This window comes from Ochotona curzoniae, unplaced genomic scaffold (assembly GCF_017591425.1).
Source record: "Ochotona curzoniae isolate NIBS_2020 unplaced genomic scaffold, NIBS_Ocur_1.0 scaffold_2587, whole genome shotgun sequence".
Taxonomy (NCBI): domain Eukaryota; kingdom Metazoa; phylum Chordata; class Mammalia; order Lagomorpha; family Ochotonidae; genus Ochotona; species Ochotona curzoniae.
In genome coordinates, this window is record NW_024467096.1 from 8947783 (window position 1) to 10101215 (window position 1153433).

At 39.1% G+C, this 1153433-nt stretch overlaps 2 protein-coding genes and 1 pseudogene across 4 annotated transcripts; all 3 read left to right on the forward strand.

The window, feature by feature from the left end:
* Nucleotides 1–22232: 22232 nt before the first annotated feature.
* MB21D2 (Mab-21 domain containing 2) lies at nucleotides 22233–130284 on the forward strand. The gene is made up of 2 exons (XM_041002817.1): nucleotides 22233–22455; nucleotides 128042–130284. Exons 1-2 carry the CDS (start codon nucleotides 22245–22247, stop codon nucleotides 129304–129306), a joined length of 1476 nt encoding a protein of 491 aa, XP_040858751.1. The 5' UTR covers nucleotides 22233–22244; the 3' UTR covers nucleotides 129307–130284.
* Nucleotides 130285–181921: 51637 nt separating this feature from the next.
* FGF12 (fibroblast growth factor 12) lies at nucleotides 181922–708973 on the forward strand. Of its 3 annotated transcripts, XM_041002928.1 has the most exons (6): nucleotides 181922–182032; nucleotides 182214–182357; nucleotides 522211–522321; nucleotides 549154–549257; nucleotides 694384–694582; nucleotides 708648–708973. In XM_041002928.1, the coding sequence occupies exons 2-6, from the start codon at nucleotides 182345–182347 to the stop codon at nucleotides 708764–708766; spliced, it is 546 nt and encodes a 181-aa protein (XP_040858862.1). In that variant the 5' UTR covers nucleotides 181922–182032; nucleotides 182214–182344; the 3' UTR covers nucleotides 708767–708973. The 3 variants fall into 3 exon arrangements, with proteins under 3 accessions (XP_040858862.1, XP_040858861.1, XP_040858860.1); XM_041002927.1 differs by lacking the exons at nucleotides 181922–182032; nucleotides 182214–182357 and adding an exon at nucleotides 364359–364532; XM_041002926.1 differs by lacking the exons at nucleotides 181922–182032; nucleotides 182214–182357 and adding an exon at nucleotides 476091–477108.
* Nucleotides 708974–1145183: 436210 nt separating this feature from the next.
* Nucleotides 1145184–1145763, forward strand: LOC121171094 (annotated as a pseudogene).
* Nucleotides 1145764–1153433: the final 7670 nt, after the last annotated feature.

Here is a 1153433-nt window from a genome sequence, read left to right on the forward strand (position 1 = left end):
GTAGAGCAGCTGGGAAATGAACTGATGCCTACATGGGATGCTGGCACTTGGATGTGGAGGATTAGACTGTTGAACCATGGCACCAGCTGCTATTTATTTGTCAATGTGTTTAGAACCGTGTGGTCAGAAATGTATTACACTTTTCTCTCGGTCTCATCTTCATGTGTAAAATGTTTATATTTGGATGAGGTAACCCTTCTAGATCTGAACTCTACAATCCTACAGATCTAGATCATTTATAGAAACTGACAAAGTTAAAAACAACCACTGAGATCCCAGATCAACCGAACATAGCCACTATTGTCTTCAATCATGGGACCAACATTTTTTTATATATTTTCCTGTATATTGCTTTGTGTTTACTAAGTTTTGAGCTGTTTTTCCAAAATTGTCAATGCATAATATCCAACAAATGCAAAATAAGAAAAACATTTTAATTGCTACTTAGAAGAGCCATTGATGAACATTCAGAAAGTAGGACAGTATCTACATAAAAATTTGAAGTAGGTTCGACTGCAGGGCCCAGGTGACCGGAGCCCTCAGCAGTGTGGTGGCTGCGGAGGGCACCCAAGCCATGTCGGATCCAATGCTTGGGACTCTGGTCAAGGACATCATTGCCACGCAGTAAGCGAATCCTGGGCTTTTGGGTGACCAGCACACCAAGTGGCGCGAGGCTCTGCCTGTTGGCTTCCCTGCAGTGAGCTCTACAGTTTGGGGAGTATGTGATTGCCGCCTAGGGACATCCATGGATAAGGTCAATGAGAGTGTAGGTGAAGGATGAATCCAGTGTGACTCCCAACGACTGGGTCACTGAACTTGCTGACAAGTGTGGGGACTAAGACCTTGTGGTTTGGAGAAAAGAGTCCATAAGATCTGTTTGGGTCAGACTGATTCACCAGCCCACAAGGGAGTCCCGAGATGGGCTGTCAGTGTACAACATCACTGACTGCCACATGCCAGCCCACATGAAAGCAATGGCTGAGGGCATGTCTGGCAGGACTAGATCCCACTACCTGACTGAGGGTCAGAACAGAGGATGGGCTACATTAGGAAGGGTCATGACATCAACCAGCAAGCAAGAGAACCAGGTCCAGGGGTAGATTCTGTGGGGGATAAATGGGCCCAACCCTGCGAAAATACAAGTCCCGTTAGTAAGTTTAAGAATTGGGGTGGTGATTGATGGAACCTGCCATCACTCACAGGTAAAGGAATCGACAAGAGTCTTGGTAGGTCAAGGCAGCAGCACTCAAATGAACATCCTAAAACAGAGTGTGGGGTGGGCCAGGCTGCAACGTTCACCAGCTCATGCAAGGCCAAGACGGAAGGGTAGACTATGCCAGGCACTGGCCTAACACCCACTGGCATGTATGAGATCTGGGTCTAGGAATGAATCAAGTGGGGGAACTTGGGAAACTCCCCTAGTAGGTCATAACTCTCACTGACAATCACACGATCCAGCTCTGGGGGTCAGGCAAGCTGGGCAAAGTAGCTCCAACTGTGGGTTGGTTATGGAAGGGGCAGACTGGGCAAGGCCAAGCAAACCTTAGCTCACAAGCAAGAACAGAAATCAGGATGGAGCACAGGTCATGCCAAGCTAGGCTCTTACACTGGCTGGTTTGCATGAGTCAGATGCCAGACCACAGCATCAAGGCAAAGAACAAGACAAGTAGGGTGCTGTGCCAAGCTGGGTCAGAGCAACCACTGGCACACGTGTGATCTATGGCTGGGAAAAGGCCTGGTTGGGGAGCTAAGAAGACACCCTGGCTGGGTTGGGGTTCCCACTGGTGGGGGAGGGGGGCAGGGAAGGCTGCGTTCTGGTCTGGATATGGCTGAAGTGTCCCTTGGCACTAGTGTGGACTAGGGCTGAGCACACTGAGCCGGGCTAGACTCCAGTACCATCAGTTGCCCTAGAGGACAAGAGTAGATGTAGGACAGACTAGGCTCGGTCCCTGACCCTTCTGAGCCATGTGTAAGCTGTGTCTGGGTAGGGATGAACCTTCGTTGGGCTGAGCCATCCAACACTAAGAACCAGAATGGGTTGAAGGCCAATCAGGAAAGGCCCCTGTTCCTGCCAGGACATAAGGTAGACTACGTAGGGCTGGCCCATGGACCTACCGGTATGTGTGAGATTTAGCACTGCAATAGGTTCTGATGGAGGAACTTTGGAAACTTCTCTGGCAGGACACAGTCTCTACAGGTGAGCGCAAGAACCATGTTAGGGAGAAAACCAGACCAGGCCAGAGAAAGGTACCAATTGGCATACATTTGGCATAGGTTAGGGGTGGATGAGATTGAACCAGTTCACATCAACTGCTGGTAAATCCAAGCACCAGAACAGAGTGTGGGTCAGCCCAGGTTCAGTCACAACACATGTCAGTACACATTATGGCTGGGATTGGGTGCCTGCTGGGCTTGGCAGGCTGAAAGCCTAACAAGCGTCAGCTGGAATTGGGGGAGGGTCAGCCAAGCCAGCCTACAGCACCCACTGGCAAAAGGCAAGGTGATGTGGGTCATGACAGACTGGGCTGCAGCATCCAACCAGCACAAGTGAGAACCAGCAGGGGAGGGGGGAAAGCCGGTAGGGGGAAGCTGGAGGGCTCCCTGCTAGACTACCACTCCACTGGAGAGCTTGAGTCCGGTTGGGAGCAGACCAGACCAGGCAGAGCTACAATACCTGTGGGCCTCATGTGAGCTAGATAAGGGAAGGGCTATGGTGGGCTGACTGTTCCAACTGGTGCAAGCAAAAATTAGAGTGGGTGAGGGTTGGTTGGGCTTAGCCGCAGCATCAGTTGGCAGATGCTGGCACTAGGGACTGATTCTGTTATGTTAAACTGCAGAACCACCTGGAGGGTATGTGATCCGAGAGTGGGAGTGGCCAAGTAGGGAAATAGTGGGCACCTCCCTCTTGGGTTATCACTCCCACTAGAGAGCATGAAAACCAGGACTGAAGCAGGCATGGCTAGACAGAACGGCACACTCTAACATGTGTGTGGGCTGGATAGTGAGGCTGGTTGTGTTGAACTAGGCTTCAGTGCCCATTGACATGTATGAGAGCTGAATGGGATGTGGGACAGACTAGACAAGTCTGCTGTACATACTGGCAAGCATGGGAACCAGGGCAGGAGGCAGGCCTGGTGGGGGTTATTGCAGGTCGCTCCAACTAGACTGCAGCTCTCACAGGTTTGTGTAAGGGCGGAGTGTGTGCTGGACAGAATCAGGCTGGACTGAAATACCTATTGGTTCGTGTGGAAGACAGGCCTGGACACACAACTGACTCAGCAATTGCAACCACCAGCACATGCATAAGCTGACTGGGGCAATGGACTGTGCCAGACCCTGTACTAGCAGGCACACACACAAGAATCAGGTTTGGGATCACCTCAGATGAAGTTTCTTTGGGGATCACTCCAACTGAACTGCTGATCTCAGGACCCCAACCATGAAGAGAAGTGCAGGTTCCATCGTCTGACTATGAAGTACAAGTGTCAATGCTGAATCTCCTCAGAGGCCCAGGCGAAGTAGTGAAAAGCATATCCAGGTGCACATGGAGGATATGGCAGTCCATCAGAACCTGCAGAGGACACTTGGTACCACAACAGAGGATGGAAGACAGAACAAATCAATCAACTATCCCAGCCATGTGTTAGCAGTGAAAATCTGGTCAAAAGGAGACTCTAAGGTGAACTATGTTAGCCAGTGGGTTCTGGAGAGAGTTCAGTGTGCTTGGAATGGCAAAACTAGCAGCAATTCAGAACTGTTGAACTCTCAAAACCACTTGAGCAGGACTCTCAGAACATGCCCCACTTTGGGTACTCTGGGATGGGTGGAAGGCTGGATGAGGCTTCTCCCTTTATCTCCCACCCCTTACCCCAGATACAGAAAATAATAATAATAATGTAGAAACAGTGGTCTTACCCAAATTCCTGTAGCCCTTGACCCTTTGTGCCCTAATCAATTATGTAAAGATTATCAAAATAAAACAATTTTGAAAAAAATTTAAAGTAGCATGGGGCCAGTGCCTTGGGGTTAGTGGGCCAATCCTCCACCTGCTGCACCAGCTTACCATATGAGGACCAGTTTTGTGTCCTGGATGCTCCACTTTTAATCCAGCTCCCTGGTCATGGCCTGGAAGAGCAGTGAGCAACGATTCAGGTCCCTGGGCCCCCATACCAACATAGGAAAATTCAGAGGAAGCCCTTACCTCCTGGTTTCAGTTCATCTCAGCTCTAAACATTGAGGCCATTTGGAAAGTATTCAATAGATAGAAGAGTCTGTCTCTCTCTCTCTCTCTCTCTCTCTCTCTCTCTCTCTTCACTTTGTAACTCTGCATTTCAAAGTAAAATGAAATAAAATATTTTTTAAAAATTTAAACTAGTGCTTTTTGGGCCAGCATGTGTGAGGGCAGCCAGGCAGATTAACCCTAGATGCAGGAACGTCCAGCAAACCCACCGGCCACCCAGTGGCACATTCTGGGGGTTTTGGAGGGTGTGGGCTTGCTGGGGGTCTGGAGTTGGCACAGTGGTGGGGTGGGGTGTGTGCAGGGATGTGAGGGCTCATGTCCAGGTGAGGAATGACTTCTGAGGCACTTCCATCAAAAAGGTCCCTATACTTACAGGTAAGCAAGGTGGTTGAGACCAAACAGTACGGAGGAGGGAACTGGGAACCTTTAAGGGTCAGACCAAAACACCAGCATACATGTGACCTTAACATCAGCCACCACTGAATGCCATTCACTAAAGCTAGGACTAGAGATCTATCTGGCAGGGCTAGACCATAGTTTCTGCCAGTGAGAGGTGAAACAGAGGACAGGTAATGCTAGGCTGGACCATGACATTAACCAACATGTGAGAGAATCAAGACTGAGGGAAGATTCTGTGCAGGTGTATGTGTGGGTCCACCCCTGTGGAACTGCAGTTTACACTGGTTTATTTAAGAGCTGGGGTTGATGACAGGCTGAGCTAGGCATGACTGTGTAACCCTCAACACTAATAGGTACTGGGGTTGGGTACATGCCAGGTTGATCCAGACTGCAGCACCCGCAGGTGTACCCAATAATAGCGTGTGGGGCTGATCAGGCCACAACATTCACCAGCTCATACATAAGTCAGGACAGAGGAGGTAGACTATACCAGGTAAAGGATTAGCATCCTCTGGCATTACCTGGCCCTTGCGAAATCTGGGTCTGGGAGTGCGCTTGATGGAGCAACTTAGAAAACTTCCCTAGTGGCCATAGCTCCCACTGGTGAGCATGTGATTCAGGTCTGGGAGTTGGTCAGGTTAGGCAGGGTAGCTTCCCTCACTGACAAGCGCATGGGTTGGTTCTAGACGGGGGCAGACCAGGCAGTGCCAAGCCAACCTTCGCTGACTAGTACATGCAGGGTCCAGACTGGTGAGGGTTATGCCAGACTAGGCTATCACACCTATCAGTTTGTAAGAGTCAGGGATGGGAGCAGACTGGACAGCACCCACCAGTGAAGCTGCAGCACCCATCAGTGAAAGTTGGGACTGGGGATAGGTTGTGTCAGGCCAGGCTGCAACATCCAATGGCAAAGGCTAAGATGAGGAGTGGGTTATATTGAACTGAGTCAGAGCAAACACCGGCATGTGCAAGATCAGTGGCTGGTTGGGAAGCTAAGGGGATGCCCAAGCTGGGTTGTGGTTCATACTGGTGAGCATGATGGTCAGAATGGGGATGGCAGCCTGGGATGAACATGGTTGCGGTGTCCCTTGGCATGGGTATGGACTGGGTCTGGGACATACCAGACTGGGCTTGACTCTAGCACTCACTGATGCTTATGAGAGCCAGAGTGGGCATACAACAGGCTGGGCTAGGTCTTGGCTCCCATTGAACCATGTATCAGGGAGTGGACCAGGTGTGGCTGGGCTGTAACACCCAAAAGGAAGAACCAGAATGGGTATGAGCTGGTCAGATAAGGCCACTGTTCCTGCCAGGGCAGGAAGTGGACTAAGTCAGCCTGGGCCAAGGACTCACCAGTGTGCGTGAAATCTGTCACTGGAAGGAGACCTGATAGAGAAGATTAGGGAGCTCCTTTGTCAGGATGCAGTCCCTGCAGATGAGTGCAAGAACCAAGACAAGCAGCAGCCCAGACCAGGCCAGGTTACAGTACCCACCAGCATATGTGTGGATCTGGTCTGAGAGCAGGCCAGGCTGAGCCAGTTCATAGCACCCACTGACAGATCTGAGAATCTGAAAGGGGTACAGGCTAGGCTGGGTAAAGTTGTAGCACCAGCCAATTCACATTGGAGCTGGGACTAGGGGCAGGCTGGGCCAGGTTGGGGGCATCTCCCTCCAGCGTGAGCTGGAACTAGAGGCAGACCAGACCAGACCAGGCCAGGCTACAGCACATGCCAACAAATGCCAAGGTGAGATGGGCCATGCCAGACTGGGTCACAGCACCTACCAGCGTATGTGAGGGCTGAAGGGTGGAGTAGGTTGGGTTGAGTTACACTTCAATGCTCAATGATGTGTACTAGATCTGAATGGGATATGGTACAAACCAGACCAGTCCACTACAAATGCTGGCAGGCACAGGAATCAGGGTGGGGTGCTGACCCAGTGAGGGTTATTTGGTGTCAGTCTAGCTGGGCTGCAGCTCCCAGTGGTGTACATGAGAGCAACACAGGCAGGATTGGTCTAGGCTGCAGCACCCCTTGGTTTGCATGAGATGGGGCTGGAGATACATGTGACATGGCGATTGCAACTGTCAGTTTGTGTGTAGGCTGATTTGGGTGGCCGAATGAACTGGACCCCACACTGGTGGACACACATGAGATTTCTTTGAGGGTCCCCCCAACTAAACCACTCCCACAATGGGGAGAGTGGCAGGACCTGTGATCTGACAGTGGAGTGTATGTGCCTGAACATGGCCCCCTCAGAAGATGGTACAGTGGACATCATACTCAGATACACAAGGAGGATTTCTGAGTCCATTAGAGCCTGTGGAGGACATCTGATATCATAGCAGAGGAAGGAGGGCAGAACAAGTTGGTCAACTACCCCAAAGAAGCTTAACAACAAATTTCTGGGTGAATGGAGATTCTATGGTGGACTTTGTCAGCCGATGGACCTTGAAGAATTTCTTCATCCTTGGATCAAAAGATTGACAACATGTCAGAACTATCAAAACCTCTTGAGTAGATCTCTCAGAACATGCTCTACATTGGGGACACCAGGATGACATCGGGTGGCCGTTCTCCATCCTTGGGTACTGAGGCAGCTGTGAGGCAGGCTGTGGCTTCTCCCCTCTTGCGCAGATGTAGGAAGAAAATAATGAAGGTGTGGAAGTAGTGGTCTCACCCCACTTTCCCCTAATCCTTGACCTCTCCCAACCTAATTAACTATGTAAACATCATCAAAAATAAAATTTTAAATATAATAAGGTAGCTTAATTCTCCTAATCACAGGAATCTTTCCAAAGACAAAGTGTTTTTCATGAAGCAGGTACAATCAGGAATAATCACTGAAAGTGAAAGAAAAGTGAATGATGAACCAGGAGTCTATTTGGAATGTGTCATTGTAGCACTAGCCATGTGTTTATCCAGGAGAGGACTATATGGTAAAAATCTGAAAGAGAAAAATAGCAACCTTTTCAGAAGCCTGTGCCAAGCCGTGGACGGGTGGAGCTGATAAAGACCTCCATGGAGAGTGAGCACGGGCACACTAATTACTACTGTTCCTTGTAACACTTTGAAACTCACTGGCCTCACTCTTCTATGTGAGGGCAGTAACAGAATGGGGCTGGGGTGGCGTGTGACAAGATGAAGCACCTATGCATTTGTTAAGAGTGTGATTACCATTTGTTTGACCCAGGCAAGGGTCGACCTTAGGTGGGAGTTCAGTGTGGGTAATGCCCAATGGGAGACAGTTCATGTGATTCAGGGAGCGCGTAACACTATATCTCAGCCACTCCTGTAGGTCCCAACGTCCCTGCCATTCGTTTAACAGGAAAGGGGCTGTGGAAAAAGCATACCTACAAGGGAATCCACATCACTTACCTTCTCATGCTATTGTCAAAGACTAGCCATATGCACCCCACCTTCAACCATATACAGAGAGCAGGAATGGGAAGTTAATTCTTGGCTGGGTATCCATTCCTTGCAGCAAATGTGTGCTATAGCAGAGCCTTTTGTAGTCATCTATCCATCCTTGTTTCACCTCCTTTTTTCAGTTAAGAGCACAAGTATTCCTCGCTAATTTTTCAGAACCTAAACTGTCTGTATGTAGAGAAATAAGGAAACTCACTGGTCGATACTTGAAACCAGGGGCTGTGACTTACATCATCAAGTACCTTTAAAATGAAGGAATAGAAACAAATTTTAAAGGGGCACCCTGCAATTGAAGGAAAAGAAAGGTGCTCTATTTTACATTATAATTGTGTTACCGTCAAAGCTGGGCAATGTCCTTTGTGTGTGTGTGTGTGAATCCAGAGCTAACAGAGCAAATAAAATATTCTGTAGATATTGCACTCAATTCTTGTGGTTAAAAGAGGTTTAGGCGGAACAGAGCAGGGTTACCTTCCACTCAAGAGTTGTATGTCCCAGGTCTAGCCAACCACTCAGTGTTGCCAGTTTTATAGAAGTGAGAACAGACCCAAGCTGGGTTATTCCAAATTCCCAAGGATACCTTCCAGAGGCTCCTTATTTGGGGCCATAATCTCTAAAACCTATGTATGCCTGGGGAGGTTAGAAACGGCCTTGTGACTGTGCAGAGGTAGCCCAGGAACGAAGCCCAACACAGAGTTGGTGCATTATGGCAATGTCTGAGCAGCTGCACCCACAGCCCACGGCTTGGATCTTCTGGTTCCATGAACCAATTCATTTTTGTACTTATGATTGTTTATTTAATTTGATTTGAGTTATTGTTGGTAATAAAAACCTTCTGAATTTAAAAAGTTTAACTATAGTACTTGGTTTGTATGCTTCATCCTTTCATCACGCTTCTGTTGTGCTCTAAGACCTTTAATAGGCTCATTAATTGCCTACAGAGCCACATTAAACCTTCTCTGCTTCTCTCCGAGCCTTCCGTAGGGACCCACTCTTCCTACGCCAAGGACATAAACCTTACATTGCCCTAACATTCCTTCGTGTAGGAACACATGGACTCAATCCATTTCTGTCTTAACCTCTAAAATGTCACATGTATTAGCAGTTCCTGTGGACATTATTGCTGCTTTGAAAGTGGGGATCATATCTTAAAGACAGTGCAATTCAAGACTACCCTTCTTATCCCTACGTCTTGTGGCAGGTCAGTTCTTAGCACACGACAGAATCCATAAAACACTCAGCAAATACTTGTTGAATTACATTTCCACAGTGATATTTCTTTGGGAGGTAGACTTTTAATTTTAAATAGGCTTTGCTTTTTCCTTTAGTAGTGGGAAAAACAATCTAAGTAGTCAACATGAGAGGAACTTATAGCTTGAAAAAGGTACTGAATTGACCAATGCCAACTTGGAGGGCAGCATGGAGGTCACCTTTTTCTTTATTTTCAACACTCATGGGGCAATTCAGAAAAGGATTTTCAACAAGTGACACAGTAGGAGTCATTCATACACAGAAGAAAAACTGAATTCTTCACAGATAGCTGTCTAAGAGGTAGTAAGCTCTTCATTATTTCTGGCACATGATGAGAAATAATACATGTTGAGTATTTTCCCTAGGGCTTTTGTTCTAACTCCAGAATTCACCATTTCCTGAGGAAGATACAACATTAAGATATAGCTATTCTTCACATCTTTATAGCATTTTAATAGTTTTTATTCCAAGTCTGTCTTTTCACATGTCCTCCACATTAGCTTTTTAACTAGGCCTCAAGAATAATGCCCATTTTACAAAGGTGGAAAACTGAGGTTTAAGAAGAGCAGGGAACCTGAAAGTCACACCAGAGGTGAAGAACAGACTGAAGTTGTCATGCCTCTTAACACAGTCACGTCACCTTCTCCCTGTTACCTATGCCCTGTCCCACCACGTGCTGCAGTAGGTGACCTCAAAAGTAGCACGCAGCGCAGTGGTCAAATCCCAATTCACGGTCAAGGAGGCAGAAGAGAAAGGTCTGGTTTTCTGCTTGCTGATTTATAGTCTGGGACAAGTTGAAAAGTCATGAGAAGACTTGGTTGGCTCCTGAGAAAATGGGAATGATATCATTATTTCCCAGGGAGATTGTGAAGATGGATTGATAAGCAATTTGAGCCTGATGAGAACCCAGCAAACACTGGCTGTTAAAGGACAGAAGTAATGCAACTGGGGAGGCAGCCAGGAGTGGTGAGTACAATCATGGGAACTGGAATTCAGATCTCCAGTTATTTTTTTTTGAAAGATTTATTTATTTCTTGCAAAGTCAGATATACAGAGAGGAGGAGAGATAGGGAGGAAGATCTTTCATCCTTTGATTCACTGCCCAAGTGACCACAACGGCCGATGCTATGCCGATCCGAAGCCAGGAACCAGGAACTTCTTCCAGGTCTCCCACGCGGGTGCAGGGTCCCAAAGCTTTGGGCCGTCCTGACTGCTTTCCCAGGCCACAGGCAGGGAGCTGGATGGGAAGTGGGGCTGCCGGGATTAGAACCAGCGCCCATATGGGATCCCGGGCGTTCAAGGTGAGGACTTTAGCCACTAGGCCATACCGCCGGGCCCCAGATCTCCAGTTAATTATAAAGGCTGGTTTATGTAGTGTAAAAGATCTCTACTATGGGAAATACCCACCTCTACAAAACATCAAGAGGAGAGAGTGAAAGCAACAAAAACAACTTGCCCTCAGCCCCCACCCCCCACCAAGTTCCATAGGCAGCCACCAGAGTTTCTCACTAAAATATTTGCCTCAGGCAACTGTGTGATGGAACCTGCTCAAAGCAAACTAAGGTCCCCAAGGAGGGGAACTGAAGCATAGATATCCAAAGTGGAGTGGCTGCATGTCCGATAACTCCATGTCACTTGAGATTTCCTGTTCCCAAATGCATTGCCTAGGTGCTGGTTGTTCTCTCCCCATACAACACCTGCTCCTTCAAAGGAGACTCCTCTGTGTGGGTCAGTCCTGGGAAGACACAGGTGTTTCACTGTGGACCACACTCCCACCCAGCCCATCATCAGCTTTCATAGAATTTTGCCCATCTGAAAGTAATAGGTGACCTCCCGTAACGCTCAAGTTGCAACTGCAGGCCTTATCTACCCACCTTGGATTTGTATCAGGTACTTTTGTGAAACTCTGCTTCCACCTAGGAGGATGTCCATTTTACTTAAGTAATTCTCTGTTCTGTAGAGGGTTGTGGTCTTATCCCGAGGCTAGAGTAAGATATAGTAAATGAAACCTTGGGAGCAGGTATTGAGGTCCAGTAGGTTCAAGGGGTGCCGCTTGGAGTCCTGGCCACTGCATGTCAGGCACAGTTTCACTCTTGATGTATCCTGGGAGACAGCAGGTGATGACTCAAGTATTTGGGTCCCTGTCACCCATGTAGGAGACGTGGATGGAACTCTGGGCAACTGACTTTGGTCTGGCTCAGTCTTGGTGGTTGTAGAAGTTTGGAGAGTAAACCAGTGAGTGGGAGCTTTCTCTCTGTATCTCTCCAGGTCTGTTGCTTTGTATTGTAAATAGATAAAAATAAACATTGAGGGCCTGGCGCAGTGGTCTAGTGGCTAAAGTCCTTGCCTTGAAAGCATCGGGATCCCATATGGGCACCAGTTCTAATCCCAGCAGCCCCACTTCCCATCCAGCTCCCTGCTTGTGGCCTGGGAAAGTAGTCGAGGACAGCCCAAAGCTTTGGGATGCTGCACCCGTGTGGGAGACCTGGAGGAAGTTCCTGGCTCTTGGCTTCAGATCGGCTTAGCACCGAACGTTATGGTCACTTGGGGAGTGAATCAACGGATGGAAGATCTTCCTCCCTATCTCTCCTCCTCTCTGTATATCTGACTTTGCAATAAAAATAAATAAATCTTTAAAAAATTGAAAAAAATAAACTAAACCTTTTTAAAGTTAGTTTATTTTTTATTGAAAAGTTAGATATAAAGAGAGGAAAGATAGAGAGGAAGTTCTTCCATCTGATAGTTCACTCCCCAAGCAGCTGCAACGGCTGAAGCTGAGCCAATCTGAAGTCAAGAGCCAGGAGCTTCTTCCAGGTCTCCCACATGGGTGCAGGGTCCCAAAGCTTTAGGTTATCCTCGCCTGCTTTCCCAGGCCACAAGCAGGGAGCTGGATGGGAAGTGGAGCTGCCGGGATTAGAACTGGTGCCCATATGGGATCCAGGTGCATTCAAGACGAGGACTTTAACCAGTACGCTATCACACCAGGCCTAACAATAGATTTGTAACAACAGGTGAACATCCACTTTCCGGAAGGAAGATTTTCTTTATCAAATCTTTATTATTAGTTAATCTTTATCATTAGTTACTCAGTGTGATTGCTGTTTTTCTTCATCAAGATGCTCCAAGGGGATGTATAATGCTGCTATCCCAAGGCACATGCAAGGCAAGCTCCTAGCCACACTCCTACCTAGGTGAGATTGATGTGCTATGGGTGGTTGAATTGAATTCCACCCTCTGCAATGTGATGCATTCACTTGGTTTGCCTGTTCTGCAGGACAGTTGTGGGTTTAGCCTTAGAATGAGGGAGTACACAATCATTGGTATTTTGATTCTAAGCCACCTCCAGACACATTCTCCAACTTCGGAAAATAATAAAACGGCAGCACCACAAGACAAATGTTCAGTTATCTAGTGAGAAAGCTAGACTCTGACCCCTTGAGTGTTCCACATGTCAGCTAATACCCACCCCTTGATGATGCTCATGTATTTAATACCTTTGATCAATAACCTCATTTCTCCCCAGTCTCCCTTTTACTACCTCTTTGATAGATTTAATTAAAGTAATGCACTTTATGGGGATATGAAACCAGGCACTTGGTGATGTCACTTCCTGGTTTGGGTCCCCTCAGCTTCCCTTTAGTGAAGTAGAAAGCAGGAGGGGCAGAGGGGATGAAGAAGTATAATTTATCCAGCATGAAACTAGATAAAGACTGGTCTGGAATCATCTAATTCCTGTAATTATCTTAATATTTTTAAATGTGACATTAACCTCAAAGCCAGGCACATCATTTTGAATACTATGAAACCATCATTTCTTAGAAGCAGCCCAGGGCCGGTTAGCTTATTAGTATAAAACATGAATTCCTGTGTAAGCAGAAGAGTGACTTGAGTTCAGTACCAGGAAAGCGGAGGCTGGCAGTGAAGCACATCAGCCAAGTCAGATCTAATGGCAATTTGCTAAACCAACAGCTATTCCCTGACATGAGGCAAAGACTTGAGCTACAGGAACAAGATAGCCAGGCAGAACTGTAATAAAAGCAAAGTACAAAGCACAGGGGTCAGAATGGATTTTATTTTCTTGTGAATTTGTGGCTGTTCTGTGTAATTTCTCTGACTATTGCAGTTGTGTGAAAAAAAAAAAAAACCTGCCAAACAATACCATGACTCCCATGTCTGAGTGGTAAAAGTAAAGTTTTAATTTGTAATATTTAAACTCCATATGCACCTTGTTTGAGACATCAATGCTATTAGATTCATTGAAAATTGGTGCCTGTTATGACTACTTATGAAGGACTATACTACTGTAATAATATTGGGAAAATCAGTCAGGGTGTGGGAATTTGGGGAGGGGATACGGGAATCCCAGACCCTATGAAATTTACCATAAAATTCAAAAATTGTTTTAAAAAAGTAGTGCCCAGTGTTTTTTACACAGTGGGTCTTCCAGAGAATAACATAACTTGTTCAAAGATTGAAACAACAATAGGATGGTATTACCCACTTTCCTGTAGCCCTTGACCCTTTGTATCCTAATCAACTAAGATTATTGGAAAGGAAGAAAGAAAGAAAGGAAGGAAGAGAGAAAGAAAGAAAGAAAGAAAGAAAGAAAGAAAGAAAGAAAGAAAGAAAGAAAGAAAGAAAGAAAGAAAGAAAGAAAGAAAGAAGAGAGAAAGCAAGCAAGGAAGTAACAGGAAAGGGCTCTCCTTTCTTCAGGATGATGAGTGAAGAGTCAATAACAGCCAACTTCTGAAAGAATGTCACTGTGGGCAGAACACCCTGAAGGGTTCCTCTGCAGTCCTTGGGGAGTGTTTGCATTTCTGTGTTTTGTCTGCAAATGTGCTAATACCTTTTGACGGAGTGCTGGAACAAACACAGAGCCATCACTGCTTTGATGAATGCTCTCTGTTCCCAGGCACACTGAGCCCCTCGATGTCAGTATGTGTGACACACATTTCGCTGACTGTGCATTTTGGCTTATGTCATTTCTCCCACTACAAATGTCACCCTCCTGTCACCCTCCTGTCTCCCTGCTTTTACCTGTTCTCTAAGCACAAGGTCAACTGCCTTTTGTGCTTTTATCTTTTCCTGATTCTTTACCTGTTCTTTCTTCCAAACCTGCAGGCAGCATTTGTTCTTTGCCACTTACGGGTGATCAGAGCAGCTGAGTTTTATGTTGTGCCTTAAGCAGGGCAGTGTTGTGCATGGTTAATTTCAACAAGCAGGCGTGTGATTGGTACCTAATAAATGTTCATTGCATAGATGATGTGGTGATCAGTTTTGCTGTTAGTGTGACAAGGCTACAATGCCCGGTTATTTAATCAAACACTAATTAGGTAGCGCTATGGAAGTATTGTGTAGATCTTGATTAACATCCACAATCATGCAACTTTTAAGCAAATATCTTGGCTTTATCCAAGACCCCATAACAACAGAACACTAAGCTTCGCAGAACAAGACATTCTACAGCATCAGCTTCTGTTTCTAATGTGCTGGTTTGCCCAGTAAATTTCAGATTTGGTTCCCCTATAGGCTTTAGATTTGCTAAGCCTTCTAATGCCACAAACCAATTCCTTGAAATAAATCTCTTTATGTTCATAGATGAGATTGGTTCCATTGTCTCCGACAAGCCTGACAGAGTTGGAGAGGTTAATTTCAGGATAACACATCTTTTGGCAATTACATTAAGTCACTTATTTGAAATGTAAGCTTTAGGAGGATAGGAGTTTCTGCTTTGTTCACTGCTGGGTTCCCAATGTCTCAAAAAGCATTAGATATATAAATGGTTCAAAAAGGATACTGAATTAGTGAATAAGAAAAGACAACCTTTTTGGAAAAATACCGTATTAACTATGTTTAAGATATTTACTAGAATATTTGCTAGATTTTTGGCAATTGTAGCTATTTATAGCTTTGTTTCTCAGCAACTGATGGATGGATTAATAATGGGGCATGTCTTGTGTAGATGAGTATGGCAGAAAAATCCAAGTCCTGAACTTCTGGATGCTCCCTGAGGCAAATCGCTTCTCTTCTCCCACTGTGCTATGATGTCATGGCACTTTGATCTCCCACTCATCTTTAATAATTGATTTTCATGCATATGACTATATCCTTCATTTCACATCTATTTTTGTTATTCTGCATACTTGAATATTATTTAGCGCTTGATGATAATTTCTTCATTGCTAATCATGCCATCATCAATTGGTACCTGAGATTTATGAAGCTGCTCTTGATGCTGAAAAAACATTTCAGTTCTGATTTGTAGGACCAGATCTCTCCCATATTGCGGTTGTGAAGAAATAAGATTCCTTAAGGCTTTGTACCAGAACCATGACTCCTTATGCCCAAGTGCTTTATAAGCTTGGCTTATAAAGTCTTCTATGTGCAATTCACCTTGCACCCAGGCCGCAGACCATGAAACCTTGCCTTTGAATTTTAGGGTCAGAAAATTATTTTATAATTGTTTTCCAGCCTCTTAGAAATACTTCCCGGGGTACTTTCTTTGGGTACCTATTGTTTCCTCTCATCCTGTGGGGAGAACAGCTTCTGGAGTCTGACATACCTGCTGAGTGCTAGCTGGGCCCTAAGAACCCTAAGGCCTTACAGCCAGGGCCCAGGGCTGAGCGGCTGAGTGGATTTCAGCAGCAGGCTTTGCTACATCCCCCACCAACAGAGAATAAGAGGCAATTAAGCAAGATGTGCCAAGGAGGGGGTCTTAATGCACTTACAGACTCTTTTTTTGATTTCAGGCTAATTCTTTTAGAGCAAAGATACTAAAAAAAAAATCTTAGAACATCCTATTACGGAGTGTTCAAGCTGTGCAAGGATAGACTGGGGGAAAACAAACAAATGAATGTGTTAAGAATTTGTACAGAGCACAAGATTGCTTTGTCTTTTCATGTTAGCTACAGATTCAGACTGTCACGCTCGGATAACACCTTCTTCGGTGCACTTATACATGAAGAAAAGGAGATTCAAAAATGAGGAGAGATTGTCCTCTAATCATGGTGCTAAGTGGACTAGACAGAACATTCTTGACTTCCAGTCCACAGCTTCCACCTGAAATATGTACTGTAAATATCGCTGTCTACCTTCCTCAAGACCCTCAAATTAAGGCAAATCGCCACAAGATGCCCCTGAGGGTAGTTTACGTAGGCAAGTGTCAAGCAGAAATTAACAGAGTAATGACTTTTTTTTCCCTCTTTTTCTTCTTCTCCCCTCTCACCATTTTTGCCTTTTCCCTTCCCTACCAGTATATGTGGAAGCTCCAAGGGATGTAAGGGTTTTGAGAGTGGGGTTTTGTTTTCTGCCCAGAAAATAATAACAGAGGAGGCAGAATTAGAAGGCATGGTGCATCCAGGAAGTATATTTATGGCTGTATGTGATAATGTTGTCAGAGCTGGAGGATGTCAGCATTTTCCTCAAATGCCCAATCCCCAGGTTTTGCGACGTGGAATTTCAAATGAGCTTTGAACCACAAGTTGACACCCCTAGTTTCGGATCAGGGGCTCCAACTTTTGCTTACATGTACTGCGCCAGGCATGGTTGGAAAAGTGGGACGGGGGAGTAAGGTTTTCAATAAGCTAGATGCAGTGCAGGGTTGAAAGAATCCAATTCTTTTTTGACAAGGTCTGAAAAAATAAAACAGGCCTCACAATGATTTCCTCGTCAATTGTGCCACTGCTCAGTAAACAGGCTTCTATCAGAACAAGTGTGAAAATCAACGGAGCTGAAGGAAGAATTTTTCTATTTCTTTTAAAAACATACTTATTTGAGAGGGAGGGTAGGGGGAGAGAGAGAGAGGGAGAGAGAAAGAGAGAGAGAGAGACTGAGACTTTTAGCAGCTCATTCTCCAACTGGCCACAATGACTTGGGCTGTGCTACAACTCTCCCAGGTTAGAGCTGAGGCAGTTCCAAGCTCAGAGCAGGAAGCCAGGTGCAACTGAGCTCTTTTATGGGGGTCACAGCAACCAGCTAGTGAAGCCATCACCACTGGCTCCCAGAACCTACTTTGGTGGGAAGCTAGATTGGGGGGCTGGAGTCAGATATCAAATCCAGTCATTCCAATCTAGGATGCAGGTACTTAGCACATGGACTAAATTTCTGCTCCCAGTAAAAATTATCTGTATCTTTCCCTGAGATTCCTGAATATAAATTTGGAGTGTGGGATATATGTTATATCTGCGGCATGCTTCTGTACCACAGGACCCATTACAAAGGCGGAATGAAAGAATCTCCTGGGATTACAGAACAGGAAAGCCGGAAACAAGGCATCACAAGGAGTGTGTGTGTGTGTTTAAAACTAGAAAGAAAGAAAAGGAAACAGATACAGTCTTTCATCTTAGGTCTCAGGTGAAAATGGATATAAAATACTTTGTGTTTAGTACAGACTATGGCTCTGTCGGGAGGTATTTCCTTGTAGGAGCTGGTTCTCGGTTCTTCTGTTAAGTGAAAACAGATCATAGAGTCAGTTGGTTTCTCAGAGCTAAAAGGCACTTGAAGAGTCAGAGTTTATATATCTCACCAGTTGAAGAGGTGACACGGTTCTGAACCACTCTTAAGGACTTTACTAGTTCATAAAGCAACACATTCTGGGCCGAGTCGCTGTTATTGTTAGGACAAGCTTCCATATCCTCAGCTGCAGCCTTTATTTCTGTAGCTGTGCCCATTTTCCATAGTCCTACGCTCTGTAGCCATGTTAAAGAAAAAAAAAACTTAAAAGCAAACTTCTCATTAATTAATTAAGCATAGCAAAAGAAGCCAGGCCTCCTCAGTGTTTCCACAGTCTCACACTCCACACCAGGTGCATGGTCCTGTACCCAAGATACACACAGTGATGGGACATGGGTTGGCGTGGAGGACCTAGGGCTGCGCTCATTGGCAAATTGAAGGCCAACAGGGGATGGAAAGGATTGGTTGTAATGGTTGAGTGGTTTAAGATCTTCATTTACAAACAAAACTTGCAGAGTTATTTACAGTTGCCTGCAGTTATTTTTCTTGTTTGACATGGAGAGGTCAAGTGGAATAGGTTTCCCTTAAAGATGGAACACCTGGAAATTTAGACTTAAAAGCTATTTTGTTGTATATTGAACAAATGATCAGATCTTGTGTGGGAAATGCTGGGTGAAGTATACCCAGTCTCTAAAAACTAAGAGATTACCGGTGGTTTTCTGAATGCTCACTGCTTGCTAATAATAGAGGCCAGGAGACCAGGAGGAAGGACCCTGCATCACCAATCGGAAGATCTGGCTTCACAGCCTGAGCCTGCCATCTTATTCATTCATTTTTTCCATGTATCATTTGTTAAACACTTAAGATCCTTCCAGCTCTAGTAATATGTATGTGTGTTACACCTGGGATCCAGACAGACACAGTTGCTGCCCCATGTGGAGTGTATGTTCTGATGAAGACGCAGGTGACCTGTGGAAAAGCACAGCAGTCACAATCCAAAGACAAACCAGAGTCCACAGGGAGCAAAATTTGGGAGTGAGTGGCACAGAGAGGTGCAGGAAATGGTGTTTGATCAGCGAGCTGATGGACCTCACAAAAATCAGTCTTTCTGACCCTTTGTTCTTCATCTCTAAAGTGAAACGAATAGTAACAGTCCCAACTAATCTGCTGTAGTACAAGTCGTGAGGAGGTAAGGAATGGATTTTTGTGATGAGTGTTTTGTGGAATAGTTAAGTGCTCTTTGCTGATGTTAACCATTACCAGATATTGTCACCTCTAAGAGTTTTTCTCCTTCCCATATCCCCAGATTTTGCTGCTTCCAGGACAGCAGGAGCAGAAAGCAGCAGCTTGGAATAGGAACATTCATGTTGCTGTGGTTTCCTCTTCAAGCAGACCACCCAGTTTCCCTGGAATATTGTGGCACAACGTTGGGGGACAGCAAGGGACAAGGCTCTCAGAACCATATGAACCTGACAGAAGGGGCCAGCTTCACTTGGTCCTCCTCTGTTGCAACTCAGTAGCCTGAATGAAGAGGGTTAGCCACACTATTATGTAGACATTGCAAACATTTCAATTTATCCCAGAGACTTGGTTGCCTTGAACAACTTTGTGAACAAGAAAGAAATTTAGTTCTGGGTCCTGATTATCCACAGTGATTAAGTCATTTCCAAATGTCAGCAATTCCTGCTCTAATGAGATTTAATTTTCAATTGTAATGCATGTATTTTACATAAGGGTCACTCTCTGGTTTTTTGTTTATTTGTTTTTCCTCATGATTTTGGTCATCGTGGCTTTTTCCATCCCCCTTTGGTGGACTGGAAGCACAGTCAGTGTTTACTAAGCTTGAAGTTACCATGAAGATTAAAAACAGCGCTGTTTCTCCTACTTAAGCAAAGCTCCCTTTTTCTGGGCTTCAGTTCTTCCATCTGCAAAATGAAGGCAGCGGGCAACATGTGTCTTCAAAGCCCCTTCCACCAGCAACACTCCACATACCAGGGAAGTTGGCCTTTTTCCTGCCCACATTTTCAAACCATGAGAAACCTGGCCACTTGAAGTTATTAGTCTTTTGCTGAAAATCCAGATGCCCAAGAAGGTCAAATCTGGTAGCCTGGGCTGCTATTTAAATCTCTGTCAGACCAGAGAATCTTTGTTTAAAATTATATTTTGTTAATCCATCATGTGGATGCGGAGCTTGCTATTTTTAATTCCAGCTCTGCACAGCTCAGTTATTCATGGCTGAGAGTTGGCCACAGAACTTCAGAGCTGCACTGAAAAGCAAAGAGCTCCAGAGAAGCAAGATGAAGGTGTCTTTCACACTCTAAAATAACTCAGAGTGGGGCAGCAAAGGGATGGGAGGTTCCATGGGCTGCTTTATTGACTGATTTTTTTTTTTTTTGGTTCCTTGACTTCATTCAGAAACCCAAACAGAATACTCCAGATCAATTTCAAGCCTCATCTTCCTCCTCTTTCTTTGTTCTGGGTAATTTGGGAGCAACATAAACTGCCAATTATAGCTGTTTACCACCAATCACACAAACTTCTTTTTCATCCATTCTTGGAAGAGATATCTCCAACATCTTTCAGGCAAACTCCCCTCAGAAGTTACTGTGATAGCGTCCTGGTCTCAAGCATGTATTCAAAGCACAATCCGTACACGTTGATGTCACAGGGAGCCTTCGCAATGTGTGCAGGTTTCCAGAAAGGGTAGATTGCAGCCAGCTACGAGGAGGTTCATACAGAAACTTTCTGGAGAAAGAAAACGTGAGCCTTGCCTTGATATAGAGTTGGGAAGGAAGTAGAGAGCCATTCCTGTGGGTGCAGGTGGGGGAGGTCAGAGGTCAGATCTAGGCTTTGCAGTGATCACCTTGGCAGTAATGTAGAGCAGCTACAGTAAAAAGAGTTGAGTGCACAGCAACCGGAGAAGCTGATAATAACTAGTCTGTGAAGTTGTTACATGACGGTCGGTCCTTGCACTAAGTGCCCTAACCTGCCTTCTCCAGTCTGATCTTTCAACAGTTGACACAGGAATTGTTACAATTCCCATTTGCCAGGAGGCATGACAGAACCAGGAATTCCTTTCACATCTCACCAGATAGTTTCCATTCTTAATTATGAGAACTCACATAAGGAAAGGAACATGGCCTGATCTAAACCAAGGACTGTGGGATAGAGGAGACAGACGCTGAAGAATTAGTGGGGAGATCACTCTGGCTTATAAGAGCCCGTGGGCCTCGAGTCATCTATTGCCTAAATGCCAAGATGTCCGCATTGAGATCCCATTCCGTCTAAAAGGCCCTGTCTTGGGTTGAACCTGCCTTCTCACATAAATGTACACCGAGGTGCAGAATGGGCAGGAAGTGTCTGCTGACCCACATTCTGCCATTCCATCTGGCAAACAGTGAGTGTTCTGCTGGTGTTGTTGTAAAGGGTTTTCCCCTGGGCATTGAATGTTCATTGGAACCTAGGGCAAGTCATTCCGTTTCCCCTCCCCCCCTCATATTTTCGTTTCCCTATCTCTATTGGCACAAGTTGAACCTCATTAACTCATCGTGTGTTAAATTGAATGTGCTGTTATCCAAGAAAATTAATTACCTAGGGCAAAGGGCAAGGGTAGAGGTACTTTAGCGGTTAATCGGGGGGTACACCGTCAGGGTGGTTATCTTCTCTCAACGCCTCTCCCTCTCTCCTTTTCTTTTTTCTTTTCTCCCTCTTTTTAAATAGGCTTAATCCAGCCCTGCTTGGCAAGCCAAACAAAATAGGGCACAGACGGGTGTCCCATTTCTTAAGGCAGGTTCTTTCACGGGAGGTCTTGGAGTTATTGGGATAGAAAGGCGTTCACAGAGATGTTCTGGCTCAGGACACCGCCCTTTACATCAGATGGAGGGTAGAAGGCGCGGGGCAAGTCCTGCCCCCAAGGGCGGGGGATGGAGGTGGAGAAAAACGCCCACACCTCGCCTGGCCGTCAGCCCTGGTGCAGATCGGCAAGTGGCAGAGGCGCGCAAGACCTCTGTCATTTATTTATTTCTCTCTCCACCGGGTGCGCTGTCCCTTTAAAAGGGGACGCTGGTGCTGGCTCCCTAACACCGGAGCCGGCAGCTTGTTGATTTCAGAGCTGGTGAATTTCACATTGTTTCCACTTCACTTTCCCTGTCCTGGGGGGGAGGCTCCGCGTGGCTCCACCGTAGCTGTCGCCTCTGCCAGGCTGGGCCAGGGAGAGGACAGGGAGCTGCAGCATCGCGGCGGGCGTGGGGCCGGAGGAAAGGGTGTCGGGGCCACACACGCACCCTCGCTGCAGCCAGGCTCCTCCCGGAGCCCGGCGCCGCCGGAGCGCACCCAGCCGGGGACCGCCCGCCTGGACGCCCGCCCACGGGCCAGGGCCGAAGCCGGGGAGCCCGAGCGGGGAGGAGGCCCGGGGGGCGGGGTGGGGGACAGGGGTGGGTGCCGCCGCCGCCGCGGAGCTGCTGCTCGGCGCGTTTTGCATGAAGATGGCGGCTCCCACCGCCAGCAAGGCAGCCTCCCTGAGCTGTAACAACAAGCCTGCGTTCCCGGAGCTGGATTTCAGGTCGGGAGCGCGGGTGGAGGAATTGAACAAACTCATCCAAGAATTCACGAAGCACGACCAGCGGGAATACGACGACCAGAGAGCGCTGGAAATCCACACAGCCAAGGATTTCATCTTTTCTATGCTGGGTAAGGAGCAACAAGGGGGAAGGTGTGTGTGTGTGTGTGTGTTGTCTGTGTGTGACGGGCAGCGGACCGGAGAGTCCACTGCCCCCTCTCCACTGCCTGCCTTCCCGTTTCCTTGCCGGAGCCTGGGGATAGCCGGTCTCCGTGCCGCCTCCTCCCTTCTTCCTCCGCCGCCGGCCGAGCCGCCTTCCCTCTCCTTACAGTACTTTGCGCCGCCCCTATCCCCTTGGATCCCTGGCCCTTTTTGTTTCTCGGCCGCACGAGCTGACCGGCAGGTGAGACGTTGGCGGAGAAACGTCTCCCCGCAGGGGAAGCGGCGCGGGCGCAGGTGCGACCCCGAGGCGCCTCTGCGCGCAGGGTGGTGGCTGCCGGAGGCTGGGAGTCGCGCTTCGCTCCACCGCGTCTGGGCTCGGCGCCCGAGCGACAAGTTGCTCCGCCCGTCCTGCGGCGCGGTGCTGTCTTGCCGAGCCCCCGGCGGCCAAACTTATGGGTTGTTCTCGAATAACCGGCCGAAGTAGTCTGCCAGCCCGGAGTTCCCGCAACTTTGCTTTGCAGAGCCACTTCCCGCTGAAGCAATCGGAAGCATTTCCGGTGCTTCTCCGGCTTGTTGCTCAGCCTGGAATTCCAAATTCCCAGCTCGAAAATGACTCGGCGCGGAGCTCTGCCCTTAGTGGAGCGCCGGCCGCCTAATTTTTGTGCATTGCCCTAGCCCTGGGCGGAGAGAGGTGCCCACTCAGGGTTGGGGGCTGGAAAATGCGCCGCCCGCCACCAGCCTCTCGTCCCCTCACCTACAGGTCCTGGAAGATTGTTGTGGCCGGCCTGGCAGGCCGAGCACCCCCCAGGTGTCGGGCCGCTGGGATTTTTGCTGCCGAGTTGTAGGGTAGAACCATTCCCGAGCGGCTCTCAGTGCTCGCTGTGGCACTGTGGCAGTCCTGCGGTGCGCGGTCTTGCGTTAATACCCGCAGAACTGGGCTCGGCTGCGGTGCGCTCCGCGCGTGCCGCTGTATGCGATCCACAGATGCTTTCTCAGCCACTTGTTCAGGCAGGGGCAATTTTAATTTGCAGAGATTTTAAACTCTTCCTTCCTCAGTCTACTTTTGAGTTTCAGTCGGCTGAATATAGGTGCTGATTCTGACCTGGGAGACCTTCCTCCCTTTGGTCTTCCTCGCCTAGCCCCAGTGGCCCTGTGTCCATCCACAGGTCTCACAGGTTGCTTTTGCGAGTTAGATGGGACCTGTTAAAACCTTGGGGCCGTGTGGTCTCCCCCCAGCCTCTCCCGCTCCCCTTCACCATGTATCCTAGATTGTGTAAGAAGCTGAAAAACTCTTTATTGTGATACTTACCTAGGCAAGTATTTAGATTATTTCAAGGCTCCTTCTTCTTTTAAAAAATCTGCTACCTGTGTGTTTCCAAAGGGAAGCTTCAAAATGCTCCCAGAACTTCTGGCTTTGAAATCCAACTCATTGATGGTCTGGAAGGTTGGGGACCCACACAGAGACTCACCAGGGCAGTTACTTAAGTTGTGTAATCATGGGCTATTTTTTTTTTTTTTGTCATCAAGAAGAAAGTCTGTCATTGTGTTATTTCAGCTCCCACAGCAGATCTGGTGCTTCCTGCCTTCTGTCATAGGAGAAAATAAATGCAGGTCATGAATCAGAAAATGGGAGGATACAGGGTAGGTATAGTTCAGGTGCGGGGCTCATTAGCAACGTCTATGCTAACCTCACAGCTGGTACACTGAATTAGCAAAAGCCTTTGTCCAAATATGAAGAATTATTCCAAGGTGCTTAATTTGTGCCTATGTTTCCTGTCACGGGTGGTGTGGTTGTTGACAAGCAACCGAGATTGCCTCCTGGTCCTTGCAAGAGAAGCCTTTCTGGCCCCCTGGGGATTCGGTCTTTCCACCTGCAGGAGAGAAAATCCAGGAGTGTCATTGAAGTCCGCTGCCCCTCTGGACGCTGGAAGGCAGATGGTGAAATGAGCTTCCTGTGTGTGGTGCTGCATTCATTTGCGAGTTCCTCGCCTTTCTTTAATGAGGTGCTGGCTGTTCCAGACAAGTGAAGGCTTGGCGACAGCCAGGGTCCCCATGTGGCTTGACTTTTTCTGAAGCAGATTTTCACTCAGCTCAAGAAAAAAAAAATCTCTGCACACTTTGTTTCACTTGCTACAGTTGTTGAGTTTTTCATGAATATATGAATGAGGTGTCTTAATGACCAACCCCCAGCTTGTTAAGGTGGTGCCTGGGTGGCACCAGGCCCTGATTTGGGGGAGTTATTTTCTGAGAGGGTAGGAATCCTCTTGCCTTTGTTCTGCTTCTCCCTGGGCTACACCTCAGCTGCTAGAAAACCATAATCCTCTTGGGAAGAATGTAGTGGCCAAGGAAGTTGGTACCTGCCTGTTAATGACCAAGTTGTTAATGCTGCTGCTGGTTTCAGGCAAGTTGCAGGTGTCAGGAACCACAAGCTGTTCTGTCTGGGTGAAGTTGTTAGCTTGGGCTGAAGCACCAAGCTCCCCAACCCCTGTTTAAGGGGTCTAGTTTCAAGGCAGTGTTATGCAGAAGAGCGAAGCAGTGGCCTACAGCTGTGGTAGTGACCTGTCAGCACCTGGACCTTCCCCTCTCCTTTGGAGGCAAGATGCAGCACAGGCTGTGGGTGTGATGGTGACCTGGCCTGATGTTCTCTGGACAGAGACTCTCATTTCTCTGCAGGCAGGTGTTAGCTGGAAGCATTGAGACTTGTTCCTTATTTTTCTATACCTTGGTGTTTTAGGAAAATGATTGCTGTTATTATCTAGTTAATATTTGAGAGACCAGATTGTGTGAGAGGCTGGCAATGCATAATAAACATCATTTATCAAAATTCAGGGAAATTGCCAGAGTTCATTAATGATTTAATAATATTTGGTATTTGCATAATGTCTCCGCCAGCTCTTTTGTTATCTTCTTTCCCTGGTGAGGTTGGATGCAGACTGGTGGTGTCGCCATTGAATACATGTGGATTGGCCAGCAGGCGAAGGCTGGAGTAGTGTGGCTAGAGAAAAGTGGTCACCGCAGTTGCAACACAAGAGCTTGTTCCTGCGCATGGTTAGGATGGTAGCTGTTGTGTAAAGACCACCATCTGGGGATAGAAACTTCACACTTTGAGTAGATATTGTTTTCCCATTACACAGATGAAGAAGGTACAGAAACTTAGTGGAGGGAAGGGGCTGTGGCATTTGGCCTCGTGATGGGGTTCCAGTGGGATGCCTACAGCCCTCTTTTGGAGTGCGTGGCGTCCATCCCTGGCTCTCTGCTTCTGGTTCCCCTGGGAGGTAGCAATGGTGGCTCAGGTCGTTGGGTCTCTGCCCTTTACATTGGGAGTCCTGGCCTCTGCCTGGCTGGGTTGGGCCTTTTGAGGAGTGATCTGCCTGCCCACTCCTGGCTTTTTTGGTCATTTTGGGGAGTGATCTAGGGGATTTTTCTCACTATTTCTCTCTCTTTTCTATGGCTATCTCTTAACTAATAAGCAGAAAGTTAGTGGACATAAGAAACAAGTGGTCACTTAACTGGTTCAGGATGGAGGTGTTACTAAGACTCAAGTCGGTCTGATTCTGACTCATGTTCCTCTTTTCCTGCTTGAGTCTGTTTATAATAGAATAGGTACCCCAAAGTCCAGAAGAGGGGCTTTGTTTTATAAATGACTTTTCCCTCTTTGAGGATTTCGTTTCTGATTGCAATAAGTATTAGCATTGTACAGGCAGCATCCAATGTGATTTCTGGAGCAGTCTGAGCTCAAATATTTTACTTGATAATAAGATCACCTATTTGAATTTTTGATTGAGAAAATCATGATCATTATAAAACATTCTAATCAAAAATTTCAGTCTCAGCTTTTGGTTGGCTGTGTTGTGTTAGTCTCTTCATCTATTAAACATGAATGGAGTAACGCATCACTTCAGAATTATTTTGTTTTAATGTGACATCACTCTGTTAACTAAAAAGCAATGGATACATGGTTTTATTATTTATTTGCAGCAATATGCTTTGTTAGAGAGCTCTAGTGAACTTAAACTGGAATTATTTCTGCAGCTTGTCGTTAGAGAGGACCGTCGAGTACAGTTTGGGGCAGCCTAATGCTCTGGCCATAGAGGCAGGACCAGCTCCAGTACACAGTGTCATATGTTATGCTTAGCCTGTGTCTGACCATGGTGCTAGCTGCTCTGCATAATCCATTGGCTCACATATCTGATAACTTTGTCAAGACAGTTATCATCATATCTCTTGGGGGGGAAGGAGGGGTGCTACTATATCTTTTATTTATTATTTATTTGTTTATTTGAAAGGCAGAGTTAGAGAGTGAGGGACAAAGAGAAGTCTTCTATCCACTGACTCACTACCTAGATGGCTGCAACTTTCAGGGTCGGGTCATACTTAAGCCGTGAGGCAGCTGCTGCATCTGGGTCTCCCACATGGATAGCAGGGGCCAAGGACTTGGGCCTTCCTCTGCTGCTTTCCCCGGGCCATTAGTAGAGAGCTGGATTAGAAGCAGAGCAGCCAGGACACAAAACATTGCAGCTATGGGCCACCACTGTTGCAGGCGGCCACTCTATGTGCCACACCACCGTGCTGATCCCCTTAGTCCTGCCCCTGTACAATGTGAAACACAAAGGCTCAAAGAGGTCAAGTGCCAAGTTCATACAGAACTCTGGCATTTCTGACCCAGAAGTCCAAGCCCCTTTCACGGTCAGTTTTCATTGCTCTTTGATTTGACAACCAGACGGTCCCTCTTCCTGACTGTGACATTCAGCAGCCTGCTGAGTGGGGGTAGCATCTCTTTATTTGCTGTTTGTTGTTTCTCTCTCTTTTTTCATGCATTCAACAAATGCTTTCTGAACAATCTGTAGGGTTCTGAGGATAAAATAGTTAGGAGAAACTTCTAAAAGTTTCTAAAGACCTTGCCCTCCTCATTCTCTTTTGCCTCGATTTTGGGAGTGCAGTTTGCTGGCCATGCCCTCTGGCCAGGCCAGTGACTGTCCCATGGCTGCTTTGCAGTTCCAAGCTTAGTGTGTGGTGCTTCTGAGTGTTTCTGTGTCGGCCATATTTTTAGGCAATTTCTGCCTTTTTGGAGTATATTGCTTTGAAGCCTTACCTTACCAGTGTTCCAGTGTTGCTTTTCTCTTAATGAACTCACCCAGTAATAATTATTATGGGAATTTGTGAGTTGCTGCTCAGTGACAAGTTCCTTAGAGTTGTGATCTTAAACATGTTGTCTGTGTCCAATGGACTGCTGATTGCTGACCCTCGTTCCCATTCTGAAAATACTGTCAGAAGGTTAGGGGACCCTCCACACATGTATTGTTGCTGTGGTTTGAGATTTGCACGGTACTGTCCCATTGCTGCGCCCCCCTCCCCAGCTCCTCACCTTCTTGACAATGAGGCCTGCCCTGTGAACAGCCCTGGGTCCTTCTGTGATTCTGTGCTGAGCCTCCTGTGGGATGATGCATTGCTTGTGATTTGGCTGAGCTGCTGTTGTATTCACAGAGATATCAGATTCCCTCTTGTCAAATTGAGAACTTGGCAGTCAAGGTCAGCCCTATGGATGCTCCTGGGGAGCTTTTGAACAATTTGGAATCCTCGGTCCGGCTTTGGATCTAGTGAATTGCATCCCTAGAGATCTGTACACTGGCTGCTCAGCTCTACAGCCTGTCCTGTGCTTGGCCTGAGGCTGTGCACTCTTGGTCCAGCCTAGTGGCGGCTGCTGCACGCTGTGAGCTTCTGAGACCATAGCTGGGCTGTGAAGCTTAAAGAGCAGATCTGCTGACTTCTGGAAGGAAATCCTCGAGTCCAGAGGCGGGCAGGAGGCTTTGTGATGGAGGTAAGAGTGTCTGCTCCGTGTCGGAGGCTGAGACAGTGACTGAATCAACTCTATAAATCCTTCAAGGCAAAGAACCATGGAAAATGTTAGGACTGGAAAAATTGGGGGATCATTGCACTCCGCCTGTACTATTTTTCAGTAAGTAGGTGGCATAGCAGAGACTCCCCCAAAGTCAGTGTTGGACGCTCGGGAGAGCCTGTGAGAGCCCCACTCTAGTTCTTGTCTCTCCAGTCACTCACTTGGTGGCAAGTGGAGTCATGGACTCAGCCTTGCTTTTTGATTATGTGAGTTAGGCTTCAGAAGTCTCTTTCCTTTAGCTGAGTTCATTCAAATATGAATTGGAAAGGTTTTGTATGACACGGAAGACAGAAATTGTGGGTTCTGCTGCCACCTCCATGTAGAGCTGTGTGGTGTGCACATGGCCCTGAGTAAGTCTCCTAACTTCTCTCAGGGCCTCTTTATGCTCAGTTTGCAGTGACGTAAAGGATAAATAAAAAAGTAAAGTCATTCTCCAATTCTGATGACTTTTAATATCTTGTGTAATTTTTTTTTCTAAACATCTTTGTACCCATGCTTTTCCTCACAGATTGATGCATGCAATTTTATAACAGGGTCTCACAGGATTTTTTGTTCTTTTTGTGAATTTATCAGCATGCTGTCATCTTCCGTATATCCAAAGAGGAGCTGTAGCTTGAAAGCTGTGAAGCGACGCTCACCTAGCTTCTTTCTCTCCTTTCCTTTTAAATGACGGTATTATTCCGGAGCATAGAGCACCTTGTGTGATGAAATGTTTGTGGGTGATGAGCCCTCGTCCTGGAGACTGCTGAGGATTGTACCTGCCTTTGTGCCGTTAGGCTTTTGGGCATGTGATCACATAATGCACTTCCTATTTCTCTCTTCCTTTGCTTAGACCGTTTTCTCTGTCAGGCCCGCACAACTTGCTTTGATGGGAACAATTAACATAGAGTCCATGAACTTGATTGGGAAAAAGAACGACCTGTAATTGTTACACAATGTAGTCTTTCCTCCCGTTATAAATATAGGTAACTGGCCACACTGGTAATGGGGCATCAATGGAAATCACAAGTGTTTTCATTTCAGAATAATGTCGAGCTGTTGGAAACAATCATGTGTCGCATCTTCCATTTGATGGTGGATATTAGAATTGCTGTTGGATTTGATTACTTAACGCTTAGCTAAAAGATTCCATATGGTACTCTATCTCAAATTCACATTATCATTGCATTTTTCTAAAATATTGCTACTGATTTTCTTTTTTTTAATTTATTTTTTTTAAAGATTTATTTTTATTATTTTTTATTGGAAAGGCGGATATACAGAGAGAGGAGAGACAGAGAGGAAGATCTTCCGTCCGATGATTCACTCCCCAAGTGAGCGCAACGGGCCGATACTATGCCGATCCGAAGCCAGGAGCCTCTTCCGGGTCTCCCACGCGGGTGCAGGGTCCCAAAGCTTTGGGCCGTCCTCGACTGCTTTCCCGGGCCACAGGCAGGGAGCTGGAAGGGAAGCGGGGCTGCCGGGATAGAACCGACGCCCATATGGGATCCCGGGGTGTGCAAGGCGAGGACCTTAACCACTTGCGCCACTGAGCCGGGCCCGCTACTGATTTTCTTTCAAATCCTGGGCAGTGTTACCATAGTCATTTCGAGTCACTGTTCTTGGCAGGGATCTTAAGGCGGCCCTGACACCTTCTCTCTGTTTAACATCCCAGGTCGTGATGCCTCTTGAACTCTTGAGTCATGAAACCTTCCTGAACTTCTCTCAGGGGAAAAACATCACCTTTCACCTGTGCTTCCCTCGTTTTGGGGCCCTCGGCACCTTCTTTCCCATACTGCTGATAAAAGAATCCTGGCCTTCCTCAACTTTACAGCATTCTTGTAGGTCCTCCCTCAGTGTGAAGTGACAAGTGACACTCTTTAAAAAAAAAAAAGATTTACTTATTTTTATTGGAAAGGCGGATATACACAGAGGAGGAGAGACAGAGAGGAAGATCTTCTGTCTGATGGTTCACTCCCCAAGTGGCTGCAGTGGCTAGAATTGAGTTGATCCGAAGCCAAGAGCCAGAAGCTTCTTCTGGGTCTCCCACACGGGTGCAAGGTCCCAAAGCTTTGGGCCATCCTCCACTGCTTTCTGAGGCAACAAGCAGGAAGCTGGATGGGAAGTGGAGCTGCCGGGATTAGAACCGGTGCCCATATGGGATCCAGGCGCTTTCAAGGTGAGGATTTTAACCGCTACGCTATTGCGCTGGACCCCAAGTGATACTTTAAAGGAGATCTTCCCTGTGAAGTTTTTTAGTTGAGAAATTTGAAAGGCAGAATAACAGAAAGAAGGCTGGGCCAGGCTGAGACCATGAGTGTCATCCAGTTCTCCCACATGGTGGTGGGACCTGAGTATTTGCGCCATCTTCTTTTGCCTTCCCAAGCATGATAGCAGTGCCTGGACGGGAAGCAAAGCAGCTGGAACTTCAACTGGTGCTCTGCTACAGGTCGCCAAGGTCGTAAGCAGCAGCCTCGCTCTCTGCACCCCATTGTTACACCTCTTCCTCGCATGAAGATGGTTAATTTCAGGTTGTCAAAGAAATCAGCAGTTTCTGATGTTGTCACTTTGTGATTTTTCTCTTCCTTTAAGTCAGGCTGCGTCGTCATTTCTGGAGATGAGAAAATGTTGGTCTTCCGTACTTCAGTGCAGAGGGACATTGGGGGAATTGTTCTGCAATTTGCACTCTTTATCTTAGAGCAAGTTAAGAAATGTCTGGGGCTGGAGCCTTGACTCAACAGGCTGATCCTCCACCTTCAAGTGCCAGCATCCCATATGGACACTGGTTTGTGTCCCAGCTGCTCCATTTCTCATTCAGCTTCCTGCTTATGACCTGGAAAGGCAGTGGAAGGTGGCCCAAAGGTTGGAGACGCCCGAAGAGGCCCTTTGCTCCTGGCTTTGGATCAGCTCGGCTCCGATTGCCACTGCCATTTGAGGAATGAACCAATGAATGGAAAATTTTTTTGTCTTTTCTGCTCTCTGTAAATGTGCCTCTCAAGTAAAAACAAATCTTTTTTAAAAAGTAAGAAATGAGCAAAGTAATTGCTTTAAGTTGTTATTAGGCAGCATTCCACAGAGACTGGAGACTTGTGCTCTGTGCTTGGCTGTGGGCCCTAATCTTTCTTCCACTGGCATCTCCAGGTGCTCCTGGGCTCTGACAGCCCTCAGTGGGCTCTCCAGAATGCAGAGCAGTCCCAGGTCACCTTTCCCATTAAGGTGTTCTGTGAGTTTATCAGTCATCTTCCTAATGGACGCACCGTCCTAATGGGGATCCAAATTGTAGCCATCCTTTATGGTTAATACAAATTACTATTATTCATCATCAGGAACAGTAACTTTTACACAGCCCACAAAGTATTGCACAGAATGCAAAGCATGCTCACCTCTGAATGGTCTCATTGTTGGGATGCGTCTTTGAGAAGTGCTGATCTTCCTTTTTAGGCAGGGTGGCTGAGCCCCTGGAGAGAGATGGTACTGGGTTGAAGACCGCACAAGTCTGTTGTGAGATTCCAGCCACCTTCAGCTTTATCTCCTGCCTGCCAGAGCTTGTGGCCTTTTTTACCCTGAGATGTCTTTCTGGGGTTGCTGGGGGTGATTCTGGGTCATATCTTCTTAGACAAAGCTGGCAGGTTCCGTTTCTCCCTGGGCTTTTCGGCTCCCTCAAGCTGAGGGCGTACCCCAGGTGAGTTTGTCTGAGACTGGCAGTGGGTGCATACAAGGTCGTGGATGTGTATTCGCAGGAGTGGTTACTGGGCCTTTCATGCTTGGTGCTTCCTCTTTGACCTGGATAAATACTGCCTGCTGAGTGATCTCTTTAAGGATAGTTCACAATGATGTCATTCTGCTAGCCCCTGTCTCCAGGAAACAGCTATCTGGTTTTCATCCACTTAAGTACATTCTCATGAATTTGCTCTGCACGAAATAAACAGATAACTAGGGACATGCTGCCATGAGTAAAATCTGGCATGGAGGACTCATGTTCAATTGGTTTTATTGCTTATAATTTTTCTTCAACATAGGAAGACTTGATTACTTCTTGTGCATGGGATCAGGTCAGAAGTGGAAATCAGTGTAAGTCTTGCTTGGATTTTTGTTGCTTTCAGCTAGATACTCGAATGCCTGCAATGTGCATTCAATGATGCTGAGCGCTCATTCATTCATTCCTAAGTTCATTCGTGTGGGTGCACCTGTCATGTGCTAGGGTAACTGCCGTGGTTTCATTACTAGGTTAAGTGCAGTGTTGTGAATGGAAGAAACAAATTCACTATCTCCATAGAGCTTCTCTTCTCAAAAGGGCTACACAGATGAAGCACATGTTCCTATCTGTGCTAGAGAAAAGTCGAGAAGCACAGAATATTGTGGAGCAGGTCAACTGGCCATGGTGCCATGCAGAGCAGAGAGAAGGCTTCTTTGGAGCAGAGACACTTGGAATGGAAGGAGACCACGAGCCACCTGAAGACTGGGTAGAAGCATGTTCCAGATGGATGGAACAGCAGGTGGAAAGGCCCTGAGATGGGATGCAACTTAAAAAGTCGCTTTTAAAGCTGCTTAAATTACAGCAAGCCAGATTTACCTTCTGCAAGAAGGAATGGTGTGTGAGTTTAAATTAGGCCAGGACAGAATGGGCTCCCTGCTTGGGATGTGGTTAGCTTTCTGTAGGTGGAGGCTTTTCTGGTGGAACCGCCCTCTGCCAGAGCTCTTGTCGACAGTGCTCACAAAAGCAGGATCCCTTACAGGTGCTTCGAAGGGCCCTTGGTAGGCAGTGCTTCTCTGATTTCACCACTGATAGGCCCCAGCTGGAAACAGTGCGGCCTGTGCTTGATGATTTATGGACCAAACTGCAACCTTTCTGGGATGGTAATAAGCCTTTATTTTTATCTCCTCCTCCACAGTTTACAAAATGCTTCCATAGGCATAATCTCATGTGATTTACTCCTCACAATAGCACTAGGAAGTAGGTATTGTGACTGTATCTGTTTCAACAGAGGAAGAAATGGTAATACAGGAAGTAGCTCCCCCAAGGTCACCTACCCAAGGCAGTAGGATCACACTCCAGTGCTTAGAAGCTCACCCGATTCTTGTTTTTTTTTTTTGTCTTGTCTTCTCATTTCTTTTCTTCTCCTTCCTTTTCTCTTCTCTGCCTTTCCGTTTCCTTGTTTCCCTTTTTCCTCTTTCCTTCCTTCCCCCTTTCCTCCCTTCCTTCTCTTTCTAAATTTCTTTCTCTTTCCTTCCTTCCTTGCTTCCTTTTCCCTCTATCTTTCCTTCCCTTCCCCTCCCCCCCCCTTTTTTTTTTAAGATTTATTTACTTATTTGAAAGACAAAGTGACAGATAAAGAGGAAGAGGAGGGAGATCTTCGATCCACTGGCTCACTCCCCCCAAATGGTTGCAATAGGCAGGGCTGGGCTGTATCGAAGTGTGAACTGCATATAGGATTGCCAGGTGGGTTGCAGGAGCTCAACCATTTTGATTATTTTCTGCTGCTTTGTCAGGCACATGAACAGGTTACTGGATTGGAAGTGGAGCTGCTAGGACTCAAATTGGAGCCTGTATGGATTGCTGGGGCTGCAAGTAGTAGCTTAACCCACCATGCCACTCATGTCAGCTCTTAAGCTTACCCAGTTCTAAGTGAGCTCACCCAGTTCTATGTAGCATAACCCAGCACATCCCACCCTGCACCGGGACCAGCATGGAGGAGCAGGAGGCAGAACCAGGGCAGTGGACTTGCGAGTCTGCTCGTGCCTGTGTGCCTGTGTTGATATTCAGCTTGTAAGCACTTTTCTTTGTGATTTCAAGATCGCCCTTTTAGTACTGCAGCTGTTCTTCACAGCAGCTGCTTGTGTGGGTTCTGTTGCGATTAATAAAGGAAACTCAACAGTTTGTTCTTTCAACTTGTGTCCTTGGTGTGTGCAGCCGGGTTCGATACAGGCTGTGGCTCTGATCTGGAACAACACAGTCCCACCTGCGCAGGGTTCCTGAGGGGCTCATAACCCACTTAGGAGAAGAGGAGGTCCATGTGGGCTGGAGGAGATATGTCATCGACCTTCTTTGGGGATGCAAGAATTGGGAAGAACAGTGTAATGGGTGCTTCATAAAAGCCAGAGGCCAAGAGTCAGGGGCATAGGAGTGTGGTGGTGAACGGAGGTTGCTACCACAGCCCTTCTCTGGGGAAACCACTGCTCTCCAACATGTGTCAGGCATTCTCATGCCCAAGGACTCTAGGCCTGAGAGTGCATCACCAGCTGAGCCCTGCCCAGTTTTTCCTTCCGCAGATCTGGAGGGGAACCTGAAAGCCCGCGCTTCTGATGCGTTCCTGGGCCATATAGCCTGTGCTGTTTCAGGATCTATATTTTTGATTTTTTTTTCTTTTTAAAGAAAACCCCGGATTTCTAAATATTGAGGATAAGATCAAATTTTAAAGAAACAGTACTACAGAATTTAAGAGGTGTAAAGGGCAACTGTGAAGCCATTCTAATGCCTGCGCTGCATGATGGAAGCCATGGGTTCTAGTCTCAGTCCCACTCATGTTTCCTGCTTCCCACTATTGCAGGCAGCCATCAACTCAGTCCCCCAGGTGGGAGACCCTGCCTGAGTTCCTGGCTCCTGGCTTTGGTCTGGTCCAATCTAGGCTGATACAGGCCTTCGGGGAATATACCAGTGGTTGGAAGATTCTCTCTCTGCCTTTTAAATACATAGAATAAATATTCAGTAGACCTGTAGGCCAAGCAGAACACTGTGGCTGCCAGTTTGTCACATCTGATCTGAATACTTTCAGGAGAATCCTGTGCTGTCTGCTTTGGATACAGGCCAAGGAGAGGGACAAGGGAACCCACAGGCATACCGGCTGGCCTGGAGCACAACGATGCCTGCAGCCCAGTTTCCTGCCTAACTAGAGAGAGAGAGAGAGAAATAGGAGATTGAATGTGAATGCGTGTGTTAGTCCAATTTTGCCACTAGCTGTGCAGCTGTGTACCTTTGGAAATCATGATAGTCCAAGAGCAGTTCCAAGTACTTTAACCTTTACATATATCAATTCTAACAGCACCGAGGGAGGTTCTGATGAGAAGTCTGAAGCACAGAGAGGTGTGTAACTGGCCCAAACTCAGAGCTAACCATGTGAATAACCTAAGAAATCTAGCTTCAGTCAGAAATAGCTGGAACTCTGAACCTTTTTTTCTTAAGCATCATTAAAACAAAACAAAGCAAAATCCTGGGGCCAGTGCAGGCAAAGCCACCTCCTTCTGTCCTAGATGCTCTGCTTTCTATCCAGCTCCCTGTTAATGCAATGAAATGACAGTGGAAGGTGACCCAAGTGCTTGGGCCACTGCACCTATCCGAGAGACCTGGAATAAGCTCCTGCCTTCCACCTGGTCTCAATTCTGACTTTTATTGCCATTTGGGGAGTAAAGGAGTGGATGGAAGATTACTCTTTTTGACTTTCCCTCTCTCTGTAACTCTGCCTTTCTAATAAATAAACACATTTTTGAAAAACAAAGAAATTAAAAGCAAACCCTTTTCTGAGGCAAAAATGCAAGTTCTTAGCGGAATCCTGCAATTTTAATGCTGCTGGGAAGTTTGAAAGTTTTGGGGCTTGACCTCGACTCTTCCATTTTGCAGATGTGGAAACTGAGACAGAACTGAGCACGGATTTGTTTTTGGGTAGGGTGGGGAAGGGAAGGTAGGTAAACGTTGGACAAGTAGTGTCTTCATGAACAGATATTTGCCTGTGAGAAGTGAGATGGTTGTCTCCATGGATTTGGCTACCTAGGGAGGACTCTGCCTGGCTTTGAAGAGGAAGGGAAGTGGCTTTGAAAGGGATGTGCTTTGAGGGGGTGGAATTTTTCCTGCTACACAGCCGCCCCGGGCCTTGGCGTTTGATGCTGTCTTAATTGCCATTAGAGGGAGGATGCTGGATAAACAAGCTCCTGGGCAGAGTGTATTTTTGGCCCGTTGTGTTTGCTTTGGTTTTAGAATGATTTCTTGTCTCTCTTTCCTCTGAAATGTGTCTTTTTCCTACACCTGTGCAGTTTCCATGGCTCTGAGATGCTGAGCAGTGCTTCGATTACTGAATGATCAGCAGGGCTAGCCTGTGGTTGGAAGTCCTTGCCGGGCCTGGGCAGCCAGCGCATTTCTTCCCTGGTTGTTGCTGCTCATAGAAGCCAAAGCTTTAGGGGGATTTAGAACTGTGGTGGAATTCAAAAGATTACACAGGGGATTAGCTAGTGGGCATCTTCTTGAGAGCCACTCATGCAGCCTTTTATTGACATTGGTCCCACAGTGGACATGGACTTGCTCAAGGTCAACAGTGGTGATGGTGGCGTTGACAATGATGAAGTTGGAAAAGTCTTCCCCACTATTATCCAGGTACCTTTGCAAGGTTTTTTTTTTTTTTTTTAATGCTTATTTTCATCTATTGGAAAGGCAGGGTGAGAGTGAGAGCAACAGCCAAAGTCTTCCACACAGTGGCTCACCTCTCCAATGCCTACAATAGTCAGGGCTGGATCAGAACGAAACTAGAAATCCAGAACTCCATTCCAGTCTTGCATCTGGGTGACAGAGGCACAGTCCAAGCTTCAAGCCTGTCCTCTAATGCCTCCCACCCAGAATTCATTAGCTGGAAGGGAGCTAAATTGGAAATGCAGCAGGCAGGTCATGAACCAGCACTCTGACATGGGGTGCAGGCATTGCAAGTGGTGGCTTTCCCTGTTGCACTGTAGTGTGTGCCCCTGTTGCAATCTTTATAATTATTAATCATTTTAATCCTCCGAACAATCCTAGGGAGGATATTGTTTTCATATCTATTTTACAGATAAGAAAATAAAAGATGTGAAGTAGAGCTCAAACCGGATATTGAGGCTGAATTTAAGCCTAGATAGCCCTACTCCTTCCTTCTTTGACTTCCCAAAACCACTATGCCTGGCTTTGTGCGGTTGAGAGCCTATGACATGGGGTTGTACCCAATACAGAGGCAAGAAAGGAAGGGGGGGCAGAGTGGGCAGAGCGAACACGATTGTGGTTTTACTGTCTGCATAGCTGGTTGCTGAGTGTGGCCCTGGTGTCTTGGTCCAGTCTGTTCTTTCTGTCATTTTGCCTCCTTCTTAGCAGCCTTATGGACAAGCATTGTTTTGATACTTGTGGTTTCTCTTTATTTGAAAGGTCTTCTGTGTGAGATCTTATCCTACCCACAGCCTTTGCATTTTGAAAGGAAGAAGGTGTGTCTGAGCTAATTGATTGATTTAAAGCTGTATATAAGTCAACTGGGCCCTTGGCGCTCAGCAAATTAGGGCAGTCTTAGGAAGAGGCAGGCCTTTTCCTCTTTCTCCTCCTCCACCCAGAGGATTTCATTCCAGATTTAGAACATTTAATTAGGACATGGTTAATGTAGTCTATCATTGCAGGGATAATGGGAAGCAGACAGTATTTCAGGGAATGGCACATGCCAGATGTACTTTTGAGAAACTTAACTTTGATTTAAAATGTATGTATTACATGGGGTTTTATGTGAACTCAAGGCCCTGCCCCATCAATACTGAAGGAATCTTTGTGAAAAGTGACTGATGATTTATTGAAGGAAGTAACCCCGTCCCATTGCCCTGTGTGGTAGGGCAGTTGTTTGTAAACTGACTCATCTCTAAGCCGGAAACATGCTGGCATCAGGCTCTGGAGCTGTGCGTGAGAAGCTGCACCCCAGCCTGCTTACTCAGTGTTCTGGCAACAGCTCAATGAGGATGGCTGTATCTACCAGTAGCGAGCACATCTGGACACCAGGAGAGAACTTGATGCTTTCTTGTCCACCTGTCACATGAGATGCCGTGTGAAATGCTGAGCTTGCACTTTGTGTGAAGATGAAAACCCAATGTGCTAACTGTGATTAGGTCTACTCCAGAGCCTTTTTGTCCTGTCATTTGCCTTGCCATGGTCGGTCTCCTAGGGCTTTTTCAGCCGCACTGTTGAGCCTTAAAGGCCATCAGTGCCATCCTTTCAGGAGCTTGTGCAGCTCAGTCAAATCAACACTCCCTGGGGAGCCGTCTCCTCAACTGGCCTCCCAGCATCACAGAGCTCTTAGCTACATTGATCTAATATTAATTCACAGTTATTCCCCACTGCTTTAAATGCTCATGTGTGCCCTTTTCTGTTCTGATTTTATATTTTTTTTCACCAACCTGAAAAATAATTTGAGGGGCTGAATAGATGCTCCTTTTATCATTGGAAAGTCTTCCTTTGTTCCTGAATTTGGTCAGTGGGGTGATACATTGGTCACGATGGGAGACTGAGATGCCCGTATATGTGCAGAGTTTTACGTGCGTATCTTGTAGTACCTGGGTACTTCCCCTTCCTTCGTTAATATCCCGTCTCAGTAGCATATAATCATGGAATTATAAAAAGTCAGGACTTTAGAAATGATCTAGTTCAATCAGGAAATAAGGAAAACTAAATAGAAAAATCTTCATTTTTCAGTTCAAACTTGAAAGTTCAATTGTAGTGATTGTGTTACTACTTTTTTTCCTTTGCAGGAAATCGAGTAGTTATAGAATAGTGCTGTAACTTTAGTTAACACTGTACATTACTCTGGATTTTATCTGAATACTACCTACACTTGCAGAACACTAGCATTCTATGTGTGCAGAAGAGGGAGAGTGCCGGGTGGTCATTTGGTTTCCGGCACTATTAGTTCCTTGCCTCGCGGCTTCTCAGTCAGGAGTCAGCTGTTTGCACCAGGCCTTGACATTCTAAACATCAGACTCACAGGTGTGGGCCTAGTTTTCTCCACATAGTGTGTTTGGTTTAGCCCAACATGGTGTTTTTAAAAATTCTGGAATAAGCTTTTAAAAGCTGGGAGGTTTTTTTTGTTTTTTTTTTTGTTTTTTTTTTCCACAAAACAACCAAACTTGCAGCTTTCTTGGAAATACGAGAGGACCTAAGCCTCTATGATGCCTGTGTGGGCGTCGTGATCTGGTATTGCACAGCAGCTGCCCCTGTTTTGTCTTAACCCCCAAGCTTTTATGTTGTCACTGCTGGATAGAGACCTTGGAGGCAAGTGTAAGCCCCAGTGCAGCTTCCTTTGTTTCTCTGCAGAGGCTTGTGGGTGGTCAGAGCCCTGGACTGGGGCACTCAGGACACCTGGCCCTTGTCTGTCTACTGTGATCCATCAGGTAGGTGACTTTGCCCAAGCCAGGCAACCTCAGTTCCATCATTTGTCCCACGTTAGAATAAATGCTTCCTGGATTCTGGGGTTCTTTGATCTGCCGAGGGAAGACTGTTTACTACGACTGAATGTTTGCTGTTCACTCCTGCATCTTCTCTTCCCCAGCCTGACTTCTGTGTCTCTTGTGAAGGACTTTGTCATTTGGTGGTGCCATCTTGGTACTTTCATCCTTTCTGTCCCCTACAACTTCTTGACTGAGTCAGGTCCCAAGGCAGCTCTACTTTTGTCTGGTAACCCCTGGTACTGCTAAGGTCCTACAGCCATAAGCAAGCTCCTGCAGTGATAACCAAAGCATCCTGAATGTCACGCGGTTCTGAGTTATGACCTATGCAGACACTTAGTGCCTTGACACTTGCAATTTTGGTGAGGTGTTGCTGCTACCTCTGAAATGCTTACAGGAAATGAAGTTAGCAGGGTAGATCTAGTTTTCAGTGGCAGTGTTCCTGGAGGTAAAAATTTGGGTCACTGTGTTAAGTTTCATTTTGGTGTATTTGTCTTTCTGAATCTGGAAGGGAGAGTAGACAGCAAGGCCACAAGAAAGGAAGCAAACGGGCAGGAAGGCCAATGGCTCAGTGCAAAGAAAACATGCTTGGACTCTGGGGTCAAGCAGACCTGAGTCTTAGGAGACAGCTGTGTGACTTTGAGGAAAGAAACTTTTTTTTTTTTTTAGATTTATTAACTTATTTCAAAGGCAGAGTGACATAGAAAGAGACCATACAGACACACACACACAGACACACACACACAGACACACAGAGCAGGTGAGTGAGAAAGATAGAGAATGTTCTAGCTGTTGATTCACTCCCCAAATGCCCTCATCAGCTAGAGCTAGGCCAGTCCAAAGTCAGGAAGCTAGAATTCTATCTAGGACTGTGAACTATGCACCATAGGCACAATGTTGGTGAAAACTTGCAGCTTTCAAATAACCTCAGGGGTTGTTTCTCAATGATGGCTTACCTCCCTGAAGGGGTGAGAGGTAAGAATTTCCGGATGAAAGCATCACCCGCGCTTGTGTGCTGGGTGGAAAGCTTGGGGTACTGTGCTATATGGAGAAGTATTGGCAATGAGCAGGAGGATAGCTCTTTAAAGGGGAGGGGAAGCCAGCACCGGAATTTGGAGGAAGTCAAGTATGGGAAGTGCCTGGCTGGACCTTGCCATGTGGGCAGAGAAACCTTCGGGAGAGTTAGTGAGGACTTTCCCAGGGATTCCAGAAATGACGGGGAGTTCCCCTCAAGTCACCCTGCCTTTGGCCCCTCTTCTGCCACTGATCGTGTCATGCTCCACAAGCTACTTCTCCTTTCATTCCCCAGTTTCTTCTTCTGGAAAAGGAGGAAATGGGGCCTCCTTTGTCTTCGACTTCAGGGCTGCCTAAGTGAAATCCACTCTCACTGATACTAAAGCTGAGTGTGAGAGCTGTGCTTCCAGAGTACTGGCTTCAGGGAGGCAGTGGTTTCTTTCTGAAGGGAACTTCTGGGGAGCCGTTTCTGTTCCCCTTAGAGGATGTCATGACATTGTGTCACGTGGTGCACGGGGAAGCTTGTGCCATTGATGGGGATGGGGGAGCTTTGCCCTTTGTTGTGAGCTTGTTCACCTGTCTGCCAGCTGCTGTGTGGAAGACATGAAGGTGCTGGCCCGGAGCCGTGTATACTGCAGGTGACAGCCAAATAGCGTTGTGCAAATTAAGCAGGACACCAAACAAGAAATGCATTTTAATCTTCTTTGAATACTTACTGTTCATTTACCAAGGTTCTACATAATATAATTTCAAAGGTTCAGAGGTGTTTAATACAATTCCTCCCCCCACGTACATAATTCTGTGCCCATTGTGTAACTCTATTAGAGACATTAGAGTAATTATATAGCTACGTTCTGCTTCTACATTGCTATAATATTAGCCATAAGTCTGCCTGTACTGGTCATATTAATAAGTTGTGACTAAAAAGTAGATAGGGTTTATCAGACTCCTAACTGCAGATTTTTTTTCTTTCTCTCAAATGATTCTGTGCTGTGACAGGCAGGCAGACAGGGGGATAGCTGCGATGAGCTCCAAGTTACATTTTCTGAAGCCTGATTTCTAAATGCTCATCCGTAAAATGGGGACATGTACACTCCCAGCCCCAGAGTGTGGAAAGATCAGAGGATCTGTGTGGGTGAGAGCACTTTGGGGGCTGAGCATGAACTGGGGGATGGGCGACGTGTGTATGAGTGGTGGGGATTGCGAGCAGCGTTCCTGAACAGCAGGTGATACCTAGTGGTCCTCATGGGTCTGTTTCTTGGGATCCTTTTTATACCTACTGCTTAGGCTAATAATTATTATATTTGCTTTATACATTGTAGCGTACAAGATGCATCTGCTCTAAAATCCTATCAAATAAAGTCTTGTTTTCTCACATTCTACAAACAAGCAAAGGAGGTTCTTGTATGTTAAATAAAATGCTTAAAATCAACTTTGGTTCATTGGCAAAGATGTGTTGAAACTTGCTGCTTGAGTTTGCTAGCTTGCAGCTTATCACATTTTGTTTTATGACAATAATAACAGCTGGCATTTATTTATTTTAAGATTTATTTGTTTATTTGAAAGGCAGAATTAGAAAGAAAGAGAGAGAGAGCAAGAGAGTGAGTGAGTTTCCATGTATGGTAGCACTTTCCAAATAGCCTAGCAATGGCTGGGACTACGCCGAGCTGAAATCAGGAGCCAGGAACTCCATCCGGGTCTCCCATGTGGGTACAGGGGCCCGAGTACTTAGGCCATCTTCCTTTCCTTGAATTGGAAGTGGAGCAGCTAGGATCTGAACCAGTGCCCCTTAGTGATCTCAGCATTGCAAGGTGCACCTTATTCCACTACATCACAATCCCAACAGCTTAGATTTAAAAGCTTGGTCTACGCCAAAAGTCGGTGCCTCTGATGTTACTTTTGGCTCTCATTGCATTTGTTATGCCAATAGACTGGCTTCCTGCAGCCTGAAAATGCAGCCCAACCTTTTTTTTTTTTTTTTGCTTTGATGTATTTGTTTTATTTGTAAGGCAAAGTGACAGGGAGAGAGAGAGAGAATGAGTGAGACAGATATCGTCCATCCACTGATGTATTCCTCAGATGATTGCAAGAGCCAAGGCTGGGCCAGGCTGAAGCCAGGAACTTGGTACTACTCCATTTGGCTCTTGAAATCCTATCCTGTTGGCTTTCATGTTATTAAAAACAAACACATGATTGAATTAGATAGTGACATCTAAGAATTCATGTAACCATCTAAAAATGTGCATTTATGCTTTATCTTAAAAAAATGTGGCAATATGGGCTCTGCTAATAGCGTAACAGCATCCAACTGCTCCCTTTAAACGGGATCTGATCTTTATTTTTTCCTCCCTATCTCCTTTTTCCCATCAAAGCAGACTAAAGTTCCTAGGAGTATATGCTTTCAGTAAGATAGAAAATAAGTAATTTTTGGCATGACAGAAAAAATCGATAAATACATGCTGAATTGAATTGGAGTTTTTGGCTTAAGAAATAGGCTTAGTTTAGTAACAGTATTTTCTGTTTCTGAGGTGAGTGACTTGCATGGTCTTTTTTTGTACAGTTGGTTGAATCTGGCTTAATCTGTTATACACAGGAAGATCCAGATGCTGGCCTTCCACCTGGAAACTCAGATCCCTCAGAAGTTCAAAGATGATATCTGTACAACACCATTTTTTTAAAAAAGGATTTATTTATTTATTTGAAAGGCAGAGTTAACAGGGAGAGAGGAAGAGACAGATGGACCATTCACTGGTTCATTCCTCAAATGGATGCAACAGCCAAGTCAAGGCCAGATTGGAGCCAGGTGCCAGGAGCTGCTTCTGGATCCTCCACTTGAGTGCAGAGGCCCAAACACGTGGGCCATCTTCTGCTGCTTTCCCAGGCACATTAGCAGGGAGCTGGGTGGAAATTGGAGCAGCTAGGACTTGAATCAGCATCCATATAAGATGCTGGTGCTTCAGATGGGGGCTCAAGTCACTGCACCACAGCACCAGCTCCTTAGGTGAACATCTTTTGTTATACGGCCAGTGTTGGGAACTTTAAAGAAGCTGTTTTGTTTTTGTTGTTAACAACAAACCAGAGATTTGATAAATGAGCTAATGAAGATGAAGGCACTTGGGATGTTGTTGGATATTGGGCAGGTAAGTTGCAAGAAATGTTTTGAGATTGTTACTACCTGTTCAAGCTTTTGATGGAGATAGGCTTTGAGTCTTTGCTCTCGGTGCTCTGCACTTCACTGAATCTGTCAGTTAAACCTCTCTGATTCTTTCCCATATGTAAATAAACAAGGTGGATGTGATCTCATCTCAGGTTTGGTGCCTGGCATAGACGACATGCTTATGGTTTATGTGGGATAAGTAACTAAACCACAGGGGAAGTTTTGAAACTCCGTTGATCAAACATCAACCACAGTGTTTGCATGTTAGTCTGCAGTTTTTATTCACGGTTGTTTTCTGAAGCATTCTCCTGGATGCAGACTGGGGACTGATTTCTGTTCTTGGCTGAAGGAGCCCCACGGCTAACACATGTGATGGTGGGCAGTGAACAGGAGGCTGCAAAGCTCCACCTAAGTGGGAAACACTGGATAAGTGTCTGTTCGACACAAGTGCCAGAACTGCCCTATGTGCTATTTGCATTCTTGTTTCTGGTTCCTGCCCTTTCTGATTCAGGATATGCCATAGACAAATGGTTAGGCAAGAGGAACATGAATCAGATGGGTGGGATTCTGGAGTATTGGAAACATCACTATGTTAAATCCAGAAGAGTCTTTAGTAATTGCAAAGCTCAGCTCCCTCCTTTACTAAGAACAAAAGCAAGGACTTTGGAGTTTGACAATCCTTCGTCTGAATCCCTATTCTGCCTTTTACTGTTTGCTGTCATACTTCTTAAGCTCTTTGACACAAGGTGGCTCACTGGGTGTTGTTGAAACTTATATCGAGTGTGAAACATTCTTAGCGCAATGCCTGGTGCATAGAGGGTACTTCAGAAAATGGCAGAGATCATGGTTACTGATAGGAGACAGAAGCCAGCAAGGGGAATGGTTGGTTAAAGGCACCAGCCTGAGATGGGAGGCTGGGACTCAAGACTAGGACCTGGGTCTGTGATGAGGAGGGAGTAGGCAGAACAGGATGAGTACATATTTGTCTATGACTAAGGTTGAGTTCCCTTTCGTGGGAAGTGAAGCAAGGTGTAGAATTTAGGAGTTTGAAGATGGTACTTCACCAACTTAAGATAAAATGGCTCACCTAGTATGAGCAAGAGATTGCTGGAGTGACTTGGCAAAACTCAGAAGATGATGTGTGTTTTGTGACCTACGAAAATCTCTTGTTTCAACTTATTCTGAATGGTATTCCTTTCTTTGAGAGTAGTTATTGAGAAATGATAAAAATGACCTCTAGAAATACAATAACTCCAAACTCGGGAGAGAAGAAGCCTTCATCATTTTTCTCCAATTCAAGATAGTCTTTGAGTTTGTATTATTCATATTAAAAGTCATCATTCTTTCTTCCTTTCCTCTGCTTGGACCTGATATTTAGAGACTCCTGGGAGGCAAGTATGTCTTACATCAGTAACCACCTGTCACGGAGAATGTGAGAATGGTTATTATGACTTAATGCATTTACTCATAGCATACATCATTTTTGTGGAAATTCACTTGTTTCCGAAGGGTTTTACAAGATACACGATCACTTGACTTCACAGTTTTCAAAATTTATGAGTTTGTACCTGTGCAGTTGGGAAGAGGCATGGATGCCAACTTTATAGGTTTTTTTCTGTCTTCATAGCTGACAAAACAGATTACATCAGACTCTTTTCATACCTAGAAAATCTCAATGCAGCTCAGGTTGACCTTGTTTCATGATGCCCTCTCAGGTGTTGAAAACGAAATCTGCCTCGCCATGAAGTCCATGCTATGTTTAAAGCATAGTCCAGAGTCTCTGTTTATCTGGTGTCTTGAGTTCCAAGATTCACTCAAATCATGATTTCCTTAAGTATACAGAGTTGAAAATGCACAAGACAAAAATCTTAGTTCTTGTATTTCAGTTGGGGATTTCCCCTGGCATTTGTGGTCAGCGGAAATAGTTTATATACAAAAGGAGGAGGATATTTGTTTGCAGGTTGCCTTACTATTAAAAGATTACTTGTATGTTTTGTTTGGTTGCCATACCTCTCCTTCTAAGAAGATAGGAATGGGCTTTAGCTATTTATTCCAAGGATGGATGTCAGATAAAGGTTGCTTTGGTTTTTCTTCTGTGTACTCTGAAAAATAGAGTAAAAGGAATTGTTCTGACTAGCTGTAGTTTCAGAAATAGCATGACACACTTCTTGTTTCCTAGAATCTGTCCTTCACAGTAACGACATCTGTGAGGTTGACATTTGGATTTTTAGGGGAGTTTCTGATTAAAAAAGCAACATTTGTATTATTTTGTTCTGTTAAATTAACTCTTGACTTTCTGGATGTGAGTTCCAGGACTTTTAAATGCTTCTACTCGAGGTCTTTGGAACATGGTATAATTCTAGGAATAAGAGGAGTTGTTTTTAATTGTGTTAAAAAATATTTTACTGTTGTGTTGTACATTTTGAAATCGTTATATCCTGGATCTATATATATGTATTTTTTTTTTTTTTGGTCTGGTTTTTGTTGTTGTTGTTGCTTCTTCAGTAGGGATCCAGTGTGACAGTTTAGGCTTGAGGCACTCTGGTTATTATAATCTTTCTTGATCAGCCTAAGTCCAACTCTAGAGTGGGGGCAGGGAGGGTTTAGCCTGAGCAGGTGCCTTGTAATTTCCCTGCAGGCTGCACCCTTAAGGAAATGCTTTGGATTCTAGGCATAGTGAGACACTTTTTTTTTTTAAAATAACACACATTAAGTAAAAGTTAAGTATTAGTGTAAAAACTGCAGATTCAGAGCCTAGCTATGTTGCAAGGTAACCAGTCCATAGCAACCGTTTCTTCCCAGTGCCCCAGCAATCTGGGTCTCCACATTCCAGCCATTCCAAGCTGTTATTGCCCTCAGTTCTGACTCTGAGCCTTGCGTCTTGTTTTTCCCCTCTGCATTCAAGGAATAGTCCCCAGAGCATCTTAATGAGACTTCTTAACTCTTTAGTTTCAAGTATTACTTTGCCTGCCCTGAATGGAACCTGTGTGCTTGTGTGCGTGTTGATTAATTAACAAATTCACTTGAATTTTTTTCATTGGGAAATTTCTATTGGAGTCTGTGCTTGCTGAAGGCAGGGGCTTGTGTGGGTTTCTCCCAGTCCCCTTGCAATAGCTGTGGCTGGATTCCTATCCTGCTTGGGTGGCTGACTACAAGGGGCGTTGTTTGAGTTGCTCCACAGATTTTGTGTGAGGTGGACCTGGACTTCCCAGAGCAGGAAGGGTGGAACCTTCTTTACATCACCAGCAAGAGTGATAGGAAAAACAGTTGTAAAGAGGGAAGGGATGTATGAACCACTAAGTGTTGGCTTGGTGCTTAGTAAGCATAGTGAAGTGGGATCCTCGGAAGGCAAGGTTTAACTGTTGTGTCCTGAGCACATGTGGTCTCATATTATGGAAATCTCCCCCAGGACATTGTTTTGGGTGAAATCAGCCTGATACCCATAAGACATGACAGGGAAAGAGTTTGAGGCAAAAAAAAAAAAAAAATTTGTTGTTGGTAGGAATTCTGTCTTTGTTGTTGTCATTTCTTCAGAGATGCAATGCAATGTTTTTTTTTTTTAATGTTTTTCAGATTGTACATGCTAAAATAAACTTTTTTTTTTTTAACCAGATTGGTGTTTCCAAGACTTTTTGCTCTTTTAACCTTCTGTCTTTGTTAATGATTCCCAAGGTTGCCTAGGTCTCTGATCTTTGGCCCTTGGATGTGTTTCTTTGGTTTGGTCATTACTTGCTAGACTTAGGAGCAGGGTCTGTGAGGGCAGTGATTTCTCAGGGGTTGTGAATGAGTCTAGCTGTATGAGACCTGGTGGAACAAGCCTGGTTACTGGGATTGTTGTTTTTGTGCCCACTCTGTTTTGCTGGTTGTTGCTGGTGAGTGGTGGTACAGGGTGCTGGGGTGCACAGGGGTGATAACACTTTGCCGCAGAACACAGCAACAGTGTTGGTGCCCTTCTGGGTCCTGATCAGCAGTTTCAGTAAAGCTTTACTGGCCTCGCCCCTTGTGGGCATTGACATCCCTTACTGTCCCAGTATTCAGGCATGTACCATTTACCTGGGAGTGTGTTAGAAATTTCAGGACCCACCCAAGCCCTAGCAGACTAGGGTCCAGGAAGGTCCCAAGGTTATTCAAATGTAGATCAAGTTCAAGAACACTGTGCTTTCTAGATCCTGGAAAGGTGAGGCTGGTCTTAAAAGTGTTAGCATCTAAAAATATGTAGCTTTTTATTTCTACTTAAAAGTGAAAAAGTGCATTAATGAAACAGGGGATTAGGCTATACCATTATGTAAGTTTTTAATTTTGGAGATCTTAAAGCATAAAAATACAGCAAATGTCTCTGTGACGACTCCTCTAAGCCTGTCTCTTAGCTTGCCGTGGTCATCTCACCACTAATGCTTTTGTCATCTGTGACTGCACCCTGGTTTATTTTAAAGAAAATCCCAGACTGTAATTTATATTTACATGTATATCTTTCCTTTTTTCTTTTTTAATTAAAGATCTATTTATTTTTGTTCAAAAGTCAGATATACTGAGAGGAGGAGAGACAAGAAGATCTTTAGTCCATTGAGTCACTCTGTAAGTGGCCACAACTGCCTGAGCTGAGCTAATCCAAAGCCAGGACCCCAGAGCTTCTTCCAGGTCTCTTGTACAGGTGCAGGGTTCCAAGGCATGGGTTGTCCTTGACTGCTTTCCCAGGTCATAAACAGGGAGCTGAATGGGAAACAGGACCATCGGAATATGAACTGGCACCCATAGGGGATCCAGGCGCATACGAAGTGAGGACTTCAGCCACTAGTCCACCACACCAGTCCCTATTTTTCCTTTTTGACATAGTTATGACAAACTACATACAATATAAAATTTACCACTGTAACCATTTCTCAACATAACAGTTGCATATAGCTAAGTACTTTCACACGGTTGTGCATTCAATCTCAAGACCTCTTTTCATCTTGCAAAAGTGAAGCTTGTAAATATTAAACAGTAGCTTTAGGTTTCTTAACACAAGCACAGTGTCATTATCATACCTTAAAGAACAAGGTTAACATTAGCAAGTGCCTGGTAGTTGTTCAAATTTCCCAGATTAAATTCTAATTTAAAGAAGCTGATGCATTTCTTTTGGCATCATTGCCACAGGAACTGGTAGCCCTGTTTGTCGGTTTTATAGTAAGAAACAGCATGGACTGTTGTGTGAGAATTAAACCTGTATTACTCATTATGTCTTACAGTTGGGAGAGATATATACTCTTTCATATTTTAGCTGCTAGGTTACTGTGAAAATTAAATTAGGTTGGAGGACCATACAGCAATTATAATTCATGAATTAGAGTTACTTGGAGGTCAGTCTTCAAATATTCATAGAAAATGAAATTAAAATAAGTTTATACTGTTGTAAAAAATACTGAAATCTATGCATAATTTTTTTAAAATTTCCAAGATTGATTGATTTATTTGAAAGTTAGAAATCTATTCTATCTGCAGATTCACTCTCCAAATGGCCGCAGCAGTGAGTGCTGGTGCAAGCCAGTGCCAGGAGCTTGAAGCTCTGTCTGATCTCCCACGTGGACATAGAGCCTTAGTGCTTGGACCATCAGCTGCAGACTCTCTAGGCTCAGTAACAGGGAGCTGGACTGGAAGTATAGCAGCTGGACTGAATCAGCACTCTGCTATGGTAGCTGGCATTGCGAGCAGGAGTTTAAGTCACTGTGCCACAACACCATTCCCCCACTGTATTCTTATTATACATCTTTTGCATGAAATCTTGGAATATTCTGTATATGCATAGATTGCAGTATTTTTTGGTGCTAAAATAGATTTACCTTTCAATTTCATCTTCCATGAACTTTTTGAATTACCTTCATATATTTCTAACATGGATAAACCTTAAAAACAAAGATGAGAAAAGCAAGTTGTAAGGTGATTTGTAAAATATGACAGTATTTGCTAAGCAAGTTAGTATATAAATAGTTAATGAGTATACACAGGCAGTAAGTATATGAAAGTACACTGGCGAATGACAGCCACACATTTCAGCTCCCTTGTGACAGGAAGGTGGAATGGAGTAGCTGTATCTGTAGTTTTTCCTATTGTTATTATTCAAAAACCTGAAGGAAATATGGCAAGGTGTCAAGGTTTGCTAAAGCTCATTGACAGATGAAAGTGTGTTCATGCTGTTATTACTGGTATGTATGTTTGGAGATACTATGGAAATGCCTTTCAAAAAAAGTAATCCATTTATGTAAAAATATTTTGTAAACTCAAGTACTCAAAAATGTGAGGCATGCTTGTAAGTTCCCTCCCTCCTCACAAAGAAATTTGATACCGTGTGCACAAACTGTGAAACTAATTTAACCATGGGGTTCCTGTTGGGATTGAAAACTTGTAATAGTGAAGAGGCCCCATTTCTGTGGTGTGTGGGATTGTTCAAAAGCTCAGTGTGCCATGCACCCAATCACTAGACGTAGGTGAAGGTGGGAAGAGGTACCAGCTGCATCAGGACCAACTTTGTCTGGATATTTCTATCTCTACTGCTTCCAAGGGAGCCTTAGAAGTGCTGGCTCCCTCTGGCTGTCTCAGGACCTGTTGCCCAGACCCCGTGTATTTGACTTTGCTCTACCATTTGCTCTCATCCTGTTTCTGGTCAGCATGCTTTTGACCACCCAAGATGGAGGCTGGTGTTCAAAACTCACCAAGAAGAGAGATTGGTGTAGCTTCTTCCTTTCTTCTTCCCGTTTCAATTTATTTGTTTTTGAAAGGCAGATAGCAGAGAACGAGAGGGGGGAGGGGAGGGAAGGAGGGAAAGAGAGAGAGAGAGAGAGAGAGAGACAGAGAAAGATCTTTGATTCCCAAGTGGCTACAGCAGTTAGGACTGGGCCAGGCCAGAATTAGGAACCTAGAGCTCTATATGGATCTCCCACGTGGGTGGCAGGGGTCCAACACTTGGGTCATCTTCCACTGCTCTCCCAGGTGCATCAGCAGGCAGCTGTATTAGAAGAGCAGCCAGTATTGGAACCTGCACTCCGACATGGGATGCCTGCCTGTGTCCAGGCAGAGGCCTAAATTCCTGTGGCACAACACAGACCTCTGATGGAGTTTCCTGGGAGACTGTTGAGTAATTCATTATTTGTCCCTCTGAAAGATCTTCCTCATCCCAGAAATCAGTGGCCACTGATCAGTATTCTCATTATAATAACCCTTGCCTAGAGGATGTGCTGAAGGTTGTCAATTTGATATTTATTTGTGAGTGTAGAACCAGCACCAGCCACTGTGGATGTTCTTTGTGCCAGAGCTTTTAGACCGCAATGCATGTGCTGGGAGTGGGGAGCAGATATATAGTTAATTAAGCCACATAGATGGAAATGACACAGTATGTTTTGTCAGAGGCTTAAATCGCTGCTATTTCGGCAGGTTGTCTGGCCTCAGTGTTTGTTGTGAATGTTTCATTGTTAATAACGGTATTTCACCTATGCCTGTAGTCACATTTGGAACCCAAAGACAGCCCCAAGGTCTATGTATAAATGTAATTTCACCCTTACTACTGATTTTATTTCTCTCACAGAGCTGATTTTTGTCCCGTTAATCATATTTATTGCTCTTATCGCAACTCTCAAATATCTCTAATCTTCCAGAAACATATATAATTATCTTTTAAGGGTCTGAATCATGCCAGATGTAGCAGAAGAATTGCTTCCTGGCTCTCGCATGACACTAAGTCTTTTTGTGTCAGGTTTTTCCTCTTTGAGGAGGAGGCATAGCCTGCCCTTCTCTGTCCCTGGGTGACTTCTGAATCTGTTCTTCCATTCAGAGGCCTACCAGACACTGGTGAGCTCCTCTAGGTGTAGGGTGCTGTGCTGGGTGCTGTGAAGGTGTAAACACACACACACACAGGTGCTGTGAGAAGGCATCTCGGTCCCCCCTCTGAGTTGCTTAAACCTGTCAGTACAGGACAGTAAATGCAAGTGCATCTACTTACCTGAACTGCCAGGATGGCTGAGGTCTGCTTTGATTTTCAACTGGAGTCAGTTAAGATGGGGGAGGGGAAGCAGCACCAAAGCAAAGGCACATTCCCTGCATCTAAAGGGTGGGAAAGCTAAGGAATGATACACAAAGCAAACAGCAGCAGAAGGAAATGCAGCTGCGAGCTGCTTTGACGTCAGCCACGGGCCACTTTGACGTCCCTGCATGGGAAGATAGTACCACATCTGATAGAAGCCACGGCAGGAACTTAGAGCCTGGCCTTGTGTAAAGGAACCTATGTCCCTGTGAACCTAAGTTCAGCACTTTTGCCACGGTGAGGTATCTCAGGTCCAGAGGCAACAAGGAGACAGACTGGAAGCCTGAGAAGGGCGGTGACAACGTTGGATCCGGATGGCAGTGGCACTCCTCTCTTCCTCAGTGAGAGATGGGGATGGAGGGATAGAAAGTTGTTTGATAACAATATGACATTGGAGCTGAAAATTGGGATTCAGAGAGCAGTGGATTCCCAGTATTTCCAAGGCATCTCTGGGCCTCGATGCCAATCTGTTGACCCCATGATGTTGTGGTCCTAGGCAGCTAGTATAGGATTGCAAGCTTGGAATCCACTCCTCCCCTACCTGTGTGGCCCTTTCTACCCACTTTTGAGTTGGGTGACACTCACCTATCATCACTTGGAACCTGAGAGGGGGCCCATATCATGCTGTTGCCTAAACACTCCACTCTCAAGCCCCCATGAAGGCCTATGATAGGGAAGGACTCATTTTGTTGCTCACGTTCTTGCGTTGCTCTTGCACTCCAACTCTTGGCCTCCCCAGTACCGGTTTGCTCTCTGCCTTCCCACGGAAGACTCCGAGGACGGGTAGCCCCTACATATGCCCGCTGTATGTCTGTATTCCTCACTCTCTGCTCACTGCTTGGGCAAGTCAGGGAAGATGGAAATACTAAGATGTTTTGTATTTCTAGTTTGTGTACTTCCAAGAGTTTCAGGCGAGGGAAGGCTTAAAAGTAATGGAATGTGGACAGAGAAGCCAGGAAAAGGTGAATGTTTGCAGCTTTGTGTGTCTAGGTTGTTTGCTGATTGTCTGTTAGGATAATTTATATTGTTGGGGAAGCTGGAGCAAAGGTCTTCAGTTTAATGGATGGATTTCACGGTAATTACCATTTGTTCCTCTCAGGGTTTCGATTCAGACTGGATTGCCACACTGACTTTCCATTTGCTAATTTTTAATAGGCACTGCCATCACCAAACTTGGTCAATAAAGACTGTTTAATTCTTCCTAGATTTTTCTGGTATGATCTCTCTTGTGCCCTGCAACAATGAAATTGTAACAGAACTGTGCCGACTATCTGATGTTTCCAGGGACCTTTTCACTTAAGTCCCTGGGGGAAAAAAAATACTAAACCTAGTGATAAAGTATGCTAAACACTTTTGTTCAAGTTCCTGACTCGGGCATTTATCTAAAAAATTAGTTTATTTATTTGAGAGGGAGATTGATTTTCTGCTAGTTTCTATTTCTTGAATGTCTGCAACAGCTGGAGCTATGCCAGGTAGAAGCTGGAAATATGGAATTCAGTCTAGATCTCCCGCAGGTGTGGCAGGGACCCAACTCTTTTAGCTAGGCACTACTGCTCGCAGTAGGTGTTTTTTTTTTTTCAAGATTTATTTATTTTTATTGGAAAGGTGGATATACAGAGAGGAGAGACAGACAGGAAGATCTTCCGTCCACTGATTCACTCCCCAAATGGCCACAAAGGCCAGAGCTGAGTGGATCTGAAGCCAGGAGCCTGGAGCCTCTTCCAGGTCTCCCATGTGGATACAGGATCCTAAGACTTTGGACTGTCCTTGACTGCTTTCCCAGGCCACAAGCAGGGAGCTGGATGGGAAGTGGGGCCACTGGGATATGAACCGGTACCCATATGGGATCCCAACATGTGTAAAGTGAGGACTTTAGCCGCTAGGTTACCACATTGGGCCCACCTGTCCCATTTTTATTTTCATCCTCTACATTGCCTTTCCCAGCCTAAAATATGTGTCTTGTTCTCATGCTAGATTACAAGCTGGATTTTCTTGTGTTTCTCTTAGCAATATAAGATTTTAAGAAAGTTATAAACACGACTGTTAAATAAAATGAGCACATACCAAAAATATATTTCATTCTTTAATGAGGGAAGCAGTAGGGAGATAAAACCGGTTCAAAGAGCACTTGAAGAGCTGTGTAGTTCTAAGTTCTGAAGAATGTCGGAGTATGATTGCTTAGGTTAGATATGAAATTGGTTAATATCCTACAGGGCTGTAAAAGATATTCGGTACTTTTATTTCTACCGAGGAAATCGTATACTTTGGAAATAGATAAAAATCTCCAAGTTAACATGTAACTTCGCAGCTTGGGAATCCCAGTCAGCGGTGAAGGAGACGGTAAACTGAAGTGCAGGAGCTGTCAAAGGCTTCCTCTGTGTGGCCTTCGGGACTGTGCAAGTATGGACTTAAGAGGACAGGCTGTCTTCCCCTGCCTTCCAAGTGCTGCATAATGTTTTCTAATATCCTCAGTGTCATTGTACTTAGCGAGGGAACAAATGTATTAATTCGTCTGTTTTGTTTATTGCGGAATGTCAGTGTTGTGGTATCCAGTAGAGTGAGCACTAGAGACTGAAGCGCTTGCAGCAGATGGTCCTTGCTCTCAGAGTTCAGGAACTGCTCTGGTAACACATGAGAAGGTAAGTAGGTGAGGCATTTCTTTAGAAAGTGTGTTTTCTTATAGGTAGTAAGGAGAGTCAGCCTTTTTGGCTTACAGTGCTTGGGGTGTCCCAGTGTTTATATAAGGCAAGAATACAATGCAGATATCCTAGAGAATGACAACCAGTGGCTAATACTTTGGGGACAAGAGCAAACACCTGTTCCACTTTTTGTATCCATGTGGTTTTTGTAGCTCCCTTGTGATACAATTCTACAGGAGCAGGTGTTTGCCACCTGACCTGGAGATCAATGTCCTGTGCAGCCACGCTTCTCCTGAGGCTGCTCTCTGCCCAGACAGGACTGCATGTGCTTGCTCCTGGTTTAGCCAGTTTATGATGATCAGCAGTCACCTCTGTAGCCAAGCCCAGAGGCTGCTGTTTCCCAGACGGTTTAGCAGGCTGGCCAACAGCTCATATTCCATCACTGTCTGTGTGAGAAGGTACATTGACATAGGACATTATTTATTATTATTTTTTAAAGATTTATTTTATTTTTGTTTGTAAGGCAGAGTTACAGACAGAGAGGGAGAGACAGAGAGAGAGATCTTCCATACACTGATTCATTCCCCAGATGGCCACCAATGGCCATTGCTGGGTTGATCTGAAGCTAGGCGCCTCTTCTGGATCTCCCACCAGAGTGCAGGGGCCCAAGGACCCATGGCATCCTGTGCTGCTTTCCCAGGCTATAAACAAGGAACTGTACTGAATCAGAGCAGCTGGGACATGAATTAGTGTCCTTTTGAGATGCTGGCGCTATGTGGAGGCCTAGCCTACTATGCCAAGGCACCAGTTCCATCTGTAGAATATTATTTGCAATTGTCAGTTAAGCCTGATTTGTCATTTCAAGAAGTGAAAAATGGCTAATGTGTATCTAAGAACCATAAGAAACTGAGCTGGAAGGAACTGTAGCCTGCTTCTCCCCTTCTGCCTGCTGACATGTGGGGAAACTTCATGCAGAGCAGCCAGAGCTCAGGCAAGTCCCTGGGCTGCAGGCTTTTTCTACTGGTGGGTTTCTTTCATCATGGTGGTGGTTCTCACCTGCAGGCTTTCATGAGTCAGATACAGAAACCATCATCTGTTTGCCAACGTGCATTCGTACTGCCAAAAATGAAAATATTATTGAAAGATAGTAAGTAAAAAAGCAAGCCCTTCTGAAATCATACCTCCTGGAGATGATCACAGGGACGTGTTTTGGAACCATTTTTTCAGGCAATCTTCTATATAAGTATGCATATTATTTACATTCAGATACAGATACAGGCGTGTATGTGTGAGCACACAGAAACACTACTTACTTGAAATTGATTTTTCTTTAACATGAAAAAATGTCAAGTCTTTTCAGGTACAAATGGAAATATCTTTCTCATCATTTATATTTTGCTCATGTTAGTATATTCCCAGCTGTGTAACTTAAAGTGTGGATCTCCTTAAAGTTAACCATTAATAAAGATATGTTGCCTGTAGACCAGGTGGATGGGATAGCCACAGAGGAGTGCCACCCAGGTCCTTTGGAGGACAGGGGGTGTTGAATTCAGGCTGTCCCTCTGAACTGTCAGCTGCCAGAGTGCCAGCCATGGAGAACTGCCCACTCTCTCCCTGCTGGGTAACCCATACCTGGAGTCTCCTGATGATGGTGAAGATGGGGCCTGAAGCTCCCAGGGGAACCTGTGCACCCTGCGGTGGCTTTACTGGGTTCCTTCCTGTGCCCCATACTGCCCTCTGCTTGAATCTTTGCCAGGATTGTCCCATAGACATTGCGAACCCCAAGCTCCATCTCAGCATCTACTTCTGAAGAACCCAGGCTGTGCGGTGAGTTTAGTGGCTGCTTGTTTGTGAAGCAGTTCAGTCGCTACAGGCCCAGCAGGGGCTGCTGCTGAGGCCACAGGGTGCCAGTGGAATCCCGGGGCTTTCAGGAGCCCCTAATCTCTTTCTTCAGGGATTATAAGAAATCCCTTGTCTGTCATTGGCATTTGAAGAATTTGGCCTTGAGCAAGGTGCTGGAGTTGACTAGCTTCTTTGTGGTTGAAAGCTTAAAAGGCTTTCTTGCTGCAGGTTATTCTGTATAATAAAAACCCATTTTAATTGTTTATGACATTAATCAATTAAAAATTTATCTGCTTTGGAAGAAATTTCTCAACAGTCATCAAAAGTCCCTGCCTAGGAATTGATTAAGGATGTGTGTGTGTGTGTGTGTGTGTGTGTGTGTGTGTGCGCGCGCGCATGTGCACATGCTCCAACAGAAACTCCCAGCTTTGCTTGTCTCTTTGCAACCTGCTACTTGATGAAGGCTGTCTGCTCCAAGGAGCTGGATTTGCCCAGCCTCTCCAGCTGCTCCTAGATTTCTCGCAGATAATACAGTCTATTTGATCAGCTTGAAGGGAAGATGGGGATGGGGGTCTGCAGGAAGCAGGGATGCTCTTTTGTTTCTAATCAGTGCCTTTGCTCAAATGTTTTATTGTTACGGTCAATGTTGAGGGCACTAGGAGACCCTGCCTTGCCCCACCTTCTCCAGGTCCCTCAGGGAGGCTTTTTGTGCAGCCGAGCTCTGGTCCTGGCGACATCTATTTTCCTTCTCTGTTCAACACCACTGGAGACAGAGAATTGTGATTCTTTTTCTCCAAGTCACCCCATGAGATTCCTTGGGATGCTTTTAACTCTCAGCCTTCCCCTTGCTGCCATGTGGATTCTCAGAATCAGAGTGAGTTTTAAGGTGGTGAGGAAGAGCCATACGAGGGTTTAGCCACTGCTGAATAGGCATCTCTCCTTTGGTGGTTGTGGTGGCGATTCCGTGAGCATTGGGCTGAGTCGGGTTCTGTTCTTTAGCAAGTGGCCCACAGTGACTGGAGGGGTCCAAGTGGGATCAACACATGATAGTCTACAGGACCTAGTTTATGCAGAGACAGACATTGAAGGCTTCACTTGCTGAACGGATGCTTTGTTTTTTAAAGCTATAAAAAAGTCAGGGAGTATGTGTGAGAGAGAGAGAGAGAAAGGGTAAACTAGACCAGAAGATGTTGCTGAATAGTTCTCTATTTCTATGGAGGTAATAGCCAGAGACTTGATACCAAAGAAACTGTTAAGCTCTTTTTTTATTTCTTGTCCAATTTTCTCTGTAGGGGGAGAAAGGTCTATAAAAAGCATTCATCTATGTCCACTTTTTAAATGACAGTCTTGCCAGTGAATTTGCCTGGGGGAAAAGGACTTGCAAGTGGATAATATACCACAGAGCCAGAAAACCATCCAAGTCATTGAGTTCGCTCTTCCTCTGGGATGTGGGGAGGTGAGCAGAAGAGGGTACTGTTTGGGAACAGTGCTGTAAGGCAGGTCCAACCTGGTCCATGTCTTCTCTGTGCAGTATGTGTGTGTTTCTTCCTTTCATTTGAAAACAATAGGTTCTTACGAAAGGTATTGCTTTATTGAGAAATCCCAGATTCCCAATAAACTTGTATAGTTTATTCCTTTATGTTCTTTTTAAAATAATTGATCTTATTTGAGAGGTAGCGAGCCATCTTCTACTGCTTTCCCAGGTGCAGTAGCAGGGACCTTCGTAGGAAGTGGGCCACCTGGGACTTGGACTGATTCTCATATAAGTTGCCGGCATCGCAGGTGGTGGTGTAACCTGCTGTGTCACAGTGCCTCCAGATTTTTTTTTTAAGTTATGGCCTAGATAGTTTTGAGTTTTCCTTCAAAGATGAACTTAGAATCATCTGGAATTATTTGAGGGTAACACAGCTTGAATACCAAGCAACATATATGATTGTCCCTGGGAATTTATTCCACCTTCTAAGTTCTAGCATTTTAGAAAATAGGAGTGTTCAGCCAAGTTCTTTTTGGAATCTTTGGGGTTCTGGACAGTACAAATGCTGCTGTAGTGTAGGGTTTTGAGATTGCTGCAAAATCAGCTGCTCTTCATCTCTCCTCCAATTCTCTCCCTCCTTCCCTGTGCTATATGCATTCATCCATAAACATATATTAATTATTCACTGTGGGCAGACACTGTTCTTGATGCTGGAAATAGATGATGAGCCAGCTCTCTGTCCTCAAGTTTTACTTAGCAAACTATTAGAATTCTGGCTCATAAATGTCAGGTGCTAGGAGAGCACACAGGTCAGGCACCCAACTGAGTTCAGCACCCCTAAGAAAGGTTCTAGAGAAAGCTGGAAACTGAGGGACCATCAGTAGGAAGTAGCCATATTGAGGAGAAGGAAGGCATGGGAAAGAAAGGGCATTCAAAGCAGAGGACATATTAAGGGGTAGGAGCCTAAGGAAACCATAGGTAGTTTAGTTAGACCAGGTGGTGGGTGTATGGGAAAGTGATAGGAAGTGACACAGAGAGGGTAAGAAGGGGCTAGATAGTTGAGGGCTTGTACACCAACCCCAGGCTCTGCAGGGTTTTAGGTGGGGCAGTGAAAGGTGCTCTAGTTGGACTTCTGTGTCTGCCTTGTTGAGAGTAAATCAAACAGATTAATGACAAAGGCCAGTTAAGGGTTTGTTGAAGAAGCTGAAAAGGGGAAAAGGAGGCTGCAGTGAGGAGGTTGAACTGGATAAGAGCAGCCATCATAGAGAAAGCAGGACAGATCAATGAGCTACATAGGCAAGTAGTTGCTGAACATGGTGGAAAGTCTTAGTTATCGTTTTTAGTTATAAAAAAGGAGTTCTCAACTTTACTTTTTTAAAAAAAAATCATGACTAATTTAAAAGGTAGAGATACTGAGTGGGGTGGGGACATAGAGAGAGCTTCCATTTGCTGATTCACTCCCCAAAGTGGTTATAGTGGCCACGACTGAGCCATGCCAAAGTCAGGAGTTTGGAGCTATTTTGGGGTCTGCTACATAAATGCAAGGGCCCAAGCATTTGGGCCGTCTTCTGATGTTTCCCAAGGCTGTTGTTCGGGAGCTAGATTAGAAGCGGAGCAGCCAAGACTGGAGCCACCACTCATATGGGGATGCTGGCATCATAGATAGAGGCTTAACCTACTATGCCACTATGCTGGCCCCTCGACTTTACTGTATAATTGTTTGGTTGAATTGTTTGGGTTTCTCTTGAAAAAGTTAACTTGAGTGTTGCATTTATGTATGCATAAAATATATAAATACATACTTATTACACTTCCATTTTCATTCCAGATGTTAATGACGCAAAAATATTTTGTTTTTAAACTATTATTGCTTGGTAAACATAGCAAGTTTAATGAAAAATTAAAATTTAAAAACCCACCCACAGTCTTTCCAAACAATACAACAATGAAAATTCAATTTTTATGTTCCCTTAATTGCTTTTTCATACATACATATGGTAATCCTACTTTATATTGTCTCTTACTTTTTTACTTTCGGCAAATTTTTTCCTGCATTCATTTTTCAGCCAGGAGTATGACAGGTGCTGGGTACTCTGAAGGTTGCTAGGGTTTCCAGTACTACCAGACCTTGTGAAACTGACATTTAGATAGTAAGGGGATGTCTATGTGGTAATACTTTCCTAGGTAACCAAGTCTATAAAAAAAATCTCAATGCAAATGATAAGTGTGATGCAACATATTCTTTCTGTATTATGGATGAAACATTAGTGCCTTTTAAATTTTGTTAATGCAGCAAAGTCTTAGTGAAAATGAGATTGGCCTACCCAAGTTCGGATAAATGAAGAATGCTGGGAGCAGCTTGGTTGTAACAAAGACATCAATGCTGGGCCTAACAAAGCAGGGGAAGGGAAGAGTTTTTAAAACTCTAGAGATTATTTGGTGGTGAGGCATAGGGCCATCCCAAATGGCACTGCACTGGAGTTAAGAAGACAAATGCCCCAGATGATGCTCCTGTCCTTTGAATTTCTGCAGAGCTGCCCACTGGCCAGAACGTAGTGTGTCCAGAAAGGTCAGCTGACCAGAATGACGAGTGGGAAAGGTGGATGCAGAGTGGCTATCCAACCAGTGAGTCCATATAAAGCTATTCTAGGGGCTGTAGTGCCCCTAAATGCTGACTACAATGGCAATATCTCCTATAGGTGCAGGTTTGAATCTTGGCTGCTCCACTTCTGATCCAGCTTCCTGCTGATGGCATGGGAAGGCAATAATGCATGGCCCAAGTGCTCGAGTTCCTGCACCTGCATGGGAGACCCAGATTTACAATCTGGCTCCTGGCTTTGGTCTGTCCAGCAACCATCTGGGGAGCAAACCATCAGATGGAAGGTCTCTCTTTTCCCCTCGCTCTTGTTCTTCCTCCCTTGTCTCTAGCTCTCCCATTCAAAAATAGAATGAATCTTTAAAAGAAACAAAGTTAAGGAATGTTTTGGCAGATGTTAGTGTTAGGCAATGCTAACATGTAGTTTAGTAAGTCACGATAGGTTTACTGGAATTGTTATTTGAATAACTTTTGTTATTTTTGGATGCATTTTTAAATTGTTAAATATAAGCCATTGTGAAGTTTTATTAGTGCGTCAAACTAAGGTTTGTAATTTAAATAGGTCTTTGATCAGAAGATCTTGATTCTAGCTCTGATTCTGATTCATACATTCATATTCTGTTGTTTGTTCACTCAGCAACAATTTCCCTACTTTTTAAATGGATGTTCAATTTTTACTTTGTAAGAGATAAAATCTTCATGGACATGTCAGTAAGTGTTACGTGGACCACACCTGTGAAAGCTTCACTCAGCACTACACACAGAAATTCCCAGCACTCGTGCAGAGCCTGTGTACGCCTTGCTGTTCATGTCCTCTTACCCTGCTGTAATAGGGACTTTTACTGGCAATAGTGAACTTTTTGTGTCCTGGTTCTTCATATAAATGAGATCATGTAATACACTGCAGTGTACTGTGTCATGATGGTTCAATCAACATATGCATTAGTAGTCCCAAAAGATGATAATAATAGAGATGAAAAATTTATGTTATCTGATGACATAGCAATCATAACATAGTTTAGTACTGTTTTCACATGTTTGTAGCGGTGCTGCATTGCAGTCATGAGCAAGTATAGTGGATTATAATTATATACAGTAGAAAATACTGGACCATGATAATAAAAGACTGTATTACTAATAGCTAGTCATTATCTTTTAGAATATATATAAAAAGTTTGGACAGTATGTTGTGTCACACTGATGTCATATGTATGTGATGCCATGTATTTCCCTCTTTAAAAAGGTTCATTTTTATTTGAAAGGCACATTTACAGAGAGAAAGAGGTCTTTCATCTAATGTTTCATTCCTCACATGATCACAATAACTGGAGCTGGGCCTTTCTAAAACCAGGAGCCAAGCCTGTCTGAAGCTAGAAGCCAGGAGTTTTTACCAGCTCTCCCACGTGGGTCCAGTGGCTCACGGACTTGAGCTGTTTTCCATCACTTTCCAAGTCTGTACAAGGCAGGGAACTGGCTTGAAAGTGGAGCAGCTGTGACTTGAGATGGTGCTCATATGGGATGCTGATGCTGCAGGCGGAGGATTTGCCTTTCGAGTAACTATGCCAGCCCCAATCATATCTTTTGATTATTTCACTTTCTTATGTGATTGATTTTGTCTTGTGTTGTTTTGTTCATCGTGGCCCTAAGAGCAACATGCTCTCTGTGTGTGTGTGTGTGTATCTTACAGATATATCTCAGGTGTGTTTATACACACACACACACACATCTGCAGCCTAGATGTTAGCATGGTATACCTTCTTAGTTGGTGTGCATGTACATTGTGAGTGCACAATAAGACCACCTAGTGAGGTATTTCCTAGAGTGTGCAATATATCCCCAGCTTATCAGTATGAGTTCTTTTGTGATGAGTTCTACTCCTCACTAGGTTTTGAAGATCCTTTCTCGTTTACATATAGAAGTAGCCCATTCTTTGTTAGTATTTTCATTGGGAAGATTCTTCCTTAGCAGTTGGGGGAAAACATCTTTGTGTGTGTGTGTGTGTGTGTGTGTGTGTGTGTGTGTGTATTAATTTTGATAAATGGGAAAAGTAGAATTGTTTTAAAATAAAAATTTGGTGATCAATACGTAGACATTTCGGTTGCAAGTAATGTGCTGATGTTGTGTTGAGCAAAGATTACAACTGATATTTGTGGGAACCCAGACAGGAACACCTGGAGTAGTGTCGGTCCCAAATGTAAGTCTTGCTTGGAGCTCTTAACTGTGCTCCAAGTCTTCTCTCTTGCTTGTGGTGAGTCTCCCCTGTGCATGAAATACCTATTAATATATTGACCTACATAGCAGATTATATACACATTCTATGGGTTGTGGAATAATAATAGCAAATTTTAGAAGCAAAATAAATTCTTGCATTGGCAATTTCAACATGTGATTCTGGGTCATGCTGTTAACCTCGCTAGGAGATGCTCATATGCCTATTACCCAGTAGCCTTTGCAGCGTTTTCCATGTTAAAATACCTGGATGCCCTTCAACTTATGAAGGGTTTACGTTCTGGTAAACCCCACGTAAGCTGAAAAGACCATTAGGTCGGAATTGCATTTAATGTACCTACTCCGCTGATGTCATCTCATAGCTGCACAATAGAGTGTTGTCTGCTCTCCCTTCTGATTGCACAGCTGATGCAGAGCTGCCAGTGCACTGGATCATGGGAGGATATCATACAGCAGAATGCTAGCCTGGGAGAGGACTGGAGGATCAAAGTACAGTTTCTGCTGAAAGCGTATCACTTTCATAGCTCCACAACTTCAGGAAATAGTATGGTGAACATTTCTTCAGTTAGGAGCCATCTGCATTTGCTTTAAGATGCAGATCTTTACAAATGACATGAAACTTAATTCTTTTCTATTGATTAGACAGTTTCTACTGATTAGTCAGTTTTTAAATGTATCCTAATAATGAGTGAAAAAATGAATTATGATCTTTTTTTCCATTTTCATGTGTGAATGCTGAAGATTGGAATCTCTGTTAATCCAAAGGCACCCGTTGCTGTATTGTATTGCAGTGTGTGTATACCCTAATGCTTACTGTCCGTTCTGTTATTAGTGGGCCATTTGGGTTGTTTCCATTTAGGGCCATTACGAATAATGCTACTCTGATGATCTTTATCCCTGTCTTTTCATAGACACAACTGCTCATTTCTCTTGCAGTCGATATGCATTTTAAAACCAGACTCATTGTGTTAGAGAGGCACTGTGCTGATTGGTCAAGAGAGGGAAGGAAATATTCTTCTACCAGGGAGTGGAGCTCACAAATTAGATCCACTGAGGTTTGCATGTTTGTTTTGCTTGTTTTACTAGTTTAAAAAAAATGAGAAAGGAGAGAGAGAGAGCCTGCATTAATTTTTAAATTTAAGAATCAGAGAGAGACGGATATAGTGAGCTCCTATTTGCTGGTTCACTGCCCAAATGCCTGCAGTGGTCAGAACTGCTGGGACTAGGTTGAGATGAAAGAAGTTGCCAGGAATATAATCCAGGTTTTCTGTATAGGAGGCAGGGATCCAGTTACTGGAGGCATCTTTTGCTGCCATCTGGGGTCTATGTTCGTGGGGAACTGCAGTTGAGAGCCAGAGTTAGGAACTGTGCCCAAGCACTCCAAGATTGGCTACAGGTATCTTGGGCTAAAAGCCGACTGCAGGTTTTACATGTTCAACTGTATGGTCAGCATGGTGAAAATGCTCAGCAGAACCAGTCCTCTCACCCATCGGGCCCACTCTGCTTTGGGGCTTTATTTACCCATTTTGTAGATGAATGGCTGAGAGTGAAAGGATGTCATTAATTAGGGAGACTTAGCAAGGGATGGGATTGGATTCAGATCCAGGTTCCTTGACTCATGTCAGGGACTTAGAAAATCTTTTCTGTGGACTCAGAAAGAGAGAGAGGCAGTGCTGACTTCGCGGGTTTGAGGTTGTATTGGAGCAGTCCTGGGCCAAGAACATCAGTGTTTGATTGTGTAACGTATTTCATGATGATGCTTATTAGCCTTCTTCAGCCAGCCTGTCTGGTGGATCTCTGGACCTCACTCTGCTCTTCAGCATCATCCATCCAAGTGCGATTGACGTGTAATTTATTTTCCTTGTGGAATTGCCCTGTGTGACTTTCATATAATGTGAAACCTGTGGTGGTCCTGCTTCTTGCTGTTTGAGTCTCCTCCCCAGCCCAGCCCAGCTCAGCTCAGCTCAGCAGGTCACAGACAGCGCTGAGTGTTGTCTAAAGAGCGATGATGTTTTCCATTCTTGATAGTGTCAGTGACAGGGTTGTTTCTTTGGTTTGTGCAGGCTGGCATAGGCTCATTGAGGGCTGTTGGTACAGATTTCTCTATTTCTTGCTGATCTGGTAATAGCTCCAAGTGCAAGGTGAGGGCAAATGAGGATTGGGTGAGAGAGGGGAATTGCAAATCACAGAGTCTGGGAGTGGCAGCATTCAGTCTCTTTTGGCATGGCCAGACAAGCCAACTGTGATTAGAACCTGAATAGGGTCAGCTACTGCCACTGGGCCCTGGATGATTGTCCTGGTGGCTTTGTTCTAGTCACAGGGAGGATGGCCTGATGATAGCGTCAGCGCTCAGCCAGAGACTGCCTCCAGGTTCTGCGTTCTTTCATTCATTGTGCTCTGTCTGGGAGCATTATCCCTCTTCCTTTTATTTCATTACTAAATTCTGTTTATTTTAATAATGAATCTGTGGCCTACTTAATCACTTAGTTTTATTTCATAGGCAGGGTTTCACATTTACCAGTTTCCTGGCATCTTTCTCTTCCTGCTGTGCTTTGGTTGGTGTGCTTGACCAGTGCCAGTCGGCTGGGCTTCCCTAGACTTTTGAGGTTGCATGATAGTGAATATCCTGGAGGAATTACCTCTGCAGAATCCTGGAGATATCAGAACATCTTGTTCCCTGCACTTTGTGCAGATCAGCCTTTTTAGTTTGTAGATGAGAAAATGGAACTTTGATGCATTTATGTTTTTGTTCCTACATGTCTCCCCTACTCTGAGGGGGCTTCTTTCTTTGTTCCTGGTGAGTGAATGCTTAGGAATGGAAGAAACCACCATCTTCTTTCCACTTAGTAGTTAGAGGTTCCATCTGCAGGAAAGTTCCAGAAAACTCAACACACCCTTAAGTGAAATAGGAATGCATTGATGCATGCCGGTGAAATGTGTGTGGGTAGAGCTGGCTCCATCAAAGGACTCAAATGATGTCATTTGTCTTCATTCCTTTCTGTTCTTGGCTCTGACTCCTATTGCTTTGGCACTGTGTCCCGGGAGCTTTCTCCCTCCTCCAGCTGTATTTTCTGTTTCTGCAGGAAGATGGGTTTCAAAGAGTCAAACCACTAGAGCCCAACACAGGCACACACCTAGCCCTGTTGATTTCTGGAGTTGGCTGCCCCAGTGAGGATGGGAGAAATGGTGGAGCATTTCTGGGATACATGATAACAGAATCAGAGATCTTAGGGCTCGAAATGCAACAGTCCCTCTTCGGTGACTGAGGGCTGCATGAACACTACCGCAAAACCTCATGGCTTAAAATAACACCTTGTTATATGGCATGATCCTGGGAGTCAGAGGGGATGACCTGATTGCTCTTGCTTTCTGGAACTCAGCTGGGAGCCGGTCAGACAGTCTCTTCATTTCAGTTTTCCTTCCACCTTCACCTTTGATCTTTATGTGTAACTAACTAACACTGGCTTCTTACGTGGAATATCAAGGTTCCCAGAGGTAGCCGTGAAGAAGCACTCATTTCTTAGAGCCTGAAAACTGGTACAGCATCACTTACATATTACCCTCATGGTCAGAGCCTGTTTAGGGCATAAAGCTTCTACCTCCGGATGGCCACTGTCAGAGAACTTGGAGCCAGCTTTCTCCAACCATGGTTACCTCGTCATCCATCCTGTTATTCCTGGATGGAAAATCCTGAGGCAACCACAGGATCCATTCACTTACCCAATTTCTCTGAGCCCTCATTTAAAAAATGTGTGGAAACCAACAACAATCAGGAGAGAAGCCTGTTCCTTAGGAGCCAGGGAACCTGTGCTCACCTGCTGCTCCCACCTCTTTTGGCCCTTTATTGCTGAGCCCCAGGGACTCTGGGCAGGCCAAGAGCCGTACTGTACCCTCAGTAGGCTATAGTATTTTCCCTTTGAAAATAAGATCCTTGCAAAATGCTACTTGTTAGTTTTGAGGTGCTGTGCATCATCCTCAGGCAACTTGGCTCTGCAGGGGCTCCTTTCTCAGCCCAGAGCTGAGCGGGTGGGCCTGTCTGGATTGGGTGTGGAGTGTGCTTGGGCTTGCTGCTTTGGACAGAAGTGATGGCGGATGCTGCTGCTTGCATGGGCTACCTCTTCCTCTTTTCACTCATGGTTCTCATTCATTAATGGGCTGCTGACATGTTCCTGTTTGAAATTCATTTCATAACTAAATATTGCAATCTTTTCTGGGTTTAATATCTCTTTCCAACCTGCAGCTTTATACCATCTGGTATGCACGCATGCATGAGATGGAGAGAGAGAAGAGGAAAGGGAACAGCTTTCTCCACTCTGTTTTGCCGTCTTTCCTGAACCTGGCATCTGTTTCTAGGTGTGTAAGGCAGGCAGAGTGAGTTGGTGGAAGGACATGTTAGTGCAGAGCAATTTAGCAGTGCCCCCCAATGCCAGTTAGCTTTACCCGTCTCAAAGCGGCAGCCTGTCTCCTCTCTCCAGCTTTCTTCTACCTGCTGTGAAGGCAGGCTTTGCTTGTGTGTGTGTGCTTCACGTTTCACGTGATCATACTTCAAAACAGGCAATGTTTTCATGGACAGACAAGAGACTGAAGTTCATTTAAAATTCATTGATGACCCAGGGCACCTGGAAAAGAGTAAATTATAACTCAGAAATCAGTGTGCATGTGCTTTCTTCTGTGTGCATGTTGGATGCTGAGACATACTGTCTTTAAGATTTAGATCAGGCAGAAAGAAATCCCTAGGACACACAGATTGGGCTGAGGAGTCAGAGGAGGTGAGGAGATTAATTGAATGTAACGTTCTTTGATTTCTGTGCATCAATCCCCTTCTTAATCAGAGAGAGATCGTCTAGCCAGCAGACATGATCTAATTGATATTCCTTTTGTTTTTAATCCTGGCAAATTAAACAGACTTTGCCAGTGGTGTTTTCAGGTTTTTTTTCCCCATGAAGAACAAGAACTCTGCTTCTACTAATTTTAGTATTTGAGTTTATTGTTGCTTTCTGAACCTAAGCATTTGAGAGAAATTCTGAAGCTTACTAATGAATAATTAGCTTATTTTAATGATTTTTAAGGACTAGCCCATTGGTCCACAAGGTTTCATGGCTTTTTCCTCAGTTTTTGATCAGTTGATTTCAACATTACATTTGATTCTGATTTTTAAGCTCCTTTTTTGTTTAAATTAAGATTATTTATTTACTTGTAAGGGGGGGAGAGAGAGAATCTTCTGACTGCTGTTTTACTGCACAAATGCCCATGCCACGCAGGACAGGGCGAGGCACAGAGGCAGAGACCCAGTTACTTAGAACATCATCTTGCTGCATCCCTGGGTGCACGTTACTAGGGAACTGGAGTTGCAGCTAGACCTGAGACTCAAACCCACACATTCTGATGTGTGACGTCAGTCTCCCACATGTAGTTTAACCACTGCACCAGACAGCTGTTTTAGCAACTTTCTAAAGGCAGTAGATGCAATCAGTTTTGTTGAACACAGAAGAATGCCGGGGCTTGGGAGGGTGGAGGTTAGGGGAGGCATTAGAGGCAGACCAGTTGAGCTCTTTGAGCTCCATAACAACCACTCACATCTCACAGATTAAATTTCTACTTTATTCTCTGCCCTTTTCTTAAGACTCCCAAATTCATAATGTGAAAATTAATTGTTTTAACTATGTGCACAAAACTTCTTGTATCCTCATTATATACTTTGAATGAATTTTATTTATTCTTGCTTAACTATTTTTTAAGAAGATGATCCAAGAAGCCCCAAAGCGCATTTCCAAAGGAAACTAAGCTGTACTATGAAGAGTGTCAGTATTCTGGGGTCGTAAGACTGAATCCTGTTGACTCCTGTTTTGGGTCAATCTCTGACATGCAGATGACTTAACTCTTGGTCGGGTGGTTTTCTAGGCTCATTGGCCCAGCTCAGTTCCCTTGACTGGTAACACCAGGAAGGCTCTGGGTCGCTGGGATGCTCCATCCATGGAGTTAAGTCGTTGTGGTTCAAGAACACACACAAGTGTCAGGTGCAGCCTACTGACATCCTCCACTCTTGGGATGCAATTGTTGGTTTTTATTTCTACCTTTTCCTTTTCCATATGCCACAGTGAGGACAAATGCATGGCTGTGGAGTCTGTTGAGGGTGTGTGCAAACCATCTGAGACCTTTTCTGTCTAGTGTGTATTTTAAATGTTGATATCCCATGAAGCTACAAGGTGGGTACTAATCCATGTGGAAAGAGGAGGAGAAAGATGGCACACACTCCAGACCTAAAACAGTGGAACAAGCATAGTGCTCTGGGTGTAAGAGAGGTCACTGAAGAACACTTAAAATGGAACTGAGGCTGTTCAAGCAGTGTGGGGTTTCTCTAATCAGCCTGTGTATAAGTTGAACTATTTTCACGTAGCTCCCCTGTTTTATTTCTCTTCCCTCCATCCTTACAGCCTACACCTATCTTTATCTAGAGCAGTTAGACCATGCCTAGAAAGTACTTCCCCGTCTTATTCACTTGGAAAGCACTTGCTGAATAAAAGATCTAGCATAGGTGTCACCTTTGCAGTCTCCCTTGATGCCCACAGTGGCAGGTTCATCCCTTTATATCCCATCTGTGCTTGTACATACCGCTGCTAGAGCAGCCATCACTGCTGTGAGAACATCACATTATGTCCAGTTGCTATAGCAAAATAACATACTGGATAACTTCTAAGCAGTAGAAATTTATTTCTCACAGTTGTAGAGGCTGGCAGATCCAAGGTCAAGGGGCTGACAGATTGGGTTTGTGCGGAGGACTTGTTTCTTGACTTAGAGCAGCTTTGTTTTCGCTGGGCCCTGACCTGGCAGAAGAATCCGGGCAGGTCTCTGAAGTCCATTTATAAGAACACTAACTCCATTCATGCAGGCTCTGCCCTCTGTTCCTCTTTGGGATGCCCTACCTTGGATTCCCTCTTTCTGGGGATTCAGATTTCAGTGTGTGAAATTTAGGGCAACAGACATTCAGAACATGGCCCAGGTGAACTCTTGAGAGCATTGAAACATCAAACGTCTTTCATTCTTATCTCCTCAGGGCTAGCAGAATTTTTGTTATATGTTGCAAACTCAGTAAGTGTTTAATAGGTTCATGAATGAGTGAAAAAGGGAAATAATTGGTTAAATCTTGTTCTAACATCCCTTCTCAGTCAAGAACTGACTTTAGTGCCCCTCACAGTTCCTACTGGGAAAACCTTCTGGAACCTCAGCAGAAGCTCACCGAGCTGAGGAGTTAGTACATGCATTCATTTCCCAGGGTTGCTGTTCCAAATGACCACACATTGGTGAGTTTGAAACACTTGCATGCACTCATGATTGTGGAATGTACCAATCTGAGGCCGAGAAGCTGACAGGAGCGTGCTTCTCTTGAAGACATCAGGGAAGAGTCTGTGTCTTATACCTCCCTAACTTTTCAAGCTTCTTGGTAATCTGTGGTGTCCCTCATCTTGTGGCATCACTTGTATTTGTGCCTCCCTCTGTTAGCCTGGTCCTGGCTATGGTCCTGTTCGTGGTCTTGCAAAATGTATATGCCATGACATCATCACCTTTAGGAGGTGGTTAGGATGATGAAATGGAATTAGTGTCCCTTTAAGAGAGGCAGGTTGTTGACCACTGTCTTATAAGGACACAGCAATAGGCACCATCTTAGAAGCAGAGGAAGCCTTCATCTGCTGAGTCTGCTGGTGTCTGAGGTTTCCTAGCTTGCAGAACTTGGAGCAGTTGTACATTTCTATTGTTTGCAAATAACCCCATCCGCAATATTTTGTTACAGCAGTCTGGGCAGAGAAACAGCCATTTTTCCTCTCCATGGTTCTGCATCTAAATTTTCATCCTTTTCTCTGTTGCTGGATTTGGGGCTCACCCTCATTCTGTATGATTTAAAGTTAGGTCGCTTTTTTTTCTTTTTCAAATTAAGTCACATTCACAGGTAAGGAGAGAGGAGTGGTAGCACTTGACCCTGTTATTTTCCCATCACACAATTCAACCTGCAACAGTATTGACCTAATTCATGACATGGTGACTCTGTAACTCTTTTGCTTCCTCTCCAAATTGTTCTCCAACAGCTGCTTTAGAACCCCTAGGGAGTTACCTTCCTTCCCCAGAGGTAAATTGCTTTGGATAGATAACAACTTTTAAGAATTGTTTTCTTTTATGAGGCCAAAATCTACCTTGCAGTGTCTCTGTCATCCCAAAAATAAGATGGACATGGAACAATAATCTTACTCTTCTGGGGAATAAAATTACTGCTCTGAGTTTAAAGATAGTGCTACTATGGATCTTCTTTAAACAGTCTCTGTTCCTTCATCGAGGTCTAGTTTATTGCTCTTCCTCCATGATGATGATATTTTCTTTTTGTCCTATTGTATGAAAACAGTATGAATCTTCCAGGTGTGGTATGAGCTGCACATGCCAATCTGTCTTTCAGGGTGTCGGTCGCAATGTTGTGTCAGCTGAAATACATCCTTGAAACAGTGGAACTTGTTGGCTTCGTGTGATCCTGCTAAACTCTGTTCTTCTCTCCTAGCATTTCAACCCCAAGAGCATGGTATGGCCCTTGTATGATTATATTTTACTCTGTTGCACTTGGTCAGTTGCACTGACCCATTGCCCCTAGCTTGTTGAGACATCTTTGTCACACTGTTGTCACTGCACTTTAGATGCTAATGGACTGTAATGGTTGGAGAGTGGAGCAAAGGGTCATTGCTAGAAAAGGTTCAGGATTGGAGGTCACCGTCTGGATTCAGGCACAGTCTGGGTACAGTTTGGTTGCAGTTGTGGGAAAGGTTGTAGATGCCTCTGCTACTCTTGAGTACAGGAGAGTTCCATCATACAGGTTGTAGAATGAGGTCTCTTCTGGCATTCTAATGCTAGGTATGATGCACAGACTATGGTGCTCCCAGCTTTGAATGGATGCTAGAAATGATAAGAACCAGAAGGAGCTTAGATGTAGTAAGCTAAAGAGCTGAGACTGAGCCCCGAGATTCAGACAGATTTGCATTTCTGGTCTTATTTGAAACTCCGGAAAAATGTATATAAAATTACTTCAGAATGGGGCAATGATATCAACATTGGGTGGTGTTCTGATGACAATAAAAAAAAAACAACCCTGGTTCATTTTTGCTAAGATGCAGTCAAGAAGCAAAGTCAAGACCCCAAGAAATCAAACAAGAAGCCTCGGGTCATCTGTGTGTCTGCACACACCAGGAGCAGGAGGCCAAGTCTGTAGCTTAATTCTCTTTGCTCTAAACCACTCTAGCACTGGAGTTATCATCAGTTTATGTTACGTACTTACCCATCTGGTGTTGTTTATGGAATAAAGGAAGTGGAGTAGAACTGGTTTTGAAAGACTTCCTCACTAGGATGTTGATTCAGTTCCCCTGCAGTGTCTGTAGATTTACTCACCTGGGTCTGGGTTGCCTGGAAGATGCTTGTCATCTGAGTCTGGCTCCTTGGGCAAAAGTAACCCCAGCCTTGCTTCCCGCAAGACATGGCACTGTCTCCCATTAATGCTGGATATCCTTGGCAGAGCTGGGTTCCTGGGCCAGGCTGGCACCACAGTCTACCTGCGCACGTTCAGCAGCTACCTGCTTCCTGAGGCCACGTTATTTCCATTTAATATGCCACCTAGACTGTATTTTCTCTCCAGTTCTATGAGCTGGAGAGGCACTTTGTGCCAACTTTCTTAAATTGCCACAATCAATATTCTGCTGCCTTTATTTTTTATGCATGCTAATGACTTCTCTTCTATGACATGCACTTGTTTCCCAGGTCTTTGCGACATTAAAAAAAGAAAGCAAGGATAAATATAAAAGGGGAAAAAAGCGCCTTTTCCATCAGGGTGCATTTCTGTGGCATGAGTCTGAGCCGGAAGTGGAGACTGCTGCTCTGCTCTCAGATGCTGGCTGGCCTTTCTAGGTCAGCTGACCCAGAGCCAAGTCAGAGGGAAAGAGGGGGTGGTGTTTTGGCTCAGGGAACACTTGGCTGTGTGGGAAAAAGACTGAAGGTCTGTGCTACATTGACTGGCTCCCAGACACCATCCCTTCCCCCTGTAGCTGAGCTATTTTCTAATAGGACTTCAATGGGATTGTGTACACCAAGGCACTCTCCTGAGGTTTGGTAGCGCCCCCTCTTTGCACAGGATGGTGTCACTGAACCACAGTGGACACTGGGGGCTGCACTTTGCATTCTTTCTGTTCAGTTTCATTTATATATCTTGCATTGTAGACAAGGAATCGGCACTGCTGTTACTCCAATCACTTCCCATCACCCATCTAAATGCTTTTCCAAGTAGAAGGCAGGAGCCAGGACCCCCGTCTGGGCCTCCCTCATGGATGGTAGGGTCCCAAGTACTCGGGCTGTTTTCTGCTGTGTTCCCAAGTGCATCGGCAGGAAACAGGTTTGGAAGTCGAGCCTCCTGTACTTCAACCAGAGCTCTGATATCGGATGCCCACGTCACAAGAGGTTACCTCACCTGCTATACCGCATTGCTGGCTCAAATTTTGCAGATTTTTAAGGTCACATTTAACCATATGTGGTTTTCCTGGATCCTTTGATTTAAGAGCTAGAATGCCAAGAGACTTTCCTACCTTCTTCCTGTGTACAGCCAAGGAGGTGACTCTGGAGGGAAAAATTTGCTTGCCATATCTGCATAAAAGGTAGGGCCTGGATTTTTCTGAGGCCTTCTTTTCTTTCAACCAGGACTGCTTCACCCTGCCCAGCTTTCTGTAGGTGCAGAGCTAGTGCCTGTAGGGAAAACTGGGGCCTGGGGCTGGGAAAGAGCCTGGAAGGGTTAGTAAAAGGGTGACTTCACTTTGGGTCTCTTGCAGCTCTAGGCAGGAGGGTGGGAGGAGGCCTGAGCTCCTTTTGGTCTGCATTGGAGATGCCTGTTTGGAAATTCGTAGCTGCTTCTCCTCTGGCCTCTGATAGGCTCCAACTGACTAACTGTCCCTCCTGGTAGCTCTTTAAAGTTTGTCTTCACGTGGAGTTGGTTCATTTAACTGGGAGGCAAGTGGAGATTCTTATTCTTTGTTCCTACAGGATGCTATTTCAAAATATCTCCCACAAAAATGTCCACAAGGGTCTTCTATGGCTTCTCTCTGAGCAGATTTTCTGATTGATACTGTCAACCCTGCCCTTTTTAATTAGATGCTTAGGATATTGTTATGTTTCTTAATTTACTCATTCTTTTTATTTTTAAAGATTTGTTTATTTTTTTATTGGAGAGACAGATATATAGAGAGGAGAAGAGACAAAGAAAAAGATCTTCTGTCTGATGACTCACTCCCCAAGTGACCGCAGTGGCCGGTGCTGCGCCAGTCCGAGGCCAGGAGCCAGGAGCTTCTTCCTCGTCTCCCCACACGGGTGCAGGGTCCCAAGGCTATGGGCCATCCTCTCCTACTTTTCCAGGCCACAAGCAGGGAGCTGGATGGGAATTGGAGCTGCTGCGATTAGAACCGGCACCCATATGGGATCCTCGTGTGTTTAAGGCGAGGATTTTAGCTGCTAGGTCACAGCACCGGGCCCAATTTACTCATTCTTATATCTTTTTAAATTTCTTCATTACTTTTCAGCCAGGGAAAGTGTGCTGTTTTGGAAGCTGCTAAGTTCAGGTGTTACTTTTTTGTGTGTGCTCAATGTAGTGTGTGTGTGTGTGTGTGTGTGTGTGTGTTTGTGGTTATGTTTTGAGGTAATAATAATAATGGGATACTGCTTACTAGTGTTTTTCCTTTTCAAATCATCTACACTCAGGTCTCAGATGGAGAGAATATTATAATAGATATAAGGAGCACCCAGGAAATTGTAACCTGGACTTCAAAAAACTTAGCAGGTGCAATACCATGTTCTGGGACATAGCTTGGAGTTCCTTCTTCATGGTGCTTTCAGTCCATTTTCCCCCGAGTCCTGACTTCTCAGAGCAGAGAGGGCATAGGCATTGCGATTCTCCTGTAACCCTTTAAGAAGCTGGGCCTCAGAATGGCAAAGTGGTCTTCTCACGATTGCAACTGAAAAGACCTAGAGCTGTATTGTTAATCCATACCTCAAGACTCTGGGGTCTCCTGTTGGAGTCTGTGTGTTTGGGGATATGCCTTAGTTTATGACCCCTCCCTATCCCCACCCCCCAGACTGAGCAGGGTACAGGCAGCCTTCCCTCCATTGGAATCAGGGAGAGATTCCTCCCAGTTTTCTGTGCGGAGTCTTGGAAGGAAGAGCACTAGGGGAGGTAGATCTCTTTGTTCTTGTCGTGTTTCATAACTACTCTGGGGATTCATTTTCTTTCCTTTAGACGGTGAAGATAGAGAGGGAGACAAGAGTGAAGCTGAGTGCTAAAGTCAGTAGACCTTGTTTTATATCCTGGCTCTGCTTTGTTTGACTCCATGGTCTTAGGAGCTTGAACTTCTTTGCTTGTAGACTGGAAATGACAAGCATATGCCAGGGATGTTTGTGAAGCATAGCACAGGGTAAATATTTCCAGGTATTTTTAAAGTGTGGTCATTTATTTGTATATATTTTGTGTATACATGTTGGAGGACACACAGATTGTAACTTTGATACTATTATTCTTACCTCTTTTTTTCTCATCATTGGTTATTAATATGGCATTATAGAGAAGGCATAAAATCTGCAGTACAATGCCTAAGTGTCACATAATAACTTAGTGTGAAAATGCACTTGTCACAGAACAATGAAGTGTCAAAGTGTGGCAGGGTTATCTATGGAATCACTGTTGGAACCTGTAGACCATCGGGGTGAGGTTGTCTGGAATGCAGAAGCTCCTGGAAGGGCTGTGTGTTAAGTGGGTGTGGTTGTTCTGAAAACCTGAACTATGACATTTCAGCTTCATTCATTTGTCCATTTGTAATCCTGGGGCCACGTGGGAGAGGGATCAGACTCAGTGTTCTGAAGATGAGCCAGGCCAAAGGCAATTAAAACAGTCTCAGAGGGTGAGGACTGGATTTAGGGCAGGGATAAAAGGAGAGAAAAATGGCTGAGAGAAAACAAAGATGATGAAAGTTTTAAAAGCACTTTTCAGAATCTGGATTTCTGAATGACACACCAAGAGGAATTTGGAAATGCAATGAGGATGTTAAGGGGAAGGATAGCAGCAAGGGGGATGACAGAGCTTGCTTTTCTTAAGTTCTAGGGCATTGTCTGAGGTTTTGCTTCTAGTAGTCACCCAACTCCTGATTATGTCCCCAACCACACTGATAGGTGCACATTTGTTCTCACTGTTATACATTTCCTACACTTCGAGCCTTCAGATTCTTGGAAATGCAAGAAAGAATGTTTCTTTTTTCTTTTCTTTTTCTTTCTTTCTTTCTTTCTTTCTTTCTTTCTTTCTTTCTTTCTTTCTTTCTTTCTTTCTTTCTTTCTTTCTTCCTTCCTTCCTTCCTTCCTTCCTTCCTTCCTTCCTTCCTTCCTTTCTTTCTTTCTTTCTTTCTTTCTTTCTTTTCTTTCTCTCTCCTTCCCTCCCTCCCTCCTTTCCTTCCTTCCTTCCTTTTTTTTTTAACTGTAACAGACCATTTTTTTTTTTTTTACTTAAGACTAGCTTCATTTCCTCTCTTCTACTTTTCCCTTCTTTGGAATTTTCTAGTAGGGAGATGACCTCTAGAACCTATAATTGGAACAGGTGTCAAGGATGGTTCAGCTGAACACTAAGTTATATTTAAGAATTCTTTACTACCTGCCAATGCAACTAGAAGCTGTTGCTTTGAAATAAGACCTTATTTGTTTTCTACCACATTCTTTCTCCTTTTAACTCCCCTTCCTGTTTTGTTCATTGTTGTAGCCATTACAGTGATTTAAGAGAAACCATATAAACAGGTTCGTACATTGGGAATTGATGCTGTGCCTGATGGTTTGGTCTCTGATTATGAACGCAAGAGGAAGCATGAAGTAGGCTTCTTTCTGCTCTGCTTTTCTGTTCCTGAACTGTTTTATGTAAGTTCCAGTTGTTGATCATTTCCCATGTTGGCTGAACCTGCCACTGACCCTCCGTCACAGTGAATCAGTGTAAGTTGGCAAGACTCCAAATGCCTGAAGGATAAAGTTTTGTCCAAGTTGGCCAATCATTCCTCGAAGCTTGTCGATTGTTCTAGTGTCTGCTGTTAATGTTTCCTAGAGAAGTCTAGCTGCACATTTGTCATTGATTAGTTAATTTGCCATTGTGCTTCCCTTGCTTTATGTAGAGACTGTATGGGATAGAGTGCCAGGACTTGAGCGCTGTGCTAGCGTAGTTCGTACAAGTGGCCTAGTGTCTTATTTTCCAATCGTGTGACTTAGGTATTTTAATATATTTACAAATATTGATCACTGCTGTCTGATTCCATACTATTTGCATCACCCCAGAAAGAAATGCCATACTCAGCAGCCATCACTTCCCATTTCTCACTCCCTGGTTGCACTTGACAGTTACTTATCTGCTTTTTAAGAGTATGAATTTGCTTACTGCAGATATTCCATGATCATGGAATCATATACTATGTGGTCTTTTGTGTCTTGCTTCTTGCATTTAACCTGATTTTTTGAGGTAAGTTCACAAAACAGTACTTTGTTCTTTTTATATATAACTTAGTAACATTTCAATGTTTGTGGGAATGATAGAGTGTTTGCATTGTTCTGTGAGCCTCACCATTTTAAAATCCATTCGTCTTCATAAGTACCTCATTTTCCAGGTACATTTTTAAGTCACCATTTTCTAGATGAGGAAGAAGGCATCTGCAGGGCATGTGGCTAGAAAGTGGTGAGGAAACTTGGTTTTATCTGTTTGTCCTTGTAATAACCATCCTGCACTCCTGCCCCAGCCCAAGTGTCGGATTTTAAGACCTATTTTAGCAATGAATATGAACATGGGAGAAAGTTACAAGGGTCTTATTAAACTACTGCAGGGCTTAGTAGCTGGGCCTTTGGTCTCGGGTACTCTGGTATATGTTGAATCATTCTTGTGGCCTTTGACTTTTAGTACACTGTGGAATTAAGGCAGCAAAAGTCAACTAAGCCACGTGGAGATGGGTGGGGTTCTCAGTCCCCTGCCAAGCTGGGTCATGGCTGACTCAGGCTGTGGGCAGGGCTGAGCCTGAGGCCAAAGATTTCCAGACAGTCTGTGTACCCGGGTGGGGCCCAGGCAGGCAAGGGCTTGATGGCAAGCAGCTCTTTCCTCTGTAATGTGGAGCAGCACATGCAAGTCTGAGCATGGTGCCCAGCTAACTGCACAAGTGGCAAGACATAGAATGAATGAGAGACATGGTGAGTGGGTGTCAAATGTGAGAGTCTTAAACCTCAAATTAAAGAGTCTGTGGACTGTGGCATTATGGCTCGCCCAAGACTGACCACCCATTTCCAGCTCTGCCTGAGCGCTGGCCAGCATCTCTCTGTTTGCCAGTCCGACTGTTCAGCTCCTGTCTATGATGTGAATGATGTAAATCTACTCCTAGGAAGGGGATCGAATCTCCAAATCTACTCCTCACCTTAAGAGAGCCCCTGTAAATTGTTCTGTGATATAACATTCTATCGCTGGTAGTTCTTTATTCATTGTGCAGATATTTAACTGCCTACTGTGTGCCAGGAGTTGTTCTGGGCCCTTGATCAGTGAGCACAATGGGAAGGAGCCCTACTGTCTTTGTTCTACTCGGGGAAATTGATCATAAAGAATAAACACAATAAATACATTACAGTTTTTTATTTTTTAAGTCAATGCAGCATGTGTTATGACAAAAAGGGAGAATTAGAACAAAGTGAAAGGACATATGATACAGTTTGAATATGATTTGTTCCCTGATCTCATGCAGAGCTAAAAGCTAATGATGTTAAGGGGACAGAACTTTAATCTGGTTGTATAATTTAGAGGTGTGACCTTTGGTGGCCTCACATCAGGATTGTTAGATTGGATGTGATCACTGGGATAGAGCCACCATGACTGAATCCTGGTGGCATTATGAGGAGAGATAGAGACATAGACAAAATTGAGCCTTCCCTGGCTCTTGCTGTGTGAGGCCTTGTGCCACCTCTGCCCCAGGCCAGCAAGAGCACTGTCACTGGAGGCTGTGACAATAGGGCCTGCCCTAGGCTGGATTGTGAGCCTTAAGAACTCCAGAACTGTGGGCCAGAGTCAACCTCTTTTTTTTTATAAGGTAGCCTGTCTCAGGTATTTCTTTACAGTCACGAAAAGCGAAGTTACACATGCTGTTAACTGAGTGTCATTTGAAAATGATCAGGAAGGTTATAATCAGATCCTTGCCCATGAGCATGCATGGTTGAAGAGTTAGTTGTGAGAACATAAAGGGAAAGATCTTCTATTCAGGGCACATTTCTGAAGCTGTTCAGGTACAGCAAGGAGGCAAGTGTGGCTGGTTTGGGCATAGGAAGCAGGTCAGAGCAAGCCCGCTGCTCCTCTGGCTCTGCCTTGGAGTAGAATGGCAATCTTTCAGGTCTGAGCAAGGGACAACGTGTTTGTACTGCTACTTCAAATAATAATTAGCTATGGCACTATGCTTCTTGCCATGCAACTGAGTCAGTAATATCTCTTAGAGAAGACAGGTAGCCTATCCAAGGAGCAAGCAAATCACTCCTTGGTGGGTCCGGAACTTGGGAGTCTGAAATCATTCTGTTAGGTTCCCAGGGAGCTTCCAGATGCATTTCTTTTGTCATCTCTTTTGGTCAGTCAGAATTCCTGAGCCTGGGAGAGCTGGCATTGTGGTTCAGTGGTTGAAGCCACTGCCTGCAATGCTGGCGTTCCATTTCAGAGCACTGATTCAACTCTCAGCTTCCCTGCTTCCGATCTAGCTACTTGAGAATAGGCTGGGAAGGCAGCAGAAAAGGTCCAAATAGTTGTGACCCTGCTACCCACATGGGAAGCCCAGATGGACTTTTCAGGCCCTTGTGTCCAACCTAGCCCAGCTCTACTCTCAGCCGTTGGGGAGTGAACCCATGTATGAAAGATCTTTCTCTTTTTGTCTCTCCTTCTCTGTCATTCTGCCTTTGAAATAAACAGGTTTTCTTGTTAATAAAGGAAGAACCTCAAACGGAAGTGAGCGCCTTCTACAGCAGAAGCTTGCCCAGGGCATGCATTTTCTTGCTATTATACTACAGGCTCAAGACTTGCATCTTATTTGTTCTAGAAAGATTTAGAAATTAGTGCTTGACCATCCATATGTCTTGTGTGTATATTTTGAAAAGTGGAGATATTTGTGTCTGACATGTAGCACTTGATGCCTCTGTAGCTTGGCTTATTACATTTTGCAAAGTTTTCTTCATGTTACAAATATCATCTCTGGAGTATTTTAGCCTGCAAGATGCTGAGTCTATTATTCAATCCAACTTAGTCCATTAGTGAGTCATAAAATAGCCACGTTATCTATTATATTAATGAACAGCATGTATAATAGTAATACTGTACTTAAGCTGTTGATGTCAGTCATTTTATCTGGTTTAACGTGAGGCCTTCTCTGGGCCACAAGTTTATGATGATGGCCCTGACTTTGAAATTCACTTTATATTCATTTTACCCCCTCCCCACTCCCTGTTAGAGATTTGTGGGATAGCTCTTTGGCAAAATGTCAGTGCAAACGTTTGTAGAAGTGGGTGAATGAATTGAAAAAGCAGAGTAGGCATTTAACTGGCAGGCTGAAAGAAAAAAGTCAGTTTCCAAGGGTTAAGCAGGATCTGTGTTGCATATTTAGCACTTTTCTTCTCCCGAACTTGGGTAGGTGAAATAACTTCTCTGTTTTCATGCAGGAACTGTTTGAATAACTCTAAAGTATGTGTGATGCTGGGCATGTGATCAGATGGATGAGCGTTTTTACATTGAGAAATATGAACAAGACTTCACCAATGTTAATGTTACAACAGTAGACGAAAATGTATGTATATATATATATATATATATATATGTTGTTCTTGAAAGAGCTCAGTACTTTACAGATAGGCTTACGTTGAGTTTTTCTTTGCAGTTTCTCAGTGGAGCATTCATTTGTATATTGATTGTGCCTGTCCTTATTATCTGGGACATTTTAACTGTGTGAGATGGATGCATTTGTTTTCCAGATGATGCACAAGCATTAATTTCCATCTTCAGTTCTCCAAGCAAAAGTGCTGCTCACACAGCTTCAGGATGTTGTAAGCAGTTAAATATCAGTCGTTGGCTAGAATGGTGGTGGGGAGTGTCACTGGGTTGGTGAAGTGTTTGAGTATCTGATCCACCCCTGAGTTGAATTGGGAATTATTGTTATTTCACCTACCCAAGTTCGGGAGAGCTCTGGCTTTGTGGTGTTGTGAACGAAGCAGCATCTTTAGAACCCAGAAGGAAAGGCAGAGCATTTCCTGGACCATAGTCTCACTTAGTAACTCATTTAATCCTCACGCTTGAGGTGTGTTGAGCTTATTCCTGGTGAGTGCAGATCCTACAAATGGACCAAAATGCAAGCCGCTCAAGGCCCTGTGCTGTTACCTGCTTTTGAGTTGATTTCCAAAATTTAATCAGTAAAGTGATATTGACACCCAGTCATCGGGATCTTGTTTTGACAAATAATTGTTTGATTTTCCTGAAAACAATCCTGGCTTAGATTCCTTCCATTTCCCTTTAACATGAGACCATGAAGGTTCAGGAATGATTCCTCTTAGCATAATTACAGACCTATACTCTCCACATGGTAGTAGTCTTCCCCAACTGAATTCCAAATAAATGGTTTCAGGGAACCCTCAGCCTGGATTATTTGTGTGATTTTTAAATTAAGTCATACTTAATTAGAGTGTTTTCAGGACTCAAAATTCCCATGTTCACAGTTGCTGGTGCATGTGAACACACTCTTGTATTTTGAAAAAAAAAATTTTTTTTAATGAAAATAAGTCATTCTAAGAAGGCCAAAGGCTCCAACTTTAATATGAGGAGCAGGAGACAGGTGGCCCCTGACTTCGTTGATTCTAGGGAGCTCTTTCCATTGTGGCTTGGCCAAATGGTAACTCTTTCCTTTATTTAAGTGAAACCTTATGGGCTTTTTAATCAGGGATTTCTATTTGTTTGTAATAGAAAAAACATTTGTTTAGGTTTCCAAATGTCTGACTTCTGTAGGAGATAATTCTTGGATGAACTGGGGTTGCAGTGACCCTAGAGTGTGGACATGCATATGTGCTGATGAGTTCATTGAATCAGAGGTGAATTATGCCATGAGAGGAGAGAACGGAGAAGCAGCAGACCAGGTGATTCGCTAAAAAAGAAAAGAAAAATCTATAGCAAAGGATGATTGTGCCAATCTGTTGAAATGATATATATGATGTGATCCATGCCTAACATATTTTAAGCACTCAGTAAATGCCCTTGCTATTCCTGTTTTTAACCCTGTGCGTATAGCAGATATGCATGAGAGAAAGGCTTCTATGAATGAATAAGAAATGGTATATGAGTTTCATATCATGCTATCTAACAGAATTAAATGATGACTCTGATTAGAAAACAAGTCCAAAGATTGGGCACCCAATCAGAATTTTGGAAATGGAAATGAATGTGGACCTGTGTGTGCTGCTCTTTCTAAGCCTCCGGAGGAAGTGGGCTAGCGTGCAGTTTGACACTCCTGCCTCTGATGTGTCTCTTCTTCTGGCTCCTTGGGAACACTTTGTTAGGTCAAGGCGGAGATGGTCATCCTGGTAGGTGTGCACAGCTGAACAGCTTGAGCAGGAGGTATGCACTAGAAATTTCCTTGCCTCTGGGATGCTTCTGTCGCGTGTGGGGAATTTGTGCTCAGAGGCTAAATGAAGATACTCATTGAGTCAGGGACACTTTCTGAAGGGCGTTTGGGATTCATAGTTGCTGAGTGGTAGCATTGGCTCCATGTGAAATGAGAGCCTGTTTGGATGCAAAGCCCATTTGTGCGAGTTGTGAGTGCTTCATTGTTCTTCCTGTGACTTGTAGCTGAGGGAAGTGGTTGGAGTTACATTTTCCCCTGGCTCTTAATTACACAGGGAGGGAAAAAAAAAACCCTTCCTTGGTAAATTATGTCATGTGAAGAATATGTGCCAGTCACTCTATAATCCTTCTGTTAACTGTTCATTAAGTTTCTTCATTTTTTGCTTTGCAACTTCTGCATTTCGCAAGGAAGTGGGACAATGAATACATGTTTCTTTTAGTTTTGAATCTGATTTACTTAGAGGCCAAATCTATGGTGAGGAAAGAATTGCTCTTGTTTGAAAGACTGTTAATCACCAGTTGTAAGAGTTCCAAGTGGCAAGAAAGGGGCAGAGCTTTAATCTTGTTGGCCTCCCATTTGGAGGAGAAAGGGGCAGGAGGCTGCCAGCCACCTGACTGTGATGGCAAGTGTGGAGAGCGACAGTACGCTGTGTGTGAATGGTGTTGCCAAGTAGGAGCAGCCTGGAACTGGGCCCTAAGAGTTAACATGGAGAAGGGTTGTACTAGGGGGAAGGGTGTTGAAACAACTTCATCTCCCTGTGGAGTCCCCAACCCTTTGGAATTTGAAGGCTCTGCTATAGAAGTGTCTCAGGCCTCCTCCTCATCTCTCTCCCAGGGTGTTGCTGGCTCTGTTTGCCAGAGGAGGGAGATCTCAGGGGAGATGTTCTTGTAAACAGACGCGGGTGGTGGTTTTACATTGCTTTTTTGAGCCTTGGCATAGCTACTGCAGTGTTGGCATCACAAATGCAATGTAGCTAATTTACTTACTGGTCTGTGAGAGGGAGGGAAAGGGGGAGCAAAACAATGCTGCAGGGGGAGAGGTGAGTGACAGCTGGCCCAGGTTTTGGAGAGAGGGTCCTTGTGCCTGCATGAGCATGCATGTCACAGCAGGGTGGTCTGCATAGGGAGGATTTATTCACATGAGTGCTAGCTAGCATTCGGGGCATCAAGAACCATCTGAGGTTGTTTCCCCAGCCTTATTTCATTTGAAAGTGAAAGGAAACTAAATGTGAATGTCTGTTGATACTGAATATCTGTTGATATCTGTTGATACCAAGCTCCATTATCTCAGAGGCAGGGACCAAGTGAGAGAGAACCAGGCTGCACTGAATGTCCCCTTGGATTGGCTGGATGTGGAGGGCATTGAGAGGCTCCAGGGTAGATTTCTAGTCACGGGAGACAGAACTAGAAAGCTGGGTCAGCAGGAATTAAAGTTTGCATGATGATGGCATGTTTTGTAATCAGCAAATGCAGTAAGCATGGGAAGAGGGGGAGTGAGAGTTTGGGAACTGGAGTGACAGAGGGCTCTGGCTGGGAGTCTGGGACTGTTGGGCTGCTATAAAATGGGGAAGAAGTTCCTGGAGACTTCTGGGCTGATTTCTCTGTGGGGCTGGCTGAGGCTGCTTGGAAACCTGGGCTGAGGACTGTGGAGGCACTCCTAGCTCATAGCCCACAGGTGGGCAGAAGCGGGGTATTCATGCCTGTTTTACAGCAGGGGAAGCTAAGCTGAGAGAAGTGAAGTAGCGTGCAGGTTGTGTGGCTAGTCAGTGGCAAAGCCAGAGTGTGAATACAGGTTTTGTGTTCTAGCCACGGGTGGGGCGGCTCTTCCTTCCCTGACTCAGCTGTCTTGTTTGCACACACTCTGTATACCCTTCCTTCAACAGATTGTGCTGTTTCCCCAATACAGACCAGTTCCTCCGTCTGTGCCTTTATCATGTCTGGTTTTCCTGAGCCAATGCCCTTTCCTCTATTGCTATTGAAACTTGAAGGATGATAAGCAGCCCCGTCCCCTAAGCTGATGGCAGTCCCTTTGTCTCATCAAGGCGGGAGGAGGAGCACCAATTACTAGAGCTGTGTCCCAGCAGGCATCCTTCAAAGGCTACCAAGTGACAGCTGTGGATGACAACGTCTCTCCCTCCAGATCAACCTGGTGCTAGCTTTAGCTTTCTCAACCTCCACCCCCCTAACTATCAGGAATGTAGACGCAACCACCTCACTGGTGTACTAAGTCCAGGGCTCCTCACCCTGTATGTTTAGGAGGGACAAGCTGTGTGTTCTGTTATCACCCTAATGCGTGTTGCTGCACATCCTCTCCTCCCCAGGGCTTCTTGAAGACTGCTTTGGGTTAGCTTTCCTGCCAAAGTTTTGCCAGAAAGCCCCTCACTGCCTCAGGGTAATTTGGTGCATTTGTTTCCCAAAGAATCCCCAAAGTCCCAGGATGTAAATGTTCTTTGCCTCTCCATTGGCGCTTGGATTTCTCCTGTTGCAGAGGATGGCTTGATGAGATTGATAATGCTAATACTGTTTCTCAGTGTCGGCCTCCTCCAGCCTGTCACGAGTAAAGGATTACTTTTTGAATTTTCTCTGTATTACTTCTGTAGTGTGTTCCCTTTTTATTATTATTACTAGTTGACTTTATTAAAGATAACAGTGTAATTTGGAGTCAGATCTTGCGGTGGAGGTGATTGAAGAGGAAACGAGCTTACACATTGACTATAATTTTGTGTATATAACATCTGCAATATTTATGGCATTAATTTTGCAGGGCTATGTGTTGTATGCCAGCGCAGCATGTTATATATATATATATGAATGGTAGTGCTTTGACTGAAAAATGTATCCTGTAGTAGCTTTGTCCTGAGGCATGCAACTGCACAGGCACAGAGATTAAATGACATAATGCTTAGAAGCCTCAGGCTCTGACAGGCATCTGAGTTCTAAGTTCAGCTCTTTCCTTCCTTCCTTGGGTCATCCCTGCTGTTCCTCAGGTACCTCCTTGACTGTGGTTTTACACAGTTATTTATCTACTACATGCCCACCTGTGGGATACCTTGATTCAGTTTGCAACCTGATCCTCCCCTAGTCAAGGACTCAAAGTGTACTCTCCATCACCTGAATCAGGTGTGGCCATTCAGTCAAGGTGTCTAGCTACCATCTGTCCAGCGTGTTTGCTATCTCTCTCCCCCTCTGCCTGGCTTGTAACACGTGACCCCTGTCATGACCACTGTCCACTCTCACTAGCCCAACCCTCTTTCAACAGTTGTCAACCTCTTTGACAAACAACCTCCAGCTTTCTGGAATTTCTTCCTATTTCAAACCCTGCCACTGTTTGTGTGATCTAACACACTGATTATCTATTGCTGTATAATAATGGATGATTCCACAGCATTCAGTCAACAAAACTGGATAACCTCCCATGGTATCTGAGGGGCAGGGGTCTAGGCTCAGCTGGCGGTTCTGACCCAGGGATTCTCAAGAGTTTTAGCCAAGCTGTGAACCAGGGCTTGTGGTCTTCGGAAGTCATGTCTGGGCTGCAGGATCCACTTCTACATTCACCCAGGAGGCCCTTGGCAAGCATGCTCTGCTCTTCTCTGTTTGGTTGTCTTCATCATAGGGCTGCTCAGTGACCTTGCAGTTGGCTTTCCCAAAGTGAATGGTGAGACGGAAAAATAGGAAGAAGATTAAGATGGAAACTCTAGCACCTTTTGTATCCCCATCCTGGAAAAACTGCCACTCCTATCTGTCACACTGATCAACCGTGATACAGTGTGGGAGGTTACTACCCACAGTTAAGTTTTAGCGGAAGGCAGGGTCAGTAAGAACCACCCTCGAGGCCAGCCGCTGTACTTTTCTTGGCTTCCTGTATCTTCCAATGACCCTGGGAATTAAGACCCAAGAATAGTTTCATTTACTTCTCGTGGCTCTTTTACTATCAAAAGTGATTTTCATGAAGATGATTGTTTTTTCTTTCTTCACAATAACTGTAGGCCCTTTTTTTTTGTTTTTGTTTTAATAAATGGGGGAAATTAAGGCCCGCAAGAAAAATTAAGGCCCATTCACATACTCTGCACTGGCACTTATGAATTCGTTCCAACTTCTTTCTGATTCAAATCTTATGTGCTTTGTTTGTGCACATATGCTGATTTTCATTTCTGTGAAATATTTTCTATGACCTTTGAGCTTTTGTGCTAATTGCGAGAAATGACTTGGTGGTATCCAATAATTTCAGAGAAGTACTTATGTATATCAAGTGCGAGAAATGGAAAGGTCTCTGCAAAGTTGCCCTAGGCAACCGAAACCTCATAGTCCTCGCTCTCATCAAGTCAGCCCTGGCTTCACAGCCATTGATCTACTTGACTGTTGTCGATACAGGAGCCCAAGAAGTCAGTGACACATCTCAGCAGGTCATTTCTTCCTTCGTCATGGGGGAGATTCAGCTTGTCACCTCCTACTGCAAGGGACATCCTTCTACAGGGCCATACTTGCTGTTTGAAGCAGGGAAGGTGGCTTGGTGGCATTGGGCTGTCCCCTAAATCAGAACAGCTTCCCAAAAGGTTGTTCCAGACAGATTTCACTTCAGAAGTAGGTTGCAGGAAAAGGGAGAGATAAGGAAAAACAGGTCCTCGTAGCTCCTTCAAGCTCACAGCTAGAGTGGTTGAATTTGAGTTTTCTTTTGAACAGACTTCTGGCCTCTTTACCTGACTTTGAAAAATGTGGAACATGTGCATGTTTCTAATTTCAGGCATTCGCCCTTTCTTCCCGGCAAGACGGGAGCGCTGCAGGTGGCTTTGGAAAAGTTGGACCCCTTCAGTTTTTGTGTTCCTTCTCATCCTCACCTTTGATGTCCACAGGGGACATTTAGACTTATTCTTGTCCCATTCCTTGGACTTTTCACTTATTTCCCCCAAGACACCCTTTTCAACTTACTTTTAAAAAAAAATCCAGATATGTCTTCTACCCTTTAGCATTTAGGAGAGTATTGGGCATTGGTTTTTTCAAGGTCTGTTCTTGTCTCTGCATGAATATGTTATATTTCTTATATTTTATCTGCAGTGGTCATAGACTAGTTAAATGTTACATACCTCATCACAGTAAAGTTTCCCCACAACTGTGGAATTTCTTAAGTCTCTGGAGTCCAAACATGCTGAGCAGGAAAGAATTTGAAAGAAAACAGAGAATGCGCCTTCTCAGACATCTCTCATGCTCCTTGACAGTTCTTGGGTTGATTTCTGTCTAGATTAGTGCTTTGTTGAGCTATTGGGCTGTCAAATTTTTTCCTCTGGAGCTGCTTCCATTCTCATGACAGCAGAATTCTGCCATTATGTTTGCATCTTTATCTAGAGAAATGATTCATACATGTAGAGCTGCTAGGAAGCACGAATGACTCCTAGAAACATCCATGTTGAGGTGTAGTCCCTGCTCACTCTCACCCTCCGTCTGAGTGGACTCTCACAGGGTGCAGCTGGGAGTTCTCCAGGGGAGTTCCTGTATCAGGGGCTTTGGACAATTGGTTTCATGAAGCTCTTCCATTCCTGATGGCTGGGAACTCTCAGAGACTGTATTTGCCAGAAAGAAAACATGGTTGGACTTCGCCTGGAGAGCAGCTGAGGGCTCTTCAGCCTCTGGAAGGTACAAACACATGCTGAGGATTCATGCGAAAAGAGTTACAGTGACCTGGGTGTAGTGGCGTCTCTGCCTTCTGACATGCGTGATCTCACTGGAAATGAGTAACGATTGTTCAAATGGGTGGCCCTGCAGCTGTGTCTAGCACAGTCATGGGTTTTATTTCTTGGCTCTCGTAGGATCCCTATCTCCCACTGGCACCTCTTTCTCCCCTTTATAATCTGAAGCAAATGTGGTTTTGTGGAGGAGCAAGGTAGTAGTTCAGTGCTACTTGATGTCCATAGCTAAACCCAGAAAAGTGGGGCCTGAGACAAACTTTTTGACCTCCAATCCAATTTATGTTGGTACAACTGTCCCTAACTTACTTAACAACGCTTAAAGGAGAGGGGAGGTATATTAGATGCTCCAGTTCTCTCTTCTGCCCCCGCTCCCAGTGACCATGAGAGCAGAATCAAGACCCTAAGGTTTTCATGTCTCGGATTTTTTTTCTTCCTTCTTGGCATGTGACAGAAACCTTGAAAATGATAAGGGTTTAAACTATTTACATGTTCATGATTTCTCTGAAGGGAGCTCGTTCCTCCAGCATGGCAATTTGTTTGCATTGAATAGACGTGAGAGAAATTGTCCACATACAGCCTTGCTGGTCGCCTCACAAGAAACACTGACTTTCTCCTTGCCCTTCTTGGGTCACTCACTCTGGGGCAAGTCAGCCATTGTGAGGACATTGGGGTGCCCGCCATAGAGGCCCACCTGCTAAGGCATCCCAGCCTACCAGCAGCCAGCAAGGAATGGAGCCTCTTAATGATTTAGAAGTGGATTGGTGAGCCCCAGCCAACCTTGGAGATGATGGCAGTCCCCACGCCTGACCTGACTGTAGCCTTGGGGAGAGATCCTGAGTTGGAAGCCCCCAGACCCAGCTCTCGACTCCCCAGCTCATGAAAGTGAAAGATAAGAAGTATTTGTTGCTCAGTGAGATGGACAGCATTTTTGAACTATCAAAACCACTTAAGCAGAACTCTAGGAGCATGCTCCACATCAGGGAGCATGGGGGGCATTGGGTGGCCATTCCCCATCCTTGGGTACTGACACAGTTTGGAGGCTGGGTGTGGCTTCTCCCCTTACATTCCCTCCTCCCCCCAGATACAGGAGGAAGAAAAAGAAAGTTTGAAAACAATGGTCTCATCCATTTTCCCCTAGCCCTCAATCCTTCCGACCCTGATAAATTATGTAAACATCATAGAAAATTAGCAGGCAGCTAATGCAGAAGTGGCTGGATGGTGCCTCGGTGCTCTGACTACCTGCCATTTCTGATCGTTCATATTCCTGACTCAAAGATAGCAGCTGTGCCTTGCATCTACCAGCTACTTCTCTGGTGTTTTCTTTCAAATCCTAAAAATGTAGAGCAGTTTTGAGTGTTTTCTAAATTAGATAACCACCTGGTTGGCCAGGGGGGAGGGGTTCTTTTGAACTCACAGAATCCATGCAGAAGACATGCAGCACAGAACATTAGAGAGAAGCCTCCACGTGGGGTATCCACGTCCCAGTCCAGAGGACCTGGGCTCAAGGGCTAGCTATCTGATTCTAACTCCCTGCTAATGTATGCCCTTGGAGGCAGCAGTGATGACTAAAGTAACTGGGTCCCTGCCCCCTCCTCGGGAGACCCAGCCAGAGTTTCAGGCCCTTTTGGGTCCTTCTGATGCTTCCCTGGATGTTGTAGGCATTTGGAATAAGAAGCTAAGAGATGGGAACTCTGTCCCTGTTTTCTTCTGTCTGCCTGTCAAGCAAAACAAAGCAGGGAGTGCAAAGCTCCATCTCCAGCCTCATGACATGGAGTCGTCTAGGACATGGCTTTTGATTTATATCTTAGGAAAAACTCCAGGTTGCAAATGGCAGATATCCCAGGCTTATCTAAGGAATAATATCCTTCAGGAACCTCCCAGTTAGAGCACTTTTCCTTTTCTTCATTTCGCTGCTGAAGCTGACTGTTGTGAAGTTGACTCTGTCTAGTTCCAGGATCTGCCCTAATGTCTCTGGTGGAGGGGGCATGCTTTGGGCTGATGAACAGTTGTTGTCTCTGACACTCGTTTCCCCCGCTTAGACTGAGCTCCTCTGGTGCTTGCAGTGGGATCCATGCAAGGCCAGGGGTGGGGAAGCGGCCTGATGCAATACTAAGTGTGGCGACGAGCCAGGCATGAAGACAGGGAGTGCGATGCCCGTGTTGAGTCCAATACCTGACATTATTCTTTACATAAAATTTATCTTTACTTATTGAAAAAAGATAGAGAAAAGGAGAGAAAGCGATCTTCCAGCCACAGAGCCACTTCCCAAATGGCCACAAGGGCCAGAGCCAGACCAGGTCAAAAGCCAGGAATTTGATCCAGGTCTCCCAGGTAGGAGGCAGGGACTCAGACACTTGAGGCATGTCCTGCTGCTTGGCTAGATGTGGTAGCCAGGAGCCAGATTGGACGTGGAGCAACTGGGATTTGAAGCAACACTCATATGGGATGCCAGCACTGCAAGCGGCAGTTTAATGCAGTGTGCCAAAACCTCATTCCCTGGCATTACTCTTAAAAACAGTGTCTCTCCATGTGACATCTGAAGCCCCTTTGGGGAAGAAAAGAGCCCGGAGGAGAATAAATGGTGTGGAGAGCAGGTGGCTGAGGATGTTTGCTGCCATGAGCGCCCTTTTCTGCCTCCTGGCAGCAGGTAGCTGTGTAACCGTGGGGAAGTTCCTGTCTGGCTCTGGAATGGAAGTCTTTTCATCAGAGAATTGAGATCAGACCAGATGATTTGAGTCCTCATCTTCGTAGTGAATCTGTCCTGTGTTGCATTAGTTTGCTTGAGTTTCTGTAACAAAGTACCACAGACTTGAGTGGCTCACTTAAATTTGTTTTCTCCCACTTCTGGAGGGCAGAAGTCTAAGGTGGAGGCATTGCCTCGTTTTCTGTTTCCTGAGGCCTCTCTTGGATTTGCCCATGACTGCTGTGTTGCTGTATTCTCTTCTGCTTTTCTCTCTGTACCACCTCCCCCATCACTGTGCGTGAACTCAGATTTCCTCATCTCGGCATACTAGTCAGGTTGTGTTAAGACCCACCAAATGGCCTCACTTTCCCTGCGTGTCTTCCAGGTGGTCACATTCTGAGACACTGGGGATTTGGGTATCAATATGAAACTTTGGGCAAGACACACTTTAGTTTCTAGCAGGTTTCCAGTTGGCATTTGGGTGCTAGAGTTTTTTTGTGAAGCAATGGTGTGGGTTGGTACTAGGAACCCTTGGATCTTGAGACCATAGCGTGAACCCCCTGAATGTTGAGTTTGTTCCCTGCTCTTACTGAAACCAGCTCTGAGATGAGCTCTGTGTGTCCCCTCAAGGCAAAATCAGGCTCACAGAAAAGGAACCTGTCTTGAGTGATACCCATCACTTAATACTCGAAGAAACTGAGGTTCCTGTTTGGGTTGAGTGTGTTTATAGTTAGGTCTCTTGGCTTAAGATCCAGGACAAGTTAGAGCATGCGACCCTGCCCTCTGACCTCACCATTGTCTGTCATTCTGGCCGAGGAGAGACAGAACATTCTCTCCAGCTCCAAGGAGGGAAGATACATTGGTTGTTCATTTGAAATGTGTTAAGGACATCCTAAAAATAGTGAAATCCTGCAATCAAAAGCTTTGTGTCTGAGGGGTGGCTTGTTTCAAAGCTTTCGTCTTGATCTTCTAAAGAAGGTCAGGTTTCTCACCATGAGCGGTAGGATCAAGGCTAGGAAATCTCTAAGTTGGCAGAGTTCTGTTTTATTTAAACAGAAAGAGAAGAGCAACCAACAATAGTAGGATTAAGCCACTTACTACTTTCTTATAATTCCAAGGTTGAGACTAGCATGATCCTTGATGTCAAACTTTACAAACTTGTGAAGAGTTTTAAGAAGTCACATTGACTTATCATTTCTTTTTGTAATGTTTTGAGTGCCTTAGAAATCAGAGATGTGATTTGGCCCTTTCTCTGAATTGAGTGGAATAAATGTAGCACATATTTGTTTCAAGTGAGACAGAGCGAAGTTCCATCCACCAATTCCTTCCTCTGAAGCTCACAGTGGCTGGGGATGACCCAGAAATGAAGCTGGGAGTGGGGAACTCAACCTGGGTCTCCCACATAGATGGCAGGGACCTAACTACTCACGAGGCATGACTGTTGCCTGGCAGGGTAGTTGTTACCGGGAAGCTGGTATAGAGCCAGGACTTTAAGCCACATACTCTGGCATAAAATGTGGACATCTTATCCAGTGTCTTGCCACTAAGGCTGAGTGGCTGCCCCAAAGAATATAGAAGTAATATAAAGAATAGAAACAGTTCTTCCAAATAGCTGATCATGTATTAGAATGTGATTGTGTACATAACGCAGTGAACACTTCAGCCTGTCCTAACAATGAGACTGTCGGTGGCACATTGGTGTTCCCAGTGTGTCTTGTGCTCTTGATAAAATCACTGATTTTTTTTTTGTGAACATTCCAAAGGAGAAAGACTTCCAGGCTTTTCCCAGAGCCTGCATCTGGGCCTCAGCCTCTGCGACATGATATTTATAAAGTATCCAAACGCAAAAGTAGAAATTACGTGGGGGCCGGCACAGTGGCATAGTAAATAAAGCTGCATTCTGCAGTGCCAGTATTCCATATGGGTGAAAATTTGAATCTCACCTGCACCCTTTTCTTTTCTTTTCATTTTTTTTGTTTGTTTTTATTTTTTATTGAAAGGGCAGATTTCCAGAGAGGAAAAGATAGAGAAAAAGACATTCTGTCTGCTGGTTCACTTCCCAAGTGGCTGCAGTGGCTGGAGCTAAGCTGATCTGAAGCTAGGAGCCAAGAATTTCTTCCTGGTCTCCCACATGGGTGCAGGGTTCAAGGCCTTGCGCCTTCCTTTACTGCCCTCCCAGGCCATAAGCAGGGAGTTGGAAGGGAAATGGAGAAGCCAAGACATGGACCAGCACCCAAATGTTATCCTGGCAGATGCAAGGTGAGGTTTAGCCACTAGGCTATCATGCCAGGCCCACTGATCCATTTTCTTTCCAGCTAGCTCCCTGCTGGTGGCATGGGAAGGCAGCAGAGAATGGTCCAAGAGTTTGGACTTCTGCACCCGCATGAGCAACAAATGAATCTCCTGGCTCCTGGCTTCTGATTGCTCCAGCTCTGGCCATTTACAGAATGAACCAGGGTGTAGAAATTCTTTCTCTCTCTCTTGCTCTCCCTGTTTCTCTCTGCCTTTCATATAAATAAGAATAGAGACCAGTTTTAATAAATAACAAGGATTTTCCACCTGTATTCTTTGCTGTCCATGAGATAGAATACTTGTGTCACAAACTCATTTTCTATTTCCTAAAAGACTTATTCATCCAATAAAAATCAGGAGACATACGTGGGGTCTAATTGTGAACAACAGTTGAAAAACATGAAGTTCATACTCTATGGGGGTTGTTATTTCAGTGAAGTAAAAATGGACTTTAATAAAATTGGTCATTACGCTTTCGATTGCATAACTGCAAATTGATCTGAATTCTCGAAGGCATGGTCCTGATTCCAGAAGTAACAGAAGCAGGTAAAGGTGAGGCCAATTCTGGCTGGAAGGCTTCCTTGGGGCCCTGGTAACTGGCTAAGAAATGAAGGCTTAGGGAGGGGTTGATGAGGTTGACATGGCCTAGTGTGGCAGCAAAAGATGGTCACCCCAGAGAGGAAGCTATGTGCATGACAAATGCATAATGGGGAAGCAGAGGGTAGAGGTGAGAGAATTTGAATTTTGTCGTGTGTGTATGTACATACGCAACTTTGTGGGAAAATGTCACTTCCCTTACCTTCCTTGTCCTGCTCTGAATCTGAGAATAGGAGCCTCAGATTCACCTAACCCTATTCGTCTGTATGGCCGTTGCACACTTACCATGTATCAGGCACCGTCATGGGTGCTGCTGTTCAAAAATGAGTGAGCTGGGATCATTGGCCTCACACAGTGTAGTGCAGCAGCAACAACCCATGGTGAGTTCTGTAAGTGTGAATGATGAAGGAGTTCACCCTGGTGGGAGGATGGGAAGTGTTGAGAGGCTCATGAGGGTCAAAGGTCTGTCACCAGGACAAAGAGAGTGATGCTTACAGGGGCAGCCTGACTGGTGTGCAAAAGTCTGGCAAGATTCAAAGCTTTCATTGGGGTGACAGAAGCAATGTACACACTTGAAAGTGCTGCTGACTTAGTCACATTCTCCGAGGCCCTGTGGATCTGAAGGTTGTTGGTGGAAATCCTTGCTCTGTGAAGCTGGAGGAACGAAGGTATTTTCCTGCCTCGGCCTGTTTTTCCATCTGTTAGAAAATGCCCTTTCTGCAACAGGGTGCTTCCGACTTCATGATCATTTGTCGGATTTTTGGAAGTTCAGGCCAAGGAAGCGTGTTTGCTGCAAAGTTGAGGGCTCAGGAGTGAGATGTAAAATGTAGTGGAATCCTTGTGTTTGTTTTGTGCCGTTGTGTGTGTGCAGAGAAAATGACCTGAATGTGCTGACACAGCAAGGTCAAATGGTCAGGAAGTCGTGTGGCACACGCGAGAGAGGAAAGCAGAGCTTTCCAAGGAGCTGCCTCAAAATCTTTGCTTTCTTCTCTGAACTCTTTGGCTGCAGGAGGGGCATAGGGCTTTCCTGCCAGGATGGAGTCAACATTGCTACATATTGTATAACCTGGCATGGGATTAGTGTGAGAAAAGACAATTCCTGCAACCCAAGAGAAGGGATGCTGTAGATTAGAAACAAACAAAAACCCATACACACTGAGGATTGACTGTTTTCCTTGATGATGTCCATAAGGAGAACCCTCGAGGAAATCTTGACTGTGCTGATGTGATTTCTGGCGAAGCCAAAGCCACCAAACATGGTTTGTATAGCAGCAGATGTGTCATACGAAACTTTAGCATATCTCCATGCCCATAGAGAGGTCTGTAACAGTCTGAGCAAAAAAAGAAAAATAATAATGTCTAGTCATTTTATTAACAAATCAATAGGAAAAGATTGGCTTGTCAGGGGATATAGCCTTTTAAAAAATGTTTTCTTATTTGTTAGTTTGTTGGAAAAAGAGGGAGGATGAGCTCTCAAGTGCTGGTTAACTCCTCAAATGTTTGCAACAGGTGTGGCTGGACGAGGCCATAGCCAGAAACCTGGAACGCAACCTAGATCTCTCTTGTAGGTAGCAGGAAACCAACTATGTAAGTTGTGACTGCTACCTCCTAGAATGAACATTAGCAGGAACCCGGAATCAGGATTCTAGCCAGTTGTAAAACTCAGCCATTCAGTGAGCATCCAAATGGTGGCTTCCCCGCTGTGCCAAACACTTGCCCCATATTCTTTAACACACTCATTGTACAGGTATTTATATTATAACTGTTGACTTAGTGTGATGTATCATAACTTGAGGAAGTTATCCAGTTAGTGACAAATCATCATTGGTAAGATACATTTTCTGTTTTGACCTTCAGTGAAATCTTGCACTTGATTGAGGCATTTTCAGTAGCGGCTGCTAAAGCGTTCAGATTTGCACTTTTCTATGACTGTTTGATGCGAGGAAAGTTATCAGTAAGTGGGTACATATTATCGTGGTTAGATCAATGTTTTGAAAATTCTGTGTTCATAAGTATTGCCTAAGGCTCTTGTTAAAAACAGATTCCATTTCCTGCCCCAGATTTACTAAATCAAAGCCCAAAAGCAAGGGGTTTGTATATTTCTTGACACACCAAGTGATTTCTTATGCTTAAACAAGTGTTTGCAACACTGCCATAGATTGTTTTATTTGACTACCTTTTCCTCTCGAGTTGGGCTTAGTAGCAGTCCTTTTGAGCATGAATTGTGATAGAAGCCTGAGGCAAAAGCATTAAAAGTGAGATGAGGAAGCCCAGCAGAGCTGTTTAATTAGCTGGTGTGGGCTGCCAGGATGTCACTTCCTTTCTCAAGCAGTGGGATTCAGGATGCTGCCGGCAGTTCGTTCCGTGGGCCTTCTCATCTGTTGGGCCATTGTATCTTGGAGCTTCTCTGTGTAGTGCAGTCATGTAATAGTTCTGATACGAGTAATTGAAGAGACACATTTGCCCACAAGTTTTTAATCTCTAATGTTAGCATGTATGTCACGGTGTCCGCATTTGAGTATTTTCTCTCTTAATGACATGTGAAATAATGGTGCATCTTTCATTCAAAAGTGGCAATAGTCAGATGAACTGTGGTTATGCCTGTCATAGACGAATCATCTGAGAAATTAAAGGCTGTGGCCATGGGGCATGACCAGTCTCAGTTTGAGTTCTGTCCTTCTACTAGTTACCTACTGTTGAATAACTGGTTACTCCAAAACTTAATGGCTTAACACAACGTTAAATATTTATCGTCTGTCAGTTTCTAATGTTCTGGCATTTGGGTAGATCTGGCTTGGGGTTCCTTGTGAGGTGACAGTTGAAGTATTGGTTGGGGACTGTTGTCATCTGAAGGCAGATGACAGTTGGTCATCTGACTGGGGCCAGAGAATCCACTTAGGAGCTGTTACACTGACCTAGGTACAAACTCAGTTCGTTCTTTTATGGGCCTCTTCACAAGGTCTCCTGAAATGGCCATGACATAAAGATTGGCTTCTTTTCCCAGAGAAGGTGATTCAGCGTACCAAAGAAGGGAAGAAGTTGCAGTGCTTTCATGACCTAACTTCAAAAGTCTCATTCAAGTGCTATTGCTTCTGTGTGTGGATTGTTGCATAGACCAACCTGGACTTGATGTATAAAAATGTTAGGCAGAGGTGAGCGTCACTGGGTACTGGCTTTTACCTTTATACCACACTACCTTTCCCAGAGAGTTCTGTGTGAATCAGTTTGGCCTTCTCATCCCCTAAGGCCAGTTCTTTAATCACATGAATGAAAAATGTTTGTGCTTCCTCTCCCATTTTAATTCTTCTGAGATAGATGTCCATGAGCCTACACATCCATTGGATGTCAAAAACACAGATCCTGACTCAGTCGGTCTCAAATGCAGGCTGAGAGTCTATCAAACTCCAGGTGTATTATGCCCTGGTCTGTAACCACTTGGTGAGCAGCAAAGGGAGCAAAGCTGGGCCAGCCTCCACCTCCAGACCATCTCCTGCTGACCTGGAACAAAACTCCTTTGTCCTCAAAGTGTGCTTGCTGCCTCCTTTTCTCTGGCGGAGGGGCACATGGGTTAGGGCAAAGGAGCCAGGGAAACAGAGCTGTGTCCTTTGTGACCGTGGTTAATAGAAAGGGAGGTATGAAGCAGATGACAGCCCATGCATTATTAGGTAGGCAGCTTGCTGCAGCTGTGAGCCTCTTCACATTGAAGGTCACGTTTCAGACAGCAACAGCTGGGTGCTCAAAATGTCGAGGTAATTAGCTTGCAGGGGGTGGGTTGGAACCCAAACAGTGCTTAAAATGAAACGTGTCAATGCATTATGTAGAGCTCGGAGGCCCACCAGTGGATTTTCCCTTCCATTTTCTTCCTTTGCAGCTCCCTCCCTCTAAAACACACACACACATCCTTGGAGAAATATATTTCCCTAAGTAAAATAAGAATTACAGGTGAAAATCCCATAAATGCTGTCACCCTTTAAGCTGCTTAGCTAAGAGCTGGAACGCTGGTCTTGGCACTGTGCCTTTCTTCTTGCCTGTAGCAAAACTTCTGTCCTGCGTGCTCCTGCAAATCGGTTAAGAGGAATGTGGTGGAGTGTGAGTGCCATACCAATAAGGTATTTCTGATTGGTTTGTCTTCATTTGGTTCTTTCTATGCCCTCCCTCTCACACACACATACACTGAAAACAAAAGAGTGAATAAAGCAACATGCTGTGGGGGTGAGGAGGAGCTTTTACACCTTTAGAATCTAACAGGAAACACACACACGATGAGGGACTCTACAGTAAGACCCAGTGAACTCCACTTTCATGCTTCAGTGACTCTTGAGAAAGACTCTTAGCATTGCCTCTGCCCCTGGTACTCTGGGGGCACTGCCTCTGCCTCTGCCCTTGGTGCCACCCTGTAAGATACTGATATACATTTCTTGGGACCAGAAGAGTCTATATGTGGGTTGCTAATTTGTCAAATTAGTCATCACTATCTGAGGCTAGCCATCGCTGTCAGGCAGTCCATACTGATTGGCTAACGGGAATGCAAAGTGGTACAGTTACACTGAAAAATAATGTGACACTTATGAAAGAGTTAAATACACAGCACACACTCAACCAATGACACGGCAATCATACTCTTAAATGCTTACCTACCAGAAATTAAATTTATATCTGTACAAATACCTGTCTGTGCATGTTGACGGCTGTTTTATTCCCATGAACCAAAAAACTAGAAACTGGCGACTGGCCTAGTAAATTGTGTCACATCCATCCATATAATGCAGTACTGCTCAGTAATAAAAGAAGAAACAAGTTCTTGAGGAATTAGTAAGATGGAAGAAGCATTGTAACAGATGCAAGGAGACAACTATAAGTGGGACAATACTGTTGGATTTATTCTTCCTTTGGGAAAGAGCAAAATGGTGAGCCATGAAATCATTGATTACCTGGGGCCAGGGAAAGGACTGATGGTAAGGAGATGAGACCTCCCTTTTTGTGGGGATAGAAACGTGTTGTCTTGATCGTGTTGGCTGTTGTCCAACTGTATACCTTCATAAAACTCCTGAAACTGCATCTGTAGAGGGGTGTGAATCTTACTGTATCTGAGTTCCACTTCAATAAGCATGGCTTTGAAAAATAAAGCAGCCATTCCAAGGCTTCCACCATTTTCCGATAGATATGAACAGATGAGCAGGTGACTTTGAGTCAGCAGCCTAGGAATTGGGAGACAAAGGTTTCCTGGTTCTGATGTAGAAGTGACCTGGAGCGTCAGCCTCTTGCTCAGTCCAGAGTATGTCCTGGCTGGAGCCTCAGCCCGGCTGCTTCAGCCCTGTCCATGGCTTTCTTAGCCCTCAGGGCTACCATGCTGCAGTGTCTTACAGTTTAGCCAGAGGGTTCCTACTTAGAAAATCAAGCAAATTTGTCTTCAGCCACAATCCAAAGAACAAAAAGCTCTAATAATGAACTTCTAAGTACATAAGCCATTCTCTGCTTGTGGGGTGAGGGTGGGAGAGCCACATCACGTCATCAGTGGATTCAGGTGGATATGCCTTCTAAGGCACTGACACCCAATCTAGATAGAACATAACATCCTGTTGGGACCTATGCCAGCATCTCGTTTCAGAAATCAGATGAGACTTGGTGTCAGTCAGATATGTTTTTGTTTCTGGATCTTAATGTCACTTCTTAACATCACAACCTTGAATGGCTGCTTGACTCCCCTGTCTACAAAAATGTGACCCAAAATGAGAGACTGGGAAATGGGGTACCCAGCCAGCCTGGCTACTGTGGAATTCTTAGAGTGGATGTCCTGCACACATTATCTTCAGCTCGGGCAGTCATCATCTCCATTGCGAAGGAGATGGGCCCAGGGTATGTCATCTGTCAGTGATGACACCACCTGGCCAGTACTGAGATTTCAATCAATGATGATGGCTCTGAATCAAGTCCTATTTATAAAATAATTGGTTGGTGAGGTTTGGAAAGGAGTGAAATTTTGCCTCTTACAATATGAGAAGCACTTCCTTTTTAGAGTTTTTGCTTTTTAAGCAAGAAAGGGAAAATAGTTGAGACCCAAACTGGGGCATTGAGTGGGTACCCATCTCTGAGCTGAAGGAAAACTGTCCTTCACCATCTCATTTGTGCCAACTCTCCTCTATCTTTGTCCAGAGAAAGCTGTCCAATGGATAACAGACCTGTACCATTGGGGGTATATCTAAGGTGGGGGGAGTGGCAAGGTGTACTTCTGAGGACATGCCCTGGTCCAGAGGCTGGGTGAACCCAGGCTGAAATCAGGTTAGCTGCACTTAGGGCTAACTGCTGTGATTAAACGTGTTTACTTTCCCTCCTTATAGATTTTTCCATCTTGAAAAGATTTCTCTTTCTGTCACACAGCTAGCTGCATGCAGTTTTGTGAAATGCCAAACAGTTCTATTAGCCTGAGACAACTGGCTAAACTGCTGAAGACAATAGCATTGGTTGCTAACCTGTGTGTACTTAAATTACTCTTTAAGTCCTTTGTGGATCTTAATTCGAGTTTCCTTTCCTAGCCCTGCTATCCAGTAATATTAAGTGGCCAGTTATAGTGACATTTTAATGCATTCAATCAGGCATTATGTGCTACTTTGTGTTGTAAATGTGGTGTTGAAGCACAGAGTTTGGGGTGAAAGTTAAGCGAACCAGGCTCACCCATTATCTAGGGAATGTGATAAAGATTGTAGCTTCTTAGGCTAGAAGAGAAAGCACCTAATGCTTTAGTGCTACCACTTTCTCTATTACCTAAGGCAGAATTACTATGCTCTTAAACAGTGAAGGAGCCTGAGGACCAGAAAGACAAATCAAGGGTATTAGCTGGGAGATTGCCTGTAAAGGCAGTCTCCCAATGCCAGCCCAGAGCTGTTTCCGCAAGCCCACACCACTTTCCCTTTGTGTAGGTTATTTAATAAATTCATTTCACAAGCCATAGAGCGCAGTAGGAAACAATGCAATTACTGAACCATAGGAACACAGCTGCCAACATCTTGTTGATTCAGAATTGTCCAAACACTTCCTTGTGGGGGCGGGACTGATGTAATTTGCTGGTTCAACAGTTGACATTGATAGATTGGAGTTTCATTTCCTCTGCCTTCTGTTGGAGGTGCTAATGAGCATGGGAAGGCCGGAGAAGTACAGAAGGGAGAGTCTTGCCTGATCTACATACTAAGTAATTGAGCTTGCAAGATGCAAACTTGACACCATTTGGTAATGGGTGGACATGTTTGAAGACACTCGTAAAAGCCAAATGGAATAAGTGTTGTGAAATGTTTAATGATTGAAATTCCACTTGCAAATTGTGTGGGCTGGGGGTTTTGATTTATTAAGAAATAATGTTTGTTTTTCCTAATATTCTCTTACATGCTGCCTATAATGTTTTTTATATTTCACAGGACACTATGCCAAAACTCATTGGTTTCTGGGAAATCAAGACATTGAGCCAGATGATCTCTGAAGTTTCTGCCACACCCCTACTCTTTACTTACTCTTGCATTGTTTTCCTATGCCTTGCTCTGAGAATTTGCTTGAAATCAATTGCATTCCTCTACACACATACTTATCCAGGCCTCTGTTTTCCAAACTTCTCTTTTGCACATTCATTCAACAAACTTACTTTGTGCTCATTGCTTTGTTAAGAATTAGAAATGAAATTGGTAATAGGTCTGAATGCCACCAGAATCTTCTTCTCAAGAGCTGACATTTTAAGGGGGTTGGAGGGAGATGGTTCAATAGTGTGTTGGGACACACTAGCTGGAAGCATAGGGCAGAATGAATGCACATGGGAGGGTCACACAGCAGGTGTAATCAAGGACAGTGGGTAATTCAGGTGTGCCTATGAGAGAATCACCAGGACAGTGAAGATTGTTTGGATGGCCTGTGTTCTGTGTGTCCCCAACACTTAGCACCTCTGTGTGCTCAAAAGGGAATTGTGTATCATAAACGCTTATTCTGGGAGCACAAAGAGGAAAGGAAAATGGTGACATTTAAAGGATGAGTGGCAAAGTGTTAATGCTCTAAAAGCAGGCATAGCAAGGATATTTTGTAATTGGCTCTTCTTAAATGCAAGTAATAGCCCACAGTTGAATTCAGGCATATCTTTAAGAATGTCAGCTATGTGTAAAATCGAGTTGCAAAAATTCTTTAAAAATTGTCTTTCCCCATTGTTTCCTATGTGAGACTAATTGATGCCCAGAAAAGTGAATGGTCTGCTGTCCCCAGTAGAGGCAGCTCTGGAGTGGTGCCCACCTTCCTAAACCACAGTCCTCCTGGGAAACTCCATTCAAGGGTTTCAGCTTCCTCCAGAAGGGCCTCCCTGATGCTTCACTCTTCCTTCTTATTATCTGCTAGCCCCAACTTTTTAAAAAATGGTAAGACACTGAATTTGTAATATATTAAGTAAGATCTCATCATGTTTCTGACCCTTCTTGAGTAATTTCCTTCATCTTTCTCACCTAGCAGACTTTTTATAATGGGTTCCTTTGGTGCTCAGGACATTGTTCTTATCTGAGAGATTTTGGGCTAAGTGGGAAGATGACAACATGAATTTAAAGGATGCAATGCTCTGAAATTTGAGTCCCTTGGTGGTGTGGTCTTACTCTTATGGTGGTTACAAGATCCTCTTGCTAAGGCTGAATGTGTCCAGGGGCAACACAATGGCTCAATTGACTAATTCTCCACCTACAAGTGCTGGCATCCCATGTAGATGCTGATTCATGTCCTGACTGTTCCACTTCCCATCCAGCTCCCTGCTTGTGGCCTGGGAAAGCAGTGGAGGATGGCCTAAAGCCTTGGGACCCTGAACCTATGTGGGAGACCCAAAGGAAGCTCCTGGCTTCAGCTCAGCTCAGCTCTGGCTGTTGCAGTCATGTGTGGAGTGGACCAGCAGGTGGAAGATCTGTCTGTCTCTCCTTCTGTGTGTGGATCTGCCTTTCAAATAAAAATAAATAATTTTTTTAGAAGTTGGATGTATTGTAACATAAGGGGTTGCTGCTTTTCCTCCCCAAGACCTCACAGAAGCAAGCCCCCACTGAACATGTGTCAGCCCAGGGTGGAGATGCAGTGACTTCCTGTTTTCTAAGCCCCTGTCATCATTAGACCTCTGTGGGATGTCCTTGTTAGTATTCTTGTCATCCTTTTTAGCATAGGAGGCAATTACAATTTGTCTTCTTTTAAGTCTTCTCATCCTTTTGAATCTCTATTTTATTCTGAAACAGAAATTTATTTAGAATGAACCTTTTCCCTATTCCAGGCCAGTTGTGAATATTCCTTTTCCTGTCTGTTCAGCTTCCAGCCAAAAGGGGAGGCTTGAAGAAATGTGCTTTGCAAAGCTGTGGGCAGATGTAGTTAGGGGTTCTCTAACTGCAAGTCATGTTAGAGGCCAGCAGACTTCTATTTACTGAATATTTTGAAAACAAAGTGGATCTGTTTTTGTGTAGTGTTGATGACAATTAAGTCTGTTCAAAACAGAATTTCTTTGCAGGGCATCTGGACTTTGTTTTAAAAGTCTGGTGCAAACCACTTGTAACTAGGTGGGATCAGAGGCATTTGTTTTGGAAACAATCCAACTGTTTTTCAAAGGTGTAAATTTAGGGTACGACTCAATAGTCTAATGGTTAAAGCCTTGCCTTTCATCTGCCAGGATCCCATATGGGCACCAGTTTATGTCCCGGCTACTCCACTTCTCTTCTGGCTCCCTGTCTGTGGCCTGGGAAGGCAGTTTAAGATGGCTGAAAGTCTTGGGACCCTGCACCTGCATGAGATACTCAGAGGAATTTCTTAGCTCTTGGCTCCTGGCTTTAGATTAGCTCAGCTCTGGCCATTGCAGCCACTTGGAGAGTGAAGCGGTGGATGGAGGATCTTTCTTTTTTCATCTCTTCTTTCTGCATGTCTGCCTTTTCAATAGATAAAATAAAATAAATCTTTTTTATTTTAAGAAAGTATAAACCTAATTTTAAATGGGTACTATACTGGCTTACAAATGTGTCAGGTATGACTGCAGTTGGAGAAACATATTGCTTCTGTCTGTTGAGCAGAAACTGCAGGAAGGGAACATGGCCAGAACGTGGCCTCCTGTTTGGTGATCAGACAGCCTGTAGAGGATTTAGGTCTGTCTGCTTACTGTCTGCCTGCTCACCTCCGTGTGGCAAAACTTAGCTGAATCTGGACATCAGAGCCCTTGAGTAGGAGGCCTTGGTCTGGTCTTGGTCCTGACTGACACTAGCTGTACAGCCTCTAATTGCTAGCAACACCCCTTTGACATTCACTCTTCTCATCTGTAAAAGAAAACTGAGGAAATATTCGAAGGGCCCATGCAGTTCTGAGATGGGTGAGTATGAATGGTAGAATGTCCCCTTCCATTAGCATGCAGACAAGCAGAGATAAGAAAAGGTGAAGTGACCATGCCCCAGAACCCATATGGGCACCATGGGAATTGGCTGGGCTGCAGATTATTGGCCCTTCACTCTGTTGTTCCCCATGTACCCCATGGTTACCCTGATGGCCCCTTGCGGGCAATAGACTTTTCTTGTCTACCAAGCCTAGCCATTTGTGCCCACTCTTAGCCCATCACACTGCCTTCCAGGTGGGCATTTAGAAGGTGTGATAGGAACCAAGTTAATAATTCTAATCATGATTGTTCTACCTCTGGGTCTCCTGAGATTGGTATCTGAGATTGGTATCATACATTTTCTATTGACTAACTTTGGGAAAGAAACTGCTAATTTAAGTGGAACAGGATAAATTACTCTCTGGGGTGTTGTGAACTGTCCTCTAAAACTAAATTTAGAAAGAGCTCTTATTAGGAATTAAACATTTAAGCAAATTTCCCACTCCTTCCCTGCAACCCCCGACCTTTCTTCTTTGGACTAACATCATTCAACTTGGTTGTGGTACAGGCGACTAGACACGCTCAGGCTTGTATCTCCTGGTACCTCACATTTACAAATGTGATAGGATGAAACTTACTTAGAATTGGACCACATAATTTTATGTAAAAGCTTTCTAAGTAATGCCTCGATGCCCAGGGTTCTTAAGGTCGATTTGCAGCAGCAATACGGTGGTCATCTTGGTTTCCTAAGTTTGTAGAGCAGGAGACAGTATAGTTGGGAGGGGAGGCAAGAGGATTGGGCATTTTCTTGGCACTATGTCTGGCAATTCTCTGTCAAACTTCTGTTCTCAGGGCCCTCCAGCACCCTAGGATTCCTGCCATGATACTGAGTGAATCTAAAAAACCTAGCCAACTCTAACTCAACACGCTCATTCTGCCTGGGCAGGTTCTTGCCACTGCAAAGACCATGCTGCTGTGCTGTCAAAAACATTGTTCCTGGGAGGAAATGATGGGTAGGACCTTAACTGCCAAGATTTCAAGTTACCCAAAGTTCCAGCTTTTAAGTAATGAAAGTGAACCTAATGGGCAAAATTTCAGTAAGAGGGCAGACAGAATTCAGTCCTGAAAAATGTATCTCCAGATTCAGTTCACCGTGCTTGTCCTTCAATTGTCCAGCTTCTTTCTCTTTTGCTTCACCTCCTTCTTGACTCCCTCCTCCCCAGTGTTTGAAAAGAAGGTCCCCAAAACCTTTATTTCTTTGCCATCTCACAGGACAGTACAAAGTTGAGATGAGGATGGGGAAGAATGGCCTAAAGCAGGTGTGGATAGTCATCACCCCTAACAGGTGTGACAGGAATCAAAACCATGTTGGGGCTCAGATGCTCGGGTTCAAAGATCCACTGTCCATAACTGTGGGCAATTATTCAGTCTCAGAGTCGCCAGTATTCATATTGTCTAGGAGCATCATTTGGTACATGATAGTACAAAAACATCTTAACCCAAAGGAGATGCTCCATGATCGGAGTGGTGACACAAGGACTCTGGGGTCCTTTGGACATGATAGTAAGAATATGTGGAAGGCAGCACCATTACCTAGACACATGGTGTATGCATCACTACTTGAGAGGTGCCTGATGTCAGAGATTATTGTGTTTGAAATGGATTTCTAGGTACCACAGTGATAAAGCTGTAGTGTAGGGACCCAGAGTTGGTACCTCCAGATGTGTGCAGCTGAGCTGCACAGAGGAGGGGGTGGAGCTTGACAAAGTGAGCTGGGGTGAGATGCTGCAGGAACGTTTCAGAGCAGCTGGAGCCTTCGCTGAGACTCCTCGCATTCATCAGCCGCCACCCGTCATCTGGTTGAGGCAAGAATCAATACCAGAAGGAAAAGGTGACAAATCCTTTATTGCCTGGAGACTGGCTCTAAATCAAATGCCTGTTATTTTCTTTCTAACCAGTCTGAAGAAACTTCCATGCAAGTCCAGTGCCTGCAACACACCGCCTCAACCCCAGACTTTGGCAAGATCTGAAAATACCTCTGTGTTGTCTGGAATTACTGTCTCAGGGAAATGAAGGATTGCTTATGAGCTCTCTGCCTGTTATGTCAGCAATCAGAATGGCTTCGCTTCTTGTGAGCCTTCCCTTGAAACTCGGGTCTTGGAGAGCAGTAATCTGATGAATCTACTTTTGTATCTGGGTGGGTCGGTGGGGCATGCACTTGTCCACCAAGGAGCTCTTACTTGCCATGCACTCGTGTTTAACAAAGCAACTCCCTCTCCTTTCTCCCAGCACAGAAGTGCAAACACACTTTTGTGTGTACAGATTTCTGAAAGAAAGAATATTGAGCAAGCATGCACTCAGGAGCCCCCTTGGATGCTGTGGAAGCAGAGGCTTGCCGAGGGGAAGTGGTGGCAGCTCTTAGGACAGGACCAGGTTGTTTGAGATCCAGGACATGCCCCTCAAGCACTAGCAGCAAGGCTGAGAGCTCTGCCCCGCCAGCTGCCCAGGCTTCCAATCAGGGGTATCCTGACCTCCTGCTTTGTCCCTGGAAATGGGCACAAATCGTTGAATAAGCAAAGAAAGTTGGCAAAAAGTGAAGTTTTTTGTAGACAGCTTTGGAATGATGTGAGCAGCGACTTGGGGGACCCCCAGGAATGTTCTGCATGCAGCAGATCTTTTGTAAGCACTGATTTATTTTTGTGCCGAAGGCCAGCCTCAGGCGGAATTGGAGAATAGGCAGTTTTGTGTGATGCAGCGATTTTCAGTCCCTCTTCTTGCTTTTAAAACTGCAGGACTCTCGCTTAAGTAGGAGCGCATGGGGAAGTCAAGTATGTAACACCGATGAAAGTGATGATGGGAGTGAGGCAGGAGGCCAGGTATGCTCATGTGGCTTGGAAACTCTCCTCTCCACCCTCCACTCAGTACTGGGCTCCATGGGAGGCCCAGCCCTCGGCACAGCATTCGGAAGCCCGAGGTTGGGGTTCACGCTGTCCTGTGTGTTCATTACCACAGGCAGATCCTTTCATCATCAAGCCTGACTTAGAAATTGAGAGTAAAGCATCAGACTGAATAGTAAGGGAGGTAATATACAATATACTAGGCTGTAGCAGGCGATTCCCACGCCCCTTTGAGCCCTTCTCCCTTTCTGGCCCTGCCCCTCCCCACCCCATGCCTTCTCCCTAATCAGAAGCCCAGGGACCTCCGGCACTCGTGCTCTTCAGACATGCTCGGGTCTCCAGGAAAACCAGGAGTCACTGAGACATTGCTGTGGAGCTCAGGTCTGTCTGTTTCCCCAAGAGTCTCCGTCAGCAGTTCTGGATTCTCGTGACGAGCTCAGCCTGCACCTCGCTGACAATCAGCTGAGGGGTGGCCTGAACAACTGCCATTGGAGGGTTACCAGAAAGGCTCAGTGGATTCTTTTCTCAGCTTAATGCAGAGAAAAAAGATCCTGGAACTGGTTGCAGACAGAGAAGTTTTACTTGCAAAGTGACCAGGTGAGAGGGGAAAGAAGAGGGAAGGGAAAAACACTCCCCAGAGGGAGCCAGGAGGTTTGAGGAAGTTTCTTAGGATTTTAAGCACTCCCTGACCCCTCCTTGTTAGGCAGAACCCTACAGGTAAAAGGTTCTGCATCGGTGGGCTCTTAGCCAGTTCATGGCTGGGCGATTCTCATGCCACCCATTTGGAGGTGTGGTCAAAATTTCAGCAGGCTTGGATCGTCTCAATCATTTTGAACATTTTGAAAGACTTTGTAATCCTTTATTTCTTTTTTTAAATTTTTTTAAAGATTTATTTTTTTATTACTTTTTTAGTGGAAAGGCAGATATACAGAGAGGAGAGACAGAGAGGAAGATCTTCTGTCCGATGATTCACTCCCCAAGTGAGCGCAACGGCCAATGCTATGCGGATCCGAAGCCAGGAGCCTCTTCTGGGTCTCCCACGCGGGTGCAGGGTCCCAAAGCTTTGGGCTGTCCTCGACTGCTTTCCCGGGCCACAGGCAGGGAGCTGGATGGGAAGTGGGGCTGCTGGGATAGAACCAGCGCCCATATGGGATTCCGGGCATGCAAGGCGAGGACCTTAACCACTGCGCACCGCGCCGTGCCCTGTAATCCATTATTTCTTAAGACCAGCAATCCAGTTTCTCTCCCTGGTTGAAGTCTAAGCGTTTCTGTCACAATGTAGTATGTACATTACTTAAAGTCCTCCAATGCTGCAAATTTGTGTTATATAAACAATATTCCTTGAGGATAAAATAGGACTATGAATATCTCCCTCAAGACCCATCTGACTTTGTAACCAGAATATTATTAAATATAATTAATAAGACTGAAAGCATGATAGCCATAGCCTAAACTTTACCTTTAAGGAACACTTCAAGGTGGCTTGGTAAAATGGGCTACAGGGAAAGTATTAAGTTACTGAATTTTGAAGCCAAGGATCAAATGCTCTAAAATCATAGAAAATGAAAAGCCAGAGCCAAGCCTTTGTATCACAGCCTGCAAGGCAGTCTGAGCCAGGAGGAACACAAGCGTCACACCCTCTGTGGGCTGCTGCTTTCTGTTCTCTGAGTGTTTAGTTTCGCTGCTGTTCCCTGATTGTACAAAATATTAACATATTCTGGGAAAACCCAACACTACTTTTATTGTGTTGACATATTTCTGCTATTTGCCAACTAGTCCAAGTCAGAGTGACACTTGCTATAGTGGGACAGACTGCTTATGGATCACAGCACATCAACCCTAGCACAGAAATGCAGGTCCGCAGGGCTAAGGTGTTATGTGGGGAGCGTGGGCACCAGTAGCTGTAATGTAAGACCCAGATATAGTTTGGGCACTATCAGATGGATCAGTGGGCTGCACAGGACAAAAGAAAAAGTCCTAGATATCTTTGTGGAGAGATCAGAGTTGGAGGAGGTTGAAGGGGAAGGATTTCAGTAGGGTGAGGATGGCCGGCAAGAATAGAGGGAGAGAGGAGCCGCACAGCACAGGTCCTATTTGTGGTGTGGGACTAGTGTATTTTGAGGATCTATTTTGGGGCAGGAGTCAATGAGAAACATGGAAGCAGGCAAGCACAGGCAGAGGGAGGCTGGCCCTAGAGTGCAGGAGGCTGTGGTTACCGGGGAGTTACCACCAAAGGATATGGGGCAGGCGAATGATGTGCTTGGAGCCCATCCTTCCAGCGTCTCCTTTTGGCAGGTGATAGTGATGGGAAGTAGAGTCCAATCGTGAAGGGTTGCACTTGTCCCTGCACAAGATGGTGCTGAATGGTGACAGTGACACAGTGGCAGTGGTGTATGTGAAGACACCATCCATGGCATTTTGGAGATAGAATTTCAAGCATCTACCAGCTCAGTGCATGGCATAGGACTCCCGTGGTATGTACGGATAACAAAGGGATTGTTTTTAACACTGAGAGACAAGGTGCAACTTGGGTTTGGATGTTTGAAAAGCTGACGCAGTGACTATACCACAGCTGGTCTCTCCTGACAAGTGGGCTAAGCTTGGGCTCCGCATCATACTGCTGGTTGGCCCATTCAGGCAGATCATCTCCCCGTAGTGGAGAGATCGTATTCCTCATCTCACCCATAAGCCCCAGTCCCTGCTCTGTGCTGGTCATGGGGTCACTGCACTTTTACACGTGGAAGATTATGCCCTTTGTTCAGCTGTTGTGTTCAAGCACCACAAGCCACACCAGAACCTACAACAGCCGCTCACTGACCTTTAGACAACCTACAAAGTGGTGCCTGTTTGGGATTGTTAATCACGAGGATTTGTTTCTGAGTTCTCAAAGTTTTAATTCTTCACTCCTTAAACTCACTTGCCTTTCAGACAGGCATTGCTCATCTTTACAAGAGCGCAAATGGAGGCACCACAGGTACTGAGCGTGTGCCGACATCACGTGGTGAACTGATGGCTCATCAGGACTAGAGTCTGGATTTCCTGTTCTGCTTCCATTGTCTTTCCCACTCTAGGTTAATCCTGTGGCTATGCTGGACGTGGCATTCCGAAAATATGCTTTGGGACCAAATATGCTTCTAGGACCTTCATAGAAATGCAAATAATTGTTTAAATTTTTTTAATTTTTATTTTTAAAATTATTTTCCATGATCCAGTTCTATAGCACAGGGATTTTTCCTCCCCTCCCCAGTGCTTTCCCTCCATAATATTATAGTAATATAGTATTTCTTGATCTCACTAAATCAGAGCAGCTGGGAAGAGCAGTCCAGATCCATGTGTTAAATGATGCATGGCCCAGCACGGTTGCCTGGTGGCTGAAGTTTTTGCCTTGCATGTGCCAGGATCCCATATGGGCAGCAGTTCCTTTGCTGGCTGCTCCACTTCCCATCCGGCTCCCTGCTTGTGGCCTGGGAAAGCAGTGGAGGATGGCCCAAAGCTTTGGGATGCTACACCTATGTGGGAGACCTGGAAGAAGAAGCTCCTGGCTCCTCACTTCGGATCGGCTTAGCTCTGGCTGTTGCAATCATTTGGGGAATGAACCAGCGGAAGGAAGATCTTCCTGTCTCCTCTCTGTAAATCTGCCTTTCCAATACAAAATAAATACATAAATCTTTTTTGAAAAATTTTCCCGATGGGCAGCTGTGGGGTGGACACGGCATCCACTCAGTAGCTAGGGATTCCCTGTGTTGTGCTCAGCCATCAGTCTCTCAGGGAAGATGGTGTGACATTAAACTAACAAGTTAGTCTCTTCCTCCCTGTCTTTCCCCTCCACTACCACCGCACCCCACTTACTACTGGATGCTTTATGTTTTCTGTCCTTTAGGAAGCTGAAAGGATCATCATGAGATCATAAGATTTCATTCATTCTGTGCAGGTTGCATGACCCCGATGCGGCTTGCGCGGCGGAACACTTGCTAACAGAGAGAGGGAGTTGAGCGCAGTCATGTCTGTCTGTTGCATGCGGACCCACGTGGCTGTGGGCCTTCCTACAGACTCACATGTCTCACAAGAGAAAACCAGTAATACTAACTGGCCCAGAAAAGTGCCATGTTATTTATTTACTTTTAAGATTTATGTACTTATTTGAGAGGCAGAGCTATAGAGAGAAAAGAAATCTTTGCAGCCACTGGCTTACTCCCCAGATAACCTCAACAGCCAAGGCTGGGCCAGAGCCAGCAGCCCAGCACTCCTTCTGGGTCTCTGACATGTGTGGCAGGGGTTTTAGCACTTGGGGCATTTTCTGCTGCTTTCCCAGGTACATCAGCAAAGAGCAGGAGTTGGAGCAGCGAGGACTTGAACTGGTGCTGCAGGTGACAGCTGAACTCGTAGTACCCCAACACTGGCCCTCAGAATACCATTTTCAGGAGAATCCTTTTTCTCAGCATTTGTAAAATTCCAGAAACTGACCTGGGAGCTTTATGCAATGAACTGTTTTAGTCATGTCTTACTCCAGCCATGCCATAGAGGGGATATTAGCTCTCTTTTTCAACGTGAAGAAAATTAAATCTTCAGCATTTGAAGTAACTTGGGTAGATCTTGTGGCACTGCTTTCAAATGCCCACGTTAAAGTGCCTGGGGTGGAGTCCCACCTCCACTTCCGATTCCAGCTTCCCGCTCACGTGTCTGGAAGCAGCATCCTGGGTCCCTGCTGCCCACAGGGGCGACTCAGGTGGCTTTCCAGACTGCCACCTTTGGCTTGGCCCAGCTCCCACTCTTGAAGCCATTGGGAAGTAAACCATTGTCTTTGTCTCTAGCTCCTTCGCTCCCCACCTCCGTCTCTGTCTCTCTGCCTTCCCAATAGATAAGGAATCTTTTTGAAAGTCAGTTAACTGACCCCAGTGTCACACAGCATTCAAGCTTGTCTGTGTCATACCTTGTCTTTGTGTGGCATCACCACCCTTTCTCGGAGCATCTGTTCACCGCTCTGCCTGGTTTTAAACTGATGCTGTAGAGGTTTATCGATGGAGATATGTACAATTATGATAGGAGTGCTACAAACAACATGTGGGCGTTTGGCTGGGCCAACAAGAAGCTGTGTGTTCTGGCTCATTTTGAAGGCATATTACTGACATCAGGCATGAATTTAAAAAATGTTTATACAACCAACAGCCCTTTATCCTTTCTTGTGCTGGAGCCAGTAAAACTCTTAAGGAAAGTTTAGGAAGACCTGACCTCTAGTGGGAAGACTGGGAACTTCAGCTGGCTGGAGAATTCGTCCTCAGCCCATTTCCTCCCTCCCTTTTTAGGTGGACGCGACTTTTTTTCTCCAAAAGCCATTCCCATAACAGCACTTGCTTCCGTGCACAAACTGGAATTTTTATGGTGACCTTAAATGTGAGATTCTGCATTACAGCGTCAAGCCACACCTGTGTTTGGGTATCTTCCTGCCCTTTCTCAAGTACACGTCATCTTTGGAAAGAAGACTTATTCTCTGTTGTTTGTTTGTGTTTGTTTCCCCATGTTTTACACCCCCATCTAAGTGGATTTTTTAGCAGGGACACAGTTTATATATAAGGGTTGTTTGTAATCTATTGTGTCTAGATTCACCTGTGTGACCATGGATAGCTTTGGAAATTATAGACCTCGATTCAGACTATTCATACCGTGTGATCTTGGGTTTCAGGAGCTGAGCTGTAATTGTGCCCAGCCCTACACGTCCACTGCCCGACTGCCCTACACCTGATACTGGCCCACATATGTGTTCCCTCACACTATAAGGTCAGTTTCCAGTACAGATTCTCAGCTAGTGTTAGAATCGCTTTGTGTCAAAGAGCAAAGAGAGGACAGAAATGAATCCCTGTCTTCTGGGTGCAGGGAGGCGAGGGCTAGGAAGATAACCAGGGACAATGCATCAGTGCCTTTCAAAGCCAGGTGAGTGCCTGGGAGGCGAGAGGCGTGAGTGAATCCCTGAATTAGAGGGAACAAGAGGTGCTAGATGCTCCCAGAATCTCAGCCATTATTTTGCCAAAGCTGAGTGCTTCCCGACTGACCGAAAGGCCAGTCTGGCTCAGCCCTGCGGGACGATGGGCAGCTTGGGGGTAGTGAACGCCTCCCTCCAGCCCAGCAGCCCCGTCTCCCTGGATGGCCTGCAGTACTTTGATCTGCTCTGAAATGGAGGAAGGGAGCAAGTTGGCAGTCTCCAGTTTTACAGGAGCACGGATGCTGAGATTCACCTTGGAGACGGCACTTCAGTTCTGGAGTGAGAGGCAGGTGCCTGTGGTCTACTGATCCTTTGGTTTGAAATCTCCAGGAGGAGTGGAGAGAGCGCTGGACTAAGAATCAGGGGCCGTGGCTTCTCCTCCTGGCACCTACAGCAGGTGCAGAGCTGGGCCGCCATTGCCTTCCCAGTCCTCAGCCACCAGGTCTGCCCCCCCACTGTCGGGCTGAACAACTCTGGAGGTCATGTCTGGCAGCAGTAATCTACCCCTTAACTTCATTCCCTAAAGGTCAGGAACCACAGAGTTGGCAGCTGATTCAGGCACCATCCTTCCACATCATGTAATTAAAAAAAAAAAAAAAAAGCAATACCCTAAAGTTTGAGTTCTCCCCTGAAGAGACATCTCTGTGATTGGTAAGTGGAGAGCACTTTGCATGCCCTGACAGCTGCTGCCTAGGCAGCTGGCTGAGGGCAGAAAGCAGGAACAGGAAGCCCCTCAGAGCCCCCGTGCAGTGCCCCCCGTGCAGCTGCCTGGGCCTGTCTCTGGCTTTGCCCCGTCTTCCCCTTCCATATTGATCAGGCGTGCAGTTAAAAACCCTGCAGCCCTTGGCCCCCTTCCAGATGGTCTCCCCGGGCTTTTCAACTGCGAGTCTCAGCCGCCACCGAGCACGGTTTTTAAAGCTTCTCTTCTTTTGATGTGAGCATTTTCAAGCTCGCGCAATAAAGTGCTTTTTTACACAGATACTGGAAGTAATTATCAGGTAGGCCACTGTGTCTCAGAGGTGCTTTCTGCGCTTTATTAGTCTGTCAGGCTTCAGTACTTTTTTCATGTCTGTTTTCCTTGAAAAACTTATTTGATCACTTTGTCTTAAATCTGAACTTTTGAATGAAGCATTATAGCTTTATAAAATCATTATTTTTTGTAATAGTGAACTTTTTTTTTTTTTTTTTTTGGTTTTAGGTCTTTGTTTATTTGGAAAACAGAGCTAGAAGAAAGGAGTCAAAGACATTTTTCCATCAACTGGTTTGTCTCCCAGATTGCCACAATGGCCGGGGCCGAGCCAGGCTGCAGCCAAACGCTGGGAGCTTTTTCCAGGTCTCTGACTTGGACCATCCTCTGCTGCTCTCCCAGACACATTGCCAGGGAGTTGGATTGGAAATGGAGTAGGCAGATCTTGAACTGGAGCCCGTGTGGATGCCCGTACGGCAGCAGGAAGCTTAGTGTGTTTACGCTACAATACTGGCTCTGGAATCACTATTATTTCTTTTTTCTTTGTTTTAAAGCAGGTTTTCAGGCCTGTGTTGTGGCAATGCAGATTATGCCACTGTATGTAACACTGTCATTGCAGTTTGTGTCCTGGCTACCCTGGCTCTGATCCAGCTAAAGGGCCTGGGATAACAGCAGAAGCTTCATGTCGCAGGTGCTCCAGTTTCCATCTGACTCCCTGCTTGTGTTCTGGGAACGCAATAGAGGATGGTGCAAAGCCGGGGGACCCTGCACCCATGTGAGAGACCATGTGGGAACTTCTGGCTCTTGGTCTCAGATCAGCTCAGCTCCAGCCATTGAAGCCACTTGGGGAGTGAATCAGTGGATGGAAGAGCTTTCTCTCTGTCTCCTTCTCTCTGTATATCTGCCTTTCCAAACAAAACCATAATCTCAAAAAAGAGTTATTCCCATTTTCTTAATGTTAGAATCTTCTTACTCTTTGTAGCCAAAATAAAGCAGTTTCAGATAAAGTGTGATGCTAACCTCATAGTCAAGGACTATTTATTTCCTTTGCCATCTTTCACCTCCATTCCTAGACATAAAACTTTCATCTTCCCTTTTTTCATCTCACTTTTGGCAGTGTGAACTGAACCCCTTGGCCTTGCAGCAAGGTGCTCGGTGTCCCATGGGGATCAGTTGTCAGTTTTGCTGCCTGCCCTAACAAGGCCGCTTTCCTTCAGCTCGTCAAAATTTATAAGGGATCTTCTCTGAACCAGCAGGTGAAGTTATGAATCAGTGGGTGATATCTGGGGGGAAATAGGCCCAATGTGATGCTTTGAAGTATCTTGCATAGTCTTAGCCTTGCATTAAGCTTCTGTTTCCCCAGGATTTTCATTTTAGGATTTTATGACTTTGGAGTCCTGCAAGAAATTCTTAGTAAATGAGTAGAGTGTGGGTGCCCTCTCCTGGCAGCTACTGGGAATTGCACAGTAAAAAAGTGATTTATACAATTCTGTTCATCTAAGAAAAACTATAATTAAAATATTTTCTTAAAATATCAAATATTAGACCTTGGTCTGAGATCACACTGTTATTATATAGAAATTTCCCCCCTCATGGCATTCCTAAAATTTTTGGCTGAAAATTGGTGCTTTGGAAAATGTCCTGAGTCTAAATCACTCCCTGAGAACAAGAGCAGGTGGCGCCATGGAGTTAGGGTATAGTTCATGAGCAGCTGCTTCTCAGGCTCCTGGCTTTTCCTTCCTCTCTCTTTGAGGTTGCCACACAATTTCCTCATTTGCAAACATGAAAGCTCTGGAGTTTGTCTGCTGTATCAAAATACCCTGACATCGGATGGTTGGCGTAGGTGCTATGCGGAGGAAAATATGGACAGAGGTCGTTGAGTTTCTTGCAGCTTAAAGGAACAGAGCACACCAATCCCAAGCAGAGACTGAAAGAGAACTATCGTTATGGTCTTTCATTTGAGGCTTGCATGTGACCAAGGCAGGTCCATGTAGACCTAGCTCTGCTTGGCATTCAGGTCCTGGAGTAAGCTGGGTGGCTGGACTGTCCACTATTTTGTGTTTTTCCCTGGGCTGGTCCTTCTCATTGTTCATTTGATAATTTCAGAGAAAAATGGTCGTATCTGGGGGATCAATTAATTTTCGCCTCTCCCGAACTGTGCAGGAGCAGAGAAGATTTTTAAATGCTTCTTGGGAAATGAGGATTGGATTTTCAACAAAGCATTAAATGAATAGGCAGGTTGCTAACTGCAAATGAGCAGAAAGCAAGCTTGCTGGGCTCAGAAGGCTGGCGGACTTGTTTGGAGAATTGCAGTCAGATGCCTGTGCTGTGAGATGTGTAATGATTCAGTTGCAGATTGTGGGAAAGAAGTCATTCATTATCATTGACTTCCACTTGTGTTCCGAGGACAGCTGGACACACGAGGTGATGTAATTTGATCGAGAACCATTAGAGTTGAGGCTGTCTCTGTTGCACACGTGTGCTTATGCACACACACACACAACTGCCTTGGTGTGGCAGTCCGTTGGGCATTGGGAGGTGAGGGGGCAGAGCAGCTGAGAATGAGAGAGGAGTAAAGCTGATAAAGGTTCAATGTGATGATGAGCAAACAGGTGAGTGTGAGACTCCGTGGGAAGTGCGTGCAACCCATAATAGAATAGTTTGGCGTCTGTGGCAGCTGTGCCATGTCTTCCTGGATGCTGGTCTCCAGTGGTGTTAGTTCTCTGGCATTAAACTGCCTGGATTGGCTGGATCAGAACCTGCTGTCCAGGCAAAGAGTGGCCAGTCACTGGCTGTTGAGAAAGGGTGACACCAATCACAGCAGGTGGACTTGGAGACCGGCTGGAAGCAGAGGTAGGTCATCCAGTGCCGCTCAGACACACCACAGGCGTCTGTTCACGTGTACTGGGAAGCTGTTAAAATAAAAAGTCTGTACTAATATGGAATATTAGTTTTGCTTATAGACCTCAGAATGGTGATTACACTATTTAAAAGGTTATTTTTTAAAAGATGTATCTATTTATTTATTTGGAAAGTCATATATACAGAGAGGAGGAGATACAAAGAGAAAAATCTTCTGTCTGCTGATTCAATCCCCAAGTGGCTGTAATGGCCAGAACTGAGCAGATCCGAAGCCAAGAGCCAGGAGTTCCCACATGGTCTCCCACGTGGGTGCAGGGTCCCAAGGCTTTGGGCTGTCCTCGACTGCCTTCCCAGGCCACAAGCAGGGGGCTGGATGGGAAGCAGAACAGCCGGGATTAGAATCAACACCCAAATGGGATCCTGGCGCAGGCAAGGCGAAGACTTTACCCCCTAGGCTACTGTGATGGGCCTTAAAAGGTTATTATAAACTTATGTTTATGAGTGAAATTATCCAGTGTTTGGAATGTACTTTAAAATGTGGCCCAAACCAAAACCCCAAACCTGGAAACATCAAAACCTAGAATGGCAAATGTAACTGCTGAAGCTTGGTGTTGGGACACAATGGGCTCTGACACTGTTGGCCATTCTGTTACGTATGTTTAAAAATTTCCAAACTACACTCATTTGAAGACTACATCTTTAACTACCCAGTGGCAGTGTTGAAACCCTGTTGAGGAGCTTCTTTCACGTCGAGCGGGAGGAGCCAGTAGCAGGTCTGAGTGTGCTGTGGCTGACAGCCACATCAAGGAGCTCATGGGTAGCTGCTATTTCTTGGTTGTGTTTTCTTCAGCGATCAGCCATAGGATTCTTCATATTTCTTTCCCTCGGGTCTCTGCGTGCCTGTGTTTTGTACAGAGGAACAATGTGATGTTGGTGAGTAATGCTGTGTCTATGAGAGATGGATGTTCTCCAATGAGAGCATCTGGATTTGTGGCTGGTGCGTTTCCTTTGGTAATTGTGTTCCCAGTTCCCCTCCACCTTGTGAAATTCAGGGAACATGGCCTTGAAATGAGGGGCTCTGCTCTTGGGTTGAAACAAGCAGATTTGGTGCCAGAGGGGCGGAGGGGAGACGGGAGGTGTGAAACAATTCCTAGGATACCGCTGGGACACTCGGGATATTCTTTGAGAATTCTCCGGTTTTTGTGGACAACACCGTCACATACTCGTTCACAGACGTACATGTCACGGCACCACATAGCCTTTCTTTTTAAGATTACTCATATGATCCTGACCTGTTGTCATCCCATCGCCAAGGGATGGCAAACAAATAATTTTTAAAGAAGATTTGAGAGAGTTACAGGAGAAGCAGAGAGAGAAGGAATGTGTTGCCATCCAAACACATTGACTCTCCAAATGACCACAGTAGCCATGGCTGAACCAAGCCAAAACCCAGAGCCACGAATCTCATCCAAGTCCACCTGATGTGCACAGGGACCAAGGGCTTGGGTCCGTTAGCAGAGAGCCGGGTCGGGCTTGGGTCTGTTAGCAGGGAGCCGGGTCAGTAATAGAGCTGCCAGGAATCCACCTGGCATGCGTATGGAATTCCAGTGTTGCGGGTGGCACTTCACCCAGCATGGTACAGTGCTAGCACTGAAAACCCCTAGTTACTGTTTGAAATGTCAGTTTACTCCAAAATAAAACATTTAATTTTTGGAGTGAGAGATAAGCATATACTTCTTGTTTACTGTATTGCTGAAGTTGCAATCTTAAAGGGCTAAAGATACTAAATTGTTCATTCTTAGAGGAGAGCCCTTAAAAAAAAAAAAGATCTGTTTATTTATTTGAAAGGCAGTGTTACAGAAAGAGGAAGGGAAAAAAATTCCCATTTGCTGGTTCGTTCTCTAAATGGCCACAATGCCAGAGCTGGGGGAGTGTGGAACTAGGAGCCAGGAGCCTCTTTTGGGTCTACCATGTAGATGCAGTGGCCCAAGTACTGGCGTCATCCTTTGCTGCTTTCCCAGGTGCATTAGAGGGAGCTGGACTGAAAGTAGATCAGACAGGACTTGAACCAGTGCTCTGAGGGATGCTCATTCCGCAAACGCAGGCTTTTCTTGCAAGGGCACATTGCCAGCTCCACTAGAGGCCATTTGATGTCGAAAAACAACATGGAAGAGTGAAAGGAGTGTGGACTTGCTGGAATTAGATCACTATGTATAATATACTTTAGTGTTAGTACCTTAAGCTCTCTTTTTGTGCAATGGAAGTGTTACCTACCTGAGAATGCCGAGAGGACTGAAGGGGATGATGTAGATAAAACCAGTTGCCCAGTACTTGCTGCACCAATGAACATCACCGCCCTTCTCAGAGAACCCTGGACAATAGGTTTGCATACCTCGGGAACATTGTGTATAAACGCAGCCCGTCTCCTGCCATTGCTGGTATCGGTGCTAGTACTACGCTCTCTTTAGACTGGGTGGAACAGGCTGGAGGGTGGCAGCATTTGGGCTGCAGAGTACAAAGGACACGTGAGCCCATAGCGGTATCCAGTGTTTCAGTACAGGGCTTGCCACTGTCACCGGGGCTCATGCGGGCTGGTCAGCATCTGTGTGAAGATTGTCTACTAGTAGGCTCTCATAACCCGCAACCACCTTGGGAGACATCTATACTCATGGCCCATCATACTTTAGTACTTTTGGCCTTCATCTCTGCTGGAGATATTGACTGATCATCTCCTGGGACAGGAAGTGTGCTGCCTCCATGAGCAGTGTTAGTAGAGAATTCCATCGACAGAGCCGCTTTCCATCTGCAACATTAGACCAAATATTTCTCTTCCTTCTCCTTAGTTAAGTGATGTAAGACAAAGTTCATTTCTTCCTTAAGATAAGCAGTCAAATATATGGAGGTGAATCTTGTTGAATTTTCTAGTCTCCAGGCTACTCTGCCCTCGTCTGTGTTTGGACCTTTATGTATTTCCCACAGAGTTGTTACTGAGCACCCATCCAGGTGAGGGGCAGCCTTGGTGCCCCCACTGCCTAAGGCACTGCTGCGTTGGTCTCCCTTCATCTAACAAAGATAATGTGCCTTTCATATGCTGGATGCTTTGCATAGGTAATTTATTTACTTAAATTTTCAAATCAACTCTGTGAAATAGGCTTTTGATGTTGTTCTCCATCTGCAGGTAGTGGTAAAAGGAAAGAACGTGCGGGGAATATGAACTAAATGTTAAATGTTTTGATAAGTCATATCAAACCCGAAAGGCAGTTTTGTTTATTTTTTGATTTTTCTCTTATTGGTTTATTTTCAATAAACAAGAAATTGGAAGCTCAGAACGTTAAATTACATACTAGGCTCACGTAAATATTAGATGGAAAACCCAGGACCCAACACAAGCCTGTCTGAGTCTAGTGCTGCTGCACACTTCTCAGTGTCAAAACGGGGAAAGATCAAGAAAGACTTCTCATGGGGGCATCTTAGGAATCATTCCTATTCCTTTTGTACTGCAAAAGGTAATCTATTGGCATACATGAATTAATCATGTTTCTAAAGGGTTAAATTGAATTATGCATGGATAGCTCAGAAATTATGCAAAATAAATCTACTTGACTTATAAAGCACGTTGTGCTTACTGTGAATATTGATGATCACCTGGGAAGTTAATGAAAAGCAGGGATGCTCCACTGGTGGCGTCTGCGTTTCTTATTTCTCATGGTCTCTTTACCTGGGAACATTAATTGTGTTGATATGGTAGGTAGATGTTGTGCATACATTTTTATTGTGATTGTTAGATCAGGCTCTTCGGCCCTGTGATGAATGTACTGTTTATTATCCAAGGTCACACTGCAACTTTGACCAGCAGAAGCACAAAGCTGGCAGGTTGTCCTGAGGCCTCTGCCACCTCCCTTCTAAGTTATTCTGTGTTTGTGTCAAATCAAGTCACAGGCGAACAGTGTGCGTGTGCCACTCGGACCTTCGCAGCAGGGGCGAGGATACGCCGATGCTGTTCATCCCTAACTGGGACTGTGCGACCTTAGCAAGTTATTTCTCCTCCCTGCAGCTCAGTCTCTTTCACCTCTGATGTAGGATGAAAGACTTCTAGGTGTGGAGGAGAAAGTGATAAAGGCTGTTTCTCAGAATGCCACTGTAGGCTTGAGAAGTGCATTTTCTTCTCTGAAGAACAAGTCATAGTGCTTTAGTGGGAGGCCTGTAGATTATGACAAACAAAAGACATAACTCTCAGGAATGAATCAGAATCACAGAGGATTTTGTCAATATCGCCTCACCTGCACCCTTCCTCCCATTAAGAATGACCACCATGGCAAGACACTGTCATGTGAGTTGGAGCAAAAAGTGTTTCATATGAAACAGTGAATATGACTGAGACACAGATAGCCAACCTTTTTGTATTCATAGTTAAGAATATAGTGAAAAAATATAATTTTGTAGATTTAATTATAGGCATAGAAGTTTTACCTTTTCTATGGCTGCTTCTTTTAGCATATGTTTGTTATGGATTTGTTTTTCCTTCAGGAACTATGTACATATACTACTTTCACTTACCTACTCAGTACTTGTCATACTATTTTTTTTAAGTGAACACTTTAAAAAATATTATTCAGCAGTTAAGCAGTCAGAATCTCTAGATATTGCCCACCAATGCATATACAAAGGCTCTGGGATTTCTCCTTCCCCCAATCCCCTCCCCCTAGTGATATACTTCCTATTGTTACAGTAATATCGTCCTTCATAAATAGTCACATGTCCATCATTCTGCTATTTTACTGTGTCTTTACATTGTAGGTAGGGACAATGGCAGAGAGTCCATTATTACACTGTTTACTTGAGCTGTTGCGTAGTTACTGGCAGGCACTTGTGGAGCTAGGAAACAACCCCAAAATTCAAGATTATGTTCCCTTTGCTGATATTAAAAACATAGTATCGAGTGACTGAGCCATAGGGGATAGTGGTTTGAATTCACTGCAATGTGACAAACAGTTTTATTCACTAGAACATAAGGGAGTCAGGGGCAGAGTTCCAACTTTCACTTGTTATTCTAAAGATAATTCAGCAAGCAACCAAGGAGGGGAAGCAGAATTTCTTGCTTAAACTTGAGGCCCTAGGCACTATATGAAAAAATAACCTGAAGGACTTTTTAAGTAGAGGCAGAGAGAAGAAGAAGAAAATCCCTTTGCAATGGCCACAGTTGGGCTTGTCCAAATCTAGGAGCTGGAGCGCAGTCTGAGTTCCCACATGGGTCACAGGAACCCAGGTACTCAAGCTGCTGCCACAGCCTCCCAGGATCTATATTAGCAGGGAGCTGGAACTTGGAGTAGAGCTAAGACATGATCCCTGATGTTCTAGTATGGGATGGAGACATCCTGAATCCAAACAGCTGTTCCAACTTTAGAATTTTTAAGAACAAAGGTGTGCCGGTGCTTCCTTACAAAGTGAAGACCCATCCAGGGCAATGAGTTTTCTGCCTTTGCTTTTCACCATGGCTACAGGCTTAGTGGAGTGTGTGCATCTTCTTGCAGCAACAGTTAAGCAGAATCTCCACATCTTGCCACACATACAGACATGAAGAACCTCGGCTCGTTTCAGCAATGCCCTGGATGAGACTGAGCCCCACGGCTGAAGAGCACAGTTAGCGTTGGCCCCTCCTCCGTCTTTCTCCCGCCCAGCCTTGGGCTGTGTTTTAGTTGCATGACAACCCATCTGCCATGACAGCTGATGTCAACTCATTTTCACTTAAACTTAACCCAGCGAAGTTTTTGAGGACATGTGGCTTGTGTAGTGCTGGAAAAGGCTGCAGTTTGTGTCACCACACCCTGTGTGAAGCTGCAGATTGGTGGGCTCTGCAAGGCCAAGTGGAGTAGTGTCCTTAGGGACTTTGTTTCTCATTTCTGGGCACTCAGTGTTTCTCTGCTGTGCTCTCTCTGCCCCTCGCATTCTTTCTCAACTTCTGTAATATTGAATTCTATAATATTCTGTAATATTGAATGTCTTACTGATGTTTAAAAAAAGAATACAATATCTTGCCAAATTTGTAAAAAAAGGAAATAGTGCTACATAAAAAAACTATGTTGTGCTTAATATGGCTTGGAAAATCGGATTTCAAAGACTGAGAGACAACACATCTTTATGAAGGAGTGTGAATGTGAGCTGTTACTGTTTCGGCCCCTTCACTGTTAGAACAAAGAGCTGTATGTAGCCTGGGTGGCTTAAAGCCAGCAAGAACTGAGTCCTGGCAGGATTCAGGCCAGGTAACCCAGGCACCATTGGCTCCTAGGCAAAGCCCTCCAGCCTCCTGGCAGCAGGCTTTGAGGGATTATGGTGTGGGCTTACAGGGATTCTGGGGAATGGCACAGGTGAGGGCATGCATGGAACTGAGAGCTCATCTCCAGGTAGGGAATGACTTCCGAGGGACTTGCATGACAAAGCTACTGTTCCTGCAGATCTGAGCCTCCTCAGTGGCTTAGATGGAGCAGAGAATGGCATACCCAGATGCACACAGAAAATGTGATGGTCCTCTGGGAACTGCAGAGGACATACACTACCATAGCAGAGGGTGAGGAGATGTGTGGGAGGGAGGAATGGTGAGGGAGTGTGATACAGGTGAGGAATGACTACTGAGGGACTTCCACCAACAAAGCTAGTGTATGTGCTGGTAAGCAAGGGAGCTGAGACCAAGTGGTTTGGAGTGGGGCAATGTGAGAGCATTTAAGGGTCAGACCAAAGAAATAGCCCACGTGAGACACCTGAGCTGTGGTAGTTAGCATCAAGCACTACCAAATACCACTCACTGGTACACACTAAAGCTAGGGCTGGGTGCCTACCTGGCAGGGCTAGATCACAGTACCTGCCAGTGAGAGAATGGGTAATGTTAGGCTGGGCCAGGACATTAACTAATGCATGAAAGAATCAGGTCTGTGGCAGAATTTGTGGGAATGTGTGTGGGTCCAACCTTTGGGATTACACTTTCTGCTGGTTTGTTTAAGAGCTGGGGGTGGTGATGGGCTGAGCTGGACATGACCATGGAACCCTACGACACTAATAGATACTGGGGTTGGGTACATGCCAGGCTGATTCAGACATACTCAAGAAAAGGGGTGTGGGTTGGACAGGCCACAACATCCACCAGCTCATATGTAAGTCAGGACAGAGGGGACAGACTATGCCGGGTCAGGGCCCAGCATCCACTGGTATGACCCGAGTCATAGGAGATCTGGGTCTGGAAGTGGGCCTGGTGAGGGAACTTGAAAAACTCCCCTGGTGGCCATAGCTCCCACTGGTGAGCATGTGATTCAGGCCTGTGAGTTGGTCAGGCCAGGCAGGAAACCTCCACCTATTGACAAATGTATGGGTTGGTTCTGGGAGGGGGCGGGCCAAGCAGTGCCATGCTAGCCTTCACTGACTAGCACACACAGGAGCCAGACTGGAGGGTGGGTCATGCCAGGCTAGGCTATCACAACTACCAGTTTGCAAGAGTCAGGGATGGGAGTAGACTGAGTAGGGCTAAGCTGCAGCACCCACCAGTGAAAGTTGGGACTGGGAGCTGGTTGGGTCAAGCCAGGCTGCAGCATCTGATGGGCAAAGATGAAGATGGGGAATGGGCTATGCTGAGCTGGGTCAGAGCAACCACTGGTATGTGCAGGAGTTGTGGCTGGGAAGCTAAGAGGACACACAAGTAGGTTGTGTTACCACTGGTAAGCGCAAGGGCCAGAATGAGGGTAGCACTCTGGGCTGGACATGTGTGCTATTTCCTTCGGTATGGGTATAGACTGGGTCTGCAACATGCCAGACTGGGCTGGACTCCAGCATCTACTGGTTCTCGTCAGTCAGGATTGGTGTAAAATAGTCTCAGTTCCTGCTGAAGCATGTGAGAGCTGTGTCTGGGCATGGACTAGGTATGGCTGGGCTGTAGTACCAAACAGTGAGAACTGGAATGAATGTGGGCCAGGCTGTCAGGGCCATTATTCCTGCCAGGACAGGAGGTGGAGTAAGTCAGTCTGGGCCAAGGACCTACCAGTGTGCATGAGATCTGCCACTAGGAGGAGACCTGATAGAGGAGCTTGGGGAAATCCTTTGTCAGGACACAGTCCCTGCAGATGAGCCAAGAACCAAGGCAAGGGGCATCCCAGACCAGGCTGGGTCTCAGTATCCACTGACATACAAGTGGGTCAGGTTTTGGGAGTAGGCCAGGCTGGACCAGTTCATAATACCCACTGACAGATCTGAGAACCAGGATGGGGAGCAGGACAGGAGAGGTCAAGCCACAGCACCAGCCAGTGCACATTAGGGCCAGGACTGAGGGCTAGCTGGATCAGGTTGAATGGCAGCTCCCACCAGTGCAAGCTAGAACTGAGGGCAGACCAGACCAGCAAATGCCAAGGTGAGATGGGCTGTGCCAGACTGTGCTGTAGCACCCACCAGCACATGTGAGATCTAGGGAGGAGAGGGTCACTGCAAGCTTGGTAGGGGAGCTTTAGGGGCAGACCAAGCCATGCATGGCTACAATACCTGTTGGCCTACATGTGGACTGGGTTAGGGGGAGAACCAGGCTCGGCGAACTGATTGTATCCACTGGTGCAGTCGTGAGCCAGAGTAAAGCCAGGCTGGTCGGGCTTTGCTACTGCATTAGCTGGTAAGTGCTAGGACTTGCAACAAGTCCTGTTGAGCTAGACTGCAGAACCTCCCGGAGAGTGCAAGATCCGAGACAGGGAGTGGGTCCAATAGGAAAACTGTAGGCTCCTCTATGATGGGCTGCAACTCCCACTGGTGAGCATGAGAACTGGGACTGGATGTGGGCATGATTAGATAAGTGGTGGTACCTACTGGCATGAGTGTGGAATGGAGGGTGCGGTCGATTCAGTGGAATTAGGCTTCAGCTCCTAGTGATTTCTACAAGAGCTAAATTTGATATGGGACAGACTGGACCAGTTCAGTGCAAATGCTGGCAGGCATAGGAATCAGGGTTGTGGGCCTGCCCAGTGGGGGTTATTGGGAGTCACTGAGTGGACTGTAGCTCCCGATGGTGTACATGAGGGCCAAGTGTGTGGTGGGCAGTGTTGGTCTGAGCTGCAGAACCCGTTGGTTTGCATAAGAGGCAGAGCAGGAGATAGATCTTACCTAGCAATTACATCTACCAATGTGTGTGTAGGCTGATGTGGGTGACAGATTGAACTGGACCCCACACTGGTGAGCGCAATGGCAGGTATACACAAGAATCAGGTCTGGGATAACCTCAGAGGAGATTCTTTGTGGGTCCCCCCAGTTAAACCGCTGGATTCAGAACTCCAACAATGGGGAGAGTGGTAGGACCTGTGATCTGACATGGAGAGCATGTGTCAGAACTGGGCCTCCTTAGGCTTAGACTGAGTAGTGAATGGCATACCCAGATGCATGTGGAGGATATAGCAGTCCATCAGAGCCTGCAGAGGACATCTGGTACCACAGCAGGGGAAGGAGGGCAGAACAAATTGATCAACTACTCCAGCCAAGCATTGACAGCGAATAACTGGGTGAATGGAGACTCTAAGGTGGAATATGTCAGCCAGTTCACCTTGGAAGAATTTCTTCATCCTTTGACCGGTAAGATCCACAGCATGTCAGAACTATCAAAACCTCTCGAGTAGAACCCTCAGAACATGCTTCACATTGGGGATCCTGTGATGACGTCTTGTGGCCATTCCCTACCCCGGGTACTGAGGCTGTTGGGAGGCCTAGTGTGGCTTCTACCCTTTTCTCCTCCCTTCCCCCCAGATACAGGAAGAAGAAAAAAAAATAGGGAAGCAATGGTCTCACCCAGTTTCCTCTAGTCCTTGATCCTTCCCACCCTAATCAACTATATAAACATCATCAAAAATAAAATTAAAACACACCCACAAAAAACAATCATGATAGCAAAGCACCTATATTTGGTTTGTTTATTTGCTTTGGAATTAGGCTGTGAGCAACAAGTTGTATTGGGTTAAGGTAATTGTAATAAATGATGGAATATTGATTTGTGATAGCTCTTTGAGAGAAAGCTGTGAAATAAATTGCAAAAACCTTTGCTAATTATCAGATAATGAAGCACAAAGAAGATGTCATAAAAAAATCAAAGGAAAATGTACGTTTTCATGGAATAAAGTCTAGCCTTTATTTAAGCACTTATGGTAATTTCATCAGTTAGTGTCATCTACTCACTAATTGCTTGCATATGTTCCTCCCTCCTTTAGTTAAACCTCTGTGTGTCTACTGTGCGCGGACCTTATCACTGCTTAGTTCATATTTAAGTCTGGATTCTCCACAATGGACTCAAAATCCTTTTAAAAAAATCAGCCCCATCAATATTACCACCAGTCTCATCAGAAATGCAAGCAATTAGAGAAAATGCCTCGCTCATGGTATAGGAAGTAGGTTTTCTAAACTTTACTTTTCTCTGGAAATCGTCAGTTTCATTCTTGCCAGTGATATGCAAAGCCAGGCTCATTTTGCTCATTCATTAAGAAAATGCTTGCCACAGACCCAGGTCTGAATAAATGTGGTCCCACGATCCTCCTGTAAAGTAGAAGTGTGTTGTAGAAACAAAGACAGGAGTGCTCTTCCTGAATACAGCTGTGTTTTAGGACAGGGCAGCGGGCTAGGCTGGGGTAGACTTCCCGCTTTGCCTCACAGACTGCTAGAAAGGTTGTCTTTTTAAGGCCTCCCAGATTGAGATTTAGTAAAATGAATCATTTCCTTCCACAAATGAGATCTGTGCTGAAGTGAAAAGGGTTTTCAATTTTGCCTGCTGGTGCATGTCAGGGTGATGGGTGCGCAGACTCATAGCACAGGTTGCTACCACTATTTTGATTTGGACCGTGACCTCCGCAGTGCTCTTCTCCATGGCATTTGCACCACAGGTGCCTGTGTTGGAAAAGTGGGGGAAAAAATCACGTGTCCATACTGTTATAAAGGAAATGACTTTTAACTATTGAGAATGAGTGCAGCCTTCGCAGAGAACTGCTGGGGTAGAGAAAAGTAGGGAGAGAGCCTGGTGGATGGTAGGTATTGCTTTGGCCAGAAACAAAAGGGACCTGTCCTGACAAAATGGCAATAGAGATGGAGAACTGAGATGGATGTGACAAGCATGGCAGAGGATATGGAGGTGAGATCTGGTAGAAGAAGTGAAGCATTCTGAGCCAGAGAGATGAGAGTACCATGAATGAATGGAATGGGGGGAAGAGGATTCCTGATTTGTGACTGAAGTGATAATGCATATTGTTGTGAGAGGGGGAAAAAAATCTGTCTTAACCCTTAGCATTTGCAAAAGTGCATATTTTAGTGCTTGCAAGAAACAACCAAGCTCTGGTCATTGAATCTATGTGGCAGGCTGAGATCTGGCTCGGGACTGATGATGAATTTCAGGTCTCTGTCAGAAGGTCAGAACATCTTGTCTGAAAGTAGCAGACTCTTGGGTTTGTGCTTCTTGGACTACTGTATTCTCTTTTGTTTTCTAGGAATGGTGCAAAAGCTGGACCAAAAACTTCCCGTGGCAAATGAGTACCTGTTACTCTCTGGAGGAGTCAGGGAAGGCGTGGTGGATCTGGACTTAGATGAGCTCAATGTGTATGCCCGGGGGACTGACTATGATATGGACTTCACCCTTCTGGTACCGGCCCTCAAACTGCATGACCGCAACCAGCCCGTGACACTTGACATGCGCCACTCAGCCTTATGCCACTCCTGGCTGAGCCTCCGGCTCTTTGACGAGGGCACGATCAGCAAATGGAAAGACTGCTGTACCATTGTGGACCACATCAACGGTGCCACCAACTACTTCTTCTCCCCTACCAAAGTGGCTGACTGGTTCTATGACTCCATCAGCATCGTCCTATCTGAGATACAGAGAAAACCCCAGAGGGGGATGCCAAAGGTGGAAAAGGTAGAAAAGAATGGGACTATCATCTCCATTATTCTGGGTGTAGGCAGCAGTCGCATGTTGTACGATATCGTCCCTGTGGTGTCTTTCAAAGGCTGGCCCGCAGTGGCCCAGAGCTGGCTCATGGAGAACCACTTTTGGGATGGGAAGATTACCGAGGAGGAGGTCATCAGTGGGTTTTACCTGGTGCCTGCTTGCTCCTACAAGGGCAAGAAGGATAACGAATGGCGGCTCTCCTTTGCCAGGAGTGAGGTGCAGTTGAAGAAGTGCATCTCCAGCAGTCTCATGCAGGCCTACCAGGCCTGCAAAGCCATCATCATTAAACTCCTGTCCCGCCCGAAGGCAATCAGTCCCTACCACCTACGCAGCATGATGCTCTGGGCTTGCGACAGACTTCCGGCCAATTACTTGGCTCAAGAGGACTATGCAGCCCACTTCCTGCTGGGCCTCATTGATGACCTGCAACACTGCCTGGTCAACAAGATGTGCCCCAATTATTTCATCCCTCAGTGCAACATGCTGGAGCACCTTTCGGAGGAGACCGTCATGCTCCACGCGCGGAAGCTGTCCTCTGTGCGCTCAGACCCGGCCGAGCACTTGCGCACCGCCATCGAGCACGTGAAGGCTGCCAACCGGCTGACCCTGGAGCTGCAGAGGCGCGGTAGCACCACCAGCATCCCCTCCCCACAGTCTGATGGAGGGGACCCCAATCAGCCTGATGATCGTTTAGCCAAAAAACTGCAGCAACTGGTGACTGAGAACCCGGGAAAATCCATCTCTGTGTTTATTAACCCTGATGATGTCACAAGGCCTCATTTCAGAATTGATGATAAATTTTTCTGAGTGCTTTGCTGATTTTTTTTTTCTTGGTTCCAAAAGTCTCATAATGTGTAGTGTGGATTGTGATGCTATCTTTCCGTTTTTTACATATCCAGCCTAGATTGGATTTGTTAAGAACAAATTTAAGTTTCCTGGTTCTGCAGGATGGTGCAGGCTCTGAAACAGTATATTACTATTTCACAATCTGCCTCTGATTTTGTTGTTTACGTTTTGTCATCATCGTTACCTAGTGTATTGTTTTGTTTTTGGAGAACTTGAGCCATAGATGAGAATGCCCATGAATCCTTTTGCTTTTTTGTTTTATACTTTGTGCAAATTTGCTACTGGGTATGAGGAACCTTTTTTTTTTTTTTTCCCAGACACCAAGGATTCTATCGTTGCTATTATTTTGTGTTTGTTTTTGAAATAAGCTTTTTTCCTTCTGGGTATTTGAGAATATGCGCCTGGGAACTACCTGGCATGTTAACTGGACTTACTTCTCTTCACCAGTGGCCAGAATAGTCTGCCCATGTCCACCAAACTTTGTAAGCATTGAAAGTGATAGTGCTGCCATTGAATGTAATTGTCCTCAAACCGGAGAACATGGATGGCTTGGAGGGTGTTCCTGAAAGCTTTCCAAACAGAATTAAGGTTTCCAAATGTTAGTTTTAGTGTGTGTGTGACTATTTGAAGCCTTATTTAAATCCTATTAAAGAACATACCATTATAATTGTTATTTGCACTATTGACGTCTTTGCCACTGTCAGAGTTGCAACGTGTGTTTAAGTTAACATCGACTCCTTAAATGTTATTTTTCCACTTAGCCCATTTCTGTTCATCAGTAGAATGATTAACTTTGCGTTTGTTTAGTTCTTTGATTGTGGGGTCCTGTTTTGCTCTCTTTGATATTCCTGGTTCCTATCTCACGGAGAACAATTTTTAAAGCTTTATAACTATTAATTGACTCCATAGAAAGCTGGAGAAAACATATACTTGATAAAGTACATGTATTTATATTTATTTCTTTTGGGGTTATAGAAATAAACTTTTTTAAAAAAACAAAGTCTCTTTACTTCTGAGAATTTTGAGGAAGAATTTATAATCCCCAAATAAAGATATGACATCTGTTCCAAAGCAGATTTGACTACAGAGCGCAGGAACCAGGATGTATCTGTGGGGAGTGACCTTGGTGCACAGGGCTCCACCTGTGAGTGAAGCTATTTGCCAGGTTTTGGCACTCCAAGGAACTGGCTTTCTCTTTTGGTGTGGACTCATGGCCAATATGTGTTTAAAGGGGCGGGGGCCTGGTCACCGGTCAAATGATACCTGTGATGTTTACTAATGAGAAACTCGAACAACATTTTGGGTTTGATCTGGAATTGTCCAGATACAAATGTTGAACTTTATCCAGTTGAAATCAGGCATATGCGGTTTTGGGTTTTTGCATGGGATTTGATGTAATGCTTATAAATGAAAACAAAGTCATTCAACCATCTTAAGTCAAATGCAAAAATAATAATAAAAGAGAAACATACTGGCCTTGGAATTTTGTTGTTTATTTGTAATTTGGAAATTATTTTTTCTTACAGTTCCTATAATTTTCAGTAAATACAGTCGAAGTCCTTCAGTCCAGATGTTGGTGTTGTTCAGGTTTTATTCTTTTGTTCCCTGTAATTTTCCTTATTTCCTATGTAATCTATTATCCTGCTTAGGAAATATTTTATCCCTGCTCCAGACACGCAACCTGATTGGAAAAGCCATTTCTTCACCACAAACACTAATAAGGGGTGTTAAGTGTTGTGAGTGCCTCCATTCAGGGACTCACACAGCATTTTAGCTTCAAACCCTGGAGCCGAAGTAAGCATTTTCTCAGGATATGCCAGAGGAAGCATTTGGCTTGTACTGCTCCTGACAACTGTGGTAACACCATCATAACCAGAGGCTGCCTCGTGCACAGCTAACATTGCATGATGCAACAGAGAGATAGGAAATAAGTCTGAGGCCTCTTCTCCCAGTGGAGCTTCTAGTAACTTTATCCACTTTGAGTTGATTCAATTCATCAGATTATTTAAAGTGGTATGTCTAACTATAAACTGTTGCCATTGATGTATATCTTTTCTTTCTAGGATTAGATGTTAGAGTTTCCCGTATGTTTTATCTAAGAGCTTGCTTCTACTATATGATTGAATTATTTCCAAAGACTATCATAGCATCTGTAACTATGAACCTATTCACATCTTAAAACATACTATACTTTAAATCATTGTGTTCAAGTTGGTGGTTTAAAATTAGTATAAAATCATTGATATCATAAGTATATTCAGACAGATGTTGCTTTAAAGCCAACTATAGGCTGTCCTGTGCTCTGAATTGGTGTTTCAGATGTGATGATAGCTTTTCAGATGTGATGATAACATTTGTAATTATTTCAGACAAATTTTCATTATGGGTATAAAAAGAACTGAACTTCAGTGATCCTCTTGACACATTTTTTCCCGTTTGTTACTTTTAGTCCTATTGAAGAACACTTAAAAATTCATGGTTAAACTTCTTCAAAAAAAGCCACAGACTACTGGGTGACAGTAATTTTAAAACTTCACTTTTTTTAATACCTGGAATTTGCCATCAATACCATAACCTAGGAAGCTATTAGGTCAGACATTGGGGATGGCTGGAAATGAGATGTTGTGTGGTGCTTCTTCTTTGCAGAGCTTCAGGCACATCTTGCAATTACTAAGCAGCCCATCTCTCAGGTGTTTCCTGCCTAGCAGGTCCATGCAACCACTGAGGAATGAGGTAATGGTGTTTTTCAGCAACAAGAACCACCAGACACAGTCTGATCCAACATGTCTGTTTATGGTAAAACCAGCACAAACTTATATAAACTAACAAAGGGGAAGGTAGAAAGGCGTCTGCTGACAGTCCTCCCACCTAACAATGACATTGTAATTGGTTAGAAGGCATGTCTACATCTCTGGACCCTCCAGTCTTGTAATAGATCACATATAACATGCAAGGCTGGCAGGTATGTGCCACCGGTCAGTTTTACCACGTGTGGCTGTAGATCAGTTGAAGATCACACACTACATGTCACTGGCAGAGTTGCTTTTTTTAATTGGAAAGTTGTTTCCTGAGAGAAGGAAAGTCAAAGATCTTTCATCCACTGGCTCACTCTCCAAGAGGCTGCAATGGCCAAAGCTGAACTGATCCGAAGCCAGGAGCTGGAGACTTCTTCTGGGTCTCTCACGTGGGTGTGGGGTCCCAAGGCTTTGAGCCATCCTCTGTTGCTTTCTCAGGTCACAAGGGGAGCTGGAAGGGAAGTGGAGCAGTCAGGATACGAACTGATACCCATATGGAATCCTGGCACATGAAAGGCAAGGATTTAACCACTAGGCCACTGTGCTAGGCACTCAGAGTTGCTTATTAAGAAGGTCCCAGCACAGCTTCTCCAAGGACAGAGAAGAGAGACTGGTGTATAACCCACCACCCTCATCTGTATATCCAGTGAACATGCCAGGTTGAGCTCTCGGTTAGCAAAACCAAAATCAGGGGTTCCCCTGGGGGACATGGTGTGCTGTGACCTCCCACACAGGCCAAGCAGGCAGAGGTGTAGGGGTGACCTCCCACACCCATTCTGGAGCCTGGAATCTGGGTTACAGTCACTTCTGAGTACAGTATCAAGTGTTTTAGGGCTGGAGTATTCCTTTTTATTTCAATGGAGGAATTTATAAACCATGACTCTGCTGTCTTCCAATTCTCCAACAAGACCTAGATGCCCCTAGTTTGGGAGTAGCTCATTCTTCAACTTCCTTCTCTTCTGAAATAGACAATTCAGAAGCAGGTAAGAGTTGGTCTCGGAGTAGATGGAGCAAATTAGACCCAGATATTTTACAGATAGTAATAATTCCTGAAATTGTATGGAGTTATTCCAGGACAAATAGGAGGTGGGCATTAGATAGCTAAATTTTACTTTAAGATGGAGATGAGGATAGGAGAAAAACCTTGTCGGGTGTGGGGCAATTTTAAGAATCCTAATGTACCCTCCATTCCCACTGCACAGCTGCGTGATCTCACACCGTTTCCAATCATTGTCACAACTAGATGTTTGTTGTTTGGAATCGGGTCATTTCCTTGCTAAGTTTCCTGCCTTGCAGCAGAGCCTTCCAAAGAACTGCTAGGCAGGAAAAGACGCATGTGGTTGCTTTAGCAGGTGCTGTATTCCTGTGGCCAGATGTGTCCTGCAGCTCCTGAACTGCCATCCTGTTCAGCTCGCTCCATAATCTCCTCCCTTTCGTCACCCAATGGGTTGCTTATGTGGCTGCTTAAGGGTATAGGAAAAACTCCTTTCACAAAACTCCTGCTGGACTAACCTGGGTAAAATCCTTCTGTGCTTAAATGGAACACTACTGTTGATGGAAGGAGAGGAGTAGTTCCCTGCTGCTGTTACTTTGTAAATATCAGGTAAACAGCAATACTTACAGTGATTGAGACAAGAATGCACCCCCTGCTGAGGAAAATAAAAGGAATTTAAATATACCTTATGTATAATTAAACAAAGCTTATGATCTAAGCACTTAGAAGAAGTTATTCTTGTCATAGAGAATGACATGATGGAGATTCTACCTTTGTTAATTGGCTGGGAAAGCATCTTTTTCTCCCCCCTCTTTTTTATGAAAACAGATTATATATAGTAATATTCAAGCTACCCTAATAGTGTCTATATCCCTTTATAGGAATCTTACCAACAGCATTCACAATTTCAAAAGCAATATGTTTTGTAAGCTACACTATTTTCTTGATGACAGTGAACTTTTGTACTGATTTAACATGACTCTAATTTCCTAAGTTTGGGTTAACAGTTTTTTCCCAGTTGGGTCCCAATATTCAGCAAACATCAGGGAGAACATATGACTATGTTTGTGTGGTTAAGAATAAGCAAGAACTTTCAGACAAACCGTATTAATCACCATGTAAAAAGACTGTTTTTGGAAGATATTTAGAGATATGTTTAGCCTTAATTTGGTACAATGACTGAGCTGCTTTCCCTCTGTTCAGTATGAATAGACTATTTTAAAAAGGTTTATTTGTTTGAAAGGTAGAGTTAGAGAGGGAAAGACAGAAAGTGGGCCATCCGCTGGCTCACTCCTCAAATTGCCACACTGTTAAGGCTGGGCCAGTGGGATACAGGAGCTCCATCTGAATCTCCCACGTGTGTGGCAGGAGCCCAGGACTGTTGCTACTTTTCCCAGGACAATATTTGGGAGCTGGATTGGAAGTGGAGCAGCTGGCACTTGATAAAGGTTGTTATCACAAATGGCAGCTTTACATGCTAAGCTACACACTGGTCCCAGGATGGATGAACTCTTACTATGATCTTGGTAAGGATGTAGTTATTTTCCATCAACAGGGAACTGGATCTTAAGTCGAGCAGCCAGACATAAACTGGAACCCACATGGGAGCTGGCATCACATTTGGTAGCTTTACACACTACTCTACCACACTGTTTTAAAACAACATTTGTAATTTGGGAATGTGTGTGTGTGTGTGATGGTATTTTTAAAAATTCTTGTTAAAATTTTTGGTAGATGCAAGTCACTATGAAAACATTCCAACTTATACTTTGTTCATGTATACGTTTATCATTTACATTTATGTATTTTGTCATAAGACACTGACAAATCCATTTTTATAAGCCACCACAAAGACTAGGAGCTGTGTTTTAATGATGACCCAAGAGATTGATCTAGGGGACAGGATGGGATTCTTTGGTTATATCAATGTAATATGAAAATAAACAAGTTTGTTTAGACCCTTTGCTCTTTCCAGCCTCAGCACAACCTGTTCCTGGGGGATGGAAATGCATATTAGCATGAACCAAAGGCTTCATTGTGTATGAGAGTAAATAAATGCAAAGGAGTTTCCTGCTTTACAAATAACAATTTAAAAATAAGCATAAACTTTGTGGTATGTGGTTTTCAGATTGTTAATTATAGCTCAGACATTGATCTTGGATAACTGACTTTGGTGTTTGTTTGTTTGTTTGTTTGTATGGGGGAATGCTGAAAGGAAGAAGGCCATCAAAGGTTTAATTGACATGAAAATAAAACTAGATTCGGTATAAAAGCTGCCCAAATTGGATTCACTTTGCAACTTCTGAGCACAACCATGTGACTCTTACAAATGCCTAAATGACACCAAGCAGCAAAATCTTGCCTTGCTGTCACACTGACCCCACAGTCACCTCACCTTTTTCTATGCAAATAACATGGAAAAGAATCCAGCAAAGTATAGCAGAGTAAATTGCAACGCTACTCTCTGTGGTTTCCTAAGCTTTCTATGAAGAGCTTTGGAGATGTCTGAATTTTAACATTGCAGCTTTCCTATTTTTCATATCTTGTGCCCAGATTCACTCGCTGTCTTGTTTGTGGGACAATGAATGGGTGAAGAGACTCCACCCAAGTCTTTATGTGAAATTCTGTTTTCTCCTACTTACCTGTGACTATCCTGCCATCTCAGAATAACCTGGTGCTTCAAATTATCCTTGATTAATTCAGATGTTCATCTCTACTTCCATATTGCTAGGCAGAGAACCCTATCTTCTAAGTGTTTCACTCACTAACTGAAAATATTTTGAAAAGCTTTCTGAGATTTGTACTATGAAAAGTACAGATATTAGCTGTTGCCAGCCATATCTGTATGTACTGGCTACATGCCGTACCCAAAATGGCGCCGGCCAGAGAGGCTAGATCTTGGTGCCTGGTGGATAGTCACGTAGCTTTGGCAGTACCACGCATGCGTCTAACGCATGCGCAGTGAGCTGCGGCGCGGCAGGCACGTAAACACTGGGACTGACGAATCCAGTCGCCCAGAACCCTGCGTAATCATGACGCCGACCTATCATCGGCGGAGGCGGGGCCAGACAGCACATAAGAGCAAAAGTCCTACCGGGATTCGGGCTTCCTTCCTCATGTTAGTGTGCACAATAAATTTTACCGCAGGAGACTTCACACGCGTCTGCGTCTTATTGCTGGGCGGTAAGACACGTGGGCACGACAACTGGTGCCGAATACCCGGGACCTGGAGGGAGCCTCGCGTTCAAAACGGGACGGAGTCAGAACTGCGGCCATAAGACAGGTAAGGAGCTCTGAGAGGGAGAACTCTCGGGTGACTAGGAGCATAAATCGGAGGTATATGAGCCGCCGCTTCTGGTTATAGACATGGGCGCACAGGTCTCTCTGGTGAAATTTTTGCAGATGGTTTATGCCCCGCATAAGGGAGCGGTCAGAGAGAGTGACGAAGCCCTTCAGTCTGCCCAGGATAGTCTCTCAGAAACAGAGCGGGAGAGGAGAACCGGTTTGAAGCAAAAAATAAAGGTGAAACTTAAAGCAGTATCTTCCTCATCAAGTTCGGAGACTTTCGACGCTGAGGAAGGGTATAAGTGGGATAGGCGCTTAGAACGTAAACCTGCAGGAAATAGACAAGGATTAGAAAAGGAGAAGAAAGATAATGGCGGTGCTACTGCGCCGGCCACGCGTGGCCCATGGCCTCAGGACTCTGGAGCCATTTCATCAATGGTTCCTCCTCCTCCTGTGACGCCATCTGCCCCGCCCATGAGTTATGGCGCCGGCTCTTCCTTCATCGATGCAGCCGCGCGCCGGGAACTTCAAGATATGTTCCCCGTCTTAGAAGAAGAAAGAGAAAGAGTTCACAGACAGGTAGATGCAGCATTAGTGCGAGAATTGGCCATGTCTGTAAAGCAATACGGTCTTCATGCCAATTACACTTTGTCCCTGTTAGAACGTATGGGGGGAATGAATATGACTCCCTCTGATTGGCAATTTGTGGTGAAGGCTGTTCTCCCTAATATCGGATCATATCTAAATTGGAAGAGCCTATGGCAAGAGCTTTTGGCTGAGACCGCCCGGGCAAATCAACAGCGTGGCGGTGATGCTTTGACCTGGACTTATAATATGCTTTCCGGACAAGGCCATTACTCTGATGATCAAAATAGATATCCATGGCCAGTGTATACCCAGATCTCTGCTGCAGCTATAAAGGCTTGGAAGGCCCTTTCACTTAAAGGGCAAGAGAAACTGGGCATTACACAGGTTAAGCAGGAGCCAGATGAGCCCTTTGCTGATTTTGTGGCACGCGTAATGCAGGCCGTGGAAAGGACCTTTGGAGAGGGAGATCAGAACACTAAAATGGAAGAGCAGATAATTTGGGAGCAGTGTAATGCAGAATGTAGAGCCCTACTCAAGGATCGTAAGTCCAAGGGAATTTCAGATTGGCTAAAGGTTTGTAGGGATACAGGAGGCCCCTTAACAGCTCATGGACTAGCAGCCGCCATTTTGAGGTCTAATCATAGGGAGAGAACATCACCTGTGTGCTTTCAGTGTGGTAAACCAGGACATATGAAAAGGGAATGCCGTGCAGGGCCTAGCAATAAGCCTCCTGGGATGTGCCCACAGTGCCGCAAAGGTAGACATTGGGCCAATGAGTGCAAGTCAGTGAAGGACATAGGAGGACGCCCTCTCTCGAGCCAGGAGTCAAAAAACGGGAGATGGGGACCGAAGGCCCAGGTCCCCTTGACCGATCGGGCACTCTTCCGTCAGGCACGAGGGAACCCTGCCAGGAGCGACACCCTGCAAGCCTGGACCTCTGTGCCGCCACCGGAGTCCTCTTAAAACCAGAGGACGGCATTACGCCGGTACCGGTCATCTTAACAGACACGGTACCACCCGGTGTGGTCGGGCTTGTGATAGGCCGAGCAGCCTTGAGCTCTCAAGGTTTTATTGTAACACCTGGAATTTTACATCCGGAAGCTAGCTCTTTTTCAGTGCTGTGCTCAGTTGCACGAGGTGTTTTTGCTGTTGCGCCAGGTGATCCTATAGCCCAACTCATATTTTTACCAGCTTTAATTAGTGCAGACAAGACTGTCCAGACCCGAGTAGAGGTTCCTTATATAAATTTAATGATGGATATGGTCGATAGACCCATGCTTGAGTTGCAAATAGAGAATAGACCGTTTATGGGGCTTTTAGACACAGGAGCTGATAAGAGCATCATAACCTCCAAGTATTGGCCGCGTGATTGGCCTTTGATTCAAACTTCTCACAGCCTACGCGGTCTGGGGTTTGAACAAGCTCCATCCCAAAGTGCCAGAGCCCTACAGTGGAAGGATAAGGAAGGCAATTGCGGGACAGTCACACCCTATGTCCTGAACCTACCGGTTTGCCTTTGGGGAAGAGATATTCTTAAACAGATGGGGATACGACTAGTCTCCAATGCCTCCGGTTATTCTGAAGTCTCTCAAAAGTTGATGGATAAAATGGGCTATATTCAAGGAAAGGGTTTAGGTAAACAGAGTCAAGGTATTGTCCAGCCAATTGAGCCCCGGGGAAATCCAGGCCGTAAAGGTCTGGGTTTTTAGTAGCGGCCATTGGCACGCAGCTGCCCATACCTTGGAAAACAGCAGAGCCGGTTTGGGTTCCCCAATGGCCGCTTTCTCTTGAAAAATGCCAAGCTGCTCAACAATTAGTTCAGGAACAGCTACATTTGGGACATCTGGAGCCCTCTGTTTCTCCCTGGAATACTCCTATCTTTGTTATCAGAAAGAAATCAGGAAAGTGGCGTCTCCTACATGATTTAAGAGCTGTAAATGCACAGATGCAGTGCTTTGGTCCCGTTCAACGTGGCCTTCCAGTTTTGTCATCCCTCCCTAAGCAATGGCCGTTATTAGTGGTTGATTTGAAGGATTGCTTTTTTTCTATACCGTTAGCATCGAAGGATAGGGAGAGGTTTGCTTTTACTATTCCCTCCATTAATCATGAAGAGCCAGATAAGCGATATCAATGGAAAAGTTTGCCCCAGGGGATGGCTAACAGTCCTACTATGTGTCAACTCTATGTTGCCCAAGTGTTACAACCATTGCGAGATCGTTTTCCAGCGGCCCGCGTCGTCCATTATATGGACGATATTTTAATTTGTGCTCAAGAGCAAGATCAGTTGTTACAGATTTACGTTGATCTGAAGCGGGCTCTACAGGATTATGGCCTTATAATTTCATCCGAGAAGGTTCAAATGCAGCAGGTGAAAGCCTTCTTAGGGTCTTTAATTACAGAAACATATATTAAGCCTCAAAAGATAAGCCTCAAGATTTCTCATTTGCGAACTTTGAATGATTTTCAGAAATTAGTGGGGGATATTAATTGGTTGCGACCCTTCCTTAAGATCTCTTCTCAAGAGTTACGGCCTTTGTTTGCTCTGCTTGAAGGCGATTCTGATCTCGCTTCCAGGCGAACCCTCACCCATGAGGCACAGCAGGTCATAATAAAAGTCCAGGAAGCTATTGAAAAGGCTCAATTAGTACGCCTAGATCAAAATCAGCCTTTTGAGCTATGTGTATTGCCTACAGAAGTTTTCCCCACTGCTGTATTATGGCAACAGGGCCCGTTACTTTGGATTCATTCTCAGGTTTCTCAGATTAAGTCTATTCAATGGTATCCATCTGCGATCGCGTCAATAGTGTTTAAAGGATTAAAATTAGCCTTAATTCATTTTGGGCGTCATCCGGACCGCATAATAGTCCCTTATACTGTTCAGCAATTACAAGTGCTGAGTGGGTGTAGCAATGAGTGGTCCATCTTAATGTTTATCTATCAGGGAATTTTTGATAATCATTTTCCAAGGCATCCATTACTACAATTTTTACAGCGACATCCTGTGGTTTTTCCGATAAGAACCAGTGCCTGTCCTCTCCCTGGCGCCCTTACAATTTTTACTGACGGTTCCTCGACAGGAGCCGGAGCCTTAGTTGCCGGAGATACTGTGATAAAAAAGACCTTTGCGACGGTTTCTCCTCAGAGGGTAGAATGCCATATGGTGCTTTTTGCCTTACAAACCTTTCTAGAACCTTTGAATATTGTTTCTGATTCTCAATATGTAGTTAATGCAGTGAATGTTTTGGAGGCCGCTGGCTCTATTTCAGGGTCCGGCCCGGTGGCGGATCTCTTTAAACAAATTCAACAGGCCATCTGGCATAGAAGCCACCCCTTTTATCTAACCCATATCCGAGCTCATTCAGGTTTACCAGGGCCATTAGCTCGAGGGAATGCTCTTGCCGATGCCGCCACCAGAACCCAAATCATGATTATGATGGTGTCTCCACCATCCTCAGGGGAGAAAGCCCGCCAGTTTCATTCACAATTTCATGTTTCAGCCCAGACCCTCAGACTCCGATTTGGGATCACTAGAAAGGAAGCGCGCCAGATAGTTCTTGATCGCCCTGCCTGCTGCGAATTTAGACCTGCTTCACATGAGGGGGTCAATCCTAGGGGATTGAGACCCAATCAATTGTGGCAGATGGATGTGACGCACGTCCCATCCTTTGGGAGGAGCCAATTTGTTCATGTATCCGTGGACTCCTTTTCTGGTGTGCTCTTTGCATCAGTTCTAACTGGGGAGAAGGCCATCCATGTAATCCAACATTGCTTAGAAGCATGGGCCGCATGGGGTAAACCTGAGTGTATTAAGACTGATAATGGCCCCGCCTATACTTCAGCCAAATTTCGTGATTTTTGCATGAAGATGGGCGTTAAATTAGTGACTGGCATCCCTTATAATCCACAAGGTCAGGGGATAATCGAACGTGCTCATCGCTCTATTAAGGAATTGTTGCAAAACCAAAAAACCACCTGGGAATCGCTTGGCCTCGCCAGTCAGAGCCCTCGGGCCACTCTAGCCCTGGCTCTCTTCACCATCAATTTTTTACAGCTGGATGAGCAAGGCCTCAGTGCTGCAGATCGTCATTCCCTCAAGACGGCGCAAGAGCAATCTTGGGTCAAGTGGAAGGATGTTCTGGAGTCCAAATGGAAGGGCCCAGACCCAGTTATTAGGCAGGCTCGAGGAGCCATTTGTGTGTTTCCACAGGACGCCCCAGTTCCGGTTTGGGTTCCAGCTCGATTGACTCGTTCCTGTCCATCACCGCCTTCTGACGTTTCTGCAACTGCTGGAACGCTTGCACGAGGATCTGACTTGGGGAAGATTCATGCAGACCCGCAATCAGAAACTCCTCCTACAATCCCACAGGACAATGGTGCCCCGCCCAGTGCAAACACGGCTGATGGTGCAACTAATGGTCTGTATGGCGCTTGTGAGGATCGTGATTGCTGAGCCACGATGAGGAGTTTTGAGTGTTTTTCCATGACCCTTACCGGTCGCCCACTCAGCCCGAGTGTTTCCTTGATTTTTTCTTCTTTGGATTTGCCTTTTCTCCCTTATGATGATATTAAGGAGAATATGAGTAATTTTTTATTCTCCCTACAGGACACGCTTTGTTTTCAAGCGTCTCCTGAGAATTTTAGTGTCAAGGTTTATGTGTTACTTATATTCCTTTTCAAAATGTTTCAATGGCTGCTAATCTTTCTTGCCAGCTTTCTTCCTATCTTTTAGGAAATTGGACGAGAGAATTGGATATTTTACAGTCGGAGTTGAGAATTGCCATTGTCCAGATTAATTCTACACGGGTGGATCCTGTTGTTGCTGAAACCCTGGCCACTTGGATTTGGAACATCACTTCCCATATTAAGGAATGGGTGGGAGTGGTTGTGCTGGTTCTGCTCTTGTGTGCAGGCTGTGCCTTATGCCTTTTTTGCCTGTGTCGTCTGAGACACCGCGCTCAGCGAGATTGTGTGACAATACATCAAGCCCTACTAGCCATGCAGTATGGTGACTCCCCCATGGTATGGTTGAGCATGCTTCAACAGGCTTAGTTAAGAGCATGGACATCATGGCTCCTGCACCTCAGGTCATTATGGCATTGCACTGAGTTCGAGCATGATGCATAATGCACCTGACTAGCCCTTGCACCTCGCAGGTCTTATCCATTGCACGCGAGAGGGTAGTCAATCTTATAACTAACTTGTCGAGACATTGCTCTTTACAACCACCGTGGTTGTAGCCCATGACGGGTAAGATAGACCCAGACAATTATCGGTCTAAGACAGGGACTACGTCAAGCCACGCAGCCTCCCTATAACGGATCGTGCGCCTTGAGTCTACAACCTAAGACAGGCCCATACCAGCTTATTTTTCTATTGTATAAGAAGGAGGGAGATGTTGCCAGCCATATCTGTATGTACTGGCTACATGCCGTACCCAAAATGGCGCCGGCCAGAGAGGCTAGATCTTGGTGCCTGGTGGATAGTCACGTAGCTTTGGCAGTACCACGCATGCGCCTAACGCATGCGCAGTGAGCTGCGGCGCGGCAGGCACGTAAACACTGGGACTGACGAATCCAGTCGCCCAGAACCCTGCGTAATCATGACGCCGACCTATCATCGGCGGAGGCGGGGCCAGACAGCACATAAGAGCAAAAGGCCTACCGGGATTCGGGCTTCCTTCCTCATGTTAGTGTGCACAATAAATTTTACCGCAGGAGACTTCACACGCGTCTGCGTCTTATTGCTGGGCGGTAAGACACGTGGGCGTGACAATTAGCAGCTTAAAAAATACATCTTCAAAATGCTTTTACAAACTATAATACTCCTAAAGTTCCGTTACAATTCTTCCCCAATAGAAAATCTTTTATGTAGGACAAGTAGATATTACGCTTGATCTTAGCCAAAAGGCCAAGAAGTGATGACAAGTAGATATTGAAGGGCTTTCCTAAATTTCTTCTATTAAAATTGATTTCTGTTTCTCTGGGGGAAGAAAGGTGTATTTTTTTCCAGTATCCCATGTGGAGGCAGACAGCAAATACTTAGTACATCTTTTTCTACCTTCACAGGTGCTTTAGTATGGAGCTGGATTAGAATTGGAGCATCCAGTATGCAAACACACTCCCACATGGGATACTGGGAAAGCAGGCAGCAGCTTGACTCACTGTACCACAATGGTAGCCCCTAAACATGTTTTCATATTAGTTTTTAACTCAAGAAGTGAAGGTGATTTAGAGGAGAGAAATCAGCGCTTGAATCTATCTATCTATCTATCTATCTATGTGTGTATTCACACAAACATGTACATATAGTCTAGCAACATGGATATATCTCCACCTATGAATTATATTTCCATTTCTCTATCTATCTACCTATCTATCTATAATCTCTCATTTGTCTACACATACGTATATAAAAGCATGGTGTGATATGAGATAATCTTAACAAAATAAGAGCATTTGTTTGCCACTACTCTTTCTGGATATTTATTGAATCAATGCAGCTTCTGCTTAGAAGCTTCTAGTTTTAAAAAATCTACTTATAATTGCATGGCTTTATTTTGTTTATCTTTTCTCCCTACTTCAGTTCTCCAGCTTGCTATTTGGCCACTATTAAGTGCAATCGTTTTTCACCAACCATCTGGGAAGAACATTACCAACTGCAACTGGTTGGTTCCAGATTTTACTTTGATCAGTGTCTGTGCATGTATTAAACACAAAGGAATATACAGAAGGGGTCAAATGAAAGACCTAGTAATTACTGAGTTTGAATTTAGTGAGAAATTTTGTGCAAGGACATTTAGGGAAGGTATTGAATGTTAAACTGTGAAGATGCTTTGGAAAGTCTTGTGGAATGAAGAAGAGTGAGCAATTCGTATGAAAGAGTTGCATACAGGAATGCAGTGATGAAGGATAATAAAGAAAGGTAGCAAAAATATTTCAAAAACTTTTCATTTTTCATTTCATCCAGCTCCTTGTTTATGGCCTGGGAAAGCAGTGGAGGACGGCCCAAAGCCTTGGGACCCTGCACCCGCATGGGAGACCCAGAAGAGCTCCTGGCTCCTGGCTTCAGATTGGCTCAGCTCCAGCCATTGCAACCGCTTGGGGAGTAAATCAACAGATGGAAGCTCTTCCTCTCTGTCTCTCCTCCTCTCTGTATATCTGCCTTTCCAATAAAAATAAATAAATATTTTTTTAAAAACTGAACAATTTAAGTGTATTTTCTTGATTTTGTTTCAGTGTTGCTATTTCCTGTGTGACATATTCCTTAGCTTTCTACAACTCCTATATGTGCTTCTCATTGTTGATAGGAAGCTTTATAAAGAGTTTTCTGAATTATGTATCTCCCATTTTCTTCTTGTATTCCTCAGTTAACTGAGTTTAGCAAAGGCTTTTGCTCTGTTGTGGGGAAATCTTCAGTAATATTCATTGTGCCTCTGTCTCTTGTACTTGGTCATTGTACTTCTGGTTAGCAAGCTCTTCTTTTTATGGCAGGTTTCTAAGCTGTATCACCTACAGATCTACAGTTTGATTTCAGTTATTGCATTTGGTACTCAGGTTTTTGTTTGCAGTCACTTGTGCCACTCCCTCCACCAAGTTTCAGGTCTGGGCTTTTGTGTTAGGCTTCCACCATGGTCTTCAAAGCTCCAGTTTCTGGCTTACCACTCTTCACCCTCTGATTCTGTGCTGTGGTTGCCTTGTTGTTTGTACAGCCTTTCTCCCACTTCTAGTTTGAGCAGTTCCCAGGATTAAGGAGATATCAGGTGTCCTAAATAACTAGGTTTTTGGTGTTGCTGATCTTGTTGGAACCTGTTGGCAGTCAGGTGAGGGCCACCCAGACCTATTTTAACCCAAAGGATGCCAAAGTCAGTATTATTTTCCATGTGGAACCAGTGCAATGCATTGAGCTAGAAGTGAGTTTCCTCCCGGCTCAGCTCATGTGCACAATCTTGGCCATGCTATACAAAATGACACCTGATGTGGCACTAGTGGAGCTCTGGATCTGCTGAACGTTAGGTCTGGGAGCTACCCGGACCTATTTTTGGTGGAACCTGTAGTTTGCCACACTGGTGTCATTTACTGAGTCAGAAAATGAGTTCACTCCAAGCTCAGTGCATGCACAGTCCCACAACATTTGCCTCCCTACACAAAATTGCACCTGATGCAATTCTGGTGAGGGTCTGGGCTGTGAGAGCCACCCTGCTCCCGCACTGCCTGTGTAAGATCTGCTGCTCTGTCTCTGCTCCTGGTTCAATCAAACCGAGCAATAGGGTGGACAGTTCTTTGAGTTCACCTGATGAGCTCTCAATGAATTCCCTTTCCACTTGGCTGCTGGTGGAGCTCTGGCCACTGGTGGATCTTGGATAGCCTCTGACTGACTGCTGCTGGGGTATCTGGTCCCTGCAGCACCACACTGTTTTCTCCGCTGCTTTCCCGTGTCTGTCAGTCTCTAGGTGCTCCTCTGCCATTGGCCTATCCTCTCCTATTTTCTGGAATGTGCCCTCTCTTTTTAACCTTGGCTAATGCTTCTCCATCTATTTAAATGTGCCCTCACCCTATTCCACCACCTCGATTCTCCATTGAGTTAAATATTAAATAGCCATTTTAAAATATTTATTTATTTTATTGGCAAGTCAGATATACAGAAAGAAAGGATAGGCAGAGAGGAAGATCTTCCATTTGATGATTCACATCCCAAGTGACTGCAATAGCCAGAGCTGAGTTGATCCCAAGACAGAAGCCAGGAACTTCTTCTGGGTTTTCCATGTAGGTGCAGGGTTCCAAGGCTTTGGGCTGATCTGTTTTCCCAGATCACAGGCAGGGAGCTGGATGGAAAGCGGGGTCACTGGGACACAAATCAGTGCCCACATGGGATCTGGATGCATTCAAGGTGAGGACTTTAGCCACTAGGCAACTGCATTGGACCTGTAATTTTAAGTACTCATTTTATGTCAGCATTCCCCACATTCTCTACTGCTTTCCTAGACTATTAGCAGGAAGTTGGATCAGAAGTGAAGCAGCTGGGACACAAGCTGGCACCCAATGCGGTGCCACTCCCATAGGTAGAGTATTAGCATAATATGCCAATGTGATGACCCCACAAAAAACAAAAAACAACCCCTCCCCAAAAAAAAACCTAAAACTAAAACTGGGGCTGGCATGATATCTCAGTTGGCTAATCCTCAGTCTACAAGTGTCAGCATCCAACACAGGCAATGAATGATTTATATCCTGATTGCTGCTCATCCAATCCTGCTCCCTGCTTATGGCCTCGGAAAGCAGTGGGGGATGACCTGGGTCCCCGACACCTTGAACTCCTGTAGGAGACCCAGAGGAGGCCTTGGCTTCTGATTGGCTCTGCTTTGTCCCTTGTGGCCATTTGGGGAGTGAACCTGTAGATGAAAGATCTTGCTCTGTCTCTTCTCTCCATAAATCTTCCTTTCTAAACAAATTAATTAATCTGTCTGAAAAACAAAGCAGAAAACCCCAAAACCCTCAAACCTATCTATCATAAAGTCATTTATAATCACTGATTTTGAAGTTATTATAAAGGGCTTTCTTACACTCACATATATCTCCTCTTGGTATTTTAGTTTGTTCATTCTAGAGTTCATTCTTATGTAAGGTCTATTTGAAATGTTTAATTTACTTATTTCATAACTGGCTAGACTGCCTTCTCCATAAGGTATACATCCGCCTTTTCCTCAGTGGTATGCAACAGTGCTGAATGTATTTACTTTTACTTATTTAATTGCTTTAGAGAGGAGAGAGAGAGAGAGAGAGGGAGAGAAGAAAATGTGTATGATTTATTATCCAAATGTTTGCAGGACCTGGGACTAGACCACCCAAAATCAGGAAACCAGAACTTGATCTGGGTCTCCCATACGAATGGGAGGAACCCAGTTACTTGAGTCATCACCCATTGCCTTCCAGAATCTACAGTAGTAAGAACTTGGAGTCAGGAGAGAGAAATAGGAATTCAAGCCAAGTACTCCAATAGGAAATATGAATTTCTTAACCGTTAGGTTAAAGACCTGCTACTAGGATTATTTAAGTTGAATGTAAACTTTTTGTAGCTCAATGTACTATTCCATCTAACTGACTGTTATGTTGTTCCTGCTTTAGATCAGAAGTGCTTTAATTATTATGTTTTGATTTTAAAAGCTTTTTAAAAATTTATTTGAAAGGCAAAGTTATGAAGATACAAAGCGTGTGTACCATCCTCTGGTTCACTCCCTAAATGACTGCCACAGCCTGGGCTGTGTCAGGCTGAGGCCAGGGGCCAGTGACTTCTCGCTCGTCTCCCATGTGACGCAGATGTGCAAGCACTTAGGCCATCTACTACCACTGTCCTAGGTGCATTAGCAGAGAGCTGGATCGGATGTGGAGAAGCTGAGATATGACTGGCATCCTTGTGGAATATTGGTATACTGCTATCACAATGCTGGTCCCTGAGCATGTTTTATAGTATAAAGTAAACAATCTATCTTGTCTCATTTATATTTCCAAAATTCACCTGGGTATTTCAGACTTTTTCTGATAATTTGTCAGATTGATTAATTGGTATTTTTATACCTGGAGGTCCCTGTTAGCATATGGAATTACATTTCAATACATCAGGAAAAATTTCTAAATTTTTTCAAATTTTTGCCATCAGAAGTGTGTTTCCACTCTTATACCACACACACACACACACACACACACACACACACACACATCTATCCCATATATATATATATGTGTGTGTGTATGTGTGCATATATATATATATAATCCATACATATATGGAATAATTACTACAGTTGTTAAAAATAATAGAAGGTAAGCTGGTCCTGTGAATTTAATTAAAAGATAATGATTAAATCCAATTAAGGGATTTAAGTATTAAGAATTATCTGTTCCCTGAGAACTTAAAAGAATTTCCATTTAAACCAAAGTGGGACTCATGCCATGTTGTGGGAAGGCTAAATTTGCATTTTCAAAAATCTTTTTAATAGATTTTTTAGAAGTTAACAGAGACAAAGACATTCACTTAATTTAGCCACTTAATAAACATCGTGTGCCAGCACTGTGCAGTATTAGGAATACTAAGCTAAGATATACTCTTTGTCTCTTAGCTCCATAGACACTTATTGTAACTTATTAAACTGCCAAATATTCTGATGTTTAATAATTAAGCTGGAAAATTTGTTGAAGTTTCAATTCTTTTGATGTTATTGGTGCTTTAACTGATTCTAACAGATCAAACATTTTCATCTTCAGGTGAGTCGTTGGTTAGGTAACTATTTGAGTCCCAACTGTGCCTTCAAGAACAGCACATTTTTAATTTATATCTCTGTCTCAAGTCCAGCCTACCTGAGGGATGCTATGCAAGACTTACTAATGACAAAGGCTAATTAGCATGTGCTTGCCTATGCGAGGAAACCGCATGCTTATGCATGACCATCACCCTATCCACCAAAAACACAGGAAAATGCCTTGCTAGAGTTTTTAAAGTTTATACACATTCTCCACATAGGCTTATTCTTTTCTGTTACATACACATATGGGCTCACAGTTATGCTCTCATTGGCCTCTCGGAATAGCTAATGAAATGGTTAGGGCAAAGACCCACTTCCTTTTACAACTAAAACATTGAATCTTAAACATAATGGCTTGGATTCTAGGCTCCTGACTTCAGTATTAGGTTCTCTCCACAGGACCAAGCTAAGGTCAGTGGAGTTTCTTTGAGAGCTAGGAAGAAGGCCGAATTCAACTTACGTAACTTTTCTGCTAAGTACCTAAATACTATGGTGCCTAAATCTGTTTCTTACTTATCATGTTGCTGGAGATAGTCCTTTTGGTCTCCAGTGCCTGACAATGATGCCTATTCTTTTTAAAAGGTTTTTTATTTTAAAATTTTTCAGCAGACATAAACATTTACACATCTGTTGGACACCATGTAATGATTTGGTACATGGATAATGATGTGCAATGTCCAATCAGACTAAATATATTTATTTCTTCAAACATTCAGTAGTTATTCTTAGTGAAAACATCCAGAACCCTGTCTTCCAATTCCCTTTAAAATATGGACTGGAGCATTTGAGCTGGGAGAGAAGTTAGAAGAATGGCTTCTTTATGGTGGTATCACTTGTCTTGCTGTCCTAGCTGTGTTCCTGTTTTATTTAAACTCATCATTCAGACCAAAATTATGATGTTCCTGTGTGATTTGGAAAATGTCAGCTGTGTAATGAGAATAGCAGGAACAAGTTATGGAGATATAATTTTTTGTTCTGTTTTCTATTTTATAGCGAATTTTTGTCATTGTTTTTATTGTTAAATATGTCATTCTGAAAAGTACCAAGGATGTAAATATGCAGCTGAAATTTATCACATTTATATAAAAGTGAACAATCATTTAATCACCACCTAGTTTAATAAAACATCTCCAGAACTCTCAAAACCTGTTGTGTACATATTGCCAATTACAACACTCTTATTTCGTGTGAATGTAACAATTCTAAATCTTATAATAATCTCACTCTGATTTTTCTTCAAAGTTTTTCAAGCTATATTTGCATGTAAGAAAGGCAACATTTAGCCTGCTTTAGAATTTTGAATAAGTGGGTTGTGGGTTTTGTGCATGATTTCTTCTGTGCAACCTCAGGTCTGTGAGATCCATCCATATATTTTAGGAAATGATAGTTGGTTCATTTCCAATGCTGCTTAATATTCCATTGCATGGACACAGCACTGTTTATTCAGTGTGGGTGGGTATTTGACTTGTTTCCTGTGTTATAAATAATAATGGTGTCAACATTCTTATCCTTGTCCCCTGGTACTCATACACATAGAATTCATTTCAATTTAAATCCAAGACTTCCTTACAAATTCCTCAGACGCACTCTCCCATTCTTCCGCTGGCTTTTTCCTTCTCTTAAGGATGTGTTTTAGTAAGTACGAGTTCTTTTTTTAAAGATTTGTCTTTATTTGAAAGGCAGAGTTGAGAGAGAGAGAGAGAGAGAGAGAGAGAGAGAGAGAGAGACTCTATGCACTAGTTCACTCCCCAAGTGGCTGCTATTTCCAGAGCTGATCTGATCTGAAACTGGGAGCCAGGTCTCTCATTATGGGTGCATGGTTCCAAAGACATGGGCCATCCTTTCCTGCTTTCCTGGGAATGCTGAATTGGAAGTGGAGCAGCCAGATTGCAAACTGGTGCCCATGCTGGATGCTGGAGCCACAGGACAGATGATTAGCCCACTGAACTATTGTGCTGGACACATGGTAAGTACAAGTTCTTAATTTATTTTAATATAAAATAATATCAGTTGGTTCCATGTTTAGATATTTCTTTCTGATTTGATATCTTAAAATATTTTCCTGTATTATCTTCCAAAAACTCTAGTGTTTCTTTTCAAACTTATGTCTGTATTCCATCTGGGAACATTAAGGCTGTTTTCAACTTTTGTCTGCTTTTGACAGTTTTTATGATTAATATTAAGGCTGCTATGCACGTTTTGTACATGTCTTTTCATTGGAAGTATGCACTTGTTCCTTGGGTATTCACCAAGAAATAGAATTTCTGATTCAGAAGACAGCAACTAATTCCAAACACTTATCAAAAGTGGTATGCCAGTTAACACTTTTGCCAAACAAGATATGAGATTTCCAGCTGTTTCAAGCGTCATTACCAGCATATAATATTGCTATCCTTTTTATTTATAGTCATATTGCTGATTGTATTTCCACACTGATATCTCTTTGCAGTTGTAATTTGCATTTTCTAATAACTAATATTGAGTAATCTTTCTTATTCCAATTACTGGGGGTTTCAGTCCCTTCCTTGATAAGTTACCTCTTGAAGTTACATGTTCAATTTTCAAATTGCTTTTCTTTCTTCTTCTTTTTTTAAATTAACATGTAGCTGTTTTCTGTGTATTTCAGTAATAAGTCCCCTGAGATCACCATCAAGGCATTGTAGGTAAAGTTGACACTTCCAGCATCTGTATCCTGTATGGCCACCAGTTCCTGTCCCAGATGCTCCACTTCTGATCCGGCTCCTTGTTAGTGGCCTGGGAAATGCATCTGGATGAAGCCCCGGGCTCCTGGCTCCTGACTCAGTGATGGCTACCGCAGACACTTGGAGAGTGAATCAGTGAGTGGAGGGCCTCTCTCTGAATCTCTCTCTGTCTCTTAACTCTGATGTTCAAATAAATGAATGTTTTAAAAAGAAAGAAAATCTTCATCTATAGGTATATTATAAATATTTTATTCATTTTATATACTGCAATCTAATTCTCTTAATATTTTCTGTGAAAAGTTATTTTTATCTAATTTATTTCTGAAGTTTTTTTTCTGATTACTGTTACTTATGACTAATTAAAATATCTTCACTTGTCCAAAATGTTGTGAAGATATTCTTATTTTTTTCCTAAAAATTTTGTTTTACCTTGTACTGTTTAGGTTTATAATCTGTTTCAAATTAAATTTTGTGTGTAACAAGTGTGTAGGCTTGAGGTTTTAAAAAATTTATTGATTTTTATTGGATAAGCAAATTTACAAAGAACAGGAGAGATGGACAGAAGCATCTTCCATTTGCTGATTCACTCCCCCAAATGACCACAATGGCTTGAACTGAGCCGATCTTGAAGCCAGGAGCCACATCCAGGTTTCCCACACGGATGCATGGTCCCAAGGATTTGGGCAATCCTTTGCTGTTTCCCAGGTTTCAAGCAGGAAGCTGGAAGGGAAGTGCAGCAGCCAGGATGTGAAATAGAGTGCATATAGGACGCCTGTGCTTGTAGGTGGAGTTCTAGCTAACTAAGCCATCGTGCTGGGAGGGTCTGTGTTTTTGTATCTGAATATCAACTGACCCAGTACAATTTATTAAAATATCATTTTGTATTCTGTTTGAGTTATAGTGATATTTTGTTGAAAATGGGATCCATATACCCACACAAGCATGAACTGATGCCCATCTGGGATCCTGGCACCTACAAGGGCAGGATTAGTCCATTGAGTCAGCACACTGGGCCTTGTAACAGAAGGCATTTAATCCTCCAGCAGTAATGTAGAACTTACTGCACACTGCGCGGTGTTTGCCTTCATTAGGAACTCCTTGAGCAGCTACACAGGCACTGTCTGCTGAAGGCTGCTGTTAGAATGGATCCACCATCAATGAACATCCTCCAGTCTAGCTTCATTTTGCTTTTGTAGGATAAAAAGAAAAAGCAAATCAAAGTCTAAGATTTTTTTTCTCATTTATACTTTCCTGAGCTTAAGTATTTGGGAAAATCATTTGAAAATGTTAAATAACAACTGGAAAGAAGACGTGCAGACAGTGAGAAAGCCAAACCAACATCAGGGTATCACAGCATCCTCTACAGAATCAGGTGCTCCACCTGTAGAGACATCTTCTGCCCTGAGGCTTAACCTCTTCTTATATTCATTCTTTGCAACTGCCCCTGGAGACAAACATCACCCAGTTCTCACAGATCCCTCCGTTGCCTGGATGCTTCTTCCTGATGAGTTCATCCTGTCACGAATAAGATTGGATCGATCTATGCGGGCCAGGTCCTCCAGGGGGCAGCAGAGTAGCAGTTGCCATCTATCTTGTTAGAAGTCTGAACGTGTTCCTGTTATTGAGGGCTGCTGCAGCCTACGAGGAAGATTGGGCAACAAGACTGCATAAGTGTCAGAATGTCAGGATCAAAAAAAAAAAAAAAGAAAGAAAGAAAGAAAGAAAGAAAGAAAATGGGGTTCAGATAGTCTTCGGGTGCAGAAGTGTAATTCAGCTGGAAATGAGAGATGGATTTGTTCGTGCCCATTAAATACATGGAGAATGTGACATTTACTTTTTCATCAAATGTTTCCCACATTCTTGGCATTTAGGACTGCAATAGGGAGTTTTCTTCTCCGTGGTGGTAAAACAGATATCAAGCGTTCCAAGCTTATGGCTTCACACTGACCTAGCCCCAGCTGTTGCAGTCTTTTGGGGAGTGAACCAGTCAATGGACTTCTCTCTCTCTCTCTCTCTGTCTCTCTCTCTCTCTTTCCCTCCTTCTGTCTGTGTAACTATAGCTTTCAAGTAACTGAACCAAATCTTTTTTTCCTAACGCACAGTGTGCTGAATATCTTAAATACATGCAAAGGGTGCTATGAGAATTAAAGAAGATTGGCTATTGCAGTGGGGAGGCAGGAAGCAGTGTTAGGGATAGAGTCATGTGAATGATATTGGTGCCCAATCTTAGAGAATGAGTTGTTAGAGGAAGAACAGGGGAGACTAAGTTAATGAATGTTGCTTTTCTGGGCAATGGTGAACTGTTTATTGGATTGCAAGGTCATGTCCGCATGAGGAAGTACGAAGATGTGAAGGTCAACCTACCATCTGTTCCTCTCTCCTGAGTGCGGATTTCTGTTAGTATATTCTTAAGAGAAAGTCCAGGAATTCCCTGCATCAACATTCCATGCTTTCACGACTCTTTGGGTCTCCCTGTCAGGACAATGAAGACTGACGTGGCTTGCAGAAAATCGAAGCTTTATCTGGTGAGAGTTAGAGAGGCCTAGAGAAGATAAGCAACGTTCTGCTACAATGTTGCAAGGCAAGCACCTGGGGCTGGAAGGAGCCACTTCAGTGGGAAAGGAAATATAGGTGCTACTTCACCATGCACCTGCAGCGCGGTGCTCTTCTGGCTGCTTCTCTGTGAGCTTTCTATCATCTCAGTATTCTTTGGGGCTTAAACAGTAATGGGTTCAGAAGTGTTAGACATTTCCATGCTTGACATTTCCATTCACCATTCACCGTTAACGGATCAAATACCCTGAATTATACAGCAAAGACTGACATATATCCATCCTGGCGTCTGAACTGCCTCCAGTGGGATGGCTCCAACAAGGCAGCTAACGGCTGGAAATTAGGCATGACCACTGTTTTGAGATATGAATTCAGACCCATTTACAAATCACAAGAAAATTCAGTTTTTTAAATGCAAATTAGAGTTTTTAGATTCTTTTTAATGTAATCTCAATTGTGTTAAGTATTTAGATGGTTGTGGGAAAAAAAGTGGTTTAAAAGTTTTCTTGTCACCTACTTTGATAAATATTTGTCATCAATAATGATTACCAGGAATTTGAAAGGAGAATGTAAAGAAGGAAAGAGGAAATGATGGTAAATGGATACAAGTCCTGGCTCGCTTCTGGTCCAGCTTCCCGACATGGTGTACCCCAGGAGGCAGCATGAGATAGCTCAGGACTTGAACCCTGCCAGCCACTGCGGCAGACTCAGATGAGACTCTTAGCTCCCCCTGGCTATGGTGGACATTTAGAGAGTGAACCAAAAATGCATAATATTTCTTGGTCTATGTTTCACTCTATCTTCCAGGTAAAATGAAACTAAATAAATAAATATTTCAAAATGTGGAATGAAATTAAAAGCTGAAGAATTCCTCACTATAAAATCTTATCTATTAGCTGACAGCCATTGCCAACAAATAATCAGAATTAAATTTTATACTCACAATTTTCAACTTTCCTATTAAAGTTTGGAAAATATTTTATTTAGAATATTCTATTAAATTTAGTATCTTTTAAAAAAAAGATTTAGTTATTTATACCGGAAACTCAGATATACAGCGAGGAGGAGAGACAGAGAGGAAGATCCTCCATCTGATGATTCACCCCCCAAGTGACTACAATGGCCAGCGCTGCGCCGATATGAAGCCAGAGCCAGAAACTTCCTCCAGGTCTCCCACGTGGGTGCAGGCTCCCAAAGCCTTGAGCCGTCATTGACCGTCCTCCCAAGCCACAAGCAGGGAACTGGATGGGAAGTGGAGCTGCCAGGATTAGAATCAGCACCCATATGGGATCTCGGCGGATCTCAGCGGATCTCAGCGCGCTCAGGACAAGGACCCCAGCTGCTAGGCCTCAAATTTAGTATCTTAATAATACATTATTTTATTGGTTTTTATAATTCTATACTAGTAAAATGTCGTTTTCTCAAAATAATTTATAGAATTTTTAAAGCAACTTGGGATTTCTTTACTGTGCTAAATATTATAACTGACTATGAAGGCTAAGGTGCATTTTCTTCTTGTGTTGGTTTTAATGATAAATTTCATCTGCAGTATGAATTATGGCCCATACTCAAAATGTTAAAGTTTGTTACTGAAGTAGAATAAGTTATGTAAACAGATAAGAGCTATTCTCTGCCTGGCATTGTAAATAACATGTTTTCTGAAGATTGGAACTTCATTGCCAGATTTTTACCAGAATATATGAAAATTTATTACTTCTTTTTCTTTGTAAATTTTCAATAATATTTTGCTGGTGCCCACACATCACTTTTGCTTGATAGAATCTTTAATAGGAGTGTATGTCATTTCTTTAAAGTTAAGCAACTCCTAACTTTTTAATTATGATCCGCAAAGACTGAAATGCTTTGAAATATTGGGATTTGATTTAGTGTTGTTATATATCATAGGAAGAAATAGAATCCAATTGTGGCAAAGCAAGAATGTTTGAAATTTTGATTCCTGCTGTACTTAGTGAATAATTCTTTTTAAAGATTTTTAAATTTTACTTGGAAAATCAGAGTTAGAAGAGGGAGCAAGGCACCTTCCATCTACTTATGTACTCCCCAAATGACTGCAATGTCCAGAGCTGGGATGGTCTGAATACAGGCTCCAGGAGCTTCCTCTAGCACTCCTATGTGGGGACCTGCTCCCTGCCACCATCCTCCTCAACCCCTCACCCCCACTGCTTGCCCGGGCCGTAAGCACAGAGCTGGGTCAAGGAGAGGAGCAGCTGGGGCACAGGCAGACTTTTTGCCATTGTGCTGACCCCAGGAAATGATTTTTTTTAAAGATTTATTTTTATTATTTTGTTATTGGAAAGGCGGATATACAGAGAGGAGAGACAGAGAGGAAGATCTTCCGTCAAATGATTCACTCCCCAAGTGAGCGCAACGGCCGGTGCTATGCCGGTCCAAAGCCAGGAGCTTCTTCCAGGTCTCCCATGTGGGTGCAGGGTCCCAAAGCTTTGGGCTGTCCTCAACTGCTTTCCCGGGCCACAGGCAGGAGGCTGGAAAGGAAGCGGGGCTGCAGGGATAGAACCGGCGCCCATATGGGATCCCAGGCGTGCTAGGCGAGGACCTTAACCACTTGCGCCACCGCGCCGGGCCCAGGAAATGATTTTTAAACTATCTTTATAAATGTGGGTCAGACTATATATCAGAGACATACTAAAGGCGTCACATTGCTGTTTCCAGTCTCTCACTATTTGAAATATGACAAGATTTCCCTAGCAATTGCAAGCCAGCTTCGTTCAAGATTGTCTTACAGCCATTCCTTATAGTTGTCCCTTTTTACACTCTATGGGGGACACCTGTACTCCTCTGTGTCTAAGAGACTAATTCTCAGTTTTGAGAAGGGGTAGACATTGACAGGGGTACATATATAAATATTTGTGAGCATGATATTTGTTTTAGGTAAGTACATCATGTTTACTCTAATTATAAATAAGCTGTATTATTTTGTCTTTTACAAACATCTGCTTGGGCTCTTTGTGGACAGGGCTGCATCTTTAAAAAAAATCCCTAGTAATCAATGACGTTCATATATTCTGATGGAAGCAGTAGAAGCCTATGCCACTCCATTTGGTTAAATAAAGCCTGACTTTCAAAGACGCTTGGAGATGTCCCCAGTTACAGTCTGGAAAGCAGGATGGTTTTGGATTCCTGGTTGTCACTTTGGTGCCGATTTGGTCTGCAACTTTGATGTGTCATTCGCATTTCTCTTGAATTGTTTGTCTTTTCTGCAAAATTAGTGGAGTCGAGTAAGATGTTCTCTAGACTTTGTCATACTTTATAGATCTGTAGAAACAGTTGTCTGTATTAAAATATCTTTGATTTAGTCCTGAAGGATGAAAATTAGAGCCTAAGGCTACATTGCTTTTTCTCTTTATTAGAAGGAAACTTTGCGAGTCTGTGAAGATATTGACACAGGGGCTTCCGAGGATGACAAATGGAGCGAGTACTAGAAGACAAAGTGACAAAGGAAAAGGATTGGAGTGTTTGCATATCATCATTTGACACAGAATTTAAGTAAATTAGTGTTAATCTGTGCATGTTCAGCTAACTAAAATAATTGAGTCTGAATTTCACTTAGCTTACAAAAGGAAGAGACTAATTATATTATAACACTAACATTTTTAACTGTTCCAAGAGTTGTTGGCCTATATCTTTGCAGTGAAGTTATTATAATTAAATGCATTTGATAAAGTATTTGGTATAGAAAGCTATCTATATATAGTGAACTCATCATGAGAGTTAACGCATGCTCAAAAATGGTGACAAGTCACTTGCTCCGATACCATCAGTCCAGCCTTAATTAAATCAACAGTATTTGAAATATGTGGCTTCTCTTAGAATGAGAACCATCTGAATGCTCCTAGTAAATAGTTATTTCACATTGGAAAGAAATGTCTCTAACAGATTGGCTTTAAAATGCAAGAGGGAACATGAATTTTCTACAACTGTCATTAAGAAATGTCAAAGGCATCTCAACTTGTTACTGAAAATCAAGCAACATAATGCATTCTCTCTCAAACTTTTTAATAATAAGCCAGACACCTACGATTCGTTGTATCTCTAGGAAAGTAAAACACATATCAGTTTTTATTTATGTTGATTCAGAACAACTGACAAATGGTCATGATAAAACCCTCTGTTGTCTTCAGTCTATTCCCAGGAGAAAAATATTGTTGTGACTGTTACTAAAGGGAAATGATATTGGTTTTCTTGTCTTCTCTTCTTCCTACCCAATTGCTAATTGGTGGCTACACTCACCTACACATCTCAGGATAAGTTGGGTGTTATCCTCTGATGCCAGCAGCAGAAGTTACACATGTTGTCATGGGCTATAAAGGAAGTTTAAAAAGCAAGAAGAAGCGTTAAGTATGTTGTGAAGGAGAGGATGAAATGTATAGATCCACTCTTCATATTTTGAAAATAAATACAAGAATTTACCGTTTCACTTGAAACTGAAAATGTTGAAGATGAAATCATATAAAATACTGTTTCCTGTCATTGTTAATTGTTACGAATTAAAAATGTGTTTTTGTGGAAACATTGACTTTAATACACTGAATCAAACTTTTTTTTGTATTTAGAAGTGATTAAAGTGGTAATAATTTGCAGCATGCTATTATGTAAAATATGAGTAGAAATTGGTTTCATATTTAACGTCCAATCAGGCCATGGATTTTGTCATTGAGGCAGTATTCTAAGGTCAGTTTTGGGGCTCAGTGATTTCAAAATTCTAGAAAATAATACTTCCCCTACTGATTGATCTGTTGGGAGTCACTTTCCATGTGCATTTTTTTTTCTAAATCAAGAAAAACATCAGAGTATAGCTACATGACCCTAATGACTCCAGCTGCTTTTCAGGAGTGGGTGCTTTATATATAAGCCATATATATATGGTTTATATAATATATATATTTAAATTTTTATTGAAAAGTCAGATACACAGAGAGGAGGAAAGAGAGAGAGGAAAATCTTCCAACTGTTGATTCACTCCCCAAGTGGCCAGAATGGCTGCAGTTGAGCTGATTCAAAGCCAGGAGCTTATAGCCTCTTCTGGGTCTCCCATGTGGGTGCAGGAGCCCATGGCTTTGGTCCTACTGCTTTTCCAGGTCACAAGCAGGGAGCTGGATGGAAAGTGGGGCCGCCAGGATTAGAACTGGTGCCCCTATGGGATCCTAGTGAGTGCAAGGCGAGGACTTTAGCCACTAGGCCACTGTGCTGGGCCCAAGCCAATATTTTTTAACCTTTGGGCAAAAACCATGTCAGTGTCTTGTTATAGACTGTGAAATTAGCATGCAAATAATTATTGGTGCTGGCAGCTTTGCTCTCCAAATAGACAAAATTGGATCATAGTGAGAGAACAACAAAGCCATTCCTGGAAGAAAGCTGGGAAGGCTTATGAAGGGCATCCTGAAGGCTTTCCAGTTCTTGATTTCAGCCATTATTGAGGTCTGCTGTGACCTTGCTAGACAAACTTTGTGCATATTCTCCTAAGGTATTCCAAATTTTCTTAAGGCACCTGGAATTTTGTCACTTATAACAAACAGAATTTAGCTATCACAATGTCCTTTCATTACCTCATGTCTTATTCTTAAATAGTGTCTAATGGAACTGTAACGGAATGCCATGTTCCTGGAAAGCAGTTACAGAGAGGCTATGTAAAATGGATAGAATGATCTTAAGGTTAAAGTTAGGTGCTAAGAAAACTAGTTTACCAAATAATTTCCAATTTCTCAACAGACAAGATATCTAACCCTTGTAAGCCTCAACTGCCTTTTCTCTAAAATGGATACACTGTTCTTGGCTGCTTCAAAAGATTGGAGCAAGCAGTGTTTGTGAGGATCTTAGCACAGTATATTCAGTAACTATTTGTATTAGTAGGTCTTATCAAAGTCTGATGTTTGAACTGTTAAAAAACTTTGATGTCAACATCCTTAAGCAATATAGACTCTGGGATTCAATGGACATTCCCACGAATAAATAACCTTATTATATCAAATTCATGAATTTTAAACAATGAATGGAAAGGTGTATAAGCATAGTTTAGATTACTGAAAGTAATACTTAACATTTATTGTTATTTGTGGCTTGTGATAATTCCATGTCAATTAAGACATATATGTGTGTATAATTTTGGTTTTTTTTGTTTGTTTGTTTGCTTTCTTGGAATGAGAGAAACCTTCAATTTGCTTATTTGTTCCTCAAATGTCTTCAGTAGCCAGGGCTGGGCAGTAGAGTTAAATCTGGTACTCTGATGTGCAATGCAAACACCTTAACTACTGAGCGAAAGATCCAAAGCCTGGAAATCCACATTTTTGCAAGCTTTTCAGGTGGGTCCAATGCACACTAGAGATTAGAATACCCTGGCAACAATAGGCCTGTGCTTTGAGGTCTTAACTTATTAAAACAGTTATGACATAGAGCTAGATATACTGAAACTTACCTACTAATTAGATGATAAAATTAAATATTTCCTTTTATAGGGTTATTTGCCTTTTGATGCGATGCAGGTGGGAAGAAAATAATGAAGGCAATATGGTCTGACTTAGAAGTAAGGAGTTTGGTGGAAGAAAAGAGAACAACTCAAGATGAAAATGGGACCTGGAGGGTTAGCACTGTGGTACAGTGAATTAACCAGCTACATGACTTGCCTAGACCCCCATCAGAGTGCAAGTTCCAGACTGGGTACTGTGTGTGCATCTAATCCGGTTTCCTGCTCTTATGCCTGGAAAGCAATCTGCTTGAGTCCTGACCATCCACGTGGGAGATTTTTATGAAATTCCTGTCTCCAAGTTTCACCTTGGTGAAGCCGTGATTATTGCGGCCATTTTTGAAGGAAAGTGGCAGATGGACGAGTGCTCTGGCTTTCTCCATCTCTCTGTCCCTCCCTCTCTCTGTCGGTCTGTGTTTCCCTTTGCCTTTGAAATAAATAAATAAGTAAAGCATGTTTGCTTGTTTGACTGCTTTCATGGCATAGGAAAGAAGTAAAGGACTGTACTGGACCCAGAACCTCTGTACAACTCAATCAGCTTGGGCATTTTGGTCTAGAAAGGTGGGATAATACAAAGGTAGAAAACTGTTCTTTTGACAGATGAAACTGTTTCCATGTCTTTCTATCTCTTTCTTTGGCTTCTGCTAGTAAGGGAGTTGATAGGTGTGGAGGACGGCGTTCACCTGATCCTCGTATTCCAACCTCATGGAAGATCACCAGATGGACATCTTGGGAAGAATTACTTGCTGCTCCCAACCTGACCTACTGTAACTTGTGTTTACCTCAGCATCTTTCAGAAGTGCAGGCTGTCAGCAGTGTGTGGATTAGCTCTAACCACAACCAAGCGACAAGGACACTCACGAGCAGCTTCTCCATCTGAGAAACACAAACAGCTCCATCGATCTTGCTGACACCCTAGAGGTAAGTGTGAGAGCAATAGAGAATCGTCATGGGGTTGGAGTGGGGAAGAGAGATAGCATAATAGTTCCTAAGTTGTTTCCTGGCTTTGCCAAAAAGCATTTCTGGGAAATGGAAATTGGGTGTGGCTAACTTCATAGTCCCTTAGAAAGGAAACAGAGATATTATCCACTGAATACTCGACTTTTTCAATTGAGAAACTAAAATGCAGAGAAAAGAAGTTTTAAATCCAAGATCATGCACCTAGTTGGTGGCAAGTACCAAATCTGGAATTTAGTTCTAACACTGGTTAACATGCAATAAACGTTTCCTAACTATCTAGACATTGGGTTGTGCACTCTAGTAAATGTTCTTGAGTAAGACTCATGACTGTATTAAGAAGTATGAGAATAGTTAGACTTGCATAAGTGCAAGTCAGTTTGAACTGCCACAGTAAAACCATAAGCTGAGTAGCTTATGTGAGATAAACAGCTAATTCTTCACTGTTGGAGAGGATGCTGACTGATTTGGTTCCTGGTGAAGTTTCTTTTCTTGGGTTGAAGACAGTCACACTTTCATCTGTGTCCTTTCCTGGTGTGGAGAGAGTAAGGGCATGATGGGGAAGTGAGAGAGGGAGAGGGTGAGGAAGGGAGAGAGAGAAGGAGAATGAGGAGGACAGGAGAGAGACTGAGACAGAAACAGAGATTGGAGATGCCACCTCTTTGGTGCTGCTTATAGAGACACTAATCTCATTGATTCAGAACCCTATCTTTATGAACTGCCACAGTAAAACCATAACCCTATCTTTATCCTTATTTAACTTAAGTGGCTTCCTTATAGACTCTCTAAATGGTCATGCAGGGGATTAGGGCACTAACAGCTGACTTTGGGGGGCACAGTTCCCTCAGTATGAATGACCATCTTCAGCCCAGATTGTGTCTCTCTCTCCTTGTCACACTGTTAGTTCCAATGGAAGAAACTATTTGCTCTCACTGCCATCAACAAAGAGTACTTAGGGGAAGATAAGCAAAAGTGTTTATGAATAATGACACATTGTATCTATTTTATTTGCTATTTTCTTATGAAACAGTAAAAGTTTATACAAAAACCAATTCAGTATAAGTCGACAATGGCAACTCTATTATTGGGATAGATGATGTCACTAGTGTTATACGACAACTTCTTATCTTAAAGGCTTTCAAATCTGATCATTCTTGTAGAAATGTATAGCAAATTCACTTGGTGGTTACCCTGGCCTGTTCTGATCTGAGGTTGTTTGTCAGTGCCACTCCTGCAAATTATAGAGAATATGCATCGGTTTGGTGAAGATGTATTAAAACATTTGGTTATGGGGATTTGCCTCAGATCTTACTGCTTGCTCTGCTTATCACACATTAAGAAAGGCACTGAGGAACTAATGCTGTGGCTCAGTGAGTTACACTTCTGTTTTGTGACATCTACATTTCATAATGGAGCATCAGTTTGAGTCCTGAGTGTTCTACTTCCTATTCAGCCTCTGCTGACACACCTGAGAAGGCAGTGGAATATGGCCTAGTGTTTGGATCCTGTCATCCAAGTGGGCGACCCAGATGGATTTCCTGACTCCTCACTTCAGCCTGGCTCCTTTTGAGGCAATTTGGAAGGTGTACAAGTGGATGGAACAGCTCTCTCTCTCTCTGCCTTTCAAATAAATAAATCATTTTTGAAAATAAATGCTCTGTATAAGTATGAATTCTTGAAGCACATATGGCCCCAAGGGTCTTAGATAAGAAAATCTGAATCTTTACTAAAATGACTATTCTACTATGAGAATTGGAGTTAGGTGTGACATGATGGGGAAGGGGAGGAAGATAAAGCAGAAACAATTCTTTGCTCAAGGGCTAAAGGTGGAGTATTTGTGTATATGAGATCACAGTCTGGTTGCATGGAGTGGCTGGTTCATCTCTGCATGACTGGAGTTATTCCAAGCAGAATCATGGAATTGTTCATATGAATTTTTAAAGCCATCATATGTAGATCCATATCATTTAGCATCCTGATGAAAATACAATGATTTAACACAGTGATAGGATGCAGTTTTTTCAAGCGATTCTGTGAAGTCATTTCAGTTAACAGATTGTTCCAAGAAAAGCTTCCTTTCTGCTGTTTTCTTATTCATTTCTTCTTGTTGCAAATTGGCCAAATAACTTGATGTGGATATTTCATTCTTTCTCCCTTTAAGTGTGGATAGTCTAAATTCTTTTCCTAATCGTCAAGATCTATACATCAAATATCATTTGTAAACTACTTTAAATGCCACATGGCCTTGCTTGGAAATTTACTTGATAAAATACCTTTGGTTCTAACGAATTGAGTACTGGGCTGACAATTCAATGTCGAGCGTTAGTTTCAACTGTGGTATTAATTTCCAATGTGATTCTGAACATGTAACTTTTCTTCTTCAGCCCTATGATCTCCTTTGGAAAGGAAGAGATTTGGAACTGATGGTCTCTCAGGTCTCTTTTACAGTTAGGATTGAACCTACTTATAAAAAGTCATAATTAGAAATATCGCTTTCTAACACCAATTTATAGCCGATAGACAACTTTTGCACCTATTAAGCCATTGGAAATTCACAGTAAATCTTTTAGTCTGTGCTAGGTAAAGGGTATTATTCTCTTCTGAAGAAGTTCAGAAAGAAGTTACTTGCCCGAGTTCATATGGCCAGCTATCCTCTAATAATGACAGGGCAAGAGCAAGTCTTTCCACTCTATCTCCCTCTACCACTTTGACTTACTGCTTCACCAGTCCCAGAGATGCTTTTTTTTTTTTCTTAAATATTTACTTATTTTTACTGGGAAGGGCAGATTTACAGAAAGAGAAGGAAAGATACAGACACAGAGAGACCTTCTTGGCAGCAATGGCCAGAGCTGAACCAATCTGAAGCCAGAGGCAGGATGTTTTTCCAGGTTTTTTTATGTGGGTTCAGGGGCTCAAGGACATGGACCATCTTCCACTGCTTTCCCAGGCCATAAACAGGGAGCTGGATCAGTGGGGGAGCTGTCGAGGACGGCAACTGGCACCCATATGGGATGCCAGCATCATAGGGGCTTAGCAAGATATGTTGCAGTGCTGGCCAAAAGAACATTGCTTATAGCTGTTTAGTTGTAGGCAGAGCAATTACTTACACATCTGTTTGGACTTCAATAATTGTTTAAGCTGAGTTCTAAGCAGTCGATGGAGTAAATACACAAAGAGTGTGTGAAAAGGAATTGAGTGTGATTGCTCTGATGAAATGCTAAACTGAAGCACACTTGCAGAAGGTGAAGGAAGTAAGGGAACTTGTTGAATGCAGAAATACCATGGCCGAATTGAGACACTTGGAGCATTCAGAGAAAGCACATTTGGGACCTAACACATGTCCCTGATTTTTCAAGACCAGTATCAGTTGAATATAATGTCCTCTACATATTGATTCTTTTTTTCTTTGGAGAAAAAAAACAGGCAGATAATATTTCAGCACTTCATAGTTAAGGCATTTTTACTTGTATGTTTTGGTTGTAGTTAGCTGAAAATATATCGGCAGACAGAATTTGAGAAATGTTTGGGAATTGAAAGAGGAGGGTCGGTTGTCTTGGGCTTCCATTTTCCCGTCTCTAATGAAATGGTACCCCAGTTCACCTGCCATTTGACTGAAACCTTAATAAGCATGGCTTAGGCATTACATTTAAAACATCTGGACTCTCCCTGGTCCATGAAGCAAACTGACCCCTTTTCTTCCACAATTCCCTTTCCCTAATTGTTGATATAGCTAGTATTCCAGGTCTTCTGTTTTTAAGCCTAGCACAACCTCCATACAACTTCCTCGAAGCCCTCCTCTAGGAAGTTGACGTATTTCTTCCCTGTTGCCAAGCTACCTGTTGGATTTGTGAGTAATGCTTGACCATTTCTACTTGATGCTGTAGTTATCTGCCCTGTGCCATTGCCTGACTGAGATCTTTGATGACAAAGACATCTCTCAATCCTATTTCTCCTCTTCCTGGGCTGAAAGACAATGGGTGAACGACTAACATCAGCTCTCCATGATTTTAACATCACACCTATTACTTGCTTTGCAGCAAAATCCACTTAACAGTAAGGTTCTTCTTATAACATCATAATTGAGTCTTGCATAATGAAATACAAAGTGGCGCAGCTGAATTTTTTGCTTGTTAGAAAAGCAATTAATTTAAAGGTAGTTCCCAGGTACTAGAAAGGACACTGATAGGAATTTCACTCTGAGGAAGTTGATGTTGAGATCCTTTTTCTGCAGCTTGTGTGACTTCAGACATGTTCTGTCATTCTTTGAGTCTGATGTTTCAAATAGAAGACAAAGACAATCTGTTTCATGAGATTGCTAGCAAGAGTTAATATGATAATGAATGCCAAAGTGGTTTTCCAAACCAAGAATTACATATGTAAAGGGGGCTGTTATTGCCACTATTTCTATTTCAGAAGCATTTCCATTGGATGGAAACACAGTCTCCATGGCTCTTTGAGCCTCTAAGTGTGCAAATTGTATTTAAAATTGATATCACAGCCAATATGGGGCTGAATAAAAGCCAGTAGGTGCTGATGGGGCGAGTCCTTATTTACAGAATGCTTTACTTCTGAGAGCAGGTTATTTCTCATCCTGCCGTCTACTTCCATTTGGTTATTCAACCAGCAAATATTTACTGTATTTCTACTATGTGGCAGGAAGCATTTTAGGCAGTGCAAAGGTGTTTATTATTGGTAATGCTCTGCTAATGTGATAGGAGTTTACACATGCACCGATGAGGAATTCCTATCGTTTTATGTAGAGGTATAGTGGGGGCAGGGGAGCAGCTCAGAGCAGAGGATGGGCAGTGCCCTACATCCTCAGCACATGGGGCCTTTGTCTTTTGTGTCCATAATGAGAAATGATGTCAGTGACTGAGAAGCACATGGTGTGACCCAAATCACAGGGGTTAGGCTTCGGAATTGCTTTGGTCAGCTAGGTTTTAGCTACTTTGTAAAGGCAAGTTGAAAGGTAGCTATGGATTGCAAGAGATTTGGGTCTGCCCCAGAGCTGGTTCCTGCAGAGTTCCACACCTAGCTGCAGGCACACCTCACAAAGTCGAAGTTTCACTTTGATCCTCCTGAGAGAATAGGCTCTTTCTTCCAATTGGAAGATTTTTAGGATGGTGGGATCAAAGTTCCCCTTTCATGTCTGGGTGACTCAGAGAGCAGGGAGTCAGCAGGGATGAAGTGAGCGGGTCCGTGGAGGTACAGGGGAGGACTGGGCATGTTTCCCACTTGCAGCTTTGGAACCTCTGAAACACAGCTTCGGAACATGCCCAGCTGTATAAAACAGGAAAATGACACAAATAATTCAGATTGGGTTCAGTGACAGAATTGTTGGCAGTCACTTTGTCTCAGGTGCTGAGGGATAGTCAGAGAGGCTGACATGACAACCATCTCCTTCCAAAAACCCACTCTGGGGTAGTGAAGAATATGCAGATAATCAGAAGGGACTCTATCTTATCAAACGTCTGTTGACTTTCTCAAATTATGGTCCAAACACTGAAAAAGGATTCGCTGGAATGAATCTTTTTGTTTTTGGGGGGTTGTTGTTTGGTTTCTTTTTGGTAAAATGACATTATGGTAGTTTTGCAGCAAACTAACATGAAACATTAAAGAGTGCCTATCCGGGATGAGCAGTGTCCCCCCAGGCAGGAAAGTGGAAGCTGCTCTGGTGCCCCAGGAACAGTCCTGCGAGGATAGATTGCAGAGTACAACAGGCAAGTGCTGCGAGAAAAGGCCCTGTGGGTCACTGCGGTAGCCTGCTGAGCCTCGGTTTAATTGGATGGCACAACTGCAAACTTCCAAAGTGCTATTTGGAGACATTTAATAGTTTCCTGTGACTAACCTAAATCCTGGGTGTATATTGTTTCACAATTCATCCAGTCTCTTACATGTAACAGATTTTCCTGGGCAACTGGAAATTCAATCTGTTCTGGAATAATACATGCACTGTAATTCCTGATGAATGAAGGGTCAGAAAGACCTACCACAAGGGCTTTTCCAACCACCAAGGTTTGGTGTGAGTACCAAGCATATTTTTAGATGGCCTTGTAAACTTAATAATCATACTGGTATTATTGATTTCATTTTTATTAATAATACATTGGTCTGGATGAAAGAAAGGAAACTAAATTTTCCTTTTCACTAAATTTATTTAGGTCACAGAATCACTTGTCCCTTGGTTTAAATATAGGTATCCATTCTATTTCTGGAAGTAGTTCCTCTTGTTCTTCACTTGATTGTTACAATGTTCTCCATGACTTAAAAATTAGTGTTTTTACCTAATTGTCTCATTTCATCAAAGGAATGCATTAGCTTCTAAGTATTTCTACTTTAGATTTTAAAAGAATTTCATCAAATACACACACAAATATGTAAATACATAGCTCCTCTCTTTCACAATTGCCCAGAGTGCCAGATCAGTGAAGAGCACCACAAAAAAGTGAGTAGTACTTGCCCACAATGCAGGAGGAGTCTTTTCTCCTGGCCTCTGCCGTTTGACACTTTGTGGAATGGGCTGTCACATACCTGCGCTGGCCTTTCATTTTGCTCCAAGGAACGTGTTAGCCCTTCCTTGCTTTCAAACCATACTTAATGGCTGTTAGGATGCTGTGCACTGGTTCCTTCCTGGGCATGCAGTTACAAGGTGCTTTCCCCCAGTCTGAAGTCTAAGAGGGAAGATCAAAATTGCTTGGTGGCTTGGCATGTGAAAGGAAGGTTCGGGGTTCTCTGGGAATCCAGTTGATGAGCACTGAATCACATAGGAAGATATGAGAAAACTTCCAGAAAGAGCTGTAACTGTGCTGACTTTTGACTATGGCAGGGATAGAGGAGAGCATGGACGTCTTCATCTCCAGGAAGAGCAGCTCAGGTGAAGGCAGACGCACAGTGCAGTGTGCTGCACTGGAGCAAACAAGGAGCGAACCCTGATGGAGAGAGGGGTGTGAGGAGACGTGGGGCACGAGGGCTCAGGGTGGCAGTGCAGCGGGGAGAGGTCTTTTGGTCTAAGCTGGGAATATCATGACTGTTAATAACTATTTTTTGTTGCCTGAATTAAAAAATACAAACTAAACACAGTTTCAGCTTTTAGCGATTGATAAAATTAGTGTGACAGAGAGCTTAACTTTCCATTGAATTCTCACAAATATTATATCATTTCTATAATGTCAACAAGCATTAATCAGATTTGCTGACTAAACTAGGAGTGATAAACAAGGTCAAGAACCAAATTACTGAAATTATGGTGTCAGCCATAATATAAAATTTTACAACTGTTTATTTAAATAGCCACTAAACTGCCTTGATGAGGACAATCGAAATTGCAGCATATTTTGAATAATAAAAGTTTGTGGTATTTATTCTGCTTCAGTTCTTCTGAATGTAGATCTCTAGACATTTTTCATTTCTTGGCAAAATTGTACGAGCATTTAAATTAACACTATTTCTCATGTTAATTGTAGCAGCAACCACTAAAAAACTAAACAGGAAAAAAAGAAAATTTAAGATTTGAAATTGCAATGGGAGCTTAGTGTTGAAATTAAGTCTATCAATAATTAGTAAATTTTGTCACATGTTAACTTTAACCATTTTTGATAGCTCTATTTTGTTTTCATCTTGTGAATTTTAGGAGTTGCCTTTCACGAACGTGAAGATGATACATACTGAGTGTGTAGTACACGGTGTGTGATTATTTATCAGACTGCATGTGCAGTTGTCTTTCGACCTTTCCTCTAGGACAGGAGAGGTGGAAGAGGGACGCCAATGAGATTCCTCTGGGAGCTGAAAAGGCTGCATGTTCCCACTCCTAAGGTTTATTTAAGAACTCCTGGAATGAAGGAAGAGAGTGAAAAATACAACTGGAAGGAAGGTGAGGTCAGAATCTGGTCTTGCAACATGCTGATTAAGGAGATGAATCTCTTAATTCAACTCAGGTGTGAAGTTGCCAAAGCGACAGAAAAAAAAAAATCCAGAGTCAAATTGCTGAGTGGGTACAGTCAAAAGATAGACTCCAAACTATCATGTGGTCCAGATTTCTTTTTGCAGTCTCAACAACTTGGAAAGTCAAGGTTGAATCTTTAAAAGAGATGCATCAGGAAAATCAGGTCTGGGGCAAAACACATGTGCCAGATTCAATCTTGCAAGTCAAGGAAGTAAATCTGACAGGACAAGTATATATGAAGAAGGCCAATGTTAAGTGTAAGGGAGAGTGTGCCAATGGCTTTAATAGAAGTAAGTAAGTTACAGTGGAAGGCTCCCATCAGCCTGGCAATGCTTCCACTCCAATATTGTATTAACTACTCCGAAAAGCCCCAGGCCACTGGGACTAAAGTTAAAATTGAGCTTCCAGAGATGGCGAACCCTGTGTTCTACTGAAATTCTAGGAGTGTTAAGCTTTCGCCTTTGATCCACATTCAACACCCTCATATTGTTTCCATTCCAGGATTAACAGAATCACCTCAAATCACCCTACACTCTCTCTTTGCTGTGTTATATATTGAAGCTTCTACCAGAAATGGTTTTCTCTCCTTCACTAGAGGACTTACTCATCCTTTATTATTCCCTGCTTCTTCCCTCATGAGGAAGTTTATACACTTGCTTTCCTGAGCTCCTGTAACACAAGTTTGCACAGATATTAGTGGTAGAATATGTGTCACCTACCAAGGACTTGTTCTTGAGGAATATGCACAGATCAGATACTTAAATTCTGTAAGTAGTTGTTTGGGTTACTGTCTCCACAGCCCCTTTTTGTGTATTTTTGGTACTTTTTGGAATTGCAATCAGTATTATTATGGAAAATTAATAAGATTGTGGAAATAAAAACCTCAACATCATGTTAAACAAAAATTGGGATGTTTCAATTGTTAAAGTATGGAACTTATAAATAAATTTAACAGAAGCCAGTCATGTACTTTATACTATAGGACTCTCTTTCAGTTTACGAAAGTTGATCATTTGATAAAATTTCTACTGCTTCTTTGATACATTCTCTGATATTAACAATAACAACTAATTCTCTTTTTCTAATAACTTTACTGTTTTGTCACCTTCTTTTGGCGATAAAGTAATAAATGACCTTTCCAGCTTATTTGATATAAAGCCACAAGAAAGTTATTTAACTTAATTTTATAATTTTACTAGATTTTTTCCAGTATTTATTTTATAAATTCTAAAATTAACTCTATAATTGAGGTATATGAATCATTGCATTTTTCCTTGTTTTTAAATCTTGGTTACAATCAGAGTTTAGTGCTTGTCTGTTCGGTGTGAAGGTGATAATTGCATCTCTATCATTTGAAAACAATAAAGCAAGCATTCTAATCATCATTATTATTTACTATTAATTGATGGGTTTCTTATGCTGGTTATTATCTCCTCAGCTTGTAAATCATTTGCCTTATTCTGTAGCTTGTCCCTTTACTATGAGCATTGTTTCACTTGCTTTGTAGAAAAAGCTCTTTCGTTTGGTGAAGTTCCATTTATTTATGGTTACTTCAGTATCCTGTGCATTTCAAGTCTGGTCCAAAAAGCTTGCACCTATTGCATTGTCTTGATGAATATCTTCTTTTTTTCCTTCCACAGTTTCTGTTTCAGATTTAACTTCTGTTTAGGTGTTTGATCAATTTTTAATTGATTTTTCTACATGGTGACAGATACGCATTTTTCCTAGCCCACTGGAAAGAAAAGACTGGTTTTTGGGGCGGGAGGGGGTGTTTGGGGCTTTGCAGGCTGGGCCATGCTTTTTTTTTTTTACACTGCATATTCTTAGCACCTTTGTCAAAGGTCATTTGAGTAAAGCTATATGATATTATTTCTAAGGTCTGTATTTGTTCTGTAAGGCAAAATGTCCATTTTCATGCAATACCATGTTGTATTAATTACATGGCTTTGTAATGTATTTTATAATCAGGTTATATACTGTCACCTGCTTCATTCATTTGGCTTGATTTCTTTGGCTATTCTGGGCAATAGATTTAAAAAGATATTTTCAAGGTAACTCATACAAATACCCAATAAGCATATTGAAAAAAATTCTGTTCAACGCAGTTAATATTTACGAAACTGTAAATCAAAGCCACAATGCCGTATGACCATACTCCAGATTGACTGTTTTCAAAAAACAAAAGATAACAAAGGCTGGTGAGGAGGTGGATAAAAGTGAATATTCCAAACTAATGGTGAAAAAGTAAGTTAGCACAGCCACTGTGGAAAACAAAATTATCATGTCATCTACCAATTCCTACTCCTGAATTTGTATTCAAGTAAAATAAAATCACTCAGTGGAAGAGACATCTGCAATTCCTTATTTATTGTATCACCATTCCCAATGACCAACAAGCAGAATGTCAGCTAACTGAGGAATGGATAAAAAAGATAAGGTACGTACTTACAGCGAACTACAACTCTGCCATGGGAACAATGAAGTCTTGCTATTAACAATGGCATGGAAGGAAATAGGGATTATCATATGAAATGAAACAAGTCAAAAATTGAAAGACAAATACTGCATGATCTTCTTCATATGCAAAATCTAAGAATATTGGTGTCAAAGAAGTCAGTGTAGAATAGTAAATACTAGAAGATGGCGAGAAAAACTGACTGATGGATGCTAAGCTATACTTAGATAATGGTAAGAAGTTTGCATATTCTTTTGCACAGAATGGGGACTAAAAATAATGTTAATATGCTTAATATTTCTCTTAAACTAAAGAAAGGATCTTGAGTGTTTCTACCATGAAGAAATGCTAAATGCGGTTAGACAAGGTGTATTTACTAAAGTGGGTATAATATGATATAATAATGTTATTGTGTTACCACTTGGTGAGGTGGCACTATGGCACAATTAGATAAGCCACAAGCAGAGGACCAGTAATTCCTAGGGGCATCAATTCAGACCCCGGCTGCTCCACTTCCTGTTCAGCTCTCTGCTAATGTGCAATAGAAGATGGCTGAAGGGCTTGGGCTGGCATCCAGGAGGGAGAACTCAAAGAAGCCCCAGGCTCCTGGCATGGTCTAGTTTAGCCCTGGCCATTGTGACTATTTTAGAAGTGAACCAATAGACGGAAGACCCCTTTCTGCGTAACTCTGCCTTTCAAATAAATATTTCCTAAAAATATCACATGGTATTATATAAATATGTATGATTCTATGAAAAAACAAACAGAAAGCAAAATCCAAGTATAGCGAAAGCATCATTTCTGTTGGCAATTTTCCCATCTCCATCTCTGCTGCCCAAGTGTCTACTTTGTATACTTACAAGATATTAGTTCCTTGGCACTACTATCTGGAGCAAATGATGCTGAGTGTAATAATAGCAAAAGGTCTGGCGTGTGCATCAGTGCAGAATTAAGGTTTGAAGATGCACAATAATGCATCCTGAAAGAAGACATCATCTTTAAAATGTGTTTCTTGAATGTGCTTATTTTCACTTGAGAAAACACCACATCCATTATTAGAAAGGTAGAGTACCTCTTCATATTCTGGGAGGATTCCTAAGATGACTGCTATATTTAGCCATGAACACTAACACTTCACTAATAGGGAAGAAACTAAAATATTTGAAACATCCTTCTAGAAAGAAGAAACAATAATTGGAATAAACTAATGGAAGTCAGTAACAGGATCAAATAGTAGCATTCAGCTTTATTTCAGGGTCTGAAACATGAAAACAAAGATTTATAGAATATTTATAATTCATGTGGGTTTTTTTCTTGTTATTAAAATCATTCCTTTTTCTCCTGACTCAGTTATAAAAGTATATGTAATATAGAAACAAATTATTCATCAGTGTGTGTGGGGGGGGCATGTGTAAGCTCTGGTGGTGGTGAAATAGGCATTTCAGTAGTAAAATACCTAAAACCAGAGGGAAAAGAAAGTTAAAAGTGACAAGTTCAAGTCTGAGAAGCCACAAGTAGGGGAGCTTTGTTTCTCCAACCTGGAGCTTCAGGGAGAAAAGATTGAGAATAAAACAATGTAGAACAAGCTGCTGTTCATGGTCCAATTTTTTTGGTAAATATTTATTTATTTTATTGGAAAGTCAGATCTACAAAGAGAAGAGAGACAGAGAGAAAGATCTTCTGTCTGCTGACTCAGTTCCTAAGTGGTGACAACGGCCAGAGCTGAGCTGATCCGAAGCCAGAAGTCAGGAGCTTCTTTTGAGTATCCCATGAGGATGCAGGGTCCCAAGGCTTTGGGCCTCCTCCACTACTTTCCCAGGCCACAAGCAGGGAGCTGGAAGATAAGTGGATTAACTGGGACATGAACCGTTGCCCATATGGAATCCCAGCACATGCAAGGTGAGGGCTTTAGCTACTACGCAGTAACGCACTGGGCCCCAAGGTTCATTTTTGTTTACTCTTGGGATCCGGTGAACGAATCAACTGATTTTACAGCTCCAGGGATTAAAAAAGGTGTTTGGCACAGCAGTTCAAACCTCGCTTGGCTATCCACATTCCACATTAGAGTGCCAGATTGTGGCCCAGTTTGGTTTCTTGGCTTCCAACTCAGAATTTCTGCTAATGCACACCATGGAAGACAACAAGTTATGGCACTAAGAACTTAGGTCCCTGACACCCTCCTGAGGGCTCCAGATTGGGTTCCTGGCTCCTGGCTTTGGTCAGGTCCTGTCAGGAACATTTGGGAAGTGAGCTAGCACATGAGAGATCTCTGCCCATCTGCCACTCTATCTCTGCCTTTCAAATAAAATAAAAATAAATATACAGAAATAAAAATAAAGTTCATGGGACAATATCAGCCTTCATTTCTCTAATTACTCATTGATGAGTTCATTAGTGAATAAAGAATATACCTATTCAATATATGCAGTATAGAAAAGCACATGTTCTATCTCAGTCCATTCAGCCTGCTTCAAAATTAGGCGCTGAAATATTTGTTATCTGGCAGGGGGTCTGCATGTCCTTTCTAGACAAAGTCAATTGTAACTTCACATGAAAAGACAAGCAAGGTAGCACTCTGGGGTCTTGTCACAAGACACTGATTTCAGCATGATGGACCAATCGCCTCAAGTATGCATCTTCAAGTACCTTGACCTTTTTTTTTTTTTTTAAGATTTATTTATTTTTATTGGAAAGTCAGATCTCAGAGAGGAGGAGAGGTGGAGAAGAAGATCTTCCATCTGATGGTTCATTCCCCTAGTGGCTGCAATGGCCGGAGCTGCACCGATCTAAAGTCAGGAGCCATGTGCTTCTTCTGGGTCTCCCACGTGGGTGTAGGGTCCCAAGGTTTTGGGCCATCCTCGACTGTCCTCCCAGGCCACAAGCAGGGTGCTGAATGGGAAGTGGGGCTGCTGGGATTAGAACCAGTGCCCATATGGAATCCTAGCACATTAAAGGTGAGGGCTTTTGCTGCTAGGCTACCGTACTGGGCCCAAGTGGCTTGACTTTTAAGAAAAAGTTTTACTATATGAATTGGCAGGGGTAGGGAGTTTGTGGGGAGTACATTTGGCCAATAGTGTTAAATTTAGAGAGATAAACAGTTGACATAAACAAAGAATGTTGAAGATGTGGTGTCTAGAGCTGATTTTTTAGAAAATGCTTCAAATGCATTTTTAAGGATAAGTAGCGTTTTGAAGACTGAGAAAAGAGTGAACCAACCCCAAGAGTCCATCCAGTTCTGTAGCTCAGTGGAACTGTTTGTCTTCCATCCATTCTGTTGAATTGTGTATAAGCTTGTCACTGGTGTGGTGCTGGGGATTGATGTGAAACAAATGGTAAAATATGAGAAAGGGATAGCAACGCAAGAAGAGGGAGATTATTAAGTTTATTTATTTATTTATAAATTGACTTAGAGAGGTGGGGCCAGAGGAAGAGAGAGCAAGCCAGTGAGCAAGGGAGAGAAAATCTTCTACTTACAGATTCTCTCCTCAAATGCCTATATTAACCCAGCTAGAACCAATGGGTGGCAGAAAACCAATTCCTTGGATCCTCATTACTCCCACCTAGGGTCTGCATTAGAAGGAAGCTGGAGTCAGCAGCTGGAGCCCAAGACTGAATTCATCTATTTGGATGTGGGGTGTGAGTATCTTAGTTGCTAGGTGAAAGGCCTGCATCAGAAGGAAACAATTTTGATGGGTGTGTAGCCCTTCGTTGAATGATTGAGTGGCTTTAGTGGGCCTCAAAATCTACTGATTCTTCACTTTGTTTTTTTAATTTTGTACTCAATTACTTTGTGCTTGATCAATGGATGCAATCATCAGGTGGTGAAAACATAGTATGAGATACCATGATTGAAAATACTGCCTTTAGATTTAAGTTGTTCAAAAGGCCTTTCTGTCTCTAACCACAAGGGTTTCAAATAAAAACTAAATGATTTGGACTACTGCAACTGCTCTTTCAGCTCTTACAGTGAAAGGAATGGAGCATTCTTGCACCAAAAAGTGATTATGGTTGAATACAAAAATGTTTAGTGTTAGGGTTGGAAGGGGACTTACAGGCTGCTTTGTCCAATTCCCCTTGTCCTTACCCCCCCCCCCCCTTTTTTTTTGGTATAGAAGGAAATAGGGATGATGCCTCAACTTTTTCTAATACCCTGTTTTATATCATATCAGCTGTTAATTATTAATATCCTGTGATTCTTCAAAGAGAAAGATGTTTACTGAATGAAATTGGAACAGGTAATAGTGATTTTGCCAGGAACACTGCATAGGCATACTTTTCAAATCAGATAAAAGCATTTTCACCTGATTTTTTTTTTTAATTAAGAAAGACTGAAAGTGGCTCATGGGGGTCCTAGGATAATGAGCATCATTGTCTTATAACTCCATGGCCCAAAGTCCAGAGAACAAAGCAACTGCCTGTGCAGAGCAGCATTTGAGGCTTTATTACCAAGCATCCTTTCTGTCTTTCTATCTTAACAGTCCAGGGGAGTCACCCCCCGGAGGACCAATCATTAGAGAAAAATTGTAATGTTGAAAGTCTAAAAGGTGCTTTAAAATTCCTTTTAAAAGACAATTTTTATAGGTGATAAGTACAGAATTAATTTGTCTCATTTTGATGTACTGAAGAATGTTAGTATTATCAGAAATAGTAGTCCAAGTTCCTGCTAATAATGCCACTGTGCTAATACACCTGTGGGCTTCTATTATGATAGTGTATTATTTTGCTATTATTTAATTTCAGTTGGCTGAGATTACTCATTAATCTTTTCCTACCTTTTTAATAGCAAGGTTTTTGGAACCGGTAACATAGTTAATTGCTTCATTTTTGCATTTCACTTTGCCTGGGTAGCCAGAGCTGCTTTGTGAATTGAGATTTGAAAATAAACACAAACCAGAAAGATTTTCACCAAGTAAGAACAGTGCTAATGAAAGTAAGGTTTCTTACTATTCATCAGGCAAATGATACATTTGTGCCATACATTTGTGGAGCGCATTTAGTAGTTCTTTTTTCCTAGCCCTGCAAGAACATGCAGTTGTGATTATGAAATAAAAGGAATGCAATTCTTTGTTTAAAGATTTATTTATTTTACTTGAACATCAGAATTACAGATGGGGGGGGGGGAGAGAGAGAAAGAATCAGAGAAATCTTCTATCTGCTTATTCACTCCCCAAATGACTGCTTTGACCAGAGTTGTGCAAGGCAGAAGCTCAGATCCAGGAGCATCTTCTGGGTCTCTCACGTTGGTGTAGGGGCTCAAGGACTTGGACCATCATACACCGCTTTTCCAGACCATTAGTGAGGAGCTGTATCCTAAGTCAAGGAGCTATGACACAAATTGACATTCAATGTGGAATCCAGGCACCACAGGGCAGAATACTAATGTGCTATGCTATCATTGCCAGCCTCCTGAATACAACCCTAAAACAACATCATGCAGCACAATACAAATAGGACAAGTCCTACAACCATCAACTGCACCAAATGGTTACCAGGTTTATGAAGTGTGTTTTCTGCTGTGAAACAACAATATATACCAAGAATCCTCAGACAAATGGTATATCCCCAACACCTAGACTGCTACCGGGCACACAGTAGATTCTCAATGCATATTTATTCACTGAGTGGGTTAAAACTTGGGTTATGCTTTTTAGCTTTACCGGGAATAATATTCATGAACTATTTTTACCGAAAAGAGTAAGCACCCATGTATTTATTTGTTTGTTTATCTATTTATTATTTTTGAAAGGGAGGGTATAGAGTGAAGGGAAAGCTTCACTAAAATGCATTCTTTTGAAGCTTCCTGTTTACAACACCCATTTCAAATGAAACATGGAATGCCTCTGGTATATTGTTGGCATTAGAACTCATGGGTTGGATTGGTCATCATAAACATCACAAGTAGATTCAAAAAGTTACTTGGCATTTTATTTTACCAGGTTATTTCCTACTTGCAGAATGAAAAAAGGGCACCAGCTCAGAAGTGCCATTTCCCAGTATCCTGTTTGGACTGATTATTTCTACCAGCGTCAACTTGAGACTTAAACATTAATGAGATTGGCATACCCTGTTTTAAGTGGGCATTATGCCAATGGAACAGATGGGTCTTGAAACTGTTAGCTGATATCTTGTGTATAAATCCCTAATATTGTCAAGTGGACAAAGTCCTTAACAAGAAATGTCAAAAATGTTTGTCAGTTGGTGTCCAGATGCCTTGTCCATGGGTCATTACTCAGCTGCACCCACTCTGCTATTCTCTTTGGACTCCTGGTAGACCTCACAGAGATCGCAGTCAAACTGTGTGATCAGTAATTCCATGGCAGTGTGTTCTTCAATGATGTGCATCTTCGTTGGTGCTTGTCCTTCTGGAGCGTACATTCCCAGCACAGTTCAGAACTGACACCCTTAGAAAAGACTGTGAGCCAAACACGTATCCTACTTTATAGTGAGTAGAGATGAGTTGACCTTAGTATCATCACAAAGGAATACTAAATGATTATTAGGTTTCTAAAATAATACAGCAGTCTTTATCAAAGAAATAATAAGAAAATAGGCACAAAGAAGAGGTCATAATTCCTTTCAATATTTGGGGAAAAATTGGGGTGAATAGAGGGGGAATTGGTTGTTAATTAAGAAGGCGTTTTAAATGAATTATAATGTATTACACTCATGTTAACTTATCTGAATCAGTTATATTGTTTCTATACATTCTGGAAAGAACTGCAGCAAGAAGAAGCTGAATACACACACTTCGGCAGTCAATTACATAAGTCAACCAGAAATAAGCGTGGAAGGTGCTTTCAAATGCCTGTGAGTACATATCTCTGTATACAATTGCTGAATCCAGAAAAAGTTCTTAATCAGGGAAGGGAGGGTATTTAAAAAATCTAATAGGTATAAAAGGGGAACAACTTGGGAAAATCCGAAAGTCAGGTTACTTCAGAGTAAAAAAGGATCTAGTGTCAATTTATTCTCAACATTTTGAAAGAGCAAGTTGTCTTGCTACTGGTCTCTTTCTTTGTTACAGGATTATCCTCAAGAGACATCATTACTAGTTCTGATGATTTCTTAGGAACACTTTTATGAAACAATTCTCCTTCAAATCCTCTCCAACTATTGGATAGGAAAGTTTAGGTACTTTTTGTGTAAAACATAATGTGTGTAAGAGGGAAGATTTGAAGTTTGCCAGCTACTAATCCTTGGGCCAAATGGGTCTCAGATCCCAATAAATGTTGAGTATAACATATAACACACTTCTGTGTTGAGGATGTTGCCTATAGGATTTTTTGCTTAGAAGATGATCTTACATTGCCAGATGCAGAAACTAGGACCATTTAGTTATAGTGGACAAGCTGCATTTAAGCCCATGCTTACCTGGTTCTAATCTCATTTTCTTTTCATGATACTCTCCTGTCTCTCTTGTCAGATTTCTAGCAGAAAATTCAGGTGATAGCAAGAAGTCTAATCTCTTAAAGGCACTCTGGGATAGCAGCTCTGGTATCTGATCAATATGGAATATTTCTCTGCCTCCTTCTATGTCCCTCTTCCACTTTAAAGGTTCATATCTGCTGGGAAAACTTGACACTGACAATACCTACTTCTGTTCAAAAGCACTCTTTGGAGGCTCATGGGGTCCCCGCCTCTGACCTCAAGTCACCCAGGTCTCAAGAGCTAGCTCAAAGTGTTTTCCTGAGGAAATGTTCAAGATCTCTGAGTGGCTAACAGCAGTGGCATTTGTAGTCCAAACGTGCTCTGTCTTACACCTACTATATCTTTATAAATCATTTATGTCTCTATCACCTTTAATATGTTTTATGCTTGTGCAGGGAAGAGGTCATGTTTTATTCATACCATAAATTCTCTGTGCCTCAGATTTTTCATCTTCACAATATACATAAAGAGCACTCACCTCATAGGGTTTTATAAATATAAAATTAGCAAAGAGTACCTGGCATATAGAAACATTTTAGTGTTAGCTGAACATTGTCATCATCACTATTTGTTATCATAGTTTCTGTAGTCCATATCACATAGGAAAGTACACAAAAACGTGCATGCTGGATATTCATTCGTTCATTCTTTATTACTACTTCTATGTTCACAACACTCTTTAGACCACAAAGGTAACTTAGGAGCCTGGTTTTAAACAAGGGCGAGGAACAAGAAAAGTATATGCATATGAAGTAACTATGATAGTTAGCAAGTGATACATGATATAAGACAGGTAAAGATACAGAATAATTCATGTGCTTAATAGGGAATAATTTTGGGCTTAGAGAACCATGGGGGATGATAGGGTGAGAAAGAATTTTTGTTGGTTCTTGAGAAAAGTATGAGACTTGGATATGCAGTCAATTGTTGCAGTGATATAACAAGGTGAAGATATTTCAGCACCAACTATGCATATAACAAGTAAGACAAGGTATGGAAAAGGACAATCTTGAAGTTTACTTAGGAAAACAGCAACTATTATCTAGAAATTTGATATTTTTATTTATTAGAAAGAGAGGGGGAGAGAGATAGACAGAGTCAATATTTTCACCTGTGGATTTACTCCTTCAATGTATATAATAGTTGAGTCTGGGCCAGGCCAAAGCCAAGAACCTGAAACTCAATGTATTTAGGTGGCAGGGACCCAACTATTTGAGCCATCATATGCTGATTTTCAGGACATGCCTTGGATCCCAGGCACAGCCAGGGCTCATCCCCAGGCACTCCACTATGGTATGTGGGCATTCCAAACATCTTTCCTATCTATGTCTAGGGATTGAGCTTGGAGAAGAGCAGAATGGTCTTGCATGTCACACTGTGGATTTTGAATTAAGTTTGATTTATTTTCTATTTAACAAAGCATTTACATTTTAAAAGTTATGAATTAAATAAGGAAAATTCACCGGCTAGGAGGTTTTCTTGTGCACTGTTGACAGAGGGGAGGCCATCCTATAGGATACTGACCCGGGGTAGATGGATCACTTCAGCTTCCAAGGCACGAGTTTGCATTCTGAGAGTTTCTGTCCCACCATGTGAATCCTCTCAAGCCAGATTCTTCCACAGATACTCAGTTTTTCCATCTGTAAGACAATATATATTGAGGTTATGAATAGATACACTCTGTCTTCTTAAAGTTTTGAGAGAGACTGAGCATAAATCAGCACACGGTTACAAGAGCAGAAATCAACTCCTTGAAATAGGCTATTCCTCTTGAGGAACATGTCTATTTTTCCACTCCTAGCTTACTTCTTATATCTATCAAACCTTTCGATGAGATCCTGAATTTTGTGATTCTTCCAAATATTTATTAGGACATGCTTCCATAGAGATTATTTTCCTAGACATTGGCAACCCCTGGGTGGTGGCCTTTGCAATCCTACACTAGCGTATTCCATCCTCTGGTACTGAAGGATTAAAGGTTCAGCTAAACTTTGGTTGCCCATCAGTGAGAGCCCTCCCTAGTTAAGTGGCCATGACTAGCTGAACCAACATGATTAATATTTGTAACGCATTGGGTAGTCCCAAGATGCCGTCTGCATCACCGAAAGATTAAATAATACTTAGTATTGGGTTTTCCAATGTTTAGAAACTGGGGCTCCAAGTTAACTGTGGCAGGATCTTTGGTAATAAGGAATGTGTGATTTATCTGCTCATCTCTTTTCTTATCCACTTCAGACAACTGAGTTTCCCATTTGATTTCAAGCCCCAAGAACAATGTTATTATTCTCAAGAACAGAATCTTTAGGAGAGCTTGGACTACGCCAATATGGAAGTAATACTTCAGATCTTTTCCTTGGCATCTTTTTTGGAGTCTTGTATGAGAAAACCACTTCGCCTGCAACTTCCATTTTACATTATCAGCAAGATGCTACACCACTTTTGGGGACTTTTCTTCTTGATAGGCAGTTGGAAAGAACCCTAAAGGAGTGCCTTAAAATGTTCTCAGCGGTTGTGTCTGCAGAACTTTCGGAAACCTTGACTGAGCTGGAGGACAAAGGCACCCTAGCAGTCTGAACAGCTAAGGATCCAGAGAATCTCAAGCTTTAACAGCCCCAGGGCCTCTCACTCCCCCAAGCAACAGTCAAATCAAAGAAGGAATGGAAGGAGAAATGGGAAGTCAGTGGGGATGAAGGGGATGGGAACCTGACGCTGAGAAAGTTATCGCTGCAACCAGGAAGGGAAACTCAAATTGTGACCCTTTAAACCAGAGTGCTAAATTCCTCCTGCTCTCTCACCTCTGCCTTCTGAGAACATGCGTACCCAGCTCGGGAACCCTAGCTCCTCTAAGGCTTCCGTAATCCTTGCTGGAAAATCGTACGGGAATGATGCACAGTTCAATCCATTTTCCAGTTTGCAGAGGCAAATCCGGTCCGGTGTTTATTTTTAGCAGCATTTCTCTGTGACCGAATGCTACAGCTCTTCAGCTGGGAAAACTGGGGACGGTATTGGGGAGCGAAGCGAAGGGGGCGGGGATGGGAGGCGGTGAGAGGCGGGAGGTGGGGGGACGCCCTGCGCATGCGTGCCGGCGCCCATGCAAATCTGCTGTACATCCAGAGCAAAGTGGGATGATCTGTCACTACACCTGCAGCACCACGCTCGGAGGACAGCTCCCGCTCGCAGCTTCCAGACTCAGGTAAAATAACAATAATAATACATGTCTATAAATGAATAAAGAAAACCGAAGCCGGTACTATGCATGCTTTTCTGTATCAGATCGGCGTCGCAGCCTGTCCTCTGTAGAAGCAATCTGCTGCTGCTAAGTGTCCTTTGCTGGCTGATTGCAGCTTCAAGGTTTAAAAAATCCCGTCTTTCAGGAAGCCTGAAGGGGAAGGAAGGAAGTACAGGCGAATTCATCAGATTGGCTTCCCAGGTTTGGGAATCTGAGGCGGGCCCTTATCTTCCGGCCAACTTCCATTGAACTTCCCAGCACTCAAAAGGGACCGAAATGGAGAGCAAAGGTATGTGGCTGTCCCCATCAGGGGACTTCCCGCTGCATGTGCGTGTGGCCAGGACAGTTCTAGGCGAGGGGACTGCAGTGCCTGGGGAGCCAGCAACCTACCAGGTCGATAGGAGGAGGAGATGCCGTGTCCGTTGCCGCACCGGGGAAGTGTGGCAGGAAGGCGACTTCTTTTCAACTCCCACAGCTTGGAAGGCAGTGTTTAATACTCCATCAGTTGCGTAGTGAAGTGTGATGAGTTCCCCCTGCCCCCATCCAGGGGGCAGTCCCTCCTAAAATGGAGGGGTAGTAGAGATGTGTTGGTAGAGCAGTTTATTTTCTGTCTAATGGATGGGCTCGAATAAATACATTTCATTTGCTATAGGATTGCTGACAGGCACGTTTGTATCTGATATTCAAGAATGCATTGCTTAAAAAAAAAAATGTTTGGATTCCTCCACCCCCAGCCTTTGAAGATGGTATTTCTGGGTGTGTATGACCACATCCTACTGCATTTTGAATATGTATTAGCAGAGAATTTGGGTCTATTTGAAACAGCGTGCGTTAGAACTGACCTCTAAGAAGAACAGTGTATCGGAAGATTGCTTGGCTCCTTAGCATGATGCATTTACTAGTTCTGTACGTGTAAACATTAATATTCTCCTCATAAACAGATCTGCCTGATGTATACATACCAATTGGTAAAGCAACTGTAAAAAATCCAACTTCTGGGTGGCTTATTTCCTACACATAAACAAAATGCCTGTTAGGATGGTGCGATTGGAAATCCCTTGGTTTTAACCCCCATCTTCCTCCTCCTTAAAACGCCCACCAGGCTGTGAGAAGCTTTAAGGATGTGATTAGATATCCAGTAGGAATACTGGTTATTTATTTCTGCTGAAATCAGGAGAAATGATGTCAACTTTTATGAAACTATATTCATTACCCAGAACTCCAGAAGCTATATTTGAAACAAGGTCTTATTTTTAAACCAAGAATGTCAGTCACTGTGGTAATGTACTTGGGCTTAGGGATGGTGATGGGCTCCCTATTTTTGGGCTGATTAGTGAAACTGGAGTGTTGAATGACAGCAGCTGTATGCTCAATAAAAGTATTTTTTTTTAACTATTTAGTTACTAAGCAAAGTATATAAACTCGGTTAAGCATTCAAAGAGCAACAAAAACTGGGTTGACAATACATTAAGACTACCATATGACTTTCATTTTACACAAATCATTCTCAACTCACAATAATGAGATTCTCCATGTGTGTCAGTGATATGCGCATCTGAAACAATTCACGCCTTTGAGTATACATGGGATATATGCTTACTAATTCTAGGTTCAAATGAAAAGACAAACTTCCGTAACTCATAAAGGTATGCAATATTCTGGTTAAGTATTTCTTGACCACAATGGTATCATTTTTCTATTGTTAAAGGATATCTGGTATTTGATCATTAAATTTGTTTATTTGGCAGGTTTTCCCTCCCTGCCCCAATATTTTTGCCTGCAACTTACCTGCTAATTCCTGGTCCTTTTAAAATGAGGACATATCTCTCAGCCATGAAATTATACTTGCCTTCATTGCCCAGAATATGCCAAAAGTCACAGAGGAGTTTTATCTGCTTTGCCAGTTTGGGGGAGTTCAGGAAGAAGAAAGAATCTCAGAAATAAATAAGGATCAGGACAGAAGTTCCATGTTGATCAGAAAGCAGTGGTATGGATCCCACAGCACTGATCTGTTGGCAATGGAGGCTTTTGTTACAGTCAATACGGTAGGCATTTTGCACAAGATTTATGATTGCCCTGAGCAAAAGATATGATGGAAGTTTTTATGCAGGTTTCTTTCTGGACTTCCTTTATGTAGCTGAATTAGCCAGTTAGCAATCACATTAGGCATGGCTAAGTATTTATACATTGGCTTCACTTTCTAAGTCGATGCAGATGGCACAGCTAAAAATTATAATTATTCTAGAGAAAAAGAGATATTAAAGGGAATGTGTATGCAGATTCCCTTATAATTGGTGCATCTTATACACTTGTGCTGTCATATACAAACATGTTCCCCTAACAAATTCAAATCTAATTCTAAGAAGATTTTCTTAAGTATAAGTAAGTAGGATTATTCTTTTTATCAGAAACCTTAAAAATATAGTAAGAGTCATATGAATCACTTAAGGGTTCAAGAGTTCTCCATCTTAGAAAAAAATTCAAATGATCTATTTAATCTTGAATCCTGTGATCAGCATTTGAGAACCTTCATGTTTACCTCTGGCATTTGAAAACCTTTCTTAGATCCCTTGTTTAGGTTATCTAGCAAATGGAGCTCCATTACTAATGATTAGATTTTTTATTTTGCTTTCTTGTCACTTTGCTTTACTTTTTATCATGTAGGCTAAAGAGGAAAAATAAAATCAATTGGTAATTCATCAATTCAATTCACAATATAACTTTAACAATGTTTCTGTACCATGTTAATTAGATTTGAATTGTATTGTCTGATAAGCTTTGTAGATCCCGAGTAGTTGAGAATCTTAAATGATTTATGGTACTTACTATTTAGACTGTTGTTTCACAATGTGGATGAACATTAGAATTGCCTGGTATTCTTTTATATACCTCATGCCAATTAAGATACAAAATTGAGGTGGAGCAAGGCATAGATATTTTTTAAATGATCCTAGGTATAGCAAAATTGGGTACTACTGGTTCAGACTCTTCATAATCAAAATGTGGGTTGCTTAATAGGCTTTTAGAACTGTAGAATCTTTTCTTTAGATTTATTAAGACAGAATCTGATGTTTCACAGAATCTTAAGGTATTTTACATGCACCACAAAATTTGTGAAGCATTTGTATAGAGCGAAGAGGCTCAGTTTATCATCTAGCACCTATCTCTTTACCTATTTATATATCTCTTTATTTTTCTTTCTTCTCATTCATGCTTTCCTACCTGTCTCAGGTCTTTCTTAGGTCCTAACTTCCATGGTGTAGCACCTGTAGAAGCACTTGAAAAGTTTTGCAGCTATAAAATTTCTGAGGCTGTACCCCTAGAGATTTTAGTTTAATTGATTCTAAGACCTGGGCACAGGTCATTTTAAACATCTTCCCAAATGGTGTTAATGAACAGTCAGAGTTAATCATTGATTTAGCCCTTTGCTACTGGTGGTCCATGGACAAGCAATAGGAGCAACCTTTGTGAACTAGTTAGAAAAGCATAGTTTTGGGCCCTATGAGTTTACAAAATTAAATCTGGGTTTCAGCAACTCTGTTGATCATTTGTTTGCATGTTAAGTTTAACAATCACTCATTTAATATTCTAGAACAAATTGTATATGGGAATAGTACCACTCAAGCACGTCAGTAGGGCAGATTTGCTAATATCTGACTATTCATTATGGAGGCTTGTATGTAATCATGTGGTAGTATTCTGGTTGCTTTTGGAAATAATGGGAAAATATGGAAAAGAGTGCCTTAGAGTAGGATCAGAAAATAGGGGATTATTTAATAAATTATTTGAGCGAGATTGAGAACCAGATCATGCCCATCTGTTCACTTCCCGAATGGCTAGCATTGGGCCAAATGCAGGGGTTGGGAATTAAACTAGGTCTCCATTTTGGAGGCAGGATCGCAATTACTCGAGGCATCACTTGCTTCCTCCAAGGTCTGCATTAGCGAAAAGCAGGAATTTGGAGCATTGCTAAGACTCAATCCCTCACATTCCTATTATGGTATGCAAATGTTCTAAAAGAAGTTTTAACTACTAGGCAAAATGGTTGTCCCTTGGGTTCACTTTTAAACACTCTCCCTACTCCTAATCCGAGTATTTGCTTTCAGTCTCCATGATCTTAAAACACTTATCCTCTAAATTCATTTTGAGTTCCTGGAGAGGTCCTGCTTATTAGACCATAATAATATAATGCTATTAGAGTGCTTAAATTGAGGCACATCTTCACAGAGTGGTTATGGCTTTACCTCTTCACCTTGTTATACATCTATGCTCAACTGTCAGAAAAGTTACTTCACATAATTCTTGTTCCATATAATTTTCTTTTGATATTCTCAATGTTGTCTACAGCCATACCACCCTGAACGCGCCCGATCTCGTCTGATATTCTCAAAGTTAACTTGATATTTTATTGTCATAATTTATATATCCTAAGTACTTGTTTGTCCTTCACATACTATATTTTTTATCATCAGCATTGCAGTGTTATGCTGTTTATTCAAACATGTATAGTTGAACACCTGCTATTTGTCAATGTGTTTAGTTTTGTGAATATAAAGAAAAAATTGGATCCTTAATATTAATGATCTAATATTCATAGATTAAGTTTCTTGTGGACCTTATTTGAATGTTCCTACAGTCACCCAGGTGACTATCTCAGGTAGAAGATATGTAAAATTGAATGGTCTTAATTAGGCTTTCATGTCATACTTATGCATCAGTAAGACTTTAAATTGGGACAGATGAAAGAAGTTTGGTTTTACTAAGAGCGCTCTCAAAGACAGTAGCTTTATTCCAGAAAGACTCACACTGGTGTTCCCAGGGAAGATTCTGTTTTTGGGCTTCATCCCAGGTACCACAGTCCAGCTAGAAATATGAAGCAACAAAGAAAGAACAGACTGTTCTCTGAAGTGAGGATGTTTCAATCTATGGACGAGAAAGGAAATGACATGCAGTCATTCATTTAGAAGAAATGAAAAGTTATTTATTAAACAACAACAACAACAAAACAAGGAAACAATTTTGTGGCTAAACAGCAGCAAGAACCTGAGACATTGTGGTAGAATAAGTAAAATCTAGTACAGTAAATTCATAATTTAGTATGATGGGTATTGGGCTTAGGAGATGTATGTGCTTACCCCAGTTCTAATGGTGGAACACTGGGAAAATGACTTTCTTCCTTGGGTTTTAAGGTTATTAAATATTAAAGGAGGTTCAGTTCATTTAATTCAAAATACTTACTGAATTGCCACATTGTTCTAGGCACATTATTAAACGCAAGGGATACAAATATAAATAGGATATTGACTTACCCTCTAGGAACTTAAAGTCTAGAGATACTTGAGCAGTCCCAGGAGCTATCAAATTCTTTCACTGTATTTGTCTCCTGCATTCATCTTTCAGAATGAGACTAGGTTAACCCAGTAGGCTATCATAGCAAGTCTTGCAATAGTTAGTGACCTCCAAAGAGGCACTTTACATTCAAAAGCAACAATACTTGTTTTTGTATCATTAAGTAAACTCACTGTATGAAAAAGCTTTTGAACTTCAATGTCCTTTAAAAGCTGTTCTAGTGAGCTAGTTAGAAATTGTCTGGGTAAGGTGGTTATTACCAGGCCTGTTGGTCTTAGTAACAAGTTTGGTGGCTAGCAACTTATTTGCTCTTATTTCCTTTTGTGTCTGTAAGCTCCCAAAGTACTGACAGCTTAGGTATGGTGTTTTGGACCTAGACAGCGAGAAGCAGAAGTTTCTTGCATTTGTTAGTATGGGACTTCCCAGCTAGTCATTTATTAGCAGCCTTAAATCATGTACAGAAGCTGCTTTCTGTTTTCTGTAAGAGAAAGATACTAGTGTGTATTATTTACCTCATAGTCCTATGAATTATTTTCTTAGCCACATATTATAGATAATAAAAATATCTGTTCATAAAGTCCTAGTGATTTAGGTACTTATCTTTGTTTCCCAGTAAAATAAGAGTCTATTCCCACCCCATAACGTCATGTTATCATCAGTATGAAATACAGCTCCTACTGTTAAAGCATTGGAGTTCTTTAGAAGCCAACCATGGTTTTTATCATTAGTTGTTAATTTATTTCTTTGTTCTAGAATAAGAGATCCTGGAAGGTAGATATTGCTGTTTCGCCATTTTTGTAATTTTAGCAGCAAGCATTCTGCATAGACAGCTTAAATAATCTTCACTGACTTCTGCAATGGCTTTCATTTAGGTATTTCTTTTATGCTTATTTTACATTTTTACAGTAATGGTTAAGATATTTTAAAAATGTTTATTTTTATTTATATTACATTCTAAGAGAGAATCTTCCATTTGCTGGTTTGTTTCAAATGAATGGAAGAATGAGAAATGGGCCTGTTGGAAGACGGGAGCTTTCACTGGGCATGGGTCCAAACATTTGAGCCATCATCTACTGCTTCTTGGAATGTATCAGCAGGATGCTAGGTCAGAAGTAGAGCAGGCAGGCCCCAAAGTGACAGCCCAATATTGCATGTGTGCATCCCAAGCAGCAGCTTACACCATTGTACCTCAATTCCTGCCCCTGGTATCTGAATTTATTTCTGTTTTTGCTAGAACTAGTTTTTCTCTTTGAGAAAACAGAAAGCATCTCCTGAACGTGATTTAAGGCTGCTAATAAATGACTAACTAGGAAGTCGCATACTAACAAATGCAAGAAGCTTCTACTAGTTTGGTTGTTATGTAGCAGCTTGTGGGATTGGTTATGAAGATACACTGCGCCAAAGTTTATGCCTTGAATGGGCTTACATTCTGGCCTACTAAGGTTGCTTCTCAATTAGTGGCTCAGGTTGGAATCACAGTACTCCACAATATGAGAATCAGTTAAAAGGAAGCCCTGAGGTGATTAGGGACTGCATCTTTGATTGTAAAGGAATGCATAAGCTGCACAGAGCTGTTATTAAGTTACAACACTAATCAGTGTTCTCTATCAGGGACACTGCTGGACTCCTATGGCAGGAGCCTTACTTTTTTATTTTTTTAAGATTTATTTATCATTATTGCAAAGTCAGATATACAGAGAGGAGGAGAGACAGAGAAGATGATCTTCTCTCCAATGATTCACTCCCCCAGAGGCTGCAATGGCTGGAGCTGAGATAATCTGAAGCCAGGAGCCGGGGGACCAGGGGGTTGGCTGGGGGGCTCCTCCGAGTCTGCCACGTGCAGGGTCCCAAGGCCGTCCTCAACTGCTTTCCCAGGCCATAAGCAGGGAGCTGGGTGGGAAGCAGGGCCACTGGGATTAGAACCAGTGCCCATATGGGATCCCGGCAAGTGCAAAGTAAGGATTTTAGCCATTAGGCTACCATGATGGGCTCAGGAGCCTTATCTTTTATTATTACTCAGTTAGCATTAAGAAAGTGAATGTGTAGAAAAGAGGTTTAATTCTAACATAGATTTGGGATAGAAAATAAATAATGTAAAATAGGTGATGATAACCAGGCAAAAAATGGAATGTCATTTTCCCCCAACGTCTTTTAATATTCTCATAAGCATCCTTGCATACAGGCTTGACAGGATTTTCCCCCCAGGTACTGTGTAGTTAGTTCTAATTTCAGTTTTCTCCAGTTGCTTTTGAAACAACCCATGTCTCTTTGTCTTTGGATATGTGGAGCTCTCACTCAGGAAAATGTGTTTAGTTCCAGCAATGTAACTGACGGTGCCTTGGCTGAAATCCCAAAGGACGCCTGTTGCCCCTGCATGGAACCGTCTTTTTTCGTTATTACAGACTCTTCCTGGATTCTGCCTCAAATAAATCCTATCAACAGTGAACTGGAGAGCACAGATAACTGAAAGTGAGGGTTTATACTGCATAGAAGAAATAAAAGGAGAATAATTTGCTGGAGTAGGGTATTTTTTTCTTTTGTCTTATAGGCTATTGGCCCAAGAAGCAACTCTAAAAGCATATGCTACAAAAAAAACAGCAACGAGAAACTTTCATTGAAAAGATAACTAAACACAACAAAGATTGTCTTAACGGGCAGTAGGAACTATCAATACCAATCTCTTTCTGTCCCATTTATTCCTATAGCTATCATGTTGTGGAAACATTAAATCCTCAAATACTGATAAAATTCAAGCAGGTTGAACACATCTTAACACAATAGAAGATTGGACACTTCCGTTTTAGCTATTTGGAGATGGAAAATCAAAATATTTTCTGGCTCCCAATTACGTTGATTTTTTTTTTTTTTTTCTGTCAGCCTCATTCACTTGTTGTACTGGATTTAGGTACTCTACAAAAAAATGACGGACAAAATTTAAGGTGCAATCTTTTAACTGTTAAAATGTGAAAATTTAAAAATCAGTTAGCTTTATCCAAAGGTTCTTTTATTTCAAAATATTTTCAACATTTCCAACACCATTTAAAATTGAACTTAGTTCTTCCTTCCTCTGGGACATAAAGGAGAAATATTTGCTAAGTGTCAAGATAAAGGTTGCCATGTAAATGACATTGTATTTGAAGTCTGCGAATAATTGAAAAAGAGCTGATAGGGGACTTGGTCTCTATCAGTGTATAATGCTAACTGATGATGCAAAGGCAGCAATAGCCTCAAAATACTGAGGTGATGGAAAGAACTAAAGTGATGGTGTAAGACACTCAGTCTTGACTTATTATTTTAAAATTGTTTATTTCATTTTATTTTTAAAGGGAGGATAGGAGAGAGAGGTTATGATAGCATTTGCTGTCTGCTGATTCATACTACAGTGTCTGCAACAGCCAGGCTTGGGCCAGTCAAAATTCAAAGCTCAGAAGGGAAGGGACCCATCACCTGGAACCTCTCAGGGTCTGCACTAGCAGGAAGCTGAAAGTCTACAGCCTGTGGTAAGGGAAGTAAATATCCTGAGTTCATTCTACACCAAACACTAGCCCCAGTATTGGTGTGTTCCTTCTTAAAAATTTATCTGAAAGGAAGAATTACAAACCACACAGACTCAAGCGATAGAGAGAGATATCTTCTATTTGTCAGTTTACTCCCCAAATGGTCACAATAGCAGGAGCTGGGCCAAGCATAAGCCAAGATCCTGGAGCTTCTCCTGGGTCTTCATGTGGGTGCAGGGCCCCAAGTACTTGGACCATCCTTTATTGCTTTCCTAGGTACATCTGTATAGAGCTGGCTTGGAAGTGGAACAGCCAGGACTTAACCTGGCATCCATATAGGATACTGATAATGCAAGTAGTGGCTTTACCTGTTATATCACAGCATTGAACCCCAGTATATCTTTAGAAATCAGTTGATTGGGTGAATGATCCTATAAATTGTAGGTTTTAAGCATTTATTAATTTGTTAGATGTTTTTAGGTTGAGCTTTTCGACTACAGCACGCATAATGGAGGGTTTATGAAATTACATCCACTGAGGCAAAGAATGAGCACAATGCATGTTCCAATGAGAAAAGACCTACTATTAGATTAATTGATAGAAAACCAGGATTCTGATTCTTATACCTCTAACATGAAGGAACATTGGGAAAAATCTTTTTCTTCTCCTTTGTGCTCAGTGTCCCAGACCTTTTTATAGAAACTCCTGTTGCTGTTTAATTTCTTATTTCAAAGAAACTGCCTTTTCAGTTTTTTATATTCTTTCTGCTAGCTTGTTAGATTTGCCTTCTATAGGAAATAAAGCAGAGGGGCCATAATTGCCACCTCAACTTTTAAGCTGGGATTGAGGGGCTTTTCAAGACTGTGCATTGTGTGATTAGAGTAGTTGGATGTATAACGGGACTGAGCAATTAATTTGATTCTGAGTAAGAAACCAATTAAACTAGAGCTAGTTGCTACCTCACTAAACACTGTGGATGGCATGATTGTGGGTACACATAGGTCGTGAGTAGGTGTTTGAATTAATGGGTAGCTTCAGTGGCCTTGGGGGAAAGGACACTGGTTTCTGAATCTGAAGATCTGGAGATCTGGATTTGAATCCAGATTCTCAACTCAACCATGTGCGTTTGAGCTAGTCATTGTTTCTCTGGCTTTGTGCTTCACCTGTCAAAAAAGGGTGGATCAGAGAGGCAAGATTCTTCTCATTCCTGGGATTGTTTCAACTGTGGGGTATTTCTGCCAGGACTACAGTGGATATGTTCTGTTCAAGGATTTATGGTTGGCTGCCTGTTCTGTCATATCTATTTGCTTAACAGAGTGGCTTTTTTTTTTTTTGCTCAGCAGATTGTGCATTATATTTTTATAGCATCTTTTTTTCATCCGCATATGTGTCCTCTTTACAATTAAGATTAGTTTATTTATACATCAGTCGTATGTGAAGTTGATTTGGTGAATATGGTTTTGTTCTTCCACCCAGTCCTAATCAGTACATCCTTGCTAAAAAAAATGAAGAAAAAGCTAAATAGAACAATGCCATGCAGTACAAATGCTGAATATTTACTGATAGTATAGAAAATTTTGAATTTCACTTAGTGTTTTATTAGTAATGTTATTCAACGTAATTGTATTCCATCATTTTTGTATCCACATAATTTAAAAATGAATAATACTATTTCCCAATGTTTGATTAGGAACTGGCCCTTTTAGATAGAAGTTTTTTTTTTTTCCAGAAGAAAGTTGTCCAAACTCTAATTTCAAGGTTAACAAACTAAATTTGTTGCATTAAGAATAAGATGAAGGATATGTAACATGAGTTAATATGTGTATGAACATGAGTTCCAATCAGGTGTACTTATAACACAGTAATCATTATAGAAGAATATGAAGTATAGGTGGATATAAGACTGATTGTAATAACGTGAAATAAGCATATGTGTGGACAAAAACAGGGTGAAATGCAAAAATCACTATTTGGAAAATGATAATGGAATTATGAGTTTTTCAAATCTTTCTCAAAATTATATATTTTTTTCTAGTAAATCAATCATAGGTACACGAGGTGTTGGATATAGTTTTAAACAGTTCAACAGGTCTACTTTAAAAGCATCCCATTGTTCATGATTTTGTGATTTATTCATGTCAAATATCAAAAGACTAGTCTTGAAAGATTGATGTATTTTTGAAAAACAGATTGGCAGAGAAAGCAGGGCAGAGAAAGAAAGAGAGAAAGAGAAAAAGAGAGAGTTTTCATCTGCTTACTCCACAAATGCCTGCACCAGCCTGAGTTGGGCCAGGTAGAAGTCAGGAGCTAGAACTCCACCAGGTGACTCACATAAGTGGCAGGGGCTTAAGTACTTGAGAGAGAGTTGGACCAAAAGTGGAGGAGTTGGGATTTGAACTAAGAGATGTGGGCATCCCAAACAGTTGCTTATCCACAATTCCAGCTCTTGAAAGAATGTTTGAGAAGGTATCTGGGTCTTTGGAAACAAAGCTTTTGTAGTTTTTTTTTTATTATTGAGCTAATTGGGCACCTGGCACTTTATCGCCTATGTTCTTCATGGCAAACCAAATAAGAAGGCATTATTGTTATCCCTGTTTTACAGACTTGACAGCCTAGGACCAGAGTTTTTTAAGTAACTTGCCCAAGTCACATTGCTAGTAAGGGGAAGATTGGCTGTTGAGTCTGTGAGCTTAATCACTAGTGAATATCTAAGCCAAAGCATGTTCTTATCCAGTAAGCTAATAACTCTCCCTTGTTACTGAAAAACTAATTTAGCTGTTCTGCACACAAAGTTTTATTAACCTTCACGATACCTTATCTGCAGCCTAATTTTAGCAAATGGTGGGTTCTGTAAGAGCTAGACTTGGAGAGTACCTGCTTGCTATCAGATGGGTTCAAAAAGAATCATAGATGTATTAAATTGTCTTCCAATCCCAGGGCTTAATTTAGTATGGGGATATAGCTCTTCATTTTCTAACCCTCATGTTGAATGACAATCCTGTTTGTCTGGGAAACCCAGGGATATAATGGAAAGATCACAAGCTTTGAAATCAGATACGTAACTACCAACTGTTTAATCTCACTAATCTAAGGAAAAATATACTTCCTATTTTATGCTTATCTTTCAATGTTAGTGGCTCAATACAGAAAATATGCATGAGGAACCACACATGAAAGGTGATTTTATTGTTATTTCTGTTGTTTTATACCCAATTCTTGTACTTACTACTATCTTTTGTTCTTCATGGAGCTGTATTCTTGTCTTAAATTCCTTACTCCCCTGTTAGCCCTCTGCATGGAACTACATGCAGATTTTCTCATTCTTTACTCCACCTCATGTGAACATGACTGATGTGTGACAAGAACCCTGCCTGTCACTGGAGGCCACTGCTTGATCTTATTATCATATTTCTTCCTTCCTTTTGTGTTGCTTCTTTTCTCTACTTTGACAGTGACGATTATTGCTCTAACATGAGCTACATCTCTTGATTCTCTAGACTGCTGACTCTTGCTGCTCTTACAGCATTTCTCCTTCATTGTACCTCATTGAATACCATCTGTTTTTCTATGGATGGACTGTCAAGAATGCCATACTGCTGAATTATACAGTGAAAAACATAGTTGATTCCTACTGGTCTAAACTGTGCTATGAAAATTAAAGAGCAATGCCATCAATGAGTTAAACCTCTAATCTTTTTGACCAAAATGTTACTAATTTTCTCTCATTTTCTGGCCTAAAACGAAGTCCACTTTTCCCAGAGATAGAATTTGACAACTGTGGCCAACAGTCGTGACATTATTGGTTAGGTTTAGGAAACATTCCATTGTTTCTTCCAGGTCAAAAGAGTGAAAACTACTTTCTGCCTGGCTGTTTCTGTCAGGCATCTTGAAAGTGTGCATCAGAATAAGTTATGCAGCTATTAAAACTCTGTGTTCTGTGTCCAGAGTTTCTGATTTTTAAATAAGTTTACAGAGAATGCTGGTGTTTCTGGTTCTCCAACAACATTTTGAGAACTACCTTGTTTGTTGCTCAAGCTTAATGTTATAGAGCAAGAATGAATGAAAAAGACAGAATCGCTGTCATCTATAATAGCAGATACCAAAATATAATCTGTGGAGATAGAGCTAAAGCCTAGATCTGAAAAGGAGCTGGCATTTGAGTTCAATCTTGCAAAAACGATAGAGTAAAATATTGGGGAAGCATTCCAGTCTAATGCACTTGGATAAACAGTGGTAGACAGGTGTTGAGGTATAGGCAGTGGCTAGGAAAAGCAAGCATTTCTTAAGCTGGATGTTGCTTTAGATGCTGATTCTAGTAGTGATGAGTCCCCACCTTCATGTGTCACGTAAGATTGACAGAGTATAGGGGAAGACAAACCAATCACAAGATATCAAAGAAAAATTAGAAACAAATCGTGGAAACAATAATGCAGGTGATGATTTCTTGTATGTTGAATATACTGAAAATATGTTGGAAATGAAATATGTTGAGTTTTTAGGACACAATTCTACCTACAAAGCTTCAGTTATCTACCAGCTTTTCAAGAACACATCTAATGTGCAAAGCCTGCCTAAGAGTACAGTGCTGGGGCTAGAGGAAATACTGTGATCCCATGTTTCACTCAATGGCCTTTGCCAACCTCTGCCGCTGACACATTTCCTTTGCTTAATGGAACAGCGGATTTTATTTCTGTTCACTTTTGGCTCTCAACTCTATTCTAATACTAAAACACACAGATTGATATTTTAGCGGAAAGGCCCTTAAATCTTTAGGAATGCATCAGATTTAAAAATTCTTGCCTGAACATCTCAAAATTTTTATCCAGATTCAAACTGTAACAGGGGGAATGAAACTATGTAAGTACATTTATATATATGTTATTTCACAATATTAGCAAATAGTTGCAAAAATTGCACAAAATTCCCATATATTCTTTTTCTTTTTTTAAAGGATTTATTTATTTTTCTTGAAAAGGCAGATTTACAGAAAGAAGAAGAAACAGTGAGAAAGATCTTTCATTTGTTGTTTCACTCTTCAAGTGATTGCAATGACCAGAATTGAGCTGAGTTGAAGCCAAAAGCCTGGAGTCTCTTCCATGTTTCCCATGCAGGTGCAGGGTCCCAAGCCTTTGGGCCATCCTCTACTGCTTTCCCAGTCCACAAACAAAGAGCTGGATGGGGAGTAGAGCAGCTGGGACATGAACCAACACTCATATGGAATTCCAGCATGTGCAACGTGAGGATTTAGCCATTGAGTCATCGTTCTGGGCCCAGAATTTTCATATATTCACCTCGTTTTCTTTATTAGTATTTCATATTACTATCTTTGTCGCAATGAAGAAACGCTATGAAACTTACTATATTTTTTAAAATTCCAAACCTTTTATCCTTCCAATCCCTCCCAACTTCTAATGATTAACATTTGTTAACACAGATCAACTTATTTTTTAATTGTCTCCTACATATAAGGGGGAACATGTAGTGTTTGTCTTTCTGTATCTGACTTATGGCACTCAACCTCTCTTCCTCCATTCCTTTCAATATGGTGCAAAGGTAAAGAGTTCATTGTTTCTATAGAGGAACAATATTCCATTGTGTGCATACAAACCATATTTTCCCTGCCCGTTCCTCTGATTACATAAACTTTGATCAGTTTCCATATTCCAGATTGCCAAATAATGTGAATACAATCATGATGCAGCAATTTGATTCAACGAGTTCACATGTTTTGGGCATATACTCTCTAGTGGAGCTGCTGGATCATATCGCAATTCCATTTCTAGTTTTGAAAGAAATCCTGATGCTGTTTTCCACAGTGGGTGTACTAATTTACATTTCCATCAGTAATGTACAATAGTAAATATGTACGCATTTATGTAATTATGTTAAACAAAGCTCCTCAAATTTTCTATCCATAAATATTTGAAAACTCCTGTGAGGAATCTGTAAACAACCTCAGTGATGCCCTTCCCATGATATCTCAACTATCTTTTCCATAGAAGATGGAGCTAAAGGTCCTGGCCCAATAGCCCAGTGGCTAGAGTCCTCACCTTGCATGTACTGGGCAACGATGCTAGTCCTGGTGGTCCCACTTCCCATCCAGCTCCCTGCTTGTGGCCTGGGAAAGCAGTTGAGGACGGCCACAAATCTTGGGATCCTGCACCTATGTGGGAGACCTGGAAGAAGCTTGAGGCTCCTGGTTTCGGATCGGCTGAACTGTTGTGGCAGCTTGGGAGTGGATCAACTGAAAGATCTACTTCTCTGTCTCTCCTCCTCTCTGTATAGTTGACTTTGCAATAAAAATAAATAAATCTTATAAAAACAATGATGAAACTAAAAAGAGAAATATGTGAGCCCTATGCTGGACTTGAGTTTTGTCTGCCGGCTTCTGAGTTAAAGACGTTGTGAAGAAGTCAGTTTCCCCCTGAAGTTCCTAATCTCCTTAATGCTTGACGATCTTACCTATATACCAGAGAAAATAATGACACCTTCTCACAGAATTAGGGGGAGGGTTCAATGTAACAATGTACTAAAATGTTCACCACATTGCCTGGTGAGGACTTACAAAGTAAGCACTCAATCACATGGACCTATTATTAAGAACCATACTTCAAAAGTGCCTCATTATAACTAAAGGTACAAAATTGTAGCTGTGGGATTTCATTGCATCTGATTATTTTGGGTGTGTGTAATTGTTTGAAGGAACTCCAAGCGTGATATTTATACCCTGACCCGCTAGATGAAATCTAACATAGATCTGAAAAGTACAGAGATACTGGTTTTGAACCCAAGTTTTCAGACCATTTACAGTAAGACACATCCTTCCAAACCAGATCGTTATAATCAAGGATTCAGACCTAGACTAGCACCAGTCATAGAGAAGTTGCCAGTCTGGCAGGTGAAAGAGTTATGAGCAAGATTTTGAAAGGAAGGCTAACAGCTGATTTTTATTTAATAGCCATAAGGACCATAAGCAAATTAGACAGATGGCAGAGGCAGTGTGGTCTTCACTTTGAGCAGCGTCTTTTGATCTCTAGTGGCCACTGAATCATGTCTTAGTAAAAATGGTGTGAGGGAGGCAGGAACACGCTGCAGCCTCCAGTGGTGCTCATTCCTTAAGAAACACTTCCAGAACAAAAGCAGTATAAAATTTATCTTCCTTTCTTAACATCAGTGGTGATTTCTTCCTTTCCCTTTTGTGTACTCATTATGTTTGTCACATCTATAGAAACCATATTAGTAAACACAGTGGCTTCTCCCTTCCTGTTTTCTTTGAAGATAATCACTTTCAATTATTTTGATACTTACCTCCATAGTCCTTTTAAAAAAAAGATTTATCATATTGTTATTGGAAAGATATTTTTATTGTCCAATATAGAGAGAGGAGGACAGACAGAGAGGAAGATCTTTCATCCGTTAGTTTATTCCTCAAGCACCTGCAATGGCTGGAGCTGCGCAAATCCAAGGCCAGGAGCCAGGAGCCTCTTCCAGCCCTTCCACATGGGTTCAGGGTGCCAAGGCTCTGGCTCATCCTTGACTGCTTTCCCAGGCCACAAGCAGGGAGCTGGATGGGAAGACATATGGATCCAGGCACGTGCAAGGCAGAGACATTAGCAGCTAGGCTACCACACCTTGCTGGGTCCCTACCTCCATGTTCTAATAGACTCCTGTCTCTTAGTGTCTCTGTTCTGTTTTGGATGTACCACCAACGATATTAAGCTTTGAGCTCATTTTCATTGTCACATTCTCAGCACATGATGAATCGTCTTGATCCACTCTCTCCCCAATATTGTCATACTGTGATTTGACAGTATCAGTATTGGTGGACATAATATTATGATTATATAAACATCTCCCATAAGACAAATTAAGTAGCTTTCTCAGCTTCACATAGTTTTACTATTTGGTCCTATGTCTCTGACATTGTCCGTATCTCATGTCAAGACCTTGAGACACACGGATTTCGTGGCAAGTTTGTCTTGTTGAAGTTCGCCTCCTACAACCTTGTGACTCTGTGCTTTTCCTTTGTGCACCCCGTGCTTTGGGTTAATGTCGGGATCTTCCTTTCTGTAAGCCTGGAAAAATCTCTATGATCTGTTTGTTTGGAATCTCTTGTTTTTCTGTATCTGTACCATTTTTAGTTCACTCCCATATTTTATTGTTATCCATTCTCAAGGAGTTTCCTCTGAGAAAGGACACAGAAGTTACATTTCCTGGGCTTCTACACATCTGGAAACATCTTCATTCTTTCCTGTACTTGAAAGAAATTGTTTGAAGTTGAGGTTTAAGATAATTTTCCTTATGAATTTACACAGCACCACTCCAGTGTTTTCTTTCTCCTCATTTTGTGGTTTTGGCCTGCTATTCAGATTTTTTTTTTGTAAAACCCCCTACTTTGCCCTCTTTGAAAATCTGTAGAATCTAGACTTCTTCATCTAAAAATTCTGAGAATTGAAATGACTTAACCATTTTGTTTCATGTCCACTCATCTTTTCAGGGAATTACTGTGGAGACTCATATTCTTTAATTTTGCAACACTTTAATTTCTAGATAATTCAGTATTTTTTTAATACTTTTTCTTTTTACTGTGTTTTGTTCCAGCTTTCTGTAAACCTTGTTACTTAGATACCATAATTTTGGGAAGTAAAATTTTTCATATTTCCTGTTCTCAATCTCTGCTTTTTCTCTGTTTCCCAGATATTGACATCTATCTTCCACTCTTTCTGTTACTTTTGTATGTAATTTTTGGTTAAATATTTTAACTCTTAAGAGCCATACTTATCTTTCTTTGATTATTTTATCTTATGTTACGCTGCCTTATTTCATAAAAGCAATGTTTTCTGACACCTTCTTGAAATAATAACATTATTTTCAAGACATTTTGCCCCTTTCCACATCCCATTTTCAGTAAGATATTGTTTTATTAGCTTTTATTTCTGCCTTTCACATTAAAAACTTTCTCCAGGTTTTTGAAAAATACTTATTAATGTACATGAAAGGTAGAGTTATGGATGGAGAGAAGAAAAAAAAACCCCAGGAATATTGATCTTCCGTGGACTGGTTCACTCCCCCTTGGCCACATGAATACGGGCTGGCTCAGGGTGAAGCCAGGAGCCAAGGACTTCTTTCAGGTCTCCCACATATGTGCAGGGGCATGGTTATTTGGGCTAACCTTCACTGTTTCCGGGACCAGAAGTGAGGGGACTGGGACTCAAATGGGCACCCATATGGGATGTTTGCTCTGCAGGCCATGGCATACATGCTATATCACAGCATCCGCCTGCTGCAATTATTTTTATATTTTGTTGCTTGTTCATAATGAAGGATGATTGCAGGGGATGCTACAAAGGTGCCCAGAATCTGGGTGCGCATGAACGGGGTTTGTTGTTGACAATGGTCTTCATCATAGGGTCTTCTAGGTGAGTTTTTGCTATGAAGCTTCTGCTGTAAGTTTGTTTCATTCTTACCTATGCTCTTTACAAGGTTTGTTATATGAATCCCTGCTGGTCATGCCTGGGTAGCAAAGTTCTGGCTGTCAGGACTGTGGATGTCAGTACTCAGTATAAACGTTAACTTCATTTTTACCTTTCAATGAAATACTCTCTACTGTCGCAACCTCTACAAAGACTGAACTGCTGGGGTTGTGGGCACTGAAGTCTAGATGCTCAGCAATTAAGGGAGGATTTGAGACTATGACAAACACCATCTTAAAACACAAACTTCCCATCACTCTTGCATCTTTTACCCCTTCCCTTTTTACCTCACTTCTAGAAATTAAACAAACTAAGGTTTGGAAGACTGTGCAATCTAAATTAAGATGTTCATTGGTTGTCACCATTACTGAATTAGAATTCAGTCAGGGTGGCTATATTTTTCATATCATCACAATTTTCATTGCCAGTCAGAAATGTTGCTGCTGTTTGTTTGATGTTTACTTTGCCTTTCAAAATTTATGCAGCATGCACACCTTAACTGTAATTCTAATGATGCTTCATGTCGGAATGAAAGAAAAAGAAAGCGTGTGCTCCATCTTTCAAAGACAGTAAATAACTGGAATGATGATTTCAGCATCTTGTGGAGTTTGGAGAAGTCCCTTTGTCCACTGCCTCAGTTCAACACACATTGTGATGTCAGATACCAGCATCGTTAGTAACTAACTTAGAAGAACTTTTCACTTCAGAGAATGATTGTCCACAGACAATTTTTGAATTTGTTCTGATATGCTAACTCATTTGTTCTGCTTATTAGATGACTATTGGAAATATCCTGAGCTATTCAGACAGCTGAGAATTAGAAAATTGGAATAACAAAGTAAGAGAAGTTTCTAGACTTCAGGTGCCTTTCATGCTAGCCTGGAAGATAGACACAAGTGCCCAAGACACAATTTTACAAATGTCATGATGTAAATCCTGACAAGTGCTAGAGGCTCAGGGAGGGGATTGGTTAAGCTTTCCTTCAGAATTCACAATTGGAAATGGGTTTCAGATCTCAGTATTCAAGCAATAAATTCCAAGAAAAATCCTCTTACCAATTAGTAACAGGCAAAGTTACTAACTTCCCAAAACTGCTGAAGAGTCTCTGTAATCAGAAGGAAACTTTCAAACTATTGCCTTGCATGTTTTATCTGGAAAAACTGCAGCTGAAAGGGAAAGTGGCTCAATCTTGCTCTAATCAAGGCTGAAGCTCATGTTTCTAGATTCCTGTGCAAATGCTCTTTCCACCAAAGTCTTACTGAGTTCCACCTAAACCGTGGTTACCTATGAGTATAATTAAAGCTTTAAGGAGTGACTCTGAGTCTTATGGGTCTGGGAGGATCACTTTTCTAAACGTCTGAGGATTTCCTCAGAAAGAGTAGTATTTATGGATGAATTGTGCTTTGGACATACAAAAATACATTACATGAACCTTACCAAGTGCATGGGAAAATGAATTACAGAAACAAATGCATTTTCCACATACTTCTTGAGGCACAGTTAAGTAATCTGGTTTCAAATTATTTCATGTAATTCAAAGAGAGTGGCTTAGAATTCTTATTTTATTTTATTTTGACAATCTTTACATAGTTAATTTGGGTAAAAGGGTTCAAGGGGTACAGGAAAGTGGGTAAGATTATTATTTCTATATTATTTCCTTCATGTATCTGAGATAAAGGGGGATATTGAGGGAGAAGCCTCACCCGGTTTCCCATCCACCCCAAGACCCGCATGTGGGGCATGCTCTGAGATACTCACTCAAGTGGTTTCGATGGTTCGCCAGTTATGAATTGCTGCCAGTCTAGCCTCTCCAAACACAATGAGGTAGTTGAAAAATCCACTGATTGATGTTGTCCATCATTGTGTCTCTATTTGCCTGGTATTTTGTTGCCAACCTAAAGCTGAGATGGTTGATTAACTTGTTCCATCTTCTGTCCTTTCATGGTTAGGGTTCTGAGTCCAGCATTTCGATTGGGGAGATCCCCAAAGAAACTTCGTCTGAGGTGTTCCCAGGCCAGATTCTTGTATGCACCAGCAAGTACAGGGCCCAGCACAGTCCATTGCCCTGATCAGCTGGTGGTTGCAATTGCTGGGTTGGTTCTGTTTTCAGCCCCGACTTCCACTGGAACCAATGGGTGTTGCAATCCAGAGTGGTTCTGCACAGTGCATGCTCGGCCCTCACATAAACCAGTGGGGGCTGCAACCTGGTGAGAGCGACCCACAATAACCCCCACCAGGCCCGCCCCGTACCCTGGTTTGCCAGTATGTGTAGCAGACCAGTCCAGTCTGTCCCACATCCCCCTTGGCTCTCATACATGGCAGTTGGCATTGGAGCTTAGTTCCATCTAACCAGCTCAACAATCAAGCCCTCACGGGTGTTGTTGAGTGTCTCTCTGTCTAGCCACCCCAACCCCTGTCTTAGTTTTTGTGCCCTCCCGTGGGAGTGGTAACCCAAGAGGGGGGAACCCACTATTTCCCTCCCAGGTCTCTCACTCCTGGATTGTGCACTTTCCAGGTGGTTCTGCAGTTTCAAATTATTTCATGTAATTCATGTAATTCAAAGAGAATGGCTTAGAATTCTCATTGTTTCTTTATTTAAAGATTTATTTACTTTTACTTGAAAGCCAGAGTTGGATAGAGAAAGAGATGGAGAATTCTTCCATTAACTTTTGTTCACCCCCCAAGTAGCTGCAATGGACACAACTGGAAGCCATTAGCTTCTTTCGGGTCTCTGATATGGCTCCGGAGAATTGGGGCCATCCTCTGCTGTATTGGAAGTGGTGCAGCTAGGCCTAGAACTGGTGCCCATTTGGTATGCTGGCATTGCAGTGGTGGATTAGCTTGCAAGCCACCACTCCAGCGCCCTCATTGCCTCTCTTGAAAGCAGGACCATAAAGAAGAGGGGTCATTTTATTTGGGGGGTTGATATTGAGTGAATTAAAATTCACTCAGCAAATTTACAGGACAATTTCCCCAAAGAGGCTTTCATACAGCATTTTGAAATGTGTTTCTGAGATGTTTCCATGTTTATGTTGTCTGGAGCATCCATAACAGATGTACAAACATAGAATTTAAACATTTTGAGAGGAGGAGAATGTTATCTTTAGCGAACACTTAAGAATATAATGTATTCCCTTAAATTTATGGTTTCATGATTTAATTAATGTTTAGGAAATGATATATTGTAGGGAAGCTCAGAACTGTAAAAAGCGTATTGTTTGACTGTCAGTACCTTATCAGCAATGTAATACCAGTGATAATTGCATTACTCATTAAAAGCGAAACACAACTAGAAAGATACCGTGCACTCTTTGTCTAAAGTACGTTATCTTTTTATAGCCACAAATACCTAACTTGTAGTTTCCTGATTGAGCAGTTTTTCCCTCTGCAGGAAGCTCTCCTGCAGTGTTGGTTTCTCTCTAGCTTACACTGCCATTCCCATGATCGTCACTTCTTGTCTGGGTTGTGAGCTTCAGGAAGGCAAACAGATGTCTTCCTTATAATCCCAGAGACCAGCTTTGTAATGAGAACGTAAGCGTGTACAATAGAATTAAAAAATACAAAGCCCTCCATGTCAAGATTTGTTTCTATAGAAATTAGTTTTTCACTTTAGCCAGGCATAAAGTAGCTGAAGACTTAGGAGAGAAGCACATATGTCATACATGCCTCAACTTTGCTTTTTTTCTCTTTTGAAACATCACTCTCCTTCACCCCAACTCAGTATAAATATGAATCATATTGTACATTATGAACAATATTCACTGTGACTAAACTTCCTCTTGCCCGTGGAGCCTCAACCCCTGGGAAGTCAGGAGTAAAAATTCTACCTCTTATACCTTGGCAGAAACAGTTTCTCAACTGTTTCTTTTCTTTTTTTTTTTTTAAAGATTTATTTTTATTATTTTTTCATTGGAAAGGCGGATATACAGAGAGGAGAGACAGAGAGGAAGATCTTCTGTCCGATGATTCACTCCCCAAGTGAGCGCAACGGGCCGATGCTATGCCGATCCGAAGCCAGGAGCCTCTTCCGGGTCTCCCACACGGGTGCAGGTTCCCAAAGCTTTGGGCTGTCCTCGACTGCTTTCCCAGGCCACAGGCAGGGAGCTGGAAGGGAAGCGGGGCTGCCGGGATTAGAACCGGAGCCCATAGGGGATCCCGGGCGTGCAAGGCGAGGACCTTTAACCACTTGCGCCACGGCGCCGGGCCCTCAACTGTTTCTAAATGCAAGAAACAGAGCAGTCTCTTCCCAGTTGTTCTCATGTTGGAACAATAGGGAAATGATGTGATTCTTCTTTGTTATCCAGGCGCTTGTCACCAGTCTGCTGGTCCTGCCTGGTGTCTGAGTCCAGATGTGCCAATTACTTGCAGGAAACCAACTCTGACCACCTCTTATACCCTAAGTGCAATCTTGTCCTGGGTCACTCACTGCCTCTAGGGTACAGATTGTACTTCTCCAGACGTTTTGTCAGTGCCTAAAAAGAGACTTCTGCATCAAATCAAAAAGGCATCGCATCTGAGTTGTGTCTCACATAAACATGACTCTTTAAGATATTCTCAAATTTCTGTTTTATGCAAATTAATGGTAGAGATGTTTCAGATTCTTCAGCTCAAAAGCAGAAGCTGGAGTCAGTGGATCATAAAGCTTTTCTTGTATTTCATGTGTAAGTTGCTTTGCTGAACAAGCACATATTTCAGTCATTGTCCTGTCCACACTTCATTTTTTCCCTAATTCATTGATTGCATTTGCATGGGCTACTCACTGGGTTGCTATTAAGGTTCTTTGAGAATCAGTCTCCATTTTCACAAACTCTTCTCCAAGTTACTGAGGAAGGCCCTTCAGCATTTTAGCTTAGTGGGATGCAAAGAAGATTATAGTAAATCCTTCCTTAGATTGTATCTGTGGAACAAAAACTGCTGTAGATTTATGTACAGAGGACTAGCTTTATAGTAAGAAAATTTGGGTTCAAATTCCACCCTGTGACCTTTTATATATCAATATGTTTCCAAGCCTTAGTTTCTTGTAACTGGAAGTAAATATCCTTTTTGGGGGTTTGGGGAAAGTTGCAAAGAGGCAAAGCATATGGAAAGTACTTTGTAAGCTATATGATCTATATAAAAGCAAGTTCTTAACAGAGAGCTGACTATTGCCAACTGTTTTTGCTTGGTCAGTTAGTTTTGAATGAATACATCTGAGAGGACAGGAAGAAAGACAACAGCACCGACTGAGAGTCTGGTGACCTGCAGTCCATCCTACTGCTGTTCAGCACTCAAGCACTGACTCAATATGACCTTGGCACAGTGGATTCAGGTCTTTCGTCATTTATGAGAGAAGGTGGGCCAAGGAAAATCTAACAGAATAAAACCACTGTATTTTAAAAGCCTAGATAATGAGATCGTTTTTAGTTTAAGAGTGTCATTAAATTTAGATTACTAAATCTGAAGTCTGATACAACCATAGTCCTAAGTAAGAATCTGAAAGCATAATTTTAAATTATTTTGAAGAGCAATGATGGGTAAAATATTGTAGTTCTAACACATGAATAAGTCTAAAGCTCTAACTATAGCATAAGGACTATAGCTAATAATATTGTTGCACCACACTGGAGATTTGCTAAGAGTAGTTATTTTAGATAGTGGGAGTATCAAGTGGATAACTGTGGAAAGTATTTTTCCATGTGTATAAAAACAACATTTTGTATTACCTTAAGTTTATGCAACACAAGAAGCCTAACTTACAGTGAACAGGATTTCCATTTTTCCTAAACAAATTTGAAAATTGCAACAAAACAACCAAAAAACTTGGTCTTGCTGAAGAACAATACTGGGACTTAAATTGTGGTCTCTTGGCCCACATTCCATGCCACTGTACATTGATAGAGTAAATACATAAGAAAAAAAAAAACCTTCATTTTGTATGGGGGTACCAAAAATTGTTTTGGTCTCTTTTGCAGTTGGCACAGTAGTTTTCCAGGAATTACTTTTAAGATAATGCTATGGCCAAAGTAGCTGTTATTAAGTGAAATTAACACTTCAAGGAAATATGTATATATGTGATTATCTTGTGACCTGAAATGCCTTTAAAAGTGCATTTTTTTAAAGTATAAGAAGGGAGTCTCCATAGTAAACTATCAAGATGGGGTTGGGAAAAGTCCTATGATACTTTTCTTAAATGAAACACATCTTTTATTTTGAGAACACATGACTTAATTTGTGTTTTATTGCCAAGTAACAATCTAACTTTACTTAGCACATGAATACAGTGAAGCTTGAATTTTAAGAATCGTTAATGACAGTTCAATTTTACTTACGAGTATCATTTTCTGAGAAATGAATACTTGAATTACTGGTTAAGGGGATTGAAGTTACTTACCCTGGAAAGGTGTGCACGCTCTGCAAATTTGCTCCATACTGTTGTTGAGTGTCTGGACAGATTTGATGAGGGATGCCTGGCTTCCATTCCCATTGAGAAAGGAAAGTTTGGGTCCTATGTGTGTTCAGGGTAATGGAGCAGAACACGAAGGGATCAGAAATGGAGACTGTGATTCCCATTCGTAAAGAGCTTTGAAGATGAGAACTGATGGTCATTGAGTTTTCAAGTTAACTTTTTTTATGTTCGAATAAAATGATTTATCAAGTTATCTTTTAGTTCTCCCTTAGTGAGTAGAAATGCAAACCCATTTGTTTCACAATAAAATGCTTAGGAACAATGAAATATCAGGCTGAAAGGACATGGGGAGTGTCTTCCAGGATTTTAACCTACACTAGAGGAGCTTGAAAAGAAGAACATACATCAAGAGCTTTAAACCACATTATAACCAGGCTCTTGCATCTCTCTGTATGACTTCTTCTTACTTACTGCATGATCCAAAGGGATTTGATCAGTCATTGCACAAAGCTGAAGTGAAAGGTCAAGCTCTGGATAAATTGAAAAATGAACTCTACCTACCGTAGGTGATGCTTTGTTATGTCAGATTAACAATTTTCTGACACAATACATACATAGGAAAAATCAATTCACTGATTCTAGGTGATTTGCTATGTAGTGGTGAGTGAGGATTAGAAACAAGAATAAAAAACATACATTTGAAAGTTATGAACTTGCTTTAGGAATTCATCTGGAAACACTGATGGCAATTTTTTAGGGACTAAGCTGAAGTTATCGTACATCTCTTTAGACAGGATGAAGGAAGACATCTCTTTATGACACATAATCTTCTCACATCATGAATATTGAAGAACTTTTCTGGGAGAACAAAGATACTAATATTTTAAATGGGAGAGAACGATATGATGAATAGCAGAAGGCTGAATGTTTAGAGGATTTTCTTTGAAAAATGGGAATGATTGTCACCTTTTGGGAATAAGAAAAAAAGGGTAAGAGACTCATTCTTTCACTGTTTGATCATCTTTGGAAAGTATGTAGCCCTTTCAAATTCCCAGAACAAACAGGTAAATCATGGGTCTACCAAGAATATTAGAACGCTTTATTTCTGCTCAACCCAAGAATTTGAATTCATATTTAACATCTCATTATGTTGTGTCTTTTGTCTCCCACCTACTGGGAGGAAGTCCACTTTGTGGAGTCAGTCTTTGATTAGCCATCTTTACGGCCTTGACGCCCACAGGATGGTGTCTGACATACAGTTCACCATGCGCAATGTTGATGTTAGGTATGAAATCATTGCTAGTGTTGTTTGTATTATTAAATAATGTGGGTGTTTGGAAGAGGCTTAGAATCTGGTGCAATTTCTATATTTTGCAGCAGAGACCAAAGCTAAGGAAGAGGCCTATTTCAGTTTACATAGCTACATAGCTATGTAACATAAATGGAACTGAAATATACCGATTTTGTTTATCTTCTAGCACAGAAAAGTAAATTCTGCTTTTATGTTTATTTATTTGTTTATGTGAGAGAAAAAGAGAGAGAGAGAGGGAGAGAGAGAGAGAGAGAGAGAGAGGGAGGAGAGTGCTCTCTGATCTGTTGGTACACCTGCAGGAGTCTGGGCTGGATGGGCTAAAGTCCAGAGTGGGGAACTCAGTCTGGGCCTCCAACGTGGGTGGTAGGAATGCAATTACTTGAGCCATCACTTGGTGCCTTCCATGGTGGTTATTAGCAGAAAACTGGATATCAGGAGCAGGCCTTGGAGTCCAGTCAAGGCATTCATACACGGAAATACCAGTGTCTTTACCACTAAGCCAAGCAATGGTCCCAGAATGCTAAAACTCTAAGTAAACAACTTTATTAGAAAAGCTCATAAAGATAGTTTTGATGAGCAGCCACATTAAGGCTAAATAATTAAAAAATCTCATTATTGATGAGTTAATTAAAATATTTATTTCCTTGCCAATATTTCTTGAAACTCATTATGTGAGCACTGATCAACATAGAATAGTGATAAAGCCAATAGAATGTCTTGGTTTAGTGGCATTTACCACACATAAGTAAAAGGTCTTATAGCAGATATTGGAGTTCACCATGGGGAAAAGAATAATCATGGAGAGCGGATGCCCAGAGACATTTAGAGTTTAATTTGGAGTTTTAACTAGATGAATCTCTAGAAGTCATGGAAGGTCTCTAAAGAGGCGACATTTCAGCAGCAAGATGCAGAGTAAATGCTGGGACACAACATTCCAGGCCAAAGTATCAGCGTAGGTAAGTGCTCTGAGGTGGGATTGTGCCTATCCTGCTTGCCCACTGACACCTGGGAAGGCAGTGGTGTTGGAGATGAGGTTTGGTGATGCCCTAGTGCATCTGTATCCTTCTATCACATTTGTGCTGACAACTGGCTTCCATCACAGCCAAATCCCAGTGGTGCAAGTTAATATCCTGAGGCTAGAATGTCCACCTTTCCGTAATGTTAGGTGTTCTCTTCCTCGGCCAGTGTCTTCAGATAGCATCAGAACCTTCTTCTGGCTTTAAATCGTGAGTGTTCCTGGAACTCTGAACCAGGGGCTCGGAGTCAACCTTCTATAGGTCCTTGCATACCAGAAATTCAGGATGATACCTATAACTTTTCCTTAGAAAATATGCACTTACTGATGTCGCATGAGGTTCAGATTGCTGGCGTGAGAGAGAAAAACAAACAGATTTGCAATAGCAAAATTCTCTCTATCCCATTTCCCCAAACAAGCAAGTCTATCAGAGGAGTTGTTGTTGATTCAGGCTATGTTTCATTGTAAGGGAGCTGTGTGTTTTTCCACAATGCTCAGAGCCCCCAGGAGCCTTTGGGGAATCATTGCATTGCTAAATCACTGCGTTAGCCTGCTGCCTCTGTAGAAGGCTAGTCCCATTGCTTCTGTCAGCAGAAGTCAGCTCTGGGGCTGGAAACTGTAGGAGGACTAACTGAGGTGAGGGGACGGTGAGATAAATAACAAGTTCAGATCTTCAGGGTGGGAAGAGGGACCAAGAGACCCTAGATTAAAGAGAAAGCACCTGTTTTATGGTTGTTAATCATGCCAGACTCTAAAATACATTATAGTTGATAAAGCAGCCCCCTATTTCTTGCTGTATTTCTCCTTCACTCTCCTTTTCAATCATCTTTGGACTCTCTACACAAAATTATATACACCAGCATATCTGTATTCCTCGGGAACTTGCTAGAAATGCTTTCCTATTATTGAATTTATTAATATTTGTATTTCCTTAAGAAGAATTGCTACAAAGTCTATGGGACAGCCATTTCTTCTGGTTACAGTTATGGAAATAGAGGATCAGAATGACTGGGTGACTGACCCAAAAGCATCCACTCAGCAAACAGTAAATGGGTATCGCACCCAAAGCACGGGCTTTGTGACCGCCTGTCCAACAGTGTTCTGGATTCAGTCACTTCACACTCCACAATCCCTTGGTGCAGTACCTGTGGTATACCTACCTTTTCCCTGAACTCAGATCACCTCCTCCTTTTATATTCACCAGCTACTCTCACTGTTTACTGATTTTTCCTGTGTCTACTGGCTGTTACCAGCAATACAAATGTGCTAGAAAGCTCTGCAACATTGCTCATACAGAGCCCCGTAGTGAGTGACCCGAGAGACATGGCTGTTATCAGTCATTTTGTCTGGGTTTCTCTGCAAAAGCTTTTCAGTTTTGCTGAAAGGAAGGGGTGTCAGTTCAGCATAAGACATCTGAGAAATATAGCTGGGGCACTGTGAGGAGCACAAACAGATTTCCTGCTATTGCTTACTGATGTGGAATGCCAGATGTGATCAAGTTAAAAGTACAGAAAACACACGTGCAAGGAACTCCGCAGCCTGCCATTCTGTGGCCATAGACCTAGAAGCTTTGCAATTCTGCTTTTAGGGATGCTAAAATTCACCTAGAGGCCATGTTGATGGTATGAAGAAGGTAAGTACCTAATGCTTGCTGATTGAGGGAGCCCACACATGGCAAGACCAAGTCGCCCAGATAAATAAGTCATCATATACAGGAATCACTAGCTCACTGCATTCAAATGGAATCTTCATATTTCATAAATGGTTTGCTCACTGAAAAAATAACTTTTCTGTGAACCTATCATGTACATACAGACCATAAATAGTAAGCAGTAGGAAGGGCTCACTAATGAATGAGATAATTTTGTAACAGGCTGCAGTTATTATAATGGACATGATTGTATATTAAAGACTAGAATGAGACACAAAAGGACATTTCTTAATGGGAAATTCCTCTTCTACTTCCTGCTCTAAGGATTAAAGATTCAGTCTAGCAGTAGTTGAGCTCAGAAGATGGACTTTGCAGATTTAGAGTCTGCAAAGTAGAAAATACCACCGGGGAGGCAGTTTAAGAAATATATAAGAAAGGGCCCAGCGCCATAGCCTAGTGGCCTCGCATGATCCAGGATTCCAAATGGGTACCAGTTCATGTCCTGGCTGCTCCACTTCCCATCCAGCTCCTTGCCTGTGAAAAGCAGTGGAGGATGGCCCAAAGCCTTGGGATCCTGTATCCATGTGTGAGACCCAGAAGAAGCTCTTGGCTCCTAGCTCCTGGCTTCAAACTGGCTCAGCTCCAGCTGTTTTGAGGTCACTTGTCTGTGACTCAAAAGATTTATAGACATATCCATTACATTATTTATTTGTTGCTCCAGATATAAACTTTGTACTTTTATCTTACATATTTCTTTTTTAAAAGATTTATTTATTTTTATTGGAAAGGCAGATAAACAGAGAGAAGGAAATACAGAGTGAAAGATCTTCTGCCTGCTTGTTCACTCCCCCAAGTACCCACAATGGCTGGAGCTGAGCCGACCTGAAGCCAGGAGCCAGGAGTCTTGATTCTATCTGCAAGAGGACTCCTGTAGTGTTTTTCACATATTTCTCACAATTTCTTTATCTACTCATTTGCTGACAGTTTACTATTTGTTTAAAATCATGACTATTGTCAATGCTGCCGTGAACACGGGGATTTGCTTTTGGCATATTGATTTCACTCCCTTTGGATACACCCGAGAAGAGGATGACCGTGTGATCGTTTAGGTTAAATAACCTCCGTATCATTTTTCGTAATGACTATATAGATTTTCATTTCCATGTGTAGAAGGACTGCTCTTTCTCTCCAGTCTCATCAATATTCTCTTGTGTTCTGTTCTTGCGTACTCTAACGGATGAGAGGTGATATCTCATTGTAATTCTGATTTAAATATCCTTTGCAATTCATTACTGTCAGTCTTGGGTGCATGTGTGGGAGGGCCAGACCCTTGAGCTGGGGCACCCATGGAAGCGGCAGCCATCTTATCTGCTTTACATGAAACCAACCTACATCTGCCTTTGCGACTCTGTCACTGGTAGGGCATTTACTGTCACTCATTATTGGATCATATTCCAGCCACTAGGAAGAGTCACGTGCTTCCTGGGTGTTATGGGTCTTAGGGCAGTTGTGATTATTGGCCACTGTGATAGAATATGGGAATGCACGGGGCATGAGAACCTTCCCTGCTGCCAAAAGCGATCACTCTGTCTCAGCTCCTACAGAAAGTCACTGGTTCTTTCCCTCCCCATATTGCCTCTGGTAGGCTCCATACTGATATTCCCAACTCACCCTCCGCCAGGAAAGAAAAATCTGTACATTGATCTGTACATTTAATCTAAAGGAAAATATTTGTCCCATCCAGATGTTATTAAGGGATATCTTTCCCACACATGTCCCCCATTCCTCAAATCTACATAATCTGTTCAATGAATTTAATCTCTTCAAAGACCTAAGGTCTTCAAAGAACTTTTACTTTTTTCCTTAATAAAAAAAAAAAAATCCCAAAATTAAGGAAGTACTATCTTAAATTACCTACCTCAAGTTACAAATTAATACATGATAAATATGTCAGTATTTCAACAAAGAACTGTACCATACTGAGAATACCTGGGGAATAAGGTTAAATATGTAGAATGATGGGTGCCCAGAATAAATACTCTTGCAGTCCTGGAAAGGTGACTTCATCGAGTCCCGTAAGATTCCCAAGGTCTATATTTGGCTCTGTCTCCCCGCGTTCTAATTATTCTCATCATGTACATGGACCTGCCTTTGTGAGTACGTTCCCTCTTCCCATTTTCTTTTTTTCCTTTAATGTATTTTATTTATTTGATGGTGATTACAGGGTTGATCTGGGTAGGAAGGATTAAGGATCAGGGAAAACTGGATGAAGCCATTGTTTCATAATTCTCCATTTCTTCTTGTCTCTGGGGGAAGGGGAGAGCTAAAGGAGGAAGCCACACCGGTTTCCTTTTAAACTTGCCCACATCTCTTTTACCGTAGATCTCCTTGCCTCTCGTGTGATGTGCAATGCTGCGTCAGCATTTGCTCCAAAGGCTCTGGTGCTTTCATCTCTTTCCTTTTTGACATCTCAGCTTATCAACATGCTCAAATCTATCCTTCATAAAAATAAACTCACTTGAAAAGATGTTGCCGATGTCCAGCCCTGGCTAGCTCCTTCCCTCACATCCTTATTCTTCATAAAATGTTTGTGCCGTGTTGACTTTTGCCTCCAGGACTGAGCGCCTGAGAACAGTTTTGAAGACAGATGAACTCTCATTCACAGCACATTCTACTTGAGAAATACAGTGTATTCTATCTAAGTCTCAACTTCTTAATTTCTAAAATGACAATGTGTGAAAACAACCTTGAAATACCATTGTCAGGAATTAAAGAAATGTCAGTAAAACCTTTACTATAATCCTTGTATATATAGTTTCCATACCCTTGTTCAGGACCTGACACACTGTGTTCATTCAAGTGCCGGTTGAATTTTATTTCCAAAAACATTTTAACATGTGCTAGACAGCTTAGCAACACTAACTTGTTAATTTGTATAATAAAACTATGATGAATGCTATTATTTTCATCCTACAGATGAGGAAACTGAGGACCCAAGGGACTAAATTGTCAAAGGGCAGCCATAGCAGCCTGACTGTACCTGCATTGCCAGCATCTCATATGGGTGCCAGTTTGAGTCCGGCTCTTTCATTTCCAATCCAGCTCCCTGCTTAGGGCATAGGAAAGCAAGAGAGGATGGCTCCAGTGCTTGGCCCTCTGTACTCACTGGGAGCCCTGGACCAGCTCAGCTCCTGTTATTATGGCTATTTGGAAGTGAACCATTGTATGGAAGATATCTCTCTCTGTCTCTTCTTATTGTTACTCTGCCTTTCAAATAACAGTGAGTATCTCAAAATATTATCAATGGCTACATAGCAAGGACAGGAGAGACGTGAACATAGCCCATACTGCTTTCTACATTGTCTGCCTGGCATAGCATTATATGGCCGCTAGTTGGAAGGTTGCTTTGTTGTGCAGGCATTAGCAACCTTTATAAGCTGAAAAATACTGAATGCATAAACAAGATGAAACGTTTGATTTATGCTAAAAGTGCTTCAAAAGTGTTTGTCATGGCAATAACTAAACACTAACCACACTTTACAAAAATTTGATTGCTATCATTCCTTTTTTTTCATCCTGGTTTTAAATTGGTAAAAGGAGGAATCGCTATCCTTATTTTCTTTTCCATCACAGGGAAGCAAAACACGGAAGATATTTAATGTGCCACCTCTGGAGCATGGCTCCACAGTCATTTTTCTGCACAAGGACCAGATCTACTTGTGAACAGCTGTTTAGAGCAGATGAACTTCCTAAAATGGCCCAGGAGAGAGGGCGAGAAAAACACACAGCTGCTTGACCTTTTTACAATAGAAAAAAAAATCAGTTGGTCTTGATTGGCATGTCAAGTTGAGTCAAGGAAATTTTGATCAACTTTTTTACAACAAATTGTTTGTGATGATTGCTCACTGCTCACCAGTATCATGCCATTGACTTTCTGGCAGTCTGATTTGCATTTCCGTTTTAGCTTCATTAGCAGTCAGCTGTGGATTGCATGTGCTGGTTCAGTGTTGCTGGTGACCTATGGAGAAAAACCACACAGGGTGTTTCTATAGGTCAGCTGCGTCAGCATTACCTGGAATGGTTAAACCAAGAACATTTATGGGATCTAAATTGGATCTACCAATTCAGAATCCCTGGAAGAGGATTCTACGTAGTTTCCTTAAGAGTAAGTGCTCCCAAGACGACCCTTAGAGACACAGATTGTGGGCACCACTGAGGTGAGAAGATAGCAAAGCGGAAGGAGATGGTAGCTGCAGAAGTTGATGCGAGTTTCCCTGAAGAATTATAGATTTTGTTCAGCTGCTGGTTGTAATCAGTCGATGACTGAACTGAATTGGGGATGGATTGAATTGAGTTAGAACTGAAAGCTATTCTTGAATCTGTTTTGGTTCAGTTTGCACCAATGATTTCAATTTTATTTCCTATACCTATAGGAAAGAGCAAAAGGAATGAATTTTCTGGATGACCAACATTTGAATTGCTCAAGAACAATAAAAACCAGCCCAATAGGAGTAGTAGTTAAAGGCATGATATATTAGGCAGGGTTTTAGTCAATACCTTAATAATGTAGCTGCTCCCCCTACCTTCCACACTGCAAATTCTTTTTTCAAAGTTTGTAACAGCTGCTTAATATAGCAGAGCAATGTTTCTTTTTAAAGCCCTGTCAGGAGGTGCCAGTGCAGATGAGCCTGTCCTCTTTGACATCTTGCAACAGTTTTTTCATGTCATTTATCACACCAGCATAGCATGACTTAAACATGCTATCAGCAGCTAATCTCTGATAACCACACAAGACCCTCCCGCTGCTGCCACCCAAGCAGTCCAGTCACTGCACATCAGAGAGTTCTTGTAGAAGGTGTTCGGGGTCCCTTTCTTTGACAAAGAACACAGGCCGGTTATAATCATTGCTCAATACTTACATTGTGTGCAATGCTGCAAGTCAAGTCTAACATGAAACCCTTAGATTTAGCACCAACCTTATTACCGAAGAAGTCTTCAACTGAATTGCATTGACATCAGATGCCAGCTGTATGTTCAGAAGTCTGTAGACCACCTTCGTGTTCTGACCAATTCACTACCAATGCAGTGGGGAGTTTCCCATGACCATGGAAGGTGAACTGTACTTAGGATCACAGTTTTAGTATAAAGAATAGAACTTCATACTAGATAAGGGGAAAGACAGAACGGGTGATATTGGAAAGTGTCTCCGTTATAGAGCATTTATGCCCTCGTTCGTGGAATTCGTGTATATCTCCTTCCTGGCACATCAGTGTGTTCCCCAACCAGGATGCTCACCTGAGCCTCCATGGCTATAGTTTTTTTTTTTTTTTTAAGATTTATTCATTTTTGTTGCAGGGTCAGATACACACACACACACACACACACACACACACGCACACACACACACACACACACAGAAAGAGAGAGAGGAGAAGAAGAGACAGAGAGGAAGATTTTCCATCTGATGGTTCTCTTCCCCAGGTGACCAAAACGGCCGGAGCTCCACTGATCCGAAGCCAGGAGCCAGGAACTCTTCTAGTTCTCCCACACCATAAGCAGGGAGCTGCATGGGAAGCAGGGCTGTCAGGATTAGAATCAGCAACCATATGGGATCCTGGTGTATTCAAGGCGAGGACATTAGCTGCTAGGCTACTGCACCGGGCATGGCTATAATTTTTATGGGGGCGTTAATTACATAGATATAAATGAGGGAATCACTGGCTGCAGCACTGAGATCAATCCCAGTTTTCCTACTCTCCTGACTTGTTATCTTTAACATAATTTATCTTTTTGGCAGGACCAGCTCCCATTCCAAAGTCATATGCTTTGCTTAAATTCAGGTTTGATTCAAAGACACACTAGGAGTAAAAACTAAATAAATTATTTTTTTAAAAGATTTATTTATTTTTATTGCAAAGTCAGATATATAGAGAGAGGAAGAGAGACAGAGAGGAAGATCTTCACTCTGATGATTCATTCCCCAAGTGACCACAACAGCTGGAGCTGTGCCGATCCAAAGTCAAAAGCATGGAGCTCTTCTGGGTCTCCCAGCTGCATGCAGGGTCCCAAGGCACTGGGCTGTTCTTAACCGCTTTCCCAGGCCACAAGCAGGGAGTTGGATGGGAAGCAGGGCTTCCGGAATTAGAACCGGTGCCCATATGGGATCCTGGCTAGTTCAAGGTGAGGACTTTAGCCGCTAGGCCATGGCGCTGGGCCCTAGTTTTTTTTTTTTTTTTTTTTACACAAAATTTGAAAGTCCATTGCAGGACCCTAGGGCAAGCAAAAGGCAGATTCTTTGCTATACAGTATCCTAATTTCCACAAAATTGTATTTTAGATTGAGTCAATCAACTATCAAAATAACATATGAAGTTAAAAGCAGAATGAATGCTACAAATAGCTTATTTCTTATTTAACAAATGGCGATAATTAAGTGCAGAAGTGAAGGCAAATTTCAAGGTCAAACATCAGTAACCAGCAGATGTAGAACTAGAATCAGATCAGGTTTAGGTTTCTGTATCTCAAGTTTTCAGATTTGGGATCAGAATCTATCAATCTTTCTAGTCATGTGGGAAACAAGGAAGATTGAAGGAAAGGCAAGGAAGGTGTGCAACCATACATGAATGGGCCTCCATGAGCCTGAGTGGGTTAAGGAGCGCGGGATACGGAATAGTGGACATCTGCTGTTTACGTTACTGACACTCAGGCTGCCACATGCCTAAGGAAGGGCTCTTTCAATCACTGCGGGGATAATTGCTGAAGCATGAGACTTGGGAGGTCTGTCATTATTTTTCCTGGCCTAAGGAAAACATGTAAAAGAGAAATCAACAGCCTGGGTTCTGATTCTGTCCTCTTAGTACATGCATTGAAAAGTGATGGGCAATCAGTCTGCACTGTGTGTCAACTTTTTCAGTTTTATGAAAAGGAGGGAGAAAAATAGCAACACAATCTGGCAATATGGAATATGCTATGGCTTAAATATTTGTTCCCTTGAACTCAGGAGATTAGTTGCCAAAGGTTTATGTTAATGGTCCTAAAGTGATGAAAACTTAATTCAAGTATGTTACTCAGAAGTGTGGTCTTTTGGACACTGACGGATTAGATTAGGTCACTAGGGGTGGTGCCATCATGATGGTGATGATGGCTTCCTAAGAAACATATATGAAATGTATTTTTATGTCTCTTGTCATGTGATGTTTTACACTGACTGTGGACTCTGCCAGCAAGGACACCACCAAAACAGGGCCTTAGACTTTGAATCTTAGAACTGGAAGCCAAAAAATAAATCCTTTTTTCCCCCTATAAAATTAGGCTGCCTCTGTTGTTTCAGTACAGAACTGAACTACTGACATACAAAATACCTGCAAAACATTCTGAGGTTTGTTTTTCCCAGGCATAAATTAAAAGAAATGTCAAGTGGACAAATACAGCCATTGCATGGTGACCCTGGGCACGTACTTTTTATCTTCTTCCAGACTTTTAGAGAGAATATCTGGGTAGTCATCATGCTTCCTGTATTTCCATCTGCAAGACAAGAATATAGATATTTGCTTAAAATAAAAGGAGGATTTGCGTAATACTTGGAAAAGAAAAAAAATCTTCCAGCTAGCTGACATTTTTTCCCCCTTCATGCACTTTTTTTTTTTTTTTTGATTTCTAAATCGTTCTGGCTGGGGATAAACTTTTTAAAGCAACTCTCTCCTGCTGTGAGGCCTTGTCTTTTTGCAAGAAGGGAAAAGGGACTGTAAGACCTCTCTCTAACCCTTTTCTTTTGGAGATATCATCAAGTCCTGGCCTTCAGTTGCCTGCTAGATTCGTATGACTAGACCTGTGCATCTCTAGTTCAGTGCTTTTCTCTGAACTTCAGATCCTAAAACACTTCAAATTCTACAGATACACTGAGCTCTTTATCTTCTCCCAATCACTCCCCTTTCCCTGTTTTCTTGGCTTGCCACATGACACCGCATATTACAAGCAGCCACTGCAGAAGCCTGGAGTCCTCTTAGGCGCCCCTTTCTCAGCTGGCCTGAGTACATGTGACTCCTCTCATCTCCAGTTAAAATGACATAATTTTAGTCCTGCTCTCTCTGTTCACATTCTGTTCATCCTTGCCTTATCTTCTTGATGGAAACCTGTCTTCCCTTCACTTGATATTGCCCCAACTCCCTTTTACCATCTATAATAAAATCAAGTTACATGTGTTGTATTATATGTTAATCCAGACTTAAAGTAAGGAAGAGTATGGATGAATGAAACACTTTCCAGGTGCATGCTTGACTTGACTACATTACTGAACAATAGAACAAGCAGAGGATGTCTTCATTTGAACCCAGCACCACGCCCTCACCAAATGCTTTTGTATTAATAAATTGTTTGACCTAATTTTTGATAGATCCTAAATTTTCCCATTCTCTGACTTTGGCAGCTCATGAATCCTGCTTTTCAAATGTACACACAGCTCTATTTATTACTGGGCATTTAACTAACTGGTAAACCACAGATGCTTTAGTATTTGTGAAATGAATGAATACAAAAATATGATTATTGAACTCTAAGCATGTATTTGAGAGTTAGAGGGACCACTGGAGGAAATTTAATGGAATCCACTTGTTTACAAATGCAGATGCTCTGGTTCAAGGAGAGAAAGGACATCACATCATGATACAAAGCTTGAATGGCTCTATGCTGTCCTGGTCCTTTCTGCTGCTGAGATATTTCTACGCCTACACCAGATCTCATCTTACAGTATGGTCCCTTGAGCGTTCTCCCTGGAATGATTTGAATAACCCTGTAATGACCCTTTGATTAATTTCTGATTTCTACATTAGCTCCCAACTATAGGTCCCTACCCCTTGCTGTACTGCCTGAGTCCTTTGGACATCTTGCTCCTCTGTCTCCTTGACCTCTGTAACATGAGCCTTGAGCATTATCCTAGTGCCCGCTGCACCTTCTCCTTCTGCAGCAGTTGTTTAATTTTGCATCTAGCTGTGATTTGAATCTTCTAATCTCTCCCAACTCTATTTCTTTGTTTGAGACAGTGGGCTTTATTTTCATGTTGGTCACAATTTCTCCACTGTCCTTGCTTCATCTTTCCTTCTGCATTTTAAATGCACTCTCAGCATTGAGGAAGTAAAAACACGTGGACTAAGCTATTTTTTCTACTTAAGCAAAAAGTCCTCAGTACAGAAATCCTTTGCCAACACAGGAGCCAAAGAAAATGTTTGTTTTTGTCATTTCCATCTTTTAAAGTGTGATGTTTTACTAGCATACATGCACCTGGTGGCAAAGGGAGTGGGAGAAAGAAGTTTATACTCCTCTGGCTAAGGAATCATCATTCTCACTCCACCATTTGGAATGCAGCTCCTCAGCCTCCAAGATGTTCAGCACAACCACCTGCCCCTAAGACTTTTCACAGCTGTATGGTGCAGCTGTAAAAAGCAGTTGTGATGACAAAAACTTCAGAATGATAAGGTGTTTGGAGGTTAATTTTAATCACTGGATTTTGAAGTTAAGAATCTAGGACCTCCTTGCAGGAAAAAGTGAATGCAGCTCTCCTAATGACATGAAGATAAAGATGAGCTAATATTTTGAGACAAGTTCATACTTTCCAACTTGTCTTTCCATGCCCCATTCTGTACAAATCACACAGCATGTTTACTCAGATATTTCCCTTACCCAGGTCAGCATGACCTCTCAGGACTCCTATATTTGTGCCATACTCTTTCATTCCATCACGAAGTTTCTTACTTGTCTAGTGATTGCTTTCTTAACCAAAATCATTTAAGAAGATTTATTTATTTTATTGGAAATGCAGATTTACAGAGAGAAGGAGAGACAGAGAAAGAAACATCTTCCATCTGCTCGTTCATTCCCCAAGTGGTTGCAATGGGTGAAGCTAAGCCAATCCAAAGACATGAGCCAGGAGCTCCTTCCAGGTTTCCTATGCACATGCAGAGTCCCAAGGCTTTGAACCACCAACCTCTGATTTCCCAGGCCACCAGCAGGGAATGGGATGGGAAAGTGGAGCATCCAGGACATCAACAAGCCCATATGCTTGCAGGTAAACATTAACCAGTTGAGTCATCATGCTGGCCTCCTTAATCAAAATCTTACTGGAACAGGTGTTTGTCACTTGCTTGAGAAATCTACATTCCATCTCAGAGTACCTGGATTCACATCCTGGCTCCACTTTCAATTCCAGCTTGTAATGTGAATCCTGGGAGGTAATAGGTGATGACTTATGTGCTTGGGTTTCTGCCACCCATGTGGGAAGTCTCCAGATTAAATTTATGGCTCCTGACTTTGGTTTGTCCTGGCTCTGAAAGCTACAGGTGCTTTGGAAATGAATCAAGAAAAGAAAGATCCTCTTGTGTGTGTGTGTGTGTGTGTGTGTGTGTGTATGTTTTAAATAGTGACAAGTCCAAGCCTATTATTCTTATAGTTAAGTATAACATGATATTGTAGGTATAAACAATGCTAGAAAGTCCAGCATTCTTTTTTCAAGATATACTTAACAGCTTCATTGGGAAGCCATTTTTTATTCAGAAGTAGAGAAGCAAAATGAGATGTATCTCCACTAGACAGTATACTTGCCTCTGTTATACAGTTTCTCTAGGTAAATATGTCTTTCTATCTTTTAAATGAAACAAAAAACTAACAAAATAATTATAGTAAACAAAATATTGGTCTTCAAAGCTAGATTACAGAGTAATGTTTCTTAAAAGTATGGTCTTTTTACTACAGAGTGTTTAAGAAAGAAAAATAGATTTCTGTCAAAATCTACTGAATTAGAAATTTTAGTAAGGGCCCAGCAATATGTTTCTAAATACAAATATATAAATATATATAATATTAGATATGCATACAGTATATTTATTATATAATATATCCAATTATGTTTTATATATATATATAGAGAGAGAGAGACAAAGAGACAGAGAGAGATCCCTTCTACTGGTTCACATCCCAGATACCTGCAATGCCTAGGGTTGGTTGGATTAAATCCAGGAAATAGGAACTCTGTCCAGGGGTCCTACATAGGTGGCAAGGATCCAATTACTATAGCCATCATCAACTGTATCCCAGGGTTCCAATAGGCAGGAAGCCGGAATCAGTGTGGTAAGATGGATCCTGGCTTACTCTCAGGAAGTCCCTGAATTCTACCTCATGATGTGCTGCTCACCCCAGTTTTGCTCACTTCATCAATTTTTATGGAGATAACCTTACTAAATGCCAGTGGATACGGTGGATTTCAGGGAAATGAAGTATAGCGTAAAATGCACACATACCTACAAGGTAGAAATTAACCAAATGATCTATGAAGAACTGAGACAGGTTAGTGGAGGCTGATGTGAATGAGTCTGAGTCATTCAACAATGATTTTTAAGTTCAGATGACAATTGTGCAAGGCTGTACAACTCATGTTGTATATCTACAGTGTAACTAGCTTTGTCCCTGAGACATTTACTTAGCCATTGTGTCTTTACCTCAGTCCTGTACCTGCAAAGTGGGAACAATAAAGGCACGAGCACCCCACGCTTTTTGTGAAGGTGGCTACTATAACAGATGATAGACATTTGGAGCAGTTAGCCTGGCACAAACTAAGTACATGTTAAATAGTTTGTCATTATGTGTTGTGACATTTTGTCACTGAAAACCCAGAAATGTGTCACATGAGAGATTTGCAAAACATTCATGGAGAAGTACATATTATGAAAAAGCAATGCACAATTTTTTAGAAAACCTTTCGATCCCCAAGTCAACTGACTTCAATGGAACTATTTTGTATTGGTTAAGTACACAGTTTTGGGAATTAATCTGAGAATGACTCTACTGTTTTCTGTTTTGGTGATTTTCTTAGCCTGCCCCTAACAGATTCCCACTGCTTAATTCATTACTTTGGGGCCAAGAGCCTGCGCAGGTAACATCCTCTGCGAGATGGAAACCACTGAAGTCACACTGTACTCTTCGTGTCAACTATTCTTCTCAAGCACAGAACAGTGCTATTTTATTCAACTTCCAAACTTAGAGTTTCCTATTCTTTGGAATCATTTATATTTTTCCTGTTCAAAGACAGATTAAAAAAGACAAAATAGCAAGTAAAATTCTCAAAATGTTATCCATATTTTAAAAATTAGAAACACAGCTCCAAAAGAAGAAACATTAGCTATGTGCGCCTGTAAAGAATGTCCTGAACCATGATTCTGAGGGTATCTCAGTCTGTGCTGAAGTTCATGAGACAGGGCTTAGCCATCTGCAGAGGTGAGATAAGGAATAGAAAAAAGACGTGAGGTCATCACAACCCTGAAGTTCACTAGTGTCTCTGAATGCTGGACTCAGATAGACTTACGGATCTAGATTCTACCACCTGGCAGTTTGGGAGTTGGGGAAATTGATTGGAAACCAAGAAAGGGAAGAAGGCCAGTGTATGGCGTGCCATCTTTCATGTGTGTAAAGGCTACAGACTTGTGACACTACCAAAGCAATCCGTCTTGTTGGCCTGTCTGGATTTCTCTCCCAACTCAATATATTCACCTCTGAGAGTCACTGTTACAAAGATCACAAATGCAACAGCTCAGACAGCAGGAATGCATCATCCTGCCATTCCGGAGCCTCGTTAGTTCTAGGTGTCAGCAGGGCTCGTTCCTTCTGCAGGCTTTAAGGGAAAATCAGCTCCTTGAGTCTCCCTGGTCTCAATAAGTGGAGCAGTGGTAATTTTGCTGTCTCTGAACCCATTCTGCCTTTATCTTCACATTGGTGTTTCCCCTCTCTATGTACATTCTACTCACCCTATAAGTATTTATTTAAAATTTTTAACACATAAAAGTTAGACATGTTTACCGAGTGCCATGTTATGTTTGAAGCCTCTCTAGAGAAAATATGTCTATTTCCTTAAACATGTAATTTTTTATGGTGACAATATCCAAAATATCATTTCCATGTATTTTAAATTTATTTTTTCATTTTATTATTTCATGATACAGCACCATAAGCTCTGGGATTTCCCTTATGCCCTCTCAAGTCCCCCCTCCACTCCACGCACCAATTTGCCAATGTCATTACATTAATATACTCCTTCACAATCAGTCATAAGTCCATCATTCTGCTACTTAAGTGTATCCTGACATTGTAGGCATAGACAATGGCAGAGAGTCCAGCATCCTATTGTCAAAATACATTCAAAAGTTTCATTGGGAGTCATCTTTGATTTGGAAGTAGAAATGCACACTGCATTGCATTTTCACATCTGTATGTGATAGTCTCTACTACACATGCCTTATATCAGAGAGAACATATGGTATTTGGCCTTTTGTGATTGGCTTGTTTCATTGAGCATAATGGTCTGTATTTGGGATCATTTGATTGTAAATGGTAGGATTTCATTGTTTTTTTAATGGCTGAGTAATATTCCATAGAGTAGATGTGGCAAGGTTTCTTTATCCACTCCTCTTTTGACAGGTATCTGAATTGTTTCTATGTCTTTGCTATATAGATCGTGCTGCTGTAAATATAGGATTATAGATCATTTCTCATATGCAAATTTCTTTTCCTTTGAATGTATTACCAGAAGTGCAATGGCTGGGTCATACAGCAGGTCAATTTTCAGTTCTCCTAGCACTCTCCATTCTGTCTTTTATAGTGGTTGTACTAACCTACACATCCAGCAACAGTGAAGAAGGGTCCACTTTCACTATTGCTATTCAATTTAGCATGGAAGGTCATTACCAGAGCCATTATGTAAAAAAAAAAAAGAATTAAAATTGGAATTGTGTTATTAAAATTATCCTTTTTTGCATATGACATAATTCTCTACATAGAACGAAAAGATTCAATCAGAGGCTACTGGAATGCGTAAGATAATTTGGCAGGGTAGCAGAATACAAAATTAATAAACATAAACTGGTGGCACTAGTATGCACAAATAACTAAATGGCTGAGAAAAAAATTGTAAGCATAATCCCTTGGAGAGAAATCTCAAATACCTTAACCTAACAAAAGATGTGGAAGATCTCTATGATGACAACTATAAAACATTAAAAAAAAAATAGGTGAATTACCGCCTAGCAGAAGATTGCCCACAGTTCCTTACCAAGCCCACTCCCAGCCCCAGATCTTGAGCTTTCCAAGATAATGCATTCTAGCATGACACAAATTGCACCCATTTCTAGCACTTATCAACAGCTGCAGTAGCCTAGCCCAACCTGTTCTGCCCCTAAACTGGCCCCCTCCCAGGTCTCATACTCACCAGTAGAAGCAGCAGCCAAGCAACAGAGTCCCAGAAACACCCCCACCGAGCCTGCTCTCAGCCCTGTGTTTGGCATGTGTCAGTGGGTGTTGTGATCTAGTCTAAAATGTCCTGTCCCCAGCCTGGGCATTCACCAGCAGGTGCTACAGCCTGGCTCAGCCAAGCTGGCCTCCAGTCCCAGCTCTTTCCAGTGGTTACAGAAGCTAGCCCAGCCTCACGTGAATTAGCAAATGTTGTGCTTCGACCCAGCTTGGCCTGAACCACATCCTGGCTCTCGCTTGTACCTGTGTGTGCTGTGGACTGACATAGGGTAGCCCATCCCTACGCATGGCTCGCACATATGTGATGGAACTCAGAATGATCTGGCCTATCCCTAGCTCACATGCGCATCAGGACCAGCCTGGCTGATCCCATCGCCACCCCTAGCTCTCCATGTAAACCAGTAGGTGCAGCAGTTCCACAGAGGCAAACCCACAATTCACCTATACAATCTCACCAGATCCAGTTCTCCTGCATTCTGGTGGGTGCTGTGACCCAGTCTGGTGTGTCCTATCCTCTACTTCAATACTCATGGGTGGGTTCTGCTGTCTAGCCTGCCAGGCATGTCCCTTAGCCTCAGCCTTTGTGTGCACCAGTAGATGGCAGGTGATGCCATTTAGCCCAGCCTAGGTCTCCTATGAGGGCAGATGCCTTGGTTTGACCCAGACATGCCTTCTAATTTTTGCCTGCTAATCCACTCAGCTCTCTTGTCTACCTCTGAGTGCAGTGGCTGGGTGTGTGAAAGTCCCCAGAAGTCATTCTTCCTTTGTCAAACATGCCCTCAGCCAGTCCCACTCCCCTGGGCGATCTTCAGCCCCCCACAATTCCCCAGTCTGGGACCAGAGTAGCATGTTCTGGCCCAGAGTTCCCCACTCTCCCAACATCTTTTAAAAAAGAAAAATGGAGTAGAACAGGCAATTGTAGCAGTATTGACACACTGGCATAGTTCCCACAAACTTGAAATTAACCGAAATGCTCACCATCCTTGGCTGCCTTTTCCCCAACAGTGTAACACTTGGCTAGGTACAGGGCAACCTAGGTCTACAGCTGGGGACTTTATTTCAATTATACTCATTATACTCTTCTAAATTCTGCTTTTCTCTGAAGCATTCTTGTCTTACCTAAGACATCTTATGTTGTTTAATGTCACAATTGACCTTTTGGCTTGTAATTATAAGAGCTCCGGCAAGAAAAGAAAATTCCAAGCGCTTATTATGAAGAGTGGCAGATCCAGAACTACTAGTGCTTTTATTCTGAACTTAGAAAATCCTCATGTGGGATTCTTAGTAGATATTTGGTGGTTTCTGGAAGGGGTTTTATTCTCCCCTGTATTTCCCACACATATACCCTGAGTCAAAAGTGTAACCTCTCCAGTATGACTTTATCAAGCACACAGGGATCTTCATCAAGTTCATGGAACGTGAATATCATGAAAAAGTCATTCATGGTTTGCAAGTAATTTTTGTGCCAACATAAACACCCTTCAATTACACTTTATTCATGACATTTTTGAAGTAACCTCTTATATCAACCTGAATCAGCCTGACCACTAGAAGTAGTATCTTATGTTTACATCCCTTTTTAGAATACGGACACTGGTGGATCTCTGTAAACCTTCACAACCAATACAAATGCCAGCCACCCTATCCAAACCATTGTTTTAAATGATGAACTTAGCTGTTCTCAACTGCCTTGTGATGTACACTTGAAGCCAAGTTTTTAGCAATGTTTTGGTAACATTTGCCTTTCAAGATTCTTAAGTGCCATTCTTGAAACATTTTAGTTTTTCTCTGTGTCTTGAGCATGGTGCTTCACTCTTTGGAGCATCAGATTCCTCTCAGAAAAACAGATGTAAACATCTCCACTCTACTCCATTATTTAGATTGTGAAAATGGATCAAGGGAAAGGGTAGATGTTGAACAAAGGATTTCATGGATGGTGCAAGACTATGTAAATTGTCTTCTTGAAATTGTACATATGAGATACATGAAGTCTCTTCCCTCTAAATTAGTAAATTTTTCCCAAAAGACCATCTCTGAATATTTTGTGGTATGACTGACAACATTTCATTTTACTCTCAAAAAAGTCTGAATTTTATAATCAATGACTATTTTATAAAATGATAAAGGTAGAAATTACTAATTTTATCATTCATGTCACAAGGAAGACGACCTTAAATTCTGATTTCTTAGTCTCACTTAAATGAAAAGTTTCAAGCTTTTTTTTTTCTTGGCTCAGATTTCAAGAACAAAGCAACCCCCTTATTACAAAGGTGCTTTAGAAAGTTTATGGAAAAATGAAATTAACATACATGTTTATTTTTTGATACAAAAAACAACTTTGAATTCCACACGTAGCTTTCACATTAATGTGCATTTTCCATGAAGTTTTTAAATGACCCCATATCTGAATCTCCTACCCTTATCAATTAATGTAATTGATGTTAGGATGCTGGGGCATTCCAGCTGGACCCTGCTGCTTTTCAGTCCTATCCCTATCCCGGGGATGGCAATAATTGGACCATCTACAGACTTAAGCTGCTCAGATGGTTTGGCCACTTATTCTGTCTCCAAGACTGTTTACAGGGTGATACCAGTTTCTATAGTTCTTCTCTTCTTTTTTCATTACTAAAGAGAAGGAGTCCGGTACTGTTCAATTGGAGCATAAAACTATTGAACACACTGTAGACAGCCAGCAGTAAAAAGAATAAAATCATAGACTACAAAGCATAAGCGAGGTTGCCATGTGGCTGCAATGGCCTTGGTCTGCGTTTTTCTATATTCTTGCTGTGATAGTAATTGCAAATCCAAGTGGGCTTCTGTTCTGCATTGTTGCTTGAGACCTGCACATGTACAGATATCCCAGTCCATAGATTCTGTTTTCTCCTTTGGGAAAATTCACATCACCTTCAGTCTTGACCCTAAATTGAGACTAAATAATAGGCTATCTGTTTCCTCTGAATGAGCAATTTGTATCTTTGAGGATTTGCAGAGTATAGAGTACTTGTTTGCAAGAAACTTTAAAAATCTTTAAAATTATTTTTTTTTATTTACTGGGGAGATACAAATTGAGGGAGGGGAGAAAGAGAAATACAAATATGGAGAGAGAGATAAAGAAAAGGCTACCTGAGCCATCTTTGGAAGAGAACTGCAATCGGAGCAGAGCTGGGGAGGGACGTTAGCATCCCATCCAGTGGCTTCACTGCTAGTCCAAACGTCTGTTCCCCTGAGACTCCATTCACCTCACTACATATTTTAAATATTATTATTTGAATTTTAAGCTGCAAAAAAAGAAAATTTAGGAATTACAAAATCTACTCTCTCCTGCTCCTTTATACAGTAAGAAAATGGATGATCAGAGTGTAGTTGCTGTCTTTAATTACAGATCTGCCTGCTGCAGATCTCAAGATCCAAGATTTCTTCCTTACATACTAGCCAGCCACTTGTTCATCCATTTGCTTTTATAAAACGTATCAGAATGTGTTTGCCAATGAGTAATTAAATCATGGGTAGATTGCCTGGTTTCTAAGTATGGTATCCTAAGAGCTGAGATACTGGCTAGGCAGCCCATTGCTTGTGAGGATTATAACAGTCAGATTTTGATGTCTGTGTTTTCAGTATTCCCAGTGTTTTGATTAGTTGCAGAGCAGCTAGCTGAAGTTTCTAGCATGTTATCATTTTTCATAGGGCACTAATAATCACATAGATTATTAGGGATTAAATGAGATAGGACATGACAAATCCTGAGTACAGATGTGATTATTTTTACTGCAAAGCTGAATGTGTGAGTGATCATTTTATGAGAGATGTTAATTATAAAACACCCAGTATTGACATTTGAATGTTTTGGAGTCAATGACTGAGTAATTTGGAACAGACCCTGGATGTGATTTTCATGATCTTAGGTAATTATTGAGTATGTTAATAATCTATTTTAGTGTAATAGTTTTCTTACTTTTATCCCGCTAATACAACAGGGCTCTCTGTGGCTTTTCTCTGGTTTTCCGTGAGGCAAATTACTGTCTTGAGCATATGATGCATAGATGGGATAATATTGGAGAAAGCGCTTCCTGCTCAGAAGGTCCAGGGAGGTAAATCATGAGTTCTACAAAACTACCCCACCAGTCCTCAGTTTGCTTTCAAAGCTTCGTTCAGGCAGCACTTTCCACCATGAGCCTTAACTGGAAGTGCTCCTTCAACCTTCCAAGCCACTGCAGTGGTGTCTCTCTTATGCATACCGTCTTGCCCTTTTTTTTTTTTAAAAAAAAAAAGATTTATTTATTTTTATTGGAAAGGCAGATATACACAGGAGGAGAGACAGAGAGGAAGATCTTCCATCTGATGGTTCACTCCCTGTTGGGAGCTTTGGCTGCCCAGCCCTAAAGATGGCGCCTTGGCTGTGTGCCAGGGTCACGAGGAGGAGCCTAGCAGAACCAGGAACTTCATCCTGATTGGTCCCTAGTGCATGCTCCCCGCATGCGTGGCACGTGATCTGTATTATGATTGGTGCGCTCTGCGTGTGCTGGATTGACCTTTACCCCGATTGGGTCGCAAAGTGTATATATATATATATTGTGAAGCTTGTGTGGATTAGGGGAAGAAGAATAAAAGACCACAGAAAAGGACACGTATGGTGTGAGAGTCTTTCTCTGCGGGTCAGGGAGCTCTCCACAACTCCTCAAGAGGCCACAACGGCTGGAGCTGAGCTTATCTGAAGCCAGGAGCCAGGAACTCTTCTGGGTCTCCCACGTGGGTGCAGGGTCCCAAGGCATTGGACTGTCCTCGACTGCTTTCCCGGGCCACAAGCAGGGAACTGAATGGGAAATGGAGCCGCTGGGATTAGAACTGGTGCCCATATGGGATCCCAGCACATGCGAGGCGATGACCACTACACAATCACGCCGGGTCCACCTTCTTTCTTTTAAAAAATTTTCTACAGGCTCTAATTTTTTCTGTCTCACCAAGCATGTTTTAAATGGAATCTGGCAGGATATAGGAAGCAATGTACACGGAACTTTGGGCTGAGATAAGATGAAGGAACCCCAAAGAGTCAGCACCACCCTTTATTTCGAATGCCATACTTCGGGTACCATACTTTACCACAGGTCAGAAGCAAACTAGCTGGAACTCAAACCAGGCACTCTGAAACAGGATGTGGGCATCTCAAGTGACAACTTACTTTCACATCATATGCAAAGCGCTGTTTTTTTTAAAGATTTTATTTATTTTTATTAGAAAGTCAGATATGCAGAGAGGAGGAGAGACAAAAAGGAAGATCATCTGTGAACTGACTCATTCCCTAAGTGGCCACAATGGCTGCAGCTGAGCCGATCTGAAGCCAGGAGCCTCTTTTGGGTTTCCTAAGCAGGTGCAGGGTCCGAAGGCTTTGGGCCATCCTTGATTGTTTTCCCAGGCCACAGGCATGGAGCTGCATGGGAAGTGGGGTGGCCTGGACACAAACCGGTGGCCATATTGGATCCTGCTGCATGCAAGATGAAGACTTTAGCCTCTAGGCTACCATGCCAGGGCCTCTCAGCCCTATTTCACTTAGCTTTTCCATCTTGTGTTTCTCAATTCAGCATGGACAAGATATTTTTAACGTGTGTTTATTTTGCCATTTCTACCCATGCATCCATTGTATTTTCTACCCATTTCTATGCATCCATCCACTATTAGAATGTGTCCACATTTATTAAAGCAATTCCTTGTTCATAGACACTTAGGATCTTCTAGTTTCTTAGTATTACAAACGTCACAATGCTAAACATTTTATAGTAAAATATATCCCTATATACATTATTGGATCAATAATTTATGTTTTTAGAAATATCACTGATGGTGATTTTCAGTTTTTCTTTATTATACATGTCTATGTCATTCTACTTTAACCCCCCTTTTTTTTTCATTGCGTTAGGCCTGAAGTCCTCACACAATAATGTGTTGTTATTAATGTGTGAAGATCTAATGTGTACTGACCTTTCCAGCCTCCTATTTTTCTTACCTACCACATTTGAAATTCTGGTAATATACTACAGTTGTTCACTTCTCTTTGCCTTCTCCTGTGCTGGCCCCTGTTTCAGAATATTTTTCCATCTGTGTACAGTAATCTCCTATGCATTGAAACAACTGCTTAGATAGAGCATCTTTTGTGAAGCTCTCTGTGACCTCTCCATTAATGTTGGTTCATTTATTCAAGCATTTACTACATTTCTTAATGTGCTTGTTCCTACTTCTAGATTTTAACCCCCAAATTAGCATTTGAATCTGGCACTTGGCACAGCGCATGATACATAGTAGATATTACTTGCATGTCTAATTGGTAAATGAATGATATTATGTAACTTTGTGAGTTAAATAATACTGAATCACGTACTTTCTTGTAATTGGCGCCTAAATAATAAATTTGTTTCTGATGACGACAGGACCATGGTAGTCTTGTCAGTCTACCCATGTATTATCCTTTTATTTCTAACTTCAAAATGCTGTGTCAATCATGTTATTGGTACACTCTAAATATTTACTGTTTGGTTGAGTATTAAGCTGCATTATCAGTGAAGTTAAAGAAAATTTACTGTGGAGTTCTGCTACATGAGACCGTCAGGATATATTCTATGAATATCCTCCTTGGACAAGTCTCTTTCTCTTTCTTAATTTCCTCAGGTGTAAGCAAAGGTTTTGGACTTAGCTGCCAAGTTAGCTTCCAGCACTAATCGTTATTGTTATTAATCATAATTACAATCATATGGCCCAAACTCATGCCTATGAAAACTAAGTGAAACCCATCTTTCGTTACAGCACGTTTCGGAATTTTATTTTCAGAGTGCTAAGAGCCCATGATATACTTATGCTTCCACTTACATCTGGGGAAATGACTTATCCAACTCCTGGGTAGAAGGCTAGTAAATCATTCTTTAAATAGTCTGACCACAAATGAGCATCTGTGTATATATCTAGTGAATTTGAAATTGTTAGCAAAAATTATAAACTCCCTGAGGTTTTCCAGATAAAGTATATAAAGTGAAAATAAATTCTTTTAAGTAAAACTAAAGTTTAAAGTATTTATACTCAAGAGAGGATCTTTAATTGATTTTTATCTAGAGTGGCATTTAAAATGACATAGCTTCCTTTTTCTTTATGTTTATTATTATCAACCAGAATAGCTTGTGAACTGAAGATTATCAATTAGTACAATTAAAATTGATATCTGAAAGCAGCCAAAAGAGAGGGAGGAGAGGAGAGGAAAGAAGAACCGTGGAGGCATTTGAAAATCAACTTAACTGCACTGTTATTGAATACTCCCTCCTTATAAGAGCTTTTTTTCATAACTAATTAAGCTGAATACTGTGAACCAGAAATGTGTTCCAGTGCTGATTCTACTTGTTCGAGACTTTAATATGGAACTCTTCATTGACTTTAGATTCATCATGTATGGTGATGATACAGTGATGAGTTATCTCATTTTGACTTACCTCTGGCTCAGCCTTCATTCCTTTCCCTTTGCCCAGAACTAGTTTACAAAGCATGGCTGGGTTGATTTTTTTTTAATACCTAGTGAATTCTAAGATGTTCTAAGAGAAATTGTACTTAGTTTAGTTTTGAGTCACTGCCCACCCCCATCCTAGTACTGTGAATACAGCACACATCTGGGAAATGCCAGCACCTGAATTTCCGTAGAAACCATGGAGAGTGATAATGCCTAAAAATTTTATTTCTTGCTATTCTTAGACAAAATATGGATTTTCAAGAGAAAATTCTCACTGAACCCCAGGGAGCTTTGGGAATAGTTCCATTCCTTCTGTACTTATCTGAGTTTCCTAATTACTTTATGCTTAGAAATATTAGGCAAAAGTTAAGTGTTACTAGATTTTTAGAAATCAAATACATAGTTTGCATTATGGATGCACACATATACAAATCTGGTGGTCACTTCAGTGCACTCATCACAGACATAGGATCTGCAGGCACATCATAAAACAAATAAGAGCAGTAGATAAAACCTCTTGGCACATCTGGCTTATTTAGAAAAGTCAAATGCAGGCTCAGCACTGTAGCCTAGCAGCTAAAATCCTCGTCTTGAATGCACCAGGATCCCATATGGGCGCCAGTTTTAATCCCGGCAGCTCCACTTCCCATCCAGCTCCCTGCTTGTGGCCCGGGAAAGCAGTTGAGGATGGCCGGAGTGCTAGGGATCCTGCACCCACGTGGGAGACCCAGAAGAGGCCCCTGGCTCCTGGCTTTGGATCAGCTCTGCTCCAGCCATTGCAGCCACTTGGGGAGTGAATCAGCTGATGGAAGATCTTCCTTTCTGTCTCTCCTCTCTGTATATCTGACTTTCCAATAAAAACAAATTACATGATTAAAAAGAAAAACCAAATGCTCACATTCAGCACTGCCCAGTGGCGCCACCTGCCGGACTCACACGGTAAAGATTTAAATAGATGATGTCAAATCTTCATGGTATCCTAAAGATGTGTTTTTAACATCACATAGTGGCTCTATTTGTTTGGCACAAAGTTCATGTATTTAACAATGACAAGGATATTGTATTAATCTCATAATCCTAGCCACTTTCTTGTCCAGGTACCTTAAGAAAAGTGGGTGATTTTCTTTTAGTACTGGTAGGAATTAGAACAGCTCATGTGGCTTCTTTGACTCTCAGGGACTTCCTGTCTGATGGAAGGGTATTATTGTCTGGTAGTATTATATCACGCACAAAGAATGCTAGGTTAACTGCAAAGCACATGACAAATGCAATGCTTCGTCATTGTTGGAAGATCTACGCATATGCTTGGGTAAAAGTGAAATCCTTAGAAACAAGCTGGCAGTTGTTTCTTTAGCATCTCTTTTTCCAAAGACATGTGTTGATTGCAGCTGGAAGGAAAGCATCCCAACAAGGAAAATAATGTTGAGTAGGAGATTGCACCTCCTTAATATTCAAGAGCTTGAACATGTTTCTTTATGTCTGATGATAATGAAAATATGACACTTCTCTGGTATGAGAGCCCACTAAATAATGAACGTGATACATTGCTGAAAGGCTGTGGAGGGCAGACCAAGAAGGGACAAATGGAATTATTCACACCTGTTTGCTAAGGGGCCTCATCTGCCTGAAACCTTGATCTATAGGAAAAGACAGTTCTGCAGCGTGTGAAAGAGTAGAGAACAAATCACCTACATGTTTGCAACACATTTTTTGAGTCTCAACTATGTCCTCCACTTTTATAGGTGCTATAAAAAAACAGCCCATCAACCAAGTAAACAAAGAAATAAACAAAAACTTTTGACCTTTGACTACCAGGAAAAGGCTGTAAGGTGAACATTTTTGCTTTACTGAAACTTACAGGAAAATTGATACAAAAATGATTACACAGTACCCAAATTACTACCAAGTAGCATAATTCTAAATGGAGTTGCCTACCACCCCTATCAGTATATAATTGCATTACTAGCTCTGCATTTACCAAGTATTTCCACACAAACTACCTTCCTGGACCAAACCTTTCTCTACTCCTAGCCTCTCCAAGAAAGTTTTGCTTATTGTTCCCAGTGGCTTCTAGGTTCTGGTGGCTCCCCTGAAAAGAAGCCTACAAAACAATCCGCACATTTTTCTTGCCTCTTTCACCAGTTAACTTTCTGGTCTCCAGCCCTGAAAGGGAAGGGATAGCTTCTAGCATAGTTCATTGGTTTAGCAGTCCAGAGCACAGCTTGAGTTTGTTGAGCATCTGGAGACAAAAATGACTGAACAGGGGCTGGTGTTGTGGTGCAGTGGGTAGATCTCTCTCTGTTTCTCCATCTCTCTCTCTGTAACACTGTCTTTCAAATAAGTGAATGAATCATAACTCTAAAAACTATGAAGATAATTATCTTGCATTTGTTGAGGTCATTATTTAATTAAAAACTGGTATTGAGTAAAATGTAATAGAGGGCCTGCTTGTTGTAAAGTAGGTTAATCTGCCACCTGCAAGATTGCAATTCTTTTAGAGCCTTAGTTCATGAGCAGCCTGATCCCTTTCCATTTTATCTCTTTGCTGATGTGTCAAGTGGAGATCTCCCGTATGCTTGGACTCCTGCTACACATGTTGGAGACTCATATGGGATTCTAGACCTCTGGCTTTGTTTTGGTCCAGCAGTCCTGAACATTATAGCCATTTGGGGAGTGAGCCAGAAAATGGTAGATCTCTGTGTGTCTCTGTCACTTTACCTTTCAAAGAAATAAATCTCTAACAAATGGGATAGGCAAAAATTCTGGTAAAAAAAGATTTACTCTAAAACTTTGATCTGAATCTGGAATAAATATGGTACTAAGGGCAAAGGAGAAGAAGCTGTTCGAAGTTTTCATTTCTTTCCAAAGTCTTAACTATTTACACTGGATCTGTACAAAATGTAGCTGAATCCCAGGCCATAATGGCAGCTGAGTATGAGGCTCCAGAAAATACCTCCCTGCAGAGAAACAAATGTGAACAGCTTTCTACACACTGTGAGGCTTCCCAATAGCTATGGAGGCCAGGTGAAACGCCACAATACCTTGTCTTATTGAAATAGTAAGAAGGGTCTAATTGAAGAAACCAAGAAAGAATTGCCTGCACCACCCCTTCCCAGTTTAAGAGTGTAGCATAGAGAGGTGCCTTTTGCATGGGGAGCATGAATGATCTGAATCTGTGACAGGCCCATACCAGAAAATTCTGTTTGGATTGAGCCTACCAGTCCTTTCTGACACACCCATACCCATGGAGTGCATATTTGGAGCTCCAACAACCAGACAGCCTTTGCCAGAAAGTGAGACACTCTGTAGAGAGTCTAAGAGGAGGAGATAGGGCCATGCTTTGGAACACATCGCCGGGACTCTACCACCCAGCTGATGCTCATAGACAGAGCTTACAGATTTCCATAATGTAGGTGGATACCTGTATGCCAGAGGGTTTGGGTCATATAGGCCTATGTCCCTACCACTCTTGGCTGAATCTGGAGGGCACCACTGTGGGTTTGTAGAAACTATGGATTACAGAACCTAGATGTGCCCACCCTTGGGAGCCAATCTAGGAAACCGCAAGGCTGCCTTTACCACTTTGCTCCAAACCTGAGCAGACATCAAGAGACCAAGAGACTGTACCTCAGAAATCAGTGCCAGACTGGTGATGCCCAACATTGGGCAGATCCTTACGGCTTCCAGCATGAAATCTCAATATCAGGTAGAGGTCTGCACCCTGGTGAGATGGACTTGTTTTGTTGTGTAACACAACCAGATTACACAGGGCCTGGTGGCTGTAAGACCTAGATGTGATTACCTTGGAACCTGCCTACGTAGCTGAGGAGTTGACTAGTTACTAAAACCCAACAGTTCATAGAGGCGAATGGTTCCTCTCAATAGGCAATTAGCTGCAAACAAAACTTCAGGACCCACTTCACAGCCCAGTGAAGTTCTGTTGTCCAGACATACACCCTAGCCAGCATCACTAGTGGCTGGTGGCTGCAGCACTGGGCAGTGAGCCTGCCTCAGCAGATCAGGCTGCTTAGAATGTCTAGAAGGACAGCCTCAAATAAAATGAGAATATAAAAGCTAGTCCTTCAATGAGCAAATGATGTCATATTGCAACAAGCATCAAGAACTTCTAGGGAGTCATGAGCTCACTTAAAGAGCAAAATAAGATGCCAGATAACAACAATCTAGTAATTGAAATTTCCAAAATCTTCCATGAAGATTTTAAAATAGCTATTGTGGGCATGGCGCGGTAGCCTAACTGCTAAATCCAGGCCTTGTACACCCCAGAATCCGATATGGGTACCCAAATGCCCGGGATTAAAAGAGTATGGAGCAACATATTCCAGATTCTAAAACAAAAAAATTGTCACCCCAGAATAATACCCAGCAAAGCTTTCCTTTGTTTTCGAAAATGAAATAAAAATTCTTTCACAGTAAAGAAAAGTTAGAATAACATGCCTGTTTCAGATTTTCCCTACAAACGATACTGAAAGTTGTTCTCTTGACAAAGAAAAGGAATAGCACCCACCAAAACCAAAGGCAAATGAGAAGAGCATCCCAGTAAAATAACAGAAACAGTCATACACTTCTCAGATAAGCACATTTTAAATCAAAATCAGTAAAAAGAGGCCAGGAAAGTAATTTATTGGTATCATTATTTTTCTAGTATGCAGTTTTGTAGATATAAGGCTTCCTGTCTCCCTTTCCTCCCTTCCTGTCATCCCCATCCCATTTCGCCCTGTATTTTACAGTAGTATACTCCTTCAGCTGCAGTCGTGATTCCAGCATTCCACTCTTCACCTTTATCATGGCATTGTAGGTGTAGGTAATGGTAGAGAATCTAGAAGCTTGTCGTCAAGGTATGTTTAACAGTTTCATTGCAGTTCCTTCTTTTATTCAGGAGTAGAGATGCTTACTACAGTTCATCCATATTCTAGTCTCTATTACACCAATGGTTGATGAAAATTTAAGTGTATACACGTTTACCTATGTAACTTTTTGTTTCTATTCTGCATGAAGTTTGCCTTACACTCAATAGAACACAGCATGAATTTGTTCTTTTGGGATTGACATATTTTACTGAGCGTAATGATCTCCGGTTGGGAACACTTAGTGGCCAATGGTAGAATTTCACTCCTTTTGGTAACTGAGGAGCATTCTATAGAGTAGATGTACCAAAGTTTCTTATCCAATCCTGTTTTGAAGGGCCTTTGGATTGTTTTGTTAAAAATATAGGGATGCAGGTTTCTTTCTTGTATGGAGTCATGTTAGAAGAGCTGTTCACCCTACATGTTTCTGTTGGTTGATACCTAATCTTAACGATAAAATCCGTATATTGATGCTGAGGTTTTGTTGGGGCTTTTAACTGACCGGAGCTTTACTCTGTTAGCTCTACCTTCAGACCAGAGAAGGTCTCTCCAAGAAGCCACTGAACTTATCTGGACAATAAAACGCTGGACTTTATGCTAGGTATATGCTTGCAATGAAGGAATCTCAACTGAACTTGAACTGTGGTTATGCAGCAAGGTGGAGGAATCCACTATGGGGGGAGGGGTATGGGAGGGGTGGGGGGAATCCCCAGTGGCTATAAAATTGTATCACATAATACAATGTTAATAACAATTAAAAAAAGAAAGAAAAAAAAGGAAAGGATTTGATTTTTTTCATTTGGAACACAGAGAGAGGCAGGGTTACAGGAGAAAGAGAGAGAGAGAGAGAGAGAGAGAGAATAGACAAGGTTACAGGAATGAGACAGGCAGAGAGTAATCTTTCATCCACTGACTGGCTGTGCTATAATCTTCAGGGCTGGATCAGGCTGAAGCTAGCAGTCAGAAGCACCATTCAGGGATCCCATGTGGGTAGTAGGGTCCTAAGTACTCTGGTCGCTTCCCACTGCTTTCTGGGTGAAGCAACAGGAAGCTTGTTCAGAAACAGGGCAGCTGGGACCCTAGGCAGCATTTATCTGGGATGCCAGCATCACAGAAGACAGACAGCTTTGCTAGCTACACCACAGCCTAGCACTGAGTGCAACAATCTTGTGGTGGTTTTCAAGCCTGATTCACCTTGTTGTCCTATGGCCTACTGAAAGCAGGTGAGGGAACAGCCCAGCATCCAAGGTATACACTAATTCTTATAATGTATCTTTGTGTGGTACTTGCTTTGTAAAGGTTCTATCACCCAGGTGTCTAGAACATGCCAAAATGTGACTTCTGGCAAGCAAATGCAGAGGTACTTGAAGATATCAATGGGAAATACATTTTCAGTTATATCATCCGTCCATTAGTGGATAATTTTTAAAATATGCACCTTGTGAACTCTTTTGGTTTTAACTGCAATGATATTTTTATACTAAATCTTCCATGAGAGAAATTAGTTCTTTGCATTGGAGAGCTGTTAAATAAATTCATCATTTAAGAAGAAAAGCTTAATTTTTATTTCTTCATAGGATCATCCTCTATTTTCCAAATAGTGGAGTGCAGGATTTTTAGGCTAAAGTTAAAACTGTGTAAGATTTCATTTACGAGTTAGCAGGCTCCAAACTGTCCTTTACTCTGCTCTCCACAGCCATCTCAGTGCACAGGCTGCAGATTTCTCAGCTTCCAAAGTCACGGAACAATGTTATAAAACTGCTGGTAGCAGCATTTGAGTACTCAGGGGGAACATTCTTGCAAACCAGCAGCTAATCTTGAGTTGAAAAAGGCAAGCAGTGAGCCAGTGAAACAATGCAGCAGTCTGGCACAACAAGTTCTGGCTCTCTGACCACTGGCAGTTTCAGTATCAGCTTTCAGCCTGCCAAGGCCTGGATCCAGTTTACCACCTATTTTGCTTATGTAACACTGTGTAGGAAATCTGTTTCAGTGTGATTTTTACCAAACAATGGGCAGGTTGCCTCTTTCACAGGTTTGTCATGGTTTGTCTGCAGTTTTCAAGAATCACTCATCTACCCTGTATTTTGTCCTAGCTAACACTCACAACATTCTGGTAAGTGCACCATTTTGCATCTGCAGTTGCAAAGTGCTGATAAGCTCCATCTCTCTTCTCCTCAAGAGCGATGACAGAGTGAAATCAAACCACCAAACGGTCCCTTGGGCCTCATTGGAGAGAGTTTTCCCCAGACTGAAAAAGCCTTGGAATTTTTTCCTTCCTGGTCACATTTATAGCTTCTTGTTTCTATTTTGATCCTTTTGCAATTAAAGCAATTGAGAGATACATATCTATAAACTAAATATTATTGCTAGGCTTTATCTAGAAAATTTAGTTCTATTGAACATTTCTGTTTAAGGATCAGTAGAGATACCAAGGACACAAATCTCAGTGTAATACCACCAAATGTAGGTTTTTATAAATTATTATGATTAAAATATCAATTATTACAGTACTTCATGAGTTCACAGCTCCTAGATGCAACCAACTCATCAACCAGAAGTCAGCTATAAGCCAGAAAATAAAGTCAAAAAAATTTGGGGCAGATAGAATTGAGTCTCCTAAGCTTATACCTGTTGCTTTCCGCCACCTTCCCCCATTCTCACAGGCATAAATTTGTTTAAGATCTTATTTTGGGTACATTTCTCATAGTCCTGATAGTGTCCATCCATTGTTAGCATCCCATTAAGACCGTAAGTGTCTGACAATAGTTATCAAAATTACTTTAGTTAAAACAGGCAATTCCAGCTCTACCAGGTAAGGCAAAACAAGAGAAAAGACACAAAGCACATACGACACCTCTAAAAAGCATTAGGACCACGTCAGTGAAGCCACTAGACAACCTACACATTGAAGTAGATCCAGAGAGCGACGCAGTATAGGGCAATGTGGAGGTTTGTCTTAGCCATCCTGGCAAGTTAAAATTAGACTCTTCGGTGTGGTACATCAAGCAAAATACAGAAATGTGTAGTACATTTCAGGAAGCATTGTGGGCAAAAGAGTTACTGTTTTTATGAACTTAAAGAAAAAAAAAAATCAGAGCTCAGTTTGAAGAGAGTCCTTCTAAAAGCAGCTGTTCCGTGAATGCACTCGAAGCGCTCTGTGGTTAGTGCACACTGAGATGCTGTGTTAAGTGCTGTGACCTTGGACACACCTCTCACAACTCCAGAAGTCTCTTCTGTGAAACGACTGTAGTAACATGTCCCTTCAGGGATATTTATAGCTACAATAAAATGCTATTTGTAAAGTTTCTTTTTTTTTTTTTACATATGCTTGCCAAATAGCATGCATTTAATAATTGTGGTATTTATTCATTTCAAACCTTATATGAACAAGAATATCTATTGACATGGAAACACGCCAAGGATTACAAACCATATATCAATTTTAATGATTTTACATTTTTAGATATTTTCCTGTTGGATACTCTGAAATATGTTATTTGAGCGAAAAGCCTGTCAACACGGGGAGATTGTGCTGAATCTTTAAAGTAGGTGGCAATGTTGCTGGATCTTGCAGGCTTAATTCTGTACTTAGGGAACAGAGTGTTGCTCTGTGCTTTGCAGGATGTTTGGTCAGCAGCATCCTTGGTCTGCTAGTTGCACCTCGACACCAGTTCTAACTAGCACAAATTTTAGACATTGATGAATGTCCCTGGAGGAAAATTAACCCTGCTTGAGACCTACAGTGTTAGAAAAGCACACGTGTAAATACAGAGTATGTAATTTTAAATACTGATCACAACTTACTGCTGTTTTAAAATTGCTGTCCCTCTATACTATTGTAATAATATAGGGGAAATCAGTAGGGGGGAGGAGGGGTCTAGGAAGGGGAAGGTAGGGGAACACCTAGGGTCTATGGAACCGTATCATAACATTAAAAAAATTGTTGTCCCTTTGTGCTATGAAGTTTGATGACCTATATTTACTTTACTGCATTTATTTATGCTAAGTGCATTTTTTCTCTCTGATAATTTAGAGTTCCTTTAGTGACAGTGAAAGTGAGACAGGATCAGGACGAAATAGTGTATGCCATGCAGGCTGTTGAGAGGCCTCCCATAGGAACGAACTTCAGTCACTTACTTTTCGGGGGGTGGAGATGGCTTTAAGTCAGCATACATTTATTGGACTCCTATCCTTGGAAAAATTGCTGTGCAGGTATTGCAGAGGTTAGAACATTTTTCTGAACCACCTGGATAAAGAAATTTGTTTTCTAATGTGTAGTATTTTCTTTCACTTCCACATATCAGCGGACTTGTTAATCAGCCACTCTAGTCCCAAACAACCCATCCTTCTAGATCTATTGGGTTTTTTTTGCCCTAAAATCGTCATGCCCTGATTCGACTCTCCACCCTCTTTTCCATTTCTATCACATCATTATGCAGGGTTTCAAATTTGATCATATTTCTGGTGTGACTCAGACTCCTGATAAAGTTCCATTTCTGGTTGTCTCATTTAGGAAAAATCAACTTCTCTTTTCAGCCCACATTAGTGTGGAACACTGGTCCATTTATTACTCAGTTGGTCTTCATTTTTTTTTAAAGGGAGGCATAATTATAATTTTCTGAATTTATATGCTGTCCATACTTGGGATAATTGTCAGTGATGATGAAAATGATCAGCTAGTAATAGATACCTGGGATAACAGTGGAAATTTAAATAGAATTGAGTTTTTTCCTTAGCAAAAAAACCAAGACAGTTTTACAGTGATGCCATGACTTCATCAGTTTCTCAGTTTTTCTCTGTCCTGAGCTCCGGTTACTATTGTATGGCTTTACATCCTCAAAGTCGCTTTATGGTGTAGAGCTGTCTGAGTCTCCATTGCATCTCCAGACATCATATCTGCATTTTAGCAACAGAGATGTAAGAAGAGAGGGAGGGAGATTAGGTAAGAAGAATTGCTTGCCAATGCAATATTTACACTTTCCCTAAGACCCTCTAAGAATTTTTTAATGTTCACACGTGTCTACAAGGGTTTGCGATGTGCAGTTGGCAACATTGCTGCTGCCAACAATGCAGGGAATATATTAAGAAGGAAGTGAGGGCCCGGCATGATAGCCTTGTGGCTAAATCCTTGCCTTGCATGCACTGGGATATCATATAGGTGAGGGTTCATGTCCTAGCTGCTCCGCTTCCCATCCCGCTCACTGCTTACACCTAGGAAAGCAGTAGAGGATAACCCAAAGCCTTGGAAACCTGCACCGCATGGGAGACCCGGAGGAAGCTCCTGGCTTCTGGCTTCAGATCATCTCAGTTCTGGCCATTGGGGTCACTTGGGGAGTAAACCAACATTTGGAGGATCTTTCTTTCTGTTTCTCTTTCTCTCTGTAAATCTCACTTTCCAATAAAAAGAAAGCAACACTTTAAAAAATAAAAAAGAAGTGTGGCTAGATATTATATTAGTGAGGCAGCAGATATCTCTGCAAACAATTCTAGAGAAATTCATTTCGCTGATGGTACATGTACTATATATGAAGTGGAAGTTCAATAAGACATTTCATATTCTGTGCAACAAACATTTCTTATTATACAATATTGAGTTATTTCTCCTAACATTTGTTTCTGTGCTTACGTTTGCTGGAAACACTATTGATCATTGTGCCTGAGAAAGGAGTAAAAAACTAGCATTCTTCCAAAAAGTGAGAGATGTGATGAATCCATCTAATGGTTTATTTTTGTCTCTACTGATTTGTCAGCTATGGCTGGCTAGCTGTAGGCTTCTGCCTATGGTTTGAGTTTATCAGCTTTAGCATCAGGAGGACACGCATGTGCCTATAAAGCCGTAAACAGTTTTAACACGTAAAGGAGGGTCTCGTTTTCAGGTTTGTCAAGTAAGGCAGTGTGATAGAAAGTGTGTTCAGGAAGACTGCTGTACTCCATCTTGCCATTTCCTTGGTCTGTTGCTTTTTTTCACTAAATCTCCAAGGATACATTTTCCTCCCATAGAATGAAGGTGGTGTCTCTTTTCTCTAAGATGTACTGAATGCCTACCAATGGCAAGTTACTGAGGCCGAATTACTACACACTCTAAATGAAATCTCCTATAGAAAACCATTTGTAAATATAAAATGCTGCTGTTACTGATGCTGATTCTGTTTATTTAGATCTATATCATATTTTAGCCATCTTAGGCAATGAATAAACTCTGTTTCTCTAAAAATCCTAGTAGCAATCAAATTTTTTGAAAAAAAAAAAGATTCTGTTGTCCTGCGTGATAGTTCAAACACATATTACCAATTAATATTAATTAGGGAAGATGTAGCAGGACATAATCAGATAACTCCCACTTTATTCGCAGTCTTCTAAGTGTTCCCACCGACTTCCAAAAACCATTAGATTCATTTGTTCCCTAATTCCACACCTAAAATTTCGAGGTAACAAAATTTTTTATTGCCTTTTGCAATGACAAAAATCCTAGGATCCTTCATATATTTTTAGGCAAGATTAAATATTTGGAGAGTCTGGATGGCATGATTACCTAAGAAATCCAAATAAGGAAGATATATTGAAAAAAAAATTTTATTGATTTACTTTCGTTTAATGAAATTTTAATCCACTGTCTTTTTATTAATTAGAAATGATTTGCAGCAAGGCTTTCCTACAGGGCAAACGAGAACTAATTAGAATATTTTTAATAATCCGTATCTGTATTATCTTTCCAGAATGCCATACAACTCTGTAAGAGAAAAATAACTCTTTGACTTGTACTGTCTGAGATAAGCTGTGCTTGAGGAAGTGATGTCATTTGAATTTGACTTTGACAGCTTTCTGTGAGCACAGAAAGTGGGGTGAGTGAGTGTTACAGGAAGGAGTCAGTAAGGAGGGACAAGAGAAACTGAGGGACGACTGGGCAAATGTGAGAATTATTTTTTGAACACACCAAACACATAGACTAAAGTCTTTGAAAGCACAAATTGTGATTTAATATCCATCCCCACACTTGGGTTGGTCATGGTGATGACATAGATTTGGTAATTAGTTTTTATAGTGAGTTGCAATCAGTTCTAAGCCCAAAGCCCTATTAAAAGATTGCAGAGACATGGTTGTACCCAACACCCCACCCCTACCTCTGTAATCATCACTCTCGAATATAAGATGGATATTCCATAAAGAGTATTTGTTAATTCCTGTTTGTCAGTTGCTCAAAATATGATGTTATAGAATGGAGATGTTGGGACCAGTATGTTGGCTTAGGTGCAAGTGCCAACATGCCATATGTGTGCTGGTTCATGCCCTTGTTGCTCCACTTCTGATGCCATTAGATACTATCTTCTCAAATCATCAATGGATTCTTCAATCTCCATTTCAGTAATCTCAAGATATGGTGACCATGCACCTCATTATGAACAGCTAGTTCATACCTTAACAGTCCGTTTTACCTCTTGTCATAAGACTAACCTCCCCATTGCCACCCATCTAAAGGAAGAGTTTTCTTGCAGGCTTCGGGTAATGGTGTTAGAACTGATATCTGAATTGTCAGAAGAGTCTGTTATCACCATTTTTTTTTCAAACATTTACAATCATCTGTAGGATTTGTCAAAACACAGATTCCTAAACTTTATTTACCCCAGGCATTTTTGATTCGGTAGATTTGGGAACAGGCCAAACAATTTGCATTTCTCCCAAATGATGCCAGTGCTGTTGATGTGAGGACCACACTTTGAGGAATGTTTATTAAGGATATCCTAAAAGCAACAGTAAGCAAGCACATTCTCTGGCAAACGTTGGAAAATACAACCAAGGCAAGGTATTTTACAGCCTCAGGGTGGTGTGCCTTTCTTTAACCAATGTTGGTACCCACTCAGACTTCATCTTACTATTCTGGATAAAATAACTTCTCTTCTGGGTGAGTCTTACACATTCACCTGACTAGCCATCATTCATATTCTTTTCACATTGGCATACCTTGCCTTCCCATGTTCACCTGAAGAACTTCTTGCTGCTGAGGGTCCTACCAAATGCCACGTACTCTCTCTGATTCTTAAAAACACAGTGATTTGTTCAAACACTGTTTTCAAAACTCCCCACTTAGAACGTTAAGTCACACTATCAGAATTTGTCCAAGTAATGCAGTTAGTCTTACCCAACTCAATCCCTCTTGGAGATGAAAGGGCTAGGAATCCAAGGAGGCAGTGAGTTGGTGGGGTTTGATTTCTTTTTCACAATTAGGAAAAAACCACTTCCACCTTCGAGGTTGTAATGGATGGTAATAAGCCAAGGAATCTCAATATTCTGCTTATTCATCAGTCCCAAGACTGATATTTTTAGCAACCAAATTCACCCAAGAAATATGTATATTTTTTATATTGAAGGATTTTATCTGAATTTTCCATTTGAACCCCCACACGGCTGTCTGTGTCTATGAGTATGAACAGCAAAAATAAGCAGATTTCACCTGGAAACTCCTTGAGAATTGAGACATTCACACACAAAGTTTAGCATCTTATTCATCATTCAGGGTTAAATGTTGATGAAAACGATTGTTTACTTAAAACATTTGTTATTTATATTTCCTGCATAATTTATTCTAGATGGTCCAATGATAGGATGTAATACATAAAGTAACAATTGTCCTTTTAGACATATATTAATATGCCATGTATCATTTATCTTAATTTTTAAAAAATTATAGCTCTTTTAAAAGAGAAAATCTTTATCTTGGGGCCTGAATATTTCAGCTTCATGGAGAAATGTTACAGAAATTTTTTAATGCTGAGAACTGTGCTGGTAGTTAATAACACAAAATTTAAAAGCACACAGGATTTGTTTAGAAGCAACCTAAATAATGATAGAAAAAAGTAGTCAGAAACAAGTTACAACTACAATATATAAGAAACGCACCAAGGGGGCAAATCAATAGTAAAGGATTGGCACATGCACAGGGGAGTGGGTGGCTGTTTGGGTGGCTCTGAAGAGCTTATACAGATGGGAACTGTATTTCAGAATGAGTAGGAGTTTATCGAAGTGGTGACTAGAAGGGGTGTCAGTTCTGGCAGCGTAAATAGCAGGTGCACAGGCAGTGCAAATATGAAACAGTATGGCACAGCTGAATAAGAGATAAGTCAGTGATATCTCTGGAACACAGAGATAAGTCAGTGACATCTCTGGAACACAGACTTTGTGTGAGTTGGTAGTAGAAACTGACGATGAAAAAAGAAATTTTCATCATCAGTAAATTTCCAGAAGACCTGTAAGGGTAATTAGAACATTTGAAATTTATTCTACAGTCAAAGACTGTATAATTTTAGAAGTATGTAAAATGGTCACATTTATACATAAAAAGAGATTTTACTGTCTTTACTGATTCTCCCATGACTTTCATTGGTTCTTCTTTAGAATTGAATAGCAAAATTAATGGTGATTTCCTATCAGAACTATGTAAGAGGACAAATAGGTTTGCCTGTCATCAAATTATCAGTGATAACCTATTTTCTTCAAAGTTTTTTCCTGAAATTGGTAGTAAGAAAAATAGGAAAAGTGGAGCATAGCACAGAATAACCTTAAGCTACATTGTTTCAGTCTATCATGGTAATAATTCGTGAAAACATTAATATATTGAGATTCAGTATAATTCTAATAACATAAAACAGAAAATTTATTGCAAATTAAGTTACAATAATAACACCAGATTGTCAAGGCAATTTATGAAATAAGAATTAAAACTGTTATTAATTAGGCAGCAGAATTCTGATGAGAATATTCATTGTTAATGAGATTTGCTTCACTATGATAGGCACAATCTCATTTTGTCCACAGTAGGCATTATCATTTGAGTCCTTCTACTTGCTGCTGTTTTTTCCTAGCGTGCAGAATCTGAGATTTTGTCTTTGGGGGTCAATGTGTTACTGATGTATGATGTGTAGATGAGGTGGGTCTTTCTGGGTCACAGAAACATTTTTCACAGCTGGAATATGATCAGTTTAACCAGATAGCAGTCCCTAATAGGTGTGTTGATTTGAAAACTGAGATAATTGGAATTGGATGGGTCATTTGAGAAGCCGTCAGCTTTGACACCATCCTTGTATAACAATTTAATATCATGCAGAAGCTTCAAAATCACAACTGTCCCTCCTCTCTACTCAAAAACATCTAGTCTTCCTCTTCGTAAATGGTAATGACTGGAATAATACCAACAATGAGTTTTTTGATTTAGATGAGAGTCCATTTTGGGTATTAGTCTATATTTTCTTAATGAAGGGCCTGTTCTCTAGAGCTGTGTAGTAATGTTAGCTCATATTAAGTTGATACTCAGTTGAAAGTCTTATCTCAAGAATCAAGTATTCTACTTTCTTCAGACATATAGATATGATTTTTCTTAGTGCTTTTTTTTCTTTGTATTGTTCCCTTACGATGACATTTCTCTTGGATATTGTGGCTGATTGTGGTTGAAATAATTTTCCAAAGCAATTATCAACTATACAGTTATATAATTGGAGAAGGGAAGCTACCAAAAACTGGAAACATTCTTTACTAGTTTGTTCCAGTAACAGAGGATATATGTATTGATGTGAGCATTTGCAATTTCAAGAAATTTTTGAAAATCTAACTATTCTTTATAAAATGGATGATTAGGACTTGAACATACAGTGGGAACATATTGATCCATCTTCAGTCTTCACTTTTCCTGATAAATGAACAAAATCAAATACAAACATCAACAAAGCAAATAAAATCAAATATTTGTCCCCAAATATGTTATTTCTGAAAGCCACTAGTCAGTTTATATACCATATACTTTTTGTTACATAATGTTACATTCATTTTCTGCCTGATATTTGTATGTTATTCCATCCAGTGACAATAGAAAGCCATTGGTAATAATAAAGATAATGATAGATTATTATATTATGTCTTATCAAAAAATATTACATTAATTTCAAATTATTTGACTTGGAAAAAACTGGATATGACTGTAACTGATGTAGGAGTATGCTCAAAATGAATTTTCTCTTCTAAACCTCATTTTGTCACCCTCAAATGAGCTTGTCTTTATTCAGGGTTCATTTCACAGAATGGAAAGCAGGATCAACTGTGTTAACAGATTTAATGACACTTGATATTAAAATATATATTGTATGTATAAAGTATATTTGTATATATATTTTTTCTGCAGCAGCCTATAATTTCTACAGGTCAAGCTGTGCTTTCCAGATTCGTATAACATCCAGTTAAGCATTCATTATTTTATTATTAACTGTCAATAGAAAATTGAAAAATCAGTGTCTGCTTGTTTCTCAATAGTTCCTGAATGCTCATCATGATGAAGATTAAGCATCTTGATAAGTCACTTAGCTTTATAAGTTCAATATATACATAACCTTGACTATTTTCAAAATACTGGATGACATTAAATCTCCATTTTCTTGATGGAAAAATTAGTACATGAGTGCTAGAGAACAAATTGAGTGCAAAACATATCATCTGGTTATTGATAAATATTTCATGTGATATAGACTAAAAGCCTCACTAGCTTCATCTTAAGTTTCATAACTCTGCCTCGTTTTTGATCTATCAAGTTTAGCATTCAAGAGAGTGAACAGGCTCCTTGATAGCACTTTCACAGGGAAATAAATGCCTATGCTTTATATGATGCATGGATTCTGTCATCTTTATGTATTGATGTGACAGATTGCTGAAAGCTTTTCCATATCTTCCCCAGTAAAAATATATTCTTATTAAACTGAACTTCCAAATACTCCCAAAGTATTATAAAAATACAGATATAATTCATTCAGCCACCATCCAAGAGTCATTTCTAGCAAGATTCTATAGAAAAAAAGTGGCTGTAGATCTATTTTTCATACATCAGTGTGTCTTCTATTGAGGTTTGTACTATACCAAGGTGATATCCCACAACACTAAAAATATTAGCTTTGTTGATACATAATTCATACTTCACATATCATAAAGTGTACTCTTTAAAATATACAGTTCAGTTGTTTTCGGTATATTCATAGCTACTGTAAAATTTCAGAACATTTTCTGGGAAATTGCAATAGAAATGCTTGTGTTAAGCAATCATTCCCCACTTCCCTCTTCCTCCAGTTCCTGGCAACTGTAATCTACCCTTTCTCTAAGAATTTTCCTATTCTGAGCCTATAGCATGGGATCATAGAAGCATTTTGAATATGACTTCTTTCACTGAACATATGGTTTTTCAGTTTCACCCATGCCATAATATGTATCCATATTTTATTTCTTTATTGTCTGAATGGTATTGTATTGTGTAAGTATATCACATTTTGCTGATACCATGATATCTTTGTTCTCACCCAATGGCCTCATTTATTCCTCTTCCTTTGTCTCAGAAGAGAGCTCTTTGGATGCAGAAATTAGTCAAGGATAATGATTCTTTTATTTTTATTAATTGTAAAGAAGGAGCTCATTAGCAGACATCTTATTGAGCTGTAAATGATCAAAATCCAGTTTCTCTTTGTAGGCTTTTCTTCTCCTGTGGTCTGAGTAGCATGCTGATCTCCCGTGTCCCACATACTGTTGATTTTTGTTAGCAGTCACAAGCTGTGGGCTTTCCCTGGGTGAAAAGATCTGCTTGAGTTTACCCTTTGCTTCCTCTCACTCTCACTCTGGTTTTGTGCATTATGTTCCAATTCCATTGAACTTGTTCTGGATCTTGAGTACAAAACTGTTTGGGCTCCCACTTGGAGTGTTTGTCTCTAACTAGCCACTTTCCAGGCTTTGTAGGTCTTGGTCTAAGTATTCCATTATCTCAGGGAGGCCTTGACAAAGTTCCTGCTTCTCCAGTCTTGATTATACCTTCCCCGTTGTTCTTCATAATTGTTCTCTGCTTTCCCTCCCTGGTATTTTTTTTTAAGATTTATTTTTATTATTTTTTTATTGGAAAGGCGGATATACAGAGAGGAGAGACAGAGAGGAAGATCTTCCATCTGATGATTCACTCCCCAAGTGAGCACAACGGCCGATACTGTGCCGATCCGAAGCCAGGAGCCTCTTCCGGGTCTCCCACACGGGTGCAGGGTCCCAAAGCTTTGGGCCGTCCTCCACTGCTTCCCCGGGCCACGGGCAGGGAGCTGGAAGGGAAGCGGGGCTGCTGGGATAGAACAGGCGCCCATATGGGATCCCGGGCGTGCAAGGCGAGGACCTTAACCACTGCACCACCGCACGGGGCCCTCCCTCCCTGGTATTTAGCGACATTCATGATTGTTGATTTATCTGTGTTCTCCAAAATATAATCTCTGTTAGATTGTTGGTTGCTAGAAGGCAGATTTTCAAAAAATGTTTTTTAATAACTGCCATGTCCTCAGCATCTCAAATAATTTCTGGCACACAATAGACACTCAAGAAATATTTGATGAACAAACAATTGTCTTGCATTACCACCTGTGCCCTGATGACTCCCTCATTGGTGTCTTTCCAAGACCTGTATCACACTTCATTCTGCTGTGCACTGCTCTCCTGACAGCTCTATATGAATGCTTTGCACGTACATCAAAGTCAGCAGTTCTAAAACTGGGTTCATTATCTTTATTCTCCAACTATGCTTTGAGCCCTGTTTAATGGTCAGACTCTTATTATCTAAGTCAGAAATCTAAGCATCATCTTAGAATCTTTTCTTTCTTTAGTCCTTCATGTCTAATTAATCATAAGCTTCATTTGATTCAGCGTTCTAAAAATTTTTTTGAAACAATTAGAAATTTTTTGACTGCCACTACTTTGTTCCAGGTAGTTATTTTCTATGCTGTATCAATATGAGCTTGTTCTCTTGCACTCTCTCTCTCTCCCCCTCTCTACTTCTTTGCCACTTCTGCTCTTTCTTCAAACCCAAACTTCGCACCACTAACAACTTTGTAACTGTAACTGTAATTCCTTTAGAGTCTTCAGTGATGATTTGTTTCCTACAGGTAAAGACTCAGCCCTGTTGCTTGGTTAGATATTCCCACCTGCCTCTTCAGATTGTACAGTAGTCATGCACCACTCATTCTAGCCATGCCAGATAACATTCAGCCCCACTCCCTCCAAATACGCTCTTTTAAAAACTATGTCTTTACTCAGCTACTTTGTCCTGTTTGCAAACCGTAGATAATCTTTAAGATACTGCCCAAATACCATATATTTCTTCCAAATATTTTTCTGTCCTTAAGATACTTGAAGTTTTTTTCTTCTATGTTCAATGACACCTGTACCTATCTGAATAGCCATTTGTACTTCATTGATTTGCATTGTGATAGATTTTTCTGATACTAGAAATGAGCAAAACCTATTCTCAGAGGATCTTGGAATCAGGTGATGGCAGACGCTCTGTCAAGGGCCTTGAGAATCATGCTTACATTTTAAGTAAAATGTATGTACAATACCTAGTAGAGCACCTAACATATGTTAGATATCGACATAATAATGATTATTAATTAGTGTTCAAAGGTAGGGCAGCCAGTGATGTTTGGTAACACTACCAGTGATTGAATCAATGATTAAATGAAAGTTTATTTTATTTTATTTTGGTGACATGATCAAGCTATTACAAAATATACTAGAGGTAAGCATATATCATGAGCTGAGTGTAGAAAATGTAGGTGCACAAATGTAGTGGGAGAATTACAGCCAAAGTGACTTACTAACGGTTGAGTGGTTAAAGAGGGGAGTGGATAAATCAGGTTCTTCTTCATCCCAATGCTGTATAAAGTCAGATTTGAGCATTTTATAGAATTTGGATGCCACAAATGAAAATACATTATTAGAGGAGGCAAGATAATGGAATGTGAGATGTTTGGGCATGAAATGGCAGAAGACTGAGGTTATACCTGTGGGTAAAGTTCTTGACCTCCCATAGGTCTCCATATTTCATGTACAAGGCTAAAAATTTGGTGTGGCACGTTCCCTAGGTTACTGTAAGCTTAAACCTTCTGAATTTACTTAATATACTCTTCAAGTAGGATATCAATGATTCCTGAAGATTAAGAAATTATCAAGAAATTAAGACCCATTGATTTCATGAAAACTAAATAATATTACTTATTGCATTGTAGAAACTCAACTTTTTAATCTGCTTTTATTCATCAAAATCAAAATATCTCAGTTTCTTAAAGTGTAAAATTACTTAAAATATATTCTAGCAACAAAACATGTAATCTATTCATGATCTTATTACCCAAGTAAAATAGTGAATATTAAGAGGATGAGTAGGTAAAAACAAGTGCCACTGGAAATAGATAACAACAAAGTTCATTATGAACTCCTAGTGGGAAGTGTATAAATATAAAAGTCAGAGGAAAGAACATTCAAATCATTTTGAAAAACAAGGAGGGGAAAACACAATGCAGCTAGTTTGGGGCTGGGGTGAAGAACTGTGGGTCCAATTTATTTTAAGGAGAGCTGATGATTGTCAGAATCAAAATGTAGGTTGAGACCACATTGCGGGCCAGTTTGATCTATACCTAACCTTTATGTGAGCTATTCACACTGGATAGAAATCACCTGTAGGTATAGTTTCCTCATTGGTTAATTTATCTTGATTAATTGATCTGTAATAGTTCATCCAACCAAAATATCTCATAATTTAAAAATTTTAAAGCATGTCAAGCTCAAAAACTTTTATATATATGAATATATAAAACATATATATATATATTCAATCTACAAATAAAGAACAAGAAAGAGAAATAGATCCTAAATCTATTTATCCACTTACCTATCTATCCAGTTATCTATTTTTATCCATCTTTCATAAATGATATTCAACTGTTGTAAGATTGGAACGGTCTTGGTAATTTCAGCTGTAATTCTGAGTTATTTTTAAAAATCATGTTTACCAACTAATGTTGACAACGCTTTTCCATAACATTTCTTTGAAAAATTTATTAATTGTGATGTACTGCAAGTAATTTTCCAACAAATATAATTGACAGCCTCTTTTTATTAATCAAAGAATTCAGTAATAAAAAGGAATAAAAAGAAAGACAAAAGGTGTACTCCTGATAGAATAGGCAGAATACTGTCAAACTCCACCATCACCCTGCCTGCCAGTGTTGGCAATGGTGACAGAAGGCAATGATTGCCTCCATCATTTCTTTGTGCTACAGGTAAGTGGCCTATCAAGGTAGACTTGGTGGCAAGTGCTCTGCATACAGATTAACATTTTACTGGAAATTCTTTTTTCCTGGAAACTGTCTGAATCGTTTGATACCTTTCCTCAAGAACGGAAATGCAATTGCTCCTTGACAAAAACTCTTCCTGCATATCCTTCCAAAGATAACCATGAAAATGAAAGAGCACTGTTCTGTTCCTGTGATGTCACCCATTGCATTTTTCACTTTTCTAATGTCAGGAGTGATGCGTTTCATCATTAGATGGATTGCCATCCTCCCAGGAGCACCCGGGTAAGGGTGCATGTCTTATGCACGTAGGATGATTTCTTGAATTCTCTGTGCGTGAGTTTACCACTCTATAGAGCAGAAATAGCAGTTCTTTCCAAGGACATTTCATACAATTTTTGTAAAACATTAGTGAAATTGTAGATGTGAAAATGGCTTAAACTAAAATGACTTACATAACTATAGTTTGAGAACAAAATGTTGGTTGTTGAGAAGCCAGGAAAAGCTTCAGTTATTTGATACCATCAGTGAAACATTTGATAATTTCATGGATAAATACGCAAAACACACCTGAGTTGAAATAAAATTCAGAGTATCTATAATTTATAAGAAAAGGATATCCATCTTCAGGTTCATACAAATACGTTACACATATGTTGGGATAAATTCCTTAGAGAAATTAGCAAACTTTTCTTGTGAAGCAATCAGTTACTAAATATTTTAGGCATTTGAACTCTAATTTTATTACCAATACTCATAATAGGAAGGTTTCCATTGACAATATGCAAACTGGCCAGCATAGTTGTAGTCCAATAAGACTTTATAAATATTGGTGTTTCCATTTCCTTATAACTTTCAGTTACCAATAGTGTTACTGTTACTATTATTATTATTAATAATTATAAATTTAATTATTTATTTTTATTGGAAAGGCAGGTTTATAGAGAGAAGGAGAGACAGAGAGAAAGATTTCTGTCCATGGGTTCACTCTCCAAGGTGCTGCAACAACTGGAGCTGAACTGATCCAAAGCCCAGGAGCTTCTTTCAAGTTTCCCACAGGTATGCAGGGTCCCAAAGCTTTGGGCCATCCTTCACTGCTTTCCCAGGCCACAGAAGGAAGCTGGCTGGGAAAATGAGAAGCGAGGACATGAACAAACGCCCATATGGGATCCCAGCACCTGCAAGATGAACACTTTAGCCACAAGGCTATTGCACCAGGTCCTCTTTTTTATTTTGAAGTTCTTGAAAGTACAAAGAATGTTTTGAGCTCATTTCATACAAAATACAAAAATGAGCAATAGATCATATTTAACTCATAGTTTGCCAATCACTAGAATACTGCTTTTTTCAGCACCAATAAGTCTTGATCTATTTAGTTATTATCCCAGGGAAAGGAGAAGGGGTGGGAAAGTCAGTATATGTGCTAAAAGATGATTTTAAAATGGGAACGTACAGCAAGAATCATCCAGTACAGAAAAACAAATCAACCTTCAAAGACACTCATCCCAGAGATGGGGTGCTCCAAGCCCAGGAGGCTTAGTCTCCTTCAGGTTAGTAATAAGGAGACCTTGAAAGGAACAAACTTTCCTACCCTCCCTCCCCATAAATTCAAGATTTCACACAAAGCTTTGGTTTTTAGCAGTAAACATGGAGTTACATTAGTCTGTCTCCTATCAAACTATCTTGTGGCCACTTTGACCCAAGTTTCTTGCACCTGCATAAAAGTTCCTGAGTTGTAAATACATTCATTCATAGTTGCTTTCCTGGTCTCCAAATCCCACTCTCTACACAGGAAGTACCCAGTAGCTTCTCTTCTTTAGGATACAAATGAAGTAGGCTTGATTCATCCAAAGGCATCAGTGTTTTAAATTTTTGGCATGTGAATCACACACGAGGAAATGGCCTTGACTCAGGAGGTTGGGAACGAGGGATTTTCTTTGGGATTTTGGCATGAATCCTCTAGGGGTGTGGAGATACCCCAAGAATTTATGTGTTGAATGTGTAGCGTTTCCTTTCGTGGGTAGAAGAATGGGGGAGAGGGGAGAGTAGGTATCAACTTTTAAGAATAGAAGATCCAAAATAGGATAGAGGTGGGGGAAACACAAAAGGAAAGATGGTTTGAGATCCCCACTTATGTTTCAGATCCTTTGGCTTGGTGCAGATCCTTCTGTCAAAGCCGCTTTGGCTACTTTGCTCTCAATACAAAAAGAAGCTTGTAAACAATTCAACCCCAAAAGAACATGGAGAAAGACCAATACATTATATTTACAAAAAGTAGGTCACCTAGCAATCACCAACTCAAAAACTCACTGAAGTCCTACCAAGCCCAAATAACTAAAGGGGGCAGCATGTGGGGGAGACAGGAACCCGGGATCAGACACACACAATCCAATGCATCCTATTGCATTTGTCCCGTTTCAACAGTGAGGTAGGCTTGTGGTGATCTCTCAGCATGTAAACAAAACCCCCTTTTCTCCTTTATTTACCGATAGCCATCACTACTGACATAGGGCAGGACACTGGCTCCGGATGCCACAGAGGCCCTCCCTTATGGGTCTCCCTGAAAACCAAGAATTTGGGAAGGTTAAGGATTTTCAGTCCTGGCAGGACAGCATAGAATGAGAACAGGGGTTTTTGGTCTTAAAATTCATCGTTACCAACTCATTTATTTTTTACACACATGTATGGACACATGTGCACATGTACTCTGTGTGCTTGGCCTAATCTGCTCAAGGATGGATTTGGTATATAAAGCCAAGGCCTGCGGTGCTAGGATCTGGATGCCCAACCATGGCTTCCACTATGAGCTTTCCACCCAGCTCAGCCTCTGTTCTCTGCACCACCTTTTACTGTTCAGACTAATTTCCAGTCTTCTAGAAAGAAGGAAGAGATCAAGCCCCCAGAGCAACCCAATTAACATCCCAGGAAGCATTTTCAAGGTGGAAGGGCTCAAGAGGACACTATGGCAAACAAGTCAGCTCTAATTGGCAAAATGAGGTAGTTCAACAGGCTGTGCACTCCAAATAGTTGCTCTCTGTGATGATAAAAAAAAAAAAAAAAAAACAAAAAACAAAAACTTCCTGCTGTGCAGACCTGGAGCTGCTGCCCACTTATCCCGGAGCTTGCTCATGCACCTGAGAACACAGTGCGGGAAGGAGGGCCTGAGTTGGCATTGTGGAGAAAGTGCGACCCAAGGTACAGTTATCCAGGAGAGCAAATACGTAAATCACATTGGCCCAGACCAGGGTGAGGGTCTGCAGCTGTTCCCCTCATCATGTCCCATCCCCGCTTCTTTGTTTGTTTGTTGGGGGGGGGGCAGGTCATCACTACCCACTACTTGGATTATGAATTAACAAGATATGGAAAAACTCTGCCTTACCCGTGAGAGGCCCCTTCCCACAGAAGGCAGAGGCTTGTCGGATAGGTCCCGCTATTTGATCCCACAGCCAATCTTTGTACCCTGGAAAGGGAAGTATTCTTCCATATCTTTCCTTGAGAGGAAAATAACTTCCCCATCTAGGCTGTTTCCTGAAGCTGGAGCTTTTGAAGGAGGAACCTCAGGTAAAGCAAACAGGTTACAGGGTGATATCCCTCCCCAAAGCCCCTTACTTGCATTTGGATCCAGCATGGTTGAAATTCCTTCGCCTCACTCCTTCCTCCCACCAAGAGGGAAAAGGGGGTGATGGTGTGAATCCCAGCCTGAGATTCATAGCAGTGTCAGCTACCCCCAACCCACCCTATAACCACTTTCTCCACTCTGCAGTTGATGTCCTGCTAGCAGGACAGCCCCCACCCACTGGGGCTTAACTCTGGGCCTCAAGGAGCCGGGCAGGGCTGTGGAGCTCTTCTTCATCCTCCCAGAAGTAGGCTGGCTTTCCCTGGGAGCTGGGGGCCTGCTGGGCCTTCAGGGGACACAAGGCTACCATATGGCTGATGCTCAGGCAGAAGTGGCATTTCTTGGGCTGGGATGGCAGGTTGCATTCCTTGGCATGATGGTCTAGACCTCCATAGTTGCAGCACCTGTCTCCTTTAGATCTGTGCTTCTGCAGGTTCTTCCCCCTTGGCGTCCTCTCACTTCCAATGCTGAACACTCACTCCCCCGGGTCCAGTGACACGGATGGATTCCAGGCCCTTGGATGACTTCTTGAACTGCTTTCCCTTCCTTCAGGCTCCGAAAGCCCTCCTTGTGCAGCTTACTCTGGTACACAAAGACGTCCACGGGGGGGCGGGGGCCGGGGTGTTGAGCTCAACCCCTGCATGGGTGGTCATGGAAGCCGAACCCCATGCGCACGTTGAATCACTTACAGATGACTTCCCCGGCAGTAGCTGCGGCTCGTCCACCGCCTGGGCGCATCCTCCTGCGCCTTCTCCGCCTGGTTCGTGCAGCCACCTGCAAACTACTGGTTGGACACGGAGCCCTTGATCGTCTGCAGAGCCCATGGCCCTAGGCCCCCGGTTGGGCGGCTGATGGCCCCAGAGAAAAAGTCCAGAGGCAAAGGGGTGGTTCGAAGAAGAAGCAACTACATCTTCCCCCAATAAAACACTCTTATAGAAAGAAAATGAACTTTTAACAACTTAAGTTTCTCATTACTTCAGCTTTTCCCATATTCTATGTAAAACTGATCCAAGTTGTATAAGAGGGGGCCAAATACGTAATTTCTGAGCTTTGCTCTTCCTCTTGTAAATCAGGAGAGATAATATTTTTTTTTTCATTTCTTCTGAGCTTTCTTTTGCTGGCGTTTTGTGGCTTACTGGCTAATCTCTCAGGTGGGCTCATCTGTATTTATAAAATCTGCAAAAGCTACTCTGCTGACAAGTTTTCATCTTCTCCTGTTTTATTTATCCTTAGTTTGATTAAAATATTTTCAAGTAAATTTTATAGTGCATATTTAAGATACGTTATGATCTCATGGAATACATATAGAGACAAAATGTATTGTGAAGAAATATCCATTATCCCACATGTTTTACTCATCGTTTTATCTTTCTGTCAAGAAAAGCTAAAATTTCCCATTCAGCAGGAACTCTAAATAAGGGCCAGTGTTATGAACTATGTAGTTTCGTGTTTTACGTGAGACCTCTAGACTAATTCATTCTGCATATATGTCTGCTACTGTATAGTCTATTACCTATAATTCCGCTTGCTCAGTTCCATCTCTGGTAACCACTATTTTATTCTCAATCACTATATATTTGACCATTTTTAAAGGACTCCATATGTAAGATCGCACAGTGTTTTTCTTTCTGTTTGTTCAATTTCACTTAACCGAATATCCTGCAGGTCATCCACATCATGACAAATGGTGAGATCGCCTTAAAAGGCTGAGTAATGCTGCACCGTATATATTTACTACATTTTCAGTGTCTGTTCTTTTGTTGATGGACATTGAGATTGCTTCTGCATATTGGCTGTAGCAAACAACGTAGCAATGGACAGGGATGTGCAGCTCTCTATATGATAGGATCTCATTTCCTTTGGATATGTATTCAGTAGGATTGTTGATAGTTTGATTTCTTTAGAAACTCTATATTGCCTCCCTTAATGGTAACACAAATCTATATTCTAATCAGCATTGTACAAGGGATCCTTTCTCCACACCCATGCAATTTGTATTATCTCAGCTTTTTTGATGATACTCGCCCAAGTGACTCTGAAATGATACCATTGTTTTGATTCACACTTCCCTCACGATTTATGATATTGAGCTCCTTTTGGTGTATGCCTATTGGCATTTTCTTTGAAAAAAAAATCTTTTAAGGTCTTTGTTTCTGGATCCGTTTTTGTTCTGGTATACTATTGAGTTATATGAGATCTTTAAAAAAATTTTTTAAATAGCCCTTCCTCAAGTATATGGTTTGTGTATGTTTCTTTTCCCCTGATCTGTAGATTGCCATTTCAGTTTGTTGATTATGTTCTTTGCTATTTAGGGGCTTTAAATAAACTGAGAATCAGAGATTGATTTCTGCATCTTGCTGAGTTCTATTTATTTGGACTCTCCAATCTCTTGATACTAAATTAGATGGTTAGGATGTACAATGATTCTCCATCTGGGTATCACTTGAGACACTGCCATTTTTGTAACAGTCGTGCCCAGTGAATCTGGCTGCCTTATTTCAGTGGAATTTTTCCAGTTCAATACACTCATGAATGTGGACTGTAACTCACAGTAAATGAGCACATCTTATAACACAGAGGACAATACCTAACTGAACATGTGGTAAAATTTGACTAGTTAACACTTCTAAAGAACTTTTAGCTCTGAGAATACAATGTATTACTCAGTTGCTAGGAGCTATTATTGCTTATTATTTCCTCCAGTACTTCTCAGTAGGTACTTTGCTATCAGTATATAATGGCAATGATTTTAAAATAACCTAGTATTGGAGATTATTTGCAGAAGACATGAGGGTATAGGTAAAATTTCAGTGAAATATTTTCCTCCTCCATAAATCATTAGGTACACATTTATTCTTTCCTTATCTTAGATGTTAATACCATTTCTAAAATTGAATAGTAACATCTGTATTTGTATAAAAATCAAATTAAAATATTTTTGACTAAAGTTGTATGACTTAGCAGCCTATCTATATTGGTCAATTGAGGATCTACATATTGATCAATTTACTGATGCTACAGATATATGTATGAATGTATGTGTCTATACATAGATATATAGATATAAACACAAGAGAAACAGTAAGTTTTAGTTAATGAGTTAGTAATGGGGAATTGACTTTCTATGTTGGTCAACATTGGTGACTGTAAGTCATTCTTTCATATTTTATAAATGAGATAAGAAATAGTGTTTCACTTATATATTTAGTTCCTTTTTATTTGAAAGACAAAGAGACAAAGGTAGTGGCAAAGATCTTCAATTCCCTGGTTCACTCCTCAAACACAAAGCCAGGGCTGAGCCAGGATAAAGACAGGCGCATGGAGTTCAATACCGGTTTCTCATATGATGACAGGAACCCATGAACTTAAGCCGTCACTTTCTGCCTCTTGGGTTTTAGTTTAGAATGAAGATGGAATTAGAAGCAGTGTCAAACTCTAAAACCTAAGGATTCTAACAGGGGATGGAAACTTCTCACACACAAGTTAACAGCTGTGTCACACCACTGGCCCCCTAACATTTGAAGACGGGACACCTTCTAATGCATATCTAAAAGCATGGGAAAGCCAGTCAGTGCTATTAGAGCAGAGAGAACACTAAACTGAAGAAAACCACCTTTCTAGAAACTCAGTTCTTTTCTTTCTTAACAAGTTCCTTCTCGTGCTAGGTTTAGACTCCATTTAAAGTTGGAGTGGCATGCATTTTCAAGCTTAGAATTTAAGGCTTGGAGCAGATTTTTCAGGGGTTCTACCAATAGCCACTAGTTTTCTGCAAACAATGAAGATTTGTGTGCTTGAGGAGGCCCTTTATTATTTTCTCCTCATGTATTTTGAAGTTTCTTTAAACTTTGTATCTGAAGCCTTCAATTACTTCAGAAAAATTCAACCTGGGATGCAAATACCCCTTCTAGCTCTGACTTTCTAGGATCTTTATTTCAAAAGATAAATGTCACACACTCTTGTGCAAACAGGCACACACAGCTATTAAAAGCAGTATTTGGGGCTCAGTGCAGTGGCCTAGCAGTTCTAATTCCAGGAACCCTGCTTCCCATCCAACTCCCTGTTTGTGGCCTGGGAAACCAGTTGAAGTCGGCCCAAAGCCTTGGGACCCTGCACACATATGGGAGACCAGTAAGAAGCTACAGGCTCCTGGCTTTGGATCGGCAGAGCTCTGGCCATTGGGATCACTTGGGGAGTGAATCATTGGATGGAAAATCTTCCTCTTTGTCTCTTCTCATCTCTGTAGTTTTGAATTTACAATAAAATAAATAAATCTTTAAAAAATTTATAGTCTTTTAAAAAAGTAATCTTTGAAGATTTCTATTATAGGCTCTACAAAAAGTTTAAATATTGAGGCTTAGGGACTATAGAAGCCATGTTAAATAAATAAATTCAATAAGTAAATAAAAAGCATTTGAAAGACACCCCCTGTGATACTGCTACTGAAATGCTTGGCATATTATAAAGCACTTGATAATTTATGTTTGTGTCTTATTCCCTGATAAATATTAGGTGTAGTGAAATTTTAATTTCCAGAATCTCTGGAATCAATTAGTCTTGTATGTGCGACTCAACTGGCAAAGAACTGTACCATGTCTTCTGTAGTGCCTGGTGTCCTGGGGAGTGATGTAAGGTACAGAGTAGAATGAAACTGAACAATTTGTGCTTTATTATGCACTTTTCATGAACCAGGTAGAGACTTAAAAAAAAAATAGTTCCAATGTTTTTCTCTCCATCTTCTATGAAAATTTCATAGTTCCAATCCTATGAAATTATTTTTGAAGCAAATGCTAAGAGCTGGGTTTGTATCTTTCAACTACTTCTTAGAAGAGAGAGGTAGATACTTATACATGCAAAAATATTATAGCAAAACAGTACTGGGCTGCAAGCAAGCTACCTGGATATCAGTAGAACGTTGTCATTAATTTGTGAGTAAAATGCTAAAGAAGGATTAAATGTTCAGAAATGTGTGTTGACGCTCACTGAGGTGGTGATGTTTGATCTTGTATGCTCTGCCTTGAGACTTGACAACAGCTTTCATATTTTGGATGACACATGAAGCTGTGTATCTCAAAGCGAGGTTTTCCTATGTGTTGTAGGCATTGACTTGTTATTTGAGGAGACGAATTGAATTCAGTGACAGTATGCTACTGCTAATGGGCCTTATGATGAGCGGCTAGTACAACAGAGAGAATCCTTTGCTTGACATTTTCCACCACGAAATGCCTGTGGTGAGCTCTGCAAATGCAAAGGACTTTAGGCAGTTTGATGAAAATCATTCCACTGAGGAGTCACACTTCCAGTGTGCCTATTAATTTTCTTATATATAAGATTTGGAGGTTATGCAACAGGACATTTAGGGTTTATCTTATCACCAAAATATCAATTATTAGATATATCCAAATTAGAGCAGCTCAGTTTAATCTGTCTTTAGTTAAATGTCCTTAAACATAATTATTGTGACTGTGTATCTCCCGCTGTCACTGTACTAAGAGCTTTATTTTCATTATCTCTTAAATTATACCATGTGGGAAAAGCTTTTGGCCTAGTCATTAAGACACTGGTTGGAGTACCTACACGCCATATCAAACTGCCTGGGTTTGAGCCCTGCCTCCATTTACAATTTCGTTTTGCTAGAGTTGAACACAGAAATGATGGTTCCATTAGCTGGGTGCCTGCCAGCCAGATACCCACACAGGAGACCTGGACTGTGCTTCAGTCTGGCCCAATTCATTAATGTAGTCATTTTGGGCGAGTGAGTCACCAAATGGGAGCTCTTTCTCTATCTCTCAACATTTCAGAAGATTTAATTAATGGATTAAAAATTAATATAAAAATCCTAATACTCAAAGCAACTTAAATGAGTTTTACTATGATTTCCTGAGGACAATGTCATCACTATGTAACAGAGAAGGGAAAGGAAAGGCAAATTAGCAAATATCAGAGTGGAAACTTGAGCCTAGGCATTCTGATTCCAGAGTCTAAAAATGCCATGGCATTGCCAGGTTGCTGACAGATATCTGAAGTATCATACTAGGAAGTGTCAGGGGCTTCCATGACAAGTATGCTCTAGTTATTATCATTCCAGGGCTTACAATTGTGTCCAAGCTAAAAAGCAAATATAAATGAAGGTGTTAAGAGAAAGGTCAGGCAACTTGTACACTGACAGCCAAAGAGAGATGCAAAACATGGGTATTATGGGAGTCTGAGAAGAGAGTAATAGGATCTTGGAATCATTTAAGTGTCATGATAAAACCAGCCAAAAGCAGTGTCAGCATTCAGAAAGATTTCCATTTTTTTTTTAATCCAGAGAAATAGGAGAAGGAAAGAGATGCTATGAGAGGGACAAAGGAAACACCTATTTATCAGCTGTGTTCTCAGACACCTTGCTTGACTCAGCTGACAGCCTATGATAATCACGTGGAAGTTGAAGTTGCCAAGTAATGTTTTTTGCAACCCAATTCGTCTTTGGCTTCTTGCCACCTCCTTTCCCCTCACTTTCCTAATCAGTAACACTCTCACCATTGTCATTGCCCTTCTGCTCTCTCTGTGTTTCCTAACCCCTTAGCTACTCTTTATCTTTCTGCTCTCAATTCTGTATTATACAAGCCTAGAGTATTCAAATATGTATCCCAGATAACATCTTTACTATTCTCCAGAGTGTATTCTGAAGTCACCTCTACTCACCAGCATGACTAGGTCATCTTGTGGTAGAAAGCGCAGCCTGCAGAGTAGCCAATAATCGTGACTCTTATCCCATCTGCAGATGACCAGCCATTTTCATATTCCTGACTCATGAAAGGAAGCAGGAATAAAGACATGACATATCACTTAGAATAGATCTGTGAATTTGTTCACAAATAAAAATGTGTTATTTTAATTCACAAAATAAATTTATTCACAAAAATAAATTTGACCTATGCAACTTTCAGCATGAAGAAATCATGATGTTTTGTATTATTTGTTAACATTTTGCTATGCAATCTAATAGACATTTCGGCAATGTTTCATGAATGCACCACCATGATAGTCACCAGCAACATGTGGCATTCGAAATGTGAAGTGCAGAACTTAACATGAGACCAAGAGGATGAATTTAAAATTCATTTGTTTAAAACAAATTTAAATTTAAGGAATATGATAGTGATTTTTTTGTGCATTACTGTGCTTTAGTAGAAAGTTTATCGGTATATAAAAGATTCAAATTTTATGAATATTATGAGTGCACATGTGCCATTTATTCTTTAGAAATTAACCTCAGTGTGAGAATCTTCCTCAGTAGGGTGTCAGGTATCCCAGGTATCAGTAGGTTGAACGTTTCTTGATAAGAGAGAGAAATCTGCTTGTCTTCACTGAGATGCCAGGGGCAAAATGTGTGATACAGGCTCAATTAAGACGCAATAATTAGATGATCTCTAAGGCATTATCACGAGGCTGTACTGTTCTGTAAATGAAGACAACTCTATAGCTCATAAACTATCCACTGTAGAAATTCAGGGGTGAAACTACAGTTGTAGATGCTGAGTGGATAATACTCTGCTAATAACTCCTTCTCTCCACAAAAAAGCAAAAGTGTGCAGTAAGATTTTTAAATAATCAACGTATTGTCTTCAATAATATAAATCACTGATGGTACATAATGTATGCATAGTCTCAGGCCAAATCATGATCATTGTAAACGTGAATTAAGGTCAAGCATTGTTAGGTACTGGCTGACCTAGAGATTCAATGTCAAGTTATTAAGAGTTGTAAAGTCATACAGCAAAGTTAACAGGGATTTCCCAGGCTGTACTTAAAGCAGTATTGCCTGTGATAAATATGTTAATGTTATCATCATAAAACATGTTTATATCTGTTTTAGAGATTTGACAGTGATTTTTTTCATCCACAAACAGGATTAGCTTAAGGAAAAGGAGCTATGAGTGAATGTACTTAAAAACATTCTTGCATTTTAAATGCTGGAACAGAGGCCACATGATTTGGACAGATACTAAAACTATGTAATAACAGTTTTTTGTATCTTGGGAATAGATACTGGACTCTGTTTTGTCCGTGCCCACAATGAGCTTATATTTAAAGTTGAATATGCTTTTAAATCATTAAAATTCTTTCTTCTTAATATATCAACATTTATTTAATTAATTTCAACCAATTAAATTTTTTTTCAAGATTTGTTTTTATGGGAAAGATAGACCCACAGAAAGGAGCTACAGAGAGGAAGATCCTTCATCAGACAGTTCACTCCCCAAGTGGCCAGAAGGGCCAGAGTAAGCTAATCCAAACCAAGGAGGCAGAAGCTTCACCCAGGTATCCCACATGGGTATAGAGTCCCAAGGCTTTGGGCTGTCCTCTACTGCTTTCCCAGGCCACAAAAAGGGAGCTGGTAGGGAATTGGAGCAGCCGGGACATGAACAAGCATTCATGTGGGAACCTTGGGAGTGCAAGGTCAGAACTTTAAATGCTAGGTCAATGTACGGGGCCCCAACAAATTAAAATTTGTAGCAAGTTAAATAACATGCTACTGGATATGATATTCTCCATTACACAGTTACTGTACATCCCCTTAAATGAAAAGCCACAAAATAAAATCAGTAACAGAAAGAAAAAAATTAACATTGTCATGAAGTTAAATAACTTGCAGCTGAATGACTAATATATGGCTGAAGAAATAAAAAAGAAAATCAAGAACCTTCTTGAAGAAAATGATGCTAATGTTTGCTGAATCAATGAAGAACTTAATGAGGAAGAACTGTTTTGAACTTTTTTTTTTTTTAAAGAGAAACGTAGATACAGTTTCCACTTATCTTTTTTGTTGAGTTCTGTCTCCTATAGACAACAAATAGATGGCTTTTGTTTTTTAATCCAGTCTACTTATCTATGATGTTTGATTGATGAGTTTAAGCCATTTATATTCAGGGTTAATCTGAATGGTTGGTAATTTGGTTCTGTCATTTTAGCCATGGGTTGTTCATTGATTTAGTCTTCTGTTATTTTACTGGGATGCTGTTCACATTTGCCTTTGATTTTGGTGGATCCTATTCCTTATCTCTGTCAAGAGACCAACTTTTAGTATCATTTGTAGGGCAAGTCTGAAACAGGCATGGTCTAGCTTTTCTGTGCTGTGGAAGAATTTTTTTTTTTCAAAGAGAAAGGAAAGCTTTGCTGGGTATTATTCTGGGGTGACACTTTTTTGGTTTTAGAATCTGGAATATGTTGCACCATACTCTTCTGGCCTGTAGAGTTTCCTGTGAGAAGTCCTGTGAGTTTAATTGGCATTCCTTTATATGTCTATTAATTTTTTCCACTTGCACATTTAAGGATCTTTCCCTTATGTTCAATCGAAGAAGATTGATTATCATGTGTCATGGTGAAAATCACTATTGTCCAACTTTATTCGGAGTTCTGTGTCCCTCTTGGATTTTTTTTTTCCGATTCTTTCTGAAGATTAGAGAAATTTTTCTTTATTATTTCATTGAGTACATCTTTAATCCCAGCTTCTCTTTCTATACCTCTGGGATTCCCATAACTCTTATATTTGGCCTTTTAATAGTGTCTTTCAATTTTTGAATACTGCTTCCAGCTATATTTTTCCCTGGTGATAGGAAATATCTTCCTAATATGAGATTGTTTCTTCTGCTTCATTCATTCTATTTTGGAGACTCTCCACTGTGCTTTTAATTTGCTCCTGTAAATTTCCATTTCTGACTATTGTTGATTTTGTATTGTGGCTTTTCAATTTAAGAGAATGTACAGTAACTGTGTAATGGAGACTGTCATATCCAGATATGAGGATACAATGCAGTATGCATCTCTACTTCAAGACAAAGATGGAATGCCAAAGAAAGTGTATCTTGGGAATAGATACTGGACTCTGCTTTGTCCATGCCCATAATGATGGACATATGACTGTTTAGGAAGAATTATACTTCAGTAATAATACTAGGGAACTCAGGGGCTTGGAGGGAGCTTGGGGAAGGGGTAGGGAAGTCCAGGGCCCATGGAACTATATCATAAAATGATAATAATAATAATTAAGATGAGTAAATTAATAAATTTTATAGTAGTTTAAATGTACAAAGCAATTCATTCATCAATGGTTTATTGTATATCTTTCTAGCACAAAATATGATGCAATAAACTGTCTCAGAAATAGCAAGAAATGATTCTTCATTTTTCAGTGTTTTCTACTTTTGAAGCTAGCTGTGCTTGTGTAAATAGATATGAATACTTGTACATGTGTTATATGCATGTGTGTGTAGTGATTACTTGTTATCAGAAGAAGACTGCTTGCACGACTGCCACAGACACAAAATCTGCAAATGCCCATGTTCCATGCACAAAATGGTGAAGTTTTGGTGTATAATCTGTGAACACCTTAATGTATATTAAATCATCTTTAGATTACTCATAATACCTAATACATGTAAGTACAATAAAAATAATCCATATTGTATTTTATTTAGTGCAGATATATTTTTCTGCATATTTTCATACAAACTTATTTGAACCTGCACACACAAAACCTGAAGAAATACAGGGCTAACGAGCGTATGTACATATTAATATGCATGCGTGTATTAAAAGAAGGAAGAAAGGAGAATGAGAAAGAAAGAAGGAACAGAAGGAGGACGAGAATAGGAGGATTAAAACAAAGAGGGAAAGAGTGAAAAAAGGAAGGGAAAGAAGGAACATGATGAACAAATCAGTTTAGGTTAGTACTAATTCGAAGCATGGAACACTACTAAGAAAACTGAGGTGAGGGCCTGGCACAATAGTGTAATGGTTAAGGTCCTTGCCTTGAACGCGCCAGGATGCAATATGGGTGCTGGTTCTAATCCAGGCAGCTCCACTTCCCATCCAGCTCCCTGTTTGTGGCCTGGGAAAGCACTCAAGGAAGGCCCAAAGTCTTGGAACCCTGCACCCGGGAGACCCGGAATAGCTCCTGGTTCCTGACTTTGGATTGGTGCAGTACTGGCCATTGTGGTCACTTGGGTTGTGAATCATTGGGCAGAAGATCTTCTTCTCTGTCTCTCCTCCTCTCTGTATATCTGCCTTTCCAATAAAACAAATAAATCTTTTTAAAAAATCTGAGGTGAAATGTTTACATCCTCTCTGAGCTTTATGGGTAACTTGGACTTAAAATTTGCTATTGTAGTCATAGAGTGACTTGTCTTCTCATTTCCATAAATGTAAGATTTTCAATTTGTTGTACTGTGTTATTTTAGCTCAAAGAACACAATATATACTTAAACTTTTTAACTTCATTCATTGTAAAAATGAGAATGATGGTTCTCACCTCCATGCAAATTAAATGAACCAGAATGAAACTATGCAAATTTTTCAACAATAAAATGTACTATGGATATTTAAAAATTTTAACAGCAATTTTCTAGAGTTTTGTAGTATATCTAATAATTACTGAGCTTTAACTATGTCTTAACCAAAAGATCAGACTCATTATTCCTTCTATCTCATGCTAGATTTAACATTATTTGGTTGTCTAATGTCATTTTGTCTCCTTGGCATTTGAAATTAATGGCACTAAAGTTTTGTAGGATTTTACTTATTAAGTAAAATAAATGAGTGATCAAAGTGAAATGGTTAATGTATTTTATTTTCTGACAGTACTAATTTAGTGTTCAGTTAGTAAAAAGACATCTAAACAAAATTGCTATGATATGCTATAATAAATAAAATACATACATCGATGTAAAAAACGTAGGTTGAATTTGGCATTCTGTGTACTCATTTCCAGTCACTACTCATGTTTTTCCTAGGAAAATCACTTCTACTCGTTTGTGCTTGATCTGGATAAAATACAGGGGGAGCAGAAATGAGCAGCTCCTTTACCATGATTTAAATGCAATCTGGAGTCACAGGAGAAAATGAATGTGTAAAACTATTTAGCTCAGCTCATTTTCAAATGATTTGGTAAATATTGGCTAATTTGTTCACATTGCTCTCTTGAGAGAGCAATGAGTTGTGTTCTTTAGTAACACAGAAGTGTAAATGGAGCAGTTCAGCAGTGCTACACTGAATAAGAAAAACTGCTCCTGGGATTTTAGGATTCTACATGCTAGTAAGCTCCCACTAAAAACATGGGAAGAGCTCAGGTGACCTTAAACCTCCTTACGATTCAAGTAATGGAAAACATTTTCCAGACTTGCATTTCCATTATCTGTTACAAAATTTGTAATTATTTGTCAAGTCTCCCAGGTTTTAGTTCATGTACATGTGGAAATAAAGTGAAATGTAAAATAAAGTGATACAAAATTAAGTGATTTTATAATGTTTTTTGCCTCCTGTCTTCAACATGGAAATAGAGGCAGTTGAATCATAACGTGTGAAGTGACATGTTGTTTTTCAGAGTGCAGATTTAGCCACGCATGTTTTCTTACTTGCAGTAAATCTGCCTTTCCAATAAAAAACAAATAGATCTTGAAAGGAAGAAAGAAACATATGACATTGTGAACTTGAGGATGCAAGATTGGAACTAATTGATGAAACTGCATCACAAGGCAGAATTTTGAGGGAAAACCGGATTAGAAACAAAATGCGAAACATAGACACAGCCTTAAATGTGGGGTTCAGGAAGAGTTACGATCTTTATAACTAGGCTGGGCCTTGTGTGATTTCCTTGACAAAAAAAAATAAATAAACAAGAAAAGTAAAGCGTATTTTGAGGTCTTGTGTAACACAGGATTTATGATCATCTGAAGGGTGGTGAGAGTTCTAGTTCAGTTTTTATGTTACTGAGTATATTGCCTTGACTTCTTTTCGCTTTCTGAAAAATAAAAATGATGGTGCTACATCAGTAGCTCCCCAAAACAGGGCTATGGCTGCACTGGGAAATCACCTGAACAACTTATTCACAAAATGTACTCCAGGGCTCCACTCTTTAAGATTATGTTTGAACTAGTGTGGGGTGAATCCTGGAAAGGTGTGCTGCTCACAGGCACCCACCAGCATTCTTAAGTATGGATCTAGATGAGCCAATGTTAGGCTAGCAACGCTGAGATCTCTTCAACATTCTGATTTTATTATTTTCTTTTTCCATAATTTTTCTTTCTACCTTTTGGTGTTAATGAAATTATTCACAGAGATCGAATAAAAAGTTTGTTGGCACACTGTTTCCAGCAGATACTTGAAACCTGTGAGTCAAATGTTGCACATTTTATTGCCTTCTCAGCCCCAACAGTGGCAGAAACTAGTTTGTAGAATCTGACCTCTGAGCCCATTTTTGCAGACACAACATTTTAGCTTTCTTGAGATCTCTGCCATCATTCCCTATGTTACGAGGCTTCTCTGAATCCTAATTAGTAACATTCACTTGGCATTTTAAATTCTTTAGAGAAAAAGAAGCATCCACAAATAGAGACAGGATGAAGTCATTATGGTGATTAGGTGATTGCTACTGCCAAGCAGGACAAACAGAAGACATTCTTGAAGTTGATCGTCGATGAAGTAAATCAACTTTCTGCATTCAGTAGGTTACTTTGGCAGAAGCCCATTCCGTCCGTATCTGTTTCTCCAGAATGGTCATTTCCTACTCAGTGAGTAAATGAATCAGCTAGGGAAATCTGTGCCTATCACATATTCAAATGGAGAGAATCATTTGGAAGCTTATAGGTTTTAGAAATCATGTTCCAGAGAGAGGAAACGACTTGATCAAGATCACACCATGATCACACAATGAGTCAATGGCAAGCTCAACTTGGTTTTTACTAAGTGACTAATAAAAATATCCTCCATATCTGTATTAGTCAGTATTCTCCAGGAACATGAAACCAGAGGCATATGTGTTTGTGAAAAGAGATTTCTTTTTTGTTTTAATGATTTATCTATATTTCTCAGAGAAGTGCATTTACAGAGAGAGGAGAGCCAGATATTCACACACACACACACACACACACACACACACACAGAGAGAGAGAGAGAGAGAGAAAGAGAGAGAGAATCTGTTTTCTGTTGGTTCTCACCCCAAATAGCCAAAACATCCAGAGCTGAGCCCATCTAAAACTAGGACCCAGAAGGGAGACAGGACTTTCTGGGTCTCCCATGTGCAGGGGCCCAAGGCCATTACTGTTCCAAGTTATAGGCAGGGATCTGGATCAGAAGTGGAACTTCCAAGACTTGAACCAGTGCCTGTATGGGATGCTGGTGCTGCTGTAGGCAGAGGATTGGCTTGATATGTCACTGTGCTGGCCCTGAAAAGAAATTTCGTATCATCAGTTGACCTGCATGATTGCAGAAGCTGACAGATCCCAAAATCTGTAGATTTACAGAAGCTGACAGATCCCAAAATCCACTGTAGACTTGATAGTATTGCTCAGTTCAAATGCCAGCTTGTATCTCACATTGAATTGGGAAGCAGCCAGGAAGTTCTGTTACTTAAAGTAGGGTTTGCTTCACCAACCCCTCTTTGGTAAAGACTTCAACTAATTAATGACAACCCAGATTCTGTAAGACAATCTGCTTTACTAAGTCTTCCAGTTTCAATACTAATCTCAACCAAAAATATCTCAGAGACACTCAGAATGATGTTTAGTTGTTTGGGCACCTGGTGGTCAAGTCAAGTGGACACAGAATTAGTCATCACATCATCTGTCAGAATGGCCAATATAAAAAATAATGACAGGGCCAAATGCTGGCAAGGAGACAGAAAAAAATAGATCAGTCAGAATTGCTGATGGGAAGAAACTGATACAACTTCTCTGGATGTCAGTATGACAGGTATTATAAAACTAGACATCAAATTACAATAAATATCATGACTGTACTCTGGAGTATTATCCCACAAAAGTTGAAGCTGTTCATACAAAAATGAACATATCATTGTTTACAGCTATCATTAGTAGCCCCAAACTAGAAATAGTGCAGATGCTTTCCAACAAGTGGATGGTTTAATGCAGTGTGGTACACCCTTATCAGGGAATAGCACTCAACTGAAATTTTTCTCACAGATTTTTTTTGGGGATTTTTGAGAGAGACTTTTAACTTGTTTATTTACTTTGTAATTTTTTGTTATATTTTTATTTTGAATTTTTTAAATTTTGTGGTACAATTTTGTATAGACTGGAAATTTAACATTTGTGTTTAAAGAATATAAGCTGATCTTGAAGAAGAGAAATGAAATGTTGAAGAACTATTTAGCATTCATTTTGCATGAGACCATAAAATAAATAGCATATGCTAATTGTTTTTAAAAGTATGATATATGAATACTGGTGACTAGAATGAAGAACTCCAACCTTTTACTATGTCAGGTTATGAAGCATTTAATCATTTACTTCTTCTTGGTGAACATTTTATATGCCTATAAAAGGTAGCTATTATAGCAGCCAAGAGTCATTTTGTGGTCCTGACTCCTCACATTACGGAAAAGTACGACCTTGAGTAGCAAGGAGCTACAGAGCACATGTGAGGAGGTGCCATTTCATCTGTCCAAAATTTCACCCAGTTCATTTTATGTCACTCTCCAGGGTATCAATCTCGCTGCCTCTCTGTCACCTTTTTATTCCCAAACTTATGATCATAGGAAAGGTTTCTATTCATAACATTGGCATTCTCAAATTTTTAATCGTTTTTTCTCCACTATTGAATCATTTTTGTCCACTATTCATTCTTTTGTTTTTTCTTATGTCCTTTCCTTCTTCAATATGCTTTAGATTCTTTTTTTTTTTTTAATTAAGAACTTGAGCATTTCCTGGAACAATCTAGAACTTGATGACAAAGTATTCACAATAGCAATCCTTTTTGTTTAAAGAAAAATGTTTTCTGAAAATATAAGTTGTTTCTTTTCCATTGTCTCTCAAGCTTGGAAATCTAAATTTTCATTAGGGCTGGCACTCTTGACAACTTAAAAACAGGGCATAGACACTGGAATTTTTCTGTGCTGTACTGTCGCTTCTTGTAAGGGAATTGGCACACACTTGCCATGACCAATGTCTGTGTGACACTGATCATTCATTTAGAGGGGATAGTTGGGCATGCATAGGTTAGTATAAACAGATTGGCTGTATTTCTAACATATCAATCTCCTGATTCAATCCAGAAAGTTTGGTTAGTTATTCCTCAGTGGTTGTGAAAGACAATACTGATTGTTTCAGACTCATAAGCTGACTAGACGGGCTACCCAGATGAAGCAACAAAGACACTTTCAAGCATGTATGTGTGTGCGCATACACATGCAAACACACACACACACACACACACACACACACACTAAATAGGACTGAGAAGCCTGTTTAATTATGGCTATTCAAGTGTTTTGCTGCTTATGAAAGTATCTTATGTTTTTCATCACAGTATTTGTTTTTGACAATTATTAGAATATTTCTCTAGTTTATAACTAATAACTAAAAGCCTAAAGTTCAGAGCAATTAAATGATTTGCCTTAGTTCTCTAGTCAGTAAAGGACTGGTCCCTGGAATTTCCCTTTCCAAGAAAGGGAAAGTATAACATTCTGAGTAATCTGGAAGCTGGACACGTTCCTGCTGAGTGGTGATCCCTGCTTCCTCCTTCCCTACTCACTACGCCCTTGACACAAAGCTGCAGGGAGTGTTAGGATACGGTGAGGATTCCTAGTATAGCATCTTCTGCTCATGGCATTTTCTATCTGTGATGCCTGTGTTCTCCTATTTCAGCAATAATTTTAAACCATGGCTAGAAGTGATGTTAGAACCGGCTGCTCACTAGGTAACTCAGCTCCAATCTGCCCTGTGTTTCCCTTTGGACTTTTCCATTTGTCTCCTTCCTCTGGGTTGTTGCATTTTGCTTGGTGCACTGAAATGAAGGAGGGCATGCTGTGAGAAATGATTACATCTATGTGCCAGTTGGCACACAGAAAACATGCTGTGCATATTTATTTGCATCCATGTCATTTGACAACAGTAATACTTCGTGTTCAGTTTGCCTTAGTAAAGGATTAGAAAGGAGATCTTTTCCTCAGTGGGTTACCCACCCACAGCTGTAAATACCTGAGTTCCTAAGGTTGCCTGGCTGTAACTTTTTCATGTAAGTTCATGTTTTTATATAGTGTAATTATTTGGGGTGGAAGAAATGTACCCATTTTCCTTATCACTCTAAAGAGAATTTACACATAAATTACTTCCATTTTCTTCAGTGGAGTGTAATACCAAACATCTTGCCAATCTTCCCAGATTTCATGAAGTTCCTGTAGATCTATGATTCTTAGGGCTTCAATCAGAGGTTCTGTGAGTATGCATGTTTTGTTTTTTCATTTGTTTCTATTTGATTTTGATTTTTGCCTATGCTTTCTTTGTTTTTTTTTTTTTAACTCTTAGACTCCTTGAAACTGGACACATAATTCATTGATTAGAATATATGTAGCTCTTTATTTTGAGTATTGTGCTTCCTAATACAAAATGGAAAAAGTGAGGAACTCCATTTGAACCCTGTTGTTTTAACATCTATTGATTTTTGTGTACTTTTTTTTTTGCACAGCTACACTAAATAACATTACCCTTATGAAAGAAAAACTTCTGCATAGCAGTTCTTTTCAACCTACTATCCAAGAGGGAAGAATCTGAATAGGAAAAAATTTTCCCATTAAAACAAATAAATTCTTTCTTTGAAGAAAAACAATACAGTCTAAATTTATTCAGGAGCCAAGTTTAGGCTAAGACACAGAATAAGATGCCCATGCCTACATGGGCTTGGTGTATTAACCAGCTCTTCTACCAGCTCACCTTCCTGCTAATACAGACTCTGGGAGAAAATGTCAATGGTTCAAATGATTGGGCTCCTGCTAGTCATGTAGGAGAAATGGATGGGGTTCCTCGTTCCCAGCTGTGGCCCTTAGCCTTTGCAGGCATTTGGGGAGTGTGTCAGTAGAAGACTATTCTCTCTCAAATCAATACTTAGCAGATTTTTTTTTTGCAGAAATGATTTTGTCTATAAAAATTAGCTCACACGAAATAAGAACAGTGTATGCATATGTGTAATTTTGGAAGTGAGTAAAAAAGATTTAAGGCCAACAAGAGATTGCTTAAAGACAATGTGGTTTAAAGCAAGTGATGCTTGGGGCTCAGCGCCCTGGTTTTTTGGCTAAAGTCCTCGTCTTTTTGTGCTGGGATCCCATATGAGTGCCGCTTCATGTCCAAGCTGCTCCACTTGCCATCCACCTCTTTGCTTGTGTCTAGGGAAAGCAGTCAGGGACCACACAATGTGTTGGAGTTCCTGAATCTACATGGGGGACCGGAAGGACGTTTCTGGCTTCTGACCAGCCATTGTAACCATTATGGAAGATCTTTCTCTGTCTCTCCTCCCCGTGTGTCTGACTTTCCAACAAAAATAAATAAATCAAGAAAGAAAGACAGACAGAAAGAAAAGAGAAAGAGAGAAAGAGAGAAAGAGAGAAAGAGAGAAAGAGAGAAAGAAAGAAAGAAAGAAAGAAAGAAAGAAAGAAAAAGAAAGAAAGAAAGAAAGAAAGAAAGAAAGAAAGAAAGAAAGAAAGAAAGAAAGAAAGAAAGAAAGAAAGGAAGGAAGAAGGACAGAGGGAGGGAGGGAGGAAAAAAGGAAGGAAGGAAGGAAGGAAGGAGGGAGGAGAGAGAGAGAGAGGGAGGAAAAAAGAAAGGAAGGAAGGAAGGAAAGAAGGAAGGAAGGAAGGAAGGAAGGAAGGAAGGAAGGAAGGAAGGAAGGAAGGAAGAGATGCTTGAAAACACCTCATCACATAATCCTTCAGCTCCATGGCCAGAAATACAGAATAGGATGTGATAGTCACATGCTGTTGGGGTCCATTCCCCCAACTTTACAGATGGCTGAGAAGTTTGTGGACTCACAGTCCACAGATGTCTCTATAGACCCTGGACCTGGGGCTATTGATCTCGAGCTGGTTCCTCTGTAAGGTAAATTCATCATGTGGACGATGGATGAATTGCTTGTATCCCAACCCTGGAGACTCCCAGATCCTCACCAAGGATTAGCAGCAGTAAGGGCACCAAAGAATACATCCCAACTGCCAAGGAGACCACGGGGAATTGGAGTGCCTCTGGAGGCTGAGAACTCTGAGGTCATCCACTCCTGTTTGGATCTCCCACATGGGATGGAGGAAGCCAAATCCTTCCTCACAGGATCCAATGTCATTGCAACAACAGCCGGGAGCCTTGAGTGGTCTACAGAAACAGAATAATAGTAAACTTCCTTTGGGACTAGGGAGAGGAGCTTTCTCTGGTCCTTACTTAGTTCCAACTTTGAATCCCCACCCTCTCCTGCAATGACCATCAGGATCGCTCTGGAGTCCCCCCCCCCCAACAAAACAAAACAAAATAAAACAAAATTAGAATAGATATAGAGAGAACAACAAGGAAGGCTTAGAACCAGACAGGAAACAGCGTAGACTCTCATATAGCTTACTAGGTAGGACAATTGAAATTTTTAAGTTTAAGAATGTGGCTGAACAACATTTGCGGACCAAATGGGCCTCCTAAGTAAAATACATGAGTGTATGAGCTAATGCTGCTAGGGAATGATATATCCAAGGGGTGAGAACATTAGGTTACAAAACATGAACACTAACTCATGTGGGCTCTGGGATCTGCACCCCGTCTGATGAGGAGTTTGAACTGTGGGTTGGTGGCTTGTCGGTTTGCTTCAATAGCAAGACTTTTTTTCCTGCTGTATGGTTTTTATGCAGAACATGTACTAAGGAAAAGATTCTCAGAGAGAAGGATGCAGATTATTTCTTATGTATTGCAGCCATTGGTTACCCCAATGAAATATGATCCCTGTAAGTTGATTGGCCAACACTTCAGTTACTGTGAGGAGTGATACAAAGAAAAAGAAAGGAGCTTTTCTTGCAATCTGCTGAAACTTTGCAATATTTTTGCTTTATGTGTGTGTCCGTGTATGTATCTGTGTTTGCACATATCAAATTCGTGTTATTAGGATGAGTCATGAATTTGTTTTCTTTAAATTCGAGGCCAGTATATAATTTATTTCTTCCTCAGCTAGGGGAATGTGGGTGAGATGAACAAAAGTGGAGTGATAGCAGGAAGCAGGCACCCAAAACAGTGGGTGTGTGGATAAAATGCCGTTCTCCTTCACTGAAGGCAACCACAGAGCATTCAGTTCTGGAATAATCAGTGAGATTTTCAGCAGATTATCATAGTCTCCCCCACCTCCACCCTCAATCCATTTCAACTACCTGTACAAAAAAAGGAAAAAAGTTGTTTCCTGGCTGGCTTGAGATGTGCTACTCCCTGTTGAGACACTCTTCTTCTGCCCTACTGAAAATTCTCCAAGCCGAGGATAGCTTTCTGATTTAGAATATGACACAAAAAAGGGATAGCTCTGACAAACCTTCCCAATTGCTTTCTGAAAATGGTAAGCATTTATGGTCAACTAAGTTTGCAGTAGAGCAATATGTCTCAAATTTCTCATAAAATCACAAAAATGAACAAGCAAAATCAAAGGACTTGCCATAGACTGGCAGAACTGTTTTTTTCACTTGGATTTTAAAATCTTTGCTTGAGAGGGAGGAGGAGGAGGGAGTCATCCCCAAATTATACCATGCCCAGGCTTGCCAATAAAACTTCCAGCTCATGACTTCCACAAAGATGTCAGCAGGAGGGTTGTTATTTCAAAGAAAAGTGGGCAAAAATGCCTGCGGAGGATGTCAGTCAAGGTAGTGTATTGATTTAGTCTTTGGTGCCAGTTAAGGCCAACACATACTTCTTGCGCCTCACATTGCACGACTACACACTAGCCGAGGCCGCATTTCCCAGTTGCTGCTAGTGTTCTCAACTCTTTGTATTTTTGTATATTTCTTATGACTGGAAATGCCTGTTTCTTCTTAGAATGCCAGATCCAATGTCCTTAGAGAACATTAGGAGAATGAGGAGGAATAGGTTTCAAGATCATATTTACAGCTATGTTTTAAGCCATTAACATATTTTGCCACTTTTAATTTGGATATTGGGTCATAACTTCTGTCAGACTACAAGACAGAGCTTACCTATGCATCATCAATTTCTAGCAAGCACGATCTTGGTAAACATTTATTTTTGAGGCAAATTCTTGAAAGTCTGCTTAGTCAAAAGACAGGTAATCTTGCCATGTTTTAGTTTTACTTTGTGTTTTGTGAATGCTTGTGAAATAGTCAAGTTCTAATCCATGGGGGAAGAAAAAGCATTTGTATTTGGATGGGTCAATACTTCTCCCTTTTTTCATCTGTGAATCTGATCTGAAATATTTAGTAGCTTTGACTGAGACTGAAACTAAGATTTTAAAGCCTTCAAATTCTGGCCCAGAGAGTTAGGAAGAATATTTTTGGTTCCAGTGCTATGGAGAATATTCAAATTTGTCATTAACATGGTGCCATTCTCATAAATTAACTGTTGATCTTATAATATGCTCTTTAATGTTGCTTTTCTTCTTCCTCTTTCATTCATTCACCTGCAAGTGATATTTTGCAGGAATCTATCCAGTATCCTTCCTTAGATCAAACAACATTAATGTTGTCAAAAACTGTCAAAAACTGGATGGACTCACATAAAAAGTTCTGGCACGCATATTGAGTTCAAAAAGCCCTACTGTTTGGAATCCAATTCTTTGGTTAACTTACCCTAGGCTTTATTCTTTCCGATCTTCACCATGAATTTTCTCTAAAATACGTGCTTTTTTCAGATCCTACTATGGAATTTTAACAGTCGAATAGGAAAGGCCCTTGGCAATCATCTCAAGGGCTCCTCTAGCATTCCTGTGGTAAGGGGTCACTTTGGTTCAGGATGAAAACCTCCCATGAAAATAATTTTTACCTTCCAAATTAGCATATTTCTTTTTTAGTCAGATTTGATTTTTCATTATTAGCCCTGGGAACACAGATGAAATCATGCTTTTAGCAACAACCCAAAGGTATTGTCCTTTCACATACATGTATGACATTTATAAATGTATATATATTCTAAAATAACTAGAATGACTATTTCTCATATATATGCTCTAAAATACCTGGAATGGAGCACACTCAGTGTTTCTGGGAGTGTCTGGAGGGTGGGTGGCGGGTAGTTCCTGAGTATTTATAAACTATCATGTGGAATTCAGATCTGGTTCAGCATCTTCCCGTTCTAGCTCTCCCACACTGGCTTCTCCTTGTCAGTGTGCTTATCAGGCAAAAACCTCCGCTAAACTCATGCCATCCAGTCACCGAGTGCTAACATTGTCAAAATCATCGGAGGGCTTTCTGAGTGACGACATCTTCAGTGCTACCTCAGCTCCCCCAAATTGGATCGACTTTTTAACTAAGTCCCGTAGTAACAGCCTCACATTTAAGTTCGAGAGATATTGCTTCATCTAGAAGAGGCCTGAGGTCTCGCTCATATGCTGCTAACACCAATAGTAGGACAGAGAAGGATCCTGATGCATGATTCTCAAATCCAATCTCACTGAGCATGACCTCGCCAATCTTATGAGTCGGTTTTGTCACTCATGCAAGAGGATTTTATGCAGTCCTGTCTTGAACCCCACCTCATACAGGGACTCTTCTGTAATAAGTCTATACATACAATATCAAGACCCACATAAAGAGAAGAATGTTGGAGCTATGATTGCAACTAAAGGACTGTGTTTTTGTAAAATATAGGGGGAAGGGGAGAATTGGCAGGAATGAAAGGGAGGGGATGGGAGTAAGACCTATACCTATAAAACTATATAATGAAAAATAAGACTAATTTTTAAAGTTTCTCTTTAAGTCTTCACTTTACTGAGTTCATTATTAAGAAACTCAGAAAAGTAATGCACACCAGAATGGCCTTTCCAATGAGTTTTTCAAACTTTTCTGCAGGTTCCTAAATACATAGGAACGAGTTAATTAAAAATCAATACATGTCAATAGACATTTTTGTGGATTACCAATTTTCTCTCTCTCTCTCTCTTACACACACACACTATGAATTCTCATCAGATTCAACTGAACCATCCAATAATCACCTAGTTTTATATATTAAGCTGACATATAACTTTCAAAAATTTTTCATATTTTTAGAAATTTTTAAACCATGAAAAATGTTTTTAAAGTCTCTTCCATATCTTTTTTTTTGTTTAGTCTGTTTGAAGGACATTTTTATGTCCATACTTCTCAAGCCTTTTCATTTCTATACTGCCCATTTTCATTTATCTCACATTTTTTCATGTTTGATTTTTAAAGTATCTCCCAATAATTTCTTTAAGCACTCTAAAAACAGGTGCTATAAACTGATCACCAGATAAACTGATGACCAGCAGTTGGACATAAGGGAAGGCAGAGTCATATCAGGGGTCACTCATGGTCAGTGGGGTTGCCTCCATGGAAATGCAGCAGAATACTGCTGCAAGTTTCAAGCTGAAAATCATTCTGTGACTTACTCATTCTTATGTATTGGGTGGATGAACTGCTTATATTCTCTTTTCAAATATATTGTCCATATCACTTATTTTAGTCAGTTTTATTTTATGTTTTATTTTCGATGAGCTTATTCCAGGAATATTCAAACAATAAAACTCTGGGAATCTATACCTGAAAAGTTTTGTGTGTCAAGGGCTACTCAATTTACCGAATATAAGAAATAATAAATGTAAGATTCATGAGCAAACTGGATGTGGAGATGAGAATTGTTGCTATAGCTGAAGCTTTGGATGATGAATGCATAGCTAAGGAAACCTGAATTATGTTTGAATCATAGACTTCATAAACAATATTACTTCTTGTAGAGCATAATGCTTTAGGAAAAAAAATAAAAACGATAACACAAAAATAACTGAAGCATCAGTGAGCTTGGAATTACCATGAAGCTGTAAACATATAGCACAACTTCTTTTCTTTGAAAAGGAATAAAATAATTGAATAAAACTTAAGTTAATCCTTCCAGTATAATTTGCTCAATTGGAATAAAGAATATACAGACAATAATAAAATATATTACATTTCAGTGTATTATATTTGAGGTTGTATGTGTCCTGTTTTAAAACATGATTTTTTTTCTAAGAAACCCTAACTATTACAGGATTTTTAACATCATAATTGATTATAATCAAAAAGACACTGTTATTGCCTGTAATCACTTCTGAATAGATGGCATTGTTGTAGCATGCTGTTTCCCCCTTTTCTTGTATGAACTATATGATACTATAATTGCTGACCACATAGATTGTCAGTAAGCTAGACCCTACTTAGAAGAGCCAGTTCTCAAGCCAGGCACTCTCATTGATACAGAATGCAGTTATGCCAAGCAGCAACTAATTTGCAGTGCCAAATACCTACAGTTATACAAATCTCCATAATGTCTAGGATTTCACTTTGTCCACAAATTAAAATTTCATTGCTTTACTTTTAAAAAATATTTATATAAACGGTACACATTTCATGTATTTCATATATATAGCTTTTTAAAAGATTTATTTATTATTATTTTTTGAAAGTCAGATATACAGAGAGGAGCAGAGACAGAGAGGAAGATCTTCCGTCTATTGATTCATTCCTCAAGCTGTGACGATCAAAAGTCAGGAGCCAGGAGCTTCTTCCAGGTCTCCCATGTGGGGGTGCAAGGTCCCAAGGCAGGGAGCTGGATGGGAAGCGAGGCTTCCGGGATTAGAACAAGTGCTCATTTGGGATCCTGGTGAGTACAAGGCAAGGGCTTTAGCTGCTAGGCTACTGTACCAGACCCCACATATACAGTTTTAAGAACATATTGATACTTCCCACTCCAGCGTACCTTACTCCTTCACTCCTCCTCTCCGATTTCCTTCTCATTTTCCTTTGATTTTTACGATGAAATACTTTCATTTTTTAAACATTGATTTATTTGTGTTTTAAAAGACAGATTTTACGGAGAGAGAAGAGACGGGGAGAGGTCTTCCTTGCACTAACTCACTTGCCAAAGGGCTGCAACAGCCAAAGCTGAACCAATCTGAAGGCAGCAGCCAGGAGCTCCTTTCAGGTCTCTCTCCAGGGGGCAGGAATCCAAGGACCTGAGCCATCCACTGCTTTCCCAAGCCAGAAGCAGGAGCTGGTTAGGAAATGGAGCAGCCAGAACACGAGTTTTCACCCACGTGAGATGCTGTACAGCTGTGGATTAGTTGCTGTGTTGCTGTGCTGGGCCCCCATGTAATACTTTCAAATTATTTTGTAATCACAAGCTTAATCCTCCACTAAAGAAATCAACAAATAGTAATCAGAAAAAATATTATTGCTTAATGAGAGGGCATTGGAAGGATAGGTACAAAGACAGAAAAATGAATTTAATGTATTCTCAAGGAAAAAATATAAATATATGTGTTAGTAAATCATTTTTTACTTTAGTTATTAATTGACTTGAACACTCTAAAATGTGACTTTTACAATGGGAAATAGTCTTTTTATAATTGTAGAAAAAGGAGAATTTCTAATCATCTAATTTCTTAGTAGGAAAAAAAAAGTGTGTGCCTTTTGCAACACTGTAATCATTTGTAGATTTAGAAGTTGCTCAGAGAAGCTCTGCATTCTTTGCCCTGCGCCCAATAGGAAAGACTCCTAGAGGACAGAGACAGCACTGTTTGAGAAAGTTGGTGCCTGAGTCAGTGACATAGATGTTTGGATGATGTAGTGTTTCCTTTCCTCTTGGACTATAAAGTAAATCTAACCAGGATAGTTTCATTGTTGCTAAAAAATAAATAAATGAAGGGAAAAAATCCTGAACATTAATAAGCCAAGATCAGATCCTCAGGACTATTCTAAAGCTGAAGTTCTTTGATTGCTCAAACGAGATACATTTTGAGGTAGAGGTTACCCATTTCTTAGCCAGTATTGTTCAGTTATTTGTTTTTGTTCAAAAACAAGTTAGCTGAGACCTTGCCTCTCTGTTCTTTTTCCTTATTGCAGCATGAAAAATATTCACTAGTAGCCTTAGAAGTAATATTTGAATTTCAGTCTAGAAATACTGAGAAAAAATTATCTGGACTCCTATACCTGTGGCTGAAAAGGAAAATTTACTTTCACATAAGTACATATATAGTAAATGTAAACAAAGCATAGAAAAAAGTAGACAAATAGTGGTGTTTTAACATTACATATTTCTGTATCTGGAAGGTGGGTGACAAGGAGAGAGGGAGAAACATAATGAGATCTGCTATCTGCTGAGTTACCACTCAATATGCTTACAACAACCAGGAATGTGGGACTGCAAGTGGGATTCTTAGATGGGCGGCAGGACTCAAGCACCGAAGCCCGCATCTGTCTGCCGCCTCCCAGTACGCACACTTGGCAGGAAGCTGGTTTCAGAGGTGGAGTTTGGACTCAAATCCAGTTACTCAGTTACAAAATACAGAAATCTAAAGCAGCACTTCAATCTCTACACCAAACACCATTTTATTGCCATTAAAATATGCATGGAAGTATAAGCTTCTTCCTTCCAATTGCTGGTTAAAATTGTTCTGAATATTGAGACCCTGATTTCCTGTCTTCATCCTAGCACAGTTATAAAAATACAATGGTAGGTGAACAAAAGATCTGTATACAGAGGATCCTGTCCATAAAATAGTTAAAGGATATTGTTTTAATTTTAACCACAATGATCATTGAACCTTTGGGAAAAAATCCATAAAATTCACTTTAAAAGGAAGGGAAATAGCCAGAGAGAGAGACAAATGAAAATTAGAAATAGAGTGACTTATGGTAGGAAAACATAGGATGCTGTCAACACACCTTCTCATGCCACTTCCTCTAGGTAGCAACACCACATATTTGGAAGAGATGAATGACACTGGTTTTAGTGCATTGAAAGAGAAGGATAAGTATGTCAGGGGATTGCATGCCAGTGTGACTTTGATCCCTAAGAAGCAAATCCAACATTTCAAGGTTGATCGTTCTCATTGCTTATAAATGAATTAATTTACATTCCTTTGTTTGATGGCCTGATTACAATTGTGAATTCATAAGTGATGTTTTGGGATCTTATGCATAATTACTGAGAAAAAATTACTTGGAGCCTGCATACAGTGTTGGGATATTTTTTTATAAATGATTCCATCTTTCTGCGTTTTTAATAATAGGAGTATTTGTGAGGTGGTGTCTTTGTGAATTCTTTATTAAGTTCATTGGGGCTCATTCATCCTCTTGACGTGTCCAAATTAACAAGATGACGATTGATGAAACTGTTCATTATTTATTTTTCTTTGAACACACCAAACTTTGGGGGAAATATTTGTAAATTTCTGCACTATTTTGCTGAATCTTTACAGGCCAGAGCATCTGCTCCAAAGAAGACAACTTTAGGATAATTTGTTCACTGTGTATCGTATATTCAGACCCCAAGCATGATCAACTATTCAGATTGGGAGAAGTGAAGTGGGTGGTGCATTGTTTTGTCCTTACTCTGCAACATCATCTTTGTTTAGCAAACATCACCTTGTTACACTATTCCAGAAAAATAAAACTCACTTAGGAAGAAGTTGTCTGTTATTTCCTCTGTTGTAAGAGCTTCTAGTATAAAAGTATTCGCCAATAAATAAATAAAGTGTTGGGACAGAATTGATAAGCACACATTATATAACAAAGTCACAATTCTCTTTTCACAGAAATTTTTCAGCAAGAAAATTGTGCAAAAGAAATCTTCAAGGTATATTTGGCTTCAGCCAACTTTGTATTCATCAGCAAAACCTTTCTTGCTGTAAAGTGAAAAAAAGAATAAAATAAAGGAAAACAAAAAAGATCAGCAAAATAACAGTGAGAAGCAGGGATACTTACATTTTTCCAGTGCAAAAAAATAGCAGGGAAAGGTTACCATTTTGCATTCTCAGAGTAATTTTTTCCCAAATGTTTTATCAGCATTAATTAGTTTTTCTTTAAGACATCTAGGAAAAAAAAACTTTAAACTCAGACCAGCTATGGCAATTTAAATTTTTTTAAAATTTTTTTTTAAAGATTTATTTTTTACTTTTATTGGAAAGGCAGATATACAGAGAGGAGAAGAGACAGAGAGGAAGATCTTCCGTCCTATGATTCACTCCCCAAGTGAGCGCAACGGCCGGTGCTATGCCGATCCGAAGCCAAGAGCCTCTTCCGGGTCTCCCACGCGGGTGCAGGTTCCCAAAGCTTTGGGCCGTCCTCGACTGCTTTCCCGGGCCACAGGCAGGGAGCTGGATGGGAAGCAGAGCTGCTGTGATTAGAACCGATGTCCATATGGGATCCTGGGCGCGTACAAGGCAAGGACCTTAACCACCGCGCCATCACGCCGGGCCCAATTTAAATCTTTAAGTAAAATTTGGGCGAGAATAAAAATCTTTCTTAGAAGTGAAACTGATTTTATTTATTTAATTTCACTTAAAAAATGAAAAATCACCAGCCATAAACAATACTGTTTTTTCCTGCCTTGCAAGTAATATATATTAAAGCTTAGGAGATTTAAGAAACATAGATAAGTAAAAGAAGAAAACAAATACCCACTATAATCTTATTCCTAAAACATAGCTTGTATATCTTTTCCATGTATTATAATTGACTTCATAACTTCCATTCCACATTCTTCTGATAATACTTGAATGCTTAATCATGATATCTATAATTCTGCAAAAAAATATTTTGTAATATCTATCCAATGAATTATTTCATCAATATCTTTATTAGGAATCACTTATTTTCTGATTTTAAAATTTTGAAACATAGTATCAATGGAATTGAATGCCATTCAGGTCAAACACAGTCCTGAAATCTATATATTATTTGATTCCGATTCTAATTTGGCATAATAAATAAAACCAGGTTTATCTTACTTCCATACAATTTATTACATTCTAAAAACAGGTAAAGGAAGTAAAACATGAACTTAATAAGGTTAAAAAAATGCAAAAGTATGACCCAAGAAATGGAAGGAAAATACAACGAAGTCAGGTTTTTAGGACTTCCCAAGGTTCATGGAAGCAGAGGATGTTTCATCCAATACTTTGAGCTTATTTAAAAATTGTAGAGCTATCAACCTTTTACAAATGATCACTGTTTTGAGGAACACAGTTTGGGGACACTGCTCTGACTACACGTCAGTACTCTATTTTTTGGTACTTCTCAAGGTTATTTTTTTTGTGTGTGTTGCTCTTTCAGTATTTATCCCTTTTGCATTAGAATAGTGGTAATAACTATGACACACATTAGAATCATCCAGGATGTATTTAAACATCTTTTCTATTCTTCAGATATTTTAGAACCAGATCTTATGTGCTGGCAGACTTACCTGAGCAATTCTGTTATGCAACTGTGTTGATGCTATACTTTTCTTAGTGTATTCTAAAGGATGTGTTCAATGTAACCTCAGAACCCTTTAAAGCTATTCATGAACCATAATCAATACTTAAGAGCAGTTCCTTAAAGCATGATAGTGCAAGCAGTACTGAAAGTGTGACCAAAGAATCAAAAATTGGAAACAATCACTTTATTTGCCTTCTTTTCTTACTGCTGGATTTATAAGTTTCACAAGCTAAGAAAAAAAAAAACCCAATATATAGTTGTAAATACTTCCTAAAGTTATGGCAATTTCTGCAGAAACCTGAAGAATTTTAAGTCATTTCCACAGTCATAGAAGACACAGGAACCTATGCTGTAGACCTGGCTTTCTGTCCTTTCTACTTTTTCAGAATTATCCAGGGCTTAATACTAACGCACACTAGTTCAGGCTTTGAGAACATGATCATGATCAAAACAGACTAACATCTTTGTTCTCATAGAATTTGGAATATAGTGGGGGATATAGCATAATGTAATGTCATATAATAATATAACATGATAATGATGAGGACGGAAGCAGAAAAACGAATGACTGAAGAGGAAACTGAATCAGAACTGAAAATAACCCAGGAAAATGGTCTCTTTAACAAATGCTGTTGGGACCATAAGATACCAGACTGCAGACGTAAAAAACAAGACCACTTCCCCAGTCACCTTTCACCTTTGACAGAAATCTAGATCAAGGATGTAATTCTGCATCTAGAAACCATGGAACTATTACAGGAAAACATAGGGAGCACTCTACGAAATATAGGTATTGGTAGACTTCTTAGAAATGTCACCACAGCCACTGGTAGTTAAAGCCAAAATAAGCAAATGGAACTGTATCAAACTAAGAAGCAGCCTCTGTATAGCAAAGCAAGCAAAAGGAAGAGGTAATCAATAGAACAGGAGAAGATATTTTTCCCATTACACAACAAATAGGGGGCTAATATCCAAGTTTTACAAAGCACTTCAGAAACAACAACAGCAAAACTAACAACCTTGTTAAGAAATGGGCTTGGGAAATGAGGAAGTGATTTTTCAAAAGAACAAATTCAAACGGTTAATGGACCTATGAAAAGGGGCTCAGGCTCCTTAGCTATCAAGGAAATAATAATAATAATAGTAAAAACACTGAGGTTTCACTTAAATTCAGTGAGAATGGCCTGCATTCAGAACTCAACTAGCAATACATGATGATGTGGATATGGGGAGAAAGGTACCCTTCTTCACTATTGGTGTTTATTATACAACCACCATGGAAGTCATGCACTTCTGGGAATATATCCAAAGGAAATGGATATGAGAAAGTGGCATGCAACCCTATATTTATAGCAGCACAGTCCATAATAGCAAAACCATGGAAACAACCCAGAATCCCACTGAATTAGGAATAAAGAAACTAGGGTGCAGTTACTCTATGGAAAACAACTCAGCCATCACAAAGGATGAATTTTGCAACAAAGTGGAGAAGACCATGATGCTCACTGAAATAAGCCGATCCCTAAAGGGTAAATACAGTATGTTCTCTGTGATATAAGGCAACTTTCAGGCAAAATACAAACATGTGTATGTGAACAAGTATATATGTATGTTCTCATAGAAGAACTGTATGGTTGAGTCTAGCATACCAGGAAGTGAAGCTGTGTTGCAGTAAGCATCTTTAGTTCCGAAAGAAGGACTCCCAGTGAAAGAGTTAAATGTTTCTTGTCATTAGGAAACTAGATTTTCTATCCTTCTCTATACCTACAATTCCATGATATATTTAGATAGCAGATTGTTAAACTTGTAACTGTTACTAAAGGACTACACTGGTGCAATAATATGGGGAGAGTGGTAGGAGGGGAAATGGGAGGGAGAAAAGGAATGGAAAGAGGAGAATCCCTATATCCATAAAACTGTACCATGGAAAATAATAAAAAAAATTTTTGAAAAAAGAAAAAGAAAATGAGCCTGGAAATGCCCTGGGAGCTGTATTGAAGTCACAATGTTTAAGTGGATGATCTGATGTTAACCTTTCTGTAAAGGTGTCATTTGAGTACACAATGGGAACTAGTGAAATAAAGTCTGGGAAACAAGGTTTCCAGGCTGAGGAAACAAGAGCAGAGGCTCTAAGGCAGGAGCACATATATGATACACTGGGGACACAATCAGACCACTAGGTGTTAGGAAACCATGAATGAAGAAATGCAGAGGCCAGGGACCCGGCGTGATAACGTAGTGTTTAAAGTCCTCACCTTGAACATGCTGGGATCCCATATGGGTACCAGTTCTAATCCCTGCAGCCCCGCTTCCCACCCAGCTCCCTGCCTGTGGCCTGGGAAAGCAGTGGAGGACGGAGGACGGCCCAAAGCCTTGGGGCTCTGCACCTGCGTGGGAGACCTAGAAGAAGCTCCTGGTTACTGGCTTTGGATTGGCTCAGCTCCAGCCATTGCGGCTGGTTGGGGGGTGAACATCAGACGGAAGATCTTCCTCTCTGTGTCTCCTCCTCTCTGTATATCTGACTTTCCAATAAAAATAAAGAAATCTTTAAAAAAAAAAAATGAAGAGGCCAAACCGAGGTGATATCTGCATTAATGGGACAAGACTGAGAACCTTCATCAACAAGTCTAATATTCAGATTTTCCTGGAGCCCTGTGTGAATTTCCAATGATTCTCTTTTATTATAAAAATTGCAAAAAAGTGAAATAAAAATGGATTCATGTTCAAAAGTCCTCAGCTTTGTTTCCTTGGATGAATCTAGAGAGAGAACTTTTGCAACTAGCAGATTTGACTGGAAAGCAACCAAACCAGGCATGCATCTTGGGGAGTTTGGAAAAGGGGTGCTACTCTAGGTGACTTTTACCAAAGGTGGTAGTTGACTGCTGTGCTGGGACATTGCTAGAAAACATCGTCAGGTCAATAGCATTTTCTAATGTCCCACAAGCAATCACACTACTCTAAAGCCTGGGAAGGATGTAGCTACCAAGGTGCAGGCAGAGTATGGAGGCCAGGAAACTATAAAATTGTTGTTACAGCTTTATATGCTGCATGATTCAGACTATAAGTGCAGAGTGTGGTCATGTAAAAGGCATTAAAATTATTTGGGACTGGTTTTGTGGCAAATTGGGTTAAACCTTTGCCTGTAGTGCTAACATCCTATATGGGTGTTAATTTGAGTCCCACCTGCTCCATTTTTGATACAGCTCCTTGCTAATATGCCTGGGAAATCAGTGAAAAGTTGGCCTGTGTCAGTGAGTCCCTGAACCCACTGAGAGACCCAAGAAAAGCTCCAAGCTCCTGACTTCAAATCAGCTCAGTTCCAGCCATTGAAAACCATCTTAGGGAGTAAGTCAGTGAATGGGAGAGTTCTCTCTGCTCCTTTTCTTAGTAACTCTACCATTAAATAAAAATAAAACAAATCTTTTGAAAAAAAATAAACACAAACCCAATCATATGTTGTACTTCTTTCTTATTTCTCTCAAAATGTGAGATCTGATGAAGTGTGACCAAAATCTGGACATCATTTCATTAATTCAGAACTTGAAACTGTTATAAGAGTATGATTATTATTCATAATCAACCATTGTATCTCTATATTGGACACAGAGAATTGACAGAATTTTATTTTATTGGACCCATTTGACTCTGATCATTAAAGAGTTTCAGACACAAGAGACTGATAAAAAGCTTCCTCCAAAAGTAACACAGAACTCCCCACCTCCCAAAAAATTGAAAGGCATCTACAGATTCCATATCTTAAGCTGGATACTCATACTTCAACTGAAGTTTCTTCTTCTTTAAGCCTGCCTCACTAAGCTGGTTATGTGCCAGAATATGTGGACTTGACATGCTATCATGGACTTCTTCAGCCTTAAATCTATCAGAGCTGGTAAACTGAGCACAACCTAAAGAGCCTTGTTATGTCTGTACTGCTTATCAAATTGGCATAAGGGTTAGACACTTAAATCCTGGGACAAGATTTTCCCAGAGGGCTGAATTATTTAATGGTCAGCAATTTTGAGGTTCATAGTAAAGTAGAAATAATGGAATCAATCTGCATCTAAATGTAGGAGCCTCCTTAAGAGAAGGTTGGATGGCAATTGCAGCTTTTCTACATGCTGGGTTATCTACACCTTGCCCAACATGAGTTGTTTATTTGGCCAGGAATGGAAGAAAGTGCTGCTCAAAAGGTAAGGTCTGTGTATTGCAAATGATTTCTTTCTAAGGGCCAACGGGACAAACTTGACATGTATTTCTTGCATTCTGACAAATATTCATCCTTGTTGCCACGGACATATGCCGTAAGTCTTGCTTTTACCACCTGGTAGTCTTGAGCAGACACTTAATGCTCCGTGCTGCGGTTTCCTCATCTGGAAAATGGGAGTGATCGTGCTCATCTAGCTGGGTTGTTGGGACACTGAATTCTGTCTCTTAGAGAGGTGACTTGCTCAGAGTAGATGCTTAGGAAATATTGACTATTTTTATTTGAAGATATTGAAATGGAAAAGAGCTAATGAGAAACCTTCCACAGCAAACACTTCAATTTTTTATGTCAAAGTGTAATGAAATCAATGGAAAGCTGAAATACAGGTAAGGGAGTATGCACCAGAGTGGCATTGAAAATGAAGAGAATCTTCTACCTCAACAAAAGAACTGGTGTTTTCTGGGCATGAGCTCCAGGTCAGGCTTGCACAACCACAATGATACCACACTGAGCCTTCCCCATTGCGGCTTTTTGCATTTTATAAAGGTATTGAAATTCTAGTTGGAAAAATTTCTAATCAGCTCTAGTGACTGATGGAATGAAAATTAGTCCATTCTTCCTCCTCCTGCTTGTCTAAGCCTCAGTTTTCCTATCCATGGTGTGCCGGACTCTGTCTCCATGTCCCTTGCTTCATGTTTTAGTGGAACTGACTTTCTGATTGAAGCCTGAAGGCTCTAATCGGGATTCTTGGCTGCAGGTACATTCCACAGAAATTGCTGCCAGGTGTGGCGGTGGGGCATGCATTTTTAGTCTAACAATAGCTGAGTAGTAGGCCTTTTAGGTCCAATAGTCAGTGGCTCAATAGTGATTCACATGGTGGTCTCACAACAACGATGGCATTTGACAAGTTGGAAGAAGTAGTCAGAAGAAGAATAACCAAACTGCGTATGTGTGTTTGTGTGTTCCTGAAACAATGTCTCCACATTCTCATTGAGTTTCAGCATGAATTGTTTTTATCCATGTGGTTACTGAGCACAATGTTGTGATCTCTTTAAAATAAGTCATAGGGTTTTGGACTGAGGTATTTGTAGCCTTGAGACAGAAGTAAAATGGATGTCACAGAGAGAAGATTCCTAATTAGAAGCTATTTGGAAGATTGGATCTAGCAGTACTGTGGACCTTGCTCTTGGTTTTAACAACCATCTGACCTTGGATATTTGCCCAGTTTTCTTAACCTCTCAAACCTCATTTCTCCCTGGATAACAGGAGAATAGCCTTTTTCACCTTACAAGGATCCTTGGCACAACCAATACAGCAACAAGAGTCATACACATTTCACACAAGTTAGTGTGCGTTGATTTAGCCAGAAATTCCCAGTACCAGGAGAAGCAGCGTTTTCCTTGAGTCCCACACCCTGTCTACAAATGCCCACTGGATTCTTGCTCTTCTGAAATCAAATTGCGTACACACTGTGATTACAACGTAGACACTCTCAGAGTGGATGCTTCTCTTCATTATTCCATTCCACTCCACAACTCAGAATACACATAACATTCAGCATAGAACTTGAGGAAGAGGTTTACATGCTTGACTCTTTCTCATCGTTCAAGTTTCCCACAGATTCCACTTACCTCCTAGGAGGGAACTTCCTAGATCAGCATATCCTGAGTACCCCTCATACTACCCAGCAACTGCCAGCTACTCTCTGTCCCTTTTCTCTGCTTTGCTTAGCTATTCTCTAATAATAAACTTTACTTTATAAAATACATTCTAAAAAAATCACTTATTTTTATTGGAAAGGCAGATCTACAGAGAGAAAGATCTTCCATCTGCTGTTTCATTCCCCAAGTGGCCACAATGGCCGAAGATAAGCCCATCTGAAGCCAGGAGCCGGAAGTTTTTTTTATGTCTTCACGTGGGTGCAGGGTTCCAAGGCGTGGGGCCACCCTTGACTACTTTTCCAGGCCACAAATAATGAGCTGGATGGGAAGTGGAGCAGCTGGGATATGAACTGGTGCGCATATGGAATCCCAGTGCATACAAGGCAAAGATTTAGCCACTAGGCTACCCTGCCAGGCCCTATAGAATACTTATTTTTTTTTCTACAAAATGTGACAGTAAGTTTCCATTTATCACTCCATTTTTCCTACACACTCAATCTGTCTTACTAGTAATATCCATACCAGACCAGTGGATTTGTTACAATGCGTTGACCTGTCATTATTACGTAAATCCATGGTTCATGAAAGGGTTCACTCTGTGTGGCACTTTGCATAGAGTTGACAAATACAGAGTAACCCATGTCCATCATTTCAATGTCATACCATACTGTTTCGCTGCTCTAAATAATAGTTGTAATACAACTATTCATCATTCTATCATTCTATCCCCCTTACCTCTGCCTACCACCGATCTTTGGCATTTTCCATAATTGTGGTTGGATGTTTTATTTTTACAAAGAATGTATCGTTATGTTTACCTTTTTTATTGTGTTGCCCTCTCACTGGAGTGTCAGCTCCATGAAGGTGGGGGTTATTTGCTGATTTTTTTTTAAGTGCTAGACTATGACAATCTCAGAAAAGCCATCAAGAGATATTTGTTCAGTACTCAGTTCATGTCCCCCGTTTAAATCACTCTCATGCTTCTACTAATGTTAGAAACTGGTAATCAGAAGCTTATACAAATGGCAATAATCATATCAATTGCTTGTTTCCAGTTTCCAAGCAGTGTGCTATGAATTCTAAGTTTGTTATCTAACTTAATCTCGATAGCTACTTTCTGAGGTAGGTATTTAACAGTTGACACAGGTATTAGATAGATAGTCCAGTCATTTTGCAGATAACCAAGTGAGGCTCACAGAAATTAACTTAGCCCATGATTGCACAAAATTTGTAGAAATTTGGAAAAGTTAGGGTTGTTCAAAGTGACATCCGTAGAATCCCAAAGTTGGTGTTTTATTGTTTTTGTTTTTGTTTTAGCAGGGTGATGCTTTAGAGTCAGATTAAACCTCATAACTAGTCCATCCTGTTTTTGGAGTTTGAATATGGTTGTTTGATCCAAGCACCTCACTGCACACTCTGGTCTTTTTAACATTTATATTGCCTCTACTCCTTGCTGTGCCTTGCACTCCAGGACATCACCTGGCTATTCTTAGAAATGCAGACTCTTCACTCTATTCCAGATCTTCTCATGCACAATTTGCATTTTTGCATCTTCAGGAGATTTGTGGAAAATATGAATGTTTGAGAAACACTGCCCTCTAAGGGATAATGAATTCCAAAACTCTGATGTCCTTAATTAATCAGGGTCCCTGATTTCAAAGTTATTTGTACTATGGAGGGGGAAATAGTCATCAGGATGAGCACCTATCTTATTCTCTAGCATTTAATAAGTAGTTAGTAAACATTCAAATTATAACAACACAAGGAATGAAGTATCATCAGATGAAAAGACCACTTGGAGGTGAAGGTGAACAAGCTGACTTCTAGCTCCTAGACAGAACAAAACATCCCTTTCAACACTCCATATAAAATACAGTTTGCTTTTCTCTTCCTGTAAGTCTACTGTAATGTGGCTGTCTGGTGACCATCAGCTTTTCGAGAAGTAGTTCAGTGCATGTCTGTAACACTTTTAGCTGTAGCACATACGTATTCATGCAGCAACAGACCCTGTGAAAGACACTGTATTTCCACAAGGATGGTTTGGCTGGTCAATTGTTAGCACAACATGAGGCTGCTGTGTTTTTGCAGTAGTGAGAAAAAAATCATGTTGTTTGCTTTCTAATTCTCTATTCCAACCAAACTCAATCTTCATTACTCACATTACTTGTTTATCCCAGGAAAAATGAGTTTTGCTATTCCAGGTAGGCCAGCTTCTCACAATGGTCTACATCACAATGCCAGGTGGCCATCCAGCTGAGGCTCCAATTCTCCTTGTTGTAAGTTGTAAATGAGACTGAGGATGAATTCAGCACTTTAATCAGTGCATTTGTTTTCTGCTTTGTCATACACATAACTGGCAAATCTGGCCAGGGCACTGCTGTTTGCAGAAGAAATCTTCCTATGCCTGGAATGCAGAGCTGCCAGTTCCTCAGATTTTGCTTCTTTCTCACTTACCCAGATCACCCTTTCCATTTGTTCCTAATTCTATGCAAGCTACAATTATGTATATTTCCCTTCTTGCTTCTTACAATTGTATAACATTTCTACATCCAGGATGAATGCAATTCATCTCATTTTCTCTTTTTTTCCATTTGTAACTCAAGCTGTTGCTTTGTTCTCTCTTATTGATTCCTGAACCACAACGCAGTCAAATAAAAATACAATATGCTCCACATAACCTCCATTTCAATTGCCATAGTGCAAATAGATACTGATGATTTTTTAGTGTAGCTGTCAATGATGAATTGTAACAGCACTGCAACAATATGCTTGTATTAACTTCTCTCGGAATATGCTGTCATTTGATGCATGAAGAATTCAACAAAGTTGTGAGAATTCAGGGAGAACAAACAACTTACATTTACTAAACATCATCCTTTATGTTCAAATCCTAACGATCTCAGCATATTATTTTCTTTTAAGTTTCTTTATTCATTTCAAAAGCAAGGTTACAGAAAGAGGAGGAGGAAAGGAGGAGAAAAAGAGAGAGAGAGAGACAGAGAGATCTTCCATCCATTGGCTTACTCTTCAAATGGCAGTAACAGCCAGGGATGAAACAGGTAGAAACCAGGGATCTGTAGCTTCGTACAGGTCTCCTACAAAGGTGCAGGTGCACAAGCATTTGTACCATCTTCCTCTGCTTTCCCAGGTACATAAACAAGCAGCTGGATTGGAAGTGAAGTAGCCCAGGCTCCAACTGGCACCCATATGGAAGGCTGTTGCTAAAGTCATGGCCTAAACTCTTGTGCCATAGCAGTGATCCCTCTCAGCATATTATTGTGCTTATCCTAATGAATTAGCAAGGAAAGAACTTGCTCTTACTGGGAATATTTGATACTTAAGAGCTCCAGGTACTGCAAATGAGCCTGGCTAGTGGTGAAATTTCTTAAAGATTGAAATTCAGGTTGCGTCCAGGTTCCTAGTTGATCAGTGGTGCTCATGATCTTCTTTCGATTGGTTGCTGATGACACACTCTTTAAGGGAATTATGATGGCCAAGTACGCTCCAGTTGATCTGTGGGACCACATGTGAATGGCAGTTACCTTCTGCCCCAGATCTGCAGATTCCCTGTCTGGATCTGGAATTCCCCTAAAGAATTTTCCAAACAGTGCTGGCTAGCAGAATTTTGTTCAAAAAGCAAATGACTTTAAAGTCTGATGATTCACATCTGAATGTGCTGGGTGTATCATTCTTTCAATTCAATGAATTCATTTCGACTAAGGGCAGGCAATGACACCTGGGGCTAAGCAAGATAGGGAATAGACTGAATCCTGCCTTTACATTATAGGATTCTGTGTCAAAACTAAAGGATATATAGAAATGTATCATTGTAAGTTCTTAGTTGTGTACCAGGTCAGGCCTATGAACTGATGAAAGGCACGGCACAAGGAAACAATTAGGATTGGTTGCCTGTCAGGAGTCTGAAATGACTCCAAATATCATTTTCCCAAAAGACAAAAAAACTGTCTTTTAGTGAATTTGCCAAAGATTGATTGATCTGATTAACAATAAATTACTTCAAAGGAGAGACATTTGTGCATTAGCCAGGATAAAGAAAGCAGAAATAAGATGAAATTAGTAACAAAGCTGCCTGAGAGCCACTAGGGAAATAAGGCTGTCACCTAGAGGGTTTTTAATTCTACTGTACAAAAATAATTTACAATCAATCAATGTTCTACAAGTTAACAGCTAACTTTGTGATCTTAGCACTAATCAACAGCAACAGTGAATCACACCATATTGTATCCCTTGAGTTTAGGGCACAAACAACTGGACAGGCAATGTGCTATTATATCTGGAAAAAAAAACAATGAATCCTTCTGCCTTCCCTCTAAGGTTTGGATAATTTCATTTTTAATGGGCAAGTATGGCAGGGATTTTACTTTTCAAAAGACTCTAGGAGTAAAATCTTTTTAAATGCTTTATTTATTAGTTTGAAAGGAGTTGTTACAAAGAGAAGACAGAAGAGAGACCTTCCATCTACCAATTTGCTCCCCAAATGGCCAAAATTGTCAGGATTAGGCCCAGCTCAGGCCAGGAGCTTCATCCTGCTCTGCCACGTGGGTGCAGGGACCCAAGTACTGGTGCTAACCTTCACAGTTTTTCCAAGTATATTAACAGGGAGCCGAATTGGAAGTGGAACACTCAAGACTCACATTAGCACCCACATGGGATCCTGGTATTATAGGCAGTGGCTTAAACTGATATTCCACAAAGCTGGCCCCCTGATATTAGGATTTAAATATGAAACCTCTTCATGCATAAGTACCAACTAAATGAAACATACTTGTGGAGTGATAACAGTGGATTGCTACCTTGCAACTCAAGTGTAAATCATCACTGAATTTGCTAACTCCAAAAATAATTCTCTTCATCACTCAGTGCCTCTCATTGGATTCCTTTTTTTCATTGTGTCCTGTTAAGCACTCTCTACTGCATTATTAAAGCCTATTATCCAGCTTTGGAAATTTGAGCTAGCAGGGCAGTCGTTACCTGATATATCAGGCCTCCAACTCCTCTGTATTCCCCAGAGGATTTTAGCTCTCTTGCATAACTTCAGCTTCAGAGACAACAGCCTACCCTATCAATATTTAAGAAAATCCTGGTTAGACTGAAAATGAAAGCAGTGTCTTAGTAAATTCAAATACAATTCATTTAAATCTTTATTACAGTATTTTTAGGTAGAGGGATGTGATTTGAGGATTTTTATGAAGAGGATTTTTCTTCCCACTATTTCCTCTGGCTGTTCCAGAGTCTTCTATGCATTGAGGTAGTTGCTTTCACATTTCAGAGGAAAGGCTGATAGAGCACAAAGCAGAGAAATCAATGATCAGCTGAGAGTTTCAAAATTAACTTTGTAAAGTACATAACAAAGGAAGTAACATTGAAACTCGGTGTAGGTCTTTTGTGCACTTTTTAACACTATGGAAAGATTGACTTTGTATAAAAAAGCCAACAGTCGGTGGGCTCCTAGTTTAGAATTCATTCATTCATTCATTCATTCATTTGCCCTCTCTCATTTATTGACCATCTACGATGTCCCAGGTACTGGACAAACAAGAGTGCATTCTTGTTCTAAAGGAATTAATATCCTGATGAGTAAAGGTGAGTAATAGATACAACATCAAATAAATGATTTGTCAGGAGGCCATAACTGCCATGGAAAGAGAAAGGCAGAGAGAGAAGAGACCAGGAAGATCATGGGGAAGGTGGATTTACATTGTGGGAATTGATCAGATCAGAAGGTAGAAAAGCAAAGCCATGCAGACACCTGAAGTCTGCAAGGACTTAAGACAAGAGGCGACTGGAGCAGTGCCAGAAATGGGGAGGAAGAACCAGTATCTCAGGGATCCACAGGTCAGCGTCATTACCTTGAAGTTTACTAAGAGTGAAAAGGAAACTAAATGTGAGGGTTTTTAGAGCAGCAAAGCAGTGTCACATAACTTGTATTTAAAGGGATCCCTGTGGCTGTTGTTTTGAATATGGACTTTAGAGAAACTAGAAAGGACCCCTGTAAGACCAGTGAAAAGACAATTGGAATAGCATAGGTGAAGAATAACACAAGCTCAGACAGCTATGGTAATGGTAGTGATGCCAGGAATTACTAGCTTCTAGGTTTATTTTGAATGCAGAACATTTAACACCAAAAGAGGCAAGATTATGACTGATGAACGTAGGGGAACAATTGGAGAAGCCATACAGTTATTATCGCCTGAGTCTCCAAGAAATGCTCAACAACCTTTGCTTGAGGCTATGTTCTGGAGCTCCAGAAGACAAAAATTAAGAAGATATGAAGATAAGATAAGGGGCAGATATATGGCTCAATTGGTTAATCTTCCACCTAGAAGCATGGGCATCCCACATGGGCACCAGTTCGGGTCCTGGCTGTTCTACTTCCCATCCGGCTCTCTACTTGTGGCTTAGGAAAGAGGTAAAGGATGGCCTAAAGCCTTGGGACCCTGTGCCCTCATGAGACACTCGGAAGAAGCTCCTGGCTTCTGATAGGCTCAGCTCTAGCCATTACGGCCATTTGGGGAGTGAACCAGCAAATGAAACATCTTTCTGTCCCCCCTTCTCTGTAAACATGCCTTTTCTAAGCAATTAACTAGCTAGCTAAATGACTAAATAAATAAATAAATGTTACAAAAAAGAAATCTTGGTAAAGTTTGAAGGAACATGGGAACAGAAGAATAAACTTTATCATGCAAGATAATGAAGATCTCCACAGAGATATGCTGCCACCATCGTCATAATAGGATGGTAGAACAGAATGAAAAGTGGACAAAAGGGTTATTTCTTAGATTTCTGTGCATCCTGTGTTCTGAGTAGCCGAAGTTTCCCAAGAACCTGAGAAGACACAGGTGGGAGGAAAGAAAGCCAGCAGACCAGAAAATTACAATGAATATCAGGAGAAAAAGGCAAAAACCTGTTTCCAGGGTGGACATCATGGCCAGAAATGCTGAACTAGGCAAATGAACAAGAATTAGATATTACACAGAGGTCTGAAATATACTGTAAGGGATGATAGCAAAAATAGTAGCAGTTGTTATGAATCGCCTCTCTAAAAGAGGAGAAATTATACTAACAAGGCTTTAAAAACCATATTGTAGTCCTTGAATACAGGATAACATTGATAAGACAAGACTAGATAGTGTTTCTGTACTCCATAATTGATCATTTTTTAAAATATGTATTTATTTATTTAGGCAGGCAGATTTACAGAGAGAAGAGACAGAAAAGTCTTCCATCCACTAGTTCACTCCGCAAATGGCCACAGTGGGCAGAACTGAACCAATCCAAAGTCAGAAGCTAGGAGCTTTTCCCAGGTTTCTCACATGTTGTAGGATGGGCCATCCTCCACTGTTTTCCCAGGTCTCAAGCAGGGAGCTAGAGGGAATTAGAGCAGCCAGAATATGAACCTGTGCTCATATAGTATCCTGAAATGTAGAGGTGGAAAGTTAGCCAGTTGAGCCATTGTGCTGGCCTCATGTATAATTTAAAGGGGGGAACAAATATTATTCTAGAATCTTAAACTAGAGAATGGCATCCAAACATCTAAGGTTATTTGTCATATAGAAGTTTTTCCTACTGCCTGGTCTATTTTTATTGTTTATGTTGCCGGCGGCACAACACAGTATGAAAAAGAGTAGCCATTTAGTATGTCTTACAATTTTTTTCTGACTAAACCATTGAAATTAGGCACTGTGGTAGAAAAAAAAAAGCCCGTAACTTCCAATTTCACTTGTGGTAGCAGCAATCCAGTCCTAGTTTCTTTTCTAGTCAAACCCATACATCCATTTTCTTAGATTTAGTATGCAAGACGAAAAACTTGTGCAAAACCAAAAACAAACTCTCCTTCTAATTCCTTTAACTTAAACTTTGAATTGGCACTAATTCTTTTCAGCCATACTACCCCAGTGTCTGACAGTGTGTTGCTCATATTCGGCACTAACTAAATTTTAGCTTTATGAGTGTATGATCTTTGTGAAGGGTAACTATAGAATGAGTTCGTTGTAGAGCCTTGCTGGAGGGAAAAAGACATTGGTCTTGGTTGAACCTCGTCCAGAGACACATTCAGCGAGGAGCAATGACCAACTTATTTCCTAACTCCTGTGCATTGGTACCCCTACTTAGCTACATTTTTGTTCGGTTCCATAGAAAATAGATTAAGCACATAGAGTCCTTCCTTCTATTTTCTTTCATTCTGAATAGTTGCAAGCACTAGACCTAGAAGCCAGGTATGTCTGGAAGCTAAAGATCCTGGTGGTGAAACCTTCAGTCTATTTTTTAAAGTCTGTTTAAAAGTGCTACAATCGCTTTAGCTATTCGTGGTCTTCTGTGATTCCAGATGAACTTTTGTATCATCTTTCCTATTTCTGAGAATGGTGTTGGGATTTTGATTGGGATTGCATTGAATCTGTATATCGCTTTTGGTAATACGGTCAATTTGACAATGTTGATCCTGCCAATCCAAGAACATGGTAAGGTTCTCCATTTTTCAAGGTCTTCTTCTATTTCCTTTTTAAATGATTTAAATGATTTATAGTTTTCATCATAGAGGTCTTTCACATGTTTAATTAGCTTAATTCTTAGGTATTTAAGATTCCTCTCCTCTATTTTAAAGGGGACTGTACTTAAAATTTCTTTCTCAGCCATGGAAACATTTGCATACACTAGTGCCATTGAGGCTAACATTTTGGCCGTGGGCAGGTGTTTTGTTGGGAGATAATGAGTACAGGTAGTGTGAAACATAGAGAAGTGTTGCAGAGTAAGGAAGGGACAGGCCAGGTTTCCACTGGAGTTTCCAGGTTACCAAGTCATTGATTTGGCCGGGAACAGTGATTCATATCAGGTCAGAACCATAAGTGGATGAAGCCACTTATTTAGGAGAGTCTAAAATTAGAGGCCAAAAATCTATACTTGATAAGTTGATTCAAGAAAATGTGGCAGGGCCCATGTGATTATCTACTGAATGTGTGCTACAGAAAGCAGCAGAACAAGAGTAATCATAATCCAAACCTGTATTCACCTATGGCCTTTAAATAAGGGAAATGACTTGGTTTACAGATGAATATGTAAATGGCTTATGACAAATTTTAATAGGTGATTTTATAAAAGATTTTTTTTAAAGATTTATTTTATATTTGTTGGAAAGGCAGATATACAGAGAGGAGAGACAGAGAGGAAGATCTTCCGTCCAATGATTCACTCCCCAAGTGAGCACAACGGCCGATGTTATGCCAATCCGAAGCCAGAAGACTCTTCCGGGTCTCCCACACGGGTGCAGGGTCCCAAAGCTTTGGGCCGTCCTCGACTGCTTTCCCAGGCCACAGGCAGGGAGCTGGAAGGGAAGCCGGGCTGCCTGGATTAGAACTGGCGCCCATATGGGATCCTGGGCGTGAAAGGTGAGGACCTTAACCACTGCGCCACTGTGCCGGGCCCTAAACGATTTTTATTAATCTCTATTGGAAAGTTAGATTTACAGAGGAGAGACAAAGAGAATGATCATCTGGTTGTTGGCTCACTCCCCAAGTGGCTGCAACAGCCATCACTGAGTCAACCTGAAGCCAGGAGCCAAGAGCTCCTCTGGGTCTCCCACACAGGTACAGAGTCCCATGGCCTTGGACTGTTTTCAACTGCTTTCCCAGGGCACAAACAAGGAGCTAGGAGGGAAGTGGAGCAGCTGCAATATGAACAGGCACCCATATGGGATCCTGGCACATGCAAGAGGAGGACTTTAGCCACTAGGCTATTGCACCAGGCCCTTATGACAGATTTTAAGCAGCCCCTGATTTCTGTGGATTTTTTTCTGCTGTGGAATATATGCTTGTGTATTGCATCTAACTCCCTTGTATCACTAGAAATCACTATTTTCCTGTCAAAAAGAAAAAAACCTTCAACTACTTGGGACCTGTCTGAATTGCTGAATTTTTGTAGTTCTTCAAAAGTTTTGGTTAGAAATACATAAATTATGTTTTTAAACATTTAATTATTTACTGGAAAGGCAGAAAAGAGAGGGAGAGGAGAGGGAAAGAGAGGAGAATGAGATTGGGTAGAGAGAGAGAGAGAGAGATCTCCCATCTGCTTTGTCACTCCTTAAATGGCTGCAACAACCACATTTGGAGCAGAGCCTGTAACTCCAGTGGGTCTCCCACACGGGTGGCAAGAACTGAAGCACTTGGGAAGTTATACTCTGATTTTGCTGAGTTTATTAACAAGAACTGGATTAGAAGTCTAGCAGCTGGAACTAGAACTAGTGTTCACATGGGATGCCATTGTCACAGATGGCAACTTAATGTGCTGTGGCCACAACACTAACCCCAAGATAAGTGAGCTTAATAAGACTTCATTTCCTGAATACTATTTGTATTTCTGAGTCAATTAAGCCACACACGATCGAAAGATGTCAGGTATCTATTTTAAAATTTTAAGCATGACTTCAAACTTCTTTCTTTATCTATGTTTGCTCTTCACACATACTTGTTATTGAATAAATCCCTAGAATGTCTAGACCTGAATACTCATTCCAGAATGGATATATGAGTAGGATATCTGAATTGGATAACTTGACTTTTAGATTGACTATAGTAAAAACCTTAGAGATGGAAGAACTGGTCTCTGAATCACCAGTTTGACTCTCTAACAGTTCACTGACCTTGGGGCAAGAAAAAAAAAAAATCTCTCCCAAGATCACATTTTTCACTGAGAGGAGAGGTAGGAATCTGTTCTCAGTGTACTTGGCGGGTGCTGAGCAGTCGCACACCTTGTCCGCCCTCATCTCCCACGCCGTCCGTGGAACACTACCCATTCATGCGATTTCATCTTGCCATAGACTTGTTGAAGCGCTCTCATGCTACTTGTGTGCACAATTCCTGTCCTTTGGGGCATCAGCTGCCCTTTCCGCAGAGTGAGGAACTGGACATGATGGCTAAGAGAGCGGACGTCTGTCATTGTCAGCAGCTGAGTTTGGGGGATTGTCCTTAACTTCCAGCCTAGCTGTCTTTCTGCTTGCAGTTCCCTCCCTCCAGTCCAGGAATCCTACAGCATTTCGGGGCATCTTATGCAATGATGCTCTGTATCAGACACACCATGCTTGCTGGGAAGCCCGAAGCTTGTGCATGGGCTAATAGAATTTGCTGAGAGCTACCTATCCAGCAATCAGGGTTTTTCCTCTTGCTTTCATTTTCATTGCACAATGTTGTGATTTGCGAGTCTCAGAATTTAGAGTCTTCTGCAAGACTTCTGACAACTGCAAGTCTTCTGACAATTCAGAACAACCTGCCTATAGAAACAGTTTGCCACCCAATGCTGCAGCAATTGTATTTGTTTCTAATAGGAAACTCGTAGGGCCACCATAGCTGATGAATGTTATAAAATAATAACTGTACACAATCTCTGAAAATGAGCTAATACAATGTGAGCTTCTTAATCAGACTGACACAGATTTCCGGAAATGTCTTACATTTCCACGTTAATCTCAGCACTAGGGCTTGAAGATTCTGATTATTAGCTGTCTTGTAGGAGCGCTAAAACAGTAAAGTAATAAATATTTCATTACTTTAAAACAAACACAACAATTTCACTTTTGAATAAACATTAATCTTAAGAATTTTTTAATACTTTAGTTTTGTGAAATGTCAACTCAAATCTGAGACCTGGATATTAATGCTGCTTTCTGCTTTCTAGCTGTGCAGCTTTGAGTAAGTTCATTTCATGAACCTTAATGTTTTCCTTTTTTATATGGGGTAATAATCTCTAAATGCTACAGTGCTGCACGGGTTAAATGTGCAAACTAACACCGTAGAGGTTGAAGTGTCAAAGTGTTATTATAAAAGAACTGTCATTTTTGTTTATAATAGCATCATTATTCTTAAATTCCCTTTTTAAAGATTTAATTGTTTTTATTGGAAAGCCACATTTTCAGAAAGAAGGAGGGATAGAGAGAAAGATTTTTCCATCTACTGGCTCACTCCCCAAGTGGCCACAATGACTCGAACTGAGCCTATCCGAAGCCAGGAGCCAGGAGTTTCTTCCCAGTCTTCCATGCAGGTGCAGGGTCCCCTGGCCTTGAGACAGCCTCTACTGCTTTCCCAGGCAACAAGCAGGGAGCTGGATGGGAAGTGGAGCAGCCAGGACTTGAACATGTGCCTGCATGTGAGACTGGTGCTTTGTGTGGGAGGATTATCTAAAAGAGTCATTGTGTTGGGCCCCTTATTCTTAAATTCTACCATATAATACAAAATGCAGAATTCCTTAATGTGTCTTTGTTTCTAAAACATACTGTAAGGGGCTGGTTTTATTGCACAGTCTTTGAACCACCACTGGTGAATTCATCATTCAATCTTCTGGAATACTTGTTCGAGTCCCGGATGCTTGACTTCTGATCAAGCTCCTGGGAAAATAATGAAAGATGGTCCGAGTACTTGGCGTTTTGTTCCTCATGTGAGAGACCAGGATGGGGTCTCTGGCTCCTGGCTTTGACCTGGTCCCATCTCAATTGTTGTGTCCATTTCCAGAATGAACCAGCAATCGCCATCTGTTCCTCCTCTCCCTCTCTCTCTTTCTGTGTCATTCTGTCACGTAAAAAAAGAAAAAAAAGTTTTTAAGATAATGTTCTTTTATTTTTTATTATTTTCTTTATTGGAAAGTCAGATACAAAGAGAGGAGGAGAGACAGAGAGGAAGATCTTCCATCAAATAGTTCACTCCCCAAGCAGCTGCAATGGCCAGAGCCAAGTTGATTTGAAAACAGGAGCCTGGAGCCTCTTCCAGGTCTCCCACACAGGTGCAGGGTCCCAAGGCTTTGGGCCATCCTTTACTGCCTTTCCAGGCCACAAGCAGGGAGCTGGATGGGAAGTGGGGCGACCGGATTAGAACCTGCTCCCATATAGGACCCCAGTGCATGTAAGACACGGACCCTAGCCGTAAGGCTAATGCGCCGGGCCCGAAAGTAGAAAATTTTGTAAGTGCTCACAGGCTTAAAAAGAATAAAATCTTGTGTTTTGGAACTAATTGGATGCAACTGGAAACTATTATGCTCAGTGAAGTAAGCCAGGCCTCAAAAGAAAGCTATCATATGCTTTCCCTAATCTGTGATAACTAACATACAGACTGCAAGAATATATAATATAGGTGTGAGAATGACATTCTGGTGCTTGAGGCGAGCCTTTGTCTGTCCACCCAGGAAAAAAGTGGGTTGTTCTATTTTGTTTTGCCTCAATCTTTTTGGTTTTTTTTTTTTATTATTTTCTATTGGTCAATGTTAAATATTATTTTTACCTAAATGGCACATTAAACCCATGGTTACAAAATGAAATGAAAATATGCTTTTATAAAAATTAGAGGAAAATGCAGGAATCAGGGCAGTGTGCAAAGAATCCATGAGCTCCCAAAATGCATTCAAATACATTAAGGATTTCACATAAAAAATAAATAAATAAAACACTTAGAAAGATTATATATATGTATATATATATATATTTAAGATTTCTTTATTTTTGCTGGAAAGTCAGATATACAGAGAGGAGGAGAGACAGAGAGGAAGATCTTCAGTCCATTGGTTTACTCCCCAGCGGTCGCAATGGCTGGAGCTGAACCAATCCGAAGCCAGGAACCAGGAGCTTCTTCCAGTTCTCCCACACAGGTGCAGGATCCCAAAGCTTTGGGCCATCCTCGACTGCTTTCCCAGGCCACAGGCAGGGAGCTGGAAGGGAAGCGGGGCTGCTAGGATTAGAACCAGCACCCATATGGGATCCTTCTGGCACAATCAAGGCAAGGACTTGAACCACTGTACTATCGTGCCAGGCCCAGAAAAAAGAATTGAAAATAAACTAAAATGAAAGCTCTAAAGCTGGAAAAAAAAAAGTGCTCAATAAAACGTAAGGAAACAATAGTTTTCCAAAGAAACTATACAAGAACCAGGAATACGTTACTTAAGGAATGTATTTTTAAAAAGGAAAACAGAGCCCACTGTGGTAGCCTAGTGGCTAAAGTCCTAGCCTTGCACCTGCTGGGATCCCACATAGGTACCGGCTCTCACCCTGGGGTCCCCGCTTCCCATCCAGCTCCCTGCTTGTGGCCTGGGAAAGCAGTCGAGGATGGCCCAAGGCTTTGGGACCCTGCACCCACGTGGGAGTTTGCTTGGGAGATCCAAAAGAGGCTCCAGGCTTCTGGCTTCAGATCAGCTCAGTTCCGGTCGTGGCAGCCACTTGGGGAGTGTATCTCTTCTCTGTATATCTATCTGACTTTGCAATAAAAATAAAATAAATCTTTTTTTAAAAAAAGTAACATGAAAACAACTTTTTGTAATTATTTTTCTGCCATACATTTGAAGTTGGCATCCAAGTTTTAGTAGTGAAAATTACTCTCTTTGCTTCCTTTTTTCACCATTATCTTGAGTTGATTTGTCACAGGCAAAACTAGAACCTATATTTAAATGCCACACGCCAATACTGCTGTCCTATCTTTAACAACAATTTAAATGTGTTGATATTTGGCTTTGTTTGTTTTTAAATTTGTTTATTTACAAAGGAAAATTACAAATAGAGAGAGAATTTTATTCCTCAAATAGTCACAATGGCCAGGGCTGGACCAGGCCGAAGATAATACCCCCACATGGGTGGCCGAAGCCTAGGCACTTGGGCTGTTCTTTGCTACTTTCACAGGCAAACTAGCAGAGAGCTGGATAAGAAGTAGAGCCGCTGGGGTTTGAACAGGTTGCCAGGTGAGATGGTGTCTCAAGTGGCCGACCATTGTACCATGCCCAAGACCAGCCTTGGTAATGTGCTCTTTGAGAGATCTGAACACCACCATCTCGCCTCACCAAGAATACCCTCCATGAACCCTCTGGATTCCAGGAAACTAAATGCATTACCCCTTTACTAGACAGTGACCGCTGGGAACTTTGGTGAATGCAACAGTCTGCTAATCAGGCTCGTTTAGACCCCTAAAACCTGATGGGAAAGATTCTGAGGATCAGTCTTGTATATATCCTAATGAGGGTATGTCAAAGTTCATAGACAACAGAAAGTAAAAAATAAGTTTCTTCTGGAGTGAACTTTTTTTTTGAATTCTCTTCACGGTTGAAAATCCCTTTTGCAGTGAAGACTAAGCGGCCTCCTTACTGTTAGATGTTTGTACCTATGCATGGAATAAAATGCCACAGGGAGAGGATTTTAACTGCACTTTGCATTCAGATCCATTGCTGACATTGATTGCGAGCATTTCATACTGTTCTGAAACATGATAATAATGTCCGTGCAGGTATACCAAACATGCAAAACCCAACATTGATGAGACACTGCTGATCAGTGTTGGAACTCCTGGGAAGCGTGAGAGTCACTGAATTGGCCTGAAGTTTATTCTGAGACTATTCCTTAGGGTCAGTGACTCCAGAAAATGCAAGAACTCTTCTCATACTTGCTGCATCCTTTGTGAAACTATGTTAGGTTTACAGAGTAGAGACACAGAGCACGTATGTGTGGATGACAACTATACTAACAACATCGAAGCCAACAAGCATTTTAATGGAAACAAAAACTTTAATACTTGAGCAATTTAAGAAAGAAGTAAAAGTTAGCATGCTCTAATGTGCTGTTGGACACAAGCCCTTTTCCAACAGAAAGGTTAATGTCTGTGATGTCGCTGATATTAAAGTTATATTTACTGAATTTTTTGTACTGGATAGAGAGTATGAAATCTGCTGTTTCATTCCTGCCCTTGGGAGAAAATGCAATTCCTACTTGTTAGCTTTCTGCCCTTACACAGTTCAAGTAAAGTCATATTTTAACAGAGGACATCTTGGATGCAACCAAGGTCTTCCCGGTGATAGTAAGGTCAATAATGCAAGCGTAATTTCTGAATGAATTAATAATAATAAAATCAGTAACAAACAGCTAATTGTACAGCTGCCATTTACTATGTTCTAGGCACTCTACCAAGTAAATAAGAACTTATTATTTCTCAGATACCATACCAAAACTTTCATTTAGATGGTTTGATTTAATCACCATAGCAATTCATAAGATGGGCCTTACTGTATCCCGGTGTATTGTTGAGTAAATTGGTGTCAGAGTCTTAAAAATGTATCTAAATTCGCAGAGCAAGTCCTTAAGTGCTAAAAATCCAATGGAAGGAAGATGCTGTATGCTACTATGTAATTTATCTACTTTTGCTTGCCTCATTTGGCTTGTCTCCCACATGCCTAACTCTTCATTGAGTTCTTCTTTCCAGTGGTGACTTTTTATGTGCTTGGTGAATGTGGTGGACAGTGAATCCAGCAGGGAGTTTCCCCCCTTTATGAACTACTTCCCAGTCACCAATGTTAATTTGTTTTCTTTTGATGATTTACACCAACGCAATATTTTCTCTTTGCTTACGATTACTGTTACTATTATACACTTTCTTCACTGTCTTAAACATGCTGCTCGATTTCAATCAAATGCATATACATAGATTCAACTGAATACAAGTAAGCATCAGATTTTATCAGCAAAGATGAACTCTTGGACATAATATTACATTTCCATGAGCAAAGTCAGTGCGCCTCCCCATCTCTATGTTAGTCTGTTGACTTCAGTCTTCCTCCTACAGCTTTCTGTGGCTGTGGACACAGGTGGGCAGGAAATAACAAGCAATTCCTTACCAGGAGATAGGATTGTGAAGAGTGCATTTGGGAATCCCCACAATTCCACAGGCTCAAGCTGGTGAGACAGGTATTGGAATTACTTATAACATCTACAAACTCCAACTGCCACTAAGCCTGTTCTTATCAGTGGGAATGGCGAAGGTGCCACTAGGTGGTGCCAAACTACAACTGCGAGTGGAGTTGGATTTTTTTAACCTGGATCCATGAAATTGCCTCATCCCCCACCCCCTGTGCATGTATCTGACCAACTTTATAGTGAGGCATATAAAGAATTCTCTCTGTTTTATAAGGATCACAGAGATTTGAAATCAGACATATTTGCATTACAGTCTTTTGCTTCCAGAGTTCGTGTGAGATCTAAAGCATGACAGTAAAGCCCATGCAGGTATGATGACAGTGCAGAACCCTGCTTTGATTAGACACTCCAGGTAAGTGTTGTTTGGCTTGGAAACAACTGAGTGGGCCTGGAGATTGTTCTTCAATATTGAATTAGCTTTTATTGCTACTGCTATTACTTTATTGAAAACATAGTTAGCTTTCATCACACTTGAGGTCAACTTCAACAGAATCAGTCTGTTTCTAGAATGAGAATTACTTGTAGAGCACTGAACCACGTTTTTTGTTTTTAAGTCTCTGGCTTCACCAAGGTCCACAGTTAGGGCCTGGCACTGTTGCATGTGTCATATCCAAGAGATGTCTGCAGATGGAACGGCATTTATGGTGGAGGAACTGAATTTTCCTAGCAGTTTTAAAAGAATTTATCAATAGAAGGGAAGTAATAGCAAGAAAGACGCCAAAAGAGATTTGAGTCAAAGATGCCTTGGCCAAACCAAGAAACAAAAGGAGTTTAGACATTGGAGACAAGAGATCTTGAAGAACAGATGGTACAGGACACTGTGGCACAAGGCAGAAAAGTAGAGGTCAGCATTACGAGAGAAGGGCAGGGATGTAAGTTATGTAAGTTTAGGAAACGTGGCTGGCTCTTAGCATACCACTAAAAGAAGCCAGAGCCCTCGTGTGAGATTTCTGAAAGAATCCAGGGCAACAGCAATGGGATGCCTTTGACGTAGAGAGCCCCCGTCTCTGAATCCACAGCCTGGTTCTGGACCCAGAAGTAATTGGTTTTAAATGAGATCTTGGGATATCCCCTTACCCCTTGGGGTCTCTGTGTTCCACATGGATCTCTGATGTACCCTCTAGATAAGAAAATTCTTATACTTAATATCTTCAAGTGGAAGAATAAAATTTAAAATAGTATTTTTTTTTTACTTAAAATGATGCAATTTCACATCGGATAAAGGATAACTGACAGACAACAATGGAAAATGTAAACCTTTCCAGGTGGGAAATGGGGGATCTGCGGTCATACCCTCAACAACTGGCTGGAAGTTAGAAAGATTACCCAAAGCAGAGGGGAATTATAACTTATTATGGCTAATCTGCCAGACTGTCTAAAATTTCTTTTACTTCTGAGTGAAAAAAAAAAGTCAGAGAAAATATAAATGTGGGATAAAGCTGGTCCCTGATATCTTACATGCTTTTGTACTGAATTCCGAGACACCTGAATCATTCAACTGCATGATTTTGTGGTAGATTGTGTTTTTGTTCCTGAGTGTTTCTTTTTTAACATTCATTTATTTGTTTGAAAGGCACAGTCATTGAGAGACAAAGACAGACATAGAAGTAACTTCCATCATTGGTTCACTTCCCTGGATGCTTACGATAACCAGGGTTGTGTCTGGTCCAAATCAGTAGCCAAGAGCTCCCTCAGGGCTTGCTGAGACTGTGGCTCATCATTCGCTCCTGCCTCCCCGGCTGTGCGTTAGCAGGAAGTTGGATCAGAAGCACGGGCAGGATCCAGTCCCCAACACCCGGATTTAGGATGCTGCTGCTCCAACTGGCAGCTTAACGTGCAATGCTCTAGTGCCTGCCCCTGATGTGCCTATATTTCTAAAGAAGATTATGAGCTCAGATTTTTCTTAAGTCTGTAGAACCTTGTTCTTAAATGCAGCTTAGCAGGCTTTTTGAAACTAGTCAGATCAAATTTTTCATAGGATTTAAATCACCAGATAAAAAGATAAAATGATGATTTCAGAAAAAATTCTTTAAAGCCTATTAAACAAGCTAAGCTGAAATTCCGGTTTAGGAGACAACACTGTTAAAGATGGTCAGAGAAACAGAAATGCAGTCAAGAACGCGTCTCTCCTGGACATCTCTCTGAGGAGGGGAGCACTGAGCGAGTGGGTCAGATGGGCAAGGCTGTGACCCGGCTTTTCAGCTGCAAGCGTGCTAGAGTGAAGCCTCTCAAACTTAAGGATCCATTTTTTTTTTTGTCTCCAGGATCCATTTTAGGGAGAAACAAATTTCCTACGTTCAAATGTAAAACTGCTTTGGTCTGAATCTGCTGTAATATGTGACTAAGTATTGTGGTCTTATATTTTTGAAAATGTTCTTACCATTTCAGAAGGACTAAAAAATTAACACTCCAAGTAAAGACAGGCTCACGTTCACTGCCAAAATTAGCCTTTTAAGATCCAGAGTTTTCTCCCAAAGAAAAAAGATCACATCGTAAAGAGGCTTTGAAAAGCATAAATTTTCTAAGCTAAAACGTCACTAAATAATCAACCTATGTTAGTTGGTATCTTCTGATTTTCTGTGTTCTCCAAGTATGCTAGGCTCTGTGAAGAGAAGTGAAATGATGTTTATCAGTGGCTTGGAGAAAAATTAAATATGCATGTTATTTGGGACAGTGTATACTCAGATAGGAAACTGTTACATGTCATTCAGCAATCTGTAAAACACAGATTTGGTCTTGGGAGAAAATGATATGGATTTCAACAGCTCAGGATAATTTCATGGAGATGAGACATGAACTTGCCTTTGAAGGAGAGGGACAGTTTGGAAAGATTGGTTATCAGATAACGTCTCACTACGGTCAGGATATCGGTGTGAGGTCAGAGAGCGAACTCTTCACTCGGGAATGAGGATCGTAGAGCATGCAGGATGTGTTGAGGCTGGAGATGGGAAAATGAGAATGAATGGATGGTCGTTTGAAGGTACCCACCAAGATCTCAGCCAGGCTTAGATGTCAGGCAAGTGCCCTTAAACTGATTTATGTACTTCTGTTCTCATATGGACAAAATAAAGATTTTCTCACATTAGCTATGGATAACTTTCCTTCTCTGGCTTTTAATTACTACAGCCAGTTATCTTCATAATTTACTAATCTATCTATTAAGCTGGAAAGATTGTGACTCAGGAATAATAGCCAATGAGCATGCTATTAAGTCTGATTTAAGATGTCTAATTTTAAGAAGTTGAACTCCTGGGGTGGACATTGTGGCCATACAGGTTAAGCAGCTTCTTCAGATACCCACATGCTCATCAGAATGCTGGTTCAAATCCTGGCTACTGCTGCCTAGAGCGATGGCTCAACTGGTTAATCCTTCGACTCAAACGTCGGCATCTCAGATGGGCGCTGGTTTGTATCCTCACTGCTCCAATTCCAATCCAGCTCCCTGCTTATGGCCCTGGGAAAGGGTAACCCAGGGCCTTGGGACCCTGCACTTGCGTGGGAGACCCAAAGGAGGCTCCTGGCTCCTGGTTTTGGATTGGCTTAGCTTTAGCTGATGTGAATATTTGAGAATGAACCAGTGGATGAAAAATTCTTTGTTTCTGCTTTTCTCTGTAAATTTGCCTTTCCAAGAAAATAAGTAAATCTTTAAAAAAGAGAAGGAAGGAACCCATAATAAGGTTATAGATACGTTTGAAAGAGACCAGAGCTTTATTTAAAAAAAAATCTTGGCTACTGTGCTTCTCATTCAGCTTCCTGGAGAGGCCTTCCAACTACTGATTCACTCTGCAAATAACTGCAATGGCTATGGCTGTTCAGACTGAAACCATGAGCCAGGAGCTTCTCCTGGGTCCCCCACATGTGTGCAAGGGTCCAGGCAGCTATTCTGTCCTCTACTGCTTTCCTAGGCTCATTACAAGGAGCTAGATCAGAAATTGAACAGCCACAACATGCATGAACTGGTGCCCATATGGGATGTCAGCACCTCAGGTGGAGGTTTAACGTGCATGCCATAATGCCAGCCATGGGATATTACATATATATATATATATATATATAATTTTGTAAATATGCAATTTCTAAAAATTTCATGTGTGGGGTATAAATCAATTGAACCTCAGCAAGGAGAAACTAATTTGGAACTATCCTTAAGGTTCTAGATTCTGAATATTATGGCACATTTGCTTAGCAAACCTGCTTCTAAAGTGCCACAGTCATTAGGTGTTTCCTAAAACATCTGTGAGTTAAGACTTTGAAGCACTTTGAATCGATCATCCCCGCCCCCTGCTTTTTTAAATGGATGTTTCAGTGACACTGCAAAATTCATCACTCTTGACACCAGGACAATTTTCAGTAACTTATTCTAATACCGTACGTTGGCAGTCACCTCTGCAACCATATGGTTTGCACCCTGGAATTTGAAGTGAACCACTATATCTTGCACACCTAAATATGTGAACAGACAAATCAGTAGATGGCATTATTGCACTAATGTGATTTTTTTTTTAATGAAAGAGGGAAGTGACTTAGAATTTAGAATCAGAGGGCAAAGGAGTATCTGCCTCCCTGCTCACACTAAGCTTCTTGAGGTCACAGGGTATGACGTGTCATCTCAGTGTCTCCCCACTGCCTGTGAGTGTGCCCAGGAAATGCCACACAAGCTGAATAGATGGAAGAATAGCCATAAAGCCCAAATTCATAGAACATTGTGGTTTACAGCTGCTCGGACATAGCTCTTGCCCATCCTCACCTTACCTACCCAAGCGAGATGCTTCTGTGGAGACAGAGGACATGCTCTCACAGGAACTCCATGCAGTCCCTGGCCTGGGGATATTGGTGTGCAATTCAATTTTGAATAATCTAATCATATCTTGAGAAAATTATATAAATGCACAATTTTATCTTTTCTGCATCCTTATGTATTAATTTTTCAGTGTTGTCATGTATCAAGTTTTGTATTTTGAAAAGAAATAGAAATCCTAATTTTCTTTTTGGAAGCAGGTTTAATGTGAGGCTGCAAAGTAGCCATTTCCAAACAGTAACAATTTTCCTCAAAATGAAGATGTTTCACAGATAGAATTAACAACCAAATCCTGAAATCTGAATATCATTTTCTGTTATAAAACACCTTAACGATGAATGTTAGAAATTTCAAATAGAGTTAGTGAAGACTGTTAAAAAGAGAGAGAGAGAGAACAAAAAAGAAGGCGTAGACTTACAGGAGTGTTGGAGTGAAGATTTGGTGATAGACATTTTACAAACCATGGCAGCGTGGGACGTCTTCAATTTATATTTTTAAATGTGAGCAGATGGGCTGAGCATGCTTATAGAAAGTGGATGTGTGTGTGTCTGTGTGATGAGAATGTAGTTCATTTTCAAAGGCTGTTCCTTTGCAGGTGGGAATAATACTAGCTTACTCCCTTTGCAACGGTAGAAGAACTAAATTCAAATCTTCTAAGTGTTTCACCTATGGTGACCCGGTTCATTTAATTTTCTGATTAATTTTTATTTTTTTGGCTTTAATTTTTCCAATGTCAATGTAAAAATACAATCTTTTCTTTAAAAGTACAGATTTATTTGTTTATTTCAAAGGCAGTTACAGAGAGAGATTTTTCTGTCTGCTGGTTCACTTCCTAATTGTCTGCTATGATGAGGGCTGAGCCAGCACAGCCGGAATCTTCATCAAGATCTCCGACATGGATGGCAGGGACCCAAGTACACGTGTTATCTTCTGCTATTTTCAGTCACATTAGCAGGAAGAGAAACAGCTGGACTCTAACTGATTCCATATGGGATGATGGCATTGCAATTGCAGATTAACCTGCTGTGCCATGGCGCGCTGGCCCTGAAAGTTAGCATTATCAAAAGAAAGCTGAATGACAAGCACAAGAAGGTTAGTCATGTCACAGCAGGGTATTTCCTCTGTGTGTGTGTGTTTAAAACAATCTTATGATTTTTTTTTTTTGAAAGACAGAGTAACACTTAGAGGAAGAAAAAAAGATTTTCCATCTACTAGCTCAATTCCAACACCAAAAAAAAAAAAAAAAAAAAATCCTCCAAAAACCAGAGCTGTGCTAGGCCAAAAACCAGCAGCCACCCATTTCTCTTACAGAGGTGGTGGGGACCCAAGCATTTTGCCCATCACCCCTTGCTCTACCCCATTCATTAGCAGGAAACTGGGTTGGAAGCAGATTAGCTCTGAATGAAAGAGGTTGGCTTCACAAGTGGCAGTTTAACCCACTGTGACTCAATGCTGGCCCACTTGTGCTGTGCAGCTCTAATGGTACAGGGTGTCAGAAAGATTTAAGGAAGCCAAAAGCAAAGACATATTTCTTGCTTATAAATCTAATTTGAAAGGAAAAACAGCATAATTAAGGAATAAAAACCATTAATAAACAAAACTGGACAACATGCATAAATGATGTTATTATTGTCAGTATTATCCCATGAAAGCCAGTTGAGTATTAAGAATAAGATGTCAGGATTTGAATACTGGTTCCCATACACCCCAGCTGCACCTGCAGAACTTTCTGCAAATCACTTGAATCTCCTTAGTGAAAACAAAGAGATGAGGAAGGGAATAATTTTACCTATTGACAAAGAAGTTAGAGAGGATTAGATGAATATATTCAAAGCATTTTAGAGTGATGCTTAGACATGGTAATTGCTGTACAGATACAATGGTTTCCTATATGATGATTTAGATAATTCTGACATATGTTATAACATTGCACATTCTTCCAGATGTATGAACACAAATTTTTTGCTGTTATTAACATGGAGAACATGCTTATCATTTAAGAGCCGACTGCACAATGTTGCTATTTTCCAATCACACTCCATAACCTCACTTACCAGGCCCTAGAGTTGGCTTGTGTCCTGTCTTTGGAGCCAGGTATTTACTCATGTTTAACATTTATCATTAAAGAAAAAAGAATGATTTGTTTTATTTCGTTTCAATTGAATTATCCTTTTAGGGCATCACCCAATGACTCCACATCAGAGTTTAAGATATATGTGGCAAATTTGTGCTTATTCAACTTGTAAGCTACAAGGCAATTGAGACATCTACCATATGCCAATAGCATATATATATCATCATGAGGCTAGGAAAATGAATAAAACCATGTTATTAGATACATTAAAATATAGAAGGAGTCAAACATTCACAAATATAACACTTATTGTTTTAGAAAGTTCAATCATAACCTGTTAGCACTGATTTTCACTTAAAATTTAATCTTAAAATTTTTAGTGAGCTCCTTTATGCCATATGGCAAAATTTCCCCTTCCTTTGTTCTCTGTCCCAGCCTTTTCTCTAGTTTCCAATCAGTCTCCCCAGCATTGCCAAATTGTGTGCACAATCCAGGTAAATCTGACAAGATCATGTTTCTACTTGGTTACAAATACCCTTTGTGAAGACTTTGGTGTTAAAACTGAATCATACAGCATCATGTGCCAAATATTTCAGATAACATACACAAAGACCTTTAGAATACTTTGTTCATTTTTTAAATACTTTTTCTTGTATTAACGACAATAAGTATATCATAGTTTATAGTTAGGAGAGCATAGGAAAGAAGAAAAAAAATCCACGAATAGACTCAAAACCAGAAAGAACATGGCTACTGTTAACACTTTGATGTGTGTCTCTCTGGTCTTCTGCTACTTATCTCTGGGAACAAAACTGTTGCTCTTTTCCAAGTTATTATCTGAGCATGCACATATATTTTTTGTTCTTAAGTATTCTTAAAGGAGCCAGCTGATGGGTTGTGTCATAATTTATTTAATCATTGTGCCTTTGTGAGCAGAGGCCCCACAACATTCAAATGAAGCACTGGCCTCATTTCCCTTCTGCACATGGTCCTTTAGTTTGAGTCACACAGTACTTCCTTATCTCATGTTCTTTTTAGACCAGTCTTTCTCCTTACACACTTGAAAATTATTGAAAAGGTGCAATGTTGAGAGTCAGTTGTTCCAGTGCTATCTGTGTGGTACTTGACAAGTCATTTTGCCTGACTCACCTTTTGCCTCTCATGTGTTGGATAGAGTAATGGGCCTCTGCTTTGTTACAATACAGTCACTGCGTGGGGGAGATGAGCTGCGAAATTGAAGATTGCCTGAGAAATTGTAAAATGAGAGCTAGGTTCATCTTGTGCTTGAATTTTCTAACCCACAGACAAAATCGACTCTTCTTTTTAAGCAGAGAAAAGGCTGTGTTAAGACACTGAAAAAGAACATCATCCAACTTTTTGGGCTCCCAGAGGATTTATTAATGTTTAACCTTAACGTAAACCTTTTTTTCAGCTACCTGATTGCCCTCACGCTGTACGTGAAAGGTTATTTGGGTGGGAAAGTACAGCTCCAGAATGTCAGCGACAAAACACAACTCAGTTGGTGAAATATAACTGTAGTTCTCTATAAACTTTTTAAAAGATTTGTTTGATTTTTTTATTGGAAAGTCAGATATGCAGAGGAGGAGAGACAGAGAGGAAGATCTTCCATCCTATGATTCCTTCCCCACGAGGCCGCAGTGGCCAGAGCTGAGCTAATCCAAAGCCTGGAGCCCGGAGCCAGGAGCCTCTTCCAGGTCTCCCATACAGGTACAGGGTTCCAAGGTTTTGGGCCTTCCTCCACTGCTTCCCCAGGCCACAAGCAGGGAGCTGGATGGGAAGCGGGGTTGCCAGGATTAGAACAGATGGCCATATGGGATCCCGGTGAGTGCAAGGTGAGGATTTTAGCCACTAGGCTACTGTGCCAGGCCCAACTTTAGTTCTTTAAGTATATTTCTTATCCTTAACCTAGACCACAGTGCCTATACACATTAATAATGCTAATGATAGCATAATAATTACAATCCATTAAGTACCCATATGGTGTCAGCTAGGTGATTCAAATATTACTCCATCTAATATTTAAACTGTTACTCAGATATCACTTTAAATCATCTTAACCATTCTGTAGGTTATTTGTTTAGATGACTAACCTTTTATAACACTAAAATCATTCAGAAAAGAGAACCATTGCAGATCTCCAAAAAACATAAGTGTAGTTAAACTCTTCTGAAGGAGAGATACGTAAGGCAAACCCAGTGACTAACTTGAACCAACACAAGAAAAAGGACAAAAAAATCAAAAAGGTTTCTTTTCCAAAAGCCCTCTAGAGGCAGAGGGATAGCAGGAGACTCTGTCCTTCCTTTCCCTGTTCTCATCCTCCACTTCTCCTCTTCCTCGTCAGTGCTGGCCTGCTCGTGACGCCGTGGCTGCTGGCCAAGCGAATGTCCTTCACTGCGACCTGAGTGCATTCACACAGGACTAATGCCAATGCTTCATTAAAAAAATGGGTTTTTTCCTATTACTAAAGTATAATTGACAGATTATGAAATATGATGAACACATTTAAAGTATATACTTGGATAGGTTTTGACATGAAATGCTTACCACAGTTACCTCTGGACTTTTACTGTATTGCACTGAATTTCTCCTTTCTTTGTCTCTTTTTCTTCCCTGAGCAGTCGCTGCCTACTTTCTGTCATTGTCAATAACATTGTCACTCTTATGCTTACTCCACTCAGGGTTTGACATTTTCAATACAGTGCATACATCAATAATTCACTTCTTTTGAATGGGTCATTCATATTTCATTGTATGACTGTATCTTAGTTTGCTTAATGATAAGCTACTTTTTGTTTAATATGCATAACAAATTATCACAAAACTTGGTGTCTTAAAACAATAGCAATAGAAAAGAGTTATGTCATAGTAACCAGACATTTGAGGATGGCTCAGGTGGGTGGTTTCGATTTAGGGTCTAATGATTCCTGTTACAATCTTGGCGGGGTCTTCCGTCATCTGATGGCTTGACTGCACTGGAATATTCCCACTCAGTGTAGCCATTTGTGGTTTCTTTCCTACCATCTTTACTATGAATAATTTATGCAACTATCTGAATGAAGAATGATTTGATAACCTGTATTTTACACAGAAGTCTTTAATGAGAGAAGGTGGCCCATTTTTGAAGTTAACAAGCCCTATCCTAGTGAATAGCACCACTCAGAGTTTTGGGGTTTTATTTTCTTGTTTTATCATTTAGGTAAAATGTCCCAGCAGCAAGGGGTCAGAATCATGGCCACTCCTACAGGGTGGGCACGGTGAAGCATCCCACCACATTCTTTTGTATTATTGAATGTTTGAAGATATGCCAAGAGGTCTGTGTTCAGTATGTATATTAAAATTGGAGGCCTGCTGATGTGTGCTCCATGGGACAGCCAGTAGATCCTCCCTCCATGAGACTTGGTTTCCTCATGTCCAAAGTGTGCAATATTGCCTAACTAGCTTCTGCATGCTCCAGAATTGTAGGACAACGTGTTTAATTCAGAAGAGTTATCAAAGTGTAAGCATACTTTATATCAAACTGCAAAAATTTAAAGCTTCCCAGAGTACCTAGATTGAACAACTAGTTTTGTGGATCAAAGTTAACATGTACTCTGGACAAAGCTTCTCTCCCAGTCCTATCATTCCTTAACAGAATATGCTTAGCAGAGGCCTTTGCTTCAGGTGCGCCTTAGGGTAGAGAGTTTGGGAAAGAAGAAAAGTAGGTTAAACCTATCGTATTTTTGCTCCAAACTCTGATGCAGGTTAAGTGGAACTTACTGAATATGCAAGAGGTAGGACTTGGTATGACAGCAACCAAACGTTGCCGACGCAGCAATAATGTTAACATTTTTAAACTCCTTGTCCTAGGTTATTGTATATATCTTTGCATATTCAAATTTGGTTGGATTTTATTTTCTCTTGCAGGTATCACAACAGTAATATGTACTATAATAGTCAGGGTTCTCCATAGAAACAGACCCGGTAACAGCTTTGTTTATGCATTTATTTGTTGTAGAGTTGGCTCATGTGATTTTGGAGACTAAGCAGATATCTCAGCTTGCAGGACAGCAGGTTGCCTAGAACTAGAAAGAACCAGTTTCCCAGTTTCCTATCCTACCCCATGAGGGTCAGCCTCTTGGTCTAGATAGACCTTCAACTGATTGGATGAGGCCCACCCACATTAAGGTTGGTCATCAGCTTCATTCAGTCTACCAATATAAATGTGAGTCTTACCCGCCAGCACTGTCACAGGATTGCCTAGAACAGTATTTGACCAAATATCTGATCACTCGGCAGGCAGGTAAGTTGATACATAAAATTAACCAACGCAGGTATATGATTGACTGTACTTTTTATCTTTTAAACCATGTAGGAGCCCAGGAGTAAGTAAGTTCATGACACAGAGGGGTAAATTGCCACCTGTATTGCTGGCATTGCATGCCAGAGTGCCAGGTTGAGTTGTGGTTGCTCCTCTTCTGATTGGATCTGGGAAAGCAGTGGAAGTAGATCCAGCGTGTAGACCCCTGTCTCCCTTGTAGGAGTTTAAAGATCCTGGGTTCAACCAAATCCAGAACTGGCTCTTCTGGAAGCGTGGACATAGACCATTAGAGAGTGAACCAAAAGATGAAAATAACTCTCCTTTTCTCTCTCTGCCCCTCACTCTATACTTCATATAGATAAATAAACAAATCTGAAAACAAACCAAAATAACTACATATGGCACTACCAGCAACCCCTTCCCAAGGTTCTGTTAAAGGCAAATGCAGAGGACATTGCATGAGCATTTGAAACCCTTATTATATTCAAGGGATAGTTTCCCAATTGATCACTGAGCAGAAGATAAGGCTTCCAGTATAACCCTTTGCTCATCACCTTGGGGCTTAACTGGATCAGTAGTGGACCTGCCTTTCCTAAACGCTAAGGTTTCCTCTCTGTTGCCGTATCATGACTGTCCCTCCTTACCATGCTCTCTCTATTCTTCTAGCACATTTTAAATATATATTTTACCTAAAGTAATTCCGAGGGTTAGCATAACTATGAGGATATTCTGAACGTGTGCCTCTATTTTCTCTGTAGGCTTTTAAAATATTTCATAAAGTGACAGTGATGTGATAACAGTGAATCCTCCCACATTTTAAGCTTTACACAAAGAAACCCAAATTGTTTGTATGACTATTGTGAATAGGCCACAAAACAGATTCTATTTCTCATTAAAGTAGTCTAGTTAAATAATTCCTAAAAGAACCTTAGGGAGAGATTTGTAGCATTACGGTACAATCATTGGCATATTTTTTAAAAAATGATTTGCTTTACTTTTTTTGAAACAGAGAGAGAGGTGACAAAGATCTCTTTCATGTGCTGATTCATTCTCCAAATAACCACAAATGCTAGAGTGGGATCAGGTGGAAGCCAGGAGCTGGAACTCCAACTGGGTCTCCCACATGGGTGGCGGGGGCCCAAGCACTGGGCTATCATCAGTTGCATTCCCAGGTACAGTAACAAGGAGGTAGGCCTCAAAAGGGCCCTCTGGTATGGAATACCAGCATTGCAGATGTTAGCCTAACCTGCAGTGCTACAGTGATGGGCTTCACTAGTACACATTTTTAGCAATGAATTATTGGATTTAAATAAGGGGCTAAAATATTGTATATGGCACATTTGCCTACTTGTGAATCATTTTTAGGGTGGGATGTTCATTATAAGCCTACTGTATCCTTCGGATGGCATGCTTTTCTTCACCATATTCCTTTAGTGAGTTTTAGTGGGCATTTGTTTCCCCAAATCACCTTCATGCTCATGAACATGCTTAAAGAGCAAAACGCAAACGGAACTTGAATCAGTGTTTGGTCATGGCGCACATCTCCCTTCCATGAGGGTTTTTCTGATGGGCCCAAGGAAGAGTAATCTACGTGTTCTCAGGGAGGAAAATCTCAATGTTGAAGGCAAAGAAAGATTTGGACACAATTGTCAGTTTTGTGGTCTGAAAGGATGAGAGAAGAGAAAGAGCTTAATTCTGCAACTAAAAATTTTTCTCTCTTAAGAAGAAATGAAAAATATCAATGAAGCAAAAGCAGGAGTTACGTTTGCTAATGTGTTCATCCCAGATCTTCTGGTCGCAATGATTCCTAGTTTCCTAATTCATGCTCAATATTCTGCTTTCTCATTTGTTCACTGAATTCATTGTATTCTTTTTTTTTTTTGAGGATTTATTTTTATTGCAAAGTCAGATATACAGAGAAAGAAGAGACAGAGAGGAAGATCTCCTGACCACTATTTTACTCTCCAAGAGGCCACAACAACCAGAGCTGTGCCTATCTGAAGCCAGGAGCCAGGAACCTGTTCCAGGTCTCCTTTGTGGGTGCAGGGTCTCAAGGCTTTGGACCATCCTCGACTGCTTTCCCAGGCCACAGGCAGGGAGCTGGATGGGAAGCAGGGCTGCCAAAATTAGAACTGGTGGCCATATGGGATCTGGCATGTGCAAGGGAGGACTTTAGCCACTAGCCTGCCACTCCAGGCCCTAAATTAATTATATTCTTGATGCTGTGGCTAACTCAGCAGAGAACGGCAGTCACTAAGATTCATGTGTTACAACTAGAATCTAAAGAGGATTAACGACCAACAGATCACCAAAAAGTGCCCAGGAGGCCACAGGGCACTGTGAGAATAGGCTGGATTGAACTCACCAACTCTATTGGTGAGGACGGTGCCAATGGGACTTTGGGCACTGAAGAACCCCAGCTAGTGCTGTGGGCTGTGGAGTAGGAATGTGCATAAAGCTAAATATCTGCCTTGGCAAGAAAACCTCAAAACATGGGCAGATCCAAAAGCCCCATCTGACTGTGATAGGTTCTTTGAGCAAAGCCCCGAGAATGTTGTTGAATTGTTTTTCCTGGAATGAGCCGGGTAGGAAAGGCCTTGCTTCCTTGAATGGGACAACTGGGCCCAGAGGGCCTGACGGCTGGTGGCAGCTCCCGCCTGTTGATGCAAACTGCTCGCGTGCTGCAAGGCTCTGGCAGCAGTCCCAGAGCTGCATGAGTCAGTTTTGCGCTGAACCCCGGCATAATGGAGGGAGGTGCTATTTTGGGCTAACAGGCATATGATCAGCTCTTTTTGGGGCAGATTTCACAGGCTGCGATGTTTGCAGAAACAGTGACTTTCCAGAACACCTCCCTTTCTGCTGGAGCACAGACAACAGTTTCAAGAAGTTGTGGCCTCTCCGCAGGAGTTCCATTTACACCAACTTTGGTGAACAGCGGTATCGACAGCGTGTTTGAGCAGAAGGTGCTTGGGGTGGTCATAGGCTGCGTTCTTCATCTCACGGGAGAGATGAACGCAGAGACTGATTGTAGGGCACATCTGAAGTACTAGCAAGAAAATGGGATTGCAGGGCCCTCCTGGACAGAGCGTGGGTCTGTCTTCCCTAGCCTTGCAAGGATGCATGGCACTCGGACTGGATATCTGGAAGGAATACGTTGGGATTACATACTGCTTTACTTGTTTTTTTTTTTTTTTTTTTTTTTTTTACACAAAGCATTACTAATACTAAATGAACATAGCCTTTTGGTAATAAGCCAGAAATTAAAAAAATATATATATTTTATGAAAGGGTAAATTCAGGAGTTGGCATGGTGGCATAGAAGATTAAGCTACCACTTCTGAGGCTGCCATTCCCCCCTGGAGTGTCCCTTGCTGTCCCAGCTGCTCTGTTTCAGATGCAGATCCCTGCTAAGGCACCTGGGAAAACAGCAAGTGACAGCTCCAAGTACTGGGATCCCTGCCAGCCACATGAGAGTTATGACTGGAGTATCTGACTCCTGGCTTCCACCGGGCCCTGCCATGGCTCTAGCAAACACCTGAGATGTGACTCAATGGCCTGGAAATCTTTCTCTGGCTTTCCCCTCTCCCTTATCACTTCTTTTCTATGTGTATCTGTTTCAAACAAATACAACTTTTTAAAACAAAAAGATAGATGGACTATGTGTGTATATGTTGCTTTCCTGGATCATACATTTTGGGCATCTGAATCACCATGTGTGACAGGCTGCATGGTGCGCTGGATTCAAAGAATAGGACTCTCCAGCAATGATTTTTTTTTTCCCCGATGGTACACACTCGCATAGTGTTTTTGGTTTCATAAGCTTGTCATGGTTGAGGAAATCTTTTAGATTCAGTCCTTTATCAGATCAAGAAATCAAAGGAACTATGAAGAAGTCTCGGTCTTCAAGGACGCAGTAAGCGTCTGTACTCCATGAGGTTTCCCACATCCTTCACGACCATTTTTTCCCCTTCCTCCCTGGCAATTTCATCGTTGACATGATTTGATGTTCTGCATTTGCATTTGTAAAAAAATATTTATCTTGATAGATTTGAGATACACAGGCCTAAACATCTTCTGGAACTCTCAGAGTGGCTTTCTACAAGCCATTCAGACTCAGCCTGTTTGGATTCGAGCCTCACTTGTCTTCCCTCCTCCATATACTGACTAGAAACCAACAAATGCGGCTAGCCTGGCGCTTACCGTAAGCCTCGGTCAGGAGAGACTGTACCCTCGTCCTCCCAGTGGCCCACCTGCTCATCACACTCCTCTGTTAATTTCATCCCTTATTTCCACGTGTTTTCTAAACCTCATGTACTCTGATTTTTGCTTGGTTTTTAACTGATGCCTCCCTGCAGTTCTCCCTGCCACCGTCCTATTTAGGGCCTTATCATTTCCTTTCTAGTAATCATCATCTCACTCTGCTCACTTCCTCAGCATTGCCTTTCTCAAACACTGTTGTACAGATGTGCTTTTGAAATGCAAAAAGGAATTGTATTTTCCACATGACAGCCTTCTACTGTCTCCCTGTTGTCTGTGAGATAAAGGCCAAGTTCATGTGCACAGCAATGGGCATCTACAAACAGAGCTGCCTTCAACCTGCTGCTCTGGCACTTCACCAGCAGTGAGCCATTACACAGCGTCTCTAAGCCTCGGCCTCCCCACTGCTTCTCCTTAATTCTATACATTACATTTCTCTGGTGCTTGAAAGTAAATGTACCCCAACTACTTGCTTTAGCCAATGAAACATGAGCTGAAGCGATATGTGTTGCTTTGGTGTGGAAGTTTTAAGCTTCTGGTACGAAGCTCATAAGCCCCCCTTTTCCTTTGACGAATGCAAAACACATGGCGATGTGAAATTTCCATGGAATTAAGGAGACAGAATGCTGAGCCTACGTGTAACAGACAGCCGTCTTGGAGAGTGACCCAAACTCACAACAGACTGTGAGCATGAAAAATCAACTTTCATTCCACAACAGACTGTGTGTGGATGTGGGACAAAGCACTTGGGACATGAATCGCCTCAGATTTGCAGGTTTTTAGTACCTTGATTGAACTTGGTCCATACTGACATTCTACCACAAGGGCCATTCTGAGAAATTATGCAAATTTTAAAGGCCCTTTCCATAGAGATTGGCACAGAGCAAGAGTCCAGGTCACAGTTACCTTTGCGGACAATGCGTTTCTCCTGCCCTCCACCGGCACTTCCTACTGAAAGCCACACATTCCCGCGTTGTTTCACCTAATAGCCTCTACACGATTACTCTGTGTGTGCTACTTGCCTTTCCATTTTCTCAGCTGATGACATTTAGCCAGCCCTCAAGAACCAACCTCGGCGTGTCAGTTATGAAGCTTTACCTAATGCTTGCGTCCACCTCCAGCCCAGGCTGATCACTCAGCCACCCATGCTGATACACACACAGGGTCTCTTTTTAGCACTTGACCACTGGTTGAGTGATGGTTTTGCCTCTTTTCCCTGTTGGGTTGTCCCAGGACTCTGTCTTGCTGACTCAACAATCAAAATCTAGAGCAGTGTCACAAAGTAGATATTTAAAATAAAATCAAATAAAAATAAATGTGCTCCAGAAACTAAAGAGGGAGACAAGACAACCAGTCCTACTACAAAATGACAAAAGATTAGCACCAGGCACAAAGGCTCATTTTTCTGAAGCACCCATCCTTTTCCTTTCATGCTTTTGACCTTGTTACCATTAGCTCGGCCAGCTTTCTAATTTTATAGATGGAAGAGACAAAGCCCAAGGTCAGGACACAGAAATCATAGTGAGATGCTGTCAGACTCAGGAGGTAAAATCGGGCATCATGCTTTCCAATAGCCACGCTTGTGGTGGGTTGGGAGACCACAGTATGCCAGTGTGTGAGCTGTCCACAGGCCTGTGGAGAGGAGACAGTGAGGGCAGCGCTGAACAGAGGCCCTCAGAAACAAGGGTCCACATTCTAAATTGGGGTACCGCGAGTGTGACATTACCTGGAAACAATGATTTCTGCAGATATAATTCTGCAGAAGGGATGATCTTGGATTGTCTGGCTGAGTCAAAGTTCAATGATAGGTGACACGTCGAGGAGGAGACCACAACAGACAAGCATCAGTGCTGGAGTTGTATATCACAAGCCCAAGAAGGCCTGGAGCAAGCAGACACTGTAGAGACAGGGGAGCCTCGTCCTGGAGCCCCCCCCACCAAGAGCACAGCATGTTCATGCTTCGATGCTGGACCTCATAGCTCCAGCACAGTGGCTATGCAAGCTGCTCCCTTGCCCCCAACCCGTTAAGGTTTGTTCCAACCGGTCTAGTAGTCTCCAACATGTGCCATTTGTTGCTAAATGCCAATGTTCCTCTTACATTTTTGCTAGTTAAGCTTTCTATAATAATCTGAAACATTTTCATTCTGTAACTTAAAAAAAAAAAAAACCCTCAAAACTGCTTTCCTTTTCTAATTTGATGAAAAAGTCCATATAATCCTCTTCGTCCAAAATGTTCCTCGGCCCATGCTAGATTTCTTTCCCACTGAAGCAGGGGTGCAGATCCGAGCTTTGCTTCACTTTGGTCCTCTGAGGTCTTTCTGGCCTTGCGACCCAAGGTTGGTTCCTATCTATTCCCTACAGAATTCCTGATCTGCTCACTTCACAGAGAGCTGATAAGGAAGCGGGAGGGAAGCATCTCTGAGAGTTTGGTAAAGTGTAAGGGGCTACCTGGAAATGATGTTGTTAATGTGACAATTGCTGAGCAATGCCTAGGAAGTATATAAAATACGTGAAATTGGAAATCAGAGCGTGAACAACAGTAGAATCCCACAGGATAGCTGATCCTGAGCGAAAATTGTGCTTTGCTGCCATCGTGTGGCTACTCTGGAAGTTGTCCCTGTGACTGCTTTTTTTTTTTTTTTTTTACCGTTTAAAAAATATTTTATTTTGTTTTATGATTTAGTTTCATAGTCTCTGGGCTTGCCCATGCCCTACCCCAGGTTCCCTCCCCACCACTGATTTCCCCTCTAGTTTTACAATGGATGTCCATCATGAACAGTTACAAGTCCATCATTGTGTTACTGAATTGTTTCCCGACAGCGTAGGCACGGACATTGTCAGAGTCCATTATCTTACTGTTAGGATAGTTTCGGTTCTTTCACTGAGAGTCCATCTTTGGTCTTTATGCGTGGAGACATACAGCACTTCGTCTCCATATCTGAACAGTCCCTGTAACAGCTTTTTATGTTCATTAGTTACTTGAAGACTGGGAACGTGACTGAAACTTTCCAATGCCCGGCTCTTTACTAACTTCGGAGAACATATATTGGAGATACCATTTAAATAATTCTAGCAAGTAAATCAGTAGCTTAAAAGATTCAGGCTAGTCACAGACCATTCATCTCAGTAGATTACAGAAATAAAAGGCTCGTCGTATCCAAGGGGGTACCCATCAAATTCTGTTACTGGAACCCAGTATTTTCTGAAAAATTTCCTGGGATCCCTATATGCAGTGAAATCTTACTGCTTTCCATCTCCAAACTCTTTTGATTCTTTGTTATCTAGGTTCTATGCTATTGTAATTTTTTAAAAAATATTTTTAGGGGCCAGAGTGGTGGATAGTGAGCTAATCCTTTGCCTGCAGCCAACATCGTGTATAATAGATGCCAGTTCTTGTCCCAGTTGCCCCACTCCTGATCCAGATCCCTGCTTACGAACTGGGAAAGCAGCAGAGAATGGCTCACGACCTTGGGCCACTGCACCCCCGCTGGAGACCCACAAGACCCTCCCTCTCCATGACCTTGAATGGGCTCAGCTTTTGTTTTTGCAGCCAGTTTGGGAGTGAATCAGCAGATGGAATATTCTGTCTGTATGTGCCTCTCCTTCTCACTGCCACCCAAGCTTTCACATAAAAATAAATCAATCTTTAAAAATATTTTTTAAATGTACTTATTTTCAAGTTATTTATTTTACTTATTTTTAAAAGACTTTTACAGTTGAAAGCCAGGGTTACAAAAATAGAAAAGGAAAGACAGATAACAATATTCATCTACTGGTTCACTCTCCAGATCCCCACAACTGCCAGAGCTAGGGCGATTGAAGCAGGAGCCAGGACCTTCATTCTGGTTTCCCACGTGGCTACAGGGGCTGAAAGTCTTGTGCCATCCTCCACTGTTTTCTCTGGCACATTATAGGGAGCTGGATCAGGAGCACAGCATCTGAAACTTGAACCAGCATCCCTATGGGAGGCTGGTGCCACCGATGGAAGATTAGCTTGCTACACCACCACTCTGGCTCCTTCAAAAGTGAAGGGATGGATGGAGGGTGAGAGAGAAAGAAAGAATAGAATATAGCTTTCATTGGCTGCTTCACTCCCTAAATGCTCTCAACATTTGCTCTCAAAGGCCTGGGTCAGGTGATATTAAGGAAGCTGGAATGAAATGTAGGTCTTCCGTGTAGTAGGAGGGACTGAGACGCTTGTGCCACCACCTGCTGTCTGTCAGGATGCACTACAGCCTGAAGCTCGAGTTGGAAGCAGAATCAGGACTCCAACCCTGGACCTTAATACCCGATGTAGGAATCTCAAAGGCATCTGAGTTTTTACACAAAACCACCTGCCTTATAATTGCATGTTTCTGCCCTGGGTACTTTTTCCTCTGAATAATTTTTAAAGGAGTTATTTAGCTTTTATTTGAAAAGCATAGTTACAGGGAAGGGTGGGGTGGGAATGAGATCTTCCATCTGCTGGTTCACTTCCCAATTGGCACCAATGGTGAACCTGGGCCAAGAGGAAGCCAGGAGCTTCATCTGGGTCTCTCTTGCAGGTGGCAGGGGTTGAAATACTTGAGCCATGTTTGGCTGCTTTGTCAGGCTCATTAACAAGCACCCGGATCAGATATAGAGCAGCCAAGTGCTCTACAACTGCTGTCCATATGGGACGCTGGCACAGCAGGCAGCAGCTTAACTTGCTATAGCATAACTCTGCCTTTTGATCATCTTAATACCTTGTTCTGCAGCTCTATCACCTTTGCTCTTTTTTGTGTCATGCACACACTGTTATACTTGTTTCTGTGACAGACTTTAGAAACAGTGTAAAACAGGATTGAGAATGGTATCTGGAGCCAGTCTGGCTGGATTTGAATCAGATTCATCAGCTGGACTTCAATACAACAAACCAGTGCACACCACATACAATTATTGTATGTTAAATTTTCTTACATGTACTATTAGTACCTATTTCATCTATTTGTAATCAAAAGAAAACCAGTGAATTGACATGTCCGTGCCTGGGACCTAGCTATTATTCAACTACTATTGCAAACGTTAGTCCTTTGTATGAGGATATGTGTCCCTTTGATTACAAGACTTTTTGCATGATCAACTTCATAACTATCTTTTAAATTGTAGTAATCTGATAGCATTTTTTTTTTTTTTAGTATATAGAGAATCACTACACTGTAACAGGTGAATTCAATCTACTGTTTGGGACTCATCCTCAAAACGTGCCTATGGAAATGACATGATTTGTGCGTGCAGCTGTATATGTGTATGTTTATGCTTTATGTATGGACCAGAAACAATGATTCATTGAGCATTTACTCAATAACATTCAGAATATAGACGATCGCTCTCCCTCTCTCTCTTTCCCTTTCTGTCTATAACTCTGCCTTCCAGATAAATGAATGTTTTTAAAAGCTCAGATTTGTTCAAAAGTCTTTTTTATGAATACTTTCATGCAGTACTCACAACAGCTTTGAAATCAGTACCCTCCCAAAGAGGAGTGGCCAAGTCCTACCCTGGTAGTGGAGACTATAATAGTCAGTACAGTTTGTCTCAGGAGTCGATGTTCTGGAGTGACGTCCAAGCTATAAATAAATTCTCCTCTAATGCCTGGTTGCAATTCTGAGATGCTGTTTCCTAACACCAAATCACAGAAACTACTAGGTTTGAAATTCCAAACCTAGTAGGCAACAGAGGGCCAAACTCACTGCCAACATTGATGTTGTGTCAGGCCTTAACCTGCAATAGCCTATTTTGGAAATAGCACTCCATGTGATGATGAGCTGTGATCACTGCTTTTGTTGTTGTGTGGATCCCGATAAGTAAGCAGATAGTCTGGGGACCACCAGGGCTAAGTTCTTTTAAACTATTTTTACTGGAGGTAAGGCAGTGAAGCCATTCCAGCAACATATTGTCAAACATTATCGCAAGCCACCTGCTGTTTTAATGCTGGCTTGTGTTAGGAAGTGTTCCAGAGAATTTGGCTTCAAAGTCCAAATTGAGGTTAGAAGATGCCATTCTTGAGTTAGCTGGAGCAACTGAACCTCCAGATGTTCCTAATAAGACTATATTTGCACATGGCTTAGCTTTTACACATTGTGTCTGCCATACAGAGAAAATGTCAGCTTCAAAAGAGGAAGACATGCTATATGATACGATGTGTTGAAAATAGTGACAGATGTACCTTTTAGCTGCTGTTCTTGAGATGAATCACTAATCAATTATTTGTAATAATTCTATGATAAACGTATTTTTATCATTCATACTTTCTTTTTTATTTTTAGAAAAGCCAGGAGCCAGGAGCTTCTTCTGGGTGTTCCCTGGTGGTTGCAGGGTCTCAATGCTTTGGCCCATCCTCCAATGCTTTCCCAGGTCATAAGCAGAGAACTGAATGGGGGCAGTCTTGTTCCTGCTCAATAATTTTCATTTATACTTCCTTTTGAGAATATTCTATTAATTTTTATGTTAATAAAATTAACATAATGTGTTATGTTCACATGTGTTATTTTGAATGGAAATTTCTTTACTTTTAGCTGTAATATTAGATCCCGATTCTAAAACTCCTGGAATCATGCAGATAAGTCTGATCTTTCATTGCCTATATGAACAACTGTATGTCCAATTTGGGTTTTCAATTCTTAGAATCCTTTGAGTTCCTTTCTAACCACCCCACTGGAAATTTAAATGATAAGCTGTTGAAACAAAAAATTTGATTTTATTGGAGAATCAAATGTACAGTTGCAATTGATTTTGGCTATTCCTTTTCTTTCCAATGTGACTTCTGGAAAGTTTTTTTCAATTCCATCTATAGTTTCTGTTTCCACTTGTCCATATCTCTCAATTGGGTAACAAAGGAACCTGCTTTCACATTAATTCAGTTTTTTGTTTCTTTATTTTAATTGGTATTATTATATTTGATAGGCTCAATTCCAAGAAGATAACCTACTTTCCTTCTGCCATCTCTCCCTCCCTCCCTGCTGTCTTCTTTTCTTTAATTCTTGAAAAAAGAATAGTTGTATTGCATTTATAGTCACAGGCTTAATGCACCATTAACCATAATATTTGACAGGTAAAAAGCATAAAAGCCGTAGTTCCACAGGAGTGAAAACAAGGGCTGAAAACAAAAATCAAATTACAGGATATTCCTTTTAGTCCTATGTACTTTTTTCTCTTATTTTATATTAACTACCATGAATCAGAGAAAACATACGATATTTATTTTGGGGGAACTGAACTCATTTCACTTTGAATTTTTTTGTAATTAGAATTTTGAGTAACTTCATTACTCTCGTCATTTAGGTTAAACTTCCTGATGTGAAAGAACTTGTTTATAATTATAAAAACTCCCAGTTTCTATGAGCGGATTTTGTACAAATTTTGATAAGAGAATATTGAAGAACACTGACACTATGTAAGACAGGGAGCTTGCGCAAACAGAGGTAGGCAGAAGGGACAGTAAGCCCCATAGGTAGGATTGATGACTGGCATCTTCATCAGTTTATCTTCTGTCCTAGTCTGTTCACTGGTTGGCATAACGAATGGTGTATGTATTTACAGGTTACTAACATGTTTTGCAAAAATGATACAAAATTCAAGACTGTTCTTTATCCCAGGTGACAAGACAGAATTTTTAGATTTCGTTTGTTACCTAGTAACAGCTATGTCTACTATCATTCCAGCTCATTGTGAATTTCCATTTTAAGTTTAGTTTGCATCTCTGTAATAGCTAATGAGATTGAAAACTTTTCATTGATCATGTGCCTACTTCTTATTTGGGTAAATGCCAAAGGAGTACATTTTCTACATAATGTGGTAAAAGCATATTTACTTCATTAGAAACAGCGAACTGTCTTTTTATTTATTTGTTTTTGATTTGTTAACATTTTATTTGACCTCAAGAATTTATCTCCAATTTATCTCTAATACTTTTGACCTTGCTGTTCTTTATTTGATTTATTTTGTATATTTTATTATCCCATGATACATTTCAATAGGCTCCAGGATTTCCTTTATGCCCATCCCAAACCCTCAGCCCCACTAATTTCCCCCATGTCATTATAGTGGTATAGTAACTATATTTCACAATTAGCCATATGTCCATTATCGTGCTATTTAAGCGCATCCTGACATTCCATAGACAACGACAGAGTCCAACATCCTATTGTCAAGATACATTCAGGAGCTTCATTAGGAACCCATCATTGATTTGGAAGTATCTTCACATCTGTATGTGATAGTCCTTGTTTAAGAAGATTTATTTATTTTCATTTAAAAGACAGATACACAGAGAGGAGAGGAGGCAATGATAAAGCACTTTCATGCACTGGTTTCCTCCAAATGGCCACCATGGCTCAAGCTGAGCAGATCCGAAGCCAGGAGCCAGAAGCTTCCTCCAGGTCTCCCAGATGGGTGTAGAATCCTCTGCTGCTTTCCCAGGCCACAAGCAGGGAGCTGGATGGGAAGTGGAGCAGATGGGACCTGAAGCTGTCTTCTAAAGTGGGTGTAGCACTCTGCATGTCCACCAGCAATACATGAGCGTTCCTGTAGCCATACACTCTCACCAGCACTCTGTGTTTTACAAAAGTATCTCGTTTTGTCTATTTACAACTCCCTAATCACATTTGATGTGGAATAACTTTTTATGTGCGAACTTTCCACACATTGCTGAGGTACTCTTCATGTCATCTAGTCAGTTTTTATTATGTTGTTTATTAGTTTTGTGGGTCTTTTTTTTTTTCGTTTCTACTAATATAGAGAACAGGTTTCACAGATCTCATATGTATACATCTTTTACAAATATATTTATTAATTTTTATTTGAAAGGCAGATTCTACAGAGACAGAAAGATCATCTGCTGGTTCACTCCCCAAATGGCCATAACAGCCACAGCTGAGCTGACCCGAAGCTGAAGGGTCGAGCCTCTTCCCAGTCTCTCACACGGGTGCAGGCTCTCAGGACGTGAACAGTCCTTTAGTGCTTTCCAAGCTATAAGCAAAGAACTGGATTGGAAGTGGAACAGCCAGGACATGAACTGGCACCCATATAGGATGCTGACACTAACATGCAGAGGATTAGTCTGTTAAGCCACCACAGCAGCACTTGTATGTGCAATTCTAAGAAGAATTTCTTCCCTCAAATCTCTCTCCTTCCTACTTCAAAAAAAATTTTTTTTCTTTGCTAAACCATAATTTCAGTCCACTCTTTAATCACAGGTTTAATCCACAACTAACCATAATATTCAACAAGGAAAATGTAGAAAGAGCACAGTTCTGTATGAGTCTAAACAAGGGATAAGACCAGCAATCAAAAATGTAAGCTGTCTGTTTCATTTCTATACTTCTTTTTTAATCAATTACTGCATATCAGAGAAAGCATAACTTTGTCTTTGGGGGACTGGCTTATTTCCCTAAGCACGATGGTTTTCAGTTGCACCCATTTGGTTTGCAAAACATAGATTTTTATCCTTTTTAATGATTAAGTAGTATTACTTAGTATGTATGCATTTGTGTGTGTGTGTCCCATATTGTATTTGTCGAGTCATCAGTTGATGAACATCTGAGTATACTTCATGTCTTAGCTGCTGTCAGTTGAGCTGTGACAAAAATGGGGACGCAAATAGCTCTTTAATATTCTGATTTCATTTCATTTGGGTAAATTCACAGAGTTTCTTGGTCATATGGTAGACTTATTCTGAGGAATCTCCATACAGTCTTCCATATTGGTTTTTCTAAATTGCATTCCCACCAACATTGAATATGACACATTTTTTTCACATTCCAGCATTTGTGTGTGTATATGTGTGATTTATTTTTGGATGCATTTCTAGCTGGAATAAGGTGAAACATGGGTATTTGCATTTCCCTGATCCTAGTGAACTTGACAATCTTTTCATTTGTCTTTGGACCAATTTGTATTTATTCCTTTGAAAATGCCTGCTCAGGATGAGCACGGTAGCCTAATGGCTAGGTCCTCACCTTGCATGTGCCAGGATCTCATTTGGACCCAAGTTTGTATCCTGCTTGCTTCACTTCCCATTCAGCTCCCTGCTTGTGGCCTGGGAAAGCAGTTGAGGATGACCCAAAGCCTTGTGACTCTACACCTGTGTGGGAGACCTGGAAGAAGCTCCTGGCTTCAGATCAGATCAGCTCAGCTCTGACCACTGCGGTCACTTGGAGAATGAATCACTGGATGGGAGATCTTTCTCTCTGTATCTCCTTCTCTCTGTATATCTGCCTTTCCAAGAAAAAGAAATAAATTTTAAAAAATAAATGTCTGCTCATATCCTTAGTCCATTTCTTAACGGTGTTGATTATTTTTGTTGTTGTTGCTATTGGTAAGTTTCTGAAGCACTTTATAGATTCTGTAGATTAATCTTAATCAGATAAAACATTTGCAAATGTTTTTCCCATTCTGTCAGTTGGCTTTTGTTGAGTCTTTATTTTGCTATGCAGAAATTAGTTTTATGCAATCCTACTTGTCTATTTTTGCTTTTATTGCCTGTAGCTTCTGGGGTCTTTTCTAAGAAGTCCCTGCTTAGGTCAATGTCTGGAAAAATTTCCTCAATATTTTTCTCTAGTAATTTGATGGCATCAGCTTGTAGAGTTAGATGCTTGACACATCATGACTTGATTTTGCGTATATGATGGAAGGTAGGAGTCTTGTGTCAAGGTGTTAAGAATTCTTTACTTGCTTTTGATAGCAGTTTGTAAAATATGTCTTTTCAGATATTTTAACCCAATCCACAGTTTGTCTCCTCATTGTTATTTGTGGAACAAAAACTTATCAGTTATTGCATGGATTGTACCTTTAGTATTACATATAAAATGTCATAATCATAATCAGGATTACATAGGTTTTCTTCCATGTTGTCTTACAGGTGTTTAGGAGCTTTTATTTATCTTTAGACTTATGAATTACCTATCTAATTATCAGCTACATTTTTTTACATCTAGATACCCAGTTATTCCAGCTATTCCTGTTGTACATAGTTGGTTAAATTTACATAACATTTTTGCTGTGCTTTTGTAGTTAGTAATGTGTTTTAAGTTTCAGCTGCTCATTTCTGGTACATAGGAACATAATTAACTTATATATATTTGCCTTGACTCTTGCACACTTGCAAGATAATTGATTTGTTCCAGGGATTTAAAAGACTTTCTTATATAGAAAAGCATGTATATGAGAACAAAAATAGTTTTGTTTCTCCCCCCAAATGTAGACCTTTTAAATCCTCCAGTCTTACTGCATTCACTAGAACTGTTAGCTTTCTTAGAATACTGATCCCTGTAGTATTAGGTATTGATGTAATATACTTCTTTATCACTAGTAACCTTCTTGAATCTGAAATCTGTTCTAGCTGAAGTTAATAAAACTACTCCTATTTTTTAAAATGGTTACCATATGTTCAATTTTTGGTTGTCTTTTTGTTCTATTAAACACTGAATGTAACTATAGTATACACTTCTGGTAAATGAATTATTTATTACTGTATTTAAGTCTTATTTTCTGCTTTGTGTATTTCAACATTACACATGTACATATTTCTAATTGTTGCTAATTTCTACTAATCCAATCACTTATCCGTGTGAAATGATACCTTTTATTTCTACCAATATTCTTTCATTTTTATTCAAAAATGTAAAGATTTATTTTGAAAGAATAACAGAGAGAGGAAAAAGTAGAGAGTGAAAAAGAGAGCTTCCATCATTAAATGCCTATAAGAAGCAGTGTTGAGTCAAGCAAAAGCCAGGAGCTACGGCTACATCCAAATCTGCTGTGAGGATGACAGGGACCCAAATATCTGGGCCATCTTCTGTTGCACACTAGTAAGAACTTTGGAGCAACCTGGACTTGAACCTGCCTTCTGATAGGGGATGCGAATGTTGCAAGTGGAGATTTAACCAGCTGTTCAATGTCTGTATCATAGCCCTTAATTTTAGATCTGTGTTCCCAATATTAATAGTTACTCCAACATTCTCCTACATATTACCTTACATAGTATGCATTTTCATTCATTTTTTTTCCTTTTAACTCATACTTATGCTTAAAGTGTATTTCTTAGAGACTCTGTAAAGACAGTTCCTACTTACACAAAGAGATTTGCTATGAGAAATTAGCTCACATGATGATGAGGACCATGAATTCCTCAGATCTTCAGACTGCAGAATAGAGACCCAAGAGGCTGAAGTGTAAGAAATACTAATGAATGGCATAAATCCTGATCAGAAAGTGTGCAGGTTCAAGACCCAAGAAGGGGTGATGTTTCTGTATGAGTCTGAGTTACGATGATGACTGATGTCTGTACTCAAAGCAATCAGATAGGAAGAACTCTATTTTGTTTTACCTCTTTATATGTATGAATCTTTGATAGAAAGAAGGTGTCTACCACACTAGCAAAACAGATTTCTTTTACTTAGTTTTCAGGTTGAGATGTGACCATCACATAGAGACAAAATTAGAGATACACACCCCAAGTTTGGACAAATGCAGGATTATCTCATGGGCAAGCCACGTTGACACATAGTAACCAGCGTGATTTCCTTTTTCCTGTTTCAATATAAGTTTATACTCCTTTTAACTATTCCTTATATATGGTACATCATATTTCTAGTATGCTTCATAATTATTCTATTACACATTTTGTAAATGTCCAGCTGGGTCTCTCTTGTAACTTTGAGCTCCTCTGCACTTAGCATGATGCCAGGAAACTGGGTGGCATTGCTTCTTTCTTTCTTTTGTTTCACATATGCAGTTACCAAGTTCTGCACAGGCATCCAAGTACATTCTGTATTTTATGTGTTTTATGTACCTGCTGAGAGGCAGCTGCCTAGAGCTCAGTCTGTGTCTCCCACAGGAGTTGCAGGGATCCAGCTATTTAAGCCATCATCTGCTGTTTCCTAATATGGGCATTAGCCAAGCACTAAAAACTATGGTGGAAGCATAAATAAAACCTAGGTGTTGTGATATGGAATTCAGGTGTCCCAAGCAGTATCCTAGCTATTATACCCAAAACCCACCCTTACTCTCTTCCTTTTATTAAGACAGTTGGGTCTTAATTTTTATACCAGAATTAAAATAATCTTTTTGAATCACAAGTTTGCAGAAAATTCTGGCTTAAAATATTTCAACATCTGCAAAATGATAAAATGTCATTTTCCTAGACTGATAATCCACTTTAAGACATGTTAAGAAAAGTCAGGCCTAGAGTTGTAGCCTAGTGGTTAAAGTCCTCACTTTGCAGTGTACCAGGGGCTGCTTCGCCTCCCAATCCAGCTCTTTAATTGTGTTTTGGGAAAACAATAGAGAATGGTCCAAAGCCTTGGGACCCTGCACCTCTGTGAGAGACTTGGAAGAGGCTAGTGGCTCCTGGCTTCAGATGGGCTCAACTCCAGCCTTTGCTGCCACTTGGGGAGTGAATCAGCGGAAAATACAGATGGCAGCCACAGTTGGTGAACAGTAGGAAATCCAGGAAAACTGTAAGAAAAGGAATTCTAAAGTGAACAAGGTGAATGACAGTTCCAAGTTAGTCAACTATGTTGTTGATTGCTGTAAATGATTCATCTTCCTTTTCTATCCTCAGTTTTTACATTTGCACAACAAAGGCATTATACCGTATATCTGAAATCTTGGTCAATTCTAGCTTTCTTAATTGAAATTCTCACTTTATGCTTTATAATTGAAACTTGCATGTCAATACTTTGAAAATTAAGATCTTGAAATTATTTCATGCTGTCTGTTGTCATCAGTGTAACTGTCAAGAACTCTAAGATTCCTGTGTATTCATTAGAAATCAAACCTCCTGGCACCATTCCCTCAGCATACTTGGACACTAAAAAAAAAACAGGAAATATGAATATTGGATATCTTTCAAATTGATTCACTTCTAAGTCTAGCCAAGAAACTCATGAGCAAGCCCTGTGCTAATTTACAGACTTTTTATCTTTGTTTTTTTTTTTGAATTGCCATTTATTTATTCTATGTACTTGAAAGAAAGAGTGGGGGAGGCAAGTGAGAGGGTGAAGGAGAAAGGTAAAAGACAGGGAGAAAAAGAGAGAAATCAGTCTTCCACATGTTAGTGAACTCCCCAGTACCTATAATAGCTGGGGCTGGAAGAGGTCAAAACCACGAGCCAAGAACTAATTCCAGGTCTCCTGCATGGGTAGCAGAGCCTGAACTTGTGGAGCCATCCCTTGCTACCTCCCAGGGTACACATGAGCAGGAAGCTCTTACTGGGAGTAAAGCTGGGACCCGAACACAGGCAGTCTGATATCATGTGCAGTTGTCCTAAGCAGTATCTTTTTTTTAAAAAAGAGTTATTTTTATTTGAAAGGCAGATTTTTATTGAGAGAAGGAGGAAGCACTATAGCATTGTCCTCTAGCACGTGGTGATGAAAATGGGCCTGGCTGGTGCTAAGATTAAAATACTAAATTTCAGTGGATAAGTTCTTGGATCATAAACTGAGATGAATTTATGTTATTGAGAATGTTTACTAGTTTTAGATTCCATTTCATATGCAACAAGCTATTTGAAATCTAATTTTTCTGTAATTGATTTTACTGCAGTTTAATAAAGATGTGTGTGTGTGTTTCAAGGTTTGTAAACTATGCTATGCCATTACAAAGACATTAGCCTATGAAAAGATACAGTCTCAATTAATTACTGATAACTTCCCTCAATTAAGTTAATATAGTCTAAGTGATGATTAGAGAGACTGGCAATTTACTGATAAAGTAATAATGGAAAAAATCAAACCATATAAAAAAGAGTGAACTTGAGTGTCTTTGGAACCCACTGTTGTTTGATTAGAGCTTCCTGTAACATGATCAGAAACAAACCTGTGGTTAATTCAGATGCCAGTGAATATATTTACTGGGGAATAGATAACTGCTTTATTTCTGTTGGAAACTGCCAATCTGTTTTCCATAAAGGCTCCCACATACAGTTTACTGGTATATGTGAAATTAGCAGAGCAAGAGTTGGTTGTATCTACTGGATAGTTTTGGAGGATGCATTTGAATTTTCGTATTTTGTCTTGCTCCAGTGACTGTGAATTCTCAGAGTAGATACTAGTTCTTCTGTATCCACTGATTTGTGGACAAAATGTATTGAAAATATGGGCCCTCACTGTGATGTAATGAGTAACATTATTACCTGTGATGCTAGCATACCATATAGGTGCCAGTTAGTGTCCTGGTAACTCCCTGCTAAAGGTCTGGGACAAGCAATGGAAAATAACTTAAATGTTTGGGCTACAGCCACCCACATGGGAGACTCAGATGAAACTTCTGGCTACTGGCTTTGGCCCAGCCTAGCTGGCCATTACCGCTATCTGGGGAGTGAATTAATGCATGGAAGCTCTCTCTCTCTCTCTTCTGTCTCACTTATTCTAAGTTTCAAAATTTAATACATATTTGAAAAACATATTGAATATCTATTGCATGACAGACTGGGGGTGCATCATACTTAGAAATATACTGATGTTTCTGCTCATAAAGCTTGTCCTCCAGGTGGAGGGGCCTAAGAATTAAGCAGAAAAGTCTAATAAACTCCTTTTCTTCCAATTGTGGTTTGGCATGTTCTTTATCTGTCATAATATCTGTATTTTTTTAAAGCTGAATTTTCCCATGATAGACTGTTACATTGCAGTCTAAAATTTCCCCTCTGTGAAGGTATCTGTGCAGAGATGACCCCATGGATTCTAATTAAACTATTAATGATAATAAATTTATAAATTATTTCACTTTTATTCAAATCTAGCATTGTACTAGGTACTTCATATATGATATTTCACAGACTCTTTAAAATACTCTTCAATGATACATTCTTATCATGTTTACATGAAGTAACAGAGGCTCAGAGTTTACTTAAGTTGTCTAAGGTTAGGATTGATACCTAATACAACCAGGATTTGAATCCAAATTAGACAGTATCAGCAGTCAAATACTTTCCCATTAAATCATTCTATTAGTTATTTCCAAACAACAGTTATAATCAACGAATTGCATCTGGTTGCAAGTTGTAGAAATTACAACTCTTGGTTTTGTGGGATGCAGGCAAAACACAGAAAGCCTTATGCTTTTAATCAGGCTGATTGGATCACTATGTTCTCAGAAATTTTTATATCTAATCTCTCAGAAAGCACTGTCCTGTGGGCTGACTTTGTTTGGTCAAAACTTGAATATCTTCTGAAGGAGACAGGTTGGGTAGTACTAGTTGTACTATAAGCAGGCACAGGTGACAATAACTTTGGATGGATTTGAATTACTTTTTGTGGAGTTGAGAATTTCCTCCTTTAAGAAGCAGTACTTTTCCCTGAGTATGTTAGCAGGCTATCTCATTGAATGGTTATATTTCTGTGCCACAGAAGATCAGGATGCATATTTTATGTATGATTTGATTTTCTCTGGGAGCTACTTTTTCCAGCCTTGGCATTCTCAATGACGTCTCCACCTGCCCTCTGTTCATTCTTTAGGCAGAGAGCAGTTGGATCTCATACGTGAAAATGGAACATTCCATAAAACCCACGCATATATTCTTGGAAGGTTTTATGTGGTAGAGAAAGATCAACAGTCTTGCAGGAAAATGGTTTCCCAGACACATAATCATCCCAAACATTGTTGAAGACTGGGTTCTTGCTGTTGCTCACTGTATTTCTGTGGAAATACATAGTAAATGCCTCCTGGAAATCAGTGAAAGTGAAAATACATATGTCATGACGAACTGATACGTTTGTCTTGATAACTGAAGTTAAAGCACACGCCGTTGTTGGACCAGAATCCAAGTGTTAGATTGCTATGTATGCAAGTGAGACTCCTGTAGTATTTGATTCCTCTGAAGCCTGTGAATGATTCATGTGAAGCTTTCCCTGACAGGTAGAAAAGGAAGGCAGGAGTTTCTCTTGAACATGTCTCAGTTGATCTTTGGTGAATCTTTGTGTTTTCCCATTGAGGAACCTATCCCAGCTATCCCATTTCTGGGAATATATCCAAAAACATGACATCTGCAAGAAAGGGATCTGTAATCCTATATTTACAGCAGCACAATCTACATAGCAAAGACAGAGAAACAACCTAAATGCCCGTCAAAAGAGGAGTGGATAAAGAAACCTTGCCACATCTACTCTATGGAATATTACTCAGCCATTAAAAAAACAATGAAATCCTACCATTTACAATCAAATGGTCCCAACTAGAGACCATTATGTTCAATGAAACAAGCCAATCCCAAAAGGACAAATACTGTATGTTCTCTCTGATATAAGGCAAACTTCATGCAAAGTGCAAGACCAATAACCTTTGCCATATTGTTTTTGCTATATCTCAAGGGATTTGTTATTTTTGTTATTATTTTCGTTCATTCATTCAAAAACAAGATTTTCTCTTTCTTGTTAATTTCCTCACGGATTCATAGGTTACACTATAGCATCGTTTACTTCAGGAAGGTCTGAGTTTTTTTTCTGCTTCTTCAGTGACACATAGCATGTTATTTAACTTAATGTTGTGGTAAATTTTATATTTTCCTTCCTATTGTTCATCTTGTTTTATGCCTTTTCATTTAAGGATACTTATAGTAACTGTGTAGTAGAGATTATCACACACAGATGTGAAGATACAATACAGTGTGCATCTCTGCTTCCAAATTGAACAAGGACTCCCGACGAAACTCTTGAATGTATTTTGACAATAGGATGCTGGACTCTGCCATTATCCTTGTTCACTATATCAGGATACACTTAAGTAGCAGAATGATGGACTTATGACTGATTGTGAAGGACTATACTATTGTGATGACATTGGGGAAATTAGTGGAGCCTGAGGGTTTGGGGAGGAGGGGACAAGGGAAATCTTAGAACCTATGGCACTGTATCATTGAATAATAAAATAAATAAATAAATTTAAAAGAGAAAATAAATAAAAGTAGTAACCCAAGAAAAAGCACTGTTTCTTACAAATATTTTTTTTTAATGCATGACCAAATCACATATTTTTAAGACTCTGAATCTAATTTTACAAATTTTACTGATTTTCTTCAGGTAAACTGTTTTAGTAGTAATTACTGTATTTCACTGTCAAAATTCATAGTACTGCTCCAGCAGTTTGTTAAGGTGTGTGATGCTAGTTGTAGCCATATAAAATGATGCTAGTGTTTTGAGTGAGAGTATGTGATTCTTGTTGACTTGTTTAGTTGTAGATCTCAAAATTATCTTTCACTTTAAAAAGATCTGTTTTAAGTTGACTCTGGATCAGAAGTCAGAGACAGGTAGTAAATATTTTATCCTTTGTGGACCATATGGTCTCTGTCACAATCATTCTGCTCTACTGTTGTGACATGAAATTGCCAGACAAATGAGAGTGTGGTTTTGCTCAAATAAAGATTTAGCTGGCTAAATTTAATCTTTGGGCTGTAGCTTACAAGTCCCTAAACTGTTGAAAGAACTAGTCATATAAAAAAGAAATTAAATTATTAAAAATGGAAATAAATATTGCATAAGAATTTAATCTGACTCTATAAAAATATATGAAATTATGTGCCAAGATGTTCCAACATTCTAGGATGCTTAGATGTCTTTCCTTCCTTTTATCATTTCTTAAAATTTTCTGCCAGATTTGTATCTTCTCACTAGAATGACTGCATGTCTGTTCTTCATATATAGCTAAAGTTATGTATCAGTTAATACCTAGATAGGATTGGTTTGGTCACCATTTAATGAATTTTGGTTAGCTCAATATCTCACTCCTCACCAACATTTTCTTTTATAAATAAATAAATAGGTATATTTGGTAAATATAAAAAATACAATATAAATAAAAATACATATAAATAAAAATAAAAATTTATATATATGTATTTGAAAGAGTTACAGAGAGGGTCGCAGACACAGAGAGAGAGAGAGAGAAGAGAAGAAAGGAGAGGAGAAAGATCTTATATTTCATTGCCCAAATGCTCCCAACTGCAGGGGTGGATCAGGCCAAAGCAAGGAACTTCTCTGGGTTCTCCCACATGGATACAGGGACCCAAACACTTGACCATCTCTCAATGCGAGACAGCTGGGACTCAAACCAGCACCCATATGGGATGTCGATGGGGCAGGTGTAAATTTACCTTTCCATTCCACACTACCATTTTTTTTTTACAAAAAAAAAAGAAAAGAAAAAGTCTCTCAGATATTTCAATTCCTCAGATGCCAGCATCTCACCAGATAATAGAGCTTTCCATGATTCTTTCCAGAAGACATACAGTAACTCCAAATTCTTCTCACTTTGTTGTGCAAATTAATTCCATTTTCTTCCAGATTCTCGTCTCTTTTGTACATTAAAAAAAAAAGTTCATGCATTTGTTTTTATCTACTTGAAAAGCAGAGAAGAGCCAGAGATAGAGACAAAGTGAGACACACACACACACTTCTATATACTAGTCCTCTCCCCGTATTTCTGCCCTAGCTGGTACCACGCCAGGCCAAGCATGGAGCCCAGAACGACTTCAGTCTCCCACAGGGATGTCAGGAGTCCACACAGCTGAGCAAGATTCTGCTTCCAGGATGTATTAGCAGGAAATTGGCTGCACAAAAAGGACAGATCTTCTCTTAGTGAACTTCATTTTTTTTTAAGAAGAGAATTTTTAGAAGAGAATTTTTAAGAAGGGAAGTTTTACGAAATGCTTTTCCATTTGGATGTGAAGGATGATTGATTTGATAGATGCACTGCAAGAAATGTGTTACTCACTTTTGCATGTTAGAACCCATATGTCATATGAATAAAAGTAGGAAAGTCATAAAGCCCACATTCAGCTTTTTATATATGATCTGGTGGCATCTGAACAGTTGTTTTTTACAAACACGTATCCCCAATTCACCCACTGTACTATTTCAGTTATTACTGGGAACTTTAACTTATTTTTAATTTATTTATTATATTTTACAAACTATCCTAATAACGATTTTCTAAAAGGGAGCCAGAAATATAGTTTCATATAATGGTGGACATAAGCAAAGTAGAGTATATGATCATAAGCAACAGAAGATAAAAATTAGTCTTGGAGTCACCGTCTTTTCCACAACTTAAAATAATAGATTGATATTTCTGTCTGGAGAATTGGTACTGAGTCATCAGCATTAAAAATAGTTATTCTTCCTTTAATCTACAATATTTGATATTGAATTATTTATCCTTATGTAAAATGTTCTTATTTGATCACTACTAATTCTTTAATATTTAATTTTCTGCAAAGAGAACTGCAAAAATGTAACACAAGGAAATACATTTTGAATTGACTAGGGAGTTTAAAAATTGCTTCTGGAAATGGTATAAATGCAATAAAACTATTTTCATAAAATAATGTAATATGTGAGAAAGTTAGATTTTTTACTTACATTTCCTGAGCATCATATTAATCTAAAGCTGGTTTCTCAGAAGTCAATTAAAATATTGAATTCAAATAAAGAGCTAGTAACTATACTATTATACTCTTTCTTCAAACTTTCTGTATTAAGGGTTTGACCAGGAAAGCTAAATCCTGAATAAAGCTACTTAAAAAAAAAAAAATCAAACCATGTCATCTTGTGAAAATCCACATTTGTGAATGTTTCACATTTGTTCTGCTGACGTTTGTATTTGCAACATTCATGTTTCATTTGATTCTCTCACTTGAAGGAAACAGACTGTGGAATCACAAAGACCGACTAGGCACAGAGCTATTTCTTCTGGGTTTCTAGTCTCCCACGCAAGTTTAACCAGACTGACTTTGCTTAGCTTCTAAGATCAGGCGTGTTCAAGGTGGCATAACCTTAGACAAGGGTTTCAAGTCCCCAGAGGTAGCCACCCCTGCAGGCAGCACCCTGGAAGGCCTCAAGAAAGGGTTGACATTGGGCTGCCTGGGGACAGTTTTGCAAATTAGAAGAGACACAGAGGTTGTTCTTGGTTAAGGAAAGAAGAAAAGACTCAAGAATTCAGATGTGTAAGTCTGGTAAAGTGTGTCTGCCATGTTTGATTCTTGGATGCAAAATCATTATTTTTTTTTTTCTTTGACACTTAAGCTTACAACAAATGTAATTGGTGCCATGACTGAACCTGAATTGGCAGGGGGCAGTTTATAATCTGTATTAAGACAACTTATGAGGGTTTTTGTAGATTTTGTTTCAGAAATGCCCATATTCAGCTTTGCTGTGCACTGATTATATTACCTGTTATAAACACAAACTTGTTCCCCAAAACTTTGAATTAGAAAATGCATGCAGAAGTAGCTGTTTTAGAATATGGATTGTGGACCAGAAATAATTATCAGTAACGGGATATAGTAAAGAACACGGCCCATAATCTAAACAGATTTTGTGTCTGTCCTTGATTGTTAATTTATGGTTGATGGTAATTTGACTCCATAATAGATTTTGGAAAAAGATTGTTAAAGTATTAAAGATGTTTTATCAACTAGATGCCAAAGGTATCTATCAAAGCAGTGTTGTGTTCCATACTCTTTTCAATTTCTTTCCCCAATTGCTGAAATTATATTTTTCTTTGGATAAGATGACAGTGGAAATGTCTTTTGAAAGTACGTGGTCATAACTCTTTTTTGTTCTTGTTAAGACGACTCTGTAAAACAGGGACAGAGAAAGTTTTTTCTTTTCTTTTTTCAGACTGCAGCATGCTACGTGCTCTACCATATAAAGATTTTCATGTTTTGATGTCCCCAAATGACTCTGCTTTGAAAATATAATAATTGCTTCCTGGATGATACAGGAAACAAGCAGAAAAAAAATAGAAAAAAAACAGGGATTTATTTCATTTTTATGTTCCCTTGCTAAACATATCTGATGGAAAATTCAGGGTAATCTGATTGTGATGACTTTAAGGATATTGAGAAATTAAAAATGTATGTGTGTTGCTCATGGTAAGTCTTGAAATGCTGTTGTTAGACACAAATAACAAAAGTTTGGCTCTTAGAGAACTGACACAGAATGACCCCATCTGAGTCTCTCTACAACAAGATGGTTAGATAGCTGGTCAAGCTTTCGTAAGCTCATCAGCACTGACATTTGAACACGAGAAAGAAGAGCACATTTGATTTCATCCTTTGAAAGGCAATTTGAGGACCAGGAAGCAAAAGTAGCCGTACGTAATCAAATTGTGACTTGGTACATTTGCTAGCTGCCCTGGTGACATTACTAAAATTTCCTCCAAGAAGAAAGACTGCACCTCTAAAAACTTGTGCAGAAAATCAGACAGTTCCATTGAATTTGTAGCTGATACTTTTCTGTGGATTCCTGCACTTTATAAGAACTGAAAATAGTAACAATGGTGTTAAACATTTTATGGTTTTCATTAGGATCCATAGAAGTATTTTGATTGAAATTGAACAATAATCATCTGAATATTTGAAGTTTAATTAAATTTTATTTGTAAAAATAGTTGATATTTTAAGCCAATAATTTTTATCATTGTAAAAATAGTTAAAATTAATTATAGAAAAATGACAATATGTTAAAATTGCTAGTAGGGCCCGGTGTGAGAGCTTAGCAGCTAAAGTCCTCACTTTGAACATGCCGGGATCCCATATGGGGGAAGGTTTTTATCCTGGTGGCCCCGCTTCCCATCCAGCTCCCTGCTTAGGCCTGGGAAAGCAGTTGAGAACGGCCCAAAGCCTTGGGACCCTGCATCCATGTGGGAGACCTGGAAGAAGCTCCAGGCGCCTGGCTTTGGATTGGCTCAACTCCAACCATTGCGGCTGGTTGGGGAGTGAACCATCAGACGGAAATCTTCCTCTCTGTCTCTCTTCCTCTCGGTATATCTGACTTTCCAATAAGAATAAATAAATCTTTTAAAAAATTGCTAGTAATACTAACTATCCAATGAGGCTTTCAGTGCTCAGCAGGTACTGAATCTCATGTTTTACATGCACAATCAAAGTTAAGTTTTATTCTATGATGTATTATTGCTCACATTTTATTGGTTGCAAAAATGATAACCACAGAAACTAAAGAACTTAAAATAGTTTAGCAGAAATCAAGGACAGGATGTTCAACTCCGGAATGCATGCTTTGAACATCTGGAATCTACTGGTTGCCCATAATTGACCATTTGCTATCAAATAGTCACTGAGAAATAACCAGTCATAATACCTGTGTTTATCTTTCAATATTTCTCCTAGGTATATACATATATGAAAACATAACACCTTCGGTGCTGCTTTTTAGTTCACATCGAAAGAACTGCAAATTTTTAAAAAGATGATTTATCTATTTTAAAATTTATTTCTTTTTATTGGAAAGGCAGATTTGCAGAGAAAAGTGGAACATAAATGTATAGGCAGCTCTACTGGCTACACCACAACTCTGGCTCCAGGAACCATGAATTTGAAAACCACTGAAAGAATGACCAGTTTGGTGATTCTTGCCAGGTTCTGATGATGAAGCAAACAAATAAATGAAAAAAATTACAAATAGAGATGCAAAGAATCAAAACAATAAATGGTTGAGGCTCAAGGTGAGTGCCCCAGGAAGGTCACCATAATTCAGAGAAGGATAATGGGAGCCCAGTAGGACATGGACACCTGAGATGGCAGCATTAAGAAAGGAGAAAGTTAAGCAACAACTGAAACCTCAGCCAAAAAGTTTTGAATACTTGCAACTGCAATGATGGGAATAACAGCAAAGCCTCAGCACAGCCCTAAGCAGGACTGCTTTGGCAGACAGTCTTTGCTACGGGAGTGATCCACAGGCACACAGTCAAGAGGCCCAACAAGGCAGGCTGCCTGGACAGCACATGATTGATTGCTTCCACTCAGAGAAGGAACTGACATTAAGTTCTTGACAACAGCCGGAACACAGGTGGAAGCAATGCAGCACCATCTTTAGAAAGGATTCACTGGTGAAATCCTGGTATCCCTAGAGGAAGAAGTCCCTGCAAATTCCTTCAGGTTCTCATAGATCTCCCACCATGCCATTAGGGAGGGCAAATGGAGGGTAACGGAAGGGAGGTGTGAGAAAAGAAAGAAGTACCTGTGCCCACATGAATCCCACCAGACCCAGATGAGCAACAGTGACTCCAGTACTCCAGTCTGTGCAGCTTTCGGCACAATGGGAAATGGAGTACAGGAAAGCCAGTTGATCCTGCCACCAGTTTTCTAGAAGCAGGGTGTTGCTGTTCTGAAGCCTGCTCCCTGCCCTCAGAATTGTCCTTATCTCCCTCAGCTTCTTTCTCCTTCCCTGCCACTGAGGGTGTCATTCAGCACTACTTGGACATGTGTACACTGCGACTTCCAGTCTGGGTTCCTTAAATGCAAGCCTGGTCTGCCCACCACTTCTCAGCACAGTGTATGATCTTATAACCAGACTCAGCACTATGCACATGACTGACCTGCATATAGGGCCAGACTGCTCTTGCCATCTCTGGCCCATGCCAAGAATTTTAGTGAGTGGTGCATATGGCCAATTATCTGCACGTCTTGCTCATGCAAATGCCAGTTCTGATCTCACAATTTCTGTGTAGCACCATGGACAGTGGCTGGCAGACCACCAGCAAGCCAACTGTACCTCTAGAGTACTCTTGACTCCTGTCATCCTTACCCTCTCTTACAGCGAAAAAAGAGAAGGTAGAACACACCACTATTTTCATCTGGAACTCAAAACAGTGCAACATACAATGCCAACACCACTAGACACATCTTCAGAAGAATTCTTTCAGCCTGGAAATCCATTCACACATGGAGCGTGGACTGAGTTTCTCATATTCATTCCTGGCGGTTGTAGGTATTAATGAACCAGGACATAGGAGCTCTGTATCTTTAACTCTCTCTTTTGCTGCCTCTCAAATAAATTTTCAAGAAAAGACCAAGCTAAATCATCATCTATCATTAATATCTTTGAATGTAAGTGAACTATGAGATACAATCTGGCTGAACAGAAAAACAGACATGACCCAAAAGATATGTTGCCTGCTAAAAACCCACTATTAAAGGAACACAGAGACTGAATGCAAAAATTAGAAAAAAAGATTTTCCATGTAAATGGAAACCCAAAGCAAGCAAGACCAGCTATACTAATAAAAGAAAATACATACTATGATACAAAAGCTGCATCTCTATTAAATAGTGCGATAATTCACATTATCTTCATCAACACACAGAATGTCCTCAAGGACAAACCATGTATCAGGCCAAAACCAAGTCTTCACAAATTTTTAAAAACTGAAATTGGATTATGTGTTTTTCTGACTACAGAGGATTAATACTAGCAAGCAATAATGGTATTAGAAATCAACAATAATAAAAAGCCCTGTGGAAATTACATGCTCCTGAATGAAGAAATGGTGACATATATGTATATATACTGCAAAGACACACATATGTATGATGCAGTATTACTGTGCTTTAAAAATGAATGCAGAAGTGAATAGAATCGGAGATCATTGTGTTAAAATAAACTAGCTAGACACATAAAGACAAATATTGCATGTTCTCTTTTTAAAGGAATATTAACTTTCAAATATAACAGAAAAGAAGAACACGCATATGTACATATGGAGGAGAAAGAGATGAGTTTAGATAATTATTACTCAAACCCAGTTGAGTGGCTGTAATAGGGTGTGGGGTTTTTCAACACGGTGCAGTGACCAAATCTGACGATACTATTGACGTGAAGAACTAGAATACATAGACGCACTGGTGGACTCCGTGCATCCCACAAGTAAGGGAACAGAAAAGCGAATTCTCTAATACAACAGTTTTTGTGCTGTGTATGCTTTGAAGTATTGTACAATATGCCTTAAACGCATGGATATGTCATGTTAGTCCCAAACTTACAAATAATAACAGCTCCAATCCCTCTTACGCAAATTCTCAGTAAGAGAGGACCTCATCTTAATGAGGAGTCCACTAAAGCAGAACTTCTTAATAAACATTTCCTTTTTTTTTCCAGTCACAAAGATCCTGCAAGGGAGATTGTAAACTTCTTTTGCAAGGTTAGAAAAGTATAACTCAATGAAGGTTAGAAATGTATCAGTGAATACACAGCTTATAAGTGGTAGCGCTGGATTTGAACTCAATGGGATGTAGCTCTGAAGTCTCAAAAGTTCATCTAATATTTTTACAACGAATTGTTTTTAATCTTCAGAACCCAGAGTGAACTTACATCTACTAGTAACTAAATAGAAAAGGCAACTGAATTGGAAATTAAAAAGGTTAAAAAAATTACTATTTTCATCAATTTGTACTTGCAAACCATCTTACTGAGCTATGCTCAGTGATTTAAAATTTGAGATACACTTCGGCCACCATTAAGTGATCCTTGTAAAGTTTGTAAACAGTGTAGTGGTGTTTAGCAATCAAGCCCTGACTTCATAATCTACCCTGCCTAATAAATTCCTTATGTTTTAGTATGTTTTATTAGCTTTGATGAAGCAAAAACTTTCAGAAACTTTCTTCTACAAATACACTTTTCTTGGATTTTGTTTTCAGAAGAATGGTTGTCACTTATGTAGATACAGAAAAGGATATTAAATAACATCTAATAGCAGATAAGTCATATTGCTATTACTGAATAGATTTTAAGAATCAAAAGGTACCAAAACTTGGAGAAGTTAATAAAATCACATTAGCACCATTTTTATAATTGAAACTATGTTGGGGGCACCTACCATTTGGAAGGCATTATGCTGACATAGACTATCATAATTAATTCTGACAACAATTCTGATAGGTCATCTTTAATATTCAATTGTGCAAAACAAAAATCAAAGCTTTATATGTATTACAGTTGAGAAGCAAATTGAAGTCCAATTTGATTTGAAAGTACGATATTTCACCCTGAAATCTACTAAAAATAGATACTGCACTAAAAGTAAACATAGACTTCAAAATCAAAACAACACTCAAGTCTAAAAAGAATATTTAGCAAGTGCAGGAAGCTGAACATGGTTTTCCAGTGCTGATTCCTGTAAACATTATCCTACAGGTTAACATATCCAAATGAGTGTCTGCTTGTAGTGTGTCCCTGCTTAGAACTCTAGAAACCAGCTCTTCCAAATTCCACCAATCATTATGTAATAAATTACCTATAAAACTGAAAATAAAAACAATCTTGAGCTCTGCAAGTATGAGAACCTCCAGATGGATATCATGGAAACCTCGGGCTCAGGTTTTTGTCTGTTATTGTTATAAAAGCACAAAGTAGACCAGTCAACCAAGATTCCACAGCTAAATTTCCCTTGGCCTAACATTCCTGTTTTGCTTCTTTGAAGATTGCGCTTATCTTTATCACATTTGAAACCATCTAGTAATGTACCATGAGTTTTTCAGGAAAGGCAGAGTGCACAGCACATGCTATGTTTGGACATAAGTGAAATGTAAGGTAATGATGCATGCGATTAAGGTCTTATCATCAACTGAATGATATGTTTCCCATATACTGATAGGGAACAAAATCATGCTGCATCTCTATATGAGATATTTGATTACATTCAGCAGATTTTTTACAATTTTCTGTTTCGACTGCCATCTGTGTATGGGGAAAAGTGGCAATGCTGATATTTTATATTGAATAAATCTGAAACCTGTGAAAAGGAAGTGTGTGTGTGTGTGTGTGTGCATGTGTGTGTGCATGTGTGTGTGTGCGTGTGTGTGTGTGTGTGTGTGTATTTCTACTTCAGGAGATGAAATGTACATAAAACATTTTCAACTAATTTTGCATAAGTTAAAACATACAAGTGCCTCAGTTTCTTCTGAATCTTTTAGCTGAATCAATGCCATTCTCTCTTTAGATCTTGCAAAATCACATTCTTCACGTTTTCCATATTTCAGTTATAGCTATATATTAGATTTATACTGAATTGACTGAAATTTCAATTATTATCTTGGATCCTTCATTACTCTATCAAAATAAAAGGTAATTGATAAGAAATTTGAGATTATTGTGTGAATGTTTTATGCTGAAAAACATGGCAGGTAAGCCATTAAAAGGGCATTAAAAAAAAAAGGCATTCAACTAGTCAGCGAAGGCTTCTTGTTGGTACTGACACTGGATTCAGTGTGCAAAGATGGATATGTAGTCACTGGAAGAAGTAAGAGGGTGGGATATTCCAAGCAAATTAAACATTATGTACAAAGATTGTGGACTTGAACAAAAAAAATAGTATAAATCAAAGATCTGAATTAAGTTCATAAAAAAGTAAGGAAGATGGTAAGATAAATTATCATGGGTGTTATATGCTAGCCTTAAATTATCAGTATTATGTTGAATTCTGTGAAAACTTGCTAAACAGAAAAATTTTTCAAGGATTTGAGTTTTGATCTTGGCAATGTGGAGGCTGGATAGAAGATATCAGATTTTTTTCATAAAGGTATGTGAAAATGGATAATAAATAATGAAGGTTTAAAGAAGGTCAATAGGGGATAGATGGTAGAAATCTTATGGAAATACTGTCTATAGTATACTGGCTGATTTGAGATAAGGTAGCAAGAAGAGACTGGGACAGCTCACAGGGTTTTGAATTTGGCAACTAGATAGATGCAGCTATTCACTGAAATCTGGAACCTGACAAATTTCTGCTTCTTAGGCAAAGAGATGTATACAGTTGTAGATATTACTGCTTTGGAAATTCTTTGGAACACATAACCTACAGAGGAATCTGATCAACAGATGTAGATCCAGAAGTCATTAAAATGGTCCAAGGATTTTAATAGGTAAAAGGGTGCCCAGGAAAGGTCATTAAAAAAGAGAGAGAAAGAAAAGTATGGAGTCTGTAACCTTTCAGAAGCAGCAATTCTTAGAAACTAGGCAGAAGAAAAAACGATATTGGTATTAGGAAAATACAAGAAAAAGCAAAGAAACATACAAACAAAAGAAAATGGTGTCTTTGAGTAGAAGGTGGAAGAGTTTCATGAAGCAGCAATTAACAATTTTGAGATACAAATTACAGTTTTGTATCTAGGACAGAATGTGTTCACTGACTCAAACAATCTGATTTATGATAATTTGATGAAAGTGAACTGAAGTGGGATTTTGTGAGCAAAAGTCAGAAATGAACAAGTTTGGGAAAGAGCAAAAAAGGCCTTTGGTGAGATGGTATAAGTTTGGAAGATGTTTGTGTATTTATGGAAGTGAAGAGGGAGTGAGAAAGAATGTACAATCTAGGCTGGACATTTCACATTCTTCAGAATACCCTTGCTTGACACTTTCATGGTATCTATCTGTGTTCTGTTCAGGGAGAAAATCTATGCATATATAATACATACAACATGTTTATATGTATGGATTTGTGAACAGATTTATAAGTAGGAAAAACACATTGTGGCCTAAATATTCACTCTCCAATTATTGCATCTTCAATGAATCCTAAGTATGTTCTGCTCAAGATCTCTTTTTACCCATTTGCTGTCTGCATCCCCTAACTGTAAACCCATGACCACACAGCAGCACAGAGCTTGCCAATATAAGAGCAGGTCCAAACCATGATCTTTTCTGAAGTTTAATACAAAAGTCTCACCGTTTGCCATTAAGGCAATACTTATCTTTGTCACTGTCAAGTTTTTAAATGGATGATCTTCATGTGCTTCTAAAAAAGCAGAAAATATGCAGAGAAAATTCAGTTTCCAGGAAAAGGAAAAAATATTCTGAAATCCTGTCTGTGCATATTCTGAAATAAGTTTGCTTCTGATGCTATTGAAGCCAGATACAGCACTACTGTGTCTTTTTACAAATATGGCCTGGAATGGGCTTATCCTGATTCATGGAATCACATCTCTACAACTTGCAGCCTCTTTATTTTAGGGGAAAATCACTGCTTCTTCCCTGCACTCTTTTATTGTGGTTGCTGTTGTTGAAGGATAGGGCTAGATAATATATGTCTATCATCATTCAACTTGAAATTTTATTCTCCAAATGAAGACTCCACAAGTAAATCTGCTTTCACTCCTGTGTCTTAGAAAAACTACTTCTTGACAAATGTCATCATGCTGGGATATGTTTTCCCTTAATTTACATCACTCCTATGCAAAGGAATATGCTTCCCTCATCTGTGCTCCTCTGACAACTTTTACACTTTCTTTTTTTTTTTATCAACGTAGTTTGTATAGAAGTTTGTTTTTCCTCTACTGCACTAGACAGTAGCACACTAAGAGCAGGAACATTGGGATTTTCTTATCTTTTGTTCACGTACCCCTTACATCTTAGACACTAGGACTCATCAATACCAAAACTAGTTTTGGTACCAACATTCTATTATCAGCACTGAGAAAGTATGATTAACACCCAAGTCTTCTTACTCCTAGGGCATCAAGACTTATACAAAAAGCATACATAGTTCTTAGGAGTTTCTTTCGTGTTCTGATTTTTGTATTTGAACCGGGTTTAGTAATAGGCACTTTCATGCTTAATATATGATTTAAGAGGTAATATATAAGATGGTATAGGGTTTTAAAATTGCAAAATGAATTGCAGTTAAAAAGTCTGCCTTTTGTTTTCTCTGCTGTGTTCAGTTTATCCCTCACTCTTTCCCTAGGCCAACATGTGATCCCAGTGTTTTGCCTTCACTTCCAAAAGGATCCCATGAGTTTATAAGCATAAGTGTAGACATAAATGTATGCATTATGTTATACATTTTTCTAGCATGCAGATTTTCAAATAATATATGTGTTTGTCACATTTAATAATAGATTTTATAGATCTATTTAGATTGCTACATAAAATGTTGATTCAATTGTTTAAAATCACAGCACATTCATGTGTAGGTTTGTGCTAACATTGAAATAGTACCCTTGGGATCAAACAGTATTATCAGCAATGTTCTGCTGCCTGCAGTTGTACAATTATAATCTTGTGTAATGATATCTGGGAACTATATCAAAAACAAGAGTTACACGAGGGAGAAGTGCTTTTTAAATTTTTGAAAGCTAGTGATAAATTACCAACTATAAAGCCATCAATATTTACTGTTTTCAAGAAAGTACGAGTTTCCAATTACTCTGTATTATCTCTAGTACATTTAGTTATCAAAATTTTAAACTTTGGTATGTAACTATGAAATAATATCTTACTATGAATACACCTTGTATTTTCCTTATCATAAGTGATTCTTATGACTGTTCAAGTGCATAAAAGTGTGTTTTCATGTGTTTAAAAGTGTCTTTCCTTTAGAGCTTCCAATTTTATGCTTCTGTGGGTTATCGTTTTATAACTTAATGTGGAATTGAAATGTTTCCCCAAAATGGAAAATTCACGAAACAGTTGCCATTCATTTCATTTATGTATATATAAAAATCATTGCATGGTCTAAGTACTAAGATATAAAAAAAAATGCCAGATATGGACATTAGCAAAATTTGCAGGTAAAGGAACTCATACAGGAAAATATATATGCATGTGAATCTATCTATCTAGGTATCATCTATCTATCTATTGTCTATCTATCTACACACACATAAGAATGTAGGCAGAGTAAATGAGAGTTTAGAAGAAGTTGTGATTCATTTGCGTTACTGGAAAAGATGGCATGAGTTTTCAAGAGATGTGTATGTGATCTATCGCAGATATTAAGAGATATGTGGAGTATTTAAGATCAGAGAAGTGTTCAGAGACTAGAAAAGATGGGTGGGAGTACATATTTGAAACTGTGCCTGTAATTGGGTAATGAGTTTTGACTAATGAGCAGATGTTTTTTTTTTATTGAGAATCATAAGTATTAATTATCTTGGATTGATTGACTTCATATTTTTCACAACAAACAGCTCATACTTGGCTATGGTGAAAAATATCTTCCTTCCATTTGTCTTGACTGAGATAATTCATTTTTAAGTGCTTCTAATAAATGACAAGCTCTATGTTTATTTGAAATAACCTGCTGAAGCGTTGTTAAAGGAGAAGAAAATAATCCAACTGCAGCAGCTAGCCTTGGACATATTACTGATTTGAGGAAGAGTGGTTGGATTGGGGGAAAGAACTCCTCATTCAACTGACCTCGGTATGTTTTCTCAGGAAAGAACTACATTTTTTTTTTTCAGTTTGGCAAGATTCAGGATGCATATCTGGTACCAGATTTATTGCTCCTTATCCAGCAGTGGTGTGATGGAACATCAGACATGTTTGGAGAAAAACTGTGTCACTTCTGGGCACTGGCTCAATCCACAAGCAGAGTTTTATTACAGGTGGCTAGAAAGTAAAGTTGTAACATTAAGCTTTGGGCATTGTATATTTAAATACAGGTTATCCCCTTAAACATACTTCAAGTTTCTAAATTACTCCCTGTAGAGCTTTTACTAATAGGTTACTTCCCACCTTCAAAATGCAGAATGGACCGTTTCTTTTCAATTCCTTCACTGACCTCTGTAGTGAGACCAATATTGAAAATCTGTGTCTCATTTGCATTTGATAGTTTCCTAGTTTATACAGCAAAAGATTAGCTTTGCTTTGAAATATTTGTGGGGAGGGTAAATGCAAGGATGGGTTAAACACACCTGGACACTCTACACACTTTCTAAATCGTAGCAACATTGTTTTAACTAAAATAGTTTTAAAGTTAATTGAATACAACTTAATACAGCTACAATTTCTTTACTACTGGCAATGTCTGTTTAAAAGAGAGTTTCACAGGACTGACATTGTAGCACAGTCAGTCATGGCAATGCCAGCAGCTGGTATTTCAGTGCTGGTTCAAGTCCTGGCTGCCCCACTTCCCATCCAGCTCTCTGCTGGTGCACCCAAAAAAAGAAAAGATGGCTGAAATACCTGGACACTGTCACTCACCAGAAGGCCCAGGAAGAAGCTCCTGGTTCCTGATTTTTCCTGGCCCAGCCCCAGTTATTGTGGTTATTTGGGGAGTGATCAATGAATTGAAAATCTTTCCCTGCCTTTTGCCCTCTCTCTGTAACTCTGCCTTTCAAATAAATAAATAAATATTTATGAAAAATTAAATAAAGGTGGATTTAAAAAAAAAAAGAATTCCAATAGACAAACAAGAAGTGATATTAGATACTTCCCTTCCCATAACAAATTTTCCAGTGATACAATAAACTCACTAATAATTAAAGACATGTAAATTCAAGTGTTACAAGAAAATGAACATAAATGACAAAGAATAATAAAGTTATTGGTGAAGCTCTGGCAAAATTAACACTGGCATGTTGTTGGTAGAAATCCAAGTTCATATAAACTTTCTGGAGAAATTTGTCAATATCTAATCAAACCATCTGGGCACTTTGACTCTGTATTTTCATTCCTTTGAATCTATCCTGAGACTACACCCCCAACGTGAAAATATTGTATACAAATTTGTTTATTGCAGCATTGATTGTAATGGCATAATATCGGCTACAATGTAAAAAGCTACTATAGCAGAGAGGGGAATGGCTACATGTCTGCAAAGGAAACAGTGAAAATAAGATAAAGAGGTTGGCTACCTTAGAAAATGCTAGGGAAAGAAAGTCTGGATGTTCTGGCAGTAATACTTGCTGGAGAGCATATTTTTGCAAAATGTATATTTTTGCAAAGCACAATGGCAATGTTTTGCATATCAAAATATTAAATAATTAAAGTTTTTTCCTTTTAATTAGATAACCGACAACAAGGATAGGAGGAGTAACAAATAGAACAAACTGAATTACAGGTTTAACTGCACTGAAGGTGATGAGCAAATGAAGAAGGAACCTGAGACTCTTTAGAAAACAGTATTTTAACTGGACTCCCTAAAGCTAAAAGCCACAACAACTGCATAACTTCATCCTGTAGATTTAGTCTCTATTTCCTCCTTCACCTTTCCCCACCATGGACACAGAAGGAATAAAAGGAAAAAATTTAAAAAGACCTGAAACATTTATCTCACCCTCCTTCCTCCAAACTGTGACCCTCCCCACCCTAATAGGAGGTTCAGAGGGGCATGTATCCCTCTCACCTATGTAAAAAATTATTAAAATAGATAAATTAAAAATAATAATAGTATTGATTAACAATGTTGTATACAGTAGAACTGAATAAAGTGAAGACTTGCAAAGTGAATATATCATAAGTTATAAATCTCAGATTTTTCATTATCAGAAAAAAAATTACAAATAAAGAAAAGACAAAAATGAAATCTAGGGTCTTGGCTTGAGATTCGATGTGTCAGCTATCTCTGTCTCTATCTTTATCTGATGTATTTATCTATAGTTAAATCTGATAGACAGAAATACGGAATATATATTAGCTTTCTCTATAGGGATGACCTAACAGCAATGATACACCAATAACCATAGCCGCATTTATATCCAAGTCTTGATTCCTGGGTACCATTCTGCAACAAAATGATCTTGGACTGATTAAAAATGTGTTGATTCAGGAAGTTTGACAGACAAAGTGAAAGCAAACCAGAACAACATGTGACATCAAAACTTAGACAACTGCTAAAAAACAGAGTCATATGTCAGAAGGACATAGGATCCAGCCCAAAGACCTCTCAATGGTTAAAGGTGGAGCAATTCTATTATAGAATAAATAGTAATAGTATTGAATTACAGTTCATCAAATGTCTGTGAGTCCAGACTGCTCTAATGGATAATTGAATAAGAAAATAAAGGAGTGGGAAGAATTCTTACAACAGAATTCCCATTCTTGCAGAAAAAATTAAGGATATTAAAATCACTACCAGGCTTACGATTCAGTAATAATTTTTGCAAAAATGATCCACAGTGGAGGCTAAAAGTCAGTGTATAAAAGTTTGAGGAGAAATAGATCAGTGTGGTGTCAAAGTTTCTTCCTCAATATATTCACCAATTATAAAAATGAAATGAGTCTTTACACATAGAAACACAGCAGATACTACAGAAACCAAATGATTGAGGTTATTCTCACTGGTTGAAATCATAAAAGCTTCTTTCCCCAATAATGATAAGCTGAGAAGGATAAAAATCACTTTTATGGAACTTTATGTACAGTAAATAACCTTAGCCTAATTATTACATATTTGAAAGCTGCTACACAAAATATTTGATTAGTACCCAATGGAAGTGTGAAGGCTCTGAAACAGGAGGAAGGGCTGAGCAATGTCACATATTGATTGAGATTGAAAAGCATGGCAACTAAATGTAATGTGCTCAATTGTGAAACAGAAAGGGTGTTAGAGGAAGCCGTGAAAGTTGAATCAGATTTGTAGTTTATTTTAACGCAAGGTACCAATGAAGACGGTCAGGCATTTTATATGTATACTGGTTATACTGTCATTAAAAACTAAAGTATACACATGAATTGCCTTGGTTAATTTAAAATAGAAAGTTTGAGAATGCATCATAGGAAAAGAGCAACAACAAATAACAATGAACAACATGAAGAAGACAGACTCAAAACTGCTGATCTTGGAACCCCAACCATCAAGAGACTGTCAGCCAGTGGACTCTGAATAGGTTTCATTGTGATTGGAACTGTGAGATTGGCAGCAATCCAGAACTGATCAACTATCAAAACTGTTTGAACAGGACCCTCAGAGGACGCCTCCTGTTGGGGATCAGGGATGGATGGGAGGTTGGGTGGGGCTTTTCCCTTTGTTACTCCCCTAGCCCCAGATACAGGGAAAAATGATAATATTAGCGTGGAAACAGTGGTATTACCCACTTTCTCCCTGTAGCCCTTGACCCTTTGTACCCTAATCAACTAAGATTATTAAAATAAAAAAAGAAAAAAAAAGAAGTTAAAAAAATTAAACACACACACACATAGACTGGAAGACATAATTTCTCCAGGTCATTTGTCATTGATAAAACTGAATAGCAGTTGATGGCTGGTTTGTCATACTATCTAAAGAAATTAGTATCACTGCATGTCCAGATTGGAGTTGCAGATGTTTCTAAGGCACAGGTTGCAGACATGACTGGTCCCTTTGCAGTCAATAGATTATAAATGTGGCAAAGAGAAAATACACTACATTAGATAACAGAATTGTTTCAATCTTCTAACCTTTGTTTTGTAAAAATAAAGTTGCTTTTCATCAAGAGACACTTTGAAGTTAAGATCCTTATTAAAAGTTTGGAAAATGGCAAAAGTCTTGCATATATTACAGGTTCCGTGTAGGCTTCCAAGCAGACAAATTGTGCAGCTGATGCCAAGAGTTAACAGCTTCTGTATTTTATAAGAACAGAAAATAGTGTAGATAAGTCACTCTTTAAAAATCTCAGAAGTCCTTCGAACAACTATTAATTCCTGCATACAAACTGTGAGTAGATGGCTTTTAAAAAAAGAAAAACAGAGGTAGGAGGGATTTTAACAAATTCACTCCGAGTCATGTACCAGACTTCCCATCCCTTCTTGAAAGGTGCTAAATTGTTTCATTTTGAAAATTCACTGGTGAGTCATTTGCTAGAAGTTGTCCAAGGTATCTAAGTCAATTAGAAAACAGGATGACTAATGTTAAAATTTAATTAGATTCACATAACAATTTATTTCTTATTATTTATTTGAAAGGCAAGTAGATAGAAAAGGGGGAGAGACGGTGAAGGGAGCGTGGGAAAGGGAGAAGAGGAAGAGACAAATGGAGAGGGAGACCTTGTTCTTCTGCTAGGTCACACCCTTAATACTCCAAACAGAGGGGGCGGGGCAAGGCAAAAGTGAGGACAGATGGAACTTGGGACTCAATTTGTAAAGGTTGAAATGCTTCATCCACACCTGCTACCTCCCAACAAATGAACTAAAGGAAGCCGCAAAGGCAAGCCAGAGCTGTGAAATGAGCGTTCCATTCTGGCAAGCATACATTCCAGCTAGTGTGTTAACCTCGTGCCATATGCCCACACCAACAATGCTTTAATACTTGCATATTAATAATAACACACCTTACATATAAAAACAATATTATTTCAAGTAAAAACTGTGATTTGTGAATAATTATAGAAAGTTTAGTTTGTTAATATTAAAATACTGCATCTCCATAGCTCCATATGCTCCTTCCTGGTTATCACATTTTGTCTTCATTTTGCTTGTTTTAATTTTGAATGTTTTGGAATGTGCAAAAATCAATTCAGCTAAAATACTGCTGAAAAATCCGTAGGGAAACAGATAACTGTGAGTAACTATAAAAACAGATAGCCATAGTAAGGAATGTTTTTTGAATTCTGATAAAATTCTACTGATCATTTTGATCAGATGTCAGTAATATGAGGAAGAGCTTCAAAAACGTGTAACATGTAAAAAAAAAAAGCATAGGTTTCAAAATTCTTTCTCACGCCAAGACCACGTTTTCCTTTAATTCTATTTTCCACAAATATTTTAATCCTATCACATATACTACACAGCTATTTTCCACTAAAATAAGTGCTCTTTTTGGTGTCATCTGAACTCTTCTGAATGGCCAGTCACAACAACAAAATCGAGTGTGATCCCTGCATTTATTTTTTTTTCAAGTTCTCTGATGACCCACTTTTTCAAAGATAAACGCACCTGTTCATAGTCATAACTGTGACAGCCATTTAAGAATTCAGCAGGCCCCTGGAATATTAGTTATGACTGAGTTGACTTTCTTGCCCTGCCTTCTACAAGCTTGTACTCTTGCTCAGAAGTCAGAAGATTCACACTTCATGCTCCCTATAATCAAATCACAGAGCCACTGTGTTAGGTCTTAGTGATCTAACACCTAGAACACATGGAAGGAAGTGATAGCATCTTCCCTTACACAGATAATTAAACCTATTAAAGAACATTCACCTCAATGAGTCCCTGCAGCAGCCTTGACAGGTGGGAAGACAGGCTCATGATGGCTAGGAAAGTTGATGTTTAGAAAGTCATGTGTATTTTAATTTGATGCATGGACCTGTCAATTCTGCTCTAGCTCTCCTGGGGGAGCGAGTGTCCTATCCTATTCCCTTTTCCGTTTTTCCAGCAACAGCACTCTCTCAGAGCAAACACAAAAACAAACAAACAAAATAAAACAAACAACAAAAAAAGCCAGCTGTAGGCCTTACGTTCTAGGGAAGGGGAGCACTACTGGAAAACTCTATCTTCTGCTGTCGCACTAAGACTATTTTTAGATGTTTTCCTTTTGCTAATTGTCTCTCCTTCCTTTGGGAATTTTGATGGGTACATCCCCAGATGAGCCAGGTTTCTCACTAATTCCCACAGAGGCTGAAAAGATGAAGTCTGCATGGCTCAGGTGGCCCCTGGGCCTCAGAACATGCCTGGTGATGACACGGTGGTGACCTTATGAAGACCTTCAAGGACTGTAAAGAGCTCAGCACTTTGGTGATCCCACGGAAGAGCATGATTACAGAGTGAGGAGAAGAGAGGCCTCACCTCCTTCTTGGTCTTGAACCCACTCCAAATGACTTCCTGCACCTCGGTTCTGAAAAAGGGGGTGGCTGTGGGTTCAAGCTATCCTGCCAATGCTTGGTTTTTCTTTCATAGCTTTTGGAAAGGAGACTTCTTCCTGACAGTTTCAACCTTCACTTCAACCTAGAGATGGCATCTGAGGAACTCAGCAGGTTCTAGAGAAGAAAAGAGGAAGAGGAGCTAACAGCGTTTTTCACTCCTTTAGGGAGAAGGGCTAACCGGGTCGTGGGAGGAAGCCAGGAGTCAGGAGATGTGAAGAGGGGAAGGTAGGATTTGGCTCCATTTCTGGCTAATTCTTCTAACAGACTTTATTCAGTGAATCACCTAGGAGCTGCTGAGGTCGGGCAATGGACTATCGAATCAGAAATGTGGATAACCGTATGGTCCAACCCCTACAGGTCAAGGCTGTTACAGTAATTAGCACTTCATACGTTTTTGTCTTAGTTGTTGTCTGCTTGTTTGTTTCCTGAACCTCAACAAGGGCTGGGTAAGGCAGATGCTAGCATCACTTCTTCTAAGTGCAGAAAGGAGGCACGGAGATGTTGAGTATCAGTCAGGAGGAATCTGAACTTGTACTCTTTACAAGTTCTGTACTTTGAAAAATGTACTGTTTCTTAGTTTGCTTAAGTCCCTTTTTCTCCCACTGAGATGTCATCAGGGCATGTCCTATTCCATGGCCCTCATCCTGTGTATGCTTACTTCATGTATGGCCTTTGGGACTCGACGGCATGATGTTGCTGATCTCAGGGGGAAACAGGGTTGCAGGGACCTGTAAGCGCAGGGAGAAGCTCCCTGATCAACTTCACCACCTGACAAAGGCAGAGCCCAGCTGAACCCTCACGCTTAAGCCCACCGCTGCTGCTGTTGGATTTCCTGCCACACCTGTCTTGCCCTAGCTAGGTCTGTCTTCAGTTGCAGGCACACAGCAGGATGCACTCAGGCTAAGTTCTTCCAAAAGCCCTCATTTCCGCACCCTTTCCACACCCAGAGACGGTAAGTGACTTAGCCAAGGTCATACAGCCCCAGACAGAAAAGACCAGGCGTCCAGCCTTCCCTCCTACGTTCTTAGGCTCCCCCAGAGCTTTCCTTATCGTAATCCCTCCTCCCTGCCCAGCCCCCGCTTCCCGGGAGTCGCTTCTGACGCTCGGCGGCCTCCAGGGTCCAGTGCTTCCTGCCGGCGCGTCTCTTCCGCCCGATTCCCTAGCCGGAGTCACCCCGGCTCGGCGCACAGCCCTCGGGAGCGCAGCCTTCCGGGCTGGGCTGGCTGGGCCTCCCGCCCTGACCACGCGGCGGCCCTCTCCTCGCACCGCAGTTCGGGACGGCGGTGGGCCCGGAGGCAGGAGGGCCAGCTGGGTTCCCCGCCCGTCGCTCCGGAGCCAGAGCAGAGGAGCTGCCCCAAGCCCCTTGTCCTGAAGGGCAGGGGGCGTCTCGGGACCCTGTCCCTCCGGACGTCGACACCTGCCAGGAACCCCTATCCTCGGTGACGTCCTCCGCGTCTTCCGTCCACTCACCCGCGCGCTGACGAGCCGCCTCCTTCGGAAAGTCCCAAAGAGTCACGGAGCCCACGGAGGTGGGGCGCAGCCTCTGGCTCCCGTGAGGGCTGGCCCCGGTGGAGCGGTGCTTCCTCCTGCCAGCCCGGCCGCGGCGCCTGCCGCGCTGGCTGCTCGCGCCGGGGCCCTGGGCGACCCATGTGCGCCCTACCCTCTGCCTGGGACGCGCGCACCATGGACTCGCGACCCGGCTTCCGAAGGGAGGCCGCCTCTTGGTTGGACAATTAGCGCAGGTGGGCGGGGAGTCGAGAACCCCACGGGCGCGCTTCTCCATGAAGATTCTTGGGCTTTCTCTGAAGAAAGGAGTGCATATGCTGCAGTGCCTCTGTGGAAGGAGCCTGAGGTCCAGCCACAGCCCGAGCGGTGAGCAGACGCCCCTTCCCAACCCCCACGCGCCCGAGGCCCCCTGGCCTGCTCCAGGCCCTCCTCCCCGCCCCCTCGCCTTACTCAGCGCGCTGGGTGTCGGAAAGGAGGCGGTGCCCCCCCTCCCCGGGTGAGGGGTGGCTCCGCCGCCGGTTTTGCCTTGGGGGTGCTCGCTTCCTTCCTTTCTTTTCTGTCCCGGAAGTCCCTTTCGCTCCCGGGAACGCGTTAGCTGTCACCGAGCAGTGACTTGGAGTCAGGTCCCCCTGTGAGGGCGCGCGGCGCGACCTGCTTTCCACTTAACTCGCGACGCTCCGTTGGAGCCTGCAGGGGCGGCGCGCGACGTGGAGTTGTTCAGTGTCCCCTCCGAGAAGTTACGGGTATGTCTGACAGGAGAGGGGACTTTTAAAAACAGGTGGTCAGCAAGACAGGTGTCTTTTCTGATTCTTGCTTAGTCCAAAAAGTAGGCGTCGGGAGGTCAGCTGGAGTGCGGTTTCCCCAAGGGAGCGAGTGATTTCTGTCCTCGGTACTGAAATGGGAGCGTTCCAATCAGCCCTAGGCTTAAGCAACTGGCTCCCTCAGGAGAGGCCCAGGGAAGGAAGGAAAGATAGACCCTTGCTGTATTTAAAATAGTAACAATAATTATTATGATTTAAATGAAGACATGCCAAATTAGAACCAGACAAGTGTGATTCATTTCTCCTGAAGCCTTGTGAGTGCTGGGTTGTTTCACTGCGTTTCCCCTCCCTCTACTGTTCATCTCTGTAAGGCACAAGTTCCTGTAAAGTGATTGTCTATTAATTTTTCCATTGACAATTCAGCTCTTGTGCTTTTTTGGTATTTCTTTGGCAAAAGTGTGTGTGTTTGTAAAGATAGGGAAGGCACATTATGGCGCCTTTGTGGAAAAGAATGCCTTGTTTTGCTCCAAAAGTTTCAAATAACTTTAATTTTCAACACTTTAACGACGTTGTGATAGATTTTGTACTCAAAACTTGGTATGTGATTTTGGAGAATCTGATTCATTTCGTTATGCCAGCTATTTTCATTTCTGTTCTGGAGCAATGAAAATTATATTTAGGGAGATTAAAATATATATAGGCTTCATCCATCCTTCCTTTAACTTTCTGGTGATCAAAATGAAGCTACTTAGCTACTTAAATAGATCTAATTAATTTGTCTGAGACTGCATCTTTGAAATAGAATGAGCAGTGGCATCTTATAGCTGTGATTTTATGTTACTCAAAATATTGTTTCCTTAGTTTTTCTTGGCCACCATATTTGTGTTAGCAGATACCATGGTACTGTATTATAAACTGATGGACTTGATGTTGAAATGTGTGTTTTTGAAAGCCAGTAGAGTTGTACTGTTTTTATTCTGTTATCCTGGCTTATATTAAATACTTTTTGAGTAGTTTGTAACTTGAAAGGGAATGAAAAGTTTTGGCAGTTTATGTGGTATTTACTAAAGGCAGGATACCGATGCTTGAAAAAGAAAATAAAGTTCATTTGCTATCAGTGACTTTCTCAAATAGTCACCGGCTTAGACGAAAGGAATAACCAATGTGATTGGACAGTGTAGATTTTTACAAACCTGGACATTTGAGTTTAACTCTCTAGTGATAAGGTGGTCACATTATTGTGTCACTGAAAATATTTGAAATATTATTTTTATCTAAAAACAATAGGAATGATAGCACCTATAACCTGGTCTCCATATCTGACTGTCACCTAGGTTTAAAGAAACTGTTTTCAAGGATTGCACTGCATTTGTCTAATTGTGGAGGTCTTTTAGTACAATTAGTATCAATTTATGGTTAAATATGCATGATTCCAACAATAGTACCTACCTCTAGAGAGTTGTAAGGATTGGTTAATAAGAGTCAAAATAATCAGTTGTGTTTCCTTTATATGCCAGGCATTCTTCTAAAGCTATATGGCTGTGTTTAGATATTACTATTACGTTTCATGTTTAAAATATTTCTCTTATATGGTGTCTGCCGTTATCATGACCTTACGCTCATTCTGCATATAGCGTTCCTATGCCCAATGTGCACATGAAACACTGTGGTAAAGACATCATAGTCGTGAAAGCTGGAATAACCCACTCTAGATTTTTTTGTTTACCTTTACCTAAAGAAAAATATTTTCAAAATGTCGTACAAGTAGTAGCAGACTTATGCCAGCTATTCCTTCATTGTTATTTTACATTTGTGGGAACTTGTGAGAGTGACATAATTTGTTATAAGAGTTAAAGATACTCTCTAAACACATTTTTGAATTTGGAATCATGAATATTTCAACATCTGATTGAGGTTTTATTATGTAATTAGGGCTAGAGAACTGAAAATTAATCCTTGTTTCAGCTGAGATTTTAAATAAAATATTTATTGGTCCTATTTTTCATCTGCAAAAATTTATTTTTTAAATAGTTTATCCATGGTACCCTACAGATCCTCTGTACTACCATGTGATGGAGACGGAATGAGCAGCCAAGTGAAAGGCAGTTTTAAATATGTCCTGGGGACTTTAGATAGTCCTTATTTCTTATGTTTTTTCACTTCTCCAGATGAAATTATATATTTTTTTAGTGTGTGGTGCCAGTTCATTAAAAACAGCTTAGAAATTAAACACTAAGAAATTCAGCGAAGGATATCCGCCTCTTTTATCAACGTGATAAAATATGGAGGTTTTAGTTCAAAGGGATAGTGAAGCAGGCTCATTTGCCTAAAGGTGAAAAGTAGTGACTGAAACAACAACTTTTACGCCTGCTGATTTTCTTCCTAAGACATAGTTATGAGAAAACCAAAGCATTCTATCAGAAGGGTTGAAGACTGCACAGGGAAGGCCATTTGAATGTTGTGGAAAAGGGATTGTTGTCCTGATAATCACGCTCGTGAGCAGGCTGAGGAACAGCAAACGAGAGCAGTGCTGCGGGAGCAGCTTCCTGGCGTAGTGTAAGTGTGTAGGTGCATTTGAGCACATGCGTGCTTGTCTTATCCCTTTATGTTCAAAGAAGCCACTTCTTTATGTGAACATGTGTGACTTGTCTCCACTATTCAATTAAATATTTGTCAGCAGCCTGAGGGTTGTCAGATATTTAAAGGTGGAGCTAAACAATCAGAAAAAAAAATAACTCTTCAATCTGATTAAAAATGTGCAATTAAAACTCAGCCATACCACTATTTTCAAGCACAACACAAGCATTTAGTTGAAATCCATCCATTTACAGTCATGTTTCATCACACACTTGCATATCTGTCTTACAGAATGGTCACGGGATCTCAGAGAGTGGCTATATATTACAAGCTTAATTTCCAGGAAACAATTATCATATTAAGACACTAAACAATTACCCAAAACTGTATCTTTGATTGTAAATATCCATAATACATTTTAAAATTTGTGCCTTTTATTCAAAGATGTAGATAATAGATGCTTTCCCAAACTGGGACAAGTGGAAAATTAGGATATGTTGAATTTCAATTCAATTTCAGAAATGTACCAAGTCACAATATGAGTGACAAAACTACACCTTATAAAGGAATATACTAAACTGAGTTACTCACGTTTTTGCAATTTTAAAATATGAATGATATTAGTGTAAAACTACCTCCAATTATCCAATCTTGGATAATTTTAGTGAAGGGTAATTAGTGATATTCATAATAATCCCTAATTATTAACTTTATTGCAGAATTTTTCTTTGAGTTGTTTTTATGCCATAAGCTCAAATCTTTTCATTGTTTCATGATGCTCCAATGACTTAACATGAATATGAGCATGTTTTCAGTGCCATAAATAATTAATAAAAGCTTGTCAATTTTTATAAATATTGGTGTGAATGTTTTTGTGTAGAAGTAACTCAATATAACCTGTGTTATTTTTAGTCATTGTAGCATCATGCCACAGAAAATCAATTACAGTTTTTGTGACTTTTATTTTCAAAGAGACTTTTGTTTTTTAACATGAGATTTTACAGGGTTAATGTCAGAAGATTAAAGACATTAGTGCTCATGATAACACTTTGTTGTACTTTTAAGTGATGGATTTCTTTTTTTTCTTTTTTTAAGACTTATTTACTTTTTATTGGAAAAAGGCAGATCAGATTTATGGAGAGAAGGAGAGACAGAGAGAAAGATGTTCCATATGCTGGTTCACACTGCAAATGGCCTCAGTGATGGAGCTGAGCTAATCTGAAACCAGGAGCCAAGAGCTTCTTCTGCGTCTCCCACATGGGTGCAGGGTCCCAAACCTTTGTACCATTCTCTGCTATAAGCAGGGAGCTGGAATGGAAGAGGAGAAGGTGGGACACAAACCAGTGCCCATTTGGGATCCTGGTACTTGCAAGGTGGTTTAGCCATTGAGCAATCCGCCCAAATGGTGGTTTCTACTATGTGCAAATATACTAACAAACCTCGTTTCTAAAAATCGGCATTATTACTTTAGAAAATTTTAAGTTTATAGAAAAATTGATTAAAAATGCACAGATATTTCATAAATTCAATATCCTACAGTGCATAATCTGCACTATTTTCCATCCCCTCCCCCATCTTTTAGAGCAGTATATTTGTTACAGTTGATAAATCTACATTGACACATCATTATCACCAAATGTCTGCTGTTTATATTAGGGCTCACTCTTGGTCTTGTCTAGTCTGCATGTATTAATAATGACATATCTCTCGCATAATAGTTACATTTGGGATATTTTCACTGCCCTAAAAATGTCCTGTACTCCATCTGTTCCACCTTACATCTATTTATTCCTCCATTTTTAGCCCCTGGAAACTAGTGATCTTTTTAATTTCTTCATAGTTTGCCTTTTCTAAGAATGTTTATGCGGCTGGAATAGTCCTTCAAATAATTCATAGAAAATTAAAAGATAAGTTTATTTTCTTGCAAAATAAAATTTATGCATCCAGTGTGGTCACAGAAAGTTCGTGGAAATTTTGCATTATGAAAAACTCAGCAAGGATTTCAAATTCTCATACTAAAATAAGTTTGTCCAATAATCCCATTTTCCACAAAATATTTGAATTGTTTTACATAGTGTGTTATTTTTGCAACATTGGACTTTCTGTTTTGTAAGATATATTTAAATTCATTGATAGTGCATTTTTAGCACTTATAATATTGCATTGCCTGAGTAAACTACTGTTTGTAATCCATTCATTCACTGGAGGTGACTTGATTCTTCAGATTTAGAAAGTGGTACATAATTTTTATAGATATTGATCTGAATGTCATTGTTTAGAAATAGATTTTTAACTCATTTGAATAAATAATAATTAGTTGATCTGTATTTAGTTTTGTAGTAAACTGCCCAACTGTGCTCCAAGATAGCTCTATGAATTTGCTTTCCCACCAACAGGGAGTGTGAGCTCCTGGCTCTCCATGTTCTCATCACTATCTGATGATATTGGATTTTGAATAGACTGCTATCTCACTAGCATCGTAGTTCACAAACCCCTAATGGCATGTAATGCTGAATATCTTTTCCTGTGTTTGCTTCCCAACTTTGTATTTTCTGTGGAGAGGTTTGTGATCATGTCGTTTGACTACACTTTAGCTCATTTTCTTTTTGAGTAACTTTTTTTTTTCACTTTTCTCTAAAAATTTTGAGTAATTTTCTCAGGCACATTGTAGGTTGTTGCTATTTCACTTCACTTGAAGTTAGATTATTGCCACATCATTTACATTGACAAATGAAATGTGTGAGAAGTGACACTTTTTGACATGTAAGTTTTAATGTTCACAGCACATTTCATATCAAGATTCTTTGCTGCTGCTTATGCACAAAAGCATTGTTGAATCCGCAAGCCTCTATTCCTGAGGGTGTGTCAAGAACACATCCTTGCCATGTGAGCTAGGATGAGCACGTCATACAAAGGAGTTAGTAGCTTGGATTTTTATGGCAATTCCCTATATGGATGCCAGTTGACTGTGGTATGAACAGACTAATTTAAAATAATACAATTTAGCAGAAGGTTTTTGTGCTGTTTAATATGTTTTCCAGGCAAAGCACTCTGATTTCTCTATTATGCCATTTGTATGTGTTGGTATCTCTCTGTGGTCTGTTTTTGCTTGTTTAAGAAGTTTAAACCGCCAACAATGGTTAGAGATAACCCTGGCGGAAACAGGGATCTGGAAACTCAATATGGTTTTCCCATGTTAGTGGCAAAGAATCAGCAACTTGAAACATCACCTGGTGCCTTCTAGAGTCTGCATTATCCCAAAGCCTGACTCAGATCTGGAGCTGGGAATTGAATCCAGATGCTCTGGTGTGGGATGTGGGTAGCTCAATTGACATCACACACACTGGGTCATATGCACACTCTGTCATTTAATAATTAGTTAGCACATCAAATTGTGTACATTTGTTACGTACTTTCTACTAAGTCGCCTGAGTCAGGTTGCCACCTTGTGCTTTAAATGGCTTTTTAAATGATGTGATAAACTTCTGTCATGTTATTCAGCAAATTCTAATTATTCTTTCATAGTGTGATTTAATTGAAAGAGTGTTTAAGACTGAGTTGCTCCTTTATACTAACCCTGAAATATGGAAATTACCTGTTGTTGCCTCAGTCATATCTGCAAAACAAAACAAAAAACTTTGTTACCTGAAAAGCAGTGACAGTGTGGTGGCTCCCGTAATTTTGTAGTTTTGCCAGGCAAATGAAAATGGAAATAAAAACTGCTTTTTTTTTTTTCTTCTTTTACCTGTAAAATAATAGTTGTGTTCATTGAGAAGAAAGCCAGGGTGGTACTCTGTGATGTAGAGATTGAAATCCATGCCTGAGAATCTCATGTTTCTGATACCCTGGAGGAGGCAGATGCATTCTGAAGCCAAGGGTGGTTGCATCATGTCAGTTAAGCCTCCCCAAATGGCATCTCTCACTTCTTTGTCCCCTCTTCAACAGAAAGTGGAAAGGTAGAAAAAATATATATGCATACACACATACAAACACACTTATATGTACATCATGTGTCAGTGGCTTCAGATGTTGTATTATTCAATTGAGCAAATAATCCTTGAGGTCTAATTGCATGCTAGATTATAAGTGAGGTATTAAAGATACGTATCTGGAAGTAAAAGTTATCATACGAAGCAAGGCATGATCATGATAAAGGTGACGTACTTGAAAGCCTTAGCTTGTTTCGGTTTAACATACCCTTACCTGATTGAATGGTGAATGATAAAAACTTTCCCACGAAAGGAACAATTGGCGTGGGATGTATGTTGAACCGTCTCTGAGCTTGAAAAGCACTTGGGAATTCAAAAGAATGTTTTGAGACATGACATATGTAAGCTGGAATAGTAAAGAGGAGGACATCTGATATTTTACTAGCAAATAAAAAGAAGATAAATATGTGTATGTACATATATATATATATGTATGTATTTTTAAACAAAGATAATCACTCCGTAATCCAATTCTAGCATAATTAGAGTTGGTTATTTGGAAATATATAGGCTAATTTTCTGATTTTTACCCTTTCTGTTCCTACTTGAATGTGAACCCATTATTCACAGCCAAATATAATGCATCAGCTTCTGTGATATAAAAGTTATAAAGGAATAGCCAGAGTTGTCCAGTGAATAGTTACAGATTTGCTTTCCCAGATTCTTGGAATTATCTTAAAACAATGGGACTCTTTGGCTTTGTTCAACTTAATGTATTGTAATTGCTACCTTTATGCACTTTCTTTTCATTTGACAGTGTTAATAAGGATGTCATGTCTGAATATTTTTTAAATCTATTAAATGCTGGACATTTTAATTTCATAGGTTGCTGATCAAAAAGATTCTGTGAATCTGCCAAGACAATTTCTTGTTGAAATTGTGCATCTTATTCATACATAAGCTAGTACCATCTACCCCCTCCACTCATTACTGTTTATAGAAATGATAGCATTGCAGTTGGTGTCACTGATTGCCCATGTCGTTGCTTCAATGAAGCCAGCTGGGATGCGTTTGTGTGGTCTTTAAATAAAACTTAGTGGCACAAAATGAATCCTTTTTATAGGGGAGAGGGGTTGTTGCTGGATGTATTCTTTTCTAAGGCATTAATTATTTGCTTAGTTTGGAGGAACTTGAGATCCAGTGAATTGGCATGTTTGCTCAGGGTATGACCTTGGCACTAAGGAACTTGTGAGTAAATAGCATGGTTACAGTCTTTAGGAAGCCAAGCTCACAATAGTAGCAGTGGTCTCCTTTCCAGACCATGCTCTAGCACTCTGTAAACAGCTCAGTGACTGGAGAGATATTCAGTGTGCCAATGGTTGGAGCTGCTGAATGTCTCAGGCCAGAAGAGTATGTTCAGGAATTCTGGGCATATGATCTGTGCCTTTGGGTGCAAGAGGACGACCTGGAAGTGATGAGAAATGGAATTTGTTTTGTGGCTTTTCATTTAAGGGGTTGTACAGTAACTGTGTAATGGAGATTATCATATCCAGATGTGAGGGTATGATGCAGTATGCATCTCTACTTCCAGATCAAAGATGAACTGCCAATGAAACTGTTAACTATATCTTGACAGTAGGATGCTGGACTCTCTGCCATTTTCCATGTCCACATGATGGACATATGACTATTTATGAAGAATTACATTATAGTGATAATATAGGGGAACTTATTTGGGGGTGGGGGACTTGAGGAGGGAGTAAAGAAAATCCCTGGGCCTATGGAACTGTATCATAAAATGATGATGATGATAATAATCAATTAAATAAAAGATAAAGTTGGTGATGCATTTTCAAAAGTTTCCAGAACATTAGCAAGGGAGGGCACCAATTACTGCCTTTGATATTTTGATGTGAAAGTGTTCTTTGAGATTGATACAAGGATGTCTTTCCTTACAGAACACAAATCATTAAACTAAAGATTCTCCATGTGAAGGTGTCTAAGTTTATATAAACTCACTCACCTGAAAAAAATCTTTATCTATTATCAATCTAAAAATGTTTCTTTCAGTGGGTATGTGTATGAAGATGGGTTTCTTTTCTAGTGAAAAATAGTGATATATATGCTTCAGGTTATACAGCTGTTCCATTCATAGCAGAAAACATTGAAAATGTAAAATTAGTGTATAGAAATAAAAACATGTTTTAGCCTATTCTCTGTTTCTGCAACAGACCCATAACTGAACATTTTGTAAAGAACCAGTTTGGAGATTCAGGAGCCTAGTGCTAACATCTCTCTGGCTCTGGTGAGGCTCTGACAATGGCATGCATCAAAAAGGCAGCACAGCTTGCAGGGAAGAAAAGTCACTTGGTGAGACAGGGAACAAGACCAGAGTGAGCTTCCAAACTTTCTCTGCTAAGAACTAATCTACTCCTTCAAGGCCAGCAGCACTGCCAGGAGACAGCACTAGCCCATTCATGAGGGCAGGGTCTCCATGACCTGTCCGCCTTGCCCTAGGCTCCACTTTCCAACCACTTCAACACTGACACACTGGGGATCCAGATTCCAATACATGAGCCTTTGAGAAGCAGGGAGAAAATAATATCTAAGCCGAAGTAATACATATATTCAATTGCAAAATCCCCCCTTTTAAGGCAAAGAAATTATAAAAGCTTGTTCTTGAGAGTTCTTTGGAGAAAGGCATGCTTTGTGGAAAACAGGAAAGGAGTTTCTTCCTTTTTAGCACACAGACTTTATAAATCAGGCTGTAGATAATGAGGAAATTGTGGAACAGCTGTACCATATTTGTAAAACTCGATTGTATTCAAAACTCCAATGAAAATGGTGTTTTACAAAAGATTATTCCAAATATGATTTCAAAAAGTACTGTATTTATCAGTGTACTATCACTGCATATTTAGATCACATCCCCTTATTTTTTTTTTTTCCCAATGATACAGTTTCACAGGCACAGGGATCTGCTCTTCCACTCCCTCCATATCTAACTTCTCACTGTTTTTCTCCATTTTATTACAATAATATAGTGGTTCGGTAACAGTCACAGTCCAACATTCTGCTATTTAAGTGTATCGTGGCATGGTAGGTATAGATAATGGTAGAAAATCTAGTGTTCTATTATCAAGACATATATAACAGTTTCATTTGGCGCATGTTTGCATTTGGGAGTAGAGAGGCATATTGCACCGTATCTTCACTTCCTAGTACGTCAGTCTCCATTCTACAGTTCATTTATGAGAGTATGTGTTTATACGTGTCTACCTGTGTATCTAGTTATCTTTCACTTTACATGCCGGTTGCATTGTATCAGAAAGAACATATGGCATTTGTCCTTTATGAATTGGGTTATTTCACTAAGTATGATGGAATCCAGATAGGACAATACTTAAGGCCAGAAGGCCAACAGGTAGTCCTCAGAGTTTGTATTTGCAGTACAGTGGAAAGCAGCACCTGTTTAAGTTATACAAAACTTTTGCAGACAAAGCAGAAATTTACCTTCTGGCTGTAACACTCACTGACTGTGTTATTGTGGCTTACATCATTTTCCTGTGCTTCAGACATGAAATGGGACTTAAATGTTAATACTGTTTATAGAATTTTTCAGAAGATTAAAAGGTATCAATGTATATAAGTTTCTCGACTTTCCTTATCACAGTTGGAGTGCTTTAGTCGGTGCTTGGCATTTTCTGGTGTTCATTTCTTGCCTTGCTTTTTTCTGTGTTGTGAAATGCTAAAGGAATTCTTTTAGTAGTGTATGAATTACCCTAATTGATTTTTTTCTGGTTTATGGCATGGAAAATGTGCACCAGTGATGAATCTTTGGATATATTTAGCATTTTTTTTCTGCATGTTGAGTTTTTTGCCCATTATTTAAAGCAGTCCTTTATTCTAACAAAATGCAGCAGGCATCTGTGTCTAGCCAACTTCATTTGTGAAGATTCTTGCTTGTTTGCATAAAGTCAGAACCACCATAACACTAATACAATTATAAAAAATTGTGATTAGTGATGTCATGGTAAAAATGAATGCAAAATCACATTGGAGAGTAATTTGGCTGTAATAAATATTTTGAATGATATTTTAAGTGATTTTGTGTAGCTGAATTTCTCTAATTATGCATAATTAGTTCTGCTTATTATTGTATAGTGCTCACTTTTCAACTCTTTCTTATATCGTTAGATTAGTCAAAGGATCAGGACAAGAATATAAAAAAATCATGTTAAATTTTAATGTTGTAGAATCGGTAAAATTGAAAAACATTCCTGACCTTATCAGCCCACTACTGAATAGTAAGTGCACTGTAACATTCATGTTGGGATAGGTAGATTTATTTGGTAGACTGCTAATTTTCAATTCCTTTCCTTTGCATTCTCATGAAGTAATTCCTAGGACATACTAGTATTTCCACATTGCACCAATTTTTGTTTGTGTTTATATAACCTTTTTAATCAGCCTTCTTTGCTCTGAACCACTGAAATACAAGAATTTTGGCACTCCTTTCAATCTTAAAAAAAAAATCTAGACTTTGGGCCATTAGACTAATTTCCTGGGTCTTGAGGAAAACAGGAATATGCAGCACTGCACAGAATGGAAATCTGAAGACAAATATTAGCTTTAGGCCCTTCCTTAGGAGAGCCCCCAGGCCACTTCTCATTAAGATCTAGTGTGTCTTTGCATAATAGGTATATATTTTTTTCTTATTTTCAACAATACTCCCAGTGCTGGAGTTCATGATCCTGCTCTAATTCTAAAGGTCATTTTTTTCTTATTGCTGAAAGACTGACAAAGGAGCATCAAAGTCATTGAGGAGAAACACTTTCACTCATAGAAAACAATCACTGTAGTTATGAGCACATTTCTAAATACTTGGTTTATGGTATGCTAAATGGTGATTAGGGAAGAGTAAGAGCCAACTGAGGTAGCATTCTTCCTCCCTAACATCTTTCTATAAGGTAGATTTCCAAATGGATCTTGCATGATCTTTTTGGCACTATTTGTTCCCACACACTTTATGGACAAGCAAGGCAGGACAAAGAGTATAAAGATTTTCAAATAGAATTGAGTAAAGTTTGGAAAGAATTCTTTAACTCTGTATGAACTTGCTTTTGCCCAATATGTATCCCATTTGAACTACTAAGCAAAATAACATTTCAGGTGGAAGCATCTACTATTATGATGGTGGTAGTAGGATTTTTGGGGAAAAAAGGAGTAGAAAAATGATTTATATTTGTGTGATTAGGTTGTCCCTCTCAAATAAGTTTCTATGTGAAAAACAAATTCCAATCTTTTTATATGGGAGCAAAAATTACACACACTCAACTATGTGTGTAGTTATAAGAGTTTAAGGGAATGGCCAGTGTGGTGCAGGAAGTTAAACCACTGCTTGGGACATCTCCATTCCATATTGGAGTCCTGGCTCAAGCAATTGAAATTCTGCTTCTGATCCAGCTTCCAGCTAACTGTATGAAAGGCAGTGGTTAGTAATGTAAACATGTTGGTCCATGCCTCTCACATGGGAGAGCTAGATGAAGTCTGTGAGTCCTCTCTGTAGCCTGGCCCAGCCCCTTGTGTGGCCACTATTTGCAAAAATAACTAAAAAGTGGAAGAAATCTGCCTTTTCTTTCTCTTGCTTTTTCTCCAATTTTTTGTGCTCTATCTCTCTCCTTAAAACTCTCTTTCCCCCTTTCCCTTAGCATCCTTCAGTGCCTCTGTCTCTCCCTCCTTGTCACTCCCTCTCGATCACTCTGTCTTGCAAATAAATGAATAAAACATCTTAAAACAAATTTTAAAGCTCAGACTCATTGGCAATGCTACTACTTGAAGAGTGGAATACTCTTTGTTTAGAGAAGCAAAGACATTATGGAACATTGATTTCTTCTTTTTTTCAGCCAACATTACTAATACATGCATCATGTTTAATGTGCATAGATCAACTCTGTTGTAAAATCGCTAATGTTTTAGTGAGATATAAAAATACGTCCAATTAATCCTAACAGAGGCATCAGTAGTATCTAAAATGTGTTGTTCTTCATCTGCATTGTCATTTTCTGGAAGATACTGCTACATGTGCAGTAGATTTAAATTTGTCTGAGTTTATTTTTCTTTTAGATTATCTTCTCTAATAATTACTACTGGTGACTGTGATTGCCTGCATATTTTCAGTTCAAGTTCTAAATGTATAAATTAGGTAATAGCTAGTTTCCATTACTCTCAGCTGAATTACTCTAGCAGTAGTTAACATTAGGCTCACCAGACCTGGATGAGTCATCATTTTTGTTTTGTTTTCTAAGATGAAATACTCATGGATTCCATGATCTCAACTTGAAATGATGTTCATAACATTGGGATTGAGAAGGCATAAGAAGGAAAAGGAGATTAAAAAAAACATGTAGTCTATTTTCAAGATGAAAATATGGTCAGAGAATAATGTAATAATACACTGATGATGCAGAATGAATGAAGTGATAACTTAATAGCTTTGTCATTTATATGTTTTAAATGAATGGAACAGTATCAATACAATTAAAATCATTGCTCTCAACCCTACTCCTGTCCCAAATCCTGTTTCTTCAAGTTACGGGGGTATTGACGTGTATGTATGTCTTTCAAAGTTTGTGTTGATGTTCCCTATGTTTATCACACATGGTTTTGTTATGAACATTTTATATTTATGTAAATAGTATTCAACTATACTTACTTCTCTAAATCTTATTTTTCATGCAATTTTATGTTCTTGAAGTTTATTCGTGTTCATATCAATTTAACAGTTTAGAAAAATATACTAAAAAAAAAAAAAAAGAAAAGAAAGATGTGCTTTGCAGTCTGCTGTGGTGACTGGGAACTTGGGCTGTGGAGCCAGACTGCCTGGGTTGGACCTGGTTCTGAGGCTTACCAGTTCTGTGATCTTGAAGAAGCACATTTGTTTCCTCATTTGTAAAACAGCATCTACCTTACTGGAATTGTGATGAAGAGCAAATTAAATGTATCATGTGTATTTCACTTATAAATGTCTATTAACTCATGGTAGGAGAAACAGCCTTGTTTAGTTGATATTTTTTGATCTTTTATATCAGGCACCATACTAACTAGAAAACAATGCTATGTCCTGAGTTGGTTTAATCAAAGAGGCATTTGGGTATTGAACGTAGTCAAATATGAAGTAACTGAAAATGCGGAAGTTTAAGATTCAGTAACAAAAAAAAAATTTCCTTTCTGTTTAGGCTATTGTACAGTGCAGTAGCATACAGAAATACTGCAGCACCTGTTGAAAAATTATTTGACTTTATGGTGATGGTGATGGAGTTTGGTTTTGCTTTTTAGCGGTTTCATAGGCATAATTGTGAACAGACTTATGTTCAATTCTGTTTGCTTTTGATTGTATCATACACCTACTTTTCTCAGAAAGTTAAATAAGTGTTCTTTGTCACCATACTTTTTACATTGAGAGGAAATGGTTCTTGCCTCAGGGGAACCAGATGAGTATGTGACAAAAAAAAACAAATCCCTTTAGGGATATAAGAAGAAAAATAAATGAAACAGAATAGGTGAAATAGAGAATGCCTTGCATCTTCAGAACTGCAGCAGTTCTACTTTCCATCCACCTGAGCCTCCTTACGCTCCTTATAAATGAAACTAACTAGCTCTTTCATGAAGGTGAAAGGGCATTCCAAGACAGATGTTAGGGTCCAAAACTATGGTATGATGGATAATGCCACTGCCTGTAGTTCTAGATCTTATCCAGGTGCCCACTCATGTTCCAGCTGCTCCATTTCTGAACCAGTTCTCTACTAATGGCCAGGGTAAAGCAGCAAAAAAAAATGTCTGAAGTGACTGCTTGCTGCTATCCAGGGAGTGCCCAGCTCTGAGGGCTTCAGCTTGGCCCAGCCCTGGCTGTCGAGGTCATTTGGGGAGTGAGCCACTGGACATAAGCGCTCTCTTTCTGTTTCTCTCGCTCTTGTCCCACTCTCTATTTTGAATAAATTAATGGATTTTTCAATGAAAGACAGGCATTGGAACTGAGTTTTAGCTTTGTCTTGATTGATTTCTTCATCTAGTGATGCTTTTGGCACGAACACTTTTCCACAATTTTTATATCTCGTGCTGTCATCATCACTATAAAGACATTGGGAAGTAAAAGAAATACCTGGATTGTGATCTTCTCGTGAGAAGACATCAACTACAGTATTAGACATAATTATAGTATTTGGGATCTAGAAACAATAGAAGGAATTGAGCATTCTTTTTTATTTTGTGAAGAAACCAAGGTCCAGCGAGCTTAAGACAGCTGTTCAAAGCCCCAAGTCTGTGAGAAATGGCTAGATTTTTCATTCAAAGACTTTAAACTCAGTGCACTTGGAATTTGGAGACTGATGACCTGAATTGAAAATCAGTTCCTTCATTCACTGATGCATAACAATAAACAAGTGTCATAAACTCTAGGAGCTTTGCATGAAGTGATTAAAATCATCCTTGTATCATCAAAGAACTGCCATTGAAGTTTAAATGAAACACTGTGTGAAGCATAAAAAAATGTAGTATGATGACCAAGGTTGTCATAGTGGATGCATTTATAATGAAGTCTTCATAAGAAATAAATCTCCATATTATGCTGTCTTGGAGAAGGAATTGATGGAATCAGCCAGTTACACAAACATGGATTTTATCTTCTTTTGAATAGATTTTATGTAGCCCAATAGCTGTTTTCTTGCACACAATTTTTTCTGGTCTGCCTTATTATTGTGATGCATAAAAACAGCATGATCCCCATCAACTAAATGCAACTGTAATTTTGCCTTCTGAAAAGTAATAATGTGATTGAAGTGCAGACATTTTATTGACTTAAGCTTAGGTCACACTCTTCCATTGGTGATTAGTAACTGGTGTCTTGTAAAGTGACAGGTAATGGACTCCAGCCTCCACACTAACTTCTGTTGTTAAGGGCTTGTGTCATTCTATTTGCTAGTCAATTATGAGAAACTATACACTCCATCAGGGTTTAATTTCTGAGACCTTCAGGAACATATATGTGGGAAGTGGAGAAAACAGATGGGCTGCTTTTAGATTGCAGTAATCACAATAATGAATAGCGCCTGCCAATGAAAATAGCATAGATATAAGGAAATAGTGAAAAACAAAAAACAAACAACAACCCCCCAAAACCCAAAAAACACCTCACATGAGCACTAATGATCAGACATATATTGATGGAACTGAGTGCCTAGAACATGCTGGGCTTTGAGCAAGCAAGGATAAATCACCTCCTCTCTCCAAGGAGCTCATTGTATGGCAAAAGGTGTAATTGTCAGATTAAAGGTTGGGTAAGTTTACCGTAGAAGCAAGGAGACATTAAGGAAGTTCCCTCTGCATAGTGATGTGAGATGTGTGGGGGACAAGGGGTAAAAATGGAGCAGAGGTGAGGGCGTGTGGGCGTTGGTGTGTACATATGCCCACATAGTCATCGGGTTTATCTGGGCATATGTCACTTGAGTTACATTTTAAGGAATATGCAGGCAGCTGCCTGGCATGGCAGATGATGAGAACGAAAATTGTAGTGAAAGGGAAAAATACACATCAAGGCACAGAGACAAAAAACAGCATATGCTTCAAGGCTAATGAATTTGTTCATTCTGTCATTCATTCTCTTATTCATTTATTCATGACTTCATCTTTGCCAGGTACTATCCAAATTGCTGGCGGCTCAGTGGTGAGCAAAAACATTGTCTATTTTGAGTGCTTACTTTCTAGTGCAGAAGTAAAATAATAAATAACTAAACAACTAACATGCATATACTATAGTGTCAAGTGGTTGTAAGAGGCTATGAAGAGAAATAAATGCACTAAGGGATTAGAGTGAAAGGAAGAGCTCTTTAGCTAGAAGAATCTTATCTCAGAGAATGGCTTTTTAGTAGAGGCAAAAGGCAGTGAAGTAGCAAGCCTGCAAATACCCAGGGAAAATTTGGTCACAGTGGGAGGAGTAGCAAATGCTGGAGTCTGAAGCAGAAACAGTGTTTCATATTCAAATAGGAAAGATGGTGAAGCAGAATCAAAGTGAAGGGAAACAGTAGGAAGTTGTGTAAACAGTGACAAGTACTTTGGAATTTTTTTGGATTGTTATGGGATTACAGAAAGTCATAGAAGGTTTGAACAAGTCTGCAGTAGCTATTCATATATCTTTAAAGGTTTATTTATTTTACTTGAAAGTCAGAATTATGGAGACAGACACACACACACACACACACACACACACACACACACAGAGGGAGAGAGAGATCTTCCATCTACTGGTTCACTACCCAAGTTGCCACTGCAGCCAGGCTGGCAGGCTGGGCTGGTCCAAAGCTGGAAACTAGGACTTTCTGGTATATTACATGGGAGTGCTAGCATTTAGGCCATTCTCTCATGCTTTCTCAAGCCATTGTCAAGGAGCTGAATCAGAGATGGAGTCAGGAAGCAAACCAGGTCCCATATGCGATGTTGGTGCCTAAGATGGAAGGATGGCCTGCCTCTCACTGCACAGGCCCCAGCATTCATATTTTAAAGAATTTATGCTAGTTGCCATTTGAAAATAGAGGTAATGGGAAGGCCATTTAGTGAATAATTACGGTATGTCTGGAGAGAAAGTTGGCGTAGTGTGATACATGGTATTCAGGATATACTGTGAAGGTGTATTTGACAGAATTTGCTAACAAATTTGCTTGAACAAAAGAATGGTACCCTGCATTCTGAACTGAAAAGCAAAGTAGAGTTACTTTGATATGAAGAAACTCTGGTCTTATTTTGAATATGGTTGAACTTTACAAAGACTACAGACGGTGGATGCGTAAAGAGAATGTTGGAATTTAGAGCTGCAGATGTGGGATGTGTGATTCATCAGTGCACGCATTACATTTAGGTCCACACACTTGAGTTCATTTAATCCTGAAACAGAAGAGATTTACAGAGTTCAAATTCTCTAAATGTGTTCTTTCCATATAGAGTTGTGCAAATCAAATAAGTAGAAGATTTTTCATATAAATAATGTAGATTTGCATATATATGTAATTATTGTGGAAATTATTGTGGAAAGCAGCGTTTTGTAAACACAGTTTTATTCTATTTGATGTGAATAGTTTGAGGAAATTATTCACATTCCACTGCTTATGATGTGAAAGTGAAGATAATTAAAACAGGTGAGAGTTAATATATATGTTCCTGCAAAATTCATGCATATAATGCATTTGTCGGTGTCTGTCTTTTTTCAATACTATTTTTCTTACATTTCTGCAGAGATTAGAATGCTTTTTGGATTATGGTTAACGAGACTATAGAAATTATGTATTATCCTTGGCCCCCAAATTATTTTCTCTACAAGTTTCAACAATGTAGAGTAGCTCTGGTCGTCACAGGCATCTCCCTCTGCACACTGCTGAGTTTCATTCTGTCCCACAGCCTGGGGGAGAAAGCTCACGTGACAAGGGAAAGAGAAGGATGCAGTGGGCTCTATTGTGGTACTGCATGCTGATCACAAAACCTTTCCATGTAGGAAAGAGACAATATCTGGCCTTGAGTACAGTGATTTCAAGGGGATATAATCCACACAGAAATGTTCCCTGGAAATGATGACTGATGGGTTTGAAAGCATGACTCATAAGGAGCAGGTGAAGACTATAGAGATATGTAACCTAGAAAACAGAGGTTGAAACAGAATATGGTGTTCTGATTTCGAGGAAGCAAAATTAGGTTTGATTGATGAGTTTGAAAGGCAGCGTAGGGCTCAACAGGAAGTACAATGACGATAATTGTAGAAAACACACAATGGATGTTGTGACTGCTTATCTCTTCCCAATTCCTGTGATTATACAAGCAGATGTTGAATATAGAGTTATTTCAGAGGAGCTTAAGCATCTTGTATAAAGCAGAAATAGTTGATCTATGAAGTCTCTTCTAGCTACAAAACTTTGATCAAATAAAAGATGTTGTGAGAGAAAGAGCTTGCATACTTTTGACCTTTAAGGGGGTTGTAAGTACTTAGAAAGGATATCAGTGATGTATATATAGTGTGTATATGTTATATTTGTCATATACAGACATGGGTATACTGAATGGTAGAAAGAATGTTTAGTTTAGAAGGTGGCTAACAGTACAGAATTTGATATTGCAATTCTCTGTAAGTCACTGACTATGTGTTATTCTCCTGCCCTGTTCTAATATAAGGGATCAGAAGTATGTCCTCAGTATATAGCTTGGTCACTTCCAGATGAAAGAAAACATGTCAGCTTCTGAGGCCTCATTGTATCTTCCTTCATGGAGTTAATTTGCTGTAAAGTAATAAAAATTTTAGCACACAACTCTAAATAGGTGGATAAACTGAATGGAAGTAGCAACAATTTCATTCATGGTCATCTAGTTAACTACAAGTCTATTGGACATGCTTAGCAGGTAACTGTGCTCCTGATGCAGAGTTGATTGATGTTGCTGGAAGGAACTCTGGAGAAAATGTAGTCCTTATATAGATGGGCAAGCTCAGGTTCAAAGAAGAAACCTTCTAATTAGCACATAGTCTCAACAATTAGACCAAGACTCTGGACCCCTGGTGCCCATTGTGAGGGACATGCTGAATTCTCTATGTCCCCTTTGGTGTTCTCAATTTGCATGATGATATGTTGAAGTGATTATTTTTTAGTTATCTTGAAAATAAATTTATCCATAGTTTTGCTTTTTTGTCTCTATAATCCTGAAAGTGAATTGGAATATTCTTGAAGCTGACCCAGAGGAAATTATTCCTATGGAGATTTTTCTTAGGCCAATAAATATGAAATGAAAAAGTATCTTCTGATGCAGTAGCCCAAAACTAAAGGCATGAACCACCTGTATGAAATTGGCATGTCTGAATGCTCTGTGTATTTTGAATTTTGTTATAAATCAACACACTTTAGAAAAATCAATTTAATAGTATAATCCATTAGTAACAGTATGAGGAACTTCAAAGAGTGCTTAATGTGATTAAATTAAAAGAGAAGATTGTATTGGAGGAAAACAACTTTGAAATCCATGAAATTCTTTTTATAGTATTCATGTCCATAAAATATTTGGAGGCCCATAATATCTGTAAAATGACAAGTTTAATATGCTATTTTTAAATATAAAAATTACTTTAATATGGCTTTAAAAAGTTTTACTGAAGTGTAACCGATAATCATTTTATATACCGTAACTTGGGAAATACTGAAGAAGTGATACTATTTCAACAAGTTTCTGCTAATATATAATAATAATTTTTCTTTTTTATCCTCCCCCACCTGATTACCAATTTCTCAGTAATTTAAAAGAAAGAAAACGAAACCCTTCCCTTGCATGTGTATGCAGACACACAAAACATATGCTTACATACATACATTCATATATGCATACACACATACATATATTTCTTCATAAGGGTAAATAAAGTAAGGAAGGGAAGATTAAAAATGATTTATTAGGGGCTGGTGTCGTGGCCTCCTGGTTAAAGCTGCCACCTGCAAGCACTACCATCCCGTATGGACACTGATTCCTGCCACAGCTGTTCTGCTTCTGATCCAGCTCCCTGTTAATGGCCTGGGGAACCAGAGGAAGATGGCCAAAGTGTTTGGGTCTGAGCCACCATGTGGGAGCCTTGGATAAAGATCCTTGTTCCCAGCTTCAGCCTTGCCAAACCTTTGCCATTTCAACCATATGTATCGTGAATCAGCAGATGAAAGATCTCTCTCTCTGTCCTTTCATTTCTCTCTGTGACTCTGATGTTCAAATAAAGAGATACCTCGTTAAGAAAAAATAGTTTTTTAGAAACTGGATCAATCATGTTATATTTTTACATAAACTTATGATAAGAATTTCTTAACTCAAAAAGATAATTAAAAAGTGTGACAAACAGGTATTTCCTTCCTCATCTTTTGTTTGCAAATTCATTCTCGTCATGGATAGAAGTAAAAGCTACCTGAAGAATTCTTTTAGGTGACAGGAAGATACACGCCAAAACAAAATGACAGAACATTCCAAATTCAGGCTTTAAATCTTGAGGCTGTAGTGTAGAGGCTCATACATGTTGCGTTCCACATGATACTTGAAGCAATCTCTCTCTTAGATCTTGCCACTCTGAACTACATTTACAAAAAAGAAATCCCTGTTGCTTGGTGGTGAGAAAAATCTTGATCCCATGTAAGAACCAGAAATGTTTAAAATTGTTAGGGAAAGAGAGAGAGAGAGAGAGAGAGAGAGAGAAAGAGAGAGAGAAGTGTGTGAACAATCCCACTCTCAACTGCTGGCTCATTTCTAAACACTGGCACAGACTGAACTGACTGGCCAAAGCTGGGAGCCATGAACTCAAACCAGGCCTCTAGTATGGGTAACATGGAGGTGATTATTCTACTGAACCCACCACTTGCTACTTCCCAAAGTAAGCGTTACTAGGAGTCTGAATTCAAGAGCTAGAAAAAAGAGGTGAAGCTGGATATAATTCATGGGTCTCCTAACCAACAGCTTGACTCCTAAACAAAGCATTGGAGCCCCAGCTGGATTGCTTTAGAGAAGATTATTCCAATCAGTGAGCATTGTTTCCTGTAATCCAGTCCTAAGAAGCCTTATTTTATTCTCTTACCATCCAGTAATTATGGTGTGCCAGATGTGCAGTGACATGTGGACTAGAAGACACTAGAAGACAATGAAGAGCCATGTGTGCAATTTGTACAGTGCTTTAAATTTAGGAAAACATCAACGTAGACCAACCTTAATGTTTTGGGAAATGTAGCATTTATATGAGGCAAACATTACCATTCTCATATATCAGAAGAAGAACTTTCAGTAGAAGTAGTGAGGCTACCTGTATAAAATTCCATAGCTGAAAACAAAATGAAATAATAACTTGCAAGTAAAATTTATTAGTTCTAATTCAGTGCATCTTCTATTTTGTTTTTGCTGCCTCAGAATTTAAAATATTTATGTCATTAAATTATGAAAGATATTTGGTGCATTGCAGTATAAGACCCTTCCATTAGAGCCTTTGGACTATGGAGAACTGAGAGATTTCCATATACAAACATTTTAATACAAAGCAGAAAGGTATGTGTGTTATGGGGCTTGTATGGAGAATTACATGATGGAACAAGCACAGAAAGTAAATTTGAAACAGGAAGTTCATAAGAATGGAAATTGAGTTGTGCATGAAAACTTGCTTTGAATAATTATTACATATCACATACAGAGACATGCATAAATCATAAATACACAGTTTGGTATAATTTCACAAAGTAGACACACTCGTATAACCATCACAGAGGCTAGAAAAGAAAACAGCACACGCATCCAAGTGGCTTGTTTTATGCCTCCTTCCTGTCACTACCTTCCCAAGGGCAGCAATTATCCTGTTCTGAGCCACGGCTTCATTTGCCTGTTTAAATGAGCAAAATAATACAGCACACCTTTTCGATCTGGATAGCTTCTTTGAACATTCTGGAATTTAATTTGTTGCTGAGTACATAATAAATATGAGTTTCGGGTGGGGGGGTGTGTATTTCGAGAAATGGGTTTGCTGAGTTGTGGAATATGCCTATGCTCACAACCCTTTGGATGGAGGAAAAATATGGAAGATAAAGAACCTCACTGAGGGAGGAGGAATAATTTACAATGAGCTATAACGACTGCTGGGAGGATTCACACTGACGCTCAGTTGGGGTGGCTGGGAAGCACCGTGCTTGAGTGTTGAGTGTAATTGTGGCAGATAGTTTTGGAGAGAGACAAGGTAAGAGTATTTCTGAGAAGCCTTGAGCTGTTACAGAAAGACAGTTGCATCAGTTTGGCTCCTATCCAAGTACTAACCTGGCCCGACCCTGCTTCTCTTCCCAGAGTACATGAGATTGGTCATGTTCAGGGTGGTATGGCCGTAGACGGGTTGCGTCAGTTTGAAAGGCATTCAATTTTGTGTCACAGGAGACGTCAGTCTTATTATGATGGCCATTTTGTTCTCAAATATTAAGAGATCAAAAAGTAAATGTTTTATTGATTTTTCACACAGAACTCAATAATAAAGACCAAAGTGATGTCTTTTTTTATTTTTCAAGATTTACTTATATTTATTGGAGAGGCTGATACACTGAGAGAAGCAGAGACAGAGAGAAAGATTTTCTGCTGATTCACTCTCCACGTGGGACAGCCGCTGGAGCTAAGCTGATCTGAAGCCAGGAGTCAGGAACCTCTTCTGGATCTTCCATGTAGGTGCAGGGTCCCAAGGCTTTGAGCCATCCTCTACTCTTTCCCAGGCCACAAGCTCGTTACTGGATGGGAAGTGAAACAACTGGGACATGAACTGGTGCCTATATGGGCCCCTTGCACATTCAAGGTGAGGATTTAGCCACTAGACTATTGTGTTGGGCCCCTAAGTGCTTTCTTTTTAACTTTAATAAACTTAGCAGGTTACCATTGGCATTCGTATTTATTTATATATTTATTTCCAAGGCTTTGGGCCATCCTTCATTGCTCTTCCAGGCCATAAAATGAGATCTGGATGAGAAGTGAGCACCCAGGATTTGAACCAGTGTTCATGTTGAATCTCAGCACATGCAAGGGGAGAATTGACCATCTGAGCCATCATGCTTGCCTTCTTTCTCTCCACTGACCCACCCCCTATCTTACTCAATGTTTTATAACCTCAAGATAGTTACCTCGGTTATGGGCACTAAAGTCTAAATTCAAAGCTGTAGGAAAGTCTTCAGGGTGACTTAACCATATCAGTTCTTTTTCATCAGAGGAGCAAAGTTTCTTTATATCATCCTGAAGATTTTTTGCCAGTTTTTAACTGCTAAAAGTAGATACTCCTTTCTAGAAGAGAGGCATCAAAGTTGTAGCATGATATTATTAATTTGGGTATGATCTGACTGATGCATTGTCTAGACCCAAGTACCTTGTTGCCCTGGGACGGGGAACTCTTATTGAAAAAAGGAAATCATTGTATTTCCTTGGGCTATCATAACAGTGATGAACTGAGAATGAAAAATGGATTTAGGGTGGAATTTCATGTAACCTGAAATTTTACATTCATATACTGAATTGGAAAAAATGAAATTGTCATGGAGGAAATTAGTGTATTCTTCAACTTGATGGCTTATAATTTTCTATTTATCATCATATTTTTGTCACTTTTATTGTTATTAGTGACATGCTAAACTAAAAAGCAGATGTCTTGTCTTAAAGTGAGTTTGCCCCAGCACATTATCAGTTACATAAAGTGACTTTTTGTAAGCATTTCCAGAATTAAATGAAACCTTAAAAGCAGACAAGCGTTGTAAGCTGTTGGCAATTACAACCAGAATGGTATAGAGATTTCTGTGATGCATAAATTAAAATATCCTATCATAAGGTTAACAGATCCAAAATAACCTAAATTTCATCTTTCATGTGATTTCATTTCTATCTCTAACCTGCAGTTGTTGATTTCTGTCAAATTAATGTGTTATAAAATTATTTGAGGTAATGAATAGTCAGCCAGAGCAACAATTCAGCTACTGTTTCAAAGTTTCAGATGTATTGCTGGACAAAAAAAAAAAAAATGTTCACATGAGAGTTTTATTTTAAGAAAAATTTTAAAATGAGGTCAGTCTATAAATTCAGACTTGTGACAATTCATTCCTGACAAGCAACAAAATAGGATACTGGTTATTAAGCCTCATGAAATATGAAAATATTCCCGTTTCTTCATGTTCATTATTTTATTTGGTACCATAAGAGCTGTATTAATTTGTTAAAATATAAAATTGTTTTGAGTGGAAATAAAATAAAAGATCAAAGCCATAACTATTGTGGAACAAATATATGTCTAACAGACTCCACGGAATGTGTTCTGCTCAGTAAGTTTTGCTCAAGGAGAAGAAAAGGGAAGGGATTTGAATGTGGTTTGAAGACATTTTTACAACTGTTTTTCATTCATGGTTATTAGTTGCTAGTGTTGTACTTCCGTAATAGGAGACATTTCTCACAAAGTTTCATAATTTCATGATTATTATGTTATGAGTGTGTGTTTCAAGACTGTGTGAGGAATCAATAGAAGTGTAGTTAATTAATGGGGTCAGTTAATAAGCAATTTAATTATTTTGACTGATATTACAGACAGAAAATTAATTACAGGCTTAGGAAAATACCTTGTGATTGGAAGCCATGTCTCACACGTTAAGTAGTTAGGTGTATTTGGGGAAGTAAGTTATCTGTCACTTTTTGTTTCATGATGTAGTTTCAAATGTCAGAATTACAATGTTGGTATGAGAATTGATGGTCGAACTTTTTACCAATTAATTCAGAAAAAAATATTAACTGAGAAGTTTATCATATGCCAATGTTTTTGTTTCAGGGGTAGGGGGCAGCAATGGATGAATTAACATTCTCTACAGTACTTTAGCTGCACACAGTATTTTCATGATATTTTTTGTGACTTAACCAAATTGAAAAGTTTCTTTTTTTCTCTTAAACTATTTTTAATTTTTTTTCTAGTTTTTAATGATCCAGTTACATAGGCTCAGAGATTTTCCCCTCCCAATTCCCATTTTTCCTCCCCCTGACACTGATTTTCCCCTATATTATAGTATAGTCCTTCAAAAACAGTCATAATTCTATCATTCTGCTATTTAAGTGTATCCTGACATTGTGGTTACAGACAGTGGTAGAGATTCCACTATCCTACTATAGAGATATATTTAACAGTTTCATTGGTAATCCAAGCTTTTATTCAGGAGTAAAGACGTGTACTGCAATGTGTCTTCACTTGGTGATGAGAATAAAGAGATACAGCTAGAAATGGGCTTAAGTTAATCTCAACACAAAACATTGTCTTTAAGATACAATAAGGATCATCCATTCTTTTTTTAAGATTTTTTTTTTCTTATTGGAATGTCAAATATACAAAGAGGAGGAGAGACAGAGAGAAAGATCTTCCATTAACTGGATCACTGCCCAAGTGGCTGCAGTGGCCAGAGCTGAGCCAACCCATAGCCAGGAGCTTCTTCCGAGTTTCCAGGTTCAAAGGCATTTCGGCTTTGAAGTCCTAGACTGCCTTCCCAGGCCACAAGCTGGGAGGTGGAAGGGAAGCAGGGCGGGGGGGATTAGAACAGCCCACATGGGATCCTGGCAGAGGCAAGGTGAGTACTTCAGCTGCTAGGCAGGCTACTGTGCCGGGCCTGGATCATCCATTCTTTACTTTTAAATTGAGAATCAAATGATAAATAAAGCACTTTAAGCAGTATACATTTTGGCTAAAATTTTGATCGAATAATTGTGCCCCTCTCCTGAAAGTCCCAATACTGACCTTGGTAGTAGACGTCCACAGCGCAGTCTCAAAGTGCAAATGAATCAAAGAGAAACCTGGTCAAAGAGGGAAGCTTGAGAGCTGGTGTGATGGTTCAAGCGCTGTAGCTAAGGCCTACTCTACAGGTGAGTCAGGATTAGTCCATGTTTCATATCTGCATGTGATCTCGGAAGGACAAATAGACCCATCAGCCTGGCATTGATGAGCTAACAAATATCAAGTCTAGATAAAAGAGTCAAGTTAAACATCATCTCTGCCACGGTGTGAGGCAGCACTGAGACAGCTCAGGGGCCGACTGTTGCTGTAGGCTCTGTGAAGACGCAAAAAAAAAAAAAAAAAAAACCGGAATGTTCCTAGACATTCACTGCAGATGAGAGGAGGGAACAGGCTGGTTCTTAGGCCTTAGGGAGTTGATAGAACAGTGTCAAATCTGATATACAAACTTCAAAACGGAAATGGAGGGGCTGCTTTTCAGCTTTAGACAGTGTTTCTAGACTGCAGTGAAGGCTCAGTGTTACAGAATCTTTCAGAAATAATGTGGTCAGGCAAGCAAAAAAAAAAAAAATCAAAAAAACTCCAGAGGCACTGAGATTATAGACATTTAGGTAAAACCTCGTAACTCCGAGTACTGGAAGCGTAAAGCACAGTTGTGAATACTGCCTTGGTTGTGACTGTTTCGTGGTCCTTGGGTTTACATGGAGGCTGTATCCTTGTAAGTCTGTGAGTCTTTGATGTTTATATCAATTACACTTCTTATTTTCTCCAGTTCAGCATGATTTTCTTAAAATATAAACTAGGTCATGTCTTTTGCTGCTCATATTCTTCAGTGGCTTCCCAGGTAACATCTTTGGAATTTGGCTTTTGAGACCCTAAGTGGTGCATGGTGTTTGCTTCTGCCACCTGATCCCATGCTGTACTTGCTTGATACGTGATGAACACATTGCTTTTTTACTACCTAGGACACACAAACTTTTCCTGTATTGAGTTTAAATATTTGTTCCCATAAGCACAGTCTGTCCTATTCTTTGGTGATGAAATCTTTGAGAGTAGGAACCATGGTTCTCTTGATCACTGGTGTAAACCCACTTCTAACAGAGAGAAGATATTCAGTAAATATGAATGGATGGTCACGGACAGATTTGTGTGTTTTGCTTGATGTTTTTGTGCTGCATTCTTTAGATCTAAATGATCTAAAAAAGTGTTTCACAAACTTAACTCAGGTATTCACATGAGCTTCAAGTTGCATAAGTCAAATTACTGACTGCAGATGCTGCGGCTGTAGACCAGTCTTGAAACATGTGGACTCCAAATAAAAACATAAATAAGAAGCTGAAATGCCCTTTGGAAGATGAACTGGTTGTCTTTGAGCTGAACTGTGATCTGGAGAGAGCATGCATGTTTAACAGTTCTGGGGACACCATTCACTGTGCTTCACGGAAATGTGTTGTTTCATGTCTCATAAATACATTACGAATGGTATCCCCAGGGCTGTGCGAGGTGGGCTTGCACATTATGATAGGGAGAGTATAGAATGTTCACCTGCCTCTGTGATGGTTCTCTCTTGCTTTTACTCAAAGAAGCCCAAACCTTTCTCAGTCTAGCTCTCACAGTCACGAGACATCCCCTTCACAGAGACACTCACACCATGAAAGTCTTATCTTGTCCATGACAAAATTTCGATGTTACAGTAACAAAGTAGAAGAGTATAGGCTGTATTTTACTTTTTGTGGGCCTGTGTATATTGTGTTCAGCAAAAATTATACATTAATAACCTGACAACTGGACTGAAACGTCTCTGAAGTGCATCGGAATCTGCATTTATGTCAGATAGCAGGGCAAGTTCTAGATCACTCAGAACTGATTTTTTAGGGCAGTGGAATGGATGTCCTTCGGTTCAAAGGGAACCTTTTGCATGGAGATCAGAATTTTTATACCTCAGTGTAATAATAATGTGCCTAACAGTATCAGTTCTCCCTGTGGTACCATTTGTCTTTGATGCAAAAACCCAAAATAGAGTTTGCCATCTTCTCTACTTACCTGGGCCACTTGTAGGTGTAACTCATGCCTCTGAGGATTGTAATGTTTCCTAATTTTCTGTGCTTAAATTCTTGAAATCACTTTTTGTATCTAACTTAAATTTTCTTTGACACTGGCAACTTATTTAAAAGTAGCACTTTTTTTGGTGTTTAAAAGTGTATCCCCAAAGTTAATGGAAAAAGCATATAATGAAAGAATTATGAATGGATTTCATTTTTTAAAATAAAAATAAGCTTGTTTTTTTTTTCACAAACCATTTGAAGAGTCCTTATGTTATGCTGCACTGGCTACTATAAAGTGTAATTCTTTCTTCATATCCATGGTATAAAAGCCAAAGTGTTGAGCCCATCTGGCTTTACAACAATTTTTATTTTTGGTTCCTGTCCAAAAGAACCTGTGCTATTGTTAGATGGATGACTTTGTCACAAATGAGTTACACTCTTCCCCTAGGCTACCGCTTCTGTTTAGCCTATGTGGAGTGCATTTCAGCTTCCTTTCAATTAATCCATGTACTGTTCTTCCCTTAAGCTAGGCTTCCACAAGACTTGCTGGCAGATGACACTGGAGTAGTATTCCTTGGTTTAAATTATTCCCATTTGTTTATACATATGGCTTATAACACACATTTGTCACTGCATTATAGCAAGCATGTACACTTTCTGTTATTTATTATTTTCTAGAATACTTATTTATGATTTGTCTTATTTTAACATCTGCCATATGTGGATATGAGTTGTGCACCAGGGCTTGAATTGGAGGCAGTCTCCTTCATAGTGATGGGGTGACCTTGAAGAGGCAGGCTTGGTGGAGATGGTTGACTCACTTGGAAGTGTGCCCTCAAAGTGGTGGTATGGTGGGACCACAGTCTCTCTCTGACTTCCTGTCACAGGTTATGAACTCTTGTTCTTGCTTGTGCTCCCACCATAATGACATTTGTCATGAGGCCAAACCATAAGGCTGCCTCCTCTTAAACATTCATCATCCCAAAGTGTGAGATTTAAACCTATTTCATTCATCAGGTTTGCCTACCTTAGGGATGTTATATAGTAGAATAATTCCTTCAGGAAGTAGAACCATATCTGACATAATCTGCCCATGAAGTGTCCACAATCCAGTAAGTGAAATAAGACAATTTCGTGTGTGTTCATATTTCACTTTCTTTTGCTTCAAGAGTCTGGAGAATAGAAGATTACAACTAGTGCTTTTATGTGAATTCATAGGAAGACTGCACGCCGAACTGAGCTTTAAGATATAGGTAGTCAGTTAAAAATAAATAATACAGGACCTGTACTATTGCTCAGTGGCTAAATCCTTGCTTTGCATATGCTGGGATCCCATATGGTTGCTGGTTTGTGTTCCGGCGTCTGCACTTCCTGTTTGTGGCCTAGGAAAGTAGTAGAGGATGGCTCAAAGCTTTGAGATTCTGCACTCATGTGGGGAGACAGGGAAGAAGCTCCTGGCTTCTGGTTTTGGATTGACTAGGCTCCAGTGGTTGTGGCCACTAGTGAATGGAAGGTCTCTCTCTTTCTCTCTCTGTATCTTCATCTTTCTTAAATTTGCCTTTCCAATGAAAATAAATAAATCTTTAAATCAAAAATAATAAGAATAATTTTGCTCTTTAGTAAGGAGTTGTTTATTGTCTTCTGCTTTAATTACCATATATTAAGCAGAATTTACAACTTTTTTCATATTTTATTTTTAATGATTACATAGTTGATCAAGGAGGGAAGGATTGAGGATCCGTGGGAAGTGAGTGAGACCTCTGTTTCCACATTTTCTTTTTGTTCTTTCTGTATCTGTGAGAGTGGAGGAACAGAAGTAGAGAAACCAGCTTCCCAATAGCCTCAGTATCCGGGGGTGAGAAACAGCCAGCCACCTGATGTCCTTTCAGGGTCCCCATTGTGGAGCATGTTCTGAAGGTTCTTCTCCAGTGTTTTAGCTATTTCTGAGCTGCTGTTGATATCGCAACTCCAAGAATGAGGAACATTCTTCCAAGGTCAATTGGCTAACATATTCCACCTCCATTCACCCAGAAATTTGCTGTCAAATCAACTGGGGTAGTTGATCAACTTGTTCTGCCTTCTTTCCTCTTCAAACCAATGGGTGCTGTGGCCCAGCCCAACCCACCACACACTAGTCCCTCACATACACCAGGGAGAGCTACAGTCCAGTCAGAGTGACTTCCAGTAACCCCCATTAGACCAGTCCCCAATTCTGGTTCCTGTGCCTTACAGCATGTACATTGGATGAATCTGGTCTATTCCACATCCCATTCAGATTTCATATACATCACTGGGCATAGAAGCCTAACACAGTACAACCAACTCCACTTGCCAGCCCATGCTTATGCTGGCAGGTGCCACCACCTGTCCAGCCAGGCCAGTCCCAAGTCCTGGTTCTCCTGCTCACCAGTGAGAGTTGCAGCCTGTCAGAGAGGTGCCAACAGTCTCCCCACTGGACTTACACCAAGCCTTAGATTTTGCACTCTTCAGGTTGTTCTGCTGTCTAGTTCCACTGGACTTGCCCCCAGCAAGCCCTGCTATAGGAAAACCCAAAGTGCCTGCCTTTACTCTGGCTCATGCCTGCGCCAGTGGATACAATTGGATAGCCCAGCCTGGCTCTCCCCCTAACCAAGTACACATGTAGACCAATGAGTGTTGTAGCTCGGACCAGCCTGCTCTGCCACCATTCCCAGCTCTCTCACTCACCAACAGGAGCAGTGGTTCAGCAGGAGAGTTGCTACTACTCCCATACCAGATTCAACCACTCCCTGTCCCCTGGTCTTACATGTGCTGGTGGGTGCTGTGGCCCAGTCTGGCATGGCCCATCTTGCCTCAGCATTTGTTGATTGGTGCTGTAGCCTGGCCCAGGATATTCTGCCCCATTCCAGCTCACGTTAGCCTGTTCCAGCATCCAACCCAGTGCAGTCAGCCCCTAGTCCTGTACCGAATGTGAACTGGCTGGTGCTGTGGCCTGACCTGGCCTGTCCTGTACCCTGTCCTGGTTCTCAGATCTGACAGTGAAAGTTATGAACTGACCCAGCCTGGCCCACTCTCAGACCTAAATCATGTGTATGCTGGTGGGTACTGCAACCTGGCCTGGTTTGGGCTGCTGCTTGCCTTAGTTCTTGTGCTCAGCTATAGGGACTGCACCCTAACAAAGAGTTCCCCAAGCTCCTCTCTTGGGTGTCCTCCCAGTGGCAGATCTCATGGACACTGGTGGGTCCTTGGCCCAGGCTGACTTACTCCACCTCCTGTGCTGGCATGAACAGTAGCCTTGTCCAACTGGCCCACACCCAATCCAGTTCTTACAGTTGGTGTTACAATCCCAGTCACACCTGGTCCATGCCCTGACACAGCTCTCATCTGGCTCAGTGGGAGCTGAAAACTAGCCCAGCCCATTCTACTGGTGCTCACAAACACCAGTGATTGCTGGAGTCTAGCCCAGTTTGGAATGTTCCAGACCCATTCTATACCCATACTGAAGGACATTGCAGCCATGTCGAGCCCAATCTACCACCCCCATTCCGGCTCTCACGTTCATCAGTGGGAACCACAACCTGGCTATGGCATCCCCTTAGCTCCCAAGCAGACCTGCTCTCAGCTCCAAATCTTGTGTATGCCAGTGGTTATTCTGACCAAGCTTCGAATAGCCCATTGCCCATCTTTCCCATCAGAAGCTGTGGTCTGTCTTGACCCTACCTGCCCCTGGTACCAGTTCTTGCTGGCAAGTGTTGTAGCCTGGCCCTGGCCAGTCTGCTCCCATCCCTGACTCATGCAGACCAGTTGATGTGATGGCCTACCCCAGCATGCCCTACATTCCAGCCTGCACTTGCCAGTGAGCTATGGTTGGCCTAGCCCTGCCAACCCACACGCTAGCCGGTGGGTGCAACTACCCTGCCCAGTCTGACCAACATCCAGGCCTAAATTACATGCTCACAAGCGACTGCTATGACCCACCAGGGGAGTTTCCTAGGTTCCCCTACCAGACCACCCCCAGGCTCAGATCTCCTACCTGCCAATGGGTACTAGGCCCTTATTGGACATATTCTACCCTCTCTGTCCTCGCTTTTTTATGAGTGGTAGATGTTGTGGCCTGGCCTGCCCCATACCATATTCTTGTTTGTGCCTGCGGGTGCCTCATCCTAGACCAGCCCAGCCCATACCCAACCCCAGTACCCATGAGTGTCAGAAGGTTCCATGGTCGTGCGTAGCTCAGCCTGTCACCACCCCCACCTCCCAAGTGAAAAGGCAGAAATTGCAGATCCACTGAGGTGCACCCACACCTTGCAAGAATCCACCTCCAGACCGAATTCTCTTGTGTGCTGGTTAGTGTCATGGCCTAGCTTCCTGTCCCCTGTTCCAGTTCTTACTGGTGGATACTGTGATCTAGTCCTGCCAGGTAGGCCCCTAGCGCTAGCTTTAGTGTGCATGAATGAGTGGTATTTGGCATTTGTTGATCCTAACTACCCTAGCTTTGGTCTCCCATATGGGCTGTTGCTTCAGTCTAACGCTTAAAGGTTCTCATGTTCCCCCCTCAAGATAGCACTGCTGGGTGGACCAAGGACTTCACTGGTGCCATTGATGCCTGGGCCATTCAACCCAAGCCTCGTTAGCTGGGATCCAACCCCTGGGGCTAACCAGCCTCTCTGGCTCCAGGTACCTGGCCAGTGGATGGGCCCAAACCTCCATAATAAGAATAATTTTTAAAGGAAAGTGCATAGATTTTAGGTAGAGAAACAAACAGTATTGTTGAAGTAGGAGTAATAAAAAAAAAACTGAACACTATGAGATGCAAAAGATGGGTATCCAGGAATGCGAGTCTACAGGTTCGTTGGCAAGCAGAGCTGGGAGTAGAGAAGAGTAGTGGGGAATGAAGGTGGACATAAACACCAAAGCCAAGTTGTAGAAGACTGTAAACTCTAATATTAAATATCCGGATGTTCCTTTGTGTAGTTGTATGTATTTATTTGAGAGAGAAGCAGAGAGCAAGAAAGGGAGGAAGGAGGAAAGGAGGGCAGGAAGGAAAGATGAATAAAAGAAAATTGCACCATTTGCTGAACTACTTCCCAAATATCCGAGGAACACCAAGACTAAAGCCAGGAGTTGGGAACGCCATCCGAGTATCTCATGCCAGTGCCTTCGCAGGCACACTAGCAGGAAGCTGGGTCAGAAGCTGAGTGACCAGGCTCTGAACTGGCACTTCTGGGATGCCACTGTGGCAAACTGCAGCTTCGTCTCTTACTCTACAGTTCCTACTGCTGCATTTTATTCTTTACACAAGGAGGAATCAGAGGCATCAGAAGGAACCTGGTCAGCGTTTTACTATGTGCATTTAATCTTTCCAAGCAACTTGCCGGGTTTGGAAGAAGCATATGTAAATAACTGTTTGTTAAACTCTTCTGGATTATTGCATGCCCTCAATTCGTAACCTGATAGGGACTCACACCATTATCATTGCTTTTCCTGTGGAGGTGAATTAGCCTCAGAAAGCTTGACTGAATGGTACAGGTCATAAACCTGCACGGCTCAAAGTCCGAAGTTCAGCATGTCCAAAGCTGCACAGTCCCGCCATCTGCCCTCTCTGCGTTGTTTAATCACAGCGTTTGTCCTGTCGTTTGGATTTTCTTTTTAATCTTCCACTGAAATTTTCGATCTTTATTTAATAAGAAATCTAAAGAACATATGAATCTATTAATATATGCTTAGTAAATATTCCTGCACTCCTTGTACTTTCTGTTTTTCACGGACTAAGCTTTCAGTCTCTTCTGTTACTGAGTTTAGGTCCCAACAGTGGAATCTCTTAGTGATCCATTTGTTGGGTGCCATCTCCTCGCCGTTCTCCACAGTGATGACATTGGCTGGTGTTAATGATAGAGCATCAAACTTTCAGCCCCAGGAGACACCATTAGCTTTAACTTGTAAAGCTTTCTTGCCTTCTTCATGTGACCTCTTCCTTATCTATTTCTTGCAGGATAAATAAAAGTATAGTGGTATATTCAGCATTTTTATTACATTTACTATTATTTTTAAAAATGTTACCTTTATTATTATTTCATTACCTTTATTATTCAATTTCTTAGTTTCTAAGTCTCAACTCAGTGAAGAAAACACACAAGGTAAAATTATACTGATATATTTGAGAAGAATTTACAAAAACTGAGAGTCTATCTAATTTCAACGTCAGGGGTTTATCTGATTCATGTTACCAGGAAAGCCCCACAACTTTGTCATTAAAACCTGATTTATCTTCACTCTTATGCTAGCTCCCATCCACATTGTTATTGACTTTATTCCTGGGCTAGGTCCCCTTTTTAGCAGCAGATAATATATTTCCTGGGGGTAAGAAACACTACATCCAGAGGTTCAGTGTTAACAGGACTCAATAAATTATTGGTTCGTTGATTGGCATTACCTAGTCTACCTTAAGTTGCCTGAGTTTGCCTTTGTGTATGTGGCTGAATCTTCCTCTACCTGCAGAAAGAGGTAAATCTTTTTGAAACACAATGATTGCTTCTCAGTAGATATTGAGAAAAAAAATCAAGGTGCCTTAGGATCATGAACTCTGTTCAACCATTTCAGCCATTGATGTACTTTAGAATTTCAAATAACTTTCCTTAGAAAACTATGTCAACATGTTTATATCAAATTAATTTTGGCGGTTGATGATGAAGCCAGAAGCTTCTGAGGTGGAATTTCTGTTATTTCTAGTCCGCTGAGTGAGGCATGCAACAAATGAAAAATTGCATCTGTCAACATTTATAGTTACTCATCCTGGGGGAGGTTAAATTCAGCATGCTCTTTTAGAGAAACAAAGGAAGTATATGGAGCATGAAACAGTGCTACTTTATTCCTTGCCTCCCTGATTAAATCTAACCAATTACAGTTCAGTCTTCTTTGATTTAATTTTTAACTGGATAATGAAGAGATTAATCTGTGTTAGCATAGCATGGAGACAAAAAAAAAACACGTATTAATCAGTGGTCGTAGTTAAACTGTCACAAGATAATGCAATTAAGCTGTTTGGGATTTCGTTATGATCTTCAAAATATACTGGCCCACTTTTGATTTGTTTGAGGATATCTTCTATAAGATGTTGGACTTGAGATGATTTTGCACTGTACCATATTGGTGTAATTGGAGCTTTGGACAGGGACTTTTTGTGGTGTTTTATGTTAGGGAGAGTTGGGTAAAATCTCTTGCTGTTTCCTCACTGTGATATATTTGCTTTCTGGATTTAATGATTATTCCATTCTGTGGACAACTTCATTTTGCAGAGCATCTTGGTTTGTTTTGTTTTGTTTTGTTTTGTTTGTTTGTTTTTGTATATAGTACACATTAGTCTCAGAGACCACTCGGAGAGAAAATCACCTTTTCTAACAAGCAGCAAGCATATCCTTCACCTACTGGCCAGACTATCAAGCATTTTTCTAGTGGTTATCTAGAAATAACTTTGGGTCCATGTGACAATATTGAATGTCTTAAATTTTACTAGAGGAGAACTGAGGGGTTTGGTTGCTGAGATTTAAAAATGATTACATTAAGTCCAATGTTTGGGATTTTGTTCTGGTTTTATCAATGAGAAAAGTGTGGGTTTATGGGCAAGGGTGAGAATGATTTCTTTCTTCTTTATTCTGTATGTATCATCATTGACATCTAGCATGGAGATGATTTTAGTTGGATCTTCAGAAGGTACCTTTATTCTGTTTCTTCATCACTCTTTTTTTAAAATACTTTTATTTTTATTGGAAAGGCAGATTAATAGAGACAATGATAGAAATATCTTCTATCCACTGGTTCATTCCCCAAGTGGTTAGAAATGGCTAGAACTGAACTGGTCCAAAGCCAGGAGCCAGGAGCTTCTTCTGGGCCTTCCATGTGGGTGCAAGGTGACAAGGCTTTGAGCTATACACTACTGCCTTCCCAGGCTATAAGCTGGGGACTGGATGGAAAGTGGAGCAGCTGGGGCACAAACTAATGCCCATATGGGATCCCAACATGAGCAAGATGAGGGTTTAGCCACTGAGTCACTGTGCTGGGCCCTTCGTCTTTATTGTAATAGAGAATAAATCTGCATGCAAGTGCTAGTCAAATATTTTTGGAGCATAGTTAATCTCTGTCCTGATGTTTTCATCATCTACGTGGAAACTCATAAACTTTTTCTCCATTGTCTTCTTGCATTCACATTCATGGTGCTGCATAGCTGTGTCACAAAAGCTCCAAAACTCTAGGATATAACAAGTGCCTGATCACATATGCTACAGTATTTTATTTTATTCTTAATGATCATAATTTTATTTTTTCCTGTTTCATATTATCTTATCATTTTATAAATATTATCTTGAAATTCTAAGAGTATGGGAAAATGTATCTTTTGGAATCAAATTCAAATCAAATTCATCTCTTTGCGGCAGGGAGCATTATGATGAAAGAATAACACTTGATTTTCTCAAACAAGACTAGGACAGTAGATTTATTTTCCTTTTTTTAATCCATTTTAATCATACACATCAGTAAGTGTAAAGAATATGCCTTTTTTTGGTTCACAGGGGAAGGCATGCAGGTGTATACACTGTTTTTATTTTCCCTTTGGCTTGTTGAAAGAAATACTGGTGAGGCTTTAAAGTTTCTGGAACGTTTTTGAGTTGGATATTGAAATAAAGAAATTGATTATTGTTGATAAGCCACTGTTTGTAATTTTTACTGGGTCACATACAGCAGCAACATCTGGCCCAGATGGAGGCTGAGACTGCGGGCTAAGGGGCATCGGTGTGAGGACCCAACCCACTGCTCTGTCTCTCTTGAGAGCTGCTGCTTCCTGCTGGGGGGATGCAGGTCTAAATATAGATGGTGCAGATGAAGTCTCTCACCATCTTGAAAGAAACTTGGAAGTGGAGTGATTCTCTTTAGACACTGGTGAGAAGGAGATGGGAGGACGACATATTTTACCCATTAGAAGGGGGATGTGTTTGCTGTATATGGAAAACAAGTAGAAGACTTGTGTCTTGAGAACAGACATCTGCTTATTTCACAGTGTTTTTCAAGCAGCATGTCTCTTTTAGGCTTCCACATTTCAATCAGTGTGTACATCTGTAGATTTATTTTGGTTTAGTAATGTCTATTCCACAGAAAATGTGCTGAGCAGGTTCTGAGCTCAGAAAACTTGTAGTAAGGGATAGAATATGTAGCAGAATATCATGGTAACATTAATACTCTTTTGCATGCTTATTGGAATATAATAAACTTTTGAATCTATGCAATTCAATGGCTATACTAAAATAGTAATTCCATTTGAAGAGTGACTGAATAAATAACTGATAATCATTGTGTGAACAGAATTTTTTTTTTCAGTTTTCAAAGCTTTATTTCTCTTTCAGCCAGTGTCCACTTCCAGTATGTTGTTTCATGATTTAGTATTTGAATTACAGGAAAACTTAAAGTTGTTAATATTTGATAATGACATGTATATACAATGAATAATCTCTGAAAAATTATACTTAGGTAAAGGTGATTTAATGTACTGTATAGAACAAATATTTGTACCTAATGTAATAGTTTACCCCTATATGGAATTTCAACATATGTTCTTACACTCAAAGACTTTTATATGATAAAGACTTTTGTGATAAACAAGGAAGATAAATATGGTGCTTGAAAAATAATTTCTTGGGGGTAGGCCATAGTGGCACAGCTACTAAAGCTGTCATCTACTGTGCCAGCATCCTGTAAAGGGGCCAGTTTGCTTTCAACCTGTCTCGCTTTTGATTCATCTCCTTATAATGACCTAGAGAAAGCAATTAAAGATGGCCAAAGTGTTTGGGTCCTTTCTGCCTGCCTGAAGACCTGGAACAAGCTTCTGGCCCATGATTTAGGCCTGGCTCTACCCTGGCCATCGTGGTTGTCCGGAGGAAACCAGAGACAGAAGCTCTCTTGCTCTCTTCATCTCTAGCTGCAACTCTTTTCAACTAAAAAACATCTTTGAAAAAGACAAGATAAACATTCCAATGTGTGTTTTCTAGGAGGGGTTAGATAGGACAAAGATACTTGTTTATCTGGATTAGAACACTTTCCCATGCTGAGAGTACTCAAGCTCTCAGGCCTGTTGCCCATCACGGATACTTTATAAGTCCTTGGCAGAGATAATATAGACCTTTGGCTTACATTTGCTAGCAGCATATAAGAGTAACCAAGAGTTTTCATGTGCAAAGAAATGCCTCAATAGAGCAGAATCAAGATGGTGGAAGAGGATAAAACACATTTAAACAGGCAAAGAAACATTAGCCAGTGTGAAGCAGAGAGGACACATTCCAGGAAATGGGAGAGGACAGAATGACAGCAGAGGGGCACCTGGAGACTGACAGATACAGGAAAGAAGTGGACACAATGGTGTGGTGTCGCAGTGACCGATACCGCAGCATCATTTAGCAAGTGGTGATCTGAACAGCACCGGCAGCCATAATTCCACCAGCAACAAGGTGGGAGGGGATGTTCACCAGAAGCTCAGGAGGTGAACCTAGACCAAGAACTGCCTATCTTGCTGGTCTGTTCCATTTGACCAAGAGCAGAGACAGAGCAGCATGTCCCAGATGGGCAGTGTGGGAACAAGTTGAACTTCACAGTCCGGTTCGCCATCAAGAGCCAAATTGGGTGTCATTTTGTATAGAGAGACAAAAGCTATGGGACAGGACTGAGCATGCAGTGAACTGTGAGTGAACTCGTTTCTGGCTCAATGAATTGCAACAACATGGCATGCTCTAGATTCCACCCAAGATAGGTCCAAGTAGTGCTCAGACCTCCTGGCCAGGAGATCAAGAACTCCAGCAGTGGCACATCAGGCACCATCTTGTACAGTGTGGAAAACTTTGCTTTTTAAGACTTATTTTTTTTTTTTATTGCAAAGAGATCTCTCATCTGCTGATTAACTCCCCAAGTGGCTGCAATGGCCAGAGCTGAGCTGAACCAAAGCCAAGAGCCAGGAACCTCTACTGGGTGTCCAAAGCTGGTGCTGGGTATCAAGATCTTGGGTCATCCTCCACTGCCTTCCCAGGTCATAAGCAGGGAGCTGTGTGGGAAGCAGGGCTGCCAAAATTAGAACTGGCACCCATATGGGATCTCGATGTATTCAAGGAAAGGACCCTAGCCTTTAGGCTACTGTGCTGGACACAGTGTGGAGAAACTTTAAGACTTCAGTTTCAACAGTGAGCTGTGCATGTGCTGAGCTTGTGAGAACTCACTGAGTTCAGTGTATTACAGTGGTCCCACAGGAAAATAATACCAAATATGGCATTGCACAGCCCAGAAGAGGTCCGTGTGGCCCTCAGATCTAACAGCCAACAGGTTCCTGCAAGATCAGCACTACCAGCAATGTAGTTATATAGGACACCTGGTGTCTCTCTAATCCTGGGACCTGCTCCAACTGAAAGTGGGAGAAAGGTTGCACAGACAACCGTGCAGCCTCAGCATAGTATCGTAAGAGGTAGAGAGGTGAGCCAGGAGCTGGGGCTATGGAGACCATGGTAGAAATCTAACATAAGAACCCAGACCTGAAACTCGCTGGACAGAGTGGCACAATTGGCTACAAAGAGCCGTATACTAACTGAAATAAGCAAAATTGAACTGTAGACCTGTGGGTGACAGAGCTTAGAGACCTGCCCCAAGGAGAAGATTGTGCTAACCAGACATACAATGACCAAGAGCAAAAGAAGAGATAACGGCAACATAAATGTTACTGAAGACTCCCTGCAAAGGAGCAAAAGCCTTTGCCAAGCTCACAGTTAACTGAGGAATACATCAAGAAAATGGGAGACACAGAATTCAAAACACTTGTTATAAAGCTTCTCATCAACAACAAGGAGCACATAATACAGGAGTTCAAGAAATTTAAGGAATATGTCACAGTGGAAATGAATCAAATGAAAGCTGATATATCAGAAATGAAGAATACAGTGGTGCAAATTAAAAGCACACTGGAGAATCTCCAAGATAGAGTGAAGGAGGCAGAAGAAAGAATCTCAAAATTAGAAGATATTTTCAGTCAGCATGGAAGAAACAAACAAAAAGCTGGAATCAGAGCTGGGTCAAGCTAAAAAAGTATTCAAGAATTGAAAGACACTATTAAAAGGCCAAATATAAGAGTTATGGGAGTCCCAGAAGGTGCAGAACGAGATACTGGGATTAAAGGTGTATTCAATAAAATAATAAGGGAAACCGTCCCTAATCTGGAGAAAGAATTGGGAAACAACATCCAGGAGGAGCAGAAGTTCCAACAGGGTTGACCAGAAGTGATCTTCACCAAGACACATGATAATCAAGCTTTCTTCAGTCGAACATAAGGAAAATATCCTTAAATGTGCACGTGAAAAAAAAATCAATTGACATATAATGGAATGCCAGTTTCCTTCCCTGCAAAGTCATTCTGGCCAACCATGACAAGATGGCCCCTTCCTGGGTAACCATGTGGCACAACTCCTGCTACTCTTTCTCTTCTTGTCCCTGTAGAATGGAACCGCTCTGTACCACAGCTGAGTTCCTCTCTGCTGCTTCTCCTTTCTCTAACCCTGAAACCCTCTTCTGTGATTTGTGCCTTTGAAGGCAAACCATTCTTAAATTGTCCTAATTTAAGGCTCAAATATGTTTCCTTCTGGGAATCCAACATGAACCCATTTCTAGTCCTTTGAAAGCACTTGTTAAGTATATTCTTTTTTTCATTTATCATTTTATTTTTTATGTTTTTTACATAGTGGACTAGGATGATAAGGGTCAAGGGCTATAGGAAGATGGGTAATATCACCATTTTCACATTCTCTTTTTTTTCTTCCTGTACCTGGGGGAAGCGGAAAGACAGGAGAGAAACCACACCCAACCACCTAAATGCCTCTGCACCCTGAGATGGAGGACAGCCCCCCAACACCTCTCCAAGATCCCCAATGTGAGGCATGCTCTGTGGGTCCTGCTCATGAAGTTTTAATGGTTCAACAGTTCTGAATTACTGCTGATCTGGTCACTCCAAGCATGATGAAATCTCTCCAAAGACCACTGGTTGACATAGTCCAGCTTAGAGTCTCTTTGCCAAGATTTTCACTGCCAGCACTTGGCTGGGGTAATTGATCAATTTGTTCTGTCTTATGATACCAGGTGTTCTATGCAGACTCCAATCTCCATTTTTGAGTATGGTTCTTATCATGCTACTGCTTCCCTCCAAAAGCAACCAATGGCTCTTCGTTGCCCTTAACACAAACATGGTCCAAGTCCTTTAAGAATATGACTTGCCTCCTTCATTCTTGAGAAACTAGACTTGGCAATACTTCTGTGACCCTTAGCTTGTCTCCTTAGGATCATCCCCTGTGTCTTTGTCCTCTAGTACACACTCTAAGATTCTCTCCTGCATGTTTTCATTGCGGGTGTGCCTGTGATGGGCATTCTGTGAACAGTCACAATGATGTTTAGTAATAGCAAAATAGGGGACATGTTGCAAATGGCATTGGGGACATAGCACACAATGTGGTTGATTCATTCATTCATCACGTGCTTAGCAAGTACTTCTGTGTTGTGACAATGGTGATTAATTCATCAGGGGCACTGTGAAATGGAATTGTGATCAGGCTTTATAGTCAAACAGTTGTGCGTCTATCTGGACTATATCACTCACTAGTTGAGGGACTTTTAAGTACATTCTCTTCAACTCCAAGCAAGTTTACACACAAGTTCTTGGACAGGATCAATTTCATGTCATGCTCCATTTTTGTCTGTGAAACCCAATGGTTGAGAGCTGCTTTAATTCAAATGTTATTCAGCAGTAATTCTGAGTTCCACATGCAAAACCTCAATTAGAATTTATTGAAAGCAGAGTGGAATTTTAGAATAGTGACAGGATTGTCCCCTGTAAGAAAAACAAAACAAAACACAAAAACCTATGTGAGTGAGGTTAGATGTAGGCTTTCAAGGACTGTGAGCAAAGGACTCGAGAGCTGTGAGCACTCTCTCTCAACTCTGTTGGTCTTTTGCTCTGCTGGTGCTGTTCCCTTATTCTGCAGTCTGCTACAGCTGTGAACTCAGGGGGAAAAAAAATGGTGTGAATTTTCTCTAACCACTTTGGTATATGAAAATGTGAGAAAGGTTCTGTCACCATGGTCACATGTCTATGCATGCAGCAATCGATCCCCGCAGCTGAGAAAACGGGCTGCTCTTGCTGGCCGAATCTGGGTCAAGTACCTTCTCCTGGAGTCTGCAGTCCTACTTCTACACCAGGAAGCCGTACGTGAATCACTTGCCCCTGAAATGGGGTGATGTTGTTACTGGAACGGCGTCTGAACCGACATAAACAGCAGATGTCCGACACACGAAGGGAGACTAATTTTTAAAGTTTTCATTGCTACAAAATTAAACAAAAGCTGTTTTGCCTTATTATATGTTAATGAAAAATGTTTGTTTAGTACTTTCAACATGCCAGGTCACAGAAAGACGACTATGACGCTTTCTATCCTTAAACTGAATGTTTATAGTTCTCCAGTATTTTGCCCAGTGTCATGCATTTCTCTCTGTGTTCTTGTAACAGTCAGTTGAGAGATTCACAGATATCTAATTCATGCTCCTGTACTATGAATGTTGCCAGACGTGAGTGCTAAGGTCAGTGTGATTCCAGTCACTGTGTCATTTCTTTATTGAATGTACTCTGAGAGATAACTCGAAAGGGTTCTCATGGGAGAGTGCAGGAGCACAATAGATTCAGGCAAAGCATGCATTTATGGTAAACAGTTTAATCCTGACCAACACCCTCACAGGTCTTTGGGCCACAGCAGAGCAGGTGGTCAAGGCCCAAATCAATAAGGCGGGTGTGTTCTTCCATAGAAAGTGTGAGAAGTTGAGACACTGAGTATTGAATGAGAATCCTGTTAGAGAGGGGCTCCATGGTGATGGCTCACAGCCTAAAGTGATACACCATACAGAGCACCTTCGGGTTTCCTGGCAGTCATTTGGTAGGTGTTTGGAAATGAACAATTGGTGACTAATTAATAAGGCCATTATTCTCATATCTGGAAGATGACATCAGAGCACAGTTAGTTGCCTGCCATTCCTGTATTTCTAGTTACCATCTCATCTTGATAAAGAAATTTAAGTAATCAAAGTTGGTCTAGTTGTTGGAAGTAGACACAGGAATGGATTAGTAAAAGCACATGCATACCATGTCTCAGTCATTCCTGAGGACAAAGCAAACACCTGCAGCTTTGGGGAGGGGGGTGGCGGTTGTGGTTGGAAATTTCTCTCCAAAAGTGAGTTATAGTTATTCCAGAACATACTGTATGTCATTACTTTCTTCCATTACAGTCACACAAATATACATTCATTTAAAGAACATATACTAAGAAAAGATTACAAAGAAGAATAAACATACAGAGCCTACAGTGAAGGAAGTCACAGCAAATAGAATGAAGAATGTGTAAACTATAGATGTTATTCAAGTACAGAAATAGCACGGAGGAGGAGGCAGTAACCCTCTCAGGCACTTGGCACTCCTGACACAGGTGAGTGCTTGAGCATATCATGAATAATGAACAGAAAATATGTTAATAGAAACTGCTTTGTCCCAAAGATATTTCCAATGTTGGCAATAGTAATAATAATGCAAGTAATACAAAGTACAAGTAATACAAAGACTTTCTTTGCCTGCTTGTTTGACAGCTGTCCGTGGATGGAGGACACAGGGTGGATGGCAGTAAGGAGACAGGTGGAGGAGCCAAGCAGGCGTGAGAATGAGAGTTAGAGGACATGGGGTCACTCCTCTTTAGGACAGCTGAAGAATCTATGGCAGTTTGGGTTGTTAACCATCTGGGAGATGCTGAACTGTTTTTACATTTTCAAGTTTTTATTTGGAGACCCTGGATTGTGGGTTTTGCTGGATCTTTGGAGGCCTGGAGGTGGTGGGAGTCAGCGGGGAGCCTATGTGCAGGGACAGTTGGGTAACGTGAGAACCGTGTGATCAAGGGCAATGCTGTTTCTTTCTAAGCATTTGAGCCTATGGAGTGTTGTAGCCAGAACAGGTGCCTGCAGAGGCTCTCCTAGGGCAGGTGGACATGAACGAGTACGGATGGAGAGAAGTGTATTGCCAGTGTGTGCAGGCAAACTTTCAACAGTGCCAGTGATCACATATTCAACAGACTTTGCTGCAGTTGCTTCCTAATATAGGTGTGAGCTCAAAATTAGCACACTTTAAAATTACTCTCAGTCTTCCTGGGTATTTAAAGTAGGGTTGTTTATTGCATTTTTAAGGTACTATGGAATTTATAATATGCATGTTCTTGGTAGCAACATCAGAAAGAATATACTTTATACTTAATGTAACATTAAAAATAAATATTTAATGATGTCAGTATTGTCTACCTAGTGAATTGTTTTTGTTTATGTTTTAAGGATATAACACATTTGCTTCACATGCAAATAAAATGAAATAACTTCGTATTTAATTTATTTATTGAAAGAGTTGTAGAGAGACAGAGAAAGCAAAAGTCTTCTACCTGCTGTTTCATTCCCCAAATGGCTGTAACAGCCAGGGTTAAACCAGCCAAAGGCCAGAAGCTTGGAACTCCGGGTCTCCCATGTGGGTGGCAGGAGCTGGCACTGGTACTCAAACATGATGCTGGCCAGATCCCAGCTGAACCTGCTGCACCGCAGTGCTGACCCCTAGCCTAGCTTGTAAGACATTGTGGTGTGTATGGAAGTTGGTCGGGAGACTTGACGGGCATCAGATAGCAATTTCTGCTGCAAATGCTTGCCCTGGCAGCATGCAGAGGGAGCTCAGAGGGCACCTGCTCTCCTGGGGTACAGTCTGCATCTGTGCAGTGTTTGAACAGGCTGGAAACCACCACTATCACATGTGGAAAGGAAAGAGTTTGTTACTTCATTTCTGCTTTCTTTTCTTTAAAAAAAATATTTTACTTAATAATCTATTGCCTCCATAGTTTTCTGGTTAAATATCTAAATATATGGTTTAGTAAAAATGATTTTTCACTGTTTGAATTTTTCTAGTATTAATATTATTTAAAATTACTTTGTGGTTATAAGAGAGAAGTAAAATATATATGCACACACATATGCATACATTCACACATGCATATATATGTATATTTATATGTGTGTATGTGTATATACAGATATATAGGTATTCTCTGGTGTCAAATGTATTAGATTTACATTGGCTGCTTCCTGAGGCTAGAAGTGGAATTGGCATTTCAGGGCAAATTCTGTCTTAGATATGCAGACTGTGGATCTAAGTGAAACATTGAGAATTTTCATGGAAAGGGCCAGTGTTGTGGCACACAAAGTTGAGCCATTCTTCTGCTGCCTGAATCTCTTGGCAGTGCAGTTTTAAATCTCGATGTCTCTGCTTTCCGTTTGGTTCTCTGCTGCTGCACCTGGGAGGCAGCCGATGGTCCCAGGGCCTCAGTCCCTGTCCTCCTGGGAGGAGGCAGATGATGGTCCTAGAACCTCAGCCTCTGTCCTCCCTGGGAGGCGGCCGATGACGTCCCAGGGCCTCTGTCCCTGTCCTCCTGGCTTCTGGATTCAGCTGGTTTAGCCCCAGCTGTTTATGTCATTTGTGAATATACTAGCAAACAGAAGCTTATCTTTCTCTGTTACTTTAACTTTCAAGTTACTAAATAGATAAATCTTTTAAAAAGCCAGGAAAAAATGGAATACAAATAAATTATTCTTGCATAAGTTTTTTTTGAAAAAAAAAAAAAAGAAGAAGTCTACACAGACAAGGGACCAGCGTTGTAGTGCAAGGGGTTTGATCAGTGCCTGCAACACACCATCCCATAGGAGTCCAAGTCAAGTCCGACTGCTGCACTTCCCTGCCAGCTCCCTGCTGGCATCTGGGAAAGCAGGAGATGCTCTTTGCCATCCACAGGAGAGACCTAGGTGAAGTCTCAGGTTTCCAGTTTCAGACGGACCTGACCCCAGATGTTGGCTGCCATTTCAGGAGTGAAGCTGCGGGTTGGAGATTTCTCCTTCTGACTTTCTCTGTCTCTGTAACCCTCCCTTTGAAACAAATCTTTTAAAAAAGAAATCCAAGTATATGAACAATGGAAATACTTATTAAAGAGAAACTATGATGATATGAAATACTTTTGAATCAAAATGAATGTATCTTCATTCTATTTTCCTTGAACTTTTGGAATTATCTTCCATGCACATCTGAGTCTGACATCTGTGGAATATCTGGGATCCGCCAGGCTCCGTTCCTAGTGGCAGTCCATGCGATACCAAGCATTCTGTTGCGGGGAGAGTGGGGCTGATTGTGTGAGATAGAATGCTTTAACATGGGGGAACCAGTGATGGAGAGGGGTGGCTCAGATGCAGCCAGGCAGGGGACTTGTAAATATGAAGCAGAAAAGTGCAGCCAGAAAAGTCAGCTGGAGCAGAGGCACCAAGAGTCACTGCTGCTGAAGAGGCCCGGGTGACTGGCATAGAAGTGAACACAAAGATTAAGAGACGTGGTTCCTCTGTGCAGGGAAGTTGACTTGTTAGCACCAAGAAGGGGAGTAGGAGCGCTCTGAGGAGTGATGGATGTTCGCAGCGGTTAAACTCCAACAATAAAGCAATGTATTAAACAGCAAGTGCTTTTATAGGTGTGATTTAATAATACTTAACATTTTAACAGTTCTGGAATATGCTATAAAATTCACACAGATCACGTGGAATTAAAATGTCTCCAGTGCTGAATTTTATGTATATATGTATATCTTGCCCTGTAGCTTCTGGAGCTTTGGATGACAGTAGCTATAAGCGAGCCCAGTTTCCTTTTCATGCAGTTCCATTGGCTTGGCTAAGCACGTGCACCTTTGTCTTTGCTGAGTGTATTTAGAAGAAGTAAGTGATATTGTGCAGCAGATACAGCCGCTGCCAGCGTAGCATAAATCCTTGGGTCCAGGTGATGCTCATGGTACCTGGCTTCAGTCAGGCTCGTGCTTGGCGACTGTGGTCACCGGGGAAGTGAACTGACAGATTGCTCTCTCTTTCTCTCTGTAACTCTGACTCTAAAATAAATAAATGCATCTTTATAAAAGATAACAAGATTCAACATGACACCATATGGTTTAGTAGATGGGCAAGCATACAGGACAGACGTGTGTGTGGAGATGCTTTGAGAGGCTCGAAGCCACTCAAGGTGCAGAGAACACACCTTGCAGCCAGATCATAGGTCCGGCCAAGGAGGAGCCAGGACACCAGTGGCTCACTCAAAACACATGCAGACTTGGGCAGGAGCAGGCAGCTTTGCCTGGAGAGACCCTTGATGTCAACACCTGGAACTGTTTGAACCAGAAGAACAGGGAACGATGGCACAATGTGATTTTATTATTATTATTATTTTCAAAAAATTTCTTTGCACGCTTAAAAGAGATGGGGACATAAGGGAGACCAATCTTCCATCTTCTGATTGACTCTTCCAATGCCTACAAAATCCAGGCCAATGTCCCTGTCTGAGCCAGGAGCTCGGAAGGCAATCGGTTGCTTGGGTAACAAACCCAAGTCCCAAGTCATTGCCTGCTGCTCCTCAGGGTGTGCGTTCCCACAGCAGCTGGAGACAAACCCAGACAGAGATAGGGAGGGTCAAATGCCTGCCCCTAGATTTGGATAAATGAATATTCAACATAGTGAAAGAAAAGGAATGGTAGAAAACCTGCTGTAGATGGGGAAGAGGAGAAGGAGTGATGAAATGAAAACGCGATTCAAGGCGCCGGGTATGACTCGGGAATAGGAAAATGCCATAAATGAGAAATGTGCTAAGTTCTGAATGAGATCCGTAGTCTGGTTAGTTGATTACAAATGTGAATTTGCTTTTTTTTTTTAAGAAACGTTGCTGTGCTTGTGTGAGTGGATATTGCTAGGGGGAGCTGGATTCAGCATGTACAGGAACCCTTCATACTCAATTTATAACTTTTCTGTAACCTTAGAATTAGACCTAAATAAAACATAAAAGGAAAATGTCACTGAACACATTAGACAAGAAACCGTGGCCTCTTCTGTCACCACACCCCACATGTTTATACGCTACTGTAGCGGGCTGTTTGAATCTCTGTGTTAGATTTGTCCTCCCTCCAGCATGCATTCTCCCCTGTGAGGTGCCCAATGACCATTGGAGAGGGCTGGGGCACACGGCTTACCTTGAGTCCTCTTCAGGTGCCCAGGCCAGAGGTGTTTGCCGGGAAAGCTTTGCTGTGCGCCCAGTTAAGGATTTTGGCCTAGTTTTTAGGGTTGGGCTCCAACATTTCCCAGCACTTGGGTGCTAAGCATAAAGTTCTACAAGCCTGAGGCTTGTATTCAGGTGAATTTATGATCTTTTCGTTCTGTTTTACATTTAAAAAGCAATACACCTGTGTGCTTGTAGCTGTCAGAGTCAGCTATCCTGTGAATGCTTTCTGCTTAATTAAGGTAATTACAATGTAACCCTTCAGCGCTCTCAGAATACTGCCCAACCATATAGCAGGTAGCTAATGTAGAACTCTGCTTCCCTCTTGTGGCCATGTTTGTGCACTGCATGGTCAGGAAATCAGCCTTTTGGAACTTTTTTTCTTTTTTAAAAAATCTTTTATTTATTGTTATTATTATTATTATCATTTATGATACAGTTCCATAGGCCCCCTGGGATTTTCTGTATCCCCTTCCAAGTTCCCCCCACCCAAACTTTCCTGTATCATTACTAAAGTATAGTTCTTTATACATAGCCATATGTCCATTATTGTGGTCATGGACAATGGCAGGGAATCCATCATCCTATTGTCATATAGTAAACAGTTTCATTGGTAATCGATCTTTCTCTGGAAGTAAAAACGCATACTGCATTGTATCCTCACGTATGATAGTCTCCATTACACAGCTGCTACACAGCCACTTAAATGAAAAGCCACAAAAGAAAATCAACAGCAAGAAGAAAACTAGAAATTTACAATGCCATGAAGTTAATTAACATGCTACTGAATGACTAATGTGTCGCTGAAAAAATGAAAACCAAATCCAGAACCTTCTTGAAAAAAATGATGCTACTGTATGATCTATGAGTCAGTGAAGAGTTTAAGGAGGAAGAAAGTGCTTTGAAGGGATGAAACTAACAAAAACAAAAAAGATCAAAATCCATGAGATATAGTTTCCACTGATTTTGTTGGTAAAATGTGTCTCCTGTAGGCAACAAATTGATGGGTTTTGTTTTTTTACTCCAGTCTACTAATCTATGATGTTTGATTGATGAGCTTAAGCCATTTTACATTCAGGGCAGAAATGAATGTGTGGTAATTTGGTCCTGTCACTTTAGCAATGGACTGTTCATTGGTTTAGTCTTCTGTTGTCATTTTTCTGGGATGCTCTTCACATTTGCCTTTGGTTTTGGTGGGTGCTATTCCTCTTCTCTGTCAAGAGAACTTCTTTAAGTATCATTTGTAGGGCAGGTTTGGAAGAGGCATATTCTTTTAACTTTTCTTTACTGTGGAAGCATTTTATTTCATTTTCAAAGACAAAGGAAAGCCTTGCTGGGCACATTATCCTGGGCCGGCAATTTTTTCTTTCAGAATCTGGAATATGTCTCCCATTCTTTTCTGGCTTGTAGAGTTTCCTGTCAGAGGTCTCCTGTGAGTTTAATTGGCATTCCATTATATGTCAATTGATTTTTTTTTTCACATGCACATTTAAGGATATTTTCCTTATGTTCGACTGAAGAAAGCTTGATTACCATGTGTCTTGGTGAAGATCACTTCTGGTCAACCCTGTTGGAACTTCTGCTCCTCCTGGATGTTGTTTCCCAATTCTTTCTCCAGATTAGGGACGGTTTCCCTTATTATTTTATTGAATACACCTTTAATCCCAGTATCTCGTTCTGCACCTTCTGGGACTCCCATAACTCTTATATTTGGCCCTTTAATAGTGTCTTTCAATTCTTGAATACGTTTTTTTTAGCTTGACCCAGCTCTGATTCCAGCTTTTGTTTGTTTCCTCCTAGTGACAGGAAATATCTTCTAATTTTGAGATTCTTTCTTCTGCCTCCTCACTCTATCTTGGAGATTCTCCAGTGTGCTTTTAATTTGCACCACTGTATTCTTCATTTCTGATATATCAGCTTCTATTTGATTCATTTCCACTGTGACATATTCCTTAAATTTCTTGAACTCCTGTATTATGTGCTCCTTGTTGTTGATGAGAAGCTTTATAACAAGTGTTTTGAATTCTGTGTCTCCCATTTTCTTGATGTATTCCTCAGTTAACTGTGAGCTTGGCAAAGGCTTTTGCTCCTTTGCAGTGATTCTTCAGTAATATTAATTGTACCTTTATCTCTTCTTTTGCTCTTGGTCATTGTATGTCTGGTTAGCACAATCTTCTCCTTGGGGCAGGTCTCTAAGCTCTGTCACCCACAGGTCTACAGTTCAATTTTGCTTATTTCAGTTGGTATACGGCTCTTTGTAGCCAATTGTGCCACTCTGTCCAGCGAGTTTCAGGTCTGGGTTCTTATGTTAGATTTCTACCATGGTCTCCATAGCCCCAGCTCCTGGCTCACCTCTCTACCTCTTACGATACTATGCTGAGGCTGCACGGTTGTCTGTGCAACCTTTCTCCCACTTTCAGTTGGAGCAGGTCCCAGGATTAGAGAGACACCAGGTGTCCTATATAACTACATTGCTGGTAGTGCTGATCTTGCAGGAACCTGTTGGCTGTTAGATCTGAGGGCCACACGGACCTCTTTTGGGCTGTACAATGCCATATTTGGTATTATTTTCCTGTGGGACCACTGTAATACACTGAACTCAGTGAGTTCTCACAAGCTCAGCACGTGCGTCCCTGAAGTCCTAAAACTTTTCCCACACTGTACAAAATGGCACCTGACTGGTCACTACCGGAGTTCTTGACCTGCTGGCCATCAGGTCTGCAGGCTACCTGGACATGTCTTGGGTGGAACCTATAGGATGCCATGCTGTTGCACATTGCTGAGTTAGAAATGAGTTCACTCCCAGCTTCATGCATGTACAGTCCTTTCCCTTGCCTTTTCCTCCTTAAACAAAATGGCCCCCTATTCAGTTCTAGGGGAATGAACTGGGCTGTGAAATCCACTGCCTGTCTGGGATCTGCTGCTCTGTCTCTGCTCCTGGTCAAATCAAACAGACCAGCAGGACGGGCAGTTCTTCGGGTTCACCACCTGAGCTCCTGGGTAACATCCCTTCCCAGCTAGTTGCTGGTGGAGTTCCAGCTGCTGGTGGAGTTTAGATCATGGCTTGCTTGAATCCCCCTGGGGTATCAGTCACTGTATCACCACACCATTGTTTCTGCTGCTTCCTGTGTCTATCCTGTTGTTCTGTCCTCTCCTATTTCCTGGAATGTACCTTTTCTACTTCATATTGGTTAGTGCTTCTCTATCCATTTAAATGCCTTCTTACCATATTCTGATATCTTTATTCTGGAACTTTCTTACTGTTGGAGTTGGACAGTGATATTCATTTGTGCTACTTGGTGACCAGTGCTAGACGTCGGAACAAAATTCAAGCCAGCGTGGCAGAGATACATATTTCAGATGTATAAGATAAGGGCAAATAAGATTCCAAAACTGAAATTTGGCTAACTAGAAAAATTCTAAAGCTTTTTTGGAATGGGTCTGTATAGATTTGCCTTCCGTATTTCAGTCTGTGAAGACTGAAAGTCAAGAATTATAAATAGGAACAGCTACTATCTATTATGCATGCACACTTCTAATTAATGGCTTAAAAAAAAAACGAGGACTATCTGGCTGTAGATTCGTGCTGCAGCTTCCCTTTTTCTGTGTTCACCAGGGGCTAGTGCATCTTTGCTGTTCCAGTGCTGTTGGCAAAGCCCGAGTGAGGGAAGGAAGGACTCAAGGGGCCAGGAAGCGGAGGACAGGATCTGAGGTCAGCCTCTCCACACTCCAGGCATGTGGCAAAGCCAGGAGTGCCACCAAACACAAGGACTTCCTCACCCTGGGCTTCTGTTTCTTCATTTCTATCCACCACTGCAGGAGTGGATATCCTTCCTTCCTCACAGGAGTTTTGTGGAGATTAAGCAAGACAGTTGAGGAAAATGTGAAAGTCGCACAGCACAGTGGGTGTGCTTGTTATTCTATTGCAGTTGGGGACAGAATTGAGGTGAGAGGATGAAATGCATTCCTTGCTGACGAGGAGCGCCCCTCAAGTTCTCTGTTCCCTCCTGCAGTCTGGATCTTTGCAGAGTGGGAGGCAACTGCCTTTGACCTCTTAGGAGAAGCCCAGCGCCCCCTGAACACTGGTACTTGTCACTGCACATATGCGCGGCCTTCTTAAAGTTCCTAGAAAAACCTTCTTAAAAAAGAATGCACAGTTTTCAAAAAAAAAAATCTGACTTAAAATAAATGTTGTGTTTTCATTGCATTTCACTACGAACTGTTTGAAGCTTCATGGTGTAGATTTATTACGTGCTTAATTTTTGTCTCTGTGTGTGCTTTGGTATGTTTAAGTGCTGGTAGGAGAATCTGCAAGACAGCTTAGCCAACTCTGGGCATTGCTGGGAAGAGCCTGCCGTTGGCTGTGGTTATCACGTGGTTTGTGGCAGGGAAAAGATTCATAGTAGTGTCTGTCATGGTAAACAGGTGGAGACCATGGGAATCCCTCTGTAGGCGTCTCATGTCCTCCCTTCTCTGGGGAGGTCAGCAAGTATGTTTCCCCCCCCCCCAAGGAGGAAAAACAAGGCAGCAGCATATGAACATATGTGCAATGTTTTTGCTTAGGACTCCCTTTCAGCAACTGGGCCCCTGAGGATTTTACTGGGTAGGTGGCCATGCTCCCTGTCCACTAGGAAAGTACAAGACCCTTACAAGGAACGCAGGCTCTCTGCATAGGCCACGCTGCTTGGAAAAACGGCCCCTGGTGTCAGTAATGGCATGAGAGGAACATCTCCAAAGCCAGGTTACCAGAGGTCAACCAGGGGCCAACCTTGCAAGCTAACCTTGCTAGAGGTTCTAACCTCAGGCATGCTCTGCGCATTTGCTTTTCTGCACAATACTCCGAACTGAAGCAGCCTGGTCAAAAGTGTGGCAGATTCCGAGGACAGGAACATGATGCTGGCATCCCAAGTGGTGCCTGTCCCTCGGCCAAATGCCTACAATATATACCCGGCTAGTGACGACTGTAAAGGCGAAGGAGAAAGTAAAAAAAACAAATGCAACTTGAGGTACGGCCCATGGCTCTGGAATTGGAGAAGTGTGTGACCGGGAAGTGTGGTACATTTTGTCTAGTCAGAAGGGTCGCGGTTTGAATGTTCTGGTTTAGAGACTTTGCCACACTTGCGTGAATGATCAGGGGGAAGCTGAGTTCAGCCTGCAAATCCCCGCAAAGGTGTTTTATAGTTTATCTTTGACTCTAAAATTAGCCCTAAACATAACATTAAAAAAAAATGCCACTGAACCCATTAGAGGGGAAGCCCTGTTTTCTCAATATTGTCAGACAACTGACTCATCTCCCGTGTGTGTGTGTGTGTGTGTGTGTGTGTGTGTGTGTGTGTGTGTGTGTGTGTGAATTTTCAGATTCTTACCTGCATTGTTTCTTGGTGTGGTGTTCTTAAGAACTTGGGATCTGGAAAAAGTGTTTTAGAATCTCTCGCTGCTGCTATCCTGAACAGTAGAGGGAAGACCTGTGAGAACTTTTATTATTGTCCTAATTAGCTTGTGTCTCCCTCGAGAGGAAGTTGCACAGTTCTAAATTTCTCCAATAACGTTTCTCAATCGATTGGGACTCTGTCTGATTTAGATGCCAAGGGCAACAAATGGTAATGTCACCCACGGAAGTCATTGCGCTCTGATAGAAATTGCCTGTGTTCTCTTGGTTGTAACTCCTGCGATCTCAAATGAGGAGAGTGGGGAGTGGGGGCCTTTGCCCACGGACTCCTGGGCGATCTGCCAGGCCAGTCTCTCAGAGATGCTGCACTCACTGCTTCCACTGCTGTCCCAACCTCAGGTTCTTCTGGCCATTCCATCTTCCGCTCCAAGTGGTTCCCCAGAAGGCTGAATGCTTCCAGGAGCAGAGTATGCACTGCATTGGCTCGGGAGGTTGTGTGAGGTTTATCAGAACCTGTTAAGTGCAACCACTAGAATCTATAATGCTGACTTTCCAGAATGACTCCGGAAAGCACATGACTTCATTTCTCCAAAGGTTAAGCAATTACCAGTCTTTTCAGGGAAAGAAAACAGATTTGCTTTTTCATTATGGAAACTTGATCATTTCAAGGGACAAGCACCACCTTCAGCCAGAATCAGTGACCTGCAGTACTGTATTGGATTCATTGTCGTCCTTTTGAGGTTACTTCATTCTGCATGCCAGCATTTTACTATAGCTGCAATTTTTAAGCACACAGCAGCCTAGGCTGACCGTGTGTTTTCACAAACTCTCCCTGGGCCCTGCAAGTTTTTCATATGCCCTTACAGTTACGTACATTCTGCAACGTACTTTCCTCATTTAAACTGCGTCAAGTATATGTATAATCAATGTGGATAATCATGCTCCACTTTGTACGTGAAGCATTTCTCGTATTTCTCCTGTAGATTTCCTAAATCGAAAGTCTGGGGTGTTTTATGTTTAGCCTTTCATGGGTTGCTAGTGATTTTTACAACGTAACTTTTCAATTTCAAAGGGAATGCATGATTTTATTTGCTTCAGTCCCTTATATTCAATAAATGTTAAAGAATGTATTTCCTAAAACATGCCTCTCCTGCTACGGGAATGTACTTCTTTTAGGCTCAGTATGAACGTTGGTATCGCTTAGTTGTATAGCTTAGGGATGAAAACATAAAATTTCATTAGGAAATGAAAAGTAAGAGAATAAAAATACAAGTTAGAATTTGGTAGACTGCTGGTTGTTATTCCCTTTAGAAAGAAAATACAATTTCAAGCACTCTGCATGCCTCAGGGAGCCTTTTGCTTTTCTTTTCCTTGGGAGATTGAAGGGAGGTTTACAAGCTCCCTGGAGCTGAGGAGTTTTGGTGTTACAGAGCCAATGTCTCCAGTTGTCACTCTCATCGGTAGATTGAACTCCTGGAAAACTCCCTTTAAGCATTCTCTCCTTTTTTTTTTTTCTTTGAAGATTTAATTTATTTTTATTACAAAGTCAGATATACAGAGAGGAGGAGAGACAGAGAGGAAAATCTTCCATCCCATTATCCAGTCCCCAAGCAGCTGCAACAGCTGGAGCTGAGCTAATCCGAAGCCAGGATCCAGGAGCTTCTTCCAGGTCACCCATGCAGGTGCGGGGTTCCAAAACTTTGGGCCGTCCTCAACTGCTTTCCCAAGCCACAAGCAGGGAGCTGGATGGGAAAGCAGGGCTGCCGGGATTAGAACTGGCGCCCTTATGGGATCCTGGGCATCCAAGGTTTGGATGTTAACCACTATGCTATCATGCTGGGCCCACATTCTCTCCTTTTGATCTCAAGTCTGAGGTGTTGAGCTGAATGGATGTAGGCAGGCCATACCCTCTACACTTCAAGTATGCTCTACCTATGTAGCTCGTGTTGCTTGGTATTTAAAATAAAACAAATTATTTACACTATTAATCTATAAAACATTTCCTTGCTTATTTTATCACATTTTCCCATGACAGCTTCTGCCTATAGGAAACTGTATTCTTTCTGACATCTATTTTAAAATACTGAGGAAACATGAAATTCTTTAAGTGGGAATCAGAGTTGATTCGTTTTTTAAAAAAATTAACATTGATTTGTTTTTATTGGAAAGGCAGATAAGATATATAGAGAGGAGAGATAAAGATCTTCCATCCATCGATTCACTCCCTAAATGGCCACAATGGCTGGAGCTGAGCTGATCCAAGGCCAGGACCCTGGAGCCCACTTGGGCTGTCCCACATGGATGCAGGGTCCCAAGACTCTGAACCTTCCTCTGCTGCTTTCCCAGGCCATGAGCAAGGAGCTTGATGGGAAGCGGAGCATCTGGGACACGAACTGACACCCATGTGAGACCCCAGCACTTGCAAATCGAGGAATTAGATTTTGGGACATCATGCCAGGTCTAGAGCTGATTCATTTTTCAACTCCATCCTACCATGCCACTTAGCACAAATGCTGAAATACTGCAAGTCTTACATAAAGGTTGGTATTTTGATGGAAAAGGTTAGTAACAACTGTGTGTGCTGGAAGACACACAGGAATTAAAAATGCTTCATGCTCCAACTCTGTTGAAGTGACCTCTGAAAAGTCATTTAATCGCTCTGAGCTGGTAACCCTGACCCTGCGAACTCAGAGTGCTCTCCACAGAAGTGAGTTCAATAACAGAGGGAAAGCAACTTCCAAGCACAAAACACTGTTGAAATGCAAGGTGGCTGCTTTTCAAGGATGAGAAAAAATGGTAGTCTTCAAATACTCGGGCAAGGGGAAAAAACACTTAGTTCCCTCTGACTTTTATCATTAGATTCCTCAGTCACTCACTGAGTGTTGCACCAGTTATTGATGCTAGAAAAAAAGGATACTGACTTGAAATTCGCAGTCCCTGAACTCTAAAAGCTCAGAACCTAGTTGGAAGAATGCAGTACTTGTGAACTTATGTTCTTGCTGTAGGCACAGGGCAAGGGGAAGCCTGCAGGGCTGAGTGCAGGGATGTGGGAGGAGATGAGGAGACCCTCATAGCCCTGCTGTTAGCAGAGTGCATGCCTTGAGGATCATCCAAACCTGGAAACCTGAGTTTTATAATCCCTTTTCTTGTCTACGTTGAGTTTTAAGTGGGCATCCAGGCCATGCTGTTGATCTGAATGGCATTTGGTATCGAGCAGATTCACTGAGACTGTTTCAGTCCTGAAAGCTGCTCCTTCCAGTTAATAATTCTATCAGCTGCTTGCAGACATTCCTCTCTGCACACTTCAGCAGATGCTGCTTTGACGGCTGAGGCTGCTCTATCTGCAGCTATTTTTTATAGGTTTAAAATATTTTGCTGTTTACCACTTGCTCCAAAACAACAACAACCAATATATATATATAGAGAGAGAGAGAGAAAAAAATGCATGTTCTATAAGGATCTGTCATGAATACATTGGGGATTCTGCTGTAGCTTGTTATCTCAATCAACTTGGCTGAAGAACTCATGTTCCAGGGATGGGAAGTAGAAAAGGCTGTTGGCAGAATATAGTGGCAGACAGAAAAGAGAACGTGTTCTCCTCCTGAACATGGTTCTACTTAACTAGAGCTTTTGTGATTACCACGCAGCACTTGTCACTGGGAAAAAGAGGTCATGAGAATGAGGACTTTTGTTGAACACGCGGAGAAGACGAGGGCTAGTGTAACAGTAAACGGCAGAGTTTCAGTCCTGGCTCCAACATCTACACATCTTTATAACAAAACTGGTTTTCCTTCCAGCAGGCTGCATTTTCAGAATCAACCATTACTCAAAATATTGAATGCACTGCATTGTTAGCCTAAGCAAAAAAAAAAAAAAATTGTACATATGAAATTAAAGTAAAGCTCACGAAGGCCTTAGATCAGTCTGGGTTATGGTCCCTACGATTATTTGCACAACTGAAAGTCAAGAGCACAAGATAGATTCTCGTAGGAGCTTGAAGAAAACATGGATCATCTTCTCTGATGAACTGGAGTTTTCGCTTTGGTGTAAGTAATTATCTTCTACAAAACCTGAAATAGGACCCAAGACAGTGCTTTTTTGGGGGGGGGGTCTCTTTTTTGCATATAAAATTTACTTTGTATGTTACGAGATGAAATTGAAGGTGGGTGCTTCGCCCATCTAGACTGGAGTGTGTGGGTTCAATTTTTGGCCTGTATTCTGCCACTGTACATCATGGAGCACTTCGGTGAAGGCTCAGGTGATAAAGTTCTTGTCTCCAAAGTGCAAATGAGCCAGAGGATGGGTGTTCTCTTCTCCCTTTCTGTATCTCTCCACTGCCACCTGTGTGTGTATCTACCTCTCAAGAATGTGAATAGACATTTAAGACAACTTCAAAAGAAAGGATGAAATGCTGGGCTCTGGAGCATTCTCTGACATCAGAGGACATTCTGAGCTTTCTCATCGTTCCTCTGGCTTGGTTCCTAGGCTTTGGGCAAGACTCGGAAAGAAAATTCCAGCAGGCTTCTGGATTTAGAAAGAACTCCTTCCTTGTTTCCCACTTCAAACATGAGGTGAATGAAACGAGTGTGATCCGCATGGCTGGTAGAGCCAAGTCTTTAAGAAAGAGAGGAGTTCAGCAAGCAGGAGGGTGTAGGTTGTGTTTCATGCTCACTTTTCTTTACCTGGGCCATCAAGGGTTCGATGCTTGCTTTCAGTTGGTCCCTAACAGTGGGAAAAATGGCCCTTAATTCTCCTCCTAACACAAGAAAGAGTTGGATATGTTTCCTCTTACCCACACACATGTCTTCCGTCTGTATTTACATTTGCAATTATGTCTGTTTACCCTTAGGATTTGATCATCTGATTTGGTTTGGTACATGTTTATATCTTAAATATCTAACTCAGCTCGCAACACACACACACACACACAGAGTAAAAGTTGTTGAATGATGTTGAATCAGTTCTCTCTTTCTTCTCACATATTAAAAAAAATATCTTGGGATTATTAAACTTCCTTCTAAAAAAGATGTGTGGTTCAAATTGTGGTGTTTGAACCAGCTTGGGTGAATACAAGTATCTGCACATCTTGAAAACATTCAGTTTTTCCTTTTGAAAGCTATGCAGCCATCTAAACCTGGTTTTATTATTAATCTATCTCAGTACTTGAATCCCTGTGCATTGTGGGCCCAGACAGATTGTTTACACATAATGGTGCTTTTTCTTTTTGAAAACAAACACATTTTAGACATGTCTGGTGCCTAGGGGAATGAAGCCACAGAGGCAGCAAGCAATGAAGTAAGAGTCACTGTTTTGTGATTTTTGCTCCTGAAGAGTATTTGCCCAAATCCTTTCATTTTTCACGGAGCATTCAGCATCAGCAGGAACGGAACCTCCTTGTATCAACCAGCTCCTGTGGCCCAAGTGCTAGGCGATTCCTTTGAAATGTGTGTAGAAAATGCCAAAGATTTGGCCTTGCCATTTAACAGTCTCAAAAGTCACTGAGGCTAAACTTTCATGCCATCAATTCTTTGTGCCCTTAATGACTTCTTTCTTGAGTAGATCTGTTTGGTTAAATTCATTCCTAAATATTTGATTTTTTGTGGCTTTTGTGAATGGGATTTCTTTTTATTTTTGTCATGTTCATTTTTGATATATAAAAGCTATTATTTTGTATGTTGGTTTTTATCACTGTGTATCAATAAATATTTATCTTCTCAAAATGTTATTTTTTCAAAATGATTGAATTGTGATTATACAGCATCTGTCCGGTTACATGTCTCTGAGTTTCAACAAACTTCACCTCCTAATTCCAGGTTTCCTCAGGGAAACAACCAACTGATTTTTCCATTTACCATTTTGTGCAGCTCTGGGAAACCAAAATTACTTTTTCTCTGATAGATGAACATATATAAATATAGGCATGATAAAAACACATTTCTAGCTTTAGAATAAAATTAAATTTCAAATTTTTTTTTTTAAAGATTTATTTTTATTATGTTTTTATTGGAAAGACAGATATACAGAGAGGAGGAGAGACAGAGAGGAAGATCTTCCATCCGATGATTCACTCCCCAAGTGAGCGCAACGGGCCGATACTATGCCGATCCGAAGCCAGGAGCCTCTTCCGGGTCTCCCACGTGGGTGCAGGGTCCCAAAGCTTTGGGCTGTCCTCGACTGCTTTCCCAGGCCACAGGCAGGGAGCTGGAAGGGAAGCGGGGCTGCCGGATTAGAACCGGCGCCCATATGGGATCCCGGGTATGCAAGGTGAGGACCTTAACCACTTGCGCCACCACGCCGGGCCCTAAATTTCAAATTTTTGATATTCTATGTAAGACACAAAAGTTTTACTCTATTTTTGACATGAGTTTTTTAAAAAGTCAGAAATAATGAGAAGTGATGTATCAGACCATGCTTATTGTTTGTCTCCCTGTACTAGAAGTCATTGCTGTCTCATGTTCCGTCTCAGAGTTTAGATAATGTAAATCAGGCTGGACTGATAATATATTATGGTCCCAAAAAACTAATCACTTGATGGCTTGTTGATGACTCTTGATGTCTAGCTTGAGCATCTCACGAGGAGTGGTGTGATGTGTTTGCATCTTTGTGGTTTCTAATGCCTATGTAGCAAATCTCATTTCAACTTTGTTAAGAGTGCCATGGAGGCCTGTGCTTGTTCTGAGTGCATTTGCAGTCATCCATTAATTTTTAAAAGAGGGTCTCTAAATTATTTGTGATAATGAGTCCTAAATTTAAGTGAGCAAGAATAGGGTAAAAGCTAAGTACATTAGAACAGCTTATTGGAATATTATTCATTTTTTTTACAGATTTATTTATTTAAAAGAGTTATGGAAAGAGAGGGAGAGAGACAGGCAGAGATGGGAGAGAGTGAGAGAGAGTATTCTTCCATCTACTGATCCACTTCTCAGAAGGCAGGCTCTTGCCAGGCTTAGTCCAGAATCCAGGGACTCATCCCTGTCTCCCACCTGGGTTGCAGGTGCTAGGCCGTTTTCTCATGCTTGCCCAGGCTATTTCCAGGGAGCTGGATTGGAAGTAGAGCAGCTAGGATACAAGCTGGCCCACATATAGGAAGCTGACATTGGAGCTGGGTGCTTTTAACTACTATGCCACAATGCTACCTCTTATTCCGTTATTTATAATGTTCTAAAATACTTATAGCAAAATATGTTATTGCAGAATGTTAAAGAGTGATAGAACGTTACTGTGCTGTTTTCATACAGACTTTAGAGTGATTGAGTAGAGATCATGTGAGAGGACGGTGCCAACTTTTAAAAAATTTTTTGCTTCTTCTTCTTCTTGCTCTTCTTCTTGTTGTTGTTATTATTAGCATTTTATGATGCAGCTCTATAGGTCCTGGGATTTCCCTTATTTCCTTCCCAATTCCATCCCCCTCAATGGGTTCCACTATATCATTACGATAGTATAGTTCTTCATACACAGTCATATGTCTGTCATTGCGGACATGGACAATGGCAGAGTTCAGCATCCCATTGTCAAGTTATAGTAAACAGTTTCATTGGGAGTCCATCTTTACTCTGGAAGTAGAGATGCATAGTGCATTGTACCCTCACATCTGGATATGACAGTCTCTATTACAGTTACTATATATTCCTTTAAAGGAAAAGCCACAATACAAACTGATTAATCAAGGTAGAAATCGACTTGAGTGTGATATTAGGAAATTAAATGCCAGGAGTTTTTAGGTAAGAGAACTGTGTTCAAACAGTAGAGCCTCATAAAAATGTCAGAATGGTCATCATAGGCCATTAGCATTCCATGGCTTTCAATGCTTTTCTCTCTAAATTGTAACTCTTCCCTGAAATAAAACAATCGCAGTGAAACATCTTTAATCTCTGAAGGAATCAGAGTGCTTTCCCTTTTACCTGGTTTGGCTACAACCAGTTTTAAAATATTTTCCTGTTGCTAAGCATAATACATATCTTGCTATCAGACTAGCAGTTCTAATGTTTTTCTATTCTCTCAGCTCTCCCCATAAACCCTGTAACTTAAAGTGGCATGACCACAAACTGTTTGTAGGAAAGTCAAAATGTGAGAATTTTGTTCCTGATAATTCTCTACACCTACTACATGAATTTGGGAAAATATCTAAATATTTCATTGGACCCTGTAAAGGTGGAAACCATTGTTTTAAAGGTGTTTTTTTTTTTGAAGATTTATTTATTTTTATTGAAAGGTTTTATATATATATATATATATGAGAGAGAGAGAGAGAGAAGGAGGAGGAGGAAGAGAGACAGAGAGGAAGATCTTCCATCCATTGACTCACACCCCAAGTGACCACAACGGCCGATGCCGCTCCGATCTGAAGCCAGGAGCAGGGAGCTCTTCTGGGTCTCCCACATGGGTGCAGGGTCCCAAGGCTTTTGGCCGTCCTCGACTGCTCTCCCAGGTCACAAGCAGAGAGCTGGATGGGAAGCGGTGCTGCCGGGATTAGAACCGGCGCCCATATGGGATCCTGGCGCGTTCAAGGCAAGGACTTTATCCACTAGGCCATTGTGCCTGGCCCTTGATGTTTTGACAGTAAATCAGAACACAGTCTCTAAAAGACTGCCAGCTCACCGAGAAAGTGAAGAAATGCATGCTGGAATATGATTGTAAAGTAAACTTAATACATATCTTCATAAGGAAATCACAAAACATGTGATGGGATTTCCAGAAGTAGAGATGAAAAAAAAAAAGCTTCAATATTGAGAGTATGTTTGATGAAAGAATAGCTTTGGGTATAATGGAGCGTTGAAATAGATAGCAAATTGCAATCCAGAGACATGCATTGGATATGCATTCCTGAGGACTGTTTATATTAGTGCCATTGATTTATGTTCATTGATTTATGTTCCCTGTACCCCTACCAAACTCTCATATGAGTGCCATTAATCCCTTGATTGAGTCTTTGGGTTCTATGTAAAAAATCATATCTGTGAACAGGCATAATTTTCCAATATGAACTCATTTAATTTCTTTTTCTTGCCTAATAGCTCTAAGAGGACTGCCAATACTATTTTGAATAGTAGTAGTGAAAGTGGACATCCTTCTCTAGTTCTAGATTGTAGTGGGAAAGATTCCAGTCTTTCCCTTTCCAGTGTGATGTTGGCATTGGGTTTCTGTGTATTGCTTTGATTATGCTGTGTAATGTTCCTTCCATATCTGTCAGGCTTAGGATTTTCAGAATGAAGTGGTGTAGGGTTTCATTAGAAACTTCTCTGCATGTATTGAGATGATCACATGGTTTTTATTCTCTAGTTTCCCAGGATCTTTCCATTTCTGCTTCTCTTCTGCTAATCTTTATTAATCTATTTTAGTGTACACTCACCTTATGCCCCGTGTTGTTCTCCCTGCCACACAATAATTTAAAATGGCAATGTTGAAGGGCCAGTTCTATAGCATATCAGGTGTTGGCATCACGTATGGGTGCCAGTGTGAGTCTCCATAGCTTTACTTCTGATGCAGCTCCCTATTAATGTCCTGGAAGGGCAGTGGACGATGACCTAAGTGCTGGGGTCTCCTGTGCAAAGCCCAGAAGAAGCTCCTGGCTCCTGGTTGCAGATCTGCCTAACTCTGCAGCTTTTGACCATTTAGGGATTAAACATCAGTGGACAGAAGAATTTTTTTCTCTCTTGTTCTCTTTCTGTTGTAGTTCTTCCATTCTAATAAAAGTGTGATAATCTTAAAAAAAGGAATATTTGGTATAAGAATAATTCACTGTCATAGAGTTAGACATTTGGGTTTGTGGTTGATATGCCACTTATGGTGCCCATGACTCCTGTTGAAATGCCCAGTTCAAGACCTGGGACTGTCTCCTACCCAGCTTACAGGTAGTGCACACCTGTGAGGGCGTGGCATGACAGCTGAAGCCGTGGAGTGCCTGCCATCTGCATGGGAGACTCAGATGTCGTCTTTGATTCCTGGCTTTTGCCTGGCCTTGTTCTGGCTGTTCAGGGTGTTTGAAGAATGAACTAGAGGGTGGGAGATCTCTCTGTGTTTCTGTCAGTCTATGTTTCAAATAAATTGAAAATGATTTTTTTTAAAAAAAGAAATATTAGTTGTATCATGAATCAATAATTAAGGTTATGGGTTACCAAGAAACCAAAGGAATTCTATAGAATGCAGCAGCAAAATCATATATAAGATGAAACTGCTATGAAAGGATAAATGAAGTGTCCCTGGAGAACCCTCCAGCCCCACCCTGGACTCACATCCAGGCTTTTTTTTTTTTAAGATTCATTTATTTTTACTAGAAAGGCAGATATACAGAGAGGAGGAGAGACAGAGAAGATCTTCTGTCCGATGGTTCACTTCCCAAGCGGCTGAAACAGCTGGAGCTGAGCCAATCTGAAGCGAGGAGCCAGGAGCTTCTTCCAGGTCACCCATGCGGGTGCAGGGTCCCAAGGCTTTGTGCCATCCTCGACTGCTTTCCCAGGCCACAAGCAGGGAACTGGATGGGAAGCGGGGCTGCCGTGATTAGAATTGGTGCCCATGTGGGATCCCAGGCATGCAAGGTGAGGACCTTAACCACTATGCTATCACGCTGGGTCCCCCAGGTATCTTTGGAGAAGGCAGTATCATGGAAAAGTCACTGAAGCACCTCGATTTATTAGAAATGTGGCTTCTGGGATATTGACAGAGCAAGTGACTGACAAGTGTCGCACCTTAAGGCTTGCTGCAGTTACTAGTGTCAGTGTTGGAGGAAGCTCCTGGGTCACAGGCACTCAGATGCTGCAGGATCTAGGAGCTGGAGAAGCCTTCCTCTGCAGGAATAGAACATTGGAGAAATTGTGCTTTTATCATTTTTTATACTATTTTTGAAAATATGTACACAGTTAATTAGGGTAAAAAGGTTCAAGGGCTAAACTATTATTTCCATATTGTTTTCTTTATGTATCTGAGGTAAAGGGGGACACTGAGGAAGAAGCCCCAGCCAGTCTCCCACCCACCCCAGGTCCCTGATGTGGGGCATGCTCTGAGGTTCTTGCTTAAGTGGTTTTGATAGTTCAAGAGTTATGAATCGCTGCTAATCTTGCCACTCCAAGCACAATGAGGTCCTTGAAGAATCCACTGATTGACATAGGCCATCATAGAGTCTCCGTTTGCCCTGTATTTCGCTGCCAACATATAGCTGAGGTGGTTGGTTGACCTGTTCTGTCTTCTCTCTTTCCTTCGTTAGGGTTCTGAGTCTGCCATTTTGATTGGGGAGATCCCCAAAGAAACTTTGTGTGAGGAGTTCTCAGACCAGATTCTTGTATGTACTAGCAAGTACAGGGTCCAGCACAGTCCATTGCTCCAATCAGCTGGTGGTTGCAATTGCTGGATCGGTTCTGTTTTCAGCCCCGACTTCCACTGGAACCAATGCGTGTTGCTGTCCAGCCTGGTTCTGCCCAGCACATGCTCGGCCCTCACATAAACCAGTGGGAGCTGCAGCCTAGTCAGAGCGACCCACAATAATTCTCACAAGGCCCGCCCCCTACCCTGGTTTGCCAGTATGTGAAGCAGACTAGTCCAGTCTGTCCCATATCACATTCGGCTCTCGTACATGTCAGTGGGTATTAAAGCTTAGTTCCATCTAACCAGCTCCACTATCCAGCCCCCATGGATGTTGTTGGGTGCCTCTCTGTCTAGCCATCCCAGCCCCTGTGCTGGTAGAGCATTGGAGAAATTGAACTCTCAAGAAGCTCGTGCTGGAGAAAGGATAGGCATCGCAAGAACCAAGCACTGGCATGCAGACAAAGAAAGCTGGGACCCGGGAGCTTACTCACCTCTAGCATGTTATCTGGTAAAGATTTTGTCTACAATGCACGATCCAGTCCAAGTTGATCACTGAGCGGGGATGAGGGCCAAGACTTCCAAAGGGATTGTACATTTTTTGGAATGTGATTAATACATTTTACTCACAAATTGACTGCTGTCATGTAGTGGGAATAACAATTCATTACAGAGTGGTAGTTCCCTAGAAGCAGGAAAAAAGATTTTGCCTAGTACCCTCTACTGACAGAACTTAATACTGCATTTGCTGCAGAGGAGAAGATGTAAAAGATTAAACTCCATCATCACGAGTCAAATGAAGATGGATGGATTTGAATTTGGATAGGAGAAATCAGTAAGTTATACAGATAAGGACCAATCTTGGAAGAAATGCAAAGGATTGAATTATGTTTGAATTCAAAAGCACTTGCATACACTGAAACAGCATACAGAATCGACTCTTGCCATAGTAAAGATTACGTGTAGGTTAACATGATACAGACACACATCTAAAGAACTAGAGTTGTATTAGTCAGATTTTATTACAGAAAATCATATATATTTAAGCATATATATATAAACATATAAACCATACATATGTAAACATATATATTTATTTATTCATTTTAATTTCAGTTAAGCTATGTGCTTGGCCTTTGCTGCCCATGAACTTAAACGTATTTGTCCCTCCTGAGCTAAGGTAAACTTTGCATTGGTGTTCCCCATGAAATGAATATAAAAATAATACGTGTTGACGTGTAATTCCATGATAGGCACTACAAATAAATTTACATCCTGATAACAGTATCTAGCCTTATGCCTTAAAATTGTATTCAGTTGTAAGACAGAGAGAAAGAAAGAGAATGAGGTAAGGGAGACAGAAAGATAAAGCAAGAGAAATAAAGAGGAGAGAGAGAGAGAGATCTGCTGCTAGCTCACGCCAAAGAGATGAAGCAGCTGGACTCAGACCTGGTCCATGTCGGGAGCTGGGAGGTCCATCCAGGGTGCTGCTGGGGTGACCTGTCCCTGACTCAGCTCCCGCAGCCTCGCCTGTTGCCCCACATGGTGCTCATTGGTAGGAAGCTAGAATTGAGAGGGGCTAGAATTCAAAGCCAGGTGTATCAATATGGCATACAGATATCCGAATTGTGGTCTTCATTGCTATGCCTCATCTTTTTTTTTTCAGGCACAGAAACTTGTCATTTTCTTCTGGGCAACAAAAGGTCTCCAAATTATACTGAAAAATAAATCCTATGTATCACTCTTGTAAAAAGATTAACACATTCCTCACAAATGATTTATGTAAAAGAGAAGAAAATATGCATAATTTTTATAATATCTTAAACCTTTTTATTCCCTGCCATAGGCAATAATTTTGCTTTTTGCTTTCTTTCAGTTTTCTATAATTTCCAATATTTACTGTATTTAATCTGCTAAAGACAGTAACCAATAGCTTTCCTAAACCTAAGGATTATGTAGTTTTAGTATAAATATCTATCATATATTTTCGTAAAATTTTGACAAAGCTGAATAAGCTTGCTTTGTTTCACGTCCTGCTCCTTCCACTGTTTATATCTTAAAAAGAGAGGAACTTCTTTATAGATTAAAACCCAAGTTTTCCTGATTCTAGAACTTGCACATTTAACTCAGAAGGAAATCACAGCTCACTCCAAACCCAGAACAGTGTGAAAGGGCTGCGAAATGGGTAAAACGCACACTTCCTTTTGAATCTTTGATGTCTCTGGGGGATTATCCTCCTGGCAGGCAGTAGCTGCTTCTCACTAACTCACAAACTGGGGATGGTAGTAGGAGATACCGGATAAGCAGACAATGACTCAGAGGTGGATGTCCAACTCTCCCCGCAGAAAATGACTGATTTGGAAAACAGCCAAATGAACCATGCTCAGCAACAAAATTATCCACATTTTCGATGGATTTCTGCAATCCGGTTCACTGAGAAGTTTTAATGCTATGCTACCATTATCTATATTTAAATGGAGTAACCACGGAAACTTATTTGCAATATCTGCAACATGTAAATAATCCAGGTGTCTGTGAACTATGGCATAGATAAAACATGATGTATTTTCACAAAGAATACTTCAAGGTAATTAAAATGAGTAAGTTATTACTGCATATAAAAGCACAGAAAAATCTTATAAACATCATATTGGGCAGAGGAAGTCCAGATTATAAGACTGTAAAGTTAAAAAACAGGAAAAAATAACTGATCATGTTGTAAGTCAGAATAAAATTAACTTTGAGGGGATTGCCCAGGAACAGGCTCAAGATAATCTGAGTTATTGTTAATACTTAGCACTTGATCTGAGTAACAGCTCTATAGGGATAGAATTATAAATTTCATAAAGTAGAAAAAGGAAGATGTGGGAATTTAATCTATATTTTCAATAAAAATTTAAATGGATAAAACCCCAACCTTGTAAAAAAAAAATAGAAGGTGGTAAATAAAAAAAGTGGTATGGTAATATAGTCATTGCATAGTTTATTATTAATTTTCAAGTAAGAAAAGAATCAACCTACATTATACTATTGAGAAGAAACAAATTAGAGTTCAAGTTTGAATGCATTCCCTATGTCCACTCTATAAACAAATGTTGTAAAGAACTACTAGAATGCAATATTAAAAATTGCAACATAACTGTAGAAATAGATGTTTTTTTATTTCAATATATATTTTTAGATTTTTGAGATAATTATATAAATATTTTTAACGATTAGATACAAGTTACTTTTCTGAGAAAAATATTGTTTTCATATGAAGAGTATTTTCAGTATAAAGACCTCACTGTTTCCCATTACAGAGAGAATAAGCAAAATGTCATTTTCTGAGTGCTCAAGTGCCCAAGGAAATGTCGAGTCTGTCGGCTCCCTGATCGCCCCTGCTAAGAATTCTCTATTCTTTGATCACACTGGACTTCACCATTTTTTTTTTTTAATTTTTAAAAAAGATGTATTTATTTTTACTGGAAAGGCGGATATACAGAGGAGGAGAGACAGAGAGGAAGATCTTCCGTCCTATGGTTCACTCCCCAAGTGGCTGCAACAGCTGGAGCTGAGCTAATCCGAAGCCAGGAGCCAGGAGCTTCTTCCAGGACTCCCATGTGGGTGCAGGGTCCCAAGGCTTTGGGCTGTCCTCGACTGCTTTCCCAGGCCACAAGCAGGGAGCTGGATGTGAAGTGGAGCTGCTGGGATTAGAACTGGCGCCCATGTGGGATCCCATCACGTGCCAGGCAAGGATTTTAACCAGTATGCTATCGCGCCAGGCCCAGGCGTCACCATTTTATTTACTTAAAAAAAAAGATTCTTAAGCGTTTCTTATTCATTTGCCAAGCATTCCAGGTATTTGGCAACAGACAAGAGCTGTCAGTGTCTCTGTTCCCTTAGTGTGTGTTTTCTCTACTGGGAAGTAGAAAGTACAGTCATCTTACAAATTAATTAGGTTGCAGGTGGAAAAGAATCAGTGCACTGTGAGATCATCTGAGCACAAAGCAGGGAGACCACAGGTGCAGGATTGCTTCTGGTGAAGCAAGTTTGTCTCCGCAAAGACTCAAAGAGAAGGCTGCAATGCGCAAGTGAGGGGACTGGTGGTGGTCAGCGGTGGTGAGAACGGTGAGCTCAGATTCTCCATAGACAGCGTGTCTTGGAAGTGATAAGGGGAAGTGCTGCAGGGGAAGCAGGAGGTGAGGCCCATTGCTTGTGTCAGGTCAAACTTCAGAGGCTGTGCAAGTCAATGGATGGGGGTCGCTAGGTGGGATGGAGGGAAGCGTCATCCCAGGGGAGGATGCGAGTGTTCTGACGGGTGATGCAGGCTAGATGACATCTGTGAATGTTGGCTTTGCTAGAAGGCGTTGAAGGACCAGCTCTCCTGACTGTTGTTCGTGTGATTTCCTCTGTCTCGAGCAACTACCTAGACTGCACATTCTTTAAGACTCACACGAGCATAACGTATTCCCGAGACCATCCCTGAGTTGTTCCTAGCATCTAATGGCTCATGCATGAGTTGCTGTTCAATGAACACTGGCTTAATTGAATCCTTCTCGTGGTAGAAGCAGGGTTATGGGGCTGAATAAACCATGCATTTAACCTGAAAATATTAAGTTCCAAAAGCTAAGGAAAATTGATTTGGCTATTCTGAAAGCATTATTTTTCCAGATGATGGCAACCCAAGTTTCGTTTTTTGTGTGTGTGTACAGCAGTATAACTTAGAGGAAAAATTCCCATATATTTTTGCTAAAAAGGAAGAAAACTGTGGCCTTCAAGTAGTCAATACACGTTCTTACTTCTGATCCGTGTCCAGATGTAGTCTTGCTTTTTTTTTTTTTTTTTGTAGATAAGCTTGCAACATCAAATGACTTGCACGGATTCCAGACAGATGTCTCCAATGTCTGGAATCAAGACAAATGATATCACTTGGCTGTCACCAGAATGCCTCTTTTGATGTTACGGAGCAATTTATTTAATGACACAATTGCCAGGCTGTGGAACAGATGACTGTCTCCTTTGTTGCTCAGAATTCCTGGGGCACTTCAGAGAGCCTGGCAGTTGCAACACAACTGGTGTGTCTGGGAGACAGCGGTCCCAGAGCTCTGGTAGCAGACGAGGGGGACGGCTCTGTTCTCCTGCTCACGGGCGGCCTGCTGCTGCCAGAGCGGGTGGCACTGCAGGCCCTTTCAGCAGGCTGATTAGGTGGCTTATGGATGTGGTGTCGTGGTCGTGGCCATGAAAACATGAGAGCCCTCATCTGTGACCTCTGATGAAGTGAGGAAGGAACGTGTAATACATTGACTGCTATGAAAGGATGGAATAGGCCTGAAGGCTCAGAGGGGAAGTCGTTGCTTTCAATTGTCTATAGAACATTGCAAAAGCTTCATGTCGGAAGTACTGTAGGAAACTGGGATTGAATGGCTGGTCATAGGGCAGTTCTAGTTATGAACTGCATAATTTCTGGAGTCTAGGCAGACGTAATGGGATCTCTGACTTATGAAGCGAGGGGCTCACATCAACCATCCTTGGGATTTTCAGCCCCACAAGTCCTCATTCACTTGATCTTGGGTAAAGCCCCCAAGAAGCTGCACTTTATAGACAATTGTGGATGATGTCACCACACATGACCCCCTGGAACCCTGCAGACAACTGATGGCCATCAACATGAAATGGTGACTTACTTTGCAAGTGACTGGTACTTGCAAGGGAAGAAGAGACATTTTCAGTAAGATTCAGCAGAGTAGCAATTAGTGCTCCATGTGGTGACATTTACTGCTCAGGTAGTATGCAAATTTTAATTTGAATGTAACATTCATAATTAGTGCTTTTTCTTTCTTGGAATGTCTGACCGCTCTAAATCGTTTACTAAGGAAGAGAAGCTTAAGTTGTCCTTCACCTTGTATGTTACCTGAGAAGATTCATTGAACAGATATTTCTGCTGTTTCTCAGAGAATACTCCGGATAGAGAATTCATAAATTCAGGCTTCGCTTCAGTGACTGGAAGGTGTTCAAGCCGTTTTAAAATACGATTCTCTTAAACGTGTTTTGAGAACTAAACGGAAGACTGTCTGGTTTGGAGTGAAGCAGTTTGCTCTGGAGCCCACCAGATGGCAGTCTCCCTTCGTCTCTGACCTTCCGTGCGTGCCAGGCGGTCTGTGAGACCGTGGTGGTAATGTCTGAGAATCCGGGGAGATCCTGTCAGCATTATGGCTTGAATTATTCTTGGAACACGGAACGACAGTATTCTCTGCTGCTTCCCCACTTGTTACCGTCTTGTGTGCATGTTTGAGGTCACTTTATCCTGTTCCTGAGGCACAGTTAATATCAATTGGCTAAAACGAGGAAACAAAAACAGCCTGACCAAAACAAGAGAAAACAGACTGGAGGGAAAAAGAGGTCCGAGGGTCCCACGCATGCAGTCGCGGGGAGGTGAGAGGAGATTAGTGGAGTGCAGCAGCTGAAGAATTCAGGTTTGGCGAATCAGCTGTTTCTTTTTCTCCCCAAGGTCAGCTCTCAAGGTCATGGAGAACTAGAGGAAATGTGGGCGACGTTACAGGCGGTGGCATACTGGGACTCATTTTAGGATTTGACTAATGCATTCAGGGCAGCCGGTCTGACGGTCATGTTCATATTTCTTCCACACAGTCGTCTTGTTCAACTTTACACAAATGTCTGTTAGGCAGCAACATCATCGTACTTTATCTGACACTCCGGGGACAGCTGGAAATACAGGATCCGGCATTTCCATCTTTGCGTTAGCTGCAAGCCTGGCCGGGCGCCAGCACTGCACCTGTCAGCACCGGGGCTTCCCAGCCTTTGTGTCTGAGCGCCGTCCCTGTGCCCGCTCCACTTGCTGTTCTCCTTACGCCTGTGAGCTACAGAGCCCCAGGAATGCATCACCGAGTTAGCATTTGGCTGGGGCGGCTATTTCGTGTGAGGTCACAAATAATTGGAAGATCAAACTCAAGTCTGGCCCCAAATTCAGACCTTACAGAGTTAGAGATGATCTTTATGATTATTATTTTTTATGATTCCTAAATTTAAAAGTATGTTGGGAGACATTTTGAACTGTGGTCCTAGCCAAGATATTAAACTAAATAAAATCGTTAGGTGAAATTCACACTTGCTTTGTAAAATCTTCTTACACAATTAATACAAGACCAAGTATGCAAAGCTTTCTCCTAGTTTCCAGCCTGATTTATGACTACCGACCTGTAATACTGTTATTTATATAAAATATCTACCTGATACAGCATTATAAGCTTTAGGAGATGTTTATACAAAGCAAAGAATATTCTTTCCTTTCTGATTGTGACATCCCAGGGCTGATTCAGATCTGGATTTGGGAGCTAATGGGATAGAGTTGAGCAATGGAACTCTCATGTAAGGTTTATCTCTTGTGACTGTGTTTAGACTTTTCCAAAGAAGATGACTGTTATTGCAAATGCCGGATTTTCTCTGCCTCAGGTCTGTTCTCAAGTCCAGTCTTCCCAAACACAGCTCATTCTTTCAGCTTACGGAGTGACCCCATTAGTAAAGATGGAAAGCACGTCTTCTCTTTCTCTGATAAAAAATTTAAATAAAGTAAAAGCAATGGGTTGCTTAAGTGGGGCTTATCTCAATCCCCTGACACTGTTATTCTGGAATCAGCTGAATAAAATCATTAAGTTAAGTATTGAGATATGGGTTGTATGAAGGGTTCATTTAGAGCTGGTGCTGCTGTAGTAGCTGCATAGTCAGGTTTCTTTATCATCTTCTCTCCAAGAAAGTTCATCTGTGTGTGTACCCCGTCTCTTCTCAGCCAGGTAGACAAGTCTGTGACTGTTGGACATTTTTAAATGATTTTTTTTTTCTTTAACACCTTAAGCTTACTGCACCCAGTAAAAGTTCATAAAATCTTAGCCTATCCTGAACCTATTCTGTTTTCTGTTATAATCTTGCTGGCCATAAAATATAGCATGCGTTGATTAAACAAATAATTGTCAGACAGACATGCTGTGGCTTCCATATCACTTTTCTTGAAGAAGTCTTCATTGAAAGATGTCATGTTTAAATTTTTTCACTGTATGACCAATAATCAGTCAAATGAACATATGGGGATGCAGGGATGAATACGTGACCCGTGGAGCCTGCTTGTTGCTCTGGGATGCCAGGGTGATGCCATAGACTTCTGTGACTCATTCGCCTCTTGCAGCTCACTGTGCACTAGAGGCCTGCTCTAATATTTATTGATTCATATTAGAAAAAGAAAGCACTGTTCAGTATCACTCTAAATTTTGATCTATACAGTACATTGTAGGTAAAAATTAGGTTTCAAAAAATTGTAAACATGGTGGAATTAAAGCAAGTTGGCAGATAAGGTGGATTTTTATCGTCTTTCTCAAGGGGACTTATACTAAATTGACTTAATCTAACCTAGAGAATAAATATTCTAGTACAGCTGTGGGCCTCTGAGCAGGGAAATTCTGTCCTGGTTGAAGCTGTCCACCTAGAAAGCAGGCCAGTCCTGGCAAGGTAGTTGGTATCCATTGCTGTCTGACCCTCGGGGGCGAGGCATACAACTGCTCACGACTCACTTGTTAAACAGTCGTGTATCCGAAGGTGGAATTTCTGCAGCTAGCTCTTTCTTAAGAAGAAGAAGAAGGAAATAACAAGGAAAGAATCTGAGTGGTACATCTTTTTATACGGGAAAGGACTCAGGCTTTCGGTTGATTGTCCACTCTTCATTCTCAAAGGGAGGTAATTGAGGTAGGAGCTTCCTTCTGTGGCTCCTTGGCTGTTGGGCTATAACAACAGCGCATCAGAGACAAGCAGCCTCAGTGGAAGAGAGTCACGGGTGGGGTCCTGATATACAGAAGGCACAGGCACTGACTGAAGCCCAGACAGTGAGTTTCAGACCTGAATCAGGGCTAGGACCCTAGATTCCCCTTTCTTCCAAGCACGTCGCTTCTCTGCAGGACCACATCCTGCCTCAGCTTCACTCACTCAGATATTTGTTTGCTCGTGTCCTCAGCCAAGGTCAGGATAGATGTCCTTGATGCTGTGATAAATGCTGATGAGATAAATATCTCATTAGGTGAATGTTAGCAATTTATGATAGAGGTAGCTGAAGCCCAGTAAAGTGAGTTAAGTTACCCAGTTTGATATAGCAGAGTGGCAATAGTGCTGTTAAAACTCAAGTTCCTGAGCCCGGCGTAGTAGCCTTGGTGCTAGAGTCTTCACCTTGCATGTGCCGGAATCCTATATCAACACCGGTTCTAATCCCCGTGGCCCTGCTTCCCATGCAGCTCCCTGCTTGTGGCCTGGGAAAGCAGTAGAAGATGGCCCAAAACCCTGGGATCCTGCACCCACATGGGAGACCCAGAAGAGGCTCCAGACTCCTGGCTCAGCACTGGCCGTTGAGGCCACTTGGAGAATAAGTCAATGGATAGAACATCTTTTCTGTCTCTACTCCTGCTTGTATATCTGATTTTCCAATGAAAATAAATAAATCTTTTTAAAAAGTCAAGTTCCTGATTACAGATCATATGCATGATGCCTTTACCAGTACCCACCCAGGGTAAGTGCCTGGGAAATGTGCAGTATTTATTGGATCTAGGTACTTTACGCTAAAGCTTTTTTATATAGTGAGTTAGAAAAGTAAAGTATACATCCTACTGTTAGTGAATTTGCACTAAATTTTGAAAGAGATTTTATGTACTCTAAAATCTAGGGCGCCAGATTGTGGCAGAGCATATTAAACCATCACCTACCTGTATCCCATGTGCGTGCTGATTCAAGTCCTTTATGCTCCACTCCCAATCTGGCTTCTTGTTACTGTGCCTGGCAAAGCTGCAAAGGATGGCCCAAGTGCTTTGGTCCCTGCATCCGCAGGGGAGACCAGCTTCAGCCTGGTCCTGTCTCTGTAATTATGGCCATTTAAAGGGCAAAATGATGATGAAAGATCTCACTCCCTCTCCCTCTGTAACTCTGCCTGACAGACAAATAAGTAATAAACTTAACCAAAAATCTGAGTAAGACTGTAAGCCAGATTTTATGGAGTTGAGAAGATGTTACCCATATGGTGAAAGCTGATAGAAACTAATAAGTTAAACTGTGGCTGCAGAGTAAGGTATCAGTTGTTTTACTGTTAATTTGTTGAGTGATTAATATGTATAGAAAAAGTAAATAGAGTTAGATTTTCAAATGTGGCAGATGTCTGAAAATCTCATACCATCTGGAAAAAAAAGATTTTAAGAGATGCTGCCCAATATCTTTGCACCCTTATTTTTTAATTTGTAATGATTCCAGAAGAAGAAAAAAATGTGCTTTTTAACTAGGAAAGAGAAGAGAGGCTAAGTAGAAAAATCTAAAGTCCAATAATTAAAATTGAGACCTATGGTCCTACATCTTCATGGTGTGTGTGTTAACACTGTAACCCCATTAAGTGAGTGGGGTCAGGACTGTCTCATCATGTAAGAAGCCTGGTGATCAGTACCTTTTGTTGGTACTGTCCCAAACCCGTCTAATTAATCATTAATTGGTTAAATGCCAAGACTTCCATCTTATTTTTTTCCACCTGGAGTAATAAAAAATATCTCCAGTAGTTTGCCTTCCTCCACTAAATGAACCCTTCACTTGAAAATTTCCTAGATTCCAGAATGACCTCTTTAAAATGTAAGCTATTTTTCATAGTAACCCACTACTTTTAAAGCCTTTGAATAGATTTCTTAATGCTCTTATAAAAAGGACCTTTTCCTCCAACTGTCCTCAAAGACAACTGCTTTTCTTCCAGACTTTTAAAGCAATTTCCTCTTTTAATCTACAGAGGCTACTGTTTTCAACATTAAAAAAATATATGCTTATTTAGTATTTATTTGTTGGTTTTAAAGTCAGAGTTAACAGACAGAGAAGGAGGAACAGAAAGAGATCTTCCATCCACAGGCCCACCTCCACGATGGACACAATAGCCAGGACTGGACCAAATGGAAGCCAAAAGCCTGGACTTCTTCCAGCAATTCCATGTTGGCAGAAGGGGCCCAAGAACTTGGACCATCTCATACTGCTTTCTACAGGGCATCATGGGGAGCTGAAGCAGAAGTGGAGGAGTTGGGACAAGAGTTGGTACCTATATGGGTTGCTGGTACTGCAGGCAACATGTATACCTGCTATGCCCCAAAACTGCCCCCTCACCGAGGTCCTTGGTTTTTAAACTGCAGCTGAAAATTTGCCTCCTCAATAAAACCATAGCCCTCTACTTAAATTTACTTAACTTATGGAATTCCCCTGTCTGTCTGTCTGTCTGTCTCTCTCTCCTACTGTTAAACTATAGGCTCAGTTGAGGAATGCACATGGTTTGGCTTATTTCATCAGTGTACTCCCAAACACTGAATAATGCCTGGTACATAGGGTGAAACTGATAAATACTAGTTGAGTGAATGATCCTAGTAAAATGGGAATATTTTGAGTTCAGAAAGGGAGGATGAACATTGTTAAAAGCATTCTCACAGGAGGTTGTGTTCTTTTTTAAAGATTTATTTATTTATTTATTTATTTATTTTGCAAAATCAGGTTTAAAAAGAAGAGCAATATAGAGAAAGGTCTTCCATTCACTGATTCACCCCACAAGTAGCTGCAACATCCAGAGCTGAGCTTATCCAAAGCCAAAAGTCAGGAGCTTCCTCTGGGCCTCCCACAAGGGTGCAGGATCCCAAGGGTTTGGATCATCCTCGACTGCTTTCCCAAGCCACAGGCAGGGAGCTGGAAGGGAAGTGGAGCAGCCAAGATACAAACCAGCACCTATATGAGATCCTGGTGCATGCAAGCAAGGACTTTAGCCACTAGGTTATGGCGCTGGGCATTTTCTGCTATAATTAGATTGGGCGAAACAACTCTAAATTGTGTTGAGTGTCAAGAAATATTACATAAGTGAGAAGTGGACACTCTGAAATCTTTGTTACTGGTGCAATGGCTCAACTGGCTAACCCTCCATATGTAAGTGCCAGCATTCCGTATAGATGCTGGTTCATGTCCTTCCTGCCTCACTTTGTACCATCTCCCTGCTTGTCACCTGGGAAAACAGTGGAGGATGAGCCAAAGCCTTGGGGCTCTGCACTCGTGAGAGACCCAAACAGTGCTCCTGGTTCCTGCCTTCAGACTGGCCCATCTCTAGCTGAGGAGGCCTTTTGGAGTGGAACCTGTAGATAGAAGTTATTTTCTCCGCAACCCTCCTTCTTTTCCTAAATTTACCTTACCAATAACAATAACAATACATAAGTTTAAAAAATAGTGGTAGTAGCAGAAGGCGAGTGCACAGATGAGAATAAAAGTTGTGAGGCATTTCCTAATATTCTTATGATTCTATCTATTAAACACATGGAATCTGTCCCTTTATATTAACAAAAAAAATTTAAAAGCAAATGTGTGCATCTAAGGAAAAAAGCATGAAACATGTTGTTAAGTTAAAAAAAAATTTAACTAGTAACAAAAAATTCTCAGAATAAACTTCTCATTTGAGTTTTAGGCTTGGAGCCTGGTTGTTTTTTATAATCCTTCCTGTGAATGTGATAAAGGCAGACGATGTGATGTTCATGATTATGTGTTCTTGTGGACTCTTGAAGACCAGCTACTGGTCTTCACAATGAAGTACCATCATTGTGGCTTCGTGCTGAAATTTTGAGGCACACGCAATAACCTTCTTCCCAAGTACTAATGTGAGCTAATTGCCATACCTGAACTTCTGTTCTAGCTCGGAAATTCTGCTCAACTGAGTTGGAGATGAATATTTCCTCCCTTACTGGTATCTGCCTGGTAACAGCAGCAACCCTGACATCCTCTCTGGGTACTCTGCTTTGGCATTTGCTGCAATGGAAGAATTATTAACTAGTGATCTGACAGTACTAGGAATAGTCAATAAAAAGATCAGGGATCCCTGCTTGTGGTTTTTGACTGATAATAACAGGCAAATCTATTTTCCAATTCCTCTAGAGTTGGCTTGTTCCGAGAATATTTAAAATCAGCTCTTTGTAGCGGCTCTTACCAGTCCACATACCTTTTAAAAATATAAACATTCAAGTTTCAGCTTGCAGATATGCAAGCAAGAAAGATAAAACCCTTCTTTTCAATTATTTTAACATGTGAAAGAAAGGAATGGAAGATAATAAACTGTCCTAAAATGCTAAAAAAAAAATGGACATCTCAAGATTGAGTATTCTATGGAGTTCAAACTAGAGATTCTTTAATAGAATATTTGAAACTTATTTAAAAAAAGAATGACAGCATATCATCGGATGAAATGAATAAAATGGTATCTTCCAGTTTAAAAGATGTCTGTGGATAAACTTGGAAAATATGTCTAGAAGAAAACTGGAAATGAGAGATACCAAGTTAGGGTATTTGTAAGTGTTTGAGATAGGTTTCATTACCATACAGGTTTTTTTTAAGCCAGCTGAAGAGAGATTTCTGCCAAAGATGAATAGAATTCAGAGAATGCATTTTTTTTTTCAGAGACAAAAGAAGGAAAAAGACAGGAAATGGAGCTGTCCAAGGCTGTCCCATACAAGGAGCGGGAGGTTATAGACAGGCTGGGGAGATGGACCTGGAGCCAGGGTTCCAAATTCTGTTGACTTGTACTGAACATCTCTGGGTAAATGGCCATCCTGCTAAAACTTGCTCTTTATACAATAGTGTGTTGTTTTTGTTAGAACCTTATAATCCATGAACTCCTCTTAGAAAATGATGATTGTATTTTTGTTTTCCTAATGATCTAGAGATTGGAATAGTCAGTGTTTCCCTGCAGGAAACACTGTGTGTCCAGGAAGCTGTGTGGCTCTTCCTCTAGTCACAGGCTTCTGGAATAATGCCATTTTTTTTCCTCCTTCTTCGAGAGAATTCTCACCTCTGATTACCTAAGTGTGAACTTTCTTTCCACCGGATTTGCTCCAAACCCCCTAATGAATCACGAACAATGCCAGTTGCATTTCATATTATTTCATTCTCATCCTTACAAACTTCCATAGCCTTTAGTTTGAAGGAGAGGAGCCTCAGCTCTTTGGTACAGCATAGAGAACTCAAAGAATGTTCTCTTTTATATGTAAGAAAGTTAACAAGTTACTGAATTAAGCTTTGTGTCTTTTGGCATCTACCCAGTTTGAAACAGGTCTCCATCTTGGCTTCTGCAGCGTCTAACATGATGTTGAAAGAGAAAGGACTTTTATGCTGTTAGCAATGTAACTACATTCTAGACTTTTCTGGGAAATGTCACTTTGAGCATAAATTTACCTAGATGTTTGAACCAACAGGACAAGAAATAATTTCTCAGACAAGCTACTGAGAAATACACATTATCTTGAGTGTCTCCTATAAGTACAGTTAGTTTGGGAAAGTCACAACCTATGTAACCCTGGAGTGGCTCTCCAGCCTGGCTGCAAATCAGAAACGCCCGGGGAGCTTTTTAACATCATTCTAGATTCATTAGATGAGTGTTCATGGCTGCTTCTTGACAACACGGGCCCTTCAATGTGGGTACCCACTAGCAGTATCAGCATCTCCTGGAAACTTGCTGGCATTAAAACACTCAACTCCACTCCAGAGCTTCTGAATGGTAAACCTGAACGTGAGGCCCAGCAATCTGTTCTTTAGTGAGCTTTGCAGGTAATTCTGAAGTGTATGAATATTTGATAGCTACTGACTTACAACTCTACACACTGTAAATACTATTGTACCCAACAGGCAGACATGGATGCACAGGAAGGTGTTTCTGTTACCTCATTACACTAAAATATATAATTCTGGTTGCTAGAAGCTTCTACTGCTTATTATTTAAGTGGGGTCACCATCTGCACTGACAGTGAGCTAGAAGATAGGGACTGTAGTTATCTTGTCCACTGGTCGTGTTTTCCTCTTTCCGTCAGAACCCCAGAACCCAGCCCAAGTTCTGATATCAAACAAGTGGTCAGGAAAGGCGAGAACAGTATAACTTCAAGAAGTAGATGCCTTAGTTATGGTGTCGTGTTTTCCTTCAATTATGTTGTCAGAAAAATATTCTTTCAAATAAATATTTTTTTCGAAAATGCCAGAGAATTATAAAATCTGTTGAAACAAATGTTATTTATCATTTATGCTTCTGAAAGTGTGATTAAGAAGCTCAGCATGGTAACACATTGAAAATTACTCTGCACAAGGAAAACGACAGAAGCAGATTGTATCGTCCGAGCCCAAACAGAAGATCTAGCAAAGGGGTGCGTATTGTGATGAAGGCTTGGTAGACTTTACCAGCAAAGGCTGTTCCTTATTTCATTCTTCAGAGCAAATTGCCTTTTAGAATACAGTCTTTGTGAAGAAAGAGATGTAAGGAAGTGACAAGGTGGCTTCCTTGCTTCACAGATGAAGGAAGCAAGACTCAGCAGCCTCCTGCCCAGTCCCCAGGCTAAGGAATGCTGTCTTGGAGTGGAACTTGAGGTTCCATATTTTCATTTGTCCTCCCACTTGGCCAAAATGGATCACAGATGTCTTGAAACTTGGCAGGAAACCAGATGGCAAGGGCTAGGATCTCCTTTAACCAGTAATTGGCTTTTAATCTCAGGACTGAAATTCTGTGTTTCCTCTAACTATAATGAAAAATTCATTCTCCATTTCACATTCAAAGAAATCAAATTATTATTTACTTTTTAAATGCAAAAGAGTTTTGAGACAAATCCAAAATGTACCTCTGACTTCACAGCCTTGGATATTTTATCTCCTGAGACTTTCTCTTCATGGACTAAAGAAAAACAGAGATTGTCTGCTTTACCAAGCATAGACCATTGGAGCAGTTCTACAGTCACTTATCTCATTGCAGAAACTGAGATCAAGAGGGGCACAGGGGTTATCTGAACAGACATGGGCAGAGTAATAAAATAAAATGAGACCTAAGCCCTTCCTCCTAATCCCTTCATCAGTGCACTTTGACCTTTCAGTGGCTGTTATGTCACCACTGTAAATTTGCTCATGCATCTGGAAGGCAATTGGATGAAAGTACGGCTGTCCTCCTAAATGGAGAAAGCAGTCATCATGAGTGAGTTCATCCTTCTCGTTTTAATATTCTGATCATGGGGTTTTAACTAGCATACCATGTTCTAGAGAAAGGCTTAAGATAGCTTTGTGATCACTGCTGAATCAAGCTGGATTTTGAGTAAGCAGTGTCTGCTCATTATGATGCCTAACTCCAGTTTCCATTCCTATGGGCTATCGCTGTGTGAAATACAGCAAAGAAGGACAAAAGAAAAGCAATTCCATATTAACTGTAAACACTTTCTTTATGATTTTATTACTACATGTATGTTTATACAGAGGCATACACACACCTGCATGTGCAAACATATGCTCAATGTCAAGGTTGCTTCTATGACATTATGTGCGGCATAGTAGTAAAGTGTGTGAGAGCAAGGTTCAAGCTGGCTAGGTTCATCCTCACCTATGACATTTAAGAGGCATGAGATTGGAAGCTATTGAATCTTTGTATGCCATGTTTCCATCATTACACAAAGAGCTTGGTGTTTGGGTTAAGTTAATGCATATACTCTTTGCAAAGTTCCAACAGAGGCATGGGCTCCTGACTTACTCCTTCTAAGAGAAGCCCCAGCAATGCCTTCAGATGTTCTTTTAATTTTTTTTTCTGGTAAACTTGCAGAAGTAAGATATTTCAACCACAATTAATTAAGGCTGTTATCTTTCCCACTAAGTTATTCTGTCATCACTCCTTCTCTGCTTAATGGGGGTAGTATGGCCATTACCATTTTGAGGCTAAGAAAAAATTGAATTGGGGATGCATTTGCTTTGGGTTCATTAGTAGTATTATTTATGGTGCTGTCATTTCCTCATAAATCATTGTGAGCCTCTTGCTGTCAAATGGTCAGGAATGCCCAAATTGCCCACTGTGCAGCCTCAGTGGGGGACATGACGCAAAGTGCCAGGCCAGAGAATACATTCATAATGTGAACATATTCCAAGTGCAGGAAAAAGTACAGTCATTGGTATGAAATTTTTCCAGATTTCATAGTTTCTATGTAATATACAGTTTATTTTTAGGTTGGATTTGACACCAATTCTAACTCTTTCCAAGGCATTAGCAATGAATGGTCAAGCTGAATGTAACATTTTTTGTGTACTTTTCTGAATTAAAAACAAATCAATCAAGCTGGAGGCAAGACTGAATCATCTATTTTTTCTGCTGAAAATATGACAATATTCTTATATGAAGAAAAAGCAAAGGCATATACTGGTAAAATTATAGGGAAAAGTATTAAAAAGCTGTCTGAAAATTTTATTGATTTGGCAAGGGATAGAAAGAAAGCTCTCCCATCTGCTACTTCAACCTCCAAAAGGTGCCTGAATTTGCGGATTTTATAGTGTTTTTGAAAATATGTGTTTTTGGTCTATCTTAAGACTTTACTTGATAAGTCTTTTGTAGTTCTAATTTTGTACCATTCTCTTTAAAAGCATTTTCTCAAATTGCTTGGGTTTTGAGTCATACGAAACTTGTCTGTGCTCCCTCCCATTGACTACTGAAGGAATATATGAAGGTGTTCTGATATCTGTTGTTTCTGCTTATAAAATAAGGGTGGAAGACTAGATTGTTCCTGTGGATACTACCTGCCCTGAAGTTCTGTGACTCTGGCTTCTGACTGCAGCGACTAATGTGCCACAGTCTCTAAATTGACTGTGAAACGAGCTAATTTAGCAATGATGAATTGATTCTGTTTGTTTGTTTATTTATTTATTTTAGAAAATGCAAGTTCTTAACCACATCCTGTAACTTCATTGACATCCCAGGTTTAGTTTTATACATAGCCGACTGCTGTAAACCTTAAAATGGTTATAGGGTACTATTCAGCTGTCTCGTGTCTTTTTTTTTTTCCTTTTTTTCTTCATATTTATATTTAGCAACTTATACTATTCAAGTGTGATTTTTTACTGAGCTTCATGAATTTTAGGATTGTTTAAACAGGCCCATAACTCTAACAAGCTATATGTTAACGATTAAGGAGCAAAACAGTTTTAAGAGGGGTGTGCAGAGAAATCTTCAATACCTTAGTGAAGAATAACTGATCTTTGTGTCCTACCTAGTAAGGCATATGGGAGCCCAAGCTGGCCATTTCCTGTCTGTTCTAAGCTTTCCTTATTGGTCTGTCTCTGATGAACTAATAGTTATTCTGGAATTGCCTTGGTAGACTGTATCAGGTGATTGATGGCAGCTTGATTCTCATGTTTGGGGATCTGAAAGGCACCATTCCCAGGACCATGTGGCAGCATTTTTAAATTTATGTGATATTTTCAGGAATCTCCTACACAGCAGCCAAGCTCATTTTCACTATGTTCCTTTCCTCTTTCGCAAAATACATTATCAAAAATTGAGATCGTTGCCTCAGAATCTCTATGGGTCAACAGTGTGGGCACATCTGAGCTAAGCTATCTCTTCAAGGTCTCACAAGATCGCTCTGAAGATGTCAGCTATGCTGTGTTTCTCACATGGAGCACATGGTCCTCTTCCAAGGTCATCCAAGTTCTGGAAGAATTCAGCTCTGTGTGTATATACGACTGTGGTTTGTTTTCTTGATGTCACTTACTATATTCACAGCCTCATTCTCTGTCCAGGGAAGCAGATTGTATAGAGTGTGGCTACCAGAGGACAAGGATGCCTAGACATCTTAGAATTCTGTGAACCATAAAATGAAAGGGCAATATTTGTGAGTGCTACCCATAAGTACTTTATCATTTCTTAGCATAACTCTTTGGATGGTTGTGTTTATGCTGTCACATTTCCCACAATAAAAATGTTGATATTTGGCATAGATATTAAAATGCAATTTGGAGGGCTCAGAGTGATGGTTCAATGGCTAAATCCTTGCCTTGCACATGTCAGGATCACACACAGGCACCAGTTTGTGTCCCAGCTGTTCCATTTCCCATGCAGCTCCCTGCTGGTGGCCTGGATGTGCAGTGCAGGATAGCCCAAAGATTTGGGACTCTGTGCCTACGTAGGAGACTCAAAAGAAGCTCCTGCATCCTGCCTTTGGATGGCCTCATCTCAGGCTGTTGAGGCAATCTAGGGAGCGACCAAGTGGATGTAAGAAATATTTCTCTTTGTGTTTCCTTCTCTTGGTAAATCTGATCTGATTTTCCAATAAAAATAATAGATGAAAAATGATGCCATATGGGATAGTTGTATCTCATGCCAAGGTGCCTAGGTTAATGTGCCAATTCCACTTTTTTGTTTCAGATTTCTGTGAATATATAGCTTTGGAGCAGCATGTAATCAGAGACCTGGATTGAATTTTGGGCTACTGGCTTCAGTCTGGCCCAGCCCTAGCTGTTGCAGGCATTGGAGAGTGAAACTGGGTGGGAAGTCTCTGTCTTTCTCTCCCTACTTTAGCTTGTCTCTCTGTTTTTCAAATAAGATGAAAATACTTGAGTTATCTTTTATTGCCCTCAAGTACACAAAACAACAGGATTGGAAGTGGAGAACCCAGGACTTGAACAAGGCACAATAATGTGTGATATCCCAAACAACAAAGTTAGCTGCTATGTCAAACGTTCACGTGTAAAATCTAACAGACTAGTGGGGCCATGAAAAGTGCTACAGATTCGTAAGGGAAGTAAAGATTATCTTTGATTTAAGAGTGTCAATGGATTTCTTGCGATGTCCAGTGAAGACGAGGTAACCCATAAAGACGAGAATCTTGTGTCTTTTCATTACTATTATTGATCCTCATGTTTTGACTAAGTACTCTTAACATTTCATGAAAAAAATCATGAGGTACCAGTGATCTTACCCAATCTTGGCAAATTAATGCTTGTAACCTTTTCATTCTTTAAACCATGGCTTTACTATCATCTCTTCTCCATTTGAATTAAGATTCCCATGGCACTGTAAACAACATCAGTTTTGGTTTATTCTGCCCTATGGAGTACTTTCTTAGGAGGTTCTTTTACCTACACTGTATTTTCAGCTAGTTGAATCAAAGATCATCATTCATATTTGAATCTCTGCTAGCACTTAAGGCAGTGCCAGGAATACGATTTGTGTCAGCAAACACTGACATCTGGTTGTTGAATGAAGTCCCTTGAAGAACAGGAATGAGGAGTGAGAGCAACACACAGGCAGACTTGATCTATGTGGCGTTGCCCAAGTGAGTGCTGATCGAAAGGTGGAATTACAGAGAGGAGTTAACGAGGGGTCTTGGTGAGGATAGCCGTGAGCAAAACATGCATGTGTGTGGTGTGCCTGGTGTCTGAGATGGAGAGTTTGTTATCAAAAAGAATATACAGTGTGTCCTGTTTAATGGCGATTAAGGCCATAATTAGGTAAGCCAGGTGGCAAGTTAGACATATTGAGCTCAGGGTTTCACTTACATTCCCAGATAACAAAAAGATTAGGATAAGTTATGCTTTCTGATATCAGTGTAGTGCAACACACACAAGCATAAATCCTTTGTAAGCTTAGTAAGAAGTGGAAAAAAAGATGACTCATTTAAAATATGGGTGAATCAGGTAGGAGTCAGGGTTTACCGATGTGGAGACAACAGGAAGGTTAAAACCAAGAGTAGGGTTGCATATCAGGGCTCATTTTGGTAGAAGCCAGAGTAGTTCTGGAAGATTCAGCTGAGGCAGCAAGGGACATTTTGCTAAGAGACAAAACGAAAGAGGATAAAATTACTCTCTTCCAGAAGCTGAAAATTGTCCTGTCTACTGCATGCTAGAATGCTTCTGAGTGCACCAAAAGCGTGGAAATAGGGCCCAGATTGAGATGTGTTTTCTTTAATGTTAGGACAGTCTTATAGTCAGAGCTGACCGGAGATGAAAGAAGTGCTCAGGTCACTGCTGAAGCAACGAGGAGTTGGGTGACTTCGCCTCCCAGCCCCAAGATCCTGTGATCCTATCACAATCATTTTCTCTTCCACAACAGTGATTTCCTGACTAGATGTGTCACATTGCCCTGTCATTTCGATTATAGCATGTACAATTAGGGTGTAAAAAGATCCCCTTGGTTTCCATGAATCTTCTAGTCATCCTGACAATAGAAATACAGGAATAAAGTTGTACATACTTTTAAAATTCTTTAATAATTTTTCTTTTTAGTATGGATTTGTCATCAGGGACTAGAGCTGTTTTGTGTCTTCCTTTTGGCAGAGATCTAATCACACCCTTTCTATTTTCACTTCCAAGGAAATCAGTCTGATACAAACCTTAAATTGAAAGGTTTCGCCTACTACTGCTTATGGTGCCACTGAAGTTTCTCTCTCTGTCCAGTCTTCAGCCCTGTGTAAGCTGCAGGAGATAATCTCTTAGATTCACTTTTGTTAGTGTGTACAAAGTAATTTCTCTATTCTTATCCCATTTGTATTGGAGTTTTCACAATATCTTATAGTATTATTGATTCCTTTATTCTTTTAGCTTACAAGATTTCATCAAATAATGTCTGGTGCATGGGGCTATGTCTTGATGCCATTTTGATTTGGGGCTGATATGAAATCCTTAAATGGGGAATTGCTGAGTAGAACTTAAAAATTGTGTTAAAAGCTTAAACTCTGAATAATTCAAGTATCCAGATAATACATATACTCCCCATGTATTAGATGTAATATAGAAGCATTTTTTAAAATTTGAATCATTAGGAATCTTTTTCCTTACCTGTGCTCAGTGTCAACCATCCAGCACTGATTTTCTGATAGTAATTTCAACTTAATTCTCAATCACTAAATTATTTCTTTCATCCCCAAAGCAAATACATTATATTAGACATAAAATGAGCTCAAGACATTGAATTTCTTCCAGGAAATGGACTTAGTACTCTGAGAAGTATTTGTACATCGCGAAGCAGTTGTTGGAGAGTGGTAAGCAAACTAAAAGATGGAAGTGGGATTAAATTGTTACATTTGCTTCAGGGAAGTTCTAATTTTTAAAAATGTAAAATATGTAAATTTTATTTTTTAAAAATTTTTATTATATTTTTTGACAATCTGTACGTAGTTAATTGGGGTAAAAAGGTTCAAGGGCTATAGGAAAGTGGGTAAGACTATTATTTCCATATTGTTTCCTTCATGTTTAAAGGAGGGTATTAAGGGAGAAGGCCCACCCAATTTCCCAGCCTCCCCAGGTCCCACATGTAGGGTATGTTCTGAGGTTCTTGCTCAAGTGGTTTTGATGGTTCACCAGATATAAATTGCTGCCAATCTTGCCACTCCAAGCACTATGAGGTCTTTGAAGAATCCACTGATTGACATAGCCCATCATAGAGTCTTCGTTTGCCCTGTATTTCACCGCCAACATATAGCTGAGATGGTTGATTGACCTGTTCTGCCTTCTCTCTTTTCTTGGTTAGGGTTCTGAGTCCAGCATTTCAATTGGGGAAATCTCCAAAGAAACTTTGTCCGAGGTGTTCTCAGACCAGATTCTTGTATGTATTAGCAAGTACAGGGCCCAGCACAGTCCATCGCCCCGATCAGCTGGTGGTTGCAGTTGCTGGGTTGGTTCTGTTTTCAACCCCAACTTCCACTGGAACCAATGGGTGTTGCATTCCAGCCTGGTTCTGCCCAGCACATACTCGGCTCTCGCATGCACAAGTGGGAGGTGCAGCCTAGTCAGAGCCACCCACAACAACCCCCACCAGGCCCGCCCCCTACCCTGGTTTGCCAGTATGTGTAGCAGTAGTCCAGTCTGTTTCACACCCCATTCTACCCTAGCCTCTGTCCTGGTTTTCGTGCCCTCCTGTAGAAGTGGTAACCCAAGAGGGGGAACCCACTATTTCCCTCCCAGGTCTCTCCCACTCCCAGATTATGCACTCTCCAGGTAGTACTGTGGTTTGACTTGACAGAACTAACCCCCAGTGCCAGCTTCTGCCAGCTGATGCTGTGGCTAAGCCCAAACAACCCTCACCCACTCTAATTTTGTTTGCTCCAGTCGGAATAATCAGCCCAGCTTGGCTTTTCCCTGATCTAGTCCACATGAGGCTTACAGGTGTTGTAGCCCTGCTTAGTCTGGTCTGCCCCATCCCAGCTCATGCTCTCCAGTGAGAGTAGCTGTCCAGCAAAGGAACCACCCCTTATTCCCCTGCCGGCACTGCCCCCTCCCTTCCTGGTTATCACGTGTACTGGTTGGGTGCTGCAGTCTCATCCAGTACAGGCATCCTCACCTTGGCATTCCATATTGTGCACTAGTTTTTGTTGCGACCGAACCGGGCTCGACCCACACTGTTCTGGTACTTGGATTTACCAGTGGATGATGTGAACAGATTCAGCCTGATCTTCCCCCAATCCATGCCAAATGTATGCCCGTGGGTAACTTTTCATGGCCTGTTCTGGGCTGTTTCCTATCATGTTTCTTGTGCTTACCTGCCAGGTCTGTGTCCTGCCAGAAGAGTTGCCCAGGCTCTTCCATCAGAACCTCTCCCAGTGCCAGATTTTGCACATACCACTGGGTCCATGAGCCAGCCCTACTCAATTCACCTCCTGTCATAGCAGGAAAAGTGGCTTTTCCTGACTGGCCTTCAACCCAAACTGGTCCTTGCTGTTGAATGTTTCAGCCCAGCCATGGCTCGTCCATACCCACATATGGCTCACACATGGCTCAGTAGGGGTTGAGACCTAGCCTAGTCCATCCCACATTTATTCCGGTCCTCCAGGACACCAGATGGTGTTGGAGTCTGGTCCGGCTCGGTGCATCCAATCCCAGTCCACATTTGTGCCAAGGGAGACTACAACCGTGTCCCGTTCAGAATGCAGCCCCCATTCCAGCCCACACGCCCCTTGGTGGAAACCTCAACCCAGCTAGGGTTGTCCCCTTAGCTTCCCAACTGGGCCTGTTCCCAGCCATAGATCACATGCATGCCAGTGGTTGCTCTGACTCAGCTTGGCTCAGTCCTTTACCTGTCCCAACCTCTGCCTTAGACACTGTGGCTTAGTGTTCCTGGCTCATGCAGACCAGTAGGTACAAGAGCCTAGCTCGGCATGACCTGTGCTCCGTCCTGGTCTCTAGTTTTGCTTGTGGGCTAAGGTTTGCTCAATCCTGCCCGGTCCACCCTGTTCCATTACCAATTGACACACTAGCCAGCTATTGGAGCTACTTTGCCCAGCTTGCCCGACCCCCAGGTCTGGACCACATGTTCACCAGTGGGAGCTATGATTCGCCAAGGGAGTTTCCCAAGTTCCTCCACTTAATCCACTCCCAGACCCAGTTCTCATACATGTCATTGGATTTAGGCCAGGTTCTGGCAAATCTGGCCTTTACCATTTTTAAGTGTACAGTTCAGTACTGTTAAGTACATTGTAGTACACCCTGTCTCTAAAATGTTTTCATTTTGAAAAATGGAAACCCTCTTCCTGCTGGCCAGTTCCCCTTTCTGCTTTTCTCAAGCCCCTGGAAACTTTGCTTACTGTATCTATAGATTTGATATTTTAGATTCCTTATATAAGAGGGATAATTGTGTGTGTGTGTGTGTGTGGTTTATTTAACGCATAAGCCAGTGTTCTCAAGGTTCATCCATGCGTGGCATGTGAGAAGATTCTCCTCCTTTACAAACTGAGCAATAATTCATTGTTTTTATATACCATATTTTCTGTATTTATTCATCCATTAATGGACATTTGGATTGCTTTCACCTTTAACTGCTATGACCATGCTGCTACAAATGTGGTCATGTGGCTTTGAGGAAGATCTCTGAAATATGTATATTTATGTATGTGTTTTTCTTGTCCTTTCAAGTAAGATCTTAAGTGCATTTCACCTCATGCTTTTTTTTTTAAAATATTTTCTTGCACAGTACACCAGTAGTATTTTGTTCTCAGAATGACATTGGTATCCTTCCAAACCCGTAAACATTCCTATCTACTTCAGCTCATTGTGAAAGTAAACAAACACCAATGAGTTTCCAACACAAGCATCCTACCTTTAAGCATCACGATGTGATCAGGTTTTTCTTTTTTTCTTGTTTTTCATGGAAGTCCTCATTGAAGAACACATGGCTTTTGGATGAGGTACATGTATGTGGTAGTAGATCAAAAATTATGGGTGTAGACAGCAGAAAAAAATCTCACAGTTTAGATTAGGACCATCAATGCATTATCCTCATCGAGGGGAAAGGGAGGTGAAGCACATGCTGACAGAAAAGGCAAAATAAGAAAAAAAAAAAAAAAGAAGCATTTAGGGGAGGAAACAAAGCACTACGCTATGGATGATAAACTCTCCTTCTCTCTCTCCCGCCCAAGTGCAATCTATTCTTTCTGTGATCTTTGCCAAACATGTCCAAAATAAGGCATGACTGTTAATAAGCCTTTAGACTAAAATTATTAGTTCATGAGAGATTTTATAGACAAGAGTCATATATCTGAGTCATATATCTGAGGCTTCAAGAAGAGATGACCGTGGGCCTGGCACCATGGTCTAGTGGCTAGAGTCCTCACCTTATATGCGCCGGGATCCCATATGGCTGCTGGTTCTAATCCCAGCAGCCCAGCTTTCCATCCGGCTCCCTGTATGTAACCTGGAAAGCAGTCGAGGATGGCCCAAAACCTTGGGACCCTGCACCATGTATGTTAGAGACCAAGAAGAAGTTCCTGGCTTCGATTGCCTCAGCTCCAGCCATTGTGGCCGCTTGGGGAGTGGGAAGATTTTCCTGACTCTGTGTCTCTTCTCTGTCTATCTGCCTTTCCAATAAAAATCAATAAGTCGTTTGTTTTTTTCAAAGAAGAGATGGGGATGACCAGAGTTGTTTCTCATGTCTGTTTTAGTGAACATGAATTTTTTAAGTTAAATTCAGTATTAATTTGTGACGTTCTTTTTTTGTGATGTTAGGTACTAGATGTTTGAGGGTAGACAGGGTACACATTTTCTGCCCATAAGGAATTCCAGTGTGTCTTGGGAAACAGCTGAATATCACAATATAAATTAAGGATGGTTTCAGGAAGGATGTGGCTGTTGAGTCGGGTCAAGTACAGAGGAGGCAATTGCAGACAGAGGGATTATCACGTGCAGATCCAAGGAGCTTTCACGTCTGAAAAAGGGGATGACTTCAGACTCACTATGAAGTTATTAAGGTGCTGGAATAATAGACTCCTAACATGTGTAAGACTACATAATTTATAGGCATTGGATTGTTTTTACTATATATTTTTGTTTGTTTGTTTTCCTCTTATTTTTTCCCTGTGTTTCAGCATTTGTGTCAGAATTTAGCATTATCACCAGGTTGGAGAAGTGTGAGATTATTCTCATGTTTGAAGTCCTTCCACCATATCCTGAGGACTTTCAGGTTACACACCCTTTAAGTGTTGATAGCCAAAGTGGTGGTCTTTGCTTTCTCTCTTGTATTTGTTTTCCTTTAAAAATCTTGATCATATTGTTGTTTTGTAATTTTGAAAGGAAGGATGTCTTGTCTGAATTATTTGTCACTACCCCGAATTTTAAAGTCAAGAGCATTATTGGAGGGGTTGCTTTATGTCATAGAACCTTATTCCTTTTATTCTCTATGAAATCCTCCACACCCCTACTTTCTCCTAGTTTCTTTTTTTGACAGCATTTAATTAGAACAGCTGCCTGTAAAATGAGGAAATTCAGTTCTTTTCCTTCAAGGAAATCATAGTCTCGTAAAAAAAAAAAAAAAAAAAAGAGACACAACTGAGGAACAAACCAGTGTGTGTGTGTGTATGTGTGTGTGTAGGCAGCTTTTTATAGGACAAAGTCAAAATCTGACTTAAACATTTAGAAAAGGGAAACAATCCTGTTAGGAGTCAGCAGAAGGAATTGCAATTAGGATAGACCTTGAGGAGCTTGAACAAGGCAAGCATTTTCCACCTGACAAATCCTCTACAATATCAACACTCTTTAGTTTTGCTTGGAAAGGCACAGGTGAGATCCTAAGTCATTCTCAGTGGATGGTATCTTGAGTGCGTTGAATCTTCAGTCTGATCTGAGCAGCAAAAATAAAGTCAAGAAGGATATTTCTCAGATGCCCGCAGGTATAAGACGAAACCACGTCCCTCATACCTGGCTCTCTGTAGGTGGCTGCTCTGTATGTGGGCTTCTTGAAAATAGCATAGAAGGATCCTTTCCCTGCTGCTGCAGCTTAGCTACCTTGGTGCTCTGTCAGAACAAGCCCAGGTAGTGCATTTCAAGAACTGTTCAGTATCTCCTCTCAAAATTTATTTTTCTTACATCATCTAAAAAAAAGCCCAAAAAACAAGAACTCATATATTAAGAGCCACTAATTAAAATGATATGAAATAGCTGTATATGTCAGTATTCATATATTTTTTTCCCAAATGAGAGAGATGTCCTCCACATTAATGAAAATTGACTTCAGATTTGCTCTACACTTTTTCCCAATCTAGATAATATGAATTATGGATTGAGATTCCCATGCTGATTTAACATTTCATTTATGATTTATGCTTATTGAAATTAGACAATTTGAGGCACATAAATCATACGAAATGCTATAGTTTATCTCATCTACTCTTAACAGTTCTCAACAAGTGCTATTTAAAAGTTTGCAACTGACTGTCATAAAAATAGCTGCCATTTATTCAGCACATAGTGTATATTGCCTGAGCCCCGATAAGTAATTACTTTTATGTATTTTCTTACATTTCTTCCAAATAACTGTGAAATAAGTTTTTTTTTTTAATCCCCAAACTCTTGGTACCAAACTCTAGAAAAAAATAAATTAGTACTTAACTTCAGGTTATAGGTACTTAGTAAAAAGAATTAGAATTTTAAATCAGAATTCGGATTTCAAGTCAAACATTCCTTTATTCTTGAGACATTTGGTTCTTTTGAATCCTGATACTTCTTATGTAAGTGTCTTTCTTTCAAACATAGCTAAGGATAAAAGTAAATGTACACACTGTCTCTCTAGCTCTTAATATAGTTACTGGGTGTCACCATGTTTCTTTTGTATTACATCTTTTTTAATCTGCTACAATTATCAAGGTACACATTTAACAAAAAATTTTGCTACACATACTGGATTGCCCTTCTCTGAAATGGGGTCATTTCTGGGTTATCAGTGAAGCATCAGTTTAAATATCAACACATATTTTCAAATTTAAGATAAAAGTATTTTCAAATACAGAATTAAATCTAATTCGGCATTCGTGTGTACCTTTTTGTTCTGCTGTGGCTTGATATCTTGGTTCGCTTTTAGATGAGTAAAGAAAGAGATGTGTTTTATTTCTCCCTCAGAAAATACTACAGTGCTTCTCACTCAGGAAAGTATGCCCTAGTGCCCTACTGCGCTGTGAAAACTGAAAGGGGTCATGTGTGCTTATTCCAGAACCCTCACTGGAATTCTAGACCCCCAGAGTGAAACAAGACCATGGAGGACACCAACCGTCTTCTCTTTTTATGAAGGAGAGCTTTGAAGACCAGGAACGGGAAAAAGGCCTGGTTTCTTAGAGCGTGTTAAGGGTAAAAGAGGACCAGATTTGAATCTTGTACTATAACCTTGTGCTGTTTTTCCCGGGTGACCCTAGGAAAGCTTCTGGATATCAGGAAAACAGACAGGTGTAGCCACATGAGACTTCTCAGTAACATATGTATAGAACTTTAAGAGCAGACAAGAAGGGTAATATTTTAGAACTTGACTATGTCTTAGAGCTTTGTCTCAGGTGCTACTTATATTCATTTAAGAAATCTGTCGTAAGACACTTCCATTGCCATATGATTTTAATGTATTGAATTGTAGTTTAACATCACTTAATTATCACTTAATTTTCCTGTAATGAATTGAATCTGATTACTACTAAGCCTATTCTACAACACTTAACTCAATCACTTTTATTATAATCTGCTATAGTATACAGAACATGATAGACTGAATTCTATGACTGTCCTTTTTCACATACTTTTAGTAGCTCCCTGTTGCCTTCAAATGAGCACAAATTCCACAGCAATATATTAAATTCCCACACTGATTGTCTCCAAACTTCCCCTGAAAGCTGGTTTCTATCATGTACTTCTACACATGGTATTTTCTGAACCCGATGAACTCTCAACACTGTCCAAGTATTGTTTGTTCACTTCTTGGTTTGCTTGATAATTTCAATGTTATTAATATTTAGCTTGGAACATGCACATGATTGATAATAATGAGTAAGACTCAGAATTGCTGCCCTGATGGACTTCACAGCTTGATAGTGCTCTGGTGTTGGACTCTGCTGTGCCTTCCTACTCTTCTTTCTGTTGAGAAGGCATTTGTTAACATACAGGTATGCATGGGAATGAGGGTAGGGGGCAGGCCTGGCGGGGATTATGGGAAGTTGCCCCAACTAGGCTGCAGTTCCCTCTGGCTTGTGTGAGAACCAAGTGTGAAGTGAGTAGGATCGAGCTGGAACCCATCAGTTCACGTGAAAGACAGGGCTGGAAACAGAACTGACCCAGCAATAGCTTCGACCAGCATGTGCATAAGCTGGTTGGGGCGACGAATGGTGCTGGACCCTGTGCTGGCAAACTGACACAAGAATCGGGTTTGGGATCACCTCAGATGTAGTTTCTTTGGAGATCCCTCCAACTGAAATGCTGATCTCAGAACCCCAACCATGAAGGGACTATGTCAGCCTGTAGATTCTGAATAGGTTTCATTGCGATTGGAATGGTGAGATTGGCAGCAATTCAGAACTGTTGAACTATCAAAACTGCTTGAGCAGGACCCTGGGAGCATACTCCACCTCGGGGACCTGGGATGGGTGGGAGGCTGGGTGGGGCTTTTCCCTTTGTTTCTCCCCTGACCCCAGATACAGGGTAAAAAGGATGATATTAGTGTGGTAAGAATGGTATTACCCACTTTCCCTTAGCCCTTGACCCTTTGTACCCCAATCAACTAAGTAAGATTATTAAAAAAAAAAAAAAAAGAAGACGTTTGTTAGCCAATTTAGGCTACAGCCTACTTACCCGTGAGTAAACAATTTCCATGTTACTTCCCAGTGGAGCGTTGCAACAGAAGCCCTTCTCTCCTGAAGGTTTCAGTACACAGATCACTACTCATTACATATATATATATATATACATATATATACATATATATACATATATATATATACATATATATAATTACATATATGTATTTCACGGTTATCAAATAAACTGTTAAACTCATCCACTACACAATAAATGTTAGGAATCATGTTTCATATGCTATGTCTCTCATTTACTAAGTGCCAGTGACTAAGGGAAAATAAAAGCTGTATTCATGTTAAGTATGTGTGCGTGTGTGTAGCTGCACAAACATATATTCAGCGTTTATGAAGCATATATATGAGCTATATATGTATACATTTTGTTGTTTTATATGTATGCTATGTATGAATGTTTATATGTACAGAACTTTAAAATACTAGGAAAAGGAGACTGGTGGAGGAATCTAGTTTGATGCCAAGATTATTTTATGTAAATGAAGTGAGTTGTTGCTGAGAACAAACATGGCTGTGTACAGACTCTCTTCTCTGCGTGAGATTCAAATAGCATATGCTCAAGACAAAAGCAAATTTATTTTTTTTCTACTGACTTTTCCCTAGGCGATAATTTTTTTTTAAGTTAACTTGCTAATGAATACTCTAGCAATGAGTTGCAAGTTTTGTGTTTGATTGAATCTTTGAAGCCAAAGAAGCACAACGGGTGAACTAATTAAAGAAATTATTTATGTGACTCTCAGATGCCGCAGCATCTAATACATATATTAAAGGAAGCCACTGTCTTGAAATTACATGGTGGAGACTATCCTGGGGCAAGGTTAGTGTCCCACCTTTCAGCTCCTGTGTATTCTTGGCATACTACACTAGAGAATGGTTTTGCAAGCAGTACTACCTATTGAAGAAAATTCTCATTAACATCTCAGAGAATTCAGTGTGCTGATATTTCACTAGTGGCAAAGAGAATTATGGCTATTTTACCATATGCAATAAACTGGTGAGAAATTTTTAATTGTTTTAAAACATCTTGCTGTATTTGAAGGCAGATGCTGGATGAATAAGAGGAGGGTCAATGAACCATGAGAAAGATGACTACCTGTATGCTGAATGTAAGCATTTTTGAAGAATCATTGATGGTGTTTTATGAAGATTTGTTAATTGTTACTATTTCCCAAGATACATTTGTGAGATTCCACCCTTCCTCCCCCTTTCTCCCTATCCACTTCCCTCTCCTACCATTTTGGCCCTTATTTATTACTGTAGTGTAGGCTTTTGAAAACAGTTACTAATTTATTTCTGCTACTTAAGTGTGTCTTGGCATTATGGGCATAGCAAAGGTAGAAAGTCTAGCATCATATTGTTAAGTGTATTTAGCTGTTTCACTGGGAGTCTTCCTTTGATTTTGGAGTAGAGATACTTACTGTGATATGTCTTTACTTCCCAGTATGCTAGTCTCCATTTTACAGTTAGTCTGTAAGAATATACTTATATACATGTTTACATATATACCTACTTGCTTTGTATTTTGTGTGGATATTGTCTTATATCAGAGATCATATGCTATTTGTGCTTTTTGGATTGGGTTATTTTATTGAGCTTGATGTTCTCCACTTGGGACCATTTTGTTGCAAATAACAGAATTTCATTCTTCTGTTTATTTGTTTACTTATTTTTTTGAGATTTTAAGAGTTTTTATTTAGAAATCCAGTATGAGTCCCATATTATAGGATTCATACTAGTGTTTGTACTTACTGCAAATTTTATTTGAACAGATGAATTTGAGCTACCCAGAAAATCTTGGGAGGACATGCATCGATCGCTATATGCTCAGTCATGAAAAAGATTTGTAATAAAGTAAGAATACTTTGATTTGGAGAGACCATTTTTTTCAATAATCCAATCACATTTTTATCCAGGAGCATATTTACAACCTAGTAGTGACAAACCAGGAAAAGAATGCTTAATAGTCAACATTCATAATTTTTAGAACAGGTTGATATAACTCAATTTAATCTCCTAAACTTAGTTATGCCTTCCTCTCACTAGTAAATACTAAATCAATAGGGAAATTTGATTTCTCTCTCTCTTTTTTTTTTTTTTTTGCTTTAAGTGATATAAGAAGCATTTTATTTCAAGAGTTTTGACACAATGAAGTTTTAAAACACATTTCAATAAATTCCCTGACCCTGTTAGGGATCAATCGTGGTCTAATATATTTACATATCTCAAAAGACTACACCACTTTTTGACTCAGGAGTGACTTCCCTTGGTAACTTTCTGGTAATCCGGTGTTGCCTGTCTTTGGCATTGATTTTTTTCTGTGTATTGAAGGAAAACATAAGTTGATAACTAAGAATAGCTCCTCTACCGAAACCTACTTCAGAGATGAATACAAACCGCCTCTAGTCAAGACAAGCATTAGCAGTTACATTCACAAAGGGATTTTAATGGCTGAGTAATATTCCTCAGAATAGATGTCCCACAGTTTCTTTGCGCATTTGTTTTCCGATGGGCATCTGGGTTGTTTCCATGTCTTCACCATTGTGGGTTGCTTGATCTTATGCAAAATAGTACAGATTAAAAGGGTAAGATGAGAATGCTCGCTTCCTCAGCACTCTGTGAACTTGTAAATGCCTCTATTAATTAGGCATATAATAATTATAACTTATTAGATGGTTCTGAGGATTGAATGGGGAGTACCTGTCAGTGTAAGCTATGACATACTTCCATTACTTCCATTAATCTTTTTGAAAATAGCAACAACGAAGATTGAAACATGATTTGTAATTGAAAATTAAGCTTTGTAATTGGGAGACTGCTGATCTTAGAATCAGGAAGCCTGAACTGCATTTTTGCTTGAGCCACTATGAGCCATGTGTCCTGAAGAATGACACATTTTCCTGCCTTCAGTTTCACAGTCTTTAAAAGGAGGCAAAGGTCTAGATGATTCTTAATGTTCTTTCCAGTGTAGTTTTTGTATTTGGTGATTTTAAATCTACTACATTTGTTTCCAAAATGATCCAAAGAAACAAAAACATTTAGCTGCTTGCCTAGGCTTTCTCAATAAGCTAACAGCAGTTACACATTAAAATGCAAAACTCTAGAACTCATTGACTTAATATTGAGTTGTTCCACTAGGTACATGCTTATACAGTGGTTCCCTAAGACTGAATTCTCTGAAAAGAAAATCAGAAGTTAATATTTTTATGGATAGCACCAGAAGAGTTTTCTTCTTCTTCTTCTTCTTTTTTTTTTGAATCTCATATACATTTTGTCAGCTTTAGGAGAAGTGATTAACAAAGCCGTACTGACTTCAATTATGAACATTGTGCAACAAAGGGTTCTATATCAGAAGAAAATTAATGAGACACAGACGAGCTGATTCTGCTTTAGAAGGAAGGTGAGTCTTGTCTATAGGTTTTCAAGAAAGTAGAAATAAAGTGCTGTATTTTTAGATTTCAGACTGAAATTGCAGGGTGGTGCTAAAGTTCTCTTAAGATTCCCAGGCATTTAGAAGGGGAATATATATATATATGCCTGCTTCCGGCCTTTCCTTGTTGAGAGCATTCTTCGTATGAGCTTCTCACCTTGCCGAACTACATCTTCTCTTTAAATATAGGATGCAAAAGAGAGGCTGCCAAATCCAGCCTCAGCACCAGCGCTGGCAACTCTTCTGCCCTCACCCCATGACAGACAGGTGACTCCAGGTGAAGGCTGCACCCCGACTGGCGTTTTCCAATCCAGATCATTTCTTTGCTTTCTGTATAGCTTTAAGTTGTTTCTGTGCCCATTGATGCTAACAACAATGTCCACCTCAGAGAAATAAGTTGCTATGTATTAAGTGCTTAGGCAGTTGTAAATTACAAGCACTCTAAATATGTTTGACTATTATTAATTATTTTAATTATTCAGTTTTATAGAGATGTGTTTTCTGCTGGAAGATACTCAATCAGGTTTAGTTGTTATGGGATCTGAGGACAGCTAGCCAATAGCCCAAGGGATGAAGAGTAACATCATTCTTTTCATTTTGTGTAACTACCCAACATCTACTTGAGAAAAAGGAGTATTCTTGTGCATTTATTTGGGTACGGTGATGCTGGTGACCATTGTGGTGACTATCCCAGAATTTTAGAGCAAGAGAGCAATCATTTTGCTCATATAATTGTGAGAATTAGAAAATAGAAATCTCAGACACTGGAGACTCAGCGAGAAGGAATAATATCCACTGGATAAGCTCAGCCAGGAGCACAAGTCCATCAGGGTGCATTTCCTCTGTGGACTGTCTTCCCTGTAGACCTCCCTTTTGCTTTTATCTGAATTATTATAGAACATTTCATCAACAGTCACCTAAGATTTCCTGACCTATTTAGAAATTTTACTCAGGAAAAAACAGCTTCCACAGGGAAAGAAAAAAGAAAACAAACATAAAGCCAAACCTTTGAAGTACAATTACGATGGGGACAGATTTAGTTTTTCTCTCATCTGCATAATTAACAGACCGCTTCATTTTCTATGTATTTTCCACTGCCACCTTCATTTACTCCAAGTTTGAACTAAAATTGAGAGAATTCAGCAGCTTCACAGAGTCTCCTTGAATCCTGAATCAGTGCTTCTTACTGACAGCCCTTTCTGTAGCTAGCAATGCTTTCGTTTTCTAGTAAGCAGTCATATTGACAGTATTTGGGAGTTATCAAGTATATATTTGAAACTCTAAAATCGATTGTTATCTTTGGTTCCAGGATTCTTCCAAAAGTAACCTTATTCTAAAGGACTTTCAACATGAAGAACATCCGTTATTGTCACGGTTTCCGTTTTGTAATTGAGTAAGCTGATACCCAGAGGTTGACTGATCCTCTGTACTCACCTACGATGGGATTCAGGCTTATTATCCAGTTTTTACCATAATACTGTTTAGGCAGTAAGTTAAAATTGCCAAGCTGCCTTTCAAAATCCCTAACTTCACAACTTAGTGATTCACACACTCTCTCTCTCCATTTTGTATCACCATTGTGCTTTTTATAACATGCATTTGAGAAAATACTTTGAGAAAATTTTCTGTTTGGAGTAAGTTATCTCAAATTGCTTTTGAGATTCTCAGAATTGTGATTCTCATTTTCTCCTGCTTAAAAAAAAGTGAAATCAAAGCTACCATATTAACATCTGTGAGTGTGTACGTAACATATTTCCTTCTTTGTACAATATATTGAGTCTCTAGATTTCTCCATGATTACTGTTAGTAGAAATGGAAGTTCTTGTAGCATGCAATCACAACTGCAGGCTATTTGCTTTTAGCACTTTCTAATATGAGCCTGACACTATCTGCTGTGTGGACGCGATGTGATAAAGGCATGAGAACCCTAACAGAACTCCAACGTTTGCACTCAAGATCATTTTCCTTTGGATTCACCTCCCAGTTCATCAGTTTTAATTACTTTTAGGCCTCTTGCCTCATGCTGGGATAATTTCCTGCACAGGAATTAGGGAGAATCAATGACCAACTTCTGTGATTCTGATTAACACGTAGACATTTTAAAAACTGGCCTTTCCCACAGAGCTTTTCTCACATTTTAGTGGGTGTCCAAGTTTTCTTCGTTACCTGGATTGCTACATCCAGAGGAACATTATCATTTAATCAGCCTTTGGAACATGCATCAGATGCCATAGAAAAGAAGTATTTAGCATGATGTTTTCTTGAGGTTTATATTAGACTTAATTTACTTTTTTGATTTTTCTGCTTGAATTTTTTATTCTCTTGTCATATTTCTCTTAGCAATCACTTTCACCATTCACTCACCCTCACTTTTTTTTTTTGCCATTTTACTTTAAAAGACAAAGCTTTCTCACGAATTATCTTGAATATAACCATTAATGATTCTGATTCCCTCCCTGCATTGCTTCTTGGCGTTCTGGCTAAGATCAAGTGTAGTATCTGATTCCCTCCCTGCCCTTTGCATACTAGAGAGTACCCATCTCCACTCTTGGAATGATCTCTCACCTTGTGTTGTTCCTGATTCTAAAGAACGAGTATGTTGAACTTACTTCCGTAATCTGTGAACCAGTCTGTTCCATGGGTGAGCTGTCTTTTTGTATCTTCACGGGGGAACACAAGCCACATGTTTCTGTTTTCAGTTAGGATTCTTCAGATGCTTAAAAGCAAACATCCCTTTCCTTTATTTCTCTGTCCTTGACTCTATTGAAGTTGTGTTTCATGGGACTGTGGCTTTCAAGGTACATACAGCATGGATATCTCTGACTTGAGTTTTGAATGGTGTTAAAATACAGGTTATCTTAATATTTTAACTTTCAAGGATAGAAGTCATTTTCTTATAACTTGATTTTGCAGCTTCTTCCTGTAAAAAGGATCAGGAAGAGAGCTTTAAATTCACTGTGTTCTAACCTAGATTTGACTTTTGAACATGACCTGTATTTCAGGCAAATCATTAATCTTTCTGCTCCTTAAGTTTTCATTGTAATGTGTGAATAATAATGTTGCCTTCATGGGATTGCTAGGATTTGGTGCAATAGTTTGCATAGAGCACAGGACTAAGCTTGCAACATTTCAGATGCCCAAGAAATCTTGGTTTCCCTTCTATTTTCCAGCACTTCCTCCTTTTCATAAAACATTTACCTGTACCCTAAACAACACTTTTTTGGCATCTTGGTGTGGCTCAAAGCTAGAAGCGTAAGATTTGCCTGTGATGATATAAGAGCTTAGAAAGGAAGATTCATTGACTCGTTGGCTGCAATCGAATTTTAAATATCCATCAGTGTTAATGCAGAAACATGTCTCAGAATGAAGATTCTCATCCAATATGTTTGTTATATACGCGGAATCACGAAATATGTGGCTCCTGAACTGAGCATTGGTGTAAAAGTTTTACAGTAATTATAGGTAACACAAGAGACAAAGCAAGAATATTAAAAAAAAATTCACTGTTAGTAAAGGAGTACATGCATATTACCAAGAAATCTGCAACTGGAGAATAATTTGAAATGAACATCAATCTAATTAGATATAGTTCACTCTCTGAAGACCATAGCTCCAAGTCAACTCTGGAAGATCCCATGTGAGATCATTTGTTGGCTTCTCTCTGGAAGAAATCTTTCCTTGGTTCCCAAAATAGCTCTGAGTGTGAATGAACTACTCAAACTTCAGGTGCAAGAGAGCTAGGTGCATCTTCTTCGTGAGTTTTAGATGAATCTAGATAAAGAATTCTTCTTTTAGAAAAGATTTTATGCATTTATTTATTTGAAAGTCAGTGTTACATACACACAGACACATACACACACACGGAGAGAGAGAGAATCTTTCATCTGTTGAATTACTCTCCCCAGATTACTCCCCAGATGGCCACAATAGCCAACACTGGGCCAGGCAGAGGCTGAGAGTATATTTGAGGTCTCTTAAAGGTTGACAAGGACCCAAGCCCTTGGTCCATCTTCTGTTGCCTTTCTTGAGCCGTTTGCAGGGAGCTGGCTCTGAAGTGCATCAACCAGTACATGAAGTGACACCCTAAGAGTGCCTTTATCACAGGCAGTTGCTTTACATTGCTATACCACAACACCAGTCTCAAACACAGGGTTCTTTATAATCTGCTGCCACAAACTGTGACTGCATTAATATTGGATACAATCTTCCCTTCTCTAGGGTGGTATGGGTTTCCCTAGAATGGTCTGTCAGAAAAGCTGCATCAGAAATGGGAGTTAAGCATCAGTGCTAGATGTAGAAAGGGCATAGGAATAATGTTTTTCTAGATTATTTACATGTGATTTCCACAAATTTTATAATTTTTTATTATGGGCACTACTTATATGACCTATCACAGATCAATTGGCATGATCTTATTAATGAGAGCATGCATCAGGTTTTATTTAAAACTTGAAATTTTTCTTGCTTATTCAGAACATGTATTATTTTTCAGTGAAAATCAAATCAACAAACAATCTACTTTATTTAAAATACTACACTAGGTCTTGAAGTCAACATGCTTACCCTGACTTTTGTCCTTAGGAGTACTACAGGTTTCTGGTTACTTAGATTTTAAAGGCCAACTGTGTTTACTTGCTGTCTTGTTCCTTTCTGGGGACAAGAGCAAGATTGTTAAGATAATGGGAGAGAATTCTCTTGCTTCTCTTTTGCTGTATTTCTTGCACTCAACCTACCATGTAACAGTTCTGCCTCACTTTTGAAAAAGTCTCTTATCTTCTCTAGCTGATACATTGAGGTGGTCAATGCAGTAAGGTGCTGTTTGTATTGGCTGCATCCTGAATCAGAGTGCCAACCTGAACTCTAGCTGCTCCACTTCCAGTTCAGCTTCCTGTTCGTGTGCCCGGGAGGCAGCATGTTGTGGATGGCTGTGATACCTGTGCAGAAGTAAATGGTGTTCCTGCTTTCTGACTTTACTCGTCTGGCCCAAGCTAGTGTAGCATATGGGCAGAGAATCAGCAGATGGAAGATCTCTTTCTTCCCTGATTTCTCTATATAATTGTCAATCTTTTAAGTAAATAAAACTTAGAAAGATATATGTATGATTTAGACTCTTGATAAGCTCATGAGATTTTTTTTTCTAGCGAAGCACTACAGGTTTAACGTGAAAATCATGTCCAAACAATTCGTAAAATATTGCTTTTCCTGCCCCAAATGTTGTTAAAAGAAATATTCTTATATAATTTTCTTATTCTGCTATTATAGATATCCAGACACTGAAATGTGTATCTCTCTATCTAGTCGGTCTCTTTTATCTCTTTCTCTGTGACCCTGTCATTCTTTCAAGTAAATGAAAATCAAAAAACATTTTTAAAAAGCTGTACACTATCCAGACTGGGATGATGAACACAGGAGGTTTTTTCCCCTGGCTAACACTGTGGATTTAATTACTGTGAGCATCTTGTCAAAAATGTATTGTTTATTACTGCTCTAAATGCTGTTTAACGAATATTCCTATATAATTACTTATCCTCTCTGTTCTGGACATGTAAGCATTGAAAAATCTCTGTCTCTTTTTGGATCTGGATAGTTATCCTACATTTAGATTTTTGATCTTTCATATACATAGCTATCTATAGTAATGTCATGTTAAATATTCAGGATTTGGTGGAAAATTAAACGCAAAGGAATATAGTTTTACATGCAAATGAGTTTGAAGTGAGTTGGAGTTTTACTAAATGGTTCAATTTACTGGTTAGATTTTTTTTTTAAGTTTTTCATTATCCATATTTTTCACAAACTTTATTTTACATAAAACAGGATAGTTTTAACATAATTGCATGTAAATAAGGCATTTTAGAAAGCCATAGGATTTAGGGGAGGAAGGCGCCATTATATGACTCTAGGAACTTAGTCTGTTTTCACATACTATATTATGTACCCAATTCTCATGAGACACAGTGTTTGTGAATATTGTGTAATTGCTTGCTTTATACAAGGGCATGGGGCAGGTGTTTTGTTCATTCATTCGTTGTTTTGAACAACGACAGGTGTTCCTTTTCAGGTGAGTGGCTCACTTGAGGGGATGGAGCTTTAGCATGCAGGGGTCCTGAGGTTCAGCTTTGTGAAATGCAGAACTCACTCCCATAGCCTAAGTGCCTGCACCTGGCTGAAGGTCTTGCTGGGGAAGATGCCTCCAGGCTCAGGCAGGTGAGCATGACCTACAGGTGCGTCTCTCCAGCTGGGGCAGAATGAGCAGGTTGTTCAGGTGTTCATCATCCTGGGCTTCTCCATAAGTGGTACTGCCTCCTGGACTGGTGTAGGTGCGTCAGTAGCCAGTGTTTTTCCTGCTCTTGGTAGCGATTCAGTGTCACGTATTTAGGCCTGTCCAGTGCCCAGAGCTCTCTTGATGTGTCCAGACAACCATGGTAAGATAATTTGGGCCAGGCCCAAAAATTAGCTTTTGCTATATTCTTGGTGCTTTGTCTGCTCTGCCTGAAGGGTCGAGGGCTATTCTTAAATACAAGCTCCTCTGTGCTCAGCTTGAGACAATGCCAATTACTGATATATACACTATTTAGAAGCATGATAACATATTATTAAAATGCAAGGTTCTCTGGAGATATACAGCATTGTCTCAGATGTCCCAGTTTCTTGAGATTTGAAGGGGAAGTTTCTGTACAAGGTGTAGTTCTGAATCTGTTGTTATGCTTGAATGTGCTGCCTTTTTTTTTTTTACCTGGGGAAGATATGTTAAGTAAATGTCAATACGTGTATGATAACTTGAAGTTTTTTGGCATGTGAAGTTATCCTTTCGCGATGCTGTTTTTTGTTTGTTTGTTTGTTTGTTCTTTACTAATTGTATTGCATTATGTGACACACTGTTATAGGCACTGGGATTCCCCCTACCTCTCCCTGAACCCTCGCCCCATGGTGGATTTCTCCACCTTGCTGCGTTACCACAGTTCAAATTCAGTTGAGGTTCTTTCATTGGAAGTATTTTCCAAGCACAAAGTCCAGCATCTTATTATCCTAGTGAGTTCGGCGATTTCTTGGTGAGACCATCTCTGGTCTAAAGGTAAAGCCCGCAAAGTATCGTCCCAATCAATTAAAAGCCCCAACATAACATCAACAACAATTTACAGCATTATGGCATTAATTGACATGGTATTGATTAACCATTATGTTAATTGGAAAATGCAGGTTCTTAACTACGTCCTGTGACTCCTTCATAGACATTTCAATTTTGGTTTATATTCAACTGGGTTTTATACACCTCAAAATGGCTATAGATTACTATTCAGCTGTCTTGTGTCTATTTTCATTTTAGTATTTAGCTGTTTATAGTGTTGAAGCATGATTTTGCTGAACTTGGTTGTTTTTCGGGTGGTCTGAAATGGCTTATAACTCTAGCAAGACATGTGTCATCAGTTTAGGTACAGAACTTTTTTTTTTTTTTTAGGAGGGGTGTGCAGAGAAATCCCCAATACCCCAGTGAGATCTAACTAATCTTTGTGTCCCACCTAGTGAGGTATGAGTGAATCCACGCTGCCCATTTCCCATCTGATTCTAAGCTTTTCTTGTTGGGTTACCTACTTTTAACAACTTCTCTGCATAAGTTTCTTCATTTATAACATGAGTATTTGACAAAGCCAACCTCATAAGGGTTGATGTGAGGAGTCAGTGTAATGCAGCTGTGTAGGGTAGTACTTAGTTTTGACTCACATTAGTTTTGTCTTATATTTCCTATCAAAGGAGATGTTTTCCAAACTGTGGGGATTTCTTTCTTTGGTCATTGAGGATACCACCCTTCATATGTCATAAAAATTTATTACATCTATTCAATATTTCGATAGATGACCAAAATCAAAGAGAAAGATTGGATGCAGTAATTCAATTGTTGAGTAAAGCACTATAAATGAATTTCCTACATAAACCAAAGCACACATTTTTATAAAGTATTTGTATATATTGTTTTGGCTAACCTATTTGAACTGGCAAACTGATAGAGAGAAGCAAATCGAAATACTGCCATTGTGTAGGATTAAACTTGTGAAGGAAAAGTTCCCTTTCACCCATAAGCCTCGCTGTAGCAGAGTCTGCCAGTGAGCTCAAGCTCACAAGGTCCTGATCTCACAGCAGGATGATGTATGAGCAGAAGTAGGCTTCCTTGTGTTTCCAGGAGACAAGGACATTGACAATATTCCACTAATGGAAATTCTGTTTGCCATTACAATGTCAAGGGTAATCATTCACTTCAAGTAGGTGCTCAGCCTTTATTAAATACATTATGTCCAAGGGTAAATGACGATGTGTGTGAATCACAAGGTATGTTTTCTTGGATTAGCATGTTTTTTTTTTTATAGCAGTAAGGTGGTTTAAATGAATGGTTAAATAGCATGTTCATTTTCATACTTTACATTATTATCACTTGTTCCTTGAGTCTTACAAGAGCCATGTTAGGAAGGTACTTTCAGGGTCATTATCATTTATCTATTTTGCAGATGTGGTTTAGAAAGGCTGACAAACTTGTTCCTTAGCATACAGCTTATGGGTGATTAGGATATGAGCCACATTGGATCATCGTACTGTGAACTCTGAGGTGGTTGAGGACAGACAGAAAGTAGAGGTGTACAGAAGCATACAGAGTTCCTCCTGGTGTGCAAGCTTCCAGGCTCTTGGTACAATCTTTGTTCTGTGCATTATTGAAAGTGATCATGTGAAATAGTCTTAAAGTTAGATTTAACAGCTGAAAGACAGTCTATGAATAAGTAAAAAACTATTAAGTTTTCTGTGTGTTTTTTAACTTTTAAGATATGGAAATGAGTAAGATTGTTCATATTTTATTTTTGATTAGAGGTCAGAAATATAACTATATAATTCTGTTTCTGATGTGTATCTGGCAAATTTCTCCAAAAAGGATTAAATCTTGTTTAGTCATGATGTCTTCAAAATTGGAAGGAAAAAATTGTCAGGTTGCATAAAGCAAGATAGCGTAAAAATTAAAAGTCTTGCTATGCCTGAGCTATCACCATTTAAGATACCTGGTTGCTTAACCTAAATCATCAGTAGGTTGATCTAATTATTTTTGAAAGAAAATTTTAGGTCCTTATTTTACATCAATGTTGAGGGTGGAAAAGAGGAACATAGAAACAGACACAGATCTGTTCATTGGTTCATTCCCTAAATGCCTGCAACAACCAGGACTGGGTCAAGCTGAAGGAGAAGCCTGGAACTAAATCTGAATCACCTGCATTGTCTCTAAGATTCAGCTCTGCCAGCCTCCTCCCATCGCCTCCCAGGTGCTCATAAGTAGGTAAATGGAATGAGAATTGGAGCTGAGATTTGAACCCAGGGGCTGAGAAGTGAGACGCAGGCATTCCAAGTTGTGTCTCAGCTGCTAAGACACACATTTCTTTTTAAAAATTCATTCTTGATCTCAAAATGCAAATATTTTGAAGAAGAATTACTAGATTAAGTGTCCCATGCAAGTTAATACACTATAAAAATCATTTAAATAGCACTTCCGAGCTCTACAGTCATGTTTTTAGGTTCTAGATAATTTCTCAAATTTGCCCTTTTGTTTTTGAACTTACATTTTCTTCTCACTGGGGAAAAGCAGTGAATAAGGCTAATGAAGATTTAGAGGGCCGCACAGTTTAGAAGTGTAACAAAGGAAAAGTCTTTGTTGTTGTCTGATCAAATCCAAAATACCATGTTCACTTAATAGAGATCTAAAGAAAAAAAATTGCTCTCAGAATGCTGGCATTGATTGTCGATGGTTAATGATGTTGTTACGTCAAGGCAACTTCGTACAGTGATTATTAGTTGCTTTCTCATCTCTTCCCTATTACCTCCTTCTTTCCTGTGATTCTATATTGGCCACCTTCTGTATCACACCATCTCAATTTTCTTCTAAGCCTATAGAAAAAAAAAAAAAAACAGTAACTGAAAGATTAGAAATCACACATCTCCTCTCCAGGCCTTTTGTGGGCACAGGACTGCAATTTTTGGGAAATGTGCCAAATTTTTGAGTCTTGAGTTTACATCTGTCTTCTAGTTTTATCTACAATGCATAAATGTATATTTACATATATAAATCTCCATATGCATGTATATATATTCATGAATGTGTAAGCATATTTAAAATACATATTAAACTTTCCAACTGTGACACCTGGAGATCTTATTAAGAATTTAGATTCTGGGGCTGTAACCATAGAGATTTCTGCTTTACATTTTGAGAGCGCTTTAGGAATCTACTCTTCATAAGCATCAGGTGACTCTCATGCATTTTTTAAAAATAATAAACACTGACTTCATCTCTCTTACACATTTGGCATTTTCCAGTTTTTCAAACGCTTGTACATTCATACTCAGTGCTATGAGGTAGATGGGGAATGAGCATCTCTATTTTGAGGATAAAAAGAGACTCCCAGTTTAGCCATGATTTCCTCAAGGCCTTGTTGTGTACTCTCATCTTGCCTATTTCTCTGGATACTTCTCTTAGCTGACCCTTTTTTCCGTTTGGGCATTGACTTGCCAAAGGCAGGGAGCTCCTGAAGCTGGCCAGCACCATCTGTGCCTATCTTGCTCAAGAATGAGACATGTCTTTTTGTAGCCAAAGGACAGAAATTCTCTTTATGTGAATAATGTGAACATTTCCCTAAAGGACAGTGTCACCAGTTGATTTTCAGCAATTCCCTGATTGCATTCAAGTTTTGAAAATGCATTCAACTTCCCTGTTGGAGAGCAGGTGTGTGTTCTCACTTGTCTTGTTCTGCGTGTTCGACTCCCAAGGGTCCCAAGGGTCCGTCCACTGTCCTCACTCAGTCGCACCACATTACTTCAGGGAACGTGTATGCCCCACTGTCAGTGGGGATTCCTCCACTTAGGGTGTCTTGCCTGATTAATCCTATTGCCAGATGTGTTTCTGTCTGCTAGCCTGTATTGCCTGTTGACAGCCTGGAGGGTCCAAGTGAAGATAGGGTCTTGGACTCAGTGCTAGGTTCCCATAACCCTGCTAACCTTGATCTGTCTCATTTTCAGGTGAATCCTAGGGGTCCTCAGGGTTTAGAGCCACATCTGCAATTCCTGATCCCCATCCAACCCTAGCACCTCGGCTTCCACAGTCCTGTGTGTTTCTTGTCCACTACTAGGTTTTCCAACATACACTTGTCTGTACTTGAAAATCATCCAGGGAATGCTTTGGCATTACCTTTCATGCTTAGAGAAGTGCCTGTGAAGGGGAGTGGTAAGGGGTACTATGAGACTAGCAGAAGGGAAATTGTAAATCTAACTCGTGGCTGTTCCCAGACCTTTCCAGGAATGAAAGGTGCCTGCTCCTTCTGCGATGTCCATTTCTCTCTTGCTGTGTTTCAGCGTGCATGAACCTTATCTTCCAGAGTCAGCTACTGACTGCCCTTGCTCCTGTCGCTCCTTCAGCTTCCCCTGCCCCATTTACTCCACTGCGGGTCACTCACTGATCCTTCTTTTTAGGGACTGAGTAGAAATCTGTGCTCTAAGTCCAGGAAATCCCCTGTTATAAAATGAACGGAAGTTAGGGCTCAATAAGAGGGCCCTAGAGGACATTGTCACTTGACCCAGTGAACATTTCCTTTCTCCCTAAACATGGAATTTGAGCTCCAGCTAATTGGTGAACAGGCGACTTGGATCTCTAACCTTTCCCAGGAGCCTGGAACCAGACCTTGGGTGTTTTCTCTCTTGGGGGAGAGATCCTACATAATAGACCCAAGCTGCAGTTCTCACTCTCTGCCTCTGAGAATTTCTCATCCAAACCTCAATCACGTAGGATTGCGTAGAGAGGAGAAAAGGGGAAGACAGAAGATGGGGTGGCGGGGCGGGGGATTGGGTAGAAGAAGGGTGGCGGGAGGGAAGGCGGAGAAGTCGGAGAGCAGAGGTGGCAGGGAAGGGGGCGCCGGATCTGAGCGCGCTGCATTTCCCAGCAGCTCAGCCCACCTGGACGCTCTCTGGCTTTCCTGCGGGAGGCAGAACTGTGCCGGAGGAATAACTGCCGCCGGCCTCTGGTACCACCCGCCTTTTTGGTGGCTGGTGGCTCCTGCCTGGAGTTTGCTGCGGAGCTAGCGCTCCAGCGGAACCAGCCAGTGGGGCGGCGCCGGAGCGGGTGCGATTCGGCGCACCCGGAGCCCCAACCCTTGAATGGGACTCCGCCCTGAGCGCCCCCTCCCGGACCTGGGGAGGCAGCAGCGCGGGGAGCCCTGCAAACCGGCGACTCAGTGGCCACCCTTACCGCAAGTTGGGCGAGTTGGCCGCCGTCTGCACCTGCCTTCAGGTCCGGGCCCCAGAGTCGGCGTACCCACCCAAGGACTCGGGTAGCGCGCTTTGCAGCCTCCGGCTGTCGCCTAGGGCGGCCTAGGGCCGCAGCCTGCGCCCCCTCGCACCTGACCATGGTGGGCAGCTCCAGACCCGAGCCGCAGCCACGGGGAGCCGACGTCGCCCTCAGCCAGCCCCCACCCCACCCCGGCAGCAGCGCGGGTGTTCGCGTCGCGCGGGTCACTTCCTTCCTCTGTCGGGATGGGCCGCGCGGGACGGTGTGATCGGCATCGCGTTGGGCGAGTAATCCCTATCTGATCTCTTGCCTGTGAACTGCCTGCCAACTGCCAGAGGCGCATGAGGCTGGGGACTGGGGCGGCGGGGCGATGACCTGATCCGGAGCCCGTCAGGGCGCCCCTCTTTGTCCCCTCCACCTCCCTTCACTCCCTGGCTCCCTCCCTGCCTTGCTCCCTCTGAGCCTGTGCGGAGACCTGCTCGGTGCGGCGCCCCGGGCGGACCATGGCGGGGAGCTCCAGTTAAAGGCGTGTGGGCGCCGAGCTGGATAGGACACCTTCGGCTTCGCTGCCTTGGAGGGGGCTTATTTAAACGACTGAGTCATTCCAGATTTAGGATTCCCTAAATAATCACCAACTGTGCCCGTCTCGTGCCGGAAAAGCCAGCGGAAAGCGAAGGAGCGCCCGCTCCTGGGACCCCGCGGATAGCCTGTCGCGCGTTTCTCCCCTGGGGTTGCTTGGCCCTCGAGGATCTCCTCCCTCCTCCTGCTCCCTCCCCCTCGCCGCCGGCTCCCTTTGCAGTGCGACTGGCGGCGAGGCGTGCGCTCCACCGCTGGACACAGCTGCCTGCGCCCAGCGCGCCTTCCAAGACCCACTGGCTGCTCCCACTGGGCGCTTCTCGGGATTCCAGAGCTGGGGCGGCCAGTTCCGGAGCACAGCAGCCGGCGCGATGCATCCCGTAGATGGCCTCAACCCGCCGGGGCGGACCTCCTAGTCTCCAGACCTGCGGGCCGCAGGGAGTTAAATTGCTGCCTTCCTCTCCTTCTCGCCTGCGGTTGGTGGGTTGTTTTCTAAAGGAACGTTTGCTTCACTTTTTAGTGTTTTCCACCGGGGACACGCGGCCCGCCTCGTTCCACACTCTGCTTTGTAAAAGGGTTTTTCTATGTCTGTGTAAATCTACTTCGGACACCTTGCAACGCTGGCACCTCTCCCACAGGGGCAAGTGCTTGTTGTTTTGGACCTCCTTCTTCCCCTCCACTTGGTACCCCGAACGCAGTGTGAGCAAACTCCCCTCTGCCCCCTGGACGCGGATCGCCGCGGGGTGCAAGTTTGAGGTGCCAACGTCTACTTCGCCAAGGCCTGGGACCGCCCCGTGCCCGCCGCCAGCGGTCGGGGAAGTTTACATCTGGATTGTCACACATTCTGTCGCCACTGCCCAGACTCTGTCTAACCTTGTGGGCACCGGGTTTTCAGCACTGCAGCCTCCTCAAATATTAGCACTGCCTCCCCTCGTCTGCCCTGCCTCTCCCGGCCGCCGAGGTCCTGCCCTCGCCCCGGCGGAGTGGGATCCCGAGAGAGCAGTGGACTCTGGGCCTGGGGCGGCCCGCTCTGAGCAGCTATGGCTGCTGCGATAGCAAGCTCCTTGATACGGCAGAAGCGGCAGGCGAGGGAGTCCAACAGCGACCGGGTGTCAGCCTCCAAACGCCGCTCCAGCCCCAGCAAAGACGGGCGCTCCTTATGCGAGAGGCATGTCCTCGGGGTGTTCAGCAAAGTGCGCTTCTGCAGCGGCCGCAAGAGGCCAGTGAGGCGGAGACCAGGTCAGTAGAAAAGCGGACAGTGGGCTCCCCGGAGACAGACAGTGTTTGCGTCTTGTTCAAAGCGCCTGACGTTATCTCTGGCAGGGAAGTGGGATCCCTCTCATTCTGACCCTTCTGCTCTTATTTCTGGACATCTTGCATTTCAAGTACGCTCTGCCAATTCATAGTTTTCTTGTTCCAAATTCAGGAAAGCCCTTTTGGCTCTGATTCGTTTGTGGACTGATCAGGGCGAGGGTATGGAGACACCTAGTCTGGAATAGCCTGTGGAGTCCTTGAGGGCAGTGACCATCTCATTATGCATTTAGTAGTTCTCCCTTTCTCTCTGTCCCTCCTTCCATTCTTGCTCAACCATCGATCCATTCATGCAACCACCCATTTATCCATAAAGTATTCGTGTGTCCTGAGGACCAAAGGGCCATAGCATTAAAGGATAGACACTTAGCAGACCCTGGATAAACTTTAAGCTGTTTTTCTAACTCTTCGTTCAGCCACACACAGTGTTGCACCTTTCAAGCATCCCACTTAATTTCTCACCTCTTCTTTTTCCCACACTGCCCTTTCACTTCCTTTCCTGTAGTTCCTCTTCTTTCCATTATCTTCCTGCTTCTGCTGTGGCTTTGAAGCCTCTGCTCACCAACTTTGCTGTCCCTATTACCATCTTTTGTGAATTCACTTCTACTTTAGGGACGCTTGGGGAACAAGATGGCATTTGAAGCTTGACCTGGGTGTTGAAACGGAGACTGTAAGATTTCACAGTGATGCTTTTGGTCTGGCCATTTCCAAGTTGATTTTCTCCAGTGGCCCTCAACTCAATGATTTGGTCAAATCTGCAAAGAGTAATTGGATACCTTGGATTTCACTATGATTCCCAGCCTGAGAGAAAGAAGGCAGAATTGCCAAAATCTGGGCTTCCTCTGACTATTGATCCCCTGGGAGTGGCTGCAGGGTCATTTGCAATCTGCTGATTCTATCCACTTACTTGAGACACCTGGCAGGAAATACTGTCTAGAAGGGGAGTTTGTTCTGTGATCCACTGATGCATTTGAGTTAGGCTTCTGGTTTTGTTTACTGGGATGAGTGTCCTGGGTTCCTTGAATGAGATGCTGGGACTAGATTCATTGGAGAGGTGGTAAGAAAGATACACAGGATGGCTGGACTAGAGGGACTCAGAATTAGGTTAAAATTTTTGGAATAAGGCTTGTGAAGACACTGTCTTGTTTTATTGCGATTTTGCAGGATTTTTCAACCTGCAGTGGGGTTGTTTTGTAACTCTGTGATGATGATAAAGTAGTAAATTTTAGGGGTAAGCAAAAATAATCATGATCCCAATTGGAAATGCTAGTGAAGTCTCATATAAACCCTTTTTCATGTAAAGTAAGGAAGATTTATGTCTGCACAGTCATTCATATGAGGGGAAAGTGAGCTCCCTGTTTTGTTATGCATGCATCAGTTGGGGGGCTTCTTCTCTGGGCTTGTGTGTGGTCCACAAGGAACTTCAAGGTTCTTAACTCAAGGGGATTCTTTGCCCCAATCTCTGAAATAGATTCTGTTCTCTAGTTGGGATAATTTTATGTTTATTAGTTGAAGCCATTCAACTTACTCAGTTAGAGACAAGGTAATTGGTATGATTGGCAGATTATGTTTGAAAATGGATAAGGTAAATTCATTGGATTTTTGATGAAGTTGATTAGGCAATAAGAAATTTGAGGGCTTATTTTTGCTTGGGAAAGAAATTTTATTCATTGATTGTTCTGGCACTTAGCTTTGTGTCTCACTAGAAAATTGAGAAATTGAGGGAATTTCTGAGTCTCTTGTTTCCTTAAGTCTTCATTTAATCTGCTTCTTTTTTTCATCTATTTAGTGCTCATCTTGGCTGGGAGACTCCTGGCTGGTGACTTCATTTAGCTGAGGTGTCACAGTGACAATTTGGCAGAACCATCGCAGGACCTGTTAAGACATTCCCAGTGCAGGGACACCATGCCTATGCTTGTACAGCACCGACTTAAGCTTGTTCCAAGGCTGTGCTCAGAAGAATGGGAGTGTGGGGTATGGAAAAGCTTTCTGGAAAGGTGGTAGCAGGCTATTATCGTTAGTAACAAAGCCAAATAATCTGTTGGTTTGCAGTCGGGAACTGTGATTCACATAGCATGGGATGAACCTGTTTATAGAGTGAGCACCTTCTACATCTCAATTCCAGAGAGGATTCTTCAGCTGGATTGGTAGGAAGTTGCCAAATACCAAAAAGAAGAAAAACATTATTTAAGATAATCTGTTTTATATGCACGTTGATGTTCACTTAATATCTGAGTTATTCCTGAAGCCACTAGTCTTTCTAAGTCATGTCCTTATGAATTGAATACTGAGTCACAAAAGCAGAATGGTGAAATGAAGTCTGTTGTCCTGAAAAAGAGCTCCTGTTCTGGAAGTCTGCTTGGAGACACATGTTCCCTTGACCAAGCTTTCTAGGAGAATGAAGCTGAGGCAGCAAGGCTAAGTCGATTGCTTGGTGGGGATGACCAGGATTGTATTTCAGGGCTGACACATCATCGTCTCTTGATTTCTTTTCTTTGTTCACCAAGTTTTGGTATGTATTAAGCTGAAACTTTGCGCTCACAGTGAACATCCTGACTTGATCATGGCAAAGCGCTCCTGTTTAAGAATTATGCCAAACACAAAATGAAGCCATGGAAATTGGAAAGGCAGGACCTTATACCATGTAGTTTTAGAGACTGGAGCACATGTTGTATGATTCATGAATGCCATATAGAGGGTATAAATTGCTGATACACCCTAGCGTTGTGCTGCAAAATCCTTACAATTATAGATGATAATAGAGCACCTCACCAACACTGTGGTTTATGAAAAGATACACAGCAAGACTGTGGCAGAATTGAGACCAGAACTAGATTGTGTTTTTTCTTTGGTCTGTGCTCTTGGCAACACAGCATAGAAAATACTATTTGTGAAGAAAAACTGGCTGTTCTCTGTCAAAGCATGAGAATAATTTTGGGGGTGTCCAAGTATTTACCATTTTGGAGTGATATTACTATTATCTTCACCATCATTATTTTATGATTGAAACAGTAATAGTGTTAGATGGAGAAGATGAATTACAGGGGGTGTCACAAGCAAAGGTAAAGCGCTAGTTGTTCTAAAACAGCCACCCTATGATTTAAGTAATTGTAGTAATGAAGACCAGTAGAAAGGACAGAGATAGTTAGCCTTGAGGCGCTGCATGGCCTGTGACCTTTGGAAATTATATTCTAGAGACCTTAAAATGGGATTTTGGCTGAGGTACACTCCCTAGTACATAACAATACATTCATGAGGTCATTATTCAAGTCATTTTTATGTGTGAAATAACTGTGTGAGTCAGGCCAGAACATTTAATTGAATGTTGATACACTTGATTTGCTACATGTAGGCTGTTAGTACATGCGCTTGAATCACGTGGCTTATTCCTTGTCGTCACTCGCTTTGTTTTGGAAATGCCTTCAAAAGTGATTAAGTCCCAAAGGACTGTTGTTTTGGCTTAAAAGTTATATTAGTGATGGGTAGAATTGATGATCATGAAGAGAAAGATGTTTAATAGAATCTGATCATGTCAAAGTAGCCATGAACCTTACAGGTTTTATAGTATCACTGATTTTCAAATGAGAAAAGGAAACATTCAGAATAGTTACACATGCTAAGCAAGATTTTCAGTGATTTTGATGTTTTCTTCTTTTTCTATATACTTTAGTTCATTGTGTTAAACTAGAAAGCAAAAGAAAATCATCAATCTTGTGTTTGTATGACTTAAACATTTGGTTTTATATGCTGTTCCATCTAAAATCATGAGGTAGGGTAATATTACTAGGTGAAAAAATTGAATTCAAGATCTGACTTTAATTTTAACACTTTTTTGAGTTTAACTTATTATATTTTTCTGAATTATTCTTTCTGAAATTTTCCTCTTGCTTTGGTAAGTGTATTGTATATATTAGTATACTCATTCAATATTTTACTATCAAATATATCCTTGAATAGAAGAAGCCATCACAGAAGAGAACCTTCAGAAAGTAAGATTACAGCCAAACTGACGGAATGCTTAACCATGTTAAATATGGAATAGAAGTCCATTGTTATAAACAGAAATGATTCTGGGCAACATATATCAAGATGGATTTTTTATTACAGGTGATATTTTACTTCTTTTAGCAAATATTTTTATCGTATTTTCTCTTTTAAAGGTATGACTCATGTCAGAATATTACCCTTGATGTTTGTTAAAAACACACACACATACACACATACTTTTCTATTTAAAAACCCACCCCAGTGTTTAAGCTGATGTTTTGTATTTTTTAATCCTCCTTTTCTGTATAAGTCTACATTCTCATCAACAAATTATGTTTCCATTGTAAGACAATTTTAAAGTAGCTGCGATCTCTTTCTTTTTTCCCACAGAGATTTCATCAAGCCATAATTCAGGTTTAAGTCTTTAGATTTAATGAAGTTAATATTCTTGAACAGAATTGGAAAAACAATTTGTAGGAAATGAAGCATTCTCTACATTTGAGAAAGAAAGTGGAATATTTTTGGAAGATCTTTGGATACTAAAGTTCTGCCTCATCAAATGTGTTTTAAAAAAATTCTGAGCTTACTAGCTTAACATTTTATTGCTTAATTCTTGGTTAAAACTATTTGTTCATGTGTATTATAGTTTAGATTTGATGTGGGAGATTTGTTAATGATGATTATTTTTTATCTAGTTTTTGTTTGCATAATTTGTATTTGCTATTGCTTATTTGTCCAGGAATTATTATAGATTTTATGAGGACTCTCAAAGATGGCTGTGTTAGACATAGACAACATTCTTAATATGCTGCTTTTTATTTTATCTAATGGCTTACTGATGGAACTATAGTGTTTTCCCTACAGTCCGAAAAAGAAGCAATGTATCTACATGACACGGATTCAGGCAGTTTGCAATATTTCTATAAGTTAATCATTTGTACTTGAAAATTTAGGAATAACTTGAATGCCACCATATGTACAGGTTAATTTACCATTTTCACTCATTTTATTCATTATAACAATTGGTGAAGATACTTTGTCTAATCTTATGAATTAGTAAACTAAACCTCAGAGTGCAGGAGTCTGATTCAAATTCATGGAATCAGAATGTGAGTAAGTTGTCAGCTGGCCTATGTTTTCCATGATACAGAACATCTGTCCTTTTTATTTACTTGTTTGTTTAAAAGGCAGAGTGACAAAGAAAAAGAAGGGATTAAAAAAGGAGTAAAATGTAAGGATTAAAATAAGGATAAAAGATAAGAGTAAGAGAGAGAAGGGAAGAATTTTCCATTTGTTAGTTCACTGCCCAACTGGCCTAAGCAGCCAGGCCAAAGTTAGGAGCTAGGAAATGAATCCCAGTCTTCCTTGTTGGCAACAGGGAATGAAGTACTTGGGCTAGCACTCACTGCTTCCCAGATGTGTTACCACGATGCTGGATGGGAAATGGGGTAGTCAGGACTGGAACCAACTTTCTGATATGATATGTAAATGTCTCAAGCGTAACTCAGTCCTCTTAATCGTCTAAGTCCACAATGCCCACCCCAGGTCATCTGCCTTTATTTCCCATCAAGCTCAACTAAGAAACAGTGAATCCGAATAATGCTGATTTAAAACTGAGAAACTATTGCTGGGAGAGAGCTGCCCAAGTGTCAAAGAACCAGGGACCATGATTACGTGCTTTGCTCTGTGTGTGGGCCAGACTTCCCAGGCAGGAGTGAAATGGAAAAGCTAAAGATCTCTTGGCCAGCACTATGTTGTTAGTTGTTGTGCTCAGACTCCTGGCTGGGCTATCCTTATCTGCAGTCACAAGCCTCAGGGAGATCTGGAAATGCCATCAGGGGCATTGAAGCAAGCCACTGGGAAATTTGAGTCCAGAGAGGCACACTTTCTTGACTGTAAACATCAACAGTTGCTTCAGATGTTTTCAACAGTAAGGAGGTTAATGTCAAGTTCAGGAGAGCCCAGTAGGGGTTTCTAAAAATTACCATACAGGTGATAGTGTCATACAATGATAAAACGTATGGACTTTGGAGTAGGAATGGACTTACAATTCTGGTACTTTATAAGGATTTACTCAGCAAAGTGGCCAATTTCTTTTCTTTTTTCCTGGCTTTTATTTAAGAACTCTCTCTCTATCTGTCTGTCTCTCTCTCTCTCCCTCCCTTGATCTGTTGATAGATGTTGATCTGTCTAAAATGCAGGGTGACAGAGGGGGGACACACACACACACACCTCTGTTTACTGATTCACTCTCCAAATGGCCCAAATGTATCAGGGTTGGGCTGGGCTAAAGCCAGAAATATAGAACTCCACGTCTTTCTCTTGTGGGGGAGGGACCCAGACACTTGGGTCATCCTTTGCTGCTTTCTCTTATTAGGGAGCCAGACTGAAAACACAGAAGTTGGACTCAAATTGGCACTGTAGTATGGGTTGCAGGGTTACATGTGTTGGAGTAACCCACATCTGCGTAGTGCTGGCCGCAGACACACTTCTTGAGATCCTTGCCCCTCAGCAAGGATATTTTCTCCAGCATTTCATTAGGAAATGCCTTTCTGAGGGGGAATCATCAAGTTGACCTTTAAAGGAAGAGACTAACAAGGAATGAGGGAAGAACATTTATGGCAGAATAAGACCTGTGTGAAGGTTACCGTGACATGGAGCTTGGTGCCTTTGCTGAAGCTGAAGCAGAACAAGAGAAATAAGAACAAGCGGGGAGAGGCACAGGAGATCCCGGGAAATCTGACAAGGGCTGACTTGTGCAGGGTAGCAAGAACCCAATTATTGATTTGTATTTTAATCTAGAATCCATAAAATGGTTCTCAACGGGGTTGGCATATTGTGACTTGTGTGTTTATTTGAGCCCTTTTCTTTGAGGAAGAGAATGGGTTGCAAGGGAGGCAGAATACAAGCAAAGAAACAAAAAAGAAACTTCCACTACTACCACCAACAAAAGCAAAACAAACCAACAAAAAAGACTAGTGCACACCTCGGCCAGTGGTTCTCAAGGCGCAGTGCGCAGGTCCTGGGAGCTCCTTTAAGGACTTTCAATGGGTCCACATAATTAAAACTATGTCCATAAAATTATTTTAGAATAATACTGCTTATTTTCCCTATTCATTCTTTCCATTATGGGTGTTCAATAGCTTGCCAGAGAATAGATTCTCTATTTTGTTATCTGAAAACTATTACAAAATTACCTCTCATGGGGCCAGTGCAGTGGCATAACAAGTTAATCCACTGTCTGCAGGGTAGGCATAGCATTGAACACTGGTTCCTAGATGCTCCACTTCCAGTCTAGCTCCTGTCTTATGGCCTATGAAAGCTGTAGAGGTTGGTTTGGGACACTTTGGGTCTCTGCATTCATGTGGGAGACCCAGAAGAAGCTTCTTGCTCTTGGTTTCAAATCAGCTTGGCTCTGGCCATTCAGGCCATTTGGGAAGTAAACCAGCAAGTGAAAGGTCTCCCTTTCTTTCTCTCTCTCTTTCTGTCTCTCTCTTTCTCTCTCCCTCTTTGTGTGTGTACATGTTTGTTTGTATGTGTCTCCTTATCTCTGGAAATCTGCCTTTCAAATAAAAATAAATAAATCTTTTAAAATATTCCTCCCTTTTATAACCTTATTTGTATGTGAGACTAGATTGACTGTAGAAGCAAATTTGAGATTCCAGCTAACTTCTATTAGCCAGACATTTAAATATTTGTAAATATACCTATAGCTAGTCTTTTTGATAATTTTTTGGTTTTGAAAATGAAGCTATTTTATGTTAAAACACTATGTTAACATTTAATGGGCCTCTTGTTATTTCTGTTAACAGATATCTGATGTATTCTGTCATTAATTTCTAAATGCAATACATTTCTAGAGAATTAAACTACAGTAAGAAAAGCTTTGAGGCACTCAGTAATTTTTAGGAGTATGAAAAACGTTCTGATCCTATAAAGTTTGAGATCCATTGGTCTAGACTATAAATAATGTTGACATGAAATAAGATCACTATGGCTAAGAAAGGAGTAGGTGCAGAACTTGATAAGAGATAAATGATGCGTTCAGAGAGGAATGTGTGTGGGTGATCACAGGCTGAACAATTCAAGAGTGAGCTGTAACTTTGCTGATATAGAGGAGTGCTAGGAGAGAGGCAGAGTTGAAGTGGGTCAAATGTTATAATTGCCATACCATGTGGTGCCAAGGTAAGAAACTAAGTACTACTTATCATTTAGTAGTTTTTCCATAAGCTGAAGATCTTTAATACCAATTTATAAAACTGTGTACTTCGTTCTGGAACACTCAAGACAATGCTTATAAATACTTAAACTCTTTCATCAATCAAGAACTACTACTTTGCAAGAGCCATCCTATCAATAAATGCTGAACAACTTTGGAAAGTTCATAATCCTTTATGTCTGCTGATTTTACTTTTGTTGAAATAACTTGTTAAAATATGTGAATTATTTTATCATAACACTTATCTTTAATGCCTTTTTAGAAGTCCCCTCACAGGTATGATTTTTTTTTAATATTTTTTAAAATTTTATTGTAAAGTCAGATATACAGAGAGAAGGAAAGATAGAGAGCAAGACACTTCAGTCGGCTGATTCACTCAAGTGGTTGCAGTGGCCAGAGCTGAGCCAATTCAGAGCTAGGAGCCTCTTCTGGGGGTCCCATGTGGGTGCAGGGTCTCAAGCCTATGAATCATCCTCGACTGCTTTCCCAGGCCACAAGCAGGGAGCTGGATGGGAAGCTGTACCACTGGGACACAAACAGTGCTCATATGGGATCCCGGCACAAGCAAGGTGAGGGCTGTAGCCACTAGGCTACAGTGCCGATCCCATAGGTATGATTTTTTTTTTATAGATTTATTTATTTTTATTGGAAAAAGATTTACAGAGAGGAGGAGAGACAGGGAAAGGTCTTCCATCCTCTGATTCATTCCCCATGTGGTTGTAGTGGCCAGAGATGAGATGATCCAAAGCCAGGAGCCAGGAACTTCCTCCAGGTCTCTCACATGGGTGCAGGGTCTCAAGGCTTTGGTCCAGCCTTGACTGCTTTCCCAGACCACAAGCAGGGAGCTGAACGGGAAGTGGAGCAGCTGGAACATGAACTGTAGCCCATTTGGGATCCTGGTACATGTAAGGCGAGGATTTAACTACTTCGTTATCATGCCAGGCCCACATGTATAAATTTTAAAGGATAGTTTTACAACAAAATAATACCTTATATTTTAGTTTTCCGTGATTTGGAGGGGGAGCAATACTTTAATACATGGTAGGCAGACACAAATATGTTCATTAATGGAAGTAGAAAACATAAAACCTCTCCATTATTTAAAGTTGAGATAAAACATTTGAATGCCTGTTAGATGCCAAAGATGTTTGACCTTATGGTGTCCTTAAATGCATGTTTCAAACTGTTTTAAATATCATGGAGAGCTGATGCCTATTTGGATTGGTAAGTTTGGACAAAGCATATTCACTTGTGCATTGCCAAGTGTCTGCCAAATTATTTGTAGTATTTCTTCATCCCCAATCTTGTTTCTAATGACATATATGACTCTTATTTGGAATTTGCATATATACAGTTTTTCTTAATGATGTTTCAAGAATCAGTAGGGAGTCTAAGACTGTGAATAGGGCAAATGGGATCCATACACCAAACCACAAAATAGTATAGTATGAATAGTATAGTATGAATAGTATAACCACTGACCATTTGGGTCAGTGGTTCTTTGCTCTGCCTACACAATTTAATCCATTGAGAGTTTTAAATGAATATATGTTAATGACATTCTCAGAATGTCTGATTTAGTGGTCCAAGGTGTCCTTTATTCGTTTTGCTTTTAACCCCTTAGGTGAATAGAATGTATAACTATTGTTTACAACCACCAACCAGTTTGATCCTGCATGTCCTACTCTGTGGTCTTGAAATAAAAAAATATGTTAACTTATTAATGCCTTTAGGAAACACTTCTGATGGATGCCTGAAAGCTGGATATAATACATTTAACTTTAAAATATTTCTTACTTATTTGTTAATTTCAACGACAAAGCCAAAACAAAGAGTGAGAGACAAAAAAAAAAATTTTTTTTTAAAAGAGCTCTGAAACGCTGGTTCACTCCGCTGTTGCTCACAAGTGCTGGTGATGGCAGGTTGAAGCTAGGTGTCAGCAACTCAGTTCTCCCACATGGGTGGCAAGGGACCAGCTGTTGGTCTACTGCCTGCAGCCCTGCAGGGTGTACCTGGCACAAAACTGTACTCAAGAGCTGATTCATGATCCAAACTCAAGAATTCTAGTGTAAGACCTGGGCATCTTAACTACTGTGCCAGACAATTACCTCTAATTTTATTCATGGCGATGATCCCTTTATGTTAGTGAATTCAGACTATTGTAACAAGTTGCTATGGACTGCATAGCTTGACAGTATTTTTCACACAGTTCTATAGGCTGGCAAGTTTGAAATCAAGATGAAGATTTCGTTTCTGATAAGAACCAAATTCCTGGCTTGTAAGTGGTTGTCTTGCTGCTTTCCAGAGGAGGCACAAAGGTGCTGGTGTTTTCCTCTTCAAGGCATTAATTAGCAGAGCCCGTGGGACCCAATTACCTTACCTTCCATTATCATCACATTGAGGTTTGTGATTTCAAAGCATGGATTCCAAGGGGAGGGCAAGGAACATCCAATCAATAGCACTTTCCTTTTTTTGTTCTTGTTGAAGTTTTCAGGAGTCTAACCTCATCCCCGAACTGAGCTGTGTCACGTGTTGTGTTGTACACATCACATTTCTGTGGAGAATGTGAGTCCTTCTGTGGAGAATATTCAAGAGTTACACTCTGCTCAGTACCTTGGTTCTCTATCGCTAACCTGTTGTTGGTGCCACTGTGCTTCTTCAGCTGCCATTAATCCATGAGCGGGCGACGCACCAGCTCATTGGACAACATCAGAGCAAGCAGAGTTCTGAAGCCAGTATCTGCACTTCTAATGTAGGAATACTTAGGTTCTGCATGATCGATATTACCAGTTTCTAAGGTCTAGTTAGAATTCGATTCTGAATTTGGAATCGGGTTTGTTTTTCCTAATCTTAGTATTTTGGAAATGGATATCAGTTTCTTTGTGAAACAAGAAGACTATATTTAAGGATATATAAGGAGTTGTTTACCTGGGAAACCATTAACTATTGCTCCCTTCTCCCAAGAGATATGTTTATGGTTAAAGACAGGAAACAAATCTATTCTCTGCTTCTTAATTACACAGGAAGGATGATTTTTTTTCTGGAGTTATGTTTTAGATGTTCCTGAGTGCTGACCCTTGTTTAATAACCTGTAATCCTCTGGTAAACATATCTTTGTTTAAAATATACTGTCTTTATTTCTTTTGATCTCATCAGGTTTGTTGTGTTCCCTAAAGATTAGGAAGTAAATCCAATGTGCTGCAATATTTTAGGTTTCTTCATGCTAAGGTCAAAAGGAGGATTGAAATGAAGTGTTACTATGATCCATGAAAACAAACTGTGGACTTCTGTAGGTTATTATAAAGAGTGACTATAAGCAGGAATTTCCTAGAGTTTTTAAAAGTTATATTGTTAAATGTTGACTTCTAATTTTGGAGATTCAAAAGTGCCCATGACAAAGTGTCCTCAAATCAGAATATAGTTCATCTTTAATTTTAAAAAGGGTAAAATTTTAAATAAGTGCCACATTTGGAACCTATATTCAAATTGCCTACCTTAGCTGAAGTATCATATTTCAACTTCAGAAAAATAGCCCTAGCTGAACTATGTAAATTGTTTCTGATATATTAGATTGTGTTTAAGAAAGGAAAGACAGGGCTGACTTGTGGCTCAACAGGCTAATCCTCTGCCTTGCAGTGCTTGCATCCCACATGGGCACTGGTCCTAGCCCCAGCTGTTCCACTTTTTATACAGTTCACTGTTTATGGCCTGAAAAAGCAAGGGAGGGTGGCTCAAGTCCCAGGGAGCCTACTCCCACATGGGAGATCCAGAAGAAGCTCCTGGTTCTTGCCTTTGGATCAGCTCAACAGTGTCTCTTGTGGCCATGTGGTGAAGTTGAACTAGCTGATAGAAGATCTTTCTGTCTCTCCTTCTTTCTAAAAATCTGACTTTGAAATAAAAAATATATATATATATATATTCTAAAAGAAATGGAAGACATTTAAAATCACCCACATGGCTGAAACAAAAAGTGTTTATCCAGATCTGAGTAATTGAACAATGCTGGAAAATAGAGAATTTCAAATTCTGAAGAATCCTGTGGGTTTTTTTGTTTGTTTTTGTTTTTTTTTCACTGTGAAGCCTGTTAAAACTGTGTTTCTACCATAGTTATTGTTTCAGAGAAGTGTGTGCTGAATTTTCACAATCAAGGTTAGGGAAAGGTAGTAATCTAGAAGCTCAGAATTCTAGGAAAGGAGGTCACATTAATTGAAGCCTGACAGCCTTTTACAGCTTACCATGGAATAGCCCTCTGAGTGACTGGAACGTTTCTTTCCCTCAGAAAACTCGAAAGCGTTCCTGGTTGCCTTCTCCTCCCTTATCTGTTCCTGACAGAGCCTGGGCCATATTTCTCTGCAGTTTTTGCTTAGGGTAGGAGTTGACAGATGGTGGTTGGACCGCCTCCACATTCTGCAGCTCTGATTTACAAGCAGCCTGTATGTTCCTTTTCTCCACCTAGAGGTAGGTCATGAGAAAGATGAAGGCCAAGAAGGCAGCTTGCTTTGAACTGTGCTCTGCCTTGTGTTTGTAAAAGATCCTTTTCTTGGCCGTGTTTCTGTGCTTAGTGTTCTGGGTTATCGTGCAGCCTCTTGGGTTAGAGTGCCATTCGTTGGATTCTGCAAATGGAAGCCACCATTTGACTGCAGGACCTGTCTCTTCAGGGTAGTTATTGGGACTGATGAAGAGATGGAGGTTCTTTGGTCTTGTCTCATAACACTTTCAGCTACACTGCTATCTTGGTGTTTTTCTTTTTCATGCTAAGTCACATTCAGACTGAAGCTCCTTTGTTTTGTGGTCACTTCTGTGAGGGTTGGGGAGCAGCCAGCTGCATGCTGGGGGTTCATTGATTGAACCCAGGCAGGTGTCTGAAACTCTCATGAAAACCTCTTCTTAGCATTGACACTGTGTTTAGGACCTTTGTCTCATCCCATTGTATAATCTGCACATGAGTTTGAGGCTGAGTATCTCTGACATCAGCCCTGGGAGGTCTACCTAGTAAGAAAGACAATTTGGTGATTGGCTTACATGAGAAAGTATCAGTTGTAATCAATGTGTCCAATGCATGGAAGAGGGAACTGAGACTTAATGGGTAATCAATGCTGTCATATTGTATCGCACTTCTTGAGTTTCTATGTATTATGTGCATGGTAGTGGGGTATGAAAAATAATGTAAACCATCCTGTTTTTTATTTAAAGATGTATTTACTTTTATTGGAAAGGAGAATTTACAGAGAGAAGATATAATAGACAGAAAGATTTTCTGTGTGCTAGTTCACTTCTCAAGTGGCTGCAACGTCTAGAGCTGAACAAATGTGAAGCCTGGAACCCAGAGCTTCTTTTGGGTCTCCCACATAGGTGTAGGGTTCCAAGGTCTTGGTCCATCCTCTACTGCTTTCCTAGGCCAGAAGCAGATAGCTGGATGGGAAGTGGAGCAGTCTGTGCCTATATTGGATCCCAGTGCATACAAGATGAGGATTTAACTATTGAGCCATCTTGCCGGACCCTTTGCCTTTTCTTGTAGGGAAACAACAATGTAAGATTTGCTAATTGCACAAATTTGTATTACCAACGAGGTTGTAGTTTTGCTGTATTCTTTTGATTAGTTTCTTTTTTAATGTCAATATTTCAGGAAAACTAGTAATTTCCTTTTAAAAAAATATTTATTTTCACTGGGAAATCATATATACAAAGAAGAGGAGACAGATGGGGAGATCTGTCCGATGATTCACTCCCCAAGTGACTGATCTGAAGCCAGGAACCTCCTCTTGGTCTCCTACGTGAGTGCAGGGTCCCAAAGCCTTGAGCTATCTTCTACTGGCTTCCTAGACCACAATCAGGGAGTTGGATGGGAAGTGGGACTGCTGGGACATGAACCAGCACCACATGGGATCCTGGAGCGTGCAAGGCAAGGACTTTAGCCACTAGGCTACTGTGCCAGGCCCAAACTAGTAATTTCTTAAAAATTAGATATATTCTATCCTTTTAAAAATGCTTATGTGGTTCAAAGCCTGGCCCAAAGCAAATGGTATCATTACTGATCAATATTAATAAGCTGCACCATCAGGGTACTTCCTCCACGCTCCCCCATTGCTATAGCCCTCCCTAACATAATTGATACTTACAGGATTATTGCCTCTGTTTCTGTTCATTTGATAATAGGTTGTTTCTTTTATTCTCCAGGAGAGACACTGCTAACTGCCACACCTAACTTTCACTTTCCTAGACAGTTGCCCTCATTTGTTCACTGTGTTGCAGCCCCACCATGTTTTTGAAATCCAGCTCAATTTCTTTTTCTTTTTTTCTTTTTTTTTTTAATCCCCAAATCTTCTTGGATGCTGGCAGGTAGAAATGAATCACTGCCTGTCCCAGGCTTTGTGCCTTTATTATGTGCAGTTCAGCTTGCCTTGTCTTGTAAATTCTCCTACCTGTTTCTGCCACTGGAATGTCCATTCATCTAGAAGCCCTGTCACTTCAACACTTTTTTCGTAGTCAGTGGTCGAAGTGATCTTATCAAAGAGAAATTATCCCACTGGTGATTGTTGTGCACATGGCATCAGTACTAACTGAAATCTAAGGCTGAGGAATTTTTGCACACATGTGACAATGTTCACAAATGCAAGAAACGAAGTTAGTGTTTTAAACTATTTTTTATTTGATATTAAATCACAAAAATATCTGGTCATTTTCTTTTGATCTTAATCGATTACATAGGTGTGTGGGACCCCATGTCTTCTCTCTCTCTCTCTCTCTCTCTCTCTCTCTGTCTCTCTGTCTCCAGCCAACTTCTAATTCAATCCTTGTTTCACTAAGTGTGTATTTTTCCTATTAGCTTCTGATCTTTGCTCTTTCTGAGCAGAGTAACCACCTCTCAAGTGGGCAATGCCTTTGTGTGTGTTAACATAGGGAGCACCCTCATACTGATATAATAAAAATATATAATATGGTTTAATAAAACTACTGGTATAATTAAAATGTATTTATATCTTCACCCAGAAACCTTAGGAAAATTGGTGGTATGGTCAGTATAGAAATGTACCCATTTCTATATTGGCTGGATTTTGTTCCTAGAGTTAATGTGAAATCACCTTTGCCATTGATTTACAATATAGCCCTACCTGGTCCTTACAGTTACAGTTGAGATCAGCAAAGTCATTTAGTGTTAAGGACTCTTGAGGGAATATGTTTACTCAAGTTTTGTGTTCCATGGTGAAGCTGTAAGTGATGGGGGAATACAATATTGATTGGCTCTAATGAAAAAGCTTCTTTCTGTCAACCCTTTATTACTTCATTGGGTCTTCCTCTTTTCCTCTTACATCCATCAATAGCTGCAATAAGTCAGTCTTCTATGTATGCCACAGACTTCTGTGTTTTTTCCTTTGGCTTGGTTTGAAATCCAGTGATTTTTAAAGAAGCTATGGATAAATACCCTTTGATTCAGTTTAAGGCATGGTAATGCCATAGCAGTAACACTGGGCCATGGGTCAGAGTGACCTTGAAGTGGTCCTTTCTCTTTAGCTTAGTTTGCTCATTTTCAGAACAAAGGATTTTGACAATAAAGTTTCTGAATTATCTCTGTTTAATTCTTCTCCCTGTTTGTTTGGTGTTAATACTTATGGAAGTTGGCTAGAAGGATTTTAAGATGCATTGTCTTATGAAAAATAGCTTAATGATGTGTTGGACATGAAGTTCTAGAAGACTTGTTACGCATATTAAATGTCAGTAGAATTTAGCAAATTTATTTTGAACTTTCTTTCATATTTATTTATTCTTAAATTACAGAGTAGAATTAAGCAAACTTAACTAGTTGATTGTATTTAATTAATTGATTGCATTTCTAAGAATTTTTTATTATTATTTAGGTTTCCAGTATTCCTGTCATCATTCAAGGTAGATTTGTCATCTATTTTTGATTATTAGCACTGAAGTGGTTTAATAAAGCTACTGAGCCACTTTTTGAAAGTTTGGGAAGATATATTTATTTATGTACTCATGTAGTCTCAGAGTAATGGCAATTAGGAAAAGTACTTTGTGATAAGAAGTAGAAATCAGAAACATTTCTGAATAAGCTAATGTAGACCCAATATACTCAAGGTAGTTGTCAATTAGAAAATGGAGACATGGTAGGTATACTGTAAGTATACACTAGAACAGAGGTAAGACACTCCTCAGTTTTAATGTTTCTGGGTTTGGTGGATATTTGGATACATGGTTTAGGTATATTTAGGTATATTTATTAGAAGACTTAGAATAGAAAGGTATAATTAAGATTTTCTGTGATTTTACTTATATGTATTATTCATATGTTCCCATAAGTATTTGATCTTTTTCTTTATATGTTTCTCTGTGCAGTGTGATTATAATAATGATAGGAAAATTCAATTTTATTTTTGAATCATTGTGCATGTTGTTTAACCAAAACATTAGATTGGCATTCTCTACGATTTTAGGTCTAGCATAAAGTTGGTTGTAACCATTCCATGAGAAGAGTTCTTTCTGCCTCTAAAAAGACTGTCAGTAGACTACCTCACAATATAATGTGACAGCATTGATCTAGCATGTGAAGTAATTAAACAATTGGATGGCTGTTATGTACTATTTTTCCCTATGTAGCTAGATGCTGAGTGTGAATGTAGGATTGGCTGACTTATGTTTTGATTAGAATATGTTTTCAGTAAAATAATTTCTTGAGATGAGTTTTTAGGTAGAACATGGATGTTAATCTCTTTCACTTTGAGATAAAGATCCTAACGTGTGGCTTGATAGATAGATGTCACATAAAATGTCTGTTGAATCAATAATATCGCCAATGTCATAAAGCCTAAAAAAAACCCCACATAAATACAAATTACTCTTTCTGGTGGAGAGGGAGAGCAGGAAGCACTCAGCAGAGCTCTTTGAGCACAGACGAGTAGAGTCATTTTATACAGTGTGTTCCTTCGGGAAGTTTGAATTTCTCTGATAAAATTTTCTGATTCAGTTCTGTGACACACATCGGTAGCAAAGTTATGTTCCATTAACATTGTAATGTAAGAGTGGCAATATTATAGGAGACTTTTAAGGTCATGTAACTTCATTTTTTTTTTACTTTGATCGCATTACCACTGTCCATTCACTTACGTTTTCAATTATTTAGCAACTATGCATTGTCTACTTATGGTAGACCTAGTACCAAAGTAGAAGTCAACAGAGAAAAGAGATGCAGGTCTTTTTTTTTTTAATGATGTTGGGAGTTAATAAAGGTATAGAACATAAAGAGTTTCATATGTGGGCTTTGTTTTACTGTTTCCAATCACTGTAGCATGCTGTCAGCTCTTACGATTGCATTGATATTTCCTGGATTCTTTTTCTTTTATTTAAGAGGCAGAGAGGCATACAGACAAAGACATAGAGAAGCAGACAGAGATTTTTAAAAGGGGGGAGAGATATATCTTTCATCAGTGATCATTTTCCGAAATATCTGCAATGAACAGGACTAAGCAGAACCAAATCCCGGAGAAAGAGCTCAATTCAGGTCTCTAACATGTATGGCTGGAAACAACCACTTGAGTCATCACCCACTGCTTCTCAAGTTCTGCACTGTTAAGAAGCTGGAATAAAGAGGCTGGAGCTCAAACCCAGGTACTCTGCTATGAGATGTGGTCAGTCCTGACAGGTACTAAACTGCTCGACCGACACCTGCTCCATCCTGGATGCTTATTGATTTATATGTTCAAGGGGAACCCAAACTAGAAACAAAAATGAAAGGGGGGAAAACACAACTCCACTAATCCTTTTTTGCCTAATAGTTCTTTAGATCAGTGCTTCTTTACCTTTAATGTGATGAATCACCAAGGGAGCTTGTTAAAATGAGGATTCTGATTCAGCAAGTCTGGAGTGGCACTGGGATTTTCTCCCAGGAGACACCAGTTTTGCCAACCTGATGACTACACACTGAGTAGTAATGCTGTAGAAATGTTTAAGCTGCAATATGCTGCATTTCCTAATGCTGTCTCTTCATTTTAAGTCTTAACACATTCAGACTGTGTCTTTCCTACATTCTCAGTTCTTTGATGGAATGTGGCTTCACCCCCTGCTGTAGAGGTGATATGGAAAAAGTTAACAAACTTAGAAACTGAAAACCTATAATATCTAAAACTGCAGTGCATATCGGAGGTATGTTGACTGTCCTTATTAGCTACCTGTGTACAAACTCAGTTTATTCATATCACTGTACAGAGTGTATTTTTTTTTTACTTTGAATCACACGTAGTAATTCAGAGTGGAGCTGCAAAACTTAGAGGGCAACACCCTCAGTCTGGCGTTGAGTTTGTGGGAGGTCTTTGGAAGATCATTTTAGCCTTTATTATAGTAATATTTGGTTAGCTGTCCTTGCAACTGCTGTTTATAATGTGCTCTGAGAAAAGAACTTTATAATTTCACAGTAGGGATTTTATTATTTTTAATGTTAGCCAAATTCTTAGGATTTTTTAAAAGGTTTTTTTCTGCATTCTGAATTAGGTCTTTAGTTGGTCTAGGCCTCATCTGAATTGATCCAGGCACGTTCACAGGTAGATTACACAGCATGTGAGCTCCATGCTTGAAAGCCTTACTGCGTTTAGCGTTAAGAGTTCTGTGCACATTGTTCGCAATTTCGCTGTTACAGTCAGCGAACTAATGTAACGAGGGGATCGCATTTTGCTAATGTTGAAATAGTAGTGCCCTTTGTCCTTGCTGCACTCATGCAAGTTCCTACTCATCACTTAGACCCACTTCCCAGGCAAAATACCTTACTTTGTCCGTTGTGTACTCACTCACTCAACAGATGCTTTGTCATATTGAGCCTCTTTATTCAAGTTATTTACTTGTTACAGTTTCTCTGCTGCTAGTTTGTGCACTTGTGAGATCTGGGCATCTTTGAAGACATTTTTGCTTGATGAATGGCAATAAAGGTATTCCCAGTTTTGTCTGTTTTTCTCCTCCTTCTTCTGAGTGTTCTTCTTGGCTAAAGCTATCTGTATTAACTTTGCCTGTCACCTCTGTATTTGCTAGAGACACAAACCCTGTCATCTGCTGCTTCACTTTCCAAATGCCTGCAGTAGCTGGGGTTGGGCCAGGCTGAGGCAGGGTCTTCCACTGGTGGCATGGATTCAAGAACTTGAGCCATCACTTGCTGCCTCCAACAGGGCTCATCAGTAGGAGACTGGAATGAGCAGCAGAACCAGGACAGGAATCCAGTCAGAGAGACTGCACAGACTCATTCAAACATCCACTCGGTCTGTTTCTGTTCCTCAGATTAACATAAGAGCTCTTCGTATAACTCTCCAATGCTAAGCTATATATCTCAGGCAGTTGTTTCACTGTAACTCAAACGCAACTCTGTTTATTTTGTATTTCATTTTATCTTATTCCAGATTCCAATCTGCTTTGTATCTTAAGATTCTCTTCTCCGTAAAATAGTACTACTGGTTTGAAACAGTTTATTTTATGACAGCAAACTTCTGGTCTGTCTAGTTGGAACACATTTATTTTTATTCATCCCCTTATCCTTATATGCAGTTTCAAACCACATCAATTGAATATCTGTGTGCTTTGCTGCTTATTCACCCAGTACTGAGAACTTTCAGGGAACTGTAAAAAATATAAGATGAAACAGACACAATCATTGACATAACATAGTTGTCAAACTTTGTTTCATACTGTCTGTTTTTTTTTTCCAACCATCCTGCCATTTTAGGTACTTGTTTTTTTTTTTTAAGATTTATTTTTATTATTTTTTTATTGGAAAGGCGGATATACAGAGAGGAGAGACAGAGAGGAAGATCTTCCGTCCGATGATTCACTCCCCAAGTGAGCGCAATGGCCGGTGCTATGCCAATCCAAAGCCAGGAGCCTCTTCCAGGTCTCCCACGCGGGTGCAGGGTCCCAAAGCTTTGGGCCGTCCTCGACTGCTTTCCTGGGCCACAGGCAGGGAGCTGGAAGGGAAGCGTGGCTGCCGGGATTAGAATTGGTGCCCATATGGGATCCCGGGCATGCAAGGCGAGGACCTTAACCACTTGCGCCACTGCACCGGGCCCCATTTTAGGTACTTGTTACAGCTGAGGTGTTTTGGAATTCGCTATGTAGCTACTCAACTCCACTTTTTTTGAATCCCTGATCATTTTTTTCCCCCTCTCTACCTCCCTCTCTCCTTCCTTCCAAGATTTATTTATTTTTATTGTAAAGACAGATCAGATTTACAAAGAGAAGTACAAGCAGAAAGAGCTTCCTTCCATGCACTGATTCACTTCCCGAATGGCTGATGCTGAGCCAATCCAAAGTCTGGAGCCAGGAGCTTCTTCTGGGTCTCTGACACAAAGGCTTTGGCTCATTCTCTACTGCTTTCCCAGGCCATAGGCAGGAATCTGGCATGGAAATGGAACATCTGGGATGCAAACTAGCATCCACATGGGATCTCAGAACTTACAAGTTGAAAATTTAGTCATTGAACCATCATATTGGGCCAGACTCCCTCATCATTCTCACACAGAATTTTCAAAACATACTGTCTATCATGCTAGATTTCTATAAAATTAAGAGGTTCCAAACAGCTTACAAAAGTACCCTTAAATTGCCTTTACAATGACTATGATTCCCCTAAGATCATGTCCCAGCCAATCTCTTTATGTCTCTTAGCATATTTATCTTCAGCTGTCCCTCCCTTCCCTGCACCCTCCAGCCAGGTCAGGAAGGTGAGAATTTCAATAGGTGGTACATGTGGGTGGCAAACATATGAACAACTACATGGAAATGGGAAACTCTATGGTTGTGTGACTCAGCAGTTATGACAGCTTAGAAATGCCCAGCACAAAAGAACTTTTCCCTGTTGTCTCCGTTTTGTTATTTTTCAAATAGTCTGTGATCTAGGTAGCCATTTTGGGCATGTTATGAGGAAGAGGAACTTGTGGGAATTGGAACGTGTTCCATGAGCTAATTGAACTCAGAGAGTGATTATGACTCAGCCCGCAGCACAGCTCTTTCTATATAAACCTGGGTCACCACAGAATCTCTCTTGGTTTAGCATAAGTATTTTGAACTCAAAATCAGAACCTTAAAACATATTTTAGTAGAGGAAGTTCTCTTATTGCTCACATCTTATAGAAAATGATCTTAATTAGATATATAATACTTATTTCACCATTTATTCCTTGGTCTAATTTAATTGTGGCTTATTTCTGACATCACTGGTTTATAACCTGCTATAGAAATTATGCATTTTGAAAAGTGAATTGTACAATTAGAACCTCATCAGATAATGCCTGCTTATTAAACTTATGTAGCAAATGAATGTTTAAATTTCTTTTTAATTAAAATAGAAATAAGGTAGACTTGACCTGAATTTCTGCTTTTTGGGTTTTTTTTTGTTTGTTTGTTTTATTTTTACTAAAATCTAGGACTGCTTAGAAATCTAGGTCAGGGTCAGCATTTAATGCAGCAGGTTAAGCTGCTGCTTATGATACATCCCATATCAGGTGCTAATTAGAACCCTGGCTGTTGCACTTCTGAGTAAGCTTCTTGCTAATGTGCCTGGAAGGATGCAAGTGACAGGTGAAACACTAGAGCCCCTGCTAGTTCCTGCATCGGTGTGGCCCATCCCTGGCTGTTGAGGCCAGTTGGGAATGGAATACTCCGCCTCAACCCTTCATCTCTCCTGCATCCTGCATCCCTCTCTCCCTCCATTTCTTGGTTGCTCTACCTTTTAAGTAAACAAGTAATAATCTAACAAATATGTAGGATAGAAAGAAGGATATGAAGAATAACATTAAAATATATATGAGCAGTTTCTTACCTACCCATGAGAAAATTCTCAGTTCAGAATATTCCAGGTTTCAGGGGAAATTGTACAATATATCTTGTTAGTTTTTCAAATTTTGTTAATCATTCAATTCTATTTCATCATAAGATGTTTATCTTTCTTGACTACTTTGCTTCTTTGTTATTTTTCTCCCCCCCTACTGCCTCCCTAAATTACAATTTGGTGTCACAGTTTTAGATATCAGGAGAAAATAATAAAAATTTGACACTGCTTTACAGTTCCCAAGGTACAAGTGAAGTTTGTGTTCTTTTACGTTTATTTCATTAAAAATTAATATTTTTTAGTATATTTTAAATTTAATACTTATTCTTCAGTATTGTGTTTATATTTCAGTATGGTGTACAAAAATATGAGACATATTTAGAATATAGATTTATTGTGATTTTAAAAAACAAGGTGTTGAGTATCTTCTATACTCTTTATTTGCAACTCTTATTCCACTGAGCACTGCATTGAAATTATGTGATATTAAGTTGCATATCTGTATAGGTTGGATTTTTGGTGTATGATCTGTATTTGATATCTCATGGTCACTGTTGTAACATATGAAAAAATACGTGACATGTTATTATGTTCCGCTAGACCAAAAGAAAAGGAAAGAACAAGTACACATGTGTAACATGGGGATACTTCGAAAAGTTAGTGGGAAAAATTAGGTATACATCAAACTTTTTACCTTCACTCATTTGAATGAAAATGCAGTGTGAATTCTCATTTTCTCCAAAATATTGCTTCCTTGTGGAGGTTGAGATTTAAATTGTAGTTAGATTGTCTTAGCCTTTACTTCTTTTCTTTTTTTTTTTAAGATTTATTCATTTTTATTACAAAGTCAGATATACAGAGAGGAGGAGAGACAGAGAGGAAGATCTTCCGTCTGATGATTCACTCCCCAAGTGAGTACAACGGCCAGCTCTGCGCCAATCCGAAGCCGGGAACCAGGAAGCTTTTCTGGGTCTCCCACACAGGTGCAGGGTCCCAAAGCTTTGGGCCATTCTCGACTGCTTTCCCGGGCAACAAGCAGGAAGCTGGATGGGAAGTGGAGCTGCCGGGATTAGAACTGGCACCCATATGGGATTCTGGCGCATTCAAGGCGAGGACTTTAGGCGCTAGGCCACGCCTCCGGGCCCCCTTTACTTATTTTCATAAAAAAAAATTTTTGTATTTTTAATTATATAAAATAATTAAGAGCAGCTCCAATTAAACATTAAGTCATGGCATTTCTGTTTTCACTCTATGTATTAAAAATAACTGTCATGATTTATTGAAACAGCAAAAGTATTACATAAAATAAAACTACTGATCAAATTACCAGATATTATCTAAGCAAATGTGGCTTTCTGAATTAGTTTGTCAGTCATTTTCCTTTTTTGAATCGAAAAGCAATGGCTTTAAATGTCTGCTCACCTAACTAGATAGTTAGATAAGCTTTTCTTTCATTTGAGCCTTAGCATTCTGAGATCCTTAGGCTTGCCACATCTCTGGTGTGAAATCACAAAAGGGCCCACTGTGAAGTGTCTTTTCCTTTGGTAGCGTAAAACATTAACCAGTTCATCTGCAGGGTGTTCCTAAGCGCATACATGCCAGAACATGTTCATTCACTGACAGTAATGCATTCTGATTAGAATCCCTGGATTTGCAGTATAGTGATACCATGGATGATAATGGAATTACTGAGAGCCTGCCAGCAATTGCCCATTGTGTATTCATATTAGTGTTATTTTGTATTGTTATTGGGAGTACCAGGCAGGTTAGTGCCAAGCATCAATGCCAGGTTTAACACATTTAACTTCAGAGTAAACAAAACCTCTAGCCCTAGCCCGGAAACATATAAGTGCTTAATAAATTTTAGTTTCTTTTTCTGCCCTCTTAGTTTTTGACAATGAATCTGGTGTTTTTTTATGTAATAAAAGATTATTCTCTCCCCACTGCCTCTTTGTTAGGTAGGCTGGAAATAGTTCTATTTCTGCACACACATAATGGATCACTTTCAATTTGTGTTCTTTAGACAGTTCTCTATTTCTGTTCATGAATCTCCATGTATATAGAAGGAAAGTAGAAAAAGCTAAACTTGCATAAATCACTATATTGATGATTTTATCAGATCCTTCAGTGAACATTTATCTTCATTTTTGCTCTTCTGGATTCCGTCTGGGTCTTTGAACTTTATGTTCACAGCAAATTTATGAAAACATGTGAAGTAATTTTTGATGAGATTTGAATGCTGTTTTTGGAAGCGGAGTCTGTAATCATTGTAGCCCTGAGTCATACATCAGTTAGAATTGCTGATGGTTGAAATTGTTGTAGGAATGATCAAATAATGAAATGGGACTTAAAATGGTGATTTTTTTTATAACACGTGTTTACAAAATATACTTCAGCTGGCATATGACATACATGTATACTTGTACATATATATACATAATACACTTACAAACATAATTATAAATGTGTCACCAAATGAGCTATCAAGAGGAATATTTAAAATCAAGAAGGACTCATGTAGTGATGCATTATTAAATCAGTCTGACACTGTGGAGTTAGATATTGAGATGGAAAGAGAAGGTTGTTTTCATGTTTATACAATACCACTAGCTTGCAGTGTGTTATTACTTCTTCATTTGTTTATTGTATTTTGGAAACTCACCATAGTCTAGTAATTGGGCTAGGTAACAATTGCTTAGCCTTTCTGAGCCTCAGTGAACTTTAATGTCAAGCAATTCAATATAGAAAGCAATCACTTTTTTACTTTCTCTGAGGGTTTTTGTCATGGACTCTCTGCTTGCCTTCCACTAGACATGTCCTTATCCATGTGGCATTGAGTCTCCATTCATGCTGTATTTTCTTAGTTTTACTTTTCAAAAGTTGATTAATGCCACCATTGTATGAGAATACTTGAGAAGTTGTAGAAAAACAGAATTAAAACAGAAATTGATTTTAGTTCAAAAGAGGTTGAAATCCATGCATAGTTATTTCATAAAACTAATTTTTCATGAGTTTTTTGCAGGCCCTTTGTATCTTTAGTCCAGAAATCTCTATGGGGCTGGTGCGATGGATTATCAGGCTAATCCGCTACCTGCAGGAACTTGCGTGCCATATGGGCACCAGTACATGTCTCTGCTGCTTCACGTCCTATCCAGTTCCCTGGTTATGGTCTGGCAAAGCAGCAGATGGCCCAAATGCTTGGGATCCTGCACCTGCATGGGAGACCTGGAAAAACTCTGGTTTCTGGTTTCAGATTGGCTCAACTCTGGTGATCGAGGCCATTTGTGGAGTGAACCAGTGGGTGGAAGTTTTTTTTCTCTATTAATTTGGATTTCCAGTAAAAATAAATGAATCTTTAAAAAAAAAAAAAGAATTCTCTTTGACCATCAAATTTATGTGTTTGACCTTCATTTGGAACATGAAATTGAAAATATTCCACACTAAATTTGTCAGTTTACTCCCAAATTTCTTCCTCTTCTGTGGTAATGGCATCACTGTTTATCCTATGTAGAGCACTATTCATAGGTTCATGCATAAAGGCGATCTGACCGTAAAGTTATTTAATGAGAGTGAACACCTGGAATTGTTCTCACTGCCCTTGGACTCTATGGTTCACATTCCAAAGCACACAAACAATACTGACAGTATACCTCAGAGCAAGCATACTGCATCAAATATACAGTTACCCATTGGCCATCTACTACCGCTCAGAAACACGCCAAGATCAGTGGTTAATGCTGTGCACCGGGAGAGAGGACCTTTATTAGTTCAGAGAAGTGTGAACTCTGGGATTTGTTCTCCATTTTATACTGAGCAATGGGAGGTTATTTTGGAAGTAACAGGTTATTTACATATCTATTACATGACAAGAAAATCCTAGCTTAACATAGTTGCATATTTCAATTTTCCATTTTTACTGTCTTCCTGCATATATTGCTCTCTGTGCACCTGCATCCAGTAACTAATGGCAATTCTATATCCTAAACCATGGTCTCCATGAGCACTAAGCTTTCTAAGTCATAGTCATCTTTTCACTGATTTATTGTTGTTATGTTACCGCTTTGTTCATCCTTCTAGCCTCTCTTTTACAGTCTTTGCTGAGTTTTTAAAAACCTGGATCAGAGTATACTATCCTTAGACCTAAAACTTTTCAGTGACTGCATTATTTCTCACAAAAGTCGAAAGTAGGATGATTTCTGTCTTCCAAAATTAATGACAATATGTTTACTATTGAAAGGACATGATTATCACAAATCATATAATTGTAGATGATAATTGTTGCATAACTGTAACTTATTTAGAACCCAACTAAAATAGATTTGATTACTGGGTCTAGATTAGTAACAGCAAAGGAAGAAAAACTAATGCTGGTGTTTGGGTAAAGTAGCTGTTTTATTCACGTGATGGTGCACTTTTCTTTCTGGTAGTGTGCTTCAGGGTTGGTATAGGCAATAGGGACACGTGCGTTATTGAAGGATAAGTTTATGTGTGCTATTTAGCTTTTTTTTTTAAAAAAAAAATAACTATATATTTGAAATTCTACACCACTTTGCAAAGCTTGGAACATGAGTGGATCCAAATTGACCATTGTGTGAGTATTTGAAGAATTATGACAAAACGTTGCCTTGCATGCCTTTTCTACGTGTTCTGCGTGTTGTCTGCTGTCCCCACCCAGAGCTTTGCGGAAGACTTTGCTTCTTCTGCTATGGTCTTTAATATTTGTAACAACCTTGCTGTCTTCCTGCATATGCTTAGTCTGTAAACTCTAGCTAACTTTCAGTTATTTGAACTAACCAAAATCTCTTTTGCTCTTGAATCTGTCAGTTCTATTCTTACATGCAATGTTAGTATTTTTCGCTTTCTCACGTTTCCCTACCTACCTGATCCCTCTAGCTCATTCTTCCTTGCTTTCATTAGCACTCATTGTCTGTATTATGGCCATGAGGCAAGTAATTTTTGTACTTCTAGGAAATGTAATACCCATCTTTCATAGAGGAGTACTCATCTATATAAGTCATTAACTGTACAACTACTGATTAAAATCATTTGTTTTGAACCAATCAACTTCTGAGGGTATTGAACATAACTGCTGTAATTATGGATATATTATTTCCCATAGCACGAAGACTAGGGTATTGGTGAAAGATTAATGAAAGAAGGGAATACGTGAGGGCAGACAGGCAGTAAATATATGATGTAAATTTTGTATCCTACATTTTGTTGATACTTTTTTTAAACATAGATAGTCTTGAGTTACCTATACTGTGTGATTCTTAATATTTATATTATTGCTTTGTGTTACTGGTTATTAGGTATAACTTGGTGAAGTACATTTGGTAGGATGCACAAACATCTAAGGCTGTACTATTCATTATGATAACCGCTTGCTATGTGTAACTCTTGAGTACTTGAATGTGACTAGTCTTGTGCTTATAAAATATACAAATAATCTGAGGGCTTAACATTAACAAAATTAATGTGAAAGAGCTCAGTAATTTTTATTTTGATGAATTTTTGGAATTTTTTTGTTAAAGAAAGCATTATGAAAACAATTTAACCTATATTCTTTTTCTAAATGTGACTACTAAAAAAGTTAAAAATTTCCTATGTAGCTTGCTTGTAACTTGTATTTTATGACTATTAGGTAGTACTGCCCGAGGAATCTAATGCAGCATTTTTTTTCTCCTAGAATGTGGGGCAGGGAAATGGGGTAATTCGTGAAATGGGTAAATTGCCTTCAACAAGGAGATGCTAAGAAGTCTGTGATACTCTACACTGCTGCTTTCTTGGAAATCGATGTTCCCATCAAATTGGAATATCTAGACCATTTTAAAAAATAACATCACGAATACTTTTTGTGATCTTTTATAGTTTATATCTTTTGTTTTCTCTTGTGAATTTGTACTCTGGTAGCCACCATCTGTATTTTCTTTACGAGATTCTAGAACATGGTTTGATGTGTTTTCACTTAAGCAAGTGAAAGTTGATTAAATTCTCAAACCTGATTTTGCCTGATAGAGAGGGGATGTTGATGTGGACAGTAAATTATCTCACTGTCACTATTAAGTTCCAGAACTCTGAATTCCAAGATGCCAGTCCATTAAACAAATGAAGTATGCTTTGCCTAAACATTTATCTGTGGCATAATTAAGCTTAATTCTTGATACAAGAAAGGGAATTTGGGAAACTTAGAATTAAATTTACTCATTACTGAATTATTAATGGATATTAATTATTATTGCTTAAAGTTGAAAGTGATTTAATGTTTTTTGAGGTTTGTGGCACTGTCTATCCAACTGCTTTAACCACACATGAGATAAATGATTACTGCTGAAGAACGAAGTGAGTTGCTGAGGTAGCAAAACTGAGATTATATTTTAAGCCTTTTAACTTCTAGCGCAGTGTCCTTTCTATGCATTTCTGCTCAGGAGATAGTAGGGCCGAATGGTGGTGTGTAGAAATGGATGGTGAAAACTGGTTAAGTAAGGCGGCATCTGTACATATGTGAAGTTCAAGAAAAAGCCATCATTATTGTTTTGTGTGTATGAAGGCAGGTATGGATGAATGTGTGTGAAGGTCAAATTTCATGTAGTTTTGAGACTTGAGCATTTATAGATTTCAGTGCTTTGTTCATTTTCAGAAGGATTTAATGTTTAAAAAAAATCACGCATTATGTCTTTGTATTTCTTCCTCTTGTTGCAGAATACATAAACTTGTTGCTTACTAAACTTCATTTTTTAGAGTATTTATTTATTTTATTGTTTTATGAAACAGTTCTATAGGCTCAGGGATTTTCCATTTCCCCTCCAGATCTCCTCTCCCTCCACTGATTTCCCCTAAATTATTATTATAGTATATTCTTTCAAAAACAGTCACAGGCACAGTATATTCTGCTATTTAAATGTTTTCTAACATTGCAGGTATGGACAGTGATGGATAGTCCAACATCCAATTGTCAGGATCGTTTAACAGTTTCGTTTGGAGTCCTTCTCTATCACACAGTTATTATACATCCCCTTAAATGAAAAGCCATAAAACAAAATCAAGAAGAAAAATAGGAAATTTACCAGAACATGAAGTTAATGTGTTACTGAATGATTAATGTGTCTTTGAAGAAATGAAAAAGAAAATCAAAAAGCTTATTGAAGAAAACCATGCTATTGTATGACATGTGAGTCAGTGAAGTAATTAATAAGAAAAGAAAAACCTTTTTTTGAAGAAATGAAAATAAAACCAAAATATCAAGTTTACAACTAAATTGAATTGAAAGTATAACTTTCTTGCCCTTGCAGAGACATTTTGAAGTTTTTCTAGGTTATCCAGAAACATAGGTTTTCATCTATGCTTATTAAATTTATTAAATACTCATACATACATATTTACCACATATTCATAGAATAGATTTTGTTTCAACACAAATATTTCTTTTGACTACTGCCTTGACCAAATGGTGCATTATGGAATAACACTAAAACTGCAAGGACTTGGTTTTCATAACAAATGCTTGGGAGATAAACATGCTTACATTGACAATAAGATAATAAAGAATAAATAAATGTTATTTCAAAATTTTGAATACCAGAAACTTTTACTAAAGAGCTGTTTGCAACAGAGAAGAAAATGGATCCTTGCTCTTTTACTTTCGAAAATCATCAATTTAACTTTACTAAAATTTGTTTAAAAATAATTTAATATTTTCCTATTCCGATTTCCAATGTCCAAAGTAGTTCTAGTCCATGTTTGCATTTCCAGAAAATTAGTTAAGAGAAAGAATGTGGTTGGGTTTTAATCGCTATATCAGAAATGTAAAAAATAAAAAGTAGAATAACTTATTTTCTTGCAAGAGAGATGACATTTCCTCATAGTAAAATGAGAAATGAGGGGCCGTTGTGATCTGAATTATTACAGCAGGACACTGCGTCCAACTTGAGACAGATGACTCTGTTGGAAGGAATATGAATGAACTTAAAAAGTTTGTGGAAAGAAAAAACTGAAGATGTTTTAATTAAAAAAAAAACCCATGAGACCCATTTATACAAAGAATTTTCCGGTAATTCCCAGGAAATACAAATTATGAGAAAAAATTATCAATGTATTTAAAAATTTTTTTGGACAAACTTATTTCTTCATTGCCTTTTCCATGAACTTTCAACAATAAGGACTAAAATACATAGTTGAGTTGAAAACCAAAAAGGATAAATATCCAGGTACCAGAAATGAAGAGGGAACTTAAATTTCTGAAAATGAGCACTTCGTTTCTCTTGACTCAGTGGGGATTATCAGACCGAAATTGGGACAGTGGGCTTACCTCTTATGTAGGTTTGGATTGAGACCTTGGTCCTGTGTCAGACATGCCGGAATTTAGCATAGAATATCCCTTAAGAAATGGTGACAAGGATAGAATTCCCACCTGTTGAGCTGGTCTGAGAGATTGATGTCTGCCTAGATTGGTAAATGTATGTGCTGAGGAGGGAGCATGCAAATTAGTGATCAGTGTGAAGAACTAGCTGGACTAACTTCTGGATGAAGTCCAATATTCATCTCTGATCCTTGTCATATAGAAATAAATTCTAGCTTGAAAAATTAACATAGAAACTTTTCTGCAATTGGCTCAGTTTCTTTTTTATTTTTTATGAAACATTTTTTTTAAAGATTCATTCATTTTTATTACAAAGTCAGATATACAGAGAGGAGGAGAGACAGAGAGGAAGATCTTCCGTCCGATGATTCACTGCCCAAGTGAGTGCAACAGCCGGTGCTGTGCCAATCCGAAGCCAAGAACCAGGAACTTCTTCCAGGTCCTTCCACGCAGGTGCTGGGTCCCAAGCTTTGGGCTGTCCTTGACTGCTTTCCCAGGTCACAAGCAGGGAGCTGGAAGGGAAGTGGAGCTGCCGGGATTAGAATCGTCGCCCATATGGGATCCCGGGTGCATTCAAGGCGAGGACTTTAGCTGCTAGGCCACGGTGCCGGGCCCTATGAAACATTTTCATAGGCCCATGGATTTCCCTCCCAAGCTCCTCATTTCCCCTTCCCCCACTGATTTCCCTGTATTATTACAATAATATAGTCCTTTAAAATCAGTCAGAAGTACATCATTCTGCTATTTAAGTGTATCCTGACATTTTAGGTATTGATAATGCTGGAAAGTTCAGCACCCGACTGTCAAGATATACTTTACAGTTTAATTGCAAGTGCATCTTTTATTCAGGAGCAGAGATGCCTACTGCAGTGTCTTCACTTCTCAGTGATATTTGTCTGAAGAAGAGTGGATAAAAACTGTGGTACACCTTCTCAATGAAATACTACTTAGCCATTAAAAAGTATGAAATACTGTCATTTTCAACAGTAGAGACCTTTATGCTCAGTGCAATAAGCCAATCCCAAAAGGACAAATATCATATATTCTGTCTGATATAAAGCAACTGGATCAAGTTTTGAAAGTATTACAAAAAGCTAGTGCAAAACTTTCCTATGGCATTGCAAACACCTGTATCCTAAAGAAAATCCCACAGTCCAATAATTGAAGTCATAAGGATATCTCATCAAAAAGGAGCTCGAGACATACAAAGATAAAAATTACTCTCTCTCATTCTATATACTAGAATAGAAAACTTTGTGGGCAAAGCAGGCTAAACTCTCCCCTGTAATACTGGCATCTTATTTGAGGGTTAATGAAAACCTCCACTTCTGCATTTCTGATATAGCCTATGCTATTGCACTTGGGAATACAATGCGAAATGGCCCACATACTTGAGCCCCTGTCACCCACCTGTGAACCTGAATGCTGACGGTTGATATAATGTATTATAACACTGTATTTTCAATTCTAATCTACTGAAAAAAGCCTATGAATATCCATCTCTAACTTTGAGTGTCTTAGGTTTCAGGGTCTCAGTCTTGCAGCCATGAAACTATTCCAACATAGTCATTGTATAGATGAAACCCTAAGCTCAGAGAAACCAAAGTGATTTATTGATCAAGTGTGTCTTTGCTTCCTGTGTTGTCTTGGTAGATGCTTGTATATGATGATAGAGTCTACTGTGGCCTCATTCTTATGGATCTTGTAGTTATGGGAGGAAATTGGTACGTGTTAAACAATAAACAGAAGCAGAGATTTAATTACACATTGAGGTTCATTTTAGCATGTGGAGGAAAATGGTATGCTGGCCGAGAATATAGCTTAACTATGTATATGAGACAAATTTAGATCAAAGGCCCAGGTAAGCCCTCTATGAAGTGATACAAATTAAGCTGTGACTTGGATTCATTTTGGAAAGAAATCAATCCAGGCAGAGGGAAATGCGTGTGGAAAAGTCTTTAGGGCTGTGAATAGAAAAAACACATGTGCCTTAGAGCTTACTGAGCCGGGAGAGAGTAAATTGAGATGGTTATGGGATGCTAGGCAGGAGCCAGATGGTACAAAACTCTCCAGGCCATGCTAAAGGTTTGACGCTTTATTGTAAATGAAATGGGAAGCTATTAAAGGATTTAAACAGGAGAGTGGCATGATCCAATTTGTATTGTAAAATATTACCTCAGATGCAGTGGAATTTGGAAAGAAAAAATAATAAGAACCTTAATGAGGAGGTACCCTGGTTGAAGGAGGTGACGGGTTGGAGATGAGCAAATAGTTGTGATCAGATGTTAGATGCCCTGGCCCATGCATGTATCCCACTGCACTGCATGGCTTCCCTTGAACCTGCTATGGCTAATGAATGTGCTCCTGGAAACGTAACTGCTCTGTTGCAGGAAGTATTATTCATACTGGACTCATCTGCTTGACTAGCAGTTTTTCTTGGTGGACACAGTATTCTAGAAAAAAAAAGAATCCTATAATAATTACATTTTGCATGGTGACTTTTTTCTGAAGATGATTTAGAACTGTGATGTATGAGGGGATCATTTTGTCTTGTCACTTAGATGAACAAATCTCTTCTGGGATGCAGGAAAGTTTCAGGACAAATCCAATATATTTGTAACTTTTCTGACAGCAGGAACTGGCATGCTGTGCTCTTTAACATAATGTATGCTTTCATAGATTTCTGGTGCCAAGTGTGTGTGTGTGTGTGTGTGTGTGTGTGTGTCAAAGAGAGAGAGAAAGGAAGGGAGGGAGGGAGGGAGGGAGGAAGGAAGAAAGGAAGGAAGGAGAAAAGGAAGAAAGATTATTTTATGCTTAATAAGGTTTATTTGTTGTGGAAGATTTTCTGTGTGTGTGAATACGTTATACCCTGCACCTTCCTGTAGTTTTTTCTAGGAGGCAAAAAGCCATGTTCTCATCTCTCATTTAGTGCTTGCTCTTTATTTATTAATGGTACCTTCCTTGGCAGATTTCTGTAATTTTTTGTGGACTGGTAACAGTTAAGGAAAACAAAGCATGTAGTATCATGTTTTGTATTAACATTTGTCAACAAGTTAAAGAGTACATTGAATGACAGTTGATGATCAACAGTAAGAAGGTGCAAAAAGCAAAGGAACCTGGTTTCAACTCTGTGATTTAATGTGTGCACCAGTTTCCTAATCTAGGGAATGAAAGCCCGCGATATTGCTTACCTAAAAATCTGTAAGAAAGATTTTTCACATATTGTACCCAGGATATGCTCAGAGCCTGACACTTGCTAAATATGAAACCAACTCAGGAGTTTATTTGCTCATTGCTATTGATCCTAACCATGTCTGCAAGCTGACTCTACCAAGTATGGTTACTTCCAGTTATACATAATAATGCTTATTATAGTGTGCATTATTAGTTGTTCAGAACACCCGTCAGAAATAGGTCTATATTATCCAGATAATTTCGCAAGAAGTCAAGTGTCCATGAAGAGATAAAATTGCTTTCTGGATATCATGAAACAGATGGCCAGGATGTCTCAGGGATGCACAAATATCTGTTTTCATTTTAAAGAACACAGAGTAGAAAGATCATGATGTATGTTTGTGAGTTCTGGCTCTCAGGCTTGAGATGCACATCTATGGAGGCTTCCCTGCTACATGATGCTTTGCTAATGTGTCTGTAAAATATATTATGAGTTGGATCATCTGGGATGGATTTTCTGGCCTCAAAATCTTCATATTCTACAATTGCCTTCATGTCTAAAATATTTTGTAGTGTGCATTCTTGAGCTGCCAGTAAAGCCATGTTCATTATACATCTTATTTTGTTTTTTGAATTTATGGTACAATTATGTAGGGTCTGGGATTTCCCCCTCCAAATTCCCATCCCCTGATTGATTTTCCCCATATTGTTACAATAGTATAGTCCTTCATAACAAGTTATAATTCCATCATCTGCTATTTAAGTGTGCCCTGACATTGCTGGCACAGACAATGAATCCAAAAGGACAAATACCATATACTCTCTCTAATATAAGGAAATCTTCATGCAAATTAGATTTTTTTTGTTTTCTTTTCGTCACCCATGCACTGGTTATTCAGTGGTGTGTTTTTTTTTTGACTCTGTGATTTTTTTTTTAATCTTTGTTTTAACTTCATATCTGTTGTTGATCTTTTTTTGTGGCTTCTAACTTAAGGGAATGTATAGTGATGCAGTAATAGAGACTACCGCTTCCAGATGTGAAGATACAATGCAATATGCATCCCTACTTCCAAGTCAAAGATGGACTCCTAATGAAACTGTTGGACATACCTAGACAATGGAATGCTGGACTGTCTGACACATCTACTGCTGATTGTATGAGAAATATCAAGCAGTTGTGTTCCAGTGAGATTTAGCAGAGTGAGAGATACTTCCATCAAGGGATTTTTAGGAAGGCAAGAAACTATTTAACTCTTTAAGAATATCTGCATTAAACTTTTAGTGACAACATAGAATTTTGTTTTTATATAAGGCTCATTTTAGAGTCTAGTGGTGAGTTTAGAAGGGGAAGACTACAAATCCTGCTATAACTGAAATGAGCCCATACATCTGGCTGTCATTTGAGTGACTAAAATGTTAGTGTTGCCAAGGACTTAAGTCCCTAAGCTGGTATCTTTCTCTCCTTCCTCACTACCACTGTCTACGGGAGTCCTTTATTGCAGAGAATAACTTCCTATGTGACCCCACTGACAATTGCATCAGTTTTCTCAGATGAAGTTTTTTCTGTTTTTACCCATTTTAGCTTTCAAAATTTCATAATTTCATCTCCTGATTTAAGATCCCTCAAAGTCCCCCACTACCTAATGAATACAGTGTTTTCTGAAGTTTGTGGGGGAGAGAATGTCTTTTGGCATGTGAAAATTTCTGTTGAGTATCTCAGTTAAAATTGCAAGCTATAATATGTGCATAATTTGCAGAGTAATCTATGCATATGACTTAGACATAATCATCGTGTGTATTTGAATGTGTTTGTATAAACTGTAGATTTAAATTTTAACAGATATAAAATTATAATCAAAAAAAGTTTGAAGATGCTTGATTTGAAGGATAAAGTAAAACTTATTTTGGGCTTCTTCAGGACCTCAAATGCTCCCAGCTTTGTATCCTTTCTGTGTCCCATCCAGCCGTTGCATCTGCCCCCTTTTGTTTCCACAACATGGAATCTGCTTGCCCAGCCCATGTACATGCTGAGCACATGTGTGCTGTTGCTCCTGCTGAAGCTAATCAAAGCAAAATCCTCTAGTCTATTCTAGGCTCAATCTAAAATGCTGCTTAATCTTCAAAGCCTTTCTTAACTGCTTTTTAACCCAGAACCCACGATCCCAGGTAAAATTAGCATCCCCACTCTGTTATTCTGTGGCATTTTGTTTGTTCCTATGTGACAGTGCTTTTCATGTTCACTGCTATAATGATGAGGGGTGTGTGTGTGTGTGTGTGTGTGTGTGTCTCCCTGATGAGGCCGTGGGTGCCTTCAAGGCAGGAATTACATCTTACTCATCTTTGTACCCAGCACCTAGAGCTTGTCGGAAGTCAATAAATGGTGTTTGAGTTATTTTAAATTTTCATGAGCATGTTACAGGGAAGCGTCTAGGAGGGGGTAAAATTGGCTCCGTACAAAACTCCCATCCCTACTGGCATTTCACATCTGAGCTCAGTTTTTCCATACTGCTTCTCTTGTCTGTCCAGCTCAGACAACCCCAGTGAAGAGGATACTCCAAAAAAGCCTGTCTTCTTTTTCCATTCAGTTTTAAATCAGCATGAAGGTGAAGGATTGCCCATCTCAAGGTCACTTGATTGCTGTTAAAATGTGAGGCATCTTGGGGCTTTGGAGACTGCAGTTTATGGAGCATGCTGCTGTGCTTGTCAGACTGTGTTCATCGTGGAAGGGGAAGAGAGGAAACACTGTAGGCTGGAGGCGTTATATGAAAAGGCTGTAAACAGCTCCTGTGAAAGTCATAGGTGACAGTGGAAAATGCCAGACAGGACTTCTCTCATTCTTTTCTTCAATATAGCAAAAGCTCCTTGCTTACTCTGTGTCTGTTGCTGTGTTAGCTGCTTGAAAAAAGTGATGAATTATTCAAGGTCATTGACCTTGAGGAGCTTATGCTTCAGGAGCAGGGACAGATACATGAGCAAGCAGCTGTAACCTAACGGGGTGAGTCTTCTTCTAAGCTGTGGACCATGGAACACTGGAGAAGGGTGGATTAATTTTGTGAGGGGTGTCAGTGAAAACCCTCTAGGACAGAAGAGGAAGACAAGAGTTGTAGTTCAGACATAGGTAACTACAGAAGCAAGGGTCTAGAAAAAAGATAGGATATTGTATTTGTAAAGGAACTTGTTGTGAATATTTTAAGCTTCGCAGGCTGTGCGGTCTCTAGTACTGCTACTCATCACTGCCGTTGCATGAAGGCTGCCACAGTCAGTGAGCAAATGAATGGGCAAGCCTGTGTTCCCGTAAAGCTTTACTAACGAAATCTGTCAGACGGAAGTTTACAGAGTCTTCACCTAAAGCGCAGATCTTCAGAGTCTCAACTATAATTGCTCCTAGCTGTTGGAAGGGTTGGGAAGTCTTTGCATTGCTGATTTCTGAGCATGGAATGCTCCTCCGATAGTCATTCCTGACAGTCTCTTCATGCTTGTCCATCTGAACACTGTGATCCTTTTGACACACTCATCTTCTATGTACTCTGCCCTTTTTATTGCTCTAATCCTCATTATGCTACTTATATGAAAAACTTAATCATGTGCATGCTTGTCTGCTTATTTTGTCTTTTTTGCTAGGATATCAATTGTGTACTTTATTCTGATATCAGTGATATTCTAGAGTTGGTTATGCTCATTTTTTTCCACCTCTACCTCTGAATCTCATGATTCCAACTTATAATATATAGTAAGAATATTCACATGGGAGGGGAACCCTTGGAATTCAAGTTTTGGGTTTTGTTTTTTTTTTTCTATTTTGGGGGGAAGTGAACTGGTTTACCAGCATGTAACTGGTTCTTCCCTATGACTAGAAGAATAATTGCCACAAAATATGACTCTCAATGTATTTTACGATAAAACATGCCACGCATATTTATTTATTGAGAGAATTAAACATGTACAGATGCAGAATCCTTTTGGGATTATCCACATTTCCTGAGCAGATGCGTGGAAACTTTTGTTAGTATCCATCAATTTTCTTTAAAAGATTGGGAGATTGAAGACATCCATGACGTTAGGACTCTTTATTCAACAGGACCGATTCTTCTAGGGTACCGTAACACAATGTCAGCATTGTATTTCTGTCCTGCAAAACACTGTTCTGGGTCTTCATACTATAGCTTATTGAGTGAAAGAGAAAAATCTCAGACATGCTGGTCTTTTAAAGTGGCTCTTTTCCTTAAAATCATTCACTTATTTGAGAGGCAGAGAGAAAAAGAGCTTTCATGCTGCTTCACAATCCATGCTTAACCGGTTCACAGGGAACTTTACATTTTGAGGGTGCCTGGTAAATCTCGTCTTTAATTCCATATCCTAAGCAGAAACTAAGGGATTATAAATTTGAAACCATACTTAATGAAGCATTGGATAACTCAAACTTTACAAGACAACAGAGTAAAAGAGGAGTTTACATCCTCTCAGAATGTCATGGGACTTACAGATATCCATGTCCTTCATGGGTGCTGTGACCTGTAGCTTATGTTTTTCTTGCTTGATGAGATCCAGTGTAGGAAGCTCATTCTTCCCTGAGGCAACTTGTCTTCTCCTTCACAGAAAGTTGCTTTTATCTGTTTCCCTGCGACTTTCACCCACCTACTCTGGTTCTGACCCTTTGGAATCCCTCAGAAAAAAATTGGCTTCTTTTTACTGGTGTTGGCTCTCAAGAATGAGAAGACACCTTTACATTCCTTTGAGTCTTCCCTTCTCTGGGCTGCATGTCAACTGTTCATTCAGCCATTCTTCGTATGACAGTCCTTTCAGCCCTCTTTATTTGGTTCCCTTTTACATGGACATGTTCCAGTTTTGCCATTGTCCTTATTAAAGTGACTGAAATTGGTTTGGACTATTCTAGGCTCCTAAGCTAGATCTGTTTCTTTGTGTGTAGCTCTGTAACTTGAAGTAAGCAATTTAGTTCTTTCAATCTCGATAATCTCATCTGAAAAATGAGAAGTCTCTTATGTTCAGTTGTTGGCAGTTGTAGTAGAATAATCAGAACCTTAGTAGAATAATCAGGAGAATGTTTGGTACAAAGTACATGCGTTCTAAATATGGTCATCTTAATAAATTCCATTAATTCTCCAACTATGGTATCATTAGTATAGTTCTCATCATAGATTGCACTCTGTATGAAGACATGTTCCCTAAATTTGAGTACAGATGTTCAATAGCCTGGCCCTAAGTAAATACAATTCAATTTCAGTATCTGTCTCTGTTAATGTGTCCTATATACAGATTCTCATAGCCATCTTTATTTATCACTCTTTTTACTCTTGTAAGTGATGCAGTACTAGGTTCTCTTTATCCTGCTTTATCTGCCTTCTGCCTTTTGCTCTCAATCCAACGTTTCCTCTCTCCTTCCTTTCTTCCTCCCTCTCTCTGTCTTTCCTTTCTTTTTCTTTCATTCTTTCTCCCTTTTTTCTTTTCTCCCCCCCCTTTTAATTCCTATTCAGATCCCTATAGCCACCTTTCCTTATCACTGCCACATTGTAGTACATGATGCAGTTCTAGATCCTTTGTATTCTTCATTTTAACCTGTCTTCTCTGCTTTCTTGCTCTCCTATTTCCAGTTTGAATGACATGAGGATTTGGCTTGATATACTGCTTTGGAAAGGACAGGACAATATCTTTTCAGTATATAAGATATGAATTCTTCCCTATGTCTATCCCTATGTCTTCCTATATGTCTATCAGTTGGCTGACTTTGGGAAAATATTTTCCCTACATGCCTTTGGGAGTTTTGCTTGTTATTTTAATCCTTGAACATGCTAAAGAGAGATCTTCCTTTTCTGCAATCTACTGTTCATCCTGAGATGTGGATCAAGGGCCCCATGACTGTATGTCTCTCTGCGTTTCCATTGTATATCTAGGTAGCTGCTTGATGCCAGTATATGTTGACAGGAGGAATGCCAGGTTAGTTCCTGCAGGTGTGGGCTATTGTGAGTGGCTTTTGAGTCAAGCCTTGTGTTGGAATTTCCCTGTTGTCCTAGAGAGAAGCAGGGTTAGACATGAGCTCCTACCATTTGCCTTCTTTTTCACTCTACATCCTTGAATATAACGTTTATTTAAAATTTTGAATGGAATTATTTTTAAAAAACCCTTTTATTTTACAAGTATTTTTCATTTTCAACGAGATTACGTTGTTACAGAATTTCTATATATTTTATACTCAGTTTTCCTCATTAACATCGTACATTGGTATAGTACATTTGATGTCACTTTCAAAAATCAGTATCAGCGTATTATGGTTAGTAAGTGTCTATGTTTGATTCCGATTTCCTTCGTTTCTACATAATACTAGTTTCACTTCCAGGATTTTATCTAGAATTCCACATTTTGTTTTGCTGTTAGGTCTTTGTAGCCCCCTTTTTTCTGTGACAACCTTAACAGTTCTGAGGACTACTGAAAGTATTGTTTCAGTATTTTGTAGAGTGACCTCCAGTTGGGATTTTCTGGTGTTTTTTTCATGGTCAGAATGGGTTTTTTTCCCAGGAAGATTTCAGAGGTCAAGTGTCATTCTCATTAGAGCATATGGGGGAATACTGTCAGCATGATTTAGGAAGAATGAGGCTACCCATGTCCACCTGGCTGAGATTATGTTTGCTAGCCAGCTTTTTCCTGCCTCCCTTCTTGGACTCTGCAAGGAAGTCTCTGTGCGCAGACAACAGAAGCTCTGTTCTTGTTCACCTCAGTCTTAAAAGCTGTTATCTTTTCCCCATCAGTTATTTATGGATCAAGCATTCTTCCCTTGTTTCAATTTGACATCCCTTAGGGCTTTGTCATCTTAATCCAGCTAGAAATAAGAAGAGAATGTGGAGGAGAATGTTTGCTTTTAAAAGGCATGGCCTGAAAATGGCACACATCACTTCCACTTACATTCCATATGACACCCATTCATCTGCCAAGCCTAACTGCAAGGAAGCCTAGGACATATGGTCTAGCTGGGTGCCCAGGAAAAAAGAGGAAATGGGTTTGAGTGAAATGTTAGCAGTATTTGCCACACTACTTTACAGCACAAAAGGTAACAAACCAATTTGATCTAATAATGTAATGATTATTCTATTTTAAAAAGACTAAATGAAATAACTTCATTTTAGAATTTAAGGGAGCTAAACAAAAGGAAAAAGCAGCTTAATACAAAACTTGCACCGTTGAATGTTTTTAGTAACTCACTGTTGATCTGTGAACATATGCTGAGAACAGGTACCTGTGTGTCAGCCTTTGAGAAGCACTGCCCTATATTCTGCCTGTTCCAGACTGCATCATCCCCAGACTCAGCCATGTTTTTGTCTGGAATGCCCTGCCTCTGGTTCCCTGCCTATGAGGAATCCTCCTCATCCTACAAGTCACAGACAGAATCTGTCACTTGCCCTTTGATTTTATCACACAGCGCTGCTTCACTCCTTTATATAAGAGCTACACCACACTAGTGTGAGGTACAGATATGCTTTGTGAATTAGACTGGGTGAGCCTCAAGGGTAGGGAAAGTTTTGTTGGTCTCAGGTTCCCAAGCATAGCTTGGCAAATAACATGTGTGCCTATTAAAGTACCTGATATTCTACCTGCATTGATAACAAAATATATTTTTAGCCTCTTTCGTTAAAGTACAGCAAAACATGTTCCTTGGTTTGGTCAGTTAGGAGAGCCACACATTACTGAAGGTGGTCATTTTGCAATGATTGTGGGAGGGTAGGTAGGGTGTGTAGATGGTGACGGGGCTTCAGCATGCCAGGCAGGCTGTATAGATAGCTTCCTGTGAGCATCTTAGATAAGGGCCTTTATTTGATCTCCTTTGAAGCTTCTGTAACACAGGATGTTCACTTTCATAGATCATCATGTAATTAATCCTGACTCTGAGTTTACTGCAGCCCTTGTCCCAGCAGTGAGGGTTGTTACAAAAATCTGATTGTCATTATACTGAATAGGAGTTACCAACCTGTGTTCCCAGAGCCCAAACAGGGAGATACTCTCATAGTGGTGAAAGAAGTCTTTGATTGCAGGTACAGAAAGAGAAGCATGGAGAAAACAATCATTTGCAGGCTTTAATGACTAAGCTGCCATGCAGCTCATTACCAAAAATGTATTACTTCTTAAAGTGACCTAATCAAATATACTGGAGATTACATATGAATGTCAGAAGGTTGTCTTGTTTTGTCATTTTTGATCCTCTACTCTTTGCTCATTGTTATCTACTTCATTGGCTTATGAGCTCACTTAACTAAAACAGGTAACGGGAGAGTCTGTTCTCAGAATACTCCAACTCACACTGTTTCTTTAATTTTCTTAGTTGAAAATTAGACCTTAGTTAGGATTTATATTTTTAGAGGGGTTTCTTGTTCATAATGTTACATCAGTATTCACTGGAAAATTCTTGGTGTTTCCAGTTAGAATATGAATTGATTTTAGCTTTATGAAAATACAAAAATGGAGGCTCAGGTACTAAATGAATTGCTGTGGACCACACAATATGTGTAGTTTCAAGCTGGGTCTTCTGACTTTACATGGAGAACTGAGTGTGTTCCATCAGAAGGTACCTGCCAGCCCGGTGGCCTGGAGCGAGAGACTGGCCCGGAGCTGCTTGCCATGAGATTACCTCGTTAAGTGCTTCTCCTGCATGTTCTAGCCGGTGGACTAGGATGCAGCAGGGAAAGTGAACTGGTACCTGGATTGATACCACTACTCGGGGTAGAAGATTCTAATGAACTCAGACTGCCCACAGAACCACAGAACAATCCTGAACATCATCTAGTTTAATTCTACATTGCATTGATAAGTGACTCCACAAATTAAATGAACTGAATTTATTGAACTCATATGTTCATACTTAAAAATTAATGGGAAATGTACATTGTGAAGAATTTTTATGCATGAATTTCAAAACTGGTGTGCATTATAATATACTTTTTTCCTATTTTTTCACCACACCCTTTCTGAGATGGCTTTACACATAACTATTTCTCAGAATACCTGATTTCCATTTTGGTTCTTTTTTCATTGTCCTGTATTCATGTCAATTTTTGGCACTCCCTTTGCTTATTAGTACCACTTTTGAAAACATGTATTGATGGCATCTTATCCCCAAATGTATATCAGTTCATATGTGCAGAGGCATAATTCTAAACATTTGTTATAGGGAGCAGCCCATTCTCAAAATGCCAAAGACATTAATCCCTTAAGAAAAAATATAATTTATATGGGCGCCGGTTCTAATCCCGGCAGCTCCACTTCCCAGCCAGCTCCCTGCTTGTGGCCTGGGAAAGCAGTCAAGGACGGCCCAAAGCTTTGGGACCCTGCACCCGCGTGTTGGATACCCGGAAGAGATTCCTGGATCCTGGCTTCGGATTAGCATAGCACCGGCCATTGCTCTCACTTGGGGAGTGAATCATTGGATGGAAGATCTTCCTCTCTGTCTCTCCTCCTCTCTATATATCTGACTTTCCAATCAATCAATCAATCAATCAATAAAAAGAAAAATGTAATTTAGATCAAAATATCAATAAATATGTTCAACTTAACACATAATATTCAGCCTATTTTCCGATAGTATAAAGAAACACTTAAAAATAAGCATTGGTTGAACAGGTGAATGAAGAAAGAGATTGACTTGAAAAAGTTCTGTAATTGTTGCTGATTTTGCAATCATGTGATTTCTAGTTTTATCTCAATTTTTATCACTACAATCAACTTTTTTCTTTGTCTTATCATTTGTATGGAAAATTCGGTGTATAACACAAGAATAAATTTTTACCCAACACTAGAGACAGAAAAATACTGCATCTTGTGGAAGCTAGATTGGTGCTGGCAGCTAGCAGCACCTTTGTGAGAAAGCTTTAAATATTCATATTAGCTGATGTATAAAATTCTAAATGTGTAGGCAGGTGTTTACCCTAGTGATTAAGATCATGCTTGGGATGCCAGGATCCTAAATCAGAGGGGGTGTGTGTGTTTGAGTGCCAGTTCCACTCTCAATTCCAATAGTCTTGCTAGTGTGTATCCTGAGAAATAGCAGGTGACGGCTCAGATACTTAGGTCACTGCAAACCACATAGGAAACCTCAACTAGGTTCCAAGTTCCTGGCTTCCACATACCCCAGTCATGGTCATTGTGGGGAGCAGGATGCTGAAGCCGTTCCCAGATTAGGAAAGCTGGGATAAGGAAGATGCAAGATGGCGGCTGGCCCAGGACCAGGAGGTGGGGTCGGTCTCACCAGCAGGTAAACAGGAAGTCACAGGGATAGGCTGATGCTCTCGCTATGATTACTGGCCTATCAGGTAGCGCCAAGTGGACCCACGGGGAGAAGTGATTGGTGGAGAACGATATAGAAGTAGCCGGTAAAAGCTAGGCAAGGGAACGGAAGGACAGGATGGATGGATGGACGGATGGATGGATGGATGAACGACAGGACAACTGTGATAGACAGACAGACGAAGACAGACAAGAAAGACTGGGGGACAGGAAGAAAGGTGGTGGAAAGGAGACGAGGAAAGTACGGGAAGAACGGAGCAAGGGTGGCGGAAAGAGGGCCGGCCACAGAAGTGGGGAGGAAAGCTTAGACCAGTGGGGACAGGAGCAGTGGAGAGAAGAATTTAAACATGGCCGCTTTTGGCAATAAGGGGTCTGGTTGCGGTTCCAGTTTTTCCCAGACAGTCAAGAGCGTGCCTCATTGTTTTAATGTCGCCTCTGCTGGGCGGTGGCGGCAGGTTATGGCAGGCATTTTTATAATGATCTAGCAAATGTAAGCTCCTTTGTTTGCAGGTATGTAGTTTTTTTTTTTTTCAATGAGGACTACTTAATGCTACTTGTCGTCTAAAGCAGAGAATGCATGTCTTAATTAAATTATTTTTCTTGAAGGGATTACATTTAGAGTGCCAGGACTTCTCTTTGATGAGGTATTTGTCAGTGAAGGCAAAGTCTGCTGTTCTATATACTTTCAAGTGACAATTATGCTGTTGCTGGTTATTCTTGCCTACTGGACTTAATCAGAATTTCAGTACCAAGAACTTCCAATACACATTTGACATCCAGTAGAAATAGAAATCATTTAGGACTTTATTGTGACGGCTAGAAGCTTAGAGATTAAAATAGCGTTTTGGTGCAGTGACTCCGGATTGAGACCACAAACTCAGTGGAGTCTTGTATTCAGACAGCAGATGCATAAGGGTGGTAAAGAACTCACTTTTTAGCATTCCCCTGCCTCTGTATTTTCCAAATGATAATTAGCTTTTGTTTATTTGCATTTGGTTCCCTGCTGGATAATATTATGGCTTTGCCTGTAGAAGGAAGGAAAGTATACATAGATGACTGAAACACCCCCTTGTAAATACTTATTTCAGTATTTATGTGCTATTGACATTTGTGTTTTTACTTACAGAATGTTTCCACAAAAGTGTCTTCTTATAAAGAAAGTCAGAATGTTAATAATTATTTCATTTTGTTTTGCAGAACCCCAGCTGAAAGGAATTGTGACAAGGTTATTCAGCCAGCAGGGATATTTCCTGCAGATGCACCCAGATGGTACCATTGATGGGACCAAGGACGAAAACAGCGACTACAGTAAGGAAAATTAGTTTGCAATACAATTACAAATCAGATGTGTGGCCCAGCATAGTTCAGTTTTAAGGCATGGACGGGTTGTCTTTTTTACTGTTTCACTATTAGGATAAGCCAGTGTTTTTTCCTTTATCCTTGGCATGATTCACTAGAGCAAAGTGGCTGGATGGGAGAGAGATTAACTGGTCATTGGATAAAATATCTTCTCAATATAGTGATTTTAGTCAAGATGATGTTGCCTGCTCATAGGAACAATATTAGTGTCAATACAAAAATGCTACGTATCGTAATAGTTCTTCAACATAGTTTCTGAGAGAAAAATTACTGCTAAAGTAAACATTGAATGTTGGCATGTACATATTATAAATTACTTCTTTTTAATTAAGGATAAAATTAATGATTTTAAAGAGCAGTGTATTTAAATATCATGGTGATATTTTATAGTGTATGTAATAACTAAAAATAAAAGTGGAAGACCTGAAATAGATTTAAATTTTTTTGTCAAATAAAAAGTTCCACACAGTAAAAAGTTAACAGTAATCCCACAAGAAATATTGCTCAACTAATCAATTTAAATTTAAAATTAGCCAATTAAAAAATGAATGCAGTTATCAGGATATGATAGTATATTTGCATTTTATAACAATTTAAATGTAAGAATCTTAGGCAAAATGATGATGTTCATATCATTTAAATTCTGCAGACCCACATACTTATACTCTGGGGAAAAGTTCTGTTACCCCAAATTACACAGGTTGCCATGTTTTTTTTTTAAAGTTTATATTCACTGTTAAATGTTTAGCATTGGACTCATGGTGCTGGTACATTAAATACCTATTCAACTGACTTATGATTCTGCTGGGTATGATTTTGTTGTCAGAATAATAGTTCACCAAAATCCATAAGGGAATCTAGGAAGCTGGACATTTTATAGTGAATTTTTTTTTTAATTAACAGTACAATTTGAGGATTCATTGTCTCTTAAGTGTGAAAATATTCATGCCCACTCTTTCTTCTTTTGTAATATATTACATATTACAAAATGTAAATTACAAAAATGAATAGAGTGAAAGATTTCATAGCATTTTTTTTGAAGTAGTAGATAAGATTTTCCTTGTCAGTCTGCATTGGTGTGAATGTGTTTTGTAAATAATTTGAGATTTTAATTCTGTGCAAAAAGAATGAGGAAATGTTTCCTGCCATGCGGATATGACATCTGTTGCATTCATACTTGCATGCGGAGCTGGAGAAGCTGCACGTATACCTGGGAAACAACGAGGGCATGAATGATTGTGACAATTGGACTGTCACTGATACATCTCTAGCTCTCAATTTTTGTCCTATTAAATATGAAATGATGGTGGCATCAATATCCTCTAGTGGCACCATCCATCCAACGTAAAAATTATGAATCAAGGAAGGTAGATTCCATCAGTAAGTTAGCAAAACAGCCATACAACCAGTTTTACTGGATGCTACTTTACTCTGGTCAGTGGTCCTGTAGGTGGAGACACTTATCATTGGGTAGGGAGGAAGGTGGGTATGCCAGTGTGGAACGTAGAAATGCAAATCCTTTCTTCACTGTCTCTGGAAAGAAAATTAAAAGTGCATATTTATTAATAATGTGCCAATGATTAGTGTAAAGTGACATGCAAATATACATATATACATTTATACATATTTGCATGTGTATAATACTCATTCACTGAGGATAGTACATTTTTTCAGTGTAAGAAACTGTCTCAACCCATATGCTGAAACTATCTCATATTTTATTATTTTAAACTGCTATATGTATTTTTTCATAAACTGTTGCAAAATGGCTTAAATAAGACACAAAGATCATCTGGATACCTACTAATAGATCAAAACTTAATTAAGGATATCAAACATGGATTGTATCTGATGGAGTCCTGCTTCAGTATCAGACATAATAACTTGAATTTTTTTTTGTATTTCAGTGCAATTTTGCAAACATCTTTAAAATGTATATAAACTTATATATAAACTTAAATCACTCATAATATTGTTTTATATATTGTTAAGCTTCATAAGGGAGGACATTACTATTTATTTCTTTTAAATATTCACTCCCAATAGGTGGCTAATAGAGTTGATTTACTTCATTCATTTTGATTCAATATTCTACTCAATATATATATATATATATATACCCAATGTATTAGTGTATTTTTCTTTTGATTAATCATTCTCATTTCCATTTCAAGACAATTCTACCAAGATCCTTTTCATAGATATTGAAGTCTTTACTGACCATCCTTTTTCATAATGATTTTATTTATTTATCTATTTGTTAAATTTTAATATTTTGCTTTATGACACAGTTTCATAGGCTCTGGGATTCTCCCAACCCATGCCTTCCCCTCATGGTGGATTCCTCCACATTGTTGCAGTGGTACAGTTCATATCCAGTCATGATTCCCTCATTGTGGGCAAGGACCATGTACAGAATCCAGGATCTTATTGTCCAGATAAATTCAACAGTTTCATTGGGAGACTATCCCTGGTCTGAAAGTAGAGCTGGCAGAATATCATCCCTTCCAATGAAAAGCCACTTCACCACTTCGACAACAGGAAGAAACATGGAATTTTACAACATCATGCAGTTAATTAGCATGGTATTGAGTGACCAATATGTTAGAAAATGTAAGTTCTTAACCATATCCTGTAACTACTTCATTGACATCTCAATTTTGGTATATACACAATTGGCTACCATAAAACTTAAAGTGGTTACAGGGTACTATTCAGCTGTCTCGTGTCTATTTCATTTTTATATTTAGCAGCATGATTTTTACTGAACTTGAAAAATTTTAGGATGGTCCAAACAGGCTTATAACTCTAATAAGCCATATGTTAACGAATTAATGAATGAGGAGCAGAACACTTTTGGGCAGGGCTTGCAGAGAAATCCTCAATACCTTAGTGAGGAGTAACTAATCTTTGTGTCCTACCTAGTAAGGTATATGGGAGTCCAAGCTGACCATTTCCTGTCTGTTCTAAGCTTTCCTTATTGGTCTCTATCTGATCTAATTTGGGGGGCTCCAGAGCAACCCTGATGGTCATTGGAAGAGAGGATGGGGATCCAAAGTTGGAACTAAGTAAGGACCAGAGAAAGCTCCTCTCCCAAGTCCCAAAGGAAGTTTACTGTTCTTCTGTTTCTGAGGACTGCTCAGGGTTCCTGGCTGTTGTTCCAATGACATTAGATCCTGTGAGGAAGGATCTGGGCTTCTCCCATCCTGTGTGAGAGATCCGATAGGGAATGGATGACCTCAGAGTTCTTGGCCTACAAGGGCACACCAATTCCCCGTGATCTCCTTGGCAGTTGGGATATAGTCCTTGGTGCAGGAGGACAGGAGGAGGCTTGTATCCTATCCCCGGACACTCCCGTACTTCACCAAGGACTACCAGTATGGGTACCTACCATCCTTTAAAAAATTACACATCTCACCTTTTCACTCTATTTTGGGACCCCATTTTGCTATTTATTTACTTACTTATTTATTTATTTATTTGAAAGAAGGAGAGATGAAAAGAGAGAAAGAGAGAACTGTCATTCTCTGGTTCATTTCCCAAGTACCCACATGGCTAGGCTGGGTAGAGGCTGAGAGCTATAGAGCTAGGAACTCACTCAGGTCTTCCATATAGGAGGCAGGTATATAACCACCTGAGTCAGCACCTGCTTTCTCCCTGGTTATATGTAAACAGATAAATGAAACTATTACTGAAACTTCGGCATTCCAATATGTGATGTCTTAACTGAAATATTAGAAATACTAGGCCAAATAAGTACGCACCCTCTGATTTGATTTCTATTTATGGCTTCTGTGATCACCTGACATATTTATCATTACTATTTTGCTTATTTGTGCTATTCTTCCAGGAGAATACATGTTCCATGAATGAATATACTTTTTTATCCTGAATTTTTAATTAGAACCTAGAATGGCCTCTAATATGCTGTAAAAGCTCTATATTAATTTAAGGCGTGAATAAATAATGTCTTCTTATTAATATGTGCATAATGTCTTTAATTTGTTGGTTATTTGTACCCACTGACTTTTTTTCATTTTCTTTTGAAATAATTCTAAACTTCAAAAAATTACAAAAAAAATTTGAGTGAGCTCTTACATGCTTTTATACCACATCTGTTAATTGTCCTATTTTACATAACAATGGTACAATTATCAAAACCCAGAAAAGAACATTGGTTCAATATTATTTATCAAGCTACAGCTTTCACTCAGATTGTACACTTTTCAACTATATATTTTCTTCTGGCCTTCTCAACCTCCACACATCTGAAAACATCTAATTAAAACAAATAGTTTTTATATATAGATTTTCAGAGAAAGGTTAGGAGCAAAAATATCAGAGAGGTAAATTCTACACATTTCAAAATAGAAAAATTATAAGCTTCTGCATTATTGAAATGTCTTCTTTCTTTACTTTTGTGTGTGTAGGAGTAAATGCATTTGATTATTAAAAAAAAAAATTCTTGTTGCTATGAGAATGTGCCAGAAATGTGTTATTTGGTTCACTAGACATCATTAGGTCCAACCAACCTTACCCTGAAACCCTGAATAGAATTGATAAAGACACCTGTTCTTTTGTTCATGAAGAAAAGAGTAATTATATGTAATTGAGTACAAATGCAAATAGCTTTGTCACCAGTAAAAGATAAAAATCTCTGCCAATGTAATGACAACAAAAATTACAACACTGTGTTGGAACACATACAAGACAGTTGCAGTTTGGAGCGAATTAATAGGAGTAGTGAAAGGGTAAGCCAATTATTCTGCTGTATGAGTTACCAAGAGAGAAGACATTTGATGAGGTCATTGATGAAAAGAAAACAATGAAGATATTATCACCAAGTGCATTGTCCTTTTTTCCTCTGGGGGAAAAATATTAAGAGCCGTTTGAGTGGGGAACATTTGATATGTTAGTGCAATGGTGAAACCAGAACCGTTTTCCAGCAAGTGGTGTGATGACATGTACAGAGACGGTAGAGAATAAGCAGAAAATCTATTTGGTGTGGGAATAGGAAGTAGATTGTATTTAAATAGTTTCAGTCTTTACTGGAACTATTGCTTTTAAGACCTTGCTTTTAATATCCCTGGAAGTTCTGAAATTACTTTGAAAATAAGTTATAATAGGTAAGACAGGTACCTATTATAAAATTATAAAAGTGAAATGTACATAAATCTAAGAACCAGCAAAACACACCTTGGCAGCCAAGAGCTGGCTTAATATTGCCAGTAGTGCTTGTTGTATGTTCATATGAATGTAATGTTTCACAGCATACAAGTTAGACAAAGTCACTGTGATGTGATGCATCAAGATAAAAGTAGGACCATTGTGTGCTAATTTCTGAACAAAAAAACAAGATAGTAATTCAAACTGCAAAACAATCCGATATTTCTATCCTGGATTATGTGAGTGGCGTTTGCTTCTTTACTAAATTCAGCTTTAACCTTCTCCATTCTTCCTGCCTTTTAGTTAAGAGTGACTGTGATAACCCGTCATGGAATCACAGCTGCTTCTTGGAGCATTTGGCTGTAACAAGTCTACTTTTCTTTGTACTTTTCCTAAAAACACTTTAAAAAACAGTCAAGAATCCCTTCAGTCTTTTCTCATATTCTGTTACTGAGACTCCCGATTCTGCGGTGGTGTGTATTTTCCCTCCTTGGTGTGGAGTCCTTATGCTTGACTTTGTTCAGCCAAGAGTGTGTTTCTGCTATTCCATGGACAGAAAACAGACACAACCAAAAGCAATTATTATTATTATTTTTTTTGGTTTGGTCCTCCTCTGTCATCTGACTTCATTCTTGTGTTTGTCCCGATGTTTTCTTTAATTTCTAAAGTATATAATCATACTTATATATTAATCATGTAGTTCTGTACTCCTTTTAAAATTTAATATATTTGCACAATTTTTTCATATTGATGCATATTTCAAGGGAGTTAAAACTTCTAATGTATTGCTCATGAACATTTCAGTTCTCAATGTTCTGTTAACAAATACACTGCTGTAAAAATATCCTATTATGTCAGTAATTTATCATTTATATATAAATGAATGTATAAGTTAGAATAGAAGTAGAATAGCTGGGTCAAAGGTATATGCTTTGTAAAATTTTAGTGATATCTGATTGTATAAATTAATACAATTATATACTTTATAAATTTGTGCTAAGAATGTCTTATCTACTCAGCACAATACATTATACAACTTTTGTCTTTATCTAAAACAATTTTAATTTTGTTGTTGTTAAACACTGCATCCTTTCTTGACTATGGACTGTTGCACTTCATACTCCAGTTATCCTGTAGGAAGAGGAGATCTCTATGTATGACCTCACCTGTTGGTTTCATGAGTTCCAGTTGGATTTTGGTTGATTTTGTTGCCTTTGAGTTATTTCCATGTCTTATTCTATTCTATTTTAGATATGCTTTTATCCTTTCAGTTTGCCTTTCCTATTTGGAAAGACTACTCATTGGAGATAATGAAATATAATTTTTATTTTCTGTTTTAGTAATGATTCATTTACATATTTAATATTTAACTAACCTCAAATTTATTTTTTAGAATCTTTTAATCCAGACTTCTAATATTTCTGTTCCTAAATATAAATTAGCAATACAAATACATTTTTTCAGAATTGAATGTGTTAAATTCAGTACAGAAAGTATATTTCAAAATGGTGTGATCTTTAGAAAATCCAATCAGAAATATAAAATTTGCTCATTAGTTATGTTTTTTATACAATACCAAACATACCATGTTTTGATTATAGCACTCTCAAGTATGTAGACACAGCCAAAGCCAGTGAAGCTTTTATTGCTAAACTATGAACCAAAATATGATCCAAATAGAGAAAATTATCAAGGAAATCTTCTACTTCTTGCAACTTAAAGGAATTATAAACATGTTTTTGCCGTAACAGGGTTTTTTGTGGCCAAGAAGCTTATGTCTTTCACCTATTCAAGGATACACATAAGGATACATACATTGGAGAGTGCAGAATATGCCAGTTATAGAATTATTATTTTCTTCCTGTGTCATCTATATTAAAAGGAGTTGCCATGATTTTGTATGTGTTAAATCACACTTGGTTTGAAATAAGAAAATACCTGTATTATCTTAATGATTTATTTTAAGCAAGGTTATTTTCATAATTTTGAGCAAATTTTGGTATATACAGTGTTATCCTTTTGGCCTACCTTTATCTGAAAATGAGAGAGTAAATGTGTGAGACAGAGGGGAAATAAGAAACATAAAAAGAACTCCCATTCATTCATTCCCAAATGCCTATAGTCACTAGCATGGGACTGGGCTGAAATAGCAGCTGGGAGCTGGGCTACTATAAGAGTGAAAGGAATCCAGTTACCTGAGTCATCTCCACTGCCTCCTAGGAGTCTATATTATCAAGAATGGAACCAGGAGTCCTTGATATCAAACTCTGGTACTTGTATGTGGCATATGAAGTGTGTTAGATAGATGTATAAATGTTGGCAGTGCCTTATAATTTTTAAGCTTTATTTATTTTTATTGGAAAGTCAGATTTACAGAAAGGAGCTACAGACAGAAAGATCTTCCAGACATTTGAAGATCTTTCACTCCCCAAGTGGCTGCAACAGTCAGAGCTGAACTGATCCAAAGCCAGGAGCCAGGAACCTCCTCCTGGTCTCTCATGTGGGTGTAGGGTCTCAAGGCCTTGGGGTGAACTCTACTTTTTTCCCAGGCCACAAGCAGGGAGCTGGAAGGGAAGTGGAGCAGATCTGATATGAACTGGCACCCTTATGGTTTCTGGGCATATGCAAGGCAAAGACTTTAGCCATTAGGGTACAGTGCCAGGCCAGTGACATGCATTTTTAGAAAGCAAAATTAATCTTTGGCTTTAGCTTTGAATGTAATTACTTTCCTTAATACTGTTAAATAATTTTAAAGTGTTAGGATTTTGTTTTTTTCATTAATTTCAAATAGAGGGCAAAAGAGGGAGAGTGCCCATCTGCTGGTTCAGTTCCCGAATATGATCATTGCGGGACTTGGGACTAAGCTAGAGGTTAAGCATGTGATCCTGGTCTCCACACTGATGGCAAGAATCCAACTGCTTGATCTGTTATTATTCCTCCTGTGGCATGCACAAGCAGGGAAGTGGATGAAGGACCTAGAGCTAGAAATTGGATCCAGGTACTGTGATATGGCACACAGTTATTTTTACTGCTAAACTTAGTTCAAGCCTTTGGCTTTGAAATTTAGATGTCTCAAGCAATCGTTAGAACTTGGTTTTGTTGACAATGTTCAATCTTTTAAAGTATTTTCAATTATTTCCCATATAAACGATGGACCAGTTTCATGTATTTCACAATAAAAATCAGAAGCATTGTGATACTTCCTACCCAACCATCACCTCTACCCATGTGCTGTACCCACCCTCTTCCTTCTTTATTTGTTCCTAATTTTTATAATGGTATGTTTTTGGTTGCTTTCAAAATTACAGACTTAACATTTGATTATGTAAAGAATTCAATAAACATTAAGTAGAAAAACAAAAAAGTCATGCTGTTCCTTAACACTGTAAACAAAGACTATAATCAACAAATAATTCTCAAAAGGTCAGTTTTGACAGTATAGACTACTCTGTAGTCTCTATATATCCACAGGCTCTGTGTATTATATTCCACGTATCAGTCACCACAGATCAAGGAAAACATATTTGTCTTTGGAACAACTTCTTTATTTTTTTTTAAAGATTTATTTATTTTATTGGAAAGGCAGATGTACAGAGAGGAGGAGAGACAGAGAGGAAGATCTTCCGTCCTATCATTCACTCCCCAAGTGGCTGCAATGGTCGGTGCTGTTCCGATCCGAAGCCAGGAGCCAGAAACTTCTTTACGGATGTTCCACATGGATGCAGGGTCCGAAGTCTTTGGGCCATCCTTGACTGCTTTCCCAGGCCACAAGCAGGGAGCTGAATGGAAAGTGGAGCTGCTGGGATTAGAACCTGTGCCCATATGGGATCCCGGCACATTCAAGGCGAGGACCTTAACCATTATGCTATCGTGCCGGACCCAGACAACTTCTTTATTTCACTAAACATAATGGTTTCTGGTAGCATCCTATTTGTTGGAAAAGAGGAGATTCCATTTTCAGGTTAACTAATATTCCATTGTGTGTATTTACCACATTTTCTTCATTCAATACCCAGTTGATGGATATCTGGGTTGATTACATGCTGTAGCTTATAATAAATTGGTCAGAGGTATAAAATAACTTCCTCATATGATAATTTCACTTTGGGTAAATTCTTGGGGAGTGGAATGGCTGGGTCATACGGTAGGTGCATTTTCAGATTTCTGAGTAATCTTCACATTGTCCTCCATTATGGTTGTATTATTTTATATTCCCACCAACAGTGCTATAGGGTACCTTTTTCCCTACATCCTCACCAGCATTTTTAATTTTTATTGTTTTTCAGTGATAGTCATTCTAGAGTGAGGTGAACTCTCATTGTGGTTTTTATTTGTATTTACGTGATGGCTAATGATCTTGAGCTTTTTTGTGTGTGTGTGCATGTCTTTGACCTTCTGTATTTTATTTAAAGAATGGCTGTTCATGTCCTTTGCCCATTTCTTAATTGGATATTTTTGTTTAATTGCCATTCAGTTTCTAGAGCTGTTTATAGATCCTGGGTGTTGATTTTCTACTATGTAATTTTTACATATTTTCTTCCATTATATTGATTGTGGCTTCACTTTGCTCACAGTCTCCTTTATAATGTAGAATCATCTTAGCTTAATGTGATCTCATTTGCTTATTTTTTGCTTTGCTTGCCTGTGATTCTGGAGTCTTTTCCAGGAAGTCTTTGCCATGCCTGTGTCTTGTAGAGTTTCCTTGATGTTTTCCTCTAGCAATTTGGTGGTATTAGTTTCTAGATTAAAATTCTTGACCCATTTTGAGCTGATTTTTGTATGAAGCATAAGGTTTGAAGTTCTGTTTTGTATTTTTGCGCATATAGTGTCAATTTTCCCAGGAGTATTTTTTGAACAGACTGTCTTTTCTCACTGAATTTACTTCAGATGCTTTTTCAAAAGTCAGTTGGCTGTCAGTGTCTAGTATCTTCAGATAATACTTCTAGAAAACTTGAGCAAAAACAATTGCTCTTTTTGTATCGGTTGTTATTTTGCATTCAATCATTAGAAAGTAATTCTTCTTTATTTAACCAGTTCCTATCAGTGTATTTTTTTGTATTAAATTTTATGGTGTTTCTTTTTTTTTTTTTTTAAGATTTATTTTTATTATTTTTTCATTGGAAAGGCGGATATACAGAGAGGAGAGACAGAGAGGAAGATCTTCTGTCCGATGATTCACTCCCCAAGTGAGCGCAACGGGCCGATACTATGCCAATCCGAAGCCAGGAGCCTCTTCCGGGTCTCCCACGTGGGTGCAGGTTCCCAAAGCCTGGGGCCACAGGCAGGGAGCTGGAAGGGAAGCGGGGCTGCCGGGATTAGAACCAGCGCCCATATGGGATCCCGGGCGTGCAAGGCGAGGACCTTTAACCACTTGCACCACTGCGCCGGGCCCTATGGTGTTTCTAAGATTTCTACTCCCATGTGTGGTTATGGTCAGTGAAGTGAAACATGAACCATTTGCAGTTGTTCTCTTGTCTGTTTGTTCTGTAATTATTGATGATTATATTGATACACAAAGTGTGTCCTGGAGAAATGTACTTATGGGAGCTATTTACACAAGGACCTTCTTAAAATGAGCTGAGGACCAATACTGTCTTTAAACTACTCATGACTATGTGAGGTGAAAGGTACACTGGCTTGGATAAGTTACATATTCTTAGGATCATACAAGCTAAGATCATATCAAAGAAGATAAATCATCTTGAAAATGCTGACAGATTTTCCTTTCCCTTTCATATGTAAAAGTATGCTTAGAAAACTTGGCAGTTTCCATTTCTGTAAATACCATTTGTTTTGAAAGGTATATTACCAGCAGGCAGAATTTCTCTTTCCAGCTTGCCAAAACCAATGCGATATTCACCAGATGTGTGTAAAGATCCTAAGAGCTATTCACTTAAATGATAGAGCCAGTATTTTATTCAAGGCTACCTGAATTGAGATTCTATGTCTTTTGTCTGGTTACATAGCTTATCTGCATCTTCTGTGTTAAATGAGACTAATAATAGTATTTAACTCATAGGGCTATTGTACAAAGGGCTTGATTTATGAAAAATGCTTAAAACAATGCCTACAGAAATAATAATTCTCAATCTTATTTGTTTTCTTGTTATTCTCTACAGTAAAATAATAGATTGTTTGTTCATTAGGATTTCAGTCAGTGTCCCTCTTTTTTATTTAAACTATTTCATTTTATGATACAGTTCCATCTTAATATTTGAAGTAGAGGAGTTGCAGTTGTGATGCAGGAGGTGAGGGAACTGTGTGTGACACCAGATCCCACACTAGTGTTGGTTCGAGGGCTGGCTGTTCCTCTTCCAACCCATCTCCCTGCTAATGTGCCTGGAAAAACATCGAAAGATAACCTAAGTGCTTTGCTCCCTGACATCCTCATTTGAGACCTGGATGGAGCTACTGACTTCCTGGGTTCAAACTTAATAAGCCCCACTTACTCTGATTATGGAGGAGTGAATTGGTGAAAAGAATGTCCCTCCCATTACTCTGTCTCTAATGCTGCCTAACAAATAAACAAAATAAAATCCTTAAAAAGAAAATCAGAAGAAGAATTTTTAACTATGCAATGATTGTTTGAAAGATTTTTGAAGCTGTTTCTGATGGAGAATATTAAACTCAGTCGACCACTAAATCTGTATTCCAAGAGTGGGGCTCATGTGGCCCACAGCTTGTGGAAAGCCAGAGATTTAGTGTGGCCCACTGGCCATGCCAAGGAAACAGTAGGTGGAGCTCAAAATCCAACAAATCTTTAGCATTCTCATTTTGATGCTGATACTTTTGTGTGGCTCCTGAATGATGTTATAGATATACAAACAGCCTGCAACTGGAAAGAGCATAGAAGTATGCTCTCCAGTTTTACTCCAGATATGCTGAGTCAAATACTGGGAATGTGATGCAGCAATCTGTTTTGGTGTAATCCTGGGCATTACAGTTGGTGAAGCTGGAGACTCTACTGTGCCTCTACTACTTGGAAAGCTCACATTTGCTAATGAAGGCAGTCTCTGTCCTGGAACTGTCCTAGCTAATTCTATGGTTACTTGACTCCTAAAGTACCCTGTAAGTCATAGATCTGCCATTCTTGAAACTTAAACTCTGGTATCTTCAACCTACATGGAATCTTCCATTCTGATTTATTCCTGGAGACGTTTGCAGTTCATTTTCAGGTGGATATGTGATTAAACAAATATTTTGGTGGTTACAAACTACATATGTAATGACACAGGTAAGCCTAAATCACACAATTTTATGTGAATCTTTTCCAATACCAGTGTTTTTTCCTTAGAATATGTTGACCAATTTCTTCTAAAACCTTTCTCTCCCTACAGAATCCTCCTCAATACTATCTCCCTCTCTTGCTGTCATCTGCCCCTCAAAACTCCATGTTAGTCATTCACATATACTTTACAACTGCACAAATCGTGCTCTACTGAAATGCCCCTGTTAAGTCATGGCTCCCTTACTTATAATTTGCCTAACATAACAATGGACATTTTCTAATATACCAAGCTGGAGGGCTGCAAATGTGTTTCCTTTAACTGGCATACTTTCTGGTGGATGAGATGGGTAATGTATCCAAGCAATGAAATCATCTACTTTTCCTGTATTTCCCTCCAATCTGCTTAGGATCTGAAGACTTTTATGTTTGGCATACCTTTGGCTCTCACTCAATAGTTGCAAAATAAAAATAACTGAACACAACATTAAAAGAACAGTATTTATCCGTTAAATATCTTTGTAAGACAGAATTACCTGGGGATGTACGTCCAGTTGTCTTATTTTGTAGTTCAGGTTCTTTCTGGAATTAGTTACGTAAAATCAACTCATGAGGGTTTTTGTTTGTTTGTTTCTTTGTTTTCTATTCTGTAAAATGAGCTGTTTGGAAAAGATTTCTGATTTTCAATGGCCTTAACTTGCAAGCCCATAAATTAACAATTTGTGGGCCCGGCGTGGTGGCACAAGTGGTTAAGGTCCTCGCCTTACACGCCCAGGATCCCATATGGGCGCCGGTTCTATCCCGGCAGCCCTGCTTCCCTTCCAGCTCCCTGCCTGTGGCCCGGGAAGGCAGTCGAGGACAGCCCAAAGTTTTGGGACCCTGCACCCGCGTGGGAGACCCAGAAGAGGCTCCTGGCTTCGGATCGGCATAGTATTGGCCCGTTGCGCTCACTTGGGGAGTGAATCATCGGATGGAAGATCTTTGTCTCTGTCTCTCCTCTCTGTATATCCGCCTTTCCAATAAAAAAAACTAATAATAAAAATAAATCTTTTAAAAATTAACAATTTGTGATCCTGTAAGTTAATAATGATACTTTTTAGTTTTCCTTTTAAGCACATTATTAAAAAGGAGCAAAGTTGTAAGGTCAGATGGTATATTAATTATTGCATTGAATTTTAAATGGCAGAGAATTAATTTTTAATTTTATTATTACACAAACTTGGCGCATTATTCCTGTTGTTATACTTAGTCCAAGTTATTTCCCTTTTAGGACAATTGCTTGTTTACATTGCTCATGATTTTTATCTTTGTATCCTAGGGTAGTATATGATGCATATTAAGTGTTCAATGTTTGTTGGATAAATAAATGAACAAAGCAACCCTACCATCTATGAGTTTAATTTTGTGAAGCAACACACAGCTTGAAGGAGTGATACAAAATGGATAATACTCAGCATTTTATTTTGAGAATGATAATTTAAGAGACTTCAAAGGATGGGTGAGGAAATTAAGAAAATTGAAGAAAGTTAACTGGCCCAGTTTAGAAATGTGAATACTACTGTTTCATTTCTTCTTTGTGCGTTGTATGGATTTTTCCACATTTTTAACTGAAGAGAGTGGCTTTGTTATATGTGCTTGACTAAATTAGATCCTCACACTATGGCTATTAACTAAATAAGAGGTAAAAGTCATAAATTTATTGCTCATATGGATTGCTATATTTCATGGAATACTATGTGAAGTACAAAAGAATACCTTTTAGTTTTTACCAAAGAGATTTGGAAAATGAATGAGTTATCTATATGTAAAGCATTGTTTCTTATATATGAGCATAGAACACATTAGATAGTAATGGCCAATATTTACTGAATGTTGATTACACATGTGACAACTTTATAAATTTTGTCATTTAAATCATGCAGCAGTCCTACAAAGGTATTGTAATGATTCAGTTTTTAAAGATAAATAAACTGAGGAATGGTGGGTTTAAATATCTAGAACATATTCCAACATGAAATATTAGAGTTCAGCAAATTTACCTGCAAAGTTAATAACCTTATTCAAGTTTTACCATTATCCAAATTTCATTTTCTAATTAATATTTCTATTTCATTATAAGTATCCCAATTCAATTACAACATTGCATTCTTCTGACAGGCTCTTAAAATATATTCAGTAAGGGATACAGTTTACTTACAAAATGTTTTATGGTGATTTTCTTTGGAAAGACTTAGCATGAGAGATTTCCTTCAATATTGTTTGGTGTTTTTAAACTGTAAATTAAAACATATTTGAAATAATAGACCATTAAATAATAATTTTGAAGGTTTAAATAATCAGGTTGCCCATTTTGTCTTTGACCTGGAAGGTTGAGATTTATAGTGTGATTGTGTGTGTGTGTGTGTGGTGTATGTGAGTATGTTTATGCATCATTTAGCAGGCTGGATGGAGTGTTATTGAATAGACATTCAACCAAGATCTAGTGAGGTTACACTTTGTACATCTGCTTCTTCTGAAACTTAAACAGTTTGCATATCACATACCCATGTCAAAACATGTCAGGGCAGCGTAATTAAGTCCATTCCATTGTATTACAATTGAACTTTAAAAAACATCCTAAGGAGAACTTTTCTTTGCTCCCTTATGTTTAGGTATTGATAGAAGGTACTTCTTTTATTGTGTCTTTTTAGGCACACAGTTATGAGTATTAATGGACATTTCTCACCAGCTGTGTAAACTTGGCCAATTAGTTGCCATTTTGAATCCATAGCTTCTCATCTACGTTATTTGCATTATGGATGCAACTCTGAAAAAGTTAACATCTAATTTCTCTTCCTGGAAGGAGGTGCTCTGAAGATGCAGAGCAATCTCTGCTTGCTTAATTGTGAACAAGAGTATTTTTGGTAAAAATGGAGAATTTACAAAGAGCTTAGGTGAGTTTAGTGAAGCCCTTTTCTATAACCTTGCCTACAGTATTGATACTCTTCTAGGCTCTAGAGCTAGTATTTTCACTTTTGGAAAAATAGATGCAGTCTAATTTACACATGACTGTATCCTATTGCACTTATGGTTCTTACCTGCAGGGGCTGGAATGTGCACGGCTACAGATGGTCTCCTTTTAGTCTTGGTCTGATGAGCTGAGCAGGGGAGAATTAGACCAAGATGCAAAGGAAGACAGGACACATCCTCTCACATATCCAAGTTTCCTAGAACAATCATCCAACAAAAATTTTGCACAGTACAATTACCTAAGTAGCTTTAATATCCTGATACCCAGGTCCTACCCAAGAACATAAAAATCAGAATCTCTGAGATTAACAGATCCCAGATGATTCTAAAGTGAAACCAAATGTAAAAATGGTGTTGTTTTGCCTAGAATAATGCTCTTCCTGCTTTAGCATGCATTGTAAATCTTCAGTACTTGCAAGACTACTGATTCTTGGGCCTTACATCCAAGAATTTCAGATTCAGCAGGTCTGGAAAAGTGGGAGAATTTCTTCAGAAGTCAAAACTCAGAATTCTTGCTTTAGAACTCTTGCTTTACAACAATTCAAAGCTCACATGCGTAAGAATGACCCCGGGATCTTGTTTAAATGTAAATTTTTTCTCTGTAATTCTTGAATGGAGCCTGAGAGTCCACCTTTTCAGCAAACTCCAGACATGCATATGCTGTTTACATTTAGAGTAGCAAGACTTAGGGAGTTTCGGGAAATGTGTGCACCACCCAGGAGCTTGTTAGAACTATCCCAGGCTGTTGAAAATAAATTTACGTTTCAATGATGCTGCATACTGGAATCATCTGAGGAGTTAAAAACAGTGCTGATCTTCTGTCCTAAAGATTTCTATTTAATTGGTTTGATTATGGCTTGAGCAGAAGAATTTTTAAAAACTCCTTAGGAGATTGCAGTGTATGACAGGGTTTGAGAACTAGTGAATTAAATTATCTTTGCAGTTTTTTTTAAACAATTATTTTTGAAGTTTGTATTCTGATTTTGTTATTAAAACCTTGAGACCCAAACAATAAGCTATTTATTTAAAGTACAGTACAAGTCATTGTTGTTATTTCATGGAGTATTTGTTGATAGGTTATTACAAATGATGCTTTCAAACAGGAGATGACAATTAGATGGTGCAATTACTCAATCCCCTGCCCCACCGCCGTGCCATTCTTGACAGGCATCATCAAGCTCTCACAAGTTTCATTGTTGTGTAGCTTAAAACACCTTTTCAATGCAATGTTTTAGGGAATTCAAAATGATTAGTTTTCCCATATGCCTGCCACATGTATTGGATTTATAAAATGAATCTATTACAATTCCTGTCTTCTGGTTGTTTCCAAAAAAGTAAGAGACACCGGAATTTTATGCAAAACCAACCTTAATTTGTCTCTGATAATATCAAGTGTTTAGAAGAGTCACCAAGTTTCAGAGGTCAGACAGAGTCCCTAAAGCCCTGGTGCTTAGCAAAAGTTGGTTTCAAATTAAATCTTGGAGAACAAACAAAATACATAAGCTGAGATTAGAAGGATTGCATTTCAGATAAGAAGGCACAAAATCACACAGGAGGGAAAACTCCAGCCACTTAGTGAAAAAATGAGTCAACTCTTTGGATGAGGGAGAGAGATTGTGTGGAAGGGTCATGGGGGTCACATTTCAGAGTACTCAAACTCAAATTTAGTGGAGTTTAAACATCATATTATAGGATGTACCGAACCTATGAAAGGTGTTGAGGAATTGCAGTTGACTGATAGGATAAATTCAGGGATTTGGAAATATTGTGTAACTTGAAATGATGGTAAAGTCAAGTTGAAGGACAGATATTATGGTTGATAAAAGTAAGGACACTGTCACTTAGTTTTAAAATTCATCATTTCATGCCTTTGTCTCGAAAAATATCATGTTTTATTCATTTGTATAAATATATTCCTGGAATATATTTAAATGAGCCTGGTATATATTCTTCTTTTGGTTACTAATGAGGCACAAAGCTCTGAACATATTAGAACTAATTCAAGTAAGCTTATTTATATTGTCTGTATAGCTTTAACTAAGAAAAACTGAAGGTTTCTTTGTGTCTTCTGAGCAGAATACTTCTGTTTAACTCAAAAACTCTGTTTAAGGCTACCAAATCATTTCCCACTCTATTCACAATTACTTAGATTGCTGTTATTACTACAGGTTTTCTTTCATTTGCTAAGAGCAATTACATCATAGCCTTACAATCTCTAGGGTTTACATCATGCCTCTTCTCCTGGGAGACTTTCTGATCCCAGAGGAATCACCTTTTCGAATTTTGGTTCCATAATCTGTAAAGCTACTTACATGGTACAAAGGTGGAATTTTTCTTTTTAGTGTGTGTGTTTGTGTGTTAGACTTTAACTGCTATAGTGACCAGATACCACGTCTCTTTTATACCACTGCAATTCAGATGCCTGGCACAGACTCTGATATACATGTGATGAATTGATGAATAGATGTGATAGGTCACAGCATTAACTTTGGTATCACAGATAGAAGATTAGAAAAAGTTAGATTTAAAAGCTCCAAACCATGCAGTGATTTCATTGGGGGGTGGTCGTGCCCATTGATCTTAAGGACTGACACCTGTACTATTCATGCAATTCTTCCAGTGAACTGTGAGACAAGTCTTCTGTGGAAGACAAATTGGCCACACAAGATGAATGATGATGAGCATTTGCTTTCATTATTGATGGTGATGTGCTTCATTTTTCATTTTAAAGAAAAAAGTAGTCACATTGAATTGACTTGTTAATTATGCAAGTTTATTTTTTAAACATATCTGAAGTGTCATGGTAAAGGCTATATAATATTATTAGGTTGGAAAGCCAATATTAGGGTTTCTTAACAAGCCAAGGCAAGCATTTCTTTTGTCAAGAAAGGCATTACTGTGTTGTTTATGTTTTTCTATTCTGAAAATCACAGTATCAGTTGATAGCCAGTACTCCGAAGAAAAATTTTAGTCTCCCAGCCCCAAAGCACTAATGAGTTCTATAAGTCAATAAACTCAGGGGCGAAAATAAATCAGTCTGTTAGAGTGTTCGCCTGATTGTTTGCAAAGTAGGGCTTCAGACCATGAAGCTGAGCCTGAATCAGCACCACCTCAAGTATAGGTGTGTTAATGTTTGCATTATTACAAATTGTCTTGCTTTATTCAAGTTCTTAAAATTTATTTTATGATACATTTCCATAAGCTCTGTGGTTTTCCCTCTTCCCTGAACCTCCTCCTTCAAATGGTTTCCCCTATATCACAATAGTATAGTCCTTTGAAAACAGTCATATGTCCATCATTCTGTTATTTAAGTGTATCCTGACATGGTAGGTATGGACTGCTGTGTGGCTGGAATGAGAGATGAATAATCAGTTTGCTTTGGCAAATATTGTTTTGCTTTGTACAATAATTTATGAAGTCACTTTTGTATATGAGGATTTTTAAAGCTTATACCATCTCCTATTTAGTACATTTAATTATAGCATTTTTTTTATTATGAATAGGGATGGTGAATAACTGATTTTAATAATTGATAAATGCCAGAAATAAATTAATTCCACAACTATGGAGAAACATTAGAGTGGGCTTCAAATAATAACAATATAGATATTACAATTGAAAATATTATTACAATAGACTATAGAGATTATATGAGAAAATGATTTGGTACCAACTTATTTTAAGATTGTGTATGCTAAGATTAGTGAAGTTTCTTAGTTAAGAACATTTTGATTTATTTAAAAACCTTGTTTATTTTTGGCACACATTAGATGAAAGTTGGACTTGAGAATTTAGGCGCGTTTCAAACCCAGGCACTCCGTTTATGGAAGGCGGATATCCCAAACAGGTTTTTAAACACCAAGAAAAATGACAACTGCTCTAAAAAAGTATGAAATGCGGGAGATGATGTTCCTTTCTTACTTTTCTTTTTTAATTTATAGTTTAGCCTAAATAATCAGTTTGGAGCTGATTTGAGATGTATAGATCCCAATGTTGGTATTTTTTTTTTTTTTACTAATCCACTGACAAATAAACCGAACATAATAAAACAGTGATATGCACACTAGTTACAAAGATGAGCATTCATAGCGAGAAAATTAATACAGAAGATTAATTGTAAAAAATTCAAAACTTCCACAAAGAATATGAAATCCAAGAGTTAAAGTATTTTAGTTCAGTATTCAATGGCTAATTTCTAAGTCTACAAATTTCTTTTGTAAATGCCTTTTCAAGTACTTTATAATAAATTTTTCCATTAGAACATATGAAAAGATAATCCATTCTTTCTTGTAGCATAATTAATCAAAATTGATCCTTAAAATATTAGACATATTTACTTCAGGTCCACATCTCACAATCATGGAGTCAACAATGATGTCAGCCATCTTTTCAGATATTTATTTGTGTCTACGTGGCATATAATTTTATGCAACAAATATTCAGTAAATATTCATTTTCTCTCGTCCTTTCCTCTTCACATCTCCATCTCATCCATAGTACATGAATTTGGATTAGGTCTGATCCATATTTTAGAGTGTTTATCATATAGTTGTGATAGGGGAACAAAAATGTATTTTTAAAGGATGCATAGTTTATATTGCTTTGATATGATCAAAATCTAGGACCAGGGCAGCTGAACAATAAAGGAAGCAATTGACATTTGGTGTGCCATTTCAAGCGCAGTATAGATTTTAGTGTAATGATATGGCAGAGTGACATTCCAAGCAGAGTAATATAGTATCTAAAAACAATGAAGAAAGCAGGAGGTGAGAGATCTAACTACTAGAAAGAGTAAATAAACATACAAGAGTGAATCATGCTAGGTAGCAGAAATGTATGTTATAACTGAACTTTGATTTTTCACGTGAAATGCTTTGAGGTGCGATTTTTTTTCTATTAAGAAAAACCAACATTGTTTATCCCCAAAAAGGAAACTTAAGTTATTGGAAATAATGTATTCTTTCATTGCCCTTATAATCAATAAAATTTACTGGATATAAGCTATCCATGTTCTCACTGGACCTAGACATTGGGTTGGCTACACTGAAGAGAGGAATGCAGTTAGATATGGAGGCTCATAACTCTGGTGCTGTGTTGCAAAGACTGTTATTTAGATATGCAAATTAAATAAGCAACTCTGAAAAAGAGAACTCTCAGCCACTAATGCTGTGTGTAGTCAAGGTTCCCATTACGACCTGTCTCTCTTCCAAGACCCTGAAAGCTCCCGATGTTCTCCAAAGATAAGTCGGTTTTAGTCCCATTCTAGGGAGAGATCTGATCATCACCCACTCTGTGCTAGTCCTGATCCTATTACAAGAGCAATCAATGTCTGCACAGATGGATTCAGAGACAGTCCAGGGGTCATTCTGTGCTTATTTTGATGCTCACATGTCTTCTCCGGAGGAGCCTATACCTCATTACCATAATGTAAATTGTACTTGGAGGATGTTTGTGCCCTATGCGTGTACAGACTTGTACCCATGCCTGTATGTGCTGACAAAACCTCTCCTCTTGCATAGTAATTTGTCCCCAAGATAACAGATGCTCATTTCTCCTGTTAGAGGAGACTTTGTAAATCATCCACTCTGACCTTTTATTTGTTGAAAATAATTTACTTTTTGTCACAACTCATTATGATATATTCACTGGGAAAGGGGCCTGTGATATTGCATAGATAATGAGGCTACTTTCCTGGATGGGTTTGGAAAGATTCACTGGGAAGTTAGAGGGTGATAAAAGTTGGCTAAAGTTAGAAGTGGAAGTTAGAGTTTCTAAACAGAGACAGAATATGAAAATTAAAGATTGAGAGGGGCTTGGGGAATGGCAAAAAAAATAAATAATAACTCCACGAGCCAGCAAAGCATGACAAGTAATTAGTTGTCAATGTTGGTTGATAACATATTGGAAAGGATATGGTGCAAAAGGGAAAATTACTAGACTTAGAAACTGAGAGATGAGCTGTTGCCAGGGACTAGAAGAATGGTATGAAGTCAGATATACAAGTTCGGACAGTGACTTTGTGGTTGAAGAATGAGACCAGAAATTCTCTTCGAGTAGTGATTTGTTCCAGTGACCTGAAGATAAGGAGAGATAACAGTAAAACAGAATTTTAGTAGACAGATGAGGGCTCATTCACAAAGAATATTTTGCTAGTTTCTAGCACTAGAAAGACTCATGCCAAATTACTTTTACTAATATTTAAATATTTATCAAGGCTTCCAAAGCATTCCAGCTAAAAGCCATTATCCCCTTGTAATTCATTAAAAAAATGTTTTACACAAATTTCTGCTTTTTGACCTGCAGTGACAAGTGAGCTGGAAGGAGTTAGTTGTGTGAAGCAGTGGCAACAGTCCAGCATTCAATTACCAATATCCAACTCTTATGTGAAAAAAAAAATAAGCCCTTTTTTATGTTTTGCCTACATGAACCACTGGTTGTAACATTTTTTCCTGAGAAGTCTAGAAAGACATCATCCAAACCCAGTTTTGGATTTAATTATTCTACCTTAGAGGAATTGTCATTGAACTTGATTTACAATATATAAGCTCCTTGGGCCCAGGTGATGCCTTGCATATTAATTCTGCTTTCATTAGCAGTCAATATCACATAGGATTAAGGCTGGTTCTGCACTGCACAGACTTAAACAAGGACTTATTTTTTTCATGTAAGAGTTGGATGTTGGTAATTGAGTGCTGGACCGTTGCCAGCGCTTCACACAACTAACTCCATCCAGCTCACTTGCCATCGCTCACTTGGGAGTAGCACTTGCTTACAGTGTAATGATCTGACATACTGGCATCACATTCTCAGCCAAACAGCAATGTGGCAAAGGTTTGAGAAGAGAACATAGGACATTTATAAGCTATCTTCAATCAAAGATTGTCCAGACATATAAAGGCCTGTCTGATTGCATCCCCTTGGCCAAATTCTGAGTTCATAAGAGGTATGTCTAGCTGTAAGATATGTGGTTAAATGTATCTAGATTGTTAGTTTGCAGAAATCAAGCACAGATATTGAGGGGCATTAAAATTTTTAAAAATGGAGGGCATGTTATACAAAGGCAGATAATCATAAAAGTGAGCCGGAAAACCTTGTTTACATAAAATTTCATCTGGGTCACCTGTCTGAATTTATCCTAAAGGTTAAGATAATCTTCCTATCATCAGTTCTTCATAGTATTTGTCATTGGGGATCCGATTAAACTAATGTATTGATCAACATTTTGAAAATTAAATGATGGACAAATGAAGGTATTATTTTTTCTTTTTTTTAAATTTATCACACAATTCTGTAGAGTCTGGAATTCCCCTTCCCTTAATATCCATCCCCAACTGATTTCTTTCCATAATGTCATAACTCATCATAAGGAGTTTCAATTTCTTCAGTCTGCTATTGGAGTGTGCCCAACATTGCTGGTACAGACAATGTCAGACAGTACATCATCCCATTGCCTAGATATATCCAACACTTTCATTGGGAGTCCATCTTTCGTTTGGAAGTAGAGATGCATGTTGCATTGTGTCTTCACATCTCGATGTGATAGTCTCCATTACTCCACCACTATACATTCCAATTTGCATGATGGATTCCTTATATTAGAGAGAACATATGGTATTTCTCTTTTTGTGATTGACTTACTTCACTGAGCATAATGATCTCTAGGTGGGACCATCTATTTGCAAATGGTAGAATTTTATTCTTTTTAGTGGCTGAGTAATATTACATGGAGTAGATGTACCATAGTTTTTTTTATCCACTCCTCTTTGGATGGGCATCTGGGTTGTTTCCATATGTTTGCTCTTGTAGATTGTGCTGCTGTAAATACAGGATTACAGATCACCTTCTCATACGCAGTTTTAATTTCTTTAGAGTATATTCCTAGAAGTGGGATAGCTTTTACCAAAATTAAGCATACTACTGAAAATATAATACTGAAATATTATGTCAGTTTTTCTATCAATGCTACGATACCTCTATTTGATGAGCAAAGAAACCAGGTATCACTGATATATATTAAATAGAAATGAGCCATTTATGGTTATGAGACATTTAGGAACAGGGTTCTATACTTAGCTCTTCCCTCAACTCTTTGGGTAAGGGTATAAGTATAAAGGAATGACTCAAAGCCTTCTTAAATCTGGATAATGGGCTTATACACTGTGCTGTTTTTATATTTCTAATACTCTAAAATATTTATTTATTGTTATTTCTGCTTTGAAAGTCATAGGCAAAGACACAGGTATCTTCCATCCACTGCTTCATTCCCCAAATGTTCATCCAGCTTGAGCTGAGTCAGGCTGAAGTCAGGCTCTCAGAACTCAAGGCAGAGACTCACAGCCCTGAGCCATGACTGTTGCCTCCTGGAATAGGCTTTGGTACGAAGCTGGACTGGTAGAATTAGAATTCGAACCAGGCCCTCTGATGTGGGAGACATGCAGGTGTCCTAAAGCAGCCTCTTCACTGGTGTCAAACAGCTGTCTTCCTCTCACAGTCTTATACTCTGTATTGTTGCTCCATTTCTAATGTATGTCTTGGTTCCCACTTGGCCAGAGAGGCAGACTCTCCGTTATTTGTTGCTACTCTGTTTAGACGACATTCTTATTTCTTCTCAATTGGAGTCAGCTATTTGATCTGCTGGAGTCTTCGTAAAGAGACACAGCATTCCATAAAGCTACCTCACATCCTGTCTGACTAAAAATGTCCTCTTCTTGCTTACTTAACTGCTTCCCCTTCTTTCAGAGTCTGCTGAGTTGAGCTTCTGTGTGAGGCATTTCCTAACTGCTTCAGACCACCCAGATCTTGCATTTCTCTGAACTTCTGTAACATAGGATATACATAGTATACATTACATTTAAATATAGAAGTAAATTATGCATTCTATCAGGTTATTCCATATGTCTTAGCTTCTTTTAAACTAAACTTCAAGGTCTTATGTGAGAATTTCTTAAGCTTCTTCGGTAGCACAAGGATAATGATTAGAACATGGGGGGAAAAAAACAAAAACTAAATCAGATCCCAGCTGAGCCAACAATGGTCAAGCAACTATTAAGGTATAGTGTCAAGTTTTATGACAAATTAGGAAAGAAGTTCAAAGATGTACTAAGACTGAACTAATGTCCTCGGATGGCAATCGAATCCTGCTGCAACAGACTTGTGGTCTGTGGCTTAATCTTCTGCAAGTCTCACTTGAACATCTGACTGAAAGTTGAATAGAATATGTGTGAGCGTCTGTATGTTCCTATCTTACTATCTAGCTCAAGTTGAAAGAACTCCAGAAAAATGGAAGAATTCCTGAATAATGGCTAACCATTAGCTTAGTTTGCATGTATTTCAAAATTAAGAGGACTAGAATTGATAGAAATTTCACAGTAGAAAAGCAGATAAGAACTTCTAGGAATATTAAACAAAATTACAGAAATATTCTTTTGTGCCTGTGTTCATGACATATTTAATTCATACATACATTGCCAGATCTGGGCTCTAACTATGTGGTTGTTTTCCTCCCAAATGTTACTTTATTTTTCCAGATAAGGTAACATTTTCTACTTATGCTCATTTTTTAAATTTCAACAGTAGCTGGACTTGTGCCAGGGATATAGAATTTGTATAAATGGTATATGAAACAAATGAAAGAATATCTTATTTATCTTTTTTTTTCCTGGTGCATGAATTGATTTTCCAAGTGCACTTATCGACTGTGCAGTATCATTATCAATTTTCTTTTTGATGGCCAATGAAACAGATAAAGACAGGGATTGCTCTCACATTCTAGTTATTTCCCCAAATAACTACAGTGCCTGGGGATAGCAAGGTCATATCTGGGAGCCAGGGACTCGGTGAAGATTTCCTCCATGGGTGGCAGAGACTCCATTGCTAAAGCCACCCCTGCTGCTTCTCAGGGAGAGTGTTAGCAGGGAGTTGGAATCTGGAGCTGTTAGCAGGGAGTTGGAATCTGGAGCTGACACAGGACTCCAGCCTAGGCACTGGGTTATGGGGTGTGGTGTTGGAGTCCCAACCATTGTTGTAGGAATAAGGCCAAACGTTTGTCCTGATTGTTAAGCATTATGGGCCACACAGATAGTTAAAGAATACAAATATGTTTTCATTGTATCTTAAGTTACTGAATTAATGTTTTCTTGGATAAAAATTGTCAAGTTACTTTTTAAAAATATTTTCTTGAAAATTAGAGAGAGAGAGAGATCAGGATCTTCTGTTTTCTGATTTACTCCCCAAATGCCAGCAACAATCAGCGCAGGGACAGGCCAGTGCCATGAGTCTGGTATTCCATGCAGGTTTCCCTTATGGGTTGCAAGATCTCAAGAACTTGAACCATCATCCATTGCCTCTCAGGATGCACATGAATGGAAAATTGGACTAGAAGCAATGTAACCAAGACTCAATCAGGCATTCTGATGTAGGATAGGGGCATATAAAACCAAGCTTAGTCTACTATACCATATCATTCATGCTCTGAATTAATTTTTAGTAGTTTTGTACAATAAGGCATTTTCCATGGCTATAAAACATTTCCATTATGGCTGAAGTCATTTATCTATCTTCATCGACATGCAGAAAACTGAAAAAAAAAAAACTGTGCTGTTCGTGCTGCTCATGAGTCAGTGATTTTTACATGCATCTGTGTTCAAGACCATGTTCCAGGTAATGAGTTAAAGACTGACAACTGAAAGTTCTTGAAATGGGGCCAGCATTATGGCATAGTAGGTAAAACCACTGTCTTTGTTACAGGCCTCACATTGAGGTGGTGGTTGAAGTGCCAGCTGCTCCACTTCTGGTTTGCTCTATGTTAACATGCCTGGGAAAGCAACCAAAGATGGGCCAAGTCTTCCGACACTACACCCACTGGGGATACTCGGAAGAATTTCTGGGTCTTGTGTTTGTACTGAACAAGTTAGAGTTGCTGTGGCCATTTTGGGGAGTGATCCAACTAATGGAAGATCTCTCGCTTTCCTTCTCACTCTCCTTCTGTCTCTGATTCTCCCTTCCTCTCTGTAAACTCTGTTTTCCCCGTAAGTAAATAAATCTTTAAGACAGTAAAAGTTCTGGCAGATATCTTGTTATTTTATTAAAGTTTATTTATTTGAAAGTCAGAATTATACACACACACGCACACACAGAGCGAGAGTGGGAGCAAATGAGAGAGAGAGCTTCTATATGCTGATTCACACTCAGATGACTGCAGTGGCCAGAGCCATAATTTGAAGAAATCATCTTATGTTACTCTGTTTGAATATGTATGTGTCCAGTCTGAGCAGCAGGGGATTTTTAGACTTCAATTGTCAAAAGAATCAGGTAAAAGCAAGGTAGTTTACTCAAAATGGTATTGATTGTTTCATCCCCATCTTCTTTTTCTGTCCTTTCAGCTCTCTTCAATCTAATTCCTGTGGGCCTTCGTGTGGTGGCCATCCAAGGGGTGAAGGCCAGCCTCTATGTGGCCATGAATGGCGAAGGCTATCTCTACAGCTCAGTAAGTACCTGTGTGTGTGTGTGTTGAAGCAATGTTTGTATCTTCAGATTCAGGGTTTCTTTGGAGTTACTTCAATTGATTTATGATTTAGAATGTTGAAGACCATGTCCTGTTGAATGAGAAAGTGCCAATTACTCTCCGTGAGATATCAATTCTCACATCTAGCTGTCACTTTAGAGGATATACTGTTTTTTGAGTCTTACCTCTCTTTCATTCAAGGAGTTAGACCTTTTCTCTCTTGTCACCTCAATTTCAGACACAGAGCAAAATTTAAGAAGAAATTTTTGTCAATTTGTTTGTAAATGTTCCAGGTTTCCTTTAGGGGATCAAATTGTAGATGGTGGTCATTTTCCATTTAATAAGTCGGTATACTACCTAATACATACTATTCTTTGAGTAGGTGTAATTTAAAAGCACCGAGTTTGTGCAATGAGCTCTGGATTTTGAGGCAGGGATGTATAGGCTGTACTTTCATTTCAGTTACTGTTTAGATAGTTGACAGGCTAATCACCTACACTCTTTGAAGTTCTCAACCTTCGAAATGGAAATATTGAACACCACACTAAAATCATTTTAAGATCGTTGGGTGTGTTACTAGCACTGTCTCGCTCTCAAAAGGATAGTTAATGTATTGAAAGAAAATAAATGCACTAGATGTTGTATACGTGTAAGTTTTGCATTCTCATAATGGCATGGCTTATGTGTGGTTCATGAAAAAATCCTTGAAAATAATGATTTCAGATTTCAGCCCTTAGTTTCTATGATCTCAGTAGTTAACACAAAGTTGTTTAGTAGGTTCATATGACCTCTCCATTCTAATGTAGTTAGTAAATAGTTTTTATTAATCTGTTTCAATATTAAATGAAACAAATCAATAGAGCGTTATACTTGCCTATTATTGAGACATCTGTCATTCATAATGGAAAACTTATGTTACTATTTTAGTCCTAAAATATTCACATTTGAATGTGTGTATATATATATTCTATATATGTACATGTGCTTGACAGTTTCTTATTAAAATAACATTTAAAGATAAATACACCTTCAGTTAAAGTCAAGAAGTTTCATTCTTAATTCATCATAGTTCCAACAGTTCTTAAAATATTATCATTGTCAGTTTGTTTTGAATGTATATTAAAAGAAGAAAAAGAGCAAGTTCTAGCTAGTCAGTCTTTTACAAATTATTTTGAATGCGTTAAAAATAAATCATAGAGGTGATCTTACAGTAGTATTGATTTTAGGATTGAATCAGTGATCATACAAGCACGTAAAGGTAGACTATATGGTATCTATTTAAATGGTCATAATTTGTGGCGCTGTAGTTCCGAACTGTGGAGTTGTAGAGTTCCGGATGAGAATTTCAGTTGCTTTCCATAAGCCAGGAAGACAACTCTGATAATAGTATTTGTAGCAGTAGATGAGTGTGCATGTGTGTGTGCGTCTGTATGTGTGCATGTGTGTAGGTGGTGAAGGAACAAAGAGGAGTGAAGATACCTCCTCTGCAGACTGTGTGTAGAGGCATTTTTCTGTTCTTGCTTAGAGCTGGATTTAAGACTCAGGAAGCTGGAGTTCACAGGAAGGGTTATAAGAAACTCTTGGCTAGATAATCTTACTGCAGGAGCTCTTTGTAATTGAGATAGCACTTGGGGATTGCTTGTTTTGGGACTTATATTTCTGTTCTGTCTCCATGGACAGCAGTCTTGTCCTTGTCCCATCCCAAGACTCATCACTTTTTCCCCTACTTGTGCTATCGTGAAGGCACGAATAACTGTTTTCCTAAAATTACATGGGTTGTGAGGGCCTAGCTTGCAGAGTTGCCCTTTTTCTGGATAGAACTAATGGAAATAAAACCTGCTTTCTAATTTTAAACGAGAAGTGTAGGCCTGAAACGTTTTTGCTGAAGGACTAAAAGAGGCCGTTAGTAGGTCGACAGACCTGAAAGAGAACTGGGTGTGAGAGATACCATCACAACTTTTATTGCTGCTTATTGGGGCTCTGCATCCCAGCTGGGGAACAAAGCCTTATGCTAAGTTAAAAACCTGTTGTTACGCTCTGATGTTTAAGCTGTTTTTACGTAGAATAATACAATGAAATCATTTGCAAAGCAATTTTTTATTTCACGTAAAACTATGGTTACCAGCACATGGGTGATTTGGGTTCCTTGGTGGAAGGGAGAGTGAAGGGGCAAGCTAATGGGTCCTAAAGAAGACAATTCAGAGTTTAAGAAAAATTTACACACAGCATCAGTTACCTATTTTGTTTGTACCTAGGCTAGAAATTTCACTCCCTGTTTGTTTCTGATTTCTCCTGATTCGTCGAGAGAAAGGGAAAGAATCTTAATGATGGAGTGATTGCTGGGTCACATTGAAGCTAAGTTTTTTTAAGATTTATTTATCTTTATTGTAAAGTCAGATATACAGAGAGGAGGAGAGACAGAGAGGAAGATCTTGCATCTGTTGATTCACTCCTCAATGCGGCTGCAATGGCAGGAGCTCAGCCAATCCGAAGTCAGGAGCCTGGAGACTCTTCTGGGTCCCCCACACAGGTGCAGGATCCCAAGGTTTTGGGCTGTCCTTGAATGCTTTCCCAGCCACAAATAGGGAGTGGGATAGGAAGTGTGGCCACCGGCATTATAACTGGCTCCCATATGGGATCCTGCCGTGTTCAAGGTGAGGACGTTAGCCGCTAGGCTACCAAGTCAGGCCCAAACCTAAGTTTTAAGATCTCTTCTAGAAAGTGTGTGTGTGTGTGTGTGTGTGTGTGTGTGTGTGTGTGTGTTGTTGTTGTTGTTGTTGTTTTTATTTTTTAGTCAAGTAACTTTAATCCAAAAGCATTTGATGAGATTACTGATATACTTGGATTTGTTTTTAGTAATGTACTTTGAGTTTTTAAAATATCTAAATGACTTTTCTGCTGAGTTATTGAAGTTTCTGTTTTTGTGGAAACTCTTCTGCTCATTTGTAACCTTTGGTTGTAGTTTTGAAAGTCTTGATTCTTAGCTATACATACATCACTACATAGTCTAATAAATATCGTTAATGCTTCTGTCTTTCTAACAAAGAGTTTAGGGAATCTTAGGCTGGTTTTTTTGCTTGGTACATACTACTGCCCTTCTTACCAGTCTGATTATTTGTACTTTAAAAATAAAATCCAAGGCAGGCATAGAGCCTGGTAGTTAGGGAATTCAGGTGTCTGTGATCCATATTAGGGAGCCTGGTTTCCATCCTGACTTAAGCTTCTCTTAGCTTTCCAGATTTTGAGTGTCAACAGAGGTGGTTCAAGTAGTTGGACTTCTGCCACCCCTGTAGAAGAAGGCATCAAATTCCCTGATTCTAGATTTGGCCCTATCCCAGAGTTGGCTTTTGTGAGCATTTGATATTGTGCAAGAGCATGGGAATTATCTCTCATCTGTCTTACTGGATCTAAAATAAACAAACTTTACAAATCAACAATAAAAAATCTAAAGTGATGAGAACAGCAATTTTATAACAGTGATTAGCTTAATGATATTTTTGGCAGGCTGATTTATTTATATGAAAATGATAATTACAGAATCCGAGAGAGTGAAAGGGAAAGAGAGAGGCAGAGAGAGAGCGAGAGTGAGAGAGAGAGGAAAAAGAACTTTCTATTGATTTACTTTTAAAAAGGCCACAATGGCAAGAGCTGGGCTAGACCAAGAACAGGAACTGGAAGCTTCATCTAGTTCTCTGATAACAGAGACCTGAGTACTAAGATCCACCCTCTGGTGCTTTCCCAGGCCACTGACTGAATTGTATCAGAATCAGAGCAGCCAGAACACACTACTACCCATTTGGGCTGTCACTGTTGCAGAAGGGGCTTACCTTGCTCTACCACACCACTGTCCCCAAATTAACAATTTTTGAAATAATTCTATGATGATATTTATGCTTGTGTTTCAAATATGGTCACCCAGTGTCTTATGTTTTCTTTTAAATTAAATAATTCTTTTGTGTATAAATGGTGACTTCATTTCATTTGGAATTCATGCAAATTTTTTTTCTTTCATTTGCACTCTCATTATGATTCCAATGATTGTAAAATTCAGAGTACATCAATATTTCCTAAGCAATTGAAAAATAATGTTCTACTGTCTTCTCTGACATCTGTTGTTGGTTATTAGAAGCTTTTTACCACTTTATTATTTCTTCTTTTGCAGGTAATTTTCCTGGAAAAGTTTACATAATTTTTAGATTCCATGTTTTGAAACACACTATAATGGATATTTTCTTGTTAGCTAATTGGAATGAACTTTTAGTGCAAACAATCATATTTCTTCAGTTCTAAATGCAGCTAACTGTAAACTTTTATACATTTAATGTAAATTTTCCAGTCTCTTAGTCACATTAAGCCATGATTTCCGCATCAATATATCTTTTATACAAAATAGATAAACTTTTTAGAAGAAGCTTTTGCTCCCTGAATATCCCTGAGTTTAGGGCCACGGTTCAGTCACTCCTTGGGGGGCTCCTTTCTGTGACTGCATCTTGGTCAACTCTCACAACATCATTTTTATTCCAGTCTAAGAGTGAGGGCAGGAAAACTATCTAAGCCCCTAATGTCAGCAGGCTCTTCATTCTGGTCTTCCTTTTTTAATGAAAAGTTGCTGTTTCCGTTGGCCAGGGATACAGAAACTTTGGATGATACTACTTGCTTCAGAAACTTAAAGTCTGACCTTGTTCCAGTGGCAGCTTCCTCGGTGTTTTGTTTCTGTTTCATAGAGATGCTTAGCTTATTTTGACCTGAGCTATGTTCTATAAACTTTTTGTATTTTATTCATCATTGCTATGGGATTGAACTGAGTGGGTATATTGTAGTTTGAATCCATGATGCCAATTTTTCTTTTTTAATTGCGGTAAAACAACAACAACAAAAAAAACAAAAACCACACAACTCAGAATTTAATATCTTTACTTTTAAGCGTACATTATGACAGTAGTAAGCATGTGCACTTTGTTGTTTCACATGTATCTGGAATGTTTTTATTCTTGCGAAACTGAAGTTCTGTAATCCATGAAACAGCAGCACCCGTTTTCCTACTCAGTCCAGCTCCTGGCAGCTCTCAGTTCACTTATCTCCATTGGATTGGGTTATATACTTCATGTGAATGCAGTCAGGTAGAATTTGTCTTATTTTGTGACTTGCTTAGTTCACTTAGCATACTACTTCAATGTTTATCCATGTTATAATAAGTGACAGGACTTTCTTGTTTTCTAAAGCTTAATACATCCCTGTTGTATCTAAGATCTTATTTTCATTAAAGTCAACTGTAACACATACACTGCAGTTTAATCATTTGGTAACTTATATTTTGGTTATATATATTGATCACACCTTGGCTGTGTGATAAGTGCTGCAATGAATAGGAGTGCACAAATATCACAGTACTTATTTTTAGTTATTTAAGAAATATACTCAGAAGTGGGTTCATTGGGTCACATTGTAAAGATATTTTAATTATTTTTAGGAAATGCCATATAATTTTTGTAGTGATTATGCCATTTTATATTCCAGTCAGTGGTATACAATACTTAAACTTTCTCCATATCCTAGTTCTGATTTGTTAATTTTCTTTCTTTACTTTTATTTCTTAGAAAATGGCCATCTAAACCGGTGTAAGATAATTTCCCATCATGGTTTTTCCTTGTGATTCAGATAGTTAGAAATTTATGTATTTTCTTTAAAATATATCCAGTTTATTTGTTCATTTTTAATTAAGTCATTTGGGTTTTGTTATTGAGCTGTAGAAGTTCTTTATAATTCTGGATATTAATCTATTACCAGGCACATAATTTGCCAATAATTTATTCTATTCTGTAGTTTGTTTTTTAAATAGATTTGTTGTTTCCTTCTTTGCGTGAAGTTTTTTTTTTTTTTTAAGTTTGAGATAGTGCTATTTGTCTACTTGCTTTGTGCCTACTTTTGATATCCTTTCCAGAAAATCAATATCAGAGAGAGGTATCATGATACAATTTTCCTATGTTTATTTCTGGGCGTTTTATAATTTCTTGTCTCATATTTGGGTTTTCAGTCCATTGTGAATTAATTTTTGTGCATGATATTAGGTAAAATTCCAATTTGTTCTGATAGAAGTTTGATAAAATTTTAAAGATTTAATTTCCAGGTATTAATGGAACAAGTTGCATGCAGTAATTGGACAGCCTACTGTGATGATAGTGGTCAGTGTTTTACTAGTGATCTTACGAAATCACTTCACAAATATTGCTTTATTTTCACAACGAAGCTCAAAAAAATCTAAAATATATTCAACATGCAGTTATTGGAAATATATCATACACGAGGTGCCAAACTATACTGAGCACAGAAAGGTGCATAAAAAAGCTCCTTATCTTTTTAAAGTTTCCATTTATTATGCTAATTAGATGTTGTGAAAGTTTGGTCAATAACAATGTTATAGAGCACAATCCTTACAGCTACACTTACAACATTGACTATAAGTTTAGGAGGTTCACAAATCATTTTCTAGTTTGATGAATTACTACAATAACTCCGAGAACTCACTGAAACTGTTGTTAGTATATATATGGTGGTGGTTTATTATGGGGAAATATATGGATTAAAATCTTTCAAGGGAAGAAGCTCATGGGACAAACAGAAAGTAGAACTTCTGTTGTCCTCCTACAGAATTGAGATGTACTGTTTACTCTTCTGATACCAACATGTGACAGCACACAAGGAGTATTACCAACTCAGTACTCAGCCTCCATGATTAAGAATTCTTATTGGATGATCCATTACATAGGCCCATTGATTTCCCACATGACTGATTTTAGTGTATAGATAGATTGATATTAAGTGAACCATAGCTTTCCCCTGACTTCGACTAGGTATATGTTCTTTAGGGGGAAAAAAAGTTGATACCCTAAAGTAATTGCAGACCTTGCCTCTTTGGAGACAAGGTTTAATTTTTATGTGCGCGCACACATGACCAATTGAAGTAGACACAGGACTCCATTAATGTTCTACTCTGTCTGCTGTCCCGTATTCTCTCCTTGTGATCTAACATGTTTATTCTTGTACAAGTTTGGAAGAAGGAAAGATTTTTAAAAAGGTAATGATAACTTCTGGCACAGCACTTGGGAAGTCAAAATTTAAACCAGTAGTTTATACAACTTGGGAGCTTTATTATTGCATCTGAAGAAAAAAAATGATACTTAAAAGTAATGTGTTTTGAGTAATTTATGATGTGTCTAGAATTTGTGACTAAGCAGAATCTTTTTCTTGATTATAATAATTTGGTGAACTTTGTTTCAGTGATTTATAATAATTAAAGTGTTTTCCATGGGTTCATTTTTTGTGACTACAGCTGTTATTTGTTTACTTTCTAACTTCCACATCTGAATTAATGTATTAACTAATGGAGAATTTTAACTGAAGGATAAACTAAAATCAAATGATAAGCACACATTTTCATTTGAACACTGCCTTAATTCATGCTAACTACAGTTGACGCTAAGACAGTGATAAAGTTAGCCATTTCAGTCTAGCTATGTTCTTAGGAGTAAGTGATATTATAAGTTGTCATCAAAGAAGTTGTAACAATGACAGTCATAGCAGCAATCTTAATGACTATGCTGGTACAAATAACATTGTTTAACCTTTATGGTTTATAAGAGACTTTTAGACTCATACCTAGTTTTTACAGCATTTCTGGGAGGAAGAATATGAATGAACTGTTAGTTATTAGTGAAAATCTAAGACTCAGAGAGATTGTTGATTTAAACCCATCCTAGTATGTGAGGAAACCAGAAGTTAAATGTAGGTCTTAACTTCAAAAACTGCAAGTTTTTCATGACAAACTGTCCTTGGCATTATAGATAATGGAATATTTACACTACCCACCGTTTCTTTTTTTGTTGTTTGTTTTCTCTGTACAGCCATACAATTTGACTCATTTGACTCTTGCAACTGCTCTGATATGAGTTTAATGGTAATAGATTGACTGGAAATCAAGTTAATAAAGTGATGTCACTTGCTATGGGAGAAGGTTCAGATAAAGGAACTTCTAATTCAACATCCATTCCTTTATTTAACATTGATTCTGTTTTTCTAAGGATGAACCTCTTTATACTGTTACAGTGTTGCATCTAAAGCATATTTCTTTGGATATCAGGGTGGCCTGTCACCTTGTTTGTGATGGGTTTTGTCTGAAACATCAGTGACAATATAGCGAAAATGAAAGAGGGGTTCCTTCATTGCTGTAGTTGTATTGCACCATGTATAATTCCGTATCTTACTCTGCCCATACAGACAATGTTATGGTTGTGAAACAGTACTGCCTTATAATGAAAACTGAGTCAAAAGTTACTGAGAAACAAGAGGCAATCTCTAAAGCAGAAGAAAGGGGAAAGCCACTATTAATACTGTCAAGAAAAACCTTTTTATACCCACCAGGTAATAGAGAGGAGTGTTTTGTTCATTTGAAAGTGAGATGAATTAAGAGATAAAGGGACAACAATTTCCCATTTCCTTTTTCCCTCCCCATATGTCTGCAAAAGGCAGACTTCTGACCAGCTAGATCAAAGCTGGAGCCAGGGACTCAATCCAGCTCTCTTATGAAAGTGGCAGGGACCCAAGTATGTGAGGCATCATCTATTATTTTCCAGTGTGCTCATTAAGGAGGAAAGTAGAATTTAAAAGCAGAAGCAAAGTTTGAACAAAGGCAAACCAATATGGTTTATGGCTGTCCGAAGCATTATCTCACATGCTATGTCAAACACCTATCTCAGAAATTGTTTTATATTGTACTTTTTAAATTATTATTCCTTCTCCAATATCATAGATGTTCCAATTTTTCCATCACTCACGATATATATTTTTTTCACAATTTGCAGTAAATAATCTAGATAGCTGTATATCCCCTTCCTTTTCTTAGAATTGTTCCCATGCTACTTACTATTAGGGAGCATGTGTAAGGTAGACAGATACCTCTAAGAGCACTGTGAAATTCCCGTGGAAAGGCATCTGCTGAAATTTTGTTGAATGAGTTAGTGGACACATTACGCAGTTTAATTCTGACAGCAATCCACTAGCTCTCTTGTCTTGGTGTTCTATGTGATAACTTTTATGTTTGTGACTATTCATTTTCCAGTTTAGTTACTATGTCACATTAAATGGGATGTGACTGTTTTGTTCTTCAGTAGTAAGTGGTTTAATTTAATCCCACATCTTTAAAATGCAAAATGTTACTAATATTTCAGATTCAGGCTGGTTTTAATGGTGAAAATTGGCAGATGCATTAGTAGTCACTTTTTTACTGAAAAATAAAAACAAGATTTAGTTTCTCTGAGCACATTAATGAGGACCTTTGGTTGAATCATTTGCGAGTGATACCAACTTTATGCCCTTTTATTTGCCTACATCTTTCCACGAGGCAAATAAAGTAACAGGTGATCATGTTGCCAAAATTTTTAGGTTCTGGTCCTTGAGTAATCACTGAATCAGACAGTATTAAGCACTGTTACACAAAGTGAATTTAATTAAAGAATTTGAGTTTGAATCATAATTGTATAAATGAATTGTGTTGTGGCAAAATTGAAAAAGGTATTTACTATTTTAGACTCAGTTTTCTTATATGTCAGATGGGGATGATGATGATAATGCTTGCCTTGTACGATTATAGGGAGAATGAAAAGGAAAGACACATCTAAAGCCCTATCTTAAAAAGCCAACCCCATCTAAAGAATCAATCAACACTTATAAACAGCCGTTTAAGCAGCAATAGATTCTGATCTTCACCATCTATCCACAAAGTTTATGTAGGGCAACCCTTAGTTTCAGGAGTGTTCCCAAATCCATAGCAATCAGGATTTGTTATAAAGTGCTTCTCATCTACTTAGCGACAATTACTTTCAACCCCAAGACTTGTGCTTAATGGAAGATGCCATTTTAAAAACAACTGGATTTGGAGCTAAGAGAATAAAAAGTCTACATAATCATTGTAACATTGCAAAGGTTTGAGATTCATTCCAACGTGATGAGAATAGGAAGTCTGGGGCAAAAAATGGATGAACCAGGTCTCATTCAAGTGCTTTGAATTTGTGAATGGAGATGCATTTGGAACCAGTTCTAATTTGGAAGGTTCGTGATTCAAGAACAAAAATTGTTCCTTGTGTAAGCCAACTTTTCATTTTTTTTCTTAACCTGATAAACTACTGGAGTTGGTTCACTTTGTTAGTAGTTGGACATTTCTGAAAGCCTAGCGTTTCCTTTACTCTGTTTCTTGTTGTCCCTGACAGGGAATTATCTAATTACCTTCTAAAAATATATGCCTTTGCTATGGATTTCTGGACTAGCTTGATTTCCAGATGACACTCCTTGTCCTTACTATGTGTCTTACCTTCCTCACCTCCAAAACCAATATAAAAATAAACAGATCTCATATTGTAGTTGAGTTTTGAATAGCATGGCAAAGTCGTGAATCAGAGAGTAGAAGCAAATTATTCTTATAGCCCAGTGTAAAGAAAAGATGTTATGTGGACAGACAGCACTAAAAACATTAAAGAATCAACATACATATAAGGGATTAGTGATAGGTGTCCAAATAAGAGTATTTGTGGATAGAGACTTACCACAAACATGCCTCATTATCTTCCATAGTGCATTCTGCTGTGTTTTCCGTAAGCATAAAGATTATTTTGTATTCGAAATAAGTTAAATCCTAGCAGTTAAGTTGAGAGAAAGGATTGTGCACATTGAAATGTGACACATATTTTAGCCAGCACCAGCAATAAAGAAGGGATTATATTTTGAAGACACCAGGAACATCAGTTTCCAAAGGGAGACTATGCGTCCTGGTCAGCCAGAACAGTTACAGCTTATACCTGATGTTGCAGTGTAATTAGTGATACTGAACATTTAGTTATCAAGCATCCTGTTATGGGTGAGGATGTGGAAAGAGTGGACCACTTACAGATTGTTGATTTGAATGTGTAATTCTGTGAGCATTAATGAAAACAATATGGAGGTTTCAGTAAAAAGTAGACTTGCCATATGGTACAGAAATGTTACCACCAGAACATATACCTGAAAGACTTGAACACAATATATCAGAGGTAGGTGCACCGTTATGTTCATTGTTCACAATAGCTAAAATTTGGATTCCACCAAGGTGTCTATATAAGATAAAGAAACAAAAGGTATTATATATATACAAGGGATTATTATTTTTCTATATAAAGCATGAAATTCTACCATTTGCAGCAAAGTAGATGCAACTGGAAGACATCATGTTGTGTAAAATAACCTGGATCATTAAAAGCAAAGAAACCATAATTTTCCTTATACATGAGAACTAAAATTTTTTTTTTTTTTTTTAAGATTTATTTTTATTATTTTTTCATTGGAAAGGCGGATATACAGAGAGGAGAGACAGAGAGGAAGATCTTCCGTCCGATGATTCACTCCCCAAGTGAGTGCGACGGGCCGATACTATGCCGGTCCGAAGCCAGGAGCCTCTTCCGGGTCTCCCACGCGGGTGCAGGGTCCCAAAGCTTTGGGCCGTCCTCGACTGCTTTCCCAGGCCACAGGCAGGGAGCTGGAAGGGAAGTGGGGCCGCCGGGATTAGAACCGGCGCCCATATGGGATCCCGGGCGTGCTAGGTGAGGACCTTAACCACTTGCGCCACCGCGCCGGGCCCAGAGAACTAAAATTTAAATTAAATTAAAAAAGAAAAAATCCATGGGTATCCAGATTGCTGCATATGATTTTGTAAAAATTTGTTTTATATTTTTGCTAAACCAATGGTTAAAAATGTCATACTACTACAGTTTTAATGATCTGTGATTGCTTCTAAATGTACTGTATATGGATGAAAGTCATTTTTCCATTAAAATGTTTTATACCTGCTCTCTGCATTCCAACTAAACTAGGACATTTATGCTTTTTATCTATTATACTTCTTATTTAGTGAGGTATTAAGTCTTTTTTACTGAAAAAATCTATAAGCATACAGAAAGGGAGAAGAAAAAAGGTGAGTAGGGGAGAGAGGGAGATGGAGGAACAGAATATCATTTTCCTCTTAAAATTCTATCTAAAAATCACCTTGGGTGTGTTAAAAATTAAATTTGAAATAAAATAAAAAAGAAGAGTTATGCTTCTGGATTTGGTCAATAGCTATGCACATACCTTACTTTGCATAAATCTTAAAAATGATACTATATATGGCTTAGTGAAGAATTTTGATATATAAATAGAAGTATGAAATTTCCCTAAAATGAACATTTTTTTCTTCTGATTTCCCTTCTCAAAATCAACTCTTTAGGAGGAATTTCTTCATTTCATTTTTCCGTATTAGCCAGGTGTTTAGTGTTTTTGCTCCAAGTAAAGGTGAGGCCCATTGCAATAGTCACAAGCGATTCGATTCAGAGATTCGAGTTTCCACACAGAATCAGAAGCATAGAGACAGAGAGTTAATGTTGTTGGTTCAGTGTTCGACTTGCCATGCCTATTAGGGCTAAGACATTTCTGCTTTTAAGCCTTTTTCTCATGATGCAAGTTTGCTCCTGTTTGCCCAGCTGACAGGTATACATCTAGTCAGTAGATAGGACATAAGAAAGAGATGGTGTCTTTATAAGGAAAGTTGATACTATCCCAGAATCTCCAGCACATCTCCACTTCCATCCTTGAGTAGAGGGTGGGACATAGTGAACTCTAGGGGGAAAAATAGCAAGGTCATGCTTGCTTATGTTTATTTTTGTTCTCAACTTGAAACTGTGTACTTTGACATATTAATTAAAACCAGGGCTGTCTTAGCTTGGACTGCTATACCAAGTCACTGATGCCAGGGTGGCTTAAATGACAACCTCTCTTTTATCATGTTTCTGGAGGTTTGTTTATCAATCAGGGTGCCAGCATGGTTCAGTTTGTGTCAGACCCTTTTACTAATTTTTGGTTAGTTGTTTGCTTAATCTGTCTGTATATGGTGGAGAACAGAAAGAGAAGAAGCAAGCTCCCTCCATTCTCTTTCTATAAATTCGCCAATCACATTTATCAAAGCTCCATCCTCATAAACTAATTACTTCCTAATATTACCTTTTTGTTTCAAATTGAATTTTTTTTTTAGCTTCTAGGGATTTATTTGTTTTTGTTTGCAAGGCTGGTTTACAGAGAGAAAGAGAGAGCTCTTCCAGTCCACTGGTTCTTTCTTCAAATGCTGCAATGACTGGAGCTGGGAAGTTCCAAAGCCTGCAGCATGGTGTTTCTTCTGGATCTCCCACATGGGTCATCTTTCACTGCCTTGTATTGTACATTAGCAGGGAGCTGGATCAGAAGTGGAGCTTCTGGGACTTGAATGTGCACCGATATGGAATGCTAGCCCTTAATGGTGAGGTTTAACCTACTCTGCCGTGGGACTGGCTCGCAAAATCAATTTTATTGCATCCAAAACAGTAGAATTAACTGTAAATAATAGTCTTCTATGTATATGTATACACACATTTTAAGTTATAGGGCATAAGGCTTATTTTGGCAGTGTTAAGTTGCATACATTAGTGGCATTAACTCCACATCCTTGATTAGGTATAGATGTGACTGATTTTTCTTTGCTTTCATGTTGTACGCAAAACCACTCCACCTAAATTGCTTTATAAAAGTGATAAGCTGACATTTTTTTAAAGTGATAAGCTGAAAGTTAGCATTATCGTTTTTGCTTACTCTCTGCTTCCAAACAAAACTTTTCTTCGGTTTCCTTTATGTTTAGGTCCATTTCATGATCACTTTTATCCAAGTGTGGATCATGAGCCACAGATAAATCTGTTCTAAATATCTCTTTTGTGATTATACTTCAACACATGCATTTTAGAAAAATACATTCAATTCAAAGAATGAATTAGCTAATAAAGATTGAGAATACATAAAGGGTAGGTACCAGAGAATATCCACACTGTTCCAAACCGAAAGTGTGGCTGTGCACAGTGTAGGACTTTAGAGAAAAGCAGAGAGCCTGAGAAGAAAGCAGAGTAAAGCACCGATATGCATATGTAGTCACTTCATTAGGTTACATAAGGTTTTTTGGATCCCCATAAATATTAGTTGATGAGTTTATGAGCTTCTACCAGGAAGCTAAATATTGAACTCTAGAGACCGGAGGAAAGAGAGATTATGTCTAATTTTATTCAGCTCCAAATAGATTACAATTCTTCTGGGATCTGGAGACAGAAGCTTTCTGCTTGTTGAGATTTCATGGCAGATTGGTGGATATTTCCTTTGCAGTGTTTTTCTATAGCTCGGGTAAAAATGAATTCACATTAGTACCTCTACTTTTATCCTTTCATTAGATGAGAAAACACTCTCTGGGGAATTTAGAGAGGTTGTGAGGAAACTGAAAGTCATCTTGGAGAAAAACAGCAGTGAATTTGTTATGTCATGTTGGCCTGTGGTTTCACCGTAGTTGTTGTAGAGAATACAAAAATCGCTAGGTTTTCTATGAGTTCTTTTGTACAATTACTTATGTCTACTTATTTATAATTAGCACTATGGGACATCTTATTTTAGATGTCATAAATAAAATGAAAATGCATTCACTGAAGTGGGGAAGCAAAGCTGTGTGTGAACAAATAAAGATGCACCTTTACTATTTGTGATGACAGCTATCAAAGAGATAATCATATTTTGGTGATAGGGAACAGCAGAGGAGACTAATTTGGAAGGCTTGAGATGAAAAGGATTAAGGAAGATTACATTTAAGTTAAACTGTAAGCAGAGAAAAAGAAGATGACACAGAAAACTAAGAAATCTATGATATTAGCAGAGACATACACAGTGGAAATGGATAGGAAAAAAGTGTTTGTGAAGCTTACTGGCTTTGGCTTCTCCTATTAGATTTTTTAGATCTGAAGAGCCAATTCAAACATCCCTTTATTTTAATTTGTCCATATGTTAAAGGTTAAATATTTATTTATTCCTATTTTATAATGATAGCTGTTATAATTCTGTAATCCTGAGAGAAGCAAACATTATGTTTTCATAGCATAAAAAATATTTAATTTTTTTAAATGTCACAAATGAGAATTAGCATCATATAAGCATAATACTTTTTTTGGGAGAATGTAAAAAAATTTTCTGATAAATATCATTAATTTCTATTATTTCATCTTTGTATTATGACTTATTCATAATAACTAAGATAACTCCTATATATGTATATCTTTAATTATATGATATGTAACCAAATGCTTTCTTAATTTTTAATATACTTAAAAGATTTCCAGGAATGTTTTTAGTTATTGCAATTTTAAAAATGAAGTTTTGGCATTAGTCTGATTAGTAGTACACTGCCAAAAACATAATTCTGAGGATGCAAATTAAAGAAAAGCTCAAAATGGATCATAGACCAAAATATGAGAGTTATGATTCTAAAACTCTCAGAAGAAAAGATAGAGTGGATTTTATTAAGTAATGACTTCATAACGAAAACAAAAGTAATGGAAATGAAAGGAGGGATTGCCAGGTTGGATTTCATTGTATTTAAAATTTTGTGCTTCAAAAACATCATCAAGAACTGAAATGTTAACCCACAAAAATGGGAGAAAAAGAATTGTATATACCACTTACATTAAGAATCCTTACACCCCAAAATAAATTAGTTATCCTAGTTTTAAGATGTGATGCAGTCTTTGTCAAATACAGTTCAATTAAATGTGTGCAAAGGGAGCAGGCTTTTGTCCCAGCAGCTAACACACCTTGGGATACCCACATCACTTTGTGTTGTGCCTGGATTACAGTCTTGACTCCCTTGCATTTCCAGCTTCTTTCTAATGAGCACCCCGGGAGACTGCAGGTGACAGCTCCAGGAGCTGCATTTCTATCGACTGTGTGGGAGGAATACATTGAGTTCCTGTTTCCCAATGTCTACCTGCCCAAGCTCCAGGCCCACGTATTGGGGGTATTGAGACAGTGGATAGGGTATCTTCGCCTGCCTGTCTCTTTCTTAAAAATAATTTAAAATAGCTTAAAATACTCAGTACCTTTAGCCATCAAGGAAATACAACAAAAAAAATTCAACCTTACACATACACTGTAATTGCTATATTACAAAAATATGTCAATTGGTCCCGGCACGATAGCTTGATGGTTTAAGTCCTCCCCTTGCATGCACCTAGATCCCATATGGGCATCATTTCATGCATCTGTTGCTCCACTTTCTATCCAGCTCCCTGCTTGTGGCCTGGGAAATCAGCCAAGGAAAACCCAAAGCTTTGGGACCTTGTTCCCATGTGGGAGACACAGGAAGAATCTCCTGGCTCCTGGCTTTGGATCAGCTCAGCTCCTGTCATTGCAGCCATTTGGGGTATCAACCCGAGGATGGAAAAATCTGTCTCTCCTCTCTATAAACCTGACTTTTCAATAAAACAACAAATAAATGACTCTTTAAGACAATAGGTGTATTGACTTTCATTGTCAAGAAATTAGAGCCCTCAAACACTATTATCGAGTATGCAAAATCTGCAGACATTTGGGAAAACAGTTTGTCAGTTCCTCAAAAGATTTAATTAAAAAAAATATGACTCCTGCAACTCTATTATTAGGAAATTCCAAGAAAAATGAAAACATATGTCAACCCATTTATATGATACAGTTCCATAGATTCAGGAATTTCCCCTCCTTGCTTTCCAAAACCCCTTTCTCCACTGATTTCCCCATTATTATTACAATAGTATAGTCCTTCAAAAATAGTCACAAGGGCCCAATGTGGTGACCTAATGGCTAAAGTTCTCTTCTTGCGCACTGGAATCCCATATGGGCACCGGCCACAATGAAAGCATTCTAAAGGAGAATTAGATAATGACTCTATAATTCTGTAAACATATTTTAAAAAATCAAGTTGTAAACATTGGATGTGTAAATTGTATTTTGAGTAAATTAAGATTCCATTAATGCTATTGTCTAAAAGGCAGTTTTCACTTAAAATGCCAGCTTGATCTTGGTATGGCAATTGAATGGCACTTTTGTTTCTTTGTTTTTTCCATATACATTGATTGAATTGGCATTTTTTGGTTTTTTTTAGTGTAGTGTAAAACAGGACAGCATTGTGGCATTTCAAGTAAAATGCTGCCCGTGACACTCCAACACCACATGAAGCTGCTAGTTCATGTCCTTGCTGTTTCACTGCAGGTGCTAGCTCCCTGCTGATGGGCTGAGGAAGCAGCAAAGGTGAACCAAGCGGCTCTTGTCTCTGGCTTCATCCTGGCCCAGCTATGTCTGCTGGGGCCATCTAGGGAGGGAATCAATAGATGGAATATTTTTCTGTGTCTCTCCCTTTGTCTTTGTAATCTGACTTTTAAAATAAACAGAAATGGAAACAGGTATGTCTTTTAAAATAGTAAACATAAATGAAGTATTGTAGAAACGTGGATTTTTCTAATACCTTGGAGAGGTAAGCCAAAATTCTAACACAGTGATGTTGGAACAAACTTTGGGTGAAGTAAGATGAATATTGACAGACTCCATGGTGTGTGTGAAGCTATATACATGGGCTCTGAGAAGAGAGTGTATCTAAGATGAACATTTGCTAGGATGGGCAATTAAGTGTACATCCTGAGTTGAACTTAAAAAAATATTGTGAGAGCAAAAAATTCTTTACTTAATTCTATTAATTAGGTGGTATGTTGAATGGATACATGGTTAGGTAACAGCATTATTTCTTTTTCTTTTTAACTCAATTTACAAATAATCAATGAAATATTTTTAAATATTTTGCGCCTTAATTTTTGTGGTCTAAATATCAGTTTATTGAAATGAAATATAATCTATATTATAACACTATAAATATTACTCACTGGTTCCAGTTGTAAGTGTGTTAACAAACATCCAACATTTTAATCCAACAATGACACTATCCTTGTGGAACAACACCAAACAGATAATTAAATGGTTAGTAATACTGAATAATTACGGGAAATATTTTATGTATTCTCATCTAAGTTCAATATGCCTTTTTAAGATATCCTCAAAAAATAATGCTTTTGAAATTTGCTTAAGAGCCAGTTATTAGAATTAATTTTAGCATGGTTACCATCTAAACTAACACAATTATTTCGCAGAAATTAAGACCAGCCCTAAGCTGGCTAGATCGCCACCGTGAGTGAGAGTGTTGGCAAGTGCAGCCATTATGGAATGCAGTATGTATGTGTGTCCGTGTGTGTGTGTGTATTTGTTTTATATTTTACATATATGTTGCCTTATATCAAAGAAAACAAAAATTTGTCCTTCCAGAATTGGCTTATTTCAATGAGCGTAATTGTCTCCGGCTGTGACTATTCTGTTGCAAATGGTAGATTTTCATTCTTTTTAGATGTACCACTGTTTATTTATTCATTCCTCTCTTGAAAGGCATCTGGGTTGTTTCTGTGTCTTCACTGTTGTAGATTGTGCTGCAGTAATACAGGGTTACAGGTCACTTTCTCATATGCATGTTTCACTTCCTTTGGATATATTCCTGAAAGTGGGATAGCAGGGTCATACTGTAGATCAATTTTTGCATGTCTTAGCACTCTCCATACTGACTTCTCTGGGTTTCTTCTTCCCACATCAATACCAGCAGGTGTTGTTGCCAGGTTTATGAAGGAAGACCGATCTCACTGGAGTTTTGGTGGGACCTCAGTTTGGTATTCCCCTAATAGCTAGAGAGTCTGAGCATTTTTCATATGCCTATTAGCCATTTTAATTTGTTCTCTTGAAAGAATGCCTGCTCATTTCCTTCACCTATAACTTCACAAAGTTGTTTACTTACTGTTTTTGAATTTCTAAAGCTTGCTTTTTGTAAATCCTGAATGTTAGTGTGGAAAGATTTTCTGCCATTCTGTTGCTTGATTCTTCACTTTGTTAATAATCTCCTATGCTGTACAGAAGCTTCATTTGTTTATTAGCCATATTTGAAAATATATTTTAAATGGGTATTAACTGAATCCCATTTCAATATTCACAAAATGGCACATAGACACATACTTTTTCAATTATATATTTTAATTTATGCAAACTATGATGGAGTCACTTCAAGATAATTTCTAAGAAGCTGAAATTATTGAAGGTCAACAATGTGTCTTTCAGCTTAGTTTCTTTCACCTTCTCTATCCTGAGACATTATATGCAGATATAAAGTCATCATATGAGCCTGTTTTGTGAAACATGACTATTATTTCAGCTTGTGTCTTATGGGACTGTGACAGCTATTTCATTATCACTTCTTTTTTTTTTTTTTTTCCTTAAACTGCACTCATGTTTGTTATTCTGACCAGTAACATGGATAATCAGTATATCTGCTGGCTGGATTGCATGGAGTTTCTTTCTCAAATAAATTGCTATTTTAAACTTTCTATATATTTTATATCTAGTTAATCTTGTGTTCATGTCTCTGAGCATCTTGAGGTCAGTGAAAGCACTCCTCTTGCACCTTGCCAAAGGCTTCTCACCCTGGGATCCCACTGAAAGGTGCAGTGTAGTGAAAAATGTTCCCAAGCAATCTTACCTGAATTTTAATTTCACTTCTGCTACCGGATCAGCTTGGATTGTTTATGCTGTCTCTGAGTTCCTATGTGTAATTTTTAAATTGGATACATTATATCTACTTTGTAAACTGGCCATAAGGACTTAGAAAGTAGAAATAATAGGTGCTTAATTTAAACCAAGAAATACAGTCCTTTCTTTTATTCTTTGTAAATGTCAAAACACTTGGTAAGATCCACATTGTTGGAGCATGGTGTGGGTGGTTTGCAAGTGACAGTGTGTTATTTATCTATTTTAATGAAGTGGAAATGTTGCAATGTTTTCTTCTGTTCATCCTCTATCTGAACTTCCTTCCTTATCTTTGTTCGCACTTCTTTCTAAACCTTATCCTTATCATCTCAGGAAGACTGCCTCATGGTGCTGTCTCTATCATTTTATATTTTACCACGTTAAAGATAAAGTAGCCATATATTGCCTCTGAAGCCCTCACTGATTTTCTGTAACTTACACTGTAAAATCCAAAATTCTCAAGCTTTTTTAACAGTTTGATTCCAACATAGCTCCCTGGTCTTATCTCTGTTTTAGTTTACCATTGAATACATTTTTTCTTTCGTTTTGAATCATTTCATAGATTTCTTCTCCTCTTCTCATGCACTAAGTCTTAATGCCTTTTTGCTTGTTAATCTCCTGTTCCTTAAAGATCCACTGTGTTTCAACAACATTTTCCCCACATTTCCCATAGAGTAAAAGGAGGTAATTCAGTCTTTCCTGTCCTTCTGTGGCACATGGTTTGTATTCTTACCATGGCTCTTTTTTCCTCTGTCTTAGGTTCATTTTGCTCTTTGTCTACAAAATTTAATTATCAGCAACTTGAAGGCCAAGCAAGTGCCTAATTTTTCCACTTAGTCTCATCTACCAGTTTCCTGTGGACCCTAACCCCATCCAATATCTTCCCACAAGTGATAGAATTTCCTCTTCTACCTTTTTTTTTTTTTATTAATTTCCATAGTTATTCAAAGTAGCTTTGTGAGCTGATTGTGGCCAGTGGTAAAACCAGATTCAATTGAACATTTGAATTTTAAGCTTAAGGACAGTGACAAAAATTCTGGTTACTATTTTGTTTTATTTTTGCTAACTGGTAGTCTAGATCATACAGGCAGTTGCTATTAACAGACATGCGGTGCTCTTCCTTTTATCATATGGCTTTGTCCTTTATTCCATAATCTGTTATGTTTATGGCTAAATGTTGGCATTAACACAATGTGATATCCAGAAATTTAGTTGTTTCTGCATGACAAGTTGAGGTCAGTTTGTAAAAATTGCACTTGTTCTCATTTGAAAGGCAGATTTACAAAGATAAGGGGAGAGAGAGAGAAAGAGAGAGAGAGGTTCCATCTGCTGGATTCATCTCTAAATGGCCAATTTGGCCTGAACGGAGCTAATCCAAAACCAGGAGCCAGGAGTTTTCTTCATGTCCCCTACTTGGGTGTGCAGGGAACTAAGGTTTTGGCCCATCCTTCACTGCATTCCCTGGACATAAGCAGGGTGCTAGATCAGCAGTAGAGGAGCTCAGAAACAAATCAGCAACCGTATGGAATGCCAGCATTGCAGACTGAGGATTAGCTTGATATGCCATTGTGCCTATCGTGTAGATTTGTAAATAAAAAGTAACATTTTTGTAAATGAAATATATTTAACAGTATTTTTGTTGAAAAAACATGTTTGTATTGATTATTTCATTTGCTCTCTACCCCTGTGATAGAGGCAAAGGTAAGTGGGTGCCACACTTTTAACTGAACTTTTAATATCCACTCTAAAATAGCTTCTGTTGTGTAATGCTACACTGTTTAATATTCACATAATTTGATTTCCTGAAACCAGCAGCTTTCTCTTAATGGTGATCAAGCAAAATGTACTGTAAATTCAGTAAAGTCTCTAATTTAGTTTAAACTTGCATTTGATATTTTAAGTTGTTTATTTTGCACTAAATCTGCCAGTGTCATCCTTCAGCTTGGTTTAACATCGAGCTAGTTTTAAGTGCTCTGATAATATCGTACATACATGTTTAAGGTATATGTATTTTTTGGAAGCTCAAATACACAGAGAGGAGGAGAGACAGGAGGATTTTCCATTTGCTGATTCACTTCCTAAGCAGCCACAAAGGCTAGAGTTAAGCTGACCAAAGCCAGGAGCCCAGAGCCAGGAACCTGCAGACTTTTCCAGGTCTCCCACATGGGTGCAGGGTCCAAAGGCTTTGGGCCGTCCTCAGCTGCTTTCCCAGGCCACAAGCAGGGAGCTAGTTGGGAAGTGGGGCTGCTGGATTTAGAACTGGCTCCCGTATGGGATCCTGTTGTGTGCAAGGCAGGAACCTTACCTGCTAGGATACTGCATTGGGCCCTATCGGAAATATTTGATTGGGTGCTTTGCAAATGGTTTCTAGATTTGTGGAATTATTAATATGACCTGACACATGTATGACCTTTAGAGCAGAGGAACATTTTAGTAAGGATACTTTGTGTTTAAATACTGTGGAGGTGTGCTTCCTGATCCTTACTGAAAAATCTGTACTTAAAAATAGTATATTTTTGTTGTCTTTTTCGTTATGAAATGAAGAGATTCAAAAGTCACAACTATCTAAGGTGCATGGTGTGAAAATTTAAAATGACTCTCTGCAGCTTACTAAGTCTCAGATGAAAAACGCAAAGGGAAGTACTTGGACACCTTCCAAACTCTTTTGAGAGACTGATCCAGTAGTCCAAAATGGAAAATGAAGTTTCAAAAAAAATTCCCCACAGAAGTGTGATTCATCTTGTGTGGCAGTAAATATAACTCTAAGCACTGTTATTTATTTGATCAGCTTGCTGGAATTCTAGTGTGTCCGTCTCTACAGATCAGCTTCTTAGCAAACTCCTAAACTCAACCACAATGTGTCCTGTGACCAAAAACCACTGCTTATTTTTTACATTCTGTTTATAGTAATGAGATGCTTCCAAATCTGCCATTTCCATTTCTCTAGCTAGTACTGTTTTCACTTCGGTTTCATTGTATTAGTTACCTGTTAAATAAAAGTTATGTGGGGTCAAGTGTTTGGTGTAGGGGTTAAGGCACTGTTTGTCGTATCTCTGTTCAATATTGGAGTGCCCAAAGTTGTGTAATACCTCTGCTCCCAATTGCAGCTTCCTGCTATGTATACCCTTTAGACAATGCTTCAAGTCAGTAGATATGGTTTATGTAGCTCAGTGCCTCTTACCCATGTGTGAGATTCAGACTTGCAGGTACTTGCAGGGCAAATCAGCAATGGGAGCTTTGTTTCTCTCTCTAACTCAATGGACTCTTCTCAAATAAATAACAATTATAAAGCAGCCTTAAGATGATAACTGTAGAGGTCAACTTGATTAAATCTTGACACATTGTCTAATGCCAATTAAACGTGCCTAATTAACAAATTCAAAATTCAAAGTCTTTGAGCACTTGATGAGAAACCACAAGTGGAAAATTCTACTCCAGATCTCATGAAATGGATCTTAGCCAAAACCCTATGGAAAAGTGGGCATTTGGCCTAGCAGTGAAGATGCTTACATCACGTATTAGACTGCTTGGGTTCACTCCCGGCTGTGGTTCCAAACTCCACCTTTCTGTTAATGCACCTTCACAGGCCACAAATGATAACTCAGTTAATTGGTCCCATGACTGCCTTCCACCAAGAGTGTAAGAAAACCTGAATGAATCATCATGCCCCAAATACAGTCTGGTCCAACTGTCCAACTATGGAGTAAATCAGAAGTGTTTTTCTCCCTCTTTCATTCTCTTTCACAAGTTAAAAAACAAAACGCAATTCCAGTAAAATACTGTATTACATTTTCTTCAATTTGTATGTATAAGTTGTATATCAAACATAAATGAATTTCATCTAGAATCGTATCATATGTCTAAACTATATCATATTATATAAGCAAATATTTCAAAATACATCGAAAAATAATTTGAAATTCATAAACATTGGCTCTGGGATTCTCCCAATCCCTTGCCATTCCTTCCCCTCATGGTGGATTCCTCCACATTGTTGCAGTGGTACAGTTCATATCCAGTCATGATTCCCTCATTGTGGGCAAGGACTGTGAATAGAGTCTAGCATCTTATTGTCCAGATAAATTCAACAGTTTCATTGGGAGACTATCCCTGGTCTGAAAGTAGAGCTGGCAGAATATCAACCCCTCCAATGAAAAGGCACTTCACAACTTCAACAGCAATTTACAACATCATGCAGTTAATTAACATGGTATTGAGTGACCAATATGTTAGAAAATGCAAGTTGTTAATCATATCCTGTAACCTATCCATAACCATAGTATCCAAGCATGATTTTTACTGAACTTGGAAAATTTTAGGATGGTCAAAACAGGCTTATAACTCTAATAAGCCATATGTCAACAGTTGGGGCACAGAAGAGCTTTAGGAGCGGTGTGCAGAGAAATCTTCAATACCTTAGTGAGGAGTAACTGATCTTTGTTTCCTACCTAGTAAGGTATATGGGAGTCCAAGCTGACCGTTTCCTGTCTGTTCTAAGCTTTCTTTATTGGTCTCTGTCTATCTGATCTAATTTGGGGGCGGTGCTCCAGAGCAACCCTGATGGTCATTGCAAGGGAAGGTGGGGATGACCCTGATGGTCATTTGAAGAGAGGGTAGGGATTCAAAGTTGGAACTAACTGAGAACCAGAGAAAGCTCCTCTCCCAAGTCCCAAAGGAAGTTTACTGTTCTGTTTCTGAGGACTGCTCAGGGCTCCTGGCTGTTCCGAAGATATTAGATCCTGTGAGGGAGGATCTGGGCTTCCTCCATCCCATGTGGGAGATCGAAAAGGGAATGGATGACCTCAGCGTTCTCGGTTCTAATTCCCTGTGATCTCCTTGGCAGTTGGGATATAGTCCTTGGTGCCCATACTGATAGTCCTTGGTGAGGATCCAGCTATCCCTATCTTAATTTTAAAACTCATGTTTCTCGATTTCCACATATTGGTGCAAAGGCACATACACACACACTTTAAAAGTGTTTAAAAGTTTTTTTTGTGAATCTGATTTTATGCTCACATTTGTACACCTATTTCCAACTAACTGTTGAACACATTTTAATATATGTGATCATGGTTTTCATGACAGTGTTACATTGTGCTTTCACACATTCTTTTCTAACTTTAAAATAAATATTTTAAACAAATAAATGAACACATAAATAATAAAAATTTTGAAAGAATTTAAAATTTTAAACTTTTAAATTTTGAAAGAAATAAAAATTGTAAGTATCTGATTCAAATGTACTTTCTTTCAGAGGAAATTTAAATCTGAAGATTGGAAGATTTTAATCTTTTTGGTTATCTATAGCTTATTATTTTATTTATATATTCCTCTCCTAAAAGTTTGCTTTATGTAATCTCTGCAAGCAATGTTGTATTAGTTTCTTCCTTTGGCATGCTCCTGCTGATAAACTCTTGTTGTCCCTTTGGAGCCATCAAAAAACTGTTGTGGTCTGTTTATGTTAGTTGAGAATACAGGCTGATGAGTTAGTGTTCAATCATCTGCCCCTCAGAAATGTTTAAGAAATTCTCTCTGGGAAAAGCATTGTGGCACAGCAGCAAGCGCTGCAGTGCAGTCATTAGCCTCTAACAGAGTGGTGGATGGAGTATCAACTGCTCCACTAACTGGCCTAGCTTGCTGCTTATGGGTCTTAGGGGCAGCACAAGAGGATGAAAGCATTTGAGCCTCTTCCACTTGAGGAAAACTTAAATGAAGCTGCTGGCTGTGGCAGTCTTTTGGGTAGGGGAATCAGCAGATGAGATATCTCTGGCACTTGCTGATGCTCTACCTTTCAAATCAACATACTTAGAGAAAAATTTCTTTTGAGAATTCTTTAAAGTGTTATTTAATTTTGCTTCTGAAAATAAATTTTGCAAGCATTCTGATTGTCTCCAAAACATGTATGTGTGTATATATCATATATATATGATACATAATAAACTTAAGGCAATTGACTTCATACTCTGCTACTCTGCCAACAACAGCCTTGGTCTCTTGATAATGTTTCAATGGGTTACGAAACCTAGATCCATGCTGGCATAACCATACATGGTAGCTAAGATTTTGTTCCTTGAAGAATTCAAGGAACAAATGCCATTTCTTTTTCTTAGTAGTCATTTTTTTTTTAGTCTAAAAGGAATTTTATTGTCATCAATTTCCACTAATTGACATAGACTTTGTTGGCCCTTTATGTATGTGTGTATTTGAGATTTCGCTTTCTCCTCCCCCATACTAGTGCCAATCTTCTTTCATTATAAATTTCTTCTTATCTTTACTTCCCAATCAGGAAAAGATGTTCTTTTTCTCTTCTCATGGAACTCCACAGTCATAAAATAATAACATCTAACTCAGGTGAGCTGGGAATTGAAACATGTAATCATTTATCTTCTAGTAGAACTGGTAGAGATCAGTGGATTAGGACTTCTTAAATTGATGAATATTCCAGAATTTTTTATTTTTTCTCTTCTTGCAAATGGCTGAGATCCTATAAAGAAGAGTATTTATCCTGAAAATATTTCTAACTCATTTTTATATTCACTGCTTTTGTTTATGTTAAAGAATTTTTTGTGTTTATAAGCTATTGTAGCCACATACAATCCCAGGGAGAGTTATATTATTGCTACTTTAGAAACATTATCATGAATTACTCAAAGGCATTAGGACTGACTAAGGTAACAGTCAGATATGTAAGTCAGATTTCTGATTCCTGATTTAGGAGTCTTTTTAGGCATTTGTAAGCAATTTTGATACAGCCTACGTAAGTCACCTTTCCCCTTCCTTGTTATAAGATAGTTGTTTCATCACCTATAGGGGTTTGGGATTGCATGCTTAAATTTTGTTTAATTTTAATCCAAGGCCGCAATTTGTTTTGAATATGTAACTGAAAGAGTGATGTCAGTGCTCTGAAGCTGATATCCTTGGGGACAGGTATGTGGAGTCTGGCTGGAGGCACACTGGCACTGGGAAGGAAAGAGAGGAAAAGTGGCTCAGCTTCTATAGTTTTAAAAGCAAAACTACAAATTAAGATTTGTACCTTTGCGTCAGATTTTAAATTTTTGAGACTATGTTAAAATTGAGCCTGTTAACATTCCATTTTCTCTAGTGCCTCATACTGGTGTGTATTATTCTAAGGCTTGAGAGATGGTATGCCAGAAAGTCAGTAGAAAACAAAGTTGTATTCTAGTTGATCAGTAATCCAAGGACTGTGGTTAACGTAGCCAACAGCCTTGAGATCTGTTTCCATGAATCTATATCATGCTTGTTTTCGTCTATTTCCATCCTTCCTTCCCTTCTTTTTTTTTCCCTCTCTTTAGCTCTCTTGTTTTTCTCCAACACATGAATGTTTAAGCAAACTGCAGGATGTAGAAGGCATTGTGTAAGTTCTCTTGGCTAAGTCTATTTTGAGTTCTCTAGTCCATTGGTTTGGGGCTATCTAGTAGAAATAAAAGTAGCATCCAATGTAAGTACTCCTCAAACTCCCGTGACACTCAGTGATGAATTGATAATGGTGATAATAATTACGGTAAGTGACATTTTTTTAGTTTGTACTAAGCGTTTGAGCCTCATAAATATTCATTAACTCTTCACAGTAACTCCCTAAATCATGTCCTAGTTTTATTGTCCTTGGACAGGTGAGGAAATAAAGATGAAGTGACTTACTCAGGATTATCCAGATGGGAACTGAAGCTATTAACTATACTAAATACTTCTTCTCTAGTAATAGGAAAATGTCAATTAATATTTATTTACATGGTGCATGGCAGTGTCAGAGGACTTTGATAACTACTACATTTTATGATTACAGGATGCCTCTTAGAGACATCAGGAAGATGAATTTACCTCTTTTTAAGATATGAAAAATATAAGGGTGAGAAAAAATGATTATGCCTGAGCATATAGAGATAGTAAATGTGAAGAATAAGAGTTTAACTCCAGGTCAATTTCTTCAAAACCACATACAATCCACTGCACTCTGGTATGTGTTTATAATTTAAGCACACATAGATCTGTCTAGTGCCAGGCACATTTCCAAATTGGCTACAATGTAGTAGTTTGCAGGGCTAGGGAATGTAAATTTTGGTCTCTAGGTAGTTATTTCCTGTGCTATAGAGGCTTCTCTGGAGTTCCCAGATAAATGAGATGTCACTGCACTTAACAGCAAGAATCACTGCTGTTGGCTTTTGATTGGCTCCATCTGTTGCTGGGAGGAGTTGCTGTGTCTCGGCAGCTGCCAGCCAGGCAGGCATTTCTGAGTGGAACTGAGCCCAGGTTGACAGTATCTAGAAAAGGAATGTGTCCGAACCTGGCAAGGACATCCTTCAAGTCGATGTTTCTGTCAACTGTGCTGAGAGAATTCCTGTTTTTGATGCATTTCCTTACTTTTGTGTGAGGCCCATTTTAACCTTTTTCCCTCCTTTTCCTTACTTATATCTGGTTGATTGCTGACAGAACATATTCACACACCTTACAAAAGCGTAAGTAAATTCCAATTAGCATCTCAAATGCAGAATTTGTTTCCAGCTGGAGTGCAGAAGTAAAACATTGATTGATTAAAATAAATAAGGGCTGTTTCTTCTACATAAGGATACTGGGCACACAATTTTCCTGGCAATTACAAAAGAGATTTAAAAATGTTCCATTTAGGATTCTGATGAAAGAATGAGAATTGCTTGCTTTGGATGGCTTCCCGTGTTTAAACCCTGTTTATCTGCATTAGCTGAAGTAAACGCTCAAAAACAAAACTGTTACGTTCACTCTTTTCCTCCTTGCTTTGTACAGCATGACCTGTCCGTCTGGAATGTGCTTTGCCTTCGCTAGGCTTGCGCCTCTTCACATGTTAAGATACAAATTCAAATGGACCTGTGGCAACACTGCACATATACACTTCTGACATCAAGACTTCCTTTTTTTAATTTTACTAATTTTTACTATTATCATTTTATGATACAGTTCCATAGGCCTGGGATTTCCCTTATTCCCTCCCCAATTCCCTCTCCAACCACTGAGTTGCCTTATATCATTACTATAGCATGTTTCTTCATACACAGTCATATGTCTATCATTGCTGGCATGGACAATGAGAGAGAGTGCAGTATCTTATTGTCAAGATATAGTAAATAGTTTCTTTGGGAGTCCATCTTTGTCTGGAAGTGGAATGCATACTGCATTGTACCCTCACAACTTGATATGATAGTCTCTATTACACAGTTATAATACATCCCCCTTAAATGAAAAGCCACAATACAAAATCAACAACAGGAAGAAAAATAGAAATTTACAATACCAAGAAGTTAAATAACATGACACTAGATATGAGAATCTCCATTACCAGTTACCATACATCCCCTTAAATGAAAAGCCACAAAATCAAATCAACAATGGGAAGAAAAAAAAAAGGAATACCATGAAGTTAAATAGCATGCTATTGAATGACTAATGTGTTGCTGAAGAAATGAAAAAGAAAGTCAAGAACCTTCTTGAAGGAAATGATGCTACTGTATGATCTATGAGTCATTGAAGAATTTAATCAGAAGAAAGTGTTTTGAAGAGATGAAACTAACAAAAAAAATTGAAATACAATTCGATTTTACTTATTGTAGTAGGTACAAGGTTCTTTGCTGTCAACTGTGCTACTCCCTCCAGGGAGTTCCAGGTCTGGGTTCTTATGTTAGATTTCCACCATGGTCTCCATAGCCCCAGCTCCTGGTTCACCACTCTCCACTTCCTGTGATACCATCCTTAGGCTGCACCATTGTCTGTACAACCTTTCTCCAACTTCCAGTTGGAGCAGGTCCCAGGATTAGGGAGACACCAAGTGTGCTATGCAGCTAGGTTGTTGTTGTTGATCATACTGGAGACTGTTGGCCATTAAGTCTGAGGACTACACAGACCTATTTTGACCCATACGATGACATAGTCGGTATTACTTTCCTGTGAAACCAGTGCAATGCATTGAGTTCAGTGAATTCTCGCTGAGCTCAGTGCAGTGTTTTCCCTGCAGTCTCAAATTCTTTGCCCCACACCATATGAAATGGTGCCTGATATGCCACTACAAGAGTTCTTGATCTGCTGGCTGTCAGGTCAGAGGGCTACCCAGACCTGTTTTGGGTGCAACCTGTAGGATGGCCTGTTGTTGCTGTTCGCTGAGCCAGAAATGAGTTTACTCCCAACTCAGTGCATCCGCAGTACTGTCCATAGCCCTTGCCTCCTTAAACGAAATGGCTTCCGATTCAGCTCTAGGGGGCACACTGGGTTGTAAAATGCACCCTGTTCCTGCACTGCCTGTCTGGGATCTGCTGCTGTCTTTACTCCTGGTCATATCAAAAAGGACCAGCAAGACCGGCAGCTCTTTGTCTGGGTTCCCCTCCTGAGCTCTTGGTGAAAGTCACTTCCCACCTGGTTGCTGGTGGAGTTCCGGCTGCCACTGCAATTCAGATCACTGCTGGCTGAATGCCACTGGTGTATTCATCACTGCGACACCACACTGTTGTGCCTGCTGCTTTCCTGTGTCTGTCAGTCTCCAGGTAACCCTCTGCCATTGTTCTGTGCTCTCCTGTTTCCTGGGATGTTGCCCTCTTTGCTTCACACTAGCTAATATTTCTCTGTTTAAACGTGTCTTTACTCTATTCTGCCATCTTGATTCTCTCAAGACTTCTTTACTTACTCCTTAGTGTCTGCAGATACTTCATATGTACCCAGTCTTGGGACATGTAGCAGTAAACTATTGTAGTCACGGTTTCCTGGATACTATTTTCATTACTAAACTGTTGTAGGCCTTAAACTCAAGCAAAACAAAGCCATAATTATATATATAATATGTATATATTATATAATATGTATATATATTATATATATAATTATATATACAAATATATATAAAGATTTATTTTACTTTCCTTGGAAAATCAGATATACAGAGAGGAGGAGAAACAGTGGAAGGTCTTCCATCCGTTGATTCACTCCCCAGCAGCTGCAACTGCCAGAGCTGACTTGATCTGGAGCGAGAAACTGAGTCTTTTCTGAGTATCCCACGTGCGTGCAGGGTCCCAAGGCTTTGGGCCGTCCTCGACTGCTTTCGCAGACCACAGGCAGGGAGCTTGATAGGAAGCAGAGCAGCAGGAATTAGAATGGGCTCCCATATGGGATCCTGTGTGTGTAAGGTGAGTACTTCAGCTACTAAGTGACTGCGTTGGACTTATAATTTTTAAAAGACTTATTTTTATTAGAAAAGCAGTTACAGAATTGGCTCCTGTCATTGGATGGTAGTAGATTGGTAGGCTAGGATTTTGATGTTGGAAAAGCCTATTTGGTTATCTGTCTTTAAGTTAAAAATCAATATAACATTCCCTTGAAGTTCTCTATCATTAAATTTTAGCTTCAATGAAAGGTAATCTCCATCACATATCCAAATGGATGTTAAACACAGCTTTATCTGCGTTTACTGACATAGATCATTAGAATTTGAAAAAAAAAAAAAAAAAAAAAAGCACCACCAGTGGCAAGCTGGCCCTAACCCTAACTATGTGACAGAGGAAATCAGATTTATCAGATTTTCCTTCTCAGGGCAGCCAGTCTGGAGGTGTTATTAGGACTGGCAGAAGTGTCTTTCTGAACAATCATTTATGTTGCAAAAAAGCTTGCCTGTGTTCCCCAAGGTTTCATTAAAGTTTCTGTTTGATTTTGTGGAAGATGAACTCAAACCATAGAGAAAATGGGCCCCTATGGGACAAACTAAAGAATGAGTGCATGGAAGAAAACTAAAGAACATTAACATCAGGGATAGCTTTATAATTCACATGGAAATCTTAGTCCTGGACCTGGAAAACTGGTGTTCAAAGGGTCACTTTAATTTCATGGGCTGTTCCATACACGCTCCCTGTATCCTAAGATCACTTCTACTTTCCTCAATTTCTGGACTTATCCGTCAGCAAGTTGCTAAGACTTTATTCAGCACTTTCAGTGTTCAGGCATCCTTTCTGAACTACAATGTGTACTGCATAATACCTAGAACAAAATGCACACAATATGTATTTGCAAAATTCATGTAGACCTATTGCATGTCTGCACAAAAGTAATTTTGGTGTGCTGTACCTAGTCTTTCAGCCTTCTGTTCCAAAGAAATTTTTCATTTATCCATTTTCATAGAATATACATTTAAAGTGGAAATAATCTTAGGATTATTTAAAAGATCTGACAGAACAGGCAGTATCTTTAAGCGCTATAGAAGTACACATTTGCATGCGACCAATTTGTATGGAAATCACAAGTCATTTCCACCCAAAATTTGTCAGCAATACAAAATGAGCTTGAGTTTACAGAGTATAGTCAAATGATATTATAGTTTCAGCTACAAATTTCCACAAATTTGTGGTAGCAGGTGAACTGCTCATTCATTTTGACCATTTCTCGGTCTATAATAGTCTTCACATGTTTCTTCCGCTTTTCTAATCTCTGTTTAGTTCATCTTACATTCCAGTTAAAACTGAATATTTTGTCAAGCATTGTTTTGAATATTCACTAAAAAATATTTGTTCCTACTTTTATATTCCTACCTTTTCATCATTTTCTTTAATTGCTTTATTTTTCTTTAATACCGATCCATCTCCAGTTAAATACACATTCTATGCAACTATGGCACAGATATATTTTTCATTTCTTCTAGCTGAATTATTCCAGTGTCTTGCAAATAGCATATTTTGATGATTAATTAAATGAATGAATGAAAAATTAGCGAATGGAACTGAGAGAGCATCTGTTTTAGCTGTTTCAATAAATATCTTAGAAATGAACATTGGCAGATAGATGTGTGCCATATACTATGTTCAGTTTCAATATACAGTGGTGAATTTGTGCCTGTCATCACTGCATTAATGGTCAAAAGTTTTATAAAATTACTAATGTCCTTTAGTGTTAAGAATTTAGATCCAATAATAAACAAAATTAAGTTAGATTCAGAAATGTGTACATTTTACAGTTTGGGGGGATATTGAACAATGTATAATTCTTAAAAAATGTAACTTATTGAAATGTGAGCTTTTGGGAAATATACAGTGATCATAAAGAAAACAGTATGTTTCTGCTATCAGTGCCTAAAACATGTAAAGATATGCGAACCATTTCAAAATAACACTGCCAATTTGTTAGGGAGAGGTTGATAAAGATTCTGTTTCAGCTTCAAAGCAATGACTCCTTTTGAGTTTTGTGCAAACTGTTTGTTGCTTGCTTCAGTTCTGTGGTCTGTCACCAGTGCCCCCAGGAAATAGTGTTTTTAAAGAACAAGTACTATAAAACGCTTTGCAAATGGAAGATCTATATAAGCTCTAAGTGATGTTGTTATGTTGTGGGTGTTCTGCCAATGAAATACTGACAAAAGCCCCCATTTGTTAAAGGGTACATTGAAGTATTAAACTCCTGCTGTAGAACAGTACCTCTGGGGAGCTCATAGATTCTTTTCTTTAGATTTGTGAATTGGTAATTAAAAATAATTATATCGCATTACTCCTTGTGATGCCAATCACAAAATCTGCGTTGAACGACATGGGATGTGGTCTTTGAGCTCCAATTAGCGATGTGCACTTTCTCTTCCCTTTCCAAGATATGGCATTTGAACCAAACAATCCAAAAGAGTGATTTTTTTTTCTTTTAAAGTTTTTTAGTTTATATTTGTAGAAAGGTGAATAAATCAGTTCCATTTTGGGGCTATGACTCATGTTGTGGGAGAATTTTAGCCAAATATTCTTTCTTCCTTTCCATCCTGGCTGACTTCCTCCCTCCCTTCCTTCATTCCATTTTAAGCAGGCACACCTATCCGTGGGGTGCAACATTTTAACTGTTCCTGATAACATGTGTTGGTAGAAGGAATTCTAATGGGCTAGCAATGTCCTTGCTATGCCAAAAAAGCAATGTAGGTAATGAAATGTACACAAAGAACTTCGAAAGAAATTAGACTATTTTATTTCAGGGAATTCCACTGAATGTTGGATTTTATTTTATTTATAAACCTGTATTTAAATGTGTTTTCTCTGAGTTTGTTCTGAAAGCTATTCAGGAGTTATATCAGTGCAGATGAGGTAAGAAAAACTATGCAGTTTCAATTTTCCTTAATGATTTCTTTTGAGATGTAAAGTATAAATTAAAAAAAGGTTTTTTATTTTGTTTTGTTTTCAATTTTGACTGTATCAAATTATCTTGACATTTGTGGAACCATTTCCAAAGTGTTATACAAAATTATGGATTACTTATGTGCACTATCTGTATAAAGAACAGTTCATTTGTTGTCAAGGTATATAAATGTTCTTTATAAATGACTATGAAAATCAAAAACATAAATAGTAATTTCATGTTTTGCGATTTCATGTATTCTTATTCAATCATCACAATTTTGAAGATTTAGTTTAGAAGTAAAATGAAATATCTATAAGGCAGTGATTTTAAACCAGAATTGTCACAAATTGACTGTCAAATATGGCAGTGGCTTTGATAAAAATAATCTCTGTACAAAATTTGCTTTTGACAAATATTTCAGAGAAGTTATTAGGGTTCATATGAGAATGATTACCTATTAAAGGTAAATACAGATGTACTTTTAAATATTCTAGTCCACATATTTTGCTATGGTTTTCTATTGAAACATTTCATTAGTGTTATATCAGTAGTGTTCTGTGATTACATTTAGCTGCTATGATGAGTTGGACAGAAAATTAAAAGAGACATGTGGACATTAGCAATTCAAGATACCATTGGATTCTTCCTAAATGTAACAGTTTTGTTCTTCTTGGGTTTGTTGACCAATGATCCAGTAGAGACAGAAACTGTAATTCCACACTTGGACGAGGCAATGACTAGTCAGATGATGTGTGAGGATATTCCTAACACACAGTCACATCAGTGTTAAATCAAAGGTCATGCTGACCAGGTAGTGGTGATACTGCTGAAATCGTCTCATTGTTTTGTTGCTTATCAGTAGGTGAGCTGAGAATAAAGAGATCTGATTTCAAGTTCCACCCTTTCCAGGGCTCCTTGCATGGTTCTCTTGGAGAGGTCTGCCTTTCTAACTCATAGTAAGATGGATAGTTGAGCAAAGGAGAACAAGAAGGCTCATAGCATCTTTCTTCTGCATCATTCTAAGCCTAAAAGATACATTATATCATGTCATACTTATATCTGCATAGAGCCTCTTCTTGGCTGCTAGAGTCTGTTGGTATTATTTGGAGAGAGAGTCTTACGTCTAATTTATGAGATTCTGTGTCTCTCAAGAGAATGTGCCTTTGATTACTTTGTGTAGCAAAACCATTTTAGTGCAAGATCATGTTTTGATGAAGAGATATTTTATCTGGCAATAGTTGCCTGATCTTGTTAAAGTTTCTTTGTCATTTCTATTCAGAATATTGTTCTTGCTTATCTGTTTTTTTTCCAATTAATTTAATAGCTGCAAACGTTTTTCCAAACAATTTGTCAGGAGACCAGGAGGAAATAAACAATATAACAAAGATTCTTACATATTCAGAAGAGAAATTATGAAGTCTCACAAGCTTTTGTAAGTGGAAAAATTAGTCTTCTCTCATGTGACATGATGCCTGTAGTCCGTCAGTTTAACTTACATTATTTCTTTCACTAAGGAGACAGGAGAAAGAGGAAAGGATGGCGAGAGTGATTAGCAGCAATGCTGTATTAAGAATGCTTGTGCTTCCCCAAAATCAAATATTGAAATTCAAAAGTGATGTATTAGAAGGTGGAGCTTTGCAGGGTCATAAGGGTTGTGGTGCATCCGATTAGTTCCTTCAGCAGAGAGATCCTGGAGGGCTGGCTTGACTTGGCCACTAAATAACGACTGAGCAGGGGAGTGCCATCTGGGAAGCAGAACAGCAGGCCCTGCTCAGGTGCCAAATCTATCACCCTATTTTGGTTTGTCCAATCACCAGAATAGCAGGAAGTGTGGTTTTGTGTTTGTAAACAAACATGTCTAGGTTTTTGTTTGTTTTTTGTTTGCTCAAATCCATGAAGACATGGGAGAACTAGGAAAAACAACACTGAGTGAAAAGGAATGGCTCGGGAATGGCATGCCTTGCATGCTCCTGGATTCCTTATCGTATCCCATATTGGTGCTAGTTTATGTCCTGGCTGCTCCACTTCCCATCCAGCTCTCTTTTTGTGGCCTGGGAAAGCAATAGAGGATGGCCCAAAGCCTTAGCACCCTGTACTCGCATAGTGGACTTGGAAGAAGCTCCTGGCTCCGGCCCAGGTTAGCTCATCATTGCAGGGAGTGAACCGGCAAATGGAAGACATTTCTCTCTGTCCCTCTTCCTTTCTGGAAATCCTCCTTTCCAATAAAAAATAAATACATCTTTAAAAATTTTAAAAAATGAAAATTCACACAAAAGTAAGGAATTTTGAAAGGTTCAAAATCTAAAAGCCTTTACTTGCACATAAATGGAAATTTAGAATCTTGCATACCCAGAAATCCAGTTTACAGCAATTTACTCACCAAAATTGTCCCCTTGAAAATTTCATCACATGTGGGGCCCGGCGCGGTGGCACAAGTGGTTAAAGGTCCTCGCCTTGCACGCCCGGGATCCCATATGGGCGCCGATTCTATCCCAGCAGCCCCGCTTCCCTTCCAGCTCCCTGCCTGTGGCCTGGGAAAGCAGTTGAGGACGGCCCAAAGCTTTGGGAACCTGCACCCGCGTGGGAGACCCGGAAGAGGCTCCTGGCTTTGGATCGGCATAGTATCGGCCCGTTGCGCTCACTTGGGGAGTGAATCATCGGACGGAAGATCTTCCTCTCTGTCTCTCCTCTCTGTATATCCGCCTTTCCAATGAAAAAATAATAAAAATAAATCTTAAAAAAAAAAAAAAGAAAGAAAATTTCATCACATGTGGCACTTCTTTTTATTACAGAAGATTTAAAATTGATAACAAATCAAAATGCAAGAATTGTTCATTGAATTGTTAATTGTTACTTGGCCTGAAGATATGGGTTTGTGGTAGTAGGGAGAATTGTTAAGTTTTGTGTTAGAAAGACCTTTTAAAATCAGGTTCAAATTTGGCAGGAGAAGGAGGAGCAGAGATTCCCCAGACACTCTCATTCCATTCTCTCTGCTTTTAAAAATTTTAACAAGTAATTTTTCATATAATCTTTCTTTATATCCCAAGAGAAAATATTTTTTTCCTTTATACCTTGCCTTTATTTCTTTATTTTTATTTCAGTGAGAAGCAGCAATGTCACAGACATTAGGTTAACCAGAGAAAGTGTGGTTTGACAATTTGTTACCCACTGTTTCTCATGTCTATGAAATAATTTTAAATAAAATTTGAGAACATTGAATCAAAATCATCCCTAATAAGTCAGCTATTCAACTCTTAAATGTATGTGTGTATATACATTTATGTAATGCAGACATACATATGTGCATAAATATGAAGACTTTAAAATGTATCAGAAATGATGTTTAAGAGTATTTATGTTGGGGTACAGTTTTGAAATATCTTTTTTTTAAATACCTTTTTTTCCGAGTGAAAGGGTTTTTAAGAAAGGGTCTTTTCATAGCTGCTAGGTTTTTAGAAGGACAGGGAGGGATGTAGAGATAGAAATAGAAATGGAGACGGAGATGGAGGTAGAAACAGAGAAAAGGGAGAGGGAGACACTAAGTTTTAAAAAATGAAAAATGTATAAACCTTTAAAATATTTTCCATATTTTCTCAACACCTTAGGCCTTGAAACATTGAAATAGTTGTGTAAATATTTAAATAACCGTTTCTTTCAATAGCCTCCTATTATTTGTTTTATAGGTGAAAACAGTGCTAAAAAGGGAAATACCCAGATATTTCTTTTCATTTGTTAAGATGAGAAATTTTAAAAGCAACCAAGCATGTGATAAATTACTATTCATTGTATAAAAATTGGAAATGAAGGATAGACCATCAGTAGAACATATTGTGGTTTGTATCTGTGGTTGTATCATGTCATAGGGCTATGTGAATACTGAAAACCAAGTTGGGTAGTGTTCTTGATTGTACACCCAATATAAAGCTACTACACATTTTAAAAGAAGCTTGTATGATTAGATAATTCCTTGTTCAGTCAAAATGTGAATAAAATAAGTCATTAGAAAGTCATTTGTATCGTGCTGAACAAACTTGATTCTGAGCAACAGAATCAGTGGTTTTAAACTTGTAATTACAACTGAAGCTTGTTGTGAGTCATACTATTGTAATAATTTGGTTGTGTCTGAGTACACATATTGGAGTCTTGGCTGTGAAATCCTCAGACACTCTCTTCCTATTTCTACTTTAATGACATTTTGAATTGGGTTAACCACATGGTTTTCGGTGCTAATTTGATACAAATATTGTTAGCCGTTGCAGAATTTTCTTTTATAAGGCATCGAGAAAATACTTCCTTTTATCTTTTTAATGAAGATTCACAATCTGTCACTTGAAAGTTTGTTTCCAAAGGTTATGTATTCTTAGGATTTTACCTTAAAACTTAAAAATAATATATTTCTGTGACTAACTTGCTTCCACATATTTAATTTCTCCTACTTATTTTCATCGGTGCATCAAATTTATAGTTATTGATACACATCATTTGATTTCTTTTAGCAAGTCGGCAGTTCCCAGGATGTTTATTTGAGGAGTACTCACTTTGTGGAGAAATATCCTAGAAGCCTTCTCTAGTTATGGTGCTCATTAAAAAGAGAAACCGGAGATTCTGAATGCTTAGTCTATGCACAAATGGCGTGATAAGTTAATGATACTTAAAAAAAACAAGAGCTACTGCTAATGAATGGTATACCACAGTAACTGTTTCTACAGACACTAAAGACTTGACCTTGAACTTCACATGTGGGAATTGTGCTCTAGAGACAAATGTAACAGGTATTCATTCTCCGTCCTTTATCACTTTTTGAAGAGCTCTCATCCCTTATTTAGACAATAGCACTGTCTTAGTATGGCAAAGATATGATTTGTAAGCAGTGTAATACAACCTCAAGTCTTGGAATGAGCTATTCGAAGGCCTGCAGCCAAGCTCAAACCCTCTTACAAAGCATTCGTTTTATCTCATTGAGCTCAGTTTCCTCATCTATAAAGCAAAATGATAAAATTCATGTTTGTAAACTTATGGGAGAGTTGAGATACTGTTGGCTGGGTAATAAAATAAACTATTAGAATTAGATAAGATATCTCCAATTCCTAGCAAATCAATTATGCTTGTCCCTGGTGGGGCTAAGGAACTGATATTTACTGAGCATCTAATTTATATAACAAATGTTTTGTTTATGTTAAGATTATGTGTAAACTAGAAATTAGAGGCCTTCTTCCCCATTTTGTGATGAATTAACATATACTCTAAAGTGCACAACTTTATACTTGATACAGAAAATAACGGGTGGCACCAACACTCACACACTGGGCACTTCACATTTTCTTCTTTACACTTAGAGCTAGATCTCTAAAACTCAGAAAAACCCATTCTATTGCTCACACTTATCAACTTCAAATGATCGTATGATCCTTGTATTTGCCTGTTTGAATATGCTGGTTGGATTTTCTTTTCTTTCTTTTTTCTTTCATATCTTCCAGTGTTGGTGCTTTATAGTTTCTTTTAGTTTTCATTGATCACAGTCTTAGAGCTGTTGTCTTGATTCTCTTAATCTCCACCCACTTATGCAACTTAGCGGTCAATACCCAAATAAACATTAATAATTATAGATAGTTATGAGATAAGGGATTCTATCTTTTTTTTAATCTTGTGGACTATCAATTAGAATGCTGTCCTAGTAGGGCCCAGTCAATAATTGCTGAGTAAATGAATGAATGAATGAGGTTCAACTTTCTGCTAATATTTTCCTGTGGGCTGAAACTGATAAAATCATGTTAAATGTAGCCTTCAGTTTCTCCAACTTGTGTTTTCCCTAAATTAAAAGATTTCTTGATACCAGCAGATTTGAGGATAGGCAATGATTAGCACCTGTGCTGAGACAAGTCAAGGCTCTCAAGCTTGGGCTGTTCAGGGTACTACACCATGCATAATGCTTCTTAGCCATGATGTAAAGTTTCACATCCAAAGCATGGTATGTGTAAGATCTTACTAAGTTTTGAAGATATTTGAAAGCCAACAATGATGCGTGTATCTTTAGGGAACACTTCCGAGGCAATCAGTAGAGTGTGATTAGAAATTGAAAAATTACTTTCTAAAAAATGGTCCGTGTGTCATGTTAATGAACACAACTTTGGTCATACAATAAGAAACCAAGTTGCATCTATTTTATTGTTGAAGATTCCTTGAGCATAATGGACCTTGATTTTACTTGTTACAATGCATCAACAATACCCATAATTTTATTTTATTGTTGAGGACAGATATGGATGAGCTTTTACATTTTAGTTGAAAATATGGAATTTCAAATTGAGATAGAAGTGTTATGTAAAGATTCAAGCATATTTCGATTTCAATATGATCTATAACAAAAGGTATTACTATAACTTACTGAATATTTTAAAAACTTAGATAGGCATAAATCTAGTTCTTGGGGGAAGATTCATGAATCTTTTGAAATAGATTGTATAGTTTTTCTTCCTCTTCAGCAGCCTACAGATGCTTTATGTAATTGTGCTTCAACTTGGATGATATTTCTTGGTAACTAGGTGTAACATGAATTAATCACTATATATGGTTCTTTTCTGTGCAGTATTTTTCTTTTGTTAGGTAATAATATTCTGTGAATGATGGGTATTTGTCACAGAGCAGTATTTCAATCCACAGACTCATTTTTAATTGCCCACATTGTGCTTGAAAACATGTCTTCTCAAGTTATACCAAGCTATTTATATAGCAAACAGCCCAAATGCTCAAGTGATTTTGCAAAAAAAAAAAAAAAAAAAAAAAAAAAATTTATTCTGAATCAGTTTTGTGGCTTTGTCCTAGGGGCAGTAATGAATTCTTTTAAAAGGGATAATGCTAATTACATGTTAGTCATTACATTTATCAAGGTAAGTTGTTCAATCAAGAGTAGCTTGGCTTAGGCTGGATTATGGCAGTAGATCTCACCTGTTCTCTTATAAGGTAGTTGTTTCTGTTACAATATTTACCAGTTGGCTTTAAAACAACAGAGTGTATCCTTACCGCTAACAGACAAGTTTCACTGCTGCTCACAATCCAAATGTTATGCCAACTTTTGTAAGATTATCAGGTATTAAATAGTTGTTGAATTTGAAATTTGTATGAATACACTCTATTTTCAGTTGTGTTCTTAGGGACATAAAATTGTACAAGTATTTGCCCCTAGACCGAATGACTCCAGTGTATTTGGGGATTAGCGGCTTTAGGGCTTCTGTTGCCTTTTTCATGTAATATAGTCACATATATGCTTGTAGAATTTTTTCTCTTGGATGCTTCTAATATCTTTTAATAAAATAAACCAAATTACTAAGAGCACTAAGACAATTAACTAAATATCATACACAGTTAAATTCTCAGCAACCTTTGAATAAATATATGTACTTAACATTGTGTTAGGTATATCAAAGCACTTTTTTCCCAATGTGTCTGGAGATGTAATATATAATGTAAAAGGTGATCATGACTAGCAATTGAGGTTGTATATATTTAGTGATGAATTGCACACATCAACTGAATATAAAGGAAGGCCAATGGAATTAGGAATTTCAGGAACGGACATAAATGGTCAGTTGTAGGACAACTGTAGGACTAGATCTAGGTTTTAAAAATTGCAGTAGGGCTCTGTGGATAAATCCTCACCTTGCACACACCAGGATCCCATATGGTATCCCAGCTCATGTCCCTGTTGTTCACCTTCCATTAAGCTCCTTTACTGTAGCTTGGGAAAGTGGTAGAGGATGGCCCAAATCCTTAGAACTCTGCGCCCATGTGTGAGACACAGAAGAAGCTCCTGGCTCCTGGCTTTAGCTCAACTTGGTTCCAGCTGGTGCAGTAATTTGGGAAGTAAACCAGCAGACAGAAGATATTTCTGTCTCTCCTTCTCTCTGTAAATCTGCCTTTCCAGTGAAAATAGACCTTCAAAAAATTAAGAGACTAAAATTACTTAATAGAATTTGTTATTTGCAGCAAAATGTCTAATATAATCAAATGTTAGATTGTACTATTTGACTCTTGGGAATATTAATTATTTTTAATCATGGAGGGAATCCAATTTATGTTTGATAATTATTTTCTATTTCAGCATTTTTTCACATTTAGATTGCCCTATCCTTAGAACTGAATAGCAAATAAATGCTAAATAAAATATTTTCTAAGTTTAGAAAGGAAGCTAAATAATACACAGTAGAATGAATAACTGACATATGAAACACATTTCCATAATCAGCACTAGCATTTCTGTGCATTATAATGTGCATGGTAATAATAAAATATAATATTAAAACATAGTAACAGTCATTCTGATGTTTCATGGTAATTATGCTATATAGAATAGTTTTATAATCCTATTAAAAGCAAGCCTTTTATCTGTGGTTTAAGAGAGTTGTTATTGTTAATTTTTAAAATATGTCAAGTGTTATTGACAAACTAAATTTTAACCTATTTTCTAAACAAAAATGTGTGGATGTATAGTTCTCTTTCAACCTTGTAATAGTTTGAATTGCATTTCTAGATTTCTTGATATGGGGCCATCCTGTATTCTTGAAAAAAAAAACCATTTTTGTAATACAGCACAAAAAACAAAATGACATGTTTTTATGCTTTGTGATTCAGCAAAATACTAATGATGTGTAGAAGTTCTCCATATGTGGTCAGTAACCTGCTCTACTGTCATGTTAAAGTTGTATTTCATCACGAGTTAACAAAGAAGACCATTTCATTTGGGCAAAAACTAATATCATGAGCATAAAATAAAGGAACAATATACTAAATATCTTACAGATATGGTTTGTCCTGTTTATAAAAGTTGCCTCTTCATTTGGCTTTTTGCATCAGTGTATTCCTCCTGAGGTTGTGCGTGTTTTGTGTGTGTGGTGGGGTGAGGACATTGGGGAGGTTGGGACATAGGGAGCGAGGTGTGAAGATAGCTTTAAAATTCCTTGCTATAAACCTGCGGATTTGCCATTCCTGTATAGGCTTAAAACAATCACCAACTTTGGTCTGTGATTTAGAAGTCAACATAAGCCTAAGATTTTCTGAGTAAGTGAAAAATGAAGACACATTTCCTGGTACTTGAAAATTGTCATGGCTTTATAACCAGTGCTCAGCACTGGGAACTCTTCCAAGACTCTACCACTGACATGTATTTGACTTAGACAATTTTGTGTTTTGGGTTACATATTGAAGAGAAACAAACAAACAAAGAATTTTAGTAACACAAAAAATTCACCTCTGGTTGATGCATGTCAGTGACACATGTGATTAATTTCTGATCAGACGTCTGATAACAAACCATTCAAACTGATGCAATTAATTTTCCTCCTTAGTGTCTTCATGTTCATTTTGTAGCGAACGTGTTTCTTCAAGATTCCATTCAATTTGCAGCCCCCCCCTTTTTTTTTATTAATTACATTGCATTATGTGACACAGTTTCATTGGCTCTGGGATTCCCCCCTCTTCTCCCCATACCCTCCCCCCATGGTAGATTCCTCCACATTGTTGCAGTAGTACAGTTCAAATTTAGTCAAGATTCTTTCATTGCAAGCATATACCAAGCAAGGAGTCCAACATCTAATTGTCCAGATAAATTCAACAGCCTCATTGGGAGACCATCCCTGGTCTAAAAGTAGAGCTGGCAGAATATCAACCCCTCCAATGAAAAGCCACAACACAACTTCAACAACAGTTTACAACATCATGGAATTAATTGTCATGGTATTGAGTAACCAGTATATTACAAAATTAAAGTTCTTAACCACATCAGGTGACTACTTCATTGACATTTTGATTTTAGTTTATACACAACCAGCTTCTATACACCTTACAATGGCTACAGGGTACTATTCAGCTGTCTCGTGTCTATCCTCATTTTAGTATTTAGCAGTCTGTAGCATTGAAGCATAATTCTACTGAACTTGGCAGATTTTAGGATAGTCTAAACTGGCTTATAACTCTAGCAAGGCATATGTCAACAGTTGAGGTATAGAACTGTTTTGGGAGGGGTGTACAGAGAAATCTTCCATTCCCCAGTGAGGAGTATCTAATCTCTGTGTTCTACCTAGTAAGGTATATGTGAATACACGCTGACCGTTTCCTGTCTGGTTCTAAGCTTTCCTTGTTGTTCTCTGTCTATTCTAATTTTGTTTGTTAGCTTTTTTTGGGGGGGGGGCCTCCAGAGCGACCCTAATGGTCATTGCAAGAGAGCATAGGGATCCAAAATTGGAACTAAGTAAGAACCAGAGAAAGCTCCTCTCCCTAGTGCCAAAGGAAGTTTACTGTTCTTTTGTGTCTATGGACTACTCAGTACTCCTGGCTGTTGTTCCAGTGACCTTGGATCCTGCGAGGAAGGATTTGGGCTTCTTCCATCCCATGTGGTAGATCCCAACCGGGGTGGGTGACCTCAGAGTTCTTGGCAACCGAAGGCACTCCAATTCCCAGTGGTCTCCTTGTGCAGCCCCCTTTTAAAAAATCTCTAACCCTGCCCTTCTGAGCATTTGCCATCATAGTCAATGAGTACACAATTAATTAGCTCATTTATCTCTAGTTATCAGAACCAAAATCAAAATGATCTTGAAGTAGTCTAAAATTTTACTTAAACACTACGTGACATGGTTTCTGATAAGTACTATTTCTGCCATTTACTTCATAGAAAATATTTCTAAAAGATTCATTTATGAATTTATGTTTAGCTTTGATATAAAAACAGAGTGGTAGTGGTATCTAACAGGGAAGAGAATGGCAGGAGGAAGACTTTCCATTTGTCAGATCACTTTCCAAATAGCCACATTAGTAGGGATTGTGGTAGGTCAAAGCCAGGGGTCAAGATTTGCATTCACATCTTCCACATGGGTGACAAGTGTCCTAGTGCTTGATATGTCCTCCGTTTCCTTCATGGGTGCTTTAGCGGGGAACTGGACCTGAGGTGTATGTCCAGGACCTTCCGTATCTTTTGATATGGAATGCTGATATCACAAGTACTGCCTTAACCTACTAACAGCTGAATGGACTAAATACTGAATTTCATTACTAATGGCATCAAGAGAAAATTGTGTTATCCTGGTCTGAAATGTGGCTCACAGAATGACACCAAAAATGAAAATGTAATTAGGCACTTTTAATTTCACTTTTATTAGAGCAGGGTAGGAAATGAAACAAGGGCTTAAGGTTTTAAAATAAATTCTGGTTTTAAGGAGAAAATCGCTAGTGAGACTATATTCACATCATAAATACTTAAAAAACTGCTCATCAATTTATATAGGCTATCTTTAAAGGGGAAAATGATGCCAGTGATTTTTATTTTATTTTTGCTTTATTAACTATAAAAGTTTTTATTTACAATTTTTTTTGTCTAGAAAGTACATTTCGGCAAAATAGATTTATCTGAGATCACAGTGAAAAGGTATGAGATTCATTTCTGCGAGGCTTGTGTTGTAAAAACAATGTGATTATGGCTAAATCCATTTATTTTATTTTTTTAGCTGCTTACATACATTTTTTTATTTTAAAGTTTTTTATTGATATTATTTTATGATACAGTTTCATAGGCTCCTAGGATTCCCCTTATCCCCTCCTCAACCCCCCCCCCCCAGGTTCCTCTATACCAATACTAAAGTATAAAGTATAAATCTGTTTATTTTTATAGGATCTAATTGCTTATCACGTACAAGATTGGGAATTAAGTAGAGTGATTTATACTATACTTTGTGTCATTGGGCACCAATGTATAATTCAAGACCTGAATATCTTTTTTAGTCAGGTTACATTACAACCCAGTATCTCTGTATTATTTCTCTCCAGTCACATATTTATGGATTCTCTCTGGAACATTCTCACTCCCAACAGTCCATTAAAGCTGCCGAGTGTAAATCTTAATAACATGGGTAATATGAGTGTCACCAAAGCTTTGGTCAGAGCCTTGTACTCACTTCTTTTTTTTTTTTTAAGATTTATTTATTTTTATTGGAAAGGCGGATATACAGAGAGGAGAGACAGAGAGGAAGATCTTCCGTCCGATGATTCACTCCCAAAGTGAGCGCAACGGTCAATGCTATGCCAATCCGAAGCCAGGAGCCTCTTCCGGGTCTCCCACGCGGGTGCAGGGTCCCAAAGCTTTGGGCTGTCCTCGACTGCTTTCCCAGGCCATAGGCAGGGAGCTGGATGGGAAGTGGAGCTGCCGGGCTAGAACCAGCGCCCATATGAGATCCTGGGTGTGCAAGGAGAGGACCTTAACCACTGCGCCACCGCGCCGGGCCCTTGTACTCACTTCTTAACACAGGGTTGATGAGTGAGAGGTTCAATTTTCCCATACTTTCCTATGGGACTTCAATAACTCAATTTAAGACTTTCATCGTAATGATTCTATGACTCTGTGAGAGCCTGTTTATTACAACAGTGTCTGTCTAGAGTTCATTGTTTTCTGAGTTATTGGGAACTTGAGGTTTGGAATGTTGTTCTTTTACTACCTAACTGTATTGATCCGCCCTGAGAATCATGACAAACATTATTCTCTCCCTGTGGAATGTAGATAAAAGGCAGTTTTGCAATGTGACTGCTTTTCAAAAATCCGAACAGGTCAATGCACTTTGTTCTTTCTCTTTTACTTTCCTCCTTCCTTTGTTTCCATCTCCTTCAGATAGCTGTGCTATAACAGCATTGATAAGGCAAATTACAAAATGAAAATACAAAATGCTTTTACAACTACATTGGAAATTACTGGTACATTTGCTGTTTGGGAACAGAATAAGGGACAGTGATAATTGGGGTATGTTTTAACTACAGTCTCAAAGTATTTGATTAATCAGCTGTCCATTTTAAAACATTAATTGGAGACATTATTAATGGATTACTTCCTTTATAATCATCAAGATGTCACCAAGGTAAAACAGTATGTGCTTGCTTAATACTTAGTCATCTAGGAGAAAATGAGATTCCTTTTTACATAAGGACTGGTACACATACCAAAGTAACTACTACAAATACAGTACCCTAAGTGTTGAATCTTATGCTTATTTAGTTTTATTTCTGAGTGAAAATGATTTTAAATTCATCTTCATTAAATCAGGATATAAGTGATCAGACAAGTATTCCATCCATCTTTTAGTAAGTTCCCTTATATACAGAATACATGCAAGTAAATAGTACTTGCATGCTAGGATAACAAGTTATTCACAATGTTTTACTCAGAGATAATCACAATTGAAGGAGAAAGTCCATACTTTTTTTTAAAAGATTTATTTATTTATTGGAAAGTCAGATATGCAGAGAGGAGGAGACACAGAGAGGAAGATCTTCCGTCCGATGATTCACTCCCAAAGTGAGCGCAACGGTCAATGCTATGCCAATCCGAAGCCAGGATCCAGGAACTTCTTCCGGGTCTCCAACACAGGTGCAGGGTCCCAAACTTTTGGGCCGTCCTCGACTGCTTTCCCAGGCCACAAGCAGGGAGCTGGATGGGAAGTGGAGCTGCCGGGATTAGAACCGGCGCCCATATGAGATCCCGGGAGTGTTCAAGGTGAGGACTATAGGTGCTAGGCCACGCCGCCAGGCCCTAAAGTCCATACTTTAATGATGTTCATGAACAGTGGTTAGTAGAGTCAATGACTAATGACTGCATATGTTATTACTAAATTGGAAGCAAGTCTCTTTTCTAATATTTCAACAATTTAGTTACAAATATGACTTTTTCACCATTATGGAATATAGTGCTCAAATCAGGGACTTCTTCATATCTGTTAGGCTAAATTCTTTCAGAGCTGCTAAAACTGAAGAAAAGCCAGATGACAGTAGGAAGCTGGTTAATGCTAAGTTACATTAAGGTAGTAACAGAATTTGGGATCATTTGGGATCATTCTTCACCTTATCAGAACAGTTGTTGATTGATGAGCGATAATAATCAAGTTTTAAATCTCATGACTGCATGATACTAATACATATCTGTTGAGCCATAATACTGACATGCAGTAGCCTTTCAATAAGAAATACTGGAGTCATGACCTCCCACTCTAAGCTCATCTTGGGAGCTATGTGTAACAGTACATACTGAAAGAAAGTGTTGGTGAGTCTGCTAGAATCATTATTCTTACAGTTAATGTCCCAATATTTACCTATAACATTATAACAGGATTTCCTATCATAACTGTCATTTTAACCTTTGGCTAGGAAAAGCCTGCCTCTAGATATCAGACTTTCAGTGGGGTATGATCACAAACTGTGACCATCACAAGCATCCCATTTGTGGAGCCAGTTTGAGTCACAGCTTCTCTTTTTCCAATGTAGCTTTCTGCTAAAACACCTGGAAAATCATTTGAGCATGGCAGAAGCACTTGAGCCCTAACAACTTTGCGGGAGACCTAGGTAGGTTTTCAAGCTCTTGACTTCAACCTGGTTCAGCTACAGCTGTTGTAGTCATTTTGAGAGTAACTCAGTGAAATGGAAGTCCTCTTTCTCTCTGTGTATCTTTCTGGCTGTGTTGTGATGCCTTTCAAGTAGAGATTGTCATTCCTAGTTATGGATTTATTGTAAAGGTTCAGTAAATCAGTAGATGTAAAGCACTTAGAATAGTACACAAGACAAGTTTTTACTCAGGTGCTGGAGACACGTTTTAGAGATGCAGTGGTGTTATGACTTATATGTCTTTTTTCTGATTAAAAATTGACAGGAAATTAAATTCTGAACAATATTTTGAATTACAACTAGCTTTTATAAAATAAATTAAAATATTGTGCTACTTTTCTAACCGTATAGTTAGCTAGTAAAGAGGCTAAACACAGTGTTTCGAATTTTATACTCTAAATTCTCGTTACATTTGTTATTTAATGCTAAGCTATGACAAGGAAATAAATGTGTCATCTGCTCCATTAACTAAAATTTGTGTGAGAAAAACTCTCATTATATTTGCAAAGTAGGATTCACAAAACAAGCTGCCAAAACAGCTGTGCAGTTCTAAAAATAATAATAATGAATCCAACTATAACCACATCACACTCTCAAAAAATTACATTTAAGTTTCTTAGATCTTTGGAATTGTCTTACATTTTCAGTCAGTTGACGTGTCACAAAAAAATTGATTACATGTTGTGTTGAGTCAACATTGCACTTTTCAGAAGAGTATCTCTTATATAAATGTAAATTTATCAGTGCTTCATCAGCTGTGTAGTCAGATGATAATTTAAATGGTTTACATAATTGAATATGTATTACCCGCCCACAACAGATAATACATATTACGTATTGGTGCTGGAAATCAAATACAAATCTGTAAGTGACCCTAGAGACTCTGTAATCCATTTTTCTAAGAAATGTAGAGAAGTTATAGACCCATACCAGACAGCAAGGAAGCAACAGAACTTTTGTCCTCCCTTTGCCCCAGTGGTCTCTTCTGTTTTTACTTTATGTGCTCACTAATGGACACTGGGAATTTCATTGAGGGTTTCTGGTTCAGACTATGGTTTTACTGCTTATTCTTTCTATCACACATCACTGGTTGAGCCTGTGGGCTCTAGAGGCCGACAGAGCATGGTTACTGACTGTTTCGTTTCTTTTTAAGATTTATTCATTTATTTGAAAGATATAATGTATGTATATATTTACTTGAAAGGCATATATATATGTGTGTATGAATATATATATAAGTGTGTTTGCGTGTATAGACTTATACAATGATACAGCAAGATCTTCCATCTGCATCCCAATTCTCTGATTCACTCCTCAAATGGCTACAATGGCCAGAGCTGGGCCAGTTCAAAACATGGAGCTAGGAACTTGCTGCAGGTCTCTCACATGGATGCAGGGGCTCAAGGACTTGTATCAGTTTCCACTGATATCCCAGGCACATTAGCAGAGGGCCAAATCAAAAGTGAGACACCTGGAATTCAAACAGGCAGCCATATGGGATATGTACCTACTATACCAAAGCACCAGACCTGATTGCTGACCATCCCATTATTGCTCGTGTGCTTTCATATTTGCATGTCTCAATTTCCTCATCTATAAGAGAGTGCACCAGGGAATATCTCACAGTGTTCTTGTGAGAATTAATAATGTAAAATACTTAGAAAAATGTCCAGCATTAAGTCTTTCTGGTCAAGTGAACTACTAATAGTCTCAGTGGGTCTCTGTTTCTTCAGCTGTAAAATGAGAGAAATAGTTTACAGAACTCTACTGGGATTAAGTAAGATGAAAATATGTGCATGAAATATATGGAGAAATATATGTAAACTCATGCATTAAATAAACATTGACTTACAAAGTGAAATCAAACAACTGGTTTGACTGTAAGATGACTTTTTTTTAACCATGTAACCTATACCTATTTTGAGCACATGGTCTCCTCAGATTTAGCAGCTTCTAGAATGAAAGCCAAAATGTAACTCTGGAATCAGCTTATCAACTTTGCTTTCTAACTTTTCTCAGGTAGGACTTTATTCTATTTTGACATTGGTCTACCATGTTGCCCATGGGACAAATATCGACAAGTTTTCTTCCAAAAGCTCTTTTGGTGTATAGAAAGCAGAAGAGTTACAAATTTGTATCCAACTTTCACACTTCCTATCTCCTGTGTATGAAATTTAGAGTAGCATAACAAAGTTATAAATTATCTGCCTTCAAATTGTAATTTTTGCAGATTTTTATTGTATTCTAATATGTTCCTCAGGTTTTCAGTTCAAAAAAAAAATCCAGTATATAAACTATTTAGTTAATATTGCTTACAACTTGATGCTCCTCAGTGATCCAAGAATCAACTAAGGTGAATGCCTGTGATAGAGATCCTTCAAGTGCAATTGCAGCATTAGATCTTTAGGGGGAAATGTGTGTGTACGGGAAGAAGTGGAGTAAATATGACAACCAGATCTCCTTCAAGATGCTGGACAGATGGCTGCTCTGCTGTGGAGGAGTAGAAGGAGGGAGGAATGTTCCCTTTAAAGATCCATGTAAACAGTAGTGAGGTCCACAATGCAGCCAGAGCTTTTGCAAGCAACACTCTGAGTTACTCAGAACCAGTCAGATAGATGCTTTCTCTAAGTCAAAAGCTGCAAAAGACAGAGATGGCCCTAAGGTCATAGGGCAAATAGGTACCTCTAGTGATAATTCTGAGACATGCCTTTCCCTCCTCCTGTGTTGGGAGTCACAGCCATGCATATTTATAGAGATGCCTACAGAGTGCTTTCTCATTGAACCAAAGAAGAAGAGATGGTTGATGAGGATTCCTCACATATGGCTTACCCTTCCAGTCTGCTGTGCCTCCTTCCCCTGGCTCAGGCTTCTCTGTATCTCAAGAAACTATAGGCAACATCTTCCCTTAAAAATCATTTATTCTCTGAAAGGAATAGCAATGAGCCATTTTGTTAATGAATAGACTCATTGAAATATGAAACACTCTCCAGTAAGTATTTCAGTTTCATTAGAAAACAAGATTTTTTTTTACATTTAAAAATCTTGTGTCTCGTTTTATGATGTAGTTCCATAGATTCTAGGATTGCCCGTGCCCTTCACCAAAGTTCCCCCCCCCCATTGATTTACCCTCTAGTTTTTACATAAATTTAAACATAATATCAGAACATTTATATCAGAACATTAGTGAAATCACAGTCTAAAACCTTCAGACCACATTCAGAATGTTGTGATTAGCTCTGGATAATGGCTGAAAGAGATTTAATCATTTTACTCAGCAACAAATTTCAAGTGTAATCTCTGTTGCTGTGTAGGGTTGTGGTTCATTTATTTTTCCAACCCATTTTCTCTGACCAGTATGGTATTTTGAGGACCGGGAGACCTCAGAGTTTATTTATGTACTCTATTCGCTGGAATGAATACATTAGAATTTCATTTCTGCTTTCAGTGGATATTTAATTTGTATCTACAGCTTATAGTTATATTTTGGCATTTTACTAACTCCAAGATTTAGTGATGTTTAAAAAATTGGTGACTTTTAACATAGATAATCTAGTAAATTAATTAATTTTTGCCTTTCTCATAATAGGTGCTGTGTTTACGGAAGCTTTGTTTGTGTAAGAAGCTCTTGTTCATAAAATTTCTGTTAATTTCAGATTTTAGTCAAACACAAATTCAAAGTCAGCACAATTTAGTAACAGTAAGGAAGAAATCCTTAGCTAGGATATTTGTACATGGAATTTTCTCAAAAATATAATGGAGCCGATCTCATATGCTAGACCCTCAGTGAAATTCCAGCAGAAATATCTAATCTGTGTACTCAGAAAAAAAAATACATGAAGTCATCATGATGACTGATAAATTTTACTTGGAAAAAATTCTGGTTTTAGGTGTTATTTCTTTAGGATTCCACTGTGCATGTTGTGTACATAGTGGACATAAATTATGCTAATTTGAACAAATGCTTTTGTATAAATTATGGGTAAATACTAGTTTGACTTAAAAAAAAAAAAGGCAGGCAATTAGAAGCTGTAAGTGTAATAGAGCGATCTGACTCCGCTCTTTGCTCTTTCATTTCCTTCTTGCCTTCTCTTTCATGTCTCACTCTCATTCTTGAACCTTTTCTTTGTTACTTTATATCCAAAGGGTAGTAGGTTTTGCACTGTGTAACTATTTATTGCTCTTAGCTCTAGCTAGCTTCTCTAGTGTGAGCTTGTAAATATGCTTACCATGCACTTTTTAAATAACTGGAAAACATGAAGTTGTTTATGTTTTTCTCTGTTATTTATTTTTATATGACTTACTGTACACATTTAATGTCCATACATATTTACTACTGTATCCCTCACTATAATGTTTCAATAAGTTTGCATACTAATATTCATTTTTATTTTTATTGGAAGGGCAGATTTACAAAGAGAAGGAGAGACAGAGAGAAAGATCTTCCATGTGGCCACAATGGCCAAAGCTAAGCTGAGCCAAAGCCAGGAGCTGGAACTTCTTCCAGGTCTCCCGCATGGATGCAGGTCCCAAGCATTTGGGCCATCCTCTGCTGCTTTCCCAGGCCACCAGCAGAGAGCTGCATGGGAAGTGGAGCAGCCAGTACACCAACTGGTGCCCCTATTGAATCCCAGTGCTTCTAAGGCAAGGATTTAGCTGCTGAGCCATAGTGCCTGGCCACAAATTTGCTATTTTTTACAGGCCACTGTATTGGTGAACTTTTATCCTTCTCCTGCTTTGCTAGGTAAAAATGAAAAAAGAAGAGTTTTCATTTAAATTCAGCATCACTTTGGATATAGGAAATGATATTTGTTAAGTCAATTTTTGTCTTATTTTTGCACATTGATCTTTGAAAATGATGTATCAAAATGCTTAGAGGAGGTCACAAAATGTAATTAGGATGTATTAACCTTGAGACATCTATTTTAGGTTTATTGTTTGTAACAATCTTCCTCAGCCTGTATAATTATCTGGCTGGTGGTGATCAATCATGATGCTGATGACAGGCATTTATCATTGTTTCCAGGGGTACTTTTAAAATCACTTACTTGACATTCTAAAGACTCAAATCCTTGATTCAATCCGCTGAGCAGTTAGAGCAGCTACAGCTAGTAGATGAACCAAGATCCCATCTTGCTGTGTCAAGGTTGCATACAGAGACTGAAGTCCTTCTTACTGTGCTTGACTGCACTTTTTGGAAAGAAAATGTGTTATAGATGTGGACATAAATCTCCCAAAATGTTAACGCTTTTGGTGCTGTGTGCCTGTTCATTCATTTGATAGTCTTAGTCAGGTATCATGTAGAAAACCTTGGAAAGAATATCCTCTCAGATATTTATGTGCAGTTCAGCCAGGGGCATAGACATGCACACACCCAATAATTCCAAAAATGATGTTTGCCTCCTGGCACTTAACTTTGAATGTAACAAGAGCTATTTTTGAGATATAACTTTAATATGATAGACTCTTTTAGTGGCTCCAAAGGTTTCTGTTCTGAGGAACCAGCTTCAGTCTTAGGGAGACTTGATTCTTCTTTTTTGAAATATCATCTTGTGTTTGAGTTTTCTTCTTCTCACTACATCATAACATGTGGTGCATATTTGCATTATCTGTGTACAATTGATGCTCTTGAATGGTAGACAGCATCTCTCAAGCTGATGCACATGTGTAAACTCAGAGTGCCTAGTTGCAAATACTTGAATACTTTATATATTAACCTATTTATGGGATAGAGTAGGTGGTTATGCAGCCTTTGTTTGGAGGGGAGGTGGATTTTCTTGTGAAAATAGTAAGTCTGTTCGCTAGAGCTACGTGCACCACATCATGTGGTGCAATGAACGGGCTCTTAAATCAGTGAGAAATATGGCCTGAACACCCCACCACTCTCCTTTTGCTCTACATCTAATCTTGCAGAAGTGATTCGTAGAATTTATTCACTACTTGTCCTTAGCTATAAGGAATTTGGAAAAAAAAAAGAGAGAGATAGAAGTTGAGATACAGGATTTTTTCTTCCTCCTGAAACTGGATGGGAGTTTCTCTATAGAACAGGATATACAAGTAATGACTTGCCAAATCAGCAAATCACAAATCAAATTTCCATTCTCACCTACTAGTGTACTTGCCATAACTGAGGCCATTCTGATGCTTTGTTCCCTTCCAGGGATGTGGGGGAGGGGTGCCTGCTTTTTAGTGTGCATCCTGTGACACAGGGAGAATTCTAGGGCTGGCAGCATTGTGAAAAACAAGACAGAGGGATTCCATCTCATTGATATGTGACGTTTCCTTTATTTTATTCAAAAAGGGAAAAATTGGTTAAGATAGTAGTGTGGATGTCAGATTCACATGCACCCACCCCCTTTCCTTTGTTGAACACTTTCGTATTTTCAATGAATATAATTCAGTTTTCTTCTAACTAGGGTCATATTTCTACTTTTAAACTCATGTAGATGCATCTTGTGGATGACAGTTTTACACAGCAGTGTTACAGGATCAGGTGATGTGTATATCTGCCCTCCTGCTGCTCCCGGCTCTCTGCCAGGGTGAGAAGGAAGGAACCCAAGGGAATGAGGCCTCTGTGAAGCTTAGCAGCCACCAAAAAGCAATAACGGTTATTGAAAAATCCTGAAGTAAATTCTGCTTGTGTGTTTTTCTTTTTCATTTTGGATGTTTCCTTGAGTGATTATTTCATTTTCAGATGATACCAAGAAACTTGGGCCATTATTTTTTTTATATGGCCCTCTGAATTTTCTAGGACTAATATCACAAGGAGGAAAGTTCTCTTTTTTCCTCCTACCTACTTGGCCAACTCTAGAAAAGGAGTAAGTACAACCAAATCAGTTTCTACACTACATTCAATCTCCTAACCGTGATTTTTAAAGCCATTTTAAGGTGGATAAATAAACCTGGTCATTAGTTCATTGCACAGGAAGCTGATTTCTTGGAATAATTTTTTTTCTCCATAATGCTGCAATCCTGATGTGCTAGCTTCTACACTTCTTCATTGCGACATACTAAAGGTCTTTCAATATCCCCTAATAAATTGCTTTTATGTTCTTTACATTCGCATGTGATAGTTAAGGTGCAACTCTCTAAGCTGAGGAGGAGGATTGTAAGCTTCTCCATGGTAGTGATGCTTGATTTAGTATCAAGGGAAATTTAGGAATAAACCAGGTAGTTTCAAAAGTACCATTATTGGAGAAATGGAATTCAAAAGTCCATAAGGAAAGCTAAGGATGGGGAAATATGTAGGAAATATTAAGTCGGGCTGTAGAGGTTGAATTCCAAGTATAAATGGGATAACCTGATGGAAATTTAATCCAGTATCACAAAGTCAAATCAAATTTTGACTTTTACCATTGATCCTGTAACTTTCAGCCAATGCACTAAGAATCCTAGTCACAAGAGTTGATAAAGTGAAGACGGTGTTCAGCAATGCAAATATCATTGTGAACTAATGAAATATCCTATGAGTGAATATATGTGGCATATTGGCATATCCTAAGAATTTTTGAGCTTCTAAATCAGTTATATACATTTCTCAGAAGGCTCTGCCTTTGCAAATATAAGGTTCATTCTTCCTTGTTAATTCACCACAATGTGTGAAACTCCTACTTATAAAATGACCATTGTGTTTTGTGCCTGAAGTTAATGACTTTTAGATGACACTTGCAGAAAGATTTGTGGCAATGTCTAACTGATTGATCATGGTCCAGTTTTCTAAAAAACCATCCCCACAGCATACAATGACTTAGCTTGCCAATATCCCAGCTGGGAAACTCAGAATGGCAAGAGAAACCTATTCATCAATTCAATTTCAATTTAATTTGAGGTGTGTTCAGTAGCATTCTAATATCCCCCAAGTCCCAACTGCATTTCCCCGTTATTCTTCTCATTCGATTAGTGAATACTCTTTCTTTTTCTTCTTTTTTTTTTATAATTTCAGCCTAGCACGATCAATGTGTATGTAGGAGAATATGCATTTTATATAAGCATGGGAACATTTTGTAATTTTAGTTTGTCATTGCTGAAAGTGAAAAAGATATAGAGCATAAGATATATTGACTTTATAAGAGTTTTTGGCTGATCCAGAATTACTTTGCTACTTCCTGCGCTGCTTTTATATCTTTATTTCTCTCCAAGTATATTTCATGAGTCCTGGTATTTTTCACAATAATTTGAATTATAGTTGATTCTTCTATCTTCTCTGCCTCTGGTTCTTCCCCCTTTTCCCCTCCTTCCTCTTCCCCACCTCTCTCCTTTTTTCTTCTCCTCCCCTCTCCTTTCCCTCACCCCTCTTACATTCTCCTCTCCTTTCTTCTCCTCTCCTTTCCTCTTCCTACTGTGTTAAATGAAAGAAGGATAGGGAGGAGAAACAATTTTATAATATAATGGTGTAGTTGGTTAGCATAAGCAGAGATTTTAAAGAATTCTAGTGCTTTGCTCAGGATTGATTTAGAACAGTTGCCAACTAAGGTGCAGGGAATTAAATACCATATTGCATGTAGCCAGTGGCTCCTTGGAGAGAAGAAAAATGCTTTCACTTTTCAGTGAGCTGTGGGAAATTTTTGCAAGACTATCAGGAAAGGCTTTATTTCTGTGAAAAGGGGTCCTGTGGTCACTAGAGCAAAAGAGCCTTGAATTTTACATCGTGAAGTTTTTCTTCTGAACAAATCATTAAGTTTTGACTTCATTGACCTTGAGAGACCAGACAGTATATAGCAACGAACCGGAACTGAAGTCCCAAAAAGTTGTTCTTTCTTTCAGCATACTGAACTATAAATATTCTGTGTTCATGAGTGAAACACCCAGCCACTAACTGAAATGTCTGTCCTGTCTCAGTATCACATTGACTTGGTAACTCTTGATAACTGTTTCAACTCTTTCACTCACTCTCAGCTCATCAAAACTTACCTTAATAAAAATAGTTTCAGGAGTGAGCATTTAGCAGAGCAGTGAAGACATTGAATCAGACAACAGCATCCTACATCAGGGTTGGATCGGCTCTGGATCGTGGCCAGTCGAAGCCCTGGTAGGCAACAGGAGTGACTAAAGTAACAGAATTCCTTCCACTGAAGTTGGAAGAACTGGATCAGAAGTTGGAAGTACTGGGTCACGCTCTCAGCTCCTTGTTTTTTTCTGTATCAGCTTTGGCTATTGGAAGCATTTAGGGTGTTAACCAGCAGTTGAGAATTTCTCTGTATCTTTCTATTTCCTTGTCTCACACGCATAAATAATTTTAACAATAATTTTCAAGAAGAAGAAAAAACAGTTCATTCTAGAATTCATTGTATAAAAATATGAAAACAATTTAGATGCTCAACAGAATATAAAATATTAAGTAATGTCAGATCATTTTACATAAAGGTAAAGAAATAGTCCAATACTTTTAAAATGCATTAAGTACACCATGTGATTGCAGCATGTTGGTGGCAGTCTTGTCAGTCATAGTAAGTAAAGCTAGCATTTAGTAATCCCTTGTAAATTACAGAGGATTTTTTATTCATGGCCACAATAAATGTTTGAGCGAGACACTTGTGGTGTGCTCAGTTTACATGTGAAAAATTGAGCAGGGTGTGAGTAACTCTTGAATGTGAAAATCAGACCTAGAGAGTCTGTCTCCAGAATCCACACTTACTCTTTATGTACATATAACGAGACAGCAAAACCATGGCTGTATATAACTTGATTATGCTTGATAGTACTGTGAATGCATATAAAAATCTGGAAGATAATTTATAAAAGTAGAATTAATTAATGTTTGAAATTTAGAAGTAATTCATTTAAACGTGCTAATGTTTTAATATGTTCTTCAATATTTAAAATATGATTCAGTAATATTCCAGACTTTTTAAATGTAAGCTGTCCACAACAAGAAAGGGATTTTTCTTTCTGCCTACATGGCTGCTTGTTTCATTTGAAAACCCATTCCTCTGCTCTGGTATTAGACTTAGTGTTACATAAAGGCTACTAGAGAGCCCCAGATGGTGGAAGAGTAGGTGCTAAAGAATGAACCCTTTGTAGAAAATTGGAAGCAGCAGGACTTGCTAATATATAGGTCAGAGAAGCACAGCTTAGGGAATTTATTTTATAATCTCCAAAGCCACAATACAGAGGAGACAAATATATAAGATAACTGGCAGAGAAAAATTTTAAACATCAGGAAAAAACTTCCAAGATTTAGTAGTACTGTGTTGTGTGTCATGTTATAAAGTATGAGCTTTCATCATAAAACAAAACTAAATATTTTTTGAGGAAGCAGACATGCTCATCTAGAAAGAAAAAGAGTATCTACAAACCAAAGTAGAACCAAAATGTATGTGCAATAAAGAATACATAGCTCCAAAAGAGAAATTTGAATTCTGTTAACTTTATTAAATATGCACTGTTGGAAATTTGTAGATTTGGTTGCAAAATTATCTTAAATGTTCTTTGAATTTGAATAACCCAAAATTATATTTCACAATTAAAATCAGCCATATGAATTTTTTGGTAATTGGAAGTCTTGAATAGGTTTAAATAAATTATGTAGTAGATTTACATATATTCATACGATCATTCTCAGAGGAGAAAAATCCATGACATTTTTCAAATGATCATATCAGCAATGCCACATTTCCTGATATAGCATTTCCGTATATGTTACATGTTACCAGAAAAGTTTGGTGGGTTCGTTCCTCAGCTTAGTATAGACATGAAAAGTGGGAATCGGTTGCAGACAGAGAAGTTTTATTCGTGAAGTGATCAGGCAGACATAGACAGAAGAGGGTAAAGGAAAGTACCTTCCAGGAGAGGGCGGTAGAGGGGGATGCCACTCAAAAGGAGAGGGGGAGAGTACGGAAGGTATGCTATGACCAGAAAAGCTCTGTGGAGCCTTGCCTCAGCTTAGTCATATCAGCTGGTCATTATATAGAATGTGATTCTTTTGGTTTCATGTAATCCAGATGTACAAGTATCAAAATTCTAAGTGTGGGCCCGGTGCGATGGCGCAGTGGTTAAAGTCCTCACCTTGCACGCCCAGGATCCCATATGGGCGCCGGTTCTAATTCCGGCAGCTCCACTTCCCATCCAGCTTGTGGCCCGGGAAAGCAGTCAAGGACGTCCCAAAGCTTTGGGACCCTGTACCCACGTGGGAGACCTGGAAGATGCTCCTGGCTTCGGATTGGCATAGCATTGACCGTTGCGCTCACTTGGGGAGTGAATCATCGGACGGAAGATCTTCCTCTCTGTCTCTCCTCTCTGTATATCCGCCTTTCCAATCAAAATAAAAAAAAAAAAAAATTCTAAGTGTGAGACATCTTCTGGTATCAAAGTACTGGTCCCAGGAAGCAAATAACCAGTAAGAGATTTGTTTTTGTTTATGTCTCAGATTTTATTGATTTGTACTTCCTTATGGAGATGTAAATCACATCCATTGCCCCACCACAACTTGATTTTGTGTTGCCTTCAATTATCTTTAAAAAGGAAAAACAAACAAACAAAAGCTGAGTATGAGGTGTTTAAGTATGTGCCTGGTGAGGAATATTTCCAAATAGAGTAAATAGATTTTGTAAAGAATATATTTAAAAGAATTATTTGAGTTAGTTACGTAAAATTATGTAAGTTTGAAAGTATGCTGCAAAAAAAAAAGGAAAATGTTCTAGATTCAAATCAACATAATTATTTTATTGGATACCATTTTTTCCTCTTAATGCTGCCACTAAATTTAACAATTATTATTGCCCTGATAATTTTAAATTTAGGCAATGAAACCTACAGTGGGATATATATCCCTGTGCAAAATATAGCAAGGCTCCAAACATGGTCTGACATTTGACATTAGTTGAAGACAGCCTTTCCTTGATTATACTTTTACAGAGCTTTCTAGTTTGTGATGGCTGTTATTTTGAATAGCAGTAAACCTAGTTCATTGGTTTTAGATGGCTTTGTTTTTTTGTACTTACTCATGTTTTCAGTTGTAAGAGAATATTGCTTAACTATCTCCTATGAGTAACGCGATATCCATCCTTGATATATGAGAATTGCCAAATAAAGGATACATTAGCATTTAATCAAAGTACTGAGCAGATTACGGGTCATAGACCAATATACAAAATATTGTGATACACACAGAGCAGGTAATTTAAATGGAAAGATTTTTTTCAGGATTGCATGTAAGGGTGACATGACATAATATCTTTGAAGGACAGGTAGATTTTTAAGGTACAGAAAAGGAAATGATGCTTAGACTCCTCATTAGCGAAAACATTATTTTACTGAGTGTTTTTTGCATGCAAATCATTGTGATAAATGAATCCTTTTCTCTGAGCCAAGTTTCACTCTTATCCCACTACAGTGAAAAAAATGGAAGTGTGTGTGGGGTGGGGGGAAGTTAATTTCTTCCTTGATCAAAAAGAACTAGTAGCACCAGAGTCACAATAATCTTTGATAAGCTTATATGGGTTGGAAATTGTGAAGGCCAGTGAGTAAATAGCTACATACCTCTACAGATGTAGCTGTGGTCCAGTCATGAACCATAAATAAATGAATAAAAACAATTGTGCTCCAAGGGCACTGAACATTTAATTTTACATCATTCTCATGTTCTATGAACTAGTATTCTTCCTTGAATGTTTTCTAATCATTTAAACATATTAGAGCTAGCTCTATATTATACCTCCCCAGATTCAGATGCTGTGAGCTAAATTTGTCTTACTGGTCTTATGTGTCAGCTTACTAACTCCTCATGGTACACAAGAGGTGCTCCATCAATATTTGCTCTTAAAAGTAATGAAACTAGAAACTCCGTAGTCTTTGCCAAAAGTGACTGCATCACAGAGCTCCTTTATACTCCAGTTGATTTCTAATTTATATTAATCCCACTAGCAGCAATTGTGTATCTTTTATTTCAATTTTCAGTGACCTTATGTTCCAACATTGAGGAATATAACATTGAAAATAGATGCATGCCTTATAGATGCATATGCTGAAAAAATAAGTCTATAAATTCTATTCAGTACAAATTCATTCTGTTACTGTACTGAAAAGTGTTACCATGACTGTTCCCAAAATAAGCAAAGATATATGTCTCGATATTTGCCAGTCTTTAAAAATTAAAAGATTATAATTGTTTGCCCCCCTTTTTTGGTGGTCTACTTTTAACATGTTTATTCTCCTAATTTATTTGAAAGGCATATAAAGTGAGGGAAAGGAAGGGAGGAAGGGGGAAAAGGGGAAGGAAAGAAGGAAAGAAGAAAAGAAAGAAGGAAAGGAAGGAAGGGAGGGAGGGAAGAAGAAAGAAAGAAAGAAAAGAAAGAAAGAAAGAAAGAAAGAAAGAAAGAAAGAAAGAAAGAAAGAAAGAAAGAAAGAAAGAAAGAAAGAAAGAAAGAAAAAAAATCAGCAAAGAAGGAAAGGAAGGGAAGGGAAGAAGGAAGGAAGGAAGGAAGGAAGGAAGGAAGGAAGGAAGGAAGGAAGGAAGGAAGGAAGGAAGGAAGGAAGGAAGATCTTCCATTCTCTTATTCAAACCTAGATGCTTACAACAATCAGGAAAGGACTAGGATTCAGCAGGAGCCTCACATGCCATCAGGATCTCCCTGCAGCAGAAGTGGCACAGACAGAGGGGAGCACATTCACAACTTTATCATATTATTATCAAAGAGAAAAATAAATCTGCACAAGGTGGCCAACCACCAGTGTGTAGACTGGATAAGCACACAGAAGTGGCCCAGTCTTTCAGCAGATCTGGCCTTTCATGAATTTGGGGCTTGGGGATGTTTGGAAGGGTGAGGACATTCAGAAAAATGAGGGAGTAAATAGGACTCAAGTAGGAAGGGTATTTAGAGCTTAGTAGGTCTTGCTTCCTAGGAGCTAGGTGGTTGGAATATAAAGAGAGGTCAGTATAAGGCACAAGTTATGTTGGTCTTCTGCAATGCAGGATCAAGTCCTTGGTGAACTCTTTGTTCCAGGATGATGAGGTAGAGGGTCGTATTCTGCTCCCTCACCCTAGTTGGATCACTGGGGCTCAGTGCTGAAATAATTATCTGCTCTCTCCTAGGTGCATTAGCAAAAAACGGCATTCAAACAAAGAGGCAAGGTATAATGATCGGTGCCACGATATGGAATGTATGCATCTCAAGTGCCCTGACCATTAAATGTATAGTTGTGATATCTTAGGAAGAGTTTATGTGATCCAGTAAACTTACATGAATTTGCAAGATCTAGTACCTTTGAATATTCTTGGTACATACCAATATTCTTTCAAAATCAAAGTGGTTGGCATTAAAAATTGGATCTGAGGGAACTTCTATGTTGACTAAATATTTTGCCATTAGTTACTAAGGCAGGGCTTCTGAAAATCTGCTCGTTAATAACCAATATCACATTAGAGATTTTTCATGAATATCCACCAGAAATTCAACTCTCTAAGAATCTAATATTTATAAAATTCTACTTCGGAATTGTTCACAAATATCATGATTCTATACACAGGAGAGCTCAAAGACCCAATGAAGAGACTCCTCTCTGTATATCCGCCTTTCCAATGAAAAAATAATAAAAAATAAATCTTTAAAAAAAAATTAAATAAAATAAAAAAAATATAAAAAAAATAAATAAATAAAAAGACTGTTGGAATTCGTAAGAGAGTTTGGCATGGTAGCCATGTACAAAATCAATGAACATCAATCAATGGCTTTAATATACACAAACAACTCCATGGCTGAGATAGGACTTGTAAGTACAGTCCGCTTTAAAATAGCAGATAGCAACCTTAAAAATCTCGGATTAAACTAATTGATAATGTGGAAGAGCCCTATGATGAAAATTACAAGTTATTAAAAAAATAGAAGGTATTGAAAGATGCACAAATTTATCATATATCAGACTTGGTAGAATCAATATTATTGAAATGTCCATGTTACACTAAAATAATACAGAGATTCAAATCAATTGCAATCAAAATCTAACATTCTTCTCAGAAATAGAAGAGATACTAAAGTTCATTTGGAAACACAGAACATGAAAAGCCAACGCTATCCTGAAGAATCGCAATTACAGACCTAAACACCTAATACAGGGCAGTGGTAATCAAAACAGTCAGGTACTGGAAAGCAATAGAGAAGGTCAATGGAACAGAAAAGAAACATCAGAAGTGAGCCCACACATGCACAACAAATGCTGTTTGGGCAATTGGGTATCAGCCAACAGAAGTAAGAAGCAAGACCCCCATCTGTCAGCTTATACAAAAAATCAGCTCTAAATGCACCTAGAACCCATCACATTGTTAAAGGAAAACATAAGAAATACTCTAAAAGATATAAGCAACAGTAAAAGCTTTTCAGAAAAGTCATCAAAAGCACTGGCAGTGGGGCCCAGTGTGGTGGCCCAGCGGATAAAGTCCTTACCTTGAACGCGCCAGGATACCATATGGGTACCGATTCGAATCCCTGCAGCCCCACTTCCCATCCAGCTCCCTGCTTGTGGCCTAGGAAAGCAGTCAAAGACGATCCAAAGCCTTAGGACCCTGCACCTGTGTGAAAGACCTGGCAGAAGTTCCTGGCTCCTGGCTTCGGATTGGTGCAGCCCCAGCCATTGAGGTCACTTGGGGAGTAGATCATCGGAAGGAAGAAATCTTTGCTCACTAACAACAGATAGGGGACTGATATCAAAGGTTTATAAACAGGTTCAGAAACTCTGACAGCAAACCCAACCTGGGAAGAAATGGGCAAAGGAAATGAGCAGGCATTTTTTAAAAATACAGTTGAAATTGCTAATAGAAATATGAAAAAAAAATGCTTAGACTATCTAGCTATTAAGGAAATACAAATAAATACTAAATTGGGATTCCATTGAATTCCAGGAAGATTGCCCTGCATTTGGAAATATGCTAACATCATCTGCTGACATAGATGTGAGGCAACCCAGATGCCCATCAAAATAGAAATGGACTAAGAAACTGCTATATCTACTCCGCCATTAAATAGAATGAAATTGTGCCATTTGCAACAAAATGGTCCCAATTGGAGATCATTATGGTCAGTGAAATAAGCCAATCCTAAAAGGACAAATATCATATGTTCGCTCTGATATAAGGCAACCTTCATGCAAAATATCAGACCAACTGACATAACTACTAACATATATTTACTGACATATATTTACCTATATATGTGTATGTACCTATATACTTACATATATATATTCTCATAGAAGAACTATATAATGGAGACTAGTATACTGGAAAGGGAAGATATATGGAAGTATGCATCTTTACTTCCAAATAAAAGAGGACTCTCAATGAAAATGTTAATATACCTTAATAAAGTGATACTAGATTTTCTACCATTTTCTATATCTAAATGCCAAAATACACTTAAATAGGACAATGTTGGACTTGTGACTGTTGCTGAAGGACCATTTTATTGTAATAATATGGGGGAAATTGGGAAGGGGAGAATGAAGAGATTGGAAGGGAAGGTGGAGAGGGAAAATCCTTGTGCCTGCAAAACATGAAAAATAGCAACAATAGCTAACTCCAAAAAAAAAAAAAAATCTGATTAATTCCCAGAGATAAATCAATCTATAAATATACCTGTGATATGCAAAATATTTGCATAAATAGCAAAATCATTCTGCTATTATATTCTACTTATTTCATTAAACTCGTATTTACAAATATGTAAAAGGAAGTATCAATTGCAGTTGTCAGCTTATCTTTCATATCTGTGTATCAGCTTTCTCGTCTGATAATTGGATAACACCTACTTCCTTGGGTGGTTATATGGATTATATAAGATAATGAATTATTTTCATTAATCTGTTAGAAATTTTATTTATCTTTTGGCCTATTAAAGTGTTAAAAGTAGAAATCAAGTTTTTCGGAGGTGGGGTGGGCTTCTGATACTCCTCTTATGAACTAATGCTTTTTCTCAGAACTTTTTGCATTCCACTTTGAATATATACAAATTACCTCCTAGCCTTGCTCTGCCAGCACTTGTCAACAATGATGGTATTCAGGCAATTGTTTTCCTAGGCTTTTTAAAGGAAAAGGCCTCCGTCTTGAAAGTCATTTCGCTGATGGGGTGAACTAACACAAAATGTTAAATCAAGTTTGATATTGTATAGTGGGAGAATATTTATTCATTCTGCATGTCTTTGGATATGCTACATAGAATGATTTAGGAAAACAAATCTGTGTCAACTTCCTAGTAAGAGTATAACTCAATATTGGTTTACAAGATAAGAGGATTGATTTATTTGATTTTCCCCAAAGGAAAAAAATCATCTTTCAGGTTTTAAACATGAAGTATGACACAACAACAACCTTACTTTAGTCTCAGTAAAGAAGAATTTGCTTTTATTGCAAATAACTTTGTTTTGTTGCTCGTTTCTACTATGCATGCTGATTTTTAATACATGAGATAATTTTCTATCCAAGGAGAGTGAGAATAAAGCACCTCATTATACAACAATTCATAAGCATGGACATCTTTGGACTAACAAATTTCTTCAGTTGATCCTATACTCAGTAGGCTATGAAACAAGGCCTGCCTGCAGTGTCATTTATTAGAAGTTTGTATCTGCTGATTTAAATGTTATTATTCAGTATTTTGTGGTGCGAATTTTATCTTGTGCTTAAGAAGCTAGTTAGGGAGCCTGTATGTTATATTGGAGTAACCAGAATAGATGCCTAACTCCAGCTGCCCACTAATGCCAGACCCAGCGAGTGGTGATGACAGTTCAAGTGGCTGGGTTCCTGCCACCTACTTGGGAAACCTAGAGTGAGTTCCTTGCTTCTGGCATGGCTGCAAGTCTGGGACCATTGTTGGGCAGGTGGAAATTCCAGCTCTCTCTGTCTCTCTGCCTGTCTCAGAGAGAGAGAAAAAAAGAAATCTGAATTCAGTTTTTTAAAATTCAGTTTTGAAAACTTGGGCAGAGCCAGCATCATATTTGTTGTGTTGTTTCTCGCAGTGCTTCTCAACCTGACTGCACCTGGGATCTCCATATAGAGTTTAAAAAGAAATTCTATCCTGGGATTCATATGGCTATTAATTTGGTTTGGATCATCGCCCAGGTATAGGATTCCTTTTTCTACCCTGCTCTTCTTGTTTTTAAAAACAACAGATGATTTTAGCATATAGTTATATTAGTACTTACAAAATTTTAATGTTTAGGTAAGCCACCCTGGGAGTTTGTTAAAATGCAAATTCTGTTTTTTCTGTAGTCTAGGTTAAATGTTGATGAAGCCCAGGCTGCTTTCTAAAGGCCACATTTTTACTGAGAAAGGTCTAAATTAAGACCCCATTTATTTAGAAAACTTGATCCATGAATATCTTGATGAAACAAATGTGTGTGGTATAATTACATTTTACTTGTCACTTAAAATGATCTCAATTTTAAGTATATTGCTTGGATCTTGGAAATTTTTTTAAATCTTTCTTTTGTCTTAATAATGTGTATATGTCTATGTAAGGGAAGTGGCTCTCTCATCTATACTGTTCAGGCATAAAGCCAAAAAACCTAGGACAATACTTGAGTAAAAACACTTCAATACTGTTTCTATGACAAATAATTAGTAAGAAGTATCTACCATCTAGTCTTTGGGAACAGTGATTTCTGGAAGAGAAAGTCAGTACTAAAGGCAAAGAAAGCTCACGCCACACCTAGGATAGCTTCATTAGGAGAAAATGAAAAGCAGATGGATGCAGGGCATTTGCAGAGTGCCAGTCATGGATGAAGCATTTCAGCAGTCTCCCCAGGGGGTAGAACTTCCACTCAGCTTATTTCCTGCAGCAGCTACATCAATGCAGGGTGGAAGTAAACCATAAAGCTACAGAGAAGTGCCCTGGAAACTCAAAGAACAACTTACTGAAGCATTTGTAGGTTTTATGAGTAGCCTTTGTTGGAAACGGTGTACAGATGAATAGATAGGTGATCATGGTATTTTTGTCAAGTTTTTACGTTTTTACGTGGTCACTGAAGAGAAGGTTCTCTAACTGTAAAAACTTTTCCTCCAACTATTTCCTTATTTTTAATTAGTGAGTTGATTCCCTTTTTTAATTCCACAGTTGATGTGAAGCAAATAGTAGAATTTCCTAATGTGCACTTTCATAAGTTTATGAGAACAATAAACTCTAAATACGTGTTCATGAATGTAAGAGAAGATAATTTATTTCAGATTTTATGTATCACTAGGTAACTACACAACAGTAACTTAGTAGGAATACACTTCAGAATATTTCTAGAAAACATGAGGTGAAAGATCATGAGCATTTTGCCAGGAAACTATGTCTCCAGCCAGATACAAAAATTATTGTTGGAACTATATAAAGTTGTACATCTCTCATCCTTAACATGTGCAATTAAAGGCACTGTGTCGATCATATTTATCATCTTAAAGTAAGAATTTTAAAGTATCTTTCAAGGAAGTAACAAAGTCATCTTACTTGTACAAAACAAATGTCAGAGATAGCACAAGGGGAACTTGTAATGGTTTAATTTACACGTATGGAGTCAGCAGAAAATTAAAGCAGTCTGTCACCAAGTTGTGGTAGTTAATTGCTGGGTTTTAGTTTTAAGCAAATGAGTGTGAATTTTAACAATGCCATTTAAGAGCCTCTTTGGAAGCCTGCTCTCTAATCTCTGGTTTCAAACCAGTTTCCAATCAGGTTTTCTAATTCTTCAAGTATTGTTGTTGCAGCCTCTATTATCTTAACTGATCATCTTCCTCCCTGATAACATCAACTATGAACATTTTCATAAGCACAAAGTAGATGCTACATAAACACCTGCTATTTTTTCCTCTTTCCACTTCCCTCCCTACTTGCTTACTTGTTTTTTTTCCTTCCTTCCTTCCTTCCTTCCTTCCTTCTTTCCTTCATTTCCTTCTTTCATTATTTCATTATTTCTTTCCTTCCTGTATCTCTATCTCTCTCCATTTTCATTTTAGAGAAAGAGGGAGAGAAGTAATTGATACCATCCATTTGATCACTCTCCAAATACACACAGCACTATGAGCCGGGCTGGAGCCTGGGGGTACTAGAAACACAGCCCAGCTCTCTCACATGGGTGGCAGTAAACCAAGTACTGGAGCCGTCACTACTGCAACCTGGGATATACACACTGCCCAGAAGGTGGAGTCAGCAGCTGGGGCATGGTAACACACTGATGTGCTATGTGGACATCTTAACCACTAGACTAAATGTGTGCTCCCCATTTTATTCTTTGAGCATTCCATTTATCATATAGTCTAAAATTTTAGGTTGCCTCAAGATTTGTTAAAGAAATGACCTTTTGCGATTTCTATAAGTTGACCCTACAAAAAATTACTCTATATAGCGACATTTAGTTTTGCTAACTGAAAGTTTAGTCTATTTGTAATTAGTATGCTAAAACCATATTTTAATGATGTAAATAAAAGAGAATGATTTTTTTCCTAACATTTGCTTCTTGTAATTTTTTTTAGTGGGGAAAAAAAATCATCCATTTCTGAATATAACCTCTGGCAAGACCATGGTGTCTCTAAAGTCCTTGAGATTCTTGAAGTCACAAACACAATGCAAATCTAGTAATTAAAAGTGACTCCAGAGTATTAATTTGAACTTCAGGAATTTGATTTATCAGGAGATAAATCCTTCTCCCCGTAAAGTTTGCTTTAGTATGGAAGCTCATATTTGAAAACAAAATGACAGAATTATATCATCTTTCTTAGAATATCTTACTTCCTCTCTTATTTTTTAGGTGTTGACTGATCCTGATAGTTTCTTTCTCTTTGCTTTCCCCTTTTCCTCTGTTTTCCATCCTGTCACCTCTCCCAGTTCTTTTTCTCTCTGTCTCTCCTCCTGCTTCTGCACCGTATTCCTTCATTCTTTTAGAAAATATTTATTTATGGGGGGAGATATTGAAGTCTTCCAATCACTAGCTCATCCTGCAAATGGCCACAGTAACTGAAGCCAGAATCCCAGAATTTGAACCATCTTCATTTCTTTTCTGGCCATATTAGGAAGGAACTACATAGGAGTGTAATAACCACAACTCTAACGACTAGTTCTAAATGGGACCCTGACATAACAAGCCAAACTTGTTGTGACATGATATTGGCCCCTCAGTGTGATTTCTTAGTCATTGTATAAATAATGTTTAATAGGTATACAAAGACTATTTTTAATATCATAGATACATATAACATAAACTTCATCTTCATGGCACACCATGTAATTTTCAAAGCCACTGATGCTTTAAATAGCTAAACATAGATTAATATGCCTGTTGTAGTTGAAAAGCCTACATTAATATGGTATCCCATAGTTTGACATATGCACATAGGTGCTTTGATACTTAGCAACGATAAAGGATGGTTTCCAAGATATGGGGACAATGCACAATGTGATTTAATTTGGTTGTACGGTTTGAGTTCTTGATAATTATTTTTGATTTTGTTCAAATATTGAAAAAATGAAGATAGGTAAAATATTCTATCAGCAAATTGGCTCAAAAAATGTTACTGAACATAAATTTATGTTGTTTATGTTTTGTACATTATGCTAAGTTTATGGTTTGTACACAGGATTTCTCTCTACAGAAATCATTTACAATGAAGGCAGTTAAGCTTTCGAGATATACATATGGGAGTATCACAGATAGGCTTGCCAACCAAATGGGCCAATAATGAAAAACTCTGGCATTACCCAAAGACCCGGTTATGAACCCTTGATCACGAGTCACAGCACTTGGCTTGTTGGCATTATCACATTCTATGCTTCAGCAAACTTTTTATTTATTACTTAGATATTTCCCACTTCTTTACTGCAAGGAAAGTTCATTTGATGTCTTACAGGGAATTTTTAACTTTTTTCCTTTCAAGGAAAATTCCAAAATATCCAGTAGCTGCACATTTCTTTAAAAAGAAAATAGTCCCTCTCCATTTTTTACTTATAAACATTTCATAAAGTATCCTTTTCATGAACAGATTATTGTTATTCATATTTAGGAATGGCATGGCAGAAATTTATTTCATTCTGTTTTCTTCATCAACCATTGCTTAGAATTCACCAGTTTCAATCTAAATATCTCATAGCTTTGTAATAACATGAATGTGTTCAGTTCATTCAGTTTTTATTTGTCTTATTCTGTGGTTATATTGGCTCTTATTTTACATACAGAAAACACAACTATTTAACCAAAGTCTCAACTCCTACTTTATTGTAGTTTTTATTCATCTACCCAAAATATTTTAAAAGTTATATATCAACAGTTAACTTACTATGCAGTGTTTTCATTGTAACTATTTCACTTATATTCATTTTATTAGAAGAACTTTTGACACTAGATTAATATTGGTCATTGCTGATTCTGTCTTGTAACCATATTAATCAAGTCCAGTTCCATGACCTTGACAAAAGGACAAAATAGAGGAGTTGTCTTTAGAAATCATGAATTGACTTAAAAAGCCAAGTGTGGTTGCATCTTAACTGAGTAATTTGCATGAATTTTCAGGAGAATGATTTTGTATCCTCTGCTAGGATGCATCCAGCTAAATATACTCCTTTATATAAGTAATACACATCAGACTGAGCCGCAGCACCCAGCCAGCATATGTTGAAACCAGGGAGTGAGGGGCCAAACTGGTAGGGGGGATGTGGAGGGCTTCACTGCTGTACTGCCACTCCCACTGGAAAGTGTGAGTTGGGATGAGGCATACCAGACCAGGCAGGGCTACAACACCCATGGGCCTCATGTGAGCTAGATCAGGGAAAAGCCAGGCTGGGCTGACTGTTCCTACTGGTGCAGGCATAAATCGGAGTGAGTAAGGGTTGGTTGGGCTTTGCCACAGCATCAGATGCGGGCACTGGGGGCTAATTCTATCAAGTTAAACTGCAGAAGCACCAGGAGAGTGCATGTTCTAGGCGTGGGAGTGGCCCAATAGGGAAATAGTGGGCACCTCCCTCTTGGGTTATCACTCCCACTTGGAGAGCATAAAAACCAGGACTGTGGCAACAGTGTCTAGACAAAATAGCACCTGCCAGCATGTGTGTGGGCTGAATAGGTGGGCCAGTTGGGTTGAATTAAGTTTCAATGCCCATTGACATATAGGAGAGCTGAATGGGATGTGGGACAGACTGGACCGGTCTGCTGTACATAGTGGCAAGCACAGGAACCAGGGCAGTGAGTGGGCCTGGTGGTGGTTATTTTGTGTTGCTCCTACGAGGCTGCAACTCCCAATAGTTTGTTTAAGAGCCAGATGTGTGCTGGGCAGGATCAGGCTAGACTACAACACCCATGGGTTCATGTGGAAGAAAGGACCAGAAACAGAACTGACACAGCAATTGCAACCACAAGCATGTGCATAAGCTAATTGAGGTGATGGACTGTGCCGGACCCTGTACTTGCCAAACACACACAAGAAACAGGTCTGGGATCACTTCAGATGAAGTTTCTTTGGGGGTCTCCCCAATTGAACTGCCAAACTCAGAACCCCAACCACGAAGAGAAATGCAGGTGTGCATGTGTCACAGCAGAGCCTCCTCAGTGGCTTAGACAGAGCAGTGGCTTAGACAGGTGCACATGGAAGATAGGGCATTGCATCGGAATCTGCAGAGGACACCTGGTATCACAACAGAGGATGGAGGACAGAACAAATCAATCAACTACCCCAGCCATGTGTTGGCAGTGAAAATCTGGGCAAACGGAGACTGTAGGGTGGACTATGTCAGCCAATGGATTCTGCAATGATTACTTCATGCTTGGAATGGCAAGATTGGCAGCAATTCAGAACTGTTGAATTATCAAATCCAGTTGAACAGAACCCTTGGAGTGTGCCCCATATCGGGGACCTGGGTTGGATGGGGATTCTCCCTTTATCTCCCCCCTTACCACATACAGAAAAAAAAAATAATATTAATGTGGAAAAATTGCTTTACCTACTTTCCTGTAGTCCTTGACCCTTTGTGCCCTAATCAGCTATGTAAAGATTATCAAAATAAAATAATTACAAAAAAAGAACCCACTATAAGTAAACTGATGCTAGAGAAGATGAGGTAGAACATATATACACAAAGAAACATAGTGCACACACGTATGATAAAATCTGATTCAGCAGTGACGTATATTTGTTAAGGTCTCAAGCTTGATGACAGCATGTAATCTTTAAAGAATTTGGAGAAGCAAAATTTATTTTTTAGGGTTTCTTGTCCACTATTTCATTTTTCTTTAATTGCAACCATGAATTCTTTTGTATGTCATAGAAACAGTTTCATAATTTTGCTAAAATGCTTTAAAATGATTCAAATCTTCGTAAGAATTATGGCAGTGCAAAAGACTGTTGGAAAAGATATATGTAACAGTTTCATGGAGATTCCATCTTTTACTCAGAAGCAGAGGTGCATATGGTAACGTGAGTTCACATCACAAAGTACTTGTCTCCATTAGACAGTTCCTCTGAATGAATGTATATATATGCACGCACATACATATGCATACATGTGTGTTTACCTATGTATATATTGACCGTGTGTTTTGCACAAAGATTGCCTTATATCAGAGAGAACATATGGTATTTGTCCTCTTGAGACTGTCTTACATTATTGAGCAAAGTGGTCTCCTATTGGGACCATTTTGTCGCAAATGGCATAATCTCACTCTTTTTAATGGTGGAGTCATATTCTACAGAATAAATATACCACACTTTCTTTATTTTCTAGATCTTTCCTTAAAAAGTCATAATCAATGTTAAAAGCCTCATACTATCAATATGTTTTTATTATGCACAAACCACACTGATGAATATGAGTATTTAAATTTAAGTTTCATTTGTTTCATTGTTGTTATTATGCTTTAGATTTTTGTTTTGTTGTTGTTTCCAAAATCTAAAATCCTTCCACACAGTTAAATAATCTGTGTCTCTTCATTTTGATGTTATGTTAGTACTGCTTTACATAAATGGATTCTTCAGTGGTAGTGAATCACCCAGAATAAGATAAGGATTAGAATTCATGAGTTTGATTTTCATATGTTGCTACCGTATGAATGTCTTGTAGCATTTGTAACAGACATGTAACCTGAAATTTAATAATGAATTATGCAATACAGTTCAATGCTCACATTAATCTTAAATAAAGTGCTAAATTTGTAATTCTTGTTATGAGATGTTAACTATTGTTTGCTGAGATCCCTGGTACATTTTCCCAAGGAACTCTGCTAACAAGAGAACATTTTCTTGCCTAAAGTTTAAAAACTTCGTTGTTCAGGTGACTGAAATATTAGGTTAACTCTATCAACCAAATTATTTTCTGATATAAATGAATTTCCTGTAATCTTTTAAGGTCCTAGGATGGTGAATGATAAACTTTTCAGAGAAAGTACCTCTGTGAAGTACATGATGACAAGAAATATATGTAAAGTTGGTAGCATTGTTTTACTCTTTTCTCTCTAAAATATTGATGTAGAAATTATCTAAGTGATGAAAATGCTATGTTTTGACTACTATGTAATAGGATTTTGCATTTAAGCAACAGTTACTCAACAAATTCACAAACAAAATTTGGATTTTATGGTAAAATGTTAATGCTGAGATTGACAGGGGTCTAAATACCAAAGACATTATTCAAAAAAAATCCAAAAGGTAGTGCTTATTTAATCCAATGAAACCTGAGAAATTTAGAAAAGACAATAGTGATTTCGTAATTTGGACAATGACTTAGTTCATGTGATATTACTGTGACTTAAAATTTGCCAGAAACCAAACACTAGCTGCAGTTTATACTATAGTCTTTCAGAACATAATTAGTTTATGAATGAGTGGAAATCAGCTGTTAAATTGTGAAATGTTTCTGAGACAAAAATGTTGATTCAAACTTTAAAAATCAATATCAATAGAAAATCTAGCAGTAAATTCCATGCAGTCATTTTCCAAATAAACATTATTCAAATCAAAGCTGGAAAGGTTATTTTGAGTCAAATTGTCTAAGCCCACAAATGCTAGCATTCCTCCCTCCATGTCTGTTTGTTAATAATTACATCACAGTTGTAAATACATTAATGCTCCAAGTAAATTTTGAGACTTTTATGCTGTTTAACAAAGAAATCTTTTACTTTAACTCAAAATGTGATCTATAGGAGTGACATTTTAAGATTGGATTATTATTTACCTATTATGTCTATTTTCTTGAGGAACACTACCAGTAGTTTGTTTGTTTGTTTGTTTTTTATTAATTGTATTGCCTTATGTGACACAGTGTTGTAGGCGTTGGGATTCCCCCCACCCCTCCCTGAACCCTCCCCCCATGGTGGATTTCTCCACCTTGTTGCATTACCACAGTTCAAATTCAGTTGAGGTTCTTTCATTGGAAGTATTTACCCAGCATAAAGTCCAGTATCTTATTATCCTAGTGAGTTCAACGATTTCTTACTACCAGTAGTTTTTGTACTTACTATTTGTTGAGTTCTTTTGTTTTTTCATGAAGGATTAAGCTTGTGATTATTTTTAAAAACTGAGATTATATCATTGTAAAAATCACAGGAAATTATGAGAAATGGAGAAGGGAGAGGAGTTACAGGGGCAGGAGAGAGGGGAGTGTGGGAAGTGTTATTATGGTCTTTAATTCACACATATGAAATGCATGAAATCTGTTTTGCTTATATAAATTAGAAAATGAAAGTAGAAAGTTCAAAGGTAGAGAATTATAAGGGGTTTACATAAACTAAAAATGTTTGAAAATATTTTGACTTGAAATACATGGGATATGCCATAAAATGGAATGCAAATTTGTATATATCACTCTTTTTTTTTCCATTTTTTAAATTATATTTTTCACAATCATTACACAGTTAATTAGGGTAAAAAGGTTCAAGGGCTACAGAAAAATGGGTAAGACTATTAGTTCCATATTGTTTCCTTCATATATCTGAGATAAACAGGGATATTAAGGGAGAAGCCTCACCCAGTCTCCACCCACCCCAGGTCCCTGATGTGGGGCATGCATACGAGGGTCTTGCTCAAATGGTTTTGATAGTTCAACAGATATGAATTGCTGTCAGTCACGCCACTCTAAGCATGATAAGGTCGTTGAAGAATCCACTGATTGAAATAGTCCATCTTAGAGTCTCCATTTGCCCAGTTTTTCACTGTCAACATATAGCTGAGGTGGTTGATTGACTTGTTCTGTCCTCTGTCTTTTCATGGTTAGGGTTCTGAGTCTGGCAATTTGATTGGGGGGATCCCCAAAGACACTTTGTGTGAGGTGTTCCTAGACCAGATTCTTGTAAGTACTAGCAAGTACAGGGCCCAGCACAGTCCATCGCCCCAATCAGCTGGTGGCAGCAACTGCTGGGCCGGCTCTGCTTCCAGCCCTGACTTCCACATGAACCGATGGGTGTTGCAGTCCAGCCTGGTTCTGCCCAGCACACACTTGGCCCTCACATAAACCACAATAACCCCCACCACGCCCACCCCCTACCCTGATTTGCCAGTGTGTGCAGCAGACTAATCCAGTCTGTCCCACATCTCATTCAGCTCTCATACATGTCAATGGGTATTAAAGCCTAGTTCAACCTAACCAGCTCAACTATCCAGCCCTCATGGATGCTTTCTGTCTAGCCACCCCAGCCCCTGTCCTAGTTTTCATACCCTTCATGGGAGTGGTAACCCAAGACAGAGGAGCCCACTATTTCCCTTCTAGGCCACTCCCACTCCCGGATTATGCACTCTCCAGGTGATTCTGGGATTCAACTTGACAGATTTAGCCTCCAGTGCCAGCTTCTTCCAGCTGACAATGCTGTGACTAAGCCCAACCACCCTTCACCCACTCCAATTTCTGCTTGCACCAGTAGGGTCAATCAACCTAGCCTGGTTTTTCCCTGATCTAGTTCACATGAGGCCCATTGGTGTTGTAGCCCTGCCTGGTCTCGTCTGCCCCATCCCAGCTCAGGCTCTCCAGTGGGAGCAGCTGTCCAGCAAGGGAATCCCCCCCCCATATTGCCCCTGCCAGCTCCCCCCTTCCTTTCCTGGTTCTTGCGTGTGCTATTTGGGCACTGTGGTCACATCCAGTACAGGTCATCTCACCTTGGCATTCCGTATTGTGCACTGGTTTTTGTCACGACCGAACTGGGCTTGACCCACACTCTGTTCCAGTACTCAGATTTGCCCTTGGGTGATGTGAACTGGTTCAGCCTGGTCTGCCCCCGATCCATGCCAAATGTATGCCAGTGGGTAACTTTCCATGGCCTGTTCTGGACTGTTTCCTATGTATATATCAGTCTTAACTTAAGGAATTATGATATGCTGGTATATCATACAGTGAAATGTTAATTCGCATAAATGTAGAGTGTATTTATTATTAAATCTAAAATGCATCTGTATTAGAAAATCTGTGAGTTATCTGTGAGAGTATGCACTAAATGTTTGAATAGTAACTACAAATTATTAAGATAAATTATTTTAAAATATCCAACGTTTTATCTTGTGAATAAATACACAAGTGTAACCCCACAAATGAAGCATATTATTGAGATCAGAGTACCAGGAATCAAAGAAAATCAACAGAATACATTACTACTAAGGAATGAAGGTAGACTCCCAATGAAATTTCTAAGTATGCGTACACAACAAAAAATTAGAATCCCTAGTATTGCCTATGCAACAGTATCATGACCCATGCAAAGAGCAAAAATACCAGATTCACACGTGTGTTTTCTGTAACTGTTTTGTAAATTCACCTGAAATTTAATCAATGTCTGCTCATTCAAGGGCATTCTGTTAAGAGGTATAAGAATTCTCATCACACATTCTTTGCTGAATAGCATAAGATTCTAGTTTTTAAAAGTGTATTGTGTTTCTTGTAGCTTTTGTGAGAAAGTGTCAACATATTCATTATTTGATGATTGAAGTGGCTGCGTTTTAGTGATGATTGATTTGAATTTGATAATCAAGCTCCATTTTGAGAACAAACACAGCTCCTGAAACTAAAGTATTCAAAACTGATGGCTAATCAATGAACCATCACTGACTAGTGTTGTCTTACATGAGGCTGTAGTCAATATGGCTGCTCAGATAGGAGGGGTTTAGTTGTGTTAAAAACTACAGTATTCTGTAAGGAAACATTACAGAAGTTTCAAAATTATTGGTTCAAATGACAGTCAAAAGGTTTGAGATCATCCAAGAAATACACACAAGAGTTTCAAGCCATGTTTCAGGAAAGGCAATAAGTATATTTAATGTTATTATTTGTGCAGCATGAAGAGTGATGTTTTTGTATTCAGATAATTTGTCAAATCAGTATATTTGAAAATAGCTTCAGAGAATGTATTTCATTGTCAAGCTTGTTTACCATCAAGGAACTGTCATGTATTGATCATAGAATACCAAATGAGAGAGTATATTCAAATTAGATAGCTGAGTTTATTAAGCATTTTATGGATCCTAATAGGAAATGTTTTTAAATGATAATGTCAGGACTTGACTTTCAGAAGCCAAATGCTTTTCATCTCAATATCCTTCATTATTGGAAAGGTCTAATTTAGAGTCAAATTCTGCTTCACTCTTTTGGCCTTCCTTTGTTCTCTAAGCCATGTAGAAGCTGTTAACTAGTTCTTCTTTAAAATGGTTCTAGAGAAATTATCTTCATTTCTTCATACATTTCTCAAGAAATGTGATCAAACAATAAGTATGCAATGCAATAGTTAATTAAACTCTTGACCTTGAGTTATCATACCGTTTCCAGTGATGCTTAGGTGTCATCAAGCAGACTCACATCACTGTAATCCTCCCTTTATGTGACAGTGAAAGTTGGTTGACCTTTAAATAGAGTTGTCTGCTTGCCTGTGAGGTGATCAGGGTCCAGAGCTGCTGGGGTGCAGCTGATTGCATGCGTGGATAGCTGCAAAATACAATGACCTTTATGCTAATAGACTCCGAATCAGTGTTTCTGTAGCCGGACAGGTAGATAAAATCACTTATCCATATAATATATACAATGAAGAAACAACATTTTACAGCTGAAGTCTTTTTGATGTTATAATTCTGTATGTGGAGTCTAGAAGGGAGGTGGAGACGTGTCTACAGTATTGGGTTTTCAACAGCTCCTGCCTGTGTGTCTCAGCACTCTCTCACATCACCAATCTTCTGTCTTCAGCATTCTAATTTGCTTCCTGAGACTTGCTTTAGTATTTTTAAAATCACTTCAACATTGATCTCAGTTAAAGCTAGGCTCTTCACAGTCAAATCTGCCTTATTTTATGTGAAAAATGATTCCTTAACGTCTTCGTAAGACAGAGTCTGTTTCTACTTTACACTTAAGATGCCTTTTTGAATTCCCTGGGCAACACTGGAGACAGCAGTGTAATTTGTATTTGCACTAATTCTCCTTGAGGTGGGAACCTGAATGAATATAAAGAGTTATACTTATCTGTATTTTCCAACTTCGTTACATTTGCTGGCTTTATGTTAAATATTGCACTCTTTCTCTGTTTTCTGTTTGAAGTTTGTCACCTGGGGTCACATTGCTTCTTTTGGCTTGCCTTATGATATTTTTACAAACTCAGATTTTTTTAAACATTTAGTTATTTTTCTAAGAGCATGCGTTGTGAGATTCATGTTCATAATCAGTAGTAGTTGCCTTTAATAGCAGCATGCACTTTGAAGAGCCACTTTAAACTAAAGGTATTATTTTTGAATACCTTGAAATACAGTAATGATCTGTAATAATGCAATAACAAAGACTCTTTTATAATCAGACTCTTAGGGAACTAGAAATTACATACACTTAGAATTGGCTTCTCTAAAAACACTTAATATTTTGGATCCGATAAATATTTTGGATCTTGACTCAATCCTAATATTTCCAAGAAAATTTTGAAAGTCAGTGAATGGAGTCGAGATGAAATGAACATTTCCAAATATGGAATCAAACATTTTAGTCAGCCTCCTAATCAAATTGGTTTACTTTTGTATTTATTCATTTGTTAAGTATTCAGGTGACTTGAAGTAGGAGTTCTTTTGTAATTCTTGACTCCTAAAATGTAGAAGTGGATGCTCTTTTGTTTTGATGACCTTCCTAGATCTCCATGTATTGTCCCTGTCCCCTTCACCTACCTGTTACCTTAAATATTTACGATGACTTTTCTCATGTAGAGCAAATCTCATTAAATTCCACTATATGTCTGTCTTCCTATTCGATTGCAATGTGAATTCTTCAAAAAAAAAAAAAAAACCTGGAAGTGTTCTTTGTATATTTGCTACATGACATTGGTACCAAATATTTACTAAATATTGGTAAGTTGGACTCAAGGAAATGCATGGTTAGTGCCTAGATATATGCTACTGAAATACACACTTATTTGGAAATAAGTGTCATAGTTGCAACATGAGCCTCAAAATTAGAATATTCAAAAGGGAAAAGTATTGACTTGCTTGGGAAACAAAAGTCTTCCCTCTACTCTACATGGAGAAACTAAGTGTTTGGTCGAGAGAAAACACAAATTTGTAAAGATTTGAACCAATAGACTCTGCTGGTATGAGCTCTACTGATAGCTTACCTGGTGAATTCCCTTGTAACTATGACCATGTAGAGACCCTACTCATCAGAGACCCAACTACCACAGCTGTCACCTGCTGCCTCCAATGGGAGTATGTTAGCAGGAACCTAAAGTCAGGAGCAGTGTCAGATCATAAGCTTCGACACTTTGATATGGGATGCTGAAGTCCCAAGAAGCATCTTGACTATCAAGGGGTGGCTGGGTCCAGGTTCTTGTCTCCAAGGCAAAGAAACTAATGATTAGATGTAAGTAAAGCTCAGTAGAGTGTGGATATCTATTTACATTAAAAGATTTATTTACACACTCAGAACGGAAGGCAGGCATCCTTAGAAGAGAGCTTTACTCTAGGAACATTCAGTCCATTCCTTTAAATGAACTGGAAGCACAAGGACAAGGCTTCACTGAACGCTGAAATGCTGGAGTTTGGTTTGGGGCCTGCATACTGCCGTCTTCCAGAAATCATGGAAATCTTGTGATATCAGTTCCGTGAAATTAGTAGGTGTGTCAGCCATGACAATTTTACTGTAACAGCTATCCTATAGACAAAGCCATCGACAGCATTGGTCATTTTTAGCTGCTGAGGGGTTTGGCAGTGATGGCAGGGCTGCAACATGGATAAAACTGCAGAAAGCAGTCAGCAGCATCCCCCGCACCATGCTAGCTACCTGCCTGCATACGAGGGTCTTGCTCAAGTGATTTTGATAGTTCTACAGTTCTGAATTGCTGTCAATCATGCCATTCCAAGCTTGATAAGTCGCTGAAGAACCCACTGATTGAAATTAGTCCATCGTAGAGTCTCCATTTGCCCAGTTTTTCACTGTCAACATATGGCTGGGGTGGTCTTGACTGATTTGTCTTTTCATGGTTAGGGTTCTGAGTCTGGCAGTTCGATTGGGGGGATCCCCAAAGACATTTTGTCTGAGGTGATCCCAGACCAGATTCTTGTGTGTACTTGCAAGTACAGGGCCCAGCACAGTCCTTCGCCCCAATCAGCTGGTGGTAGCAACTGCTGGGCCGGCTCTGCTTCCAGCCCTGACTTCCACATGAACCGATGGGTGTTGCAGTCCAGCCTGGTTCTACCCAGCACACACTTGGCCCTCGCATAAACCAGTGGGAGCTGCAGCTAGATTGGAGAGACCCACAATAACCCCCATCAGGCCTGCCTTCTACCCTGGTTTGCCAGTATGTGCAGCAGACTAATCCAGTCTGTCCCACATCCCATTCAGCTCTCATACATGTCAATGGGTATTGAAGCCTAGTTCAACCTAACCAGCTCAACTATCCAGCCCTCATGGATGCTGTTGGGTGCCTTTCTGTCTAGCCACCCCAGCCCCTGTCCTAGTTTTCATACCCTTCGTGGGAGTGGTAACCCAAGACAGAGGAGCCCACTATTTCCCTTCTAGGCCACTCCCACTCCCGGATTATGCACTCTCCAGGTGATTCTGAGATTCAACTTGACAGATTTAGCCTCTAGTGCCAGCTTCTTCCAGCTGACAATGCTGTGACTAAGCCCAACCAACCCTTACCCACTCCAATTTCTGCTTGCACCAGTAGGGTCAATCAATCTAGCCTGGTTTTTCCCTGATCTAGTTCACATGAGGCCCATTGGTGTTGTAGCCCTGCCTGGTCTCGTCTGCCCCATCCCAACCCACACTCTCCAGTGGGAGCAGCTGTCCAGCAGGGTAGCCCTCCACATTCCCCCTACCATCTCCGCCCCTCCTTTCCTGGTTCTTGCGTGTGCTGTTGGGCACTGTGGTCACATCCAGTACAGGTCATCTCACCTTGGCATTCCGTATTGTGCACTGGTTTTTGTCACGACCGAACTGGGCTTGACCCACACTCTGTTCCAGTGCTCAGATTCGCCCTTGGGTGATGTGAATTGGTTCAGCCTGGTCTGGCCCTGACCCGTGCCAAATGTATGCAAGTGGGACACTTTCCATGGCCTCTTCTGGGCTATTTCCTATCATGCTTCTTGCATTTACCTGCACGGTCTGTGTCCTCCCAGAGGAGTTGCCCAGGCTCCTCCATCAGAACCTCTCCCAGTGCCTGATTTCGTGCATACCAGTGGGTCCATGAGCCAGCCCCACTCAGTTTGCCTCCTGTCCTAGTAAGAACAGTAGCCTTCCTGACTGGCGTTCAACCCAATCTGGCTCTTACTTTTGGATGTTTCAGCCCAGCCAAGGCTCGTCCATACCCACACAGAACTGACACAATGCTTGGTAGGGGCTGAGACCTAGCCTAGTGTATCCCACATCTACCCTGGTCCTCCAGAGCACCAGATGGTGTTGGGAGTCTACCCCAGCTTGCTGCGTCCAGTCCCAATGACATTTATTTTCACTACTGTGCTAGAAAAATGTAGAAAACTCTCCAGTATATGGTAGTTAAAAATAAGCCTCATCACTCACTTTTGTTCCATGGAGTGACAAGCATATGGAAAAGTCAAGCATGAATGCACCTGTCCGTGTTTCCTATAAGCCTTTACCACACCACAGGATTTCCAGAAGTTTAGGGACTTTGACAAGGTCCATGCAAAACTGATAAGACAAGTTCTTTGCTGTATTTTCATTTTCTAGCAAGGGAAGAGTATGAATTTCCATTATATAAAAAAAATTTATCTGAGAGATTTGCCAGTGTCTACATTTACTGTCTCCATTGTCTACATTTACTCTCACCTCCTATCTCATCTTACACTCAACTCCCAAATGTTCATTGACACCTCTAATATCATACATACTTATGACTTGAAGTACATCATCAAGATTAAGATTATCATACAATTGGAGAAGTATTGTTAGAATACATTTTATATGATAAATGCTCTGAATCCAGGTTAATATTGAAAATGTCCTATAACTTATGTTGTCTTTCTCCATCATCATGCGCTTCACTAAACATCAGTCTAGGGAACCATGAATTTGTTTTTACTTCCTTTGATGAAAATGGAGATTATTGAAATCACTAGTTCTGGAATAGTAAATATGAACAACATATATTAAAAAGTTATCACTAATCCTGAATCATATTTTAATGCATGAAGATTATTTTTATGCAAGCCAGTAGAAGTAGCTCTACAACTAACATGTTGTTCCTCCCTAACATGTTGCTGGAATTAGTTGGTATTTTTGTCAATTACACGTTGTAGATGCTGTCTGTGTATAATTGTGTCAATTCAGAAGCATGAAGACTAGGAGGAGTTGTACTCAGAGCATGAGATTGGCACTTCAATGCATATGATTCCAAATCATCTCTTACTAGGATATTGGCACATTTTCCCAAAGGAGTACTGTTTTTAGGAAGCATATTTCTCATCTGATTTGAGAGAAGTAGATTAACATAACTTAATGCACTTCTCATCCAGTTTGAGATAATTATATTAACCTAGCTTGATACACAATAACCAGATTCCCCATAGATTAGCACAGCATCTCGTGCAAATCCAGCCATGGATAATGAAGATTGAATTTGGAATTAATAGAGATTTACTGATTTATTGTCCCCATTAAACTTCTATAGAACCTCGAAGCTGCCACAGGATGATAGAAACAGTATCTGTAACACGACACTGCCACGATTAGTAGTTCCCTTTTCTGAAGCTTACTCACTTCATTGCCTGACCGGCTCTTGATAGTTCTGACTCCTGCAGAATTGTTAGTACATAAAATGAGACAATTGAAATCCTTCAGTTTAATGGAACTTTGTTTTTCTAGTCCAGCTATGCTTTTACACAAGTAACCAAAAACGAGATCTAGAATAAAGAAATCAATCACTGTAGAATATACATCATTAGAGAAAATAGTGGGGGCTGGTAGATGAATAGATGAACTCATTCTCCATGTATTGATTTTATTGTACTAAGAAACAGCAATCATATTTCTTAATTTGACCTTCAAAGATATGACCTTGTCAATGAGTAAGAAAAGAAATAGCTGATTAAATATATATTTTATAGTGACTACCTTAGGAATTACAGGATATTTTTCTGAATATATTTCAAAAAATATTTATTGATGGCTGAAACATGGCAGAAATGTAATGTGGGTGATTTAATCAGCCTATGGCACTAATGGAGTTCAGCACTTTGTCCACTAAGAAACTGAAATCTTTTCCTGAGTTTTTAAGTGGTTGCTTATGGCTGTATTTAACACCCTTTTCTTTGGTAGTGTGCATTTGGCCTGGTGTGGGAGATTAAAAGAGGAAAAAATATCTATAACCTATCTGTCTTAAAAATGGAAAAGTTGCAATTTTTAAATAAATATAATAATATAATGGGCAATATATATATATATATGTATTTATTGAGAATTAATTATGTCTGAGGTATGAAGCATTAAACAAATCCAGAAGTTTGTCAGAAGAGTTCCCTCTGTGCTAAGTGCTAGGAGAGTGGAGTTTGTTCTCTGGTTTCTGTTGCACAACAGCTCATGTTGTGGGAGTTGATTTATCTGCCACTGCTGGATGGTGGTTTTCTGTGTTTGCATCCAACTCTCTCTCACTCTATTAAACCTGTTTCAAGCACAGAAAATATACATTGGAAGTATTTATCTGGAATTCCACTGGAGAACTTGGCATCCGTACATTTATCTCTTCTCGATGTTTTTGGTGCTCTGTGATTTCTTCTTTTTACATATTACCATAATAAAATAGAGGCCTATCACCTGTTCAAATAGCCATTTTTAAAAATTTTCCTTGCGTTTCAGCACAACTGGAAGGCACATCAATAATGTATTAACAGATTATAAAATAAAGAGAAGGATTCAAAATCCTGTCAGAGACAATTGCCTGGGCCAGAGAATGATGTCGTTTTTCTCTTCACAGTTAAAATTAATCAAGGATGTTATTGCAGGTGAATGTTCCGTTTTCCACATTTAATCAGATTTAGCAATGTCTAGGGACTACAAATCTAAACTTTTTCATTCAGGTGCTTAAAGATTAGAGAGGTAAATGATTATCTCAAGTAGGTCATCCTTCGCTTAAAGTGTTTAGTTTTTACATGCTTCCGTTCTTGTTTTGAACATTCTGAGACTGTATTTGCTATCTCTATTCTCAACTCTAATTCTTCAACCTGAGGGGTCATCTGAGCTGATATAGTGAGCTGATTTCATTTGTAATCTTTTGCATTTCAAGGCATCCTCCTGTTCTGTTAAAATTACACTTGGAGGCATTTGCTTTTGTGGCAGTAAAAAACAGATAAGACAAGGAACATGAATTATTTTCTACTTGAAATTCCAGGTCGGTTTGATCTAAGAATCCAACAGTGTTGACTGTGAATGCTCAGAAATATAAAATATCAATCTTAATGTTTTTCTACTCTGATGCCTTTGTTTTCAGATAATTTGAAATTATTGTCATGAAGCATGTCTGTTAATAATCTATCAAAATAATTTTTGGTAATTTCTGCCAGATTATTTTATCATTCCTATTTCTCATGGTTGGCGTGACCTCTTTGTTTAGACATTAAAGCAAGTATCTGAAGGTATCTCCTGTCACCCAAGGGAGTAGATCTAGATGTCCTACAGTGTTAGCAAAAATGTAAATACTGTGTAGGGAAATGTTTGATGAGGATAGAAGTGATGACATTATGCAACTGTGTAAATAAGTCTCATATATTCTCCAGAATTTCATATCATGTGATTTTGATATCCGTGAATTTTGACTATTACATAAACTTGGATCTTACGTTTGCATGCACAGAATTGGTAATATTGTTAAAATGCATGTTTTGCTTCAGTAAGTCTGAAAGCAGAGCTGGAATTCTCTGACTCAGTTCGGTTTGGTTCTCTAGGGAAGTCTGCACCACCAATGGATGATCAGTACCTCAAAGTTTTAATATTCTTTCTCACTTCCTGGTAATCTAGATCTCATCATTATAACAATTATGTAAGAAGTTTAAAGGAAGACTTTTTTACGTTGCATGTTGTAGAACAGTCTAGCTGGTTTTTGCCAGGTGTTTAGACATGTGATCCTCTAGAACTGTTGTTGACTCCATGAGTTCATTTATGCTTAATGTGCTGAATAGCGCATATTTGCTACTTCATATTCTGTAATCATTTCCCTTATCTATAATGGGCATTTCCGTGTTACTCATGGAAAAGTATATTTGTTGAAGTGTATGCTATTTAAAATTCATTTTCTTAATTATTAGAATCTGTAATTTATTTTTAAAATGTGACATTACACCATTTGATGGTGATATTAAACTTCTAGCTTGGTAACACTACTCTAAAACAATTTTAATATTTCCAAGAAAAAAAAATCCACAATTACCAAAACATTCAGTTTCATCTGATCAGCAGTTATAAGTTAGTGGAAAAACCGGGGCCAAAATATCTCTACAAATATTAGCTCAACCTCTGCTTGTGTCAATATAAGCAATTAATTTTTTTAACATTTGTTTTATTTTTATTGGAAAGTCAGATATACAAAGAGGAGGAGAGACAGAGAGGAAGATTTCCCCAAGTGGCTGCAACAACCAGAGCTTAGCTGATCCAAAGCCAGGTGCCAAGAGCATCTTCTGGTCTCCCACACAGGTGCGGGATCTCAAAGGTTTGGGCCATTCTCTACTGCTTTCCCAGGCCACAAGCAGGGAGCTGGATGGAAAGCAGGGTCCCCAGGACTAGAACCAGCATCCCTATGGGATCCTGGCATGTACAATGCGAGGACTTCAGTCAGTAGGCCAGCCACCCCACTGAGTCCTTAAGCAATTAATTTTAAAAAGCCAACATGGGGCCCAGTGCGATAGCATAGTGGCTGAAGTCCTCACCTTGCACGCGCTGGCATCCCCTGTGGGTGCTGTTCTAATCCCGGCAGCTCTGGCTTGCCATCCAGGAAGAAGTTCCTGGCTCCTGGCTTCATATTGGCTCAGTTCCAGCCATTGCGGCCACTTGGGAGTGAACCATCAGAGGGAAGATCTTCCTCTCTGTCTCTCCTCCTCTCTGTGTATCTGTCTTTCCAGTAGAAATAATATAATATATATGTATATATTATAATATATATATATATAAGCCAATGTGAAGTATTCTTTATTCACAACTGCAAGCAGGCATTTTTTTTTTAAACAGTCGTCATATTATTATACAAATAAGCTCTACACCAAAAATGGCTGAGTAAAACTGAAAGAAACTTTAGGGTTTAAGCTTCAATCTCTGCATCTGTTAATTTTTAAAATTTAACCCGGCCAGATCTCAGTCATTTTGTTAATTTAGATGTGTCATTTTGGAGGGGGATCAGGGATGTACCAAAAGCCAGACCACTTAATGATTGGTGTAAGTTGTCTTTGGCTTCAGTAAGCGTATAATTGTGAGGTGGGGGTATCACAATTACAAAATAGTAAGCTGCGTTACATCCTGAAATTGTTCAATCAATTATACAGGTGGTAATTACACTACATTTGCAATTCACAGTTTTAATAATAAGTTAAGCTTGATGCTCGTGAGTTTATAGGCTTTCATAATGCCTAATTTGTCCTTCTTTGCTTTCTCTTGACACGGCATTGGACAGTTCTATGAAATTAGCACTTAAATGCTGTAAGTGGGCCATGATGTTGTTGCTCATCAGGTTAAGTTGCCCCCTCTGATGCTGGTACACCATATCTTTGTTCTGCTGGAATCCTGGCAGCTTCCTGCCTGTGTGCCTACGAAGGCAGCACAGGATAGCCTGAGTGCTTCTTCCATGCTAGAGACCCAGATGGAGTTCTGAGCTCTGGCTTTGGCCTAGCCCAGTCTGTGCCCTTGTAGTCATATGGGAGTAAAAAAATCCCATAACCAATGCTCTAATACAAATCAGTGAAACAACTGATGTTCTTTTATATCCATCCTGATGGTTGTACTTGCCCTAAGCAAACACTGAGTATCTCCCAAAATAGTGAGGATTCCTAATAGTACAAGAATGTATCATTTGCTACTCTGAGGGGGAAAAATACCCGAGAGAATGGTGATTGTGATAAAGTTTCCATTCTTTTTAAAGTGTCTTGTCTGTGTAAGCTGTGACAAGGTGATGAGCCTTGACAGGTCGACTTGGAAATCTTGCAGAACAGATGAGAGAGCCTATTCCGATTGCTGCATGTCAGGGCATGACTAAGTGTAAGATGCCGAACAGTAGAAGATGTGAGGACCCAGAGATACTAGGTGAACCCCATGTAGCATGATTCATACCTGTTATCATTTCTAATTGGTTATTTAATTGAGAAATAAGGATCTAAGAAAATTTTGGGGTATAATATTAGGCTTTGATTTATATATATATATATACACACATATATATTTATACTATATGCTTAAATATATAAAGGAGTTATTCAATTATTGTAATAATGTATATTCATACTTGTGATCATAACAAAAAAACTTCTCAGCAACTTTAAAATATACATTATTAGTTATAGGCATCATTTTATACAGCGGATATCATGGAACCTATTTCCTCATGATTTTTAACTCTCTGTGCCCATCCATTTCTCATGTTCGTACTAAGCTCTTATATGCGTTTGTTATACACAAGTCAATATCCTAAAATAATTATTTATGTAGAAAACAAAAAAGGAAAGAGGAAATTGTCATTTTTAAAATTCCTTCCTTTATTTATTCATTATTTGCAGTTCTGATTTTTGCTGAATATCTATCTATTTCAAGCACAAACTTTTAAAAGCAATGACTGTGAATCATGGAATGAGAAGTACCCAATCTCTATTAACTGAAACTCATTAATCTGTATTCAATGAGATTAATTGAGCCTGAGAACCCATTTCTACACTGGTTTTTGACTTTTTGTCAAATTCTTCTTTTAATTGCATATCCTCGATTGTGATCTGCTGTTTACTTCATGAGGTGTGATAGGGTAGTAAGAGAAAATAAATGAAATTTTAAGCAGATTTTCAAATTACCTTAATAATCAGATAAAGATAAATATTAGGAAGTTAGCAAAAATGCATTCCAACACTCAGTGCTCAACAGCCTACTTCTGGAGACAAAGGAGACCAAAGTGTCTGAGAAAGCAGTTCTTGCGCTGAGGACATACGGATGTAAAGCTTAAAGATGTCTGTGCATAAACACAGGACTTGTGCTCCTTAGGTTTTACTTCTCTTTAGTTTTTTTAATTTTTTAGTTTCCTTTTAATATTGTTTACATAGATGAGAGGGCTAAACACCCATGTGGGCCTCTAATTAGGTTGAGGAGGCTTAGGTACAGAGCTTCCCTCTTGTGTCCACAGGAGAGGAGAGGGAGAAGGTTGCCCTTTCTGGCAAAACACATCAACAACCAGAGATAGGGCATGATCATTTGGTGATGCTTTACAGACCCCTGTGTGGGCTTGACATGGGCTACTCCCTGCTCCAGCACTCATGGATGGGTACTATGGCCCAGCCCAGCAAGGTATGTCCCCCAGTTCCAACTTTTGCAAGTGCCAGCAGATGGCAGGTGATGCCATTTAGCTCCGTCCAAGTCTCCCACATGGGTAGGTGCCTTGGTCTGACCCAGACATGCCCTCTGGTTTCCCCCTTCTATACCACTCCATCTCAGCTTTTTCTCCCACCTGAGAGTACAGTGACCATGTTCTTGGAAGACCCCAGAAGTCATCTCTTCCCAAACATGCCCTTAGCCACTCCCGTTCTAGTACGTCCCCAGACCTCCTTCCCAGGTCAATCTGCAGCTTCCCCCACCTGGGGATTCAGGTGGCATGTCCAGGTTGGAATTTCCCCACCTTCCCCATTTATCTTTATAAGCAGAAAAGCAAAGAAAAGAATAGGCAATTCTGCTGGCATACTAGTAAAATTAACATAGATTTGGCGTTAACCAGGCCAAAATGCTCACCAGCCATTGGCTGCTTTAAATTGCTGTGCTGATGACAGAATGGGGAAACAGTATAGTTGTAAGACTGTATAGGATTCTGTTCACTCACTTTTATTCTAATGAATATGTATTACTGCTTTTGGCATGTATTATAATCTTAGCAGCTTAACAATAGAAATTTATGTCTCACAGTCCCCAAGGCTCAGAAGTCCAAGATCAAAGCCCTAGCAGATAGAGAACTACTTCCTGGTTCATGATCAGTTGAATTTTGTTGTATCTTCACGCAATAGAATCCCAGGTGTGCTCTTCAAGTAGCCTCTTAAAATATATTTTACAAAAATGTTATTTGTTTATTTAGGTCTACTTGAAAGGGAGGGAGAAGAGAGAAAGGGAGAGAGGGAGAGAATGATAGAAAGGAAAAGAGTGGGAAGGGGAAAGAACCATTGGTTCAGTCTCCAGATACTGCGAACAGCCAACACTGGGCTAGGTTTCAACCAGAAGCCTAGAATTCCATCTTGCTCCCCCTGCAGGTGGCAGGGGCCCAAATTCTGCAGCCATTATCTGCTGTGTCCAGGACATACTCATAGGAAGCTAGATTATTAGCAGAGTTGCAGGGGCTCAATAAAGAAATACAAAGGATATAAATGTTACAAGCAGCAGCTTAACCTGTCAGTGCTCCTTCCTTTATGTTTAATTAAAACATGGTATTTTTAGAGAATTAAAATGTAGTTAATTGGCATGTGCGTTAGAAAAAAATGGTGCGAACACTTAACATCCGTTCTCAAGAAATACACTAAATATTATCAAAATGTTCAGTAGATCTTTCTAATCTCCAATCACCTTCCAAAGTGCTCTCTTCTAAATGCCATAACTTTGGGATGTATGGTTTAATCATAATGATTTTGAGGAGAAGACAAAACATTAAGACCATAGTAATATGTGGATATTTATTTATAAGAGTTTGTGTATGCTGAATGCATCGGTGTTTGCTTATGTATGTATGGATTCAGCAGTAGCACTTCTGTTGTTTTTAGAAAAGGTATAATCTTCCCTTATTTTAAGGATCTCAGCATGCTCATATTTCAAGTGCAGAGTTCTGCATATGTAATGTGAGGCACAATGCATTTTTGAAAATAGTTTGTTCTTTTACCTATGCAACTTTTAGTTATAGAGTTCTGATTTCAGGTGACAGATTATGGTTATCACACCTGAAACAAAGATATGTGAAAAATGCATTAAGCCACGACCTGAAAATACCAAGTTTCACTTATGCGGAGTGTGGGGCACGTGAATAAAGGCTGTAGAAGAATGAGCCTCGTGTATTAGGTCAAGAACCTTAGAGTTTATGGACATTGAAGAGCCATTAGATACTTTCAAACAATACATGTTTTGGTAAAGTATACAGTTACTTGTTTTTTATGCATTTTCAGGGTTGTATATGCATCACCAGTCTAATTACAGAGTGTCTCACCTCAACTGAAAGGAAATCCATATTCCACCAGTCACTCCTTATTCCATCCTTCTTCCAGCCCTGGCAACTAGAAAATTCCTATATGTTTGGGTTTGCCTACTTAGAAAAATTGGTGTAATTAGAATTATATAATACATGCCCTTTTGTGTGTGGCTTCTTTCACTTAACAGAATATTTTCAGGTGTCATCCACATTGTGGTCTGTGTGCATTATTTCTTTGAATCTGTGGCCAAATTATATCTCATTGCATGGAAAAAATCGCATTGATTTACTTACTGATCAGTAAATGAATATTGAATTTGTTTCCATTCTTTAGATATAATGCATAATGCTTCATGCAACATTAGCATACAAGTTTTATGTGAAAATATGTTTTCAGCGGTATTAGATGTGTGCCTACAGGTGGGATTGTTGCTCATCTAAGATCTTAGTTATAATTCTGGAACATGTTTGATAGAAAAATATAGGATTTATAGGCCAAAAAGAGATTGAAAACATAAAAACCGTGTATGAAACAATTATACCAGACAGAGGATAGAGAGACCAAGAATGACTGGAGAGTGTGGAGTCTTGTGGCTGCTAAGGAAGCAGATGTGCACATTCTGGTTTTGAGGTGGAAGAAGCTACACAAGCAATAGCAGGTTTTCTTTATTTTATATGAAAGATGTATTTTTTTGAAAGGAAGGTCACACACGCGCCCGTGCGCAGAAGAGTGCACACGCACACAGGGAGAGAGAGATCTTCTGTCTGCTGGTTCACTCATCAAATGGCTAGGAGCCTGGAGCTCTGAGTTTCCCACTTGGGCCCTGAGTGACTGGCATCCTCCCCCGCTATGCTGGGCACATTATCAAGGAGTCGGATGAAAAGTCAGCGTTCTAAGTGGCAGCTTAACTGGCAGTACTACAACATTGACTGCTGTATTTTATTTTCACTGATACATACAAATTGGATATATTTATAGGAAACTATGGTGTCTTGATATATGCAACACCTTATAAGGCTTAAATTAATTCAGTTTGTGCACACAGACATGAGAGCAGGATTTTCAGAGAAAGATAGTAAATGGTTCACTGTGCTTTTTATATGTGAAATGTCAGTCTTGGATTTGAGATAAATCCGTGTTTTCTCTGATGTTTATTTGTGCAGATACACTCTATAGGTCTGGGTGGGCAAAAGAGTCACTAATAAGAAATCTAATGTCATGGTTTTTCTCCCATACTTTTAAGAAGAGAATTCTGGTGTGGAAACAAAATTCTGTGTTTTACCAAGCATTTTAATTGATTAATTTATTTTTCAGAGTTTTAAAACTACTGTTCTCACTTGCTAGCATTTTTTTTTAGAAATAAATACAAGTATATTGCTATTTATCAATATGTATCATGCTAAGATTACCAATGTATTGCTTTTGGCAAATTTCAAAGGCTGATAGCATCAATAAATCAGTATCATTGTTTTACATATGAAGAAACTGAGATCCAAATGGATGTCAGGTGGCTTCCACAGTTAATTAGTTAAAAAAAAATCTGTAATATGTCCTAGAAGCACTGACTTCCACATAAGCTAAACAGGAAAAAGATTTTTAAGTCACTATTCTCAGCAAAATAGCCTTTCTCTAAAAGGGGATAAAATGCCTAAATATAGACAGAGAAACAATGATATGAAATACAATATATTAAAAATAACAATTATAAAATATTGTTAAACCATCATTTCACAAATTAACTGAATATCAGGCCAAACATATAAACACAGTTAAAAATATGTAAAAATGGGGTCCAGTGCAATGGTTCAATTGTCTAAGCATCCGCCTTCAAGTACTGGGATCCCATCTGGGTACCAGTTCATGTCCCAGCTGCTCTACTTCCTAGCCAGCTTCCTACTTGTGACCTGGGAAAGCACAGGAGGATGGCCCAAAGCCTTGGGACCCTGCATGCATGTGGGAAACCCAGAAGTTGTTCTTGGCTTCAAATTGGCTCAGCTCTGGCCATTGTGGCCACTTGGGGAGTAAACAGCAGATGGAAGATTTTTCTCTCTGTTTCTCCTTTTCTTGATAAATCTCCCTTTCCAATAAAAATAAATAAATCCTTTTTAAAAAATTTAAAGGCGTAAAGCATAACCTATCAGAAACATAACAGGTAATTCATAGACAACAGACTCGAATCAACGTTAGACAACAGCAAAACTACAAAGGCATACAGGGGAAATCAAGAGTGATGCTGACAACCTCTTAACAGGGACCCCAGAGTGAAGAAGGTATTCTTTAGAATTATCAGGTAAGCTGCTGCCTGAAGCGCGTCATAGCACATATGGGTACGGGTTAAAGTCCTCGCTGCGCCATTTCCAACCTATCTTCCTGCCAGTGACCTGGGAAAGAAGCGAGAAATGCATCAAGTCCTTGGGCCCCAGATCCTGGCTTCTGACCTGCCTAGTTCCAGGTGCTGGGAAGTGAACCCGTAAATGAAAGGTCTCTCTCCCATCTCTCCCCCTTCCCTGTTTCTCTTTGAAACTCTGAATTTCAAATTAAAATAAACAAATCTTTTCTTTAAAAAAAATTTTTTTTTTGCCAGAACCTTGTTCCTAGTGCTACCCTGGCTACTCTGAGGATTACATACTGTTGAAAATGGATGCTCAGGTTTAAGTTTGACAGATATCATGCCAAACATATAATTGCAATAAATGTTTTACACCAGTATTATCCTAATTCTATTAATAAAATAAGAAACCTTAAGCCCTAGATGGTTAAGTGCACATAGAATTCGGACATGGCATAATTGCGATTGAGATATGAACCATACAGTGTAGTTTTTTTTTAATTTTTAGTTTAGTAGACCATATTGGTGGAATTTTTTACTTCTATTATGAAACAAAAATTGGCAAGAAAAACAAGAAAAGAAAAATAAAAACTTTTTTTTCATTTGTATGTAGGGAATGATTCACATTTGTTTTTAACTGGCTAGAGTCCAAATGTAGATTGAAAACCAAAGGAATTCTACATAGTTAGCAGCAGTGGCAGCACCATCAGCACCCAGAAGCAGTACTCAAGAGCTTTTTTTTTTTGTTTGCTGAGCCTGGACACATTGCAGCATGAAAATCATGGAAATATAATAGCAGTTTGAATCGTTGTAATAGTGGAATTGGTGATTGGATTTCAGTACACATTGCAACAACTTTAAGGGTGCTTTACAGTATCCCAACCCTGAGGCTGTCAGTGGCAGTATCAGGACTGGATAGTAGCCAAGGTGACCTTGACTCTATTACTGTCCAAACTGCTTTGTACTGGCTTGTGGAATTATAACATCCATTTGCTATATACTTTATCTTTCTTCATTTTATGGGCTCTAGAGGAAGTTCATTCACGTTGTAATTCATTGCTTTAGACAGGCAAATTTGGCAAAAAAAAAAAAAAACTCACTTTGGTAAGAACGAAAGGTGTAAAAGAATTAGCATATTATACTACACTTGTATTTATTTAAGTTACATTGTATATTTTAGCACCTCAAGAAAATAATTATCAAAGGACAATTTCGCATGTTTCAATAATTTTTTTTCAATTCCGGCAATTGTATAATTTATCATCTGAAACTTTTGTAATTTTTAGGCAAAATCCTAATCAGTTTTAGCAGGAATGCCATAATGAACTGGGATTTGAATAGGGAAATTAAGTGTACATTCACCCTTCATTAGTTCGTGTTGAAAAGGCATTAGTGTTCATTCTCACAACCTCTCCGGAGACACAGAGTCATGTCCTCTGAACTGGATCAGAGCTGATAATAGAAAATATTGCTCTTGTCCCATTATCATATTCTTTAATAATTCTTTCTTGTAACAACAACTCAGGGGCAGAAGTACAAGGAAAGCAGGGATTATTATGAGGAAGAGAAACCCAGATAAACTTAGCTGAGTGCTGATTTTTACTTGTTAACTGTTTCTTTTACCTTCCCCAAAATAGATTTTTAAAAATGGCATTCTGCTTCAGTTAGAGAGCTCTGCGTTGTTTTTAAGTATAGTCATTGTAAGTTTCCTAGGTAACCTGTAATATTCAGTAGTCAGGTACCTTCAATAAGTGAGACATATTGAAAGTACACAGCTAAGAGAAACTGGTTTGTCTTAGATGGTTCCAAGATTTCATTAATGCTAATTTTTGTTCTGAAAATATTAGTAATCTAGGGTGTACTTTATGTAATTACCTCTAATCCAAGACAAGTAGAGGTACAGTGAAGAATGATCATGGAGGCTGTGATGATTCTCTTTATCTGAAAAAAGAAAGGAATTAAATGTGGACAAGACTCTCAGTTGCATTATAATGACAATGTTCAGTTTTAAGATTCATTTTTCTGAGAAGTAATGGTTGGTTTGTTGCAGAAAAAGTTATGAAATTGTGTTTACAAAGAGCCGAAATGAACAGTTTGGTATACACAGTAATCAAACTGGTTTATTTCATACATTTTTTTTCCATTTTGATACAGAGTCTCCATTCTTCCTGTTGCTAAAGGGTGGATTGATGGGTAGGAAACAGGGTACTCATATGATTGCATTGGGATTTTTTTTCTCATTTAATATGCAATAAAATTGTCATATATAAATGCAGCCTGTTTTCAGGACATTATCATTGAATGTATTATCATCGAATGTATACAAAAATATAATTTTACAATTAAAATTGTGGCATTATCTGCCATTTTAAACTCCCAGAGAATACTATGCTAAGGCAAGGTAAACTGTGTTGCACATGAACAGATACTATTATTCTTTCCTGTTGTGTTTCCAGATACTGGCATTTTAATATTGAAAAAAAAAATCTGAAATCCAATAATAATGTCTAAGGAGTATATAGAATTCTTCAGAGTATATGTAAATGTTTTTGAAGTGGAAACATATTCTCTGCGCATTCTAATGAGAGGTTCTCCAAAGAACCTTGGATGACTCTTTCATAGAACTGACAATTGCAGTTGTGGCATTTCCTAATTCCTTTGGAGCGTACATAACATGAAACCAAGCTTTCCTTGCTTTACTTTTTCTGTACAACTGACCCTGAATTTTTATTCCTACATTTTCACTCTTATCAGTATGGTACCACCAAGTTCCTTTGCCTCATCTTCAATTTCTCCATTTTTTTCTTAGGTCTCAATGACCACAATGTAAATACACATTGTATTTGTGATATTCTTCCATCAACATAGGTGTTTATAGCTTAAATATTACCAAACAACACCCCAAACTGATTGGAGACATTGCTGTAGAACGCCCATCCCCGCAAACAAGGAACTGAGTCTCACCCAACATGCGGAAAGCCACTCACTGACATTGGAGTAGTGGAAGAACTAAGTATTTAATGAAAAGCACAGAGCAAGGAGCTGGACAGCTATTGCTTAAGTTGCAGGTTCCCTGAGGAATTACAAGTGCAAGTTCTTACGGGTTGAAAATGAGCCTGAGAGGAGTAGGATCAGCTTGTGTTCAAGTTCCTGATTGGTCATTGAAGCACATGATCCTTCAATTGGTCATTGATGCCATGCTGTTTAAGGAGTCTATGATGACTCCAATTGGTCTGAGGTTACATAAATGTGTTATTACATTCTACCCAGTTTAGTAATTCCCCCACTCAAATCACTCCAGAAAAATAACAGCTGGTGATGTTCTTCTATTGGAGAAGCAAATGACTCCTTGAATACAATGATTAGAAGCTGTTAAGGTCAGTGAAATCACAGCTATAAGTCAGTGCATTCCTTTTGATAAAGGGCAGGCAAAGAGAGATAGACAAGAGGCTGGATTTTGCTTCTATGATGTGGGAGTTGATTATTATTGTGCCCTACCTATTCTTTCCATTGTCCATCAGCATACATGTTTATAGCTTAATCCACTTTGAAATCCAATTATTATTATATAGGCATAACATTTTATTCAGATGCCATCTTCCCATAGGCTAATCTGTCAGATTAATTCGTTTCCTATAACTATATAATGGAAGATGCAGAATTTGTGAGCCTAAGGTGAGAAGGCTCAAGAACATGAATGCTTCAAAGAAATATCCATCATGTATGAATGAGTTGTAGCTTTGGAAAGCTTATTAAAGGGAAGAGTTCACCAAAGTCAAACAGGAAACAGATTAGAAACTTGTGTCTCCTTGGTATTATCCATAGAGTCTTGAGTGCCAACAACTTTTTTTTTATTCTTATTAACATTGTATTATGTGATACAGTTTTATAGGCACTGAGGATTCCCCCCACCCCTCCCACACCCCTCCCCCCATAGTGGATTCCTCCACCTTGCTGCATAACCACAGTTCAAGTTCAGTTGAGATTCCTTCATTGAGTGCCAACAACTTTTTGATATTCTGCGTTTAAGCCAGTATTTCATAGAAGCACACACATGTATTAATTTGGTAGTTTGTCTTTCACAGGTTTGGGAAAGAGAGTTGAGATAGTTGTGGTCAGCACATGTTGAAAGACTTCGCATTTGATGTTACCTGATACACACAGTGATGATGAGAGAGTTGACTTGAAGGGGGGAAGCAGAGGGTGTCCAAATCACCGTCTTCACTAAAACCTCAGGATATTGACCATTAAGGCTCCAATTTTAATACCTTAAAGGAACTTTGTGAAAACTCATTTCTCTCAGTTTTTAAACATTTTTACATGATGGAGAGAGAGAACTCCCATCTGCTGGTTCAGTTCCCAGATAAGCACTGTTAATCTGGTTGGACCAGGTCCAGCAGCAGCTAGGATTGCAATCCAGGTTAAAAAAAAAATTACTTGAGCCACTATCACTGCCTCCTGGGTAATTGGTTAGCAAGGTCCTGAGAGCAGAAGGTGTAGCTAGGAATCAAAAATCTAATGCAGCTACTCTCATGTAGGATACAGGTGTCTTAACTAGAAGTTTACATACCTATCCCCCACCCCCTCATGTTTTTAAGATGGTGTTTATCAACAAAATAAATTTACCAGTCTTCTAGAGCTTAGCACAAAATTTTACTGCATATTGAAAGCACTTATATTTTTTACATTTTATTATAATTTTGTTAGCTAACTGAATGAAGTAAGTGACAATGTTGTGTGTGTGTATACTGTATGTCAACTTTTATGTGAGATGTGGAATAAAACTAAGGTTCTGTGGAGGAAGTGAAACTACTGTAGGGATGATGAAGCAAATTTTGTGTTATGATCTATTTAAAAATCCTTCTGGAAACAAATAAGGGGAAATATGCAGTGAAAGATAAATATGGAATATGGGCATTGGCATAGAAGTTAAGGCATTTCTGTGATGTCTTTATTCTATAAGGAGGTGCCTAGGTTTGAAACCTGGTTCTACTCCAGACTCTAACTACCTATTTGATGCAAGTTGTGAAAAAGCAAATGATGGGGGGAAAAAAGCAGGTGATGGCTCAAGTGGTTGGAACCTTGCCACCCTTGTAAGAGATCCCTTTTGAATTTCTGACTCTTGGCTTCTGACCTGCCCAATGTTGATGCTGTGGGCATGTTGCAAGTAAAGCAAGTTAAGACAGTTTAGCCTTTGTGGCTTACTCTTTTTCTTTCAATTATGTAAATAAATTGAATAAATAATATTAGAAATATATGAATGATTACTGGAAGAGGAGAGTTTGGGAAATAGAAAGGTGTTTACGGTTTGAGGCTGAAGGGGGAGTGGAATGCTGAGAGAGAAGTGTACAATATAGATGGCCTTTGATGCTCAGTAAAGTTGATTGAACTTACTTGAGGGTGTGTCATTGAATAATTCTGTTCATGACCTGACTTACACTTGAAAAGATTTAACTATCAGCAAAGTGTGATGGATTGAAGTGAGTAGATACTAGAGGTCTGGCAAATGACTTAGGAAGCAATCTCAATAGTTAAGCTAAAAATAATTGGAGCAAATACTGAAATGGAGCCAATAAGATGATAAGAAACCAAAAATGATGGTAATACTGGTAGGGTAGAATCAGTGTTAGAAAGGAAACAGTGCTTGGTTAGTATTCTTCATCATATCTAGAGATAAAAACTCAAAAGGAAAATGCAAAAAGGTAAATTATCTCAATTATGAATCCTCAAAAGTCAGATGTGCAAGGTGAAAGAGAGACTGCAATAACTAATGGAGACTTGGGGGGTCTATGCTGGAGTGCTATGACTCTCAGATCTGAGTTTGAGTCAGAATCTCCTGAAAGGCACAATAAAACATGGTTTCTCTAACCTATTTCTGATGTGCGTATAAAATTGTAACCTTTGGTAGGCAGCTCTGCATTCCTCCCTCCCTACCCTCCAAGAGCCCCAGCCTCTGTCAAGCCTTTGCTAATGTGTCCATGTGTTCCATTTTATAAGATTCCATTATGTAAGCGAGTATATAATAATAATAATGAATTATCAATCAAACAATTAAAGAAATAGCACCCTGACATACACGTGTATGTATATATTTTTGTGCCTCAGTATCAAAACTTCTGATTGTATAGGTCTTTTTGTGCCCTAAAAATTTGCTTTGTAGTATATTCCAAAGTGGTGTTTCTCAGTGGTCCCTCTAGTGAGGACCAGGATTCGAGGTTGACGTCCACACCCAGAAGGACTTTGGGACACAGGGGGCACACAGGCGAGATGAACCAATGCACACTATATTAAATTTTGGGGGGCTTCTTACACCCATTTTCTTGCAGGCCATGCAGGTTGGTAAAGGTTACAAGTTAACTGAACAATGGTACACACACTACTCCAATAATAAATCACCAGGGATTAGGGCAAGCAATCACAGGCTCCAAGCAGCCGGGTAGGTAAGCATGAGTTACAGGAATGAACAGATATAACTAAAAAAGGAATCTAGCAGAACTTTGTACTCAGATACATTTAGGCCACAGGCACTACAGAAGAGGGAGAAAATGAAGACGCCTCACAGCTCCCGAGAGACCTCAGTCGGCAAGGGATATCTGCAGTCCCAGCATAGTCTGCTCCCTGCAGCATTCTCAGTCTGCTTTGAGCACTTGAGATTTGGAGTCCTCGGGCATTGTAATCTAGTTTTTTTTTAGGTGCGGGGGGGACCAGTTCTCCATAATTAATAAACCTCAACAGATGTTGATTTTAGTAATCTACAACTTAGAACCAGTTTACCCTGTCTAATTTTTGTGTAGCTCACATAAGACATGTCAAGGTATTGTCAATTCTCAGGCTCAGACCACATCTTAAAGATATCTGAGAGCCTAAGGGACCTCAAGGGAAGCTTAACTATGAATCAGTAATTAGTTGTCATATTTAACATGTTAAAATTATTTTTAAAAGATTTAATGATCTACTTATGTGCAGGACAGAGTGGTAGAGAAGGAGGGAATGAATGGGACACAGAGAGGCCTTACTTTCCAAATGTGTGCAACAGCCAGGGCTGTGGCAAGCCCAGGTTAGGACTCAGGACTCCATCCTGTCTCCCACGGAGTGGCAGGGGTACTAGCATTTGGGCCATCCTGTACTAATTTTCTGGGAATATCATCAGGAAGCTGGATGTGAAGAAGCCTATTGGAGCTGTACCTGATACTCTGATTTGGGATGCTGGTATTGCAAGGGGCAACTTAATGCCGGCCTCCAAGTTACATAGACTGCTGGTAAATTTTCCTAAGTTTTACAATATTGTATCCTATAAAACATAGATTCCATGTACACAACCCAGCTGATATAGACACACCATGGCACCTGAAATATAGGAGGTCCTCGACTATCGTAGGTCTAGGCATGTCTCTGAAACTTCATGAATATGGACCAATTCAAGTGAGCAAATGGAATCACACAATTTTTGATATTGTGCAATTAAAATTACTTTTCAACATATCTCTGTCAAAATGCATTGTTATAAATGCATCTACAAGTTATAACAATTGAGTCACCAAGAAAATGCCAGTATTTCTCATTATTTATTCCCTTATGTCACCCATACTGTCCCTCAAGATGAAGCTAAGTTCACTGTTTTTTATTGATCGATATGTACTTCAATTTTAGGCCCACTAATACATTTTATTTTTGTGAAACAATATTGACAAGAACTCATTAGCACTGGTAACATAAATCAAAGATTACTGGTGGAAGTTATCAGTCTAATATTCTTTTCAGATAATGTTAACACTACATTTTTTAAAGGTCAGAATGCATTATGTATTGTTGCAAGGCAGTCCAAATCAAATCAATTTAGAAAAAAAATCTTCAAATATTATTTTACTTCTTCTCACTAAAATAACTGTTGCTTATCTGTATAACCATCTTGTAAATGATGGTACACAATTTGAGTAAATATGACAACATGTTCATAGATTATATACAACCTGATATGCTATTTGAAACTTAATGTTTTGCTCTTATGAACTGCTTGAGAGAAAACGCTTATGCCTGTTTCTTCCACTGAGCCAGGCTCCTTTCCTTTGGCTTGTTGATAACTGTGATGCCAAGTGAAAAGTGTGGCCATTAATGCTGTGAGAAAAGTAAGAAAAAGTAAGCCCTGATTTTAGAAATGATGACAACAGAAGCAACAGTAGGCACTTGTAGTACCTATGATACAAAGCAGCTCTATATACATCATATGGATTGACTCTTTTTATTGTCACCCAAAGCTGAATGGAAGTGCTGTAACTATCCCTGTGTCCAGAAGGAGGCCAAGAGTGGCTGAAGGGCACATGCTGTAGCAGGTAACAGGAGAGGGATTCATAGACATTCATAACCATTGTCCTCCCAAGTCCTTAAAAGTAGAGCAAGGTTAACTCAGTGTGCTTGTTTTCCTTACCATCTAGACTGCAAAATAAAACAAGCATGATGGAAACATCAAATTATCTGCTTCAGTGAATTCATCTTCACACATCCTTAATATGCAATTATTGAGATGTTTATCACCAAGTGCAATCAAACACAAAATTATTGTAAAATGAACTGATGGAGTAGGAAACCAAGGTGCATCTGTGTCAGTTCTACATATTTTGTGACAGACTGAAAAAAAAATATTCATTTCCCTGGGCCTCAGTTTTTCAAAATCATTAAAAAGATGATTTTTAAAGATTCTTTTAATACCAAAAATGTTGCAAATTAAACTTGATATTTAAGATAAAATGAACAGACAGCAAAAAGAATTATCTAGACATTTTTCTACCCCCAACTACTGTTGACTGGGAAGACTTTATTAACTTTTTACATGAAATTTTTCACAAAAGATGTTTCTAATTATCTTGTGTTTAAGGAATTGTTTATTACAGGCTATGAAGACATTGTTACATAAAGAATGAAGCTTTTTAGAAGTTATGTAAATTATGCAAGAAGCAATGCAATCTAGAGCCCCAATGTGTAAAATTCATTTACTTTCCATGCAAAAGATAACCTGTTTTGCATTTTAGACTAAAAGCTAGCAAAACGATTTCCATTTTAGTTTTAAATACGATGGATAGTGAAATAGGGACAATTAAGGTTGGCAAAGAATAACTTCCATTACCTAGGTGGGTAGATAACAAATGGCTTGATGTGATCCTGTCCAATTTATAAATTGTTCAGGTTAACAGTAATTTGGAGAATAGTTCTTTGTGCTTGGAAAGAAAAGAGTCACTTGGAGGAGAATAAATGTAAGAGATAAATTACAGATTTTATGTAGGAAAAAATTAAGGTTATTCTATCACAGAATGTAACAGCACACTGCACTGTTTCTGAAACAATTGTCTGGAAATTGGTTTCAGATAGGAAAGTAAATTTTCTAACCCTCCTGTGGAATCTTGGCTTATGATCAACTATATTTGTAGTGTCCAGAAGCTTGTCTTGAACATAATAGAGACTTGAATGTTTCCACATTTTTCATACTGACAAGGGAATGGAATGTATACAGAGAACAGCATTAGAGTTGGGAGACAGGCTGAAAACATATGGGAAATTAGATTAGACCTCTTGGATATTAAAAAGTTATTTTTGTGTGGCCAAAGGATAATGTCAAAGAAATAAATTTGTTTCATATGATTCATGCACTCCCCCTCCCCACCCCAATTGGTAGAATCCCTTTGGTAGAGTTCATCAGTTCTGGAGACAAATAAAGGAGAGCCACTTAGGCTGATTTGAACTGTCTGGGGAGACTTGGAAACCTAGAGACTGGAGACCTGCTCAGAGCTGGTAGAAACAAAGTCAATAGGAGAGTTTGGTGGTGATGGTAATGCCAGCACCAAATCATTTTAAATTACTTGGTTTGGGACCCTTAGGTTTTATTTAATTATATTAGGACCTAAGTTTAGGTTCCGGCCAAAGTTTATGGACAATTGTTGTGGGGTGCAAGACAGATCACACAAGACAAGTCTCAATGGGCAACACTCATTACTCTAGAAACCACCAGCATGTTCAGAGTCACACCTTCCTATTTACTAGCTGTAGGTACTAGGTAACCATTCACCTGATGATAACAAAAATTAGGAAATGAAAGTCACAGTGAGAATCCAGTCTGAATCAGAATCCTGAGAGGAAGAAGTGGTCATCATTGTGAAAGCCATGCATTAAACTGAAAACTTTAGGTTCCATCACCCAGCAGTATAAATTACTGCCACTTGTAGTATAAATGGTTGCCACTTGTAGCCATAAGGGAAGGTGAGAAAAGCTTCTCTGAGTTGCTGAAAGATGAGTATCAAATATTTCCCAATTGTCCTTTCACTGGCTCAGGTAAATAGACCCTGAGATGGAGGTCAGTGTGTAGGAGATATTTATTAGGGAGTGCATGTATTATCAGCCCCCTTTCAATAAGGGCATTTATAAGCCCCCGTGAGTTAAGGTCAGCAAGATCATCCGGCACTTCTCCAAACTGACTAGGCATTGTTCCCTGAAGAGTTTACAGTCTTGGATGAAGAAACTTTATGCATACCTCTGGAAGCTGAAAACCAAAGGAATTTTTGCTGACAGTGCTCCCAACAGCTGAGGGGAATCTGAGTTGCAAGTGACAGTATCCAAAGCTATTGTTTTCCACCATTTAAATAAAACTGGCAGCTGTTACTTTTTTAACAGATTGAAAGATTCCAAAATCAATTCTTTCCAACCATTCTTATGTCGTCATGGCTGTTCATACTATTTAGCTTTTCCTCATGTTGGTATTTAATACAATTCTTGCTTGTTGACCCAGCTGTAGCTGGATAATCTAATAATGTTTTATGGTCTAACATTTTCACCCTTTTTTTTGCAAGTCAGTTGCTCAATTCCTTTCTCTGTGTTGGAGCTCATTCTTTTGTAAGCTAGTTGGTTATCATAACAGTAGAAACTATTTGGAATACATGAAAACGTGATTAAGCTAGAGACTAATTGGAACTCCTTTTCCGTTACCAGACACTTAGGATGTCTGGTGGTATAGAGCTGGACTGTCATTCCCCATTATTCCAAACCTTCTCTTAGCAAAAGTGTCGGCTAGAATCATTACCTTCCTACAAAACAGTATTTCAAATTAACGGAAGTAAAACACATTGAGATTGGACAAAGGATAGATGACATGCTTGCTCAAAGATACAGAGTATGAGGTCTAGCCTGGTTTCTTTTCATTTATTGAATGTGGAATCTTGGAAATTTTCATAACTTTTTCATTCACCTCACGTGATTGGTATGAAGAATAAACAAGGTGAAATAGTAGATGTTGGTGACACATCGTGCACAGTACTGCAGATGCTTGATGAATGTTACAGGTCCTGTAACACTGCAGACCTAAGAACAGCCAGAGGCTGTCCCAGGACTTCAATTCCTTTGATTCTGACTCACAGGGACAGTTGTACTCAGAGGAAGTGACAGTATGTGGCATTTCCTTGCCTGGAAGGGCACGGATATGCTGTGTGGAACCTTCTCGTGAAAAACTTTCAACACTGATTAAGGTTTGACATTTCATATCCTGACAAGTAAGGCTGGAGGAAGAAATCTGGACAAAGATCATTGATAACACAGCACAAGCCAGAGGGCCCTGAAAAGAGCAGTTGTCACTGCAAACAGGATGTTTTATTTTATGCATATTTCTATTTATATTTCTCATTAGGGATGTTAAGCATCTTATCCACATTTATGTTCATGGACTAGCTTTTAAAACCGTTGAGTAATTTATTATGGTTATTTTTAATGTTTATCTTAAAACTGCCTGTTTCTCTGAATTTTTATATTGGGAAGAAAACAGGAGAGTAGAGATCTTTAGTTTGCAGGAAAACACAGAAAGAACCACATTTTTGGGACCAGAATTGTAGTTTAGTAGATAAAGCTGCCACTGCAAAACCAGCATCTCATAGGGGCACTGACACAGGTGCTGCCTGCTCCACTTGTGATCCAAGGCTTTGTTAATGCCCTGCAAAAATCAGCAGAAGATGGCAAAATGCTTGGGAAATGAGAAAAAAAGCTCCTGGCCCCTGGGAAGTAAACCAGTCGATGGAAGGTGTTTCTCTCTCACTCAATTTCTCTCCTTCTCTCTCTTTCTGTCTCTGCCTCTGTAACAATTTCAGATAAATAAATCTCTTAAAATGATGTACATTACTTATGATTAATAAATGACAAATTCTGAAATTAGCTGGGGTCCAAGCTGGATTAAAAAATTGATACTAAACGTGACCTTTGAGTGTAAAGGTCTCAAGCAGAAATCTGTTTTGGCTGTGCAAATTGTACTATACATTATTGGCTCAGGGTACTACATTTTTCGTCAGTGTGAGCACACAGCAGCAGACAAATGTTTCTTGTCACTGTCTCCAATAGTTTGTTTGAACTTAACCATTCTTTTCCTCACACGGTTTTGATTTAATGCGTCTATTTTTTCTCCTGGAAGTGGCTGACTCATCTAAATAGGACCTTGACATTTTATGCCAAATCCTGTTCCTACCTCAGAGCTCAGTTTTCACATCTGTAAAATGACAGTAATCAGCATTATACAATATCAATGTATTTGTTTCCAGTTCCTAATCTTGGCTATACAAGTATAACCTCCCTTTTTGTTGTCTATGAAAAGATAACTGTTAATCACAACAATAACACAACAGCATGCAGCTAAATAAATAATGCAAACAGAATAAAATAGGAAAGCTCAGTATTTAAAGGTGAGCCCTGCTGTGCAAGTCTATGTAACTGACAAGACCGAAGCACAGAGAGGATGCATTTACAAAATAACTTAGGAAAAACAGAAGTTAAATTGCAAATACGTGTTGCTCAAGTTGCACAATGGGCTATTTGGAGGAACACTGTAGGCAGTTTAATGTTGCTACGTTTCATGTGGGAGAGAGTTTTTAACAAGAGGCTAAACTTTTGCGTTTTCCGTTTCCTCTAAAATATATGATTATGTGGGATTGACGCTATTCTTTGCAGGAAAAATAGATATGAGGTTATGAATTTTTTAAGACTGATTTTTTATTGGATATACAGAGAGGAGATACAGAAAGATCTTCCATCTGCTGGTTCACTCCCCAAATGAGCTGAGCTGATCTGAAGCCAGGAACCAGGAGTTCTTCCAGATCTCCGACGCATGTGCAGGGTCCCAAGGCTTTGGGCTTTTCTTGACTGCTTTTTCAGTCCACAAGCAGGGAGCTAGATGGAAAGTGGAGCAACTGGAATTAGAACCAGCCCCCTTATAGGATCCCCAGATGTGCAAGGCAAAGACTTTAGCCTTTAAAATTTATCATACAGTAGATCTGATTCTTCTTCATTTTTCCCTGAAGTTTTACTGATTTTTATCTGAAAAGCAGATTTTTACAAAGAAAGGAGAGACAGAAAGAGAGATCTTGCATCCAAAGTTTCACTCCCCAAATGGCTACAAGAGCCATAACTGAGCAGATCCGAAGTTTGAGGCCTGGAGCATGTCTGAATTTCTGACATAGGTACAGGGGCCCAAGGACTTAGACCATCTCCTGCTGCTTTTCTGGCTCACAAGCAGGGAGCTGGATTTGGAAGTGGAGCAGCTAGGAAACAAACTGGTGCTCATACAGGATGCCAGTGTTGCATGCTGAGGATTGGTGTGTTATGAAACTGTGTTGGCCCTGAGATCCTATACTTTGTCTTTTATGATTTTTAAAAAAAGTACTTGCATGGGAGATTTATAGAGACGGAAGACACAGAGTAAGACATCTTCTGTCAGCTAGTTCACTCTAAATAGTCACATCATTTGGGGCTGGGCCAGGTCAAAACCAAGAGTCTGGAACTTCACTTAGGTGTTGCCGATGGTTGTTGGGGTCCAAGAACTTGGACTATCATCTATTACTTTCCCAGGTGCATTAATAGTGAGCTGGGTAAAAAGAGGAACAGTTAGAACTTGAAGTAGCACCTATTCTGATGCTGGTATTACAGACAGTAGCTTAAATCACCATGCCAGTCCTTTGTCATTTTTTACTATTTCTTTATAAGCTGGCTTTTATGTTATCACTATGCATCAACTGTTTACACATTTTCAGAATTAGTTTTATGCCCCAGATATGTTTGATCCAACGTCTTCAAGTCCTCAGTTAATGACAACAATATTTCCCTAGCTGCCTAAAAAACAAACCACAACAACAAATTTTAAATCATCCTTGAAACCTCTTTTATCATACTTTCTAAATAATGTGTTAGAAAAAAGCTGGAACCTCTACTTTTTCCAAATACCTAAAGATCTTTAAAAAGTTCATGCAGCTAGGATTTATGACAAAACAATGCATAAATTTCGCTTTTTCACCAGAATCAACACATAGTAATTTCATTTTTCAGAAATTCTCAAAGTTTTCATGTAAGAATAACATAACTGCTTGTCACCTTGGCTGCATTCTCCCTTCAAATCCATTTTTTTATTTGGAGTGCTATAATAGACCTCTAACTGTTTTTCCAAGTTCCACTGTAGCCCACTACAACAATCCAAGCAGCAGAGTATCCTTTCAAATGACCTGAGACGCCATGATATACTTACATTTAAGTACTGTAGTCTCTCTTCCAGCCAATATAAAACAAAAAATAAAATCTTAAAAACATATATATATATATATATATATATTTGAAAATCAGAGATTCGAGAGGGAGGTAGAGAGATAAAGATGTCTCATCTACTGGTTCGTTATCCACATGGCTGTAGTGCCTGGGGCTAGGGCAACCTGAATCCAAACACCAGCAGTTTCATTTGTGTCTCCTATGTGACTGGCAGGGACTCAAATATTTGAGCTGTATTTGCTACTTTTTCCAGGCCATTGGCAGAAAGCTGGATCAGAGGTTAACACAAAGCAGAACCCCTATGGGATGTGAGCGTTACAGACAGCAACTTTAACTGCTCCACCACAATGCTGGCCCCAAAGCAACATCTTTACAATGACCTTACAGGATCTAATTTGTCATTATTCTCTTCTCATGTCTATTGCTCTTCTCTTCTCTCCTCTCCTCTCTCTTTCTTTCCCTTCTCTCCTCTCCTCTCCTCTCCTCTCCTCTCCTCTCCTCTCCTCTCCTCTCCTTTTATTTCTTTTCTCTTACTTCTTGTACTCTCCCCTCCTCTCCTCTAACCTCTTCGCTGGCTTTAGAACTGATCTATTTTTAATGAATTTATGAACCACTTAAAATTGCTGCAGTTCCCAACAGCATAATACCATTTATACTTTTAATAACGCTTAATTTTTCCAATATGATATTTATTACATTGTCTCTCCTTCATTCTGTTGGATTATAAGTTCCATGAAGATAGAGTTTGTATTTTTATCATTTTTCCTTACCTTACCCCAATATTTAGAAAATCACAAGGTTCGGAGAAAATGACCAAAAATAATTAGGTTATTTATATAACAGATACCCAAGAAAAACTATAGTACAATTGTCATTCATGTCCAATTTCTAAAAACTTTAGGGTGCTATTCAGTTGTCTAGTATAGTTTTGATTTCTCTGAAATTTTATGAACATAAAGTTATACCCTTCTTAGAGCTCTTTCAAATCTTCATATATCTCCCAATCTTTTCACCATGACCCATTCCTATCTCTTTTTGAGCTCCAAGAAATGTTTGATTTTTTCCCCATTTTCTAGTGTTTTCTTCCCCAGCCTTTGGTGGTTCACTAAATGATATACAGAAGGCTCTACAGAAATATAGTCTTCTTTTTTTGTTTCGTAAACTCTGAGCCACAACTTCTAGCCACTTTTCTTTACTGTAATCCGATTTCTACATCCTCAGCTCAACCAGTACTAAGGACTGTTAGGTTGTCCCTTCCCAAGCTGCTTTCTAGAAATTTGCTCCTCGAACAGTGCTCACCATGTGTACAGCCATTTGCTCAAGGATCGCTCTTCCTCATTGCATATTTACCCGTGTTTGAAAACCATTGTCTCATGTAGGAGGGCTCAACGACTTGAGGAAATTTAAATTAAAAGGTGAGTTTATTATGGTGCTAAAACATTCAAAGTCCATGCATATTGATGAAATGAGTATTCATTCATGCATATGATTGAATTAATATTTCATCATGTTCATTTTCCACAAACTTGCTGAAGCATCTTTGTGGATATAGGAATGTCTTTTGATTTCTTAGTGTGGAAAAATTAACTAGTCACTTCCTGCAATATAAGAAAACAAGAGCCCATAGGAGAACTACTGAAGTGAAATCTTTTCCTTGTTCTTTAAAACAAAACAAAACAAAACAAAACAAAATGACTATATAAGTGAGTCAAGGAACAACTACAATGCAACAACATAATTAATTTCATGTGTAACATATACAGCTATGTTACAGTGAATTTTAAGCCAAGAGTTTGATGTTGTAATTATAGTCCTTGGGCAGGCTACCCTGATCCCTAATTTCAGCACCACTGCTTTTTCATAGACTTACATCAAGGATTAAATGTGTTCATGGATATAAAAATCCTTATCTGTAAAACCCTGCATTCACACAAGGGAATATCCTTATTCACATCAGCATTATCTGTTAAGCTAGCCAATTCAGACTGATCGAACTTTTCTCTTTATTTTGTCTTGTGTATTTTTATCCTGATAATCTATGTAGGCAAAAATATGCTCTTTTGATATAACCTGTGTCAGTTAGGATTAAATTTCACTATAATGCAACAACAAAGTATGTATAATGCCAGTCATGTAAGCATGATAAAATCATATTCCCCATCTTATGAGGAGGTCTGGAGGTAAACAGTCCATAACTAGAATTCACGGGGGTACCCAGATGGCTGCTTGTCTCCCTTTCCGTCCTCAGTGACATCTTTCATCATCTCTTGACTCAAGATGACTGCTGGGATTCTAACCATCCCATGTTCAAAAAATGATGATGAGAAGGAAGACAATGATACCGCTGTAAGGAATAAGAAAGAGCAAAATGCTTTTTTTCTGGTGAAACCAAATCATTTTCCTGAATGTATTATAAAACACTTTTGTTTATACCCCATTAGTCCTTGTTTAGTCAGATAACTGCACATGTCTGTCAAGAAGGCTGGTAAGATTTTTTTTCTTTTTCTCAGTGATGTTCCAATATTGAAAATATATTTTGTTACTAAACATATAAGGAAATAGATAAGTCTCTACCTCTATCACTATCTCTATCTCTGTCTTTATGTCCCCCCGCCAACCCCCATGTGCCATTGCTGGGCCAGGCTGAAACCAGGACTTTCTTCCAGTTCTTTCACGTGGCTGCAGGGTTGCAAATAGTCAGGCACCCTCTGCTGCATTTGCCAGGCTCTTAGCATGGAGTTGGGTCAGAAGTGAAGCAGTTGGACATGAGTTAGTGCCCTCATAGGATGCAAGCATTATACATGGCACTTTTGACCCTCAATGCCACACTGCCAGCCTAGAAATTTTTTTTCTGCCACATATTTCTCTTTATTAACAAAAATTCTCCAGCACAATTTTTGAAATACCAGAGACATAGGGAAAACAGAGAGATCATCCATTCAGGGCTCATCAGCCAAAACCCAGAACCGGAAGTTCAATCCAGATATTCCAAGTATATGCAAGGGAACCAAATGTTCAGGTCATTGTTTCCTGCTTATAAGGGTATGCAATATTAGGGAACTGAATCAGAATCAATGTAGCCAGGACTGGAATAAGGCAACTCAATGTGGGATGCTGGCATCCATAGCAGTGAGCAGTGATTTAACTGTTGTGTCAAATATCTACTTCCAAAATAAGGTTCTTAATAAGACATATTGTACATTTAAACTAAAATACAGTTGCTTAGATACCTGTCACATGACAAGATTATAATAAACAGTGAATCATCTCACTAATGACAGTTCAAAGAACATTCTGAAAGTATTCTCCAAAGACAGTTCCCAACAGTGTTGTTTTGTTTGTTTTTGTTTGCTTCAGAATTTACAGTCCTTCAACATTTATTTCTGTTTTAGAGATGATTCTGTTAACATAAAAAAGCAACGTTGAGAACATCAGTCTGTTCATAATTCATATTGGTTTAATGTCATTATGATTCAAGAGTTTTGGTTTCATGCATGAGTATATTTAATATCTAAATACAAAAATGTTCTGGTAAGTTAAATGACAGGGGACATAATTTATATGATATCAAATCATGGGAGGGGAAAAATAATTAACATAAAGGTAGGCATGGTATTCAGATATAAAGATAGCAAAGTTTATTATCTATGCAATCAAAATGTTGTGCTTTGAGACAGCCTGATTAACCCAACCATTCGTATTTTCACAAATATTCCCAATGGTGTTTTGAGCAGTGTGATTGAAATTTTATCTTACATTCTATGAAATGTTGTAATATATATCCTTTATCCTGGTTTCTACAAATTGCATCTAAATGCTTTTATAAACCAAATTCTAAATCCTCCTGATAAATGATCATTTCAAAAATGTTGTTTTCGCATTCTATCTTGAGTTTTAAGAACTCTTGAAAGTATGTCTTTGGGATTTACTTTCTCAGTTTTAGTTAAGTAGCTAATGAGCTATGAAGTCATGCCTGCAATCACTTGGATATTTGCTACTGAAAGGAGGTTAGAGATGTGGCAGTGAATCCTTTTGTGAAACCAAGGGTTTTTCTTTTTGTCCTGTGATTTACACAGATTTAAGTGGGATTTTCTTCTATTTAGCTTTATGATCTGATTTGCACTAAGTGTCCTATGGGCAACTCAGCCTCAGCACATCTGAACTGGTGGCAGGCAGCCCAGTTAGAAAGCTGTTGCTCTAAGTCTTGACACGTTTCTCTTGACTCTAATTCACCAAACACTCTGATGCCAGGAAATATTTCCTGGAAAACAAATCTACTCATTCCACTGCCTTTCTAAACACATCTACCGAGTTCCTATTGTGGATCCTTGTTCTCTGGAAGGGGTGTCTCAAAGCCCTTTAGCAGAACATTGAGAACCCATCACATTTTGATACAAATGCTTTTCCATCGATATTTCCTGATATCCTCTGCTCTACACCATATGATTTAGCCAGACTTCACTTATTTCTACTTTCCAAATATACCAAGTGTTCCTGCTTCCTTGCATTTGCCTTTGGCTATGTCTGAATGGCTAAGTACACTACCCTTTGTGCCCAAAGACTTCTTGTCCTGGGAGCCTGAGCTGAACAACCAGCACTTTAACTCCCTGTGGAAACTTAGTCATCCATCTCTTTATATCCATGGCAACCCCCTGATAGCTGACAATACTGATCGGATTTTATTAGAATTTTCATTTTTTTTTCCTGTCTGCACAACTAGCTAGAGAAATAATATGTCATTAAAACCTCTCAAGCAAGTTATGAACTTTTGGTGAGTGGATGTGTGTTTGACAGTGTTAAAGAATTTTATTAAGACTACCTTGCTGTAGTCTGGATTTGACCCGGCATTTAATATCAAAGCCTAGATTTTTTTTTCCTAATATGACAGGATGGGAAGATAATAAGATCCCCCACAATTGTGTTTTGTGTGAAGGAAAGAAGTAAGGGATGGGCAGTGTTTAACAGGAACATCTAGGACTATTGATAGGTTATTCTTTAAAAGTAGTTGCAGCTACCGTTTCTGTTAAGTATTAAACTGTTACCTCATTTCCCCCCACTATCTTCTTCCTGTTCCAGTGGTAACAGCACAGGTTCCAACAAGCGAATAATAAAACTTAGAGATGACCATCTTTGTGTCTTTTTCTAATTCAAAAGGTTATTTTTGAGATACTTATGGAAAAACAAAAAGAGTATTTGTGGGTTCTGTTTCCAAAATTGTGATTTGGGTTGGGTACGTTCACATGCTGATGTAGATCCAGACTGAATGTTTCTCAAATAGACCAAAGGGAATAAGCAATGTAGAGCACAAACCATATTTTTTAAAAGAGCTGATCAGTCCTTAATACAGCTAATACAATCTTAACCTGATAGGCATTAATATGAAACACTGTGCTTATATGTTATAGTTTCATTTTCTTTCCTTCTCTGCTTTCACTTAACTTGTTAAAATCTCTCTTTCCTTTATGTTACTGGCATACTGGGTAAATTTTGTTATTCTTTAGCTACTTGATCAACTTTAGCATAAAACTTTAACCTCCCATTGATTCCAAATTATTATTGTTTCCTATTATTCTAATTAGGATTGTTGGATATTTGGAGTGAAAGGAAAGAAGATTCTCTTTTAAAGAATTTTCTTTTTTTTAAGATTTATTTTTATTATAAAGTCTGAGGAGGAAAGATAGAAATATCTTCCATCCGATGATTCACTCCCCAAGTGACCACAACAGCTGGTGCTGTGCTGATCCAGAGCCAGGCGCCAGGAATTTCCTACAGGTCTCCCGCATGAGCGCAGGATCCCAAAGCATTGGGCCGTCCTCGACTGCTTTCCCAGGCCACAAGCAGGGCTGGGAAGTGGAGCTGCCGGGATTAGAACCGGCAGCCATATGGGATCCCGGCGCGTTCAAGGCGAGGACTTTAGCCACTAGGCCATACTGCCAGGCTCAAGAATTTTCTTTTGAATGAAGAGTTACACACTGAAGTTTGGGGTTGGTGGGGAGAAATAGGACTTCCATTTACTCTTCAAAAGCCACAACAGCCAGAGCTCAATCAATCTAAAACAAGAAATCTGGAACTTCTTCTAGGTTTGCTTCAAGTGTGTGGGGATCCAAGAACTTGAGTGATCTTCTGTTGCTTCCACAGACCATAAGCAGGGAGCTGGAATGAAAGTGCAGTAGCTGGGCCATGAAGTGGCACCCATATGGAATGTGGTTTCACAGGCAGAGGAGTAGTTGGCTATGCCATCATCCAAGGTTTCAAAAGAGAGTTCTTTAAGGCTGCTGCTCTTGTTACTTTTTATGTGCCAGAAGGCTTCAGTTTTTTCAAGGGAGGCAAAAAGCACCAAGAAGGCAGAGTTAGAACCAGACAGGGAGGCATGTGATATGCACAGAACTGCTCCAGATTAGCCTCGTTTTTTTACATCTAGAGCTTTGGTTGATGTGATAATCTTCATATGAGCAGTGTCTGTGGTTTACTTGAGGCTATTGTTCAACTTACTGGAATCCTCCAATACAAAGGAAACTCTCAGTGGGACATTAGTGTTTTTAAGGCCCCATTAATCACACACACACACACACACACACACACACACACACACACACACACACACACCAGTAAAACCTCATCTGGTTATAACCCCTTTTGTTTGCCCACAGCCAACTGGACCTTCAATAAACACAACTGTTTAGAAATCAGAAGTTTATTTGTTCTCTTTCCTCCCAGAGATATAAAAACAGTGTCATGAATGTCACTCACATTTCCTTCCATGGATACCACAGCACCACAATTCCTCATCCATGTTGATTTTAGCAAGCAACCTGATTTCCAAGTCTTTGAGCATGGTATTTCTCCCATCCCAGATGCCCAAAACTTGAGATGGCACAAGTCACACTGTCACTAGAACTTTTTAACAATTCCCTCAGCAAATGGCACTATGAGTATACCAGTACTGAATTTCTCAATTGGCAAACATCTGGTTAGAGATTAAAATGTTAGTCTCTCCTTGGAAGTCATTCCGTTTTTATGAGCAATCCCTTTGGAGCTTCCTTTATTTGGCTTCTGGAAAGACACTGTATCCCCAGAACAAGGAAGGAAAGGAATTGTTATCTTCCTGAACACTGGCTTACTAAAAAGGTGTAGATCCAAGAAACCTTCTCTCATATCTAGTATTTTTCTTACATAATTCTGGGGAAAGAATTGTGATGACATTTTGTGATAATTTCTCTAACACTTGTAAGTTCTTTCACGAGTTTATGTCCTGTAATTCTAGAAATCATAAATACAGTGTGAAGTACATAACATTGATTATGTTATTGATTATTTTATTCCAAATTTAGATGCAGTTCTGGAGTCACAGAAAAATCGATTTATAAACATATAGACATTTTATAAATTTTATCACTTTTCTGATAGGTATCACTTACATACCACCACCCTGTCTTAGGATGCATTCACTTTTGCAGGAGAGGTAGGTCCGATCTTAAGACAGTAAAAAGCCAAAAGGAAATAATTCTATCCAAGAATAATGTATGGGACCATGAGACAAAGGTATAAACACATCTCTAAGAAGTATTAAGAAGTACTGGGATACCAGTACAACTTTGAAGCGAGCTGAACTCCTGGTGGTAGGGAGAGGTTAACTTCACAGATTGCACGAAGATACCAGTCCTATTGGAGCGTGACAAATAATACAGTTTTTCTTTTCTTACAAAGGTTTGGGGTCACTTCTGTCTCACACTCAACTAGTGGAAAAGGGCAACTTTCTGCTTCTGATTGGTTCATGATTTGGATCAAGCTACCATAAATAATTATTTTAACAGATTAGCTTGATTTTTCTATGTGAATTGATCAAATTCGCTGACTGACATGACTAATCGATTTTGGCAACATAAAACCCTAGCTCCCATTTCTCAAAGGTACAGTTAGTTATTCAAAGAGGCCCCACAGACCCTTAAGGCAGAAATTTATAAGATAGCTCATTTATCAGAAATGCTGAAGCTATTTTAACTGCAGTGGGTTTCCTTGTCCTTTCAACATGCGGACATGTGATATTTGCAGAAGAGTTTAACACGCTCTTCTGAGTCTTAACTGTGTTGGCGATTTTCAATAAATTTGTGTACAAATGAATGGAAATGAAGTTGTAGCTCATTAATCAGTTTCACATAATTCTAATTACTTTTAACTAGCAAACATCTTGTTTAGAAAGATAATTAAGCTGGGTCAAGGTGGAAAATGTGTTATAGGACAAATACATATACAAGTTGCTATATATCAAAAAATTCTATCAGTTATATAAACTAGAGGAAATAGTATTTTTACCTATGTGTGTGCCCACACACATGCAATATATACTGGTTTTTGATACACAAAATCCAAATTCCCAAACTAATATTTTTCCTCCAAAAATATGGATTAAATTTTGCTTTCTTTTTTAATAGCTGAATCAGTATAATGATTTAGCACTGTTTTCACTGCCAAGCACCCATCAAGCAGATTTTCATTCTCATTATCCTTCATTGATGGAGGATGCACAGGAAAGAAAAAAGGTAAATAGAAAAGGATCTGAAGTTCTTTATTTTTGCACTCGCTGCTTATCAGCTTCACACATATAGCCACTCATTTGTTGTAGTATCATATAACCCCAAAGCCTTTTTAGGTGCGTTATCATTTGTATTTCTCCGTGCAATCAGTTTGGTGAATATTGGTATCCTCATCTCATTGATGATGGGAAAAAGAGCTTAGTCTAATGTGTCAAGCTCACATGAATGGATAATATGACTCTTTTTCCTGCATTCCGACAGTTCTTCTGCTACTCCCCAACTTTGAGGTGAAATTAAATATTTTCCTGATTTTTTTTTCCTTCCAAGTGAAGGAACCTATTGTCAATAGTAAAAATTCAGTTTTCCAAATTAGCATGTTCCCCTCATCTATATGAAAACAGCACTTACTTCAATAACTACAGCATTTTTGACTGCCTGACTTAGCAATTTCATATCAAACATAAACTACACATTAAAACAAAATTCTTAGGAGTTAAATATAGGTTCAGTTATGTAGATAATGCTAATCTATAGCCAAAATATTCTTGATCTTCCAAACTGTTAACTTCATGTTCTACTTATGTCTCTTGTTTTTCATTAAAGCCCCACAAACCCAATTCTGTGTTAGCGGTGGTAGGTGCCATCTGCTCAATCCCTTCTTCTCCTGGTATTTCCTGCAAGTGCATCCCTGTTAGATATTAACTTCTTTTTGCATATAGCTTTGTTTCAAGAGCCCAGCTCAAATATTGCCTCCATTTGAGATAGTTAGATACGTAAAATACCTTGATTGTATCTACCACCTGAATGAGATAAATCCAGAATTTCAGCATCTGAATGATTTATATGCTTTAGAATATTAAAATTAAAGTGATAGCCATGTACAAACTGAAATTAAAGCTAGGAACTTTTAAAGAATGTCTTTTCTATTATATTTATTAATGATAAATAGAAAAATCTTGTTTCACTGTTCTGTCAAAGATTGAATTATATATATACTGACTCTCGTAATCAGTGTGCAGGAACACGGAGCTGTTGTCAGCTAAGTCATTAATTAAATCTCTGCTTGTTCTTCTGTAGTGCAGGATGTTCATTCGTTTGCTGACTGACAGACAGTAATGAGTCTAATAAGCTAATGAGGCATCTTATTAAATAAATATGATTTTAAGTTAATAAAAGTGTAAACATGATTTTATGGAGTTCCTGCGCTAACAGAATGTCCCTGTCTGCGGAATGATATTGGTGATAGAGGGAAGCATGAATGGTTGGATTCCAAGCGTACACTTGCAGTGAAATGGAAGAGTGACCTCAGTGGAGCTGTCTCATCTGCATAAGCCTTAGTCTGCTCTTATGACATGATGTTGTGGTGAGAACTAAGTGAAAAAACAGGCACCTCTGTAGCATTTTTATTTTACAGTGGCAACAGCTACTTTATACATAAAAATAAAATTTAAAACTTAGTAGCACAGAAGTATACCTGTGTTTTTTCTTATAGCTTTGCTCCCAACCCTTCACCATGTTTCCAATCAAGTGTTGTTTTGCATCTCCAGTCATCCATCAATACCACAAAATGTGTTGGCCATGTAGACCCAACTCTACAAAGCAAGGCAGGACCTAAAGTACTCATTGAAGGAAGCAGTGGAAGTTACTGACATTTTGGAATATGAAGTAGAACTTATAACCTCAAATGTGATGCATATTTCATCTTTATTTGCTATGTTAAATCACTACTTCATAAATAATTATTTACTTATGGTCTTCTTTAGATCAACTGTCACCTTTGACAGATTATCTGGGGACTATTGGTCTGTAGCCTTTCTGCTTGGCTGTCAAAAATAGGATAATTTCACTATCCCTACCCACTCATTTTGTCTGTATGAGACCCTGATTTTTGTAATTCTGCTGGGAATCTTTAAAGCAATCTACTGATTGATAATATAAACCACAAGACTATTATTTGACATCAAGAAACTCATGCTGAATGGGCACTGAGAGAAACCAGTGTGATACTCTGCATAGTCAAGATCCAGTCTTGTTTCACCCTATCTCATATTAATGATTGTGAGAGAGGAGAATGACCTTTCTAAGATTTCATCACACATTACTGATAAAATTAGATTGATCACGTTAAGCACTCATTGCCATTATGATATGTATCTTGGGGGCTGTGATTATTAGCGGCATGTGTGTATGCACTAGGAATTAATATACACATGGGGGCATATTGTGGGAATGTATTTGGCTTTCTATGTGGAACTTTCTTAATGTCTAACATGTTTTCTCTTGGGTGTGATAATCTTCTGGGTTGAGATGGATAGGAAAAAGAACAGCCTCTTTATTCCTTGCATTTTACTCCTGCTTGATAGACATTCCCATTTTCATTGTAAATTTCATATGCTGTGTTCTTACACATGAATAATTTCCCTTGCTCTTGGCAATGCTCTCTTGGAGCTTCGTAACCTCCCTTTCATTTCTAATAAATTTATTTGCTGATCCCTTAGCCAGTTCCTGCATATGACTGGCCTTAGACATATGAAGCACTTTGGCCGTCGACCAAGAGAATGTCCTTTAGTCCATCTGGATTGTGAGGGTTTTATTCTTGAGCCTCCCGGCCTCAGGACACACAATCACAATAGTATTAACTTTCCTCATCACTGTGTGCAGAGTGGGAGAACAGCTAGTTCCAGTAAACAACTAAACTATTTGTTTGTTCTTCCCTTCCAGATTAAAAAGGAATATGGCCACTGCATTAGTACCTCTTTATAAGATGTAACTTTTTGCAGGTGATCAAATAATCCTCCTTTATTTTAAAGCTTGTTTTATTCACATTTTTTTCAAGGTTCTGAAGGAAAGCAGAATTTAGTTTGACTTTTACGATCTGCTGACTTCATTGAGTTCCTTGGCCCTTATAGACCATGCTATTTCTTTGAAGTAACCATCCCTTCCTCTCTCAGAAATTAAAAAATATAAAATAGGAAAGAAATATCTTCTGGTCTGTTAAAGGTTTGTGTTATGGATGAAGTTTTAACATCAAATGGAAGGCCGATGTGGGTGATTAGAACAGGAGTAATTGGATAAACTAATTACACCGTTTCTCTTTCTGATCATGTTTGCATTTCATATTAGTCTACAAGGCACCAATGGTCCATCTCAGAAATTGTTCCTTTCCTTTTCTGAATTCATTTTGAAGCTAAAATAAGTGAGGCCGTAAGAGAAGTTACGTTTCTGCATCTGGAGCTTGTTATTATAGTTAACTATCCTCACCTCCTTTCCACTTATGCATATATGTTGCATGTCGTTCCCTTGAACCCATAGAGATCATCTTTAGGTATCTCTAGATAATCTATAGGTATCTTTAGATAATCTAAATTAACTTCCAGCTTTTATTGACTTATTTATCTATAAAATTATTCATTCATTTATTAAATTTTATCTTTGTTATTTATCAATAAAATCTATGAAATTTTTCAGAATAAAAAAGTTACACAGTTGCAGATGATATGTTAATGAGCTGCTGTCCAGTAATGTAGAAACCGCCTTACAAGGTAATCAGGTGTGTCATTGCCAAGTGCTCAGAGAGAAACTGAGTAGAACCATATGAAATCTTTCTTTGACAATGGACATTCGCATTTTTATAATATGTAACTGTTTGTTAAAATAATTAAAATTGGGCCTGGCACAGTAGCCTAGTGGTTAAAGTCCTCACCTTGCGCTAGGATTCCATGTGGGCACCGGTTTTTATCCCGGAATCTTCACTTCCCATCTAGCTCCCTGTTCATGGCCTGGGAAAGCAGTCAAGGACAGCCCAAAGCCTTGGGACTCTGCACCCTCGTGGGAAACCCGAAAGAAGCTCCAGGCTCCTAACTTCGGATCAGCTCAGTTCTGGCCATTGTGGCCACTAGGGGAGTGAATTACCAGATGGAAGATCTTCCTCTCTGTCTCTCTTGCTCTCTGTATATCTGACATTACAATGAAAATAAATAAATATTTTTTCTATTTTAAAGGGAGATATTAAAAATTTTTAAGAAAAATAGTAATCTTTGGAACAGTCCTTTGCTATTTTTTAAACTAATGAACTCTGATTTTTCCCTTTAACCAATTAAATAGAAATTACTTAAGTTGAAATAAAGCCTTTCTGAAAAATTGCCCATAAGGGTAATCGTAATTAATGTAAGAGAATTTGGTTTGTTCCAAATTCAAAGTGAAGAAAGATTCAGGATGCCTTTGCTGAAAAATGTGAATAATTGGTGTGTGCTTTCAGCCATGTGTGGGCTGTTGGTACTGTGCCTGACCCACAGCAAGCATCCAATAAATACTCATTATGTGAATTAACTAATCTTTAAAACCTAAACAAATCAAATATTGATTTGAGAGACAGAGCAAGACAGAGTGCTCGCATCTGTTGGTTCACTCCCCAAACACCCACCCCACCAAGGAGTCAGAGCCTCACTCCAGGTTCCCACTTGTGTGATAAAAATCAGGTTAATTAAACCTTATCCCTCTTTCCCAGGATCCGTATCAGTAGGAACCCAGTCTTGAACCAGAGCCTGATGTCAAACCGACGCAGTGTGGAGTGAGAGCAACAATGAGAACCAACAATACTTGTGCAATGAATATTTTCACTTCTAATTGTTGAGAAATCTGAAAAATATGTTCATAAAGTTATCAAATTTGGGCATGCATCCCTATCAACTATGTAAACAATACTAAAAATAAAAATGAAAATTTTAAAGCACTTATCAACTTTCCAAATAACAATGCATAAATACTGTATTTTAGAGTGTCTTTTGTTGGAACTGGTCTTACCTTTAGACATGGCAGGTAAAACCAATGCCTACATGGCTGACAACCCATATGCACATTGGTTCGAGTCCCAGCTGGTCCACTTCTGATTCAGCTCCCTGCTAATGGCCTGGGAAAAGCACCATGACATGGCCTATGTGTGTGGGCCCCTGTCACTCATACTGGAAAATCTGGAAGAGGCTCCTGAGCCCTTGCCGTTGCTCCCATCTGTGCTGTGAATCAGGGAATCGAAGATTCTCTGTCTTTCCCTCTCTGTTGTTTCCTCTCTGTAGCTCTGACTTCCAAATAAAATAAATTAATCTTTTAAAAAATAAGAATATATCTTGTTATTGTTTAGAGCAAAGTAAATAGGAAATCAGGGAAAATTTACTTGTTGAATTTATTTATAGACTATTGATGGAAGTAAATTTCTAAGATCATCCTCCCAGAAAAAGTAACATGTGCTCTGGATACAGCAATATATCTGTGAATAGAAAGAAAAAAATTCACAAAGAATGCAATATTTTATTTCTGGGGTGTCAGACATGTAAATGCATGAAAGTAAGTCCGTGTGGGACAAACCCTGATGTTTAGAGCTGGGATGAAACACATTGTGCATAGTAGTATATAGACACAATTCTTTGGCTTTTGCAATACTAACCAGAATCCAGGCCATGGTTTCATTTTATTATTATTACTGTTATTGTTATTATTATTATGTGTAGAAGGAGTTATCTCCAAGGTTCCATAACTCCAGCTCTCTAATCATTGATTTGGATTGTATTTTTTGTTCCTCCAGATATTTTACCTGATTGAGAAATGCTAATCCTTGGGCCAGTGGGTTTAAAAGACTCAGTATGCTTTGAAGTTGGAGCTTGGGAAATTTGTACAGATTACAAGAAAAGCATAGTGAATTAAATCTCTTTTTACACATTTTACAAATCTCTGATCTATTTAAATTTCTGCTTCATATAAATCAACTTCTTAGCATAGTAGGTGGCTATATGTCTTTTAAGAACTGAGCCTATGTGTTAAAAATTCCAAGTTTATTTTTTGACAGATTTTTTTTTCCAGAAGCACATATCCAGTGCTATAGTAGTTGGGTTAAGTTTTGTTACAACCAGAAGCTGTGGTTTTCTATTCTCCACATAGCATGCACACCTACTGACCTAGTATATACTTAGAAGAATGAGAGGAAACCCAAGGTCATTGATACACAACCCAACTCAGGGTCCTACCAGCGTGAATCAACAGCAGTTCTGAAGCATGTCAGACCAATGGGAGAACTGATGATGTATTTGCAGAATCTGAAAAAAGGAAAGAAGTGGATGACAGCATCCCAGTATTCAGATGTGTTTGCTATGGTCTGAGAACTTATGCCAAGCTAAATGGAGCTGTGAAATTGACCCAGTTGTGTTGAAATTGAAGATGACATACAGCGTGGGACATAGTTTTGAATCTGTTTTTAACTTTTAACCGAGCTTACTTTTATTATCAGTCTTCAAGAGGGAAGATGTTGTTGCTAAGAGTGTCGAATGAAAGCATTTTAAGGCTAGACTGATGATAAAGAAATCAGGAAAGAACCTGTCCAAATGTGGAAACTTTGATCCATATCTGGAAATGGGTCCTTCATTACTTTGATAAGAAATGAGCATCTGTCCCGACTATGCCTTGATGTCCCCCCTCTGATCCCACAAAGGCATAGTGTGAGAGTGCCAGTGTCCAATCCAAGTGTTTCTCAGCTCAGTACAGTTGAGGTTTTATCTACTGCAGACACTGATTTATTGGAATGTTATTTTGCCAGCATTGACAGTCATGTTTTCTTTCTTTCTTTTTTTTTGTAAGATTTATTTATTTTTATTACAAAGTCAGATATACAGAGAAAAGGAAAGACAGAGAGGAAGATCTTCCGTCCGATGATTCACTCCCCAAGTGAGCACAACGGCTGATGCTATGCCGATCCGAAGCCAGGAGCCAGGAGCCTCTTCCAGGTCTCCCACACGGGTGCAGGTTCCCAATGCTTTGGGCTGTCCTCAACTGCTTTCCCAAGCCACAAGCAGGGAGCTGGATGGGAAGTGGAGCTGCCAGGATTAGAACCAGCGCCCATATGGGTTACCAGGGAGTTCAAGGAGAGGACTTTAGCCACTAGGCCATGCTGCCAGGCCCGACAGTCATGTTTTCATAAGTTTGGGTAGACAGACAAATTAAGGATGTTACAAAGATTCCACATTTACTCCTGGCTCAGAGACGTGCATTACGTCTTTGTTGTCAATAACCTGCAATGGAGTTACACGCTAGTCAGGACTGATGAGCTTACATTGACACATAATTATGTAGAGCCAGGTCTTCTGTTTCCATTATGGTCCACTCCTTGGTGTGCTGCATTCTGAATTTGAACACAGTGTAATGACATGCATCTGTCATAATGTCACACAGAACATGTTCACTGCCACGAAACATCTTCTGTCCTCACCTTGTCATTCTGCCTCACCATTAAACCTTGATCATTGCTATTAGTTCTACTGTCTCCATAGTTCTGTAATATTCTGCTCTTGTTCTTGCAAAATTATTTCTCCATGTCATGTCAAACTAATAATCAGGACTAACGGTATCAACAAGGAAGTTATAACCTCAGGAACAAATTACTGGGTGTCATTACAAAAATCTGCTCTAATTTCACAAGATCTATTATTGCTTTCTCTGGGGCTAGAAGCCTAAAAAGATGGGTAGAACTAATGAACACTCTTTTGAAGAGGTCATAATTTTTCAGAATAAAGGCCTAAATTATCATCCTTTGCATACATAATACTTTGTAATTTGTAACACCCTTTCGGTAAGATGATTACATTTGCATTCTGATGATTTGCATGGGGAGAGCTTATCCTGCTGTGATCTTGCCCCACTGAATTGTTTTACACAAAGAGGAGGGTGACTAAATTTTGTCAGGCTCTAAGGATATCTATAGTCAACATATGTAAATCGTATAAACAGCCGTGTTAAATTGCCTTCTAAAATGTGATTCCTTACAATATTTTAATGAATGAATCACTTGCTATACAAATTTTTTATTGTGTGGGGGTTGTTGAAGCCTAAAATGGAATATCAAACACAATTTGTAAGAAACGGGTTTTGTTGGCTTGTTATAGAAAAGGTATATTATTTGTGTAATAACTGTAAACCTTGAACACTGTCTTCGAGTTTCAATAAGTGATAATGGTAGAAAAACAAAGTCCAGGTGAAAGAAATTCTAACTTAAAATTCCTTGTTTTTCGAAGTGACTTCTTCGATAACAACAGCCACCATTGCTCTACTTTCATAAATTATGTTCCATTCCATGGGGATTCTCATCCAGTTTTCAGCCATTCCCATCTATTCAAAAAAAAAAAATCACAGAAACCTAATACACTCCTGCTTCAGCTTTGATTCTTCTTAAAATTTGCTGTCCCTCTTTCTTGCTATTAACTTTCTGTAACAAAAGGTCCAACATATAAACTTAACGAAAAGAGGGATCAAGAGGCTGGATAGACAAATAACCCTCATTGGAGGATGTATTAGTTTGCTAGGACTGAAATAACAGAACATCACAGACTGAATGGATAAAATAACAGAAATTCATTGTTTTACAGTTGTGGAGATTTGAGAAATCCATAATGAAGATGCTGGAGTTGTTGGATTCCTCTAAAGCTCATCTCCATAGCTTTTGCTCCCCTCTTCACATGGTTGTACCTATGGGCACACACATCCCTACTAGCTGTCTTGGTGTGCACATGTCTTATCCTTACAAGGATACTAGTAAGACTGAATCATGGTCTAGCCTTACAGAACCCCATTTCAGCTCACTCACCTGTTTGAAGACCTTGCTTCCAAATACAATCACATTCTGAGGTAATAGACATTAGAGCTTCAATATAGGACACTTTTAGGGTGGGAGGAGAAAGACAATTTACCCTATAACAAGCATCAAAGAAAAGAGAGACACTAACTAAAGTTTTATTTTCATTCCAACTCACAGATGACAGAATTCAATGGCCAACAAATTCCAGTTTGGAAAGGTCAAGTTTTTTACTTATTTTGTAAGTTAAAAAATGTTTGTGCCACAAAAGAGAATATTACTCCTGTACTAAATTAATTTTAGCTTTCTCAATTGGATTCCTCCAAGCATGGAAAATACTGTAAAGAAAGAATAACATGAATCAAGTGGAATTTTAAAAATTTAGATTGTCTAAATCTAAGACTAAGAAAACCTGGAACTGATTCATGTGAAAATGCTTGTAGATTTTTTGTTTGGATAATAGACAAATATCCCAAATCCGTGTGAGCAAACCTGAATGTAGAGTGAGGAACTTAGGTAATATCACTGTATATAATTCTGAGACATGGAAATGAAGAACCAATGTTGAAACCACTTCAGGTTCTTATAAGAAATTAAAAGTTAGGAATCAGTGTGAAATTTTGTCAACTTGATAAAACTTGGTATCAGATTAAGCACATCTGTGATGCCTATGCGGTTTCCCGTGGGCTTCCCAAATCACATTATCCCACATGGCTACATCTATCCTCTAGAAAAAATAATTATAATGATTTAAGTTTTAACTGTGATAAAACCAAGTCTGATGGAAATGAAGAAAAGAGCTTTTCTCCTGTCTGATAAATGGCGAGGGCAGAAATAGACCCTGGTGGTGTATGATATAAAACCCTAAGTTTCTTTTTCTACCTTCTATCTCTCAGTAATTCAGGTGTTACTTACTCACATTTACATATTACAACTTACTATTCAATGTTATTTCTTGTTTACTACAGTTTTTGAAAGAAAACCGAGCAGCATTGGAGATAAAAATCATGGGACCCGTGACCCTCCCTTGTCTCAGTGGTTCTAAATGAAGGCTGTGAGAAGCACACCACCACGCCACCTAGTGGCAACATTCTCCACTTGGAGGTTAATTACAACAATAAAAAAGAGAAAACTCAAGGATAATAACATGCACCTAGTCTGTAAAGTACAGTGAAGTATTCAAACATCACAGTCATGTTCTCCTAATTGTACTGCCTTGTGTGGAGCACAAAGCAGACAAAACTCACAGAGTCCCAGCTTGGATTGCCTTGTTAGGCTACATATCCAGTGGCTCTGAACTACAGACTTCATTCACACAGTCACACAATTACTAAGATACTAGAATTTTATAAATTCAAAGTGAAATTAATAAAGGAATGGGTTAACATAAATGAATGTGCGACCATAACATTCCTCAAGAAACTTCTCTGCTGTATTTCACATAAATATTTCAAAAATCATGGGACTAGACCAGAAAGTATCTTCACTTTTTAATGCCTGTTTATTCTCCCCATTCTCATCTCCTGATACATGACTGAACCAGTCTACCTTTCTTTGGCATTAAAATAAGAGCTGATGTCTCAATATCAATGGAAGTTATGAGAATCTTTTTCTCATTTCTTTTATTATTATTTATTTGTTCCCTTTTTTATTGTTTTATTTCTATTTCCTTTCTTTCTTCTGTTCCATTTCTTTCTTTCCCTCACTTTCCTTCATTCTCTAACTACAGAATTCCTGTGCATTGTTCAAGAATCAAAACAGAGCCTCTTACAGGCGGCGCTTCCTGGTAGAAGGCCTTATCTAGCTTATTCAAGAAGGAAATTTATCACGCAGCCACGTACTTCACAGTATCTAAACTCTGACTTCAAGGACCATTGTGTTTTTTTTTCAAGTTTCTCTGTATCATTAACAATTAGCACATGAACAGAATTTCAGCAGTATGTGAAAGGCTAGATGAAGTATATGCTTTTTGCACTCTACTTGAAATTAGATACAAAATATGCTGATTTGTCAAGTTCACATGATATTCCTTTTTGTCTTCCTGTCTTGTCTACCTGTAGATGATTTCCATATAACGTGTAAACAGATAATACAGATAAACATTCTGTGCTTATGATTTTACTGATCTGTTTATGAGAAATCATAAGAAATATCAATTTTTAAAGATGTATTTATTTTTACTGGGAAGGCAGATTTACAGAGCGAAAGAGATATAGACACAAAGATTTTCTGTTTGCTGGTTCACTCCCCAGGTGGCCACAACTGCCAGACTGAGCTGATCTGAAGCCACGGACCAGCATCGGATGCTGGTACTTACAAGACAAGATTTAAGCCACTGGACCATTGCCCCAGGCTCAAATTTTTCTTTACTCTTATGAAAGAATTATGTAAGGGCACTTTTTAAAATTTGTGATAAACTAAATTAAGTGATGATTCAATTTTGGAGCATTTTTGTTTGAAATATATACACACTATTTTCATGTGGGTTTTTTTTTTTTCTGAATTCTTGAAGACTCCTAACATGCAAGATTTCAAAATACTTTTGCACCAATATAAAATTTTCCTGTCATTTTCTAGGAAGTGTTTGAAATGTCCTCAGATGTGTCAGAAGTTATACCTCGTCGAATGTATCACCACATTTTCTGTATGTATTGCTCTGTTCCCCTATATAGTCGTTTAAAATATGATTTTCCAAAAGTTAGATGCTGGAAGTTTGCTGATTCTGCTAGAAAAAATGGTCAGAACACAAACTAAGTTGGTAAGATGCTGTGATACTTTGCCACTTGTCTTGAATTTGAGAGTACAGACTCTGTGCTGAGGTTGGCTTCCAGTGCTGGTTTTTTCCATTTTATAAAATTATGGGGCTTTGTTCAGAAAAAATGACAAAATTTCTTCCAGCCCCATGTGTGCTAAACCAGACTAATGCTGATGAGAAATTTAAACTGCCAAACTCCAAAATATCTGAAAAGCACAGTGAAAATGTTTGCGCATGTGGGCACATTTCAAAAAGAACCAAAGTAAAATAGCTTATTAACAACCAAATAGGCTATTTAGAACCAAATCCCAAAATTTGAAACTGATGCTGTAGGCAGACAAAAGAATTTTAACAGGAGCGTCATATGACTCATAAAACAATTGCTTTTAAACTCTTTTTTCAACTGTCATTTTTTTTCTATTTTTAAAAAAAGGATATGGAACTCAAAAACAGGAAATGAATACAAATAATTTCCCTTTCAGATAAAAATAAATTCTACAAAATGTAATTTAGGAGAAATTCAACTATCATCTAGTGGTCTGTAAAGGAAATTGTTCATTTGAGAGTGCCCCAAAATGGCTTTAACAAAATGGATTTTTTAAGGGACATGAAAATAATTCTTTTACTAGCCAATTTAGTATGTGCAGATAGATAGATAGATAGAGATATGATGTGTATGAATAAATGTAGATATGTACATTAAGTATTTATCAAACAGCTTTTTATATGAGGCTTCATGTGATGCAGTGACAATTTTATATGAACTGAAAGGAAATCTTAAAATTTTAATGAATCAACACTGTCACTCCATTTAATGTTTTTGAGGATTTATATATTTTTATTGCAAAGTCAGATACATAGAGAGGAGGAGAGAGACACAGAGAGGAAGAACTTCCACCTAATGATTCACTCCCCCAATGGTTACAATGGCTAGAGCTGAGACAATCTGAAGCCAGGAGCCAGGAGCTTCTTTCAGGTATCCCACATGGGTGCAGGGTCCCAAAGATTTGTGCCATCCACGACTGCTTTCCCAGGACAAAGGCAGGGAGCTGAACTGGTGCCTATATGGGATGCTAGTTCATTCAAGACAAGGACTTCAACCACTCGGCCACCACACTAGGCCAAATATATTTAAATTTCTATACAAATTAGTCTCAATCCAAAAAAAAATCTATGACCGCTCAACCTGAACTCATCATCTTTTGTAAACTAATGCTGAATGTGAAAAGGATGTTGACGCATGCCTGGATTATTCAGACACTGGATTCTTCATGAGCACGTGTGTTTGTATTTTTAATTTTTTTTCACCATTGAGTGAATATTTTCCCAAAGAGTAAATGCTTATTCCATTTAATATTACTACTGATCCATTGATCCTTAGGCTTAACTTTCATTTTTCATTTAAAAATACTGCCAAAAGATACAAAAATGCAAATATTTTGGCTGAATTCGGGATATCGTTTGTTGTGTTGACTCGAAGGAAGTCTAGCTCTCGAAGTTCTTACATGAGGCTTGATGAACTATTGCAAAACTGTTTCATCAGCTGTTGGTGACATTTGAAGCAGACTGAGGTCATTCGCTCATTTATTCCTTCCCTTGGGAACATTCACAGGTTCTGGCTCCTAGGAGAGATTCAAGAAGAAATAAGACAGACTTAGATCTCAAATAAGCTATGTTTAGTGAGATCATAATAAAAAAAATGCTAGGATATATAACAGAAAGGAGTCACTATGTTTAGAGTCACAGACAAATCTCTGGTGGGAGTCGCGAAAAGGTTGTTTTCAGATGACACGCTGAGGTTTTATGAAAGGAGTTGAGTTTTAGGTAGGTTTACAAAGATGGATATGATTTAGAATTGGAAATGCAGATGAGAGGACTTGCCACATGTTCAAGGAGCAACAACAAATGAAACAAAAACACTGTTTGTAGACGAACCTGTAAGCAATGACAAGACAGATGTATGTCTCAATTACCCATTAAAATGAATGTGTGTCTCTGGCAGGACACAGACCCGGCAAGTAAGCGCAGGAAACATGATAGGAAACAGCCCAGAACAGGCCATGGAAAGTTACCCACTGGCATACATCTGGCATGGGTCGGGGGAAGACCAGGCTGAATCTGTCCACGTCATCCACTGGCAAATCCAAGCACCAGAAAAGTGTGGATTAAGCCAGGTTCAGTCACAACATAGACTAGTGCACAATATGGAATGCCAAGGTGAGGATGCCTGTACCAGATGTGACCACAGCGCCCAACCAAAAAGCGTGAGAACAAGGGGGCAGTGCCGGCAGGGGAATAAGGGGTGGTTCCTTTGCTGGACAGCTACTTGCGCTGGAGAGCATGAGCTGGGATAGGGGCAGGCCAGACTAAGCAGGGCTACAATACCTGTGTGCCTCATGTGGACTAGATCAGGGAGAAGCCGGGCTTGGCTGATTATTCCTACTGGTGCAAACAAAATTAGAGTGGGTGAGGGTGGTTTGGGCTTAGCCACAGCATCAGCGGCAAGAAGCTGGCACTGGGAGCTAGTTCTGTCAAGTCAAACCACAGAACTACCTGGAGAGTGCATAATCTGGGAGTGGGAGAGGCCTGGGAGAGAAATAGTGGGTTCCTCCCTCTTGGGTTACCACTTCCACGGGAGGGCATAAAACTAGGACAGCAGCTTGGGTGGAATGGGGTGTGGGACAGACTGGACTACTGCTACACATACTGGCAAACCAGGGTAGGGGGCGGGCCTGATGGGGGTTATTGCAGGTCACCCAACTAGGATGCAGCTCCCACTTGTGCATACGAGGGCCGAGAATGTGCTGGGTAGAACCAGGCTGGACTGCAATACCCATTGGTTCCAGTGGAAGTCACGGCTGGAAACAGAACCAAACCAGCAATTGCAACCACCAGTTGATCATGGCCATGGACTGAGCCTGGCCCTGTACCTGCTAGCACATACAAGAATCTGGTTTGAGAACACCTCAGACAAAGTTTCTTTGGAGATCTCCCCAATCAAAATGCTGGACTCAGAACCCAAACCAAGAAAAGAGAGAAGACAGAACAGGTCATCCAACCATCTCAGCTAAATGTTGGCAGCGAAATGCAGGCAAACAGAGACTCTATGATGGACTATGTCAATCAGTGGATTGTCCAAAGACCTCATAGTGCTTGTAGTGGCAAGATTGGCAGCAATTCATAACTGTTGAAATATCAAAACTACCTGAGCAAGAACCTCAGAACATACCCTACATGTGGAAATTGGGTGGGCCTTCTCCCTTAATACCCCCCTTTAAACATGAAAGAAACGAAATGGAAAAAATAATAGTCTTACCCACTTTCCTGTAGCCCTTGAACCTTTTTACCCTAATTAACTATATAAAGATTGTCAAAATATAATAAAAAATGGGGAAAAAATAAAATAAAAAAAGTTAAAAAAAATGAATATGTGTGTATATATTTATATATACATACATCAAGCAACATATATATATATATCAAACAATCTGTTAAAATGGATTCTTGTGTATATATGAACTGTGAATGATCTGCATCGGTTTGAATCTTGATTTGAATGACTACAATCAAATACTATATAAAATAGGGAGATAAAACACTCATTTCAGATAATTTTTTTTTAATTCTACCATTTTCATGCGGTCTGAAAAGACAATTTGAGTAAGATTTGCCAAGTTTTAATTTGCTACATAAATTAATCAGAATCAGATAATAAGCCCTGAATCACAAATGAACCAAGCTCTAAATTTACACTACTAGAACTCTTGGACAGCAACATGGCTAAGTTTCATCGTTGGATGGTTTTGCTTCTGTCTTTCCAGCTAGGTTCTTTATCTTTACCATAGCTGACTCTGCCTGAACTGTGACCTTTCCTCTCTTCAGAATCCTTACTTAAGGATCTTACTAGGTTTTTATCTCGTTTACATAAAATAGAAATTACTCATTTGAATTTTGCTTCTTGTTACATTACTATTCCTGATTTATAGAATCATAAAACACTCTGTGTATAAAGCAAAGTAGCTTAAGACAGGATGTTTGCTATAATAGGTTTGTAATATGACAACTGATATATCAGTGCAGGCGCAATGGTCAGAGGAAATTGATTAATGGAAATGTTGCAGGATTTTCCCTAAAACCCTGTTTGCTGACCATTCTCTAACAGTGGGAAGATATCCAGAGCATCCGCTGCAGTGCTGTTATGACAGAACCCTGGACTGCAGACCAAATGATAATCCTGACTGCTTATACTCAGGCCATGGCATTTTAAAAAAATTAATATGTGTTTATTTTTATTGGGAAGTCAGATATACAGAGAGGAGGACAGACAGAGAGGGAGATCCTCTGTCCGATGATTGACGCCCCAAGTGACTACAATATCTGGAGCTGAGCTTATCTGAAACCAAGAGCCAGGAGCCTCATCCAGGTCTCCCACATGGGTGCAGGGTCCCAAGGCTTTGGGCCATCCTTGACTGCTTTCCCAGGCCACAGGCAGGGAGCTGGATGGGAAGCAGGGCTGCTGAGACATGAAACCGTGCCCATATGGGATCCCAGTGTGTGCAGGGCGAAGATTTAGCCACTAGGCTACAGCACCAGGCTCAGACCATGTTATTTTGAATGAATGATTCCCTCCTGTTTTCTAACATGGCTTTCTTCATTGAGTTAAACTAGCAGATGCAGGTATAAACTTCAAAACTCTGCACATATCCTAAGCATAGAAATTAAGAATGGTCTCCTTTTTTTTTTAAGATTCATTTTTATTTGGAAGGCAGATTTACAAAGATATGGAGAGACTGAGAGAAAGACCTTCCATCTTCTGGTTCACTGCCCAAATGGCTGCAGTGGTTGGAGCTGAGCTAATCCAAAGCCAGGAACCAGCAACAAGAAACCAGGAACCAGGAGCTTCCTCTGGGCATCTTAATGTGTATTCAGGCACTCCAGGACTGGAGCCATCGGTTGCTGCTTTCCCAGGTCGTAAGCACAGAACAGGATCAGAAGTGGACAGCCGGGAATTGATCTGGTCCCCATATGGAACACAAGTATGCAGAAAATTAGTTTGTTATGCTACCAGACCAGCCCAAAGAAACTGTGGCTCTTTTTAGTACTTTTTGTGAAATCCAACAACTGTGGTTATTATAGTATTTTTTTTTCTGAATGGCAATATGTACAAAACATAATAGAAATGAATGATATTTGGTAATCAAGCACTTTAGAGAAAGGCATGAAGTGAGCCATCCCTCTTTTTCTCTCCAGTGATCTTTGGTGGTGATTGTGTTTGCTTTGAATTCATCATGCAGGAAGCATTATGGCAAACACTTGCTTTTCTGCATTTTTTTTAACACGGCTCTCACATTTAAGTTCCACTAAAACTATTTATCTAACATATTACTCTTTAAACTGTAGAAACGGAAGTGGCTGGCATGGCAGTACACACAGGTTTAATTAAGACTACGCAGAACACACCTGCGAGATATGGCTTTATAACATTTGTAGTTATAACATTTGTAGGGATGTAATGTTAGGTGTGGCTGTATATGCACACACGGGGTACCTGCGAGTTACCACAATTCCTTTGATTTAGTTTTTAAAATTGCATTCCCTCCAGATAAAGAGGATTAATGTGGTCTATGCTCTACCTCATGGTAATACCCCTGCCCAACGCACGTTTCTCTAGCTACAGCCCATCCTCTCTGAGAACTCTTTCACTCACTGTTTCAGTGATCGTCATTTCCAGGAAGGCTGAACAGAATTACCGCTCGTGGCTTCAGGAACATCTGACCCCATCCCGGAAAAAAAAAAAAAGCCGTATGCTGAATATTTTCAGGTCATTGTCTTCTGGCACATCCAGTAATGTACACATCAATGTTGAACAGAAAGTTATATAGGGTTATACAGGAGAAATTGAGTGATAGTAGGTTCTGGGATTGACTGACTTTTAAAAAATCATCAAAACATAGAGTTGCAATAAGGATGAGAACGTAAAATATCTAGTAAATATCTATGTCTCGAATATATCCCTCGTACTAAATGTCCAAGATTATTCTGACGCTGAAACTGACAAAATGTAGAAACACTGAGTTTATTCTCATTTCCAGCTTCACTCAACAATTCTGTTTTTTCCAGTTCCTTATTAAATGGGCTCTCAATTTATCTTCCTTCATTATTTTTATAGTAATGTATGAAAAATCAATTTTCATTGTGTTGGGTCAGATAATTTTTTTATTGCATTTCATTTTATAACAACATTTCATTGGCTCTGATGTTCCCCCATCCCCTCCTTGTACCCTCCTCCCATGGTGGATTGCTCCACCTTATTGCAGCATTGCAGTTCAAATCCAGTCTTGTTTCTTTCATTGCAAGCATGTGCCTTGCATAGAGTCCAGTATGTTATTGTCCAGCTCAATTCAACAGTTTCCTGGGGAGACCAACTCTGATCTGAAGGCATAGCTGGCAGAATATCGTTCCAACCAATTAAAAGCCATAACTTAACATCAAGAACAGTTTCCAACACTGTGGGGTTAATTAACTGTATTGAGTGACTGATACGTTAGTAAATGCGGGTTCTTAACGACATCCTGTGACTACTTCATTAACATTTCAATTATAGTTTGTATACAGCTGGCTTCTATCTACCTTAAAATGGCTATAGGATACTATTCAGCTGTCTCATGTCTATTTTCATTTTGGTATTTAGCAGTTTATTGTGTTAAAGCATAATTTTTACTGAACGTGGCAGATTTTAGGCTAGTCTAAAGTGGCTTATAGCTTTAACAAGGCATATGACACCAGTTGAGGCATAGAACACTGTTGGGAGGGGTGTGCAGAGAAATCCTCCATACCCTAGTTAGGAGTAATTTATTTTCGTGTCCTTCCTAGTAAGGTATGTATCTATCCTTGTAGTCATGAGTTTTTGGGTTCTCTTGGTATATAAAGTAAGTAATTACCACTTCAAAAAAATTTTTAAAGATTTATTTTATTTTTATTACAAAGTCAGATATAATATACAGAGAGGAGGAGAGATAGAGAGGAAGTGAAGCTGCCAGGATTAGAACCGGCGACCATATGGGATCCCAGCGCATTCAGGGCGAGGACCTTAGCCACTAGGTCAAACTGCCAGATCCTCCACTTCAGAATTTGATAACTATTTTGACTTCTGTACTACTACTAGAGATCTGAAGGATACATTTAGCTAGTCTATTCATTAGAACCCTCAGTTTTCCCCCTTAAATTCATTGTTTGAAGTCATAATCCATTAATGCATACAGAAAAATAAGTCCATTTCTTCTGTGTTCTCCAACCAAAAATTTTTCCAAGGAAGTAAATGTTACTACCAGCTTCTTGTGTATACAAGAGATTAAACAACCTTTTCATGATATAGTTTTGTAGGAATAAGGATTCCCCTATTCTGTCCTCTTTTTTCCCCTCCACACTTTTTCCCCTAATTATTGTAACAGTTTAGTCCTTTGCAGCAGTTACAAGAATAACAATCTGCCAATTAAGTGCATCATGGCATTGTAGGTTTGGGCAAAAACAAAATCTAGATTCATATTGCTAAGATATATTTAACTATTTCCCTGGGAGTCTTCCTTTTATTCATTAATAGAGATGCATACTACAATGTATCTTCACTTCTCTTCCTTACCCTCCAAATGTCTTCTCCCATATTATTGTAATAGTATGGTCCTTCAGCAACAGTCACAAGTCCAGCATTCTGTTATTTAAGTGTATCATGACACTGCATGTGTAGACATTGATAGAAAAATTGGTATCATATTGTCAAGGGATATTTAGCACTTTCATTGAGGGTCCTCCTTTTATTAAAGAGTAAAGATACATACTACAGTGTATGTCTACTTCCTGTTATGAAAGTCTCCATCATACAATTCATCTAGGAGAATATATGTACGTATATGTTTACCTTCGTATCTATTGATCTTGTATTTTGCATGGTTGCCTTATATCAGAGAGAACATACGATGTTTGTCCTTTTTGGTGTCCTTCTGGGTCCATTCCCATTCCTCCTTTGATGGGCATCTCGGTTGTTTCCATGTCTTCCCTGTTGTGGTTTGGGCTGCTCCAAATACAGAATTGAAGATAACTCTCTCATATGCAGATTTCACTTTCTTTGTATATATTCCCAGGAGTGGGATAGCTGGGTCATACAGTAGCTCAATTTCCAGTTGTCTGAGCATTGTCCATAGTGACTTCCATAGTAGCTACACCAGCCCACATTCCCACCCACAATGGAGTAGAGTACCGTTTTCTCACATGCAAGTCAGCAGGTGTTGTTAGTTGATTTCTAAACAAAATATATACCAATATCTACTTCTGTATATATCCATAGATGTATGTGTTTAACAAAAACGGCAGAATGTAAAAATGCAAACTTATATTTTGCATATGTGCACATTTAACATAAATACTTCACATTTACATATTTATTTCTTATGTCTTCATGGTATTTCTACACTGTGTCTTGGGGAACTTTTAATAATGATATGTAATGAGCTGCTTGATTGTCTTCCGCATTTAAGTGAAATAACCATATGGTATAATAGCTCATTAGCAGCTGATAAAAGTCTGAAAATCATCATATCACTTACCTCTGATTGAGTACAACCTCTTCCTCTTCCAGAAAAAGAGAAATGATTGCATCCTTTGTGTCCTGGAATAATAGATGAACAAATTGTGCCTTCAGTGAGGTAGCCTTCACTTGTCTAAATAGGTAAAAGAATCTTGGAACGTATTATTTAGATCCTGTAAATCAAGCGATTTTTTCAGTGTGCCACTCAGGCTCATCTGTTCTAATATGATGTTAATTATTACGGAAAATTTTACCAGGGGTAAGAAAAGGTATTGTACACTAGTCATCAGTATATGTAACATTCAATGCCTTTAGTATTTTCGACCTAATAGTGTAGGTATGATTAGGCTTAGCTTAAAAATGATGAAACTGAATTTCAGAGAATTTAAATAACTTATCCACATTCTAAAGCCAGATGAGAGTTTTGTCTATCTATTTCGAAAAGTACACATCCAGTATACCACCAGTTGCATTCAATTTACCCTGATGCCTTGTCAACTGTGACAAGAAATCACAAGAAATATATTTAAAAGAGCTTTTTAGAGAAATTAACTCAGTAATTTTCCAGTCAAAATTACTTCAAAAGTATAAATACATAAGTTTCTGTATCTACTGAGCTTTTTTAAGTTAGAGCATTGGACTTAGTCTAAGAAAAGCAGTTTTTTTTTTTCCTTCTTCTTTTTATTTTTGTCTTCATTCAACATAATGTAATTTAGTGTCTTCTTTCCCTCTATTCAGGATGTAAAACAAGAATGCTTTTGTGTACTTAATATTAACATGTCTGACAACAGGTTAACAAGGCAGTTGCCAGTAGCCACATCCTGTGCATGGGAAGATACTTACGGAATTTACCAAAACAAAAACTTCACAGCTGAATACTCAAAAGTTAAACAAAAAGAAATACCTATCTCAGAATTGTTGAAGATAAATTGTGTTGCAAGGACCATTAATATCTTTTTTATTTTTTTTCTTTGTATAAAAAGCCAAGTAAATAAGAGTATAAATAAATTATGGAAGATGCTCTGCACATTAAGCAAATCGTAGATTTGGGTTTTAATTGAAAAGGAAAAATCAAAATCAGCAGATCCTTTGTGAGCTTGAAAATCAGTCATTTCCTCAGGCTATAGAAGGTATCAGTTTTAATAACTAACACTACAGCAAAGGCTATTTTCCCATTATACATTTTTTACATTTTTTTTCTGTCTTTTGTTTTCAGTTTTCATTCAGTTTACAAGGATGGAGAAAAAGAGAAGAAGAGAGGGCTCCCATTCACCAGTTCCTTAAAATGCTCACAATAGGCAGGAATTGCACATGTCAATGCCAGGGATCAGCAACAAAATTTCATGGCTGACAAAGTGCACCATCCGAGTCATCCCCATTTTCTCGAAGAGTTTGCTTTAGCAGGAAGCTGGTGTCGGGAGTGGGGCTGCGACTTGAACCCAGACACACTAGTAGGGGATATGAGCTTCTTAAATTGTGTCTCAACTCTTGGACCAAATGCTCAGGCTTTTTACTTTATTTTTATTTCATTTTTAATGATCATTTATATATTTGAAAGGCAGGGTTACAGAGAGACAAAGAAGGAGACAACTGTTTTCTATCCACTGGTTCCTTCCCCAGATGACAGTAATGACCAGGGTTGGCCTGTGCCAAAGCCCAGAGCCTCGAACTGCAGCTGGGACTCCTACATGAGTTCAGAGGCCTACATACTTGGACCATTTTTCTTTTCTTAGTTGCATTGGTAAAGGAACGGATTGGAAGTGGGACAAATAGAAATGAAACCAATGTCTTTATGGGATACTGTCATTATGCATAGTGGGTTAATCTGCTATACTACAGTGCTAGCTTCTTATTTTATTATTTAATAATACTATTATTATTATCACAATTTCTTGGTAGGTAAATATTGTCACTTTCTGTCTTCATCTGTTGTGTCACAACGCCTGCCTTGGTGCTATTTTTGCAATAATACCATTTCATACTAAGTTCTCAGCTTCAGTAGATCATTGAACAAAAGTGAATGATAACATTACCAAAGTTGTCAAAAGTTTAAGATATGGGGCCCAGCATGATGGTTCGTTCGCTGAATGCTGGCCTTGCAAGTCAAGTCTCAACTGCCCCATTCCCCTCCAGCTTACTGATTGTGGCCTGGGAAGGCAGTAGAGGATGATAGTCCAAAGCTTTGGGATCCTGTGCCCACATGGGAGACCCACAGGAGGCTCCTGGCTTTGGAATGGCTCCCCTCTTGCCATTGCAGCCACTTGGGGAATTGAAGAGTGGACCGAAGATCTTTCTCTCCAGCTCTGCTTTTTCTGTTAATCTACCCTTCCAAAACAAACAAACAAACAAACAAACAAGGTATAGGATGCAAGAGATGTATTGTTTATTGTTTAGATCAACAGTTTCATTTTACATGTATAGAAAAGAGCCTGGGAAAGAAAGTCACCTTCCTGATTTAAACACAATTTAGAAGAATCACAATTTAGGGTTCATTGTGTATTTTTCAATAAATATTAGGTTAAAATAAATTTTCGTTTTATTTCCAGGACCTTTAATATTAGAATGTGGACATCATGATAGCCTACCTTCATGGGCTTAAGCAGATTCATGTGCACTGTACTATCAGTCAGAATTGAATTATGACGAAAAAGAAATGCAAGATCAACAGAATCTGGAGGAACTGTTAAATTATATAAGCTTGTCAAGGGAGATCTCTCTGGATAATCACATTTTAGCAGTGACCTGAATGAAATAAGGGATCAAAGCATGTTAATATGGTAGTGAACTGTTTTTCAAGAATAGAGACATCAGTTGAGAAGGATTTAAAACCAAACGTGTTTGTTGGCTTTTAGCGACGGCAAGGAGACCAGAGGCTGGAGGACAATGAGAGTTTGTTCATTTAAAAATGTTCATGCCATAGATTATCACAGCCCCGACAGTCAGGGGGAAATGGGAATTTGCACAGAGCCAGGTAAAAACGAATCATGATTATAGAATCATTTAACCAATAGTCGCTGTTTGGGGCAATACACATCATGTACTTCCTGCTTGAGTTGGAAGCCATACATGGTGCAAGTAAATCTAGAGGAAGCAAAAGTGGACGTGAATGAGTAACCCTGCATTCTTTATCTTTCAAAAACTTAGTTCAAGCCGACATAATCCTAAATTGTAGAAAGTGTTAAAGTTCTAATATCACCAACTTCTTTGTAAAGTAAGGAATCTCAACTAATTATGTATGTTCGTACAAGTCGCAGAGTTTTCTTTCAGGATCCTTACAAATCCACAGTTTTATAGTAGCATGTCCTCAGTTTACAATGGTGGAAACCAAGTTTTATAGAAGTTAGTTGACTTATCCAAAGTCCTGCGGAAACCTGCCAGTGGGTTGCAACCTAAATCTGGAGCACAGGAATGATTTTTCAGGAAATAGTGTTCCCTTCTGTAATTCTGACATTTTGATGGATATTAAATCTCTGGAAAAGAAAATACTAAGTACTGTGATAGAAGCTAAAGGAGTAAAGTTGCCTGTAACCTGAAGAGACTAAAAAATGCATTCATCGGGCCCAGCGCGATGGCGCAGTGGTTAACGTCCTCACTTTGCACACCCAGGATCCCATATGGGCACCGGTTCTAATCCCGGCGGCCCAGCTTCCCATCCAACTCCCAGCCTGTGGCCCGGGAAAGCAGTCGAGGACGGCCCAAAGCCTTGGCACCCTGCACCCGCGTGGGAGACCCAGAAGAGGCTCCTGGCTTCGGATCGGCATAGAATTGGCCGTTGTGCTCACTTGGGGAGTGAATCATTGGACGGAAGATCTTCCTCTCTGTCTCTCCTCTCTGTATATCCACCTTTCCGATAAAAATTAAATAAATCTTTAAAAAAATGCATTCATCATGGGTCTATTGATTGCAGAAGTAGCAAGAATTTGAATTAATTACAGTTTGAGATTTAGAACATGAGGACAAATCAAAGAATTAGCATGTGATGAAAACAATATTGGCAGTGATAACTGAAAAATAGTGAATAGTTTATTCATGTATTCATTAACATCTGTACATTTAAAATTCTTTGCCCTTCAAGTCATTGTGTGTATGTATCTATTCCTTAGCATTTAAATTGATACAATAAGTTACTTTACTGCTTATAACTCTGGCATACCATATTGGAAGCCAGTTTGAGTCCCTTCTGCTTCCTACAGATTCAGCTCCCTGATAACTTGCCTGGGAAAGCAGCAGAAAATGAACCAACTATAGAGTCACCCCTACCACCCCTGATTAGAGCTCCAGGTTTCTGAAATTATTTGTATTTTTTATTTTACATGATGCACTGCCATAGACTCAGGGGTCTCCCGTTCCACCACCTCCCTCCCCACATTATCTTTCTCCTTATCATTACAATAGTATGTTCCTTTAGCAACAGTCACAAGTCCAACATTCTGCTAGTTAAGTGTATCATGACATTTCAGGCACAGACAGTGGTAGGAAGTTCAGCATCCTAGTGTCAAGATAGAGTTAATAGTTTCACTGGGAGTCCTCCTTTTATTCAAAAGTAGAGACATACTTCAGTGTGTATCCAGTTCCTGCTATGCGAGTTTCTATTACATGATTCATCTATGAGAATATATGTACGTACATGTTTACCTTCGTATCTATTGATCTTGTATTTTGCATGGTTGCCTTATATCAGAGAGAACATATGATGCTTGTCCGTTTGGGATTGGCTTATTTCAATGGAGATGATCATATCATCTCAAGTTGTGACTATTTTGTAGCCAATGGCAGAATTTCGTTCTATTTAACGGCTAAGTAGTATTTCATGGAGTGATGTACCACCATTTCTTTTTCCATTCCCCTTTCAATGGGCATTTGGATTGCTTCCATGTCTTTCCTACTGTGGTTTGGGCTGATATGCAGATTTCACTTTCTTTGTACATATTCCCAGGAGTGGGATAGCTGGGTCATACCGTAGATCAAATTCCAGTTGTCTGAGCGTTGTTCATAGTGACTTCCGTAGTGGCTGCACAAGCCTACATTCCCACCTGCAATGGAGGAAGGTACCTTTATCCCACATCAAAATCAGCAGGTGTTGTTGGTGGATTTCCAGATACAGACTAATCTTGTTGGGGTTATGTTCAATATCAGTGCGGGTTTTGTTTGTATTTCCCTGATAGTTCAGGAGTCTGAACATTTTTAATATGTCCATTTGCCACTTGAATTTGTTTTGAAAAATGCCAGCTTATTTCCTTCTCTCACAACTTCACAGGGTTGTTTATTTTGCTGTTATTCATTCTCTGAAGCTCTTTGCAAATCCTGAGTATTAGTCCACTATCAGGTGTATAGTGTGCGAAAGATTTTCTTCTGTTCTCTTGGTTGCTTCTTCACTTTGCTATTCATTTCCTTTGTGGTACAGAAGCTGTTTTGTTTGATGTATTCCTGTCTCTTTTATTTGGCTTTGACTTCCCTGTGCTTTTGGTGACTTTTCTAAAATGGCTACACCAATGCTTATATCATGCAGAGTGGTACCTATATTTTCCTCTAATAGTTTGACAGTGTTTTAGTACAGACTTTGGTCCTTGATCCATCTAGAGCTGATTTTTGTACAAGATAACAGGTTTGGATCTTGTTTTTGGTTTTTGGGTTTTTGCTTTTGTTTTTTTTACTTATGCAGGCTTATTATCAGTTGTCCAAACAGCATTTGTTGAAGAGACAGAACTTATTCTCTGGGTTGTTTTCCATTTTCTTGTCAAAGATTTATTGACCTTCCATGTGTGAGCTTACTACTGGGGTTTCTATTCTGCTCCATTGATCTTGTCTGCTGCTGCACCAGTCCCATACTGTTTTGATTACCCTGCCCTGTAGTAGGTCTTGAGTTATCAAATTGTGATTCCTCCAGTTTTATTTCTATTCTTTAGGATGGCTTTGTCCAGTCATGTTTTCTTGTGTTTCCAATTTTTCCTATTATCATTTTTACTACTGAGAATAATGTTGTTGGGATTTTGATTGGGATCGATTTCAATCTGTATGTTACTTTTGTAACACTTTGATGACATTAATCCTGCTGATCCTGGAACATGACACATTTAGCCATCTTTTGCAGTCTTCTCCCATTCTTAAAAAAAAAAATTTCATCATATAGGTCTTTGGTGAGATTTATCCCAATATTTTAAGGTTCTCCTCCACTATTTTAATGGGGACTCTACTTACAAGTTCCTTCTCAGTCATGGAGTTGTTTGAATATACTTAGTGCCATCAATTTCGGTTCATTAATTTTGTGCCCTGCTACTGTGCCAAACTGCCTTGTGAGTTCCTGTACTCTCTTCATTGAGTCTTTCAGTTCTTCTATGTAGTAAATCTTGTTATCTATGAACAGGGATAATTTTAATTCCTTGTTTTTAATGTGACTTTCTTTCATTTGTTTATCTTGCCTATCAGCTCTAGGAAAGATTTGTAATAGTATGTTGAACAGCACTGGTGACATTTGACATCCTTGTCTGTTTCCAGAGTACTGGAAAAGCTTACAGTCTTTCCCTATTCAGTATGATGCTGGCGTTGAATTTTCTGTGTATTTGGATTGTGTTGTGTAATGTTCCTTCTATGTGAAGTCCAGTAAGATGGGGAAAGGATGAAGGCTGCATACAGGTAATGGCTGGATACAGAAAAAGGGACTGCTTCTGGGCAATGGTGAACCCTAATGGGCCAACACCTGCGTTAGATAACAGCAGTCTGAGTGTAGTGAGAACACACAAAAACAGCCAGTATGAAAGAAGAACTGATGTGAACCATGTAATTATGAAGTATCTGCTCAAGGAGAATTTTTGAGAATTTGTAATGAAATCAAATGGGGTGGGGAGACTGTTACTGATTAAACTAGACAACTACCCATTAATCTCACAAAGAGAAACAAAAAGAAGACGTTTACTATTTTGATTACTCACTCTGCTTTCTTTGTGGTATATTGAAGTTAAGCTAAGATTTTGGTACCTGTAACTCCCAGCCTGCCCACCTATTTCCATTATGCATGAGATTTTTTGTCATTATGAACAAACATCATATAATGTTAGAACATCTTTGAATATTTGTGATTTTCTGAATCTTTTTCAAATTGTTTAGATAACTTTTAATGTATCTGTGTGTTCATTTGTCTTAGCTATGATTATGGCATAGAGTCTAGTGTGTGGGAGCAGATTTAAAACTTTCACTAAAACACAGAATTAAGAGTCTTAGTGTATGACTGATTATGTGATTATGTTTTCTTGGTAAGGTACAAGAAGAAAACCATAAAAATAAGTTTGAGATTTTACAAATTTTAAATGTTCATGATACACAGTTTACAGAAAATGGTATTGTGGCACAGTGGATGTGTCGCTCCTACAACATTGGAATTCCATGTCAGAGTGCTGGTTCAAGGACTGGGTAATCTGCTTCTGATCCAGTTGCCTACTAATATGTCTAGGAGGACAAAAAATGATGGCTCAAAAACTTGGACTCCTGACTCTAATGTGAGAGACCCATATGGAGTAAATGTCTCTTGGCTTGGGTCAGGTTCAGACTGAGTGTGGCAATTTAGGATGTGAAATAGAAGCTGAAAGAACTTGCTCTGTCTCCCTGCCTCTGACCTTCAAATAACAAGTAAAAATACATAGTTTTTGTATACAGTTAATAGAAAAGATGGTATATTTCTGGTATATTTCTTTAAAATTATGCATAACTTTTTCATAACACATTTCCATGAACTATTTTAAGATCTCTTACATACATGTTTTCATTTTCTTTAAAATAAATGAACTTAGAACTAAAAACATGATAGTCAAAAGAGTTTTGATCACTAGCTATCTATTATATATGGAACCAGAAACAAAGCCTTGATTGGTTTGCCTCCTCCAAGTCCAAGGCTCTAATTTTTCACTTCATAAAAAAAGAAGTGATAAGAACAAATGTCATGTAAAGTCTTTGATGACCAGTTTCAAACTGAAATTGCATACGTATTGCCAAGGTTGTACCTAGAGGAATTGTTCATGCTGGCTCAAGGTCCTTACAAGTTTCACCTGAGTTTCTAAAGAAGGCTGCCAATACCCATAGAGGTAACTTCACTGAACTCATGCTGTGTCCAAACTCCCACCCAGATGCCTTCTTTGCTCAGTTGATAGCAGTTGCCTCAATTTTGATTTCTTACTCTGTTGATCTCTTTGGAATGATATCTCCTTGGGATGTTGATGCTGTGTATTGGGTTATCCTTTGTCGATATATTGGTTAATGAACTGCTGCTTTTGTCTCAGGACACAAGACTTCAGCCCCAGTCCACTTTCTTGGGCTTGCACTATTCCATAGGGAAGATTTAAATAATTTTGAAACTAACCTAAGGCTTAGGAGTTTGTTACCTATTAAGCAGAAGCATTGATTTCCTTGTCTTAATGACTATAGTAATTTTCATGGCTGAAAACTGAAACCTGTTTGTGAGAAGAAATGTGTGGTGTCGGAGCACATAACAAGCTAGCATCTAAACCTGCTATTCAAACCCAGTGTCTGAATCTGCTTCCAACTAACTCCCTGTCATGCTAGGAATGAGTTGACTATATTGGGCTTCAGTAATCCTGTTAAATAAATCAATGTTACACATCAAATCTGATTCACTTTGGCTGCTAGAGTTAAATTCTAGTTCTTGATTTACACTGTGAGAGCCACTAAAATGAGGAATGGTGCATCACTTAATTTATGAAACTTTAGGTTGGATTTGGCCAAAGTGTTGGATGAGTGACTGAAACCTGAAGAGTTGTGTTCTTCGGAGTAAAAGTTGGTTACAAAGGAAATCTTATATCTTGATCTCATACAATGAATCTTTGTTCCAAATACTGGTAAGATAATATGCATTTGCAACATTTGTTTTTACCAAACACACTTGCCTTAAATATTTGCTAATGCATTCTTAACTATTTTTTTTCTGTTTTGTATTTCTATTTTTAAAAATTTTTGCAGGATGTTTTCACTCCAGAATGTAAATTTAAAGAATCTGTTTTTGAAAACTACTACGTGATATATTCTTCCACACTGTATCGTCAGCAAGAATCTGGCCGAGCTTGGTTTCTGGGACTCAATAAAGAAGGACAAATTATGAAGGGGAACAGAGTGAAGAAAACCAAGCCCTCATCACATTTTGTACCAAAACCTATTGAAGGTATGAAACTAAACTCCTTGCTTTGGATCCTGATCTGTGTCTGACCCAGTGCTGTTCCATGTGTCTTTACTCTTGAGGGCTTATTTTGAAAGCAGCAGTGAGAAGAGACATTTAGAAAACACAGTACTTCTTTTCATTGCAAAACAAAAGAAAAAAAAGGAAAACAAAATTCTACTAAATATTCAGCACTTACCATTTGAAATGTCATTTCAATTCTTGAGTTGAAAGCAGTATTTAGTTTCTCAGTAAACACCCTTGAAAAACCTATAACACTTTAGTACCTGAAAGGTTTCCAGAGCTTTTAGAAACACACCATGTATCACCATCTCAATCAATGTCATTCGTTATTTAACATCATAATCCATCATTTTTCTACTAATTTATATATTTTATTAATTTATAGTTTATTATATTTGTATAATTATATGTATGTGTTATATTACATTATAATTGTTGTATAATACATATAACTATGATGTTATGTTTTATATTTATATATTAAACATGAATAATTTACATTTATTTATAAATGTAGTATTTATATATTAAACATGAATAATTTACATTTATTTATAAATGTAGTATTTATATATTAAACATGAATAATTTACATTTATTTATAAATGTAGTATTTATACATGTAACCTATTTATAGTTATATAACATAATTATACTTATATTCTATCTAGTATAGATTCATTATATTACATATAATATACTTGTTATATAATTATTACTATATTATATTTCTGTAGTCTATATAATTTATAGTTTATTAATTTAATAAGGCTTATTAATTTCTATAGCTTTCTAAAGATTTGTAGCATTAATATCTTTCTCAGTTGAGCTAGCAACTCCTGACCCTTGATTATTTAATAATACTCACTTATTTCAAATTTGAGCAGTTATTAATAATTTTATGCTAAGGAGACCCAATTTCACAAATAGTGTTTTCTCAAAGTTACGTTACCAAGAGGCTTATGGCATATGAATGACCACATTTACTGATTTTCATCTATGTTCCTAACATGTGTTGAGTGATATCAGTGGGCTAAGTATTTGAATATCAATTTTTTTCTCCTCTAGAAAGTTGCATTATCGTAATTTTGAAAATTGTTTCAACCTCTTCCTATGAGGAAATGGAGCACTTGCATGCAGTGACTTAGTCTTGTGTCTCCTCAAGTTCTCAGGTGTGGCAGTCAGCCTGGACAGACCGTGCAGAGCACAGAGTTCTCATGCAGTACCATCAGTAGCCAACAAATACTTGTTAAGTCCATGCAGTGGTCAAATCATTGAATCAAATGGGAAATTCAAAGCTCCTTGTCCGTGTCAAACTTCTCAGTTCCCTATGTTTTTTTTTAAGATTTATTTATTTTTATTACAAAATCAGATATACAGAGAGGAGGAGAAGCAGAGGAGAAGATCTTCCGTCCAATGATTCATTCCCCAAGTGACCACAACAGCCAGTGCTGCGCCGATCTGAAGCCAGGAACCTGGAACTTCCTTCCAGGTCTCCCACGCGGGTGCAGGGTCTGATGGCTTTGGGCCGTCCTCGACTGCTTTCCCAGACCACAAACAGGGAGCTGGATGGGAAACGGGGCATGCCGGGATTAGAACTGGCACCCATATGGGATTCTGGCATGTTCAAGGCGAGGACTTTAGCTGCTGGGCCATGGCACCAGGCCCGTCCCTATGTTTTTAACAAAACAAAATGGAGCTTTCCTTTCCTGCAATATATTTTCATAATGTGGGTCTCCTGTTCTCTGTCCCCTTTCCCCAGTTTTTATGTGCCATTTCATCTCCCTGGAAAAGCATATGGGTCTTTGTAAAAATTTAATTTGAGTCATTACTTCTGTGCTTATAAACATGAATTTTTAAAAATGATTCTTTTCTATTTCTTTGAAAAGTGGCATGAGAAAATGAGAGATACCCTCCATCCACTTATTGACTTTGCAAATGCCCAAAACAGTCGGGCCCAAGTCAGGATCTAGGAATTTGGGAGTCACATGTGGGTGGTAGGAGCTCAGGTGCAGGTCTGACCTGTACTGCCCACCAGGCGTGGTAACAGGATGCTGGGTAGAAGCAGTTCTCTATCCCAGGCACATTGATGTGGCATGTGAGCCAAACAAGCCAGAAGTTTAACCACTCAAGATTTCATTAGCTTAGAGTCCTCTCTACCCAGCCCTCCCTCCCCGCCTTCTTTCTACCCCGCCTTCTTCTAAATCCCTCCCTTCCATTCTAGCTCTCAGCAAAATTCAAGAGAATAATAAACAGTCAGGTTTCTGCAATCTTAGCAGAGCGGTACAAAATGAGAGGCAATAACATTCTAAGTGCAGTGCAAAAGAAATCAGGAAAATGCCTATTTTTTTTCATAGCGAAACTGAAAAGTACATAAACAGTTAATATTTCCACAGAAACTATATTGATTGTCAAAAGTGATGTGTTTTACAAATTATGTTTTCAAATATAACATCACTTTTATAATTTGTTAAAGTAGGGCATGGGCATTAACTGCTTTTGGAAATTCAGGAAAATATAAAGGAAATTTCTTCTCCAAGCCCCCGCTTACAGCAACTATTATCAGAACAACCATAATCTACTCTCTTAATTATAGTTGTCTTTTGTTGAATCAATTTCTGTCTTGGGTCTAGATGACTGACTACATATTTCCAAGAAAAATGTGTAAAATGACTGTGTTGCTAGCTCCAGAACTGTTTCAGTTGGGCGACTTTTAATGTACTTCAGCACAAACATGGAGACAACAGTCAGCTGCAGGTGTTAGAGTAGTGGGGTTTGGTTTCTCATTTTTTCTCACCACACGACACTCATGTCAACAGCAGCCTGGTCATACAGGTTTTTCCCCCCACAAACCAAATCTAGAGATCAGCTTTCCAGAGCTAGAATCTTGGCTTCTCATTGTTAGGAACCTTTAGTGCATCTCTCCCTGATGTTTTACTGTGATAAAGATACTACATTTAATATGCTTATTATTTCTTATAGATGAGGAAACTAATGTTTTAAGTTACTAAATAGCTTGTCCCAGATCACACGGAATTAATACGTATCTGGCATTGCAATGCAGAGAGATGAACGCAACGCTCTTGTATTTAATCTCCTCACTGTCCTGCCCCTTAACCAGAAGACAGACCATTAATGTGTGCATATTGAGAAAACCAGCAATGACAAGGCTCAAGTGCTATATCATGATACAACTTGAACAGCAAACTCATTCACATTTATGCAGGGTTGAGACGAGTAGGATGGCATGTTAAGGAAAATGCTTTATTATTAAGTAATCAGAACAGTTAAGAGAATGCCATTTTCAGGTTAGGACGTAAGAAATTTAAAATACGTTGCTTCTTTTCTGGTGAATTCTAACATATTAAATTTCTGCTGCATAAGAAAATTTTGACAAAAGGATTCCTGAAGCAGCCACATTGTATGGCAGTCTGTGCAAGTATGGTAAACTACACACCTTCATGGAATCTACCATAGGATGTACATATAGGAGTACTTTAATCGTATTTCATTATAAAATTATTGAATGAATAATGTATAATTTTATGAATTATTTCTGTAATCAGTTATTGGCGGTGGGTGTATGAAATTTGTTCTGATGAAGAGTCAGAATTTTTAAAAAATTCTAGCCATAATTCATATCTTTAAACATTAAACATTTGATAATATTTTTGTAAGACAATGTAAGCATTTAGCTGGAAGACACAGTTAGAAAAGAAATAGGTGTTGCCTTATATCAGGGAGAGTATATTATATACTTTTGTCTTTTACTTATTTCACTAAGCATAATGATCTCCAGTTGGAACCATTAATAGGTAAATATGTAGATCCACATATTCTCTAAATGAACTGTATAATGGAGACTATCATAGTGGGAGATGAAGATAACACTGAGTATGCATCTCTGCTCGCGATCAAAGATGGAGTCCCAATGAAACCGTTAAATATGCCTTGGCAATATATTAGATTTTTTAACATTACCAATACCTACAATACCATGGTACATTTAAATAGCAGAATCTTTGAATTGTGACTATTGCTGAAGGACTATACTATTGTAATATAGGGAAACACAGTTGTGGGGGGTAGAATTGGGAAGGATGAAGAGGAGGTAGTGCGGGCAGTCCTATACCTACAAAACTGTATCATGGAAAGAAACAATACATTAAAAAAAAAAAAGCATTTTAAAAAAGCAGCAAAATAGTGATAACTCACAGGGTTGTTTTTTTCTTTTTTTTTGCATTGCTATTTAACCAAAAGTATTGCCAATTGTGTTATTTTTAACTTTCTAAGGCACTTTTGTAAACATGTTAGCTTAGTATCAATAGTTTTACCATCCCCTCATAGACCAGTAGTGTGTGCAAAATGTGCCATTTCTCTTGTGAAGGCAAATGGGCCCGTTATGGAGTAAAAGCCAAAGCAGGCTTTTTTAGTTCATTGTTTTATTTTTTATTTTAAACATCTCTACCCTTAACCCAATACAGTTGGTGATTGTATTTAGAAGTATAAGTTTTCCCAAATTTGACCGAAGAAGTTTAAGGATTTTACATTGGATCACAAGATGGCAATGATGTGCCAATCTCTCCCCCTTTACTCCTTCAGCCCTTATGCACAGTGGGTGGTACTGGCGAGTTGCAGGACCATCTACTTAGTCAAATAGGACTTGCTACTTAAGCCTATTACTGTGTATATTGCATATAAACCTCTAGTTATGTGGGTTGCCTGTACCCTGTCCAAGCATTGTTCCCATTAAAGATAAATGACTCCCCAGGATTTAAATTCTCCTGAATTTCCAGACATAGGGGCCATATACCTTTTGACAAAGAAAAAGATGGGATTTCTTTCTTTTCTCCTTTTTCCTTCTCTCAGAAGTTCATTACTCAGCATTTATAAGTGGTTTTGTATTCAAGATCTCATCCCTTACCATTGGAAAAAAATGTGTGCACTTTTCAAAGACTTCAGCTTTTGAAGAAAGATGTTTCTGAATAAAGTTGCTGTCTGTTGAAAAAGCTACTTAAGAAATAAAAGTGAATAAAGGAAAAATTGACTCATCTCAAGTTGATATATTGGGAAGATTATAAAATATTCACACAAAGGCACACACACAAAACCCAAGGAGTGCAGTTAATTGTTACATATTTTCCTTGTTAGAAATGTTGCTTTAATTGAGAAATGTGTGTTTAAGTCATAGCAGAATATTGTAGAACACTGTTTTTCAAACATAAGTATCATAACCATTTGAGTATTCTTAAAACTGAAATTCTCAGACCCTAAAGCTAATTTACTAAATCAAGATTTGAGTAGAAACCTAAAGACTAAAATCTACACAAATCATTCCTTTAAAATGCATTTATTTTTATGTGAAATGCAGATTTACAGAGAGGAGAAACACAGAAAGAGATCTTCCATCTACTGGCTCACTCCAGAAATGACCTCAACAGTTGCAGCTGAGCCAATCTGAAGCTAGGAACAAGGAGCGTCTTCTGGGTCTTCCTTGTAGGGTCAGTGGGCCAAAGGCTTGTGCTCCTGGTTCCCAGCCCATAAGCAGGGGCCTGGATTGGAAGTGAAGCAGCTGGGACATGAACTGGATCCTACACAGGATGACAGCACTACATGGAAAGAATTAGCATGCTGAGCCTCTGTGCCACTGTACCACTGTGCTGGCCCTCAAGGCATTCTTCTTTTTAAGATTTAGTTGTTTTTATTGGAAAGACAGATTTAGCAGAGTAGGAGAGACACAAAAAGGTCTTCCATAGGCTGGTTCACTCCCAAAGAGGCTGCAACAGCCAGAGCTGAGCCAATCTGAAGCCGTGAGCCGGGAACTCTCCAGGCCTCTCAGGTGGCTATCCTTTATGGCCCTACCAGGCTACAAGCAGAGAGGTGGGTGGGAATTAGAGCAGCCATGGCATGAACTGGTGTCTGTATGGGATCTCTGCACTTGCAAGGTGAGGATTTAGTCACTGAGCCATTGCGGGTACTGGTTCCTAAGTCATTTTTATTGCAACTAAGTTTTAAGACTTGGTATTCAGAATTAACTGGTGTTTACAAGGCTTATTTTAATCAGACTACAGCACATTTAAATTTCTCCAAATTATTGTGATTGATGTGTTAGACCAAACTTAATTAGGTTTAGTCTCCCTGACATGATAGAATGAAGTATATTAAATATGTTACATTTAACCTTTTGTTATTAAGAGAGGTTTGTTTTAGTGTTGGAATACGTTACTATACAGAGATTGGCATTAATATTAATCATTTTACAAAAGTTATTGACCAAGAAATTAACCTAATGTATAGCAAGTGAACTCAATGAAAGTAATGGAAATTTTTCAAATCAAGAATATGGATATAGATTCCTAAATGATTTTTAAAACCTTTTCAACCTCAATCAACCCTGAGGATGAAATCCAATATAAACTCTTTCTGTTTCATTTTAATCAAATATTAGAATATATAGCATACATATAATACTATATATGGTGTAATATATATTATTTTATAATATACACTACATAATAAATATATAGTATAATATATACATATTATATATAATATATACTATATTAAAAATATAGTATTTTATATATTTGTGACGTTTACATATATCATACATTTTATTATTTATTTTTTATGTTTACTATAACATATATATATTTTAGATTTATTTATTTTTATTGGAAAGGCAGATACATAGAGAGGAAGAGAGGCAGAGATGAACATCTTTTGTCTGCTGGTTCACTCCCCAAGTGGCCACAATGGCTAGAGAACCAATCCAAAGCTAGGAGCCCAGAGCCTCTTCCAGGACTCCCACACAGGTGTAGGGTCCTAAATCTTTGGGCCGTCCTTGACTGCTTTCCCCGGCCACAAGCAGGGAGCTGGATGGGAAATAGGGCTGCCGGAATTAGAACCAGTGCCCATGCGGAGTCCCAACACGTTCAAGGCGAGGACTTTAGCTGCTAGGCTACCACTCCACGCTCCATTATGCATTATTTATATATGTATTTACTGTTCTAATATTTATAGTTATATATAGTATACATGCTACATATAATATAGAACATATAATATATAGTATATTAAATAATAAATATAATACTATAATAAATATAGCATATATTTTATATATTGTATATAATTTCTTATATACAGTATAAGAAATTCAGATATCTCTAGAGAGTTGTTATATTAATTGTAAGGTACCTTTTTAATTCCCATTTGGAAAATAGGCATTCTTTTATTATGTTATTAATTAATAAATGCTGACTGGTGTGGCACTAAACAAGGAATAATAAAGACGAGGAAAAATGAATTTTTACAGAAAAATAGTAATCTTTCCCAAAACTACACAAGAAATCAAAGTAAACAAATCTGGACTTCTGAATTGGGTGGCGTGGCCTAGAGGTTAAAGTCCTCGCCTTGCACACACCGGTATCCCATATGGGCGCTGGTTCTAATCCCAGCAGCTCCACTTCCCATTCAGCTCCCTGCTTGTGGCCTGGGAAAGCAGTCGAGGACGGCCCAAAGCCTTGGGATCCTGCACCTGTGTGGGAGACCTAAGGGAAGTTCTTGGATCCTGGCTTCGGATCGACACAGCACCGACCGTTGCGGCCACTTGGGGAGTGAATCATCGGATGGAAGATCTTCCTCTCTAAGATCTTCCTCTCTGTCTCTCCTCCTTTCAGTATATCTGGCTTCATAATAAAAATAAATAAATCATAAAAAAAGAAAATTTGCTTTATATTTTAGTTCAAAGTAAGTGTCAAGAGAACCCTATGATTTGTTTACTTCAGAACTCAACCATAGTAAGACAAAAACAGAATGAAGAAATAACTACTTTTTATATCCCTTCTTGTTTTAATTACAGAAATGATAATTGTTGTGTTTTCCTGTTTATTCCTTTTTTTTTTTTGGTCATTGGACAGTCCGTAGCGCTTTCCAGCTGCAATCTACTGCAATTCATTCAAAATAGCTTTTTGTTGGATTTGGAATTTACACTTGAATAAAGCTTTCCTAACTCTTCCTCTAGTATCCTTCATCTTTCTTTCTTCCATACAAATATTATTTCCACTGGCTTCCTAAGTGAAGACATAGATCTTTTTGTTCTCTATATCTGTTAACTTTCATAATAAATATTTAAGGCATTCTGGATACTTTCTTGCAGGAATGCATTGCTTCCAAAGTAGCACTTAAAATTCCCTTTGGTTCCAACTGGATTCCATGTAACAGTAATTACAGTGTGAAATTGCTTCATGTTAATTGTGCATGCCCTCCTATGATCTGCTATTAAAACAATTAAATATCTTTAATGGTGCATTAGCTAACAGAGCAATCTAACCTTTTTACTTCTTGAAAATTACAGAGGGCCAAGGAAAATTTGATTAAAATGGCAGCGTTAAAAATATTAATCAAGTTTCATTTTTATGCAAACAGATAAAAGATAACAGTTCTTCTGTAATTCATGAGTTTAATCCAAAGCAAAATTCAGATCGTCTCCATCTGGAAAACAGATTTAGTCAGCAAAGATGCAATGAACTGCACACAGCCTGTCCACATATAAACAACTGAACAATATTAACTTTCAGATTTACAGCTAGTTTTTCCTTATTATTACCAGCACTCTCAACTTTTCAACAATTGGCCAGGAATCCAGTGGCAATAATCAGCTGGTGCTATATGGCTTCATATTCCACATATTCCATCTACATAGTATATTATCACTGCAAGTCTAATAGAAGTGTCATTTTAAGAAAAAAAAAATATTGCTTTGAAAGAGGAAAAGAGAGAGTGAGAGAGAAGCAAATGAGATCTTCCATCTGCTGATTATCCAGAATTATGTCAGGTAGATATCAAGAACCATGAACCTTACCCAGATTTTCCACTTGGGTATCAAGGACTCGAGTGTTTGTGTCTTCACCTGACACTTTTCGGGGTGCATTAGCAGAAAGCTGGTTCTTATGCGAAGAAGCTGGAGTTCAAACCAGCACTCCTGTGTGTTGCTTAGTCTTCAATGGCTGCTTTTCCCACTGTGCCACAGCACCAGCTTCTCTAACATATCATTTGATAGTCACTAAAACCTTGTAAATTTTCTGGTTAATATATATTATCTCTTTTTTACATAAGAGGAAACTGGCACTCAGATTGGCCTTGTAACACAGTGAGGACCGTATATTTAGTGACAAATTTACAAGGAACTATTGTATTTTAATTTAATATCATAGTATCCTTACTGTAAGTGGTGCATGTATTTTGTGTTTTCATTCTGTGCAAAAAAATCTGAAAGTAGCACATCTGATCTTCAAAAAGTCCATGAAAGATGTGTACTATGATTATCTGATGCATGGATCATTTTTCATCAAAATAAAGTTAAATTTTAATTATATTTTCTGTGAACTTTTTGAATTCTTTCTTTTAAATACATAGGATATCAGCTGTGCAAATTGTGTGTGCCTCAAAACCAAATGGAGAGCACACAAAAATCCATATTTTTACATTCCAACTAACACATTTTTAATTCTGTGGGTCTGTGTTAGTCCATTAATTTGCATTTCTTAAAGTTCCAGGTTCTTCACCCACAGTTGGAAAAAATAAGGTGTTACATTTGAGGGCTGCTGAATAATGGAACCATTAGATATAATGAGCATCAGAAGCTCATTCAATTACTAGGCACTATAGCTTCCCATAAAAGTAATATAGGAAAAGGAAGTCGTTACAGTTAACAGCCTGGCTTTTTTCCTTCCTCGTTTCTTTCTCTCTTCCTCTTTCTTTCTTTTTCTTTCTTTCTTTTTCTCTATCTCTCTTTCTCTCTTTCTCTTTCTCTCTCTCTTTCTCTCTTTCTCTTTCTCCTACTTTATTTCCTTCTTTCTTTCTCTCTTTGCTTCTTTCTCTTTTTCTTTCTGCCATTCTTTCCTTTTTTCGTCCCTTCATTTTTTCCTCCTTTATTTCTTTCAACCTTTGTTTTGTTCTTTTTTTAATATTTATTTATTGTTATTGGAAAGACAGGCAGAGAATGAGAGACAGAGAAACTCAGTTAAACACTTCAATTACATACTGTGGTACATTGTAGAGTATTTAATACAGTTTAATGCTTGAGACCTGGTGGAGCTTAAGGGGTTTTATTTCCTTTTGGTTGAATTTGGTTAGATTTTCACTTTATTTTTGGTATAGAAAAATCTATTCATCAAAAGAAATAGAGTACTAAATTTTGTATGCATTCCAGGTCCTGGAAAAAATCAAGAAAATAGAGATTTAAAAACTTGTAGAGCCATAGGCATGCTTCCAAAAGTCTTTCCCAGTTTCTTGGTGGTGCGTGATTGAAGATCAATGAAGCATCAACTATAGAATTTTGAAGCTTGCACTGAGAGGCATTTAACACTGTGATTAATTTCACTAGAACCTGAGGTGCATGTGGTTCTCATTTTTATGTGGAATTAGCAAAACCTGATTTATTATCGTTTTTTTGTTTAGGTTTCTTTTAAGCCAAATTAAGTATTCTAGTCAACTAAGACATGCTAGGTTGAACTAGATTACCTCACATTTCTATTATAGTCAAAATTATGGTACTTGGAATGGGTAAGTTAGATGAGCAAAAGACCTCATGTATGTAATGAAGCCTCGACTAAATTAGTTTGTAAGAAATTGAGAATGTACTTTCAGGGCACCAGAAGGAGTCATAAATTTCAATGCTGCTAACAGCTGCATTTAGAATTCATAGAGAAAGCTTCAGTCTGGCTGATATTTCTCAAATAAATTAATTAGTTATATCATTGTCATGTAACAGACATTTTCTAGTTAGAAACTGAACTAATATATTGTCCTTATTTAGCCACAATTTATTGAAGACAACAACTGTTCATGTACTCTCAAATTTTAGACTCATGTGTGTCATGATTGTGGTTTACATATTCGGATAAGAAATTTGTTTAGCTCTTACTTAAGTTAGTTCTACTAGCCTTATTGCTCGATTTTCCTCCAAATACTTATTAGCACTTTTTATTTGTTCCCATATATGCCAGTGCCATTTTGGTTTTCATAATATTATGCAGCATTTGTTTTCATTTTAGGACATCTTTAGGAATATTTAGTCAAATAGCATTGACTTGGGGCCAATGTTGTAAGGTAACATGTCAGGATTTCCCTGCTTTTCAGCATCGCGTATGAATCCTGGCTGTTCCACTTTGAACCTCTCCTTTCTGATGTGCCTTGGAGGGCTGGAGGGGATGATTCTATTGCTTTGGCACCTAACACCCACATGGGAGACTTAGAAGGAATTTTAGGCTGCTGTTACAGATATATATATATATATATATATATACATATATATCTTTTGTGCATTGTTTATTCGATGAATTTTGCCTTTCTGAGTCTATTAAAGTGTCTTTGTTAAGAATGTGAAACCACATGATCTTAACTTGGCCAATACTTACCACCTGACTAGATAAGTCCGTTTATACTTTAAAAAATGAAGTTGTTAATGTACTGTCTACGTTCATCAAAGCATTACAATAGACAAAATAATTATTTTTAAATGCTTTGAATAATTTTTAGCATTTTCATTTTAATATTAAGGGCTGGCTGATAGCTCAGTGGCAAAATCCTTGCCTTGCTTGCGCCGCAATTCCATATGGGTGCTGATTCATGTTCAGCTGATCCAGTTCCAAGCCAGCTTCCTACTTGTGGCCTGGGAAAGCAGTATAGGATACCCCAACACCTTGAGACTCTGTATGTGGGAGACTTGGAGGACATTCCTCGCTCCTGGCTTTGCATTGCCTCAGTTCCAGCCATTGTGGCCACTTTCTCTTTGTATCTCCTTCTCTCTGTAAATCTGCCTCTCCAATAAAAAGGGAAAAAAAGGAACACATTTAAAAATAAATAAATAAGTTACATTTTTATGAAAAATCATATTTTTAAAGTCATGACTACAGTTCTCAAAAGATAGCCATTCTTCCTTCCCTCTCTCCCCCTCTCCCAATTCCTCTTTCCTTCAGTTATTTGACATAAGAAATAGTTTTAAGGGATTATTATTTTGGCTCTTGCTTACACTCAATTATTTTAACTCATATTTCGTATTTATAGAACATTTTATAAAACACTTCTGCATTCTGTTTTTGTATGCGTGTGCGTTATTCATTTAGTGCCCGATATTCAGGATCATACGTTCATACATTCTTTTTTAAAAGATCCATTTATCTTTTAAAAGGATTAGAGAGACAGAAAGATATTTTACTTATAATGAATTGAGGAAAGAACAACCATACTTAAGCAACTTCAAAGTTTGAACATGAGGCTGGCACTGTGTAGTAACCTGGGAAAGCAGCAGTGGGTGGCCCAAAGCCTTCCAAGGGTTCCACCCTGTCCAGTGCGCGAGACCCAGAGGAAGCTCCTGATTCCTCGCTTCAGATAGGCTCACTTCTGGCCAGTGGGGAGTGGACCAGCCGATAAAAGATCTTTCTCACTGTCTCTCCTTCTCTTTGTATATATGCCTTTCCAATAAAAAAAATCTTTAATAATAAATAAACAAATAAATATTTAAATAAAGAAAATATCTGATTAGGATTTTTCATAAGGTACTTCTGTTTTTTTTTTTTTTGATGTAGGTAAGAAATCTACTTCGTTTTGGCACTTCTGGTTTTTTATAATTTTAAAAAGCAACTTGAATTACCAACTTGTGTTATTTGCAAACTGAAGAATGTCTGAGTTAGTTTTCTTTGTAGAGGCCATTACTTTATTGAAAGGTCTTCTGCAGATATTTTAAGAGCCATTCAATAAATTAATTGAAATGTTTACAATTTCACTTAAAAAATCTATATGTGGAATAATTGTTGATGATGAACTGAAAGAAAGTCTATGTTATAGACATTGTGGGACTCAAATTGTGGTCTGTGTTTCACCAACATTAATATCAAGCTTATTTAAAATGAAGACTATGAGGGGGTCAGCATTTTGGTTTAAACAAGTTAAGCCCCCCGCTGTGATGCTGGCATTCCTTCTCAGTAGCAGTAGCAGCCACTTGGAGGGTGAACCAGAGGCTCACGAGAGAACAGTGGTTCACAAGTTGAGGATTCTGACTACTCAAAGCCCAAAATATAAAGCCATTTGACATTAAAATAATATTTGAGCTATTAAACCATTGTAGTGAATGTTCAACAGTGGATACAGTTAACTATCTGTCCCTAAATGAAGAATGAAAATAATCCCTGATATTTTCATAAAACATATTATGTAATTCACGACAGTTATATTTTCCTTCTTCACAACAGTATAAAGAAGTTGAACTATATAATCTGTATGTTGATAGGTCGTATCCTACAAGAATAAATTTGAGTTAGAAGACATTGTTCTTTCTATGCAATCATCTAACAGCAGGCACGGGAGTTCACTGATGACTGAGTATTGAGCCAAACAAGAGAGCAACGAAGAAACTGCTCTTATAGATATAACTGAGATCTCACAGTTGCAGAACCACATTCACAATGAGTGATTAACTAAAAAACCTTGGACTGCATTAGTTATTGCAGACGGAAGAATTTTATCCCAGTTGGAGGAGTTGTTTCATTATCTTTCCTTTGTATATTTTCTCTCTCTCATTATTTGTTACATAGCATGTCCTGAAAATTAGAAATAACCATTTCTTTTGACATACCAGTTTCACAACTCTTGTAGTCAGGTAAAGATGGGAGCATGTGAGTAAATATTTTTCCTTCCCAAACCTAAAAACTAAAATTAAAATAGCTGTTTCTATTTTGAAATGCTCTAACTTGAATATCCCCCTGTAACTGGATAAAAATCTTATTGTATGGATTAGAACACCACAAAGACTCAATCCTTATCTTTAAGTAAACAGAAAAGACTCAGAGTTCTGCAGTTCAAGAAGGCTTAAAAGGTTGTGACTGTGAGAACTAGAGGAGAACTATGTGTACCCCTCCAACATTCACAGTGGGAAAAACTGCTGATGATGAGAATGAAGAATTGCAAAAATAAAATCTGAGAATTTATTGTGGTCAAATTGGTACTGACTCTAATGAGTAATTGTTGTGTGTTGTCTTTCCAGTGTGTATGTATAGAGAACCATCACTACATGAAATTGGAGAAAAACAAGGGCGTTCGAGGAAAAGTTCTGGAACCCCAACCATGAATGGAGGCAAAGTCGTGAATCAAGATTCAACATAGCTGAGAACCCTTCTTTCCTCTCAGCCCTACCCTTCCCCTTTCCTTCCCACGTCCTTCTAATCTACTCACCCAAGGAGAGAAAAATAAAATGGCAACGCAAGACCTAGTGGCAAAGATTCTGCACTCAAAATCTTCCTTGTGTAGGACAAAAAAAGAACAAAGCTTGCCTCTTGCAATGTAGAAAATTCACATGCTCAAATTAGTACACCTAAATCAAAGAGAAAAAATCAAAACTCCACCTTAAATGAAAATGTTATTACTAATAGTGGTTGATTGTAATAAAGACATAACTTTAATAAAGATGAAATAAAGTTATCATCTTGAAGGAGAGGGTTTTAGAATATTGGACTTTTCCATGGATGTTATAGGTAAATAGCTGAAACATGGACTAACTGTATGCTGGCAGATTTGGTTTGACTTTGTATTTTGTTTAGAAACTTAGAATCAACACTGACCTACATTCTGCATCTGGGATTTTTTTTTCACCTTGAAATTAAGCATTTATGATTATATAATCTGTTGTGATACCAGTAAGATATAGCCAGAAAGCATGCAGCTCCAAGAAAAGCTTTAAACATTACTTTTGAAGCTATTTCAGATTGTTTTATGCAAAAGCATAGTCTTACATTGAATCTAACAGCATTCACTGATTTAATTTCTCATGAGAAGTTTCAGATTCTCCCAAGAAATGTCATGTTCTCGTCAAATATATGAATCCAAGATCTTCTTTATTTTGGATAATATAAGGAATGTTTAAGTTTAGAATTCTCTTCCAATACTGTGTCCAGGCAGTGTGGTCTGAATTACTAACTCTTGCCTTTGGGTCTGACTTTGTGCCTTCCAGACACCTTTGAGGATGTAGATATGTGGCTAGCTATTCGAAGAGCATTTTAGACCATATTTTGTAGCAGTAAGAGCTGTTACTCATAAGAAATAAATCCTAGGAAATGAGTCAAAGTAAATTGTTTCATTTATATAGCATTTCCAAAATCTGCCACAAAATTGGGAGGCGAGGCTGTGAAATTTCTAACATATATATTATTAAACCAGTAGTTTATTTCTTGCTTTATATGTTCTCATTTGTAAGTCTAGTTGACAATAAATTCTGTCTTCTAGAACACAGAGAAATGCTAGTAGTACACTAAATTTTCAAGGGACATAGACAAGTAAAATTAAATTAACAGCCCTGGCTTCGGGGGTTTTGCAAGTGGCATCAATAATGAAAAAGAACTCAGTGTAAGATAAGGAAAATACAGATAAAGACACTAACATATTTTTTTAATTAAGGAAGAGACATAAATGTTACACATTTGCATTGGAATAAATAGATCTGGTTAGTCCTACAAACCAAGAACAGAATAGAGACATCCAAATTGAAACAAAATAAATCAGAATGATAGCAAGTGTTTGCAGATTTATGGATATTATCAACGAGAAGACTTAGCATGTAACTTCTCCTATTATCTCTACTGTCCAGCATGTATTGTTCCAAATATGACCCTAAAATATATACACTTTGCAGAAGCTCTAGGCTCTCACCTCAAACCTTGCCATTTGGTTGCTGTATTCCTTCAAGATCAGCATAGGTTCCCTCACTCTGTACAATCATTATTCTGCAACAGAAGTCTGTGTCCTTCACCAAGTATCCAATTTCTGTTTTCAGGGGTTTAGAAGATGAAATCAAAGATTTAGTCACATCATTTTGGAAAGATAGATGCCATGCATTTAGACAAGAGTATTGAGCACAGCTTTGTCAGAGGTATTTATTTAATCAAAATATTTGGGAAGTCAAACAGAAAAACAAAACTTTAAAAGGAATGTTGCTCTTATAGGAAAAGAATATCTTTGTAAAAAAAAAATAAAAATCTGGCTGTATATTCCTTGTCACTCTTGATTCAACATGATTATAAATACACATGTCATTTCCAGGACCAAACAAATCCCAAGCACAAAGCCTTATTTTCTTTGAAAAAAATAATAAAATAGAGACATCAACAAAATGGGTCACTGTTCTTTTCGTATGAAATCACTTGAGCTTTCGTGGTAAAACACAGATACTAATCAATACACTTTTCAATTTCACAAGTAATACATTTAATGGAAATCACAATCATTAATTCCACTGATAATTTTATGATGAGCTCTACTTACTGCAGCTAACTGTGAAAATGCTAGAGATATAAATCTCAAACAAAATCTCTTCACCTCTCAATCCTTTGTTACCCAGGCCTCCGTTTGTCTCCTTATCACTTAAAAAGCAGAGTTTTCAACTCAAAAAAAGATTGCATATTGTTTTTCTCCATATTATGTTAAGCAAATATTCATTGCAGTAAAAATGCTTTGGAAATTAGCCTTGTTTCATTTCCAATTAATTTCAAAGAATAATTTGGAATGCTCATAATTGTTCTACACATATACGAAAAAAATCATACTTCAGAGCACAGGGTGAATGTTTGTATAACTGCTGCCTGGTTCGAAAATAAATGGAAATTTTATTTGAAGAAAGTCAGTATTTGCTGTCTTTAAAAATGTTTACAATATAAATATATATTGGCCCATTATATTTCAAAATATGAAAAAGTGAAAAAAATGAAAAATAGTTTCATTGCTTTGATTTCTGAATCTTGAATCCATCCATAATTTATGCTCCCCTATTTGAAATATGGTGTTTAAAGCACGTGTTGAAATAGTCTCAAGAAATTATGGCTCCTAGTACACTTAAGTTAAATGTATATGTAAATCAAATCATGTTTATTCTGAGAGTACTTATTCTTATATGTTTCAAACCCCATGGACTAAACCATGAAATCAAAGCTTAAGAAACCTGAAGAATGGTTTTCTGGGCAAAATCTTCATTTTGAAGCTAAAAGCTTGAGGAACAGAGACAGATGATGTAGATGTTACTGCTGATAGAGCCGTTTGTGCTTCAGGAAAGCAGAGGGCAGCAGAGCGCCCCTTTATCATTCCCACTTCAGAACACCTGTTTAGCAAAGTTCATTACTTGAGAAAATGACCACTTGTATCTGGAAGTGTGGTCTTGTTTTGCCATTGGCAGGAGATGAGAGTATTGATGCAAGAGCAAAGGATGAAGGATGACTTGGTAGCTTACTGACAAGTGATAAAGTCTTATAATAGGACCACTGGTTTCTTGGTGACAAAGCATGACCAGAGTAAGTTTTTATAATATATCCAGAAAGAGCGAATTGACTATTTTATCCTCACAGATGAATCTACAACTCTTTGTTTTTGAGAAGATCTTCCATGGTATTGCTTAATTTTATCTGAGCAAAATGTAACACAATGAAGCATAAAAATTCCCCGCTCATTTTAACAGCACAAAAAGCTGAGATTCTTTCTCTGTTATAGAAATTGTAAATTCTATTTTTAGTGTCAGAATCACATTGAAATAGTGGATGATTCTACAAATATAAATGTATGAATATGCTTCTGAAGTCAGGATATATTAGAGTTTTGTTTCATTTTTTTATCTTCAGTTCCAGAAAAATGAAGAAATAGTTCAAATGCAAAACTTTATATATAATTGTATATTTACAATGATAGTTACATTTGCCACTTTATAATAAAACAGAAACAGGTGAAAACGATAGTGGAAACTCAAATTTCTTCAGAACCTTGGCTAATTTTATTCTCTCTTTGATGCATAGATTAATTTCTGAAAAAATATATTAACTACTGTATTTTCTTGACAAGTCATATTTGATTGAAATATGATTGAAGCACAGTAAAAGAAAGCTATATGCTGATCTTTATTTTCTCAAAAAAATTAAGGTATGTAAAAATGACCAGTGTGTAAGAGTGATACATCGAGCTTCTGTAACAGAAGAGTACACAGGAACAAAAATAAGAATACTTAATGTGATAATAACATTTTTTAAATGCCATCGTAAAAATGGCATCATTATATGTTTCGTTAATTGGCAAGAGTAAGCTGTTTTTGTTTTTTTTTTTTTTTTGTCTTTGCTCCAAATCACAAGTTAAAAACAGCTGCATATCTTTTGGTAAAATAAGTTTAAAAAATCCAAATATACTCCCATGAATTTAATGGTATTAGCTACAGTATAAGGATAAATGTTACAATCTTATTGACACTGAAATGGTCAATAAATGATGTATGGTAAACAGCATACACATTTTGCACAAAAGCACAGATTATTCAAGTCATTGTTTTCTGAGATTAGATTTACAAAATGTTCACACGTCACATCCTTCCTTGAAGTGAAATACAATTGAAATCTTGACATGCTCATGCATGCGGCGCAATTACATTTTTCTAACATTAAATTAATAAGTCTTTTTTTAGTGTATTTATCCCATAGCATGCTGTTAAGACAGCATTATCCTGTCAAAGATAAGATTTTTCATTAATGTAAAATAAGTCAAATTTTAGTAGGCATACAGGAATAAACATAATTTTGCAAATACAATGCTACATAACCTGACACATTATTTTCTCAGGATTGAGACGTAGTGTGCCTTATTAATTTTTTTCCATAATTTACTAAAAGAGAATTGATTCGTTTTAGATATTACAAACCAAATAAGAATATGAAAATATAGTAGAACCAAAAATAAACAAGGTAATGCCTGAAAAAGGTGTCACAATATGTGTCACTAAGATTCTCATGTACCCTGCATGACGCAACAGTGAAGACTAAATAGAAGGATTGAAAAAAAAAAGTAACCAGAATTCCTTCAAATAGAGAAAACAATTCAAAGAATAAGTATAAATTATTCAGGACATAACTTTCTTGGTGAAGACTTTGAAATAAAGGCAAGAATATACGGTAGAACAGATGGGAATCATGAGTTGGGTTAATAAAGATGAAAGGTTATTCGAAGTATTTCAATGTAATGTTTGGATCTGCCTGAGTATTCTGTATGTTAAAACACAAACCCAAGGCCAAACCGGCATTTCATTTAGAGTTTCCCAGCACCAGCACTGAGACTGTACAGCTCCATGGACATTGACTTCCCTCTTGGAGCAAAGAATTCCTTTGAAAGGGATGGAGATGCTAATTTGCATCACCTGTGCTCTTTCAACCCTCAGAAAACATCTCCTTCCATCCCAGTGGCTTGATTTCTTTTGTAGTGAGCCTTCAGTTTCAGGAATGTGAAATATGTTTGTGTCAACTAAAGATTTTACAAGACGTGGAAGTGGATGTTCATATTCAAAGACACAGGTGTGGATGAATTCAGCTAAATATGTGAAGGAAATGCACAGTCCTTTTATCATGAGAAAATGGAAGTGAATAAAGAAAACATCTTAAATGTCTGTTACCTGTTGACAATTGTGTTTCCTATCATAACTCATTAAATATTCTAAAAGTCACCAAGGAAACACGAATAAATGAATCAAAGTTATTCACACACACATGAAAAACAAACAAAAAAGGACAAAGACACTGTAAATTCATGTCTCCCAGTATTATTATTCATTGCCTATTCAAAAGGCACTAAATAGGTCACTGAGCATATGATAAACAGCTACCATTTTAAGGACAAGAATGTGTTTGGTACATCCTCTGTTTTTTGATAATCTACAATGATGGCTAGATGCAGCTTCGCTGTTCTGGATCAGAGGTTGATATAGTTCTACTTCTGTTTACACATCTTTGGTAGCTAGCATTAGATCATTAGAAGTGTGTCTCAAGATATAATAACACAAAAAAAGTCATTTTAGGTCCTAAACTGAGTGATATTTGGGGCTTCAAAATTACCTGGGATAGCCATGTCTGCCTTCCTTAAGCCTCCTCTTCAGATATCATCTGTGTGGAAACACTCAGAATGATGATAAACAAATTACAATCCAAAAGCAGCATGTTATTGTTGTGGGCATTATTTTTTAAAATGTATATTCACATCAAATTCTTTGGCTGGGATCTTTCAAAAAAATTCTTGATTTATGCTGACTTTCAGCTTTGACTTTTGCAGAAGAGTTAATACAACTTTATTCGAAAGTAATGTACATCTTCTGAGAACACTTTCTCAATTTTGTAGAAGCAGAAAATGTTGACATTATATTATTTCTTTAAGCATTTGTATCATCCTATCTAAAAGACAAAAATGTCCTAATTACTGTACCATGTCTAACATACACATATATGCACTATGCGTGCCTCCTTACTGCAGCTTACCCACTTTAGTTCCTGACTCAGAAGCACACAAAGACCTATAAAAGGAGGACATGGGAAGAAAAGGTCTTTAGTATAGTACACTACTTCAAAAAAATTGGCAGGGAAAAAAACTAGAAGCTCATTTTGGTCCAAAAGAAATTGAATCCATCCATAGTTTTCCATGCTGCATATTTCCATGAACTGTTTAAAGACCCATCCCACGAATGTATGTCTCTTTAAGAAGCTATTTCCAGGAATTTATTGAAGTATCGTTGTATTAGTTGATTGACAGGCTATCCATTTTCTGACTTCTGCGCCAATCCCATTTTCATTGCCTGAGTCATCCTCTGCTTCTTCAAGGCATTTGCAGAGTCTTCATCCAACTGCCTCATTTACTAACTTAGCTTTAAGTGAGCTCAAGTTTTCCCATTTTTTAAAAACAGTAGTTGTTCTCCTTTTTTTGTTTGATTTTTAAACATATTTTTATTTTGAATTCTCACCACAACATCACCTCAATGATTGGAGCCTGGCTTCTAGTCATATCATGTATGGATTCAAGGGAAGATACTAAGAAGCAAGTATCAGTAAGCATGCATAATATGATTTGGTTTTCATATCTTTGCCATTTCTTCATGGAAATGAAAAAAACTTGATTGCATCAACAACATAATATTTATATGTGTTTAACTTTTATGTTGCTTGGGAGATGTGTAATGATTCTTAACCTTGAACTGATATTGGAGCAATTTGAAGATCTGTGATATACTCATGTATGCTGAGACTCAAACCTCATTCCCAGAAATTCAGATGCAATTTGTTTGCAATAAATACAGGCAATTCTCATCTGCAGGGATTCAGAATTGCTCCACAGATGAATCCTTCAGAAACTGTTCCCATTATTTCTTAAGTGCCTATTCAAAGTCAAATAAAGCAACTTTTCCATAGGTCTTGTAAATTATAAATTCCCCATGAAGGGTTACAGGGTAGAAGACTCCCCTTTTATGATGAGGCCTTGACAATATGAATAACAAGTATTCAATACTAAACCTCTACTACGACCCTGTCATATTCCACCATGTGACAATCTCCTAGCAGTGCATATTGGTGTAAAGTTTTCTTATTATAGAACCTGGCCTTATATTAAGCCTTTATTTAGATATTCAGAATTGATTTGAGCATAATTTATACTGTGTGAGTCCACAGGGATATTTAACTAGCTCCATTATGAAAGCACTTACTTATTCATAAAATATTTGAATATTGATAATGTTAGTAAGTGAGGCAGTTCCCCTGAAATTGTGACCATTCAAATCACTAAGCACCTGCATAATGAATCTAGATCTTTATAGAAGCTCAGTTTTTTTTTTCGTTTGTTTGTTTCTTGTACTTTCTTGGTTACAATGTGCTTTGCTCAGGGTGCATATACTTAAACGTCTTTGTTCCTTATAGGAGTTCACTCATCCCTGATTGGTCAGACAGGGCCTTGACATGGCTTTCAGGCAAGTGGGTGGCCTAATTTTTGCTGTTGGATCTGACCACCTTTTCTCAGGAGAGAACTGAGCTATACCAGCTTTCTCCACACTTTCACACCCAACAGGCTGTCCTCTGCAGCCAAAATGGTCACCTCTGATACTTCTTTTTCTTTGTCCAGCACTGCAGCCTAGAAACAAAATGCTAACACTAAACTTTTCATCTATTACACTGATTGATGCCATCCCATGCAAGAAAAGAGAGATTTGTATCTGTTCCAGAAACCCAGATAAGTCAATGGCATTTTCTTTTGAATTTTGTTATGGAAACCCATCTATATGGCCACTTGACAGTGCCACTTGCTACCTAGTTTAAACAGCATTTTTGAATGCACCTGTGAAAGACTTTTAGGAGGATATTAGTGTATGAGTTGCAGAACTCAGAAGATTTTCCTCTCCAACTGGCTTGGCGAGGTCATATCCACTTCTTTGAGAGCCCCAGTAGAGAGCGTCAAGGTAGAGGAAGAAGACCCTGCTGCGTTGTCCTTGCTGTTCTCTGCTTGCCTCCTTGAGCTGACACACTATTCCTCAATGATTGATATTCACACACTTGGCTCTCTTGTTTCTCAGATCTTAGATAATAAATACATCACCACCTTTCCTGAGAGTCCAGATTGCATGTCATTGTATTCCTCAGCCTGCAAAATAGAATGAGCCAATTTCTCATTTTTTATATAGCTTATTGGTTCCATTTCAATGGAGAACCCTAGCATACCTACTAGGATCACTGCAGAATTTGATAGTTGTCTAATTTTTACTACTTTTTTATATGGTTATGAATTTTTTCAATAGATTTCCTTGCAACATACTCCTCTGGCACATCCCCATGACTGCCAGTCCATTATCTCTTCCTCTCTTATTCTTTATCTGAACAATATCTGAAAGGCAGTAAGAGAATACACTTTATATCCACCAGGACCTGACTTCTGTATATTTACTGCTGCCAAAATGTGTCAATGTTCATGGTCCTTATGGTAAAGCCTTCTCATATAAGATATGTACTCTTCCAATGTATCTAGATTGCCTTTAATACCAGTTACAATGCAAATTATTTATAAATAGTCACATTGCATTATTTGAAAAAGAATAAGGAAAAAGTCTATACAAACTCAGCAAAGATAGATTTTAGTTTTAAATACCTCTACTTGTGATTGGTTAAATCTGGGAATATGGGGCCCGGCGGTGTGGCCTAGCGGCTAAAGTCCTCGCCTTGAACGCTCAGGATCCCATATGGGCGCCGGTTCTAATCCCGGCAGCTCCACCTCCCATCCAGCTTGCTGCTTGTGGCCTGGGAAGGCAGTCGAGGACAGCCCAAAGCCTTGGGACACTGCACCCATGTGGGAGACCTGGAGGAAATTCCTGGCTCCTGGCTTCAGATAGGCACAGCACAGGCCGTTGTGTTCACTTGGGGAGTGAATCATCGGATGGAAGATCTTCCTCTCTGTCTCTCCTCCTCTCTGTATATCTGACTTTGTAATAAAAAAAAATAAATCTTTAAAAAAAATCTGGGAATATGGAACACTTAGACACAGGGAGCTTACAGCATTTGATAAAGCAGTGGTGATGAAAAAGATTGGAGCAACTCCTATCCAAACCTAGATTTTGTGAAGCTATCAAGTAAGTTCAGTTCTAAACCTGTTCTCACAATTTAAAAGAAAAATAATTCACTGAACATACAATGACTTCATAGTTTAACACTACTTATTCTTGCTGAAAAAAATCTATGATAGAAAGTATCATTATGCTGTAATACTACATAATGAAAACCATGGAATTTATTAACCTTATATACATTAAAAAATTTAAAATGAGTGTCTTTAAAGATTTAAAATAATGTACATTGGTATAAATGAAATAGATTTTAAGTGCTTTGTAGGTACAGTTTTGGGAAGATGATCATACTTCCTTCCACTTTCCCTTCCTTTCTTTCTTTTTTCTTTGGTAATTTTTGCAGCGAACAATTGCAAACAATTCTATGATCAAAGGCTTAAAGCATCACTAATCATGATTTTGACAAGTATAAAGGAGAAAGCCACAGTTCCACAGGAGTTTAAATAAGAGCTGCAAGCAACAATCAAATCACAAGATGTCTATTTCACTCCCATAATTTTTTGTATTCTATATTAATCGTAGATAGAATTCCATTCTTTCTTTATGGATGATAATGGATGTGTAAATATGCCATGTTTTCTTTATCTAGTCTTCAGATAGACATCTAGATTGATTCTACATTTTAGATATTATGATTTGAGCTCTAGTCAATATGGGGATACAGCTAACTGTTGCATATGTTGATTTCATTTTGTTTGGTAAATTTCTATGATTGAGATAGCTGGGTCTTATGATAGATTTGTTTTCAAATTTATGAGGAATGTCCATACTGTTTCCACATAAAGATTGTACTTGTTTATATGCCTACCAATGATGCATTAGGATTCCTTTGCTCCAACATCCTTGCCAGCAATTGTTATTTTTTTGACTTTTGAGTGATAGCCAATCTAACTTGGGCCAGGTGAAACTTCATTGTGGTGTTTATTTGCATTTCCCTGGTGGCTACTTATTCTGAGAAATTTCCATATGTCTATTAGTCATTTGTACTGCATCTTTTAAAAAAAAAATGCTTGCCCATATACTTTGACTATTCCTTCACTGGAATGTTAGGATATTGCTGTTTATTTGTTACTGAGTTTCTTGAGCTCTTTATAGATTCCAATTAATATTTAATCGACTATAATTTGCATCGCTTCTCACCTTTTGGCTAAGATCAAGTGTAGTATCCGACTACAATTTGCAAGTGTTTTTTTCTCCCATTTTGTTGGCTGTCCCTTCACTCTACTGAGTGTTACCTTTGCAGCACAGATGCATTATTGAAAAAATACCATTTGTGTGTGTGTGTGTGTGTGTGTGTGTGTATATATGCATATATATACAATATATAAATATGTTTTTCTTTTTGACTTTTATTGACTGTGCCTGTAGGATCTTTGTGGAAAAGTCTCTGATTGTTCCAGTGCTTTGCAGCCCAGCCTTTCCTGGATATTTTTCTTTATTAATATGTTACATCAGGTTATAAATCTGGTTATACAATCTATTGTTACTTATTCGGTGGAAATAACAGCTTAAATACCCTGACTTTTTCAAAACACAGGGACATTTAGCTACAAGAAGCACATAGACCTCTTATAGACATGATTGGAAAAGAACTTCACCAAAAAATATTATAGTCAAACTGAATAAATAAAACATAAAGGAAATATGATAAAGAAAATATAAAATATGCACAGAATGCAGGATTATATTCGAAGGGTCTGCCATTGGACTGATAGTCCAAACCCTAAAAGCAAAACAAAACTGTTGACCCAGGATTCTGTACACAGCAAAACTCTACAGCATCCACTGGTGCTCATGAGATCCACAGTTGGTGTAGAATGGGCTAGCCCAAGTTTTGGCTCCCACTGCATCACATGAATGCTGCATCAGAGCATGGACCAGGTGTGGCTGGGCTATAACACCCAACAGTAAGAACTGGGTTGGGTGTGAGCCAATTGGGTAAAGGTGCTATTCCTGCCAGGACCAGGAGGTGGACTAAGTCGAGGTCAAAGACCCACCGGTGTGCATGAGATCTGCTACTGGGAGGAGACCCAATAGAGGAGCTTGGGAAACTCCTTTGTCAGGGCATGGTCCCAACAAATGAGCGCAAAAACCACAGCAAAGAGCAGTCCAGACCAAGACATGTTACAATACCCACACGCATACACTTGGCTCAGGCCTGGGGGTGGACCAGGCTTGATCAGTTCAAAACATCCACTGGCAGATCTGAGAACCAAGATGTGGTAGGACAGGCTGTACTGAGCAAGGGTGAAGTACCCACTGATGATTTCTGACGTAGGACAAGTCATGCCATCTGGTTAATGTGAGTGCTGGGTCCATGAGTCTTGGGGGTGGGGAATCTGGTGGGGCCCAGGTCACATGGCCCAAGTCCCTGGTTTTGCTAGCGTGATGGGTGCTGCTCTATAAGTTCTGGGTTTGTGAAGTCCTGGGACCTGCCTGTGCATTAGAGCTGGATCCATGAACACCAGGGGTAGAAGGTCCTGGGACCCTCCTATTCATTGAGAGCTGGGTCCATGAGCACCAGGGGCAGGGGCTCTAGCAAGGTACAGGCCCCTTGACCCAGGTCCCTGGGCCTGCCCATGCATTGGTTGTCAAGTCTGTGAGCATCCAGGGGCAGAGGAGTCTGGTGTGTCCCAGGTCACCTGGTGTTACAGCCAGCTGCATCAGTAGTGTGGGACACATGGAAGGGTCTGAGGGATTGAGGCACTGACTTGAGACCAGTGATGGTGGAAGTCTCTCTCTGAAGCCTCTCTGAGGCTTCCCTTTATTGCCTCTCTCTTGACCTTTCACCTACTTCTTATTTACTCTTTACCCCACACCCTCATTAGCGCAGATTGGCTACAGCTGAGACCAGGTGCTTCTAGCCCCAAGCCCACTCCCTGTAGTGCTCGGCTTAACCAGTGCTAGTCAACTCCTTAGCCCACAACAACCTGGCCAAGGTCTCTGGGCCTGCCTGCACAGTGGATAACAGGTTCGTGTGTCCCTGGTGGTAGGGAAGGGGAACCTGCAGCACGCTTGTTGGGTGGCCTGAGGCACTGATGATACCAGGGCAAGCTTACTGGCTGTCCAGGGGTGTGCTTGTGTGGACTTGGTGGATGGGCATGCAGGGGTCTGGCGATGGCACAGGTGGGGCTTGTAAGGCCTGGATTCCCATGTCCAGAATTGGTGTTCCGGAAGAGTGGGTGGCTTGTCCACATGCATATGGGGAGGGGGATATGGCAGCCCATTGGGCCTGCAGAGAACATCCGGTACCCTAGCAGAGGAAAGAGGACAGAATAAACTGGACAACTATCCCAGCCCAACAATGGGCGAATGGAGACTCTAAGGTCGACTGTATCAACCAATGAACGTTGAAAGGCATTCCTCACCCTTGGATAGGTGAGATAGACAGCATTTCAAAACTAGTGAAACTACTTGGGCAGAATCCTCAGAGCATACGTCATATTGGGACCCTGAATTAATAACCGGTGGCTGTTCCCCATCCTCAGGTTCTGGGGTTGTTGGGACACTGGGTATGGCTTCTCCTATTATATTTCCAATCCCCCAAGATACGTGAAGAAGCAATAGAAAATTTGGAAACAATGATTATTCCAACTTTCCCTAACCTTAGGTTTTTCCCACCCTGATCAGCTATGTAAACATAAAAAAAAAAAAAAAAAACCACCTGCTGGAAAATCTCATTTGCAAACTAAACATGTCTACAGGAATTGTCTTTATCTTTCTCAACTCTTTATCTCTCAAAAACATTCTGGTACCTTTACTGTTATAATTCTAATCCACAGCATAGTTTTGTAGGTATAGGGATTCCACACACCACAACTCTCCTCCCTCACCACCCCTCCAACACATACTGCTTCTCCCATATTATTACAAAAGCACAGTCATTCAGCAGTAGTCACAAGTCCAACATTCTGCTATTTACGTGTGTCATGGCAATGTACATAGAGGCAAGGTTGGAAAATTAATATTGTATTTTCAAGGTATATTTAACAGCTTCATTGGGAGTCCTCTTGTTCTTTAGGAATAAAGATACATTCTGCAATGTATCTTCAATCCCCAGTATGTTTGTCTCCATTATACACTTCCATCTTTGAGAATATATGGATATGTTCTATCTATTTGCTTTATGTTTTTACATTACTGTTGCCTTATGTTAAAGAGAACATATGATATTTGTCCTTTGGGGCTTGGCTAATTTCACTGAATATAATGATCTCCAGTTGGAAACATTTGGTTGCAAATGGTTGAATTTTATTGTTTTTAAGACTTAGCAGTAGCCCATGGAATAAATGTACCATTGTTTGTTTATTCATTTCTCTTTTGACAGGCATCTAGTTTAAACGTTTTTCATATGGATTGTGCTATTATAAATATAGGATTGAGCCACTCTCATATTCAGATTTCACTTCCTTTGGATATATTTCCAGGAGTGGGATAGCTGGGTCATACTGTAGATCAATTTTCAACTGCCTTAGCATCTCCAGGCTGAATGCCGCAGCAGCTGAACTAGCCTACACTCCCACCACAGTAAAGTATCTTTCTCCACAAAATTGCACCAATAGATATTTTTAGTAAAATTCTGAATGCAGATCAATATCACTGAAGTTAAGTGGAACCTCAATGTGCCTTTTTTTTTTTTATTTCGCTGATAGCTAGGGAGCCTTAACGTATTTCCATACATCTACTAACCTTTGAATTTGCTCTTTTGAAACATATCTGCCATTTTCTTCATCCATTTTTGTGGGAAGCCATGCAGTTTGGTCGGATGAAAGGAGTCTGTGATGAGCACCGCTCCTTGGTTAGCAAGGCTACGAGGAGTTTCTGGCTGCATGGCAAGGCCCAGCAGCGTGTCTGCAGAGTGTCGCCTCATTGCTGCCTCACCCCATTGTATGGACACTCAGTCATTTCTCTGATGTTCCATAGAATTCTCCTGAGGGTGGTGGTGGTGCTTTACTGCAAATGTGAAATGATTCCTATAATTGGTATAACACCTCAAACTGATCAATCATGTTATGGTATAAACATCTTTAGCAACGTAAGGCAATGACACACAGCTAAAAGCATACAATAGCACAATTGAGCCCACAATGTCTCCAAACATCCTGTTATGTGTCCACCTTTGTCCTGAAGCTTGCCCTAATATAAGTCATGATTTCCTTCAGAAATGGCTTAATAATATCTTGGAACAGATGGCAATCATAGAGTTACAAGGAGTTTGTTTACCAAGTGCCTCAAATTGTTACAACACATGAAATGACACATTTTGGTTTCTCACCACAAAATGTAGAAAGTATATGGGATATCTTAAAAGGAAGACAAATGTGAACCACCTGAAAATGGCTTAAAATTTCTACCTTGCATTGGCATTCATATTTAGGAGGGAAAACAGTTTATAAAGATAAAACGAAGCTTCTTATAAAGTCCCTCTGTGGAATGGCTGAGTTGCTCTGATCCCTTTCACTGCCGTTTAACGAAAGAGCAAAAAACAATGAAATCAGCACTAGGTGAAGGTGGTGGTGTTAATGCATGATTGATTATAAGATTTGATAAGAATCTATGTTATATGCTTTTATAAATTCCTTTCACTTATGAGCTTTCCTTTTAATTCTGTACTTAGATGATCCTTGATTAGACATGTGTACAGTTTATGTCATAAAGCCAAACCATCTGCTTTAGTTTACACCTTTGTGCTTTAGAAGAAACATAAAACCTGTAGAAATTACACAGAAGCAAAACAATTGGCCCTCTTTTCCCCAACAAAGTCCACAGCTTGGATTAGAGTAAATGGGACACTGAGGGGAAGTTCACAGTGGCAGCTATTCATGCTATACTTCCTCTGCAAATACAAATAACACTCCGTGTACGATCGTGCCGGAGTCATACTGAATAGGTATGTCTGTAAAATCAGCTAACAGAAAACTCAAATATACTTCAAAAATGAAACATTTCTAACGTCTACTTCACAGTTATAAATAAAAAGAACATTCACATACAATACTATTTTACTCAAATTAGAATTTATCTCCATATTTAGGCAATTAAGACAACTTCTTTCTAAAGTTTTAAAGTTTTATTGGAAGGTAAGATTTGCAGAGAGAAGCAGAGACAGAGAGAAAGAGCCAGGAGCTTTTTTTTTTCTTTTTTGGACAGTCTTTACATAATTAGGGTAAAAAAGTTCAAGCCTACAGGAAAATGGGTAAGACTTTATGTTCATATTGTTTCCTTCCTATATCTGAGGTAAAAAGAGATTTTAAGGGAGAAGCCCACCAAGAGGCCACTGAACTTATCTGGACAATAAGACGCTGAACTTTATGCTAGGCATGTGTTTGCAAGCAATGAATCTCAACTGAACTTGAACTATGGTTATGCAACAAGGTGGAGGAATCCACCATGGGGGGAGGGGTATAGGAGGGGTGGGGGGAATCCCCAGCGCCTATAAAACTGTACCACATAATACAATGTAAACAACAATAAAAAAAAAAAAGACATCCAAAAAAAAAAAAAAAAGGGAGAAGCCCAACCCAGTCTCCCACCCGCCCCAGGTCCCTGATGTGGGGCATGTTCCGAGGGTTCTGCTCAAGTGGTCTTGATAGTTCAACAGATATGAATTGCTGCCAATCTTGCCACTCTAAGCACGATGAGGTCATTGAAGAATCCACTGATTGACATAGTCCATCATAGAGTCTCTCTCTGCCCAGTTTTTCACTGCCAACATATGGCTGAGGTGGTCAAGGTGGTCGATTGACTTGTTCTGTCCTCTGTCTTTTCTTGGTTAAGGTTCTGAGTTCCTCAGTTCAATTGGGGAGATCTCCGAAGACACTTTGTCTGTGGTGTTCCCAGACCAGATTCTTGTGTGTACTAACAAGTACAGGGCCCGGCACAGTCCATGTCCAGCTGGTTGTTGCATTTGCTGGGTTGGTTCTGTTTCCAGCTGTGACTTCCACTGGAACCAATGGATGTTGCAGTCCAGCCTGGTTCTGCCCAGCACATTCTCAGCCCTCACATAAACCAGTGAGTCGGAGAAACCCACACTAACCCCCACCAGGCCCGCCCCCTACCCTGGTTTGCCAGTATGTGCAGCAGACTAGTCCAGTCAGTCCCACATCCTATTCAGCTCTCATACATGTCAATGGGTATTAAAGCCTAGTTCCATCTAACCAGCTCAACTACCTAGCCCTCATGGATGTTGGGTGTCTTTCTGTCTAACCACCCCAGCCCCTGTCCTAGTGTTCGTGCCCTCCCGTAGGAGTGGTAACACAAGAGGGCGGAGCCCATTATTTCCCTCCCAGGCCACTTCCACTCCCAGATTATGCACTCTCCAGGTGGTTCTATGGTTTAACTTGACAGAATTAGCCCCCAGTGCCAGCTTCTGCCAGCTGATGCTGCGAGCTAGGAGCTTCTTACAGGTCCCACACACAGGTACAGGGTCCCAAGACTTTGGGCCATCCTTTATTGCTCTTCCAGGACATAAGCAGTTTGTTGATATGGAAGTGGATCAGCCAGAACTCAAACTGGCACCATGTAGGCTCCTGGCAGATACAATGTGAATATTTAGCTACTAGGTTACCATGCTGGGTCCCCCCCCTTTTTTTTAAGCTATTTATTTTATTGGAAAGTCAGATTTACAGAGGGAGGAGAGAGAGAGAAAGATCTACAACTTTTAAATATACTTACATTTTCCCTGGACTATAATATGTGCTCATTGGTTTTTTAGAGAAGAATGTAAATAACAGTTAGTGAAAGTGATCTGATCCTCGCAGCCAGAATCATATTGTAATTGTACCTTACAAACAATTTTATGCTTCAGCCATTTGTCCTATTGTATTTCTTTGTGCACTGATTTCTCCTATTAGACAATGAGATTCTTCAAGGTCAGAAATGAAGTTTTCTTACACAGGTTGCCATAAAACAAAATTTAACAATTGTTCATCAAATAGTTTCACATATGAAAGATCAGTTATAAAATTCCAGTTGCAAGTACTGGCTATTCAAAAGAAAGAAAAAATCCTGGCAAAGCACTTTTTTTAAAGAACATTTTTGAAAAAATAATTTTCTGTGATGCAATAATTGCCATTTAACTACAGGATGTGGCATTCACTGCACTGCTGCTATTTTTTTCTTTCTTTATTCAAATCGACTTTTTTTTTTTGGTCAAAAAATTAAAGTCAGTATTGTAAATAATGTGTGGGAGCCTTCTCTGAGTACCCATCTTGTTAACATATAATAGAATACGTGCATATATTTTAACTCCCACATAATCTCCTGAACTACTTTCCTGAAGTCTATATAGCACGTAATGTAGGATTCTAGTTTTCTGCATGGCGTTTTAGTTGCAATAATCCTAGATCTTCATGTAACCTTCTATAGGACTTCAGTTTAACTGAGAGAAGGTTTTCCTATCTGAATCATATAAATCACAACATATCAATTTTAATATTATATGATTACTCAAGAAGTAAATATCAAATGTCATTATGCATTACAAAAATTATGGAAGTTGGATATGTCATCTTAATCTTCCTAGTAGCCACTTTAAGAATATGAAAATAGTTAATTTTTAATAGAAAAGATGTAAGCTAAAATCTAATATAGCCAGTAACATTTTAATAAACTGTTATATTAATTTTATGCTAAGACATTGTCACCCAGGATCACTTTCATGTTTATTGCAAATCTCAATTCTCTGCACTGGGCTGCTTGTAAAATATTTGCATATTCCCTTACTATCCATCATACCATCTCTTCCTTTCAACATCTGCCTTTTTCATCCCTTCTCCTGACCTTCTCCAACATTCTGCCTCCTTCCTGTCTTATTTCTTGTTTTTAACTATTTTTTTTTATTGATCACATTGCATTATGTGACACAGTTTAATAGGCAGTGGGATTCCTCCCTCCCTCCCCAAACCCCCTCCCATGGTGGATTCCTCCACCTTGTTGCATTGCCACAATTCAGTTGAGGTTCTTTCATTGCAAGCATCTACCAAGTATAAAGTCAAGTGTCTTATTGTCCAGATAAGTTCAACAGTTTCCTGGGGAGACCATCTCTGGTCTGAAGGTAGAGCCAGCAGTGTATCATCCTGATCAATTAAAAGCCCCGACATTACATCAGTAACTATTTATAACGTTATGGAATTAGTTGGCATGGTATTGAGTAACCAATATGTTAAAAGAGGGGGAAAAAATAGAATGCAAGTTCTGCACCACATCCTGTGACTTCTACATTGACATTTCAATTATTAGTTTATATACAACTGGATTCTATACACCTTAAAATGGCTATAGATTACTATTCAGCTGTCTCATGTCTATTTTAATTTTAGTATTTAACAGTTTATAGTGTTGAAGCATGATTTTGCTGAACCTGGCTGTTTTTTGGGTAGTCTAACTCTATAACTCCAACAAGACATATGTCAACAGTTTAGGTGAACAGTTTTAGGAGGGGTGTGCAGAGAAATCTTCAATACCCTGGTGAGGAGCAACTAATCTTTGTGTCCCACCCAGTGAGTTATAAGTGCATCCCTGCTCACCATTTCCTGTCTGTTTCTAAACTTTCCTTGTTCTCTATCTATTCTAGTTTTTTTTGTTGTTGTTTATTTGTTTGTTAGTTAGTTTTGAGGGGTTTCTGGAGCGATCCTGATGGTCATTGCCAGTGAAGGTGGGGACCCAAAGTCAGAACCAGGCAAGGACCAGAGAAAGCTCCTCTCCCTAATTCCGAAGGAAGTTCACTGTTCTTCTGTTTCTGCAGACTACTCAGTGCTCCTAGTTGTCGTTCCAATGACCTTGGATTCTGCAAGGCAGGATTTGAGCTTCTTTCATCCCATGTGGTAGATCCAAATGGGGGTGGGTATACTCTTATACTCAGAGTTCTTGGCGTCTGAAGGCACTCCATTTCCCCGTGGTCTCCTTGGCATTTGGGATGTAGTCCTCGGTGTTCGTACCTATAATCCTTGGTGAGGAGCTGGGAGTCTTCAGGGTTTGTATACAAGCCTCCTCCTGTCCGCCTGCTCCACTCTGGGGTGCCCCCCTGCTCTATGCATATGATCTCCTGTTAAGAGGTTGTCAGGATCAGTCCTAATTCCCCCATATGCCTTTGTAGTTTTGCTATTGTCTAATGTTGATTCGCGTCTGTTGTCTATGAGTTACCAGCTATGATCCTGATAGGTTATACTTCCCATCTTCCTCACACCTTCTTGGGTGATGTAAGATTTCTCTGCTCTCCCTCCCCATTTCCGAGTACCATAGGGCCTTACAAGTATATTAGGATTTACAATTCTTTGATGTAGATCATAAACAATCTGACTCATATTGATTGTTGGTTCACCGATTACTTCACAATGTATTCCAATCCATGTATTCCATGGATGTGGCCGCTTTCACCAAGATCTAAAATCCAGCCTTGATTGTATCACTTAAATAAAAGCTCAATTTTGGCAAAAATCATTCAAAGAATAAAATGTTGCAATTATCTTCCTTGTTAATCTCTGGGACAAGATCTTGTTTTTCCTTTACAGCTCATGTGATAAGCTGATTTCCTTAAATTGGTTTCTGTACGTGGAATTTAAAGGAACTTTATGCCTGGTACTGTTCACTACTGGGTCAGATGTGACTCTTACTGATTGGATAGTTTAAAGTGTATGACACTTAGGGACCCGGTGGGGTAGCCTAGTGGCTAAAGTCCTTGCCTTGCCTCACCAGGATCATACATGGGTGCCGGTTCTAATGCTGCAAGCTCCACTTTCCATTTAGCTCTCTGCTTGTGTCCTGGGAAAGCAGCAGAGGACAGCCCAAAGTCTTAGGACCCTCCAGCTGCATGGGAGACCTGGAGAGGTTTCTGACTCCTACTTTAAGATCAGCTCAGCTCTGGCCATTGTGGCCATTTGAGGAGTGAATTAGTGGACAGAAAATCTTCCTCTCTGTCCCCTTTCTGTATATCTGACTTTCCAATAAAAAAAATAAAATTTTTAAAAGTGCATGATGCTTAAACTGTTTCGGTATCTGTGCTCCATACCACAGATAATTTGAATTATGCACTGGTGTAAGTTTAGTTGATTAAAATATTTATGTCATGTACCAGTGCTTTCTTTGTTAATTGGATGATCATTGCTTAAAAATCTCTGAACATGGCTTGTCAGAGCTGCCCACATCTTCCGCGTGGGGTGGAATAGGACAGTCTACTGGCCAGTGAATAGATTGGTGAGTTTCTGACACTATGCCTCCAATTCATTTCTGGAATAGATTTGGTCAACACATATCCTTTGGAGGCCCCAGTGAAATCTATTCTCAAAGTTCTAAGCACCTGATCTTTGGGGTCTCCCTGTTGAGACTGTAGGGCTGGCACCCCAGGGGACGGTGGCTGAGAACTGTTTCTCAGCCATAGGATGGCCAAGTGCCTCTGTGGGAGCGGTTGGAATCCTGAGATCAGTGCCTGCTGCCGTGACCTGGATTGGAGAGCTCTCCCTAGGGCCTGGAACGCTCGAGGAGGAGGGGATATGGCAAAGGCTGCATGCAGCACTACTTCCCACATTCACACTGCTGGTAAATGCTGCCCTGCACCCTCCGGTCTGTTTTATTCTGGTTCTGGTTATCAGTGTGTTTTGTTGGTCTGTGTTAATTTTCATCTCTGTTACACTTTGGTGTGGTAATATCTTAGCTGTTTTAATGTTCATCATCTTTTTTAAAAAAAAATTTTTATTATTTATTTTTATTGGAAAGGCAGATATACAGGAGGAGGAGAGACAGAGAGGAAGATCTCCCGTCCGATGGTTCACTTCGCAAGTGGTCGCAACAGCTGGAGCTGAGCCAATCCGAAGCCAGGAGCTCTTCCGGGTCTCTCACATGGGTGTAGGATCCCAAATTTGGGCTGTCCTCGACTGCTTTCCCAGGCCACAAGCAGGGAGCTGGATGGGAACCGGGGCTGCTGGGATTAGAACAGGTGCCCATATGGGATCCTGGCGTGTACATTGCAAGGACTTTAACCACTACTACGCTATTGCGCCAGGCCCAATGTTCATCATCTTAAAACTACTTGGTTCAACAGATCCAGTGCTGAGATAATAACTGACAGTCAGATCTCTAATAGAAGTCATTTTGGTAACACTGCTTGGCCTCGGTACTTTTTGAGATTGAATAAGGATGTCCTTGCGGTAGATCTTAACTTTATGTCACTCATTCAGCTAGAATTGCTTTACAAAAATTCCAAAATTGTTAGCATGCATTATTGTTTGTTTTCTGGTTGGGAAATTTTACTAAGCATAAATTGGGCAAAGGTAAATGAGGCAATGGTTTGCTAGCCTCTTAAGTTCTGTAAAAAAGACAATTTGGGCTTGTTTTAAAAAAAAAAAAAGTATGCATATGTATGCTTCCACAAATTTGCTGTTGTACGTCAAATGATTGAAGACTACTTAAAAAGCAGCCAAGTTTGAAATTTGATATGCTTTTATGTAGAAAATGTCTTCATTTGGAGAGTTTTAAAGGTTGTTTAAAAGTGTAAATCAAGAAAATTAGCAGATGGAAAATGGCTGCCAGGCTGAAAATGTGCTCCCGGTGAAGGTTATAAAACAGGAACTTTTAAGCAGATGAAGAACATTGTTTGTAAAATATTTTGTCCCACAAGAGAATGGTCACATTACCATGGAATGGAAAGGAAAAGATAGGACAAAATACTTAAAAGTCTAAGCACGCTGGAGAAAGGGTGGGGAAATCTCAGAAAAGTTGAGAAGCTTGAATCTTCTTTTATGTATAACAGAGTTAGCATTACCATCTAACAAGTGCTAACATGGAATTGGAATTTAATCTATTTGCCACATGATTTATGAAATGCACATATCTCTACATAGGCTATAAATGCCTGGAAATAGGAGATCCTTAACTTTGAAATCTGTTAGGAATTACTCCGACTAAATAGATAGGTAATATTCTGTGACGATGAGGAATTGTAATTTGATAAAATTCTTTAAGGACTCTTGAAGTTTTTATAGGTTTAACTCGTCTGGTTTTGAGATTTGCACATGGGCCCCTGGGGAGTTTCACAGTAAGAATGTAGTCAAACGCTGCATCTTTTCAGGTTAATTTCAGTGTGGGATTATGTTAAATCTCAAGCTTTGTTAAATATAATTATTATTGATTCGAATATCCTAGAAATAATATAAAGGTTAGAAAAGTTTCATGCGCCTGTTGAGCAGTTGTCAGTCATGATGGTTATCTTGATGAAAACGAGGCCTACTTTTGACCAAGTTTTGTAACATTCTACAGGTTCTTTCAAGAAGCTATGTGGAATGAGCACAAATGATTCTTCTTTCTTTTTTTTCAATATTTAATAATTTTTTTATTGGAAATTCAAATATTTAGAGAGAAGGAGTGACAGAGAACATCTTCCATTCATTGATTCTCTCCCGATGTGGCTGCAACAGCAGGAGCTACACTGATCTGAGGCCAGGAGCCAGGAACCTCCTCCATGTCTCCCTTGCAGCTTCAGGGTTCCAAGGCTTTGGGTCATCCTCCACTGCTTTTCCAGTATATAAGAGGGAGCTGGATGGGAAGTAGGGCAGCCAGTATTAGTACCGGGACCCATATGGGATCCTGCCACATTCAAGGCGAGAACTTTAGGCACTAGGTTACTGTGCCAGGCCCCAAATGGTTTTTCTTGACATTTAATAAGTTCAAGCTTTTAAAAAGTTTTCTGTTTTTCAGTTGTATATTCTCTATAACTTTTGCAGTCAGATTTATGGAGACAGATGTTCTTGAATACAGGTTTCTGACAGTTTTAATGTTGGTGCAATAGACAAGAAATTTCAGAAGAACTCTGAGAAAGGCAAAAAAAAAAAAAATCTACAGTCTGTTTTTTACCCAACACCTTACTTGGGATGACTGCCAGCAGCTCCTCTAAACCCTGTTCACCTGGAAGTGGCTCAAATGGCCAAACAGGGTCCAGATGGGGAACCATCTGATGACTCAATACAATTAAAACAGGCCTTCCTAGTCTCCTGCCTCAACTAGGATAACAATTCAGAAGGGGAGTAAGTACCTCTTACCAATTAGCACCACTTGTTGTTGGTAGGAGGATGGGCGGTTGCCCAGAAATTCACTAACGTGTCCCACTTACCCAGCTTACATGGGACCCCCACGACACCTGCAGTATTTCTTGAGCGACTTCTGATAGACTTGCATCACTGTCCTGGAGGTTCCAGAAAAGAGGCTCTTCATCTTGCTTTTGTAATGCAGTCCATCCCAGACATGGAAGAGTGTTCAGAAAAACTATCCGAGCCTGCTGAAATAGCCGGAAGGTCTATGATGGTGGATTCTGAGGGATATAGATAAACTGAAAGCGTATCCAGATTAGTGGTGGCAGCATTGAAGCAGTCACAGTCAGTAAACAGAGACCAAGGAAGGAAAACAGAGATCAGGTGCATGATCCACTTCCACAGACTCAGTGTCCATCACTGAACGCTTCCTGACCTGTGTCCAGATTTGACTGATGTGCCCTGGACTGATCCAGACAAAGTATTGTACACCCACAGGAGCAGCTTTGTGCAGAACAGTCAGATATGTTGGAGGTGCCGTTGTTAACAAGAAACAGGTTGGACACAAGCCTTGACCACAGGACTTCTTCCCAAAGGCTCAGCCAACTGCTCTGACCTACGCCTGCCGATATCCAGAGCAGAAAGTGACCACCGTTTACACTGACAGTCCTTGTGCTTCCACCACTGCCCACGTGCATGGATCTCTATCAGGACAGAGGAATATCAATCTCAGAAGGAAAACAAATTTAAAACATTCCTGAGATATTGGCCTTGCTGGAAGGCATCTGACTATCCAAGAAAAGGGCTATCATGCACTATAAGGGTCACAAAAAAGGAAACGATCCCAAGGTAGCTGGAAACTGGATCTGGCAGCCTGAGAAGCTGCCCTACACCTGGTGGGGAAACATCAAAACTCTAACCCTCAACGCGCTCCCAGAACTGCCCACCAAACCCAGCTATAGCACCAGCAGCCTAAAGGTAGGAAAATCGTGCTGCAGGATTTGCATACAGGAAGGAAAATCTTTTAAGGTAATTACATTTTTCTTTCCAAAGCCCTGGGTTGGAAATTGGGAAGTTCACAGGAGCTTCCATTTGGGTGGCACCAACCAGGATGACTGAGTGACTCAGGATAGTCAATTATATCCTGGAGCTAAATTAGATGGTGAGATCAATGGTGGCTCACTATGAGGTCTGTCAACAGGTAAATCAGCAAGGAAAAACTCCAGACTACATTGAGACTTGCAGCAGAGGAATAAATCCCAGAGAACTGTGGGAGATAGACTTTACGAAGGTAAAACCTGGCCTTAATGGGTACAAATATTTCCTAGTATTCGTGGAAACCTTCTCAGGCTCTGTGGGAGCATTTCCCACCAAGCATGTGACTGCTCACTAGTAGTAAAAAAAAAATTGCTTTACATAGTAACTTCCCATTTTGGCCTACCACTAGCTGTGGGTCAGACAATGGACTTGTTTCCACAGCACAGATGGTCAAATTAAATCAATCACCTCTGGTCAACACACTTCATCAAGGCACTGATCTTAAGAAAAGGCTGTAGCACCTGCTAAGACAGGAGGTGAATTGAGTAGGGTTGGCTCATGGACCCACTGGTATGTGCAAAATCTGGCACTGGGAGAGGTTCTGATGGAGGAGCCTGGGCAACTCCTCTGGCAGGACAAAGACCTGGCAGGCAAGCGCAAGAAACATGATAAGAAACAGCCCAGAACAGGCCATGGAAAGTTACCCACTGGCATACATCTGGCAGGATTTGGGGGGAAGACCAGGCTGAATCTGTTCACATCATCCACTGGCAAATCCAGGCACCAGAACAGTGTGGGTTGCAACAAAAACTAGTGCACAATATGGAATGCCAAGGTGAGGTTGCCTGTGCCAGAAGTGGTTGCAGCGCCCAACTAGCACACGTGAGAACCAGGAAGGGAGGGGGTGGAGCCAGCAGGGGAAATAAGGAGTGGTTCCTTTGCTGGACAGCTACTCTCACTGGAGAGCACGGGTTGGGATAGGGGCAGACCAGACTAGGCAGGGCTACAACACCTGTGCGCCTCATGTGGACTAGATCAGAGAAAAGCCAGGCTGGGCTGATTATTCCTACTGGAGCAAACAAAATTAAAGTGGGTGAGGGTTGTTTGGGCTTAGCCACAGCATCAGCTGGCAGAAGCTGGCACTGGGGGCTAGTTCTGTCAAGTCAAACCACAGAACTACCTGGAGAGTGCACAATCGGGGAGTGGGAGAGGCCTGGGAGGAAATAGTGGGTTCCCTCCTCTTGGGTTACCACTTTCACTGGAGTGCACGAAAACCAGGACAGGGACTGGGGTGGAATGGGGTGTGGGACAGACTGGATTACTGCTACACATACTGGCAAACCAGGATAGAGGGTGGGCCTGGTGGGGGTTATTGCAGGTCGCTCCAACTAGGCTGAAGCTCCCACTTGTGCATGCGAGAGCCGAATGTGTGCTGGGCAGAACCTGGCTGGAATGCAACACCCATTGGTTCCAGTGGAAGTCACGGCTGGAAACAGAACCAACCCAGCAATTGCAACCACCAGCTGATCGGGGCCATGGACTGAGCCTGGCCCTGTACCTGAGAGTACATTCAAGAATCTGGTCTGAGAACACCTCATGCAAAGTTTCTTTGGAGATCTCCCCAATCAAAATGCTGGATGGAGAACCCTAACCAAGAAAAGAGAGAAGACAGAACAGGCCAATCAACCATCTCAGCTAAATGTTGGCAGCAAAATGCAGGGCAAATGGAGACTCTATGATGGACTATGTCAATCAGTGGATTGTTCAAAGACCTCATAGTGCTTGTAGTGGCAAGATTGAAAGCAATTTTTATCTGGTGAACTATCAAGACCACTTGAGCAGAACCTCAGAGCATACCCTATATGTGGGACCTGGGGCGCGTGGGAGACTGGGTGGGCCTTCTCCCTTAATACTCCCCTTTAGAGATGAAGGAAACAATATGGAAATAATAGTCTTACCCACTTTCCTGTAGCCCTTGAACCTTTTTACCCTAATTAACTATGTAAAGATTGTCAAAAATATAATTAAAAAATTTTTTAAAAAGAGAAGATTGTAGCAGATCAGTACTCTATAAACCATTTTCATTGAATTTACCCTATATTTTGATGTTAACCAAATTTTCTTTGAGGTAGCATGATATGTTTAAATCATAAAATTGTTTTTTTTTTTCCCACAAGAAAAAAAAAAATCAGAACCCTTTTCTGTGGCAGCCCCAAAGCTGAAGCTACCCATTTGTGGTATCTCACCTATTCTGTAAATTTTCTAAATAATTTTCCTAAATAGAAGTTAAACTTCATGTTTTTTTTGTCACCACCGCTCTGAATTTTGGAATAAGAAGAATTTCTGCTTATTTAAATTGAGATATTAGAGAATAAAAATGGTTTGGTGTGTGGTGTTAGTCCAGATGAATTGACATTACCACTTACTGCTTTTGGATAAGTTTCATCCTACAATTGCAGCTATTTTAAAGCTCATTTATTTCTAGTTTCCATGGTGAAAGCTCAGAAATTTGCTTCCTGGTGAAGAATGGTCTTTGAATCTGGATAAATTGAAAGATTCGACAGGATTATCTCAATTTGACAAACAGAAAGTCCTTCATGCAATTTACGAAATTTGATTTCTATAACAGTGATTTCTTACTTGGTATGATTTCTTATATTCTGTGTTAATAAAAGTTTTCAGCCTTCCTCTCTTGTCATTAATTATTGTCTACTCTGATTTGATTCACGATGCTCTTCAAGGATTTGGCCCTACAGAACCATATTTATCCAGGTTTTTTTCTGAAATTCAGAATAGGAGAAATCACTAAATGCTATCCCATGAAATGTTTTTTGTTTTTTCTTTATGAAATAGATTCAAAATGAAAAGTAGATACTATATATCAAGTGCTTACAATTATGTTTAGTGGGTAAAAATTTTCCATTTTGTCCAACTCCATTAAAATCATTTATGTGGGACCTGGTGCGGTAGACTACCAGCTCAAGTCCTTGCCTTGCATGCGCTGGAATCCCATAGGGGTGCCAGTTCTAACCCTGATGGCCCCGCTTCCCATTCAGCTTCATGCTTGTGGCCTACGAGGGCAATTGAGGACAGCCTAGGGCCTTGGGACCCTGTACCTGTGTGGGAGACCTAGAAGAGGCTTTGGGCTCCTGGCTTCTGATCAGCTCAGCTTTGGCCATTGTGGCCACTTGGTGAGTGAATCAATGGACAGAGGATCTTCTCTGTGTCTTGTTGTCTCTGTGTATCTGATTTTCCAATAAAAACAAATCTTTAAAAAAAGCATTTATGCACATCAGTTTGCATCATCAAAATATAAATCCAATAAAATACATTTCAAAGCTAACGTATTTTACTGAATCATACAAGACAAAGGACAGGGCTTGATCAGAGAGAATGTATGAGAGATCTTTTGAAATTCATGGAAATGCTTATTATAAATGAAACTAAGTGTGGATTTCAAAATTCTTTTGCAATGAAGAAACTTGTCTTAATTCAGTCTCTCCACAAACATTTAAAAATAACCGTGTAAGGAGAGAGCATCTCATCCATGTATAAGACTTTTTGTCATCTTGTTACAAAATTTATCAAAAAATGGAGTAATGATTAGTGAATGAAGAGACTAAGTTACAAGTGAAAATCTAATAAGAATACTGAAGGTAGCTAGAAGGAACATGGTACTATATTCTGCACTTTTATTTGCCTAATTTCAATGCAATTTAGAGAAAGCAACAAAACTATCTTTTTCTGCATGAAATCTGTCTGAGGAGAAGAAAGTGCATGCAGGTGATACAATTCTGCACAATAATCTTTTTCATATTTCCGTTTTCTTCTTTCCCGTACTGATAGGGTTCTTTTCTTTACCTGATAAACTGTTTTGATAAGATAATCCATAAACTCTGTCACTGGATCTAGTTATATTCCCAGACACCCTGTATTTATTTTTCAATACAGTCTTTTGGAAGGTATGATTTATTACTGATGCTTAAATTTGAAGTCATGTTTAATAATGGAGACCTTCAGGGCTTATATGATTCAAGGTCCTAATCAATTCAGTTTAGCAAACAGTAACTAAACACCTACAGCATAGGCTTTCATTTTCTTGCTCATTGGAACAATGCTTTGCTCAGGAATATATCCAGCACAAGCCTTCTCTCATGGAGTACCACAAAGATGATAACTGCAAAAGAAAATACCAGATAGGATATATATTTCAGTTTTGTAATATAAACTAAATTTTAGGAGAGGAGGTGACAATTAAGTCATCATTCCAATCTGAATATTGTAATAAAATTATAAAAACATGAGGAATATTCAAGGTCACTTGAAGTGCATTCAAGTGTGGCTGGATGTGCATATCTTAACCTGATTATGATGATATTTTCCCAAACTTCATTGTTTGCAAAATGGTATTTAAACTTTTGTCCTGTAATGTTTTGTTTGGTTGTATTTGGTTAGGACATTCTTAAGCATATGGGACTGATAGAACTGTGACTACTTTTTTCTAAATATCACGGAGTATATCTAAAATAGTTGATACTAAGAATCCTTACGGGGCCAGCATTTTACACAGCAGGTTAAGCTCTTTCCTGTATGCTCTGATGGGAACACCATTTCTGGTCTAATTTTCTCCATTTTGGCTCTATCCCCCTGTTAATGCACCTGGGAATGCAGCAGAGGATGGCTCATGGAATGAGTGGTTGGGGTTTCTACAATCCATGTGGGAAAGTCAGATGGTAGGCTAAGCTCGGGACCCAACCCTGGTCATTGCAGCCATCTGGAGAGTGAGCCAGTGGAAGGTGCTATTTTTCCTTCTCTCTATTCATTTCTCCAACTCTCTCTCTCTCTCTGTAACTCTGCCTTTCAAATAACGGAAAATAAGAATGTTTACCCACCTAGAATAATCTTGAACATCAACATTAGCGTGTTACTATACCTTGGGAAACTCACTCCAGGGTGAGTCTTGAGACAGGAACCAGAGGAAAGAACCATGTTAAGGTCTTAGCATTTCAAGATATGGACTTGACATTTTGGTAAACTACAAAAAATAGAATTATTTGTAGTCGTTAAATTTGTGCTGAGAATTTACCGTGGAAACATTGTTGTTAGGAAGTGAAGCTAGAGAAGATTTTAGAAGGCAGAGTCTGCACTCATTCCAGCTTGATTCTTTGAGTCAACTTAATGTTACCTTACTAAGAAACTTGTCTTACCTCAGCTAGGATCTTGGTACGTTGTATGAGATGCTTCTACCTCATGCACTTGATGCTATATTGATAGGAACTGCATTAACTCTAGTTCTTTACACTGTTTTCTGCTCATCCGTGAATTCCTTGAACATAGATTCTTTACAACTAATTTGACAGAACTCTTGAGTTCCAGGTGAAAACAAAGCCATTTTTAAATGATAGAACTAGAGTAAAGGAATACTGGGTGAAACCCATTTGATAAAGTATTAACTGAAATAAAAATATGAAGGAATAGTTTAATTCTCAGTAAATAAGGTCACAAAATCACCGTGTCTAACTGAATATAGCGTACCATGCTTTCTGAATTGCATCTGTGTTGCGCTGGAAACCGCATCAAGTATTTTCCAACGCAATCTCTCACGTAATAATACGTGTTTATATTGTGGGCATTCTATCTCAGTAAGTTTCAGTTCCATCAATTTGCCAATAATGGTGATAATCAATTTCTTGCTTTCTTTACACGCTTCAATGATAATGCTTTGCTCTTGTCACTATTACAGTCGACACAGCATAGAAAAACCAAAGTGTGATTTTTTTCCTAAAACAAAATAAATAACATTATCCTCCTGCTGAAAAATATTAAAACTGTTATGCCTAGGTTAAAATCAGTGACTTTGGGTTGGTGTTTGGCTCAGCAGTTAAGTTGCTTTTGGGTTGCCTTCATCCATGATTGAAGTACCCAGTTAGACTCAGTTACTATGCTTCTGATTTAGTTTCCTGCTAACATGGATCCCGGAAAGCAACAGACCATGCTTCCAGTGGTTGGGTCTCTACCACCCATATGATAGACTGGGACTGACAGTTCTGCTGTGGGCATTTGGAGAATGAATTGAAAGATGTGCAGTTGTTTCCCATCTAAACCTCTGTCTCTCTTTGTCTATCTTTAAGATAAAATGAAAAAGAAATAACTAACAAAATTTAACTAAATGTAAAATCTAAATAACTTACAAGAACTATAGACAGAACCATCACATATACTAAGGCAATTATATGTTTATTTCTATTTAGTGTAGTACCAGGAACATAGAACATGCTAATAAAAACTTAATGACAATAAAAACAAATGATATAAAATAGTAAATGTGAGTTGATTGTGACCTCTGCACTAATTATTTGGCAGAGTCACCCTGTATTTCCACTATGTAGAAACTGTTTTAATTAATTTTTTTTTTTCTGTTCTTTGACCTCCATGAATCTTTGGAAAAAGTGTTGGTTTTGAGGTGTCTTAAGGTAAATATGTGGTTACTGGTTAACACTGATTTTGCCATGCACTTGAGTTGCCTTACCAGTTCTTTGGTTCTGTGTGTTTACCAACTAATCTATGTCTTACAAAGATAATGTTCACATTTTCAACATTTCATAATACAACACTGTGCATGTATCTGCTTCCTATTCCTACATTTTTAAAGAAACCTCCATTTCATATTTATTTTGACCTAATATCTCAGTCCTTTACATAAATGATAAAGAGCAAGATAAAAGAAATTAGATTCAGTGTTTAAAGGTTAAATGAAGCTTATTTTGCGCAATGAATATTGATTGCTCTTTAAAGATGTGTTGAAAGAATTCTTGACATTGAGAAAAATATTTTAAGAGCCTCCTTGCATTTATTCAGCTCTAAAGACAGCACTCAGCAATGTCTGATAGCCAGATGACTGGGGTTTTTTTTGTATTGTTTTGAAATGTACTGTTCTTGCCTACAGAAAGATAGGCATTTCAGAGGAATTATAGTCAGTATTCCTGCAAAACTATAAGATAGTATTTGTGTTGCTTTGCAAAATCAAGAAGGGCATTTGACAATGGAAAAGACATATCTGAATAAGAAATTTGGTCCTAAATCTTCACTATTTTCAATGATTTGAATTAAGAACTTGCAACAATGTTGAATTTTTACCTAACTCTCTTGTGAACTGCTTGAGATGAGTTTTGTTATTCAAATGTCATTTTTAGGACAAAGAAATAGATTTCACAATCCCCCAAACCTAACTGTCTTATACAGACACGTCTTGCAATCAGTTTCTTCACTTCTATGCTGAAAGAGCTAGACTGATCTTTAGAATTCTGAGACAGTACCTTTAAATAATTAAAATAGTAATGAGTGTGAATTATTTGGCTTTATAATATGTAAATACTGATATGAATAAATGAACAGATCACAATTGGTAAACCCAAACAAAATACACATTTGTGCCAACATATTTTAAAAACAATTGAAAATAAAATCTACGTGCAGAGTGCTGAAAGCAATGTGCATATAATTAAAAATAATAATTTCTGAGGACTTGCCATGTAGTATAGAGGTAGCCACTGCAATGCCCACATCCTGTATGAACAGCAGTTCCTGTCCAGGCTATCCATTCCGATCCAGCTTTCTGCTAGTGACCTGAGACAAACATGAGGGCAAATATGTGGATCCCTGCCACCCATGTGGAAAACCTGGAAGATGCTCCCATCTCCTAGGTCTAGGGTTGCCCTGGTCTAGGGTTGCCCATTGCAGCCAGCTGCAGAGTGAAGCAGTAGAGTCAGATCTTTTTCTATCTCCCCCTCTCTGTAGCTCTGACATTCAAATAAATAAATCTATGTTTAAAAAAATTCTCTGAGAACCAATAATATTTGGTTAAATGGTAATATCGAACTATCTCAGAAAAATGACAATAGAACATGTTATAAAGATGTCAAGATTATAGAAAATGATAATTTACTCTCTTTTCAGATAAAAAGACATGGTGTATGTTTATAAATCACATTATTGTTGTCTAGACTATTATGACTATGACATTATTACTGATTTTTATTTTAGTAAATACTATTTAGGCAGCTGGAATGGAGATGAACACAAATCTCTTCTGTATTGAGGAGATGAAGACCTGTAAGAAGAAGAAAAGCCACTCTGCTGCCTAAATATTAGACTGTGATAATAATATAATCATTATAGTAAAACCTAAGTGCTTTTGTAAGGAATCAAATGGGCCAAAACATAGTGAAGGTCTCAGATGCTGGTGAAGATTTTGAAAATATAAAACCTTGATTATCTCCATCTTTTATTACCCTTCCAAGAAAACGCTCCAAATCAGCCCCTTGTGGGAAAGCAAAGGGACAATCTCATCTCTGAGTCATTGTCAGGATAAAAGCAAAGAGATGGCACCTGATTTTTTTTTTTTAAGATTTTATTTTATTTTTATGGGAATGTCAGATCTACAAAGAGGAGAGACAGATATTCCATCTACTGGTTCACTACCCAAGTGGCCTCAATGGCTGAAGTTGAGCCAATCTGAAGCCAGAAGCCGGGAGTTTCTTCTGGGTCCATAAGGCTTTGAGCCATCTTCTATTGCTTTCCCAGGATACAGGCAGGGAGCTGGGTGGGAAATGGAGCAAGTGAGACACGAACTGGCACACATATGGCATTCCAGTGCTTATAAGGTGAGGGTTTAGTTTGGAATCCTGGTGGCTGCAAGATGAGGATTCAGCTAGGAGGTTATTATGCTGGGCTCAGATGGCACCTAATTTTTCTCTCTTGTAAGAATGGGAGGAGGCCCCCCCCCCAAAGTGACACCCTGCTGACAAGGAACTAGAATGAATTTCTGCCCTCTGTGAGTGAGTTCCCCCTCCATTCCTTGATTCATTTATCCCCTGTTCCTAAGATGGTACTTGAAATACTCAACTTCCACCATTTTCTCCTCCTCCCTCTTGGAGCTCCCTCGTATTACTTTGGTAGCAGAACTCTCTCTCCCTCTCTCTATTTCTCTGTGTCTCTTAAATAAACTTCACTTTGCACACTGAAATTGTCCACATGAAAATTTTCATGTGAGACTCGAATTGTCCTTGTCTTCCACATCAAATTCCCCACAATACTGCACTGGCTGCCTTTTAGGCTCTTAAGCGGGAAGCTGGGCTGGAAACTGTAGCTCACAGTGGTGGAGATGCTACCCAGACCCTCAGCATTCCACAGGTAAAATCTGTACTACAACGCTTGTCCCAGGTTCTCACCTTTTATCCACACTTTTAGAATGTTTTTGGATCTTTCTCTTATCTTAATCTCTTGTATTTCTGTTTCCATTGGCCCTTCTAACACAAGCTTCTCAGCTTCTATAATAAAAGTTCTTTTAAATTGAGAGATAATTTTTGCTTACTTCGTATCAAGTTCTTTCTAGACCTGATGCTGTCCTAGAAAAGGTATCTAATGAATCTGTGAATAAATTCCAATTCTGGTTAAAACCTTACATAAGCGTTACATAAACCATACAAAACCTTCCATAAAATATCTGAGAGTTCTTTAGGTTGAAATAATGTTTTGGAAACATTGCCATACAAAAATAAAATTTCTATTTCATCTGATTCACTTTGTACTTTCAATATTATATTTGGAAATTTTAAAAGCATTTTGGCTTACATTATATACAGGTTAGATGGTTCTACTAAACATAACCCTAAATGCTTCCCACATTTTCACTTGTTAGTGTCTAGCCTGTTTTTTATTTATTTATCTATTTTGATAACCATTTTGCTATTTTCTTTGTTTTGTTCCTGGGTCACTGGATCAGTTGCTATGTGTAGCTTTGTTTTGTTTTTTATTGTTATTGTTTGACTGTTTGTTTTTTAACTTTACAGTTATTCTTTACCGTATTCTGCTAGCTTAATATAGCCCCCGTTGTTCAAATATTATGCCTTATATATTTATTCTTTATATTTGAATTGACTCCAACTTTTTACTTTCTATTCTCACTGTGTTCAACAACTTCAGTAACTGAATTTTTCAATCGTAAATTTCTTGCCACTTAAAACTATTCTATACACCATTACTAGATCATCTAAAAAATACAAAATGACTATTAAAAAACTTAGTTGCATTTTATTCCTTAGTAAACTACAAACCCCTGGTTTTACTGGAAAGTTGCTTTTTCTTGCATATTCTTTGCATTATCTCCAGTCCACATAAGTTTTCAAATGTCACCGTACAGAACTGGCATTTCACCTCCGTTTATTCAAAACAACCTTTGGGGTAAATCCCCCTCTGCCTATGGCACTGGCATCCCCTTGTGGGCAATGGCTGCCTCACTTCCAATGCAACTGCCTTTTTGTTTGTTTTTTAAACTTTTTCCATTTTTTAAATTATATTTTTTGACAATCTTTACATACTTAATTAGGGTAAAAAGGCTCAAGCGCTACAGAAAAATGGGCAAGACCATTATTTCCACATTGTTTCCTTCATGTATCTGACATAAAGGGGGATATTAAAGGAGAAGCCCCACCCAGTCTCCCACCCACCCCAAGTCCCTGATGTAGGGCATGTTCCGAGGGTTCTGCTCAAGTGGTCTTGATAGTTCAACAGTTATGAATCACTGCCAGTCTCACCATTCCAAGCACGATGAGGTCGTTGAAGAATCCACTGATTGACATAGTCCATCATAGAGTCTCCATTTGCCCAGTTTTTCACTGCCAACATATGGCTAAGGTGGTTGATTGACTTGTTCTGTCCTTGTCTTTTCATGGTTAGGGTTTTGTGTCTGGCAGTTCGATTGGGGAGATCCCAAATGAAACTTTGTCTGAGATGTTCCCAGACCAGATTCTTGAATGTACTAGCAAGTACAGGGCCCGGCACAGTCCATGGCCCTGATCAGCTGGTGGTTGCAATTGTTGTGTTGGTTCTGTTTCCAGCCATGACTTCCACTGGAACCAATGGGTGTTGCAGTCCAGCCTGGTTCTGCCCAGCACATTCTCGGCCCTCGCATAAACCAGTGGGAGCAGCTCCCTGTTTCTGTGCCTGGGAAACCAGCAGATTATGGCCCAAGTCCTTGGGCCCCAGCAACACATATGGGAGACTTGGAAGAAGCTTCTGGCTATTAGCTCCACACCAGCACTTCTCTGGCCATTGTGGCCATTTGGAGAGTGAAATCAGAGAATGGAAGTTCTCTCTTCCTCTTCCCTGCCACCCCCCGCCCCATGCCCTGTAACTTTGCCTTTCAAATAAAGACACCTTTAAAAAAGATAGAAATCTGTTATGTATGTTTTGTCTTTTTTTTTTTAAAAGATTTATTTTTATTATTTTTTTATTGGAAAGGCGGATATACAGAGAGGAGAGACAGAGAGGAAGATCTTCTGTCCGATGACTCACTCCCCAAGTGAGCACAACGGCTGATACTATGCCAATCCGAAGCCAGGAGCCTCTTCCGGGTCTCCCACGCGGGTGCAGGGTCCCAAAGCTTTGGGCCGTCCTCGACTGCTTTCCCAGGCCACAGGCAGGGAGCTGGAAGGGAAGCAGGGCTGCCGGGATAGAACCGGCGCCCATATGGGATCCTGGACGTGCAAGGCAAGGACCTTAACCACTGCGCCACTGCACAGGGCCCTGTTTTGTCTTTTTTTTTTTTTTTTTAAAGATTTATTTATTTTTATTGGAAAGGTAAATAAAGAGAGAAGAGGAGAGACAGAGGAAAATCTTCCGTCCGATGGTTCACTTCCCAAGTGGCCGCAACGGCTGGAGCCGAGCCAATCCAAAGCCAGGAGCCAGGAGCTTCCTCCAGGTCTCCCTCATGCGTGCAGGGTCCCAAGTGTTTGGGATGTCTTCAACTGCTTTCCCAGACCACAGGCAGGGAGCTGGATGGGAAGTGGGGTTGCCGGGATTAGAACTAGCGCCCATATGGAATCCTGGTACGCGCAAGGCAAGGACTTTAACCACTTGCGCTATCACGCCGGGGCCCATATATGTTTTGTCATTGTGCTGTTTTTTCAGTAATTTGCCCACATATAATTTGTTCTGTCTCAATTTTGACAATGCTTCATTATTTATGAGGTTTCCTACTTGTTAACTTGTTTAGAATTGTTCTACCCATTGGTAATTTTCTACTTGAGAGATTCTTTAAGAATGGGAACCATTGTTTAATTAGGGTAATACGCATGTTCAAGTGTTACCACTGTTTCTGCCGTGACTGGTGCTCAATATTATTTATTGAATAAACAAGAGCATGGATGATAAATGTGTAGTTATATATTTATGTCTTTCTCAAATTAAACATTTTGTTTTTGGAAAACTTTGTCCTAATAACAATAATAAACAAGTTTTGTTATTACCTTATAGCTTTTTCCAACCAACTTAATATGCAAATCAGTGACTTTAGTAAAATAAGTTTTCTTTTTACCGATGAAAACGCTTAAGACAACAAAAATAAGACATATTAAGAATCTATGGAAGCTGCTACATCTGTATCTTTTTAACACCATCTGTTTCCTAAGTTGTTAGATGAATCCAAATCCCATCCAAATTTTTGCCAGTCTGCAATAGTAAAACGCTTCCATGGCAGTTTTAGACAATGTGATCATATTTCAGTTAGACAATTTAGTTGCAGGAGCACTGTCTTGGCAGATTACCCTATGGTGATTATTGTGAATATAGCTTAACTGGTTTATCCTGGGGATCACCAAGGCCCCTGCTCTGCGGCCTGGAGGGCGTGGCTTAAGCCTAACCTTCCCCATGGCCTGAGGCACAACCTTCAGGCCTGCAGGTGGAGTAGAGTGTGACCTCCAACATGGCTAGAAGGTCAAGGGAAGTATACCTGAACATGACCTCTGACATCACCGGAAGGTCTAGGGAGATTGACGTGTCTGTCTTACAGCCAATTACAACGTCTTTGGTGGGCGTGGGTTCTGCCGTAAGGCTTCCTCCTGCCCGCCCCTTCCTTACCCTTTAAAACCTGTAACCTGTTTGTAATAAAGCGGACATTCCTCACCTGCTTTCCTCTTGTTGTTTTTGTGGCCAAGGCCACCGTCTGCCTCACCCTTGGGGCTTGCTGACGGGTCTGAACCCCAACAACTGGCGCCTGAGCAGGGACCTGAACTTCAGGACACAAAACTTCAGGACTTTAGAACAAGGACATCAGAACTTCAAAACTTCGGGACTTCAGGACCTCAGGTAAGAGTGGGTGAGGCCCCAGCCTCGGCTTGTGGGCTGAGAGTTTGCGCCCTACTCGGCGGGCTCTTGAGTTTTCTGCCTTTAACCAGTTGGCTCTGAGTTTTCGCCCTAATCAGTGGGCTCTGGGATTTTTTTTTGCCCCAACTTGTGGCTTCAGCCTTCGCCCAGAGGCGGGCAGCCCCAGTTTGTGCTCTTGAGGTTTTTATCTTTGGTTCGGTTTCTGTGTTAGAGGATGTTTGCCTGTTTGTGGAGCTCCTGGCGCTGGTGCTGTTTGCTTGTATGTGGCCTTGAGGCATAGTAATTCCTGAGTCTTAGAGTCAAAGTGTAGAGGCGAGTTGTGTAGTCTGAGTTTGAATGGGAAGAAGGTGAGACCCCGCTCCTTGGAAGCTTGGCTGGATGCTCTGAAAGCAATTCTTGGGATGCTGATTTTGTTAGCCAGACCGCTTTTGATTCATCCGGACTTCCCTTACCTGACCCTAAGTTTTTTGTTGCCTGGTTGCTCACTTTTTGAATATCTTCATAAAATGATAAAGAAGAAAAAATTGGAGGAAAAAAGAACGATTTTACAGAACTTGTTTCCTGGGCTTGCGAATTCTACCTTGAAAGGTCTTTGGTTATAAACTTTTAGCAAACTGACTGACTTCATTTGCATGTCTCTTGTAACTCTTAATGTTCCATTTACGGTATTTACAAAAATGTAAAATTTTATCGTAAATTGGCATAAACTAACACACTGTTGAATTAGTTCAAGGTATAAGTTAAAATATGCTATTGATTGTCTACAAAGCATTTTTACATGTTAAAGTAATTGTGTCATCAAATTTCTCCCTGCTTTAAGTTGGCAAAGGTTTTGTATTTGTTTTAAAGGTATTTGATGATTTCATGTCAATAATTGAATCTAATCTATAATGTGTTATGTTAACTTCAACAACAAAAAAATATTGTTTCAGACATTTTAGCCATCCTTAAAAAAGCATCCAAGAATTCAGAAGTTTCGAATCCTAGGGCTTCCCTTGGTATTCTTACGAGGCCTCAAGAATGCCTACGGGTTTATCTCCCATTTTGTGGAGACAGTAGATCAGGCTGATTCGATTACATTCGGATTTTTGCCAAACGGAGTAAAATTTTGTCGTGTCTATGTTATATCTGTCCCTGGAGTTGTGAAGGTTTACATTTGAGTTTGGGCGCTTTTAATGATTTAGTTCTACAGTTGTACCTGGTTGTCTTAGGATAGCTATATTACTGGGAAGACTGAAAGTTATTTAAAAAGGCTGAGTTCTAGTTGATAGGATGTTACGTTATTTTAGGCACAGCTAATTCCTGCAACCTGGTTCTTTACTAAAAACACCAGAGGCAAGGTATCTTAGGAGGTTTATGGGGCTGGGGGAGGGGGATGGCGAAGAGCCACACCTGGGAGCCTTTTTGTTTGCAAGGTGTGGAGGCGGGGATTGGGAGGGATTGAGGGCAGGCCCCAGGGGATTGGTGCCTGCAGGTGAATGCCAAGGGTTGATTGGTGAGTGGGCGGGGTTGGGGAAGGGGCTGGAAGATTGGGGGTGGGATTCTCAGGTGGAATGCCAGGTTCATCTGATTGGTGGATAGCTAGACTTGCGCGAATTTTGTGAGCTGTGAGGAAGAGGAAATGGCACCGGGTCCAGGGTGGGATATTTAAATAATTCCTTACACTGAAATCTAGATTTTTGCATTGATGGAGGGATTTCATAGTGGTGACTTTTTTCTCTCAGGGTCTTGGTTCAAGACTGTTGAGTTGATGGCTTTTCACATATTGGTTTCTAGTGAACACTACTATTACTAAGTTTGGTTGAGAATAATTTTTTAAGTGTATGCACACGCGCACATGTGTATCTATCTTAATGTTTGTCTTTTGTACAAGCGCTTTAACATTGCTATCATGTGTTACTGTGATTATTGGTCAGAAGATGTTCTAGCTTTTGTGACTTAAGTTTAAAGCAGGTGAGTTTGTTAATCGTTTGTCTCATCAGCTGTCTGGATCCTCAGCTGCACATAGTTGGGGTTGTCTTGGGGCTATGGCAGTGCTTGGATTCTGCAGCTACTCCCAGAGCATTCCGATAGGACTGTAAAAGTACCTAAATGATTTTAAACCATTGCCAAAAGACTCATTTACTTTGTCCAGGAAAAATTTTACTAGTTAACACAGATTTCTTTAATTTATGTAATTTAAATTACTAATAGGCTGTTTTCAAAATGTTACATCATTGATACATTTATATTTAAATTTATTGTTAACCTGTACTTCTGCCTCATTTATAACAGGCAATAGGTCTTTGGGATAAATGTTTTATAAAGCTATTATTTGACGGTTTTCACTTTACACTGTTCCTTCTAAGAGTAAACAACCTGAAAGCTCAGCTCTAAGGCCCCCTTAATATCCTCAAGGCAAGGGCATAGTTAGAAGAAGACACCAAGATCTCAAGAACAGGCTTGAGAAGCAGAGGGGGAATATACTACCCCTTGTGAACATTTTAAATTGGCCTTATTCAGCCTAAATTTCCTTCCTATTTCATGTTCTGGTGAGCCACCAGCTGTACATCACTGGAAGCTTCTTGCAGGCCCAATGCCAACACCGAACTGTATTTTCATAAGCTAGGTTTATCACTCTTGTATATGAAATGCAATAAGAAAGCATAAGAACATGATACAAATAAATAACTTTTAGTTTGAAAGAAATTTTTCTATCAATTTGTAAATCCTCCATCTGGACAGTTAGTCAAAAAGGGATAGGCTTTCTAATCGACTATGTTGATGACAAAATGCAAACAGAGAACTCTTATTTCCAGAAGTGGTGGCACAAAGTAGATTGTCTACAATGCCAATCAAAGCTGAAAAATTGCTTTGGGAAACTAAAAGGAAACAAAAATAAATTCAGTTTAAATCTTCCAGACGCTTAACAATTTATAAGTAATTCCATAGAAAGTTAATCATAATTTCCAGAAAAATCCCTTTTTATAATTTTAAGTAATTATATCTCTTTGTTTTATGTGTTATGTTAGTTTGGAGCTTTTCCATGTTACCAAGAAAATGTATTTCTATTTATGCCACCATGGTGATACAAGTCAAATTCAAATCAGCGTGTATTGCAATGGCCTACTCTGTTGATAGTACAATTCTAAGCAGTGTTGGTTATATGGTACAAAAGTATCTAATATTTGCGCTAATATTATACTTTATAAAATGTCTCACTGTTTCTTTAAGGCTGTCTACCTTTCAAAGATCCCCATTACCACCATAATATCTATTATGTGCAAATGTAGCCCTATTTGGAAGTAACATCATTGCACACATTAAGATAATAATATTGGACTGGCCCCAAGATGGTATGACTGGTATCTTTTTTATTTAAACATTTTTTAAAGATTTATTTATTTTGAAAGTCAAAGTTGCAGAGAGAAAGAGCAAGAGAGAGAGAGAGAGAAAGATTTTTCAACTCAGGATTCAATCCTCAGATGGTTGTAATAGCTAGTGCTAGGCCTGGAAGAAGTCAGAAGCCTGGATCTTCGTCTGGGTCTCCCTCACAAGCTTAGCAACCTGAGATCTGCTGTTTTCCCAGGTCATTAGCAGAGAGCTTGCTTGGAAGTGGAACAGCCAGAGTACACATCATCTGAGTTGTTGGCATTCCAGGCAGTGGTTTTCTCTGCTACACCATTAAAGCAGCCACAGATTTAAATATTTCTTTTGGAAATACATCATCACAGTTCTGCTCAACTAAAAATGTATAACCCGGAGTTCTTGGGTCTTCTGTGCGGTAGGGAATGAGTTCCAGCAGCTCAGGGTCCTACCCATGGATTCTGCCAAGGTGGGCGTGTCTGGGTAGGGCAGGCTAACACTTGAGTTGGATCCAGAAATCTTCCTGGTTTTCTTTTTTTTCTGAGCACTTGCTTTAACACAGCTCAGGAAGCTATCTATCCAGGAACTTACGGTGCTAGAGATGCTCACTAATCCAAAATGAATTATCTTGGCAAGAATTTTGTCCGTATTTGTTTACATCTATGTCAATAATCTGTAGGGTAACATTGCAGACTTTTAAATTTTGCATGGTAGTATTTGTGGAGCATCCCTGTCAAATAGCATGCATTCCTATGCTGTTTACAATGTCACTGGTCCTGTAGATGTGCATTTATGCAGCCACAGGGAGAACTCCATGTTTTCTAAAAATCCTAGAGAACATGCATGTGGTACTCTACTCTTCCCCTTTGTGTTTGTCATCTTAGTGAATTATAAAATTGACAGCTCCTCCAGAAAAGCTGATTAGTGTCCTTATGGGGGAGGAAAAGACTACACTGTGTCAGAAACAAGGATGAATGCCATGTGAAGAAAGGCAGATGGGAGTGATGAAACTGGGATCCCAGGCAATTCATGGATTTTCAGTTAAAGCCAGGAAGAAGCAAGAAAAGATTCTATCCTGAACCTTAGAAGTCATGGCCCTGGTGACGCTGGATCCCTGGAGTTGCTAGGGCTGTGAAATTGCTGGTGCCTGAAGGTGGAAGATTTGTGAATTGAACCTTTGTGCAGGGCCCATAAAGATATTTTAAAAGCACAAAACAAAGGATAAGCGTAGTTGTGATGATTGTTGTTGCAAAAGTTGACAGCAAATAATAGCAAATTGAATCCAAAAACACATCAAAAAACAATGTGAAAACGAAGGGAGGTACTTTGGTTTAGTGGTATAGATGACCTCATTCCTTGTCAGAGTACCTGGGTTCAGGTTTATCCCCATTTTCTGATCAAGTCCTCAGTGTGGGCCACCCCCACAGGACGGGATTCTGTGGCTCAGTTACCTGAGTACCTGCCATTCACATGGGAGACTCATGGGAGGTCTGTGCACCTTATTTCGGCCTGGTCTATCCCACTTGTTGAGGGTGTTTGCTGATTGAGCCAGTGGATGGACAAGCTCTGTTGCTTTTTTAAGTCTCTTTCTTTATATCTGCTAGTCTACCTTTTAAATAAATAAGTCTTAAAAAATGGATTAGGAGATGGAAAGACTAAGTTACTTGAAATGATTTGTTTATACTGCAAATATGTAGTGACATAGTACACTACGATGTTTACAAATAAACAGATAATATAAATACACTCAATTATAAAGTAAATAATAAAATGTCATGCTCTCAAGAAGCTATTATCTGTTGGAATTGTCAGCCTCTTTAAAAGAAACCTTTTCATTAAGAGTCAGAGATGGAGACTCACAGAGATGTAAAAATATTTTCTAGCCACTGCTTCATGCTCTAAATGTTCACAGCAGCAGGGCTCAGCAAGGATATAGCCAATCAGAAACTCAGCCTGGGTATACCACAGGGCTGGCAGGTACTTGAACTTGCTGCCTCCTTGGGTGCACATGAGTAGAAAGTTGAATTGGAGAGCATGGCTAGGGTTCAAACCTAAGCATTCCAGAACAAGACACATGTATCTAAAGCCTATTGGCCCTATTATCCACCCTAGAAGTGCTTACAAAGCCCATGCTGTGACTTCCCATGCAAAATTAAAATAAGTCATCCCAAAGGTTTTCTTAGACTTCCACAATGGTTATTAAAAAAAAAAAAAAACTGAAGCTGCCAGTTATTATTGGAGACCATGTAACATGATTTAAATATTCTGTAATATTTTACATGTAGGTATATTTCTTAAAACTAATTTTATTCAGGCAGAGGACAATGACGAATAACCTATGGTAAGCTTATGACACTGAAGAATCTTATAGTAAGTTCTAATGGACAAAGACCATGCAAATGAAATTTAAAAATTGTAAGAAAAAATATTTTTAGACACACTTTTATATATGCTTAAGATTTTAGCCTGTTTTTATTGGAAAGTCAGATTTACAAAGAGGAGACAAAGATCTTCCACCTGATGATTCATTCCACAAGTGGTTGCAACAAGTGGCCACAGCTGAGCTGATCCAAAGCCAGGGGCCAGCAGCTTCTTCCGGGTCTCCTATATAGGTACACAATCCCAAGGCTTCGGGCCATCCTCCATTGCTTTCCCAAGCTACAAGCAGGGACTTGAATGCGAAGTGGAGTAGCTGGAATACTAACCAGTGCCAATGTGGGATCCTGGCACATGCAGGGGAAAGACTTGAACTTGAAAAATAGGTGACATATCTCTGGCTTTTGCAGATTTTCCTCCAGTAACTTTATTAGACTGACTTTTCCATTTTTGCAATATGCCTGAAGGCAACTTAATGTTTCTGTGCACCTAATTGCGAGTGTGTGCTTTTACCTCATGTGGCCCACTATTTGTACTTTCCTCAGCATGAATTCTGTTATTCCGATTAACAGAATGTTAATTTTGGTTTCTGTTCTAGTATTCTATTATTGAAACTTCAGCATTTAAGTCAGCAAGAAGAAATGTGAAAATCACCTAATTATGCATGCTGATTATAATGCTAACTTTATTTTTGTTTATCAGTCCTCCTAATATGTCACATAATCAGAATCATACATAAGGTGCTGGCACTGCACATAGAGCACAGTAAAGACTAACAGTGTGCTTCAGCATTTCCATACTGTTCAGATTTGAACTAATCCTACTGTGTGGACTCAGCAGGTTGGGTCAAAAAGGACAAGGTGATGTAACACTTCCATACGCTTTGTGTTTTGATCGTTCAATAACAGAAGGCATTGCACAAGGCAGGTATACGCTGTTGAACATGAACCCTACTCATGGTTGACTATAAAAGCACAGTTTTGGCCTAAAGTCTCTCTGAGGGTACAAAAAATGCATATTTAAGCACTAGAACAGAAGTGCTGTCCTATTAATAATGATAGTTCTAATCTCAGTTTTAGCAGTATTATGGAAGGATACAAGATGGTCTGATTTTTTTTTTTTTTATTTAACTGTGATGTTAGATTACAGAAGAAATTTGCTTTCAGGAGATTTCACAATCAATTTTATTTTCCCTTAGGCAGTCTTGAAAACTCTGCAGATGCTCTTAAATGTCTACTTTTATTTTTCTGAATATAATATGTTGAGATATTATTTATAGAAAAGATACCAGTGAGATGCAGTTTGAAGAATCTCAGACTTAAGCCTAAATGCTTTTAGTTCCAATTTTAGGACCCTTACTCAATAATTGTAACTTTAGGACCATAATCATGTTTTTGAGTGCTACACTTACCTTTCTGAGCATCATTTTATTCTTGCAATGTGATAGTAATAGACTAGATTAGATCAGTTTGACATTTTGGATGCATTACGTGTCTCGATGAATGTAGCGTCGCATAATTTCTGTGTGTGTACGTCACTGAAGAAAACTTGGACGGGGCACTAGTCAAAATCGCAAGGAAGAGAATTTAAGGCTATTGTGATAGGGGTCAAGAGTTCTTTGCAAGAGGGGCAGATTGGGAGAAAATTGAACTTCTTTTAAATGAAAAGAGAATTTTAAGATTCTTAGTGAATCAAAAGGAAAAACAGTGGAGAGCGTTAATGTTGGTTAGTCAGTGTGATCAGTTGTCTTTACTTGCTGTGCCATCTTATTGGGGTTTGACAACTGTATTTCTCATAAAGACTGAGATGAGGAGCCTTTCTTGGCGACTTCATTTCAGTGACCAGAGATAGAGAGAGGGTTGAGAGAGAGAGAGAGATGAGACTAGCAATTAATTACATCTCAAGGGATGCTGACAGAAACAGAACAGAAAGTGATGCAATTTAGGCTCTGAAGAAGCATGTCTACTGATCTACCTCTCAGTAAAGCTGTGGACATCTTTGGCATTTGTTAGAAATGTAAATTCCATAAAATAAATTCTGAAAAACAACCACTAAGTCAGTGTCACAAATCTCCTTTCTGTTCCTCATTTCTGCTCACTACTGACTAATATTGAAACATCATCACTATTTTAGTTTAGAGTTCATTTTTAGTGATGAAGCTGGAAATATAAAATTATGGAAGGAAATCACTTAAAATTAAAAATGGCAAAAAATCTCAGATGATCTTACGTGGTGATTAAAAATATGTACGTTTCACCTTTTGATTCAAGTAGTGCAAATGCAGCAGTGTTAACAGTTTCCTTTAGACTGTTCTGCCAAGAATGTACCATTGTCCATGGATAGTCACTTCTCTCTGGACAGCTTAATTTTCCCAAAGTACTCATCTGCAATTCTGTTAGGGATGACATTCGATGTTTTCATGATTTTTGCATGACTAGGTTAAACAGCACTTGTTTTAAATGATAGGCTACTTTAGCCATATTAAAATTTAAGATCATGACAGTGTTTTTTTTTTTTTTTAAGCATTCATTTATTTTTTGTTACGAAGTCAAGATACACAGAGAGGAGGAGAGACAGAGAGGAAGACCCTCCTGCGGGTGCAGGGTCTGATAGCTTTGGGCCGTCCTTGACTGCTTTCCCAGGCCACAAGCAGGGAGCTGGATGGGAAGTGGAGCTGCCAGGTTTAGAACTGGCGCCCATATGGGATCCTGGCATCTTCAAGGCGAGGACTTTAGCCACTAGGCCACACCACCAGGCCTGACAGTATTTTTTAAAGTAATTTTACTTAGTTGCTTAGGGTACAAAGGATCAAGGGCTAAAGGAAAGTGGGTAGTACCATTGTTTCTACACCAGTATTATCAGTTTTTTCCCCCCAGTATCTGGGGGTCAGGGAGAGAAACAAAGGGAGAAGCTCCACCCAGCCTCCCACCCACCCCGTCCCCGATGTGAGGCATGCTCTGAGGGTCCTGCTCAAGCAGTTTTGATATAGTTCAATAGTTCTGAATTGCTGCCAATCTTGCCGTTCCAATCGCAATGAAATCTATTCAGAATCTACTGGCTGACAGTCTTTTCATGGTTGGGGTTCTGAGATCAGCAGTTTAGTTGAAGGGATCTCCAAAGAAACTTCATCTGACATGATCCCAAACCTGATTCTTGTGTGAATTAGCCAGTATAAGGTCCGGCACTGTCTGCTGCCCCAATCATCTTATGGGTATGCTGGTCATTTCAATTGCTTGGTCCATTCTGTTTCCAGGCCTGTCTTCCACGTGAACCCATGGGTGTTGTAGTCCAGCCCGATCTTGTCCACTTCATACTCGGCCCTCATGCAAACCAGTGGGAGCTGCAGCCTAGTTGTGGTGACTTCCCTTAACCTCCACCAAACCTGCCCCCTACCCTGGTTCCCATGCTTGCCAGTATGCACCGCAGACTTGTTCAGTCTGTCCCCTATTCCCATTCAGCTGTCCTACGTGTCAGTGGGCATTGAAACCTAGTTCAACCCAATCAACCCTACTATCCAGTCCACACACATACTGGCAGGTGCCTTTCTGTTTAGCCACCTTTGTCCCTGTCCTGGTTTTCTTGCTCTCCAGTGGGAGTGGTTACCCATGAGGAGGTGCCCACTATTTCCCTACTAAGCCCTCCCACTTCCTGCTTATGCGCTCTCCAGGTCTTTCTGGAGTTTAATTTGAGAGATTATGCTTCCAGTGCCAGCGTTTGCCATTTGATGCTGCAGCAAAGCCCATCCAACCCTCACTCACTCTAATTTATGCTTGCAGCAGTTGGAACAGTCAGCCCAACCTGGCTCTTCCCTGATCTAGCTCACCTGAGGCCAACAGGTGTTATAGACCTGCCTGGTCTGGTCTGCCCCCACCCCAACTCACTCTCTCTAGGTAAAGTGGTTGTCCAGCAGGGGAGCCCACATACCTTCTACCGGTCCCCCCCAAACCCCCAGTTCTCACGTGTGCTGTTCAGGTGCTGCAACCACATCTGGTACGGCTCACCCCAACTTGGCATTCTGTAATGTGTACTGGTTTGTGTTGCGACCGAACCCAGCCTGACCCATGCTCTATTCTTGTGCTCAGATTCACCAGCGGCTGTTGTGAACAGGATCAGCCTGGTCTGTCCTCCACCTATGCCATATGTATGATGGTGGGTATCTTCCTCTGGCCTGGTCTGGGTTGCTCCCTATCATGGTTTTTGCGCTCACCTGAAGGGACTGTGTCCCGACAGAGGAGTTTCCCAAGCTCCTGCATCAGAACCTCATTCTGGTGGGTCCGTGGGTCAGCCCTCCTTACTGGCCTTCCATCCATTCCAGTTCTTGGTGTTGGCTATTTCATCGCAGCCAAGGCTTGTCCATACCCAGACACTGCTCATACATGGCTCAGTAGGGGCAGAGACCCAGCCTAGTTCGTCTTCCACCTACCCAGGTTCTCCAGAGCATCAGATGGTGCTGGCATCTATTCTGGCTAGGTGCGCCCAGCTCCAGTTCACACTTGTGCCAATGGAGATTGCAGCCATATCCAGACCAGAATGCAACCTCCCTCAGGTCTCCACACTGTCCCATGGAAACCGCAACCCAGCAAGGGTGTATTCTCACAGCTCCCTAACTGAGTCTATTCCCAGCCCTAGATTACGTATGTGCCAATGGTTATTCCGACCCAATTGGCTAAGACCCCTACCTGTCTCAACCTTTGCCTTCGATGCTGTGGCCTAGGATCCCTGGCTTTTGCAGACCAGTCAGTGTAAGAGCCTAGTTCGGCGTGACATGTGCTCCATCCTGGTTTCTATTCTTTCTTGTGAGTTGAGGTTTGCTTGGCCCTGCCTGGTCCACCTCTTTCCAGTTGTAGCTTGGCCCACCCCACATCCTGTTTTAGGATGCGCCTTTGGGTGCTGCTGCCTCGACCTGCCCAGACTGCTATTGGTTCCTTTACCCATAAGTGATGGCAGGTGCAATGGTCACACCTAGCTCAGTCCATCACCACCCCAGCTTGCGAGCTAACCTGCAGGACTTGTATTTCCACAGTCCCCGTGCTTGCCTGAAAGTTTCATGACCCTGTTACTGGGAATCACCTAGAATTCATCTCTTACCTACACTAACAGTGGCCTTATTCGTGGGTGTCCCTAGGCAGCAATTACATATCCCCAAAACCCCAGAGTTTGCCACTGGGCAGGCAGCAGGCAGAGCCTGGCACCACTTGGTGCACTGGCTGCCCATAGCCAAGGACTCGGTCACTGCCGTTCGGAGTCCCCAGCATTGAGTCCGGCCTGGCAGCGGCACCCCCCACAGCCACCACACTGGCGGGAGCGGCTTTTGCCCCCAACCCCAAGGCCCAAACCAACAATATTTTTTTATTATAGTTACCTATCTTGTCACATTGTTAGTTAATACTAAAATAATCAGAATTAAAATTCTTCTAAATTCATAGCAGTGAAGAAATGAAAAATGGCAAATCTATTTGGTTAATATTAAGACTGTAAAGAGCTAACACACATACATATTTATTTGCTTCTTTCAAAAACCTTTAACTTTTTGTAAATTTGGAACAAAGTAGTCGCAGATTATGTGCTGTGTAGAAGTTTACAGAGAAGGTAATGACAAGATATAGGCCAGCAAATGTGTTGTGCAGGGAATGGTTTTCTTTAACTTAGTTGCAAGGCCAGCAATTCTTTCTTCATTTGTAAAAGAGATACAATAAAATGTTGATGTGAAAATTATGATTTTGTGAGTGTCTTATTGGGAGGCTGCACCCACTTGGAAACCCAAAGGAATCTCTTGGCTACTGGCTTTGGATCGGCTCAGCTCCATTGCCGCCACTTGTGGAATGAACCAGGGAAAGATACTTCTCTCTGTTCCCCCTTTGCTCTGTAAATCTGCCTTCATTTTACTGGAAAGTCAGAATTAGAGAGAGGGACAGAAGAGAGCTCTTCCATCTGCTAGTTCACTCTCCAAATGGCTAAACTGGCCTTTGCTGGCCAGTTTAAAGCTGGCAGCCAGGAGCTTCTTCTGAGTCTCCTACGTAAGTCCAAGGTTCTAAGGACTTGGACCTTCCTCTGCTGCTTTCCCAAGCCACAAATGAGAAACTGGATGGGAAGTGGAGCAGCTGGGACTCGAACTGGCTCACACATGGAATGCTTGCATCATAGATGGAGGACCTTTTTTTTTTTTAAGATTTAGTTATTTTTATTGGAAAGGCGGATATACAGAGGAGAGAGAGGAAGATCTTCCGTCCGATGGTTCACTCCCTAAGCTGGCGCAATGGCTGGAGCTGAGCCAATCTGAAGCCAGGAGCTCTTCCCAGTCTCCCACGAGGGCACAGGGTACCAAGGCCTTGGGCCGTGCTTGACTGCTCTCCTAGGCCACAAGCAGGGAGTTGGACGGGAAACAGGGCCGCTGGGATTAGAACCGGCACCCATTCAGGATCCCAGCACATGCAAGGTGAGGACTACCCACTACGCTATTGTGCAGGCCAAGAGGACTATTTTGTTACGCCAGTGTATCAGCCCTTACAGATTTTATTTCTGCTGAATTTGCCTCCTTTTTCTTTTCTTTGTTTATTATGGTCACTAGTACTTGAACAGAAATGATGAATTATTTTCATGGATCTCATGATAGTTTAATAACCTGCCAATCAGGCAGATGTTTAATTCTGAAATCTTCCACTACTGATCAATTGATTAATGTTACAGTTGGTGAGTTAAATGTAGGATATGATTCAGTTATGGATGCTTGATCCTAACATAGTGTTGTTGAGGTCATTAGCTCCCTGGGGCTTGCCCTGGGAAGGTAGTTCCCATGAGAGAATGGATGCTTCAATCCCTTCTTTGGCCACCATGTGATCATTCATCCACCAGCCTGCAGCCTCAAAAGACACTGGGTCTAATGAGGTCAAATGATTTTGGACATCAAATCTCCCAGACTGTAAGATGGTACAAACCTTTCTTTAAAAATAGCTCCTTTGGGGCCTACACTGTGGTGTAGCAGGCTAATCCCCTACCTGCAGTGCTGGAATTACATTTTGGACTGGATCTAGTCCTGGCTGCTCCACTGCTTCCCAGGTCCCTATGTGCATCCTGGGAAAGCAGGAGAAGATGGTCCCAGGATTCAGGCACCTATACTCACATGGGAGACCCCAAAAGATTTCCTGGCATCTAGGTTCAGACTGGAGCAGCTCTGCTTGTGGCAGCCATTTGAGGAGTGAACTAATGGATGCAAGATTTCTTTCTATCTCACCTCTCTCTGTAACTCTGCCAAGTAAAAATAAATAAATCCTTTTAAAAAATCCTTTAAAGAGTAGGCGAATGAAGAAACAAAGTGTAAGAAAAGAAAAGCAGGGAGCTAAATCCTTGCCTATGTGCGCCTGTTCCCGTATAGGTGCCGGTTTGTGTCCTCGCTCTTTCATTCCCATCCAGCTCCCTGCTTGTGTCCTGGGAAAGCAGTAAAGGATGGCTCAAAGCCTTGGGACCCTGCATCCATGCGGGACAAGTTTCTGTCCTGGCTTTGGATTGGCTGAGCTTCAGCTTGGCAGTCACCTGAGGAGTGGACCAGCAGGCATATTTTTTTCCCTCTCATTCTCTGTGTAAATATGCTTTGCCAAGAAAAATCAAGGAAAAGAAAGAAATGTAGCTCCTCAAAGGTGCCTGTTGAAAGTGATGAGAGGCTGAATAGCATGTTCTTGATCATAAGAAATAATCACTCCAATTTTTACCCTAGCATGATACTAATTGTGTTTATTTTGTGAAAACTTTATAGGATGGAATTTTTACATTCTACTTCTGCTTTTATTTCTTCCTTTTCATCAAGATCATCATCAATCACATTTCCATTTTTTAAACATTTATCATGACTTTTTTTTAAAGATTTATTTTTATTATTATTATTTTTTTTTATTGGAAAGGCGGATATACAGAGAGGAGAGACAGAGAGGAAGATCTTCCATCCAATGATTCACTCCCCAAGTGAGCATAACGGCCAGTGCTATGCCGATCTGAAGCCAGGAGCCTCTTCCGGGTCTCCCACGCGGGTGCAGGGTCCCAAAGCTTTGGGCTGTCCTCGACTGCTTTCCCAGGCCACAGGCAGGGAGCTGGAAGGGAAGCGGGGCTGCCGGGATAGAAGCGGCGCCCATATGGGATCCTGGGCGTTCAAGGCGAGGACCTTAACCACTGTGCCACGGCGCCGGGCCCTATCATGACTTTTATAAAATGAAATTTTTACTGTAATTTGTGGAAGGATTGTCACTGTAGTTTTGATTTTCATTTCTCTAAGAATTCATTTTAAATATTTGTTGGAAATATACGTATCTTTTGAGATGCATCTGTTCAAATCATGTTTTTTGATTTTTTAATTTTAATTTTAAAAAAGATTTATTTACTTTTATTGCAAAGTCAGATATATATAATGAGTGAGGAGGAGAGATGGAGAGGAAGATCTTCCATCTGATGAATCACTGCCCAAGTGACCGCGGTGCCCAGTGCTGCGCGGATCTGAAGCCAGGAGCAGTGTCCCGAGGCTTTGGGCTGTCCTCGACTGCTTTCCCAGGCCACAAGCCGGGAGCTGAATGGGAAGTGGGGCTGCCAGGATTAGAACCAGTGCCCATATGGGATCCTGGTGCGTTCAAGGTGAGGACTTTAGCTGCTAGGCCACTGCATAGGACCCCAAATCATATTTTTATTAATGAAAGGCAGAGTAAGAGAGTGAGTGAGCAATTAACCTCTGAATTTATTTCCCAAATATTCATTATGGCCAGAGCTGGGATCATGTGCCTGTATTTTAATCAGATACAGATTTTTGTGATGTTACCTTTTTTTTTTTTAAGTTCCTTATGCTTTCCCTAAACCTGTTCTTTTTCAAATGTGTGTCTTGCAAATACTGCTCTTTCTGTAACTTGTCTTTGTGCTTTTATTTCTTTTGATATTTGAAAGTAATCTTCTTAGTTTGATATAATCCAATTTTCTACTTTTCTTGTTTTTGTGCCTTTAGAAGCTTATACAAAAAAATCATTGCCTATACAGAGTTCTTGATCTGCTTTCCTGTTTTATTTTGATATTAGCATAGTTTTTTATTTGTAAAACTTGGCTTGTATTTTTATTTGAAAGACATATACAGAGGAACAGAAAGGAACAGACATTCTATCCTCTGATTCACATTGCAGACGACTTCAAGAGGCCAAGGCTTGGCCCGGGTGAAGCCAGGAACCTAGACATCCATCTGGATCTTCCACATGGGCAGCAGGGATTATACTTGAGTCAGGATCATTGGTGGCTTCCTTGGGTGCACAATAGCAGGAAAATGATCACAAAGAAACCAAGTGCTCCAATATAGAAGGCAGGCATCTCAAATAGTGACTTAATGCTTGTACCATAAAGCCACCCCCAATGATTTTAGATCACATTTTTTGATACATTTTTGAGTAGATTTTGTATATGATTAGATATAGTAATCTCATATTCTGTTTATGCATACTTAATGGATATTTTTGTAGTACCATTTATCAAGTAGACTATTTTATCCAACATTGGTCTTTTTGATTCATTGGTCAAGGATTTATTGGATGTGTGAATTTCATTCTAGGTTCTTTGCTTTCCTTTGGTCTGTGCATCCGCTTTCATGGTAGTGCCATGTTGTCTTGGTTATTATAGCTTTGTGATATTTTTGGCTCCGCTTCTAGGTTGCCTTAGTTTTTCAGTCTTTCATGGCATATGAAACTTACAAAATGCCTCTTCTTAAATAAACATTGTGTTGAATTGTATATTAATTTGAGTGCTAACAAATTTTAACAATATTAACTTTTTCAGTCCATAAACATGTCACTTGATATTTTTCATTCCCCTGCAAATTATGTCATCAGCTTTTTGTAGTTTTCTTTGCAAATATCATGTTTTAGATTAAATTTCTTTCAATATCTTTTGCTGTGTTTGTGTGTCTATGGACAGGAATTGCTTTCTTGTTTTTTTTTTCAGCAAGTTCATTGTCATTGTATAAAAAATGCTGTTTTTGCATATTGTTTTGGTGGTCTGCAACTGTTCTGAGCCACTTTCTGATAGAATGTTTTTCTTTGTATAAAATCATGTTGTCTGCAAACAAACTTGACTTCTTCCTTTGCTATTTGGATGGCCTTCCTTTCTCCTGCATTATTGCTCTGGCCAAGATTTTCAATGTTATGTTGAATATGTGTGAAGAAAATTGACATCTTCTCATTGCTTGTCCTAAAAAATGTTACGAGACAAGTATCATATTGGCTGTTGGTTTGTTATACATAGTCTTTTTTTTTTTTTTATTGGAAAGGCAGATGTACAGAGAGGAGGAGAACAGATGAAGATCTTCCTTCCGATGATTCACTCCCCAAGTGGCCTCAACAGCCGGTGCTGTGCCAATCCGAAGCCAGGAGCCAGAAACTTCTCTCTGGGTCTCCCACGGGGGTGCAGGGTCTCATGGCTTTGAGCTGTCCTCGACTGCTTCCCCAGGCCACAAGCAAGGAGCTGATGGGAAGTGGAGCTGCTGGGTTTAGAACTGGCACCTATATGGGATCCCGGGCACATTTGAGGCGAGGACCTTAACCATTATGCTCTCATGCCACTCCCTGTTATACACAGTCTTTATAACACTGAATTCTATTTCCATAAACCAAATGATGCCGGTGACACCCATGCCACTGCGTTCTTCTAGCGGAGGGACTAGGGTTGGAAAATGACAACAAACACTGGGTCAATCTTGTAGAGAATATGCCGCTTTATTAAGAAAATGCTGTTGCTTATATACTATTTTTTTATTTTTATAAAATTTTATTTTGACAATCTTTACATAGTTAATTAGGGTAAGAAGGTTCAAGGGCTACAGGAAAGTGGATAATACTAGTATGTTTTCCATATTGTTACCTTCATGTTTAAAGGGGGGTATTAAGGGAGAAGGCCCACCCAATTTCCCACCCTCCCCAGGTCCCGGATGTAGGGTGTGTTCTGAGGTTTTTGCTCAAGTGGTTTTGATATTGCAACAGTTATGAATCGCTGTCAATCTTGCCACTCCAAGCACTATGAGGTCTTTGAAAAATCCACTGATTGACATAGTCCATCATAGCTGAGATGGTTGGTTGACCTGTTCTGTCTTCTGTTTTCTTGGTTTGGGTTCTGAGTCCAGCATTTAGATTAGGAAGATCTCCAAAGAAACTTCTTGTATGTGCTAACAAGTACAGGGCCTGGCACCGTCCATCGCCCCAATCAGCTGGTGGTTGCAATTGCTAGGTTGGTTCTGTTTTCACTCCCGACTTCCACTGGAACCAGTGGGTGTTGCAGTCCAGCCTGGTTCTGCCCAGCACATACTTGGCCCTCACATAAATCAGTGGGAGCTGCAGCCTAGTTGGAGCGACCCACAATAACCGCCACCAGGCCCGCCCCCTACCCTGGCTTGCCAGTAAGTGTAGCAGTAATCCAGTCTGTCCCACACCCCATTCCACCCCAGTCCCTGTCCTGGTTTTATGCCTTTCCGTGGAAGTGGTAACCCAAGAGGGATGAGCCCACTATTTCCCTCCCAGGCCTCTCCCACTCCCAGATTCCAGCTGATGCTGTGGCTAAGCCCAAACAACCCTCGCCCACTTTAATTTTGTTTGCACCAGTAGGAGTAATCAGCCCAGCCCAGCTTTTCCCTGATCTAGTCCACATGAGGCGCACAGGTGTGGTAGCTCTGCCTAGTCTGGTCTGCCCCCATCCCAGCTCATGCTCTCCAGTGAGAGTAGCTGTCCAGCAAAGGAACCCTCCCTTATTCCCCTGCTGGCTCTGCCCACTTCCTTTCTTGTTCTCAGGCTGGTTGGGCGCTGCGGTCCCTTCTGGTACAGGCAACCTCACCTTGGCATTCCGTATTGTGCACTAGTCTTTGTTGCGACCGAACCCGGCTCAACCCACACTGGTGCCTGGATTTGCCAGTGGATGACGTGGACAGATTCAGCCTGGTCTTGCCCCCACGTCTGCCAATTGTATGCCAGTGTGTAGCTTTCCATGGCCTTCATGGCCTTTTCTGGGCTGTTTCCTATCATGTTTCTTGCGCTTACCTGCTGGGTCTGTGTCCTGCCAGAGGAGTTGCCCAGGCTCCTCCATCAGAACCTCTCCCAATGCCAGGTTTCATGCTTATCAGTGGGTCCATGAGCTAACCCTACTCAATTCACCTCCTGTCAGGAACTGGGAATGTGTATACTGTGGCTTTTCCTGACTGGCCTTCAACCCAATCTGGTTCTTGCTGTTGGATGTTCCAGCCCAGCCATGGTTTGTCCATACCCATATATGGCTCACACATGGCTCAGTAGGGGTTTGAGACCTTGCCTAGTGCATCCCACATCTGCCCTGGTCCTCCAGGACACCAGGGGATGTTGTGGTCCGGCCCGGTTCAGTGCATCCAATCCCAGTCCACACTTGTGCCAAGGGAGACTACAACTATTTCCAGATCAGAACGCAGCCCCCCTTCCAGGCCACGCGCCTCTTGATGGGAACCTCAGCCTAGCTAGGGTTGTCCCCTTGGCTCCCCAACCGGGTCTGTTCCCAGCCATAGATCACTTGCCTGCCAATGGATGCTCTGACTCAGCTTGGCACAGTCCCTCCCCTGTCCCGAACTCTGCCTTAGACACTGTGGCTTAGTGTTCCTGGCTCCCGCAGACCAGTAGGTACAAAAGCCTAGCTCGGCATGACCTCTGCTCCCTCTTGGTTTCTAGTTTTACTTGTGGGCTAAGGTTTGTTCAGTTGTGCCTGATCTACACTGTTCCATTACCAGTTGACACATTGGCCAGCTGTTGGAGCTACTTTTGCAGGACAAGCCCCAAGCCATGGCTTCTGCGTGGACTGGTATTTGGTGGTCAGCATTATTAGTGATTACAAGTTTTACAAAGGAAGAGTTACTGCCTGTTTCAGGTCCAAGAAGCACAATGGGTTCAACCTGGAGCTAATTAACAGCTAATTAAGCACCACTATATACTATTTTCTGCTACTCTGCACTTACCCTCACTTTTGGGGGCTTATCTGTTTCTCCATATGGCATTGCTCAACCTCTTTTAGACACACTATCAGGAAGCTGCGGTTAGGGGGTTGGCCCAAAATATACATTCCCAGTTCCTGAAAGTTTGCGCAGATAGCCGAGCAAACAATTCTGGGAATCGCTCGAAGCATCCCTGTGACCAGCATGCAGGTGAGACGGTGGGATTTCCCCATGGTAAGGTCTAGAAGACGTTGGCTGCAGCAAAATGTGCTGATTTTCATCATGAAGCATTAAAAGTTATCAAACACTTTTTGCTTCCATTGAAAAGATCATAATTTTTGTTCTTCAGTTTGTTAAAAAGTTACTTTTGTGTTGAATTATTCCCGCATATCTAAAATAAGCCTCACTGGATTGTGATAATTACTGTTTGATGAACTGTTGGATTCTGCTTGGTAATTGTTTTATCTGTGACCAATAAGAATGTTGGTCAGTGATTTTTTTGATGTGTCATAGGGTTGGTTGCTTTGTTTTTGGTTGGGGAAAGTTCAAGATAATCCTTACCTGATAAAACAGTTTGGAAGCATTCTCTATTTTTAAATAGATTTAGAAAAAAATGGCATTAATTATCCTCTAAAGGCTTAATAAAACACAACACTGAAGAGAAATGGATTTTCTGCTAAATATTCTAAGACAACAAATTATTGGGTCTTAGTCTACAATTTTATTTATGCTTCTACAATTGATTTATTATTTAAAATATTTATTTAAATGATAGAGTGACACAAACACACATGAGAAAGAGTAGAACGAGAGAGAGAGAAAAACACTTCATCTATGATCTACTTCATGTAACAAATGGACACAATGGCAGGTCTTCACCAGGCCAAAGGCAGGAACCACGAACTCCTTCATGGCTTTTCACATGAATGGTAAGAGCTCATTTACCTGACTTCAATATGCTGTCTAATCAGCCTCATTAGCAGAATACTAGATCATTCTCTAGTCTGCTCCCCTAGTGTCAGCTATGCTCCCTTGTTGGTGATGGACCCATACCAGGCTTCTAGCAGGGAACTGGAAAGTCATTCCAAGTCTCCTACATTGGTGGCAGGGCCCCAGAAACAGAGCACAATATCTGTCACCCCCAAAAGTGTGCCTCAGCAGGAAAATGGAGTCAGGTTTGAATTGGGATTTGTTTTTATTATTTTTTTATTGGAAAGGCAGATATACAGAGAGGAGAGACAGAGAGGAAGATCTTCCATCCGATGATTCACTCCCCAAGTGAGTGCAACGGCCGATGCTATGCCAGTCCGAAGCCAGGAGCCTCTCCGGGTCTCCCACGCAGGTGCAGGTTCCCAAAGCTTTGGGCTGTCCTCGACTGCTTTCCCGGGCTACAGGCAGGGAGCTGGAAGGGAAGCAGGGCTGCCGGGATAGAACCAGCGCCCATATGGATCCCGGGCGTGCAGGGCGAGGACCTTAACCACTGCGCCACGGCGCCGGGCCCTGAATTGGGATTTGAACGTGGGCATAAGTCAAAGGTGTCCCAAACAACATCTTAATTGCTGGGCCAAACTCCCACTCCAGTATATATATTTATATATGTATGGATGTGTTTGTTTAATAATTTAAGCAATTGCCATCATTTTTTTCTTTTTCAAAAATTATTTTCATATTGCTTCTATAGAAAGACTGTTAGTAGTATAAGATCTCAGCTTATATTTGTCGAAAAAATCTAATGTTCCATTATTTGTTGTAGTGTATTTTTCTGAATAAATTTTGAATTAGCAACATTTTCCCAGATGTTTTCAAGAAATTCCTGCATTCTTTGCCTTGCATAATTTTAAATAACTCTACTACAAGTTTTAATTCATTCCTGCTGCATTTGGTGTAGTATATTTCTCTAGCTGCTTTAAATATCTTGACTTCACTGGTTTTTAGTCATTTATTTAACATAGGATTATTTCTTGGTTTGAGTTACTTCATGCTTCTATCTTTATGGTGAGTTTGCCCTCCTTGGAGTGTTAATTTGTAATTTTTTTTTTTAAATTTGAAAAAAATGTGGCCATTATATTTTTGAATATATTGTATCATTTTGGCTATTTTTCTCAGATAGCTAATTTACAAATATTGTAGATTATTTGATGCTGCTTTCTTATTAATATTTCTTTTCACATTCATGTTCTATTTTGAATATATTCAATTATTTTTCTAGTGAGTAATCCGTTATTAGTTTCATCCACTAATTTATATGTGGTTTTTCCATTTCTTGAATCTATTTAGTTTTTAAAAATATCTTAGTTTCTCCTTATCATCTTCATGCTTTTCTTTTTTTTAAAGATTTATTTATTTTTATTGGAAAAGTGGACATAGAGAGAGGAGGAATACAGAGAAGAAGGTCTTCCGTCTTATGATTCACTCCCCAACTGACTACAGTGGCCAGAGATGAGCCGATCCAAAGCCAGGAGCCAGGAGCCTCTTCTGGGTCTCCCATGCAGCTGTAGGTTCCTAAGGCTTTGGGCTGTCCTGGACTGTTTTCCCAGGACACAAGCAGGGAGCTGGATGGCAAGTGGGGCTGCTGGGATTAGAACCAACACCCAGTTGTCAGGCCACTGTGCTGTGCCCATCTTCATGCTTTTCTTTACCTCATCAAGCATATATACTTGAAGCACATGTATCCTTCAAGTATTTATAAATAGCATACTTATAATACTTACTGTAAATGAATATACTTGTCATAGTACCTTTTATTTAAGACATTTGTTTCTTAAATACTAAATATTATAAATAAGTTTGCTGTTAATATTTTCTATTTAAGACTGATCATGCTTTCTATCATTAGAGTATGAAAGCAGGAATTATTGGGGGTCACTCTGACTGACCTGCCATTTCTACATGAGGGCCGAGTGTGTGGTGGGCAGGGTTGGGATGGGATGCAGCATCTGTTAGTTTGCATATGAGATGGAGCTAGGGAAAGAACTGGTTGTGCAGCTGCAACACCAGTGTGTGTGTGTGTGTGTGTGGACTGGTGTGGAAGACAGATTGTGCTGGACCACACACTGCTTGGCACATACAGGAGGCAGGTATGAGGCCACTTAAGCCAAATTTTATTTGGGGATTCCCACATTTTGACCTCTAGACTCAAAACTCCAACCACAGGGCCAATAAAAGCATCTGTGTTCTGTCAGAACTGAGCCGTTGGGTTATTAAAGTCTGTGCAGTGGAAGGCATGCTCAGATGTACATGGGGAACATGACAGTCCACTGAGGCATATAGAAGACTTCTAGAACAATGGATAGCAGAATAGACTGGAGAGCAAGTGTCTGGGTGAGTGAAGACTCTAGGGTGGACTATGTCAATGAATGAACATTGGGAGGGTTTCCTCAACCTTGGAGCATTGAAGTCAAGAGCATCTCAGACCTACTGAACTAAATTAAGCAATACCCTCAGAACATGCTCTACCTGGGGGATACTGGGATGACATCAAGTGGTAGTCCCCCATCCCCAGATTCTGACATATTTTGGCTGCTGAGAACAGCTCTCTGCTTCCCTCCACCGCCCCGCTCCGCCCTCCTTTCCTATTCCTCAACCCTCCCCTCCCTAATCAGTGATCCATATGAATATATATCCTTCTCAACTATATAAACATCATCAAAAATAAAAATATTGAAAAAAAGAAAAGAAATTAGTGCTCAGGCCAGCATGATGGCTGAGCAATTAAATCTTTGTCTTGCATGTGCTAGGAACCCATACTGGTGCCAGTTGTTTTTCCAGCTGCTCCACTACCCATCCAGCTCCCTGCTTGTGGCCTGGGACTGCTTAGTCGAGGATGGCCTAAGGCCTGAGGAGCCTGCACCCACATGGAAGACCTGGAACAGCTCTGGCGTTGAGGTCACTTGGGGAGTGAATCAGAGGATGGAGGATCTCCTCCCCTCTGGGACTCTGACTGCCAACAAAAATACAAAAAAAAAAAAAAGAAAAAAAGTAGTACCCCATATTAACATTTAAATACACAGTGTGACACATATTTCTTGGGGCTACCTTTTATTTATTAATAAAATTTATTATTTTTTTTCAGCCTAGTTGGAGCCACCCACAATAACCCCCACCAGGACCGCCCCTACCCTGGTTTGCCAGTAAGTGTAGCAGTAATCCAGTCTGTCCCACATCCCATTCCACCCCAGCCGCTGTTTAGTTTTATGTCCTCCCGTGGAAGTGGTAACCCAAGAGGGATGAGCCCACTATTTCCCTCCCAGGCTTCTCCCACTCCCAGGTTCCAGTTGATGCTGCCCAAACAACCCTCGCCCACTTTAATTTTGTTTGCACCAGTAGGAATCATCAGCCCAGCCTGGCTTTTCCCTGATCTAGTCCACATGAGGCGCACAGGTGTGGTAGCTCTGCCTAGTCTGGTCTGCCCCATCCCAGCCCATGCTCTCCTGCGGAAGTAGCTATCCTGCAAAGGAACCCTCCCTTATTCCCCTGCTGGCTCTGCCTACTTCCTTTCTTGTTCTCAGGCTGGTTGGATGCTGCGGTCCCTTCTGGTACAGGCAACCTCACCTTGGCATTCCATATTGTGCACTAGTCTTTGTTGCGACCGAACCCGGCTCAACCCACACTGGTGCCTGGATTTGCCAGTGGATGATGTGGACAGATTCAGCCTGGTCTTGCCCCCACGTCTGCCAAGTGTATGCCAGTGTGTAGCTTTCCATGGCCTTTTCTGGGCTGTTTCCTATCATGTTTCTTGCGCTTACCTGCTGGGTCTGTGTCCTGCCAGAGGAGTTGCCCAGGCTCCTCCATCAGAACCTCTCCCAATGCCAGGTTACACGCTTACCAGTGGGTCCATGAGCCAACCCTACTCAATTCACATCCTGTCATAGCAGGAACTGGTGACACATATTTCTGCTAATATCCTCTTAACTGTAATTTTGGAAGCTAGTTTTAATGAATTCTATTAAGTTTGCATTTTTCTATTTTCCATACATTTACTGGTTTTCGCTGTGATAATATACATTACTAATTTAAAATTGCTGTTTTATCAATAGTACTGTGTTCTTTTAAAAAAAGTATTAGGCCTTTCCAAAAACTGTACTTGTGTGTTAGTTTTAACATTTTCGGAGTTTCTTCCAGTTGCTTTATGCAGAGTCTAGAGTAACCTTTAATTCAACGTCTGCTTAGCTCTACCTAGTACACAGAGCATATCCGAGTTCTTATTGAATTGTCCTTGTGGTCCAGCTACCCACTGCCTCAGAACTTTCCTGTTCTGTGTGAGCTGTTGGATTGTTGACCAAATGGTGTTCAATCATTGCTCTGTCTTCAAAACTTGTTTTCATCCAACTTCACTGTATTGTTTTGTATTCACAGACTCAGGTGATTCCTTATAAATTTTTATAAGGTGATTCCTTATAAAATCTCTTTATAAATTTCTTCCTCTCTAGCATTATATTAAGAACATTTTAATTACTTTACCATTGGTAAATTCTGATTATAGTTTTCTCTGCAATGCCGAAATTAGCTGCGGGCCAAATGCCTAGTTTATTTCAGGGTTCACCTTATTTGTTTCCTATTAGTAGTAACAGCAGTGCTTCTAAAGTTTGAAAATAGGTTTATCATGTATTACAAGTAATCTCGGAAGATATAATTTCCTATTAAGTCGCTCTTTGCCTCAGGAAAAACATTATTCCAGAAATTATGGGATAACTATATTCTTTGCTTTGAGATACCATTAATTCTAAGACTTGTGTGTTTTCAGAAATGTTGTTACTGTATTAATGTGAAATTTCCCACAGTTTGTGCTTTTTGCAGCAAAATAATTCAAGCTAAATCACTGTCCCTTTATACCAAAAAAAAAAAGGAAAATTTATAAAATTTGCTGATATTTATTCTGGATTAGAGGCTCCAGTTTTGCAGTCCTTTTTGAGTCTTTTTATAGATCAATGATTTTAGAAACATTCTTGAACTTTCTGATGCTCAATATGTATTAATTCAAAGAGTATTTGAAAATTGATACTTTACTGAATGTTCAGTACGTATTAATTTTTCTCTAGTACTCTTTATGACTGGTAAATGGCACCATCAGTCTTAAATATCAGTTCCCTTCAGAAATAATACTAAAATTGTTTTTTCTTTTTTTTTTGTTTTATTATTATTATCATTTTATTATACAGTTCCATAGGCTCTGGGATTCCCTTACCCCGTCTCCAAGGTGCCACCCCTACTGAGGTGCCTTTATTTTTAAAGTCGTATAGCTCTTCATAAACAGTCATATGTCTACCAGTGTGCACATTGGACAATGGCTGAGTGCAGCTTCCTATTGTTAAGCTATAGTTAACAGTTTCGTCAGGTGTCCATCTTTGATCTGGAGGTAGAGATGCATACGACATTGTACTCTGATGTGGCTATGATAGACTTTAAAATTGTTTCTAATTCCATCTCTAAAAAATGCTTCTTAAATTCTTCACTGACTCATAGCTCATACAGCAGTTTCCTTTTCCTCAAGAAGGTTCTTGATTTCCTTTTCATTTATGCAGTGACACACTAGTCATTCAGTAGCATGTTAGCTTACTTTATGTCATTTAAAATTTTTTTTTCTTCCTGTTGATTTTGTTTTGTGGCTTTTCATTTAAGGGGATGTGTAGTAACTGTAAAATCGTACAGTTTTAAGTGTGAAAGTCACAATCAAAATAGAGGTTCAACATACTGCATAGTGATCTCTTCCATAGCATGGTGGTTCTCATTAGAAGTTAAGTGTAGCATTTTAGAGGAATAATTTGGGCAGGACACATTTCACTAACAATTAAGGAACTATGATTGGGTTTCTATAATTACCAGCAAGCAAAGGGAGGCCAGTGGTTTGAAATATTTTATTATGAAAGTATAAAAGGAATAAAAAATAATCATTAGATGAAATGGCTTATGTGTGTGTGCGAGTGCTTTATCTTGTTGAAGGAAAATTGTTGTAGAGTCTCAGTAGTGCATCAGCCAAAGAAGGGTGAAGCTTGTGACTATAACAGCAATTTAAGGTATGTCATTATAAAGAGTAAAAGAAACATTAGAGAAGGTGAAAAAACAGTGAGAATGAGGGAGCAAAAAGAGGGTAGGGTGGGAAGTATAATTAAGCTCTTAAAAGTATATTTTTGAGGGCCCAGAGCTGTGGCTCAGAGGCTAAATCCTCCCCTTACATGCACCAGGATCCCATTCGGTCCCTGGTTCTTTTGTATCCAAGCTGTTCCACTTCCCATCCCATTCCTGGCATGATAGCGTAGTGGTTAAAGGTCTTTGCCTTGCATGTGCTGGGATCCTATATGGGCGCCGGTTCTAATCCTGGCAGCTCCGCTTCCCATCCAGCTCCCTGCCTGTGGCCTGGGAAAACAGTTGAGGACGGCCCAAAGCTTTGGGACCCTGCACTGGGAGAAGTTCCTAGCTCCTGATCAGCTCAGCACTAGCTACTAGGGCCATTTGGGAAGTGAATCAGCTGATGGAAGTTTCTCTTTGTATCTCCTCTTTGTAAATCTGCATTTTCAATAAAGTACATAAATAAAAACAAACTGTATTTTTGAAATACATGAAGCTTGTTCCCTTTTTACAAATAGTTTCTTTAAATGTTTGATATGTGAATGTTTGAAAGAAACAGTTTGAGGTAGAGTAATAAGATTTTGTAGGAGCAGAAGTTGGGTGAGAACTCACATAGTCTATGATCCCAATAAATTTTGTTCCTTCTCAAAAGCATTGTGAGGCTCGTGCAGAAGCTCAGCAGCCTAATGTTCCTCCTGTAAGCCCCAGAATCCCATATGGGCAGTGGTTCATGTCCTAGCTCTTCTTATTCTGCTTATAGTCTTGGTAAGCAGCAGAGGATGACAAAAATTCTTGGGCTCCTGCACGCAGGTGAGAGGCCAGGAAGAATGCTGGCTTCCACCTTCAGATCAGGCCAGTCCTGGTTATATGAGGAATGAATCAATTGATGAAAAATCTTTGTTTCTTCTTAAAAAAAGACTATTGCATGTGTTTTTTGCCTAGGTCAGCAACTTCTTGTTTTTGTTTCATTTATATATATTTGCACACACATACATATATATGTAATATAATATATATTACATTAAAGTCCTAGGTTGATAGCTCCATTTCCAATGTACTAAACATTGCAGAAAGCAGTCAAAAGGGTTCACTGGTGTTTTTCAGACCATAGAACTACATGAACTTGTTGGTCAAGACTAATCAAACCAACTTGCATGTGTAGTTAAAACTTAACAATATTTTCTCTTTTCTCATGCAGTTGTAAGATTATTAAATTGTTTACTATTTCCTAAGGTTTTCACAACGCCAAATAGGGTTGCAAAAATGTAAGACAAAGAAAAATTTTCCTCTGCTGGAAAATATAATGTTTGGATTAGTCTCACATTTAATACATCAAGTATAATTTGTGTATTAATGCATTGAAGTTTTTCAACACATCACTTCTGATTTCAGAACTTAGTTAAGAAGAACTCAGATGTCATATCCTTAGAACAGATGTAATAGGGGTAGGGGAAGACACATAACCAAATATTTCATATCCATCATTCTTGCACATCTGTTAAGATGAAGTTATCTTGGGAACACAGAACCAGTGTGAGGTAGTGCTAGTTAAAGGCTTACCTTCTTGTGGTAAAGGTCTTCTGCTAGGTTTTATCCTCTGGATAACTGCATTCTTCCCTACCCTGCCATGTTAGCTTTCTATAACACTAGCTTCACAACTCTATGATTAATTGTAATGGTCACATCCAAAAGAATAAACTCACTATTCCATTAAAATGTAATGTTAAAACTCTGTATTGCTTATTTTCCTTCATATCATATCACAATTGAGGAGGGTTATAATACAACAGTGAATTACAGAAGCTGCTTAGAAACTGCATACAGATGTAAATTATCCCTTAGACATACATAGGAAAACTCACAGCCCAGAGTAAGAAAATAAGTAAGGAAAAGAGAAGATTTTGAAATCCCTAACATTTGCAGCTTTAGCCAATGCTAAACACAACTGAACTCCTTGTCCCATTAATGTAAATGTTAACACTAAAATCTATTTTCTTATGGTCCAACACCACAGATACAGTTTTCTACAACACATGTGAGACGTCAGAAGGCAATTAAAACTGTAGTGTGAGGAGACAAAGTAATTACAAAAACTAGGCCCAGATATTTGAGAGGTGCTAGAATCATTAAATAAAGTATATATAATGATTTGGTTTAACATGTTAGGCACTTCAATAGAGAAACAGAAAATATACAAACACCAATGCATACATTCGGGTAGAGTTTTGGAAACCCTGAGAAATAAAATATGAGAAATCAAAAAGGTGCCCAGCAATTGACACATTTTAGGAAAGAATGAGCTCAAAGACATGGATGTAGGCATTTTTAAAATTAAAAGTAGTGGAAAAGAACAAAGAGAACATCCAGTAACTATAGGGCCATCTCAAAAGTAGTAGTAATTGGAATAACAGAAAACGTTGCAAAATATATCTGATGTAGTAATAGTAAAAAAAATTTTCAAATTAATAAAATGAACAAAAGCATAGCCCAGGAATGGCAGAAAACACTAATCAAAATAAATCTACAAAAAAAGTAAATCAAAACGTGTTCAAGCTAAGAAGAATAAAAAAATCCGTACAATTAATTAAGGGTAAAAGATGATAGAAATTCTATACTGATAGAGAAGTAGGAAAAATGATCTTAGTGGACTCTTCCCAACAATACAAATGAGTTACCAAAGTCAAGGGACAATAAAGATACATCACATGCCTGTAGCTAAATGTGAGATATCAATCTTATTGGTCTGTATCCTGTATAACTATTAGTATATGATATCCTGGAAAAAGTAAAAGAATGATGGTGGTAAATAATCTGGGATTGGGGTGAAGTGTGGAGGATTGGACAAGGACAGTGCAGGATATCTTGAAGGGTGATTAATCTATTTGTATGTTATTACCATAATTGATAGATGACACTGTGCTTTTTTTTTTAGCCTCATATTAATTTGTAGTAATGTTAATACACAAATAAGGTTATTTCTTAAGAGTTTGGGTACATGTATCCCCAAATAAAATAAATGTGACAAAATAAATGACTTCTATTGCAGATGTTAGAATTAACCTCACTGCAAAATATGGAGTTAAATCGATGATGACCTAAGAAACTTCGGAGATGAATAGTGTAGAAGTCTAAAAATGAGTAGCAGAAAAAACTTGTGCTCTAAATGACAAAGGTAATCCTCATGGAAATACAGGTTAAAACTGCTGAAAATGACCAGTTAATTAAATGGATAACTGAAAATGAGAACCTGATTTTTTTTTTACAGTTGGAGTGGCAATGTGTAATCAATGAAAGGAGGCTATACTAACTTATGTGCTAACAAACCTGAGTCAGAACCATTAATATAAACTTATATTTAGTTTTCTGCAGATATTTGAACACGGACATATTTTTATATACATCCACAAGGCTATAATGTGAGAATAGCAATCAACACCTTACTACTAATGAATAAGCTTGTCACTCTGGCTGAGTTTATACCAATGCAAATAAAAGACTGAATGCAAATGAATGAATCTTGCAATCTTCCATACAAAAGTCCAAACAGTTAAGTAGAGGAATCTACCTCACCAACCTTTCACTTCTTACAAAAGTGAAAAGTGAACAGTGATGATGGGAAGACGAAAGTACTGGGATGGAGAAAGCTAACTGGCAAAGCCTTATAAGGGTCATCAAACTTACTGTTCAAAGATACGAATTAAGTTGCTAGTTTATACTCTTCATGTGACATGGGACAAATAATGCTTTTTCAAAGTGGTCTTCCTTTAAAAAATCCTAGCCTCAGTGTAATCTTGAAAGTCATTTCCAGCTGAAGATTATTTTACAGAAATCTTGGCAGCAGTATGACTCAAAACTCCTAACAAAGCAAAAATGAAGAGCTGAGAAAACATCACTGCCCAGAGGAACCCAAGAAAGCCAACGATAGTGCCACATCTCAGATGTAATGCTGCAACAGACATTAGAATCTAAATTAAAAAAATTCAAGTGGGTATTGGTTTAATAATTCTAACAAATATGGTGCCTTAAATAAAGATAATAATAAGTGATCTCCTGGGTGTAGGCTTATGAGAACTCTATTAGCTTTGTAATTTTTCCAAGTCTAAAGACATTGTAAAATAAAAGGTTATTTATATGTATCTTAAACAAAAAGCTGATCAAGTCTTGTGAAATGTAATCCATTCAAAAATCTAGCACAATTGAACCATTTCTACATTCTTTAATCACATGAGTCATCCTGTTTTAATTATTTTTTGCTTCCTAATTATTTTTTCTCCATTTTTAATCTTTGTTCTAATTCTTATAACTCTCAAAAGAGCCCCCTAACTAGCTCTATTCCTCACATGCCTTAGAGTTTAGAAGTTCAATCAATGAAAACAAATGATCTGGAAATAGATTAACTTAAAAAAATTGAAGTCTATTGATTTAAAATTTGGGTAATACTGGAGTTATGTTGGAAAAAATAGGTTGTGATGATTAAAAGAATAGCTCAATTAAGTTTATTAGTTTTTTTGGTTGTTGCTATACTTACGATACAAAACTTACTTTTTTTTCCTTCTCATGAAATAGACTGTGGTTGTTTTACATAATTTTGTTTTGAGTTTTAGGGTATATAGTTGATAGATTTTCCCCATTCCTGCTCTTTGTTCTCTGGGTGCCAACAAGCAACCAATGCGGAGTATGCCTAACTACATGTTTGATTGCTTACTGAACCTTTAAAACTATTGTTTGAGATGCTTAAGTTGTTAATATGAATCTAGAACAGATTTATGAATGGGTCATTAACATTATAGCTTATTTTGAAACATCTTTTAGTGAATGCCCAGATAACAAAGTGTCTATGATTATGTTTTGTGAACTTCCAGCTTGAGTGAAGTAAGTGTACATTGATTACACTTGATCAAAGTAAGCCTTTATTGAATGGTATAGAATGGCCTTTAAGCTCAACATATAATCCTCTTTCACCTTTATTAGAGTTTCACAGTTACAATGAATCCCTATAACAAAATGATTCACTCCCTAAATAGATCTGTCTATTCATATTTTCTGGGAGTGCAGATAATGCATAAAGTGAAGTTGAGCTGCATCAGTTGTGTCAGTTGTCCACATCCACAAAACTACATCTGTTTTCCAACTGAAGGCTTATTGATCCTCTATCCTTAAAGGATCTTGTTTCTGGATGTGAAGCCGGGTGTGTTTAGTCAGTCAGAAGGTTTGACTAGACAGCCTGAGGGAACAGTGAGAAAATATTTGATTTTGTGGCTCAGGTGTGTTCATTTGAAAGGGAGTTAAAATGGCACCTACCAGATACTGCACCAGCAGACTTCAAAACTACAAGGCTGAAAGAGCAGCCTTTGATTCTTCTTATCTCGCTTGAAGGCATGCTTATGAGAAAAGATTAGGCGTGCAGCATCAATGTTCCCGCTGCACTGCCTTTTCCAAAGCTTTCTTCGGCCATCTATGACAATTTCCTCTGTTACTGTGGCGTTTAATATTGCTCCACTTACCTGGAATTTCCGAACATTCACTTCAAAACAAAAGCAAATATCTGGAATCAAACACAGATTTCGGGGGAAATTATTTACATGAATTCTGAGGAAAAAAACAAATGAAATAGGAGGATGTTTATGAATAAGATAATGGAAACAGAAGAGTGGATGCCAGCAAACATACAGCAAATCATTTCGTCCCCCAAAAAGGAAAATCATTAGAAAAATAAGTCTGAATAAAGGTAAAAGTAAACATATATAAGAAAATCCTCAGGGACTGGCATTATGCTGAGATGGGATGAACTACTGCTGGCAGCCCTGGCATCCCATACTGGCACACATTCAAGTACAGGCAGTTCTACTTCCAATCAAGCTCCCTGGTAATGTACTGAGAATTTATCATAGGAGGTCTCAAGAAGGTGGGCTCCTGCACCCATGTGGGATAATTGTTTCTTGTTTTTAGATTTATTTTTATTGCAAAGTTAGATATACAGAGAGGAGGAGAGACAGAGGAACATCTTCCTCCTGTTGATTCATCCCAAGTGGCCACAACAGCTGGGGGAGATGTGCCTATCCAAAGCCGAGAGCCTGGAGCTCTTCCGGGTCTCCCACGCGGGTGCAGGGTCCCAAGGCTTTGGTCCTTCCTTGACTGCTTTCCCAGGCCACAAGCAGGGAGCTGGATGGGAAGTGGAGCTGCCGGGATTAGCACCCGTGCCCATATGGGATCCCAGCTCTTGCAAGGCGAGGATTCGAGCCTCTAGGTTATTGTGCTGGGCCCAGTGGGAGATTTGTTTGATGCTCCTAATTTCTAGCCTCAGCCTTCCTGGCCTAGCTCTTGTTGCCATTTGGAAAGTGAACCAAGCACTGGAAAATATCTTACTGTATCTCCTTCTTTCTGTGCAATTCTGCCTTTTTAAAAAATTTACATATTTTTATTGGAAAGGCAAATACACAGAGAAGGAGATGCAGAGAAAAAGATCTTCCATCCACTGATTTATTCCCCAAGTGGCTCCAGTGGCTGGAGCTGAGCTGATCTGATCCAAAGCCAGGTACCAATAACTTCTTCCAGGTCTCCTACGCAGGTGCAGGGTCCCAAGGCTTTGGGCCATCCTTTACTGCTTTCTGAGGCCACAGGCAGGGAGGTGCATAGAAAGTGGAGCATATGGGATTCCATTACTTACAGGCTGATAATTTAGCCACTAGGCTATAGTGCTGTGCCTACAATTCTGTCTTTCAAATAAATGAACAAATGAAAAGAAAATCTTAAAGTACGATGTGAGGTTGAAGAAAGAGAGCACTAACTCTGTGGCAGCAACAGGTAGGAAGGAAAAGACCAACCACCAAGCAGCTGTTTGATCTTGAAAGTTTTGGGGCCGCCTCAGGAAATGATGAAATATTTTTCACAGACTGAAAAACAGAGAGCTCGCTGCGATTCCCTAAGTCACTCTGCGCACTAGGAAGGGCGCTAACCAATGTGGTGCATTGTTAAGTAGCTTCCATGGGGAAAACCCGTAGGAAGGACGGGAAGAGAGGTCAGGTTACTGCGGAGCAGCCTCCAATGCAAAGTACAGATGAGGACAACACACTTCTGGTCAACTGGCCTTAGCATTTCCTTCCTTTCTGCCCATTTAACATATTCATATTGTTTCTATATTATAATAATAATCGAGTGGCAGCCAACCAAACTTTCTCTTCCTTTGGTCCTTGTCTTTCTCAGAGAAACAATTATTTTCTGAACTGAAGGGTAAGATTGGCAAGCCTGAAAAAAAATAATCGCTTACTTCCTTGTACATTTTCAGTAGGCATCCACCTACTGACCCACAGGAAAGCAGTCAATAGAAGCATTCTGCATCAGAGAAACGTGGGCCAGGGGGCAGGATGGCCTTTGCTTTTCTCTCACTTGACCCTTTTGAAGGAAAGGTACAGCTACTGAGTCACGATTCAGCAGGGGCTGTCATTAGTGCAGGCCCAACAGCCAGGCATCACAGTTTGCTGCTGGCTTCCAGCCTCTGGTTCCAGCTGCCAGGAAGTGGAGGGGGTGGTGGAGAGGGTGGAGTCTGGAGCAGCTCCCAGTGGATGAGAGGCTGACAAGCACTTCGTGGCTGGCTGAAAGCAGCCAGCAGTGCTGGGATGCAGCTGGACCCCATCACGTGGCTCCAGCAATGCTCACAGTGCAGGAGGAGGAGGAGGAGGAGGAGGGGAACCTGCCCAGGCCAAGATGGGCTGGAAGTTTGCATACAGATTTCAAGGTAGCACAAAACTGTGAGGCCACTGCAAGAAGAACAGAGCAAGTCAAGTATTCTAATCACTTAATTGGATTATTGGGTTTTGAAAAAGGAACCATCAAACACAGAAGCCGACAAATATTAATCACCTGAGATGATTTAAAAAAAGTTTATAGATCATGTACAGCACACTGCTGAACGACATGAACAATGAGCTGTCAAGTAGGATTCCCTTTCATAAACTTCACAGATGAAACACTGCCTTACCGTAGTCCTCTGAGGCTGTCGGGCAGGGATTATTTATCCAGCTATGCAAATGAAGGAACTGAATGGAGTCGTATTGCGCTTTCTCTCTTGCCACCCAGTCCTTCATCATCATCTTCATAACAGAATAAGAAAGGAAAGACTCACTTTTCAATTACAGGATTTTGCAGGACTGTTAGCCATATATGAATTGCGTTGCTTGAGGTTTTGATAAGTAACTAGGTGCTGCTGCTCTGGTTTTGTCAATTTGGCAGCTACCTCCTGGGTAAATTTTCTTTAAAGAAACAGCACCCTGGGGTCAGCACTGTGGTGTAGTAACTAAAACTCCTTTGTGCAGCGCTCATATCCCATACAGGGCATTGGTTTGAGACCCCGCTGTTGCAGTTCTGCTCCAGTTCCCTAATAAAATGCCTAGAAGGATAAGCAGAAGATGGCTAAGTGCTTGGGTCCCTCAAGCCATGTGAGAGATCTGGAAGAAGCTCCTGGCTCCTGTCTCACCCAACTCTGGCCTCTGGAGTGTGAATCAGCCAATGGAAGACTTCTCCGTCTGTCTCTCTCTCTTGGCAACTTTACATTTCATATAAATTAAATAAATAAACAGATAAACAAACCATTTTTTAAAGAAAGGGTTCTCTGCTTCAAAGAGTTGTGGAAACACTAAACAGATGATTACCACATTTTTTCTAGGCTTGATATGATATGTAAATTTATAATCAATATTTTAGGATTAGTTATGAGAATGCCAACTCTTTTCAGAATACAAGGAAACTTCTAGGTTGTCTGGTAAAGTCTGATAAATTTGAGACAAAAATCATCTCAATTCTTTTACCAGGAAGATGTCCCAACATGTGAGTGTGAGCTCGCATTCCCTAATTTCTTTCCTTTGGCTAAGTCTAGGGTTGATGAGGCAGGGGGTGTTGTCACTCTGATGTCTGTTGCACTGGGTCACAGGCACTCGAAGGTTGAGTTTCTCAATTATGAACTGGGTCAATAATATCATAATGTAATTGCAAATAGTTAATGCAGTGACATAGCCATTGTATCTAGTGCAGCACCTTTGCTGCATATGGTATGGCTTAGACTGTGACTAATTCTTTTTTCCTCCCTGCTGAGATGCGTTGGTGGATTCAGTGATTTCAGAGTGTTTGGATACCTGCTTTGTCCTCCAAAATGAATCATTTTGTAAATTTAATTTTCTTTAAAATAACACATCTGGAAAGACTTCTTAAGTGTTTAGGTATTTGCAATATGGGGAGGTTGATGCGAAGATGCTGAATCTATGAAAGTTTTTGATTTACACTTCTATATTATAAGATGTATGGGAAGTCACTGGGTGACTGAATCGATAGAAGAGTTAAGGACTGGCCTGTACTTTTTTTTCCTTATCTATTCTTGTCCTTCAGTCTCCAAGTGGCAGCTAATTTAAATGAAGATGTTACAAGACCTGAATTCAAGGGTCACGTGGAGAGGAATAGAAATCATGGGATGGGATTTTTAATGGACTTTGAATAGGTAGTTGTCAATTGCAGTCAAGGTGAAGCGGGTTTTTCTGAAGGGGTCTATGTAGTCCAGAACTCAGACAGAGGTGGGGGCAGTTTCACTTCTTAATCCAAATCCGCATGTACTGTGCAGCAATATATGCCTGCCATTCCAATGAAGTTCCAGGGTAGAACTTAATATAGTGAATTGTAAATTTATTTCTCCTGGTTATAAAATTAGGATTCACAAATATTTTTTGTAACCAATCAAAATATTCAAGATGGGGCTAATATCAGGGCACAGTGGGTTAAGCTGCCACCCGCAAAGCCAGCATCCCTTATCCGAGCACTGAAATTTGAGTATTAACTTTACTTCCGATCCAGCTTCCTACCAAGGTACCTGGGAGGCAGCAGAGAATGGCCCTTTCTTGTGAAAGACCTGGATGAAGTTCTTGGCTCCTGACGTGGACCTGATCTAGTCCTGACCATTGAAGCCATTTGGAGAGTGAAAAATGCATGCAAAATTCTGTATCTCCCTCTCTCTTGTAATTCTGTATTTCAAATCTATATACTTTTTAAAGGTTTATTTTTCACTACAAGGTCAGATATACAGAGAGGAGGAGAAACAGAGGAAGATCTTCCGTCTGATGGTTCACTCCCCAAGCTGCTGCAACTGGCCTGTGCTGCTCTGATCCGAATCCGGGAGCCAGGTATTTACAGGACTCCCACTTGGGTGCGGGGTCCCAAGGCTTTGGGCTGTCCTCGACTGCTTTCCCAGAGCTCATATGAGATGCTGATACTGAAGGTGAATGAGGAGGCTTAGTGTGCTAGGTCAAGGTGTCACCATCATGGTGAGCTTGTTTTATATATATATATATAACAGATTTAATACAGACTGTTCCCATTTGTTCAGTGCAACTGTGATTGACTAGGGGTTTGGTTGCTGTGATTGGCTGAAGTTCAGTTGTTCAGCTTACAAGAATATCCTACTAAATCATCTCTAGATTTTATACAAAATCGAACACAATAGGAATACCATTTAATATGTATTGTGCTACATTATTAAGAGAATGATCACAAGAAAAAAGGTCTGAATGTGTTTAATATGGACATAGTTTTTCTTTTCTTGAGTATTTTCAATGATTGGTTGAAGTTGCAAATGTAGAACCCTCCAAAATGTTTGGCCAGCTGTAAACTCAAATTTACAAATTACAACAAATAAACAGTTTTGTTTATGTAAATAGGTAAAGTCACAACCTTATTACATGTGAATCGGGTCAATTTATTCAAATTTACCATTGGAAAGTCCTCTTTTTTAAACACATCGACTGTGCTTTTAGTTTTGTCACTTTTTAGTTCATGTATTTTGAAGCTGTTGTTAAATACATTAAAAAAAAATTAATTACATTGCATTAGGTGACACAGTTTCATAGGTTCTGGGATTCCCCCAACCCTTCCCTGTGCCCTCCCCTCATGGTGGATTCCTCCACCTTGTTGCAGTATTATGCTTCAAATTCAGTCAAGATTCTTTCATTGCAAGCATATACCAAGCATAGAGTCCAGCATCTTATTGTCCAGAAAATACATACACTTTTCTTGTCATTATTTCCTCTTGGAAAATGTTTTTCTCCAATGCAATGTCAACTTTTTTTTTTAAGAGTTATTTCTTTTATTGGAAAGGCAGATGTACAGAGAGGAGGAAAGAGAGAGAGGAAGATCTTCTGTCTGATTATTCACTTCCCAAGTGGCCACAAGGCTTGTGCTGTGCCGATCTGAAGCCAGGAGCCAGGAACTTATTTCCGGGTCTCCAATGTGGGTGCAGAGTCCCAAGGCTTTGGGCCATCTTCCATTGCTTTCCCAGCCCTAGGCAGGGAGCAGGATGGGAAATGGAGCTGCTGAGATTAGAACCAGTGACCGTATTGGATCCCGGGTGCGTTCAAGGTGAGGACCTTAACCATTATGCTATCACGCTGGGCCTACATGTCAACTTTTAACTCTGAGGCATTTTTTATCTAAAGCCTAATTTGTTTCATGAATGTAGCTATCCCAGTTTCTGATTAATGTTTGCACGGATATTGTTATTCATCCTTTTAGAATGCATTTGTTAGTCAACTTTCCATTACTACAACAAAATAACTGACATAGACTCCTTAGGAAGGAAGATGCATCTATTTGGTTCATGATTTTGTAGTTTCTCTGTCTGACATTGGTCAAGCCTCACTGGTACAGTTATCAGAGGGTCACTTCCTGCTGGTAGAGCACTAAAATGGTGCAGAGTATTGCATGACAAAGGACACATCCAATTCCATCATGAGGTTCCACCTTAAAACCTTAATCCTAGCTAATAATTTTTGGAAAGGTCCTCCTTTGAACATCATAATTGGATTAATTTTCTATTCAGTACTATTAGCATAAGACCTAGGGGACCAAGTCTGGAACACAAGAGCCTCCATATAGTCTAATATTTCATCTATCACAATCTCATTTTACTAGCATATTTTTATATATATTCTTACAATTTTTTTCTCATACATATATACTTTATATTGTTCACTGTTTTTTCCTTCAGTGTGATAAATATTGCAATTTATAAGGAGAATTTACTTAATTCCTACCTGTTCTGTGATTGAATTTGTGTGAATTGCTTCAGCCCACTCCAACCCTGGCCATTGTGGCCTTTTGAACAGTGAAATAGTGGATGGAAGATCTATCTATGTTTGTGTTTAACTATCCTCTATTCCTTCTCTCATTCTCTCTGTCTCTGAAAGATCCTTCAACTGCTGTTTTACCCCACCATGTGGCCAGAGCAGCCACACAGTAGTTTGAGGTTCCATTTTGTTTCTGTACGAAGGTGGCAGGGACCAAACCACTTGAAACATCCTCTACTGCCTTGTCATGCAATAATCAGGAAATCAGTTTGGACACAGAGCAACCTAAACTTGAATAGGCCCTCTGTTTTAGAATGACAGTGTAAGTGACAGCTTAATCGATTTCACCACAGAGCCAGCCCTGCAACACAACACTGCCCCCATTTCATTTCATTCTTTTTTTTTTTTAATAATTATTTTTTATTGGAAGGATTCAAGAGGAGGAGAGCCAGAGAGAAACATCTTCCACTGTATGATTCACCCTCCAAGCAAACGCAATGGCCTGAGCTGTGCCAATCTGAAGCTAGGAGCCAGGAGCCCACTCCAGCTCTCCCACGCAGTTGCAGGGTCCCAAGGCTTTTGGCCATCCTTGACTGATTTCCCAGGCAGGGAGCTGGATGGGAAGCAGGGCTGCCAGGACAAGATCCGGCATCCATATGAAGTCCACAGGGCTAGTGTGCTGGCCCCCCTTTTAATCTTATAAAATTTCTTTCACTTAGTGTAGAATTCTGGTGTGATAGTTTCTTTTTAAAAATCTATGCTATTGGGCCTGGCGCCGTGGCGCAGTGGTTAAGGTCCTCGCCTTGCACGCCCGGGATCCCATATGGGCGCCGGTTCTATCCTGGCAGCCCCGCTTCCCTTCCAGCTCCCTGCCTGTGGCCCGGGAGAGCAGTCCAGGACGGCCCAAAGCTTTGGGAACCTGCACCCACGTGGGAGACCCGGAAGAGGCTCCTGGCTTTGGACTGGCATAGTATCGGCCGTTGCGCTCACTTGGGGAGTGAATCATCGGACGGAAGATCTTCCTCTCTGTCTCTCCTCTCTGTATATCCGCCTTTCCAATAAAAAAACAATAAAAATAAATCTTTAAAAAAAAATCTATGCTATTGTTTTCTGGTTAGCATGGTTTCTGGAAAACTTTTGTCATTCTAATTATCTGTTCCTTCGTATGCAGTGTGTCATTTTCTCTCATTGCTTCAGGCTTTCTCTGGTTTGTTGGCTGTTTGCAGCAAATGGTAATATGCCAGTTATGTATTTGCATAGCAGGGAAGGGATGTTGATGCTTTTCCCTATTGACTGTTCCTCACATGGCAAGTAACTTGTCACTTCAAATGCACAAATCAGAAGATGGGGTGGGGCATTCTTTGTGTGTTGAATGCACTTCTTCCATAGGCAGGCACTCTGTCCCTGAATGACTGGCGTATTCAAAATCTGTCCCTTCCCTACAAACTCCTGAGCCCAGTATACATTTAATCTTCATAAAAGTAACCCACCTTTATTATAATGACTGTGAGTAACTTCCTGGCAGGGACCTCCATCATATTTAAAATTGGTGAGACACAGGTTTCTGCAGTTCGATCTGTGAATTACCTGTAGTAAGAAGGATACTTTTCCTCTTTTTCTAGCTATGGTGTTGCTCTCTTGTCAAAGTTTTTCTGGAGTGAATGAGGACAAGGTTGAAGAACAGATTTTCTTTTGTGCCAGTACTGTTTTCAAACTAGGCAGACTGTGGAGTCCCTTTACTTTGTGAATTAGGTAATTATTTACAGACTCAGCAATTGACAAGGTCACTGTGACCTTCTCCCAGACAAACTGTCCTGTTAGACAGCCTGCTGAGCTCTAGCTGTTTGGCTAATGTGGTTTCTGGGGTTTGTGGGAATCCTGCCACATTTGTTAGATTATTCATGTGGCCTTTGCATTCAGGTACAAATATCACAGCTAGAGTAAGTCACATGCATATTCCATAAACTTTCAATTTAAAAAGTGTAACTAGCATTCCAATCCTGAAAAATGGGATTTTCTTTTTAATGAACTTGAATTATTAAAAGCAGATTTAGTGAAAATGCATGTTCAAATAATGTTATGTTTAATGTTTATTTTATATTGTGACCTTTTGTTAGTATATAGAAGAATTACAAAATAATTTTAGTATTTGAAGGTTTTCCACTTTGTATGTCTTTGGGTCAGATTGATTCCCCCACTCAGATCAACACTGTAGACTAATAGTGATGAATGTAACTATCTAATTAAAAAACAGTGATTTCCCTTGTAGTCAATTAATTCTCATCTAGCGTTTTCAGAATAATTTTATTCCAGTTCTTGTACCAAGTAGTGAATAATTTTAGTTAAATGTCTAGACTTTGATTGGAAGGGCATGGAAAAATTATCAAAGAAATGAAGCAAAGATGAGTCATGCCTATTGTATTATTTTTGAGGATAGGTAATATGAAAACATTGCCCTTTTGAAAAGTCATATATCTGTCTCCAAGCGTTAACACACAATCTGAGAGGTTGATTAGGAAATGCCTGTGCTGCTGTCACCAATCACAGGATCCTTTACCCTTCGCTTGGCTGCTTCAAGGTCGTCTGCTTTAAGAACTACTGCTTTATGACAGATTTTTATTTGACTTCCATGATCTTTCACTTTGTTCTGAGAAGATCGTGTTCTCATATTTCACAAAGATAAGCCTTTTTTGTGGGCTTGATTTCCATAAAAATTGTTAAGCACATCAATCCATTTACTATCATTTCTGCTGTATAAACATTCTTTTTGTATCATATATTGGTTGCTGTTGCTATGTCTAGCAATATTTATAGCTTCTCCTTATTATCCCTACAGTGCCTCACAAAACTCTTGCTCATGATTCTCTCATCAATATGTTATATATTTTCTCGATGTTTAATTTTCATACTTACATTTATTGTCAATATTTATGTAAAATTCAATGTAATGGACTTAATCTACTTCTCACTATTCATCTTTTCTTAAAGATCTATTTATTTTTATTTGAAAGGCATTTTTACAGAGAGGACAGACATAGAGAAAGCTCTTCCATTCATTGGTTTATTCCTCAAGTAGCCACAATGGCTGAAACTGAACAGATCTGAAACCAGGAACCAGGAAGCTTCTTTCTGATTTCACACATTGGTGTAGATTCCCAGAGCTGCCCTTTGCCGCTTCTCCAAGCCATAACCAAAGAGCTGGTTTGGAAGTAGACCAGCTGGGACCAGAACCAGTACCCCTAGGTGGGCTAGTGCTTGGAGGTGAAGGAGTAGGCTATTGAGCCATAGCACTAACTCCAAATTATTCATTTTCTAAGCTTAAATTTTATAAATGCTGTAGTACTCAGCTCAAAGGTTCACTAATTCTATCAGATCTACTAAGATGAATAATGGTCACAGGCATTCTTTTACATGCCTTCTTTTCCAGAAATAATTGCTTTTTTCACACTTTTATGTTTCTAAAGATCTTAGTGTCTCTAAATATCAAAATTGTGCCCATATTTCAGTGTATATTTTTCTATGACTTCAGAACAATTGATCACTCATTATGAAAATGAGTATTTTTCCCTGATCCATAACTTCAAGGACATGTGTGAGCTTCTATCTCGGTTTTCTTCTTTTTTTTTTTTTTTGTAGAGATTTATCTTGATTTTTAGAGCATAATTGTTAGAGCATTATTGTTTTGTATAAATGTTCCTTGGTTATTATACTGTTTTTGTTTTATCCCCTCTTCTTTGATTTTGGTTTCCCTTTTAAGTTATGTCTTTAATTTGATCTGTTAAAGACAATTTGATTCTACTGAGTTTTTTTATTGAATTTTTTTCTGATAATAGAGAACTTGTAGGATATCATGTTTTTGTTTAATATTTAAGGTTTTGAAGATTGTTCAAAAGTCAGAGTGAGAGAGAGAGAGAGAGAGATCTTCCACCCACTAGTTCATTCTCCATATACCCATAGCTGTCAAGACTGAGCTGTGCTGAAAATAGGAGCAAGGAACTAGGCTGAGTCTCACATGGCCAGTGGGATCTCAAGTACTTGAGCCATCACCTGCTGCTTTTAAAAAAGGACTTAGGAACAGGTGCTATGGCATAACATGTAATACACCTGGTATCCCATATGGGTGTCCATTTGAGTCCTGGCTGTTTCACTCTGATCCTTCTCCGTGCTAATGAAACTGGGAAAACAAGAGGACAGCTCAAGTGCTTGGGCCCCTGTACCCATGTGGGTGACCCAAAGAAGCTCCTGACCCTTGGGTTCAGTCTGGCTCAGTCCCAGCCATTGTGCTCATTTGGGGGATTGAACCGACCAAAAGTAGACCTCTCTCTCCCTCTCTTTCATCATAACCCTGCCTTCCAAATAATTACAATAAATATTTTAAAAATGGGCATTAGCAGAAAGGTGCGGTTGGGAATGCATCTGGTAGTCACTCGTGCACACTGATATGAAATGCATGATTTGCAAGCAGTGTCATAAACACTGTGCCAAATACCCACCTCTCTGTTTTTCACTAGTTCCTTTCATATCACATACTGATTTGAAAAATGTAATATAATATTTACTTGAAATCATCAATGATAATGAAATCAATTTTGCTAGCTATAAAGCCTCTGCTTTTTCAAAATGTCGTTTTCTTGTGTTGGTTGGTTTGTGCTGCCTCTTCTGTTAGAAGCTTTTTTTAGTTCTCTGATAATATTGCTTGATTCTTCATATTTCGGAGTGGTGTGAACTAAAAATGCTAACTTGCAGCTCTGAGCATATGGATGGGTCTTACTCACTGGCGGTTTCAGTATAACAGGATTGTGAGGGAAGAGCTGATGTTCAAATAGTTAGCCTTTTCTTTTGCTAGAAGATCCCATGATAGGTCTGGAGAGTAAAGCCCTACCTGCTAGTTTTGAGAATGAAGGAAGAAGGCAGAGGTTTTTGCTTTTTATTTGCCTGAAGGACATCAGTATTTGTGTTTTACGTCCCCGTGGTTGCCTACGAGCCCTCAACTGCTCTTGTACAGCCTCATTCCTGAGAAACTCAATGGTCTAGTTGGTTGTGCAAAGCGAATGTGTTTACCAGAATGTCTTTCCCTGTACTGTTTCAATTTGACTTGGCCCAAAAAGAAGCATTCATAATATTTGGAAAGAAGAAATGAAATGTTAGTATTCGCTAAAGCTCTTTTCATGATTCAGTAGGTCAGAAACACATTGAGAGTTTAAATAGCTTCCACTTGTCCTCATGTTTCACAAGTCTCAGGTCCCATGTGTCTTCCTAACTGTTTTCCATGCTGATCACAGGAGCCCCGGCTGTTGGTAAGGCTCTTGGCTAAATACACTTGGAGGCAAAGGTTGCCGAAGGATTTTTCCAATACTTTATTCCTGTGGTCCCATTTCACTACTGGATGTCTTGAACTGACTGAGTAATCATTTCCCTCCTTGGTCTGTGATTTCCATTTTTATCTAACATTTAGTTTCTTGAACACATATACAGTTGCATAAGATTCATTGTTACATTGTTCCTCTGTCTGAATCTGGACTTATAGACTGTTAGTTTTAACATCTTCAGAAAATGCATCTGAAATTTTCTGCTCACAGGCATTTTAAAACAGAAGAGGTAGTTATGAATGGCTTTAGAAATGAACTTAAGAGGATTATTCCTGTATGCACGGACACACACACACACACACACCCCTGTAGTTATACATACACCCCATACTTCACTCCTACTCTGAGAAAGTACCTAGTTGGTTTCTAGCTGTTTCAATTGTCATCTTAGGATTTGGCTTTCGTAGTGTTGATCTCTTAGTTGTCTCCATTGCATCTGTTTTCTAGCATCCAAAATTATATCCTTGACGTCTGTGTTCTATTATCTTCCTCTTTGTAGATTTGTGTCTAAGTTACATGATTTCTCAGTTTTATTTTTAGTGGGAATTCAGCAAGTTGTGAATTTGTGCATAAATTTAATTCACCATATTTACTGAAACACATCCATTCACTGTTTAAATGTTGACTCTTTTGAGTTTTCTATTTAACGCAGATTGTACATAATTATGAGTTACTAAGTGTTGCTTTGAAACATGTGTATATGATATAATGTACAATCATGGTAAAAGACTTATCACTTCAAACATTTAAGCTTTATTTAAAATGAAAACATCTGAAGCATAATCTTTTAATTTATTTTAATGGAGAAATATTTGGGCTTTAGTTTTTTTTGTATAATTACCCTGTTGTTCACTGGAACCTCATACAATCTTTAAACTGTTGTTTATTTATTTGAAAGGCAGAGTTATAATGGATACAAAGATTCACTGGGGGAGAGAGAGAGGGAGTGAGAGAGAACTTCCCTTTGCTCTTTGCTAGTTCACTTCCCAGATGGCCACAGTGGCTGAGGCTGGGCCAGGTCAAAGATAGGAGCCTGGAGTTTGTCTCAGGTTTTCCGCGTGGGTAGCAGTAGTTCAAGCACTCGAGCCATCCTCTGCTGCTTTCTTAGGCACATGAATAAGAAAACCTGAGAATTCCTGACTGATCTATCTATACCCAGGACTCATTAATTTAAAACCTTTTCCCATCCATCCATGCTGACTTCCTTCCAAGCCATTATTATATTTTTAACCTTTATAAAATCATATTATAATCTGGCTGCTTGTTCTCATCTATACTAATGCTCCTTCCTTATGAATATTCTAGTTGTGAAATCATAAGACTTTATTTTCTCACTTTTAATAAAATATTTATTTATTACCTGAAAGGCAATGTGAGAGAAAAAGAGAGGGAAAGAGAGAGAAAGCTTCTGTCCCTGATTTACTCCTCAAATACAGGTGCAACAATGGCTGGGACTGAGCCTGCCCGAATCCTGACATTTTTCTTGGTCTACAAGAGTCCCAGTACTTAGGCCATCTTCTACTGATTTTCCAGGCATGTTAGCAGGGAGAGGAATCAACACTGGAGCAGTTGGGACGTCAAGATATGCTCATAAGGGATGTGGGTGTTTCAGGCTGTGACTTGGAGTAGTGTCACAAGATGCTGGCGACCCCTTTTCCACTTCATGCCCTTATTACTTTTTCGGGTGTTTTGACGGCAATGATCGTGTTGCTCCAGCATTCCTTCTCCCTGTCTTCCTCCTTTCCTTCTCTCATGCTTTTGTTTCCAGTCACATTCACAAAGCCCTCACTTTATGCCAGTTTTTTACTTTAGATACCACTCTACCTTTTCAGAGATGCAGGAAACTGCAACAAAAAGCTGGAGAAGAGATGAACCTCTTAAATCCTACTGTGCCTTCACAGATAACATGTGAATACTTTGTCCCACTCAGTGAGAAAAATGACAGGTTGTAAAATGACCTCACGCCACCAGGTTTTCAAGCAGACAACAGATGAGCCTGCATCAGCGCTTGCTTCTAAGTGGGTCTGGCTGTCCATCGTATCAGGGTTTCACAGATCTGTGGAGCGTCTGGTTAATAACATGTGGGCCTTGGTTCTGCTAGGTGACACTGAACGGTGAAAAGCAGTGAAGGCATGAGGAAAGTTTTTTCCAACACAATGAAAATGAGCATACTCATTCTGAGGAAGGAGTTTCCCACTTTTGTCCTTTAGAATTTATCATTAGAAAAAAAAGGTGGCAAATGCGTGAGCAACCACACCCATTGTGGAAATCATAAAAACAAAGCATTCGTATTTTGGAAAACAAAAAATTTTCATAACTTTTTGTTAATTTTTATAGGATAAATAAAGAATATTTCAGGTTCATTTAACTTAAAAAACAACTGGGCCTGGCATGGTGGCCTAGCAGCTAAAGTTCTTGCGTAAGCTAAAGTTCTTGCATAAATGCACTAGGATCCCATATAGGCACCGGTTCGACTCCAGGCAGCCCTGCTTCTCATCGAGCTCTCTGCTTTGGGCCTTTTAAAGCAGTCAAGGGCGGCCCAAAGCATTGGGACCCTGCACCCGCGTGGGAGAGCTGGAAGAACTCCTGGCTGTCTTTGGATCAGTGTACCTCCAGCCATTGTTGCCACTTGGGGAGTCGATCCTTGGACGGAAGGTCGTCTTCTTTGTGTCTCTTCCTCTCTGTATATGTAACTTAGCAATAAAAATTAAAAAAAAAATCTTGAAAAACTATAAAAGCAAAAGCTGTATTTTAAAGGTACTTAGAGCAATGACAAAAGGAATTGTTACTGCATTAAAAAAAAGGAAGCCTTTTTATATGAGAAAAGTCAAGCAGTAGCATTGATCATTTTAATTGCAAATATCAGTGTAGCAGGTGACTCAAACCCCTGTGTGTGGTGGGTGAATTAGACCATAAGATTAGTGGGAGACTAATCTGGTTCATCTCAAATTCTTGCTATTTTCTTGATCCTCCCTGCTTTGCTTTGGATAATACCTACATAAAACACCTGACCTTTTAGAAACAAAGAAAGAGGTAGTGTAATAAATTTTGTATAGTTTGGAAAAACACTGCTTGCAGGGGCAAGACAGGAGAATTCTCCTATTCTGTCCGGGATATGTTAAAACTAAAGTTGAATGGAGACAGTGCTTGTTATTCGTACTCCCTGTTTGTGAATTTGTCTACACAGGTCACTACTTTTTGTAAAAATGTATTTTTAAATTTATTTGAACAGCAGAGTTATATAAAGAGGAGGCAGTTGTGAATCAGAGAAAAGAACAAGAGGGAGAGAGAAAGAATACCCCAGCTGCTGGTTCTGTCTCCTAATGGGTGCAACGCCTGGAGTGGGCCAGGTGTAAGCTAGGTGCTGGGCGCTTCTTTCAGGTCTCCAGGAAGGTGTGGGGTGTCTAAGCATTTGGGTCATTTTCTGATGCTGTCCTGCTTTCCTAGGTGCATGGCATGGAACTGGAGTATCCAGTGTAATGTCTAGAACTTGCGTCCAGATGGAATGCAGATTTTACTAAGAGACTTAAATTTCAATGCCATTATATTATCTTCCTTAGAATACTGTATATTTGGAAATCAGATATCAACACTTGTGCTGCTTTTCTAGCAGAGCAGCTCAAAACTCGAGTCATCATGGCATGAGTGCATACATTGGACTGAGACACAACAAGGTGGTGCGTTTTTGTATTTCACTTTTCATAGTATAAAAAACACTGCCTCTGTGATCTCATTGCCATTTCTTTTGCGTTTTGTGCTGCTTTTTGGTGATTTCACTGTTTAAAATGGGTTTGAAGTGTAGTGCTGAAGAGCTGTGGAGTACTTCTAAACACAGTAAGGCTGTGATATGCTTTAGGAAGAGCATAAGTAGGTTACGTAAACGTCTCCCCAACATGATTACAGTTCTCATAGTCATAATTTCAGTATTATCATCAAAATACAAAAGATCAGCTCAGCAATTCTTAGGAAATGAAATTACAGATATATATATTTTGGTGCAAAAAATAATCCAAGCAAATATCAAATCTTTAAAATGGTTACGGGCAGTGCATATGGTGAAACCTTATGCCCAGATTCAAAAATTTTTGCACCAAACCAAGCTTATGTTTAAATCATATTTTCTCACTAACCATTTCCCACTAGCTTTCATGATAAAGTAGCCTTAAGCAGAAATATATATAATACATGTAATAAATATAAATATACTGTATCTGTAATATAATAAATAAATAAATAATTATGTACCCCTGCAGCTCTCATACAGGAATTGCTTCCCTCCAAGGTCTTACATGTGTTAGTGGGAGCTGAGGCCCAGACTGGCATGGCTTGCCTCACCTTGGCATTCACCAGTAGGTTCTACAGCCTGGCTCAGAAGTTCCAGTTGCTACAGTCTAGCCAAACCCAGCCAGCCCCTAGTCCCAGCCTTAATGTGTACTGGCTGGTGTTGTAGCAAAACCTAGCCTTTCCTGTAATTCATTCTGGTTCTCAGATCTTCCAGTGGATGTTATGAACTGACCCAGCCTTGCCTGCCCCTAAATCTAAACCACACATATGCCAACAAATACTGTAACCTGGCCTGGTCTGGACTGCTCCCAGTCTTGATTCTTGTGCTCACCTGTGGGGACTGCATCTTGACAGAGGAGTTCTCAAAGATCCTCTATCAAGTCACCTCCCAGTGGCTAATCTTGTGCACACCAGTGACTTCTTGGTCCAGCCTGACTTGGCCAACCTCCTGCCCTGGCAGTATAGTGGCCTTGCCTGAGCAGCCCACAACCATTCCAGCTCTTATTGTTTGTTGCTACAGCACAGCCCTGCCTGGTCCACCCCCAGAACTAGCTCTCACATGGTTCATCAGTTGCAGAGACCTAACCCAGCCTGTCTTACACTCACTCTGGTCCTGGCAAGCACAGATAGGTCCTGGAGCTTAGCATAATGTGCATACTCCGTACCCATTCCACACCTATACTGAGGGATACTGCAGCCTTGTCCAGCCCAGTTCCCTGCCCCCATTCCACTCTTGGGCCCATCAATTGGAGCTATAATCCAGTCTTGGTATCTCTTAGCTCCCTAACCAGAGTTGCTCCTAGGCACAGATCTTGCTTGTATGATGGTTATTCTGATCCAGCCTGGCATAACCCAGCTTGGCTTTTGCCATCAGATGCTGCAGCCTGGCCTGGCCTGGTTCTGTCCTAGTTCTCACCTTTGGGTGCTGCAGTCTAAACCTGCCCTGACTGCCCTGACTGCCCCATCCCTGACTTTGATAGGTGTGATATCCTAGGTCAGCATGGCCTGCAACCCATCAGCTGGGACAAGCTATAGTGCTTGAAGTATGTATTTAGCTACAAAATAATGTGGATTCCTTAAGGGAAAACATTATTTGCCTGCTACCTGAAGGTTTATCCACTTTCAAGATGTATAGTGTGTAAGTGAATTTTTGTTTCTTGAGTTAGTGCCCTGTTTAAGTGTTATGAGTGATCAGTTTTATTAGGAGGAAACTTAGTGGTATTTTAGGTCAGGTTCCAAGGCAAAAGATTGGAATAGAGACTGTGCATGGCAGAGTCACAGGATTGTACCCAGTAACCAGAGGTATTGGAGAGCAGATGAAGCAGAAATGATTGATCAAAGGGAGAATTCAACCTGTAATGCAATTTTGATAGAAACGATGGCCAAATCTCAATGTATAGGGTGTAGCATGGAGCAGGGGCGGTTATTAAGTGTAGTTCCAAATTGGAGCAAATATGTTGGCCTTTTTAGTCTGGCACCCACTGGTCATTCAAAGTGGTTGCTTAGACGAGAGGGTCTGAAAAGCAGGGAAGCATCCGCAGCCAACCTCCTCAATGGAGGATCCAAAATAAACAATGTGGATGAGGCCATGCAAAATCTTGGGAAAGGCAAAGTCTGCAAGGCTTCATAATGAAATCTTCACTAGAACTCTCATTTCACTTCATCACACCTTGTTGCCACCAAAGATGGTGTCTCTTAAAAGCTGTATGTCTCTCTCCTGGATAAGGAGATACTCTAAAAATGCCCCTTCTCCATGGTTTTTGTTCTGCTTTCCAGCAATAAAAAGATCTGTTTCCGTTATTTTGTGTTCAAATTTGACTTCTCTTATTTCCTGGAATGATTTTTCTTCTCCATCTTTGTGTTTCAAGGCTAAGACCTAATCTCGATCCTAATGTTTCATGCAGTTTTGTAGAGAATCTGTATGTGGCTGTTACGAAGACCAGTAATTCTGTGATAACAGGATTTATACGTTGTTCAATTTTTGTCAATTATATCTCTAGAGGAAGTGGCACAGAGATCATTGCAATGAAGATCAATGAAATCCTGACTTCTGTTTTTTAAAAAATGTAAATATGTGCTGTGTCCTAGCAGTTACAGCTCCAGCCTTTGATGCTTACTTCACTAATCGAACTTCCTACTAATGCACCCAGGAGCAAGCAGAACAGGCCCATGTCCTTGGGCCCCTGCCACTCACATGGGGAATCTGCACGGAGTTTCAGGCACCTGACCCCTTTCTGGCCGGTATCCTGCCGGTTGGAGCCATTTGGATAGTAAAATAGTGGATGACATATATATCTATACATATAGTATAATATATAATTTATATAATATATATTTGTCTCTATACCTTTGGCTGTAAGTTTGCCTTTCAAATAGGTAAATGTTTAAAAAGCAGACATGTGCTGTGTTAACTAACAGTATGTGAGCATACTGTCACTGACTTTGTTGCAATCAGATGTGCTTGTGTAACTAAATGTGAATTAGTGTCATGTTACTACAAGAATATACCCAATTTCCTGGATTTCCTTTTCAGGATGCTTATCATGGACTCCTTGTTTGCTCCTCTTTGCTGTCTAGATATTGCTTATGATTTAGAGCAAAGGGAAACCTCCATGCCAAGTCCACATCCCATATATCCACACTATTGTATTAAACAATGTTTTTCAATGCAGACAATTTTATTTTGGAATATCTCATATTGGAATTTGTTATCCATTCTCACAAATGTGTTACTTGGACATGAAATATTATACTGAAAGCCATGACTATATCTGAAATTCACAAGGTGATGGATGGAAAATCCATAAACATTGTTACTCGGGAAACTGGAGAATGTGATCATGCTGGGTAAATGTTTCATAAGATTAATTTTTTTCTATGATGGAAGGCATGCTGTGGGCCTCTGAGATTTCAGTTCTGAGGAAATAAGTCGAAAGTAATTGTGAATAAATCTGTGTGCTGATTTTTCCTTTAGTCTTTAGTCATTGATTATACAAAGGGAATCGAGGGGCCTGCATTTAGTGTGGTGGCCCTTTATTGCTCGGGATGTTCACATCCCATATGGAAGAGCCTGAGTTTGAGCTTCACTCCCACTTCCAAATGCAGCTCCCTGATGCTGTGCAGTCTGACATGTGGAAAATGATGGCCAATGTACTTCACTCAAATGGGAGACGTAAGTTGAGTTTCAGGATCCTGGATTTGGGCTTGGCCAGACCCTCATGTGGAGGGCATTTTGTGAGTGAACTGTTGCGTGGAGAAACATTCTCTCTTTTAGTTTTCATGCTTTTATATAAATAGAAATACATTTTAAAAATTAAATTTTATAAAAATAAGTTAATCTAAAAAATAAGAATTAGCCAGAATTGATGTTTAAGAAAAATATTAGGAGACAATTGCTAAAGGATGATCTCTTTGTAGCTGCAAAGTTTAAGTTCATAGATTTATGAAGTTTCAAAATCTAAGAAAAAAAACCTGTATCACAAATAACAAAGGATGATTACTTAAAAACACTGAGATGTAAAGATCAGACAGAAGACACCCATAATCTCATTATTTCAATTGTACTTAAGGTATTTTAAATGAGAAATGTGGGGAATGGAGCTAATTAAAAGGCAATATATAGAAAATGCTTCAGTTTTTACAAGGGTGACCTATTGAAAATGTCTGATCACGATTCCTTCTACACATGTGAACTGGAAGCAAATGAATTAGAAGTCTGATGGGCTCTGCAGGATATCTGCTGCTAATTAAATCAAACACGTCTCTTATGCTGTTTCACTTTGACTCATAAGCAAACCTGAATCATTACCTATCACCTTCTCACAGCAAGGAGGAGGTTATGGAAGTTTTCCAACTCATGTTCCTTTAGCTTTAATTACAGTGTTATAAAGGACAAGGCTGCCCAGTGGACGCAGTAAAGGATCATGGAGGACAGTAAATAATGCAGGGACGTCCTGAATGTAGCAATCAGAAAGGATCAAGGGAAATTGTCACCGCTTTCTCTCCATCAGCTTTGTGCAACTGCTGTGGGGGCAAGAGTGTTACCTTCGTGTGATTTTCTTTTTTCTTTGGTTATTCTTTGGCCAAGTGATACAGGAGAGATGACGTCCAGGTCATCTCCTGAAAACTGCATTGATTGGACTTTTTCTCCCTCTTCACTGATGATCAAATGGCAAGACTATAATTACTGTGAGTGACAAGTTCAACCTAGGAAAACTCCCCTGCCAAGCCGGGACCACTCACCTTGCTGTAGATGATTGTGGCAGCTAGGGTAAGAATAGAACCTAAATTGAAAAGGATGAAAAGGAAGCAGTCGGAAGATAGTATCAGGAATCTGGGCAAGAGGCAAAGTTTCTGGTTTGGAAAAAAATGCTAACGGTGATGGAGGTGAAAGTTTGGATACATTTTGATTTTACAGACAGAATTTTCTGAAACGCCAGATACTGAGTTTAAATGAAGAAATCCACAATATTTTGAAGAATATTTTCAGGAACAATTGCAACAGAATTCCTGGAAAATAGGACATGAAGACTACAGTAAGATTCAGTTTGGAAAGAAGCATTAGTGTTTATTTTTGGTAATGAAAGTTTGGAAATGTGTATTACACAGCTCAGTGGAGATTTTCTAAAGGCAGTTGACAATGTACAAAATGGAGTAGTCTTGCAGTACACATTCAAGATTTGTTAACATTATTTTAGATTCGTTTTCTAATCTCCTAAAATTAACATACAGAAAAGATTTCAGGGCGTGGTAGCTCAATTGACTGATCCTCCCATTCCAAGCGCCAGTATCCCATATGGGTGCAGGTTCTCATTCAGGTTGCTGCATTTCTGATCCAGCTCCCTGTGTGTGGCCTGGGAAAGCAGGGGAGGATGGCCCAAAGCCTTGGGACCCTGCATCTGACCTGAAGGAACCTCTTGGCTGCTGGCTTGGGATTGATTCAGCTTCATTTGTTGCAGCCATTTTTGTAGCACATAGGACATTTTTCCCTGTCTCTCCTTCTCTCTGAAAACATGGTTTTCCAGTAAAGTAAATAAATAAATAAAAATTTGTAGAAGGCAGAAAATTGTAATGGATATTAACACAGTTCATGCAGAACTGGTTCAGGCAAAGGTGTTCTGTTATAAAAACGTAACACACTGCCATCTGAGAAACGTTTCTAAAGTTCTTTTTTTTGTTCAAAATTTTCCTGATACATATTGTATTTCCTTTTATTTCTTCAATGTGATTATAGTCAGAGTTCAAATATCATATTTGGTCATTTATGTATGCTCTTTCCTTTTTTAAAAAAAGATATACGTAGTTTAAAGACAGATTTACAAGGAGAAAGGCAAAATCGGTTTGAAAGAAAATAATTTCCATGTGCTAATTTCCCAAGCATTCAGACCACCTTTCGCTGCTTTTCGAGGCCTTGTAGGGAGGGTAGACGGGAGCAGTCACAGCTTGAGCTGGCTCTCCTGTGGATGCCAGCATGGCAGGCGGCTGCTTAACGTGCTGCACCATAGAATACCCCTACAATATGGATCTCCGTCATCTAGTCATCTAAGAGTTACTTCACATTTTCACCATGACATTACCAAGATTATTCTTTGTTGTTGTTGTTGTTGAATACTTTGTATTTCACATTTGTCTTTTAAAAAACGTGTCATCATAGTTTTTGTAACCCTTTTATGTTAAGTACTCTAAAAGTTTAGTCTAACACACCAATACCATTTCAGTTCAAAATGTGAGAAGACTAATAGTGGTGGTATATTTGATCAGTCCATTTCATAGATAGAATACATACATGATTTAAAAATTATTTGTGAGTAGATGGCTGATGTTTTGTAGCATTACAGAATGTTCTTTGTCTGATATATTTTCTCTCATAATGGTTTCAGAAACTTGTAATCGTGTCCAAGTCAATTACTTTAGCATAATTGCAAAATTTTGAACTTTGATATTGTTAACTTTTGTATAATATATATCCACTAGCATTCGTATGTAAAAAAATGTTGCTCATCAAGTGCCAAAGAGTTTATTTTTTGCTCTACACACAAGGTGAATATACCATCTCACCAGTTCTTCAGAGTAATGTTTTGTGATAGCACATGAGTTTCTTTTAATGTACCTTATTCATCCTCACATTTGTGAATTTTTTTTTACAGCTAGCAACAGCAATTTCATGGTCTTTGATTTTTTTTTTTTTTTCAAAATCTTCTCAAAAGCAACCATTTTACATTGCTTTCAGGATCCATTTGAAACACTGCAACTAGTGGACACTTTCCCTTTCATCTGGAAGAACTAAGATGTCTCTAAGTCACTGGAATATTGTATGATCAGATATAAGATCTTTAAGACTTGTTGGTTGGGCCTGGCGCCATGGCGCAAGTGGTTAAGTCCTCGCCTTGCACGCCCTGGTAACCCATATGGGCGCCGGTTCTAATCCCGGCAGCCCCACTTCCCTTCCAGCTCCCTGCCTGTGGCCTGGGAAAGCAGTCAAGGATGGCCCAAAGCTTTGGGACCCTGCACCCGCGTGGGAGACCCGGAAGAGGCTCCTGGCTTTGGATAGGCAAAGCATCGGCCGTTGTGCCCACTTGGGGAGTGAATCATCGGATGGAAGATCTTCCTTTCTGTCTCTCCTCTCTGTATATCCGCCTTTCCAATAAAAAATAATAAAAATAAATCTTAAAAAAAAAAAAGACTTGTTGGTTGCATTATATGGAAATTGAAATCTGCTTGATATACCCATTGCTGTTGGCTTCTCTGCCTTAATTCTTCTGGTGGATTAGACAAAGTATAGAGTAAAACATAATAACTTTCAAATTGGTATTTCCAATTCCAATTTAATATTACAGGATGTCTTTGAACTGATGAAAGCCTGTTATTGAGATTTCATAAAAGTGGTTGCACTTTAGATTTTTCTTAGGCAATAGAGCCTTGGACCAAATGATGTAAAGCTCCATGGAGAATAATTTTAACGCCTTTGTATACCAGACTTGTCATTATACTTTTATTTGACCAGAATTGTGGTTTTTTTTTTACTTCAGTGACACACTCTATTTCTTTGACTACACTTTTATTAAACTCTTTTTTTCAACTTCGTTTCCCACCATCCCCTTACAAAACCATCACAACTTTGAATTCACCCATCAGCCCTCTGTCCTTAGTACGTGAATCTACTTCACTTTATCAGTACTTTTTCAATACAAGTTTTTATTTGCTGGATTTGGTGTAAAACAGTCATTATTTTCTGCTTCTCCACAGTTTTGATCCTGTGATCACTGACCTTCTAGGGTCATGATATCCCTCTACAATGAATTACGGCTGATTTTGATGAAGTAACCAAAAATTCTTGAGACCTCTAATAATCACAAAAGTGATTTTCTTCTTTTAATTGTTCCACAGGACACAATTTTATAACAATTTCACTTAAGGCAGTCCCCTTAAATACACTGTAATTACGTTTTTTTAAAGACTTATTTATTTTTATTGGAAAGGCTGAGAGGAGAGATAGAGACGAAGATCTTCCCTCCCTTGGTTCGCTCCCCAAGCGGCCACAATGGTTGGAGCTGAGCCAATCCAAAGCCAGGAGCCAGGAACCTTTTTCAGGTCTCCCACATGGGTGCAGTGTCCCAAAGCTTTGAGCAGTCCTAGACCACATTCCCAGGCCACTAGCAGAGAGCTGGAAGGGAAGTGGGGGCTGCCAGGATTAGAACCGGCGCTCCTATGGAATCTTGGCGCTCTCAAGGCGAGGACTTCAGCTGCTAGACTATTGTGCCGGGCCCACAATTATGTTTTTTAGGCTCATTTTGGGAACAAAAGATAGTTTTTTTTTTAGTCTAATTGTAAAAATGAAAACTTGAACATTGATTTTCAAGTTATATCCTTTAAGCATAATTACACTTTCAATGCAGAGAGGAGACAAGCATAGCCCTTGGAATGAATTCCCATATATTGTGTAAATAATAATATGCCTTTAAATTTTCACGAAGAAATAAATTTAATAGATTAATAGGCTGTTACGGAAATGACTTTGATACCTACCTCTCATTTATTCAAGGTTATAACTATGGTTTGATTGAAACCACAATTTGTTATTTTATCGCTGATGCTGCTTCGTTTATTTCTATGGTTCACATGAAGCATTTGGTGGCTTTACAATATTTTTCCTAAAATATGGTGATTTGTGGGTACCATTTTACTTGAAATTACTAAATCAGAGTAAACAGGTAGCAAAACTAGCTTTAGGTAACAATGAAATAGATTCCAAGAATTATTCAAGCTCTCAGCTCAGTTGTGTAATGGGTTAATCCTTCTGCAACAGCTGGCATCTCAGAAGGGTGATAATTTGCATCCCTGCTGCTCTCCTACTGACCCAGCCCCCTGCTTATGGCCTGGGGAAGCTCCAGAGTTTGGTTCAGGGTTTTTGTTTCCTGTACCAATAAGGCAGATCTGTAACAAGCTTTTTGCTGCTTTCTTCAGACCAGCCTGGCTCCTGCCGCTATAGTCATTTGGGGATTGAATCAATGAACAGAAAATATTTCTATGTCTTTCCTTCGCTCTCTGTTAATTTTTCTTTCCAACAAAAATAAATAAATCCTTAAAAAATGAAATATTCCAATTGATTTAGCTTCTAAAGTTTGGTTTTGAACGGCTTGTTAATATTTCTGCTAATAGTACAGATAATCGGGCAACAGACTGATTTACCTGATTTGTGATAGTATCTTTTTTTTCCCCACATATGCTAAAGAGTGCACTCTTAGATCAATGCAAAGTATTGATTTCATACCCAGATAAATGAGAAGATGTTTAAACTTCATGCTTTACAACAAATTCTTTATGATATTAAACTTCAAAATTAACGCTGACAGGGGTTTTCTAGAAAAGCAGGTTATTGGGCCCAGCACAGTGACCTAGTAGCTAAAGTCCTCACCTTGAACGCCAGGAGGATCCGATATGGGTGATGGTTCTGATCTCGGCAGCTCCACTTCCCATCCAGCTCCCTGCTATGGCCTGGGAAAGCAGTCAAGAACAGTCCACAGCCTTGGGACCCTGCACTCATGTGGGAGACCTGGAGGAAGTTCCTGGCTCCTGGCTCCTTGCTCTGCGCAGCACCAGCGGTTGTGCTCACTTGGGGAGTGACCCACGGGTGGGAAGATCTTCCTGTCTGCCTCTCCTTTTCTGTGTGTCTGACTGTCCAATAAAAATAAATAAACCTTAAAAAGAAAACCAGGTTATTTTGATGATTTTAATATGCATGTATCCATGAGCAAGGGCATGTTTAAATATTTTATACAAGCTCAGTTGTTTAATAGCACTTGGTAAGTTTTCACAATAACGCATATGAGATTGGTTCTGAGTTGAACGTATTTGCAGATGTGTGGAGATGGGTGAATGATGCAGCTGCGGGGGAAGTGTTCTTGTCAGCAGTGCACTATGCAGCAATAATGCTGGCACATAGAAGTCATTAGAAAAGTAAAAAATTTGTGAAACCATATTCAATGATAGTTTGAATTTTTGCTCTTTTGTTTGAAGTAGGGTTGGTATAGCTTCCATATGCTAGTTCTCTCTTCAAATGCTCTCAAAAGAGCAGGATGGTGTGGAGTCCACACCAGGAGTGAGAGCACAATCCTCCCCTTCATGCTTACAGGTACCTAAACCCTGGGATTATCAGTGCCGTTCCCCGAATTCTGCAACAGCAAGGCATCGGTAGGAATTGATCCCAGATATCCCAACATGTGGTGGGTGAATCCTGATGGGCTAACCCAGTGATATATTTTATGTAACCTATCTCCCCTGAGTGTCACCACATTAAAATGATTTTTTTTTAATTCTCTGCCAAATTGTTTTTCCGTAGTAGGTTCTTAAAATCTATCATGTATTTCTATGAGAACTAGTCACATTTGAAATTCTATCTACGTGATAGGTGGTGTTAGTGCAAGACACAGCTTGCTGAGTTATATAAACTATGGGTGTGTAAACATTTATCATTGATTTGCCTATTTTTTTTGGCAATTTCCTTATGCTTACCTTGTGTTAACTATCTGTGTTAGTTTCCCAAAACTGTTAAAATAAATTATTACAGAGTTTGTGGCTTAAAAACCACAAATTTATCTTTTCATTCCAGAGGTAATGAATGTAAAAAGTTTCAACAGTGTTTGTATCCGTAATTTCTATCCTTCTAAGCTCTTTATTCTTCTTGAAATTTCTGTTGCACATATTGCGTGTACGACAATTTGTGAAATCATCATTGCCACAGCCGTGGTAGAACTCTAACCAGCCTAGGATGTGATCCTCTGACTGTTGCAAAGTTACTCTCTCCAAACCCTGTACAGTGAGGTTTTGCAGTGTTGTGAATTTACGGCGACTCGGCAACATTGCCACTATTGGAAGTGAAAACCAAAGGCCACACTCCCCGGTGCCCTCTTATCTTGAAAAGACCTTCCTTCCTCTGTCCCGGCAACCCATTTGTATGATTTGTGAGCTCCCCTGTCATTCCAGATAAATGAACATATTAAAAATGATTGGTAAAGAGTACTGCCCTTCAGAAGCAGAACTGGCAAAAGGGATATTCTAGTGCAAAAGTAATTTAAAGTAGAACTTTATTCCTAGGTGCACATGACAGCTTGCTTCAATTGTACAAATGAGGAAAGCAAATGATCGTACATATTTTTGTGAGACAAAAGTGAGAAAATTTTATTCTCCTTATGGTAGGAAGCTTTTGAAAAATTAGTGAAACTTGTTTTACTACTTTGAAATGAGTCTTGTTTTCCACAGCTGAATTGGAAAGGAAAACATCTGAGCATGCAAAGTTTTAGCTTGGTAATTCAATGGTGGAAGACTTTGGGCTTGGTATTCCTTCATTTCAGCCCTTAGTTTCCTAATACACAAGCAAGTTGAATAAGATTTTTTTTCCCCTAAGATTTATTTTATTGGGAAGTCAGATATACTGAGAAGAGGAGAGACAGAGAGGAAAATCTTCCTTCCAATAGTTTACTCCTCCAAGTGGTTGCAATGGCCAGAGCCCAGTCAATCCGAAGCCAGCAGCCAGGAGCTTCTTCCAGGTCTCCCATGAGGGTGCAGGATCCCAAGGCTTTGGGCCATCCTTGACTGCTTTCCCAGCCACAAATAGGGAAGGTGGATGGCAAGAGGGGTCACCAGGATTAGAACCAGAACCCAAATGGGATCCTCCTGGTGCATGAAGTCGAGGACTCTAGCTGCTAGGCTACCAGGCTGGGCCTGTTCAGATGTTTTTGAACATCCCTCCAGCCCTAATCATTTCATGTTGTGTAATGATAAGTTATTCATTTGTTTAGGGCACTAGCAAAAAAAAAAAAAAACTGATGTAAAAAGTATTTTTAGACCAATTAAAAAGAGGTAGTTTGCTTAAATGCTTAAGTAAGTGCTTTTAAAATATTAATGTTCAGTTAAACATGTGAGATTTTATTAAAATGTAGATTCTGATTCAGCAAGTTTGGGGTAGACCTGAGATTTCACATTTCTAGCAAACTCCCAGAAGAGGCGGATATTGCAGTTCACACAGCATACTTGGAGGAGCAAATGCCTAAGTAATTGCGTATGCACCTATCGTAAATGAAAGAGTTACTCTCTAACACTCCTACAGAGTTATAATAACACAATCAGTTTTATTTTAAAAAACTAAAGTGTATCCTCCAATAAAGTCAACTATATGCAACATTTAGAAAAATTTACCTTCTCACCATTTTATTCACATAGAGAATTAGTTCTAATTTTATTACATTTAAAATAGTTGATATTTTTAAAACCAGGTGACATTCATGCTGTATTATTGGTAATATAAAATATGATATACAAGTGCAAATTTCCTCCTTTCCTTAGAAAAGCACATCCAAATGCTAGAAAATGATAATCATGTAGATGCGGATAGTCATTGCATGAGTGCATTGTAGGAATTAATTTCAGTTTCCATTCACATTTCTCCTTTCCCTCAAGGTAATTTATATCAGCTCCTAAACCGATAAATTTCACGTTAATTTGGACAGCTGCTCCATGCCTCGAATATGAAGAGTGAAAGGTGTTTTATTTCATCTGTCCCTATAACCCCATGCACACCAACTCCACTGGGAAGTAACATCTGGAAACATAGGTAACATGTTGCTAAATGAGTTATTTATGATCACATATTATGTTGGGAAGAATTTTCAGATTTTTCAGCCTTTCATTTGATAGGAAGAGAGAAGAGAGAGGTTATCCATTCACTGGGTCATTCACCAAATGTGCTCAGTGGTCAGGGTTGGATCAGGCCAACACCAGGAGCCAGAAACTTCTTTCTTTGATTAATTTTTACACTGAAATTCTTTATCATTGTGGGCATTGACAATGGCAGAGTACAGCATGTCATTGTGAAGATATATTCAATAGTTTATTGGGAGCCCATCTTTGATCTGAAAGTAGAGATGCATATTGCATTCTTTCCTCACATCTGGATATGATAGTCGTCATTACACAGTGACTATACATACCCTTAAAAAAAGCCACAAAATAAAATCAAAAACAGGAAGAAAAACAAATTTTGCAACACCATGAAGTTAAATAGTGTGCTACTGGATATGATAGTCTCCAATACACAGTTACTATCGAACTCCTTAAGTGAAAAACCACAAAACAAAATTACAGGAGGAAAAAAATTCACAATGCCATGAAGTTAAACAGCATGCTACTGAATTTAGTAATATGTCCTTGAAAAAATGAACCTTCTTGCAGACAAAGATGGCAATGTATGGCCTATGAGTCATTGAAAAACTTAATATGTGAAAAAGAAACTGCGTTGAGGAAATGAAACTAAAAATACAAGCATCACAATCCATGGGATATAATTTCCACTGATCTTTGTTGGGGAGATGTGTCTACTGTAGACAACAAACAGATGGGTTTGTTTTTCAAATCTAGTCTACTAATCTATGATATTGATTGATGAGTTGAAGCAATTCAGGGTTAATATAAATAGGAGATGATTTGTTCCTGTCATTTTAACAATGTTTTTAAACTGATTTAGTAATCTGTTATTTTATAAGGATGATCTTCACATTTGCCTTTGATTTTGGTGGGTACTATTCCTTTTGTCTGTCAAGAGAACATCTTTAAGTTTCACATGCAGGGCAGTGCTGGAAGAGGCGTATGCTTTGAGCTTTTCTTTACTGTGGAAGAATTTTCTTTCTTTTTTTTTTTTTTTTTTTTTTTTTTTTTTGCTTTTAGAACCTGGGATATGTCACTCCATTCCCTTCTAGCCTGTAGAGTTTCCTGAGAGTTCAGTGTGAGTCTGATTACGATACCTCCATATGTCAATTTATTTTTTTAATGATTTAAGGATTTTTTTCTTATGTTTAATTGAAGAGAGCTTGATTATCATGGTTGTGGTGAAGATCACTCTTGTTCAACCCTGTTGGGAGTTCTATGCTCCTCTTGTGTTGTATTTCCAAATTCTTTGTCCATATTAGAGAAAATTTCCTTTATTATTTCACTAAACGTATTTTAAAGCTTAGCTCCTCTTTCTGTGCCTTCTGTAACAACCATTAGTCTTATATTTGGTCTTTTAATAGTGTCTCTTAATTCTTGAATACTTTATTAGCTGCTTCCAGCTTTTTGATTGTTTCCCCATTGTGACAAGAAATGTCTTCCAATTCTAAGATTCTATCTTCAGACTCACTCATTATATTATGGAGATTTTCCACTGAAGTATAAATTTATTCTATTGTATTGCATCCTTCTTTCCCAATAGTTCAAACTGGTTTTGTTTTAGTGATACTATTTCCTTTGTGACATACTGCTTAAATTCCATGACCTCTTGTATGTGCTTCTTATTGTTGATAAGGAACTATATAATGAATTTTCTGATTTCTGTATCCCCCATTTTCTCGATGTATTCCTCAGTTAACTCTGATTTTGGCAAAGGCTTTTGCTTATTTGCAGGGGAGTAGTCAGTAATATTCAGTGTGCCTCTGTCTCTTTTGCTTTTGGTCATTGTATTTCTGGTTAGCATATTCTTTTCCTTAAGGCAGATTTCTAAGCCGTGTCACCCACAGGTCTACAATTCGATTTTACTGTTTGCATTTGGTACTCGGTTCTTTCTTTGTAGTTGCTTGTCCCTCTCCCTCCATCAAGTGGTTACCAGTGCAATGCAGTGAGCTCGAGGAGTTTGCTTGCAGCTCAATGTATGTGCATCTCATTGTGTCCCTACAGTCCCAAAACTTTTGCCACACGGTATAATATAGTGCCCTGATGTGCCACTGGTGATATTCTTGATCTAGTGGCCATTAATTCTGTGGGCAACCCAGACCTATTTTGGATGCTATGTCATTAAAATTCACTGTACCAGAAATGAGTTCACTACCAGCTTAGTGCATGTGTAGTCCTGTCTCATAACCTTCACCTGCCTACCCAAAATGGCACCCAATTTTGGTTTGTTGGATGTCTGGGCTGTGAATCCACATTCTTCCTGCACCAGATCCTGTTTGGGATCTAGTGCTCTGTCTCTGCTCCTGGTAAAATCAAATAAACCTTCAGGGTGGACATTTATTTGTCCTGGTTCAACTCCTGAGCTCCTGGTAAACTCCCTTTCCCACCTGGTTGCCGGTGGAGTTGTGGTTGCCTATGCCGTTCAGATCGCTGCTGGCTGAATGCCTCTGGATATCTGTTACTGCAACACGACACTGTTGTTTCCACTGCTTTTCCATATCCATCAGTCTGGGTCCCCCCTCTGTCTTCAGTCTGTTCTCTCCTATTTCCTGGAATGAGCCTTCTCTGCTTTACTCTGAATATTTTTTCTCCATCTGTTTCAACATGCCCTTACTCTATTCTGTCATCTTGATTCTCTAGCCAGAAACTTCTTTTGGGTCTTTCATATGGATGCAAGCGCCAAGAACTTGGGCCCTACTCCTCTGTTGTCCAGGAACATTTGCTGGGCCCTGAATCAGAAGTGGAACATTCAAGACCTGAACTGGTGTCCATACCAGATGTTGGTGCTGCAGGCTGAGGCTTAACCGACTGCCAAAGCACTGGCCTTGGCTCCAAAGTATTTGTTTTCGAAGTGGCAGTTAGCTCTGTTCTAAAACACTGGGTCTTTTCTGCACCAGAATGAGGAACATAACCTAAAATTTCCGTAATTAGTCAAGTGATTCTGACTAAAGAAATACTTCCTACATTTTGCCTCTTCTGAGCAGGGATTAAAGCCCTTAAGAGAGCTAAGCCATCCAGTTCACAAGTTAGAGTCTCCTTCGAATGAATGACCAAGGCCTTATGCTCACTGAGGTTTTCAATATATTTTACAATTATTATTGTTGTGCTTTTGATAGCAAAACTGATTCCAAATACTCTGGATAAAGCTAGAGAAACGAGTTTAGCAGATGGAGTTTGGAAACAAAAGAATCAGCAGGGGCATGTATCTGAGACGCAATCTTCATTTGTCATTTTCTCCTGTGTCAAGGCTGTCGGACCTGCCATTTTGATTTATTAGGTTAGGATATGTTCTACACGTTCAAATTGTAATGGACATTCTATGTGATTCTACTACAGAAGTACATTGACATAATCATTTGAGTAATCTCAGTCACTTTTGCTTTCATATCTTTTAATATGGAAGTGTTTGAGAATAGCAGACATACCATTATTTAGGCTACTGCTTTTTATAGTCTGTTTGCAAGCATGAATACATTAAGCAGCCTATGTCTTATATTCAGGTAACTTGTATAATTATTATAAAATTATTCTGGCTATCAGTCTAAATTTAAGAGATGACAAATTCAAATCATTCTTTCTATATATTTTAGGAAAAAATTCATCCAACACTCAGAATCATAGCAACCTAGTTGATTTACTTTGAGAAAGAAAAAGTTGCATGAAAGCAAAAAGAGGTTGTTTATATCCCTGAGTACTACATATTTTGCTACCAAGTGGAATTTGGGCAAAATTATTTTCTACCTGCTTAAAATAAAGTCGCTGTTTTAATTATCATAACACATTAGAAATCATGGAAAAGAGTATACACTGTTTATAGACATTTTGTTACGTGCCAGCATGCAACAGTTCTGAAAGAGGCAAAACTGAATGGCAGGAGCTGAAGGAACACAAAATTTCAGATAAATAATAGGGACCAGGTAACTCGATACACTCTTAAATGAGCAAGTGAGCTAGTTACTCCCAAATGTTGGTTTTACTAAGTTTCTTCCACTATACAATTACAAAGATCTGAAGCTTTTGTTAAAAAAAAAAAAAAGGATGGAAAGACAGAAGGAAAAATTCACAGTTGCAGTAACATAATTAACAGACTTACCATTATTATTATTGTTATTATTTTACTCTAATGGTTCTAAACAGGTGGTTTGCAGATGAAGGAACTTCCTCTTACCTTCGGGTTATCTTCAAATGTTCCCTGACAGCCCAGCCTAATTACCAAAGTGTAGGTCTTTCAGACATTCATCAGCACCTTTACCAGGCAGTCTGCCAGCTCAAAGCTTGTGAGTTCCCATGCATCCAACTAAGGTTGCCAAGGGGAGCCCTGTGAGGAAAGCATGCCAAAGCTTGAATGGAGAAGAAGCCTCACACCTGCTCTGCACTTGGCATGGCTTACTTAATTCCTAGGCCTAAGCATGTGGTACTCTAAAGAGTTCCTGACACCTTTTAAGTGTTAAAGGAATTTAGGAGGTTATTACTGGAGTTTTCATTCTTCTCTGATATTCTTACCCTTTCTGCTTTAATCCCTCTGAGAACGGAAAACCTACTATTTTCTGAGGCAGCTTATTCTATTATTGAGCAGTAATAACTTAAAATGGTCTCCCTCATAGCGAATTAAAATATTCCTTTTGTAGTTTGCTGCTGAACATATAATTCTTAACCTTGCAAACATAGGAATAATTCCATTTTGTTTTAAATAAGGATGTTCCTTTTGCAGAATGGATTGAATTATTAAAATGACTAATTCATTCTGATGTTCAGATTCAATTAAATCTTGCACAAGGTCACCTACCTCTTTGGGAAGATGTTACAATATCTGTTTCTGATGGAAATTAATTTCTACTTAAGTTTTCATTTATTTGAAAGTCAGTGAGAGTGCATGAGAGAACAAGAGGGAGATGGGAATTTTCTATCCAGTGGCTCACTCCTAAACCACCTGCCACATATGGAACTGGACCAGATTAAAGCCAGTAGATTGGCTGTCTGACATGCATGGTGAGTACTCAAGTACGTTAGTTAGGTGCACATCAATAGGAAGTCTGAATTGGATGCAGAGCCTCAGCTTGAAGTGAGGTCCTCTGATATGGGCTATGGGAGTCACAGCCAACGTGTCTGACGTGCCTGACCTGATGGCAAATACCACTGAAAAAACACCCCTGAGTTCTTCCAAACTGCAACTTTAAAAAGGAAAGTCCTATTTGTATATTTTCTGTAGTATTACAAAAAGATTTTTTCCAAAATAGTTATGTTTGAAGATAGCTGAGTTCCCATGCAGCTTAAGAAATAGTACAGAAGGAGATGTGGTTCATTGTGATTCATATGCTGCATTAGCTTGTCTGCTAGAGTGGGACATATTCTACCTCCAATCCGGTTCTCCTGTGATTCAGCCAGGGAGGTGGTAGTGGAGAGGTCAGGTGCGTGATTCCCGGATACTCATGTGGCTGATCAGGAGTTCCTGTCCCTTAAATTCTGCCTGGTTCATATGTGGTTGTTGTGGAGATTGGAGGAAGAAGACTGGATGGAAATCAATTTCCTTTTGTGTATGTGTTGGCTCCTTGCCTTTCAAGATGAATAAATGTAGTTAAAAAAAAAGACATAAAAGCACAATACAATTTATATTTACTCTCCAGCCAGTCTTTCTAATGGTAACAAGTTATTTTATGGTACATTTCAGCCAGAAAAATACACCAATAATCCATTCACCCAATTCATAGCTCCCAAGTTCTGTATGCCCTCATGTGTGCTTATATTTGTGCTAGCATGCTCAAATTACAGCACTGTTACTTCCCAAGAGTCAATCACACCATGGCTTTATAATTTAGCTCATTCTCCCCTGTTCTCCTTTTCAACACTCAGCAACTGCTAATCTATGTACCATTTACATTTTTTATTTTAAACTTCAAGAATGCTTCAGGAAAACATTTTGAGATGCTTAGAGATGTGACTATATGTAGCCCTTCGCTATACCCTTGAGGAATAGTGATTGTTCTATGTAATTCTTTAGTGGAGATTTGAGGTTGTGATTGTAAAGGAAATTGAAAGTATGTAAATAGAAAATTTAAAAGAAAACTAAAAACTGAAGGGAAGGGAAGGAGCGTTTGGTGTGTGTTCGGGGGGAATATCATTATGCTCTTACAATTATATGAATGAATACATGAAATATGCTCCTTTACCTAAATCTAAAAGAAAAAAAATTCAATTAAAATAAATAAATGAAAAAAAAAAACACTACTTTTGGGACTGCACCTTGAGATTTACAAAAGCCACACACACAAAAAAAGTGTGAGTGGAGCTATTCACTTATGTAGGCTTTGAGATAGGCTTTTAAAATTCAACATAAAGATCCAAACAGATTTTTATGTGTAGCTATAGTTCATTCTTTTTATTTATCTATTTTTACTGCTAAGCAATGTTCCTTAATGTGAATGTCTGATAGTTTTTACTATTATTAATAATGTTGTTAGGTATATTCTTACACTTGTTCTTTAGTGTGAACATAAACTTTCATTTCTTTGAGACACATGCAACTGTTGTGTCACGTAATAAGTGTAGGTTTCCTTGTCGAAGAAACTACCAAACTTATTTTCAAAGGGCTTGTATCATTTTCCATTCCTAGCATTGATGCGTATGTTGTATTTCATGCAGAGCTGCCTTCATTTCCAATGAATCTAATCCTAGAGCATCTAACTGTTTGTGTTATTTTTGGCCTCGTATTCTAATTATCTGATAATTCCAATTATGTTGCACTTCTAGGATTTTACTGCCATTACACTCTCTACAGAGGACAGTGTGTTTTGCTGTCTAGACAGTTCCACTCTAAAATACCCAACCTGCCTTCTCAGGATCAAGACCTCCTATCTGTAAGTTGCTAAAAGTGTTGTTGGCTAATAGTCATTAGTCTTCCCAAGATCTGTAATGGCTGAAGAGGGCTGTCTAACCCAAGACTAGAGCCTACCTGTTAGGATAGGCCACGTCCGTATTTAGTTGGTTAGTGAGGATGCACAGTTAACCATTTCCATTCAGTGTTGGGTGTTCCTGAAGATGATTCAGCCCAGCTCCAGAGTTCTACATGGGACTTGCTGAGGCTTTTGTTGTTCTTGTATCACAATTAAAATCTTTCCATGGTTCAACTTGCATGACTCAATTCAGATATTTGATTCTTATTTCCAAGAAACTCAACACAGCACAACTGACACCAAGGGGTGACACAAGGCAAAAGACAATTAAGGGGCTTTGGGAACTAAATTACCTGCCTGCCAGTAGATAGAATTGATTATATTGTCAAGATACAATAGGGCAATAAAATTCAGTCACTTATTGAGAGCTACAGAAGTTGGCTAGTGGAGGAGAATGTTCTTGTGCTATATAGTATGTGTACAACAAATTATAGAGAAGTATAAGAGAAGACATCAGTAGAAGGACTATGGCATAACACACTTGTTTCTGAGTACCATTGATACACGGGGGGAATACAGTGGAAGGCTTCCTATGATTAATCATTTGTTTAAGGTGAAGATAAAAGAAGAAAAACCTCAGCAACAAGAAAGCAATCAAGATGAGAAATTGCCAAAGGATCTGAGCAGATATTTGTCAGAAGTGCTCAGTGACTTTAGCCATCGAGTTAAATCAAGCCACTGTGGTTAAAAATGGCTATCAATAAAAAGATAAATTAAGAAATGCTTGTGAGGTTGTGGAAAAATAGTATTCTCATACAGTGTTGGTAGGAGTGCGAATTAGCATCGGCACTATGGAGAACAGCACAGAGGGTCTTCAGGGAACCCATATGAACTCACTGTTTCTCTTCTATATATCCAAAGGCAATGAAATCATCATGTTAAAGAAATACTTGCCCTTGCCTGTTTATTGTAGCGCTAGTCGCAATAGTCAGGCTATGGAATGTACCCTGATATCCAACAACACAGGAATGGAAAAATATCTGATTCCATGGACATTGTAATATTATTGAGGCATTAAATCAATGAAATCATGTCATCTGCAGAAAATATATGTAAGGAGAGAAATTATTGTGTTTAATGAAATAAGCCAGAAACAGAAAGGCAAATAGTGTATTTCTCTCTTATGTTGTGTGTATTAGGTAAGTGACACCAAAACAGAGTTGAATGGAATAATGGGACCTGGGGTTCTGCGGCACAGTTGAGGAGCTGCAGATCACTCTATTGCATACCGAATGTAAGACTGGACAATGGCAGCTGGAACTTACCAAATGCAATTGAGAAACAAAAAATGGAAAGGCTAATTATCCAGTATGACCTGTTTATTTATGTATATGTCTCAAAGTATTGTATTATAGTTATGAAAATGCCTGCACAATACATGTTAATTGAAGTTTAAAAGAAGAATCTTAAAATGAGCAAGCCTGCTTATAATCTTATTTCATCAGAATAGATGAGCAGAATTTGCCAAGTACATTAAAGAATTGGCAAAATACATGGAGTATGATTATGAGATACAGATTTTACAAAGATTCAGATTCTGCCATATTAGAGATGTTGGTCAGTAATTCTGCCATATTAGAGATGAGATTTAGGTCAGTATTTGGCAAACAGAAATAAAGAATAGCATTGTAACACAAATGAACGATTCCCTTTATGATGTAAGTGTAGAGTGATCACAACTGAGGAAAGAATTAGGTTAAAGATAGAAGCGTATTACAGCTGAACTCCAACAGAGATAAATAATTCGGAAAAGGTCACAACAGAATAGCCATGAACTCGGGAACAATTTCCAAAGGTGAAAACCAGATATAATTGGAATATCAAAACAAGAAGAGTGAGAATGGAGCAGAAAAAGCATCAGATGAAATAATGACAAAATGTTATAAAATTAGTAAAAAAAAAAAAAACCCACCAAATCAAAAATCAGAAATATCAAAGAATAACAATAGTATAAACACCAACAAATATACATCTATGTAAGTGATATTCAGCTTCAGAAAATGTAAAATAACAAGATAAATCTAGAGGAGAAAGCAGAGCATTACTTATCTATAAAGAATATTATATATAATTATATACTGTACGAATTATATATATTTATATGAGAATTATATTGCATCTGGCACAATAGCTTAGTGGCCAAATCCTCACCTTGTATCCTATCTTCCAGGATCCCAAATGGGTGCTGGTTGGTGTCCCAGCTGCTCTACTTCCCATGCAGCTCCCTCGTTGTGCCATGGAGAAGCAGTAGCAAATGGTCCAAAGACTAGGGACCTGGAACCCATGTGGGAAACCCGGAGGGAAGCTCCTGGCTCTTGGCTTTAGGTGGACTTAGCTTCTGCTATTGTAACCACTTGTGGAGTGAACCAGCGGACAGAACATCTTTCTGTATCTTGTCTCTATATATCTGCCTTTGCAGTAAAAACAAATAGTTAAATAAATCTTTTAAAAAAGAATTATATTAGATAGTAGATTTGTTGTCAGATACTGTAGAAAATATTAAAAAATAAACTGGTAGAAGGTATGAAAAGTATTGAAAAGATTTGTGTCAGCCTGGAATTCTATACTGAGCAAAGTAACCTTCACGTGAATAACAAGTTTGTCAGGAAAACTAATATTAGAAAAAACGTTTACCTGTACACTCATTGTATGATTATGACATTTGCTTCAATGAAACAAATGATACAACCCTGTTGGAAGGCATGTGGAATGCAGTGTCATTCAAAAGTGAACTTGGTTTATCTGCAAATGGATAGGGCAGACTCAGAGGTATCCATTAACTTACATGTAAGAAAGACTCACGGAAGTTACAGCAGCTATCTTCAAGTTCCTGTGTCCTTATCTATAAATCTGCTTTTTCTCTGGATTGGTTGTTTCCTTAGATAAATGTTAGAGGAAGACTGACTCATTTTAGTTAAAGAAACTAAAAAATTACGAATGTGTGAAATATCAGATATTATTTATTAAATGTTTGCATTGAAGATCTGTGACTATATTAACTAGTGGAAATTTTTAAGTCATTCTTTTTCTTCTAAGGAATATGAGCTATGAACTCGACATCCAATTAAAAGACCATTTTATAAATGACATTTTGAAACTGATCCTTGGGGCTGAAATTTTGGTATAATCTTAACACTTACACAGGCTTGATATTGGACGAAATAATGTAATATTCATATGCATTTGCATATGATTAGATGTGATATTTTTATATTCATCATAGATGAATCATATTACTCAGAATTTTTAGGAGGCAATGAATAAATCTTTCTATAAATTTTACATTATTGACATGAAATATATAGTAAAACATTTTCCCTGTGTTTTATGTGTCATGTCATGATTGATTATTATAGGTTTGTTCATGAAATTTTTTCTTCACTTAATTTTATTAACACTTCCTATATGTTTACCATCTGCTTTTACTATCAGAGAGGAAATAAAAGCATTTTTATTATTATTTTTTTTATGGTATAAGCACTGATGCTAGGTATACCAAAGAAACTTGAATGATGTTGAAAACACCGGAAAGAAACTTTATGGCACATCGATCAGAACACAGTCGCTCTAAATCTCTGTCAGGTGGAAAGGTAGACATGAGCCTTACATATGAGAGGAACAGAACAAAAATTAAAAATGTATACAACTGATAGAGGGAAAACAATGCAAGCATATTTGGAAGCAGAGCATAATCTGTCATGAAAATTCATCATTTTGTTAGGTGGGTGATCCTAGGAAAAAGATTAGTAGAATCTTCCCTATCCTGTACCTCGGGGAATATTAGATTCAGCAATAGTATGCCAGTAAAATTCTGGAAGAAATTTTATGAAGTCCATGCCTAGAATTTTTCTACCCACTAATATTCCTAAGAGAAAGGGGGAAAGGAGAATGGTGAGCCATGTTTGTTTATTTAAACTCCAGTCCAAAGTAGGCTGGGATGTCAGTTCTTTTTGAGATCCCATTCTGCTCTGTCAGATGTATTTTCTTCATTCAACTTGGCTATCTCGCTTGCTGTTTCTGCTCTCGTATCTTAAAGTTTTTTTCTTGTATGAAGGGATCTTTGATCCATCCATTTCCAGTAAAATATCCACAACGGAAATGTATGAAAGTCATATGCCATTTTTCCACTATTATTTAGGAAAACAATGAAGGAACTAGTTTTATTTCATGAGAAAATAATTTATTTTTTAATTTGAAAAATAGTGGGACCTACTAAAGGCGAAATCTGAATGTAATAGTGGTGTACAGGTAGGTTCTATTCCAGATTACAGTATAGTCAGGATAGTGTCACAGGAGAGAAGATATGTCCTAAGAAGCAATTGGCAACTAATGCTTTAGTTACTGAGAAAATAAAGATATGATTTCAGGGACTGTCAAGGCAACTGGTACTGCTGGCTTCCAATTTAGTAATAAAGGAAAGTAGGTTAGTAGTAGGGAAGTCTGGGAAGATAAGCAGTGACTGTCACTTATGACAGGGTTGAGGAGGTCATCGTCTTCATGCAAAAAAAATCAGATGTGATGTAAAAATACCAACAAGCATGCCAGTGAAGTTCAATAAAGAGAACATACTTGATGTACCAGCTGAGCATCTCGGTCACCTGAAGGCCTAGTTGGCAATCAGAATGGAGTTTTTATGAGCCAGGAACCTGCCTTTTCTTCTCTTTCTCTCTTTGTCTGTCTGTCTCTATCTTTGTCTCTCCTCAGATACTGTTGACCATTGATTTGATGGAATTGTCCCATGAACCTTAAGCTATGGAATGGTAAACGACCTAATATTCTCCAAATGCAGGGTGGGGAGGAGCCTCTAAACTGCCTCAGGAACCTAACAATGTTGTGGAACTTCTGATATGCAAATGATCTGCTTATGAGGCAAACCTCTGTGCATCTTTCTCATCAACCACGCACAAGTCCCATTTTATTTTTCAGTGCCTCTCACATAGGCTTATCTCCACTTCCCTATCCAGCAGGGCCAAATAGCAAAGAGCTTGATACTCTCTGTGTATAAAATTCCATCACATCGATGCATAATCAAACATTTAAAACAAATTTAAGACATAACGTGGTTTAGCTTTATTTCATTAATGATTATATTTTTTCTCTGAATCCATTGCTTCTTTCTTTCATAATTCAAAAAAATTGACTTTTACAAGTGTAAGTGAACAACAAGAAAAAAAAATCCCTGTGCTTTGAAGTGCTTTGGAATTGCAGGGAACTACAAAATGTTCCCCAGAGAAATTTGAAACTAAGAATCTTCTCTGTCAGAAATGCTTTAAGGGTATCTGACAGGAGATGGGTTAATGAACACTGCTGGAGAATGACCTTACTGGATTGTCCTCCAACCAAACATTCTAGTGAGTCTGAGATTTTTTTTTTTTTTTGAGAGCCTTGCGAACAAGCTTTGCAAGTTCATGATAAAATTTGCAAAGCAGCTTATGGGTTTGCAAGGATTAGTGGGCCTCTGTGAGCCCACGGATTAGTCGTTATGTTTTAATGTGACTGCCCTCACGGACAGAAATGACACTTCTCCCTCCTTCAGCTTCAATAGGTTCTGTTTTGCCAATTATTTTTCTAGTCTTGCTAACATTGATCCCTTTACACTCCTCATCAGAACTATTATAGTCATCAAGGTCATATGCACTGTTGTTCGTTGGCAGATACAGAAAAAAAAAAGCAACTGACTTTGTAAGAAATTAAGATGCTTGTAAAAACCACCTTGAAACAGATTGCCCTAAGGTTATTTAAGGTTACGTCCACCTGGATCCATACTTGATTCAGGGATTCCTCTGATCTTATCACTAGACAGCTTAGATAGATGGAGATTCCCAACAGGGGTGCCTGAGAACATAGAGCATATTTGTCCTTCCTCAAACAAATGCTTGTATGTTACTAAAGAAGGTGAAATAGCTCCAAATTCTGAGAGATTGAATATGTTAATGTGAAAGAAAGAGTTACAATGATGAATGTTTAAGTACTACCCTGAGCAGCACTAATAAGAATGTCCTAAAACTACCAAAATGTAGATGTTCAAGGACTTACAATTAGTTTTGCAGTAGTTCAAATATGTCTCTATAGGAAGAGCATTGTCCCTCATTTATGTATCCTACAAACTTAAAAAGCCTGAGCAAAAGGAAAAGGAGAGCTGCTGAAAACACATTTGAGAAATAAATGTGACCTGGAAAGCAACAGTTTTAGCTTCCACATTTCTTGGAGCCCTAAACACCTATTTCACATCCTGCTGTTGGGTGTGGGATCACTTCAGAACACTCAGTTCCTGGGAGGCCGTCTTGTAAGCAGTATCCAGGAAAGCATTGCTGGATAATTGTAATAGAAAAATACTTAGTGATGGCAATCCTGTCATACCATGTTGTGGTTTATGAGCTAATGAGTATCCCAAAAGAGTCTGTAATGATACATATAGCTTGTTGATGGGACTGCCCAGTTGCTCCAGTTCTTCCCTTATTTATTTTCTGCTGCAATCTGAAGAGGCTAGGCTATGGGAGATTAGGCCCCAAGTACCCGTTTTACTGCCTTTTATAGCAGCCAAAAGAAAATTAATTGAATTCTACTTGAGTATTATTTTGACACCAACACTTATTTCCCACTTCTAAATAATCATGGCTACTATTAGACAATTTATGTTTAGGATTATATAGCTTTAAAATTTAAATATATTGGAAATATTCTTAAAGACTGTGTCTTTGTGACTATCAGATTTGATCTCACATTTTGTCTATTTGTAAAAATACGCCTACATAGATTTTAGAATCTAGACCTTGGTAAGACCGACCCTCCTGCTCTTTCTTCTTTCCTTCCTTCCTTTTCTTCCAAGATTTATTTATTTTAAGAGGACAGGCAGACACACACACACACACACACAAACACAGAGGCAATTTTTAGTCTGATCTGCTCTCCGGAAGGCTACAATGACTGGGGTAAAGCTTGGATCCTGGAACTCCACTTAGTCCTTCCACTTGGGTGGTCTAGATTCTAATTCCTGGGGCTTCCAATGATGTTCTTTTCAGGTGCATTAGCATGGGATGGAGGTGGAACCACTGGGTCTCTATCTGGCCTTGTGATTTATGGATTCTGGAGTGCAAATGGCAACTTAATTTTTGTGCCACAGCAGCGGCTCTAAGAAGATCACTTATTATTCCAAAGAACTTGTGCTAATATAAAAGCAATTTCTCTTTGAATTTTTAGCAATTCATGTTTTTAAACATTTGCTTAGTGGGGCTTTCTTTAATTTTTTCTCTAGGACCAGAATATTTTTAATGTACTGTAATGTCACCTTGTTTTTCTTGTGTTCCATTTGGTGGCTGAAAGCTGTGCTGTCTGGTAATATGCTGCAAAGTTACCAAGGTATCATGGACCATTTACAGCCCCAAATATGGTAGTGCAATGATGATGTGTATGAGCCTTTCTGTGCAATTTATGGGATTACTCTAGCACTGATAACCACTAACATGGCAAAGTCATCACTCACTCCTTATATAAGTATCATATAAGGCAAAGATAACAAAACTGGCTGTCTTACAGCAATGACATCAATGTTCAGAGAAAATATCAGAAATATTGATAGAATTTAAGGATATTGCCAGATTCCTTACTTTTTCTTTGTTGGTTTATCTTGGAAAAATTCTGAGTACTGTAAATATTCTTAAATCTTTTAAAGCTAAATCTCAAGGATTCTTTTAAAATCTCTAAAGAAAAATAAGAATTGAAATATATAGGCTTTGTGAAACATTGTTTTAGTTAGAAACTTATCATATAGTCCCTTCTAATGTTGAAGTGAAAGATTTTCACTGGTAGTCTGTGACAGTTTTATGATGAAATTTGCTTGATGAAGTTATTGTTTCCCCCTGTAAATAACCTTCCTATGATATTTTTTTGGTTCTGTGTTATTTTGATCTCCACAAAATGTACTTTAGTTTGCAGAATAGTGTTTGAGGGATCTGTGTGGAAGGATTTATCAAGGTTACGTCAGTGGCAGCTCTGAGGCCACAAGTAGATTCATTAATTTCCAAATAGATACATGATTTGTAAATGGGCAGTAGAGAAATCAAGAATAGAGGAGAATGTAATAGGCTCAGGGACAGGCATTTGTTAAATGTATCAAGGATCAGAATTGGTTTGTCTGCAGTTCTTTCATCTTGAAGCTTCTAAAGTTGAATGTGGATAGCTTTTGCATGCAGTTTAACCAGAGACATTATTAATAGTACCTGTGGCCTTATTTTTTTCGTGACAATATTTCAGAAATAAGTGATGTCATTTAACTAGTCTGGTTTGATGCCCTAAGTTGTTTGTGTTGTACATACTATGACCACTTTCCCAGCTAAATGAGTTACAAGTTATTAATAAATGACAACTGTATCATCTTACTTGATTGTAAGAAAGAAATCTGTATCGTAGGCTAAAAAATATGGGTTAGAATAGGATAGATAACTTTGAAAAATTAAAGAAAAATTGAATAACCAAATACATAGAACAAAACAGAGCAGTCCAGTGGAACAACGGATTAATCCCACTCTATCAAGTGACCTTCTCCCCACAGCAGGGGAAGTTATCGATGGTTCTCTACATGAAAATCAAGATTCTTATATCACCATAAAGATGTAAACCTGAAAATAAAGAATAATAGATACCTATTACCTAAATCTGTAGCATAATAGTCCGTTTTTATGAGAAGGATTGAAAATTAATTATTATTTAAGAAATATGTGATTCTATCTGAATTCGTATCGGGTTCTTTGCTAGATTTAATATAGTACATTTGACATTAGTGTCTCTTTCCAAGCCTCCAGCTTTATTGAGATGAGATATAGTTGACAAGAAAGAATTTTATGCTTTTAATTCACAGAGCTTAGTGTGTTAATATACATGTACCTCAAGAATAATCACAGCAATTAACATCATCATCTGACATAACATGAACTTATTTCTTCTATATATGAACATGCTTGTATGTGTTGAGATCAGCTTTCTTAGCAAATTTCAAATATATTCAGTATTTTTAACACCAATCATTAAAAAGACTTATGCTGACAATGATCAATTAAGATATACTATAGCAATATAGACCTTTTGGGAACCTGCTTCATTGCGAGGTATACTGTAGGACACAATTCTTAATCTAAAATAAATGATGTGGCTGTGTTTATGGATGTCGACTTGTAGGTGTAGGTGATGCACCCGAATGCCTCAGTAAATAAAGGGAGGGCAGACATGGCAAGAGGCTCAAGAAACTGTAATGTCAGCCAGCATGAAAATTATATTTAGTTTGTACTTACAATGCAGTATTATCACGTAGAATTAAAGAAAGGGCAATATTTGAGAAAAATTTAGAGGCTTGGGAGTGAAAGTATTTAAAGACTTCTTGCATAGTAATCCTAGAAGGACAGCAATCTGCTAAAAAAAAAATTCTATTTAAGTTTGCAATTTTCATGGCATTTTAACAACAAGGTAATCCTCAAAGCAATCCTGCAAAGTCTCAGAGAATACATCTGTAGATGACAAAATGATGCTCTGGCAAGTTACAGAACCTGCCTTAAGAACCAAGCCCAGAAGCTGAGTCGAGGCCTTCTGACTGTTTCTCCTTTATCACCATTATTGATGAGTTCACCTTAAACATTACATGTAATGTAGACAAGTCAGGGTTAGAAAACTGTGGCTGACAACGTTTACTCATCTCTGTTACTATATGACCATGTAAGAGACTTTCATACATTTTGTATGTTTTAGATCTCAGAAAGGAGATTTTTCTTTTTCTATGTAAACTAATGGGAGAACATGGAAAAAATAAAATAGTCTGCCAGGGAAATAGTTTCACTAATTCTCAATTTCCTTTTGGATTTAGATTTACTTTTCCTTTGTTTGAAAGTGCCTATGTTAGCATTTTTGCTTGGTTGAGAAAATTTCATGATTAAATATCATATCTCTTTATTGTGTGAAAATTATTGTTACATGGATGAAATTGTTATAGAAATAGTTTATGTGGTAGGCTGTGTGGAGCATTGGGACAACTATCATTCGTATGTCCACATCCCATATTGAAATGATTGGACTGAGTCCTGTTCAATTTGTTCTTCTGAACTTACTTTCTGCTGATCATCCTGGCAGGCAGCAGAAGACGCCTAAAACACATGTGTTCCTGACACCCAATGTGAGCCCCGGATACGGTTCCTAGACCCTCGTCTTTAGTGTGGTCTAATAGTGGTTGCTGTAAGCAATTGAGATTTTGAACTATCTCATGATGATATTTGTCCAGAAACGTATTTCTTCTAATCTTTTATTTTTTGGCATACACTTGCTTATACTAGTTCCCGGTTACTCTATATATGTCCAAAGTATCCATTACTATGTTTCTGCTTCTAATATCTGGTTGTACTGATTTGTATCATCTCCCACTTTTTGAGGGGCTAATGGTGAATTTGTTTTGTTGATTTTCTCAAAGAATCGGCTATTGATTCATTGATCTTATGTATTGTGCTTTTTATTTCTACTTGGTTTATCACCCTACTTATTTTTATTATTATTTTTTTCTGTTAATCTTGGAATTATTTTGCTGTTGTTTTTCCAGTTTCTTCAGAAGTTTGGTTAAGCTGTTTACCTGGTACCTTTCTAGATCCTTGACATAAGCATCAATTGAAATGAACTTTCTTCTTTATTCTGCCTTGAGTGTGTACCACAAGTGTTGATATATTGTGTTGATACCCTCATCCAATTTAAGTAATTTTTAAAAAATTTTCCTCTTTAGTTTGCTCTACAGCCCATTGTTCGTTTTAGAAACATGTTGTACGTTTTCCAAGTATTTGCTTGTTATCTGGGGTCTCCAGATTAACTCCATGAAGGTCTGAGAAGGTGCATGGTATCATTCTAAATTTTAAAATTTTATTTGCTGAGTCTTATTTTGTAACCTACAATGTGATCAGTCCTGGAAAAGGTTTAATATGCTGAGGAATTAAAGTCGATTTTATTGATAGGATGAAAGGCTCTGTAGATATCAATTAAGTTTATTTGTTCTATTGTCTGGGTGAGTTCTGTTGTTTTCTTGCTGAGTCATATAAATAGAGAGAGGAGGCAATAATAAAGATACATCAACCAAAGTTCATATTTTGTGATTAGATGGTTTTAGGCAATGGGTACATGATGAATAAGTTCAGGAGTTTAAAAAGCACAATATAAGCATATTAGGCCACTGGTACAGAGTGACTGAAAGGAGAACGACTATAGAAATAGGTGTGATACACTGTGCAGGCTCCATGAGATTGTCGTAATGTGAAGCTATGAAGCTACTTCTGGTTATATTTCACTTACAGAAGAAGCTGAACTCAAAAGCAATAACAGGCTGGACAATTGTCATAAGAGCTGAGCTGCTAATTAGGGTACTCACTCCCAGGGAAGGACCTGAAATCCATTCTTGACTGGTTTCTTGAAAACGCAGACCTCAGCAAGCTGTGGGGATGGCTCAAGGATTTCAGTTTCTGCCACCAGGGCGGAGACCTTTTTGAATTGCACCGTCTGGCCCCACTGTAAGACCCCATGAGCATTTCTGGTGAGAATCAGAGGATAGGTGCATTCCTTTACTCTTCTCTCTCGTTAGTAAATAATACATTGAAAAATCAAAAGTGGTAAGAAATGCAAGTATGTCAACAGAATATAGCTTGCTTTTCCCTTATGACTGCTGTATTGTGTTGTGCGATTTCCTTTCTTCTTTGATATTCTAGGCAGATGTAGATTTTCAGAATCTTCTTCCACTATACATTGAAAAATTCCTAAGTTATAATTGGATTTAAGATGGTCAAGATGTACATTTTAACATTTTGACATATTTATACACCCACAGAAGCATAATAGAATGAAGAGAATGAATATATCCATAATTCCCATTGCCATTCTTCCTTCCTGTTTGTGTCTGCTTTTTCCCAACCCATCACTCACTGCACTACTCCCAAATTGCCTCTAGCTAGAATAGTACATGATATGTTATGATCTGTTTTCATTTATTATTTTGAAGTCCACCCATATGTTAGCATGTATCAATGTTTCATTCCATTTTGTAGCCAAACAGCATTTCATTGGTTAATTTTTTCTTATCACTTATCTGAATGTAAACTTTATGATTATAGAGATTCCATTTGTTTTGCAGAACTGCATTCCCTGTGTATAGAACAATTCTTGGTATATAATAAACAAATCTGTTTGATAAACACTTGTTGAGGAAGCTGGAATTTAACCTAGTAATTAAGACTTGAACTTCTAGGTTTTGAGTTCCTGGGCTTGATCTGTAGTTCTGACTCATAAAACTATTTCTTGCTAATCCAAACATTAGAAGACAGCAATGAAGCTTCAAGGATTCGAGTTCCTGGCTCATTTTTTTTTTTTTAAAAAAGGTTTATTTATTTTTATTGGAAAGTCAGATACAGAGAGGAGGAGAGATGGAAAGGAAGATCTTCCATCATATGGTTCACTCCCCAAGTGAGTGAACCGAGCCAAAGCCAGGAGCCAGGAGTTATTCCTGGTCTCCCACGTGGGTGCAGGGTCCCAAGGCTTTGGGCCATCCTCTACTGCTTTCCCAGTCCACAAGCAGGGAGCTGGATGGGAAGCAGGGCCACCGGAATTAGAACCGGCGCCCATGTAGCATCCCGTCAAGTGCAAGATAAGAGTTTTAAGTGCTATGCTATTGCGCTATTGCTCTGGGCCCTCCTTTTGTCTCTATAACATTTAATTAACAATTAATTTAATTGTGACACTAGGAATGCAAGGAAAATTACATTGAAGAGAGGAATTAATGCAGTGAGAAAAATTAAGAATCCAGATTAATCACAATCTGAATACAGATAAGGTGAAGTTTTCAGGAATCTGTATTTCAGCAGTTATCTGTTACTGCACAGTGCTTAATTCAGAATCACTGTCATTCTCTTGTGGTGTGTTTGAGCTAATGTGGGTTGTGAGACACATTGTTGGGGAATTACAGAGCAGTGATCAGAAACCTATGAGCAAAGAGGGACCTGAAGCAGTCAGAAGCCAACTTTACAAAGTACTGTTGACCATAGACAATTGCCATTTTCTCTATGGGTTTGGTGTTTTTTATAACTTTAATAAATTGAATTAGTAATCTCTAATTTTTTCCCCAGCTATAGCATCATATAAATAGAAAAACCTAGTATCATGGGTATCACGGTATATGCGGTACCCCAAAGAGTTAATGATGGAACCTATTTGTTATAAGCCAAAGTATGATTTAATAGCAGCCAGTGCATAGAGGGGAAGTAATTTAAAAGCTTTAACATATACAGAAAAATGGATTATTACAAATGATAACAAAAACTTAAAAAGGTTCCTGGCACTCATGAGGAAATGGTAAACATTTCTCAAGTGATTCGTGTTTTTTGAGGGTGTTTCTTGCTACTTAGCCATATTTTATTGACTTCTAATAATTTGGGCTTAAGTTTCCCAATGTGTTAGCAATGATTCACTCCCCAAGTGAGCACAATGGCCGGTGCTATGCCAATCTAAAGCCAGGAGCCAGGAACTTCCTCCAGGTCTCCCACGCGGATGATCGTTCCAAGGCTTTGAATCATCCTCTTCTGCCTTCCCAGGCCACAAGCAGGGAGCTGGGTGGAAAGTGGAGCTGCCGGGATTAGAACCAGCGCCCATATGGGATCCTGGTCCAAATCTGTGTCATAGGTTTGCAGTGCAGAATGAAAAACAGTCTTTAGTATAGATCTGAAAGTTGGTGTGCATACTACATGTAGAAAAAACAAGTTGTTGGCATTAGTACTACTATGTGTCAAAATATGTGTTAGTATCTCTCAATATAGGGATATTTAATTTTGGGGTAATCTGTTTTTTCTTTTAAATGGGATATATTTTCTCATTTATTTGAAAGGCAGAATGGAATTGAGAGTAAGAGTTAGTGAGAGAGATGTTGTCTCTGGGTTGGCTGTCCAAACGCCAGCATCGTTTGAAGTCTGGGAAATCCATATGAGTGACAGCAACCCAAGTGCTTGGGTCATTATATAGTGTCTCCCCAGGCAGGCCGAACTGGTCTGAGACTGCACTGGCCACAGACAGCAGTGGTAACCTAGGCAGAAACTGGCTGTTCTAGAAGGTTCCTTTGAGTTAGGGTTAGGATTCCGAAGCTGTGTCTGAAGCAGAAGTCAGGACTCGAACCAGTACTCCAATGTGAGAGTCAGATGTCGAAGCAGCAGTTAAATTCCCTATACTACATCATCCCACCCCAGATTTTCAATTCTTACATCACCAATCAGGACAACAGAGAAGATGAAACTTGGGACTTTATTTTGTTTAAAGCTTATTAAAATAGTCCAAGAGGATTTAACACTGGGAATTAGAGTGATGGGATGTCTTTCAATAAAGCTGGAGCTCCGGGAAGGAATGCTGGCCACAGATTACAGGTGACTGCCTTCACACAGAAGTGTAATTTTACTAAGTTCAGGTGCTCTGGCTTTTGGTAACAGCCCAAAGTTCCCTGACTCTTCCTCCATCCTTCTCTAGGTCTTGAAGTTTTAATTTTTTTCACAGCCATTGGCATTAAACTCGGTAGACATTATTTCCAGTAAAACAATGCATTATAATACTTAAGAGCTTTTCAAACGTGTTTTCTAGTCCTGATTTTATAGGAGCCATTTCAAAATTGTAGATTGCAATACAGCTGGATTAAAGTGTAATTTTTAAGCTGAAGGAAGTTGAGATCGGTTTGATCTTACAAGGGACACACAATGATTTGATGAAGAATTTGAACTTGGGTAGTTCATCCGGACACAGAGATGAGTGCTTCTGAACATCATATCACAATGTCTCCTTAAATAGCCTTCACTTCACAGAATAATGTGTCTTAACAGAAACTTCCTTTTTCTTTCTTTTATTGTTACTACTTTGTACGCTAGCTTCCTACTTTTTAGACTAGCTTCCTTGAATGTTGAAATAGCCTAAATCTAAAGGTATTGACTTAGAGTCCATGAAGCGACTCATGATTTACTAACAGCAAGTCAGCATTTTCTGCCACCAAGAATGGTGGTTTTGTTACTGTCATTGCCATATGGTGACCACGCTAAAGAAATAGTATTGGTGAAATACTAGTTTGGTTGCCACAGACTAGTCCTTAAAATGGCATTTTACTACCTCCACGTTGTAGGAGAGCATTTTATTTACTTACCCAGACATGTTAAAGTCATGGGCCATCTCAGAAGAACTTAGAGTAATAATGTCAGGTTTAAATGATTTGTCAAAATGCTCAACTCCAGATTTAGAGTTCCACAGAAATCTGTGATTTTTCCAAAATAATACTATGAGTTGCTGAAATGGATTTTCTCTGCTCAGGCACCGGATTTCCTTGTAGAGCCTCCAGGCTTCATGGTAAGAATTTTGATCCTGAAAGGAATGTCTTTGGGAAATGCCAAGCCAACACAACTCCTTAAATGTGTCTGCTGTTCTACTATTACTATGACTAGTTTTGCTGAAGTTTCCTTTATGTACTTCAAAGGCATTGAAATGTGCGAGAATACACCTAAGGATGAGAGGAAATAGGAAGACAGATTACATTTCAATAGTCCTTTTATTCCTGATCTAGTTCCTACAATTTTGGACAAGTAGTGTGAGATAAAAGATGGTGCTTGCTGGCATGATAAAAGACAGAACCTTGGCTCCTGGTGCTCAGGTACAAGCCTTAGGCTGAATACATCACTGAACAGTCTTGGGTTGTCTTAGTTCTCTGCTGGTGGATACAAATGCCACTGTACATTTTTAGGGCATGCAATGAGGAGAAAAAAAAATGACTTTAGGTTTATTGCCGTTCCAGAGAGAGTTGAATGGACAATAGAAAGCCTGAAGATTCTGTTGGAATATTTTCTTCTAAAAACAATATATTTCTTTTTTACTCATTTATTTATTCATTTTTATTGGAAAATTAGATATACAGAGAGTGGAAGATTTTCTATCCACTGATTCACACCCCATGCGGCCAAAACTGAGCTGATCCAAGGCAAGGAGCCAGGAGCTTCTTCCAGGTCTCCCACGTAGGTGCAGGGTCCCAAAGCTTTGGGCTGCCCTCTACTGCTTTCCCAGTCCACAGGCAGGGAGCTGGATGGGAAGCAGAACTTCCAGGATAAGAACTGGAGCCCATATGGGATCCTGCCTGGTGTGAGGACTTTAGTCACTAGGCTTAGTGCCAGACCCTAAACAGTTGTAAATCTGTTTCCTTCACACCTATGCCACTTCAATGTCAATCAGCATTACACACTAAAACAGTAAAATTTTGTGTATGAAATTCAGCAGATAAAATTTTTTGCTGCCATTCTTCCATTGCTTAGTTAGGAGTAGAAGACAGATTCAGATAAAATTAATTTAATATGAATAAATATTTAGGAATCATTGTGGTTGGCAATCCTGCAACTTTGAAGAAATAATTTAGTCAGAGACTTGAAACACATGTGTCAAGTGCTGGCATCGTGGCACAATAGATCAGATCAACACCTGTGATTGCAGCATCCATCCCTGTGACAGCTGGTGTCTGCCCTGGCTGCTCCATTTCGAACCTAGCTCTCTACTAAAGGCCTGGAAAAGTAGCAACAGAACATGGGACCTTACATTCACATAGGACACGGTACGTGGAACTACTTCCTGGCTTGGCACAGGTGCAGGTGCTGAGATCATCTGGGGAGTGAAACAGTAGATGGGGGTTTTCTCTGCATATCTCTCTGTTTTCTCTAAAACTCTGCTTGTCCAAACATGAAAGACATCTTTAAAAATACTTTAGCTCATTTTTCAGCTCATTTTCATAGTTGTTCTATTTGCTGACAGGTTAAAACGGAAAGAAAAAAGGCATGAGCTGAATGTTGCTGGTCTTCACATTACCGTATTTCATATTGAAATCTAAAACTGTGAAAGTTTTTATTTTAGTGATTATTGTTTAAAGTTAAAATGTATTTCCTAGCTAAAATGGTACATTTTCAACCTCTTGTTTTAGCATTTGTCAAGAGCAGTTGGGAAAATCTAACCCCTCGTGTTTAGCAAATTGATTATTTTCCTTACCTGGTATGACTATCTGAAAATTAACTGATATGAATACAAATATCCATTTAATATTTATTTAACAGTGCCTATATTCTGAGTATGCTTTAAGTTTTGTTCTTGTTATTCATATACCCAGTGATTGATAACAAAATAACATATTTTGTCCTGATGGGGTGCATATTCTTGTAGTAGAATACAGAAAAGATCAATAATACAGTAAAATGAATTCTATAAAAAGGTAAAATGGTAGAGATATGAGCTCAAATGTTAATGACTCATTGAGAAAGTGGCACTAAAAAAAGATCTTAAAAAAGGTGAAAAAAAAAGGTGTGTAGACAACTAGGCAGAAATAATTGTGAAAGCCAAGGCTGGAATGTACCACTAAGACCAAGTGCAATGTAACTCTAGTACAATGAGAAAAGGGTTGATTATTTAGAGATGAGTTCACAGAACCATGGTTGCTTATCTGAACTGAGCCGTATGTTAGATAGCAAAGACACACTAGATTTTAAAGACTTTATAAGACTGTAAATGATTTAATTTTTGATCTGTTACATGTTGTCATGATATTATATTGCGCACATTATGTTGAATAGAGTCAGCAATTAATTACTTTGCTGCTTATTTTCTATTTTAAAGGGGGCTGCTAGAATAAAAAATCTAACTTGATATTTTCACAGGAAAATATTTTTAGAGGGTATTATAAGGGTTTTAACTTTTACCGTTAGAGTATTATGGAGCTATTTGAATTTTGTGATCTGAAGACTACCATATTTGAAATGGTCTTTTTATTTATTATTATTAGTAGTTTTTTGGGGATGGGGAGAGAGACAGAGAAACAGAAAGAAACACACCTACACACAGATGTGGGAATGCACTTCCGGATTGGCACTGAGAGGTTGCCTGTAACAGTTAGTCAAGAGCAGAACCGGAACTGGAAACAAAACCCAACCTTTTCTGACATGGTTGGCAAGCATACAATTTGAGCCATCAAAGCTGTCTGTCAAATCTGCACTAATAGGAAGTTGGATTCAGGAGATGGAGCCAGAACCAGTTCTGAGTGCTTGTATGCCCCAATGTGGGATTCAGCTTTGTTAATCAGCATCATAACATTCAGGCTAAATGTCTGCCCTTGGGTTATCTTTTAATGGAATCACTGAACTCATTGTCCTGAGAACAGAACAAAGAGCAATGAAAAGAAAGGTCTCTAGTTAGAAAAGATTCCATAGTAAATGAAAAGGGACACACTTTCCACCACAATGGAAACCAAGGACTTTTCTACAAGTGCATGAAGTGTGGAATGCTGTGGGAAACTTGGATGGCAGATAAGTTTTCTGACCTAAGGATATTGTAAGAGTGGATTTGCTTAGTTAAATAAGTCACAATCAGTTATTGAAACAACATTTTTTGGTGGAAGGGCTAGAAGTTCAACTATAGATTTATTAAGTTCCAAATATCTAGGTTTTCATAGTGCTTTAATGAATTATTTATACTTAAATGTTTAAGTTACTTAATTTTGCATTTGGTAGCTCATTTAAATTATTTGTTATTATAAACACAGTATCAATTAACATATTTTTGCATTAATTTTTCTATAGTTTGAATTGCTCTGCTGATAATTACTGAAGCAGAAGACAAGGATATTTTTCAGATTATTAAAATATTTTTAAAATATTGTCTTAAAAATGATGTAACTACTTCCACTTTGATATATACTTACAGGTGTTGATTTTGTTATACTGTTGCTAGCACTGGAAAATATATTTTGACTGAGTTGCTAATTTTTAACGCACTATGAGGCCATATCTTGCAATAAATGCTGGTGTAATTACTCGTTTTGCACATTTCTTTACTATTTCATTATATTTATACAGTTTTTCTAGATTTATGTATCATATATCGTTTTGGATTCTACTGACATTGACATAGTAGAATGTGAAATGACAGCATTGATTAACTTTATTGATGTAAGATATTGTCTAATAAACTGGCAATAAACCATACTGTCTCACTCTATAAATGCAGAGTAAACCTATGTAAATCCTCACCCTGCTGGATATTTGCATTACAAATATACTGCTTGCTTAGGACTATTGTTTTTCTCTGATGCCTTTTGGGAATTTCAAAATTCTTTAAAAATGGCCAACATTTATTTCTGACTCTCTGGTTTACTTCTTCTACAACTGAAAACTGACATAATTCCAAATCTTTCTCAAATTATGAGGCTGAGGAGAACTAACTCATATTTAGGATATCCATTTACTTGTATTTCCTCTCTTTGAAACTGTGTGTGTGAATGTGAGTGCATTTTCTATATTTGTGGCTCTATGTTCTTGACTGAGTTGCTGAGGCATTTACCTCGCCTAGCACACAATGGGATTCCATTTCGGTGCCAGTTGTAATCCTGGCTGCTCTGCTTCCCATCTTGCTACTTACTTGTCAGCTGAGACAGCAGTTGAGGACAGCTCAAGACCTTGGGACACTGAGCCTGCATGGGGGACCAGAAAGAAACTGCAGGTTCCTTGCTTCAGGTTGGCTCAGCTCTGGCTGTTGGGGCCACTTGGGGAGTGAATCATCAGAAGGAAGGTTTTGCTCTCTGTTTCGTATTTTCTCTGTATATCTGACTTTCCAATAAAAATAAATCTTCAAAAAAAATATTTTCAGGAAAGAGCTGTTTCTTGCAATGCTCTACAGAACTTCCTTTCCTAATGCTACAAAGGTACTTGGCTGTAAAAGCGTGTCAGGGAGAATTTTCCAATTTGTTCTGCTATTTTCATGGTACTAGGCATCCTCTGACATGTCCCCCATGTGCATCTGGGTGTGCTGGCCACTGCTTCATGTTTAGACCATAGGTCCTGTGGTTTTCACCATGGTTGGAGCTTGAGTCAGGCTTTCCAGTTTGGGGATCTGCAGAGGTGATGCCAGAGCTGAGTCCTGTGTGTCCCCGTTGTTACAGAATCCAGCTCAGTCCATCACCCACATCAGCCCCCCCCCCCACACACACGCTGGTCATTGCAGTTGCTCGGTCATTCTGTCCTGAGCACCATCTCATATGCAAACCAATGGATGCTGTGGAATAGCCTAACCTTGCCTACCACACAATCAGCCCTCACATCAGAACTAACTGCAGGCTAGTGGGGGTAATCCCCAGTAACCCTGTGAAGCACAACCTACCCCAGTTCCTGTGCATGTTGATCTGTTCATCAGACTGGTCATATCCATCCTGTATCCCATTTGGCTCTTCTACATATCACAGGGTGCTATAGCCTAGCTCAGCCCAACTGAGCCCACTATTCAACCCCCATATATGGTGGCAGATGCTTCCACCTGTCCAGCCACTACCAACTCCAGTCCTGGTTTTTATGCTCACTGGTGGAAATTGAAGCTCATCAGGGGTGCTACAATTTCTATATCTTGTCAACTCCCAGCCCTGGATCTTGTACTTTCCAGGTTGTTCTGTGTTCTATCTTGACAGGACTTACACCCATTCCTGGCATTTGTCAGCTGATGCCATGGCAAAGCCTGACAAGATTGCACTTACTCTGGTTCATTTGTGCCCTAGTGGATGGATATGGTCACTTAGCCCAGCCTGGGTACTGTGATCTAGCCCTGCCAGGTTGGCCTAACTACCTTAGCTTTTGTGTGCACTGCTGGGTAGTTGTCAGCTTTTTTAAGGCTAGCTAGCCTTGCTCAAATCTCTCACGTAGGTGGGTACATTGATCTGACCCAGAAAAGTCCTCCAGTTTCCCGCATTGAAACTGCTTGGTCTCAGCTGCCTTGCTTACCAGCAAGTACAGTGTCCTTGTGAGTTGAAGGCCCACAGAAGTCATTCCTCACCGGCAATGTAATGTCTAAATGGTCTGTCCTCCTTCAGATCCAATACCAACTTTCCTTAGCAATCCAGTTTCTGGGGCCCACAAGCTTATGAGCTCCCCAGCTCAGTTTTAGCTGGGTGGTGTGTTGGCCTTGAGCCCTGCCCACCCAACTGGAAACAAAGGACATGCACAGTTCCGAAGATGCAGTCCTGTGGCAAGCATGCTGTCCTGTGACCTAAGCACATTGGAGAGGACCTGAGACCCTACCCCTGCACCACCCACTCCCCTGGGACTCAATCATATGTGAGAGTGTCCAGGCCTACTCTGCTGGCCCTGGAAGGAGTCTCCAGGCCCTGGTAGCAGTCCTTCAGTAGTGTAAGAATGGAGCTGGCAAGATTTCTGTGACACTTCTGATTCCTCTAAATTCTGGCAAATACAAAGTATTGTTAGGCTTTCATTTAATTTCACTTTTAATTTTATTCAGTCTAGTGTGCATGTATTGACATCTCACTGTGTTCTAAGTTGCATTTTTCTAGTAACAAATGTTAAACACTTCTTCATATACTTATTGAATACGTAAGTATCTTTTGTAAAATAATTACTTAGGACCTTTGTCCGTTTTGTAAATTGGATTATTTTATTCTGATTTTAAAAAGTTGTTTTAAGCAATTAGGTAAAGTGTCTTTCATATATTCCAGATTGAAAATTGTATTTTCTGGTTTGGGACTAGGCTTTTAAATGCTTTTATGGTGTCATTAATGAAAAGACAGATAGTTTTATGTTTATAATGATATACATTTGCATGTATATGAAAAGTTGGGGAGACAGAGTGTGTGCATGTGTGTAATTTCTCTTTCACTATTTTTCATTAATTTCTCTAAAGAAGATAAAAGTAGTATTTTTAAAATTTTAGACATTTTTTCTAAATCATTTTAAACCTACTCATGTTTTACTGATTTAGTTTTAATTTTTTTATTGAATAAATACCTTTTTAAAGAGTGTACTTCGGGAAATAGAGATTCTCAAAAAAGGAAAGGAGTCCGTCAAGGTCACAGATGGATTAAATATGGAGCAAAGTTGTTACCAAGTCTTTGATTCTGTTTATTTGTATGGGCTTTCCATTACCAACCAGTTCTCATAAAATTAGTGCATGCAAAGCAAAATGTCTTTTAAAAAGTTTTTCTGTAATTTACTTCAGCAAAAGACAGAGTACTTACTTAGTATTGTGATATTTTAAATTATTTTCCACAATTAAAAAGCTTCCACAAGTCTATGGTCTTTATCTTGACCTGGCCTTCTCCTTGGGGAGACATTTTGATAAGAACTGTCTGCCCAAAAGCACCTGCTTTTTCTTATGCTCTCAATTCTGATTGTTTTAATTTACTTAGTTGCAAAGGAGAGAAGATGAAAGCAGGACAAAACAGCACGGAAAGCACTGTACCAACAGAATCTCCTGATTGCAGTTTTAAACAAATATTTCATGGAAAAAAATACAACTTAGAAGTATGTTTTAAGTAACATTTTGGGAGACATGTGAAGTAATGCTATGAAGCTATAAAATCTTTCATATTTCATTAGGATGTATAAGTGATATGCACATAATATAAATTAAAAATCCCCAACTGTACTGCATTGGTTGGTTATGATCTCACAGACCCCTAATTCCAGCTACAATCAATACATGCACTTTAAACACCATTTACACTCTAGGTTAATAGCTGCTAGAGGCGGACAATTTCAAACAAATTTGTATTACAATACATGCATGTTAATGCCTTGGAAATGGCCATTTTGGTCCTATGGCAAAGATTTCATGTACCTTGTGGTTCCTAAGAAATACCATCACACATCAGTCATTATTTTTTAAGGAGAATATATACAAGATAGTATAGGGTAATCTTTTCCATTCCATCGTTTTTGAAATATGATGTAATCTAATTTATTGTATTTCTAGAATCCAATACAGGCAGTTGCAAGATCTCCTTGTCTTGACACAAAGTAGTAGTGAGAAAGATGGTGCTAAATGATTGGCTGTTCACTTCATCAGATACTACTTTAATGATGGCACTATTGTTTTCTTTGAGCAACTTTAAGAGCTCCATCTAGAATATCCTTTCTTCCAACATTCCTTAATACAATTTACTTTACACCACTTGTGATTTTTTTTCTTAAATATTTACTTATTCTTATCGATAAGTCAGATATACAGAGAGCAGGAGAGACAAAGATCTTGCCTCTGACGATTCACTCCCCAAGCGTCCGCGTAGGCTGGATGTGAGCCAATCGGAAGCCAGGAGCCCAGAGCCTCTTCTGGGTTTTCCACAAAGGTGCAGGCTCCCAGGACATTTCGCAGAGTTGAATTTTTTAAAAAAAAAATGGGTTCAGTAAAGCAAGATAATAAAAATAGAAAAGGTAGAAAAAAGTCACCTCCATGTGCTTGTGGTTAAATCCTGGATCAGAAGTGGAGCATCTAGAACTGGAACTGATTCCCCTCACTTGAAGTTGGAGGATTAGCCAGTTGAGCCATTGTGCTGACCTCAACCTCTTTCTTAGATCGTTTGAGGAAAACTCCAGAGAAATCAATGGAGATCATACTATTTCAATGAGGACATTTCACTTTTGCATAGTTCCCCCTAATTTATCATTTGCTATCTATTATAGATTGTCTATTTTTGTAATAGGGAAATTGTATTATCCAATAATATATTCATTATAACAAAATGTTAATGGATATCTTATATTTATAGATATAAATTGTTTTCTTCTCTGCTAAAATACCCATCTTTAGCCTCAGACAGAGTAACTAATATGAAAGATCGATTTTGCCCCAAATATTCATTCAACATGACAATAGTTAGCTATTTCACAAGTCCTTTTCCCAGTTGAATAAAATTATCACAGTTTAATAGAGAACCGGATTGATGCCTGAAAAACCAGCTTGCAAAGAATAGTTTGTTGCAATGCACTACACAGAGTTCAATGAGAAGAATATTCAGTAACAATCTTGTCCTCATTTTAGGTGTAAAACTTAAAGGCAAGTAAATTTGTGTAGCCATAAGTGAGTCCTATACTGAGGTTTTTTAAGCCATTTGACAGTGTGTACAATGCCTTGTTTTTTTCCTTTTCTTTGTCACATTCTTATTCTTAGGAAGTGATCTAGCAAATTGAAGATAGTGTGTAAAATCCACTAACACTTAAAGGTAAAGCTGTTCCTGTTTAATCTAGAATGAGGTAACTTCATTAGGAAGGTGTTCCCATCTTACTGACGCTCTAGGAACAATTCACATGGCCCAGGACACATTGGGCACTGATCCAAGTAGCAAGAAAAATTCATCATGATGTTCAATAAAACTTTTGGGAAAAATCAGGCTTGCTTTTAAACTTTAAAGTACAGAGTCATAAATAGCACTCTGGGATTGTAGATGTTTTAAAGTGAAATCATATAAAGGAAAAAGACAGCGGAAAGTATTTTACTAGACACAAGTTATTAACTGGATAAAAAGCATTTGGTCCTAAGAGCAAAAAGAGTGGTGTGATTGCAGGATTTTTATTTCGCCAGAACTGATGCATTTTCTTTGTGTTTCAAAAATAACATTGCGGTGTCTACATTTCCCAAGGAATATTTTGTGCAAAAGAACTCGCTCAATAGAAATACCTCTTAATAGGCTGTAACTCATAAAGCAATAACTTATCTGGGTACATCAACAAAGGAGGAATGAAATTATGTAGTCAAACCGTCTGGCTGGACCAGCTATCAAAGAAAATAGCTTATGGCTTTGAAAATGGAAAGCAAATTTATAGTTTGAAGTGTCAAAAGAGATAAGCTTGTACCTGAATTCCTTGTGCTGAATTAACTGATAGCATGCTTCTATATTTGGTAAAACTTCACAATAGAGCTTAGTATACAAGGCTGTCGTGCAAGTATGAAAGTGTCAAATCATTGTCGAAGCCTGATTTCTACCATGACAATTTATTTAAAATATTCTTTAGTAAATTGCATTGCCCATGCAGATTGAGTACATTTTGTGTGCCATGCATGCTATGATGCCATTGGGAATTCATCATGATTGCTACCCTAGATGGATTTATTGATTTGTGAATAAAATATTTACTGTCACATAAGACTGACAGATTGCTGAAATAGATGGACAAATTGACATTTATTTGATAATGTTAGAGCATCTTTAAGACAGGATTCACAAAGTTGACTCTGAGGTAGGAGGTGGTCAGAGGACTCGAGAGAATTAGGTCAAACCATAGCGTAGTCCAAAGTAAACTTGAAGTCAGAGAAAGTAACTGATAGAACCTGGAAAACAAGAAGAAACTGGGAAATATGAAATGAAGGGAGAACTCTATATGGTTCTTTATCTCCCCCCCCACCTCTCCCCGGGGATTCATTGTAGGACTGCTCTAGGAGACTGCACACATGAAAAGCAGTCTATGGACTGTTCCTAAGAATGCAGACGAGATCATGGAAGCATTATGGAATTTTGCCTCTTCAATTTTGCAGGTAATAATTAACAACAACTTCTCAGAATAACCAGCATTCCTCTCCAACTTATTGTCTCTTTCTCAAGCAGCGCTTACCCAACTTGCTATAACCTAGTAACTGCTTTTGTCAAATTTCTTCCTAGATCAGGTAATTCATTCTTGGAAGTCTAAGGTGGTTGGTTGCTCACACGTTAGCTCAAACATCCTTCATCTTGTTCTTGACTTGGGTGGCAACTGCTCCTTCTCCAACACTCATGTCAAATATAAACTTTTGTGAAATATTTTTAAAAAGATTTATTTATTTTTGTTTGAAAGGTGAATTTACAGAGAGAAAGATCTTCCATCTGTTGGTTAACTCCCCAAATGACTGCAACTGCTGAAGCTGAGCTGTTGTTAAGCCAGGATCCAATATTTTCTTCTAAGTTGATCCAAATCCAGGGGCCCCAAAATTTGGGCCATTCTCCACTTCTTTCCCAGACCATAAGCAGAGAACTGGGTCAGAAGTAGAGCAGTTGGGACATGGACTGATGCACTTACAGGATGCCAACACTTGTGAGTGGAGAATAAGTCTGTTGAGCCACATACCCACCCCTCGAAGGATTTTTTAAAAACACGTAGGTAGGATTACTTTTTTGGTTCATCCACAGGTCTTAAAACATATCACATATTCTTTTTTTAAGAAGAATTTTTTTTAAATTGGAAAGTCAGATATACAGAGAATAGCAGAGACAGGAAGATCTTCCATCTGCCGATTCACTCACCAAGTGGTTGCAACAGCTGGAGCTGAGCTGATTCAAAGACAGGAGCCAGGAGCCTCCTTGGGGTCTCCAATGTGGGTGCATTGCGCCAAGGCTTTGGGTCGTCCTTGACTGTTTTGTTAGACCGCAAGCAGGGAGCTGGATTGGAAGAGGGTCTGCTGGGACACAAACTGGCGCCCATGTGGGATCCTGGAGCATGCAAGGTGAGCATTTAACCACTGGCTGCTGCGCTGAGCCCCACCACATATTTCTATAATTAGTATATTAGTGTTAATAATAACTTTAGTAAAGTATATATGAGTGGACATACTCACATAACAGACTTGGAATATATTTACATTGTGAATTCTGAAAGAACAATGAATCCATTTGCTTTTCTTCCTAGGACCTAGCCTAGTTAAGCCTAGGTATCCATGGGCTGAAAACTCCTTTTACAAGGGAGTGTGGGGCCAACACTATGGCAAAGCAGGCAAGGTGAAGCTTGTGGTATTGCTGTTTAGTCCAGGAATATCACCCTGAATCCTGCTTTTGTGCTCAAACCAGCCTCCTGTGAATGTGTCTGGGAAGGCAATAGAAGGTGATCCGTGTGTCCCTACCACCCATGGGGAAGATCTGGGGAGAGTTCCTGGTTCCAGGTTTTGGCTTCACTTGAAAATGAAAGAATGTTCATTCTTACTTGTTTCTGTAATACCTTACAAGTGTATTCCCCTCACAAATAGCCCAATGAAGTTCTCATCATATATTTGAAAAGGTTTGGGGTATACAATATTCAAAGACTATTCTCTTACAAGAAATACCACACAAACCTTTTTCTTTTTATTCCTGCCCTGTAATTAAGTACCATGGTACAAATGTGAAAGGCCTATATTATAATTAATCATCTCAAAGGAGTATTATTTTTCAATTTCCATTGCAATTACTTTTTAAGATTTTTTAAAGATTTATTTACTTTTATTTAAAGGTAAAATTTTTACAGAGAAAGAACAGAAAGAGAATGTCTTTTATCCACTAATTCACTTCCAAAATGGCTAAAATGGGTAGAGCTATGCTTATGCAAAGCCAGGAGTCATGAACTTCTGGGTCTCCCACATGGGTGTAGGGTTCCAAGGAACAGCCTCTGCTGATTTTCTGAGTGGAACAGCCAGGGCACGAATAGGCACCCATATGGGATGCCAGAGGTTTTGCCTACTGTGCCACATGGTGCCATTCCCTCCATCGAAGTTTTAAACACCTTTTCTTAAATAGAATGTACAACACACACACAAACACACACACACACTTTTAAACTTTGGTGATATTTTACACACTAGCTTGGCAAGAAAATCAAGACATCTTTTATTAGTAAACAATAAAAAACAAAACAAAACAAAACAAACCCTGTGTGCCAGCAGCCTTTAAGACTGCCTGGGGCTAAGTTGTTAAGTTAGTGTAGATACTTACACTGCTGTCATGCAGTAGGTATTGTAGTCCTTCAGAAATGATGTACAAAGTAAGGTATTTAAATTTCTTCAGTCTTACGTACAGGAAGTTCTGTTATTACTCTGTAATTTTTGTGGGGAAAGGACCACAACAAAAATATTGAAAATGAAAGACATGGGCAGTCAAGTCTCAGAATCTTTCATTTTCAGGCATGCAATCACAGGGATCCTCTGGGCTTAGGCCCATGGGGATGAATGAGGAAGTGAATAGTAATTCAGCAGGGAGTCAACTTGAGAGCAAATCCTAGTTTCATCTGAATGGAGTCAGAATTTATGATTTACCTCTTTGTTTACTTTAAAAAAATTTTGCATGTGAATGCAGTCTTTTTGCTTATTATTGGTGAGATCTACATGTAAGAAATAAAATGATGGATTTACAGGAGTTGTGTGATTTGTCAATTATGAAAAAAATTTAACAAGAATTATCAAACAAGGGCCTGACAGTGGCCCAGTGGCTAAGTCTTCACCTTGCGTATGCCAGGATTTCCTATCCTATTTCCCATCCAGTTTCCTGCTTGTGGCCTGGGAAAGCAGCAGAGAAAGATCTGAAGTCATGTGAACCTGCCCCTGGGTGACAGACCCAGAAGCAGCCTTGGCTTCATATTAGTTCAGTCCTGGCGAATGTGGCCTCTTCAGGAGTGAACTGGTGGGTGGTGGATCTTTCTCACTGCCTTTTCTTTTTTGTTTAAGTCTGACTTGACAATAAAACAGAGTCTTCTAAAAAAGAATTATCAAAGAACTAATATCCTAATTAAGGCAGAAACTTGGAATGAATACTGAGTGGGTTTAAGAACATTGAAAGAGGTAACTTGATTTTTTTTTTTAAAGATTTATTTTTATTATTTTTTATTGGAGAGGCGGATATACAGAGAGGAGAGACAGAGAGGAAGATCTTCTGTCCAATTATTCACTCCCCAAGTGAGCACAACGGTTGATGCTATGCCGATCAGAAGCCAGGAGCCTCTTCTGGGTCTCCCACGCGGGTGCAGGTTCCCAAAGCTTTGGGCTGTCCTTGACTGCTCTCCCGGGCCACAGGCGAGGAGCTGGAAGGGAAGTGGGGCTGCCGGGATAGAACCGACACCCATATGGGATCCTGAGGCGTGCAAGGCGAGGACCTTAACCACTTGTGCCACCGCGCCGGGCCCGGTAATTCGATTTTGTCAAACGCAGATGGCAGTGCTGTATGATTCATGAGATTACTGTGAGACATACTTCCGTAACAGATTACCCCGTGAACACAGCAAGCACTGGACAATAGTTACTATTAAAGCTTGCATTGTCAGTAATCATTATTGGTTAATATGACTCCAGTGATTCAACTGTTGATATTTAACAAAACAGATACTGAGGCAATTCAGTCTAAATGAGTGAGATTTTAGCATGATGCCAGGCTCATTGACCTCAGGCCAGCTAGGTGCTTTGAAAAGAATTTGAAATCAACATGAATTTCCACCCAGGTAAGGGGCTGTAACTGAGTGGAAATCCTCAAATCAAATACCTATCGTAGGGAGGAGGGTTACTTGGTGGCGTATAAAGCTAATCCTCTAGCTATAGTGCCTACATCCTGTATGGTCACCGGTTATTGTCCTAGTTGCTCTACTTCTTGTCCAGCTTCCTGTTAGTGAACTGATAAAACAGCTGAGGATGGCCCACGTGTATGTGTCTGTGCACCTGTGTAGGACAACTAGAAGAAGCTCCTGGCTTCTAATCGGCTCAGCTCTGGCTGTTAACAACCATTTGAATAGTGAACCAGCAGAAGGAAGGTCTCTGTCTAACCTTCTTTCTGTAAATCTGCCCTTCAAATGAAAATAAACAAATGTTAGAAAAACAAAATTACCTTATGGTACATGGTATCATTGATTTAACACACTGATGGGGCCACATTTATCTATAGATGCTGGAGATTTAGAGGGTGTTCTAGTAACTTCATCAGCATATAATACATTTGTGAGATGTGGGCAGCAAGAAAAATGACTTCATATTGGAGCAAATTTATTGTCTGAAATGGTAAATACATGCAAATATTACTGAAGAATTCAAGGGGTTCCAAGGCTGTAAGGGAACATACAGGAGCTGGGCTTGCTCCCTGCCAAGGACTGTATCCTTGCTGCCTTGCTGCGTGTCTCATTTTTTTCTGGCATCTGCTTTGTCATGATTAAGTAGGATAAATGTTTCGCACTGAACTTGGTTGTGTGTGCTAGAAAAACAAGGCTGAATTATTGGGAAGAGCAGAGAGCCACTCTAAATTACTTGGTGTTTCAAGGACACAAGTCTGTGTATAGAGGTGAAAAGCAGATAAAGAAAAACGGCCTCTTCGCATAGCAAGCACCAGCTGCAAAATTTAACTTTCCTCAGTTGAAAAAGCCAAAAAGATACCTGTTCATTGATTGAAACAGCCCGTTGCCATTCTACTTTTACAGATGTGTGTGAGTACTACATGGTCATTTCTTTGTGAGTGTCACAATGCTCTTTTAGCTGTAGGATATGAAACATATAGTTTATTTTAAAATTATAAGGTATCTTATGGATAGATTTATTAGGCATCCATGTGGCTCAGTGTATTTGTTTATGGTTAAATCTGTTTTCTAAAATACAGATATATATAATTATATATATATTATATATATAATATATGTATATTATATATATAAAATACAGATATATATATATATAAATATAAAGGGACAACAAAATCTAGATAAAGAGATTCACTAGAATGGTGTTTGTATACATATGTGTGTTTAGAGGTGAGTAGAGTGCCAGAATCAAAGCAGTAGTTTCCAGTCTTGGAAGAACATTGGTAATTTTGAATTTCATAGGTTGGAACTTATATCAAAAGAGACAACTGTACAAAGTAGCATGAATATTCCTTGTATGAGATGTTAGCCCTCAGTGTCATTCCCTAACTTGTTACAAAATATACATGAAAACATAAGGAAATCCCAAACATTCAAAACTGTAACAGACAGAAGAAAAATGAACACTTCTGTTATTTGGCAAAAATAAATGAAAAAAAGAAGCTATACAAATAATAGCTTATGGTCTATATTGATTTTTTTTCTTCAAATATATTGCTCTACAAATTGCAGAGTGAAGCATTTTTACCTGGAAAGAGCATATATAGCCAGAATTCAATAGGATAATGAGTGGGGAACTAAATAAAAGGGGTTCAAATGAAGAGAACTATTCACATTGAGCTTGCTATGGCAAGGGAATCAAGTACTCTCATATGCATTTTATAAGTACTCACAGATGGAGGGAAGAGTGGCCAAGCTACATAAAGAAGAAATGAGATTTCAGATATTCCCTAAATAAGGACTGGTGATTTGGGGCAGTTGATAGGAGGGTAAGAAGAGGCAGTGCGTTCTTTGTGATTGGTACTGGGTCAGTATTTGGTTGCTGGAAGCATTGTCAAAACTTAAAGAAGCTGCTAGTTTAATCTATTTGGAATCTATTACTATTGAAATTACTGTTTTACATCTTAGATGGGTGTCTATCATCCTCAGAAAAAAATAGAATTAAAATGTAAGCACAGTTTGATATAAAACACAAACCTACCTATAATTTTCTGTGGTATGAATTTTCCAAGTGCTTTTTGAAGAAACCTTGTGTGGACTAGCCGTGCAGGATGGCTCTCCAGAAGGATGTAGAGAAAAAGCCAACCCTAGTACTGCAGCAGAAAGTCCAGTACACAACAATCCAGTAGCAGCTGCAGCACTGGCACACTCCCAATCAGCTCAGATAGCTGTCCTCAGTGGGCTGAGAGAAATCCTCACTCAGGGTTGCCTGGTGACAAAGGAATGGAAGTTTTTAAATATGGGTAATAATAATAATTTAAAAACCAATTAAACATCAACATGAGCTCTCGGAGAAACTCCTACTGAAAAACATGAGCAAAGCTTTTGACAAGAAGGTAATTCAATATCCAAAAGAGAATGACATGAATACATTTTACGATCTTTATTAAAATTAAAGAAGGCATGGCCTCCATGAAAGCTCCTTTGAATGTCATTAGAAGAAGTTGAATTTTGCTGATTGTAAAGGTGGAAGAACTGAGCAAAGTTGGAAACAAAGCTGAGCAGCAGATACAAATTCTTAGTAAAAAATCAAATCAATAATGCAGCTTGTAAAGTCGAAATTCCCTTGGCATGAAAGAAAATGGCAAATTTCTGCAGAAGATTTAAGGTTCTATTAACATAGCCAGGGAATGAACCACAAACCTACAGATAATGGATATTCCTAAGGTAGAGACAAAGACATCAACAAGAACATTGTCAAATAATAATGATTAAAACAATAATCTGAAATAATTGCAGATAACATTTATTAAGTGTTTGCTATGTCTCAAGCTGTGTAGACTGTTTTATTTGCGCAGTAGGTGGGAAATAAGGTAAGGACACATTTAAACAGATTGATAGCCATTAGCCTGGGTGAAGCAGAAAGAGATCATTCTAGGAAATTGGAGAGATCAGGGCAAGAGCAGGGGGCACTTGGAGACTGACAGAAAGCAGAGGAGAAAGTGGTGGTGTAGTGACCAGATACCCCATGGTAGTCAATGAGTACTGAACTAAGGTCCAGTTGTTGATGGAGCTCCACCAGCAGCCAGGTGGGAAGGGTAGTTCACTGAAAGCTCAGGAGGAGAACTGCCCATCCTGCCCATCCACGAGCAGAGAACAGTATACCTACCCCAGATAGATGGTGCAAGAACAGGTTACACTCACTCACTGGTACTCCCTTGGAAACGGGGATCATAAGTATCTAACTGATGTTGGACCCTAGCAACCCTGCAGTGAATTCCAAGACAGTTCTGTGGTGCTTGTTTTCTATCCCAGGATGTAGGAATAGTCATAGAAAGCTGCCTCTTAGCTATTCTAGTTTGTACTAAGTAGGATCATGACTGGGTATTACAGTCATCAGATTGTACAGAATTTAACAGGCCAAAATGAAGCTGTAAGTGACACAAACTGATACTACTACCTCAGTATAATAAAGGTCTCTGCCTGGTATACTGGCCAGAGGGCATAGGAGTTTGGATTTTTATCACATAATAAGTCCCATAGTGCTGGGCCAGTCCCAGAGCTTCAAAGTTTCCTTCTCTGTTCTAGTCAAAGACTGGAGTCTATCTGTACTCTTGGAGTTTGGATCAAGGAGGTAGAGATAGCTCCTTGCTCACTTGGCTACAGGTGAAAAAAATTCAATCTGTGTGTACAAGACTAGGGCAATTGGCTGGGAGACCCTGTTGATGTACTAGCTCTTTTCATGGTTGGTCAGTACTGGATGCCAAGACTAAGGTATAAACTTAATTCAGTAGTATCCCCTTAAGTAGGAGGTAAGATCTTTCTCCATGTTGTGCTACTTGGTACTTGGAGAAGGGGTTATATGGACAACTCTTTCCTACTTCCTTTAATACATATTTCCTCATTGTTATATTGAAGTGTCACAGTGATCTCTCATCTGGCTCTTCTGTGTGTCTGCTGGAAGGTGATCCCCAGCATCTTGTTCAGAGCCTGCTTGCTCCATCTCCCTCCAGCTGATGCTAACACATGCTTTACTATCTCTTTAGTAAAGGGATGAAAGGAAGAGGGGCTACAAATAACACTTGGTCAATGCTAATTTAAATGAACAAACCAAAAATGTAACATTACTATGTCATTTGCTACCTAAAATAAAAGATACAGATGGATGTAGACATTGAGAGTTTTGTGTAATTGTGCTTAAACTCTGTCATTATAAGCTTTCAATTTTTAAAATTCACACTTCTGAAAATATGGATATATGTGTCTCAGAGTATGCATTTTCTTTTTATATAAATAGAGAATATGCAGCATATATCAAGGCATACTTTCAAAATAATTAGGCTTTTTATTTTAACAGTTTCTGATGTTCATGTCATTGTATGACTTCAGATAGCTTCTTATTGAGTATGATACTTGATTCAAAAGAAAATATTTGTAGAAGCATCTCAAGCCTGCTGACACCCAAATACAGTAAACCTACCATCATTCTATTTTAATTTACTTAGTTCCATAAGTGACAATAAGTCATACTTTCAAAATTCAAACATGTATGATAATCCTGGTTAAAAGTTATTTTCATGAATGGAGACAGACATAGGAAATTGCTGCATATTGTGACTAGGCATCATTATTTGAATGTTTTTTCCTGGAAAATTATTGGAATCACTTATATTTGGGAAAAAATATATGTACAGTGTAGCTTTGCTTGACATGAGAGCACCCAGTGGTCTTTGGGCATCCCTTCTGCCCTTGGCATTCAGTATCTCCAGTGTGTTTCTCCCCTGGCCATTTTACTTAGACATGGAACATAGTCAGAACTACTTCCCTCATACAATGCTGAGTATACGTAACCAATTCATTTAGCAAAATCTCCCAAGAAAAAGGTGTATATGGTTTTGTCATTCTCCCCCCCCCTTTTTTGGGGGGGGGGGATGTTATTTTGTATACTCCCCTGAGTGTGTGTGTGTGTGTGTGTGTGTGTGTGTGTGTGTGTGTGTGTGTGTGTACATGTTTGGAAGGGGGCATGTTGTAGACATTTTTGGGGAACTTTTGTTTTCTTCTTCCAGGCTCATAGTGAGAAATTCTAAGTATACCCGTATAAATAAGCTTTGGTTCAGACTAAAAATATAAGGGGGAAAAAAAAAGCCTTTTATAGAAAGAAACATGAACTGAGTTTCTTTAAAATTAGTTCCTATGAGACGTTCATTCTTTTCATCTTTTTGGGAAAGAACATCTGTCATCTCCTTCTCGAATGTAGTGCCACATTTATTGTGGCTTTCACAATTATGTTATATTGAAGAAGTAAAAGGTCCTAACTATGGTGTTAGCAAATTCTGCACTTGCTACTTTCTTTATGTGAGTTGGCTTGATGATAGATTGAAGGGAATCTGAAAACATCTGGGAAATATTCTAATACTGGTACTTCTAAAATTTTGGGGAACATTTTTATTTCTTATTCAGGCTCGGTAAGCACTTTGTCTGATATTCACTTATATGGTAGATGCTATGTGGCCAATAAAATCCCTTAATATTCTTTTAGCCATATGGCACATAGTGTTTAAATTACTTCTAGTGCTATGACTACTCGGTTTGAGTATTATAGAAGGTCTATATAGGAATTGAAATGATTTATTTTATACTCTTGGTAAAAATGATATCTAAAATTAGCTTTTCCTAGTTTCTGTTTGACATTGGGTTTAGTTATAACAGAGTGTCTATTAAATGATCCCTACTAGACGGGAAGGCCTCTGCAACTCAGCGTTTGTATTGTATGAAATGATATAGCATTTGACAGTATAGTTTGTTTGATATAGTATAGACTGCAATGATATAATGTTTGCAATTAAAAATAAAAGCCAAATTTGATTATTTGATGCAATATTTAAAACTTGTAATATTTAAAAATATATTAATAATGTGAAAAGTCGTGGTGCAGCAAAAAAATGCTTAAAATAAAGACAGGGTAAATGTTATTTTTCTTCCTCCTAAACCCTAACTCTTTCAGGATATGCCTTCACTATAGATGCAATGTAAGAAGATTGGCATGATAGGATCACAAAGATGGACGAAACAGGTAGAAACTAGCTGGGGTGATCGTAATTGTTGAGAAAACTATTCAGTGATAAAACTAGTGTGAATACTGAATTATGAAAAGCTTTGAAAATAGAGATTTAGGTAGAGAGAATAAAATGATTAAAATTTGTTTTTTTTTTTAAATAATTTTTTTTTCTTGAAAGGCAAATTCATAAAAGGAGAGACAGAAGGAGAGATCTTGACTCCCCAAATGGCTGCAGTGTCGGGAGTTGAGTGAATCTGGAGCCAGGGGTCAGGCGCTTCTAATGGTTCCCCCACATTCATGCATGTGTCCAAGGATTTGATGCATCCTCCATTGCTTTTCCAGGCTATAAGCAGGGAGTTACATGAGAAGTAGGACAGCTGGGGAATGAACCGACACTTGTTAGTATTGCAAGGCAGAGGATTAATCTGTTGAGCCACTGGGCCAGCCCCTAAACTTTATTTCTTTACATGAGTTTTAAATCAGTTGTTAAATAGGATCCTAAATGATGTACCTAAATAAAGGTAAAAATGACTATGATTTATGGTTTAGACAAACCAGAGGAAATTGGCTGGCTATACTCTCCTGGGTCACTGGCTTACTAGATAATTTTTAGTATCCTTTTGTTTTGTTTTGTTTTAGAAAAACGATTCCTTTATTTTTTTGGAAAGTGAGATATACAGAAAAGAGGAGATATAGAAAGGAGTATTTTCTGTCTGCAGATTCACTCTACAAGTGGTAACAATGACCAGAACTGAGCTGATCAAAAGCCAGCAGCCAGGAGCTTCTTTCAGGTCCCCCACACAGGTGCAGAGTCCCAAAGATTTTGGCCATCTGTGACTGCTTTCCTAGGCCACAAGCAGGGAGCTGGGTGGGAAATGGGCCACTGGGATTAGAACCAGTGCCCATATGGGATCCAGGCGCATGCAAGGAGTAGACATTAGCTGTAAGGCTACGGCACTGGGCTCTGTTGTGCCCTTCTATGCCTGTCTTCAGAGTATGTCACAATGAATGCTGGAATGTTTGCTTTTGTGGGTAATGTACACCTGATTGACAAGAAAAGCTGAAGCTAAACTAAGCCTCCCAATTGCTCTTTTCAACTTTTGCTAATCAAAACATTACTTGTCCTATGAGACAGAGAACAAGTAGTTCATAAGGGGTCCAAAGTTTAAACAGAAGAATTTTCTAGGGAGGTTTCTCCTGAAGAAATCCTAAGGACTTGGAAATCAGTAAAAGATCATAACCAAATTACCTGGAAATAACTTGTAGTTAACTTTAATCTGTAGCAAGTAATTAGTGATAAAACAACCTGAAGCAGCTTTAAACATCAGATGTCCTTGGCCACATGACTCTTCTTTCTCCTTGCACATTGTAGGAGACACAGTACATTATCTGCTGCTACAGATCTGGTAGAGGTTTTAATTTTTCTAAACTAGTTGTTTCTGAAATTTTGAAATTTTGCTATCTTGCTTCTATTTTAGGTTGAAAAAAACCACATTATCATTATGGGTAAATATGGTTTTCATTGGACCTAAAATTAAATGAAAATATCTGGGAGAATCCTAGTAGGATTTATAAAGAATACTTAGACAACTTTGGAAGGCTGTTGTTTGGTTCTTAAAATGTTTTTCAACGATGAGGAGGCTTAATCCCAGAGGTGGGGACATCTGGCAAGGGCCCCTGTGCCATTCCGGCCTGGGTCTTTTGGAGCAGGCATACATGCGGGAAGCTGGGCCTCTTATCCCATGGTACTGGGCAAAGCACTCGGAACACCCAGCATTGTATTCTTGGACCTTGTTCTGGGCTTGCCCTGTTCTAGAGTCTGGAACAGGGGTTGCATGTGGGTCCTCTGGGTTCATGTCAAGGAGAGGAATGATTTTTTACAGACTTTCATCAACAAGTGCACTGAACTTGCAGTGTATGTAGGCTGATGTGGGTGACAAGAGTGAGCTAGAGCATGCACTGGTGGGCACATGCAGGAGTCAGGTCTGGGATTTCCTCAGATGAGATTTTTTTGAGGATCCCTGCCACTGAAACACTGGATTCACAGCTCCAACTATGGACCAGAGTTGCAGGACCTGTGATCTCACATTGGGGTGCATGTGTCTGGCTGTGGCCTCCTTAGTTACTGAAAATGGTGCAGTGGACAGCATATTCAGACTCTCATGCAGGATTAGGCAGTCCATTGGTACTTGCGGAAGACATCTGATGCAATAGCAGAGGAAGGAAGGCAGAAGAAATTAGTTAACGACTTCCACAAAAGGTTGACAGCAAATTTTTGGGCAAATGGAGACTGGGGTGGACTGTGTCAGCCAATGGACCTTGGGAGAATTTCCTCATAGATAGCACGTCAAAACTATCAGAATGACTTGAACAGAACCGTCAGAATATGCTCCATATCTGGCATCCTTGAATGACACTGGGTATCCACTCCACATTCTTTGGCACTATAGCAGTGGGAGGGTGGGTGTGGCTTCTGCCCTTGTTTCTCTGCTCCCTCACCTAATTTCCCCTAGTCCTTGACCCTTCCCACCCTAATCAATATGTAAAAATTAAAAAAAAAAAGACAAGTAAACTCTAAAAAACAGAAAAAAATGTTTTAAAATCCTCATGTCAAGAATAAAACATTGTATTATACTAGAAAGTAGGTAGGAAAAAATATCCAGAGAGCCGTATGATTGGTAATTCCCTTGTGATTTCAGCTTTTGCATGCATCCAATTGTGTGTTTGTGAAAGTATTGTTTCAGCATTGGGCTGTACTTGTATCCATAAGGAAAAGAAAGGACACTGAAAAGGACAGCAAAAGACACAAAACATGATACAGTTTACTCAGAAGCTGAGGAATACAGACACATGTATGCCATGATTAGGAAAAGTGATCAAAAAGGGAAAGAGCGAGGGAGAGAGAGGGTGCTATCTTCCATCCTCCAGTGTGTGCTTAGGGAGAAGAGAGTGAGTGAGCAAGCCCTTGCTTACCATGGACCTTTAAAGGCTAGAAAGGGGTGTGGCTACACAACACTGCCCACCTCAAGTCCCCAGAGACAGATACGAACCATTTGACTCATAGCTTGGCAACAATGGTCTCCTAGGCAGGGGAAGCTATTTCAACTCCTTCTACATGTATTTAAAAGGTTTTTAATTTTGTTTTTATTGAGTTTCTGAAACTGTTGGTCAGTCCTGGATTTTAGTCTCCTATCAATTGTATAGTGTTTGTAGATTGTTTTCCATTCTTTTGGTTGCTTCTTCACCTTGTTGATCATTTCCTTTGCTGCACAGGCTTCGCAGTTTGGTAAAAAAATCACAAATCTTTCACAAAGAAAATAGAGGAAGACAATAAAATATGAAGAAATTTACTCTGTTGCTTGAGTGGCAATATCAAAATCATCAAAATCTTTATATTACCATAACTAATGCAGAGCTTCAATGAAATCCTAATAACCCTCCCTCCCCCAAAATCTCTTTTCATGAATAGAAAAGATAATGCAAATGTTTTTTCTGGAAACAGGAGAGACCACAAATAGTCAAAACTATTCTAAAGAATAAAAATAAACTGTTAAATTTATTTTGATGCTAGCATGCAAAACTTTATAGTATTCTTTATACCTACAATGTCAGGATTCACTTAAATAATACAATGATGGATTTGGGATTGTTGTCAATGGACTATGCTATTATTATAATATAGGGGGAAATATTAGGGGTTGAGGGTGGACGTGTGTAAAGGAAAAACTCTGAGCCTTAGGAACACTATCATGAAAAATAAAGAATATTTTTAAGCTGGAGGAATTATAATAACAGACCTCCAGAGTTACTACAGAACAGTGGTAATCAAACCAGTCGTGGTGAAGACACAGAGAAGATCCATGGTACAGAACAGGAACCCCAGATGTGAGCCCAAACATGTGCTGCCAACTACTCTTCGACAAGTAACTGAAAAAATTCCAAGCACAAATGTTGGTCTCTTCAACAAATACTCTTAGGACAATTGGATAGCAGCATACAGAAGTAAGAAGCAAGGTCATCTCTAAATAGTTCAGAAACCTGCATCTGCATCTGCATCCAGAGACCTTCAAAATATTCCAGGAAATCCTAGGCAGCGCTCTGCAGGATATAGGGACTTGTAAAGACTTCTTAGAATTCCACGTCACCAAAAGCACAGAAGTTAAAGCCACAATAAAGACTTGCTTTGTAAATCTTCTTCTTAATGATGCAATTCATGGAATCCCCATCTGCTCTCTCCCTGTTTCTGCATCACAAGACTCAGTGCATCATCTTCTCTACATTCTTTGCTCAGCACTGCTTGCCTAATTGAAATGTATATTAAGACCTTGAAAGAATCACAGGAATGAAGGGACACAGATGGAAATAAGATGGTCTGTTTATTATTAGGTCATGAGATATTTCTGGGACAGCTAGAGAATTGTAGTTCCCTTCCTAGGAGAGTGAAAACTACTAGTCCAGGATTCTAGAAATAATGAAGTTAAATGAATGTCTTTTTCTGAGTTTTTGAAGCTGTTTAGAGTATTTTGTATTAGAAGATGGAGCCAATGGTTTCAAATTTCAAATTGTGTTTCTGAGTTTTTTCTTATAGTTAATGATAAATTTGGCACAAATTTACTTCCATATTAATCCTGTAGTTTATTGTCATTTTTCTGATACCCATTTTGACAGCATGAAAAATGAAAGCTGCCAAATCCCCCTGCCACATATTCTAAAAATGTTTATAATCTAATAAATTTACATATATGCATATATATGGAATTAGCTGACTTTCGATTGTGTTAATCTATCTGAAATGAATGAGTAAATGAAAGATCTTAAATGTAATGAAAATCGTACTCCACTGAAATATTTATAGACATGGAAAAAATGTATTGTCAGTATAGATTAAACTATAAATTGAAGAAAGATAAATGAGTACAAATTTATGAGTACAAATAAAGAAAGTATGCTATTATGGAATGTGTAAAAGCAAATCAATTTGAAAACCTAGTTAAGCCTTCTTCAGATGGTATAATAAGAATCTGACTTTCTTTCCTACTGAAAACAATCTAAGGAACAGATAAAACCATGAAAGAGTTATTTCCATGACCATGCACTTTAGCTTACAATTTCCTGAGACTACATCCCCAAACTCAGTTTTACTGTAATAAGGGAATTCCCAGGCTTACACCAGGACGAGGTTGTAAGACAAAGTCTATGAAATATGTAATTGAAGAGACAATATGGGGGGAAAAGAAACAAACAAAAGAGCACTCCAGAGTTCAGTGTAGAGAAACAGCCAAGTAGAAGTAGAGTACTGAGAGAGAGGTTACTTTCTTGTTCATTTCATTATTTTATGATGTATTTCCATAGGCTTTGTGATTTCCCTTGCACCCTCCCTAACTTCCTCCCTCCCAACTTCTTATTCCCTCCCCCCCATATTATTATAATAGTATAGCCCTTCATAAACCATGAAGTCCGTCATTCTGCTATTTAAATGTATCCTGCCATTTCAGGTATGGGCAATGGCAGAGTCCAGAATCCTGTTGTCAAGATATATTTAACAGTTTGATTGGGCGTCCACCTTTTATTTCAAAGTAGAGATGTATACTGTGTTATATGTTCATACCTGGATATCATTTTCTCTATTGCACCATTACCTTAAATAAAGACAGAAAACAAAAGGGTACTTTTCAATAACCTAACAGAGTAGTGTTTATGTCAATTGTACTTGTGTATGGGTTTTCCACCCCTATTTAACCATACAACTAAATGATATATTTCAGGTGTTATAACTTCATTTTATGAAATAATATACTTCAGTTTGCATACTTTCCATTCTTTTATTTATCTTCTTCTCCCTGTCTCTTACATGTTACTCTTATCTCCTTAGTTGTCCTTTGCTTGCTTTATATGTTCTCTCTGAATGACTTGTTTATTCCTTAATATCTTCTGTCTACGAAATATGTTTCTTTATATGAGAAAACTCCATACATTTGGATTTCAGTACTAACTGTATTTTGTAAATGATTCATAGTACTTTTTTTTTCTTAACTTTTATCTGAGTAAGTTTTGGCTTCCAGTAATTCATTTAAATTACCAATAACATCTTCCTGCCAGTTCCTTACTGTAACAGTTAATGCTGATCTTTTGTTTCCATTGCGCAAAATGAGGTTTATGATTGAAGTGACAGAAGGGCTAACAGGTAGCTAAGATCAAGGCCCTATTGAAATGAGAGAAGGGGGTTCCTTAAAAGTGTACAAGATATGTGTGTTTGCACCAAAGTTACCATTAGCAAGCCAGAAATGTTACCAGCAAAATTCTGTGGAGTTTTCCCTCAGCTTAGTATAGAAATAAAAGTCAGGAATTAGTTGCAGGCAGAAAAGTTTGATTTGTGAACAAGTGAATATGGTAAAAGGGAAGGAGAAACACCTGGGGAAATGGGGTTTCTCCTGAGAGTGGGAGACACAGAAGGACTTTCTAGAAGCATATTGGGATCTTAAAGATTTCTTGGCTCTGTCTTTCTTCAGAAACCTAAAGAATACCTTCCGCATTGGTGATCTCTAACCAACTAGGAAATGGGTGGGCAATTCCTGAAGGCATTCTTGAGCAAATGATAAATGAGAAATTTCCCAGTAGCGTTTCTGTAAGCATGGGGCAGTGAGGTGATAGCTGAGAGAGCATGGCCGCATAAGATTTGCCCCTGGACCTCATTCATGATTTTAGCAGGCTCGAATGTTCTCAGACTCTGCCCCTCCCTTGGAACCCCTCAGCCTGCTTCTGTAGGAATAAGGGGCAAGGATGCATTCTAGCCACTTCCTTTGGACTCCTAATTTGCATGAAGCGGCTCCTCAAGAAGATGGTCTGGGTCATCCCAGTTGCTGCCACGGAAGTTGGTTATCATCCGGTAAGATGGCACCTGATATATAGTTCTCTGCTTATCTCTTCAGATTTTGAAGAGGTGGTTTTTCTGTGATGTCAGTTCTTGGCTGTATCTAACACTCTTACTGTGTTGAGTTTTGTTTTTTTTTTCCTTGTGAAAAGAGCTTATGGTATTATTTACTTGTCGTAATTGGAAAAGTACACCTGTATGATTGTTTTTGATTCATTATTTGTCTTTTGAATGGGATAAAAGTAGTGAGTTACACATGAGAGAACAGCAAGAGACATGATTTACATTTAAGAAGCAGTTATTAGAGAAACCCAAATAGAACAGGGTGAAAAGAGAAAGAAAAATGTTAATGCAAAGCCTGTTACTTAGAGCTACTGTGACATTAAACACGACCAGTTGCCTAATAAAATTAATAGTCAAATTATCTGAGTTACATTTACTTCTTATATTATGTTAAATTTTCACCCCAATACTGGAATAAACAAAAATAAAATTCTAGTCTGAAAGAGAATGAAGAATGGATAATAACTAGATTAAAAATGACTGACAATGCATTTATCGTCCAAGGAATTCAAAGTAGCTAAATACATTTGCTGAGAAATGATATGAATATGTAATGCTGAAGCAAAAAAAAAAAAAAAGAAATGTAATGGCAGAGTGTTCTGCTTTCCAACAAATCAGCTCAAAATTGGGCATGGGCCAGAATGCAACTTAATCTAAACATTTTGTGTGCTTATAAAGATAATAAAAAGGTTGACCACAGAGAAAATATTCTCTGACTATTCTTTGACTGAGAAAATATTCGTGGATAATCAGATAAATAACTTGTACTATGGATTCATACAGACAGCAGATTAGCAAATTAAGGAAAACTTCTGTACCGTTATGGAATTGTAACTTAAAATCACCTTAAGGGGCTATCTGTTACAATATTGATGATCCAGGGAATCCAATTACTTGATCCGTCACCACTGTCCTCCAGTGTCTGCATTAGCAGAAGCTGAAATGTGATGACAGAACTGGGTGTGAAACCGAGCATTCAGAAATGCGATGTAGGGGCTGTCGCTGGTATTTTGACTGCTATACCAAATGCTTGCCTTGGCAGATGCTTTTCCTTTTGCCATTTATGTTTCTAAAACCCTAAAGTATTAGCTCTAGTTATTTAATACAAAAATCTAATTTGAAAGAGTGACAGAGAAGCGTGTACGTGAGCACACACACATATACACTGAGAAAGAGAGCAAGCTAGATAGAGGAAGAGAATCCTCTCATCCACTGACCATCTGCAATAGGCTGGTACAGGTGACTTCTCCGAGTCTGCCGTGTGTGTGACAAGGGCCCAGATAGCTGCACTATCATTAGCTGCTGTCCCAAATTCATTATTAGGAACCTGAGTTAGAAGTGCAGGAACCAGGACTCAGAACATTGCTATAGAAATGATGTAGATGATGGTGGTTTAAACTGCTAACACACAATGGCCAAGTTATTTTAAATACTCTCTTTGATAAAGCCTAAATTAATGTAGCTCTAACAATTTTCTTATTCCCTCTCAGAGGTGTGTTTACCCCTGTTTTTTGGCATGCTTCATAAGTTGTTGTTGATGGCCAAACATGTTTATAGATAATTGGGGTGGAGGTAAAGAGGCATTTTGGGGGTTTTCTGTATTCTACAAATTGAATCTTTGTTTTGCTGTGAGCCTAGTCTCACTTAGTATCTGCCCACATTCCTAACCTATTTCCTAGTGGCTCTGACCCTTGTTGAACTTGTTTCTACCTCACAAGTTTTGAATACTGGGGGTCACTATAACGGAATTTACATCCATTTCCTTAGCTGGATTTATGTTTCAAAATTCAATATTGACAGGTTTTTACTAACTGGTTACAAAAAGGATTCTTTTTTTTTTTTTAACAATTTATTTCATTTTTTTTAAAGATTTATTTTTATTATTTTTTCATTGGAAAGGCAGATATACAGAGAGGAGAGACAGAAAGGAAGATCTTCCATCCGATGATTCACTCCCCAAGTGAGCACAACGGGCCGATCCTATGCCGATCCGAAGCCAGGAGCCCCTTCCGGGTCTCCCGCGCAGGTGCAGGTTCCCAAAGCTTTGGGCTGTCCTTGACTGCTTTCCCAGGCCACAGGCAGGGAGCTGGAAGGGAAGCGGGGCTGGCGCCCATATGGGATCCCGGGCGTGCAAGGTGAGGACCTTAACCACTTGCGCCACCGCGCCGGGCCCAACAATTTATTTCATTTTTATTGGAAAGGCAGATTTATAGAGAGAAGGAGACACAGAGGGAAAGATAACCCATCTGCTGGTTCACTCTGTGTGTCTTCAATGGCCCTAGCTGTGCTGATTCAAAGCCAGGATCCAGGAGATCCTTTTCAGGTCTCCCACATGGGTGCAGGATCCCAAGACCTTCCAGCATCCCCCACTGTTTGCTCAAGCCATAATCGGGGAGCTGGAAGGGAAGTGGAGCAGCTGAACCCTGAACCATCGCTAATATGGGATCTCAGTGCATGCAAGGCGAGGATTTCAGTCACTGAGACAATGTGCTGGGCTCAGAACTGACCGTTTTCATCTTAAGTAAATTCTTCCAGGGAATGTTTGCAGAGAACATATTCCTTCCACGAAGCCTCTGTATTTATTTTAATATATAGATTTTGCCTCTTTCAGAGAAAAAAATGACTTCCCCATTTGTCTTTGTGCATTTTATTTTTCTGTATTTTAGCGTAATGATTCTAATCTATTTTTTATATTTTGTATTTGTAAATACAAATTAGCGCAATGCCTCTTATGTTATGCTTTTTTCTCCATTTGGATGGCAACAGCTTATCCAGGGAATGAATTCTCAATAATTCTTCAATGACTCCATTTCCCAATTCCTGTCTTTCAGCTAAATATGCCTTCTCATTTTATATAGCCTATATGTCAGATTTTTCAAAATGTAATTTAGTGTGCCTCTCTCTTGAGCTGTCAATATTAGTAGCAAAGTTAATAGAACCCCTTATTTTTCCTTTACTCTGACATAGTTCAATCTGTTATTCCCCAAAGACTGCTTGTTTGCGCAGCTGCGGTTGGAGCTGTTTGTCTGCCAATCACCAGCACAGAACCTGGCTCTTGGGATTTTCACACCCATGCCTTCCGGGTCTGACTGTTTCAATTAAGACGTTATTAGTTGGGCCTAGGATATATTACACCATTTCAAAGTGCCCCATGAAGTGCAAAGGTTCTGGCTGCTCTCTCTTCCTTTGCTTAGGTACCACATTCTCTGCAGTAGGAAACTGTCTCTTAAAAAGTCTAGATATAAATATTTGCTAATTTCCTTAAAGGTGGTAGACTCTACTCTGTGAATTATTGTTATGTATTATATATGTATATATATGTTGATTAAACAGTCAAGTTTTAGAAATGTTTTTAATGTACTTTTAAAAATTTGGGACACTGGAAGAACACTTTAGTAATTTTGGAGTTTGAAAAAAATTATAGGAGACAAAACTCAGGAACCCTACGGTTATATTTTGTCAGCTTTCTGTTCATGCAAAAAGGAAAAAGGGAACTTCTAGTAAAGTATATGAAGTTGCTCTATAGATAAAATTTAAAATGTGTGTTTTGGTGCAGAATCTTTTAAAAATCATATCATTTCATAATAGATGTTATATATGAAATTTCCCCAAACCCAACATTCATTAAGTGGAAATGGTGTCTAAAAAATATTTATTTTAATAGAAAGGCAGAATTATACAAGGAAGAAGACACACACACATGCGCTCGCTTGCTCTCAGATTCACACACACAGCCACCCACCCCTGATCATCCACCACTGGTTCTGTTCCCAAGTGGCTGCAGTGGCAAGCACTAAGTCAGATCACAGGTAGAAGTCAGGATCTCTCACGAGTGTGGCTGGGGCTCAAGAATTTGGAGGTTTTCCTGTTATTTTTCAGGCTGTTAGCAGGAGCTTGAAAGAATGTGGAACAGGTGGGATTCAAATTGGCACCCAAATGGGATGGTGAAAACATAGGTGTCTCTTGACCCATAATATCACAATGTTGACCTCAACAATCATATACTTTAAAACATTTTGACTGTATTTTGTCTCTATGAATTTTAGCATATTTTAGTATGTTTTATCTGATCAACATTTTATATATATATTGTTACAATGGAAAGTTAGACTCATCCTAAAATTTGGTTTTGTTATAATGACAAGTTAGATTCATCGTAAAATTTGGCAGGTTAGAAATGATAATATATAACAAAGTACAAGATACACTAAAGTCCTTGGAAAAATAAAGTTTCAGTTTTCAGTGTATATCACAGTTATTTTTGATACTTTAGAGATAAAATTGAGTTTAGAAAACATTATTACAATTTATGGGCAATCACTTTTTCCAAAGTAACCAAAAGGATGTATTGACATCATCTCTCTCTCTCTCTCTCTATATATATATATATATAGTATATATATACTATATAGTATATACTAAATACTAGTATATACTATAGATATATAGTATTTATATATATATAGATATAGATATAGTATTTAGATTTTCTAGCTATATACAGATATGTAATAGATATATAGGTATATACCATATATAGAATACTATGTATACAATATATAATACTATATATAGTATTATATATCTATATATTATTTATATATCTTATATTTTATTTAATTATATATCATATATATCATATAATTATATTAAATATCACATATCTATTATATATGTATATATCCAAATTATATATCTATATATCCATATATCTGTATATAGTTTCGAACTATATAGTTCGAAAATCTTAATACTAACCAAATTAAATTGATAACAATAATTACTACTGAGGAACATGAACATGATATGATAGTTGATTTTCTTTTATATATTACTGTGTGTGTTTGAATTTTTGAGAGGTATTTTATTTAATATATATTCAGACAATGTACATAAAAGAAATTATAACATTCTCCAGAAGAGGGACACACCAGAAGTGCTATCCTCCTGTGTGTCCAAACACTCTAGGCTTTGAGACTATTCTGTCCCTGTGAATTCTAGGACTCTACTGTTAGTGCATATTTCACATATATGTGTGTATGGTGTGTTAGCTATTCAAAAGCAGGTAAAATGGTGCCATGGAAGGAGATTTGAGTGAACACTTGAAGATTAAATAGGACTTAATTGTGTAAAGTGGAAGAATTTCTGATAAGGGAGATAAGTAACAAGGGTTTCTAATTAAGAAAGGGGAGAAAATACTTAAGTAAAGAAAATGCAATAAAATTGCAAATGGTTCAATCTATTTTCCCTAAAGTAGCCAATTTAAAACTAGATCAGAGAGATGGAACCTGCCTCTACTGGCAAATGGAGAAGAATATGAAGCAATTTTTACTTGGAGTAAGATGTTTTAGTGTAATTATCCTAGTTGGGAGATTTTGTGTGGGTTAAAGGGGAGGAGGATTTAGAGTTAGGAAATCAATTTTTTTGCTAAGTCATTAACATACACACATAGACAGAAAAACAGAAAAAACAGAAAAAAGGAGAAATAAGGTGTCCAGATTTATGAGGGAGAAATTTTTTAAAAATTCCATCCCTATTTTCATTTCAGTTAGTTTGTTGAACATTGAGGTGGTTTACACTATGATTTTTTACCTCAACTATTATGTCTCCGAGCAGTGTTTGGTGTTGGTGGTCACACAATATGGCTTCTCACCAAGAATATAAGATCTCAGGTACCAGCCTGCGAGAGTCAGCATTGTTTACACAGTCATACCAAAGCATCACCTTGTTTTCTGAAACTGTTGGTCTCAAGAGTCTGTTTTTGATATCTTAAGAAAAAGCTAAAAAAATATATGTATACACACATACAAAAATGAAAATGTTGCTTGTATCTGTAAATGAGACATTCAGTTGTTTTTAACTAACCATGAAGACAATTGAACTGATTAATCTCTGAGTTTTGTGGCACTTGTATCAGGTGTGCTCCTTTAAACAGGCTTGTGATAAATTTTATAGGAAATTATGGTCAATAACAACCAAGTAGAAACAGATGGGCTGGAAGTTTTCCAAATGCCTTATACAAAATATTTTTTATATAACAGCATGGAAAGAATTTGCTCAGAACAGATTTAAAATTTACTGCTTTGTTGATGCTTAAAAAAAAACAGATATTGAATTGAAATTTCTTTCCATTTTCTTCTATATTGTCACACTGAGAATGAAAAATATTCTAATTGGAGATTGGTTTTTAGTATATGAAAGTATTGATTTCAGCATGTACAGTTGTAAGAGCAAGGTAAAGTAGAAAATAGAGAAAAGCTATTATTTCAGAGGTGAAACACTAAATGACATATGCTTTTTACCTTATTTGGACAAAGTATTGGATTATTGGATGAGAGACATACTAATTAGGTTTGGCAGAGATAAGAAAGAGAATTGTTACTTAACCTGCTAGTGGGAAAGACTTGTCAGCTTCGAGAACATAGCCCCACATCCAGTTACCAGGTTTGGAGATATGACAGGAGTTCAGTCAGCTTTTTGGATTGTTTTGTATGAAACTGAATGATGGTTCTTTCTTGCATTTTTAGCTTGTAAGAGAATAGTATTGTGCACACTTGATTTCAGAGGAATTTTTCTTTAAGGAATACGTGTTGATATATTTGATACTTGGAGGAAATTTCCATTAACTCTCACCAAATGTAGATTTGGTTATTGTAGATTCCTGGAGTGCACCGTGACCTTGAGTTAAAATATGTTCCTGTAGTCACTAATTGCAGTAGAGCCACCCTTAAAGAGTGGGAAAATGGAAAACTAAAACAGCATATCTAAGCAATTCTGAAAAACAAAAGAAAAGAAATGTGAAACGTAAAGCAGGTACATTAAGTTACAGACATGCAGAGAAAAATTTCTATTTTGTTGTGAACAGCTCCATTGTGATAGGTCTAATCCTAGTATATTACTATTGTAAAAGCATTTCTCGTTTATTTATCTTTATTTCTTTTTCCATGAGTATACACATGAGTATTCCATGAAGCCACAGAGCAACTTACAAGATAACTTCTCCTCACTTCAGTTCACTTGCCTGCATTGTATAGTTTTTCTAGGTAAATATATGCACATGTATGTTTATTTATCTATTGATTTCATATTTCGTATAAACATTAGCTTTTGTCAAGGAGAACATATGATATTTCCCCCTTAGGGATTGGCTTATTTCACTAAGTATATTTGTCTGTATTTGGGATCATGGTATTGCAAGCGGTAGAATGTTGTTCTTTTTAATGGCTGAGTACTGTGCTGCAGAGCAAATGTACCAGTTTTTTATCCATTCCTGTTTCAACAGGCATCTGATTTGTTTCCATGCTTTTTACTATTGTAGATTGTGAAGCCGTAAATATAGGATTAGAAATCACTTTCTCATATGCACATTATTTTTCCTTTGGAGAAATTACAGTGTGTAAAGATACATTTAATACAGATGCATGTTTACTTTGGAATAAAAGATGGACTCCCAGTGAAACTTTCATCTTGACAATAGGATGCTGGACTTTCTACTATTGTCTATACCTACAATATTAGGATGCATTTAAATAGCAGAATGATGCACTTTTGATTGTTTTTGAAGGACTGGGTTTTGGAGTGTGTTGATGGATAAAAGTAAGTAACTATCGTGAAAAAGAAAAATTTTTTAAATGAATAAAAAAGACATTTTAAAAATACTTATGATGTTCATTACTAAACGCTTAGTTGTTGGGAATGAATGGCCTTAAATGCCATGCAAATAGGCAAATAGGCAAATATTGAATTTTTTTGTTTGTGTGGAGATGCTCTTTGGCAGCACATCACTGCGTTGTTCCTCTTTTATCATCTTTACTCCTTATTCAGTGTTGCTTCCTGTTCTGTCCTTTTCTACTACCACTAAAGCTACAACTAACCCCGTTAAGCTGATATGGCCTTCATATATGGGTGGATTATTTCATGAAGCTGTAATTAGTTGGTTGAATAAGTGATGAGCTAAAGCAAAATATCCAAAATATTTATAATAATGATTGACACATAATAACCATATTTTAAGTGGTTGTAAAATTAATCAATCTTGTGTACTTTAGCAGTCAAAATTGTATTTTGTGAAAAGATGAAGTTTTCAAATAGATTCTAACTCAAAGAATCTAAAACTTCTGTGGGAGTAGGGATCACTTGTGGCTTAAAATTCTTGTAGATGTGGTCTCAGTAATCATGACTCAGTTGATCATGTGTGTTCCTAGATATCTGCAGTTGACAAAAATGTTACTAATGTTTCTCGTTCAAGTAATGTTATACTTTAAAAATTATTGCTGTGATTTAGTATTTTCAACCAGTATTTCTCTGTTTTGGTCTTGGTGTTACTGACAATTAATTAATTAATTATGCCCTTGGACAGACCTCATGTTTATTTTTTGCTGCTTTAAACACTGGGTGATCTCTAATTGATGGAATTAAAAATATACATAAATATAAAATTAAAATATGTATAAATATAAAATAAAACTATATATTATAGGTAAGCTCCCTTACTACTTCCAGTTTACAGATGTGGCAACTGAAACAGGGAAATTAATAAACTTACTTACCTCCTAATCACACAAAGAAGATCATTTTAAGATATTTTAAAATTTATACACAAGATTGCATTGAAATAACAAATGTAATTTTTATTCTAACAACTGATAGCTTTTTGAGCCAATACACACTTACCATTTTCTCCTATAAATACATTTAGATAGATAGGCAAGCGTTATCCACAGATCATGAGAAAACCTAAGAACAGAAGAATCAGTGGTTGCTAAGGGACACATTAAAGAAGCTGTCATCCACACTGAAGCTTAGGTTGGCATTCCAGCTGCTGTTTCAGTTGTTCCAAGTCCAGCATTCTCTGCGTTGTGCTCACAATGACAGTGTGCAGCTTGTTACTGACAATTCCTTACTAGCAAACATTCCACTTCCTCCCCATGCTTTGGATGCCCCATATGATGGTAGAATTTTAAAATGATCAAAAATTGTAAACATTGGTTTCTCAAATTGTCTCTAATTGTCTGTGGAAAATTTAAGATAAGTCAGATTTGGCATTATCTTATCCAAGGTATAGGATTTCTTAGAATAGCCTGCCAGTATGAATATTGTCATTATAGAAATTATGTCAATAAGAGTATGCAGTTTTTAGATCACCATGAGGCATATTCCATTATTCCCCTTTTTGATCCCTGTGCCCAATATGAACACAACTACAGTCATTCAAGACCTTTTCCTTTGTCTAATAGTCTTTTTTTTTTTAAAATTAATGTATCTTATTTTGTTTCATGATGTAGTTCAATGGTTCTGGGGTTGCCAGTGCCCTTCTTCAACATCCCTCCCTGCCCTTAAGTTGATTTCTCCTCTAATTTTACAATGGATGTCCTCATGAGCAGTCGAAAGTCCATCGTGCTGTTTTTGAAGTGCTTCCCAGCAGTGTAGGTAAGGACATTGTCAAGGAGTGCATCAGCTAACTGATAGGATGTGTTCAGTTCTTTCACTGGGAGTCTCTCTCTGGTCTGTATGCATAGAGACATACAGCACGCTGTCTTCGTATCTGAACAGATCAGTCTCCACTACGCTCCCATTATATATCGCCTAAAATACAGAATCGGCGAGCACAGTCCACATCAGGGTGAAAATAATAAGTTTTCATTAATGTGAAGTAAGCAATCATGCTACAAAAATAAAAATTTATACAAAAGTGGTGAAAACAGGAATCAAACATCTTTTCATAGGTGCTTTCTGAATTCCACATAATAGCCATTTTTATTGGATATGTTTTCCCTAATTTTCTGGAAAATTTCCTCAAAATTAGATGTGAAAAATGTTGCATTGTATTATTTGTTGAGGCTGCAGCTTATAAAGGAAAAGGTAACTTGATTGAGATTTTCATTTTAACTTAAAATGAATTAGAGTCTGCAGACCTTGATTCTTTAAATATTGACAACCTCAGTCTGAAGAACAGGGGAAAAATGATAACATTCATCAACTGTTCAGAGTTCCATATGGACATTTCTATTTCTCATCCAATAGTATCAATTTTTTCACTTGGCACCGCTTTCCACCCTAATTAGAGACCACTGAGTCTGTTAGTGACAGCATTGTTCCAGTTCTAAGAATATTTTGCCTTCCAAACAAACTCTAGTTCCCTCCTCTCTTTTATATAGTTGAAACCACTTGTAGTACACATCATTTTCCCTACGCTCCAGGCTTTGCAGACCTTTTTACAAACATTATCACTTTCTGACTTGTATCATGGTCATTACTCCCCTGTTCTTCATTATGTGTCAGACTTGAAACTCCGCAAGAAAAAAAAGGCTTGTCTAAACGTCCTTCACCTTGAATTATGAAAGCCTACACACATTCAATTAATTCAGCTGAAGCAACAAATCAGACAAGACATGTAGCTAACTTAGGCTGCTTGGATTATTGGAATAATCTAAATGGAAAATTTTTCAAAATTGTAAGTATAAAGAAACAATAAAAATCAATCCTCCCACCACATGTACTCACATTTAAATTTTTCATTTACCATATTACTAAATCTATTGTTATTATCATTAGTCTATTATCTGAAGATCATATTGCCATTGCGGCTGCTATTAACACATTTTTATTTTCATTACTTGCTTGGCTCCAGAAAATAAAACATTTACTTTTTAAATTTTTATTATCATTTTATGATAGATTTCCATAGGCCTTGGGTTTTTTCTTATCCCCTCCCCACATTTTCTCCCCCCCCACTGAGTTTCCCTTTATCACTACCACAGTATAGTTCTTCACAGTCATATATCCACCATTTTGTGCATGGATAATGGCAGAAACTCTAACCTCCTCCTGCCAAGATAGTCACCAGTTTCACTGGAAGTCCATCCTTGATCCAGAAGCACAGGTATACATTGTACTGCATCCTCACATTTTGACACAATAGCCTCCATTACACAGAGACCATACCTCCCCTAAAATGAAAAGCCACAATACAAAATCGGCAACAGGAAGAAAAGTAGAAATTTATAATACCACAAAGTTCTCAATAGATTCTGTTAATTCAACAATCATGAATTGTTGTCGATCCCACCGCTCCAATCGTGATGAGAGCTTTCCAGTACTTTATTTTACTCAAACCAGAGGATTTTGGAGTCCATACCCATCTGTCCACCACATACTCGGCCTTCACACAAACCAGTGGAGCTGCAGTCTCACGGGAGTGTCCAACAATAACCCCCACCAGGCCTGTCACCTACCCTGGTTCCCATACTTGCCAGTATGTACAGGTGACTGGTCCCAGCTATCCCATATCCCATTTGGATATCATCCATGTCAGTGGGCATTGAAGTCCATTCCAACCCAACCAGTCCCACTATCCAGTTCACACTGGTGCCAGCATCTACTATCTTCTGCCCAGCATGCCTTTACTTGACAGAATTTGCCCCCATGCCAGCATCTGCCAGCTGTTGCTGCTGCAAATCCCAACCCACCAATACCATCTCTGGCTTATATGTGTACCAGGAAGTACAGTTAGCCTAACCAGGCCATCCTCTGATCCAGCTCTCATGTAGGCCAACAGATGTGGCCTTGCCCCGGCCTGGTCTGCCCCAACCCAGTTCTCATGTTCACCAGTGGAAGTAATGTCCCAATAGGGTTCCCCTGCTGTCCCCCTCTCCCACCTGCTGGGTCCCTCTCACCACCCCCACTCTCTGGGTTTCACCTATGTAACCCAGTCTGGCTCAGCCTGGCACAGTCTCGCAAAGCCTGCCACAGCCCACCTCACCTTGGCATTTGCCAGTAGGTCCTATAGTCTGGCCAGGCTTGGCTCACCCCCAATTCCTGCTCACACTGGTCGGGGCTACAACCTAGCCTAGCTCTGCCAGTCACCAGTTCCGGCCCTAATTGCATCCTGGTATTGCATCCTGACCTGGCCTGATCCATACTGCATTCTGGTACTTGGATTCTCCAGCGGTTGTTGTAAACTGACCCAGCCTGGCATACCCCCAAGCCGCACCAAATGTATGCTGGTGGGTACTGTATTTTGGCCTGGTCTATACTACTCCCTGTTTTGGTTCTTGCATTCACCTTCAGGGACAATGTCCTGAAAGAGGAGTTATCCAAGCTCCTCCATCAGGATCTTTCCCAATGTCAAATCTCATGCACATCGGTAGGTCCATGGGCCAACCCTACTTAGTCCACCTCCTGTCCCACAGGAACAGTGGCCTTTCTCTATTGGCCCTCACTCATTCAAGTTGTTGTTGTTGGGTACTAGAGCCCAGCCAAGCCTGGTCAGCACCCAGGCACAGCTCACACATAGCTCAGCAGGGGCAAAGAACTAGCCTAGCCCATTCTGCATGCTCCCTGGTTCTCATGAGCACCAGTGGATGCTAGAATTTAGCCCAGTCTGGCACATCCTAGACCTAGCCCAACCCCATGACCTATCCAGACCAGACTGCAGACCCCACCCCTAGCCCTTACACTCACCAATGGGAATAACTGTCTGCCAGAGCATCCACTTAGCACCCTAACCATACCTGTTCCCACCTACAGATCTTGTGCATGCCATTGGTTGCTCTGACCCAACCTGGCATAGCCTTTCATCTGTCTTAACCTTTGCCTTCTGATGCTGCAGCTTGACCTGGCCCAGCTAGGCCCCGCCAGGCCCCAGTCCCAGCTCTCACTGGTGGGTGCTCCAGTTCAGTCTGCTCCCACCTCTGGCTGATGTAAACCAGTAGCTGTGATACCCTGGCTCGGCATTGCTTGTACTCCTGCCTGGATTCTGCCCTTGCCAGTGGGCTACAGGTTTGCTCTGCGCTGCTCAGTCTGCCCCCTTCAAAAATCAACCCACACACTTGCCAAAGGATGGGGCTATTTTGCCCAACTCACCCTGCCCCTAGTTTTGGACCATGTGTTCACTAGTGGGAGCTATGATCCTGCAGGTGAGTTTTTCCTCAGCCCACTCCCAGACCCAAACCTAACATGTGCCAGCAGGTGTTAGGCCCTTGCTTGGAATAACCTGCCCCTCCATCTAGGCCTTTGTATGAGCTGGAGGATGTTGCTGGCCAACCCGCCCCACACCGTATTTTAGAATGCTCATGCAGGTGCTGCAGCTTGGATCTGCCCAGGCTATTTTCAGCCCCAGTACCTGTGTGTTGGCGGCTTGCATGTTCACATGTTGTTCAGCCCATCACCATCTACACTGTTGAGCTAACCAGCCGGACTTGTGTTTTTACATGGTTGGACCCACTTATCCCTCATGGATTCTACCCCTGGACCTCATTCTCTTTCGTACTGGTTAGTGTTCTGATCCTGCCTAATGTGAACTGTCGCCTGTTTGGACACTCAGTCAGGCGGCACTAGGATCCAGCTCTGCAAGACAGGCCCCCGGCCGTAGCCTTTGTGTGGGGTGGCCTGTGGTGGTTAGCAATGCTCTGCACAAACAGGCCCACCTCAGAACTCCCATGTGGGCTGTTGAATCAGACTGACCCATACAAATCTTGCACTTGCTCACCTCAAAAGCACAAGTTCTCAGTCCTCTCACCTACCTGCAAGTACAGATGCTTTGTCATTGCGTGTCCCTCATGATTCATTCCTCACCTACACATACAGTGACCTTATTTATGGATGTCCCTGGAGCTCACCACTGGGCAGCCAGTGGGTTAAGCCTGGCGCCACCTGGCACACTGGTTGCCTACAAGCCCAGGACCCTCCCCCAACCCAGGAGCAGTAGATGAAAAGCTAGGGTCACCAGCAAGAACCCTGGCATGGCACGGATTCTCCCAGCCACAGTCACATGGCTGGGAGAGCAAAGTACGATTCTGCCACTCTCTTACCTGGGCTCCGCCCACCAAGGCATGGGTAATGGGCAGAGCCATGGTCTTGAGCACATCCAGAGGCTTCCAGTATTTGTCCCTAGCATGGTTGCTGTGGATTGAAGAAATTCTCCCAGTTCGGCCCTGGATAAGCCTGGGACTCTCCCCTAAGCCAGGAGCAGTAGATGGAGAGCTAGTGTTCTGAGCAGGGCAGCCTGGTGTGGCACAGGTTCTCCCAGCTACAGTCACATGGCTGGGAGAGTAAAGTACCCTTTCCACCACTCAGACTTACCTGGGCTCCTGAAAAGAAAATTGGCAGAAATTAAAATTGACAGAAAACATAAATTAGATTAAATCTAAGATCATCTGAGCAGGTATTTTCAAAAATTTCTTGCAAAATTCAGAGACTCTCTTAAATTTATCAGCAACTTTGAATTGCCAGAAATTGCAGTTGGCTCATGCTCTGTTTTGCTTAGAAAGTGTTAGCATTACTGGTGCTTACAGTGGATTTAAAGGGTCTCAGCCAAGGTGAATAATGTGAAGTGAGCATAATTTTATCTCTCCACATTTAGAAATAGGTTACAATTGGAGACTAAAATAAAACAACAACTGCAAAACAACAACAACAAAACCCAAGAAAAACCACTTCCCTAGAGTTTAATATTGATTTTTACTGAACTCCACAGAATATTCCTCCAAACATTCTCTTAGGATAAGTTCTTCAAAAGTCAGGCTTTTCTGCTAACTCCAGAAAGTCAAACAATTCCAACTAGCAATTTCCACAAATGTTCCCCACTGCAGTAGTTGCAACTGTGTCATGCATCCAACAGAATTTTTTTTGTCATGTTTTGTTTTGCCAGGAGGCAAAAATCATCAAATGCTAAAAATATTTAGAGTATATATTATAAATGTACTTTAGGTATTCTCTTCAGCTTTTAGTTTTAGCATTTATATACTACATGCAAACATAAGTTGATCTCCATTTTCTTCTCATTATTCCTAAAATAGCCCCAAGGTATTTCAATGTTCTTGCTACTAAGGCAGGGTAGTCATTTATATATGGGACAGGAAGAACTGGCATGAACTCCAGTCTGGTTACCTCTGTTGTTTCTCTCATTTGTGCTTTTGAAATTTTACCTGATCTTTGAATTAATAAATCTGGTCCAACTAGATTTCTTTACTTAAACACAAACTTTTGAATTTATGTGTGCAAATGAGTGTATGTGGAGTTGCACTACAGGACTGTACAGGAGAAGCACGAAGCGTTACATAAATACAAGCATATGCCATACTGTTAAGATGACAAGTTGGAAATAATAGTGTGATTGTTAAGTGTTTGAGAAAAATTTAGAGCAAATTTTAAGTAGGTGTGATTTATCTGATTAAATGTCAAGTTATCTTTTGATTTTTGCTAATTAATGCAAATTTCTTAAAAACTAATTGGTACACATCCACACCTTTCAAAATTTACCCTAGTGTTTTTACCTTTCAGCAAATGAATAAATGCATATGTTTAGGAAACTTTTACTATCCAATTTCAATAAATTAAAATGCCAGCATTACTAAGCAATCTAGTGATGAGAACATAAATAAAATCTAAAACACGTACCTTTGTGGTACTTCGTGATCTCCCTGGAGAACTGGGATTGGAATTACATAAGTCAGGCAGCAAGTACATTATAACGCAAATTAGCATGATTTGAATTATAATACTATGAAATTTCAATTTTTATATTGTAAAGTAAAAGCAAAAATTTAATATGTTTAAAGGACTGGAGGTAGTGCCAGGGACCATGGACCACTTCAAGAAGGGAAAAAAAAAGATATGTCCAATATTTGTGTTGCAATGAGCCGTGTGGCAGACACTGATACAATTCCTGACTGGTTGCTTCAGCCTGGCCACTTACTGGTGCATTTGAAGAATGAATCAGCAGCCGGAGAATTTTTCTCCCCTCTCTCTATCACTGTGCCTTCGAAAGAAGCAAATAAATAAATAAATAGAATAAATAAATAAATAAATAAATTCAAAATGAATTGAATTTGTGAACACCTTATTCACAAATTCAAGAGCTATATATAATCTTCATGCATTGTACACGTATATACTCAGAGGCAGGTAGATACTTACACACCAGTATATTTGAAAAAGTTCCTGAAAAATATTATTAAAATATGTACTTTTGATGATTACAGTAGGATACAGTCTTCCTGTCACCAAAGACACACCAATTTAGGCAACAGCAACCATTCTAGCAGATTGTCCCATAATAGCTAAAGAAGTCAGATGGGAGACCACAATATCTGAGTTTGATAAAATAAAAGCAAGATTCACACTGAAGAAGGTTGGAAGGAAATAATAGCTTCATCATCACTTCCCTAGTTCCTAGTGAGCACAGTCTACAATGAAATGCCTGTAATTTGAAGAAAGAGGTGAATTAAGGCCAGCCATTAGACTGAGTCCTACCTCTAGACTCAGAATCAGAAATGTCAAAGTCAGATAGGGCCTCACAGTCCCTGCTCTGTTGTCTGTATATTAAATATTTAGACATCTTACAGCTAAATCACCAAGGAGTCACCTCTGCCACCTATCTCCCAGCTTCCAACGCAAATCGGAGCAAGGCTCTCCGATTGAGGGGTAACATAGAGCAGGGATCTTAGGACTTCCCTTAAACCTCAGAGCTGGCCCACATTCATGAGACTCGGCATCTGTTAAAGCTCATAGGTCTGTGTTTGAAATGGAATTTTGGACTAGTTTTGGTGCAAGATCTGCTTAAATGCCACCACCAGGTCTAAGTGAACCTGTTGTATAACCCTGAGGCTTTTAGGCCTAGGAACTATGATTCCCATGTGATATCCAGCATTTTTCTTCTTTATTTTTAACATTTAAAAAATTTTATTTGAAAGAAACAGTTGCAGAGGAAGAGGCCTTCTCTCTGCTGGTTCCTTCCATAATGCCTGCAGTGGCTAGGGATGGAGCAAAATGCCAGAAGCCAGGATCCAGGAACCTCTTGTGGGTTTCCACTGAATTCTAGGACCCAAGGATTTGGACCATCTCCCCCAGTTTCTCAGGTGAAAGAGCAAGGAGCTTGATTAGAAGTGGAACAGCTGGGACTTCAGCCATCACACATATGGGATGGTGGAGTCATATGTCACAATGCCAGGCCCATCATATTGCATGTTGATTGTCAAGGAGATGCCTTCCTGATTCCTCCTCCAGCAATGGGGAGACAACAGGAATAACATACTTCTATCATTGGGACCCAAAGCTAGGCTGGTCCATCGTATTTACCCTGTTTTGAACCACCCAGTGTCTGCCCAGGCAGCTGAGAGGCTTCAAATAAAAAATTCAAATCTACAGAACGCTCAGAGGTCACTGATGCAATTTTAGCCAACTAAGTTTATCTGGAAACAATTAAACAACATTAATTTAAAGATGTTTCCCAAAGGTGCAAGAGAAAAGTGAAGAACAATATGCAAGGTTGTCCTAATTCACCTGACTGCAGAATTCTCAGCAGAAATCCTGAGAGTTGTTGGGGAGTGGCTTGGGGCTTTTCAGTACTATTAAAACTATAAATAAACAGCAGGCTGCAGTATTTCCAGACACGTGAAAGGTACAAAGAATTGTCCATGAATTGGGTTATCCAGTGACAGGAAAATTACTATACACATAGCTCATGTAGATTAAATCATGAAGAAATAGAATATCTGAACAGAATAATAATGCCTAGTGAGATTCAATCAGTAACAATATCTTCCACTGAAGAAAAAAATAGGTTGCTATATAGGAGTATGATGTTCTTGGGTTTCATGGCTCAGCAGAGTGAGCCACACATTGTTAGTGTTCTGTGTATTTCTCTACAAATAAAAAGTTGGTACACAGAATTCTGATGTCTTTCTGCAAATGGAAATCTTAGATGCTTAAAACAGTGTTTATCCTGATTGAAAGTACATGATGTATATACGGGTGTAGTGTCATTTAATATCATTTATAGAGTTACAATTCTTGAAAATATGTGTGAATTTATTTAGAAAAATCTAGCAACGGAATGTATTTATGATTTATCCAAACATAATTTCCAAAGATGAGCATATCCTTGTTTCAGGATCTAGACAAGTTTGTATGATTGCCACTCATTTATATGACTTATTATTTGTCTTAGAAGCTGAAAGATTAGTATAATGGATTTTTTTCTCTAATGTTAGGGGACAAGGAATATTGTTGGATGAACAATGTCCCATAATACTAGTCATCACGGGTTAATAGGATATGATATATAATTTATAAGGCAAATACATGAAATGACATTTATAGAAGGATATAATTAGCATATCATGGAACTGCTTCTTCCATATTTGTTCTGAATCTCAGAGATCCTTAATTTTCAGAGCAGTACTAATGTTTTTATTTGAGAAAAAGCATGTACATTAATTTAAATAAGTATTCTTTAATCAGTAGATTAATTTGAACTATATTTATATATTTGACCTGAGTGAGAAATAGAAATATAATGAATAAAAGGAGAAATGTTTTTAAAATGCTCTATATGTCATTAGGCATATAATATTATACTGATTAAATTATATTTGCTGTATTAAAATTTTTTGTTACATATATCTAATATTCAGTTTTTGAGTAGTTAATGGAAATTAAAACTATTAAATTACATTTAATGTAAATGAGGCTCTTATGTATTAGCTGTATATATTGATATCTGTAGATATTTCTGTGCTCGTATAAAATAACTCTTACTAAATGGAGTAGGTGAGGATGTTGTTTGATTCACCAAGAACTATGCCTTATCTGTTGTAAATGTGTTATTCTTCCTTGAGTTAAAAGGCCTAATGTTTTCTAAAATAGAGGCATTTTTTAAAGGAGAATCTGAATTTTCTAGTAAGAAAATCAGTAGAAATTTAGAGAACTAGTTACTTAACACATATCTCAAATGTGTATGATAAAACAGATAATATGAAGTTCATTTTTTATTTCCACCAGGGAGACCGAATGTAGGCATTTTGGCCATGTCTTAGTGCAGCTTCATTTTACCAGAGAAAATTTATGTTTAATTATTTCTTTTCCAGTACTTCCTGAATAAATCACACAGTTACCACTTCTCTGAGCATGGCCAGTCTATATTTTTTCTGAGATATTCAAGCATGGTTTACAGGCTTTTCAAGGTCTCCCAAGATAGAGACACCATTTTGGAAGTCCTCTGCTCATCTATAGAGTCCAAATAAAATTCCCTACTGAAGATTTTTAAAAAATTATGTATAAAATTTAGTGAACTTCAAACTTTACATGAGCAATTTGAGTGCTGGAGGCAGAAAGAATACAGCAAAACAAGCCAAAGGTTAATTTTGAAATGTTTTGGCTCATGTAGGCATAGTGAAAACATAGTTTCTACAGTGAGTGCCTGATCGAATAAACCAGTTACTGTCAAAGATTTCATTAGACAAGACCATAGTGCCTAGTGGTGTATTCATCCTTGGTGATCATAGGCACAGCTGTTTCAAGAGTGCAGTAGACGCTATGTTATAGTATTTTGAACATTAAGTAGGGGATGAAGAGAGAAACAACAGAATCTAAAGTAAGATCTTTAGAATTATATTTGATGAAGAGTGGCAGGAAAATGGACAGAAGGAAGTAAGGTTTAGATTGAAGGTAAGATTAATATGTTCTTGTTCCTGGAAATTGTTTTTATTTATCAGGAGAGAACTCAGCGCATTTTACTACTTGTAAGAATGTTTCATTTGGGAGCAAAATGCTGCGGAAAGCTTCAGGAAGCAATATTCTGAGGCAAAGATGGTGGAGTGGAAAATAGGAAAAAATTACAGGCTCTGGTATACCTAAAGGTTGAAGAAACAAATAAATACAATTTTGAAGAAGAATGAAGCAGAAATAAGCTATATGGATATGATCTGATATGCTCAATTAAACCAGTTTCATAGATGTGAATTTATTTGTAAATCCATCCTTTTGTGTCACACTTAAGTAAAAGAAGTTGGAATAAAAAATAGTAAGGTCATTACAAGAATAATACTTACATTAAGACTTATGTTTTGAGATTTGTGTTTTATCACTAGTCACAATGTACTTCAAATATGTTGAAGGAAGAATGATATGAAAATGCCGAATGTATGATTTGAATTGTCTAATTATATTTATTTCTACACACACGAGAGTTTTCTATGCCAGTATTCTTGAGGGAATAATTACTTTTAATGTAGATTATGAAGCCATTAAAATGGAAAGAGTTATTTCATTATTCTACCCTCAGTTATCCTGTTTATGGTGAATAAATGTATCCTTTAGGTATGTAAACTAACTTAGTTAAGTCTTCAATTATTGCTGGAATACAAATTTCCTGTTTGAAGTTTACACGTGTCTTCACATGAGCAAACATGAACACCTCTGTCTGTTGGTGGTGCAGATGTATATACTGTGAAGGGTCAAATTTCATCAAGTTAACATGGTCTATAAGCTTACTGTTTCAGAAGGAACACAAATACATTGCTCTTGAGCAGAAAGGACCCTGTGTATTTACAACACTTCCTGAGATAATGCAGTAATATCTTGACAGATTAAGCATGATCCAAAAACCTAAGCTAAATCTTATATGTGTTTTTGAAACTTACACTTTACACCTGATTTTAGCCAAAAGGCCAAGAAACAGTGAAACTTTTACTTTGTAGTTATGAAAATAAGCTGTACTTTATGAATAAAGCTATTTCACAGTCAATGATTATCAACCAACAGAGAATCAAAATTAGAAACAAGATTGTGCATTCACATTGTTCAGGCTTGAGAGAAAATATGGAGAGTGTGAATGTTTCCAAGAACCAACAATTCCAGAATTACTACAGGAGTGAGGAGGGCTAACATATCCAATTACAGCTGCCTATACCAAGTTGTCCTGTAAGACAAGGTTGGATATGCCACATCACTATTTTTGAAGAATATAAGCATAATTGATGCCACATTTAAACTCAACTTTTCAGCCTAAGCATAGAAACAAATGTAAGGTAATACAGATGCCACGTGTGGAAAGACAGCATGATAATGCAAACCGCTTACTAAGGACACAACTGAGGAGCTTTCGTGCTCTTATTAGTAGATTTCATCCAATATTCTCAACTCGCAGGACATGGACCAGGGGTAAAGAGTGCAAAGTGTGAAATAGAATTGTCAGTCTGCAGCTGAAGCTTTGATTAAGTGGCTTGGCAGTTAACAGTGCTCTCACGGACACCTTAAAAGAAAAATTCAGAGATTTTTGTAATCTATGAATTAAGTTTAAATTTATTAAGCAACTGACATTAATTTTGTCTTTTAAATAAGAAGGCAGCCATGGTGCTCCTTTTTGGATTATCGTAATGAGGTTTGCATGTACATATGTGAACCTTATTTGCAAGATATTCTTAATTGCCAAAACTCACACTTGATTGAGCTCATGAGAAAATCTAGAGATTGAATATAGCTAGACTTGATTAGGAAGGTTTTTTATTTTTACTATTTGTAAGTTATATTATTTAAAAAGAGAAAAAGGGATATAAGGTCTTTCATCCACTGATTCACTCCTCAAATGGCCACAACAGCCAGAGCTCAGCTGATTTGAGGCAGGGAGCCCGGGTATGCTTCTAAATCTCCCAGGTGGTTGCAGGATCCAAAGGACCTGATCGTTCTCCACTGCTTTCACAAGCTATAAGTAAAGAACTGGATTAGAAGTGGAACAGCCAAGATAAAAACAGGTGCCCACATAGGATGTTGGTGCCTTAGGGCAGAGAGTTAGCTTGCTGTGTCATTTTGTTGGCCCATAAGAAAGACTTTAAAATACATGTCAGTATTATTTGTATTTTTAAACTCTATGCATTCTGTATCATGTATTTTCACATATTAACTCATGTAATAAGTTCAAAAATGAAAATCTTTCACACAGATGTTTATAGTATGTCTTTTCATTGTTGCCTTAATTTGGAATCAACCAGGATATCTTTCAGTAGGTGAATGAGTAGTGTGTAATTTAGACAATTTAATTATTCACTACTAAAAACAACTGAGCTAATGAGCCATGAAAACATGTTACTAAGGGAAATAATATAGTATGAAAATGGTGGAAAGTCTATGATTCCAACTACATGGTACTTTATATATATATATATAAAAGAGAGAGAGAGAGAGAGGTCTTTCAATCAAATGGCTGTAATGATGGGGGCTGTTCCAGTCCAAACCTAGGAGTCAGGAGCTTCATATAGGTCTTCCACAAGGGTGTAGGGACCCAAGCACTTGGGCCATCTTCTACTCCTCTCCCAGACACAGTAACAGGGAGCTACATCAGAAGCAGAGCAGCCAGGAGACAAACTGGTATCCATGAAGATTATCAGTGTCACAGGTGCCACAATTATTTTAACTACAATTTTAATTTAATAATTAACTTTTATGATACACATACAGAGGCACAGGGATTTAGACTTCTTTCTCCCCAGTCTTCCTCCCTCTCCATCATTTTTATCCATATCATTAGAATAGTATAGTTCCTTAAGATGAGTCACAAGTCCATCATTCCCATGTTTAAGTGCATCATGACTTTGTAGGTGTAGAAAGTGGTAGAAAATCCAGTGTCCCACTACAGTTGATGCCTGTGTCTTGCTGAGTGCTTCCTATGCTTTCCTTTAATCGATGTTGGCTTCAGAGCTGATTTTTGTATAAAGAGAGAATGGGAGTCTTACTTCTTACACTGGTATGAGACAAGTGGCTGTGCATGTATGGGTTCACCTCTGGGGATTTTATTTTTATGCAACAGTGAAACAGAACTATAAGCTGAGATCTCTGATGAACATAGATTCAAAAAGTCTTCAACAACATACTGGCCAACAGAATCCAAAAATAATGATTATTCACTTAGTGCAGGTGGAATTTATCCCTGGCATACTGGATTGGTTCAGTGTACACCTACACAAATCAATAGAGGAGATACATCACATGAACACATAAAAAAAAAAGCCTTATGATCATCACAATAGTTGCAGAGAGGCATAGACAAATTCCAAAATCATTTCACGTAAAAACTATAAGTAAAATAAGCATGGAAGGAACATTCTACAACACAATTCAAAACAATTTATGAAAAAATGCCAGCAATATGCTAAATCAGAAAACACTGGAATTGTTTCCATGGAAACCTGAATAAGATAAGGATGTCCACTTTCATCAGTGCTATTCAACGTACTATTAGGATTCCTCAAGAGAGTGAGTAGGTAAGAAGAACAAAGTAAAGATTAAAATCAGAAATAAGGATGTGAAATTATTATTATATGATAGGAGGACCAAAAGACTTAATCAAGATAGGATTGATTCCAATTCAATGTAATTTCAATCAAAATATCAAGAACATTTTTCTGAGAAGTATAAAAAGATTCTAAAGTTTACATGGAACCATAGGAGATCTCAGCTATCTAAAATGCAAGCAACAAAATCAAACCAGAGACGCCAAAATACCAGCTTTCAATATATGTTTTGTATAGAGAGGGAGAGACTGATTTTTCATTCCTTCCTTCCTTTCTCTTTGTTTCTATTTATTTCTCCCCCCAATACAATTCCATACACTCAGTGATTTCCCCCCTTCTTCTCCCCGGTTCCCCTCTCATACTCTGATTGACCCTATATCATTACGATTGGGTGGTCCTTCAAAACAGTCAAAAATTCTATCATTTTGCTCTGTAAACATATGCTGACATTGTACATGTGGACAATCTCACAAAGTCCAATATGCTGTTGTCAAGCTATGTTTAACAGTTTCATTGAGAGTCCATCTTTGCTTTGGAAGTAGAGATACATACAACATTGTATCTTAACATTGGAACATGATGCTCTATCATATTGATAAATCATATCAGAATTATATATTGGTGATGATGAATCCATGTGCATGTGAGTTTACCTGTGTATCTGTTGAGTTTGTGTTTTGCGTGAAGGTTGCCTTTTATCAGGCTATATAATATAGTATTTGTCCATTTGGGATTGCCTTATTTCACTTTATTTTTTCCAGGCTAACATGCTATGATTGTATGAAAATTCCCTCAAAACAAAATCGGCAACCAAAGCATGGCAGAAAAAAAATAATGAAAATATATAAAGTTTTTAATTTCAGGATGACTTGCTGTAGCTATTCAAATTTACGATAAAGCTTATGAAATGCAAAAAAAAAAAAAGAAAATGTTCTTTTTGACAATGTGCCTATAAAGATGATTATTTGAGGCGAAAAAAATATTCACACTAGCATGGTTATTTGCATTGGAAATGGTGACTCTTACTCCTTCACCCTAAATTATAGTAGTTTCTTTCAGTGAATTAAAAAAAAAGATTAAGCCAGAGTGTTCTTTTGAATGATTGAATTCTAAAAGCATGTGTGAGACCCAGAGGCTGCCATAATGAATGCTGCTACCATGAGAGAGAGTGCAATAGTGCCAGTAGCATCCCATATCTGCTCTCTGATAAACTTAGAATTGTAATGGTTTATTTACCCCCTAATCACTGCTTCTGTTATGTGATTACAAAAAAAATAGAAATATGAAAATTTCAAACTGTGGCATGTGTCTGAATTTAAATTTAGTAATACTGAAGATGATATTAAAGTGTGTATAGTATAATCTGAATTACATTTATATGGTTGTATGGAAACTCCTAGCAGTATAGAATTTTCTCAGATTTGTATTTTTAGATTTCGCAAATATAGTCTTACCCCAGCAGTCTCTAGTAATATGAATAGTGAGAAAATGCTAAGGAATATGTGTGTGTGTGTGTGTTTTAAGAAAAACCAAAAAACTTGGCCTTCAGTATTACATATGCCACTGCTGAATCTGCAGCTTTTGGAAGATTTGTGCCCAGGTTATAAATAAACGTAGCTTACTCATTGCAGCTTTAGGGATTTCTCTTTGTGGTAGAACACCTAGTGTAGATCCACAGCCCAAGATTTGATCTTTCAACAGAGGCGTGTGAAGCTGTCTGCTTGTATCATGCAAGATCCACCGAGAGTTGAGCAGTACAGTTTTGGGAAGTTAGTGAAGGTTTTGAAGTCTGCTGCTGCTGTTGGCACTGTCTTGTTTATCAGAGGATTCTCACTGTAAGACTGTAACCTGTGAAAATGCGCATGAGGGTACATAGCTCTCCTTGCTGTTTGTCATTTCTGTTTCTCGGATTGCCTCAGGATGGCACAGAGCTGAGGAAAGAGGGACACAGGACTCCGAACAGCTTGACTTCAAGCATCAGACAAAATACTTGATTTCACAATCTCTTTTGATGTTGGATGGGATTCAGAAGTTAGAAGAGTGTTGAGAACAGGAAAGTTTAGTCTACCAAGTGCTTTCACATAGCTTGAAGAAGTGACAAAAAGAATGGTGACTCTTTTGGTTACTGTTACAATAGGACTAAGACTAATGGAGCTATTCATTAGTTTTAATTATATGCATAACCATCTGGTGATTACAACACAATCATAAGTTAAGATACCTTTAAATTATACAAGTTAGACAGCTTAGGATATGCTCAGAATACTTAATTGACAAAACCAAAAATATGTGAAAAGTAATAGAACCAAGGATTTATTATAATATTTTAAAAACTGTAAGTTGAATAATAAATGAAATACAAGCTAACAAATAATTGCATATGTGGTTATAGGTGTTTGGGAAGGCAGATAATGACAAGGTTTCCATATCACATGAATTATTAGCTTATTATAGTTAAACCTGTCAATAGTGAGACATTTAACTTTGGTCATTTAGGGTTTCTTATACATTTTAATTAGTAAATGAGGGCCCGGCACTGTAGCCTAGTAATCAAGTTCTTACCTTGCTTAAACTGGGATCCTATATAGGCACCAGTTTTAATCCTGGTAGTCCTGCTTCCCAGCCAGCTCCCTGCTTTTGGCTTAGGAAAGCAGTCCAGGATGGCCCAAAGCTTTGTGACTCTGCACCTGTGTTGGAAACCTAGAACAGGTTCCTGGCTCCTGGCTTTGGATTTGCTCAGTTCCAGCCTTGCACCCACTTGGGGAAGTGAATCAGCATTTGGAAGATCTTTCTGTCTCTCTTGCTCTCTGTATATCTGACTTTCCAATAAAAGAACTAAAATAAATATATTTTAAAAAAATCATTAAATGAGTAGAAAAGAAAGTGAAATGGTTTCTTCATCATGTCACTATAAGGACCCAAAAGGAAAGTGAATTTAAAAATGTGTCTATGCCTGGGCCTGGAGCCTGCCTGTGAAGCTCAGCTCTTCTCCAACCATGTTGGATCGGTAACACTTGGCAATGGAATTGCTGGCTGAGCGCACTATCCAAGGACAGCAGTGGGGGTGAAATAGGACTTAAGCCAATGCATTTCTTAGAAAACCCAGGTACCAAAGAGGAGGATAGAAACTGCCCTTCTGTAAGCTGGAGGAACTGGGCACTTTCAGCTTCACAGTGGGTGTTGAGGACCCTGTGGCTCCAGCAGTGGAGACGCCCAGAGACACTTTGCTCTGTCCCAGCTGAGAGAGCCCAAGGCTGATGCAGAGGAGGAGATTGGTCTGGTGATGACACTGGGTGAGGGTGGCGGAGTCCATCCATAGAGTCTCTGGGCAGAACTGAGTTTTTCCCCTTCTTCCCAATGTGATCCAAGACCTGGGAGCTGCTGGTGAGCAATGAACTCACGTGAGACCCAGGCCGTGGTACGACTGAAGAGCTGGCAGGGTCTCCACCTTCTTTGTGAGGCAGATGGCAGCATGTGCAACAAGATGGAAATAATAGTCTTACCCACTTTCCTATAGCCCTTGAACCTTTTTACCCTAATTAACTATGTAAAGATTGTCAAAAATATAATAATAAAAAATCAAAAAAGTTTCAAAAAAAACCTCCAAGATCCTGAATTCCTTTAGAGATGCAAAAACATATTTGATACTTCTGAAAAGAGGATTAAATTTGATGAAGCTTTTGTAGATAAATAAGTTTTATAGAGCATGTTTATCAACTTTTAATTTCATGTTTTGTGCAATCTCCTTAAGTATTTACTTATGGTATTAGGCATTAGAGAATTGTAAAAAGCTCATGGAGCATACCTATCATGAAGAGAAATATGATTGAATTTTTTTTTTAAGATTTATTTATTTATTGGAAAGTCAGATATACAGAGGAGGAGAGACAGAGAGGAATTCCGTCCGATGATTCACTCCCCAAGTGAGCACAATGGGCAATGCTATGCCGATTCGAAGCCAGGATCCAGGAACTACTTCCGGGTATCCCACACAGGTGCAGGGTCCCAAAGCTTTGGACTGTCCTCAACTGCTTTCCCAGGCCACAAGCAGGGAGCTGGATGGGAAGTGGAGCTGCCGGGATTAGAACTGGCGCCCATATGGGATCCCGGGGTGTTCAAGATGAGAACTTTAGGCACTAGGCCACTGTGCCGGGCCCTATGATTGAATTTTAAAACATTTTATACCAATGTAAATGTCTTTTAATTTTATTGCACTGCTGACTTTCTGAAGGTCTCTCACATGCGTGAATATATAAGTTGCTATCTGATTCACCTTTTAAAATGCACACATAGAATTTTATGTTTGCTAGAAATCTCATACATTGTGCTCCATGAATTGTGTGCAGCTTATTAGTTATAATAATTATACTTTAAACTAACGGAGACATTTAAAATTTGTCTATAAACCTTTAACCAGTATTTATAATACTTGTTTTATAAAGTATATGTATTTATGTTATCTCAATTATGTTTTTAAAAATTGTTGTCAAATATGCATATTTAATTTTGTTTCCAATTGCTTTAACTACACAGATCCTTCAGAAAAATTAGAGGAACTAATATTTCTCTGAAGCCTGTGCTTTGAGATTCCCACGTATTAAATATTTTTGAGCATCTGTTATATGTGAACAATATGCATCTCGGTGCTCTGACAGCATCAACTCGGCTGAATGATGATCTTCAGCCATCAGGTCACTGCATGGAGGAGATGAGAGGTAGAACTCAGCTCTGTGTGCACTATTGGCTAGCCCTGCCTTGTGTGAGTGCAAACCACTGCTAGGAAGATAGCAAATTAAAAGTACAACGAATAGGCCAGATATGGTTTTAGAGAAGTCCTTCTGAAAGTCACGACTAGGTGGGCCAATGATGCAGGCAAAACTAATAAACTGAGCAGTTATAACCAAATAAACAAATAAAAAACAACCCCAAAAAGCTCTTCTTGGCAGTCTTCCTGTGATAATATCGGCTTCGCTCAGCCTCTTTTTCAAAACAGAACAACTGGGGAGACAATAGATTGAGCTTGCTTCCTCGGGTCCATCTGGATTAGATTATCACTTCATAGCATATTGCTTAATCCTGATTACTTCTGTTATTCATGAAAAGTAGAAAATGATGTTGATGTATATGCTAGATGATCAGTAATATGTACTAAATATTTTTCTGATTGGTGTTAGATAATGACAATATTCTCAATATTCTTTGTCCACTCGTCCCTGTTCATAATGAAGGGATTCTCTAAGTAGAGCACATAGTATGCTATAGAAATATAACTCGATACCCAATGAAATATTACAAGACATAAATTAACTGTTTTAGTTTTGTTACCCAAAGTCTGTACTGCCAGCCATGTTTTCAATTATTTGGTTTTAGTCTACAATTACTTCGAATATACACATTATATCCAGTGTCCTTTATTAACTGTTTATTACATTGGAATGAAAAGAAGAGCAGTAGAGAGCAAGACAAAGAACAAAATCATCAATCTACTATCTCGCCCCCTAACTGGCTTCAACATCTGTAGCTGGATCAGGGCTGAAGCCAGGAGGTAGGAATGACATCTGGGTCTCTGATGTGAGTCACCAGCACAAGCGCATTGTCCATTTTCCCTGCAATCTTATGAGCATCAACAGGAAGCTGGATCACAGATGGAGCAGCTGGAACTTGATTCTTTCAATGAAACCAATGTGAAAGCAATTTCCTTAATAAATTTTCATTGAAACATACAAGTATAGGTCCCAGCACGGTGGCATAGCAGCTTAGGTCCTTGCCTTGAACAGCCTGGGATCCCATATGTTCAGGGTTTTTAGTGTCTGTCTACAAATTGGAATAATTGTGGCTATTCCAAATGTTAGATGTATTTCCCTTCAGATATTTAAGAGGTTCCAATATTATTTCTGACCACATTATTACTTAAAACACCTGAAGATCTAAACAGCATGGGTCTTACATACACACACTCAGAAATCAGCACATTAACATGTATTAGCACTCTCCTTGCTGACTTCTATAGTGGTTGCACTAGCCTGTATTCCCACCTGGAGTGAAGGATCTCCTTCTCCCCACATCCATGCCAGCAGGTGTGGTTAGTGAAGTTCTGAATGTAGGCCAGTCTTACTGGAGTTAGGAAGAACCACAGTGTGTTTTCGTTTCTATCTCCCTGACAGCTGGTGAGCCTGAACGTTGTTTCACTTATCCATTAGCCATTTGAATTTGTGCTTTTGAAAAATATCTTTTCATTTACACATTATATCCAGTTTGCCTTTATTAACTATTTATCACATTGTTTTGAAAAGCAGAGCAGTGGAGAGTGCCCATTTCTTCACAGGGTTTTTTGTTTTGCTGTCACAGAGTTTCTGAAGCTCTTTGTAAATCCTGGTTACCAGTTACTTATAGGTTGTGTAGTTTGCAAATTTTTCTCCCATTCTGTTGGTTGCTTCTTGACTTGTTGATAGTCTCTGGTGTAGTCCAATTTGTTTATTTTGGCTTTGACTCTATGTGCTTTTGGTGACTTTTTTAAGAAGTCTTTCCCAGTGCCTATATCTTGGAAAGTGTTTCCTATGTTTTCCTCTAATAGTTTGTACCGCTGTAAATATTGGCTGGTGGACTTCTGACTGATTGTGAAGGACGACACTATTGTAGTGACATAGAGTATTTTGGGGGTGGGGGCTGGGATTTGGGTGGGTATAAAGGATATCCTTGAGCCTATGGAGCTGTATCATAAATTAATTTAAAAAGTATGAAAAAAATTTATGAATAGTTTTATTGTGTATATCATCTTCACTTTTTGGAGACTATAAATCACAGTAAAGATACATAATACTGCTATCTAGACAATGTTCGTTTGTACTGTTACACTCACAAAGAAAACAGTGAAAATTTTGTCTTCTAAAAATTCATTGTGTCTCTGTAGGAGATTACAACATTGTAATTTGTATGTACCTGCCTGGAATATCAAACTTCTCATGGTGTAAGTCTAAATAACTGATTTTAGTGAATCCTTATATTTCATCTCTTTTTGGCTAATTGCTGTACTTTTTTCTTGTGAAAAGGACAAGGCAAAAATAGAGTAGCCAATGGCTTAAGTGTTGGGACAACCTCATCCCATATTTGAATGTGTAGTTTGAATTCTCATTCTGCTTCTGGTCCAGCTTCTTGCTTATGCATACTCTGGGGGGGCAGCCCATGAAAACTCAACTTCTTGTGTCCTTGTCACCCACATTGGAGACAAGACTGAGTTTTTAATTTCTAGCTACAGCCTGACTATTTTAGAAATTTGGGGCTTGAACAAGTACATGAAGGAATATTTCTTGCTCTTTCTGTTACTATACCTTTAAACTAATTAATTAAAGAAATAAACTTTTTAAATTGGGCAAAAGTGAGAAAAGATATGATCTTAACCCTTTGTGGTCTCATGTACTCCTGATAAAACCAATTGTTACAGATACTGATAATAGGTACAGTAGATTTAATAGGGAATTTTTAATCCTCAATGACAAGGTGTAAGCATGTCATGGGATCACAAAGATAGTAAAATGTAAGTTAGAGTTTGAAGGGTTGTTATGAATTTTAGTTTAAAATGCTGTTCACATTTTAATTATTTAAATAAAGTATTTATTTTGGAAAAAAAAAAAACCTTCAGCCAGCAACATAAGTAAAAGAATACCTCAATTGTAGAAATCCAAGTGCATTAAAGAAATATAGCTGACATGGTCACGCTAATTATAAGTCTACTTATTAAGTTACCTTTTTTAGATCTCATAACATATGAAATATTATTTATAACTGTCACTCAGAAAAAGTTAAAATGAGAAGACTTAATGAGACAGCACGGAATTGGCCCTATTGTAACCTTATTTGAAATCTTTTTTCTGATTAGTACTTTGGGCAGCATCCATGGGTTTAGGGATAGCTGTGAAGAACAAGATGAATGTGAAGGAGAGTGCCAGCATGGGCTGAAAGTCATTTCTGGAGGCTAATGATGGAATGGACTGTCCTTGACGAGGAAAGGTGTTTGTTGAAGCTGACAGTCAGGGATGCGTTCTTGGCACATAATCGGTTCTTGTGTAATTTTGTAAGTGATTTAACCTTCCCAAATCTCCTTTTGCCTTGTATTAAGTCAAATTGATACTATTAAGAAGTATCTCAAAGTACTACTATGAGAATTAAATAGCTAATGTAAAATGTTTAGCTCAATGCCTGTAACTTTCATAGACATGAATAAATATTAGCCATCAGCCTTATTAAAATTCTGTTGTCATTATTTTTCCAGCACATTTAGAAGTAATAAATAAAACCGTTTGAATTGTCTGGTGTTCCTTTAGGAAATGCAAATGTGAAGGTATATTGGTTACTAAGGAACTCTCAAATGCATCTTAAATTGTTTGATACTTTGACATTTAGCATCCAAGTTAGCAACATACCATTTGTAACTTGGAAATCTTTCTCATTAAGAGCACATCATGATGCCAACAATCAATTACATTATATCTTTATTCCTTCCAGGTAGTTGGATTTCCTGTTGTTGTTGCCCCAGTTATAGGTAGCAGCTTAGGGCACCTTGTACCTACGCAAGTGTTATCCTGTTGGGTAAAAAGCAGCCAGTAGTTGGCGGGCATTCTGGGTCGTTTATTGCCTAGTTTGTGTTAACTATACCAGTTTGCCAGCATAATTGGCTTATTCTTTCCTTCTTTGTTCTTAACGGTATGGGTGGAATATGGGGAATACTGGGCCTGGGCACACCACCCAGTGTCCCCTAACGAGGTTGTGGGGACTACAGATTCCCTGGGGAAGGCGTCTACAGATAGTTTGGAGTGCAAGTAACTAGGAGCATGTTTCAGAGGGGAAGAATGACTTCTGGGCTCTTCTATCGACCAGACCACTGCACTCTCAGAAAGGCAAATGAGCGGAGGTGGAGTGGTTTAGAGGGGAGACACCAGAGCGCAAATTTGGATCAGGACAAGGCCCACCCGCAGTGGGAGACCATGGATGGGCTCAATAGCATCACCAGCCAGCAGCTCACACAGTGAAAAGCTGGGGTGTCTTGTGTCGCATGCCTGTCTGGGCTAATTCTCTGAGTGTCTGAACAGGATGTAAGCCATGTATGGTTGAGATGTAGCACCCACAAGAACATAAGAGAAGCAGATCTGGGGACACATTTTGTAGAGGATGTGAAAGAACCACCTCTGAGGAGAGATTCTGGAACTGGAAGTGTTCCAGATTGGGCTAGATTGTTGTAGTCACTATGTAGAGCTGATGCAGGGGCAGCCTGGGCTGTGGCAGACTGCAGCACCGGATACAAATGCTGAGACTGGGGCAGCCCATCTCAAACTAGGTTGTAACCACTCATCTACATAAGACCTAGGGGTGAGGCAGACTTGCCTGGGAAGCCCTGTGATTTCCATGTTGGACCACTTCTACCATGGGTGAATATAAAAGTTGAGTCTGGGGAAATGCCAGGCCAGGCTAGGTTGCCATGCTCACTGGTGAGAGTGAGAGCCAGAATTGGATTGGGCAGTCAGATGATGACGTAGCATCAGAGAAGTGCCAGGACTGGGTACGAGTTATTTCAGGCTAGACATCAGTACCCTGTGGCAGAGAAAAGATCTGAGACTAGGAGCACGTCTGGCAGGGGAAACATGGGCACTCCACTGTTAGGCTCTGTGCACCACTGGAAGACAGAAGAACTAGAGTTGGGGCGGGTGGGAAGCAATCAGGCTGGAAAGGAGCCTGCACCTGTGGGCATATGAGAGGGTCAGGTTTGGGGACAGGTTGGGCTGAGCAAGGTCACACTCATAGGTGTGTGTGAGAGCTGGATGGAATGTTTACCAGGCCAAAGTGGAGGCTGGCATGCACATAAACTGGGGCTGGAAGTGGGCCTGGAGAGGTAATTGGTGGTTGTCCTGATTAGGTCTCCTTTCCACTGGTATGTGTGAAAACTGGGTCTGTGGTGGCCTGGGCAGGGTGGGAGTGAGGCAAGCGTAAGTTTTCGTGAGGCATCGGGTTGTGGTGTAACTGACCAGCAGCTTGAATCCACTAGTATGTGTGTTGGCTGGTGCGGGTAACTGATAACACCTGATTCGGCAGTGGCTGGCGTACATAAGAATCAAGTCTGAGATCATTCTAGATGCGGTTTCTTTTTAAAGATTTATTTATTTTTATTGGAGAGTCAGATATACATAGAGGACTAGAGACGGAGAAGATCTTCTGTCTGATAATTCACTCCCCAAGTGACCGCAACGACTGGTGCTTCACCGCTCTGAAGCCAGGAGCCAGGAACCTTCTCCAGTTTTCCCACGTGGGTGTACGGTCCCAAGGCTTTGGGCTGTCCTCGACTGCTTTCCCAGGCCACAAGCAGGGAGCTGGATTGGAAGCGCCCTTCTGGGATCTCAGCATGTTCAGGGCGAGGATTTTAGCCACTAGGCCATGCCGCCTGGCGCTAGAGGAGTTTCTTTGGAAACTCCCTAACCATATTACTGATCTCAGATCCTGGGCATAGTGAACCCGGATGTATGGTCTGACTTTGTAGTGTTAGTGCCCGGACTAGGCCTCTTCAGTTGTTGATGTCTGTGCAATGGATTGAATGCCCAGATGCATATGGGGGACATGATGACCAACTCATCTAGGCCAACAGGGAACATTTACTGCCCTGTCAGAGGATGGAAAACAAAACAGTTTGGACAGTTGTCTTCGATAAGCTTTGCAACATGTTCCAGGGCTGAGGATAAAGTAATGTGAACTTTATCAACCAATAAATCTTGCGAAGATTTTTTCAACCCTGGAACAATGAAACCAACAACTTCTCAGAACTATCATTACCACTCAAGAAACACCATGAGAACACTCTTCCCCATATTGGGATCACTAAACTTTCATCAAATGACCATCCCCCTTGCCTGGTGCTGATGTAGTTTGATGGCAAGAAGAGTCCTTCTCCTGCTCGTATCCCTGTGGGCACAAGAAAAACCACGCAAAACAAAACTGAAACATTTGTCCTACCCACCTTCCTCTTTATATGACCCTCCCCACTCAATCAGAGGAATATAGGGACTTATATCTCTCAGAGTTATGTAAACAATGTTAAGACAAAGATAAAATACTAAGAGTGTGATCAATTTTTATATTTTACTCAACTGCAGTGCTGCCTAACTGAAGGCTTCCTGAAGTCCACGCCTACTTTGTAAACGCCTTCCTGATTGGTAGAAAATAGACTTTCCTGCAGCATTTGCATAGGGTCCAGTGCAATGGCACACAACCACCTATGAAGTTGTTGTTTCATATGGTAGTCAATGCAAGCCTGGTGTACTCCACATCCAATCCACATCCCTGATAAGGTGCCTGAAAACTCTATGGAAGATGGCCTCTGGACACACATGGGAAACAGATGCAGCTCCTGGCTCCTGGCTCCTGTCTCCTGGCTTTGGCTTGGTCCAGCCCTGTCCATTACAGCTGTATGCTGAGAAAGCTAACAGACACAATCTCTTCCTGTTTCTATAACTCAGCTTTTCAAATAAATAAATGGTTCTTATAAAATGCAAAAACCTTATATTCTTAGGAGTGCATCTAGAAACCACATTGAATAAATTCAATTAATTAAAAACTAAAATTTAAAAATTCAAAAACAAAATTAAAATTAAAAAATTTTTAAATGGAAACAAACAACAAAAAACCAGACCGGTTCCATTAACAGCACCTGCAGATGAAGACACATTATGACAGTTTAGTAAGTTACAAAACTCTTTTATTTTTCTCAGATACTTCTCCTCTTTTCTTTTTTTTTTTTTATTTGCTTAAGATTTATTTCATTTTAATTGGAAAGTCAGATACATAGAGAGGAGGAGAGACAGAGAGGAAGATCTTCCATCCATTGTTTTCCCAAGTGGCCACAATGGGTGGAGCTGTGTTGAACTGCCCAAGTCTCCCAAGTGGATGCAGGCTCCCAAGGATTTGGGCTGTCCTTGACTGCCTTCCCAGGTCACATGCAGGGAGCAGGATGGGAAGCAGGGTCACCGGGATTAGAACCGGTGCCCATATCGGATCCTGGTATGTACAAGGTAAGGACTTTAACTGCTAGGCTATTGTGCTGGGCCCACAAATTTTCTTATTACCCATACATAGTTCTAGAGATTTTTATGGAACAGTAGTGCAAACTGTTCTCAATGGGTTTGTGCTTTTAAAGAGCTTCTCATTTCAGCGTGTAGAAATGATGACATTGTGTGCTTAGTTCAGAAACAGTAGCCGAATGTTAGGTGATATTTCAAGTGAGGCAGACTTCAGTATGTCCTTTCAGTCTCAGCTGAAATACAGGTAGATTGTCCAGTTCTCATGACCCTGTTATCTAGTGCCAGGAAAATGTCAGAATAGATTGTGTTTTGACAGAGGGAGAAGATAAAGAATACCACACTGTGAGTCTATGGAGGTAAGATTTAAGAATAAAGATCTTTATATACATGTTTTTATTTAGTTTTTAAAAAAGAATATAAAATGTCGTCCTGATATTTGATTCAGTCCTCTGGAGGGTTATTTTGTATTACAGTGGAAATGTAAAAGTAATGTGTTTGTTTACAGTGTATGTGTTTACCTTTCAAAGTGAATGGTCTGGAAAATGATGATCAGTTAGTGCTAATCCCACGAATTCCTCAGTAGTGACTGTGGGGTGAACCTTTGGTGTAACAGATGCGATTTAACTATGGAATGCCTTTTTTTTTCAATGCTGCATCACTTTTATGAGACTGCGTTAAAAGATGGTTACTTTCTGATAGTGATTCACTTATGGCATTTTTCTGAGGATGAATAGGAATATTTAATTTACCGGATACTGGCAGTCTGATAAATCCTATCTTACAGTAAACAACAATAATCTCAGTAAGATAATGAGCTGTTCTATTCTATCTCCTGAATCATTTGTACAATTTGTCTTTATGGTCCACTGCTTATCCTAAAACCTGCTGAGGTGTAGAAACTACCTTAAAATAATGCATTCCATTTAATAAAATCTGTCAATGAACCCAAAGCAGTGAACCCAGAACAAATCTATGCAAAATCTATTTTAAGGGCTGATTTTAAACTCTTCAGTGAGTTGGTTTAATGCTGTTATAGAAAGTTAGGACATAATAAACAAATCAGGTGGTATTTCATATGTGGTGAATAATAGCAATGCAGATTCAACATGTCTTGCACTGTAAGGGAATTTAATGCCACCATGGTCTAGAGAGAGTGTAAGAACAAATTTAATTGTTTCTTATCCAACATCAGTCTCTTGCAATTTGAGTTTGCAGTTTTATTTCCATATGTATTTGAAATCTTTTTTCCAACCCCTTGAATTTGACCTGATTTTGCAAAACAATGCAAGAGAAATGAAAAATCTGTGTGTTTCAAATGCATGTCTCAAGAGGTATTCACATTGCTTATTCCTCATAAGTTCTGGCTCTGTCATGTGGACCAGTTCAGATCAGGCCTGGGGGATGAAAGACGGCGTGCACTAGACCCACATCATGCCATTTGTTCTGGGCCAGGTCTCACCAATGTGAAAGATTCGTGAAGATCAGCAAAGCCTGATGTTCTGCTGACTGAAGACTGAAGCACCAAATAGTGCTTGTCTTAATGCTGCTTACAACAGAATTGAGAATTGATCATAGCCTTGATTTTACACCATTAAGTTTGGGAGAGTTTTGTTATGCAAGCATAGCTCCCCTCCCCACTCTACATTTTAGCAGTACTTTTCCTTTCAACTATGAAAAATAATGCCGATTCCAATATTAGTGTGTATTTCAAGGGTGAAATTGCCACCTTTTGGAAACCAATGCCACATCTAATATTCTCTTAGTAACAGATTAGTATCTCCTACTCCCACTTAATGCTTCATGTTTGATATCTCAAGGATATGCTCAAATTAAGGGCCATTCTAAATAGAAGGTAAGCTCCATGACAATTATTATGGTTTTTTAATATTCTTATTCAATACACACAGAATGATTTAGTCAATAAAGTGTCCGTTAACTCACCAAAGGGGAACTTTTTCAGAATTAGCAAAACCTGTTTAATATTCTTAATTTTGAATCAGTGCTGATAGTTTGTTTTTTTTTATTTAAAGGATAAACTTGATCTTGTGTAATAGCAATTGATAAATTTTGCATATGGTATTCAAGATGATAATCAAAGTGAACAGGTTTGTAGGGATTATATGGAGACTTAGAAGATAGAACTGTTTATGAAAACTGGTATTTAATTTTCTCTGTAACTCAAAAAATTCTGAACTGAGAACAGCAACAGAATAAGTAGGATATGAACTAACTCTCAGAATATTCAAATATTTACATAAAAGGTGGTGGAAGCAAAAGGGAATAACAGAGAACCTACTGTGAATGATATTAAAACAGGTTTTTATTAGTAATGATGCTAAAGGCCTCGTGCAGTATCCTAGTCGTTACATTCTTACCTTGTGTGCCCTGGTCTCCCATATATGTACTGGTATGTGTTCTGGCTGCTCTGCTTCCCATTCTGCTCCCTGCCTGTGGCCTCAGAGAGGAGTGGAGGACAGCCCAAGGACTTGGGACCTTGCAACCTTGTGGGAGACCCAGAACAAGCTCCTGGTTCCTGGCTTCGATCAGCTTAGCTCCGGCTGTCGCAGCAACTTTGGGAGTGAACCAGCAAATGGAGGATCTTTCTTTCTCTTCTTGTATCTGTATATCTGCCTTAATAATAAAAGTGTATGTTAACAAAATAGAAATAGTCCTAAAAGAAATAACAAAAATATGTACGTGAGCTTATGTGGAAGAATTTAAATACATTCACTGCAAATGGTTTTTCAGGAGGTGTACATTTTTCTCAGATCATTGACTATACATGATCTGTGTCCCTTATCCAGATTGGTCTGTTTGTTTCCATCTGTGTGCAAGCAACCTTACTCTTAGATTCATGTTTTTAAACTGGATAATATTTAAATTTGGGGGGTTTAGATATAAGTCATCATTTTGAACTATAATGTAGAGTTCATCATATGAATAAATTGCAGCTAAGAACATAAATTTGTTTATACATTTCTTTACATATGTTTTTTGATGGGTACTGTTTTATGTATATCTATCACGAATTGGGATTATATGTGCCAAACACGTCTCTGTGCTGAAGTTTTCCAGTCAAAATTAGAAACATACAAATGTCACAACTCATTCTAATTTGACTTTATGTTTTCAATATTTTTCATACCACTAATTGTAATTTTATCTTTGAATCACTAAAGTGAGATATATTGCTTTTTCAATCCTTTTCTGTATTTTCTATCATATCTTTGAGATTTTTCTTGTCTTTGTTCTTTACCAAGAGCCTGTGACTCTCTCTTTTCAGCTCTATGATCAGTTTCTTGTTTAATCTCTACCTTTGCAATGAAACTTGTTTCTAGAATTCACTTTTTTAAAGAGTTTTTCTGTGTTTGAGAGAGATGTATGCCCCTGGGAATCTCTGATGAGGATGGGAAGAGCCAAAGGATGCAGGAATGTGGGTGGGAACAATTATTTCATTTTTTTTCCCTCATGTTTCACAGAGCCAAAGAAGGAGGGGGCTGCTCCTTGTTGTCAAGCTAGATTAGCACTCTGCATGTGGAATCGTCATTTAATAATCTGTTAGACACACCAATGTGGGGAAGAATATTCTGAGGCAGCTGCTACTTCAGTGATTTTGACAGTTCTGAAACACTTTCATCGCTTTAGAGTTGAGAAAATCTTTCCAAGGCCTAGTGGATGGCTAAGTCCACCTTAGTGTGTCTACAAACCCACGGACATGTTACAATGATTGGCCAGCAGAATTGTCCCACCTGTTCTGCTTTCTAAACTCTGATGTGGCAGTTGACATCCTCTGCTAGCCTAGATGAACTATCGCATATCCCATGTGTGAATCTAGACACGCTGTCCACACACAGCTGAGTAGGCACCGTCCCAAAATACGCACTCTAAAGTGTAACCAGATATCCTGTGATTTTCCCTGTGGCTGGGTTTAAGTTCAGCCATCTAGTTTTAAAGTCAGCAAAGAATTCTCACCTAAAGGTAACTCAAACTTGACTCCTGTGTGTGCCACACAGTGCAGGTCAGGTTCAGTCTGTCATTTGCACTAACCAATGAACATACTGAAATGTGGCTGCCAAGCCTGTCTCCAGCCCCATTTCTCATGTGAACTAATGGATACTGCATCCTAGCCCTTCTTGGTCTTTATGCAAACCAGAGTGTGCCTCAGCCTAGTCAGGGTGAACTACCTCCAGCCAACAGCCTGCCCACTTCATCCCTCAGTCCCAGTTTTTTTTTTTTCTCTATACATACATGTGTTGGAGGTTAGTCTGGTCTGACCTGCGTTCCATTTGGCTCTTATGCATACCCATGGATGCTGCATCTTAAATCAGCTTCACCCACAACTAGACTTAACCCACACATATGCCATTGAGTGCTGCTAGCCGTTCCCAGTCCTAGCTCTCATGCTCAGCAGTAGGAGCTGCAGACCAGAATAGGAGGGCCTATAGTTCCCCTACCAGGATCACTCATGTCCTGGATCTTGTACCTTCCAGAGGGCTTTGTGGTCCAACTTGACATGATGTACATGCAATTCAAGAACTTGTTCACAGATACTGATTTAGTGCAGTTTTCACCCATCCTGGCTTTTAAGCACACCCATGGGTGTGGCAGCCCAGCCCAAACAGGTCTGTCCCCAGTACCAGCACTCATGCTCAAAAGTGGAAGGTTCAGTACAGCAAGGGATCGCCTGAAATTCCCTTTATAGGCCCGCTCCCAACCTGTGATTTTGCACATGCCAGTGGATCGTGCGGCCCCCCCTGACATGGCCTGACTTTAGTCTTAGCACTTGCCAGCAGGTGCTACTGCATGGTTCAGACTGGCATGCTGGAGTTCGTGCAGTAGGTAAGGATGACACGAAGGTCTGAAGAGAAAAGCTCTCCTGTTTGGCATGGCTCAGGGGAGCTTCCAGCTGTTTGGCAGGGCCTGTCGGATTTCTGTTTGACCACCTTGACGCAATCTCACCTCCTGTTTCCAAGGGCACTCATGTACCCCACTAACAATTCTGTAATCTATTGAGGCACTGGTTTTTTCCTGTGAACTTGAGTGTTAATGTCGCTGATAATGTCCTGATGAGTGGGTCACAATTCAGCCCGTGCCATGTCTGGACACCTTATTGGGTACTTAACCATTGCCTCAGAATCTGGCCCAGACTTGTAGCACACCTTCTGGGAAAGGGCTTGATAAATATCCTAAATATTAATGCAAATGATGTGAGTAAGAGCTGAAACTGCTGTGGCAATAAATATAGTTACTGTGATGTCAAAGGCTAGCCTGTCTTTGGAATTTCTTTGTAGCATAGAAATATTACTGTTTTAGCTGCTTGTATAATTTTTTGCTAGAGGAAATATAGGGCAATTTTATGAACATCATAGAGACATACTTTGAGTTGTTGTTTGATTGTTTCTGAGATGATAGAGCCTATTGTTGTTGGGGGATTTAATGTTTGAAATTTTTGTCTTGGATCTTTATGTTTTTTTTTTCCTCTTTTCCTGTGTTTCTCCCACTAAGTGGTATATAAGTTGTGAAAACAAAATGTAGCAGGAATATTTAGTAATTAGTAGGTAACCATCTGTGCCTTAGCCTTGCAGTTCTTGCTGTCACCTAATGGCTACTTCTGAAGAATGAATAATGGGTTGCTTTTTAGAAACTGATTATAGTAACTTAAAGAATTATCTCTAATAGCACCTAGTTGACCATGAAGTAAAAATTAATTGAACATCTGTGCATGCTGGCTTAGTTCTGAAGTTCAGAGGCTTGTGATGTGTCTGAGTAAATAAAAAGGACAGCTTCTTCTTGAGCTGTAGCAAGAGTTCACGAAGTGACAGTATCCATGTCTTTCTTTATTGCCAACTCCATGCACCTTTGCTGAGCCCAGAACTCAGATGGAGCTGGAGTCTGCACTGGCTTGCTTCCATGCCCAGCTCTTACCATTAGATGCAACAGTCTATCCAGACTGGCCAACCCACAGCCCTCATGTAAACTGGCACTGTTGCATTCCAAACTGACCTGGCTTATTCCCCAATCTGGGACTCAGTTGTGCTAGTGTGTGCTGTGGACTGGCTCAACCCGGCCCACCCACAGACCCAGCTCATAGATATGCCAACAGATGTTGCAGAGATGCCTAGCCTGGCTCCCCAACCCCCTGCTTTTGTGACAACCAGTGGGAGTTATAGCCTAGTAGAAGAGCTCCCCAAGTTGTCCTATCACACAAAATCTCAGCCCTGGATCTCACAAAGAGCGGTAGCAGTGGTTCCTGTGGCCCAGCCTGACATGGCCAATATCCAGTGTGGGCACTTACCAGCAGGGACTTCCATCTAATCTGATGGACCTGCACCCAATCTGGTTCTCTTCAATGGGTGCTATAGCATATTCCAGACAATTCTACTCACAGAACCAGTTCTCATGTGAACCAGTCGGTGCTGGGGCCTAACATTGTCTGTCCCACAGTGGTTCTAGCTCTTGCCAGTGTCAGCAGTTTCTGGTGCTTAACCCAGTCTAGCCTGTCCCCACAGCCAGCACTCTTAAATGCTGATGAAGGATGCAACCTGTCCCAGCTTGGTCCACACACAGCATACTTACCAGTGGGAGCTGCAGCCTAGCAGAGAGGTTCCCAAAGGCAAAACAAAACAAACTGTGTGATCATAAGAGAGCCTAAAAGTGAAGTTCCCAGATAAACTCACATGCAGTACGTAATCAGATACCTTGTAACCCATAGATGGGTTACTATGGCTACTTTGTGAAAAGAAATATTCTAAGCAAGTGTATTTCCTCTAGATGCAGTACATACATAATGCCAAGGTAAAAGTAATTTTGAGAATTTTCCCAACAAATCATTGGATATCTTGTATGATTGGCATATCTTGGCGGTAATGAAATCATTGCTTCATTCCTTCCGTTCTTTTCCCTTCCACTTCCCCTTCCACTTCCCCTTCTGTCTCTTTTAAATATTTTTGGTGATTTGCACACTGATGTGTGTGTATGAGGATATGTTTATATATCATTTATACCTCAGTTTTCCTTTTCTTGTAAAATCGATTTCTCCTCTTTGTGAGTGTAGCATTAATGATTTAGAAGATTTTTACCTTTTTTTAAAAAATCAGATCTTGAAATATACCTTACCATTACTTCCTTGCCTGCAAGTTCTCTTAAAAAAAATGTTACAGAAATTTCCATAGAACTGGCCTGGCATTTAATATTGCAAATGTTACAATTGTGTCTTAGTTTTGTGCTTTCAAATGTTTTACTGTAATGTGCTATGGTGAGCTTATTTTCTTCTCCAGTTTGGTTCTGTAGCAATAATATCTTTATAGATTTCTGTGTTTTTGTGTGTGTGTTTGTGTGTGTATGTGTGTATGCATTTTTCTCCTTGCTTTTGAAACCCACATTTCCAGGAGAAGCAGCACTGGTTAGACAATGGAAAATGGCCAGCACTAACTGCCATATGTGTGAATGAGTTTGAAGACAAATTGCCTATTACCTGGCTTATAGAAAATACACAGCTCCTTCACTGTGAGAGAAATATATCAACAAGGATTTCCAGCCTTTTTTTGAATTAAAACTTACTCAATTCAAGAATGGTAAAATGAGCTATATGATGAATATGAGAAAAATAAACAGTGTGTTTTATTCAATCTGAACTTCTTTCTCCCTAGAAATTTAAACATAATCAACAGCATAAATTTCACTCCGTTTTTCCTAGGTTGTTAACCCTCTACATGACCAGCTTGTGTTGGTTCAATAGCACAACAAATTTGGGCTAAGGAATGTGGTACAATGAATAAAGCCACCACTTGCAATGCCAGCATCCCATCAGATGACATATTCCTGTGCTGGCTGCTACACTTACAATGCTGTTCACTCAGGATTTCCATGAGAACTCAATTGGTAGATCACCCTCCTGCAAACATTGGGATCCCATATGGGTACTGGTTCACTTCCTAGCTACTCTAGTTCCCATCGAGTTTCTTGCTCGTAGCCTGGGAAAGTAGTAGAGGATGTCCAATTGAGGTATTGCACCAATTCTGGGGAAGCGGAATTGTAAGTGGATCTGCTAGCACAGGAACCTGCATTCAAGTGGGTGACCTAGAGGAAACTTCTGGCTCAGCTCTGGTTGTTGTGGCCATTTAGGGAGTGGATAGAATTAGTGGATGGAAGATCTTTCTGTGTATTCTTCTCACTTGTATCTGGCTTTCTGATAAAAATAAAGAGAACTTTAAAAAAACACAGTTCCATTTTAAGTGCCTGGGATAAGGTTGGCAGATGACCTAAGTATTTGGGTTCATTCCAATTTTGGCTTGTCCCAGACAAAGTGGTTGAGGGCATTGGGGAAATAAGCTAGACAGCAGAAGATATTTCCTCTCCTCTCTGCATACCTCTACCTTTCAAATAAATAAATCTTTTATCAAAGGGTTAACAGCAGGCAGTGATTCATTTTTGGCATTCAAATAGAAGGACCAATTAGCTTTTATACAAAGTTGTATACTGTTTTAGTTTCTGTTTGGAAGAGGTGCTTGAAAAGAAATCAGGCAGTGTAATATAAGACCCTGGACCAATAAAGTGAAAGTGAGTGTACTTAGGCAAATTTTGCACTGCTGGTAGGAAGCAGCCAGTAGCTGCTTTTCTGGTTAATGCTACTGGGCATGGTTATTGCTAAATTTGTGTTAATTATACCAGTATGCCAGCACAGTTACCTATTTTTATTTTAAAATTTGTTTGGAGAGAATCAAGATGGCAGAATAGGGTAAGGACACATTTAAAAAGACAGAATAGTATTAGCCACAGTGAACCAGAGAGGGCAAATTCCAGGAAATAGGAGAGGACAGAGCAATGGCAGAGGGGTACCTGGAGACTGACAGACACAGGAAAGCAGCAAATACAACACTTTGGTGTTTCCGTGACATATACCGGTAGCAGCATTCAGCAAACGTTAATCTGAATTGCAGTCGCACCTAGAGCTACATCAGCAACCAGGTGGGAAGGGGCATCTACCAGGAGTTTAGGCACAGACAGCGAACTTACCAACCTGTTGGTCTGTTTGACTTGACCAGGAGCAGAGGCAGAGTGATAGGTGGTGCAGGAACAGAGTGGATTTCATAGCCCAGTCTTCTTTCTAGAGTCGAAACAGCCACAATTTTGTTTAAGGAGGCAAGGGCTATGGGGCAGGACTGCAGATGCATTGAGCTGGGAGTGAACTCATTTCTGGCTCAGGGAACTGCAACAACAGAGCATCCTGCAGGTTCCACCTGAAACAGGTTTGGGTAGCCCTCAGACCTAATGGCCAGCAAATCAAGAACTCTAGTAGTGGCACGTCACATACCATTTTGTACAGTATGGGAAAGAATTTAAGACTGCAGGGACAACAGTGAGCTGTGCATGCGCTGAGCTCTGCGCGAAATCACTGAGTTCAGTGCATTAAACTGGTCTCACAGGAAAATAATGACTAGAGCATCCTATGGGTCAAAATATGTTGTGTGGCTCTCAGAACTAATGGCCAACAGGTTCGGCAAGATCAGCACCACCAACCACCTAGCTACATAGAAAAGTAGTGTCTCCCTAATCCTGGGACCTGCTCCAACCAGAATTGGAGAAAGATAGTACAGACAACAGTGCAGCCTCAGCATATCATATTAGGCAGAGAGTGGTGAGGCAGGAGTTGGGGCTATGGAGACCATGGTAGAAATCTAACATAAGAACCCGGAGCTGAAACTCGCTGCAGAGAGTGGCACAATTGGTTACAAAGATTAAATTACCACCCATTCATATCAATGTAAATTGCTTAAACTCATCAATTAAATGTCATAGACTTGTAGGCTGAATTACAAAATAAAATCCACATATTTGTTGCCTACAGGAGACACATATCACCAACAAAGATCAGTAGAATCCATATCTTACAGACTTTTATTTTTTTGGTTAGTTTTACCTCTTCAAATCACTTTCTTTTGATTAAAATTTTCACTTACTCATAGATCATACAGTAGCATCATTTTCTTCAAAATGGTTCTTGATTTTTCTATTGTCATTTCATTTAAAAGGAAGGGATGGAAAGAGAGAGAAGACGAAGCAATGGAGTGAGAGAGGGAGAAAGAAAGATTTTTCTTAACAGATTTGCTTTCTAAATGCCCACTATAGCTGGGGTGAGGCCAGGTCCTGAGTACCAGGCACGTGGAACACAGGTCTCAGGTTTAAGAGTAACATGTGAGGACAAGGACCGGGTACTTGTGTCAACATTCACTGCCTCCCAAGGGTTGCGTTAGCAAGAAGCTGAGTGGGAGTTGAGCTGGGACTTGAGTCCCTGAAGTCAGTGCGGCATATGGACATTCCAAGTTCAATGCAATCACTGCACCAAATACCAACCCGTGAGAAAGACTTATTTTCCAAGCCTTACCATGTATTTTTTTTGCTAAAATTAAGCCAGCAAATTAAAATCCCAATAGAGTGATATTTCAAGTAATACTGCTTTCTTTACCAAAGAATGCCCGTCATCCTCTGTACCAACTGCAGTATGTATGAAAGAGAAAAATTCAAAGTAATAGCACAAAACAGATTACAGTGGAATAACTATATGAAAATAAATTATTTTTCTGCATACATGAGAAGCAGCTAGTGCCGTTGTGTCTAATGCTTACTTTGAACATTCTGACTAGCAAATGAGAACGTTGTTTAGTCACAGCAAAGCTATGCTAAATTCTAGCATATCTTGTTTCCACATCAAAAACTGTATTATTGAGACTATTATGCCAAAATAAAAAAATTAAACTAATAATTTTCAGTATTTTAATACTACCTTATGTGGATAAGACATTTCTAGAAAACTTCAGATCAGCATTAATCAGGTATCATTATATTAAAATAATTCAATAAAGTATTGCAAAATTTAGTCATGGACTTGTATTAGAGGATAAAACACATTGTGACCACATGTAGTGTATCTCAGGAACAAATAATAATATGTCGTAATGAAGTAGTATAATTTATTATAGTAATAGATAAACAGTAGTAAATGGTCTTCTCAGTAGAGGAAGATCAAAACAAAGGATAACAGAATAGCTATGTGTCAGAAAATGGTACTTTTTACCACATTTTCATCAATTTATGATATACTTAGCGTTTTGGAGCTAAAAAACTATACCAACAACTTTTTTCTCTCATGAAACATGAATAAATTTATTTTTGTTTTGTAGTCAAGCAGCAAATGGCAATTATCCTATTCTGGAAAAATGAGGTAAACTAGAGCATTTGCTTTCCCATGATGCACTCATGTGTTTATTGCCTTGGGCACAGACTCGGAAATTATAGATCTGTTATTATAATGAAAAATTAAATGAAGGTGAAGGTGAATGTTAATATTTCCCTTTTTTTTTTGTTCCTCCCACAGGATCCATTTTATCTTTTCAGATAAACTGGTGTACCTGAATTAGAAATTAGAATCCATGTTAACTTTAGCTGAAGTTAGGCCTTTTTATTCTTAGAAACATGAAAAGCAGCTTCTATAAAATATTTTGACAGTACCCTAAGGTCAGCTATGTTCCCAGTCCCCTTTCTTACAGGGTGCTTGTGTTCCTGGTAAGCTGCAAGGTCTGAGTTTACTGTTTCGAGATCACTTCACAATCAAGGGGAGTTAGAGCTGTGAGGCACTAAACATAGTTATCTCTTCCACACCCCTAGGTCCTCTCAGTGACCTTAGGGGAAAGGCTTTTCTTCATAGTCACCAGGAAATCCCAGTGGCACTGAATGTCCTTACCTCCAGATTGGCTGGAGCTTGGCGGAATGTCTGCGTCACACTGCGGCAGGTGCTAGGGCTCTGCTTCTCTCAGGCCGTGGGTCTCCTGGAGCATTTTGTTTCTTTGCATTCTATCTGATCCTCCAGCAAACTGAGGATATTCTCAGGACAGCTGAGGAAGCAGAAGACAACGAGCAAAATCAAGTGTTTGAACACAGGGCATGCTTTTGCTCCTACACAGAAGCTAACAGTAAATCAAGTTATCTCCTCTATCCTCAGATAGGCTTGTTTTGTTTTTTTTCTAGACCATGCTTTTAAAAATGCAAGTCTCAGTGCTAGTATGGAGTGCACCTGGTTCAGCTTCCTGCAGTTGTGTCTGGAGATGCAGTATGTAAAGATAGTACTTAAGCATCTATCCTGTATGTCGGCAATTGTTCTGAAGTTCCTCTTTGCTTTGGTCTAGTGTGGCCTTGAGTGTTTACATTTGGGGAGTAAACCAGCAACCCTAGGATCTCTTAATCCATCTGCCTCTGTCCTTTCCCCTTGTCCATCTGCCTTTGAACCTAATCAGTCTCTTAAGTAAATATGTAATACAACCATGGATTAAGTTATTACCTAGTCAAAACTCAGGTGCACATCCTATACTACTTCCCTTCCCCACCTTACTGTAATTGTTAGTTTTGAACTTTTATTCTAAGGGTCTAACTCTCACTAATCATATCAATCATGAAGGACAGTGGGTCCTAAACATTAGCCTATATGACAGTTTTCCTGATGGTTTGTAAAAATGAAAATTATTGGGTTCTAGTTCTTACAGCTCATATGATGTTTGGGTGGGTTTACCCTGCCTGAAAAGATAACACACTTAGAGAAATAATCTAGTTAAGACATTTAAAAGTGAATCAATAACAAGTATCTGGTAGTTGGTTTATATTTTAGGATTCCTCAGAATCCATTTGCTTCATTTTCATGACTTTCAATTTTGAAAGTAAATTGTTTTCCTGACCTTTTTACTTATTTCATCTTCTAGTCACACTCAACAATAAATCAGAGGAGATTTGTACTTCAACTGACTTTGGGTGATTTACAAATGGTGGTTTTCAATCTTTTATGAATTTCAAATGAGCTTATTTGCCTCATCGGCCAAAAGAGCAAATTTAAAAGAAGGGATCAGCCTCCATATTAATTAAGATTTTCCTTGTATTTAGATGCTCCAATCTAATATGATTAAGTTCAGCAAACAAACATGAGCTCCCACTCCGATCTCTTATGCTAAATGAGAATACAGGCAAGATAAAGAAATCGTCTCTACTGATATTTATATATTTTAGCGAAATTCATAAAACAGCAGATGCTAAATAGCAAGATTTGAACTTTAGATGCCTGGCAACAAAATTCATTCATTTCTTAAATGTTTTGGAAATTGTCAAAGGATGGAAGTGATGAACACAAGCCTTTTCAGAAAGGAAAATGGAAACATGCCTGGAAGAGCATGGGACAACAGTGATAGGAATAAATTCACAACATGTTTTTAATGTTAGAGAGATAACAAATGCACTTAGGGGCACATCATGACTTCAAATTAACAGTGCACTTAAAATGTTTCTTAATTATATTAACGTACAGAATCTAATATTCAGGAATAGCAAAATATAGAATATTTATTGCACAGATAAAACAAGCCATGGCAAAAAATATTTTTAAGGGCATAGATCAACTCCCTAAGTGTAATAGGACTAAAAGAATTAATTTGTAACTCCTGTTAGTTCAAATCTGATACACAGAAATTTTCTGTCTTTCTGCTTTAGTGAAAAATAAAGGTTACTTAAGATGTTAATGCCAGTGGAATCTTTAAAAAATCATGCTAATGAAAGTAGAAACGATACTAAAAAGGGTTCATGTTCTTTATAATTTTTTTCCTGTAAACCTTTTTTTTACTGTAAACATTTATTAATGCAATCTGGTTTTGCTTATTCACTTTAATTTTTCCGTGTTCTCGGATGTATTCCTGCTGTACACATTGCCATGGTACCCACAACTGACTCTGAAAAGCACCACAGATTTATAAACTAGACTCATTCTTTGGAAAAATGACTCTATGCCTAGGCTTCAACCTTCTTCCCCGTTTGCTGTGGTCCTCTGCACTCTCTCTGTGAGTTCATCTGGTTTGCCTTCCACTGAGAAGTGCTCATGGGATACTTTATCTTGTTGTGCCTAAATCATTTCAGTAAATGTAATATAATTCATGCATATTAAGGTTGTTGTAAATGGTAAGATTTATTCTTTATTTTTTAATTTTTATTTCATTTATTTTGTTTTATTTGTCCTTTATTTTTTTTCCATAACTTTGTACTTGTCTTAGTCCTTTCTTTTTGCTTAGAAAGTAATCACATACTAGGTAGTCTACAAATACTACCAATATGATCCTTCTGGTTCTGGAGGTGGGAAGTCCAACATGGAGGGTCTGGTAGGTTTCGTTTCTGAGAGGAATCGGTCTCTTGAATGGTGTTTTCTCGTGATTCTACTCTTAGAGGAGGAAAATAGGTATAGGAACAAAACTTGGAATTCCCTTCAGCCTCATCAATAAAGGTGCTATTGCCATTAAAAAGCAGCACCTTCGCTTCTCAGCCTCTTGGCTAAGATCAAGTGTAAAAAGCAACACCTATAAACGTTTTCCACACGTATTTCTTAATACCACTGTCACATTAGTAGTTAGGTTTCTACACAAATTTGGATAACTGTATTAAGATAATACAGATATGCATAATATTTCAAAATGTGTTTATATGGTAATACATACAATTGTTATTTGTGAATTAAAAATAAAAATGTAAAGATATAGTAAATGAGATAATATGGATATGAGAAATCTATGTTTATCATCCATTTTTTTTTAAGTTTTGTTTATTTATTTTTATTGGAAAGTCAGATATACAGAGAGGAGGAGAAACAAAAGAGGATCTTCCAACCACTGATTCACTCCCCAGGTGGCCTTAACAACTGGAGCTGAGCCAATCTGAAGCCAGGAGCCAGGCGCCAGGAGCTTCTTCCTGGTCTCCCAAAAGGGTACAGGATCCCAAGTCTTTGGGCCATCTGTTTTCCCAGGCCATAAGCAAAGAGCTGGATGGGAAGCAGGGCTGCCAGAATTAGAGCTGGCACCAATATGGGGTCCTGGCAGATGCAAAGCGACAACTTAAGTCAATAGGCTACCATGCTGTTCCCTTGTATTCCAATTTTTAAGTAAGGAACCATTATAATATTTTATCTATTTTTTTCATTTTTCCAAAATTTTACTTATATGCTAGAGCTCCATAGGCTCACGAATCTCCCTTTCCTCTTCTGCATTCCCTTGCCTGCTGTTTCCCCCCCCCCCCATCATTACAATAGTATAATCCTGCAACAGTAGTCAGAGGTGTATCATTCTGCTATTTAAATGTATAATGTACTTACATACAATGGTAGAAAATCATAATCTTATTGTCAAGATATGTTTAACAGTTTCATTGGCTGTTCATCTTTGAGAAATAAAGACAGGGTGCACTGTATCTTCACTTTTTCGTATGCTAGTCTGCATTATACAGTTTGTCTGGATCAATATACACATATATATGTTTAGGTAACTATTGATGTTGTTTTTTGCATTAAGGTTTCTTACATCAATAAGAACATATGATGTTTATCCTTTTGAGATCAGCTTAGTTCATTGAGTGTAATGGTCTCTTGTTGGAACCATTTTGTTGCAAATGGTAGAATTTCATTAATTTTATGCCTGAGTAGTATTCCATAGAGTAGATGTACCATTTCTTTATTCATTCTTCTTTCAATGGGCATGTGGTTTATTTCCATGTCTTCTTTATTTTATAGATTGTGCTGCTGTAAATGCAGGGTTACAGGTTAATTTCTCATGCAGATTTCTTTTCCTTTGGACATACTCTCAGAAATGGGATAGCTGGGTCATATGATAGATGGATTTTCAGTTTCTTTAGCAGTCTGCAAATTGACTAACTTTGTGGTTGTAGTAGCGTACACGCTTGATGGAGTAGGTAGAGTATGGTACCTTCTCTCCACATCCGTGATAGCAGATGTTATTTGCAGAGTTCTGAATGTTGTACAATCTTGCTGGCATTGGGTGGAATCTCAATGTGATGTTTGTATTACTCTGAAAACTAGGGCTCATGAGCATTTTTTCTCATTCCTATTAGCCATTTGAATGTTCTCTTTTGAAAAATATGTTTTCATTTCCATTTCTCATTTTTTTACAGGATATTTGTCCCCTATCAGCTGTGTAGTGTGCAAAGATTTTCTCCCATTCTGTTGGTTGCCTCTTCGCTTTGTTGATCGTTTTCCTTGTTTTACAGAAGCTTCTCAGTTTGATGTAGTTCCATTTTTGTATTTTGCTTTTGACTGCCTGTGCTTTTACAATATTTTTAGAGTTGACAGAAAATATCAAAGATTTAAATATTAGAAACAGAACAGTAATTTACCCTATTTAATTTGAAACTATTAACCTATAAATACCAATAATCTAACTCTACAAAGGACAAACTTTACTCCTCCATGATGACTTATTGACATAGTCAGGTTATGCTTTTGGGATTTTCCTTACATGATGCAGCATGAATTACATTAACCAAAAACACTGAATGTTTTGATAGCCTCAGGCCAATAAGGAATGCAAATATGAAAGGAGAAGGGTCTTTGCCCTGGAACCTGATCTTTAGAAGGCAAAGTAAGGCACACACACTAATGACCCCGCTGTGTCCTTGCAGGGGGAATACCGTAAACGACAATAATACAAAAAGGAGTAAAGGATGAAACATAAATGATATTCAACAAAGAAAATGTACTAAACAGTGAAGAGAAAGCTTTTGAGGTACCCTAATCATGCATGAAAATTGGAGAAAAATATGTTTTTAAATATTCATTTTTATATGAAAGGCAAATTTACAGAGAGGAGAGACTGAACCCCAATGGTTAGTGCTGAAGTGATCTTAAGTCAGAGCCAGCAGTATCTTCTGTGTCTGCCATGCAGGTGTGGGAGCCCAAGGACTTAGGCCATCCTCTACCAATTCTCAGGTCAGAAGCAGGGTAGTGCACGAAAAGTTGGGCAGCTGGAACATGAACCTGTGAACAAAGCCATGTATGTGCTGCAGGCAGTGGGTGCACTTGCTGAGCCACTCCAGCAGCCCTTAGATTTAAGGAAAAGGTTTTAAAGGCACTTTTGAGTGAAATTATGCAAGCGAAAAGAGGGAGACATGTATAGAGCAGGGAAAATGATTCCATATGGCTTCTGTATAAAGGAAGAACAGGAGATCTATGGTGACAAACAGTTTTCAATGTAGAAATTCTCATGCATTTCACCATACCTTTAGTTGTAATGCTATCCTTAAAATGCTATTGTTGAGCTCAATAAAAGCATTCAATTAACTTGGTTTTCATTTTAGATTTTACTTTATTATTCAAAATTGTATTCTATCTTTTTTTTTACTTAAAGATTCATTTGTTTTTTATTACAAAATCAGATTTACAGAGAGGAGGAGAGGCAGGGAGGAAGATCCCCCCCCCCCCGATGATTCACTCCCCAAGTGAGTGCAGTGGTCGGTGGTTTGCGGATCCGAAGCCTGGAACCAGGAACCTCTTCCAGGTCTCCCATGTGGGTGCAGGGTCCCAAGACTTTGGGCCGTCCTCAACTGGTTTCCCTGGCTGCAAGCAGGGAGCTGGATGGGAATTGGAGCTACTGGGATTTGAACCGGCGCCCATATGGGTTCCTGCATGTTCACGGCGAGCACTTTAGTTGCTAGGCCACAGCGCCGGGGCAGTATTCTGTCTTTTATAAAAACACTGAGAAGTATACTAGGTCGTGTTGGGAGATAATAGAGATGTGTATTATGTACCTTGCTTGCCCAGGGTTCCTGCAACCAAGTGCAGTGGAAAGATCTTCAAGAAAATAGCTAAACTACTTATTAGACACACACACACACACACACACACACACACAGAGAAATGATGGAGAATGAGAACGAGTGAGACATTCCCATTTTGTGGTTCACTCCCCATGTTCCCATATTCGCCAGAGTTGCTCCACGTTGAAACTCAGACCTAAGAGTTTAAGTCAGATATCCCAGATATTTGAGTAATTTTCACCCAGCCTCCTAAGTTTGCTTGCAAGGAAGTGGTAATTAGGGCTGTAACCACAACTGGACAGCAGGTATTATGACTCTAATAAGGGCATCTTAACTAGAGCTAAATGTCTGGACCAAAAACTATTTAATACAATCTAAAACATACAACTTTTTATTGGCAGTTAAGAAACTGCTAATTTTGGGGGGGAGGAAATTTTCATCTGTGAGTTTTGTCTAAGTTAATGCTACTAAATGAAGGAAGAATTGTCCTGTTGGATAAACTACTTATAAAACCCACTTTTTATAAGGACTTGTATGGATAGCCAAGTGAAGTTACCATACATAATGAATGAAACGATCGTAAGCAGTTAACTACCATTGATGATGAAGTTTTAGTGATTTGTGTATTCTTCCGTGATTCAAAAGAAATGTACACACAAAGAAAGATCAATACATGCAGATCTTTGTCTACACCCCACTACAGTATTATACAATGTTCTCCTGTATTAAATAGATTAAGTGGCTTGTTCATCTGACCTAGAGAACGAATTATGTTCCTTCCAGTATGGTCAAACTAAGATGTTGGCATTTACCCGCTTCATGAGATAAAACACCAGCGCCTTTTCACTAGAGGAATAGATAGCTCCTGTAGGAGGCACTCTTCTGCTATTGAGCTGAAAAATGCAGCCTGTCCTTGGGTTTTTCAGGGACAGGGATGATCCTCAAGGCTGTGTTGGTATGAGGTCGGAAGGGAGTCCCACAAACTGAGAGGGAACCTGGCCAGCCGGCCTCTTGTGGTTCTCAGTGCTCTTGCATTAAGAAATTGCTGACCTTTGGTTTTGATCTCTTCCTGACTTACTGCAAATTAATCAGCTTACATTTTAAAAAGAAAATTCAGGTGTAATGTGAAGGTAAATGGTTTTATTTTAAAAATATTAAGAGATTTCATGTGTTCAGCAGATAGAATCCTCACAAAACAATCACACTTCACTCCCTCCCCATTTCTCCTTTCCTGGATTTCCTTTCTTTTTTATCTTCTTCTCTTTTCATTATTAGTATTATTAATTGCTGACACGTTTTAATCCACTCTACAATCACAGGCTTAATTCAATGATCAACATAATATCCAGCAGGTAAAAAAGTAAAAAGATCGGGTCCAGTGCTTTAGCCTTGCTCCTAAAATTATGTCTTGCATGCATCAGGATCCAATATGGGGACCGGTTAGTATTCTGTTTCTTCCGCTTCCATCCAGCTCTTGTGCTATTGTGAAGCCTTGCAACCCTGCATCCATGTGGGAGTCCTGGCAGAATCTTCTGATTCCTGGCTTCATAGCAGCTGAGCTTTGGTCATTAACACTACCTTAGGTATGAACCAGTGGGTGGAAGATTTTTCTGTCTCTCCTTCCTTTTGTAAATCCGACTTTTTGATAAAAGTTAATCTTTAAAAAAAAAGGAAAAATAGGTAGAAGGCCATAGTTCCACAGTATTAGCTAATGATAAAATTAATTACCATATCTCAAGATATTTTCTTTATTCCTCTAAATTTTTGGTATACTATCAAAAGTGCAACACATCAGAAAAAAAATGCATGTTATTTCTCTTTTTCAGAATGGCTTATTTCACTCAGCATAACGTATTCAAATTATATCCATTATGGTGGAACATAATAGGATTTTATCTTTTTTTCATGAAATATCTATAGCTTTTCCTCAATAGTTTATAGTTTACGAGTTAGGGACTTCTGTAAGAAATGTTTGAAGTTAGCCTAAACGACTTAGCTGAATAGTGCAAAGTGGACTGTGTTTGCAAATTAGAATGTACATTTTCTCTCTAAGTGGCTTTAGTTTTCCTTAAAAAAGGAACAAACAAAAACACTCACCAAATTTGTTCTTTGCTGAAGGCCCAAAATGGAACACACATTTTGGTCTAAGAAACATAGCTCATTCCAGTGTCACTTTTGTCCGGTTAACTGGGGCTTCTGTCCCTGATGATGAATTGGAAATTCATCTCCTTTGTGAAAAGAGCTAACCTTTTCTGGATTCTCTGATTACTTTACTATGTCTACTGTACTCCGACTTCCCAGGTAATATTTATTGTTTAAATGGGATTTTTATTCAGATATTTACATGATCACTTAGATTTTCTATCTAGCTTCAGTTCTAATTTTAATTGTTTGGTTCCTTTGCCAACTTTGCATTTTTAGTAACTTTTTTATGCTTAAAGCATAATTCTCCTTTGCAATATTCATCCCTTAAATCCAAAAAATTCAGCTGTTTATGGCTTCAAATATTGTACAGCCACTATCATTTAGTTCCAGAATATTTTCCTTATCTTGAAAAGAAACCTGTTCCTAATAGTGGTGATTATATATTTACCCTTGCCCAGTGGACCAGGAAATCTCCAGTTTACTCAATGTTTCGCTGAATTTACATAATCTAGTATATTTTATATAATTGGAATAGAGCAATATGTAGCTTTTTGTAACTGATCTCTTACTAAGAATAAAAATTTTAAGCTTCTTTAGTATTTTTGCATGTAGTAAAAAATTTTATTTCTGTTTGAACACAAATATAATCACATGGACGTGACACATTTTTATTATTCATTTGGTGAATGGGCGTTTGGGCTGTTTCTGTTATTACCTCTTCTGAATAATACTATCAGCATGTATGTAAACATTTTTTAGCAGGCAGTGAATTAAGTGGTTCACCTGGGAATATACTTAGACATGAAATTTTCTGGTGACATAGTAAATCTGTATTTAACTTTATTTTTCACTCTCCCTCTATTTTCCAGCATGAGGAATACATGAAATTTACCTTAAGTTATCACATCCACTATAGATTATTATTGATGAAAGATGCAATATTGTACTGTTTCTAATCCTTTAAACAATTTCCCCACACATTTGTAATGTGGCTGTAATATTATTCCACCAGAAATGTATTAGAATTAAAATTTCTCCACATTCTTACCTGCTTTTGTTAATATCCATCTTTTTTCTTTTTTATAATTCTAACTTACTTCTCCCTTAAAGGATAATAATTTAAGCATGTCTTCATGGATATGCAAGTCCTTTTTCTAGTCTGTTGGAGAAAAAAAAAGTGTGTATTTAAATCTTTGCTCAGTTTTTGATTTGGTGCCCTTTATATCTTCTAGCTATCCCAATTAGATATATAATTTGAAAATATTACCCTAATTATGTACTTTATTTTAAAAAATGACTTCTTTCTCTCTTCTTCTTTTCCTTACCTAATTTCTCCCACACTCCACTTTGTGTCCCAGCTGCTGCACTGCCCTTTCAGCTCCCTGCTTGTATCCTGGGAAAGCATTAGTGGATGGTCCAAAGACTTGTGGCCCTGTATCCATGTGGGAGACTCAGAGAAAGCTCCTGGGTCCTGGCTTCAGATCAGCTTAGCTCTGTCTGTTGTGGTCACTTGGGAAGTGAACCATCAGACAGAAGATCTTTCTGTTTCTCGTCTCTCTATAAATCTCACTTACTAATAAAAAGAATTGTAGAAATAATGGAGAACATTTGTATTGTACAATTAAAGCATTGACACTTTGGTCACATATATCAATGAGCATTTTATTGACCATAGCTTTGTTTTCTTCATATAAACTAAAATATAATATCTGTTAATAACAACTTAATACACATAGTGATCAATATTTTGAAAATACAGAGCAGGATTTTTTTTTTTTTAATTTCTTAGTTGATTTTCTTAGAAAAAGTCTTAAAAATACCCAGCTTCAAATATTCAGATACAAGTCCAATATACTATTTAATCAGTTAGTGCTGTAAAATGAAAGCTCTTGTTTTATAATGTTGGATGCTATTGTCTCCAGAACACACTTGGTCTATTAAATCAACCAGGTTATATGAGGAATGGAACAAAGTTTTGGATTGAAATATCCTATTATAAAATGGCAATAAAATTTCAATTGCGTATTAATGTTTTATCTACTAATTATTTTATACAGCCCATCAACAATTATTCTGTTATTATCTGTGTTACAATAATTATAATAACTACTCAGCAATTCAATAATTATCAATAATTATTCAAACAATGCTTTGGTGCTTGAATAATTTTTCGGTTTATCTTTCCAACTGAATTAGTACAGTACATGTTTGACATCTATGAACAACCCATTACTAAAACGACTAAAATGACGTTACTAAAATGACTGAATTACCACACTTTGATATTAATCCTGAATGTAAATGGCTTAAATCCATCAATCAAATGTCAAAACAGTATTGTTTTGGAACTATTCATATTCTTTTTCTATTAGCATGCTATAGATTTATGTTCGTGTTTAGATATTTCTACGAAAATATCCCTGCCCTCATCTTCCCACAGACAGCGTGCAGTGTGCAGCACAGCTCTCAGATAGTCAGACACTGTGAAGTAATCTAGTATAGATTCTGTGCTGTGTAATTATTAGTTCCCACCTGCTGAGTCAGAGTTCATTAGAGAAACATTATGGGGCTTCATGTCTCCTCACTGATTGTGTGTGCACTATCTATGAACTTTAATGGGATTTCCATGCACAGTTAAGAGAGTTTCAATAGGCAAGTTTTAAAATAGCCATTTTCTAACTGCAGTAATACACTGCAGGTTTTCCAGTTGCATGGAACTCTGGGGGATGAAATTCATTTAGCTTTTGACTTCATTTAGCACAGTATACCCATAGGAACTCTTCCCAGAATCTTAAGTGTGTTTGCTGTGTTCTAATACTGCTTACACAAATTTATAGTTATGCTCACCAGATCAATTTCATAATTCGTAATATTTTTTCAGGTTTTATCATTGATGTCCTATGTACTTGCTTAGAAAAGGAAAAATGTTTGTATAATTGAAATAAGACTCCAAAATGCTCCAAATCTTTTATTTTCATCAAATAAAGCTTGCAGATTTTTTATTGGAATTTTATAGGAAATAAAGAAAGCATAGTTCTCTTTCCCTGGGCTTTTAGTCTTTCTAGCCGAATAAGAATCTGGGCAAAGGCTTTGGTCCTTTAATGTCATCAGACTTTCCTGTGGCAAGGAATTTTTCTCATTTCAGTATGATTACTGGTAGCTGTTCAAAAATGTCAGGATTTTAATGGCCTCCTCTTTTTTTTTTTTTTTTTTAAACCAGTGGATTTAGTAGAGGAAAGAAAAGGGCAATTATAGCGAATGTATCATTTATGAAAAGGTATGGGACTACATGCATGTATCCAAAGATTAAAAAAAAAAAAACTCAAGACAGATTTGTTTCAGAAAGAAAACTCATGTTATTTCATGTTTTATTTTTTTTTTTAGCATGGGTTCATAAAAGAATGTTGGAAGTGTGAAAATAGGAACAGTGCCTCCACATGAGGCAATAATTACAGACTTGCAGATTGCTGGTTCTCAGATGTGTCAGTATAGGTCAGAATCGCTTGTAGGATTAATTAGAATACAGTTTGTAATTCTTAAGGTCTCTGAAAATTTGCATTTCTATAAAGTTTTCATGTCATACCCATGGCTGTAGTTTGGAGGTTTCACATGGAGAACCCCTGAGCCTCATAAAAGCAGTAGCATAGATAGAATGGCATCATTTCTATCCTAGAAAAGTAACTGCATGCATATTGATAACATTGGGAGATATTTGATACAGCAGCTTAGACATGGCTTGTAAAACTTACAGTCCATATTGGATTCAGATTCTGGCTCCACTCTTGATACTGGTTTCATGTCAAGGTATCCTAGATGGTCTTTCCACCACTGTGTCCTTGCTACCCATTTAGGAGACCAGGATTGACTTCTGAGCTTCTGATGTCTGCCTGGCACAACGTTGACTGTTGCTGCCATTTGGTGCATCAGCCAGCTGATGGATCATATTTTCTTCTACTTGTCTCTATCTGCCTTTCAAATAAAATGAAAGAAAAAATAAAAGAAACAAACTCTTAAAACAAAAATCTTATACTGATTTTATTGTCTGCTAAGTCATTTGATGACTTGAACTTCCATGCCTGCAGAAAGCAGAGTTAAATAAATGGCTTTCCTTTACAAAAAATTGAATAAATAAGAATGGCATTTTTATTTGTAAACATTATTGCAACATTTCCTGTGTACCTCTAGATAGCAATGGATACTGGTTCCTATTGGTTGTGTGGATAAGCAATTTCTTGCTGGCTATACCCCATGTAGGAAGCTTTTCTTTTTACACAGCATCACTCTCTTTTCCAGCCCTGTCTATGAGTAGTCATCTCAGTGACTCATGCTACCTACCTCATATATTCTCTCTATATCGATGTTTTCTAATTATATATTCATTCACTGCATGTATTTAAAAGGCAAAGAAACAGGGTGATTTAGTGAGGGTGAGAGAGAGATATCCCCCATCTATTGATTTACTCCTCAACTATTTGTGACAGCTGAGACTTGACCAAGCTTAAACCAGAAGCTTGAAATTCATTCTACATATTCTGCTTGAGTAAAAGAACCATCACTTACTGTTTCCCAGAATCAGATGGAAAAGCAAGACTTCACCACAAGCACTCTGATAATAGAAGTAATGTTTGCAAGTGACATTTTTAAAAACTTATATTTAGTTTAAAGAAAGGTAGATTTACAGACAGAAGGAGAGACACATAGAGAAAGACTTTACATCCATTGGTTCACTCCACAAATGGTTACAATGGCTGGAGCTGATCTGATCTGAAGCAGCAGCCAGATGTTTTTTCCAGGTCTCCCACACAGGCTCAGGGACCCAAGAATCAATGTCATCCTCCATTGTTTCCTCAGTTCATTACAGGTAGCTGGATTGTTAGTGGTGCTGTGAGGTACCATTTGGGGCCCACATGGGATGTCAACTCTCACAGCCCCTCATACGGTGTCTTAGCCAACGTAGCAGTTATCTCCATTCTGCATGCAGAATATAAAATTTTTGCCTTGCCTTTTAGAATGGCTTCGTGCCTTCTCCAATTTCTCTACTGGGTCACAAACAGAATGGAAGTTACTATTTATAAAAGCCATATGATATTAACTAGTAACTAACACCCTACCATCATAAATATTTTCTTTGCCTTTTATATTCCTTGATTATTTGAATTTTTGTCAAAATGACACAGGTTTATGTTACTGTAGTGTTTCTTCAAGTCTTTACATAATTTTGTTAGAGAAACATGGGTTTGGCATTCTCAAGATGATGCTGAGCAAGCTGAAGCATCCTGTGTACGCCAATGAAATACTCCTGCTTAGTGTTGAGTTCCACACCTTTCATATTTCTGGGTGGTCTGAATTTGTCCTCCACGAATCTAGAGAGGTGTTCGTTGGTGCATTTGACAGACTCTCAATTTAAGTCGAATAGCATAATGTGGGGTGTGGGAAAAGTTTCTTTCTCTTGCTATAGAGGATCTTGCCTTAAAAGGCAAAGTGAAGCATGCCTAATAATTCTCCGTGTAATATTCAGGACTCCGAATTGAGAACATATACCCTCTTTACTTCGGTTGCTTCCAAATGGGAGATTTTGCACACAGCCTTGTCCCAGTCTCAGTTCCTGGCAATGTGTTTCGAATATACAGGTGGTAGATGGTTTGCTAATAATATAAGCCACTAGTTTATTAATCAATTACAGAGCACCTATTGTGTTTGAGACCCTCAGAATGATCCAGGTAAAATGTAGAGGAAACAAAATATGTATCTCCTTCCTAGAAAGTGAGGGACATGTACATGCAACCTGAAAGGTGTGAAACTTTGAAGGGAATTTGTAATATATATATATATATCTTTAGAATATATGACAGTGTCCATGACGTTGCAGCTCTTCAATTCTAGGAAATTGCTTAGAACATTGCACAGGAGTTGTTAAGATAGAAAAATAGAAGAATTAAAAAGAGGAAAAAAAATTATGAAAAACAGAAGTCTTAAAACAGGAAAAAAAAAAAGGAATTATTGGGTAGGAGGAGAAAGGATGTATCATCCAGAAGTGATGGCATATGTAAATCACAAAGTTGTGAATGGACATTCTCTTTCCGTTTTGTTGCAATGTGCCATGGAATGGGGAAAGATGGGAGATGAGAAATGCATTTCTGCAGCATCAGATATTTTGCTTCCTATTTGTGTTTTCTGAATGTGCATTTCTCTCTAATGCAAATGCAAATGCTAAGAATTGGTGAGTGAGCCCTGTGTGGTAGCTAGTGGCTAAAGTCCTCATCTTCCATGTGCCGAGATCCCATATGAATACCAGTTCAGATCGCACTGCTCCACTTCCCATGCAGCTCACTGCTTGTGGCCTGAGAAAGCAGCAGAAGATGGTCAAAAGACCTTGGACCCTGCACCCACATAGGAGACCCAGAAGATGGTGCTGGTTCCTGACTTCGAATTGTCACTTGGGGAGTGAATCAGTGGACGGAAGGTGTTTTTGTGTCTCTCCTTTTCTCTGTAAATTTGACTTTCCAGTTAAAAAAAAAAAGGGAAATAAGTGTTAAAAAAAAAAAAAGGAATGAGTGAGTGGAAAATAACATCCCCATAAGTTCAGAAAGTATTCATTATCACTGTCTTTAATCACTCATACATTACCTAAGAATAAAGATAAGTCAATAGCAATAGGCAGGTATTTCAGAAACATGGCGATGCTTGTCCTTTTCATTGGCACAGTTAGGACTTACAAAGGATTACTAATGTATATGACAATGAATGGGTCACTACAGAAGACACAAAATTCAATCAGGGAGACATAATGAAAGTCAGTTACAGGCAACAGTGTTATGCAGCACATATTGCATAATACTGTACAACATTATGCTATTTCATAGGTTTTTATTTTATTTTATTTTATTTTATTTTTATTTGTACAGAGAATAGGAGAAACAGAGATAAAAAAGTCTGTCTGCTAGTTCACCCCCCACGTGGCCAAATGGTCAGAGCTAGTCCAATTCAAAGCCAGGAGCATCTTGCAGGTCTCCTGCTTGTGTGCAGGTACCCAGAGACTTGAGCCACACTCTGCTGCTTCCCATACGCAGTAAGCTGTATCTGTAGTGGAATGTCTAGGATTTAAGCTAGTGACCATATAAAATGCAGTTACTGAAGGAGGTTCAGTCTACTACATCATGGTACTGGCCTCGTGTATTCTTAAATAAACAATATTGCTAGCCTAGGATTTGAGAGCATAACATAAGACGTTGTGGGAATAACATGGAGTGCTTCAAGAGGAAGGTAGCAATTTCAGTGAGTTGTGTATGAAGAGGTACTTTTGAAACAGGGGAATGTGGGGCAGACATTGGTGACATAACAGGTGGCACTGCCACCTGCAGTAGTCCATGTCCACACTGGTTCAGACTCAGCTGTTACCCTGTTCCACTGCACTGCTTCTGATCTAGGTACCTGTTAATACACCTGAGTAAATAGTGAAAGATGGACCACATGGGAGACCTGACGAAGTCCTGGGTCCTGATTTTGGCCTGGCCCCTAGCTCTGGTCATTGTAGCCATTTGCGGAAGCTCTCTTTCCCAGTTGTGTGTGTGTTTGTGTGTGTGTATGCATAACACTGCCTTTCAAATAAATAAGTAAATGTTTAACGGGAGAGAGAAAGGAAGAAATAGGGGAAAGGAATCTTAACTAAGGAAATTGGAACAAAATAATGAGTGGGTTTTAATATATACAAGTTCAACCTTCTAGCGAGTTTCCTTGTTTGATTTTGAGATACCCTGCCCAGCATCTTGGGGGGAGGGGGGTGGTAATGATTACTCCACTGACTAATCTTGCAACATCTGGAGACTGATGAGACAAAGAATACCTAAAAGATCAAATTCAATGTCATGTAAGCAAAGACGGAGACAATATATGCAGTCAGTTTTAAAAAAAGAAAAAGAAATTGCTGTGAACTTCGTAGAGCAGCATGGAAACTATTCTCCTCTGTTAGTTCCACTGAGACAGAAAAGGTTATGCAGATTTGTCTTAATACGAATAAATGAGGCTGTCGTTGCCATGGAACTTATTTACTGAAAGTCAAACCTCTTAGGTTCAGAAGCACTGGGGCGCCTTGTTTGCTGGTCTGATCAACAGAACACTCCGATTGAGCTGACTTTCTGTATTCGTTGGAGTGAGAGATATTTATGAGGCTAAAGTCTCTCTCCAGTGCAAAGACTAGAGAAGAACTGTTCCTCAGGGCCTGTCACTCGGTAGAAAGTTTGAGGACAAGGAACTGGGAGTGAGAAGGGCTGAAGGGGAGTTTGTATTTCTGACAATCATGGACTGACCTAGGCCTTCAGTCTCTGTGAAGTTACAATTTCCTTTTTGAATAGGGATAATTCTTATCTGCATGGAATACTCATGTTTTTATGAGAATGATGAAATGGATACTTGCAGGTGCTTTATATAAGATTGATAATTTCTAACTTCATATTATTGCAACTTCCATAGTGGAAAATTCAGTAAAATGAAATATTGTGCCAATCGGGTGTATCTCATCTTTCTTAACTTACTACCTGTAATGATTCTAGGCCTAGAGAGCTGGCTGCATTGTGCTTGTTTGTATTCACGTTCCCTTTATTTTTCCTTAGATCTCTTCCAAAGATAAGGCATTCAACGTGGCAGTTTCTCCCTCCCAGGACTTTCACCATTTCCTCAAATTGCAAGGCTTCTCACATTGGCCCATCTGTTATTTGATGAGAAATAGACGCCCCCATGATGTGCTAATTGTCTTGAGAATGCAGCCACACGATTGTAATTAGTCCTTTTTCCACAGTTTCTTACTGCCATAAATAGTATTTTTCTGAGTAAGTGATAATATGGGACTGTCTGTGTCACTGCAGCAGCCCATTGTTTCCAAAAGCATGCGTCTTAGGAGCCAGAAATTTTATCTTTTGTAAAGGGCAGCAGCATCCCTAGGCATTGCCTTGCCACTCCCCCTAAGGAAGCAATGACAAAATGCAACCAGTGCTATTGTTCGGAGAATTTGACATGAAACGCTTCATTTATTGTCTCGCAAGAAAGAATTTTTCCTGAGGACAACTCTAGTTTGCACAGTGTGTTTTATTTAGAAAAGGTAAAAGTGGGTTCCTGCAATAATGATGGGAGGGCGCCCCAAGGGAGGACAGACCTGAGAGATGGGAGAAAGAAGGGCTCTCCTGCCATACTGGCAGCAGGGGGCGCCAAGAAAGGAAAGTCCCAAGGAAATGGTGGAAATGGTGTCTTCTGTGCCATCTCAGGGATGGACTTCAAATGAGTCACTCAAAGGGCAGAAAAAGAAAAAGTGAAAAAGCTCATTTGCAATGTCTCACACCTTGTCCAGAACTAAAGGACATCAAACACGTGTATCTGGTGACTTTCTCCTCCCATCCAAATGATAAGCTGGGAACCATCTCTTTGATGTTAGCCAAGAGATGGGATTAGTATGACCTATGTCTCCTTGCATTTGCCATGACAGTAACTCTAAGAATGGGAATTGATATGTTGATTCTGTCCTTTTTATCTCCCTCAAAGGGAGAACATGCTCTTGGAAGGGTACAAAATAGGGATAATGGGTCCAGTGCTATAACCTCGCAGCTAAATTCCTCGCCCTGCATGTGCTGGGGTTCCATATGGGCACCTATTCTAATCCCAGCAGTCTGCTTTTCCATCCAGCTCCCTGCTTGTGGCATGGGAAAGCAGTCGAGGACAACCCAAAGCCTTGGGATCCTGCATCTGTGTGGGATATTTGGAGGAAGTTCCTAGCTCCTGGTTTTGGATTGGTGACTTGGGGGAGTGAACTGTCGGACAGAAGATCTTCCTCTCTGTCCCTCCTCCTCTCTGTATATCAGCCTTTCCAATAAAAATAAATAAATCTTAAAAAAATGTGGAGAGGAAAGATTTTGCATTCCAGAAGGTAACTTCACCAGGAAGTAGAGACCCTCACTGTCTCTTAATCTGATCTGATTCTTCATGCTACTACCAGGGAGACCAGCATTTGTATAAAGCAATTAAGATGACAAGTGATAATTCAGGATACAGCAACACGAGTTAAATATAAATGAGTTATTCAGACATGATTGCTGAGGTAAATGGAAATGTGAAGCCCCTTCGTGTCAGTGTGGCGGGAGATCTCTCTCTCTTCCTCTGCCTCTACTTCCATCCCCATGACCATCTTCCCTGCTGCATTAAAACCGCCTGCATGACTTGTTGCATTGTTTGTTTCAGATTTGTGGCAACAAGCTGAAAAGGGCTAATGAAGTAAAGAGCTAACACTGTAAAGAGCTAAGGACAGTGCCTCCATTGAACTGATCATTGATCTTGTCTTTGTGGATGAAATTGAAACCATTTGTTTCAACTGAGTGGCAGAGCTATCAGTTGACTGTGGAATCACTAGAGAAAATCTTTGTTTTTAAGGTTTATTTATTTTTTTTTATTGCAAAGTCAGATATACAGAAAGGAGGAGAGACTTAGAGGAAGATCTTTTGTCTGATGATTCACTCCCCTAGTGACCAAAACGGCCAGAGCTGAGCCCATCTGAAGCTGGGAATTGCCTCCTCGTCTCCCACGCGGGTACAGGGTCCCAAAGCTTTCAGCTGTCTTCATCTGCTTTCCCAGGCCATATGCAGGAGGCTGGATGGGAAGGAGGGGCTGCTGGGATTAGAACCGGCATATGGGATCTCAGCATATGCAAATAGAGGATTTAGCCACTTGTCCACTGCGCCAGGTCCCTGGAGAAAATATTTTTAGAAATCCAAGATAGGTGTGGCCAGAAAGAAAAAATATATAGTGATTATCAGGGAAGGATTATATGATTCTAAAATTATTTTTCTCAGAATGACAAAGGAAAATTTGAGGACCAGTATATCCAAAATAAAAGTGATGAATGGAAAAGTGTTTGAAAGCAAAGCAGAGCAGATTGTAACGGTAGAATTAGAGTCTTGTGATGTTAAAGAAGGTAGAGAAACACTATTTAGGATTTCCTTTCATCATAAACATATGTAGTGGATGAAGTAAAGTTCCTGTGTGGATAAGTAAATGGAAACATGACTCGAAGCCAAGACCGTCGAAATATCTCTATTCATGTGCAGTTAAATTTACATGTTAGGAACAATTTCTTGTGAACCCTTACTGTGAATGTATACAAAATGGTGTAAGGAGAAATGTGAGCAAGCAAGGGATGATATCAAAATGTTGCCTTGCTCACTATATTCTGGAGCATTTTCCATTTTTATGTCTTGCATTTGAGGCACGAATCAAACAATTCACATGGTTCTGTTATTGCCCTCTCTTCCTGCTAAATCTTCAAGTCTTCGTGGATTTATTTTCCATATTGAATAGGGTGCATGTGATCAAGTTCCCAATAGATTTTGAGATAAAAAGCCTGCCTCGCATGTGAATATTCTATTGACAGATAACTTTCTGGAGATAAATCTTGACATTGTCAATAGGCGTAGAGATACATTTGTCTTCATATCAAGAAGAATGTCCCTTCAGAGAGGTCTATTGATTTCAGAGATTTCAAAAAGAATAATAGCTCACTAAAAATACAAATGAATGTGAGAAATGGTATTGCTGTAATTCCTCAGTAGGCAAAAGAAATTGAATTAGGCATAAGCCCTAATGTTTACTTTCTTGCATCAGAAACCCCCTTTATAATACTCTCAAGAATGCCATTGCCTTTAGTGGGTTTCTAAAGCCACAAAGCTTGGCAAGACGAAATGGACAGATGTTTGAAGGACAACCCGATGAGTGTTTAATAAATATTGTCATTTTAACGTAGAACAAAATAACGTGTGCCTTTGTTTTTAGAGACTAACTATAGAGAATTGAGTTAGTGACAACACCTTGTGGCATCTCTTCCTCATTGATGTTTACAATGATTTATGTATTCTCTTATTTCCTTTGTTATCCTGAGGTGATCTACTTTTATTATTTCCTATAAGCAAGCAGGGGGCATTAATCTCTTTTCATTCTTGAAGATTTTTTCAAAGACTTATTTATTTTTATTGCAAAACCAGATTTATGTGGAGAAGGACAGACAGAATGATCTTCCATCCTCCAGTTCACTTCCCAAATGGCCCAAATTTCTGGAGATAAGCCTATCCGAAGCCAGGACACAGGCATCTCTTGTGGGTCTCCCATTTGGGTACAGAGGCCCAAGGATATTAAACCATCTGCTGCTGCTTTCACAAGCCACAAATAGGAAACTGGACTGAGTGGAGCATCCAGGACATGAACCTGTGCCAATATAGCATCCAGGGTCATTGAGGAATTGCCAGTTTTTGTAGTTTTTCTAAAATTCGTTTATTTTGGAAAGGCAGATTTACAAAAAGAAGGAAGGAAAGAAATATCATTCTTGAAAATTGTGTGGAAGGGCAGTGTTATTGCCTAATTGATAATGCACTTCTTGTGAGGATAGCATCACATGTGGATGACAGTTAATGCCCTGACTGCTCTGCTTCTGATCCAGCTGCCTGCATATTGCCTGGGAAAAGAAATGGAGGATTGTACAAGTCCTTGTGTTCCTACTACGTAGTTGAAGCCTCTGGTTCCTGGCTTTTTCCCAACACATCTACGGTCATTGTGGTCAGTTGAGGAGTAAATTAGCAGATGGAATACCACACTGTGCCTTCCTCTCTCACGGTGACTCTGAGTTTGAAATAAATAACTTGAATAGATAAAAGTGTGTTAAATGTTAATGTATCCTAGTCAATTCTGCCTTTGCTATTTTTAAGTTTAAGGAATATTATGCTATTTTGCCATTCCTCACTTACATCAAATCCTTCATGTTAAGAAAGATATTTAAAATAATAACGAAAGAGGAATGGATAAAAAAAATGTGGTACAGGAGAAATTTGGGGAATCAGGATGGCAGAATAGGGTAAGGACACATTGAAACAGGCAGAGAATCATTAGCCCTGGTGAAGCCTAGAGGGACTATTCCAGGAAATAGTAGATGGTAGGCTGATGGCAGATGGGCTCCTGGAGACTGAGGGACACATGAAAGCAGTGGAGACAGTGGTGTGGTATTTCAATGAAAAGATACCCCACTGGCAGTCAGTGAGCAGCTATCTCAACTCCACCAGTGGCTGGAGCTCCATCAGGAACCAGGTGGGAAGGAGAGTTCACTGGGAACTCAGCAGCTGAACCCACAGAACTGCCTTTCCTGCTGATTTGTTTGATTAGACTAGGAGCAGAGATAGAGTAGCAGATTCCAAACAGGTGGTGCAAGAACAGGGTGGATTACGCAGCCCCAATCCCCACCAGAGCTGCATCTGGCACCATCTTGTTTAAAGAGGCAAAAGGCTGTGGGACAGAAATGTACATGGACTAAGGTGAAATGGAAATGACTTCTGGCTCAGCACATTGTACTGACACGGCATCCGACAGGTTCCACCCAAAGGAGGTTCAGGTATCCCCCAGATCTAATGGCGAAAAGATCCAGAACTCCTCCAGCGGCATATGAAGCATGATTTTGTACAGTGTGGCAAAGGTTTTGAGCCTGGAAGGAAAACAATGAGCCGTGCATGTGCTGAACTGGGAGCAAACACGTTTCCTGCTCAATGAATTGCATTGGTCCGGTAGGGAAAATAATACTGATTTTGGCATCCTATGGTCAAAATAATTCTGGGTGGCCCTCAGACCTAATGGCCAGAAACTTCTGGCAAGATCAGCACCAACAACAATCTAGCTCTTTTAAATTAATTAATTAATTAGTTAATTAATTGGAAAGTCACAGAACCTTGGACTTGTAACTGTTGTTAAAGGACTATACTAATGTAATAATGTGGGGGGGAATGGTGAGAGGGGAACTAGGTAGGGAGTGGGGGGAATCCCTAACCCTACAAAACAATATAAAATTGAAAGTTTTTTATTTTGAAAGGCAGATTTTAGAAGAGAGAGAATAGACAGAAAGCCAAGGCTTAGATTCATTGGCTTCCTCCCCAAATGGCTACAATGTTTAAAGCTGAGTTGATCTTCTGGTTCTGCCACATTGACGCAGGAGCCCAAAGACTTGAATCCCCCTTAACTGCTTTCCAAGGCTTCAGACAGAGATCCAGAATAGAAGTATAGCAACCAGGACATTAACCAGTGTCTATAGGAGATGTCAGCACCACATGGTGGAGGATTAATTGGTTGAGCTGCCATGCTGACCCAAATCCTTCTCTTCTTATTGCTGTGTATTGTTCCGTGATCGATACTGACTGCTTTTTTTCGATCTAGTCTCTGATTAATGGAGAGATACTACCTGAACTTCAACATCCTTCCCCTCTCATCACAATTAATAAGAAATTCTCCATAGTTTAAGTCAAGCACTCAAGAGTCTTAGAAGTCACAAGCCACTAGAATACAAGCATAGATTTAGATATATACATGTATGTGTATAAGTATGGATGTAAGGGATCCCTTATAAATATGGACAAAAGGCATCTTCAAGAACTTCTTGGAACATGCACAATCTGAAAAAAATGCATGCATTTCAAAAACACATTACTCCAAAATAATGTATTTACTTCTTTTCTGCAAGCTTTTTAAAGACCCAGAGTATAAGCATAAATACACACACATAGGCAGATGAATACACAAGATAGTACTTGTTAAGGAATTAGACTTATGTGATGTGGTGTGTGAGAAGTCCCATGACAGATTGTATGCATGCTGGAAAATCAGGAAAGCCAGCTACACGGCACTGTCCAAGTCCTAATCTCAAAACTAGGCAAAGTGAACCTTTAACTCTCAGGTTGGCTCCAAAAGCTGGAGAACCCGGAGACTGAGAGCAAATATTCCCAGGTCCAAAGGCTGGAGGACATGGAGTTTTTACATACAAGAATGTATGGAAAAGAAAAGCAGATGCAGTAAAGTAGAGGAAAGAGAGAATGAGCCCAATAGGGTTGAGGACAGGTCTTCCTTACCTAGTCCATTGACTCAAATGCCAATCCCTTCTGCATACACATTGCATGCACACATGCATCTGGGTTTCCCTTAAAGTAATCAAGATCCTATCGAATCTTAACCTTCACAGGAGATCTATTCCACAGTAAAATTACCATGTCAAAATCATGTTCATGACCAATTTACATAAACTATAATGGATTATTCAGTAGCATGTCTGCAGTAGTCTCCTATTTCTCAGTAGTGATTGAAACAGACTATATGTCTAACACTGTGATTATCCAGTATGTTAACTTGATTAATCTGATAAGGTTAATGATATCTTATTGTAGTTTTAATTTGCTACTAATTTCTAGCATTTTTTTCATGTATTTTTCACTTTTGTTTGTATATGAACATATAGGTTGCATTTTTTTCAGATGTTTTACTTATACTTGCATTTCTGTATAAGGAATTACCTGGTCACAATTTGATATAGACATTCTTTATGCAATCAGATGTACAGTGACAGATCAACCAATAAAGAAAATGTAAACATACACGATTAAATGTAATTCAGCTGTAATAGAAGAATGAAAGCCTATTACCTGTCTGAAATCCTATTAGCCTGGAGAACATTAGCTCAAGGACAGGAGATAAGGCAAGAGACACATCCCACTTTTTATGTATGCCTGAAAGTTTAAAATGTGCATTTTAGGACAGACATTAAGGTGAAATGGGTAATTCAACCACCTGCAATATTGGCAGTTGTTATGGCTGTGGTTGGAGGTATGGCTGCTTCACTTCCATTGCTCTCCCTTCTGATAGCCTTAGAGCAGAGGAAGGTGGCCCAAGTTCTTAGGTGGCAGACCTGGATGAAACTCGGTTCTCTGATTTGGCCTAGCCTAGACTTGGCCATGAAGCAATCCCATGGCTTGATGCAGTGGATGGAAGATTGTCAATCTCTCTCTTTTTTATCTCTCTCTTTCTCTGTGTGAATTTGTATGTATCTCCTCTGTCTGTATAACATTGATTTTCAAATAAAGAAATCTTTAAAAAGAAACAGTGAGTTTTGCTGAAGTAGACAATAGAATAATGGTTGCCAGAGGTCAGAAACAGTTGGCATTTAGGGGAGAAAGGGGGGGCTAATATGTATAAGGACAAAGTTGCACGTTAAAAGTAACTTAATACTTTAGAATATAATAAGATAATTCTAGTTGACAGTACATAACTGTATATTTCAAAAAAATCAGTAATGATTTTTACAAGTCATAACAAATAAATACTTGAAGTCAGATATGTTAATAATTCTGCTATCATTCCTTACACATTGTGCACATACACTGAGTTACCAAATTATAGTCTATAAGAATGTGTAATACTTTTTTGAATTTAAAAATAATGCTTTTCTAGCCATTATGAAACAATGATAATAGTTCAAATGCCTTGCATCTAATGAACTTTTAGTAGAGCATCATTGAACTGTACACAAAAGCTTTTTAGTAATAAAGGTAACCTAGAAAAAAAACATATACTTCGAATACAGTAAATGTCATGACTGAAGCATTCAAACTTTTGGTGATTGGTCACTGAGAAAAAAGTTTGAAAAGATTGTATAGGTGAGTGTTAAATAGATGAGGAGCCGCTATAAATGACTATCTGTATTAGCAGAAAAGTGGAAACAGACGAACTCTTCCTAATCTCATGAACAGAAAAATCAACACATGATTATTAATAGAGAATATTACTTGACAGAAGAAATAAGGACATTACTATTTATAAATGTGAATAAATTTCAGTAAAAGTTGAGATGAAAATATCAAATCACGTATGATAAAATAGAGCAGCATTGATCCAAATTGTTAAAATGCATAAATCATACTAACTGGAGTTTTATATTATAGAAATCATCTGTTGGAAAATAATTGTGAATGAGATTAAAGTAATGGAAAAGATTTGCTTTCCTCTACATATAGAATCAAAAATAAATTTGAAATGGAACAAAATTTTCATTTCTGGGCCATTCGTGTGGCACAGGTTATAGCACTTCCAGTGTTGGAATTTTACATGAGCTCTTCCACTTCTGCTTCAACTCCCTGTTAATGTGTGTTGGAAAGCAGTGGAAGATGGCCCAGTTCCATGTGTCCCTGTTCCCACATAGGAGGTCGAGGGAAGGCTCCTAATGCCTGACTTTGGCCTGTTTTGACATGGCACAGCCCAGGAGATAATGGCTATAGTGGTCATTTAGGGAATGATGCAGAGGACGTAAGATTTCTTTCATTCTCTCATTCTTTCTTTCTTTTTTTCTCCCCACATCTCCATTTTCCTCTCTTTGTAACTGTGTAAAAAAAAGAACATGTTAAGGTGACTATTAAACATGATAGGTGTATCTTGTACACTATTTTCTATGTATTTAAAATATTTCAAAATGGAAAAGAAATTTTACAAATATCAAAATGAGAATCTCCTGTATTTATTGGAACATACTGTAGAAATTCATAGTTATGGAAATGTAACTGCACATATTTAATAGACCTAGCTGTTTTGTTAAATTCGGCTGCCTGACTCTGAAATGAGTTTTTATGCTTAAAATTATGAAAGATACACTAGAGACCAAGTGGATTAGATAGTGGAAAATATGTTCGGTCTGTTTTAATTGTTCCTTTGGGGAATATATGAAGGTTGGGTATTTTAATTAGATGGTAAAAAAGAAAAGCTTAGAAGAAATTTTTCTTCAAGAATATGCACAAAAACTTATGAAATGCCTGAAGAATAACTGTTAGTTACATAACAGGAAGCAATATGTTACGGAGCTTCATGTAATAAAACCAGAATGAGTTATCCAGTATGACGAAAGAAATATTACATGTCTGCTGATTTTTGTTCTTATTCATTGCATACATTCCTTGATACCTCTTTCTTGCTCAAATACCCAAGCACTTCAAAACTTGTACCACTTTGACCCTATCCTCAACAATAACCATAGCTTGATTAATTCTGACAGTTTTGGGGAGATTTATCTCCACCTAAACACTTCTACTGTATCATTTGAATTCTTTAGCAATAATCATAAAACAAGTATGGTTGAAATAACTATTTTTCATGTACTTCTTTTGAGAGGATTATTAATGTTTATTTATATATTACTTTTTAATCAACATTTTAGATATAATTAATGTTCATATATATATATATATTCTTTATTTATCCAAATTTTAGAAAGTGGCGGGGGGAGGGAGAGAATATCACATCAACTGATTAACTCCCCAAATAACTGCAGTGCTGGGCCAAATGTGAGCCAGAAGGAATTCACCATGGTGGGGCAGAGGCCCAAGCACCTAAGCCATCTTCCACTGATTTCCCAGGGAGATTAGCAGGGCTCCAATATTAAATCAGAAGTGAAGCACCCAGTTGAACTACTGCCTGTGTGCTGTTGCCATAGGCAGCACCTATACCCACCTCACCTCAATGATGATACTGGGATTGTTAACACCCTTAATCTGCATATGCTTTGTACATTTGGCTCTAGAAGAAAGTCAGTGCTATTACACTGAAAACTCTTTTTCACAGCCGCAGCCATAATGGCTTGCTTAACCACTTGTAACTTTCCACAGTAACATGAAACTTATGATTTTTCATCTATCCCCCTTACATCTTTAAAATATTTCACGTTTACTCCCTCCAAAACTACATCATATCTTTTCCTTTATCTTTAATGATCCTTTTGACGTATCCACCTCAAACTCAATATTGCGAAATATTTCATGGAGAAATTACCAGCAATTGAGAAGGAAAACTCTGCATCTTACCACAGCCAGTATTTCCAGTGTGCTTTCTATTACTAACACGAAAGGTGCATTCCTCTTTCAAGGGGTTCCATGTTCTCTCTGTACTCTTGCCCCTAAGTGTACGACATGGTCATCTGTTTCCGCAATAGCTCCTGGGCGGCTTTACCCATATATCTTTCCACACTTTTTCTTTCTTTTGCCCTGATATTGCACATACACTACACAAAATTTGGTGTTATGTAAGAAATTCTCATAACAATGGCTTAAAATGATCCAATGGCTTTCCATCACACTACATAATTTCAAATATTAATTTTGATTCGGAGTCTATCTCCTTGATTACCTATTCTTCCTCACCTTCTGTCACTCTTGGGTCACTTCTCTTATGTCATAACTTCTAGGCTTGTTTCCATTTGAGAGAGTGCATTATTGCATCTGTCTGGGATGACTGTGCGCTCCATATTCACAGGGATCGCTCCACTTTGTCCTTTGCCTATTGGCTTCAAAAATAAACTAAACAGAAAAGTCCCCACAGACTACCTTCACTATAAAGTAATCCAACTTTAATTTTCTGTCCCAACTTTTTATCAAATCTCACTAGAGAAAATATTTCTATCTGAAATCTGGAAGAAAAATATAAGGACAGTAGATCCACAGCCTATAGTCTTATGGTAAGTGAAAGATAATTCCCATCTCATAGAATATGCCCTAGGAAATAATCTCTGAATTTTGTGGTAATAAGTTACTGGATGAATTGGTTTCACAGAGAAGCTAACAACACATCTTATCTGTACGACTACCATGAAAATCTCAGCAGTTATTCTTTTCTAAAACTCAGCATGCATTGAACTGCAGAGACACAAAAAATTGTGTAAATATTAAAGGAAAAGTGGTTTGTATGATGGATACTTGAAATACACTATCCTAAACAGAGTATATGAAATAGTGGAAATCTACAAAGTAGGGGAAAGTTTGGAATCTTATAAAAGTTGTTCAGTGTGAGTTCAGCGTGATGGTGATCCAGGAGACATCATGAGAATTGAAGCCCAGGTAAGCTGGGTCAGGCTGTGAAGGGCTTTGGAGGTAATCTGGGATTTATCTGCAGGCTAATGTAATAACCTTTAAGTCAGGGCTGATTTGAGCAGAACTGGGTATTAGAAAGCATATTCTTGAGGTAGTGTGAAGGACACAGTAAAATCGAAAGACTACAAGAAAATTTATGGGAATAATATTGGTGAGACATTTTGAGGCTTTAGAACACAGTAATGAAATATTTTTGCTTTTCCTAAATGAAGCACCTGCACAACCAGTAGAATTTATCTCATGTTTTTTCTTTTTGTTTTACACTCACTGACTTAGTGGCTCTTGTGCTTTTCTATCTGTTAATTAGTGACAGAAAAGAAAGTAAAAATATACTAGCATATATGATGGGAAAGAAAGACAATTTTCAGCTATATTCCATTTATGTAGTGTGGAATCACTTCCCAAGCTTCTCCACCTGTCACATACGCATTTGGTTTAAGGAGATGGAATTGTTTCAGAATGTTCATACGTATTAGAGAAAACCAGAATTAATCCCAGCACAATCCTATATTTAGTGTATGTTTTTCTGTACGCTCCTAATTTCCTGTTGTCCACTTTGAATGAATGCTTTTGTAACTCAGTGTTAATCTGCCAGGCTCTCTGGTACTCAGTCATTCCATAGTTCTTTCCCTTAGAGCTTCCGTAACATTACCTTTTCATGCAGGATCTCAACCTGTCACTCACCCAAACATCTCTTTTGAATTTTGTATCTAAACTCATGTGTTTATATAATTATGATTGATTGTAGAATGAATGATAAGTATTCAATATTCATGATACTGTACTTGATTGATTGACATATAGTCTACACTTGAAAGTGTTGCAGCTGTTCATGAAAATAGCATGTATTGGATATTTTTGTTGTTGTGGTGGTGGATTTTGTTGTTTTTGGTATAATTTAGTTGGTGGTGGGCTCTCCCCTTCATCTCCCCCAAACTCCCCCCTCTCTACTCTGTTCATCCCTCTAGGTTCATAATGTGTGTCCATTGTGAATTTCCCCTTCACTGTACCTACATTAGAGCCCCAGTATTTTATATTTTTAATATTCCTTTGTTTTCATTATGATTAATGTAAAACTTCCTTAATCATTTATTGCATGGCTGGTCTGGTGAGAATGAATTCTCTGTTTTGCTTTGTTTTTGATTTGAAAGACTTTACTTCTCATTCAATTATCATTATTTTTATTCTAATTTTCATGTGCTTATTCTCATTTATCTTAAAAGAAAAGATGTAGAAGTTTTTCATCCAATGGATTGTTCATTAGATGTCGAAAACTCAATGTAGGTCTTCTAGGAGGCCGCAGGGAGCCGCCCTTGACCTTCCACCTACTACTCTCGGGACATGCATTATGAGAAATCTGGACTTCCAGCGGAGCCAGACCTGGAGTCCAGGACTTGTAACATGGGATGGAGGTAGGATACACAATGTGCTGAGCATTCTTCTCCTTCACCTGAGAAGGAAGTTGTGCTGGATACAGGACCCTTTTTTTTAAAAAAATCCATTTCTATCTTCTGTTCTCTTCCGGCACATCATGTTTCTGCTAAGAAATAAGCCGCATTTCAAAGATTTTCTGCAACATGTGATTGTCCATACTTTATGAAACAGAAAGGAAAAATAAGTAGTATATCATGTGCTCTTGGACCACACTGGAGTAAAAGTTGAAATAAAACAAGAGGAAGGGCCCAGCACGATGGCGCAGTGGTTAAGGTCCTCGCCTTGCACGCCCCGGGATCCCATATGGACGCTGGTTCTGTCCCGGCAGCCCGGCTTCCCTTCCAGCTCCCTGCCTGTGGCCCAGGAAGGCAGTCGAGGACAGCCCAAAGCTTTGGGACCCTGCACCTGTGTGGAAGACCCAGAAGAGGCTCCTGGCTTCGGATTGGCATAGCATTGGCCGTTGTGCTCACTTAGGGAGTGAATCATCGGATGGAAGATCTTCCCTCTCTGTCTCTCCTCTCTGTATATCTGCCTTTCCAATAAAAAAAAAATAATAAAAATAAAATCTTAAAAAAAATGAGGAAAACAATTTAAAAATTCATGGAAATTGGATAGCATATTCATGAGATACCAATGGATCCTTGCAGAACTTGAGTTTAAGTAAAAAAATCAATAAAATAGATTAAAATCAAAACACACATATCAAAATGTGGGGTTGGCAAAGGCAATACTAAATGGGAAGCGCTTAGCAACAAATGACTACATAAAAAAATGAAAAAATGTTTGAATAATCAAATATGTCCCAAAGGCATAATAAAGTCAGAACAAACCAAATTCCAAACAAGTAATAAGGAAGAAAAGAGAAGTGACATCAAACTTCAGATAAAAAGAGATCATAATATCATCAAAATGAAATTCTGTTTTTTTGGAAAAAGAAAAAAAATGCATAAACTCAAATAAGATTTTGGATGAAAAAGAGCACATTACAAGTTATGTCACAAAAATGAGAAGAACATAAGACACCCGTATGAACTTTGCACTAATACATTTGAAAAAAAATGATGACATATATAGTATTTTCAATTAAGCGTTGCCAAGGTTGAATCAATAGAAGAAGATCACAGCAGAAACGTAACATGCAGTAAGAATGAAACAGTCATAAGTTTTCTCTCTTCAAAGAGTAGTGTAGGAACTCATGGCTTCAGAGCTCAATTGAATAATACATCCAAAGGAAAAATTGCAGCATTCAAACTATTCCCAAAATGAAGTAATGGAATTTTGTGAAACTTTTTTTTCTGGCCATAATCACACGCACAAAAGAAAACTACTGAACAATTTCTTTGATGAATTCCCATGCAAAAAAAACCTTCCCAATAAAATACTAACATATTAAATCTAAAGAGTCAGTATTGAGATGGTCCTAGTTAGAGTGGGATTCTTGAAAGAATGATGCAGAAAATGAGGTAAGGAGAGCAAAACTGTCCCTGGGCTCAGTGTTGCAATGCAAGTCTGCTTTTGTCTAGATGTTTTGACAAATGTACACAAGTTACCTGTACTTATTTACTTGGATAATAGACTAGGAGCACTGACCTACTGGACCTTTCACAGTCGGTCAAAGGGTGCATCTTCAACAGGGTGGCAGAGTGGTCACAGTTTAAATGGACACTGGTGACTCCAAGAACAATGATTTGAGACGTGACTTCTCTACTTCATATTCAGCTACACTACCATGTAGTTACTGTACCTGGGAAAGCAGCATAAAACGGTCCATTATTTCAGCTCAGTCTACCCTGAACACAGTTCCTGGTTGCTACCCTCATCATCGCCCAGCTTCTGCTGTTGTCGTCATTTGTGGAGTGAGGCAATGGAGGGGGACTTTCCCTCACTCTCCCACTCTTATTTCATTCTGCATTCTTGAACTCACTTTGCCTTTCAACTATGCCTTTTCCACTTACGACTCTACCTGCAGCTTCAGATATCTCTCTGAGATAGCACAGGGCAGAATATGAAGATGTACCAGGCATTTTTGTGGAAAAATGTCAGACAAAGGCTGCCTTTTTAAGATTTTTTTTTTTCTTTGAAAATCAGACAATAGAGTGGAAGACAGAGAGGAAGATTTTCTATCTGCTGATTCATTCCCCAATTGGCTGCAGCCAGAATCCAGGATCCTCTTCTGGGTCTCCCATGCGAGTGCAGGGTCCCAAGGCTTAGGGCTGTCCTTGAGTGCTTTCCCAGGCCACAAGCAGGGAGCTGGATGGGAAGTGGGGCTGCTGGGGTTAGAACTGGTGACCATATGGGCTTCAGCCCCTAGGCTTCTGTTCCAGACCCGTGACTGTCTTTCTATGGATCTGAACAGGACACAGAAGCCATCTAGTAAAAATCTTAACGCACATATTATCTGATGGTCTGCATAACAATTCACAGAGAAATGTGACAGAAAAGTGAATAGGTTTTTATGAATCAGAATAACTTTCTTGAACTGGGTTTTTAACGTGCTAGTAGGGAAGTCTGCTTAGCATTTTATAAAATGTATGAATTATGTTTTCTAATTAGGCACTTAACTTGGATACTATCTGCTGCCAATTCCAACAGACATTATGATTGTGAGAAAGTTATATCTTAAAATTTTTAATGGAAAATATTCAGACAGAATGGATTCCTTGTGGCCAGAAGGGCTTTTACAAAATTGTATTTTGAAAATTTCAGGTTAAATTGCATTATAGCCTGTGACATATTCTTATTTGCTGAATTTTTAGTAGCTTTGGAAGTTTTATTTAGTGTTTTTATTCATTTGTCATTGGTGTTGTCCAATGAAACAATGATTTCCTTTGGTTTAATGTTTGTATAGGCATTTTTAATCCTTCCATCCAAGGATTTTGTACGGCACTTTGATTTATTTCTTATGGATCATTTCCTTTATTTCATAAATATAATGTGGACAATTCTTCAAAACCTGACAAAAAGACATTCAAACATGTCGGTGTATATTTATTATCTTAATGGTAATACTTTTAGAAAAGAAAAAATGGAATGTGGGTTAAAAACCATCACGGCTTAGATAACAAACATGTCAGTGTAGACATTAAAATTTGAGCATAGCGAAGTTAATGAAGCAGCTTTAAAAACAAATGCACCTCGAAAGACAGAGGTTCAGGCCTCTCTATATAATAAATATTGATATTGATAACCCTTAATTCTGTTCCAAAAGCAAACTGTCAGATATTAAAAAATGTTAAAGCCTAACCAAAACAAATGTTTTAACACTGAATGTATTGTTCTAATTCTTTTTGCTTTCTCATTGCTTCACTTTTAATTTTTAATTTGGAATCAAAGCTCTCTGCACTTTATACATAGAAGAATTTAAAAAAAATTGAGTCAGAATATATTCTTTTGTCATGATTAGACCAATAATACATAAGACAGTGAAAACAATTGAATGAAATCTTAAGACACCTTCTAAAGTTATTAAATATAATACTGTTACTAAGAATTACACAATCATGTTCATTTTTGTAACTAAGAATTAAACCAGTATTGCTACATAATTTTTAATGTATTGTTTTTTTTTATTAAAGATTTACTTTTTATTTTTATTGGAAAGGCAGATATACAGAGAGGAGAGACAGAAAGGAAGATCTTCCGTCTGATGGTTCACTCCCCAAGTGAGCGCAACAGTCAATGCTATGCCGATCCAAAGCCAGGAGCCTCTTCCGGGTCTCCCATGCGGGTGCAGGGTCCCAAAGCATTAGGCCGTCCTTGACTGCTTTCCCAGACCACAGGCAGGGAGCTGGAAGGGATGCAGGGCTGCCGGGACTAGAACCGGCGTCCTTATGGGATCCCGGGCGTGCAAGGCGAGGACCTTAACCACTGCGCCAGGCCTAATGTATTGGTTTTTAAGATGCAATTTCATTTCTCTTTTCAATCTTTTCAAACTGTTTTTATTTATTGATTTTTATTTTTATGATTTAATTCCATAGGTTCTAGGATTTCCCTTCCCTCCTCCTTAAATGCCCTCCTGAGCCACAAGTCCCCAAATGTTATTACATTGTTATACTCCTTCACAATCAGTCCTTAGGCCATCAGTCTGTTATTTAAGTATATTCTGACAGTATAAGCATGGACAATGGCAGAGTTCAGTATCTTATTGTCATGATTGATTTAACAGTTTAGTTTGGAGTCTCTCTTTGAATTCGAAGTAGAGATATACACTACATTCTATGTTCAAATGTTATCGGGGTCCCTCGTCCCGCGAGCAAAACCCCGATACGGTAAAGACTCTTTAAAAAGTTTATTGGTCAAGACTTTAAGCGTAGTGGCAAAGAAAAGAAAAGAAAGAAAAAGTTGCAACAGTTGTAAGATTTATTACAGTGAAGCGATTACAGCATAACCTTGAAGCATGCCCAGGGGAATCTCCTTTTTAACCATTTTCTTACCCACAACCTTTTACATTGCACAAACCAATCCATACACAGCTCCTCACGTCATGCGATAAACACACCAATCATGACTTAGGTCATGTAGTTTCCCTGCGTGCTTGGCCCAATCCTCAGTAACTTCCCAAAACCTGTTTACCACCTTTGTGCCACGAAGCAATGGTCAGCAAGCGCCATCTTTGAGGCGCGGCTCCGCTCTCCACAAAATGTGGATGTGATAGTTTCTACTACATGGTTACTACATGTCCCCTTAAATGAAAAGCCATAAAACAAAATAAACCAAAGGAAGAAAACATAGAAAATTAACAACATGAAGTTAAATAACATGCTACTGAATGACCAATATGTCACTGAATAAATGAAAAAGAAAACCAAAAACCTTCTGGAAGTGAATGATGTTATGGTATAACCTAAAAGTCATTGAGGAAATTAATGTAAAATTTTTTTTGAATTCATGAAAATAAAAACAAAGATATCAAATGTCCTGTGATGTAGCAAAAATAGTATTGAAAGAGCTATTGATTTTGTATGTTGCATGTACGCTGTCAGAGAGAACATACGGTATTTGTCCTTTGGGGATTGACTTATTTCACTAAGCATAATGGTCTTTAGGTGGGACCGTTTGGTTACAAGTGGAAGAATTTCATTGTTTTTAATGGCTGAGCAGTATTCCACGGGAGGATGTACTACAATGTCTTTATCCATTGCTCCTGGGACGGCCATCTGGATTGTTTTCAAGTCTTTGCTGTGGTGGATTGTGATGCTGTGGATATAGGGCTACACATTCCTTTCTCATGTGCAGATTTCATTTCCTTTGTATAATTTCCAGAAGTGGGATAGCTGGGTTATATCGCATGATCAATTTTCAGTCAATTTAGCAGTTTCCAATGACCTCCTGAAATTATTCTACCACCCTATACTCCAACCAAGAGTGAAGGATGGTACTTTTCTTAATGAACATAAATCAGCGGCACTAGCATAAACAAAGAATTTCATGACTAATAAAGAACTTATAGGTAAAGTCCCCTTTAAAGTAGCACAGGAGAATCTTAAACACCTTTGAAGTAACATAACCAAAGATATGGAAGCCCTCTGTGATCACAAGTATAAAATATTTTAAAAAAAGAAATAGAGTAAAAGATGGGGAAATGTATCATTCCTGGATCAGCAAGATCAACATTATTAAAATGTCCATATTACCAAAAGTAATATACAGATTGATTGTGATTCCAATCAAAATCTCAGCCACATTCTCAGAAAAGATGTTACAAAAGTTCTTCTGCAAACACAAGAGACCACAAATGCACAAAGCTATCCTGGAGAATAAAAGACAGGAGGATCCCAATTCTAATCCTCAGGACAGCAGTCATCAAACAGTCTGGTACTGCTAAAGAGAGATCAGTTCAATAGAAACCCCAGAAAGGAACGCACACATTATACTCAACTAATCTTTCACAATAAAACTGAAAATAATCCAGAGGAAATGTCTGGTCTCTTTAACACATGCTGTTGGGACAATTGGACAGCAGCCTGAAGAGGTAAGCTCAAGATCCCTACCTGCTAACTTATACAAAATCAGGTCTCAATGGAACAAGGACCTATATCTGCTCCCAGAAACCATCAAATTATTGGAGGAAAACAGTGGAAGCACTCTTCAAGTTATAGGCATTGGGAAAGACTTCTTGGAAGGCACCAAAAGCATAAGCAGTTAAAGCCAGAATAAGCAAATGTAACTAATTTTCATATAATTGAGAGAAACAGAGTAGAGAAGGAGAGGAGGAGGGTCGGGGGAGAGAGAACCTTTCATCTATGGGTTCATTACACAATGTTTGAAACAGCTCAGAGTGGACTGGACCCTGAAACTGCATCCAGGTCTCCCACATAGATGGTAGGAGCCTGAAAACTTGAGTCCTGTGTTCTGACTCAGGCGACATACACAGGAAGCTGAATTGGAAGCAGGTTAACCTGAACTCAAACTGGCACTCTGATGTGGAATAATAGGGGCCCAAGAGGTGACTTAACCCACTGCTCTCCAAATGCAGCTTGTATGATAGGGAAACAAAATGTTCCAGCCATTGAAGTCATTAAAGAGTAAATCAAAAGATGAAAAATTCTGTCTCTCTCCCTCTCTTTCTCTCTCCCCTTGTTTCCTCCCCCCCCTCTTTCTTTGTGTTTCTCTCTATAACTCTGCTTTCAGATACATGAGCTTTTTTTTTTTTAAGGATATATAATCTTTTTCCAATATTCATTTCTCATGTGTCATGTGTTTTCCTGGGTAAAAATATCTACCTAGTGATAATTGTGGGTAACAGTTACAAACCTGTGTTTGAATCAAGTAGTGAATTATATCTGAGGTATGACCGATTTAAAGTTGAATTATCTAATCGTACTGGCAATTAGAAAACATGTCGTGAGAAATTACTAAATATCTTTCACTATTACTCATTGTCATATCTGCTTCATATTTTACATATAATGTGTGTTTTATATCTATATTTATTTAGCATTATTGATACAGCTAACATCCCTTCATCACCATGTGTTCCTCTCCAATTACACTCTTATGTTTTATTCAAAAGGAAATCACAGTTTGAGTTTATTTCAGAATGCTCAGAAATTTCAGGCCTTTTTTTTTTTATATTCTTGCACAATGTGAGTATGCTACATCTAAAAAATAATTATTTTGAACTACAACTTTGTCATCTCTATGATAAGAGTAGATCATTTTTCAGTTTTCTTTTGTTCTTCAACATTTATGTTTATATTGATTATCATGTAGTTATATATTTTTAATTTTTTTAAAGTTTTAGTTTTTTAAATTTGAAAGTCAGATTTTATAGAGCTTAGGAGTTGCAGATAGAAAGGTATTCCATCTGCTGGTTCATTTTGGCCAAATGACCAAAATGGACCCAGCTGATGTAGCCCAATGCCACATACCTGGAGCTTCTTCTAGGTCTCCCACTGCTTTCCTAAGCCATGAGGACAGATCTGGATTGGGAGTGTTGCAGCTGAGACACAAACTGGCACCCCTGCAAGATATTACTTTTTATAGGCAGAGATTAACTTACTATTGCCACCATGCAAGCCCCTGATTCTTGTAGCTGTAGTCTATTAATTATAAAGCCCGAATGGATATTAAGAAATTACCAGAAATATTGTATGTTTTATTTAAGAAGTGATTAGGATGACTACATCCATAGTGGGCTGCTGTGTTTGAGTACTGGCTTTACTTGTTATGTTACCACACTCTGAAGTCTCAAGTACATGTTCCTGTGACACTCACATGGGACACTCTAACAGAGTTCTAAGAACCTGGCTCTGGCCTAACCTGATCCAAGTTGTTGCAGGCATTTTAAGGATGAACCAAAAAATGGAAGAGTTTGCTTTGTCATTATCTCTCTGTGTATCCTCCTTTCAAATAAAATAAAATGTTTTTAAAAAAGATTAATTTTAATACATAAATATATATATTTTATTGGAAAGGCAAGACAAAATGTTGGATAGAGAGAAACAGATCTTTGATCTGCTGATTCACTCTCCAAATGTTTGCATTGATTACAGTGCAACATTTGGATGCAGAGCTTTGGAGAAGAAACTACAGAACAGGTAGTTGATGAAGTCCCATATGTTCCTCAAGACTATTTATTTAATTAGTTTCCTTCCATTCCTTGAACTTAGTAATTTCCATTTTCTTTGTTCTGAATTCACTGATTCTTAGCTCTACATCCTCAAATCTTAGAGTTCATTAAAAAAAAAATTGCTATGTCTTCTATTTTGTTCATGTCTAATTTTTTCTTGACCTGCCCCATGTTTCTTAGCTCTCTCAATTGTTTTAAAGTTTTTGTTTGCTTTTTAGTGGATTAGCTGCACCTTGTTTTAGTTTGTGCTAGTTTGCCCTTCTGTTCTTTTTGAGTGGTCCTCAATTTCCAACCTCTTTGCATTAATTGTGATTTTTTTGTTATCATTGTAAAATCATTGATCTTTAAAATCTAATGATTTGATAATTTTCGAAACCACAATCTGTGCCTTTCTCAATTAGTGGAATTTGTGTAAAGAGGATGCATTGACATAAAAAGAAAGTATTAACTTCACTATTTAGATACTCTTTTACTCTAAAACAAAGTGATGAAAGTTTCCATCTTTATTTTTTTTCTATTAACTTTTCAATGTTTCTCTTATACGATTAGAGAATCAACATGTTAATATAAACACAGAATTGAAACTTACTTCTGCACTTGTCCAAATGACCTTTATTCGGAGTGCCAATCCAGTGAAAGCAAAACACGTTGCTTTTTCAGAGTTTCAGAATCTTACGTGATTGCACTAGGTGCTTGAAGTCTTAATTATCCCTCTCATTTCAGTTTGTTATTTTAATCAGCTATTCCAATGGTGAGTCCCTGAAATGAACTCTCAAGGAATTGAACATATTTCAGATGAGGTTGCAGGAATTAATTTAATGTGCCTATTCAAACTTTGATGAGGAAACAGAATGATCTCAGTAGGTGGACTGAAAAACCAAACGTTAAGAACTGTTTTAGCCTAAACTAAAAGGTGAGATCATGACATTCTAAATTCAAAGCTCTTTAAAAAATATGGAACATATTGTTAGCTGTTACCTGGTTACCTCTCAGCTGCGGGTTGCCTCATCTCTCCTACCCCATTCTCTGCCAAAATCCACTTTCGCTGTATCGTGCTAGCTATAGGTTGTTTTGTGTATTTGGATGTTGGGTTCAGGTGAAAACATTCTTAGTTTATTCAAAGACTAGTGTGGAGAGGCTGTTACTTCAGACAGAACCAATGTATGAGTAAAGTACAATTAAGAGACAAATCCTGCAGTATGGTATTTATCACTAAACCACTTACAACACAGTAGCTAGCAAACTACTTTGAGACATTTATCTTGGCCCAGCAAGGTAGCCTTTCACCTAAAATCCTCATCTTGAATACTCCAGGAACCCATATGGGCGCCGATTCTAATCCCAGCTGTCCCAGTTCCCATCTAGCTCCTGGCTCATAGCCTGAGAAAGCAGTCAAGGATGACCCGAAGCCTTAGTCCCTTGCACCCATGTGGGAGACCCAGGAAGAAGCTTTGGGCTCTTGACTTCAGATTGGCTCAACTCCTAGTGGTGTGGCCTCTTTAGAAGTGAATCAGCTGACTGAATATCTTCCTATCTGTCTGTCTTTTCTGTACATCTGACTTTGCAATAAAAATTTAAAAATCTAAAACAAATGCTAATCTGTTTATATAACTTTACACCTATAATGAACTTGTTGAAAGTAGAAACTATGCTTTCTTTTTCTCCATCTGCCAGCACTTGTTTCACTTAGACACATTTTTATTGAATAAATTCATGAATGAGCATAAAATTGAATAGGGGATTTTCCTTGAAGCCTAGTCTATTGATGTGATTAAAGGATGACGAAGCCTTGCCAAATACATTGCCTGTGTTATTTATATTGTAGTAATACAACAAAGAATAATTAAGAAATATGAGCTGGAAATATACTTTATATTAAAATAAATTAATGACAGAGGTACCTGACAATTTGGAAAAAAATCTTATTTTTGCTTTTTGGACTTTAACATGTAATTGACTCACAAAATAATATTGTAAATATATGGACTTTGGCTGTGTGACAAGTTGGTAAACTGAATATTTTGGTGATAAACTGACCACTTGTTAAGAGAGCTAACCAAAGAATTTCTGAATAATTTTTCAGATTTGATCACTGAATAGATGAGGAAAAAATCATACCATAAATATTATACTCTCTAATGTATTAGGATACATTAAATGCCTAAAATAGCTCACAGAATGTAAGAACATGTATTAATAATGACTCTAACTTTACTGTCTTCACTTGTGTTATGATTTCTTTCCTGTTATTCTGTAAGCCAGTAGAGCACCAACCTTGCCTTCTTTCATTTCTTAAAAATATTTTTGTTTAAAAGGTAGATTTTTTTTTGGAGAGAGAAGGAGAGATAGAGAGATCTTTAGCTGCTGGTTCACTCGCTAAAAGGCCACAATAACCAGAACTGAACTTATCCAAAGCCAGGAGCCAGGGGCTTCTTCTGAGTCTCCCATGTGACTCCCAAGGACTTAGGCCATTCTCACGCTTTCTCAGACTGTAAGGAAGAAGCTGGATCAAAGATGGAACAGCCAGGACTCAAACTGCCACCCATTTGGGATACGAGTCCCTCCTTCTTTCTTCCCTCCCTCCCTCCATTCCTTCTTTCTTTTCTTCCTTCCCTCCTTCCCTTTGCTTCCCTTCGCTTCCCTTCCCTTTCTTTCCTTCCTTCCTTCCTGCCTGCCTGCCTGCCTGCCTTCCCTTCCCTTTCCTTCCTGCCTTCCTTTCCCTTCCTTCCTTTTCATTCCTTCTTTTTCCTTCCTTTTCCTTCCTCCCTCCCCCTCCCCTTATCCTTCCCTCCCTCCCTCCCCCCCCTCTCTCCCTCCCTCCCTCCCTCCCTCCCTCCCTTCCTTCCTTCCTTCCTTCCTTCCTTCCTTCCTCCATTTATCTTTATTAAAACCACACATCCACAGAGAGAGGGAGAGACAGGGAGAGATCCTCCATATGCTGGCTCTCTGTCAGAGTGACTTCAACTGCCTAAGCTGAGCCCATCTGAAGCCAGAAGTCAGGAGCCCCCTCCAGGTCACATTCATGCAGGGCCCTAAGACTTTGGTCCATCTTCTACTGTCTTCCCAAGTCACAAACAGGGAGCTGGATGTGAAGTTGAACACTGCTGACCCAAACTGGCAGCCATACTGGATTCCACAGTGTTCAGGTGAGTATTTAGCCACTGAATCCAGGTATTTAACCACTGAACTGTAGTGCCTAACCCCCTTCCCCCACCATATTTCTTTCATAACAGATTCTGGGAAATGAATATCTAAAAAGTAGCAGTGGAATAATAACAGTCATTGTCTTCTTTATATCAACTAAACTTTTGAAGATCTAAAAACCCATATGCTATGATAAATATAAAACAGCTATTCCACAAACACCATGGTCATCTAATTGGCATTGAGAATATATCACATAAGAAACAGCATAGAAGTCAATATTATCAAACATAAACAGCTGCCGGATTTATACAATCTCAGGAGCTGTGTGGTAAGACCAAACCAAAGGGATGTAAAAGTAACATTTGGTTTCCAGATGGCTTAACTCAGTACATGGGTAAAGCCAAAAATGATTGATATTCCCTCCAAAATAGAGCTACAAGTAGGATGCTAGAATACTAATTTTCATTGCCATGATAGGTATTCAGCGTGGTTGTATCAGTTTGTCTCTTCCTTCCAGTACAAGACCACCTATATCTGCCTCTGAATATTCAGCCTAGAGAATAACAAAAATTAACATTGAGTCCTGATATAACTTAGAAATAAATCCCATTAAAATGTAGATTCTTTAGCTACTGGTAAAACTTGGAGTGACCTAGTGAACTGGAGCATGCTAAAATAATACGTCCAAGGTGAAGAACAAGTTCCTTCATTTGTTTTCCTAGAAAAAGATGTCACATCTGGTGGCCTTTGAATTCTGGAGTCACAAGATATCTTATTTGGGCATGTTAATTACACTCTGAAAAAAGAACTAATTTGAACATTTCCAGTTTTCAGTAGAGCTGAAAACAAGAAAAAGAATTGTGATGAGTTGAGTTCTGCTTTGTCATGAATCTACCGCAGCATGGACTCAGGATTTAGTACTCACACAACTCTGCAGATAACTATTCTTTGTAAAACATCTTCAAACTGTTTTTGTCTTGCTACTGGGCCTTATGGAGACACGTGCTTAATCCTGGGACAACATGTTTCCAGGTGGCTTGGAGAGGTCAACATTAACAGGACATTTTTTGACCTACTAAGTTTGAAGTTGATTGTTAACAGTGGTTTCCTTCATAGAGAAGTGATGTTGATGAGACTTGTGTAAATAACCTGCACCAGTGAATGACAGAGCTGCCCGGGAGACCACATTCACTCTAAGTTACATCTGTAGGCTGAGCCCCAATTCTTTGCTCTGTGACTAAAGAAAAATAAATATGGATCTTGCCGCCTATCCAGCTCAGGCTACAACCAGGGTGGCCTAAAGGACAGTAAGCATATTTCTCTTAATTGATGGTCTTTAATTGCATAGCTTTACAATAGTTCAGAGTTCCCATATGCTCTCCCAAAGTTTGTATATCCTCACGAGGTATACCTTCTTGCTAATATCTTGCATTAGAGTGCTGTGTTTGCTGGGATTAATATTAATATTAACATAATGTTAATTGTGTGGACAAGTTAATTAGGCTGTATTCTTCATATTATATACTTCTGTGGTTTTGACATGTACAGCATATATACACATTTGCAATATTTTAAAGAAGTTTTACTGATTTAAACAATTGTTCACCTTGTCTCTGTGAACTTCTGGCATTCACTGATATTTTATTGTCTGTAGTTTTTCTCTTTTAAGATATCACTTGTTGGAATTATGTAATACTCTTGTAACCTTTTAAGATTGGTTTCTTTTACTAAACAATATGTATCTAGGATTCAAATGGAAAGAGATGAACTGCCAGATGTTGAGGTGGTCTATTAAAATAAACCCCAAATTGAAGTAACAGGCCTGTAATCACTTGCTGCAATATATAACTGAGAGATTAAATAGACAAGGACTAGTTCTTTCAATGTTCCACTTTTCCTCATGCAATGGCACTGGATGAAGGTCAGATAGCTAAGTGCAGATGGGAGAATTATCTCAATGCCAAGGCAGCTCTGTACAAAAGGCTCCTGCTGTTTTATGGACCAGGTGGGGATGGCAGAGGGAAGGAAAAGGATTGAGGATGGAAAAGTACTGAATACTGAATAAAAATGTAGAAGAGTCTTTGAGGCCTGTCTACAAGGTGATCATGGCAGAGGCATCTAAAATGGCCTCACTACAAAGTACTATTGTGGGAAAGCAGGTAGGTCTGAAAGGAGCTGAGATCTGATAACCTAGTAAGAAAACTGTTGAAAAATTTGCTGATGACCTGCAGGACGGTATGGTTTGGTGATTAGTAGCCCTAACTGATCTGTAAGGGTCACTCATCATAGCTCCAGGCAATCCATAGCTTGGCAGTCAGTACTTACCTGCAAGGTGAGAGCTTCAACCAACCTGTTATGGGACAGACTGTCCTAGCCCGTATGCCCTTTAGGTTCACCATACAATCTCCTTCACCTTTCAGTGAACCATCCAATCTCTATGCACTATTTAGGCCAACTCTGTGTGTAACAGTTTCCTCCTCCATATTTCTGTGTGGTGGGAACTGAAAGTTCCACAATATTGCAACTATAGAAATAGAATAAGCTGGAAATACTAAATATGCCTGAAGGATTGACTCCGGCTCATGACCGTTAGGTCATTATGATGTCATGATGATTAAATTACCATTGGGTACACTTAATACTCTTATCAAGTCAGTGCCTAAAATAGTTACAGAAATGAATGATACTTGAGCCTGTCCTTACGACTACCATTTTAAAGTATTCAAATAGTGTCCATGAGGTCTTTTCCAATATTGGAAGTTTTTGCTTGGTGAGGGCTATTCTTTGGGGCTTTTTTCGTTTTAACTGTTTTTTTGTCTCTCTCTTTTTCCCTCTCACTCTCCCTCTCTTTTTCTCCCCCAACTCTCTTTCCCTCCTGTCTGCTTCCCATCCTTTTCATCCCGCTCTCTTTAACTTGCCTAACTTAGTACTTGAGTTTGAGCTTTTGCTTAACTCTGAATAAATTCTGCTCCACTGCACCCCTTTAGAACGCCACCTCTGGCATTTTAGTATATACAGTCAACATTTATGAATTTTCCTATAAGCCTTTTTCTCCTACACTTTCCTATAAACTTTATATACTTATAACAATGATGCAGTTATTTAATAAATACATTTTACATTTCCCTAATTTTCTTGTAACCATTATTGAAAGTAACATTTTCTTCTGTTCTATTAAAAGTTTATGTGCAACAACAACAACAACAAAAAGAACTGCACCTCTGACTTAATGCACACATGGAAGAAAGAACTTGGAACAAGTACTATCTAAGAACCCACAGATCGTACATGAGGGAAGTCTCTAAATGGAGGCTAAAAACACAAATATGTATAATAGCATGGTCAGCTGGGTGGGCATGAGAACCTTTAACAGTAAGTGTATTCCATCTGTCCACTGAGTCTTGTGTCTAGGTGTTGGGTGTAGGGATCCCCAGGAGGACCAACAGACAAAGCCTTGGATTTTTGGCTTGTATGGGTCAAGTGTGAAAGATAACACATGGAAGGTGTTATCAGAATCAGCATCTTTGAAGTCTTGTTTTGGTTTTATATCTCACTTTATCTCGAGTGATAGACATACCACTGTACTTATTCATTTGTGTTTAAAAAAATCTGTATTGTTTCCTATTTGAGAAATTATCATTAGATAATTTTAGGCATTCATGTGTAGGAGTTTGTTATTGTTTACTGAAAATATCATGTCAAGTCATTTGACCCAAAGAATCGATTCCTGGAATATATTTACATCTATAACTAACCATTCATCTATATACTAAACTGTGTTAAGTTTAAAAGAAACTGCCAGATTATCTTTGGATGTAATTATAACAGTTGTTATTTCCATCAGCTGTCAATAAGAATCCCAGTTATTACACATGCTTGCTAGCATTGTAATATTGTTGCCGCTTTGGATTTTGGTCACTTCATTTCAAAAATTATTTATTTTCATTTTAGTTGAAAGAAATATTTCACTCAGTTACTCAGTGCTCAGATTTCTACAATGATGGGCACTGGACTGGGACAAAACCTAGTCTTCATGTTGTGTTTTCGAATTATCTGTCTATTTTACACATCTGTTTTTGTTATATGTGTATATCTATATTATGCAAAGAATTCCCCCCAGTCCTATCTTCAAATCTTTATCTTTTGAAGATTAGAATAAACAAATTAACTGACAAAATATTTTTATATACTTGCAGGGTTTCTTCTTTGTAATGTTTTTATTTTGCGTTTTGAATTATGTGGTACATTTTTGTGTAGGCTGGGATTGCCATCCAAACTCCCACTCCCGTCAGATTTTCCCCATTTTGTTATAATAGTGTAGCATCACATATGGGTATCGATCATGTCCTAGCTGCTCCACTCCTGATCCAGCTCCCTGATTTAGGGCTGGAGAGCAGTAAAGGATGGGCCACGGTCTTGGTCCCTGGCCCCAAGGGAGAGACCTTGAGGAGGCTCCTGACTCCCAGCATCACAGCAACTGACCTGTGATCATTGTGATCTTTGGGGGAGTGAATCAGGGGATAGCAGGCCTCTCCTCCCTTCCTTGTTTCTCTAAAAAAAAAATTTCCTCTTTAATAAATAAATCCTTAAATAAAAGAAAGAAAAAAGAAACAAAACAAATTTAAAAATGTTGACTATGTGAAGTGACATTTTTCAATTTCAGTGTCATGTATGTCAAATTACCAAGTTGCACTCAGTAAATGTATTCTCCATTTATTCACTGATTTTATCCCAACTTAAAAAATCTAGAGTGATAATTGCAACAAAAGCCCGATTCATATGCCTGCTTTCAAAATGTGACTTTCCCCACTGCTGTTATTTAATATATGTTGTAGTTTTTGTTGTTATTAGTAGGACATGATGTACTGAGTAAAAATAACTGAGGTAACACCATATTTTCCTGGCAAGGGGTAAGTTTTGTATTTTCCTGGCAAGGGATAAGTTGTGTTTACTTTTATAAGAGCTGTATGTGTCAGAGACTAAATTTTCCACTGGTGTCCTTGTTTTTCTGTTGTTGTCGTTTGTTTTCCATGTTGCCTTTGGTTTCCCTCAAGTTCTTTAAATCCCATGAAACACATTGTACTTTCTGTTGTATTCCTGGTCCCATTGAAGTGATGGGAGGTCTGGCATGGGAGGATGAAGAGTTTTATTTTTAGACTTGGTTTTGACTGCATCTTGGAGTTGTGGCCTTCAAAACTACATCATAGTTTTGGTTTTACTTTTTAAAAAAGATTTATTTATAGATTTGAAGAACAATTTTATAGAGAGTTGGAGATAGACACACCAGAAAGACCAAGAGAGAAAAGGAGGCGAGGGAAGGAGAAAGAGAAAGAAATTTTAATTCAGTCCTTCATTCCTTGAAATGCTCAGAAACTTGGGGTTTAGCAATGCCATACTTCAGAGCTAGAAACTCCATCCAGGTCCCTGTGTGAATTGCAGGGACCAAAGCGCTTGAACCATCATCTGCTTCTCCCCCAGGACCACACTTGCAGGTGGCTGCATGGAAGGCATGCGCAGTGTTCTGACCCAGCTGTTCTGACGTGAGAGGCTGGCATCCCAACTGGTGGCTGAACTCAGTGTACCACCAGAGTAATAACTGTTAGGATATATCACTCTAGGCATATTTAGGAATTGCTGGGCCTGCATTGTGACACAGCAGTCTCAGCCTTAGGATAATATTCCCCATATTTGAGAACTGGTTCGAGTCTTGATTACTCTGCTTTTTATGCAGCTTCCAACTCGCACAGCAGTAGGGGCATCAGATGATGGCTCACGTGCAAGTGTCCTTGCTGCATGAGTTGGAGTCTGGGTGGAGCTCCTGGCCCTAGGATTTAGCTTAAACCATCCAGGGCCTTTAAACCATGTGGAAAACGTAGCAGAAAGTAAGAAGATCTCAATTGTTGTCTCCTTCTGCCTTTTCCTCTGTCCCTTTTCTTTTCAAATAAACATGTGTTTAAACAAGGAAAAAGAAAAAAAAACAAACAGATTTCCCCCTATAATTTCATGAATTATAAAACACCTACTAGCACACTTGGTGGTAAAACTAACAGAAATGTTAGGATCCCTTGAACTTCTAGAGTTTATACTTCAAAAAACATGTCCTTACTGAGCTTCTAATAATTTTCAAGTTATACATTAGGATTTCCTAAGAATCTTTCTTTTGGGCCTGGCCTTACACATGCTGGGATCCCATATGGGCTCTGGTTCTATTCCCAGAAACCCTGTTTCCCATCCAGTTCCCTATTTGTGGCCTGGGGAAGCAGTCAAGGGTGGCCCAAAGCCTTGGGACCCTGCACAGTGTGTGAGACCTGGAGGAGGTTCTTGGCTCCTGGCTTCAAATTGGTGCAGCTCCAGCTATTGTGGCCACTTGGGGAGTGAATCTTCAGATGGAAGGTCTTCCGCTCTGATTCTACTCCTCTCTGTATATCTGACTTTGCAATAAAAATAAATTAAATATTGGGCTTGTTGCAGTAGACTAGTGGCTAAAGTTCTTGCCTTGTATATGTGGGGATCCCTTAAGGGTGCAGGTTAAAATCCCTGCAACTTCGCTTCCCATCCAGCTCCCTGTAGTGGAATGGGAAAGCAGTTGAGGATGACCCAAGGCCTTGGGACCCTGGAATTGCATGGGAGAGCTGAAAGAGTCTCAGGGCTCTTACCTGGAATTGGCTCAGTTCTGGTTGTTGCAGCCACTTGGGGGAGTGAATCGTTGGATGAAAGATCTTTCTGTTTCTCCTCCTGTTTGTATATCTGATTTTGTAATAAACTAAATTAAAAAACATAGCAATTATTTAGAAAATAAATACATCTTAAAAAAATATTTCCTTACTTCCTTTCCTTCCTCCCATCCTCTCTGGCTTCCTCCCTCTCTCCCTTCCTCCCTCCCTTCTTTTTTTCCTTTCTTCTTTTCCTTCTTACAGTGTTACATAGAGAAAAATGGAGAATTACTCTTCGCTCACTGAATCTTTCCCCAAAGTTGTGCAACTTTGGATCTCCCAAGTGACGTTAGGGGCTCAGATTTCCTGGCCCATGTCATACTGCTTTCCCCTGCCTGCTCAAAGGGAGCTGGGTGGGAAGTGAAGTGGAGCAGATGGGAGTTGGTGTTCCAGCAGTTCATTGATACTAGAGTGAGAAATGGTGAAACAATGCTATAAAAACTGAAATTTCTATTGTCAGACATTTTGGCATCTGTTTTTTCAATTTCTGAAAAATATAAAAACACTGTTAAGAATAAATATTTAAATGTCAGCATTAAAAAAACTCAAATGTGGCTTATACAAATATAGACTCAAGTCATGGACTATTTAAGTCTGTAATAGCAGAATCAATTTTATGTTTCATAGAGCATTGGAAGAACAAAAGTAATACTTTGTGCGATTAGCCTGCATTAGATTGTTTTTTGGTAAGCAAAATCATATCATTTTGCATTATTTTTATAGGACCAAAATTATTTTCATGTACACCTGAAAAAAAATACAAATTAGCAGTTAATGTCTTTGAATCTAGACCTTAAAAAGAGGACAGATCCGTAAATATTAAATAATTGCAAAGAGCAGCGTTACAAAGAAAGGACTTGCAATCAGCTGATGCCTTATTTCCAAACTTTGGGTTTCTGCTTTCAAATTTGTATCATTGATAGAATTATAACGTTTCACTTCTTTTTATTCTTTCCCATGTCTCTGACATTCTTATGTGAAATTTCTTTCTTAATTTCTTGAACAAAGGAACTGTATTTTTCAATGTGAGCAATCATTTCTTAAAAATGCAAGCATCAATCTGCCTAAGATTTCGCTGTTGAGATGCTTGCCCACGTTTCTCTAAGGAATCTGATGTGTATGCCACGTGACTCAGTGGATTGGGCTCAGGAGACACCCTCCTGTGAAAAAGGCTTCATTAAGATAAGCTACCCCTCTTTGTAAGATCTAAAATGGAGCATATAGTTTTTGAGTCTTTTAGTAGACTCCATATTAGGGAAATACAAGTTGTACATGAGTGTAAGAAAACGAAACAGACTAGAACATAAAAATTGAAGCTGCTCTGAATTGCAGTCAACATGGTAATCACTGCCATCTACAACTGAAGGAACAACTTGGACTCTGTTGAAATGAGGTTTGACTAGTTCTGCAAACACTGTGTTCTATGTCCTAGTGTGGCATTAACTGCTGAGCTTACCCGAGGCAACCAGCTGTTCTTTACTATAGGGAACAGGGGCAGGACTCAGTTGGAAACAATCAAAGACTTAAATCCTGCTCTTTAAGAATAAGTGAGAATCAGAGTTTCAAGTAGACTTCAAAGATTGTCTGAATCAATAAAATGGATTTTTGAATGAATAACTGTGTTTTGATCTTCCTTCTGTCAGGACTGTATTTGAATACTATTTAGTAACAGATTAAGCATTTGCATGTGTAGAAGCTAGTTAGAACAGAGTTTAAAAACATAAGAAATTATATTGCTCCTTTTTCAGAAGCAAAAATTCCCAATTTTAAAGTGCAGAGTGAGCAGAATCCAATTTTAACACGTTTGTCACTGCCTAATTACACTCTGGTTGTCCCACTTTTTATTTTGACTCGTATTCTCTCAGCCATAGCAGTTTCTTTTTATTGTGACACTGACAATTTTGAACCTATGATGAACCTATGATGAAACTCTGGTTCCTAACCTTGGGAGACAATGCATAAACACATAAAATTATACAGTTGGTTTATGAGTCCCTAAAATCCTGTGCTTTGAAATAATTTTATAGTACCTATAACGTTCTTTTATCCTTTGCCTGTCAATTCAAATTTGACTTTCCAGACTTAAGTGTTCCACTCCTCAGCAGTCTTTTCCTTTTCTATCCTTCCAAGTGCGTTGACATTTACTATTCCCACTTCCTTACATACACTCTTTCCTTGAGTATTTATCAAAGTAAAGGAAGTGACCTCTTGGATATGGCAAGAATTTCACTGGAAATACACTAGAAAGAATCACTAAGATTTCTCATACATACAGTAACCTTATTTACAGCCAAACTTAGAATTTACCAAAAACTTACAAGCACCCATCTTCATTTTGCACTCACAAGGTGACTAATTGAATTATTGTCAACAATGCAGTTATAAGTTATTATTTATAATTGTTAGAAAAAATTTAGAGCAATGTTCAAAATTTAGCATACAGAGTAATCAAGGAAGTAATTAATGAAATGGAGATTCAAGTTAATATTGTTGACTCCAAAATAATACTTTCTGTCATTCTATCTTATTTTCTTAGGATGGTTTATTTTAGTATAAATCGCATCTATTTGTAGCTGCTGCATCAGGAAGAACCAAAATTTGCTTTATTTTATATTTTTTTGCATAATTCTGAGAAAAATAAAAATATTGTTAATACTTAATAATATTTGCACTGTTTTAAGATTGTGTTTGTTTCAAAGTACTTGATTTAATCTCTGGTTTGGAACACAGAGGCATTAACTAATTTCATTGAGCTTCTATAATATGGCAGACATTGGATTGAACTGCTTCCACTCATTATGCCTTTTCATTTCAATATTAAACCTAGGAAGTAACGAGTTTTACTTTCTTTGTGGAAGGGTTAACTAACACACAAAAGGCCGTCAGTATGTTTAAAAATAATCACTTTAAATTACCTGTGCTAAGCAATTTGTTCCAGGTTAAAGAAATGACAGACTATCCCTTTACATTAAGTAATTAACTACATTGATTTTGGTTCTGAGGAATGATGTAAACATTTACTTTGGAAGTAAACTGGAATTGGAATCAAACTTATTCTAGATAGCAGGTGTTTTTCCAGGTAATGGGGAATGTAGCAATTAATAAATTGAAATATTCCTTTCCTTGAAGTATTTTCTAGTCTAATAAATATAAATGATAAAAATAAATATACAATGATTGTATGTTACAGGCTTTTAATCAATGTAATGGAGATAGAAAACGGAACAGGACATTTAGATAGAAATTATTTTATATAGGTGAAATTTTAAAAGCACTGGAAGTGATGAATGAGATACGTTAATGCACAGAAACAGTGTTCCAGGCAGGGAAAACAAGTGCTAACTTCCTGTGAATAGCAAAGAGGCAAATTTGTTAGAGTAGAGGGGAAATTAATAAATGACACAGGCCAGTGGTAAGCATCAGACACACCGGAGATCTTATGAGCATTTAAGAAGATTTTCTTTTTTTCTTTGTATTGCTTTTTGATATTTTAAAAACTAAAATTTGGGGCTGGCACAGTGTTCTAGCAGCTAAACTACTTGCCTTGAATGTGCCAGGATCCTAAATGGGCACTGATTCTAATCCCGGCGGCCCTACTTCCCATCCAGCTCCCTGCTTGTGGCTTGGGAAAGCAGTCCAAAGCCTTGGAACCCTGCACCCACGTGGGAGACCTGGAAGAGGCTCCTGGCTCCTGGGTTACGATTGACTCAGCTCTGGCTGTTGCGGATGCTTGGGAAGTTTATCAGCAAACAGAAGATCTTTGTCTCTGTCTCTCCTCCTATCTATAGATCTGACTTTGCAATAAAAATAAATAAATCTTTAAAAACAACCCTAAAATTTATGTCTGCTTTTATCTTGAATCATATTTAATGTGTTTTAAAAATCTGAGATTTTTTACTTATTAACAGTGACAGAAATAAAAGGCGCTACAGACTTTCATTGAATGTTGCTTGCCACATTATGCAATGGAAATTTGATTCATCCAGTTCTGGAGGCTTAAGTTTAACATTTGGATAGGAAACACAGACTCTGGTGAGAATTTATTTTCTAGCACATACTAGTCATGATCATTCTATGCCTTCATATCAATTCTTGCTATCTGCTGTGAAATCCCAATCTCATAGTAAAATCCCCACCTTTATTCTTTCATCTAATCCTAGTTACTGTCCCAAAGGTATCTCTAAACATGATCACATTGAAGTTTAGGGTGCTCATTCATGAATTTTGAAGGAAATTCGGTCCATGGTACTTCATGAAAACAGACTATAAATAAACTTGTTAGGAAATGATTGCAGGGACAAGAATTATTAAGCTACTGCTTGTAACACTACCATCTCCTATCAGAGTGCTAGTTTGAGCCCTTGCGACTTGGCTTCCCACACAGCTCCCTGTCGAAGGGCCTGAGAAGGTGGTCTAAATTCCTGTGTCGCTGAGACATGTTTCATAACTGGATGGCTTTCCTGGTGCCTGGCTATATGGCCTTCTGGATGTTAATAAGCCGATGGATGTTCTCTGACTCTGTCTCTACATCTCTGACTTTCAAACAAACAAATAAATAGTTTCTTATTTCTAAAGAGACTATTTAGAGTATTCTGGATAATGGCCTGGATTTGTTAGAAATAGATGTGATAAAAACACATTCTAAATGTGATTTAAAGGTAGTGATGAGTATTGTTTCTGCATTTAATGTCAGTGGTATGAAAGTAAAGGAGTCTATGAGTATTTTCAAATCTGTGGTCCTTTGAAGCAGAAAGACTGAGAGTTGGGTGTGTAGTGGAATCAGAAATTTATTTTTGCAAATATCAATTATGAGATGTCTATGGATGACTAAATGATATGCCAAATAGGCAGTTGCCTTTCACTGACTAGAATTCAGAAAAGGCCAAGGCTCTATTTAACATTCAGGAAGTTCTCAAGACATAAAGCTCATACATATGTGATTCTAAGTTAATTTAATAAGGGAGGGGAAGTAAAGGGGAATGCTTTTCTTACTAATGTAATGAGACTGAAAATGAGGGGACTGGCCCCTGGCAGGAATTGTTTTGTAAAGGAAGTAAGTATTTTGAGTATAGATTGTTACATTCACAACAGAGATGCTATTAGAAACTATGGCAAGAGTAATTGCCTACTGAGAGAAATGAAACCCTAGCAGAAATGGGTTCAGGGGAACAAAGAGAGAGATTGAGGATTATTACCTGATGATGTAGTGATTTCAGATTATCAGACTGTGCGAGTGGAGGAGCGGAGGGTGAAACTAAAGCTCAAAATGTGAGAGAGCCAAAGACTAAGATATAGTGACCATGTTGTGTTTTGAATGCAAATTTGATGCAATTTTGAGGCTTGTCGTTATAAAATGATCAGGGTCATGGCCACACATGTGATCATTTTCATAAAGAACGGAAGTCATTTTTGATACGAATTTCTTTATATGCTGCCTGTTCTAAGCCAGCTGGTATGTTAAGTTCTGGAGTTAAAGCTATGAGTCAAATACAATTAGAGAACGTAGAAGAGTATATAAATAAAAACTAGCTGAAACTAACTGAAAATAATTTTCCAAAGTCTGTCCAGTTTTTGTTAATGACCAAAAGGATGAAACTATATAGCTTGACTAAAAAAGTGGCAAGAAAATGTAAACATTAAATGATGCATAGATGAAATAAAATTAAAGGGGGGCAGGCACAAGCCATAAGCTAGTGATTAAGATCTTGTATCCCAACCCAGATTACAAGGGGCTGGGTCATATTTCTCTTCCCAGTGATATGCACCATGGGAGGCAGTGATAACAGCTCAGTTAGGTCCCTGCCACACGTATTGGGGCCTGTATTGGGTACGCAGTTCCCTAATTCATCCTGGTCCACTCTCAGCCAATTCAGTTGTGTGAGATATAAATAAGCAGATGGAAATGCTCCCCGCCCCATAATTAATGCTGCTACTTACCATCAGTTATTACATTTTATTCAGTCACATACTTTTAATAACATTATAGTAAGTCATGTTAAATAATTTTATCTTCAAGCACCCAGACCGATTCTCTGTTCTTTCTTCTTGTTTCGTTCTTTCTTAGTGTCTTAAACTTGAAACCTCTGCAACGCTATTTGAAACTCATATTCTAATCATTTTTGACTATTTTCAGAATTACCATACTGCATGTAAAAAATATGTTGTAGGTCTCTGAAAAATATTGTTCACAGTTCGCTTTGAAATTCCATTGTTGAAAGTACTATTTATACTCATAAATTATATTTTTCCATTTGAAATATGAATTTATTATCATTCTTGATAAAAGTAATATCCCATTGTAATGTAGTTATATAAATAGGATAGGTAAGAAGACTAAAAATAATGTGATATATTTTAGAAGTACAATTATTCAAAATGACTAAAATAAAGGTTTTTCATTAAATAATGAGAAATTAAACTATCCTTTTGGAGTTCTAACCATGGCTTAGACATGATGGTAAGTTGGTAAATTTATTTTCAACATGTAGTCCATTTTATGGATTTAAAAATTGTAAAAGGCGGATGGATCGATAATGTGAGACCAGATGTGACTACTTCCAAGACACCAATCTTTCCGGCTACTGGAATCAATTCTTACCACATGAAAAATTCATATTTAACTAGCTTTGTTTATGAAAATAAAGTAAGACAGAAATTAATCAATGCACTGAATCAAAATTGGAAAAAAGCACAAAATTTATACTCTTCAGAATTATCTGGAGATTCAATTAATTTAAAAATTATAGTCCTCATCCATTTTCCCAAGTTTTTCACTCACTAGGCTTTCTGTAGGAGCTTAAGATATAATTCCAAGTTCCTATATGATGCTGCTGCTGTTAGTCTGTGGATTCTACGTTGACACCCACTGGAGTGTCAAGTCCTTCATTTTCTCAACAGTGAAGAAGCACTTGTTTATAGATCAGCTGTTTGTTTCACCTTAAGTCTCCTGTGGGAGTACTTAAGAATTTATATTTCAGCAATGCAGCAATGCATAGTGGTTTATTTCACAGTGGAAGAAAGTAGGAGATTCTTAGGAAAATGTAGTGATAGAATAAAAAATGACATCAAAGCAAAATCTCATTCCCTTTGGGTATTGTCTTCTGCTCTTTATTTTCCTTATTCCCATTTTCTGTGCAAATTTTCATCATGGAACATTTGCTGATGTCCTTGATTTTTACCTTTTACTTCAAGCTTCTACAGGGATAATTCATTCCCATTAAATCCAGTAGGAGATAATGTAAATATTTCTAAACAATATGAATCAGAGAAATAGACTTTATTTTCCCTATTTGGGTTAATTTTATCAAAACCTTCCAGAAACTTGGGATAATGGAAAAAGCTCTTTGCTTCTGACTTCTTTTGGCCAGTGAACCAGTGGATGAAATTTTCTCCTCTCTCTCCTCTATTTCTCCTTCTCCTTCATCCTCTCCCTTTGCTCTGTGTCTCACTCCACCAAATAAATACAGTAAAGCCCTAAAACTTATAGGGAAAGGAAAAATCTGGAAACAATGCGGTATTATCCAGATCATCAGCCTCCAACTGTTCCCACGAAGAAGCTCTGATAATCTATTTGTTGGTGCTTGTCCCAGTTCCAGGCAAAGGAATCTAAACTTTGCTACTTTTACACCAGTCAGTTATTCTAAAAGCTATTCTGCTGGTATGTATATTTTCAGTTATTTAGAGCTCCCTACTGTCCAGCAAAGAGATAAAGGAGTGCAGTGGCACATGGGTGTTTGGGTCAAGCGTATAGAAAAATACTGGTAAAGGCATCTGAGGGATCCGGAAAGAACACCGATAATGTTCATAGAACTACAGATCTATCTTTAGTCAGTCATATTCACACTGTGTCAAAATATTATTGGTCATGTAATGTGGCCAGTGTTACCTATTAAATGCCCTTACTGTTTAAGTTTCCATTGCCACTGCTGTAATTTCTAATATTTTTGCTTCTAACATTGGACAACCAGGAATGCCTACAATTTGGGAAAGTAGAGCTATATGTTTCCATATTCTTCTCAATAATAATTCACCAATTTTGCTTAACAATACCTAGATGGATTCAAAGGAGAGTAGTCATGCAACCACATCTCTTCATAAAATGCCAGTTTGATTATGGGATTTGCTCACTCAACATGTTTGCTTCTTGCCACATCGGACAGAATGTAGTTCAGCTCCCTCTTGAATGTGAGAAAGGTTCTCCATAACCCAGAGCTGATCTGTTTTTTAGAATATGATATTTTATAACCTCAGCCAAAATTGTTATTTCACACATGTCTCCAAGGTTCCCCTTATGTCATGGGTTGGCTCTGAACAGGATTTTGCCTGTGACAATAGAATTTGAGGATGAGATTTAAATAAAGGTCTTCAGAGGAACAACGTTTATTGGTATTCAAACGAAAAATTCACACCTAAGGAGTGCAGGCATGCTCAAGGACAGCTGCACTCAACAAATCAGAAGGTCATCCCATTACAAGTACTGGAAGCCTAAGAGATGATGGATGGAATATGGATTACGTAAATATTCAAAAAAGACTGATGGTGTGGGCGCCAAGGGGTGGCACATGAGCGTAGGTGCTGTCCTGTTCCGTGTGCTACTGCAGAAATCCTGGAAATGTAATGGTATTTGATGCAGGATGGAAGTGAGAAGTCATGGTAATTTTATTATAATAAGCTTGTTATTTGCTAAAAGAAGCAGGCCAAAAGGAAGAGTAGAGGGAGATGCCTGGATGATATGTAGCCAGATGTGATGTGAAACACTATTGGGAATCTTAGAGGGCCTTTATTTCAGCACCAGCCTATCAGGATTAAATTGCCATTGGGATGAATAAAGCACTTTTCTTGGATATGGGACACAGTTTTGAGACTGCTAAAGTCATGCAGGGGGTTACTGTTAAGATGGATGAGATTCAGCACCTGCTGAGCTAGAATGTTAGCTGAAATTAATCCTCCACTACTTAGAGACAATATGGGATGTCATAAAATTATCCAAAGTGATAGAATTTAGTTAAAATCACTTGTTAAAAAGTACTTATAATTTTCTTGTTATTCTGTTTGCTCTCTGCATAGGCACACATGCATGCACACATACACACATATGTGTACATATATATGCTATTGGCAGTTCATTAGTTTGGTTACATTTAGACAAGATCTACTTCCTGTAGGTAGAAGCAAAATAATGTAAATACAATTTATTGGAAGCACATTTACGAGATACAATCTGGTTGCATTTTCATTCTTAGCAAAGAGGTACAGAAAATGATATTTCCATTTCTGTGAGTTTTGGGGGTTATGCTATGGCATATTACTATTCAGAAAAGCCAATTGTCCTGTAAAGTGCAGATAAATATGAAAAGTTCACCTTGTCACTTTGTATAATTGTCACTGCGTCAGAGAATGTTGATCTCAGCAAGCTATGTGGCACAGGCCTTTGCAATCAATGAGAACAAAATAAAACAAGTGCAGTGAGTACTCTGACATGAGAGACACTTTGTTGAAACATATGGAAAACTTGAAGAAAAGCTTCATAGTGATTATAGATTTCATTCAAATAATGTCATGGTGTTGAAGGCCAGCTATGTCAAGTGTGTGGTAACTAAAACAGCTTTTGGGGTGCTCAGGCGGTTGATCATTGTTCTTTTGTGATTGTTATCATGAAAATGGGTGATCCCTGACTCATTTCTAATAGAGCTGACCGATCAGAAGACAACACATAATTTACCTCAAGCTTTGTCATCACCACTGCTTAGGCTAGGCGTGCCTCAGTCCTGTGCTGCTTCAGCATCCTGCTAACTTGCGGACCGATGAACCTTGCTGGCAGCAGATCTCATTAAACCTGGTTTTGTCATCATTCTGGTCTCTGTAGCCTTGTTGTTTTGGTGCAGCTTTTTATCTGTTTATAGGCGGATGGCTTGGCCTGATGGAGAACTATGGCAACAGGAATAGAACCTGGAGAATTGCCTCCAGTTTCCTTGATGTCTCTACCCAGGCTCTGAGAGCAACATGGGGGTGAGAGAAGTGGGCCTCCAGGCTTCTGGGAATAGAAGTTCAAGATAAATGACCTCAAACAAGGCTGCTAGTGGAGTTCTGTATTCTGTGGCATGTTTTATGAAAATTTGTTGTCATTTTCTCAATAATACATATTGCGTGAGGAAAAAAAAAAGGAAAGGAAAGAAAAGGGTGATTGGTTTTGTTCTGACTTCTCCCCTTCAGTGAGAGCTGACCTAATTTCTGGTACTTTGAGTGCTGAAAATTGAGTCATGCTACCCCAAATTTTTCTAACTCCCTTTATGTAGCTGTAGAAATAGACATTGTGCTTTTTTGTGGATATGTTCCGTTAACAGAGGCAAAGAGCAGAAAATTTATCAGTTAATGCATTGCGAAATGCTGCGTAATTATTTCTCTAAGTACTGTTACTTCTACCATGTATACTAAAGTGAAAACTTTGCTGAAAATAATCTGAGTTCAAATTTCACAAATACTCAGTTTTTCATTAGCTTTATTCAATAAAATGCATTTTTTTCCTCCTAAAGCAATAACATGCTGGTAGACAGAAGTATGGAGAGTCTCTTCTCCTTGAATTTATTCCAGAATTTATATTCATTTCATTTACTATTATTTCTACTCCTTTGCAAGCCTGAGCTACCTACAGTGAACACAATTTCCATTTAGCTAGGGGATGAGTAATGAGAGCGGGCAGTGGGATGAGACCCACTCGGAGATTAAACAATAATGGCCTCAGTAGTTTCTGGCCAGTCTTAGAAGTGGACCTGTAACTTCACAGCTATTCTTCCCTTCAGAACTCATCCGCATGTCCCAATCTGAAACTGAGCAGTGCGGTTGAGGTACTTGTCGAGATGAGCAAAAGGCTAAGGATTTGGAGAGTTATTTTATCGATGCTATTTTAGGTGTCAGGTCTAGAACATTATAGGCAGAAACTATTTATTCTGCCTCTTGGTCATTAAGTTATCTGGCTCTCTTTCAGTGTGATACTAAAAATCCATTAAGGGTCTTCCTGAGGGAATGCACAGGGTCACAAGAGCTGTACAAAAGTAGAGCGGGTTGGCGTGCGGTGGCAGGAATGAACGGGGGACTCTTATTGAGAAAAGGCTGCGAAGACTCCTGAGCAGGAGAAGCACTGGGTTGAGTACATGAGGCTTCACTTATCAAAGTATAAGTTCATTTCCAGTTCATTAAATTTTTAAAAGCATACATGTGTCATAGAGATTGCATGACTGTTTTAACACATGGAATTTAAATCAGCGCAGGCTGAAATTTGACATAAGCTTGTCACTGTTGTGCAACGAAACCAGGCCATACATGGAAACTGGATACGAATTCTCAAGTTCCCCTTCCTCCTGAAATTCTAGCTCTCATGGCTAACTTTGAAACTGACACAGCTCATTAAACTGAGTAATAACACAATCAGCAATCATGTTAAAAATTGTTGAAATACAGATTTTTTTCAAATAAATACAGTCAGACGAGAAAATAACAAAATGATAAGTATTTCAGAATCATTAAAACATCAGGAATATGCAAATTAAACCCATAATGAAGTATTGTTGTACTAGGGTTAGAATGGAAATTATGCAAAATAATTAGAGATTGTGGAGTCTGTGGAGAAAATAAGTGTATGCGTGTAATAACTATATAAGAAGTAAATGAAGAATGTTAAGCATTTCTAATAAGCATTTTCAATTTTTTTTTATTGAAAAGTCAGATATACAGAGAGGAGGAGAGACAGAGAGGAAGATCTTCCGTCCGATGATTCACTCTCCAAGTGACCACAGCTACTGGTACTGTGCCAATCCGAAGCTGGGAGACAGCAGCTCTTCTGGGTCTCCCACGAGGGTGCAGTGTCCCAATGCTTTGGGCTGTCCTCGACTGCTTTCCCAGGCCACAAGCAGGGAGCTGGATGGGAAGCAGGGCCGCTGGTATCAGAACTGGTGCCTCTATGGGATCCCGGTGCATTCAAGCGTAGGACTTTAGCCACTAGGCCACCACGTCGGGCCCAAGCATTTTTTAAATTTATAGGTGACAAAAAATATTTCTCAGAACACAAAGTGGAAAAAGAAAAGTAACACTGTATTGCAAATATGTGGTCAAATATGGCTAACAGACATTTTTAATTAAAAAGTATTTATGGGCCCAGCACACTAGCCTATTGGCTAAATCCTTACCTTGCATGCATTTGGATACTATATGGGCATCTTTTTTTGCCCAGGCTACTCCACTTCTCATCTAGCCCCCTACTTGTATCCTGGGATGTCAGTGGAGGACAGGCTAAGCTCTTGGGACCCTGCACCCATTCAGAATACCCAGAAGAAGTTCCTGGCTTTGGATTGGCTCAGCTCTGGCCATTGCAATTAATTGAGGATTAAACCAGCACATGGAAGATCTTTGTCTTTTCTTCTCCCTATAAATCTGCCTTTGCAATGAAAATTAAAAACAAAACAAAAACCCAAATCTTGAAAAAATATACTTATTGAAGAAAATAAACTGGTTCAATACTGTGAGATTTGACCAAAAAAGAATGCTGCAAATATCTACCCCTCTCTGCTAAATCTGAAAATTATTAAAATACATTGCCCTTCTCAGACCACTTATTTAGCATCACTATAAAGAGATCCCATTTGTTTAAAATGTTTCAAAATTATATTAAAACATCAGTCAGATCAGGGTTCTTTTATAAAAATCACATTTGAAACGCAGAAGGAATAATTTGGCTTTGTATAATAAAAAATGGCCCTGTTTTTCACTCAGAAGCAATTCATTGGCCGGGTGGCTTTCAGTGTCGTTGTTATATATTCCGTTCCCAAATATCAAGAGAGATGGCAGGGAATCTGGACTAATTTCTCCATAATTAGCAGATTAGTTGACTCGGTGAACTTCTGGTTTTAGTTCTGTCGCTGTCTCCCAAAATTTCCGTAACACTTCTACTTCGAAGATTCGGTTCATTATGCCCAAGTCTCTTTCCTTGTAAAGTTTCTGATGTTCATGCTTTCCTTCCAATGTTTTACATTATATTTACGAAATGGAATATTGATCCCTTTCCCTCTGTGTTGAAGTCACTGACTGTGAGCCCTGGGAGCTGTTTTAAAATTACGTTATATAATTCGACGTGTTTCTTTATGATTTCTCTCCAACAGATGATGGCTGGTGTAGAAAACTGCACAAATGCTCCATGAAATAATTATTAGTTAATACACAGAGCCCCGGAGGCAGCTGTACAGCTCCAGCAGTGTCTCACTGCTTGGTGACACACCCCAAGTCTTAGAAGACTCCCCTGCATGTAAGCCTAAACCCTCCCCACAGCTAGTCTGGTCCCCTTGTTAGTCGAAAACAGCTAGCAAATGTCCAGCAAATGGGAGGCTGGAATAAACAAATTACTGTGTTTCAATTATTTTGCGATTTCATTGTTCATTACTTATGAATAACCTGATTTTAAATTGAGCCAAAAAATTTCTGATATACATTGTATATCCTCTATTATATCTGAGTTTTATCTTCCATGTGCTTTGGATTTTCTTCATAGATTAAACACATGGATAGTGTGATGGTATTAAATGTATGTTGAAAAATTAAAGATTAAAATGTAGACATGGCTTCTTATGTGACACAGAGGTCCTCTCCTCTCTCTTCCTCCCCGTCCACTGTTTTAATTCTCGCAGTTGTTCTTGTTCTGCCTCCTTCCTTTTCCTTATTCTGCTTCATTTACTGCCCTTTGTGAGGACTAGCTAAGCGTTTCCTTTCAATTTTGAATCCAGTGCAGCCAATATAAAAATTTACCTCCACTGTATCCGTGGTGAGTGGATAAATCCATGAATGAATCGAGGAAGGATGGATCCCGTGAGACTGTAAATGCCAGCTTCTTCAGCGGAGCCCTTCTCATTTTTGTTCTCATTTTTGTTTCAGGACAGATTTTTCTTTTAAACTCATAAAGCTTGGCAACATGTCTATAGATCCGCAATCCATTCATGATTCCCAGTAATAAATGAATTCAGTTATTCTAGAGCTCCCGTAATGGAAAAGTACCCAGAGGAATGCTTTCACTGCTTAAAAAAAAAATTCCAGTATTTGCCTATGATTCACACTCCTTGGAAATTGTCTCCAGTTCTAGAATCAGCTTTAAAAGCTAAAATATATCATTGATAGCTATTTGCATAAGATTCTATGATTGCTAATTGTTGTGCATAATTTTTTGGATGAATTTCTGGTTTGCAAAACTATCATTACCATTAAATTTTTGTAAAAAAAAAGTTTACATCACTTTTTCATCTGACACTACATATTTATACATTGTTATGCCTTGAAAAAGAAAAAAAAAGCTTGTAAGGTTTCTCAGAATAAAGTTTTGTTATGAACTTATTTGGGCTTATTTCCTAAGAAATTCTTCCTAACTATATTCAGGTGAAAATGCTGCTATTTATGCCAAGTTAATAATGTGTAATATGTAGCATTTGTGATAATGCTCCATAGTTAAATAGACTGTGTAACACCATCCATGAGAGTCAGACTTAAGCTTTCCCTGCGGAGACACTGTTGGCAGGACACTTTATGTATTCTTTCAAGATGGTTACGAGTTGACATTTCATATTTATCCTGAAGAGTGCTCCTTCCAATTGTGCTTTTTTTTGTAAACTTGAGAAATTATTACAACACACAAGCTGCTGTTGATTGTCTAGGAGTCTGCAAAAATAAATAAATAAATAAATACATAAAGCAATAGGAAGAAAGTATATGTTAAGGAAAGGACACACAAAAAACATATTAATGTGACATAGAAAGATTGTGAAAATCTACTAACATTTTCAATAGTTTTAAACATGTTCTTAGGATGTGTCACCGTCGTTACCAATAAAACAAAACAAAACAAATCAAAAGAAAAAACAAACATAATCTTAAAATAAATGTGTTTTTATATCTCTAAGCCCCAAATTTAGTCTTAAGGCATCTTTATCCATTACTAGATTAAAATATACAATATGTTTTTGGGAGGGGGAACTGCAAATGGATCACATTAAAAGCCTCAGGAGTTGGGCACAGGAAGTGGTATGTTGTGTTTCCATGCATATTATGACAATGATAGGTAATAAACCAAGGTTTGTGGGCTCTAGTTTCTAGATGTAGTATTAGAAGTCAAGTTGTTTTTTATTACATATATGATTTTGAAATAATTCATCAAATCCATTAGAAATGAAGCAGCTCTACGTTTAGATACAACTTAAAACTGCTGAAATCTTTATCCCGGGAGGCAGAAGATAATGTTTTGAGGAAATGGTTCCCCAACTCCCACCTGGGAGAGCTGTGTTTCAGTACAGTTTTAGCTATTTCAAGCACTTGGAGGATTAAACTAGTGAATGGCAGCATTTCTCTGTCTCTGTCTCTCTCTCTCTGTCTCTCTCTCTCTCTCTCACCCTCACCTAAGCTGTCTGTGCCTTTCAAGTGTCAAAGAAAAAAAAAACTGCAAAAAAAACTTCTCATATTGATGAATACTAGAGGCTATCTTGAGATCAAATATTTATAACTAACAATAATGTCAATATAATGTATGTGGGCATCCTTACTTTAACTAGCAATTAAATATAATCAGAATTTATTTTTTTAAATGTTAGAATTTAGGTAAACTATATTAAATTCCACACACTCAACTCAAACTTGTAGTGATCAATTCCTGGGAAAGTTGCTTCACTTCTACAACACTTTCTGTCTTTTTTTATTTTCAGTGGCTTTTCACTCTGCCAATTATATAACTTCGAAATAAATTCTTTCAAACTGTCTTTCTGTTGTTGTGTTGTTTTTCTTTGTTTTGATGAAATAGGTTTACCATCCTTTTACAAAAATTATTGTTACAGTTACAATTAGGTCTGACAGATATAGATGTATAAAATGTGTGTTTATTTAATATGGAATTTGAGTAAAGACTAGTCTCACAGTAATCTTGCTCTAGTGCAACACCTGTCCTTGGGTAGGGCAATAATCATTAACGTTGCCTCCTAATTCCATTGGTGATTAAGTTTAAAAACAGATGGATCATCATTAGAGTAAACTCAGAAGCAAATACACAGAGTAGACTTTAAAGCTAGGCACACTGACACCTAAAATTTGGACATATATTTTTTTAAAGATCTATTTATTTATTTATTTTTTATTGGAAATCCAGATATACACAGAAAAGGAAAAACAGAGAGGAAGATCTTTTGTCTGATGGTTTACTCCCCAAGTGGCCACAACGGCTGGAGCTGATCCAATCTGAAGCCAGAAGCCAGGAGCGTTTTCTGGGTCTCCCATGCAGTTGTGGGTTCCCACATTTTGGGGCTGTCCTTGCTGTAGTCCCAGGACAGAAGCAGGAAGCAAGATGTTAAGGAGAGCCTCTGGGATTAGAACTGGTTGCCATATGGGATTCTAGCGTAAAGATTTTTGCCACTAGGATGACACTACTGGTGTTGGACACATTTTTAAAATGTTAATATGTTCTTAGAAAAATAACTAAAACTCCATAAAGCTCTCCATTCTAAGAAAACATGAGAAAATTTTAATTAAAAAGCACAGGATGTTCTATTGGCAGTAAACTGTCTGGCATGGGCAGCAACAGGGATTGGAACCACAGCCTATTGCATTCCAAACTTCTAGCTTTGGATAACCTCCTGTTTGATCTCTAGCCATGAAAGCGGCTGCCCATTCTTAAAACCTTTTCTTGAAAAAGAAATGCTGATTCAGAATTTGATTATATATTTATGTATATTTGAAGTGGGTTGGCTTATTATTTACGGTAATGATCAATACTGTTCCTTAAAATCTACCAAAAAGTAGAATCACTCCATCAGAAGAAAAACCAAAAACTGTTATCTTTTAAATGTATAAGCCAGCAGAAACTTGAATCTCGGATGGGAGGCAACTAAAAGGCAAGATTCCCTTCTCCAACAGTCAGTGTGGCAAATTAGGGAGGCCAGTGGCAGGTTAGGAAGTCATTATCAGTGGGAAAGAAAATGCTGAGAAGCAGTGTACTTCGTATCAAGAAGCAAAGAGCTGTATTAAATTCATATATGGATAAGCAAAGTATCTTCATGTAATTTTTACTTTGCAATAAATTTATATTAGCTTGTGCCTAGAGTACTTTGAAGATATTTCCTTTTTTTTTTTAGTTAAAAAAATTTTTTTTGATATTTCCTATTTTATAAATAAAAGACACAACCTACTCTTGAAACCCGAATTACTTATAGCAAACAGTAAATGCTCTTTGGGTATGAAACTATTTATGAAAGACTTAAGAAAAAAATGTCAGGTATAACGAGTTGCCAGGAGAAAGGTGGCAAAGAATACTAAAATATGCTTTTAATGACTAGAAAACCTTTATTTAGAAGAAGTATTCGATTACTTTCTTCTTTTCGGTTATTTATGTATATAAATGGAACAGGTTTTATGTATTCTATTGACGTCACAGGACAGAGCGTAAAAGGCAAAGCAGAAATATACATCAGTTAAATTCGTTGTTATATCAATTACTTTCCATTGGCACTTCAGAGACAAAATGGGAAGACTTGGGAAAAAACATAGGTTTCTATAAATTTTATTATTACAAGCAAAGTCTAGGTGACCTGTTGATGAATACCACAGAGAGAATAGATGAATTAAGATGGTAGTTCTAGTCAGCTTTTAGATGCCTCCCAATGTTGAGAGTAAAAATTAATAGTTAAAAAGAAAAAAGACAAAATTTACCCAGACAAAATAAATGCATGGTTTTAAGCTTACATCTTTTCATAAAGTAACCGTTTTCCTTTTTTCACTTGGTTTTGCTTTCCATTTTTTGGGAGAAATTTATGCAAAGATAACCCAACTCAAATCAACCTATCATAATAGCCTGAGGCACTATAAATGCATTCATTCCTTACTTCATAAGGAGAAAATGTGTTTCTTACAAAGTAGATATATATTCCTATAGGAATTAGCTATGTCCCTGAACTCCCAAAAATCAAGGAAGGCTATATTTATAACTAAGCTTACTTTATAGGAAGAGGGCAGAGAAGAGCAGAACTATCTGCTAAAGGCATTTCAGATCCAGTGGAGGAGGCACAAAGCGCCATCACCTTTGTTCTTCCTGTCATTGTTTTGAATCCTCACTGCAGCTGTCTTTTGAAATTCAAACTTAATGGGTTGAAAAGCTTTAAGCTAAATACAAAAAAGACGCTTTCACTGTTAATACAGAGAACACTGTAAGAGAGGTAATGTATCTTAAAAAGTTCATTAATTATATATCATGTCGATTGGTATCACCAAACATGCGCTGATAATCTCATAATACCAAAAAACATCTTGATAAAATTTCTTGTTTCAATACTTTAGAGAACGTGGTTAACTCTTTTTATCTCAATACCACCTGATTTGTGTAAATCAGATTTCAATTACACCTGTTAAAAACTTACTTTTAGAGCTGGCACGATAGCCTAGTGGTTAAAGTCCTTGCCTTGCTTGGGCTGGGATCGCATATGGGCGCTGGTTCTAATCCCATCAAACTCCCTGCTTCTGGCCTGATAGGGCAGTCAAAGATGGCACAAAGCCATGGGACCCTTCACCTGTGTGTGGAAGATCCAGAAGAGCTACTGGCTCCTGGCTTCGGATTGGTTCAGCTCCAGCCGTTTGTGGCTCCTTGGGGAGTAGACCATTGGACTGAAGATCTTCCTCTCTGTCTCTCCTCCTCTCTGTATATCTGACTTTCCAATAAAAATAAATAAATCTTTAACAAAGAATAATAAATGCATTTATTTGAAATGCGGAAAGACAAAAAAGATATCTTCCACTTACTGGTTTCACTCCTCAGGTGCTCGCAAAGGCTGGTTACTAACAGTAAAAAGGCAGAAGGCAGCCTCTCAACCTGTCTCACGTGGCTATAGGGATCCTGGAATTAACTTGAGCACTCACTTGCAGCAATTTGGTATGTGGAAGCAGGAAGCTGAAATAATAGAAGAGCTGGGGCTCCAATCCTGGCACCTTGCTATCAGATGCATACCCTTCAACTGTGTCATGTGCCTTCCCACGAAATTATCTCCACATTCATCTGTTAATGCTGCCTGATTTAATAGTCTATTTGGCATCTTAGTTTTGTGGTCATCTGTCCATAGAAGTGTTGAAAGTTAGTCAATGAATCTATTCCCAATTCCCCTAGCTTAGCATTCAGATCAAGAGTTAGCCACAAAATCATTTTTTTTAAAACTCTCAGTCAATAGTTTCCTACAAGTTTTTACAGCTTCAAAGCTAGACATATTTGAATAGCTATCATCAATTTTAATTATATACTTCCTTGCTTCTGAAAGTCACTTTGTCTGCATGTTAAAATATTCATGCCTTCTCAACAAATATCTGGAATTCACACCCAATTCAAGCCTGAAGTCTTATGAAACACTTCCCTGAAGAATGACCACTATTACTGTCAGTAATCGCAGCATACAGTGCTGCAAATTTTAGCTGAAGAGCTAGGCAAGAGAAAAAGATAAAAAATACCTATGTGAAAAAAAAATATCTGTACGGGAAAGGAAGAATCTGTTTCTTTCTGCATTGAAATGGTTCTATATAGACATAATCAGACTCTAACAAAAGAGTGTTGGTTTTGGTAAATTCATTAATGTGCCAGGATGTTGGAGAGAGAGTGTACAAAGAGATGGAGCAAGAGATAGTTTACCCACTAGTCCACTCCAGAGCTGGGCCAGATGGAAGCCAGGAAGCAGGATATTGCTTTAGGTTTAGCACATGGACATACTGTCCTAAGAACTTAGCTCAATGTTGTTTCTCAGTTCTATCTGCAAGGAACAGAATTAGAAATGAAGCAAGTGGGATGCTCCACAGCAGTTTAAACATTGTAAACAGCAGTTTAACCTGCTAGATCCCAATGAGGGCCTTGAGAAAGAAGTCATTTGAGCCATCCAATTACTGATATCTGTAAGACAAATTAAACACTTTGAAGTAAATTTAACAAAGAATTCTAATGAGCTATGAAAATTATAAGCATTTGGGCCTGGGCCACTGGTTCAATTGCCTAATTTTTCTCTTGCAAGCATGGGGACTCCATATGGCCACCTTTTTGGGTAGTGGCTGCTCCATTTCCCATCCAGCTCCCTGGTTGTGGCCTGAGGAAGCTGTAAAGGATGGCTCAAAGCCTTGGGAACCTGCGCCCACTTGGGAGACCTGGAAGAAACTCCTGGCTCCTGGCTAGCCATTATGGCCACTTGGGTGTGAAGCAGGAGATGAAAGATAACTTTCTCATCTGTAAAATCTGGCTTTCTCATAGGAATAAATGAGTCTTCTTTTAAAAGATTTATTGAAAAATATGATATATAGAGAGAAGAGAGATAAAGAGCTTTCATCCGATGATTCCTTTCCCAAGTGACCACAACAGCCATAGCTAAGTCAATCTGAAGCCAGGAGCTCTTCTGGGTCTCCCACGGCTTTGGGCCATCCTCTACTGCTTTCCCAGAGCACAAGCAGGGAGCTGGATGGAAAACAAGGCTGTCATGATAAGAATTGGCACCCATATGGGATCCTGGTGCTTACAACACGAGGACGTTAGCTGCTAAGCCACTGTGCTGCAATCTAAATGAATGCTTTTTTTCTAAAAAACAAACAAACAAAAAAAGAACATTGGAAAACATTGAGGAAATAAATTTAACAAGAAACACCCTGCAAAAAAGTGAGATGAGTTGTCATGTAAATGAGCCTGAAACATTAGTGTAATTAGTGCCCAAACTGATTTACAAATTCAACAAAGTCCTCATCAAAATTCCAAAGACACTTGTAAAACTCACATGAAATAAAAAAGACTCTTTCAATAGCTGAAGAACCTGTGAACATAAGAACAAAGCTGGAGGCTCAACATAACAGATTTAAGACATCCATAATTAATCCCTCATTATCTCTCAGTGATAGCTATCTTCAATGTAAAATACAAACAAAATCACCTTCCAGAACTAAGAACTGATATACGATGACTTACCTATGGGATAAGAATTTAAAATCAAATTTACGATTTTATTATTTTCTACCACATTATCTTCAGAAAATCATTTCTTGAAAAAGAGCTTTAAGCTTTAACCAGTGTAAAGAATGTCTCAATGTTTCGGTTAGGCAATTAAGAATAAAGCTCATTGCATCCCTTATATATAGAAGTGCCTTGAATCCAAGACATTGAAACCCAGTTTCCCAGTCTTCTACCCCAAGTTTAAGGCATCCTCAGCCTTTGTTTATCATTGATAAAGGTAATTCACTGCATTGAGGCAGCAGTGCATTTGGTTAACATCTTGATGACCAGTATTTTCTGAAGATACTTTGAAATGGAAAGTCCAATTTCAGTGCAGAATGTAACTGTCCATGCATATTGCTCCCAGATTAACTGAAACCCACATTTCCATGATTAAGAACACAGTATGAGTAAATAATCAAGAAAGGAAATGATCAACTAACAACCTGAGTATTTACTGAATATACACTTTTATGCAACTCTGATTTGTAGGAGATTTCACCCCTAAATTTTTGGAAGCTCAGAGATTGAGCATTGCTTGTCCAGCTCCTTCAATTGTACAATGCAGTAGACTTCTTTCTTCCACTATTGCATTGTCAGCGTTTGGCTTTCTACATGTAAACTCAGCTTTGGGGGAATTTACTGAAATTTCCTTTGATTTTTGAGGTGTTGTTCTATACCAAGAAGATCGATTTGATGTCCTAGGCCTTTTGTTCAGCAAGACCTGAAATCTTTTTGTGAGTGTGAAGAAATTCCAGGAAATATAAGAGATGTTGCTAAAACACAACGAAAGCAATATTTTCTAGGAAAATAAAAGAAAGATATTTAGATTGACAAAATAGATAAATTTCTTTAAAACAGATAAAATTCTTTCTTCATAAATTTCCAGATGTGATATTGAACTTTTATCTTGGGAACTAATATGATACACAAAATAATAGGATGAGAGGTTGGGGAGGAAAAATAAACAATATGATGAGTTGTGAAATAACATGAAATTAACATGATGTATATCATCTAAAGAGTAAGTGATCTGAGCAAATAAAACCTCCAAATTCTTCTCTTCTGATAAAATACTTTCATATTTAAGCAGGAAATAAGAGATATTTTATATATAAGACCATTTATATGGCAAGCTGTGTGTCATGCTTTTCATCAAAAGCGTTTAGAAATAGGATGACATGGAAACGGAAAGAGAAGCATTTATTTGTGTGTGTGCTTGTTGTACTCTGGCATACATATGTGATAAGCATTTTGTTGAGAAAAAAAAAAAAAAGGAAACAATTGTCTCATCCACTTTCTCCCATTCCTTGATGCTCTCCACCCGGATCAGTGGTCCAAATGTGCATACATCCTTCTCAACTATGTAAACAATGTAAAAAATGTAAAAAAAATAAAATAATTACATATTCTAATAATGTTCCAAAAATCATAAGTAACAGAATAAATAATGAGAAATTGATTTGTAATCTTCTAAGGTACATTACATTTTGAGTTGAATAAAAATTTGAAAAAAGTGGTGCAGCAATGTACTACTTTATGTAAATTCTTCAAGATTGGCACAGAAAGCATCTTTATATCCTTTTCATGAACTCCCACAATCTTTATGAAATAAGTCATAGAAACAGCTTATACATGCATGAAAATGATATCATTGTGAATATTTAATTATGCCTTATTAAATGCTAGTCATTGGGGTTATCACATTGCCCCAATGTGAACTGGCTGCTGTGGAACCCTGACCTGGCCAGTTATGCACCTTGACCTTGTTTGCAGATTTGCCTGTAGATGTTATGAACTGGCCGAGCCACGTTTGGCCCTGAGACACTAGTGGGTCCTTGGGCCAGCATGACTTTGTCCACCTCTTGTGCATTCAGGAACAGTGGCCTTATTCAACTGTCCTATACCCATGCTGGGAGTTGCAGCCCAGCTGTACCTCATCCATGTCCAGATCCAGCTTCCACATGGTTCAGTGGGAGTGAAGACCTAGCCCAGCCCGTTCTACATCCACCCTGGATCTCATGAGCACCAGTGGGTTGCTGTCATTTAGTCCAGTCTGTCCCTCCACAGACACAGTCTGCTGCCTTCATCCCGGCTCTCATACCCACCAGAAGGGATCCCAAGCCTGTTGGGGCATCCTCTTAGCTCCACAGCCAGGCCTGCTCCCATCCACGGGTTTTAGGCATGCCAGTGGATTTTGCAGTTCCACCGGGGTGAGCCCACATATGCCCCACAGATACTGCCACAAGATCCAGTTCTGTAATGTGCAAGGTATTATCATGGCCCATCATAACTTCATGCTTCCCCTGGTCCAACTCTCACTGGTGGTGGTTAATGTGATCTGGCCCTGTCAGGTCGGATCCAGCCTTAGCTTTAATGTGTGCCAGTGAGTGGTACTCAGTGATGGTTAACTCTATTCCAGCTCAAGTCTCCCACATGTGAAGTGAAAAGGGTGGTCTACAAAAGTTACAAGGAATTTGATTTCGCTGAAAGTATGAACTTCTGCTTCCTAAAAGTCATTATTAAATGAGGAAATTACAAATGAAAAATAATTTAAAAAATGTGAAAAATGTAAAAAACACAACTTTCAAGGCTTCATTCACTCAAAGTAGGTTGTGAGCTAGGGAAATCTCTTCGGCAAGCAAACTAAACTTGCCCTTGTTGTATCCCAGGGCTTTAAGGGGGGAGATTAACCAATAGCACCATTGTGCCATGTCCCAAAATATGTCTTATGACTCATGATTTTGCTTGTTAGAATTAACCCAAGAAAATGAAGGAATGTTTAAAATACTCTCAGCAAAAATAATATAAACAGTAAAATAATGGAAATAGCTGAGACTTATCAATAGCAGAATGAATAAATTAATGATCTATGTGTTCATGAGATAAATGTTTCAATTATTAAACAGGATTGAGGTGTTTACATAAACTATACCATGGATGAGTCTCAAAATATTGGGAAACTGAGTGAAAGAAACAGGGTTATCTAAATTAAAATAAATTTTAAAAATGCTAAGTGTTCTCCAATGACATTTAAAAACCAATGAATGCCTTAGGACAGTGAAAGTGACAAATGCAGGAGGGATGGCGCGCAATGGCTCATAAAAATGCTTGGGTGTTAAATGTTCAGGATCGTAATTTTGTTGACTATATCACAAGTTAATGCATGTAGGGAATAGCCTGTGAGAGTATATGTCAAAATTTTTTATCACCTAACATATTTTTATACCCCAAATACATGTACTTTCAAAAGTTCTGTCAAATATTAAAACTAAAATGAAATATTGCAGTGTCAGTTCATAATTCTTAACCAGAAATTGCTAAATTTGTGGAATAATAGAAATCCTTAGCTACACACGGAGTATGTTGCAACCATCAGAGAAAACAGCCTGGCAACTTGTACCACAGCTGCAAGTCATAAATACCTTATGACCCATCAGTTCAACTTAAAATGGTATTATCTTTCAATACTCATCAACATGTTCACACAAAAACATGATGGGCAAAAATGACTATTTACACATCGTGATAATAAAACTTTGGAGGAAATTTTGAATATTCATTAAAATAAGTGTATAAACTCTAAAATGAAAAATGTAGCATAAAGAATTGATGTGCTTATAGTGAAATAAGACCCAAGTATAAATCATTTACACAAAACACTGTAGATCCTCCCTACAAATAAATGGAAGGAAAAATAATTGACACTTGTTGTGCAGAAGCTTTACCATTTGTCGTTTCTTATTCTTAAATGTGAAGAAGGAATAAAATGGTATCTACTATCTTCTGTATATATGTAGTTTTCAAATATTTTTTAACACATAAGAAGCTCGTCTCTCTAAATTACTAATATGGACATTCATGGGTAGGAAAGCTGTAAGACTTGCCCAGTGTTACAGGACTGTTGAAAAAGATCATTCTATACTCTAGACCTGATTTCTTCTGGTCTGCTGTTTCCTTCTTAATATTACAAGGAAAGAAAGCCAGAAAATGACTTGTGTATCAGATTTTTAGAAGATGAGAGTTTGTTTTCTCATTAACACAGGTATGAAAATACTGAGGCAATAGAAACAAATATGAATGATCATACCCAGCATGATCCAAATAACAAGCCAACTAAATCTTTGGAAGTCTGAACTGCCAGCAGCTTGCAGGAAAAGAAAGAACGAACAGCAGAACACACAGGCAATAAAAATAAAGTCTGATATTTTAGATGATAAAAACATAATTAAACCAGAAATTGTCATGTCATTATAGGAATGATTTTCTTCTCTTAAGCAATATGTAATAGTAACATTCATTGAAAAAATATTCCATTTGGGGGATTATTTTTACTACCATATATATAACCTCATACTCCAACATATCCAGTTATATAGATGGATTATGTACAATGTTTTCCTTGCAAAAAAATTCCCATTGTGCCCCTGCTAAAATTTTTTAAATGTGTTAATTATATAATTCAGAATATTTGGTGGCATTTACTAAACATTTACTTATATGTGACCTTTATAAATCATTGTTCTCAACACAGAAATTAACATGTATTCATTCAATCATGCAAATGCATATATATTTGTATGTGTATACAATCAACTGACAAGATATATACATCACATAACCAAACACCTTTTCGTTAGAGCACAACTTTTTCATAGAAGTCAAATTATTTGATAAAGTTTCCTTTTAAAATTTAAGTTATTCTTGGTTGATATGCTATACCTGTCCAGGTCCAATATTAGTATAGCGATCAGAAGAACATGCTTTGGTGTGCCTGGCATTATGTCCTAGTGGCTAAAGTCCTCGCCTTGAATGCGCTGGGATCCCATATGGGAGCCGGTTCTAATCCCAGCTGTTCCACTTCCCATCCTGCTCTGTGCTTATGGCCTGGGGAAGCTTTGGGACCCTGCACCCTCGTGGGAGACCCAGAAGAGTTTCCTGGGTCCCGGCTCCGGATTGGCGCAGCACCAGTCATTGTGGTCACTTGGGGAGTGAATCATCTGATGGAAGATCTTCCTCTCTGTCTCTCCTCCTCTCTGTATATCTGACTTTGTAGTAAAAATACATAAATCTTTAAAAAAAAACATGCTTTGATATCATAATCTCAACTATTACTTCTACATTTATTCCTTCTTTGTAGATCTAACAGTCTGCTAAAAATCTATCCAAAACATTCATTATTATCAAGCACATATTAGCATATATAGGTACTAGATATGGCCCAATCATTGTTGACAAGAAGATTCACCTGCTTGAATGATAAACATTACATAAATTGTCAAATACAGCCATATGAATGTTCCAAGTGTCTTCAAGATATTTGTGAAAAACAAGAAGACAGGACGCTAGCACTGATATCCAATGAAAGGGATAATGTTTGAGAAGATATTTTTCAACATCAGAGATTTATGGCTTTTAGAAATTAGGATCTCCAACGTTATTTTTTAAAATAGGACATTTCACAGCATGATAGAACTTTGTACATATAAGTATTGAAAATGTTTCAGCAGCTGTCAAGACCATCATATTTTCAAAATTTTTTTTTCAGAAAGAAAAATCTACTTAGAACTAAACACCTCATCTGTGAATAAAAATGAATTATAATTAATGTTTTACCAAGACCAGTTTCTTACAAATTCTGTCTTCCTCACTGTGGCATGCACTGCCGTGCCCCGTCCCCCTCAGTTAACTGGTAAATAGAATAATGGTCATTCAAAGATAGCAGCATTATAATCTTGCAGTCTGTTTTGTTTTCCAAAATCAAACTTTTAGTTTCCCCATGGCAACAAAGCTGGTACAACAATAGTGACATTTGAATCCAAGCTATCTAATTCCAAGACTTACACCATATAGTCTTTGGAATTTGTGAAACTACATTACAAAAATTATTTAAAGAAGCAGATGGAATTAAGATAGCTATTCAGTTGACTTTAAGAATTATACTGTGTTTTTGTGTGTGCTCAGTGTAATCACATTTGATCTTGAAGGATGAAGAAGGAAGTTCAAATGATGAAAAGTGACAAATCTCATTCTGGTTCTAAAGATGGAGGAGGGAACTTCAGGCCATGAAAGACAGATCCCCCTCCAACAGCTAAGAAAGACAGCAGGAGAGATTTTTCCTACGTGCTTCCAGAGAGGAGCATAACTTGGCCTGCTTTTAGTTTAAGAGGGTGTATTTCTAAAATTGGCCTTCAGAACTATAAAAGCAAGTATCAATTTACGTAACTAAACTTTTGCCAATTTGAATTTGTTATGAAAATAACAGAAAAATATTACAATTTATATTATTTCATTCTCAGAAAAGAAATTCCAGAAACTCTGCAGAAAACTCCAGTCACTGCTCTTACATTTTATATTACTTAGGTTTCTACCAAGTGTAATGACTTAAAAGTCTAATCATTCATTACCCAATAAATGTATGAAAAATTGTTTGGTTTCACTAGTCATCAGTTAAATTCATGCTAACCATTCTTGTTGGTTATGCTATTATAAAAACAAAGACAAAAAAACTTCTTTGGAGATTGTAGAGAAAGGCAAGCTCATAAAATATTGGTGGGAATGTAAATTTTTATAGCCATTATGGAAAAGAAAATGATCCGTTCTCTAAATTTGTGAATAGAACTACCGCATTATACAGCAGTTTATCTTCTGAGCATATATTTAACACAAAGAAAATCTCTTCATACATATTTTGAAAGATTTATTTTATTTCAGGTGGAAAGTCAGATATACAGAGAGGACAGAGAGGAAAATCTGCCATCTGATGAGTTCCTCCCCAAGTGGTCGCAATGGCCAGAACTGACCCAATCTGAAGCCAGGATGGTCTTCCACAATGGTGCAAGGCTTTGGTGCATCCTCAACTGCTTTCGCAGGACACAAGCAGGGAGCTGAATGGGAAGCGGAGCTGTTCTTGTTCATATGGGATCCGGGCGTATTCAAGATGAGGACTTTAGCTGCTAGGCCTTTGTGCCAGGCTATCTGTTCACATTTGTAACAGAAAAAAAAATCTCTTCAAAGACATACATGCATGATTTACAGTAGTTGAGAGTTAGAAAAAATGTAATTGCTGCTTCACTGATAAACAATTAGATTAAAAACTTTTAGTATATGTACCAACGGTAGTACATGTATAACATGAAATATTACTCAAAGTTTAAAAATTAAGGGAAACTGCCATCTGTAATAACATTGATCAGTCTGAAAGACTAAGAGAAATGAACCAGATATAAAAAGACAAATTTTGCATCATCTCATTTGAGTGTAGAATCTAGGATTGTGAAAACACCAAAATTAAAGAAACATAATGTATATCAATATCTGTTCATTCCAAAAATGGTTTATAAACTACACCGTGGTGACTTGATATGGAAGATCAGGAATGACTGTGTCTGAAATTTTGAGTTCACAGACTGCTAATAACAAGGGCTAAGCTCAGACTTCGATCTGTGAGTGACTCAAAGACTAAGACTAATGTGGAGGCCTGTGGGGGAGGGTCTGCAATTGGGCAATGTTCTGAGGGCATAGTACTGTGTGCTTAGAGATGGCCTTGAGACTGTGTCGTACTGATTGCTGTACTTGGATCACACAATTGCTTCCTCATCATCAAACTTTGGCTGGTTAACACCAATATGGAATATTGATATGGCACAGCTGTTGATAGCTGTGCCTCACTTCTTATTTCTCAATAGCACATTGTCTCTTCCTCCAATCTTGTGCATGGCATTCTGGCTGTGGTAATGAGACAGATGTGAAGTAGAGAAAGGTGTGAAATAGAGACATGTTGAGGTATACAAAGTTTCACATATCTATGATGAACGAATTCTAGAGCTCTAACATACAGCATGGAGATCATTATTAATATTATATTATAAACCTGAATGCTGCTAATAGGGTAGATATTAAATGTTCCCACCACAAAGAAAACGAAAACCAGTGAGGAAATATTTAGTAACAATCATTGATGAGAAATGTCTGAGATTTCCAGTATAAACTAGAATGTTCTCTGTGGTGACTTGGGGAACTTACATTCTGAAAAGTGCTTGCTTTACCCGAAGGAGATGCACAGAGGTTCAGACACTCTTCCAGACATGCTGCCCAAGTTGTTCCCTCGTGAAGCACGGGTGGATGCATTCGCTGGAGGCAGGTTCTGTGGTGGCTCTCACGTTGATTGTGCAGAGGAAGCATCTAGAGTTTGCTTGTTTTAACCCAGGGAGAGGGAGGCAGAGAGAACTTAGAAATGTGTGATACTCTTAAGTTTACAATTAGAATTACAATTCTTTCCCCCAGAATATTTTCAGGGAAGTGCTTTATATTTCCAACATACCATACTCTTTTTATTGCATTAGATTATTTTTGATAAGCAAATTAAAAGTCATGCATAAATGAATCCTTAAATGCAACAGGCCTGGAGTCTGAGTCAGTCGTATCAGAGGCTAAGTGCTGCACGATGATCACGCTGCTATCCAGTACAGGCAGTAGATCTTTGGTGGAATGCCCCAGAAGGTTAACACATCCTGTTCGAGAAATGGAGCTACTTTACTCACACTGATCTTCCCAGTTTGCTGCCTTCCTCAAGATTTTTGCTCTATGAACAGGATCAGTCTTCCCCTTTCTTCCCTTTGCCGTAACATCATAGGTGCTTCTCCTAAGCACATAGCTCCAAAAGAGGAATTCCGTGAGCTCTTGCTCACCTTAGTTTGTTTTTTTTTTTTTTTCCCTCCTGACCGTGCATTGAGATTTCCAGAGAAAGTCTGTTATGTTGATTATAGCTTCTCTTCTGTCCACGGTCCTTAGGGCCTCCATGCTTATTGTATATCCTGCTTAGCGTTCAGAAATGTATCGGATATTCTGTCTGAATTCTTCCTAGTTTCTATGGCACTGCCTACTTCCCCTAGACAGCTGGCTTATGGCTCATCTGAGTTTCAAGTTCTTCTCAACTTGACAGAAGCTTGAATCGATTTTATTTTGTCTGTAACTCTGACTTTTCTTTCATTAAAGCATTTATTATTTTTTTAAAGACCTTATAATTAAAAATTATGTTTCTGTATTTCTGAGGATTCTTTTACAAAACAAAACAAAAACAAAAATAAATCTTTCCAGCGTTGTAATGTAGAAAGGTCCTTGTCAAGTGCTGCATGAGTAACCCTGAAGCATCCTCCTCTCACCACCTGTGGGTGGACACGAGCTCACCTGAGACGACACTTTGCTCCAAGTGACAAAACTGCTTCCTGGCATAAAAATTTGAGCAGTTAATTTTTCTTCAAATAAAGCCAATTAGTAAACACAGATGGTGGATAACTTTCCCTTAATGTCTTCCAGTATTTTTCCATTAACTTACCCCAGAGCTTTTAGAAACCCTCCGATTCTCTATTTCCATGAAATTGAGTTCAGTCAAAGTCTAGTCTGTTTCCTCCAGCTACAGACTTAATGAAATTCTTCCTTACCAGCTGATCCTTGCCTATAACAGTGTAGTGTTTACATCTTTACTTAGAAGAATTTAACTTTCCCCAAATTTTAGGTTAGATTATTACCTCGGTTACATCAAAAGATATTATTTATGGATCATTTTTTTGTCAAGTGACCCTCTTTTTTTTAAGACAGTTTTATAGGCTCTGGGATTCCCCCAGCCCCTCCCTGTACCCTCACCCCATGGTGTATTCCTCCACCTTATTGCAGTACTAAGGTTCAAATCCAATCATGATTCTTTCATTGCAAGTGGGTACTTTGCATAGTGTCCTGCATCTTATTGTCCTAAATTCAACAGTTTCTTCGCTCTGGTCTCTGAAGGCAGAGCTAGCAGAATATCATCCCAACCAATTAAAAGCCACAACAACCTTATGGAGTTAAATGACATGGTATTGAGTGACCAATATGTTAAACATGGAAGTTCTTACTTACGTCCTGATTACATCCTCATTGCTTCATTGCCATTTCAATTGTACTTTTAACACAAGTGGCTGCTCTACACCTTAATGTGGCTATAGGGTACTATTCAGCTGGAAGCGACCCTCTTTCCACCTTTTGTATAAAGTGGAATCCAGAAGAATTTTAGATTTTTATCTCCATTTTTCTTGAAGTTCTAAAGTGAAGAGATTTAAAGTATTAGCACATGTAATCTTTATAACTAAGCACATATACAACTTGGGTTAATAATTACTAAAAAATACTTCATACTGGAACCACAGGAGAAATATATTAGAGAAGGTTGAAGAAGCCTTATTTTGGAAAATCCCTAGGAAAAGTGTATTTAAATTGTCTTGTTGAGATATTGTCATGGCAGTCACACAGGAAACAAATAGAAACTTGGATAAAATGTAAGACATTTGTTTCAAACATTTTACAGATGTAGTTTGGAGCAAATTAAGCGATGCAATTGCTCTGGTTTTCTATGTAGAATCTTTTTCCAAAACATAGCACAAAAAGGATGAATTCAAGTCAAGCACAGATCTGAGATAAGAAAACTAATAAATCATTGAAAATTAAAATAGGCTTAAATTAAAATTGAATTTAAGAAACAATAAATTGAAAATAACATGAACAAACATTATAAAAATGTAAAAATTATTGAAAATTGATGAACAGCAAGAAAAAACATTTTAATACTTCTGACGTTCTTGAAAAGGAAAAGCAATAAATCATAGAATATATTTTGCACTCTGATTTAAAGTAAGAACAAATATCAAACACACGCTTTGTAAATACTTCTAGAATCAGACTCTTGGGGCCAGGCACAGTAGCCTAGCAGCTAAAGTCCTAGCCTTCATAGATGAAATATATCCTAATTATGAATGGTGAATCATCTTTTTGTTGCATATTTTTTTGATAATTTTTGCATCAACAATCATCAGAGTGATTGCCCCATCACTTTTTCCTGCTTATTGTTGTTATGTGTGTGTCTAGTTTGAACTCAACACCCTGGTAGCTTTGAGAATGGGCTTAGATGGATTTCCTCACCTTGGATATATTGGGGTCTGAGCTAATATGCCCATAGGAAAGATACATTTCGTAAAGTATTTTATGTTTTTTTTTAAATACTTGTTTTTATGGGAAAGGGAGATTTACATAGAGAAATTTCATCCACAGAGCCATTCTCCCCGTGACCATACCATCTGAAGCTGAGCTGATCTGAAGTCATAAGCAAAGAGCTCCCTCCAGGTCTCCCACAAAGTACAGAGTCCAGGCCATGAGCAGAGAGCTGGATGAGAAGTAGAGCAGGTGAAACATAAGCCTGCACCCATATTGGAATTCTTGCTCTTGAAACTGCAGGACTAGCTAACTGAACCATTATACTTAGCCCCATTAAGTAATTTCATGATTGAAAATATTTTCTACAATTATGATGGAAAAGTTTATCAAAGAGTTTTCCCACCAAGAGCATCCTTCTGAGAGAAACAAGAGAAGTGGCAGGAGAAATATATCAACTAGAAACTTCAACAGTGTTATTTTACTTCCCTAAGATAAATATATAACAAGAAAATTTCATACTTCTGAAATCATTAATTGCCTTATAAGTTTAGGCAAAACTACACTCTTTATGTATACATTTGAAGAATCAAGAGATAGAAGCTTAAATTCTGACCAGATGTAACCAAATACAGATTTCCTATATTTTAATTATAGCAGGATTCTTAAGTAACATCTGATAGAATCCTTTCCATTTTGATTGTGACTGATCAGAGTGTTTTTTCCAAAATGTTTTCTTCCTTCATTCCTTCCTTCCTTCCTTCCCATCTCTTTCTTTTCAACCAACCTATGTTTCCTGGGTATGTAGCATGCTTGTGTGCTGCGACAATTTTTATTGCTATGCTCTACCAGTACTTCTTGCAACTGAACTAAGTCAATAACATGTATTCTCTGTTCATTAATATCCAGATCAAAGCAGATAGAAGACATGAGAAAGAGTTTCTCACATAATGTTTCAAAAGGGCTAATTAGTACCAGAACATTGACTGTAATCCTTGTCATAAGGAAGGTAATTGAAAAAAGCATGACCCTGTGGTCTCTTGGGAAACTCAGCCTGAGTCCTTTTAAGAATGTGATTGGCGTTTTAGACCTCACCCAGATACGGATATCTCCAAGAGACATGTAGAAGTAGATGTCTTTTTTTTTTTTTTTTAATTTAAGTGTTATTTACATGGGCCCGGTGCAATGGCTCAATGGCTAAATCTTTGCTTTGCATTCAGCAAGATTCTGTGTGGGTGCTGGTACGTGTCCTGGGCTTTATACTTCGCATCAAGCTCCCTGGCTGTGGCTTGGGAAAGCAATAGAAAAAGGCTCAAAATCTTGGGAACTTGCACCCACATGGGAGACCTGGAAGAAGTTCCTGGCTGCTGGCTCCCGATCAGCCCAACTCCAGTCATTATGGACATGTGGGGAATGAAACAGTGGACCAAAGAACGTTGTATCTCCTCTGTAAATCTGTCTTTCAAATAAAAATAAATAACTCTTTAAGAATATACGTAAAATAAAATTAATTTATTTAGTAAGATGAAAAAATTTCCCACCCCACGCATTCTTCTGTCCTTGTTCCTCATCTATCCTCCTTCTTTAAAGCAGCAACTATCCTGACATACATTTCCTATTTTGCATGACTTCATGCACTGGTGCTTTTGTGTTCGGGCTGGAAAGCATTGATAAGTAATAGTAGATTGATATCCATGGCAATTTGCTAGGGACGTGTTAATAGCATCTAACAGCCAACCTTTACCAGGACAGGTCCCTCTGCATTTTTACAGTAGTGAGCAGAGGAGATGGTCTTGTGTAACAACAGGACTTTTTTTTTCAGACAGAAGAAACAGAACTAGATTACGTACCCTTATAACAGTATGTAGCCCAATATCTGCAAATTACAGGAGAGTACCTACGTTAGGGCCCTTTGTTCCAATTGGGAAGAGTTAAATATTTCTCTGATGAATAAAATCAAATGTTTCTCGATACAAATATAACATTTGATAAAACACAGCATCCATCTATGATTAAAATACAAAAACCTAAGATGGAGAATACTAGGCATGTCTCAAAAGAATGTAGATTACATACGACAAGGCCACAATCAGCATCGTATTGAATGGAGATTGGATGCAAGTGTTTCCATCACGGTCTGAAAATTGGAGCTAGATGTCACAGACTCTCTTTTGTTGCATAGTGTAATTATACAAGATTTATCTGTAGTCAAGGAACAATAGAAATGAAAATTACCAGACAGTTATGAATGACAGAATTTGAAAAAAAATACAAGGATTCTAGAAAGACACCCTGTATTTTTTGGATTAGAAAAACTGATATGATCAAAATGTCCTTATCACCACAAATGATTTACAGGTTTAATGCAGTTCTGGCCAAAATACCAATGATGTTTTCCCCAGAATTAGAAAAAAAAAAATCATATAATTAATTTGGCAGTGTAAAAGACCCCGGCTACCCAAAGCAGTCATGTACAATATAATCAAAGCTGAACATATCACAATTCCAGCTTTCAAGATACATCACAATGCTTTTGTGACCAATACAGTATGAGGCCATTATTAAACATTCACAAAATTTATTGAAAGAGCTACTATAGATTTAAAGCCTGAAAACTGAGTATCCGAAAATAATCTCTTGCACAGGAGTAGCAGACACACACAAAGATGATGTTTATTAAAATATGCAGAAAAAGGAGTAGGCCGTGAATGCTAAGAACTCAGATATTTGCAAGGGAATAAGAGAAATGAAAGAAATAAATGGTCTAGTTTACATCTGGGCGTGTATAGCACTGATCAGCTAGCATGTGGGCCGACACTGGTGTCCTATGTATGTAGTCTTCCTGTGTTCGGTGATAAGTGTCAGGGTATTTTTGATATAGTACAACATATGAGGTTCCAGTCTATGCCTAAGCATAGGTTGGATATTATTGTGTTTGAGTCCAGCCTTTGATTTACTGCAAAGCTCTTTGAATGGAGGGTAACATTGAGATATTAACTATGGTTTCTACAGGAGCAATTTGAGTCTTTGTAATGTGGGATTTCAGGATTCCAGTCATAACTTTAATCTTCACACAGAAACTGAAAGCTAAGGGAAAGATCAAAGACACTGGGATAAAGGCTTCAGTTCAGTACTGACATAAAAATAGACACACAGAGAAATGAGAAGAAAGAGAAAGCCCAGAGAGAGATGAACCTTGCTATAACTATCTTATCATGGAGTAAGATAAAAAAACAAACAAATAAATAAAACCCTCCCGGAGAAAGGACAGTCTCTTCTATAAATGATGCTGGGGCAACTGAATTTCAATGTGCAAAAGTTTGAAATAAGATCCTTCACCCTTCCTAAAATCAACTCAAATACCCCTAAGATCAAAACCATTCAACTACTAAGACAATAGTAGGTTCATACTTTTCCAGATAAGACTTCAAAACCACAGACAGAAAAAGACAAAAGTGAACAGAATGGACAACTGATATAATGGAGAATATATTTGCAAATTATTCATCTGAAGAATAATTACAGTCAAGAATATATAAGTAAGAAATTCAGTACCAGAATGATGGTGCATCAGGGTAATTCTCTGCCGTGTCATTCCATATGAGCACCAGTTCAAGTCCCATCTATTCCACTTCCAGTTTAGCTCTCTGTATATGGCCTGGGAAAGCAGCCAAAGTTGTGACAAGTGCTTGAGACCCTTTACACACATGGCAGACTCAGGAAAAAAATCCTGAGGAGCCCTGCTTCCCATCCAGTTCCCTGCTTATTGCCTCGGAAAGTAGTCAAGGATGGTTCAAAGCCTAGGGACCTTGCACCTGTGTGGCAGACTGGGAAGAAGCTCCTGGTTCCTGGCTTCGGATCGGCTCAGCTCTGGCTCTTGCGCCTATTTGGGGAGTGAATTACTTTTTAAATTGTTTTGGAGAGGCACAAAGAGAGAGATGGAGAGACTGAGAGGGAAAGAGAGAAGAAAGAGCCAAAGAAATGCAGTCTCCAACCACCGGTTCACTGCTCCAGTGTCCACAGAGTTCCCCAGGGATGCCAGGAACTCAGCTTAGGTCATATGTGGCTGTCACTTGGGCCTCATTGCCACCTCTCAGAGATGCATTAGCAGGAAGCTGAAGTCACGAACAGAGCCACACACCCATTTCCAAAACTCCGGCATGTGATGTATCTTTCATGTCCTTTTAGCTCCCATCACCTTTCCCCAGCACCCAGAATCTTGAACAAACTCTGAACTAATTTCATTTTATACATAACTATTAAAACCAGGAAATTACTCAATTAATTAAATGTCAACATACTGATATAATTTAGAAGTGGCACACAGCTGGAAGCATCTCAAAGACCAAAAACAGAATAAACTGAGCAGACACAAAAAACAGAATGAATCTCAAAAACTTGATACAGTGAGAAACACTCTAGCCAAAATGTCTGTGTGACTTTGTTACATTTTTGTAGAACTCTTGAGCAGGCAGCACATTGTGTAGTGACTAAAGAAAACCAGAGGTCACTTGTATTAAGGATTTGAGAAATCAAAACATGGCGGAAGGAATTATTTGGGGGTAATGTAAATGAAAATTAGTTACAAGAGTTAAGTCTATTTATCAAAATCTATCTATGCACTTAGAATGAGGGTGTATTTGTTACTTATACACTATGCATCAGTATGTTAGTTAAGATCATAATACCCTTTTGCTCGTTTTTCTAGATGTTGGGAGAGTCCTGTGTTCCCTGAGCCATTCCTTTCACATACAGAACAGTGAGTTGCATATCATCCTGTGGCAGATAGATGACTGTTACAGGTTATGGAGTCCTAGGTTTGGCTTATTCCAGATTCTTTCCTCAACGTGTGAAGGAATTCACATTTGAAACATAAGGATGTACAGGAAAATAGGATTTATTCAGGACACGTAAAATATGCACATTCGAGACCTGAATAAGGCTCATGAGAAAGAGGGGGAAGAAGCGGTGACAGAGAATGAACAAACACACTCGCACAGTCACACATCAAAGGAAGGAATCCCCCAACGAAGGAGAATCACAGTCCAACAAAGCATTCCTCCAGGAAACTGGATTTTCAAAAGGCAGATTTTGAGTATCATTCAATGCTGTGTTTTTATTTGGGACTTTCGGAAGTGGTATGGTGTCAGTTTCATGATGGGAATGGGAATGATCCCTTAGTAATTGTAGTGACATTTGAATGACCTGAATGTCATGGAGATTGTGGAGAAGAGGCTCCTACATCATGCAGCCTTCTTGAATTTTCAGCTAGCACTTGTGCTAAGTGCCTCAAAGCAAGCACTCCAGGCTTAGAGACGAGAATCACACGGTGTGTCTCAACTACTGCACGGTGTGTCTTGTGTAAGTGCAAGCTTTGTTCTGTAGAAATGACCATTACTTGTTGGTGCATGGAAGCACTACTTGGACCGTGCACAGATAGGCGGAATTGAGTGCACAGAAAAGAAAGAGAATTTGAATGGTTCACAGTATCATGCAAGCTAGGCTGGGCTGTCGCACAGCGGGTTGACTATGACTGTCAAATCCTAGACCACCTTGAGCTGTCAATCAGCTTCCCATGCTACTGAGCAGCTAGCAGGAGCTGTCTTACAGTCAGCTGGGGCTATCAGTCAGTGACTTGCACTGCTGCACAAGTGACCTGGAGCTGTCCAGACAGGTTCCTCGATGGCTGTCCAAGCTCATTGCTCTCCCTATCCACCTACCTGCCCACAGCACTACTAAAACTAAATGCTGATAAGTAACTTAAGAGTTGAGCCCTTTGCTTGCAGAATGAGGATAGAGAAATCAAAGAACCTAAAAGAATAAGCACTGAGAGTTCAACGATCAGTATCAATGTGACTAATTTGAAAAAGCTGGAAAATACTGCGAGTTCATCAGCCATCATATAAAATAGTGTCCAGGGTCATCTCACTATAGATCATATTTCGTTGAGACATATTGGTAGATTTGCGGATATAGCAAGCAGCTTCAGTGCCAGTTTTATTCAAGACATTGCTTAACACAAAGATGAATCAAACTAAATCTGTACCACAAGAAACTGTAAATATAAAGGGGAAAACAGACAAGAACAAAAATAATTCTGGGGGATGTGTTTTCCTACGAAGACGTGGTAATGAAGAAATGCTGGAAATATCATGCACTTTCTTTTTTTTTTTTTTTTTTCTTTTTTCCCAAGACCTTGGACCATATTCCACTGCTTTCCCAGAACATAACCAGGCAGCTGGATAAGAAGGGAAGCATCCCGGATATGAACCAGCACCTGCATGTGATGCTGGTGCTGCAGGTGGAGGATTCGGGTGTTATACCACCATGCTACCCACAATAAGCACTTTTTTCTTTTTCTCTCTTTTTAAAGATTTATTTTATCTTTTTATTGTAAAGAAGGAGAAACAGAGATAGTTGGTTCAACCCCAAGTGGCCTCTATGGTCAGAACTGAGGTGATGTGCAGCCAGCAGACAGGAACTTCTTCCAGGTCTTCTATGTGGGTGCAGGGACCCAAGGCCTTTCACCACACTTAACTGTTTTCCCATGCCACAAGTAGGGATCAGAATTGGAAGTGGAGCAGCTGAGATAGGAGCTAGTGCCCATATCGGATTTCCTGGGACGCAAAGTGAGGATTTAGCCACTAGGCTATCATGCCAGGGGCTCCGCAATAAGCTATTTAGAGAGTATAAAACATAGAGAATTTTCCATGCCTAAGGAGCAATGTGTTTAATAAACCACTTTTCTTTTTTTTTTTTTTCATTTTTAGAATTAAATGCAGCTAACCTTAATGAGTTTTGCCTTAAAATCCTCTCACACTCTGGAACAGAACAACCTGGAATTATCTAATCCTCAGTCAACCGTATGAATTCAACACGAATATGGTTGTTTCCCAAGTCTGCAAGTGTTAAGAGGTGCTGCTATTCTATTAACAAGTTAATATGAATTCTAAGTGGGGATATGTTAAAAGGGAATATAAATATCTTCCAACAATGGAAATCACTTTTTATCTGACAAGTTTTCTTTCCTCTTGAGCTTATCTTCCTCACTAGCTAACACACCCATCATTTTCTTTTCCTTAAGCACGTTTATTGACATATAAGCCACGTGCCATTTATTGTGTAAAATTTGCTTATTGAATGTATAAAAGTCATGGATTTTAAATATGACCACACTGTTATCAATGGTTAGCACAAAGTTTTGGAAAATTATCATTGCCTATAAAAGAAAGCTGTTACTCACCAGTAATCACTCTCCATTGACTTTTTTTTTAAGATTTTTTTTATTATTTTTTTTTATTGGAAAGGCGGATATACAGAGAGGAGAGACAGAGAGGAAGATCTTCCGTCCAATGATTCACTCCCCAAGTGAGCACAACGGGCCGATACTATGCCTATCTGAAGCCAGGAGCCTCTTCCGGGTCTCCCACGCGGGTGCAGGGTTCCAAGGCTTTGGGCCGTCCTCGACTGCTCTCCCAGGCCACAGGCAGGGAGCTGGAAGGGAAGCGGAGCTGCCGGGATAGAACCAGTGCCCATATGGGATCCCGGGGCGTGCAAGGCGAGGACCTTAACCACTTGCGCCACTGCGCTTGGCCCCATTGACTTTTTGCTACTATGTTTTGTTAAATCATATTTGGGTCCATGAAAAAAGAAAAAAATGTAAGCAGTAAAGGAAGAAAAATATTCAAAGTATATTTTGTAATTGAAACCGAAGAGTACTTGTCGTTAAATAAATCAACTAAAATGTCAACTTTTAAGAATGCAGGTAAATGCATAAAAACAATTAGATTTTAGCAAAGATGAGTTAATCAGTGTTTTTTTTTTTCCTTATTTGAGAATAGGCAGAAATACATTTGCTAAGTTGATAAAAAAAATAAATGAGAGAAAGAGTGCACATATTTTGCAGGAGATGAAACTGCCACTTCTGATGCCCTAATCCATATCAAAGTGCAGGTTCAGGTCATGGCTATTTTTCTAATGTAGCTTTCTGCTAAATCTCAGAGAGAGGAGCAGATACTGACTCAGGCACTTGGGTACCTATAACCTGAATGGAAGAACTAAATGGAGTTTACAGCTTCTGGCTTCAGCCTGGATAACGTCCCACAGAGGTCATTTGAAGGGCAACTTTTTAATGAAAGATACACACATATATATTCTCTCTCTCTTTCTATTTTTCAAAAAAGAAAAAACACCTGAATGTTCTTTTCAAAATGTTATACCAAATTAAATTGAATGAATTACTGAACTCAAAACAAGAGTAATAATAATGAAGTTGATATATTTTTAATGTATGCTGTAATAGAAAATATCTGGAGAATTTAGGCAAGCAAAGGGAAAAAACACCTCCTGCAAGAAATATAATAGAACTCTAGCAGTATAATTGACATGAGCAAATATTGTCTACTTACTTAAGCAATTTAGTGTTAACTATTTCTTTTGAAACTATTAACTTCTGAAAGTAAATTATTTGGAAAAGGATAAATAAATTTATATTATATGGCTTAAAATGGCCATAGAACCTTTACCAATGAATATGGAGGTTGATCCCAATTAGTTAATAAAATATTTAATTTAGAATTTAATGAAAACAATGTGCTCCTACTGTAATATTGGGTTACAATTAAGGAGTAATTTTCAGATATTCAAAATGATTTTAAGACTATAATGTTAATTCTTTTGTACAGTGGTTAGTCCTTTCAGGGCAGCTAAGCCCTTCTTTAGGGATTAGTCTGCCAAGGTAAGCCTAACTACCAGATGCAGTGAGACGCCTAGGAGGGTTTTTGTTCCTGCAGGGTGGGGACAAGAGCAGAGGAAAAGCGAGAGAGAAGTGGCAGGGGAACAAACCTATCCTTCATATCTTGCCATAGTGGCAGGAGGTGGTTGCACGGATGGGAAGAGGTGGCGAGGCAAAGGACAGAGAAGGGCCGAGCTGCAGAAGGTGCTGCACACCAACTTATGGACACATGTTCGAGTGTGCCCTTTTTTTTGTGCCTGGGAGCAGGTGTCACAGGGCTGTAAGGGGTTGGTGCATAGGTTTGTCAGAACTGCAGGGAGATTGGGTGGTGGGCAGGATTAGGGGGAGCAGCCACCAGGGATTGGTGGGTAAGGTTGTCAGGTACAGGGCCAAGTGGTTACAGTGTTACAGCAGATTGGCAGACAACATTTGAACCTGAAACTGGTACAGTCTTAAGGAAGATAACCTAGGAAAGCAGGTAATTAAAGTAGTCCCAAGTCCCAACTGGTCAGGGATCTTAAAGGCTGATGTTCTTGTGACTCTTCACATATGTAATAGTATTTAAGACGCTTATAGAATCAGGTTAAAAGGGTGAATAAAACTTTCAGAACACAAAATTCAAAATTTTATTATAAATTTAAGAATGAAAACAATTTCTAAATATGAATGGTCATTGATACTGCATGGTAGAACTATGTACAGTGTTTTTTATTTTGTTTTGTTTATCCCATATATATTTTTAGGTAATTTCTGGATATTCTTTGTGAGATGTTGATACATTATTCAGGGTTCAGTATGTAAGATATTGCAAGCAAAATGAACAACGGAAAGTTCCCCTTTCTTGGGCTTTCTACTCCTTGAAGGGAGGTAACTGTGCACATGAGTGTGGGCATTGTGGCATGGTTTATGAAGCTTCCGATCAAGACTCCTGCATTCCCTGTAGGAATAGCCGAGAAAGGGTCTTGCCTCTACTTTGGAAAAAGGTTCCTGCTAATAGTCCTGTGAAGTAGCAGTGCCTGGGCCAAATTACATTCAAAACAAACGATGTTCCCTTTTCAAACATTAATTCTTCCAAATAGATCTGAATTGCTGTCTTTTGCATTCATGCAGTCTCATTTTTTCCCTTATTCTATGTTTTGAAGAACATGAAGTTCTTCAAAAGATTTTTTATTCTGTTTTGCTGTATTCTGTAAAACTTTTGAGACCATTCAACTGATGAATAATTTTTCTTGTGATGATTAATTCTTCTCGGTACATCTCCATCTCAAATTAGCAATGTATAAAAAAGGCAAGTAAGCCATCCGAGTCAGATACATGTTAAATGAAAAACTGTTGGTGTTTAGAGACGAGAAATGTATTGTGATTAAAAAAAAAAAAAAACAAAGATGGGCAACAAGTAGCATTGAGAACTCAAGGCAAAGGATCTCAGCAGGAAACCTCACAAAGATGCATTAAAATGCTGCAGGAGATGCAGAACCACCCATGAACATCTGGCACACCCCAGAAAACTCCAAATCATTCTTTAGTTGCACCAATTACAGTAGGAGCTCACAACTCTGATTTCCGCAGTTCAATTATGGTCAGAAAGCCAAACAGCAGAAATGTCAATGAGAGCCTTTGAGTGGGGTCGCAGTGAACACAGAGGGCAGAAGACAACCCGTTGGGTCTAATTTCCCACTACCACCTGTGGTAGCTTCAGCAGGACAGAGAAGAAAATAGAAAACACACTGGGATGTTTGTCATTTCAGGTGACAGTAGAATTATCTAGTATTTAAATCTATTCAGACAATTTATAACTCTGCTTGACATTTTTCCAGAGATAGAGCATTACCCCTTCTGAATGAAGCTTAAAGTGGCAAAGACAGGCAAAAATAAAATTTTGTTCAATGAAAAATGATGGTTTTTTAGCATATTGCTAAAATGTGATGAATAGCCTTTCCTACTCTTGAGGGAGTTGCAAATTTGCCTTAGCAACAGAATCAGATCAGACAGATCAGACGATAGAGTCCACGATCATGTGATTTGTTCTGGGAGTTGTTGTTCTTTGCCCTCTAAAATCAACTGCAATCATGATAGTGCTAAAAGTAAGATTTCTCCATCCACCTTCTTTCCTCAAATAGTTGAGTTCTGAAACCATAATCATACCTTGTATACATAGCATGGGTCTGTATACTTTAGTATCCACATCAATTTCTGCGTTAATTCCTTGATGACTATGTGCGTCCCGTTAATTCCAGGAACTTGTGAAAAATAAGGCACATCAGGGAGTTGAACTTACAATTGAACCAATATTAAGTTCTGGGTGCCTAGATGTAGTTACCAAAGGAAAAGACAGCTTTTCCAAGGCATTGAGAACCCTGTGAGACAAAACTGAAAATTATAAAGCATTTAAGTACTGTCTTTTTTGCAAATTTGGTAGTGAAAATAAATATATTTTAGCTTATTATATAAAGCTTTTGATATCTTTTGTGTTTAATTTCCAAATAATTTTAATCTTTAATCTGTCCCCTCTCTCCCGGCAGAAGTTTTATATGACATTCCTGGAGTAAATTTTCATTGTTTTTCTGTTGTTGCAGTGTCTCCATGAATGACAGTTTAAAATTCAGTAAAAGCTACAGCTACATATGGAGAATAGAAAGAGAAGCATTGAGAGAGTTTATAGTTGAATACTTTCATTAAGTAAACTGCCAAAGATTAAAACTACCCATGAATTGTTGATCTTTAACTTGACAGACAGTTTTGTAGTTTTGAATAGTTACCTAATTAGTGAGAAGACAGAAGAACAAGATACAGGAAAATCAACTGAGATTCTGTTGCAAAGTGTCTGTGAGAGATGGCTAAAAGAGAAACTGGAGCTAATGTCAATGAAATATAGACAGAGATAGAGAAAGAGAAATAGAGAGAAATAAATTCAGACTCAGCAATTGGCTACATTTTGGCAAAAGGAGAGACTTGGTATTGAGAAGGCTAGTGTTGCCTATTTTCCCAGAAAGATACCTGTGGATGTTTATCTAGCTGCCGTTTAGGTGGCTGTGGAGATACGGATATTGATGTAAATTAGTTTGTTTTATTGAATGTGTATTTTTTGAGCTACCTGTTAACATTAGATATAAAACAGTCTTTTCTGTTTTAGATACAAGTCCAGACACTGAAAAGAGAAATTTGTCTTAAAGATTCAAATTTGTAAATTAGATAAATGAAGTTATAGCAATAAATGAATGTTATTCTATCTGAAAATAGAAAGTAGTAACAGAGATGGAGTCAGAATTCCAAGAAGAGAAATGGTTGGTTAAGATCAGAGTTGTGGCACATTTGGTCGAATTACTACCTAAGGCATTGGCACCCGATATCAGATTGCCAGTTCAAATCATAGCTGCTCCTCTTCCAGTCCAGCTTTCTATTAATGCACATTGAAAAGAAGCAGAGGATGGCTCAAATATTCAGGACATTGTCTTCTAGGTGGTAGACCCAGAAGGAGTTCCAGGCTTCTCCCAGTCCTGGTCTATGCAGCCATTTGGAAAAGGGACCAGCAGAGAGATCTCCCAACTGTTTCTTTCTCCATTTCTCTCTGTAATTTTGACTTTTGGTAATAAAATGAATCATTTTTAATGACAAATATATAAGGGAAAGTCAAAGCAATGTTGCTAAAGGAAAAATGACTAGAAAGGAATATATTTTCCTCATGGCCTCCTCCTAGATTTTTCTCCTAGGAATCTTGTAAAGATGACCAGAGGTGTTCCCGAACAAGAATGATTTTTCTGCAGCTCTCCCACAAAGAGGCTGATTCAGCCTAATATGTCACTGCTGTGTGTTTTCCAGATTCTCTCACTGTTTTGTGCCTCTTCCCACCCAACCCAGTTATCATCAATAGGCCTTCTGTACCTTGCATTTCAAAGTTTGTAATGTTGAACATTCTCCCTGATCCATTTGCCATTCAAAAATACATGTGTGATTATAGGTACAATAGTATAATTTGGGGAGAAATAGTTGTTTAATATTGTTAAGTTACGAAGCCATTGCAAAGTGCTTCCTAACTTAACGATATTAAACAATTGCTTCTACCCAAATTATATTGTACTTTAATTGAAAAGTCAATCAAAAACATTTTAAAAATACTGCAAAACCAATATCTGTCATAGGCAGGGAAAATAAGCCACAATAAAATGCTAGTAAATGTAATGCCAGCACATACTGAAACCTGATCATCAATTAACGTTATCTACGAAGTCCGAGTTTAATATGGCATTAAAAATCAGTGGAGTCGATCGAATTAGCTGACTTCAAAAGACAAAAAAAAAAATATGTGATCATTTTGGTAGATGTAGAAAAAGCCTTGTGGATGTCCATTACTGATTCTTGGTAAAAACTCTCAATAAATGAGGAGTAGAGGAGAACCTTTTCCTTAACAAAAAGTATCTGTGGAAACTTGGAATGGATATCCTACTTAACAGTGAAACACTGACTTCTCTTTAAGATGGAGAATTTGCAAGAACATTTGTGTCTCATCACTTCTGCCTTTTAGCACCGAACTAGTAAGTTTGATGAATTAAGCAAATGAAACACTTCACTGAAATAAGCCCATAGAACGTAAAACATATATATTCATAATAAAACAAATTATCTTTATTCATCTGTTTTATGAAGAAAATCCTAAAAATTTTTAAAAGAAGTTCTCGGATTCAATAGGTGAGGTTAGCAGGTAGCAGAATAGAAATTCAATATGCTAAATTTAGGTATCCTTTTAGGACTGAAAAATTATATTTAAAATATCAGTTTGTTATCAAAATAATTAACATTTCAGGTTAACCACAAAAAACTGTGAAAATATTGTGGCTAAACACTACAAAACAATGATGAAAGATATTTTCATTATAGTTAAGAATCCCTGAACTACTGAGCCACATGGTACATTAATTACTGAAAATGTTATGCTCAGCTAAATAAATTAAAAACAAATATATATATATAATAGATTACTCTATTTATATAGCATTCTAAAAAAGACAACTATGTAAGCACTAAAGGAAAAATAATAGGTCGGAGGTTACTGGAAGATGAAAGTTAGGGACAGAATGTTGATTGACAAAGGGTTTAGTGCAGCTGAACAATGACATCAACGCAGTTTTGCTTCTGGCGGTTTTTTTGGCATATTCAGTAAAACAAATGGCTACCCAAGAAAGATTGACTATTAATGTTCTACTTCAATACACATGTGTTGTTAAAAAGTGAATTTTATTCAGTTATGTGATGATAGAACAAATTCCTTAAGACTACCCATGTATCTTAGATTTCTCATGATTAAATTGATGGTTTTAGCTTGCTAGTTAAGCCCAAATATTTTCACTCCTTATTAATTTTTACTCAATGCATACGTCTCATCAATTGTTACCTGTAAATCAAGGAATGCAAATATTCATGCAAATTTTGCAGAGAAAACCTGCAAAAGAAATATCTTCTAGATGTATCTCCCACTGCTCATGTGTTGGAAATAACTAGAAAGTGAAGAGCTCATATCTCATGATTCCGCTCTGCAAACAGTCTGACTTTTACATAAAGATGCATTGGTCTAGAGATGAAATAAAATCCTTATCATGGGGCCCGGCGCGGTGGCGCAAGTGGTTAAGGTCCTCACCTAGCACGCCCGGGATCCCATATGGGCGCCGGTTCTAATCCCGGCAGCCCAGCTTCCCTTCCAGCTCCCTGCCTGTGGCCTGGGAAAGCAGTCGAGGACGGCCCAAAGCTTTGGGAACCTGCACCCGCGTGGGAGACCCGGAAGAGGCTCCTGGCTTCGGATCGGCATAGTATCGGCCCGTTGCGCTCACTTGGGGAGTGAATCATCGGACGGAAGATCTTCCTCTCTGTCTCTCCTCTCTGTATATCCGCCTTTCCAATGAAAAAATAATAAAAATAAATCTTAAAAAAAAAAAAAAAATCCTTATCATGAGGAAAAAAACGCCCAGGCTTTGCTAAATCTCCACCTTTATAGCTTTAGTTTATCCTATGAAACTATACTAAGTGACAGCAAGTGTAGATAAAAAAATGAGTGAATAAGTATTACTATGATTACTTACAACAACAGTGAGTTCGATTGCCATATAAAATTATATTTCAGGTCATATAATTTTTAAAAAATTATTAAAATAGAGAAAGTAGTGAAAGTTGCACAATGGTGAGGACTGATAATGAAGCAGGAGCATATGGGTTTAGGAAACTAAAACCATGTGTTGTATGAGGAAAAATACTATATCTGTACAAGATGTTTTTAATGTTAAAAAACTACTTGAAAGTCCATCTTTCACAACTCTTTGTAATAGAACTTTGCACATTTCTGCTCTGCCTTTTCAGTATAAAGCACAGTGTCTAGCATACACTGTTTATACTAACACATTTAAAATTATAGATCCCTGGAAAGTGTGAATTTTATTTTTCAAAGAGCTATTTTATTTGCAAGGCTTAGTTACAGAGACAAGGATAGACAGAGAGAGTGTTTCATGTGCGGATTCCCTCTGCAAATGGCTTCTGGGGCCATGGCTCAGCCGGTCTGAAGTCAGAAGTCAGGAGTGTCCTCTGGCTTTCTGTCCCGGGTGCAGGGGCACAAGGGCCTGTGCCTGAGGTGTCGGCCCCACAGATTCCTCTAGTACCCCATTGTTGGAATGGATGAGCCTGCTGCCCACCACACAGCCTCCTGGTGTGCAGGACGCACAGGCGCTGCAGGGGTCCTGTCCAAGCAGTTCTGGTTTATTTGGGAAATACAAATTCTTATATAGAGCAGCAAACAGTCCCAGACCAGGAATTCCAGGAGGGGAGAAGGAGGAGCCAATTGCCATCAGCACAACTGTGGAAGACACCTCCCATAGGCCAGGAGCAGGTGAGCCCTGGCCAATCAGGCTTTTTAAAAAATAACTTGACCCCAGCCCTGGTTCAGGCCCAGGGCTCTGCCCTTGGCCGCCATCTTGTTCGCCACAGTGACCTTGACCGTTAGTCGCCATCTTGTTGAATCAGTGACCCATTCACTCTTGAACCCCACATGAGCCATCTTCCACTGCTTTGTCAGGTCATAAAGAGGGAGCTGGATCAAAAGTGGAGTAACCGAGATTCCAACCAGCACAGTAACGAATTGCTGGTGCTATAGATGGAAGCTTAGCCTACTGCATCATGACATTGTCCCAGAATTATTGAACATTTTAACAATTATTGATCTTTTATTAAATTAACAGACACCTGTATGTAAGAATGCCAGAATTTTAGTTTAGGAGCATATTATAGCAATAATCTACGTTCCTAGATAAAGCTGTAATATAGCAAAACTTCAAGATGCAATGAAGTGTTTAATTTTGATGAAGGTAGCACTTTCTGACCATTAACTAGCTGGTTTATTTCCTTAAAGATCTGAACTTTTCTCTGATTTTAAATTGCTTCTTGGCTAATTGTCATGTTTTCTGGAAATGCCACATCTCCTTTTATCTGCCAGTTGATATTAATTTATAATTCTTGTATTAAATTTAAGGTAAAGCAGGTAATTTAGTCAATCATTCACTCAGTCATTATTACTCATTGTATTTCCTTTCATTTCTGGTATTCATGTCTGATATTATTTAGCTAAATCCTGACGAGGTTTACCTCCGTTCCTATTATTATTCTCAAGATATTTAATAGTATTGTAAATTCTGCTGGCTTCTAGCTTTATTCCCTTCAAGTCATTCTGCATGCTTTTTTCCCAGAATGACTTGCTGTAACTTGAAATACCAATGAGAATCCCACTCATTCCCTATCAGTGGCTCCAAATGTCTACTCATTCAATAACAGCACTCAATACAGCGTTGTTGAGTTGGTCCTGCTTATTGCTAACTGCTCTCCTTGCTAGTATCTTCCTTGAATCACACACACACACACACACACACACACACACACATACACACACACACACACACCTTTATATACAGTTTTTGCAGAAATTTTATAGTTATGGTTATTTTGCTTCTCTGTGCTCGCATTTATTCTCCTGGCAAAGAATCTCCTCTAATCCATAATCTAACTTTGAGACTTGAACAACTGCCTCCTCCAAGTTCTATCCATTGCCTCTTTTTGAGTTAGCTATTGATTTCTTTCTTTTTCTTTCTTTCTTTTTTTTTTACTTCGATGATTCCTGGTGCTAGTCTGTCCTTTTGCTTTCCACAGATTCTTAAAAACATTGCTTCATTATTGTTTCTCCCGTTATCTTTACATTGACGGAATTTTAAGAGTTTTTGTCTTGTTCCTTTTTTGTTTACAGTATTTAGAAAAGTGTTCATCACCACAAGAACACAGCAAATGTATATTAAATGGATGTTTAAACAGTCAGCTAGAATACCAGGAAGTGAAGGTATGTTGCAGTATATCCCTCTACGTCCAAAGTAATGGAGCACGTCCCATGAAACTGTTACATAGACCTTCACAACATGATACTGGATTTTCTGATATTGCCTATACCCACAATTCCATGGTACACTTAAATGGCAGAATCTTGCAATTGTGACTGTTGCTGAAGGATTATGTTTTTGTAATAACATGGGGAAAATGTTGTCAATGGGGGGGGGAGGTGTTCCTGTACTTAGAAGACCCTGTCATGGAAAATAATAATAACAAAAATTCAACTAAAACAGCTGATTTAGAATCAATTTTATTTGCATTTTTAAGATTTCTTCTTAACCAGAATGCTTATGAGAGTGATACATGGACCAATGGTATTGAAAAGCATTAATGTCTGATTCCAAGCATACCCCCTATGAACAATTGGGCAGCAAGTATAACTAAATGAATATGATAAGCTAGAACCAAATAGCTAAATTTTTAAAGAATTTTTTCAATACTGTATTTATTCCAAATTGTAATACTTTGATAAAGTGTTATTTAATTCAAGTTGAACGATCTGTTCAATTATCTTAAATAATGACATTTTAATTTGTGATGCTCAAGTGTTTTCCTAATTTCTTAGAACAGTTTTAATGCAAAACAGAAAAAATAAACAGAAAGCAAGTTGTAGCACTCGAGTTGGACTGTGCTTCTAGTTTTTGAAGTTTTTCTGTCACTTCTCAAGATTGTGTTTCCAAGGTCAAATTATTTATAAAGAAGAACACTGCTGCGAGCAATTTTAAAGGTACAATTTAGTTATAATATGTGTTGTGTTAATTACATCTAAAAATATTCCAAACATTTTTCTTTAGCACTTAAGCATCTGTTGGTGCCTGTGAAGATTCTCTTAGTTTCTACCACAAATTGAGCAGTATCCTTTGAAAATAGTGTATAGTGTGTTAATAGACTGCTATTATGAAAACTCATAAAATTTATTCACCCAGTAAAGTGTTTATTTTTGATCAACGGTCTAGAATTTGTGCTTTTGTTATCTTTTTTAAAGTGCATATTTTGTTTGATTTTTTTAAAGGTTTATTTTTATTATTTTTTTATTGGAAAGGCGGATATACAGAGAGGAGAGACAGAGAGGAAGATCTTTCATCCGATGATTCACTCCCCAAGTGAGCGCAAACGGCCAATGCTATGCCAATCCGAAGCCAGGAGCCTCTTCCAGGTCTCCCACGCGGGTACAGGGTCCCAAAGCTTTGAGCCATCCTTGACTGCTTTCCCAGGCCACAGGCAGGGAGCTGGATGGAAAGCGGGGCTGCCGGGATTAGAACCGGTGCCCATATGGGATCCCGGGCGTGCAAGGTGAGGACCTTTAACCACTTGCACCACCGTGCTGGGCCCTATGTTTGATTTTTAAACAACAGTGCATGAAGGGAAAAACAATGTGGTGTTCGTAAATTGAATGCAAGGAAACTGAAACAGCAATGAAAACTCATAGTAAGATTTTATGCTTTTCTCTATTTTTCTATCTCCATTTCATATCTTAAAGACGATATCTTTCTCAAGTCTATAAGTAAAAAAGACTATCATGAAGTAATTGTTTGAGATGTAATCCTAGTATTAACAGTTCATAGCCTGGCTACAATGCTTCTGTAGTGCTGGTGCCACTTAGCCTCATCTTTTCAAGGTGGTAGGTGGCATTAATGTAAATATGGACAAATAATTGTGATCTCAATCACTGTACATTACAAAGTAATTTATTGATATTATCTATAACATCAATTCAATGGGTTGTGCTATAATCATCATCATATCTAATTTTTTTCATAAGCATTCTCCAAAAAGCAAATATCATGTATTTTCTTTGATATGTGGCAACTAATTCACAGGGTATTACAAATGCAAATTTTGTGAGCGAGATTGTCATTCCGAGATCTAATTTTTGTTTACATCCTTTGTCTACACCTTTGAGAAACAGTCGGATTTTTCTTTTTCTATTTATAAATTATTGAATTCTTTCTGCAGTGGAATATTAAGCCAGTGCATGTGAAGTAAACTGGAATCATGGCATTGTAAAAATTAAAAACAAATTCTGGGGTAGTAGCTAGTGGCTAAAGTCCTAGTTTTGCATGTGTGGGATCCCGGATGGATGCCGGGTAATATCCCTGCAGTCTGGGAAAGCAGGAGAGCACGGCCCAAGGCATTGGTACCCTATACCCATGTGGAAGACGCAGAAGATGCCCTTGGTTATTGGCTTCCGATCGGATTTTCTCCAGACGTTGCAGCCACTTGGGGAATGAAACAATGACTAGAATTTCTTTCTTTCTCTCTCTAAATCTCTGCAAATTTGACTTTCCAATGAAAATTAATAAATCTTTAAAAAATTAAAAACAAAAGTAGTGAGAAAGGACGAAGTTAGGTGGAGATTGTGGGTTTCAGTGAAGATAGGATGGGAAGTATCACTATGTACCTGAATCTCTTTTGTGAAATATGTGAAATTTGTGCAGTATATAAATAACTTGAAAATGGAAAAGCAACAGATTAAAATATAATTACTACACTGCAAAAATGATACTCCTTAAAACTAACTCATCAGGCACTATTTTAAGTAGTAAAGTAAATAATTCTCAATAAATCCTATCCTGATACTGTGAAATTAATTTCTCGCAATTAGAAGAAAAAGTTTTGGAGAAGACTAACAATTAATTCAGTCCTTAACAAGAAAGCATTCTGGGCGTAGACATTTATTTTGTTTAACATGTTTACAGATAAATATCTAATGATGGGAAAAAAACAACAACACAAACATCTTCACCAGATGTATTTTCAAAAAAAGAAATGTTTTTAAAGTTTTTCATCAACGAAATATGTAACCAGAATAATCTGTTTTGGAATAAATCCATTTTCAGGGGAATAACCTTCCGGTTTCTGAGGATAGTAAATTTGTCAGTGAATTAAATACAGTTCTAAGGTGCTATGGGAGATGTTCCTTAAAATCCTGGTACTTCATCTGAAACCTTTGGGACTGAGTTTTAGCCTTTGAGATTCATTTCCCTAGTGCAAGCATTGTTACTTTCAGCAAACTGTTGTGATCATTCCTCTCCTGTCTCTCCTCCCTTTGCACCTCTTTCCTCTCCTCCCCTTCTCTTCCGTCTTCTCTTTTCTCCTTTCCATTCTCTCCTCGCCTCTCCTTTACTCCTCTCTCCTTCCCTCACCTTTCCTCCTCTTTCTTTTTCTCTTCTTTTCTCCATTTTTTCATATAGAATTTTTGGGTGGTCCTTAACCCCAAATAGAAAACAGTTTATCAATGATAAAATAATAAATACACTCTAATTTATTTTCATGGGCTCCATTATTCCTTATAGTGATGGCAAAGTATCTTCATAGGGTTTAGAATTTTTGAAAGACCATGGGTTGTGTATTAACCAGACTCTACAATCTTGTTAAGATCAGAACTCAAAATTCTGACACTATAGGGCTTCTAAAAGTCCTGCGAAGTTTTCTGTAGAACATAGGAATTTGCAAGATATTTCTAAGCATGTTATAGTTTTTAATCTTAGGCTTACTTCAACATTCTTACTTGCTTGTTTTGATTATTTCCACTGTCATTTATATTTAAAAGGCTTAACAAGTGATAAGGAATCCTTGAGTTCATTTCAGGAAGATTGGCTTCTTGAAGGATTCTTGGTCTTTCAATCCTGGGTGCATCTACACCTCTGTTCTGTTTGCACAGCTGTTGCTGATGCTGTTTTTCTAGTTGTTTTTAGAATAAATATTGGTCTGTTTCAAGTTATTCTCTCATCGCTGTAAGCAGACATTACCAAATTATACTTTCACTTTTTACTGATTTCACATTTTGGGAATTCCAATTAAGTGGAATTTCACATATTGATTAATTGCTAAATTTCTGAAACAATGTTGCTGTTCTCATCAATTTGACTATTACAAATTCGGCTTGAGGGTTTTACCAAGTCATCAAATGAGAAAGTACTTCCATCTTTGTAAAAGGAAACAAAAAGGTTTAATTTGGTGGAAAAAAATACATTGTAGGTATGGAGACAATTTCAATGTCATTGGGTAGTTCTAACATTCTGTTGAAAATATGAAACACAAATTTTATCTCAGCCTTCTTGAGGTTAGGCACTGTATTCTATTGCTCTGAAAAACATGATCAAAATTACCTTAAGAAAATACAAAGTCTAAGAATGGCTTAGCTGTGTGTGTACTCACAAAGCTAATGTCAAGGTTTTGGTCAGACCATTCTCATCTATATACTTGCCTGGGTCTAATCTGTTTCCAGGCTCATTCAAGAGGCTAACTCAATTAACTTTATTGTGTCTGGATAGCCCATTGATACTTGTTTCTTCAAACCAAGCATGAAAATATCTATGACCTCCAGGCTGTCTTTTAATAGGCACACATGATTATGTCAGGCTCACCCAGTTTAATTATCACTCTGATTAACTTAAGGCCGAGTTATTAGGGACTTAATTACACCTGAAAATGCCTTTCATCTTGGCCATGCCCTGCTGATTCCAAGCAAGATGGAAATCTCAAATGAATAGAATTATGAAACTGTGTATTTCATTGAGCTAAATATTCTGGTTATTGTATGCAGAAATTCTAAGAAGAAATACATTTTGAGTCAATTACTATGAAGAATATTAGGAAAAATTAGTATTTAATGTGGTTTTCCGGGGTTAAAGATTCATCTAAGGAAGTTAACTACATATTGCTAACAGTTTGTAACTGTTTTTAAAATATTTTTATTACCTTATTTGAGAAGAGAATAAGAGAAAGGTTGGGTGTGGAAGGAAAGAGAGAGGAAAGAACTCTTTCATTTGCTAGTCACTTCTGGAATGTCCGTGATGGCCAAGAATGGTTGCGATGTTAGGAACTCATCCCAGGTCTTGCACATAGTTAGAAGAAACAGTTCCACTTGAGTCATCAGCTGCTGCATTCCTAATCCTGCATTAGCAAGAAAGACTCATCAGTAGTGATATGAAACACGTGTGTCTTCACTGAAGTCTTAGCTACTACAACACAGAATTAACACAACCGAGGAAGTTTACAAAGAAGGCACCAGCCAAACACGCATACATATATATACTGACTACATACATATGATATACTGACTAATTATATTTGATCATTACTTTATTTAGTAAGCAGGTATGTTTTGAGTGTCTTTGTTCCACTCTTCCAGATTGTTTGGATGCAGTAGGTGAAGAATGGCAGGTTTTTCGGCAAAGAAAATAAGCAGACATTTTTGAAAGGAACAAATCCAAATGGCTAACAAACTTAGAAAGAAAGGCTCAAGTCCCTAGCAATAAGGAAAATCAAGATAAAAACCACACTGAGGTTGTACATAACCCCAGCGAGAATGGCACCCATACAGAAAACTACAAACACCACCAGCTAGCAAGGATGTGGGGAGAAAGGTGTCCTATTCCACTGCTGGAGAAACAGCAGCCTGGTGCTGCCACTATGGGAGTAAGGATGGAGAATATTCAGGCAAGTAAAAATTCACATACCGTATAACCGAGCAGTCCCACTCCTGGGAATATATCCCAGAAAACTGATACATACACATCAGAAAGCAACTGCCTTCCTTGTAGCTCCACCAACCATTGCAGAAACATGGAAACAACATAGATGCCCATTGATAGAGGACTGGATAAAGAAACCATGGTACATCTACTCTAGAGGCTACTACTAAACTATTAAAAAGAACGAACTTTTACTGTTTGCAACTAAATAGTCCAAATTGTAGACCATTATGCTAAGAGAAACATGCAAATTCCAAAAGGAAAAATACCACATGTCCACTCTAATACAAAACAACCTCCATCAAAAATACAAAACAAAAACAAACAAATACTTGTAGACTCACAATGAAGGATGTAATAGATATCAGGAATAATACAAAAAAAATCCAATAATGAATAAATGTAGCCTCCCAATGAAACTTCTAAAATAAACCTAGAGGACAAATTATTAAACTTCCTATCATTGCCTGTATCCACAGTGTCATGAGCCATGTAAAGAGCAGAAAGAAGGAGTCAAAACTACACCTGACAGATTATTTTACTACAAAAATAGAGGAGACAATAGGGAATGGGAGAGAAGAGAATTGGGCAGGTGGGAAATCTCTATGCCTGAAATAGTATAAAATGGAAAATAAGAATAAAAGTCTAAATAATAAATACAGTTTTCTTATTTATGCTAATTGTGTTTTTTTTTTCTAGTGAGGCCATTTATTGCTAAAATAAGATCTGCTCTAGCTGTTAGGAAAGCCTTCTCTGACAATGTGATGCTTCAGGGAGGTGCAGAGGGTTAGCAGTACCACCTGACTGTTTTGTTTACTGAGCAGTGGTGGAAACAATTCCATATGTGAAAACACAACGACAACTCCTGCGGTAAGTTTGCAGAAAACTATCTAGCGGATTTATTGTAACCTTTAATTTATCCCAGACTCAATAATTAGTGTTACTCCATCTTTATTGTCTGCATTTGTAAAAAAAAGAATCTACACTGTTAGGAGTTTTTTATGAAAAAAAAAAAAAAAACTTATCCATCTGTTAGATTCTCTTGGTCAGATGACATCCTCAACCACCGACGTGGAATTCTGCTATAGAATCAATTTCAGGTTTTTCTTTGCTTTTATTTCCTCGTGTGTTTCTCTCCGTGTTTAGGGCGGTCATTCTACTACCTTTCATTTCAGTCCGTTGTTTCCTATTGTTGTTTTATCTCAGGTTTGAGCTTGTTTTATACGTTTTATTTTGCTGAATTATATTAAGAGATGTTATAGCGATATTAGGTTAGAAAGTTGAATTGTTTCTAAATATAAATCTGTATCAAATTTTATTGCTGTATCTTACCTTATTATTAGATGCTACCCGTTCTTTAGATCGTAGAATTTTCCATCTGTCACAGAACAGTTGGATGAAACGATGTCTAAGTGTTCAGAATTACCTAGAACCACAGGATTATTTGCAACCACAGAGTGAGATTATCTTAGTAGCTGTGTTTTAGCCTAGTTACATGTTATAAACGTGAGGTAGAGGAAAGCAATCAGATGAGCAGTGCATCACGCTGACTACACACACAAAAATTTTATTTTTGCATTTTATCTGTAAGATAGTTAAATAGCATTGGGACTAGAAAAGGGTACTTAAAATTGTATTGCAGGCAATATGAATTGAATCATGTCATTTTTTCTTTCAAGAATAACAAGTGCAAATTATTTCATAGGCAAGCAAAACTAATGTTTCATCACCACGGAAGAGCCTTAGAAGAATTTCTGAAAGGAATCTTATATTAAAGGAGACAGCCTGAAGATATATAAAACCATCAAATTTATTATCAGAGCTTTTACTATTAACAATACGGCATGCTATTTCTAACCAGTCGATACTGAACTTATATGTAAATGTATTAAATATTTCAGTCAAGAGAATTAGATTAACTGAAGAATGAATTCTAAAAAAGTACTAACTCTTAATTGGCTATAAGAAACCCAGTTCATATTAAACATATGCTTAGACTGAAAGTGGAGGGAGAGGAAAAGATATACCAGAAAAATAGAAACCTAAAAATAAGTACAAATCATTATACTCAAAGCAGATAAAGTAAACTTTAAACCAAATATTATTTAAAAAAAAAAACTAAGACATTATATTTTGATAAAGGATAGGTCCAAGAAGAATATATAGTAATCAGGCCTGGCGCAATAGCATAGTGTTTAAAGTCCTCACCTTGCACCCCCGGAATCCAACATGGGTGCCAGTTCGGATCTTGGCAGCTCCACTTCCCATCCAGTTCCCTGCTTGTGGCCAGGGAAGGCAGTCAAGGACGGCCCAAAGCTTTGGGACCCTGCACCCGCGTGGGAGACCTGAAGGAAGGTTTTGGCTTTGCTCCAGCCAGTGTGGCCACTTGGGGACTGAATCATCAGATGGATGATATTCCTCTCTGTCTCTTCTCCTCTCTGTATATCTGAGTTTCCAATAAAACCAAAATAAATCTTTTTTAAAAAAGAATATATAGATAGCATAATAAACACACACCCAGCATAAAACCACATGCAATATACATAAGGGAGAGACAGCTTCCAATACAGTATTGCTGGGAAATTCAACCCCTGATTGCCATCCATAGACGACAGATCATGCAGACAGAAAAGCAGCTAACATACCTCACCCATGCACTTAACAGCAATGTAGGACATTTCACCCCACAACTACAGAGTATACATTCTTCTTATCAGCACGTGGGTGTTTTCTAACATTCAGAAAATGCATAAACATTGAGCATATAATTATATATTTTTGCAGACTACGAAATAACAAAACTAGACTTCAACGGCAAGAATATTTATGAACTCATGGACATTCAACACAATTGTTAAAATGAGTGAAGCAAATCATTTCCAAGCATGTTGATACAGCAAAAAGATTATTGAGAGAAATGTTTACGGTAATAACAGATTGAATGAAAGGATGCAAATGTCTCAAAAGTTCTAACAATTCATCTAAAGGACTTAGAAAAAGAAAAGCTTGTGTGTGGGGAGGAGTGCAAAAGAAACAAAGAAGCAAACAAAATAATCAGGAGGATAATAGCACTCGAGAAAAATAAAAGAAATTTAAATAGCAAAATGAAAACCTCCAAACAAACAAAAAACTGGTCTTATGGCAAAGGGAAAAAAAATCTTTTATTCAGACTAAAAGAAAAAATAGGGAAATTCTAAACAAATAAAATTAGAGATAAGAAGGAAAAACCTTATGACTGTTGCCACCGAAATATGATTAATAATAAGAAAGTACCCTGAGCTTATATGTTAGTTAATTGGAAGACATCAGACAAATAGAAAAGTTCCTGTATATGTTTAGTCTACTAAGATTAAGTCAAGTAGATAACAGAAAATCAAAACAGCATCCTAAAAAGCAATAAGGTGGAAGACATAAGTATAGTCTCCCTTCAAGGGACTATGTGGGACATGATTCTACAAAGCACATATAAGGAGCACATTCCAATTATCTTCAAACCATTCCAAAATATGAAACAGAATAGAACTTTGGCAGATGCTATTGAAGAGGCCAGCATCAGTTTGATACCAAAAATAAAAATAATAATAATAATAAAAGACAAAGCAAACACACACACACAGACGTGATCTGCAGACTGCAGACCTATGTCCTTGATAAAATCCTCAACAAACTGAATACAACATGTTCAAATGAACATAATTTGTGATAAATCAGTATTTATCTCATAGTTACAAAGGTGGGGCCCTGGTGCATTGGCTCAGTGGGTAAATCCTTTCCTTGCACAAGCCAGGATCCTACCTGGTCAGTGCTCCACTTTCTAGCCAGCTCCCTACTTGTGGCCTGGGACAGGAACAGAAGTTGGCCCAAAGCCTTGGGACCCTGCACCTACATGGGAGACTCAGAAGAAGGTCCTGGATCCTGGCTTCAGTTTAGCTCAGCTCTGGTCATTATAGCCACTTGGGGAGTGAACCAGCAGAAGGGAGATCTTTCTTTTTTTCCTTCTCTTTGTAAGAATGATAATAAATAATAATAATAATAATATTCCTTTCTAAGATAATGATACAAGGGTGGTTTAACTTTCACTAATCAAAAAATTTCGTAAAACGCATTGTTACTTATATGACAAAAATAATATCCACAATGTAACTGTAACCCCAAAAACTGAAAAGTGTGTAACAATTCTGTTCACAGTTGTCAAAACATGGAATTAAACACACACATACTTACATGCACATACACACTGGAATGTTCTTCAGCATTGAAAAATAATGAAATATTTTTTATCACAGTGGATACTGCTGGAGGACATGATGCTGACTGAAATAAGGTGGACAGAGAAGAAAAATACCACATGTTTTACCTTTTATGTTGTAGCTAAAATTACTTTAAAACTCAGAAAGTAGGGGGCAGCACCATGGCTCAGTATATTATGCTGCTGTCTGTAGTGTCAGCATCCCATATATGCACTGGTGTGCATCCTGGCTGCTCCAGTTCGAATCATGCTCCTTACTTAAGGCCTGGAGAACTAGCAAAGAATGGCCCAAGTTCTTGGAACCCCCCACTCACATGGAAGATCTAAATATCAGCTCCTCGTTCCTTACTTTGGATTGACCAAAATCTGGTCATTACAGCCATTTGGATAATAAACCCACAGATGGAATATCTCTCTTCCTCTTCTCTCTGCAGCTCTGGCTTTCAAATAAAAACGAATGAAGTCTTAAACAAACAAACAAACAAAAAACAAAACCAGAAAATAGTAGTAAAGGAATGCCTGTTTTAATTTTTCTGTGAATATAGTTTGTCAAAATTGTTTAAATTCTACTACCAGACTGACATACTACTACAGTTGTAATGATCTGTTACTATTTCAAAATTGAGTTTCTGTGATTGAAACTGACATTTTTACATTTGATTATTGTTTAACCCTTTCCTATATTGTTGCTAAATTATAGTTTGCTTGCTTTTTATTTGTTGAATCCTTTTCTTAATTGAACATTAAGCTTTTGATTATAATGCCAATTAAAAATAACTCAAACATTTTTAAAAAAGCTCAAAAAATAAAAATTTATGAAGCAGCAAATATGGAGAAAATACAGAATTGTCTGTGAATAAAAGTATGTATCTCAGAGCAAGCTTCCTTTTCTTATCTAATGAGCCTAAAAAGACATTTCATGCAAATATCTGTCATTTTATTAGTAGATCATTCAAATAATAATCAAGTGTGAAAAGAATAATATGCTAATATTATGATTATCAATCTTACTTCCCAAGTGCTTTGAGTATATAATTTTTTTCAAAAGCCATACATGTATTTGAAATGCAGAGTGATAGAGAAGAGAGACAGAGCAAGACAGAGACACTGATTTTACAGTGTGGCTCACTCTCCAATTGGTTGGAACTGCTAAAACTGAGTCTGACTTTCTAGAAACTCTATGTTGGGTCTCCAGTGTGAGTTGAAAGAAATTCAGGCAAAATAACCATAGTCGGCTGATTCCCAGGCACAATAATAGGGAGCAGAAAGCTACATCTGAAGCTACTTTTTTCTCCTTTGCTTTCCTTTCCTTTCCTGTCCTGTGCTGTCCTGTCCTGTCCTGTATTTTTTTGTTAGCTTCTATGTATAAGGGAGAACATATGATATTTGTCTTTCTAGTTTTGGTTTATTTTGCTCAGCATTATGTCTCCAAGTTGTGTCCATTTTGATGAAAATGGTAGAATTTTATTTTATTTACCTGAGTAACATTCCATTGTGCATGCATGCATCTTCTTTATACATTCATCTGATGATGGACACTTGCACAGATTTTAATTTGTGCTTATTGTGAATAATGTTTCTGTATACATCACAGTGCCAGAGTCTCTTCCTGTATTATGTAAAGATTGCTTGGGTGTATCCAGTAGTGGGACTGCTGAATCATATGGCAAGTCTGTTTCTAGTTTATTATTTATTGCTTATTGCAAGGAAATATCTCATTCTGGGATGAGATCTGGCTGTTCATTCACAACTCACACAGTAAGTGATTGCCCCCGAATTAGTTTCTGGACGTGAAATTAGAAGAACCTGTTTTTCTGTTTCAGCTGTTCACTAGCTGTAGCTCTTACTGATCAGGTAGTTTAATGTACATAGTGCTTAAACGAATTTGGTGTCTGTGTATTGCATAATTAGTTCATTGGATAATTTGTATTGTGCACTGATATAAGCTTAGTTGATCAAATGAGTCATATCATGTACCAGCGCTCTCTTACATGATTGGATGGTTGCTTAAAAAATGCTGAACATGGCTAGTTGGGTGTATTCCCCTCTTTGCATGTGTTGGAATGGAACAATCCACTGACTGTTGAATAGACTTTGAGCTTTTCAGAGTCTGCTTCTGTTCAGTTCTGGAAGAGATTAGGTCAACTCCCAACACAATGTGAGTACAAGGGCTCAACAGCTTAAACCATTCTATGTTGTTTCCCAGGTTATTAGCAAACATCTAGCTCAGAAGCAGGTGGGGTTTGAACTGGCTTACTTATGGTTTGGCTGGTGCCACAGGCTGAAAATGTGCATGCTGTACCCCTGTGTCAGTACCATAATATCATCCCTTTTATATCATTTTTACTTCATTTAATTTTTGTTGTAAAGACAGATTTAAGGAGAGAAGGATTTTCTATCCAGTGCTTCATTTCCCCGGTCGCCACATTGGCCAGCGTAGAGCCAATTCAAAGCAAGGAACCACGTCTCCCACATGGGTGCAGGGCCATAGGTCAGAAATGGCCAATGGATATGAATGGTATGAATGGGAGTCTGTATGGAAAGCCAGTGCTTGCAGTTGGAGGACTAGCTAATTGAGCCATCATGCCAGTTTCTCTGTTTCTATCTTAATTGCACTATTTTAGATTGATCACTGACTTGAGAACAGAGATCTAGTATGCTAGAATTCTGTTGGGCTTAGGTACAAAAGCTGAAAATATAGATGAATACATGAAATAAGAATGCTATGATACAGCAGGTTGATCAGGCAAACGATTTTCAGTTAAAAGTCTCAGCTTCTTCACTTATTTATGTAAACTCAGCTCATCAGTCTCTGGATAAGTTTCTTCACACATGCAATAGATATGAGATCCTCTTTGCCGATGATCATACAGAGTGATGAAATAAAATAATCATATATTTGGAAAATTTTATAAAGGTTTTATGAGCTATTAGCTTGTAGAAAATTCTCCAAACTATATAGTGCTGGTTTTATTACCATATTTTTCCTCTGTGGAGTTACACATTTCTCCCTTTTAAAACAGCATCTGAAAAGGGGAGGTGTGGCAGGCAATTATTATAAACAAAACAAAACTTGATTCAAATTTCCCCATCTGACTTGTAATGTCCAATGGTAATTTTAAAATTGGAAGGCTATGTTCACTTGAGTGCATACACTTTGCATCTTGATGAGCTGATAGTATGTCAAATATGTCCATTATTTTTTTTTACTCAAAGGTTATTGATTTGAAAATCTTTTAAAAAGAAAATTCTCATTGCAAACTTATGAACAAACTAATGTGTGACAATTCAGTACTGTCATTGTAGAGCAACAACCATATGCAGCTCTGGAGCAGTAGAAGCACTAGCAGAGATGGGGCCCCAAGGGCTACAATTATCACCAATAACGGTGAATGGTCGTAGGGTCCAGTATCATGTGTTCTTTCCATTATTTTTCACAGAAATATCCTGATATCCTTTATATTTTGTCCAATAATATTTCATCTGCAAAACAACTAGCATCTACATTTTAGCAGCATGTGGTCTCATGGAAGGTCCTCAAGCATCTTTTGCTTTACTAAGACAGAAAATGAAGTCTTTATAAGGAAAGGGGCGGAAACTTGGAAATGAGCCATGTGAAAAGTATTCTGATGTGTATATGCATATATCATCAGCTTGTTAAATAAAGCACGAGCAGCCCTTCATTGTAATTATTATTTTATTCATTTCTGAAATGAGATTATCAAAGTTGATAAGGCTAAGTTAAGCCTTATCAACTTTGACTTCTACAGTGAGCTAAAGCTCCAAGCTACTTCCTATCCTTTCATGATTCTAAAATATTCAGGCAAAAGTAAATCAAAATAAGGACCCAGCACGGTAGCCTAGCAGTTAAAGTCCTCGCCTTACAAGCACAGGGATCACAGGGCTACCTTTTCTAATCCCAGCAGCCCTGCTTCTCGTCCAGCTCCCTGCTTATGGCCTGGGAAAGCAGTCGAGGATGGCCCAAGACCTTGGGACCCTGCACTCGTGTGGAAGATTTGGAAGAGGCTCCATGCTCCTGGCTTCAGGTCAGCTCCAGCAGTTGCAGCTGCTGGAGGAGTGAATCAATGGACAGAAAATCTTAAAAAAAAATGAAAATAAAAATTATTCTCCAGAATTTGTATTAAAAAGTGTGATAGAAATACTTAAATTCCCAGAGATTTCAGACAACCATCCTTGTGGTTTCAGTTTTTTTCACCTGTCAGAACTTAACCATAAAGATTAATAGGTGCATTATTTTTGGGTGCAAGAGCTAATAGCCTCTTAATTGTTTTTAATGGGACATTTTAAAACAGCCTTGCATTTTCTACATTGCAGTAGTGTATTTTTAGCTTCATGCCTCTGAAATAACATAACTGAACTTTCATTAGGAAAAGCTTTGTTTTCAGAGAGTGATCTATAATGTTGAAAGAAAGGAAGTGATATTATGATGAAACCTATGAAAAATTCAGAATAAGTAACTGGATCATTTATTTTATCCTCTTCTAAAACGCAAGTGCCCCCTCATCAATGAGCTGGAGCAGCAAATGAGGACCAGTAGGCACACAGAGTACATTTGGGAAAATGCTGGCCATGTCTAACTTGCCCAGTTAAAATCGGGCTTAAAAAACAATAGAACTGAGTCAACTGGCTGCATTTTCATCTCTTTTGCATTGATCTAAAGAGCTTTATGGGGAATCACTTCCTTTTTGAAAGCTTTGCTCTCTCGTCTAGTAAGTAAGAGATCAATTTCCAGCCTTTCCCCCAGCAGAACCTGTTCGTCAGCAAGCATTGACTCTTTGGCTGAATGACATAACCAACTCCTGTTTCCAAATGCTACAATGTTCCAGTCTCCTGGCCCCCCTGACCTACTTGCCATCAGCCTTGCCAGAGTCCTGGATTTGTCACTGCACTCCAGCTATAACATTCCCATCACTGTTTCTTTGATTTCCTATGTTCACTCTCATCTCAAAGCTTTTGTCCTTATTTCTCCTGCCCAGAGCACTCTGCTCCACTTATCAGCATGGCTGTCGGCTTTCAATACTTTGTTTCTAATTCACAAGGCTTTTTAAAAATTCTATTTATGTGTTAAACATTAGAATTTACATAAAATCACTTATTTAAAAACTGCATAGTTTTTCTACTTGAAGTATGAAATTCATACATAGCCATCTATTATGATTTTATCCCAATGCAAAGAATATTATCAAAGACGGAGGAAATCAGTAATTATTTTTGAGTCAATAAGGAAATGTACCTTTTGAATTTTTCTTTGTCTCTGATATTTTCTGTGTTTGATATATATGTAGAAATGAAAGACTAGATGGTGATGCCTTGTCTATGCCCATGTGTTGCTTGTCCAAGTGAACTTGGTAAGATGGAATCCTCCCCTGGAGTGCTATGATCACACACTGCCTGTTATTGGCTAACTGATCGTTTCTTATTGCCATTTTGAATTTTCCGTTAATCCGGTGGACATTGGAGTAGAAAATGTAGGGAGAACCATGGATGAAAAGCACAGGAAGCAATAGACACAATAGAATAAAACAATAAAACAATAGAGCCTGTGTAGACGGTAAACACTGGCCAAAGGGTCAACTTCCCTTCCCAAGCTGATACCTTTGTGCTGAGTCTATGGTTGACATATTTGGAGAAACAGGAGGAACCAGTCTTCCATCATATATCTGGGTCTTTCAGTGTGGAACTGTCAATAATGATACAGGGAGATTAACAGAAAAGAACAAAATTGATTATTTAGCTAGAACAGAGCTCAAGGGTCATCTTTCCTTTTCCCAAATCGTGTCAATAGATATAGAGTCTTGAGAAAAATACACAAAGCCTAACTCAAAACTTACACAATGTAAACCAGAAGGAAAAAGACTGATAATATTGTGCTTTGGGTGATCAGTTCACAGCTAATGTTTCCTCTGAATATTCAGTAACCGTAGGCAAACTGCTAAATTGAACTTGATCTCTATGCCTGTTTGCCAATACTACAGCACTGTTAACTGAACATATACGGAAGTTTCAGATAAGAATGCTCTGCCTGCTGGCAAAAATCCAAGCCAAAATGTCCTGGAGGGAATTCTGAAATTCCACAAGCGGTAGAAAGACACTGAAGACATTCTAAAGTACCTACAAATCACATGGCTGCAGGCATACACACAGACACATCAAACACAGAAGTCATACCTACGAGATCGAAATTCACAATTTTATGAAAGCATAAAAAATATGCTCTATATTTTACCCTTTAGGCTTGAAGTTCCCATTTTAAACAGTGGAGCTTTCATATTGCTGGTAAAAAGGTTCTGTGCCCTGTATAGAAACATTTTTGTCACCCAGAGTTTAAAACTCAGTAACGTATCGGATGTTCCCAATTGTTGTATTAAATGCTTGCATTTCTTAAGTAAGAGCCAATAGTTACTGAATGCTTATTCTGTATGGACAGACTTTCAAATAAAATAATTCAATTTTAAAAACAGCCTTTATACATAGAAGTAGTATTTTCTCCACATTGTGCATGGGACAATTGGGCTCAAAAACTGTATTGTTTTCTTAGGTTTACAGAACTCTTCTGGGCCTCTCAGTTAACAGTTTATCACTTGCCAAGGCTGCTAAGGTTAATATTTTCCCATAACCTCACAACATCCCTATGTTTGATCACCAGTACTATACGTATCAACATGGACATATTCTCAATTTATAGCTCAGAAAACAAATATATTAAACATCGGAGAACAATGCTGTTTCTTTCTTCCCCATTGGGAGTGAAGGGCGGAATCAGAAATAAGAGATATAATTGCATAGTTGAAATTTTCTTTTGCACAGATTTAAGGCTCACTGTCTAGAAAGCTGCCTTTCCTATAAAGAAAATCGGCTGGGTCAATGTCCCAGGATTTAGTGAGGAAAAATAAATAAAATGTGATTGTAAAGTCCCAGAGAATTGCTGAACGCTGCAGTTTGCAATGCCTCTTTTCTCTTGTTGGCATGCATTCTAGAAATAAATAAATCAAAGGGACATCCTGGGTTTGTTTGCGGAGAGGAGGAGGGAGGCAGAAGCAGTGATCCATTATGCATTGTTTCCCAGGGTAGGGCACAGATCAGCCAGCAGTGCCAAAACCTGATCTTAAATATTCATGAGCGTGTAGGTGGCTACTTAGAATAGATGACACTCCAGGGAAAGCCATAGCAAGTCTTGTCACAGGAAACATTGCAATCTGAGTCTTCAACTCTCCAAATGGGGAAATCCTGGGTCCCCTTAAAACAGTCTGTGCTAGCTTCTGCCCAGGAATAGTGGCAAGGACTGGCAGAGATGCCAGAATGGAATCCACAAATGAATTTTCTTTCGAGAAGCTGGGAAATGATGGCACAGTATTTCACTCTGGGATGTTGGTTAATCATTCTCATAATTGTCTTTGCCTGTGAGTCTGATGCATCTCTCTTAAAAACTGCATCCGTAATCATGCCAATGCTCCCAGCAGTTTCTTAAACACTGTTACACAAATCAAATTCTATCAGTATGATGATTTTATTTTCCCGAAAGAGAACTTCATCTCTAAAATAATACATTTGGGTTTATATAACTATTTTTTAATGCTACAAGATGTCACAGAAATTCAGAGAATTTAAGTTGGCTCGATCATATGGGTTATGATTACATACTTCTATTATATGATCATGCCAAAGACCGGATAAGGATCCTCTAATATATATTATGCTCAAAGATTACAAATCTTAATGTGTTTTTAAAATTGTTTGTTACAAAACATAATAAAAACACAGTAAATTCTGGGCAACAAGGTGAATAAGGGGGGTAAAAATACAGAAGCTAAAGGAAAAATTAAATAAATTTTCATATGAACCAAAGCACCATTATGTGAAACATACTCGATATTTTCTATTTAATTCTGACTCTAGTGAATTCTGTTTTGAAAGTATTATTCATGACATCTTAAGCTCATGACGTGATCCATTATTGTATTGCAATCTATATTGCTTAGAAACATGTAAAGAACACTCAACTGAAATAATTAAGAATATGAACCACATTTTAAAGATACATATTTATTTATTTTTACGGATTTGTTAAAGACTTTTTTATTTCTATTGGAAAGGCAGATTTGCAAAGAAAATGAGGTACAGAGGGAAAGACCTCTGTCTGCTGATTTCACTCCCCAGTGGACATAGTGGCTGGAGCTGAGCTGATTGGAAGAGGCAAGATCTTCTTCTGGGTTTCCCACAGGGGTGCAGGGTCCCAAGGCCTTGGGGGCATTCTTTACTGTTTTCCCCTTTTCATGGTATCACTATTTTGTGTGCTTTACTCATTTCCTCTTTCAGGATCCCTTTTCAGTGTTATTGCAGATGCCTTCCAGTTCTGAAATTCTTTTTTTCTGCTTACTCATTCTGTCATTTAGACTTTTCCTTGCAGTTTTAGTTTGTTATCCTGAATTCTTTATTTCTAATAGTTCAATTTGATATATTTCAATATTGTTAGTTCATGTTTAACATATTCCTTAATTTCCTTGAACTACTGAATGTGTTTCTGATTTTTTGAATGTATTTTATAATTTTTTCCCTAACTCTTTATCTAGCAATTCATTAGTGTCTTCATTATCAAGTTCTGAGCTTAAAATAATCTTTTGTTTCTTTGAGGAGAGGCAACAGTAAGCCCATCTTGCCTGTGATTCTTTTGTGCTTGGCCATTTAAGCTCTGCTTAGTGGAATTTTCTTCTCAGCTTCAGTTTTTTGTAAAAGGTTTATTTATTTTTATTGGAAAGTCAGATATACAGAGAGGAAGAGAGACAGAGAGGAAAATCTTCCGTCCGATGTTTCACTCCCAAGTGACCACAATGGCTGGTGCTATGCCGATCTGAAGCCAGGATCCAGGAACTTCCTCTATTTTTCCCATGAGGGTGCAGGGTCCCAAGGCTTTGGGCCATGATTACTTTCCTTGATTACTTTCCCAAGCCACACGCAGGAAGCTGGATGGGAAGTGGAGCTGCCAGGATTAGAACTGGCGCCCATATGGGATCCCTGCATGTTCAAGGCAAGGCCTGTATCTGCTAGACCACTGTGATGGGCTCTCAGTTTCAATTTTTAAGCTGTATCATTCAAAGGTCTACAACACATATTAATGATCTCTTTTATTGCCCAGCTTCCTGTTGGCATCACTTGTTCCACTCCCTCCAGAAGATTCAGTCCTGAGCTACAACATTACACTTCTGCCATGACCTTTCCATCCAGGGTTCCTGGGATGTCCTCTATCCCTCTTGTGTTGTGACTGCACTGTTTGCTCAGCATTTCTCTTGCTCATGATTCTAGCAGTACCAGGGATTAGGGAGGTACTACCTGTGACTGGAAACTGGATTACAAGGCTGTCCTCAGAGCCTGTCTCATAGATTGTATTTTCTTTCTTCTTGCCAGATCTTGATGGCAGTTAGGCCTGGGGAAAATCTGGTCCTATTTTACATGAAATCTTTGGGATGCCAACTTTGGATTATTTTCCCAGTTGTTAACTGCAATGTCTTGAGCCAGAAGTGAGTTCCCTGGCTTAGAGCATGTATAGTTCACTGCTGAGTGCCTGTTGGGTGCTTTGTCCCAAAAGACAAAATGGCACCTCGTGTGGCATTGATTGTTTTCTGGGTGATGAAATCCACCCTGTCCCACACCCATCTGAAAGGGTTTTGCCACTCTGCTTCTGCACTTCATCGGATTTGAAAAGTTTGCTGGTCCCGCAATTCACTTCCTGTGTTCCCAGTGAACTTTGCCTCATGCCCGATGACCAGTAGAGCTCTACTTGCTGCTGGGGAATATGTGGCTGCAATGGCACTTGACTGTCACTGTTGCTTTCCAGTTTCATGGTTCTTCATGCATCCCTCTGCTACAGGCCTGCTTTCTCTCCTATTTCCCCTCTGCTTCTCATTGATTGATCCAACCTTGGCCATTTGAATCTGTCCTTAACCTATTCTGTCTTGCTCTTTTTTGCTGCCTGCATGCTTTGGATTTCCTGATTCTAACCCATTTTTAAACCCTTGTGTGTAACCACTATCCTGAAATGTTTGCTTGTTGGGACTTTATTTTTACTTTTAATCCTCTTATATGCTTTTAATGGTATTTTAGCAAATATGTGTGAGTTATGAACTTTTCTTCCTACTCTGCCAATCAATAAACCCTTTTTGAGCTAGCTCAGCTGAACTAGGCAGCATCTACTTCAGGGAGTGATTAACAGCATTAAATAGAATACTGCTGCTCCTTAACCACCAATGGATTACATAGATTGTGTGAGCAGCTGTCTAATTACAAATCATTGCCTGCAAGTCAAAGCCTGAGGTCCTTTGAATTTCAATTTTGGGGGTTTGCCTGAACTGACTAGGTGCTTCCATCTCTTTCTCCTTCATATTTAATATGGTAATCATCATATTTGTGATTAGCACACACACTCAGGACCTTGAGTATATCCCAGGTTTAGGTGAATAATCAGTGTTGAAGTAAGTGTGTGTTCTCTTCACATTTTAAATACTAAGCTTACATGTATATTTTCCAAAAATAGCATTCAATACTTGAGTTGCATGCCTAATTTCCCATACATAACAGAATTGTTACTTATTATCATAAATGATACAAATATACATTGCTTATAGATATTGCTTATAGGCAACACCTTGCAGTTAAATTATACACATCAAGCTGGCTTATATAATGCGAATACACATTTTTCTGATACACAGCTTATTGATTGAATTTTATTATATAATATGTAAATGAATTGAGAGACTGTGTGTTGGTTTGTTCAAGAGGCAAGATGGGAAAGATAGAGAGAAAGTGTGAGCTTCCACATGCTGGCCGACTCTCCCAGTGCTCAAAAGGATTGGAACTGACCCAGGCTAAAGCAGAGATTCAGAAAATCAGCCCAGGTCTCCCTGTATATGGCAAGGACACAAATATTTGAGTCATGAGTTCCAGCACCAATGTCTGTGTTTACAGGAAAAACTAGAATCAGGAGCTCATACTGAGGCTTGGACCCTGTCATTCCAATATGGAATAGGAGCATTTGAAAGATTTTAGTGCCCGGTACGATAGTGTAGTGGTTAAAGTCCTCGCCTTGCACACCTGGGATCCCATGTTGGCGCTGGTTCTAATCCTGGTAGCCCCACTTCCCATCCAGCTCCTTGCTGGTGGCTTGGGAAAGCAGTGGAGGCTCGCCCAAAACTTTGGGACCCTTTACCCATGTGGGAGACCTGAAAGAGCCTCCTGGCTTGGGATTGGCTCAGCTCCAGCCGTTGCGTCCGCTTGGGGAGTGAATCATCCAACAGAACATCTTTCTCTCTGTCTCTCTTCCTCTCTGTATATCTGATTTCCCAATAAAAATAAATAAATCATTTTAAAAACTTTAAAAATTGAATGCCACATGTCTGCCTCTTATTTTAACTTTATATTTTGTATTGTGTGAACCGTCATAATCTATTAATTTTCATCTTAGGGAGCGCAATAAAAATTTAGTTACATTTGTAGTAAGGCTTTAAAACATTAGATGTATAAGGGTTTATGAGTCAATATATTTCCTTGTGCTTTTCACCACTACTGAAATTTTTCTGAATTATGACCTTCTGTATTGACTTTTTACCATAACCTTATTGATTTTTGTTTTTATCCTGGTGTAAGATGTCCCCTGGTGTGCAACTTATCAAATATTCTGCTTATAAAAATATATGTGTAGACACTTAGTTGTTCCATACCACTTTATTCTTTTCCTATTTTAGTAAACCAAAATCCTTCGTCATCCTTTGGCTCTCAACAATCGTCCTGAAAATGTTGTTTCATCATTCTGTAATAAGTCTGAGTGCATCAAGAAAATAAAGGTTGTTTCTTTTTTAAGTCATTTGTGTTCACAGACATTTTCTTACCTTTTTTCTTCTTCTGTTTTAATCTTGTGTATTTGTTTGCAAGTTAGAGTTACAGAGACAGAAGGAGAGGCAGGAAAATCTTGTGTCCTCTGGCTCATTCCCCAAATGGTTACAACTGCCAGCACTGGGCAAGGCCACAGCACAGTACTTGGAAATTTGCTCCGTCTCCCTTGTAGGAAGGGAGACCCCCTAGTCCTTGTGCCATCCTCTGCTCTTTTTGTTTGTCAGGCAGTTGGGTCAGATACAAAGCAGCCAGGTCTTCAGCCAGCACACACATGACGACAGCATCACAGTCATGTCCTTAACCACTGTACCGCACGGGCAAACCCATAACTACTTCAATCAAAATGTTTATTAACACTCCGATTCCATTCTTCCTTCTCCACACACTTAAGAATTCTCAGAAAAATACAAACTTAATTAGAGTTGTGGAAGATTAATATAGGTCTACTCTAGATGAAGGGAAGAAACTTGATAAATCCCTAGCCTAAGGAACCAGGAAAAGGAGCTCGAATGGTAAAAGGGAATGCAAGCATAAAGAGACTTGGAAAAGGAAATCCCTTAGCAGTATGAATACTTGTAATTCTTGACCTAACCTTTGGATCAGGTGAACAGAACACTTCTAATGATTGAAGCATTTATTTTTCTAAATTGAGTTGATATTTATGCCACAACAGTAACTGACAAAAATGGAATCATTTTCAATAGAACTCAGAGAATGACAGCCACATCTTCCCTACGCTCACTATACATAACGATATTATTCAGCAAAAAAGTGAGTGAAATGTGATATATTATCAAAGCAAAAATCCATCAGTAAGTACTGAAAAACAGTTGACTCAAATGATAATTTTAATTGTCATTATTTAGTGAGAAAGAGAGAGATCTTCTGGTTGATTCCTCAAATATTTGCAGTAACCGGGGCTGGGTAAGGCTAGTACCAGGATATTGTAAGTCAGTGCAGGTCTTCCACTTGGGTCACACAATTGCCTTTACTTGAGCAGTGATCCGATTCCAAGGATGCATTCTAGCAGGAAGTCAGAATCAGAAGAAGAGTTGGGGTGCAAACCAAGGTGTGTGATATCCATAATGTTATAAGAAACATCTTAGCTTCCACATCAAGTCCTACCCCTAAGACAAAGGTTTTAAATAGCCATTATAACCATGGTGTATAACAGGTCAAAGGGAATACATTTGGAGTAAGTGGAAAGATAAGAAGTTTTAACAGCAAAAATACATAGAAGCACAAATGCAAAGCATTTTTGAAATATTTGTAAAATAGAATTACTTATCTAACTAGCAGAATGTATAGGAGAAATAAAATACTATTGGAAACTAAACCAATGGAAATTATCAATGATTTTCCTTTCATCAAAGTGCTCTATTATTTCTTTTAGGATAGATTTGATGGTGATAAAATCTAAATATACAAAAATGTTTTTTCAATTTCTTCTTTTAAACTTTTTCTAGTTATAGAATTTTATATTATAAGGGTTTTTTTTAGATTGTTAGTTTTTTCCCAGTATTATAAAGGACAGTGATGTTTTCATTGTTATTGTTCATTTATTTCAAATAAGTTTTTAACTATTTGAATATCAGTAATATATTTCTCTTTATATTATACTTGAGCACTTATAATAATATATGTTCCCCATGTGGTTTGTTGAGTGTCTTACTTCTGTGTGCTCATTATTTCTACCAAATTTTAAAAATAATTGTCTATTACCATGTATATATCTTTCTTCCTCCCCCGTCTCTCTTTCTCTCAGTGGCCCAAACTTAACAATCATTGAATTAACTGAAGTTATTCAGAATTTTATTAAAGTCTCCTTATTTCTTATTATCCTCTCCCAAAATGTTTCATTTTGGGTGTTTTATGTTTTTATATCTATTATTATGATTTCAAGTTCATTTTTTCTATGTAAGGTCTAATCTGTTATTATTTCTTTCCAATGTACTTTTCATTTGTGAAAGATTCATTAAATAGACCCATTAGGGTCTATTTAAAATTTCTTTGAAATTGCTTTAATTATTGAGCCTATAAACTGGATTAAAAAGATTTCTCAATATCCTTTTCTGCTCATTCTAAAAATTACATCTGTTCTGATTGGTCTACAAAGTATTAAACTGTTCCCTATGTTGGCATTTCAGAGTATCTTTCTGAGAGTTATAGTATCTTAACTGTAGCACAGTATTACTCCTCCTTCGAATAATCTATATCCTTATGTAATATCTGTTACTGTAACTTCATTTAAAATATTTTAGTTTTACTTTATTTCAAAGAGAAAAATGTTTTATACCTACACACTTAGGTTCCAAATCCTTGCAGTAGTAGTCAAGGTCAGGTTATGTCAAACCAAGACCCAGATCTCTGATCAACCCCTGCATGGATGTAAAGCAACCACATAGAGGGGTGTGCATAAACAGGATGATGGATTGGAAGTGGAAGAGCCAGGACTTGAACCAGGCACTCCAGTATTGCTCGTGGCAATCTCAAGCAGTAACATTAAATCTATATCATGTGTGCACCCTACCAATTATTCATAAATATATTGTGTTAAACATGAAGTTCAAGTACCTTGAAGCATGGAAGCTTGAGACATCAGTTACATATCTATTTTGAAGTTTTATGAGTTTCTTTTGGGCTGGAATTCATGTCATTGATGTTAAGGTGGTGATTTGCTATTTTCATCTATAATATATGCATTTTCCTTCCTGGGAAAAATTAAATATTCTGCTGCTGGTAGGAAGTTGTAACAGTTCTGCATGAATTTGGATATAGTCCTTTATTACTGGATTACCAAAGGTCTGTCTCAAGTTCAGTGAATTTCATTTTCATTTTCTTGATGATGTCTCTGAACCATAATATTTTTTTTCATTTAAGATAGTTTAAGTGGCCTGCTTTTACCACTTCTTTAAAAATTATTTTTGTTATTTTTTAATGATACAGTCTTGCAGATAAATGCATTCCCCCTTGTTCCTCTCCCTTTTCACTCGCCACTGTCACCTCCCCCTTGTAAGACTGTATTTGTAAGTGTAGTCTTTCAGCAACCCTTGCAAGCTCAGTATTGTGCTAACCATGGGCACCATGGCATTTTATGTATAGACAAAGACAGAAAATCTCATTTTTATTTATTTATTTATTTATTTATTTTTACTTACTGTTAGAATACATTTAATTTTTTAATGAGAGTAGAAATCAGTACTGCAAGGTAACTTCACCTCATGTTATGCTACCCATGGTCACATAGTTCATTTATGAAAATATACATTTATATTTGTTCACTATATATCTGTTATATCTTTCACATGAATGTTGCCTTATGTCAGAGGCAACACATGATATTTGTCTTTTTGCAATTTGCATATCTCACTGAGTGTAAAAGTCTACAGTTGAAAGCAATGTATTTGCCTAATGTATTGTGCCATCATTGTGGAGAAATGGGTAAATCCACAATAGCCCAAATGTTGATATCTCACTTAGTGGCTAGGACAAGTGAACCTGTGGATGGAAAATCTCTGTCTCTGTCTGTAATTCTGACTTCCAAAGCAAGTTAAAAACATTGCTTTCTAAGTCATAAAATCTGAGTGTCCAATTTGTTTTCACACTAGTGTTTTGACTATTATGGCTTTCTGTGTTTCCTCGTGAAGTAAGAGATTAGCACATTCTTTGGCATTTTCTGAGCAAAATTACAGCCATACTCAGCATGTGACTTTCTACATTTCCAAAAATATGGTAGCTATTCTTAAAGCATACTATGAACACTTCATTTCTCAGCTTTTTCCTTTTAAGTTTTCCTGTTAAATCGGTGTTAGCCCCAACTGATGGCACCACCTGAGCCAACTGTAATATTAGAAACTCACCACAGGTTGTTTGTGAAGACCGTTCACCTAGCCCGAGCAAATAAAGCCAGGCCCTGAGAGCTTCTGGAGAAATTGTAGAGTCAACCGTCTCCGGGGCTTTGGGCATTTTCAAACCTGTTCTTCATTGTTTACTATTTACTAGATTACCAGCTATGAAATTACCATAGTTATAATCCTGTTGAATTTCAAGGCTTAGGTGGAACTACAGCAGATAGAATTAGGGAAAGCTGAAATGCTACAAGACTATGTGTAATTTTGGAAATTCATATGTTTTATTTGAAAAAATACTGTTTGAATCTTTTTCAAGTCTTTGATCACCAGAGTCCTCCAAAATATAATTGTTACAGTTTGGGCTGATTATCTCATTACTTATATGAAAAGGCAGATGGACTTCAGACCAAAGGAGAGAGAGTGAGAGCTTCATCTCCTGTTTACTTCTCATTGGCTGAAGGGACTAGAGCTAGGCTTAGAGCCAAGAGCTTCATCCAGATCTTCCACATAGGTGGCAGGGAGCCAAGTATGTGGGCCATCTTCTGCTGCTTCTCCCAAGCCATTAGTAAGGAGCCAAATTGGAAATGGAATGGTCAGGACAAAAACTGATGCCCAAATAAGACGTTGGTCTTGAAAGTGGAAGCTTACTTACTGTGCTACAATGCCAGACACTTTTAAAGTATTTTGATCCCTGATGGAATCTATTTACGGGTTGGGATTGTAGCATTGCATGTTATGCAAAGCATCCCAGTGGAATACATTTCCAATCCCACTGTACTATTTCTGACCAAGCTCCCTGCTTATGCACCTAGAAAAGCAATGGAAAATGAAGCAGTTACCTGGGTCATACCATCTAGGTAATAAATATTTAGTAAGTAACCAATAATATTTAGTCTATAATTAACTGATATGAATTACATTTTCTATTTTTACATGATAGATATACCCTTAAGGTACTTTTTTCCCCCTAAACAGTATACCTTCTTTTAAAAGATGCTTGTAAAAATCACCTTATTACCTACATTATCTACATTGAATGTGTGATTATCTCCTCTTTGAGGACAACTGTTTGCATGTGAGATCTGAGACTCACATCACAGGGTACAGTCTGCTCCTAGGAACTGGACAGAAATTGAGCATTAGAATAAAAAGATGTGCAAATAGACCAGCTGAAAAGTCCAGTTGAAAACAATGGCTACTTGATTTAATTATAAATGAAATAGAGCACATCTGGAAATGGAAATTCTTAGACCCATATTTTGCAATCAATTTCTGCATCTGAAAGAATGCCGATGATCCCTGCCTCATTTTTCTATGGAACTTTTCAGATTTTCTCTCAGCAGTCATGTCAAGTTTCCTCCTTTGTTTCAAAAGACTGTCTACAATTCGGTAAAATTTCCTCTCAAAAATATTGGTGACATCACAAATCAAGGAAGAAACTTAAAAACTTTCAAAACTAATTCCCAGCTCTTCAAAGTGAAGTAGGTGATGGAGCGTGGGAATGCCTTATCACCTTTATCCTGTCAGTTTCTTAGATAACTTATTTTCTCTCCTCTTCAATATCCATTTAGAAAGTATAGACTTAGTCTCATTTGGTTAATCTCTGCTTTAGTATTTGGTGATCTTTTTTCCATAATAGTCTGGTTTTATATAAAAACATTAAATATGTTCTGCCCTATTTGATATTAAAATTTATCTGAAAATTAAACAATTTACAAGGTGTATTATTAGTTCTAAAATGTTTTGCTCTTCCCATGTATCAAAATTCCTATGTAGAAATGTACTTAATTTGCCTTCAAAAACCTACTGAAATTGCATTAAGAAAATATAAAAAGAAATCCAATAGTACTCAGTATTATGAAAGAAGGGCATCAGGGCCTGCCATGGTAGCCTTGAGGCTAAAATTATTGTCTTAAAAATGCCAGGATCTCATATGGGTGCTAGTTCTAATCCTGACACCCCAGCTTCCTATCCAGCTCCTTGCTTTTGGCCTGGGAAAGCAGTCAAGGACAGTCCAAAGCCTTTGGACCCATGTGGGAGATCCAGAAGAAGCTCCTGGCTCCTGACTTCAAATCGCCTCAATTCTGGCCGTTGTAATCATTTAGGGAGTGAATCATTGGAAGATGATTGTCTTCTCTGTCTCTCCTCCTTTCTGTGTATCTAACTTTGCAAAAAAAAAAAATAAATAAATAAAATAAATCTTTAAAAAAGAAAGAAAGACATAACAATCCAATGATATAAATTTATGGAAGAGAATACAAAGGAGAATTGCTATGACAGATGATAACATTTTAATCAATGACCAAGGACTCCTTTTGAAAGTTAAAAATATAAATTGAATTGTAGTTTTCTCCAACAATATGCCTTCAAAGCATGATGAGAACAAAAACTTTACAAACATAATAGTTTTTTCAGTTTTATTGAGGTATGATTGGCAAATAGAAATTTGTAAATACTCATTGTGTTGCAAGCAATGTTTTCATACATATTTGCGTGTGAAATGATTACCAAAGTCAAACTAATTAAAAATTTCTCACCTACTATGTTTGTGTGTATGTGTGGGATGGGGAGAGAGAGAAAAGAGGAGGGAGGTACAAGTGTACAAGTGTTTGCATGTGACACAGGAGGAGAGAAGAGGGTGACAGACAAATGGCTACATTCAAGATCTACCCTTTTGTGGCTGGAACTGGGTATGACAGGTCAGGAAGCTGTGAGAAGCTGACATCCATACGGCATGATCTACATCCAAACTGGCTCATTTCTAATCTAGCTCCTTGCTTATGAACTTGGGATAGAGTGGAAGACAATCCAAATTCCTGGACTCTGCTTCCACATGGGAGACCAAGAATTGCTTCTGGTTCCTGGATTTGGTGTGGCCCAGTTCTGGCCATTGTCAGCATTTGGGAACCAAATCAATATATGGTAAATCTCTCTCTGTTTCTCCCTCTCCTCTCTGTGTTTAACTCTACCTTTCAAATAAACATGACTTTTCTTAAAAAGTACAAATCTTTCAGTAAATATCAAGCATACAACAGAGTATAGTAAATCATAATTAGTGTGCTGTGCATTAGGTCGCCATATTTATTCATCCTGCCTTCCACACCCTCCATTACACAGCAGCAGCTGTTATACTTCTGGTTTGCTTTAGCTATTTAAGAGTCTGTTTGTAAGTAAAACCGTGTGACTACAGTGCTTATCATTCAGTATGTGGCTAATTTGACTTAACATCCACTTGTTTTAATCATGTTGTCATAAATACAAGTGTTTCTTTAATTTTTAAGAGTAAATAGTATCCTGTTTTGTATGTGTGTGTTTGTAGTTTACATTTTCTTTATTTATACAGCCATCAGTGGATACTGAGTTAATTCCATATCTTGATTATGTAGAAAAAAATGTTACGGTAAATATACTACTGCAGACATTTCTTAGAGATTCTTGTTTTATTCCTTTGGATAATATACCCAGAAGTGGATTTTGCCATTATGATAATGCCAATATACATTCCTATAGTACTAAGTATAAAGTTGATATGTAGTTCTATTTTTCGGATGCTATATAAAATTACACACAGTTATGTACCAGGCATTGCAATCCATCTTATAATAGTATGCATGTGTATTTGAAATACCACAAATTCTGTTTCTTATAAGAGAGCCTTTAAAATTATCTTTTTGTTGAAATTCAAAGACAAAGTGATGGTTTAATAGTAAGAATCTTTTTTGTGTGTTCTTTTTATGAAGCAATGTTTCTCATTTTCTCATACATGCCCTGAGGTTCTAATGTGATTTTACTATAGTTATTGGTTGTGCTTTATTTGCCCTTACAGTTGTCTTAATCTGAGATGCAAATGATAGATGTTATCTCATGTGGAAATACATTGTTAAAAATAAAGGACTAAGACAGGAAGTCTGGCAGGAATTTGGGATGCTTCTAACAGCTTTGACTAAAGTAATACTACATAACCAATCCTCCAGTCAGTGAATGGGAGATGTCAATGCCTCATTCCATATTTGGTGAGAATGTATAACCCTTTTCATAGTCATTGTGTAATATCCTATTATAGTGCCTCTATTTTAAAGTCTTCTTCAAAGTGAGAAACAAGCAGAAATCACCCAGAAATTGCCAAGCTAGAAATTTTTAATATCTGCAGGAAAATTTTATGAAATTCCTAATCCTGAAGTTAGTAATGCACGTTGATAACAGACACCACAGTTCATTGCTCTGCGAGTTCTTGCTTTGTCCTCTGCGAGTTTCCTTCTGTGCCATCATCAACCTCGTTCAAATCTGGAGAGAGTAATGGAGAACGTGACCTCTTTGGGAATGGAAGAGTCTTCTCATTCTATTTTATTACTGGAGACAACTTAGACAACAATGATTATTTCACAGCTAGTCTGGTTTTCTTCTTGTATTTAGTCACACTGAAAGCTTCTACAAAAAAGCACTTTTAATCTATTTTTCTTGAGCTACTGAGTTCAACTAAGTAGATGTCCTGGCGCTTGTTAATCCACAGAGATTTCTTAACAAAGGAAATCATTATTGCATCATCTTTAAAATCTATGCCTGTGGAAAAAATCTGATTATTTCAATAATTTCTCTTAACTTTTCTTATATATGGAATGGCAGGAAGAATTGCAAGTCTCACATGTAAAGTTTTGAGAATTTTGTTTCGTTTGTTTTTACATTATACCCCTTAGTGCAAACAGGCAAACACTTTTCTGGGCACAAATGGTAGGAAAATGTTTATATTATTTGAAGCTAATAAACAAAAATTCTAGAATATATTTGAACTATAAAACCTCTTTTTCAAAATCTCATAAACATATACATTATTTTGCTTTTCAGTTTCTTAAAACCTTCAGCATCCAAAATGTTTACCACTATCTGATATTTGGTGCCGTTTTTCATCACTACAAAACAAGTTGCAACACTAGCCTACTGTATTTTTTTCTAGCAGGTTTTCTTAAGGTATTTTGTTAAGGCAGGAACCATTTCTGGATTATCATGCTTTCATTAGCAAGAAATTTTGCTGCATGACAGGCAGCACCAAACCTCAGTGGTTTGTAGCAATAAGCTATCTTGTTTAGGTCAATATGTATGTTTACTAGTTGTTATGGCTTTATTATCAAAACTCCGTATGAGTTTTTCTTCCTGGAAACAGGCTTTTCTTCCTGGAAACAGTCTTATATCAAAGAAGAACAGCTGAGAATTATTGCAGCACTTCTTTCAGAAATCAATGTCTTAATTTCTGGAATGGAGTATCATAGATTTGTTTGGTTTTCAGGCAATATTTTGTACTAATAGAAGCCCTCTGGTATCTCACTGAGTGTGTTACTACACATATATTCTACAATAAGCCTATATGTGTGTTGAAGGGCATGGTAATGAATTATTGTCTGAATATTTTGTCTAGCATCACTTTTTGTTGCTTTTGTCTACTCTATTCTTTCACAAGAAACATTTATTTAATAAAACCAATTGCTTTTATTCTTTCTATTGCTGCTCAAGTTACTGTTAATACACACAATGAGAAATTCTGTCTTCTCATTTTCGGTTTCATATTCATATATAACTATCTGTCAGCTAAAGCTAAATTATGCAGCATGTCTCTGCCAGCTAATTTAAGCTACGTTATATTATCATAACAAATGGCCCCCCTATTTTAGACTTAAGACAGCAAAGATTTATTTCTTATGTTTTAAGATTTATTTCTCTTGCACTACAGAGTGGATGGAGCCCTGTTCTCTGACTTCTTTCTTCTAAAACCAAGGATACAAAAAGATGCTATCTTGGATATGATCATTTCATAGCAAGGAGAAAGTTAGAAAGCAGGGCTGCTCAGTAACTGTAATGTATTTTCCTGTAAAGTCTCCCAGATAAATTTTACATATTTCTCGCTGGCTAAGCTTGATTTTAATAGATTTGATTCAATAGTTCTCCTTTAAGGAAAGGTTGAGAACAGGAAAAACAGAGCAGGAAATGATTGCACTACAGGAATATAATTGTCTTGACCCTGAAATTTTAATGTATTCATAAATGTGCTTAAAATTATAACATGATACTAATCAAGAATAACTAAATAATAAGAATATATTGAAAACTGTCAGACTTATGAGTTTAATTTTATATGTAATAACTGCTCTTAAAATGAGGAAAATAAAAAATTTTAATGAAGATTAAAAGAGTAAACATATAGTTATGTGTGAAATTCTTACAACTAATGATATTTGCAGTTAGCACAAAAATGATAGCAAAAGAAGTTTATAGAGCTACAGAAAACACATGGAAAATAAAATTTTCAGAAACTTCATATTCATTCACCCACTCGCATTTCATAAACTGCTTAAAGTAAGAATTGACACAACATTTGTGAAGCGTTTACAACACAATTTAAAGAAAGTAACAGCAAAAAAGTAAAACTTACAAATATAGTTATGTACATACATCCCAGATGAGAAGAACTAACATTATAAAATTATTTTCTCTTTAAATTTATCTTTAAATGCCACACACTCTTTATAAAAATCCTATGGAAAGCTCTTTAGAAATTAACAATTTGATTTTAAAGCATTTACAAAAGTGCAAAGGTTCTAGAATAGCAATATATTATATATTGCAACATTAAATGTAATGAAGTAATGCTAAACATACTCTACCAGGCTTCAAAAAGTACAGTAGCACTGTAGTAATCCAGGCAGTGTAGTCCTGGCATTAAAATAGACAAAGAACAATGGAGCATAAAGGAGTGTTTACAAATAGCAGAAAATGAGACTGTCCAAGCCCCCAAATATCTTATGTCATTGTCAGGCTCATGTGAGGTCATTCTCCCTTGGGCACCATCTCACTGCCTCATCTTTTTATGGGTTTATCTCCTAAAAGCCCAAGACCTCAGTGAGAATTTTGCTCATTGTCAGGAAACTTGCCATTTATCAGGTGCCCGCATAAGTAACACCATCAATTAGAGAATACAAAAAATTCCATGGCTTTCCAAAATTATAAGAAACCAACAATGTGGAAGGTCTTCCTCACATTGCAAGGAGGAGTCAGGGAACTCTGAAAAATCCAAACCACGTCAAGAAACCCCAGTGTTTGGTTTCTCTAGTTGCAGGCGCCACCCCAGCCTCCATATTTCTTTCAGGAAGTGATTATACATTCATCCTTCTCATGTTTATTTGTTCACTTCACAAGTAAAACTTCTCTATCTGCAACTGATTCCAAGCTTTCTTTTTCTACACTGACCTGAAGAAAGAAACCATAAAGCTTTGCCAGTAACACAAAATATCAGTGGTAAATTGATTTTCAGTAGGCCAACACAATTCATTGATGAATTTTTTTTTAATCACACTGTTCAAACTTGATGTCGGTACTGGAAGGTAATCTTCTCAACCACAGTGTACACAGCACTGTTTCAAGTGGATGAAACACTTAAATATAAAAGGTAAAATCAAGAGACACTTACTTTAAAAATATAAAAGGAGAAAAAGCAAGTGTCTGCCATAACCATATAGCAGCAATTTTGGGTATCTGGATCCCCCATCATAATGCCGGGGTTCAATGCCAAGCTGTACCACCTGTTCCAGCTTCCTGCTAAGACATGCCCTATAATGCAGCAGATAATACAAACAAATATTTGGTCGATGCAATCCACACAGCAGATTTGAACTGAAGTTGAAATTCAGCCTATCCCTGCTCAAGCTTTTGCAGCATTTGGATAGCAAATCAGCAAATTAAAGATCTTTTATTTCTGTTTTGGTCTTTGATTTTCAAACAAAAAAACACAAATTCATAGATATGCTTTTTAATTTTAAAAAGAAAATGTTATCCAGGAAACATAGAAGTAGGAAAGCATTTCTTAAATACAACACATATTAGAAATTAAAAATAACATTCATAAATGGGATTTTGTAAGTTTTCACACTTTTAGTCTTCAGAAGACTAGGATGACCCAGAAATCCATGAGGATTTTTTTAGAGCTAATATTAATAACATTTTATTAAATTTATTTAACATATAGATTTCACCTTTTCAATAATGTAAATGTTAAAGCATGATATTTCTCCTTTCCTGCTCTTCTTCCTCCATCTATCCCCCTCTTGTTATTATTCCAGTTTTTACAGTAACATAACTATTGCATGGTAGCAAGCTGAACTTTCCAAAGTAAATACATTTCATGATATTGCAATTAGAGGAAAAGGAAAAAAAATAGCATAGCATTAAATGTACTACCAAATTTAAATAGAAATACTACTATTACTTATGGTTAGAGATGCATGCTTTGTGCAGCAATCAATTTCCAGTATGTTAATCTCACTTGCAGAGAGCATGAGTTTTGGTTTGGTTTGGTTTGGTTTGGTTTTCTATATATTGGCTGTTGCTATCAGAGAGATAATATGATATTTGTCTTTTGGGGAGTGGCTTATTTCACTAAGCATAATTGTTTGTAGTTGAATCCATTCTGTTGACTTTGTTCATTTTTTATGAGTAGAAATGCATAGTTTATATAAGCCACATTTACTTTATCCATGTAATCATTGATAGGCATCCAACTTGGTTCCAAATGTTAGTTATTGTGAATTGTGTTGCTATGGATAGGGGTTGCAGGGAACTCGTGTACAAAGTTTATTTTCTTTGGGGACATTCCGAATAGCAGGATGGCTGGGATATATGGTAGATCTATTTTCCAGTGCCTACCTGAGGAATTCCTATACTGTGTTTCAAAGTGATTGCATTAGCTTACATTCTCACCTTCAGCGATTTCGGGGATCTTATTCTCCAAATTCTCCCCAGCATTTCTTTTCATTGGGGTTAAGTGGAACGTCATTGTGCTTTTTATTTGCATTTCACTGATAGTTAGAGAACCTGAGCAAATTTTTCTTTATTTATAAGCCATTTGATTTTTGCCTTTTGAAAAATACCATTGAACATTTCAAACTGAATTGCTTGAGGATGTTGTTGAGCTACTGGTATTCTTTTTAAATCCTGGAAATTAATTCTCTATAAAATGTGTAGTTTACAAATATTTTCTCTCGATTTGTTGGTTGCCTCTTCACTTTATTGACAGTCACCTTGTAGTGTAGAAGCCTCTTAGCCTGAGGTGATTCTATTTTGTTTTGTTTTGTTTTGCTTTGCTTTAATTGCTTGTGCTTTGGGAGTCTTTCCAAGAAGTCCTTGGCAACGCCTGTGCCTTGCAGAGTATTTCTGATTAGTGATTTGATGATTTACAATCATGGAATTAGATCTTTGATCCATTTAGAGGTGATGTTTTTTGTATAAGGTGAAAGGAAGGAATCTTGTTTCTTACTTCCACAAGTGTATGTACACTTTCCCCAGCACCGCTTCTTGAAAAGACTGTCCTTTCTCCCTGGATTGATTTCAGTTTGCTTATCAGAAACAAGTTGGCTACAGATGTGTGTGGGTATTTCTAATTTCTACTCTATTCCATTCATCTTTATGTCTGTTTCTGTGTCAGTACCAGAATGTTTCGATTACCACTGGCTTATAGTGCATCTTGAAATCTTATATGGTGTCTTTTCATTCCTTGTTTTTGTTGCTTAAGTTTGCTTTAGCAGTTTTGGTTCATTTGCTTTTAAATGTGAATTTAAGCATCATATTTACTAGATATGAGATGAGTTTAATAGGTGTTATGATTAGGTTTACATTAAATCTGAAGGTATTTTTATTGATATGAACTATTTGATAGCATTGATTGTAGGAATTCACTGACTCAGCAGATTGTTCAATGTTTTGGTGTCTTTCATTAATTTCTTTTTTTTTTTTTTTCCACTTTTTATCATAGAAATACCTCCCAAATTTGGGTAAATTTACTACAAAATATTTAATGCTGTTTTGCTGGGGTTTTTAAAAAGATTTATTTATTTTTATTGCATGGTCAGATATACATAGAGGAAGAAAAACAGAGAGAAAGATCTTCCATCAGATGATTCACTCTCCAAGCGACCCCAATGGCCAGAGCTGTGCTGATCTGAAGCCAGGAGCCAGGGGCTCTTCTGGGTCTCCCACGCGGATACAGGGTCCCAAAGCTTTGGGCTGTTTTTTTTTTTTTTTTTTTTTTAAAGATTTATTTTTATTATCTTTTCATTGGAAAGGCAGATATACAGAGAGGAGGAGAGACAGAGAGGAAGATCTTCCGTCCGATGATTCACTCCCCAAGTGAGCGCAATGGCCGATGCTATGCCGATCCAAAGCCAGGAGCCTCTTCCGGGTCTCCCACGTGGGTGCAGGTTCCCAAAGCTTTGGGCCGTCCTCGACTGCTTTCCCAGGCCACAGGCAGGGAGCTGGAAGGGAAGCGGGGCTGCCGGGATTAGAACCGGCGCCCATATGGGATCCCGGGCGTGCAAGGCGAGGACCTTTAACCACTTGCGCCACCGCGCCGGGCCCGGGCTGTTCTTGACTGCTTTCCCGGGCTACAAGCAGGGAGCTGGAGGGGAAGTAGGGCTGCTGGGATTAGGACTGGTGCCCATATGGGAGGCTGGCACGTTCAAGGCGAGGACTTTAGCCACTAGGCCACCCAGACAGGCCCAGGTGTTTTGCCATTGTTGTAAATATAATATAATTGATATGGTAAGTTCTTTGTTATCAAAGCAAATTCTTTGTGAGTACAAAACCAATTGTTTTTTGTGAGTTCATTTTTTATCCCACAGCTTTACCAAACTCTCGTATAAGCTCCAATAATATTTTTGGTTCCCCTCCATAGAGAATCGTGCCACAGGGATACTTTGATTTCATCCCTTATATCCATTTGATTTATTTGTCTTGCATAATAACTGGCAAAATAAAAGATCTAGGAATGTCTGAAAAACAGTTCCCTGAATGTATTAAAAGGCAGTAGTGAGAGTGGTCAGCTTTGTCTGGTTCCAGACCTTAATGTAAATGACTCCATGTTTTCCCTATTCAGTATGATGTCAACTTCGGGCTTTTCATATATCACCTTGATTGCATTGAGGAATGATTCTTCCATGCCCAATGTGAAAAAAGTTTTTTTCTTTTTTCATCATGAAGAGTTGTTGTGTTTTATCAAGTGGTTTCTCTGCATCTATTGAAATTGGTTTGTGGGTGTTATTCTTAATTTTGATATTACTGATTCATGTATGTTGAAATGTCACAGAACCTAAGGAATAAATTCGCCTTGGTCTGTTTAAACAATATTTCTGATGTGTTGTCAGATTAGATTAGCTGCTCCTTCGTTGAGAAATTTTATATTGACTTTTATCAGGGATATTGATCTATGGTTCTCCTGCCATGTGTCACCGGGAAATGGAGCAGGAAATCAAAAACTCATGAAACTCCATGAAATATGCAAACATTTGGAGACGAAAAAACATGCTTCTGAATGAACAGTGGGTCACAGAAGAAATCAAAAGGTAAATTTTTAAAAGTCGTGGAAATAAATGAAGTTGACAAGACAACATATCAAAGACATATGTGATACAGTAAAACCGTGGTAACAGCCAATTTCCTAGTGATTAGTGCCTGTAATCATCTTTCCTGCCATGCAGCGTTCTCTTTCTTCTTTCTTTGCTTACTTTCTGTCATAAGATTATCCAGTGCCACAGATGTGAAAGTCAGGGAACGTTGCCCACTGCTAGGATAACCGCCCTTTCCGCCGTTCTGCTGGAGATTTTGATCATCACCCTGCATACTGTCATGTTTTCCTACGGCTTGATGTTTGCCTCATGTCTTCTCTTCACCTGTTCCCTGCGCTTGTGTTCTGTCCACCTCTCCCTCACTAACTCTTCCCAGCTAAATTAGTGCATCTTTACACTATTCAGCCATCTGAGGGTTTCTGTTGTGAGAATGCAACAGAAAGCAGAACAACATCGCTGAGAAGTGTGGAAACTGTAATAAGAGGAAGATTCATGTGGCTGCAGAAGATGGGAGATTCAGAGAGAAAGGTCGGAGCAGACTGTTGCAGTCAGTCACTGGTAACATTGTCTGAAGCGAATGTCATAGACCACACCAACTTTGGATTCAGACTGAAGTCAGAACAGGAGGACAGGGTTCTACAGTGGACCAACAGGGAGGAAGTGCCATTTTGCAGGGACCTCAGACCAGCTGGGAGACACAGTGCCATTGTAAGATCAGCAAAGGTCTTTGCAGCTGTGGTGGTTGAAATAGCTGTATCACGTTCATGGCCCAGCATGGCTGCATGCAATTGGTTGATTCTATCAAAGGGATAAATTCACATTGCACACTGACTCTGGGTCTGGGCTAATGGCTTTGCATGGGGCAGCATCTGGAGCCTTTATAGAGGCTCTGAGGCACAAGCTACCAAGGCAGAGCCCTTTTATGTAGATTACATTGTGAATGCCTCAGATCTCTCTGTGGGCAGTGCAAGCTTGCAGGGCCGAGTGGATAATCAGCATCTTGTGATGATATTAGCCTTGCAAATAAAGACCGTGGAAATCTGTGCAACATAGTGTGTGGCATCTGGCTTGGGTCTCTAGGCATGCAATGTTTGATACCAGAACTTAAGAATGCCCTCATTGCCCAAGATGAATTGTTGTAGGGTTCTACACTCACACAGAGAACTGCGCTGGTCTGGGTGGTACCTGTGCTGACGTGAGTCGCAGTGGTAGATACTGTGGGCTTATCCCTAGGTGTTCATCACCTTGAAAGTGAGATGAGGCTGTAATTACAGGTGTTCATGACTATGACCTGCTCCACGCTGACGATACAGGAGATCCAGCATGTCCAAATTGGGTACAACCCTGTACTCTCACCACACAATTAAATACTAACCAAAGTCCCTGAATATATACATGGAAAATATTTTTGGTATATAGCAAATATTATTTTATTTTTCTTTGTTTTTATCAGCCCACCTCAAAACACTTATATCCAGATGTGACTATTCGACCTCTTCTTCTGTGTTTCTGAACATTTTACAGTTAACACGTAAGAAGATTTGTGCCAAAATAAACTGATCATCTAAATTCCATTTTCCATGAATGTTCTGAAACTTCCTCATATACAAATCCACATTATTGATTTACTACTTTCAAACTCACTTTTCTATGTCCACCTCACCATTATAATTTTTCTCATATGTAAAACGTGAGATATTCTGAATAGGCTTTTATTCTTAATTCTTATACTCAGTAAACGTGATTGTTGGCATTAGTTTATAAATACATGCACATGAAGCCGTTCTTCCAAATGCTATCATCTTGGAGTAAACCACTAATAAGTCCTTGCTGGTGTGTGAAAATCTGATAGGATTGTTTGTTCTCCTGCTGTTGAATAACATGCTTCACACTGGAGCTATTTAAATCATTTAAATCATAAGTCAGATCAAGTTATGACTCAAATTCTTTGTCAAAGCCACTTCTAACCCACACTATGTATTTTTAAAATGTAGACCAAAAATCAATTACCTTTTAATTCAATTTTCATAAATTTTTTAAATTAACCTTCTATAAGATACTAAAAGCACAAAGAAAAAAATAAATAACTTACATTCATAGCCTGTAAGCATTCACTTTCATATCTTATGCCAGTTTTTCATAGCCCAAAGTTTAGTGTTTTTGGCATAATACATACAATGGAAGATCTAAAAGAAAAAGAAATAAAACCAAATATTCTGTCTAATTAAAATCCATGTTGGTGAATTTACACTAACTTCCACGGGGTTGATACAAATACTTAACCAGCCTACTTGTTCAACGATGAAACTTTTTTTCGTCACCACTAATAATATATATATGTATATACCTGTGTATCTACATATATGTGTATATGTATGCATATGTATACATATATATGTACGCATATATATATATTAGTTTACAGAAAGTTAACGGTGTTTATTACATTCCTGAATTTATCTTAGACCATAAAATTAGCTTCCTCCACTGCCAACAGCCCAGCTGCACAACAAAACAACCTATATCTCTTTGCTAATTGGATGAAACAAGCTTTCCATGTTTTCCTTTCTTCCTCACTGGTGACACAAGCTGCCTGAACTTTTCCAGAGGGAATACCCACCTTGACAAGATGTTCTGACAAGCTGTCAAAGCAGGGTTAGGTCAAGTTTCTCAGCACTGAATATAAATGAAAATTGTAACTCTTACATGAAATGCATTCGGAATATTTCTCAGGATGTAGGTATCCAAGCTATCTCATTCAGAGCATTCTATTTTGTTGTTTTTAATCCATTATTGTTCTTGGTTGGAATAGTTTTGTGGGGCTACATAAACCTTATTCTAATATTTTTTTCATGGAGCATGGCCTTTTAACTATGAGGATTCTAGAATATTCCCTTCACTTTCATAGATTAAAACTTTATCACATTTCTAATGCAGAAATTACCACATTATACTTAAATGTTTATTCAAGTTAATCATATTTAAATTGAATATGTGCTCATTCCTTGTTTAAATTGTCGCTAGTTGTTTTCATTATTCTCTTTAAGATGTCCACAAAACACAGGAGTAAGTGTTGTTTTCCTGCTCTATTGTTGTGGTGTAATAGGAAAGATGAAAGATGGATAAGTGAAGGATGAAGAAATGATTAATTGCTATACAGGAAAAAATCTTATGTTTGAAGAGTTTGGGAAAATGATTCCCCAGGTCGTAGAGTCTTGGTTTTAGAGCTGGAGAGTAGATCATCATTAAGTTCTCTTGACTTTGGTTGTAAGAAAGTCAAAGTTTTGAGTGGAAAAATTATGTCTCCTGATGCACATAGCTAATTCATAACAAAACCTCTTTCAAAATTCATTATCTGCATATTTTATATTTTGATAATTATTGAATGCTCGAAACTTTTTAAAAGGATTGATTTAGTTTTATTGCAAGGTAAGATATATATGGAGGAGGAGAGACAGAAAGATCTTCATCTATCAATTCACTCCCCAAGGAGCCGCAATGGCCAGAGTACTGAGCTAATCTGAAGCCAGGATCCCGGAGCCTCCTCCAGGTCTCCCACATGCATGCAGGGTCCGAAGGCTTTGAGCTGTCCTCTACTGCTTTCCCAGGCTACAAGCAGGGAGCTGGATGGGAAGTAAAGCTGCTGGGATTCAAACCTGTGCTCATAAGGGATTCTGGTGCGAGCAAGGTGAAAACTTTAGCCACGAGGTTATTGCACTAGGCCCGGATGCTCACAATTTTTAAGAGTAACATCCCTGAAACTCAGGGTAATTAACACCTAGATTTAATACCAGACAGTCTACGGCTTTCCACATCCACTGCTGAGAGTCTTCACCATCCTGTCTTCCCACATATGCCTGTAACTGTTCCAGGGAGCCCTTCAGTGAAAGAGGCTAATGCGTTAAGAAAAGAAGCAACAACCAAGTCTACTCTTCAACAGTCTGCCAAACCTCTAACTCATACAGTTAACACCAGGATTCTGTTACAACTCTATCAGAAATTTTTTTAAAGATTTATTTTATTTTTATTGGAAAGGTGTATATACAGAGAGGAGAGACAGAGAGGAAGATCTTCCATTTGATGATTCACTCCCCAAGCCGCCGCAATGGCTGGAACTGAGCCCATCTGAAGCCAGGAGCCAGGAACTTCCTTTTGGGTCTCCCACATGGGTACAGAGTCCCAAAGCTTTGGGCTGTCCTAGATCGCTTTCCTAGGCCACAGGCAGGGAGCTGGATGGGAAGCAGGGCCGCCGGGATTAGAACCAGCACCCATATGGGATCCCAGCGCATGCAAGGTGAGGACATTAACCACTATGCCATCATGCTGGGCCCCAGAAATCTTTGGTCCCATAAACTTAAAATTCCTTTCTGTAACATATAAATGTCAACATTATCTGTTGTCATGCAACAGATAATTACACCTGTGCTTTATCTCTAAATGAAACTATAACACAAATAAAGTAGAAAAAGTCTAAATCTGATATTGCTACATTCCTTTGAGATCTCAGTGTAAAGATATACAAACTTTCTGGATAACTTGTTTTTATTCTTCCTTCCTTGTTAGATTCAGTATCCTGTTCTGTGAAAACTTTCTGGCGCTTCATTTTTATATGCTTCTCCACTTAACTATAGTTGAGAAGTCTCTCAAACTGGGTGAGACATCACAATTGAGAATTAGAGAGGCAGGGTGTGGTAGCCTCGTGGCTAAAGTCCTCCCTTGCATGTGCCGGAATCCCATATGTGCACCATTTTGTGCACTGGCTGCTCTGCACGCTGCATCCAGCTCCCTGTCTGTGTCTAGGAAAGCAGTAGAGGATAGCCCAAAGACTTGGGACCCTGGATCCATGAAGGAGACCCAGAGGAGGCTCCGGGTTCCTGGCGTCAGATCAGCTCAGCTCTGGTCGATGCAGCCACTTGGCAAGTGAATCGGCAGATGAAAGATCTTCCTCTGTCTCGCCTTCTCTATGTATGTATCTGAATTTCCTATAAAAATAAAAATAAAAATCTTAAAAAAAATAAAAAGAGAAGATAATTTAACCGATCACGTGGGATCATTAGGAAAGGTTCATAGAGCTCATTGGATAACTTTTTTTTTTTAATTTAGAGTCACATTTTCTAAATGACACTGTATTTACTTTAATTCCCCAAAGCTTAGAAAGTTAAGCAAGAAATACATCAGAAACATTATAGAGTCCAAAGTGCTCGTCTTTACACAATGGTAGCCACGTGTTATGAACATTTTCATGTGCAGTGTCTGTGATAACTTTTATTCAAAAGCCATGTATTCCCGTTATCTTAATGTAATCCATAGCATTTGAATGTGCCAGGAAAATTCGTCCCTTTACCTGTGGTAAAATCATTTTTAACTGTTGAACAAATTTCATTATCTCTTCTTCCTGGTCACATAACGAAATTATCACATTTCCAGACTCACAGCACCGAGATATTACCCTGTGACAGCTTCCTAGCCAATAAGTAAAAGTAATAATGGATCACCTCCAGATACCCCCATAAAAATCTCCCTTAAGGGATTGCTCTTGCTGTTTTGCTTGCTCTGGCTCAATTTTAACATCCACAGACATCTTAAAATCCGTTAGAAAAAGATAGTACAAATTTGATCACGAGTGTTTCTTCACAACTATCTGAAGAGAGAGACCCGTTCTCCATCGTTACACTTAGACCAGCATCTCCACGGGATGGTCCATGAGTGGAAGTAGGCTCCTGCTGCCTTTGAGGCACTTTGCAGTTGAGATCTTACATGTTAGAGCAGTAAGCAGATTTGGTTTCCCAGATGAATTACATCTTTAGTCAGAATAGACTAGGTTCATTCTGACAAAATTCAAATGCACAACGGTTTAGCAGAATGAAGATTTGGTTTATTTCTTTTTCTGAAAACTTTGTTGGTACTTCCAGGAAACCGTCAAGTAGTTGTCCTTATATGGGAGTCAGCCATTCAAGTTGCTGCTTCTCTGTGGCTCTACAGTTTCAATGAAAGATTGTTGGATAAACATTGGATGAGCGAGATGGTGCACAAAGACTTTCTCAGAGCAGGTATTTAGGCTAGAAATGAAGGAAAAGGTTCAGATGCCCACACCCATTTTAGTGTAGGTGTCCTGCTCCACACCCAGCTTTCAGCTTCCTGTTCAAGTGTGCCCTGGGAGTGAGAAGGCACAGATCCAGTACTTAGATACCCTGAACTCATGGAAGGAGCACAGGTTGAGTCCTGGGTTCCTGGGTTGGCTTTCACCAACCCCAGTCACATTTTTATTTCACTGTTTCTCTGTCTTTAACTACGTTTTTTTTTTAAAAAAAGAATAAGTCTTTTTTTTTGTTTGTTTTAAACCAGCTCAAAAGTCAATCCCAGTTACACTTTCTTTGTCATACTTGATTTCATGTTTCTGGCTAATTCTAAGTACTTGGAAAGTATAAGATTATGTATTTCCCAGGAACAGGAAAATTCAGAATTTGTGGGTGCCATCGTGAGTATGAGATAACCTTACCTTTAGCATCCTGCATATTTGCAAGCATAGTTACAAAATTCTAGATAAAGTTTTTTGTGGGTGTTATTTGAAACATTGCTTTACAAATTCACATGCAAGTGTTCCCTTTAGCTGCATGTATTCAACATGTCACTTAGTGCTGCAGAATCTGTCCACACATTTCCTATGACAAACATTATTGCCATGAGCGTTATTTCAATTCATGAAAAAAATATTTAGAGGACAAATTCATAGACTGAATTTTAAAATATATGTTCTAATGATGCCTATTACATACAGATACTTTCAGAATTCCTCACTAAATTTACATTATTCTTAATTGCTTATCATGTTAATTGCTTGCTTTCAAAATGACAAATACAGCATATGAAACGGTTTCACAAAATCCATAGGAAAGTATCATTGAGAAAAAATGCATGTGGTGGGAGATGTCTAGTAATACCTCCACATGTTACAGGGTATCTGAATTCTAGACCAACCTTTGGATCCCTCCTCCACCCTAACTCTCTGCTAATACAGAACCTTGGAAATCAGTGGTTATTTCTCTCTATCAAATAATTAAGTTAATGACATGCAATGAGAGACCCTGATTGAGTTCCAATATCCCAACTTTGGGCTCAGATCTTATCTTTCTTGGGGTTAAAAGAAATCTTGCAAGACTCCAAGGCAAGTGAAATCATTTTAATGTCCAGTTGGGTGGCCACTTGTTGCCATGAACACAGTAAATGGGCATTTTACAGCAATTATCTTTGAGAAAATCAATAGCTATATGATATTGGGTAAATACATACTGAGGGGTTATTTTGTGACATTCAGCAGAAAGCAGGTGAAATATTTACAGTGTTTAGGATTTTGATCCAATTACTTCAATGAAGATTTGCAATGCAAAAACTCAGGATTCCAATCCTATCACTTCAGTGTAGACAGTAAGCAGCATGCCTGGAAGGTAATTGTGCTTCCTGGGAAATCTAAAACTCCAAGATCATTCCTATCTCCTGTCTTGCTTCCTGTTGTTCCAAGAATCAGGGTTTTCCCATAAACCAGATGTTGGTGCTTCTCAGGAGATTCCAGAGTTCCAGGAAAACATTCACCTGGAAAATTAACTCAGGTTTTGATAAGTGAATGACTGGATAAGAACTCTTTCCAAATCTCTCTCTCCTTCTGCTTTTCTGCCTTTAATTAAACATTTTTTTAAATATTTATTTTTTGTTGAAACGTAGGTTTACACGGAAGGAGAGACAGAGAAAAAGATCTTCTGTCCACTGGTTCAAGTCCCAAGTGGCCCCAACTGCCTCAGTTGAGCTGATCCAAATCCAGGATCCAGGAGCTTCTCCCAGGTCTCCCATATGGCGACATGATCCTCAAGGCTTTGGAGCTTCTGCTATTGTTTTTCCAGCCACAGGTAGGGAGCTGGATGGTAAAGGGCACCTTCAGACACGAACTGGCACCCCTGTGGTATCCTGGTGCATGCAAGGTGAGGATTTAGACACAATGCAATTGTGCCAGGGCCAGTAACTTTGTTTTTAAGTAACAAAGATTATCCATCTTTTGAATTGAATGTTTAAAGTACCCTTATATTTCCAGAAAAAAAAAGTAACAGATTCCTGCTTGCTGTGGTTTGAGCATAGTGTCCCACAAAGCTCTTGTCATAATTTAAATTTAAAGTCATAATTTAATAATTCAAATAGGATAGAAGGTTAATTCTGTTATGGTGTTCAGGAACCCTGCCTGAAGTGACGTTCTTAAATCAATGGGACTATGCCACAGAAAAGCAGTTCTTGTAAAAGGACTATTAGAAAAGAATTTGGATACTACTTTTGTCTCGGCATCTGGCTTGTCCTTACACACTTGCTTCACCATTGCCAGTCTCTGCATTCATGAGAAACCAAAGTGATGTGGCCTTCTGTCCTTGGGGACTACGTCGAACTAAGAAGCTTTTGCACAGCAAAGGAAATGAACAAAATAATCAACAAAGTAAGGAAGCAATCAACAGAATGAGTGAAAACCTTTATACACTACACAACTCATAGGGGACTAATATTTAGGATTTACAAGGAGCTTCAGAAACTCAATGACAGCAAAACAAACACATGTAAAGAAAATGGGTGAAGGAAGTAAACAGGTATTTTTCGAAAGGACAAATTCAGATAGCTAATAGGCACATGAAAAAATACTCAGGCTCCCTAGCTATCAAGGAAAATACAAATGAAAATCACATTGAGGTTCCACCTAACTTCAATGAAATTGCCCTGGAAAATCTCAAAGCCTATGGAACTGTATCATAAAATTAAAACAGAAAAAAAAAAAAAAAGAAAAAAAGTAAAAAAAAAAACCTGTTAAACAAATATTTTCTCTTTATAATGGTAGCTGCCTCAGATACATGGTGATACTGATGAAAAAGCTAATGATAAATCATATGGCCAGAACACTAGCCCATTACCTTTATATTTATCCTGCTGTATAAGTTAATTTAACTGAGTATAGCAATATATAATTTTATGCAGTATATATAATTATTGATAAAATTTGATTTTTTAGTTATATTACATCTTTATATTTGTACTATATTTAGTTATTACAATTATATTCAACTAAACCAACTTTGCTCAGCATTTGTTTCTAATATATACAATTTTACACGCACATATGTATTCATAATGTTATTGTATTACAATCCATTTTATTTCTTTAATTGATTTTGATTGATTTGAAAGGAAGGATCAGAGAAATTTTTCATATGCTGTTGCACCCCAAATACCAACAACTTTTGAGGTTAGCCAATTATTAGACATCCTATCCTGGTCTGCCACATGGCTGGCAAAAATCAGTGTACTTGAGTTAACCCCTGCTAACTCCAACAGCTCTTAGTTGCAAGCAAGAATTTGAAGCAGAGATTGGACTGTATGCCAGGATGCCATGGAACAGCTTAACTATCCTGCCAAATCCTGACCACAAAATTTGCTTTTAGAAATGGAAATGATCTGAAAGTGGGGGATGTCTGAAGCTTTTCACACCTCGTCTAATTTTTTTTTCAAAAGCTTTTATCAATTTACACTTTCACTGAACTTTCACACAAGCCTATCTCACTTTGCTTCCGTAAATATTGTATCACATCAACATTTTTGTCTTTCTAAACTTGCAAGCCAATATCTTGCATGTCGATACTAGAAATACTAATGTGATCCCCATATTGAATAACCCATGAGAGAGTACTATGCAGCATTCCATAATCAACAATACACTTGGGAGCATAGTGACCTGCCTTGACATGCCTGGATGACTTGTTCCGGACTCCCACTCAACTACTAAAATATTAAGATACTCCTATTCTTTGTATAAAATGGCAGAAGATTTGTAAATAATGTATACATGCCTCCCTCATAACTTAAAGTATTTTAATTACTTCTAATGCCTCATGTAAGCAAGTGTTGTAAATAGTTGTTATGCTGTCAAATTTGAGAATAATGACAAGAAAAAGAAACCTGAAGATGCAGGGCAGATGCAATTCTTTTTCAAACAATCTCCATGTTTTTCATTTGCTATTAGCTGACTCCATGAATGAAAATCCCATGGTAGGGCCAGGCATTTGGCACAAGAATTAGACCCTCTCGGGTTACCCACATCTCCGGTTGGAGAGACTCGGTTCTACTTCTGACTGCTTTTCCAACTCCAGCAAGCTGTAAGTGGCTGAAGAAGATTGCCCCAGTTCTAGAGTCCCTGCTTCCCGTGGGGCAGACTCAGATTGAGTAACACCTCCCAGCTTTAACCTGGCCCAGCCCCGGCTATTTTAGAGAATTGAGGAGAGAACCAGGGAATAAATCTGTTCCTTTCTATCTCTCTGCCTTTCCAATAAAATATAAATAATTACACTAACTTGAAAGAGAAGGAATGAAAGAATAGAAGGAAGGAAGGAATTTACACATTTGTGGTTACCAGTCCAATGCTTATGAATTGTTAAAACATAGTATTATTTTGGTATCGAATGTTCTTTTTTTCAGTATGAGGTTTGCTTTCCCTTGCATGTAGTTCTTGTGAATGTCTCAAGCATTCCTGTGTCACGGGACTTCCCTGTTTCTTACTGCACGAGTTCCCACAAGCTGTTCTGATTTCCAGTCCTTAGTATTGATCTATGGAACCCAGAATAAGAAGGCTTTTGCAACGGAGGTGGGGCATGCTAAACTGAGAGGAAATATTGGTGAAGTTGCTGGAAACCAGGTTTTATTAAAAATATAATGAATGAAGCTTTGTGCAGAATGAAGGTTAGGAAAAATAAAATGAGAAAGAACTTTTAAGGCAGTGCTGTGTATGTAATTCCTGCCCTGGGGATTTGAGGGTGTGTGTGTGTGTGTGTGTGTGTGTGTTTCTTCCTTTTAATTTGAAGCTATATCTTTCTTCTCAGATAATTTGAGGGGAGTTTTTGCCATGGAAATAATTCTTGTTAGTATACTTGAAAGTAGTAGACTTTAATCCTTCTCTACTACTTTGCATTCTTTTTAAAAGATATATTTATTTATTTGAAAGGCAAAGTTACAGGGTGGGAAAGTTTTTCAATAGTTTCACTCCTCAAATGGCCAAAATGGAAAGAGATGGGCTAAATCAAATCCAGGAAACAGGAACTTTAACAAGGTCTTACAATTGGCAGCAGAGGCTCAAACACTTAGACCACCATCCACTGCTTCCCCAGTTGCATTGATAAGGAGCAGGATTGGAAGTGGAATAACCGGAATTGGACCAAGTGCCAAACTGTCGGCCATCAGTGTAGTGCTCAACTATTCCACTGTGCTCTACCCAATCTTATAACAAAAATGCCATTCATCATATACATTACCTATTTCATTCATTTCATAAAGAAAGCAGTTTTAAGGGCCTGACATGGTAGCCTAGCAGTTGAAGTCCTCACCTTGAATTGGTCAGGATCCCATATGGGCACCTGATCAATCCCAGCAGCGCAGCTTTCCATCCATCTGGGAAAGCAGTCGAGGACAGCCCAAAGCCTTGGAACCCTGCTCCCACATGGAAGACCTGAAGGAGGTTCCTGGCTCCTGGCTTCGGATCAGCGTAGCTCCAGCCATTGTGGTCATTTGGGGAGTGAATCATCGCACGGAAGATCTTCTCTATCTCTCTTCCTCTTTGTACATCTGATTTTGCAGTAAAAATAAATAAATTTTTAGAAAAAAGCAATATTAGATCCCAAGTCATTTTCCACATAATGAAAGAACGACTTATTTTAATGGAGGTATAGAGTTTAATGTTATTGATTTGACGGTAATATATTATAAATTTAAATTTTGATGTCCCTCAACCTATTATCATCTAAGCTTGTTGAATACCTGATTGAGAGTTTTACTATTCTGTGTCTCCTGAGATTAAATAGCAATCAGCACTCTATATTTTCTGGAAGTCCTGAATGGGAAGATGTCAAGTATTTGGATCTCTGCTACCCATTAGGTTAAATTCATACAACTGAATTAGTCACACAAGTTTAAACAAAATGATTAACTTCAGGATCCTCATCTATAAAGATTTTCTAGAGTTCCTCTACGTTCCCACATGCTAATTAATTAAATTTAGTAGTTATTTTAATTTTAAAGTAACAAGTTTGTTTCTAATTTGACTAGTTTGTTTTGCAGGAATAACAAATCACTTGAATTAAATATTCTACTTATATAAAAATAGGCTAGAGAATTTAGAAGTCTTCTGCTTTTACCAAATTCACATAAGATGCAACATTTTTGTTTTGTTTTAATAACTTAGGCTAATGAAAGCGCTGTATCACTAACGGAAGCATTGTCCTCCAGGCCAGTGACAATTCTGTGGTCAGACAAGGTCTTCAAAGAAACTTTTCCAAATACATTTTAAAACACTTGATTTATAGTCTCTGATTTATTGTGTTATATGGGTAATCATTTAAATATATATTTAAATAGTGTAACTATTTTTCTAAATATTCATCTAATAATGTGAACAATATTTTTTTAAAGATTTATTTTTATTATTTTGTTATTGGAAAGGCGGATGTACAAAGAGGAGAGACAGAGAGGAAGATCTTCCATCCGATGATTCACTCCCCAAGTGAGCGCAACGGGTCGACACTACGCCGATCCGAAGCCAGGAGCCTCTTCCGGGTCTCCCACGCGGGTGCAGGTTCCCAAAGCTTTGGGCCGTCCTCGACTGCTTTCCCAGGCCACAGGCAGGGAGCTGGAAGGGAAGCGGGGCTGCCGAGAATAGAACCTGCGCCCATATGGGATCCTGGGCGTGCAAGGCGAGGACCTTTAACCACTTGCGCCACCGCGCCGGGCCCGTGAACAATATTTTTTAGAAATGGTTAACAAGTTTTTGCTTAGGAATGCACTCGCCTTCTTTTGATATAAATTTGTATGTTGACATTCTAGTGCTGTGATATTCTGTTTTTGCTTTATTATCTGACCTAGAACATGTGAAATGCAGTGATGGTACATTGAACACTGCATTTTTAAAAATAAGAGTTAACAGGCACAGTATCATATTGTATGGCTTATTTTTAATGTACATTATCAGTGACAATTAAGATTATCTAATGATCATTTCTGGTGTACAAGGGAAGTATCCATTTTTTTAAAAAAATAATTAAAAATTGCAACAGAGACAGACTTAGACTCGGATTAAGGTACTGTCCAACTAAATTATAAAACTCATATATACATAAAAAGAATTAATTCAGTCATTAGATATTAACTGATCATTTGTCTCAGGAGAGCTTTGCTTGGAGGTTACATATGCTATTCCTTTTTAAAATTATTATTTTAAAGGAGAAATTTAACAGGATAATAGTTTTGAGAATTTAGAACATAAATCAATTTAGATACACACCTTATCAACACTAGGTTTCAATAGTAACTAGGCAACGTAGTGTGCTATTATGACGAATAGTGTTCTGCACTAGAGTTAAAGAACATGCGCACAGAGTTCCCAGCAGCTAATTTCATTATTTCTAAACTCACTGAGAGAGGGAAATATTACTATATTCTATCCCCAAAAGAAAACAAAAGGTACAAAACAGACATAGCATTTTTGTCATGTTTCCCGTCATTTGTTTTAAAGATCGAAAGCTAAGCTGCTTGGCTCTCTTCACGCACTGATGTCTCACACAGTGACCTTGCTGAGGTCAATAAATGTGTCACTTGTCCTACTGAGATGACGTAATGCATATCTTAATTCTCTTCAATTTGATCACATTATCCGTATAGAGAGACTAAGGAAAGCATTCCGGATGTTGGCTTGCGCTTTCCTCCAATGGGCCAGCAAGATGACAGGTGTTTAAGAGCTATGCCCCCTGGGTAGCTGGGCCAGGTCAAGTGCATCCTGAGACTCATGTATTTTTCAGTTACACGTAGTTTCTTCCTGCTGTCTACCTGCCTAGTGTTTGCCGGGCTGAAGCTGTCATTCACTCTCCTGGAGAGCAAGGGGGCCCACAGCCAGGAAAGCTGAGGGGGTTCTTTGATCACTCCATATTGATGTTTGATATCTTGTTCCCTAAAATATGATTTGAAAAGATCAAGATGCCTTCAGCAAAGTCTGTGGGGAGTTAATGATCTGCTACAGCTGTTCTCGGTGAGCCGCGAGTTTTTCTTTTAATTTTCTTTTTAATCTTTCAGTAAGACCTTGACATTCTGGAAGTTGTGCAGCTCTTATCATTGTGAGGGAAAAAATCTCCCCACATGAAAAACATAAACATATAAATTTCAACACTGAAAACTGGAAATTGTGTGATAGAGCTGTAGGAATATCTGTATGATCAACTGATTGCTTATTTGACCATGAGTAAATTACTTCACTTTTATCTTTCTTATTTTCTATATTATTGTTGTTCCCTATTTTTTTGAGATTTTTTTTTAAAGATTCATTTATTTTTATTGCAAACTCAGATATGCAGAATGGAGGAGAGATAGAAAGATCTTCCATCTAATGATTCACTCCCCAAGTGACCACAACGGCCAGAGCCGCGCTGATCCGTAGGCTAAAGCCAGGAGCTTCTGAGTCTCCCACGTGTGGCTGCAGGATCCCAAGGCTTTGGGCCTTCCTCAGCTGCTTTCCCAGACCACTGGATAGAAAGCTGTGCTGCTGGGATTGAACAGGTGCCCGTATGGGATCCTGACCCATTCAAGGCAAAGACTTTAGCCACTAGGCCACCACGCTGGACCCGAAATTTATTTTTTAAAATTCATTTGAAAGATAGAGTTACAGAGAAAGAGAGAGACTCTTCCATCCACATTTGACTTCTCAAATGGTCACTACAACAAGGGCTTAACGAGGTGGAAGCTAGAAGCAGGGGCTTCTCCCAGGTCTCCCATGTGGATACAGGGGCCCAAGTGGATGTCTGGGTCTCCCATGTGGGTACTTGGGCTATCTTCTGCTGCTTTCTCAGACTGTGAAGAAGGAGCTGGGTTGGAGGTGCAACATCCAGATTTTGAAGCAATGCATGTGTGGGGTGCCAGTGTCACAGGTGAAGGCTTAATGTACTATGCCACAATGCCAGCCTCTGCTGTTACTTACACAGAATGACAATCTCTGTTCTTATGTGCATGTAACTAGGTGATAAATAAGAATAACTATTTTTTGGTACTCTAAGTAATAACTGCAATGGAAACTGTAATAAGACACCAAAAACTGGCAGAATGTAAAATGTGTGAGCAGAGGCGCTGAGGTTAACTAATTGTGTAGTTTTCAGCTGAGGGTAATGTAGATGCTTATTAGCTTTGAAATTATATAATTCAGATGTCTTCTTAATTTATGTGATTGCATTGCAGTGGATACTGCCAATCTAAGTTCCATCAGTCTCCATTAGGCATTCCTAGCAGGGTTTCTCCTTCAAAAGTCTTCATATTCCAGGAAAATATTTACACCAGATATAGAAACACTCTAAGAGATTCTGGTAAAAATGAATAACCTTAATTTGCCAGGTCAATATTATTAATCTTACACAAAATTTAACAAGGATTTCTCAAAATTTAACATGGGTTTCTCTCGTAATATTTTTAGTATTTTATTAGTTATCAGGATAAAATACTATACCAGGTACATTCTTTTTTTTTTTTAAAGATTTATTTATTTTATTGGAAAGACAGATTTACAGCGAGAAGGAGATACAAAGATCCTCTGTCCACTGGTTAACACCCCAAGTGGCTGCAACAGCTGGAGCTGAGCCAATGTGATGCCAGGAACAAAGAGATTTTTCTGGGTCTCCCCCTGGGTACAGGGTCCCAAGGCTTTGGGCAGTCTTCCGCTGCCTTCTAGGGCCACAGGCAGGGTGCAGGATGGGCATTGAAGCAGCCAGGATATGATCCAGTGCTGACATGGGACCACTGCATTTACAAGGCAAGGATTCAGCCCCTGAACCATCGCAAACATTCCTTTAAAAAACAACAACAATAACAAAAAAAAAAAAGAAAAGAAAAACTACTTATGGTTGTTTGTTTTAAAGGCGAAGAAGCTGAAAGAGAGGGAGAAATGCAGAAGAGGTCTTTTATTCACTGGTTCATTCACCAAATGGCTCCAGTGCCTGAGGTTGAGCCAGCCTGATATCAGGGACTGCCATGTATGACAGGGGTAAAGTCTTGGGGTAAGAAGTAATGATAATGCTACAAGAATGGCTGGGAAGAGAAACTCAGAGAAAAACAGGATCATCATCATTCAAAGTAGGTTAAAATCTGATTCAGAATGCTTTTGGACAGCTTGACCCATCTCTGCTTGCTTCTAAGCAGAGCTGAACAAAAAATAACTCTCCTTTGAGAGCTCTTGTATGTAGCCTGCCTTTGAGTGAGTCTGGAGACAGATTTCTGACACTCTGATACGGAATCCCCAACTGGAAAATTTACTTTGAAGTGACTCTGAGTTGAATTCTCCCCCCAGATTTCTGGAAGCAGTAAACAATGCATTCAAGAAGAATCCAATTTAAAAATCAAGTTTCAAAAATTTCACGTAATAAGAAATATATTGAAACCAAAATTTTATAAAAATGAATATATAATTATCGCAATAAATCGAAATAATTAAGCACTGTTTTTCGTACAGCTTGTTTTAATAGAATAAAATGTTTAACAGAGTAAAAAACCAAAGCAGCAAATCATGAGCCTTCAGATGTTGGAAATATCAGATTAGGATGAAATTCTATATGTATTTAATATTATTTATGTCTTTTAAAAGACGTTCAAGTAGATTTGAAAAAAATGTAAAGCTCAAACAGGAATGTAATGTCTAACTTTAAAAACTCAACAGAAAAACATGCAGCATGTAGAAGGCTCTGAAGATCCACTTTCCATTTAAAAAAAGAAAGAAACAGAAAAAGATAGGGAATTAAACAGGCTGAAGTGTGTCCAAAACTACGTCCAGTATTAATGAATATGACATGACATCTGTTACTGTTGAGCAGGATCAAAAGATCTTAAATACCCTTTTATTTGTTTGTTTGTTTGTTTTTACTCCCCAAATGTGATATGTAAAGGATGGAGAAAACGAAGTAGTTGAAACAAAGCTGAGAGTTGTGGATAACTGACAAAAACTAGCATTTCTCACATGTGTTAAAATAGCTAATTCTAAACAAAAAAATGTAACTTACAAATCTGTATTATATACTCCATAGTGAAATAGCAATGGTGATACTAAAAACCGTCAGTGAGGAAATACAGACTTATTAATAGTAATTTATGGATATTAGTAACACTGAAACCGAGAGAACAATGTGCTTTTATTTTCACAGAGATGATTTGCAAATAAAAATCATAATTTAGGAAATTTATATCTGATGAAATTATCATTCAGTAATGAGTATAGAGTAAAAATGCAATTTCAAACAAATGTAAGCTGAGCGCAGGCTCACCCAAGACTAAAGGAGGACACTTTGAGAAGATACTGTGAATTAAGAGAAAAACTTGCAAAGGTCTCAACTTCAAGAAGAAAAAAAAAAAGAGGACAAAGAATTTTATTATTCCAGTAAAACAAAAAATGAAATTTTATTAGACAATGTAATACAATTCACAAAATTAATCAACTGGAGTAGACATAAATCATGGCCAAAAAAAAAAGTGGGAATGTGGCATGTGATAATAGGAAATTGTACATAATGTTTCTCTTCTTATATTGCTTGGCAATAGATGAGCTACATGATTTATCAAAATGTGGCACAGTTGGTTAAGACACAGATTCAGACACGGGCATTTTATTTTTTTCATTATTAATAACATTGTATTATGTGATACAGTTTTATAGGCACTTGGATTCCCCCCTCCCCGCCTAAACCCCTCCCCCCATGGTGGATTCCTCCACCTTGTTGCACAACCACAGTTCAAGTTCAGTTGAGATTCCTTCATTACAAGCATATACCTAGCATAAACTCCAGCATCTTATTGTCCAGATAAGTTCAACGGCTTTTTGGGGAGACCTTCTCTGGTCTGAAGGTAGAGCCAACAGAATAAAATCCCGATCAATTAAAAGCCCCAACATAACATCAACAACAATTTACAATGTTATGGCATTAATTGACATAGTATTGAGTAAACAATATGTTAAAAATAATGCAAGTTCTTAACTACATCCTGGGGGACTCAGAGGAGGCTCCTGACTCCTGAATCCTGGCTTCAGATCAGCTCAGCTCTGGCTTTTCTCTTACTACAATATCTGCATTTGAAATGAAAGTAAATAAACATGTAAAATTATAAATCTGTTTATTATATAACATTCTAACCATAAATATAAATTCATGAAAAGACATGTGAAATGCTTAGAAATGAAGAAAATGATGTCAAGAACAGAGAAACGAGTCATAAAAATATTGTGAGACTGGGGGATTATGGTTATATTTGTCCTTGATTCTTCACTCCTAATGTTAAATATTTCAAAGATAAAGATATAGAGATGAGCAAGGAAGCAGGATTCCTTTGAGCCAAAATGAAAGTACAAGCTCAAAAGCCAAGTCATGCATGAACCAAAGATGCAACAACACAAGTAGACTCCTAAGGGGGAAAAAATCTAAAAACAAACAAAAAATAACCTCTTCAAGGAAAAACTTCCAACTTGCAAGCTTCCAATTGAAAACTTGCCCAAAACTAAAATACCTTAACAAAGGAAATAGGAACTAAGAAAAGTCTTGATTGAGAAAAATTCCCCATCAACAACATATGCCTTTCCTTTATAATATGTTATTGTGGGTGACGTTCAGGATGATGTCTCATTCAATTTTCCAAAGGCAACAGAGTTACATCTGTGGTTGGGGCACTAGTCATTTCCATGCCCCTCTCAGAAAACAGCTGAAGGGCAGTGATGCCAGGTGCATAATAAGGGGTGTGCCCCGATAGTAATTTTATTATAATGATGTTTTAATAACCTAAAGGTCATCAGAGGTGTGTATTGTAATGTTGGATATTATAGATACAGCTGATTCCAAATGAGAAATACTGTGGAACTTAGAATTTCTTCAACTCAAAAATGGTGCTGGGGGGAGAGTGTTGCATGGGAGCTTGGCATGCACCTCATACAGACAAGAAGGCATGGTCTGTGGACTGGTAGGAGAAGGAATGGTGCATTCAGAAGGGGACCTGAAATGTGAGTAGGACCACAGTATCATGGCAGCTGGTGGCAGCCATCCCATAATAGGCTAGCTGTGGTTGTCAAAAAACTACCATCTGGAAAAGTCATTTCATGGTCACAGTTGAGCAGTCATCTGAAGTCTGCAGTTACTAGTCAGAGATACCCGCTATCCTTCATAGCATGTGAGGCTGACTCCAATATGGCTCCCAGCTGGTAGTCACCAGGAGCCATGCTTCTGGCAAGGGGATGTGGGACATTAGCTCTCCCTTGAGCTAACTCCTGCTCAGATAGGCTGTCAATCATTAGTGCACATCTGCCCCCTCACCCAGCCACTACCCACAAAAGAAGCACAGTGCTTTGGAGCTAGAAAACCCTTAACGCTCTGCTAATTAAGTCTTACTTTGAAGTAAAAAAAAGGCTGGAAAGAAATCATAAGTTGTACAGAACTTATTAAACACTGTCTCTACTACACAAACACCAATATAAATTTCATTTCTGAAATGGAAGGGTTAATATATTCACAAGAGAGGTTAACCTGAGTTATACTCCTATTTGTCTAAAATGTTTGTGGTTACTGTTTCTCCTACCTAGAAATTTATTTTCTGAGATACTCCCAAGACTTCATAATTCATTCGTTCATGTCCCTCATCAATAAATGGCACTTCTCCAGCGGGACTTCCCTGGCCATCTGTTTTAAAATACCAAGACCTGTCACTTTGTATTCTCTTTCTTCAATTTACTTTGTAGCATTTATCAAAATCTGGCATTGTTCTCTGTTTTTATTTGCTGAGCTTCTGTTTCAAAATATCTCTCTATATAATTGAAGCTTCATGATTACAGTGACTTTGTCTTCCAGTTGTATCCCTGATAACAGAAATTGCTATGAATCACACACTCAGTAATCACATATTAAATTGCTGGATAGTTGAAGCTTCGTATATACTCCTACAGGTCATACTTATAATATTTTCTGTTTCTTTCTGCCCCTCATGCTACATACATACTCTCCTATGCAAGCAAACACACGACTGCAAAAACACAGATACTCACACATGGGGACAGATGCTCACATTGGTTGAAATTTAGTAAATATTACATAACAAAATTTCTACTTGGCTCTCTTCCTGAAATGCAGTATGTTATGGAAGGGAAATGCACTCAACATTGTTTTGGTCTTCAAAGAACTCACAACCTGATTACAGTGAACAAGGAGGTAAACGACATCTGGCACAGCATGGAGTGTCATTGAATCTATCATTTTACAGTGTGTGAGGATGTAGAAAAACAGCTAGCATGTTGGTAATGATGTATTGCCTTTTGATATCTCAGGAAGAGATCTGAAAAGGTTTCTAGAAGAAATTCTTGAAAGTTAAAGAGTAATACTCCTAACAGTAATGGAGATAGACATTCCAGGTAGAGGAAACTACAAAAAAAAAATTATAAAAAATGAAAGCTCAAGGCAGATGCAAAGACCAGTTTAACTTTCTCGAACAACTAAATATGCATGTGTGTTTACGGCGAAAGGGTGGGAAAATTCACTATATATAAAGTATATTGATTCCAACTTATAGAGCGATTTCAATGCCAGGGGTAGACAAACTGAATTTATTTTTTTGCTGATGAAAAGCTCTGAAAGATTATCTTGTGGATAGCATCAACAATTTTGTAGTATTTTTAATATCAGCAAATATTCTAAAAGTGAAATATGGAGCATATTGGTCCTTTTTCATAATTTGGAGAATACAACTATAGAGTCAAGTGGCATTGTGCTGAAGCAAGTTAATCTGCCACTTGGAACACTAACCTCCCATGTGGGCATGGGTTCAAGTGCTATTGCCTTTGCTTCCAATGCAGCTCTCTGCTTATGTGCCTGGGAGGCATCTGAAGAGCTGAAGTACTTGGGACTCTGTCATCCACACATGGAGTTCCAGGTTCCTGGAGTGGTTTACCTCCCACTGTGCAGTCATCTGCAAAGTAGACATCCAGATGAAATATTTCTCTCCTCTCTCTCTCTCTCTCTCTCTCTCTCTCTCTTTCTCTCTTGCTCTCTCCCCTCTCTCTCTCTCGTGCTCTCTCTTTCTCTCTTGCTCTCTCTCTCCCCCGTCTCTCTTTGTGTATATTGCCTTGCTCTATGCATTTTTTGCAATTAAAAATAAATAAATATGTATTTAAACTATAGCATAATCTATATGTTCTCAAAAAAGGTTAATGAAAGAAAAATGTGAAAACCATTATTAAATTTTAACGAATAGTTTAAAAATGGCTCTTGGGTCAGGGTTTAGTCAGGGTTTATTTCGTTTTACCTCCTTTATGAAATGTTTCATCTAAAAGATTTCTTCGGAGACATTATTTATGAGAGAGTTTAGTGACAAAAGTATCTAGGTGTGGAACTCATATGAGAATACCACGAAAAAATAATTCAAAACCCACAAAGTCAGGCAGAGCTGAATTAGGAGAGGGGCTAGGAATGAAAGGACAGATGAGCTGGTGCTGTGAGCTTATTACACAGACCACTGGACAATGGGGGGCTTTCCCTTTGGGCTGGTTCAATTCTGAAGAAGATAATAAAAGTAAATTGCTTTCTGTTATTATTTATTTGTTTGGTCAACTAGCTTCAGGGAATAAAAATGAAAATAGTTGTAGATTGTATCAGCAGTTGCCAGGAAATGTTTTTCCAAAATAAATAAATAAATAGATAAATGGACACTATCTTCTCTCCTTTATCTTGTGATAAAAAATAGACATAAAAGCTTTCAATGTTTGAAAGTTTCCAAATCTACCCACATACACCTGTTCAGAAACAGCTGTTTCTTTGTGAAACGGAAACTGGGGAAAAAAAAAAAAAAGAAAGAAAAAGGCCAGCTAAAGTCGGCATATGGTAGAGAAAGTTGTTTGCAAGTTTATTACATTTTAGTTTGTTTCTCCTGGATTACTATGCAATTTTTAGAATGATTTTAGAACTAGAATGTATTACTGCTTCGGTATTGGAATAATGAGGATTATAGTTGGAGTATTATAGTCTCCTTCATTGTGCTTTGGACTCTTGGTCCTTCCTTATCTGTTCATTTTGGTAGTATACCACCTACTTTCATATAGTTGTACAGATATGAAAATACATATCTTTAATAATTTATAGTTAAAGAATTCCAAGAAATTATTTATGAGAGTGTAAAAAAACTATTCAATAGGTAACCACATATCTAATCTAATGTTCATCGTGTTGCAGATATTTTACTTTATGGTTTTTATTTATTGGGACTAGAATATAGTCATGTGTAGAATAAAGTGCATCATCTCAATTCACAGTCAAAATTGATTTCATCTGTTGTTTTAGCCTTCTCCCTAGTAACTCTAAATTCTAACCTACTGCAACAATGAAATCGTAGCAGAAAATATCTGGACTTGAAGATATTTACATCAAGGAGAAAGGAATCAGCTGCACTAGTACAAGAACGCATTGCAAACAATGTCAATAACTAGGGTAAACATTCTTAACCCATAATTAGCCAGTGATATTCATGGATGCTAAAATGTTAAGAAAGACAGTGAGGTGCATGAGGTAATGAAAGATGAAATTGGAAAAGCTGGTAGAGAAAAAGTTTAGGCTTCCCTTGGACAACATGGAGAAATAAGTCTTCTATTTTAAAATGGAATTCATTGTAATCATTTAGTTGTGAGATTAAATGATTCAATTTTTGAACTGTTTCATCAAAATTATCTCCTTATAAACATGAGTATTGAGGCCCGAATTGCAGCACATTAAGTAAAGCCACTGCTTGCAAGGCTGGTGTTCCATATTTGCAAATATGTGTCCCAGCTGCTTGGCTTCTGATCCAGCTCCCTGCTATGGCCTAGGAAAAGTAGTAGAAGCTGTCCCAAGTTATGGGATGCCTACCCCTCACGTGGGAGATCTGAATAAAACTCCTGTCATGGTTCAGCCATTGTGGACATCTCGGGAGTAAACCAGTCAATGGAAGATCTGTCTCCTTTGTCTCTCCGTCTCTGCAATGCTGACCCTCAAATAAGTAAATCTTCAAAGAAATAAATATATGAAGCTTAACTTCTCATGAATATGAGGCTTGGCTGTGAGTTTTCATGTGCATGTACCATTTAGAGTAAATGTGACCAGTGTGCTTTGGAAGGCTCTTATCACTTTAGAGAACTGCCCAATATTTTGAATTGTGTGAACAGTTTGCATTTCCTGCTAAAATGTGTTCAAACTCAAGTAGTGCTTAGGTATTGAGATCGTCTACCTGGAGCTCTAATGATGGCTTACTGCAGGATCATCACTATGATAATGCACCACAATTTATCACACCTGCCATTGAAGGAGCTTGAGGAATTTCACCAGTGGCCTCTCATTAATCTACTCATTTAGCACCTTTCCCCTTGAAAGTTTATAAAGCTATTAAGGAACAGTGTGATAACTTTGAGAAAGAGAAATTTCAGGATGGGTCATAAAAATGAAAGGTTCACAAAGATGGAATTTTCAAGTGAAGTTATCTAGAGAAACGGCGTTATCATTTATGTGACAAACTTCTTTCTCATTTAATAAAGCGGGGAAAATCCCAAAATATTAGGATTAAGTTCGAAATTTGACAAATTGAGCATCCCTGTGAGTTTTTGCTCATCTCTTCTCCATGGAAGTCGGTATCTTGCTGAAGACCTGAGGGACTGTCACTCACAATCTCTTGTGTTGCTCAGGGTTACTTAATTACTTTTTAAAAGACTGCTTCCCTTATGACTAAAACTGATGATTGTAGATGATATATTTGAGTTTCCAAAATATCCCAAAATATCATTTCTATTATTTGATAGTAAGGCATAAACATAACATTTTTATTAAATATATTAAATATATGAAAGTTTATGTTCTCATTGGGAAAAAAATGTAAGGTTAAAACATGGACAGACAGTAAGGATTAGTATTCTTTCATGAATGTGTTGCATAATTTTCCCGAAATTCACTCTCTATCAAAGATTTGTTTTAGGAAAATACATATTTTAGAAGATTTTGATGATAATTAGCCTCAATTATGTTTTAAAAATAATTTTGTTTACAAAAGGTTCACTTTAGAATTTGATTAGATGTCACTCTCAAAATTCTTATTTAAACCATCCAGTTTATGATGAGCTATTTAAAACTCATGCAGAGTAAATGGTTTATATTGGCAAAATTATTAGTTTTTTTAAAAAAAGGAAATATTTGGATACAGTTGAGAATCCACACTACATCATGAACAGATGTAACCAATCAATTATATAAATACTAAATGGAGCATTCATCTATAGGTGAAATGCTTTGCACAGGATAAAATGCCCTCTTAATTAAGAAAGGATAGTTATGCCTGGAAGTGCCATATGTCCATAAAAATCTCTTTCTTAATGAATAGATCAAAGTGGCTAGTAGGTTTTAAAAATAATATTGCTTAATCCTATCTCAGCTGCAACATAAAGTAGGCCTGCCTTAATTTCTATGAACAAAACCTGCAGAGTGACTGGAAACTTGGAGAGGTGGGGGACTGGCTACAAGCCTGAGGGAGTTTGATCACTAGGAATCTTAGTTGTAGAAAATATCATCAACAGAGAGGCACTTCAACAACATCCGTGAGGGCTGGACAGTTGAGCTGGTTGGATGGAACTAAGCTCCAATGCCCTTCAACATTTACGAGAGCCCAATGGGATATGGGGCAGACTGAACTAGGCTGCTACACATGCTGGCAAATCAGGGCAGGGGCGGGCCAGGTGGGGGTTATTGGGGATCGCTCCCACTCGGCTACACCTCCCAGTGCTCCCAGTGGTTGGTGTGAGGGCCAAGCAAGTGACGAGCAGAACCAGGACGGACTACAACACCCATTGATTCCAGTGGAAGTCGAGACTCAAGACGGAATCAACCCAGCAATTGCAGCCACCAGCTGAACGGGGACCAGAGAAGGTCTCGCCAAGAAGCCGTTGGACTTATCTGGACAATAAGATGCTGGACTCTATGCTTGGTATATGCTTGTAATGAAGGAATCTCAACTAAACTTGAACTATGGTTACGCAACAAGGTGGAGGAATCTACCACTGGGGGAGGGCTAGGGGAAGGGAGGGGGAAATCCCAATACCTATAAAACTGTATCACATAATACAATGTAATTAATAATAAAAAAATTTCATCCCTAAAATGAAAATTAAAATGTTAGTTGCAAATACATATATATTTCATCACAAATACCTGGATAGGTACTATTCTTAAGATTTAGTCAGAGTATCCTGATGTTATCAAGTAAACAATTGTGTAATGATACATATTGTCAGATTTGGGGTTATTGAGTATTCCTTTTTCACTTCATGACTAAATTTCTCAAAAATATTAAATATGCTTAATTACATTTGTCAATATCATTTAAATTTACATGTGTAAACCTCCTTTGTTTTCCTTCATGGAGAATGAATAGTATTGCTTTGTATGCTCTAAGCCATATGTAAAAACATTTTTATAATAAGCTTTTATTCATTCATTGTGTTAGAATTTTTGATATTCATGTTTTATGTATACATTTATTTTTGAAAGACCGAGTTAGAGAGAGAAATAGAGAGCTTGCAAAAGTGAGACCTTCCATCCTCTGGTTTATTTCCTAAAGGCTGCAGCAAGGATGGCTGGTAAACACCTGTACATCCATCCTCTGCTCTCCCACACATGTTGGCATAGGCTGCCTTGCAAGTAATGTAGATAGTATTCAAACTGGCATTGTAACATTGGCTGCCACAATGATGGCCCCAGTTCAAGTTGTCTTAAAACATCTTGTATGGTATTCATTTGGCCTGGCACTGCTCGGCATGCAAACATTTGATATCTGTGGGAGATTTCCCCTGGATTTCTGTCTGTTTGGCCTGTGTGGGAGGCCATAGGCACATTGCACATCGCGCTGAGACCTCAACCTGGCCTGTTCAATGATCATGCAGGTGAGAGCAATGAGGTTCACCGAAGTCTTCTCTGTTCTTGAACAAGCTGTGCTGAACCCTCCTTGATACGTGACTCTGAGAAGTTAGGTGTAGTCCAGAGACTACCTCACTAGCCTTGAGTGTTGTATGTGACCTATGACATGATTGGAGTGTCCAGAGAGATAGACGTGCCTTCTAGCCAGTTACAGTGCCAGTGCTGGGTGGAAGGACTGTCAGGAGATGCCTTGTTGCCATCCCCTTTCTTATTCTATATAAGCTTGTGCTTTGATTACAACAAAAAGACATGCTTGCTCAGAATGTTCTCTGTTGGTTCTTGTGGCTACAGAACACCCCTGCCTGATCCTGTTGATGGTTTCCAGGGCCTGCTGGCAGGAAACCCCTGAGAGATACCCGGATGAGTAGGTCTAAGTTTGTTCTCTGCTCACAATTTCAACTTATTAATAAGCACCATGGGAGACAGCATGTGATGACTCATGCAGCTGAGTCTGACTAATCAAGTGAGATACCTACCTTGCGTTTCTGGCTCCTGATTTTGACTTCTTTTAATCGGTCCAACCCAAGACATTATAGGGAATTAGTCACTAGATATAAAATCTATGTCTGTAAGTTGTCTGCCTGTTTATATTTCTGTCTCTCTTTCAAATGAATAAAGCAAACATTTTAAACAAAATAATGAAAATGCCATAGATCTATAGTACATCATTTAATGAGAGTGCATTATAATTTTTCATTCATTTAACTGATAATGAGGCTTCAGACTTTTTCTACCACAATGCAAGAACGTTCCTTTCTATTTATATTTTAATCACATGAATATTTCTCTCAAATTTGTTTTGAGATGTTTAATTTTATCAAATATTGTGAAATTAATCTAAATACATTTGCTTCTATCTGTCCCATCAATCATCCAAGCAATCATCCTTAAATACTTATATTATGTTCATATGATATACATAATGTTCAAGATATCCTGTTTTCCATGTATTATGAGCACTTTGATATCCCCTCTTTATTTGTCTTAGACCATTTTGAGATGTTATAATAAAATATATATACTACAGTATATAATTTATCATAAACAGAAATTAATGGCTCCTGTTCCTGAAGGCTGGCATTCCTAGACTAAAGGTCCAGCACCAAGCAAGTACTTTCTGGCAGCGACAGCCAATGGCAAAAGAGCAAAGAATGGGCAAGAGAGACAAAAGGGAGCCAGACTTGTCCTTCTGAGAAAAATCCAATCCTGCAAAATAGCACTAATCCATTCGTGCATGGAAAATCCTCTTCGCTTAACTCATTTCTTAAAGATCCCACGTCCTAAACGTAGCAAACTGCATATCAAATTTCCAACATGCAAACTTTAAAGGATGCATTCAAACTCAAATTTGATTTCAAAATGCATACTGATGTGAAGTTTTGAAAACACAGTCATTATCCAAAAAAAAAAAATCAAGCTGGATGATTTACTGACTACCATTCATGCATTACAGCACTCTCTGATTTCCAGTTCCTTCTTGGCGCAACTTCCCATGCAGTTATTGCCACCTGACCAGCTTCAGCCCTTTTCCTTGCCTCCCATCTCAGCGTTTCCCTATTCATGCCAAGGTGTGATATTCTGCTAGCTGCCATCTTATGGCATAAAAAGTACACCAGAAAAAAAGAGAAGTTTGTGAATGGTTATTCTGGTTCTCGTATATGTATCATCCTTACACTCAGTTTTTAAAAAACTATTTATTTTATTTTTATTGTAAAGTCAGATATACAGAGAAGAGAAGAGACAGAGAAGAAGATCTTCCGTCCAATGATTCACTTCCCAAGTGAGCACAATGGCTGGTGCTGCACCAATCTGAAGCCAGGATCCAGGAACTTCTTCCAGGTCTCCCACATGGGTGCAGGATCCCAAGGCTTTGGGCCATCCTTGACTGCTTTCCCAGGTCACAAACAGGTTGCTGGATGGGAAGCAGAGCTGCTGGGGTTAGAACCGGTGCCCATATAGGATCCTGGCATGTTCAAGGTGAGACGTTTAGCCACTAGGCCACGACTCCGGGGCCGCACTCAAATTTAATGCTCATTTGGAGACAGTTCTGCATGTCCAGCATCCAGCTGCACTTAAAGGCTGATTCATCTCCCTTGCTTCCTTCTCCTCGTTCCAAGTTTCTTTCCCCTAGGGTGGAAGTCCTGATCAAGTTGAAGCAGACATGCTTAACTACTAATACTGGGAAACCTAGAATTAGATAGAAAACTCATCTACCAAAAAAAAAAAAAAGAATTTAATAAAAGTTGCAGTTGGTAGGACGATTTGACTTTGACATTGGAGCAAGTAATGTCAAATAGACCAAAGGACCAGAATAATGACTCAAAAAAAAAAAAAATAAGAGAAAGAAGAACATTTAAATGAATGACACAATGACAAGAGTGTTATAAATCATCAAAGAAAAGACCTAGTATTTAATAAATTATGATGAAGCAATTGGTTTTTATCTAAAAAAGTAAGTTTCTTCCACCTTGAGATAAAGTCTCATTTGGTGAAAAAAAGACATGTATAAAAAAAGTAAATCATTTAAACTTTGGAATCATATATGAAAAATATGGACTGTAACCTGGAAATATGTAATAATGTCATATTTTTAAAGATTTATTTATTTTTTATTGCAAAGTTAAATGTATGGAGAGAGGAGAAGGGACACAAACATTTTCCCTCTGATGACTCACTCCCAAGGGACTGCAACTGCCAGTGCTGCGCCGATCCAAAGCCAGGAGCCCTTCTGGGTCTCCCATGTGGTGCAGGGTCCCAAAGCTTTGGGCCATCCTTGATGTGGAGCAGCCAGGATTAGAATAGGCACCCATATGGGATCCTGGTACATTCAAGGCTTTAGCTGCTAGGCCATGGCGCTGGGCCCCAAGAATATCTTTCATGACTATGAAAGCATAAATCAATAAGAATAAAACTGAATACGTCATCAAGATTAAGATAAAATTTTAGTTCATCAAACACATTGAAAAGAAAATCCAAAGTATGAGTGATGTTTAGCACATATAAAATAAAGAATTAGTATCCAGTAACCATTTATTCCATAGGCATCTTAGATATACCAAAATGCTGTTTGGAAAACATTCATGACAAAACAGTTACAAATATGTACAGAAATTTTACAGATGTGCATAACTCAGTGATCCATAACAAAAGCTGTTAGTTCTAAAGAATAATTTGTTATGAAACATGTATTGATATTTGGATAACAATAACAGTGTCTGTGAAGTTTCACTCCTTGTTAGACATACTATTGTCATATTTTAACATTTACATGATTAAACAGAATTGTTTCTTAAAGATCAGCATACCAAGCTTCACAAATGTCCGTACAACCTGAATAATGCACCATTTTATCCAGGCACGCCCAGGAAAGTCAGTTAATAGCACAAAATGTATATCAACAAAGATACTCAGTGTGGGCCTGGAAGACCAAGGGCACTGACTCTAGATTCTGCCATCTTCTTTTGAAGCATAGCCTAGTTGATTTCTAAGTCTAATGTTCAAAAGTTATTTCTTCTTTCCAAATCCTAGTACATAGATTTGTTTCCTGAAATATTAGGTTTATTACAACTGACACAGTATTAAAACAAAGCTTTAGCATCAAGACACCTGTTTCTATTCCTGTTTGACAAAAGCATGCAGCTTGCCAGTGTTCGAAGTTGTATTTATTCAAACATTGAGACATCCAAATTGTGTATGTGTTAGTGACAGTGGACTTGAGCCATATCTCCCGAAACTCGGTGTCAGGGTCTGTTCATTCTGACATCTATATCCCGATTTATCTGTCATCTATTGAAAGTTATTACAATGGTTATTGGACAAGAGCCAAAGTAGGAGCTTAATCAATTAACATAATGAAGTGCTGGATGCATCAGAACCCAGGAAGCACAATATTATGACTTGGTATAGCCAATATGGCTTCCTCGGCGTCACAAGATGAAGACAAGCCTGTCTATATGTAGATGTGGGCCAAGACTTGAGCCTCCCTCTGCTCCCTTCCAAGGCCACAATCAGGAGCCAGGATATAAACTGGTACCCATGTGGGAGGCTGGTGCCACAAGCAGAGGCTTAGCCCGCCACATTACTACATGGCTACAAATGCATTAGCTATCTTTTGGGAAAATCTTCAAATAAAACTTAAAACTATTTTTTGTTATGGTCCGTTAATGATGGCACAGTCACTCTTGAGAGAATTATATGGGAATCAGCCGCCATTGTTTTATCTAGACAGGTGAAATCTCTTGGGCAACTTCGGGATTGTTTCTTTAAAGGCTCAGCTTTTAATTTCAGCAGTGGTGGCTTCTGGACTTTTTAAAAGATGTCTCATGTGTTTGATTTTACAGTTAATTATTTTTTCTCTTATTTTCTGACTGCTGATTGCTGCAAAGGAAAAAATCTGTGCACATGTTTTCATAATACAAAATTTTAATGAACTATATGTATAGATTTCAAAAATTATTTGTAGCAAAACAAAATTTCTTTTAATTCCAATTACTCCGAAATTTTCTTCAAAACACGAATTTACTTATTTAAGAATCAGGGAGAGAAAGAGAAAGACAAAGAAAGAGAGAGATGAGGTGACAAAGAAGCATCAATTTCCTCAATGCCTGAAATGATCATGACTGGGCCAGAGCGAAATTGGAAGCCAGGAAATCGATCTCAGTCTGCCGTGTGGATGGCAGGAATTCAATTACTTTGAGCCATTACCTGTGGCCAATCAGCAGGAAACTGGATTCAAAAAACCCAGAACTTAAACCCAGAAAATCTAATATGACATGGAATTATCCAACAGACATCTTTATAGCCAGGCCAAATTCCTTTGTATCTATATAGACCATTACAATTGCACAACATTAACAATATTTTTTTAAAGTTATCTATGACATAAGCATGTTATTTATACGGATAGGCATATGTAAAGGCAAAGCAGAGCAATGACTAGGGACCAATGACACGAGGGCCTCAGTGAAAGCAAAGTGTGCTCAAAGAGGAGAAATGAGCACAACAAGCAACTAATCCTTTCGGGGAAATAAGAATGTTTTAGAACTAGATAGAGATAGTTCTTGGACAACCCTGGCAATCTACAGACTGTCCCAGAATTGGTAACTTTAAACTTATTTATTTTTTGTTAGATAAATTTTACATCACTACATTAAAAAAAAAAAAGGAGAAGAATAAAAAAGCACTATAGGAGGGCCTAGTGTTTTGACACAATAGTTTAAGTGTCCACCTATAGTCCCGGCATCACATATAGGCATTGGTTCAAATTCTGGTTACACCAATTTGAATCTAGCTTCCCAGTAATTTGTCCAGGAAAGCAGTGGTAGGTGACCTAAATCCTTGGGCCCCTGAACCCTGTTGGAGACATGAAAAAAGTCTGAGCTCCTGGCTTTGGATCAACCCAGCTCTGGCCATTGCCGTTGAAGCTATTTAGGGAATGAACCAGTTGGTAAACCTCTATGTCTCTCCCCTCTCTGTACATCTGCCTTTCAAATAAAAATAAATAATTAAAAAAAATACAACTTATAATAATCTTTTAAATGTGATCACTGAGAACTATTTTCACTTTGAGTGAAATTCTGCCTTAAAAACAGAGAACAATTGGATAAGTTTAAATATAGTATGGTATCATTTCAATTTACTAAATATTGAATGAAAATTTGTGTTTTTGTGCTTGTAAAATCCCTACAAGACCAAGGACAAAAACGTTAGAACATATCCTCTCCTGCCAGGATGTCTGCGCCAGAAGACAGGATGTGCTTGATAAAGTATTTTGCCTATTGGGAAAAAAAAGTGCTTCATTTCTCCTGAGACAAGTACAGAAGACTCATTGAACTGGCATAGTCACTCCCTGGTAGCTGCACTTTCAAGTGGCAGATATTGCTTATTTTTTCTTATCAGCAGTTTAATCTCAAAACCACAAATAAATATGCAGATAATCCCATTGTAACATCTTCCTTTCCAGATGCACTGTCTAACCCAGGAATAACTGCATTTGCAATAAGACTGTTCAGAAGGAACTTCATTTACAGGTGGATTTGGAAGCTGAGTAACCAAATGGATTAGAACTACACAGCATCGACTATGTGACATTGGATTTATGATTTAAATACTCATGGGACTTAATGCCTACTTCAGGAAATGAAAACAGCAATGGGAATAGTATCTACTGCCAAGGTTATTGTAACATTATTTTTAAAGGAAGACTTAACATAGAACAGTAAGAACAGTTCCTGTTATGTGTGAGAACACAGAACGTTTTGGGTATTGTTATCATTTGTTCTGCCTGAAAGCAATTTGCCTTAAAGGCATCAAATACTGCCATATGCAGTTTAATGGTATTTGAATTATGAATCAGCACAGGTTCAGAAGATACCACATTACTAAGGAGCCACATATGTAGGCAAGCATGAGTACACACACACCTACATACACGTCCTGTAGAATCAGTACTCAATTGTAGGAGTTGGCTGAACGTTCCTGTAAGGTTCCTTTTCTGTCTGGTGCTAAAAACAACTCAGAAATGGAAGTGTGTATATGTGTTTGACAGATGCATAGGTGTTTGACAGAAAATTTTGCTCAGGTGGCTCCCAGTATTGATGCAACGGACTCGCTTTGTTATTTACAGCTGCCTTACCTTGACAAGGGCCAGTGGTCAGGCCAGCTTCTACTGAAGTTCTCTCAGTTCTGTCTGTAGGTACCATTTACTACCCTACAGAAAAGCCCTCTCCTGCAAGGTGGAGGTAGGAAAACTGCGAGAGATCAATGTGGGTTAAACGTTCCTGGATCTTCTTTTTGTTCACTAATTTCTATTCAAGATGATTTATTTCATTCATTAGATAAGATGCAAATAAGAAGAAAGGAAAAGAAGAAAGATCTCCACTCATCATTCACTTCCCAAATGGCTGTGTTAAAGCAAAGCCTGAACCCAGGAGCTTTTTTAAGATTTTATTTTATATTTTCTTGGAAAGGCAGATAAATACAGAGCATATACAGAGAGAAAGATCTTCAGTCTATTGGTTCACTTCCCAAGTGGCCGCAACGGCCCAAGTTGAGCTGATCTGAAGCCAGGAACCTGAAGCTTTCTCCGAGTCTCCCACGTGGATTCAGAGTCCCAAGGGTTTTAGCCATCCTCTACTGCTTTCTCAGGCCACAGACAAGGAGCTGGATGGAAAATGTAGCAAGCAGGATACAAATGAGCACCCATATGGCATCCCAGAGCATGCAAGGTGAGGACATTAGCCAATGGGCTACCATGCTGGGCCCCACAAACAAATGTTACACATATTTGTCTCTTCCACTGAGGATTAGTTGCTAGACACCCATGATACCAACATTCATTGAATCTCCAGTCTCTTAAATAAAATGGTATTTTCATAGAACCTACACAAATCTTCCTGTACACTTTAAATCATTTCTAAACCACCTATACTAAACATGTGCATTACATAACTATGTTATAAATATTGTGTTTGTGTGCATTTCAAGTAGGATTTAGTATAGGAATTTGACATTCTGGAATCCAGTCAGGTGGTTTAGATGACGCTTTAATATAGATCTTGTGGTCTATTAGCCAGGAAATATTGAAGAGTGTGAAGGTGGTAAAAACTAGGACTAAAAGTGAACAAACCGAACAGGAGTGGAACTCACATTGGTTCCTCCGCATCTCTAAGCCTTCAACTTTGATGCTCAAGGTATTCTTCAAGGCACACTGCATGCCCACTCGCCTGTAAACAATCATGCACCTTATCTAGAAATCAGAGAAGGACAAGAATGACACAGGTGAGCTACAGTAGCAAGATCCAAGTGTAGAATGGAATTTTGGAAAAATTTCTTTCAGTTTAGGTAAGTTGGTACAATACAGTGTCAATCCATCAGAGCCTAAGGGAGGAAACAAAAACTCATTCTGGAGTAGAGTACAAGAGGGCTCCCATGTTGTTGAAATTCCTGATGAGGTTTTCCGTTTTAATTGTTTGCTTGTTTGTCTTCAAGATCACAGATAAACTTTATATTACTAATAACCACTATTCCCCTGTAAGTCACTTTGAGACCTGGCATTGCAACTCAGTAAATTTGTGATACATGGCATGTTCCTTTTCTTAACCAAGACTTTGTTTGCCCTCTATAATTTAGAAGAATTAATCTAGCCTCTGTTAAAGTCAGTGATTTGTTAGCACAAATAAATGAGATAATGGGTGTTGAAATGTTCTTTAATTTTTGAAGGATAATGTACAGAAGACAATGGAATTATTAAATCTAATTTGCCTTTGTGAATGACAGCTGATGTCATCAACCACTGAAAATATAATTGAGCTTGGTCAGATATTCAGTCTCAGTTTTGTCCGTACGACATTTCCCCAACATTTCAACAAGCTGTCTGCTTTAGGTGTAAAGCATTTTCCTTCCGTGTGGCCAGCAGGGGGAAAAAAAATTAAATCCATTACAGCCTCAGGCAGGTGGTTAATTTGTTTGGAATGTCATGTAGCAAGGTCTTCCATATCTTTATGTGTTAGAACCTAGATGAAAGATTTGTCCCAAGAGAGTGGGAATGATACTGTGTTGCATCAGAGCACTGTCTTTTGAAGTTTGTATATACTGTGTCTTCCTAAGCAGAATATCGAGGTAGCAAAATTATTCAATGCAGCACTGCATTTGATGAAATTTCTCTCTGTAAATCTGCCTTAAAATGTGACTGCTGAAAAAACTATTAAGGGCTCCCGAGACATAAATAGGATATTTGGAATTCCCCATGCACTTATTCTCACCATTCTAGCTGTAAAGGATTTGCATTTATTTGGAAGATTGCTTTGTGATACAGAGGTAATTAAGCACTCTCCGGGAATAGTTTCAAAGTCTCCACAGGTGTGCTGGGTTACCAGCTTACTTACACAGTCTAGGGTGAACCTTATGGTATGTTAGAAAGTTGAATAATTCACATCTTTTACCTCAAACTAAACTGCACTACTGTTTAAAGATGTGCTCTCTGGTATTTGCTGTCAGTAAAGTTTTCTGTCTGATGCTAAATCAATACAGCAGGAGAACTGATTGTAAATTCCTTATCTAACTCCCATCATTTGCTTCTCCTTTTGCATCTTTATCCTTCTAAGTTCTGCAAACATTATATTTGTATCACCAAAATTGCCTTCATTATCAAAAATCAATAATTTTACCATGCCATGTTCTTTTCATTGTACCTAGAGTATTGTAAGCCTCCACATTTTCTGTCTGAACAACTGATATTCTTACACAGAAGTTTAGGCAAACTAGCACATACACTGGAAAATCTCCAGGATAAAGGTTTTGAAAAATATTTGGAGCTATTCACTAACTTACTGGTTAAATCTGCACCAGTGGGCTAGGGTTGTACATAATTACAAATCGAATTGCAGAGATGACTTCCTCTATATCCTTTAGCAGATGCACAATATTTCATAGCCTCCAATTTTGTAATATGCTATCTTTAGCCTTGCAAGTATTTCATTGCTTTATCCTTCACCTTATCTGTCATATTTGCTTCTAACTCATATTGTTTCAAAGGCAGAGTCAGAGAAAGTCTCATCATCCTTTGGTTCACTCCCCAAATGATCACAGTGGCCAGAGCCGGTCCCAAGTCAGGAGCCAGAAGCTTCTTCTGGGTCTCCCATGTGAGTACAGTCACCAAAGAACTTGAAGCATCCACTGTTGTCTTCTAAGATCATAAGCAGGGAATTGGATTGGAAGTGGGGAGGACTGGGCTAGAACTGGTGCCACTTGGCATGCCAGGGCTAAAGACAGGGGATTGGCCTAGCGAGCCACTGCACCAGCCCCAGAAAAAAAAAATTATAGATATCCTTAAGTCACTTTTAATGCTTAATTCAGTAAACATATTAATAAATATGTGAACAAATAAATAATCTCCCCTCATGGTCTATGTGCTTGTTGAGACAACTACTGCCTTTTGGTGACATTTGATTTCGTTGTGGCGGGTTGGGTGGCATGGCATATGGTAAAAGCACTGGCAAGTTTCAGAGTTACTTTTGAACACTTTTAAGCAAACATATTAGCATTTTCATCTTGCTGAAAGAAAGTACAGATGCTTTTAAATGTGAATAAAGGTTATTCTAATTATGTGGATAAGTAAAATTTTTCAGATGTCTTTGTGACATCTATAGACCCGTTTCAGGCACTCTAGCAGGTACATTTTATAGCTTCATGTTAAATGAGATGTGAATGTGAACTGGACAGCTGCCTGCATCACTTAGCTACATCTTGTTGATCACATGGCGTCTATCCTTTGTTACTGAAAGGACAGAAATATTGTTCTATTTTTAAACTGCATATATATTTGAAACAGAAAATGAAAGTAGGTAAAGGATGTTTGGAATAGCTTAATGAATAGCTTAATTAGGTTACAATGTTTCATGGTCCTAACACAAATGCCTCTGATGTCCTAAACAGGGTGTATATGTGCAGTTTTGTATTGGCTTTTTTTTTTTTTTGAAAAAGTGACAGACTAGATATTCATCATAGCAATCTATTCACGTTTTAGATATTTTTTTAAAATAAAAAAATTTCTAGCTATGGGATCCCTTTTCTGTCAGGATCCTCCTTCTTTCAAACTCTGAGATTATGAACCATGAGCAAACAAGTGAAATTCTTTCCATTTAGATAACAGTCCATCTAAGCAGGAAATCTGCAAATGAACTTCTTAATCCAAACCTACATTGAAATTACAGAATGATGGACTTACGAGTGTTTTTGAAGGACTGTATTGTTGTAATAATATAGGCATGCAGATTCAGGAAGGAGGGTGGATGGGAAATCTCACAGCCTATGGAACTGTATCATTAAGTACACACTTACGTACATAAATGAAAAAATAATGATACAATGAGAGCCAAGATATGCAGTGAGTTCAGTGAGCATCCTGCTGCTGTAGTTCAGCTGGTTTTAAATGTAAAGATATCTTTAGAGACACAGCATAGGAGCAGAGGAGTGACTCAGGAAAAATATTTCCTGCCAATCACAGCATCACATGCAATGACGTCCACACTAGTTGAGAGAAGATTTTCTACAAATTACCCCCACTCATTTGCATAGCAAAGGTTGACAAGCCGAGGAAGGCAGTAGATCAGAGTCCCAGTCCTGCATGTGGCAGACCTGCATGTACTGTCTGGATTCCAACTTCAGCCTGGCTCTACCTTAGTTGTTGGGCCTTTTGATGAGTGAACCAGCTGATGGAAGATGTTACTTTCTGTACCTCTCTTTCTGTACTCCGCTGTCAAATAAATAAATGAATGGATGAATATTTTAACTGGCACACATAAAGGACCATCTCAAAGTGGTAAATTCTTAATATTTTTTTTATCATGGAGATAGCCTTTGTTTTTAACTAGTTTGTTCCTGTTTTTATTCTAAAACATTTTCAAGGAGATATATATTAATATCTGTGATATTATGTTGTTGATAGGTTCTTTGAAAGAATAAATGCATTCCTTTCAACGTTTTGTTATCACAATTTTGAATCAAAAAATATAAATATAATGAAATAACAAGTATGAAATAAATAAATGTAATATAATGAAAGAGTTAGTTTTGGCCTAGAAAACTGATTATTGAAAACTGAGAATGAATGGTTTCTTAAGGGACAGTTGAAACCAGGAGGTGGCAATAAAGTCAACAACTAGTAGAGAAAACTTCAAAAAAGTTCACATAAAATGAAATTAATTTAAAAATGTTTATTTTGCTGCAAAAAAGTTGAGATATACATATGAGTAGTTTTTTAAATGTCGTGATGTAGGCTTTAAGGAAAATTGTACATGAATTTCAAAATACACAAAAACACAGTTTGGGAACTGTCCTTACATGTCACAATCAAGGTCATCTATCTGCCCCCACACTCCAGCAAGCCTCAGCTATAACTATTCTAAAGAAGAGCTAACACTGAATAGAGATTCATTGCTTGTAACAATGATCATAAAGTGAAAAAAATATCAAGCATGTCTTCTTGATGAAAAAAATATATGGAACTGAAACTGAAAATGTTCAATATATCATGATAAACTGGAAACAATTATTTCACAGATTGATGATATGTCATTACAGGCTTGAAATATTTATTATGGCTTTAAATTCACATTTTCATCAACTATTTATGCTAGTGGCATATTAAAAACTCAGATATTTTGTACTCTAAGTAATATTGGACTGAGTAAGAACATTAAAATCAGATGACTTTTTGTCATTCTGTTTGACCTTTTGTAATTTAACAGAAATGGTTATTTTTAAATATGCCATCATATTGGCCATAAACTATTTTCCACTGTAGTGTGTTTTTGTCCTTTCTTGCAGATTAGCAAAGATTTTCTCATTTTAATTTTGGTGTCTGAGATAGTTTGCATGAAAAGATAGTCTTAAATCATTCACGTAATTAAGATACTATATGCAGGATAGAGCATTCACAACAAACATTTAATACTTGAAACATCCAGTTATTGATCTTCCCTGGGCTCCAGATACTACTACAGGTAATAGGAGAGATCGGGAAAGGGCTCAGTGGGTATAGAGATCAGTAGGAGATGTCTTGTAGGTGTGACTCTGAAGAAGAAGAAGGGGAAGAGAATGAGAAAGACAAAGAGAGTAGGATACACCATGGGCAGTTGTGTATGTACTGTGAGAAGCTTCTTTGTATGTCAAAGTTCATAATGGCCATGGTTAGGAAAATGAATTTATAAATGCAGTGCACATGTACTGTGACATTAATAAATTTTACGAAAGAAGGTGATCGTGTCATTTACAACAGTGTAGATGAACTTGTAAGTCATTATGCTGAGTAAAATCATCCGAAAACAGAAAGACAAACACTAAATGATCGCATATACATGAGATCTAAAATAGTCAAATCAATAAAGAAGGATACCATCGTGATTTCCAGGGAATGTGGGAAATAGAATATGAAGAGGTGATGATACAAAGTCTTACTATGTAAGAAATAATTCTGCAGATACACCGTATAACATAGTGCTTATACATGATCCTACTGTATTGTACAGGTAAAATTTTCTAAATGGGTATATCTCAAGCTGTGTTTCATGTACACGCATGTATGTACATATTTGCACAAATAAGCATAATAAATAGAGAAAATGAGGGGAAGTTTATGACAATACCTTGGTCTTGCTGGTGATAATAGTTTTATGAGTTTAGCTTCAAATGCTTTGAGCTATGTATACTACATAGGGGCAAATTTTAACTTGTCAATCATGTCTCAATGAAAAGGGTTTAGTATGTTATGGTCATAGTATCATAATACTTCAAAATATAATTTAAATATTCATTTTATGAAGCAAACAAATAAATTTTCCTTATCTCCTCTATGAGTTTTTTAACAGATATGTCTGAAGTAAGCAATCAATTAATTGGCCTTGAAAACTACCATATCTCATAGTTAGGTTCTCTAACTGCATCAAAAATAAGTGTCAAAGGCCTGAACATAAAGAAAGACAAAGAAAATCAAAGACTGAACAATCTTGAGTAAATACAGACTAAAACTTTAAGGATAAGCACTTAAAATGCGTATTGATGGAATTGTAGCTCCTTATGAAGAATCATGACATTATGGGAAAAATCAATCAGGGGGAGGAGTGAAAGTTGGGGGAAAGGGGAATCCCAGATTATACAGAATTGTATGATTAATTTCAAACACAAAAAAAATAAAGAATTGCATGCCTGACTTAAAAAAAAAATGTGCTATAAGATTGACCAGATAAACAGATATCTCATTTAAGTCTTCAAATAATGGCTCAATTAAGAGATAGGTGATAAGAAGCTAGAGACTATAATTAACATAAAAGTTTCAAGCTTTTCTAATATTGGAATTTAGTTCGAATCACTTGGAACTGCTTGTCAAATTAAAATGCACCCAATGCTGACATATCACTGTGTTTTAATTTCTGAATGAAAAACAATTGGAAGTAACCGACTGCAGTGCTTTGTGGACATGTGAACTCATGGCTAACTTGAGTTGTATATGGTCTTCAGAAAGATAAGCCATAGAAGTACTAAGAAAACACTGCAGTGTGTGCACTGAGTTCTGCCAAATAGTTCACGAGCACATGTGTTTGTATTAGATTAATTTTACTCAAAATGTTAATTTTAATAGTATCTTTTATTCTATGTGGGGAAATTTTGCATGACAATGACATGTCATATTCGTATTTATGTATGTAGGTAGATACATAGAAATACAATTATACTATTAATTACATATAATTACAGCATTCAAAAAATTGAACCAAGTCATGCGTGTATGACTATTGTATGGTTGTACATGTATTATTAGAAACACCAGATTAAAAGTCAGTGTTGCGGGCAGTTTGTTAAAAAAAAAGATGGCATAACTTGACAAAGAGGACTGGGGTGAACTGTACCCGAAGTCTTGACTTCACAGTCTACTGTGGCTGGAGACCAATATAAGACTCCATGGACAGAAGTCAGTAGATGGGCAATGGTTCAAGACCAAGGTCAAGGCCTGTGGACAAGGGTCCACAGTTGGCTAACCATTAAAAGGCCACAGGATAGTGTGCTTTAAGGATATCCTTGAGAGAGTAAACACTGCCTTCTCTATTTGGGTCATGCTGCTTCCTGATCATCAAGCCTTGGCTGCTTTGGGGACTTGCCAACAAAGTTTGTTCTACAGCAATTCCTGTAATTTGATTCCCTAACAAATCCAGTAAAAGGTTGAGTGGGTCAGCCTTCTGGGTAGACTTCTCCTTAGAGAAGGGAAGCTTCTTTGTGGTTGTCCTGCTTTTACAATCCTTTTCTTCTGTCTGTTTAATTAGTATTTTCTCAGTTGCATGCTGACTCTCTCTCTCTAACCCTGTTCATGCCACACACTTCACGGTAGTTAGGATGCCTGTGGAGGAGACACAATGATTTACATCACAGATGTGGAGCACAGGTTGTTTTACTTATTGAGTCCTGAATGTATTCTTTGTTCAATTGGTCAATAATAATTAATATTGCCCACTGTGATGATTATAAAGCAATCAGGCTGTATTACGGGTAAGAGTGTTTTGTCAAATGCTATAATTCTTTAAATAAATTTAAACATTCATTAAACTCATTCCTTTTTTATATCAAGGATCAATTCTTGAAAAAAGGGGGGAAATATCAGAACTATGGTTGTTAGCATAACTTATCAGGCTTAAATATACAAACCACAACAAGTATGATATTGTAGGGTAATATAACCATACCAACTCATTTTTTAAAGGTTCATTTTATTTTTATTACAAAGTCAGATAAACAGAGAGGAGGAGAAATAAAGAGGAAGATCTTCCGTCCAATGATTCACTCCCCAAGTGAGCTCAACGGCCAGTGCTGTGCCAATCAGGAGCCAGGAGCCAGGAACCTCCTCCAGGTCTCCCACATGGGTGCAGGATCCCAAAGCATTGGCCCATCCACAACTGCTTTCCCAGGCCACAAGCAGGGAGCTGGATGGGAAGTAGAGCTGCCGGGATTAGAACCGGTGCCCATATGGAATCCGAGGGCATTCAAGAAAGGACTTTAGCCACTAGGCCACACCACCGGCCTCCAACTCATTAATGTGAAAAATCAGTTGACTGTGCTTACTAACAAAAATCACTGTCAATATGATTTGCTCACAGAAATTAATAAAATTGGCAGAATTCACTGATAATATTCAGCATGTTTACTTGACAAAACACCCCACAAATCAGACATCCTTTTTGTGTGATACTTGAACATAAAATAAACCATGCTCCAAGCAATATTTTGAAATTATGCCAACTGAATAACCTCTTCCCCAAAATACTGTAGGTAGAAATTCAACATTAGTCAATAGTGTTAGCTCCCTAGTCAGAAAACTCCAGAATATAGCCACAAAAACTGAAAGCAGGCTTTGCTAGCCTTGGGCACCATAAGAATTTACTCTCCTCTGCTTTAAATCCAATGGATTTTGTAGTGCCATAATTTCTTTTATTTATTCAAGACTGCATAACTAATTCTTATAGATATGAGATCAGCTCTCAAATTTTCGTATTCTCATACTAGGAAGGGTCAAGATGAAATCGTCAGTTGGATAAATGTCAAGAAAGCTGTATATTTGATGTAGTGTGACTCTTCTTGATTAGCTGTGTAACCATGAGCACTTTAACCCTTATCCTTTCACTGCATCACTTTTTTCTATAAAATTGCAGTGTTCAACAGAATGATCTCTGATGCCTTACTGTATTAAAATATTCAATCATGTGTATGGCCCAGATCAGAAAATTCACTTCCGATTTGGAGAACAAAAGTTGTTAAGAAATTTGTGTCAGAATTAGGCACACAGAAAATACTAAATAAATAATGATTGTTATTCCACTTTGGCTAATTCCTTCCATTCTCTAAACATTACAAAATGATAACTGCTTAAATATCTTTATATAATCTTTATATAATCTTTAAAGTAAGATGTCATTAAGTGTGAAAATTGAATTTGCTGGGTCACTTTTCATAAATGGAAAATGGAAAAATTGTGTACACAGTTTAACTTTGTTCTTCGTTTAGCCTTTAATTATGTTTTGTTGTATAAATTTCAGAATGAGAACAGCCTTCAAAACTTGAAATACATATGTGAATACTGATGCCCGCAGACCCATCTGTGAAAGCTCTCAGACCTCAAATGCACTTACAGAGCTCATTGTCCTCACCTTTGCAAAGAGGACAATGTGCTCCATACACAAGCAGGTAATAACTTATGACGCAATCAACTGAAATGCTGCCATTTTTTAATTTAATGTGGAACTTCTTTTTATAGATAATACCTTGAAAATGACAGCATTTTAAAATAACAATCAGTTTGTTCATTTATGTACATGTTGATATATGCAGAGGCAATTTATCAAGCTTCTGTCAAAATATATTGTCATCCTAAAGCACTGAAATTTGCATGACTACGTTTTAAGAGTGCCTAAAAAATTTAGATCATATGCAATACATGCTTAAAATTACTTTCAGTTGCAACAGGCACTTGTACAGAGAGATGGCCACATGTTTATAGTATGTTTAAGGTAACAGATACCGGAAGAAAAGTATATTCCTTCTACTTCAGAAAATGAAATACTCATATTATGACTATGTTCACAATATTGGGAGCCTCTTAGGTTACATTGCCCTTATCTGAATCACAGCAGAGGAAGGCTACTTTGGGGTCATCAAAAGCAGGAGGGAATGCAATTGCAAAAGAGAACATATGCCATTTGTAAACATCTGTTATGATTAATTTCATCATATTGTGTTTCCTTTCATTTCCACATTAATAAATAGAAGAACTTGGGGTTCTTGCACCTGGACATTCATACGATCTTTACCTTTGTTAAAGGGAAATTACTCTGACATTTTTTAATGGTATAGGGTATTTTTTTCTGAAATTATTGCAAAAGAGAAAAGACAGGATTACAGCACAGAGCCTGAGCTCAAATGCAAATATGATAAAGACAAGGGAAGAGGAGTCCCAACGCATTGGCTTAGTAAGTTTTCAAATAAGTCTGAGCTCACCAAGACAGTGAAAGGCCCAATTCTGAAGCCTGGATGTAAAGAGAAAGTTCCAAGGAGCTTTTTTCATCAAGGAGCAAGTCTGTATCACTCTCTTTATTTTGCATAAATGTTCTTAAAACTATTTGACAAGAACTGTGCAAAGATACTGAAGTCAATGATACAGGTCTTTCCCTCCCCTTATGAAGCTGATGTAGCTACTACTTTTCTCTTGTAGAATCAGAGATCTACTCCCCTGTGAAGACTTCCCTCGCTCCACTTCACCTATATCAACATCACCCACAGTGTCTTCTCTAAGGAGTTTCGTCTCTTGTCTATAAGAGGCTATGCCAGCCTGGTTGTTCACTCATCTTCAGTAAGTAGCACCACAGCTACTGTAATTCAGTAAATAGCTGATAAGTTTATAGAATATAGACAATATTAGACAACATAGATAGAAAATATCAGAAACAAATGATATCAAGTGGTAACAGGGCTATGTTATTTCTTAGATACAAGGAATATGGAAAAAATCTAACGAGTGAGGATTTGAGGGCATTGTCAAAAGTGGGACTCCAAGAGACTTTTACGTTACTCAAGATCTGAGTTTCTGATCTTGACCCAAAAAGACTAGCTTTTCATATGTAATTCATTGCAACATTGAACCTGAAATTGATTCTCCAGCAAATAATTCTTGACCCTACAGTAAACATTTTTTTTTTCTGCAAATGTAAGTTCCTATTGCTCGGTTTAATTTATAATGTAATTCTTTCACTTCTCAGATATCATTTCCCAATTAGTTAATGGTGGCATGGAGTAGGAATGGGAAGAAGAATGCATGAAAACATAAAACAATTCATAAGGGCAATAACTTAAAGAGTCTATGATTGTAAGCCCCTTGAAATGGCAGTGAGTTCTCAAAAGAGCCCATGAAGAGATAGTGACATAGGGATAATTTTAGAAACTAAAGGTTAATTTCTTTACTAAAAGTTGCATAAATGCTTAATTTATTTCTAGAGAAAAAGAATTTGCCATAATTGGTTGTATAACAGGCATTGAATGCTAAACTAGGTATTGCTACACATATTTTTATCTTTTTGTCATGATGATAAAAAGACGTAAGAAGTCCAAAGTTTATGTCATATGAGTGTACAGGTGATTGTGTTGGGTATCACCATAGTTTGGTATATGACTCCTTAAGTAGTAGAATGAAAGAAGAGACTGATTAAAAACAAAAAGGAATTTTTAAATCATCTTCACCATGAATGTATCTCATTCTCATTTTTATGTGTAATTTCAATATTATCGCTATATCTAATTATCCTAGCTTAAATGACAAGGTTTTGCACAATCATGTTGTCTGAACTATTCGAATGCCTTTGTTTTTCTTGGTTATTCTGATAATTTAGCTTGATGCTTTGGTATTAAATAATTCTAATGTTTGCTAACCCTCAGTTCGAAAGGGCCTTGTAATCAATCTGATTTCATGGGTGTTTTAAAATTTATATCTTTTTTCTTCTACTCAACACATGCAGTACCTGCTTGTTGTTCTTAACCTATGTCTGCTTGATGTTTTCTACTTTTTTTTTTGTCATGAATGACATAATAGTATCCCATGTCCAAAATTTAAAATCATCTTGGATTGTACAAAAAAAAAGTAAGACTGGATCAGGACAAGGACAGTTTTTTTCATAACTTCCTTCCTGTCTCTTGTTTTCTTCCAAATACTTGTTTCATGTTGAGAACTGTTCATCAAATTTCAAACACTTAGAATTTTAAGTGCCAATATGGAATACTTGTATGCTTGAAAACAATGATTCCAGGAAAAAAATACTTGAATAGCATTTGTACAATTTATTCTCACACATGGGGCACTAGATATAATAATATTCCTTTAGTTACTGGCATTTGTATTGAACATTTCAGCCCACAAAACAATAGTTTATGTGTATTATTTCCATTTACAATTGTACAAATTGGTACTGTTTCCCCCATTTGGTAGACCTTGAAACTAAGGTGTGCAGTGAGTCAGCAACAGATGCATGTCCAAACTCCAGACTCTCCCAATGTGCCCCATCCTCACCACCATCCCCATTTCCAGTCTGTATCCTCCCAATTTGAATATCATTTTATTTTTACTATTTACCAACGATTCTACAGCTAATGTCTGGGTTTCCAGTGAGAATATGTGTGGATATATCTTGACAATACTGACAAATGAGGAACTATTAATTTAGGTTCTCTAACACTGTTTTTGAAGAAGAGCAACCCTTTCTTGGCTATGCATTGCATAACATCTTTAGAATCAGGGGCAATAATCAATTTCTTTGAATCTAAACCAAAAACACTGGACTATTGCTTCTATGTGCACTGATGTTGTAGGATTTATAGCTTTGTAAGTAGATTGAGTAATGGAATGGCATATACAACTTCAAACAGCTTTAAAGGCCTAGAACTCCAACAAGGTATTGAAGAGATAAAAATTCTTAAGTACTTACAGGTAAGTGACTCTAAATCTTTTTTGCACATTAGCAAACGCCAATATCTAGCTCCCTCCCCTTGAGAGTCTGATTTAATTGGTCTGGCATACTGCTTGAATGCTGAAACCTTAAAAGCCTCCCTGAGTGATTCTCATGTGCATCCAGAGTTGGGAAACACTAACTTAACACGTAACACAGAGCAATGCTTCTCATCACAGACCGTACATTACAATTTCCTTGGGGACTATTTAAAATGCTGATGTTGAGACCCAATTAAATCATGGTCTTTGAGCTGGCTCCAGGAATTTATGTGTTTTAAAGAACAGAAAATGTTTTTGATGTGTAGTCAGGTTTGGAAATCATTCTTTATTAAGACTCATTTAATCTTTGAAAGGCAGAGTGACAGAGAAGGAAGGAGGGTAAGAGGAAGAGAGACAGAGACTGTGGTCTCTGTTCCCTGGTGTGTTTGCCCGAGTAGCTACACTAATCTGGTTTGGATCAGACCAAATCCAGGAGACATGAATGCATTTCTAGATTTCTGCATGCATCATAGTAGTCCAAACATTTAGATCATCTTACACTACCTTCCCGGGTGCCACAGAAAGAAGCCAGTTCAGAAATAGTGAACAGGGGAAATGAACCCACATTCTGATTTGGAATTCCATTCCCACATTTACCTCCTTGTACCAGAATTCCAGGCCTTGGCAATATTTATTTTTAAAATGATTACGATGTAATACATGAATTATAGGATATGAAAAATATGAATACATGCATAGAAAATAATTGGCATGTGAAACCTTGCTAGAAGTAAACAGTTTCCGATTCCACTCCAGCAAACGAAGTTAGAATTGCATTTGCTTGGGTCCCAATCTGAGTGTTAACTTGTGAGTTCTCATCTGGAATGCTTTCTGAAAGAATTGCAGACCAGGTTAACTTTGCCCCATTTCTTCAGCTTCTTTAGATTTTGAAGTGATGCATAGCAATTGTATAGGTTTGTGTTCCCCTGGTATTTCAATACATGTATTCATTTTTGTAGCAGTCAAATCACATTTCATTCCTTTTCTCAAGTTCCATGAGAAAATATTCTCCTGATCAGTGCCATTTGGGTACTTGTTATCATATACGCCTAATTTCCAAGCATTGCAAAGATGATTACTTAATTTAATTACCATTAAGTAGCTATCTGCTAAACACCTTAACCTGGAATTTGAGACACTGCACAATCTAAACTTGTTTAACCTTTCCTTGCCAAATATTTCCCATTTAGTCCCTTGCTAAATTCTAAATATTGAACACTTTTTTTCTTCCAACCATATTTCATTTTCTAAACTCTCACTTGTAGACTCGTCTATAATCACCATGTAACTTGCTTCCTTCCTGTGTTCAAATATATGCTCTGAAGTTGAGCTAATGCTATTTTCTTATAAAGAACTCTTGATTGTACCAAATCCCCAGATATTCTCTTAGCGTAAACTGTACACATCATCTTTTCTGCAAATTTGGGTGGTCGTTTTTTTCATTCTTCTTCCTGTCACTTTTCCAGTCTTTTTTGAGATCACCCATCAAATGATTCTACAGAATTTTACAGAAAAAATTCTTTAAAATCCGGGAATGTTTCTCAGAGTCACAGACATAGTTATTGTCTCTAAATTTACAAATTACTTTGTATAACCAGTTCAAGTCAGATTTATTAGCATAATCAATCTGCTCTAAATGGTGTGATCTATACTAGTGTCCTAAGACTGAGGTATTTGTAGAATGTGAATTAGGATTTTGTAAACAGATTTATATGAGCCAGTAAGCAATACGCACAGTGATTTTTTAAAAAAAAAAGATTTATTTATTTTTATTGGAAAGGCAGATTTACAGAAAAAGGAAGAGACAGAGAAAGATCTTCTATCTGCTGGTTCACTCCCCAAATGGCCACAATGGCCAGAGCGGAGCCGAACAGAAGCCAGGAGCTTCTTCCAGGTCTCCAATGTGGGTACAGGATCCCAAGGTTTCGTGCCGTCCTCTTCTGCTTTCCCAGACCACAGTCAGGGAGCTGGAAGGGAGGTGGAGTGCCTGGGACATGAATTGGTTCCCATATGTGATCCTGACACATGCAAGGCAAGGACATAGCCATGAGCTACTGTGCAGACATTTTTAAGAAACTTCTGACAATGTCCACTGCTGTATGTGATACACTCTGGGATATTTTTCAGAAGAGTCGATGGTAAGTCTTACTGTTTAGGAGTAACTTTTGGCTGGATCAGGTTCTTGTTTCCATTGTAAAAAGGAATTCGTAGATTGGGCAGATGTCAAAGTGACTTGAGTAAGAACCATTTATCTATTAAGTGAAAATGTGTCCACCCTCAGAAAGGAGTATAGATGTTCTCAGGGTGGACTTCACTGTGCTTAAAAAGATTCTGGGCTCTTATAAATGTTTAAGAAACAGGTGGTAGTGTTTGGAGTGGGGCTTAAATGAATATTCAAAGAGATTTTTAAATGATACTCGAGTACTACCCATCTCTTTACCCATGTCTGGAAATCTCAGTAGTGTCATAGAACCATGTATATGACAGGAGCAGGACTGTGGGCCACAGTAATTTTATTATATGATACTACCATGATGAAAAGACCATCATGGGGACATAGATAACTACCACCTTGGATATTTGTAACTATTGCTGGTTCTTATGCAGTGAAATTCTTTACCTCCAATCAGTTCATCATTGCTGATTCCTCCTCTACCTCAGCCAGTACCAAACAATGATGGCACTGGGGGATTCTCCTAACTTAAACCTCACGATACTATCACCATGGTTTCTTTTTTATATGGAAACAAGAGCTTCTTGTCTAAAGAGGTACAATACCTTAATAGTATTATTCTCAGGAGGTGTGGAAATTTGGGTCCAAATATTATCAGAGTAAGAAAAAGCAATACAACTTTATTATTATTGTTATTACAGCTAAGTAAATTACCAGAGATGGTCTTCAGAATCATGCATTCTCTACTTCCTGAAGAAAAACAACACAAAGTAAATGGTGGGGTCAGAGAAGCAGAAAAATATGTTTCCTACTAAAGTTATAGAATTTCCAGTGATTTTGAGAGACAACAGAATTAACTACAACAGATGGTACTAATTAATATCTTAGCATTTGTTGGAAACCGTGTCAAAGTTGACTGGCTTTTTGGAAAATGATATTCAAGCAGTTCTTTCAAATTAGTTTCATAAATATATTGGACATTCCACACTATTTTATCAGTGTTGTGATATCCAAAAGAATAAGAAATGTGGCACAGCCACTGTTTTCTTATTTCATAAGAAAATGTCAATTCTGTCAAAGTTACTGATAAAGCATACCTCTGTTTCCTGTTTAACAACTTCAGAGAGCAATGGAAGGAGTAAGTGTCCTGGCCCCTATAAGTAAAAACTAACAAAGTTATATCAAGTACATCTACTTCATGTCTTTTGAACATCTTTTTCTCTTTTTATATTTCCTATTCCAGATAATCCTGGTGACTCTGTCATTTGCCTTTTGCTTCCTGTAAAAGGATGAGCATTTACTTCTGCAGTTGTTTCTATTCAATGTCCCAGAAGTCGATAGAGTCAATACATTTTAGACTGAAAAAAAAAATTTAATGGATTTATTTGAAGGACAGAGTCTCTCTCCTGCAGTGGAGTGATTGCATAGACCGTGAACACACTTTTCAGAAATAGATGTCAATGATGCTTTCTGAACCTAAATATATTAATGGCGTGAATCTCAATCCGCTGGGTTTTGTTTTGTTCTGATAATGCAATTCCATAGCAAGGATTTCCCTTTTCACGTTCCTCATTTCCCCAAGCCTCAGACTACTACCATATTATTACAATAGCATAGTCCTTCAGAAACAATCATAAATCTATCATTCTTCTATTTAAATGTATCTCAACATTATAAGCATAGGCAATGATAGAAAGCACAGCATCCTATTGTCAAGATACACTTAACAGTTTCATTGGAATCCATCTCTTATTCAGGAGAAGAAATGTGTGCTGCAATGCATCTTTACTTCCCATTCTGCTGGTCTCCATTTTACAGTTCCTCTAGATGAATATATGTATAGACAGACAGACAGATAGATAGAACTTGTGTTTCGCATGAAACTTGCCTTATAACTATTTTATTTTGGATACTTTTGCTGCAAATTCAGAAAATCTTTGAACTTTTGAAAACAAATCTGAACACAGACGATTAATTTAGTAAAACATAGACACAGGATAATTAGTAAATATCCAGTAAAATCCCTTGCCAAGATGAGAGGGAAACTGAAATGCCATCAAAAGTGGATAACTCCATTATCTCCTACAGCCTTCTGAAGTGCTGGTTGTTTGTCCCCATCACTGTGAACATAATTCTAAGAGCCACATGTTTTCTCCTATATATTCAAGTGGAACAATTTCTTCCCTCTCTGCATTTTGCATTTCTACTGAGATCATATATTAATGGCTTAGGTAATTAAATTAACACCCAATAAAAGAATTTATGAGTTAAATTATAAAATCCATTTGGAAATCTAATGAATAAAGCCAATATATAAAATGTGAATTAGTGCCTAAATCAAGGAGCTCAATGTGACATTCATGTATTTTCATGTTTTGGAGTCCATGTTCTTTATAGAGAGGCATTGACTATATTATATGCCACATGGAAAATAGCCAAGGTGGATGGTCCTGCAAGAAATAGTAGCATCTGCCAGGAAGTGCTCTTGATTGATAAAAAAACAGCTCAAGATGTGAAAAAAGTCATCATAAATCAGGAATAGGCTCAATACCAAAATGGTTACAAAATTATGAACTGTGGTACCAAGCTATATTCTTATTGCTGTGCTTAATTACCTTTTAAATTGTAGAAGCAACATCTAGTTAATAGCCTTAAGCCGTATAGTATATTCAGCTCCAAAATATTTTGGTTGACAGTAGTAATCACTAAAGAAATTTCTGGTAGACTTGATCTTAAACCATGAAATGGATTACAAAGAATGAAAATTTGAGGCAATTTTTACCTACATAAGAAGATGGATTAACCAAAGTTTTATTTGCATAGCATACAACACAACCAAACATTTGTTTGGGGGATTATGAAGGTTCAGCTTTCGGATCCAGTATGTTGGCTCAGTGACTAAAGCCTCCCCCTTGCAAGCACCCAGATCTCCTGGGGGTACCATTTTGTGTCCAGGCTGCTCTACTTCACATCAAGCTCCCTGGTTGTTGCCTGGGAAAGCAGTAGAGAAAGACCCAAAGCCTTGGGCCCTACACCTAGGTGGGAGGACCAGTACAAGCTCCTGATTCCTGGCTTATGATTGACTCAGCTTTGGGTGTTGTAATCATTTAGGGTGTAAAAGAGCGTACAGAATATCTTTCCTCTATGTAAATTTGCCTTTCCAATAAAAAGGAAAAGAAAATCTTTTTTTTTTTAGATTCAGTTTTCTTGCTCTTGTCTTATTCTTTAAGGATTAAAATATCACTTTTTGAATCTCTGCTATCCATGTTGAGTACCAGAATGGAGCTCCTGGCCTTAGCTCCAGCATGACTCAGGCCTACTCATTGTGGCCATCAGGATTGTGAACCAGTAGATGGAATAGCTAGGTAAGTAGAGGGAGGGAGGGAGAGAGAGAGAGAGAGAGAAAGAGAGAGAGAGAGAGATAGCTAGATAGAGATACATATTTTAACTGACTTTCAAATGTACAAATTAATCTTTTAAAAGTTATTCTATAAGCATAAATTTATTACTTTGTGGTCTTCCCTGGGCAAGCAGCTCAGAGTTCACCATTATTTACTGAATTCCTGAGGGAATTATCCAAACAAGGTTAATGGCCTTGCTAGATTCCCAGTCAAAACTCATGCAAGTAAATGACGCTTTTAGGATGTTATTTACAATAACTTTTTAGAAAGCCATAAGTTCACCAATGAAAAAGCAGCTTTTGTAGTCATCCACTTTTTATGCTAGCAGGATACCATATTCTCCACTAAAAAGTCATTTCTGGCATTCAGAATGAAAACTGACCAAACCAAAACACACAGAATTGCCACTGTTGCCTCTGGAGTGAAGGCTTGTTAATGAACATGCTAGTAGGTTGGATTGTCATCCCTCATTAGAACTCTAGATCAACCTTGGGGATGTCACACACACATACACACACACACACACGTAAAATATCTCCATCACTGTGACAACACTGTTTCTATCCTTGGTTGGAAGTTGTTTTATTTTTATTTTATTATTATATTTACATACCTGCTTCTTTACTAAATCAAAAGTTAATATAGATATGTTGTTTATTTCACCCCCTTCAATTATGTATTGTGACACTTCACATATAAATAAGTATTTTGAATAAATACACTGTTTTCCAAGAGTTTGAACTTTCATCCATGTTTAACAGTTTGGTTCTCAATAAATTGTCTTAACTCAGAGGACATAATTTGAAAATACGATATTTTTTATCTGGCAAAAGAGGAATCCAGACAGAAATGGACTTTATTTTTTTTTAAATAATTAGTAATAAAATAAGAATCTAGGCAAAATTGGTTTGTGATATTAGACTTCGGGAATTTAATTATCACTCACTGCCACTAATAGAACACAAGAGAACTCCAGCTAGAAGCCTCATGTGACTCAACAACCCAGGACAGAACCCATTTTCCAACCAAGATCATTCAGTTGTCATCACAAAAAAAAAAAAAAAAAAATCCAGTAGTAATGTCAACTGACAGACACTTATTTTGTGAGAGAAGACAAATTGGCAAGATGCAATCGTCATTGCTCATCTACCTTGCCAGGACTCCATTTTTTCGCCTCAGTTTGTTCCTAACAGGCATGTTGGAAGATAAATGTAAGATTGTTTGCCAGATTCATTTTGAGAAGTCACCGATTAGAAGATTAAAGCTGACATTTATTTTTGCTTTTAGACATACTGAATCCCAAAATCTATTCAATAAAGTACTTTAAGAATGAATAATACTTTCAAGGCCTGGATAATTTTCAGGTTAATTATATCTCCTACAGTTTTACCTATAATATGAATTTGGTAGATTTGTCTTTCAGTAGACAGTCTGCTCTAGGGAAACAATTCAGTTGAACACAATGTATAGAAATCAAATTGTTCTGCATGAGCATTGGAGCTTCTATGTAGGCCAGGATTATTACACAAGAGATGAGGACTTTGTTTAATACGGCAGCCTCTGCCATCTTTAGATGCACTCACTGACAGATAATTTTTCTGAGTTGTATTTCAAGGTCAACTTCACAGGGCACATATATTATTTAGTTGGCCCTAAAGATGGCTTCACCAAAAATAGTAAACCATTTTATGGCTCAGTTTTTGGTATTGTTCTAGCTCCCTAAACAGATCAGAATTCGTCACTAGATCTGCCCCTGAAAGTAAAACTAGACAGTCTCCTTTATGACAAAGTAAATACACATCTTTGAGCTTAGAGAAGTTACAAATCTCTTACGTTTGACTAATTTGTGAAACTCTGATTTTTTTCTGGAGTTTTGCATCATTGCTCTGCATTCAGTAGGATTTTTTTAGGAACAAAAAATGACTGGATATGTTTCTCCAGTGAATTATATCACTGATTTACCTTCCTGAACAGTTTTCCATCTGTTGACTTTCAAATACCGTAAATATAAAAGTTATTGTGTAAGATACTATAAGAGAGAAATTGACAAATAAGTTCTTTGAGCAGAAAGAGTGCATATAAACAAGAATTGACTAATGTAAGCAGTTGTGATGACATGCAGGAAGCACAAATTAATTAAGATAAGAAATATTATCAAATAAAAGAGTAAGAGTTAGAAAAGGAATATACATTGTCAGATAATCCAAGTACCTGGGAAAGCTGCAAGAGAACAATATAATAGAAGAATGAGAAATCCCCCCTTGGACCAAATAAAGTTGATCTCTGAGAAATAAATAACAAAATTTCCTTCACTACTGAGTCATGACATATGTTTCTCATTTTATAGAGCTTGTGGAGCACATTCCAGATAATTTGAGTACCTCAGCAGCTAAAGAATGAGAGCATTAAACAGTGTGCCTTTCTTCCATAAATTGGAACAGATAGAAAGCTTTCCTTTTAATAACTTCAGCAACACATTCTTGACCTCCCTTTGCTACCCTGTGTGGAGACAGTTAAAGCCATTTTCTCGGATTCACACAATCTCATCTATCATATGCACCTGAGAAAATACACAGGGACCACATGTACCAATGAACCTAGCGACAGAAAACATCGGCAAATTTTCTGTGATCAATAGTCTCAGAGGTAAATATACCAGATGTGTTAGAGAGTAATAACAGATGCTTCGTTTATGTAATATATGCCTAGGATGCAGAAACCTCTGTCTGCAGTGTATTTTATTCCTCTGTTTTTATAGTACAGGAAATATATTTAAAATTTAGCTACCAAGAAGCTGAAATTTAACATCAGAGATGAGGGAAGAACATACTATCTGCATTTCACTTAGCATTCATACTTTCCCAACCTGTGCTAAACACTTTACATACATTTTAACTTATGTAAGTTTCATCAAAAGATATGAGATAGGTGTCATTATCTCTGTTTTGCTCATAAGAAAGACAAGGCTTTAAGAACTTAAGAAACCATTCCTGATATAAATGCCAATGTAAATATTGGTCAGAGAATTGAAATTCTATGAGGAGTTGGCATGTATTATTGCAACTGATGTTTAAAAGCTGGAAATCCATTAATGTAGGATATATAGCTTTATTCTGAGACTAGAGGCATTAAATCCAGGAGAGCTGATTTATAAGTGCCAGATTGGGGCACAAGTAGATATCCCAGTCCAGAAGTTAAATCATTGAATTCTCCCCTTCTCTACTTTTCTGTTTTGTTCAGGATCTTGGTGAATTAGATAATGCCTACCAAAGATGGAGGAAAGCAATCTACTTTTACTCAAAATATTGAATTTAATCTTATCTCATCTGGAAACATAATTATATACACACCTAGACATAAATGTATGACAAAATACATTCTTACTCACATGTTCTGTCAACATGACACATTAAAGTAAATGTGAGAAGAAGAACCAAACATAAACAAAAACATGACAGAGATCCTGTACCTTAAGCCTTTTGCTCAATCTCTTGACTCCTCTTGTATTCTGGCCTAATACCAAATGAGTTATGAATGTGTTACTGGGGCCTGGCCTGATGGCTCAGTGGCTAACTTGTCATCTTGCAAGTGCCAGGATCCTAAAAGGGCACTGGTTTGTGCACAAGCCTTGGGACCCCACACTGGCATGGGAGTCCCAGAAGTAGCTCCTGTCTCCTGGCTTCAGATATCTCAGCTTCTGCCATTGATGACATTTGGACAGTGAACCAACCAGTGGATGAAAGATCTTCCTCTCTGTCTCTCCTTCTTTCTGTAAATCTGAGCTTCTTTCCAATAAAATAAAAATAAGACAAATCTTTTAAGCAATAAGTAAGTATGCCAATGTTTGGAAAATTAATATTTGTAGACAAGTTAAAAAATTTAACATGGTGATATCTACCAGTGATTTTCTCCAAGAACTAAAAAACAAAATCTGAACCTTTTTCCCAAAATTTATGATCTTTACCTTGTCTTACTTCCAACTCTTAGGCTTAGGGACATTTTATTTGAATTACTGATTGAAATAAAATTTATTTTTTTCTGAGTTAAAGTGTCATGTGAAGTGAAGCAAATTGTTTAATATGTGTTGATGAAACAAACTATCTTGTGCTTGTTAATAGAATCAAAACAAGCCAGTCAACATATTCTACTTAATCTTGAGGATATACACGACTTTGCTATGCTTTGAGGAAAGGTAGACAGAAATCATGAATTGGTTCTCATCTGGGAATCTGGGTGGCCTGTGATCCACCCCGTGAATCAAAATAATTCTCTAAACATCGAGTAGTTCTAAAATATTATCCTTTTAGGTTATATACACACACAGCTTTATTTTCCTCTAGGAGTTGTTTGTTTGTTTGTTTATATGGTAGAATAATAGAGGAAGGATGCCAAGAGAAAGAAAAATAGATCTTCATTTGCCGATTCACTTAAGTATCTTCTGTTGCCTTCTCAGGTGCATTTAAGGAAACTGGTTTAGAAGTTGAGCAGCCAAAACTTAAACAGCCACACTGATATGGCATGCCAGAGCCACAAGTTACAGGTCAAGCAACTGAACCATATCATTCATCCTGTTTTGATTTTTTAATGTGTTCATCTATTTATTCAGAGAGAAAGAGGGAAAGAGAGAGAGTTCTCATTCACTTTTCACTTCCTAAATTCCCTTGATGATCCAGGCTGAGCCAGGGTTAAAACTTCAGTTGGGATCTTAATCCGGGCTTCCCACGGAGGTTGAAGAAACTCACTCAGTTTTCATAATTTCCTCCCAAGATGCCTGTCAGTGGGAAATTGGAATTTGGAGCTGATCTGGGAATAAACCCTGGCCCTGTGACATGGAAGGCATGCTTGCCAACTGGTGTCTGTATCACTTCACTAATGCCCAACACCTTAGGCTACTAATAACTTTCTGCTACATAGACATTACTGTTCATTTGATACTCAAGTAGAAATAAGAATTCAAATCAATAGGAGTTGATTCTCTTTTCACTCTATTCTTAATTGTCAAAAAGCAAACCCTATTTGAAAATTTATATACTCCGTAAGATAGTAATTATAGAACTGAAAAATATCTATTAATTTTCCCGAAACTTTAAAATTTCCTTTTTATTTTTTTTTTTATTTTTGTAACTTACGTAACAGAAGCAATTTTCACTTAGCCATAATTTAAGTAAACATTTTGGTCAATTATAGCATAGTGACATTTTGCATGTCAGTACATAGACTTGTAATCAGCATTTTAATGACAACTTAATAATTACATATCAAATAATGATGTATGTCTGTAAAATTTTGTCAACTCAAATGAAATACTAAACTTTATAACCATTGTATCCAGATTTCGGATTAATTATTACTTTGCTTCGATGCTCTTTATGATTTCTGAGCTGTGCATTAGTGTATATATCCCTACTTTGTATTTGCATATGCTATATTAGATAGGCTCAAGTTTTTCCTTAAAATCTTAAAAATGCACCTAATTACATGATATAAATGAATAAATGAAGTCCACATGACTGGATTTTTCCAAGGCCAGGGATGGGGAAGACGCAGAGCAGATGTAGATCACTGTCAATTCAGCGCAGCCTTCGCCTCACTGATGCCGCGTCTCACTGTACTTCCTTTCTCAAATTCCAACCTGGTCACAATCTTCCTGTCCTCGAAATTTGATCCCAAAGGCACATTTTGAAGAGTTTCCTAATTCTGAAAACTCTGTTAGCACATATCATGGGGAAAAACGACAACTTTTCCTTTATTTACAGAAATTTGATTTAACTTTTGTTTTCTGGGGCTTGCATTGGGCTTTGGTACATTAAGACATTGTGAAGCTGGGTGCACCAGTTTCAGTTCAGCTCCCTGGTAATGGCTGGAGAAAAATCCAAAGGATGGCCCATAGATACATGGGTTCTGCCAAACATGCAGCTCATGAATTTTGGTTGGCCTTATCTGAGCCCTTGTGACTATTTAAGAGTGAACCAGTAAATGGAGGTCTCTGTCTCCATCTTTTTCTCTTTCTCCCTTTACCTGTAGCTTAGCCTTTTCAACAGATATATTAAAAAAACAAACAAACAAACAAAAAAAAACTCTGATCAGTGCTATGGCATGGCAAGTTAAGCCACCCATCTGTGGTGTGCCATGTAGACTCCAGTTGGATTCCACCTGCTCTATTTCTGAGCCAACTTCCTGCTATCTAATGTACCTTGCAGAGCAACAGGTTCCAGGCTCCTGACTTCGAACTGACACAGTTCTAGCTGTTGCAGCCATTTGAAAAGCGAACTGACAAATGAAAGAATTATCTCTTTCTCTCTCCCAGAATCTCTCTCAATCTCTCTCCTCTTTATTTCTGCCTTTAAAATAAATGCTTATTTTTTTCATCCCCAACTGATTTATGGGATTTTTGTTTGTTTACAAAGATTTATTAATTTTTATTGGCAAGGCCGATATACAGAAAAGGCAATACCAAGAGAAAAGTCTTCTGTACACTGGTTCATTCCCCAAGTGGCCACAGCTGCCAGAGCTGAGTCCATCCAAGGCCAGGAGACAGAAGCTTCTTTTGGGTCTCGCACGTGAGTGCAGGGTCCCAAGGCTCAGAGCCATCCTCTATTGCTTTCCTAGGCAAGAATTTAGCCACTAGGCGGAGGTGCTAGGTCCAGATTTATGTTTTTAAAGTAATGAATTGAGAGAAAAAAAAAACATGAGGAAGACAAGCGTAAAATGAAAATAAATGCAAAGTAAGCTCTTTGGCTAATCATTTAAAAATTACAACCCACTAGCAATAGAATGCCTTGCACAAAACACAATAAAGGTTTTAAGAGTATTCCTTTAGCAAAGCTGAGGCTATCCAAAGCTAGGAGGCAGGGTTTTCTTCTTCTATGTCTGCAATGTTGGCAGAGGGTCCCAAAGGTAGCTATCATCAGCTAATTTTCCAAGCCATAAACAGAAGCTGGATGGGACATGAGGTACCCACGTGGAATTTTAGTGCCACCTTGGAAGCTTAGGCTTCTTTGCCGCAGCGCTGGACCTGACATTTTTCCTTTAGAAGGCAACTACTCGGGCTGAAATAAACTGCACACTTTGCATCCTAGGCAACATTTTAGATTTTCTTTGTTTTGTCTCAGATTGTTTAAAGACTTGACATACATTTATTCATCCAGAGACTTAAATAAGACATATACATAAAATTGTGGCCCTCCTCTCTGACTTTATCCTTACAACTACACTGAATCTGTCCTATTGTTCTGTAGGTTGGAAGGTCTGAAAATTATTGCAATTTTCATTTATGAATGTCAATAAATGGTAATCATTTTCTGGCTAAAACACTAGAAAATGCACCTTGTGCATTTTTCCAACTTTCTTTTTTTTTTTAAGATTTATTTATTTTTATTGCAAAGTCAGACATACAGAGAGGAGAGACAGAGAGGAAGATCTTCCATCTGATGATCCACTCCCCAAGTGACTGCAACACAGCCGGAGCTGAGGCGATCCAAAGCCAGGAGCTAGGAGCCACGAGCTCCTTCCAGGTTTCCTCCAGATGTGCAGGGTACCAAGGCTTTTGACTCATTCTTGACTGCTTTCCCAGGCCACAAGCAGGGAGCTGGATGGGAAGTGTGGCTGTCGGGATTAGAACCAGCTACCATATGGGATCCTGGTACATTCAAGGTGAGGACTTTAGCTGCTATGCCACCCCCCTGGACCCTCTTCCAACTTTCTATTCCCTTAATGAAAGAGTCTAACCTAGTATAATCATATTAAGATTTCCAGATTTATATCCAACTTGGGCCTGAGCTGCTCTTTTATAGATGAAGAGCAAATTCCTTGAGGCTAATTTTATGACATTTCAAGATCCAGCTGTCTGCAGCTTAACCATGCTTCTAGAATCAACCACAGTACAAAGGTTATCCATATGAGCTTAGATACCTGTAATGACTTTATAAATCATTTCTCTTCTTATGATGTCTCTCTGGTTTCAATTTGCTTGAATATTAATTTTAAGTATCTCTCTGCTTATTGTCTGTTGTCTGCCTAGTAATTCCATTTATCTTTGTCCTTTTTTCTTTCTTTTTTTCTCTTTGCTGTTGGTAGCTCAGCACATATTCAATAAGTAAGTAAATAATAAATAATACTGAATGTGGACTAAAATACAAAAGTCATTTTATGAGTTCTTATTGGGAAATAAATGTTATTTTATAGGAGTGGTTTCTATAATGTATTAATTGAGCTGTTTAAGCTAGTTCCAATCTAAGAATTTTTCTTAAGTTTGTAAATCTGGAGGACAATTTTGACATCTCTGTATATCAGCTGTCTTGCAACAAAGTGTCTAATACAACACATCCTTCTAGGGTTCTTGTACAGATTATATTACAAAGTTCATGGGGCCTCTGTGGAGATATTACATGCTGTGCTTACACCCAGAGTGCCCACATCTCCTATGGCCACTGCTTGTAGTCCTGGCGGCTCCACTTCAATACAGCTCCCTACTTATGACCTGTGAAGGCAGTGTAGGATGGCCCAAGTCCTTGTATCCCTGAACCCACGTGGGGAAATCTGCCCTTCAATAAATAAATAAATCTTTTTTGGAAAACAAACTGGTAGTGTGCCTGGAACATTATGCCATAATAACTGTTGATTAGTTTTATATTATCTGTTTCTTGTTTTTATTCTATCTGCAATTGAGGATGTAATTTGCAAGATTTACAGTTCACATAAATATAATTTCTTATTATTTAAAACTTCAAATTTCAAGGCAAAATGCTGGGCTTCTTCTATTTAGAAATATATTTGCTGTTTCTCACCTTGTATAGCATTCAGTTTACTATTTTCCACATTAGAATGATTTCCATGACTGAAATGAGCATCTTCTATTTTGATTGTTGAAAGTCTTGTCATATGCTAAGGCTGAATGAAGAGAATATCAAAATACAGAAATCATGGCGGATCTCACTGAACCCTCCTTTCTCTATTCTTTCAGAGACAATTCTTGAATTTCTTATATAATTTCCCCACTCAAACTATGACTATGGATTACTTAACGATGATAAATGTGATTCATCTGTGATTGAACACTTTGCCATACCTATAAACAATATAAATAGATTTCTATTGAATTGAGCTAAACACACAATTTTGCAATCACATCAAGAAATAAGAAAAAATAATTTTCAAAAATTCTGTGTTTACTCCAGAAAAAAACAAAATGCTATACAAACTGTCATACTACTCCAGGGATAAATAAAACTGGTGACATCATCTTCAAATAAAGAAAAATTTTCCCTGGAGCATATTTTTGGATACTGGCTAACATTTGAATTTCATGGTAAAAGTAATGACATTATTTCAAAGTCCAGCCACATGGCCCCTTTGGCTCTATGCAATTCACAGCTAGCAAAAACTGCTTAGTGCTGGATTTCACACCTGGTCTCCAGGGACCGGATGGAGGTGCAGTAAATAGTACTGAGAAAGATTATATAGATGCTGGGAGCCATCTGTGCACAGTGGTATAAATGACAAACCAAGGCATTTCATCTGTCATCTCAAAGTTAACCTCCTACCCGGGGGACCAAGACATAAACAGAAGCAGCATTTCTTTCTTTTCGGCCCTGGGCTGCTTTGCCTTCCTTTAGTGAAAGCAAATGCAAGCTGTGTGTGCAAACAGGGCTACACCAGTATCCGGTGTGCTCCAGCTGCAACGGTGCGGTTCTGCGAGCCTGCCCTTTCAAGCTGCTTGCCTGTGATCCATCTGGAATTGTTTACATGAGGGCATATCTTGTTTGTTTACTTCTAGACATTACCACTTGTCCTCTGCCTCATCCAAATGTTGTTCTGTAGATCCAGCTAAATAAAAGGCACTGCTTTAGTGGACTGAGGAAAGGTGTCAGCACCTGTACTCCCTGTAACTCCTAACACGTAAAACTAGCAGGACATTCAAATACTACATACTGGTACTCCTTTGTTTTGCCGTTGTGGAAATAAGCTCCTCTGACACAATAATGCTCAAACTTTAAAACAATGTGAAAGCTCAACAATTGTAATATACACAACCTAGTTATCCCACTCACTACCTCACAATTATTAAAACTTTCTGACTGTAGTTGTTGCTTTTGTCCTCTGTCAAGAAAAAAGGGTATTCTAAGTTTTTAAAACCATTCTACTTCTACCAGTGACTTTTCCAAGTTGAGTCAAGTTGATGTAACCCCTCTCCTTGAGGCCATACTTTTGGAGTTATTGTTTTCCTGCTGTGTGTCCATGAGGGACAGCTCCCTGTACCAAAACATCTATCTGCCTCTTTCCATTCACAGGTCACATCAGGTATGTCTGCATTTTCCATTTTTTAAAAAATTTCTTCAGGAGAAATCTGCTTCTGCAGCACTGGGTGATTAGGACAGAGTCAGTCATATATATATCTTGTACCAATTAATATAATCCAATTCTTAAGCAAAATCCATTGTTTTCATTGGCTGTACATTTATACTAAAGTAGACAGATGTTGAAAGAACATTTTAGAATCCAGATTATCACATAATCTCATGTTTTTTATAGCTATGATGAATAGTAATTCAAATTTTCTGTTGAATATTTTGAATAGACTCTTGCTAAGGTCTAGAAATGTTATTGTTAAAGAACCACAAATTAAAGCATGGCACAATGGCTCATTGTGAATCTGGGGATTCCTCTAAAGTTAACTGAGCTTTTTTTGCATGCATATTTAAGTATCTTTTCTTCCTGTTCAACTGAAGAGTGCTTGATAAAATGTGTTGTGGTTTGGATTGCTTTTGGCTGACTGTTGACAGTTATATGCTTCTCCTCCATTTTGGTTTCCAATTCTTTGTGATAGTGAAGTTCTCAACGATTAATCCATTGATAACATATTTTACCCCAGCTTCTCTTTCGTGCCTCCAGGACCTCTCATATCTCTTATTTTTGACTCTTGATGGTGTCCCTTAATTCTTGGATGTTTTTCTTAACTGATTTCCTCTTCCGGCTTCTTCATTAGCTTAGCATTATTGCAGGCAATATCTTTCAATTGGGGTTTCTTTCTTCTTCCTCCTTCATTCTATTATTGAGACTTTCCAATGAGTTTTAATTTACCTTGCTGTAATAATTTCTAATAAATTTTCAGATAATTTAGCTTGATTTTGGTTCAATGTTGCAATTTCCTGTATAACATATTCCTTGAACTCCTATATGAGATTTTTGTTGTTTTCTGGCTTTATAATGATTTTTAATTTTTTTTTCTGGCAGTTTCTCAATGTCTTCTTCAGTTAACTCTGAAGTTGATATGCCTTTCGCTCCTTTGTCAGGGAGGCATGAGTGCCTATGCATCATTTTTGCCCTTAGCAATTGCAAGCCTGATTAGTGGATTCTTCTTCTTGGATTAGTTTCAAGTTCTGTCATTCACAGGTCTGCAGTTCACGTTATTGATCCCTTTCAGTGCTCATGTCTTTGTTTCCTGTCACGCCACTCCCTCCAGTGAGTTTCAGCCCCAGGCTCCTGTGCTATGCCTCTCCCATAGCCTCTGCATACCTGGCTCCTGGGTCACCACTCTCCACCCACTGCTGTGGAGTGCACACATGCTGTGTGCGCACTGTCTTCTTTTCAGCCTTTCTGCTACTCCTGGCTCCAATAGCTCTTGGAATCAGGGAGCCACCGTCCATGGCTTTAATTTAGATCACAGGCCGTTATTGGCATCTTATTTTTTTCCCCCAACTTCTTGCTAGAACCTGCTGGCCTTTAGGTTTGGGGGCAACGTGGACTTATCACGCATGGAACTTATGGGATGCAAATTCAGTACTGTTTTCCTGGTAGGACTAGTGCAATGTGTTGAGCCAGAAATGACTTCTCCCCTGGCTTAGCACATTGGTGCTCACTGTTGTCCCATAGAGCCTTTGCCACAGAGGTCAATTTATCCCCGATGTGATACTGGTGGGTTCTGCAACACAAAACCTACCCTGTTCCTACATCTGTTATGCTAAGGCTCTGCCAGGTTGTTTCTGCTCATTATTGGATTTAAACAATCCGCATGACCTGCAGTTCTATGGCCAAGTTCACCTCCTGAGTTCCCAGTGATAATCTCTTCTCATCTGGCCGCCAGGGAAGCACAATCACCTGTAGGCACAAATGATCAGCTGTCTCTGCTTGCTTCCCTGTTGTCAGCAGGTTCCTGGTGTCCCTCTGCTGTAGGCCTGCCCTTCCCTGTTGTCAGCAGGTTCCTGGTGTCCCTCCGGCAGGCCTCTGCTGTAGGCCTGCCCTTCCCTGTTTTATGGGTTTGCACCTTCTCTGCTTCTCAGGTAATCTTTGTTTATTTTAACCTATCCTCACCCTATTCTGCCATCTTGCATTCCTCAGCTGCACTGAGCCAGTCACTTAGTGTTTCCTTATATGTGAAAATGGAAACAATGATGACAGGCCTAAAACCATTAATTATATAAATCAATTGGAACAGTACACAGTACCTAGTCAAAGCCTAGTAATCTGTTATTAATAACAATGCTGCTCTTGTATCAATTTTATGAGCTTTCACAGTTTGTAAGCATTCTTGGATTTTTGTTTAAATTATTTCTTCAAGGAATAGTGACTAATTTTAACCTCCCTATCTTTAATCATATTATAATTTTAATATTATATGATCCGATACTTCATTACAGAATCCAACTCAAGCATTAGCATAGAAACCTTGACTTTTTCCTGATGTTATTTATAATTTTTCTTGTACTTATCTTGAAATATAATTTCAGTGAAGGTTTGAGATATATATTTATCTACTTTAAAAGTTTTCAAAGTCAAATTGTTTTCCCTCTTCACTGCCTGAAGCTGTCTGTCAAACTCATATTTTGCAGAAATCGTATAGAAAGATTTCATGCAGATATCATATAAAAAAACAATGCCTGAGGAACTATACAAATCCCAGTACACATGAAGCCATCCTATCTCCAGTAAGTAGAATTCTAGAATAGTGCTACATATCATTACCCACTTGTTCTTGTGCATTTTTAAAATATACTATAATTACCACAGTTTAAACAGTGCAGTAGCTCAGTGGATAAATCCATACCCTTCACATGCCAGGATCCCATATAGGTGCCAGTTTGTGTCCTGGATGCTCCACTTCCGATCCAACTTGGTGCTTGTCACCTGGAAAAGCATAGGAGGATGGACCAGAGATGGAAGCCTACATCACCAGGGTGGAAGACGCAGAAGAAACTCCTGGCTCCTGGCTTTGGATAAGCTCAGGTCTGACCATTGCAGCCACTTAGGGAGTGAGCCAGTGAATGGAAGATCCTTCTCTCTGTCTCTCCTTCTCTTTGTAAATCTGACTTTCCAATTACAATAAATAAATCTTTGAAAAAAAGAATATTCAAAAATAGACAGTTACTGTTTAAAAAAAAAAACTTAGGTAGTGGCCAAACATTAAGGAACTTTAAAGATAAAATTAATGTTTTAAATCAGTTTAATTGAGTTGAATAAAGGGAGAGTACCCACCCTAGGCATATCCTAATTAGGTAAAGCTTTATAACAGACAGAATCATTATTGAAAGAAACAATGGTAAGTATGAGAGACTCTACTACCAACATGAAGCGGAAATTATCTATGTTGCAGAAAGCACTGTGAGATAAAGTATATATTCTAAGAACTGAGAAATACTTCTATCTTATAAAAAGCAAGCAAAAAGGCTTCTCAGATTTGTAATAGCATAGAATTATATTCTGAAAATGGCTATTATATTTGAGAAATAATTCCAAGAATTTGATGAAACATTACTTCTGGCCAGTAACTTCATATTAGTCTGACACAATATAAGCAGAAAACTGAGTTTGTGTTTGCACTCATATTTATCTTTATTGGCTGTCATCATGTATTTTAAATTTCATAACCTACGTCATTTTTTGATTCCAAAAGGTTTTTTTTTTTTCAGACAAAATCAATATCTTTTCAAATGTTGCCTCATTGGCATTCTTTCAAACACATTCGTCTTCAGTTTTTGCTACACATATCTTTGAAAATCATTCTCTTTCACACTGGAGGATAGGTTTATAATTGTCTTTACTCAACCCTACAGAGTTAATTGGTTCTATCATCTTTTGAGTTTTCAAATTTTATGCTTCTTTGTTCTCAACTTCGAATTCCACCTTGAAATTCCAACCTGAAAAGTTTATTCACCAAGTGTGTGAACTTTCAAATAACTTTGAATTGATTATGTTTCAAGCTCAAATATAAAAAGAGCTAACTACATCCTTGACATGTTTAGCAAAGTTGTTCTAGATGAAGAGTGAGGATGAATATGGACATCTTTGGCAGATTGTGAAGGAAGCCTAGATTAAAACTTACTAGCCGGCACAACTGTGGTCTCTGTGTAGACTTAAAAATCTAGAAGCTGGGGTGGTCATTTGATACAGCAATTAATCCACTTCTTGGGATTCCTATATCCCACGTTTGTGGTCTGAGTTTGAGTCCTGGATCCATTTAATGTTCCAGCCATGTTATACTGTAACCTCTGAGAGAGAAAAGTGATAGCTCAATTGTGTACCTGTTATTCAAATGAGAGGCCTGATTTGAAGAAGTCCTCACTTCTTCAATTTGAAGCACGGCCGCTCACTTAGGCTTGTTCCAGATTTGGCTTATGTGAGTGGTGAGTGGTGAACCAAATGATGTAAGGATGTAAGATTCTCTTTCTCTCTCTCTCTCTCTCTCCTTTTCAAAAAAAAAAGTAAATAAGAGTATTTTTTTTTATAATAATATGACAGAATAGTAGAGGGTATGATTACTTCGACTCTGCTGCATACCATGTGAAGTAAAGTTACTACTCTAGCTTACTCCTGAGTTTTGCATTAAAATTTGCCTTACTTGTTTTTCTTGCAGTGACATTTTGAACAGAAAGCAACATTTGAGTTCTACTGCTTATAAGAGTATGGAGGGGAAAAAATCTGTTAAATCAGTAAAAGATAACTGCATACTCTTAAATCTGTCTAATAGTGAAACTGATGTAGAAAAGTGCCGCATTCCTCATTACTGTACATGGTTAATCACAGGAGAGAACTATCACCAAGTGGGATGGATTCAATTTCTTTTAGTGTAAGAACATAGACTAAATGAATGAAATTCTTAGCTCTAATGGTGTCTATCTAGTTTGCTGAAGATTTTGTTTAGTAAGTTGCATAATATGCATCCTCACAGCCCTAGCTGACCCTCCTGAAAGTTATATGACTTTGGACAAGTGATTTTCTTTCAGTTATAGTTTCAGTTCAGTTATATTGGTTAGTTTCACCGTCTGTAAAATGAGATATGGATGAAAATATCCCTAAACTTTTTTTTTTATTTCTTATGATTCTACGATTATCATATTACTTCCATTGGCTTAAGAAAAAATTGTAACAGAAGTCTGACTACTCAACTGCTGACTGAAACACTTTTAAGATTTTTTACACCCACAAAGTGCATTAAACTGCTGGAAGAAATGGTTTCTTTCGGAGCCTTGGATTATACGTTACACTCATTTAGTGCTAATATAAATGCAGAAACTCAACATAGCTCCTCAAGCTTGAAAGTCTAGACTGCTGTTATACTGTTGGGCACAAAAGCAAGCATTTTCTCATCACGATGTTCAGCTTACTTTGGCAAGAATATATGAGACTAATGGCCAGAAGGAAGATACCTGTTAGAAAACCACTGTGGATACTTTTTATCATAATCATACTTTTTATTCTAGCTATACATTTGCATCCATGTCCTCTAAAGGGTGCTTGGAGGCACTAGCGAGTATCAAATCAATATATCCTTAGAATATGATGTCATAAAAACAATAGCCATGTGACTAAAGTCTGAACTACTGATTAGCGCTCGCTTCCTTAAAGTAGCATATTAAATTTTAACAGTATTGTCTAAACATGCATCTTTTAGACAATGTAAAAATATCAAAATCTTATAAATGATAGGATTCATAAAATGTAAGGCTGAATAATTAATGAGCAATTTAAGTGATAAAGCAGGGTTTTCATTTTATTTTGCTTGGCTCTAAGTTCAGAGCCCTTAATCAGTATAAAACACAATTACTCACTGTATTTCTAAGATAGGTAACATATATTCACTTATATTTATTAACGTTTTCAGTGAATCACCATATAGGTTGTTAATGAGATCTCCATCAAATTTAATGTATTTGTTTATTCATTTATTTGTGTATTGTGAGGACCTTCCAGGAGCCATGTGCTTTGCTAAACAATTGGGAAGTATGAAGACTAGAAATCATCTTCTTCACATAAAGTTAAGAGTATATAAGAATGGGTAAGATTCTTATATGGCTAATGACTTAATTATAGCTCAGAGTTTCAGGGCTCTTCGCTAAGCATCAAATGCTCTGGAGATCCAAATGAAAAGAGGACTGCATCCTCAGCCTAACACACTTTGCAGAAGAGATGGCATTTGAAAAAAATCTTAAAGACATACAAGATTTTGATATGCTACTGACTAAAAAAATATGAGGGTCATGAAGGAAAAAAAAAGTTATAGGACAAAAGGCAGGGAAATAAGTATTAGTCCACTAAAGCACAAAGCTTCTTGAAAAAAGTAAGTAAATTTTAAAAAGGAAGCTGAGGCCACAGCACAATAGCCTATTGACTAAATCCTTGACTTACATGCAGTAGGCTCCCACACAGGCTCCAGTTCATACCTTGGCTGTTCCATTGCCCATCCAGCTCCCTGCTTGTGGCATGGGCAAGCAGTAGAGGACGGCCCAAAGCTTTGGTACCCCATATCACCAGCATGGGAAACCCAGAAGGGGCCCCGAGTTCCGGGCTTCGGGTAACTCAGCTCCTGTATTTGCAATCATTTGGAGAGTGAGTTAGTGGATGGAAGATCTTTCTCTCTGTTTTTCCTTCTCTCTGTAAGTTTGCCTTTGCAATAAAAACAAATAAATATTTTAAACAAATAAATAAAATAAAAGGAGAGCTGAAAGCAAACTGTTTTTTCTTTCCTACTTAACAGACCCATAGTGTCAAAATCTATGTTAGTTGAAGCTGTGATTCTAACTATAGCCAGGACTTAATTATTGTGATGCAAGAATTAGATTCCATAATCATTGACAGCAAAATGTCAGAAAGAGCCCTGTTCAACAGTCTAGTGATTAAATCCTCAGCTTGTAACACTAACATCTCATATGGGTGCCAGTTGCTTCACGTCCCATTCAGTTCCCTACTTGTGGTCTGGGAAAGCAGCAAGAGATGGCCTAGAGCTTTGGAAACCTGTACCCATGTGGGAGGCCTGGAAGAAACTCCTGGTTCCTGGCTTTGTATCAGCTTATCTGCTGATATTATAGTCACTTTGGGAGCGAGTTTACAGATGGAAGATCTTTTTCTTTGTATCTCCTTCTCACTGTAATTCTGCCTTTCCTATATAGATTTTAAATATATATATCTATATAGAGATATTTTTTAAAGTCAGGGGCCTGGCACAGTGGCCTAGCAGCTGAAGTCCTCACCTTGAAAGTGCTGGGATCCCATATGGACACCGGGTCTAGTCCTGCCCGCCTTACTTCCTATCCAGCTCTCTGCTTGTATCCTGGGAAAGTCAAGGACAGGCCAAAGCCTTGGGATCCTGCTCCCATGTGGAAGATTTGAAGGAAGTTTCTGGCTCCTGGCTTCAGATGAGGGCGGGGGACAGAGTGTGACATGGAGGTTGGGTCATGGGGAAGCACAGTTATCAGTGACACAGCAACCACAGCATGCGAAACTCTAAGACTCAGTTGCTGGCTTACTTGGTCCACATCAGTCCATGAAAGTCATCTGCTACCCGAGGGCGGCAAGTCAGAGGACCCTTCCCCACCTCCCCCAAGCAGGGTCACAGTGAGTCTGTACTGCCAGCCTCTCAGGCTACAGACAGGTGTATCAGAAAACACCAGCATAGCATCAGAGGCAGAAAGTACGCAATTGGACAGCCTTAAGACAGCCCACAGATCCGAAAGATCATTGGGGAAAAGTAGAAAAAGAGGGAATACCCCAGACAAGGGTGCCAGTGCTTCCCTCAAAAATGAACAAAAGGTCACTTCAACCCTAGAGCTGCAAGGCGAAGATATTGAGGAGCTCCCAGACAGGGAATAAAAAAGAATCATCATGAAACTTTTCAGAGACAATGAAAAACATTGGGGAGAACTTAAGAAATTCAATAATATCATCACCAGAGAGATAAAACAGGTCCAAACCGAAATACTGGGCCTAAAGAACATAATAGACAGTGGATTCTGAATAAGTTTCATTGCAATTAGAATGGTGAGATTGGCAGCAATTCAGAACTATTGAAGGAACTAGAAAAACAACAGCAAAACAATGCCAAAAACAATAGAAAAAAAGGAAGAATAAATAACAGAAGATATAAACCAAATAGGACCAAAAAACACACAAAATCATAAATCAATAAAGATGATTCTTTGAGAAAATAAACAGAATAGACACCCCAATGGCTCAAACGATCCCTTCCTCCCCCCTCGCCCCTGCAAAATGGGAAAAGACAAGAATTAATAGTATCAAAGATGGAAAAAGGAACATAACAGAGGATATTCATAAATTACTACAAGCAGGTATATGCCAACAAATCAGAAGACTTCCAAGAAATGGATAGATCCCTGGATTCATACCAACTACCAAAACTAAGTGGTGAGGCAACAGAAAATCTAAATAAACCTTTAACTGAGGCAGAGATTGAAACAGTAATTAAAACACTCCCAACAAAGAAAAGCTCAGACCAGCTGGCTTCACTGCTGAATTCTACAAAGCATTCCTAGTGGAACTGACACCAATTCTTCATAAACTATTCAAAAAAATTGAAGGGGTGGCAATCCTTCCAAACTTTTTCTATGAAGCAAACATCACCTTAACACCAAAACAAATAGAGACCCAACAGAGAAAGAATACAATAGACTGCTATCCTTGATGAACATCAGTGCCAAAATCCTCAACAGAGTATTTGCCAACAGTAGACAAAGTAGAGCAGACAGATCATTCGCCCAGACCAGGTGGGATTTGTTCTGGACATGCAGGAATGGTTTCCCATAGGCAGTCTATCAATGTGATAGACACATTAAAAAAAAAAAACTGAAGAATAAAACTCATATGATAGTTTCAGTCAATACAGAGAAAACATTTGATAAACTTCAGCATTCCTTCATGCTAAAATCTTTAAGCAAGGGAGGCATAGAAGGAACACTCCACAATATAATCAAAGAAATTTATAAAACCCAATGCAGGCATCCTCTTGAATGGGGAAAGATTGGAAGTGTTCTCACTAAGATCTAGAACTAGACAAGGATGTCTACTATCACCACTGCTATTTAACATAGTACTGGAAGTACCTGCAACTACTATTAGGCAAGAAAAATAAAATTAAAGGAATTCAAATACGAAGAGGAAGTGAAGCTATCTCTGCTTAGAAACAATATGATCCTTTATACAGGAGAACCAAAAGACTCAATGAAAAGAATGCTAGAACTTATACAAGAGTTTCGTAAAGTGGTAGTGTACAAAATAAATTAAAAGAAATCAATGATCCTAGTGTGTGCGAACAACCTCAGGCTGAAAAAGAAGAAGAACTAATCAGAATGGTATCCTTTAAATAACAGAGAGATGCTGACCTACCTAGGAATAAATCTAACTAAATCATTAAAGACCTCCATGAGGAAAATTACAAAACATTAAAAATGAAATAGAAGACCTCAAAAAGTGAAGAAATTTACCATGTTCCTAGATGGGTAGAGTCAATATCATCAAAATGGTCATAATACCAAAAGCAATATACAAATTCAATGTGATTCCAATCAAAACACTTAGATCATTCCATACAGAGCTGAAAAAAAAAAAAAGATACAAAAGTTCATCTGGAAACATAAAGACCATGAATAGCCAGAACTATCCTGACGAATAAGAATTTAGCTGGAGGGGTCACAATCGCAGAATTCAGGGCATATTATATGTAGTAATCAAGACAGCCTGGAGCTGGTACGTAAATAGAGAGGAAGACCAATGGAGCAGAACAGAAGTATCTGAAGGGACCCCACACATGTACACTCATCTAATCTCTGACAAAAGAATAGTAAATAACACAGGGAAGAAACAAGATAAAAAGCCAAGAACATTTCTGAAGTATCAAATACGTACTAACAATTACTTGATTGAACTAATTCAGAAGAGTTAATTCCATAATATTTAGAATTGCCTGTTTTATGTTTTTATAAAGCTGCTTGTTTTTGCTTTAATCAAACAAGCTGTCCATTTTTGAAAATGTCAAGTTTGGGATTTTCTCACTGTATGTTTTTGGTAACTGTGGCATGGTGTGTTACATGTAGAAAGCCACTGTCCTCTAGAATTCTAAAGAACTTTGTGACTGTAATGTTTACCACACAAATTTGGAGAACATTACCAGCTCAGAGGGACCAACCACACCTGCTTCTATCCTAGGTAATGGTTGTAACTGAGCAAGATACAAAGAATGGTTCAGTTTGGCCAGAGGTGAGCATTTCATTTAAGAAACCCAGAGTAGCAGGGATCATACTGGGGTTATGTTTAAGTAATAGAGAATAAGCAAACCATAGCCATTATTTTACAAGACCAAAATATTGTGAGGCATCTGCACTCCAGGATATTACAACATCCAGAGACATTTAATGAAAGAAGCTTTATAGGACTGCTGAAATGCCTGGATGCTATATGTAATCATATTTGTAATTAAACAGCAACACCACAGCTCAGTATTATTAATGGTGCCACTCTCTGGGCGGGAGGATCAAGGAAGAACTTCACTATTGTTTTGAGGAATGGTAGGATAGAGTAGAACGGAACACAGGCAGCAGAGCAAGATCACCTGTTTCAACTCCTTGTTAGACGCCTCACAGTGAGTGATTCTCACTGGGCTGCAACTCTTGTTCTGTGCAGTAGAACTGCAGAGAAGATTATGTGACTATTCAACACGTTAAAATAGGTAAGTTGAGGCAGACATTGTGGCGCAGTAGGTCAAATCCCCATGTAGGTTGCTACACCCTTATCAAGAATATCAGTGCAAGTAAGTCCTGGCCACTCACCTTCAACACTGCTTCCCGCTAATGTGTATGAAAGGCACCAGAATATAACTCAAACACTTACACCCTTGCCACCCACATGAAAGATCCAGATGGAATTGTAGTTTCCGGGATTTGGCCTGGCTCAGTCCTGGCTGTTACAATGTATTTGTTGAATGAATTAGTGCATAGAAGGTATCCTCTTAGTCTCTTTGTCACTTTTTCTTTCATATAAATCAGTAAGTGTTGAAATAAGTTAATCAACAAACTAATAAGGAGGGTAGAACAATGAAAATTGTGTTGACATAAAGTAGGCACACTTTAAATGATATTTATAAAAATTATTATTAGTTAGGAAAACTCATTTCAACAAGAGCACTGCTAGTGTCTAACAACACCATCATACACTTCAGGCTTGAAGTGTTGTACCATGTCACTTTTCCTTTAATTCTCATTATTGTTTTATTTTTTAATGGTATATAAGAACTAAACAGTGCATTAAGTACAGGATTGAATCTAGTTCAGATTAGGACAGCATAGATCAAGAAACAGCAAAAATCAGACGAGACACCTCATGGCTGGTGTCACTTTGGGGTGACTTCAGACAAGTTATTTTCTTTCTCTAGGGTTTCTTGGCTTCTTTTTCTACTCTGTTGTCTACTTTAATTTTCTCTTATTCATTTCTGCTTTTTTATTGGTAACGTAAGGAAAACGTCCTGTTCTGCTGAATAAACAATAACCAGTACAATGTTCAAAACTTCAGTATTTCCACTTAAAATTTTCTTAAAATCTTGTACTGCTAAGAATGATCCCAAAACGTCCTGGAATTTTAGTGCTGTCTCTCCCCTAGCTTAGAGGTTAAACAGCTGTACACTGAATGCTTAAATCCAGACATCTCACAACTCATATCAGATTTAGAATACAAAGGAGTATAGTTGAACATCTGTTAAATGGATGTGGAAGTGTGTTGCCCCCACCTCTGTGAGGGGATTTAAATGACTCATTGTTTTTTTCTAGTACTCTAACATTCTACTTGTATATTCCAAATCATCATCATTTCTCCTCTTTTCTACGTAAGGGGAATGAATAATAAATGAACAAATGATGCCTGTACAACTTAACTGTAATGACTAAATGGGAATTAATAAAAAGAGGACATCAGAGATGATCTTGCCTTTGTGGCACTTGGAATCCAAGAGACAAGCGGATAGATTAAGCAAAGAATAAACTATGAAAATCAAACTTGCCTGCTCCATGTAACACTGCAGGCTTGGGCAACTCTGAAAGACTCCAATTGGAAGAAATAACTTTTGTTTCTATTTATTCAAATGACAGTGGTTCATTGCTATCATTTTCTGAAATAGTTGCACTTTAAAAAAAAAATCCATTGTGAAAAAAGGCTTTCTTGAAAACAACAAAAACCACAAAAAGAATGAAGCAGTATGGATCAAATTTGACATTCAGGGGGCAATGTTGTGCCATAGCATGTAAAACTACTGCCTCCAATACTGATATAACCTATGCGCCCAGATTACAGCACAGCTGCCCCATTTCCAATCCAGCTCTCCACTAGTTATCTTAGAATATTAAATAAAAGATGGTTCAAGAATCTGGGCCCTTGTCACCCAAGTTAGAGACATGGATGAAATCTCTGGCTCCTGGCTTAAGCTTGACACAGCCTTGGACATAGCCACCATGTGGAAATTAAAACGTATTAATGCTGGTAAGGAAAGCTCAAGATTCCTGCTGCTGCAGTTGGACATGTATTCAAATTAATATGATTTCTTTCAATAATTTAGATAAAATAATTCTCAGTAGTAAAAAATAATAACAGAACTGCAATCATGAATAATATTTAAATGTGGCTTTTAAAATATCTGACAGAGGCCAACATAATGCAGTTACAGGTAAAACCACTGCCTGCAATTCCAGCAACTTGGATGGGCACCACTGTTCCATTTTCAAGCCAGATCTTAGCTGACAGTCTGGGAGAAGCAGTGGAAGATGGCCCAAGAACTTTAACCTCTGTTACCCACTTGGAAAGAGAAACTCCTGATTTACTGGCCCTGATCATTGTAATCATGTAAGAGTCTGAAGCAGCAGGTGCAAGATTCCTCTCACTCTTTCTTTGTAACTCTTTCAAATAAATAAATAAATCTTCGACTAAATGCATGGCTAAAAAAAGAGCCACGTTACATTTTAATAAAGGATTTTCTTCGTTCAAATTAAGTAAATTCCACAAAATAAAAGTAAACAAAGTTACATTTTAAAACACATTTAATAAAAAAAAAACCTAGTTGTTATATCATCATATTTGCTTCCTAAGTAGATGAGAATGCTGGACAATCCTAGAAATTTCAACAATCATAGGTTTCTATTCCAAGCAAGTCATTTCATACATATTAATCTCCAAGGCACAAATTTACAGGCGTTTTTCAAAGATTGAATAATTCAACTGGAACAAACTAGGAACAGAAATGGAGTGTTTGCACTTTTACATAGGACTTTTAGAGAATTCGTCATATCCAGCTGTTTTTGTTCTGTGTGTCCTCACTCTTCCTTCCACAGAGGTTCGTCTCAAAGCTCAGTCTACTCTGAAATGTTCTCTTACATAAATTTTCTACTTTACACATACACAAACTACCTTCTTTTTAAAAAGACTTTTTTAAAGTTACGTATCTTACATTTTAGTGCAATTACTCAATAATCTTGGTCTATCTTCTGTTTTCAAATGAATTTTTAAGAGAAATGGAGGAGGGGAGATGAGGGAGGGAAGATGATCTGAATGCTGCACTTTAGGCATTTTTTTGTTGATTGTCCCTTCAAGTATTCACAGAAGTCAACATAAACACAGTGACTCTATATATAAAAAGTAGAATTGCAAAGACATGACTGTACCCCAGAAGAGCTGCCTTGACTCTGACCTGTGTTACTATTCTTTCCTGCCTATTTGATTCCCTTTTTGATATTCAGGTCTTCATTTTAATTTAGAAAATAGATGAGTAACATTCCTTTTAGGCCAAACGACCAAGGGCATGCCATCCAATCATTGAAACTGGAATGGTCATTATCATCTGACAATTCTAGTTGATCTCTAATACAGAATGCTTATAATGTTTATAATAACATTAGATCCAATAAATTGGGGATGTAATTTAACATACAGAGATTCTACTATCTGTTGGTAGCTTATGAATGAGTGTGGCATTCTTAAAACTGCAATAACTGAAAATAAACTATACTCTTTCAATTGAAAAAATTCCACCTGTCATCCTGTATCCTTAATCCATTCAAGCCATGTTAACAGGATATAACCAACTGGGTGATTTACAAACCACATAAACTTATTTCTCATTCTTTTGGAGATGGAGAAGCTAAAAAGTCAGGGTACTAGCAGATTCAGCGTTTGGTGAAGGCCTATCCATTTTGTTGGCGGCTCCTTCTCATTGGTGTCCTCATTAGATGGAAAGAGGCAGTTGTTCACAGTATTGATCTCATTAATGAGAATTCTACCTCCATGGCTTAATTACCTTGAAGACCCACATCCAATTTCCATCAAATTCTGTTTGTGGTCTCAACATAAGAATTTTGTGGGGGACATAGGGTTCTGTCAATAACACCTGTTACCACCACACATGTTTCTAAAGCATATTGCACAATGTAAACAGTAAATCTAATCTTGGGCATTTTCCAATTATGTAGATCAAGAATCCTCATCTGGTTTGCAAGAAAGAGCTTTCTTTTTTTTTTTTTTAGATTTATTTATTTATTGGAAAATCAGATATACAGAGAGGAGAGACAGAGAGGATTGGCTCAGCTCTGGCCATTGCGGCTGCTTGGGGAGTGAATCATCAGACGGAACAGCTTCCTCTCTGTCTCTCCTCTCTGTACATCTGCCTTTCCAATAAAAAAATAAAAAAATCTTTTTTTTTTTAAAAAAAAGTGAAGTAAATGTTCTGATTATTCTTTCCTTTCCTGAACATAAGCCATGTTATTACTTTAACTGAAGTATATTTTTTAGATATAGTTCAGTTCTCTGTACTCTATCTTCAGTGTGTTTCAATTTAAGCTGCATTTGTAATTTTTGAACAATGTAGGCAGAAATATATTGAACTATAGCCCCAGAAGTAGGTAAAATGAAATCAGCATTACTAAATCTGCATGTAGTAATTTTAGATGGAAAAAATACCATCGTTGCTATGACAATGTCACAGTGCCTTTGATATTTTTCATAGAATAGCAAAATGTGCATTTAACAGAATCGTCTAATTGTTTTTCACTTTGGTCTTTGCTCCCCAACATAGTAACACGCTTTGTGCTAAACATCACAGTGTTGAATTGGCTCTGCCCCCAGCTGCCATTAGCATATTTTGCATTCATGTTTAGTATAAGCTTTAGAACATGTTTTCAGTTAAACTTACAAACTATGCATTTAATTTATATTTAATGAGACCAAAGAATGTTAAGTAAATGTAAATTGATCAACTTAAAATAGATGTATTGGTGCTTATTAGCCTGATTGTGGGTAATTTCATAACATTCTACAAGTTTAAACCATCATATCTCACGATATTTTCTAGTTGAAAAGTCAATTTAAGCTCTGAGAGATTTAAAGCAATCCAGAAATGACCCCTTCATGAAATTGAAGTTCTGAATAACTTATTTTCCTCAATCAGTTAATGACAGTTTATGGCGCTATCCTTAGAACTTTCTAAGCCCTTCTGACATAGAGCTATCTTTCTAGCTAAATCACTGAATGGTTCGGATCAGCATCTGATGAAACAGTGCATTTCAAGTCTGGGGAATTCCAAAAGTTAACAACAAAGTCTTCATTCCACCCATGATCTAGCCAGATGTAAATCCTGGCAATCATATTGTGAAACTCCTTATTATAAATATTCAAGAATTTATTACAACTCTTAGGTCCCTCATAAAACTACTCTTTGGTTGACAAGTAAGTTCTAGGAACTTGGGTAGCAATCATATGACTGCATACTATCTAACCCAAATGCTTGTATTGAAGCTTATCCCAGAAATAATAGCATAATAATCTTATACCATGGAAGCATTTTTTTTTGGCATTATACCTCAACCCTTCTTACATATGATCAGCCCGCAATGCAGCAACAGGGACACTGAAATATTTCAGTATTTTGGTAAACGTCTTGTCCGGAAGTCAGCATGTGTTTGATTCTCTTACATTTGAAGATTATGTAGTGCTTTCCATCATGGCAGATTTGGGGTGGAACTAGTTATCATCTATAAGGCTGCTCAAGGGAAGGATATTTTTTGGTGATAACAATATTCAAGAAATAGCCTCAGACCCAGCACAATGGCTCAAGTGCTAAATCCTTACCTTGCACGTACCCACCAGGATCCCATATGGGCTCCAGTCCTCAATGCATCAAGTCCCAATCAGTTCCTGATCTGTAGTCAGGAAACCAGGATAGCATGGCAGAGAGTCCTGGGGCCCTAAACCCGCATGGGAGACCTGGAAGAAGCTCCTGGCTCCTGGATTCAGGTTAGCTCAGCTTCACCTACTTCGGGTGTGAACCAACAGATGGAAGATATTTTCCGCTGTCTCGCCATCTCCGTAAGTCTGATCTGTCTTTGCAATAAAAACAAATAAATCTATTTTTTTAAAAGTAGCCTTTAGAGATAGAATTTAGAAAACAACCCACATAAATTAAAAGCCAAGCTAACAGAAAATATTTCAGTACTGGAGGAGTTTAGTAACTAAAGCAGAATTGCTGGGTATATTGTGAAATAATCACAAATGGAAAAGCATAATTTATAGTATAGTTCTTCTGACACTTTTGGTTCATATGTTTATCCCCTATAATTTTTTTCATGCTTATATAATGTAAATGAGCAATGTATCTATTGTTCCAATTCTGTTATATGACCTAAGCCTGTGTACATTTTATCTTTATGATCTACATATATGGTAGAATATATAATAAACTGCCACATGCCAAGAAATTTTCTTGGCATATTACCAAAAGTATTATAATATTAATTAATACTGAATCTGGGGCATGGGGATGTAAAGATTAGTCAAGGTCTATTGTAAATCACTTCATCTAGAGTCTCATGACAGAGGTTCTAGCAGCAATTTACCACAGGATTTTGCTTTTAGGGGCCTGCATTTCATCTTCAGTTCCATACCTTCTCATGCATTCTGTTTTTATAAATGACACCACAATTTTTCCTCTCAATTCACATACCATAAAATGAGGTACATAAAATTCATGAACTCCAAATGATATTAGATTCATCTGATCCACCATCCTGCACCTGTCTGGTCCAACACCATTGTACTACCCAAGTAAACTAGTCCACGTGATATCTTCCACTCTGTTATGTATATAAAATTGGCTGTCATCTGAAAATCAAAGATTAATAATTGCTGGTGAGGAGATAGCGTTAAAGGTACTCTGACATCTTTAGTGCTAATGTAAACTACCAACCACTGTGCAAGACAGTATGGGAATACTTCAGAAATGTGGCAATAGATCTGCCATAGGATCCAGCCCTACTTTTCCTAGGAATTTGCACAAAGTAAATGAAATCATATGAATGACTGATCTGCATCCCTGTATTTATACCAGCTCAAGTTACAATAACTAAGATATGAAATCAACCCAGAAATCCATCAACTGATTGGGTAATTTTGATAGGTATACATGATTTAATACTATTAGACCATAGAATGAAAGACAAAAATCCTGTCTTAAAAAAAAATAGATGGAACTTGACACAATTATTCTAAGTGTTATAAACTAGGCCCCAAAAGATAAATATGTTTTCCCTGATTTTTTATTAATTATTTTTATTTTTTGATGATTTTTACATAGTTGATTAAGGTAATTAGGGTCAAGGGCTACAGGAAGGTGGATGAGACCACCAATTCCACATTCTCTTTTATTCCTTCCTGTATCTGGGGTAAGAGGGAAGACATCCCCCTGGGATGGAGGACAGTTCCCCAACACCACCTCCAGGTCCCCAATGTGCATCATGCTCTGAGGATCCTGCTCATGAGCTTTTGATAGTTGAATAGATCAGAATTACTACCACTCCAAGCTTGATGAAATCTCTCCAGAATCCACTGGCAGACATAGTCCACCTTAGAGTCTCTGTTCACCCAATTATTCACTGCCAATGCTCCGCTGGGATATTTGCTAAATTTGTTCTGGTCCCTCTGTCTTCTGCCCTCTATTATGGTATCAGTTGTCCTCTGCAGACTCCAATGTATGGCCACATGCTCCACGTGCACTTGGATATTCTGTCCACAGTGGCGACCCAGCTCTGACACATGCACTCGACAGTCAGATCACGATTTGTAGTAAGTAATACAAAGAGTACAAACAGTAATAAATATGCTCCAGTGTGGCAACAGAGCAGGTTAGTCCTTCAGCTGCTCTACTTTCAATCCAGTTTCCTGCTAATGGCTAGGGAAAGCAAAGGAGAATGGCCCAAGGACTTGGGTCCTGCACCCACATGGGAGACCCAGAAGAAATGGATGGCTCTTGGCCTTAAAGCAGCTTAGCTCTGGTCATTGAGGCATTTGGGGGGAAGTCTCTGTACTGTAAGAAAAGTTTCTGCTTAACTTACTCTTTGAATTCTGTATTTAGTGGAAGGTTATGCTTAGGATTGAAAAGTGAAAGTATGTCATAAAACTAAAAGAAAAAGAAGAATGGAGGGGTGGGAAGTTCAGAGGGATGGAAGATAGAAAGTACCATAATTCTTTTAAAATTGTGTATATGAAATGCATGGAATCTGTTCCCTTTATGTAACATTTCAACACTAAAATAAATTGCCTTTTGTAAGAAGCTTTGCATAGTTTACAACATATATATTCTATATCTTATATATATATATCTTATATATATCATATATATCATATATGTGTATATGATATATATATAGAATGTAGCTCTGCATTTGTCCCTAAAGGCTTCTGTGCAAGTAGTTGACATGACCGTAAGATAGTAATTTCCTTATCATATAAAGATCTCTATGATGTCTTTTATTTCTATTTTTCAGTCTCATGTTATAATTTTACATTAATGACATACACACCAAACTGCCGCACTTGATGTTTCAATCGTGAATTAATTTTCTCACCTCCAGGCTACTACTTTTAGGCTAAGATGACTTTTGTATTCCAGGATTATCCTGTTGAATTTCAATTAATCCCTGAATACTTCAAATGAATTGTAGTTCTGAAGCCTATTTTTTTTAACCCAGTTACCTTTATATTTCTGTTTTAGTCTTTTTTAAATTTCTAAAAGGGCATTACTTAAAACAATATTATATCGCACACACACACACACACCCAACAAATTTATTCAAGATTCAACTATTCATCTCTGCATTCACTACTGTTCTGGCAACAATATGTATCCCACACTGTACAACCTTATACCAAACAAAGAAACATGAAGAAGAACGTCTCATTTTACAAAATGTTGAAAGATACCCCAGTGTTTTCATATCAATATACCTCAGAACAAATGTTACAGTTCTTTCCTACAATAATAAAACTGTTTAACTTCATTAATGCAATGTCAGAAATACGGGCCCGCTTGGTACAGTAAGTACATTCACTTCATCCACATTCCCTCCACACCGTTCATTTAGGAGCAGGTTTTTTTTTTTTTTTTTTAAACCAAGTCACAGATGGCCTAAGAGAGAAAATGGAGGAACATCTGGCAGTTCCACAAAGGTACTTTAAGCTCTCTCAGAAGCTCAGTTCAAAGCATTCCCATAGATGGAATGAAGCAGTGAAAGAAGAAAAATCAGCTGATAATAAAGCACTTTATTTCTCTTTGGCTGCTTGAATAACAATCTCTACTGGCTGTTTAGCTTTAACTTGGATGACCTGGTAGGTACAATTGCAGTGTGTGTTCCTTCAGTGATGGCCACCCACCCACTCCTGAAAGCCACCAACAGTGATAGCCTTTAGGTGCTGCTGGCTAACTCAAGCAATGTAGGGAGGAAAAAAAATCCAGAGACAAAGATGTAAGGATAAAGAAGATGGGACTACAGGAGAGAGCTACTTGGTTATAATGTACTTGCTCAATGTACTCCCAGACACATTTTCTTGTGAAATCAGCAATTCCTTAACACATTTGATGTCTTACAGGAATAAACTTCATGGCTCATATCTGTAGCAGAGCCAAAATAAAGTAATGAAAAGTTTAGTGTAAAATATTTTATAATTATCTAAAAAAAAAATGAAAGTTATTTTTTGTGGCAGGTTTGGCTATTCGAGTAATTTCCTAGTTATATGTATTTCTAAATTTGGTATAAAACTTCAACTGTAACTTCTTGAAAGCCACTCTAGTTGGAGTTCTGCTTTCCAAAATGTAATGTAATTGAAGCATTCATCTAATTTTCTCAGGAAAAATTCATTTGCTTACTTATAAAATGAGCATTAAGTGTTTACTGTGTGCCAGACAATGCTTTGAATACTACAGATACGGCAATAACAAGAGATGCACAGTACGCCATCCTCATGGAGTTTATTTTCAGTGTCGGAAGGAAAGACTAGTGGATAGATGACAGGAGCAAAGTACATAATAAGACATATATTTGGGGGAATACTGAATACTCTAAGAAAGTAAAATTAATTTTTAAAAAGGATAAAAGAGGACTGTATGTGGGTTTGAATGGAGGTTTTAATGACAGTCATTGAGGATGTTTGAATGGCGGCCTGAATGACACAAGTAATTACATGAGAGAATGAGAGAAGAATAAGAAAGAACTTATGCAAAATTATAAACCCAAAACATTCAAAGCTAGTAACAGACTATTAGCATATATCTGGTTCAAAGGGTCCCAAAGCACAGAGATTCTAAGATAGAAATGAACTGGTATACACTTTCTGTGTTTCCCCAGGACAGAGAAAGATGCTGTGAATGTAAACGGCTGAGTGGGAAGTGCTACAAAGAGGAGCTAGGGCATTACCCTGCAGAGGTGCTGTGTTACAGGGAATTTTACACCCGGAAAGAGAACTGAATTTAGTCCGATGTCCAATAATAGGAAGAATTACTCCTGAGGGCTATATATAGAGGAACAACGTGACCCAATTTTAAAGTGTAACTCCAACGTATGTAAGGACAATGGATGATATAGATCAAGAATAAAAAGAAGCAAGACAGAAAGTTAGGAGAGTAGTTCCAGTAGAGTTGGTTTTGATGGCTTGAGTCAAAATATTAGCAATCCTGTCTCCATCATGATCGTGTAATACTCTGAATGAGCCTCTAGTCTTTCATACTGAATGATATTCCATTTTTTTTCTGTGTCTGTGATCAATACAAGAGGATAAATCATTTTCAGATGGATAGTGCATATTTCCCAACTTCGTAGCCTTCATCATGCAGGGGTTAATGCATAGATGGCCCTCAATAAATGGAACACAATACTGTTATCTGTTACTGTGATTTTGAGGGTAGCATTTATGTGAAAGCCAAAAGCCTGTGATACCAACTTTTGTTCACTCCTCACAGTTCTTCACCTAAGGTACAGTATGTGGCTGTCTACCTCATCCTCTGAACCGCAGCTGTTTCACCTTTCCAAGTGTGTGCCATTATTTAAGGTCTGGTGATTTTAATATCAAAACAGATAGCGTGCATGGGGCTAGAATTATGGCTTAGAAGATAAAGCGGTGGGCCCAGCGCCATGGCCTAGCGGCTAAAGTCCTAGCCTTGAACGCGCTCGGATCTCATATGGGCTCCGGTTCTAATCCTGGCAACCTTGCTTCCCATCCAGCTCCCTGCTTGTGGCCTGGGAAAGCAGTAGAGGATGGTCCAAAGCTTTGGGATCCTGCACCCGTGTGGGAAATCCGGAAGAGGATCTGGGCTCTTAGTTTCCGATCGGTGCAGCACCAACTGTTGGGGTCACTTGGGGAGTGAGCCATCGGAAGGAAAATGTTTCTCTCTGTCTCTCCTCCTCTCTGTATATATCTGACTTTGCAAAAAAAAAAAAAATCTTAAAAAAAAAAAATGAAGAAGATAAAGCTGCAGTCTGTGATGCTGGCAACCCTGATAGAGCTCCTTGCTGAGGTGCCTGGGAAGCAGCAGAGGAGGATGGCTCAGATCATTGGGCCCCTGACCTTACAGGGGATAAAGCACAGAAAAACTCCTGGTTTCTGGCTTCAATCTGGCCCACTCCAATCATTGGAACATTAGGTCGTTTGGGAAGTGAATAGCAGATGGAAGTTCTCTCTCTCTCTCCCCGCCGCCTCACCCCCACGTGTATGTTCCTCTTTTCTTGCAACTCTTCCCTTTGAGTACATAAATAAATCTTTTTTTAAAGCAGAAAATAGAGGAAATAGGATCTTGTAAAATTACATCCCAAGCTTGCATTGCAATGTAAATTGCTGTCAGTTTTGTTTTCCTTTGGATAATCAGCAATTTGTTTACAACAGGATAAAGAACCAAATTTGAGATTTCACTGAAAGTCTGTTGGAGAATCTTAGATTTACTTAGATCTACTGATAATTCAGATATGCTCAATTATCATCTGATTTACTCGGTTTCTGTAGTGAGAGGTGTTTTACAAAGCACAGAGACTTCTTTCCCAACCATTTTATTATTATTATTATTTGTAACCTTGCACAACACTCAGTTGAAAAGTGGACCAGACGTGGATTCCTAAAGAAATGCCCAATAGACGAGCAGTGGGGCACAGAGAGAAGATCAGAGCATGTACAGTCAGGAGGCCTGGATTCTTCGGGCAGTTTTGCCACCTTCCAATGTGGCTTACAGTATGATTTTAGGAATAGCACTTACATGTTGTGGCTTTAAACTTCACATCAGTATTAATGATAGTAGAAGGATATGCTGTACTGGATTTAGGAATACCAGCCCATTCTTCAGCTGGTTCTCAAACAAAACTGGTGTTCAATAATGAATTTTTATATCAATAGTAACTATCCAAAATTAGAAAAAAATCCCACAGGCAAAGTGACCAGCCTATAATTTTGGCTCACATCAGATGCTAGCCACAATAAGGACCTGAAGGTGACTGCACTTTGGCTTGGCTCATTCTTGCAATTCATCCCTCTACACTTTAGGCTACGTAATTCACCACAGTAATTCATTGAACTCATGAAAGTACTACATTTAAAATATTCTGAAGCTCCTTAAATAGCCTACAGTAAGAGCTGCCTCATTAGCATAAATTCTGCAATGGTCCAAAGGTGCTCCTCATGAGCAATGGAAGAAACTCCCATTACACAATATATCTCAAGAGTTTTAGGAACTTTTACCATGAACCAAGGACAAAGAGTAAATGTATTAAAAGTCTGTAATATAGAGCATGACACACACAGGTATACGCAGGTACGAAATTCTCACTGTCAGTAAAAACACAAAATAAAGTATAAAGATAGTAATAGAAATATATCAATTTGCTACATAAAGGAAGGAAATAATGCAATCTGACTTTTTGCAGATTTAATCATAATTTAGATTGTACATTAATGCATTTTTTCATAGACAAACCAAATAGAATAAACATGTTCTTTTAAGTGGGCTCCCTAAAATTTACATAAAATAATTGAACAGTTAAAATGACTTGCACATCTTCTCAAAATATTAGAAATGATATGTTAACTTGCAACAAAACAAATTCACAAAATATCACATTACTCTAAATTTTTTTGGAAATATGACATTTTCACAGTCTTTATCAGGTCTATAAATTGCAGAATTCCAAGAAGAATCAAAGAAGCAGAGGGAGGAGAAGGAATAGAAAGAAAAGAAATAAAGGAGAAAAAGGAAAAAAGAAATAAAAAGAGAAAAGAAAGGGGAAGCTGGCCTTAGTTCTGATGAATCTACTATGTGAGAATTTCCTGTACTTGTATTTTCAGTCCACCGTTGTATCCACGGGACTTGTAAGGAGAGATTTGCCATGATGGTGTATAAAACCAGCTATGCTAATTATCTTGTTCCTTGCTTTGAGAGCAATGTAATGTACTTTGCCAGAGATTGCGCCTATACATCTGTATGTTCTCTTATAGATAATAACAGTAATTAGAAAGTCACTGAAATCGCTTTACTATTAACCTAACTGGCAAGAAACCTTAAAACAGAGGGTATAGCAAGCTAAACTTTCAATTATTTCAAAATACACAAAAATCACTCTACTTTTCATAGTTAAAAAAAAAAAATCACATTTATAGCACCACCTTGTGAAAAAATAAGGAACTGACTTGCCAAAGTAGAAAACAAAAAAGCAAGTTGCTGAAAATATCTCTTTAATTATATATTTACTTAACAATATATATATATATGCACTTAGTTAACTCAATCTGAATTACTTTTTTAAAAAAAAGGTTTATTTATTTTTATTGGAAAGTCAGATATACAGAGAGAAACCTTCCAACCATTGAATCACTCCCTAAGTGGCCGCAAGAGCTGAGCCGATTCTAAGCCGGGAGCCTCTTTCGGGTCTCCCAAGCAGGTGCAGGATCCCCAGGCCTTGAGCCATCCTCAGATGTTTTCTCAGGCCACAATTAAGGAACTGGATGGGGAGTGGGGCTGCCAGGATTCCAACTGGTGTCCATATGGTATCTCAGTGGATGCAAGGTGAGGACTTTAGCCAGTAGGACTCAATTTGAACTACTTTTGTCTCATTCCTAATATCATTGTCTCTACACAGTTAAGTGATTTTATATTACTTCTTAGTATTAGGAATAAAATTCTGTTTTGTGCTTAAATGAATACAATTTATATTCAACAAATATATTTATCATTAGTTTCATTGTTTTCTACTGTTTCGTTTCTTGTTTCTCCATTGATATTAGGCTACAAGATATTTTTTAAATGAATGGAAAAATAGAGGTCAATATATTCATTTTTAACACTTACCCATAGCATTTCATAAATCAGAGCAACATAAATTGTAGTATCTAATAATCAAAAAATTAAAAAACGGAAAACGCATGGAACATAGATCTTTTTTTATGAAGTAGGTTTGCTGATTTTTAGAAATGGAAGTCATCAGAAGTCTTAATTGTGCAAAATATCATGGCAGGTGTTTTCATCTTATTGCTGCTTTTAATGTGCACAATCTCCTAGTCAAGTGTTTTTGAGACTTTAATGTATTGTAGAAAGCATTTAGTTTTTTCACGTACCACATTCAGGCTTTGAATCTGGAAAACTGTATTTGTTTTATTCCTATAATTTGCACTGCAAGCAATCCCTAGACAATGCTAAAGTGGTCGCTTAGGGTCACTTTGAGGAAAAATGGCCTGATTCTGCATTATTCATTTTGCTGTTTCAACCTGTTGACCTCTCTTGGGATCACTGATTTGGCCTACTCACCCATTCCTCCATCTATGCAGTCAGATGTTCTTATTGGCAGATGTGTTAGCATAGCGAGCTAGCCCTCTGCCTGCAATGACAGCATCCCACTGGAAACTTGTTCCAGGCCCAGATGCTTTGCTTCTGATCCAGCTTGCTATGAGTGGCATGGGGATGCAGTGGAGAATGGTCGAAGGTCCTAGTGTCCTTACTCCTAGGGAAAGGCTGCCACTATTATTAGAGCAGATCTTCCAGGTGTTTTCACACCGAATAACCTTAAAGCAATTTAAGTTCTTATTTTTAATGATTCCATCTGGGCAATTCCATCAGGCTGCTTTTCCTAAATCACTTGGGATTTCTGTGTGCTGACATTTTTCCAGTCCTGTTTTCTGAATTTCTACCTCCAAAATTTAATTGTGTTCCTGCTCAAAGTCGGCTTCTGTAAAATCCTTAAGTGGAAGGTACAGGCACAGGTGTACTTTATGCACAGATTTATTCGCTTTGCTGTTTGAACTTTACTAATTAAATTGCCTGCAGTTGGTTATTACAAAATTTCTGCCATAAGTTTGCTTTCACCAATGCAAGGTGGGTCTTATTTACTCCCCAGAGTTGACAATGGAAGAAATGAGCCAGGGGGAAAACACACACACTCACACACACACACCCTCATAGAACTTAAAAAACTTTGTGGTAAATAATATGTATGAAAATTTTAATTTTGGTGCAAATAAATTGGAAGTACATGCTTTTTTCACATTGTATATATGCATATATATATACAAATGTAATGTATCATGTATGGATTTACACAATGTATATGCAATGTACACATGCAAATGTATGTAGACATATAAAATACTTAACGTGAGTTAGTGGGAAACATGAATCTGAATCTGGATCTGCTTGTACCCTTTGCCAAAACGCCTTCCTCTTGTGGGTTCATTTCTCATCTCCCAAATCAGGCAGTTTAATTTGATGGTTGAGGGAACTCTAAAAATTCCTTCCAAACCCAGTGTCTTAGGAAGAGTAAGGTCACACAGTTGTCAAATTGTTGAATTTCTAAGTGATCAAATTGCATAGGGTTAACCCTAAAATGCTACTTGTGTGTAAGGAAAGATGAAAGCATAATTCTATGCCCAAACATTTCTCATCTACACTGGCAGGCAGAAAGTGGAACCAAAGCAGTTACTTCTGCCATCACTCACCTAGGGTAAGCCCGGCCCATTCACACCTTCATTCCCAGCCCAGGTGTCTAGAACAGGAAGAACTATTTTGATGTTCTCAGGGATGTTCTATGCCATACACTTTATGGTTATCCCTTGTTTTCTGGTAATCATCACTGCTTGCTCCGTTTCTAACAACAACAATAGAAATATTAATTCCTCCACCCACGTTAGAATTTCTTACAAAAGCTGATTCTAAACTCCTGGCTCGAAGTCTCCAAATGCTTATATGAAGCTTTTTAAAATTCGGTTGGATAGAGAATCCTGTCTGAAAACTACATTGTCTGAGACCTTGAACAAGTAATTGCAGTGGGCCTCTATAAACGACAATTACAACACACTGCTCACAGAATTGGTGTTGGCATCTAAATAACGATGTGCAAAGAATCTACCCAGATCTCGACCCATCACAAGCAGTAAATAACTGTGAGTGCCCCACAGCACCTTCCAATTTGTTACACTGCAAAGGTGGGTATGAGAGATAAAGTCCATTTTCTACAGTCTGCAAAAATATATTATTGTCTCTTAGTCCTGTGCAAAGAACACAGAGAAAGCGGTCCACGCACATCCTGCTGGTGTCATTAAGGAAGCAGTTTTAATTGAAAGAGAGAGACTTGATTGCTAGGTGATTTCTGACTTGTCTTGGGGGGTAAATAACTTGCCCTCTCTGGCGTGTGGAGGACCCGATCTGCGAAGAGCAAGGAAGGAGCAGAGCGACCTCTAAGTGTCCTTTGTCTTCGGAGATTGCAGCAGTCCTGTCAGACAGCGGCTCTGTCACAGCAGTAGCCAAGCGGTCGCTGAGCCAGCAAGCCTCCCTCCTCCCCAGGAAGGGCTTCCCTCTGCTTGGGCTGCTGCAGCAGAGCCAAGGAGGCTGCAGGGAGGTGCGGGGGCGGCTCTCCCGCCAGGCTCCTTGGAGAGGAGGCGAGGCGAGCCCTGAATCTCGCCATCAATAATGCAGTCTTTTGTCAGCAATAAATTCTCTCCAAAATTAATGAAACAGCCCTTTTAAATCCTCCTGTCGCGGCCTCGTACAGCAGGAGCTGGGCTCGGCCTCCTGCTCTCTAAATAAATATAAAAGCCATATAAATTGTCTGGAGACAATATCTAACTTGCTGGGCCACAATCTAATCTTCTCAACCGCCTGCAGAAAGAAGGAGAAAGATGGAAACTCAGCACGAATATTTGATCTTTATTGCAGGTGCCAATGACTCTCCAGCACACAAAAGCCCACCCACCTGGGCAGGAGGCTGTTGGCTTCCATCTTCTGGATCACACCCATTTGATATTTTCTCTGTGACCTAGAGGGTACCAAAAAGTATAGTTCCAAGGCAACTTCCCATATTATCAATCCTCACCACCCACATCACAACACACACACACACACACACACACACACAGTCTTTTTACAGTTGATAAACCTGACGCTCACAATAAGAAATGCAGGGCTTCAATCTACAGCCTAGTTTCTTACCTTCTGGAATTTGTTCTTCTTACATTTAGGTGTGTTTAAGACTCAGCAGCCCTTGTGAAAACCTAGGAAAATACATTTCTAGACAACTCTTCTTCAGGGATGTGGATTGCATTTCCTGTAACAGGTATTCTGAAGGTCACCAGAAACCTGGGGACAAGCTGTGCCATGCAAGCTTTTTCACAAAGGTTTGTTGAACAATTAATTGGTGCATGTAAGAATCAATGTTGCACAGCAGAAAGGAACATAGATTTTATAGCCACAGGACCCAGGTTCACATCTCAGTGATACCAATAATAAATCGGGTGCCTTGGCCAGGTTATGTAACTCCTCTGCTTCTCAGTGTTCTCAACTGTAAAATCACAGTACTAACAATATTTATCTTGTAAGCTGTTATAATGGATGAAAAATAAAATTCTTAGAACAGCAGTTGCAAAATATTTGGTAATAAACTAAAAATATGACTTGGTAAAGACAACACGACTACTCATTGGATCTGGAACAACTACCATGTCTTCTGAAATTTTAGTATGATTAGGCAGCAGCTGGTAGGAGAAGGACATTTTATTCAGTTTTGGGAGCTGGCATTTCCATCCTACAAACATGTAGGAATGCGAAATATTAGGACAAGTGACACAAAAACAAAATAGACATGAAGTCAGCAAATAACTGCACATATAGATGTAAGTCAACCAGCAAGTCACATGAAAATGACTTAGTAATGAACACTAACCATATCGTATTTCTCATATCAGGTCATCCACATCCAGACAAAACAAAATAAGCCAGTCATTATTCCAAAATACATTTGGCTCACAAATACATTGGAGAAATGTCCAACTTAGAAAACTGTGTATACAGAATAAATTGGGTAATATATACCAGGTTTAGAACTCAAGGAAAAAGATGCACAAAACAATATTTATAAGAAGAATACAGTGAAAAAAGAACTGATAATTTACATGCTCCATAGGTATGTGAAATGGTAGGTGGTTGCCCCTTCCTCCAGATGTGGCATAGCAGGATGCAGAAGATGGTGATAATTTGTAAGCAAAGCTTGAGTCTACTTCAAGCCATGAGAAAACTGATGGGGATAAGGCAGGGAACCAGAGTAGGGGTTTCCCTCTTGCAAAAGACCAGAGTAGAATCGCACATTGGAGAGAAACTGGCGTTGCATTATGATTTGGTGTTCTAACTCTAGGATTTTACACATAGGAAATAATATTATACCAGATGCATTCTTAAAGATAGAATATTAATTTCATTTTAACGTGGGAAAATTGAATCAGACATTGTTTCCTCTCTGAAAATAATTCATCTGAAATAGCAACTCTATCGGCCCATGTAAAAACATTCAAAAATATTCGAGGGAAAACTTTCAGAATCAGATTTGATGTGGAAATAGTTTATTCAACAATAAAACCTAGATAAACTGAAAATTGGTAAATTGACTAGAACTTTCCAGAGAACTGAAATCAATTGCTGTCTGATTTTGAGATTTCCTATAAAGTTACACTAGTGAAGACAACATGGTGCTTGTGAATGAATAGACATATAGTTTGAGGAAACTAAATAGACTAAATTATATACATACCCACATATGTTTATGGTAAACTTAGCTTTAAAATAAAGAATAGAATTCAAAATGCAGAGTGGGAAATACAGTTTTAACAACTGCATGTGCCTATGCAGAGTTGGTCATATGCTAGAGCGATTTTTAGTGTTCTGAGGAATCTCTATACCATGATGCACAATGGTTGTACTGATTTATATTCCCAACTACAGTAGTACAGTAGGCCAAGCTTTTCTCTACATCCTAACCTGAATATTTTTTCTACTTTAGATGAAAACCATACTTATTTTTTAAAAGATCAAATTTTTAAACTAACTTGTTTCTTCTTGTTGAGTATTTCATTCTGTTTATTTGGTATTTCTTTAGCTTCTTAAGTTTTTATATATTCTGGATATTAGTCCTTAATGAAATGTTTAAATATCTTTCACCATTCTGATGGTTGCCTCTTCTCTTTGTTGAGTGTTTCCTTTGTTGGGCAATATTTTCTTAGCTTGGTCTACTCTGATTTGTCCATTTATTGCGCTTACTGCTAATGCTCCTAGGATCTTATCCAAGACATATTCCACTAGGGAATGCCTTGTAGTGTTTCACGTTTTTTTCTCTGGTAATCTGATGTTTTCAGGTCTTAAGTTTTACTCTTTGATGCATTATGAGTTGTTTTCCACGTAGGATATAAGAGATAGGTTTTGTTTCAAGCATTTGTGTGAATGCATTTTTGCAGATACCATATGCTGAAGAAACTCTCCAGGGAGTGATTGTAGTTTGTTTACCAAAGATTAGTTGGGTATAGATGTGTGGATTAATTTGTGAGAGTTATGTTAAGCTCCATTGGGGTGTGTGTGTGTGTGTGCCAGTTTCAGGCTGTTTTGATTATAACAATTCCATATCTTAAAATCAGAGATTATGAAGTCTCTGGCTTTGTTTTTATGTTTTTATGATGATTTGTCTACTCAGGGTCTTTTGTATTCCCATATGAATTTTAACATTTTTTTCTAAGTCTGAAAAGAATATCCTTCAATTTTGTGGGTTTTTTTAAGGTTCTTTTAGGAATCTTTATTAATCAAGTTTGGTGATAATAGTACCCACTAGAAATAGCAAATCACAAGTCCATATGGCATTCCAATCAACCGTAACCCCAAGAGGAACAGTCTTTATCCTGAAGTCCATCCATTAAGCTGAAGACCTATGCCCCAGCTTCCCAACAATATGAGTGATCCTAAGAGACATGTAATGAGCAACCCCGACACACTTAAAAAGCTGTAGACATCTACCTTTCCTTGACTCCCCAGCCCACATTCCACTACTGGTAGGCCTCACCTCTCCTGGAACTCCCGACAGCACACAAACCAGAAATACAAAGCATCTTAGCATTGTTATCTTCATTGTCCCATCCAAGCAGTAAGCAGAAGGTGAGGAATACAAACACAGGGACCATGCTCAGGGGATATCTGTCCTCAAAGGTACTGTGGAGGCCAAGAATCAGAGTGCCAGAGCAATGGGGGCATATGACCAAGAGAGGGAGCCCCTCCTTATCATGAGTCTTTAAACAGGCTTGTGAGGGGAGTGGTTGCACAGCAATGCAATACCGCCCCCTCTCAGATGATAGGTGAGACTCACAGGTGGGTAGGAGGGAATACCTGGGTGGGAGTGTAGCTCCCAAGTTCATGACCCTGAACTAGATGCCTGCCTCACTACATCCCTAAGTGAATGGCTGGAGCTGAGCCGATCTGAAGCCAGGATCCCAGAGCCTCTTCCAGGTCTTCCACGCAGGTGCAGGCTCCCAAGGCTTTGGGCTGTCCTTGACTGCGTTCCCAGACCACAACCAAGGAGCTTGATAAGAATTGGGGCTGCTGGGATTAGAACTGGTGTCCATATGGGATCCCAGCATGTGTAAAGCAAGGACATTAGCCTCTAGGATGTTGCGCCCAGCCTGCAATCTTAGATTTCTTTTTTTTTTAATTGCTTCTTTTAAATATTATCATTTTATGATACAGTATCATAGGCCCTGGGATTTCCCTTATCCCCTCCCCTATCCCCTCCATCCTCACTGAATTCCCCTATATCATTACTATAGTATAGTTCTTCATACAGAGTTATATGCCTATATTGTGGGCATGGACAATGGCAGAGAGTCCAGCATCCTATTGTCAAGATATAGTAAACTGTTTCATTGGGAGTCAATCTTTGTCTTTAAGTAGAGATGCATGCTGCATTATATCCTCACATCTGGAAATGATAATCTCCATTACATAGTTACTATACATCCCCTTAAATGAAAAGCCACAATGCAAAATCAACAACAGGAAAGAAAAAATAGAAATTTACAATGCCATGAAGTTAAATACCATGCTGCTAGATATGTTAGTCTGCATTACACCATTACTATATATTCCCTTAAATGAAAACCCACAACACATACTCAACAACAGAAAGAGAAAAAAAAAAAAAGAAATTAACAACACCAAGAAGTTAAATAACATGCCACTGATAGATTAATGCGTTGCTGAAGAAATGAGAAAGAAAATCAAGAACCTTTTTGAAGAAAAAAGATGCTTTTGCATGATCTATGAGTCATTGAATAATTTGATCAGAAGAAACTGTTTTTGAAGAGATGAAACTAACAAGAAAAATCAAAATCCGTGAGATAAAGATTCCTTCATATGTCAGTTGATTTTTTTCATGTGCACATTTCAGGATTTTTTCCTTATGTTTGAATAGAGCTTGATGATCACGTGTCATGGTGCAGATTGTTTTTTGGGAGTTCTGTGCTCCTCCTGGGTGTTATTTCCCAATTCTTTCCCTAGATCAGGGAAATTTTCCCTTATTATTTCATTAAATACATTTGTAAACAAAGCTGCTCTTTTTGTACTCTCTGCGACTCCCATAACTCTTATAATTGGCCTCTTAATAGTGTCTTTCAATTCTTGAATACATTTTTTGGCCTGATCTAGCTCTGCTTCCAGCTTTTTGTTTGTTTCCTCCTGGTGACAGGAGATATCTTCTAGTTTTGAGATTCTTTCTTTTGCCTCCTTCCTTCTATTTTTGGAGACTCTCCATTGTACTTTTAATTTGCTCCACTGTATTCTTCATTTCTGATATATCAGCTTTCATTTGATTCATTTCCGCTGTGACATATTACTTGAATGGCTGCTTTATGTGCTTCTCATTGTTGATAAGAAATTTTATAACAAGTGTTTTGAATTCTGTATCCCCCATTTTCTCTATGTCTTCCTCAGTGAACTCTGAAGTTGGCAAAGGCTTTTTCTCCTTTGCAGGGGAGTTTTCAGTAATATTCATTGTGCCTCTGTCTCTTCTTTTGCTCCTGGTCATTGTACTTCTGGTTTTCAGATTCTTCTCCTTAGGGCAGGTTTCTAAGCTCTGTCACTTACAGATCTACAGTTTAATTTTACTTATTACAGTTGGTACACGGCTCTTTGTTTGCAGTCACTTGTGCCACTCCCTCCAACAAGTTCCACTTCTGGGTTCTTATGTTGGATTTTCACCATGGTCTCTGTAGCCCCTGTCTCACCAGTCTCCACCTCCTTTGATACCGTGCTGATGCTGCACCATTGTCTGTACAACCTTTCTTCCACTTTAGATTGGAGCAGGTCCTAAGATTAGGAAGATATCAGGTATCCTATATAGCTAGGTTGTTGATGGTGCTGAGCTTGTCAAAGCCTGTTGACTGTTAGGTCTAAGGACCACATGGATGTAGTTTGACCTGTACGATGCTGCAGTCAGTATTATTTTCCTGTGGGACCAGTGCACTGCACTGAGCTCAGTGAGTTCTTGCTGAGCTCATTGCATGTACAGCTCAGCACAGTTCCTGCAATCACAAAGCTCTTGCCACACCGTACAAAATGCAGCTGATGTGCCACTCCTAGAGTTCTTGATCTGCTGACTGTCAGGTATGAGGGCTACCTGGACCTTTTATGGGTGGAAACTGTAGGATGTTATGTTGTTGCAGTTCACTGAATGAGTTCATTCCCAGCTCAGTACATGCTCAGTCCTGCCCCATAGCCCTTGCCACTTTAAGCAAAATGGCTCCTAATTTGGCTCTAGGAGGCAGACTGTGTTATAAAATCCACCCTGTTCCCACACTGCCCATCTTTCTCTGCTCCTGGACAAATCAAACAGACCAGCAGTATGGGCAGTTCTTTGTCTGGGTTCACCTCCGGAGCCCCCAAGTAATACCTCTTCAACCTTGTTGCTAATGTAGTTCCAGCTATTGGTGGAGTTCAGATCACTGTTCATTGAATGCCTCTGGTGTATCAGTCACTGCAACACCACACCGTTGTTTTCACTGCTTTCCTGTGTCTGTCAATCTCCAGGTACCTGTCTGCTATTGTTCTGTCCTCTCCTGTTTTCTGAAATGTGCCCTCTCTTGTTTACACTAATATTTCTCCATTTATTTAAATGTATCCTTACCCTATTATTCTATCTTGATTCCTCTATCCTTTAATTTTCATTGAATTCACATTTAAGCTGTAAATTATCTGCAAAGTATACTTATAATCCTAGAATTTTATCTGAGCACTAACAATACATTCTTTTTGTAATAATAGTAAATTAGCATGAGAATTCATGACACTTGTAGTAATTATATAATTTCTATGATCTGGACATCTAATGAATTAGCATATTTTTATTTAAAAAGTGAATGATGTACTTGATATGGTGGTTCAGTGGCTAAATCCTTGCCTTTCAACCACTGAGATCCCCTATGGGTATTGGTTCATGTCCCAACTGATACACTTCCCATCCAGCAACCTGCTTGTGGCCTGGGAAAGCAGTAAAGGATCTCCCAAAGCCTTGGTACCCTGCACCCTTGTGGGAGACCCAGAAGAAGTTCCCGGCTTCAGTTCAGCTCAGCTCTGGCAGTTGTGGCTGCTTGGGGAGTGAACCGGTGGATGGAAGATCCTTCTCTCTGTCCCTCCTTCTTTCTGTAAATCTGCCTTTCTAACAAAAACAAATAAATATATCTTTTTAAGAGGTGAATGATTAAGCACATAAAGTACACTCATATTACTATGCAATGATATTTGTTGATTAATAAATGAGCTATCAAGTCATGTGTAAAAATCAATAAATCTGAAATGTATATATGTGACAGAATCAGCCTAAAAACTGCATTTTATTTGACACTTTTAAAAAGACAAAACTATATCAGTAGAAATGACCAAAAAATGAATAGTTGCATGGAATTCTATGACAGTCAGAGGTAGATTAATTGTGAGAAATATTTTTAAGTGGTAAAAGTATTCTTTATGAGACTTTAACGGTGCTTATAGAAAAGTTTGCATTTTTCTAAATCTAGGGAAATGAATAGTACAGGAGCAAACTGTAATGCATGCAATTTAAAAAGTTTATGAGGTTGAAGAATCTGAAGATAGAGTATATTATGGTTATAGAAGTGTATTACAAATTCATGAAATAATGTTACAGAAAGGAATGGAGGAAAAGATGCTGAACTCTGAAGTTTTAGGAATAAATGGAATCTGTAAGACTGAAGCCAAAAAGAATGGTATATAAACACTGTATGAAATGTGAAAATTATTTTCAAATGGGTTTGGCTAACAATTCTGAGATCCCTTCCTCAGTATCCTAGGGTTAAACAATTAAATATGTGAATAGCAAATATGTGTCTTACTACTATAGTGCAAAATTATAGGTGATCAATATTAGTAAACCAGAATGATTCATGTGATAATGGATTAGAATTGTAGACACCAGCATGAAGTGGCATTTGGCTTAATATTGACTTGTGTAGTTACTGATCATATCATTTGAAATACATATACAAACCAACATATAAATCAGTATGTACAAATATGCTAGCATATATGCATGTTATAGATATGTGTATGTATACCTGTATTCCTATATTGTGGCAGGTGAAACTCTAAAATCAATGACATTTAAACAGTGAGTACAGTTAGTACCTAATTCTTGATTTGTAATCCCATTTTCCACTAGAATACACCATGGATCCTCTAAGAAAGAGTTGATATTTGTACTTAGGAAGGATATTTATCAGATGGATTTAGATCATATGGTATTGCCATTAAAAAAAAGTAAGCCCACACATGTATAGCCAACTAATCTATGATACAAGAAGCAAAGATAATCCAGGGGGGAAAACTTGGTCTTTTAAACAAATGCTGTTGGGAAAATTGGATATCAGCCTTCAGAAGGAAGAAGCAAGACCCCCAGTGGTTGTCACCTTACACAGAAACCAGTAATAAATTGATCAAGGACCTAAGTCAGTGCCCAGAAACCATCAAACTATTAGAGGAAAATATACAAAGCACTCACAAGATATAGGCCAGGGTTTTAGAAAAGCCACAAAAAGCACAGAAAAACCTGCAACCCTGTGTGCATAACAGCACAATCCACAAGAGCGAAGACATGGAACAACCCAGATGTCTATCAGAGGAGAAATGGCCAGAGAAACAATGGCACATTTACTCTATGAAAATCTTTTCAGCCATTAAAAAGAATTAAATCTACCATTTGTACGAAAATGGTCCCGATAGAGATCATTATGCTCAGTGAATATGCCAAACCAAAAAGAATATCATATGTTATTTCTGATATAAATCAGTCTTTGTGCAAACTGCAAAGCAAATAGATAGGTAAAAACACGCACGCATACACACACACAGACACATATTCTCATAGGTGAATTGTATAGTGGAGTCTAACATACTGAGAAGTGAAGATGCCTTGCAGTGTGCATCTCTACTCCAAAATAAAAGGAGGACTCTCAATGAGACTATTAAATATCCCTTGTGAAGCTGTCAAAAGTCCATCATTCTGCCATTTACGTGTATCGTGGCATTGTCAGTACAGGCAATGGTAGAATGAACTTACGACTCTTGCTGAAGGACTATACTATTGTGATAATATGGGGAAATAGGGAAAGAGTAAGGGGAGATAAAGGTAGAAATTTCTATTCCTACAAAACTGTGTCATGGAAAATAATCATTTTGAAAAGAGAGATTATGAAATAAGAAAATATAACGTAGGTTAAAATACACAAATATGAACACAATATAAACTTCTATTAATAACAGTATCAGCTCATTGATGTGAGAAATCATATCAATATAAGATGTTAATAATAGAGAGAAGCTTGAGTGAGATATATTGACAATCTGTATTATTTTCGCAGCATTTCTATCTTCTAAAATAAAATGCTCTCTACAAATAATTGGAACCCTCACGAATGTCTTTGAAAATTATAGCTTCCTACAATTGTTTTTATCTTTTTCACCTTAATAGGCACTGAAGTTCATGATCAAATTCTGATATGCAGTTTGCAGAAAAGAGAAGGAATGGATTTATTGTTCTTTAATATAAACAGGTAGAATGAAGTAGGGCATGTGTAATTGTATATAAAGTAGATGAATTGTTTTTTTCTTTTTTACTTCTTTATAATAAGAAAAGGAAGATATTAATAAAAGGCAGAATGTTCTAGGATTTTGTGGAAAGAGCAAATTAGTCCCTCCTATGTTATTTGGTCATTTTCTTGGTTTGGCTCTCAATTTTGGCATTTACTTAATGAAGAAATAGGATTATCATGCCTATGGTGCCATGCTGCTCTGGTCCTCTATGATGCCAAGAATATGACTCTATGGCAAACTAAAGTTAAAATAATAAGAAGTATAGATTTTTAGGTGAATAATTTTAACTTTTGTATCAAATTTATATATAAGAAAACTGCAGGATTGTAACCATTGTGTATGCTATACTGTCAGCTCTTTTTAAAAATAAAGGTACTAAATTAAATTCAGTGACTACTCATTCATAAGATAATGAAAATATCTTTTAAATGGAAAAAATAGAAATTTGATTTTAAAAAAAGCGTAATCTAAACATGGCTTATTTATGTGGTTTGGTTATACTTCACAGAAACACACTCTTAGGTAAATGTTTTTATGCCATGAATTCCAACAAATGTTGGAATCATCAAATTCTGTAAAGAGAGATAAATTTTTAAAAATACTGTTTTCAGAAACAGATTAATGACACACAAGGTAATTGGACAGGGAAGTCTTATTTAATATAGGAATGATAATTGATACAAGAACACACGAACCAACAAAGTATTTTAATAATAAAAATGAATAATTGTTTCAACTCAAGGCATATTTTAGAGAAGTATGATGGCTATTCAGAATCTAATCTATAATGGGCAAAGAACATTCATTTTTAGTAATTTAAAGTTTTTGTTCCAGTTTCCTGATAGTGCTGGCACTTGATGCTTGGACAGCGAGAGTCATTGTGATTTATGAGAGGAACGCTATGCACTTTTAACTGCAACATCCATAATAGATTTTAGAACTCATCAATTCAACCATCACATTTCATAATTGAGATGTGAAATAGCTAACCCAGCATCACAAAATAAATTTATACGCAGACCAGGACAAAATTCCTCTGCCAGAAAGATCTTACTTCTATGCTACTTCACTCGCAGAAAAAGACACCTAATTTTGTCATATGTGGAATAAGCTGATGCTTGAAACAACATAGGATTCAATGATTTTAGTCAAGTAAGTAGTTCACTTGATATTTGATGATAGCCTCCAAAAAGTCCAATGCATTGAAGAAGATCCAATGCAAAATTCATATTTTGATGATTAGGAGAACAAATAATTTAGTAAACATATCAATTGACTATGCAGTATTCCAATAAGTCATCAATTGCAAGTATTTTTCCTTCTCTTTTGATCTATGAATAAATCTAGTTCTTATTGGTAATAAAATAGGGGTGGATGGCCTTATGAATCCTGTTGCAACCAGTTTTGCTTCCAGCTACCTTCAGAGAATGATGAGGTTAGCAAGACAGTGAAGTGAGCAATAAATTGCTTTTTGGATAGATGGATATATTTTGTTATCTATCACAAGACTGTAGTATTTGAGTTCCTTAAGGATAAGTTAGCTTCCTTGAAATTTATTTAAACTTACCATGTCAACATTTTAAATCAAAAAACTCCCCATATTTTACTTTTTCTACAGATAGTTCCCAAGTTTCAACATCATAATGCTTTGCTAGAAAAAAAAAATCCTTGATATCAGACAAGTATTGATTCAATGCATCTTTTGCTATGAACAGGGACACTCTGCCCCTGTACTTTATGCCTTCTGTCAAATGGTGATAATTAAAGAAAGGAAAAACAGAATTTGTACCTCTTTTTTTTTCTTCTACTGGGTTCCTAGATTTCGTAACATACACAATGGTTATTGAGTTCAATGTATGCCATTTGCATGTTTGACATAATATTAAATCCTCACATTTGCAGTCTATATGCACCCACAAACAACTGCCATGCATTTTCAATTTTTATACATGTGCTAACAGTAAAAACATTATTTGGAATTCCATAATCTTAATATCATTTGTTTGTAAATTTTGTCGTAGTTAGTACTTCCTTCCAGGCTTTGCTCATATATACACATAATTTACAAAGCTGAAGCTAGTACCAGCATAATTTTATATTTGGCTTTTTTTACATTGCATAATAGGAAACATTTCTCATCCTGCCTCATACTCATTATAATGCAAAATGCCTGCTTAACATTCAATTTCTCATGGTCAAATTTACAGCAAATTGCATTTATTCACCATTTCTTCTGCATATGGCCCTTTCTGTGGCATAGAGTTCAGCTCTCCTCTCCATATTCAAGTTCTACACATTGTTCCTTTTCATTCTAGCTGGAAGTCTTCATTTAACACTTTCCTAATGACTCCTTTCCCTGTCCTCACTCAGATGGGGATCAAGAGCTCTTTCTCTATGAGCTTTGACTTACATTCGGTTCTTCTTAGATTTCCCCTTACTATGCTTGACTCACAGTTGTGTGTGAGATGTATTTCTTCTACTTAGCTACACCACTGCTGGGGAGAAACAGCCATGGAAAATTTTTTTCTGTGTCCTCCTCAATGGCTAATCTGTGTTACAAACAAATAAATGCTAGCAAGTGATTCAAATGTTGTATTTACTTTTTACATCTGCCTTCGCAAAGTACCGTGAAATTGATAGCTTAAAACAAACAGAATGTATTGCCTTATGGACCTAAATTCAGTAAACTCATCAATTGTCACTGAGCTAGCATAAAGGTGTCAGTAAGGTTGGATTTCTTCCTGGAAGCTCTAAGAAAGGCTTTGCCTCATTGCCTCCATGCCTCCTTCTCTGACTCTGCGGATAAAACTGTACAATTTTAGGAACCTGTGATTGGATGTAGCACACGTGGATATTATAAATTAATGTTTCCATTTCATAGTCTTCAGACATACTTTTGAAGTTAATTCTGGGAAATGATGTGGTGACATACCTGGCTAATCCTCTGCCTGTAAACACCAGCATCCCAAATGGACACCCTCTTGTGTCCCTGGTGCTTCTCTGCCAATCCATCTCCCTGCTAATGTTCTGGGAGTTCAGTGAAGGACGACCCAAGGCCTTGGGCACCTGCACCTATGTGGCAGGCCAGGTAGAAGCTCCTGGTTATCAGGTCAGCTCTGGCAATTGCAACCATTGCAAGTGAATCAGCAGATGGAAGACACTTGTGCTTTTGCTCTGTGTAAAAATTTGCCTTTTAAAATAAAAATAAATAGATCTTAAAAGCTGTTTCTCCTGTGTTAGGTAAAAGATAACTGGTTCCAGATCTTAATATGTAGGTGTTTCAAGGGAAATCACTATTGTACTTATCACAGATATTCACTTGAAGCTCAAAAATATTCCAATAAATATATTTGAACTATCTCCTCCTTATAGATACAAGAACATTAATGTGTGCAAGGGACAGATTTGGAATAAAAATTCTAAGCATCTTAAATGGAGAGATTTGATGCTGACTCATTAAATGTAATTATAACTGTTCCCCATTTTTCAAATCCTTATTAGAACCAGAAAAATTATTTCAGTTTGATAGACCTCAGCTAGATAAAAATGTTTTCTCAAAGTAAAGCGATTTGACAGGTTAATTTGATTTGCTGCTCAATGATATTTTGCTACTATTTGTTCAACATAAATAGATAAAATCATTCAGAAAGAAAGAAACACTAATTAGGTTCCTTATATTTTTTAATTCCATGGCTTTTTCCCCTCTTCAACCCTTCTGGAAATCACTACCGCCTAAATTCAGTAGACAAATACTGCAAAACTTCCAAACAATGCTTCACAATAACAAGAATTACATTTGAAAATTCCCAATAATAGTGAAAGATTTGTTAATAAATCTAACTCATCTTGATTCACCTGGAGGTTGAGAGTGGGGAATCCAAGCACTGCAGGAGACAAGTATGCCCTTGAAAGTGTTGACAATAAGGTTATCCTTCAGGACCATAATATGTATCATTCTTGCAATGCTCTTGGGAGCACTGAAAGCACTCATGGTTTGCTTAGCCTTAGAGTAAGCCAAGCCAGCTCACAGCATTGGAAAGGGTGTGCTGCTGGCATTTATCATCACTGCTCCACTGAGCAACGAATATGAATGCTTGTCGAAGCCTCTCACATTTGGGGGACTCATCAGGGAAGACTACTTTTGAAACTCATTATTCTGCGGAATAAAAGCTAACATACCTACAACACATTACAGTTCCCATACAGATTTGATGTCTCTTCAGCACTTCTTACGGCACTTTATAACGAAGGAGATTCTCATATCCCCAAATTACACACTGAAATATGCAAGGTTCAACTCAGAGAGATTTATGGAAGCCCTTCTTAAATATATTTACTCTGAATAAATTTCCTTACGCTTCTCCAGGATGTTATGTTGCTTGAAATAAGTGACTTACCAATTTAAATTTATAACATTTATAAAGACCTATATGAGAAGTATCAAATGAGTGTAATTGAGTTTTTGTGAATCTTTGCTTTTATCTCTCTCTTCCAATATGACCGGAGATATCATAAACAAGGTTTTCATCCTCTTTATAATAATCTTCGTTTTCCTGAACTTGTAAACAAACTTTTCTTTTTCAGGAACTTTTAGATCCATTGAGTATCATTGCGTTCAGGGAGTTTTGCCATTTCTCCCAGGCATTATTTATTTTCAATAGATACCTTGGCTCTTTCTCAGCACTTTCAAGTGTCCTAGGTCCATATCTGCTCCTTCTGGTTAGGTCTATGTCCACTGCCTGTAGTAGCTACTTTTGCTATATTCTTCCAGGTTCAACCACTCTTACATACTACTATATTAAACAACCCCATGATATCCATTCAGACTTATTAGCAATACCATTGGGTACATTTTTAAAATCAGAGTGTGTGTGTGTGTGTGTGTGTGTGTGTGTGTGTGTGTGTGTACACGCTCTCTGTCTCTCTCTATATATATGGATATATGTATAAGAATATATATAAGGATAACCTTAACTCTATATATATGTATAGATATAGATAGATAGATCGATTGATTGATAGATAGATAGACAGACAGACAGACAGAGACTCCAGCTACTGAGTCACACCCAGATCCCAGATGTCCACAATAGCCAGGACTGGTCCAGTGCAAAGATAAGAGTCCAGGACTTCATCCAGGACACCAAATTATCAAAGCAGTAAAGCCTTGGGCATATACAGATTTCATTGTGAATAACTATTTTAGATTAAACTTAATCATTTTAATCCTTAGAAATTGGGCAACAATTTAAGGGAAACAGAAACGTCTCTCTGACTACGGGTACTCTGTTGCTAACCAAACAGTCCTGACCCGGCCCTGCTCCACTCCCTTAGACGTTCTCTCCGAGACACTTCCGTCTTCAGGCGAATTTCTCAAAGGCTTATTTCCTTATGACACAAACATGAATTGATTTGAATGAAGACGTGGCATTAAACAATAAATCATTTGTAAATTAAAAGAATGAATTTGTCTTCGACTTGCAGGAAATTTGCTTTAAAATGACTTGTGCTTAAAGCAACTAGGTTACATTTCATTCTACTGAAAATCTAATTATGCCTGTTGGTAACAAAGCAGATACTATTTACATAATTCCAATATTTAAATATTGTTGACCCCGATTTCTCAGTTTTGTATAGAATGTGCAGAATTATCAATTTTATACTCACAGAGATGCTAAAATTATTGTAAAACTCCTGTGACATGAGAGATGGAGAGAGGAAAGAGAGAAAAATTGTTTATACATGAGCAATATTGCAGTTTGGATTTAATTTTAGAATCAACTATTACTACTGTTGGCAGTATATGAAGCAAGAAATCCAACTTTTACATTTCTCTCCTGTATCTGTGCATGCTGAAGTGCAGAGCATCAGCTACCCACCAGAGAGTTCTAATTAGAGAAGTTACTAGAGAGCATCTAACGATGAAAACACAGTGAGAAGGGAGTTGACTTATTTCTACTTTTTTGAAGATTTAGGGGTTTTTTTTTGGAAAGGCAGATTAGATTTATAGAGATAAGGAGAGACAAAGATCTTCTATCCATTGGTTCACTCCCAAAATGGCCACACAGCCAGAGCTAAGCTGATTGAAATAGGGAGCCAGAAGTTTCTCCAGGGCCTCCTCCTTGGATCCCAAGGATTTGCGCCATTCTTCACCACTTTTCTAGGCCATCACCAGGGAGCTGGAAGGAAAATGGAGCAGCCGGGACTTAGACTAGCACCCTTATGGGATCCCAGTGCTTGCAAGTGGTATTTAGCCACGAATCCATCTTGCCAGGCCCTAGATGTACAATTTTGATTTTACACTGCTCTTACCATTTTATAAGGGCATTTATGTCCTTATATTAAATATATTTCACTTTAAAATAGTCATAAGGAATTCACATATCATTGATAATACCTGCGAGCCACTGTTTGGAGAGCAGAAATTTCTAATAACTTAAAGTAGAACTATAAAGAAGTTTCTTGCATTTGAAGTCCCTGACAGGAAGGGAAGATCAGCCACTTGCCTCTGTGAGGGTGCATAAAATCCAGAAACTCAGTCCTGACTTCTCTGATATCTGTGAGTTCTGCCTCTTTAAGCCATGCTCTTTTGCAACAAAATGGATGCAACTGAAAAGCATTATACTTAATTAGATAAACCAGTTTCAAAATGACAGATATGTTATCTCTGATACATATCAGTTAATATAAAAAAGACTGAAAAAGAAAAATCTTGTGATACAATTTTTCCTCTTAACATTTGTTTATATTCCTGCAGACTTGTGGTCTTCCTTCCTCTTAGTGGTGAATCAAGCCAATGGACCAGGGTCTGTGCTGTGTCTCAACAGGCTATCCTTTACCTGCAAGTGCCAACATCCCATATGGGCATTGGTTTATGCCCCAGCTGCTCCACTTGCAATCCAGTTTTCTGCTTGTGACCTGGGAAAGCAGCAGTGGATGGCACAAATTCTTGGACTCCTACTGGAGAGAGCTCCTGGCTCCTGGGCTTGGCTTCACACAGCATTGGCTGTAGCAGATGTTTGGGACATAAATCAGTGAGTGACGATTTCTCTCTGTCCTTCCTTTTCTCGGTAAATGTGCCCTTCAAATAAAAATAAATAATGTTAAAAAAAAAAAGACCATGGATTGAAATCAGGGTCTGCAAGAGACAGGGAAACAGAGAGAGAGAGAAAGAGAGAGAGAGAGAGAGAGAGAGAGAGAATACAACTTTCAAAAGAGGAAGAAAGCACGAGCTATTTCAATAATTGTAGGACAAATGCTGGCCAACCAAAAGAGCAGATACACAATTTTTACATCATTACCCTTTTTAATGGCCCTGAAAAAACACCATTGAAAGAAAAAACTGTAAAGATAGAAAGGGGAAGCTAAATTGCCATAGAAAATGGTTCCTATCCCATCAAAATCACCTAGATATAACAAAAGAAAGAAAAGCTATAAGTCCTATTTATCTATCAAACCTCCCATCTTCGTTGGAACGCTGTAAGGCAAAAAATATTTTTATGTCAATCTGATAATCTATATCCCATACACTTATAAGAAAATGGAATAATCTGTGTTATCAGAAATATTTAGGCAAAAATGTCTTTTTCATCCTATAATGTATTGTTATTTTTTTCCTGTTAGAAGGATTTTCTAAATTATCTGGACCATCTAAATCTTACAAAGCAGCAAACTGTTCTCTTTACCTGTTTCTTCTATTTTGGGAAATAATTCTCCCAGCAGCAAAAAAGCTTTTGGGAACACTACTGGTTTGCAGGCTGCAATGATTTTTAAAAACATACATAATAATAAATACTAACTTTTGAATGACCCTTCTTCTGTTTAGTACAAAGGATTAATTGGATTTCAAAACTACTACTCACCTGAAGAGGCTCAGACATTTTATCAACCTATATGCATTTAAAGGATGGAATATTCAAGAAATAAAAATGCTACAATACGTCCAAGCCTGGATTGATCCCTAATAATTTTTAACATTTTGCAAAACAGACAATTATTTGGCATTATTTTAAATGTCATTCCTCTGCAGGTGAGGAATTTATTCATTTAGAGTATGGGATGGAACAAACCGTGCTAAATCACACAAGCTAAAGCCTGTTTAGTAGAATGGACTGCATTGTTGAGAAATGGTATTTGAGGATTTCTTGAATCATACAGAGGCAATGATCAAGAAAAAAAGATTTAACTTAATCTTCAGAAACCATGTCATAGGGGGAAAGTTTCCTTATCTGAGAATCAGAAAGTAGGACTTGAGTCCCACTAAATTATTTACCCTGAATCTTGGCTCAGATCATCCACTCTCATAAGTTTCTGCTTAACCTGTAACTCGGAAGCTGACAGTAGAACTTTAGCTATTTCAAAGGCCTTCGATTCCTTAGAACCGGGGTTCCTCCATTTCTTCATTTATAAAATAGTGCTAAAATTCCATGCCTTGGTAATACCAGAAGCCATGAGAGTTCAGCTGAGAATACAAATGTGATCATTGTTTAAAAAAGACAAAAAGCCACCAAAATTAAGATACTTAGTGATATGTATATATATATTTATATAACTTTTGCCATATGCATATATATGACAAAAGTAACATTTACAAAAAAGCTGCCTCTATTTTGCTGAAACGTGTATTTCTGTTCAAAGTAATAAATAAAAAAAGCTATATCTGTATGTTTGCTTGAATTCATGTGGACAGTCTGTTTCTCAGAAACAGATCTGGAGTATTCTTCCTGGACAACAATGCACACAATTGAACATTTGGATTAGCCCTCGCTTAAGCCTATTTCAAAAGCCTGCAGTGTGAATGATGAAGTAAAGCTGAAATGGCAAGATGCATCGGAGCTGTCAGAGTCAGGATCTTTTCTTTTTCCTTTGGGTAGTGTGACGCAGGCATCACCTGAGCAATATGATGGTATTTTCTTTCCAAAATCAAGGAACCTCACAGTAAGAGGTGAAGCCATGTCATTGCTCCTGTAATTCTCTAGGTTTACAAATTTGGCACAAAATCACAAAAAGGGCTTTTGATTATGTTCTCTGTGAACCTCTTCTGATAGTTCTTAAGTCAGCAGAATCCTCCTCTACAACTACATACCTACGTTTCCCAGTATCCATTCACACTCCATATACAGCTTTATTGGAGGCAAAGACTAGTGTGTTTCATCTTTATAATCCCCTTTTCATATGGTAAATTCCATAGTATATATTTAAAAAAAAATAAAACACACAGGCCAGAGGGAAAATGCAGCTGGACCTCCAGAGTTTATCTACGCTTACTTTATTATGACCAAGCAGGTTGAACAGCCAAGGAACCTTAGGATCTTTTTTTCAGATCCTTCCCAGACATATGTCTGTGTCTAAATCTCAAAATTCTGACTAGCAAAGTGTAAATGATCATTAGGATTGGCTATAAAACTGGTAAGGCTATTGGAAAGTTAAAATTCTGAGCTGCTCTTTCCCAGACATTTTTATCCAACCTTTGATTGGTGAGGATCCCTAACCACCACCAAAATAGAAATTTTCACCTTGGGAATGAGTTTTGTATCTGGACGAGAGGAGATTGAGAAGCTCCTGTGAAATGATCTTAACCAAATTATATGGGTGGAGGGAGATGGTGGAAGACTCACAAGTAATTGGCTCACTTTCTTGGGCAAAGATAGGTACAATGCAATAACCAACAGCCAAGAGCCTGTCCTAGGCAAAAAGGTGACAGTACATGTGCCTAAGTTCATATTGTCCTGCTGTCCTGTGATATGTAACAAAACTACTTAAAATTTCGAATGTTTGAAAGACTGTACCCAGCTAGAGAACACTAAAGTCAAGTGTAGAGCTTTCTAAATATTAGGTCCTTTGCAGCCACACTGCTTGCCAGCCCATGAAGTCATGTTAACAATAGTAATGAACTTCTAGAAATGATAAAAGGATACATTTGCTTGCACTGGATAGTCAAAGGGCATGTAAGTATCCAAGATTTAATTTTGGACTTATATTAAATCATCAGACCTCAAAAGATCAAGATGAAGTTAGTGTCAATCTCAATATTCTCCCAGTGCTTATTGAAAAATAAGGAAGGCAGAGAGGAGGGGAAAAACAGAAAGAAGGGAGCTGGAGAGGGACAAAATAGAAGATACAGAGGGAAAGATGAAAGGCAGAGAGGAAGCCAGAGAGCAAGGACTGGTGTGAAGAGAGGAAGGAAGGAATGGTGTGAAGGAAGAAGGAAGAGATGAAAGAAAAATTAATTTCACTTTCAGTGAAATCAAGTGCCAGAAAAAAATTCAAATGTATAGTCTGAAGCAGGTGAAAATGACCCCATGTGATAATGCAATAAACAGCATTAGTTTACAGCAACTGCCAACTGGAGCAGAAAAGTAACACAGAGTCTGAAAAACAAAAATGTTTGAGGTCAGGAGTCCATAAGAAAGAAAATTAGGTGGGGCTAGTATGGTGGCTCGCAAGCCTAATCCTCCACCTGTAAGCACCAGCATTCCATATGAGAACCAGTTCAGGTCGTAGTTGTTCCAATTCTAATCCAGTTCCTTGTATGCAACCTGGGCAAACAGCAGACGATAGCTCAAATCCTTGGGCCCCTTTCAGCCATGTGGGAGAGCAGAGTGTGTTCCTGGCTTCTGATCAGCTCAACCGGAATCACGGTGGCCCTGTGGGGAGTGTACATCTTTCTCTCTCTCTCCTCTGTAAATTGCCCTTTAAGTAAAAATAAATAAATCTTTTAAAACAAAAAGAAATGAGAACAAAACTTAAAAAAAGAAATAACTAGGACAGGAAAGGTTTTTTTGTGCAAAGATGGGATGAAATACTCTGAAACTAGACAGTATCAACAGAAGATATAAAAGAAAAAGAAATTAAAAAATGAAGGAATTAGGCCTTAAAACTTGAGAAATATCTACAAAGTTACAATGTGAAATGCTACAAGGACAATCTTGGTTCCCTAGGTAAGAGTTGTATCTCCTGGATGAATTCCTCGGTGATGGAGCTGGGGACCTCTAGCAGGCAGTCTCCTCAGGTTCACCTTAGCGGGGAGACGTCAAGTAGTTATCTCTCAGAGAGAAACAAACAATGGGACCTGATTTGAACAAAACAGCTGGTATTTTCAGCAGAGGACAGATTTGGATAAAAAATAAAATCAGGTATGGTTGTCTTTTACTTCTTTCCAAGCCTTTGCAAAGAAAAAATTCAGCTCATTCCACAATTGTTCTAAAACCATTTACCCCGACAGAGCCAGGAAAAAAGAAAAGAAGAAGAAGAAACTTTATGTAGAAAACATGAAAGAGACAAAACTTATTATTAGAAAAAGAAGACACACCAGACAGTTTATTTTCGGGAATGAATTGCTCCAGGATTGAAGGAGCCCCGCAGGTGGGCAGTGAGGCCAAGGCCTCGGTGACAAGTCAGTGCGTGCTTGGTGTTGGACCACCTCATCACATCCAAAGAGGCAAGAAGCACTGCTACGACTGCAGATTCTTCTGCATCCACTATTGCTTTTTCTACTGTAATTGACTTTTGAATGAGTATGACAATGAAAGAGTTAAAGGCCGAAGCTGAGACCACTTCTCCCGGTTTCTAACTCTCACTACGCAGTCAGGCAGTCACGTATCTTGTGTTTAATGAGCTAGAAGGGGTAAATCTGACTGCAGCTCAGAAACTGAGAGTGGTTCTCATTAAGAGCAAAAAAGAAACCGCAAGTCTCACAGAAGAGATTATTGTGAGATTAAAAAAAGCGTAGAAGTTACCTCTACTGAGTTTCTTCCTAGGGCAGCTGATGATGTAGAAAAGCATATGACAAAATGACAAGAGCCAGAATTCTTGGACCTAAATAAAAAGGCACAAGTCGCAGTAAGATCCCAGACGAAATCAAAGACAGAGTAAGGTGTCTGCAGACAACCAAGGACACAGCTAGTACAACAAAAGAACTTCTGGATCCAGTGAGTAATATCTCTAAGAAATATCAATGCCAGAACCACAGAGCACTTGAACACCAAAAGAAATCATTTGTAAAGTACCCCAAACGTTCCGGTGATACTGGGAAGACATATCATAACAACGGCAATAGATGGGTTGTAAGAATCGATTTACTAATTCATTAAGCCAACTTGATACTTCAGACTTTTCAAAACTGTGGTTTGAAGTTTGTTTCTGTTAAGGGATCACTTTTCAGCGGCAATACTGAACTGCTTTAACTGTAAATGCTAAAAATTAGTGACTGCATCAATTACCAGCCCCTACTTAATAGATATAATCCAGGGTATAGAATGCAATTACTCCCATTGTACACTCACAGTAAAGATTTTGCATCACTTTTGCTACTATCATTCTTAAGAATTACATAAGTCAAAATACGTTATTTCTTAATGTGTCATTATATAACATTCTTTAAAAGACTTGTGTGTATTGTTATTTACTTCTGACAATGTCACTGGAAAGCTATTTGCCATAACATAATTTATTTTACAATATTTGGTTGTAATACCCAATAATTTACATCTGTTGAACATCTCTTTATTTGAAAACTGTGTGTGTGTATGAGAGAGAGAGAGAAAGAGAGAGAAAGATCAGATGACAAGACATAATATAGGAAAAAGAAATCTATCATTCAATCTGAAAATTAACAAAGCAATATTGTTATAAAGGATGATTACAGAATTGAAATACAGGATTTCCAGAGAATGGAAGTGACAGGAGGATATAAAACACTTGCAGGAACTGTCAAGTTGGGAGAAACACAAGGACAAAGACAGTGTGGAAAATCCAGTAGAGAAAACCGAGAATATAAATAAGTAAATTAAAGAACTGGAAATAAAATTATCATTGAAAATTATGATTATGCAATGAAATGAAAATGGAATAAAGAACTAGAAATAAAGGGAAAATGACAGATATAAAACACTGCAAACGGATCAATTATAAGCATGATGTAATCTCTGAAAAAAAAATTGAGACAGTGAGAGAGTAAGCATTTAAAAATATCACTGAAAGATTTTGTTTTTCTGGCCCAAAAAAGCTTTAATTTACATCTTCAAAGAGTCAGTGATGACCCGGAAAAGCAACTGATGAACTTTAAGCTGTTCCTTATACAATTGTTTATCTCCAAACAAAAAATCCTTTGAAAAAGAGAAAAGTCACTAGTAAAGTGAAAAAGTTATGTTTGCCTCAATTATTCCATAGTGACATTCTGCAGCTAAAAGTGCCTGTAAAACTGTATCACATAATACAATGTTAACAACAATAAAAAAAAAAGATTAAAAAAAGAAAACACACTCATTTAAGGAAGTAAAATTTGACCCAAGAACTTAATATCACACCAAGCTGAGCTCCAAGCAAAACAACAACAACAACAATAATAATAATAGAATGTGAGCTCTAACTCACCATGGAATGATTAGAACAATGTTAATAGCAGGCAGTACAAATGGGGAAAGAAGATAAGAGTTTGGAATGAAGCTAGGATATGAACTCTCCACTAATAACCAGAATACAAAAAAAAAAAAAATCCAATGTGGCAGGTAAAACATTGGCAGGACAGGCATCTTTTACAACAGCAAGATGAATAAACACCATTAGTACTACTGAGTAAAGTCGGGAGAAAGGACGAAAGACAATTGTAGACCCAGGCATTTGGCTTGGCAGTTAAGCTGACAAATATCCAAGTGCCTCATTCAAGTCTGAATTCTCAGTCCTCCATTATCCTCCAGGATCATGCTCATCCTGGGAGACAGTGTATGATGTGCTTGGGTCCCTCATCCCTTTGGAAAGCCTGGACTACGTTCTGGGTTTGAATTCTGATTTTCTGGCTTTTGTCTTGCCCATCTATGTCTATTGTGAGAAATGAGGAATGAGGCAGTAGGTGGAATATCACTCCTTGTCTCTCTGCTTTTCAAATACAGTGAAAACAAATAAACACACCTAATATATACTTTGTAGAGATACAGAAAGCTATGATTATTCACAATGGTAGAATTATAAAAGTGGTTATGAGAAAATAGCTTTTATAATATTTGTATTACATTCAAAACAGGTAGCATAATGCAAAATTGGTGCAGTACTAAGACAGGGCACAGCGCAGCATCCTAGTGACCAAATCCACACCTTGCATGACCTGGGATCCCATATGGGTGCCAGTTTTGGTCCCTACTACTCCACTTCCCATCCAGCTCCCTGCTTGTGGCCTGGGAAAGCAGTCAGAGACTGCCCAAAGCCTTGGGAACCTGCACCTGTGTTGGAGACTTGAAAGAAACTCCTGGTTCCAGGTTCTTGCATTCGTATCAGCTCAGCTCCGGCTGCGTTGCTGCCAGTTGGGGAACGAACAGGCAGATGATCTTTCTATCTCCTTCTCTCTGTTAATCTGCCTGTCCAATTAAAATAAAACAAACCTTAAGAAAAAGATTAAGAACAAATGTGTCTGCAAGGCATATAAATGAGCCGAATTCTTCTATTAAGGAAAAAGATTTTAAAGTACCATAGAGCTTTATAATACATGAAAATTCAATCCTAAGACTGCTTCAGTAAAGTAAAATCTGCCCACAAAATGGAAAAATAAAAAAAGGCTAAGTAGATAATTTGGAAAACTTTAATGCAGAAGAAGGGGAATTATGTTTTAAGTTAATACAGAGAGGGAAAGCATGCGTCACAATTTAAGTATCCAGCAGAGTAAACATTTCACTGCAATGTGATCAAAGAGGGCCAATGGATAATGCTAAAGAGTGCAATTACTATGGAAGCAGTTATGAATATTACAGTATAAATGCTAGTGGTATAGTAGTCTTCATAATGAGGAACTTTCAAGTGACAAATAAAACTGAATCAAATATAATTAAAATGGGAAACCCGTACGAAAGCTGGAGGAGCCTTATTTGTTGTGGCATTTAAAGGGTAAAGTATTGTGGAGATTTCTCTCTTTCTCTGTCCTTCTGCCTTTCAAGTAAATAAATCAGTCTTTTAACATTATTTCTTAAATTGTAAATGCTTTAAAAAACATTACAGCCATCATCTCTCTGTACCTCTGTTTTTCGAATAAATACTTTAAAGAGAATGAGAAACAGAAGAAGGAAAGATAGAGGTAAAGTGGAAGAGGTATTTAGAACAGAAAGAAAAAGAGAAAGTTACTAAGAAAACTTTATATTTATGTAAACTACAAATTTTAACACACCTAGAGGTCTGAAAAGAGCTAAATGGGGCCTGGCATGATAGCCTAGCTGCTAAACTCCTCTCCTTGAATGCTGCAGGACACCAAATGGCTGCTGGTTCTAATCTTGGAAGCCCCGCTTCCCATCCAGCTGCCTGTTTGTGGCCTATGAAAGCAGTCAAGGATGGCCCAAAGCTTTGAGACCCTGCACCCGTGTGGGAGACCCGGAAGAGCTCCTGGCTCCTGGCTTTGGATCTACTCAGCTCCAGCCATGGCAGCTATTTGGGGAATGAATCAGCAGACGGAAGGTCTCCTTCTCTGTCTCTTCTCTCTATATATCTCTGCCTTTCCAATGCAAAATAAATAAAATCTTAACAAACAAAGAGCTAAATGAATTGAATTAAAAAAAATCAAAGTTGAAAGGTTGTCAGCCCCCACTAAAATTATTTATAATGAATTTATAATGTAAAATACACATATTGATTCTTTCAAATAGCTAAGGCCTATATTTGAGTTTTTGTGATAGTGGGGGTCTTATTTGTATATTGTAACTAGAAAGTTAATTTTCAAGTTCATAAATAAAACTAAACAAGTACAAATACATAGAAAAACTTGTTAAAAGAAAAGCAATGAAGTTAAACATTTTTCTGTTGACAAATATTAAAATATATAGCTTTGATCATTGAAATAGCTTGGGATTGTCACTGTGGCGTAGCAAGTTACGTAGAGCCAACATTATAGATGGGTGCCAGTTCTAGTCCCTCTTATCCCATTTCCCATTCTGTTCCCTCTAATGTGCCTGGCACAGCAGGGGAAAGTGACCCAAAGGTTTGGGCCTCTACTCCTACAGGGGAAGTGAGCAGCTTCTGGCTCCTGGCTTCAGTTGACTTTGCCCTGGTAGTTGTGGCCAACTAGGAAATGAACCAGTGGATGGAAGACCTCTTTTCTCAGTGTCTCCTTCTTTGTCTCCTGTAAATGCTCTCACAAAAATAAAATAAATATTAGGGGAAAAAAAAAAAACAGCTTGGCATGAACAGACCGGGAACCAAAGGTACACAAAAATTAGAAAATTTGGAAGATAACAGTTCAAATCGGTGAGAAAAGAGATAAGATTGTCTATATGGTTCTGGTAGCAATGGCTGGCTGCTATATAAAGAGAATCTTGTATATATACTTCCAGTTTTCATTAGGAAAAACTTTAAATGGATAAAAGATTTAGAGGTAAACATTGAAATGTAACCGTAAATGAATCAGAAGCAAGCACAGGCTGATTTTATTGCCTTGGCATAGGAAGGGCCTTTCCATGACTCCAATCCAGGGGACATAAAAGTTGCCAAAGATTAATATTGCTACGTAAAACTTCAGGAAAAAAAAGAAAGAGATAGCAATCCCAAACTTTGCATTAAATTGATGGAAAAATGAAATTTTAAAGTAACGCCTGTTTTCTAATAATTTTTCAGACCTTCATGAATGGATCTCCTAGAATTAAAAAGAAATGTCAAGATACAGAATGCTAGATTCTGCTTTTGTCTATGCCATCAATATCAGGATACACTTGAATAGCAGAATGATGGATTTATGACTAGTTATGAAGAACTATACTATTACAATAATATAGGGGAAATCAGTGTGTTGGGGGGCTGTTAGGAGGTAAGGGAAATTTCAGAGTCTATAGAACTGTCTCATAAAATGATAATAAAAGGAAAAAAGAAATGTCAAAGCAAGTAAAAAATTCAATAAAAATAAAATAAAGACAAAAATAAGAGTGCATTTCAATGCTATAAACTTCCATGAACATTATATATATATATATATTTACATATATTATTATATATATATTTCTTTGAATGAAAATATTACTGGTCCTTGAAGACAAGAACAACTTCTAAATCCTTGTTTTCACCATTTTGAACAGATTTAGTTAGATAAAATTCACAGAACACACAACTCAGGCATTTAAAGAATATGATCTAATGGATTTTTTTTTATCTTCACATATGGCTATAACCATCACTATAGCTTACTTGAAAATATTTTCATCATTTCAAAAAGAAATACCTTATAATTTGATAATTACTCCCCCTGGCTCCACTCACCACTTCTCACCTCAACCCTAGGTAATCATTAAACTTTCTGAATCTGTAGACTTGTTCATTTGAGACTTTATTATTATTATTATTATTATTATTATTATTATTATTATTAACTTTACATAGTTGATCAGGGCACCAAAGGTACAAGAAAGTGGGTAAGACCATTGTTTCCACATTCTCTTTTTCCCTTCCTGTATCTAGGGGAAGGAGGTAGACAAAGGGAGAAGCCACACCCAGCCTCCCAACCATCCCAGAGTCCACGATATGGGGCATCCTCCCAGGGCACTGCTCAAGTGTTTTTGATAGTTCAGCAGCTCTGAGTTGCTGCCAGTCTTGCCATTCCAAGCACAATGAAATCTCTCCAAAATCCACTGGTTGACAGAGTTCACCTTAGAGTCTCCATTTGTCCAGATATTCACTGCCAACACTTGGCTCATCTAATTGACTGATTTGTTTTGTCCTCCATCCTCTGTTATGGTACCAGGCATTCTCTGTAGCTCCCAAAGGTTAGATACATAGCTAAACTTATGATGAGACAAGTTCAGTTATATTACATCCAACTTTTTGCAGGGATTGCCATATATGCTGGGTCTGGTAGCCCTGAGTTGTCATGAGAACTGGTTCTTCAGTAAGCTGTTACACTTCCTTTACACATTTGGCAAACAGAGCATTAAAGAAATGGACCAGCTTCCACCAAACGGTCAGATGAGATTATCAGGATGTTCTCCAGGGAGGAAAATGACGAAATGTCATAGAATAAAATGGTGACCACTCACTCCAGACAGTTCCTTTTAAAGTAAATAGTGATCTTCCATGCAGAATGTGCACTCAGTGTATATTCAATATTTTATTTATGTTTAAAAAGTAAAATGCAGAAACAACTCATTGTTTGGCTTTCTGTCAAGCTTACCAAGCATACATCATTTGCATATTATTCTATAATTTAATAAAATCATTAACTTATAAGATGAGCTGTAAAATAATTTAAAATGGAAATCAAAGGTTATTGTCTGGTGAAGCACAGGTGCAAAATATGTGTAACAGAATATATGAAAAAATCTGGATGAATATCTGAAATATGAGCGAAGGTTGTCTTCAGGGGTTGGAATCTTGCTTTTGTTTCTTCATTTATTTACATTTTACTATATTTTCCTTCATCACTTCCTTGATATTTCAAATTATCTGTAAGCTTTTATACTATGCTAACAGCAAAGTAAATAAAAAGGTCATTATAGAGTATCAAAGTCACAAGTACTGGAGTACTATATAAAGCATACAATACTTATATAATCAATATCTTGATTATATAAAATCTAAGTAAAACTCCTTAAGCCACTAGGGAAGTTGGACTTTCTAAACAGATCTTCTTTTTGGAAAAATTGCAAGAATAATATGGACTACCTAATTTTTTTCTCAAAGTCTTAAATCGACCATATCACATCTACCATGCATCCAATGGAGTCTATTACATCTTACTGTAGCAAGTAATGACTCTAGATAGTTCCACTTTTAAGCCCTTTTATCAACACATTGTTCCCCAATTCTGTGTGTCTGTGAGTTTTACTAGCTTGGTCATCACTCCTTAATGCCAGTTATTAGGAAATAGCCTCCTTTAATACTTCACCAGTATGAAAAGATTATATCCCAAGTTATACAATTATTATTTATTCTTAAAAATAAAATGTGGAAGATATGTTTAGCCTAATGGTTAAAATTCCAATGCCATATTGTAGTTAGTGGGTTAAACTACTGTCTTTTGGTCCTGCCATAAAAATATCTCCAATGCATTCATTCTCTGATGGTAGCAAGAATAGCTCAATAACTGGGTTACTGCCCTCCACATGTGAGACCTGGGTTGAGGTTCTTGCTTCTACTTCCACTTAGGTTTTGAATATTTGGTGGAGTGAACCAGTGGATGACAGCTCTCTGTCCATTTGCCACTTTCTGTCTCTATGCCTTGCAAAAAAACTTCAAAAATTTAAATTAATTAAAAGTTTAGACAGAAAAAAGCAGTCATTATTCTGCTGTTACAAACAATAAACTAATGCATAAATATTTGATTTGAGGCAATATCTGATCATTGGTTTAGCATAATACCTCTTAGGTTATTTTGTATATTTACTTATGTTAGCTAGCAACTCAATGGATAATTCTTAATTTCTACTCTGTTGGTATATTAAGTTACCAAACACATGAAGAAAGTCTGTCAAAAAACATTTTCTGCACTTTACTATACTCCCATGGGAAAAAGCAAGTTCACAAATGGAGTATCAGGACAGAAGCTTTATGGATTATACACTTAACAGCTATTATCACTAACTACACATTAAGCCATTTCTGCACGCAGGAAAAGGCCATTTCTATTTTTAAGTCTGTTTCAGAATAAATGTCCAAATGTGCCTAGGAAATAATATATTTTGTGTTTTTGAAATTTGATTACATTATCTGTGATCTATCATGGTTATGACACCAACATTTTTTGAAATTTTAACATCAATATTTTGAAATCCAACATCATTAAGAGACATTTGACTTAACAAAT

What these genes read in the sequence shown, in the direction of transcription:
- MB21D2 (XM_041002817.1), top strand. Translation starts at nt 22,245, where the DNA reads ATGAAGATGGCGGCTCCCACCGCCAGCAAGGCAGCCTCCCTGAGCTGT. An exon ending in TTTCATCTTTTCTATGCTGG is followed by an intron (nt 22,456 to 128,041) that starts GTAAGGAGCAAC and finishes TTTGTTTTCTAG; the next exon opens with GAATGGTGCAAAAGCTGGAC.
- FGF12 (XM_041002926.1), top strand. Translation starts at nt 476,910, where the DNA reads ATGGCTGCTGCGATAGCAAGCTCCTTGATACGGCAGAAGCGGCAGGCG. An exon ending in GCCAGTGAGGCGGAGACCAG is followed by an intron (nt 477,109 to 522,210) that starts GTCAGTAGAAAA and finishes TTTGTTTTGCAG; the next exon opens with AACCCCAGCTGAAAGGAATT. An exon ending in AAGGCTATCTCTACAGCTCA is followed by an intron (nt 549,258 to 694,383) that starts GTAAGTACCTGT and finishes AAATTTTTGCAG; the next exon opens with GATGTTTTCACTCCAGAATG.